General features: G+C 42.1%; 1 protein-coding gene across 12 annotated transcripts; it reads right to left on the bottom strand.

The window, feature by feature from the left end:
* Positions 1-277,392: 277,392 nt before the first annotated feature.
* LOC130492902 (receptor-type tyrosine-protein phosphatase delta) lies at positions 277,393-896,098 on the bottom strand. 12 transcript variants are annotated; one of them, XM_056866670.1, is made up of 36 exons: positions 896,053-896,098; positions 766,089-766,254; positions 645,762-645,907; positions 636,627-636,768; positions 529,145-529,333; positions 527,193-527,210; positions 525,474-525,584; positions 521,494-521,763; positions 506,413-506,994; positions 499,695-499,828; positions 496,872-497,016; positions 494,880-495,185; positions 493,882-494,075; positions 489,533-489,559; positions 487,029-487,146; positions 482,818-483,405; positions 482,351-482,451; positions 475,384-475,643; positions 445,176-445,266; positions 431,680-431,889; positions 429,051-429,211; positions 427,480-427,494; positions 425,912-426,024; positions 417,796-417,915; positions 415,696-415,793; positions 382,249-382,372; positions 360,230-360,405; positions 331,316-331,435; positions 329,720-329,874; positions 309,877-310,162; positions 309,103-309,281; positions 307,890-308,016; positions 297,047-297,172; positions 289,491-289,645; positions 285,673-285,808; positions 277,393-278,178 (listed from the first exon to the last, which is right to left on the bottom strand). In XM_056866670.1, the coding sequence occupies exons 2-36, from the start codon at positions 766,171-766,173 to the stop codon at positions 278,110-278,112; spliced, it is 5,877 nt and encodes a 1,958-aa protein (XP_056722648.1). In that variant the 5' UTR covers positions 766,174-766,254; positions 896,053-896,098; the 3' UTR covers positions 277,393-278,109. The 12 variants fall into 12 exon arrangements, with proteins under 12 accessions (XP_056722648.1, XP_056722649.1, XP_056722650.1 ...); XM_056866671.1 differs by lacking the exon at positions 417,796-417,915; XM_056866672.1 differs by lacking the exon at positions 417,796-417,915 and having other exon boundaries at positions 482,351-482,448.
* Between the last annotated feature and the right edge of the window lie 257,335 nt (positions 896,099-1,153,433).

Raw genomic sequence — 1,153,433 nt, 5'->3', positions numbered from 1 at the left:
TGGACAACATGAATAATTCAAAATTAACAGCTGCTAATTCATGGCAGATTTTAATGTGGCCTTGGTTGTCATAAATTGCATTATTCCATGACTCAACTTTTGTTTTGGATTATACAGAGCTACACAGAAAAACGGATTTCCATACTTCAAAAGAGATGTTGCTGTTTTTGTTGTAATACCCCTACCTCCTCTCTTTCTCTCTCTTGAAACACATATGTGGGGGGGGGGGAGGCACACTTTCCACTGCCATATTATTTGCAGTTTCTGAATGAAAGGCTTTGAAACAAAACCCATCGAGGACATTAGAATGTTTCTGTGCTGTATCTCCTAACAATGCCTTAGGTTCCACATTTAATATGCCTCTCAGCTATGCACAGAGTATTGTCACTGGGCAATTCATGATTGGGTATTGTAGTGGCAGCCTGAAATGGCCTACCAACCAAATGCAGATTTGCACATTGTGATTTTGTGCTTGTTTGTAATTCCATCCTGTCGGCTTCGCACCAAAAAAAGAAGAAAATCACCCATTCTCCTTCTTACTCAGTAACACAAATCCTGACATAATAAAGTGTTAATATACTGCAAAGCTGGTGCCTGGCTTCAGATCCAAACCATTGCCTTCACTGTTCTTGGAGGATGGATTTAAGTATAGCAGCCCCAAACTAGATTTATATTTTCTCATAATTCCTCAGGTTCATGCATTTCTCAGAGGCTTCCTGTCTGTCCTGACTGTTTGCAAAGATTTTTGAATCTTTACTGACATGCTGTCATAGCAGGATCTGTGTACCAAGTGGATTATTAAGGCTATCAGAGAAAGGAAATTTTAAATCCAGTCCCTTTTGCTCTGAATGGAGTAAAATTAATTTTTCTCAGAGGACTCTTGGCTGAATGGGACAATCAATTCTACCTTCATTTATCTCCCACATGGGATGATACATGTGTACCTATGTTTAACGTCCGTACCACCAGCCCTCACACTTGCGTTTGCCACAGCGAGCACATTTCTACCAAGTAGGCATCAAAATGCAAAATTAGTAATTAATACAACAAAGCCATCAAAAAAGCACTGTCAGTGACGGCAAGTGATGGGCATGATATATGAATATCATTAACTCTTCTTCAAAGAAAGAGGATGCTGTTCTATGGCTGCCACAAGGCAAGGCAGCGTTGCAGGCTTTTGCTAGTTATTGGAACGCTCTGAAGCAGATGGACTGTGTGACTGATGATTCAATAATTGCTCTCATTAAAAATGTTCACGCTTTTAATCCCCCCCCCCCCACATTCTGTGAAGAGCCAAGGAATGAAATGCTTCTGTCATTGTCAGCAGATAGATAATTGAGTTTGCTTTGATTTCCTGGAGTGCCCCATCTCCACCCCCATGCTGTGGGTTGACAACTACTGACATGCAGAGGAACATTTCAGTGGGCTCAGCTTCTCTGAGAGAGGAAGAATGTTGCGCAATGATTCCTGTCGTTTTCATGTCCTCACTTGCCTGTATGCTCTGCCAGCTTTTTGCCTTGCCAGGAGACGGGAGACATTCACTTTTTCTGGGGAAGAGAGAACATGGGTTATTTTTTGCAACAGCTTCTGGTTACCTGGTTCTGTGGTTTATTGTTGCAACAGCATCTTTTGGAAGGGGAGAGTCTTGAATTGTATGGACCTTTCTAGGAAGGCTGCAGGAGTTTAAAAAAATGTCACAAATACAAAGGCAAATAATCAGTAAAGAATCCCAGCATTCAAAGAAAGCATATTGAGCATAGGGAACCCAAGGCTCTGGCAAAGGGATGCTGGTTCTGGCTTTTTTTTTTTTTTTTTTTGGAAACATCTGTGATTTGAACCCACAAGCACCAAGCTAAGTCGGCCTTGGTTTTGATGTAGGAAATATATTTTCACTAGGCTATGTGAATTAATTCTTACAGATGCAAATCCCTGTGTAACATTTTAAGCATAAATGATGTTTTTGATACTATTCATCCCATCTTCATGTCCCCAGAGAATAATTAGAATGAGCTTGCAAATCTAACCAGTCTCCATCATTGTAGTTAGCACCACATTCATTAGCTGCCCACTCAAGCCTGGCTTAAAATACCAACATGGCATAGAAGCACTTTCCTGAGCAGGTTTTCAGTGACTGCCACCACATTTAAAAGGTAATTATCACATGTGCTGGGCCATATTCAAGCAGCATTAGCATGCCAATGATATGTGGCCCAAGACGATGTGCCACTGGTGTCCTGACACAGCATGCCCAGTGTTTGTACTTTGTATTTGACTGGCTGCAGATAATGGTAGTGAGTTCAGCTCCCTGATAGGCTGCAAATTCACACTGAGCTGCATTTGTCCGTTGGCTGTATATTGTGCTGGCTGGTTTTATGAGAAAACAGAAATTACAACTCCCAGAGGCAAGGAATGGTGGGGAGCAGGGCAGGAAAAGGGCCTGCTGCATTTCAAATGTCGCCAAAAGATGATGAGGCAGAAGATAGTACAGGGCAGAGTTATAAATGGGTTGAATTAAGGAACAGATTGAGCCCCATAATTTTTTTTTAATGGTGGCTGTGGAGTCAGGAGAGCAGAGAGATGAGGTGGCAGGGAATGCAGACAAGAATATCAGTTAATAGCAAGGCACTGATAATATCCAGTAACCATAAATATACCCACAATGTACATAATTATTTGTCTTTCTATTTCCCTCTGATAAGCAGTTTGTCACGGTCTCTGACATAATTATGGTATTTTGTGAACATGTGCAGAATTAATTCCATGTAAAGCTTGAACATATCATGCAAACTGAACTATAAAACTATAGAGGTTTGTGTAATGAAAAGCCTGTGAAAAGCAAATATCCTTAGAACAGGCTGATAGAATTCTCTCAAGGTCAGCTCTTTCAAGAGCTAACTAACTTTCACTATCTGCTAAATGTTAATTGTCAGCTGCCAGCTGAATCTTGAAGGCAAAACAGCTTTGCCCTCCTCAAAGTTTACTGAATGTACTAAGAGTGTATTAATAGCTTAAACTTTGCTTTTTATAACTAAAGGTATTAAAGATTCCAGCAGTCCTATCAAGGATATGAATAATATGCTTCCTTGTCTTCTGTAACCTTGCTCAAGGCTATGTGTTACTAACAGATGGTCACAAAGTGACAATGTAAGCAATAATTGTGTTTTATGAGTTATATAGTTAAATATTGTGCTACAGATTTCTGAGTAGTCTCATTTAATGCGTATTGTCCTAATGAAGATAATGGTATAAAAATTAAGTATATAATGTGATCATGAAACTCAGAAATGAGTGTGTATACTTTAAGCAAAATAGACTGAAAGGAAAGGAAGCCCATATATGGTCATAGGGAGCTGAGCAGCTGCTATTAAAACATTACTGCACTGCTCATGATATCTGATAGAGGGAATAAAAGGTATAACAAGTATTCCTCCTGTTGGATGAAAAAGCTGTCTTAAGGTGGGGGAAAAAGAACCTCTCTTTTCTCCCAATGAGTCTAGAAACAGTATAAATACATCTACAGTTAGCCCAAAGATTTAGAACCTTCCAAAAGGCTCTCAGAAAAGGCTGAATGGTATGTATGGCTTAAATACTTTACTCTAGACTTTGTGAATTAGATACTTTGAACTGAATCAGAATAATTTGTGATATTTTAGAAGTTGGATTTTGAAACTGAATATTATGTAAGACTTGCTTGCTTTTACTGCATACATTGTACATACATACATTGTATTTTTACAAGAGTTTTTATAGAAGTGTTAAAGACTTGATAATCTGCATTTATACATATTTTACTAGAAGTATTTCAATAAAAAGACTTGCTTTTTAAAAGTAAGTAAAGTTGTTGAGTCCTGCTTACTCGATGATTGGCTGAATAAGATCACTTCTCAGTAAGTGAAACATTCTAAGAGCCTGTCATCTGAACAGCACAACCCGCTTCAAGTTCAGTCTTATGCATGGTTAAGTAACTTCTACTGAGTTCAATGGAATGTACTTCCATGGGCATAAGGTAACAGTTTTTAGCCTGAGAGACATTCACAAACATCAGAGAAGTTAAAGTTTTATGAAAACCTTTCTGTGTAATGCCTTGGCATGTTGCTCATATATTATATTTCCATCTTGTCCTTTTTCCCAGGAGAGCAGGGCTGCATACTGTGGTTGCCCTCTTCCCCATTTTATGTTCCCAAGGATCCTGTGAAGTAAATATTGACTAACCCATGGCACTTCTAGTGAGCTTCACAGCTGCGTGGGATTTGAACCCTGCCTAAGGCCAACACTCTAGTTACTGTATTACTCCAGGCCTGTTCATACATTACAAAGAACACATGGTGGGTGCATGGACTGATGACAGATGTTGTCTGGGAATTCTGTGCTGGGAACTTAATTTCCACTCATGCACAGGCTCGACCACAAACTGAATATGTCAACAGTGTGATATGATGACTAAGAAGGCCAATGCAATTCTGGGCTGCATTAATAGGAGTATTGTGTCTAGATCAAGGGAAGTAATACTACCACTGTATTCTGCATTGGTCAGACCTCACTTGGAATACTGTGTCCAGTTTTGGGCTCCACAATTTAAGAAGGATGTTGACAAGTTGGAGCGTGTCCAGAGGAGAGCGACCAGAATGGTCAAAGGTCTGGAATCTATGCCCTATGAGGAGAGACTTAAGGAACTGGATTTGTTTAGTCTGGAGAAGAGAAGGTTAAGGGGTGTCATGATAGCCATGTTTAAATATTTGAAAGGATGCCATGTTAATGAGGGAACTAGCTTGTTCTCTGTTGCTTCAGAGACTAGGACACGGAGTAATGGATTCAAACTAAGAGAAAAGTGATTCCACCCAAACATTAGGAAGAGCTTTCTGACAGTGAGGGCGGTTCAACGGTGGAATGCTCTGCCTCGTGGGGGGGGGGAATGGAGTCCCCGTCTTTGGAGGTCTTTAAGCAGAGGTTGGATGGCCATCTGTCGGGAGTGCTTTGATTGAGGGATCCTGCATGTTCTCCTGGGTTGAACTTTCCCACCATTTAAAGCCTGGCTTCTCCATTGAGATACATTGCAAATATCATACTAAAGAATATGAATACAGCCACTTTGCCAATTCTTTTCAATGGAGGAGGATGGGGTGACCCCTTCCAGACCCCATAACTCTGAACCCCCTGGCCCAATCTTTACCACACTTGGGGGTTATTGCAAGAAGAGTCCCTTCTAGCTACCCTGAAAATTTGGGGCCTCTACCTTGAAAAATGCCCCCCAGGAGCCATGGAAAGATGTTCATGAAAAAGCCAGATTCTTATCAGGCTTTTTCAGGAATGGCAAATTTGACTTTGCCAACCTACTGGATTTTGCAGACTCAGTAAACCCAAACCTGCATTTTACTGAATTTGCATATTTTCAGTATTTTTTAGGTTCAGTTTTTACCAAATCCACAGCCCTACATAGTACACAGGGAAACGTACATGTTATGATGGCAACACCTAATTTTCCCCAGATGGACAAATTAAAACTTTCTGGCTCCATTTCAGCTTAGGACAACAGTAAAGACTTAGCCTCCCCCTCTCCCCACACAACACAGTCCTGATCTAAATCAGTCCCATATGTATGCCTGGGAATTATGTTTCCAGCATGCTGCTGCCAGCACATGTCTAGTCAACATTCCACGTGCACTTTGTAACATGCAAATCTTCCCCAATAAGGCTTAGTACCCAACATGAACTTCAGGTTTTAAAGAAGGGAAGGAGGGAGTCAAAGAATATTGGGTTGGCTTTTGCTGCAGTGGCATATGCATTGAACTGAGAGAAAGAAAAGGACTAAGTGCCAATGTTTGGAGGCCAGAGCAGAGACAACCTCTGTTTGTGCTATAGCAGCTAGATTCACAGGATCAGGCTGCCAGACCACTCAGGATAACTGGGGGATTAAAATAATGTCTTGGTGCCTGCAGCAGCCATCTCTGTGCCTCAGAGATGTTATGAAAACATGCTTTATTCTCTTCAGAGTGTCTCTTCCCTTTGTGATACAGCAAATGTCTCCCTGTATCCTTTTCTGCAGTGTTGATTGGTGGACTTTCAATGTTACCTGCTGTTTCTTTTGGATGGTTATTCAGTTGTGCTATAACCTTGCCTAAGGATATGTCAGTGCCTTAAAAAGAAAAAAGGGAGAGAAAGAGAAAGTTCTATATCTGCAGCTGACACTGAGAAGAAGACAGTTTCTTCAGGGCTTGTCGGTGATGCAGATAGGTTTTAAAAACCACTTTGACTGAATGGGAAATTTCTGTTGTAACTGATAACAAATACAGAATGCCTCATTTGCATATAGATGTTGCAGTGTGCAACTCCCCAGTCCCTTGAGATAATTCACATTGTTTATATGCATACATAGTCTGGTGCTGTGCTGCCCAGCTTGTAATAAAAACTAAATTGAAACTTTGGGGAAACTCCGCTTTGGAGGTAACAAGTGTCCTTAAAATATTAATTTGCATGTGGGAAAGAAGTGACATGACAGAAGCAAGCTCATCAACCTCATTTAATGGGTGCAAGGAAAGATAAAGGATCAAACACTGAGCTAAAGGTATATGTTCTTCCTTGTGTATACCAAGGAAGTGGAATGCTATTGAAATGGTGGGATGGATCCAAAACGGGGGGGGGGGTAGTATGATTGGATATTACTGTGTAGATATGCTTCAAATATCACAAGGAAGACCATTTGAATTGGTTGATAGAAGATTATGGATGTCATAAAGGATACACTGAGGGAGAGTAGAGAGAACTAGAACTGGCATGAAGAAAAAAATAAAATTACAGGAAAAACTCAAGAAAAAGAAAACACGATAAACTAAATCCCATGGGGAAGCGAGACAACACCTTAAAGCCTAGTATGCTGACAATAACTACAGATGAGAACAATAAAGATTTGCAGGGAGTGACATGTATGCCAGGAAACATAACCTCATGGGTAAGTACAGAAACGAAAACCTCAGGGCACATAAATCACGGATTCTGATGGTTTTACACTAATGTGCAGAGTATGGGAAACAAGCAGAAGGAACTCGAAGCCCTAATACAGGAAGGGGATTTTGACCTAATAGGCATTACTGAAACTTGGTGGGATGTCACTCATGATTGGAATATTAAGATTGAGGGGTACAACTTTTTTAAAAGGGATAGACAGACAAGGAAGGGGGAGGAGTAGCATTATATGTCAAAGATGTGTACACTTGTGAAGAAATACATGAATCTGAAAACAAGTCCATTTTAAAAGCATATTGTGATAAACACGTCTAAATAAGTTGCTAAAGAGCAAATGTAGGAGGGACATGTTTTGTTATCAATGAAATTACAAAGGCCTACAATGTTTTTAGGGGTTATTAATTTCAATGAATTTATCTTTTATTTTGTGGGCCACCTCAAGTAGGTCTCTGAAGAGGCAACATGTAAATGTTTTCAATAAATAATATCAGTTGTGCCTTTGTTGAGCCATGGCACTCCATAAGCAGAAGAACTGAAACTTCTGATGGAGGTAAGAATAATAAAATCATAGAATCAGAGTTGGAAAGGACCACCAGGGTCATCTAGTCCAATCCCCTGCACAATGCAGGAAATTCACAACTACCTCCCCAACACACACCCAGTGATACCTGCTCCATGCCCAGATGATGGCGAAGATGCCCACCCTCTCATGATCTGCCTAAGGTCATAGAATCAGCATTGCTGACAGATGGCCATCTAGCCTCTGCTTAAAAACCTCCAGGGAAGGAGAGCTTACCACCTCCTGAGAAAGTCTGTTTCACCGAGGAACCATTCTAACAGTTAGAAAATTATTCCTAATGTCTAGACGGAAATTCTTTTGATTTAATTTCAACCCGTTGGTCCTGGTCTGACCTTCTGGGGCAACAGAAAACAACTCAGCACCATCGTCTATATGACAGCCTTTCAAGTACTTGAAGATGGTTATCATATCACCTCTCAGTCCTCTCCTCTTTAAATTTTGCTTTCATATTGTGGAGAATCCACGGTGAAGTGAGTGCCACCTCAGTTTCTCTTGACACAATATAGGGCATGTTAGCTTCTTCTTGGGCACTGGATGTTAACTCAACCAGCTTTGAAACAACCTTTCCTGAATCCATTTCCATTATTTGGGGTTTGTGAGTGTTTTAAATGGTGCTAGATAGAGGGAGGATAAAAAGGAAGGAAACCAAATAAAATTAAAATAAAATTGTGCGGAATAGGGATCCTTAAATACACATCAGCCACCAAACAGGGGACCTGAACTTATCAAGTGTTCACATGACTTCTGCATGTTTTTTTTTTTTTACACATGGTAGAACTCACTATTTCAATTTGACTTAAGGTTCTTACCATTTTATCTGCTATTGCTCTTACCATGATTCACTCTTTCCTACTGAACAAACCTGAACTTTTGTATAATACAAATTATATCTTTATCAATGACATTTTATGCCCAGCATGTACACAATGCTCAAATGTCTGTTAAATTACCAATAACTCTAAACTGCCATTAATATTTTGGCAGTTTGGGCCTCGGGCGGGAGGGGGTTGGTGAAAAGTGGTCTTCTACTTAAATTCTTCTGTTGCTATTTCTATTAGTTTTAATGTGATATAAACCATTATGGTTAATCTTACCTCCAGCCAACCTATTACAAACACATAAACATACACACACACAGATTAAAACTTCATCCAAGGAGATCAGTGAATAGTTGCAAATAAGCCAATAAATGATCAATTACCACTCATTTATACAATCAATTCCACTTAGTAATGAACTGCTCTAAATTACATATATATCATGTAAGCCTCTTTCAGCACATTCCTGAGGTGCACCAGCTGCCAGGACCACCGGCACAAGGGCCCACAGTGCTAGTGTCTGAGCAGCGCACGCCGGTGTTTGTGGCCCCAGCGCCGGTGGAGCCTGACGCCGGCGTCCCAGGAGGCATTCCTGGGGTGCCCAAGCATCTTGGGAGGCATTCCCAGGGGCGGGGCTGTCGTTAGATGGCCTCCTGAGCCGTTATGGCTCGGGAACGCCCCCTTTTTTGGGCCGAGATACACCACCTTTTAGGTGGCATATCTCCCGTGCAACCCTATGAGGCTTGCATGGAATTTTTGCGCGGGCAGAAGAATTTTTGTGCCGTTGTGTTGCCTCCTAAGCCCGGCACAGGCATTCTGGTCAGGAATGCATGGTTAGTCTTTAACTTTACCAATCATCTGATTAATCAAGTCTCTGAGTTCTAACATTACAAACCATATCTAGTACTGCTACAACAGTAACCTTCTCATTTTATCAGTCATGTGCAGGATGAAAGAAATTAACATTTGTGATGAAAACTATAAAGGAGGATCAGCTTTCAGCTTACATGTGGGATTTGTAGGATAACAGAATTGCTTTACAAGTGTAGCAGTTTGTGACCCTGTTCACAAGTGACAGTGACTGCATGTACATCCTGCATGTACAGGCATACATTTATTTGTAAGAAATAGCCAAAACTCTTTCATTTTACAAATGAACCAGGGACTCATACCTTGATAAATGTGGGGTTTAAATCACACATTCAGCTGTACATGCTTTGAATGTAACATGAGAATTATCCAACAAATGTAAGAAGATAAATCAAGTTTACCATGTATACAGATCATATGTGTATTCATTGTAACTAGTGAACAGAGCTTAGATCACTATATGGGAAAGGGACTGGTATTTCATGCACTCCTGTTCTTTCCTACTGAATTCACATGTGGCACATTATAGCAGACAGTCAGCATTGCTAGTCTATGCTCTGATTGCCTAGTAAATACAGTCCTGGCACCAGAGTACCATACAATGCTTGGATGCTTGTAAATGGCCTAGGGATTTTTATAAACATGATAAAGGGTTTGTTTTATTTTGTAAAATATTGATTTTTAAAACTTTATTATACAGAGAATCAAAGTTTTTTCCCCTTAAATATATCAACTGCAATTCTTTGCATCATTACATGCACTAAAATCCTATTGATTTTAGTGGGATTTAAGTCTTATAGAAGGTGACCCTGATAGTTTTTGAAAGCTGCCATTTTGGATTTTGCTAGCAAAACAAGTTATTTAAGCAATGAGGTTATTTTGTTCACCCTGGAAAGAAAACAAGAAGATATCTCTTAATAGTGAAGACATTTAACCAATGCTCAATGTACATTCTACTATAAACTACCAGAGATAACTGTATGAGTGGGATTCCTCACTGATTTCAAGTCAAAGGAGTAGCAATAGGTGGATATGGCTTTTGAAGATGTAGAAATTCTTCATGCCAGATTAAGGCTTTGGCATAAACTGTGGTACTTGCATCTAGGCCTGGATGATAGAGTCTCCATATCATGGAGCAGTACCATACCTCTGAAGTGCCACTTAAGTTGGAAGAAGGTTCCTTCAGTTGGAGGAAGGCTTCAGACTTTGTTTAGTGGAGTGGTAGGTTACAAGATTGTGCTGCAGAAGCTATAACCTGAAGTGCTGCAAGCAGAAGATACTGTTTTGATGACCAAAGTATTTATACTCAGTCTCAGTGGCGGATCTACATTTTTGGGACCCTGAAGCTTGAACTGTTATGGGGGCCCCTTCGCAACCAGCAACAATAGGGCAACATCCAACATCCAGCCCTGGCCCCAGCCTGATGGAATGTTCTTCCAAGTAACATCAGGGCCCTATGGGACCTTCAGAAGTTCTGCAGGGCCTGTAAAACAGAGCTATTCCACCAGGCCTACAATTGAGGGCAACCACAGGTTGCCAGCGTTACTGGCCTCCCTCTCCTCTCCCTCGGGGCTTCTGATATGAGGATTTGGCTGCTTGACTAGGCCTCCAATGGCCCTGTAATTATATGAGTACCATCTTGTTAACTGTATTGAATAGTTTTATGAATTTTATTGATTACTTATTAATTTTAGATATATATGATTTTATTATGATTGTTGTTACCTGCTGTCAGGTAAGAGAGAGGAATGGGGATCTTCAGTAGCTGCCACCACTCTGGTGTTAGCCTAACTCAAGAGCACCCTGCCTGCCCCTGGCTGCTTCTTCTCCCAACAGGGTATACTTTCTAGGTGACCAAATGAGGCATGAAGACCCAGGGCATAGTAACAAACAGTTTATTAAAAAGGTCTAATAATAATGATAACTCAAGCCACAATAGGATGACAAAACCAGTAAAGGCAGGCACTCAAACAAATAAAAACCCTAACACATCTATCTTTACTGTCCCTAGCCATCTCCTGGCACTAGGCCTCAGGCTAACTCACCCCTTCCTGGAGAAGGGCTCACTCCATCTGCAGCAGCCTCTCTCCAGCTCTGCTCCCTAGGAGTGAACCCCCTCCATTTTCAGGCAAGGCCTTTTATTCCTTCTCCCCAGGCACCACTCTCTTACCCTTGATTGGCCCTAGCCTTCCCTCCAAATCCTCTTCCACCAGTCACAAGGCCCAGAGGGTACCTGGGAGATGTAAGCCTGGTAACTACTTTAATATAGGCCTCCCTAGGGCCTGTAGGCTGCACTTGAGGACTAGGATCATGACACCCACCCCGAGCCTGTCTCTGACCAGGAATGAGGGTGGGCTACAAATTTAACTAATAAATAATAATAATAATAATAATAATAATAATAATAATAATAATAATAATAATAGGGAGGGGTCATCAGAGGAATAAAGAGGTGAAAATCTAATCTTTTGGTGTTAAAATGTACAAGCGAGACGAATGCAGCCTGAATTGAGAATTCAGATGTCTTTTTATGGATCTGATTGGCTCTAGCCTATCAAGAAAATTTTGAAATTTGACCAATTACAGGGACATTTTGAGGCCATGTGAAATGGGTATTAGATAGGCTGACCATATTTCCTTGAGGCCAAAATGGGACATTGGGATGGCAAAAATGGGACAGGGGTTATGTAATATTCTGTAATCATGAAAAAGCAAGACGATAAAAAAAAAGTTTTATTACCCAAACATATTGAGCTTCTTCAGTGACAGAACCCATACAAAAATTTAGGTAGATGTAGAGGGGGACTGGCTAAAATCAAATTGAGAAATTTAAAAATAATACTGTTATTTTATACTACATACAACATTTCACTATATTTTAGTTGTTTTAGCTAATCACTATATTTCTCAAACCAAGAGCTTAAAAGAAAATATTGTTTATGCTCCTGGGGCCATGTTTTCTCAATATGTCCCAACTATACATCAATAGGAACACGAGTACATGGATGCCATATACAGAAAAATAATGTGCAATAGGAAAATATAGGAAATATCCACTCTAGTAAATAAAAGTATTTAATTTTAATAATTTTATATAATTTTACAGCAACATGATAAATATTAATGCACTGCTGATATCATACTGCCCTTGTACAAATCTATGGCGAGACTACACTTGGACTCCTGTGTACAGTTCTGGTCACCACACCTAAGAAAGGATATTGCAGAGCTTGAGAAAGTGCAGAAAAGACTGACCGAAATGATCACGTGACTAGAGCAACTGCCCTATGAGAAGCAGTTAAAACGCTTAGGGCTGTTTGGCTTGGAAAGAAGGCAGTTAAGGGGGAGACAGGACAGAGGTCTGTAAAGGACATGAAGTACAGGGAGAGTGGATAGGGAGAAGCTTTTCTCCCTCTCTCATAATACTAGGACATGGGGTTATCTGCTGAAGCTGGAGGGTGAGAGATTCAAAACTGATAAAAGGAAGTATTTCTTCACACAATGCACAGTTAAATTGTGGAACTCCCTGCCCCAGGATGGGGTGATGGCTGCCAACTTGGAAGGCTTTAAGAGGGGAGTGGACATGTTCATGGAGGAGAGGGGTATTCATGGCTATTAGTTAAAATGGATACTGGTCATGATGTATACCTATTCTCTCCAGGACCAGATGAGCATGCCTATTATATTAGGTGCATTGGAACACAGGCAGGAGAATGCTGTTGCATCATCTTGTTTGTGGGTTTCCTAGAGGCACCCAGTTGGCCATTGTGTGAACAGACTGATGGACTGGCCTTGGTCTGATCCAGCATGACTTTTCTAATGTTCTTCTTATGTGCAAAAAGGAATTTGAAGCAGAACATGGAACATGATCAACTGTGTTCTGAATGTTCAAGTAACAGCAGAATTAGGCACCTCAACGTGGAAAAACACAACTAAAACTGCTGGTGTAGCCAAGGCATTTTGTGCCCCACATATTCCACCAGTCCCAGAACACTTCTGCTAGTCCCAGGGGCTGTCATTCCACTCGGGGGGGGGGCTGTCATTCCAGTCCCAGAACACTTCTGTTTGTCCCAGGGGCTGTCATTCCACCCCTGGGGCTGTCAATCCAGTTCCAGAACACTTCTGCTCATCCCAGGGGCTGTCATTCCACTCTGGGGGCTGTCATTCTGGTCCCAGAACACTTGTGCTAGTCCCATGGGCTGTCATTCCAGTCCCAGAGTAGTGTATCTGGGTTTAAGGACCTTACTGGAAAATCCATTCCACATTTTCTTTGCAACTCTTTTTGTGCTGTAATGTATTTCAATGGGGCTCATGCAAGCCAATTGGCAATCCAGGCTCCCATTATCTTCAGTGGGCTGTGGAGCCTCTCCCATGGTTTCTAATCAGCTAGCCCGTCATTCATTTTACTGCATCCTGGCTTCACCTCCTTGCTTTCACCCACTCTCAGAAACTAGCGGTGATGATCCCGAGGTGGCCAGAGGGCAGGGGAAGGCAAGCCTTGTGCATTTTTTGGCCTGTGGCTTCAGAGGCTCGCAACAGCACAGCGGGTGGGAACGTGTTGATTGACGGGCCACGTTTTGCTTCCACCCATAACTGGAAAGCTGTGCCTTTTCCTTCCAAGTGTAAAATAAAGCTGCATGGTGAGGGCGAGGCAACAAAACTGGCTCGGTTTATTCAAAATTCGGTAGGGCCCGAATTAAAAAGGGCCGAATTTTGCCGAAGCCGAACTTTACCGAATTTTTTTTCAACAGCCCTAGTTGACCATGTGTTTGATTTTTTTATCTTGGGATAGAAAAGTGTGAGACATGAGAGGGACAAACCAATGACATCCTAGCCATGTGTTAATGGCCTTTGACCCTTTCATCACAAATAAAAAGAAGAAAGTAACTTTTATATTTTTTTGCTATTTCAAAAAATGACTTGAGTAAATTTTCCCCCAGTTTTATGCAAGAGATGGGAGAAGAAAATAAATGTGTTTTTTTCCCATTGTAAAAATTATGACCACGTCTTTCTAACAGAGCTGGAACAAACATGAGGCTTGAATATCAAGCCTGAAATTTGGCACAGATATACATAGGCCTGATGAAAAGGCTTTGTTAAATTTGGAGGGGAAATTATAAGCAATACATTATAAGCTATTGAGAAAACCCACTTTTGAGTATTTATTTAAATTAATTTAGATTCTATGCCAAAAAAAATCTATCCCACAAATGCAGATATACTTGGGCATCTGCTTAGAATTAAAAGGGTTTAATGATGCCCAGCCTCATCTCCACAACTGTGCTCATTCCCAGGCAAACCTCCTATTCAGAGGATAGGAACACTTTTTTATTCCCCTTGTGTGCCCTAGGCAAAGCCTACTGTTAGGACCACTTACAGAAAGGTTACAAACGTCTTGATGAAAGACAAGTTTTCAAAACACTAAAAAACTAAAACCTGCCATGACATTTTAAAATGGAATACTTTGCATTTGAAGAAACTTGCATCTCTTCCATCCCCTTTCCTCTTGCACCCAGCTGCATTCTGGAAAGTTCTGCAGTAAATTAATCATTGGTCTAACTCTTTTATATTATAGCTCTAGGTCCAAAAAAAGTCTGCAACCCCATTGGTGCATTCTACACTGACAAAAAGTTGCTTGCTTTAAAGAGGGAAATTGACCTTCACTGCATTTATTTTAATGAAGTGTGAATGTCCAAATCTAGCTGATACTATTTAAATACCAACATAAAAAGTCAGCAAAAAAAGTTCAGTTTCCCACAGCAACATTAACCTGACCAATTTGCATTGAACTACTACTTTCATTTTCTGTTTCTATGGTATGTTTCCAAAGTAGGGTTGCCAGCCTCCAGGTACTAGCTGGAGATCTGCTATTACAACTGATCTCCAGCTGATAGAGATCAGTTCACCTGGAGAAAATGGCTTCTTTGGCAATTGGACTCTATGGCATTGAAGTCCCTCCCCTCCCCAAACCCCACCCTCCTCAGGCTCCTCCCCAAAAATCTCCAGGTATTACCCAACCTGGAGCTGGCAACCCTACACCTACAGCCAGAGTCCATTAGATGCTGGCACTGCATTTTTTTAAAAAGGAAGATGCCAGTGATTGGAAGCCCTGATGCTATGATATGCTGCTGTTACCTGACTAATCAGAGAAAGGCAATGAAAAGCTTTAAATAGCCCTCCCACTCATCATAGCTAGCTTCTCAGTGGCTAATAAAGACAATGGTGTAGTCCTGCTGTTGAAGAAATGTGATACACTAATTTTGCTTTTAATTTTAAATAATTTCTTTATTACTGTATCGAGTAAAGACACTATATTTAGTTATACAAGACAATATTAGGATTAGAATTTTCAATACAAAAGAGCAAATAGGTTTATAACAAGATGGAGGAAGATGAAGGGGAAGTTTTCTATATCTATTTAATAACAAAGATATATTTTCAACAATAATGTCAATTTTTCTTTTTTCACTGATAAATTGTATACATTGTTGAAATATTTTGTTTAAAATGTTATGAAAAATAATAAAAACTGTTTATAAAAAATAATTTCTAAGGGCCCTGTTTGTGTGTGTTAAGTGCCGCCAAGTTGCTTCCGACTCATGGCGCCCCTATGAATCAATGTCCTCCAAAATGTCCTATCTTTGACAGCCTTGCTCAGATCTTGCAAATTGAGGGCTGTGGCTTCCTTTATAGAGTCAATCCATCTCTTGTTGGGTCTTCCTCTTTTCCTGCTGCCCTCAACTTTTCCTAGCATGATTGTCTTTTCCAGTGACTCTTGTCTTCTCATAATGTGACCAAAATACGATAGCCTCAGTTCAGTCATTTTAGCTTCTAGGGTCAGTTCAGGCTTGATTTGATCTATAACCCACTGATTTGATTTTTGGCAGTCCACGGTATCTGTAACACTCTCCTCCAACACCACATTTCAAAGGAAACTTTTTTCTTCCTATCAGCTTTCTTCAATGTCCAGATTTCACACCCATACATAGTAATAGGGAATACAATACTTAGTAATAGGGAATACGATGGCATGAATTAACTTTGGAAGTTCTGAAATTTTTATGGCACTAGTTCTACCTATTGTCAAATATGTCTTAGTCCATCTTTTAACATCTTTCTTTATTTGTCAACTCACAGGATAGAAGTTTACTTGTAATTTATTTAATTTTTTGTTATAATTACTCCCAGATATTTGAATGATTTGGGAGATATTGGAATACCTGTTTCATTTTGGATTCCATATTGTATTTCAGGTTTGACATGTATGTACATTACCCCAGATTTCTTATAATTAATCTGTAGTTCTGCTACTGCTCCATATTTATGAATTTATCTCATTAGTTCTGGTATAGCTTCCTTACAGGGTTACTGTAAGTATTGCTACGTCATCTGCAAACATATTGATTTTATGTGTTTGATTATTCACTTCTAATCCCTTAATTCTGTTAACTATAGGCCATTTTGGAGGTCATTAGTTCACATACACACAACAGCCCACTAAGCCTCTGTTAAAGGACAGGACATTTTTCTCCAGGCCAGTTGGCAATCCTATGTGTAGGGGATCTTAATAGGTTACATAGGTGTGGTTTGGCTTGATAAGGGCCTAGCCAAGGGATAAGCAAAATTAGTGCAGTTTAGAAACATTACTAGATCAAAGTGACCCTGAGTAATCCATGCATAGGGAAACTAATCAAACCAGACACTGTGGGCTGACCAGTCCATATGCCTGGGGAGGGAATTCTCTCAGGGCAAACTAGACACAGTGGTATCCATGGGTCTGACCCATGGACACTGGCACCATTTTAAAGCTGCAAGGGCCTGAGCCCGGAAGGCTGTTTTAGCTTTTGAAAATGCACTGGGGGGAGTGCAGGGGATGATGACAAGATCACCTGGTCTTACTGTACTACACCATTGAGGCATTTTTAAACATCAGTGTTGAGCTCTAAAATGGTGTCTGCATTCATGAGTTGGACCTGCGGACAACAACAACAACAAAAGAGGGGGGGGGGAACCAAATTAAACTCAACCAAAATGCTGAATCTAAAATGAAGAGGTTGAGCTAGGACAAATTTGACCTAACACACTGTTTGATGTATACACATCCTTACAAGCCCGGCATGAAACACGAGGTGGGACATGGGAGCCATGTTCTAGTATAAAAGTAATAAATAATTTTGCAAGAAGCCTTTTATATATTTTCTATGTTGCATTATGATAATATTATATTGTTAGGATGTGTACTAGACTACAATTCTATTTCTGACCACTGAGGAAGGCCTTTTTGAGGACAAAACGCACTTGGGTCCTACTTTGGTCATTGTAAGATTTTACATCAAATGTGGATGAGTTTCATGTATTTATTGACTGTGAATGACTTGCCTATGTTATAGGCTTTATGTTTTTTACCTTTACTGTGCACCATAGATAAATGCCTACTATTTCTGCTACAGGAACTACACACCAACATCTATGCGAAAATTAGGGTAGGTACCTCAGGTTCTTTAACAGAGGAAATCCCAATCATCAGAGGAGTAAAGCAGAGGTGTGTCTTGGCCCCCCTGCTGTTTAATTTATATCTAAATGACATCATCCCAAAGCTATCTGGCTCTGAGTTCATTTCTCCCTCTTTAAAAAGGTAAAGACCCCCTGTGCAGGCACCAGGTCATTCCTGACCCATGGGGTGACGTCACATCCCGACATTTACTAGGCAGACTTTGTTTACGGGGTGGTTTGACAGCGCCTTCCCCAGTCATCTTCCCTTTACCCCCAGCAAGCCCTCAGAAAATATCAGTCCTCTTATACGCTGATGATATGGTTCTGGTCTCCCTTACACATGTAGGCCTACGAAGGTTGTTGCACAAACTAGGTGACTACTGTAAAGAAGAGGCCTTAAGAATCAACCAAGCCAAGACCAAAGTGATGGTCTTTAGGAAAAAGCCTCGCAAGTTTAAGTGGTCAATAGACTGAACCCCTATAGAGCAATCCAGCACCTTCAAATATCTAGGGATAATATTCAATGAAACATTAACCTGGAGGGCTCATTTGGCAATTACCAGAGCCACAGTCTTAAGATCCATAGGGGCTATTCTGAAATTTTACTATACAAAAGGAGGATTCTTGATTAACCCAGCTCTGAAACTTTATCAAAGTAAGGCGATTCCCCAACTTTTGTATGGTGTAGAGGTTTGGGGTTGGAAGGATAGTCTGGTTACAAAGCTGGAAACTATCCAAAATCACTTCTTGAGGAGAATTCTAGCCTTACCCAGAGGCACCCCAGCAGCCCTGATGTGAGCAGAACTTGGTTTGCCATCAATCAGGGCCCTTGTTCACTTAGCCCTGTTAAGATCTTGGAGAAAGCAAAGCAGTGACACCACCAACTTACATCGCAGGCAGTGTTTTAAACTGATGATGCAAAATGACGCCGACAAGCTAGCCTGCTATAACAACATCCTGCATTGCTACTCCATGTCAGATGACACCCAGACTGTTCCCATAGCAGGTTATTTTATGTTATTTTAATGTTTTGTATGGTGGATTGTGATGGCCTTTGGCCGCAGACAATAAACTTTATCACTCAATACTAGGAATTGACTGTCATGCTGTATGTAGCACAATACTGGGAACTGACTGTCATGCTGCAGCATCCAGACATGCAGATGATGGTGGGTTATTTTCTTAATTCTGAGCATCGTCTAACTTACTTAAAAATCAACAACAGTTCATATATTGTGATTTGATAGGACAGGCTAGCATCATTTATGGATAAAATTGAAGTCACATGGAATAAATGATGGTTAGTGCAAGACTGCATGCCAAAGGCTGCAAACCTAAGAACACTTCCCTGGGAATCAGACCAAGTGAATGTAATGGGACTTAACTTCTGCATATACTTGTTTAGGATTGTTCTCTGGCAGTACAAGGTGCCAGAAGGTTTTTGGCAGCTGGGAAACTGGTTTGGAGGTGGCACGGCAGCGCCACCTCCATGTCTACCCCAGCCGCCAGAGGCTAAGAAATGCACTGTTTGATTCCTAGAAGGAGCGCGCGCTTTCTTTTAATTCCCTTACACCAGGCTTTTTTTCTCTCTCTCTCTCTCTCTCTCTCTCTCTCTCTCTCTCTCTCTCTCTCTCTCTCTCTCTCTCCTCCCAAAAAAAAGATCTACCCCCTATTTCTTTCCGTTTGTCAAAACTAAACTACTTGTGCAAGAATTACCATGCAAGAATATATGTACAAAACATACACTTTCTCATGTGATCGAGTTAAGACCCACGAGAATTGTTCTTTCCCACCAAAAAGGAGCCCCTCCCTCCCTATTTCTTTCTGTTTGTCAAAATGAAACTAACCCTTTTACTATTTTTGTCTCTTACCTATACTTTTCAGAGCAAGGCTTTGAGCAAACCCTACAATATAAGAAGCATGTGGCATTTCACAGGTATAATGATTGCTCTAACTTTTCTTTTAGTAATGCCATGCATCAAAAATTGTATGTCCTAGAAACTTCAAGTTTGTTTAGTGTAATTGGCTTCGGATAGTGCTGGTTCTTTAAATGTATTTTAAGGCCATTAAATTATTTTTAAAGTTATTCAGTATTGATTGTGAATTTAACATCATTCCATCTGTTCTGATGCAGCTTGTGGGGTGCAGAGCAGAATGTGTTAGAGTCATTTTTTCTAAATATTCAAAGCCCCTAACATACATTATCTCAGTAACCAAGATAATTATATAAGGTATGCCACTACTGTTATCCCTGTATTAGAGATTAGGAGGGATGTTGAGACCTATATGGAGGCTGAATAAGATTATTCAGCAATGCTCAATTGAGCCTTTAACCACAATGTCCATCTCATAATTCACAGTTCTTAATGGTTCCTGCAATGAAGGATAGGGGGAAATAACTCTTGTATTCTATTCCTGACTTTCATTATTCAGATCAAATGAAAGAATCCTGCTGCAAGGTTGGCGGGGGGGGGGGGGAGCTGGTTACGTCTTTAAAAAAAATACACCACAGCCAATTCCAAAGCAACATTTTCAGGGGGGGGACTCATGTGTGGTTCAGAAGCTCCACATTTTTTCTGGGGATGCATAATTGATCAGAAAGTACTCCTGGCCTTTCTTTGGGGCAAAAAGAAAGCCCAGGAGTACTTTGCAAATATTGTGCAGTTAGAGAGCAGCAGATCCAGAAGGAAACAAACCTTGCATAAAAGGCATCTGTCTTAGCCATTGCTGCAGTCAGTGAGTCTATTGCTAGGGTTTTGTTCAAAGGTCTCAGGGCCTTTGAGGAAAGAATGTTAATATACTTAAACAGCTGTTGATGTTTCTTCAGAAGGAGCTAATTGTCAGGCACTGGGCATCTGACAGATCCCTGTTCTTGACTAAGATATTTATCAGAGCAGGGGGATAAGGTGTCCTTTTTTTAGTTGAGGGGACAGATCGGGTGTGTGAGAAGAAACAGCTCTTTGCAGTTTGGAAGAGACAAAGAGGCAACATCCAAAAACATAAGCCCTTTGCTATCTTTCAGTAAGAACAACCAAAATGAAACAAAACTTAGCAAGCTTGTAAGTTCTCTAGAATTCTTTATCAGGGTTGGTTGTTTTTTTTTAAAGGCATTTCAGCCCATGACCTTAAGACCATTTGTAAGTACCCTATGTATCATGCCAAGCAGGTTTTCATAGACAAAATGGTACTTGGCATACCAGTGCCAGGTTACATCTTGAAAGGAAGGAGCCAAAATGCAAGCATCCAACTGAAACTAGTTTTGTTTTTTAAAAGCAGTTGTTCAAATGCCTCCCTAACTCCATACAGAATACACAGGTCCCTTAAAGGCCTGAGGGATACAACAATGGCAATAAATTTTAGTTGCTGAATGTAAATCAGATTGGGTAATATAATCTAGTCATAGTGGTGGCCTCAGAAGCAAAATTTCTTCCCAGGTTCTTTGTCCTTCACTTGTCACAAACAATGAGAGCTAACAGCAGGTTGAAGAACACTTAAGATCCAGGATCTCTCACTTTCTCTCTCTCTTACTCCCTAGAGATTTGATGTGGAACAGCTGAGTTACTTCCCTGTCAGAGTACCTTTTGGCTTTCACCTGTACACTATGTATGTATGTATGTATGTATGTATGTATGTATGTATGTATATAGGTAGGTAGGTAGGTAGGTAGGTAGGTAGGTAGGTAGGTAGGTAGGGCTGTCAAAAAAAAATTTGGTACAGTTCGGATTCGGCCGAATTTGGCCCTTGTGGGTTCGGTACGTGCCGAAGTCCGAACTCCCCCACTTCGGATCCGTTCAATTCGGCGGGAATTCAAAGTTCGGAAAAAAAATTCGGCCGAATAAAGCCATTAAAAACACAATCACGCCTTTCTGCAGCTCTGGGGGGGCATTTTTGGGCTTAGAGGTCCCAAACTTTCAGCACAGCTTCAAAGACTCCCCAAGTTTTGAAAGACTCCCCAAGTTTTGTAAAGATTGGGTCAGGGGGGGCTGAGATATGGGCCCCGAAAGGGGTCCCCCCACCCTTAATGTGCATCTCTCAGCAGAGCTTGCCGCCCACGCACAAAGCTCCCAGCCCCGACAACAGTTTGCAAAGCAACTCAACTTGTAAAACAACACCTTTGCAACAGGGAAAAACCAGAAGACACACAACTGAAACCTCCCCCCTCAAACCAGGGAGCGAGAGACTCGAGGGGGAACACACACCCCAGGCAGAACCGACGAAAGCCCCCTTTGGCTTCCCCCCCACCCACAGAAACTGCTCCCTCCCCACACACACACAGACTCTGCTTTCCCCCACACACACACACATACACAGGAGAAAAATTATAGATTAAAGCCCCCAAAGGGGTCTTACTGTGGCTGTCTTCTGTTCCATCAAGAGGGGCTGAAGAGGACTTGTAATCCAAGATGATTCCAATTAGGCACGGAAGGTTTTCTCTGGAGAAGATGCACAGGATCGGCTGATCCATTCATCCCAAAAGGGGAAAGGGGAAAGGGGAAAGCCCATATCTCGGGACCCCCTGACCCAATGTTCACAAAACTTGGGGGGTATCTTAACAACACTGGTCTGAAACTCCGCTCAAAGTTTGGGATCTGCACCCCCAAAAATGCGCCCCCTGCAGCCATGGAAAGAGAAAAGGGGGGAGGCGATATTTCTGCCCCCACTGAACCCATCTTTACAAAACTTGGGTAGTATCTTAAGAATAATTGACTGAAGCTATGCTAAAAGTTTGGGGTCTATATCCCCAAAAAAGCACCCCCTGCAGCCACATAAATGGAAAAAGGGGGGAGGGAAAAGGGGGAGAGCCCATATCTCGAGACCCCCTGACCCAATGTTTACAAAACTTGGTGGGTATCTTAAGAACACTGGTCTGAAACTCCGCTCAAAGTTTGGGATCTGTACCCCCAAAAATGCGCCCCCTGCAGCCATGGAAAGAAAAAGGGGGGAGCCCATATCTCAGGACCCCCTGACCCAATGTTTACAAAACTTGGGGTATCTTAAGAAGCTTCATCTGAAGCTCCAGTGAAAGTTTTGTGTCTGTACCCAAAAAAATACGCCCCCTGCAGCCACAGAAAGGAGCGAATGTGCACAAGCACCCCCCCACACACACACGAGGATTTCGCTCTCTCTCTCTCTCTCTCCCTGGCCAGGCCGCACATCAGCTGATTCCTCCAGTACTCAATCCTGACTGATTGGCCAGAAGAAGACCCAGCTTGGCCACCGATTGGCCGGGGGAGGAGAATGCTGCTTACTGACGGTTATGCTGCTTACTGACGGCCGAATTTACCGAATTTATTCGCGAACTCCCGAACTCGCTGAATTCGGCCCCCCCGGTTGCCCGCCAGTTTTGAGTTCGGTTCCTCCCGAACTAAAAACCACCGAATCAGGGGAAATTCGGCTGATTTTCAGTTCGGGCCGAACCGAATTGACAGCCCTATAGGTAGGTATAGCTAGATATAGATACAGATATGGATTGGATTTCTCATCCGAAGGAAATAATTTTAATCCTGCAACTTCTCATGGCTTAGATAAATGCTGGGCACATAACATGCCCATCTCATGCTTAAAATAAAAGTGAAGCCTACCATCAGTATCATGGTACATTCCCAACACATAGGATGCTGAAACTTGGGCAAACACATAGCTCAAGACACTGTCATTGCTTGAAATGCCTGCCAAGGATATAAATGTGGTTAGTCCTCTAGCCCAAAGCAAACCAAGGCACACATAAGATAAAATCTTGACTGTAGGTAGGGAATGACCAAATCAGCCTTGTATTGGTCCTGAGGTTTGCAGTCAGAATGGAATCTGAAAAAAGCATAAGAGGTGTGGGATTTCCACTTCACATCCTTGGAACTGTGCTTGTGTTGTGGCAGAAAACATTTTAGTAATAGCCAGAAATGCATCTATGTTTGAAGAATGCATATATGTGCAAGAAAGTCCCCCCTCCCACTAATCTACAAAGAAGATAGTATAATTCCAATTAACATGAATGATACCTGGAAGGGTACCAGCTACAAGGACACAAAACTCTAGCAGTGGGTTGCTCGTTGTTCAAAACTCCTATTATCTGATATCCTTCTTTGCCCCTTGTTGATTTCTAATTCAAGCAGTATCAATGATCTAAATGGTTCATGCTTCTATTTCCATATGAAGTTATGCTATGATGTGTTTGTTTCCCTTCTGAGACAACTGACTTCAAAGTGCAAAAGTGAAAATCTCCTACCAATATTCAGAAGCTCCAGATAGCAAGAAAAAGTGTGCATGTACTGAGGGGAACCCCCTGGAAGTTATAATCAGGCACTGCCTTGCATTTTTCAGTACAGCATTCAGCTAATAATACTTCTGATATGATCAGATGATGTTACACAATCTACAAGTCCTAGTCTTTGGATAATTAGAGGAACATTTTGGAAATGCAGCCTGGATACTAGTGAGGGATTATGTAAGGATTTCTTTTAATCTTCAAAAGATCAGATAGGAAAAAAAAATAATCTTTAGGCTGCTTGCAGTTAACCTTACATAATATATTAAACTGACTTTTATTTCCCTAGTTTTAGCTAAAAATAGAAAAGGATCTTAATAAAGGAAGTGTTTCAAAACACACTGTGGCCCACAATCCTGCAACAATCAAAAGGAAGCTTGTAAAAGAAAATGTTCTGCTCCTGAGCTGAATCGGCAGCTTTCAAACAGTATGGTTAGATTCTTCTCTGCAGGAACAGTATCCAATACAGATTAAAATGTCATTGATTTCCCTGCAGGATCTCACAGAATCCACAACGATTCTTCCTCCAGGGAATTTCACTCATTAGTGGTCACCATGCTGCATCAGAATGAAGCTCTCATTCTGTGCTCTTTAATTAAACTTAATTTTACAAGTTAAGAAACATACTTTAATGGTTCTTTTTTTTTTTAATCAGCCCTTCGCTGTACCTTTTAACCATTATTAGACTCACTTAATGGGGTGCTCGTAGAAGAGCAAAAGATAGCACTGAAATGTCAGCAAAAGGAAATGGAAAGTAAACAAATGTTATTATATACTGCAAATGAAATGATCAGGTCTGGGTGAAAGATTTTCAGAAGGTGCTGCTTAAGATACCAACCTCCCTTAAGTGTATGAAGATTAAACAAATGAAAACCTGCTGCAGCTCCCTCCATCCCATTCTGCTAGAACATTTTCTTATTTAACTGCACACTTGGAAGCCTGCCAAGAAAAGCTTGACACTCTCAGGGAGTGATGTAATCTTGGAAGCCACCACATAGACACACAGATATTATATTCTCATAGCAACATCTCTCTGCAGCCCTGATGCTTATTATTACACTTCCTATTTAGCTTTTCCAGCTAGAAACGAACAGAGAGATGAAGGGAGAGGAACTTCCACTGGAGATCTTGGCAACATTCTTGGCCAATGAAAACTTGAAACGTTGCTATAAACTCTCAACCTTTCCTTCCTTGGGCTGCCTGCGTCCCTCTTCTGCTCTCCCTTCAGAGGTAGGTAGGTGAGCCACTCTTGCCAGTGAAGGAAGCAAGCAAGAGGAATGAAATGCAAACTGTATGTATGTGTGAATGCAGGCTTAAGCAGCACCAGCCATCTTCTTTTCCACATTGTCAGGAGACGCAGACCAAGTAGATTATCTGCACACATCCCTAATTAGTTTACCTGGGAGTCTTCTGCTTCCCCAGCATACCTTCCCTTCCTTTGATCAGCACAGGATTCTCATTCATTCCTTTGCCAGTAAGATGTTATCTAATTTTAGCAGTGGCACTCCATGGACCCCCCCCCCCACAAACACACATAATACTCACAAGCATACCTAACTGTCCAATGAAAAATATCAGTGAAATCTTTGGCTGTAGTCTGCTAGATTATAATGGTTTGAATAAAATTAAGGCATTTTGTATATTTAAATTTCAGAAATTATACTGTTGTGAGCTCGCTGATTGCTGTGAATGGGTTTATCACTATGATTTTGCCTCAAAGTGATGTCTGAATAGAGTCCAGGATTTGACAAAAGAATGTTAATGGTTTTTAATGGCTGTGGATGCCCTGAATGGGCAATCTACCTGTAGGGCTGGGGTCTGAAATGAATGATTGGCAGATGGTTAGAAGCAGCCATTCCCTCCAGTTGGATTGGGCAGAAAGAGTGTGAAAGGTACCAAAAACCCTGAAAGTTTGTAGTTGAAGTTAGTGCCAACTGAGAATGCACAGAGGCTGCACAAATTGCTCTCTGGAGGATCATCTGCCTGTAATGAGAAAAGCCTATTTGACTCCACTTATGCACTGTACATCTAGCAGGTGGCATCAGAGGTGCCTTTTCATATAAAGAAAAGGAAACCTGGTAGTGCTGCCCCTGGAATTTCTCAGGTATCATGGAAATGGGGAGGATGTCGTAACACTAAGCAGCATGAGCTTGTGCTAACCAAGAGAGAAATTGTAAGCAAGTCTACTCAGAATCCTACTTGGATCCATTCAGTGGGGCTTACTCCTAGCAATATTTTGCTAGGACTTGCACTATAAATTATATATAATACAAATTAGGTTCTTAAAGTGGCAAAGTAAGTTTAGGTGTCAAAGAAATGAAACAATTGCAGATTTCATTTTTTTCCAATTTTTCATCACTTCCTACACATGCTTAGGAGAAAAGGCATATTTCCCTATGTCTTCCAAGTGTCCTGAAATTATACATCACTGGCGCAGAGTGTTAAGCTGCAGTACTGCAGTCAAAAGCTCTGCTCACGACCTGAGTTCGATCCCAACAGAGGTTGGTTTCAGGTAGCCGGCTCAAGGTTGACTCAGCCTTCCATCCTTCTGAGGTCGGTGAAATGAGTACCCAGCTTGCTGGGGGTAAAGGGAAGATGACTGGGGAAGGCACTGGCAAACCACCCTGCAAACAAAGTCTGCCTTGGAAACGTCAGGATGTGACGTCACCCCATGGGTCAGGAATGACCCAGTGCTTGCACACAGGGGACCTTTACCTTACCTATGTGATGTAAATGGAGCAATATGATACATACTTATTGGAGGTTCTCCATGATCCTTTAATACAAACACTGCTTTCCAAGGAGGATGGAATGAAGGGTTAGGGAGATCCATCTTGGAAATTAACATCTTCAGGAATGCCATTCTATGTGCAGTGAAAGCAGTGGTAGAAGGTGCAAATGAGCCTAATTTCCCTACACAGTGGAAATTAGGCCGCAAGAGGGCTGCGGCGGCCGAGTGAGGCGCAGCAATGGTGCAGCCAGGAGGCCTCCTGAGGAGCTTCGCTGCGGCGTGCACTGCCAAGAAAAAGGGAACAGTTTAAAAAGAAGTGAGAGGCCGAGGAGTGGCACGTTGGCACAGGACCGCCATGGTGCAGCCTGAACCCAGCCAGGGCCAGCAGAGTCAGCAGGGCAACTTCCGGGGGAGGGATCTCAGTGGGGGGAGGTGGGCCACAGAATGGGGATGGGAGGTGCAGGCCGTGAGAGGGGATGGCTCCCTCAGGGGCAGGAATGCAGGGGGGAAAGCAGGGGATACGAGGGAGAGCAGGGTGGGAGAAGGAGGATGGGAGATCTCCTGGAGTGGCTGGGAGAATGTCAAGGAAACGGCCGGGTGGACTCAGAGAAATGCAGCCAAGTGTCAGAAGTGTGCTCTTCACAAGTACCCGCCACCGTCCAAGTTGCACTCAAGCAGCACTCTCTAGCATGACATGAGCTCCAGGGTGGGCAGGGGGGAGGAAGTGACCCCCCCCAAATGCAAGCAGGCATTGGAAGCCTCTTGGCAGCCATGACATCTGGGGGCTTAGCCCTGTCAGCGGTGGTGGGAGGAGGGGGGATCTGCAAGAAGGGGGCCACTGCAACTCGAACAGTGGCCATGTGCTCTGTCTTTACACCACATAAAAGATTGTCCCCCTGAAAAGGGGGGGAAGGCCAGGGGGTGGCTGGGGCTTGGGAGCCACGGGATAGAGAGTAGGGAAGTGGGAACGTACAGGGAGAGGGGGGCTGAAAGCTCTATCTTTGAACCAAGGGAAAGAAGGACCCCCTGAAGAAGGGCGAGGGTCTGCCACCATCTGAGCTTGGAGGTGCCACGCAAGAGCGAGTGCACCTCTGCTGGGTGGGGCCATTATTTTACGTGGGTCGGCATGTAAAAGTCTCCCGCCAATGGGGCAAGACACAGGCATGATGCATCTGTACAGATAGCTGTTACCATGGTCGTGCAAGGCCCCATGCAGCCCAAATTGCTTTGCCGTGGGACATCCAAGCTCGGAAGACAGCCAGACCTTAGGAGGCTGATTAATCAGTGAGGCCGCCACCTGTGTGGAGACAGCAGCCCGACAGGTTGGGGAATGTGGGAGTGCAGGGCGAGGGTGGTGGCACAATACCTCCTTTGGATGCCACTTGCACTGGGAGGCAGTGGCTGCCAGCTGTGTCCCACCACAGGACAGCAGCGGCTCCATGCAAATTGCTGCAGGGATGACTGGGAGCTGCCAGCACCACGACGCCAGACCAGGTCCTCTCCACCTGTCCTCATGCAATGGGGCCACCGTCGGAGCTGGCCAGCAGCTGAAGCACACTCCTCCAAGCAATACGTCGCCAGGCACTGTCCAGCATCTTAACGGCGGCAAAATAGGGGATAGCATGGCCAGTCCCAGCATGGGCCCAGTAGTGAGTGGAGAGTGGGGCAGGGTGACCCCCACCCCGCCGCAGTTCCACTGCCACAAAGGAATGACGCATGGCATGCTGTCTGTCAGCAGAGCCCCTGTATGGGGAGGGAGCAGCCCCCTGGGGGAGTGAAGCCCATACAGGGAGGGGATAAGGAGGATGGGGGAACATCCAATTGGGCTCATGAGGGTCCGGCCACAGATGCCAGCCTCCACGTCCTCAGGGGCAGCAGCCTGCTCTGGCCGCCGACGGCTGACACCCACCCAGAGAGTCACTGGAGGTCTGTGCCTCATTGGGAGGCTGTCAGCTATGCCTTTCCTCACTGGTCCCTTGGCCTAGGTTGCAAATGGGGGAAATAGCAGCCAGTGCTTGTCTGTGGAAGGATGGGGAAGGCTGTGGGCAGAGCACATGACGACGGATAGGAGAAGTTGTTCATTGGCTCCCGTCTTGGCTCCCAGGTGGCTGGGTGACTGTGCTGGGGGCGACCACCCTGCCATTAGTGATGCCTCAGGGACCCCCACTCTGCCTCTCCCTCCATCCCCCACCATGCAGTCAGCCCAGTGACGGTCAGCGCTCTCAGTCTCCTAAGGGCAGGTGTGGAACATGAGGGAGGGGGCATGAATGATAGGTCACCCACATACCAGCAGACAGTAATGCCTTGGCCCTAGAGCATCTTCCCTGAGCATGGACAGGTGAGTATGCGCTGGCTGCGTGTGAAGAGCCTCAGTGGAAGTGGTCCTGATGGAGACAGGAGAAAGGCTGTGGAGAGTGTGGTGGCGTGGCCCCACCCCCTGTACAGGTGACAGGTGCCTGTCTGTTGTTTACCATGCAGGGGGTTCCCTCCCCATTAGGAGGGCTGATTGGAGGGGTGGGGGTGCGAGTGGGGGTGGGGGTGCAACGGTGGGTTGGTGACATCATGGGATTAATGATGAGTTTGCGAACATGGCTGTGGAGCATGGGCATGCCACGTCAGTTGACAGCAAATATTCGGTTTCCAGGGTTGGCTCTACGCCATCACTTGGCAATTAGTGGCTGGGGACAGGGCCTCCCCGCCAAGGTCAAACCTGACCTGAACAGATGCATAGTTCCACGGCTGTGCAATGGTCGAGTAGGCCGGCCGCAGATATAATGTGAGCGGCTGCAGCAAAAGAGATGCAGCTGACTGCCTTCTATTGGGTGGAGGTGTGAGGATGGCAAGCATGGGAGAGCCACCGAACATAGGGTGGGCCCAGGTGAGGGGGCGATAGGGGTGCTCAGGTGTGCATGAGGTCATTGACGGTAGCCTGGTGTTTGCTTAGCATGCCCCTGATGCGTGGGTGGGCGTGTATGGCCGGTCAGAGGCTGCTATTGTTGGACATGCAAATGAGGTGGCCACAAAGGCTCATGGCAGCTGCAATCTCTCAGCAGTAGTGACCCACGCCACCGAGGCTCATTGAAATGATGATCGGCCCTCCCACTTCCACCCATCACCCTCTTGACAGGGCTCCCACTCACCACATGTGCTCCCTCGCCTCCCCTCAGTTTATGGGGACAGCATTCCGAGAGTGAGGAGCCCATCCCCATGGTGATGCTGGATCCCTTCGCTGGGCCACATGTACCAGGGCAGCCAGTTTATCCCATCCCCTTCCCCAAGCACTATGCAGGTTGCCGTAGTAATAACCACAACTTTATTTTAAGACGAGTTGGAGAGTGGCAGGTGAGAGGGCAGGGGTAGAGTAGCAGCATCGGGCTTGGCTGCAGTTCCAGATGTTAGACTGTGTGTCGGGGGAGGCAGGGGATCGGCGCTTGGCAGTGATGGCTGTGCTCCCTCGCCGAACTGCTTCTGTCCTTGTGACAGCGTGTTTGTGGGAGGGTAAAGGTGGCCAGGTGGCTGTTGAAGAGACCTGCAACAAGAAACATGGGTCTGAGGGGAGACGAGGAGCCAACCTCTGGGCAGCATGGCGGCCGCCCAGGAGTCTAACTCCATCAGCATGGTGGTGGTCCTGGCCTGTGGCTATGGCACACATCAGCAGCATCGTCGGAAAACAGTCTGTGGAGGCCGAAGGATGGCTGAGGGTGAGGGCGGCGTGATTGGCAGGTGGCCAGGGTGCGGGCATCAGCGGTGAGGGACAGGCAGAACGGCATAGACTTGGTGCCGAGCCCCCAGGCTGGCCATAACTGTGGCAGCATCTAAAAAAAATACAGAGAGGGATGAGAGCCGACCTCATCCCTGCCTTCCACGAAGGCTCTCTCTTGAGTGAGGCCAAGTGTGAGCCTTGACAAAGGTAACGGTTAGAGTGGAGGGGGAAAGTATGGCCCTAGGTTTCAGAGGTGGTCCCCCCCCACCTGAACCCCCCCCCAGAGAGGGCAGCTGGAGGAGCCATAGCACCAAGCCCCCCCCCCAGGGGAGTTGGAGCGAGAGAAATCAAAGTTCCCATGGAGAGGGGAGTTGGAGCGAGAGAAACACAATGTTCCGATCCCCCCTTCCCCGGCACAGACCAGCAACATGCCGGTACATGCAAGGCTTACCTATCAAGTGAGTGCAGGCTGTGAAGTGCTGCTTATGAGGGAGATTTCCTCCTGCGAGGCTCCTCCTCCGAGAGGCGCTTCTACTTCCTGGCTTAGCCCAATTGCCCTGGCTCCTAGCCAGCTTCCAGAGGTGCCAGGCTGAGATGGGCGGTGCTCGGGTAAGGCAAAGAGACGAGGGTCCGGAGTGTTAATATGGCGGTCAATGGGCTGCGCCAGGTCAAGGCCAGGTGTAACTTTTCGGTGGCAAAAGTGGGCGTTCCTGGGATGAAAGGGCCTTAGGAGGCCTCCTAGCCAGTGGAACGCCCCTGGCAACACCCCCATAGTCGCCCGCGGCAGCTTCTGCGCCACTTGGGTGCTGGTGCGGCCCTTGCCCTGGCATGGCCATGCCGTCCCCCTCTGCCGCCTAGCGCAGCCGGAGTAACTCAGCTGACGGCAGTGCTCATGCTGTTTGTGCCGGTGTAAGTGTCTTTTACGCCGGCGCAAGCCCCCTCGAGCCTCCTAAACACTTTTGCCACCGAAGCTCAGGAATGGGCTGTTAGGGAGCAAAAACAAATGAGCAAAACAAATGAGGAAAGGTGTTTTTTTTATAAGTTAAGTGTAAGAAATATCTCACAAAAGGATAGACTAAACTGATAAAAAAATATATACAAACTGGTAAAAAAGTTATACAAAATAATCATAAGAAAAGGGAAAACTGACAAAGAGTGGTTGAATTCCATCATATTGTTTTTGGGAATCTGCAGGTATAGAATTTGCAAGTCCCCCAAATCTGTCAGTAAAGACTGCTCATCAGCATCTGTGCCTCCAATTTGCATAAGTAATTGGCAAGTGATTAGGAACACACACTGACAAAAACAAGCCCAGCATGTAACAGAAGAGGGATAATTTTCATGGTTCAAATGATTTTGAAACTGAAAAAAAAATATGCAAGAAAACAAGAATACACATTTAAAGATAACAAAGAATCCTGTGGCTACTTAGAAACTAATGATTTATTTGTGGCAAAGTTTCGATGAGAACCCAGTTCATGAGAGTCATGATGCATTATTCTGAGCTGGCTCATAACTAAATATATGTATGCACAGACATACCTACTAACTTTACTCTTGTATGTATATTTGTTCTCTGCATAAGACCAGGTTTTGTCCTTGTAATTCCGATGTAATTGAGACAATTACCCATATTTTATTGTATTGTGAATTTTATCGGGATGTCAGAAATAGGCTGATTTTGCCCTAGTTGACTAGAGTTTTTAGACAGTCGGATGATTTTATTGTTAATTATTTTCTCAAGGATAAAGATGACATTATTTCCTACACAGTGGCAAAGTTTTGTTATATAGCCACTAGAGTGTGGACATCTCTGGTTGGTATAACAAAATTGTAAGCTTGGTTTTGTATAGATTAATTTTAGGGCTTGGTATCTGCTGGTCTAATGACTGTAAATAAATGAATCTGAATCTGATCTCTGCATACAAATGCAATATCTACCCCCTTTCAGTCTCATGGTTTACAAACATTCCCCTTTATTTATTTATTTTGATTTTTATCCCACCCTTAATCCCCAGCCAAAGGCCAGGCTCAGGGCAGCTAACAATATGTTATTGAGACAATAAAACACAATAAAATTATAATATAAGATAAGGCAATTAAATAATTAAACACCCCCATAAAATAATCAAACAACATAAAAACAAAGGCACTCATTATTAAAGCATGGAAACCAGTACAGGCCCTGAAGGGCAGTCACCCCCCAAAAAAAATTTAGATGGTAATAGTATACAACAGAACAAGGGGTGTGGGGGGAGTAGGGAGGCCAACACTGATGGAAAATCGTAGCTGCCCTCAACTATAGGCCTAGTGGAATAACTCCATTTTAAAGGCCCTGCGGAATTCTTTAAGATCCCTCAGGGACGAGGTTGATACCAGGCGATAGTTGGCAAGATCCCTTGGATCTAAAGATATTTTTTTTCAAGAGTGGGTGCACCACTGCTTTCAAACTCCCTGGGAAACTCCCCCATACTAAAGGACGGGTTGATAATCTCTCCCAGGGGAACCCACACTGCATCTTGTCTGGCTTTAACATACAAGAATGGGCATGGGTCCAAAAGACATGTGGTGGGCCTCACAGCCATCAGGATACTGTCCACATCAACTAAAGAGAGATGGCTTAAGTGGTCTAATATTGGATCTGAAGATGGGCAAGGGGCCTCCAGTTCATTTACTGTATCAAAGTCCTGGTGGGGTGACAAGACTTCATCTGCAAAAAAAAAAAAAAAAAAAACCTCGAAAAAGCCTCACAGCTATGGGTCAAATTCACGGTTAAATTTTACTGTCCCTCAGATAGGGACATGTGATCTAATTATTCTAAACAATTGAGCTGGGCGAGAGCTAGCTGTCGCAATGGAGGCTGCATAGTATGAATGAATGAATAAGTTTTATTTGCATGTAGTCATAGGCCATTACAAATGTGTCAGCAATTATCTATAATAGTTATAAATATACATAATAAAAAGGAAAGTATTCTAAAATAGTAAAATGCAAAACAATGTTAGCTAAAAACTGCAGCAATAACCCAGTAACCCAGTAAGACCTAAAATCAGCTCACAGGATTGGCTGTCTTGGAGCGGTGGACTCTGATCTGGAGAACTGGTTTGATTCCCCACTCCTCCACTTGAGTGGCAGAGGCTAATCTAGTGAACTGGATTTGTTTCCCCACTCCTCCACATGAAGCCAGCTGGGTGACATTGGGCTAGTCACACTCTCTCAGCTCCACCTGCCTCATAGGGTGTCTGTTGTGGGGAGGGGAAGGGAAGGTGATTGTAAGCCGGTTTGATTCTTCCTTAAGTGGTAGAGAAAGTTGGTCTATTAAAACCAACTCCTCCTCCTCCTCCTCCTCCTCTTCTTCTTCTTCTTCTTCTTCTTCTTCTTCTTCTTCTTCTTCTTCTTCTTCTTCTTCTTCTTCTTCTTCTTCTTCTTCTTCTTCTTCTTCTTCTTCTTCTTCTTCTTCGCTATGTTGGACCTTATTTTCTTTGCTGCCAAGGCAAACAGGGAGGTCTTATAGGAAACAAACCCATCAGAGTCTGTTAACAAAAACATTAATTTCTCAACATTAGAGCAAGTATTTAGACCAGAAACCAACCCGGCAAGAAATTTAGCTCTAGGTTCTGCATACCGAGGACAATCGAGTATATAGTTATGTAAATCCTCCAGAGCAAGTGATCCGCAAATGCAAAAGTGTTGATCTTTTGGTATTCGACAGTAGTGCCTGACCAATACAGCTGTTGGCATTGATTGAAAGTGTAGGGACGTAAAGGCTGCTCTAAGCTTTAAATATGAAATATTGACAAAGGAGCTCGAAGATGGTCAATTTAAAAAAAATTAGACCAGGGGGCAGTCACCAATTTCAATATCAGTGATCTATCCATCAGGGCATCAGATCTATAGACCCAGTCTTTAAGTTGGTAAATGTCTTCTGATGACCCTAAGTGATAATCTGGGGTTGAGTATTGGATAATATCTTATTGATGAAGTCAAGATAGTTCTTTCAGTAGCATAAAATTCAATGATTGACTGCTAAATGAATTTGTTCTAGCTATTCTGGTTTCCCCCCATAATTTTAATACAGCTAGATGTTCACACGCCCTGAGCGAGGGAAGGCCAGTTTAAGCGCTCATCAGGGTGGCTGAGGTTCCCTTAGGGAGAACTAAAATATACCTTAGAAAATAGTTTTGAATAGTTTCTAAACTAGATAGTCTTCTTTCCATCCCTACACTTCCACCCCAATAAACGAGTGTGGAACAACCTTACTTTTGTATAATTTTAAGACAAGGTTCATAAGGAAGCCTCCCTTTGTATAGAAAATACACAAAATGGACCCCACTATCCCTAGCGCAGAGGACCTAACTAACTATATACACATTCGACATTAGGGTCTCCTTGAATGTAACTCCAAGGTATTTAAACGAGCTGCACTGCTTGATTGGATTACCTAAAATACTCCAGGGAGATGTATTGGGCCTTTTCCTGAAGACCATTACTTTTATCTTCTCATAATTAATGTTTAAAGCCTCTTCCTTGCAACATGATCCCAGTTGTTGCAGCAACCTTCTCAAACCAACTTTGGTAAGGGAGATTATAGCCATGTCATCCGCACATAACAGGACTGGAATGAGGCTGCATAGTAATCCTTTTTTGCAGCCTTCACTGCCACCTCATAGGCTTTCGTAAGCATCCTGTAAGATGTTCTTACAGCTTTGTCACGTGATCAGATCAAAGCTATCTAGATGATACATAATTCAAACAATAATCATTCTCCACAATAGCTGTCTATCTTCTTGATGTGTTCAGAGTCAAGTGACAAGTGCTGTTCACTTGGTTTGAAAAAGCTACTTTTTTGTGTCATCTACGTAATCAAAATTAACAACACTTTAATATCTCTAACCTACTGCAAGTAATTATCAGTTACTAGAACTGTACAAGAGGAAGAGATTTCATTTAATCATTTCATATAAAGGAAGGAGATGAGTGAATTAACCCTTTATTTTGTGCTGATCTCATATACCAGGAAATTTGAATGAATGGATAGTGTGACTCAGAAATAATAAAGAATAACTTGTTTTTATTCCAAATATATACTGAATTTCTATTGAATATGAGATATAATTTGAACACAGAAGTTGCAATATCTTCCAGGAACTTGCTAGCAGCAGCTGAATAAGAACCAGGTGGAGTTTGTTTCTTTTGTGCTTAAAGGTGCAAAGCCTGAGTGGAACCAGAAGCACAAGGTTTTTGCACAAACCAAAGGGCAACACTCAAAGGGCTCTTTACCCTTGGCTCTTAACCTGTGGCTAATTTTAAGGAAATGTGTGATGGATACAGGTTAAACTCTGAGACTTAGGAACAGTCAGCCAATGCCAGCAAGCAGTGGGCGGAGTCTGGATTGTTGGCAGGGTTCTTTTTGGAGGGAGAGTTCTTGAGCTTTTAGCTTTTAGCTGCTGAACTGTGCAGGTGTGTGGAGAGACTCTGAGAACCTGTGTGTTTACATACCTCCTAGCGTGTTTAAGCCAAACCTGAGTGGTGACAAGGGGAAGATTGTGGTAGAGATATAATCCTTTGTTCAGTCACTAGGTGGGATATGGCTCCTGAAATAGGGAGACTCCTGTCTCAGTGTTTTGGGGGAGAAAGATTTGTTTCCACTGGAGGTGGGCAAATTTAAGGAGTGGGAAAGGTTGTGGATGAACCTCCACTCTCTGGTATTCTGTATGCTAGGGTAGTCTGAGTCCACACTGTGTATATTGAGTGCATTAATGTACTGAACAACATCTGAATTTATTAGTCACCTGAAGAAACTGAACTGCCTGTAACCATCTAATATTTTGAACTGTTTATAACCATCTAAGCTTTGTGCCTCTCTTGAAGAAAAACCAACAACCTAACTACTTTTCTGTAAATAATAAAGTTCAATTTAAATTTCTACTTTTAAAATCAACTTCAGCCTCTAAGCCTCTCTATTTCACCTGGGGGAAGGAAAGGGAAGATTTCTCCTCACACAAACAAGGGTGACAGACTGTGGGGTTTAAAGAATATTAGATCCTCCTCTCAGCTACTGGTAACAGGAAAATTTGTGAGGCTTTCAAAAAGGGGAACTAGAAGCACCCCACCTCACAACATGAAATAAGATGGGCCAGTGGATCCAGGACCCACACAAGTTTTCTAATTAATTTGTTAGATTCCATTTGCTTCTTTAAATTGCACTTTGTGAGCTGGAGAACAATATGAATAAGAAGACTTCTAGGGCTGGTGTTTCCGAGAACGGCTGCACAGATGGAATGTGCACCGGCAAGGGGGACTGAAGTGGGGTATAAACAATGATTCCCCACTTCAAAACACCATTCCCGGTGAATGGGGTGAGTGGGACAAGGTGTAACGATGAATCTCGGAGTGAAGCGGAGGCGGCGTGTAAGCCGAGAAAAGCAAAGACATGGTTCAGCCGATGCCATTACAGGCATTCCCCCCTCTGAATGGATAGATTCTCAGAGAGTGACACCAACCAGATCCTGCAAGTACTTTTCCCCCCTAGCAACTAGTATAAAATTGAAAAATCTCTTGGAACTTTGAACCAAAACCCTATACATTACAAAGAATGTTTACTCCCTAACATCTGCTCCCTAAGCAATGGGAAGAAGGGGAGGAACCAACCTTTGTAGATTATAGACTGTGAACAAAGAAAAAGACTTTTACGAGAATATACACATAGAAAAGGAGAGAGAAACTGTAAGGAGTGGGGAGGAAAGAGAAGGAAAAAAGAAAAAGAAAAGAAAGCAGAGCTTATGCTTATGCTAGAAAGCTAAAATTCTTACCTTCCCCCCTCCCAGAACCCAAGTAAATACAAAAGTAAACTGCATGCAAGTTGCTATACGGAAAGGAAGGAGAGAAAAGGCTTGGCAAATCAAAACTTAACAACTCAAACTGCAAGGAGGAGTTCTAGCCCTCAAATCTTACCCTTGGTCGCCATGGCTTCTTCACAGCAAATAAAAGGAAATAAAATATCCAAAAATAAATCAACTACAGATGAAATGCTTGAAAACATTTATCAAATGGTTGCTAAAAATCAAGAGCTGTTGGATCAAAACGTAGTTACTTTAGTACAACACTCAGAAATATTATCTCAGCATACAGAGCTTTTAAAGCAACACAATGAATTATTGCAACAACATACCAAAACAATAGACTCATTAGAAGAAAGCCAAAAAACTTTTAAAGAAAAACAAGAAAATTTTGAATGTAAACTAAAGAAAGAAACACAAGAGAGTAAAGACATAAAAAAGACTGGAGAAGGTTGAAAACAAATTAGAAAAAAGGACTCTGAGCTGCAAGATCAAATGGCTATGATGGAGTTAAAACTAAAACAGTCAACTTTAAGATTGAGAGGCCTTAAAGAGGGGGCAGAGGGAAAAGATTTGCGCAGCTACCTAACTAAATGAATTTCAGAATTCTTACAAGAAGAAGACACAATTCAGGGGGTGATGGTGACATCTTATAGAGTCAAATCCTTCTAAGCAAGAAAGCATAATGTATCAAGAGACTGTATAATTCATCTATTGACTAAAGTATACAGAGATCTGATATCACAACAACACTATAGTAAACCACTTATTTTAGAAGGAGAGAAGATGAGGCTCATGAAGGAAATACCAGCAAGAATTCTAAAAAAAAAGAAAAGACTTCAGATTTTTAATTGATAGGCTAAATTTTAACCAAATCCAGTTTCGATGGGAAACACCTCAAGGAATCTCCTTTATGTATAACAGCAAAAAAACATACAATCCTCGACACTCTTTTTTTTTCATAATTTTTTAATTATTTTTAAAATATTTTACTGTCCGGTACTTTTCAACAACACATTCATTTCATAAATCATACAATAAAAAACGTTAACAGCGTCATCGAAAAGCATATTCATCTATTAATGAAAAGATATTCAAATAAGAGACTTCCCCCTCACCTTCCTTCATCTTGCTATAAATTTATCTATTCTTTTGCAAAGAAATTCTAATCCAGAAAAATACATCAAGCTTGATTACTAAGTTAATTCTAAATTATTCATTTACAATTAGTACATGTTTATTATTGATTTCATATATAGTAACAGATTTTATTTCAAAACCGTTCTTAAGGTAAAAGGATTAGATCAGTAAATACAAAATTCCCTAGTCATCATTTAAATCCCTGTTTAGCCCTCTGTTTCTCTCTATCACCCATAAACTGCATGTTTCCTTTTAGTTTTGTTCTTGCTGTGAATTTTTGTTTTTCCAACACTTCTGTTATTTTTGATGTCCTGTCTTTTTTGTCCAGATGTCGAGGCCAACTCCTTTTTCTCCTCTTCTTGTTGATGTTGTGGCTCCTGGTTAAGGCCAGCTAGCTAGATCTTTTTCATAATTCTTCAAAACGTTTTTTACCTCCTCCTGTGAAGAGATAGTAAATCTGACCTCTTTGTAGGTAAAAGTGAGTCCCTGTGGGAAGATCCAGGAGAATCTTATTCCATTCTTCTTCAATGTCCCAGTAAATTCTTTGTACATATTTCTCTTCATCATCAAATGTCGTGGGATATCCTTAAGAATAAGAGGATTTCCATTCACTGACAAAGGATTATCATAGAGGGTTTGCATAATATAATCTTTCATCCTTATATCATAAAAGGAAATCATAATATCTGTTGCCTTTGTCTTCTCCAAACTGGTGGGTAAAGGAATTCTATATACTTTGTTTATTGCATAATCCAGATCTTGTTCACTTATATGAATCAGGTCAGCCAATGATTTTATGATAGTTATTCTGGTACATCCCATTGCTTCTGGAAAATTGCGAAGACGTACGTTCGATTGTCTTAATTTTAACTCCATAATAGCCAGTAGGTCCATAACATTTCTTGTTGGAAATGTATAGCTTGAATTTGATTACCTTGAAGTATCTGTTTATTTTTAATATCTTTCTGTTCTTCAATTGCCTTTTTAATTGAATTATCCATTTTTCCCATATCAGTTTTCATTGCAGATATTTGAGATTTCATATTTGTAATTTCACTTGCCAAAATGTCCAATTTCTGACTAGTCTGGTTGGTAGTTTGAGTTAGACTAGTCAATATGTTGGTTAACTGAGCCAGACGTTGAGATTGTTGCTCATATTGTTTAGTAAAGGAATCCATGTGTTTTGTTAACATTTCCTGTATTTTCTCGTCGGCCTTTCCCATGTTTATTTCTGAAAATAGTTCTGACAATTCACCAATACCAAGAAATGCTGTTTTAAATATGTTGAGGAGAAAATAGACACCACTGTACTAGTATCGAAGGATAAGAAATTCAGTACAGGAGCGAAGAATACTTATAAGTGCAAACAATTATTTATATGCTACAGTGTCTAAAACAATACACACTTCACAAATATACAAAAAGAACCATTCAAGCTTTAAACTATTGTGCAGTATGCCTTTAAGAAGGGTCGGCTTTGTGGCTAAGACGGCACAGATGTATATAGTTAACTTCGAAGCCTCTCGCAGCAGATAGGTATTTAGATAGTTAGTTTCATGTCGCATACATGGCTACACTTGTGAATGTTATCCTTCGTGGGAATTGAACTATATCCAGCACTTCGTAATTTATTATCAAGATGTGCAATATAAGAGGAAAATGCTTGTAAGTATTTTTGTATATATTTTATTATAGAACTTATTTTTGTATTGTAATAACATAGTATTATGATCAACTTGAATTTTAAATTATTATAAATTGTACTAGGAAGGACTGATGAAGAATTCAAATTGTCAAGAATTTGAAACGGCCGTATCCTCCATGAAGTTATTCCTCCTGAATTAATATTTATTACCTCTACTTACCTGCTTACCTGCATGGAATGAAGAAGACTGTTGAGCATATCTTGAGAGAAACTGCACCTTTTATTGAACTTTTTCCATTCACCACCATCCTAGAGATGATTTTGTGTATGTGTTTTAAATATGTTGGCAGGGTCCAAAACCTTGTAGTGGTTCTATTCATCAATTATACAGGTCCCGGGATTAAATGGCTGCAAATTCTTCTCTCCGCTGTAAAACAATTAGTGCTGTTGTAAAGGGCCATCAAGTTTTATTGACACTCTGCTCGATTGTAAAAGAAGGGGGTGGGCTGGACATTATTTAAATCGCGGACCTTCGGCCGTCTTGTTTTCCAGTAGTAGGAATATGTTGCATGTTGCACAATAAAGACGCACTTCAAGCCCTGCGATTTAGTTTCCTGTATGATCTTTCCCTTTCAATCTCGATGGTTTTCTATGATGAATCGGAAAGACGTCATCTCCAGAGGAATTTAGCCCATTCGCTCCCACCCCTTTTAACACCTCAGCTTCTAACTGGTAGCTAGAGTGTCTGTCAACCGTCCCGTTTGTTATGCCAAAGTGGAGATCGAGTAGATAAGGCTCCTGCCATTCAACTGTACTCTTTTTAAACAAACAAAGTCACATATTCTGGACAGAGAGATGCAGATTGCATTGATGATTATTACGATCTTCCAGAGCTTCAATTTCAAGGTAAAGACAAAAGAATTCTTGCAACTTACTCAGATGTTGGATGATAAGGTTACGGTGATGATAATTTTCTTAGATGGTGATTGAAGGGGGAGGACTGAACCTTGATTACCCATGAAATGTTCCGCGATGACTTTCCCTCTTGCCCTCGGGACCGGCATCAAAACTTCCGAGGGGCTTGAAAGCCTTCCTCAGAGAGTTCTGGAGGTCAAACCGCATAAGTGGCTGCAGGGAATTCCTGCTTCCCAAGTCCACTGTTTAGGACCGGGTTGAGGTGCTGTTTAGCACCCCAATTTGAACATTTCTTGGATTTTTCCCGGAGAGTCCAGGAAACATGGTGCTCAGCCCAGCTGCCCCAGCAGGAAGTCAGCCGACACTCTCAAAGCGGAAGAATTTCTGCGAAGATATGACAAAGATCTTCAAAGATATGACAAAGATCTTCAAAGAAGGAAGCCACGAGACTTTGACCATAAACAAGACCTTCAGGAGGGCCAGATGGAGGAAGGAGCAAATGGAGGAGAAATAGAGGAAGACGATACAGATTTTTAGAAAATGCAAACTTTATTTTTTGGGTTTTTTTCTCTTCTTTTCCTCTGGCTTTTCCTCTGAATTAATAACTAAGTTAGAAGATGCAGATATATTACCCAAAGTTTTAACTGATCACAACCCTACTAAAATAAAGTTAAAAATCGGCCCTGCGAGAAAGAGAACTTGGAGGATTAATGAAAATCTATTAAAAAGGCAAGATAGCAGAGCAACTATACAAACAGCAATAAAAGATTATTTAATTAATAATATGAATAAGGAAACTTCTGATACTATGGTTTGGGAAGCAGGAAAGGCAGTTATTAGAGGGGTTTTGATTCAACAAAACACTTTTTGGTATAGAAAAAAAAGAAAAAGCTAAAAAAATAATATTAGAGGTGGTAAGACAGAAAGAATGCCGATTAAATAGAAGTAAAAATAAAAATGAAAAGCGATTTTACAGAAGGAATTAAAAACTGTACAGCAACAGTATGCTGTATTAGTAATCACAGAAATAGAAAATGCAATATTATTTAATAGACAGAGGTTTTTTGAAAAATGCAAATAAACCAGGAAAATTGTTAGCATGACAACTAAAAGGAAAAAGCAGAACAGTGCCAACCTGAAAAATAAAAAGAGGAGGAATAATAAAAACAAACCCAAAACAAATTAAAAAAACCTTTATGGAATTTTATTCCAACCCGTATATAAAAAAAGAAATTAATCAATTGAAAATAGAGAAATATTGAAGTGAAAATAAGATCAAGAGGATTAACCAGACCATAAGGAAAAATTTAGAAACAGAAATTACATTAGAAGAGGTAACTTGTGCAATAAATAAAAGTAAATTAAATAAAGCACCTGGACCAGCCAGTTTCACTGCATTGTATTATAAATGATTTAAAGATGATCTAGGTCCCTTATTATTGAAAGTAATGAACCCTTATTATTGAAAGTAATGAACACAATAATGGAAAAGGGCATAATTCCAGAAACATGGAAACAAGCTAATATTATATTAATACCAAAGCTGTTCAATGCATCTTAACCTGTGTTACAATTTTCAGCATATCCTAAAAATGGACAATATGGTGCACCAGAACTATAGCTTCTACTGTTACTGGTTTATAGATCCAAGGAACCATTCTTTCAGTGGAATCATATGTTCACTTCTTTCTATAAATCCTTATAGTTAGGGATGACTTAAGTATATTCAGTAAGTTTGCAAAATGTAATGTAGGTTTTAGATTAAATGCAGAACAGCTATTGTATGTGTGAGAACAGTCATATTCAATGACTGGGAAAATACCAATTTACATCCCTTTTTACACTATCTGTAAGGGCATATAATGAATGACCATGGGAGGAGAGTGGGAACATGGCAACAGATTCCATCCATACTAACATATTCTACTGAAGATTGAAACAGAACCCATGTATGTTCTACTGTATGTGAATAGGACTCTGGTCAGTCAGGAGCTCTGAAAACCAGAGTTCACAGTGAGCTGGAGAAGGAATCCTAGGAGCACATATAATCATGCAATTTAGTTCTGACCTCCAAAAGTATGTGCAGAGGTCAAAGGTGAAGCATCCTACTGTGATCCTGCTCCTCATCCTGCTATGCACTCTCCATAAACAGGCTGTAAAGGTTCTCCAAAGAACTTGCATCTAAAGTTCTACAAAGAACTTGCATCTTTTCCCATTGGGATGGGGAGCCTACATCGGTGGTGTCAGTATGCCAGTATTTGATTGGTCCAACCAGTAAAGTCAACTTCTGTTCCGTAACAAGTACTAGGGTATGAAAAGCTAGTAAATTCAACAAGTCTCTGACCAAAATCCACATTAGTGTGCCCATGAGCCAACACGTTCCTCCAAGGTTTTCTGCTGAATCTATCCTTCCAACTCCACTTCTGAGTGTTATTTTCTGTACAGACTCTGTCATTTGTGCCTGATAAGGGTGGGTGGGAGGGAGGGATAATCTTTTTAAATAATTTAAAAAACATATGGTAATCATATGAATGTGATTAGACTGATATTTTTTGCAAAAGACATGAATGCATTGTTTGTCATGCCCACTCACTCTCCTTGCTCATCTCTCTCCTTTCTCCTTCTATGCAGAACACAAAGCTTCCAGATTTGATAAGCCTCAGGAGTTTGCTTGCTCTACAGAAACTAGGATTTTAAACATGAGATTAAACCAAGGTTGAGAATCCTGGTTTGTGAGAGGCAAACAAACTCCAGTTCATACAGGTGCCTGTAGATGGATGTCACATGGAACTGGAGTTTGTTTCTAGGGCTCTCAAATCTAGAAGCCTCATGTTCTGAATGTGAGGAAGGAAAGGAAGGAAGGAGGACAGAATATGGATACATTAAATTGTGTTCTTCCTCTCAATTTAACAGCAGCTTGTTGTGATATCTGAATGTATCCTGTATCATATTGGGCTCCCTAAGAATTCACAAATCCAGGGTTAGATCAATGTTTTATTTACTTTATTTTATTAAATTTATGTCCTGCCCTCCCCAGCAAATGCTGGGCTCAGGGCAGCACCCAACATAGCTCAAACATTTTATAATTAAAAACATTCTTAAATATAAATTCTTATATTTGCCCCATAAAAACTCATTTTGGTGCACTTTGCGGTGCAGACTACAGCAGAATAATCAGCTAACACCTCCACAACAGTGATCTACAGAAGGAACGGGGTGTGGGGGCAGGTTCAGGAGGCCAGCAATTGATGAAGAACCATAGCTGACCTCAACCATAGGCCTGGCAGAGTCTTGGAAGCACTGCAGAATACCCTAAGGTCCCGCAAGGCCCTGGTCTCATTAGAAAGGCCATTCCACCATGCAGGGGCCAGGGCTGAAAAGGTCCTGGACGAAGCCAGCCAGACACTCTTTGGGCCAGGGACCACCAGGAGATTGTTATTTGTAGAACGGAGCATTCTCTGGGGCACATACCAGGAGAGGCAGTCCCGCAGATTGCCATTCAGACCCATGAGTCACCACGGGCGAGCATAAATTAGCTCATAGCCCAAACAGGGTGGAAGTGGAAAATTGATCCGGGCCTTCTGGACAAGACGGTCTGACCATGGAACCTCCTCTTTAGGCATCAGATCCACCCCTACTCCTGACCCACAGATCAAATCCAGCATGTGTCCTGCTTGATGTGTGGGACCCGAAACAAATTGGGAGAGCCTCAATGTCACCATGGATGACACCAGGCCCAGAGCCTGCGATGAAAGGGTAGCATCAGCATGAAAGTTGAAAATCCCCCAGTACTATCAGTCTGGGGAACTCCAAGGCCCAGCCTGCCACCATTTCTAACAAGTTTGGCAGGGTATCTGCCGGTGTATAGTGCAGCTGGTACACCAACCAGATAGCCAAGCTCTTCAGGGGTATCTTTGGAGCAGATAGGGGTACACCAACCAGATAGCCAAGCTCTTCAGGGGTATCTTTGGAGCAGATAGGGGTATACCTCACCAGGGGTATCTTTGGAGCAGATAGGGCCCTGAAGGAGAAAGCCTGAAGGACCAATAATGCCACCCCCCGGCCCATTGTCTGAGACTAATGGAGGACCGAGAAGCCTAGGGGAGCAAGTTCTTTTAGGGGGACGGTCTCGCCCTTTCACATCCAGGTCTGAATCATGCATGCCAGGTCCACACCCTGTGCAGTAAAATAACTTTGCAGGGTGGTGGTATTATTGCTAATGGACCTGGCATTACACATCAGCAGTGTTGGAGAAGGGTAGTTCCTAGCCCTCCTACCGTTGTTTCTCAGGATGGGACACAGGTTGGAAGGAGTCCAATGTTCTCTTCAGGATGGCATTTTGACTGTAGACAGTGGTCAGCCTGATCTCATAGACAGGTTTGCCATCAGCATTAATCAGCTGTTCACTTTGAGAAAGGAGACATGGATATTTTCTTCAATTTACCTGTTTATCTAATAGCCTTGGACCCTCCCCAAATAAAACAGAAGGAACTAAGTTTGGGCAAGAAGCAGGAGTGGGGGAGAGGATAAGGGCAAGATGGTCAATGAGTGGAAGAAAAGAGAACAAGGGGGTGAAGCAAGCATCTAAGGGAAGAAAGACAGGCAGTTGGACAAGGAAAAAAATATCAGGCCTGAGGTTTGCCAGAGGAGGGTAAGGAAAGAGCAAGTGAATTGGTGAGTGTGGGAGGGTGGAGACATGGAGGGAGGGAAGGATGGCAGGCAAACAGAAACAGAGCAAGAGGCACAAGGCAGGGGCTTGCAAGCAGGATGGGGTTTACTCATCCCCATGAGTTGGATTTCCAGGCAGTGCTTGCCAACCCGCAGGAGGGTTGTGACCAAGACACTAGCTGCAGCACTACATCAAAAGCCCAGAAATGACATAGGATAGCTCTAGGAGGTAGCTACCATATGTCACTTTGGAGTTTTACCAGAAGTGATGTTCCATCATACACTTGGCAGCCCTACCCTAATCTTCCCTTTGCCAAATTCTAGAGAAGGGGTGGGGAACCTTTTTCCTGCCAAGGGCCATTCACACATTTATAACATCTTTCAGGGGCCATACCAGGTGTAGATCTCCTGTGGGGGGGGAGAGGCTAGGGTTGCCAGGTCTCCAGCCACCACCTGGAGGTTGGCAACCCCAGGGGAGGCCACCCAGAGAAGGACTGGAGGGCGCCCCCACTCCCCCCTCCCAGGTGGGAGGGCAGCCAGCGGTGGGCCCCAGAAAATGAGGCGCCAGGGGGGCGCAGCCCACAGTCGATTGGCAAGGGAGGAAGGGAGGAAGGAAAACAGAGAAAGAGGAAAAGGGAGGGAGGGAGAAAGAGAGAGAAAGGGAGAAAGAAATGGAGAGAGGGGGAGAAAGAAAGAAAAGGACGGAGGGAGACAAAGAAAGAGACAGAAAAAGAGGGAGGAAGAGAGGGAGAGAAAGGAGAAAGAGTGACAGAAAAAGAGGAAGAGAGAAAAGCCTCCCCCACACACACACACACACCCGCGCATGCCGGCCTGCGCAACCGGGCCCCAGCCACCCCACCTCCCCCGCCCACACACACACACCCGGCAGCGCATGGAGCACCAAGCAACCGGGCCCCAGTCTCCGTGCACTCCCCCACCGAGCTCCGTGGCAGGGTTCCAGTGGCAGGGTTCCCGGAGCTCCCGAGGGCCACAAAAAATGTCCTCGGGGGCCGCATATGGCCCCCGGGCCTGAGGTTCCCCACCCCTGTTCTAGAGCACCAGCCCCAAAGAACTGGGAATAGATTAGTACACTTCAATGGATGTGACAAACAGGTTAGGCTCTACCTCTCTCTGGGAGTGACCAATGGGAGCTGACAGAATGTTGGTGGGTGGACAGCTAGAAAACTGCATGTGGGTGTTGGAAGCTAGAGAGTTGAGAGGGAAAAGAAGATGTCTGACTGAGTGAAGCTGAGGCTAAAGCTAGCTGATTGAAAAGAGTCAATTTGTAACACAAGATCCTAGATGCTAGAATAGGGAAACAGTTCAAAAATTCAATTGGAAACTAAATGTAAAGTCTATGTAAATCATAGTTAAATTGTGGAACTCCCTGCCCCAGGCTGCCAACTTGGAAGGCTTTAAGAGGGGAGTGGACATGTTCATGGAGGAGAGGGGTATTCGTGGCTACTAGTTAAAATGGATACTAGTCATGATGCATACCTATTCTCTCCAGGATCAGAGGAGCATGCTGAATATATTAAGTGATGTGGAACACAGACAGAATGCTGCTGCAGTTGTCTTGTTTGCGGACTTCCTAGAGGCACCTGGTTGGGCACTGTGTGAACAGACTACTGGACTTGATGGGCCTTGGTCTGATCCAGCATGGCTTTTCTTATGTTCTTATGTTCTTACTTTACTTTCTTCAATGTTATGTTCATACTGTTGCACCCCAATTATTTGTAGAGTCCAATGGCAGACAATTGGGAGGAGGTTGAATGAAATTAACAGCTCTTTATTTGATCAAAGATAGAACCGGGTGTGCAACGCCACACCCAAATGGCAGGCAGGAGACGACACCCCCCCAAGAGGCAAGCAGTATGATTTATAACTTTTCAGGCAACTACGTTTACAATAAAGATACATTTTTGATCATGCGATGCTTCGTTGTGCGTTGTTCTCTACTTGTGATACATCAGTAATTCTCTAAGCGTAGGCGCGTCTTAGCTTGTCAGTTTCACTTAGCCGGGGAATACAGTGTACCTTATGTCAGATAAGAGAGTTCTGCGCGACCCAGAGTGGGAGGGGAGGAAGAGGGTCTTGGAGAGAGGGGTCTGAGCGGGCTATGTGTGTGTGTGTACTGCTTTCAGGCACTTCAAGTGAAAGGAAGGGGGGAAGGGGTTTTGCTTGGTGCTTGCATGTCTGCTCATTCCCGTGTCCATGTGAATGCTGGGAACTTATTCATACACACTTCATACCCCCCCCTTTTCTTGTTGCTTTGGATGCTTCCAAAGCATGGGAGAGTGAGGGGGTTAGGGGTCCAGGAGGCGCACAAACTCCTTTGGGACAGTGCACAGGACCATGACTTTACCTGGGGGTCCATTAGAGGGGTTTCCGACGGGCATCACTATGAAATGGGAACTCTCTATAGCAAAACGAATAAGGCACATAAAACAAGGAACACTGGAAGGAAAGAGTATAACACCAGCTAATTCACATCCTGCGAAAAACATTTTCTTCCACCAATATCCTCCTAATAGGGTGTCCCACCAATCAGCATCCCATACACTTTTCCAGGTTTCAACTGGCACATGCGCAATCTTTCTGATATTAGAGGCTATGTTCAGAACAGCCTCTCCATTGTCATCAATCTTAAGGCAACAATTAGAAAAATTGAACTTTCCACAACCACCTCCTTCTTCAGCAAGCAAATAATTTAAGGCAAGTCTGTTTTGAGAAATGGCTGCACGCATTTGAGTCTGTTGCTTTGCAAGCATTTCAAGAGCAGAAGCAGTTTGATTAGTAATGATTTCTAAAACAGCCTGGTCTCATAATGCAGTTAAGCATGTAGATTGGGGTTTGGTAACCATAGCTGCCATCATGAGCCCATGTGGCAGGACCATAGTAATCAATGATATGTTGAGGTGGCCACTTGTACCCCCATTGAGAGCCCCCAATTTGAATAGATCTGTGGGTGCCCCACAGGTCATCATAAGGAGGAACTCCCAGAGAATCTCCAGAGGATATTGGCAATAAAAAGAAACCAGGTTGAATGGTGCCTAGGGCACAGGTACCTGACCAGTTATAGGGTAGCCTGGAAAGGGCGGAGCTACCATATAACCAAAAAATCCATCGGGGGCAATCCAGTCGAGAGAGGGGTTGGTAGGGTCTTTCCAGAGGAGTTGCAAAGATGGGAACCCCTGGAAAGGGTTGCCGCTTGAACAATTGAACACCAGAGAATCACTCGCAAGGGAACTTTTGCAACCAGGCTTTTCTGCTGGAGAGGAAAAGATCAGTTTCTGTGGCCACCAAGTGTAGTGTGAGTCATTGGCTATCAGGACAGAGGTGCATGGAGTATCTCCCACTGGTTGTGTAAACTTGGCAGATGGATGCTGGGAGATACAGAGTGCCAATGACAGGGGCTCTAAGTCCCCAGAGACAGGGTCTGGCTTCGAGGCTGAAAGTGAAAGTGTGATTCTATTCAGCTGTTAGAGCTGGAGGAGTTTCAAGAGCTTCCCAAGGCCACTGCTCACTCATAAGAGCATCTCCACAAACCCAGCAGTTAGATACATTGAGAGTGGAGGCAATTCTTTCTCCCAGATCCACAAAACGGTTTCAAGCTGGATCTGGGAGTTTGGCTGTGGCTTGGAGCTCTTGATAAAGGGAGGGGAGGACTGATGACCCTTTTTGGACAGGGGTAATCTCGGGTTTGAGGTGAAGCCTCACTATTTTGTCCCCAGCTACTGCAGCCTTAGCTTGGGGCTGCCTGTTTACTGCAGCTATACCCCTGTTTAGTGGAGCTGGGCGGAGGAAGCAAACCCAAGATCTGAGTCGGGGGCAGGAAACTCCATTGTGGCTCCCAGTGGGTGAGCCTAGATTTTGGGCCATAATAAAGTATTTTTCCTTTTCTGAACATGTTTGGAAAGTGGTTTGGAGGCAACCAGGATTCACCTGGGCAAAACAATAAAATGCAGGGGCTGTGTCTGCATGAAACCATTTAGAGTTAGGCGCACTCAGCATACGGTAATATCATCTGGCACTGACAGGATCATGGCAATGATGACACGGAACAGGTGCTGTCAGCAGGCTGCAAAGGACGAAAAGGAATGAAAGTCGCAGAACACCGAGGGCACTTGAGTCCTGCATGGTAGTCCTGTGAATACTGAGGGCACTGAAGTTTAGAATGGTGGGTACCACAAAAGAGTTCTCTTTTGAAGCAGCAAAGGGTGGCAAGAAGACAGCAACCAAGCAGGAATGTCATTAGTTCATAGATCCAGTTCATTTAAGGGGCTCCTTGGACTTTTAGTTGAACCTTTAAACGCAAAGGACTAAGCTGCTCGGTCTGCCAGCTGCTGACTGGTTCAGGAACAGACCTTATTTGGGAGCAATGGACCCAGGACTTGATGCCTTCAACTTTGACCATGGTAGGAGTGGACAGCAAGACTTGCTTCGGCAGGGACCAGTGAGGTTGCTCAGGATTTGGCATGAGCTCCTTGACTAGGACCCAGGAACCGACAGCAACGTATGGAGGGTGGTCTGGTTGTAGAGGGAGGGCATCAGAGACCTATTGATTAACAGAAGACAAGACCTGGGCCAGATTTTGCAAATACAAGGCAAGATTATTCCCCCACCATGTACTTTTCTTGACACACAGAAGGGACGAACAGTCGCCCATAGAGAATCTTGAATGGGGAGAGACCCAGCTGAGACCCCGGGGCATTTCTGATGCGAGTGAGGGCCAACAGAAGGAGTTTGGGCCATGGAAGGGAAGTCTCCTTGTGGAGACGGGAGATGTGAGTCTTGAGGGTTCAGTTCATCTGCTCTACCTTGCCCGAAGCCTGCAGGCGGTAGGCAGAATTGAGAGACCATTTTATGCCCAAGAAGCTATTGACAGCCTGCATGACCTCTGAAATGAAATGGCACCCGTTATCACTTTCCAGACCCTTGGGAATGGAAAATCTCAGTATAATAACCTCCACTAGGGCAGTGACAACTTCCTTTGCCTGTTGGGTTGAAGTTGCAATCGCCTCGGGCCATCCAGAGAACAAATCAACGAAAACCAAAATATGTTTCTTTCATCCACGGCGGGGGGGGGGGAGGTATCTCTGCAAAGTCCACTTGCCAAGCCTCCCTGGGATATTTGGTCATGCGGAGCCTGGTTGGGGGTCCCTGTGGCAGTGGAGATCTGGGGTTCATTCATAGGCATTCAGGGCAAGAGGCAACCACTCGCTCGACTAGAGCTCGGAAGCCCTTGTTACAGTAGCAACTTTAAAGCCAAGCAGTAAGAGTTCTGACTCCCATGTGACTAACTTGGTGTGCTTTCTGGACGATTGTGAAAAGTCCTTCAGAGGGCAGTTGGATCTTGTTCCTGACCACCCACCATCCATTGATCAATTTCCCCCCCCTTTTCTAGTGCATCCTGGTTGCTGTACAGGATCGGCAAATCATCAGAGGGTTTGACCAAGATCAGGGGGCAGAGCGAGTCTGGGGAAGGAGAGAAGAATGCTGCTTTGCATGCCCAGAAATCCGCAGAGCGATTGCCCTGGGAAACGTCTGAACTATCGAACTGGTGACCAGGGCAATGCACTATAGCGAGGGAAGAGGGCAACCAAATGACATCCATCAGTTTCTCAAGCAAGGGTTTCAAAGAGAAAACCTCTTTCACAACAGAGAGCTACGTGGGAATGGGCTGCAAGGAAGGCATAGCGGCTGTCAAAATAAATGGTGGCTTTGTGTCCCTGTGCATATTGGCAGGCTCTGATGAGGGCGAGGAGCTCTGCAGCTTGGGCAGAACAGAGAGATCAAAGGGCTGAGAGGAGAACTGGGTGAAAAGAGTCATCCACCACCGCAAAGCCGGTATGGCGCTTCCCATCAGACATGAAGGAGGAACCATCAGTCCAGAGATTCAAGTAACTATCAAGAAGGGGATCGTAATGGAGATCCTGACGGCCACCCCATGTAGTTTGCAAAACCTCCATAAAGTTATGAGGGGGGGCAGCGGGTGGAGCTGGCAGACCCAAGGGCATTGGAAAGAGGGTGGCTGGGTTCAGGCAATCAGAGTGGGTGATGGAGATCCCTTCCTGATCTAATAAGAGGGCTACATATTTGGTGAGACAATTTGTGGTTGCCCAGACTGGAACCTTTTGTCCCAAAAGAGTGCGAACCGAGTGGGGGCACTGGACTTCAAGGGGCTCACCGAGGGTGATTTTCTGGGCTTCCTCAACCAGGAGAGGTCTCCTCCAGGCTGGCCATGTGAAAGGCTGAAGGGCTGCCTGGAAAGTTAGATGTGCCCTGAGAAGCGCAGGAACAGGGAGTGAGACCAGTTGCTGGTAGCGCTGCGGGGTAGGAAGGGGTTATTTTGTTGGGGTTGAAAGGCTGGAGAGAACTGCTGTCTGGTCTGGCAGGGCTCGAAGGCTGGGGGAAGTTGCTGCTGCCATCCTGTCACTGACTCATACTGAGACTGCTGCCAGTTCGACACGGGCTCAGCTCTGGGTTGCCAGCCTGTCTCCTGCTCATTCCGGGGGCAGTCCCTTCTCCAGTGCCCATGCTGGCCGCAGAGGGCACATTGGTGACGCTCCAGGCTCTGGTTTCTCCCCTTCCTCCCCGGCTTCTGCCTTTTCTCCGAGGTGAGGGCGGGAGATCCGCAAGGTCTCCCTGAAAAGCTGCTGCAAGAAGGGTGGCTTGGTGCTTCATTTTCTTTTCCTCCTTTCTCTCCCCGTTTGCCTCCCTTTGAGCGTAGGCTTCATAAGCTGTTTGCACTAAAATTTCAAAGGTCTTGGAGCTAGGGGCTTTCAAGCGCTGCAGCTTTTTGCGGATGTCAGGGGCACTTTGGCCAATGAAGACCGTCTTTAAGGTCGGTTCAGTGGCTGTGGAGTCAGGGTCCTGATCCGTGAAGCGACGGAAAGCATCTTTCAAGCGTGCAAGGAAGTCTGTGGGGGACTCTGTTGGCTCCTGGAAGGTCAGATAGACCTGATGGAAATTGATGGCTTTCGGCACACCGCTCTTTAAGCCATGCAAGAAGCACTCTTAGGCTGAGGCAAGGAGACCGGGGGGCTCATTGGTGTCAATCTCTCCCGGGGGGTTGGCAAAGGGATCTGGCCAGGTTGAGACATCCCGCCCCCCGCTGTCGTTTTCCGGGTACCCCATTCCTCAGCAGCCTGTTTTAAGACCTGTCGTTTTGACTCAGCATCTAGGAGAGCCGAAAAGAGAGTGTAAAGATTGGAGACATTTGGTCTATGGGTGGCAATGATCCTTTCGACAAGCTCCACATAGGCTTGGGGAGACTCTCTGAACGGAGGTAGAGAAGACTTCCAGTTGAACAGGTCACTGGTTTTGAATAGAGTGTGGACAAAAACCAGCTGATCCCTTAGAGGGAACTGTTGGAGGGGGGTCACAAAGCTGTATTCAGTCCCCCCCTCCTTGTGTGAGCTGGGCTCTCAGAAGTGGAGTCAAGTTGATTAAGCTTCCTTTGGAGCACTCAAGCCGTGGGGGAGAGAGAGCATGAGCGCTGGGGCTGCAGCTCCCCCGACTGCTCTGGGAGGGTCCTCTTCCTCACGGGAGGAGGAATCCAGTGCAAGTGATATCGGGGCTTCCTCCTGTGGAGGCTCGGAATCGGGGCTCGGGGGCAACAACCATGGATCGGATGTGGGGTGGTCATCTGTCGGTGCAGGAGGTGTGCTGGGTAGGTGGGCGTTGTAGGGCATCTTGGCCATCTTCTGGTCACTAGGTGTGGGGGGGAGGTAGTTGTGAATTTCCTGCATTGTGCAGGGGGTTGGACTTGATGATCCTGGTGGTCCCTTCCAACTCCATGATTCTATGATTCTATGTTTCTAGGGCAGCGGATATTAATCTTCTTCCAGGTCCGAAGACATCATCTTTGGGGACTGGCACAAAGTGACAGTGTGGTTTTTTCCGCTGTGCTTCCCTTTCTTAGTAATAGAATGGTTAATGATCAATAGGAGATGGTACTCCAGCGACTCCTCTGGGGGCCACCGGTTACCCTCGCCTAGTTCGTATTGAGGCCAGGCGATCTGACAGAAGAGAAGGAGCTGGTCCTTGGACAGTTTCTTGGTGCCCTCAAACCGCTTCCAGTTCTTCATGACACCTCCCACGGGACCCGGGAGCTTGCTCTGACTCCGGCCCATGTTTTCATCCCAGCTAAAGGGTTTGGTTGCTCATCAGCGTGAGTTGTCTTACGGATCCTGGGAGCTTCTCTCCCCTAGGAAACCTGCAATCCCCCCTTATCTTGGTTTGGAGCCCTGCTCATTCCCGTGTCCATGTGAATGCTGGGAACTTTTTCATAGACACTTCAATACCATATATAAAAGTTAATTTCTTTTGTTTAACCCTGTGGGCTGTGTCTCAGGAAAAGAAACACAAACACACACACACAAGTTCAGTTCTCTCTCTCTCTCTGTAGATAGATAGATAGATAGATAGATAGATAGATAGATAGAGAGAGAGAGAGAGAGAGAGAGAGAGAGAGAGAGAGAGAGAGAGAGAGAGAGAGAGAGAGAGAGAGAGAGAGAGAGAGAGAGAGAGATGTTTTAGAGGTTGGTAAGCACTCTGCCTGAGTGGAGAAGGGGTGTCACAATAACCTTAAAAGGGTTTAGTCCTTGCTTAGGATTGTAGTGTAAATGGTGTAATGAAACTTGGTACATAAAGGCCTGTTACTCATCATTTCTACCTTCTGTGGTTAGAATGAATTATTTCGTTAAGGACCAAAACTGTTCCCATGAAAACTATAAGGCACAGAGGGTGCCAGCACTTCTCTTAGGCACTAAAGAAAAAAAAATCTGGTCCTTTCCTTGTTTCTTCTGTGGCAAAAGAATTATATTCTGGCCACTGGTTGTGCTGCCTGAGATGAAAAAGCCCATCATGTTGGTGTTATGGCTTCCTGTCAAAGTAGCCCAAGCAGGCAGTTTGACAAGGACCATTGGGGTCCAATTTCTTGACCTCCTCAGTGTAACTGTACACCATTTTCCTGTGTTCAGCATACAACCATTCCCATATATTAGGTATTTGGAAAGAGAGAGAAGACATATAAGTCAGCTGGAAATGGCTTCAGTGAACATCTGCTGTAAACTGTCTGTAGAACACTAGATTAATGTGAACTCTTGAAATTAATCAACGAGGCCATGACCTTACTGAAACATTTATGGAAAAGCAGTTACAAACCATGGCAACATAACTTCTCTGACTTGCTCTGTCAGGCTGGCCTCGGCACCCACACTCTTCTCAGGCAGAAAAGGGGTAAGAAGCACAATGGTGACAATTAATAGCATGAACTCTGAGAAAGGTTAAATTCTGTGAAAGTATGGGGCTTTTTATCAATTATCTTCAAGAAGTGTTGTATTCTGCAGGCTTTTCTCACTGAAGAGGTATGGTACAACTGTACTTTCTCCCAGACTCCTTTTCATGCATGACTGTTCTCCTATGTACAGACAATCTCCAAGTAGAAGGAAGTATATATACTGTCATGTCTGATGACAGTCAGTGTGATGTAGTGGTTTGTATGCTGGACTAGAGCTAGGAAGATCCAGGTGCTAATCCGTATTCAGCTATAAATATCTGAGTCAAGCACTCTTGCAGTGTAATGTAACTCATGGGATTACTGTGAGAATAAAAAATTGGGGAGGGACAATATGGGCTGCTCTGAGCTCCTTGGAAGAAATCCAGGGGAAAATGTGACCAATAGATGGGTGAAGTGTGGTGCAAATGTTTTTTTATAGGTGCATTGGCTTCTCAACACAGATAGTCATGGCCAAAGGAAGTGCACCATGCCTCACATACTATGGCCCTTTAAGCTAAACACTGCTCATCAGAGATGTATGTTGACCTAGCTGGTGCTTAATGAACTTCCTGGAACTGCAAAAACTGGGATTGTCAAGGTCATGGAGTTGCCAGTTCAGAGCTGGGAAATTCCTGCAGATTTGGGAGCAGAGCCAGGGGAGGGGAGAGAGCTCAGGAGAGATATGATGCCACAGAGCCCACCTTCCAAATCTGCCATTTTCTCCTACTGATCTCTGTAGTATGGATATCAGGTGTAATCCCAGGAGAACTCCAGCCCCATCTGCAGTGGACAACCCTGGGACTAAAGTACTTGGTGGGACACAATACATGGATGGTGGCTCTGTTCAGTATGGTGCAGACAAGTTATGCAGGTGTGTCCTTCACTGAAGTTATTCTGCATCATTTCCTGAACTTTCAAAAGGTTTTTATGTGGTGGATCCAATCATCTTCCAAGCAGCCTTCCTCCAGTGTAAGAAGCCTTCCTCCAACTTTAGTAGCTCTTGCTCCAATGGAAGATAATTTCCAGAAAGGCTTCAAACTTGAGCCAAAAGGAAAGGTAGGGTACAAATGTTTAAACAAACAAACTTTGCTTAGTGTTGTGGTAGGATAGGGGCAGGATCAGCACTACTATGATTATCATTTAAATATATGATACCTTTCCATCTAGTTTTTTTTTTAATGAAAAACAATGCTCCCTAGACCAACATCTCCCAATATCAGGAACCTTTGACTTGGTTTTAAAAAAAATGAAGTTATTTGACAGCTGTGAGTGTTCCCTTTCCAATATCATAGTCCTAAATGAGAATAGGATATAATGTAACTGATTGTGGAAGGAGGCTAGAATGACCATTGCACAAACAAAGAAAAAAATCCAGGATAACATTTGTCGGAATTAGGTGTTTGATACCTCAAATAATTTCCTGGTAAAAGCAAATGGTCTAGCTGAGGTAGAGGAATGTTGGTATGATTTTTAAACAGAAAGATTGTTAAGAATGTATAGTAAGAATGTTGTCCAGCCAGAATGATGTAGCTACAAGGTTTCAGCCTAACCTACCTTACAGGGTTGTTGCTGTAGTGATAAAACAAAACGGGGGAGAAGGATATTGTAAGTCACTTTGGCTCCCTGTTGGAGAGAAAATTACAGTATAAATATGTATACCACATTGAGCAGAAGGGCACCTATGTTGTTAGTGGCATTCAGCCTGGCTATTGCTAGTTTTGTATGGTACAGAGTCATAGGCAGTAAGTCATGCCCTGGTAAATAAGCTATGCTGGTAATTTATGTATTGCAGTTCATGCTAGCTTTTAGCCTGCATAGTTAACAGACCAAATTTTCTGTGTCATCAATGGCAGCACCTGTTTCCCAAAACAGATCATGTAGTTTGCCCCTCTTTGTGCTAGCACAGTCAAGATAACTCGTTTAAATGATCCACAGAGTACCTGCTGCTTTGGGAGTTGACAGGGAGGAGTGGGAAGCGGGAACTACAATTCCCATAAGGCTGTACTGAAAACATGCATGCATGACTTGTCCCATAGCTGGACTGTTCATCTGCTTTTTCCATTAATGAAGAGTGCATCTGGCAGCTTAAGAGACTAAGGGACACTTTACATCACTAACCATGAAACTGAAATATTTAATGTCCTGGAAGGTTGTGGTTAACAGCAGAGGAAGAAGCAGCAGTGGCAGACAGGGAGAGGGGGAAGCTATGGGAAAGAAGTAGAAGAAAGCCATGGGAAAGCAGTGGCACATGCACCACTGACATTTTTGCACATTCAAACATATGCTACAAATAAAAACAAAAAGCTTTCCCAGCATTTGACTGTATAAATCACAATTGACAACGAAATTATAAACTGAACCAGCAGGTTATCACGCATCATGAACTATGATAACTTGTCAACAGTACAAAACATACCTCAGCAACTGTGAAATGGCAGGCTCTGCTCTCTCTGTGTGTGTGCAGTGCCATCAAGTTGCAGCTTAGTTATGGTGATCCCATTGGGTTTTCAAGGCAACAGACTAACACAGATCACTTGCCACTGCTTTCCTCTGCCTTCCTCTGCATAGCTGCCCTGGAATTCCTTGGCGGTCTTCCATCCAAATACTAATCAGGGCTGGCCCTTCTTAGCTTCCTAGACCTGATGAGATCGGGCTAGCCTCAGTCATCCAGATCTAACATGCCTTAACATTCATCACTGATGCACATATGCACTTTAGAGAGAAGATGCACCTCCCACACCCAGAGATTTAAATTTTGGAGGTCTGGTGGGAGGAGAGACACTGAAGAATGACAACCCCAGCAAATCACCTTAACAGGACACTACCAAGGCATCCCCAAAAGACAAATATACAGACAAAAGGGAGACAATGTAATCACATCATTGTGATACTTGGCTCAGCCAAGTATTTGAGCATGCTATATCAAAAAGTCCTCTCATTTCGATAAAAGGCTTCTCATATGCTGGTGAGGATAAAAGAATAGAGGGAAATAAATTTGTTTCCCTCCTATGCTGCCCATTTTGTTTCTCCCAACTAGCATGAAACCAAGCAACTGGCTTGGGTTGTCTTCCACAGCTGTCTCAGCAGTGGCACTTTCACAGCTGTGCCTGGTTGCCACTTGGCTGTTTCAGCTGTTTCTTTCCTCAGTATGTTTATAAAGACACTTTTGAAACAGAACAAGAAGCTTGAAAAGACAACAGAGATGTTACAAGTTATGGTAAATATGTCAAGCTTTCCGCCTTCATTCCTGTAGTTTCCTCTTTGTCTCTTTTTACAAGCAAAACCCCCTGAATTCTATTTATAAATTTGTGTTGCTGCACTTCCCTAAATTAAAAAAAAATGGGTAAAATCCCTATCACACCTTTCTTTTTCAGATACCACTTCTTGTTGAATGGGAGCTTGGGAGCTGGAAGAATGTGGAACTCATACACAGGGTTGAGACAATTGTAGTTATTTTCTGAACAGGAACTTTCTGCAATGAATATTTTCTGTTTGAGATGTATCACTGGTCATGTGGTAGAAGTCCAGAAGGTAGCTAGTTCTGCCTCTTGGGCAATAGACCTTTTACTGCCTTTCAGGTCTATGATATGAATTGGGTAGAATGACAAACCATAGCTTTGAATTTGTTGACTCTCCTTATTCCTTGTCTACATGTAATGATAGTTTATCAATTATGAGAAGCACAGACTCTGGTCTGCCCTTTCCCCTCCAAACCAGGTTTCCAAGCAGTCTTAGATCATGAATTGCAATCCTGGTTTAGAGGGAGGAGTTTGCATTTGGACAAAGGCTGCATCTAATTCTGTTGACTTCACAGAGAACAGGTTCAGCAGGTAAAGATATCATGTTGACAGCCCAAATAATTTGTGATCTGAGCCTTGGATCCATTTGGCTTGTCATTGTCCAAGCCCAACATTTATCTAACAGCTTTGTAGTTGTCCAGCAGCTGTGGCAGTGTTTTGTTTCCTTGTGGTGGAGATCCATTTCTTAGGCTATTAATGCATGTCTCCGTTGTTCCTGTTTAATTGCACAATTTTTTGTTCCCGGAACCAAAAAAGTAAACACATGGAGGAGCGAAAAAGAGCCTGGTGGGAACTGCCGCAACTCTGCGCTCCTCCACCCCGCCTCCTGAGTGAAGGTAAGTGGGAGCCCAGTGGTGAGAGGAGGCTGCGGTGGCCAGTGAAAGGAGCCACTGCCACTCTGTGCTCTTCCACCCCACCCCCTGGTGAAGGGAGGGGAGGCTGGAAGGGAGTGGAGGTTGCAGCAGCTGGTGAAGGGAGCTGCTGCCACTCTGTGCTCCTCCTCCCCACCCCCCGAGTGAAGGCAAGGGGAGCCTGGCAGCAAGTGCAGGCTGCAGCAGCCAGTGAAAGGAGCAGCCACTCTGTGCTCCTCCACCCTGCCCCCTGGGTGAAGGCGAGGGAAGGCTGGCTGTGGGTGGAGGCTGTGGCGGCCGGCACTCTATGCTCCTCCACCCCACTGTCCCAGGATAGAGGTGAGAGGAGCCCAGCGATGGGAGAGGGTGCGGGGTCAGGGGGGAAAATATTGTTGTTGCTGCTGCCGCTGAGGCTGGGCAGTCTCCTGGAAGGGAGTCGACCCGGGCACCAAAATGCACGTATGAACTCTTGGAACTGCTGTGAAACTGTTGTTTAAATCAGCACAATGCAGTAAACTCAAAACCCAGAAGAGTTGTGGAAGGAGGAGGGGTGATCATGCACTCGGGAGATGAGCATGCATGTCGACCCTACAGATTCGCAACATTCCCAGGAGAAGTGTTGGACAAAATGGCCATGTTTTCTGCCCTAGTTACATTGTGGAACTGCCTGCTCCGGGATGTGGTGATGTCTGCCAACTTGGAGAGCTTTGTGAAGGGAGTGGACATGTTCATGGAGGAGAGGGGTAAGCATGGCCACTAGTCAAAATGAATATTAGCCATGATACCTACAGTATTCTCTCAAGTATCAGAGGAGCATGCCTATTATACTAGGTGCCGTGGAACACAGACAGGATGCTGCTCCAGTTGTCTTGTTTGTGGGATTCCTAGAGGCACCTGGTTTGTGGGATTCCTAGAGGCATCTGTGTGAACAGACTGCTGGACTTGATGGGCCTTGTTCTGATCGAGCATGGCTTTCCTTATGTTTGCCCTCAAGGGTGTTCTTGTATCTACACAGTAGGTAAAATTGATTCTCTCCCAGGGTCTTTAGTGGTTAGATCAGGCAATCAAATAGCATTGAAAGGGAGTTCCACCTTCTATAACTCTGTGTAAAAAAGTGCATGTATTAAATATCCTTGATAACTCATTGATGACGGGTCTGTGTGGGAAAGGGGAAACCAGAAAGCTTATCAGGCTGTGTGAGAAAATGCATGTGTGAAACACTGCAGATCATGCCCAGGCTGTCCTGTCCTGTTTGCAAGAAGTAACCTGACAAACAGCCTTGAACTCATCGGTTTTTGTAGGTTATCCGGGCTATGTGACCGTGGTCTTTGTATTTTCTTTCCTGACGTTTCGCCAGCAGCTGTGGCAGGCATCTTCAGAGGAGTAACACTGAAGGACAGCGTCTCTCAGTGTCAAGTGTGTAGGAAGAGTAATATATAGTCAGAAAGGGGGGGATTGAGCTGAATCATTGTCCTGCAAAAAGTATCAAAGGCAATGTGCTAATCATTGTCCTGTAAGTATCAAGATAATGTGCTAATGAGGGTGTGGTATATTAATGTGGAACCATTGTATCATGAAGTGATCCGTTAACATGTGGAATCCAAAGCTAATCTGAATGGCTATTGTGGACTGTAGTCTTTGTTAGTCTGGAGGATTTCAGGACAGGAAGCCAAGCCTTATTCATTCTTAAACTCTCTTCTTTTCTGTTAAAGTTGTGCTGATGTTTATGAATTTCAATGGCTTCTCTGTGCGATCTGACAAAATAGTTGGTAGAATTGTCCAGTATTTCCGTGTCCTGGAACAAGATCCTGTGTCCTGTTTGGGTCAGTCCATGTTCAGCCACTGCTGATTTCTCAGGTTGGCCAAGTCTGCAGTATCTTTAATGTTCTTTTATCCTTGTTTGTATGCTGCATTGTGTGGTCCCGGTGTAAACCTGTCCACAACTGCAAGGTATACGATATACTCCTTCAGAGGTGAGGGGGTCTCTTTTGTCTTTTGCTGATTGTAGCATCTGTTGTATTTTCTTGGTGGGTTTAAACACTGTTTGTAGGTTATGTTTTTTCAAATGTTTCTCCATACTATCAGTGACTCCTTTAATAGGTCACACAGCCCGGATAACCTACAAGAACCGATGAACTCTGACCGTGAAAGCCTTCGACAATATTTTGAAAGCCTTGAACTGCTTGCAAATAGTCAACTGGTTGCCAAGCTGGCTGGTGTTCAAGCATTCAACAAAGCTGTGGTTTAGCATGAAAGTGTTTGATTTTTGACAAATCAAGGAGAGAACAAGGAACAAGGAAATGATGGAAGGAAAGGAAAGGAAGCATGCAAGCCTGAAAATTCTCTAGTCTCATGTAATAATGCACTATATCCATGATTCTGTTTATCTTGTTGCAAGAGAAAAGCAGATTCTTGAACTTGCCTGTAAAATTAAAAGTAGATTCATTTCTCTGTTGATGTTTAAAGGATAATACACTATCTCATTGTGACAGACTAAGGGTTAATGTCTGTCAGTGACTATATGTGAGAGGGACATACAAGGAGTGGGTGGAGCTTAAGAGAGAAGACTCTGATCTGCTTGAGAGGGTTTTATTTAACTCTGGGTTCTAGTGTGATGGGTTGTGCCTAGTGTGATTGGGGAAAAACCCAGTTTGATAAAAGAGAAGACGACTGAAGACTTCAAAAAAAAAAAGGGAATGTTGTTTCAAATATGTTAAACAGAAAAGATAGATTGTTAGAGATAAAGATTAATCTATAAAACCTATTATATAGGATAGAAGGAAATTATTTTTTAAAACGTAGATTATAAGAACAATGTATAGGATATTTGAAATGAAGAGACAAACTCCCAGAAGGAGTACAAACTGTGTGAATGTGTGTATATGTAATTTGTGTGTCTTTTTTATTGAAAATGTTAATAAAATATCTTAAAAAAAAAGATTCCCTAGATATCAGAAGGGGGTGATGTTGAAGTGTTATTTTCCAACTCTGAGAGAACTTGTAGAGATGTTGGGGTTCCTGATGAGGACAAAATTAAGTATATGCACCCACAAAGTTGTGGCAGGCTCAATTAAGTATATGCTGAGGGATGGAGAAATCTCAGACTATTTTCTCTTCTGAGAAAGGGTGAGGTTTGGTCTCACTGTGGAACAGAGCAGAAAGGTGTTTCACGAAATAAAAAGGAAGCCTGGAGAAACTTACTCTCAACTTGGATGTAGATTAGACAGATGGGTGACCAGATGGGTGGAAGGGAGTAAAGTCAAAACTTTTGAGGAGTTAAAGAATCTAGTGGGATTGGAACAATTTCCCTCACAATGAAGATGGTACCTCAGAGACAAAAGGCTCAAGACAGTGGAGGAAGCAGTTACAGTGTTAGATGAAATAGAGGGGGACTTGGGAGGATCTCTTTTCAAACCTCTAGTAAACAAAACAAAAAAGGTTGGGGCACCTCAGAAAAATCAGAACCAGTGAAAAGCAACCCAGTAAGGCAGGACACACCTGACACAGAGCGTAAAAGGGGGATGGTGTGCTATAATTGCCAGGAAGAGGGTTGTATGAAATACCAGTGCCCAGAATTACAAAAAGCTGAACCACACACGCCAGCTAAAATAGTCCATCTCATTAAAAAGACTGAAGCAGATTCAAACCTTCCACAGAACCCTGTATCTGATGAAGTGCTACCAGAACACCCAACCAGGGTATTACAGGTTTGGAAAGCGCAAGAAGATCTAAACAGGGACTATATGGAAACTGTAGAGGTTAATGATGAAGAAGTGGTGGGCTGGAGAGACACAGGGGCAGATGTTAGCCTCATAAAGCCACACTTAGTACAGAAGAAGCAGTACCTACCAGCCAGGCAAGACATATACAATTAAGGGGATCAGTGGACCAGCATTTGAAGTACAGTTAGGCAAATCCCAGTTAAATATAAGGAATATCAAGGGAAATGGTTGGACAGTTTTGGACAGTTTAGACATTCCTATGATCTTAGGGAATGATTTAGCCTCTCAAGTAAAAGCTGTAAATGTGATCTCTAGAGGTATGACACAAAGTCAAGCATCAGAACAGCAAACTAGGCCTGAAGCTCCAGACATTGCTATGGATACCAATTGTAGCCATCTAGAGGAGCCTACTATGATTGACACAGGCAGCTTGTTTCAAGGAATCCGTATTACAGAATTCCTGAATGAGCAGAGGCGATGGGAAACTTTGCAAGAGTTATGGCAAAGGGCTGAAACTTCTCAGGAGGTAACAATTGAACAACTTTGTCTCTTCAAAGTACTGGAACAAAGACTCTATAGAATCTCCATGAGGCATAAATGTGCTGCTGTCAGGGAGAAGTGGAAACAGCGTTTGGTTCCTAGGAAATACAGAATGCAACTGTTACAGATGGCTCATGAAACCCCTATGGAAGGACATCTAGGCATAAACAAGACTCATGATAGATTGTGAGCCAGATTCTATTGGTCAAATATGGGGAAGGATATACGTGACATTTGCAAGACCTCCCCAGAGTGCCGGATAGTAGGCAAGCCGGGAGATAAAGTGAAGGGACCTTTGCAACCTGTTTCACTAGTGGCTGAAACATTTTCCAGAATCGGCAGTGACATTGTGGGTCCAGTTTTGAGAGCAACCAGGCAAAGAAACATGTACATCCTAACTATAGTGGATTTTGCCAAAAAGTTTCCTGAATCTTTATGGGATATAGAGGCCAAGTTGGTGGCAGAATCCTTGCTAAGCGTCTTTACAAGGCTAGGATTTCTACAGGAGATGATCACATACTTGGGCACAAGCTTCATGTCTCAAGTAATGAAAGAGTGTGGAGTAAAACATCTTACCACTACTGCATAGCAGAGGAGGGCAACAAAGATGGTGAGGGATCTGGAGTTTTTTTACTCTGGGTTCCGGTGTGATGGGTTGTGCCTGGTGTGACTGTGGGAAAACCCAGAAGGGTGACAAAAGAGAGAGGGTTTTTTGTGGGGGGGAGGTCCCTACTCTAGTCACAGGGGGGAGGAATAGCCTCTGAGGAAAGAGGTAATCCTGTCCCAAGTATTGTAAGAGAATTACTTTAAGTTATGTGAAGTAATTCCACAGAGAGAAAAAGGAAGGAAGAAGGAAGAATCTCCACACTTCCTAGTTTTAGGCAGCAGAGTATACCCATGAAAATCTGTGTGCAAGTTCTGGTACTAAGCTACCTTAAAGAGTTGGAAATCTGGGTTAAGTAAAATAACATCTGTTCTGTACTTCTTGAGTAACTCATTATTTATATAGAAAATGTGTACATTTCCTTAATATTATATTATATAGAAAATTTGTAATTTCCTTAATACTAGTTTTTCCTCCAATACCTTTCCCTGTCAAGTATAATAAAATTATGTTATTTTATTATTGAACTGAATAAAGCCTTTGGCGTCACAATTATCTGAGGTAAAACGAAATAGGAGACGAGGAAGAGATTTCCCCCCTCATCACACCCATGTAGTCTGCTAGTTCTGTATTCTTCCATTATGCAACATCTCTGAGGAAAAGCCATTTGGTCCTACTTTTCATTGTTTATGTTCAATGGACTCAGATTTTTGCTCATGAAACTCTGTGGTTCATATTTCCCACTTAATCACATATGTGCAGTATATATCTGTTTTCTTGAGGTCCTTTATAACATTTAAACTTTGTTTATAATACCACAACAGTTGAAGAGAGTTTATACACAGGATGTTGCAAAATACATAATTGAATAAGACACAGCTAGGCAAAAACAAAGAGCCCTGTGCGAAGAGTGGTAAGCTGCAGTACTGCAGTCCAAGCTCTGCTCACGACCTGAGTTCGATCCCGACGGAAGTCGGTTTCAGGGAGCCGGCTCAAGGTTGACTCACCCTTCCATTCTTCTGAGGTCGGTAAAATGAGGACCCAGCTTGCTGGGGGTAAAGGGAAGATGACTGGGGAAGGCACTGGCAAACCACCCCGCAAACAAAGTCTGCCTAGTAAAAGTCGGGATGTGACGTCACCCCATGGGTCAGGAATGACCCGGTGCTTGCACAGGGGACCTTTACCTTTAGGCAAAGACAAGCACTCTGCAAAGTACATGTTTGAAAACAATAAATGCAGCACCATCAACAAGGCAGAAGACAAACACACATTGCCTTCAGAAAATATGGAAACAGGTGAGAACACCCATAGATTCACCCCAGTGAAGAAACGCTCTTGAACTCACATTGGAACACATGATAATATTTTATTTAATGGTTTCTATCATGTGGCTTTCTCTAGCTTAGATGGACATGCTTTCTGTGATAACTCTCTTGCCGCAGGACTGATAACTCTGTGTCATTATAGCTTCCCAGATAATGGCAAAAAGGATTAAAGCAAGGAGAGCAAAGGTCATCAGAAGATAGGTTATATAAATCTTGGCTGTCACCTTTCCCCAAAATGTCTGAACAGCCATTCTAACAAAAGTAAGTAAATTTAGGGTACACCCAGATGGAATCTTGCTCTATTTTTTGTTTGTTCTTGAAAAATAAGAAATAAAGCAAGGGTGATTTGTTCAGAAAAAAACAGGTTATATCTCAGTACTTACTCAATTTGGGGGGGTTGCAGTAAAATTACAAGGTGGCTTACAATAAAAACAGAAAACAATGAAACTGAATACAGTGTAAGGACACCCAACAATAATAAAACAATGTAAAAATTTAAACAATTATTATAAGCAACATTAAAACCTCAAAGCCCATTAAAAATTCACATTAATTTATCCAAAAGTCTTCCCAGCCAGATATGTTTTCACACCTGATGGCCAGAAGTGACAGGGTCTGCTGGACCTCCCTAGGGATGGCAGGTCACATGATGGGTGTCACCACTAAAAAAGCCTTACTCCTTTTAGTTGTCAGTATTTCCCACAGGGACCCAGAAAATGACTGAAGCACATGGAGAGGCTCCTATGCAAGAAGACATTCTTTGATGAAACCGTTCTCGGACTATTTAGAGCTTTAAAATAAGAATCAGCATCTTGAATTGCTGGCAACTAGTAATATTATTTTAATACTGTGGTGATATGACCCTATATCTAGTTCCAGACAGAAGCTGGGCTGTCACATTTGAACCAATTGCAGCTTCCAAAAAGGTTTCTGGGGACACCTCTGCAAAGTACATTGCAATATGCAACAGTCCAGACATAAAGTTACCAGAGCATGTATAACAGCAGTCATATCACATGTCCCAGGAGAGGGTGTAGCTGGAACACCATCTGAATTAGAGATATTATTTAATTTTGTATACTTTCACAAAATTCTGCAATATCCCCACTGCAAACTGAACATGTGACTCATTCATTTTGCGCCATTTTCTCTTTGTGCATGCTAATTTTTTCCTGTAAAATATACATTTTTCAATGCTACTTCTGCTTCTGCATCACTAAAGCAGCATTATGCAATAAACATTTATATGATTTACATTATACACATCAATACCGTGGCTTGATTCCAAATCACCATGACTAAAGTTTGCAGAATGGGATTTTCCTGCCTTTTACTTCCTACCACTGAGGTGCCCCCTCCAATTCTGCTCCTAAGGGTGGGTCAAGGGACCTCAAGAACAGCACAAGGGAAAATATAGGAGTCCTGCTGTGGGAAAAGGGAATCAGTAAAAATTGTATTCCCTTTCACCAACGACACTGGTGTACCATTATGCTGGAGCAACAGCACCTTTGGATCCAATCCCATATTAATTTTATTGAAAGTAAGAACTGTGAACAAAAAACAAATGAATTATCACTGCTGGCAATGAAAATTAAACTATTCACAATGACAAGGTACAGATGACAAGGTACAGAATAAAGAAGGTGTTAGCCAAATTGCTCAGTTATGAATATTTATATAGGGGAATTAACAAATCAATAACCGGCACTGGGCATAACCGCAGGATCTAAACCTGTGTATACAGGAGTCCGTTCCGAGGTTCAAAGAATAAGGTGGAAGCAATGGAATTAAATTAAAAGAAGTTTACTTGATTGTATGTTCACACACAGAAAAAACAGATTCTTACAAAAACACACTCAGAGCCTAAGAAATAAAGGTATTACAGTAGAGACATTTGCCAATGTGGCAGTTTCCCTTTGAAGAGGGGTAATACTACACCTGATCCTGTAGAGGGTGTCCGGGGTTCCATATGGCTAGAAGGCAAGAAAAGCGGGGGCAAGGGTTTCTCAGGGCTTGGCCAGGAAGATGGAAGGGTATCGTGGCTGGGATGCGCAAAACCCACACCAACAGAGTGACAGCGAGTATGAGAAGGGAAAAGGAAGGTATTTTATGGCAGAGAGCGACCCCAGTTATACTCTTTTGGGGGGTATTTATCCCCTCGTGTTTCCCATGGTGAACAAAAGTTGAATGAGACCTTAATGGTCGGCTGCTAAGGTGTGACAGGGGGGCAATTGAGGCAGGCTAGCTAAAATCTATGGCTTGTGTAATTCCGGGAGGGTCAGGAGATGATCATTGATGGGTTTATTTGACAGGAGACAAAGGAGCAAATGGCCGCGTCCGGGGTGAGTCCTTTCGCAATGCCAGAGGGGCGATCTTTCGTTGTTGATATCAGGGAGGCTTCCAATGGTTCGTTAATCATGCAAACGACTGGGTGGGTGCTGGCTATGTGTCTGGTTGTTCCTTGAGAAATGGCTCCTACTGGACACTCGAACGGGGTCACAGGAAAATGGATTCCCTCTGGTTCACTTGGAGGGGCAGTCCTGCCCGTGGTTCCTTCATACCTGTTTCGCAGGGTAGTGTGTGATCCTTTGCTCTTGGGTGTTTGGTGCATGCCTGGAACGGTGGCGACACAGGTAAGGTGGGTGCCAGATAGCACAGTCCGGGAGATGGGAACCGTTTGGCTACAAAGAACATAGTAATCCCTGATCTTAAACTAATAAAAAGCAGCCTAAACCACAGATACCACCTGGGATCCAGATGTAATACTATGTAAAGATGAAATAACTGGCTTACAGGCTGTTGGTTCTAAAATGGCTACTACTCCCTGTGAAATAAAAGGAGGCGAGCAGCAGAGCAGTTGGGTTTGGGCTAAATCAGCCCACATATCTTGTTCCCCATTCAAGTCAGTCATAGGTTGTTTATGCACATCATTTTGCAGTTGTTTATGCATGGGAGTTTTACCTGAGGTTCGTTGCTTGCTGGACCCGCACTTTCCTGTTGGGAATCTATGCACTAGCAGTCTTCAAGCTCAAATCAAAAAGCATTTGAGTCCCTGCCCCTTGAAATGCTGTTTTGTAATTGGCTCTCTTACTGTAAGAAAAAAGTCCTCCCCCCAAAAAACCCATTTGATGCATTAAAAAGAATTTTAAAAAATGAAGGTCTCTAAAAGGAATGGGGCGGGGAAAAGAAACCCAAGCCTCATTTCTAAAATCCTTTCTTCTGCTCAGAAAGAAGTCCGAGAAAGCAGGAAGCAAGAAGCATTCTAATGCCCGCCCCTCAGCACACGTCTTTGTAATTGACTGTAGTGCTGTCTGTGAGAGAAACTCCCCCAAGCTTCCGTGTCCCTTGCTTTGCCTTATTCATGGGTATTTCACCCGGGCTGTGCTCAGAGGAGATGGAACAATTGAATTAATAGAGAAACAGGAAGTCCCAGGATTTATGAGGGCTGGCAGCGAGGTCATCTCTAATGGCCAGAAAAGTCATGCATAACTCCAAGGAACAACTAAGACAGACCGAGGGCTAGCTGAAACATACTTATGAGTCCTCTCTGTATGCATAGTGGAACAGCAAGAGTGTATGTGTATTTCCACTATGCAAACAGTGTAACGTGTGACATGTATGTTTGCATGTAACCGCTTTCACTGCCACCCTGCCATTCTTTGAAAGGAAATGTCCACACAGCATGTTGACATTGCTACAGCTTTATAGACAAAGTCACAACACGTGCTAGCCTGCCTACTGTTACATCTCAATGCTATCATTGTAGTATTTTTTTTTACATTTTCCTGCTTGGCCACTTGGAGACAATTCTATAGTTGCTACAGGTAATTGAGTAGCAACTTACAGCCCTGCATTACTATCACCATATGTTCTATTAAGTGGTAAGATTGTAAAAATAAGTTTATGCACTGATTATGGAATATATATTCCAGCGAGATAGCCATGTTATTCTGTTGCAGCAAGACCAACAAAAAAGTCCTTAAAGGCTAAAAAATTAATTGCAGCATAGGCTTTCCGGGGATCCCACAAAGCTTATGCTACAATAAATTTGTCAATCTTTAAGATATTACAGGACTCCACGCCCCCCATGCACAATAACCAGAGCCCCAAACCCCAGCCAAGGTCAACAAGGCCCTGGTCAGGATGGCTTCTTTGGAACAATAACAACTCTGAATGTTGGCAACAAATATTACAGCAAGCTTAAAACTCTACACATGTAAGAATGCATAATATAAAATAAAACAGCTGCATTTCCTAGATGTTATGATTTCACAAAACACAGCAATTATTATTACAAGAACAAAGTCTGTAAACAGAGCTACAACAAAAGAAATATTTTCATATTAAGAGAATTCCCACACGGCTTACTAAAATAGAGACAAAATATGCCATAAAAGAAACTGTATACGTGGCTGTATCACAGTCCTTTCCAGCATTCTCAATACATTTTCCCTTGCAGCCCTGAGACGCCTTGTGTCTTGTTGTACAAGAATGTCAGCTTTGCTTCGTTATAGGCTGCACTACTATCTACTGCGGTACAAGTGTGTGATTGCGCAAGAAGCTGTGACCCATGAGCTGCCAATCTATTTTCAAAATAGCTGTTTAATTATAATAAGCAGAAATTGTGTTTTTGAAGGATTGGGCTATCTGGTGCTAAACTGCCTGACTCCTAGATTTATCAATGTGCCTTCCCCTGCTATTCTAATGGGTGGTCCTGTTTTACTTGAATTTTTTCCAGTGTATCCTGGAAGGATGCAATCCTAAAAATGCTTTCTTGGGAATAAGTTCCATTGAATAAAAGGGGACTTACTCTCAAGTAGACTTGCTTAGACTCGTTCCCACAGTGGACTAGCCATTGAGACTCATAGTGCAATTCTGTGAATCTGGGGGCTCTACCTCCAAAAATGCCCCCCAGGAGAATTTTAAAATTACAACTTACATTTTGGACTTGTAAAAATAATGGCCAGCCATCTGCTTCCTTCTTCAATGACTGCACGTTACAGTCAATCATGGGAAATGAGTTTTCCCACAACTCTTAAGGGAGGAGGCAGGCGGCCATTAGAAACATGGGAAAACTCAATCTCCCATGGTTGACTGCAATTTGCTCCCCCCAGAAGCTCCAAAAAATCCCCATAGAATCTATGGGGCTGATTTTTTTTGGGGGGGGGGAACCCAAAAATAAGCCAAATTTCCATATTAACCAATTGGGTATTTGGCTTATTTCAGGCCCAATAAACCCAAACCTGAAATTTACTGAATTTTTTTTCTTTTGCACACCCCTAGTCTGAACCTCAGAGCTGTTTCTCAGTGGTGCTAATTAAGTCAGCAAACACATAGGGAGATGTTTTTGGGGGGCTCCTTTTGGAGTAACAGTGCTGCAGCAAGATTTATCTACTAAAGCAGTCATCCTGCATCCATGTGCATGTTGCGCACTAGTCTGCACTGACTGTAGATGTGCCTCATCTGACATGCAGCACAGAAAATTCTAATCTCTAGATGTAATCAAAAAGTGACTGAAATTGATTGGGAAACATTGCTGCTATCCTGAAACCACATACGCAAAAACATTTTTAAAACCCTCAAAAACTGCAAGGGAATAACTTATTTAAATGTGTTGTTAATATTTCTCTGAAGCAGCACAGAGAGCTGATTATGAAGAATGGAAGTCAACCATCAACGGCAATCATGCTGTTTTCCTTGGAAAAGGGAGAGTCAGTGAATGGAGAATACAATGATTTTGCTGAGATATACAAAGCCGCCCCCCAATCAACAAATGCATCTTTCCTGTAGGCAAAACATGGTGAAATGAAAAATGAGCCACTCAGCAAAGAAAAAAATGTGCTTGTAGCAATGAATCTAAGCATGAAGTTGGGTTTTTGAGCCTGTAGCAAGAGGGAAGGAATGTCTGTTCACAAGGATCCCAATTATTTGTCTATGAGGTTGAACCCTTCTTTTCCCCCACAAACAATTCTTTATAGAGCGTATTAGTGTGCAGTGGGAAATGAGTTTTGTGAGATTCTTTTAATAAGGAAATAATTTCAACCATTATTTTTAACAATCCTTGCACTGTTCATCTTCAGTGTGCCTAACATTCTCAATTTGAAGACAAAACGTGGACTTTGAGAAAATAACTCAAGCTTATTGAGACTATGCCGTTCACACATGAATGTCCATTACTTGATTTCTCCTCAGCTGAGTGAATTTGTATATGTGAATGGACAGGAAAGCATTATGACTCCAAAAAAGTTCTGTCTTGGTCTTTGGTCTGTGATGATTCATTCAGGGAGTCACCAAGTGGAAACATATGTGAATAAACAAATCAATATTTAGGACCTACCCAATTACTACAATATCATGTTCCTAAAATAATGCTAAATACAATTTATGGAATGTGATCTACAGTCCTAAGATGATAATGGAAAGAGGGCTATGAGGTTCAACAGGCCTTGAATCAAACTTATAGAGAGTGATGCATGGTGAGATCCAATACCTCAAAATTTAAAAAAAAAATTCTTACAAACACTTTTTATTGTGGCAGAGAACATTGGTTATACTTGCAAAAAGTGAACTTGAATTATAGATCTCTTTTGAATTTTCCACCAGTGCCATAGATTCAGTGAGAGTCCTCAGGCAAGGTGATTTTTATCAACATTGGCTCCCCATTTGTAAAATAATTACTATGTCTAAAATAAGGTATGACACTAGAGATAAAAGCAGCAAAATATAAAAGCTACATAAATAATTAAAATAGATTATCTTCATTGAATTGCACATGAATACAAAGCTCTGTAAGTCATGGGGTGCCCTAGTACTTCGTATCCTGCAGAGGCATTGGAATATCTCAGCAGAAATCAAGCTCATCCTTATTTGCTAATGTTATGCACTTATATTTTTCTAGGCCAATTGCTAGATAAGTTTATCACATTTGACCATAGATTTCAGAATAATGATATGAATACTTACACATATGAAAACAACTATTAATGAACCACTATTTAACTCCAGAACTAAACTTTGCATGCAAGCACATGTAACAAAACAGCAATGTCCACTTCCATGATGGCAGGATTTGGAACCAAGAAGTGAGAGAAGTTGCTTAACTCTTTTCTATGTTGCCACTTTTAGGTAGCCCTTGTACTCCTCTACTGTTTTCTCCCTCTCCCTCATTTTCTTCCAAATGTGTGTTTATCCTCATAAACAAGTGTCAGAAACTCCATAAGAGAGAGCGAGAGAGAGCAGATGAGAAATGGGTAGAGGTGGAAGAAACTGCAGCAAAAAGAGGGAATGAGGAAAGGGTTAAACCTCTCTTCCTCTGCTGCTTCTCTGCCTCAGATTGCCGCCTCCTAAAGTTTATTTTATTTATTTATTATTTCCATTTGTTACCCCGCTCTTCCCGGCCAAAGCCAGACTCAGAGCAGCTTAAAGAATATAAAAGTCATATTAATCAATAAAAGCATTACAACATTTTAAACTAGCCCTATAAAATCATAATCATTATACTAATTTACCTAGGCACCTCTAACATACAAGTCACAATACAACAACCCAGCTAGGCGAGCAGATGGAAGGCACCAGATGGAATAAAAGGTGTTAACTGCAATGGGAAGGTTAGGGAGGCTAGTCTTTATATATAGGAACCGTAGCTGGCACATAAGCCTGGCGGAACAGCTCTGTTTTACAGGCCCTGTGGAACTCTTTGAGATCCCGCAGGGCCCTGGTCTTGCAAACATACTGGGTAGTTCACAGTGAATAGAATCCAAGTGTGATAACCGCAATGTCACCATGCTGGAAGTTGCTGGTGTTGCAAAGAGCTACAGAACTACATTGCTCTTGCTTTCCTCTCCTGTGTTGACTGAGCAAAGTGAAAACATTAATCTGTAAAGCTGCTGGATAACTAAACCACTTGCAGTGAGTTACACCTACAATCCCAGATCAATCAGCCTGCATCTTAGCTGAGGAAAAGGGCATCAACATTAGTTTAACTCTGACCTAGACCTAGAAGGAAAGAAAAGTGGATTGAGCAGTTGTGCCTGTTAGGAAGATAACCAGAGTGCCAGGATTAATCAGCAGCCTTCGACATGATCTTCTAGACCACCGTCTCGCCGACATTGGGATCCGTGGCTTAGCCCTTCAATGGCTGAGCTCTTTTCTCCATGGTCGGGGACAGAGAGTGACGCTAGGGGAAGAGGTGTCACAGCAGTGTCCTTTGGTGTGTGGGGTGCTGCAAGGTGCAATCCTCTCCCCATGTTATTTAACATCTACATGCGTCCTCTTGCCCAGCTTGTCTGGAGTTTTGGGTTGGGATGTCATCAGTACATTGATGACACCCAGCTTTATCTGTTGATTGATGGCCATCCAGACTCTGCCCCAGACACACTGGCCAGGTGCTTGGATGCCGTGACTGGGTGGTTGAGGCAAATCCGGCTGAAGTTAAATCCATTGAAGACAGAGGTCCTGTGGCTCAGCCAGGTCAGCCTTGCGGCAAGGTGCCGACTCCCGGCTCTTGACGGCATGCCGCTAACACCTGTGCCTGCTGTCAGGAGCCTGGGTGTGACCTTGGATGCCTCCTTATCTATGAAGGCCCAGGTCACAGCTGCAGCCCGGTCGTATTTTTTCCATCTCCGCCGGGCCCGGCAGTAGGCTAGACTACTGTAACTTGCTCTACGTAGGGCTGCCCTTGAGGCTGACTCGAAAACGCCAGCTGGTACAAAATGCCGCAGCGAGGCTGCTTACGGGGTCCTCGTCACGGGCTCATATCATGCCAGTGCTTAAACAGCTGCACTGGCTCCAGCTGGAATATCGGGTCAGATTCAAGGTGCTGGTTATTACCTTTAAAGCATTACACGGTCTGGGACCTTCATATCTGCGGGACCGCCTCTTTTGGTATGTTCCCCGGAGGACTCTTTGTTCAGCTAATAACAATCTTTTGGTGGTCCCCGGCCCTAGGAGTGTCCGGCTGGCCTCGACCAGGGCTAGGGCTTTCTCTGCCCTGGCCCCTGCCTGATGGAATAAACAGCTTTTGAAAGAGTTGAGAAATAAAAAAGACTCCTTTAGGAAGTGGAAGGAGGGCCTTATAACCAAAGAGGAATATAAACAAATAACTAGTGCTTGCAGGGAGAGTGTTAGGAAAGCTAAAGCTCAGTATGAGCTTAGGCTAGCGAGAGATGCTAAACACAACAAAAAAGAGTTCTTTTCCTATGTACAGAGTAAGAATAAGGACAAGATAAGCCCATTGTGGGGACCGGAAAGTGACATTGTGGGGACCGGAAAGTGAAATTGTAACAGGAGATGAAGAGAGAGCAGAACTCCTCAATTCCTACTTTTCCTCAGTCTTTTCTTGTGAGGGAAGTGGTGCTCAACATGGCATAAACAGAACCCATGATGAGGGAAGAGATTTGCAGCTAAGGATTGGCATTGGGGTAGTGCACAAACACCTAGTTTCTTTAAATGAAATGAAGTCCTCAGGGCCAGATGAATTGCATCCAAGGGCACTTGAAGAACTTGCAGATGTCATTTCTGAGCCTCTGTCCATTATTTTTGAGAATTCTTGGAGAACAGGTGAGGTGCCAGAAGACTGGAGGTGGGCAAATGTTGTCCCCATCTTCAAGAAGGGAAAAAAGGAGGATCCGGGTAACTACCGACCCATCAGCTTGACTTCTATACAGGGAAATGTTTTGGAACAAATCATCAGTCAGTCCTTGATCATTTAGAAAGGATGGATCTGATTACTAACAGCCAGCACAGGTTTCTCAAGAACAAGTCATGTCAGACTAATCTTATCTCCTTTTTTGAGAAAATTGCTACCTTGCTGGATCAGGGGAGTGCTGTAGACATAGTTCATCTAGATTTCAGTAAGGCTTTCGATAAGGTTCCCCACAATATTCTTGTTGAAAAATTGGGAAAATGTGATTTAGATCCTGTTACTTTAGTTGGATCTGTAATTGGTTAACAGATCGCACCCAAAGAGTTCTTGTTAATGGTTCCTCATCCACTTGGAGAGGAGTGACTGATGGAGTGCCTCAGGGATCTGTCCTGGGCTCTGTGTTGTTCAATATCTTTATAAATGATTGGGATAAAGGAATAGAGGGGATGCTTATTAAATGTGCAGATGATACTAAATTGGGAGGGGTAGCAAATACAGTAGAATACAGAGCCCAGATACAGGATGATCTTGACAGGCTGGAGAATTGGGCTAAAACCAATGAAATGCATTTCAATAGAGATAAATGTAAAAGTCTGCATTTAGGTAGGAAAAATCAAATGCATAATTATAGAATGGGGGAGACTTGTCTTAGCAGTAGTGTGTGCGAAAAGGATCTTGGGGTCTTAGTAGATCAAACACTGAACATGAAGCTAAAAAGGGAAATGCAATTTTGGGCTGCATTAACCCAAGTATAGTGTCCAGATCACGTGAAGTGATGGTATCACTTTACTTTGCTCTAGTTATACCTCAACTAGAGAATTGTGTTCAGTTTTGGGCACCACAATTTAAGAAAGATGTTGGTAAGCTGAAATGTGTCCAGAGGAGGGCAACAAAGATGGTGAGGGGTCTGAAGACCAAGTCCTATGAGGAAAGGTTGAAGGAGCTGGGTATGTTTAGCCTGAAAAGGAGAAGACTGAGAGGTGATATGATAACCATCTTCAAGTACTTGAAGGGCTGTCATATAGAGGATGGTGCCGAGTTGTTTTCTGTTGCCCCAGAAGGTTGGACCAGAACCAACGGGTTAAAATTAAATCAGAAGAATTTTCTAACAGTTACAGCCCATTCCTGAGACCGCAGGCAGGCCGCTGTAGTCGGCCAAGGTGCAGCAATGGCACTGCCGGTAGGCCTCCTAAGGGGCTTTGCGGCAGCATGTGTCACCAAGAAAAAGGAAAACGTTTCAAAAGAAGCGAGAGGCTGAGGAGCAGGGAGGCGAGGCAGGGAGGCCGCAGCGCAGCCTCAGGCCAGCCAGGGCCGGCCGAGTTCGCAGGGCCACTTCCGAGGGAGGGATCTCGCTGCGGGGAGGCAGGCTATGGAATGGGGGTGGGTGGGGCGGCTCACGGGAGAGGAGGGGCCACCTTAAGGAAGGCAGGGCAAAGGGCAGGGGCTGCGAGGGAGGCGGGCTGAGCGGAGAGGGAGCAGGATGACGAGAGACCTCCAGGAGTGGCCATGAGAAGGGCACAGCAGGCACTTGCTGACTTGGAAAGGACTGCCGTGCACTCGCCAACACCACCTTCATGGCCTCCCACACACAACCCGCGTGTGCCAGCATGAGTATACTGTTGGCCGGGACTGACACCCAGCCGAGTGGTGGGAGCCGGCAGCTGCTGCCCTCTGGGCGCCATAAGTCAGAGGTCTATGGGCGCCCTCAGTGTGCAGGGGCATGTGCCCTCGCACGGGTGTGGGTGGTGGGGGTGCTGGCCATGCGCAGGGCGGGGTGGCTCGGCCGGCCCGGGCAGCTGGCGGTAGGGGCATGGAGGCGCATTGAAGGGATTGAAGGAACCCAGCCTGCCGCTCAGACATGGAGCGAGTCAGCTCCAGCATCGTTGTCAGGAGGCCTCAGGTGGTGGTGACATTGCCAGCCAAGGTCTCCATCCAGAGATCAGCCCTTTTGCTAGTCTCTTGCCCATCCTGTCTGGTCTCCAGCCAATCCCTCTCAATGGCAGCCCACATGGAAGAAAAAGTAGGGGGATGGGATAGGATGGCCAGGGGCCGTGGGCACGTGGCCCAGGGCCAGAACGTCTGCCCCCTCATCCTCTGGGCAGATGGCAGCTCTCTCCCTGTGGGAGTCTGCAGGAGGGTCCTGGCGGGGTGGAGGGGGGTCCGCTGTATCCTCAGAATGCTCATCTGCAGAAGATGGTCCCAAGGCTTCAACTGCCACCTGGCGGCCTCTCCAGTAGCTAGACCTTGTCATGGCAACACCTCTTTGAGTGACGCAACCAGAGCAGCTGGGGGTGGCCAGATATGTCAATGGCCTCAGTGTCGGCAGGCGAAGTGTGTGCACCTGCAGAGAGAGGGGTGAACCCGTCACCTTCACACCATCCCACAAGGCTCCTCCACACCTCCATTCCCAGCCTTCGCCCCAGACCTTCACTCTCAGGAGCTGGCAGGAAGATGGCTGTTGGAAGGCTGACTTCTGGCAAACCTCCATGGGCTCCTCTGACCTAGCCTCCTGGATCTCCAGGGAGCTGCTGTCTGGGTCGAGACCCATCTCGACAGGGACATCGCGTGAACATCCCAGAACAGGGCCGGCTTTAGTAGCCACGTCAGCCTTGGTGCTGGGAGTCCCCCCGCCCAGCTGCCCTGCGAGTTGGAGCTGGGCTGGCTCCCAGGAGATGCTGGCATGCTGTCGCTCACCGTCTGAAAATCATGTCCTGCAAGGCAGAGGACCGCCATTCAGAGGCTGCCACCTTAATGCCCCCTTCCCTCCCAACACCCCCTGACACTCACCATGCAGCACCTCGACCCCTCTTCCCTCCACTGATGCGGCTGGTATGAGAGGCCGGAATATGGCCTCTGGCTCCTCCAGCCCCCTGCTCAGGTCATCTTCGATAGCCAATCCCTGCGCTACCAGCCGCCGCACCCGTTTCTTTGCCTGCCCAAAGGAGTCGTTCCAACGCTTCAGACAAGAGTAGCCCATCCTGCTCGCATGGCCCAGGGCTGACAGCATAGAATTTGCCTTTTTTACAACAGCAGCACACTGGGTTGACATCTTCATTGAGCTATCCACTACCACCCCAAGATCCCTTTCTTGGTCTGTCACTGCCAGCACAGATCCCATCAGTGTATATGTGAAGCTGGGTTTTTTTTGCCCCAATATGTATCACTTTACACTTACTCACATTGAATTTTATTTGCCATTTTAATGCCCATTCTTCCAGTATGTAGAGATCCTTTCGGAGCTCTTCACAGTCCGATTTTGTTTTAACCACCCTAAATAATTTGGTGTCATCTGCAAACTTGGCTACTACACTGTTTAACCCCAACTCCAGGTCATTGATGAACAGGTTGAAAAGCACTGGTCCCAACACAGATCCCTGAGGCACCCCACTGCTCACATCCCACCATTGGGAGAACTGACCATTGATTCCTACTCTCTGCTTCCTATTTTTCAGCCAGCTCTCAATCCATAAGAGGACTTGTCCTCTCATCCCATGACGATGAAGTTTGCTTAGCAGTCTTTGGTGGGTGACTTTGGTGGAGTTTGCCTGAACCGGATGCTTCTCAGCTCCTGTCGGCTTTTCCCCCAGGTTCAGTTTAAAGGCTGCTCTTCCACCTTTTTTTATATTACCCGCCAGCAGTCTGGTTCCATCCTGGTTCAAGTGGAGCCCATCCCTTTTGTATAGGCCCGGCTTGTCCCAAAATGTTGACCAGTTCCTTACAAATCTAAAGCCCTCTTCCCTGCACCACCGTCTCATCCATGCACTGAGACTCCCCAAATGTGCCTGCCTAGCTGGTCCTGCACATGGAACAGGTAGCATTTCTGAGAAAGCTACCTTGGAGGTCCTGGCTTTTAGTCTCCTGCCTAGCAACCTAAATTTGGATTCCAAGACCTCCGGACTACATTTCCCACATCGTTGGTGCCAACATGCACCACAACCACTGGCTCCTCCCCAGCACTATCTACCAGACTACATGTATGACGGGTAATGTCCACAACCTTCGCACCAGGCAGGCAAGTCACCATACGGTCCATGCACCCGCCAGAAATCCAGCTATCTACATTCCTAAGAATTGAATCCCCCACTACAAGAAGCCCCCTCCCCTCAGAGGCATATCCTCAGTACGAGAGGATATCTGTTCATCCACCAAGGAAGAGGCCCCTTCTAAGGTACCACATCCCTTAGTGAGATGTCCTCCTTCCCCAAGGGCTCCATCATCCGTGACTGGCAGGTTGCAGTCACCTTGGGACTGGGATGTGACTATTTCATCCCCAGAGTCCTTAGTCACCTCTCTCTCTGCCTGCCTCAGCTCATCTAGTTGAGCTACCTTGGCCTCAAGGAAGTGAACTCGCTTCCTGAGAGCCAAGAGCTCCCTGCACCGAGCACACACCCATGACTTCTGTCTAGCAGGCAGATAATCATACATGTGACACTCCATGCAGCACACTGGATAGCCCCCCGACCTCTGCTGGCTTTCTACCTTCATAACTGGTATTTTATTTATTTATTTATTTATTTATTTATTTATTTATTATTCTTTGGTGTGGTAATCCTGCCCTTTACTCTCTTTCACTCTTCCTGTACCAAATAAGAACTGAGTGCCGAAGTTCCTTGCCCTGCAGCTATCTGCTGCTAATTCACATAGATATTCAAGTTGCTCGGTACTCCAACTGGATGGAGAGAATTACTCTGCCAAGATAACAAGATTTTATACTCACCCTACAGATCCCCAGTCACGATCCAAAGGCTCATGCCTCTGGCAAGCAGGAGCCTTGGAATTTAAATGCTCACAGCCCCCACCTCTCTCACACAAGCTCCAATCACAACAACGCCACTTAACAAGGTAACAATCAAGCTTTAAGGCAGCCATCAACCTTAATCACCCACTGGCACAACAATCACAACCCTCTCCCAGCAAGCCTCAATTAAATTATCAGTTTAGTTAGGCTTCCCAGTGTTTTAAGAAAGGCAAAATTTAAACTCACCCCTGCCTGTAGTCCCCAGCTCAGCTCAGCTGAATCAAAATGCACTATCTTGAAGATAAGATGCTTCTCAATGTCTGTCCAGTTGGGCTGGCGCGAGGGAGTGCGGGAATGCTCAGCACCCTCCACCATGTTTCCTGGGTGCCTGGGAAGATGGGAGGGGGGAGGGGGAGTCTTCAGCGACAAGGGCTGCTCTGCAGGCTGGATGACCTTGGCAGCGCGCAGATGTGGAGTGTGGGGGAGATGGGCCAGGGTGGCAGCCATTGTCTGGGAAGGCATTCCAACCCATCTAGTCTGCAGGCGGACAGGCGGCCGTGCCACTGCCAGACCCGAAAGCCTGCATGGCTGATGGGCAGGAGGCTCCAGGAGGTCACCACCTCACCCATCTGTGTCTCATTTACCAGGGGCCACTTCTGGGCCGCCTGTCAGTCCTCCACCTGATGCTGGCTCTGTACGTGTGGGTAGCTATATGGCGGTGGTGGCAGCGGCGCGCCCACAGGTTCAGAGAGAGCATCAGCACCCTGCTTCTATCTGACACAGAGTGCCTAGACAGATTCCGCCTAGACAGTGCCGTGATCAAGATTCTGTGTCAAGAGGTCGGGCCTGCCCTGCAGGGCACGTTGGCGGGTTCCCGGCACATTCCTGTCCTCCAGAAAGTGCTGCTGCCCCTGAGATTTCTGGCCAGCAACAGCTTCCAGGGGGTCATAGCCGACGTTCTCAAGGTCTCCCCCTACTCGGCATGCCGATGCCTACACGCCTTCCTGGACACCATACTCGCCAACATTGGCAATCAGGTCCACTTTCCCACCGAGGAGGCAGAGCTGGCCCTCATTCGAGCCGGCTTCCAGGCCATCGCGGGCTTCCTGAACATCACTGGTGCTGTGGACTGTACCCACCTCGCTCTGCTGGCCCCCCACCAAGACCAGCACCTCTACCATAACTGCCACCACTTCTACAACATCAACATTCAGGCCTCCTGTGACCACAGAGGCATCTTCACCAACCTGGTCGCCAAGTTCCCGGGGTCGGTGCACAACGCCCAGATTTTTGACGCTTCGGGTCTGCGTTTCCTTCTGGAGACCTAGCCGGAGGGGAAAGGCTGGCTGCTAGGTGAGTGGGTGGAGGGCGAGTCAATGATGAACAAGCTGGGTGGTGAGGGGAGGGCCGTTCTCAGATGCTCATCTCCCCCCCTCCTACTGCAGGCGATTGTGGACACCCCCTGCAGCCCTATCTCTTGACACCCTACCCGGTGGACGACCCTGCAGATTGTGTGCTCTTCAACCGCTGTCACCGCAAGACTTGCATGATTATCGAGAGGGCCTTTGGCCAATTCGACATGCGTTTCCACTGTTTCCATCAACGGGAGGCCATCGGGCGATGCAGCTAGAGCGGGTGGCCAAGCTCTTTGGTGTGTGCGCCATGCTCCACAACATCGCCCTCCGCCAGGGCCTTCTCCTCCTCTCCCCAGCCCCCTCCGAGGGGCCCTGGGAGGGGATGGGCAAGGGCCTCGAGGAGAAGGTGGATGGTGGCAGCCATGACCTACCTGGCCACATCTCCAGAGAGCGGGTGCAAGCGGTTTTGTGGTGGAAGGAACAGGAGATGCGCCCTGTCCAGGGGCATGTCCCCACCAATGGGGGCCATGACTGAGAGGGGAGGGGTGGCCACGGAGTGGCAGGAAGGCGCCCTCTGTCCTAGGACAATGATGGGCTGTCAACCCTGGACAGCGGCAGCAGGGGCACTGGCTGGCTGATGGGGAGGAGAGTCATCAAGTATGCAGACAGGAAACCTAATAAAGGACGGCTTTGGTACCCACCGCCGTGGTACCTCTGTCATATCTCTGGGGCATGGAGCCCTCCTGCCTGCCGACACCTGCCACCACAGGGATGGGAGTCTGCTGAGAGGCGCTGTCAGGGGGGAGTAGGTGAAGCTGCCCCCCCAGGAGTTGAGCGAGGGGGCGGGAGGCATGACATCCCCTTCAGAGGCCCTGGTCAATTCACTAAGCACTCTCTGAGAACAGGAGGCCACAATGGCATGGGCCTCTCCTTGAGAGTGGCCAGAGTTCCAGGGCTGGGCAGACAGTGTATGGCATCGTGCATGAGACAGCCTCGGCCCACATGGACCCACGGCCTCTGGGAGGGGGATGAGGGGAAGCCACATGGGACCGGGTCCTGCTGAAACACTCCACACCCAGCGGTCGACCATGCCCCTGCAATTTTCCCACATCAAAGGACACCGACAGTGATGCGGATAGAGGGGGCCCCTGAGACCAGGGTGCACCACGCAGAAGGCTGCCCTTGAGAACCCTTCCTGGAGAGACCACCCCCACAGCCCATCCTTTCCACGGCCCCCATTCATTCGCCCATTCTGCTCCAACCTCCTCCCCAAAGAACCATTCTGCTCCAACCTCCTCTCCATCCCTCCTGCCCCAAGAACCACAATGACACCAGATTTTGGCCTTTCCTGGAGCATGCAGCTCCCTTTATTGGGCCCCTTTGAAGCAGAGCTCACAGAGGTGTCGCCAACACCAACGGGGACCCTCCCTCCCACACACGACTGGGAGCTCAGGACAGGGACCATCTCTCCAAGAGAACTGGGAGGGGCCACACCTGAGGGGGACATGGCGGGGGGAGGCTCCTCTCCAGATGGGGCCAGCGGCAACTGGAGCTGGCAGGAAGGGGAGGCATGTGACAACGTTGCCAATAAGCAGCCACTGTTGCCACACCGCCCTCCCCTGAGAGGGCTGTTGGCCACAAACAGCAGCTGCCATGTGTTGGAGGGGGACTGAACTGCGATGATTGCCTCGCCAGGTCGCAGGGGTGAGGGGCTGCCAGTCCTGTAGACAAAAGAAAGACATGGCTAAGAAGCTTGCCCTGGGATGCCCATTCCACTCTGCTGCTTTCCCTGCTTCCTCTTCGCATGCCCTGCCCCCACCTTCCCTCACAGGACGCCTCTGTTTCCCAACTGATGTGGTGTTGTTGTCATCCTCTGGCCAATCGCCAGCGGAGCCTGGGTCAGTCAGGTCAACATCAGACAACACCGTGTAGGGCGAGCAGTCTGGCAACAGACACCACCAGCCTGACCTCTCCTGCCCCCCAGCATGTGCCTCCACACTGTCCCCTGCAGAGCTCGTGTCGGACGACCCACTGCCACAGCCTCCTCATCCTGTAATGGACAGTCAGTGGTCGTGATGCTCTGCCCGCCAAGATTCCCACCTCCCCAGGGGTGTGCTCCACACAGACCTTGCAGACCGCATGAGGTGTGGCTGAGAAATGGCTAGGAGACACACTCACCATGGTCGGCTGGATCTCAGCCACCACAGAGTCCTCTGAGACCCCCTCTGCAAGGGACCATGACAGGCCCTTATTCTGGGAGGGAGGGGGGCCATCCCCGCCATGAACCAGGGCCCATTTCCCCCACCGGCCATCCCCTCTTCTTCTTGAACCTCCTCCACCAGAGCTGCATGCTCATCCATCTGGCGCCTCATTGTGAGCCCCTGCTCGGCTCGACGTCCTGCGCTCCCAGTCTACAGGTGCATGTGAGGGAGAAATCTGTCTTTTGGGGACATGCCCAGGGTGTCGACATCCACACGAGCAGTTCATTAGCAGCCAGACGCTCTCACTCTTCCCATTCCCCTCTCAAAAAATTCCTGCATCCACACAGCCCGCTCACTAAGCCCCCCCCCCAAAAAAGATGCAAGAGTGATGATTCTGAGGCAAACCACCACCTCAATGTGCCCTGCAGAGATAGCATGGCCAGACCCCTACCTTCCATCCTTCAATCCCCTCACGATCCCTTCCCCAAGCGGTCACAAGGAAGGGTGAGGTGCAAAAAATGCTTTTATTGAATCAGGGCATGTTAAGGGAGGGTGGGAGGGGCGGAATCAGCGGTGAGTGGCGATGGCAGACCAGGTTTCCAATGAGGTGTTGGTGGGGGCCAGGGGGATGCGGAGGTGGTAAGGTGGTGGGAGCCAACACCATCACTTCCTTGGGGGCCTCCTTCTCTCCTTGTGTCTGTGGGTGTGTGTTAGGGTGACGGCGGGTGGTAGGCTGCAGCGGAAACCTGCAACGAGAAAGAAGGGCCTGGAGGTTGACAGGCAGCCAACCCCTGGGAGCATGGCAGCCACCCAGGGGTCTCACTTTAATGGCATGGGGGTGGTCCTGGCCCATTGCTGTGGCACTTGTCACCACACTCATCTGAATGAGTCCCGGGGAGGACGGAGCTCAGCTGAGGGCGTCAGCAGCGCAAGTGGCGGCCAACCGGCCAGGTTGCTAACATCCGCGCTGAGGGAGAGGCAGAGTGGCATGGAGGCGGCGGCCTCTCATGAACAGTGCCAGCATTGTAAAAAAAACACAGAGAGGGGTGAGAGCCTCCCTCGGGCCAGCCCCCCCCTCACGAAGGCTCTCTCTTGAGTGAGGCCAGGTGTGCACCTCGACAAGAGCAACGCCTCGAGTGGAGGGGGAAAGGATGGCGGTAGACTTCAGAGGTGCTCCCCACCAGAACCCACCCCAGGGAGGGCAGCTGGAGGAGGCATAGTGCCAGCCCCCCCCCAGAGAGGGGAGTTTGAGCAAGAGCCATTCACGGACCCCGCAGAGAGCAGAGTTCGAGTGAGAGCCATGCATAGTCCCCCCAGAGAGGGGAGCGTGAAAACCGCAAAGTCCCGACCCCCCAGCCCAGACCGACAGCATGCTGACCCATGCGAGGCTTACCTGTCAAGTGAGCGCGGCCATAAAGTGCCGCTTTTGAGGGGAGTTCTCGGCTCTGAGACCCCTCCTCCAATGGGGTGCCGCCACTTCCTGTCCTGGCCCCATTGGCCGGCCTCTAATTGGTTTCCAGAGGCGCCAGTCAGAGAGGGGCGGGGCTTGGCCACGGCAGCGAGATGAGGGTCTGAAGCGTTTGCATGGCGGTCAATGGGCTGCGCCAGGTTGAGACCTGGCATAAATTTTCTGCGGCAAAAGGGGGCGTTTCCGGGCCAAATGGGCCTTAGGAGGCCTACTAGCCACTGGAATGCCCCCGGAAATGCCTCCGCAGCCGACGCCAGCCGCTTCTGCACCGCTCAGGTGCTGGGGCATGCCTTGCACAGGGGCAGCCACACTGCTCCCCTCCACTGACTACCGCCACTGCTGTAAATGGCCTTATGCCAGTGCCCAGGCTGTTTGCGCTGGCGTAAGTGCTGTTTACATCGGCGCGAGGCCCCTCGGGCCTCCTAAGCACTTTCGCCTCTCAATCTCAGGAATGGGCTGTTTGAGCGGTTGCTCAGTGGAACGGGCTTCCTCAGGAGGTGGTAAGCTCTCCTTCCCTGGAGGTTTTTAAGCAGAGGCTAGATGGCCATCTGTCAGCAATGCTGATTCTGTGAACTTAGTTCATGAGAGGGAGGACATTTTGGCCATCTTCTGGGCATGAAGTAGGGGTCACTGGGTATGTGTGGGGGAGGTATTTGTGAAATTTCGTACATTGTGCAGGGGGTTGGGCTAGAAGGCCTTGGTGGTCCCTTCCAACTCTATGATTCTATGATTCTATACAACACAGAGAAGATTGCATTTTTTAGCTATGAAATGTATGTTGCAATCAACATGACCTTTCCTCAATGGAAGGGTAAAATGCTGTCATAATATCAGAAAAGAGTCTTGTGGCACCTTAAAGGCCTATTAAAGCATAAGCTTTCATGGGCTAGAGTCCACTACATCAGATGCATGAAGCCAATGAATATACACATCTGCTGAAGTGGGCTTTAGCCCATGAAAGCTTATGCTTCGATCAACCTGTTAATTGTTAAGTTGCCACAACATTCCATTTTTAATTTTGCTGCAGTAGATAAACATGGTTACCACCGTGGAATTTGTTATCATAATATTGTTGATGTCAGAGTGACTGTTAGGTCAAGCTTAAGCAAAGAAGCTAGGAGTCAGCTGTGCTTTATATGTACTTTCCCCCTTCTGTTGCAGTTGGGAACCAAAATACATGTATTTAGGGTTGTGCCAAAAAATTTTTTTGGTAAATTTCAGGTTTGGGTTTATTGAGCCTGATTTTTTTTTTTTTTGTAAACCCTGAAATAAGCCGAATACCCATACCAGTAAATATGGGTATTTGGCTTTATTTCTGGGTTTCCTTTGGATCCATTATAGTCTACGGAATATTTTTGGAATCTCTTGGGGGAGCATTTTTGGAGGTGGAGTTTCTAAATATTCAGGGTAGCTTCAAGGGACTCTCCTTGCATGAACCCTGACATTTGGTGAATATTGGGTCAGGGGGTCCAATTTTATGGGGTCCCTAAGGGATCACCTCCCTCCATAGAGAAGCATTGTAAACTGCTTCTTTATGGTGGAGGGGGTTGACACCTTTGGGACCCCATACAATTGGACCCTCTGACCCAAACTTTACCAAGCTTTGGGGTTCATGCAAGGAGAGTCCCTTGCAGCTCTGCTGTGAATTTGGTGACTTTACCTCAAAAAATGCCTTCCAGGTAGAATTTTAAAATTACTTACTTTTCACAGTCTGAAATGGTCGCTTCCTCTCCAAAGAATCGTGAGAAAACTCAGTGTCCCATGAATGCTTGCAATGGGCCTGCACAAAATTTGGGAACTCTACCTCCAAAAATGCCTCCCCAAAGTTCATTTTAAAAATTCCCATAGGGCAAAGCCTGGGGAAAGCCAAAACCTGAAAAAAGCTGTTTGGCTGATTTAGCGATCAGCTATCTGGCTTCGGCTTTATTCCCAGTTTCAATATTTGGCTTTGATTAAACCCGAAAGAAGCCGAAAAGGCCTTTTCCAGGTTTATTTTTTGTTAGGGTTTATTGATATGCACAACCCTACATGTATTTATCACAGGATGGGTTGGCTTGAGGAGGGGTGCCGGTGGGGAGGCTGCTCTTGGTCCCACTCAAAGCAGTCAGGCTCCATTCTCCAAAACTAGAATTTGGCAAACTTCTCATAGGCAGTGTTTGCAATGACCATTTATAAGCTGGCATTCTTCTAAGCCTATGGTCTATGGATCTTTTTATAGTTGGAAGTGGAGTGAAGAAAAACAGTCATTCTGCAACATATAAATGAGGCTAGTGATTATGAACGTTTGTGGCATGATAACCTCATGGTAACCACAGTCAAACCCATCCCAATTGGGACCCAAGAAAAGAACTCCTGACCAAAAGGTATGATTTCCAGGAAGTCTCAAACACCAGCAATTAAGTTCTAGGTCTCAGAAATGAATGGGATTTTTCTCCCCTGCAGGCAAGTGAGGTAGGATGGAAAGGCAGGTATGGATTTGAAGAGGAGAAGCCATCCAGTACAGTTTTGGAGCATCTTGCTGTAAAAGTGAAATGTGCATGTGGTAGTTTAGGTAATTTGTGCCAACAAGGTTATTAAAGACTCCACACCTTGTTCTGTCTGAAGATCTGCAATCATTGTATGTAACTAAACAAAAGCATAAAGAGAAGTAGGTACTCATTAGGTGGCCTCCAAATACATGGAAAGAGGCATTTAAACCAGTCCTGCTGGGCTCTTTTCCTACATTAACTGGAAGATTTCCAAACCTGCTCAGTTCATCTTTAATTGAAATTAGCTATTTGGCTGTGGCAAAAAAACCTCTCTAACTCCAGTCTCCCTCATGAATTGGCACAACTGACCCTGCTCTACTCAGCAGCTTGCATGCTAACTGGGTTATCAATTTTAAAAAATGTGTCAGCCTGTGTTACTGTGAGAGTCCTATTGTTCTTCTTTCTTTAAGTAATTAGCAATCAAAATGGGAGTTGGTGTGTGTGTATGCGTTTTAAAGAACAACTTCCCAGCTCTCATTAATCATCAGAGATTGGCTGCAAAATCTCCAAGGATACCATCTTCCTACACAGATGTACTGTATCGGTTTTCTAATGACTATCTACTGGGAAATGGCTGGCTGTGCCAACAATGGGGCCTCTGCTGAAGCCACTTATTTGGCTTTAGTGCGCTGCAATTTCCTTCATAGAACAGACACAAACAAATCTGACTTTCATTTCTGGAATTTAAGATTTAAGGACCTGCTTAAAAACAGTGTTAGTATAAAAATAATTAGTACTTCCATAGCATTGTACGTGTTCACAGTGCAGCGTAAAGATTAACTAATTGATCTACACAGTGCCATGGTTAGATAGATGGTTTATTTATGGCCCTTGGCCAGATAAAACAAAATACATGGACTAAAATAGTCTTACAGACAAAGGTTTACAGTCCGAGTCTTAAATCACTTAAAAAAACAAAACATCCAAGTTACATCTGCCATTTGGACTAAGAGACTACTCTATGGCAACGAATTTTGTCTTCGGATGCCTTCCCTTGGCTCCATTCCTCATCGTTCATCAGGCCTGATGATGCCCAGCTCTTGGTTCTCATTCTCGCGACCGCAGCCAAAATTCGCCCCGCCCCTTACTTCTTCGAAGATGGGCTGGGGCGGTCTTCATTGCTGCCATACAAAATTTTGCTACCTGAGAGGTGATTGAAGGATTATTTCCTTGTAGGAGCTTTTTGATCTTTTCTCTTTCCCTGTCGGGTCCCATTCTCAATATGAGGGGCTCAATAAACTTAGGTATCACAGTGCCATGGAATGAGAGAGAGGAAATGAAGAATGGCACACATACACTATGTATAATGAACTAATTTGGGTATGCCTAAAGGTATCAATGTAAGTTTTATTCATTAAACCATTTTCCTAAATTAGTTTTTCTTTTCTTTTTTCAGTTTCAAGCATTTATTGTGGTTTTCTGTTAATATGTCAACATGGACAATCTCTTTGGTCATTGATTATTTCCCATATAAGGCTGACTTCAAAGTTTAATAACATCTTTAACTGTGTCATTCTTACATACCTCTCTAGAACTTAGCTGTTGTCACCATTACAGCATAAACACAGAACAGGTGATCAGATCAGATTTTTAATACTGCATACGCCAATAAAACAACAGTACATAGATTTAAAATAAAAGCAATGGACACTCAACTATATCAGAATTAAAACAGTTCCTATCTTAAAATCTTAAATTAAAACATTAAAATCTTAATTTAAAGTCTTAAAATAAAACATTAATTGTGACACTGTAAAATTTGGAATTCTTAATTGTATTCAGCCTTGCAAAGTGGACTTTGATCACTATGGAACAAAATTTGGCTACCTGCTTTAACCTCTGAGAGTTCACTTCCCATAAAATATTCTTAATTCTTCTTCAGATCTGCCTGCAGTTTTACTAAAGAGGGGGAAAATCAACTTAAGGTGATGTTCCTCATAAAAGCTACATCTAAACAAGACATGCCCTACAATCTCAGTTTCTCCTGATTTGCACGGGTACTCCCATTCTGTTCTTGGTAGCTTCTTATACCTTTCTTCCAAAATTGCTGAAGGCAAGGCGGAGCATCTCGCAAGTGTAAAAGCTTTCCTTTGCTTATTTATCTCTAAATATGACAGATATTCCTCCAGTGGTAAAATATATCTATTTTTGACGGGGGCCAGGTAGGCAGGGGAACTCATAAGCTTTAATTGTCATTCCATATCATAGATCCTTTGCCTAATTGTCTGCCTTGCCTGCTCTCTACTTAGCTCCCTCAAGGATTGAGGGGAAAAGCCAAGACTCCTAATTCTTTTTTCAGTCTGCATCCACCATCTAGATTTAAAATTATCATATTTAAGTAGTGGCAGGAGCCCTTCTGTTGCCCTGTGTACCTCTAGTCAAAGATAAATTGAGGTAAGGGTAATTCTGGCCTCTATCTTTAGCATACCTGTCTCTAATCATATCCAGGAATTTGACACGCAATGTGGCACTTGTAAAATTGCCCTAAGGAACTTGGATTGAACTCACTCTAATGGTACGTAACTAGATGGAGACGAACCCAGCATTGTCCCATACAGCATCTGACTAATTGACTTAGCCTGAAAAGGTTTTAGAGCTGCCAGAGTGTAAAAGTCTCCCTTTGTCTGAAAGAATTTTATAAGAATTTTATAAGGATGTTATAAGATGTTCTCTCTGCAAGAATTGCAACCTGTTTGTGGTGCTCCGCTCATAATCCATTCACCTGGAAGATCATTCCCAGATATCTAAATGTCTTGACCTGTTTGATTCTTTTCCCATCTAAAACCCAGGCTCCCCTTCTTCGATGGCTCCCAAATGCTACCACTTTGGTTTTCCTCTCATTTATTGTAAGTGACTCCTTGGTGCAATAGACAGCCAGGCTAGCCAGTGCTCTTTTCATACCAACAAGGGTTCTTGATAAAATCACTTCGTCATCTGCTGCATAAAGTAAAATTGGAATACTTTGTCTTGCTATTTTTGGAGGATGAAATTCCTCAGAGTTCAGGTGACTGGCTAGGTTATTGATGTAATAAGAAAACAGCAAGGGGGTAAGTAGACAGCCCTGTCTCACTCCCTTAGAGGTTTAAATTGGTTCCATGAGGCTCCCATTTCTATTATGCCTTACTCTAATTGCCGTCTGCAAATGTAATGCCCGTATTTTAAAAAAGAAGCCTCTTATCTATAGAAGATTCTTCTAGTTTTTCCTGTAACCAGGGCCTTGAAATTGAGTCAAAGGCGACCCTAAAGTCTACAAAAGTGGCGTAAAGAGAAGACAGTTTTTTAGAACTGTATTTTTCAGTTAGATGTTGAAGAATTATACATTGATCCATTGTTCCTCTGCCTTCCCTGAAACCTGCCTGGGATTGTACAATGATCTTCTCCTGATCAAGCCACATTGTGAACTTGTCCAAAAGATGTCTTGCATAAATCTTACCATAATGCTTAATAAACTAATTGGCCTATAATTGCTGGGATCGTCTCTCTTTCCTTTCTTAAAAAAAGGAACCACCACCGCTCTTCCCCAGTCTTTTGGAATATGTCCAGTAGCATCAATGTACATGAATAGAGCTGCCAAAAAAGGGACCCACCATTCTTCATGTTTTTTAAGAAATTTGGGGGGAATCCCATTCTCACCAGGTGCTTTTCCATTATTTAGCCGACTTATATGTGAGAGTATTTCTACTTGTGAAACAGGTGGCCACTCTGGCGTCCCATCAGGTATGACCATTGGAGACACCCTGGGATTGGTTTCATTAAACATAATCCAAAAATAGGAAACCCATTTACTAGCAAAAATAACTGAATCAAGTGGGGACCACCATACTCCGATTCGATGTCAAGTGCCAGAAAAGAGAGATGTTCTTATCTTTGGCTGCTCTGATCAATGTCCTCCATTGCTCCCTTACATAATCCTTCTTTTTCTGGACCACTATATTTTTAAACATCTTTTTATAGTGCTTCAAAGTACCTAACACTTCCTCTTTCAGGGGCACCGGGGCTGTCAAGAACTCCCTGTAAGCTTCTCCCAGTGATATTTTTGCTGAGAGACAGTCTCCATCAAACCACAGTTTGGAGATTGCAGTCATTTGTCTCTTACTTCCTAGTGGATTAAACAGAATGGGTCTTAGTTTGTGTACAAAATTTTCATATCAAGAAGTTGGTAATTGACTCTTTGAAGAATTAAGAAAGGCCATACATAAGGATTGGAGATCTTGGTTATCCAAGAAGTCCTTGAGACGAATGTGAAGCTGATTGGACCATCTTACTCTACATTCTACTTGATTGCCAGGTATTAAACTCATTAGATTTCCTTGGTTAAGATGAGTATGGTTTACTGGCAGGTACACCTGCAGAAATAGTGGGAGATGGTCTCCCTCTAAGTATGGAAGTGTTTTAAATTCCTTCACACACCCTAATAAGCAGAAACAGATTAAAATATAGATTGTCATACTGATTCTGGAGCCGGCCACAAATGTGAACTCTCCTGGATGATCTCCTATTGATGTACCATTAAGAATATAAAGACTACATTTTAGAGCCAATTTGGCAAATTGTCCTAAGTGGAAGTTCCCCCACTCCCACCCCAGTGTCGTCCTCTGCCAGTCATATGACTGGCTCTGAAACCTGAGCGCTTGTATAAACCTCCTCTCTATCATCTCCAGCTCCTCCAGCTATAGCTATTACAGCTGTTACATCTCCGTTGGCCAATGGCTGGTGAACTGATATAGAGGATACTTAAGGCCCCTCCCCTATAGGAATTGGTAACAAACCACCAGCGACATCCTCCTCTCCAATAGTAATACTATTGTCTTTTAAGCATTGACCGACAAAAGGCTCTTGATTCTCCTCCAGCAGTTCTTGTGCTCAAGATTTCAAAACTGGTGGCTCAAACAGATTTTTTTGTGTGTAGACGTTGAGAAGAATATTTGAATCCCGGTCACAGTCCTCACAAACGACAACCAGGGTGGGTGATGCAACCAGATTTCCTTCCGTAGTTCTCTCCTGAATGTTGACCATTGTTAAAGCTGTGCACACATCCTGGCCACTTCCCTTGTCCTCTTTACTTGCTCTGATCACTGTCAATGCTGCCATCCCGGAGATTTCATGCAACCACAACCCATGTGTAGACTCCAGGGCTGGCATAGGGTCATAAGAAGTACATTGACATTCCTGGGAATCCTTTACTAGATCCATCATGATTACTATGCTTTCACCATGCTTTTCCCTTTGCCCGTAATGGGTAGTCAGAATATGCTCCTAAATCACAAGGCCGTTCTTTTAACTCCTCCACAGAGGTGTGTGAGTCACAGGATAACCTCTGAGGATTTGAAGAGGATTTTACAAGGGATGTCAGTGTTAATTGCTTCAAATTTTCCTTTCCTTTTACTGTTTTTTTCCCCTTTTTGTGATGATTCCAAATGAGTTTCTCCCAAAACCTTCATGCAGACCGCAGTGGTGTTTAACTTTTTATATTAAGACTTTACGTTACATAAAGGAGGGCATGCACTATCTTCAAAGACTCTTGCAGGGAAGTTGTTACAGTATATCTCTAAATACTTCCTCCTATTCAGGAGCATTGATGAAACCCTGCACTGCCGAAAAGGTATGACTCATCTTTTGTAAAAGTTCTTATTTGGTAACCTAAACAAAGTTTCTACATCCACCTCAGAGTGCTTACATTGTAAGATTTGACTCAGGGAATTCACAACAGCTCTCTTGTTGTCCCATCTATAGTAATTAACTCTTAACTTTCCTATTAGCAGGGCCACCTTTTTTTTCTGCAGGGAACGAGTTTTTATTATCCAAGAACTGAGAGTTGTTTAATAGAAACCCATCCCTCTTGCCCCTTCTCTCCTCTTTAGTATCTGCAATTATTTTTTCCGTATTATTCCTGGGGTCGACTCCTCCAGCCACTGCCCTTATCCAGGCACTTGGTTGTTTCCCTGATAAAGATTCCTCTGCTGTCTTTAGATCACCCAGTTTAATGTTTATCTGGTCTAGCTTCACATATAAATTCATTACTGTTTCCCTGACAAGTAGAGTTTGTTTAGATAAAAGTTCCATTTCACTTGCCTTTCCTGCCAGCCTCTGAGTATCACGGAATGGGGAGGGGTCCCTCTCCACAGCGTCCCTCTCCACAGAAAATCTGTTGGATAATGGCATTGTATCGATAACAGACTCCAAGTCCGTGGCTTCCAGGAAACCATCTATCTTTAGCTGTTTCCCTGCTTTATTAGTATCCAACTCCTCCATTACTGACCTTCGACGTTTCTTTGTCCCCATGATAACAGTTGAACCCTCTGCAGTTTACCACATTATCAATTGGTAGACTAAGGAAAAATGCAAGCTTTGGCAGGAGAAAAGCGGGAGCTCTAGAGCGTAATTCCAACTATGATGCCATCTTCCCCACTCCCCCTGAACAGGTGATAATATGATAGTCTAAGCAGTCAACACTGTAGGAAGTGACCAGGTGGAAAGTTTTTACCTATTGATGCACTAATTCCCACCTTCTTATTCATTCTTCATTCTTCCCAATGTTTATGGAGAGAGCTTGGGAAGAGTTCTTTTTTCATGAGAATACACACCAGAGAGAAGTGTGCACATGAATACTGATGATGCTTTTCTCATGCACATTCTTGCTTAGCTCCTGAATAGTTTATTTGTTTTAGTACATCTTTGAGCATATATGGTATGGATACCATGGTCAGCCTATCATAAGGCAATGAAAGATGCTTGTACAGAAACAAGTGGAGATATGGACAAGAATGGGCAAGATTTTGCTGCAATATCTGGGGAAATGATATTTGGGCTAGATGAGGACTTTACCTCTGTTGGATCACTTCTTGCCCATTGTCATTTTCTTAAGGAGGCAAGAGAGCCATGGAGGGTATTGGCTCAATGGTCCAGCTGCTGGAGAAATGCATAGGTGAGTTTTCCCCCTGAACTCACACCAATCACCCATACTATATTTATAAATGGGTAAGATGAGGACAATTGTTTATATGCAGTTATGGGGCTACACAGATATTAGATCTTAGATTATAAAGATTATAATTAGATATTAGATTATAAAGATCTTTACTGGCCTTCTGGATGGCCTGCTGGTTGTACTTTTTTTTAAAAGCAGAGGAAGGAAACCAGAAAAAGACCTAACAATTCAGTTGTGAGGATACAATAAAACTTCAGGTGAATCAAAGGCCAGTAGGAAAATAGTGAGGATTGGGGTTGTGCACCGACTTTTTTGGGTATTTTTCAGGTACAAAGCTATGCCTGTAGAAATCATGGCGCAGCCCATAGAGCTGCCTAATAAGACTTTGAACCCCAACCCTGCATTTAGGCTTCAGAAGCTGACCAAGTTGCCGGCCACTGGACTGGGGCAGAAGGGAGCCAAGCCCCCACAATGGTGCCCAATAGTAGAGCCCCACCCTCTTCATAAGCACCAGTCCCCTCGCACACACCTTCCGGCAGGTATGGTGCACATGGCTCGGGATGCTGTTTGTCAGCTCCCAGCCATGAGGACTTAGAGTGAGCAGTGCAGCACTCATGGTGGTGGCAATAGCACAAGGAGAGCACTTTGCACAACAGGGCTGGCACTTTGTGCAAAGACCCACCCAGGAGAGCAAAGTCTGTGGCTGAGCTCTCCCACTCAAGCTCCATTTCAGATACAACAGCTGCGCAGCCAAGACCCTATGGGGCGTCCGTGCCATTACCGGTAGGCTGGGCAATACACTCCCAAACCACCTTTCTGCCCTCCCTTTCCCCCTAACGGGGTCAGCAGCCCTCACGGGCCAGGCAGCTCTTGTGCTCTCCAGTACCAGGCAGCGGCAACAGCTCTGGAGCCTACATGTTGCCATTGCCCCCTGTCCCCGCCAACAAGGGGGAGTGATGCCAGGGGCTAGGGCAGAAGGGAGGGATGATACATATGTGCAATTGTGCAATTGTTTCCCATCCTCTGCAGTAATAGGCCTTTCCCGATGGTCATGGAGCAAGGACTTTGGGGTGAACAACAGAGCCCCAACACTCACAGGTCTATGTCTCCAGAAAAACAACTTGCCCCTTTATATTTCATAGGAGCCCAACTCCCCCCTTGAGAGGATGGCACACAGGGCCCACCAACAAGTATTGATGTTCGCAGCAGCATCAAGCAGGAGTTGGAGACCTAACATTGAAATGGACAAAGCCAGAAAAGGTGGGGCCAGTTTTGCTGATGCCACAGACCCCTCCCCCAAAGGCTCCCAACTGAACCGGTTGAACATCCTGAGCCCTCATGAGCCCACTAGGAAGCCTTTGGCATCCTTCTGCTGCCATGCATGCTGTTTTTTCTCAACAGACTGCTCCGGGAAGCCATCCAACATAGCTTTGCATGTGACTGGCAACATTTTGCTCCACCCACAGGCTCATCCACTAGACCAGCCACCTTTCATAATGGATCTGGCCCTGTCATATGACTTATCCTGTTGAAGAGCAGCCATCGTGGAGACCCGACGCAGGTGTGAATGGAATGTGAGCTCTCAGCAGACTCAGAGGTGGATACTGAGGCCAGACATTCTCATGTCAATTTCACCCCCCACCCCCCAATAAAGTTTTATTGGCTTTGACAACTATGTGTGTGCATCTCTGTTAGGCTGGATGGGTTGACAGGTGGGTGGAGTGGTAGGGAAGGGTACACTCAAAGGCCACCACCAACCTAAGGCATTGCAGGCTGTCTGCAGAGTTCCTCCCTGTCAAGCCTAAGCCCTCTCCATGGACCTCAGAGCTTGTTGTAACGGGACCGAGCATAGGCCAGAGAACTCAAAAGAAACCACAGCTTTAAGAAGCTGAAAAAGCTTTATTAAAAAGGTTCAAAATAAATGGTTAAAACACAGGTTACAGTTAAGACACACTGGCAAGAAAAAAAAGAATCTAACTTCATCAGAATATTTACTAGCTGGTACGTAGCAGGGTTCTTACTCACTGCTCTAAGCTGGTTCTGGACTCAGCCGTTCAGGCTGGGCAAAAGCCTTGCATTACGTGAGTTGCAGCATAACGGCATTCCAAGCAAAGTAAAGTGTATGGATAGCAAAAGAGAAGAGAAGTAACCACCATAATGCCTAATTGCAATTATGGAATTCTAACCCAGGGTCAGATGACCCCTCTTGCCCAATCAAGGCACTAGCCAGGGAGGACCTTCTAGTTGGATCTGACCGGTTCTGGCCGGCACTGTTCTCATGCACCGGAGAGTGATCTCATCCCCCCTCCCAATTTCTCACAGATGCACAGTACCATCCAATTAAGTTGGAATGGAAGCGTCTTTGAAGACTATCTCACTGGTCTTAACAAGCTACAGGTGCAGACTACTTGCTTTCTGTGAACGGAGCCTTGGAAAATAACTATAGCTAACACTGAGTATTTCAAAATGGAGAGTTAAACTTTGGTCAAGTCTGCAGAACAAACCTTTCTGTCTTGACAATCCCCCTCCCCCAATTGATGGTTCTGAGATAATACGGGCACTCCCTGGATCCCAAGCCCTCACCCTAGTGTTGCCAGCTCTGGGCCAGGAAATACCTGGAGATTCTGGGGGTGAAGCCTTAGGAGGATGGGTTATGGGGAGGGGAGGGACTTAAATGGAGAATCATACCATAGAGTACACCTTCTGATCCTGTTGCCTGGAGATCACTTGTAATAGTGGGAGAACTCCAGCCACCACCTGGGGCAACCCAGGCTCATCCGCCATACTGTGGGACACCATTCAGAGCACCATGAGGTGCCCGAAGCAACAGGACGGTGGAGTATTGCATCGGGGAAGCCCAAGTATTCAAAGATGGGGAGGGGCTGCACCGCTGGATGAGAAGTAGCCTCCAATCAAGGGGGGACAGACACCAAGAACCAAACAGGGGCACCAATTGTCACCCTAGGGGAATAGTTTCCCATGCTAGTGGGCTGCCCATTCCCAGCCACCTGTCTATCTCTTGGGTTCAGTGCCTTCTAAGGTAAGAGGCCCCATCTGGGGCCTGGAGAGCCACCGTGAGCGGCTCGAGTCACCCTCATGGGGCAATTGCTGGTTGGAGTCTCACTCGGCCACTGTGACAAAGGCATCTGGGCACATTGGGGCTTTGCTCAGAGTGGTGCGGGGTGTTGCCAAGGGGCAGATGTCTGCAGTGGAGATCTTGGGAAACCGCCAAATCAGGGGAAATTCAGCTGTTTTTCGGTTCGGGCCGAACCGAATCGACAGCCCTACCCACTTTTTTGTAGTTTTCTTTAAATAATGCATCGTTTTGTCCTGTCAAAAATGCACTGTAAGTCTTCCTTGGGGGAAAATCTTTACTTTTTTTTTTTTAAGTTATCCTTGTTCCAAAAGAAGCAATTTTCTGGAACTGGGATGATGTTAGTTTATTTTGGGGGTAAGTGAAAGAGGAATTCTGAAATAAGAGGCAGGCATTCCCTACTAATGTTTTAGGACCCGTGTCATATTCAACAAAATATTTCTTTCACCAGTTGGAATACATAACACTTTCCATTTCTTGGATTTGCAGTGCTTCTCTTTTCTTTGTGGTATAAAGAGTCATCAACTCTTATTCGAACAAAATGAAATATTATGAGTAACCTTATAAGACTTCTATCATAAATACATAATTGAAAAACAGCATGGAGAAAACTGTGTTCGTTATTTTGTAAGCAGAAAAGTAGTTTTACTTTTTTAATGAGAAAGTTTAGCTTAAGGCTTTAGTTTTTTTTTAAAAAAATTAAGCTTTGGGTATCAACCTGTTGTTTGAGGATTCCCAAAGGCATCCAAAACACACATAGAATGGTAGTTTCATCACAGGGTATAGCCTAGAGCTGTATACATTCAGGAAGGTTTAGAGGTGGTTCTGCACAGAAAACGAATGTAAAAATTTATAGCTTCCTTATCCACAGATTTGTTATGATTATGGAACCATCATAGCAAGCATTGTTCTCTCCAATTGCAAAAAGGACCCCCATCTGGGGACCCCATATGCACCTTTTCCCCCTCTAAAGGGCTAACCATGAGTTGTTAGAAGAAGAGCTGTCTGACATTTCCCACAGTTACCTCCAGCTACTCTTAGTAAGAAGTACACTGCCTCTGAACATGGCTAATAGCAATCATGACTAATAGCCATGGGTAGGGCTGCCCTCTAGCCAATTGTCTAATCCCCCCTTCAAGCCATCTAAACCCGAGGCCATCACATCTTAGAGTAGTAAATTCCACAAACTGATTATGAAGTAGTTCCTTTTGCCTATCCAGAACCTACTATCCATCAATGTCATTGGGGTACCCAAAGTTCTAGTACTTGAGACCAAGAAAAATTTCATTTCATTGTCTCCATATTATGCATTATTTTAAAGGCCTTCATAAAGGTATATGAGAAATTATTTCATCTGGTATAGCTTTCTTCACCTCTTATAAAGAATGTGTTATTGAGTAGCAACCAACTCATAGTGACTCGATCCACAGGGTATTCCAGGCATGAGATGAACAGAGGTGGTTTGCCATTGCCTTCCTCTGCATAGCACCCCCTGTTTTTCCTGATGGTCTCCCATCCAAGTACTGACCAGCGTCTATTCAGGCTAATAGCTTCATTTGTCCCAAGCTCATGAGAGCTTGAGAGCTAAGCAGGATCAGCTTCTATCAGTACTTGGATGAGAAGACCCTCAGGAAAGACTGGGGTTGCAACACAGAGGAAGGCAATGACAAACCACCTCTGATTATTAGTTGGGCATGATCATCTACCAAAAGTACATCTGCCCAAATGCCTTCCTTTTCTATCTGTCGCAGATTCATGAACCTCCACGTTTTTTTTTTAATTGCATGCAAGGATCCCACTACATTAATCTACCCTGTTTGCACCCTGTTTGTGCCTTTCAATATGTATCTCTAAAGTCATGTGCTTCGTTTTGTGATTTCACTGAGGATATACTACCTACATCTGATGAAGTGGGCTCTAGTCTATGAAAACATCAAGTAACATTCAATATGTCAATTATTAAAGGTACCACAAAATTACTTTCCAGTTGTGCTGAAACAGGTTAACAGTGTAATCCACACTTACCTGAAAGTAAACCTCAGTTAATATAGCATAACTTCCTTTCACATTACCCAGCATAGGATTCTGCTCTCTGGGATTTTTCTTTCAGCCCAATCCTGTGATGGGCAATAAGAAAGAAAGTAAGTAAATCCCATAAAATATAACATGGTTTTCCCTGCACTAAGCAATATGATTACTTTTCCTGTTAGCTGGGAGTTCACACCCTACATACTAATAAGGAATACTATGGCATGAATTAACTTGATCTTGGTTGCCAGTGACGCATCCTTACACTTAAGAATCTTTTCTAGATCCTCCATGGCTGCCTTTCCCACACTTAATCTCCTTCTGATTTCTTGGTTGCAGTCTCCCGTTTGGTTGATGATGGAGTCAAGGAATAGAAAGTCTTGAACAATTTCAGTTTCCTCCTTGCCCACCTTAAAGTTGAGTAATTCTCCAGTAATCATTACTTTTGTCTTCTTGATGTTTAGCTGTAGCTCTGCTCCTTTAACTTTCAGCATTTTCTACCAGTAATGTAGTACCATCAGCATATCTCACATTGTTAACGTTCCTCCACCCAATTTTCACTCTACCTGCATTTAAATCTAATCCAGCTTTCCTTATGATATGCTCTGCATATAAATTGAAGAGATAGGGAGATAAAATACATCCTTGTCTAACACCTTTGCCAATTGGAAACCATTCTGTCTCTCCATTCCTTCTAGGAACTTGTTAAGTTGTTACAAAGACAAACAGGACTGACTGAACTTGAGAACCTGACAACCTGACCAGCTTCATGATGCTACCTGGCAGCCCAGGGGAAGGGGGCTTGAACCCCATGCCTCCCTGTAGTTTACACCCCTGCCATCAAGTCAAAGCCAACCTATGGTGACTCCATAGGGTTTTCAAAGAAAGAGACTTTCAGAGGTGGTTTGCCGTTTGCCTGCTTCTGCGTAGAAACCCCAGACTTCCTTATTGGTCTCCCACCCAAGTACTAACTGGGACTGACCCTGCTTAGCTTTTGAGATCTGACAAAATTGGGCTAGCCTGGACTATCCAGATCAGGACAGTCACTGGTGCCTCTCCACAATTGTTAGAGGTAGCAATCATACTTGCTGAAGATATTGAATTCCCTTTCAATTGCAGGGAGAATGGGAACTGCCAAGCATCCTAGGGACAAAGGCTTGCTACTTTTAAAAGCCTTCATCCCCAGCCTACTGTGCTGTTCCCACCATCCTCAAGGAGTGATGAGAGACAGGGCAGGGGCATGAACAGTGCAGTAGACTCAGGAAAAAAAAGATCCTTCCTTCTCTTCCCCTGCCTCGCTGTGAGAAGGAACCCTCAGTAGTAGGAGCAAGGCAGCAGTTGCTGAAGAGATCAGAGTCATTTCTGATTAGGACCAAACAAGGAGGAAAGAAGTGCCACTCCATCAACACAGTACCCCAAGGGGCTGCTTGCTCTGTGCTAAGAATTGACCCTGCCAACACCATCCACTGTTCCTAACTGTGTGTATTAGGCAAAACTCTGAATTAGTGACCTCCAAAACATCCTGTTTTGTCAAACATGAGCCCGTGGTGCAGAGTGGTAAGCTGCAGTACTGCGGTTCCAGCTCTGCTCACCTGAGTTCGATCCCGACAGAAGTCAGTTTCAGGTAGCCGGCTCAAGGCTTACTCAGCCTTCCATCCTTCCGAGGTCAGTCAAATGAGTACCCAGCTTGCTGGGGGTAAAGGAAAGATGACTGGGGAAGGCACTGGCAAACCACCCCGTAAACAAAGTCTGGCTAGGAAACGTCGGGATGTGACGTCACCCCATGGGTCAGGAATGACCCGGTGCTTGCACAGGGGACCTTTACTTTTTATTTAAAACATCCTGTTGTTAACGTCTGTGCTTAGGTCTTGCAAACTAAAGTCTGTGGCTTCCTTTACTGAGTCAATCCACCTCATGTTGGTTCTTCCTCTTTTCCGAAATAAATACCAACTCCTTTTTAGAAATGGTATTTATCACCACTTTACACTGCTGCTTAGCTGGTGGGACAAATACTGTGAACGCACATCTCAAAATAGTTGCTCACCCTTACGTATTTATAGCTGAATCAATTCATAAGCCAACCTATACTATGTGTGTAGTGCATGAATTAACAACATAGCATGGGAATCCAGTTCATCTTAGGGGTACTGACATGGAGCACATAACTTGCTGCATTAACTCTCTTCTGGGAGGCTTTAATTCCATCCCTTTCCTCTCCCTCCACTGCAAATGCTTTAACATTTTGATTTTTCCAGTTAACATCACAACACAAACAGATCCATTTTCAGCTTAGGAGAGAAACCACCCGGAATTGATGTTTTAGCTGTCTTTATAACAATGTTAAATGGTTGGAAATTGTCAAAGAGAAGATCTTTTACTGCATGTTAGTGAATGGTGTAAACAGTATTGATCTTCTATGAAGTACAGAAACAGTCACCACATAATTTAAAGTGTAAATACCTATACTATTTCATTTGGGGCCTTTATCCAAACTCTCAAGAGGTGTGTGGTGGATGGGAGTGGAGGAGGATCCTGTTTCACAAGGATCCTTTTAAAATCCACATCATACCTTCACTTGTCATACAGGCAGAACCATTTCTGTTTCATCATTAAAGACTAGATTTCTCTGGAAGAATAAAAAGGGTAAGGATGGACCTCTTGTAAAAGCCAAAACAGAGAGGTGAGCAAGAAGCAGAAAAAGAGGCTTCAAAGTTACTGCCAAACGCTACTAGGAAAACCCAAAGACACCTGAAGGCAAAGCTTGATATCTTTAAAGCTTGTCACATTCTTGTCTTTGAAGTTCCTTTTAAAGGTATATGTTGAGATCACAAACCCAGCACAATGAGTGATGAGACAAAAACGTCCTGAGTCACTGAACAAACTACAAAAATGTTCACAGGGTTGTGGAAGGGGAAAAAAAATAACGTGTAAAGACCCAATAATGAGATATAAAGAAAATCCCTTCAGTCATGTTTTTTAAAACTCAGAACAGGCTGAGGATAATAAATGAATTGAGCCTTCTGCCTATTATCTAAGGATATATTTATCATTAAAATATCTATAGGTATGTCTAGGAAAGAACTGCTCTTAGCTATTGTGTTGACAACTTTGTGAGGAATGAAATCTTTGATTGTCTACATTTGGAACAAGTCCATTGCTCGACCAGGAAATTGATTCATTGGGGATAAAAGCAGTATTTTTGGAAATGGCAGCTTTTTGGAGTGCAAGGTTTAAAACATTTGAAAGTGCTACCAAACTATGAGGTGGGCAGCCCAATCCTGAGGGGGGGGGTACTTGCCCCACAGCCATGGACAGTGCAGGAACAGTGCAGCTGAGCCGCCTCCTAAGAGGTTTGCCACACCACAGCCAGCTCTGCAAAGTCAACATTTTAAACAAAATAGCAGCGAGGCAGATGCTCCAGCCATCTCAGGAAAGGAAACCTAGAGACTGGAGGTCTGCTGACACGGCTGCCACCCTTCGCTCTGCTGCACCCAGCACTCGCAGGTGCTGGATGACTGGGTGCATCGGAGCAGAGGGGGTGGAGACGGGAATCGGGCTGCCGTGGAGACATGCAGCCACCAGGGGGCACAAGGAAGCTGAAGTAGGGAGGGGTGGGGAGGGGTGAGAATAGGCAAAGCATCTTGCAGGGTTGGCATGCCCCCACACCCACCTGGGCCAGAGGGAGGGCACTGGCAACTGAGGGAGGGCGGAAGAGGGGCAGGACTAGGCACAGGAGGATAGAGGATGGCTCTGCCCCCACCTGGCCCCAAAGGAGTGCAGCAGAGGCTGGGAAAGGGGTGGGAGAGAGCTGGGGGCAGATGGGTTGTCCCGGCCATGCACCAGGGGACTGTGGCGGTGCAACACCAGGAGCCCCACATGCAGCAGCAGCCACTGGGGGGAAGGGCCTGTGACTGCACACCACTTGCTAGTCCTAATCCCCCATCCAGTGCTGAAATGTTTGTTGGCAAAGCAGGCTGGGTGGAGGCCGGTGGAAAAGAGGGAGGGCCGGAGCCACAGGAGTGCGGAAAGGAACAGCAGGATGTCAATGGTGACTTCAGTGGCTAGAGGGGTGGCCACCCAGGCAAGGGTGATTCCTCTGGATAGGTTGAGGTGGCAGCTGCAGTGGGGAGGCGGCCGCCGGTACAAGGGTTGCAGAGAGTGGAACAGGTCACCCAAGACCCACCCTTGCTCACATCAGCCTCTAGCAACACCTTGCGCCATTCTGAGCAAAGTCCCAAGGTGCCCAGAGGATGATGGTGGCTGGGAAAGGGACCAAGTTGCCCTCGCCCTATGAGATGGATCCAAGCCACTTATGGTGGCTCTCCAGGCCCCAACAACAGGGAGGTGGTTCCCCCTAGCTCAGAAGGTACTGAGTCCCAAAGAGAGAGATGTGTGGCTGGAAACAGGCAGCCCCCTGGCATGGGCAACCATTTCCCCATGGTGACACTTGATGCCCCCATTCTGGTCCAGGTGGCTGCCCCCCTTGATTGGAGGAAGCTTCCCATTCTGTGCTGCAGTCCCTCCCTGTCATTGAATGCTTGGCCTTACCGAATGCGAGACCCAACCCTCCTGGGACTGTGGGCACCTCAAGGCCTTTTGGGAGATATCCTGCAGCGCTGAGGATGAGGTCTGATAAGCAACCTCCAGGCAGTGGGTGGAGATCTCCTGGGATAACAACTGGTCTCCAGGAGACAGGGATCTGTTCTCCTAGAGACACTGGCCACCTCAGAAGGTCGACTCAATGGTGCAATGCCCCATTGAAGCCCCTCCCCTCCCCCACCCTCCTCAGGCTCTACCCCCACAATTTACAGGTATTCCCCAGCCTGGAGCTGGCCACTATCAGGGGAGGGCCGGGAAGCCAAGGGAATAGCCATGTCACCTCGGAACTTTCAGGGGGGGGAGCCTTGCAGACAGCCCACAGCACTTCATGTTGGCAGTGGCCTTTGAGAGTCCCATCCCCTTCCCAACACTCCCCTGCCCATTCACCCTGACAGAGATACGCACATGGTAGTCAAAGCCAATAAACCTTTATTGGAGGGAATGGACACGGGGGCGTTCAGCCACTGCATCCACCTCAGGGTCTGCTGAGAGCTCACATTCCACCCACACCTGTGCTGGCTTTCCATGTAGGTGGATCTCCATCAGGAGAAGCCGTCTGATGGGCCATATCCATTGTGAAGGGAAGCAGATTCTCTGGGTGCTTACTGTGGATGGAGCCAATGGTTGCCACTTACATACAAGGCTTCACTTGCTGGATGGCTTCCCGTAGCATTCTATAGAGGAAAAACCAGCATGCATGGCCACAGAAGGATGCCAAAGGCTTCCTGGTGGGCAGATGAGGGATCCCTTGGGATGCCCAACCGGTCCGGTTGGGGGCTTTTCAGGGTGGGGTCTGTGACATTAGCAGCACTGCCCCTGCCACCTCAGACCTCACCATTGTACTTGTAGACCCCTCAGGGTCAGCGTTGGCCAAGCAGCAGCCCTCCTAGACACTGCTGTGACCATGTTGTGGGTCGGGGCGTGGACAGGAGTGACAATAGCCTCCCTGAGCCTATGCCCCACAACAGGGGTGAGACCACAAGTCCCCTGTAGTCTTGAGGGCCATGGGGGATGCAGTGTGAGCCCTCATGGGGAGGACTTGGGAGGGGGGCAGGTGGGGCGATGTGGTGGATTAATAGCATCCCTGCCAGATGGGGGGCATCCCCATGAATGTCTGCGCACCCTTGGAGGAGCCCCAGGAGGTGGAGGCCAGGGAGAAGTGGGTGTGGGCAACAGGGGACTCCACAGAGTCTGGAAGTAGTTATTGAATGACTCCTGGAGGTGCGCCTACCCCTCAGCAGGATCCCGTGTCAAGCCAAGCAGGATCTCCAGGTGGCCCAGGCCTGTGGTGACATTGGTGGACAGTGCTTCCATCCAGCACTCTCCCGCCACTCACAGTGGCTCTCCAGTCGCTCTCTCTCTATGGCAACCCACAAGGACAAGAGAGTTGGGCGATTGGCTGAGCAGGGCGGGCACCTTGTGCCTGTGGTCCTGGCATTGGGCCAGAAGCATCATCCACTGCAGGAGGGCCAGCCCGAGTGACATGGTGCTGGCTGTGGGGACCGTCCCAAGTGGGTCATTCCCAAGCCGCTGAGGCATGCTGGGCGACCTGCCTTTCTGGGGAAGTCGAGTTAGCTTGAGTTGAGTGTTCCCAGCTCCCAGCCATCTCAGGAGAGGAAACCTCGGGACTGGAGGACTGCTGACACAGCTGCTGCCCTCTGCTCTGCTGCTCCCAGCAATCGCAGGTGCTAGATGACTGGTGTCATGGCAATAAGAGCAGCACCTGAAAGACAGAAGGCTGACATCAGATGTCAGCCCCCTTCCAATCCCGTTGGAGGACCATATTCTCACCCTGTGGTCTACCAGCTTGGGATGCTGAGGCTGTGGAAGGGGCACTGTCTGGGATGACAACAAGCAAGACATCCATTGGAACCTCCTTGGACCCACTCCTGTGGTTCAGTTCCACAGCTGGGGTGGTGCTCTCATGAGAACAGCTGGGCTGTGCAGGTGATGAGGGCTCTCTCTGGCCACAGCTGCCACTTTTCAAGGCTTCCAAGAGACTTTGACCCAGCCATGCTCCCTAACATCACAGGGAGCATGGCTGGGTCAAAGTCCCTTGGACCTCCACCCAACATTACTATCAGCCAATTTAGGGAGAGAGGTTACTCATCTAAAATCCTAAAACAAGCCTTTCACAAAGCATCACATACTCCCAGATCCTCCTTGCTAAAGGCCAAAGCCAAGAGTAATAATAATGATAGAATGGTCATCACTGTAACCTACAACAGCATCTATAATAAAGAGCATTATACAAAAACATTGGCATATATTATCTAACATCCCTAGATGCAGCTCTTTCCCCCTCTTTTCATACAAAAGACCCAGAAACCTCCAGGGCATATTAGTGAGCAGCTCATTAAAAGATCAAACCAATAAGAAAAATACCATAGATGGGAAGGGGCTGCCACAAGGTAATTTTCCATGTGGACACTGTGCTGTATGCCCCTATTCTGTTAAAAGAAATACCTTTCACAATTCTAATGGAGACAGAACCTTTTACATCAAGGATTTTGTTAACTGTAATTCTAGTGGTATTATTTATGTTATACAATGTTCTTGTAAACTTATGTCTGTTGGCATGTCAACAAGACCAATCAAGATGCGCATATGCGAGCACAGGAGCTTCATCAGAACAAGGAAGTTGAAGCACAATTAGTGCAGCACTTTCTGACCTTCGCTCACACAGAAAAGGACCTCCGCTTCTGGATTGTTGAAAAAGTGCCAGCAATGTCTCATCTTCAGCAGATGCTTCTAAGGGAAAGAGAGACTTTCTGGATTTATACTTTGGGAACTCTGGCTCCAAAAGGCTTAAATGACGAAATTGACTGGCTTTGTCTTTAAGGGATTTTTTCAAACTTTACAACAATGGGATTTACCTGTAAAATCCCTTGGCTTGAGTGCACAGGATCAATTGTAACCATTCTTCTCATAGAGACACAGGGTGATTGCATCACCCAAGTATAGATGTGCCGAGTCATAGAACTTGCTGTAACTAGACTTCTCATAGAGATACAGGGTGATTGCATCACCTAATTACAGATATGCTGAGTCATAGAACTTGCATCACCCTCTCAACACTACTTAGAGTGGAATAGGGTCACCAGTTTGACACTGCTTTACTAGGTTGATACCTGCACACATGGTATATGAGAGATATATACTAACCAGATATGTGTTTATACATTTATATTTAATATATATAGCAAAGTAATTATCCAAGTTAGATTAATAATGAACTGAGGATTCCAATCTGTATAATTATGTTTTACAGTATTACAACTAGAACCTATTATACCAGATGTTTGAGTAATTGGGAATAGATTTTGTAAGTAAACCTAAAAACAGAAGCTGGGTACCCAAGGTTGGATGAAAAGAAAATATATACACGTCTGTGTATAAATACTGAAAGTATAATTTATTGGAAGCACTATGTAAAAGTTAAAATTATTTAAAAGCATTAAAATAGCACAATGGCATTTCCTGAGGTTGATAACTAACCACATACCAAATGCATTTCGGCCTTTTCTTAGCCTGGCCGAAGGAGTCATTCCACTGCTTCAGGCAGGATGCACCCATTCGGGTGGCATGTCCCAGGGCAATGACCCTCTTGGCTGCCTCATCCCAGAACTCATGGTGCCAAGTCTGGGTTGGAATCAGCTGATGTAAGCCGAACAGCAGGACCTTCTCTGAGTGGGTCCAGCTCAGGAAGCAGGTGCTGACCTGGGACAGTTAGGATGGCATCACCATTGGATGCTGTCCCAGAGGAAAACAGGGGAAGGTCCAGTTGTCCGTGGGAAAATGCTCCAGGACACCCCCCAGCAGCCTTGGTACTATTCAGCTATGTAACAAAAAGAAGTGCTGCAAATATATGATAACTACAAATCAAACAACAACACGTAGGCTCTTATATACTTCAATATCTATTAACCAAAATATTATACAACTATATTCCTCTATGGATACACCTCTGGTGGCCCATTTTATTGAAACGGGACATACAGATAATGATCTCTTCTTTTTTGTGGTCTCCACGAGCTCATCAGGTACAGGACGGTAAAAAAAATGCTGCTTCAGCAGGAAATGAGATTCATCTTCTTGTTTAAAACTCTAGCCCCGAGTGGCCTCAACACAGATTTCAATCTCTCCTGTTTTCTTTAGAACTGCAGTCCAACATAGTGAGGTTGCTCTCCAGTTCCTATTACTTAAATGAGGTTTTTTTTTTTTGGGTACAGTTGGTCTTAGAGTAGTAGTAGTAGAGGCCAGGCAACATACTAGTAGGTGCTTATACTTTTAAAGGGTTCTTTTCGCCCTGTCAACTGGTAGCAACAGCTGCATTATTTCAGTAGGACTGATTAAACTTCAGCTTATCGCTCTCCCTATGTAAGAGTGATCTCGTGACAATTCGTCAAGTCTTCTCGGGAGGTAAGCATGGGTTTGGTTAATATAGTTTGGGTTAATAATATAATATAGTTTGGTTAATATTAATATTATGTTTTTTGGGGGGTTCACATCTTATGTGATTGAGTTGTTTGATTTATTTCATTGTATGTAAACATATTACATGGAAGAGGCTGTTGCCCTGAGCAATATTACTAGTGGATAAGCTCTCCCCGTGGATCACACCACGACTGGCTTACTGATGAAGCATCGAAATGCGTACCTACCCGGGGTCGCATCTAGTATTTGCCAGCGTTCTTGTTTGCTGTCCACCTTTACTTTTCTCTTTGACATTGGAATTTGATGCTCTGCCTTCACTGGAATTCAATGCCCGCTTTCTGGTGCTCTGCACCAGGCGGAGACTTTCTGTTGGCTTTGAATGGTGTTAAGCCTGGGGAAAAGACTGTTCTATTTTCCACCTGGACTTTATATGGAATGTATATACTTGGGCATGCAAAAATGTTTTAAAAGGAGAGGATATTCATGGTTTTGTTTTTGTGATTGAATATAGTAATGTATAATAATATAGAGGAATATAGTTGTATAGTGTTTTGGTTAATAGATACTGAAGTATATAAGAGCCTACATGTTGTTGTTTGATTTGTAACGATCCAGCAATGGCCAGGGTCTTGCTCTTTCCCAAGGGCAGTGGCTGGGAGAACCTGGAGGCAGGGGAACATTGGGGACATTGGTGTAAGGGCTGGTGGGGCCAGTTGAGCTGGCCCCACATGGCGCCTTCCAGGGAGGGGCATGGTTTTCATGTGGCCAGGCCGCCATTCACCAAGCCCCCCCTCCTGCCACGGCCTCCCAGTGACCCCTGTTATCATCCCCCATGAGTGCAGCATTGCGCCTCTTGCACCTCCTGGCCCTATATGTCTGGGTGGCCATGCGGCAACCACCATCACATTTACAGCCTCATTGTCCAAGTGGAGTGAGACCATCATGGCATCTTCACCGACCTTGTGGCAAAGTTCCCAGGCAGCGTCCATGACACCCAGTTCTTTGCTGCCTCTGGACTCAGACAGCTGCTTGAGTGATAGGGGTGGCTCCTGGGTGAGTATGAGGGGTTGTGTGGGGGCCCAGACCCAAGGATTCAGTCTCACGCCAGTTCTTGTTCACCCTCAGGTGACCGTGGATACTCGCTCCAGCCATATCTTTACACCCCCTACTCCAGCGACAACCCAGAGGACCATGCCATGTACAACCAGGCCCATTGGAGGACCCATCTCATCATTGAGAGGGCTTTTGGGCAGCTGAAGATGAGGTTCCGCTGCCTCCACCACAAGGCATTGCACCGAGCAATGCAACCCAACCAGGTTAGCAAGCTGTTCACCATGTGTGCAATGCTTCACAACACAGGGGCATAGACTTTCCAATTTCCGGAGGAGGGGGGCTGGGGCTGCACCAGAGGCATTACTATGACATCATAGGAAGAAGCCAGTGACATCACAGGGAGGGGCCTCCATTGCCACTATCTATGGAGGCAGGGCCATGGGGGATTTAGGGAGGGGCTCCCTATCAATTTAGGGGGGCTTCAACAAATGATCTTCAGCCAGCTGGAACACAACTTTAACTTTTAATTAACAATGCAAACTGTTTATTTACAGTTTTAAAATTACAGTAAAATCAATTATTTCCCCATCCGAATTCTAAAAACTCAAAAATAAGCCCCTATGCAGAGTTTAGAGAATTCCGATGGGGAAAATGTGCATCTAGAGAGCAGCAAATCCTAGGCAAAACCTCCCATGCATAAATGGCCATCCTCTGCTGCCTTATATCCTGCCTATTCTTCCCAATTTCCCTTCACCTCCCCACCCCAATAATTGGCATGTGAAGGTATGATTAGTTGTAAACCTAAACAGATTGCTTCATCTAGTTAAAACCCACTTGTTAAGACATAACAATTCAAAATAAACTGTACTTAAACCTCTGTCTTTGGAGGTTTTTAAGAAGAGACTAGATGGCCATCTGTCAACAATGCTGTTTCTATGACCTTAGGGGAGGGCAGGAAGGTTTGTATCAATGTTTGGCTCTCATGGCCCTTTCTCGCATGCCCAGGGTAGTGCCGATTGCCATTTTGTGGTCAGGAAGCAAATTTCCTCCAGGCCAGATTGGCCACGGATACTGGAGGTTTTTTGTTGTTGTTGTTTTGCCATTTTCAGGGCGTGGAGTAGGGGTCACTGGGGGTTTTGGGGGGAGTATGTTGTGAATTTCCGGCATTGTGCAGGGGGTTGGACTCTTTTTTCTCATCTTGCATTACTTTAAAACTGATCCATGGTTTTTTACCTCCCCATACAAATTTATTGATTTGCCTTTGCCAGACTGCTATTGTTTTATCTTCTATGTAGATTGGTAGCATCTGGAATATGAAATTCATTCTTGGTAATACATTCATTTTAATAACAGCTATCCTCCCCAGCTATGACAGCCTTAGTTTGGACCAACTTATTACATTTTTCTGGATTGCTGACCACACCTTTTTATAATTATCGTTGAATAAGTTCTGATTTTGACCCATAATATTGATACCCAAATATCTTACACAATCTTCTGTTATCTTGTAGCCTGTTTTGGCCTGTATTTCTTTTCTTTCTGATTTGTCCATATTTTCTAGTATAATTTTGGTCTTAGTCTTGTTTATTTTATATCCAGAAAATTTCCCGTATTGGTCTATTTGTTCCAGCAAGTATTCAATAGAATCACTTGGATTTTTTCATAGTCAGGACCACGTCATCAGCATAATATTTGACTTTAAATTCTTACCCTTGAATTTTCAAGCCTGTGATTTTTTCATCACCTTTTATTCTGTTCACTAGAACTTCCAATGCAATATTGAACAATAATGGCAAAAGCAGACAGCCTTGTCTAGTGCCTTTGTTGATTGTGAACTTGTCCGTCAATTTCCCATTAATCAGGAGTCTTGCTGATTGTTTCAAATAGATGCTGTGAATCCATTTCTGAAATTTGTCCCCACAGTTCAGTCCTTGAATGGTTTTCAATAGAAAGTTCCAGAAAATATTGTCAAATGCTTTCTCTGCAGACTAATGAGGAGGCGTGTGAGCACTCATCTCTCCGAGCCTCTGGTGGATTGAATTATGCTGGTGCTCATCTTGCTTGCCACACTGTCATCAAGGTGGCAGACCGTTCTGACCCCTCCACCCCTAACCCAGGAAGTCGCCATGACCCCACTCCCCCCTTTCAGCAGCACAACCACCAGGGTGCAGCGTGGAGATCACTACCCCCTCCTCCTCGATTACTTTGACACACCTGGCCCCTAAGGACACAAGTGCTTGGCCTTTACAGAACGGAGCTGACTTCTGGGTGTGGCATCATCAAGCAGTCCATCCGTGACATGTGGGAGCAAAGTTGAGGTCGGGGGGCAGCCCAATGTGAAGGGGAGGGGGCTCGTGGGTGCGGCCGCCCCATACACACTCCCCTCCTTCTGACAAAAGGCCTCTGCCCAAAAGGGAGGCTCCTCCCTCACAAGCACCTCTACGAGTGGGAGCACAAGCTGTCGCGACGAACACAGGCCCACCATGAGTTGCCAGATGGGTGGAAGTGGAGCCCTGGTGGAGGAGGTCGGAGAGGAAGAGGAGGGCTTGACCAGTGGGGGAAACGGGCCCTGGCTGAGGAGGAGGGTGGCTCCTCATCCCTCCCCAGATAGGTGTCTGTCCCATCCCGTCAGGGAATGGCCCGCAGAGGACTCTGTGGCGGCTGAGGTCCAACCGCCCATGGTGAGTGCTTCTCCTTGCTATCTCAGCCACACCTCTTCTGCCCTGTGAGTTCTATGTAAGGCACACCGCTGGGGAGGGGGGGAACACATGCCACCCGGCCCCTCATGATGGCTGCTTCTCCATTGAAGGACGAGGAGGCTGCTGGCAGTGAGTCGGCCATGACAAGCCCAGCAGGGGATGCATGGTTGCGCATGCTGGGGGGAAGGAGAGGTCTGGCTGGCTGTGCCTCTCGCCAGACCACTCACCCTACATGGTGTCCTCAGATGGTGATCGGACCTCCCCTGGCTCCCCCAGTGCCTGGCCAGAGGACGACGATGCCACTGCCATCAGCGGGGATTTGGAGGAATCCCTCGAGGGAAGGTGTGGGCATGGCCTGAGGAGAGAGGGTTCAGAGCCCCCGTGCATGGTCTCACTGTCCCAGAGCCAGTCGTTCAGCTATGTGTTTCTTCTGTCTACAGGAGTGCCAGCCCCTCATCCCAGCGACCTGCCAAGGCTTACAGTGCAGACCGCTCCCCTCCCACTACAGGGCATCTTCCATCATTGGGTGACAGCCCTCTCAAGGGAGGGCAGCATGGCTACAGTGGCGGCTTGTTGGTGATGGGGCCGCAAGGGTCCCCTTCCTGCCAACTGAAGTCGCTGCTGGCTCTGTGTGGAGGCAACAACGCCCCCTCCCCTTGTCTCCCTCTGGCCTCGGACCCCTTCTCCCACCCATGCACCCTACCCAGAGAGGCCTGGCCCATGATGCTGGTGTCCCTCAGTCCCCACCACGGATGGATGGACTCTTCTGAGCTCCCTGTAGTCTATGGGTATCACGGTTCCCCTTTGCTGCACTCACTTCATCATTGAGCTCCTCCTCAACAGGACCCAATAAAGTGAGCAGCCCATTCCAGGAAAACCCCATATCTCGTGTCATGGTGTATTTTTGGAAAGAGGGATCGGGAGGAGTCATGGGTGGAGGGACAAGGATGGGGGAAGGAGGGGTTGGGGGTCACCTGGGGGCTGGGAACTCCGACAAGGGTTTGTGGTGACAGGTTCCTCCGAGGTCTGCCCTTGTGTCAATGCCCTCCCTCAACCCACATCACTATCTGTGTCGTGCACAGCGGGGAATAATCTGGGGGTTCTGGGCCCTCTGGGGTGGAGGAAGCCCATCCTTGCGAAGGAGGTGTCAGCTGGTGCCAGTCCCCTTTGCTCCTTACTCATCCACCTCCTGGTGAGCGCCTGCCGAAGCGCCCCGAGCCCTGGTCATAATCAAAGTGTTGCCGCATCTTGGTGACCCCTGGCCTCTCCCCACCCTAAAGGGGTGCCCCATGCCATTCTGGCCCACTCATCTCTGAGAGTGTCCTTTGAGCTGGTTAGGGGCACTTGAGGGGACGCCTTGGCCCCTTCACCTCCACTAACTGCCTCTCTGACTTCTCAGGGACAGGAGCACTTTCTGGAGGACAGGAATGGGCCAGAGCCCCGCCAACGTCCCCTGCAGGGCAGAACCAACCTCTTGGCACAGCCTCTCAATTGTGGCACTGTCGAGGCAGAATCTGTCTAAGCATTTGGTGTCTGAGAGATGCAGGGTGCTGATGCGCTCTCTGATGTGGCAACAGGAATGTTGCTGAGCATGGCATCCAGGAAGGCATGGAGGCAGTGGCATGCCGAGGGGGGCAAGACCTCAAGGATGTCAGCTATGACCCCCTGGAAGCTGCCGCTGGCCAGAAATCTCAGGGATAGCAGGCGAGAATGGGCCGGGGCCCCACCAACGTCCCCTGCAAAACGGGGCCGACCTCCTGGCACAGCATCTTGATAGTGACCCTGTCTGGGCGGAATCTGTCTAGGCAGTTGGTGTCCGAGAGATGCAGGGTGCTGATGTGCTCTCTGTACCTGCAGGCGCAGCACCGGCAGTACATAGCCACCCAGATGTACAGAACCAGCAGCAGGTGGAGGACTATCAGATGGCACAGAAGTGGCCCCTGCTATATGAGACACAGATGGGCGAGGTGGCGGCTGCCAGGAGCATTCTCTCTGCCTGCCATTGAGGCTCCCTGGGCCAACTGTGGGCCGGCTAACTGTCCGTCTGGAGACTAGAAGGCCTGGAATGCCTTCCCAGACAATGGCATCAGCCCTCGGCCATCTCCCCCACACTCCACAGCTACGAGCAACCAAGGTCATCTGGCCTGCCGAGCAGCCCTTATCTCCAAAGACTCCCCTCCCCCTCTCTTCTTCCAAGGCACCCAAGGAACATGGCAGAGGGTGCTGAGTGTTCCCGGACTCCCTCGTGCCAGCCCAACTGGGCAGACAATGAGAGGCGGCTTCTCTTCGAAATAGTGGCTGACAATCCGCCTGATAGACTCATGCAGGTGGCGCTGTCGACTACTCACCAATAGTCTCTGAGCTTTGGATGCGTGCTGTAGCCATTCTCCCGGCCCCTCCAGGAGCTCTCCCAACCTCCTGCTCCTGCCCTTCTCTCCCTGCCTCCCTTGCAGTCCCCGCCCTTCCCCCTGCACTCCTGCCCCTGAGGCAGCCCTCCCGTCTAGTGGCCTGCCCCTCCCATCCCCATTCCATGGCCTGCCACCCCCCAGCGAAATCCCTCCCCCGGAAGTTGCCCTGCGGACTAGGCTTGGCCTGGCTGGCCTCAGGCTGCACTGTGGAATTCCTGCGCTGCGGCATTCCTATGCTGCCGTTCCACACCTCAGCCTCTCACTTCTTTTTAAACTTTTGCCTTTTTCTTGGGGGTGCACGCCACTGCAAAGCCCCTTAGGAGGCTTCCCGGCTGCGCCATTGCTGTGCCGTGGCCAACTGCCGCAGCCCACCTGCAGCCTCAGGAATGGGCTGTAAGTCCACAACATGCACAGAACAATGAACATAAAGTGCTCTTGGCTCCTCAGCCTTTGCAAGAGCCTGTACTCCACTAAGATGTCCAGCAACATCGATGTTCCATCGTAGCATTAGCTACGACATCTGTCAAGAGAAAGATCAAAGCAACAGAGTGTGTGTGTGTGTTAAGTGCCGTCAAGTCGCTTCCGACTCATGGCGACCCTATGAATGAAAGTCCTCCGAAATGTCCTATCTTTGACAGCCTTGCTCAGATCTTGGAAATTGAAGGCTGTGGCTTCCTTTATTGAGTCATTCCATCTCTTGTTGGATCTTCCTCTTTTCCTGCTGCCCTCAACTTTTCCTAGCATGACTGTCTTTTCCAGTGACTCATGGCGTGACCAAAATACAATAGCCGCAGTTTAGTCATTTTAGCTTCCAGGGTCAGTTCAGGCTTGATTTGATCTATAACCCACTGTTTTTTTGGCAGTCCACATAATCCGTTACACTCTCCTCCAACACCACATTTCAAAGGAATCTATTTTCTTCCTATGAGCTTTCTTCACTGTCCAGCTTTCACACCCATACATAGTAATAGGGAATACGATGGCATGCATTAATCTAGTCTTGGTGGCCAGTGACACATCCTTACACTTCAAAATCTTTTCTAGCTCCTTCATGGCTTCCCTTCCCAGTTTCAATCTCCTTCTGATTTCTTGGCTGCAGTCTCCCTTTTGGTTGATGGTGGAGCCAAGGAATAGAAAGTCTTCAACAATTTTAATTTCCTCATTGTCAACCTTAAAGTTGTGTAATTCTCCTGTAGTCATTACTTTTGTTTTCTTGATGTTCAGCTGTAGTCCTGCTTTGGCACTTTCTCCTTTAACTTTTAGCAGTAGTCGTTTCAAATCTTCACTATTTTCTGCCAATAATGTAGTGTCATCAGCATATCTCAAATTGTTAATGTTCCTCCCTCCAATTTGCACTCCACCTTCATCTAAATCTAATCCTGCTTTCCTAATTATATGTTCTGCATATAGATGGAAGAGATAGGGAGATAAAATACATCCTTGTCTGACACCTTTGCCAATTGGAAACCATTCCGTTTCTCCATATTCTGTTTTAACTGTGGCCTCTTGTCCAGAGTACAGGTTGCACATTAAAACGATCAGATGTAGTGGCACACCCATTTCCTTTAAAACCAGTCATAGCTTTTCATGATCCACACAGTCAAAAGCTTTGCTGTAATCTATGAAAAACAAGCTGATTTTCTTCTGAAATTCTCTTGTATGCTCCAGTAACCAGCGTATATGTGCAACATGATCTCTAGTGCCTCTTCCTTTTCTGAAACCAGCTTGAACATCAGGCATTTCTCATTCCATATATGGTAACAGCCTTTGCTGTAAGATTTTGAGCATCACTTTACTTGCGTGAGAAATTAATGTGATGGTCCAATAGTTGCTGCAATCTTTGATGTCTCCTTTCTTGGGAATTGGAATGTAAATGGTTTGTTTCCAGTCTGTGGGCCATTGTTTTGTTTTCCATATCTGTTGGCATATTCTTGTCAAGATTTTGATGGACTCCGTTTCTGTGGCTTGGAATAGCTCTATTGATATCCCATCTGCTCCTGGTGATTTGTTTCTCCCGATTGCTCTCAATGCAGCTTTCACTTCACTTTCTAAAACTGTAGGTTCTTCTTCAAGAGATTCTTCTTGGAAATAATCTTTTATCCTTTCATCTCTTCTGTATAGTTCTTCAGTGTATTGTTCCCACCTTTTCTTTATTTTGTCGTGTTCAGTTAATGTATTTCCATGTTGATCTTTCAGCATGCCTAACCGTGCTTTAAATTTCCCTTTGATTTCTTGGATCTTGTGGAACAGATCTCTTGTTCTTCCTTTTTTGTTGTTCTCTTCTATTTCTTTACACTGGTTATTATAATAGGTCTCTTTGTCTCTATGTGCGAGTCGCTGGAATGAGACTTTTGATTCTATTTCTGTCACCTTGTACTTTTGCTTCTTGTCTATCTCTGGCAATTTTTAAGAGTTTCCTCAGACATCCATCAAGTACATCTTTTGTCACGCCGCCCCTGGTCCGCTACTACCCCCGAGGTCTCTGTCCTGGAGGAGGGTGGGCCTGGAGGAGCCTTCTCGGCCTCAGACCAGTCCGAGGGAGAATCAGAACTTCCTTCCCCCTCGGACGCAGCCAGGATGTCGAGAGTCAGCTCGCCTCTCCCACCTCTTGCTGCAATCCTCTCCGGCCAAGGCATTTCTCTGGCCTTATATCTCCTCCAGGCCAGAGAGGCCCCGCCCCCGCCCGCCCCCTGTACCGCCCCCGGAAGTTTCAAATAGGGGCAGAGGGCCGCGCCCCATGGGAGAACGCCAAGCCGCCGGCCAGCGAGCCCTTCCCGGTCCCACCCGCGCCCTGCCGAAGCCCAGCTGATACGCTGGTCGGGGCTTGGCGGGGCGCATCACTCCGGCTGCGTCCGTCGCCGGGAATTGGCGGCCGTCCCCACTGCTCCTGGGCAGTCCTGTTTCCTCGCCATTCCGTCGGGGCCCTAGGGAGGGAGAACCAGGTGAGTCCCTGTTCTGGGGCTTTCCCTCAGGGAAGCTGGTACCCCTGTCCCTGCTCACCCCCGCCCCCGTGAGGTTTGGAACCCCTGCCGGGGAACTTGGGGGGGGCGGAGTTCGACCCGGACAGGCCTGGGAGCGGCCCGTTGCGGGACATCTTTTAAAATAGAAAAGAGAGTTTTAGCAGTGGTGGATTCAGTTTCATAAAATAAAAAAAAATCCTCCACAAGCATATCATCTGTAGCAATGTGGAAGCAAAATGAAACCTGTTCTTATGTGGTGATATCTGTTTTCTCATCAACAATTACATTGTAATAAACAGCTCCTTTAATTTCTGCCACTAAAGTACATAGAACATTGTGAACCATGATCTCAAGCATTTCATTCACAATGGTAGGTGAAATCTATTTGTCGTTTGTATGATTCAACCATGATTTCAGCTGTGGAACATCAACATCTGCAGCACGTAGCAGCAAGAGCTATTTCAGGTTTGACTCTTCCTCATCATGGCTGAATATTGCAATGCCCTGACAGGGAAAGTACCTGACTGATGCAAAAATTATCAGCAGTGCCTTTCTAGCATCTCGCATTTGCTTCTGCTGGCCTTCTGAGTACTTGCTTTGTACATTTACTCCTGCTTTAACAGAGGCTATAGCTTGGACAGCTGCACAGTGCAAGTTAGAATTCTGAAATCTAAACAGTGACTTCCAGTTTGAGAAACCATTTTGAACAAAAGTTTCATGTGCATCCTTGTCTCTTGATGTCACAATATGCTTTTTCCATTGCCACATCAGAGCCATTCATAGGTTCTTTTCCAAGTATCTTGGTATTGTCGGCCTGGCTTTAGCTCCACATCAGAAGCTCTCTTCTCTGAAGAGGGAAGTGTCACAAATCATCATTGGTTGTAGGTCGTTAATAATATGTTGGACTGGTTTGAGTTGTGAGCTGTATGTGAAAACAAGAGGTATTCTATTGTCATTTTCTTTGGGTTTGTCTTGTAGCAAGGGTTGCCTGGGTATCATTCTGGCCTTTCCAATCATCTTTTTTACCCATATAAGCAGGATATTGTAGTTGCAAAAATGCTCACTGTAGCTCCTTCAAGTGGGTATCTCTGTCTGAGGGGTTGGAGCAGATGCTGCAACTATAGCTTAGGGCTTGGCTATAGACAATGGACTGTTTGATATGGTTGGGGTGGTACCTGGAGGCATGTAGTTATGTTTGCTGATCTGTTGGTTTCCAGTATAATATGATGCTTGTGGATCGTTCGTGTATTTGTACTGTGGTACAAGTTTATTTCTTGTTCAAAGAAATTCATAGTTTGATTGATGGTGGGGTGGAAGTTGTTGAAAGCCTGGGGAAATCTTTGAGGGTTTCTTTGTCATTAGTCCAGACAAAGAAAACATCATCAATGAATCTCAAGTAAGGAGAGGTGCCAATGGGTAGGAGTTCAGAAAACGCTGTTCTAGATCCGCCATGAAAATGTTGGCAAACTGTGGAGCCATGCAGGCGCCCATGGCTGTGTCTCGCCAAACCTGAAGTAGTTATGGGTAGGGCTGTCAAAAAAAAAAAATTCGGTACAGTTCGGATTCGGCCGAATTTGGCCCTTGTGGGTTCGGTACGTGCCGAAGTCCGAACTCCCCCACTTCGGATCCGTTCAATTCGGCGGGAATTCAAAGTTCGGGAAAGAAATTCGGCCGAATAAAGCCATTAAAAACACAACCGCGCCTTTCCGCGGCTCTGGGGGGGGCATTTTTGGGCTTAGAGGTCCCAAACGTTCAGCAGAGCTTCAAAGGACGTATATTGAAAGACTCCCCAAGTTTTGTAAAGATTGGGTCAGGGGGGGCTGAGATATGGGCCCTGAAAGGGGTCCCCCCCACCCTTAATGTGGATCTCTCCGCAGAGCTTGCCGCCCACGCACAAAGCTCCCGGCCCGACAAACAGCTGATGAGAGCAAGGGCGGGGCAGGTGCTAAGAACTTTGCAAAGCAACACAACTGCAGAGCAACCCCTTTGCAAATATGCAAAGGGCGGGGCAGGTGTGAAGAATTTTGCAAAACAATACAACTGCAAAGCAACACAAGCACGCAATGCAAAACCTTTGCAACAGTGCATAGCAACACCTGACACCTGGGAGTTTGCATACCATGGAAAGGGACAGAGGCAGCTAGCTATGCATAATGAGCAGGAGGGGGTGGAATGTCTCCTTTTGCATTGGACTTGGGACCAGGCAGATGCATTCTTTAAGTCACCATTTGAAAACCAGTTTTGAGCAAGCATCAATAACCTAACTGATCTTATGAATGAGGAAAAACCTGAAGAATAAAAATGAAGGCCCCCCCCCTCAAACCAGGGAGAGAGAGACTGGAGGGGGAACACACACCCCAGGCAGAACCGGCAAAAGCCCCCTTTGGCTTCCCCCCCCCACCCACAGAAACTGCTCCCTCCCCACACACACACACATACTCTGCTTTCCCCCACACACACACACAGAAAAGAAAAAATATAGATTAAAGCCCCCAAAGGGGTCTTACTGTGGCTGTCTTCTGTTCCAGCAGGAGGGGCTGGGAGGCTGGGTAATCCAATATGATTCCATTTGTATCCAATATAAGAGCCATATGTATGCATCTCTCGAGGGTGATCCATTCATCCCAATAGGGGAAAGGGGAAAGCCCATATCTCGGGGGGCCCTGACCCAATGTTTACAAAACTTGGGTGGTCTCTTAAAAAGCCTTGACTGAAGCTCCGCCGAAAGTCTGGGATCGGCACACCCAAAAATGCGCCCCCTGCAGCCATGGAAAGAGAAAAGGGGGGAGCCAATATTTCAGCCCCCACTGAACCCATCTTTACAAAACTTGGGTGGTCTCTTAAGAGGGATTCTCTGAAGCTATGACAAAAGTTTGGGGGCTGAACCCCCAAAAAAGCGCCCCCTGCAGCCACGAAAATGGAAAAGGGGGGAGAGGAAAAAGGGGTGGAGCCCATATCTCGGGGGGCCCTGACCCAATGTTTACAAAACTTGGGGGGTATCTTAAGAAGCCTAGTCTGATGCTCCGCTGAAAGTTTGGGGTCGGCACACCCAAAAATGCGCCCTCTGCAGCCATGGAAAGAAAAAAGGGGGGGAGCCCATATCTCGGGACCCCCTGACCCAATGTTTACAAAACTTGGGTGGTCTCTTAAAAAAACCTGTCTGAATATCCCCTGAAAGTTTGGGGTCGGTACCCCAAAAAATGCGCCCCCTGCAGCCACGGAAAGGAGCGAATGTGCACAAGCACCCCCTCACACACACATGAGGATTTCCCTCTCTCTCTCTCTTTCCCCGGCCGGCCGCACATCAGCTGATTCCTCCAGCACTCAATCCTGACTGATTGGCCAGAAGAAGACCCAGCTTGGCCACCGATTGGCCGGGGGAGGAGAATGCTGCTTACTGACGGTTATGCTGCTTACTGACGGCCGAATTGGCCGAATTTATTCGCCGAACTCCCGAACTCACTGAATTCGGCCCCCCCGGTTGCCCGCCAGTTTTGAGTTCGGATCCGTCCGAACTAAAAACCGCCGAATCAAGGGAAATTCGGCTGATTTTCAGTTCGGGCCGAACCGAATTGACAGCCCTAGTTATGGGTAAGAACAAACCTGCAGAATTCAGTGACAAGATCCTTCGTCTGGGCCATAGGAACAGGTCTTTCAAGGCAGTGTGTAAATTCTTAATAAACACACAAATACATACCAGCTAACAGGAACAAAGCCCCAAAGAGTCATGGAAATTGTAATATGATACAACAGGAAGGTAGGGCAGGACTGTGCTTCAGCTACCATTGTAACTGAGACCCTCATGTGGGCACTGGTTGTCCGGGGAGGCTCGAACCCCTCAGCCCCCCTCCCATAGTTTACGCCTATGTCACAACATCGCAATCCACCAATGTCTGCCACCCCTTGTCCTGGACCCATGCAAGGGGCCATGGTGCAGGGGAACCCAGCAACACGATGTGAATGCCGGGGGGCGGGGGACAGGACCTGCTTGGCCACCTTGCCCGGGAGCAGTTGTGAGAGGCATTATGGCAACATTATCAGGAAGAGAGACTCCAACCAGGCACTTGGGCTGACCTCACAAGCCCTTGCTGAGGGGCCGGCCCACTGTCATGCATTTGCCCCTGTACCCATGGCCCCATCCTATAGCTTTACAGAGATCAGGTACCCTCCCCAAGGAGGGGAGGACTGTTCAGTAGTAGTTGAGCTGGAATGTGCCAGGTTCTCTCACGTGGGATGCGACAGATGGCTCACGTCCCCTTGGGAGTGCCAGGGAACATAGGCTACTCCCCAGGGGGTTGCTGGGATAGAAGCATGGCTTCATGGAGAAGGCAGGTTTGCCTTTGAAATGTGCCCACTTGATCACCTGGCTGGGTAGCCTCCTGGGTGTGTGTCTCCTCCTGGGGCCATGGACAGCATGGGAGCACATTCCACTGAGCCTCTTCTTCTCCAGAGCCCTGCTCTAGCTCCCCCCCCCCCACATCTCCTATTATTTCCTAGCTCGAAGCTGACCATCCTCAGGTGAGGGGTTGGAATCCAGGAGAGATCCAATGCTATCTTGGCACCATGCGGGGGTGGTGGACTCTGCATGCAGCCTGTAGCACCTGATGTTGGGGGTGGCCTTTGGCAATCCCATCCCAAACCACTCCTCCCACCCCAAAAGAGAAGTGTACACATGGTTATCAATGGTAGCTATGCTTTGAGGAAAGGGCATGGGAGCATTGGGACTCTTTCTCAAACTCTGGGTTGGCTGGGATTTCACATCCCACCCATTCCTGCAGTGGTTTTCTACCTCGGCTGGTCTCCAAGAGGAGACACTGGATGACAGGTATGGATTGTTTGTGACCAGAGGCAAGTTTAGTGGGTGAGCCTGCTGGTGCAATGAGAGGATGCCAGTTGCATGCAGAGTTTCACCTGTTGGATGTCTTCTCGCAGCAGTCTGTTGAGAAAAAACAAGATGCATGACCACGGAAGGAAGCCAAACCCTTCCTAGTGGATCCCCGGGATGTTAGGCCAGTCTGGTTGGGGGGCCTTTGGGGGTGGGGTCCATGTCATTGGCAGCACTGGCCCCACCCCCTCAGGTCTCACCGTTGCAACATTGAGTCCTCCACCACCTGCCTGGTGCTGCTGCAAATGCCTCCGCTTGTTGGTGGGTCCAACTTTCCATCCTCTCAAAGGAGGGGCGACTGGGCTCCACTGAAACATAAAGGGGAAAATTGTCTGTGGGGATACATAGTCCTGTGAGTGTTTGGGTGTTGTTGTTAACCCCCATAACCTCACCCCTTGACCATCGGGAGCTGCCCACTACTGCAGGGGACGGGGAACAGAATTTCGTCTATCTCTTCCCCCCTGCCCTCGCCCAGAACATTGCACCCCCTCATTGGTGGGGACAGGGGGCAAGGACAACAGGTGGGCCCCAGAGCTCTTTCCGCTGCTTGGCACTGATGAGCACAAGAGCTGTCTGGCCTGTGAGGGCTTCTGACCCCAGTAGAGGGAAAGAGGGGCTCGAAGATGGTTTTGGGGTGCCCTGCTTACCTGCAATGGCGTGGGTGCCCCATCAGATCCTGCCTGTGCATCTCTTGTATCTGAAATGGAACTTGAGTGGGAGAGCTCTGCCACAGAGTGTGTGGACTTTCCTTAGCTGCCTGGGTGCTGGGGGTGTGGCTGTGCCGAAGGGAGGGAACTGTCAAACTCCTATTATGGGGCTCTGTGGACTATGTGTCAGACTCTGAGTTCTGTCCCCAGTGTCCCTCAAGCAAAACTCGCTCAGGCAAGAGTCTGAAACAGGTTAGGCTTTATTTGAGAGCAAGATTGGACAGATTCAGAAGTCGACTGCCACTCCAGCAGAAGGAGGCTACTAATGGGGAATATGGTTAGAATACAGGGTTAAAATTCATTGCATAGAGTCAGGCAGGACAGTAGGATCTATGCTAAGCATTCTCAGGGTAGAAAGTCATAACAAAGCATAACAAGGCATAACAAGAGTGCAGCTGTGATAAATAGGATGGGCACACATACCACACCAGTAGGCAGAGAGAGATATACTGTACAAAGCATGAGAACCAAAAGGCACGTGACCGGGGCCTTGTCAGACAGGCCTGGAGCAAAGTCAGGCCAAGATGAAGAAATGGGCCTGACACTATGCCACAATTTTAGCTGGTGTAACTTTATGCTGGGAAAAGTGGGCATTCCCAGGCCGAAAGCCCTCAATAAGTTGACTAATGTCGACTGCGCCCTCAGGAACACCCCCTTTCATGCCGACGTGGGCCCCCGTGCTGGGAATACACTACAACAGGGGCTGGGCCAGCACTTGTGCTATGTGCAGCTCCATGGCTCCCGGACGCTCGCGTGTTTGCCCCCGCGCTGACATCAGTGCCGCTTTATTCTGTGATAGTGGCACCTACGCTGGAGCAGGGTCATGCCGGCTCCTAAGGAGATCCCCCCCCAGGATTGCACCCTTTTAAAAAGTAAAGGACACTGTTCATTTCTGAGAGAAAAGAGTGCCTTGATGCACCTTGTTCAGGGGACCAGTGCAAGATTCCAGTGTAAACTGACAACAAAAGAGATGAATTGAAATAACTGGCTGTTTAATTATGAAGATTAAATAGCCTTTTATTGCAGATGTTTGCCAATGCAAATGCTCCCCAACGGAAAACTCTAAGCAGTTAAGATAGATTTGATGAGGATTTTAATTGCTGTTATGCAACTGGTAATGGAAAATTCTTATTAAATATCATGCAGAAGCCAATCGATAGTTTGAACAAAGAAAGAGCTTTGTTGCCAAGACCTCAGGCAGTTTTGTAACAGGAAAAAAATTGTTTCTTCATCTCTCCCTTTTCATACTCCCCCCTCAATGTGGACTGCTTTATTTTTGTGAGGGCCAATTTTTTTTAACATGACCAAATAACTTTGTGCTTGGGTAAGGAGAAGAAGAGCAGTAAAGTCTCTCAAGATATCGAGAGAGCAGCATCCTGAGGAGGACTCATTCAATAAACTAACGGGGCCTTGCTTTCATCTCCGGGCTGAAAAATCCACCTGAATTTAAACAATATTATCACTGCATTTGTAAGAATTCCCCAACCAATTTGCCCCTTCAGGTGACTTAGTAGAGGTATTGTGACAACTCTGTGTGAGAAGATTAGCATACAGGAATCCTCCCAGTTATGATGGTTTCTTAAGAGAAGCCATGATCACTGGAAAGGTTTAGGAAGCACTATACTTGATGTTAAAGTATGACAATTATGGTAAGGCTTAGACCAATGAAACCATCTGGCTAGAATGGAATCAGGGAGCATATTGCTTTTCACCTGACATTTATATTCCTGGCCCCCTGAGGGCCGAGGAGGGAGGACTTTTAGAAAGGCTCCTTTCATGGCAAGAGCCCTTACTTCAGGCATTAATTATTTTTTCAGTCGTCCCGTCATTTGTCCAGTAATGGCTTCAATGATTTCTCCAAACCCTCTCATTTTTTCCTCACTTACTAGCTTTGCTTTACTGAGGTTTGAGCTACATTGTCTAGCTCTGATTCTCTGCTCAAACCATTCCTTCTGCCTCATAATGCACTTCTCAGTGCAAACTCTCAGGCAAGCCTGCTCCCTTGATGCACACCTATGACAAAGGCTAGCTTGGATTTTAGATGTTTTTCGATGTCACTGAACATGCCAACCTGCCTCCTGCCTTGAGGGAGGGAAAATTACAATTTTGAAAACAGGAAAACATGTGGGAATTGTAATAAACAACAGAGCGATGCTCCTTCGAAGGTGGACAGCTCCCTAGCAGGCAGTCCTAATTGTTGATTAGCTTTTAGGTGTACTAATGCACTCAAGTAAATTATGCATCACATTGCTTCTGAATGACAACAGCCATTTCTGACTCCATTAATATGGAAGATTTCAGCCAAATGCTTTTAAATGATAGCTTCTCTTTATTTGTAATTTCAGACTCTATTGATTTCCTTCTGTTCCCTTCATTATGATTTCAATTGATTACCTTGGCAACTGCAGTAACAATGATTGTACTTGACACTGTCTGAGACTCTTGAGATGGTATTTGAATAGAAATGGTATAATTTGGGGAGGGGAATGCCTACAAGAACCTGCCATTAAGGGTACACTTTACTTTTATTGACTACCTGCTCTTTTGAGGAAGCCCCTGTCAAGGACTCCACTGCTATGAGTGACTATTGCAGAAATTGGCTTAAATTTCTATGGTTCTTAAGGGAAAATGTTTCATAAAACCCAAAGGGGCAGGCATTTTAGTTTTCAATGGCTTCCCCCCTTCCTCCAAACACCTATGCCTATTATTGAAACAGATTTCTTATTGGAATAGTTTCCCTATTAGAAAGCACCCTCTACTACCTCCAAATTTGTGCTCCATCAAGCTGTTAATTTACTTCTATTTACTATATTTACAGTGCAATCTTAAGTAGAGTTACATCCTTCTAAGCTCACTGGCTTCAATAGACTGAAAAGGGCGTGATTCTGCTTAAGATTGTGCTGCAGTATTGTTGGGGGGGATTCCCATAAGTTTGCAAAAACTAAAAACAAGTGCTGTTACAGAGAATACAAATAGAATAAATTGGCAGCAATGATAAACAGATCAGAAAGCTTAATCAAGATACCATTCAATAAAAAAGCTTTAGCACAATTAGCGCCAGCTAACAACAGCAGATAACTGAATTTCAAATGCCCTCTGAAATAAAGTTTTGCTTACCAGTTGCATAAAGGCCTGATGGAAATGTGATGTGGAGAGGGGCAAGAAAAACTTACATGTGCAAGCTTGTGTGCACCCAGCATCTGATTTAAAACATGGGCAATCCCACTACAATTGCAACAATAGTGTGCAGGCATAATGTCCTCCCAACCAAGAATATCTGGCTTGTATGTAGTGGCTTAGGACCTTGTGTAAATGAGATGCTTGGGTGCATGCAATATCACATGGCTATGTTCTTCTGTCCTACTGGGCTATCACATTTAAATCAGGCCTATAGATAGAGGGGGTGAGACAGACCTCCTTGAGGTTGAATTCCACAATCTTAGTCCTAAATAAGGACCCCCCCCCCAAAAAAAAAGCTCCATCTTGTTTAGCTATTCACTGGACTTTCAACAGTGGAGGTACTTGGTGTAGTGCCTTGGCAGAGGATTTCAGCTGTTCATATGGGAAGGGCTTTAAAGGTCAAAATCAGCACTTTGGACAGGGCCTTAAAACAAACTTGAAGCCTGTTGAATGGCTTCCACTTTTCTATGCAATCCCTGTTAGTAGCGTGGCAGCTGCAACCTGGACAAGCTGTAGTTTCTAACCACTTTTCAAAGTCAAGGAACAGAAACTTGCTTCAGTTATTCATGTTTTAATAATGTCCAGATTAGATTACAGCAACATGCTCAATGTGGGGCTGCCCTTGAAGATAATTCAGATACTTCCATTGGTTCAAAAATGCAGCGGCTAGGGTCTTACTTGGACTTCTGGGGCAAGCATATAAAGCCAGTGCTACTCCAACTGCACTGTCTTCCAGTTTGTTTCCAAGATCAGTTTAAGGTTTTGGACTTAATCTGAATGACTTGTGGGCGAAATATCTAAAAGACTGCCTCTTCTCACTAATATGCCCAGGTGCTGAGGAGGGTGCTCTCTTTTGGGAATTTAACTAAAGTTAGATCACCCAAGATTTATGGGGGGACTTTTTTCTGCTGTTGCCCTTGAATAGTAAAATGCCTTTTATTAGAGCTCAAGCTGGCACTCTCCTGCCTTCTGAACTAGCCTAGAAATCTTTTTCTCCAGAGGACATTTAATTTGGATTGAAATGGAAGGCTCTGCTTCCTATTGATTTTAAGCTGCTTGGTTGCTGTCTCTGATTGTGGTTTTTATGGATTGTGGTTTTATGAATTTTAGATATAATGTTGTGGTTTATATGCCTTTTGAGGGGGGAAGGGTATAATTACCTGTATAATTATTTGAGCATCAGTTTGGTGGCAAAGCAGTTAACAAGCAAACTAAAAAAAACTAGGTTTGTGAAGTGGCCAAGGAGTTATAAGAACATGGATGCCGAGAAGAATGGTAGGAGCAAGTATAGGAACCAGCAAGTATAAACCTAAGGTAATGGGGAGGGGGGGTAGAAGGTATAGAAAATGAGTTCAGGATGAGATTGCCTAAGACATGAGAGAAATTAATATGACTGGCCCGTCCACTTATGAGAAAAAAAATTGTTACTGTAGTCCTTTATACTAAAGACAATGTAGCTTCAAATCTTTTTGCAACAGAAGAAAACAGGAATTCTCTCTGTGTGTTCTGTACTATACTGACAGCACAGTGATGCTGCCAACCTGCTACTAGATTCAGGTTATAAATTGTTCCTGTCCTGAATGCCCATTTGCTTTCTTTGGAAACTAGCTCTGCCAAGATTTCCCATTCATTGTCTGGACTGACCTTTGGTTCACTCTTTTCAGCTTTTTATAGGAATTTCTGTGTTCCTTTGGCTTTCTAAAAGGATTAAAATTGCTCTAAGTCACCTCACAAACCTGGCAAGAAAAAAAAGGTTGTTTTTTTTTAAAAAATGTGTACTTTACAAATGTAATGTTCAACAGTACCAAGAGAAGCAGTACCATTCAGTGAACTCAGGTGGTTTCCAAGGATAACACACTGCAGGGGAACCATTTGGTGCAATATTGATGGATAAAAAGCCCATTGAGGCCAAAATGGATTGTGACCTGGGTCTTGCTGAGAGGCTAAGATGACTCCAGCAGATAAAAGAGGCCTCGTTGTTGAGTGACACTAAGAGAAATGATTCTATCTGTGGGAGATTTGGTTTACTTAAGTGGCATTTTCTAGGTTTTTTTTTTTTTAAGTGGTTTCGCATTATGATCTGAGTGGCTTCCTTTTTAGGTAATTCTTTACTAAAGAGAAACCCAGTTAAAATCTATATTTGGGAAACAGCTGTAGAGCACATAAGTCTTCTTGGAAAATAATGAGTTGCTGTTCATATCTTAAACTGATACAAACCTGAGCAAGAAGAAGCCTGTGTCTTTAAAAGTCTCATGGGATGAGAAGAGCCAACAAAAGAGTTAAAGAATAATCTTACAAAATTAATAAAGATGCTTAATAAAATGTCAATTGAAATTTAGTAGCAATTACTACATTGCAGTTTACACTGGAAAAATAATATTAATTATGGAGACACAATGTCTGCATAAGTAATATTATCAATTATAATTGGATTGTAATTTAACAATTGCAGCTCTAAAAACTCCATGGAATCTACAAATACAGACCACGGGTAAACATGAGCTCAATAGGTTGAAGTGCATAAAAAGCACAGTATTTTAAAATGATTAGAAAACTGTTTGGAAAAGATATACCGTCAATATGCATTCATGATGTGTCCATCATACCTTGGCTTCTTGCTATTCAAAGCTTTTCACCTCCTCTCAAAAGTACACGGCACTGAAAGAATATTGATGAAAAACCAAAAATGATTAGTAATGCAGAATGACTCCCATATAAGGAGTCATTTACAGTGCTACAGCTCTCCAGTTTGGGGAGCAATGAATCAGTAGGATGGCAGAACGGCCTGCAAGATCCTGAGTGATGGGGAATCACGATTTACTTTTTTTCTTACTCAGAAAACAGGGAAGGTCTCCAATGAGATGATTGATAGAGACAAATCTCGGTCCAAGAAACTCCATATTACTATCAGTCACAGTATGAAATTGTGCTGCTGCAGTCTCAATTCATTAGGTTATATTTTAACTGTTGTGTTTTTGTCCCAGAATTTTTTTGATATTTGGATCCCCTCCCTTGTGCATTTTCCAATCCCCAAACAAGCATACATGGACCAAACTAACAACTCATTTGTTTGATTGCAGACTCCAGGCCTTCCTCCCACGAGCTTCCTGGGACCTTGTTTTTTCTGCTGTTCTAAGTTTCCACCCACATTTTATGTCCTTCCTTGCCTCTTCCCTTCTGCCTTTCCTCCACAGTTCTCTGCATCCCACTGACCCGCATTAATACAAAGGTAGGCGGGGGAGGAGAAAGAGGGGGTTGGTGGATGGAGAGAGGAGTCTAGACAGGGAAGTGTGTCTGGAAAATATCAGCACCATAAATAGTACAACTTGAGGAAAACCAGCGGTCACCCCTTTGCCCTCCCATTCCAAAATGAAGTCACAATGGCTCATCTGCTTAAGCAATCAAGCATTTTCCTTTTTTTGCATGGATTGCCACTAATAAGCAATCTCTGCTAGTTGCCAGCATTTTGGACAATTCCATCCTGGCTCCATGCTGTTGGCATTGTTGATGTCGTTGTTTATTCAAGCTTACACAAAAAACTGTGTTGTGGGTTGCCAAGCCTTATGCCCTTCCCCCCGTATGTCAAAGAGCAGCTAAAGTATGGCTGATGCTGCCCTGTACCTCTTCAACTCCCCACACACACACCTGGCCACACAACTGGTGAATGGCTGGCTTTGGAACCCTTCTTCTCATCTTTAGATACCTCAGGGTGCTTGCCAATTATTAGCTCAATTTACTCACTAACAAGCCATACTATCCCTGCCATCACTAGCTAGGTCCAATCCAGTCCAGGCCTAATTCACTTAATACCTGACCCCACCAAAGAATACAGAGCTGTTGAAAAAGGCCTCCTTTCCAGTGAATCTGAAGGAAACCCCTCAAATTCCTGCTTGGCCCAAAAAGCATCTGGATAATCCCATGTTATTCTGTGCAGAATGGGCAGGTGAGTTGTACAGTCATAAACCCAGATGTACTGTCTCATAGCAGAATAGCCCCTTTTCCCAACAGAAACCCTGTGAGTAGGGTGTTGAAACTGGCTTCAATAGCTCCTGCCAACTTCCGTATGAATGGTTTTATTGCACAAACCTTTTGGGCCTAACCTCTTCCCAAAGGGTCTGCCATTAGCTGTCGAAAAGAGCAAGAGTTCAGTAGCACCTTAAAGACTAACCAAATTTCTAGCAGGGTATGAGCTTTTGTGAGCCACAGCTCACTTCTTTAGTTACAGCTAGAATGTGATTCCATCTATCCTTAAGTAGAGAAGGGTGAATTAGACACACAATGGCAATGTAAATTTCAAAAGCTGAATTACAACTAATAATGAAGCTCAAGACTATGCATTCTCCTGGACTTAATAGAGATCTGGGATTCCTGTCTCATTACCAATGCTAATTTCTCCATGCCTACTACCCCTCTGCATATCACAACTAATCCAATCACACCTGCTAATGTCATTTACTTGCGTTTGATGTTTACATTGCCATTTTGTGTAGAATTCACTCATCTCTACTTAAGGATAGATGGAATCACATTCTAGCTGTATCTGAAGAAGTGAGCTATAGCTCATGCCCTGCCAGAAATTTGGTTGGTCTTTAAGGTGCTACTGAACTCTTGCTCTCCACAAAGGAGTCTCATGCTCCATTCCCACGTAGGAACAAAGTCACAATATCCCTGCTTCTATGAGGGAGGGGACTAAATTGTGGTCTAGCCTTTTATCGGTCATCCAACAGTAGCCTGTGTGAGGGACACAACTGACCCATCACAGAAGCCATTATATAAGTACCCTTTAATCTTTCATGTAATAGGAAAATAAGTTTAAATTAAGTTTCTCTAGGGGGGGAAATCAGAGTACAATCTCTGTGATGTACTGGACAGTGTTGGAAGACCGATATAGAAAGCAGTACAAAGTAGTAGCAGCTTGTTGCTTGTTCAATAAACCTTGCATTCTGAGACATACTTAAGAAGCTAATGGAATTAGTTGAATTAGGGCTGATGGGGAGAGCAGAATGGAGTTGGCATGTTAAATACGCTTGTTCAATGAAGCAGGTTTCTTCTGTTTATCTCTCTGGTCAGTTGCTGACTAATCAGGTAACTATATGTGAGCTGTACACTGTGAGAAATGGAGGTCACAAATATTCTTACTGCATTTTTTCATTACAAATTAGTCTCAGCAGCTTGCCAAAGGGGGAAATCAAATATTTTAATCCTTGGATTAAAAATCAATTTAAAGGATCTTTTGAAAAGAAAAGTTTTTTCAAAAGGAAGTCATCCAGATAGGATCCAGACAACCTCAAAAATGTAATTTGGGAGTGAGAACAAACACATGCTTGGAAAGAAATGTAACACGCATGTACAATGATCACAGAACCTGAATTGGCTGCAACTTCCTATCAACTGTCCACTCAGGGCTGAACTATGCATTTTACAGAGACTACATTATTGGATTTCCCAGATTATTTTTTAATGTTAAACAACAGATGCAGGAAGGAGTGAAATCTGAATTGAACCCATGGCATGGGAGGAAGGGCGGGGTAGCCCTTCTGTTAGCATTAATAGAACTGAGGGACCTGACCTTTTGCTATTGAGGCTAAATGTAGCTTGCTTTTTTATGAGGAAAATGAAGAATGTGCTGAGGGGAGACTTAATGTCCTATTTCCTCTTGCTATGGCCCATCTTTACAGCTGTTTTTTACATTGAAAAGGTACATCAAAAGACCCAGCTACAGTTCTCTTTATATAATGTGTTGTGTAACCCTTTGTCATAAACTCTCAAAGCTGAAAGGCCCCATTTTGCAGCAAAGCTTGTAGACTAACTCCATTTGCTGGTCAGGACAATGCTACAACAAGCTCTTCAATGAGACATTTATTCTAAACTTTGAGACCCACTTTATTGAGGGTAGACCTTAATTTGCACAAGGCTGCTGAATGGTTGTATCTGTTACCACTACTCTCCTTTCAGCAGGATAAATGGGGTATTGTGATCAGCAATTTCTCTCCTTTGTAAAGTACCCAATTGGAGATCTTACAATGTTCAGTCCCAATGGAAATCCTCCATTCAGCTCTGCAGTAAGTCTGCTTTAAGCCAACAGCAATTTTTAGACTTTTAGCCACAGAAGTATCAGGCCCTCCACAACTGCCTAACGACAAACATTCAGAGGAGAAGGGACATCAAAGGTGTTATGTGGCGTGGGCGATACATGAAGAACGGAAACGGAGTTCCAACAGCAAATGCTATATTGAGAACCGGCAGAACAGAACTAACTACTGTGATAGGACCCCTGCTTATATCCCCGCTTGGCCACCCTTGGCCACTCCCCCCTCCAAGTCCGTGATAGGGGAGGGTAACCCTGGTAGCCAATAGGAACATACAGTTCAGGAGCCCGGGGAAGTCCAAGCTCTACAAGTGCTTGTTTCCCCTTGATTCATATGCATACACTGGGTGCTTGTTTCCCCTTGCTCCATACGCATACACTGGGTGCTTGTTTCCCCTTGCTCCAACACTAGGTGCTTGTTTCCCCTTGATCCATATGCATACATACATACATACACACACAACAAAAGGCTCTTCTTTCCTGCAGCTATTTCCCACCCCCACCCCCAAGATAAAGCTAGAGTAATTTAAAAAATAATTAAAGGATTAAAAGCTGCCATATGAGTTGTGACAACAGATCAGCTTTTGTTTGCTCTACCTGCTTTTCATTTTTAGCAACATGACAGTTCACATGGCAGCTCCACTTATCTCACAAGGGCTTCGGCATTTTCAAATTGTGAGCTTTCTCTGAACAGAGAAATTGGCTGTGCTGTCAAGTTATAATCTGTGAGGGAGAATTTCACGAATGCATACAGCAGGTTGTCATTGGTGACCAGGAATGTCTTCCTGGTAATGGCATTTGTGGACAAGCAAAGTGTAAGAGACCTTCTCCCTGGCATACACTGGGAAAAAGAGGTTAACCTCTAAGCTGGGAGATACACATTAGATATGAGACTCCTTATATTGCTACTTCCAAGTGTCTCAAAATCACAACACCATGCCCATTTCAGATGTTATAATGTCATGTATCACAAACTTACCAACCATGGTACCTGTAATTCTCCTGATACATGCAGTTGCCATGTTGTGTGAACAGAGACAAAGTGTATTTATCATGCCAGTACAGCATGCTTGAACACATATCCTGACAAATCCAATGGTGAGTTTGCACATAATGAGGCATATATGCATGGCTGGTATGCTTTTGGCTCGAACAACTATAATATCTGACTGAAGTGAGTGCCTGAACCAACCTTACCTCAAGTTCAAGGCAAGGGTGAGGTTCTCATCTTACACTGGATTTTGATGGAGGTCAGAAGCACTGAGAATCCTTCTTGCTGCTTTTGACTGCCTCCAATACATAGTATGAAGTTAGAGTATGGCCTCTCTCCTAAACCCTCTGCTTAGCTGGAAGTAATAGATTAAGCAACAAGTAATAGTTGGCTATGAAAGCCAGCCAAAATTTGTTGACCTTTGGCACATGTTTGATGCCTTTGTCCTCTGAGATAAGTGACAACTCTGCTTCAATCAGCTTTCTAGACTTCAGGCACTTCTATTCTTTTTACCCCCACCAGAGCAATGCTATAGCACAGGAACAAATATTAAAACCATAGACTTGCTCCTGAAGTTTCTCATAAACATATGACTTTTGATTGACTGATTGTTACCTAAATCTCTGCATTAACTGGCCAAGACCAGTGAGTCATGGGAGCTAGGAAGGAAAAGGAAGGAATTGTTACCGAAATTAGATAGTCTCCCCTTTTGGTTGGGGAATTAGCTGTGGAGACTATATTTTGCAAGAGGCAGGGGTAACCAGAACCTTTTAACCCTTTGTATACAGAGGTCAAATCCCAGTGGAAAACTCTTAATAAAGAGGAGGTTTGTTTTAAGATTAATTGGCTTTTATTGTAAAAATAACTTTTAAACACACACAGCAAAACATACAAAACCCAATACAGTCAAGAACTAGGAAATAAAAGGTATGGGGTAGACACAAGGATAAGAGGTTCCCAGGGGAAGTATATTTGCCCATCAGAGGAGCAAGGTCCAAAATGGCAGCTGCAGGAAGAGCACAACAAGGGGCCCCACAAGCAAGCAAGCAGGAGTGCACACAGAGTTGAACATACACATTGCCATTGTGAGAGGGCAGATATTTATACCCAGGAGAGGAGCTGGAGGTATGGTCTCTCTACAGCTGGCAATGCCTAGTAATGGCTTGTCATTGCAAGTGGACAAGGATTGATTGCCCTTGATTGGATTAGGAGCAAGAAGGAGAATAGATAGGAGATGAGACATATCAGAAGCAATGTTTAGGTACTTTAGAGCTAAGTATCTGAGCCCTGGGCTATAGAACTGGAGATGAAGGCTAGCTCTGGAACCTGCCTGGGTGAGTCAGAGGGCTTGGCTAGCAATTTGATGAGATTATTTGTGTCCATCCTAATTCTCTGAAAGGATTTCTGTTCCTGAGGAGATTTAGCAAGGTGTGTCTTATCTGCTGCAGGAGAACTAAAGAAATGCTAAAGAGGTTGTGTCCCTTTGTCTGCAAGGAACAGATGTTCTCCCAAGGTGAAGCATGGAAACATGAAAAACAAGTCTGGACTTAGCCCAGTTTGCTTGTGCAGCATGGCACAACCAAGATGGATTCCAGGAGACCCATGTTTGTCTCTGGCTATACAGCAGTATTCCACCCTTGCACACTAGCTCCAGTCCTGAACACTTTGTAAAGTGTACCAGGGTAACCTAGGGCTATTAGCACACCACAACAACATGGCTCTCTCTCATTTGCAAGCATGTCTTCATGCATCACAATGGGAGGAGATATATGTGTATATGAATGTCAGCTGCTTCCACTGGAATGAACAGGGTAGGCTGTGAGCATGAAAGCTCTGGGTTGGCTCCTACAGTCTATTTTGGTAGGTGCAAGGGTGACTCTGCTGGTGTTAGAGGGGGTGAGTCAACATAGCCAAAATCATGTTGGAACATGCAGCTCAGTTTAGATAGATCCAGAGATACAGCTGTCTACATCTATCTTTATCTATATAGAGAGGGAAAGAAGATTTTGCACCATTATTTTGCAGGAGGAAAAAGAGCTTACATGAAAGATAAATGAAAAGGAAATGGTGTCCAACAAGATTTTTTTTTAATCTTGTTTAAAAGAACATTTGACCTTGCCATGAGGGTGGTATGCTACAAAACTTGTCCTATAGGCATTATTGTATTAAAGCATAAGTAGTTCATTCTTGATTTAAGTAGCTTTTCTGTCCCAACTCAAGGGCCCCTGTCAATTAATGGCCTCTATTTAAGTCTTGCCTTCTGATGAATTTGTAACTAAATTCTTTTCATGCACCATAATACACACTTTAGAACAATAGTATTGTAGCCCCATTTTAGTGGGTCATTCTACCACACAACTAATGTTGGAGAGCTGTTCAAACTTAACTTTTAAAATGCTTTTGCACTTGCTGTTGCAAAGACATCGAAGGCTTTTTGTCCTATAGGTGCTACCACAGCAAAAAGCAACAAAGCTTGTTTCGATATTAGCTTACCAAGGCTATTAATAAATTCTACTTAGAGGAAGAAAACATTATGATGTGTTAATCATTTCTTGCATAATGAATGCATATCTCAGGTACAGTGAAACATTTATGGCTTTACTGGCACTATTATGATTAATAAAGCATAAGTGAAGTTGTACAGCAGCATATATTGGTATACAACATTTTACTGGATGATATATGGAACAGCACTTTTAATACATTCAAACATTTTGCTCTTCCAGATTGCCTTTGCAAGAGCCACAAAGAAACAGGCGGTTAGCACCTGGATATTGAGTGGAAAGAAATACAGCAGAGTGACTTCAGATGTTCTGGAAGGAAAAAAAAGTGCAGTGCAGCTTTCCTAGGATTACCACTTTGGAATGCAAGTAGGGTATTTTGTGATGGAATATTTCCCAGATTGATAATTCCTTGCATGAGAAAAGCTAGCATGTCAGGGAAGGGGTTTTATCCCAGCCATTCTTCCTAACATGCTTAAACACATGCATGGGAACACACATACAATTCCCCCTCCTGAAATGATATACTTCTTAGAACTGCAGTTTTTTCTGAACAGATAGTTCACTTTTCAAATAGGATTTTCATAATGTTCTTACATAATGTTTCTGTCCTTTTATTACCACAGCAACTGTCTGAGACGGTTACACTGACAATCAGTGTCTGACTCCTGCCCAAACCCAGCTTCTTGTGTGGTCAAGGAGTGTGAATGGGGTCTCCTATATTCACAACCAAAAGTATTCTAGAGTTAAACATGGTGAAAACTTCAACCTGAACACATTATCTAGGTGAACGTATTGTGGTTGTGCTCCCTCAGTTACACATTGACATGAGCTTCTGGTTAGATTGCCTTGATATACCCTCATGATTTTTTTCTTGAATATAATGCCATGCCACGTGGATTAGTACCTGCACAGTAGCTGCTTTGTGGTCATTGCAGCATCTGTCTGGTTTGTGCAGTCCAAGAAATAAATAATGCCATTTACTAGGAAATATGAAATATCCCTCTGGGTAACACTTGGATCCTTACACTGACCAACTTGTAAAGCATGGAGTTCCTTGCAGGTCATTCCATGTTTGTGCATTAGCAGTCTTATTCATTCTTTAAATTATTAACATTAGATAGATTACATTGCCCATTTTTAGCACCTATGCAATCAGTGGGCCTCTGAAAAGTAGTCACAGGAACTGTTTGCAAAATTAGGTGTGTTCATGGGCAGACACCAAAGACACACAGAAACATGTAAGTTCTGAGTCTCAACTCAAACACCTGAAAAAGGATCCCCCCCCCATTTTAGTATTGTGCCTTTTCAAAATTGGAATAGGTGGCAGCTGGAGTGGGGAGGGACAGTAGCTGCTGCAGGAAAGTCTAATTATGTAAGACAGAAGCATAGTTGTGCAAACTGCACACATCCAAGTCTGCCATCTTCAAACAAATCTGTAACAATATACTGTCACAGTACTTCAAGGGCAATTGATTTTGGCCATTTCAACAGCATTCGCTTACAGCATATTATCCTCATCTATGAGATCTATGAGAGTTAGGTGTGAATTCAGAATTTTGGTCCACATTTCACCACTTTTTCCATTTTTTGTTGTTTCCCTTCACTACTTTTGTGTGCTTCTTGTGTTTGTATGCCATTTGTAGAATCACTTTATTTGCCCGGCATGTAGAAAGACCCTAATCATGATGTCCATGCAGGCACATTCCCTCCTCCCCTATGCAAACAATCACAGAGCCACCGTCCTGTTGGGGTTATTGCAACATACCAACTTCCTTCACTAGTAAAAATTAAACTAATAAAAAAAAATGAAGAGAACAGGGAATGGGAGGGAGAAGGGTATCCTGTCCATGTGATTGTGTGGTGTGGGAACCATTTCAGAGAATGCTAGGGGCGGGGGACAAAGCAAAGAAACAAAGCAAAGAAAATGATTGGCGGAAGGAGAGGGGAGAAGTTGCTGCCATGGGGAAAGTCTTCTTTATTTTGGCTGGAGAATTCAAACCATTTATGTTAATCAATGTTATCTGCAATCTTTCCATCTTAGCCAGTTGCCGCTGCTGTGTCTAACTTGAGTTCTTCGTCGTCTTGTGCTTGGGGACTCTCAATGGCCAGAAGCTGGACTTGTTGTATATCCTTTTCTTGCTTAATCTCCAACACCGATTCCGGTGACAAAATAGTCTTAATTGCTCCAAGCAACTCATTTACTTGTTGCTGCTCTTGTCTAGGTGTCTGAGGTTCCAGTTGCGACAACTGTTGAATAGCTTCTTTCAATCCTTGTCTCCATCGGAGTCTTCTCAATCTAAGTTGTTCTGTGATCTGCTGCTCCTCTTCAGCTGAAGTCTGGTCATCTTTACTGCTGCTAGGAAATGAAGAGGGTTGATAAAGAAGTTCTTCTATTAACTGGCCAGCCTCGTCCTTATCTTTAACAATTCTTCTTCCTGAAGGTAGTGAAATATTTAGTGCATAAGGTGCAATCCAACGAAACCGAATATTTCTCTTGTGGAGTATGGTCCTTCAGTCATCAAATTGTTTTCTTTTTTGTATGACACTAGCCAGTAAAAGACTTGTATCTCCTTCCCATTATAGGTGAGTGGGTTGTCCCTTTGTGCCTGTAGAATTTCATCTCTCATTCTTTGAAGTAAAAATTTAACCAAGATGTCTCCTGGGGTCTTATTTCTTCTTGCATATGCTGAATTAACTCTGTAGATCTTCTCTATTTGTAAAAAAATCATCTAGAAACTCATACTTTTTTGTAACAATGACTGTAGATGTGCTTTGAGATCTGTTACACCGAATTTTCCTCCAGACCTCTAAATTTTAGATTGTTTTCCTGATTAATAATTTCTTGAAGATCAAAACCTTCATCCGCTTTGGGTTTACATTCATGGTACCTCAAAGTATCTTTCTGCTTGTTCAATTTATCCTCAAAAATCTTCTGTTTTTGTTGAAGTGCTTTTATGTCCTTTGTGTTCTCAGCGATCTTCTCTATTCTTGATAAACTCTCTTGTATTCCCTTACAGTTGTCTTTTTTTTGTTCTGTCTTCAATCAGTTGTTTCATATACTCCTTCAATTGTTCCATTTGTGGCCCCAGATCCAAGCAGTGTTTTTTGGTAGTTGACTTTGACTTTGCTTTCTTAAAGGTTTTAGATTTTGTAGCCTGAGATGGAAGCGACTCTAATTCAGAGTCAGATAGTTCTGATTTTTCCCCCCAAAGTTGTTGATGGTTCTTCCGTTGGAGTTCCAGCTACTACTAAAATCCTGGGAGAATGACATCTTTTAGATAAATTTAAATACCTTTTCATGTTAACGATAACATCAGCAACCTCAATAAAATCAATTACATATGCTTCTTAACAATTATTTATACAAGAGCTGATTTTTAAAAATAATAATAAACCGATTAGATTTATTTAGTGCATTAATAATTTTAGTACTGTTAATAAATTGGTCTTGACAATTAATTCTGATTGTTAGTATTGTGTGTATAAATATTAATTGATTAAGCACTATGCAATGGGTCAGTTATAGATTTAGTATACAGAGAGTAAAGCAGGTCTTGAAGGTATTCATGCAATAGGAGGGAGATTTAGTTGCAAAAAGCTAATTGCAATCTATCTTTTGGCCGTTTGTCCATCAGGTGGCACTGTTGTACATCTGGCATTCAAAAGTCTCTTGTTTACTTTTGCATTGGGTGAAGCTTCCGTAGAGAAAAAGGAAGAAAGGGGGGTAGGAGTCTAATAGTCAAGGAGGGCAACAATGGAGGTATGGGGAGAGGGCCACTGGTTCAGAAGTTCCTGAAGCAACAGAACTAATCAAAGTCAAAGTTGAGCATGTGCGGGATCCCATGACACCTCAGACATTCAAAAATCAAATTCAACAAAAAGTGCGAGAGGCTCACCCCCCCCCCCAGGGTCATGCCTCTGCTTCTTTGAACATCCAAGCCACAGCTATATTGTGCTTGCCCGCTCTCCTCGAATCTCTCTAGACCATAGCTCCTGTACAGCTCTCCCTTCACCTGCATCCAAAGTCTCCGTCTCCCAGTCCTGATTGCATCCGACCTTCTTGCCGCTCCAATCCCACCGGTTACAAGGAATGCAGGTACTTCCCTTCTTTGCTTACTAGTTTCATTCTTTGAAAAGATCTCAGTTCATAGCAGTCGGCAATTCCCTCACCCCCCAAAATAGTAATTTGATTGTAAATCCTCCACAGTCTTGCAACTTTCTACTTTCTCAACTTTGGGTGAAAGTAAAGTTCCTGAAAGGTTTTATTCAAAGCTCTCAAGATGTCTGGAAATAGTCCACCGAGTTTCTTGTGCAACATGCATGTCTCCAATTAAGTAGGAATAAATTAATTCTGAGACTCTGGGTCTTCACATGTAGCTGAAGACCCTCCAGCTGAGGGAAGGCTGCGTGCAGCTAGTAAAAACTACATCACCTGTTGGCCAACTTCCCACCAGAAGTCTGAGAGGTCTCTTATCAAGGCACTGATCAGACCAAGACTTCTTAGTTTTAGCCATGATGTTACATCATGTACCAAACAGGTTCTGTTTATTTGTGTTTATAGTCAACATCTTCCCACTATTGGGAGTTTCTTCCATTTGGTTCAAGAGAGGCACCAGGGCTTAGAGGAGGATGGACCTTTAAGAGAATCCTATCAACTTGGAGCCTCAACAAGAAGCATTTTCTTGAATAGTTTAAACCCAGCTTGCTGAACAGTGAACTGGTTTGGACATATTCTGGTATGTCTACACACATTTGTTCCTTGATAAAAAGCAATTTATTTTTTGTTCTGGATGATATCTCTGGATAGTTGCTAGAACAAGAAAGTGTATTGACCACTGCCATGATGAGTGGAAGTATCCAGGGGAACACATTTTAGGAGGTCCTACCATGAAAGCATGCATTCATAACATGTAGACTGTATTAGCCTCCGTACCCCAAAATAAAGACCACAGACATAACATATGGGTTATTAAAATTTCTGAATGGTGCCTAATAAACTCACCCCATTAATGCAGGATCCCTAAGAGGCTGCCTAAAAAGGTTTGCAACTGACCCTGGCAGTGTGGCCTACAGCCACACCTTGCATACTTTTCTTCCCCTTGAATGCACCAAAATTGTGTAGAGAGATGCCAAAGAGATGCCAAGAGGGGCTGGTTTGGGTGCCTCCCTCATCCTTATAGCAAAAAGCAACAACACACATTTAAACCTGCTGGCCTTTGTAAAGCCTATCCCCACACCCTACATGTCTGTCTTTAAAACATCTAAAGGGATGCTGACAAAGTCACTCTGCTCCTAATTAGGGCAGGAATCATGCTTTCATGTGCATCTAGTACATTTCATGCTTCCACTAGAACATTCACTTTTTCCTTTGTTTATCTTTGAAATGACAACTCAAGGAATCACTAAAAATCGAAGAGGCCCTTTCCTTGGAAAGAAGCTATTACAGGGCTGCCAGCCAATGAAACTTTGAAGGAAGAGGGGAATATCGACCACAGTAAGAACAGCAGCTAAGGACAGGTCCCTTTTTTTAGTTCAAAATGAACACAAGACACAAGAGGATATTTAGTTACCCATTTTGGAGTCTGGCTCAGGAACAATTCTGGGTTTGCCAATAGTAACAAGTATGAATGTAGTGTCAATATTGTAAAGTGAATGCTGACATGTTTACAGCACACCACCAGACTGTATTTGAAGGACTTGGGTTCTTTCCAGGAAAACAAACCACAAAAATGTACTCACGTGTTATATTAGTGGAGCTAAAATTGAGGAAAGGAATGGCAACATTACAAGGCACAATGAAAAAGATGCTAAAGTACACAAGAGGATTTTGAAAGATAGAAAACGTGCCAGAACTGATGTGTTGAGTAAACTCAATGTGAACTGCAGGAGGAAATAAATAAATAAATATATTTGTAGAACCTAGAGGCATGACCATCACTATCAGGCATGATGTTAGACAACATACTCATTTTCCTGCTTCATTCTTATCTGAGCTCTATCCAATTTGCCCATCCCCATCACAGCCAGGACTCTGTTAACCCAAACCAAGCACTGAACTCACTTTGTTCCAGCAATTTGCATGCTGGAGTTCAAGCTAGGTCCCGTGAGCATTGGTCAATGAAATGAAACAGCAGTGGACTCAGCAAGTCCTTCTTTCATCTCTAGTAAAGCAGCTTACAGTTTCCCCAAATAATATCATCAACTGAGGATGAAACAGTCTTCCACCCATGTACTGCAGGCACTTAGCTATCAATTCATAGTCCTTGGTAATATCTTCTTCCAGTAATTACCAAAGCTATAAATACTTTTGGACAAATGTACGCTGGAAGGCTCTCCTGTCCTTGGCATATATCATCATTGCCCCACTGCTGGCTTTTGGGCTCAGTATTCTTGTATTCTGTCTTTAATACTGGTTGCCATGTTAGTGTATGCAAAAAGATGTACAGTGAGGGGAAAAAGTATTTGATCCCCTGCTAAATTTGCTCGATTGCCCTCTGACGAAGAAATGACCAGTCCATAATTTTAATGGTAGGTTTATTGTAGCTGTGAGAGACAGAATAACAACAGGAAAAACCCCAGAAACCCAGAAGACAAGTCAGAGATTGATGTGCATTATAATGAGTGAAATAAGTATTTGATCCCCTATCAACCAGCCAGATTAGGGTTAGGGTTAGGGTTCTGCTGTCAACAGAAACAATCAATCCATCAGATTCCAAACTAGCCACCATGACCAAGATCAAAGAGCTGTCCAAGAATGTCAGGGACAAGATTGTAGACCTGCACAAGGCTGGACTGGGCTACAAGACTATTGCCAAGCAGCTTGGTGAGAAGGTGACAACCCTAACCCTAACTGTCAATCTCCCTTGGTCTGGGGCTCCGTGCAAGATCTCATCTCGTGGAGTTGCAATGATCATGAGAATGGTGATGAAGCAGCCCAGAACTACACGGGGGGAACTTGTCAATGATCTCAGGGCAGCTGGGACCATAGTCACCATGAAAACAGTTGGTAACACACTACGCCGTGAAGGACTGAGATCTTGCAGAGCCCGCAAGGTCCCCTTGCTCAAGACAGCACATGTAAAGGCCCATCTGCAGTTTGCCAATGCACATCTGAATGACCCAGAGGACAACTGGGTGAAAGTGTTGTGGTCAGATGAGACCAAAATCGAGCTCTTTGGCATCAACTCAACTCGCCGTGTTTGGAGGAGGAGGAATGCTGCCTACGACCCCAAGAACACCATCCCCACCGTCAAACATGGAGGGGGACATATTATGCTTTGGGGGTGTTTTCCTGCTAAGGGGACAGGACACCTTCACCGCATCGAAGGGACGATGGACGGGACCATGTATTGTCAAATCTTGGGTGAGCACCTCCTTCCCTCAGCCAGGGCATTGAAAATGGGTCGAGGATGGGTATTCCAGCATGACAATGACCCAAAACACACAGCCAAGGCAACAAAGGAGTGGCTCAAGAAGAAGCACATTAAGGTCCTGGAGTGGCCTAGCCAGTCTCTGGACCTTAATCCCATCGAAAATCTGTGGAGGGAGCTGAAGGTTCGAGTAGCTACACATCAGCCTCGAAATCTTACTGACTTGGAGAGGATCTGCAAAAGAGGAGTGGGACAAAATACCTCCTGAGATGTGTGCAAACCTGGTGGCCACCTACAAGAAACATCTGACCTCTGTAATTGCCAACAAGGGTTTTGCCACCAAGTACTAAGTCATCTTTTGCAAAGGGATCAAATACTTATTTCACTCATTATAATGCACATCAATCTCTGACTTTTGTCTTCTGGGTTTCTGGGGGTTTTCCTGTTGTTATTCTGTCTCTCACAGCTACAATAAACCTACCATTAAAATTATGGACTGGTCATTTCTTCGTCAGAGGGCAAACGGGCAAATTCAGCAGGGGATCAAATACTTTTTCCCCTCACTGTAAGCTTAAGGTCAGGGATGAAAAGGCAAACGTGATGGTGCTGACATGTCTGCTATCCTATTGGCCTGATTGCCAGAACTTCAATACATATCTGTGCAACTTTGACCCATTTACATAAATTGTTCCAGATGTAGGATTTGGGGGACCATAGTTCAATGGCATAGCGCATGTACGGCACGCAAAAGATCCAAAGTTCCATCCCTAGAATGTACATTTACAAAAAAAAATATCTCTCTCTCCGATGACAGGGCTGGAAATGACTCCTGCTTGTGGCCATGGAATGCAACTCTCAGTCAGAATGAACAGTACTGGGCTTGATGGGCAATGCTCAGTATAAAACAATTGCAAATATTTGTAGGAATCGTGTGGTGCCAAATAAAAGGATGCTTCAGGGTGTAATTTCAGATCTATCAAAATGCTTAAAAGTTACAGGAAAATGGGTATCTGTCCACAGCTAAAACATGAGAGCATCCAACCCACTTTTAAGAGGATGATGGATTGTCTTGATTATGTATCCAGGTAGTCCAGCAAAACTTTGTCTCTGTGGAAGCATACTATATATGCAAGCGAACAATAGTTTGCTGTACATCTGTGAAAAGAGTTAAGTGGAGAAACAAATTATAATTTGCTGAGGGCTATTTTTAAAAAAACCTCTGATAAGCAGAACTCTACTAAGAATTCCGAAGAGGAAGTTTATTATTAGCAATTCCAAAATACCAACTGGAAGTTGGACACAAGCCACTGTAGGATTTAAAAATTAGCAGATGGCTTTTCAAGTAGAAGATGTGGGGCATGGATGGGACTGGTGTTGTAATATGACCCATGGTGGTATATGTATCTTTCTGACCCCTTAACTTTCGCAGATCTTGCAGGAAAAAAGGAAGGGGAGATCTATTTCTGGGGACAAACTGTCTACTCTCTAAATTTGACTCTGCTTTGAGAACACTGAAAAAAGGAAACATGGCTACATACATTTTAAAACAAACTTTTTGTTAAAGTTAAAAATTCCCAGTACATAGATCTTCTCCCAAAAAAATATTTAATATTATTATTTTAACTAGTTTTCATTATTCTTAAAATTTTCTAAGCATGTTTATAAGGCATATTCCTGATTAAATACAATTCTTCTGAGTTGCAGCATTGACAGCACAAGAAACTCAATAGCTATTTCAAGTATATAGGAAAGCAGTTCTCTAAATTAGGTTTGGATGACTTTGACTGTTTTGCTTAATGTACCAAATAGTCATCAGGTGATACTTTTGAGTCTCTACCTGTCGTGCCTGGATTAAAAACAATATCCTGAATGTGAAAGCCATTGTATTCCATTTCCCATTGCCGGCTTGATTGTTTGTCATTAATAGCAAGAACCAATTTAACGCTTTGAGTTTATTTAGGCACTTTCCTTTGCGGTTGTCTCCTACATTTATTGAAAGCCCTTGAAGGCACTGAAGTACATGCAGAATTCCTTCTGCATTAGAACAGTCAGATGCGTGCTCCCTTGAGATCAAGTATTCTGGTGACTGAGCAGTTAAGACTCCTTTTTATGTGGCAGAGGGGCAGTGGAATATTTAGATTTTGATTTGATAACCAGTGAGACATAGCAATCACCTGTGCAGATATGGAGACAACATATTGGTGCATGCATTACATTCACTATGCTATTCTCCATGCCCGAGTTGTTATTAGTGGGGCACAAGAGGCTGGTTGCAATCATTCCATCCAGAGTCCCCATGTGTTCAGCAGATGTTCCTGTCTGTCATACTCTTGACAACATGGCCACAAACTGTGTGGTAAAATGTTCTGAATGTTATAGCCTGAATGCAGAGTCCACTGGACAGCTGCTTTAGGCATCACCCACCACGCGACAGCAAAAGAGTTTTATTTATTACAGTTCAGTTTGCACAAGACATTGCTACTGTAAGATCAAGCACTGATTTTTCATTTCTGATCAGAGTTGCTGCATATGAAAATCTAAAGATAAAAGACAATTTGATGCAGTCATTATAGTCCAGTTTGGAGAGGTGATATGATTTGATCAAAGAAGATCATTATCAGAAGGGAAGTTGCTGAAATACATAGTACTGTATCTTAATCGAGGAAACATTAGACAGGATACAGTCTAGTTAATTTAGTGCAAGGAATACTTGCAATGACTTTCTTGTGTTTCTGGTCCAGCTCAGAACAGTTCTGCTCACTGGTTGCCAGCAGCGAGCTGTTCAGATTAGTTCAAATTAATGCAGATGTGTCTGTTTATTACAATTTTCATGCATGGTAAAGCAGTTTATTTCATCTTTTCAATCCCAACATATTCCATTATAAGCTTCATCAGGGAATCTTAAGCAGAAACTTCTCTGGCTCCCACCTTGGCTTGGACAAATGGATCAAAAAGGTCAAACAAACTGCTCTACCTTGCACCTTGCACGACCTGAGTTCAATCTCAACAAAAGTTGATTTCAGGTAGCCTTTTCTCCCTCCTGCCTACTAATGCCGCCTTATTTTCTTCCTGTTAAGAACATAAGAAAGGCCCTGCTGGATCAGACCAAGGCCCATCAAGTCCAGCAGTCTATTCACACAGTGGCCAACCAGGTGCCTCTAGGAAGCCACTAACAAGACGAGTGCAGCAGCACCATCCTGCCTGTATTCCACCGCACCCAAATTAATAGGCATGCTCCTCTGATACTAGAGAGAATAGGTATCCATTCTAACTAACAGCCATGAATACCCCTCTCCTCCATGAATATGTCCACTCCCCTCTTAAAGTTTTCATGCATAACATGACTTTTTTGACAGAGCCACTGCCGATCTACCACCCATCTGTTGCTGTCATTGATTTTTAGAAGCAAAGGCACGTAGTAAAATGGGAAAACATCAGTCTGATATGTTAGTTATTACTTAGTGACTCTGTGTGTCTGCAATATCTGCCCATGAATCTAAGCTAATCTTTCAATTAGCACTTGCATTGATTCTTTAATAAATACCACTGACTGCGTAGTATCAAAAAAGCAGGCAATGAGTTGTTTAAAAGATCCATCCAACAGCACATGATTTTGTTCTTGAAGTGAGCAGAAGTGACTGGAAGCTGCAATGACCAAATGGCTACTGTACCAAGGTATTCACTCTGTACTTCCCATAGTTCCATTTCAGTTTAAAAGGAACCGGTGGGAGAGCCAATCTCCCATGTAACACGGAGGTCTTTAAGCAGAGGTTGGATGGCCATCTGTCGGGAGGGCTTTGATTGTGGGATCCTGCATGGCGGGGGGTTGGACTGGATGGCCCTTGTGGTCTCTTCCAACCTTGTGTGATTTTGTGATTTGTGATATGTTGTTTGACCACAGAATCATAGTACATCAATGGCTGTAGAAACCAAGCACCCATAACCTGTCTCTTCCATAAAGTTGCTGAAGGCCAGTGGTTTCCAATTTGGGCCAGAAATGACTCAGGGATGCTGTCATTTAGTTCATAAAACAAATGAGCTTAGCAACCTGTTATTCAACATTTTTTATGACTAAAAACTTACATCTCAGGGTCCAGTTAACCACTTTTAACTTCCCATTGATTTCAACATGAGAGTTTCAAGCACACACTTCACTTTGGCTGGATCATATAATGTATTCATCACAAAAGGACTGCTGCTCACATTTATACAAAGGTTCAATATGCAAATTGGAATATGCAAATTATTATGTTAGGATATATTTCCAATGTGCTAAAAAGGTTCCTAGCCAGGCATTTAGAGAGTCCTTTCCCCCTTGTATTCCAAAGAAAGCAGAATTTTGCTAACCCTGTTGAAAGCTGTACACTCATTATATTCTCAGTTTCTTCCTTCAAGTGCCGAGAGCAAAGAATTTCAGAACAATAGCCAGAGCTTTATTTGGGACAGGAGAGGAGACTTCCTGAATCAGTTTTGATGGTTATTTAGTTCTAATATATACCTTCCTATCCAAGCTGATAAAGCAGTCTGCCGCCTGCTACTTACATCCTTTTTTTGTGGGCAAAATATCATGAGGAAAGAATAAAAGTGCTGAAATTACTATGAAGTAATTAGTGTTTTGAGTGTTTTAAAAAAAACAGCTGGCTGTTGTATCTTTTAAAAATCTTCCTGTCTTAAAAGGTTGAAAATGTCACGCTATAGACAGGGAGAGAGAGATCGCATCAATATGAATAAGCTTGGGGAAGTGGTACCAACTCAAGCTCAATTTTGACATGGCACAACCTGACTAATAAATCTAATTTTTAAAAAAAATAATTTACCCCCTGGAGTCATTTAAAGTGGATTTCCCTAATGACAACATAATTTGCATTTATCTTATTGTGTGGGTAAATCAAATAAGATTAAAAGAAGCCGTAGAAATGCACAGGCGGGTCCTCTCCAGTAAAAGAGGTGGTTTCCCCCATTTTCTCCGTCAGCTCTTATATCTCAGAGCAGTGGTCCCCAGCATAGTGCCTTTGGGCACCACAATGCCTGCCAACACCTATCCTAGTGCCCGTCAAGTGTTTTTAGAAAGTGGGTGGGGCCAGGTGGGGCTTTTGTGCACCAAGGCTTCTGATTGGCCAGTGGCGACTAAATTGGTTGTGCAGATTTTTTTTTAAACATTGCTTTGCCAGCAGCTGCCACCCCAGCACAAAGACTGAAGGTCTTTGTGGTCCTCCATGGTTGTGCCAGAATTCCCAAGGTGCTCGCAGGCTTTAAAAAGTTGGGGACCCCTGTCCCAAAGTGTTTTTCCTACACACTGAAAATAGAAAGTCCATGATCTGAAGTCTGTTAAATCAAGATGTTTCCTACTGCTGTGCCTCTTCATTAAAAGTTAAAGAAACCTGCATCATCCATCGGTATTGCAAGAAATGACCCATTCATGCTGGGATGTTTCCTATTGTTGTGTGTCTCACATAGATGCATGACAGTATGACGTGATGTCTATAACATACAGTCACATCAGGGCACTTTACACTTTAAACTTTACAGAGCTTCAAAAGCAACTATGGGGAAAAAAGGAGGAAGATGCCTGCAGCAGAGAAATCTTACAATCCTTATCTGACAATAAGGCAGACAACATGGGCAGTGGAAAAGCTGTGAAGAAAAAAACAGGAAGATCAGAGCAGGCAAAGGGAAAACTCTGCCTATGGAGTACTGGAATGTACATGAGGCTTTCTTGGAGTTTTACATTTTTTTCATTCAAGAAGGAACAGGAAAGCAAAGTGTCTTCTGCAGCAATGACTGCATTTCTTTCCCACTAGAAATTAGCAGTGGTTCTGCTCTGAAGTGGAAGGGGATGGCCACATTTTTGTAAAGGTGTCCTTTTAAAATGTTCTGTGTAATCGGCAAGAACACAGAAAAAGACTGAGGTCAGTGGTCTGTGACTTTAGAGATGCTTTTTAAAAACTGGATGCAATGTGGTCATCCTCAAGAGTTGCCCACAGTTTACATTACTGCATTGTCTCTTTAAATCCCCAGCCACTACGCTACACTGGCTACCAGTTTAGCTCCTCTCTGTCTCTCAGAAAAAATCTTCCTTAAAACTCAAGAAAAACAAAATGATGGGGGAGCCTCTTGCCTAAACCCTGCCAAAGCTTCAGCAAGCCACAATAGTTCTGCTATTCTGATATCAACAGCAATGCTGTGAGAGATGATTTCCATAAGATAGAGTTCGCTGCTGTTCCTGGTCCAGATTTGACTGTGTTGTACATATAAGAACGAGGGTCAGACTCCTCTGCAAAAAGACATACAGGTGTCTGGACTGGGCACCACTGTATGTCTTCTTGCAGGGGACAGTCTCTGGATTATATGGATGTGTGATATAGGGTGGTCCAATGATTGTTTTGGGGTGCAGCTGGACCCAGTGTGTGTATGTACATTTGTCTTGGGGGCACCCCACTTTGGAGCAGCTGACACAAGAACTGGACTTTGGACCAGGAACCAGCATACATCCCCTTGGAGGGAAGAGTCCCCTGAATGTGGGGGTGTATGATATGTGCAGTCCAACTGTTACGCCAAACACAGGGGTCTCCTTTATTGGGAAATATTAGCTGGAGGCTAGATAGAGCTATGTGAGAGGCTGCTGTAGGGACATTTTAACCAATTCTGCCTCAGGTGAGCGAGCCAGATGGAGAGCAACTCAATAACAAGGAGGCTTTTATGAATTTTAAGGGGTTTATTAAAAGTAATCAAATAGGGTAAAACACACACACAAACAATTCCTAACGCACACAGAGCTAAGAAAGTAAAGGTTTGAGATTCCCAAGCGGGCTACAGTTACCTTCCTGCAGAATGAGGGTCCAGAATGGCAGATGCAAGAAGGGAAGGGGGAAAAGGACTGCATGCCAGGTTACATTTTGTGTAAATGACAACTGCTACTGTGGCAAATGAAGATTTTTTTTTACCCAAGGAAGGGAGGAGGAGGAGGTATAGTCTCCCTGCAGTTGGCAACGCCTGGGGATGGCTGAGAATGGCTGGGTGCTTGGGATAAAGTGTCAGAGCATTGAGTGATAGACTTGGAGATCAAGGTGGGATCCAGAAGGTGAGTCACTGAAGGGCTAGGCTGGAGACAGGATGGGATTAAGGGAACTTCTGAATGGATGGAGGGGATTTGGCTGGGTGTGAGCAGCCTTGCTTCAGGAAGGGTTTAGAGATGCAAACAGCTTATCTTGGTCTTTTTTGTCTTTGCTGAGTCTTTGCAAACATTTCTTTCCGGGGAGGGTATGGCTCACCTTTTGCTGTTCAGACCCTGTCATTTCACCCCAGCTTTGCATAACCAAGATGGATGCCAGGTGACCCATGTCATCTCTGGCTACACGGCACTGTGCCAGCCTTGCACACCAGCTGTGGCCCTGTACACCATGTGGGGGGTGTCCTGGGATTACCAGGGTCTGGTCTGAGGCCATAACACAACCCTTATTTTGGGGTGCAGAGGCAGGGTTGCCAGGTTGCCAGGATTTACGAACTAGGAAATGCCCGCCAATCTTCTTGCAGGGAACAATCTCCAGAGTGTAGGGATGTGGGATGGTCCAAAGATTGTTTTGGGGTGCAGCTGTGTCCCAGTTTCTGTATGTGCAATTGTCTTGGGGGCACCCCACTTTGGAGCAGCTGGCACAAGAATTGGACTTTGGACCAGGAACCAGCCTATGTCCCTTTGGAGGGTAGAGTCCCCCGAATGTGTGGTGTATTATGTGTGTGGTGGTCCAAACCTTGTGGTGGGGTACAGAGCTTTTAAACTGTGCTCAGGATTTAGGAGCTAGGAAATGTAAATAAGGAACTGGGAACTGGGAACCAACTAGGAACCAACTTCAGCCTCATCCTTTCAGGCCCTATGAGATTTTCACAGAATTATAAGTGGGCTGTGTTATGAATATGCTTCTTTTCTCATCCAGTTCTAATCCAGCTCCTTTTTTGGGGGGGGTACCCTATACTATACTTCCATGACCAATGGATACTGATTGTTTTGTAAGGTGTGTGCTCAATGGTTTGATTTCCCAAATGGAGTTTCATGTCTTCCCTCTACAAAGATTTTTGCCTTCCTCTTCCTATGCTAATTTCTTCAGTGCTGCAGAACAAAAGTAAAGCATGTTCCACTGGGGTGTGTGTGTGTGTGACCAGCACTGCAGACCTGCGGCACAAACCGGATGTATTCTCCAACTTGTACACATGTATTAATGATGTCAAATACTCAAAAGGCAGAAGCAAGAAAATGTTTACATTTACACTGGTGTAGGAGCCTTCCTGGTTTAGCAATGGGTTTATCTAGTTCAAACACTTGTCTAGAGGTGGCTTGGCATGGGGTGCAGAGTCTGTAGAAGTGAACTATGCTTCTTAACATGCTTCTGAGGTGAAACGGGAAGTCGCGTGCTTCTTCCATAGAGAAATTTGTGAACTGTTTCTTCAAGAGAAGCACACACCTCTGGTCAACAGTGATGCATGAGAGGGGGCTTTTTAACCCCACCAAACCTTCAAAAAAGCCACAATAATTCTATGAAGATTCTCAAATGGACTAGGGGTATTTCCTCAGATGGTTGAGGAACAATCTGCCCCTCATCAATAACAGGAGCCTGGAGCATGTTCTCTTTGCTATCATCATCTGCTGTCATTTGGTCCACTGACTGCCATAATACTCCTGTTAAGAACTACCCCCAGTTCTTATTACAGTGAAGGTATGGTTGGTTAAAACAAGGTGGACCAGTTGAATTTGAACAACAGTGCATTGAAATGTGAGATGGGATGAAAGCAGGATTTGGGTCTCCACACCTATATACTCTGATTTTGTTTAAAAACAGAAACCATCCATTTGAGGGTCCCATGAAAGGAAACACATATACACACAATACCAATATTGCCATTTCTCCTTGTGCCTAGTCTGCAAAGCAAGGTTTTTCATTTCCTACAAAACAGGGACTCTTTCTCCGGTCTGGCTGATATTGGGCACAGAAGATTCTACAGATGTGAGAAAGTATCCCAGAGAACTGGACCTCAAATGGTTGTAAAACCAGAAAACAACAGTCAGAAAAGTGTTTCCTGATGAAACAAATGGAAATGAAAACCAAACATTACAGACTAAACGAATGCCTTTAATTCCAGTCATAAAGAAAACAAGTCAAGTTTTTGTAGAACCCAATATGAAAATGAAAATATACATTCCAACAGACATCTGTAACATATCATTCATACACAGTGCCAAAGTGTGGTTTTTCCACAGCATGAAAAAAGCAGTTAACTGTACTTTGCTTTAAAGGCAGAGAATCATACTGCAGTCACAAAGCACAACTTGCATGACAACTTATAGTATTTTAGCTATCTGTCTCTAGAGTCTAAGCTTTTCCAATTACTTTACATTTAAGCGTTCATGCTAAGGTTCAGAAAACAACACAGTACCATTTTAACTTTCTGTAAATTGCTCTTGATATGTTTAGTCCCACTACCCCGTCCACCCCAGTATACCTCAGTGGAAATTATCTCCACTAAATGTGCTTCATCCTGCATTTCTTCAAGCAGCAGGGGCTGAGGTTTGTGCATGCGGCACTCATAATTTTCATATGTTTCCAGGATTTCTGCTAGCCTGATCATTTTAGGAATTAATCACACATGATTGAGGAATGAGCTCAGACATGAAACTGACACCCCGATTGCTCAATTGAAATATTCATGAAATAAAAGGACTACACCTTTATAAATCACAGTGATGCTATTGATTTTTTTCTTACATTTTCAGAATGGACTCATAAATCTGTATGAATCAGACAGAAACAACATAAATGAAGGGACTGATTTGTTTTCTGTTTGCGTGGTTTTCAGATTTTGCTCCTGGCTTCAGTATATTCTTACCTGATGTGCTTTTAGGTTTCAGCATTGGAAGACTATTTGAAAGTAATATTTCAATATTGCTTGGATATTTCCTTCTCATAAACTTTAAAGATTTTGGATGTTTAAATGCTGTAAAAAAAAACTATTGATTTGTCAGTTTTCTTCATTGTTAGAAGAAGAAAAGGAGATGGTTTTTATATGCCGACTTTCTCTACCACTTAAGGTAGACTCAAACCAGGGTCCTGATCTAATCCCCTACAAACTCTTTAAAGTGAATAGTAAATGGTGGGCCAACATTCTTGCCACTGACAATGTTACCTTAGGATCCGTGTCACTTAGTAAAAAAAGCATTATGTCAGATGCAGAGGCATTAGATTTATATGTTAAAAGGGGAGAGATATAATGTGATTGAAGTTCCTCATAAAAGCGGCATTCCAAGAGGGCATGAGCTAATGAATCAATAGAGCCAGAAAAGCAAGGACAGGTCCTGTCTGGATATGGTATATTCAAAATTCTTCCCTGCATAACCATACAAGGGTTACCATTCAGTCTAGCTAAACAGAAGGCTCTAGAAAGACCAGAAGTTGTCAAATAATAAGTAGGCAAACCATGTGGTGGTGGTATTCCAAAGAACTGGCATAAACAAAAGCAGCGAACATGAAAAGTAGTGCTGTTATAGTCAAGCTCTTTAATGCACCTTTTAATTTTGGTGAAAGCTTCAGATTTCCCAAGACCTAATAACATATCCTGTGAGAAGCCCAACAATGACAATTTCTCATCTAGGATTTTTTGCCATGAGTATTTAAAAGGGTCATGCTTCAGAGAAGCTAGAAGCCCCTCAGTGCTAAAGCGCAGCTTAAGTTGTAGCTTAAAGGCAGCCAACCATGCCCTAGCTTCGAGCGACATTTGGCCAAACTCGGAGTGAAGGGTAACACCAGCAACACATCGAGGGGCATTTAAGAGTTTTCATAAAATTGAAGCAATGGGCGATCTATAGATTCATTGACAACAGTTATCCAAATGGCAACACCAAAAAGAACAATTGGAATAATTTTTAGATTGAAAACCTGAATAGCCCCTGGAATATATTTGCCACCTTTGGTATGGAAAAAGTTGACAATAGCACCAACCCCAGGTTTAATTTTGTTGGACACTGCTTTTTGATGGGCATTCCAATTAGGTTATGGGGGAAAAGAATGCCAAGATAAACAAACTCCTTGACTTGGTCAGCCTCAAAGCCATCTAATACCCAGCGAAAAAGAGGCATTTTGTCTAACTCCCTTGGCCATTTCAAAGGGCTCAGTTAGTTCTCCTTGGTTGCTACAGTGAACCTGAGCTGTGAGGTCAGTATGAAATTGTTGAATGAGCCATAGTAACCTCCTATCCATACAAGAATTTATAGTTTCAACCGTAGCCTCTCCCTCGGGATGGCATCAAAGGCTCCCTTAAGATCCATAAAACCCACATAAAGGGTGCCATTTTGGGGGGAGGAATATTTCTCGGCTAAGTGAAAGAGCACTAAACAATGGTCCATAACAGATCAACCCCTTCTGAAGCCAATCTGTTCCCAGCCAAGGATGTCATTACTCTCAACCCAATCTAACAGCCTCCTTAATAAGTAGGAGGAATACAATTTGCCTAAGCAAGACAAAAGGCTAATTGGGCGATAACAGCTTGGGTCAGAGCGATGACCCTTTTTGAAGATTGGGACAATTATAGTATGTCTCCAAGATTTTGGAATGGCTCCTGATGCATTAATTTGTGTAAATACAGGAGCAACTCATATTCAAGAATAGATGTGTGTTGGATTTCAAAGACTCTGCTAAGTAATTTAGAAAGTGTCGAGATTTTACCAAGATTGCTGTCAGACCACAACCCAATAGAGCTGACTTGGACATACTTCAGATCAAGAATTAGAAGATGGAGACTTGATAATAACTTACTACTCAAGGAGGAAGTTATACTTCAATGTAAAAAAGAACTGAAATAATTTTTTGAATTAAATATCTCCTCAGAAGTTCCTATCTCAACAGTGTGGGATGTGAGCAAAGCTTTTAAGCGAGGAAGATTGATTGCAATCAACTCCAAATTTAAAAAACAGAAAAGAGAACAAATAGAGCAATTGTTGGAAGAAATTAAAAGATTGGAAGAACAACATATAAAAACAAGTTAAAAAAGCATTTTAAAAGAGATAAAAGGAAAAAATAGAAATTGACTTGATTGATACAGAAGGAATGCAAAAAAAATATTATTTGTGAAGCAAAAACTCTTTGAACATGTGAATAAACCAGGAAAATACCTAGCACAATGTCTTAGAAGACAAGTAGAGAAGAAGGTTATAACAGGTGTTAAGCTAATGGATAAAGTCAGCTTTAGAGAAAAAGACATACAGGAGCAATTTTTAAAATATTTCGAAAACTTATACCAGACAAAGACACAGAAGAACAAACAAGAGGAGATAGACAAATATATTGCAGAATCCAACCTAAAAGTATTTGATGAAGATGATGATTGGTTGAACCAAAATATTACTATGCAAGAGCTTACCACGGCTATAGCATATCAGAAAGCAGACAAAACACCTGGTCCGGATGGTTTGACAGGAAGATACTACAAATGTTTTGAAGAGGAATTAGCCATACATTTACAAAAAATGCTGAATGATATTCCAGTAAGTGAGAAAAGTCCAGAATCTTGGCAAGAAGCATATATTGCATTGATCCATAAAGAAGGAAATTATCTTGAAATGCCTGCTTCATATAGACCAATATCTTTGTTAAATGTGGATTACAAAATTTTTGCCTTCAATCTTGGCGGAGAGACTGAAAAAGAAGATAGGACAAATCATTCATGTTGATCAAACTGGTTTTATCCCAAAAAGACTGATGCGGGACAATGTTCATTTCATCATTAATGCAATAGAGCATGTCAAGAAGAAAAAATGCAAAGCTGCCTTTATTTTCTTGGATGCAGAAAAAACATTTGACAACATTTATTGGGACTTTTTACTAAAGACTGTGCAAAGCTTAACTGTGGTGATAAATATATGAGATGGATAAAGAGTATATATCGGAAGCAATCAGCGAGACTGGTGATTAACGGAAAACTAACAGAGAAATTTACAATCAACAAAGGAGCGAGGCAAGGCTGTCCCTTATCGCCTCTGTTATTTAATGTAGCTTTAGAAGTAATTGGTGAACAGAATAAGACATGATGAAAAAATCTTGGGACTGAAAATCTCTGGAGAGGAGTTCAAACTGAAATGCTATGCTGATGATGTGGTCCTGACCTTAGAAAATCCTACAAGCTCAATTGAACATCTTATGGAGCAAATAGAACATTATGGACAACTTTCTGGATATAGAATAAATAAAAATAAGACTAAGATTATATTAGAAAATTGAGAAGACCCGGAAAAACAAGATATGTAGTCGAAAACAGGATGTAAGATAACAGAAGAGCCGGTAAGATATTTGGGGATTAGTGTTACCAGGAAGAATCAGACATTATTCAAGGACAATTACCACAAAACATGGTTGATGATACAGAAAGACTGGGAAAGATGGTCTAAACTGAAACTGTCATGGATGGGCTACCACCCCTCCCATCCACCAGTAACCAGAGGTAAATTGCCTCTGAACATGAAGGTTCCATTTACCCAGCATGGGTGATGGCCACTGATAGAGCAATCCTTTAATTCGACGTCGCAAAAAGCCATGGAAGATATGGATACTATTTTAATTATAATACACACCAAATAAATTGCCTGTTGCATTTCCATCATGATGTCCAAATGTTAAAGAAAGAAGAAAAAGGAACTTTCTCTTTGCAGTTTAAAAACCTTACTGCATCTTTAAAAGGGGGGGAGTTCAGCTTTTCCTACCTAGGGGGGAAGAAAAAGAAAGATGGGGCAGGGGAGTTCTAAGAAAGAAGGAGGAAGAGGAAAAAGAAACAAATTAAACAACTTGAATTTGTGTTTGACAAGGATTCTTTTAGGAGACTGGGTTTTGTTTAGGGTTTTTTTAAGACAGAAAATAATAATTTTTATCATGCAAAATGGATGTCTTAGGTAAAGCCAGGCCTGACTATACACTTTTAAAACAGCTATCAGAGGTGCTGCATATTTTAGGGTTTCGCCTCTTCTAATAAGTACTACTGTGATCTTTGGGATCAAAAGAAACCAATCACTTAAGTTTCTTTGGATCACCTTCAGACAGCAAAACTCCAGGAAAAAAAGCCAGCATGGTGTAGTGGTTAAGAGCGGTGGTTTGGAGTAATGGACTCTGATCTGGAGAACCGGGTTTGATTCCTCACTCCTCCACATGAGCAGCGGACACTAATATGGTGAAATGGATTTGTTTCCCCACTCCTAAACATGAAGCCAGCTGGGTGATCTTGGTCTACTCACACTCTCTCAGCCTCACCTACCTCACAGGGTGTCTGTTGTGAGGAGGGGAAGGGGATTGTAAGCTGGTTTGATTCTTCCTTAAGTGGGAGAGAAAGTCAGCATATAAAAACCAATTCTTCTTCTCCTCCTCCTCCTCCTTCTTCTCCTTCTCCTCCTTCTTCTCCTCTTCCTCCGTGGCTACCCTATAGCTGGGGAATTGTCTTGGAGATGCCCAGTTCTTATGACTTTTTCATTTGATCTGACTTCTGGAAATCAAAGTAAACCTAAGATTTTAGCAACTATTATTTTTGCCTAATTTCATCTGGATATGTGATAATTTTAAGTTCTATCCCAAGTTCTGGAGATGTAGAAGGATGGATAGAAATGAAGGTACATAGAATTCTTTATTTAACTGGCTTCACATACTCCTTTTGTACTCACTGTAGGATTGTTATGTAAATGTGGTGGAAAGTGCCATCAAGTAACACATTCTTCAATAATCAGTCAAGTAAAGATTACTCAACAATATCCTCCACTCCATCATACCAAATATACACTGATGACCTTGTTTCAGACCTACTTTCTCATCTCACTTGGCTATTGCTCTCCATGACATTTAAATCACCCCATGCATATGGAATTTGTTCTTGTTTTTCCTTTCCGTTCATAAAACATGACAAATGACTTTCTCAAACACAAAAAGCTTCTTTTATCTGCTGCAACCTTTCCCCCCTAAATAAGTTATCAATATCCAAATAATATTGCTTAGGTTCCATTGGTCAAATAGAGGATTCTGAAGACATGAGGGGAGACAGCATTTGCTATCTCCAGGTTGCTTGAACCGAGGAGAAAAGACAAAGGCAGAATCAATAAAGCAGGTTCAAAGCTCAGAATCAGGTGAGCTGTCCAGAGGTTTAGAAGCAATGACACTATATCAGAAAAGCCCCTTTCTTTATCTGTGTCCACAACACAACAATAAAGACTCAATGCTGGCTCTCCAAAGAACTGAGAGATCAGACTCTTCCTCCCCTCCTATTTGTCAAGAAGAATCAATCATTTTTTTCTCCTGAGACTGATATTGGCAGGGCACTATATTGATTTAACTATCTTTGGTTTTCACTAAACATCTTTTTAGTGCAAGCTTTTAGAGATGAGTTCATTAGAGGTGTGCTCACCGCATTTTGAACATAGGCACTATCTTTTTATTTGGGTAAGCCTCAGAGGAAACAGCTTTGATTGGTTAGCCAGGGTGACAGTCATGAAGAAATTTCTCCCACTTCTTAGGGAATGTCTGTGCCTTTTGTCAATCATGAAATTACTCACCTCTCCGTTTTGCAGTACTTCTTAAATCAGGGGTGGGGAACCTCAGGCCCGGGGGCCGTATGCGGCCCCCAAGGACATTTTATGTGGCCCTCCGGAGCTCCGGGGCCCTGCTGCAGAGGTGGGGCACAGGGCGGCCCTCCCAGAGGGTGTTCCTGGCTTACAGCGGCGCTGCGGCGCCCTTTGGACCTCCTCTCGCCGACTGTTGGCTGTTGAGCAGCGAGAGGGAGGGGGAAAGAGGCTGGCGGCTCCCGGTGGCAGAGCATGCATGCAGGAGCCGATCGGGCTTCAGGGGGGGGCCTTTTGTGGACTCTGGGGAGGAGAGGGCATGGAGACTGGGGCCCGGTCGCATGGGGCCAGCGTGCGTGGGTGTGGGTGTGTGCGGGGGGGAGGCTTTTCTCTCTTTTCTTCCTCTTTTTCTGTCACTCTTTCTCCTTTCTCTCCCTCTCCTTCTCCCTCTTTTTCTGTCTCTTTCTTTGTCTCCCTCCATCCTTTTCTTTGTCTCCCTCCATCCTTTTCTTTGTCTCCCTCCATCCTTTTCTTTGTCTCCCTTCGTCCTTTTCTTTCTTTCTTTCTTTCTTTCTTTCTCCCTCTCTCTCCATTTTTTTCTCCCTTTCTCCCTCCCTCCCTTTTCCTCTTTCTCTGTTTTCCTTCCTCCCTTGCTGATCGACTGTGGGCTGCACCCCCCGGGCACCTTGTTTGCTCGGGCCCACTGCTGGCTGCCCTTCCGCCTGGGAGGGGGGAGTGGGGGCACCCTGCAGGCCTTCTCTTAGTGGCCTCCCCTGGGGTTGCCAACCTCCAGGTGGTGGCTGGAGACCTGGCAACCCTAGCCTCTTCCCCCCCCACCAGGAGATCTACACCTGGTATGGCCCCTGAATGATGTCATAAATGTGCAAACGGCCCTTGGCAGGAAAAAGGTTCCCTTTCTTAAATGATTAAAAATATTTTTAAATGAGAAATACAACACCTAACTGAAACAACCTCCCCCCCACCGAAGCTTGAAATAAATTTCTCAAGCTCCTGCACATGAGAGGACTCGATCTTCCACTCCCCAATTTAGGAAGAGGCCTATTCTGGTAATTGGGGATTCCCTACTGAGAGGGGTAGACTAGAGTCTAAAGTGTGCCGACCAGACTTGTCATCTCGAGAGGTCTGCTGCCTACCAGGTACACGCATTCAGGATGTGACAGAAAGGGTAGGAAGACTCATCAAGCACACATATTATTACCCTTTCTTGCTCATTCATGTGGGAGCAAATGATATTGCCCAACACAGCCCAGAACATATTTAAAAAGACTATGCGGCTCTGGGTAAGAAGGTGAAGGACCTTGGGGCGCAGGTTGTTTTTCTTCGCCAGTTCTTCCTGTCAAAGGTTGTGGCTCAGTAAGGGAAAGAAGAATACTAAAAATTAATGACTGGCAGCGTAGATGGTGTCATCAAGAAAGGTTTGGATTTTTGGACCTTGGTTTATGTTTTCAAAAAGAAGCTCTTCTATTGGCAGATGATTTGCACCTCACAAGGGTAGGAAAAATGTTTTTGGTGAGAGCCTTGCAAACCTGATAAAAAGGGCTTTAAACTAAATCTTATGGGGGAGTGAGACAAGAACTTAAAGCCTAACATGATGACAATACCAACATGAGAACAATAAAGATTTGTGGGGAGTGCCATGTATGCAAGGAAACAAACTTGTGGGTAAGTTCAGAAATGAAAACCTCGGGCACATAAACCATGGATTCTGATGTCTGTACACTAATGCGCAGAGTTTGGGAAACAAGCAGGAAGAACTTGAAGCCCTAATACAGGAAGGGGATTTTGACCTAATTGGCATTACTGAAACTTGGTGTGATATCACTCATGAGTGGAAAATTAATATTGTGGGGTACAACTTGTTTAGAAGGGATAGATAAGGGAGGAGGAGTAGCATTGTATGTCAAAGATGTGTACGCTTGTGAAGAAGTACATGAATCTGAGCATGGTAGTTCAGTCGACAGTCTAAGGGTAAAAATAAAAGGAGAAAGAAATAATCATGATATTATGGTGGGGGTCTGTTATCAACCACCAAACCAGGCAGAGGACTTGGATGAGACACTCCTAGACCAGATTACAAAATTCTCAAAGAAATGGGACAAGGTGGTCATGGGAGATTTTAATTACCCGGATATCTGTTGGAAGACCAACTTCTGCTAAAAGTGCAAGATCCAATATATTCCTGACTTGTCCTGCTGACAACTTCCTATTCCAGAAAGTGGACAGGGAAACAAGGAGATCTGCTATCTTAGATTTGATTCTCACCAACAAGGAAGAACTGATTGATGAGGTTAAAGTAGTAGGCACTCTGGGTAGTAGTGACTATGAAATCTTGGAATTTACAGTATTGGGGAAAGGAAAAACTATAGGTAGTCAGACATATAGGTTGGACTTTAGGAGAGCAAATTTTTAACAAGCTTAAACTTATGTTGGGTAGAATCCCATGGTCAGGAATACTGAAGGAGAAGGCAGTTCAAGAAGGGTGGGAGTTTCTTAAAAATGAAATACTGAAGGCACAATCACAAACCATTCCTATGAGAAGGAAAAATGGGAGGAGCCTAAAGAGGCCAGGGTAGCTCCATAAACAGCTTTTTAAAGAGTTGAGAAATAAAAAAAAAGACTCCTTTAGGAAGTGGAAGGAGGGCCTTATAACCAGAGTGTTGGGTTTTGGATAGCGAGTTTCATTGTATTTCAGTCACTCAAGGGTTAAACTGTTTGTAACCAAGCTGACCAGATCAAAGGTGATGTGACCTACAGTATGTGTCAAATAGCCATTGGCTAAACAGGACAGTTGTAAAGGTATTTGCATACCAGGAGCTTCTTCTTTGTCTTAGCTAGAAGAAGCCTCCGCCATTAGACTTTAGATTTGACCATGTGAAGATGTAAACTATAGAACTCCCACTTTGGGATGTGATAGGAAACTTAGAATGTAGAAAGAGATTTATTATTTTACATCCAAGTTACCCTTTCCTGAAGTTAGTAAGTAAAGGTGATTTTTACTAAGAGAAATGACTGCGTGTCTTTCTTTGTGTGCGTGCAACCTTAATTAGCTTCTGCCGGTGATTCCATTAATATTCAACGATCCATTTCCTCTATTAAGGGTAAAATTCCCATCACAGAGGATTATAAACAAATAACTAGTGCTTGTAGGGAGAGTGTTAGGAAAGCTAAAGCTCAGTATGAGCTTAGGCTGCGAGAGATGCTAAACACAACAAAAAAGAGTTCTTTTCCTATGTACAGAGTAAGAATAAGAACAAGGACAAGATAAGCCCAATGTGGGGACCTGAAAGTGAAATTGTATCAGATGAAGAGAGGGCAGAACTCCTCAATTCCTACTTTTCCTCAGTCTTTTCTTGTGAGGGAAGTGGTGCTCAACAGCATAAACAGAACACATGATAAGGGAAGGGATTTGCAGGCTAGGATTGGCATTGGGGTAATGCAAAAATGCCTAGTTTCTTTAAATGAAACAAAGTCCTCAGGGCCAGATGAATTGCATCCAAGGGTACTCAAAGAACTTGCAGAGGTAATTGCTGAGCCTCTTACCATTATTTTTGAGGAGTCTTAGAGAACAGGTGAGGTGCCAGAAGATTGGAGGCGGGCAAATGTTGTCCCCATCTTCAAGAAGGGGGAAAAGGAGGATCTGGGTAACTTGACTTCTATACTGGGAAAAGTTTCTGAATAAATCATCAAACATCAGTCCTTGAGCATTTAGAAAGGATGGATCTGATCAGTAAGAGCCAGCATGTGTTTCTCAAGAACAAGTCATGTCAGACTAATCTTATCTCCTTTTTTGAGAAAGTTACTACCTTGCTGGATCAGGGGAACGCTGTAGACATAGTTTATCTAGATTTCAGTAAGGCTTTTGATGTTCCCCATAATATTCTTGTTGACAAATTAGGAATAGGTTATTTAGATCCTGTTACTGTTAGGTGGATCTGTAATTGGTTGACAGATTGCACCCAAAGAGTGCTTGTTAATGGTTCCTCATCCACTTGGAGAGGAGTGACTAGTGGAGTGCCTCAGGGATCTTTCCTGGGCCCTGTGTTGTTCAATATCTTTATAAATGATTTGGATGAAGGAATAGAGGGGATGCTTATTAAATGGGCAGATGATACTAAATTGGGAGGGATAGCAAATATGGTAGAAGACAGAGCCAGGATACAGGATGATCTTGATAGGCTGGAGAATTGGGCTAAAACTAATAAAATGCCCTTCAACAAAGATAAATGTAAAGTTCTGCATTTAGGTAGGAAAAATCAAATGCATAATTATAGGGTGGGGGAGACTTGACTTAGCAGTAATGTGTGCAAAAAGGATCTAGGGGTCTTAGTAGACCAAACACTGAATATGAGTCAGCAGTGTGATGCAGTAGCTAAAAAGGCAAATGCGATCTTGGGCTGTATCAACAGAAGTATAGTGTCCAGATCACACAAAGTGATGGTATCGCTTTACTCTGCTCTGGTTAGACCTCTCCTAGAGTACTGTGTTCAGTTTTGGGCACCGCAATTTAAGAAAGATGTAGACAAGCTGGAAGGTGTCCAGAGGAGGGCAACAAAGATAGTGAGTGGTCTGGAGACCAAGTAAGTTCTGTGAGGCAAGGTTGAAGGAGCTGGATATGTTTAGCCTGAAGAGGAGAAGACTTACAGGTGATATGACAACCATCTTCAAGTACTTGAAGGGCTGTCATATAGAGGAGGGTGCAGAGTTGTTTTCTGTTGGCCCAGAAGGTTGGACCAGAACCAACGGGTTGAAATTAAATCAAAAGAGTTTCCATCAAGACATTAGGAAGTATTTTCTAACAGTTAGAGCGGTTCCTCAGTGGAACAGGCTTCCTCGGGAGGTGGTGAGCTCTCCTTCCTAGAGATTTTAAGAAGAGATTAGATGGCCATCTGTCAGCAATGCTGATTCTGTGACCTTAAGCAGATGATGAGAGGGAGGGAATTTTGGCCATCTTCTGGGCATGGAGTAGGGGTCACTGGGTGTGTGTGTGGGAGGTAGTTGTGAATTTCCTGCTTTGTGCAGGGGGTTGGACTAGATGACCCTGGTGGTCCATTCCAACTCTATGATTTTATGAACCATTCAGATCCTCACTTCCTGCACACCTAATAACAGTTTCAGATTTGACAGTGAACTCTTCAAAATTAACAGAGCACGGTACAATATTTCCCTGCTTTAACCACAGCATAACCTTACCTAAAAAGAATTTGCATAGAAGGCATACTGCACTCTGGATAATTTGTACTCCTATTTACTCTCAGATAAGGGTAGCCACAGATATAGAACCTGCTTGGGAGGGGGGTAGTTTATGCATAAAAATGGCCGGTAAGGGAAGAGTTAAATCCCTGTTGCTCAGAATTGACACCCGCTGAGGCTGCTTTTCATTTGTTGCAGACATTGCATGGGAGGTGTCATCTGCCCAGAGCACAGCATGTTCGTGCACTGTTGCCTGCCTGAGCCGTGAGCTATCTTCAATTTGTGGTTAGTGGCTGTCTACAGACCATGTCTAAAAGTTTGCTTTCATCTGCTCATAACCCTGCAGTGCCTTTATTTCCAGTCTCTCTCCAGTCTGAAACATATTTCCTAAGCAAGATAAATTCATCAAGACTGGCAGCCTGCTAAGCAAGCACACATGCCTAGATGTCATCCCACCATGTTTTTTTTAAGTCGAGGTGGAAAGACATTAGCTGCATCATCAACAGCTAATCTTTCCTGTCCACAATTTCAAATTTGAGAGTGTCATAGCTTTGCTGAAAGCCGACAATGGCTTGTCAGAGGCAAGGAAATTGCCATGCAACCCATAAATCTGCTTAGCAAAGCACTCAGCTTCTCTCTTTTTAAAATTCTGGCTATGGAAGCACCTTTGCTACTGATTTGCTTAAACGACCCAGGCAGGCAACTGCTGAAACCTCTTTAAAGGCAGTTGCTTTTAAAACCTTTTGGATTTTAGTATCTCTCACACATTTCAGGGAAACTTAAAAGTTCCTGATCTCTTCCAATCCGTAACAAAGTGTTTGCTGGCCAGTCTGCATTTACCTACATTTCTGCCAAGTTCTTTCAAATTATTTTTCTCCCCCTTCTCCAAAAAGTCACTCCACCCAAATTACACACACGCACTAAAGAAATTAGCTAGTGGTTAGAAAACAATTTTCTGATTAGGAAATGCATTTGAATGATATACCAATCAAAGAAGGTGACCTTTCCATGAGAAACAGTGTTGCCCCTGGCTAAAGGGAAGGGGCAGACCTGTGTGTGTAGAAATAACATTTTGCATACTAGAAGAAACAGCAAAAGCTGTGAATTGGCTGAAGATGCAACATACAGGACATCTGATGTGAAGCAATGGATTTTCTGCCTTGTAGGAGCATATTTTTACTGCCTCTTATACTCTATGTGTATGTTTGTAAAGAAAGCAAAAATCACAATGTAGAAGTCGGGGAGAATATTTCTGTCATGCCAAAACCACTATTTTTCACCCAAAAATTTAAAACAGGAAAATATTCGTTACAGTCATTATAAAGACACATTAAGCAATAGACAAAGCAATACTAAGAATCGGGGGGGGGGGAGTCAGGAAAAAAACAAAAAATTGTCAGCCATTAAAAAGGCTTCTAGAATAAATACTGTCTTAACTAGCCTACTGAAGTACAAAAAAGGGGGGAGGCTTTCCTTGGAGTGATGTGTTTTGGAATGAGAACTGAGAAAACACAATATCTCACAGTTACAATTTGACATTGGATGGCTTTGACACATAGAAAGGGCTCTGTAAGATGTAAGTGCATGGGGTACAAGAAAAGGTATCCTGTGTCAGCTCATTTAAGGCTTCAAAGGTAAGGACCACTACCTAGAAGCTAATTTTTAACCAGAATTCTGGTATACACCAGCTGACGCTTCTTAATAACCTTCAGGGATGGCCCAGTGTAGATAAAATTACTGCGGTATAGACATGATGGGCACTTCCACACATCCTGAATAATGCACTTTCAATCCACTTTCAATGCATTTTAACGATCGTTTGCAAGTGCATTTTGCCGTTTCACACAGTAAAATCCATCTGCAAAGTGCATTGAAAGTGGATTGAAAGTCCATTATTCAGGATATGTGAAAGCGCCCAGTCTCTTTTTTCCAGGGAACAACTGGTAAAGCATCTCAAACTGGCAAAATGGTCTTGGCCACAGATGCCACCTGGGAATCCAGAAACATCTCTCAGTCAACTGTACTTCTTTAAAAAACTTTAGAAAACAAATATTACAAATATGAGACTTGGAGGAAAATATGGCAAGTTCTTTTCAAGAATGCCAGCTGCGGAACTCAATAAGACAATGGCTGAGAACCCAATTCCAAGTTTCTGCTATCTCTGCCAGGCTCCTGCCTTCAGAGTCTCAGTGGCTCCTTCTCCTATGTCTCCTGATGGGTTCCAGTCATCACACCGTGAGTGTTAAAGTACTTGAGCGTTCACATTTTGCCACCTTTAAAAGTCAAATAACTCTTTTGGGCAGGAATGCAGAAAGTCCAAGAAACTGGAGTTTTCCCAAGTTATTCTAGTTCTTCACAAGCCCTATCCTGCTCTTTATCCTAGTTCAACCATCACATTCCTTCATGGAAGGAAACAAAAAAAATGAAGTATCAGCCCCCCTGGAAAACTCCAGATCATGTCAGTTTAAAAGAAACATAAAATGTACAAGGTTAAGGATGCAAGGTTAAGCATCAGACAATCTGGCTTGATTTGGAATAGCAATGTGTTTGCTTTTTTAAAATCTCAGAAAGGTACATATTTGAGAGAACGCCCTTGTATTCCTCTCCAGCTGTTTTGTTCCCATTGCATTCACAATAGTCAACATTTCAAAAGACTCATGCTGAGACCTATTCAACTTTTCATATTATGAAAGGAAGCTTTGGTTATAGTGCTGGATTTAACTGAGGGTATGATTTACCGAGCCCTGACCTGGATGGCCCAGGCTAGCCTGATCTCGTAAGAAGCTAAGCAGGGTCAGCCCTGGTTAGTATTGGGATGGGAGACCACCAAGGAATACCAGAGTTGCTGTGCAGAGAAAGGCACTGGCAAACCACCTCTGTTAGTCTCTTGCCATAAAAACCCCAGAAAGGGGTCGCCATAAGTCGGCTGCAAGTTGATGGCACTTTACACACACACACACACACACACACACACACACACACACACACACACATGATTTACTGAACTTGTTGAACTCTGAACAACCTTTTTGACTTAATAGTGGTCATGACAGGCTTTAAACAAATTTCAGAATAAGTGATAGTGCCTAAATAAAATTATTAGTTTGCTTTCTTTCCATTATTTTAAACTATCACATCCTATTGCACCAGGAATATGGGAAATGGTTGATCAATGAAGGTGCAGAAGAGAATATTTTGACAATAGAATTCCACTAAAAAAGGCACCAAAGGCATTGTGCTCTTCCCTGACCTCCTGCTCCTAGAGGCATTAGTGTTTATTTCAACAGGACTTCCTTTCCTTTCTAGAATTGGGTGTTAGTTATACCATACATTTTTATGATGTTTTGAATAAAAACTGAAATAATTTATGAACTCATAATCCTTGCCAATGGGCAGAATGCGTTTTTTTTTTTTTTTACATCAAGTCACAGCTGACTTATGGCGATTCCACAGGGTTTTCAAAGCAAGAGATGTTTTGAGGTGCTTTGCTATTGCCTGCCTCCGTGTATTGACCCTGGTATTCCTTAGAGATCTCCCATCCAAATACTAGCTAGTGTCTGGGCTGAGAATGTGTGACTGGCCCAAGGTTACCCAGCAAGCTTCCATGGTATGAGTGGGGATTTGAACCTGGGTTTCCCAGGTCCTAGTCCGACACCTTTTTTTTTTTTTTTTATAAATTTTTATTAAGATTTTTTTTAACAATAAAAAAATATCAAACAAAAAAACAATACATGTAACAACGATAACAAAAAAAATAAGTAACAAAAATTACAAAATACATAATACAAACTTGGAGGAGTATCCATATATCTCACTTATTACAATCTCAAATATAAAAGTTCTTATATTCAAAAAAAAAAAAAAAAAAGATACCCCTTCCCCCACCACCCACCATTAACAGTGACCCTTCACCCGACTTCCGCAGCAGGTGTCTAATCAGATTTTACTATTAAAAATACAAAGGTATAAAATTACTCTAGTTTCTACAACTCGTTAATTATAACCATAAAATCCATTTTTGCCATCTTATCCCAATATGAGGTGGCCTTTGACCAAGTTTGTTTAAACTTTTCCATATCTTTCCCATGTAGGAAATCTGTTAATTTGGCCATCCTCATATATATCCATATCTTCTCTCTCCAGATATTAATTGAAGGTTTATTCACTTGCTTCCAAACTTTAGCTATCACAATTCTTGCAGCAGCAAAGCTATACTGGCAGGCCATTCTGTCTTCATCATTGATATTTTTTGGTGGTATTCCCAATAAGCAAAATGATGGTTTTCTTTTCACACTACCATTAATCAAATTATTTGTTTCCTTCAAAACTTTCTTCCAGAATTTTTTTATTTTTTTACAAAACCACCATACATGCATATATGTTCCTCTTTCCTTACCACATTTCCAGCACAGACCCCTGTCTTCTCTGTTTATTTTAGAAATCATCACTGGTGTTATATGCCATCTGTAAAACATTTTATATAGATTTTCTCTAATTTCATTGGTTATTGTAAATTTAAATTCTTTTTTCCATAATTTTTCCCATAGTTCCAAATCTATGTTAAAACCTAGCTCCTTCATCCATTTAATCATAATTGGTTTAACCCTTTCTTGTTCCAAATTAATTTCCATTAACAATTTATACATTCTACCTATCAGTCCTTTATTTCCTTTTATTAATATTTTCTCTAATTCTGATTTATTTCTATTGAATCCAATTTGGTTATCTTTATTAAATATATCTCTTATTTTGTAGTATAGAAACCAATCCTTTACATCCAGTTCTTCTCTACTTTTTAGAATCCATATCCCTTCTTTCCAGTTAATAATATTTCTATATATATCCATTTCTAAATTCAGCTGAGTTCCTCTTCTCATAAAAGCTTCCACTGGATTGAGCCATCCAGGAGTTTTATTTTCTAATATCTTTCTATACTTTTTCCACACTTTAAACAAACCAGCTCTAACAAAATGAATATTAAAATCTCTATTTACTTTTTCTTTCTCATACCATAAATAAGCATGCCATCCAAAACGTAAATTATAACCTTCCAATTCTAATAATTCAGTATCCTCTAACATTATCCAAGATTTCAACCATACAAAGCATGCTGCTTCATAATACGTTTTTAAATCTGGTAAGCCTAATCCACCTATATCTCTTAGTTGAATCAAATTTTTGTAAGCTATTCTATGTTTTCCTTTGTTCCACAAGAAGTTTAAAATATCTTTTTTCCATACCTTAAATATTTTAACCCCCTTAATTATTGGTAAATTTTGAAATAAAAAAAGCATTTTGGGTAAAACCATCATTTTAACAGCTGAAATTCTACCCCATAGTGATAAAGGTATTCTTTGCCAGTTTTTCAAGTCTGTATTAATTTGATGCCATGTTTTTATATAATTATTTTTGAATAAATTAAAATTATTTGAAGCTAACCAAATACCCAAATACTTTATTTTTTGTTCTATAGTAAAACCAGTATTTTTTGATAATTCTTGTTGCTGCAAGAGTGTCATATTTTTAACCAATATTTTTGTTTTGTTTTTATTAATTTTAAATCCTGCAAGTTTTCCATAAACCTCCACCGTTTTTTTCCATTCTGCAATCTGACTAATAGGGTTAGTTAAAAAACAAACTAAATCATCTGCATATGCTTTAAGCTTAAAGTGATTTCTCCCAACCTTATAACCTATAATATTTACATTATTTCTAATCTTTTTCAATAAAACTTCTAACGTTATTATAAACAATAATGGTGATAAAGGGCAACCTTGTCTGGTGCCCTTTTGTATTTCAAATTGTGATGTTATATTCCCATTTATCAACAATCTAGCAGATTGGTAAGTATAGATCTTTTCAATAGCTAATTGGAATTTCTTTCCAAAATCCATATATTCTAATACTTTTTTCATAAACTTCCAATTTACATTATCAAATGCTTTTTCTGCGTCCAAAAATATCATTGCTAAAGGTATAGTGCTAAATTCCGCACATTCTAAAAGATCTATTACTACTCTAACATTTTGGCTAATCAGCCTTCCGGGAAGGAAGCCTGCTTGATCCTTATGAATAATCTGACTCAGTATTTTTTTCAATCTATTTGCCAGAATCGCTACAAAAATTTATAATAATTATTCAATAATGAGATTGGTCTATAATTTTTAACATCTAATAAGTCTGTGTTTGGTTTAGGAATTAACACTATATTTGCATGTTTCCAGGTATTTGGAATAGATCCATTCTGCAAACAATTATTCATCACTTTTAAAAGATGTGGAGAGATTTGTTCCATAAAAACTTTATAATAAAATGTTGTAAAACCATCTGCTCCTGGTGCTTTATTCAACTTACTTTTACCTATTACTGCTTTTAGTTCCTCCAAGGTTATATTAACGTCCAATAATTCTTTATGTTCTTGTGAAATTCCTGTCCATTCTAATTGGTTCAAATATGTCTCTATTTCTTTTTCTGAAACCTCTCCTTGTCTATATAAATTTGAGTAATAGTCCACAAAGGTTTCTACAATTTTACATTTATCCATTGTAACCTTACCATCTCTCTTTATTCTTATTATAGGTAAATTCTTTTCTTTATGCTTAAGTTGCCAAGCTAATAATTTACCTGGTTTATTTGCATGTTCAAAAAATTTCTGCCTATTATACATATTTTTTTTCTATTTCCGCATTTATTAAAAATTCATATTGATATTGCAAATTTTTAATCTTATCTCTATATTCCTGTTTAAGCAATTTAGTTTGTACTTTTCTCAATAGATTCTCTTCTTGTTTAATCTGTTCTAACAATTTCTTCTTTTTACCTTCTCTCTCTCTATACCATCTCGAATTTTGTTGTATCAATAAACCCCTTAGTACTGCTTTACCTGCGTCCCATACAATATCATCCGATGTCCCTTTATCGATATTTTCTAAAAAATAGTTTTGTATATCTATTTTCAATTTATCCACAATTTTCTTATTTTTAAGTAAATATTCATTTACCACCCAAGATTTATTTATTTTTGTACCTATATTAATCCTTAACATTAGCGCATTATGATCAGAAAACACCTTAGGTAAAATTTCAGGAGCCTCAGATAAACTTGTAATATCTTTAGATAACCAAAACATATCTATTCTTGAATGGGAACAATGTCTTGATGAATAAAAAGTATACCCTTTTTTATTACCGTTCATTAATCTCCATATATCAAACATTTCCCATTGATCTGTTATATAATTAAAAATACTTGGAAGTTTACCCTCATATTTACTCTTTTTTTTCTTTGTAGATCTATCCAATCTTGGTACCATTACCCCATTAAAATCTCCCATCCAAATCATTTTCCCATTAGCGTATTCTGCTAATATCGACGCTAGATTAGAATAAAATAATTTCTGATTTATGTTAGTTGCATAAATACCCACTAATATTATTTTCTGAAATCCCATTACAATTTCCACAATTAAAATCCTCCCATCTACATCTTTATATAAAAGTTTAGGTTCTAATACTGAAGGGACATACATAGCAATACCATTGATTTTTTTCATTTCATTACACGCAGTGAATAATTTGCCCATTTTTGTTTGCTCCAACCTGTGAATATCCTTTGGTAATATATGTGTCTCCTGTAAACAAAAAATATTAGCTTTGGACTTTTGTAGATGGTAAAACACTTTTTTCCTCTTAATTGGAGAGTTCAAACCATTAACATTCCAAGATACAATTTGTAGCATTTTTATTATTAATATAAACTCCTACTCAAATTTCCATAGTTATTTCTCTTTTTCTCTTAAAAACCTCCATTATCCTTTTCTCGCCCTCCCCTCTTCCCCCCTTTCCCCCCCCTTTGTTCAGCCATCTCCCCACTCCTCACTCATCTGAGGATGATGCCCCCCCAGTTGCTTCTTCTGCCTTTTCTTCTTCAGCACGATCCTTTCCATCATGTTCTCTTGAAGTTTGGCCTGGTGGTTTGCGTAGCTCCCCTTCATATCTTCGCAAGAATTGTTCTACTTTGACAGTATCTGTGATCTTAACTCTTTTAGCCTTGAAGATAAAAGAAACTCCCTGAGGGTATTCCCATCTATGTTGTATTCCATTGTATTTCAGTCTTTCCACAAACTCTGCAAAAAGTTTTCTTTTCCTCAGCAGTCTTCCAGGGATTTCTTTCATCAGTCTCACCGGATTCCCATCAATTGTTAGTGGATTGTTAAAATGTTTATTCAAAATTAGGTCACGATGACTTCTGGAAAAAAGCTGAATCAAACAATCTCTTGCAACTTTATTTTTTGTAGCATAAGCAGAGTTCATTCTGTAGGCTGTAATTATCATACCTTCCACCACAGCATCATCTTCCTGTAAAAAATCAGCCAACAATATTTTCAAATAATTTCTCAGGTTTGTACCTTCCTGTTTTTCTTTTAAACCACGTAAACGAATCCAACTTTCCTTTATCTTCAACTCCAACATTGCGGTACTGTCATCTCGCAATTCCTCACGTTCCTGGGAGGCTTCCATTGACAATTCAAGAGCATCAACCCTCTTTCTGGTTTCTTTGTTGTCCTTTGCTTGCTTTTGAACTTTTGCATCAAGCTTATCCTGTTTTGCTGCTAAAGATGAGATGGATTCTTGAAGTGTAGTAATAGCCACTGCATTTTGATTTAGGCCTTGCTTAACAGATTCCATTTCCTGCTTCATTGAGACCATTTCCTGTTTAACTTCTGTCACCTCTTGTTTAACTGATGTCACCTCTTGGAGTGTTTTAGTCAGCAGTTCTTGTAGAGAGTTAAGAGTGGCATCAGGTTTTTTAGTCATCTTTGCTGTTATTGATGTCTCTGTTCCAGGAGAAGAAGCTGGTGAAAGAGCAGGACTGGTGACAGAAGCTCTTCTTTTAAATTGTAGTGATTGTTGAATCTGAAGCTGTTTGGTCTCTTTTATTAATACTTTAGGATGTTTTTCTGTGTCTTTTTTGACTTTGTCTTCTTTGTTTTCCATGTAAAAAACTTGAGGTGGCTGCTATTGTAATCCAGGGAGGGTGAGGGGGGGGGTGAGAGTTATTGCTTAAAACATTAGTTCAGCTATATTTGTTTAAATGTCTTTTATTTCAAAACAACATTCAGTTTCAAGCAGAAAAAATCAAAAGTCAAGAATCAATTCTGGAGAGGATATAGCATTTATATTCCTTCAATGCTCCATTGCCAATGTTTCACTTGCTTTCAGTCCTGGTCAAATGCTTCTCAGGTCTGAAGTGGCACAGCTGGAATTTTAAATGCGCAACACTTTGGCAAAAAGCCAAGTTTCACTTTGTTAGGGTTAGCGAGTGTAGAAAACAGAATCAAAAATGCTTCTCCTTGTTTAGATAACAGATTAGACACCTCCGTGAGTTAGTTGTTAGCAAATGTTAATCATTAGGGGGAAAAAAACCTTTTTACTTTGCTCCGTGCCGTTTCCGCCGCCACCCGGGCTCCTGCAGATCTAATGGCGCTGACTCATCCGCTTTCCCCTCCTGGCGCTCACTGCCGATTTTGAGGCAGCGAGCGCACCTTGGTCGGGGCGCGAGCCGGCAGCCTATTCAGCTTCCCCTCTCCTTCCAGGGGAGCCGCGTCGTTGTTCCGGGGGGGGGAACCTCCCCCCACTCCGCTTTAGAGCCCGGAGCTCTCGTCTTGAGCTGCCACGGCGATCGGCACAGGAACCGGAAGCCCTAGTCCGACACCTTAACCACTACACCATGCTGGTTCTCTGGGCAGAATGCTAGTAGAGGGGAATTTTTTTCCTGTTGTATAAGTTATATTACAAGGTTCAAGCTTGTTTGCCTGCCCATTCTCTGAATAGGATGGCCCAGACCATAATCCCTTGTGGTTGCATATACCCTAAGTCACTTTATTCTTCTGTCTTTCCACAGTTGCAGAGAAAGGCAAGCTTTCTGAGATCAGTGATATATAAGGCTCAGATTTCAGACTGTGACCATGGTCTTTTCAAAACAGAATCTGGTATATAGGTTACGATGTAAGTGTAAGAGTGAAGTGGGGCAGATCTGTAAAACCTTATCTATATTTTTGTGCATCTCAGTAGAAGAAGAACAAGAATGTTTGGGAAATACTGTATTGAATACTAGATTATCATATTTCTTTAGCAGGAGTTACCTACAAAGGAAATATATGAATGGTCTTCAGAGTCAGGAACTCAGCTCCAGCATTGAAAGCCTGCCTGACCTGAAACCAAAAAGAGGGGAGAATGGGAAGACAATTTTATACTCAAAGTCACGAGCACTACTCCTTGAACGAATTTACCATTACTGGAAGGATATAGCAATCACCATGATTTCTACACAGGTTATCATCCACTGCCATCTGATTTTCCCTGAAAAAACAATATAGGCACTTGATAGCTTACCTTTTTCTGAACCTTACTATTCTATTGAAAGTGAATATATCTCTACTTTCGGTAGAGCTGCTGACCGAAGCACACGTCTCTCTGGGGAGCTCCCCGGAGAGAACCTAGAAACGTCCTTGATAGAGGTGCAAAACGCGCCTCTACCCGCTCCTAAAAAGTGGAACGGGAATTTCAGGAATTCTGCAGCCGAGAAGAGCGGTGTTGACTCCTGTGCTCTCCGAGAGTGCTTTTTTAAGACTCCCGGAGGCCCAGCTGTTGTCCTGCCGGCTTGAGGGGAATTAACTTCGCCGCGGACATCTCGTTGGAATTAGGCTTCGATCTCCTCTATCTACTACCATCTAATCAACTATATTATTGGAAGAAAACCCCACCCTCCGACATCTGAGTGAGTTTAAAGACCCCTTTTGTCTTACCGGGTAACGAGACAACTGAGAATCAAATAACAAAAATATACTAAATCCGTACCTCCCAGACAACCGCATGGTAGAACTAGAAGCTATAAAAACAATAAATTAAAACGGCAGAATACTTATCAAATTTTCCTAGAGATAGACAAAACAATAAGGACTTGAAATTGCCATCCCAACCTCCAATTAATTGTTGAGATGAAAGAAGGGGAAGATAGAAGTAGCAGAAGTCCCTCCTCTTACACCAGCGACTTCCAATGTAAAGGTCCTCCAGCTAAGTTGTTGGTCATAGCGGCAGATTGAAAACAACCGGAAGGTGGAGGGAAGGTGGAAAGAGAAGACCGGTAAGGGCAGAGAAGACTGGCATCAAGGCGACATCGTAAGACCGGAAGTGCGTTTCCCTGTGTAATGGGTAAATACGTCCTGCACCCTTTGACTACAGAGAGGAGATGGCAGAAGGTCTGCAATTACTTCCTACTTCCTGCCCAGTGCCGTGCTAGAGTGTCCTTCCACTCTATGATACTTCAATATTGAAAATCAGGTGAAAAATACTTGCAACCATGGCGAATCAGTTGGGATGTTAAAGATAATGACATTGACTTAAGGAAAATATATTTTGAAGCTTTGTTTATAAGGGAGCAAATTGCTGGAATTTATGTCTGGACAACGTCAATGTTCTGGATCACTGCACAGTCCTGCATTAACTAAAGGTAAAGAATCTTCCATAGATACAGCAATGGAAAAGACAGAAAAGAAAATGCAAGAACTTTTAGCCAAACCAACAGAAGCCTTTACTAAGCAGATGGAACAAATGTCTAAACAGCAAGAAAAGCAGATGATTCAGCTGACAGAGATGCTAACTGGATAATGTCAAAAAAGAAGTGAAGGAGGTAAAGGCACAAGTTACATCACTGCAATCAGATATGAAGACAATGGATGCATCTGTCAAGAAAATGACTGAAGAACAGAAGGAAGTGAAGAAAAAAGTAGAAAACCATGAAAAACAGCTAGAAACAATGCAAACACAAGAAGAAGCCACGAAAGACCAACTTGCTATGATGGATCTGAAAGTGAGGGAATCTAACTTACACATACGAAATCTTCCTGAAGATTGTGGTGACATGAGAGAATCATTGGTGAAAGCACTAGCTTCCCTATTTCATATAGGGGAACAAGAGGTGGACCGAGCAATCAACAGAATTTACAGGATGCCTCTGCCCTCAATAATGAGAAGGGCAAAGGCAAGAGATGTTATGATTTCCTTTTATGATGTTAGAATGAAAGACACTATCATGCAATTGCATTATAAAGATCCAATAGTTTTGGAAGGAGACCCCCTCACCTCTGCAGGAGTATATCGTATACCTTGCAGCTGTGGAGAAGTTTACATCGGGACCACAAAACGCAGCATACAAACAAGGATAAAAGAACATGAAAGATACTGCAGACTTGGCCAACCTGAGAAATCAGCAGTGGCTGAACATGGACTGACACAAACAGGACACAGGGTCTTATTCCAAGACACTGAAAGACTGGACAATTCTACCAACTATTTTGTCAGATTGCACAGAGAAGCCATTGAAATTCATAAACATCAGCACAACTTTAACAGAAAAGAGGAGAGTTTAAGAATGAATAAGGCTTGGCTTCCTGCCCTGAAAAACCTCCAGACAAAGACAACATTCAACAATAGCCATACAGATTAGTTTTGGATTACACACATTAACAGATCACTTCAGGATACAATGGTTCCATATTAACATACCATACCCTCATTAGCACATTATCTTGATACTTACAGGACAATACTTTTGCAGGACAATACTCAGCTCAAACCCAACCCCTTTCTGACTATATATTACTCTTCCTACACCCTTGACACTGAGAGACACTGTCCTTCAGTGTTACTACTCTGAAGATGCCTGCCACAGTTGCTGGCGAAACGTCAGGAAAGAAAATTCCAAGACCACGGTTACACAGCCCGGATAACCTACAAGAACCAATAACCCTATAATACTTCTCAAGGATATACCCAGACATCTGATGACAAAGAGAAGTATTTTTAAGGATTTTACAATGACACTGAGGAAGAATGGAATAAGATATAGATGGCTTTTACCTCAAGGACTTACATTCACTTATAAAGAAGTGAAATGTGTCATTACTACAAAGGAAGATGTTGGGAAGTTTCTGCGTAAATACAGGAAAGAACTGACTGACCTCTCATTAGACCAAGGAGAAGACCAACCTCAAGAAGAAGAAGAGGACTCGGCAAAAGGAGCAACAGGAGGAATATAAACTTATGTAAATTCAGTCAAAATGGTCAAAGTAATTTTGTGGAATGTAAATGGATTAAATGAAAAAGTGAAGAGAGGAAGGATTTTTAAATTTCTACAGAAACAAAAATATTCCTTAATATGTTTGCAAGAAACTCATATTTCAAAGAAAGACAAGAAGTATTGAGAAAGAAATGCTTTGGGACATGCCTTTATTTCCTCATCTAAAACAAAGACCAAAGGAGTAGTTATCTATGTGCATGCCTCAATGGCTCCTGAACTTGTATATAAAGATGAGGAAGGCAGAATACTTATAATTAGAACTAAAATATTAGGTCAAAAGACATTGGTGGTAGGGATCTAGGCACCCAATGAAGGAAAAGCACAATTTTATAAACAACTTCATAATGTCCTATTACAACATGCTGAAGAACAGGTATTGTTAATGGGTGATTTCAATAGAGTTATAGACACTGTGATTGATAAAAAGACAACATCTAAAGATGACAAGGAAGGCAGCCTTCCTAAGACTTTTTTCAAATCACTGAGGAATTTAAAATTCAAGACATTTGGAGAACAATGAATATATTAGCAAGACATGAATCACACATGAATCACACTCCCGTATAGATATGATATAGGCAAGTAAGTCTATCTCTACACAACTGCAAAAGGTACATATAACACCAAGAACTTTCTCAGATCATAATCCGGTCTCTTTTGAATGGAATGACAGACAAGCATTCAGATGGAGACTAAATGATAGACTTTTGAGAGATGTAAAAATAATTACGTACGTTAATTAAAGACTTCTTTGAGATAAACATGAATGTTGAAACGGATTTACATATAATTTGGGATGCTTTTAAGGTGGTTTTAAGGGGCATGGAAGAAGAAACAACTACAGCAAACAAATGAGATACTCTGGGAGTTACAAAACTTGGAGCAACAACTGATTTTAGAAACCCGAGATTCCCAGAGGAAAGACATTTTGTTAAAGATTAAACTGGTTAAACACCAGCTTAATTTAGCTGTCACTGAGGAAATGAACAAGAACATGAAATATGTGAAGCAAAGATATTTTGAACATGCAAATCACCCAGGCAAACCTTTGGCTAGTCAATTAAGAGACTCTGTGCAAAGGAAGATCATTGGGAAAATACAGACAGCAAAAGGTCCGGTTTATACAACAACTGATATACAGAAAGAATTTATATCCCTTTATACAAAATTGTACCAAAGAGACAATATTTCAGAAAAAAATGGATAAATATTTAAAATCAATAAATATTAATAAATTATCTTTTGACCAACAAAAAACTATGGATGCTCCAATAACAAAAGAAGAATTAGAAGGAGCAATAGCAAGACAAAAAACGGATAAGACACCTGGCCCAGATGGAATTACGGCTATGTTTTACAAGTTATTTAAAGATTTTTTAGTAAATCCTTTTCTGATGGTCTGCAATACTATACTAGATACGGGATCCTCCCCAGAGACATGGACTTTTATATCGCTAATTCATAAAACAGGAAGAGACCCAGAAAAAGTAACCAATTACAGGCCCATTTCTCTATTGAATGTGGATTATAAAATTTATGCCTCTGTATTATCGAATAGACTTAAACAATTTATTAGAAATTTAATTCATGAAGACCAGGCGACTTTGTTCCTGGAAGACTGATAAAAGATAACCTTAGAGTTTTACTTGATGCAATGGAATATTACAAACATAATAATCAACATAAAGCTGGCTGCTTTTATTTTTTGAGATGCGGAGAAAGCTTTCGATATGGTTTCTTGGGAGTACATGAAAAAGTCTTGGAAAAATGAATTTTGGAGATAGATTTTGAACTGGAATAAATGCTATATACATGACCCAGAAAGCCAAAATGTTAGTGAATGAGTCAATATCCAATAACTGTGAAATACGGAAAGGAACTAGACAAGGTTGCCCTCTTTCTCCTCTGCTCTTTATTTTAGTCCTAGAAACTTTATGTTGTAAAATACCGGACACAGATGCTATTCATGGTCTGAAGATAAACAAACATGAATTTAAAATTAGAGCATTTGCGGATGACTTATTGTTGATCTTAAACGACCCGAATCAATCTATCAGCTTCTTGTTAGATCTATTACAGCAATATGGTGATGTTTCGGGATTCAAGATCAATCAAGATAAAACCCAAGTATTGTTTAAAAACTTGTCAAGTAAGGAGCAAAAAAAAATTATATCTCTTTCAGGATGGGAGAAAACAACCAAAGTGAAATATTTGGGCACTTGGATTACAAATAAAAATAAAGACTTGATGATTAACAATTATGTTAAACTGTGGGTGATAAAAAAGGAAATGATTACATGGTCTAATAAAAAAATTTCCTTTCTAGGACGTATATCGTTAACTCAAATGAATATATTGCCAAGATTGTTGTTCTTATTTCAAAATTTGCCAATAACAACACAACAGAAATATTGTGACATGTGGAGAAAGGATTTGATGAATTTTGTTTGGCAAGGGAAAAAATCTAGAATTGCCTATAAATATTTGGTGGACTCCAAAGAAAGAGGAGGTTTTGCTCTTCCTAATTTTAAATTGTATGCTGAAGCCTCGGCGTTTGTATGGCTAAAAGACTGGATTCAATTGAAAAATGTACGTCTATTGGATTTGGAAGGTTTTGATAATAGATTTGGGTGGCATGGTTATATGTGGTATGACAAACTGAAGATACATACAACATTTCAACACCATATTGTTAGATCATCTTTAATAAAAACTTGGTTGAATTATAAACATCTTTTAGAAAACAAAACACCTCTGTGGATTTCATCACAAGAAATGTTGACACTGAGACCACTGAGACCTTCCCAATTTCTTACATATCAAGACCTGTTAAAATGGGAATACAATACATGTACTTTAAAAGAATACGAAGAATTAAAAGAACATTTAACTTGGTTTCAATATCATCAAACTCAGTATACATCCAGGAATCAAAGACGGGTTTTACAAAAGATAAACCACCTTTACAACAACTTCTGTTAGACACTAATGATCATCTGATATCAAGGATGTATAAATTGTTGTTAACTATATATACTGAACAAGACCAAGTTAAACCTACAATGATTACATGGGCACAGACTCTGGGTCATGATATCCCACTGAATAGATGGGAAAGACTTTGGTCACGAGACATGAAGTCCATTCTTTCACAACAACTACGAGAAAATATTTATAAGATGATCTATAGATGGTACTTGACACCAAAAAAGCTGGCTACAATGTATAAAACAATGTCACCGAATTGCTGGAAATGTAAATATGAAATTGGTTCTTTCCACCATACCTGGGGCTATGTGAAAAGGCAAAAGACTTTTGGGATATGATTTATAATGAATTGAGACTGATTTTGCAGCAAAATATCCCTAAAACACCAGAAATGATGTTGTTAGGTATGATACCAGAATCTATTTTAACTCAGAGATCTTTTTTGATATATGCCACCACAGCAGCATGATTGGTATACACAGCAAAATGGAAAATGGCAGAGGTTCCAGATAAAAATGACTGGATATTAAAAATGTTAGAACAGGCAGAAATGGCTAAACTTACCACGTTAATAAATCAAAAAGAGAATGAGGAGTTTGTGGGAGAATAGGAGGCATGGAAACTATATTGTGAAAATGAAATAAACAAGGGGGAATGTAAAGGATATACATTGATCTAATCCAGTGTACGAAGATAATAGTATTACCATGGATTTTTTATTTTTAAATCAGATGAATGTTTATTTGGATTACTATAACAATTAATATTGTACAAACAAAAGTAATGAAAGCAATGAAGGTCAATATATAGTAATCTAAAAATGTATGATGTTGGATTAGAAATTGAAATACAAAGGGGAGTAATGATATAATACTGGATGGAGGACAATGGAGGGGGAGTCTAAAATGTTATTTACAAATTTAATAGAATGATGATTATTTTGTAACAAGTTTTTTTTAATATATATATATTTAAAAAAAAAAGTGAATTTATCTCACTGTCTCCATAGTGAACATTTTCATTTTCTGGCCTCACAATGCCAAAATCTTTATAACTAGCTTCCATTAATATATAGAGCATTGCATAGAGCCTTTCTGTGTAATCATTCTGAGTGTGTGGGAAATAAATGTCAGCAGATTCTCATCTATAATGCACTGTTCACAGGCATGGTGCTCAGGTTCCACTTCATATAGCATACACAAGATCAGTGAGACATCTTCTAAAATGCCTTCATAAATGTTCTTTGAATAGTAACACTACTCAAATATCATGGACACATTGGGCATAGCCTGTGAGAAACCCTGAAAGAAAATGATGCCGCTCTAATGCAACGGAGCACTTTGGATATTCAGAAGAGAGCTATTCAAATGCTAAGCAAAGCTCATTCCTTCCCTAACATTGTATTATCCATTCATCTTCTGCCAACAGGATAATCACATTGTGTGTTGGGCTTCCTTAGCTAGGGGTGACATTGGCTTACTTTGTGCTGTGTTCTACATCACCAGGCTATTTGCTGAAATATCACTTTTAGTAGTCAGGTCAGTAGGAAATTTCCTTTATTGATTAATTCTATAGATTCATTATGGCCTTTTAAATTTCCCCCATTCTTTTCTGTCACAATAAAAGCCTTGTGGCACAGAGTGTTAAGCTGCTGAACTGCACTCCAAGCTCTGCTCACAACCTGAGTTCAATCCCAATGGAAGTCAGTGTGAGGTAGCCAGCTCAAGGTTGACTGAGCCTTCCATCCTTCTGAGGTGGTAAAGTGAGTACCGGGCTTGCTGAGGGTAAAGTGCAGATGACTGGGGAAGGCAATGGCAAACCACCCGTAAAAACAGTCTGCCTAGTAAACGTCATGATATTAGTAATGACCTGGTGCTTGCACAGGGGACTATCTTTTCCTTTTTTTCTTTCATAAAGGTAATTACTTCTACCATGGTTTCAAAATAGTGTTTTAATTGTCAGCATTCCTCTGAGGTATTTCCTTTAAAGTCATGCCATGCATGGTTCCTGGAAATAGACAATATAGAATCATAGAGTTGGAAGGGACCACCAGGGTCATTTAGCCCAGCCCCCTTCAGGAAATTCACAACTACCACACACACACAGTATCCCATACACACCCAGATGATGGCAAAAAAATCCTCCAGGATTTTTGGCCAATCTGGCCTGGAGGAAAATTGCTTCCTGACTCTAAAGTGGCAATCAGCGCTACCCTGGGCATGCAAGAAAGGGCATGAGAGCCAAACACTGATGCAAACCTCCCTGCCCTCCCTCTCATTATCTGCTTAAGGTCATAAAATCAGCATTGCTGACATATGGCCATCTAGCCTCTGCTTAAAAACCTCCAGGGAAGGAGAGTCCACCACCTCCCGAGGAAGCCTGTTCCACTGAGGAACTGCTCTAACTGTTAGAAAGTTCTTCCTAATGTTTAACAGGAAACTCTTTTGATTTAATTTCAACCTTTTGTTTCTGGTCCAACCTTCTGGGGCAATAGAAAACAACTCGGCACCATCCTCTATATGACAGCCCTTCAAATAATTGAAGATGGTCACCACCATAAATGGGGGTAGGGAATATGATATATATTTTAACATTATATTTAGATGGACGTAAGGTGCAAACTGAAGTGATGTTTTATGAAGGAACACAAGTTATAGTTTCTATTAAAGATGTCCCTTGGAGAAAAGACTCTAATGTTAATCTTACCACAAAATTGCCTATAGAAGAATTTCAAGCTAAGATAATTCAAGATTCTCAGCTATCTGAAAAAGGATGTTTGCAGTTAAAGAGACTTTTTCAAAAGTATGACAATGCATTTCAGAAATGGGAGAATCAAACAGGAAATGTAAAAGAGCTGCAATTTCATATTGCTAATGGCACAAAAATACCAAGGGCACAAAAACAATACCATGTGAATCACAGAGGGACATTCAAATGGCTTATTGACACATGGTGTGTTGATTCCAAGAAGCAGTCCAATGAATTCATCAATATATCCAGTTCCTAAGCCAGATGGCAGATGGAGAATGGTTGTGGACTATAGAGAAGTTAATAAAGTAACTCCAATTGTAGCAGCTCAAAACTGTCATTCTGCTGGAATATTGCATAACTTGGCGAGACACAAATTCAAGACCAAGCTGGACCTTTCGAATGGGTACTGGGCATGTCCTATCTCACCTGAAAGTTATTGGATAACAGCATTTACCTGGGAAGGAAAGCAGTACCAATTCACAAGAATTCCACAGGGATTTGTCAATTCTGCAGCTCTATTTTCTGGTGATGTGATTAAAACCTTGCGTGGAATTCCTAATGTGTTTGTTTATGTGGATGACATGTATTTTTCAAACCCTACAGAAGAAGAACATCTGGAAACCTTGGAGGAAGTGATCAAAAGGCTCCACAAAAGCGGGTATGTTATTTCTTTGAAAAAATCTGAAACTGCTAAATCAACTGTTACTTTTCAAGGATTTGAAGTGACTGATACTGGCAGAGGTTTAACTCAAAGGTTTAAAGATAAAATTTTGTCATTGCAACCTCCAAAGACTTTGAAACAACTCCAGAGTATCCTGGGTCTATTAAATTTCACATGCAATTTTGTCCCAGATTTCGCTAAGTGCATGGCACCTTTATATGGGCTAATTTCCAACTCTGAGAAAAATTCAGTTCCATGGACTCAGGAGCATCAAAACATTCTTGATGCTCTGATAGTAAAAATCAATGATTCAAAATATCTTGAAGCCAGAGACTCTAGTAAAACTTTAGATGTGAAATTTCATATTTCTCGTACTGCTGGGTTCATGAGTTTTTATAATACAAGTTCAACTACTACAATATTGTTTGGAAACTTGGTTTTCTTACCTACAGAAAAGAAATTTTCTTCTACAGAAAAGCTTCTTAATACAATGCATAAGGCGCTTCTTCAAGCTCTAGATCTGGCACAAGGTCAACAAATACATAGAATCACAGAGCTGGAAGGGACCACCAGGATCATCTAGTTCAACCCCCTGCACAATGCAGGAAACTCACAACTACCTCCCACCCACCCCCAATGCCCAGAAGATGGCCAAGATGCCCTCCCTCCCATGAACTGCCCAAGTTCATAGAATCAGCATTGCTGACAGATGGCCATCTAACCTCTTCTTAAAAACCTTCAGGAAAGGACAGCTCACCACCTCCCGAGGAAGCCTGTTCCACTGAGGAACCGCTCTAACTGTTAGAAAATACTTCCTAATGTCTTGACGGAAACTCTTTTGATTTAATTTCAACCCGTTGGGTCTGGTCCGACCTTCTGGGGCAACAGAAAAAAGGAAGTAGAAAGGACCCGTCCAACTATAGGCCTATTAGTCTCCTAAGTGTTGTTAGCAAATAATACTCAAGACACCTGCTAGACAAATTTACCCTCTGGCTCACCCAAGAGGACATTTTGGCAATAGAACAGGCAGGCTTTAGGGAACAATAGAGCACTGCCTTGTCCTCCAACATCTAGCTGGGAAATACTCTAATAAGGGGGAATCCTCTTTATATGCAGCATTCATTGATTTCAGGGCAGCATTTGATTCGATCTCCAGACCTTTACTTTGGGACAAGCTTGAAGCCATAAACATTGACAAAAGGCTCCTGATGTTGCTCCAAGCCCTACACAAACATACAGCACTGAGAGTCAGGTGTAATAGAGGAGGACATCTTACTGCCCCCCTAAACACCTATAGAGGAGTTAGGCAGGGTTGCCTTCTCGCTCCCAAGCTTTTTGCCTACTATATAAACAATCTAGTTAGTTCGTTGAATGCACCGGATTTGCATCCCCCTAAACTGGAGGACAGGCATATTCATATACTGTTCTACGCCGATGACGTGGTAATTTTTTCAAGAACCCCAGTAGGTCTAAGGAGGGCGCTTATGAGAGTGGCAACGTTTTGCGAGAAGGAACGCTTGATGATTAACTACGATAAAACAAAAGTCATGGCCTTTGGTAGACGTCCTAAATATAGGAGGTGGAGCATTAATGGCCACATGCTGGAACAGGTAACCCAATATAAATATCTCGGAACGACAATCCAGGCATCTGGTTCCAAGTTGGCCCATAATACCCATGTAGGCAATGTGGGGGAAATGTGTTTTCAATGTGTTTTCCTTCCTAAACAAAAGATAAATTCCTTATCAATTCTTCAGTGGGGGGGGGGCGCAATTTCCCAACAGAGCAGATGAGCACAGATAACTAAAAAGGGACAGTAGAAGATTAAGGAGACACATAGACTTATAAAATGGAGAAAGAACTGAAAAGCAGGGCTGAAAAACATAAAGGCCACATCTTCATATACTGGACATTGGGCAAGGCACCAGTTCCTGTGCCTCTCTGGCAACTCTACTAATCTGGTAATGCTGTTCAGTTTATTTACGATCATTTGATGAGCAGTTAAATGTTGTTACAATCTGGTAATGCAACAAACAATATTGATAGGTTCATAATACAGAATTATAAAGTAATATTGCCTTTAATTGCACCTCTTATCTGGTGAACTTCCATCCATATATTAGTAGCAAAGTATATACTATATATAGTGTAAGAAACCCCTGCTGTTTTGATCAAAGGGAGACTAAATTTTATTGGAGCTTCTTCACTGCAATGCCCTATCCTTGTTGCTTCCCTCAAACTGGGCTTCATGTTTCCAGAGGTCAACAAGTATTTGGAATTTAGAAGGAAGAAAAAGCTGATCTGGCAGTGGGAAGCTGCAACTCCCATGCTAAAAATTCACCACTTCCAACATTGCTTTCAGCCAAAAAGTGAGCCACAAAACAGTAGCGTTTTATTACACAAACCTTTGTATAATATATAGTTTGTTCCTTAAACTTGCCTGAGTTCATTTATGCCTGATTGTTCACCCTCATTATCAAACTGGTTGATGGGGGGAAGGAAAGAGCAGCATAAACTCCAGAATGCTTAAGTACCTAGGATCACTCCATGGATGGTGTGTCATATAAATGGTTGAGGAATTATGTGACATTACATGACACTGATTAAAGCTGATTTTCCACGGAATTATTCTATTCCTATCAATAGCAAAGTAATGAGTCATGCCCGATGTCAGTCTTTCACTCTTTGGCAGTTTAAGTACACGTCCTTGGATGTGATCCAACTGTGCTAACATCTGGAATATAATGAACAATGCCACTCTAATTTGACAATGGAAGTGGAAGTAAAAGTAGGTTTAAAGAACCATATGGAACAAGCTATTATTCAGAATGCATTTTGGAACAGTGTATTGTTAAGCACTACTTTGAAGAACAAAATGAATACAGTAAAAGGACCAAAGACACAATAAAGAACATGATAGCAGAGAATGTAACATTACAAAAACTTTTAAAATAACCCATTATAGACATTCATCACAACACGTATTTTAACCTGGAGCCCTCAGCTTGCTAGAATAAGGTGACAGTGCAATTAGTGTCATTTGCTGCACTAATAGAAAATATGGAACATACTTCACTGCCCACGGATGATGACTCGTAGCTCATTAATGTTTTGCCTCCTGCTCCAGATTCCTCTGCAAATATGACTTTAAATACAGACCTCTGTGTGCACTTTATAAGTAAGCATGAAGAAGGAGAGAACTATAATATGCATACACTCACCAGCAATAACACATGTGCAGGCAAATATACCAGTTCACACAATGAAACCTTTCTATGTATGTCTTAAGAGACAAAAAGAAAGTAAGAAACAATTGATGCTGTGTTATCTGACCTCGTATGCCCACTGAAACAGTTAGGGTTGGGAATTCCTGGACATCCAGGGATGGAGCTTGAGGAGACCAGCGTGACTTCATAGTCACGGGAGAAGAGGACAAGTCCTCTTATGGATTGAGAGCTGGCTGAAAAATAGGAAGCAGAGAGTAGGAAACAAATGGTCAGTTCTCACAATGGCGGGATGTGAGCAGTGGGGTGCCTCAGGGATCTGTGTTGGGACCGGAGCTTTTCAACTTGTTCATCAATGACCTGGAGTTGGGGTTAAACAGTGAAATAGCCAAGTTTGCAGATGACACCAAATTATTTAAGGTGGTTAAAACAAAATCGGACTGTGAAGAGCTCCAGAAGGATCTCTGCATACTGGAAGAATGGGCATTAAAATGGCAAATGAGATTCAATGTGAGTAAGTGTAAAGTGATGCATATTGGGACAAAAAATCCCAACTTCACATATACACTGATGGGGTCTGTGCTAGCAGCGACAGACCAAGAAAGGGATCTTGGGGTGGTAGTGGATAGCTCAATGAAGATGTCAACCCAGTGTGCGGCTGCTGTAAAAAAGGCAAATTCCATGCTGGCCATAATTAGATGAGGAATAGAGAATAAAACTGCTGATATCATACTGCCCTTGTACAAATCTATGGTGAGACCACACTTGGAATACTGTGTACAGTTCTGGTCACCACACCTAAAAAGGGATATTACAGAGCTTGAGAAGGTGCAGAAAAGAGCAACCAAAATGATTAGGGGACTAGAGCAACTGTCCTACGGGGAGCGGTTAAGACGCTTAGGGCTGTTTAGCTTGGAAAGAAGGTGGCTGAGGGGAAACATGATAGAGGTCTATAAAATTATGCATGGTTTGGAGAGAGTGGACAGGGAGAAGTTTTTCTCCCTCTCCCATAATACTAGAACACAGGGTCATCTGCTAAAGCTGGAGGGTGAGCGATTCAAAAAAGATCAAAGGAAGTATTTTTTCACACAACGCATAGTTAAATTGTGGAACTCCCTGCCCCAGGATGTGGTGATGGCTGCCAGCTTGGAGGGCTTTAAGAGGGGAGCGGACATATTCATGGAGGAGAGGGGTATTCATGGCTGTTAGTTAGAATGGATACTAGTCATGCTGCATACCTATTCTCTCTAGTATCAGGGGAGCATGCCTATTGTTGTGGGTGCGGTGGAACACAGGCAGGATGGTGCTGCTGCAGTTGTCTTGTTTGTGGCTTCCTAGAGGCACCTGGTTGGCCACTGTGTGAACAGACTGCTGGACTTGATGGGCCTTGGTCTGATCCAGCAGGGCCTTTCTTATGTTCTTATGTTCTTATAATGTCTTAGAGCCCACTCTCCAAAACAGCTGTTTTCTTCAGGAGAACTGATCTCTGCAGTCTAGAGATAATCTGTAATTCCAGGATATCTCCAGGCACTACCTGGAGGTTGGCAACCCTAGGGCAACTGAAATGGTAGCAAGGATGGGCCAGTGTTGTGTAGTTGTCAGACTAGAATCTAGGGAAACAGGTTCAAATGTCCATGATACCATGAAACGTGTTGAGTGACTTTGGGCCAGTCACTCGCTATGTTGCTATGGCATTGGGGAAATCTCATTTCCACAATGGAGGGATATTCCATAACCCAGCTCTCTTACACTCCTTTAGCACTGTTGGCATCAGCAGAGCTAAAAAGATCATGAAATTATTATGCTCTTTAGCTTTCCATGTCCTCCCCTTGTGAGATGATGTCACACAAGAATACACTAAAGCCTTCTTAGGCAAATAGGGTAGTATAATTTAATTCAAAACAAACAATATGTAACAAAGAAAAAAGAATGAGGCCTACCAGAGCCCTTCAAAGCATATCAATCTATACAGCTACTCCAGATTCTCATAAACTAGAATTATAATAAAATATGGAATAAACATCTGAATATTACACTCCCATCAAAAATAAATAAATAGGAGATTACCTCAAAGACCCTTGCAATGTCACAGAAGTCTGTGGAGCAATCTCCCATGTTGCAGTGGGACGGGTGCCTGACAGCAGTGCCACAACATGGCTCTCTCATGCTCTGTTTCCTCTAGCACTGACAGGTTTTTCCACCATTAGGAGATGAGCCAAATGTCAGCAGTGAAGCTTCTGCCAGGATGTGGGCCTCAGCAGGTATCTGGCCCTGTCAATCCCTGATGCTAGCCTGAACTAAATTTTGAGTCTGCAAGTCCCATTAAAATTAATGGATTTAAACACAGGTAACTACATCATTGACTGAAGTCAAGCACCACAAATGTCTGCTTGTGCTACAACAGCTACAGCAGAATGCTATGTAAGTCAAGTGTTCCCCAGCACTCCAGCTCAGCACCCCTAGCTTCCAGAAACGATCTCTGACTCCCTTGATTTGTGCAGAGGCAAGGCAGAGACTTTGCCTATTAGGAGAAGATGCTAGGAGACATTTCTAGTCCAGGTCTCACCACCTCCTTCACAATATCTACAAATAGTTTATTCTACAATGATCTGATGCTACAAAATGGCTTGTCTCCAGTGCAGATTCTGCCATGCCAATGATATCCCCACCAAGGTGCATACACAGAGGAACACAAGGTATTCCTTTATTCGGGAATTAAGTACTTTGACCGGACCTCTTTATCAAGGGTAAAATAATTTCTTGTATTCTGATGACTTCTCTTAATATTGTTCTTCTTTATTAGTATTCCTTTTTTATGCTACAAAATGGCCCTTCTGGCTTTTTACAGTGTGTACTTGTGTGCCCACCATGGTTTTTCTGCTAGATTTGATTTGACACATAAATGGATAGCAGTCGCCACAGGATTTAGATGGATTCTATATATGATATCATTTGCAAATTGACGTGTTGCCTCCTTGGTCATGGGAATATGGCACGCACCAAAAAAGCACGTATTGACTACTGTAGTTTTTTAAAAGTAAGCTTTGTAGAGCAAGCAGCAAATAGACAAGTATTTGAGATGCAAAATCTCATTTTATAAGGGAAGGACGACCAAAATAGTGATGCAAGATGAGAATTGCTGTACTAGGGTTGGAAGCCTCCAGATAGTAGCTGGTGATCTCCCACTATTACAACTGATCTCCAGCCAATAGAGATCAGTTCACCTGGAGAAAATGGCCACTTTGGCAATTGGACTATGGCATTGAAGTCCCTCCCCTCCCCAAACCCCACCCTCCTCAGGTTCCGCCCAAAAAACCTCCTGCCGATGGTGAAGAGGAACCTGGCCGGTGGCGAAGAGTGAAAGTGATTCCTCCAGGAACTCTTTGATATGATGCTCTTTATAGATAATTATGCTTTCTAGGTGTATTTCCAAAAGAGCATTACAGATATATGAATACAATTATTACATCCATAGCAACATTAGGGTTTTGTTTTTTGCCATTAACTCTCTTGTTTGGACCAGTTCACAATTAATGAATTAAGAAAAGTCTGAAAGGAAATCAGTTTTTCCCGATTGCAGCAATGGATATCATGAAAACATTGCTGCAAAGTATGTAAGGAACCAGAATTTTATTTCCTATTAATGAAAGAAAGGAGAGAACAAATTTTAAAATGCACACATATATACAACAGATGTGCATCCATTGTAAGTAAAATTGCCAGCCTCCAGGTGGTGCCTTGAGCTCTCCTGGAATTACAACTGTTCTCTATAATAGAGAATAGTTCCCCAGCAGGAATTAAAGCTTCAGAGAGCCAACTTCCCCACTGAGCTCCCTCCCTTCACCAAAATGTGTCCTTTCCAAGCATCACCTCCAATTCTCCAGGTTTTTCCCCCAAGGTGGAGTTGGCAACCTAATTGTAATACATTGTGATCTCGATCTATTCTACCATGATTAACATGGTATCAACAATATCAACAATATATCAACAATATCTTAAAACATCTGTCCAATACCATGGGGGCCCTGCCCCAAAACCGGTATAATCAATTTACAAATGACACTAGTGAAAATCTGCGCAATGTGTTGCCCCAGTGATCTATTCTTCAACGAGTTTTGCACTCTGTTTTCTTTCACATTTTTAGCAATCACATCAGGCTTTCACCTTATTAATTCTGCAGCAGCATAACAAGTTAATCAGAGCTCAGTCTTGACCTGTGTGAGCGTCCCATTTGAAGCAGCTTAAATTTATCTGAATTGAGGCCCACCTTCTTAGCAAACTCTATGTGATCAGTGATCATATTTCAAAGAGGCAAATACAAGTATTGCAAAAGCTAATCTCTTAATAACAGGAGGGAAATATCAGCTAGCCCACCAGTGAGAAACTCAAAGAACATTCCATGTTATCAGTAGATTTTTTGAGAACAGAATGGGGTTTTTAAAGCATTTGCATAAATTATACAAAACAGAGAGGCTTACAATGCCTCCCAGTGCTTCCCAACTGAAAGAAATGCACAAAAACACAGCCTGTCAGTTCAGTGTATTTGCATTTCAGATTAACAAGCTGGGTCTGTGCATTCCATTTTCAGTGGTCAAGTACTGACAGTTTAGGATATCAATGCACCATCAAGGGGTTTTTGTAGCTGTTATACCTGCGCTGCATCACACATTGATTTCTGTCCATCATCAGAGTTTATAGCTACAGGCACAAACGTGCAAACAATTGAGCTTCAAATTTACATCTGTGGGAAGTTTCTTTTCAAAGCCTTTGTTATAGTCAGCATCATAAAGGTATTTGTAAGAATGTTGTACCCAAAAGAAATGAAAAGCCTCGATGGATGACTGAAGAAACTCTTAAAATTACTAAAGGTAGATGTGAAGCAAAAGTAAAAGGTGGCAGAAATAGAATCAAAATCTAAATGCAGTGTTCCAGTGACTCACACATAGACAAAAACAGAAGTATTATAATAACCAGTGCAAAAAATAGAAGAGAACAACAACAAAAAAGGAAGAACAAGAGATCTGTTCCACAAGATCCACAAGATCCAAGAAGTCAAAGTGAAATTTAAAGCACGGTTTAAACATGGAAATACATTAACTGAACAAGACAAAATAAAGAAAAGGTGGGAGCAATACACTGAAGAACTATACATAAGAGATTAAAGTATGACATTCCTTCCAAGAAGAATCTTTTGAAGAAAGACCTATAGTTTTAGAAAGTGAAGTGAAAACTGCACTGAGAGCAATTGTGAGAAAGAAATCACCAAGAGTACATAGGATATCAACAGAGTACATAGGATATCCAAGCCCCAGAAACAGAGTCCATCAAAATCTTAACAAGAATATGCAAACAAATATGGAAAACAAAACAATGGCCCAAAGACTGGAAATGGTCAATTTACATTCCAGTTCCCAGAAAAGGTGATATCAAAGATTGCAGAACTATCGCACCATTACATTAATTTCTCGTGCAAATAAAGTGATGGTCAAAATATTGTCGAAGGCTTTCACGGTCAGAGTTCATTGGTTCTCATAGGTTATCCGGGCTATGTAACCATGGTCTTGGTATTTTCTTTCCTGATGTTTCGCCAGCAGCTGTGGCAGGCATCATCAGAGGAGTAACACTGAAGGACAGTGTCTCTCACAGTGTCTCTTACACACTTGACACTGAGAGACACTGTCCTTCAGTGTTACTGAGAGATTCAAAATAGACAAAAGGAAGTAATTCTTCACACAACACATAGTTAAATTGTGGAACTCCTTGCCCCAGGATGTAGTGATGGCTGCCAACTTGGAAGGCTTTAAGAGGGGAGTGGACATGTTCATGGAGGAGAGGGCAATTCATGTCTACTAGTAAAAATGGATACTAGTCATGATGCATACCTATTCTCTCCAGGATCAGATGAGCATGCCTATTATATTAGGTGCTTTGGAACACAGGCAGGACAATGCTGCTAAAGTTGTATTGTTTGTGGGCTTCCTAGAGGCACCTGGTTGGTCACTGTGTGAATAGCCTGCTGGACTTGATAGACCTTGGTCTGATCCAGCATGGCCTTTGTTATGTTCTTATGACTAGCTTCAACAACATGCTCTGTGTCAGGCCTCAGTAATCCAATGCGTTCCTGGCAATAACTTTTCTCCAGATGGTACAGCAAGTTAAAAGTTTATTACAGAAAGTCAGTGGTTTCAGCAAGTAAAAGACTTAAGGCTAGAATACAGGCATGGGGGAATAGTGGTACATATATAGGGCAGATACAATAGGGAAGATTAGGTTTGAGAAACAAAGAAACAACACAGAATATTGTCGAAGGCTTTCACGGTCAGAGTTCATTGGTTCTTGTAGGTTATCCGGGCTGTGTAACCGTGGTCTTGGAATTTTCTTTCCTGACGTTTCGCCAGCAATTGTGGCAGGCATCTTCAGAGTAGTAACACTGAAGGACAGTGTCTCTCAGTGTCAAGGGTGTAGAAAGAGTAATATATAGTCAGAAAGGGGTTGGGTTTGAGCTGAGTATTGTCCTGCAAAAGTATTGTCCTGTAAGTATCAAGATAATGTGCTAATGAGGGTATGGTATGTTAATATGGAACCATTGTATCCTGAAGTGATCTGTTAATGTGTGTAATCCAAAACTAATCTGTATGGCTATTGTTGAATGTTGTCTTTGTCTGGAGGTGTTTCAGGGCAGGAAGCCAAGCCTTATTCATTCTTAAACTCTCCTCTTTTCTGTTAAAGTTGTGCTGATGTTTGTGAATTTCAATGGCTTCTCTGTGCAATCTGACAAAATAGTTGGTAGAATTGTCCAGTCTTTCAGTGTCTTGGAATAAGACCCTGTGTCCTGTTTGTGTCAGTCCATGTTCAGCCACTGCTGATTTCTCAGGTTGGCCGATGTAGCTGTGGAGAAGTTTACATCGGGACCACAAAACGCAGCATACAAACAAGGATAAAAGAACATGAAAGATACTGCAGACTTGGCCAACCTGAGAAATCAGCAGTGGCTGAACATGGACTGACACAAACAGGACACAGGGTCTTATTCCAAGACACTGAAAGACTGGACAATTCTACCAACTATTTTGTCAGATTGCACAGAGAAGCCATTGAAATTCACAAACATCAGCACAACTTTAACAGAAAAGAGGAGAGTTTAAGAATGAATAAGGCTTGGCTTCCTGCCCTGAAACACCTCCAGACAAAGACAACATTCAACAATAGCCATACAGATTAGTTTTGGATTACACACATTAACAGATCACTTCAGGATACAATGGTTCCATATTAACATACCATACCCTCATTAGCACATTATCTTGATACTTACAGGACAATACTTTTGCAGGACAATACTCAGCTCAAACCCAACCCCTTTCTGACTATATATTACTCTTTCTACACCCTTGACACTGAGAGACACTGTCCTTCAGTGTTACTACTCTGAAGATGCCTGCCACAGTTGCTGGCGAAACGTCAGGAAAGAAAATTCCAAGACCACGGTTACACAGCCCGGATAACCTACAAGAACCAAACAACACAGAATTTAACTACCGGCAAGTACTTAAGCAAACGCATACAGAAAATAAATGCTCGCGTTAACTGGCTGATCTTTCCGGGCTCCGTCATTGTTTTGCGGGACCCTGGTATCAGGTAGTCTGATGTGAAGCTTGACCAATGTGGAGTTATTGAAGTACCTGTGAGGGAATTTGCTACAGTCTACTTAATGTTGCTACCTGCCACAGTTAAGATGGTGTTAGAGTTCTTCTTCCCTCTAGTACTGCCTGGGTTATATTTTAGAAATCCTTTGCCCCCCAAGGATTTCACATGACACGTGAGGGAATAGGAAAAACACAGTAACATCCTGAGATAGAGAAGTAAGGATGTTCAGAAAAGAGGCTTGAAACAATTTGCAAGTGTAATGCACAGCTTTTGCTCCGCTCAATCATTTATAATGTTTCAGTCGACAAAGACTTGGTGGTGAGAGCAATTATCAGCCAAGCTTTTAAAACTCTTGTGAATCTTTGGCTTTCCCACAACTTCAGGAATCCCACAGTATAACTGTGAGCGCCACCTAGAAACTCTGGATCTTTAGCCAGTTTGCCCCCAAAACTAGGCTCTGAGACAGGTACGGTGTCCTCCTAAAGCATTCACTAAATTTGCCTGATTTCCCTAACACCCAGGTTATGAGACCTATACAGTCTCCTGAGAACAGATCCCCCTCCAGCCTAACCTTTGGGGGCACAAACCCTATCTCTTAAACTATTCACTATATTAAACTGCTTTCTACCAAAGCCAGGATCTGAAACATTGCAGTCACCTGAGTGGTGTATTTATTGTATACATTACAATGGAAAAGTCTATTCCCACCTCTGATATTCGTATGCGTAGGTTTGGCCACATGGGGTGGAGTCCCTGCTCCTTAGTTCTGTTTGTTAGTTAGACCTGTAGTCCGCACAAGCCCTCTTGTTCTGAAACCAGCTGCTCCCATCCCTGTATCTAATAAATGGATGTTGTTTTGAACACACCCATCTCTGCTATGTGAACCAAAGAGCAGGAACCTAAAAACCTTATTCCTGATTTGCGAGCAAAAGGGAACATCACACCCTGAGAAATTATTTCTTCAGTTTCACTCTCTGGAAGCTTAAACCCTACCTGTCTAGAACTGTTAGTTTAATTGATTTTTTCTCTCCCTCCCATCTCACTTCTCCAGCATTGTATTTGTCCTGATAGGCTCTTAGCTGTTCTGCACACACAACAAAGAGGCACAGAGAGTATTGGTGGTTGATAGGAAGAGGAAGGACATTTACCCATGCATCACAGTTCACCAGAGGTTCCCTGACCCTTGGGAGCCATAACCTCCTACCACCTTTCTGCAACATTCTAAAGGTAAATTCACATTGTTTTTACAGGACTTACAAATGTGAGGTTTTGGGATCCGATACAGTTTCCTGACTCAGCATTGATTAACACCAAATGGTCCAGATGTAGATGAATTTGTGCATGTGTTTTCTAGCAATATCTCTTGAGAGTTGTAGTCTTCTACCTTGCAACTACCAAATTCTTTTTGTTACTAACAAGAGATCTTAGATGCATATAACTGAGCAGTTCGATCATAGTCAATTTGAAAGTATACGTTTTGAAGTTCTCAGCATCCCTGGTAGAAGACAAAGCAAGAGCCCCTTATGTCTTGTGTAGCAAAGGCTCCCTTAAGTCAGAAATGTACCTGGCTGTTAAGCTGTCCTGAGACTGATATGTCAAAAATAGGAGACTGATTGGTAAGTATATTTAGTTCTTAGGCTTGATTTACAGTAGTCTTTTCTGCTGTTATTACTATGACAGCTAGTATTAATTGCTGTTTATATGGTGGAACAGCATGCTAGGCTTTCGTTGTCCATAAACAACTTTAAGCTACTTTGACTTCCTATTCAAATGATTCTTTCAAGGGATGGCTGTGTGGTCAATCTGTTTAGATCACATTTCGAGGCCACATGATAGTTTTGACCAGCTAATAACCCTGTCTCTCTTTGCACCATGCACAGCGCCAGCATTTTTTATTTTTATTTTTGGCTCTGAAAGAAAATTTGTGAATTGTATTCTTTGTTTTCACAATAAAGCCAGCCCTGTCCATGCACCTTTATCCCTGCCTTTCTGATTTCCAATGCTGTGTGCCCAGGATCAAATTACTACCCAGACTTCAAGTGTCTAGAAGTCATCTTTTCCATACTGTGCAACTTACATGCTGGGGAATTTGGCTGTCTTTCTCCATTTTGGCATGTTTATTTCTTGTCTAATGCACCTTTCCTTTATAGGATGGGGAAGGGGTGAAATTCTTGCAGGAGAATAGCCCTGGGAAAATTGCATTCAACATTCCCTTCTAGAAGTCCATGGTATATTCAGCCCCTGCAGCGAAATTAAAGAGCTTCTTTATTATGTAGGTAGTAACAGGTGTGGGGTGGAGGATCCTGTGAATGTATATTACAGGGGCCTTATTTTCAAAATACCAACGAAATAATTAATTGAGTTTGAATAAAGAAAATCACACAAGCCAAACTATATGACATCTTATTAAGGATTCCTGCTTGGGGATCTGGAATAATCAGACTCTTGAAAATCTTACAATTTTTCTTCCCATAGCTCTGCTTTAGCTTCAGAGGAGGGATGGTTTGCATAATTAAGGTTAAAGTAGCTTGTTGTCAGGCACATAATAGTCATCCAGCTTTGCCAACTTGCTTTTAAAACCTTTGAAAATCTCCTGGTGTCTATCAAGTGTCCCAGGATGTTTAACAACAATTAAAATACTTCATATGAAGAGACTGATGGCCATAACTTGTCTAGATCTGCATGAGGCTGGAGACAGGAAAACATTTTTAAGATAACTGATTTTGAGGGAGGGGTACACACCCTTGGCCACTTGGGTCCTCATACTTATCAAACCATTTCTCGCTGTTATACTCCATGCTCCTGCTAAACTCCTCAGACACCCTTCTCCTTCTGGTGACATATTTTAGGACCATCCATACAGTAACAGCTACGTCACAGGCTTTCTCTTTAGCAGAAATGGTCTACCAGAGTGGGTACAGAGAACACCTTCCCTGGCTACATCAAGGATGTAAGATATTTCAGAGAGAATTTGGAGGAGCGTGGACTGTCTCAGCACATTTAGCTCAGTGTTCTTAATTTGTGGATTCTTTTAATCTGTTAATGGGCTTTTTATGTTTTGTGTCTGCAACTTTTAGTTGCAAGGTTAACCACCTTAAACCCAAGGGAATAAAGTGGGGTGTAAATATTTTAAATAAAATAAATATAAAATAATTTCAGAATTTACTGGCTTCCACGTAATCATGCCTCAGACAGTTTTTGTTGCCTTAGGTGGGGGGGGGGTGGCATTGGTTTCCAGTTCTGTAATCCTAATCCTATTTCTACTGCATTGTTTGTTTGAGGTGTTTGCTGTCTGATTGAATTGTTTTTCATATTTTCTACTCTGTCTTGAGTTTCCATGGGAAAGGTGGGCTATATATGAAAATGATGATAGTTCTAATAATGTAAAACTGTGTTGCTTGCAGTACCACACTCTTGACTAACTTCTGATATTTTTCTTCTGATATTTTTCTTCTAACCCCATGAATTATCCAAGACTGATGTGCATTTCATCTTCTTAATTTAAATGCAATGTGTATTTAACCTTTAGGAATCACTTTACATGCCAATCATTTGGTTCAATAATATTAACCAACAAGATAGAACTACATATGGAGACAGTACAATTAGTGCAGTAGCAACCTTCTCCAGCTCTTTCTTAGCTTAAACCCAAGATCCTCTGGTTCCCCCAGCTATCCCCAGTAAATGCCTCCCTACTGGATGAAAGCTATTACAGTCCATGAAAGGCACATTCCAAAATAATAAAAAATAGTTATACCTGAATAGGGATTACACATTTCCACCAGACAACGAAAACTATCTATTTGCATGTACCCATCAGAGCAATAAAAGTTAACTGAAATGTAATGCATCAAAAGCACATCACTCAGCAACCCAGGAACTTAGCCACAAGCTATGATACTGCAGTGTGCCAGCTGCTTGTCAGTCTTTAGTAATTCTGATGATTTATTGACCAACAGATGGTTTTATTTCCACTGGGAAATATAGGCTATTTTCCTAGGGTGATGACAATTGAAGAGCTTTCTTAGAAGGTCTTCAATCAGCGTCTCAGTTGGTAAAAGTTGTTGACATCAGTGAAGCTAATGGGGAAAATTCAGACCTATTAGGTAAAGTGAAATAAGATTCTTGTCAAGTAGAGTCAATTGAATGATTTGAATGGTTATCTTTGCGTTCTGAGAGCCACTACATACCATAAAATAATGTGAAGATTACATGCCCTGTGGGAGAAACCCTTCCCTATGATTATGTTGCCCCAAAAAGGACTCAAAGGGGCTTACATTGTTTGCTTCTCCTCCATTTTATCTTCACAACACTATGTAGTCTGAATGTGTGTCACTGGCCCAAGTTCACCCAGTAAGCTTCCATGGCATAGTGGGTTTATTCATACATACTGGAGACATTGCAGGGCATTTCTTTTAAGTAGGTAGACCAACAAATCTAAAATGGAAGGTCTGCCCATTGTAATGTTGGCAAAACTGGTCAGAACCAGTGCGGTATAGTGGCTAATGTCAGAGTCATAAGAGAGAGCTGCATGTGGGGCAGCTGCCCTGAACCCTGTGCTGCCCTCCAATATACCTGGCAGCAGCAGTTTCACTCAGGCTGCCGCCAGTGGCAATCAGCTGCAATGTCAGTGATCAGCTGTAGGGGGGCCAACCACCCTAGCTGCCTAAGACTCATGTATAATTTTTGCGTTTCTTCTGTTTCTAACCTGTCCATTCGGTGCTTCAAATTGTAGATTTTTGACAAGTATTTTTTGTCTCGTGATTTTTGGCGAATCTCTTCAAGCTGACACAGTTGATCATACAAGTTTCTAACAGCCCGTTCCTGAGGCCGCAGGCATGGCGGCCACCCATTGAAATCCCTTAGCAGTAATTTGAACTGAGGTATTCTTAGAAGAGTGGTTCTATGCTATTGTTGTGAAATGTGTCAAAACATCCTGAAAAGATAACGTGAGAAGCTCATGGGCTCAAGATCATTCTCTAATTTAAAATTAGGAAAAATGTTAGGAAAAACTGTTCTTAAGAGTAAAATTCAAGGTGTCCATATCCAGTTTCTACAGAGCGCAGAGTATTGTTTAGCAATGCTGTTTTTCCTATTCACACAGCGTTAAAGCATCAGTAAAAGTTGGCTAGAAACCTAATGAGAATATATTCTATCATGGTGTCTCTGGCATTCTCTTCAAGGCCCCAGGTGGTGACCCGAGCAAGTGTAGCATTACTCTGTTGGTATTCTAATATCTCTGGTTCTTAATCCTGGCCAGAACCGGAAAATGATCACAACATTTTGAAGCCTTTGAAAAGTTCAATTTTATTTCATACTCAGTCACAATCAAGGGTCTGGAGGGAAAGGAACGGTATTTTTCTCAAATGAGAGTGGCCAGCTTGAATAGATCCTTTAAAAGAACAGTGGCTGGAGCTTCCAGATATTACACTGTGACTTTTGAATGCTCTGTTCACTCCTTTCAGTTTGTTAAGCATCACAGATTTCCTTTGTAACAGATACCACTGTCACCATCATGGCGGCAATCATTAAGTTAGCAAAGAGAAGGTTCTTCAGCCTTCTACATAAACCAGTCACTCACTTGGAAATAGCAACAACAGAGAAAGATGAAGTGAAGTTTCAAGGCTTCACACAGTGATAAGTTTTATTTTCAGAGGCTCTGTGATAGAAGCCTCATTGCTCGGGGACAGAGTAAATGCCAGAATGGCCTGGAACGGCCCGGAATGGCCTGGAATGGGCATTAAACAAATAATAGTTCCTCAAAAAAAGGTGGCATGCATTGCAGATACTCCAGAACAATATTTTAGAAATCAAAACGCGGAGAGAGAGAGAGAGAGAGAGAGAGAGAGAGAGAGAGAGAGAGAGAGAGAGCATTTATTAGCCCTTTCCAAGCCAAAATGCCTCCGGATTACCCCGGAACGGGCATTAAACAAATAATAGTTCTGCAAAAAACAGTAGCATGCATTGCAGATACTCCAGAACAATATTTGAGAAATCACAACGTGGAGAGAGTGCACATTTATTAACCTTTTCCAGGCCAAAATGCCTCCGGAACTCCCTGGAATGGCCCGGAATGGCCATTAAATAAATAATAGTTCCACAAAAACAGTGGCATGCATTGCAGATACTCCAGAACAATATTTTAGAAATCAAATTGCAAAGAGAGTGAATGAAAACAGTAATGCAACTGCTGGCTTTGAGTTGGTTAGAAAGCTGCATGTACCTTTGGTATTTGAAGAGGGATTTGACAAAAGGGACAGCAGGTGAGAGGATCCAAGCATACATGAAGATAAGAAGAGTTGGTTTTTTATACCCACCTTTTCTCTTCCTGGAAGAGTCTCAAAGCAGCTGGCAATCACAATCCCTCCCCCTCCCCACAACAGACACCATGTGAGGTAGGTGGGCCTTAGAGAGTTCTGAGAGAACTGTGACTAGCCCAAGGTCACCCAGCAGGCTTCATGTGGAAGCGTGTGAAATTAAACCTGGTTCTCCAGATTACAGTCTGCCATTCTCAACCACTACACTATGCAGGATCAAGAACTTCAATGATGTTGCAGTACTTCAGTGATGCAGGAGGTCACGAGCCTGGGAACACATTCCTGGGAGTAAGCCTCATTGAATAAAATGGGACTTCTGAGTAGATCTGCTTAGAATTTCTTCCAGACATATTCACACACAGTATTTGGCCCATGCCTGGTGCTGTTGGGAAGTCTTTTATACCAATCTTTTGTTATAACAATGTATGTTGCAGATTCTCTGAATTTCCAGCTTTCATTTTTAACAAGTAAGTATCTAGCCCTTTTCATTGCAGAGATATAAGTGGAAAACATATTTGCAACAAAGGTAGCTAGACACTTTTTTAAAAGAAAGCTGGGAATTTGGAAAACCAGAGAGACACACTGTTAAGTCATAATGATATATTTAACTGCTATTTTAAAAATGAAAGAGGAACGTTCTGGGGGCATTTTGGGCCGGAAAGGGTTAATAAATGTACACTATTTCTGCGTATTAGTTTCCAAATATTGCTCTGGAGGGCTTTTAACACATGAAGTAGAAGAAACACATCCCACAGTTGTTTGTGGCCCTGTTATTTGTTTAATGTCCATTTTGGGCAGTTCTGGAGGCATTTTGGCCTGGAAAGGGTTAATAAATGGGCACTCTCTCCGCATTTTGATTTCTAAAATATTGTTTTCGAGTACCTGCAATGCATGCTATCTTTTTTGTGAAGAACTATTATTTGTTTAATGCTCGTTCTGGGCCGTTCCGGCTTTTACCCTGTCGCCACAAATCGTCCTGTTACCTTAGGTGAATGGGAGACCATAGACTTTGTATAAACAACCATCTTCTTAAGCTTTGCCAGCAATTTGTAGTTCATAACAGTTAATACATTTTAAACATGATAAAAGGTATATATCGTCTATTGTGGTTAGACTATTTTTAGCTGAGGTGAGACAATGAATTATTTAAGAATTCTCATCCTAACACAGACTCCGGTTACCCTTTGATGAACATCTGATTTTGTGAAATCTAGTACAATATTTTAAACAATAAAACTCTAGCATGTGGTCCTTCCCACTACCAGGAAGGTAGCCTAAGCCTTCTTGCTACTCCTAAACCATTGAGGGCCAGTGCATCTCCTAGTTTTATGCAAAGAGTTCCAGTGGTGCTCTGTGATGGGCATTAATATGAAAGGTAGGGTAATTACTTCCAGAATTTGCTGAGAACCTAATGTGAGGTATAAAACAGGAAAAACATGAGTTGGTAGTGCCGTCACTCACGGCAGAGCAAAGGGTGGTCTCGGAATCCTGATTGCCACAGCATTAAAGGTTAAGGTCACAGAGCTTCCCCCTTTGACCACTTGGCTATGGCCGTGGTAATGGAATATGGACAAACTACTTGTCTGATTATAAATGTGTATTTGCCCCCATCAAAGACCAAAATTCAAATGGAAAAGAATTTGCTAGAATTAGAATCGTATATATGTCAGTTAATGTCAACTCACCCCTGGGCCTATGTCATTGTAGGTGGTGACTTTAACGCCAGGCTAGGATCAGATGATACTGGTTTGTTTGCCAACTACAAGTTTTGCCCTGCAGACGATGGCAACATAGTCCTACCATATCCTAGACAATCAAAAGATTGTAAAGCCAATTATGCTGGGTTTCTTATGGCACAGATAGCCCGTCGTATTAACCTGGCTATACTAAATGGGTCTTACCCAAATAACCACCTGGCAGAATTCGCTTATTGGACAGGCCAGAAGATGAGTGTTATTGATTATATTATGTTTTCTGAAAATTCTGCCCAATATGTGGAGTCATTCAAGGTTTCATCTTATAATGATAGTGATCATCTACCTCTTAACGTGAATTTTGAGATTCCAACTTTTAATGCACGCATTGAAAAATGTTATAGAGAGGTATTGGAAATAGAGGCAAAAACCACTCGGGTCAGATGGAGCCCACGATTAGACAAGATCATGTCTGAATTTCTTGGTTCTGGTGCCCTAGATGAAATTATACAGAGCTTTTTATCAGCAGAAAACATAGATAGCTGTTTGGGACAATATGAAGAAATGCTTAGGGCCATTCAATCAATTTTGAGGGGTATTCACACTAATCCTAAAAGAGCTACAACTGACCATTCCAAACATTGGTTTGACAATGAGTGCAGGAGTCTTAAAAGAGCCCTCAGTGAGACCTATGTTAGATACAGATGCAATTCTGAGGCAGTTTCGCTAGCAGATTTGAAAAAAATTAAAATCACAGTATAAGTTGCTCATTAAACACAAGAAGAGGGCAGCTACAGTTTTAGCCTGGGAGCAGATTAGGCAGGCGGCTAAGCTTAAAAATTCTACTTTATTCTGGTGCCTGGTCTCAGAAGGCCCAAGAAGGTCCACTCTGGCATCTGATTGCACTATCTTACCAGACACATGGGGAAATTATTTTAAGGCGCTATACAATAATAATGACCAGAATGACCATCACACCGAGGGTACCCAAAATCTGCCAAGCTGGCCAGCGGTAGAGACTACAGAGGTGAGAAAGCTCATTGAATCCCTAAAGCCGGAGAAGGCACCAGGTATTGACTAGATCCTTACAGATCTACTGGAAAAAAAATCTGGAATGGTGGGTCCCAGTACTGACAACCCTATTTACTGCAATCGATAGAACTGGCAGAATTCCAAATGATTGGGGGGTAGCAATTATCGTCCCCATTTATAAAAAGGGTAACAGGGACGATCCTTCTAATTTTACAGACCAATTAGCTTACTCAGTAGGATAAGTAAGCTTTATGCCAAACATCTTCAGTGGAAACTCAGAGACTGGCTGGAACAAGAGAACTATTTAGCACAAGAGCAGGTGGGTTTTAGAGAAGGCCGCTCTACTATAGATCATTGTATGTTGTTGGACCATCTTATTGCTAAGTATTTAGCTAAATCTGCTGTCTCACTGTATGCAGCCTTTATTGATTTAAAATTGGCATTTGACTCAATACCCAGATCCATTCTCCGGGAAAAATTAGACTCTTCTACGATAGATAGACGTCTTCTGTTCTTGATTCGAGCTTTACATGAAAAGGCCACAAAACGGATAAGATGTAACCCTCAAGGGCAACTTACCTATCCCATTGTGACACGAAAGGGGGCCAAACAGGGCTTTATATTGGCACCACTTTTGTTCAACTTTTATATCAACGACTTGGTATCATGTCTAAATAAGCAAGAGTTGCACCCCTTCAGATTGGTGGATAGACACAGCCCACTGTTATTATATGTGGATGATGCCGTTCTTCTTTCTAGAACACCTATTGGAATTAGGAGGGCCTTGTGCTTGCTTGCGAGTTATTGTGCTGACAACCAACTTGAGGTTAACTACTCAAAGACTAAGGTAATGGTTATTGCCAACAAGCCAAAACTTTATTCTTGGTGTCTGAATTGGGTTAAGATAGAGCAAGTGCATTGCTACAAATACCTAGGAGTGGTCTTTCCGGCATCAGGCTCAAAAATTACTCATATAGCCCATGCCACCGCAAATGCCCAAAAACCTACAGCTATAAAAAAAAAAATCTGGACTAAGGGACGATGTTCAGTCATAGCTGCTGTCAAGCTATTTAAAGCTAAAACTCTTTCCCTAATTTTATATGGGGTGCCACTTATTACCACAGCAAATAAACTCCATGATGAAGAAGATTCAATCTAAATTTTTGAGAGCTGTCCTACAAGTCCCTCCCAATGTCTCCAACGCTGCAGTTCGAATGGAGACAGGGGAGGTTACGGTTGAAGCAAGGATATGGATTGCTTCGATCTCCTACTGGCTTAAAATAGCTTCACGCCCTAAAGGTCTTGTTAGCCTAATCTTGCATGATACTTTTGTTTCTCCCTGGCTGAGAAACTTGAAGTATAAACTAGGCTTCGACGGTCTCTCACAACAACTGCTCTTGTCTATGGATTACTTACAGGCCAGGGCCTTGATAAGGCAAAGAGTTTTAGATGTAGAAAGACAACATGAAATAAACAGTGTTAACAATGTGTGTTACAACCGAAGCACTCTTACCATCTTGGCCCCGATGTCATATCTTACCCACTTGGATAACCCTGACTACAGGAGGGCCTTTACTCTGATGCGCTGTAATGCTTTTCCTTCATCTATATCGGAAGGGAGATATAAAAACTTACCTTACAGTGAACGTCTGTGCTCTTGCTCTGATGGGAGTATAGAGACCCTTGATCATGTCATGTTTGACTGTAAAATCTATAGCAAGATACGTGAAACCATCTCCTCTGTAATAGATGACTTCCCAGGGAGATCCAGAGCAATCCCCCTTTTTAACATGCTCTCAGATAAGAACATGGAGCTAACCTTTAAAGTGGGCAAATTTGGATGGCAAGCTATGAAGACTAGGCGAGCCTGGGTTGAATTTAAGGGATGAGTGACTTTTATTTATATTGACTGCAATTATGTATCATATTTTAAAATCATGTTCTTAATGGCTCCCCCATGAGTGAGTGACTATTTTTATCAAATATTTATTGGTGTATATAGTCATTATCCTGTTACTATGTATATATTTTTATCTGCTGGTCTTGGACCGTATTAAAGTTATTGATTGAGTAGGTAGATTGAAGTAATTTCATTCGGTCATTGTTAATTAAGTAATTCTCCACAAAATAGTTACTGAGAAAAGACAGTAAGTAACAACTATGTATAGATGTTTATGAGAAAAATATTTGTGATATCTGGATGTATGACTATTAAAATCAATTGAAACCTGCTAGGCTGTGCCATCTGTGCACCAAATCTGCACTTCAAGGGTACACAGAGGGCAGTCTTGTGGCTGCTTCATACTTTCTTGAAGAGCTGTACAACTGTCTATATTGATTCAGCATTCAAAAAAAGGGTGGAGTAATTTATCATTTAATGAAGAAATACTTTCTTTAATTCTTGTCATTAACCCCTCCTGAGACTTGGGAAGCAGAATAGAAACTGACTCAAATAAATGATGGTAGAAGCACAGAAGACTGATTACTAAAACTGTATACCAGGTGAGATGTGATATAAAGTTTTAAATAGTTGGTTCTTGTAGGTTATCCGGGCTGTGTGACCGTGGTCTTGGTATTTTCTTTCCTGACGTTTCGCCAGCAGCTGTGGCGGGCATCTTCAGACGAGTAACACTGAAGGACAGTGTCTCTCAGTGTCAAGTGTGTAGGAAGAGTAATATATAGACTGCTGTTATCTCGGATGCTTCTGATGAGCCATTGAGTATGCAGATGGATGGGGGGGAAACTGTGTGCGTGTCTGGTCGTCTCTTGCGGAATGGCAGCTGCTGGAGACAAGATCTGGGCACAGGGAAAGAAAATGGATTCCCTCTGGTTCTTCCTTCTCACTAGTACGGGGGCCTCTGTCTATAACATCTGGGCTTGACTCCTGTCTAGAATGGCTGGAATTCACGTTTCTGCGGTTACCATGTAATACAGTCTGGGAGGTGGCAACTGCTGGCTTACATGGTCTCCAGGCCCCTGATCATCCTCATCGCTCTCCTCTGGACCCACTCCATTCTGTCCACATCCTTTTTGAAGTGAAGCCTCCAGAGCTACACACAATACTCCTGATGTGGCCTAAACAATGCTGTATACAGCAGAACTATGACATCTTGAGATTTGGATGTTATACCTCTGTTGATGCACCCCAAGATTGCATTAGCTTTTTGTTGTTGCTGCATCACACTGGCTACTCATATTTAATTTACGGTCCACCCATACCCCAAGAACTTGTACACAAACACTGTTACCCAGAAGTGTATCCCCCATACATAGAATCATAGAGTTGGAAGGTACCACCTGGGTCATCTAGTCCAACCCCCTGCACAGTGCAGAAAATTAACAACTACCTCCCCCCTACACCCCCAGTGACCCCTACTCCATACCCAGAAGATGGCCAAAATGCTCTCCCTCTCATCATCTGCCTAAGGTAATAGAATCACCATTGGACACAGATGGACATCTAACCTCTTCTTAAGAACCTCCATGGAAGGAGAGCTTACCATCTCCCAAGGAAGCCTATTCCACTGAGGAACCACTCTAACTGTTATAAAATTCTTCCTAAGGTCTAGACAGAAACTCGTTTGATTTAATTTCAACCCATTGGTTCTGGTCTGATCTTCTGGGGCAACCAAAAGCAACTCAGCACCCTCCTCTATATGACAGCCCTTCAAGTACTTGAAGATGGTTATCATATCCCCTCTCAGTCTGCTCCTCTTCAGGCGAAACATACCCAGCTCCTTCAACCTTTCCTCATAGGACTTGGTCTCCAGACCCCTCACCATCTTTGTTGCCCTCCTCTGGACACGTTCTGGCTTGTCTACGTCTTTCTTAAATTGCGGTGCCCAAAACTGAACACAGTACTCTAGGTGAGGTCTAACGAGAGCAGAGTAAAGCGATACCATCACTTTGCATGATCTGGACACTATACTTCTGTTGATGCAGCCCAAGACCGCATTTGCCTTTTTAGCTACCGCATCACACAGCTGACTCATATTCAGTGTTTGGTCTACTAAGACCCCTAGATCCTTTTTGCACACATTACTGCTAAGTCAAGTCTCCCCCATCCTATAATTATGCATTTGATTTTTCCTACCTAAATGCAGAACTTTACATTTATCTTTGTTGAAGGGCATTTTATTAGTTTTAGCCCAATTCTCCAGCCTGTCAAGATCATCCTGTATCCTGGCTCTGTCTTCTACCGTATTTGCTACCCCTCCCAATATAGTATCATCTGCAAATTTAATAAGCATCCACTCTATTCCTTCATCCAAATCATTTATAAAGATGTTGAACAACACAGGGCCCAGGACAGATCCCTGAAGCACTCCACTAGTCACTTCTCTCCAAGTGGATGAGGAGCCATTAACAAGCACTCTTTGGGTGTGATCTGTCTACCAGTTACAGATCCACCTAACCTAACCATCCAGTATGCATGCCCCTCATTTCTATTACCCAGATGTAGAACTCGGCACTTATCCTTGTTTAATTGCATCTTATTCACATCTGCCCACTTTTCCAGTGTGTTCAGATCTCGTTGAATTAGATCTCTGTCTTCTGGTATGTTAGCTGCTCCTCCCAATTTGGTGTCATCTGCAAATTTAAAGAGTAGTCCCTCCACACTCTCATCCAGATCATTTATGAAACTACTGATAGTACCGGGCCCGGAATTGAACCTCGTGGCACCCCACTGGACACCTCCCTCCATTCAGATGAAATGCCAAGGCAATTCCCATGTTGCAGTGCAAAAGCACACATAAGCAAATTGATACAGACCTGGAAAGATTGGCAACCATTGATTGAAACCAAATGGAGCTGCCTTAAGGTGCACAGAAATGCCTAAGCAGTAAGTGTCATCTCAAAATGAGAAACTCCCCCCCTTTTAACACTGCCTTTTAACAACAGGTGGTGGTAAGAGCAGATATATTTGCAGAAGGGAACAGGCAGCTGCAGCAAAGCAGTGTGTAATTATGCACAGAAAGATGTCTCTTTGCACAATCAAACATGTTTGAGTTGTTCAGATGCAGCCAAACAGTTTGTTGAACATTCAGGAATTATCAGTATCTGCAAGCAGACATGGACCAAACCTGTGTGGGTGCTGAAACTTCCCTCCTTCTGGGTAAACATGCATGAAATTGTGTTGTTGATGGGCTGAGCACACAAGTGATCAAACGATCCAGAATCAAAAACTCTTCTATGGAATTTCTTCCTATGCGAAAATAATAAAGCAAGGCATTAATTTTTAAAAGGTTTTCCTTCTTGAACTGTAGTAATGCTTTTCATATTCTTTGCGCTGATTTGTTTCTTTTGTCCATTGCAAAAATATGACGTATTTCATTTGCTCCACAACCTTTGCAGCAAATAACATATAAGCTATATCTTTTATTTATGTGTTATTGTATTGCATTTTCCAAATTTTATTGCTGCCAATTCTAGTGTGGTATTGTTGGATTGTATTTTATTCAATTGAACAAATTGTAAATAAAGGAGGGAAATTAAAAAAAATTCAATTATTACTAAAGAAGCATTGGATGGGATTAAGAATACATATTGCTCACCTAGCAGATACATCGCCTGCTACCCATTCATTCCAATGGGCAGATGGGGGGAACTGCATATCTCGGGACCCCCTGACCCAATCTTTACAAAACTTAGGGGTTCTCGCAAGAAGGGTACGCTCAAGCTACACTGAACGTTTGGGACCTCTACCTCCAAAAATGCCCCCCCCGGAGCCATGGAAAGCACTGAATGGGTTTTTAATGGCTTTATTCCAATGGGTGATTTTGGGGGGACCCCTTCTGGGCCCCATATCTAGGGACCCCCTGACCCAATCTTTACAAAACTTGGGAGTTCTTGCAAGAAGGGTCCCTTTAAGCTACACTGAAGGTTTGGGACCTCTACCTCCAAACATGCCCCCCTGGAGCCATGGAAAGGCACTAATGTTTTTAATGGCTTTAAATGGCCTAATTTATTCGCAAACTCCGAATTGCATGCCGAATTCCACGGATCCGAATTGGGGGAGTTCGGACTTTGGCATTTCCCAAATAAAAACAGGCCAAATTTTGCCAGATCCGAATTTTCCCCCCCAAAAAATTTCAACAGCCCTAGTGGATATGAATTCTGAAGGCACATCTCAGTGGACATTCCCGTTCACATTCTGCTCCAACTGGTCTCTCGTAAGAGTGACTAGAGCTCAATAGGGCTGTTGAAAAAAAAATTAGGTAAAATTCGGATTCGGCAAAATTCGGCCCATTTTTATTCAGGAAATGCCGAAGTCTGAACTCCCCTGCTTTGGGTTCGTGCAATTTGGCATGAGATTCGGAGTTCGGGGGAAAATTCAGCCGAATAAACCCATTAAAAACACAATCGTGCCTTTCCGCGGCTCCGGGGGGCATTTTTGGGGGTAGAGGTCCCAAACTTTCAGCGTAGCTTGAGAGGACCCTTCTTGCAAGACCCCCCAAGTTTTGTGAAGATTGTGTCAGGGGGGCTGAGATATGGGCCCCGAAAGGGGTCCCCCCTCCTTAATGTGCATCTCTGACAATGGGGGTTTGCAATTAGCAGAGCTTGCCGCCCACTCCGGAAGCTCCCAGCCCCGACAAACAGCTGAGCTGGGGGGAGCAAGGGCAGGGCAGGTGCGAAGAAGTTTGCAAACTATGCAAAGCAACACATTTGCAACCATGCAAACCATGCAAAGCAACACGTTTGCAAACATGCAAAGCAACACGTGACGCCTGGGAGTTTGCAAACCATGGAAAGGGACAGAGGCATGCTAGCTATGCATAAGGAGCAGGAGGGGGTGGAATTTCCCCTTTTGCATCGGACTCAGGACCAGGCAAATGCATTCTTTAAGTCACAATTTGAAAGCCAGTTTGGAGCAAGCATCAAAATAGACCTAACTGATCTTATGTATGAGGGAAAACCTGAGGACACACAACTAAAGCCCCCCCCCTCAAACCAGGGAGAGAGAGACTCGAGGGGGCACACACCCCCAGGCAGAACGGGCAAAAGCCCCCTTGGCTTCCCACCCTCCCACAGAAACTGCTCCCCCCACACACACACAGACTCTGCTTCACACACACACACACACACACACACACACACACACACACACACACACACACACAGGAGAAAAATTATAGAGAAAAGCCCCAAAATGGGTCTTACTGTGGATGTCTTCTGTTCCATCTTCTTCGTATCTGCCCCGCCTTTGCTCCCCGCAGCACAGCTGTTTGTCGAGGCTGGGAGCTTTTGGTGTGGGAGGCAAGCTCTGCTAATTTCAAACCCCCATTGTCAGAGATGCACATTAAGGGTGGGGGGACCCCTTCCCGGCCCCATATTTCGGGGGGCCCTTATCCAATCTTTACAAAACTTGGGGTTCTTGCAAGAAGGGTCCTCTGAAGCTATGCTGAAAGTTTGGGGGTTCTAGCCCCAAAAATGCACCCCCTGCAGCCACAGAATGGTGCGAATATGTGCTGTAAATGGAATAAAATGCATATTAAGGGGGGACCCCTTCCGGGGCCCATATTTCGACCCCCCTGATCCAATCTTTACAAAACTTGGGGGTTCTTGCAAGAAGGGTCCTCTGAAGTTGTGCTGAAAGTTTGGGGACGCTACCCCCAAAAATGCGCCCCCTGCAGCCACGGAATGGCTCGAATGTGCACACGCACCCCCCAAGGGGGATCTCTCTCACACACAAACAGATACTCTCTCTTTCTCTCCCCGGGCCGCCCAGCAGCTGGGCTCATGCACTCAATCGCGACTGATTGTCCAGAAGAAGACCCATCTTGGCCACCGATTGGCCGCAGGAGAATGCTGCTTACTAACTGACAATTATGCTGCTGCGCCGAACCCTGAATTTGCTGAATTTATTCGCCGAACACCCCGAACTCGCTGAATTCGGCTCCCCGTTTTCCCGCCTTTTTTGAGTTCGGTTCCATCCAAACTAAAAACTGCCGAATCAGGGGAAATTCGGCTGTTTTTCGGTTCAGGTTGAACCGAATTGACAGCCCTAGAGCTCAATATGGGCCAGGCAATGCCTGACAGGCAATATGGGTCTGTCAGGCAATGAGCAACCAGCATGAGCTGAGCAGTGTGTGGGGGGGATAGGCACTCCAACCACCCAGAGAGGGTTCCCCACTACCCAATTCAATGCTGCTGCCACCTGTCGGTCAGGCAGTGGAAAACAGGTGGGAAATATATACTTTTAGTAAATGTGCATGTCCTTACACATTTGTGGGGTGGGTTCAAGAAAGTTTGGAGTGCAGGAGAGGTGCTTGCCCAGTTTCTCACAGCTCTCTATAGCTGGTCTATTCTATTGGGTCTCTTCCCAAGCAGTTGTGGTGGCCATGAGCTGGGCCGTGAAGAAAGCTTCCACAAGGCAGATCAGTGGGCAGGGTCTCACTTCTGATTCAAGACTTCTGATACGCTAAAAACTGCAGAATGGATTTTATTCCAAGTTGCCACTTTGACTGTGGTCAAACTAGCATGGATGAAAATGGTGTCTTTTCAGCAGTAGCATCCTCTGTTGAGAATTCCCTTTCCAGGGAAACCAACCAAGGTTACTCTTTTCTTTTTCTCTTGAAATTAGTGAAGATATTCTTAATTCAGCAGGCATTCCTACAGAGAGGCAAATTGCTATTTTAAGATTGTCCATTGCTATGTTTCTGCTATGTGGTGGCTACTACCTTCAATAGCATACTCATTGTTATGTAGCTTAGATAGCCATCAATTTTCTTAATGCAGTTTTATTGGTTTGCAAGCTACCCTGAGGGACTTTTAAGAACATATGGCTAGATAAAAAGAAGAAATGGTTTTTTAAAGCTTCAGAATGATACTGAATTAATTATTCCCAAATGGCCAATGATAAAGAATGTACATGAAGGAAGACTCCAGATTTAAAGAGTTCGATAATTATTTACTTTACACTAGATTTTAAAAAGTTATTGTTTAATCCCTTGTAGCAGCAGCAATCAGATTTTTCTTGGCAGAAAACTTAAGCAAATTGGGGGATCAATTCTGCCAATGTCAAAGTCATGCAAGTTGAAAATATGTTAATATTTTTCCAGTTGACAAACTACTCACCAGTGAAACACAGTACAATTGTGCCATGGACCCAATGCCAATATGTTGCTATTTGAGGAATATTCCCCCCATGTAGTACGAATGAATATCAGATGATTTTAAGGTCATGATCTAGTTTTGCAAATATATATAACCATTTTTGAATGAACTCCCAATATAGAAGAGGTCCAATCACAATTCCTTTACATGTCCAGTGTGCATGCTGCACTGCTAATTAGATCTGGGAATAACATACAGTTCCAATACCACACACAGCTTCTGATGAATGCTACTGATTGTTAGAAGCACAGTTGCCATTGTTGGACAAAGAAAGATTCTAACCCTGATTGGCCAATATATATGGTACATTTTATAAACTATAATTTCAGTTGTAAGAACTGTTATATCATTATGTTATACATATGGGAATTTGCTGGATTTGGTCTTCAAATGTTATTGCTTTACAAAGAAGAAATACTGTTTGTGGCAACAATAAATCAGCTGTCTTTTTTCTCCTTTTTCCCCACTGGAGTAAATCCAAAGAGACTTATGTGTTGAATACAATAACCCTAAGTTTGATTGATTGTCCCTATTGATTGAGACTGAACTCACAGAGGTTTTCAGTAGAAGATATATCTGATCATAGTGAACTTATTGCCACTGCTGATATGAAGCCATGCATCCTTATAAGGACTGCAGTAATGATCAAGGAATTGTAAAGTCAAGTCCCCCCCTCAATTATACTTCATATTTCTCCCCAATGGAGACCCAAAGTGGCTTATGACATTGTTCTGCCTTCCTCCACCCTATCCTCTTTTTTAAAAAAAATTTTATTGAATTTTACAGTACAAAAAAGAAAAAAAAAGAAAAAAGAAAAAAAAGAATATATATATATATAGATATAAAAGGGTATTCACATAACATATTGAATACATTTCATTTTTTAATACATTCATCAAAAGAAAATACCCTTTCCCCCCACCCACCAAAAGTGACCCATCACCATGACTTCCATAGAAGTGTCCGGTAGCTTTATTTATTAATTATCTAAATTCTAATATTGCTTAAAAATAATTTTCTATAGCTCACTAAATAACAAAGTAAAATCCATTTTTGCCAACTTATCCCAATATGAGGTGGCCTTAAACCATGTTAACTTAAATTCTTCCAAATCATTTCCATGCAGAATTTCCGTTAATCTGGCCATCCTCATATATAACCACACTTTCCCTCTCCATTCTATAATTGAGGGTTTACTTGTTTGTTTCCATACTCTAGCTATCACAATCCTTGCAGCAGCAAAACTATATTGGCAGATAATCCTATCCCGATCATGAATATTGTTTGTGGGTATTCCCAGTAAACAAAATAATGGTTTTCTTTTCACTTTACTATTAATCAGATTATTTGTTTCTTTTACTATTTTTTCCCAAAATTTTTAAAAAATTTTACAAGTCCACCAGACATGCATATAAGTTCCTCTTTCTTTTCCACATTTCCAACAGATTCCTTTTGTCTTGACTGTTCATTTTAGATATCATAATTGGCGTTATATGCCATCTATAAAACATTTTATAGAGATTTTCTCTATTTTCATTAGTTATCTGCATCCATTTGATCATGACTGGTTTAATTCTTTCTTGTTCTAAATTAATAGTCATCAATAATTTATACATCCTACCAATCAATCCTTTATTTCCTTTATCTAATATCTTTTCTAACTCGGATTTATTTTTACTGAATCCAAGTTGACTATCTTTATTAAAAATATCTTGTAGTTTATAATATAAAAACCAGTCTTTTATATTTAATTCTTCCCTGCTTTTTAAAACCCATTTACTCTCCTTCCATTCAATAATACCTCTATACATCTCTATATCTAAATTTAACTGTTTTCCCCTCTTCATATAAGCTTCTATTGGGTTAATCCACCCCGGGGTTGTATTTTCTAAAATCTTCTTATATTTTGTCCAAATTTGAAATAACCCAGCTCTAATAATATGAATTTTAAAATCCCTATTTACCTTTTCCTTTTCATACCACAAATATGCATGCCAGCCATATCGAAGATTATACCCTTTAACTCTAATAATCGATAATTTTCTAATTTAATCCAGGTTTTTAACCAGAGAAAACAGGAAGCCTCATAATATTGTTGCAAGTCAGGTAAACCTAATCCTCCTATTTCTCTTAATTGAATCAGATTTTTATACGCTATTCTATGTTTTCCTTTTCCCCATAAATTTTTTTGAATATCCTTCTTCCAAATTTTAAAAACTTTGAACCCCTTAATAATCGGTAGATTTTGAAATAAAAAAAGCATCCTGGGTAATACCATCATTTTAATTACCGATACTCTACCCCACAACGATAAAGGTATTTTTTCCCAATTTGTCAGATCGGTATTTATTTGTTGCCATGTTTTTTCATAATTATTTTTAAATAGGTTAAAATTATTAGAAGTTAACCATATTCCCAAATATTTTACTTTATGTTCTATACCAAAACCTGTTACTCTCACTAATTCCTGCTGCTGCAAGAGTGTAACATTTTTGACCAATATTTTAGTTTTATTTTTGTTTATTTTAAAGCCTGCAAGTTTTCCGTAAACCTCAATCATTTTGCTCCATTCAACTATCTGAGTAATAGGATCAGTTAAAAAACACACTAAATCATCTGCATATGCCTTAACTTTATAATGATTTCTCCCTATTTTATAACCTACAATCTCTGCATTCAACCACCCTATCCTCTTAACAACAGCCTTGTGATGTAGGTTAAGCTGAGAGAGTGTGACATGCCCAAGGTCACCTGGTGAGCTCCCATGACAGAGTAGAGATTCAAATCCAGCTCTTTCTGGTCCTATTCTGACCTTCTACCTTCTATGCCATGTCAATTTGCCACTATTCCACTGCTTAATCAGGATTCTTTGATCTGAACTCTCTTTTTACTGCCAGATATCACTGAGTATGACTGAGCCCATTTACTCCCAGCATAGCTTTCCAGAGATAGCAGCTGTTGAATAACATTATAAATGTTTTCTTTCTTGTCACTGCATTGAATACACCTGAGCTCTCCCAAGCAGTAAATACATCTTGCTCTCCAATGGACTTATGGAAATTATAATTTCCCAAGTCAAAAACAAGGATTCACAAAACTAAGCAATTTAGTTTTCTTAGCTATTTTATCAGTCATAACGGGCAGAAACAAAGGTCACAACAACTGTCTCTCCTTTCAGAGGAATTACCACCATCTGCTGAGGATGGGGATAATTTTCATCACTGTTAGTCATTACTTGCTAGATATAAGAGGTGGACCATTTTCTAAATAAAACCTCCCTTTTTCGTTGTCAGCCAAAGATGTCCTTCAAAAGCATTTTTCTGTTTGTTCAGATTCCTTTTGTACTAATTTTGTCTTCAACTCATCATTCAGTAATTGTAAATCACATCTGTTAAAACCTGCCCTGCAGGGTGAAACATTTACACACTTCACTTCTGTTTCCACAGGAAGTACAGGAAGATAAGCACCTATGAGAAACAAAGCACCCTGCTAAAAAATGGGAGCATATAGTAGACAAATGATAGTCAGTACTGAATAGTTCCAGAGGGCACAAAATAGATCAGGTACTCAAGTTGAAATACTTAGGAGTAGTCTTACAAGCCTCGGGTTCTAGAAAAGTTCACAGCGATTATGCAGCAGAGAAAGGGCAACCATCTGCTTTGAACATCATTAAATTTTCAAGAACTAAGGGAGGGCATTACTTTCAAGCCGCTCTTAAGTTTTACCAAGTGAAAACACTGGCACAACTGACATATGGGACTTTACTTGGGCCACCTTCATCTACTTTTGTCCCACTGGAGCGGGTTCAATCTAAATTCTTTTTTTAAAATTCTTTTTATTAATATTTAGAACAGAAAAAAGAATGGGGTAAACGTACACAATACATACAGTAGTTGATAACATAGGGGAAGGGAAGATCCAACCTGTCATTCAAATAGTCTTTGTATTTAAACAATGCAAATTCAAAATATTCAAGCCTAAATATGATGTTGTTTAATTCTATCCCTGATCTTTTGCTGGTTTGTAATTATTTTTATTTAGTCTTTTCCATAATTTCCTCTAATTCCAACAGTCTAAATTCTTGAGAGCCGTCCTCCATTTACTTTGTTGCATATCAAATGCTACTGCTAGACTGGAGGCAGGACTGGTGAGGGTGGAGGCAAGGGTTTGTACTGCTTCCATTGTTCTTTGGCTGAAATTAAATCTTGACCCTCAAGGACTGCTACCCCTGCTTCTACAGGATAAGTTCCAGTTAACATGGCTAAAGACGGTCCTTAATAAAATGGCCTGCCTGGGCCTTTCTCCACCTACCCTGTTAGCCATGGGCATAGACCGAGTGTCAAGTTTCCTGAAGCAAAGGGTGGAAGACATTGAATGCCAGTCAGACCTTAGAAAATCACCACTTTTCCTAGTACCTGATAGGTCTAGATACTTAGTCTCACCTGTGGCTTATTTTTCTCATCTTGAGCCTATTAATTATAGAAAGGCCTTTACCCTTGCTAGATACCAGGCCCTATCATCGGCGGTTTTAGAATGGAAATATAAGACGATCCCTTGATCAGAGAGGTTTTGTCCGTGTGGGACAGGGGACATTGAAACAATCGAACATGCACTGATATGTTGCCCATTCTACCACGAAGTTAGATCAAAGCTTATTTCCCCCCTGCTTGGTAATTTCCCTGAAGAGTCAGTTGAGCTTTTGGCAAAGAAGCTCCTATTAGGAGAAGATCCTCAGCTTATGCTGCAAACTGCCAAGTTCTGCACTGTTGCTATTAAAATATGCAGAACTTTATTAGAGAATGATCATTAGAATATTTTACAATTTTATCAGTTTTAACCAGGGGTTATTTTAATTGAACTTACACCTTTACTTGTATTGGCAGTCTGTGATTCTGCGGTGAAAAACTATTTAGTCTGGAAATTTTGATGTGTTGGAATGTGATTGGTAAGTTGACCATAGTAATAAATTTGATTTGATTTGATTTGAATAGTTCATGAGGGGTAGCCATGTTATTTTGTTATGGCAAAAACTAAAGAGGAGTCTTGTGAACCATTGAAGACAAAGATATTAAACCCTAATATAAGCTTTCGTGAGCTGATGTGTTCTAATTAGAGGTATGCAAAAAAAGGATTTCAGTAAAAATCGGGTTTGGGTTTATTGGGCCCGATTTTTTGTGTGAAGCCGAATTCCCATACCGGTAAATATGAGAATTTGGTTTATTTTTGGGTTTCCAAAAAAAGTGGCCCTGGGTGGCATTTTCTTTGAGGTAGAACCCCCAAACCTGCAGGGTAGCTTGTGGGGGCTCTCCTTGAAAGAACCCCAAAGTTTGGTGAAGATTGGGTCAGGGGCTCCAGTGTTATGGGCTCTGGAGAGGTCGCCCCTCCCTCCTCCATAGATCAGCATTAGCCTATTAGCGAACAGAGAATCTCTTCCCTTCCAATGCTTGTGTATTGCAATGCGTTGCTTCCACAGCCTTCTACTGACTCAGCCCTCCTTAAATACTTGCAGCTGTCTGGGGGAGACAGCTCCTGTAATCACTTCAGTCGCTGTCTCCGATGTTGGCCAGGCTCCTTCTTTGTTGTTGCAGCCTTGCCAAACACCGGCATTGTTCCAGCAGGATCCGGCCCATTTTCCTCTGACGAGACACAGGAGACATCTGTTCCACACTGTCTCCCAGCTCCATTGGCACCTTTCTGGATATTCCATGGTCGGGCGGTGTCTGGTCTTCCTTAGGCTGCTGTTCAGCAGGTGCCTTTAAAGTCTGGCTTGGCAATGAATCACCATCAGCTGCTTTCTCTGTCAGTGCAGGTGGGGGAGGTGAAATCTGACACCGGCTCTGGTCTCTGAATCTGTTGCAGGGCAGTCCCTGACACTATTCCCCCCCATCAAGGGCCCCCTCCCCACCCGGGGTAGCCGGACCCAGCTTCCGGGGGTACTGGCGGTGGAACTGCCGTAGGAGGTCCGTGGCATGGACCTGGTCTGCTGGTTCCCAGGAATGGTCTTCTGCCCCGTATCCTTTCCAGTCTACCAGGTACTGCAAGGCTCCCCATTGGTGGCGGGAATCCAGAATTCATTCTACCTTAAACTCTTCCTGCCCTTCTACCAGTACAGGTGGCGGAGGTGGAGGTTGGGGCACTTGTTGCTAGTCTTGAGCGGGCACCAGGAGGGACCTATTGAAGACTGGGTGTACTCGGAGTGCCCAGTGCAGGTCCAATTGATAGGCCACTGGGTTGATCTGACGGGCGATAGGGCCCAGCGTATCTATCATCCAGTTTGTGAGACGGCCGTAAGCTGGGAAGATGCTTGGTCAATAGCCAGACTCAAGCCAGACAGAGGAGCCCCAGGTTGCCAGTGGAGATCAGCTTGGGCTTTGTAGACGGCCTTGGCACCGTCAAGGTGCTCCTGTAGGAGAGCTTGCTGGGCCTGGAGCTCCTGGATGAACTCATCTGCCACGGGTATGGTTTTGGCCACTGGCGCCTCCTTCCAAAATCAGGGATGGTATCCATAGTTCATTAGGAATGGAGATTGTCCTGTCGACAAATGGTTGGTGTTGTTATACGCGAACTCGGCGAGTGGAAGGAGCTGCACCCAGTTGTTCTGCTGGTAGCTAGTGAAGCACCAGAGGTACTGCTCCAGGATGGCATTAACTCACTCCGTTTGCCCATCAGATTGTGGATGGTAGGCCGATTAAAAGTGTAGCAGGGTCCCCAAATTTTTGTCCAGCGCTTTCCAGAAGTGGGAGGTGAACTGCACTCCCCTGTCAGAGACCAGGTGCTCAGGAACTCCATGCAAACGGAAGATGTGCTGGCTGTACAAGGTTGCCGTCTCCCGGGCGGTGGGCAGGCCGATGCATGGAATGAAATGTCCCATCTTGATGAATGAGTCCACCACCACCAGGATGGTGGTGTATGCCTGATTTTCTGGGAGATCGATAATGAAGTCCAAGGAGATGGTATGCCATGGCCGGGGTTGTGTTGGGAGCAGTTGCAGCAACCCCGCCCGCTTTCCTGGAAGATACTTGGCTCGGTGGCACATGGAGCATTGTTGGAGGTACCAAAAGACCTCATCCCGCAGCCGTGGCCAGTCGAGCACACGAGTAATCAGCTGGGTGGTCTTGAACCAGCCCAAGTATCCCGCCAGTGGAGTATCGGGGTGCAACTGAATGATTTCAGTCTGCAACGGGCCAGGGGGCACACACATTTGTCCCTGGAACTACAATTCCTTGCCATGGATGGTATATTCCATTACTCCGCGGGCCCTCCCTTCACGGATCTCCTGGAACCTAGCTCGGGTACCCCGACCCGTCCGTTGCTGCTCTCGAACCTGAGCGGCCAGTGTGTGTGCCTCAATGGCTGTGGTGAAGACCTCAGGGCTGTGGATGGGGGTTCCTTGGGGTTCCTGGGGTGCTAGGTCGGTGGCCTCAGGAATCCGGGAGAGGGCATCTGCTTGCTTGTTCTGGGACTTTGGGATATATTGGATTCAGAAGTCAAAGCGAGAGAAGAACAATGACCAACGAATCAGCCATTGGCTCAAACAGCGGGCTGTCTGTAGGTGCTCCAGGTTCTTGTGATGGCACCAGACTTCAAACGCCACCTTAATTGCCAGCAGCTCTTTCTCCCAGATGGTATAGTTCCTCTCGGTGGCCGAGAGTTGCCGGGAGTAAAAGGTGCAAGGTCTCAGGGCCTCGGTACCCGCTGCAGCTCAGTTAGAGGCATCTGTCTCCACCACGAAGGGGACCAAGGGGTCTGGGTGAGCCAAGATGGGTTCCTGCGCAAAGGCTTGCTTCAGGGACTGGAAGGCTTAATCTACGGCAGGAGTTCTGGGTCAAAGCAACTGGGTGAGGGGTTGAGCCCAGTTGGTAAAGCAATGGATGAACTTTCTGTAGTAGTTCATGAATCCCAGGAATCGCTGCAGTTCTTTCCCATTTCTGGGGGCTTGCCATATTAGAATGGATCGAACTTTGTCAGAGTCCATCTGAACGCCCGCGGAAGAAAGCTGATGACCCAAGAAATCAACAGTGGAGACATAGAACATGCACTTCTCCAGTTTCACGTACAATTGATGCTCCCCCAGCTGATGGAGCACCTCCTGGACGTGTTGCCATTGTTGGTGAGGGTTCTGGGAATAGATTAAGAAGTCGTCGAGGTAAATGATCAGATACTGATCGAGCAAGTCCCTGAAGATCAAATGCATGAAACACTGGAACACGGTGGGGCGTTACAAAGCCCGAACGGCATGACCAGATATTCGTATTGGCCGTACCGCGTCCCAAACACAGTCTTCCATTCGTCTCCCTCTCGGATTTGGACCAGATTGTAGGCCCCACGCAAGTCCAGCTTGGTGAAGATGGTAGCTCCCTTGACCCATTCCAGTAGGTCGGAGAAGAGGGGAAATGGGTACCGGTCTCTGATGGTTATCTTATTTAAAGCCCGGTAGTCGTTGCAGAGCCGGAGTTCTCCACACTTCTTCTTGACGAAGAGGACTGGTGCAGACGTAGGTGAGGTGGGTGATCGGATAAACCCCCAGCTCAGGTTCTTTGCCAGGAAGTCTTAGAGCGCCAGTCGTTCAGGTTCTGAGAGGGAATACAACCGGCCGACAGGGAGTGGTGCCTCTGGCTGCAAGGTGATCCCTCAATCAAAAGGGTGATGGGGTGGTAGCTGGTCTGCTCCCTTTTTCTGGAATGCCTGGTAGTCTGGAGGCAGGGACTTCCCCTGTGTTTGGGGTGCAGGAGCTCAACACACTGGGGTCTGCGGTAGGTGCCACCAAAGCAGGAAAAGGGATCTGCTGGCTACGCCAATCGATGGTAGGGTTAAGGACAAGGAAAACCTGCACAAAAGAACAATTGCAACACATCATGTGGAAGCTCCAAACAAAAAACCTCCAGTTTGGAAGCCAAGACAGAGAAAAACCTCCCTGTAGAAGAAGCCTTTGTTGCTCTTTCTAGTAAAAACCAACATGCTGTGTGACTTTGGGGATGACCTCATGTTTGCAAACAGTAATTCCACAGACTATACCTCAGTGGCCAGAAGTGCAGTTTAATCAACCCGATAGCACAGGGCAGAGTAACTGGCTGGGGCTTTGTACTGGAAGAGAGTATAGTAGCCTTAGTTGATGCAGTCTTGGCATGCTGTAAACTTCAACACAAACATGATCACCAGGCAAACACACCTTGTTCAGATTCCCTTAGTTACATGCAAAATGAGCTCCCGAATGTTTCACCTTGACATTCTCTAGCAAAGTACAGTGATTTGGACCTGTGCAGTAGCCCTTTGGTCTTTGCAGCTGCTTCCTCCCAGTGCAAGAATGAAATCATCTCAATTTATGGGATCTCCCAGGGCCATGGTTATTCCAAAAATTAAACTGACTGAATTGCAAAAAGGATGAAATCAGTTGTAGTTTGCCCCCTCTCCCAATTTATGCAGTTGGATGCATCATTTAAATTACTTAATTTAGCTAGATTCCATTGCCTGATTTTTTACCTGGGCAGTCACTGGTATTTGAGAGGTGATTGCAAGAAATTGATTATAAGATTAGCTAGATCCATAGGCAGACACTGAAGGCAAACAGAGATACTGGCTTGGACCCCATGGAAGATTTCCACAAATTGATGGGATTTCCATCCACAGCACATGGTTTTCTTATCCCCACTTTCTGTTTCAGCCCAAAATGCCCTCCCAAAAATACTGAGGGTCAGTGGCCCCTAGGAACAGCATGAGGAGAAGTTGGTCATCCATTGGGGGGATATGCAAAAATCACCCCCTTCCATCTGTGGAATTTCTCTGCTGAATCCAGAATATCCAGTATGCTCTCTACATAATAAATCTCAGCTCAAAAAAATCAAACTGATTTGTTTTCATTTTCATTGGACATATCCAAATTCATCTGGGTATATCCAAACACCCCACTGAATGAAAGGGGTCTCTGCTTGCAACTGGCAATTAGGACAATGAGCCAAAGCAGCAGGTTTGGAACATAACTAATGCATTCCATGCAGTCCATTTGCCTTTAGAAAATGCTGAAAATCATTAAAGTTTTGTTTAGTTACCGTAAAGTTGATTAATTGATTGATTGATTGATTGATTGATTGATTGATTAAATGATGGTACCATTTCAGATTGTAGGTAGGGGATATTTTTCAATCCACCCCATAGGAAAAAGCATGCACAAAAGAAAGGATATTGTCTAGCTCACTCCCTGCTGCTCTTGTTTTATATTTGCCTGGAGTTTTTGTTTTGGCTGGCATTAAAAAATGGTATTCTTCTATACATGTAGACTGGACCCAAATTAGGTGAGAATGCATGAATGGCAAAGAGCATGACTAACCATGCAATCCTGTGGGGTGGTGGTTCCGTGGTGGTGGGAGGCGGAGAAGCTGCACCGTCTCCAGCCAGAAAAAGGTAAAAAATAGATATTTTGTAAAAAGCCCTGTGGAACTTTCCATAGAGAACCATGAGGCTGTGCCATGAATTTTGCAGGCCTATCTTGACACCTGCAAAATGATGCATATTCAGTCCAAAAGGGGTTAGGAAGCTGCCTAAAAGCAGCTCCGCCCTGGGCACGCCCCCAGAATGCCCCCACGATGTTGGTGTGGGGAGATATGCCAAGGAAATGCCAGTGGGAGGTCATGCCAGCATTTAAGAACCATGCTGCCACGATGGTCCAGGGGGCCAGCATAAGTTGCCCTATGCTGGCATCCATGCCAGTTTGCAAGACACAAGTGGCATGGACACTGTCATAGAGGTCACGCTGGGTCCTATGAGCATTTGCCTCCCTTTAGGAATGGGCTGTAAACCTCTTTATAAATACACTTGCCTTGAGCTCTCTCTGTGATTCCCTGTTTCCTTTTACAGCAGTATACCAATTATAATCCGTTCCAGTGATGTAGGTATGGGTTTTGAAGGATGTAACTCTGTTGAGGATGGCCCTGTCAATAACCCTGAATAACTGGGGAACAATATTGTGTATTGTGTAAAAATGTCTCTTTACCAAGAAGCAGTTCATCACACAGTATTATTAGTTTGGTATTAATTGGCCAAATTAGATCTCAGCCAAATAGAATGCATATTTAAAATGGCCAGCTGAATATAATGATCATTTGTCAATGTCCTCTGCTGAATTGTTAGTCAGACGGGTCTGAACACATTATTTAAGACAGCAAATGAATAGTTCTAGTTGCTATGGATACAGCTCTGGTGTAGGGTAAATGTTCGCCTGCTACCATGCCTCTTGGCTCTCTACTCCACTTTTCTTTTTTCCTCTTTTTTGTGTGTGTTCAGTTTCAGAACATTGTAGTATGCTATGAGTACACCTGAAATGAATCTTTGAAAAGTCATTTTGATACTTGACTGAAGGCATAAGTTTTCATCAAGAAATAGCTGACTTCAAGATATAGCAAGAAGATTTAAATTAGCCTGATGGGGCATGTTCTGCTTCCCTGTTTTTTTATGATGATGTCAGTTGGGATTAAACAAGCATTATGACTCAGCAGTACTGAGACTCTTAATACCTAAAGGCAACAAGGACCCCTGTGTAGAAACACAAAGAGAACCTCAAAGACCTTGTAAGAGAATCACAGTTGTTAACATAACAAATAATTATGTCATGTTTTCTTCTTCATTTGAATCCTTGGATGTGTTTTCAATATGATAAATGAAAAGCAGATATTAGGGTTGATCTCTTATACCAACAGTGCCAAAGTCCCTGAGAATAACCTTCAGTTTTCAAGTATTGCCCTGGATAAGGATACCACTTTATGACTGTTGTTTTTTCCCCTTTTAAAGGGGGTTTCTACTTTCTTCTGTAGCAGTAGAAAGGGAAGAAACCTCTTTTAAAAGGAAAAAAACCCGCTTTGGCACATTAAAGCCAAACTCAGTAGTACTTTAAAGTTTAAATCCCCCTCCCTTCTGCTCCATTATACCCTATAGAGAATGTTTCTGGGGCTCTGTAGGAGCTGTTTTTTAAGGTGGAGGTACCAATTTTTCAACTTAGCAGCTAGTGATTCTCCTTACAAGATCCCCCTTGTTTGGTAAATATTGGGTCAGGGGGTCCAATTTTATGGGCCCCCAGTTTTCCTCTATTGTTTCCAATGGAGAATGGATGGAGAATCCTATTTGGAGGTCCATAAAATTTGACCCCCAACTCAATATTTACCAAACAAGGGGGATCTTGTAAGGAGAATCAGCAGCAACTATGCTGAAAATTTGGTGCATCAAACTTAAAAAAATACCCCCCCCCCCCAGCCCTGGAAAGATTCTCCATAGGGTATAATAGAACTGCAATTTTTCTGATTCACAACCCCCCATTGCAAAGAATATCCCATATTGGTATGGAGATTTGGGAATATTTGGGAATCCAAACATTTGTGTGTGTGTGGGGGGGTCCAATATACCCAAATCTGAATTTCCCCCCCCCAAAAAATTGGACACCTCTAACCACTACACAACACTGGTTTTTATAGGATGGCGGCTGTTGAACAATAGCAAGCAGCCAGTCCTCGTAGAGTCATGCAAGTTAGGTGATATCAAGTCAACCAGAGGTTTCTGCCTAGAGTTGCCAACCTTCAGGTGGGACCTGGAGATCCTCCAGAATCACAACTGAACTCCAGATGACAGAGATCTGTCCCTCTGGAGAAAATGCTGCTTTGGAGGGTGGATTCTATAGCATTATACCCTGCTGAGGCCTCTTCCCTCCCCAAACCCTGCCCTCTTTAGACTTCACCACAAAATCTCCAGGAATTTCCCATCCTGGAGCTGGCAACCCTAGGCCTGGCCCCAATGAGTCCTCTCTCAAAGGCCAAAATAGGCCTGGAAAGAGCCCTGCCCCTCTTTACATACAGAAACTGAAGCTTGGAATGCCATGGCTGCTTAGCAGCAGCCACTGAGGAGATCTGTTGCTTAAAACTAAAGGTGCTCCTTTTATCATTTTCAGGTTTTTTAAACCTCCCAATGTATTTTTTTAGATTTCACATTTTTCTGCAAACTTGGGGCCCTTTTCAGGTTTTTAGAAAGGTTTGTATTGCCTGTTCACAGTTCCAGTCACTAGATTTAAGCATCCAAAAATTTGGCCAACTTTGCTATTAGAATATATAGACATTTGGAATGGATTAGAGCAGAGTATAATTTTGGAGTTCATCATCCCCTCCCTCAAGCAACCTACCTACTAACAGAGAATCCAGGATAAGGAATAATGCCCCCCCTGCTTCTGCCAGTAGATATCTTCAGGTTGCCCTCATACAATGAATCCATACATGGCTGGATATTGTTCTATTATGTTGTAATACATTACAAGAACATCCAAGAGATAAATTATTACAACAGCACTGCATCATTTTGGTCCTCCCCCCCAGCCTCTTTTTTATCAACCTCTCACTTCCAGTTATCCTATCTTGTCCCTTCCTTATTACTTTTTTATCAGGCTGTGTTATCTCATTTGACCTATCAGACTCCAAGCTTTCTGGGCAGGTTGACCACAAGACCAGACTCTAACCAACAGTCATTTTATCTCTTATAAGGGTCAGTACAAAGCACAATTAAGGAACAATCCACAATCTCCTGTTTTTCACTTCTATCTTCAGGCAAGATGTAGGTTTATGATGAGGCCATTTTAATTTAAAATACAGAACAGGATGTTTCCCTCCCCACCTGCCAGTACAATGGTTTTAATTTATTTCTTAGCAGGGATTATATCAGATATGAGATAAGATTAGACTCGACACATTTCTTCTTCTCACAGGTATAGCATGATATAACATGATTATATTTCATCCCCATCACTAGATCTTGAGATAAGTTCTCAGGGCAGGCATTTCTTTGTCCCTTATGACATGAATGGCTGAAGTGCTGTATCACTAGTAATTAACTCAGGCCCTTATCCCATCTGAGGATCTGTGATAGGCAGAAAATGAATCTTTGTCATACTTCATACACATAGTACTAAGACGAAGAATATAATGCGTTGTTCAGGGCCTCTCCTATATAATCATTTTAGACTTTTAAAAGAAGTTAATCTCCTGCATTGTAAGAACTGACATCAAGCATATGAGGCCTATAATTTTATGGTACAAGGATTTTTTTTAATACCGTGGTAGCCATTTTAATTGAATTAACATCCCATTCTTAAATACATCAAGATATTGGGCAATAGTCTACCATCTGTGTATAGAAGACACAGGGAGTTTTCCCACATTCCTGTCCATTGCTGTGGCTCCCTCCAACCCCAGGAAATATCATCTCTAAGGCTGTAGGATCCATGATGAGGAACAGCCATGAAGATGGTCTGGCTGAGATAAGGAGGGATGAAATTGTCCCTTCCCCTCAGCAGAGCTCCATGTGGTTGTTCCTACCTGTGGGTCCTGCAACCTTGGGACTGATCCCTCCAGGGGTCAGAAAGAGCTGCAGAAATGGAGATGAATGTTGGAGAGATACACCTGCTACACATGGAGTGGTAGGACACTGCCCGTTATTTGGAAGAAAATCCAGATGATTTCAGTGAAATTTAGGGGGAATTTTAAATTTTTAAAATGTACATCCCAAAAGGAGCATGCAGCAAAAAGTACATTTGCAGCAGCAACCAGTGGCGACTAGTGCCCAATGGGGAAGGTAGGGCAGAGGAAAGGGCAGCAAATGGTGGGCAGAGCAAAAGCAAACTAACTCTGATTTTTGTACCCATCCTTGTCTCTTGCAACACTAAGAACACTCAAATATAGTAATCACATGCCACTAAATGAACTTTTAAAAAGTCTCTTACTTTTGTTCAGTAGGCTTGTGTGCTGTCATACTTTATTCTCTTAAAGAAAAGTGGTTTTGCCACCACCACCCCTTCCAACCTCCTTTATTCATATACATTCTGCGAAATGCTAGGTAACACCACCCAGTTTGGGCTTCTCTCCCAATTTTGTATTTAATTTCTTTTCTACACGTGAAAGTAATAAGTTTTGTTAATAAAATATTGTTAATAAAATATTGCATGCTTACTTGACAACAAACCCTACTGGATTTAGTTTATTTCCAAGTAAAGCATATGATTGACTTGGCAAGCCAAACTGAGGCTGGGGGAGGTCTGGCAGTGTAATCCTATATAGAGTCACTCCAGTATAAGCTCATTAAATTCAGTAGACTTATACTGCAACAACTCCACACAGGAATGCTCTGTGGGAATCCTACACCTTTTTCTGGAAGTGTCCCAACCAAAGAAATAAGCTTAATTTAAAAAACATATATAATTGCAGGTTGTGTATTTTTATGTATACTTTCCCCACTTTTATAGTTTAAAGACCTAGTCCTAGACAGAGGACAAACTATTATTACTACCACACCATAAATGCAAGTGGTGCTTTGCAGCATTAAAATAATGATAATAAAAATAAATCTAAATTTAGAAAGTGGGGGGACACAGAGCAGAGAAAGGGATAGAAAGAAAACGCTGTATTGAATAGAAATTGATGCCTGAAACAGTCCCAAAAATCTCAGCAACAGCATGAGCCTAAGATTATTTAGGATTTTAGATCAGGAATCCTGGGTTTGCTTGAAGCTTGGGCTCATTTACTGGGGCTGTTTGGACCACAATGTTACTGTTGCCAAATATTATATTACAATAAAGGTCTTAGGACACATCTTCAGAAATTGGGGTCTTGAATTAAACAAAATGTGTGCATGGAAAAGAGTTTAGATTTCAGTGTAAGCATGAGAGAAATTCAAAATATTGAATTTTGAAAAACCATACAAAAACAAAACTCAAAGCCATACAATACCTTTTATTAACAGAAAGAAAAATAGGACTACACCAAGCAATGTGCCAGCAAACCAAAAAAAGGAAAGAAGGTGCCAGGTGCCAGGTGACAGCTTTATTGTTCTGGAAAACCCCTACACATTTTGCTGTATAAGCTTCATCGGGGGTTCAGAGTTCATTTTTGCTGAACCTTTCCACGACAATTCCACAGTAGAACAATAGAACTCAATTGCTGTGCAAAGGAACTCTGCAAAAATGAACTCTGATCCCCCCCCCATGAAGCTTATACAGTGAAATGAGTAGGGGCTTTCCATGACGATAATGCTGCCAGTCACAGATGATGGAGCCCTTGGGGAAGGAGGCCATCTCACTGAGGTAAGGGGATGTGGTACCTTAGAAGGGACCTCTTCCTTGGTGGATGAACAGATATCCTCTCGTACCGAGGATATGCCTCTGAGGGGAGGGGGGCTTCTTGTAGTGGGAGATTCAATCCTTAGGAATGTAGATAGCTGTGTTTCTGGCGTGTGTATGAACCGCATGGTGACTTGCCTGCCTGGTGCGAAGGTTGTGGACATTACCCGTCATATAGGTAGTCTGGTAGATAGTGCTGGGGAGGAGCCAGTGGTTGTAGTGCACATTGGCACCAACAATGTGGGGAAGTGTAGTCCGGAGATCTTGGAATCAAAATTTAGGTTGCTAGGCAGGAGACTAAAAGCCAGGACCTCCAAAGTAGCTTTCTCAGAAATGCTACCTGTTCCACATGCAGGACCAGCTAGGCAGGCACATTTTGGGAGTCTCAGTGCATGGATGAGGAGGGATTTAGATTTGTAAGGAACTGGGCAACATTTTGGGACAAGCCGGACCTATACAAAAGAGATGGGTTCCCCTTGACCCAGGATGGAACCAGACTGCTGGTGCATTAAATAAAAAAGGTGGCAGAGCAGCTATTAAACTGAACCAGGGCGGAAAGCCAATAGGAGTTGAGAAGCATCTGGTTCAGGCAGACTTAATGCACACAGACAAAGGGGAAATGGCTTCAGATTGCCCACATGGGAATGGCATAGACATGAAAGGGGATGGTGAAAAAAAGTGGGATAGCCACTTTGAGGGGCATATTGCTAAACACATCAATACAAACAATAAGAAATTCTTTAAGTACATTAAGAGTAGGAAACCAGCTAGGGAACTGGTTGGACCATTGTATGAAAATGGGAGTAAAGGAACACTAAGGGAGGATAAAGTGATTGCAGAAGCTTAAGCTAATGAAGTTTAAGCTTCAGGGCCCCTAATCCAGGAGGGGCCCTCTGAAGCAATTTTTTAAATGAGGGAATTTCTCAACAAAATTGATGGAGTTTTTTAGTGATCAAATGATAAGCCAGTGGATTGAAGTATTTAATATTGACTTTAGAATATGCTCTAATGCCCATTTCATGTGGCCTCAAAATGTCCCTGTAATTGGTCAAATTTCAAAATTTTCTCAGGGGCTTGCAGTGCACGAACCCCCAGCTGTAAGGGCTCACTGAGCTTGCCAGAATCTATTCATAGCCTGCATGTTGGCAGCTGGATCCTCAAATCCTTTGTTGGTGCACGGCTTAATAGTTCTATAGCTCAGCCCTTACGCTTGTGCATTTTAACACCAAAAATCAGATTTTCACCTCTTTATCCTACGAGTCCCCTCTGATGACCTTCTACCTCCCTATTATTTATTTATTTATTTATTAGTTAAATTTGTAGCCTGCTCTCATTTCCTGTCAAAGCCGGGCTCAGGGCGGGTGTCATGATCCTAGGCCTCAAGTGCAGCCTACAGGCCCTAGGAAGGGCTATATTAAAAGTAGTTACCAGGCCCGTGAATGCACTAGCCACTTACCTCACAAGTTACACGCATCCAGTACGCAAGTATCCAAAACGCCTTTAAATTCCTGTTCCCACCGCTCCTCCTTTCTCCGCTGCATTTGATAATCCCCAGACCGGCACGCTCCCACGCATGCCCAGTCGGCACTCCAGGCAAGGACGGCGATTGGTCAGCGTTAGTAAGGGAGGTGGGGGGAGTGCGGGGATTGGCTGGCAGCAGGAAGTGGGCTGGCAGCAGGAAGTGGATTTAATACTCATTGCATGTTCCCACTTTAAGGCTCCGGAAGTGGAAGACGTTTTATTTTTTTAATTCGACAAATAAGCGGATGCACTTAACGTGGAGGAATTGTGTTCTGGAGACATCCTCGGAATCCTTCAGGTGAGATGAAGTGGGAACATGCAAGGAAAGCCCGCAAAAATCGGAGCTGCAAATGGTAAGTGCGGACATGGCCCAGGTCTACATCTCCCAAGTACCCTCTGGGCCTTGTGGCTGGTGGAACCTCGGAAGGATGGCAGGCTGAGTCAACCTTGAGCTGGCGACCTGAAACCAACTTCCGCTGGGATCGAACTCAGGTCATGAGTACAGCATAAACTGCAATACTGCGCCACGGGGCTCCTATGTATATTATTACCATGTATATATATATTTTTACTGTATGTACAGTATGTTATTGTTTACTGCAATAGTAATTTTGGTAATGTCGTAGTTACGTTTGTAAAATCAAATGTGAGTTGTGTGCCAATATTGTACATTTTACTTTTGAAGGAAATACATTGTCCACATTCACACCAGTGATGGACAAGTGAGATAACTCAGTACACCAATTTTAATCAAAATCTGAGATGTAGTAGTTAATTCTTTTAAAAAACATAGTGGTGATCTGCCATAGAACAACCCCATTGAAGAAGATAACAGCGGTTACCCAGACCTCATTGCTGGTGGGAAGGAGCTCACCGTATGGCCCATTTTCAACGACTCCACCCCACCACCCTGTTCTCCACCATTTTGGCTTCAAGGTCCTTGCAAGGGCAGCAAGGTCCTTTGGACCTTGTTGGATGTTGCCCTATTGTTGCTGGTTGCAAAGGAGCCCCTATAACAGTTCAAGTTTCAGGGCCCCAAAAATGTAGGTCTGCCACTGAAGATGGATACTAGTCATGTTGCATACCTATCCTCTCCAGGATCAGAGGAGCATGCCAACTATATTGGGTGCTGTGGAACACAGACAGCATGGTGCTGCTGCAGTCGTCTTGTTTGTGGGCTTCCTAGAGGCACCTGGTTGGGCACTGTGTGAACAGACTGTTGGACTTGATGGGCCTTCTTTCTTATCCAGCATGGCTTTTCTTATGTTCTTATGTAGATCAGAGTCCACCACTCCAAACCACCACTCTTAACCAATACGCCATACAGTCTAATGGGGAGTATTGCATTGAAATGTATCTCCCTCCCCTCTTTTCCAATCACAGATGCATTTCCCTGATATGAAATGGTTCTGGGAAGCTATTATTTGCCCTGTTGGGGCAAACGTACCCATACTTGCACCAGTACCACATCAGAAATCTCCGCATTTTGTGTGGAATGTGTATGTACAGGTCCTATGCCTGAACATGTAAGTCTGCCACTAAAAATGCAGCTACAGGTTTTTTTTATGAGAGACCAGACTCTTTTGCGTAATCTTAAATCCATTAGGAAATGTAAATCCTGAGCTTACTCTTGAGAAAACTCATTATGCTTCCATCTAATTGCTATCTTGACCCACTTCTGATGGCCTCATCCATCACAAAAGCAAAGCTGAAACCCTGTGTCTCTGAACGTAACTCTTTCACACGTGACAACAATTCAGATCCAGTCATCTGTAGATGATGTATGAGCTTTACCCATTCATCTTCTTTCTATTCTGTACAGCATTAGTAGGCAAGTCACTTTTCAGTATTGTCAGACCCATGCCAGCAGGTATGTGGTTGTCATTCATAACACCCGCCTCTATTATCCCATATTCCAGCAGCACAAGGAGGCCTGCATTATATATGTCACACTCAATATCACTATTCTTGAGCTTCCATACATCACAGTGTTTAAATTGGCTGGTTACCGGTAGTTTGGCTCCCATTTATCACTCTACCTACAACTGAATGATTTTCCAAAGCTACCTCCTAGAAAACTAAACACTTGATGTCATTAAATCTTGTGGGGATGTTCTAATTCTCTTTATATTCCCGCACACAAACTTCCTTCTTTTTCTATGCTGAGAATGGCTTTCCTTTCTTTTTTCATCCATTCCCTGGTATCATGATCTGTGCGTACCAAGCAACAGAGAGACTGCTTTCCAAAATGTTTGATTGGAGTTTTAATTTTTCTCCTTAGTCCCTTTACTTATTTTACCTCAGTAGAAATGAGACACCAGAAGCTTTTTCAAGTTAACAACCAAGTAACAGAGATTTATTAAATACTGTACAAGGGATGGACTTGGAGGGAAAATGGTAGATAGTGAAGGCATAGAACCAGAGCTAGTTTATAAGTTTTACTAAAGAGAAGGCATAAATCTTAGATGGCTTCTTTAGTACAGAATTACAATTCTTAAATTAAGTTCCCAAATTCAGTTCACAGAACTTCCTATAGATGTTCCTATTCAGACCATCAGGCTATGATGATCAGAGACTGCCCCTGTCTGTTCTGTTCTGTTCTGTTCTGTTCTTTCTTTCTTTCTTTCTTTCTTTCTTTCTTTCTTTCTTTCTTTCTTTCTTTCTTTCTTTCTTTCTTTCTTTCTTTCTTTCTTTCTTCCTTCCTTCCTTCCTTCCTTCCTTCCTTCCTTCCTTTCCCTTTCCCTTTCCCTTTTCCTTTTCCTTTTCCTTTTCCTTTCCTTTCCTTTCCTTTCCTTTCCTTTCCCTTTCTTGCTCAAAGTTCTGGAAGCCAAAAAACACATTCCATTTAACTTGCTTTTGGGTTTGTTTGTTTTTGCATACATCTGAAAAAAAAGTTTGCATTCTGTAGTTTTCAACTGTGTTGCACTCCTATCATAAATATAAAATGGAATTAATTTAGTAATTACATTTTCCAAATCAATGGCCCATAATATAGATTATTGCCCTTGGTTATTTGAAACAAATTTGGAAATTTATTTATTCCTAATAGATTGCAATTCCAGTAAGAGGAATGGGTGAGATTTAAACAAGGAAACCTGAAGTATCTTTGGGCGAGTCCAAGCTGACATGACTTTTTAGTTCTGAAGTAACTAGTTAATATCTAACCCAGGGGTGGGGAACGTCAGGCCCGGGGGCCGTATAAGGCCCGCAAAATTATTTGGTCTGGCCCTTCGTGGGTCCTGGCAGATCTCTAGCTCAGAAGAATCTAAGACTGGCAATCCGCCCCCTCCCGCGGACAGGAATAGCCTCTATTCAAGGTGGTTATGAGTTTGTTTTGCCGAAAAAAGGAACCTTCTTTCCCCCTTGCAGAAGAGTCATTAGCTATGGAGCTGCTAGGACCGCCCAAGAAACTGTGTTAACCCTTTCCCACCTGGGCTGTGGAGAAACATATTTCCTCTGTACTACAAGAGGGCTGGGGGTGGAAGTGGCAACAATAGAGGGGTTAAAGGGGGCAGGGCCAGAATGCACGTGGGGGGGAGTTCTTAGCCAGTGTTTCCTCATTTCATCCCTGCAGGCAGAGGTAGCAGGAGCCGGCCTCGACCATGGGAAGCAGGAGCAACTCCGGCATCTGGCTGGAAGGCTATGCCCGGCTGGTGCAACAGGCCAACCTGTGCCATCAGGTGGGCAAGTGCGCCACTGATTGGATGCCTGCCTGCTTGCCCGCGCGTGGAGGTCATCTGGGCAGCCGCCTGCTTGGGGCTTGGTCAGTACCTTCTCTCCCTTCTGGTTCTTTCCCCTTTAAGTCCTGCAAAAGACGTGTAGGGCAGGAAAGTGCCAGATCGGGGTGTTACTGGACCGGGCTTTTTCGCCTACAAGCCCCAAGCAGCTTGTTGTTCACTCCATCTTGTGTTTGCTGCCCTGCCTGAATCTACTGGGCCCAGCTGGGGATGGCAGAGCTCAAAAGCGAATCGCTCTATGTAGCAGACACTTGGAGCCGGCTCCAGTCGTGCCTCTTGGCAAAATGTTTGACCAAATATAACAGGCTAATTTTTAAGTTGATAATTTTGTACGGCCTGCGAATGATGTTATAAATATCCAAATCGTCCTTGGCAGAAAAAAGGTTCCCCACCCCTGATCTAACCAAACCCATTAGTTACTCAGAATGCTCAAAAGCTCTTTAGGCTGAGCCAGTAGGGTCTATGAACCTCACGGAACTGGGTTCAATTGTTGCCTTACCAGGTAGTTACTTTCCTATGTCAAAATATCTCAGCTCATAATGGGATCAATTTAGTCCATATCCAGATTTCATTAGTAGAGGTTAGCAAGTGTCATAGATCAGGGATCAAGAACGTAAGCAACAATGTGCCCTAGAATGGGTGGTGTGCTCTTATACAGGGCTGACAAAATTGTGCCTTACTTGAATGATCTTTATACATTATGATGATAGAAGTATAGCTCAGTCACGTTTGATGATCTGAATATACACAATATAACATGACAGAGAGAAAAATATTCCCATGCAGCTCAGGAGTTAATGGTAGTACCACAACTGATAACAGAGAAGTAAAAAATGCTACGTTTGCCATGATTGGGTTCTTTCATGCTTCCTGGTGAGGACTGCAAGATGGAAGGAGAAATCAAAGGTGAATCTGTAAAAGTAGAAAGGAATTACAGAGGTCACTGGCTCTGCAGGACTTTTGCAAGATTGCAATAGTTTCACAATCACTGTAGCTGTCTGAAGAAACAATCTTATGGACTAGATTTTTTTTTTTTAGGGTGAATCAGGAATCAAGACTGTAACCCCTCTGCTTCTTAGGATTGCTAATAAGACAGAACAGTGCTGTCTGTACTCTGTTCTTTCATCTGCCAAGAGCCTGCCCTTTCTCTGAGGTCCTGTTTTGAGTGTCCATGTTTTCTGATAGCAGGTAATTGTTGACTAGGGTTGCCAACTCCAGGTTGAGAAAATACTGAATATTTGAGGGTGGAACCTTGGGGGGCAGTGTTTGGGGAGCAGAAGGACCTCTGTGGGATTCAATGCCATAGTATCCGCCTTCCACAGCAAAAAAAAAAAAAAAAGAGAGAGAGAGAGACAATCGTAGCAGTGGGGAAATTAATTTTTATTCACTCTGAGCCCCCTACATGTTTTACATATGCTTCATCAGGGGGAACTGTAAAATATCATAGTCTGGACACTTCCCATAGCAACACTGTTTCAGCAGGATATTTAGACAGGGCCCAAACATCAATTTCTGAGCCCAGGACAAATGTGCAGCACAGGCACTCTTTCACATGCATTCTTCATGGGAATTCATGGGAGTTCTGGTGTCGTTTTGTTTGCCTCATTTTACTGGCATCAGCAATCTTATCAGGCAGCAAGGCATCCCAGAGCCTTGGCAAAGATGGAGGAATCTTTCTCCCACTATTTCTCAAGGATCAACCACTTGTCAAAAACAGGCCATCAGAGTCCCTACCTACACAGTATACACAAAATATAAATTTGTGAATTAAACAAAAGGAAAAATACAATCATTTAGAAATGGTCTGATGAGGACTGAGAGCGCTCCAGAAGAATAAGAATACTGGGAGCATTACAGAGTAAGTAAAAGCTCCAGCTGCCTGAGTCTTTCTCTGTGATCATGGATCTTGGTGCCTCATCCTGACATGCTGGAATCCAACCTGCTGCTTGGGTTGGATTCCTTCCTGCCTGCTGCCTGGAGGAGAAGACATCAAAGAGTTTGAGATAACATCGTTTTCCTTTTAAACAAGTTGTTGTATTTGGGGCTTATTTTCTATATTTTGCTAGAAGCCAGCAGGCCTTGGCCTGTTGGTTGTTGGTGGTGTGGGGGGGAGAGGTTGCTAGTTGGTGGTGATTTGATTATTTTGGGTGGGAGGCTCTGCTTCCAAATTTCCACTGCTTGCTGTTTCAAAGTTGCATTGTTTGAATTTTGGGGTTTTCTCTGCTTCAGAACTTGCTGGCTTTTACCTGAAAGGAGGGGGTGATTTGATTGTTTGGGGGGCACTGCTTTGTTGTTGTCATAATTGTTCTCATTGTTGAATTTAGAGAAAGGTTTTTTTTTGGCAATTTGGTGTCTTCTTGTGTGAACTTTGGAATGTTTTCCTATGGGCAATGGGGGCAACCCCTTCGGGATCCCATAAAATTGGACCCCCTGACCCAATCTTCTCCAAACTTCAGGGTTCATGCAAAGAGAGTTCTTTCAAGCTATCCTGAAAATTTGGGAACTCCCCTCCAAAACACCCCCACAGGAGCTTCAAATCCCCCCTCCAAATATAATGGGTCTGAATTTTTTGGGGAAACCTGGAAATAAGCAAATACCAATATTTACCGGCATGGGTATTCGGCTTATTTGGGGTTTACTCAAAAAAATCGGGCCCAATAAATCCAAACCCAAAATTTACCGATTTCCCCCCCCCACAACCCTACATAGGACAGGAATAAGATATAAGATCAACTTGTGTTATCCCAATTACTGTATCCACAAGTGAAAAACTGTAGTCCAAGGCATCCTATGCTGAATGTGATTACTAAAATAATCCAGTGGGCTCAAAAGGTAGAGAGTGGGTTCAGATGTTATAGGGAAGGCAAAGCAACAGCTGAGGAAACTGCTTGTTGGGTAAAACTCATTGTCTGTTATATTGGTGAGATATTCTGCAAAAGGAATTCCTCACCTTGTATTTAAGTGGGTAGAGGATTATGCTCAAACCTTTTTTATTGAATGACTGAAGTCCCACTTCATTCATCCATGATTTAAAAAATATGGTTAGGAACTGCTGTATTTTGTGTAATGCCTTTTTTGTACTCCTGGATCTGATAAAAGATCTGTGTAGATGAAATCCAGAAATTGCCCAGTACCCCTCTCCCCCATACTGGGCAGGTTTTTCTCTCTCTGCTTACATTGTTGGGGGTGGGATCTGTTAGTGTTTAAATAAATATGGGCAAATGAAGGGCAGGAGTTAATGGAAAGGCATTGGCTTAGCATGCCTTTTCTGAAAATCATTTCCAAGAAGCCATGTGCAACTGAGATAAGGAGTTTTTTAGGTTGCTGCTAGAACTAGGGAAATTAATAACAACAACAATACGACCTTTGTGTGGTTGGTTGGTTAATGAAATTAAAATTCTGAAGAGGACAAACTGCATTTAAAAGTTTTCATTGACTCCTACACACAGATTCCAGGTTTATTTCCCAACATATATTTTATAAGCAAGGATTTCTGTCGCACCATAATATATGAGAGCGATGAATGGCTGCTGTTGCTGATTACACACCAAAGCATTCAATCATTCACAAACGGCTGTTCATTTCCAATATACAATGAGGCAATGGAGAGAGCAGTTGTGTAGGCAATCCATCTTTGCTACCAGAATCTCTCTCTCTCTCTCTCTCTCTCTCTCTCTCTCTCTCTCTCTCTCTCTCTCTCTCTCTCTCTCTCTCTCTCTCTCTGTGTGTGTGTGTGTGTATGTTTGTGTGTGTGTGTTTATTATTTATGTATATATAACAAAGCATGGAGTCCAATTTGCTCTAATTGAAATAAAGGTGAGTTTTGACACAGTGATCTTCCAAATTCCCCAAAGTTATTAATGTAAGAATCATCAACATATAGGGATGCTCACACAAGGTCTTCTGGGACTAATGATCAAGCTAACATGTTTGATCATTTTAACATTGCATTATTATATTAATCATAACTAATGGAGCTCACATATGAATCCAGTTTGCATGCAGTGGAGTCAATAAGGCTAAGGACATTATTGTGGAATCTGAATTATTGATACAGGGGTGTGATCCACACCGCATATGGAATGTGCTTCTTGCCTCTCTGCAAAGCCTCTCATTATGTTTTCTGTAGGATTCAAGAGCTCAAAAATGAAAAAAGAATCCATATGCAACATATGTAGATATGGATCTATATGCAGGATATGGGCAGAATAAATAAAATCTAGCAAATCATATATTTCAATCAATCTTAGTGAAATAGCCAGTAATTGTATGGTGGAACAACTCTGTGCAATACTCTGAGGGACCATTGTAAAAAAAACTGAAACATTGATTTTTTAAATAACATTTTATTAGATTTTTGGGGGTACAGAAGAAAAAGTATGGGAAGGGGGGGAGAATATAAAAGGAAAAAATATACATTTTGCCATCCTCTAACGTGACCACAGCCCTCATCGCTTCTTTGGTTTTAGCCCTATTTTTTTCTTATATTAAACACTCACTCATTCCACTGAAACTACTACATTCATTCAGTTATTTCTCATTAACTGCTATTATGAATTATGGATACCATAATTAAACCTTTAGATTTCTGATTCTATTTCTACTACTTCAAAACATATTTTATACCATTTAGTTTTTAAGTAATCCTAGCTCTTTCATTATCTTTCACTATCTAGTTATTGCTATTACATATATTCAAAGAAAAAACATTAGTCACGAAAATCTGTCGTAGAAGGATTGCCATCTTTGTTTGTGCTCATCGATCATCTTGTATTGAAGTAAGGTTGAAAGTCTTGACATGGATGCATATTCATGCATTTTGTAATCCACATTGTTAGATCAGGTATCTCCCTGTCCTTCCATTTCATTGCAAACACCGTTCTTGCCGCAGTCATCACATATAAATATAGCTCCTTATTCTTCAATTGGATTTGAGTTGGGATTATTCCCAGTAGAAAGTACTTAGGTTCTCATTCAAAATTTGTTTGCACCAACTCTTGTATCACTTTGTGAATTAACTTCCAATACTTTTGGGTTTTCTTACACGACCACCATTGATGGAAGAAAATTCCTTCCATCTCTGAGCATTTCCAGCAATTGGCTTGATTGGATTTGTACATCTTCTGTAGGTCTTTCAGAGCATAATGCCATCTATAAAGCATTTTGTACTAGTTCGCCTTTACTGCTTGTGATCTCGTGAACTTGATTACTACCTTCCACATTCTTTCCCAAATCTGCATTGGAATCATCTCTCCGAAGTTCTGCATCCACTTCACCATACAGGTCTTCACTTGCTCCGGTGCAGTTTCTGAAGCCAACAATATTTTGTATATTTTTGATAAGAGATAGTCTTGTGTTTTAATAATCATGAGTTCAAATTCCGTGGACTTTCTCTGCTTCGATCTTTGTATATAGTCCGTTCTTAAAGCGTGTGTTATTTGATAAAACGTAAACTAGGTAATCTTAACATTCTCTTCCTGTAGTTCCTTTAATGATTTTATCTGCCCATCCTTCTTAATCAAATCATTGTAGGTGAGGTAATCATTTCTGTTTCTACTGGCATAATCTGTGTATGCCTCTGTTGGTGACATCAAACCAGGTGGTGAGGGACTAAGAAGTCTTTTCAGTGAATCCCAAACTTTCAACATCTGAATTGGTAAATTCTCAGTACATGTAATTTTTGTGATTTCAAAGTCTTCTTTGACCACAACAAATAATGGAATCCAAATTCTAAGCCTGCTTTTTCCAGTCTGATCTTCTGACCTTCTGGATGTAGAATCCAATCTGTCAGAGGCACCAGAGTTGCCGCTTGATGGTATAATTTGAGGTTTGGCAAACCAACTCCACCTCTACTTTTCTCATCTTGCAGAACTGCGAACCTTATTCTCTGTTTCTTGCCATTCCATATAAATTTGTTAATAATCCTTTGCCATTTGGTCATTGTCATTGCTGAAACATTAATTTTTGATGTTTCAGGTTTTCTTACAATGGTCCCTCGGCGTATTGCACAGAGTTGTTCCACCATAAAATTGCTGGCTATTTAATTAAGATTGACTGAAATATCTGATTTGCTAGATTCTATTTATTCTGCCCATATCCTGCATATAGATCCATATCTACATATGCTGCATATGAATCCTTTCTTCATTTTTGAGCTCTTGAATCCTACAGAAAACATAAGTATAGATCAGAGATGCTTATAATATATGACTAGCTACTCATTTTTCATCTTCTGCTTCACCCATCTCTATTCCCATATGATACTGAAACAATTCCTCACACACCCCAGCAAATAGTATCCCTCATGGTAAACATCTTGCTCACATATTCTGCCTATCTTGCTACTGTTAAGGGGAACAGAAACAAAAGAAGAGAGACAAGAGAGAAGTTTATGGAACAGATTCAGATAGGGACCAGCTCTGGAGCCTTCTTGAAGCTTCTCCACCCATCTGTCAAAAGACCATAAACAGCTTGCAATCATTCCCTTATGTATCCAGCAATAAATGTGATAATCGGTACTTGGTATCTGAAAGGGAAATACAAAAATAGAGCCTAAAAAGTTACCTGTAGGTTCTGGTCTTCACAGATGATAGGTATTTATTTAAAAAATATCTGTGCCACCTTTATTCCAATATAGTACCCTAAGCAGCTTATAACCGTCAGTAAAATAAACTATTACAACAATGCATCCAAGTCACAAATATAGAATTGGAGACTCATGACCACAGTAGGCCCTCAAGGGTTACAAACAAGAAGGAAGAAAGAGGAGAAGAAAAGTCTGATGAAACAGTTGCTTTGTAACAGCCTGGAAGAGCAACATAAACTTTGCCTAGTATCCAAAAGACAATTGTGAAGGCACTTCAAAACACCTCCCTGGAAGGAAAGTCTATTAATGGCTGTCATTGCAGAAACACCTTCAGAAGTTGGGACATCTGGAGAGGGGGTACCAATAATTATGGGCATGTGGACAGCAGGTTCTTATGGGAGAATATAGTCCCTTATGCATCCTCATTGCAGAGTGTTTAAGATCAAATTGTACCCAGAAACAAAGTCAGAGCTAACAGAGATATTTTAAAAGCAGATGCCAAGTGCCCTACAGTGAACTCTGGCCAACCCACATATTCTGAACCAGCTGAAATTTGTCCTCTTCAACTGAAGTTTCATAAAGATGACCACTTTATGGTCATCTCATTTAGACATTTCTAAGGTTGGGCAACTGTGGAAAGATTAGTTAATTGCAAGTGTGGTGCCACCAATGGACCTGGAACAATGTGGGTCATGCCGGGGGTTATGAAGACTTGGCAGGAAATCTTTGATGGTGCTTACAAATGTTCTATTCCGTCTGGCAGTTTAAATGGGTGGTTTTTTACTGTGATCAGGGGCAGCGTAAGCCAATGAGAAACAGGGACAGCTGCCCTCGGTCCCACATTGTGAAGGGTATTAACCACTCATGACCCACCCCCCAAGTGAGGGAAAGAGAAGCTGTTTTAGTATTCTCAGATGCACAGTGCTGAAAAACAAGGCAGGTTACACTTATTAGATGGGAAAGTCAATTGGGGGGGAGTTCATAAGTTGAAAGTCAAGCTGGATAAATTTACAAGAGTTCCCAAAATGTGGCTAAAATGGATAAATTTACAAGAGTTCCCAAAATGTAGCTAAAATGGATAAATTTACAAGAGTTCCCAAAATGTGGCTAAAATGGATAAATGTGAATGGTAGACATGGATGTTGGGCATTAGTTCTGTTGCATGCAAAAGTTCACTTCCATTCATGGAAGCAGAACTCTCACAAGCAGAAGCATATTGTGAGAGGAAAGGCTGCTCTGGATCTAATCCTAGGGCTGGATCCAAACCTATATATTTAGAGAGTACTGGAATATGTTGCATTTCAACTCTCATGAGGGAGTAGGATTACCAATTCCAAGGTGGTGCCAGGAATTTTCCTAGAAAGACAACCAATCTCCAGACTAAGAAAGATCAGTTTCCCTGGAGTAAATGGCAGCTTCTTAGGGTGGGTTCTATGATATTACATCCCTGCAAAGCTCCCACTCCTCCCCAGCCTCTGCCTTCCCCAAGTACTGCCCCCAGATTTCCTGGAATTTCTCAAACCAAAGATGGCAACTCTATGAGGGAGGTACTCTTGAAAATTAACTCATCAAACTCATGCATGTTTTTAAATACAGTGAATGACCTGAATTCAACCAGTATTATTTCTGCCATTCATGAACAACTGAAAAATTTCTGATCTGACAGACTATGCAGTCTAGTTTAAGTTTCTGGGGCAGGTGGAAGGGCAGCAAGGAAAAAGATGGCTCAGAAAATATATGTGTGACAGGAAGGTTTACCAGGTCTGGGTTGGGAAATACCTGGAGATTTGGGGGTGGAGCCTGGGGAGGGCGGGGTTTGAGGAAGAGAGGGTCCTCAGTATGGTATTATGCCATAGAGTCCAAAGCCGCCAACCCTAGTGACAGGGACCCTAGTGACAGGGACCCTGACCAACCAGAATGTGCTTTTCTGTGCACATTATTTCCACTTTCTGCAATCATAGCTCCTGCTTTGGAGGAATAGGTTAGCCAATATATTCCTGCCCTGAAATAGATAGGAATGGTCTTGTGTCTTCAGGGGATAGAGGCAAATGTGTTTTATGCTTCTATAGTTTTGTGGAGTAGATTTTCTTGGGTGGGAGGAAGTACAATGCCTAAGATTCTCACAGGACCTTTATAATCAGTTTGAACAGCAGGTTGCTAATGCATTTTTTGTGTCAGTTCAGACACAACCGGTTTGGCTCCCAGCTGCTAACAGATTTTTTTTTACCTGTTTAGACAAAGCCACTTGTGTCCCATTCAAAGCTGAGCTGGTTTTTATGAAAACTGCTTTCAACTGTTTTCAGTTCTTCCTTACTCTTCTGAATCGCTCCAGTGTGCTGTTTGAACCACCTGGAGCTCTTCCGAAAAGTCTGAGATTGTTTTCCCACCTTTTTTGCCAGTGTGTTCTTCTCTCCACTTTACCACAGGAACTTAGACCTGTCCTCCCATTGCTTTGCATGGGACCATGGAAATCAATGATGAGAAAGTGGGCGTGGCATAGGGTTGCCAACCACCATGTAGTAGCTGGAGATCTCCTGCTATTACAACTGATCTCCAGCCGATAGAGAACAGTTCACCTGGAGAAAATGGCAGCTTTGGCAATTGGACTCTATGGCATTGAAGTCCCTCCCCTCCACAAACCATGCCCTCCTCAGGCTCTGCCCCAAAAACCTCCCGCCAGTTGGGAAGAGGGACCTGCCAACCCTAGCATGGCAATTCCAAGCACATGTGAAATAGAGCCACTGTAGTTTATGGAAAAATCTTTTCAAAGCTCCTGTGTGGGTGTTTTTGTTGGTAGAGTTCCCAAATTTTTAGGGTAGCTTGAAGGAACTCTCCTTGCATGAACCCTGAGGTTTGGTGATGTTTGGATCAGGGGGTCCAATTTTATGGGGTCTGGAAGGGGTCGACCCCTCCTCCATAGAGAAGCATTGTAAACTTTACCATCTCAATACAGAGACCTGTGACTAGCAACCTGTGTGAGCCCAATCATTGTTGCGCCGATCTGCCACCACCCAATGAGTTGGTGCTGTTATAGAGCTATAACACAAACCTTAGAACATTAAAAAAAAGTTAGAAAAGAACGCACCAGCAAAAATGATGGGAAAACAATCTCGGTGCTGTTTGAACTGGCCAAAGCACTTTAGAGATGGCTCATAGACAGACTGGAATGAGCTGTATGATCTTCCTATCGCTTTATTCCAAAATGGGCCAACAACGGATGACATCCGGTTTAGAATGGTAATCTGAATAGGGCCACAGAATGGTTCTCATATGGGCAATTGAACTGGGTGGGTAGATGTGTGCTACATGGTTTTGAAGGTGTTATCCTTTTAGTGGTGTGGTTCTTGGGCTATGGTAATGCAAGAAGCTGTGTGAGGCCAAAATAAAGTGCACAAAATAAATAAAAATAGACTACATGACTGAAAAATGGCTAATCATTTCCCCCAGGGTAATAGGCTCCCCTTAGTGAACAAAATTGCAAATAACTATTAGTTCATATGGCAGAAAATTGCAAATTTTAAAGCAAAGAAATACAGTTGGCTGTTGCTGGAGTTTACAATTGACTATAAAGTAGGAGGGCAAAGTTCTAATTGGAGGCTATCAAAGTAAACATGCAAAGTAAATTATATAATCAATTAAACATTCTTGGTTGACAAAGAAATCTATTCACTTGGAGCCTCTATTTCTAAGCCTTCAATAACTTTTCATGCAAGCACTTAGAATTTTTCCTCTTGGAAAATAAATTAACGGCCATACATCTCTTTGCCTTACCATATTCTGTTCTCTTTCCTATGCCTTGTAAAAGAAAGGGGAAAATAGCTCAACAACAGGACAAGATTCATGTTGTACAAAATTTTTGTGCATCTCTCTGTTTTGACACAAAGGTCTTTTTATGAAAACTGGGGATAAAACATGCTTAGAATACTACCTATCTTGAGTGACCTGTTACATGTTCTCCCATCTTGTGCCTGCAGCTTCAATATTCTTCAGTGTTTGATCTCAGCCAATCATAGTAAACATGATGCAATCACAATTTTACATAGCCAGTATGATTTAGTTGTGCAATGACTTTATTGTGAAAATGAAGCCTCTATTTACCTTAGTGACAAGCAGGCAAGACAGAAGACATCCCTGCTGCTCAAGCAACTTAATGCTTCCTGGTTTGCTATATTATGTCAGATATTTCATTACCTGCAAAGTATTCTCTCTGGATCTAGGTCAAGTTATGCATACACAGAACAGAATCAGATGCTGGATATGGACAATTACTTTCAATGGAATATATATTCAGATGGCTGTATTGGAAGTGTACAAACCCTTGGGCCAGATGGTATGCACCTGAGAGTGCTCGAAGAACTTTCTAGAGAGCTTGCAGAGCCTTTGTCCATCATCTTCAAGACCTCTTGGAGGACTGGAACTGTGCCACAAGACTGGAGGAACATGAATGTTATCCCAATCTATAAAAAAGGGAAACTACAGGCCAGTCAGTCTGACCTCAGTCTCAAGAAAGATATTGGAGCAGATTTTAAAATGGATCAATCGGCGAGCATCTGAAGGACAACTAGGTGATCCGTGGAAGCCAGCACAGATTTGTTTCTAACAGGTCCTGCCAGACCAACCTTGTTTCCTTCTTTGATTGAGTGACAAGCTTAACGGATCGTGGTAATGCTATTGAAGTTGTTCACCTTGATTTCAGTAAAGCTTTTGACAGGATCCCACATGATGTTCTGAGAGGCAAGCTGGAGCACTGCAGACTAGACTCTATGATAGTTAGGTGGATAGGGAACTGGTTGGAAAACCGCACCCAAAGGGTAGTTGTCAATGGCATTTCATCTGATTGGAGGGAGGTGTCCAGTGGGTTGTCCCAGGGCTCGGTTCTGGGCCCAGTATTTTTCAATATTTTTATGAACAATCTGGATGAGGGGGTGAAGGGACTACTCATTAAATTTGCAGATGACACCAAATTGGAGAAGTAGCGAACACCCCGGAGGATAAAAATAGAATTCAACAAGATCTGAATGCACTGGAAAAGTGGGCAGATGTGGACAAGATGCAATTCAACAAGCACAAGTGCAGAGTTCTACATCTGGGTAACAAAAATGAGAAGCACACATACTGGATGGGGTATACAGTTCTGGGTAACGCTGTGTGTGAACAAGATCTCAGGGTACAGGTGGACTATAAGCTGAATATGAGCAGTCAGTGTGATGCAGCAGCAAAAAAGTGTAATGTAGTCTTAGGGGTCAGAGGCATATCATCCAAATCGCAAGATGTCATATTCCTGCTGTACTCTGCATTGGTTAGGCCGCACTTGGAGTACTGTGTGTAGTTCTGGAGGCCTCACTTCAAAAAGGATGTAGACTGAATGGAGCGGGTGCAGAGGAGAGCAACAAGGATGTTCAGTAGGGTTGCCGACCTACAGGTGGTAGATGGAGATCTCCCGCTATTCCAACTGATCTCTAGGCAACAGAGATCAGTTCACCTAGAGAAAATGGCTGCCTTGGAAGGTGGACTCCATGGCATCATTAAAGCTGCCAAACTCCAGGTATTCGCTGGAGATCTCCTGCTATTACAACTGATCTCCAGCCGATTGAGATCAGTTCACCTGGAGAAAATGGTTGCTTTGGCAATTGAACTCTATGGCATTGAAGTCGCTCCCCTCCCCAAACCCCACCCTTTTCAGACTCCACCCCAAAATCCTCTCGCCGGTTGTGAAGAGGGAGCTGGCAACCCTAGGCATTATACCCTGATGGGGTTGTTTCCCTCCCCAAATCCTGTCCTCAGGCTCCACCCCCAAAATCTCCAAGTATTTCCCAATCTGGGGCTGGCAACCCTAATGATCAGGGGCCTGGAGACCAAACCTTATGAGGAAAGGCTGAAAGGTTTAGTCTGGAAAAGATGTTGAGGGGGGACATGATTGCTCTCTTTAAGTATTTGAAAGGCTGTCACTTAGAGGAGGGCAGGAGCTATTCCTGTTGGTAGTGTCGAGGTTCGGGCCGTTAAGTGCCTACACGCTTAGAAAGGACCCCTTCCTGAGAAGGAATATGTTATCTTATTCAGCGAGACACCACTAGACCGGAATCAACGGTTCCTAGAAACTTGTTACGGTTCCTAGGACATCTCTTGAACACGCCAATAAATTTATAATACTGGACAAGAGTATAAGAATAATAAAAACACATTTATTTACATTATATAATATATGCTCATGGTTGCAAAGTCTTAAAATATTATATAAGGCTAGACATCATTAGTCTTAAACATGTTAATGTAACAAGAAGTAGCAAGTAATCATTCACAATCTCTATGCCTCCATAAAGGAGTATCTAAGTCAGAATATACCTCATAAAGTATCAGTAGTGCAATACACCTTCATTCAGGATATAAAGTTACAGAAATCCTGTCAAAATATGGTTAATTCTTTGGATAAAGATTAGGTTAGAAACATCCTAACTTAAATCATTCAAAACATCATACAGAAGATAATATCTCTTGCTATGTCATCTGCAAACCTCTAAGTATCTAAGTTCTATAAGAACATATGAATTCATCCTAAAGTATCTGTATTTTCTAAGTCTTGAATCCCTAAAGACTTCTATCAGTATTCTTAGCCATAAAGAAGACCTCTGATCATCATTAAGATCAGGCATTGTCTATGTACATGCTATGCCTGTTCCTTTAGTATTAGACAGCAATGCTGAATATATAAATACTATGTGTTAGCTTAAAAGCTGTTTAAAGTCTCTCTGGCAGTGCCATTTGTAGAGAGTTTTGTATGTGAACATATGGTTCAAATCTGTGTATGTGCTGTATAATGTATCAGCATTGTGCATATCTCACAGAGTACAGAGAGTCTCCTTTTATGTCAGGAACATCTCTGGTCTCTACTCTGAGGAGGTTCAGAAGTCCCTCTGTTAAGTAGAGGACTTTCTGAAACTATCTCAGAGGTCTATCTATTAGTCCTGTTCAGGATGTTCTTTAGCATTGGTAAGCCAAATAGGTTTAATTTGTAAGAATCCATTAATCTAATGGACTCAGTGTTCCAATATATGGGAAGATCACTGCACTTATTCAAAGGATAAGAATTCTAAGGGTCTCCATCCTCTTCTAGGAATAGAGCAGTCTCACAAGAAGACAGTGAATATTATAAGATATGTTGAAATATCCAGATCTTGATACTCCAAGATACCTCAGAGAACGTCTGTTTACGCAAGGATCAGAGTCTCAGTGTTTTACATCTCAGGCCTCTGAGATGGAGAGATGCTGTGTCTGTGCAGCTGCAGTCTGCCCAGCAACAACACTCTGAGGTACTGGCTATCCTGCTCTGCCTTATATACACTTCAGATCTATGTTATCAACACATCTGCAGTATGTGTTTTTAAAAGTAGGTAAAGTCATTATCTACATCCGATAATCCGATTATTCTTCATGCATCAGCATTTCTAAGGTGTGCTGTGCACCCCTCACCCTCTGAGTCAGCATATTATTGGGGGAAATTGTATTCCACATTGAGGTGTGGTTGCCTCTTTATTAGAAAAGGTTTTCCAATACTACAATACTACTTCCCCCTTCTGGAGCAGGTGTTGTTTTATTTATTCCTCTGGCAATGTTCCCAAAGTACTGTGGAATACAATTCTATATTCTTCCAAGGCAAGTTTCTTCTCAACCTTCTAAGGCAGGTTTCTTCTCAACACATGTCATACTTAATCTTTTATAAGGTTTCTTATAGGGTTCTAAGGGGTTTTTATAGATTTTCAATGGCAAAACTATCAAAGGCCGTCACAGTAGCAGAAGATAGAACTCACAATAATGGGTATAAATTATGGGCAGAAAGGTACTGGCTAGACATTACAACATTTTTTTTTACAGTAAGAGTAGTTCAGCAGTGGAATCGGCTGCCTAGGGAGGTGGTGAACCCCCCATCTTTGGCAGTCTTCAAGCAGCAGTTGGACAAACACTTGTCAGGGATGCTGTTGGCCAAGGATGTTGAACTCATTTGTTACAAATGCCACTTGGTTGGGCTGGGCCATGCCTTGCCAACCAAGATCAGGTGTGGGGGAGGGGCTTCCTTCGCAGCGAGCCTGCAGTGAGCTTGACAGCCCAGATTGGGACTGGGAGGGAATGGTAGCAGTCTCACCAGCCTAGATCAAGAGTAGAGGGGTGGCTGCAGGCTCACCAGCCCAGATCAGGACTGTGGGAGGAGGTGGCTGCCTCAACTGGCTTGCAGGCCAGATAAGAGCTCTCAAGGGGCTGGATCTGGCCTGTGAGCTGTATGTTTGACACCCCTGCTCTAGGCTGATCCTGCATTGAGCAGGGGTTTGGACTAAATGACCTGTATGGCCCCTTCCAATCTATGATTCTATGCATCTATGATTCTATGTGCCTCCCTATCAACATTCTGCCAAAATTGTTAACTATGTACAACTGGACCAGAGGCAAGAGTTTGGTCTGGATCCCTCAGCATCAGGAAAGGGTTCCAGAATTCTCTTCCCAGGATCCCCTCTTGCAAACATCTGTGTGACTGATGTCCACAAAAAGTCACCAAAATAATGTGTGTGCTGTGGAGAGGAAATATTTGTGGAACCCTCCATAAATGTTTATGGGCCCTCCATGTCAATGTTGCAAAAATAACCTTCTGCATATAGAGAAGAAATGCTGCTGAATTGGTTGGGACACTAATAAAAAAGTTGCATCAGGAACGTGCAACTGGATGGAAACATGGATTTACTTGATTATGTGGGCCATCTTTTTGTTTCCCAAGGAGGCTAAAATGTGGATAAAACTATTATTTTAAAACATTTTTGCAAAATATAATAGTCACACTATGTTCCTATTTTTAAAACTAATCTGATAAATGAAATCTAAATGTAATAAAAGATGTTAAATAAAAGCCTTTAATTGCAGTACCTAAAAAAGGTAATCAAGCTTAAATAAGGGAATGGTTAAATGAGTATGGAATCCTAACTCTGTAATGTGTGTGTGTGTTAAGTGCCGTCAAGTTGCTTCCGACTCATGGCGACCCTATGAATCAAAGTCCTCCAAAATGTCCTATCTTTGACAGCCTTGCTCAGATCTTGCAAATTGAAGGCTGTGGCTTCCTTTATTGAGTCAATCCATCTCTTGTTGGGTCTTCCTGTTTTCCTGCTGCCCTCAACTTTTCCTAGCATGACTGTCTTTTCCAGTGACTCTTGTTATCTCATGACGTGACCAAAATACGATAGCCTCATTTTAGTCATTTTAGCTTCTAGGGTCAGTTCAGGCTTGATTGGATCTATAACCCACTGATTTGTTTTTTTGGCAGTCCACGGAATCCGTAACACTCTCCTCCAACACCACATTTCAAAGGAATCTATTTTCTTCCTATCAGCTTTCTTCACTGTCCAGCTTTCACACCCATACATAGTAATAGGGAATATGATGGCATGCATTAATCTAGTCTTGGTGGCCAGTGACACATGCTTACACCTCAAAATATTTTCTAGCTCCTTCATGGCTGCCCTTCCCAGTCTCAATCTCCTTCTGGTTTCTTGGCTGCAGTCTCCCTTTTGTTTGATGGTGGAGCCAAGGAATAGAAAGTCTTGAACAATTTCAATTTCCTCATTGTCAACCTTAAAGTTGTGTAATTCTCCTGTAGTCATTACTTTTGTTTTCTTGATGTTCAGCTGTAGTGCTGCTTTGGCACTTTCTCTTTTTACTTTCAGCAGTAGTCATTTCAAATCTTCACTATTTTCTGCCAATAATGTAGTGTCATCAGCATATCTCAAATTATTAATGTTCCTCTCTCCAATTTTCACTCCACCTTCATCTAAATCTAATCCAGCTTTCCTAATTATATGTTCTGCGTATAGATTGAAGAGATAGGGAGATAAAATACATCCTTGTCTGACACCTTTGCCAATTGGAAACCATTCCGTTTCTCCATATTCTGTCTAACTGTGGCCTCTTGACCAGAGTACAGGTTGCGCATCAAAACGATCAGATGTATTGGCACACCCATTTCCTTTAAAACTCTGTACCTTTAAAACTCTGTACCATTTCCTAACTCTGTACCTAACCTTTTCCTTTACCTACATAATCCCCATTCCTAACTCTGATGGGATACCAAATCCTAACCCTCTCCCTAATTCTAAAAGTAATTTCAGTTTCCTCTTAAATCTGAGGAATGTTGGAAAGATTTGAAAACTGCTAAACAGAATGAATGCAGACATCATAAACATTAGCATCTGAAGCTCTAAACCAGGCTTGTCCAACCCGCAGTCCCCGGTCCACATGCGGCCCAGGACGGCTATGAATGCGGCCCAACACAAAATCGTAAACTTACTTAAAACATTATGAGATTTTTTTGCAAATTTTTTTGTAACTTGATTGTACGATTCTCAAGCACAAACTTTGTAGACGACAACAGAACAGAATGGAATAATCAGAGTATGTTATGTCCACAAATATCGAAGTAGTATCCGAAGTTTGCATTATAATTGCAAACAGTTCAGCCAGAAGAAATGAAAAATGTTTAAATTAACCAATAAAATAAAGAGCAAGAGGACTCTGTTGCAATGTCGTGTAAAATGAATTGTGAAAAAGAATTCAAGTGTGTATTCTGTACTAGGCATAGCGCCACCATACGCCATATGCTCTCGCTATTTGTACACATGCATGTCTTCAGTTTCACGGCGTTGTGCAGCTTCCAGTGTGTTATCTTCCAAGTGCAGACAGTTGAATTGACACCAGCTACGTGTGCTTGTGGTCAAAAGATTAGCTCATATGCTCTACGGAATGCACCTTGGCTCTACACCTTTTTGCTTTGCACCTCTTAGAGCTGCCCTTCAACTCTCGAGATGTGTGTCAAATTCCCTGATTTGATTGGAAACTGGTATGATGAGGGTAAACTCAAAGATCTGCTTATCCTCTCTCTCTGTATGGTTTAGGATGAATCTTTATCCTAGGGGTTTTTTGCCACTCCTTTAGGTCAACATGGATCATCGCTATAGTGACTCCTTTAGGTCAAGATGGATCATCACTATAGGGTATAATCTAAATAGTTTTGGACTTGCTCCATCTGCACTTTTGAAAATGGGTATGGACCAAGCTAGACTAACTATAAATGAAAGTCAATGATATTGAGCATCAAATTGATCTCTTGAGATCCCCTGCATTTATAGCACCTCAACATTCCAGGTATATTCTAGCACCAGCTGCATATTTATACTCCCTAGAAAGGAACACACATAGGAGGGCCTATACACTGGCCAGATGTGCAGCCCTACCATCTGCCATATTAGAAGGGAGATTTAAGAAGATCCTCAGGGTGGAGAGACTTTGCCCATGTAACACAGGGGAGCTGGAAACCATTGAGCATGTGTTTTTTAGATGCCTCCTCTATAAGTCAGCCCGCTTCAATATTATTGACCCTTTGATTAGGGAAATGGGCTCTGGTGATAATGGTGAATGGATCAAAAGGTTTTTGCTGGGAGATAGCTCACAATCACCACCCAGGTTGCAAAATACTGTGCAGTAGCAAGGAAGCTACGTTGCCTTAATGAACTTCCTTAATCTGTGGAAATGTAAAATTCAGTGATTCCTAATTTTGTTGGCCCTGATTGTAAACATCTACTCTGTATGGTCAGTTTGTTTTATCTGCCATACTAGCAGCAAATTAAAAAAAATGTGTGTGTGTGTGCTTGTGGTGACTTAGCAAGTAAAATGCATCGATTATCCATATTTCAACTTACCTTTGTAAACAATAGGCGTTTATTGTTATTTAGAAGACATGTAAGTATTCTTATTTGATTATTGAACCTTGCTTTCTATTTTCCTGATTAATAATTTTCATAATAAAAGTAAATATAGTTGCTTATCTATTTTTTTAAATTCCAGCATGGCTTCCACAGCATCTCAAAAGAAAACAGAACCCAAAAAAAGAAAAATTACGGATGAAGGATGATTGTTCAATGAAAAGTAGACAGATTACTACTTTTTTGTCAAGGCAAATAGTAAGGCACTCTGCTTAATTTGTAGGGTTAGGGTTGCCAAACAAAATCAGGGCGGACTTTAAAATTCAAGGAATAAAGTATGAAGATCAAGAATATAAAATTAGAAGTTGTGCAGATGATGTGGTATTAATGTGGTATTAATCTGCCAAAATCCAAAAACATCAGTGAAAGAGATTCTGCATCAAATTGACATTTCCCCCTACTATTCAGGATATAAGTTGAATAGGCAAAAAATGAATTTGTTAACTTTCAATATGCCAATAGAAGAGAAAACAGAAATCCAAAATATGTTGCAATGTTCAGCTTCCAAGAAAAGTATAAAATACTTAGGAATAAAAATTCCCACTGGACCCAGCACATTATTTGACCTTCACTATAAAGAATCATGGAATAAAATAGAAGAGGATATTGCAAGCTGGAATAGATTGCAATTATCTTGATTTGGCCGAATAGCACTGATCAAAATGAATGTGCTACCGAGACTTAACTTTCTATTCATAACGCTACCAATTAGAATTTCAACGACGACACTGGCCAAGTGGCAGCGTGCTGTTAACAAATTTGTATGGAATGGAAAGAAACCTAGAATAAGATTTGCTATACTACAAGATGAGAAAAAAAGAGAGGAGGACAAGCAGTACCAAACTTGAAGCTATATCACCAGGTGGCAGCGATAGTAGCAATAACAGAATGGATTTTAAAGCCGGAGGACCATAAGATTAGACTGGAGAAGGTTTGTTTGGGAAGAGGCTTTCACTGCTGGTTATGGCCTAATAAACCACAGGCGATTCCAAGAGAAAACAATCAGGAGAACTTAACATTTCAGCTGTTAAAAGTATGGAATGGACTTAAAGGAACTTTAAGCCCATCACCTTCTGTGCTGATGTCACTGACAGACGCATATCTGGACTGGGCCGGTAGATCTAAAAATGACTTCTTAATCTACTAAGGAGATCTACAAAGAAGGAGTCCTGTGGCGTAGAGTGATAAGCTGCAGTCCAGCAGTCCAAGCTCTGCTCACGACCTGAGTTCGATCCCAACAGAAGTCGGGTTCAGGTAGCCGGCTCAAGGTTGACTCAGCCTTCCATCGTTCTGAGGTGAGTAAAATGAGTACCCAGCTTGCTGGGGGTAAAGGGAAGATGACTGGGGAAGGCACTGGCAAACCACCCCGTAAACAAAGTCTGCCTAGTAAATATTGGGATGTGACATCACTCCATGGGTCAGGAATGACCCAGTGCTTGCACTGGAGACCTTTACCTTTTAATCCACAAAGACCTCATCAATAAGGATGGGAAAATAAAATAGCTGCAAGAGTTGATAGAAGCTAATACTAAGTTGTCGTGGTTCACATATCAACAGATTACACATGCTTTAAGAACTGATAACATACAAAAAGGAAAAGAAAAAAAACAGAGTTTGAACAAACAATTATTTTAACTCAAGATTATCTTCTGTCAAAGATTTACAAAATGTTACTGGCTACAGAAACAGCCCCTGAACAAGTGAAGACTTGTATGGTAAAGTGGATGCCGAATTTTGGTGAAATGATATCTATGCAAACATGGGGAAAAATGTGGCAAGAAGAAGTTACGTTTTCTAGTCCACAATCAATCAGAGAGAACTGGTATAAGATGTTCTATAGATGGCATTTTGTACCAAAGGACTTACAAAAAATGTACAAATCGAACCAAGCAAATTGTTGGAAGTGCTCCGAGACTGAAGGAACTTATTTTCATCAATGGTGGACTTGTAAGAAAGCACAGAGATAATGGAAGAAGATACAATCGGAACTACAGGCTGTAGTTCAAGTGAACTTTGATCTACAAGCGAAATATTTTTTATCAGGAATGGTCCCATCACAAATTAAATCTATAAACAAAGAACTATACCAATACGGGATGACAGCGGCGAGAATACTATACGCAAAATATTGGAAAGACAAAAAGACACCAACGCTAAACGAGTGGATTACAAAAATGTATGAATATGCAGATATGGCAAGACTAACTAACCTGTTGCAGAAGAAGATGTTAGAGGAAGATGTTAGAGGAACAAAGATGGCAACCATTTTATGATAGAAATGCTGTAAATTTATAGTATATATGTGACTAGAGAAGTAGTATATATGTGACTAGAGAAGTAATCTTCAAATCAGACAAAGTGAAAATGGTTTTAAAATGATAGAATAATTATCAAGATGGATTTTTGATAGAAAGGCAGAATCCGAGGGAAAACACAAAATCACATATATGTACATAAGATTCTTTCAGAGAGATAGCTTAGTTTTGGTGTTACTCAGGTTGTCTTTAGCTTAGATGTTTTTCAAGTTAGGTTTCTTCCATTCTTAGTTTTCAAGCTTAGTTCTGTTCTTCAGAACCCTCACAGATTAAGTTTCACAGATTCTGTTCCCAGCCTAGCTAACAGGAATGAAGAGACTTTGAATCTCTCACTCCTCAGAGAACTTCCAGAAGTATGGGAAAATATCCAAAATCCCTCTTCCAGTTCTCACTGACTCTGCCCCAGAGACTAATTCCCCTTTGTGACCCAAGAAAGGGCCCATTTCCACCCAATTCTCAATCCTGTCACTCCACAGGTTGTGTGTTCTACTAACTTAGGCTATACAGAACCCTTAGGTTCACCGAGTTGTTCACTGCTGCCTGTCACACAGGTTCACCAGCTCAGAACCTTTCACCACAGACATGACTTTGAGGATGGAATAGAGCACATGATAATTAAATTTGTAGATGACACCAAGTTGGGAGGGGTAGTTAATACCCCAGAGGACAGGGTCAGATTTCAGAATGACCTTGATAGACTGGAGAGCTGGGCCATAAACAATAAAATGGATTTCAATACGGAGAAGTGTAAGGTACTTCGCCTAGGCAGAAACAACTTAAGGCACAGGTACAGGATGGGAGATAGTTGGCTTGACAACAGTACATGTGAAAGAGATCTGGAAGTCTTAGTGGATCACAAACTGAACATGAGTCAACAGTGTGATATGGTGACTAAGAAGGCCATTGCAATTCTGGGCTGTATCAAAAAAAGTATTGTGTCTAGATCAAGGGAAGTAATACTACCACTTTATTCTGCATTGGTCAGACCTCACTTGAAATACTGTGTCCAGTCTTGGGCTCCACAATTTAAGGATGTTGACAAATTGGAGCGGGTCCAGAGAAGAGCGACCAGAATGGTCAAAGGTCTGTAATCTATGCCCTATGAGGAGAGACTTAAAGAGTTGGGTTTGTTTAGTTTGGAGAAGAGAAGGTTAAGGGGTGACATGATAGCCATGTTTAAATATTTGAAAGGATGCCATGTTAATGAGGGAACTAGCTTGTTCTCTGTTGCTTCAGAGACTAGAACACAGAGTAATGGATTTAAACTAAGAGAAAAGCAATTCCACCTTTTTGACAGTGAGAGCGGTTTGATGGTGGAATGCCCTGCCTCGGGGGTGGGGGGTGGAGTCCCCTCTTTGGAGGTCTTTAAGCAAAGGTTGGATGGCCATCTGTTGGGAGCACTTTGATTGTGGGATCCTGCAAGGCAGGGGGTTGGACTGGATGGCCCTTGTGGTCTCTTCCAACCTTGTGTGATTTTGTGACCACTTCTTCTCAGTCTCGCTACCAAGCTCAGAATGCTCTCCCTCTCAGAGCTCAACTTTCTGGCTCTGCCCACTCTCGGTTTCTGTGAGCTATTTTTGCAGATTAACCCCTTGTCCGTCACACCCTCACTTCACAATCACTCCTTACTCATGTCATTGCTTTTTGGCAGCACCTAGATTTGTGAGCAACTATTTTCAAGGATGAAAAACAGGAAGAGTAAAATTAGAACCAAAATATCTGAGGAGCACTTGAGAACTCACTAAGAATTGCAACTACTTCCATCAAACCAGATGCTGATGCATTAGTTTTTCAAAAACAATGTCAAATATCCCACTAGTTTTATGTTGCCCTCTTTTCTTTTACTTTTATAATAAAATATTTTAAAAATTAATGAAGTTTTACCTCAATTCTTAGATATGTACATTTTCTATATCAGTGATTGCAAACTTGTGACCTGCTCAATGATTTTAAAAGACCCTCTGAAGGGTCTTAAAAGACAGGGCGGCGCATAATTAGGATTATTATACGAGGACTTTTTTTGCTTATCTGTGGTGGTGGATATCACAAAAAAACAACAACTATGCACGGACCTTTGTTTTGCTCATCAGCTATAGTTAGTGTTAGTGTATTTTATGTGTGGCCCAAGACAATTCTTCTTCTTCCAATGTGGCCCAGAGAAGCCAAAAGATTGGACACCCCTGCTTAAAACTAACTGTGGCCTAAGAATGCCACACCTACAAGATCTGCATATTACTTGATCTTTCTCTGGGAGCTTATTTGTCAGAAACATTCAGCAGTGAAACAGCACAGCGCATATACTTTAATTAGCCAGTGTAAGCCTTCAGCTTGCATTAGGCTTGATTTTGGCCTCTGGACATGGCTTCATTTCCAGCAAATAGAAAAACCTATGGGACTTTAACAAAGCAACACACACTCACACCTCTAAGGAAATTGCAGTCAATTTTCCCTTTTAGCAATTCAGGCAGAAAGCCAGACCATGATCAAAGAGTTTCAGAGAAAGCTACAGATAAAATATCCATTTCCTTTCCATGCACCAAGAAGTAAAAAGATGTAAAGGAAAGAGAAGTAGGATTTATGAAATAGATGATACCTCTCCAGATTCTAAAAACAACTGGGCAATGGGTTTCCAGCCATTAACTGTTCTATTGACTAGAAATAGATTTCAGTATAACAAAATGAACAATTCTGACCAAATGAGAAGGTTGCAAATTAGAGAGACATCTTTGATCCTCCTTGTTATTTACTATTAAAATGCTCATAAATACACTGGTGAAAGACAAGAAGTGGAGAGGACTGTATGGACATTGATTTGTACTGAAAAGTAATCCAGATTACTCAAAATATTCTGTTTCTGGAATTTTGAAACACAGACACTTCACACATCACTGTGTATACACATTTGAGTCCCTTCCCCCACTGTGTGAAGTAATAGAGGTTAAAGTACATCAGGAGAGTAACCTGTCTGTGTCAAGTGACTGATCGTTTTGGTTCCAAACTGCAGCAGAGAATAGAAAACCACAAGTGTCCTTTTGAGCTAGGTGCCCACCCCTTCATTTTGTAGGAAAAGTTAACTTAAATAATTAGCACTGCTGTAAACACCACAAGTCAGAACAATGCAGTATATTTACATTTCCAGGACATAGGTTCCCTTGCTTGAGAAAAAAGGTAGTAGTAGTTTCCTGTGAATTTTCTTCAACAGATATTCAGCATGAGATCCCTCAAAATGTAAACAGTATGTAATTCAGCGTGGGGGTCTTGGGTGTGCAGGCGCAGCCTTCCACAGGTAAAGAGGTGTGGGGATTTTTCAAGTCCAGCTTCTGGGGCTGCACACATATACCCCAGTGAAGAAACCAGCATTCTCACCGATCAGCAGGTGGGAATAGAATGCTGGATTGACTCCCCTTCCCACTGTGTGACCAGTGCAAAGGCTGGTTTCCCTACAGGTTTAAGTGCAAACAACTTTGGACTGAGGGCAATCTCTCCAACTGATGTTACCAACTCAGAAAGTTAAAGATGCAAAAGAAACTTATAAAAACATAGCAATTGGGCACCAACCCATTCATGTCAATCCCACTCCCTGGAGACCCTCCCCAGCTCCACCTTTCCTTCCCCAGACTTTCCCCATGATAGGAAGGGGTAGCAGCTGTAGAGTTCCACTCTCATTCTCTTCCTCTCCCTCCCACTCCCTCTATGTCTCAGACTCAAGAAGACCTGGGAACATTGCCCTTCAGAGCTTCTGAGTAGGTAATGCCTTAGGGCATTAGGTACTCAAAAATTAACCAACACAACCATTCACAATATCATTATAACCAATCCAAATTGAAAAATGAACAGTGATCCCATTCAGAAATATTCTGATTTGGCCACTATTCTGGTGCATTGCTCTCTAGCTTAGCATTCAGTGGAAGAAGGGGAGAATCAGCAAATGACTGGGTTGTTTAAAGAGGAACACATAGATGAGGGGTGTCGACTTCATTTGTTATGAGGGCCAGATATGACGTAAATGTTGCTTGGTCAGGCTAGGCTATTTGTACATAAAATTTAATGCCGGGTTCCGGAGATATAAACTTTATAGAAGACACAGGCAAAATACAAACATGCTTAAAACAATAACACTGTTAACTGTGAGAGTGTTATGTCTTAAGCATGTTTGTATTTATGGTTGAGGCCAGCTACAGTTCCTATATATAAAGACTGGCCTCCCTAACCTTCCTATTGTGGTTGACACCTTTTATTCCATCTGGTGCCTTCCATCTGCTCGCCTAGCCAGGTTGTTGTATTGTGACTCATCTGTTAGAGGTGCCTAGGTAAATTAGTATAATGATTATGATTTTATACGGCTATTTTAAAATGTTTTAATGTTTTTATTGATTAATATGACTTTTATATTCTGTAAGCTGCTCTGAGCCTGGCTTTGGCCGGGAAGAGCGGGGTAACAAATTGAATGAATGAATGAATGAATGAATGAATGAATGAATGAATGAATAAATAAACAAACAAATAAATAAATAAATAAAATAAGCATGTTTGTATTTTAAGTAAAAAATAAAGTAAAAATTAATATCATTAATTGGCTTTGCTTGTATCTCTGGTCCCTGGGGTGGGGGTGGCTGCCTTGGCTGGCGAGCATGCAATGGACTCACCAGGCCAGATCTGGACTAGGGGAGGGGTGGCTGCCTTTACTGGTGAGCCTGCAGCCCTCCCCCAGTCCAGAAAGACAGGGAGAAAGAGAGTGAGACAGAAAGAGTGAAACAAATAAGAGATAAAGAGGAACAAAGAGGGAGGGAAAGAGAGAGAGAAAGAGGGAGAGCGAGAAATAAAAAGAGGGAACAAAAGAAAGGGGGAGAAAGAGAAAGAGAGAGGAGAGAAAGAAAAAGAATGAAAGAGTGGGAGAGAGAGGCAGGGAGAGAAAGATGGGGGAGAGTTGCTGGCTGGGCGAGTGAGGATGGAGAGGCCTCGCTTAGCCCAGAAAGGGATGGGGGAGGCAGGGTAGGGTTGCCAGGTCTCTCTTCACCACTGGCTGGAGGTTTTTGGGGTGGAGCCTGAGGAGGGCGGGGTTAGGGGAGGGGAGGGACTTCAATGCTGTAGATTCCAATTGCCAAAGTGGCCATTTTCTCCAGGTGAACTGATCTCTATTGGCTGGAGATCACTTGTAATAGTGGAAGATCTCCAGCTACTACCTGGACATTGGCAACCCTAAGGCAGGGTGACTGGCTGGGCAAGCGATTGAGGCCACCATGGCCCTGGGAAGCCCAAAAAGGAATGGGGGAGGGTGGCTGGCTGGGCAAGTTAATGAGGCCACCGCGGCCCCGCTGTGCCCAGAACAGGGGAGGGGGCATGGGGGCTGGCTGCTTCAGCTCCGTGGGCCAGAGAAAAGGTCTCCATGGGCCACATGTTTGACACCCCTGACATAGACTTTAACGTCAAAGAGGTTGGCAGTGATAGTTGGTCTTTCCAGAGAATTCTTTACACTCATTGTGTTGCTGGTGGGGCTAATGGCTTTGATTTGATTTCTTAGGAGAGGTGGAGACTCCAGTTTCTTGCCGTGGTGCTGTTTTTGTGAGGCTCAGGAACAAACATTTTATTTACCATCACTGGCATACAGGCTGGCATGGCTACCAAGTTGTGTGGGGATGGATGTCGACGGCACAGTTGTCTCCTTTTGCGAATGCCAGGCAGTGTCCGCTGTGCCTGCATCATGTACAAGACAGGCAGACTAGGGCCAGACCAGAGTGGCTGGGAGACATTAATGATGAGATTGATCACAGATCTCTCCTGACACTAAAAGCATCCACAAAGAGTGGGACAATGTGGGGGTTGTTTGCGCTTTCCCATGTGCCTCTCACACAATATAAATTGCTCTCCCCAGCTGCTATTAGCTCCACTACAAAACAAGACAGACTGTCCCATATTCATGCATAAAGAAATAGTAAGATTGGAGATTGTGTGTAATTTAAATACAAGTGAAATAGATGGGGGGAGTGGTTAAACCCTCCCCTGACACTGTAACTCACTGCTCTTCATTTATTTCAGCAGTGTTTTTCCAGCTTTGTTCACAACAAGCAGCAAGATGTAGCTTCCCATGACCAGACAATCTACCTTTGTTCAAAAATAGATCCCCACCCAACTTTATAAAAAAGGGTTCCAGGGGGATTCAGGAAATTATCATATTTTTCAGTGTATAAAACAATGTTTTTTTCTTTAAAAATTTGTCCCCAATTGGGGGTTGTCTTATACATGGAATGCCAACCGGTTTGAACACTGGACACAAGCCGGACAGGGCCACTGGCCTCTTTTGCTGCTCCCTCTCTTCCCCGCCCATCAGCTGACAGGCGGGGAAGAGAGCTAGCAGTGAAAGAGGCCCGTTGCCCTGGCCGTCCAGCAAAACCTGTAGCCGCCCACCCCACCTGACAGCTGACAGCTGACAGGGGTGGGCCGCAGCCGGTTGTAACGGTTGTAATGCCAGCAGGCCAGGGCGATGGGCCTTTTTTCCTGCTTGATCTTTTCCCGCTGGGAAGAGAGCAAGGGAGAAAAGAGGCCCGTTCACACCTCTTTCCCCACTTGCTCTCTTCCCACTGGGAAGAGAGCCAGTAGGGAAAGAGGCCTGTCGTCCTGGCAGCTGACGGGCGGAACCTGCCAGCTGACAGGAAGGCCCTGCAGCAACCAGTTTTAATGCCAGACGCTGGCCAGCCAGGGTGACAGGACTCTTTGGCCTCTTGCTCTCTTCCCTGCCCATGCAGGCCCTGCCCATCAGCTGTCGGGTGGGGTGGGCAGCCACAGGTTTGAACACCTGACTCCAACCGGAATACTGTGTTCTGGTTACCACACCTAAAAAAAGGATATTGCAGAGCTTGAGAAGGTGCCGAAAAGAGCAATCAAAATTATCAAGGGGCTAGAGCAACTTCCCTATGAGGAGTGTTAAGCTTAAAAGAAGGTGGTTAAGGGGAGACATGATAGAGGTCTATAAAATTATGCATGGTATGGAGAGAGTGGACAGGGAGAAGCTTTTCTCCCTCTCTCATAATACCAGAATGAGGGGTATCTGCTGAAGCTGAAGGGTGAGAGATTCAAAAGAGACAAAAGGAAGTATTTCTTCACACAATGCATAGTTAAATTGTGGAACTCCATGCCCCAGGATATGGTGACGGCTGCCAACTTGGAAGGCTTTAAGAGGGGAGTGGACATGTTCATGGAGGATAGGGCTGCACATGGCTACTAGTCAAAATGGCTACTAGTCATGATGCATACCTATTCTCTCCAGTATCAGAGGAGCATGCCTATTATATTAAGAGCTGTGGAACCCAGGCAAGATAATACTGCTGCAGTTGACTTGTTTGTTGCCTTCCTACAAGCATCTGGTCGGCCACTGTGTGACCAGACTGCTGGACTTGATGGGCCTTGGTCTGATCCAGCATGGCTTTTCTTATGATCTTATGTTAACATGTGGCCAGGTTCTCCCATAATGTTACATATAAATTGTGCCTACCTGTTTCTTGGGTTACCAAATGGCTCTGCAAGTGAGAATTTTAACAATGAAGAGTTGTTTCTCCCATCTGCACGCAATTTGGATGGGAGGACAATTCCTAATTAATTTTTTTTTGAGGGAGGGAGTAAAAGCCAGAAACATGTTCCCATTGAAATAATAGAAATGAATGAATATGATATAATCAGTATATGCAATAACAGAAAAGAATTAAAAGAGTATTTAGAAAGACGAAAAGAACCAAACCCAGGAGGGGAATATGTACATCCCTACACCAGAGGCTATTCCACTGGATTCACATTTTATATTGCTCCTTGTACCTGGGCTGCAGCTAATGCAGCATTTTTCTAACTACACCAGCAGAGACAGGCAGGCAGTTCATCATTTCTGATGCCCTACTGCCCAATTAGCTTAAAAGAATGGAAATGAAAGACAGCATGAAGAGTAGGGAAGGCTAGGGGGAGGTAAGTGAAAGCATATGTGAGCCAAGGTCCACATTTGAACCTGTCCTAGCTTTGCCTCTTACTGAAGTGAACAATTTCACATTGGGAGGCCTTACATTCTGAACCCCTCCCCCAATTAAAAATCACTGCCATCACAGGGAGGAGCCGGGCAGCGACTGACCCCAGCATTATAGGTGTATGATCAGTGTCACTGAACACTTATTAGCTAACACATTCAAATCCCATTTTATAACCCTGCACAAAAAGACATACTGTCTAGTATCAGAGGAGCATGCCTATTATTTTGGGTGCGGTGGAACACAGGCAGGATGGTGCTGCTGCACTCGTCTTGTTAGTGGCTTCCTAGAGGCACCTTGTTAGCCACTGTGTGAACAGACTCCTGGACTTGATCAGACTCCTTGGTCTGATCCAGCAGGGCCTTTCTTATGTTCTTATGAATAAGGAGGGATTTCCTCCCAGCACAACAGTGCACATTTGTGTGTAATCTACATCCCTTTAAGACTTTAAGCTACATCAGTGAATGTGAGTGTAGAACAACAGACCAAATCGCCAGCATCCACTACATAAATATTCCTAACAATCAGATAGCCATTCACAGTCTTAAGAGCTGCATGCTTTAGAAATCAAAAGCTAGTCATAGTTAATAGTCAGCAACTTTTTTTTTGCTGTGAAAATATAAATACATATACAACATTTTCTACAGGACTAGTAATTGTAGCTTTTTGTACTGCATACTTTACACTCCTTAGAAAGCAGCCATTTCCCCATGTCAAGAAAATCTGGTGCATCCAAAATTCCTACCTGATGTTAGCATGGTGGAGGAAAGAAGGCAAGAGTAAAGAAGAAAATTATTTATGCGCCTCAGGAGGAATTGGGATGGGGTCTCCCACAATTACAACAGTATTATGAAGCATTTCATTTAAAAGCATTGATGGAGATTGAGGGAGCTGAAAATAAGAAATGGATAAGAGTAGAGAATGAATTAAGTCAAGGTATGGGGAAATATGGGATATTTACAGAAAATTTAAATAAAGCTTTACGATTAACCAAGGGCCCGAGACGGGCAGTAATGAGTGTTTGGAAGAAATGGAAAATGAAGTGGATGAACAAACAATCAAGATGGACCCCAATAGTCTGCGTGAAAGAAAGTGTCATAGATGGTAACTTAGGGTTAAAAATGAAAAATAAGGGTTATTATAGAGTGAAGGACATATTAGATCACCAAGGAAATTTGAAACCTTTTCAGAGAGTATTAGATGAAGTGGGCCAAAGACATTGGCTGGGACTGAGGGGACTATATGAAGCAGTAAAACAAGGAAGATGGGGAGAATGTATGAAAAAAGAGGACAATGAATTGGAAGAGTTAATAAAGAGTGAAGCATATATTAGAAAAGGATTAGCAGGGAAAATATACAGAATGATGATAAGAGATAAAGAATTTATTATTAGAATAATACAGGCAAAATGGGCAAAAGAAACCACAATATCAACACAAATGGTGAATAAAATGATGAAGGGTATTAAAATGTTGAAGATGGATAGATATAAAGAGTTGGAAAGGAAAATAATGCTGAAGTGGTACAGAACACCGGCCCAAATAGCACATATGATCAAAGGAATGAGACCGAATTGTTGGCATTGTAACACAAAAGAGGGGTGGTTCTCACATTTGTGGTGGGAGTGCCCAAGGGTAATTGAATTTTGGAACAAAATACTTAGTAAAATTAAAGAATTGTTTAAGATTAGACTTCAAGTAACTGTAGACCTGATGTTTATGGGAATAATGGGGTGTGAGAAGGTAGAAAAGAGTGAACAGGAGATGTTTAAAGCGATGATATTAGCGGCTCACACAGTTATAGCTTTTGGATGGAAAGAAAAACAAAGTGGACTATGGACAGGTGGAATAATTATGTGTTCGAATATGTGCAAACAGATGTATTGGGATACTTAAAACAACAGACGATGGGAGAAACAGAAGAAATGGAACTGAAGACTAAGTGGAACCCATACATTAATTGGGTGAAAAGAGAAGCCAACGAAGAGACTTTAGTAAAACTAAAAAGGCTATGCTCATGGCTGAAAATATGAAAATATTATATTATGGATTGGTCCGTGGGGGGAGGGAAAGGGGGGGAAAGGGGGAAATTTGTATTGGAAGAAGGAAAGTGTAAAGTGTAATTATAAAGGTATGGAGATGTAAAATGACCTCCAATGCAATAAAAAATATATTAAAAAAAACAAACCTGATGTTAGCATAGCATTGACATGTTTTAAGCTACCACAAACAATTCAAGGCAAAGAATAACTTATCCATCCCAGACATGAATGTAGCAGGGCCAGTCTCTGTTGCCTTTGGGAAGAATTGTAGCAAGTTCAAGAACGTTTCAAAGCTCTTACTACACAATAAGCCAGCTTCATTTTTAAAAAGAAATAATTTCAAATAATTTATTACAATCAGTAGGTAACATCCACAGAAATATATAGCAGCTTAAATTTCAGTTCAGAACAGAAGGAGCCCTGCTGGATCAGACCAGTGGTCCATCTAATTCAGCATCCTGCCTCACACACTGGCCCACCAGCTCCTCTGGACATAGAGGTCGAGGCTTTCCCTTGATGTTGCCTCCTGGCGCTGGGATTCAGAGGCTAACTGCCTCTGAACATGTAAGTTCCCTTTAGTCACCATGGCTAGTAGCCACTGATTGTTCATGAATCTGTCTAATCCCCTTTTAAATATGTCAATGCCTTTGGCCATTATTACATCCTCTGACAGCAAATTCCATATTTCAATCTCTCTTTTTTAATTTTAATTTTTAATATATGGGTATATAAAAAAAGCAAAAAGACACATAAGGGAAAATAAAAATACAGGTTACAGTGCTCAAGCTCATCTGATTGGTCGAACCCCCATTAAAAACTACCTTTCTTGATCACTGATTTTATCACTGGCTATAAAAAGACTAAACTAATCTAAGCTGTTGTTTCTTATCCATGACAATAAATGTAGAGCATTAGTTACTATCGTAACTGAATGTTTAATGTGAGCCTTAATTCTCTACTATATTGGTGCTTCATTAGCTGTAAATAATATCTCATAAAAACAATCGAATCTTATAAAAACAAGCAATTATCATTTTCCTAAAAACTTACAATTATTATTTGTTTTTGTCCTGTGGGTATCTATAGCATCTATCGTTCTACAATTTCAGCTGGGATGAAGTTACATATATTTATATTCGTCTATCGGCTTTCTACGAACTAGATTTGTTAGCCTTGACATTGTTGCAAAGTCAAATAGTTTAGCAATCCAATTGGCTAAAGCAGGAATTGTCTTTGCTTTCCAGTGGGATGCATACAAGATTCTCGCAGCCATGACTGCGTATTGAAACAGCTCTCTATGGGTGGAGTCTATCTGAGCAGCATATGTTTGGGATTCAAGTTGAAGTTTGTGTGTAGCATTTCTCGAACTTCTTTATGAATCATTTTCCAAAATTGTTGAGTCTTTTTGCATGTCCACCATTGAGGATAGAAGGTACCTTCTGATTGGGAACATTTCCAACAGTTTGCTTGACTGGCTTTATACATCGTTTGTAGGTCTTTCGGTGCCAGGTACCATCCGTAGAACATCTTGTACCAGTTTTCTCTAATAAATTGTGAAGAGGAAAATTTGATTTCAGTCATCCATAATCTTTCCCATAATTTTACCGTTAACATCGGTATCATCTCTCCAATGTTTTGCATCCATTTAATCATACATGTTTTAATTTGTTCCGGGGCAGTTTCATAAGTTAGTAGAAGTTGGTATATCTTGGTTAACAAGTGATCCCGTGATCTCGTAATGATCTGTTCAAACTCTGTTAGTTTCCTGTTGCCACCCTTCTCAAACTGTGAACGACCTGATAAGCAAACCAGATCTTAAAATTTTCCTCCTGGAGTTCTTGAAAAAATTTTATTTTGCCATTCTTTTTATTAAGTCCCGGTAAGTTAAATAGTCATTTTTCTTCCTGTTCTCATAGTCCATATAGGCTTCCGTTGGTGACATTAAACTTGGTGGGGAGGAACTCAATATCATTTTTAAGGTGCCCCAAACCTTCAAAAGATGTCCTGCTAAGTTTTCTTCATGACCCCCTATCCCAGGTGGTTTGGATTTCTCTTTCCATAAATGATAATGAAAGCCTCATTTGAGTCCTGCTTCTTCAAGTCTTATCTTTCTGTTTTCTGGACACAATATCCAGTCTGTCAATGCCACTAGAGGCCACTTGATGATAAAGTTTCCAATTCGGAAGTACCAGTCCGCCTCTCTTTTTTTCATCTTTTAAAACTGAATCTGACTCTGGGTTTTTTTCCCTTTCCAGACAAACTTGTTGATTTGTTGTTGCCATTTTTTCATAATTGGGGTACTTATGGAAATTGGCAGTGTCTGAAATAAAAAGTTCATTCTCGGTAAGACATTCATCTTTATCGTCGCATTCCGACCAAGCCATGATATTTGAAATCTATTCCATCTGTCCAAGTTTTTTTTCAATTTTAGACCACAGTGCATTATAGCTCAGGTCAAACAATGATTCACCTGCCGAAGAAATCTTTATTCCCAGATATTTTACACTCTTTTTAACTATAAAGCATTGCAGAATATTCTGTATTTCCTGTTTCTCTCCACTTGAAACATTGTATAAGATCATATTGGGGTTTTGTTTATTTAGCTTGTAACCAGAGAAATAAACGAACAAGTCTATCTGCTGTTTGATCTCTTGTATTGATGCCTTTGGATTTTAACAAATTAACACCACATCATCAGCCTAGCTCCTTATTTTATATTCTTGGTCTTCAAATTTCAAACCGTTAATATTAGGATTCATTCTTACCTTACTAGCCAACACTAAATTAAACAACAGGGGAGAAAGAGGATAACCTTGTCTGGTGCTTTTTTCAATTGGAAAATCATCAGTCAATGTTCCATTTACCAAAAGCCTCACTCTTTGTGTCATGTAAATTGCTTTTAATGCCTTCAAGAATTGCTTGCCACAGTCTATGTGCTGAAGAGTTTTAAACAAAAAATTCTAAGAGACATTATCAAATGCCTTGTAGTAATATTATTGCTGATTTAATCTTTTTGGACTTAATACGATAGTAGCCAGTACAACTCTGACATTGTCTTTCATTTGTCTCCTAGGAATAAACCCCGACTGATCAGAGTGAATTACTTTTGTAATACAACTCTTCAGCCTCTCTGTCAAAATCGATGCAAAGATCTTGTCGTCAACATTAAGTAGAGAAATGGGTCTGTAAGATTGCATCTTGCTCTTCTTTTGGAATTAACTATATGTGAGCTTCCTCCCATGATTCCGGGCATCAGCAATTGTTCGAACGCTTTATAATAACTGGCTGACAAACCATCCAGACCTGGGCTTTATCTATTTTTAATTTCTTAAAGGCATCATTCAATTCTTGCATGATAACTCTCTGAGATTCACTGTCTGTATATATTTATTAATATTGGTTTGATGGGAATTGTTTTTTTCGTAGAACTCAGCGTAAAAAGTTTTAAATACCTCTGGCATGTCCTTTTTGTTTGATAACTGTTTATCTTTGTAGGCCACCAGGATCCATCTCTTCACCGATTCTTTTTTAATGTATTTGCCAGCAGTCTTTCGGGTTTGTTGGCATGCTCAAAGAATTTCTGTTTGACAAATCTCATTCGTTTGTGCATCTCTTCCATTTCTATCGCTTCAATTTGATGTCTTATTTTGTAAATTTTCAATAAAACCTTCTTATCACCGGATTTCTGATGTTGTTCTTCTGTTTGGCGTAGGTCTTGATACAGGTTATTGAGCATGTTGTCTTTGTCCTTCGTGATCTTAGATGCAATGGCGATGAGTCTCCCTGTCATGTAGGCCTTACTAGTATCCCAAACAGTTCTAGCCGCCATTCCTGGTGTGCATTCTGTTCAAAGAAATTCTTAAGTTCACCTTGACATTGTTTAAGGATGTCTTGTTGAAGCAGCAGGTTGTTGTTCATGCACAACCTTCTTAATCCTTTTCTCCCACTGTGCAGTGTTACTTGGAGTGGATTATGACTGGCAAATGTTGCAGGTAAGATAATGACATCCTCCAGATTATTGGCCAGTGAGTTTAATATCCAGCCCAAATCAATTCTAGAGTAGGAATTGTGTCTATTTGAATAAAAAGTATAATCTTTTTGATTTGGGTGTTTAAATCTCCATGCATTGATTAGGCTTCAATCTTTCAGAAACGGAAAAACAATCACCGGGAGTTTGCCGCCTTTAGTCTTAACTGATTTGTCTTGTTTTATATCCATTACACCATTCATATCTCCAACTATAATTACTTCTCCTTGTTGAAAGTCCTGTAATTTTGTAAAGAAAACTGTTCTTTTGCGTGATTTGGTGACTACACATTGACAATCGTGCAGTTTTCCCTGTTGACCCCTTGGGTTAAGAGGATCAAATATCTCCCTTTCTTATCCTTCAGTGAGTCTATTACTCTCACTGAGTTTGATGCCTTTAATGTACGTTGACACCCCTCTCTTCTTTATTGTTGATGATGAGAAATATAGGGAGCCTAATTTGGTACATTGTAAAAATTTTCCATGACTGTCTTTAATGTGAGTTTCTTGAAGACAAACTATATCCGATGATAATTTCAGCAATTTATGGAAGATTTTTAATTTTAACTGGAGAATTTAGCCTATTAATGTTTATCAATGTAATCTTTAAATTATCCATCTTATTCTAAAGTTGTAGCCTCATCTAATTTGAAGTCCTTGTCTTCCTCTGGTAATAAGGTCTCTATGGCAGGCGTCTCAGTAGAAAGTGTCACTTGTGAAGATCTTTTATCCTGTTCAATTTCCAATATTGATTGCGGGGACAGAAAGGGTTTGAAAGCACCCACTAGTTCCTCCACTTGCTTGCTTTATCAGCTGGGCGTTTGAGGACCACCTGGGCTGGATGGTGTATTGCTTCCTTCAGCCCTTGTCTTTGAAGGCATCTTCTTAGTTGGAGTTCTTCAGCAGTCCTCTGTTCGTCTTTGCCGGCAGTTTGAGGCTCTCTTCTTCTCCTTAGGTAGTAGGGGTGCTGATATAGTCATTCTTCAATAAATTGGTCCGCCTCTTATTTTTGATGATCCTTCTGCCAGATGGTAAGGAGTGTAGGGGGCAGTCCACCAGAATTGGATATTTTTCTTGTGAAAAATTGTTCTCAAGTCATCAAATTGTCTTCTTTTTTGGATGACACTGTGCTGGCCCACTAGGGCGGGGTGCTCCTGTAGCAGCACGGTGCTCTGAAGAGGCCTGCAGCAGGCGGGGCAACAGGCTGGGGTTTCTGAAGCTGAGGCTTCTACAGCTGGCAGCTGTATTAATTGGGAATGGGAGTAATAATGCAGTCCAGTAACAGTCCAAGGTCAGTCAGGGTGAAAGGCAATCCGTCAGAGAGAAAGGCAGAGTCAAGGTCGGTCCGGTCCAAGGTCAGGCAGGGAGTCCAGAAGAATTCAGGGTCGAGAAAGCAGTCCGAGTCGATACAGTGTCAGCCAGAGTGGAGTGTCGCAGGTTCGCCACGCGTTGCTTCCACAGCTTCTGCTGGCTCAGCCTTCCTAAATACTTGCAGCTGTCTGGGGGAGGCAGCTTCTGTAAAGACTCACTCACTATCTTCATGGCTGTCTCGGTTCCTTCTTTGTTGTTCCAACCTGGCTGGATGCTGGCATTGTTCTGCCAGGACCCGGCCCATTTTCCTTCGACGAGTCCCAGGAGACATCTGTTCCTCATGGTCTCCCGGCTCCCTGGGCAGTTTCCTTGATGTTCCTGGGTCGGCCGGCGTCTGGTCTTCTTTAGGCTGCTCTGTAGCCGGTGACTTTAAGGTATGTCTTGGCAATACATTGTCATCAGCTGTTTTCTCTGTCAGTGTGGGTGAGGAAGGAGGACTCTGTCCCTGGATCTGGTCTCCGTCAGAGTCTGAATCTGTGGTCAGGCAGCCTCTGACAGACACTAGCTGGTAAGCCAGAGAGCACTAGAACTTCCTTATCGTTGTATCTTAACGGTTTGTCTCTTTGGACACGCAGAATTTCATCTCTTGTTCTTCGATGGGAGAATTTAACCAAAATATCTCTGGGTGTCTTATTTTTCCTTGCAAAAGCAGAATTTACTCTTTAAAAAATTTCCTTTTGTAAAAATTCTCGGAACTTGTAGGTCTCTTGTACGAGTTGTTGGAGTTCGCTTTTAAGGTCCATCACCCCAAAACTTTCTTCCAGACCCGTAAATTTTAGGTTGTTCTCCCAATTAATGATCTATTGAAAATCAAAATGCTCCTCCATTTCTTTGTGTTTGGCATCGTGGTATTTCAGGGTTTCATTTTGTTGATCAAGTTTGTCTTCAAATCTCCTCTGTCTTTGTTGAAGTGCTTTGATGTCCTTGCCATTTTCGTCAATCTTCTTTTCTATTCTTGTTAGACTCTCCTGAAGATTCTCTTGCAGTTTCTTATTGCTATCTTCTTGGGGTTTTTTGCATTTTCCTCTGAAAGTTGTCTCATAAAGCTCTTGAGCTCATCCATTTGTAAACCCAAATCTTCAGAAGCCTTTTGTTTCCTTTTCTTAGAAGTTGTAAGTTTCACTACCTTTGCTATCAAAGATCCAAGTTCTGCTTCAGAAAGTTCAGAAATTCTCTCTAGGGTTGATACCGATTTTTCCGCTTGGAAAACTGATGATGCTTGTATTCTTGAGGAATGGTGCTTTTTAGACAAGCTCAAATATTTTTTCATATTAACCAACAGTACTTATCAAGACTAATACATTGTACCTCTAAACACCTATATGCAACCTCTCCTTTCCTTTTAAATATTTAATCAACAATTGACTAACATAACAATCACTTTGCACAATTCTTAAATCATATCACTTTCAAAAATTTAAGTCTTTTCAATTAACTTTTGGGTTAGTCTAGTATTTTTAGTATAGTTAACATATTTAGTAGTGTTTAATTATGTAAATCAAATTAAAATCAGTTAGTATAGAATTAATTAGGTGTAACGATCCAGACTCGCACAGGCCATGCAGACTCTACCTCGAAAAATGCCCCCCCCCCCCGGAGAATTTTAAAATTACCTACAGTTGGTAATGACCACCTGCTTGAAAACTCAGTCTCCCATGAATCATTGCAATGGGCATGCACAATTGTGCAGGACCATTGCAATGATTCATGGGAGATTGAGTTTTCAAGCAGGCATCAATTACCAACTGTGAAAAGGTAAATAATTTTAAAATTCTCACAGGGGAGGGGCATTTTTCGAGGTAGAGTCACCAAATTTGCAGCGTAGCTGCAAGGGACTCTTCTTGCATGAACCCCAAAGTTTAGTAAAGTTTAGGGCAGGGGGGGGTCTGATTTTATGGGGTCCAGAAGGGGTAAACTCCATTCCCCATAGAAAAACATTGTAAACTTTACCATGCATGGAGGAGGGGGGCGACCCCTTTTGGACCCCATAACATCAGACCCCCTGACCCAATCTTCACCAAACTTCAGGATTCATCCTTGAAGCTACCCTGAAAATTTGGGAACTGCCTCCAAAAATGACCCCACTGGAGCTTTGGAAAAAATCCCCATAGACTATAATGGACCCAAATTTTTCTGTAAACCCAGAAAGAAACCCAGAAAACAAATTCACTGGTATGAGTATTTAGCTTATTCTGGGTTTACCAAAAAACATTGGGCCCAATAAAAGCAAACCTGAAATTTACCGATTTTTTTTTTTTTTTTTTGCACAGCCCTAATTGGAGGACTGAGGACTGGACTCTAGGATAGTTAAATGGATAGGGAACTGGTTGGAGAATTGCACCCAAAGAGTAGTTGCCAGTGGCATTTCATCTGATTGAAGGGAGGTGTCACAGGTCTCGATTCTGGGCCCAGTACTTTTCAATATTTTTCTAAATGATCTGAATGAGAAGGTGTAGGGACAACTCATTAAATTTGCAGATGACATCAAATTGGGAGGAACAGTGAATACTCCGGATGACAGAGATAGAATTTAGTGAGATGAGAACAAACTCAAAATGTGGGTGGATGTGAACAAGATGCAATTCAACAAGGATAAGTGCAGATTTCTAAATCTGGGTAACAAAAATGAGAAGCGTGCATACTGGATGGAAGATACACTCCTGAGAAGCAGTGTGTGTGAACAAGATCTTGGGGTATGGGTGGACTGTAATCGAATTATGAGCAGTCAGAGTGTGCAGAGTCAAAAAAGGCTAATGTGGTCTTGGGGTGTATCAACAAAGGCATAACATCCAAATCACAAGATGTCATAGTCCTGATGCATGTTGCATTGGTCAGGCCAAACCTGTAGTACGGTGTGCAGTTCTTGAGGCCTCACTTTAAAAATGGTGTGAACAAAATGGAGTGGGTGCAGAAGAGAGCGATGAGAATGATCAAGAGCCTGGAGACCAAGCTCTATGAGAAAAGACTGAGGGACTTGGGAACATTCAGTCTGGAGAAAAGGAGGTTAATTGCTCTCCTTAAGCATTTGAAAGGCTGTCAGAGGGCAGGGAGCTGTTCCTGTTGGCAGCAGAGGATAGAAGCACAAAGCGGTCCACTACCAGGGACCATATTTAAAGGAATAGGTGCTGTTCTAGACAGCCAGTTTGAGATTGCTGACTGAGATATGCTGCTCCGTGACATTTAATACACGTTTCCATTCTAGCAGGCTTTCACTTTTGGAGTTATAATTCTGCAAACCACTGTAGAAATTATTGTGAATACTACATCAGGCCACAGATGTATTCTCTTGCAAACTGTCAAACATGTGTCATTTATTTTAAGGCTAAGGTGCAAAGATCTGTCTATATCTTAAACTACATAAATATGCCACATCATTTTCTTTGCCTATTTCCCAGAGCTGATAACCCCCTCCCTAGGTCTGCGTCTTTGGAGTGTTGCTGAATATACATCTTCTGCAAAATACTGAACTTCAACTTTATAAGATAACTTACTAGGGCATGTGATTTTTAGCTGCCAAATGCAGATTGCTTCAGTAGGCCAAGGGCTGGTTGATGCCAAGAGATATGGCAGAGTTCAGCATTCAGATGCTGCATCAATAAAAATACACATCATTCCTAAACAGCATTAACTCAGTAAATACAGTTGCAAATATTCTGGTTGCATGAGGTTGCATTCTGGTTGCACTGATCATACAGCTATGGCCCTAACCATTAAGGCTATTTTGATCAGTTCAACAAGTGATACGTAACAGCAGGAGCAGGAGGAGGATGGGATTGCCTGATTCAGTGGTAATTCTTATCTTTAGATGCATGAAATACTTTGAAAAACTAATGACCGGTGTACTGTGCCATTTTAGAGAAGCACCACACTGCGTCAGAAGATGCTTGGGCATGACTCTGAACTCACATATGTCTGTGTGCAATCTGAGAATATTGCTTTCACCAAACAACCAGTTGTGTTACCAGTGTAGCTGGTATCACCCTAGAACTAGAATCCTGAGCATTTTACAGAGACTTTTAAGCAAGCATGGCTTAAGAAAGAACAACCAGAGCTACATAACACTGACATTTTTATTAGAATTCATTTGTAACAAATGGAACTTGTGTCAGCAAAGAACTGATTTTCATACAGACTTTCTTTCGCCACCAATGTAACGAAGTAAGAAAATAAAAAGCACGCCTTTCATTCTGTAAAACATTTACGCGTACTACTAATTAGAGGTAATTGTATTTTTTAACAAGCCATTTTACAAGGTAATCTTTTTTTTTTTTTCAGTCTAGGCATCCAAAATGAAAGCAGAGAACACAACTGGTATTATCTTTGTAAAGACACTCCAAGCTTGAATGGCAAAGCCACGTAACAGATGGATGGATGCAGCCTTCTGATATTCTGGTGGAGTATCAGGGCATTCAAAAGAAAGAGAATAAAACTGTAAAAGGGTGGGGGGAGAAGGGGAGGAAAACCTGCATTTTGTTGTTGCCCCTGAAAACTCCCCCCCACTTTAACATGTTTTGTGTTATTTACATACACACAACTGGATTTTCATAAGCAGTTTTCTTACAGATGGGTTCAAGTAATAATACTATTGGGTGTAGAATCAATAGGGCAGTGCATAGTAGAAAGGTATAGAAAGTGCAATTCTCCCTAGAGGACCCCTCCCCTTCCCCCAACCATCCTTGCCAATGTCTAACCATGCAAACCATTTTTTTTTAAAAAAGAGCTAAAATAAAAGTTCTGTACAAATAATTTTTATATATTTTGCGTATTTCTCCATTGTTAACTAATTACAAAATTATACATAACTACAAATACATAAGTAAATTATAGCACCATACTGGTTATGCTGATGAAACCAAATCACAAGCTTGGTAAATGGCAAATAATGAGACCTGTTAATTAAAAACATTGAGAAAGAAGAGAATCGCTACACAAAAAAGTTACAGAAAATGGAATGCACATCAATGATTCTGACAGTGTTTCCTTTAGAAGCAATTCCTGAATAGCAGTTTTGATGGGAACATGTGTGGATGTTATATTTCTTTTTTTCCTCCTATGAAGCACTCACTTTCAGTAGCAGTTTGCCTAATACTTTTCTTTTACAAACCAAAACACTGTTGCAGAAAGGAAGGCTCGATCTATGCACTCCTCTCATGAGCAACTGGCCTTCCTGGAGCATGTCCACACAGGGCTTTCTAGAGGGATCAGCCATGCATATATGATCTCCACAAGCCACATTGTTTCTGTGCACAGCCTGCACTGAACCCCTGATATCGCCTGCCCTACAGGTTTCCTCAGAGCAAAGCCTCACAAAAACCCTATGTGAAACAGCACCTCCCTCACAAAAACCCCATGTGAAACAGTGCCTCCCTTTGGGGGGTATTGCTTTTTGCACTTCCAGTTTTGCACTTAATTACCAAACTGAGAAGACAGAAAATTCCTGTGCAGGCATGCCTTTCATCTGTGCTTCTAAAGCGTAGCATTTTTTCAACCATGAGTGTCTGTTGGCTAAAAGCACAAGTTGCATTATCTGGCACTTCCTGTATTCTTTTGACAGAAATGAAAAGGAAACATATAGTGCACATTCTTCTCTGATTCTGATGTAAATTAGAGAATCTCATTCTGAGGTAGCCTTCTATAATACTTTATTATTATTATTATACATATATACTTATAATATTTTCCCATTTTTGCGCTTTTTACTTTTTTGTCTTTGTTTTTTTATAAAAGTTCTCAAATAGAATGATTTCTAGAGTTTGGTCTTTTAATATATCTATTTCTGGTAGTGACGAATAAAACATAGGGGGAAATCCTAAATCAAGATGAGGGTTCTTTCAATATTTGTATTTGACAAGGTAACAGGTTTAACCAAGACAACAGAAAAATGGTTTCCTTTAAAGTGTCTCAAATTATACCTTGTGTTGATCATCAGAAAAAGATATAATGTGATCTCTGTCCTGTGTCCATTTACCCAGCTTCACTGACCTAAGGAGGCCCCAAAGCTTAAGTAAGATGAGCATGCCTTGGCCTCAAATGAAAGACAGGTTTCAAATTAAGAACCATTTTAATGCCTGCTCCTCTTGGAAGTAGGAGAGCCATCCTCTTTCTCCACAACAGCAATGCTATATCCTAATCACCAACATAATGGTTACAAATGCCAGTATGGAAGGAGCCATGCACTGATAGTAGCTTGGCCCATTGCTGGGGGTTCTGGCTAGATAAAGGGCCTCTGACTATCCAACAGCTTTGTATGAATATTTAATCATGTTCATCCAAAACTGTTGGATATTTAACACTTCGGTAAACAGCAGGAATACATACTGTTAAAAGACCTCTTTAATATCTATGGAAAAAATAATGCTTTAATTGAAAGAGGAGGGGAGAGTGTAACGAGAAGTATGACTTAAGTAATGTAAATACAGTCAGAACAAAACTTGAAGAAATGCTATCAAAATAGGCATCAAATATAAGGCACTCTAAATGCAAACAATTAAAATTAAAATAACTCAGCATTTCCAACAAATGCTGTATGCGACAAAACATTTCTGATTTAACAGAGCAACATGAGTTTGGCTTTGCCCCATTATACATCAACAATGCTAATTTCTTACTGTATACTATAGACAATTATACGAGTGAATACATTTTAAAACATCTTGACAACTATTATATTACAACATTCTCCCCTCCTAAGGGGATATGCACTGACCTTTCCCCACATGCACACTTCCTATATTCAGTATGGTCTGTTATTGCACTAAGGTGTTACGAATACCAAACTTTACTGGAAGCTTTAACATTATAAATGTGTGTGTGTGTATGCAGGCACACACATTATTTCTGTCCTTTATTTTTGGGTAGGACTGAGATTCAAGTATCACTGATGTGCATTCCTCATTTTCCCTAGGAAAAGAAAAAAAGAAAATCTTGAAATACAAAAATGTTCAGAAATATTGTATGGACTCAGTGTAGCATTTTGGATTTTATCCCACAGCTCCAAAAAATCCAAGTCATGGAAGAACTGATATGTGTGTGTGTGTGTATATATACATACATTTATTTATAATTGTGTGCATTTCTGTCTATCTATCTACGTGTATTACTGTAAATAGATAGAGAGCCAATCATAGAGATATACATATATTTATAGATAGAAAGAGAAAGGTGTGTGGGTTTGTGAATTAGTAGCAGCTTTATACTTTGCGCTTCCCTGTTGATTCCAAAAGAAACTAAACAAAGCCTTCCATATGGGGATTAACTGATTTGATATTTCAGTTTAAAAAATCAAAATCAAAATGTAAAAATAATACCTACACAAGGATGTGGTCCTGGAGATAAATATAGGGCTGCACAAAAAATGTGCAAATGTTCAAATTATTTAACATTTTTATAGATAACAGTTCTACAGCATAAAAAAAACTACAATTCTGAAACAAAAAAATGAACAGCTTTGCAACTTTTTAAAATCACTTCATTGAATGATAAACTTTTGTTTAAAAAAAGAAAAAAAGTTTACACAGTTAGAAATGAAGCACAGGTCAGCAGTATCTTTACAATACTAAAAAAACTAAATCAAGGACTTTCTTTTTCAACATTTTGCCCTTCTCCCTCCCACCCACCCCCAAGTGTTGTTTATGAGCAATATGGTGAGAAGGGGAGATGTTGAAGCAAAGGGTCCATTTTCTTTCTTCCAGAGGAGCCAGGTATTGGCTTTTTGATGAGCATCTTGCCCTGAATTGCAGTCCTTCCAAGGTTATCACTGTTAACAATCATGCAATCCTGAACAAGATCATGGTTCTTTGCAGGAATTTCCTCTTCCCTTTAATTTCAACCAAAGTGGAATCCTTGAGGTATCTGTAAAATGTAATCCTTCAGATGCCTCAACCAGTCATGATTCTTCTACTATTTTTCTGGTTAGGTTTATTGAACTGTGAATTGTTGGTCCACCTGGAATAGTTTTTTTCCTTTTAATATTTCCCACTAATTGGTTTTTAGTTAGGAGTAAAGAAGTACTTCTCAAGCACACTGTATGGCTCAGAAGAGGCTCTCTGGATCTTAAAGGGCCTGCAGTTAAAAATCCAGGATGGGTTAGGGTTTTTTGTTTGTTTGTTTACGTTGCATAGTGATCAAAGCTGCCCAGGTATTCTAGTGCGGCTCGATAGCAGAACTGGTATTGATCCTTGAAAAAAGAGAGAAAGAGAGGTTAAAATAAAACTGCCGTATATTCTGGCTATGGACTTTGTGCAGACGGAGCATAACCAGTCTTGTAACCCTGATTAAGAGAACAAGGAGTGGCCATGGGCTTCTGAGCTCTTTCATCATGCCCTCTGTCTTGAACTCCCTATTCTATTTCTTGTTGGGTTTACCCACAGACTACCATAACAACAGAATCTGATGTTCCCATCTTAACCAGGTTTTGCTATTGTATGTACCCAGAGTAGTGAGTTGTGACAAATCTTGTATTTTTACAGTAATATTTGCAAGTTTGGATGTATATGTATGAGTGAACTGTATACGTGACATGTTTACATGTACACATAAAACCAGTCTGTGAAGTAGCCCATTTTCTATTTGGAACTTATTTGTGTTTATAAGTAGGGTTGGAACCCGTGAAAGATTTCTGCAGTTTGCTGATTCCTCCTCCATTGCAGTCCTTTGACTCTCCACTGATGCTGTTACTGGTGGTTTCCTGTCTCCCAGGAGAAGCATTTTAGGAGGCTGTTGGGCTGTAACAGGAAGGGGGAGATGAGGAAGGTCTGTCCCACTGATGGAAATTTCTTCCGTCAGTAGAAATGTGCCTCAGGATCTAAGCCATAGTGAGAATATGTATGAGTGAAGATTAACAGGAAGTTATTCCAGCTGGGGTTGTTTCCAAAAGGTTCCAAAAAGTAAGAAGATTCATATAGACAAAGGTATAGATATACACACATACAAATAAATAAATATAATGCTAGATTTGTTTTTAGGAATTAATGGGACATAAAGCCATCCCCCCCACATTTTGCTTAGATGTACATCTCTACACAATGTGGATAATGAAAAATAAATTGAATTTACACTTCAGTTTTGCCACAATGAGTAATCAGGCTCTGTGGTAAGATACTTTTAATGATCTCTGTTTCATGGTGCTTATAGTAAAAAAAAAAAAGTCCAAAGAATTAACATCTGTTAATTGAATTTTAGTGTGGAATCAGGACTTGCAGCCAAAGTTCTGACGGATAAGTTCTAATAATTTAAAAGTCTGTCTATTAAGACTCCTCTGTGTGTTCCCTAAACCACAGCTCCCAACATTTGCTGTTTGCATCCACTCTGCACCTCTCCTCTTATCCCTTGTGCACACCAAGGGAAAGTGAGGGAGTCTTTTGTTCCCATTTCTCATTGGCTATGCTGTCTATTTTCCTCTTACCTTGTAGCTATATGCACCCCTAAGTTCCCCATTTCTCAGGAGCAAAGAAATTTTTCACAATGGAGCAAGGGTGGCCAAAATAAGGGAGCTCTTTATCAGTCATGGGGTAAAAGGAAGATGATCCAGTGCAAGGAACTGGATGCTGTCCTGAGACCCAGACATGTATGTGGGAAGACTTGTCTGGCTGCTCCTACAGGCACAAATTTGCAGGGAAAGTCTGTGCCACACAGCATGCATGAAGATTATGGTTGGGCATATCGATATACCCAAACTGAACATGAACCCGAAATTAGCTGTTTACTGAAACTCCAGAAGCCAAATAGGCAATTCCTGAAAAAGCCGAATAATTATTAATAATTTACTAAATAATAATATTATTAATTATTAATAATTATTCAGCTTTTTGGGGTTCGGCTATTCACCTTTGCTCAGATGCATGGCTCTGTGCTTTCTCCCATTTTTCTATCTTTTTTTGTACTGGTTTTGTTAGGGATAGGGGTCTGTAACGATACCCTTCTATACCCCCTGTAATATGGACACCCTTGGACTCTCATGTCTGTACATTGGGACTGTTGCTGAATGGCAGGGGAGGCATGGAGAGAGACAGCACCACACTCCAAGACACAGGAGCACCCCAGACACCCCACCGGACATCGCTGTACGGAGCCAGCAGGGACCTGCGAATGGCTCACAGCACCTAGACCCGGATAAGGGAAGGGGACATGAACTCCATCTTGGATCTGAACACAGAACAGAACAGAGAACTCCAAAATCTGTTCCTGAGCCTGTCTGCCAGAGACCCGCCCCTGGAACAGCTGCCTTCCTGGACAATCAAAGACACGGCCGGCATATCAAGATCTGCCTGACGACTTCAGACTCAGAACAATAGCGTTTTCCCCTTCCACACCTTACATTCCTTCTCAGGGCAGGCTAATCCCATCTTCTCCTTCCCCTCCCTGCTCCCAGTTCCTGCCAGCTGCCAATAACACAATCACTGAGGGATTGACAGTCATCAATAATCCCCTCATATTCCGATTACCCTGGCCCACACATTTTCACCACTCAATCTTTCTCCAATTTTGAAGCAATCTTACCTTTGTGCCCCATTGCTCACATGCCCTGTGAGTCAGTCTGCCTCATGGGCAGAATTTTACTATAAAACAGAGAGACCTGGCACCTGTCACTCTCCCCTTCTCATTTTTGGATCCAGAACACAAGATGTGAGTCCTACACCTGGTGTGTAGTCCTTTCTCCCCTTCCCTCGTGCAGCTGCTATTCTGGAACCTCGCTCTGCAGAAAAGGTGACTATGAACCACTTTACTGCTATCCCTTTTAGAACTAGTGTGTGTGTGTGTGTGAATATTGCGTGTAATTGCGCTTGTATGATTTGTGCCCCCTTTCCCCCTAAATAAAGTACATCCTGTTTTGACTGCATTCAGTCTCTTTAGCCATTTGTTCGTTACTGGTTTTGCTCACCTTGCGTAGACACAGGAATAGACCCCGCTAAAACCTCTCGTTTGTGCTCTAAATTTGTCTCTAAACTGACTAATTCCCCCATTAAAAGTTGGAGACCCCAGCATTCCCCGTAACAGGTCATGTAATTGGAACCAACTTTGAGACAACTTGGTCTGATTAACCATTCAGTGGGTTAATCTGGCTAAAGCATAAAAGTTAAAAGACGGGGCTCATTAAGTCCAGTCCAGAGGGATATACCCTCCAACTAAAAAGAACCGGCTTCAACAGCTGCTCACACCACCAGGCATCCGAAGGAGACTCCCTAACCCGTGTAGAACAGTCTCCTTCACAACAGCCCCCGTGGTCGATACTTTGGCTGGCTCCAATATCACTTCCCCCCAAAAAAACCTGCTCTGAAATGGAAGGTTGCCCCGAGTAGAGGCTTCATTTCCAAGCACCGTGACCATCTCTTGAAATCAGATTGTTGATGACTATAATAAAGGACTGTTCACAGGATGTCATTTGCTGCCAAAAGAACTGTTTTCCGTGCCTTATTTTGCTTACATTTAAGCTTTTTTCCTCAGTTTGGAAGCTAATTTGCATGGACATCATGCTGTGTACCCCAGATACGAAGGGAGCCCCAAGACTTTGAGGCACCAGCCTGCCAATCAGCTCTTTCCACCAGTTCTCAGCAATGCTGAACTTCTGAACCTGAAAACTGATGAACAGCTCAGCTTGCAAATGCCTGGGGGATGGGGGCAACCCCTTTGTTGGCCCATAAAATTGGACCCTCTGTCCCAAAGTTCACCAAACTCCAATGACCATCTAAAGAGAGTCCCTTGCAGCTCTGCTGTAAATTTGGTGACTCTTCCTCCACAAATGCCCTCACAGGAGCTCCGGAAAAAATCCCCATAGACTATAATGGACCCAATTTTTTTCAGTAAACCCGGAAATAAAGCCAAAATACCCTTTCTGGTAGAGTTATTCTACTTATTCCGGTTTATCAAAAAAATCGGGTTCAATAAACCCAAACCCAAAATTTGCTGATTTTTTTGCACAATTCTAATGAAAAAGGGCAAGAGTCCAGTAGCACCTTAAAGACTAACAAAAATATTTTCTGGTAGGGTATGAGCTGTGACTCACGAAAGCTCATACCCTACCAGAAAATATTTTTGTTAGTCTTTAAGGTGCTACTGGACTCTTGCCCTTTTTGACTACTGCAAACAGACTAACACGGCTACCCACTGTGAATACTAATGAAGATATATATGCATTCTCTGTGAGAATCTCCATGCAAGAAAAACGTGACATCCATTTTCTTATCATAAATGAAGGGGAACATAATCTGTTAAAGTTTGCATACAAATTAATAATGGTTGTATTAGTGTCACCCCCAAAAGACAAGTAATTCAAACTATTCAACATACATTAATGTTTTGTGTGTAAAAAAAAATCTTGCTGAAAATGGTGTGCTGCAGAGAGTTCAAGCCTGTATCTAGGGCTGTCGATTCGGTTCGTCCCAAACCAAAAAACAGCCGAATTTCCCCTGATTCGGCGGTTTTTAGTTCGGATGGAACCGAACTCAAAAAAGGTGGGAAAACGGGGAGCTGAATTCAGCGAGTTCAGGGTGTTCAGTGAATAAATTTGGCAAATTCAGGGTTCGGCGCAGAAGCATAACCATCAGTTAGTAAGCAGCATTCTCCCCCTGCCAATCAGTGGCCAAGCTGGGTCTTCTTCTGGCCAATCAGTCACGATTGATTGCATGAGCCCAGCTGCTGTGCGGCCCGGCCGGGGAGAGAAAGAGAGAATATCTGTTTGTGTGAGAGAGAAATCCCCGTGGGGGGGGTGCTTGTGCACATTCGCTCCTTTCCGTGGCTGCAGGGGGCATATTTTTGGGGGTACAGCCCCCAAACTTTCAGCGTAGCTTCAGAGGAACCTTCTTGAAAGAATCCCCAAGTTTTGTAAAAATTGGATCAGCGGGGGCTGAGATATGGGCACCCCTTTTCCCTAATGGGATGAATGGGATCAGCCGATCCTGTGTGCATCTCGGCAGCGGCAAATCCAAGGCAAAATCTCCCGTGCTTAAATGGAACCGTATTGGATTACCCAGTCCTCCAAGTCCCTTCTGATGTAACAGAAGACATCCACAGTAAGACCCCTTGTGGGGCTTTAATCTATAATTTATCTTCTGTGTGTGTGTGTGTGGGGGGGGAAGCAGAGTCTGTGTGTGTGGGGGGAGGGAGCAGTTTCTGTGGGTGGGGGGGAAGCCAAAGGGAGCTTTCACCCGTTCTGTCTGGGGGGGTGCTCCCTCGAGTCTCTCTCTCCCTGGTTTGAGAGGGGGGGCTTCAGTTGTGTGTCCTCAGGTTTTCTCTCATTCATAAGATCGGTTAGGTCTATTCTGATGCTTGCTTAAAAATTGTTTTCAAATTGTGACTTAAAGAATGCATTTTCCTGGTCCCGAGTCCGATGCAAAAGGGGAAATTCCACCCCCTCCTGCTCCTGATGCTTAGCTAGCATGCCTCTGTCCCTTTCCATGGTTTGCAAACTCCCAGGCATCACGTGTTGCTTTGCATGGTTGCAAACGTGTTGCTTTGCATGTTTGTGTTGCTTTGCATGGTTTGCAAACTTCTTCTGTCCCTTTCCATGGTTTGCAAACTCCCAGGCGTCAGGTGTTGCTTTGCATGGTTGCAAACGTGATGGTTTGCATGGTTGTGTTGCTTTGCATGGTTTGCAAACTTCTTCGCACCTGCCTCGCCCTTGCTCCCCGCAGCTCAGCTGTTTGTCGGGGCTGGGAGCTTCGAGTGGGCAGCAAGCTCTGCTAATTGCAAATGCACATTAAGGAGGGGGGACCCCTTTCGGGGCCCATATCTCAGCCCCCGCTGATCCAATCTTTACAAAACTTGGGGGTTATTGCAAGAAGGGTCCTTTGAAGCTACGCTGAAAGTTTGGGACCTCTACCCCCCACAATGCCCCCCCAGAGCCACGGAAAGGTGCGGTTGTGATTTTAATGGCTTTATTCGGCCGAATTTTTCCCTGAACTCCGGACCGCAAGCCGAATTGCACGGACCCGAAGCAGAGGAGTTCGGAATTCGGCATTTCCCGAATAAAAACGGGCCGAATTTTGCCAAATCCGAATTTTACCAAAAAAAAAAATTAAACAGCCCTACCTGTATCCTGTTTTTCGATGCCTGGGTTGAAGTTTTAGAAAATTTGTACAATGTGCTTCTGAGCATATGTAGAAAACATTCATTCACCAAAAAACTGCTATTAATTATTCACTATTCCCCCATTATGGGTATTGTAAAATATGGCATGACTTCCATTATAGCATGAAAACCTCTTTTTATTGCCTCCACCTTTTTTGCCAGCATACTGCACTGTCAGGGAAAACGACCAAACTCTACAAAACTCTACTCCTCTTCCTAGCAATTCCTAGTAATTCTACTTACAATTACATTCTTTCTTCACAACTGCCCAACTCAAACCCACTGTCCTGGTAAGATCCTGTTCTTCTCAGAGCTACACTTACACCAGTGGTCAGTCAAGGATTGTTTCCAGTACTACAGGTGAACCCAGAGAACAAACAGTCTCATTTGTCAGTCCTTGTAGGTTATCCGGGCTGTGTGACCATGGTCTTGGTATTTTCTTTCCTGACGTTTCGCCAGCAGCTGTGGCAGGCATCTTCAGAGGAGTAACACTGAAGGACAGTGTCTCTCAGTGTCAAAGTGTATTGGAAGAGTAATATATATAGTCAGAAGGGGGTTATGTTTGAGCTGAGCCATTGTCCTGCAAAAGAATCAAAGGTAATTGATTCATTGTAGGACAATGACTCAGCTCAAACCCAACCCCCTTCTGACTATATATATTACTCTTCCAATGCACTTTAACACTGAGAGACACTGTCAGTGTTACTCCTCTGAAGATGCCTGCCACAGCTGCTGGCGCAACGTCAGGAAAGAAAATACCAAGACCACGGTCACACAACCCGGATAACCTACAAGAACTGATGAACTCTGACCGTGAAAGCCTTCAACAATACTCTCATTTGTCTTCCACAAAAGAAACACAGCCTTTTATGAATGGTCTGTTTCAGCTGGATTCGCTGCTCTCTAACTGCACAGTATTTGCAGTCCAATTCTCAAAACGCTATGCACAGGGGCTTTTTGCCCCAAAGAAATTCCAGGAGTACCTTATGATCAATTATGCATTCCCAGCAAAAATGCAAAGCTTCTGAACTATGTGTAGCCCCCCCACTGAAAATACTGCTTTGTAATTGGCTGTGGTGTCTTTTTTTAACATACATCGCCAACCTCCACCAGCCCTGCAGTGGGATTCTTTCATTTGCTTTGGCTGTAAAAATGGTCATTCAGTTCAGATCAGAGAAGGGTCTGGACACCCTCTCTGACCAATTTGTTTCTGCATAACTAAATCCTGGGATCATAAGAACATAAAAACACTTGCACAGTCATTGGTGACATTCATCGTTCCATCTGTAGTCTCGCACTAGCAAAAAAAAAAAAAGGCTTTTATGCCTTTAAGAGGACATGTATAAGGGGAAGGTGGCAAATCAGCCTGGCTCTGTTCCATCCTGCTGAGAACCGAAACTGACCCACACTTGCAGAAACTGACCCACAATCATGGTATTCCAGCACTATTCTCTCACTAATGCACTAAATAATGGCTTCGAGGGGAGGGGTTGGATAAGGGGGCAGACACGTTTCCTTACAGTACAAAAGTACCAATCACAAACAGGGACAGAAAATATAATTTTGATTATCTGTTGATATTCCATATTTTCTGTATTTTTCTCACCTCTGTCTGTACCATGGCTGGCCGTTGCGTCCTTAACATTTTGACAGTCTGGAAGATATCAACAACACCTTCATATCTCATTCTTTCCAACACAATGCTCAAGGTTATGAACACGCCAGTCCTTCCAACACCCGCACTGTTGCATTAAGGAAAAGGAAAAAGGAACATAAAGAATATGGCTATACACTGTGCTGTAGGCATACTGTGCTATACATGCCTTAGGTGTTCATTTTTTTAAAAAAAATGAAAATGAAAAGGGATCATTACGTGGTAAACTCAGATGGATCTGAAAGTGAAATAAATCAGGAATTATTTGAAGGGAATACTATTTTTCACCAATTATAGAACAGTCAATATGTGATAATGAAACTGGGGCCCTCATGCCTGACTCAGAAAGTTTGTCCCTCATGCAGGGGTTGCTGTTTGAACTGATGATGCATACAGCTTACATAGCACACCATTTTTAAAAACTTAACTAATCTGATGAACATTTTTCTTTGTGTTGAGAAATGACTATTACAGGTTGCTGACCACAAATCGATTCACAGTTGTGAAAGAGCAGGAGTAGTCTGACCCACACTAGAAAATGCTAAGGCTGGCTAAGTTTGTTTGGGGCAACAACTTCCTGGAAAAAGCTGGAAACACTGTTCTTTCATGTTTTTTTAGCCCTCAGCACTTTTTTTGCTGCTAAGTATCTGGAGAAGAAGTAATGAAGAAATCAATAATGATACAGGGACTCTTCAAAGTGTCAGAGAGATAAAGACTGCAGAAAACTATAGATGTAACTATTTCACAGTAACTTGGAAAGCAAATTCAAGCAGTGTGCCATATTTTCAAATACAGAAGTTAATGCTTTCTAAGGAGATTTATTAAGTCTCAGACCAAAAGCTGAACTGAACTGTTTAATGATTGCACACTGTTTTGTACATTCTTATGTTAAACTGGTACAGAAGTTTTAAAAATAAATATTTTTATCAGACGGCTAACTCATTCCTGATGCAAACTGCTTGATACTCTAGATGAGGTCTACCCGCCCTGGCCTCATCCCTCCACAATATGTAAAATCACAGTCTATTCTTCCCCTTGCCCATAAGGGTGAGGGATGAGGACAATGTTACATAACATACAATAAGTGAGTTAGCTCTTTCTGTTCACACACTCAACCAAACTGTTGTTCTTGTATAAAACTGTGAAGGAGAGTAGTTTTGCATCAGGAGCATCAGGCAGTTGCTTTTTCGAAAGCCAAAGCCCTAGAAAGGTGTAACATATGGCTGATGGGTAAGCCATTGGCCTTGTGTTGACCATTGATTTTATATTTCTAAATGCTAAATAAGAAGCACCAAGTGTTGTGTAAAAGTTCATGCAGAGAGAACAGAACACAAACACATACATATATAAACACTAGGTGCCTAGGCATGAACAGCTTTTACAGGATCAGTGTTTAGCAATGACTGTTTACACAAACAGGTAAGATACAATGCCTTGGATCCTATTCAAGGCAAGTGGCATTGCATTTAATAAACAACTTTCCTGCTTCCCCCTTCTGCTTCAGTCTCCTATGCACTCTGAAATTTTGCCCCTGTGGGTCAGAACATCTTGGGGGTAGAAGTGGGGGTCTGCAGGGTGGGGGGAATTTGTGAGAACTGATTTCCCCCTCTACCACATGCAGAGAAGGAAGTTAGTATCCAAACCAGTGACTATGACTGGTCCAAAGGCTGGACAAGCTGAAAGATGGGACTCTAGGATGAGTGCCACCCTTAGAATACTTGGGCTGTAACCTGCTATTGAAATAAATCCAAACTACTGCTTTACTTCTCAGATTTTAAAAACTGCAGACTCAATACAATGACTTTTTGGGGACTGTCACACCACCTAACACAGCAAAGGTAATAAATATAGTGACTTTAATGGTACAGTAACATCAGTGGTAGTTCACTGTGGCATCAGGAGCGTTGCAATACTTGATTAATGAACAGAATTTTAGGAGACCTACCCATTATCATCCTAACTGAGCCAAGGGTACTCTACATCATTTAAGATTTCTTTTAGCAAATTTATTTGTACAGTGGACAAAGCAGGAACACAGGAAGGAAGTTGCTGCTTATATTGTCACATCTACTCCCTGCCACAGAGGTCAGGCCCAGCTCTTGCAAACTTGCCCTAAAACTCTCACACCCATTCCCATCCTTGCAATTCTACACTGTTTCTGTTCTCCTGGATTTCCTCAATGCTGTAACCATGAAATTCTGGCTGTAATTTTTTAAAGGCACAGCCAGGGCAGATGGATGTGTGCCTTACCTTCTCTTATATATTGCTGAGTCCTGGTTTACCTACGGGTGGTAAAATGTAAAAATGTAAATGGTTTGGTTGCTAAAAGTGTTTCATTACTCCACTGAAATATCTGATCAGCTGTACAGCCATTCCTGGCTTGGTTTTTCATCTGGGCCTCCATGGCTTAGAACGCTCTTCTCCTTCCGCTTTTGTTTATGGATCTCTTCATAAGCTCTATTCTTAAAGACAAGGCCCTATTCTTAAAGACAAAAGGCCCTCACAGCTGCAAAACCTGGCAGAGGGTTTTCATTATGTGTTAAACTCACAATTTTAATCTATAACAGAATTTAGAAAGCAATTTATTAAATAAGAGACCATAAAAATATTTTAGTTGACTGTGTAGAACTTTAATATGCTAAAACTGTACCATAAAAAATTCAATTAAAAATGAACAACACAGAAATATCTGCCTCTCTCACCCATATTTTAGCTCACAAACCTTAGAACAAGTTGATTCAGACACAAAACAAAACCACAGTTTTAACTCATGTGTCATTTATACAAAAGGTAAAAAATTATAGCAGTCCAACCAAAAACATTCCTAATTAAAATTTCCAAATAATTTATCATAGACTAAAATTGAAAAAATTATGATTTAAACTAATTGCAATTGCCCAACACCAGCTAACCATTGCTAAACCTGGTTCGTGAAACCAGGAATTGCTCATAAATGATCACTGAATTCTGACTTCTTTCTCACACAGATCAGCATCTTAATTTATGTGCACAGTATTTGTACACTAGAAAACTATGACCTGGAAGGAAACACATGATGTTGTGCAACACACATCATGAAGAGTGGCTGGAGCACAGGTTCAGAACTCTTTTAAAGAGACATTGGCCTGCATAAATACTCTTTAAATCGTCTATCAGTAATCTTACAATCATTATGAATACAGATTAGTATTAGTATCATCCCTACATTGTTAATGGGAGGCTGAGATAATAAAGTAGGAGCCCCGTGGCGCAGAGTGTTAAGCTGCAGTACTGCAGTCAAAAGCTCTGCTCACGACCTGAGTTCAATCCCGACGGAAGTCGGTTTCAGGTAGCCGGCTCAAGGTTGACTCAGCCTTCCATCCTTCCGAGGTCGGTAAAATGAGTACCCAGCTTGCTGGGGGTAAAGGGAAGATGACTGGGGAAGGCACTGGCAAACCACCCCATAAACAAAGTCTGCCTAGGAAACGTCGGGATGTGACGTCACCCCATGGGTCAGGAATGACCCGGTGCTTGCACAGGGGACCTTTACCTTTACCTTTGAGATAATAATGCCTTGCCTAAGGCCACCACCCTCTGATGACTTTCTGGTTAAGAGCTACTCACACAGACTGTTATTTGCATTCTTCACTAACTTACCTTGTCAAACCATTCCATCTGTACCTCTACTTCATCATCCAGAAGTTATCACAAATGTCTGCTGTTGTTTCAAAAGGGGTTATAATAAGGATATGCAACACAACAACACCTGAATTTCTTTTGCTTTTACTTACCTACAGTGAACAGAGATTGGCCCATCTTGCCCAAATTGTTCTTTTGTTTTATGCACTTGGCCTATGAAGTCAATGAACCCTTCTCCTGACTTTGGTACTCCTTGTTCAGGCCAATCGGTGAACTGGAACTGCCTCACTGTTCGAGATTGGCCGTCCTTTAATGAAAGGCACACATAGAGGATATGAAAGTCAGTAGGGCAGAAAACAAGATTCAGGGTGGGGAGAGATAAACCAGCAAGTACTATAACCTGCAACAAGCAAAAATAGTAATGATAGCATTTGTTAAGACACTTCTAATTATAATGCTGGTGAGCCTATATTACCCTCCTTGTAAGAGTGCAATTTCATTAACCACAGTGATGTCTGATATTTAGATCTTGGCAAAACAGACTCTAAGGACAAGGAAATTGTGAGCCAGTTAAATGGTGGTGCGTTGTTGTTGTTTTGGCTCAAGGTTCATATTTGTGCAAGACATTGGCTTGGCAGCCAACAAAATAAAAATCCTCTTTTAAAGCCACTAACACTTCCCACTTGGCCAGAGGTACTTTCAAGGTTCTTCATAATGCCCTTCAACTATGACCTGCTTCTTATTTGGCAAAGCTATCTCTAGGGGCATATCTTCTGTGAAGGGCACTGTCCATTATCTAGAATATGCTTTTTAGGGTTTCCAATCCCTTCTGGTAGTTGCTTCTCTGGCACATAGCAAATGTAGCACACTGATCGCTGGTGTGTGGCTGTGTGTGGGGAGAGAAACACAATCCCTGGGTTGTCACATCAATGAAGTGCTAGTGGAAGGCACTTACTCATTCCTATCTTTCCTTCTTCCCCCTTCCCAAGGAACCAAGTCCTCTGAAAAACTATGTGAAGGGGCAAACATGTGAGACTGTCTGCACCTTGCTCTTGTGCTAGAGGTGCCTCTTGTGCTAAAGGAGGCTTGGCTGGAAGGAAATAAAAGCCATTTGGCTTTTTATCCGCAGAGGTCCCATGACCTCTAGCATCCGCTTTTTATTGATCTTGGTGGGTTGCTGGCTGAAAGGGGAGAATAGGAAAGATCTGCATTTGGAAGCACCTTTGTACTTGGTGCTTCCAACACTCTGCTTTACTGCCCTGGAGGTGAAATTTACTTGCTGCAAGTAAGTAGGAGAGTGGCTCTTTACACATTTTTAATGAATGTGCTATTTCTGAAATGGACTCTGTAAGATTAAGAGTAACCTTGAGTTGTTAACTTTCTAATCATTCAAAGGATAGCAATCATGAGTAGTCACTATCAGATCAGTTCAATGATCCAGAGATAAAAGGTTTAGCTCCCATTATATATCAACATGAAGACATCGTTGGAAGATCTCTGCTCAATCAGACCAAAGTTCCATATACTCCAGAATCACATTTTCCAGAATGGCCAACTATAAACAGAATTCCCCTGCTGTTGTTCTTCAGCAAGTAGTAATCAGATGAACATGGTGATTCCAGCCAGCCATCATAACTAAGAGCTCTTGATAGAACTTATCCTCTATGGATTTGTATACTTTCTTTTTAGAGCCACCTAAGCTAGTGTCCATCATTTTCTCTTTTGCTAGTAAACTCAGTCTCTTATGATTTGCAAAAGGGAGGTATTACAACCCCCCCTCCAAAAAATACAAGCCTGTCTCGCACTGAACCACAAGTTCATTACCTAGATTCCATCATATCTTGCTTTGCATGGACATTGTCAGCAGACACACACACACAAAACCAAACACAAACAAACAAACCAGGGATTTGAGCACAAATGCGGCACTTGCTCATTTTTCCACATTGTCAGTCTTTGTAAGCAGTGACATTTAATAGAAGTGACAGAAATTGAGCCATTGCTGTTAACCATCATGGCTTCTAGATACCTCACACTTCCTGAAGGCATCTAGTTTCCCGCCATGGTCGGAGAAACAGCAGATGCCACGTCACTGTGCCTGCAAGCAATAACTGAGGCATTGTTCAAGGAGAGGAGAAAAAAGCTATTGCCAGATGCCAATCTCTTAAAATGGCACTTTTTGCAGAATGAAACCAATGAATAACTGCAATGATTACGGGAATTCCGATAAAGCAGCTTGGAAGCTGGAGGCAAGAAAAAATAATTATTCCCCACCAAAGCAGTCAGTTGTGATTGCCTTGACATGGAGGTGAATATCGGTTGCTTAAAATAGCAAACACAAATGATAACTTGGTTCATGTAATTGCGCTAGCACATCTGCAGTATCTTTCACATTCCTCAGGTACATCATATAGCAATGGTAACTAGGGAGAAAGAAGGTTTCTATAATCTGTGCAATCAGTAAAGCCCAATGAAAAATTATAGGCTTGGTTTACTCCTATATAGGCTAATAACCTATCTTGCTCATTTTAAACGGCAATGACTTCTCTTTTGCCTAATTAAAGCATTTGGTGGTTAAATGTTATGGTCATGCACGTAAGTGTGAAAACGCATATTCAGGAACCATTAAGCTATTGGTAATAGTGCTGAGATGATCTTGAACCAAGGAGCATTTTGTCTCATTAAAAGTGCCTTTTACTTAAAGAGGAAATTGCACTAATTTACTTGAGACTGACATGCCACGCAAATCATAAAACCTGATAAAAAGTTATTGTCACTGTAATGACAAGCCGTGATTAGTGCCTACTGTCTTGTTGGGAAGTCCAGTAATACTCAGCACAGAAGACCGGAATGAGTCTACAAGGCACATTTCTGTTCTTCTTTAACAACTGTTCTCTAAGGCTGACAAAATAAAAGCTACGTGACAGCAGAAAGCTTGCACAAAATCTCTCTGGAAGTCAATCCTGTTCTCACATAGCTGAGTTTATGAACTGTCTGTCCTCTAATTTATTGAGATGCTAAGTTTTGTCAGTCGCCAAAGGAAAGCCAGGATTCTACTGACAAATTTGGATCAGATCCTCTCTTGCTGAAAGAGGTGTTAGCTCCACCTGACGTCTCTTGCTATAAAGCCATATCACCATTAGACAGCCCCTGCAAACATTATTTTACCAGGTACAGATATGCACACACACACCCCTTCTGCAGTTGTGCTTACTAAACAGTTAACTGATTCCAGTCTCTGTCTTGCCCTTTGAACTGGATAACCATCTGGATTGGTATCTTGCCTGTCACAGCAGATAAAATCAAAGGCCTCTGAAGAGATTACGCACACAACAGAAAGTGCTTCTCACAGACATCATTACTATGTAAGCCCTGTGTGCAACTGCCCCAGCTTGTTGACCCTGATAGTTTACAGGAGGATGTAAGTGTAAAGCAATAAGAAGCATGCCATTTTGTGGCACACCTGAACTCTGTGTTGCAATTCACCCTGCAACACAGGAATACTGTTGCACCTCCAAATTACATGGAACCACTGAATCCAATAAAGGTGCTTTATTATTCAGTTATTGTCCCTGGTAATAAAAAGCCCTGGCAACATAAGATTGCTTTTGCTGTTTTCAACAAACGCGAAGCAGCAAGAGGAAAAATAGCCACAACCAAATTATACTTTACTACTTTATATACACTGGAGGGTGAGAATCATGGTCACATTGATATGTACAAGGATTTGTGTGTTCCATGGCACACCACATATTCTGTAGAAAAAGCACCAACAGAAGCTAGCAATGCTCATCTTAATGAGTGAAGTGTGTATATAGCAAAGGATCCTGTGTGCTTTCTCTGTGTGTGTGTGGGGAGGGTAATACTTGCCTGTGCATTGAGCACATCCCTGTAGAATTCCTGTCACTGTGGTTTTGGCTACCTCATGCCAAGAGCAGAGAGCAGTTTTTTCTCATTGGTTTCTTTTTAATTATCTTTTATGAACACATCAGCACGATGGTATTAGGATTATTCTTCATGACCCTGCTTTTATCCTATGCTTGTTTAAAGCATTTCGTTTAGCATTAGACTAATGCTTCACACACCATCTGAACTTGTGCTGAAAGCCAGCAAAGGTGAATTTATGAACAGCTGAAGCCATTCTCAATGGTTGACTGATGCTTTGATGTCAATTATCACAGACAGTGTAGTAATAATAATTACTTTGCATTTGCCTTTCAAGCCTTCAAAATGCTTCACATGCATTCTCACAGTAATTGCAGACATCTGACGACTTGACAATGGAGTACAGAGGATGGCATTGCAACAACACAGTTCACTCTCCCTTAACAGCAGAGGTTATCAAAGTCCAACCAATTCTAACTGAATGGTGACAAACATCATTGTTATTGTCACTCTTAGACATTTAAACTCTCATTCCAAATGTATGCCCTTGGAGGCAAGTACCACTGGGTTCATTTAACCCAAACTGATTAGCACTGCAGGTTGAAAAACAAATATTTTATGAGACTCATGGTACTTTAAGTGGATTCTGGATCCAAACAATGGACATTTTCTTGTCCCAAATTAACTACTTTTAAGCTCCACTGGTTTCAGCAGAAATCTTAAGCAGGTGCTTAAACAGGACGGAAAATGCTTTATACTGTTAAGATCAACAACTATGTCTGCTATTAGATTTTGCAAAGGAAACATTGGTCTTAATTGGCTGTTTAGCCACTCCCCTGGATGACTGCCTTGTTCCTCCTATGTTTTTTTTATTTGTAGCCAATTTTAGCAGCAGAACATTGAGGAGAGGACAGCCTAGAATCTTACAAAGCTGAGCTGAAGCGTTTAATGGGCATTCAATTTGTTCCATGTAAACACAACATTGTTAAGTTTCTCTAATCAATGTTATTGCCATAAGGCTTTCAAAAATGGAGCGGAGTTTATCCTGCCATTGAGTGCAAAGTGTTACAAATCACAGCTTGAAAATGGCTGTTAAAATGTTTATATACAGTTAATCTTATATCAGTGCTGAAACTCCAATTCAGCCATTCAGATAAGAAACACAAAATGAAAATTAGCCAGTCAGGGTCATGGCCATGTAGCTCTTCTCTGCAGACAGATTAAAATGCTGAGGAATATGCCATGCCAAGAAACAAATTATAATGCGTAAAACTTGTTAGGCTTCCCTTTAGAATGCTATTTGCTCTGCAGTTTTTGAATCATACCACATTAACCTTCAAGCTCACATGACCTAAAGAGCTGTTGTAGAACAACAATGTATTTACAGGCTTAAGTGATGAAAATTCCTGAAAAAGAACTCTGAGAAAGACACAGTGAGGGAACAAGCAAACAACATCACAGTCTTCTAATCAGTTAAGTCAGGGGTGGGGAACCTCCGGCCCGTGGGCTGGAAATGGCCCGTGACATCATTGGATGCGGCCCGCGGACTCTCCCACGGAAGCCGCCGCCATTGCTTCCGCAGGGCTGCCCGCCTGTGTGTGTGTGTGTCGGGGGAAGCCGGGAAGGCTTCACCCCGATCGTGCCCGGCCGCTTGTGAAGCCGGGTGTGTGCGTACCTGAGTACTTCCGTGGGGCGGGGGAGACTTTTCCCCAGATCGTGCCCAGCCGCCACAGTGGCCGGATGACCGCATGTGTGTGTATGAGGGTGGGGGAGAAGCCAGGGAGAAGCTGGAAGAGTTCTCCCCAGATTGCACCCGGCCGCCACAGCAGCCGGGTGATTGCGTGTGCGTGCATGTGTGTGTGTGTGGGGGAAGAAGCCGGGGAGACTTCTCCCCGGATTGCACCAGGCCGCCCCAGCAGCCGGGTGCTTGCGTGTGTGTGTGGGGGGGGGGAGATGCCAGGGAGAAGCCGTGGAGACTTCTCCCCGGATCATGTTCGGGTGCTTGTGTGTGTGTGTAGGGGGGGAGAAGCCAGGGAGACTTCTCCCTAGATTGCGCCCAGCCGCCCTAGCAGCCGGGTGCTTGCGTGTGTGTGTATGGGAGGGAGATGCCGGGGAGAAGCCGTGGAGACTTCTCCCTAGATCGTGCCCGGGGTGCTTGCGTGTGTGTGTATGGGGGGGGGGAGAAGCCGGGGAGACTTCTCCCCGGATTGCGCCCGGCCGCCCCAGCAGCCGGGTGCTTGCGTGTGTGTGTGTGGGGGGGGGGTAGATGCCGGGGAGAAGCCGTGGAGACTTCTCCCTGGATCGTGCCCGGGTGCTTGTGTGTGTGTGTAGGGGGGGAGAAGCCAGGGAGACTTCCTCCTGGATTGCGCCCAGCCGCCCCAGCAGCCGGGTGTTTGCATGTGTGTGTGTGGGAGGGAGATGCTGGGGAGAAGCCGTGGAGACTTCTCCCTGGATCGTGCCCGGGGTGCTTGCGTGTGTGTGTATGGGGGGGGAGAAGCCGGGGAGACTTCTCCCCAGATTGCGCCCGGCCGCCCCAGCAGCCGGGTGCTTGTGTATGTGTGTAGGGGGGGAGGAGCCATGGAGACGTCTCCCCGGATTGCGCCTGGCTGCCCCAGCAGCTGGGTGTTTGCATGTGTGTGTGTGGGGGGAGAAGCCATGGAGACTTCTCCCCAAATTGCACCCGGCCGCCCCAGCAGCCAGGTGCTTGCGTGTGTGTTTATGGGAGGGAGATGCCGGGGAGAAGCCGGGGATTTTGTGATTTTGTGAAATTGTTGTATACCAAGAACTAAGCAGTTATTTTTGTAGTCCATCTCTGAATTGCACTTACCTTGTAGATAGGGATGTCACTACAGTCCTGGTGATCACAAAAGAAATAAGGGGGCCCATCTGGAATCATGAACAGGCCTCAAAAACAGACGCAGTTCAATTGCTTTCCTTGTTAAAAAGTCAGTTAAAAAGTATGCTAATAAAAAATTAGGGAAGATTATGAAATACATAAACCGGATTTTGAACTCAAAATGGGTCTGTTCCCTTGGCCTGCTCAAATCCCATTCCAAGGGACTTCTGCTGAGCCATCTCACCAAGTCCAAGCAAAATACTTGATCGTAGTAGTTAAAGATGATTATGAATGTTCCTGCATTGCTTATCCAAGATCAAAAATGTACACTTCTGGCTTACAGAAGAAATTCAGACACTCACAGAATCATCAGTGAGTGCCAATATCAGGCCTCAGAGTCCATAGGATTTGAGCCTTGATAAAGGCACTTTGAGAACCAACTCTAAGTGCTAGGTTTTAAAAAATTGGTTTCTAAGTTCTTGGATCAAGTTCTAAGCCCAGAAATATGCATTGGTGAAACACTGGAGGGAAAAATGGTTTAAAGGGAGGGAGGGGAAGCAAAGTTTGGGCTGTTCCTTATCCACTCCTGGTAGGGTTGACAAACTCCAGGTACTAGCTGGAGATCTCCTGCTATTACAACTGATCTCCAGCCGACAGAGATCAGTTCACCTGGAGAAAATGGCCACTTTGGCAATTGGACTATATGGCTCTGAAGTCCCTTCCCCTCCACAAACCCCACCCTCCTCAGGTCCCACCCCAAAAACCTCCCACTGATGGCGAAGAGGGAACTGGCAACCCTAACTCCTGGGGTTCTATTCCACTAAAATATGTGAACTTTATCAGAAGAGCTTTAAACTGAATCCCCAGGAGTGGGGTGGGATCAAGCTCTAAATGTGATGAACTGTATGAAGCTTCTCATCCATAGTATAAAAGCAAAGTACCACCACTTTGAAACAAGGTGATTAGAACATGCTTTATTTGACTTACCCTGGCATCTGTGACCTTGAATTCTCTTAGGATGTACTGTGGCATGTTGTACTCTGCCATGGGATCCACCACAAAGTACTGATACCTTGCTGAGCGCTCTGCTGGCCAGTACTGGTGGCATTTTTCCTGGAGGGAGGAAAAATCCAATTTCTTATTTATTTTCATTCCATTCTATCTTCCATGGACTTGGGATCACAACAATATCATGCCAAAATATTTGAATGCTCGTCTGTTGCATTCACAAATAATACTTTACCAATTGCACCAATATTGGGAGCATGACACATGCCATTTCAATTAGACTGTATTATTAAATAACAGTGTAATGTGACACAATATTATATACTGTATTTGCAATTTTTAGCAGAGCATAAGTGTTCTCTGCAGTGATACAAGTATAGCTCAACCTTTGCTCCAGGATCCACCCCTGCCTTATGTTGGGGGAAGCAGAAGCCTTTAGCTGTGAGAAAGCCCTTAAGCCCCACTGTGCCCACCCCAAGGGCCATCAGAGTATTCCTGTTCTCTGAAAGGTTAGGGAAATTTTAGTGGCAATGAAACCCAGTTGGGAAGCTCTGTCTTGCTTGTTAAGCAGCCTTTGTGGCAGCAATTTATAGTAGATGATATGATGAGACTGCCAGTTATAGTTACTAGAAGTGCCCCAAACTAGAGGGATGGTATATTTTTATATGTGTTGGAACAAACCTTTAAATAATGTGTATTTTCGAAGTCTTTCACAGTCAGAGTTCATTGGTTCCTGTAGGTTATCCAGGCTGTGTAACCATGGTCTTGGTATTTTCTTTCCTGACGTTTCGCCAGCAGCTGTGGCAGGCATCTTCAGAGGAGTAACACTGAAGGACAGTGTCTCTCAGTGTCAAGTGTGTAGGAAGAGTAATATATAGTCAGAAAGGGGTTGGGTTTGAGCTGAATCATTGTCCTGGTTAGCACATTACCTTTGTTACTTTTTGCAGGACAATGATTCAGCTCAAACCTTTCTGACTATATATTACTCCTCCTACACACTTGACACTGAGAGACACTGTCCTTCAGTGTTACTCCTCTGAAGATGCCTGCCACAGCTGCTGACGAAACGTCAGGAAAGAAAATACCAAGACCACGGTCACACAGCCCGGATAACCTACAAGAACCAATGTGTATTTTCCTTTCCCTAAGCTTTTTGATCCACCTCTTCATCCCCGCAGTAACTTAGAACTTCAAGGCTTACTGTATGTCAGCTTTACAAAAGGCACGAAACATTTTACTATCCCACAAAACAAACTCACACAGATAGCTGAATAAATGTGAACCATATTCAATGAAATATTTGTCCTTGTGTTTGACACCTCTGCCAGCTTTCTGATCCTTGCTACCTTCCCCCTTTCACTTTACCTCTTTCACATTACCTCCTTTCACTTTACCTTCAGTCTCTGGTCTGCCTCACATATTCCCAGTAACCTGAGGTGCACACAACACTTTTCCCCTCACACTCCTTTTCACATTGAATCTACCTGACTGTCCTTATGGACTTGTTAACACCCTCTACCTGTTGTCCCATTCATTTTCACCCCAAATACCTTTTTTCCCTTTTTCTTTTCCTTATCTCTTTTGACAGCTCCAGGATATTATTGACCTACTGTGTTGATCAACATCTCTCATCTGCTCCCCAAGCCTCTCTCTTGCTTTTGCAATATTTTGCACCTCGCACACTCTTTACATGTGAGATACCATAACTCAAAGAAGGAATATCCCTGACCGTCTCAAAGGCAGCACTGTAATTCTTATTACGGCAAGCCTTTTAGTACTTTTCAGTAATCTTGAGGGCTTAAAACTACACACTTTTGAAAATGCAGAGAAACACATGATTCCGACACACATCTCAGTGGCTTGGGTAAGACTATTAGTAGCTTTGGGACAAGGACATGGGGGTCCATTTTTTTTCAAACTAACCAAATAAAAGCTTTATTAGTATATAATTCTGCTGTTATTGCAAACTGGTTCATTCCATTGGAAACAGTCTGAGAAAGGTTAATAAAGTTCAAGGCTATAAACACACTGCCAGAACTGCTATGCCTAGCAGAATGAGTACTGACTGATAAAATATGGAGAAATAAAAAATACATGACTTAAACTTTTAGCTGGTCTTGTGATAGTTTAAATTTTATTATCCACCTATGTTTAAAGCATAATACTGCATTGTCTTTATAGCTTTTCAAACAAACAAAATGTTATACCTAGTCAGGTGGCTTATAGCCCTATACTACGTATGTTCATTCAGAAATAGCCTCCTCTGTAGTCAATGTGGTTTACTCTCAGGTGAGAGTCTACAGGATTGGATCCTTAACATGTTTATTTCATTCTTATGGTGAGTGAAAGCACCAAATTTTGTAGATGGCTAATAGTATGAAAAACTTACTAAGATCTGTTTTGGAAGCCTGTTTTTAATATAAATTTTAAGTTCATCTAGGTATATAGCATTTTTTTTAATGTGAACATCGTACAGAATCCTTACATTTTCGCTACAAAAGTGGTTTGCATTCTACAATGGCTATCTTTGCAAAATTGTGTGATCAGCTTGCTACAAGTCTTAAAAGTGTGTAAAGTTGTCCCCCAAATTGTTACCCTTGATTCTGCTCCATCCAAAGTTCCCTGAAGGAGTTGTGCCATAATGCTTGTAACCTAAATTCCAGTTTGGTAGATAGCCTAGTAAGCAGGTGACAAACTGTCCAGAGCGTTGATTCTTCTGATAGAAGAGATCCGTTCTTGCCTCATTCACAGATCTAAGACATTTTGTCATACATGATTACAGTATGTCTTTCTGGCTTTTGGAAGTGATGAAAATATTAAGTATAGGTGTTCAAAGTGGTGACAGATCAGCAGCACTCTGAAATATCTTTACTGGATTTCCTAGCCTGCCAGGTTGACTTTTGCCCTTGTTCATCAAGCAGGATCTTGTGAAGCAGACAGAAAATGTATAGCATATTTTCAAGGCTCATGATTCTCCCAGATTGGCACATATGCTTATGATGTTGTGAAAGCAGAAATTCCAAAAAGGCCACCCAGATGTCATTACAAAGGCCACCCAGGGTTGATCAGATAATGATGGTATTTGCTAAGAAGAATGACAACCATATCTGTGGCAATGTTGTGTGCCTGAATAGTTACTATCATGACCAAAAATGTGATGTACATATTCCCTAACCCTGATATCAGTTTCTCATGACTATTTTTAGACATTGGGACTGCAGAACTCATTCAGACATCTCTTCTTTGATGCATACCACTTTGCCTGAATCGTGACAGCGACTGCCTTGAACATTCTGCTTATTTAATTAGTCAAGAAGGAAATCCACCCACCTGATGGTTATTTTTATTTGATCTGGTGCATTTCTGCACATTTCTCTGCCCCTTTCCTTCTGAATGGTACAATTTCAATTTTTTCAAATATAAATATCCCACACAATATCCATTCTCTTGGCATACTGTAATTCATTGTCCATGGGTACAAAAACCTGATCTGCAGTTTAGTCATCAAGTATGCAGGTGTGGACAGTGAGAATAAACAAGAACAGCACCATCCAGCACTTCTGGAATAATTTTGTCTTTGACTGGGGCTCTAAGAGTTCTCTTTGATAGTAGTATGGATACTCTGTAAAAAATTTAAATGACATTTTCCTGGAAATCCTGGTACTGTTTTTTAAATTACATCCTTCTGATTTGCAAAGTGAATCAAATTATTCATCATCAGTGTTCTATCTGTCTTACATTACTAAGCCTAGCCAGGAATGGATTTCCCAGTATAGTATGAAATACGTTTTTGACTTGCTTCTTAACTATGCATTTGCACTAAATGAGTTAGAAAGTTGTGTGTGCGTGTGGGAGGTAGGTTCCACAGGTCATCATTAGGAAAACATTTTCCATCACACACTTTCAACTGGGTATTTCTGCACCACAGAACACCCAATGTGAGAAAATAATTGTTTGTTTGGTTTTTAATTAAACCAACTAGACCATCAAGCTTGATCTTTTGGGATTTGGAAGGTACTTGTGGTCTCCAGACTTAGTGATACTAATAATCAGACACCTTGCTGATTGCATAGGGTGATTTCATATGTGTGTTGACATCCATCTTGGCACATGATCCAAGGCAAAGAACAGAGACATCAGCTCCTTTAAGACCAACATATAAACAGGAAGCCTTTGTGTGTGTGCACGCTCCAATGAACAACAGAAAGAGCATTTTATTGCATAGAGCAAGATCCCAAAACACTGAAGTGGGACTTGTTTGCTGCATATCATTCAGCCAGGATTCTAGGGTGGATTCATTCATTCATTCATTCATTCATTCATTCATTCATTCATTCATTCTTCATATTTTGCCTGTTTTTCCCCAAAAGAAATACTCAAGGCTGCAAACAAATACAAATAGCAAACAGAAATTGGCAAAAGCAGGCTATAGGAAGGAGTCTTGCTTTCTCTCTTTTCCTCTCCTGAAGAAGGGCTGGCCCCTGATGAAGTACATATGAAAGGTAAGGAAACGACTGGCAAGGCAGGTTGATATAAAGAGCCTTGTTCTTGCCTTCTGAAGAATGGCTGGATACTGATGGAGTCTGAGAAGGAGGGCCAGCTGATGTCCTGGAAATTATTCTGCTGGAGGTTGTGAAAGTTGAGAAGAATGCTTTGGTAGAAATGTCTAGACCTTGCATGATGAGCTGCCTTTGGGAACAAGCCTACAGTTTCAGAGATAGAATGCACCCAAAGCTGGAGACTCATCTATAGGAGTGTGATGATACAAATATTTTTGGTCTGAATATTTAAAGAGCTACTGGGTTGAAGATTTTCCATTAGCATCAGCTATATTGTATTTAAACAGCATGTTGGGGTGCTAGAAAAAAAAATTAAGACTCCCTAAGCCTAAATCAGAATATTAGAACATGAAAGGCCCACACTCAAACTATGGTGCTTTTATCTGTCTGGTAATGGAAATTATACTGAGGCAGCCAACCTGACATTATTTTAAACAACTTTTGTTAAACTGAAAACAGAATACAGAATTTAGCTTATGTTACAATAATAAATCCAATCTCTGGCTAGCTAATCTTTATCTATTATTATTAACAATAACAATAATTATTGTTCTGTCTCAGTGGTTTTTCAGATTTTCTACCTTTGAAAGCCCTTTCAATATACACATCTGCCATGGAAGCTCAGTGTGGTATACCAGATTCTGGGATGAATTTGAACTCACACACTCAAAGTCAAGCCAGGACTGAACAGGCCTGTTAAGATTTGAAGGCATAAACCTCATTAACAACAAATGAGTTGGTTATCCTGGGTCTTGAGTGTACTGCTTCAGGCTTCATAACCAAACATTCTTTCATACACAATTTTCCCTACGCACAGTAAACAGGGGAGAGAGGGTTAGTTGTATTTTGTATCTTTTAAAATAGAATTTCTAAACCACCTTCAGCTATGGAAAAAGGCAGCAGTATAAATAAAGATGATAGAAAACAGAATTCTAAGCCCAACCTTCTCCCTGACATGCTACTTTCCTAGGTCTTTTGTGGGGGGGTGTTCTGCTACATAGCTGGGAGGGAAAGCAGCATGGCATAGCCAGATCTCGACAGAACTCGGAAGCTAAGCAGGGTCAGCCCTGGTTAATATTTGGATAGGAGACCACCAAGGAATACCAGGTTGCAATCCAGAGGAAGGAAATGGCAAACCACCTCACTTTTCCTCTCTGGCCCCCTCCTTAGAGAGGATAGAGGACCTGCCCGTATGGCCCCCTGTCTCCTTAAGGGAGGCTGAATCCTTGATTGACCAACTCAGAGCAGAAAAAGGCCCAGGTGCTGATTTTATTCCACCCCAACTTCTGAAGAATAACAAAGACTGGAGGATTTTTTTCCTGGCCTCATTTTTCACCTATATAGATAGGACTGGACATATGCCAAAGGACTGGGACAGGGCGATTGTGGTGCCATTTTTTAAGGAAGGAAAGAGGGACAACCCGACTTCCGGTGGTGCTGCTGGGGAGAGCACTCCATTTCCCCAGGCTGTCCTGGGAGAAATCCAAGTTTGCGTTATTTCTGGGGTACATAGATACCCCAATCCGACCCTTGCAAGTGGGTTGGAAAGCAGGAACTCCCTGCAGCCCGCAAACGCGGTTTGACCTCCTAGGTACTCTGAGGGGGCTTTTTAAGCCCCTCGGAGTCCTGGACGCCGGTCCTGCGAGGGCACTAGGGAAGGACATCGCCAAAACGCAACTTAGGCATCAAGCTCCACCCTCCACCACCTTAATACCAACATAAGGACTACATAAAGAAAAGAACCTCACCTCTTGACACCCAAGTGAGTACAAAAGAACTCTTCGTCTACTTACTGGAAACTTGAACAGACGGGGGGCTGATAAGAATATTTCTGGGACCCCCATTCCTCCTTAATCCGAACTGAAAAAGTTTGATCTGAGTTAGCCATCGGGATTAGCGACAGGAGCCTTATCAATCCGATCAGCCTAAACCATAATAAAGAGTCGGAAGGATACCTTTTGATTGACAAGAACTATCACCAATGGGTCCAAGGGAAGGGGAGGGTGATTTTTCTTCCTGATTTTCCGGCGAAGAATATCCTGCCACGTTTGCAGTAAGGGAGCGCCTGGAACGGAAGACCCTCTATAACAACCTATCTATCATCGGAACTAAAATAACAGGAAGTAGTTGTAGGACCGATTACGCGTCGAACTCGAGTTACTTGGAAATCATTCCTGAAGGAACAACCATCGAGAAGAGGCGGTAGAAGGTCCACGGCACTAGCAACTTCCTGTATACTTCCTGATCAGCCCGACCTAGAGCGACCGAAAAAAACTCACTGGTATTTCAAAACTTTAAAACGCAATTCTAGAGCCAATTTCGACTCTTTTCAACCCGAAAAAATTATAAGGCTGATGTTTGAATTATTATCTTTTAATTAGAACTTTAAAGGCCCTGTCTGTGGACATGTATTTTACCAGCTTCTTTTGGCTTAATACATAGCCCTGCTCCTATGAAATCAAAGGGAATTTTACAGAATTCAAACATGGAAAAAAAAATACAGGACATGCTTGCTAAACATTCTGAGGCGACAATTAAACAATTAAAACAGATTTCAACACAGATGGCTCAACTGATTTCAATGATGACGACTCTTGACCAATCATCACAGGTAGGCAATCAGAAGTTGGATCTGGTTATAGAAGACATAAAAGTCTTGAAAATTCAAACGATGACCACAAATACAGACATACAAGCAATGGACTCTTCTGCCCAAAAAGTCATGGAAGAATACAAGGATACAAAGAAGAAGACAGAAGTTCAAGAAAGCAACCAGCCGGCGATAAAGAGATCAGACATACAAGAAATAGACTTTTCATTTAAAAAAGTCATGGAACGACGTGTGGATATAAGGAAGAAGAGAGCAGGGCAAGGAATACAGATTGAAGCCACGATGGAGATGAAGCCCAGAAAGAGTTATTTTTGGATACGTATCCTGTCTGAGGAAATGAGAGAGAACAAAGAAATCCTGTTCCCATACCTGACTGGCCTATTTCAGTTACAGAAGGAAGTATTAGACCATGGTTAAAGGATTGATTTAAACATGATTGCTGGATCCAAAGGCTTTGATAGTGTGGACGGGTGGCATGGCTATTAATGATGTAGTGGAATTAAGATTAAGACATCATTTTGGGAATAAAGGGCTAGAAATTCTTGAGAAAAAAGACTGGATTGTTAAAATGTTTGAAGTGGCAGAAATGGCAAAACTCACAGCTATTCTAAATGAAGAAAATGACGTTCGGTTTCTGGGGGAATGGGAGGCGTGGATGCATTATTGTGAATATGAGTTAAAATTGGGAAGAATGGAAGAATATTTTCTAATCTGATCCAGAGGATTATTTTTGGTTTTTTTTATAATGAATAAGCATAATTATATTTACTAACAGATTATGGTTTTTTTTATACAGGATATTGATAGTTTATTAAGATTAGATTGACTACGACGAGATGAACTTTTTATTAAGAGGAAGATAGAGGTGAAGGGGAAGTCAAAATTTTCCATTTCTTTTTTTTTTCTTTTTTTTCTTTATTATATGTTATGGAACTATAACAACTTTAGGTTAGAATTGAAATTTTATATTGTCATAGATGTTGTTTAATGCAATGGAAAATTTTTAGTATAAAATCCAATAAAATCTATATAAAAAAAAAAAAAAGAAAGAGGGACAACCCGGCCAACTATAGGCCTATTAGTCTCCTCAGCATTATTAGTAAATTGTATGCCAAGCACCTTCATGACAAATTTACCAACTGGCTAGATCAGGAGGACATAATTGTCGATGAACAAGCAGGCTTTAGGGAGGGCAGGTCTACTTTAGACCACTGCCTGATTTTACAATATTTAATTGAAAAATATTCTTCCAAGGTTCCAACAGCTTTGTATGCAGCCTTTATAGACCTTAAAGCAGCATTTGACTCTATTTCTAGAAACAGACTCTGGGAAAAGTTAGAACGTTCTTCTATAGATCAAAGGCTTCTATACTGGATCCGTACTCTGTATATGTTAACACCACCCTTCAGGTCAGATGCAGCATACAAAGGCATCTTTCAAGAGTAGTAAACACCTACAAAGGAGTGAAGCAGCGTTGCATTCTGGCTCTTAAGCTATTTAATTACTACATCAACAATTTAGTTAGCAACTTAAAAGATCCTGCTTTAAGCCCTCTAAAGCTAACCCATCGCGATATCTCTGTCTGACTCTATGGTGATGACACAGTCCTGCTTTCCAGGACCCCAGTGGGCCTTAAAAGAGCCATACAGAGGCTATCACAATATTGTTCTGTTGAACAACTAGACATTAATTTCTCAAAGACAAAAGTTATGGCCTTTGGCAAGCACACTAAAATACGAACATGGAGCACTGATGGCCACAAAATAGACCAGGTACTCAAGTTGAAATACTTAGGAGTAGTCTTACAAGCCTCTGGTTCTAGAAAAGCTCACAGCGATTACCCAGCAGAGAAAGGGCAAAAATCTGACTTAAACAACATTAAATTTTTAAGAACTAAGGGAGGGCATTACTTCCCAGCTGCTCTTAAGCTTTACCAAGCGAAAACACTGGCACAACTGACATAAGGGACCTTACTTGGGCCACCTTCATCTACTTTTGTCCCACTGGAGCAGATTCAATCTAAATTCTTGAGAGCAGCCCTCCATTTACCTCGTTGCATATCAAATGCTACAGCTAGACTGGAGGCAGGACTGGTGAGGGTGGAGGCAAGGGTTTGTGCTGCTTCCATTATTCTTTGGCTTAAATTAAATCTTATCTCTCAAGGACTGCTACCCCTGCTTTTACAGGATAAGTTCCAGTCAACATGGCTAAAGACCATTAATAAAATGGCCTGGTAGGCCTTTCTCCACCTACCTTGTTAGCCATGGGCGTAGACCAAGCATCAAGTTTCTTGAAGCAAAGGGTGGAAGATATTGAACACCATTCACACCTTGGAAAATCACAATTTTTCCTAGTACCTGATAAATCTAGATACTTTGCCTCACCTGCGGCTTATTTTTATCATCTTGAGTCTATTAATTATAGGAAGGCCTTTACCCTTGCCAGATGCCAGGTTCTACCATTGGCTGTTTTAGAAGGGAAATATGAGAAGATCCCTAGATCAGAGAGGTTATATCCATGTGGAACAGGGGACATTGAAACCATCGAACATGCCCATTCTACCACAAAGTTAGATCAAAGCTTATTTCCCCGCTACTTGGTAAATTCCCTGAAGAGTCAGTTGTGCTTTCGGCAAAGAAGCTCCTATTAGGAGAAGACCCTCAGCTTACGCTCCAAACTGCCAAGTTCTGTGCTGTTGCTATTCAAATACGCAGAACTTTATTAGAAAATGATTGTTAGAATATTTTACAATTTTATCAATTTCAAGATGATAATTTCCCCAGGGGTTGCTTTTATTGATCTTACACCTTTATATGTATGGGCAGTCTGCAATTCTGCGGTGCAAAACTATTGTGTCTGGAAATTTTGATGTATTGGCACGTGGTTGGTCAATCGACCGTATTAATAAATTTGAATTTGAAACCACCTCTCTTAGTCTCTTGCCTTGAAAACCCCATAAGTGGTTGCCATAAGTTGGCTGTGACTTGATGGCACTTTACACACACACACATACGTCCTCACATATGATCTGAAGTGGCATATTCAAGATAACAGGTTTACCACCTCTTTTGCTGTTTGTGAGGATCAGTTTAGACTAAAGAACTCACTAAAGAATGCAACTAACACTCTCTTATAACTGTATATCACAGAAGAAAGCTTGGTTAAAAATGAAAAGCTCTCTTTCAATAAATGTAGCCAACATTATCAATATTCTTCTTGAGGAATATGTGACAAGTTTAAAAAAAGACCCTCGGGGTTCTTTAGAATACAGTCTGAAACCCACTGCCCTAAACCATTGTTTGGTCAGTTTACACATATCATGTCAGCCAATGTATTTTATCTATGTTAAAGAACCACAGGTAATTGCAGATCCCTGGAACATGCATCCACACATATATAAGACATATTAGTTTCATCTGTGCAATTTTTTGTGCACACGTGTAAGTAGCTGAGTATTAACTTCCTTTTTTACTCTGCCTGGTGAAGATTTAAATGTCAACTGAAAATCCAGATATTGCCTGTGACAACAGAAATGGGTCCAGTAAAAATCAACAGACTTACTTTTCTTTAAATTTTGTATTCAGCAGGACAACAACTTTCTATAGTTAATGCATTTTTGACATTTACTCTCTGAAATAGGCCTTGTACTTACTCTGCCCATTTCTCGTAGCTTGGTAAGCATGACTACGATGGTTGAATTGTGTTCCCAAAGCATCCTCCAGAAATCTTCTGTTGTTTCTGCCAAAGGTCCCTGTGTAGCTATATAGGCTTTTTGTTGTCTATATTTAAAGTAAGAGGACAGACATTTACCAATCAAAGAATGACTAAGGCTTTCTTCTTGCATGGGAACATACTGCTGTGACATCATTCTAAGAAATGTACAGCTGTAAATTATTTATTGTAAGCACATTAAAACATATTAAATATGGTTTAATCAAGCCATAGCATTGTTTTATTTTTAGAAATTTGTGGGGGAAATGCCCCATTAAAATGTAATTTATGGCTTTATCTTATTTAAATTTTAATGCAACTCTAATAGCTCAATTTCGTGTGTCGTAAAAAACACTTAGGAAACACTTAGGAGTGCAGCTCCATTTTGCATCCAAGGCTGACTGTCATACAGTCTATTGAGTTTATGACTTATAGCTCCAAAGTACTTCTTTATTAACTCTTTCAGTAGCATAATGATGTCAGAAAAAGTGAGGAGATATGTAGAGTCATAACTCAAAAGGTAGGAATGGGCTGGTTTGGTTCATTTTCTGAAATCTGCCAAAAAAATGGCCATACTTTTTCTTCTATAAGTAGTGATTGCCAAATCTATTCATTGTACATGAAGCCCATGTCACACATTCAATAGATGCATAGTAACTTAAATAAGCAGTCACTGTTGGTAATTGTGGTACATTCACGGGCAATCTGCTTTCTAATGCGCTGCCAGAACTCCAGAACTAAAGCAATTTGTGAGTTTTTAATAGGATAATCAAGCTGTTGTAACTTCCCATTTTCAGGAGGAGATGCAATGATAATAATAATAAAAAATTTCCATATAAATGCAGCTTTAGGTAAAGGCCCCTTTTGACATGTTTTTATCAGCACAGACACTCCTCCAGCATCTGGTCCTCCCACATCTATCTGGTAATGTTTGATGATCCATGCTAGGATTTCTGAAAACTGCAGCAACACAGATACAGCAAGGAGCTATGGTTTGGACTCCTTCCTCCATGGCTCTCTAACACTACAATGGCAACCACAATGTTAAAATGAGGGTCCTAAGCACATGCCTGTAAGAAGAAATATAAAGCGCAATGTGTACATTGGTCCGTAAATGCTTAACATTAACTTGTAAAGCACAAGCAATTGGATACCTGTATCCATCGATAAAACTGGCATTGACATAATCAGAACCTTCAACCCCTCGGATAGGCTGCAAACATATCCTTGTGGATTCATATGGCATAATATTAACAAGGCGATTTTTAAATTTATTACATGGAAGATTGGCACTGATGAATCTTGACGTGTGAGCTTTAGAGCTGGCTAGCCGCTGCAAAAAACAAAGAAAAGGTATTTAGGGAAGTTTGAAAACATCGTTTCATGGGCTGATGTGACTACTTATAAAGATGACTACCTGCCATTTGTAACTGCTAGCTACATGCTAAAATATAAGATTAGAACCTGTCTCTTATTGCAATGTTAACTGTTCCAACTGTAAATTAAAAGGAAATTTTAAATACAACATACATCGTCTGTTAGAACAGCTATTATTTAGAACCTAGATTTGAGTCCATTAGCACCTTAGAGACCAATAAGATTTTGGGGGTATGAGCTTTCGAGAGTCAAGTTCCCTTCATCAGATACAAAAAGCTTTGACTCTTGAAAGCTCATACCCTGAAAATCTTGTTGGTCTCTAGGTGCTACTGGACTCAGATCTACCTGTTCTACTGCACACCAACACAGCTACTCTCTGAAACCATTTAGAACCTGTCAATGATCTTCCACAGGGAAATTTACAAAAGCACAGGCCATCCTAGTTCAGCTGCACAACTATTTAAAATCCACCCCACACTTTTTCCTACATAGGAATGAAACAATGAAGGATTTATAGCCACCAGACTGAGAGGAATCCCCATATGAAGTACCTTAAATTCCAGTTCCATTCCTGTGACATTCTCTCCCACTTCAATCTGTGTCAACTTCTGAATATATGCATACAGGTTTCGGGCTGGCACTTCGGTATTTCCACATGTCACTGCTTCAAGCAGTGCATCATGAATGAAGATGTATTGGTCCTCTGTTTGAACCATGTAATTCCTCTGGGCTCTCATTAGAGTTACGTGGCCATAAATATCTACAGTCTTTTCATGCTTTATTCTCTCTAGCATGGCATCTATTACAATGAAACAGCCGGTCCTGCCAACTCCAGCACTAAAACAATAAAAAAGACCAATACAAGTTGAGTATAAAGGATAGGAATGTTTTAGATCATCGAGTCATTGTTTTTACATACAGCCATGACATTTAATTTGAACAAATTTTACAGCAATTAATAGTTGTCCTGCTCTTTTAAACACTCTGGTCATATTTATGGGACTGTTTTGCACACAGGACTACAACTTATGGTCTCTTTCTCATATTTCATCTGATGGGTAGGAACTGTTTCCCTGAGGTGAGATGATTAGATGGGAAAGACCCATGCAACTGGGCTCACCCACAGTTCTGTTATTGTGGTGGTATAAGATCAGAGTATAGGAAAACAGCTTTAAGTTCACTGATCTCTGCTATTCTGATGTTCTACATGGGGTCACACACTGGCTACCTTATGCTCAGGTTTCCTATTAAAATATCACATGGATATATTTTATGTGAATGATGGAAATTTTTGCAACATGTAGAAAGATCTGGGAAGGTGGTGTCACTCATGATCTACTCAATGTGACAGAAAAGTTTCTACTTAAGAAACTGGTATAGAATTATGAGATGTGAGAAGGAACTTTGGAAGTCCTGGGTTCAAATGAACATAAGAACATAAGAAAAGCCATACTGGATCAGACCAAGACTCATCAAGTCCAGCAGTCTGTTCACACAGTGGCCAAACAGGTGCCTCTAGGAAGTCCACGAACAAAACAGCTGCAGCAGCACCATCCTGCCTGTGTTCCACCACACCCAAAATAATAGGCATGCTCCTCTAATACTAGAGAGAATAGGCATGCATCATGACTAGTATCCATTTTTACTAGTAGCCATGAATACCCCTCTCCTCCATGAACATGTCTACTCCCCTCTTCAAGCCTTCCAAGTTGGCAGCCATCACTACATCCTGCGGCAAGGAGTTCCACAATTTAACTATGAAAACTGAAGATCAGAAGATTTGAAATTATACTCCAAGTAACAGGCTTTTTTAATGGACATTTCACAGAATTAAGTTTTAAATGCTGACTTTTGAGATCCCAAGTTTTTTTAAAAAAATTATTAAAAATTACAAATATACAATATTAATAAACTTTGTTTATTCAAAGAGATCCCAAGTTCTTATTTACTATCCAGATTCACCAGATTTTGTGCTGTAATGCTTTAAGCAGTCTGCAGAGGCAGTGTACAATTTTTCTTTAAAAAAATAGTCAATAAATAATAAACCACCCTGGCAAGCTCTAAGGCCATATGTTGGCTTCTGATAGAGCTCTTGTATACAGCAATTTCAGACCAAGAGGCCTTGCTGTGAACTGGCTCTGAATCCCACAAATATATATTGGTCATATCCACAGTCCTGATGATAAACCAAAAGCAGAAGGAAAATAACTGTTAATATTGTTCCTCAACACTTGCACAAGACTTTATTCAAGAATTAGCAATGCTTTCATCAGTAGCTTCTACAATAGTTCTTGTCTTTTGCTTGCTCAAGCAGCTGTACAAGTGGAAGAACATCTTTGAATATAGTTTCATTTCTCTTGCGTTTTCAAGGGCAAGGTGTAAAACAGTCCCTCCTTAACATGCCTTCTTTATTATGTGGTCTCATCACAATCTGCCAAGAATGGCATCACTTATAGCTCCTGGATTATTTTAAAAAATTAAGTCTTAACAGAGCAATCCTAAGAGGGGGAAAGGAGTTTGGAGTTGGCATGACCCCTGCGCTGGCATAAGTATCACTTGTGCTGTCCACATGGGCACATCCCAGCACAGGGCCACTTATGCTGGCACTGGGAAGCAGTGTGGCTGCACCACGCATGGGCACTGGCATAGCCATGGCACCAGTGTTCCTCCAGTGAATGGGCTTGTGCTGGCACCAAAGGCAGCATTCCCAGGGGCGGGGCTGACTTTAGTCAACTCCCTAAGCCCTTTTGCCCCAGGAACACTTCTTTTTGCTGGCGCAGACTTATCCCAGCATAAATGGTGTCATAGCCCCATGGAACTGCATAGAGCAGTTTCACGGGGCTTGGGGGAATTTCCCTGATCGGCTTGCTTGCTGTACAGCAGCAAACTGATAAAGAGGCAGCATGGTGGTGCCAGAACTACCCCCCTTAGGATTGCTCTGCCTGTTCTTGCTCAATTGTTAGACCTACATTTTTACCAGAATCACTGAGTTCTCCTTAGCCACCTTTTCCTCATTGAGTTCATTATGGAATGAATGACTTAAGTGGAAGAGTCAGAATTCTTAAAAAAAATGCAAATCTCTTTCATCTGGCAGAGCAGAACATGGGGCATGGTGATAACGAATGAACTGTATTATGCTTCCTCCCATCATTTTTACACTATCAGCCAAAACCATGGCACGAGCAACACAGCTGATAAGCTATCTCCCGATTATGCAAACTTTCACTTGTCCTGTCTGCCAAGCACTAAGGAGGAGTGTCTGATGTCTGTGAAAGAAACAAACTCAGACCAGTGCAGTTTATTGCCTTTATATTCTGAAAATTCAGAAGTAAAGAAAAAAGATGGTTGCAATCCTAAAATAGAAAAAGAAATGGCTGATCTGATCTTCAGTACCCATCAACATTGCATTATGTATATGTGCAGTCAGATGAACCTAAAGTAAATTACAATCATTTACTTAACAATTTGGATTTTTAATTCTTGCTCTATTTATGAAGGCATAAAACAACATTTAGAACAAGTAAGCACACACAAAAAATCTCTCATCTCTCCCTCTGTCTCAGATTTGCAGCCTGCAAACCATGAGTGCCTTGTAGTTCAAAGAGGAACTGGGTGAAATCAGCCTCCCTCCTATTTCACCAGCAGAGCTTTAGCTGGCACAAGAGGCTCTGCTATCAGAGGGAGTTGACTACCCTTCCTTCTGGCAGCCCCCCTCCATGCCAGTTAACTTTTCATGCATGGGGGGCTCTCCTACCCACAACAGTGCCTTTTTAGGCATACAGGGGGACCACAGTGGGAAGGGGAAGATTCATTTAGGTGAACATTTTGTGCTCATGATACATAGGATTTAACCCATAACATATTTAATGATAGACAACAGATAACTCCGATTAGACAACCAACAGCTTCTTGCTCATCTCTGACTACAAAGAAATATCTATAAAATACTATTCCAAAACAACAATAACAAACAATAATTTGTTTGGGGAGTAGGCCCATATTGACCTAAAGAGTAGGAAGTATGACAAAAAAAATATCCCCCCCCCTCTCTCTCTCTCTCTCTCGATGAAATTGAATGTGGAGTCTTCACAGTTCCATAACACCTTTCATTCTGTCTGGTGAAAAGTTCTGTGCACCTCAGAAGCTTGCATGCCTCTATGCCACCACTTGTACATTTTATATCACTTTTGGAAGCTAATAAGGATTAGGAATTGTCAGCTTTATGAAGGGCCTTGTCAACTTTACGGAGGGAGGTAATATCAAATTGGAGACAATGTGTGATACATCCCCTTGCTGTTTGGAGAGAAGATCTTAGTTCTCAGGGCGAAGCTGAAAGGTCATGAAGACTGAGCCAAAAATGTAGCTTGCATTTTGTATCAATTTCCATTAGCTCACAATACGGAAGCAAAATTGCTACTGAACTTTATCAGCTGAGGAGAAAAAAACACCCTCTTATTTCAGTTAGCAATAAAGATGGCAATGTTTACAAGCCAAAAGACTATGCAAGCCATTACACAAGCATGCCTAGTAGGAAATTGTTATTGCCTCAATGTTATCATTCATCCAGCTGAAACATTTGTTTTCAATATAAAAAAACACAACTGAGTCAGTCCTGTGAGCTGAAATATGCTTAATGTCCCATGATGTGATACAGCTATAGTATGCAGAAAAGGCACATTAAGAGGCATTCGGGAGCCATTTCATACTAAAGTCATTGTGTGGATGAGCTTGAAGGTTGGCTTTTCTGATTAATTTGTCGCTGTAATAATGCCGACCCTTAACTGATACTTCACTGATCTGGCAAGGGAAGTCGTTTGTAATTACTAGATTTCACAGGTCATTTATTTGGAACAGCAAAAATAGTAAAATGTGGGTCAAAAATCGTTTAGGATATTTCTGACATATATCAGGGGATAATTTGATTGAATATTGCAATTTTGGATATATTGAGTCTTGCATTTATGTGGTGTAAGTACACAAAGCAACTGTGATAAAAGAAAACCAAAAAGGAGAGCAGGATTTCACAAAAAGGTTTATATGGCTAATTAGGTTTCATGCCTAGTGGACCTCATAACAATTTTGATACAGATAATATTGGCTAGGTTCTGTTGCATTAGAGACTTTAAATCCCTACAATATAGTTGGGCTTAAACTGTTACCTATGAAAATTTGAGGGTGAATGTTTCCTAATCGTTCTTAATGCAGCTGCTACTTTTCCTGATCTGCACCAATTTTTGAGGACAAAAAGAACGTTCCAAGCAACCAGAGATCACGTATGCAATGAAATTATATCACAAATCTGGTTGCATGACATCTTTAAGTCAGAACAGCTGAAGTTAGGAACTATTGTGCTTAAGTTTTCCAATTATATCATGTCACCTAACAGATTTGGCTATGTGGGTTTGTAAGAAATCAAGATCACAGTGAGGGCAATTCTTCCTGCCCATACTCTATATGGGTGGACATTTTCTCCACATTTTGCAGTGCTTCTCCAACAATCAATGAAACATGAGTGAAGTTTTTTCCTCTTTTTTATTTAATTTTATGGTATAATAATAATGTTGCTATAAAATTGAGGGGTGATCTTGAAAACAGCAATGATATAAGCTTATAGTACACTGTTTATGATCTCCCCAAAGAGCACTCAGCAGCCCTTCATTGTTTTCACTCTATTTCTATCAAGCAGGTCTATTAAGAAACTGTTATTGCCTCAATGTTATAATTCATACACTTCCAACATTTGTTTCCAATGTTGAAACACAACTGAATCAGTCCTGCAAGCTTAATGCTTAATGTCCCATGATGTAATACAGTACAATATGCAGAAAAGGCAAATTAAGAGGGGTTCATGGGCCAATGTTTACTGAAGTCATTGTGTGGATGAGCTTGAAGGTTGTCTTTTCTGATTAATGTATACAGCCAGCCAGTGTGGTATTAATGAATAGAACACCAGTCTGGGAGACCTGGAGTCAAACTTATGTTCAGCCACAAAGCAATTCCCAGTTCTCAGCCTACTATATTGAACAAGATTGTTATGAAGATAAATAGGACAGCCTCCTGAGCTCCTAGAAGAGCTAAAGTGATAAATAAATGCTAAAGTGATAAATAAATAGTGGTGTCATTTGGATTAGGAGTTGGAGCTGGAGGGTACACTGCCATATTACCACTGATGGCTATGTTGTGCATTGGTTGCTGGCCCTGGCAGTGGTAGTTTTTCAGGCACCTTATTACCTGATGCTGTGAAATCTTTTATCAGCTCAGTGCATCATGTAGGTTGATGGTTAAGGAAAGTTACCCTGGTGCTGGCTCAGTGGATTTCTTTTTCATTCACATAAATAAAATCAATGAGCTTAAATGCTTTAGCTTTCTGTTAATCTGTGTCTGTTGTATAACAGCAATGATTCAGATCTGTACTACACTACTCAGAAAGATGCTTGAGCTTTACCGAACGGGCAGTATGACATGAAAGTAAAGTAGCTGCAGATAATAAAATGCATTATCGTTTGTTGTAATTGGCAGAAGTGGATTGGATTTGTATTGTGAAACCTCCCATCCACTACTTTTGCAATAAGTATATCTTCAATGGAAAGCCAGCATTAGGGGATACCTGAAGAAACAAAAATTTCCAAGCATATATATATATATATACACATTCAGATAATATGGAAAAATCTGATAATGTATTTTGGATTGGGTTAACTTGACTTCAAACCTCTCTCAATAAAAAGTAAATGATCACAACTCCCAGCTGTTCTTTAGAATATAAATGAAACAGCACAAACATTTTTAATGGGATATAGCCAATTCCTAAGGAATTGATCTTTTTAATTGTAGAATGTGAGCAAATCCAATTTTCTATACAATCATCCTTTCAATAATCTATGCAGAGCACAACAGCATGAGGACTGGGTCCTAACTATTTTTCCACTGGCAAAAGAAAAAGAACACCCTTTCTAGAGAGAGTCCTTTTTTTTACCACTGAAAAGGCTATGCTGGAGAGCAAAGCCATTCAGAACAGGGTAGGATGGAAATCAGTTGTGATCAAATGGAAAAGTTATTAGGATCCAACTAGGAATGCCAACTCTTGGGAAATTCCTGGAGATTTGAAGACAGTGCCTAGGGATACCAGAATTTGGGGAGGGGAGGGAGTTCAGTGGGGATGTGATACCATGCAGCCCAGCCTTCAAAGTTGCCACTTTTCCCATGGGAATTGATCTATGTAATCTGGAGTTCAGTTGTAACTCTGGCAGAACTCCAGGTCCCACCTGGAAGATGGCAACCCTAGATCCAACCGCTATTCTGTTCTTTATACCAATAAAAAAAATAAAGGAATCAGAGGACAGCAACCAGTCAACAGAGGACAAAAAATTCAAATCACATGAAAGTTTGAGGGATCTGGAAAAAATACCAAAAACGTTGAGTTGCTGCAGAGGTCACATGCTACTTTGGAGATGGCAATTAATAAAATTTACTATTGTCAATAAGAATGAATAAACGAAGGCTGGGTGACCTTGGGCTAGTCACAGCTCTTAGAGCTCTCTCAGCCCTATCTACCTCACAGGGTGTCTGTTGTGGGGAGAGGAAGGGGATATTGTAAGCCGGTTTGATTCTTCCTTAAGTGATAAAGAAATTTGGCATATAAAAATCAACTCTTCTTCTTCTTAGTGTAATATTTCAGTGGTATTTTAATCTGAGTCTGTCATTCAGATTTCAAATCCTTGCTCAACCACTGGCCTTGCAGAAATTACTAGTGTCATGATGCAGCTGAAGTCAAACACTTCTTTAAAAAGGAGAGATTTAATCAACTTACCATTTAATCAACTTCCCCCACCATTTTAATCAACTTCCCCCATCATTTATGGGATAGCTACAACTTTAGAGGATGGTGATGGGAAACATATCTAAACCAATAACAATAGAAGGAGTAAGTGAAAAGTAAAACACTCCCTCATTAGGAATTATTGTGGTTTTTCACTAAGAGATAATTAGATAGTTGTAAAACCAAGGGATAAATTATTTTTTAGCTGTAAAACTTGGTGTCCTTCAACCTGTCTCCAATTTCAATCTAATATACTCAAGAGAGCTGTGGATAAAGGGGTACGGACTATGTATGCTGCCCTTAGCTCCTTGGGGGAAAGATAAAAATGTAATAAATGATTTTTTTTCTTACTTCTTGAGGATTACCACAACCTTTTTACTCCCAAAAGCAGTGGGACTTATATAAGAAACCAAGCCAAACCATTGGTCTATCTAACTCAACATGTATTTCTTCATTTTATATTCCAGTTTGCAAATATATAAACTGATGACTGGAGCAGATACACACTACTGTCTACTCTCTGAGTTGCTCCTAGTGCTGCTATCTTGTGCGTTAGCATGTGGCTTTTATGTTTCATGAGGGACATGCCCTATATTGAGTCAGATCATTGGTCCATCTAGCTCAGTAATTATTGCACAGTACACATTTTAACCTATAAACTGGTTGACAGGCACCAGTCAGCAGAGGTCTTTTTCCTGTTTTGCTACTGACATCTTTTAATTTAAAAACCATAGAGTTTTTGCCTAAATACCAGAGTGTCTCCCATGTTGTCGGTGACATGATGATGCCACTTTAGGAAGTGACGTCAACATGCTGACGACATCAAGGCCTAGGCCTTGATCTGTGCCTGGTAAGATCTCTCAAACACCCCGCCCCCCGCCGGTTCCCAGGGGTAACTGGCAACTCTACTGAGAACTTATGCTGAACATATTGTTCTATTTCTGATATATGGTCTCCACCAACATGCAATTTTGTCCTTGCAGAAACATAAGACACCAGGTGCTAAAATGACCAAATTACATGTGAAAGATAGTTTCAGCAGCATTGGGAGTGCTGCTACAATGAATTACATCAGTTGCAGCTGTAATATAATCAGATTCTAAATGTCAAGAAATACCACAATTCAAGATTTGGTTGGAAAGAACAACTGGGGAGGAAAAAATCAAGTTAATGATTATTATTCTTTTTTAAAAAGGAGAAAATATTCCAGAAATTGAACACTGATTGGATAGCCTCCATACAAAGAAACAGGACTATTTTTATAACTAAATATTCATTTTGGAGGGCCTGTAAAAAGGAAGGCTTTCATGGTGATTACTTTAGATCAAAATCCAGGCTGGTTCAAGTGCAGACAAAGAGGTTAAGCAGCCAAAATTGATGAAATGCATTCTGGTGCTCTCCGTGTCTCTGGCTATTTGAGAATTCACTCTAGGTACAGCTGGGAAATCTCATAGATACCCTTGTCCAGATCTCAGCTATTAGAATTATAAAAATATTTTCACATTCCCTGCAGATGGTTAGATTCTTTTCTTTGCTCATAATTTTAATTCAGAATTCATTACAGACAGCTGTTGGCTCTGATAGAGACTAATTGCTCTTTTACTAGATTCAGCTGTGAGCAGCCAGGCTTCCTTTCCCTTACAGAGTACCGTATATATAAACACTGGCAGGAAAAAATTAACTAAATACATGTGGATAAAATGAGTCATTGAGAATGCTGATCAAATAATATATCAAACTACAACGAAAGTCAAAGAAAATGATAGGACTTGCAGGGCATGATAAATATCTGAATATACAGATCAGTGCTAACTTACACTGATGGTAAGTTAAAGAGCAGTATTCCTATTTCATTAAAATACACACAGGACTGCATTGTAGTAAGTGGTCATTTCAGCCAAGTGAATGATTATCAATTCACCAGGAAAATATTCAGCAGAAAGTATATATAGCAAGGCAGGTTTCCATGTGAGAATGAAGAGAATCAGCAAAAATAATGTTGGCAAATCATTTAAACATTTTTTTCTGATTATTGCAGGATATTTCTCTAAGGAAAAGCAGTCTGTAAGAGTTTTCAAAATTTTGAGTGTGTGGGCAAAAATAATACAATTTGCAGAGATGTGGAAAGTGTCAGAGTAACAAGCTGCCCATAATAATCTGACAGTTTCTAAAAATTAGAATTAGAGCTATTTCTTTTAAAGAAGAGACAGATTAGAAGGAGAAAGTTGTTTATGGTGCTAGTAACCTATTCAGTGTTCATTCTTTCATTTGTATTTAAAGTCATGGCTTTCGTTCATTCAAATTGGTTCTTCTACATATTTGTTTAAAATTATGTTTTAAAGTATATGCCGAAGATATTTGATACATGTAAAAATACAACATGCTAAAGAAGCCAATGCATATCTCCAAGCCTTGCTGGCTGGTCTGTTTGCCTTTTATTTCCCTCCTTTTCTACCCTTGCCAGACCAGCTCCTTCTGTGTCCCTTTCTCTTGACCTGTTAGGGTCCTCCATCTCCTCCTCAGCCAGGCCCCCCCAGGGAGCCTCTAGACTGAGCTTGCCAGGTTTTAGTAAGTTAGCTTATGAAAAGCATTTGTAATACTATTAATGAGCAAGACAAATTACTTTTCTGAAATAGGTTTCATCTGCACAGATCTCACAATCAAGGAAACTTGAATGACCTTTGAGAATAGTAATTAGGCAAATTAAATCTTTGTTGAATAGCTTACAACTATTCGTATAACATATACTCAGCAATTCACACTGTCTAATGAGGAACAAATGGCTAGTGTTATGCTATGAACAGACTGAAACCCTCTGAATTGATATATCCAGTCCATCAGTAATGAATTATCCCAGAAGTATTGGTACGTAGCAAATTTCTTCACTTCGTACTTGTATTAGTTGTGGTAGTGAAGGTGACATTTTCAAACTGATTCTAAATAGGTTGATGTTAGAAGGGTGCCAGTGATTTTAATGGGACTTGTAAGTTAGTAAAGATGTTTAGAATCATATCCTGTCCTGTACACTGCGATTTAATGTTAGGACCTTTAAAGATAATTCCACATGTTCATATCAGCATCATGTCTAGCACTTGCTAATAGGTTACAGTATAATAAAATAAAAGGAAGACAAAAGCTCTGGAACTAAGGGAACCCTGGAAAGGAAGACAATGTGTAATAGAAGATGAATAGGTTATTTCACTTTTCCAGATTAAAACAAAAACAAAACACAAATTTTGAAACATTTGAAAGTGCCAAACTTGAATCTGACAATTATCTGCTCATTTATGCAACCCATCCAGTTAGGCAATTTCTAACACAAACACACAGGGTGCTACCTAAAGGCTTAATGTCTAAAGGGCATTCCACATGTCAAGAGAAAGAATGGGAGAAATAGAGAGTAGAAAAGCATATCAAAACAAGCATATCAAAATGAAGTCTGCAATTCAAAAAGAAAAAAGTGTGAGGAAGGCTGCAAAAAAAGTCTTCAAAAATGCCACTTCAACAAAGATGTAGCAGAATTACTACTGGAAGAGAACTGTAACAATAAGGAATGATAAGAGAGAGAATGTGAGAGTGAGGTGTGGATTAACTGGGAGACACAAAGAAGGAGAAAACAGCCAAAAAAGAAAAAAAAAGATAAGGAGGAAATGAATGAAGCGATTTTATATGAGACGGAAATTTACATTTAATATTGAGGATGAGTAGAAACAAATGGAACACAGAAAACAAAACACTGAAATGGTCAAAGCAATCACAGCAAAAAAAAATATGATGCCTAGCAGTATTTATACAGAAACAACAGAGTGGAGATGAGATAAAGACAGGCCCTCAGAAAGACCATTATAGTAATCAAAACAACAAAAAAGATAAGAGAATGAACAAGTATTACAGGAGCCCCATGAGAAAGGAAGAAGCATATCTCAGAAACATTAAGATGAAAACAGCAAGTTTAGCATGAGTGGGGCTATGAGAAGAGAAGGATAACATCGAATTAGCTGATGAGGAGTCTGAGAATAACAGTGAACAAGAGCATCGCTAATATTAAAAGAAAAGAAGGAAGAGACAGAAGGAAGGGGCCGGGGAAGAAGATTAAGAATTCAGTTTTACTGAGGCAATACTAGCAATCCAAAATCCAACAGCAGAGGTGAACAGAAGCAATAGGTTGCAGAAGCAAACAGATAAAGTACAAAATAGTTGGCATGAGTTAAGATCACATGGCAGGGGACAGTTTGGATCACTTACTGTAGCCACTCAAATCATTCCCTCCCAGATTTTATTAGCTATCATGCCAGTTCCTTCCCACCCTTTCTCTTAACTCGGTTGGTTCAAGATTCCTGGCTCCCAGGAGCATATTCAGTCCTAATCAGACATAATTTGAGTTCTCTTCTTTCTTTTATTTAATTTACATTTTCTATATACCTGGTGAGTCCCCCCCGCAAGTATGAAGAAGTCATTATCTTTTACTGTGGGTGAGCTTGTTGTGATGGTTTCACAATGATAAAAGAGCCAGACTCTTTGCTATTAAAAAGAACAAGATAGGGGGCTGAGAAGGATAATGGGAGGGGGAACAATTTAGAACTCCCATTGAAAATACCATTCTGTATTCTGTAAGATCTTAGGGGCTTCAGATAGCCTCCCTTTCCCCCCTTGGAATCTCAACTTCTCTCAGTATTCTATTTATTAAAACATTTGTACCCAGTCTTTTCTCCCTAAACATCACCTCAATGAAGCTTACAAAGTCAGCAACATTTCCATGACTCCCTCCTACAGCCAATCCTCATTAGGCCATTTTTGTTTTTATGTTTTTACTTTTCTTCTGAGTTAATTTACAAAGGTATACCCTATTTACTAGTTTTTTTTCCATGTGGGCTGTCCTAAATTCTCATACAAGCTACAGTTATGTGTGTAAAGGTATAACCTTTTAAAAGAACAATTGTTTTTCATTAAGGGTCACTCTTTTGAGTAAATATTGTGTTTTCTTTTTTGCATTCACATGGAGTCTCAAAAATGTTGAAACTTCTACTTTGTCTGTTGGTGACCTAGCTTCTCTGTTTCCATTATCATAACAGGGTCCAGCAACTATTGCAAATAGTTACATATCTGATGAGCATGTATATGTTGTTGAATAAGAGCATATAGAGGAAGACTGTAATGAGTGAAAGTAGAAACCTCCAATACAGAACCAGAGAAAGAGCTGGATTTGAATAGTCTGGAATCAAGCGAATACAGATTTTTGAAAGCAAAAGGCAGATTTCATGCCCAAAAAAAGAAAAAAGAAAGAAAGCTAGTTAAAAACAAAAAAAGAGAAAAAGATCCAAAAGTTGTGTTTATTTATTTAAAACATTTTATGCCACCTTTCCATCAGATCAGGTCCCCAAGGTGGTGAACATAAAAACATTACCACATTTGAATAATTAAAAACAACTTTTCAAGTTATAAAATAATTCAGTAAAAACTAGGGTTGCCAACCTCCAAGTACTAGATGGAGATCTCCTGCTATTACAACTGATATCCAGCGGATAGAGATCAGTTCACATGAAGAAAATGGCCACTTTGGCAATTGGACTCTATGGCATTGAAATCCCTCCCCTCCCCAAACCACACCCTCCTCTGGCTCCACCCCAAAAACCTCCCACCGGTGATGAAGAGGGACCTGGCAACCCTAGTAAAAACAGATGAACACCACCAGAACCAGGGAGGCAGGCCAAGAACCATTATTGGGGTATGCCAAACAAAACAAAAAAGCCTTCACCCTTATTTCCTTTCCTTTTATCCCTTAGAAGCTCCTTGATCAATTGATCTTGAGCAGCATATATCTAGTGTTGGAGGGATATAAGGACTGAAACAAATCTTGCCACTGACAATGTAGCCTTGGGGTCCCTATCACTTAGTAAAAAAGGCATTATGTCAGTCACAGAGGCATTGGATTTGTATATTAAAAGGGGGGAAATATAGTGCGATCGAAGTTCCTCGTAAAAGCGGCAATCCAAAAGGGCATGGGCTAATGAGTCAATAGAGCCAGAAGAGCAAGGACAGATCCTGTCTGAGTATGGTATATTCAGAATTCTGCCCTGCATTACCATAGAAGGGTTAGCATTCAATCTAGCCAAGCAAAAAGCTCTACAGAGACGAGAAGTTGTTAGATAATATGTATAGGCAGGCAGACCACATGGAGGGGGTATTCCGAAGAACTGGGATGAACAGATACGACGAGCACGAAACTCCTAAAAAGCCAACATCTTAACATTCACATTTTACAACTAAGTGGACTCACCTAGAGTGTACAGTTTACAAATTTTTGAGATGTGAGTAGTAAGCTTTAGTTCATGTCTGTCCTCCTCAATGTGCATAGACTCTAATATGCGTCATGAGGCCAGATTTGTAGGCCCTGTTTATACACTTCTGTTACAAAGACAGATCATGTGTGTGTGCGTGTATGTGTGTATACATACACACAAACATGTATAAGCTCTACATCTAGGGTTGCCAGGTCCCTCTTCACCACTGGCGGGACGTTTTTATGGCAGAGCCTGAGGAAGGTGGGGTTTGGGGAGGGGAGGGTCTTCTATGCCATAGAGTCCAATTGCCAAAGCGGCCCTTTTCTCCAGGTAAACTGATCTCTATCCACTGGAGATCAGTTGTAATAGCAGGAGATCTTCAGCTAGTATCTGGAGGCTGGCAACCCTATCTACATCACAGCTATGCTTCTTGCTTACATTTCAAATATTGACTCCAAACAGCCTTTCTCTGGCTGCTTGGCCGACAGCATGAACAAACTACTTCTGTACTATGTAAAAGGGAAGCATGGAATTGAAGTTTAAGAAGATGCCTACCTGGGGCGGGGAATTTTTAGTCAAATCAACTCTTCTTCAGTTGGAGCTGGCCTTACACTTATAGCTCCTTGACAGTAAGGAGAATGGACAAGTGATGCTGTTGTTAAGAGTTTCCAAATGAGGAAAGGAATATGCAGAATAAAAAACAGAGGGCCACTAAGACAGCAGATCTTGGAGGAGGTAAATCAGTTTTCAAATGCAATTACGGCATGCTACCAACACACTTGTCAGGAGTCTTCAGCTGAGACAAAATGGATGGAGATTTCCAGAGCAGAGCCAAGAAATGCCAGTTGTGTCTCATCTGAGCATGGGACATTTGGCCACTACCTTCTCATTCTCCTTTTCCATAGAAGCTCCACTGATAGGGAATAAACTCCCCCTGGAGATCCGTAGGGCTTATAAGTAGGGTTGCCAAACTCCAAGTGCGGCTTGCAGATCTCCCAATATTCCAAATGCTCTCCAGAATACAGAGATCAGTTCCCAAGGAGAAAATGGCTGCGTGGGAGGGTAGACTCTATGGCATTATATTCTCCTAAGGTCCCTCCCCTCCCCAGGCATCACCCCTCAAATCTCCAGGTGTTTCCTACCCAGAGCTGACAACCTTACTCATAAGATCTTTCTGTTTCAGAAGGCATTTCTTGTGAAACATTTATGTAGCTCTATGTGCTTGTGTCTTTGAGCTGATGCCTGTTTGTATCTGTTGATCTGACAGAGTTTACATAATGCTTTTTAAAGGATACATTAATTGCCTTGGGCTCTAAATGTTTTTAAACAAATACATATAAGAAATATACTTCAGTAAAATAGCAGAATATGTACTTTAATTCTGTTAATTGTGAAGTATATAATTACTGTTAAATGACAGATAGGAAAATGATATTGACATAAGATAAAATGATGCTTTGGGAAACAGGTATGTACAGAGCTAATCTGGATTCCACCTTCCCTTCCCAGTAAACCTATGATTATGGGTTTATAATACACTTCAGCATGAGAATGAGGCATTCCAGCATATCGTGAGGGAGGTTCTTTAAATTTACAAAATGAATTTTTCAAAATTATCTACTTCTCTTCTTTTGTTGTTCCTGTGTTGAGTATTAGCAATGTATATGAAAACTTCATTAAGTTAAATTACTCCTAAAGGCTTACCCAATGGCACTCAGGTATGGAAAACATGGGATAAGGGACTACGTTTTCTCATTAAGATTCTGGGTAATATTACTGAAGCAACTGCTAAGAGTTCTGTGAAGCTTGGAAACAAAGCAAAAAAATGCTTGTTGATGCCTGCTGGTGCTATTTTGCTGTGATCTGATTAGCACCTGTTTGCCAGAACTAATCCTACTTCAAAGCAACCATGCACTTTCCCTACTATCATTAGACCACGTCATATGCTGTCTATTGCAGATCCCTCGAATTTAAGCCTGTGTTTGAAACAATCAGTACTCATTAAAAGGATATTTAATTTTGCAAATTAAACCACATCAGCATGGAAACAGAAGTTTGACAGTGATACTGCTAAACAGCTCTGTAATAGGCAGTGTATTATACAGAGGAAGAAATGTGCATCTACACTATTCATTTATGTTGTTTAACAGAACCAACTCTGTTGTTTGGCAAAACAGGTAATTGTCCATAGCACCATATCGGTAGGAGGTGTAAGAGATAGCCGCGATGTCTGATGTTATTTTCATTTTTATTTATAGAGTGTCCTCTATGAAGATAACACAAAGTACAAACAAAATAGATCTATGAGTCAAGAAGCTGACAGAGACTGTTTTAAATATTTAACTAGAGTTGCAATTCCCAGGACAATACCTCAGTGTGTATGTATTATCAACAGGGAATAGTGCTAGGTGTCATGGGTAAGGAAAATACTGCTTTAGAGGGTATTCATAGTCAGAATCAGAACATCTGAACAGCAAGAGGAGATCCATGGAGTAGGGGCTGTGACAGGCAGTGCAACTGAAGAGTGCAACTCTGAAGTCAAAGGCCAAAAACGCATGGTCCCTTAACCCACTTTATTCCTCGTTTCAGCCAGGATCAAGTTGCCCCGGGCTGGGGGGAAACTGTATGCATTGCCTTGAAATGCAAGGACGAAACTGTGTCAATCGATCCATGTAAACAGAAAGTGTGGGAGACGTGAAGTTCCTGTTTAGTTTGGCACACACCCCACGCCCCCGGTGATGGTCATTTCAAATTGACCTATGAGGGCCTTCCCTATCCTGGGAAATGACCAATCACAGGGGGTGGGGTTTTTGCAAGCTAAACAGGAACTGTGCACGTCTCCCACACTTTCTGTTTACATGGATGGATTTGCACACAGTTTCATTCCTGCTTTTCAAGGTAATGCTTACAGTTTCCCCCCAGCCTGGGTCAACTTGATCCTGGTTGAAACGGGGAATAAAGTGGGTTAAGGGACCATGCGTTTTTGGCCAATGTATGTCACTTTGCTTAGGACTGCATCAAGGAAGAATGATTAAGCTGTTAATAGGCAACTCTTTTAGGCCCTGCAAGGACCAATCATATATGCCCTAACTAGAAACTTAATTTGCTTAGATAGTCTGTGAATAAAACAATTCACCTACAGCTTTATTACTATTGCCTAACAGAACTGTTCATTTTAATTTTTTTAGCTGTACTGTGTTAAAAGCTTTTTTGGCACCCATGAAAATGACATTCACAGATTTTACGTCAATTCCTTCAGTCATGTCTTTCAAATTTATACATGAAAAGCTTATTTGAGAGATGGTTATGATTACTTTTTATAATCTAACATCAACACAGTTTGCTCTGTTCTGAAAAAAGGAAATATGGAGGAGGACTTCATAAAAAGAAATATATTCCAGTTACTAAAGACTTGGAATGAGGGAATGGGTTTTGGTCACAATGAGGCTTTGATGATCAAAGCATGACAACATATTGTCGAAGGCTTTCACCGTCAGAGTTCATCAGTTCTTGTAGATTATCCGGGCTGTGTGACCGTGGTCTTGGCATTTTCTTTCCTGACATTTCGCTGTTACTCCTCTGAAGATGCCTGCCACAGCTGCTGGCGAAACGTCAGGAAAGAAAATACCAAGACCACGGTCACACAGCCCAGATAACCTACAAGAACTTATGACAACATAATTTTGAACATTTGTGGAGGAAAAGTAAGGGAAAAGGAAAAGGAAAAAGGAAGAGAGAGAAAGAAAGCTAGATTTAAATCTAGAGCAAAGAGTGGCATAAAGTGAGAAGTTTCAGCTGCCTAGATGTCAAAGGGGATTGTGCACAGGGTTGCCAACTCTGGGTTGGGAAATTCCTGGAGATTTTGGAGGTAGGGCCTTAATAGGGGTATAATGCAACTGAGTCCACTCTCCCCAAAGAAACTGTTCTTTGTAATCTTGAGGGCTGTTGTAACTCTGGGAGGTCTCCAGGTTCTCCTAGAGGTTGGCAACCCTAACATACATTCAATAAAAGGTTGTTTCTGATACTTGTTAAGATGCCTCACTAAATAATCTCAAATTTCATATAACTAAAATTAGAATAAATGAAAATCACTTGAAGAGTAGAATATGGAATGTGCAATTGGAAACAACTTGTATAAAGAAAACATGCATAAAACCAGCACTAGATCACACACAGACTATAGGTGAGATCCAACATACTGAACAGGTAATCTTCATGCACACACGGGAATACCTGAAATTCCCTGTGTGACGGATACAGGGTTAAACTGAGCGACTTGGTAACTGTCAGCCAATGCCAGCAAGCAGTGGATGGAGTCTGGAAAACTGACAGGCTTCTTTTTGGAGGGAGAAAAGATATCTTGAGTCTTTGGCTCTGAGCTCCTGAACTGTGTGGTGGTGTGGAGAGACTCTGAGAACACTTGTTCAAATACTACCTAGCTCAGGGGTGTCAAACATAAGGCCCGCAGGCTGGATGTGGCCCCTTGAGAGCTCTTATCTGGCCCGTGAGCCAGCTGAGGCAGCCACCCCCCTACTCTCAATTTGGGCTGGTGATGCATGGCCCGGCCAGGCCTGACCAAGTGACATTTATGTCATATCCGGCCCTCGTAACAATTGATTTTGACACCCCTGACCTAGCTTGTTTAGAACCAAACCTGAGTAGCGACAAGGGGAACTTTGTGGCAGTGTGTGATAGACCTTTCTTCAGTCACTTGGTGGGAGGTGGCTTCTGAAACAGGGAGACTCCTAACTCAGTGTTTTGGGGAAGAGTTGTTTGTTTCCACAGGAGGTGGGTGAATCTTAGGAGTGAGAAAGGTTGTGGATGAAACTCCACTCACTGATATTTTGTGTGTGCTAGGTTAGTTTGAGTCCACACTAAGTGTTTTGAGTATAAAAATATTTTGAACAACATCTAAGTATATTACTGAGTATTCTGAAGTAACTGAACTGAGAACTAAGAACTGTGCCTGAAACTATCTAAGATTTTGAACTGCCTGTAACCATTTAAGCTTTGTTCTTCTCTTGAAGAATAACCAATAATCTAAAAACCTTTCTGTAAATAATAAACATCTTTTTATTCATACTTTTACATTCAGCTTCAGCCTCTAAGCCTTTCTATTTCTACTGGGGGGAAGGAAAGGAAAACTCTCCTCACAAAAGCAAGGGTGACTGTCTGTGGGGTAGAAAGAGTATTAAATCCTCCTCTCAGCTACTGGTAACAGGGAGACGTTTCTGAGGGTCCATAAAGGTGGGGAAAGTAGAACAGAAACTCCTTCCGTGCTCCCTCACACCCTGAAACCCCAAAAGTTATTCCAGAAAGCTGTAAGACTGTGTATGCATACTACAAAAGAAGTGTAGAGAGAACCTGGGTACACACCTGGGTAGTCCTCATGTGTGGATTCTGTACCTCATGGCCTCACGGTCAGGATCCAGGAGCTACTTAAGCCTATACAAGGAGTTTGTACTATGACAGTAGAATTTTTTTTTTTAAATGAACAGTTAACCACATCCTCCTCGTGACTTTATACAAATTGCTTTTGAAACTACTCTTGGTTTTAGAGGCAGGTCACCATAAAGCATTAAGGGGGGAGGGAACAATTCTAAAGTTCTCTTGTGCTCAATAACTACTTTCATAGTTGTCTGGATCTGGGTGCATGATTACAACCATTACATATTTTGATAACTAGAACTGTGAGACAACTAGATATAATGCCTTTCGGTGCAATTCTAAGGGGGGGGGTAGTTAAGAAACACCTGGGGACGGCGCTGCCGTGCTGCCTCCTGAACAGCTTGCAGCAGTGCAGTAGGAATAATAAAATAATTTCCCCCCCTAAGCCCTGTAAAACTGCTCCACAGAGTTTCACAGGGCTGTACCATGATTTTTGCAGGTGTAAGTTTGCACCTGCAAAAAGGGGTGTTCCGGGGCGAAAGGGCTTAGGGAGCAGACTAAAGTCAGTCCTGTCCCTGGGAATTCCCCCTATGGTGCTACTGCGAGTCTTTGCAGCAGAGATATGTTGCCACCACAGCTGCTCTGGCGCTCAAGCATGGTGCTGCTGTGCTGCTTCCCGGCACTGGCGTAAATAGCCCTGTGCCAGTGATAGTGCAAGTTTAGCTGGTGCAAGTGTCACTAACACCGGTGCAGAGGTCATTCGCCCACCCCCCTTTGTGAGGTGCACTGCCCATATTGTTATGCTGCAGTATTTGGAATCCTAATACTGAACTGATTGAGTATAACATTTTCAAAATACTGATTATGGAGGGTTTCTTTTTTTTTTAAAGCAAAGCTTCCACTTACCTGCAGTGAACAACCATTGGTCCAGCATCAGGAGGATTACAGGTTTTGACTCGTCGTAAGAATGCTAGGAATGGTGTAGGGTGTTCTGGAACTCCATGGTCAGGCCAGGCAGTGAACTGGAACTGCCTTACTTCTCTTTTCTCACTTGACCCATTCTACAAGATAACAACCTTGGCTGAAATGACTGCTTAATGCCATGAGAGTGAAAAGACAACAGAAGGACACTTCATCATGAAACTTATGCAACATTCTATCTGACAGAAACAACACAAACAACTTTATGACAAGATGCTGCAATAAATTGTCTTGCCATGCAAGCCATATCTATCATTCATCTTGACTTTCTGTCCACTTTCAATAGATAGTTGTTTTTGATTAATTACAGCAATTACATTAGCAAAGATGGTGCTGGACAGCACACACTCAACACTGGCAGTTGGTATGCCTGCTAGCCACTACTGGGATCAGCAACTTGTGTATACCCAAAATGCTTAAAAAAAAAGTTGTAGTTTGCTTAGGCAAAGGAGAACAGAAGGAAAATGTTCAAATGTCTAAAAGGCTAATGTAAGAAAGAGGATTAGAATATTTTAGAAGAAAGAACATGAAACAATGTATAGAATATACAATAAGACTGATTTAGCTTACATGTCAGGAAATTAAAGATTGTTGAAAATAACAAAGATCCCTCTGAAAATTACTGCTGACAGAAGGAGTTCTGTCAGTGAACCCTGACTTCCTTGCTTCTCCTCTCCCACTGCAGCCCAAATACTCCTAGAAATGCTGCTCCTGACAGATGGGAGACCCCCTAAGAACAGCTTGAGGGGGAAGACGGAGGACTGACTCAGGAGGGGAGAATCAATGAAAAGTACCCCACCGCTTGCAGAAATGTTAGGCAGGATCCAACCCAAGGAATTTGGTGGAACTTTGAGAGGAAACAGGGTATCTGTCAAAAAATATTTAGTTTTAGGGAATGTTGCTATTGCCATCAGATAAACTATACGTCTGTAGAAAATCTTGTCAGTTGAATGCATCTATCAGTGCATTCCTGAGAGGAATGCCTGCACTGGACTTTGGAGGCAACTTGGCTATGCTGCCTCCTCCTGGCGTCAAAAATCCTAAAAGGTGGCGTAGCTTGCTAAAAATAAAAAGGGGTGTTCCCGGGCCAAAAGGGCTTTGGAGGCCGCCTAAAGGCAGGAATGCCATAACACCCCAGGAATGCCTTCCAGGATGCTGTCGCGGCCTTTGATGGCATTCAGAAGGCCCTGTCGGCATCCTGGGTCAGCGTCAGGGCCTTCCCGCTGGCATTCAGGCCACTAACATTGGCGTTAGTTGCCTGGACGCCAGTGCGGGGGGCCCAGACACCTTTGCGGTGCCTTCCTGACCTCCTAAGGGCTTTCACCCTTAGAACTCATGAATGTGCTGTAAGTGATGGAACAATGAGAGCTCCTCCTTCCCTTTTAAACTGAGATAATATAATACATGTTTGTGATACAGCTAACATTTCATTCCAGAACTTCCTTAGAAATGTTGTGTTTCTATAAAACATCTCCCACAGTCTCATTAATCCCGCCTCCCTCAAATCCTGCAGGGGAGTACCTTATAAAGTGCAAATGTTCTAACGCAGTATGTTGCTAATTCCACGGTGTCCAGCAAAGTCACCTGGATCAGTCCATATGTTTCTGTTCCTCTGCTAGGCCAGTACTGATCACACTTGACCTGAAACAAACATCTGAAGTATTAATATGTTCACTTTAAAAGCCACAAGTCCCACAATTAAAAGTTGTGAATGAATGTAAACAGGCGGAAATGAATGCTACCAAGCTGAGATAGATATCACATCAGCATTCACTCTGGCTGCTATGAAAATGATCCAGGAAGCAGGGGATGGTATTCTAGGGAAACACCATATGTTCTCCTAAAAATGAACCTTGAGTTTATTTGGAGGTTCTAGCAGAGGAGCACAACTGTCATACGGACTTTGACTGAAATACAGTACATTCCTTCTATGTAGGATGGTTGTCCTCTTCCACTTAGTGCACAGATTCAGGGGGGGACACACATGGAATGGTGAGGAAGGAAGGGGACACTTGACTAGCCAGCCAGATCAGCTGGATTAACCCTAGCAATCAATGGGGTGACAGATGTCACAGCCAGATTGCAATACTTTTTACCAACCTATCTACGTACTTGTTAGGGAAACATGGTTTAAATAACTTCCTCAGTGCTCAGCATGCCTACTGAGACAATGAGCCAGGACACTGCAGGTTTTATTGGCTAAATCTTAAAGCACACCAAGACACTTAGTAAAGCTTTAGGATTATTCTTGGAATTCAGCAGACCAGATGGTATACATCAGCACACCTATGTGATATATGTAGCTAGAAAACAAGATTAATGAAACTATCTCTGCTTATAAAAGAGGCTTCTTCACTATCCTTCACTTTCCTTGCCTATGTATTGTAGTTTGGTATGTCCCAAATGAACACATTCAGGAATATTCAAGGGGCCAGAAAAAGGTTTTCAAAGTAGGACAGAATTGATCTTCCACTTGTATTTAGTTCCAGATTTGAACAAAAGATGCATATGCCCCTCTTTTTTGCTGTTGAAAGGGAAAAGGAGCCAGCCCAAAAGAGAGCAAGAGAAGAAAACAACCTCTAAAATAATAACCAAGATTGTTATTAGGACAGCCAGTAGTGGTGGCTGTTGTCTCCTTGTAGGGTTGTAGACCAAGGAAGAGCCAGAAAACAGTGCTGCAAGAACTTGTGCTTGTAGTGGCTACCTGATCCAATTGCTTCTCTTTGTTCATAGAGGAATCAATTAATGCAATACCTCATTAATAATCTGCACTGGTTCTAAGAGTTGCAAAACACATTGGTCTGCTAGAACATTATAATGTTAGATTCAACTCTTGTGCTTTGCCCATTCACATTTATTCGGCAGTGCGGCAAAACATATTAGATTAAACCCTAATCCCCAAATCACTGGCTTCTGGGTTAAGCAATTTGAAAGCTACAGTTTTACTGCAAATAGAACAGGACTGCAAGGAGAGATTGGATTGCTTTGGCAGAGAATATTTTAAATGAACTATGTCACAACCTATGAAGAGTATTATAGAAAAATATAATTTTCTTCTTAGTACTCTGTTATGAAACATATGATGGTATTACATTAATGGGTCTTTAAAAAACATGACTTGATAGGAAGTGTTCATACATCAGATTTTAAAGGACATTTCATCTGGTGAAATTTCCATTTCAAAATATTACTTGCTTTAGCAAGCAAAATGAATCTGTAAACAGACAGATAAATAATACAAGCATATGCTTATCATTTCCACAGCTAAAAAAAAATACATTTTGTTGAAAGTATCATCTAGTGTATAATGTGACAGGCTACACAATCCCTAAGAAGAGATAAAGTTTACAAACACCTTAAATCATTTTAATCTAAAATGGATGATATACTGAAATTTCTATGCTTCACAAAGAACTTACGTTCAAAGGGATCCAAAGATTACTTTACATACACCAAATACCCTTGATGTCCTGTGGATTTTTGAACTCTCTGAATGGTAGCTACCCATGATGTGTTTGTTTACAAAAATTTATATCCTGCCTTTTTGCCTTGATCAGGATCACTAAGGCAGCTTTTAGATTAAATACATACATAATGAAACACATCTTAAAAGCCATTAAAACCAAACAAAAACACAGCATTAAAACACGTAAAACCAAGCTAAAATACACATGGTGGGAAAGTGCTGTCAAGCTGCAGCCGACCTGTGGTGACCCTATAAGGGTTTCAAAGCAAGATACATTTATCATTGCCTGACTCAAAGTAACAACCCTGGACTGGCTTAGTGGTCTCCAATCCAAAGTACGAACCAGTCCAACCCTGCTTAGCTTCTGAGATCTGATGAGATCAGTCTAGTCTGGGCTGTCCAGGTCAAGACAAAAAAATACATGTTTGTGTAAAGTGCCATCAAGTTGCAACTGACTTATGACAACCCAGTAGGTGGGCATGTGGGTAGGTAGAGAGGCACAAGTGGCAGTCAGAGGAAAAGAGGGAGGCTCCTGGGCATTCCTTTACCAGGGTCGTCAAAACCTGGGACCATCCCTGCATTGAATGCAGGAAGTCCCAGGTTCAGTACTAGCATTTCCACAGTCTCAAGCAGCAGGTGTTGTTATCAGACATTTCTCTGCTTGCTAGAGCAGTCAATACTGAGCCAGAGAAACCAATGATCTTACATGGTATAAGGCAGCTTAATATGTTGAATACAAAGGCTAAAATACTATAGTACTATAGTACTATAGTACTCAAAGTAGATGTTTCAGTGATATAGCCCAAGGGTTGTCGGTTTTGTAGTAATAACAAGGAAACAACACTGTGAAATACACTGGAAGATACGAAGCCAGGGGTGGGTGGGTGAGGAAAGTATTTGTCAATCTTAGTAATCCAAACTTCTCAAGGTATCCAGGGAAGGGATAAGGCCATGGAGGACAGATGAAATTTCGCTCATCCTCTGAGCACCCACTATAAATGTTGAATCAAGAGTTAAAAAAAAACCCCAAAAACAACAACTCTCAGCACAGAAGGTAATGAAACGGTCAAGAATTGTATCAGGAGTGGTTAGAAAGGAAGACAGTGCACTAGGAGATCATCAGTTCAGAACGTATGGCACCTCTGATGAACTTGTAATAAGCACAAAATACAAAGAACCCAAGCAACACAAGGGGAAAGAAATGGGGATAGAAGACTTGACGCCAGCAAGAAAAACAAACATATACTAAAGTTACACCAGTCCACTGATAACTAGAAGTGTGAAGAACTCCACAAAAGTGACAACTTGACAGAAGGATGCTTGAAAGTGTGACTGTATTTTGTAATCATTGAAAAAATAGCTGATATAAGCAGTTATAGATTCAGTACCTCAGTATTTGAGAAATGACATGATTACCGCTATCTGAAAATTTTGGTACTAGTGATACCATTTCAGGAATCTGTTTCGGTTATTTTTTTTCAGATTACAAAATATTTGGGATCAGTGAATGGTAGATGTGGTGCTACCATCCCTTGAAAACAATAAAAGTTTAGAGGGTGTTTAAAGGGCTGTGGCAGCATTTATTTATTTATTTATTTATTAGACTTATAACCTGCCCTCCGCAGCAAGCCGGCTCAGGGCGGGTAACATCATTAAAACACATCAAAACACAATCCTCAATAAAATCAACAATAAAATTCTAAAATCCTAAACACAATGGCACACAAACTCTAAACAAACCTTAGGCACCATACGGTGGGAACTCTTCAAACTATGTTATTCCCACTCAAGGAAGGGAAGTGTGGGGAGGCCAGTAAAGATGGTGTAAGATGATATAAGCTGATATAGGTGGCTCTCCTCAGTTGTAGGCTTGGTGGGAAAGCTCTGTCTTACAGGCCCTGTGGAAAGTTTTCAGTTCCTGCAGGGCTCTGATGTTACTAGGCAGAGCATTCCACCAGGCCGGAGCCAGGACTGAAAAAGCCCTGGTTCTTGTTGAGGACAGCCGCATGCTCTTAGGGCCAGGGACCACCAGTAAATTCTCATCGGACGATCTTAATGTTCTTCAGGGGGTATACCAGGAGAGGCGGTCCCGAAGATATGAGGGTCCCAGACCATGTAAGGCTTTAAAGGTCAAAACCAGCACCTTGAACCTGATCCGATACTCCAGTTGGGGCCCATGCAGATGGTAAAGCACTGGCTTTATATGTTCCCTGGGCGAGGATCCCATCAGGAGTCTCGCCACCGCATTCTGAACCAGCTGGAGCTGTCGGGTCAGTCTCAAGGGCAGCCCTTTGTAGAGCGAGTTACAGTAACTTAGCCTAGAGGTGACCGCCGCATGGATCACCGTGGCTAGGTCAGGACGGGAGAGGTAAGGAACCAGCTGCTGGGCCCCGCGGAGATGGAAAAAAGCCGCATTGACCATAGCTGTGACCTGGGCCTCCGTAGATAAGGAGGCATCCAGGATCACACCCTGACTCCTGACAGCAGGTGCAGATATTAGTTGCACACCGTCAAGAGCCGGAAGTCGGCACCCCAACCCCAAACCGCCCCGGCCGAGCCACAGGACCTCCGTCTTTGCTGGATTCAACTTCAGCTGACTTTGATTCAACCATCCAGTCACGGCCTCCAAGCACCCAGCCAGTGTGTCTGGGGTGGAGTCCGGATGGCCGTCCATCAGTAGATAAATCTGGGTGTCATCAGCATACTGATGGCACCCCAGCCCGAAACTCCAAACCAGCTGGGCAAGGGGACTCATGCAGATATTAAACAACATGGGGGAAAGAATCGCCCCTTGCAGAACCCCACACACCAAAGGGTGCCACTGCAAAACTTCCTCCCCAAGTGCCACCCTTTATCCCTGAACTTGTAGGAAGGAGCAGAACCATTGACAGATTATGTCCCGAATCTCAATGTCGGTGAGGTGGTGATCTAAAAGATCTGGAGATTGAATTTCAAACCCTTGATAGCCTTGTAAAAAAAAATTGCTCCCCTTTGAATTTTGAAATCCCCCTAACTACCAGTCGACTGTCTCCTTATTTGTCTGCCCTACATACCCCACAAATGCGTAGAGCATTTGCACTTGCTAGGAGCAATGCTCTCCCTTCAGCTGTTACTTTTGGACAATATAACCAAACCAGTCATTTGGCGAGGCTATGTCCCTGCAACTCAAATTCAATTGAGTCGGTTTCCCATATCCTTCTTTATTGTCCTTAGTTTGATGTTATTCGTCACAATCTACTCGATCCTATTTTAACTAATATGTCAGGACACTCGGAGGCCCTGAAAGTTTATTGTCTTCTCAATGACTTGTCAATCGACATTACTGAACTTAAAAAAACAGCTACTTTTTCAGTTATCAAAAACAGACTGGATAAGGTTAATGATTGATGGTGTCCAATATTCCTTGTTTTCCTGTAGCTACTCATCATTTGTATGGATCACTTATTGTATGCCAATAAAGGTCTGAATTGAATTGAATTGATCTAAAAGATCATGATCGTCCGTGTCGAAGGCTGCTGATAAATCAAGAAGAATCAACAGCCCCGACCCACCTTGATCCAGCCTTCTACGGAGATTGTCTACAAGGGCGACAGAGCCATCTCCGTCCCATGGCCAGGGTGGAAGCTGGACTGGAATGGGTCTAAGACTGATGCATCATCCAGGAACCGCTGTAGCTGCTTGGCAACTGCTCTCTCAACTACCTTACCCAGGTACGATAAATTAGATACTGGGCAGTAGTTGGTAAGTTCTTTCAGATCTAAATATTGTTTCTTTAAGAGCTGTCTTACTACTGCCTCCTTGAGTTCCCCTGGGAAGGTCCCTGAACTTAGGGTCCTATTGATGATTTCACCCAGGGATGCCTGTACCACATCAAGACTGGCCTTAACCAGCCACGATGGGCACAGGCCAAGGAGGCAAGTAGTAGGCCTTACAGCCAACAGGGTCCTGTCCACATCGGCTTCCGAAAGCAGGCTGAAGTGGTCCAAAAGACGGGCAAGGGGCCTCTAGTTCCCTTACTGAATCCAAATTGGAAGGAAGGTCATGGCTGAGCAAAAAGACTTTATCCACAAAGTAGCTCGCGAATGCCTCACAGCTATGGGCCGAATTTGTACCTACATTTGAATGTTCATCAAAAGGCGTTAAAGACCGAATCACTCTAAACAATTGTGCCGGGTGAGAGCTAGTGGACACGATTTCAGCTGCATAGAACTTTTTCTTAGCAGCCTTCGTCACCATCTCATAGGCTTTCATAAATGTCCTATAAGATGCTCTTGCAGCTTCGTCGCGAATTCACCGCCATACTTGCTCTAGCCGTCTAAGCTCCCGCTTCATACTACTAAGCTCCTCTGTATACCAAGGGGCTCCGTTTCGGCGGGAGCGAAGAGGGCGTCAGGGTGCAATTTCATCGATGGGGGTGGAAACCGGACATGCCAGTCCTCCATAAGTGCATCGAGGGAATCGCCAGAGGTGGTAGGATCATGCAGAGCCCTCTGGAATCCAATCGGATACATGAATCTCCGCGGATGAGCATAAATCTGCTCACCGCCCAAACAGGGTGGAAGCAGTAGGTCAATCTGAGCCTTCAGGACATAATGATCTGACCATGGAACCTCCTCACTGGGCATCAGATCCAAGCCTATCCCAGACCCGAAGATCAAGTCCAGTGTATGGCCTCCTTGATGTGTAGAACCCGAAACAAATTGGGAGAGCCCCAGTGCTGCCATGGATGAAACTAGGTCTGGGACATGCGAAAAAGAAAAGATGTGGCGTCAGCATGGATGTTGAAGTCACCCAGGACTAATAGCCTTGGGAACCTCAAGGCCCAGCCTGCCACTACCTCTAGCAAGCCTGACAGGGTATCCACTGATGTGTTGGGTAGCCGATACACCAGCCAGATAGCCAAGCTCTCCTCGGCCAACACATTCAATACTGGGAATTTCCGGATCGGGAAGGGTCCTGAAGGAGAAAGCCTCCAAGACCAACACAGCCACTCCTCCCCCCCGGCCCATCGTCCAAGACTGATGAAGGACCAAGAAACCTGGGTGACAACCACACCCTCCCGCACCCAGGTCTTGGTCACACAAGCCCAGGTTCATACCCTGCACAACAAAATAGTCACACAGGGTGGCTGTCTTATTATTAATGGACCTGGCATTGCACAACAACAGTGTCAGGGATGGGTATTTTCTACCACCTCTACCATTGTTTCTCGGGATGGGACACAGGTTGGAAGGAACCCGAGCATATCCATATCTCCGGTTCCTTCCCTTATAACAACTGCTCCCACCACCATACCTCCCAGCCCCCCCACTGCCGGATAACTGGGATCCCCAGCCCCAGCCTGGCCTCCCTAGATTGCATGCGATCCACCTGCATCAGGCACTGCCATTCAGTGGCCCGGCCTTGGCAAGCTTTCTCTTTCCCTCCTTCCTCACCACTCCTGCTGCCTCTACTGCTTGCAAGGGTGATCTGGAGCCTGCAGCTAAGCTAAGCTGTCTGCCACAGTGGGGCTCCTGCTGGTTCTCCTCCTTCCCCCGCCATCTGATAAGCTCCACAAAATTGAAACATTCCAAAAATTTTGGAAGATTTTTTTTTTTTTTTTTGCAATCTTGAATTTGGGTTATTTTGGGTATTTCTGAGCCAAAATGAAACAGCATATTTCAGGTGACACTTCAGCTTGGAAATATCCAAATGCACCTAAGGCTGCCTTGACAAAGAATATCCTCCTTCCACTCTTTGGCAATTTAGCAGCTTATAGGGTTGCTGAGATTTAGTGAAGCATTACTGAGCTAATTCACATCCTGTTCAATTTTAGTGGAGCCACCCCATTATTTGATGTGTTCTATAGTGGAGCACCACTAATTACGTTTGTTGGTTACCAGGTTCAGGAAGCACCTTATTGTTAGATACTGACTGGATGTTTTGGAGCATTACTGGACTAATTCAGGGGCTGTCTAGTTTTTCAGGAAGCACCATACTGTTTGCATGGTCCAGTTGCCAGCAAAACAACACAGCTGTTTTTAAAGTGTTTGTTTGTCAGTGCCAACCAGATTTAGTAAGGCATTGTAACTGCAGGATAGTGTCTGCATTTAGTGCTCAGCAAATATTCCTGAGGGAGGGGCATATTGCAACCCCTAAAGACGCCATCTGTAGAAACAGGACCATTTGAGAGTGGGGCCAGAACTTTTGTCTTCAAAGTCCTTCAACAGTTCTGCAGTTTCATAGCAGCTGCTTGGTTGTTGTTGTTGTTTTTGCTAATTGTAATTCTCTTTTAAAAGTTTGTATAGCTTCATAATATACCCTGGGTGTCAGTGTTGACAGAACAGTGATGTGTGTATGTACTTAAGTGGGAGAATGACTCCTAAACAGGAGTTTATCAGGAGAAAGTAAAGGGCCACCCTAGTCTAGTATCACTAGTATGCTTATGGTAGGAAGAGGTTGTAATTAATTGTTTGGTTGGGAAGAATTTCAGTTTCTCATCTGCTTACTAGAAAGATAATAGCATGAATAATCCAGCAGCATGGCTTAGTAACAGCTTCAGAAGCTCAGCCATAAGCAATATTAATCAGTCTACTACTTTGGAATAAAAGTTTATCATGCTAACAAAAGAGCAGCAAGGTTGAGGTCCAAGATGATATTAGACAGTTTCCAAACACAAATGCAGGCAAGGCAGCTTCTCATAGCTCTTTTTGGAAAAGTCATAATTGAGGACTTCTGAGTGCTGATAAACACATAATAGACACTTCTTACACAGAGCCGCCAGCAGTTTTTTGCACAGATATATGGTAGCCTACAATGAAAACTGTAAGGATAGTGAACAATTAATGGATCCAGTTTCCAATAAGAATGCAGGCTGACACCATTTCAGACCTGAGGAGTTTAAAAATCTACATCTATTACTGAAGAATATTCATGAGCCTTCACACTCCAGCAACCCACAGATGCCAAAAGATGGCCCTGCCTTGCATCAATGGTGCTGAAGGAGGAAAGTTTCCATATGTAAAAATAAAAAAGAGATGAACACAATCCCTGACATTCAAGAGTAGAGAGACAATTTTCTGGTAGAAAGATCTAGTCTAAGTCTGGGAGGAAAAAACCCTCCAGGGGGAGGGCAAGTGAGACTTCTATTTGGCTTCTTTTCTTCAGCACCTTGGAGAAGGTCCTAGCAATACAGAGACTGAGCGATTCATCCCTCCCTTCAAGAATGCCTTGAGACCATTTTGAATATCGGAACCGTTCTTACTAGGCTTGTGCATATCGGTAAACCTGAGCCAAAAATAAAGCTGAAAATCGGCGTTTTGGCTAATTTCGGCGTTTGGGTTTACTGGCAACCCCCCCCCACAGGAAATAGCTGAACTGAATAGGCGATTCTTGAATATATATTCAGCTTTTCGAGTTCGGTTATTACCATCTCGTTGCAAGGAGAGCTATCTCCTTGCTTCCTAGCTTGCTGGGACTGCCTATCTTTGTTTGAAAACAACCTAAACGGGGAGGGAGGAGGGCCATGAATTCCCAATGGGCAGTCAGTGGCCAGCTCTGGAAGAACAGTGTTCTTTGGCCAATCACAGAAGCTGGAATTCTTTGTGCTTAGAATTTTCTGTGCTTAGCCAAAGACTATAAAGGCAAATCTGGTTCCCAGACCAGGCCATTACTCACAGAGGTTTGAGAGAGTTTGGTGGCAAAACTTGGCTTTAGCTCCTGCTGCCTGATTCTCCCTCTGCGTCCTGGTGCCTCATCCCGACCTGCTAGATTACAGCCTGCTGCTTGGATTGGATTGCTTCCTGCCTGCTGCCTGGAGGAGAAGACATTGAAGGGTTTGAGATTATATCATTGTTTTTATTTTCAACTAGTTGTTGTATTTGGAGCTTATTTTCTAAATTTGGCCACAAGCCAGCAGCAGGCCTTGCCCTGCTGGTTGGTGGTGTGGGTTTTTTCCCCCTAGTTTGAGGGGCTGGTTTTATTGTTTGGGTGGTGGGAAATCCATCCATTTAAACACTGTTTGCTTGCTGTGTCCCAGTTCAACCTTTGGGATTTGGGGCCTATTTTTCTGAATTTTGGTGGAGTTGTGTCCTTGCTGTGTCACAGTTCAACTGCTTGGATTCTGGGCCTTCTGTTCTGAATTTTGGTAGATGCCAGCAGGCCTTGGCCTGTTGGTTGGTGGGGGTTTCCTAGTTTGAAGGGCTGATTTGATGGTTTGGGGGGGGGGCACCGCTTGGTTATTGTTGTCATTGGTCTCAGTTTGTTTAGAAAGAGGTTTTTTCAGGCAGTTTGGTGTCTTCTAGTGTTCTCTGGTCTGCGGATTATAGCACTGTCTTGGAGGTTTAGCTGTGTAACTTCACAAACACAACTAGCTTTAATAAAGACCTGTTAGGAACTTGTTGAGTTACATTTCCATCAAATGTAAACCATAGCTGTAGGTCTGTAGTTTCTTACCAGTTAGGTCTTTAAAAGAGCAAAGGCATTGATTTCCAAATACTTAAATAGCTCAAAAATTTATTGATTGCCTATCCTGGCCTGCTTTGTGCCCTGCTGGCATTAAATTTACAGTTCCGTGGTTAGGTAAGCAGTTCCTTGCTGAGAAAACTCCTCCTGGTTCCTTGGGAATCTATTGGCAAAGCACAGATTTAGCTAGGGTTGAATATATCCGCACAGTGTAGGTACTTCCTCTTTTTTAAAAGGTTCCTAATTCCATCTCCAGGACAGTGTGAGAGGTTAAACTTAGACAGGTCACCAGGAACTCATCCCCAAGAGCTGCCCCACCCACACAGGTGACTACAGGTGCTGGCAATGGGCGGGAGTCTGCTGCTCAGGCTGCCTCTCCTCCTCCTGCTGTTGTCGAGCCTTCGCAGCAGAAGGAGGAGCAGCCTGAGGGGTCTTTGGGGCTGAGCTTCATGGACACGAGTCTTTCGGAACTCACCCCGAGGACCAGTAGGGTGGTGGAGGAGATTGCAGAGGTGCTGGGCCATCCTTCTCCTTTGCGTCCTTCACAACCCAGCAGTCCTTCCCAGGGGAGACAGGAGGAGAGGGTGGAGGAGAGCAAGAGAAAGATATGGAGGTGCACCCAGAGGTGTGGCCATCTCAACCCCTTTCCCCTCCACCATCTTCTCCTGCATCCCTTAGACACGGTATGTCTGCCCTGAGCTCCTCTAGGCAGGCTGCTCCGGTGGCGCCCACAGCGGCTCAGCTGCATGGGTGCCCCCTCACATTCTTGGTCTGGAAGTACTTCCTGATGGTGGAGGATCCACGTTTTGCAGAGTTCCAGCTGTGTAGGGCCCAGGTAAGTTGAGGGAGAGACCCTCATCATCTCTCGACCTCTGGACTCTGGAACCATCTGATGAAGCACCACCATGTTGCACCAGTGGCCAAGGAGCCAGGAGCCAGCCAAGGTGAGAGTCGATCACTCACCTCACCTTGTGCTCTCCCCGCTGCATGCAGTGCAGCGACTCTGGTAGGGAAGGGACACCAAGCAACTATGTCTGAGATGCTTGGTGAGGGTGGCGCTAGTAGGGTGCCAAGAGTTGGGGTTAAGGCCGCAGTGAGAAGGCTCACTCGTCTAATCAGCGAGATGATCACCTTTGATGGGCTTCCCATCAGCATAACAGAGAAAGTTGGCTACCGAAGGGTGCTCCATGACCTGGCTCCCTGGTACACGGTCCCTACTTGCACCATGATGAGCAGGGCCGTGATACCCTCATTGTACAGGGCAGCCAGGGCATATGTGAAGGCAGATATTTCCTGCACCACAGGGAGAACCATGCACTTCACATCTGATCTCTGGAATAGCCTTCAGTCGCAGCATCAGTACCTCTCCCTAACTGCACACTGGTGGCAACCTGATGAGATTCTGGGTGGGGGTGTGGAGAGTGGCGCTAATCAGGGTGAGGGCAGGTGGGCTGCCAATCATCAGGCTATCCTCCACACCGAGGTTTTCGATGTGGTGCACATGTTGGCCAACATCGCTGACGCCATCAGGCACCAGTTAGCATTCTGGGTAGTGCATGCCTCTGGTTCAAGGAAAGCCCACAGCGACTATGCAGCAAAGCTAGGGCACAAATCCGCTTTTAATATAATTAAATTTTTAAGAACCAAGGGAGGGCATTTCTTTCCAGCTGCTCTCAAGCTATACCAAGCAAAAACGCTGGCCAAACTGTTGTATGGGACCATACTGGGACCACCATCATCCTGTTTTGGCCCACTTGAGCAGATCCAATCAAAATTTTTAACAGCTGCCCTCCCCTTACTCTGTTGCATATCCAGCGCAACTGTACTACTGGAGACCCTGGAGAGCCGTTGCCAGTCTGAGTAGACAATACTGACTTTGATGGACCAAAGGTCTGATTCAGTAGAAGGCAGCTTCATGTGTTCATGTGAGACAGGAACGGTGAAGGTGGAGGCAAAGGTTTGTCTTGCTTCCATTCCCCTGTGGCTCAAATTAAATCTTAACCCTTAAGGCTTGTCACCTTTGATCTTGCAGGACAACTTCCAGTCCTTATGGCTTAAGGCAGTTTACAACAAAATAGAAAGGCTGCTCTTCTCTCCACTTTCCTTGTTGGCGCAAGGTAAAGATCAGGCAATATGCCTTCTGAAGCAAAGGGTGAATGACATAGAACATCAGGCAGATCTCAGGAGATCACCGTTTTTCCTATCACTTGAAAAATTTAGGTACATAGTCTCCCCCGCAGCATATCTTTCCCAATTAGAACTTATCAATCATAGGAAAGCTTTCACCCTCGCTAGTTGCCAGGTCTTACCATTGGCAGTACTGGATGGAAGATATAAGAAGGTCCCTATAGCAGAAAGGCTTTGCCCTTGTGGGTCGGGGATATAGAAACTTCAGAACATGACTTGATCCACTGTTCATTCTATCAAGAAGTCCGCACTTTCTCCTATGTTTAACACTTTCCCTGACCAACCAGATGAGTTTCTGGCTAAGAAGCTCCTAACTGATGAAAAATCACAGTTTACACTCTTGACTGCTAAATTCTGCACTGCAGCTATTAAAATATGTCGTACCCTGACAGGATAAGAGTAACAGAAATATTAAGGGGATCACACCAAGTTATACAATGTTTATATACATTTTATTCATACATGTAATATGTAATTTTTAGGCTTAGATGATTTGTTGTGGTGGTTCTCTTATTATCTGCTGTGGCTGTTTTTTGTTTGTTTTTTGCTGGTCAGTGAACATATTAATAAATTATGTATGTAAACATATGTATGGACACAGTAAGATGGGGCAGCATTTTAAACATGGTAACACAGCAGAAACCAACAGAGTGGCTACCACAATAATGAAACTACTTTAAGTGTATCCCCTGTAACTTTCACCTTTGCAGGGGTGGGAGGTGGGAAGAGGAGAGCTGGTGATGATGAAAGGCAGCCGCAGCACCAGTTTTCACCTGGTGGACTGTGTGACAGTGTGCGAGAGTGCAGGTATAAGCTTTCAAGAGTCACAGCTCCCTTCATTAGAAGTTGTCATTTTGGATTTATTTTTTACTTATATTGTAACTTTACATCTAGCCTACATTTGCCATCGCTTTGTACTAAATTCCCAGTAAGTGGATCTTTTGATCTCACAATCAGTAACTTTCTACAACAATGGGAAAACATGTGGGAAGCAAGAATTACATTTCCATTTACAAAAATAAAATGTTATGGTGAACGTATTGGGTTGGCTCCAAAGCTTTGATCTGCCAAATTTCATGACAGTTTATGTCCCCCTCAGAACATCATTTGAGGGAGTGCAGTGAACTGCAGCATGATGGTGAGGTGGGAAAGATCTGTTATGCAAGCAGAACATAATATGGAGACGGGGTTGACTTAGTGGTAGAACATCTGCTTGGCATGAAGAATGTCCCAGGTTCAATCTCTGGCATCCTCCATTTAAAAAAGAACATAAGAACATAAGAAAAGCCATGCTGGATCAGACCAAGGCTCATCAAGTCCAGCAGTCTGTTCACACAGTTGACAACCAGGTGCCTCTAGGAAAGCAACAAACAAGATGACTGCAGCAGCAGCATCCTGCCTGTGTTCCACAGCACCTAATATATCAGGCATGTTCCTCTGATCCTGGAGAGAATAGGTATGTATCATGACTAGATCAGGAAGGAAGGATCAGGAAGTAGGTGATGTAATAGACCTCTACTGGAAATCCTGGAGAGTTGTTGCCAGTACAACTAGACAACACTGACCTTGATGGACCAATGATCTGATTAACCATAAGGCAGTTTCGTGTGTTCATGCCAGCTCTGCTTGTGGGTCTTTGAATGAACCCCAGTGTGTAGACTCTTTGGATTATATTTAGTGTGTAAAATATTTATATCCTGCAATATTTATATCCTGCAATTGCTTGAGGTAGTTTCCAACAAATACTATAAATATGATAAAAACAAAGTTGTATGCATCATAAAAACAATCAGACAGCCAGTGAGGTATGAAAATCCAAAGATGACCTAGTTGCCCTTTAGTGCAATGATCTGCAATATGGTACTCAAGGGAAGATCTCCTGCTCTGTTTGCCACATCTAATTCCTGTCCAAGACCAAGAGGCCACAGGTACAGATGGATCGGGAGCTCCTGAACTCAAGGACCATTTCAGATCTTGGGTGCCTGTCTGAGACCCCATGCCTTCACCTCTGGCTGGCTAAGTACAGAATGGAGCATAAATGCTTCTAGTACTGTCTAGATGGATGTGGAATGGTATAGTATAGCTTGCTGGGCCCACAGAGGCTTCCTCCCCTCCCCATGGCTACAAGAGAGCCCAGTGCAGCTCCTGGCTTTTGTTGCAGTGCTGGAAATGAATGAGTGGGAGAAAAGAATCCTTCTTGCTCCCCCCGCCAGCACTGGTCCCCACAATCTGGTTGGTTAGAAGCTGGCAGGAAAGTTTTAAAAGGGTTGCTGAGCTGGCACATGTGGAGGCATGCAGGTGGGTGAAATGGCTCCTTCTCACCCCTACCTCTGTACCAGCTGGTTCACCTGCTTTTAAAACTTTCCTGCTGGCTTCTAATTATTCAGACTGCAGGGAGAAGAACTACTGGAGCAGTGTAGTGGGGAAGGAGGATTTTTCTCACATAACTGCATGTCTTCAGCACTGCTGTTCCCTGCCCTCTCCTCCTCCTCTGCAGTAACACTGCATTTGGATTTTTTTTTAACCCCCACACCTTTTTATTAGAGGTTTAAGATTCTTCTGGAAGCCCCCAAGTTTGAAGAAAAATCTCTCTTCTCTCCATGTGGACCCAATTTGTGGATATAAGTATCTGCAGATGAGCCCACATGTGAGTATTAGAATAATTTCTATAGCATAGCGTATCTACTTTAAAGAGATATAGATAGATATGTATATTTTAATAACACGGCTATGTTGCATTAACAAACACATTTCATTTTTTTTTAGGAAGATGGTCTTTAGTTCTTCGTGTATAAAGTGCCACTTAAAAAAGATTAGATACATAATATGGTGAATCTACAATCAATGTATCAATAATATTATACCAGTTATCCATATGTTTTAGTCCTAATACTGACTTTGATATATTGTATATTTAGATGGGAGGAGAGTTTTCAATCTGGTTGACAGAATTGCATTTTTCTGAAGACAGCTCCATCACTCAGTCATTTTTATCTTAGTTGTAACTCAGTGTATCAAGAACACTAAAGATGAAAGAAATAGTGATATCCCTTATTTGCCAATTTTTCCATTAATCATTCTAACATTCTCCCTTAAATGACAAAGAACTGTCATCTTAATTCACATAAAATAGAAGCTAATCCCAGCTGAAAAGGATAAAATTCTGCTTACAATGGTTTGGACTGAAATAAACCCTCATGTGGAACAGGAAACCATTTCCAGAAAACTGGGGGACATTCCAGAGGGATTTTTAAGTGAACCAATGTGGTATTGTGATGGACTACCCCTGGGGAGAGCTGAGCTCAATCCCCTATTCACCATTTAATCCGCTGGCTGACCCTGGACCAGTCATCCTCTCTCAGCCTAAGACACCATACAGGGTTGCTGTGAGGATAAAATGAAGGAAGGCAGAATAATAATGATGATGATGATGCTAATAAGAATAAGAATACCCCACCCTCCCCCAGTGAACGAGGCTTAGGGCGGTTAACAACATGTAAGTATACATAATATAAATAAAGGGCGAAAACGCACGGTCGCTTTAGTCTCCTTTATTCCTTTCAGTCAGGATTCACCCAGGATCGAACACAGTTCGGCAAAAACGCATGCGTTCGATCCTGGCTGAATCCTGGCTGAAACAGGGAATAAAGGAGGCTAAAGGGACCATGCGTTTTCGCCCACAAAGTTAAAACAATCTAAAACATAACTAACTGATAAATCCTGTGATGATGGCACCCAGACTACTCCACCTGAGGGAGAATGATATAGAAAGGTGCATCAGTGCACTCAGTCTAGGGAGGAAGAGGAAGGATGGAGTTGGGCAGACATGTGGGGAGGGAAAACACAACTAGGAAAAAGGGAAGAAGGGCCAAGGGGGGGGGATGAAGGAAAAGAGGGGGATAAGGGGATAAGGAGGCCAGGCTTGAGATGTAGTACCATTCGTTGTCCTCAACCATAAGCCTGGTGGGTCATCTCTGTTTTACAGGCTCTGTGGAATTGAGTTAGATTCCACAGGTCCTGGGTCTCATTGCATATCACCTTGGAGATCCTTGGAGGAGGGACAGGATAAAAATGTAATATATTTTCAGGGGCCACTGAGATTGCTGATAGGAGAAATCAGTGACCAAACCTACCACTGGAGAGTGCAGACCTACCTTTTGAGCAGGTTTTCAGAGGCCACATGATATTAAATTTGTGATTGGTATATAAATTGCACTTAAATTGTTTTGGGTCTCTACAGGAGCTTAAAACTAGTAACTGAAGCATGTGTTGCTATATTGACAACAAAGACTTTTGTGTAAAAGATTCTGGCCCCAGCCAAGTATGTGTCCAGCAGCCAGTGCTGCAATCCCATTGGTGAGTAAACACATACACACACACACACACACACACACACACACAAACCAGCAGCCTAGAATTCCATCAGTCAGTGAGGGGAGGACTGAATCCAGTCTTCTATTTCTTCTCCCTGACAGTTATCAGTGGGAATCTATTGCAGTCCTAAGGGTGAAAGCGGCTTCGCAAAGGAAATGGAAAGAATAAAATACAAATACAAGGAAATTGTGCCACAGCTTTATTGATTACAGTAGAATGGAGCGAGCATTGGCGAGGCATAGAGCACGAAGCCAGGCATCGGGTAACCACCCTGTTGGCTGATGAAACAATCTCCAATCCCAGTGTTGGGCGGCAAACTGGAGTGGCGAATCAGTGGTTCTATTTGGACATAAATCTCTAAGTGGTCCCTTCACCACCTGGGAGTGGAGCCACACAACAGCACCTGAGACGGGCATCCTTGATGGTACTCGTCCTGAAGACCCTTTATGGGGGTCCCCAAAAGGGGAAAGCAGGCACGCATGTGCATCTTCCCCAAACTAGATCTGACCCAATTCCAAAAACCGCCTAAGCTGTGACAAAAGCAGAACAAGAACAAACCATTAAACATAGGGAGAGCGGACGGGTCTGTTGTAGCCAGCAAACACGGCTGGGTGGCTGGGCGAGGATGCCTTAAATGGGCAAAGGAGGCAAGGCAACACAGCATGCCTGATTCATCCCCCCCATTCTCCAGCCCAATCTAAGCTCGCTCCCGCACCCCAGCAAAGGCTGTGTATGAGGGGCGGGCAGAAGAATGCCCTGCCATGCGGAAAACAGGGTGGAAGGGGACAAAGCAGCATGCCCAGCAGGAGCTCCATTTCTGGAGCAGAGCCGCTGCACACAGCCTGCAATGGGTGGAACCAGTGTGTGCCTTTGCCACGTGCTTTTTGGCTATTGGAGGGGCATAGAGAATTTTATGTATGATATCCTATCCAGCTGGAGATGCAAGCATAGAAGCTTACTTCTATGTGTGTACAGTGCATAGCTAGATCAGGGTGTCTGGCTTGGGACCTCTACCTGCAAAAATGCCCCTCCCAGGAGCCACAGAAAGCCACAAAATGGGTTTAAATGGCCGAATTTTTCAGGAATCCCAAATTTAAAGCCGAATTCCCACCTTTACTGGTATAGGGGAATTCGGCATTCGGGTTTTCCCGAGAAAAAAAAAAGGCCAATTAAACCCGAACCCAAATTTTCCCGATTTCCCCCCCGCCCAACAGCCTTACTCTAAGCACACTAATACTAAGGTAAGGAAAACATTGTTAATGGCGATGATACAGAATATCAATGAATCCTCCATATAAACTGTCCAATGTCCTAGTAAAGCTGTTGAAACACACTGTAGTGACTCACTACTGATGAATTAACAACATTTCTTCACCCAGTAATGTATTTTAGTGGATAGAAAGTAGGTAATAACAATATTATTTCTATATAGCATATTTTAGCTTTGTTCCAAACTCCCTCTATCCTCAGCTGTTTTCCCACAGCAATTTACATTGTTGATTGATTAAATAATGCTGCACAGAAACTACTTGGGACTGTAGTGGGTATACAAGTAGGAAGAAGAAAACAAATACATGAAATATTACAGGAAAGCACAGGTTCTGACTCATACACGAGCCTTGTTTGCTGGATTGCGCTGGGGAGAGGGCAGAGCCAGCAGGTTGTGTATGGACGGGGACTGAATGAAGGATTTTTGGCCCTCATTCCATCACCAGGGGGAGATCTGTGGAGTGTAGGGGGTACGCCAGGCCACGGGAGGGAATAATTTAAGTGGTTCTGCTTGAGTTGCAGCTCCTTGGAGGAAATGAGTTTGGATTTCCAGGCACAGTATTGTGCCCTGGAATGGGGAATGTGCAGCATTGGCCAGTTGACTGGACTTCTCATGTTTGTGTGTTCGTGGTGTGCACTGGGATGCCTTGGCACCTATGCTTTGGCATGGATCAAGGCTTCATGAACCCTCAGATGCTCTGGTCATACAGTGGTGAGAGAGCAATTTGGACCCAAGGGCCTAGGCAGAGGAGCTTTCTGACACGGGGGTCCAGTAGTACGGCCTACTGGTAAGGTGGCCATGGTCAGGATGGACTTTCAGCTTCATGACATCTGGCACAACCTGTGGTCGTGGTTACAGAGCTAGGTGTTGGTGGGAGTCGGTCAGGTCCCGGAGGGTCTCCAGCCATCTCTTGTGGCAGTTTGGCATGGGGGCTGGATCCAGTTTGGGGGAAATGCCGGCCTGCGTGTCCCCTTTTCCCCACCTGGAGGATCCCAATAAGGGATTTTGGGGGAGGCCTGGATTGGGACAAGCCCAGCTCAGGGGGCTGTCAAGGGACATGTCCAGCTCGAGGGGCTGTCAGGGGACATGCCCAGTTCAGGGGCTGGCAGAATGGCCTCCCGCCAAGTAGCAGGGGACCACTAAGCTGGCGTCCGTCTGTGTGGGTTCCACATACAGCCATCTCATAGGCTCCCAGCAAGTGGGCTGGGAGGAAAATGCATCAACCAGCAAGGTGGTTGGTCGATGACAAGGATCACACACCAATGCCATGCCAATGCCTGTCGCTGTAACCAATAAAGTTGTGGCCATTACCATCCAATATCAGTCTTCAGTGTCTTCAGTTGCATGCCAGGGTCAGTAGTGTAATGGGCAGGGGGTTGGTGTTGAATGCCAGGGAAGGGCTGGAATCAGGGTCTGGTAGCCAGCTCTAGATATTCCGCAATTAAATGCTAAGCCAGCAAGAATCCTACCACAAGTCACAAATACAGGAATACTAATGCTTTAAATGGCTTTATGTATTCTTGCCTTAGAATTCTCAGGTTTCCATCCCTTAATATTTTCCTTTCATTTCATACAAACGAGACTCATGCATGTAATAAATATGTTATCAGCATTCTTCCATGCACCATGATGTGTATAATCCTTTCTGATATATAGTATGTGTGTGATAGCATGATAACGGGGCTGAATTTCTCTCTGAGGGTTGGTTAGGTCAGGTTAGACTCAGGAAATAAGATTTAAAGTGAGAACAATGCAGTGTGAAGGGTGATAAAAGAAAATGTTCCCCTTACCCTGCAGCTTCCCTATAGGCAAACAAATGAATAACTAATTCACTGTAACATCTTCATTCAATGTAGTCAGCTGTTGAATATGTAAGTTCTCAAAGCTGGGGTTAGTCAGACATCTAACACATGCTAATGAGGCGACTAAGTTTGTTTCTGCTGATGCTGTTCCCCTTCCAAAAAAATCCCTTTATCTATGCAGCACAGGTTAGAAATGCTGAAGCAAAGCTGCAGGACTGAGCACAGGAAGGCAAGTAAACAAAAATGTGATAGAAGATAGAAAGGAGATGAAGTCCCACAGCAGAATGCTCTTGACTTCAAGATAAAATAATTATCAAGGCTGCCTCGTCTCCCTTGCTCACTGTCCCCCAAGCATGATAAAATACAAACCAAAAGAATAACAACATTGCTAGAATACCAGTTACATTTTAATAGTTGTTTAGAGTTTGCTGATCTACTTTGAGCTATTTTGTTTGTTCATGATATCGAAAATTTTAAAAAAGCTATAAATTAGAACATCTTTCTGTTTTGAGGCTTACACAAACTGCTACCTCTCACCAGTCATATACTGTTGTCATGTACTGTAAATAAATATTACTCCTATGACACCCAGCTCTGTATTTTCAATCTAAGATTCCAGAAGCTGATGAGATCAAATGTAGTTTACTCTTAACTGAGGATACGTTAAATTCAGGTAAGACAGAAGTGATGCTGTGGAGAAAGATGATGTCCTGGTAGGGACTGACCTGCCAACTCTGGATTTGGTGAGTTTATCCCTGACAAATCATGTAAAAAGGCTAGAGGGTTATTTTGGACCAAACCTTGCTAATGGAAAAGAAGTTTGGTGCTGTTGCTAAGAACACCCTCTTTCAACTACACCTTACCCAAAATGTGGTCTCCTTATCTTGATTCATCTGACCTAGCTTCACTGATACATGCTACTGTAATATCTAGACTGGCATTTTGTTGAGTTTAAATGTGAAAAGATTGTGATCTTGTGGATTATGGTTCACACACACAAAGACTCTGAACATATACACCGTCATTCTTTCTTTCACTAAAGTAGGCCTCCAACGATATCTAGATGCTTTTAATAATTATTGCCATTTTAATTTACTTTCTATTAACTCCTCCAAATCAAAAGTAGTGGTATTTTCCAAAAGTCCTCATACAAATGGCACATTGGGAAGAATTCAATTGAACAAGTTAAAAGCTATAAGTATTTGGGAATTACTTATAACTATAATCTCAATTGGTCTATACATCGACAAAATACTATTAAAGCCACCAAGATTTCCTTAAATCAACTCAAGCAGTTTTTCTACGCGAAGGGGAATCAGTGTGTTCCTGCAGTGATAAAAATCCTGAATTTGAAAATATTTCCCCAACTTCTGTTTGGAGTTCCCTTATGGCTTGGAACTCTTAATCAAGAAGTGGAGAACATCCAAGCCATATTTCTTAGACAAATATTGGGGATACCTAAATGTGTCTCATATTTCACAATTTGTTATGAAACTGGGCAAAACTTGATTGCCACCAAAGCCTGGATTCAAACAATAAGATATTGGCTCAAATTATATTTTCAAACTGAGCCAGGTTCCCTTTTATATTTCTTGAAAAGTGAACTTCATTATTTCTCATGGGACATATTGATTAGATCTAGACTCTGTCAAATTGGAATTGATTTAGATAATCTTGCTCTGGCCAATGAATCTTACATCTTTAAAAGAATCAAGCAACATCTCCTTGATGTAGAATTGCAGAATTTTAACCCAGCTCTTCCCCCCATCTGCTCTCCGGCGGCCCTAGGCCTTAATAATGGATCGGGTAAAATGGCTAGGTATCTAGATAACCTAGAGATACCTTCTCAACGCCGCGCTTTTCTATTAGCTAGGGTTAATGCATTCCCATCTAGGATGCTCTTAGGCCGATATCTCCAGATCCCTAGACATGAACGCCTATGCACATGCGGTTTAAACTTGTTAGATACAATTGACCACATCCTTTTAGATTGCCCTTTCTATGTGACTCAGCGGGATAAACTGCTATCTTCTTTGCTCCAATACAAGACATACAGGAGTAATGAAGTGAAATGCAAATTTCTTTTGAGTGACCATGATCCCAAAATTACTGCTACCATGGCTGAATTTCTTACAGGAGTTCTTAAAGAACAAGAAAAGTTTTATTAACCCGACTGTAACTTATATGTATTGCCCTTTGGAGGTATTTTGTTGTTGTTTTTTCTATCTCCGTCTTTGGTATGCCAATAAAGGTTAATTAAATGAAATGAAATGACTCTGAACATATAGCTTTCTTTTAACAAAACAAATGTTTACTATATTATAGGGAGGGTAAACCTGGGATACAAAATAACAACTGTCATGTCGCTCATAACTTGAGGAAGAAGTGTTCATACATAGCAAGTCTCTCTCTACTACAAAACGGCAGTTTAACTGCTGCTTCTTGGAATGCAACTGAACATCACATGACCAGTACCAGCTTAACTGACCAATCAACATTGGCTAAGTGGCCAGCACTGTTCCCTGTGACTATGCAAACAACTATAAACATATAACTATCTTTGTTGTCCCGGCATAGACAAAAACTCGCTGTCTAATTCCCAACACATAACCCTTAAAATGACCTGGAAGCTATCATTAGTGCAAAATGCAGCAGCCTGTCATTGGTCTGGGGGTGGCAGCTTTGAACATATAATACCTCTGAAACATCTCCACTGGAGAGCTAGTATGGGATAGTTGAGAGTGATGGACTAATATCTTAGAGAGCCGGGTTCACAGCTGCAAGGTATACGATATACTCCTGCAGTATATATACTCCCCTCACCTCCGCAGGAGTATATAGTATACCTTGCAGTTGTGGACAAGTTTACATCGGGACCACACAACGCAGCATACAAACAAGAATAAAAGAACACGAAAGAATCTGCAGACTTGGCCAACCTGAGAAATCAGCAGTGGCTGAACATGGACTGACCCAAACAGGACACAGAGTCTTATTCCAAGACACTGAAATACTGGACAATTCTACCAACTATTTTTCCAGATTGCACAGAGAAGCCACTGAAATTAATAAACATCAGCACAACTTTAACAGAAAAGAAGAGAGTTTAAGAATGAATAAGGCTTGGCTTCCTGTCCTGAAAAACTCCAGACTAGCAAAGACTACAGTCCACAATAGCCATGCAGATTAGCTTTGGATTCCACATGTTAACAGATCGCTTCAGGATACAATGGTTCCACATTAACATACCACACCCTAATTAGCACATTACCTTGATACTTACAGGACAATGATCAGCACATTACCTTTGATACTTTTGCAGGACAATGACTCAGCTCAAACCCAACCCCCTTCTGACTATATATATTACTCTTCCAACACACTTTGACACAGAGAGACACTGTCCTTCAGTGTTACTCCTCTGAAGATGCCTGCCACAGCTGCTGGCGAAACATCAGGAAAGAAAATACCAAGACCACGGTCACACAGCCCGGATAACCTACAAGAACTTATTTTGCTCTATTTGTGGAAGTGTTGAAAAGAAAGAGAAAAGGCCCACATTGCTCAACACCAGATCTTTCCCTTTTTCTGGAGGTGATAACTCTTTGGGAAGCTTGGCATCTGTTGGGATTTTCTCTCTCTCTTTTTTAAAATAAATTTTATTGGTTTTTTTAAACTATAAATTCTTCATAATATTAACAACAGTCTAAAAGTAATATCAATGTCATAAATACATAAGTTGCTGTCTTGATTAAAAATAAACATAAAAAATTGGCTCCCCCCCACCTCCGTCTACCTCTTAATAAAATATAACAATCCATCGTTAATATATTCTGATCCTAATATTAATCTAATACCAAAATTTCATATCATATAAAATTTTACATTTTGGATCAGGACAAAAGGTAACCTTCCATTTCCCCCAAAAATTATGTATTTACACAATAATTCTTCTAATCCTCCCACTATCCCAAGAGTTAATCTCCATCTCCTCCATAATTTTAATCCAATCCCTTTTTTGTTTTTTCTTTTCTGGAACATCCATCCCTTTCCATTTTCTGACATAAGTTTAATAATATCCTTTAAATCTAAATATCATTTAAAATCATATTCAATATATCATCTTATTCTAGAAATGTTTCTATATAATCCATTTTATTTTATAATGTCCAAGTCTCAATTTTTGTGCCATAAAAAGCCATGCCGCCCATTTATATTTGAGTCAATCTTTTAGCCATGGTCTAATATTGCCTTCTGCATTTGTAGTGGATCAGTCAGTTGCAAAAACCTCCCTTTATTTGGGATTTTCTCAATCTTTTTAGAGATCTCTGCAACTACACAAGGGTTCTCCGTAACTACACAAGGGTTGACCATTGGACACAAATCAATTAGCACCTTCTCCTCTCTACTCTCAGTAGAGGTTTCTGCTAGGAGTGTTTCTTTGGGTTTAGAATAACTAGTACTTTCATTAGCTGCTCCTTCATTCATATTAGCTGGTAACCTATTCGATGAAATCAGAGGTTTGACTTTCCCAGTTTTGAAATATCTAAAGAGAAAAATCCCAAAATTCTGAAGAAATTGATGTTTTTCCTGTATCAAAGAAGAAATCCATGAAGAATTAAAATGTAATAAAATACGGTCATGATGAATTGGGCCATGCATCCTTTCGACATAAGAGAGTCCTAGCAAGTAAGCAAACATAAGAGAGTCCTAGCAAGTAAGATAAGTGTCTCCTTGCCTTTCATTTGAGTATCAGTCTATCCTGAAATTTATAAATATCAAGGACTATGACTTTTGGAACTACAATCATTGAGATGGACAATTCAGGGGCACGTGATAATCTGGATTGGTCCTTTTTTAATAAATGAGGGGGCTGACTCCGTAAATTTTTTATAGAATGCAATTCTCCCTGTTCCCCCTGTTTTGATACAAAGTCTGAGGTACCAGGCTGTTTATAAAAAAAAAAAATGGTGTAATGGGTCAAGCTTTTCATAAACTTTACTCACAGTCTGAGTGATTACAAGTGTTTGGAAAACCGAAAATTCAAAATCCTTGAAGCGAATCTTTAAATATTGCTCTTTGGTGAAATCTATTTCCGGTGGCTTAGGTGTTGAGACTAAAGTATCTCTTTCCTCATTAGTAAGACTCGTATCTGTTAACAGTGGAGCTTTATCATTGAGGAGCAAAGGTACATAATGATTTGAGCAGATAGTGGGAGAACCAATATCTAGGAAATCGTCCATTCTAGTTTGTTTCCTTTGGGGTGCTGAAAGTTCCTCGAAAGGGTGATTTCTTTTCCTCCTCACAATAATAACCAATTCTTTTCAATCACCTTAGTGCTTGAGTTAATAAAAGGTGACTGTCTATCAAATTCAGAGTTTAGTGCTCAATTTGTAACAAAAAATCATGTCTCCCTATGGAATTATAGAGCCACAAAAGGGAACACATCCAAACAAAGTAAAAACTCAGATACAGCCTTCACAGCCAAAAAGCTAGCTAAGCTCCACTTTCAAATAATAACAGTTAAACAAAATAAATGAATAAATAATTAGATAAAATACAATATACAGCCTGCAACTATAGTTCAGAGAGGAAGGCTGTTCCTTTCCCCAAACCCAAAGCTAATTAAAACATACTTGTAGTTTTACCAAACATCACAAAAAGGAGCTCAAGCCTGCCAAGGCAGCTATCCTAGTTCAGGACAAAACAGACCCAAATCAGCTAGTCAAAGTAAATAAATACAAGACAATGAAAATAAAAGAAGGTGCAGCTCTTTGGGGAGTGTAGCAAAAAGCCAAAGCCCAGATAACCAGAAAACCAGAGCTGAAATCAAAAGGAAACCAAACAAAAACAGAGCAGAGTGCTGAATAATGTCCTTCTGAGCCAGGCAGGGCAGCTAAGCTCCACTCAAAAGTAATAACTACTAAGTAAAATGAATGAATAAATAAATAAACAAACACAATATGCAGCTGTAGCTTCAGCCACTGACTTGAATTTAAAAAGTGCTGTGGAAAGTTTCCTCCCTACGAGGAGATAGAGTAGAGTCTAATTCACTGTAAGTTGCTGTTTTATGAACTCAGCTTGTTTGCGATTATGTGGGATTCATAGTTGCTGGTGTTATCGCTAAGCCTCTCGCCAAGGCCTCCTGTAATCAAGGGAAGATAACTTGATAGCTACATCCAGCTTCATCCAGTTGTCAGTGCCTGTGCACAGCAAAAAATTATATCTGCCACTGTCTTCTGAGCTGCTTTGATCGGTGGCCTCTCTCAGTATAAGACAGCCCAGTTGCTCAATAAAAATCAAGTTTACTCAGTAACCACAGACTGCCATTTATGACTGGTGAGTTGCATTTAGCTTTTTTATTTTTTGCTATCAAGTCACAGCTAACTTATGGCGACCCCATAGGATTTTCAAGGCAAAAAACATTCAGAGGTACTTTGCCATTGCCTGTCAGGTATTCCTTGGAGATGTCCCATCCAAATACTAACCAAGGCCAATCCTGCTTAGCTTCTGAGATGTGATGAGATCAGGCTAGACTAGGGCTATCCAGGTCAGGGTCCATTCAGCTTAGCTGCTTATAAATTTACCAGGCTTACCCTATATAGGCTGAAGGGGAAGTGAGATAATAGGTATAACATTAGTTTTCATCACAAGAGACGGGTCCCAATGATAGCAATGACAATAAGTATATGGATTCTCATTGATCAGACAACAAAAGAACATATACTTTCTATCTACCATAAACCCCTTTTAAACTGGTATATATGGAACAATCTTAAGCAAGTCTACTTGGAAGAAAATCCTATTTTATTCAGTGGGGCTTACTCCCAGGAAAGCATTCTTAGGGATGCAGTAACTGGCTCTAATATATAAAATATACAAGATAACTGACCTCACAACATGTGCTACCATTGAACAAATTAATACACTAAAAGCATTATGATTCTGACCAACACATTTGACAGAGCAGGCAGACAATAAAGTTAACTGGAAACTGAAAAAAGCAATTAGTAAGTAGAATGAGCAAAAATTCATTTGGATATACCAAAACATATTTCTGTGAATGGGCTAGCAGTGGACTGCAATGCCATGATAAACTCTGAACATTAAGTAATGAAGTCTTCTGCAAAGGAGTATTTGTTCCCATCACACTGAGCAATAGCACAGATACCATTTAGAAGTTGCCTTTATTATTAAAGCAGATAATGAGAAAGAGGCAAGGTTTCATTTGCTTAACTCAAACAACATTTCACATTAGGGCCACCCAAAGTCTGTTCTACCAAGATAAAATAGTATATACTAATGAAAATTAATCCTACAGTGATCATTACCAAGAGATATTAATAAAGCTTGAATATGCAGGCAAGCAAAAAGAAACTCAATTGGTTACAAAATACAGTCTCCTAAAAGTATCAAAAGCTGGAATAGTGTAATATTTCAGGATGTGTTTGCTTAATGTAAATGGTTTTGATAACAGCTTTTAGTGGTGTTTCAATTGGAAATGTCAAGTGATTGTTTTAAACCATCACCCCATATCCAGTGTCACAGATTGTCTTTTAAAATCACATCTCAGTCTGCCTCCCCTTGTTAAGTAATAAGCAATCATGATAAGACAGACTGATATGTACAGGACAAAACATGATAACACTGTTAAATAAGCAGTCTAGTTATCCATGTGGTTTATCACTAGGAAAACTGGGAAATGCTATCGCATAAGTGGGTTCTATTAACTAGCCTTAGGATTCTGAAGCAAATACAGTGGGGTCAATATGTATTTCAAGATCAATGCAACTGTACTACTCAGTTTGATCATTATGTCAAAGACGGCATGAGTTTTTATAATATACTTAATTTGTTAATATAGGTGCAAAAATTTAAAAATTATGAGTAGGCTGGATTGTGCTGAAGGGTCTCTATCACGACCCTCCCCCCAGTGCATGCTGAGGGAGAGATTACTTGTTTTCCAGAATGTTTATTTGGAGCTTTAATTTTTCTCCTTAGTCCTCTTTACTTATTTTACCTCCGTAGAAATGAGACACCAGAGGCTTTTTCAAGTTAACAGCCAAGTAACAGAGATTTATTAAACACTGTACAAGGGATGGATTTGGAGGGAAAACAGTGGTTAGGAAAAGCATAGCACCGGAGCTATTTTATAAATTTCCCTTCAGATAAGGCATAGATCTCAGATGGCTTAGCTGGTACACAATTACAATTCTTAAACTTAAGTTCACAAATTCAGTTCAGTTCCCAGTTATAGATGTTTCTATTCAGACTCTGCTGCCTAGCTATCAGGGAAGTTAGAGATTAGACAATCTCTCTCCCCCAGAGAAACACCAATTTCTCCTCAAATCTTTACCCCACTCCTGTGGCAGTGATTCGTTAACAAAACCCTGTATCTGGAATATCTCTTTCTGAGAGCCTATTCCCTTTTAGTAACCTGAGAAAGGGTTCCCTTTCCTCCCGCTCTCTGCCTGTCACTCCATAGAATTTGTTTCACAATAGCTTAGGAAAAACTGAACCCTCAGGTTCCCAGAGTCAAACACAGCTACTGAACACGCAGGTTACCAAAATTGGAATCAATTCCTTCAGAACAGTGAGAGTGAGCTCCTTAGCTCTGCCCACTCCCTTTCTCCGAGCTTCTCTCAAAGACTAACTGTTTGTTCGTCACAGTCTCCCTATACCAAGTAGGAGAAGAGAACAAGAGAATTATGCATAAAAATAAATAATGAAAGTAGTTTTGGGGTTTTAAAGAAACTTTTTTTATAATAGCACAATGTAGCTTCAATGAAATTTGAAATACATGATGGCTTACTGTCTTCACATTTTAAAGTCAGCTTTATGGATAAACCATTTCCAAAGGGGCTACTAAATATAGAAATACGCAAGAATCTTACCCTGGATCTTTCTTCCAATTTGGTCATCATGACAACAGTTGCACCCCTTTGTTCCCACATCATTCTCCAGAAGTCTCCAAAGGTTTCAGGGAGGGCTCCTTGTGTTGCAACATAGGCATTCTGCTTTCTATAACCATCGATGTAGTTAGCATTGATATAATCACTGCCTGGTATGCCTAGAAAACAAAATAGGGCATACACCTGAAAGTTCACATAATATCACTTTAATTTTCTGCATAAATTCTTTTTCAATAGCTACTTAAAACAATTTATTCTTTGCACCTGGGTACTAAGATGGCTGGATATAATCTACACTTAAGACAAATAACAATGGTCACTCCACTCTTGAAATTTGTGGAGTTGTGAAATTTGCAAGTTGTTTGGTCCAGTTTACTGAATTAACACATGAGACTTGAACAATGAAATAGCTTTAAAAATCAAACAAGTAATCTAATAGTGTGGCTTCAATAACCTTTTCTACCAAAGTAAACTCTAATGTCACTAAATAAGTGTTTAATGATCATTTAGGAATATATTATACAACTCCCACCCCATAGCTCTGATCCCTGCTGCTTTCTTCCCTCCATCATGAAAATTGCCCATTTACTTTTCCTTTTATTGAATTAGTTACCAGATCATAAGAGAAGCTACCATCTTATCCCATGACTAATAAGTTCTTTCAGGAACTTATGCTAAGGGACTGTCACAAGTTTTTGGATGTACAAGTATATAATGGCTAGGTTTAGACATAATGCAAAAACATGGTCGGTTTTAACTGGTTAGTTTGTGCAGCTCACTGACAGTCACTCAAATCCTAGTTGGCTCAGCAAAAACTGGCTTTACATTCTTCTCTCTGTGTCTGAGAGAGTGCTGACACAACACAAACATGATTAAGACTAGTTAGCAAACCAACTTCAAATCTTAGTTTATTAGTATAATAGCCTGTGTTAAGACAAGCACACATAGGTCATTTATGCATGGTTGCTTTAACCTCCTTTATTCTCTGCTTTAGCCAGGATCAAATTTTTCAGTATGCACGTTACCTCATTCCTTGGAAGCTCAACACTGTTTCAACACAAAACGAACCTGGCTTTTCTCATTCCTCTTCTGGCCCAAATGAAAGTTCATCCTGGCTCATTCCGGAGTCACAGAGCATGCATGCGCTGTTCTCGGGTTGAGCTTCGCCCCACCCTTTTCCAAACCCCTCTTCAAGGCAGCAGCAGATAGCCAAACAGGGGAAGCACAGAAGATTGGCTTCTCTCACAGCCAACCACAAAGCAGTGTGTAAAGAGGCAGGGTTTCAAGTGCTTCCTGAGAGCTCTTTCTGAGCAGAAGGCTTTTTAAAACCGAGGCTTGGATTTCTTCCCGCCCCCTTCTTTCGGATTGCTCTGTTTTCTGTTCTTAAAATGCCTTTTTATGAGGCAGTTGGGTCTAGGGGGGAAGGAAATCTTCTCTCACAAGGTAAGCCAATCACAGAGCAGCATTTAAAGGGGTGGGACTCGATTTGAACTTGGGAGATTGTTTTTCTGTATTCATGCCTCTATTAGCACACAGTTTCGTCCATGATCATTCAGGCCAATGCATAGTTTTCCCCAACCCGGGTTACTTTGATCCTGGCTGAAACGGGGAATAAAGGAGGTTAAAGCAACCATGCATAAATGACCTAAACATAATTAGTTCAATTAAATCATGGTTTTGTGTGCTGTCTGAACTGAGCCTATGGTCGGTTATGCATGGTCGGTTTAGCCTCCTTCATTCCCTGTTTCAGCAAGGATCAAGTTTTTGAAAATGCACATTACCTCATTCCTTTTTGGCTCAACCCCGTTTCAACCTTAAATGAACTCGGCTTTTCCCATTCCTCTTCTTGCCCAAGTCAAACGGTCTTTCCTAGCTCATACCAGATTCAGAGAGCGAGCATACACTTTCCTCACGTTGAGCTTCCTCCCCCCCTTTCCAAACCCCTCTTCTGTTCTGTTTGCTGATAGCCATATAGGGGAAGCAGCAAAGATTGGCTTCTCTCACAGCACAGTGTGTAAAGAGGCAGGGATTCAATTGCTTCCTGCTTCCTGGGAGCTCTTTCTGGGAGAAAGAAAGGCTTTTTAAAAACAAGGTTTGGATTTCACCCCCCCCCTTTCTTTCAAATGGCTCCATTTTTTGTTTTTTGTTCTTAAAATGCTTTTTTATGTGGCAGTTGGGTCTGGGGGGAAGGAAATGTTTTTTCACGAGTTGAGCCAATCACAGACCGGCAATTAAAGGGGTGGGACTTGATTAGAACTTGGGAGACTGCACGGGTTTGTTATATATAATAATACTTATTATATAAGTATATATTATATAGGTATATGATAGTTTTAGTAGAATGTTGGAAATATATTCATTTTTATCATGTTCTTTAGGAGATGAAGATGTTGGTAAAATTAAATATTATAGATGTATAACAAAGCTAAAAACTGACTGTTTAGTATATGACTGTGACCAGCAAATGACCCTGCTGGAAGAGGAACTCCTTATATGGTAGTAACCAGGGAGTATGCAGCTGAAGGAGCATGCAGCTGAAGTAGATGTGTAGTTGTGCACATCTCAGAGAAACCAAGTCATATGTAGTTGATTTTAGACAGTATAAATATATGCAGGGAAAGGCTTGAAAGTTAGATCTCTCTCTTTGGAATAAGGGAATCTCAGAAGATATTGGCTTTGGTATGTATGAACTTACTTATATGCTATTCTAGATAGTGTGAATCAGACTCTTTTCATTAAATCAGACTTCTTTAACTGTTATATTTTAAGCATTGGATTTTAAAACTTAATAGTATGTAGAACTTGCTTGTATTCTTGTATACAAAGACTTACTTTTGTGAGTAAATTAAGTTGAGTCCTGCTTAGTAGGTGACTAACTGAATAGTATAACATACCACTTCTCAGGAAGGGGTCAATTCTAAGAGCATAGCCAACTGAAAGGCACTGACCGGCTTCACCAGAGTTCACAACCCTACCTCCTCATGCACCACAACATTCCAGGGTCCGTGTGTGTGTGTGTGTGTGTAGGTGTGACAGACAGGAGGCTGTCCTGCCCCTGAAGGGAGAAACAGCCACTCAGAGGAGGGCTGTTCCAACACCCAGTCACCTTTCAGGAGGGAGAGGGAATGTTGGAGGGAGGCACAGAAAGAGTGAGTTGGGTTCTGTCTCCGGTAGACAGCAGTGACAACTCAGGTCTGGCTCAGGAAAAAGAGCAGACAGTGTGAGGGGTAGCTTTTCCTGGCAGTGTGGCAGAGCTCCATCTCTGGGACAGAATAGAGTGCCCCATTTATTAGGTCTGTCTCTAGGAATCAGCAGACCTTGTACCATTGAGTCTGACTCTTGGTGAAGAGTGGGCTGGTGTGGGTGGAATCCTGAGTGTGTATGAGAGGATCCAACCTAGTGGCTAATCATTAATAGGCTGTTTGTGTCTGAAAGGTTAATGAAAATCCAAACTACTCTCTAAAGCTATTACTGATCTAATTTTAAGTGCCTCAGCCAGGTTGCTCCTTTGTCAGCCTGGAGACATGTGCTGCTGTTCTATTCCTTGAAACTATCTTGTAAATAAATAAATATTCGTTGTTGTTTCTGTTCTAATCCTGCCTCAATAATCTCTTTAAACTATTTGTGCAGTATATATACTTACCTCACAGCTGCAAACCCAAAGCCTATACACTCACTACCATTAGAACACCTGGTAACTGAGGGGACGGTATCTAGGTTAAAACAACCCTAGATTCCAAAGAAATCTTTGGAGGCTGTGTGCATACCCTCAGGGGAGAAAACTGGCTTGTCACAGTTGGGAAAGTACACTACCCTCACAATGAAGTTGAAGCAAAGCTACCTGATGAACAAAAACATGTAGTTGCAAGCACTTGGTAAACTATGCTACTTCAAACTACAGATCAGGATTTATATGCATAAGTGATATTATCATGATCAGCTGAACGCTGATGTTGGTAGCCAGTGTGATGTAGTGGTTAAGAGCGGTGGACTCAAATCTGAAGAACCAGATTTGATTCCCCACTCCTCCACAATATCAGGTATTTGAGGGGGGAGAAACTTCCTCTTATTACAACTATGCCCTCCAGTTTAGAGAAGAGTCCAAAGTGAAGGAATTATTTACTTACATAAGGAAAGTGGCAATACATGGCCTGGAATAGCCATGGCTGAGCAGCAAAGCACCTGCTTGCATGCAGAATGTCTTAGGTTCAATCCCTGGCACCTCCAGTTAAAAGGATCCAAGGGTAGGTAATAGGACAGACTTCTGCCTGAGACCCTGGAGAGCTGCTACTAGTCAGAGAAACTACTGATCTTGATATATCAGTTGTTTGATAGTAGGGTTACCAGGCAGTGCCTGGCAACCAGCAGGAGGGTTATGGGGGGCAGTGTCCTGAGAGAAAAATTAAAACAAAAAATAAGGCCTTGCCTACTTACAGGAAATTCTTACCATAGAGTTCATGGTGATTCCTAGAGCTACCCAGAAGTGACAAAGGGTAGCTCGAAGAATCACCTGAAACTCCATGGTAAAACCGGAAGTTTCTTTTAAATTTTTCTTCTGCTGCCACTTCCAGGCAATGGGATCCTGGCCCCACCAGGGCCTTGGCAGCCCTATATGACCGTATAAGGCAGATTTGTGTGATCATGTGAAGGAAGCCTAACTTGCCTCTGGTTTCCCCTGCCCATCAATATCTTTCTTCATCTACTTTAAGTTAAAATTTAGTGGGGGAAAATAAGCAGTCTGCAGTTGGTGTCACTGATCTCCTTTGGATATAATTTCATTTCTTTTTTTGAGATTTCAAATGTTTGGATTTGCATTGTTTTTGTTGTTGCTTTTTGTTGCTTTTAGTTGATTTATATACAATTGTTGCAAAAATAATGTTGGAATATACATCCCAGTTAGTGACAAGAATTTGGTGTAAGGAAATAGAAATTAGTGTAAAAAACAAACCCTCATGGATTCATTTCTCAAAAGGAAGAAAACACATCCACATGGATATATTCCAGCTGAAGCAGACAGCATTCTTCCTGTCGTCCACTCCAGATACAGAGAATCCCAATGACAGAGGTATTATAATTTAGGAATAAACCAAAAGGGTGGTTTACTTGCTGGTCTGATGTGATCATGAATCACTAGAGAGATGCAAAGAGGTGGACAGTGTGGCTATTTCAGTCGTGTCAGCTGGCTCAATAAATGAGCCATTCAAAGTAAATTGAAAACCTGAAAGCATAATAGAATAATCTCATTAACAGAACTTTCCTTTTGCTAAAAAAATATTATTTTCCCATGTGCCTAATTTTTCATTCTACTGCTCAATTATCTTTGAAGGCAACTACCGACCTACTGTGACCCTATTTAAATTCCAATACAGTTTGGAAAGGATTTTTAAATTGTATGGATTATTTATGAAGTTTGCTTTGACCTGCAATATCATCCTTGGTGACCCTGAACAACCATGAAGACTTCTAAAATCTGTATAAGTAGCTCCAACTACATTTAGAATTTGGACAGCATTTAATGTGGTAGGGAAAGTAATTATTGTTTGTTCAAGAAAAGTGAATTCCGTCTAGTTTTCTAAAGTGACTTGTGCTTGAGTTCATGTCTGCCACATTCTTGTTGTGCATACCTGGTGTACAAAAATGTACAGGCTTAGATTCCCTGGAAGCCATGAGACTCTCTTTGATAGGCTGGATGCTGAGTACCAGTTCAGGGGGGAACCAAAACAATCATGATTTTGGTCTAACAATAGCCAGGCTCTGCTCCTAAACCTCCAGGAATTTCCCAAGCTGCAGTTGGCAACCCTAATTCCAAACAGGGTAAATGTTTGTAAGGAGTTTAGCTGAGGCCCACAGACCTGGGAAAAATTATTTTGGCTACAAACTGAAGATCTTATATGAAAGACATGGAAGGCCTTCTACCAAAGAGTAACCAGTCAGGGCTGCCAATAGCCACCATGGGCCCCCAGACAAATTCCCCCTGGGCTCCCATGTATGATCCAAACCATGTCTCTAATTTTGTAATTTTATATTTGTACACACATACATATGTGTCCCCCCTCTTGGACACATACCTTAATGTGGTGAGGGGGGATTGTGTCAGCGAAACTGAGAGCAATACCATAATTTAGACTCTGTCAAGAGGCTAAATTCCTAGCAGACTCACTCAAGGTGGAATGGTCACAGCTGACACACCAGACTACGATGCATCTTCCACCCTTTCAGAGATCAATGGCCACATCAGCAGAAGAGAAGGGACAGTTCCAGCGGTGATTGGGGTGGAAGAATCATTGAAGAGTAGCCACTGAGCAGCAGCAGTAGTGGAAGGTGACACTGGCAGAGGGTCTATCACAGATGATGGCAGTGGCACTTAAGCTAATCCTGGTTAGTACTGCGCAGAATAAGGAAACGGTAAACCACTTCTGATCATCTCTTACCTCAAAAATCCTATGATGAGACAATCCAAAATAAGGACATGGGATGGCCTAGGCTAGCACAATTGGCCCTGGTTAGTATTTGGATGGAAGACCACAAAGGAAGTCCAGACTTGATGTACAGAGGCAAGCAATAGCAAACCACCTTTGAACATCTTTTGCCTTGAAACCCCTATAGAGTCTCCATAAATCAGCTGCGACTTGATGGCACTTTCCACCACCGAGTAAATCAGTAAGAAATCTATTTTAAGTTTACCCTTGTACGTTTACCTAGCACAAAAACAGGGGCAAATTGATTGTGTTGGGGTGCTGGCTGAGAAATGCTGGGATCATTGGGACTGACATATTTTCTAAAAAGATTATGTCATTTGTCATATAACATGAAGCTTAATGTCTACAGTAGCAAAATAGCTTTTACAAAGGACCATTACATACCCCACTAATACAACAACTGCCTGAACAATGTTTAAAATGTAGTTAAATCTAATTCACTGGGGAAGGGAGTAAGCACCCTTTTATTACTTTGATAGATCCTGGGGAAATATTATCTCCCCTGCCCTGCTTCTGATCATACTATTAACCAGCGATTTCCACTATATTACTATTAGGTATATTCTAAGTTGCCAACCAGGAATGAGAAGGAGTTGAAATCGAGACTGACAATTAAAGGAGGGAACAATTAGGGAGCGGAAGAGAAATGAAGGCATATGAAAAGAAAAGAGCAAAATGAAGGAGAAGAAAGGTGTGGAAAAGAGTAAGGCCATTAATGCTTGGTTACTTTCCCGTACATACTCCCCTGGACTGCCTCGGAGCTTCCTTGGAGTTATTCGTGTTTTTTCCAACCTTCAGAAATGAATTCGCTGCCACCGCACACTTGTCCTGCATTTTCAGGAACCTCTTATATCACAAATTTAAATTGTACTTCGATCCCAAAGCAAAACTAATTGAGGCAATTTCTATGCAAAGGTGTAGCTTCGGGTTTTTCTTCCCATGCCCCCATTCTCACTCCTTCCTCCCTCTCTCCTCCTCCTCTCTCCCACTGGTTTTTCCCAGCTGTCAACCAACCCCTTCCCTCCAGGTGAGACAAAGGAATTAGGCAGCCACGCCACCTCCAAGCGGATGGGTGAGCCACCCAGCGAGGACAAGTCCAGCTGCAAGCCTTATTCCAAAGAGGGACAGGGGGAAACAGCGACCTGCACAAATTAGTAAAGGGCCAAGCGTGCATCTCCTTCTCCCCTTTGTTTGCCTCTTCCCTTCCATTGCTGCATATTGACTTTTTTTCCTCACCCATCCAACCCCCCTTTGCTTTTGGAGGAGCAACAGCCTTGATCTATAAATGAAGACAAGAGCAGCCAAGGGAAAGATAAAGCAATGGAAATTAACCTACCAGTTTTCCTGTACTTATTCTCCCTGCATTGAGCTAGCCTAAAACAAACTGGTTGGGGGGGATATTTTTCTAGAACCATCTCTGCTTTGGCTGTAAAATGCATAAACAACCAAGGGAGATCTGAATGAGCAGAGGAAACTATGGAAATGGGTGGAAGGAAAGTAAAAGTTGCTGGGAACAGCCTTGTTAGGAAGCTGCAGTCTGGAAATAACTCTAATACCCATGAGCTGGGCTGGGTGTCATTGCCTTGCTCCAGTGTTGGCTTGGTTGATGGGTTTAGCAGGATACACAAATGTCTGTTTCCTTGTAGTAAATGTTGCAGAAAGGCCCGGCCAGCAGAGTCAGAGCATTTATTTACTATGCTCTGCCTTCCCTGATCCCCTAGTAGCTGCAGTGCAGAACTTCATTAGAAGTAGCATAAATTAAGGTGCATTCTGAATGCAGCATGACTTGGACCCCAAGAATTTTGTCCCCACAGTTTCCCTCCTCTTGGCAGCCCTGAATCCAGTTTGCAAACACAGTGCTAAGAGTTTCTAAAGAACAGTTTATTATAAAGGAAACAACCTGGGGTTCACAAACTTTCTGGGTAAAAGGGTAGCTTTTTCTGAATTTCCTATATGTGGAAATAGGAGTTAGGGATTCATTTAAAAAAATCAGCCAGGCACAGTGCAACACATTCTCCCTTTATCAAAGGGATCTGAAAATAACACAAAGGGTAAAAAATGCAAAGAAAAATAATAATTTTTTTAATGTGTGTACACAATGTGGCAAACATTTTTTTTTTTGGAAGACTGGCCTATAACCATGAGAGCAGAAGTCCTAAGAAAATCAAAGAAAGGACACTTTGCCAATGGAATAACTAAAGTTGCTATGGTTGTTTATGCATGGGTACTTTCACTCACGTTTGCCCCAGTCTATCTCGGTTGTTCCTTGGAGTAATGCATGAGTTTTCCATCCATTAGAGATGACCTTGCTGCCAGCCCTCACAAATCCTGGGATTTCACGTTCCTCTGTTAACCCGATTCTTCCCTCTCCCCTGAGCTCAGCTGGGGTGAAATCCCTGTGCATAAAGCAAAGCGTGGGACACGGAACCTTGGTTTCTCTCACAGCCAATTACAAAGCAGCATGTAAAGAGGCAGGGATTCAAATGCTTCCTGCTTCCTCGGAGCTCTTTCTGAGCAGAAGAAAGGCTTTCTTAAACTGAGGCTTGGATTTCTCTCCCCCCCCCCTTCAGATTGCTTCATTTTTTGTTTTTGTTTTTGTTCTTAAAATGCTTTTTTATGCAGCAATTGGGTTTCAGGGGGATCTTCTCTCACAGTATACTCTACAAAGTAAGCCAATTATAAAGCAGCATTTAAAGGGGCGGGAACTTGATTTGAGCTTGGAGACTGCTGGTGCATAGATTCCCAACAGGAAAGCGTGGATCCAGTGAGCAATGAACCTCAGGTAAAACTCCCATGCATAAATGACCTATGATGATCTTTGAATTCCTCCCCCCCATCCCTGGGCTATGCCTACTGGAATAAGAAACGTGTGTCTCCAGGGTGCTAATTTTTCTGTTTTAAATAGATCTGGAAAATGTGCAGGTTATAACCTTGCCTATAGTAATTCAAAGAAATCATTTGCTATAGTAATTCAAAAAACCCATAAAGAACAAACCGAAACTGAAACCTAAACACACTCTCACTGCAATGACAACAGATATTTTGTGCCAAACCCGATGACAAGATCTCTAAGGGATTTAGCATCACATCATATCACATCTCAAACTAGCATCTTTGGGATTACACTTGAAATACTGGAAATGTGGATAGGCTTAATTGTGCTTCCAGATGGAGGTATTTGCAAGTCTTATCCAAAAGTAGGGTTGCCAGGTCCCTCTTTGCCACCAGAAGGAGGTTTTTGGGGTGGTGCCTCAGGAGGGCTGGGTTTGGGGAGGGGAGGGACTTCAATGCCATAGAGTTCAATTGCCAAAGCGGCCATTTTCTCCAGGGGAACTGATCTCTATTGGCTGGAGATCAGTTGTATTAGCAGGAGATCTCCAGTTAGTACCTGGAGGCTGGCAACATCCAAAAGCTATGTATGGTTTGTTACTGATAAAGCCAGATTGCTGGAGTATTTAGGCTATCGGCCCAACCCAACAAGGCACTTATTATTATGCAGTCTACGCTGCTAGTCCAAGCTAACAGGATCACAGATGTGACATTAATGACTGGGTGTCCAGTAGGTTTGCCAACCTCCAGGAAGTGGCTGCAGATCTCTGGGAATTACAACCAATCTCTAGGCTGCATAAATCACTTATTTATTTAAGAACATAAGGAAGGCCATGCTGGATCAGACCAAGGTCCATCAAGTCCAACAGTCTGTTCACACAGTGGCCAACCAGGTGCCTCTAGGAAGCCTACAAACAAGACAACTGCAGCAGTATTATCGTGCCTGGGTTCCAATGCACCTAATATAATAGGCATGCTCCTCTGATCCTCGAGAGAATAGGTATATGTCATGACTAGCATCCATTTTTACTCATAACCATGGATAGCCCTCTCCTCCATGAACATGTCCACTCCCCTTTTAAAGCCTTCCAAGTTTGTAGCCATCAACACATCCTGGGCAGGGAGTTCCACAATTTAACTATGAGTTGTGTGAAGATATACTTCCTTTTATCTGTTTTGAATCTCTCACCCTCCAACTTCAGCAGATGACCCCATGTTCTAGTATTATGAGAGAGGGAGAAACGCTTCTCCCTGTCCACTCTTTCCATACCATGCATAATTTTATAGACCTCTATCATGTCTCCCCTTAACTGCCTTCTTTCCAAGATAAACAGCCCTCAGTGTTTTAACCGCTCCTCATAGGGCAGTTGCTCTAGCCCCCTGATCATTTTGGTTGCTCTTTTCTGCACCTTCTCAAACTCTGCAATATCCTTTTAGGTGTGGTGACCAGTACTGTACACAGTATCCCAAGTGTAGTCTCACCATAGATTTGTACAAGGGCAGTATGATAGCAGCAGTTTTATTCTTTATTCCTTGTCTAATTATGGACAGCATGGAATTTGCCTTTTTCACCTTAGCAGCACACCGGATTAATATCTTCATCAAGCTATCCACTACCACCCCAAGATCCCTTTCTTGGTCTGTCGCTGCCAGCATAGATCCGATCAGTGTATATGTGAAGTTGAGATTTTTTGCCCCGATATGCATTACTTTACACTTGCTCATCTTGAATCTCATTTGCCATTTTTATGCCCATTCCTACAGTTTGGAGAGATCCTTTAGGAGCTCTTCGCAGAGTTTCTTTCCCCACCTTATAGGGTCCCCAGTCTAAGAGCCACAGGGCAAGAGCCCTTGTGCCCTCGTCCTTCAGCTTGCCCCAACGGTTTGCGCCCCTGGCAAGGAGGAGCGTTTGCAATTTAAATGATTACAGCTCCCGCCTCTCGCACACAAGCTCCACTCAACACCAATCAAAAACCCCTCTTTAGAAGGCTACAATCAGGCTACAAGCACCCACTCTCCCTCAATCACAGCAATCACAGTTCTCTCCCAGCAACCTCAGCTAATTAATGCTCAGTGAATTAAGGCTCCCCAGCAGTTTTAGGAAAGGCAAAAACTCACCTCCCCTTGCCAGCACCTCTGTCTCCCAGCCCAGCTGATTTACTTAAAACATTTATTCAATCTTCTGGTTTCTCTTCAGATCGTACATTTATTCTCCTGGTGAAAATGGCTGTTTTGGAAGGTGGACTGCATGACATTATACCCTGCAGAGATCCCACCCCTCTCTAAACCCCACACTTCTAGGCTTCATCCTCAAATCGCCAGGTATTTCCAAACCCAAAGTTGGTAACCCTAGTATCCAGGCCACCATACTAATTCAAAGTACTGTTACTGGTTTATTCCATTTTTGTCTCAACCTGCCCTCAAGGAGCTCTAGGTAGCATTCATAGTTCCATTTCTTCCTGTGAGGTAAGTTATATCTAACTGGAAGACAGTGATAGTGCAGGGCTGCCTAGTGGGCTTCAAGAGTCTTTTGTGCAAGTCTCTGCAGTCCAACTGCACACCAAACTGGCCTCCAAATGTGCTTATTTAATATTGAAGTGATTTGGCACAAGGTCTGCAGATAGGGAACAATCTCTGGGTCTTTAAGTGCTAGTCACTATTGCCATTCTCTCTCTCGCTTACTAAACTGGCTCTGAGAAGGTAGTTAGTGGGGAGTGCTGCTAATGGGCAAGTGTTTAAGAAAACTCCAGTAAATCACACAAATGTACTTCTGCCTTACTCCTAGAGATGCCCATGTTTATTATTCACCCTCTTGAGGAAGGGAAACCCCTTTTGTGTAGGTTATTTTAACTCCTTTTAACATAATTTGATGCTATATAAAACAATACAACTTCAGGAACCAGCCACTGATTGATTTTAAATACAGAAGTGATATCATTTTATAGGGTCACTTCTCTTACCTCTGCCCCCATGCTAAGCTGAGGGGGGTGGGAACCCTCTGGGCAACACTGTCACATCTCATAACACAAAAATAATCAGATGGTGCAGGCAGTTTGAGTAAATTCTGCAAACCTTTGTTAGCTCCCATATCTTGAAGGCATCTTTACCCACAAGTACAACAATTGCCATCATTACTTAAATTTGGGAATAACAGAGATGTCATTCTGGTATGTGTTTTTATTTGCAAAGATGTAGGTCAGGAGGGGACAATGAATGAAATTTCCTCTCAAGCTAACACTAATGAGTTTGACTGGTGGGATTCTACAGCACTGGTGAAACCAGCCATTGAATCTGGCTATCATCTACACACAGTGTATACACATGACCCAGATGGGACATGGCTGTGATCTACTTTAAAGAATAGACATCTAGTTACACAACAGTGATGTAGCTATTAACCATTCACACATCAACACTTTTCCTTCTTGATCATGGAAGGAAACCAAAACCTCCTCAGACATTCTGAACAGAGCCATTGAATGTGGAACTTTTTTTTTAATGGAGCTAGGGGCAGATGGGAATATTTCTCTACAAACCTGAATGAACCCCCAGGTTTGCAGAAATATCTGAAATCTTAAAAAAAAGGGGGGGTTAAAACTTCACCAAATAACAGAAACTACAGTTGTAGCTTTAAGAAAAGAATGCCCAGTGAGACTCTCTGGGACATTTTAGGGATTGCTAGGCAACTACAATAAAATTGCCCAGTCTTTCATGCCTTGATTTTCATAAAGTAAAGCTGGGGATGAGAGAGTAGGGGTGGACTTGGGGGCAAAACAACAGGAGAAAAGGTCCCATATTGCTCTCCTGTCATGTACACTGATGGAAAAAACCTTGCAAGGGATAGGCCTGGTGGCAACCATTGGTGACTTATCACCCACTTGACTTGGCTGGAGCCCACCAGCAGTGGCCACTGCACAACCTGGTCATACTTTCCTGGGGAGAGGCTGCCAGAAGGATGCAAGAAGGCTGTAGGATTGCCAGCTTCCATGTGGGATCTGGAGCTTTCTGGGAATTACAATAGATAACTAGGCCACATAGATCCATTCTGGAGGGTTGATACTATGGCCCACCAAGCTCCATGCTGCCCCCAAACCCCACCCTCCCTGGGTCTCCACCACCAAAATCTCCAGGAATTTCACAACCATTAGCTGGCAATAGTATATATCAGTACAACCGAACTGAAAATAAACCCAAAATTAGATGTTTTGCCAATATCCGGGTTTAGTTTTTGCCAAATACCAAAACTCAGGAATCTGCCTAAAGCAAAATAGGCGATTCCCAAAAGCCGAATAGATATTCCTCTTTTTCAGGTTTCAGCTATTTGCCTTTGCTCAGATGCATGGCTCTGTGCCTTCTTTCATTTTTCTATCTTTGACTGGTTTTGTTAGCAGCCCTTTTGAGGTAGGGGTTGTGTAATCAGAGCCAACTTGGTCAGACCAAACTATCCATCACCCTTCAGGGGATAAATCTGGATAGCAGAAGGGTCATTTAAAAGATGGGGCTCACCCAGTCCCGTCCAGAGGGATATACCCTCCAACTAAAAGCACCAGCTTCAATAGCTGCTGATCTGGCTTCTGAAGAAGACTCCTCACCCTTGCAGATGAACAATCTCCTTCAGAAGGGCCACCTTGGTTGTGACTTTGGTTGGCTCTGATATCACCCCCCCCTCCATGAAAACCTGCTCTCAAACTGAAGGTCGCCCCGAGTAGTGGCTTCATTTCCCCACACTGTGACCATCTCTTGAAATCAGATTTTTGATTAGTATAATAAAGGCCTGTTCACATTTGCCCCCAAAAGAAATGTTTTCCGTGCCTTGTTGTTCTTTCATTTAAGCTGTTTTCCTCAGTTTGGAAGTTAATTTGCATGGACATCACGCTATACGACCCAGATACGAAGAGAGCCCCCAGACTTTGAGATGCCAGCCTGTCAGTCAGCTCTTTCCACCAGTCCTCAGCAACGCTGACCTTCTGAACCTGAAAACCAATTGACAGCTTGGCTCTAGCCTCTCACAAATGCCTGGAGGATGGGGATGACCCCTTTGCATGCCCATAAAATGGGACCCCCTGTCCCAAACCTCACCAAACTTTGGTGACCATGTAAGAAGAGTCCCTTGCAGCTACACTGCAAATTTGGTGACACTGCCTCAAAAAAAGCCCCTCCAGAGCCTTGAAAAAAAATTCCATAGACTATAATGGACCCAATTTTTGGGGGAAACCCAGAAATAAAGCCATTTAATGGTATGGTATGACACCCCCCCTTTCAACCACTTCAATACCCCACTCTCTCAGCCCGGCCGTATATGCTGAGGGAAAAGCGTTAGCCTGAGTATATTTGTGAGGAGATTATTTTCCTTCTCCTCCAGTCCCACACCAGTATTTACCTCAGAGAGAAATATGACACGAGGCTTTTTAACTTAAAACAGACAAAACAGGGAAGTTTATTGAACAGAACTCACAAAGATTGATTTTCAACGAAAAGGCAGAATTGGAGGGAAAACTCAGAGTCAGATTTATATACACAAGATTACTTCAGAGAGATAGCTTAGATGTTTTCCTCAATCAAGTTCCTTCAGTTCTTAGTTTCAGGCTTAGTTCTGTCCCTCAGAACTGTTATTCAGATTCAGACTCTCAGACTCTGTCCCCAGCCTAGCTCACAGGAGCAAAGGAAGTCTGAGTTCCTTTCCCTCCTCAGAGAACTCACAGACGTTTGGGGAAATATCCAAAATCCCTCTCCCAGTTCTCTCTGATTACCCCACACCAGTGTCTGTAATCCTCCACTCCTCCCTGCTACCGGAATAGCTCTACCTCAGAGACTAATTCCCCTTTGTGGCCTGAGAATGGGCCAGCTCTAACCCAGTTCTCACTCCTGTCACTCCCACAGGTTGTGTGTTCTAATAGCTTTGGCTTTTACTATCAAATACTGGTTACGCTCTCATTTTTGATCCCCTCCAAGTAGTTTATTGGCAGCTTTACATACTGACTCAACTGTTTCTAGATGGTCTCGACTTATTTTAAATAGGATCGGATCACTTGGGATTGATCTTGATTCCTTGTCCAATTCCAGTGAATTATATATTTTTAGGACAATCCAAAAAAGGATATGGGATAGTGATTCCCAAATAATAAAAGCCGGTGCTGAAGGTATCTGCACCCCTCATTTTTTAGGCCTTTCTTATCAAATAAACTCTATGGCCCAGTATTTTTCTAACTTAACTATACCCTCTCATCGTAGAGCATTTTTGTTGGACAGATTTAATATATTCCCTTCAGCTGTTGTTAGTGGTAGATACAAGGGAATACCACGCGAAGCAAGATGTTGTAGGTGTCAATGCAAAGAACCTGACACAATACAACATATTCTCTTGTACTGCCCACTTTTCACACAGCTTCGATGAGGCTTAATTAGCTCTCTTCCTCAGTTTACTACTGCAATGACTACTGGAAACAGAGGCCATTTATTGGATGACAAAAGCTTCGAAGTTGCCACTCAAGTAGCCGAGTTCCTGGCCAAGGTCCTAAAGGAGGGAGAAAGAAGGAGGGGAACCCTCATTTAATTGTCTATTATAAAATTTAATGATGAACTGTGTATTCATTCTTTTTTTAGATCCATATCTAGCTGCTTTACCTGTTTGTTTTGTGACTGTAAATGCCAATAAAGGTTCTGTATTCTGTAATAGCTTCGGCTTTAACAGAACCCCTCAGGTTCAGAGTCCAGTCTGGCTTCTTCTCCATCTCCTCACCCAGCTCTGAATGCCTTCTCTCTCTCAGAGCTCAGGGTGTCAGCTCTCTGGCTCTGCCCACTCTTGGTCTTTCAGCTCTTGCTGCAGATTAACCCTTATTTGTCACATATGGCTATTTGGCTTATTCTGGGTTACAAAAGAAAAAAATTCTCCCAATAAACCCAAACCCAAAATTTACCGATTTCATTGTTCCAGGGGTATCCCAATTACTTTTCCTGTAGGGACTTGCCGCATTTTATCTTCCAGCCTCTCTTACTCACATGTTCTCTTTTTTTAATATTTTTTTTTATTTTTCTTCATTTAATATATCAACAAATACAATATAATAGTAATAGTAAAAAAAAGCAAGTAATTTAACAATCAGATGACTTCCCCCTGTCCCTCTTCCATCTAAAAATAAATAGTATAAACTTTTGCTAACGGAACTAATCCCAATATTATTTTAATTAACCTGTTCTTGTCGTATCCAACATTATTAAATCATTATTACTCACATGTTCTCATGCACAACCTACACATACAAAATTCTTCATCACAATGTTGCTACAGCAAGAGACTGGGGCCCAGAAGAATCGCTGTTCTTGCGGCTGCTGATTCACTGCAAGGCTGCTTTAATGAGCTGTACTAAAAAGGCTCTACAAGCCAAACATTTTGTGTGTACAAAGGTAAATGAAACCAGAGTCACACAAAGAGGCTGGTAATGCAGACCTCAGCAGTCTTCTTTTGATTTACTGGGGGAAAGTTGTCATCTTAAATAGCTTTAATTAGATTTCACACTTTATTTGCAGACTGAAATCACATCACGAAATTGTTTCAAGTCTTGACAAAGGCTAAGTACTACACAATCTCCCTATTTAAGACAAATTAAACCATAAACCTTTGTTTCAGCAATGCTTTCCTAGGAAATGTGCAATTAAAGAATATTTTAAAAGAGAGTTTGAAGTAATAGGATTAAACTCCATAGTGCTTGTAAACAATTACCTTCAGAAAATACGATGCACGGACAAAGAAAATGAAGATGTTATGCTAGTGGAAAACAATTTTTTTAACAACTAAGAGATGAAGAGTAATAATAAACAATGAGTCTGATGTACACAATTTTGTGGGAAATGTACAGTAGATAACCACAATTTAAAATTACTGAGTACACACAGAGAAAGGGAATAGAATTTCAATAAATATTTGCTAGGAAACCCAACTTCATTGTATGGAAAATACTAAGAGATGATTTGAATAAAACTCACAGGATTCCACACAATACATGGTTGCAAATACATATTATTTATATTTGTATCTCCCACCTCCTCCATGATGCTCAGGACAATGCCTATGAGGTTTACGGCCCCTTTTATCGCTGTAATAACCTCCTTGTAAGGTTAACCTCCTTGTAAGGTTAAGCTGGATGGCCCAGGCTAGCATGATCTTGTCAGATCTCAGAAGCTAAGCAGTGTCAGCCCTGGTTAGTATTTGGATGGGAGACCACCAAGGAAGTTCAGGGTTGCTATACAGAGGAAGGCACTGGCAAACCACCTCTGTTAGTCTCTTGCCTTGAAAACCCCATAAGGGGTTGCCATAAGTTGGCTGCGACTTGACGGCACTTTACACACACACAAGGTTACATCAGGCTGAGAGAGTGTGGCTTGCTCAAGCCCACCTAGTGAACTGTATGGCTGAGCACAGATTTGAACTCAGGCCTCTGTGAGTCTAGAACAGCATTCTATCTACTATACAACTATGGATTTTTGGCACTGTCATGTGAATGAAACTCCCATCCAGAACCAGTTCTGGCAGTTTGCTAAATCCCACCATGTTCTAATGACTTTAAAAAGCACCCAGATGCTGACCCTAAACCCATTTATTTCAGTGAAAAATCCCTAGGAGCACAAAATGAAAGTCCTGAAATACACATTCTGGGCTTGGCATACTTGGCTAAACTTCTTATATATTTTTCTTTAACAACTTCAAAGACACATTTCCATTATAACCAAAAACAAATCAGTTGTGAAATGAAAGTAATGCTAGACAGTCTATATATTTTCATATTTTGAATGTTTACTGTTTTTTCACAGGCTGACATTATAGTACAATAAAGTCTCCAAGCTTGGGGGGGGGGGGTTCAGATTAAATCCAGCCATGTGTTTTAAAATTTAATATCTTAGAAATTTAAAGGGGAGTCTGACATATTTTGTACAAAATTCTTGAAAAAGCTCAAATCTAAATGGAACAGACATAAATGTCGCTGTTTTAAAGAGATTGCAATCCAGTGTGAAAAGCTTATTCGTGCTGGTATGACTAGATCAGTCCATGGCAGCCGAGCTCACTGTCAGCCCAGACAGAACGGAAAGCATGCCTGCCACAGGCTGATGTGGTTGCATCCATTAAGTGTCCCCAGTTATTCAGAACCTATTCAGTGCCTTGCAGGAAAATGAGTGAACTGCTTCCACCGAAAATGAATTGTTTTTCAGGTGATGTCATCTGATATGAAAACTTTCCTGGCAGTGTTTTGCTCTGAGATGATTTTTCATATAGGTATGACATCAGATAATATGCAATCACTGAGTGATGAACATGCATACATGTCCTCACTGTTGCTTGAAAAATTTTAATCTATTGGGGACAACATAAGCAACAATCTGAAGAATGTTGTGCTTTCCTATTAGAAGAAAAATAAAAAGTCAGCATTTCCTAACTTTGTAACTTACCTATCTGCATCCTGCCATCAAAACACTTAGGGTCATTTTATGTTGACATCAACCCTGTTACGTGGTTTAGGCTGAGAAATATGTGAGAGTTGTGGCTAAGCTGGGATCAGAACCTATGTCTACCTAGTCCCTACATTCATGAACAAACATCCCCAAATCCATATGCAAATGATACTTTGATGGAGACAGAAATTTTTGTATCATGAGTCATCACTAGATTTTGTGAATGTTGCATAATCAACATAAAAGCAGCCTACAGAACCAAGGAGAAAATACAGCTGCCTCCTCCTCTTCCTCCTCTTTAAAAATTCCCCTTTGCTTCCCCTTTCAGCACTAACTATGATTAGTATAGTATCTGCACCAAATTGAAATAGGAATCATAGTTAGCTTCAAACAAGCGTTTTGGGACACAGTTGGAAGAAAGTTTAAACAGGCATCAAAGTTAAATGCTTGGTATTTGAACTGCTGGGTTTATGAAAGCTTTGGGTTCAATGAGTGATTTAGATCCTGTCAGCTACCTAGGTCCACTGCTTGTTTGCACTCTCTGGGGGAAACCCCCCCCCAAATAGTGGGGGCAATTGCATTGCAAAGAATTTTCTCTCAGACTTTCTGACCTATGGGAATACTTTCTTTCTTTTAACCTTGGCCATGAAATATTTTAATGTGGATAAACAGTGAACAATTCAAATAAATACTTTACCGTTGCAGCTGCTTTGTTATCGAGTTTGGTATATAAGGGCCAGCTCATCTAGTTATTACAATTATTGACTTTCCATATGAATAATTTTTTGGCTTGGGAACTGCTCTTATGAATGGCCAAACAAATCCATGACATGTGTCAAAATCTTGATTCATTACTTCCTGGCACCTCATATTTGAAAGTTTTTCCAGGAGACAGTCCACCGTACATCTCAGTGTGTGTCAAAATACTGACATAATTAGCTGCCACACACTGAAAGTCAAGAAATGATGGTATCACCAAATAACAATGGTTTAGCAGAAATCAGCATTGAGTTTGTAGTTTGTATTACTGAAGAGGGGGCTACAAGGAGAGAGGTATGTGCAGCTTCTTTCATTCTCCCTTTAGAAATCTCTGTTAGGAAATCCTGGGAAATGGAGTTTCTGCAAAGATGGCTGATGTCTAGGAATGTCATGCACCTTGAGCACTACATTTCCAGGGCTCCTGATTCCTGCACACACACTCTCCTCTACTCTGTTGCCACCACTACAACAGCAGTTATAGTAGTGGCAGGAAGTGAGACAGTTTGGGGAAATTCACAGACTTGGAGATGGGTTTGGGACTCACAGTAGATTGGGGAACAGATTTGGAAACAACTTTACACTTACTGTGACATTGGGAGTATTACAGCATTTCCAAATTTCAGAACTGGGCTTGAGGGGGAAAAAACCCTACATGTTTTCTGATTATGGGGGGAAATAACTTAGTTCAGCTGAACATAATGCTGAATTTAGCTGGGGAAAGTTTGGCCATGCTTAATTGCTTCTCCTTCAAGAATGTTTTTGGGTCACTCACATATACTGAATGAAGCTTTTTCAAACACACCTTTCTCTCTTACTCAGATCTTTCCCTGGGTAACTTGCAGGGGAAATTATTGTTTTCATCACATATTGCCTTTACAATGGAATACTTCCAAAATGATAAATAGTTTGGAAGACTAACATAAATCTATCAATATCCCTAATTTTTCCTAACAATTAATTTTCCTAACAATTCATTTTTTTTGTGGATAGCTGAAACACTAATGTGCACATGGGCTAGCATTTGGGCTGGACAGTTTGATGCAAGGGAATATAAGTGACACTGCTAAAATACAATCAATATCGTTTCAATGAGCATTACAAGAGAACAAATGTAAGCAGAATATTACATGTAAATTTTTCAAGACGATCATTTACATTCTTTAATATTGAAAAATCTGTGTCTGTTATCAAAGCCTCTGATGCAGCTGCAATAAATTAGAAAGAGGCTTAAGGCTTAACCAGTGGAGTAAGCATTTATTTAGCTCTGGTTAGTGCAAAGAACTGGTTATACCTATAAACAGTCAGTGTTGTAGCCCATGCCTGCTTGTTTTGGATAGTCCCAGATAAGGTGCTGTTTATATAACTGCAGATTAAATGTTGAACAATTTAATATGCAGTTTATGAGGGAGGGAGGAAGGAATTATGATCTTCTGCTAAAATAGCTAAGCCACTTCAAAGGATCTTCTTACACGGATCTATTCCAAAAGATCCCTCCTTATCTCAGTGAGCAGTTAATAGTCTGGTAGGTTTTCAAATAATTGTTTGACGGATAATTAAATGCTGCCCGGGGTTTTCTTTGGGAATGTTTTCTACATTGGAACCAATACTTCTCCATCTGGTAAATTTGGATAGGCGAATGATGAATGGGACAGAAATCACATCACATGTAACATACATTTTGAGCTTAATTTAGGTCCTGGTACAAAACTGTATGCTGTAATCTGTAATGATCTGACCAGTATATCTGGACCAGTGTTACCAACTATTTTTGAACCTATCCTCCTAAACTTGCACGCAGCGGCTTTCTATAGCTCTTTCCCACAAAATTTCTTAACTAGTGATCTTGGAAATTGGATCTCAAATTTCCTACTTGCAGGAATATAGACTAAGCTATGAACACCTCACAAAAGAAAGTCTCTGGATCCTTCATGGAAATTATGGAAGTCAAAGGTGCTTAACATGGAGGTGGATTAGTGCTCCAAATAATCAACCACAGTTATTTGTTCTGATGCCTAGTCTTTCAGGGTCTCTCTCCCATCAGTACCCATTAAATGGCAATGTACTGAATCCGTCTTCTAGCTCTTCATAATCAGGCACATTTTACAAAGCAAACAGACAGCAACTATCTCAAAATAATCTCATAATCTTCCATAACATAAACAGCTACCAGTACCTTGCAAGGGACATTTACTCCATTTTTTTTGTAACATAATGATTTTAGACAGATATAATATTTCCAACAAAGAGTGGAAAGGGAATCTAGTTTGCATATTATCAACAGTAAGAAAGTAGGATCTCAGTTTTGAATTGGCACTGCTAGATGAAAAACAAAACGAGACATGAACTTCCAGAGGCTCTTGTCTCTTTTGATCCTAGTTCAGTTAAAAAGTTACATGTATGCATCATGTAATTTTTTTATAACAACGAATTGGAAGACCAAATGACTTTTTGTTAACTTGTTTTAAATTTTGTCTGGTTTCATTGGCTTACCTTCTATAGCCGACAGGAGAACTCGAGAATGATCATAAGCAATAACATTCGCATATCTATTCTTTGGTTTATTTACTTCCAGGTTAGAGTGCTCCCATGTGAATTGTTGGCCTGGGTCAATTGACTTTAAAAAAAGAGAGGAAAAAATAGAAGGGAATAGTTGTTATTGGCTGCATTTTTGTTCTGGAGAGATTTATTTTTTGTAGAAAGTATATATGTAAACATTATTTATATGCCATAATACAGTTTAAAGCACTCAGCCATGGGACTTATTTCACTGCAGTTAGTCATGCTGACACTTATTGACTATCACATTTAGTCACCCACCTTGCTCAGATCTCTCTTTGTTCTAATATAATATGAGATAAAAATCAATGGAGGAGATACTTTATTTTTTCATGGAAGATAGGTGTATGTGCTTGTAGAAGGAAGGGAAATGCACAATAATATTGACAGATCCAAATGGATGGTCCAAGCTGATATATCCATGGGTGACCAGAATACCTTGGTTTGTAGCCCAAGTTTTATAGGTAGGTTAGGAAAATCAGAAGGATTGCAATAGCGAGCGAGCGAGAGAGAGAGAGAGATTTTGCAAAAGTTTAACACAAAGTATTTGTAAGAAAATTTGAGACATGTGAAACAGATAAAATGAGTGAACTACCCTGTTTAAATGTTCAATCTGGTGAATTCTGGAACTGATTCAGGCCAAAATTGCAAAAATGTATAGCTATATAAGTACTGAAATATACAGAACTAAATATAGTTACTCAAAAGGAAAGTTACATTGATCGCAACAAATGTTAGTTCTATGTAAATGTGCATAATATTAATAATGTAGAATGCCTAAAGCCAAAGAATTATGATCATGGCATTACAGATTTCCACAAGAATTAGACGAAATGATGACTTTTTTGGTTGCACATTTTGGTTGAATTACAATGGTGCTGACAGAATTAGCAAACTATAGACTTAATGGTTGTTTATGCATGGTTCGTATACACCTGGTTCGCCCCTCTCTTGTCTCACACTTTTATATCTCGAGATCAGAAAACTTTATGCATGGTGTGGCTTGTTGTGAAGAAAGTCCTGGGAGTCTCAGGAGCACTTGCTAATCACAAGCAGAAATCAGGAAGTGTCTTAGTCTCCCCATTTGAAATGCTGCATTCTCATTGGCAGTAGTGCTTACTCTGACAAAAACATCATCCTGCCCCTCTCCCCCCAGTGGCCATTTCACAACCAGTCTCGCAAAACAGAGCACTGAATCGCATCCACAAAAGTAAAAGGGGGAGGGGAGATTTTTGGTTATTTGCACACACTTGCTGAAATGGACTAGAACAAATGATATTTGGAGAGGGGGAAGTTCTCTGTTCATCCCTGAGTCTGTGAATCGGACAAAAGAAAAAGGGAGGGGAGATTCTTGTTGCACACGCACACTTGCTGAAACTCACTTGAAAAGATGTTTCCTTTTCGGGGCTCCCTACGTGTTTTTAATTTTTTTTTCTGCTGCTCTGATGTAATATTGATATATTATCAAATCACCCAGAATACTATTGAAAATTGCAGAGAGAGCCAGAGAAGCCTAGGGTCATGCACTCGCTCCCCCCCCCCCCCCGTGGGTAACTCATCACCCAAATGCAGAGGGAGAGCAACCATACGATCCTATCCTCCGCTGCCTCTCTCTGCTATTTTGAATAGTATTCTGGGTGATTTGATGATATATTGATATTACATCTGAGCAGCAGGAAAAACTTTTTAAAGCAGAGGGAGCCCAGGGAAGGAGGCGACCATGGCTATCTCCAATATGGTTTCCTGAGGCATTGTGGAGGGGATAGCTGAAGGCTGGCTAAAGGAGGAGTTGGAGGAGGAGTTGAAGAATGAGGGTGTGTCAGGACGTGGGAAAATCAACTTGTGGCTGCACTATGCACCTATTCAGATCAAGATGGGCTTGGAACTAAAGTAAATGCTATGATTAAATAGGGATTGGGAAACCTGGGGAAATTGCAGAATGGAAGCGAGCTGAGCCCCGAGGGAGGGGAACATCATGCGTAACCCCTGCAGAGAACCGAGACAATCGCAGGAGAATTGTGGGATAAACCAACCAGGCATAAACGGCCATAAAAAAAACTTTAGTACCTTTCAAAGTAGGTATTCCAGTCCTAATTAAGCAATTTCTTTTTGGTTAAAATTCTACTAGAAATGTATGCTAAGATGACCATATTAAACTAATCAGGCTACAGCTATCAGGTCAAGGGTCCTTTCATATTGCGGCAATCATCCTTAAATTCCCACCTCTCCTCCAGGGCTCTGAACTAATCATAATTTAGGCCTCATGCAAATCCAAGTGATTGTTAGCCAATCTGAGCCCATGGAACTCCACTGGCTAGCAGGGGGTCAACAAGCCTCATTTTAAGAAGGGGGAAGAAAAACTTCTTTCCTTCGGATAGGGTTTTTGTTGCTCTGGAAAAGAGCAACAGCTTAGCCAGGCTTTTGTTTGGCTTTTAGTTAAGGTTTGGGGGTCTGCTTATGGAAGAAACTTATTTTAGTGTGACTAATTCATCCTGCTAAGGGCCCATCATTCCCACTGGTGTGTGTAGCTTCTGTAGAAAGGTGCTCTGCGTGGGAAAAGAGAAGACTTGAACCTGCTGAGGTTCAAGAGAGGGGAAATTAAATTTCCTTCCAGGGTTTTAACTGCTTTACTTGAGAGCCAGTTTTACTATATGTATTGAAGTCATCCACACATAATATTTACCTTATTAAATACTTTATTTTCAGTTAAATAAATCTTTGCTGTTCATCTCCATCTGTGTCTTGTCTGTCGAGTCAACTATCCAAGGAAAAGTGATTTCTATTTACCTCACACACAAGGCTTCCAAATAGGAGACCTTTAGGGAGTGCATAAATTACACTACCAATCCTTTGTTCAAAGCGTGTGTCCCCCTTTTTCTTTGATTGTGGGTAGTTGGGGTTTAAAGAACCTTTAGGAAAGGCCAGAGTGGGGGACCAGGCATTCTTCAGTCCAGAAGGCAGTTGCTTCAGAGCCCCTCTCCCCCATAGCTGCCATAAAACACTTTCTATACTTGCTATCTGCTATAAAGGGTATGTGTGCTTAAATATTACCCATTGCTCTTGTAGTGAAACTCTCCTTTGCCCAGCTGCTTTGGGGTTCTGGTCCTGTATTTACTTTGTCAATGCAAATAACCCCTTCATAAATATATTTTACCAGTGAAGACACAGTCTAAGATTTTGTGCACCTACAAATGTACAGTTTGGCTCTTAGTCCCTTTGACTTTGAACATCCTCAGCTTTATCTTAGATCTAGCAGGACAAATATATATGCATATATATCTTTTTGTGTGAGCAAAACGCAGTCACTGCATTGTGCTGTACAAAGACACAACATTTATGCTATAGATAAATGTACAGCAGACAGCTGTACATCCCAAACTTGGTAAAGAGACCATGGTGGGGATGGTTAGAATTGGTTAGCTAGAACTCTCTTTATAGTCCATAGACTCAAGAAGATATGTTGTACTGGCACAGGATTATACCCACAAAACATGAGCAACAGGTGTAAATCTAACTACACTGTTAGGGATGGTTTTGAATGTCTCATCCCTGTTGTTTCACCCACCAAATTCCTATTTTGATTTTCCTTTGCATGTATAAAACTTATTCTTTATTTGCACCATTTTCAGTCTCCTCACACCATTTTTCTCAAACAACGTATGCATTTTTAACATTCATTGTGGATAAATAAATCAACATAAATTACATACATACTACATGTATAAATGACTTATTTTGCTGATACTGTATTCATTCCATATAAAAACTGTACACAATACAACCAAATCTACACAGCTGGCACAAAGCAGATAATGAAAACACCTGATAAAATACAGATGAATATAAAAAGAACTGAAATAGAGATCTATAGGGATTCATTCATTCCTGTATACACTACAGCAGTGGTTTCCACGTGGTGCTGGTGGGTGCCATAGTGCTCACCAACACCTTTCTTATTACCTGCCAAGTGCTTTTAGAAAGTGGGTGAGGTAGCAGAGCTTACTCAGCAAAGCTTCTGATTGACTGTGTAGATTGAATTCCAGAGGTGCCCACAGGCTCAAAAAGATTGGGGACCCTTGCACTACAGAACCATCCTGCTCCCAGTGACCAGCCAGTATTATAAAATTGTCATTAGTCCACTAGTCACCAGCCACACATCAGGAACACTCACTGAGACATATGTTTACATCATGCAGTGCCCACACCCCTAGAACTAGGGTGATGGGAACAATTGTTGGAGGACATAGAGCATTAATCACAAACAGGAGCCCTTGCATATAGTAAAAACACAAACCTTATGACAGTAGAATATCTTCCTATCAGATTAGAAGGGCAGGTCTATAATACTGCATCTCTTATGAATATGGTTGCCAGGTCCCCCTTGGGAAATACCTGAAGATTTTGTGGTGAAGCCTGAGGTGGGTGGGGTTTGGGGAGGGGAGAGACTTCAATAGAGTATGCCATATTCATCTTCCAAAGCAGCCATTTTCTCCAGGTGAACTGATCTTTGTTACCCGGAGATCAGTTAAATAGTAGGAGATCTCCAGCCATCACCTAGAGGCTGGCAACCCTACCTATGAAGACTTTGGAATTTAGTTGAAACCATCCCAAAAAGATGAAAAAAATCTGGGGCCTACCTTGAGAAGGAAGGAACGGAGCAGCTGAAACTATAAAGACTTTGATTGTGACAAAACTAGATGTAGCTAAGCATTGTACAGAATTGGTCAGTTAATTTGGTGTCCCACCTCGTCATTCTTCATGGAATATGAATGGCCACTTAATTGAGCAGGTTAATAAATTTTGCTACCTGAGCATCCTTTTTTCCTATAATATGTCCTGGACAGGCCATATGACTGCTGCCATGAAGCTAGCATCTTTACACTCAGTAGCTCTCCTGAGATTTTTTCGAACCACAGGAGGCAATTATATACGAGCTGCTATTCAGTCATTTAAGGCTAAGGTAGCTCCGTTATTATTATGTTCTGTACCTTTGGCTATTGCCAAAGTTAATGAAAAATATGATTCCTGCTTAATTTCTTTTTTACGCTCCATGTCCAACTTGCCAACATGTATTTCTGGTCCAGCAATTTATTTGGAATTTGCTGAACCATCTTTGAAAGCCAAAGCTTGGATTACAACATTTACCTTTACTTTAAAAATTCTTTAGTCCTCAGAGGGGTGCTATTTGCATTTACTGGCTTAAGATGGCTTTCAGAGTTCATGGCAAAAATTAGTTGAGGATAGATTGCAGAGTCAATTTGTCCCTTGAGGTTTTAAAGCAAATGGAATATCCCTCTGCATGTAAATTAGTTAGATCTAGAGCAGGGGTGTCAAACATAAGGCCCGAGGGCCGGATCTGGCCCCTTGAGAGCTTTTATCCGGCCCGCGAGCCATCCAAGGCAGCCACCTCCCCCAGTCCCAATCTGGGCTGGCGAGGCATGGTCTGGCCCAACCAAGTGACATTTATGTCATATCCGGCCCTCGTAACAATTGAGTTACGATCCGGCTCTGGCCCTCGTAACAATTGAGTTACGACACCCCTGATCTAGAGTGTTGCAACTTGACAAATGGAGCACTGGCTGCAGAGCGCGCAGGGTATGCTCCTTGTACCATCTGGGCTTCCCCATTCCAAAGATTCTACCTGCTTATTGTAAATTTTTAACTGTCCCCAAATACAGAGTGCTTTTTTCCAAGGCTAGGTTAAATGCACTGCCATTGGGGGAGTTAGCGGGCAGATTTTTAGGGGTTCCCTTTTCTGAGCAACTTTGCAATTGTGGATCAGAGAGTTTGGACACTGTTTGGCATTTTTTTTGTAGATTGTAAAAAACATGATCTCACCAGAGACAAATGGATCACAATACACATTCAAAGGTGGGGACCTGCCCTAAAGCAAGAGATAGTTGCAAAGTTATTGGCTGATACTGATCCAAATGCAACCCTCGCTGTGGCAAAAATTTTATCTATGGTTTTTAATGATACCTCTTTTTAACTGTACTGTTTAGATATTATATTTTTGTGTGTTTGGTTATTTATGTATTATGGAATGTACTGAATTTGTTTTGCTTATAACCTATTGGTCTACAAGCCTAAAGAATGGAATAAAGGAAAGGAATTGGTCACAGTTGCTATTTCACCGTAGTTACTATGTTGCTGATTGATGGGAGGGAACTGATTAGTTTGAGCAGCTGCAAGAAGTGGGCAGCAGCAAGTGTCCCAGCAAAAGAATGAGATTAGGCAGCCTGGATGCAAAGCGCTATAGCATCTTAGTCACTGATACTTCCTCACTAGTCTCCCACTATGAACAGCAGTCCTATTATATGCACTCCTGAAAACCTAGTAAAGTTTATATTTATCCATAACTTGGTTTAAAAAAGGAAGAAAACAAATGATTTCCAAGTAATTAGTTTTTACTCTGATGCTTGGAGACTTATTCACACATAGTTGAGTAAAAGATATCATAAAGGGAACATTTTTAACATCTTAGTCATGTGAGTATTATCGAAAGGTATCGTGCCATAATTTTCACTAAATTTGTGTTTTTTTTTAACTGAGTATTTGCCTCTTCTCTGTTGGAGCATGACAATATATTAAAGCAGAGCATGTTCACTGCAAACACAAAGGAAATAGGGTTTTCCCAAGAGGAGGAGTGTCATATATACTTCAAACTTGATTATGTGGACATCAAGGAGAAAACGAACAATAACAAATTGGGTTATTAGATGAGTGCTTTTTGAGGGAATGTTTACTGGCAGCACTGCCAGTGAGAATGAGGTGCTTCTGTGCAGAATAGGCCAGCACTGTTATCTGTTTTCTCAACTCAACCACTTATGTGAGACTGGTGTTATGAAGGGAAAGCTTAAAAGATTTATGTTTTCACCTGAGGTAAGATGAGGATGAGGCAAAAATACATTTCTTTTCTATTCTCTTAAGGTTTAGTAACTTACTCCGCCCTTAGATTTACAAGATTCTCTTTTTCCTGCAGAACAATGAATCTTATTTGTTGCTACATGAAGTTTTTATGAGCCACTTCTACAACTTATGATCTGCTGTCTTCAAGCCTGGTAATATAGAAATGACTTTATGTTCCATTTCCTGCATCCTAACATTTTTGAGTAACAAATTAAGCATTCCATTTCTTAGGACTGTTCTTGTGGAACACACTTGTTCTTTTTAATAAACATAGCAATTCCCAATACCCCACACACATACTGCAAATCTGGAATCGAGCACCCTTTCTTCACTTAGGAAAATGCATGCACCTTTTTTTAACCCCAGATATTCCAGGGTAAAACATCTGCCCACACTAGTTGCCATCTGTCTCCATGTTACACTGGAAAGAGGATGCATTTAAAACCTAGCAGATTTTACTTCTGATTAGCAGTAGGATAGCTTACAACTGCACCTTCATAACAGTTGCCTCTGGTCAAAGTACCTAAAATAAATAAAATAAAATAAACCACAACTGATGCAATTTAAAGTTTCTCAGGGCTGAATTGCGAAAGAAGAATTATCTTGAGGGCTTCCAACATAAATAAGTAGCTTCAGCTGTCACATACTACAAATAAGCTTGTGATATTTTTTTTTTACTGTGCAAGGGAAAATCCTAGTTTCCTATAAGCTTTAATATCTACAATCCATGTATTTTGCAAGGTGAGAGATAGAGCAATTGCAAATCATCGGAAAATGACCTGGATGCTTACACGTGGTAGAGACAGAGGATACATCCACCCACCATTCTCCCTGGTACATCTTTCCTACCTTCAGACATCTGCATGGGCACTTAGACTGCAATTGTAAGAATGCTAACTAGGCAGTAAGTCCCAGTGAACTCAATGGGATTAACTTCTATGCATATTTAGGATAGTACTGTCCAACTCCAAACTAGGTGTGTATATGTACAGATCTTATGGGCTACTCTCAGCTTCTATAGTGTGCAGTTTCTATAGTATACATGCATAACTGATTTCAATATTACAGTTGCCATACAGGTGCACCTGATGGAAGTAATACTCAAGCACAGCCTCTCTACCCACCATTTAGCCATTTCAGTAATTTTTGAGCTTCAGGTTTACCGAATGCCAAAACCTGGGGGTCTCCCCAAAGCTGAATAGGTGATTCCCGAAAAAGCAGAATATTTGGCTTTTCGGGTTTGGCTATTCACCTTTGCTCAGAGGCTTTGCTCTGTGCTTTCCCCCCTTTTTCTATCTTTTTTTGACTGATTTTGAGATGGGGATCGTGTAATCAGAGCCAACCATTCAGTGGGTTGATCTGGATCAAGCATAAGCGTTTTTTAAAAGACGAGGCTCACCAAGTCCCATCTGGAGTGATACACCAACTAAAAAGAGCCAGCTTCAACAGCTACTGACCACCAGGCTTCCGAAGGAGATTTCTTCATCCACACGGATGAGCAATATCCTTCAGAAAGCCCCCATGGTCAAGACTTTGACTGGCTCCGATCTCACCCTCCCCTGAAAACCTGCTCTCAAACTGAAGGTCGCCCGAAGTAGAGGTTTCGTTTCCCCGCACCATGACCATCTTTTGAAATCAGATTTTTGATGACAACAATAAAGGGCCGTTCACAGGATGCCATTTGCCACCAAAAGAAATGTTTTCTGGGCATAATTTTTCTTACATTTAAGCTTTTTTCCTCAGTTTGGAAGCTGATTTGCATGGACATTATGCTATGTGCCCCATATAAATATGCAATATTTAATGTTGTATATGAATATTCTTACTGCAATTCTCTGCAATCCAGGAAACCATTTTTATAACTTTGAATTTACTAAAGACAGAAAAGACCTACATATAATGATCATAATAACTGTTTTCCCTTGTGTATTTTTTTCTCAGCCAACATTTCTATGTATCTATAAAACAGTTCCATTCCACTAAACTAGTCAAACGTTTCCTCTTCAGTTATATTCCTCATGTATTTAGAGCTACTGAGAGCTCTAAATAAACTTGCCCAAGTATTGTGAAATGGAACAGCTCACTATAAACTATCGAAAAACTAAGATCCTCTCCTTTGGGAAAAGGCCAAAGATTAGATGTTGGAAATTGCAGGGGAACAAGTTAGAACAAGTTTCTAATTTTAAAAACCTTGGGGTGGTGCTGCAGGCCTCAGGTGCAAAAACAGTGCACCATACCACAATGGCAGCCATTGGGGCAAGATCAGCAACTAGTATATTAAAGTTTTATAGAATCAAAGGGGTTTTTTTCATACCTGCAGCGCTCAAGCTATTCGAAGCCAAAACGTTATCCCAACTAGTCTATGGGTCATACTTAGGTTCGCCATCTTAATCTCTCAATCCCCTTGAGAGAGTCCAGGCAAAGTTTTTAAGGGCACACTTACAAGTCCCCAAATGTGTGCCCAATGCTTGGACCAGTCTGGAAACTGGAATGTTGAGGGTTGAAGCAAAAATACGCATTCTATCGATTTACAAGTGGCTGTCAGGTAACTTAAATCCCCAAGGTTTATTTCCCCCTAATTCTACAAGATAATTTTCAATCTATCTGGCAGAGGGCTGTCCTGAGCTCCCTACAAAAACTGGGCTTTACACCACAAACATTCCTGGCCCTAGGTCAGGAGCTGAAATTAAGCTGAAATTAAGCCGAGGGTGGTGAAATTAAGCCGAGGGTGGTTGATGTAGAGAGACAACTGGACATCACGGCTGCTCCCAGATTTATCTCTCCTGATAATGTCAGATATATAGCAACCTGGCGGCTTTTTTTTTTTTTTTTGGGAATCTAATAAAGCTAGGAGGGTATTTATACTAGCTAGAAGTAATACCCTACCCTCTGCAGTACTGGAGGGAAGATTCAAGAAAATCCCTTTCAAACAGAGATTATGCGTCTGCCCACAAAAAAATTGAATCGATAGAGCACGTGTTTTTTGAATGCACCTTATATAACAAAGTTTGTTGCTAAACTATTGGACCATTGCTAGAAAGGTTTCCTGGAAGATCTAATAAAATTATGCTTGAATATCTTCTGTCAGATAAGAACCACCATACGACAAGATTGGTTGCCCAGTTTTGCACCCTGGTCTGTAATCATAAAAAAAAGTGGGAAGGGCCTTCCTCACTGAAGAGTTGCAGTGATTTCAGTCACTGGAAATGACCTATTTTTTTCTGTTTTATGTTTTTATGCCAATAAAGGAATGATAATGATGGCCTGATTTTTAGTATTTGCCCAGAAGAGTGTCCGTGCTAATTTGTTGTCAGACATGTGTAGTTTTAGCTGGTATCCATTAGGACTATCTTGTGTTGATTAATGAATTTTGTATATTACTTTTATTCCTTCTGTAATTAATGTTTTCTTTATTTATATACTGGTCGTAGACTGTAATAATAAAGAACATTTTGGCCATTGTGGCATATTCCATCATTTTATCTTTCCACGTCAGGTAAAGTTGATTGCTTCTATCTTCTTGCAAGAACAACTCTTACAGCCGTTGTAGCATACTTAAATAAATCTTTTAATTGTATAGACAGTTCAGGTGACATTATCCCAAGTAGCAGGGTTTTGGGAGTCAGTTCAAACTTTTGCTGAAACATTTTTTGTAACTCACTGTGAATCGTTTACCAATATTGTTGCAGCTTCAAACAGGTCCACCATATGTGAAAATAAGAACCATCAGTTGCTTGGCACTTCCAACAGGCTCCCTGTTTTTCTTTAGTGTTACTCATTTTCTGTATCCTATTGGAAGTGAGATACCACCTACAGTGAGGGGGGAAAGTATTTGATCCCCTGCTGAATTTGCCCGTTTGCCCTCTGACGAAGAAATGACCAGTCCATAATTTTAATGGTAGGACTATTGTAGCTGTGAGAGACAGAATAACAACAGGAAAAGCCCCAGACACCCAGAAGACAAAAGTCAGAGATTGATGTGCATTATAATGAGTGAAATAAGTATTTGATCCCTTTGCAAAAGATGACTTAGTACTTGGTGGCAAAACCCTTGTTGGCAATTACAGAGGTCAGACGTTTCTTGTAGGTGGCCACAGGTTTGCACACATCTCAGGAGGTATTTTGTCCCACTCCTCTTTGCAGATCCTCTCCAAGTCAGTAAGATTTTGAGGCTGATGTGTAGCTACTCAAACCTTCGGCTCCCTCCACAGATTTTCGATGTGATTAAGGTCTGGAGACTGGCTAGGCCACTCCAGGACCTTAATGTGCTTCTTCTTGAGCCACTCCTTTGTTGCCTTGGCCGTGTGTTTTGGGTCATTGTCATGCTGGAATACCCATCCTCAACCCATTTTCAATGCCCTGGCTGAGGGAAGGAGGTGCTCCCCCAAGATTTGACGATACATGGTCCCGTCCATCGTCCCTTCGATGCGATGAAGGTGTCCTGTCCCCTTAGCTGAAAAACACCCCCAAAGCATAATATGTCCCCCTCCATGTTTGACGGTGGGGATGGTGTTCTTGGGGTCGTAGGCAGCATTCCTCCTCCTCCAAACATGGCAAGTTGAGTTGATGCCAAAGAGCTCGATTTTGGTTTCATTTGACCACAACACTTTCACCCAGTTCTCCTCTGGGTCATTCTGATGTGCATTGGCAAACTGCAGATGTGCATTGGCAAACTGTACATGGGCTGTCTTGAGCAAGGGGACCTTGCGGGCTCTGCAAGATCTCAGTCCTTCACGACGTAGTGTGTTACCGACTGTTTTCATGGTGAGTGTGGTCCCAGCTGCCCTGAGATCATTGACAAGTTCCCCCTGTGTAGTTCTGGGCTGCTTCATCACCGTTCTCATGATCATTGCTACTCCACGAGATGAGATCTTGCATGGAGCCCCAGACCAAGGGAGGTTGACAGTTAGGGTTAGGGTTGTCACCTTCTCACCAAGCTGCTTAGCAATAGTCTTGTAGCCCAGTCCAGCCTTGTGCAGGTCTACAATCTTGTCCCTGACATCCTTGGACAGCTCTTTGGTCTTGGTCATGGTGGCTAGTTTGGAATCTGATGGATTGATTGCTTCTGTCGACAGCAGAACCCTAACCCTAACCCTAACCCGGCTGGTTGATAGGGGATCAAATACTTATTTCACTCATTATAATGCACATCAATCTCTGACTTTTGTCTTCTGGGTTTCTGGGGTTTTTCCTGTTGTTATTCTGTCTCTCACAGCTACAATAAACCTACCATTAAAATTATGGACTGGTCATTTCTTCGTCAGAGGGCAAACGGGCAAATTTAGCAGGGGAGCAAATACTTTTTTCCCTCACTGTATAGAAAATCTTATACCAGTTTTCTCTGACTTCTTGACTGGCGGTGAACAAGTCCGTTGTGCATAGTTTCTCCCAAGTATCCATTGTGACAATTTCTCAAAAGTTCTGCATCCATTAAATCATGTTCATCTTTACCTGTTCCATTTCGGTATCGTATCTTAACAACAACTTGTAAATCTTTCCAAGCAAATGATCATCATTCTTAGTTATTATTGTCTCAAAGTCCATTAAGGTTCTCATCGTGCCAGTCTTCAAACAATCCTCTTTAAGTGTAGACTTTAATTGGAGATAAGTTAGTCTTTTCAAATCTTTGATTTCTTTTTTGAGCGTTTGCAGACTCTTGACTTTACCATCTTCATTAATCATATCCTGATATGTAATATAAGAACCACTCTTCCAGACAAGATCATAATATGCTTCAATTGGTGACATTATAGATGGCAGAGAGGGACTAATTCTCTTCTTGTAGCTATCCCATACTTTTAATAATGCTGGTTTAATATCACAGTCTTCCAGAATTTGTCTTGGAGTCTTCGGTGTTTTAGAATTTCATAAAACTTTGTGAAACCCAGACCAAAGATCAGCTCCTTCTGAAACAAGATTCCTATTTTTTGGAAATTTGATCCATTCTGAGATCCAACTCAAACAGGAAGCACGGTAATACAGCTTAAAGTTAGGCAGCCCTAAGCCACCTCTTTTCTTATTGTCTTGAAAGAGAAAACTAATCTACATTTCCTGGATCTGAATAGCCAATAACTGGAACAATGAACAGAAGGATATTGGCAGAAACATCGTGGAAGTGTGAAAGACCAATAACTCATGAATAACAAGTCTGTGCTACAGCTTTAATGAGTGCTCTAATGGTTTAATGGATGACATCTAAATCGGATTCCTAGTAGACTCATTCTGAAAGCTTGTATACAATAAAGCTGTCACTGGCAGAGAAACTGGATTTCTTTACTGTAAATTCATGAGCAGCACACTGAACTATTGTAAACAATTTAAAATATATATATTTGCAATATATAGCAGTGTTTGCATGTTCTTACTAAGGTATTTAGGGTGCATTTTTAGACGCACAAAACAGTATCTGAAAGAAACAGGTATGGTTATAAAAAACTGCAATAGGTGGTATTGCATTTGTATTACTGGCACCTCTGAATTGTAATGCACTTTAGCAAAGTTCCTGTCACATTTGTGCACTAAGCTAAGATTCTTTATTTTTCTATATAATAAATGGCTACAGACTATGTTAATCCAGGAGGGAATTAACCACAACAGACTGTAGAATACCAAATTTTTAAACTGCTTACTGAAGAAGATAAGCTCAGCTAGTTCAAGGAAATGAACCATGCTATGTATGCTTATTCAATACAAATCTATGGACAGAGGAAGAATTAAGAGCTATTAACCCTTGGAAACTGAATTCCAAACCATGCCATACAGATCCACAACAGATCCACAAAATTGAGCTACAGACAGAGGTGGGGATTTCTCCAAAAACTTGAAGGAGGTCCAAGGTTTGCCAAAAAATTTCAAATCTTAAAAAAATGGGGGGGGGGGTAAAATTCCACAAAATAATAGAAACAATGCCTGTAGCTTTAAGAAAACAATGCCCACTGAGTTCTCAGTCACCATTTTGGAGTTTGCTAGGAAACTACAACAGCATTGCCAAGTCAAGCCTTCATTTCTCCAAAGCAAAGCCATCGAGGAGGGGGGAGCTGTGGGGGACTTGAATTAGGGTTGCCAGCTCTAGGTTGGGAAATATCTGGAGATTTTGAGGATGGTACTTGAGGAGGGCAGGGATTGGGAAGGATGGGGTAACTTCAATGGGGTATAATGCCATAGAGTCCACCTTTCAAATCAGCCATTTTTTCCATGTGAACTGATCTCTGTCACCTTCAAATCAGTTGTAAATAGTGGGAGATTTCCATCCACCACCTGGAGGTTGACAACCCTAACTTGAATGCCAAAACAGGCCTGGAAAGGGTTCTGTCCATCTTCCCTTATGGAGGACGACAGGGACAGGCCCAGTAGCAAATACCAAAACCTCACTAAATGCTACCATGCAACTCAGCACAACACAGCCACAGCTGTCAACATGAAACTGGGCCTGGTAAGATGGCCACTGAAGAACTGGGCCTGGCCCATCAGCGGCCACTCTGCAATTCAACCAGGTCCAGCATCAGTGGCCACCACAGAAGTTGGTCAGATTTTCCCTGGGGAAGAGTCTGCCAGGGAGAGGGAAGAAGAAAAAGCTGAGGAGAAGGTGTGTGGAGTTAAAGGTAGGTTGCCTGTGCAGTAGGAAGGAGAAAAGGAAGCAGGGAAAAGGGACAGGCTATGGGGCCTGCCAGGGAATCAAAAGAGGAAGTAGTGAGGAAAATGAGATGGCCCTTGAAAGTCCTTCTGGATTCCCTACTTGTAAACATTGTATTGTTTATGCATTCTCTTATGCCTTTTCCTTTCCACCAACGTACATAAGTTTCTTCTTCAGATTGTGTTATTTTTTTCAAATAATGTAATAAAATAATGTACTAATTGCATCAGAATGTATAAGAGAGGATTCAACTGGGCATAACTGGGCATCTGCTGCATCCCATGGTATAATACAAAAAATCACCTGTACTGTACAGGTGCCTAGTGGCTGTAGACAGAACAGAGCGTAAGGATGAGTGTTCTGTTGCCTCCTCTAGGAAAAGGTCCTTGGGATATTCCATAAACCTATGACAAACTCAATTTTGTGCTGTAAGACACACTGGAGAATACGGAGTCCTGACTCTTTTGTGCTACTTTTAAATCATCAGCACTGATAGGGCTTAAGGAGGCAAGCTCCTCTCCCTCCAGTATAAACCCAATAGGGGCGGGTGGGGGGAAGAAGAAGAACTGTGATGAAGGGGATAATGGGGAGGGCTCAGACAGATGGTACCCAAAGACCTATAAAGCTTGCACTTTGTATAAGGTCTAGAGCAGAACCCTGCTATTGGAGGAATTCACTTTTTTCAAGCAGGGAATATTGTTCCCAGGAAAGCATTCCAAATTATAATTCTCTACCAGAATTCTCAAGTACCACTGCTAAGGAGTGTACCATGTAAGAACCCTAAAACACTACTATATAAGTATTTCAGTTCTCTCCCTGTAATAAGCAAGGGCAACATATATAAAAACTGCAGTATAGAAGGAACAATAGAACATTAACAAATTCATATGGAATGGGGAAAAGCCCAGAGTGAGACTTAAAGTTCTTCAAGATAATAAGAAAAGAGGAGGACTTGCACTACCTAATCTAAAGCTATATCACCACGCCTCTTGCTTGGTCTGGATAACAGATTGGATTAAATACCCCATCGATAGAAGATTGTTATTAGAAAAAGCAGACCTTTCAGTTGGATTTCATAGCTTACTCTGGCCCTCAAAAACACAATTTTTTTTATCAAGTCGAGCTCTCAAGAATGTGATGTGAAGCCTGCACTTTTAAAAATATGGAATAATTACCAAAAAAAGGATTAGTCCATCCCCATCTACCATGATGTCTTTGTTTGAAGCTTATTATGATCCAGCTATTTGGAAACATCATAAATACCTAACCTATCAAGATCTTACTGAGGAATCTGGAAAAATCAAACAATTACCAACTCTAAAAAAAGAGAGAATAAGGACCTGAATTGGTTAACATATCTACAATTAATATCAAGATTGAAAGAAGATTGTCTCAAAACAGGTGCTCTTAGAGCACCAACAGAATTCCAGATTATCATAATGAAACATCAAGATCATTTACTTGGGAGACTCTATAAGTTTCTTTTGAAATATGATACGGGATTGGAACAAGTTAAGATCAACATGATTAAGTGAATGCAGAATTTTGGAGAAATTATCCCAATGGAAAAATGGGAATCGTTATGCACCAAAGATTTAAGATTCACATCCAACCAGGACATGCGTGAAAATTGGTACAAGATGTTTTATAGATGGCACCTCACTCCAAAAATGTTACAAAAAATGCATAGTACGAACCAGGTGACATGTTGTAAGTGTAACGCATCAGATGGAACTTTCATGTTTGGTGGACATGCTCAAAGTTACAATTTTATTGGAAAATTATTCATCAGGAATTCCAAAAACTGTCCCAATAGAAATTCATCTTAGATCCAAAAAACATGTTGCTGGGTGTCATTCCATTAAAATTACCAGTGCGATCCAAAGATCTGTTTAAATATGCCACAACTGCTGCAAGAATTGTTTTAGCAAGGAAATGGAAGCAAGCTTTGCTTCCTGATATAGAAGAATGGAAAGAAAAGCTCTTTGAATATGAAGTCATGGCTAAGATAATCAATATGGCTAATAATGATCAAAATTATGAGTTATTTCATCAAAACTGGATATGTTAAGGTTTAAAAACAGTATTATGTAATAGAAAAGTAGATGGTAGTTGATTATATTGACCATAACGTTATGAAAAATTTAATTAATTATATCTACAAGCCAGGAAGATTACTTTGATTTTATAACCGTGCAAATTTGTATGACAATGCAATCAGTCTTTTCTATATACTTTTTAATTTACTTGTATCTGTATTGCTAATTTTTTTCTTTCTTTTTTCCCATTCCTTTCCTTTATACTTGTACCCTTTTTTCTCTTTTCCCTATAAATAATAAAAAAGAAAGAACAATAGCAGGACCTTGGTAGGTATCAAAACAAGTTGGTAGTATGGAAACTGAGTATAGTGAACTACCTATGAAAATGAACAATTTGACCATTTTCCATAAGTGTCAGCTTTTGCTATGAGAATTTCATTCTTCAGAGAAATCCATAATAATGATAATCCATAATAAGATGCTATTTTATTATGCAGGAAACTTGCCAAGAGAATGATATTTACATAGTGCATAAGCAAAACATGAATGCTAAATACATGAATGCTAATACATCATCATGGCATGTTGCCAGCAAATTATATTCTCCTACAGCATTAGGAACTTGAGTTCCAGAAAGTAAAAAATGCTTTATTTGTCAGAGGCTGACTCTTGTTTTTTTTTTCCCCCTATGTTGTAAGTATGCTGCCCCGTGGAGCAGAGTGTTAAGCTGCAGTACTGCAGTCAAAAGCTCTGCTCACGACCTGAGTTCGATCCCGACAGAAGTCAGTTTCAGGTAGCCGGCTCAAGGTTGACTCAGCCTTCCATCCTTCTGAGGTCAGTGAAATGAGTACCCAGCTTGCTGGGGGTAAAGGGAAGATGACTGGGGAAGGCACTGTCAAACCACACCGCAAACAAAGTCTGCCTTGGAAACGTCGGGATGTGACGTCACTCCATGGGTGTGCTTGCACAGGGGACCTTTACCTTTAAGTTTTACAAAGGAAGTAATAAGGAAACAGTACCATTAGTTATTCCTGTGTTCTTCAGTTGAAGGCCCATAAGGAGTTTTAAGGAATGTTCTCACCCCATCATACTTGATTGAAACTGGATATGCTTTAGTGAGAAGCATAATCCCCTCCCCCATTTCTGGCAGAGTCACAGAGAGGGAAGAAGGCTTGAAAGGAAAGGGAAACCAGCATTGGAGTCCATGGGGCAAATAGGGTCTTTGCCCAGCAAAGAAACCACACTATAATTTTTTGGAATAGAAAACTCACACTTATCTAAATTATTCCTGCATAAGCTTGAAGAGGTGTTATTTCCATACCTCCATATTGGTACCTCAAAAGGATATGAATGCAATACATTTCTACTTCGTAGCATACTAAAGAAAACACCCAAATAATGGCAGGCAGGCAGGAAGTTTTATCCTGCACTCTTGAGGTATAGGTATGTGGAAGGAGAATGACTCTTTCTGATTGGTTGAGAAACTGGGGTCCATAGGATTGTATTCTACCAATCAGCTCAGAAAAACATAATGCCTTCCTTCAGTCTTAGCTGACTTCTTCCTATGGAAGTAGCTCTTTGGAAGAAAAGGCTACTGAGCCTGGAGGAAGGTTCCAAGTTGAGCAGAATGGTAGAATGAATGCAAGCCATGACATTAGATGTGAGCTCTGCAGCAGTTTGCCCAGTAGAACTCTGTAAAAAATGTGAGAGGTGGAAGTGGAGGGTACCTGCACTAGGATCTCCAAATGTGCTAGATGATCAGTTCAGATTTCTGTTTCTGGTGATCTGAAGTGTATACTCCTTCCCACCTACCTGACATGCTATATTCCTCAAGGATCTGATGTCTAACCACTTCAAGATAAGACACATGCAAACAAATATAAACAGATATGGCATAACTATTCCAGTTAAAGAGACTTGGGCTTCATGAGTAGTGTAGACAAGACCTTTACTTATAGGTTGTCCACAATCTGCCCAATAATCTGTGAAATGAAAATGGATTTCCTGCTTCCAGCTTCGCAATTATTTCTTTCCATAAAAAACCACTGCTACTTTTATCGATACTGATGCATACTGACTATGGATGACCCTTGAACAAAGGTTATTGAGCTTCTGAGGAAAAAAATATGTCTAACATTTCTGTTGGTACACAAGCATTTTAGGATCAATGACAGCTGCTTTCTTATCCTTATGCGTATAAGGTACACAGACCTTGGAAAACACAACTAGGGAATCAACGTTCCACATGACTCCAGTAACAACAAGTTTCCAACCTGACAGTATACATAAATAGTGCTAAGGGTTTTTTTTTTTTTTTTGTAACTAACACTGAAACTAAAAGCTATTATTATCACTCTGTTTTTACAATGGGTCAGAAATTGCTTCCAGGCAGAAGGGACCCTACAAAACTTTCGTGTATTCCACAACATAATTAAAAAGGCAGACAGCGGCACACTGTTCACTGACTAAACTAATTGTTTCTTAATCACTGTAGCATATCCTCCAGTGCAGTATTATAGAATGAGAAGGCATTTTCTTTTTAGTCGAAGCGTTTTCTTTTTAAATTGTGCTGAATTTTGATATAAATATTGGTTTGGAGGCAAAGATTCCTGTGTGTGAATGGAAGGAACTGAGCCATTTGTGTTTTTAAAAACATTACCTTGTTTTAGATCTATCACTGAAGGTGAGAATAGTCTTATCAATTACAAGCATACCTCGGAGATATTGTGGGTTTGGTTCCGGCGAATAGCGAAATAAAGCGAGTCACACAATTTTGTTTGTTTCCCAATGCATATACAAGTTATGTTTATACTATACTGTAGTCTATTAAGTGTGAAATAGCATTACTTCTAAAAAATGTACTGCAATAAAATGTACTGTACTCCTCACTTCTTGAGGAGAATTCTGGCCTTACCCAGAGGCACACCTGCAGCCCTGATGCAAGCAGAACTCAGTTTGCCCTCAATCAGGGCCCGTGTTCACTTAGCCGTGTTAAGATCTTGGAGAAAGCAAAGCAGTGACACCACCAACTTACATCGCAGGCAGTGTTTTAAATAGATGATGCAAAAGGATGCTGACAAGCTAGCCTGCTATAACAACATCCTGCATTGCTACTGCATATCAGAGGACACCCAGGCTGTCCCCATAGTAGGTATCAACATTTGGGACTGGGTGTTCAAATGTGATGCTGCATCAGACAGGCAATCAATCTCCCAGTCCAAATTATCACCATGGTTTAAACAGTTTAAAAGGGATCATGTCAGAGCTTCATACCTGGTCAGTATCCCCTTCCATAACCTCAGAATAGCTTTTACCTCCCTCCGGTTTCAAACCATGCCAACGGCTTGGATAGCTGGACGTCACTCCCGAACACCAGGGGCCTCTTGCCTATGTATTTGTGGAGCCGCTCCACAGGACCTAACTAATTACACCTTATTTTGTCCTCTTTACACAGAGCCCAGACTTAAATTTCTCCATTTCTAAATCTTTCTCCAGATCCAGAGAAGTTGCTCTTTCTCCTGTCAGACACCAATCCTGTCAGACACCAAGGTCAGGGACAGAGGGTTGCTCTGTGGGAGATGGTGTCACTGTAGCATATCCTCCAGTGCAGTATTATAGAATGAGAAGGCATTTTCTTTTTAGTCTAAGTGTTTTCTTTTTAAATTGTGTTGAATTTTGATATAAATATTGGTTTGGAGGCAAAGATTCCTGTGTGTGAATGGAAGGAACTGAGCCATTTGTGTTTTTTTAAAACATTACCTTGTTTTAGATCTATCACTGCAGGTGAGAATAGTCTACCAATTACACACCCTTTGGTGTGTGGGGTGCCGCAAGGAGCGATCCTCTTCCCTATGTTGTTTACATGCGTCCCCTTGCCCAGCTAGTTTGGAGGTTCGGGCTGGGGTGTCATCAATATGCTGATGACACCCAGATTTACCTGCTCATGGACGGCCATTCGGACTCTGCCTCGGACACACTGACCGGGTGTTTGGACGCTGTGACTGGTTGGTTGAGAAAAGGCCAGCTGAAGTTGAATCCAGCAAAGATGGAGGTCCTGTGGCTAGGCCGGGGTGGCTTGGGGTTGGGGTGCCGGCTCCCAGCTTTTGACAGTGTGAAACTGACATCTCCACCCGCCGTCAAGAGTCTGGGTGTGATTCTGGATGCCTCCTTGTCTATGGAGGCCAAGGTCACAGCTGTGGTCAAGGCGGCTTTCTTCCATCTACTCTGGGCCTGGAAGCTGGTGCCCTATCTCTCCTGCCCTGACCTAGCCACGGTGATCCATGCAATGGTCACCTCTAGGCTAGACTACTGTAACTCGCTCTACGTAGGGCTGCCCTCAAGACTCATCTGGCAGCTCCAGCTGGTACAGAATGTGGCTGCAAGACTCCTTACAGGGGTCTCGTCCCGAGAACATATAAAGCCAGTGCTCTGCCAACTACACTGGCTCCAGCTGGAGTATCGGATCAGGTTCACGGTGCTGGTTTTGACCTTTAAAGCCTTACATGGCCTGGGACCCTCATATCTTCGGGACTGCCTCTCCTGGTATACCCCCCGAAGATCTTTACGGTCATCTGATAACAACTTACTGGTGGTCCCTGGCCCTAAGTGTGTGCGGCTGTCCTCCACGAGAGCCAGGGCCTTGGCGCCGGCCTGGTGGACTGCTCTGTCTGGTGACATCAGGGCCCTGTGGGACCTTAAAGCGTTCCGCAGGGCCTGCAAGACAGAGCTATTCCACCAGGCCTATGGCTGAAGATAGCCGCAAATATCATCTGCTGGCCTCCCTATTGCCCCACCTTCCTGTTATATTGTTGATGTCAATGGAGGGATAACCTGCTGCAAACACCCAGCAATGTGAGTGTGGTTAGGCGCCATTTAAAACTTTGTAATTTTGTGTTTTAATTGGGATTTTAATGTTTTAAATTTAGATTCTTATTGTTAGTGTAGTGATGTTTTTATATGATGTTACCTGCTCTGAGCCAGCTTCGGCTGGGGAGGGCAGGTTATAAAACAAAAAATAAATAAATAAATAAAATAAATCCAGATGTTTCCTTGAAAGTGTCACTCTTTGCTTTAGCAGCTAAGAAAATCCAACCTAAAGCTGTTTTTAATCAAGGAACTTAACATATTTAAATACTAGCTTCTTGGGGGTCAGACTGTTTTACAGTTATTTCAATGTTATTTTATGTTATTTTAATGTTATTGTAATGTTTTGTATGGTGGATTGTGATGGCCTTCGGCCGCAGACAATAAACTTTATCACTATCACTAATAATGGAAAAGTTTGAAATATTGTGAGAATTACCAAAATGTGACACAAAGACATGAAGTGAGCACATGTTGTTTGAAAAATGGCACCGCTAGACTTCCTTGAAAACGCAATGTATGTGAGGCGCAATAAAGCAAAGCACAATAAAATGAGGTATGTTACCAGTATGATTTTTTAATTAACTTGCAAAACAATTTGATACTGTATGGATATGCTTTACAAAGATACTGCGCTTTAGCTTATGCGTCTTCTTTAGTTAATGCTTAAATAAAATTCTCAAGATTTAATTTACATTAGTAAATTATTTATGTCTTCCATCACAGATCTGCTTATTCGCTGACACTGGCAAAATCTATTAAAGTTACCAATGTTATAGTGGTTTGGCAAGGCACCAGAACATGACTTCACCTTCGCTAATATTAAATCTTAAAGCAAAAGACTGCTTTTAATGTACAATACAAAGCCTGATCTGAAGAACAATTAAAATTATGTACAGCTGGTTTGGCAGGCTAGGTTAATGTACATGTTCTTTCCTTATGTGTCTGCATTTGTCAGTTGTGTGAATTCACCTGGTCTACGCACGGCACAGGAATAGGCATTGGATGCCTTTGTGTGGGGAAAGGTTTGTGTGAATCAGCACTCATGCATATAGCTTTATATAGCTTTACATGTATCTGTCCCATGAAGGCCAGGTGAGCATACAAAACAAAATAATCCCCCCTTTCTGAACTGCATGCACACCTGCATCAAACTGCTTGGCTTGGAAGCAGGAGCACAGACACAGCCAAGACGCAAATATTGGGAGAAGAACAATCCAGGAAGATCCCCCAAGGGATCTGCCCTTTTACTACACGATGCCCTCATTTTCATAGCTAGTCATGCCAGCAAACTGACATTAAGTTGAACTGACATGGCAATGCTATTATTAGTATTTGTTATTAATGTGTGTTATGCAGCAGGTGCTCAACCTCAAAACAAAAACCTACACTTTCACAATATTTTCTGCCTGCATCAGATATCTTAAAGCATTGAGGCTGTTAACTGTCAAACAACTGATGATTAAAATTATGAGTCTAAAAGCCTCAGAGGAAAGTACTCAAGCAACAATTAAAAACCTAGCGGGTATTTGATATAATGCTGTGCTTTGCATGCTTCAAGGTGCTGGAAAAATCTGCTTCAGGTTATATTTGGCATTCTCCATTCACTGAACCGTGTGCACGGGCTCACTTCATATCATCATATCATTGCTTAATTCTAAAGAACACATTTCCAAATAAATAACCCTTAGAGTTTTAACCGCTGTCAAATCCATACATTTGCATTGTACACTGAACCTGTGAAAGAAATGCAGAAAAGAAAAAGGAGAAAAATTCACCCTGGATGGTAACATTAGAAAATCAAAACAAGACTAATGCAAAGTAAAAGCTGCCAAACCTTCATTTTGGAAGAAACAGTGAATGTGCCCCACCCCCATAATGAAATTGTTATTGTTTACCACTTAGCAGACAGTAAATGATGGCTGCTTCTGTTGACTAGCTATCAAGGAGGAAGGCTTTACTGGCAGGCTGAGATCAGAGGTGGTGAGGCAAGATTGGTACAGGAAACACTGTGCGAGCATGCTGTTTGTGCCCTGCACAGACCAATGATGCCCTCAGTTATGCCAAGCATTGCTGAATGTTTACTGGCAGCATCTTTACACCACTGGAATTTTGGAACCAATGAAATCAGTTAATAACAAGCAGGGGACCCACATCTCATTTCCCCCCCCCCATCTATTTTGTTTTTTCCTTCCCTGAAAGCCCTCACAACCTCTCCCCTTTTCCCGCTTCCTTGACTACTTCCCCCCCACCCACCAGCCTACCTACCTTTATCTGTTCCCTTGTCTTCATCTTTCCTTCCCTCCCCCTGGCAGCCTCTCCCTAGGAAAAGTCTGGCCAAGTTGTGCAATGTCAGTTGCTAGGCTGATCCCTGTTACATGGTTCTGGCCAGACCAGGCCACAACAACCCTGTACGGTAGGTTAGGCTGAAAATGTGTAATTGGCCTAAGATCACCCAATGAGTTTCCATGGCAGATTGGGGATTCAAACCTGGGACTCACAGATCATAGTCTGAAAATCTACGCCCTTCAGCACACTGGCTTTCATGGGGTGGTGGCTGTTCAACAGTAGCAAGCAGTTGGGTCTGGGTGAGTCATGTAAATCGCATGATGGGCCTGCCAGACCTGACCTGGCTTTAATGAGTCCTCCCTCAAAGGTCAAAACAGTCCTGAAAACAGCCCTGCCTTTTACCAACAAAAACCAAGGTTTGAAGACTGGCAATACTGTTAAGATTGCCTAGCAACCTTCACAATGGCCACAGGGATCTCCTTTCTTAAAGGAGCTGCTTCTATAATTTTTTTTGGGGGGTTAACTCCTCAATGTGTTTCTTTTTTTTTAGATTTCAGATTTTTCTGCAAACCTGGGGCTTTTCTCAGGTTTGTAGAAAGAGCTGTCTTGTCTGTTCATGGTGTTAACCTTAACACTTAAGTATGCACAGATCTGGCCACACTGAGAATTGATGGCTAGCTTTTAATCTCCATTGTTTTCTACAGGAGTTAGGAAAAAACTAGATGCTATATGTAACATCTGATTGTGTTACATGGAAGCACCATTCAGGATTGTGCTGTAAACCAGCACGGAATCTCATTTGCAATAATCTACAGACTATTCTACTTGACATTAAAGATTTACTGTAGCAACCTAAACAAAAAAATGAGCCCCTATAATGAAATACTGGTATGCATTTTATATAGCATGATTTTTGTGACTGTGAACACCATATAAGTCTACACAATGTGGCAAAAAAAATTATTAATTGAGTATAACTTTAAATAAAAACCTGAAGTGCTCTTCAAGTCAACACATTTTTTAGTAAATGCTATGCTCTAACCTGGATAGCCCAGGCTAGCCTGATCTCATCAGAGCTGAGAAGCTAAGCAAAGTTAGAATAATAGAATCATAGAATCATAGAGTTGGAAGGGACCACCAGCGTCATCTAGTCCAACCCACTGCACAATGCAGGAAACTAACAACTACCTCCCCCCACATCCCCAGTAACCCCAACCCTCCCCCCGCCTTGCAGGATCCCACAATCAAAGCACTCCTGACAGATGGCCATCCAATCTTTCCTAAGACCTCCAAAGACGGGGACTCCACCATGCTCCGAGGCAGTGCATTCCACGATCGAACAGCCCTCATTGTCAGGACGTTCTTCCTAATGTTTAGGTGGAATCGCTTTTCTATTAGTTTAAATCCATTACTCCGTATCCTAGTCTCTGGAGCAACAGAGAACAAGCTAGTTCCTTCATCAACATGACATCCTTTCAAATATTTAAACAAGGCTATCATGTCTCCTCTCAACCTTCTCTTCTCCAAACTAAACAAACCCAACTCCCTAAGTCTCTCCTCATAGGGCATGGATTCCAGACCTTTGACCATTCTGGTTGCCCTCCTCTGGACACGCTCCAACCTGTCAACATCCTTCCTAAATTGTTGAGTCCAAAACTGGACACAGTATTCCAAGTGAGGTCTGACCAATGCAGAATACAGTGGTAGTATTACTTCCCTTGATCTAGACACAATACTCCTATTGATGCAGCCCAGAATTGCATTGGCCTTCTTAGCCGCCATATCACACTGTTGACTCATGTTCAGTTTGTGGTCCACTAAGACTCCCAGATCTCTTTCACATGTACGGTTGTCAAGCCAACTATCTCCCACCTGTGCCTGTGCCTTATGTTGTTTCTGCCTAGGTGAAGTACTTTACACTTCTCCGTATTGAAATCCATTTTATTACTTATGGCCGAGCTCTCCAGTCTATTGAGGTCATTCTGAACTCTGACCCTACCCTCTGGGGTATTAACTACCCCTCCTAACTTGGTGTCATCTGCAAATTTGATTAGCATGCTCTCTATTCCATCATCCAAGTCATTTATAAAAATATTAAATAGTATCAGCCCTAGGACAGACCCCTGTGGTACCCCACTGGTCACTCCTCTCCAGGATGAAGTTGTGCAATTAATGAGCACCCTTTGGGTTCGGTTGGTCAATGAATTACCAATCCACCTAATAGTAGCACTGTCCAGCCCACATTTTACTAGCTTTGTTTCAAGAAGATCATGGGGGACTTTATCAAAGGCTTTACTGAAATCAAGGTACACTACATCTACAGCATTCCCTTCATCTACCATATTTGTCACTCTTTAAAAAAAAGATATGAGATTAATTTGGCATGACTTGTTTTTGAGAAACCCATGTTGACTGTCAGTGATCACGGCATTTCTGTCTAAGTGCTTATAGACCGTCTGTTTAATTATCTGCTCTAGTATTTTACCTGGTATTGATGTCAGGCTGACTGGGCGATAATTGTTTGGGATTTCTTTTCCCCCTTTTTTAAGGATGGAGACCACATTTTCCCTCCTCCAGTCTCCTGGACTTCTCCTGTTCTCCATTAATTCTCAAAGATTATTGCCAGTGGTTCTGAAATCACTTCAGCCAGTTCTGTTAACACCCTTGGATGCAGTTTGTCCAGCCCCGGAGACTTGAATTCATTGAGAGTAGCCAGGTATTCCCGTACTATCTCAGTGTCTATACTATGTTGTAATTCCCCTATTGCATGCTCTGTTCCATTATTCCCAGGTTGAGCACTATTCCCCTTTTGGGAGAAGACTGATACAAAAAAGGAGTTAAGTAATTCTGACTTTTTTGCCTCCCCTGTTAATAACTCACTGTCCTCTCCATGCAATGACCCGATCGTTACCTTGATCTTCCTTTTGTTATGGACATAACAAAAAAAACTTTTTTGTTGTTTTTAACTTCCCTGGCTAGCCGGAGTTCATTCTGCGCTTTAGCCTTCCTAACTTTCTCCCTACATGTGCCGGCTACTTGTTTGAATTCCTCTTTGTTGATTTCTCCATTTTTCCATTTCTTGTACATGCCCTTCTTAAATCCTATCTCAACCAAAAAGTTCTTTAGACATCCACGCTGGTTTCTTCAAAACTCTACTGTTTTTTCTCCTCTTGGGAACTGATTGAAATTGCGCCTTCAATATCTCCCTTTTAAGAATTTCCCATCCTTCATGTACTCCCTTCTCATTCAATATTCTCACCAACAGGATCACACCCAGTAGTTCCCTAAATTTATTGAAATCAGCTTTCTTAAAGTCTAGAGTGCATGTTTGACTATTTCTTGCTTCTTCTTTCTGCTATATAACAAACTCCAGGAGAACATGGTCACTCCCACCTAAAGATCCCACTCCTTCTACCCCATAAACCAAGTCATCATTATTGATTAAGATCCGATCCAAAATGGCTGTTCCCCTTGTCGCTTCTTCCACTTTTTGGACTATGAAGTTGTCTGCAAGGGAAGTGAGGAATTTGTCGGACCTAGTTGTTTCAGCAGAGTTAGCCTTCCAACAGATGTCAGGATAGTTGAAATCTCCCATTACTACTACAACTTTTTTTTTTTTTAATGTTTGGACATCTGTTCCAGGAAAACATCATCTAGCATCATTGACCCTGGCAAGTATTTGGATGGGAGACCTCCAAGGAATACCAGGGTCGTGTCATGGAGGCAGGCAATGGCAAACCACCTATGAATGTCTGTTGCCTTGAAAACCCCACCAGGGGTTGCCATAAGTCAAGTCAAGTCAAGTTTTATTTCGATACAATATCAGCTCTAGGTAAAAATCAAATGCCATAAGTCAGATGTGACTTGATGGCAAAAAAGGGGGGGGGAGATGACAAAAAAGAGATTGTATATTTTTTGACAGTAATGAGATTATTTTTCAGATATGAGGCCTTCCACATCATTATATGATATGCTATTGCAATTCTGTACTGTAATGGTAAATGAGCACCTGCAGTTTAAGATATTTAAATATATTGGATATTTGTACTCTCCAGCCTTGACTATAACTTCTATGTACATAAAAGGTCATACAAATCTGACTTCTGAAATTAAAATTTATGACAGCTACTGACAACGTACTTTCCCTGCATATAAGTAATTCACTTTTCAGAGTAAAATGAAATGTGAAATGTATTAATTTACCTAAACTTGTCTAAATAATGTTACATTATAATGTAAAGCTCTTACCTGGAACTCTTAAACACTAAATAGAGTTACACCCTTATAAGAATGATGAACTCAATTGCACTGTCAATCTCTAGTTTCTCATATGTTACGATTATGTTAAAAATGTGAGAGTTTAGACTGGTATCTGAAAGGCTACCTGTATGTCATACTAAGTTAGTAATGCTGTGATTCCAGAATTCAGAGAATGTTGAATCACTAGGAAAGGTAATACGGCTTTAAACTGTCCAATGAGCTGAACTCACAACCAGACCTTCTACCTTATGGATGTTACACATTTTACACATTTTCTGACCACTAGTGCACTACTTTCAGTTGTCATGTTTCCTTAAGAGTGTCTTCACATAATATTCTCAAACAGCAGTCACTTTCTCCATTAATACAATACTTTACTTCTGTATATATGGTCAGCTCGATGGCCAAGAGGACAGTGCAGAAATGTTTTATTCCTTTAATTATTTACTGAAGTAACTACTGGTATTTGAGTATGATCTTGTAACATGGAATATGAAGCAGCAGACACTGGAAGCAATACAGAAAGATGTAGAAGAACAGGGCTGTATTGGCTTCTTCATAGTCATGGACTTCGACTATATCACTATACTGAACAAATATCGAAGCCATAGATATAACTGATCACTAATAGTGCACAATGTTATATAACTTGTTGAAGAGTCTTCAGTCACTGGCACAATAGCCACAATGACTGTGGTGGAATTTTTTTTTCTACCTATCATCTGCAGTGTTTTGCCTGTTTTGTTTGCATGATAAACCAGATTGGCCTTTTCAAGAAGCAGTAATAGTTTATGGTGTTTAAAATATGCGGTCCAAGTCACTTCATTCACAACCCATTGGCACTAGAGCCATTGTTGTCTACAGTGTCAATGTGTATCTGGAGAGTTATAATACATGGGCTATTAAAAGAGTTCCTGTTATGATACTATTATATTCCACAATGTATGAATTATTGACAGGATAGATAATAATGGATGGATGCTGCTGCTGCAGTAGCTAACAAAAATCTCAAACAGAATCCTTAATCCATGAAAAATATACCCAATGGACCAACACATCTCCCAGAGCAGTACCAATATAAAGTAGTGGAAAGAGTATAGATTTCTGTTAGTCTCCAAACTGGACACCAAATTCAAGTTTCATAGAAGAGTAAATAAAATACTATATAAAAGTATATATTGTCTTTTAAATTTTTCTACCTAAAATTATTAATGGCATAGAATTAAATTGAGCTGAATTTACTACTGAGTCACAGAGTTAGTAACTGAGGACAGAAATATCAGTTTTTCTGATTTTATGTGGTTCTGTATTCTTATGCCTTATTGTGGTTGTTATTCAACTGTCCATATTTTAAAAAAGATCACAGACTCCATGGCAAAATATTTCTAAGTAACTCATGCTGTGTAACTATAAGTACAGTAAAAGCTTTATTATCGCCAGATATTGGGGAATAGGATTGCCAATCAAATGTGCTAGGTAATAGAGCTTAATACTGAAGACAGTCAAGGACCCAATGCTACAGTTGTGCATCAACTGGCTCTGGCCTTCTCCTCTTTCAAAGTGGAATTTCTAGGTTATTTTCAAGACTACACATTATCTTTTGTGTTCTTTGCTTGCTGATGGCATATTGAAAGTCATATTGTGTGAAGCTGCAGAGGGTGAAGAAGGAGAAGAAGAGTTGGTTTTTATATGCCTACTTTCTCTGCCACTTAAGGGAGAATCAAACCGGCTTACAATCACCTTCCCTTCCCCTCCCCACAACAGACACCTTGTGAGGTAGGTGAGGCTGAGAGAGAGTGACTTGCCCAAGGTCACCCAGCTGGCTTCGTGTGTAGGAGTGGAGAAACACATCCAATTCACCAGATTAGCCTCCGATGCTCATGTGGAGGAGTGGGGAATCAAGCCCGGTTCTCCAGATCAGATTCCACCGCTCCAAACCACCATTCTTAACCACTACACCACACTGGCTCTCCAGCACCCTAGGCCCTCCTCCTCTGTTTCCTCTTTAGACAGAAGACACCAGGGGAAGGCAGAGCTATCTTGCCCAGCATGCCACACTCGCAGCTTATCTCAGGCTAGGCTGCAGCCTCACTGGTCCCACTGTGCTGCATAGCATCCTAAATGGCGTCATGTTTGCAGCTGCTCTCATAGCAAGATATGGTGCTTGCAAAAGGCTCACTTCCTTTGCCAACTTTGCCAGGAGCTTCAGCACTGAAGGATCAGTAGCAGTGCCTGCAAAATGCACAGCTTCCTGCTTCCTCATCATGAGTTTCAGTGCTGAGCAAGAGAGTGAGCCAGAGAGTAAGCAAGAGAAGGCAGTGGGTCTTCTTTCCTTCTTCCACAGCAACTGGTAAGTATGGTTATAGGACTTCTGTTCCCAGGCAAGTGAAGCCCCCCCCCCAACAGGAACTCCTGTGGTTTAGACTCCAAAAAGAGCCTCTTACCTAGTTGCCACAAACCTGGATCAAATGCTACTGTATGATACCAAAACAGGCCTGGGAAGTTAATCTGGATGCTCTCACAAGGGAGTAGAATGCTCCAAAAAGCACATTGTTTAAAGGCCTATTGTCCTCAGCCTCCAGAAGCTCCCCCACAACCAAGACTGATTGACTCAAGTTTGCTTGTTAATAACCTAAGACTAAACTATTCTCCTCACCTAGCCTAACCTGGCAATTTAGTCTCAAACCTAGGGAAAGTTGCTACTCAGACTTTTATAACAGCTGGAGCTGTTCTGCAGTCCCACTATCTCACCCCACCCAAAAACTCTCCTACCACTCCGAGTTAAGTCCCCCTGCCTCTTGACCTAATCTCATTGTGGATCCCAATCACATCCTAGACCCTATAAAGCAATGGTTCCCAACCTTTTTTTGACCAGGGACCACTAGGACTTTTTTGTTCAGTGCAGGAACCCCAAGGTTCAAAATAAAAATTCAGAGAATTTGAAAATAAACTTTAATAACTGTTAGTTAAACATTAAACTTAGAATAATATTTGAATATATTTTTTATAATAGAGAACTTTTAATTGTAAATCAATGTGATTTTTGAGCTTGCATCCTTTTTACAAGCTGGGCATTTCTGGGGCTAATACTGTTGCTCAGAGCTACACAAATATCATCACTTGCTTCCAATCGATTTCTGGTCTTGTTCTTAATTATAAGCAAAGCAGAAAACCCTTGTTCGCATAAATAAGTTGTGGAGAAGAGAATAAGATATCGCAAGGCGAATCCCCGAACTGTAGGATATGAAATTGCTTTTTTACACCAGAACTCTTCAAGAGAAACTGATTCAAACGCATCCTTACAGTGCCTACCATTTTGGAATTCAATGAGCTCTTCCTGGATTTCTTCTGGATTTCTTCTGCAACCTCTTCAACAGAAATACCAAAAGGATTGCGAATCAGCTTTTGGGTATCTTTTGATTCTGTCTGGTTATATTCCAGGAAGTAACGATGGAATTCGGTGGAATTCATTGACCAGCATTTGCAGATGACTTCTGATGTTGTCTTGTATATTTGCGGTGATCATGTCATCTTTACTATCATGTCATCTTTACTATCATCAACCAGTGCTTTTAATGTCACAAACGCAGAATGCCTACCCATAATTGAAGTTTGCAAATAAAGGCACACAGTTTATCTTCAAACATAATGTTTCCCACACCTGCTAAATTTATGTTTCCAGAACCTTGCAACTGTAAGTTTAGTTTATTCAAATGTGAGAAAATATCCACAAGGTAAGCCAAATGCATCTGACTTTTCGAATCAGAAAACAGCTCTAGTAAATCTTTAATTTTCTTCTTGGCTAGAAACAGCTCAACCTCTTTTCTTAGTTCAAATAACCTTCCCAGCATATTGCCTTTCGATAGCCAACAAACTTTGGTGTGGAAGAGTCTCATGATCGGAGTCCATTTCAGTGCACAGTTTTTTAAAAAGGCGTGTATTTAAGGCGCTGCTTTTAATAACATTGACCACTTTTATGGCCATTTCCATGGTATTAACAAGGCTTTTAGGAAGAGTCTTGGAAGCTAACGCCTGACGATGTGTGAGACAATGAGTTGTTATTGCTGAAGGATTCTTCTGTTTTATTAATGTTGCTAGACTGGAGCGTGATCCTAACATGGCTGGAGCGCCATCTGTACAAACATAATGCTATGTTTCTCAAAATACTCCGCTATTATATTCATGACGTCGATACCTTTTGACGTTGTTTCCAGTTTCCGCGAAATCAATAATTCCTCTTTAATAGTGTTGTCGTTGTCTAAAAAGTGGACAAATATGAGCAACTGACTGCAATTAGAAACGTCTGTCGATTCATCACACAGCAAAGCGAAACATGGCGAATTTTTCATTTTCGAAACAAGCTGCTCCTCGATGTCATTTGACATAATTTCAATTCGAGCTTTTACCGTGTTGTTCGAATTGTTGTATTTTCTTGTATTTTCTTTTTGGCTTCCATCCCTAAAACCTCTTCGACAGCTATCATCAAACAAGGTTTGACGAGTGTTTCTCCTATTGTGTGTGGTTGTGTGAGGCTTGCTTGCACCCTCCCCCGGCCTCCCTGCCCCCACATGTTCCTTACTTGTCGCATGCCGCTCCCACGAGTCACCACCGCACGCCGCCGCGCTCTGCGCCCACGAGCTGCCGCCATGCCGCCCGCGTAAATATTAATTTATTATGGGTTTATAACTTTGTTTCGCGGACCCCTGGTTTAGTTCTTGTGGACCCCTGGGGGTCCAAGGACCCCTGGTTGGGAACCAGTGATACTATAAAGGGAGCCCATTGACTCCTTTCAACTTTCTAGTTAGCTTTGCTCCCTGGACCTTCCTACACTGAAAATACTAGATTCCAGCCCCCTCTAACCCTGCAGCTGGTTTTGTACCCAAGCTTCCTTTCCCAACTTTATATTTGGTTTGCTTCTGGACTTTTGCCCTTCTGCTGAACCTCTGAACCTTTCTTATGATGTTTTTCTCAAAGTAGTTTTTTTTACTAAATCAATCTCAATGCCCTCACATCTCCAGAATTGGGCAGAGAAATTGTAATAAAGAAAAGAAACTCCATTTGTAGAGTTTCTATGCTTTTTACAGGAAACTTCCCCCCAAACAGCACTTATTCTCCCACTTACCCAAATGGTACTGATTCACAATTGTCCCTTGCTTTAATAAAACTTTGGCTCCTTAAGAGGTACATGTAAAAAGTATCTAAAATTCTGAATGTTCGGAATTCCACACAAACATGAATTCTTCAGTCCTAAACATGCTTGTATACTTGGAAGAAAGTTCTGTTGAACTCAGTGGGGCTTACTTTTCGGTAAAGTAGACTTGTTCATAAAACATTACTCTAAATAGTCAATGATTCAGCTTCTAAGTATTAGAAACTTGCACAAATTACCTCATATTCCTGGGAAAACTTCAAATTGTCATTAGCTTTCAGCCTTTCAATGTGATCTGCGAGTTCCAAAATAGGTATTGGTGGGTGGCTAGCCATACCTGTTAAAGAACAGAGAAACAAAAATAATTTAAAAATGATGACAGAGGAGACCTGAATCCCAGACTTAGAAAAGACAGCAGTTAGAATGGCTAGAAATGTGTAAATAGTAAAGATGTCATAAGGTGAAAGAAGCAGGCAGTTTAGTCACTCAAAGCAAGACATGCTCTGGAGAGATGAACTTTGAAGCCAAATTTCCAAAACATTAAAATTTAAAAAAAAAATCACCAAGCATATTCCCAAAGCTAACATTCCTATTGTAAAAGAAAAATTATTATGCCAAGACTTAATGAATTTAGCTAGGTGGGGAAAAATGAGACAGTTAGACCTGATGTTAACCTTTGCTTTGACTAATGATTCTTGTCATATCAAACCCCTTGTTCTGTGCTGTATGAAATGGAAACTGTGCTGGAATTAGGTGAACAAAAGGTGCTGGGGGAGAACCCATTTAAAGAAATCTAAAGAGTAAATAATAGTATTGACATAAAATAAAGTGACATGAGGGAAACTAACTTGAGGGATGAAGGTTACCAGAGATACTCGAACCTGTAAAAGGAAATGGTAAGCATGAATAAAAAAGGAAGAAAAGAAAAATAAACTATTATTTAAGCAAATTAAAACAAAAAATGAAACGTCCAGAAATAAGTGTGTTTTGAATGCTGGGGGGCTGGCTAATATGTGTTGTCTAAATAAGATGAGGGGGCAACCTAATGATTGTTTTAATATTTTACAAAGTTTAAGACATTCACATGCAATTATGGATTGCCAGAGTAACATGCACACTGCTTACAGATAACAGTCAATAAAGACAAGATTAGACATCAGACATTTTGAGCTTCAAAAATGTTTTCACTAGTAGCAGATTGTAGAGGCAGGGGTTGTACAGAGTCAGTTCATCTGAACAACAACATCTGGCTTATCCTAGTACGTCTGAAGGGATCTCAACCCCAGTCCCTTTATCAACCCCCAGAAATTACCTACAATCTACTTCAGGTGTAAACATCTTTGTCAACCAATGAAAAAATAGTGAATACAAACAAGGCTTAAAGAAGGGGTGGGAAAGAGATGGGGAAAGGATAGGGCAAGGGAGAAGGAGAGACAGAAGGAAAAAGAAAAGGAGAGTGAAGATGTGGGGTCAACCAGCATGACCTGCCAGCTGCAGGTTTTAGTAAGCCCACTCTTGATGGAGCTTTCTTGTAAACCAATCAATATGGATGGGTTTCTACCCACCAAAATGTTTTCCATTTATTATTTATGCTCATGCCTATAATATACACAGAAATGGCTAGAAATTTTTGAACTAGTGAACCCCATGATGTTTGAAATTCTAAAACAAAACCATGACTAAAAGGAAGGAGGGGAGCTCAAACTGGAAGCCACATTTTCCCACTGTGTAGTTTATTTTACCACCATGAATTTGGAGGGCATACTTTCAGAAAGCTAGCTTGCAATTTGCTGCAGCACAGCTTCATATGACCTGGAAATGACAATATGATTCATTCATCAAATGCTTTTGTTACATTTTTACCTAGCTTGAAAAACCCCATAAGGAAGGACCAGCAGAATATACTTAAAATCTTATTTATGGCACAAAAAATACTATTGTGTACTATCGTGTAGCCAAAGTATTTACATACACAATAGTCTTTTGATTGTGTGGTCTGCAAATTTATATTGTAAGATCCAGTGAACCAGAGAAAGCATAAAGGCATTGTAGAAACAATTTATTGCAAGGAAAAGTTATTCAAGCTAGTAATATTTGTTACGTGAAATAATTTTTGTCTCCCATTTGATCAAATGCAACATTTAAGTTGACAGAAGGTTTTTTAAAAAATTGTTAGTAGAAACCAAATTGATCTGATCCAGATCGAGCACCCCAGTGAAATCTATAAAGTAAATAAAGCACAAGAAAATGCTAGGCGTATTTAGACATGGAAGCTGAATGATGGAACATCTAAAACAGTGACTGAACAGAGAAAATAATAGAGACAAAGATGTTTAGACCTTTTCGAGCGAATCGTGGGAGAGAGTTATTATCATATAAGGACTGAGTGGTAGTTTGGCTAGAGAGGGAGGACACAGAGCCAATCAGGGAGGCGTAGGGGACTGAATTACTGCTCAAAGCTGTAAAAAGTAAAGCCAATTGGAAATGGGAAACAAATTAGTAAGCAATAGAAGACCATCATAATCAGTCAGTTATACAAAGACAAATGTATAATATTGCATGCACAATCTTTCTTTGCACTCAGTATGGGAAGAATAGGCTTAAATGAATCCCTCCCCCTCGTTTCATCTCTGGGGAGACATTTCATCCTAACAGACTAAAGTGACTCAAAGACTGTAGTTGAAATTTCCTTACTTCCATCAATTTGAAGCATTCTTGTGTGTTTAATATAGTTAGCGCAGTTAGTTTCAAATATGCTCAACATGTGAATGTTCCTTGCTTAGAATCCTCTCATAAATATATCAATGTCTACATTTTAGAACAAAATTAGTAAAAATAAAATTAAAAAGCCAGAGCATCAATTTTCATACGGAAGCTCATTAAGGTAAGCTTCACGCTAACACTCATGATCACTTAAAACAAGACACTTATCCTGTGGTTCTTATTTTTATGGCATAACTTAAGACAGCAATCAGTTTGAGCTAAAATGAGATACTAGTATTAGAAACTTATAACTCATTTCTGCCTGAAACTTGCAAAGAAACAGTATGAATAATGTGAACAAGATGGACACAGCAGATTATGTCCCCAAACATCATGTTCTTATGTGTGTGTGTTAAGTGCCGTCAAGTCGCTTCCGACTCATGGTGACCCTATGAATCAAAATGTCCTATCTTTGACAGCCTTGCTCAGATCTTGCAAATTGAAGGCTGTGGCTTCCTTTATTGAGTCAATCCATCTCTTGTTGGGTCTTCCTCTTTTCCTGCTGCCCTCAGCTTTTCCTAGCATGACTGTCTTTTCCAGTGACTCTTGTCATCTCATGACGTGACCAAAATACGATAGCCTCAGTTTAGTCATTTTAGCTTTTAGGGTCAGTTCAGGCTTGATTTGATCTATAACCCACTGATTTGTTTTTTTGGCAGTCCACGGTATCCGTAACACTCTCCTCCAACACCACATTTCAAAGGAATCTATTTTCTTCCTATCAGCTTTCTTCACTGTCCAGCTTTCACACCCATACATAGTAATAGAGAATAGGATGGCCTGAATTAATCTAGTCTTGGTGGCCAGTGACCAAGGCCATGTTCTTATGCTACAGCAAAATTTGTAACTTCAGGAATATAGACTGATTAATTAAATTGTTGTGCACCTTGACCCTCTGTTAGAAGAGGAAGAGGCAACCAACCATTATGGTTTTCTGCTACTCTCTGCCTTTAGACTACATTCCCTTGCCAAACAGGGTATGTAAAAAAAAAAAAAAAAAAAAAAGGAAACTTAAGGTGTGCATTGGGGAACATAAACATAATATCTTACATAAAGAAATAGGTGCACTATTTGTACAACATTTTTTAGAACATAATCATCCCCCAACTGATTTCTTCTTTTGGGCTATATATAGATCTGATAGCTAGAATGATAAGATTCTTCTTAGAAGGGAAGCAGAGTGGATTCTTAAGTTTACAACCTTGGTACCACATAAATTAAATGAAAACATTTCCTGGCTGGCTTTAATTATATAAATGCAGAGTGAGAACATAACTTTTTTCTCAAAGTTCATTTAGTGGGAGCACTGCTGCTTTTATATTCCATAGGTCAGTATATATTTTTGGTTTAAAAAGGTTTATTTACTCTATTGTTTTTTCTTTGTCTCTTTGCTCCAATTGGTGCGGCCCTTCATTTTCCCCTCAGATAAAATTTGGCAAAAAAATTCTTTCTGGTATATGGATCCATCTAAGAAGTGTACATTGGTAGGAACGTACACATGGAAACAAAATCTGATTCTCAGCATCAAAACACATAATATTCAAGCTGCATCTTAAATTGGGTCTTTGGCAAATACTAGTAATTGTGCGGATAAGGTTGCACTTCCCTTTCATATTTCTTCACTTTCTTAGTGACAGACTGGTTGTATTTTTGTGGTATTTAAACTGAATTAATTTAGCTCTGGAATATTTTAGAGATTTTCTTATTTTATTTTGTTTGAAAACCCCAGTTTCTAACATGAGTTCCCATTATGGTATAAATAAATTTTAAAAAATTCCCATGGGATTTTCAGGCACTGTAGCTGAAAAAATTCTTTTTGAATGCTGCTGTTACCTATTTTTATTAGTGGTGTTTCTGATTATGTTGTTTGTTGCATCACTATTTAGACTCAACTGAGACAAAAGGAGTCAATTTTTATAGTAATATTCCTATCATGGTATTCATGTAAGTAACATCCAAGATGCATGACTCTATGGGCTTGTTCACATATGTGGAGTCTGCTCCCCTTCTCTAAGCAGCCTCTCCTATGCACAGAACAACACAAAGAAACCTTGGCATGATGTGGATTGTACACATTTACAATGATATTAAGTATATCTCTGACTGGGGAAATAGTTCTCTCAGCTGGTGCTATCACTGTTGACTCTGCAAGTTGTACCTGTAAATAGCCTGGTCCACACTAGGGTTTCTCCAAATGATCCCATTCACTGGAGAGGATCATGTAGAAAAAACAAAGCTGGATTATATGTGGTTGACAGTTCAGAAATAATCATATTTAATGTAGGTATGCTACTTTGGTATTAGTATAAAAGGGATTTTTCTTTTAAAAGAGCAGTAAATCTTGATTATGAATTTTCTCAGAGTTTTGTGTTTAGAACACCTTTGAGAACATTCTTTAATTATTAAGGCCTACACTTAACTGGAATTCTGCACATTTATTGCATTTGGTGTATAAAATGCTTCTTCTGAAGCACATGCAAGTTCCAGGGATGTTGTTGAACAGAAATTGAAATGCTTTATAATAGTACACTTAGAACATAAAAGTCTTTATTTATTGTGGTTACTAAGATTCAAGAACCAAATAAATTTTAAGTGTTTTTTTTAAACACTTATAGAATGAAAATATAACTGCAGTTATAGAATGAAAATATAACTGCAGAACTTGAAAACTAATCCTTTTTGGGATTGCGCAGATATTGCAATGTGTCCAGCTTTGTTCACAGCATTAAGAAAATCTTCATGAACACATTCGTCCAACTTGCTTGAGAAGCAATCTTACCTTTGTGCACCCTGGACCACCATTCTGGTTGAGTATCCTGCCTTAGGGCAGGATTTTAGTATAAATATAGCCTCAAGTGGCCACAGTAGAGGGCTGCCATTTACACAAAATGTAAGCTCTACACCTGGTGTGAAGTCCTTTCCCCCCTTCCCCTTTTGCAGCTGCCATTCCAGACCCTCATTCTGCAGGAAGGTAACTATAGCCCGCTTGGGAAACTCAAACCTTTACTTTCTTAGCTCTGTGTGTGTTGGGAATTGTTTTTGTCTGGGTGTTTTACCCTATTTTATGATTTTTAATAAAACCCTTAAAATTCATAAAAGCCTCGTTATTGGGTTGCTCTCCATCTGGCTCGCTAACCTGTGGTGGAAATGGTCAAAAGGTCTCCACGCCAGCCTCTTGCATAGCTCTATCTAATCTCCAGCTAATTTCCCCCAATAAAGGAGACCCCTGGATTGGCATTACAGTGGAAGCAGGCCAGCTAAGAGGGGGAGGGCCCCCACACGCACCATCGCCATTTCAGGCTTACCCCACAAGCACCAGCATTGCCATGGGGATGCTCTAGCACTCTTTCCAAAAAAATTTATCATTTCCATAGTTTTGGAGGAATGTGCTGGAGTGTCCCACATGATGCTGGTGCTTCTAGGATAAAACCGGAAGTGACATCATCATGCCATATGCGCGCAAGACCCCACCCCTCACCCTGCACCCACTAAGCTCCTGCTAAAGTTAAGGGGGGAAAGAAATATATTCCTCAATTCTTTAAATATACGCTGTGGTGGGAAATGGGCATTTTTGTCAGTATAAAGAACAAAGGATTGGTACTTATTCAAGGCGATTAATCTAGAAAATGGCAGTGTACTGCCTGTATACCGGGGAAAAAAAGGTTTGAGGGTTTTTTTGCAATCCATTGACTTTTTGGAATTCCTAGACACACCCCTCCAATATAATGGAGTCATTTCAAGTTTTTGCTCCAAATTATGCCAGCACTGCAGTCCCTGCCCCAAACTGCTCCCAGGCTGCAGCCTGGAAACCCTAGAACAAAGCTCGACCTGAAAACTTTGTACTCTGTTCCACCCCAGACTTGCTTCCATCATCATGCAACAATGGAAATCCAGCTCAAATCTGCAGGAACAGACAAGGTATGAATCACCTTTAACTCTCCCTCTTTTGGGGATACTTACCATGCCTTATCTACACGCACAAGGGAAGTTTAAAAAAAGTTCTATGTAGGGTTGCCAGGCAATGGAAGGGTTGTGGGGAAACACCACCAGAAAAATTAAAATGAAAAATAAAGCTTTGTGTACTTATGGAAAGGTTTTATCACAAAGTTCCCAGAGATTGGAAAGCTACTCAGAAGTGACAAAGCATAGCTCTAGGAATTGCTGGAAACTAGGTAAAACTGGAAATCCTTACCATGGAGTTTCTGATTATTTCTAAAGTTACCCTTTAGCTGTAGGAATTGCCCGGACCTCCATGGTAAGAACTTCCTGTAAGTAGACAAGGCCTTAGTCTTCTTTTTAATTTTTCATTCACTGCCACATCAAGCACCAGTGGACAACAGGATCTGGGCAGGGGAATCCCTGCCCCCACCAGGGGCTTGGCAGCCCTTTCTATGTAACTGCAAAGTATTATTATGGATTGGTCTTAAATGGATGATTTTGCTGCTGATAATAAGGTGTTTTATGCATGGTCGCTTTAACCTCCTTTATTCCACATTTCAGCCAGGATAAATTTTTCAGTATGCAAGATATCTCATTCCTTGGAAGTTCAACACTGTTTTGACCCAAAACGAACCTGGCTTTTCCCATTCCTCTTCTGGCCCAAATTAAACCGTTAATCCTGGCTCATTCCGGAGTCACAGAGCATACATACTCTGTTCTTGGGTTGAGTTTCCCCATGCCATCACGCCCCACCCTTTCCCAACCCCTCCTCAAAGTAGCATGCCTATGGTTAAACAGGGGAATTGGCAACCAATTCACAGCCAATCACAAAGCACTGTGTAAAAAGGCGGGGATTCAAGTGCTTCCTGCTACCTCGGAGCTCTTTCTGAGAAAAAGAAAGGCTTTTTAAAAACAAGGTTTGGATTTCTCCCCCCCCCTTCTTTTATGTAGCTCCATTTTTTGTTTTTTGTTCTTAAAATGCTTTTTTGTGTGGCAGTTGGGTTTGGGGGGAAGGAAATCTTCTCTCACGGGGAGCACTGCGAAGGAAGCCAATTACAGAGCAGCATTTAAAGGGGAGGGACTTGATTTGAGCTTGGGAGACTGTTTTTCTGTATTCATGGCTCGATTAGCACACAGTTTCATCCCTGATCATTCAAGCCAATGCATACAGTTTTCCCCAACCGGGGTTACTTTAATGTGCGATGAACCAAGTCAAAGCAGGGAGATCCAATCCATAAATAACAGACCTAAGTGCAATTATCATCTGAATCCGTTTGAATGCCTCCCTTACATTACCTATCCTCTGTAGTCAATAACAATTAAACTATTGATTTAGAATGGCCTCCCCTTCATTTCCCTCAATATCTCTTCCAAACACAGAATTATATACACAGTCTTTAAAAATTCTGCAACCTGGGTCAGACTCTGCATGTTTTAAAGCCACACACACATATTCTCCCTTGTTTCCTGGGTAACACTAGTACATTTACAACAGATAGGGCTGTGAAAGTGAACATCTCTCTGTGGTTTCTTTAATGATGCTAGGTCAAAGGAGGGAAACTACTCATTATACAGAGATATGTGGAACTAAACTTACAAACAAATAACTTTTTCAGAAACGGCTGCTAAATCCTTAAATGGCTCAGTTGAAAGGTAACTTAAGGTTGCCACTTCCAAGTGGAGCCTGGAGATCTCTGGGCTTTACAACTGATTTCAAGATGACAGAGATCAGTTCCTCTGGAGAAAATGGCTGCTTTCGAGGGTGGGCCCTGAGGTCCTTCCTCTCCCCAAACCCCACCTCTCAAATCTGCAGGAACTTCCTAGCCCAGAGTTGCCATTATCACCATCACTTTTCTTACTTACTGTTCTTAGGGAGAATTCATAACATCTTATAAGTCTCAGGAGATCTTTTATTAATTAATTTATTTACATAATTGGTATCCTGTCTTTTCACCCAAACAGGGCCCTCCAGGGGGTGAACAAAAAGACATTAAAGTCCACTTTAAAAAAACAATACATAGATACACGCCTAGATACATATATAAAACAGCAATTAAAACAAACAGGAAGGAGGGTCGGTAAGGGAAAGCCAAGTGGCACAGCAAAATCTTCACCCACGGGTGGGAAGACAACGATAGAGGGTGACAGATGAATCTCCCTGGGTAGGGAATTCCACAGTTTTGGTGCTACCACTCAGAAGGCCTTTTCTTGGGTTGCCACCCTTCTAGCCTCAGATGATGGGGCACCCAAAAGACAGTGCCCCAAAACACCGAAATGTTCAGGTAAATTCATATGGGAGTAGATGGTCCTTAAAGTATGTGAAATAGGTGCTGTGACATAGGGGTTTCATCTGAAAAGCCAGTTTGTAAGATTTGATCTTTGATGTTTGTTTCATACATGTGAGTCATCATCAGGGCTCAAGCATGGCAAGATGGGAATTGGGTGTACATTACTATGATCTGGGTAATCCAGGGTTTTTTGCCCCAGGCTGTGTCTGTTACTGTGATATGCTCTACTTACGTCTTTCAGAAATAAAACAGATTTTTTTTCTTTCATAGTTCATGAGACTATAGGAATGGAATGGGAGTCTCTGTGTGTGTGTCTGTGTGTGTGGTGGGGGCAAGCTGCTAATCTGAATTGCTTGGGCCTGGTCCACAATTGATGTTTCAACCATGAAATGATAAACACACACAAAAACATGTCATGTCTAAACACAAACAAGGGTTTCATCATAACCAGAGCTAAAGATGGAAGCCTGGTAAAATTAACCATGATTAACAGTGGTGCTGTTGCAGCCTTGACCCATGCTAAAGGCTGGTGCTGGAAGGCCAGGTTACACTTGACCAGGTTGGAGTTGGAAGGAGGAAGAGCATGATTACAAATTGTCCCAGTAATGGAACTATAATTAAAGGAAGTGATGCATTATCTCTGCATTTGTCTATATTAAATATTAGCATATATAAAATTAATTTGTTGCAGCTCCCTATAATGAACCCAGCTGGAATAATGTTAACCTTATAAGAGTTTTTTTCAGACTAAAGTCTCTCCAGTAAATCCAAATAAGAAACACATTAAGTTCAACTAAAGGTGGGGCTGTGACTCACTGGTAGAACATTTACTTTACATGCAGAAGGTCCCAGGTTTAATTACCACCATCTCCAGTTAAAAGGATCAGGTAACAGGTGATGTGCAAGACCTCTGCCTGAGATCCTAGATAGCTGCTGCCAGTCCAGGCCCAGCTAGACACGATGGCTTCCCCAAGTCCACCACAAGTCCACTGCTGTCATTTTAGGGATGAAATTCCCTGTGTGTACAAATGCTGCAGGGGCCCAATCCTGGTCAGGACCGTAGCATGGGGGGAAGAGGGGCTACTGTTTTCAAGAGCCCAACCCCCCAGCATTTGGGCTATTGAAAACAGCACACAAGCAGAAAGAACAGGAGCCCCTCCCCCCATACCATGGTGCCAACAAGGAACTTCATCCCCCAAAAGGTGTCATCCCTGTGGTGGACTCAAGAATGCCATCATGTCCAGCTGAGCCCTCAGAGTAGACAATACTGACCACGATAGACCTATGGTTTAAATCAGTATAAGGCAGCTTCGTGTGTTCTCGTGAATGAACTCAATTAAATTCAGCATTCTATGTTTGACTTCTGTCATAGCAAAACAGTTCTACTTAGGGCAGACACTGACAATATGCAGCTTACAGAACTATAAACAAGAATACTTGGCAACAAGGATATTTGGCATCTTACCTGGAGTCTGAAAATTAAGGCGCCGCAGTTCTACTGGGTCTGTGGGATGGTGGGAAGGAATTTCCTTGCTGTTGGGTATACTGCTCTTTCTAGAGTCTGTCTCTGCCCTTTTCCTACATGGACAAAACAAACATGCTCATTAAAAAGATTACGCAAGACGTTAATAATTAATGAATGGAGATATATTTAAGCACTTGTACTATTTTGCCATAAATTTCTACAGCTTTTTAAAATGTGAATGGAAGCCCCAAATTCTGTAAAATCCATGAAAAACAACAATGCAATTAAAAACAAACAGCATAATGTTTATATAGACATGTAGTGTTTGAAATTAATATAAAACAATACGAAAGAAGTTTATAATATCATTTATAATAATAGGCTTGTTTGAAAAAAAGCTGGCTCAGTTCAAAATAATTATGCATGGCTAAATCCTATTAAAATTAATTCAAGCCTACTGTTAAATGCTAAAGTTTTATTGTTTTCTATGGGATTTAGTCATGCCTAACGTTTTGGTGAATGAGGCCAGTGACTACAATTTCAAAGTATGTGAAACATCCTTACAGATCTGGAACTTTTCCGGGATTGTGGAGGGCAGACTCACAGCCCATTCTTGAGCCGAAAGGATGAAAGTCCTTAGGCCAGGAAGGGGCTGCGCTGGCGTCCAGGCCCCCTGCCCTGGCCCCCATGCCACTTACGCCACCCAGGGTGGCACAGACACCGTCAGGGGGACACACAAGCCATCCTCCCAGCGCTGCCGCAGCAGTGCTACCCAGGGACACAGGCACAGCCTCATGCCGGCGTCTGAACAGCGCACCTCTGTGAGCCATCCTCCCAGGGGCATTCCTGGGCTGGTCCAGGGGAGAAGCCGCGTTTAGGCCTCCCAAGCACTTTCGGTCCGGGAATGCCCCCCTTGCCCTTACTTGCACTTACGCCCCCTTTTGAAGTGGCAAAGCCCCATGGAACCCTATGGAGCGGTTCCATGGGGCTTGCAAGTAAGGGCAAGGTTTCAGCTACAGTGTGTGGGGTGGCCTCCAGCCACCAGTGCAGCCTTCCCCCTCAGGAATGGGCTGCAAAACACTTTTTCTTTAGCAGCATTTCTTAGTTGAATCTTGGATTCCAGGTGGTGAAAACCTAATGCATTAATCAATAATGGACCAATTCCTCATATGCTGCATTTTCTGATTTTAGCACCATTCCAAGTGAGATCCTGGTATTCTACTCTTGTAAATCAATTTTATGATCGCTTGGAAAATGTTACAGAAAACAAATCTGAAAGACTGAATATATTTTTCACCAGTAGCCCCGAAATAAAAACATTTTATATGGGTATCTGACTTCTAAAGATATAAATTTCATTGCTGTGTTAAGGCATTCTCATTGTCAGCTGGGTTCATCTGTAGTGCAATCATATGCTTATTTAATTAGAAATGCCACTGTGTTCAATAGGGATAATTCCCAGGTTAGTATGCATAGGATTGCAGGCTTAGACTGGTACATTTTTTGTACTCTATTTCCCATTTCCCCTTTCCTGAGAAAAGAAAGCATGACTGTTTTTCATTTCTCACCTGTCAGGTTTACTACTCCATTATTATGCAGCAAAGAAGGGGAGAAAGAGGTTAAATGTTAGTTGGCCAATGACAACAGAGTAACAATGACAGTAGGAAACAGTGTTTTAGAATCAAAAGGAATAAGATATTCACATTTGGAAGTAACAGACAATGAAAGCACCTGATATTTGATAATAATAGAAAAATGGAGAATGCCATTTATATCCAAAGAAAGTTATTTATGGCTGAAGATAGCATTTTGGCTGGAAGGGAAGTTATATTTAAAAAGTTTCTTTTTCTTTAGACTATCTTGTAAAAAAATAATGTCTAAATCTATGGCATATCCGAAATCTATGGCATATATATCTTTTATGGATTATATTGGCAGGAGAAAAGCTTTTTGTATATTTGGATATAATATTATCCAACAAACATACTCTTTTAAAAAGTTAACAGTAAAAGTGTGAGATGCAGCTATAAAACTCTTGCATTTTCCACTAAGTGAAGTGTATTTTTATTTCACCTTATCTCCAAGGAGCTTAAGGTAGAATACATGGTTCTCCTCTCATCCATTTTATCCTCATAATAATCTTGTGAGGTCAGTTAGAAGAAAGGGCCAAGGTCACCCAGTAATTTCCTTCACAAGGGTAGATATGAACTCTAGCTCAACATGCTAACCACTACACACCACTCCTCACTGGCTCTTCACTTTTGCATATTTAAGTAACAGAAAGCAAAAATCAATCACTTTTAGTTGCCACATTAAAAGAAACAGCTCAAATATGCTTGGACTATGAAGATGGGGTTCACTAAAGGGGAAAAAACTCCCCCTGCTCTTCACAGAAGAAGGTTGGGTAAATTGTTTCCACATTCTAAAAATACACCATGCATGATTTTTTTCTCTATTTTTCATGTTTATATAGAATGCTATAAGGATTTTACTGTTGTCAGGAATTACCATATTACTTAGGACCACAAACAAAAACTTTAGAGGTATTCATCATGTCTCATTTCCCTCTCCCCTTTTGTTTCTTAAAAAACCAACCCCGTTTCTCATTTTATCCCCTGCTAGGAATATGTAAGTTATTATAGTTCAAAACTGAAGTGCCAATTTCTAAAGGAGTTCTTTGTTCCTTCCTGGTGTTTCAGAGACATTTCTTTTCTGTTTTTGCCTAAATTTGGCAAAACAGGGGTGTTTGTCTGATTTCTCCAATTTATTTCCATGTGCTGTAGTCTGAATTAATTTTGATGCTATTACTTTCTTCATTATTAAATTATAGAGGGAAAAGTTGCTGTAAACATTTAGGCATTCTAACCCCATAATATTCTGATCTGGATGGCTCAGGCTAGCCTGATCTCGCCAGACCTCAAAAGCTAAGAGGGGTCAGCCCTGCTTAATAGTTGGATGGGATACCACCAAGGAATACCAGAGTTGCTATGCTGAGGAAGGCAATTGCAAACCACCTCTGTTAGTGTCTTGCCTTGAAAACCCTACTGGGTTGCCATAAGTCAGTTGCATATGTAATGGGATCATAACATTCAAAACGTCTAAAGGTTGCCTTTCTTTCAAAACTATTTTGTAAACTTACCTTTTATAAAGCAGTATAGCTATAACAATACAGATGATAAACACAACTGCTAGAACTGGTCCTACAACCCAAATCAAGCCCTCTTCTTCATCTGTAATTGGCTGGGGATTAAGATCCACTGACACAACAGTTTCCGAATATGGGCTAGTTGCATACATGGTCTACAGGGAAATAAGATTCTTATTTAATGATACAGTAGAAAAGATTTTTTAAAAATGCTTCAAAACAGCTTTCTTGTGAAAGTGTAGTTGGGGATATTGAACTTCTTTTTTGTCCATAGTTTTTATTCCTGTAATTATCTTTGCACCAATTTCAATATTTAAGTACAGAAGGAACAGCCCAGATGGTGATTGTAAAACACAGTGATAATTGTAAAAACAAGCTAAAGAAAGCTTCCCCTTTGCAATCAAACAGACAAAATTCTCACAAAAAGAAGAGCCACCAAGCCTTTGACTTGGATTAACGAAACTCAACAGGCTTAGACCAGCACAAATATGTGGCAGGTTTAAGAGCCAATTAAGAATGTCTACTGCGCCTTTCCACAATTCTCATTCCATGACTGCTTAATTATTTCTTAAGCTGTATTACACGCAGTTAAAACAACTGAAACATAAAGGCTCATAAGAAAGTGATGAATTACATAAGAGGAAAAATATATACAACTCATTATTTAGATCACCTCAGGAATTCTACTTGTTACATTATTTTTAACTTTATTGCATTTCACTGATAAAATCAGTGACAAATTACTGTAGTTAAAGAAGCTAGCTAAGAATGTCCTTAATTAGTTCTCTTTTTCCAAAGATGTTTGGCAATGAGTACCACTGTCTGAGCAATATGTCTCTAGGCAAGAGAGGACCCTTCTAAAAAAAAGGCACAGTAAAAAGATATGACCATGAACTTCAGAACTCATTAATAGTGACCAGTGATTCATAGAATCATAGAGTTGGAAGGGACCATCTGGGTCATCAAGTCTAACCCCTTGCATAATGCAGGAAATTCACAACTGCCTCCCCCCCCACACCCCCAGTGACCCCTACTCCATGCTCAGAAGATTCCAAGAAACAAAGTTTAGAACTTGAATGGGATACAAACAATGATGATTATGATGATGAAAACAATCTTAAAATGTACACATTCAGACATGAGGGTGAAGTCAATATGTAATGGGATCAGTAGGATGCCAGACATGGCCTGGCAACCAGATAGAGATGGGGGGCATGGGGGAGCTGCTGTCAACAACATAATGATGTCACCTTCAGGGAAAACCCAGGAGTGATATCAGTCCTCTCTAGGAATCACCAGATTCCTAGTGAGGATTGACACCACTTCCGGGTACTTCTCAGAAATGACATCATGCCATTTGGCCAACACCCATTTTTTTGTTTAGGGTATATACACACTTAATACATAAGGTAAAGTATACACATATTCTGCAAATATACACTGCTTACTCTTCCAAAATTGGCAGAGAGAGCAATGATTATATATATCTGTGTACATATCACCTCTGAACCAGATAATAACACATGAAAGGAAAGTTGGAGTGTCCAGCCTGGGTGTAATCTCACTGTCCTATTGTAAATTAATTCAATAATGTATTGAAATGTATATTTTGGTATATTTATATTAACAATAAAAGAGCTATAAATAGTACCGGTAATTAAAAACTCCCTGAAATTCATGAGAGCGAATCCATTACCTGGGTGTACAAAATTATCTGCAAGTGATAGAACTCCTAAATTTAATCTGTTTTTTTGTTAGTGTAACGACCGTATATACTCACGTATAAGCCGAGTTTTTCAGCCCCAAAAAAGGGCTGAAAAAAGCCAACTTGGCTTATACGGTAGGGGAGGGGGAGGGGGAGAGAGGGGGAACTTACCACCGCCGCCGGCCCGCGTGCCTTCCCTGCGGCCTGGGAGCGGCCAGCGGGGCCTTCCTGTGCACAGGCAGGCCCCACGGCTGCCGCCGGCCCGCGCGCCTTCCCTGCCGCCGCCTCCAGCTGATCAGTGGGCCTCGTCCTCCCAGTGAGTAAGGGGTTCAGGGGCTCTTCTCCCTCCCCCCTAGGGTGGTGCTGGGGTTGTGGTGGGTGTGGAGGGCCCGGGAGGCTGGGCGGGAGGGCGAACTGGGGCAGGGGCATTGTGTAAGCCGACCCTCGGCTTATACGCGGGTGCCTAATTTTGTCCCATTTTGGGGGTGAAATTAGGCACCTCGGCTTATACGCGGGTCGGCTTATACATGAGTATATATGGTATTTATCCCTGTGAATTCAGAGTCTGATTTTCATCCAGTTAAGTAATAATGAGTAAAAGTCACATGAGGAAAAAAGAGAGCAAAGGGGAAGAAAGAGGGAAGAAAAATATGGAAAGTGTTGTGTGTTGAATATACACATATTGGTATTTATCCTTATACAAGACTACTAAGGTATAAGAATTTACAAAAAGAACCTTTAACAAGAGAATTTGACCCCTAACCTGGTGAAGCCACTGAAAATAAGTACAGATTTTTGAAAAGAACCATTTTACACATTACATAACTCAACTTACAGAAGATAATAAAATACAACAGGAATGTCAAAGAAATACGTTCTAGGAACAAATCAACAACTTAAAACCTGCAGTCAACTTACAGATTCTGAATGTTCCATAACAGCTAAAATAAAGACAACATATTCTTGACCATTTTGGAGCTGCTTGTTCTCAAAGCCACCATACTGTTTCTTATCCCCCAGGGTGAACTCAGTAGGAAGTACTTCAAAGTGTGCTGCAATATATGGCTTTAAAACTGCTTCTCTCCCCAAACGAATGCTTCTGCGTTTCCGTGCTATCTCCTTAAGTAGCTTTAGGGCAGGTAGAAAAAAAGAGTAGAGAAAGAGAAAGGAACAACAGAAAGATTGCTGTAAACGACAAGACTTTAACTTATTGATGGGCTGATGGGAAAAAACAGTCGAAGAATGTACAAAAGTACAATTTATTTTAATTGTTTGACAAACCTACACTAAATCCTATCACTTGTTATGACAGTAAGCTACAATTAACACAATTCAGTGTTTAACTAATACTATCTTTATGCTAATTTTAAAAACTGCAACCAAATGTAGACCACCAATGTACAACTGGCTATGAAATTGCAGTCCCTATTTCTACACAAGAAGCTAAGTCATTATTTATTTGACGATAGCATTTGAGGCATCATATACCAATGACAGACAATGCAATTCTCTTTTTTTCATCAAATGAATGTTTTGTAGCCAGAAATGCTGGCAAAATAATTTTAAGTGTCAATATATGAAAAAATCTATGGATCTTAAATCATGTTAACTTGTCCAAGGACAGACAATTAACCCATAGTTAAAGCAAGACTGAAATCCAGTTCTCCCTGGTTGAAATATATCTCATTATATGTGTCTCACATATCAAATAACCAATGGAAATATTCATACTGCAGTTTTATGTTCTATAGTTCTTCCTTTCCCAGCTGAAATTATACCTTATATTTATTTGTGCTGGTCTACGACCGTAACAACAATAAACTGAACTAACTAACTTATATTTATCTTTTTATATTTTTCCTATGATCAATAAAATTCTCTGTACCATGAACACATGAACACATGAAACTGCCTTATACTGAATCAGACCCTTGGTCCATTAAAGTCAGTATTGTCTACTCAGACTGGCAGCGGCTCTTCAGGGTCTCAGGCAGAGGTCTTTCACTTCACCTACTTGCCTAGACCCTTTTTTAATTGAAGATGCTGGGGGTTGAACCTGGGACCTTCTGCATGCAAAGTAGATGCTCTACCACTGAGCCACAGCCCCTCCCCTGAGCCATGGCCCCTCCCCTACCAGAATATACTGATGACTGAAAAAGGGAAAATGACTGAAAAAAGAAAAATGTGTGATTTAATTTTATGGGTGATGGCAGTGAGGATATTATTCTTTCTATACCTGAACCATGATCAATAAATCAGGAACAACATGCAGGATTACATGTTCACAATTCCAGATTTCACTCCTACAATGGACTCCACCTTTCCTTCTAACTTGATGTAATACTTGCCCTGATATTAATCATGGTTAACCCTTAATCTCAAAACTGATTACCTATCCTGGTTTACAATTTAGCCTAGTTAGGGAGGAGAGAGATCGCCGTCCAGTCATAGCTGACTTATGGCGACTCCATAGGCTTTTCAAGGCGAGAAATGTTCAGAGGTGGTTTTCCATTGCCTGCCTCTGCATCATGACCCTGGTATTCCTTGGAGGTCTCCCATCCAAATACTAGCCAGGGCTGACCCTGCTTAGCTTCTGAGATCTGAGAGATCAGACCAGCTTGGGGCTATCCAGGTCAGGTAGGAATAGCCACTGTTAATGTCAGTCACATATCTAAGTCTAAACTTAGCCCCAGAGTGTGGATCAAAAATTGGCACAATGTGGCCAGGTATGGAAAGGGGAAGGAAAAATAGCCCTAATCTAAAGTGAAAGAAACACCCCAAGAGATTAGCCGCTTTGAAATACCCATAGGTACATCACAACTTCAACAAAATGTTGACCAAGATCCAAGTGATTATTATAGGGTTTCCCAGTAATATCACACACAAGGCTTTCTAAATGTAGAAGTGGTGGAAGGAAGAGATAAAGGGGAGGCAGGGGAAACGGTGATTGGTAAAGGGAGAAGCAGCACTGAAAAGAAGGTGGGGAAGGGAGAAGTAGGCAGTGGGAGAAGGGAGATAGTGGAAGTGACAGGGTTGGCAGAAGAGGGAGAATGCAGCAGCAGAAATGGTAGGGATGAAGATAATGAGGGAGTTAGGGAGAAAGGGAGAAAACAGAGGTAGTGAGACAACTGGGGGGTTGAGCAAGAGGAAAAGAAGCAAGGACCAGCCAGGAGTGGGATACTATTTCGCTTCCCATGCATGTTCTTGTGTGTCCCTCTCTTGTACAAATGTAACAAGCAACCATAATGATGGGCAGTAGGAATTAGCAAAAAAGATGCAAAGACAGGAGAAGGGAAGAAAGAAATCCATCACTCCATATATGAACCCTTATTTATGGTTATAGTAATAGAAGCATGATGTCAGCAGAGTGACTTCTTGTGCTTAGTTCACTAGAACATATTCAGAATTGAACTGTTAATGCCAAGTAGCTTGGCATGACGCATCTTCTGCAGAATGTCATACTAGAAAGCATATTTAAGACGGTAAATTCTGATTCTGTTAACAAAGTGTTAAAATGCTAGGCCAACATTTCTGATTGAGTATGGTATATGGCCTTACTCTGAAACTCATAGGACACAGAAAATATATATTCTAGAACATAAATAAATGTGAGTGCATGTGTGTAGACAAGTGTGTGAGAGACAGATGACAGAAATCTCGTCTACATCATGTAATCCACATGAATGAATAGACCTTAAGTGCATCCCTTCCTTCCTTCATATTTTAGATATAGATGATGCTGTTGTCATAGATAATCAACATCACGTTCACTCTTTGAGGTATTTTTCCCTGATCAAGGTTAGTTTGAATTAGGTTACCAAAGAAGCTATAAAAAAAATTGCTCACAAATACCACTTGAATTCAGATCATAATACAGTCTCCTTATTCATGCAGCTTTCATCATATTTAGAAACACATTTTATGTTACTCACAGCCAGATCTCAAATATTCTAAATGTTGTTAAGTCTCACCGAGTTCAATGGTATTTACTTTCCAGAAAATCTATTTAGAATATAACTTATTCCTTTTTTTGAATTTTAGTTTTTTATTATCCTATAATTTCTCTCACTTCATGACATATTCTGTTTCCAAAATGGGAAGCAACATCACATAGGCACCACATTTGATAACGATAACCTAGATAATGACATCCTGTCTAATATTTGACTGAAGAAATACTGTAACTGTGGCTGATTTTCAAAGTCATAATATGCCAGGCAATGAAAAACTTTCAGTGTTGCTTCCTACCGCTTTCTTCAATACACATATATACTTTTTTAAAAAAGAAAGAAGGAAGGAAGAAAAGAAAGAAGGAAGGAAGAAAAGAAAGAAAGAAGGAAGGAAAGAAAGAAAGAAAGAAAGAAGGAAGGAAAGAAAGAAAGAAGGAAAGAAAGAAGGAAGGAAGGAAAGAAGGAAGGAAGGAAAGAAAGGGAGGCTTCCCCTCCCCAACACACACACACCCCTCATGGGGATCTCTCTCTCTCCGCCCCCCCGGGCCACCCAGCAGCCCAGGATCATGCACACACACTCATGCACGTGACAGGGGGAAGCACCCCCTCCCCCGCACGGGGATCTCTCTCTCTCTCACACACACACACACACAAATGCAAGCATGCCGACCGGGAAGAACGGAGCACGGGGACGGCTGGGCGGGGATCCTCCGGAGGTGGCATGACTAGTGCACAGGCCAGGGGGAATGTAGTACGGGGAAAGTTGGGCGGGGACCCTCTGGCGGCAGAGCGGCAAGTAGGAAGAACGGAGCACGGGGGGTTGGGTTGGGCGGGAACCTTCTGGCGGCAGCGCGGCAAGCACGGGGGGCGGGAAGAACAGAGCACGGGGAGGGCTCAGCGGGGACCCTCCAGTGGTGGCACGACTAGCGTGCGGGCCAGCGGGAATGGAGCACGGGGAGGGTTGGGCACGGCAAGCACACAGGGGGAGGGGAAAAGAATGGAGACGGGAGCTTTGGCCACCCGGGGAACTTTAAGCAGCGGCGTGGCAAGCACACGGGGCGGGGGGGGGGAGAAGGAGGCAGGAGCTTTGGCCGCCCCAGCAGCTTCAGGCCGTGGTATGGGGTTGCGGCTGGGGGAGCGCTCGGCCGCTCGGGTCACAAACAAACTAGGAGGGGTAGGAAGGTTCAACTCACCTGGAAAAAGCTGGCAGCTAAGGGGAGGGGTGCTGAGAGAGCCGGCCAGACGCACGTGTTCTCTTTCACGAGGAACCGAAAGCAAGGAAAAGGAAGCCGGGAGACTTGGGGGAAATGCCCCCACAATCATCCAATCCGCCTCCAGTTTTTTGTGCATGCGCTCCTGCTTCCCAGTGAAGCCTGAAATGCCGAGAGGAGGGCCTGGCTAGCGATAGCTAGCTCCGTGGAGCTCCTGGCCTTGGCAGGTGGGCTGTGGAGCTCCCAACCTCGGCAGGCGGGCCGGGGGCCGGACAAAATGATCTCGGGGGCCGGATCCTGCCTGCAGGCCGGAGGTTCCCCACCCCTGGTGTAGAGCATATATGCTTGCCAAGCTAAATGCACTACCCTCCACCTTGCTATATGGAAGATTTAATAAAATCCCATTTGTGGACAGAGTTTGCCCCTGCGGGAATGGTGAAATTGAACCCCTTGTGCATGTCTTTTTTAATTGTTGCTTTTATGCTTGTAGCCGATCCCAATTCATTGACCCACTGTTTGTAAACAGGGAATGGCTCTCTGGTGAAATAAGGACATCCTATTTTATGACCACACAAAACCTAAAAATAATTGAATTAGTGGCAAGGTTCCTACAGTTAGCAATCAGGTATCGTGAATGGTGTGTAGCGTTCCTTAATGGCTGATTTGGGATGGTTTTATCCAATTTTATTTATTTGTACTCGGTTTTATCCAAATATATGTTCTTCCTTTTTATATGCCAATAAAGGCTTGAGTTGTGGAAAAGAAAGAAAAAGGTATTTTCCTCTCAGAAACAAAATACAGCTGGGCGCGGCCAGTATCTCGACTCTCATCAATCTCAGACCCAACTATAAGGCCATTTAATACACATATATCTTGTCCTCCTTAACAAAACTCCAGAAATGGTTTTTAATCAGCAATGATTAGAATGATTTTTAAAAAAAATATCAAAATAACATGTCATCATAAAAATGATTCAAAGACAAGTAACAGCTGATTCCTCAAATGCGCTGGCAGCCGCGGCGAAAGGCCTTAGGAGGCCGACAAAGGCCTCCGCCGGTGCAGGGGCCCACACCACCAGTGCCCAGATGGCGCACGCCGGTGTGGGTGGCCCCAGCGCTGGCATGCAGGCCTGGACTCTGGTCCCTGGCTGCTGCTGCAGCAGCGCTGGGCCCGGTCGCCACTGCAGCCTCTCGGCGGCCTTTGGCCACCGGCACAGGCTGCAGCAGCGAACCAAGAGGCATTCCGGAGCCCCGGAAGGTGTTCCCAGGGCTTAACCGTACCCTGGGAGGCATTCCCGGGGAGTCATGGCGCCATGGGGGGTGTTCCCGGGGCGGTACGGTGCTGGCTGGGGGGAGGGGCCGACGTTAGTCGGCCTCCCAAGCCATTTCAGCTTGGGAACTCCCCTTTTTGTTTTTCATAAGATACGCCAGCTTTTTGCTTGCACCGTGTAGTTTTTGGCTCCGGGTAGAGGTTTCGGCAGTGCCTCCTAAGCCCAGTGCGGGCATTCCTTTCAGGAATGTGCTGTAAAAAGCCTTGAAACCAGCATAAAAACCAGGTGGATTTTTTTTTAATAAACCAGGCTCATTTTCATCGTGAACAAAGTTTGCTTTGAATAAAACCTTAGTTTGCTATTGATAAACCCAAGAAAGTAGGAACCTTCTTCCTTTGCACTTTAATACTTCATATCAACTACTTCCTCAATTCGCTCATGGTTAGACAATGTAGCAGTTTAAATGTTTCACACTACATCACTGCACTATTTCAGGAGTGCCACTGTCCAACAAAAACAAACAGGACTTCTCCACAAACAGGACTTCTGCACATAGACTTTTGATTTCACAGTGAGTTCTGCACCCATTTATGCTCCTCTGTGAAATAGGTTTAATGTGCCTGTAGAAGGTCACAAAAGCTTTAAACCCATATGGTTTTGTTTTGCATGCAGAATTCCCATACAAAGAAAGCTTTCTAATGGTTTTAACATTTGAGTCATTTCCATGAATGGATCTCCACTACATACCTGGAACAGTTTCCAGGCATTCATAAGCAGACTATTAGAGTTTTTTGAAAGCGTCAATAAGCATGTGGACAGGAATGAGCCTGGGGATATTGTGTATTTGGATTTCCAAAAAGCTTTTGACAAAGTCCCCCACCAAAGACTGCTAAGCAAACTTCATAGTCATGGGATAAGAGGATAAGGCCTCTTATGGATTGAGAGCTGGCAGAAAAATAGGAAGCAGAGAGTAGGAATCAATGGTCAGTTATCCCAATGGTGGGATGTGAGCAGTGGGGTGCCTCAGGGATCTGTGTTGGGATCGGTGCTTTTCAACCTGTTCATCAATGACCTGAAGTTGGGGTTAAACAGTGAAGTAGCCAAGTTTGCAGATGACACCAAATTATTTAGGGTGGTTAAAACAAAATAGGACTGTGAAGAGCTCCAGAAGGATCTCTGCATACTGGAAGAATGGGCATTAAAATGGCAAATGAGATTCAATGTAAGTGTAAAGTGATGCATATTGGGACAAAAAACCCCAACTTCACATATACACTGATGGGATCTGTGCTGGCAGCAACAGACCAAGAAAGGGATCTTGGGGTGGTAGTGGATAGTTCAATGAAGATGTCAACCCAGTGTGTGGCTGCTGAAAAAAAGGCAAATTCCATGCTGGCCATAATTAGACGAGGAATAGAGAATAAAACTGCTGATATCATACTGCCCTTGTACAAATCTATGGTGAGACCACACTTGGAATACTGTGTACAGTTCTGGTCACCACACCTAAAAAAGGATATTGCAGAGCTTGAGACGGTGCAGAAAAGAACAACCAAAATGATTAGGGGACTGGAGCAACTGTCCTATGGGGAGCGGTTAAGACGCTTGAGGCTGTTTAGCTTGGAAAGAAGGCGGATGAGGGGAAACATGATAGAGGTCTATGAAATTATGCATGGTTTGGAGAGAGTTGACAGGGAGATGCTTTTCTCCCTCTCCCATAATACTAGAACACGGGGTCATCTGCTAAAGGTGGAGGGTGAGAGATTCAAAACAGATAAAAGGAAGTATATTTTCACACAACGCATAGTTAAATTGTGGAACTCCCTGCCCCAGGTTGTGGTGATCGCTGCCAGCTTGGAAGGCTTTTAGAGGGGAGTGGACATATTCATGGAGGAGAGGGGTATTCATGGCTGTTAGTTAGAACGGATACTAGTCATGCTGCTTACATATTCTCTCTAGTATCAGAGGAGCATGCCTATTATTTTGGGTGCAGTGGAACACAGGCAGGATGGTGCTTCTGCACTCGTCTTGTTAGTGGCTTCCTAGAGGCACCTGTTTGGCCACTGTGTGAACAGACTGCTGGACTTGATGGGCCTTGGTCTGATCCAGGAGGGCATTTCTTATGTTCTTATGACTCTTGTGCACATAGACACTCTGTGTGCAATGACTGCCTGCATATTTTTAAGTAGTCTTTGGCATGTAAATAAAAGAAACCTGGAGGTGTCAAAAATTACTGAGATGCTACATGAAGAGCAGCCTCAGCCCTCTTTTAATATTTTCCTGTCCTCTCTGTAGCTCAGTAGTTATTACTGAAGGAAATTGTGAAAGATATATCAAGGGCTTCAGCTCTCTATCAGAAACAATTTTCATTTTCCGGTCAATGGATATCTTATTTCTTCCACCATTAATTCTACAATGTAGTCTCAATTGTATCAGTAAAAGTGGGAAAGAGCCCATCCTGACCCAAACGTTTTTGAATTAATAAATGTTCTTTATCAAAGTATTATACAGATTAATGCACCACAACTTACACAATGATTATAATGACCCTTTGTTATGGGAACTAGCACCACAGACCCGAAGAATTTAATTGCAAGGAAGTTCAATGTCATCTAGCAGCGGAAAGACTGTAATCTATTAATGTTGCTGAATTTGACTGTGTAGTTCTACAGGTTAAAACCATTGGGGCATTCTCCGCTCTTCAACTGCTGTTTCTGTTGTTCAGCTGTATCAAATGTTAAAGCAAGACAGAAGTTAAGCATTGTTGTCTCTACATCTCCAAAACTTTTAAAAGGCAAAACTAAATTAAAGTAAATGGTAAAGGATTGATTAGAAAGGTAGAATTTGATCAGATGACCTGCTAAAGTCTTGGTTCATTGTTGCAACAGCAGAGGACCAAGAAGGATGATATGCCAACAGAGATGAATGGATTGTTTCCAAAATGCTCTAGTTGGTTTTCAGAATCTAGATGATGACTCTTCTTATGCCTTAGCAGGGCTTGAAATATAAGGGTTGTGGAGGCAACTGATAGTATCACTCTCTAACATCTTCTATGTTCTGAGAAAAGCCCAGATCCTTGGTTTAACAAGTTGCTGGAGAAAATGCTAGGGTTTCCAGGTGTCCAGTTTTGAATTGGACATTCCATTATTTTCCCTTTCTCCAGTAATCAAACTGAGAAAATACTGGACATATGTCCAGTATTTTCTAATTAAGTATTCCTGCAATGACCTTGGCCAAGCTCCATACATGTGTTCTTTCTTTCCCCTGCAACTTGATAAAGTGGCGACACCTCCATCTGTTTGCTCTCCATTGCAGCCAGCAAGGTTTGAAAAGAACCAAATCCACCACTCATTGGCCAGGCAGGACACTTCTGGAGAAATCCTATTGGCTGAACTGAGGAAAGCTGAAAAACAAGGGACTTTTGCAGCTGATAAACTAGTTTTCCATGTTGGTTCCAACTGACCGTGGGAGTAGATGGTGGCATGATTTAATCTTCTAAAGAAAAGTGTAAAAGAGACCTTGGGGAGTCATGGCGGGGAAAGGCTGAAGAGTTCAGAGGCAGGCCCTTGGAGAGTGGAATGTAGATAAGGAGTCTGCTTTGCATTATCTTTTGCACAGCCCTTTTGACTGCCGGTACTTTATTGCTAAAAAGTACTTTAAGGGTGCAATATTCTCTGCACATTTTCTGCAGAAGGCTGCACAATACCTGCAAGTAAGCACCACTAAGTTAATTGAGAATTACTTTTGAGTAAATCTGGTTAGGATTCTGGGCTAATTATCTCAGTGATTTAAGTAGGGGAGTTAAGCATATGCTGTTTCCCTTAGCACTGGCGGATTTGTGATTGTAACAGATAAAGATGGATTGAAAATACATACCTTTGCACTATAAAATAGCACTATACAGAAAACGTTAACTAGTATTGGCTTTGTCTGTTGAATTTCTACCTACTGCACAACCATTTAAATCTCAGAAATCCCTGTATGTATTGGAATGTATTCAATGGATGGAAATTGTGGTATAGTAGTGATTAGGGTTGTGCATATCAATATACCCAAACCAAAAATAAACCCGAAATTAACTGTTTCCGCAATATCCGGGTTTCAGTTTTACCGAATGCCAAAACCTGGGGATCTGCCCGAAGCTGAATATGCAATTCCCCAAAAAGCCGAATAGATATTGGCTTTTTCAGGTTTGGGCTATTTGCCTTCTGTGGAGTCTCTGTCCCTTGTTGTGTTTAAAGGAGAGCTATCTCCTTCATAATCCTGCCCCTTGGCTGGTTTCCAGGGCAGCAGGAGAGACAGACCAGGCACCTTGGAGTGGTCAATAGGAAGGCTCATTGGAGCTTCCCATGTGGACAATGGCAACAATGCATTTTGCATTGCTGCAAAGCCAGCTGGTGCAGTCTACTTGGATTGCAACAGAGGACAACCTAGAGAGGTGGAGGGAGGGAGGCCCGGAATTCTCAGTGGCCAATAGGAACCCAGGTAAGGAAAAACAGTGTTCTTTTACCAATCACAGAAGGTGTTTTTTGGCTGGAATTATTTTCAAACTTTTCTGTGCTTGGCCAAAGACTATAAAAGCAGGTCTGGTTCCCAGACCAGGCCATTCCTCAAAGTGGTTTGAGAAAGTTCGATGGCAAAGCTTGGCTTTAGCTCCTGCTGCCTGATTCTCCCTCTGCATTCCTGGATCCTGGTGCCTCATCCTGACCTGCTGGATTACAACTTGCTGCTTGAATTGGATTACTTTCTGCCTGCTGCCTGGAGGAGAAGACATTGAAGGGTTTGAGATATCATCGTTTTCCTTTTAAACAAGTTGTTGTGTTTGGGGCTTATTTTCTAGATTTTGCTAGAAGCCAGCAGGCCTTGGCCTGTTGGTTGGTTGAGGGGGGGGTGTTGCTAGTTTGCGGGGGTTATTTCGTTATTTTTGGGGGAGGCCCTGCTTCCATTTCTCCACTGCTTGCTTGATGTTTCACAGTCCGACTGTTTGGAATTTGGGTTTTTTTCTGCCTCATTTCTGGCTTTCATCTGAAACAAGGGGGTGATTTGATTGATTATTTGGGGAGGGTACTTTGTTGTCATAATTCTCATTGTTGCCTTTAGAGAGGTTTTTTGTGGCAGTTTGGTTTTTTCTAGTGTTCTCTGCATAAAGCTTTGGTGGGGTTATTGAGTCTAGCATACCCTCTTGGAAGGTTTGTTGTTCACTGCCAGTTTAGAGACACTACTAGCTTTAATAAGGGCCTGTTAGGTACTTGTTAGGTTACATTTTCCTCAAATTTAAACCATAGCTGTAGAGCTACTGTTTCTTATCAATTAGGCTTCTGTTAGGCCTTAAAAATAGTAAAGGATATTGATTTCCAAATACTTAAATAAATAGCTTAAAAATGATTGGCAGGCTCTCCTGGGCTCTGCTGAGTCTGGCTGAGGTTAGAGTTACAGTTCCATGGTTAGGGAAGCAGTTCCTTCCTGAAGATTTGGGAACTCTACCTCCAAAAATGCCCCCACAGGAACTTTGAAAAAATCCCCATAGACTCTAATGGGCCTGAATTTTTTCGAAATTAATTCTTTTGAAATGTGTTGTTGGAGGAAACATTTACCATGAACCACCAAAAAGTCCAATAAATGGGTTCTACAAGAAGATAACATGACTTAACTGAGGCCATCATACTTTGGTCACATCATGAGAAGACAGGACTCTCTGGAAAAGACAATAATGCTAGGAAAAGTTGAAGGCAATAGGAAAACAAAACGATCCAACATGAAATGGACTGACTTAATAAAGGAAGCCAAAGCTTTCAGTTTGTAAGATCTGCGAAAGGCAGTTAATGATAGGACATTTTGGAGGTCATTAATTCATAGGGTCGCCATAAGACCCCCCAGGTTTCCAAAAAAAAATGAAACTAAAAAAAGGAGGACTTTAAATACTGTTGTCTGCACTGGATCCATGAGTGATGGTGGTGGGGTGGCCGGGAGCTGCATTGGCCCGGTGAAGGCTACAGCAATGGGGAAAAACAGTGGGGGACCCAGCAGCAATCTATGAGGAAGGTCACAGCTGTGGCAGCCCTGGGGATAACAGCAGCAATGGGTGGGGGAGAAGCTGTGGTGGGCTCATCAGTAAGGCTGGGAGGCATCCTGGGCCTTTTGCCAGTGTCAGCAATAGTGGGGGGTTGCCAGGAGCTGCAGTGGCCACAGGGATGGCAGCGACAATGGGGGGAATAAGAAGTTGCAGTGGGCTCTGCGGCAGAGCCTGGCAGTTGTGTTGGACTCATAGGTGATGGTGGAGGGTGGCTAGGAGCTGTGTCAGCCCCAGCAGCAATGAGGGTGGTAAGTTAAGAGAGGGATAGGAATCCCCCTCTCGTGAGTATTGTGGGCCACCACTTGTATATTCAAACAGCCAAGTCAGCCAAATCTGAGGATATGTTAATCTGGTGACTGGGGCCATGAATGGACAACACATCAACATGAAAAATATTCCAGGTTTGCAGGAAAATCTGAAATCTTAAAAAATATATATTCGTGGGCTTAAAAAACTCCAAAACAATAAAAGGACTGTGTGCAGCTTTCGAAAATGGAAGCACCCAGTGGCTATTGCTAGGCAACTACAACATTCTAGGCTAACAGTCTAACAGTTAGTTAGAGGATATTGAAGACCCAGGTTCAAATCACCAGTCTGCCATGGAAGCTCACTAAGTGATACTGTGCCAGTCACATACTTTCAGCCTAACCTACCTCACGTGGTTGTTGGGAGGATAAAAGGGAGGAGAGGGGAATAATGTAACTTGCTTTCACCACGTTGGAGGAAGATGCAGTATAAAAGAAGTAAATAAATATAGCTGAAAATGGCAGATAAAAGGTAGGTTGGTGAATGGCTGAGAAGGAGATAATGAGGCACGGAGCGGAGAGAGGATATAGGAGTTGCCAGGAAGAGGGAAAAAGGAAATATTGCAGGGAGGGGAATATAGGGGAAAGTGATGTGCCCCCCATGAGTCCTTGAGGGTTCCCTACTGTGCCAGCGGCCAGCACCACACAACTGTGCCATATTTTTCCTAGGCAGAGGCTGTTGGGGGGGGGGGAAGCTGAAGATAGAAGGACAGATAATGGTGGGTTGGCTGTTGGATGGGAAGGAAAGAGGGACACAGAAAAAGGGGAGAAGCTACGTGTGCTTTCCAAGAAGGGAAAGAAAAAATAGTGGGGAGAATAAGATACCCCCCCCCCCACAAGTACTTGTGGGTTCCTGCTTGTCAAACTCTAAATGCCAAAATATTAAAATACGGAAACAATATAAAAGAAACAAAAAAATAAAATGACTGGCAGCACAATCCTAAACAGAGGTTCACCGTTCTATCTCCTTTGAAGTCAGTGGGCTTAGAATAGTGCTACTTTGCTTTGGATGGCACTGTAAATCATGGTAATTGCGCACTATCCCAGTATTTAGTGACTATGCAACGTTCCTCTTATCGAACTATTTTCAATTCTGGAATATAGAGAAAAAGAGCTTGAATGATAGAAGAAATATTTTCTAGTTAGAAATATTCCAGCACAGAAGAATGAAGTAAAGAGACTGTGAGGTAGGTCAAAAGTTAAACTGCAGAGCAAATTGCAATTTAGCATTTGATTCAGCTTTAGCAAATACCCCATTAATGAACCAGACCTTTATTGGAGTTCATATCAATGATGATTATACTTTTGCTGACAACTCATTTCACCTTCTGCATAATGCCTTACAATTGGCAAGAAATAAAATATTAATGCCAACAAAGATCAGACACTTCGTGTGCCTCATTGCAACTTAATGCCTTTTAATTCAAGTAATTAGCTTCTGTTTCTGCCCCAAGAGTCTATCTTCAATAAGAAATAAGATACCAAAAAGCCAAACTTGCTGACATGGGTACATTAATTGGACAAAATCATTAAGACTACTTCTACCACATAGGTTGTTGTTGTTTGTTTACAGGAAAAAAAAGAGCTTAAATAAGAATATGGTACCTCATCTAATTCCATTTCATCCGGGCTATCCCATGGGTTGATAAATTTCCCATGAGACTTCTTCAAAGGCACAATTACGATATAGTAACCTCTGCAAAACAAACAAAAGATAGCAGTGAGGTTCACATAAAGAGAATGGTGTGGTCCAGTTGCTTCAATGTAAAGGCTACTTGTATACAGGATAACGTCTAAGCAAAATTGTGCTATCCAGAAAAATCATCTCTGTGACAAGCTTGGGCATGAGAATTCTATTACTTGGTGTGTTAATTGTTAAGATTCTTAGATTCCTCACATCAAGTTAATTTACAGTTACAAACATTTCTATTATCCAAATGTTTGGATGCTCCCCATATCAGAGCCACCCTCATCAATGTAGTAGCCCTATACAATAAATAAATAAATTACACAAATAAAGACACCCAGTTTGGATATTATGACTCTAGATTATATTGCCAAATGAATTACACATTTCTACGTACAGTGTAAATTTCTGCAATAGACTAGGCACTACTGACAATGGTCAAATATGAATTCACAAACCACATATTCATGAATATTAAAGTAATTTGATGTAAATATTTTTATAGTTAGGCAATTTTGTCATTTTCATGCAGCATATTAAAAACTGAAGACATCAATGTGTCCATTACACAGTTTCAGCAAATTATGAAATGTTTGTTGAGTCCCCTTCTAAAGCTTTCACTCAGTCCCTAAGGAAGATTTAATCACCGCTAGTTTCCTTCAGGCAGTTAATAATCCCCTAAACCATTACACAAACATATCCCTGGATATGTTCTATTACACACACACCTGCTTTTTTAAAAGCTTTCAATGAGACATTCTAAGCATGTTACCTGAAATCAATGTTACATATGCATATGAACATATTATGAACATATTATTGAATATTACACACATCAAATGCACATATTACACACAGGTGAGTATAAATTTCTTCTGTTTTATTCTAAAAAAAAAGATAAGGCTACTATTTTGAACAGAGCACTTGCAGCACAGAAAACTGCTTACAGTCCTCCAAGGTTGTTATATTATGGCACTTACAACAGTCCTCATAAGCTTTTCTCCTTGTGCCAGAATAGGTCCTCTGAACTGTGAAGCCTCTTCCACTTCAGCTCCCCAAGGCATCTAGGCACCAGCATTTGTCCTGGGTCTCTGCCTGGTGACATCTCTCCCAGCTTGCCTGACTCATAGAAGAGTCCTATTGTGCTTTTCCTCTGGTACACTACCAGCTGGTCAGTTGTGGAATTACCTGCCAAGAAGGCTTCCCTTCCACATTGCTGATAAAAGGCTCTGCCTAAAGCCCGTGTCTCAGGCTACCCAGCAACTAGTTACCACAGGGACATATTACTGCACTTCCACACTACTGGGGAATTAGTGAGCAAACAACCAAATCCCTCCCTTTCCCTTGCACCCATTTTGAATAGTGTTCTAGAACAGTAAAGCTCTAAGTTGTATAGAACACAGCTACCAGCATTTAGAATAGTAAAGAATGTATTAAAAGGAAAAATACCACACCCATACTCTACACAGAAATGGACTGAACAAAAAGGTGCAAACATGCAATCCCCTGCCCCTTAACTCTGTACATGCCCTATATGCCGTTACTCAAAGACAAGGCTCTTTAAAGTTAGAAAGTACAGCAATCTCAAAGCTTCCCATTACCTTGGAATCTTTGTCTCGGCAGCAAGCACTTTGTCCACTGCATGTGGCGATGGTGGTCATCAAGATAAAGCCCAGTGTGAAAGCTCCTTCTTCTGGATGAAATCAGCCAAACTCCAGCCCTTTCCCTCTGTGCCAATGGATTTTATCTCTTCTGACCAGCTAACCATTCTGTGTGTCAAATCTCTCCTTCCTGGAACCACCAGGAAGATCCTATCTAGCCTCCTGAATTCCAAGTCTCTGTCAGCTTTTGGGTGTGAGATTCCAGACAAGGTGTGAGTTGGCACTATTTCATTCTCTCTGGCCAGGATGGCCATTTGTAAAGCTTTGGTGGCTTGGTACTTGCTAAAGCCAGTCAGTATGGGTGATACTTGGGAGCAATTGACTTTCCCCCTCCTGCCTGTCTACTGTTCACAGACAACAACTTTTAAAAACCAAGCCTGGGGTTTGGGCAGAGCTGAAGCCTCAAAACAAAATGCATTTCTCCACACTCCCACTGAAGAACACATACGGAGACTAGAAGCTTTTCTCCTGAGAGAGGAAAAGTAGCTGGGAGCAATATTGTACAGAAACTGACATTACATAGACCAAATCTAAACACTGATATCTCTGACTGTATTATGTACCACAGCTTTACAGAACACATTGCATAAAGAACAACATCAATGAAAGAACAAAGCACTTTTAACTAGTGTTCAACTATAGGAAGAAAGAGAGGAGCCCTTAATGAAATCCACAAGCCCCACAATTTTAGCTCTCACACTTGTTCTCATAAGCCACAACTTGAGTTCTGTCCCTAGAGGTGCTATACAAGTTATGCATATAATTCTGGTGTTCTAAGACAAGTTTATAAGCAAGACATTGGGATCTTATGCATTTTTCAATTCAGATGATTAACTTTACAAAAACGGACAGCATCCTACTTCTCAGTATTTTGGTTGCTGTTACCAACCCTCCCTAAACATGAAGGAATTACCTTCTTCCCCTTTGGTTGTGAGTCATGGGGTCCAGAAAGGGAAACACCTCCAGCGTCAGCTTACTCAACAGATAATTCCCCCAAGGAAAAGTTGTCAAGTAAGAGATATCACAGGATGGAAGCAATATACAGCAATGTTTCTTTCACTAATCAAACTGCCACTGACCAGCAAAATACCTGCACCGGTCTGACTATGCACTGTAACAAACAAACAAACAGCATATGTTATGAGTAGGAACTATATCGCTATCTCCTTCATTCCAGAAGGGAGTTTTCTGGAATTTTTTCTTTCCTTTTGATTCTGCCCTTATGGATCTTTACAAAGCACAGACAGAAAGAAGGCCAAAACATTTATTCTATCACAGAAGTTCTGCCCTTTCCTCAATAGGCTCTGTAGCCCAAACAGACAGAACCCAGTCTTTCTTTGGTGGTTGCGGAAAGTCATTTGAATCCCCTAATCCACTCAGCACTCCCTGCAGGAGTTCAAGAATGCTCATGACTCTCCTTGGGGCCAGGGTGCTTTTAGATTCTGACATTACCTACATGGAAGGAAGTTTTGAAGCCGTCAGTAAGCCATTTTCTATTTGGCTGGAAAGTTCCCTCACCTAAACTATATAGCAGCTGGAATATATCTTGGGAAAACTGAAGCTTTTGCCAAAATTAAAAAGCGCATTAAAGAGCTCGATTATAACAGCACTACTTTTCGTGCTCGTCGTGTCTGTTCATCCCAGTTCTTCGGAATACCCCCTCCACGTGGTCTGCCTGCCTATACATATTATCTAACAACTCCTCGTCTCTGTAGAGCTTTTTGCTTGGCTAGACTGAATGCTAACCCTTCTATGGTAATGCAGGGCAGAATTCTGAATATACCATACTCAGACAGGATCTGCCCTTGCTCTTCTGGCTCTATTGACTCATTAGCCCATGTCCTTTTGGAATGCCGCTTTTACGAGGAACTTAGATCGCACTATATTTCCCCCTTTTTAATATACAAATCCAATGCCTCTGTGATTGACATAATGCCTTTTTTACTAAGTGATAGGGACCCTAAGGCTACATTGTCAGTGGCAAGATTTGTTTCAGTCCTTATATCCCTCCAACACTAGACATATGCTGCTCAAGATCAATTGATCAAGGAGCTTCTAAGGGATAAAAGGAAAGGATATATGACAGCCTGCTGGCTAAAGAACAATCCTAAATGAGGTCATAGTTTGGGTGGATCCAGATTATGGTCATTTATGCATGGGAGTTTTACCTGAGGTTCATTGCTCGCTGGACCCACACCTCCTGTTGGGAGTCTATGCACCAGCAGTCTCCAAGCTAAAATCAAGTCCCACCCCTTTAAATGCTACTTTGTAACTGGCTTACTTGTAGTGCTTACTGTGAGAGAAAATCCCCCAAACCAAATTGCCACATAAAAAAGCATTTTAAGAACAACAACATAAAAAATGGAGCAATCTGAAAGGAAGGGGGGAGGGAGAAATCCAAGCCTCGGTTTTAAAAAGATTTTCTTCTGCTCAGAAAGTGCTCCAAGGAAGCAGGAAGCAGCTTTGTAATTGGCCTTGACTTTTGTGTAAACTATATCTTCAAAGCTACTTTGCAACATTTTTTTAGAACACCAGATTGATTCTTTCTACACTATCCATTACAGGAAACCTGTGGAAGTAAAGACTGCTCTGAAAAGGGAAACTTTAATTACAGAGAACTGACATCCCTCAAAATGTTGGACTACATTTTCTATCCTTGAACAATTTCCAGAACTCATCTGTATGGGAATCTTCAAAGGTTAGATCCACTGGGTATTAACTCATTTTGTCCAATATAAAAGAATATTGAGGTAGTCTGGTAGTGTTGGGGAGGAGCCAGTGATTGTGGTGCACATTGGCACCAACAATGTGAGGAAGTGTGGTCCAGAGGTCTTCGAATCCAAATTTAAGTTACTAGGCAGGAGACTAAAAAAGCCAGGACCTGCAAGGTAGCTTTCTCTTAAATGCTACCTGTTCCATGCACAGGACCAGCTAAGCAGGCACAGTTGGGGAGTCTCAATGCGTGAATGAGAGTGGTGTAGGGAGGAGGGCTTTAGATTTGTTAGGAACTGGGCAACATTTTGGGCCAAGCCGGGCCTATACAAAAGAGATGGGCTCCACTTGAACCAGGATGGAACCAGACTGCTGGCATGAAACATTAAAAAAATGGCAGAGCAGCTTTTAAATTGAGCCTGGGGTGGGGGAGGAAGCAGACAGGAGCTGAGAAGCATCCGGTTTGGGCAGACTCAATGCAAATGGACAAAGGGAAAATTGCTTCTGATAGCCCACACGGGAATGGGGTAGACATGAAAGGGGCTGGTACACTAAAGTGGGAAAGCAACTTAAAGATGCCCAAGGGCATATGCCAGGCAAGAAAGAGAAAGACAGTGTGAAGGTGTTTCTATGCTAATGCTGGAAGTCTCCAAGCAAAAAATGGCTAAGTTAGAGTGCATGGTTTTAAGGGAAAACATAAAGGCTTAACGCACTATCAATTTACCCCAAATTATTGGCGTGGTCGATCTGTGTGGTTTGGCTTCGCAGTCAACTTTCCCTTTCGCACCTAGGCTAAGTTCTTCACTGTATTTACAACTGCCTGTTTGCACTTTACCCCTGGGGAGAGTCACATAATTCATGACATCATGGATGTGCGACAAGCTCCCCCTCCCCCATTTTTAATTTTTTTTTAACTTCACGCCTGCAGCTGATCTTCTGGTGACTGCTCCTCTGCTCAGACCCCTGAGAAACAGAAACAAAGGAGACTTGGTGGAGAAAGGACAGGGATGTGCAGGACACGGATGGCCCTAAAATAGGGCCATGGACAGCGATGGCCACCACCTCACGGATCCTGTGGATAACTGCCCTGTGCAGGTGGAAGCAGTCCAGGCCCTCGCTGTGAAAGAGCCAGAGGGTGCTGACACGCTCACTGTAGCTGCTGCCCTGGCAATGGTTCTGCTGCCCGCGAGCCACCCACAAGTCCAGAGCTGCCAGCAGGTGGGCAACTTGCAAGTGGGCCAGGGTCGCCCCAGAGAAGAGGAGGCACAGGCAGGAGTGGAGGATTGCTCCTGGCACCTCCTTGGGAGGGACCTTGGCAGTAATGACAAGAGAAGGTGTGGTGCATGGGTGCGACTGGAGGTCGGGGCGATGACCAGCAAGGGGGGGGGGCAATTCTGCTTATACAGCGCCCCATCATTCTGCCGTAGTTGTCCTTCCTGGCGAAATAACTCCTGTTCCCCCCCACACATCTCCTGGCCTTCCTCTCCCGCCCTGGCCCACCGCCGCCGCCAAGCTGCACCTCTCCCTCTCCCTTCTATTTTCACTTTTATTTTCTGTGGCCATGCATGGTGCCACTAAGCCCCTTAGGAGGCCTCCTAGCTGTGGCATTGCTGTGCCTCTCTCCACCGCGGCGCAGTGCCTGTGGCCTTAGGAATGTGCTGTTAGGGAAGATAAAGGAATTTGTGAGAAGCTAAAGGAATTCTTCTCATCTGTCTTCACTGTTGAAGATTTAAGGCAGTTTTCTTCTCCTGAACAGAGGTTTTGGGGAGGGGAGAATGAGGAACTGGGGCAAATAGTGGTAACAAGGCAGGAAATCCTAGAATGTCTAGACAAACTGCAAACTAACAAGTCACAGGGACCAGATGGTATTCATCCTCGAGTTCTTGAAGAACTTAAATGGGAAATTGCTGGACTTTTAACAAAGATATGTAATATGTCCCTTTGATCAGCCTCTGTACCAGAGGACTGAAGAATGGCCAATGCAACACCCATTTATAAAAAAGGTTCCAGGGGGGTCTCAGGAAATTACAAGCCAGTTACAAGCCAGTTAGCTTAACATCTGTTCCAGGTAAATTGATGGAAAGCATTATTAACGATAGAATTGTCAAGCATATAGAAGGGCAAGCCCTGCTGAGCAAAACCCAACATAGCTTCTGTAAAGGTAGGTCCTGTCTCACTAACCTTTTGGAGTTTTTTGAAAGTGGCAATAAGCATGTGTACAGGCCTGTGTATTTGGATTTCCAAAAGGCTTTTGACAAGGTCCCCCACCAAAGACTGCTAAGCAAACTTCATAATCATGGGATAAAAGGGCAAGTCTTCTTATGGATTGAGAGCGAGGTAGCCAAGTTTGCAGATGACACCAAATTATTTAGGCTGGTTAAAACAAAATTGGACTGTGAAGAGCTTCGAAAGGATCTCTTCAAACTGGAGGAATGGGCATTAAAATGGCAAATGAGATTCAATGTCAGCAAGTGCAAAGTGATGCATATTGTGGCAAAAAATCCCAACTTCACCTATACACCAATGGGATCTGTGCTGGCAGCGACAGACCAAGAAAGGGATCTTGGGGTGGTAGTGGATCACTCGATGAAGATGTCAACCCAGTGTGTGGCTGCTGTAAAAAATTCCATGCTGGCCATAATTAGACAAGGAACAGAGAATAAAACTGCTGCTATCATACTGGCCTTGCGCAAATCTATGGTGCAACTACACTTGGAATACTGTGTACAGTTCTGGTCACCACACCTTAAAAAGGATATTGCAGAGCTTGAGAAGGTGCAGAAAAGAGCAACCAAAATGATCAGGGGGCTAGAGCAACTGCCCTATGAGGAGTGGTTAAAATGCTTAGGGCTGGAAAGAAGGTGGTTGGGGGAGACATGTTAGAGGTCTATAAAATTATGCATGGTATGGAGAGAGTGGACAGGGAGATGCTTTTATCCTTCTCTCATAATACTAGAACATGGGGTCATCTGCTGAAGCTGCAGGGTGAGAGATTCAAAACTGATTAAAGGAACGTAGTTCAACTGTGGAACTCCCTGCCCCAGGATGTGGTGATGGCTACCAACTTGGAAAGCTTTAAGAGGGGAGTGGACATGTTCATGGAGGAGAGGGCTATTCATCATTACTGGTCACAATGGATACTAGTCATGATTCATACCTAGTCTCTCCAGGATCAGATGAGCATGTCTTTTATAGTAGGTGCTTTGGAACACAGGCAGGATGGTGCTGCTGCAGTTGCCTTGTTTGTGGGCTTTCTAGAGGCACCTGGTTGGCCACTGTGTGAACAGACTGCTGGACTTGATGGATCTTGGTCTGATCCAGTATGGCCTTTCTTATGTTTTTAATACTAGTAGCGATATAACTAGTGACATTCTGTCAAAGCCACTCACTAGTACAGATGGTAATCAGGTTTTGACTTATACAGGCAACTATAAGCATTTATAATATAAGGAAGCACATACAAATGCATGTATGGGAGAAATTGGGGGGGACATGTCAGGGTAAAGTAACTTTTACTTCAGTGAAACATACACTGAAAAAGCAGTATCGAAGAGAAAAAAATCACTGTTGGAATGTACTGATGCACACTTTAATAGCTTTCCCCCTTTAAAATATATCTTATGCCCATTATCTCTCTCCTCCCCCTCCCCCCCCCCATAAAAGCAGTTAAAGATGGTGCATGAGAGGTTTCATTTCTTGGCAATGACTCCCCATAACCTGTTTTCAAACACACCAGCAATTCACCTAATGGAACCGAATCACTTGAAAAATCAATACGTACAGGTAGTCAGGTCAGATTACAAAATTATATCATTTCTCATCCTAGAAGCCATTAAGATTCCTCAAAACCTCTGCTCAAAGATTCCATACAGAGTAGGCACAGTTGTAAGTACTGGTTTAAATTGCACATAAAAAATCATGATGGCTTCTTAAAAGAAAGTACAGACATTTTGTGTGCATTCAGCTATTTACCTCTTTTACTCCAAACTCTGCTTCAATTAAAGTAGTTCTTTATGGATCAAGCACATATCTCCCATCCTAACATAGCCAATAAATTTTCTTAAGTGCTGTCATGATTGTTTAATGTTCTCAGTAATATTGTTTTTAATTAAATAAGAAAATAGAGTCTTGAAAATTAAAAAAGAAAAAAAAGTTGAAAATGAAGCTGTACATGCTGATTCAGCTCCAGCCAAAATACCAACAATGTAATAGGCCTGATAGTTACCATTGCTGTGCATCTCATATGAAAAACCAAAATTTAACTACAATCATTTCTTTAAAAGAAATAAATTTGGTAACTGCTCTTGAAATACAAGTAGTTACTTTTCAAGTAAGTATCTGTTTTTCAGTTTCCCATATACAAGAACAAAAAGATCATGTTTATGTTAGCCTACATTTGATATACAGTTCAAAAGCTGTTGTGCCCAAGAGTAAACAGTTGTCTAGATCCAGAAGACATAGTTTAAAATCTGACATCCATGGTTTCATAGGTCATTGGTTGCCAAGACATTAGTGCTCAACCTGTCAAAATAGAAGTATAATGTCTTGCCTAACAGTTTTACTACAACACAAATGAGAGAAAATTTGTAAACTATTTTATACCATTACAACAAAAAGACACTAATAGTGCCCTAGAGCATTATACAGGGAGTAAGCCCCATTCAATAGACCTGAATAGGATTCTCAGTAGACATGCTTAGGGCTGTTCCCTAAAAATCTATGTGTGATCTAGTTTAAAATCCAGAAGAGGATAACAGAATTAGAATTAAGGGCAAGAAGACATCAACATTAAAAGCTGTCTGGAATAGCACTCTTCTGTTGCCACTAATTGCCAGTTGCCGTTGTGGGAAACTAAGCAAATTTCCCTGAGGTAGCAAACATTTTTAGTGCCATTGCTGAAAAACACCCTGCCACCATGACAGTCTGTACTTAACTCTTCAGTAGGTCATAATAGAGAGGGTAGTTCCTGATATATCCTGCATGCAGACCATTTAGGTCTACAAAGATCTAAACCATTACTTTGAATTGGACACAGAACGCAACTGGAAGCCAGTGCAGATATTTCAACACTGATGCAATGTGATTTATATGGCCAACTTTTAGCAAGTACTAGCTTCAAATCCTCAGGAGACTGCTGTTTCTGATTCAGTTTTTTTCTAATATAAGAAATGTCTTTGGAAGATTCAGTCCCATACAAGATCAGTTTGATACTGTAATATCAGTATGTAGTGAATGAATCAAACAAATGTATGCACATTTGCTCTGTAACATGAGGTCTGCAATGTTAGACTTTTGAGATAGAGTCAGTGTTCACTCCCCCTTTGGAGTGATTTCCATGTTGGTCTTTTATCTTACAACTGAAAATAGCAGAATTTTATATGTTATAATTATTATGTTTTACTTACCATGCATTGCTGAGGTTGGGGGCCGATTCCTCTTAGGAGGCGGCGTGACCTCGCCGCCAGCGTAAGTATGTCTAATCATGGCACAAGACGCACTTACGCTGGCAGCAAGGGCAGTTCTGTCAGCAGTTGAGTGCCGCAAAGCTGCACAGCGCTCCTTCGCCAGTGCAGTCTCCTCATGGCGCAGACCACAGCGAAGACTTGTGGCGCAGGCTTGGGGGGGGCGTTCTTGGGGTGGGGCGGGGGAGGAGCCACCAGTAGGCAGCTTCCTGTCCCCTTTTGCCCCATTACGCCAGCACCAAGAACAGCGTTGCTGCACCTGCTTTTTAGCAGGCGCAGCCTCACTGTTCTCTATGGGGTGAAAGGCCCCATTTAACAAAAAAAAAGCCACGAAAAGGCTTTTTTTTTCCAGCATACAGCGAACAGCTTTAGGAGGTGGCTCGCTTGAGCCTTCTCTCCGCCATTCCCGTACGCCGAATCTCGGGAATGCATGGTTATTGTCTATTTATTAAAATATAATTATTTTAGAATTTACTGAAATTACAATAATTTAGTTTTTGTATTTACACCACAACTTTTCTTGGTTTTTGAAAGTGTAGAAACTCACAATACGATCCAAGGTCTTTCCAGTTGAGATTTTTCGTACTACAAAAGGTTGACTTCACATTAAGGTTCTGAAGACATTTAATCATTTAGTGTTTTCCTGAAATTCTGCACTATTTGTGTTTTTGTCTTCCTGTATGTTGTTGAGGGCTTATGTTGGTATTTATTTATTTAATTTAGCAGATTTCCATATCATCTTTCATAATGAAACTGCTACATACCTATATCTGTACACCAGCCTTTCCACCTGCTGAATTTTCTACTCCTTTTAAATCCAGGAAGTTTTGCTAACATTCATGTTCAAACAACAACTCTGTAATTTGTGCAAAGCAAAGCAGAGGTTTAATTACAAACACCATTTACAATAAGACAGGAAATTAGACTGCTCCAACTAAAACGTATTCAGAAAGAATGCTTACACATTCAGACTGCTAATGAATGTGTCTGCAAACGTAAATGGTTATAAACATTACACTTAACGAAGATGAGCAAGAGATCTTTTAGAACAAGAAGGCAAAGCAGGGTGAAATACAAGTGACAGAAAAGGATGATCCATGTAGAAAAGAGAATCCGAATCAGATAACCTTTATTGGCATAATATTGATGGTCACAGGGTCAGAGATAAACAGATAATACATATCTATATTAAAATTAAGTTTGAATCTTAACCTTAACAACTTCTGCCAAAAACTCCGCCACCTTCACCATAACATCAGTTGTTATGTTGTTCAGCAAGAATTGGCAAGTGGATGTTCTATAAGGGGCCATCCATTTGCTGATTAAGGGTAATATAATTTTTTTATGGGGTTCTTCAGGTAAACGACAATCTAAGATAATGTGATGTAGGGCGTCTGGCTGGCTCGTTCTGCATGGACATACCCTCTTGTTAAAGGGAGTCTTAGTAAATCTCCCATATAAAACCTTAGATGGAAAGGAATTGAGTCGAGCTAGCATAAATGCTCTCCATTGAAGAGGTTCCTCCAGTGTACTAAAGTATTGCTGCGTCTTTAAGGGTAATATTGACAAACCCATTTTAAGTGGGGATCATACTGGCGGAGTGAGAGGGCATATTTTCTGATATTTGTGATCTAAGAGTCGTTGTTTGAGTAAATAAAAAGCTGCTTTTTCCTCTAGCATTAATAACTCATCCAGGTTAATTCCAATTTGATTACGTTTGGCTAAAATTGCCGAGAACCAGCTGGCCCTGTATGGATCCTTCAGAAGACAGAACGTTAGATCTTTCAAGTTGGCTCTAAAGTGGATTTTAATCCAGTATTTAAAAGAAAACCCTACCTGAATAAACAGGTCGGGAATCGTGGACCTATCCGGGCGGCTCCGGGGAGAAGAGGGGGTGCCCTCAAGGCAGGGGGGGTGCCGCTTGTCCCGCGAGACCCCGCCGGCCCTGCAGTCTTCCTGGCCAGCGGGGGGCATGGGGGAGTGATGTCAGGCAGCTGCCTGACCTCGTGGGTCTCCCCGCACCTTTAAAAAGTGGTGCGCGGCCAGCTTCCGGCCTCTTTCCATGCAGGGGTGGCGGCGAGTGCAGGACGCCGCAGGAAGGATTGGAAGATTGAGTGGGGCCACAAAGCTTCGGGGCAACAGCAGTGTAGTTTCCCGGCTCCTGGCTCTTCTGCTTTACAGCAACTGGCTCTTTATGGGGTCGGGTTGCAGCGCGGGGCTGGTAACCCCGCACTTTTTTGTTGTGACTTCTCCGCGCTCTGGAAAAGTCACCAACTGTCCCTTGGGGGGCAGAGATCTTTCTTGCCTGCAGCTGCTTCTCTTTACAAGTATCTCCTCCGGCATGCAACTCCAATCCCACCCCTTCCACCTGGCCTGTCAGGTCCAGTGGAGGGATTTTACAATGCAACAGTAATTGTCCTTTGCCTCAGGTATTTCAAAATAATAATAATAATAAATACATAAAAAGGAAACCTTTAAGAAGGGGAGTAATTGTGAAACTCTTTCTGAGGGCTCTTTGCTTTTGCAAGTCTTGGGGAAACAGGAGCTTGAAACTCTTGGGTGGCGTTTTTAACCCACTTCCCTCCTCCCCGCTTTGTTTGATGGCGGGATTACTTTGGGATTGGTTCAGAATGCGTGGCCTTAGCCCAGATCTTACTGTCATCGCAGGGTACTTAGCTCCCTCTCCTTCCATTTTTTGCCTATATTAGTTTTGTTTGGCTCATTCTTTCTGGGGTTGGGGGGAGCTTAGCTTACCCAGGCAGGTTGTTAAAAACTGCCCCCCTTTTTTCCCTTGCCTTGCCTCTCATGTCCTGTAAGGGGCGGTTTCACGCAGTTGCGTTCCAAATACATAAGGATATGAGACATTAATTGATAAGATCGAGGACTTGCGGAGCTCTTTCAGGGCTCTTGGCTACTATCCTCTTACGAAGAGGGGGCTGGACATAAACACTCCCCCCTCCCCTCTATATTTGTATCTCAGTGCAGTGGGTTGGAGGTTTGCATCGGCAGTAGACTTCCATTGGACTTAACATTGCTACAGTGGGTTATCTCACTTGCCCTGAATTTTGGCTCAGATTTATACCAGAAGGGGCTGTGACTCAGTGGGAGAGCATCTGCTTGGCATGCAGAGGATCCCAGGTTCAATCCTCAGTCTTCTCCAGTAAGGATCAGGCAGTGAGTGACCTGCCTGCCCCCTCCCTGTTTAATTTATTAAGGTCACACATGCATCAAGTATTAATGTGGGCAACTCATCAGCTCTGCTAATACTGTGCAATTAATTGAGAGTTTACAATATAGATAATAAATAAAATAATATATATTTATTTGGGGCTCACATGCATCAAGTATTAATGTGGGCAACTCATCAGCTCTGCTAATACTGTGCAATTGATTGGGAGTTTAAAATATGAATGGATAAATAATGAAAAAGATAGATAGATAGATAGATAGATAGATAGATAGATAGATAGATAGATAGATAGATAGTTTATTTACGGCCCTTGGCCAGATAAAATAATGAAAATACTATATATATTTATTTGGGGCTCAGCCTGATGGCCAAGAGCGGCTGGTTTATGCCTTTGGATTCAGGAAATGATGCAGAGGCATGAGCCAGTTTTCTTTCTGGCTTATCCAGGAGGCCAGTCCTTAATTTGTTGCCCCAAATTTTGTATGGTGCCTGCACTTTCTTTGGTTACAGCTTGGCATGTCCTCTGGTACATTCAGCTTAATTTTGTTGAGCTGTCTTTCATACCTAAACAGCCCAATGTTTACGGAGCATTTATTGGCTCTGAGGTTTTGCCCACTAATGAGAACATATTAGGAGTCAATATCCAGACTCTCGTCTCTATCAAATTGTGGCCAATTTCCAGAGAGATGGTTGAATATGAGACACATTTTGGGATTCCTAGTATTTGTCTTATAAAATTCACCTGAAGGCTCTCCACATTGCTGTTAAAGGCCCTTATCCAAATTGGAATACCATAGAGTATTTGGCTATATGTTTTGAGGTCAAAAATTTTAATAGCCGCGGTAACGTTCTGATCGCCCTTTGAGAAAAAGAAGTGTTTTAATTGTGCTGTTGAATGTCTAGCCAAATTTATCACCCTTTTTATGTGCCCTGTCCAAGATAGATGATAATTGAATATGATGCCTAAATATTTGTAGTTTTTAACTTGTTCTATTGGGGTGCTATCAATACTCCATTTCACTGGATTCATGTAGAAAAGAGTACAACAAACTTTATCACCCTGAGCAACAAAGAGATTCTACTATCTTCCAACTATCACTCTGGAACAGTTTACTTTTTGAGCAGATTAGCAGTGCCATCCTAAGTCCAGTTATACTCTTCTAAATCCATTAAAGTCAATGGGCTTGCTTAGGACTGAACTGTAAATTCAATGCACATATAGAAATTATTCAAGTGTGGCTGAGTTAGTTTTAATAGAAAACAATATTAAGAGAATACAGTTCTCCTTTTCATACTATTGTCTTATTCACAGAAGTACAGAAGTTTCCTTATTCACAGAAGTACAGAAGTTTCCTAAATAGGAACGTAGCCAGTGCCATCTTAACAAGGGCTTCAACCTGAGGCCAGTGCCCTGGCCACCCACCACCTGTGGTTTGTTGTTTGTTCCTCTCCCATGAGAAAGAGCAGCTAATGCTCTTCCCCCCTCTCTTCAGGACAGCAGCAAGTTGAACAATGCTAATGGAGGTTTCAAAATACCTCACATTGATGTGGTGGCTGCAGTCCTGTCAAGTCTGTCACCTGAGGCCATTGCCTCACTTCACCTCTTTGTAGACGCAGCCATGAAAACAACTTACACAGTGAAAGTCTATAATATAAACTGTTATCAAGTTTGGACATATGTCACTTGATCATATCCATTGATTTAATGTTTTGAGTGCTCTACTCTCTATCCTTCCCATTTCTGTACAAACAGTTTATTCATGTGAATTTGCACACAACGGACACTTCGATATGTATATGCATTTAATGTTTTATATGTGCTGCAATACATAGTATTTCAATAATGGTAATATGTATCTAAATGTGTATACAATACATGTACTTACCCCTAATCCAAGCCACAGTAACACAAAAGCATTCTAGTACTATCACATTTTCCATTATTCTAACATAGGTATTAGATAAAGGATGAATGGATACGTACAGCCATTCTCAGACATTACTCTTTGCTATCAAATTATTCACAGCCCTTATCTGTTCCACTATCCCAAGCTCACATTTTTCATATACTTACATGTGCTTAACCAGAAAAAAATTGTCCTATCATTCCCTATTCCTAATTGTACTAATTAATGTTTTTATTTTATTTATTATTTTCAATTTTAGAAATATAAACAATATGCAAAAAATCCAGATTCTTGAACAGAGCTACACTTACAGTAGAAACCTATGCAGTGTTACACCTTTCTAAGTCCATTGTTAGGTATCTTTCCTCTCCTTTCTCTTTGTTTGAAAGGGGAGACTTTATGATGACATCCCTATTACCCCCTTGAACCAATTTTCTCTTGGGCTGGGACAGCACAAATAACTGTGATATTCTCCTATTGCAGATTCTTGCCTTGAATAAATTACAGGCATAAAGACATGGCAGGAATTCTAATGGCACAAAAACCTGCTTTAAATCATGAAAACTTCAATCATGAAAAATGTAAGCATTATACCCTTCATGTCTGACTGAAAGAAAAATTGGCTTAGACATGAATTTTTATTTGAGTGATTATGCACAGTACATCTTTTACACTTACTAGACACTAGTAAGGTTAAAATAACCTACTTGGCATAGTGGGTAAAATGCTAGGCTTGAACCAAAAATGCCCGTAGTTTAAATGACTGTTCAGCCATGAAGCTCAATGGGTACGCTAACACTGATCTCTCCTTCAGTCTAATTCACTTCACAGGACTGAAGTGAAAATTAAAGGAGATACTACTACGAGCTCCTTGGAGGAAGGGCAAAAGAAGCAAACTCTGTCCTTTATAAATTGTTACATACAGTTTCATCCTATCCTATCTCCAAAAAGGTAAGTAAAGAGAACTTTGGTTTCTAATAATTTAGGAAACTGTATCCATCCATCCAGTGTATTTTTGATAAGCATCTTGACTGCTAGGAATCCCTGTAAATCAGAAGCTCCATCATCTCTCATTAACATTATATTTTTATAGTTTGAAGTTTTAGGTGATTATTTTTTCTTCTTCTAAAGACTGAAGTTACACTTGCCTCACAAATCAAAGCAATAGAAATGAAAACAAAGTATTGCAAAGATGGGTCACTTTTCCACATGAAATTCTCTTGTAATCTTGTATTTACAGACAAATAGCAAAGAAAAGTTTGCTGATGCTACAAAGTGAACAAAAGCTATATTGCAGCAGCTGTCCCAGAATCAGATGCCCTTAAGTGCTCTTCAGGACTGCATGTCTAATACTTAATATCTAAATAGAGAAGGACCATGGCAGAGAAGGACCAGCAGCTTGCTTGGAATCACACAAGACTACTGGCATGGTTTCCAGGGAATTTTGCTTCTTGATCCTGTGTTCAGGCAACCAGCCTATGGTGAGAGATCATAGAATCATAGAGTTGGAAGGGACCACCAGAGTCATCTAGTCCAACCCTTTGCACAATGCAGGAAATTCACAACTACCTCCCCCAACCCCCCCAGTGACCCCTACTCCACGCCCAGAAGATGGCAAAAAAAAAAAAAAACCCAAACCCTCCAGGATACCTAGCCAATCTGGCCTGCAGGAAAATTGCTTCCTGACCCCAAAGTGGTGATCGGCACTACCCTGGGCAGGTAAGAAAGGGCCACAAGAGCCAAGCACTGATGCAAACCTTCCTGCCCTCCCTCTCATGATCTGCCTAAGGTAATAGAATCGGCATTGCTGACAGATGGCCATCTAGCCTCTGCTTAAAAACTCCAGGGAAGGAGAGCCCACCACCTCTTAAGGAATCCTGTTCCACTGAGGAACCACTCTAACTGTTAGAAAGTTCTTCCTAATATTTAGACGGAAACTCTTTTAATTTAATTTCAACCCATTGGTTCTGGTCCGACCTTCTGGGGCAACAGAAAACAACTCCACACCATCCTCTATATGACACCCCTTCAAGTACTTGAAGATGGTTATCATATGAGACTAAACATATTCAGCTCCTTCAACCTTTCCTCATAGGACTTCGTCTCCAGATCCCTCACAATCTTCGTTACCTTCCTCTGGACACGTTCCAGCTTGTCTACATCGTTCTTAAATTGTGGTGCCCAAAACTGAACACAAAACTCTAGGTGAGGTCTAACCAGAACAGAGTAAAGCAATACAATCACTTTGTGTGTGATCTGGACACTATACTTCTGTTGATGCAGCCCAAGATCACATTTGCCTTTTTAGCTACCACATCACACTGCTGACTCATGTTCAGTGTTTGGTCTGCTAAGACTCCTAGATCCTTTTTACACACACTACTGGTAAGACAAGTCTCCCCCATCCTATAATTATGCATTTGATTTTTTCTACCTAAATGCAGAACTTTACATTTATCTCAGTTGAAATGCATTTTATTAGTTTTAGCCCAATTCTCCACCTTGTCAAGATCATCCTGTATCCTGGCTCTGCTTTCTGCCGTATTTGCCACCACTCCCAATTTAGTATTATCTGCAAATTGAATAAGCATCCCCTCTATTCCTTCATCATTCATAATGATATTGAACAACACAGGGCCCAAGACAGATCCCTGAGGCACTCCACTAGTCACTCCTCTCCAAGTGGATAAGGAACCATAAACAAGCACTCTTTGGGTGTGATCTGCCAACCAGTTACAGATCCACCTAACAGCAACAGAATCTGAATCACATTTTCCCAATTTGTCAACAAGAATATTATGCAGAACCTTATTGGTTCTTAGAAGCCTTACTGAAACCTAGATAAACTATGTCCATGCTGGCATACATCCTCTATAACGGCACACCATCAGGCAAACTTTATTAGGCTGTAAACACAGATTCTGAGCCGTGCTTTTGTTTGAGTACCTTGTGCACCTCATACTCTTGGCATTCGTGTCTGGGGGGGGGGGTCCAACAAGGAAAGCCCCCCATGCAATGTGACGAAAGTCTCAGCGGAGTCAAGTTCACCTGCTCCTTATTCATTAGGCTTAAGACCGCTGGGGCCAATTTCTCCAGGTGAATATTAATTTCTTTTAAAAGCTCAAAAATATACTGCACTGTTTGTGCTGTCAGCTCAGAAAGCTTATTCAGAACTGTACCAGCGTGTTCCTCACTGGCATCCTGATCAAAATTAATTAGCGTTTCTTCCTTATCTCCCGCCTCGCTAACGAAGTTGTTATCATCCAAGATGTTGTTACTATCCAAGATAGTAAAACGGTTGCTAACTGGAATGTTGAATATTGTGGGACTGCCAGAAGCAAAGTAATCAATTATTTTAGACTGCTTACTTGCAGGCGGCGGCGATACTTCCTCCACTTCACGTGGGTGTTTCCCAGCTCCCATGATGCAGCAGTCCCCTCAGTTGTTTTTTCTGTGCAATTAGCTCCTTGCATAGATGAAATTTTACAGAGTTTCTTAGCAGCAGAAAATATGGATAGTTGTTTGGGGCAATACAAACAAATGCTTAGAGCCATTCAATTAACTATGTGTGGTACTAACACCAATCCTAAGAGTTTCAACTGAATACTCCAAATCTTGGTTTGATAACGAGTGTAGGAGTCTTAAAAGAGCTCTCAGCACGACTTATGTTAGACATAGGTGTAACCCAGATGCAGTCTCGCCAGAAGATTTGAAAAACTTAAAATCACAGTATAAACTACTCATTTTAAATGAAAAGACCACAATTTGGGTAAGATGTAACCCCAAAGGGCATCACACTGATCCTATTGAAACAGGAAAGGGGGTCAAACAGGGTTGCATATTGGCACCACTCCTGGTTATTTTTTACATCAATGATCTGGTATCATGCTTAAATAAGTCAGAATTGCACCCCCCTAAAACTGGTGGGAAGACACATCCCACTGTTATTGTATGCGGATGATGCTGTTCTTCTTTCCAGAACACCTACTGGGCTTAGAAGGGCCTTGCGCTTGCTTGCACTTTATTGTGCTGGCAACCAACTTGAGGTTAAGTACTCCAAGACGAAAGTAATGGTTTTTGCAAACAAACCAAAACTCCATTCTTGGTGTTTAAACGGGGTCAAAATAGAGCAAGTGCACTGTTATAAATACCCGGGGGTGGTCATTCAGGCATCAGGTTCAAGAACTTCTCACATAGCCTATGCTTCCTAGAATGCCCAAAAAAGTGTGGCAGCTATACAAAAGATTTTCTGGACTAAGGGGGGATGCTCCGTTATGGCAGCTGTTAAGTTATTTAAGGCTAAATCTCTTTCTCAAATGCTATATGGGGTACCACTTATGATCATGGCAAATTACTACAAGATGAAGAAGATTCAATCTAGTTTTTGAGAGCTGTTTTATAAGTCCCTTCCAGTGTCTCTAATGCTGCAGTTCGAATAGAGACTGGGGAGGTTACGATAGAAGCATGGATATGGATAGCTGCAATTTCCTATTGGCTTAAAATAGCACTTTGTCCTAAAGTGTTAATTTGATCTTGTATGATACTTTTGCCTTTCCATGGTTAAGGAGTTTGAAGAAAAAATTAGGCTTCTATGGTCTCTCCCAACAACTACTTTTATCTATGGATTATTTGCAGGCCAGGGACTTGATAAGGCAAAGAGCACTCGATGTGGAAGGACAGCATGATCTAAATAGACTTAAAAATGTGTGTTCCAATCGACACACCCTTACTAATGTGGCCCCGATGCCTTATCTCAGGGGTCGGCAAACTCATTAGTCAAAAGAGCCAAATATCAACAGTACAACGATTGAGATTTATTTTGAGAGCCAAATTTCTTAAACTTAAACTATATAGGTAGGTACACAGTTTATTAACTTAATAAACTTTAATTAAAGTTTTAAGTCTTAATTAAACTATAGGTACACTGAATAAAACTTGATATCATACTTAATAGTGATCTTATTTATTGATAAAAATTAAATTGTAAGTCCCTGCCATTTCCCTCTCCCCGTCCGGAGTCCTCGTCTGGAGGCGTGGTCTACCGCCATAAAAGCCTATTGGTAGACCTGGCCTCCGGCTGAGTCCCATTGGGAGGCCAGGTCTGCCCATTGGCTTTCTAGGCAGTAGACCTGGCCTCCAGAGGCCCATAGAAGCCAATTGGTAGATCTAGCCTCTGAAGGGGGACTTTTTCCCCTCCTCGGAGTCCAGGTCTACCACCAAGAAAGCCAGTGGGTTGACTTGGCCTCCCAATGGGACTCAGCCGGAGGCCAGGTCTACCAAAGGAAGCCCGCCCCGCCCAACAGCTGATAGGCGGGGGGGCAGGAACCGCCGAGCCCCCACCCAGCAATCGCGTGGCTAGAGGGGAGGCTTTAGCCTCCCAACCATTGAGGGCAAGGGAAAGGGGGACCCGGCCATTCTCCACGGGGGGCGGGGGGGAGAGACAGCGCGCCCGCTTGCCTGCTCTCTCTCTTGCGCGCGCTCTCTCTCTCTCAGGTGCCCCGGCTCCGCAGCTGGCTGCCGGCGCGAGCGGGCACGAGAGCAAGGGCTCCGAACCAAGTTCGGAGAGCCGCACTCAACAGGCCAGAGCCGCATGCGGCTCAGGAGCCGCAGTTTGCAGACCCCTGCCTTATCTTATTCATTTGGATAACCCTGATTATAGGAGGGCCTTTACCTTCTTACGTTGTAATGCTCTCCCTTCAGCTATACTGGAAGGGAGATATAAAAAGATACCCTATGGTGAACGTTTATATCCTTTTTCTGATGGGAGCGTAGAGACCCTTGAACATGTCATTTTTTACTGCAAAATTTATAATAAAATAAGAGAAGACATTTCCCTTGTAATAGCTGGCTACCCGGGGAGAACTAGAGTGACTCGTCTTTCTAACATGCTCTCAGATAAGGACACCGAGCTAACCTTTAAAATGGCCAAATTTGGATGGCGAGTTATGAAGACTAGGAGAGCATGGGTCAAACCTAATGGATGAGTGTTTTTATATATATATATGGACTGTAACTGTGTTTTATTTAAACTTAGTTTTTAATGGTTCTCTTATGAGTGTGTGATTATGTTTGACAAGTATTTATTGTTGTATATACTGTAGCTATAATTCTTTTATTATGTAAAAGTTTTTATTGTTGGTCTTGGACCGTATTAAACTGAATCTGAATCTGAATCAGATAAACTATGTCTACTGCATTCCCCTGATCCAGCAAGGTACTAACTTTCTCAGAAAACGAGATAAGATTAGTCTGACATGACTTGTTCTTGAGGAACCCATGCTGGCCCTTAGTAATCAGACCCATCCTTTCTAAATGCTCAAGGACTGCCTGATGATTTGTTTGAAAACTTTTCCCAGTATAGACATCAAGCTGATGGGATGGTAGTAACCTGGATCCATCTATTTCCCTTCTTGAAGATAGAGACAAAATTTGGTCACCTCCAATCTTCTGGCACCTCACCTGTTCTCCAAGAATTCTCAAAAACAATGGACAGAGGCTCAGAAATTACATCTGTAAGGTCTTTTAGTACCCTTGGATGCAATTCATCTGGCCCTGAGGACCTGGTTTCATTTAAAGAAACTAGGTGTTTATGTATTACCCCTATGCCAATCCTAGGCTGCAACTCCCTTCCCTCATGTGTTCTGTTTTTGCCATGTTGAGCACCATTTCCTTTGCAAGAGAAGACTGAGGAAAAGTAGGAATTGAGCAGTTCTGCCCTCTCTTCATCTTCTGTTACAATTTCACTTTCTGGTCCCTGCAATGGGCTTATCATGTCCTTGTTGTTATTCTTACTCTGTATATAGGAAAAGAGCCCTTTTTTGTTGTGTTTAGCATCTCGCTAGCCTAAATTCATACTGAGCTTTAGCTTTCCTAACACTCTCCCTACAAGCACTGGTTATTTTTTTATATTCACCCTTGGTTATAAGGCCCTCCTTTCACTTCCTAAATGAGTCTTTTTTTATTTCTCAAATCTTTAAAAAGCTGCTTATGGAGCCACCCTGGCCTCTTTAGGCCCTTCCGGTTTTTCCTTTTCATAGGAATGGTTTGTGATTATGCGTTCAGTATTTAATTTTTAAGAAACTCCCACCCCTCTTGAATTCCCTTCTTTTTAAGTATTTCTGACCATGGAATTCTACCCAGCATAAGTTTAAGTTTGTTAAAATTTGCTTTCTTAAAGTCCAACCTATATGTCTGACTACATACAGTTTTTCCTTTCCCCAAGATTGTAAATTCCCAGATTACAAGGTCACTGCTACCCAGGGTGCCCACAACGTTAACCTCATCAACCAGTTCATCCCTGTTGGTGAGAATCAAGTCCAAGATAGCAGACCTCCTTGCTTCCTTCTCCACTTTCTGGAAAATGAAGTTTTCAGCACGACAAGTCAGGAATTTTTTGGATCTTGCATTTTTAACAGAGTTGGACTTCCAACAGATATCCTGGTAATTGAAATCTCCTATGACCACTGTGTCCTGTCTCTTTGAGAATTTTGTAATCTGGTCTAGGAGTGTCTCATCCAAATCCTCTGCCTGGTTTGGTGGTTGGTAGCAGACCCCCACCATAATATCACTATTATTTCTTACGCCTTTTATTTTTACCGATAGACTCCCGACTGAACTTCCATGCTCAGATTCATATATTTCTTCACAAGTATACACATCTTTGACATACAATGCTACCTCTGCCCCCTTCCTTATCTGTCTATCCCTTTTAAACAAGTTGTACCCCTCAATCGTAGTATTCCAATTGTGAGTATCACCCCACCAAGTTTCAGTAATGCCTATTAGGTCAAAATCCCCTTCCTGTATTAGGACTTTGAGTTCCTCCTGATTGTTTCCCATACTCTGTGCATTTGTGTAGAGACATTAGAATCCATGGTTTATGTGCCCCGAGATTTTCGTTTCTGTACTTACCTGCAAGTTAATGTTTCCTCGCATATGTGCCACTAGCAGCAAATCTTTATTGTTCTCATCTCCAGTTATTGTCATCATACTATGCTTTAAGTTTTTGTCTTGCTCCCCCATAGGATTTAGTTTAAAGTCCTCCTTATCAGGTTTGCAAGGCTCCCACCAAACACATTTTTTCCTACCCTCATGAGGTGCAAACCATCTCCCAGTAGAAGAGCTTCATCTCAAAAGCATAAGCTTCATCTTGAAAGGTGGGAGATTCAATGTATTATTTCAGCCTGCTGTTTAGAAACTACATCTTAACTTAGTTTTATAACATCTATTTCATTTTTCATATTCTCATCTTGTTTGGTGCTCTTCAATAATTTTTTTAACGTCACTTCATTGTGAACTCTTTAATCAGCAATTGAAATGGGAGATTCTGTTTACAAAGCCTTTGATATAAAAACTCACCAGAGAAAAGTCAGGTTTCATCCCCAACAATATTTAACAACCTGCTCATTTTCCTCCCCATTTCCTTTGCCACACTCATGGGAGTCTTACAGGCAGCAAGAATCACTGCAACCAGAGTAATAATACTTATTGATTGTTCTGTGTTTCATGCTTTCCTGGCAACTCTTTATTGTCCATCGTTTTGAATCCCTACTGGTGCTTTGCTGTCAACTCTTTAGTACTATCTTTGTTGTTAATCTGCACAGAGCTATTTAAGAAGCCTTGTAAACCATGTTCCAGAACTGTGAGCTGAACACATAGCTGCCAAATCTATTTATTACTTTTTCAAGTTAAATCACAAGTTGCTGTTTTTTTAAAATAAAAATCTCTATTCCAGGCAATGTCTGTGATAAAGCCTTTGAAAGGTATGACATATTAAACTATTGTTCCTATATTAATTTGAAGATATGATGGTGGTGTATTGCGAAACATATTTGATCTTATTCCTACAGAGTTGGATATTTTATGTTGTTTTAGCCAAACATAGCTAGTAAGGCTTGTGACTTTAACAGGAGCTGCTTTGACTAGTACAAGAAACAGCATATAACAGGAACTGCAAAATGAGTCTCTCTACCACTTTTCACAATGTGCTGAACGAAGTAGTTGTACATCTCCTCTATCAATAGATGTGTGAGTTGCTCTCCTGCTGGAGAATACATCTACTCATGAGAGAAAGAACACAACTTCCCTTTGCATATCGCAGCAAAACTATGCAAAAGGTCAACATGAGGCACCTCTGCTTCATCTATGGGATTTTCTTTTTAACATCCCCCAAAGCTCTAAGTATCCAGGTTTTGCATTGTTCTTTTAACAGCTAGACAGTATAATTCTAAACCCAGCTGTGCTTTTCTAAGACCACCAACTTCAATGGATTTAGAAAGGTACAAGTGGGGGCCTAAGAGACTCACAGGGGGGTAGAATCCCATCCTCCACCCCACTTGCCCACTGAGCCCAGGCACAGCTCCCTACCCCAAACACCTGTGGCTGAACTGGGCCTGGCATGGCTCCCAGTCACCACTGCAGCCGCTTCTGGGCTGGTGTGGCTCCTGAAATACTTAACACTACACCACAGTGGCTTTTGTGGGTTGACTGCAGTTGAATAGCAAGCATCAAGCTGCGCAGTGGCTTCATTGCATATACTTCTCATAAGAAGAAGCTTGGAGAAATGAAAGAAGTAACTTTGAAAGACAGATTGAAATATTTCTGAGGCTAGTTTTGCTATAGCTCCCACACCAGATCTTTATCAGGGACTGCAAAAGGTTAAATATGAACTAAATAATATACTATCAGTGAAAGCAGAATATTGGGAAAGTTTTGAAAGAACAGGTAAAATTTTAGCATATTGTGAAGATAGCAAAAGAACAAGAACTATATTCCTTTGATTAAAGATGGGAATGTAATACATACTGACTCTAGTGAAATAAATGTACAGTTCTATAAGTATTATTCTGAATTATACAGTAAAGACAAAGAATTTACAGAAAAAAATATTTGTAAACATTTTTCTCTCATCATGAACTTCCATGTTTAGATATTATTCAGCAACAGATTCTTGTTGAATCTTTACACATGGATGAAATAAAGGCAGTGATAATGAATATAAATAGTGGCAAATCTCCAGGACCAGATCGGTTGCCTATTGAATGGTATAAAAAGTTTCTAGATTTCTTAATTGAGTCTGGCTCATTGCCATTGTTATTATATCACCGTGATCCCATAACCTGGGAATGTTTGACCTATTTCTTTGATGAATGTGAATGCTAAAATATTAACTGCTGTATTAACTGCTATTCTTGCTAACAGACTTCCAAAGGTTTTTACAACTTTGGTATGTGTAGACCATTTAGGATTTATATGAGGTAGGCAAGGCCCTGATAATCATAGGCTGGTCACTGATCTGATTGCTTTAAATCGTAGGGATCTGATCAAGTTGCCATTCTCTCACTTGATGCTGAAAAAGATTTTGACAAAATAGCCTGGAAATTTATTTTTGTAACATTGGGTAAATTAGGTTTTCCTTATGAATTTTGAAGTGGATTAGAATTTTTTTATTCATCTCCCAGATCCAGGGTACTGACTAATGACATATTTTCCATGCCATTCCATCTTGAGAGGGGTACTAAATGGGGTTGCCCTCTTTTTCCTCTTATTTTTTTATTTATGTCTGGAACCTCTGGCTTGTACTATTATACAAAATAATAATATTAATTTATACATAACCCCTTGGAATTTAAAATTATTCTTTATGCAGATGATCTTTTATTATTTATTTTGAAACCCCGATCTTCCATTCCTGCATTAATTAATATGATTAATACCTTTGAACACTTATCTGGATATTCTATTAATTAAGCAAAATCTGAGTTTATGTCGGAACTGGTCAATTGACCATAATAAAATACTGACTGACTGACTGAGTTTATGCCACTGGGAGGCAATATGTCACACAGTGTATTTGCCTATGGACATTTTTGGTGGTGCCCAGAAGTTACTACTTATCTTGCAATACTGATTCCTAGAGATATTATGCATAGGATTATGCTAAATTTTAACAAGCTAATTGCTGAATATCTTTAGATTTGGACAAATGGGCAGCTTTAAACTTGTCTCTGTGGGGCAAAGTAAATACACTCGCAGCACATTCCTGAGCTCTTGCAAAAGCCCTTAGGAGGCCAGGAAGGCGCGCTGGCGTCCGGGCCCCCGTGCTGGTGTCCGGGCCACTTATGCCAGCGTAAGTAGCCTGAACGACGGCATAAGTGGCCTGAACGCCGGCGGGAAGGACCGGACACCGGTTGCTGCAGTGGCAGTGCTGCCCTGGGACACCAATGGGGCCTTCCACCAGTGTCCCACCGCCGTCAAAGCCTGCACCGGCCTCCCAGGAGATGTTCCCGGGGTGTTCCGGCGCCAGGCTGGGGGAGGAGCTGCCTTTAGGCGGCCTCCAAAGCCCTTTTGGGTTGGGAACACCCCTTTTGGGTTGAGATACGCCACCTTTTAGGTGTATAATGCCTTTTAGGTGGTGTATCTCCCGTGCAACCCTATGAAGGTTTTTAGCAAGGAGGTTTTGGCAGGTTTTGATATATTGAAAGGAGGTTTTGATATATTGAAAAAGTGAAAATGTATTCGAAAATATTGCCTGTCCTGAACACATTCAAGAGCACCCGTGGCAATATTAATATTCAATGTTAATGTTTAGGAAGGTATCATTCTTCATGGGATGGGTGGATGTGACTCATCCAACCCCTGCCTGAGGTTAGCAAACCACCCAACCACTCCCTTGCGGGGTTACTCATGTCTCGGGAGCAGACTAAATTTTACTGAAAATGCTGCAGAGCTGAACCGAGCCACACAAGGATTCCTTTTCAAAGTCTTCATCTTGTTTCTACATTCCACAACAGTTCTGGTATGGCCCCTCTGCCTTATCTGCTCCACAATTTTTCCATACACATTGTAATTTCTATGCAAGGAACCCAAAGCCTCCTGCACTTTGGTTTCCCCCCAGAACGTTATCAAATCCAGGGTCTCTCTCTCTCTCCACAAGACACCACAAACACAAGTGGCACGTCTTGTCCCAGCCATTGTGCAAGATGGGGAATTGCCCAAAGGAAAGCTGGCCTACGAGACGAAGAAATGGCGCCCAGAACAGCCAAGGATAGTGGTGTGCTGAGAACATGAAATGGAGAGAGGAAGGAGATTTCTGGGCAGAGCTTAGATATTGCGATGCCCACCCTAACATACTGCCCACACCTCACTGGGATTAAAGTGTGACCATTGGACAAGCTGTGTCACGAGGAAATTACCTATTGTCTGCAACTCACGTAATGACCCAGTGCACCACATTGGTCAAGAGGTCAAATGGACAATGCAACAGGAAGAGAAGTGGAACGGCTCGTCCACCCCCCACCCGTCATTTTACAACAATGCGCGGAATGAGTGCCCAAGCCTCAAACCAGCAGTAGCCCACAAGTTGACATTCCGTATTTTGGCATAGTCTGGGAAAGTGTTACAATTGAAAAGAAAATTTAAAAAGAAGGAAATCAAAATAAGCATAAAGAAACAAGTTTATCATAAACGGAATCAATCGCTTCTTCAAATAATCAGTAACGCAAAAGTGCAAACAAAATAAGTAGAAAAGCAACAACACATAAGGAAGAAACTGAAAAGTGTACTATGTGCACAGCCCAAAGCAAAAGTTCCTAGTCATGTCAATACTTTCTAGTGGAGGAATTAGAGTGAATTGAAATGATGTGTTTTGCGGTTTCTGAATGTAATTTTTAGATATATCGGATTGTTGGAAATATTTTTTTTAAAACATTAAAAAGAAAAAAATGACGGCAAAGTCATGCCGACAACCCAGGGAGCCACTGATGGAGGAGGGGTTTGAGGATGAGTGGGGTGTGATGGCGCAGGGAAGGTCAACCCAAGAATAGAGTCTGCATGATCTGTGACTCTGGAATGAGCGAGGATAAATTTTTTGATTTGGGCTAAAAGAGGAACGGGAAAATCCAGGTTGGTCTTGTGTCGGAAAAGCACTGAGCTACCAAGGAATGGGATAGCGTGCATACCAAAAACGTTGATCCAGGCTGTTTGTGGGAATAAAGGGAGTTACAGTGACCATGCATATATGACCTACATCAGTGATTCATTTTCACATGCTAAACCAGATCTAAAAATTGTGAATAATCTTTTTTTATGAAAGACAGATAAGAGAATTTTTACATTGGGCCAATTGATAGACTATGATGATGAATTTTTGTAATTTCCTCAGCTGAGGTCTAGATATGATTTGTCAACTTCTGTTGAATAGCAATATTGACAGTTGCAACATCCACTGGCATCTAAATATGGCCCTGCAGCATTAAGTGTCTGAGTTCCCTTTGCTTCTGAAAATTCTAATTGAATTAAGGCAGAAAACGAAACCTACAATATTTGTTTATAAATGTGTGATGCTGATTAATAAATATGATATGCAGAATCTTGGGAACGAATAGAATAAGGAGCAATGGGAGATGGCCTTAAAATTGATACTTGCTCTCTCCATGGACCTTAAATTGCAACTTATTCAGCAAAAAAAAATGTGTTTAGGATATACTGGAGACAACAGTGACTCTTTAGCAAAGGATTGAGTAAAGTGTCTTAACTATTGGAGTTCTAACTCACAGGATGTTTCTCTTAAACATATGTTTTGGGAATGTCCAGTCATTAGGTTTTTCTGGGAAGAAAATATCAATTTTGTATTAGAATATTAATTGCTTTTTGATGATGCTTATGTACTTTTCAACAATCTATCCATCTTTTGGAGGCTAACTGTTGGTGTGTGCCCTTACTACAGCTAAAAGATTAATATTACAACATTGGAAAGAGAAAAGCCCATCTCCAGTAAATCAATGGATTGAGGGCCTTAGAACTATCAGTATTTGAACACATGGCATATAGATGGTAACTGCATATGGACGTATTTTTAGATTTTTGGAAACCCTTTATAGAAATGTATGTGTAGACTGCTACCACTGTTGTGATGGCCTTTTATGCAGCAACGTTTTCCCACGGTCACCCCTGCTGACTGCTTCAGGGCTTTCCTTTTCCGCCCATCAGAGGTTGCCTCACTCTCCCTGCAGGTTTTGCCCACATTTTCCAGATGCTGTTTTTGACAAAATCTGGAATAAACAGGCAAAACGCGAGGGAAGAGCAAGGCGACCTCTGACGGGAGGGAAAGGCACGCATAATCAAAAGGAAGCCCTGAAGCAGTCAGCGGGGATGACCACGGGGAAATGTCCCTGCATAAAAAACCGATATTTCTGTCTTTATTTATTTTTTCATTTTTTTTTAAATTAGTTACTGGATTTTAGGTTACCCCCCCCCATGTTCTTTCCCCCATTTTTTTGAAAGAGAGAGAGAGAAAAGTTCTCCTGTGGTTGCTACCAGGCTGTCCCCAATGAGGTGAGGTAAATATCCTCACCTAATACATAACAGCCCATTAAACCTCTTTTAAAGGGATGGAATGTTTTTTTCTCAGGTACTTGACAAGTTTCTGCACAATCATAAGCTGTTTAGGTATAAACTCAAATTTTAAAGAAACAGTCAAACAGTGGGATATTCCTTTGCATTTAAAACTGCAATAAAAGTGTGCGGAAAAGAAAGAGATTAATGTTCTTTTGCCACACTCCTCTACCTTACAGATAAAGCTGCTGTGAATTTTCAGCAGAGGATTCCACTTCATGGGAAAGCCAAAGACCAAATAATAACATGGTTCCTTGAGTAAACCTTAACATATTTCTCTGTTATTTCCAATGGAGAATGCTGTGACTAATGATAAAGGGGCCTAGTATACATCATGGAAAATGAATATAGGTCATTGTCAGATGCCCATATTTGATTGACATAGCCCCCTGCTTTGAAACAACTTTTCATTGGCAAGAAGCCAGGACAAATGACGACCCCAAGACTGCAATATGTTGTCTAATTAAAACTAGAAAAAAATGTTACAAACTTGGTGAGTTGCAGCTAATCTGCTTAGCTTTACCATCACTCAGGTGATAACAGTCCTATCATAACTGCTGGTTCTGAGAATTAAGTATGTAATACATAAGACTATCCCTTACATGTGAGAAGCTGAAGGGCCTTAGCTGTAATCATTCTGATGACTGCCTTCAAATTGTTGTACATTAGTCACAGTTTGTGCATTTAATAAAGTTTACAAAAGCTAATGCCTTACACACAAAGCAGTTTGTCTCTAAGAATTTACAAGGCTCTGTTCTCAAAACACTGAAAGTATTCATGACTTACAACTTGCGACTCACTTTATAGTTTTATTAGCAGGTACGTCAGGCAGTTTCACTGTTACCATGCCATCAACATTGGTCTTGTCGATAAAGAGTGGTTGGGTTCGCAGTACATCTGGTGCTGTCTTTGCTGTCACTCTGTGTTGAAGACCTCCAGCGCTATTCCCTCTATTGGTTAGGACAAATGAATATGATGTCTCAGGCTTCAGATTGGTGATCAGTTTCTGAGTGGCTCGGCCATCCACTTCAACTGCCATTTTCCCATCATCATATAGCATCTAAGAAATGGATTTTAAAAATAAATTGTTAGTAAGAAAGAAAAAATAAAGAGAAAATAAAGAGAAAACTGTCCAATATCTAATCACTTGATGCATGTATGGATGCTATCCAGAGACAGTGTGGTATAGTGGTTAATAATGTTGGACTAGTGTTATGCTGGGTAGAATCCTATGGTCAGAAATATTTAAGAAGGGAGTTCAAGAGGGGTGGGAGTTTATTAAAAATGAAATACCGAAGGCACAATCACAAACCATTCCTATAAGAAGGAAAAATTGGAGGAGCCTAAAAAGGCTAGGGTGGCTCCATAAACAGCTTTTTAAAGGTTTGAGAAATAAAAAAAATACTCATTTAGGAAGTGGAAGGAGGGCCTTTTAACCAAAGAGGAATATAAACAAATAACTATACTTGTAGGGAGAGTTTTAGGAAAGCTAAAGCTCAGTATGAGCTTAGGCTAGCGAGAGATGCTAAACACAACAAAAAAGGGTTCTTTTCCTGTGTACAGAGTAAGAATAAGGACAAGATAAGCCCATTGCAGGGACCAGAAAGTGAAATTGTAACAGGTGATGAAGAGAGGGCAGAACTCCTCAATTCCTACTTTTCCTCAGTCTTTTCTTGCGAGGGAACTCAAAGAACTTGCAGGTGTAATTTCTGAGCCTCTGTCCATTGTTTCTGAGAATTCTTGGAGAACAGGTGAGGTGCCAGAAGACTGGAGGCGACCAAATGTTGTCCCCATCTTCAAGAAGGGGAAAAAAGAGGACCAGGTACTGGGAAAAGCTTTTGAATGAATCATCAGTCAGTCCTTGAGCTTTTAGAAAGGACGGATCTGATTACTAAGAGCCAGCACAGGTTTCTCAAGAACAAGTCACGTCAGACTAATCTTATCTCCTTTTTTGATAAAGTTAGTACCTTGCAGGATCAGGGGCATGCAGTAGACATAATTTATCTTGATTTCAGTAAGGCTTTTGATAAGGTTTCCCACAATATTCGTGTTGACAAATAGGGAAAATGTGATTTAGATCCTGTTACTGTTAGGTAGATCTGTAACTGGTTGACAGATCACACCCAAAGAGTGCTTGTTAATGGTTCCTTATCCACTTGGAGAGGAGTGACTAGTGGAGTGCCTCAGGGATCGGCCCTGGGCCCTGTGATGTTCAATATCTTTATAAATGATTTGGATGAAGGAATAGAGGGGATGCTTATTAAATTTGCAGATGATACTAAATTGGGAGGGGTAGCAAATTTGGTAGAAGACATAGCCAGGATACAGGATGAGCTTGACAGGGTGGAGAATTGGGCTAAAACCAATAAAATGCATTTCAACAGAGATAAATGTAAAGTTCTGCATTTAGGTAGGAAAAATCAAATGCATAATTATAGGATGGGGGAGACTTGTCTGAGCAGTAGTGTGCAAAAAGGATCTTGGGGTCTTAGTAGACCAAACACTGAACATGAGTCAGCAGTGTGATGTGGTAGCTAAAAAGGCAAATGGGATTCTGGGCTGTATCAACAGAAGTATAATGTCCAGACCACGCGAAGTAATGGTATCACTTTACTCTGCTCTGGTTAGACCTCACCTAGAGTATTGTGTTCAGTTTTGGGCACCACAATTTAAGAAAGGTGTAGACAAGCTGGAATGAATTCAGAGGAGGGCAACAAAGATGGTGAGGGGTCTGGAGACCAAGTCCTATGAGGAAAGGTTGAAGGAGCTGGGTATGTTTAGCTTGATATGATAACCATCTTCAAGTATTTGAGGGGTGTCATATAGAGGATGGTGCTGAGTTGTTTTTTGTTGCCCCAGGAGGTCGGACCAGAACCAACAGGTTGAAATTAAATCAAAAGTGTTTCCGCCTAGACATTAGGAAGAATTTTCTAACAAAGCGGTTCTTCAGTGGAACAGGCTTTCTCGGGAGGTGGTAAGCTCTCCTTCCCTGGAGGTTTTAAAGAAGAGGCTAGATGGCCATCTGTCAGCAATGCTGATTCTATGACCTTAGTCAGATGGTGACAGGGAGGGCATCTTGGCCATCTTCTGGGCATGGAATGGGTCACTGGGAGGGAGTAGTTATGAGTTTCTTGCATTGTGCAGGGGGTTGGGATAGATGACCCTGGTGACCCCTTCCAACTCTATGATTCTATACTCTGACATATCATAGTCTTCAAGGATAATAGTTTTTCTGACCAGTCAGGTTTTTTTTTTGGGTGGGGGGTGGGGTCATAGGTTGTTAAGAGCCTTGATGAGAACAAACATTAATTTTATTTTGAGACAGATAAGACTGTAGAAAAGGGATGGGGGGAGTAAACATTATGCAATATTTAAAAGTTAGCCACGAATCAGCCTGACAGAAGAAACAGCCACTGGAAAGTGGGGAAATTAACATCTTTCTTCTCTTCAAAGAGCCAATACTTTGAAAAGACAAGTCAGGCAGCCTAACCACAGCTTCATCTGAGTTAGGACTCAACTGCAGAATTCATTTGCAATGTCAGTCAAAGGTTAGTCCAGTCACATGAAACAGTAAGAACACTGTCTGTGAGAGGATGCAGAATTAGGGTCCTTCAGCGTAGAATAAATATAGCCTACTGTGATGGATGGGAGGTTATCCTGCTCCTGAGGGGGAAAACAGCTACTCAGTTGTTTCATCCCTGATCCTATATGAGTGCTGCTCCAGCATCCAGTCTCCATTCAGAGGGGGATGGAATGTTGGTGGGAAGAACAGAGGCAGTGTTACTTCCCATCTCTCTTGGATACCGTAGTCATAGGTTTGGATCTGGCTCAGCAAAAGAGCATGCAGGTTGAAGGGTAGCATTGCAGAGTGGTTTAGCTCTACCTCTGTGAGAGAACAGTGTGTGTGTGTGTGTGTAAGTGCCATCAAGTCGCTTCCGACTCATGGCGACCCTATGAATGAAAGTCCTCCAAAATGTCCTAACTTTGACAGCCTTGTTCAGATCTTGCAAATTGAAGGCTGTGGCTTCCTTTATTGAGTCAGAGTACCTCGTTGTTTTGGCCTGTCTCTGCTTATGAACAGACCTTGTACCATTTAGTCTGATTCTTGGGAAATAACAGGCTGGTGTGGGTAAAATCTGGGGTGTGTGAAAGGATCCAGCCTCATGGCTATCCAGTGAAAGTCTATTTGTACCTGAAAGCATTAAAGAGAATTCAGACCATATGCCATAACTAGCTTAATTTATTTGCCAAGTTTCCCCTGTGACTGTCTGGAGACCTGTGCTGCTGATTTGTTCTTCAAAACCAACTTGTAAATAAATAAATATTCTTTCTTATTTACGTATAACTCCTGCCTCATTGACCTCAGTGATTATGTTTCTCACCCCAAAAACTTACATCATGGCAGCGAACCCAAAACCTTTACACTTGTTACCCTAAGAACATCTTTTAACTGAAGGGAAGGTTTACAGTTTAAAACACACCTGGTTTCCTGTAAACATAACAGTCTGTATGAGTTCCCTCAATGGGAAGAAAAGGTGTCACATGCTTCCTAGACATGCTTCCTAGACATTCGGAGGATTGAAGCTTACAGATAGGAGAGAGTGATTCTTAAGCAAGTTTGTTATCCATCATATATGACCAGAGGAAAGCAAAACAGAGTCCTGTGGGTTTGGGCATGCAAACATGATGGAAAGGAAGGAGGAGCACAAGATGAGAGGTGAAGAAAAACGAGATAACTAGGCAGTAGCACAAAAAGCATGTGAGGAAAAATAGGGTGGAGTACCCAGGGAAGTGATGCTATCTGGAGGCTGGGGGACTATGTAGTGGGCAAGAAAAAGAAAGGTGAGTTGCTGAATGTAAAATAGGTAGGAACATAGAAGAAAGGGGCTAGACTAGTCAGAATTATGTTCTGCTGTACTCAAATTAAACCAGTTTATAGCATGCATAAGGTAACAATGAGATATAAAACCAGCTGGCAGGCTATTCTGGCGCAGACTTGCATTGAACAGTTATGTGTTGCAACATAAACACTGTCCTCATAATTTCCCCTTTAAAACAAATGAATTATACTGTGTTTTATATAATCAGGAAAATTAACATTAACTAGAAAACAAAGAATAACCACATATATACACACTAATGTTATTCACTTAAGTCTTATTCACAGTAGTAGAAGAAGAGTGGGTTTTTATACCCCACTTTTCTCTACCTTAAGGGGTCTCAAAATGGCTTATAATCACAATCCCTTCCCCTCCCCACAACAGGCACCTTGTGAGTTAGCCAAAGCTGAGTTCAGTTCCCCCACTCCTCCACATGAAGCCTGCTGGGTGTCCTTGGGCTAGTCACAGTTCTCTCAGAACTCTCTCAGCCCCACCTACCTCACAAGGTGTCTGTTGTGGGGAGGGGAAGGGAAGGTGATTGTAAGCTGCTTTGAGACTCCTCACTGCAGAGAAAAGTGGGGCATAAAAACCAACTTTTTTCTAGGTGGGGCTGAGAGAGGTCTGAGAGAACTGTGACTGGCCCAAGGTCACCCAGCAGGCTTCCTGTGAAGGAGTGGGGAAACAAACCTGTTTTTTTTTTTTCAAATTACTGCACCACGCTGATATGATTAATCTATGTCTCTATCCCTTGATATTGCAGTCACTTTTGCTTATTGATCTGTAGAGAAACCTGACAACTTTCTAGCATTATTTTGCTAATCTGTTTTTAATAATTCTTCTGAAATATGTTGAAGGTGTCTTCCATTATGTTTCAGAATATGTCTGTCATGCATTATCTGAATAATCATATAAAAGAATGACCTTTTATATGCTTGTGCCTTCCGATCACAGAAAGTATGTGCATTTTATTGTTAGGCTTCAGGGCTCCATGTCTTAAGACCCTCTGGAATAACAGAGCTGTTGCTTATTTGTGCCCTGTCTTTAATATGCATCCAAATCCTTCTCCTCTTTCTGAGATATATCCACCAACACAAGAAGCTGAGATCTCAGTCTCCTATGGAACATTATTTTAGCTGGTGACTTTTAGGTGGTGTATCTCCATCAAATTTGACTTAGATCCAGTGAATCCACTGCATGAACAGAAGGCACCTGCCTTTGTACATGGGCAGGTCACATACCTTGTGCCACAAACTATATTATTCACAGAGTCTAATGACCTATATTTCTATAAATATCACATTAACAAAATGCCAATATACAGTGACAGATCATTTGAATTTAGACACAGATATAGCAATCATCATTCTTCTCTAGTATCATTAACATATGTAATAATTCTATAGGTTTCTCGACCACATTTTTCTAAAGACTCTAAATAATTAAGTTTCTTTTTTAATTTAAAGTTAGTGGCATGAATGCTAAAAGATTGTTTTTATGCATATCTGGTAACATACACACATGTTGACACTTTCTGGGAATAAAGATAGTAATGGATATGGATTTTCTTTTCATCCAATGGTAATTATTTTTTGAGATTATTCAAAAATGCAGGGATGAAATTCATAAGAACTTCACCAAGGATTACTTACAGGTCATCCGCACCGACGTCCAGGGCAAAAGCCCAGCCACCGCCGCCCCGGGACTCCGACGGGGCCTTCCGGCGGCGTCCAAATGCCAGCAAAAGCTGCGCTGGCATTCCCGGGGAGTAATGGTGTCCCGGGAGGCGTTCCCGGGGTGTTCCGGCACGGCCTGGGGGCGGGGCCGCCTAAAGGATGGGAATGGCCCTTTTTATTTTTCCCAAGATACACCACCTTTTAAAAGGCTTTGGAGGCGCTGTGCTGATGCCTCGGCCATGTCATCCCCAGCTGCCGGAGGCTCAGGAATGGGCTGAAAGTCTAGCCTAATATCCAAACATGCAGGCAATCTTACATATTGTGACTCTATGAGAGCATTTCTGTCCAAATAATATACTTTCTTTTGTTTACTACATAATTAAATATACATGTGCTATGATAGCATAGGGTGCAGCGGTTTTTCTTATACCAAATGAAGGTGTTTATACTAAATTCCATAAAAATGCTGAATAGCACAATAATAAATGCTTACCAACCATGTTGTTCAATCAGGGAAATAAGTTTAGGTTTGATAGGAAACTAACAGCCCATTCCAGAGCTGGGAGGGCAAAAGTCCTCAGGAGGCGCACAAGGGCCTGCACTGGTGTCCGGGCCACTTGCGCTGTTGCCCGGGCTACTTGCACCACCAAGAGTGGCACGGATGCTGATGTTGGGGCACTCATGCCAGCTTCCCTGTGCACCATTGTCCTGGGGGGCATTCCTGGGGCATTCCAGTGGGTGGAGCTGCTGGTAAGCAACTTCCTGACTCCTTTCAGGCCGGGAATGCTCCCTCACACCTCAGCGGTGCTGCGCTAGATTTTTGCTGGCACAGCTTCGCCTTTTTCTAAGGGGCTCCCCCCCCCCATTTTCTATTTTATGTTTTTAAAAAAGGTTTTTTTAAGCCTTGCTGGTGGTCGTGGAACCTCTTTGGAGGCGCCACGACAGCGCTTCAGCTACGCCATCCCTGCCTGCCACAAGGCTCAGGAATGTGCTGCAAGTATTGCATATGTTTCTATTTTTCCTAACATTTGTTTTTTCCCAGAAAAAAAAACAACAGAAAAATGGGGAGGGGGAGAACTATCTTAACAGCGAGATTTGGCATTTCTAATAAGCTTTTAAAGGTACAGTTGGATTAAAAAAAAACTCTGTTCAGTAAACTATTTAACCATCATTATTTTTACTCTTTATGTCTTGTGAATTACAAAACAACTTACTTTGAAAGGCATGGCAGAGTTATAATTCTCTGGTATCTCCCAAGAGAGCAATACTGATGTCTTCATTACAGCCTTGACATGAAAATTTTTTGCAAACACTGCTGGAAAATGAAAAGCAATGTATTTAAAGTACATCTTGATCTTAGTATCCCTTCCCATTCCACTATCAACATACTCAACAATTCTCCTACCTGCCTTTAAAAACCGCATCCTATTATTGCAAATGACAATACAGAATATTATATTTTTCTTACCTGCAATTAGTGTGTAGATGTCAGCCAGACTTACCTGATATAGGATAACTGAATTCTACTGAATCTAAAACACATGGAGATTTATATACTTTACCTCTGATGTTAGTTGAAACTATTTTTATGGTGATTTGGTCAGTTTTAATTACAGCTTCAAAAAAATCGATATCCAAAGACCGAAATTCCTTAAAGAAAAACAAAGCAGACAAATCCTACCTTGATCCACAGGTAGTGTCCTGAACTGGACACTTGGACTATATGGACCAGGCCCTTTGCTTGTGTGTGCACGAATTTTTACATCATATGTGGTATCTGGTTTTAAGCCCGAAAGTGTCATAATAGTATCGGCAGGAACAACAAGGACCTCTGTTGGGTGGAGTGCCACATTGATGTCCCTGTACAGTAGGGTGTATTTAGTGATATTTCCATTTCTCTCTGATAAAATGGGTGGCTGCCAAGTTAGCAGGACCGATGATGAAGTGGCACTTTCCGAATGTAGGTTCTGAGGGAATCCACTTGGTAGGTCTTCCGGAATTGAAATTTCTTTAACCATTTCCTCCCCAAAGCCCACTTTATTTCTAGCTGCAAGCCTGAAGACGTAGGCAGTCCCTTTGTGGATATCTGTGGCTGTATAGTGGTCGTCCTTCTCAGTAAATTCACGCATCTTAAATGTATCAATGTCTTTTCGGCCAAACCTCAGGCGGTATCCCTGCAGGGGGCCATATGTGTCAGCAGGGGGATGCCACTGAATGAGAGCCGTACCCATTTGTGTATGGCTAATCACAAGGCGAGGTTTTCCTGGAACTACAATACAACGTTATTTTAGCAAGTAATGCATTAATCTTTTCTAACATTTTATTTTATTTCTGTATTTTAAAAATCTAGCAATATGAGATCCACTTTGGGTTGAATCCTGTAGATATGCAAGTGGAAGCTTGCACAAGATCTTCTTCTCTTTTCTTCTACCAGCAGTCCCCTCTGCATCTCCACAGAGTTCATGGAGAGCAGGGAAAAATAAAATTAGATCTTAGATCAAATTAGATTAGAAAAGTTTTCTGTTCAAGATTTTAAAATCCAATATTGGATAGTAAAACCCACCCAAATAGAATTTCATTATCATTCCAGTAGACCTTTACCTGGAGTAGATTACTTCATGCTGTGTGGAAGAATCAGATGCATTAAACCTTGCTATTTAACAAGCCCTGTTACATCTATACAATGAGTATATCTGTGTGAATGGTTCATCCTAGCATTTTCCATCAAATGTTATTACTGCATGTGTGGTGAGATGGTGAGATGGTTTTTATTATTTATTTGCAATCACCCACCTGCACCCTGACCTGGATGGCCCAGGCTAGCCTGATCTCGTCAGATCTCAGAAGCTAAGCAGGGTCAGCCCTGGTTAGTATTGGGATGGGAGACCACCAAGGAATACCAGGGTTGCTGTGCAGAGGAAGGCACTGGCAAACCACCTCTGTTAGTCTCTTGCCATGAAAACCCCAAAAGGGGTCACCATGAGTCAGCTGCGACTTGACGGCACTTCACACACACACCTGCACGCAGTAGTAGTGCATTGCAGAAAAAGTTTTATCACTTGACTAAGCTAAGTGTATAAATAGCTGTGACTTAAAATAATGGTAAATCTTCTATCTGGGATGTAACACAAAATGGAAGTTTCAGTGACAGTTCTCATCAAACAGAAAACAGAGCTTTGAGAGTTTGAGCCCATTCCTAAAGAGGGGGTCGAAACTCCTCTGAAGCTGGCATGACCCTGCGCCAGTGTAGATGCCACCTTATCACAGAATAAGGTGGCACCTACGCCGGTGCAGGGGCAAACACTTTGGCATCTGGGCGCTGCTGGGTGCCACTGGTGCAATTGCGCCGGTCCCAGCTGCCGTGGAACTGCCCCCCTTCAGGATTGAGCTGCCCGTCATTAACAAATGCTTCTCAAAGCAAAAAAATGAGTGCTGCACTCTGATCGCACCAAGTCTTACATTAGAAGTCATCAGATCCATACAAAGATTATTTCTTTCACTGATGCATGATGGGTATATAATTACCAATGTAATCCCATGCAGATTTACTCCAATCTTCATCAATGGGCTTAGACTGGAGTAATTCTGTATAGCATTGCACTGCTAGATTTGCATGTTTGGCATCTTTTGGACAATATATTACTCATGCAGAGGGAACACAGAATAAGAACTAATAGAACAGGTTAAAGGAGTATGCATTCAGAACAATGGGTGTGAAAACAGAGAAATTAGAGATCAATAATGTACTTCAAATTACAAAGGTGATAAACAATATTGCAAACCTGAAGCCATTACCACCAAAAATATAAGAATTCTGGTGTCTAATAGCTATATCCCTCTTACTAGTCATTTTAGCAACTCATTATTGTGCAAATAGAACACTGTGAATGTTTCCATCATACTTTTCAATATATGAAAGTATATCTCATTGATTAATTCTGACTTTGCTCTCAGTGCTGCATAAGAAAAGCCAGCTGCAGAGCTGAGAAAAGACTACAGATGTTTATTTGAGGCCATATTTCTCATTGTATTATAACTATCACTGAAACCAATAGAGCATAACAAAGGCAGGAGAGTCCACAGAAATAGAATAATAACTCCTTCGGATTTCTAGAGGGGAGACTTCTGGAAGCTCTCGCTAAATTATTTATGCTATAAACTGCTTTTACTCCTGTGGTGGCCCTTATGTTTAAGGCTAGTTTTTAAAACTCTGATCAGTACTACCTATAAAAAGAGGTATTATTATTACTTTACTACTACTAATATTATTATTATTTCCCTATTGTAGAAGTAATCAATTGAAATCTTATACAAAGCCTAAAGTAAGAAGAGGTCAGGAGTTAAAACTATTTAGTCAAGTATTATGGCTGTGGTAATGTCTAGAATCCATCCACAGTTCACAACACACTGGGTAACTCTCCTGTGCAAGCTCCATTGAAATGAATGGGAGCTGTGTTTTAATTTCTGATTAAAGGCAATTTTGGAAAAGCAAAATAAAAAAAACATTAATTGAATAATTGCAGACAGTTGTAGCTAAAATCTCTTAATGACTGATTATGGATACAATCTGACTGGCTCAAGATGTAGTTGGTTTGCTTTATTTAGAATTATTTTTATTATATTTTAATTGTATTAATATCATTAAGCAGCTTTCGGCCTTTTGGTGAAAAAGATGCAAATAAATATACTAAGCAAGCAAGCAAGCCTAAAGCCACAAATAAATAACACTCTCTCTCACCTCATTCATTCAAATTGCTACATTCTCAGTCCTTTGTTGGTACCTATCTACAGCCAGACACATATGAGTTGAATTAATCAGACAAGTCTCAAGGTGATGGGTCAGTGAATGGGTATAGTAGGTGGATTTAATGTTGGTGTGAGCGACAGGTCATTTTACAGTACAATGCTATGCGGAGTTACCCCAATCTCAATCCATTCATTTCAGTAGGTGGGCAACCGATTCCTGAAGGGGGGCGAAGCTCCTTAGAAGCCGGCATGACCCCATGCCTGCGTAGTTGCCACCTCATCATGGAATAAGATGGCATCTACACCGGCATGGGGGCAAACACACCGGTGTCTTGGAGTCGCCGGCCCCCCTTCACCAGTGTAGCCAATCCAGCCGGGCTTTCTCAGAAGGGAAAGCCCGCACCAACATGGTGGAGAGGGGTGTTCTTGGGGCTTGGAGCTATCTCTGGACAGCTTTGTAACCCCATTCACCCCGGGAACACCCCTTAAACTGCAGCGGGGCTGTGCCACCTTTTTGGGTGGCGCGGCCTTGCTTTGCTTTGTGCTATGGAGCATTTTCCCCCTTTTAAAAAAATTTGAACTGCTTTTTTTGTCTCTGCCATGGCCAGGATGTTTCTGAGGAGGCGGTGCAGCTCCGCTGCTACCAGCCACCATGTATCCACCACCACCCCTTTAGGAATGGGCTCTTAGACTGGATTGCACTGTTAATCTGGTAGGCTTCTTGCCACTGTTATAGTTTCACCCATACTATCATTTGTCAAGGATTCAAAGATCTTCAGTATGACAGCCACAAATTCTGTATTGTCAAGCAGAGTTTGGGGCTTATTGTTCTTGAACCACAACCTGCTACTTGCCACATGGTGAAATGGTCTGTGAATTGAGGGGAATTTCAAAAGTAGTCTGTAATATGAAAGGGGGATTGCAGTTTTAAGAAAAGAGTAAAAAACCCACAGGACATGTCAAAGCTGTTAGGTACACATGACGTATCTCTGTAAATTCTGACCTACTTGGGTAACTCAGAAAATAATTTTGAAAATCAGCAGTACTTTGTTCTACTTTAATAAACCATAAAATAATTTTCAATTTCAATTCAGAAAAATTTCAAGCACAAACAGCGGGTTTAAACAAATAATATCAAAATATTACCTGCACCAGTGGTAGACACCAGTCTTGGCTTGCTGCGTGCACCGTCTCCTTTAGTTGTATAGGCTGTCACAGTTAGGGAATATGTTGTTTCAGGCTGTAGTCCAGATATAATCATTTCCTAAAATGAAATAATAAAAAAGAACATGTCTTAAAATACATGCACTACTTAATAATGAGAAAGTCATTTCACATTTAGTTGTGATGCATCCAGTGCAAATGTCTTTTGTGATACTAGCAGTGATAGCAAGCTTTTGGGAATACCCAAAGATGAGCCTTATGGGTGGGCTTTGCAATGTGTAGTACTGCACTTATTTAAGCAATATGCATAGCGACATCTCTGAGCATCATGCCCCTGATAGTATTATCAGACATAAAGCTAAAGGATGAGTGGTTAGGTATACTAATAATGTTTTTTAAAAAATCACTCTAAAATGTGTTTCCTGTTAAGACTTATTGCTATTGTGGACTGAGAAGAAATGGGGAAAAATTAGAAACACAGTTTCAACAGTTCATTATTGACAGAGCAACACTATCTACACTACTAAAAACTGTTTCGCATTCTAACTGCTAAAGCTGTTTCACATACAGAGCATTCCTAACCTTTAAGGGCAAAAGCCCTTAGGAGGTCAGGAAGGTGCTGCGCCTGCATTGGGGCCCTCCATGCCAGCGTCTAGGCTACTTACACCAGCGTTAGTGGCCCCAGCGCCGGCGTAGAGGTCCAGGTACTGGTCTCTGGACACTGCCTTGGCAGCACTGCCCCGGAACACCGGTGGGGCCTTCCGCTGGTGTCCCACTGGCGTAAAGGCCCACATTGACATTCCAGGGGCGTTCCGGTGTCCCAGGAGGCATTCCTGGGGAGTTCCGGGGGGGGGTGGGTGGGTTACCTTTAGGCAACCTCCTGTCCCCTTTCAGCCCCGGACGCCGGCACAGCCGCGCTATTCTCTATGGGCCGAAAAACCCCATATAAAATTTAAAAAGCCACAAAAATGTTTTCAGTGTGTGGAGAACTGCTTAGGAGGCGCCGCAGCAGCGCCTCCTCCCCACCGTCCCCACACGCCGCCAGCTCAGAAATGTGCTGTAAGACTGCAGTCCTATGCATGCTTACTAGTTAAAAGTAAGACCCACTTTACTTAGCAGGTGCTTCAAAAGCTCCAAATAAGAAACCTCAAATATTTAATAATAATGAACACTAAAGGTAATCAACATTCTCTGCAGTTCTTTTTATTATTAACCATTTATTTAAACTAATTCTGATTTCTTCAAATAATTAGTCACTTTACAATCTGTTATTCAAAATCTAAAAGAATAATTCAATATGACTTAAAAAGTCAATATAAGACTAATGTCTGCTTGATAACACAATCTAATTAATAACAATTATTAATGAAAATAATAAGGTAAAATTAATAAAAGTGGGAAATAATTATATACAGAATTGATTATCCAGCAAAAGTGATTTCAATGAAGAATCAGGAATGCATTTGAAGTGTCCCTTTGAAATCAACTTTGGTGGGACTCTGTCCCAACTTTTAAACTTATACATCTCCTGAAAATTTGAATTTTAAGCTATCACAGCAGGATCTGCTCTCATTTGTGGAGCCAAATATATCTATACTAGTTTCAGCAAAATCAAAAATAAGAAGCTGCATTTGTTTTTACAGCTTTGTTCTATTCAAGCACAGCATCCACGAATGGAGAATTTCCATTTTCCCCTCTCCTATGTATGCTCATCTTTGTCAGCTCTATCAGCTGATAATAGGATTGGTAACAGCACACATGCCTCCCATATTCTTATTCAGCTACACATCTAACCAGTATAGGTACTGAAGCTTTGGAACATGTATAACTTGCATCAGGCAGAGAAGTACAGCTTGATGGTAACATGGAAGGCATGCACAAACCTCCCCAAACTCCCAGATGAAGGAGTACAACTTTAAATAATGATGGTGAATTTTAACTGATTATATTTTTATCCACAGAAACTCTTGTAAACACCATAGGCATTGTGCCAGTACCAATGTATATTTTCATAAATATACATTTAATATGTTACCTTGTTAATTGAAATGGAAATAATGTTAGCAATGACAAAAGATTCTCCCCCCCCCCCCAGCAAATAATGAATGAATGTATTGGGGCCTGAAGGTTAGTTATGAGGCAAACTGGAATGAAAAATGTGTCTTCTTTTTAAAAAATAAAAAATACTTTTTGTTTGTATTGCATGATAAAGTTAGTGACAAGCACTGAACATACAAATATGCAGATATAACACATTTAAAAAATCAGAACTATGTCAATACAAGCCCCCAGAAGAAGTAGGAGGAGGAGGAGGAAGAGGAGGAGGGAGGGAGGGACGGAGGGGGGAAATCCAAATGCCAAAGACAATTAAATAAGATGATAAGCCATGCATATGTGCAAACAACCAAACATTTTTTGGGAAGGGGGAAGTTAAAGCAGAAAAAAAGCACAACACTTTGTTGTTTGGCCAGTCAACTGCTACTCACATGTTCAGTAGTATCATCATATTCCCACTGATTGAGAGTAAAGAATGTCGGAAAGAAAAAAAAGATAGGAAAAAAATGAGGAAATACTTGTAGCCTGGCTAATTCTTTTTATAATTAACAAAAAGGAAAAGGAAAAGGGGGGGGGGAAGAGTTGGATCTGAAGCTGCCTTTTTGGTCATAGAACAAAACGTTTTCCTTTCATGGAAAGGGTTTCACTGATCATGGCAAGAGCCCTTCCATAAATGGAAGACTTTCCTATGCATGGAAGATTCTGCTGTGTGCAGAAAGGAACTTTAGAATTCAACCCTGTGAAAACTAGTTATCAAAATCAGTATTGATTTGGAAAACCAGTTCCTGTAAACTGGATCATGAATTTCCAATGGCATACTTATTGCAAAAGTAGTTCATAAATAGCACATTGCAGAAAGCTATGAAAAAAACAGAGAATTCACTGCTGAGTGTTGTTATTGCTCAGCAATGTTTTTTGACTGCCTTAATATTTGCTGCTGAGATGTAATGAAAGGCTATATTTTGTTTAATCACATATTACCACACCATATTCATTTCTATTTTACCTTGTTTAAATTAATTCACTGCACTTGTTTAATTTAATACGGGTAGGCTGTGTTTACTTGAAAATTCATAGAAGTAATGACCAAATTCCATGTTCTCCACTGGGCAAAGCCACACAATATTTTCAAGACACTCTCCTCCAAATAAACCTTTAATGTAAAAAGGGGGCACATTAAATCTTGGGCAGGCAACAAGGGTTTGTTCTGATTGTGTGAGCATATGTCGGTAAGAGCATAGACATTAATCAAGAAAAGGGCCAGCCCAGTAGTAATTTTACACATAAAAAAAAGGCAAGGATTTAAACTTCTACAGAAAAAGCAGTTGGTATTCTTTACATCTTAACACTTTTTACATCTTTAAATTTTAACAATTGTATGTTTCTGTTCAGAACACCCTTATCTGATGGTTGTCTATTTTTCCATGCAGAATGAATGTTAAATGTAAGACTCCATGGGGTTCATGGCCCTCACAACATTATACAATATTAGTACAATGAACCCAGATTTCATAAAGCACAAATATATAATTAAACCCTCATTTGAAAATCTTTCCTTAAAATAAAGAAATATTTTCCCAGTACACAGATTCTCTATCATGTGTTACAATTTGTAAGAGTATAATTTCACACTGATAACACATTACATTAGGAGCATCCGTAATCTTTTAAAACCAGATATCACATTTTTGATCAGTTACTTATTAAACCATGGCTCCATATGTTTAAATTTCTCACTGACTTCTTAACATAATATAAAGCAGTAAACTAACTATGTATGTTAACCATGATTCATAGAATCCTAGAATAGAATCATAGAATAATAGAGTTGGAAGGGACCACCAGGGTCATCAAGTCGAACCCCCTGCACAATGCAGGAAATTCACAACTACCTCCCCACACACACCCCTAGTGACTAGAAGATTGCCAAGATGCCCTCCCTCTCATCATCTGCCTAAGGTCACAAAATCAGAATTGCTGACAGATGACCATCAAACCTCTTCTTAAAAACCTCCAGGGAAGGAGAGCTTGCCACCTCCCGAGGAAGCCTGTTCCACTGAGGAACCGCTCTAACTGTTAGAAAATTCTTCCTAATGTCTTAATTTCAACCCGTTGGTTCTGGTCCGACCTTCTTGGGCAACAGAAAACAACTTGGCACCCTCCTTTTTATGATAGCCCCTCAAGTACTTGAAGAGGGTTATCATATCAGGCTAAACATACCCAGCTCCTTCAACCTTTCCTCATAGGACTTGGTCTCCAGACCCCTCACCATCTTTGTTGCCCTCCTCTGGACACGTTCCAGCTTGTCTACATCTTTCTTAAATTGTGCCCAAAACTGAACACAGTACTCTAGTTGAGGTCTAACCAGAGAGACTAAAGCGATAACATCCCTTTGCGTGATCTGGACACTATACTTCTGTTGATGCAGCCCAAGACCGCATTTGCCTTTTTAGCTACTGCATCACACTGCTGACTCATGTTCAGTAAGACCCCAAGATCCTTTTCACACACACTACTGCTCAGACAAGTCTCTCCCATCCTATAATTATGCATTTGATTTTTCCTTCCTAAATGCAGAACTTTACATTTGTCTTTGTTGAAGTGCATTTTATTAGTTCTAGCCCACTTCTCCAAACAGATTTACCCAAACAGACAAATTTCAACGGACTTAATTTCAGCCAATATAGGGAAAAATCAGTGCAACAGTACCCAAAGGGTTCTAGAATCTGACAATTCCCATAAACAGAACTATCTTGTTAAAACTAGTAACATGGAACGCAAACTAATTATGTCATAGGAATATGTTGACATAGTTTACTTTCTTTCATATCTTATGAATGTACATCTTTCAAGCCATTGAAAACAGGTATAACGTAAGTTGTATATATATACTGGGTGTGTGGAGGGGAAGTAGTTGTGAATTTCCTGCATTGGACTAGATGACTCTGGTGGTTCCTTCCAACTGTATGATTCTATGATGTATAGCAGATATAATTGATCCAAGGCTAGCTCATTTTCACCTCCCCCACAGATTGTCTTCCAACCTTACCATCACCTCTTTCCTGGAACTCACAGGAAGGGCAGTTGACCCCAAAGGTGACAGCATGGATGGGAGGTGGTTCCCCTGTTCTTCTTGCCCCTGCAAGGGGAACCTGCTCCTTAATGGTGGCAGCACAGGCAGGAGGTTCCCTCCCCACAACCTTATCACTGCCTCCTCTTGGGTCCAGGGAAGGCTAGATACAAAGGCTTTACATTTTAAAAAAAACAAGCCTTCAGTTTATTAAGTATCAAGCATTAGTATTGTGCCGATTGATAGCCTGAAAAGTAGTGGAAACATGGATAAAAGATTTAGATAGATTATTGATTTAAAAAATGTCCAGTATGACATGAATGATTAATTCAAAATGAACTCCCTGAAAGATTGTTTACACTGTATGTATGTGAAAGATTGAGAATGCTATGTTTGTTCATTTTTTGTCAGTGCAGTTCAGCTCCTAACAATTAGTATAAGGCACAGTTTTCTGAAGATAGCAGAGTCCTTCTCCTGCTGGAGAGGAGAGGAGAACAGGATAAGAGGTATTGTGGGGAGCAGCCAGACTAAACAATGAAGAACTTTTTTAATCACAAAGATTTTGTCTCTTAGCCAAGAATCCAATCTTTGCATAGCAAGAGTATAGTAGATACAATTTATCCAGGGCTGGTTTCAGCAGTTACTCTTGCCCCCTCCTCATCCCCATCCCAGCTGTAATCAGAGAATCTGCAATCTTCTGAAACTGCCCCATCCTAATTGTTAGGGATGGGACAGCATTTTCTGACAATAGCAGAGTTGCTCTCTGATTACAGCCAGAACAGCCAGAAACAGAAGGGAAGGCTGAGAAGCCAAGAGGCCACAGAACAAAAGTGCTGCTTTCATCATCATGGTGACCCAAGTAGCATCTTATGCTGTTTGTACCATGAGGTGGCTCTGAACTGATTCATTTGTCATTGTTTAAACACAAACGATACAGTTCCTCATCCAGAAACTCTTGCACACAGGAGGCACTGCTGCCTTTGAGGATTTCACGTTCCACCCTCTGTCTGTTGCAACACTGAGTATCACCTAATGGGGAAGAACAGGAGAATCCCATCCAAAAGCTGATGGGGCCAGACAATGCAAACCATCAGTTCAGCAACATACATCCATTTTGGATGTAGGCTACTGAGTGCAAGATATGGGATTTTCACTCCACTGTTGCACCACTTAATTCAGGCAGATCCAGAAAAGTGATTTATTTATGAACAAGTTTGGTCTACAGAAAGAGGGTTTGGTCTGACAGCCAGGTACAGCAACACTGAGGGCATTCTATACACATGGTTTCTACCTGAATGGGGCCAACCAGGGGAACCTCTGAGGTTAGGAGAGACATTCTGATTTGTAGCTGGAAGTGACATCCTGATGCTCTATACATTTACTCATCTCTGGTTTTTTAAATTTATTATTGATGGAGATATGTGAATTCTTAGTGTTGTAATGTCATTTCTGGGTACATACTGGAAATGACATCACAACATCACATGTTGCTCCATGCTTCTTCTGCTGGATTGAAGAGGCCTAGGTGGTCTGGAGCCTGGGGGCAGGAGATTTCCCTCCACCCCCAGGAGGATGGCAATTCTATCTATTGGTGATAAACTATTGTAATAAGGAACATACTGCAGTTTTCTGTATAAACGAAAAGATAAAACAGGTGCTACAGTATACTATTTTCCTTGTTATTTATGTAGAGAGGATGTGGATAGTTACCTGTGCATCAGCCAACATGATATCCTTCAGCATGGGTTGGCCCCTAGGCTCTCCATTTTCCATCTTCACGTAATGCACCTGGTATCCTCGGATTTGACCATGCTGCTTATTGGGCACTGGGGAACGCCATGACACTTTAACAGATGTAGAGTTGACAGCCTCTACCTCGACTTTGCGAGGCGGACCACTAGGAACTGGAACACATCAGTGGATAAAAGAAGAATTACAGGCACTTGTTCCAACCAACCAGAGTCTTTTCTTTCTTTCTTTTCTTTTAAAGGGCAGACCCACTAAGCTTTCCTTGAAGAATACAAATGAAAACACTCAACAAATCTGCTCTACATTTCAGTGAAAAGATCAAAAACCATGACTGATGCAAAAATGGAAGAAAAAGAGTATTAGAGAAATAGAAAAACAAGTAAAAATGTACAAAAGCCAAGGAAGATGCTTTGAGACTCAAAGCATTAAAGAAGTATTTTAGTAATCAAAATAATAATAATTAAAAAAGACTCGTAAAATGCTGGTAGTTTTCTGACTTTTTTTAAGTGGAAAAAAAAGATGATAGGTTTTGGTCTGCCATCTTCTATGTTCAGACATGGAAGACATTCAACATCCAAAATACTTTTAAAACCAAGGAGCATCAGTTTTCCAAAAGAGAGAAACACAAATGATGAAGAAAGAGTTAAAATGGGAGAGTTTTTAAAAGTAAGAAAAAAAGGAGGGAAAAACTCCAAACATTTGTATTTTTTAAGAAGAAGAGAGGGAAAGGGCCATGCTTATGAGTAGCAGCACTTTTCAAATATTTTCCCCTCACAAAAAGATATTTTGATTTCAAAAGTAAAAAAAAAACAAAAAAAACACAAATGCAGACATATGCATTTGTGTTTAAAATATTTCAGAAAATTTGGGGTAAATTTTAAGGAACAGGGGAATTAGATCATACAAAGCAGATTGAGTGAGAGAGTCAGAGTCAAACGGATGGGTTGGAGGCAACATACCATCTTCATCTGTCCGAATCAATATAGATTCACTCTCTGGGCCAGGTCCGACATCAGTGTGGGCTGTCACAGAAATCCGATATTCAGTCCATTTTTCCAACTGTTCCAAAAGGTACTGTGTAGTGTCCGGAGCAATTCCCAAAATGTCATGGGCCTTGTCATCTTCCCCATCAATTCCAGTGAACTTGATGGAGTAGGAAGTGATAATTCCATTCTGTTTTTCCACTGGAGGAGGCTGCCAACTTACCAAAATGCTAGTGGAGCTGGGACTGTTGCAACTAATGTCTTGAGGAGGAGCTGATGGCTCTAATTTCAGTAGTGGGTTAAAGGAGGATTTAAGTGAAAGGACAGAAGTGGTTGAAGAAAAGAATGAACAGAAGGAAACAAATAAATAATAAAGGGCGACCCAAGAAAAAACAAAAATCACAAATTTAAAAGCAAAAACTTTAGATAATTTTATGAGCCTTGGCTTATTAAAGTGAACCAACTGAATATGAATTAACTAAAAGGTGAAAAGGGATGTGAGGGGAAATTCATGAAAATGAGCCTCAATATACTGTTACCTACCTGTTATTAACAATTCTTCTTGAAATAAAACCACAAATATTATACTGTGATGCATCTGTACACCTAAGCTCCTATCTTATGTGTTCACTAGTCTTTTTCCTTTTTTTAAAGACCCCCCCCCAAACAAGCCACTATTTTAGCATGTCAGACACACTAGTGAGTGTGTACTGTTTCCTTCTCATTATAGAAAATATTACCTTACACAAACTGCTGGAAAAATTCATAGCTATTTTTAATGCCTACACGTTCAAAATCTCAGCCCACTTCCCCCAAAATAAATTCTTCAGCACACTTCTATCACTGCAGTCCTAAGCAGGTATACTCAGAATTAAGTCCCACTGAGGTCAATGGTACTTTCTCTCTAGTAAGAGTTCTTAGGATGGCAGCTTGTGTTTCTTTTTTTATAATGGAGCCTACCCAGATTATATGAAATATACTTAAGGTTTAGATCAAAAGATTTTATTTAAGCATTTAACATACTATAAGGCATGCAGAATCAATAAGGAGATGATGGTATTCTTAGGCAAAGATTTACCTACCATGAAAAAAGTGACAGGGCTGATGATTCTGACTGTAACTTGTACTTACCCTAAATCCAGTCTCTCTTTTATATTTTAGCTCGTCTTGGAGAACCTTGTCTAGCAAAGAATTAAAGTCTACCAGCGATTTTATAATGTCACATATAAACAGCTGCCCACCCCTCATACTACACAAAACAGCTATTTAAAAATAAAAGGATGCTTAGCAAAAAAAAGTAATGTGTTCTAACTAAATTTTATAATACACTTCACTTAACCATCCATTATTTACATCCAATGTTCACTTTGAAAAAAGAACTAAATTGCTTGCCCATTGTCATGTATGTCAACAGATAAGTACAAAATCTTAGAACATTTGGCTCTCTGGAGTTATAATCCATTAAGGTACAAACTTTAATACAACTTCAAATGGCCTTCAGTGAACTTACTTAAAGCTATTCATACATCTTGCATGCTTGGGAAATTGAATGTCCTAAAGCTACATACATTTATATGAAGCTTTATTGATTTTAGTGTAATGTTAGCCCTTTCTATCTTTTTCTTTAAGTGCCTACCTGGCGTGCATATATGTGCCCACAACCTATTTTCTTTTCTGTAAAACCTCTCTATGGGACCTTAAAACACACATTTGATTTTGATCCTTTGACCTCAGAGCAAAGGTTAAGAGATCCATTGCTGGAGGGGCCAAAATATTTTGTCTCATGACTGGGTATCATATAACTCTTCTAAGAAAATGTTAATATCACGCCTGCAGTCTTTTAAGTTTTCCTGTCTAAACATTTTATTCCGATTCTCAATGGATTGCAACTAGAAAACAAAAAGGCTTTCACTCGCTTGTCAACAAGTATAAGGAAGATAAATAAAGTAATCAAGGAGAGACACCTACTTGACTGCATTGTTCTGGCTGAAATTTCTGCAGTTGAAGCACCAAGGCCCTGTGGAGAGCGTGCAGAGAGACGGAAGTAATACAAACTATTTGGTTTCAGGCCTTGCAAATGGTAAGATGTTGCTGGTTCAATAGAAATTCTCTGCTAAATGGTAAAGAAGAAAAATGTAGGGGAGAAGTAATTAATAATCAGATATCAGGATGTTTTCTTGAAAAGAATACCTAAAACCAATCCTAAAACCTCTTCTCATAAAAAGTGCTAATTAAAACATAATAGTTGCCATATGGAGACAGTGGTCTCCACTGGAAACAGGTGGTAATAGCTCAATGCAACACCCATAGTGTATGAAAGCCACACACAATATGAATAAGGCTCACTGTGTGGAAACCTTGTGTTTGAAATGCTCATTCCTGGCATGGAGAATCACCAAAAAATTGTGGGGATGAGGGTTCATGCACTTTATAGCTACTTTGTGGAACTTCAACTTTATGTAAGGATTTCTAGAGGCCTCCACAAGGTAGTTATAATATTTGATTCAACCATCAACTTAAATGGAATTCAGATAGCTAAACGTGTTTCAATATTGCTTTGTTTAAAGTTCTGTAGATAGTTTCTTAGAGTTTTCTGAGTAGATCTAGAATGGTAAATAATTATTAGAAGCAAACAATATGTTTCGGAATTACCCAAACAATAAGCATATGATACTAACCACTATTAGTTTCAGGTAGGCAGTTTGACACTAGTCAGGAATACAACAACACTGGAATACAAACTTAGTTATCTGTATTGGTTACAGAAATCAAGATGACCACTGATAGTCATCTTGAATTCTGAAAGCAAACACATTGCAATCATGAGCCTTTCCATCTCTCAAGAAACTCAAATATACAACTTATACTGTGCATTCCTGACTTCTGAGGGCAAAAGACCTCAGGAGGCCAGGAAGTTGTCGTGCCGGCGTCCGAGCTACTTACGCCAGCAATAGTGGCCCCAACACCGGAGGGAAGGCCTGGTCGCTGTCGCCGCCATGGCAGTGCTGCCCCAGGATGCAGATGGGGCCTTCTGCTGGCGTCCCACCAGCATAGAAGGCGGCACCGGCATTCCAGGTGTCCTGGGAGGCGTTCCCGGGGCGGGGCGGGGGAGGAGCAGCCATTAGGCAGCTTCCTCTCCCTGTTCGCCCCAGGTATGCCGGCGGCGAGAAGAGCACGGCTGTGGCTGCTTTTTAGTAGGCGCAGCCTCACTTTTCTCTATGGGGCAAAAAGGCCCCATTACACACACAAAAAAGCCTTGAAAAGGCTTTTTTTGGTGTGTTTCGGCGTGCTGGGAATGGCTACAGGAGGCGGTGGGGCAGCGCCTCCTCCCCACACACCGATTTTCAGGAATGCACTGATAATTGGTATGGGACTAACTTTATATTTACCAATTGTGATTTCCTTGTACAAACACTGACAGATTTAAACAAGTTCACACATGTTTAAGATGAAGAAAACAGCACATGTATTAGAAATAATGTCATTGAAAGCCATGTGCTGTGGGGAAAAATCCATCAAACCTAACCAAGTCTTCAAAAGGTAGAGGTGGAAGCACTGGATCATTACTCTCCCATGAAGTGAGGTTACATCACAACGTTTACTAGGCAGATTATGTTTACAGGGTGGTTTGCCATTGTCTTCCCCAGTCATCTACACTTTACCCCCAACAAGCTGGGATCTACTTTTTCTGGCATTCAATAATCAATATCAATAATAAAACAATTTTGGCCGCTCCTTTAGAGTTGCTACTAAATGTCATTGTAATTAAAATTCCAAGTGGATTCAGGAGCACTGCTTGAACAAGTTATCTGAGGAACTGTGTGAGTGTGAGTGTGGAGATCTCACATCCTTCAGATAAAATATGACGCAGAGCACCTAAAGTGTAGCTAAGATTAATTTCATGAGCTACCTGTATAATATCTTAACTGGCAGCACAAAAAGAATATTACTTCACTGTTATCTTTAACATGAATTTGAAGCTTGGGCATAACTCAGATACAACATCAGGCCATGGTCTGATACTACCTGAACAACCTCTGTGGTATATCTCTTCTCTTGCACATAGGGTTGCCAGGTCCCCCCTCTCCTCCTGCAGGAGGTTTTTAGGGTTGAGGTGAGGGGGAAATCGCATGCGCACAGCCACGCCAACGCAATCGCGTCACTTCTGATTTACACCCAGAAGTGCCGCATCGCAAGAGCCCTTTTGCCACTCAAACTGGGAGTTTGAGTGGTAAAAGGCCCGTTGCAATGCAGCACTTTCAGGTGTAAACAGGAATTGACGTGGCACGGCAGGCAAGCACGCATGCATGCGTTGCCCGCTGACCCTCAGCTGGTCGACAGGAAGCCAGGTGGATTGGCGGGAGTTTGCTCACCACCACCTGGCACTTGGCACACTACGTGCACAGTCAAAGTAATTTAATCACCTTTTATTTAGTGCAAATGGGCAAACTTGGGTTGTGCTTTCCTTTCATACCAAGAGTACAAACCAAAAATAAACTGCATTTTGTTGTCATGGTTTACAAGGCAAACACAAAACATAGTATGACCATTCACATAGCAGCAATTTGTGCTATATTGGTAGGCATCAACTCACTGACTATGCAAAAAGAGGGGGCATACACATACAGTATGGGAAAGGGAGCATACTAGTACAGCATTTATTTACATAGTGCAAAATTACGGTTCTGTGTAGTGTTTGAACCATTCACCAGTGTCAGAAATGCAAGTGCAATTTGGGAAATTTAACACAGATGCAACAGTGTGTTAAAGAAGAGAAAATAGTTGATTTACCTCTTCACCATGTTCTCCATCTTTGTAAACAAGATCATAATTGGAGATTGTGTCAGACCGTGGAGGGGTCCAAGAAAGTAATATGCTTGTTTCAGATTCGGGTTCTGCTTTGAAGTTCAATGGCTGTCCAGGTACTGAAGCATGGGGATACAGTATCAACAAATGTTTGTTCTTGCTATACATTTACTAAAAGCCACTTAAGAGTTATTTCTTATTATTATATACTCTATACCAGGAGTCCTCAACCTTTTTGAGCCTGTGGGCACCTTTGGAATTCTGACATTGTGTGGTTGGTGCAGCCACACAATGGCTGCCACAGGAGGTGGAGCAAGCCACCAAAATGCCTGCTGCAGCTTACCTTCTGCTGTGGTGGCACCTGCTGCCAAAGCAATATCTTTTTAAAAATCTGCACAGACAATGCTATCTCCAATGGCCAATCAGAAACCTTGTTGGGCAAACGCCCACCCTGCTCTGCCCACTCGGCAGACACCAGGAAAGGTGTTGGCAGGCACCAAGGAGCCCATAGGTGTTGGCAGGCACCAAGGAGCCACCAAGTTAGGGACTTCTGCTCTATATAGTCCATTGAGTTTTAAATTAAAGGTTTTCTTAAACACAAATGTACACCAAGATGGCCAAACAATACTACCTTCACATTTCTAATAATAAAAACAGACCACACATAATCAGAACATACTCATTAATGAGAACAATAACTAGTCCAAAATAATATAAGTGCAAGAGTATTGGCAATGACTCTCAGAAGTTGATATTTGTTAGATCACTGTTTAACAATCAACTTCATCAGACAGACAGAGAGGAACTCAAATACCGTTTGCAGTCATTCTTGTTTACTTGACCTTGACTCTCAGTTCTAGTGGCTAGCAAAAACAACAACAACAACAACCTCTTGTGGCCTCAAGAAATAAGTGTGCTTAGACAGGAGTAACTCTGCATAGGATTACACTATAAATACCGTATGGATTCTAGAACTGGATCTATATTGAAATGGAATCAAAAGTGAGTTGAATTCTCAACATCTCCAGGACAGGCCATCTAATTAAGCCCCCTCCCTTCCCCCAAAGAGTTGCTCTGCAGCCATACAATCTCATGTGAAAGAAATCGATTTTCCTTTGTCAACACATCCCAGCTCCTGTGTTATAAATTTTAGATATTTTCCAGGTTCTTAAATACCATTTGGTTTCCATTTCCAGTCAATAAAAGCTGATTGCAAAGAATAATCCTCTTTAAAATAAAAAGATCATTGCTTTTGAAGTATTTGACCATTTAAATGTATCTCCCTTTTTAAAAGCAAATTTCCTTTTGACTTCTTTTAATGTCTTAAGAGAGGTAACAGATAATTGAAAAAAAATATTTCTTTTACCCTGTAATACAGCATTTAGCAAACTGGAGTTCAGGGATCAATGGGATTCTGCATGGGTACTGCAGAGAGCCTGTGAGTCCTTTGCAAGGATAGAGGGTGAGCCCCTCTCATGCCCAAATGGAGAACATGAAAAGAAAGCCCTCTCAGTTTTCTAGGAATGAAAGCAGATGGGGTAAGCATTGGCTTTGTTTACTTTTGAAGGGCAGGAGTTGCTACCCAGCGACTTAGCTTCCAGATCACCTCAAAGCAATAAAAAGAAAGCATGCTGCTTCATTGCAGGGGTCCAAATAGGAACACTGAGTGGCTATGTGACACTAAGAAGGCATATTCCTAATAAAGTTATCATAGTTACTTCAGGTATATAATTGAACTGGTTCATTCTATTTTCCAATTAAAGGATTTCGTCACAGAGAGAGATGCCATTCTGCATCCAATAATAATAATATATCCAATAATATAGATCCAATAATAGCCAATACTGAGTTCAATGGTATACCAGAAGTTCTGGCGATCCTCATTTGTTTCTATTTCTATGATCAGCTGCAAAAGGTTTTTCAAGCCCCTTCCCACACCTCTTCAGCTGGCCTTGGGTTAAAAGTTAACCAATAAGGAAATTTCTTGTTGGGTCTTTCAAAAAGTTCCTTCCAATAAAGAGGGAATCTTGATTAGATTAGAATTTGAGTCAGGCCTTTTGAACTTTGGATCTGTACAATCAGCTACCCTCTGAAACCTGACCTTGTAGGCCAGACAAATAACCATTTCACTAAAGTTTTGTTTAAAGTGCAACAATGTGGTTTTTAGTCACTTAAGAACATAAGAACATAAGAAAGGCCCTGCTGGATCAGACCAAGGTCCATCTAGTCCAGCAGTCTGTTCACACAATGGCCAACCAGGTGCAATTTAATACTTAAATTGTATTATTTAACAATTCTCATGAACACTAATGGGGAGTAAAAGACATAAAGAGAAAGGAGAAGAGGGGGAACAGGAAAAATAACCTATATCAAATTCCATAAAGATGCTTACAGCAATGCACTATTACACATCCACACAATATGCCATTCTACAGAGACCAACATCAAGTCACTGCACTATCTTAACAATATGCTTTTATACTAGGGTTGCCAGGTGCCCACTTGTGGCGGGCAACCCCCCGGCCATTTACCTCTCTGCCCGACAACCACCTGAGGGTTGGCGGGCAAGTACATGCGCGCACGCCAATGTGCATGCATCACTTCCGGTTTAGAACCGCAAGTTCCACCATGCGAGGGCCTTATACCTCTAAGTTTGAGTGGTAAAGGGCTGCTTTACCACTCAAACTAAGAGGTAAAGGCCCCTTGCGAAGCGGCACTTGCTGTTCTAAACCGGAAGTGATGTGCGTGCATTGGCGCGCGCACTGACACTTTCAGAAAAAAGCCTCCCGCCTGAGGAGAGAAGGGACCTGGCAACCCTATTTTATACTTATGCCGGTAGTACACCATTACCCATATTCCAGTACACTAGTGCATACAACATATGTTCTCCAGAGAAGACTAAGATCGTCCAATGCTAATTTACTGGTGGTCCCCGGCCCAAGGAGTGTCTGGCTGACCTTACGGAATTCCACAGGGCCTGTAAAATGGAACTGTTCCACCAGGCATATGGTTGAGGCCAGCTATGGTTGTGCTATAAATGCTGGCCTCCCTATCCTTTCTGACACTGCGGAATAATAACTAGCTACAGGTCATACTGTGGCTGTATACTGCAATTCTAAGCACCATTAAGAATTAGAATATGTGATTTTAATCCATTCAGGGCTGTTTTAATGTATTGTTTTATCTGATTGTATTATTGTGTTGAATATTTTATAGATTATGTGAATCACTCTGAGCCTGGCATGCTGGGGTAGAGCGGGTTATAAGTTTGACTAAATAAATAAAAACATAAGAGTTCGTAACTGCACATAACCCAATAATATATCATAGCTTTTCATAATCTACTATTAAACATATCCCAACAAAACATCTACATCCTACTCAGCACTTGAAAGCTCTGATTAAACCTCTCTCTATCAAAAATAATTACCTAAAAGGGGAGCAATACTTCTCTCCTCTTATAACCCTCCTGTCATCTTCTTCTCTTGTCTGCTTTTCTTAATAATGATTGACTTCCGTCTTGTCAGTCTACCCATATATAAATGTAAGCCCTAATGCTTCATCATAAACTTGAAAACTTCTAGTTATGTGCTGCTGCAATCCTTCACTCAACTACAAGGACGGAAGGGGTGGTTTCAGCTGTGCTGGTCTGTAGGTGGCAAGCTTCTCCCTGTCCACTCTCTCCATATCATGCATAATTTTATAGACCTCTATCATATTTTCCCTTAACCACCTTTTTTTAAGCTAAATATCCCTAAGCATTTCAACCGCTCCTCATAGGGCAGTTGCTCTAGCCCCCTGATCATTTTGGTTCCTCTTTTCTGCACCTTCTCATGCTCTACAATATCCTTTTTTCCTTTTTTAGGTGTGGTGACCAGAATTTACACAGTATTCCAAGTGTATATAAGGACAGTATGAGAGCCTTGTCTAATTATGGCCAGCATGGAATTTGCCTTTTTCACAGCAGCCACACACAGGGTTGACATCTTCATCGAGCTATCCACTACCACAACATCCCTTTCTTGGTCTGTCGCTGCCAGCACAGATTCCATCAGTGTTTATGTGAAGCTGGGATTTTTTGCCCCCAATATGCATCACTTTACACTTGCTCACACAGAATCTCATTTGCCATGTTAATGCCCATTTAATGCCCAGTTTGAAGACATCCATTTGGAGCTCTTCACAATCTGATTTTGTGTCATCTGCAAACTTGGCCACCTCACTGTTCATCCCCATCTCCAGGTGACTGATGAACGGGTTGAAAAGCACTGGTCCCAATACAGATCCCTGAGGGACTCCACTACACACATCCCTCCATTGTGAGAACTGACCATTGATTCCTACTCTCTGCTTCCTATTTTTCAGCCAGCCCTCAATAAGAGGACTTTTCCTCTGATCTCATGACTATGAAGTTTGCTTAGCAGTCTTTGGTGGAGGCTTTGTCAAATACACAATGTCCACAGGCTCATTCCTGTCCACATGCTTTCTGACACTTTCAAAAAACTTTAAAAGTTTAGTGAGACAGGACCTAACTTTACAGAAGCCATGTTGGGGTTTGCTCAGCAGGGCTCGTCCTTCTATATGCTTGACAATTCTTTAATAATGCTTTCCATCAATTTAACTGGAACAGATGTTAAGCTAACTGGCCTGTAATTTCCTGGGTCCCCCCTGAAACCCCCTATTTTATAAATGGATGTTGCATTGGCCAATCTCCAGGCATCTGGTACAGAGGCTGATCTAAGGGACATGTTACATATTATTGTTAGAAGTTCAGCAATTTCCCATTTGGTCCCTGTGACTTGTTAGTTTGCAGTTTGTCTAGATGTTCTAGGACTTCCTGCCTTGTTACCCCTTTTTGCCCCAGTTCCTCATTCTCCCCTTCCCCAAAACATCTGTTCAGGAGAAGGTATCTGCCCTATATCTTCAACAATGAAGATAGATGAGAAGAATTCGTTTAATTTCTCAGCAATTGCTCTATCTTCCTTTAGTGTTCCTTTATTCCCATTGTCATCCAATGGAGCAACCACTTCCCTAGCTGGTTTCCTGCTCCTAATGTACTTAAAGAATTTCTTATTGTTGGTCTTGATGTGTTTAGCAATATGTCCCTCAAAATATTTTTTTTGCATCTCTAATTGTTTGCCTGCATTTCCTTTGTGGAAGTTTGAGTTTGCTTTTGTTTGCCTCGTTTGGGCAATCCTGCCAGTTTCTGAAGGAAGCCTTTTTTTCTGTAATAGCTTTCTTCACCTTACCCCTTAGCCATGGTGGTGACCTTTTGGACTTAATACCACCCTTCCTGACCTGCGTTATACAATTTAGCTGCGAATCTAGTATTGTGGACGAGTAACTCCAAGTCTTTTCCAGACATTTAACCCTCCTAACTGTTCTTTTCAACTTCCTTTTTACCAGGTTTCTCATTTTAGAGAAGTTCCCTCTTTTAAAAACAAAGGTAATTGTATGAGATTTCCCAGGCACTTTCCCACATACATATACATTAAATTTGATGCCACTGTGGTCACTATTGCCAATTGGCTCAATGACATTCACATCATGCACTAAGTCTTTGGCAGCACCACAAAGTATCAAGTCCAGGATGGCCTCCCATCTAGTTGGGTCCATGACCAACTGTTTGAGGGCACAGTCATTGAGGATGTCTAGAAATTTTGTCTCTTTGGCTTGACTCTATTGCTTTGTAACTCAGCTGTAAAAAGACAAGTGTTTTTTAAAGAATCTGTGCAATCTCTTTTCAGCCAGTTCAGTATATTACTATATCAACAATGCAAGAGTTTAACTGTGTTAATGTGAGTGCTTTTAATGGCTACACTGTAGGGCTTGGGACAGGAAAACATGACTGGGATGAAATCATGGGGAGGGGAGATCAGGATAGGTTACAAATCTCAGCTTGAACTGCCTTGCAGAATTGTTGAGAGGATAACATGGCCCCTCCTTGTAATAGCCCAAATGGGAATGTCATAAATAAAAGTATTGAAAATGTTTTTGCAGTACAGCAATGCACCAGTATAAAGTCAAAAGGCATTGTGCTAGTAGTTCTAATATATTACAGGGCTTAGTATGCTTATTCAGAGTGTCAGGGCAGTTTACAAAACAAATTAAATACCTCACTAGTGTGTCATTTACTCATGCAAGGAAAGGGAAAAAGGAGCTTGTGAAGGTGATTCCAACAACACAGTACTACACATACAAGGCAGAAGATGAGCAAGAGGAAAATAATAAGAGCTTAAGGTCACTCTTCACATTTCATGTTCATGCACACCCATATTTGAAAATATGTGCGGATATTTTGTGAGCACAACAATACAGGAAACTTCTTCAGGGAACACTAGCAAACTGAAAGCACTTGATAGTAGTGTGATCTTTGTGAAAAGTAATTTTTGAGATTAAAATCTTCTTACAAACAAAAACCAGGAAAATAAATGCAAAAAGCTGATAAATGAAGATTTAGAAACAGTGTAAACCTGCTAAAGGTGTAAACAGATAATATGCATTATTGAATAAACTGGAAAAGTCAGAAAACAACAGAGCCCAACTCATCACACAGAAATTTCCAATATACTCTTTATTCTATTTTTCCCCATACATGGTCTGTCTATACCACTGTCAGGTGAAGAGTTGGAGCTGGTCTGGGCAATTGGCTTCCCCCCTGATAAATTGTCAGAACTATTACTCACCATGAATTCCATCTTACCTCCAGTCTGAGTGATGACTTGAATATCACTAGAAAGAGGTCCATCCCCAACTGAGGTAAAAGCAAGAACTTTTACAGAATAGGTTTTCTGTGGTATTAGATTCCCAATGGTTGTGATATGGCTGTCAGCCACATTGTGCTTCAACCAACTATTGACGTGTTGGGAAGGGTCCATGGTATAATAAACTCTATAACCTTGTATTTGACCATTTGGTTCTTCTGGTTCTTCCCATTGCACCAAAATGGTGGTTGAGCTCAACATACGAGCCTGTACATTACGTGGCGCACTAGATGGTGCCTGCTCCGAGGTCCGTGTTGACACAGGTTCGCTGGGTGGGCCGCGTCCAATGTTATTGACAGCAACTACTCTGAACTCATACTCAGAATATGGGCTTAAACCGGCAACGCTGTATCGTGTTGTGGCCACTCCATCAATTTCTTTATAAGGTTCCTCAGAGCTTTTAGGTTTATGCTGGATTATGTAGTAAGACACTGGCTCAGGGTTTCCAGAATCCCAAGTCAAAGTTATGCTTGTTGCTGTGCTTTCTGTCACAACAGGAGTTCCGGGAGGTTTAGGTAAGGCTAGAAAGAAAATCAATTTAATAGATGAAACATAAAGGCATGTACTCATAAGTAAGTAAACTAAGAAAAACAGTATGACAGAAAAAGCAAGTGAAAGGTCAAGTAGATTCAGTACTGAGGCAGATCTCTCTGAAAGACATCTGTCAGTAAAAATTCTAGATGAGGACCACTGCTTTATTCAATTTGCCAGAAAAGTACAAGAAAAAATGTTAATAAGCATTTTGATCACAAGTTACATTACATTTGACTAAAGTAAGAAAATTAATGAAAAAAGAGAGCATGATTAAGGCCTCACATACAGAAGTGTTTGGAATATATAATTTAAGTACCAAGAAAAGTGGGAGGCCATTCCAAAAATAAATGTTTAACTGATACTTGACCACTGGGATGCTTTATAAAATTTCTGTTCCTAGAGTGAACTAAGATGAAGAAAAAATAGAAAGTTATGCCAATGCAGCTATTTAAGGTGGACAACACAGGGCTTCAAACTGAATTAATTCCACCTGACTCATGTAATGTTAATTGTGATAATTCTTCCAGTTATTTTTTACAGACAATCTTGAAGTTTAACATATTTTCAAAACCAGATGCTCCTACATTTTGTCATCACAATTGCCAAGTTAACAAACAAATGTTTGGGGTTTCCCAGAGTGTAGTATGCAGAAAACAATATTTCTCAGTGCTTTGGAATAGGCATAGCAATGGGAAAGTGAAGAACGACTTTCTTTCAAGCTCCCTTAGAAAATTATTCCTGAAGCTAAAAAAATAAACAAATTGGCAAGCAACAGGCTTCTGTTCCACTTGTTTTCAGCAACCCTCAATTAACATAATAAGTAGGAAGTGACTCAGAAACTCATATAACAGTGATTAACCTACCTATTCATCCAATCAAGAGATTTAGGACCAATTATCAGCGCACTCATGGGAACATGTGACCGATGAATAGGGCTCCTCCTACCTGTGGAAGATCTGATGAGAATCAGCAGTGCACAAGGCCACTGCCTTGACTTTGTATATATGTAAAAAGGTAAAGGCAAAGGTCCCCTGTGCAAGCACCGGGTCATTCCTGACCCATGGGGTGACGTCATATCCTGACATTTCCAAGGCAGACTTTGTTTGCGGGGTGGTTTGCCAGTGCCTTCCCCAGTCACCTTCCCTTTACCCCCAGCAATCTGGGTACAAATTTCACTGACCTTGGAAGGATGGAAGGCTGAGTCAACCTTGAGCCGGCTACCTGAAACTGACTTCCGTTGGGATCGAACTCAGGTCGTGAGCAGAGCTTTTGACTGCAGTACTGCAGCTTAACACTCTGCACCACGGGCTCCTTGTATATATGTATGATTGGTCAAAGAATCAGCAAATATATATATACGAGCATATCTATGAGCTATATAAACAATTGCTGCTGGATGGAAGAGCCAGCCCTTAAAAATGGGTTTGGGAGGAGCTCACCATTCCCTTAAGTAATAAGAAGGTGGGAAGATAATGGATAGTTATAGTTTGCTTTATTCTTTTATTGTCTTTCATTGTCGATATTCTTAAATTAAAAAGATTAAAATTAAACTAAAAATATTAAAAAGATGAAAATAAAAAAGTTTGTTTAAGTAATTAATTTCAGTTTGTGGGATAACTCCACATATTTCGAAAGGACCTAGACAAATTACATTACACCCAACATCTCAGAAATACATTTGATTTAAAAGACATTCTTCACATATTAAGGTAAATGTAATTTCTGTTAGCATCGCAGAATATCAGCTTAGTGCAGATAACAGAAAAGAAATGCTTTCATATGGACTTCCTTGTGGCTTTGTAGTTCCCTTTGGCAAGCTGACTTCTATTATATCAAAATACTTAATTTTCTTAAGAGGTTCTATGATCCAAGGTTGCTTGAGGGTATCATTGGTTGATTCCAATGAAAAACTAGTGCCAAAAAAGATCACCCCCATATTTCTGGAAGCAAGAGGTTAAAGAAATCTAGTGTACGCTCATAGTTTCTCACTGAAGAAAAGTCTGGAATTACCTACAACATTTTTTTCAAACCTGTGTTCCCTCCAATGGAATCATTCCCAAAATATCCCTATGCAGGCAAAGATAGTCATAAATAAACAGCCTATAATGTTACTGAATCATATGGTGAACAAACAGAAACCACAATAGAACAAATGTTACATTATATTTGTAGTTTCACGTACATGCATGTATATATTATTAGAAACTGCGATTCATTGAGGGAAGAAACAAATCTTGAATTAACACTAGCAGGTCAAAGAGTTTGTTAAAAAATTATATGAAATGATTAATTAGCGGATTGGATACTAATATTAAACAGAAAAATGAGAAAGGGATACATCCAAATGAAATCTGCAACATATACCCATATCAACAGTTACAAGATCTAGAGTTGTTTATACTTTGATCCAATAACATTTAAAAAATGCACATTAGGTCACAATAACTGCTAGAGGTGTAGTAGCGTGTATGTGTAAAATGCCATCAGGTCACAGCTAACTTATGGCGACCCATAGGGTTTTCAAGGCAAGAGACTTACAGAAGTGATTTGCCATAGCCCTCCTCTGTATAGCGACCCAGGAATTCCTTGGTGGTCTCCCATCCAAATACTTACCAGGGCTGACCCTATTTAGCTTCCGAGATCTGATGAGATCGGGCTAGCCTGGGCCAGGTGTAGTAGATCCAGTTCCAGTGCAAAAAGAGCACCTGAATGCAAACGAGCATTTAAGAGTAACTTGATTATAACTTTTGGCGTACCTTCAAAGTGGCCATTCAATAATAAACTATGGATAGAGTAACAGCCTTATCTTTACCAGACAGCATATAGATTAAATAGTATTCATGAGAGCATACAGGAAAGTGTGAAATCAATGGAGTAATAAAAGAGGATCTTATAGAAGAATATAAATCGCAACTGAATAAAAAATTGGTAAGTGTTTCTGTCTTTGGCTTTCCACATAAGCAGACTCTCTGTTCGATTGGGGTATTTAAGAATCTGAAAAAAACAACAAAAGGGGGGGATCCTGATGGAACTCAACCAAAATCCTGATTGCAAACCAAAGAGGTTGAGCTGAAAAATGCTAAAATTACAAATATATAAATTTTAATAAGGTGCACATGTAGATTAAAAGCATAAAACTCCTCGTAAAGGCAAAAACTTACACATTCAGTATATACAAACATAAACAACTGCGATGTACAATCTTTCTCTGACCAATATGAGATCCAAAAAGGACCAGACGCGTTTCGGCCTGGAAAGGCCTTCCTCAGTGGTCAGTATAAAATTATAAGTTATCACACATCCTAATATTATAATCATAATATAATGGGCAGTAAGAAATATCTAAAAGCCCTTCTAGTACATTGAAGCTCCCTGTGAATTTCTTTATTTCTTATACGCTAAAACCTGTCTCACCTTCTGTTGTATGCCGGGCTCTTAAGGATGTGGATACATCAAGAATATGCCAAATAACTCATTGAGGGGTAAGAAGAAAAGTCATCAAAAGGTTGGAATGGCTAAGAATTTGAGATAATCTGGGAGCACTGGAAAAGATGGGGTGCTGTGTCCCGAGAAGGAAGGTGCACATTTTCTCTTGGCATCACCACAGAGTTTAAGATGGGGTAGTAGATCAAATGCTAATTTATTTCACGTTCATCTGGAGTACCCAGAGATCATAAAATACCAGCTTGTCAAATTTATGGCATATTGGAGGTGTTATATCAGGCCACTAGACCAGCTTTCTGCTTTTTTTTAATTTAAAGAATAGATTCTACTGAATTGGAAATGGCTGCCCATCAGACCTCCTCATAAATAGTAATGGGAAAACTATAATGGGTGATAATTAGAGTATGGTACATTGTTGTTGTGATCAAACACTGCATGGGTAAGAGAAGGTAGACATGCATGTAATGTATGACCAGACACTTTGTTAAAGCAAACATGAATATGTGTTATGATTTGATGACTTTGATAAAAGTGCATCTGAAAAAAATATAGTGCATCATTATGTAGTAAGGACTGGGTCTGTGGAGCATGGCAGATGGCCTCAGCCAACATCAAAACAGAACTCTGTGCAAAGCAGCTATTTTACATATAGGTTTATACAATTTAATGCCAAAATATGCCAGGAGTAAGAATGCAAATATTCTGTACTTCTGTGCAAGGATACAGAATAGCCCTTATGATGAAAATAGAGCCTTGAAAATCTTTTGACTCAAGAAATTTTCTGTAGTCAAAGGACAACATTTCTGTTTCCCTCATAAATCCTTTCACTCCTGAATGAACTGGAAAATCAGAAGGGTAGCACAATCTACTGCACCAGATGGCTAGTGTATTGGCAAGACTGGTGTGGCACTGACATAACCAGCCATATCCTATACTCTCCGAGAGAGAGAGAGAGAGAGAGAGAGAGAGAGAGAGAGAGACACACAGAGAGAGAGAGACAGAGACAGAGAGAGAGAGATACGAAGGATCTCCAAGGATCTGAAAACATAGCAACGGCACTAGAGGTCACAGAAACCAGGTATCACAGGAGTCAATGATGTCCCCAGGTCAGCCATGTACAGAAGTAGCTCACCTACATATAGCCATTCTAGCATGCTATCCTGACCTTATCTGGCCTCTGCCCACATACTGAACAGAAAAAAAGACCTTCCTCAATAGGGAAAATCCTGGCATGCCCAGTAGGAGCAGTATAACAACTACATACTTGGGAACTCTGGAGAGGATGGTATCAATTCTATCCTGCAAAACAATCCCATTTGGGCAGGCAGAAACACAGAGGAAGACGAAAGGCCCTTCCAACCATATTTCTCAGACACCTCGACACCTCACATGACAAAAGCAATCCCCACAGAGACTGCTTTTTCCAGACAAGGGTTCCGAAGCAAAGAATGCCCAGGAGGCAGTCTTGTGCAAACTAAGGGGCACATACACAAGGATAGCAATAACATAACACACAGCACAACATTCACAGAAAACATTCCTGCCACTGCAGCAGTGTGGAAGCGCACTCATGTGAGAAACAGTAGAAGTCTTGATCAGCAGCAAGATCAGCTAGAACCCATACATCCTGTACTGCAGAGCATTCCTCTAACCACACATCCAAATGACCTCACAGGGGGAACACCCACACACATCACAGGGCATTTGGAATCCTTCATGGGCCCTTATGTTGAAACCAGATATATATACAAGGGCAGGAAAGACTGTAGAAAAAGGTATAACAAGGTGATTTACAGGAGGTCCCTGGTTCAAGCTCTGCATGTGGCAAACTGCAAGGCAGCTATGGAAAGTGTACAATGCACTGCTGTAATGTTGCACCATCAAACTCAGTCACTAGGAATGGACCACACAGACTAATAATTTGCCTTAGCGCCTTGCCATGAAGCCAAACTTTCCATGGCATTCATGGGGTTTAGTACTACTACCTGATGTTATCCATCAGAGCCACCCTTGTTTTCCATTTTCATTTCCCCTTCCTCGCCCCCCCTCCACATTGTGGGGATTCACTTGTTGGAAGCTTGTGTGGCTTATCACACACTAACAATGTTTAGGGAATTTGTGAAGCCAGATCAGCCTGCCCTTCCCTCTTTTAACTGTGTAAATTATCAAGAACCATCTAAGATGCATTCTTGCATTACTCCCATGCTGAAAACACCCGAGGTTACTTTAAAGCAAGGAATGTCAACAATCTCTTATCAACCAACACAGAAGTATAAAATTACAGATCATGTAACATGGACACAGGTATGGAACAATCCACATGTTTATTAAATAGAATCATGATTTTTCTGAATTAAAGTCATATGAATAAGTTCACTCTCTTGATCTAACAAGGCTTCTGTGACTTTGAAAGCTGCACTGACAAACCACAGAATCCCAGGTACACCTGTCCCTATCACTTCATGCTCATGATAGGCACAACTGTGCCCGTCAAACAACAGTTTGCAATGTTGCAGGAGCCAGGATGGAACAGGAGAGCTGTCAACAACACAGCAGAGCAGCTAGATGCACAATGGCCACTGTAGCTCTTGGTCATGTTGTGGGTTTAGCGGATAGTTCGCACTGCTCTGTAAACAGGATCCATGCTTGTCTCTACCTCTATTGGAAGGTTGCCTAGAAAGAGCCAACAGAGACACAAGGGTAGCAATGAATAATGTTCAGCAGTAGCAACAAATAACAAGTGGGCTCAATCACTCTGTACAGATCTGAGAGAATGGCACCACTTACATGCTCTTCCAGTACTATATTTCTCCCCCCTCCACACTGCAGGGAAGAAGAAGAGTTGTTTTTTATATGCCGACTTTCTCTACTGCTTAAGGAAGAATCAAACCGGCTTACAATCATCTTCCCTTCCCACAACAGACACCCTGTGAGGTAGGTGGGGCTTAGAGAGTGTGACTAGCACAAGGTCACCCAGCTGGCTTCATTTGGAGGAGTGGGGTAAAAAAACCAGTTCACCAGATTAGCATCCGCCGCTCCTGTGGAGGAGTGGGGAATCAAACCTGGTTCTCCAGATCAGAATCCATCGCTCCAAACAAGGGATTCACTTGTTGGGAGAAATAATGTAGTAACTGAGCCAATACTTAGCCATAGCTCACAGGACATTGCATTAAGCCCTGTCTGCAGTTTTGGCTGGGACTAGTCCATGGCAATTCTGCAAGTCAAAAGGCATCATGAGTATTTGGCCAGTGGAAGCAACAGTTGGACTGTGTATAGTCTCCAAGAAATGGGTCCATGTTTACTGTTTCCCACGTGTATATAGGGTCACACTCATGCGACATTGTGCCAGGATGACAGCAATGTTCTGCCAGCACAGCTCGAGGGGGGGGGAGTGCTTTCTTCATGTACATATTTTGCCTGACATGGTGATGGAGGAAGGACTGTTGAGCCAATACACAGCAGGTAAATGCTGCAAGTCAGGGGGATTTGCAGTAGTCAAAGTCTAAGACATGGGATTCCCTCCATTGCTTACCTGTGTGCGTGCACTATCGGTGTATCTTGAGTTATTGGAATTGAGGATCCAGTTCAGTGATTGTGTCCTAAGGTGGAGCGAGTACCTGTAAGAGTTCTGAGCAGAGCAGTGTTAGCAATGTTTGTTCTCCTCCTTGGCGGTTCACCCAAAGCAATCCCTTTTTGTGCAGTATCCTTGTTCTAGAGCAGGGGTGGGGAACCTTTTTCCTGCCAAGGGCCATTTTCACATTTATAACATCATTCGGGGGCCATACCAGGTGCAGATCTCCTGGCGCGGGGGTGGGGGAGGCTAGGGTTGCCAGGTCTCCAGCCACCACCTGGAGGTTGGCAACCCCAGGGGAGGCCACACAGAGAAGGCCTGCAGGGCGCCCCCACTCCCCCCTCCCAGGCGGGAGGGCAGCCAGCGGTGGGCCCGAGCAAACGAGATGCCAGGGGGGTGCAGCCCGCAGTCGATCGGCAAGGAAGGAAGGGAGGAAGGAAAACAGAGAAAGAGGAAAAGGGAGGGAGAAAGAGAGAGAAAGGGAGAAAGAAAGAAAAGGAAGGAGGGAGTCAAAGAAAGAGACAGAAAAAGAGGGAGAGAAAGGAGAGTGACAGAAAAAGAGGAAGAGAGAAAAGCCTTCCCCCCACACACACACCCGTGCACGCTGGCCCCGCACGACCGGGCCCCAGCCTCCCCGCCTCCCCCACCCATGCACACCCGGTGGCGCACGGAGCCCCGCTCAACCAGGCCCTAGTCTCCATGCCCTCCCCTCCAGAGTCCACAAAAGCCCCCCCCCCCCAGAAGCCCAATCGGCTCCCGCACGCATGCTCTGCCGCTGGGAGCCTCCGGCCTCTCCCCCCTCCCGCTCACCGCTCAACAGCTGACAGGCAGCGAGAGGGGCTTACAATGTGCCACAGCGTTCCTGCATGCCGCTGCTGTAGGGGGCAGCCTTGGGGGAAGTGTCCCTCCCCCTCCCCTCTCGCCAACCAACAGCCAACAGTCGGCAAGAGGAGGTCCAAAGGGCGCTGCAGCGCCCCTGTAAGCTGCGGCTCTAGGAACACCCTCGGGGAGGGCCGCCTTGTGCCCCGCCTCCACGGCAGGGCCCCGGAGCTCCCGAGGGCCACAAAAAGTGTCCTCGGAGGCCGCATACGGCCCCCGGGCCGGAGGTTCCCCATCCCTGTTCTAGAGTTTCCATCACCAAAGTACCCTCATGTGTATTCTAAAAGTGCATGACATGACCAGATAAATGTAGCCCTTTGTCATGCAATCTGTCATCTAATATGAAGTGTATACTGTGCCAAGAAAGTTGTAATTGACAGTATTGGTATTTTAAGCAGCATTGTGATTAGGTGTGACAGGAGGCAGGCAGGGAAAATGTATACTTACATCACCATTTTCAACAGTGCTCAAGTGGGATGTGGTCTGATGAGACTTAGTATACTGACTAAGCCCTATTCCTCTCTCCAGCATGGAGATGCAAATTTCTGGACCCTATGTGGCACAATTTCAGTGCTAGGTTTACACCAGCTCAGCATTGGCAGAGTGCTATACTGGCATATCTCCACACTATGCTGACATGAGACTGAACCACAAACTGGCATTAAGACTGCAGACCTCAATCAAGTAAAATAAGTGAATACATGCTAATTATCTTACTCTACAAATTATGAGTTGAATCTAGTGGAACATCTTGTGAAAGGAGATGGGTCTTTCCCCCCATTTTCCACTTCCCTAAGCTGCCCACCGTTAGTCTTGAAAATCCTTTTTGAGAATCAGGAGAGCTTTGTGTAAATGCATCATACGGCATTACAGCAATGAAGAGGAATCACCTAAAACTGCCTTCTCTTCCCTGTTCCACTGATGCTAGCTGCCACCAGAATGTGGAAGAAGAGGCTATTTTACCTGGTCGCCCATCACTGCAGAATTCAGAACCATTTTCTTCATGAGACTTTTCAATCCTCAGAAAGGATTTTCAGAACAAATCGCAGGCTGCTTGGGGAAGGTGAAGGTGGGGAAAGATCTGCCTCACCTACTTCTTCCAGATGTTCTTTTGATGAATGCAAACTAAAATCTTTTAAAAATTAAAACAAGGTTGCACTTACCTGTAACCTTTCCTTTCCTTTATCCCTTAGAACAGGGGTGGGAAACCTTTTTTCCGCCAAGGGCCATTTGGATATTTATAAAATCATTCGTGGGCCATACAAAATTATCAATTTAAAAATCAGCCGACCAAGAATAGTATATAGCTCTCAGTCCCAGTGCACTGATGTGGATTTTTTTTTTTTTTTTAACTTGGGGAGACCACAGCCCACAATATGTGCCCCAACCTTCTAGAGAAGCATCTGTGGTAACTGGGACATTATGATCTTCACTTTACTTTACTGATACAGCTCTATTGACCTGAAGAACATGAGCTAAATCACAATAAAATCCCCTGAGATAAAACTAATCATTCATATTCTATCCATCATTACCCTGGTTTTTTTTTTTTTTTGCAACTAATAAGGTTACACTAGGATCTGACCCAGCGAACAAAAATTTCAATTTGTCACCTATCTGTACATCAGTAACTCTTTGCAGACTGGGAGAAATAAATTTCTTCCTTATATGGGTGAACAGGCTACTTTCTTAAAGACAGTGCTCCAGTATATCTATCTGCCCTGATTTACAAAGGCACATCCTATCAGAATAAGACTTATTACTGAATTGACCTTCTAATAGCTGGGATGGAACTGCATTTAGCCAGGATAATATAAAAGCTCTTCTATAGCACGGGCCAGTTAAAAAGTATATATCGGCAGGAGGGCCTTTCAGGTATACAAGACCAGATATTATGATCTAAGGCTCCAAACTGACATCCTCTGAACAACTTCTGATCCTGAACCCTCCAGGAAAGGGAGCAGCATAGCAAAGACACACACACAAAAAAACAGCATCTGTGAATTAATTCATGAGCTGAACACCCTAAGGAACCAAACCTGAAAGGGATGTATGCATAAGTGTGCACATGGACTACATATGTAGTAGAGACCACTATGCCTAATAGTTGTTGTTGTTTTGGTATCTCCAGTGGAGTCTGAAAACAACAGCAACAAAATCAGATCACTAAGAGGCTGGGCCCATCCTCTGGGAGGTATGTCAAACCCAAGGTGGAATAAAGAATTGCCCCCCCAAATTATAACCACTGGGAGGCAGTAAAAACTAATTTCTTCCAATTAACTAATAAGCATAAAACTTGTAATGTATTTATCATTACTTCAAGCTCCTTGGAAAATTGATTGGCTGAGGGAGCTATAGGCAGCCAGTCATCTAAGTAAAGGGAAAATAGTTTTCTATGATGGGCCAGAACTACTACTATCACTTTAGAAAATACTGTTGGAGCCATAAACAGGCTGAATGGCCGTACCACATATTGAATTGGTCATTCCCATAGTGGAAACAAAGGAGTTACATATAAGCAGTGTGTATACAGATATGAGCCCTGACCTGGATGGCCCAGGCTAGCCTGATCTCATCAGATCTTAGAAGCCAAGTAGGGTTGACCCTGATTAGTACTTGGATGGGAGACCAACAAGGAATACCAGGGTCACCATGCAGAGGAAGGCAATGGCAAATCACCTCTGTTAGTCTTTTGCCTTGAAAATCCTTTTGGGTTGCCATAAGTCAGCTGCAATTTGCCAGCACTTTATACACATCTACAGATATGAAAGTAGGCATCTTGAAATTCAATGTCAGCCAACCAAACATTTATTTCTAACAACTGGATAACATTTAACAAGGTAACCATGTGAAATAGTTTAAAATTCTTGAATTTACTTAATGTCCTAAGATTCAGAATAGGCCTATGGCCTCTACCTTTCTTGTTGATCAAGAAACCTCTGGAATAAAAGCATGAAATGACCTGTTGAATAACTCCTTATGGAATAGGGTGTTCACCTCCCTCTATTACCATGGAAGGAGGAGATGGAAAAACCATACATGGAAGCCTGGATTGAGCAGTGGAGATAAACTCCAAATAATAACCATTTGCAACAAAGCATAAGGCACAACCATCAGAGATAATAGTCTCCAGGCCTCATGGACACTAGATAACCTGTCAAGAAATAAGCCAGAAGTGTAGCAGAGGATTCTCGTCAGAATAATAATTCCTGACCCAATTGACTATCTCTAGGAGAGTGGAGGTTTTGCTTATTGTTTGATTTTGAACACCCCCTTTCACCCTATTGTTGATGTAGAGGGGCACACAAAGGTTTGAAAATTTTAATAAGTTGTTATGTAGCAGGATAAAGGTAAGGTTAGTAAGTGGTATATAGATAAGGAGAGTTGCTTGTATTTGTGAAGGACCTGACAAAATACTGCCCCCTAACAAGATTTCACTGTTAATTTGTTTTTAATTGATACCATCAAATGCTTCATTCAACTAGGCCCTGAATAAGTCAGTCCCTTCAAACAGAACCACCTTTCGTTTTGTCTCATCAGGGAGACAGTGAAGCATGTTTGTGGAGCACCACAGCTGTGGATAAGACTGAACTGCTACAATCAGATACATGCTTTGCTGAGTTTATTTGCATCAGACTGAGCCCTCAGATCACTGGGAGAAGGTCAATATAATGTCATATCCTGTCCCAAAGAAACACCTGGTACCTTCCCATTATAGCTTGATGGTTAGATACCCTGTAAGTCAATGATGAGGAAGAATATCCTTTACAACCTATGCTGCCTAATCTATAGCCCTCGGAGTAGGTGCTGGATCTCTGTATAGCCTCCACTATGATAAGAGCTGGGGGGTGGATGTGTAAACAGGAATTTCCAAATGAACAGAAAAGGTTGTCAGAGTTGGAAGGATGATCTGAAGGATGACACATCAGATAATGTTCTGAGTGATGCAATACCGGGTCTACTGATGTTGTCTGTAATTGTGATAAGGAAGCATTGTAGGATGGTCAAAACCTTCAGTTCATGGCGTACAGCATGCTGTTGAAGGGTACAGTTGCCAAAGACATAGGTGCTTTGGAACCCAAAAACGACATGGGTGATATGATGAATTTGAAGGAACCACGGTATGGTCGATGGAAGTAAAGATAACAGAGGTTTTGATCTAGTCAAGGGATCTTCTGCTTCAAGATCTCCCTCTGATAACACTACTGCCTCCACATATTTGAAATGAGATGATCGACTTCATGGTAGTGGTACAGTCAGTTCTGAGATATATGAAATGGTGTGGGAAGCTTGCCCAGGAACTGGAGCAAAAGCAATTTTTTCCCCTGAGTGTGGAATTTTTCTGGCCTTTTTAGCTGGCTGTTCCAAATGGAGATCCGAATAACTCCTAAGAGCCTTGGGGGTGGAGGGCCAGGATGACTGACGACTACAGGTGCACATCAAGTATCCGGGTTTGGTTTTTTTTTTTTTTTTTTTTTTTTACTGTGATTGCTTTTTTCTAGGTACGGCATTATCGTTTCGGGATTAAAATCTGTGCGGTTTTGGAGTTCGGGACCATTATTTTCAATGGGGAATGTTCAATGGGGGTAGCTGTTTATAAAGATAGTGGCACCACATTTGCACAGAAGATACTCTGCCCCCTAATCTAAAAACCCTCCGTTTCAAGTAAATTGAACCAAATGGTTAAATTTTACAGACCACGAAAGTAGATGCCTCTTGACACAGACTCATTTTTCTCCATTGATTTCTAAAATGGTGGCCAAGTCAAGCAGGAGAGCTCCGGCTGGTCCCAGCATTTAAAAAACAAAACAAAACCCCTGTCTGCATTTTCCTACTTTTACACAGCCCGGCTGTGTAAATTTCTTACCTTTCCACAGAAAACTCTGTATTTGCCATTCTTCCATGTTGTGGCCTGTTTGTTTCCTTTCATAAAGTAAAAGTGGCTTCCTTTGTGAACCCCCCCCCCCCATCCCTTTCTGTCAGTCTCCCATTTTGGGGATATAATACAATGATGACAGGAATGCCTACTGGAAATAATTGGAGGGTCGAAGGCCCATTGGATATAAAGAGAGCCAGGAATGCCAACTAATTTGCATAGGCTCTACTGAAATAAGCTAAAGCACACAAAAGTTGCAATGAAAATGTGGAATGGATTACAAGAAACCTGTCATGAGCCTGAAATGACAGCCTCCAGAGGGGAATGCCAATCCGTGGGAGTAGAATGACGGTCCCTGGGCCCAGATAAAATGTTTTTGGGATTGGAATGACAGCCCCCAGAGTGGAATGACAGCTCCTGGACTTAGTGCTCCGGGGGCTATCATTTCAATTCCAGACTACTGATTCCAGTCCCGGGGCCATAATTCTACTCTGGGGGCTGATATTCCGGGGCCAGGGCAGGTTTCTCTAAACCCATTCCACATTCTTAATGCAACTTCTGTTTGCTGTAATGTATTTCAATGGAGCCCATGCAAGTCACTTGGCATTCCAGGCTTCCATTATATTCCATGGTTCTATCATTCCCAATGACATTCTTGTCATTCATTTTAGTACATTCTGTGCAGCTCTCTATTTATCCATCAATAGAAGAACAAAAGGGCTTCACCTCCTCCAAAGGAGGGAGGGAAAGAGAACTGTGTCTCCAAAGGTGATTGGCTGGAAGCTCTCTGCACCCCTCCCTTGCAAGGATCTGATTGGAAAGGAGAGATGCTATCGCTTGAGACATCAGTAGAATCAGTAGAAGGAAGAACATGAGCACATGCTGCAGCCCTCTAGCAGCACCTGAAGTCGAAAACAACACGGACTTTTGGGTGAAGGGTAATTTCGTTTAAGAATCCTGGGTTCCTAATACCATTCTGGAACATCATGTAAAGACTTGCAACAGCAATTTCCATGTATATCTTCTCTTCGGGTATTTCATTATGTACAGCCCTAGTGATGACCCCCAGCAGGTTCTGATTTTGGAATCGACAGAACCGAGGCCACGGATTGAGCCAGAGACAGAAATTCAGCTGAAATGGAGAACTTAGGAGCAGATGGCTCTGGGGCCTAGAGAGACTTTTCTCAAAGTGAGGCTTTCACCTGGAAAGCCCCATCACAGTGGGCATTCAGTGTAACCTGCTGACATATTGTTCAAGCATATAAGGTATAAAGAATACTCATCGGTATGTGTCCTCTTTGTGCCACAGTATTTACATTTCTTTAATGATGCCTTCTGAACCATGACAGAAAAAATGGGACAAAAACTCATTTGGCATTGTTTGGTATGAATTTTACCTCAGAGAGGAGGTAATGAATTGACAGGACTGTCAGTGGAGCAAGATACAAGAGATTAACCTCTTTCTATGGTGGTGGAAGGAGAACTGAGAGGAGAAGCTCTCCCACCTGTGTCACCTAATGGTGTTGGAGGGAACCAATGCCTAGAACTTCTAGTCCCCTAGGAAGCTTTAGAATCTTTTTCCCATGGATGGCCTGCGCCTGCGCAGTCCCAATGTGGAACTGCACAGAGGACTCAAAGGTGAAAATTTCAGTTATTTTGATACGGAACTTAATTTTTTTTAAATGAGCAAAACAGATAGCCTTGATTATAACATACCTTTGACAGTTATCTGTGCTATTGCTTCTATGACACCAAGAGTGGACATGGCCACACAGGTGTAGTTGGCAGACTGCCTGACATCATTTAGCTCCAAGACATTCCTTCCTATTGGCATATCATCTTCCGGGGTCAGATCTTCAGCCCCCAGCATCCATTTTACATAAGGCATTGGTGACCCCACAGCAACACAAGTGATATTAACACTCCCTCCTGGCATGATCTCGTGGTTGGTGGGTGGGATTGAGAACCTTGGTGGGACCCGACGAACTGAAATGAAACACACAAAAACTCTAGTAAGTAATACAAATTGGAAAATATCATTCTTGTACACAAGACTATGTGCATTTCAGTTTAAATCTTTCATTATTGCTCATATTTGCCAAAATCTTTTTACAGGCTAAACAGGTTTATTACCCACACATTAATCATTTTACATTTACTTATCAGTGTCTTTTAACCAAATTCATACAAAAGTTGGTTCAGATCTAGCAGGGCCCCACAATTGACTAACTGCATACTAACAATACACAAACACCATGCAAAAGATATACACACACATATGCATGTATATTCTGTGTGTGTGTGTATATATATATATACATATATATATATATGCACAACAGAAAACTGGAGGGTCAACAGCATACTTCAGTTGAATCTCAAAAACAACTTCAATGCTGCAAACTTCCAGTGGATGTGAAAAAATGTGGTGCAACACATTGTCACATCACAGCCCTCAAACACATCACCTACATACACTGAAAATGCAATTCTGATTTGCTTTCAGACTCAAAAGTGGATGCAGCCTCAAGACCTCACACTAACACTGTAACAAACATAGGACTAACATAGGACTATATATATATAGATATATAGATATATATATAGTCTATATATATATAGGATTATATATATATATATATATATATATATATATATATATATATATATATATATATATATATATATATATATATATATATATATATATAGTCACAGGAGAAGAAGAAACAAAGCAAAGCCAGTATGAGAATTGGGTTTTGTCATGCAGGCAAGCAAATAACACAGTCTATAAAGAATCATGCTTAGGAAAGAACTGTGAAAGAGGAAAATTTGTGGCAACTGAAAACACTTTTAAAGAGGGAAATAATGGGATAGAGAAGATTTTTTTAAAATGTAGGGGTCAGACAGTTCAAAAGAAATAGGGAAAGAATTGGAAGTAAGGATAGAATTGGAAGTAGGAAGATACTTAATTAAGCTTAGGATTGTTATGAAGCAAGTATAAGGTGGTAGGGAAGGAGGAAAACATTAAACATTCCAGGTTCCATGGTGTTCACATTGAAGGGAAGCAAAATAAACTGCTAAGATTAATAATACTATTAAATGCAGTTCTGTGTGTACAAAATGAGGAACAGTATATCTAACACACATAACAGCAGGGCATTGCATTAACAGAATAGTTAATATTTAAGCAAACACAACACTGAGAAAATTACCAGGCAATAACAGATCAGTGTTCCTGCTTCAAGTAATCTCTGTGTGTGTGCATGTATGATGACAATTACAGAGGTTACAGGGGCAGGTAGATGTGGACTTGAGCATTTCAATGGACTAAGAATAATGTGTTTTAATTGTGTGGACCTTCTGAACAAGATAATTGTGTATTCTCTGATTTAGCAAAATAAATACATAGCTATGCGGTTTATAGAAAGGCAGTGAGACTTAAACAGGATTGAAATAAATGGGAATTTAGTTTCACCAGAGCTTAAGTGGGATGAACTCTCTCTGGAGAACACAAAGCAAACATGTTATTAGTTTGAACCTTCCCACTGGATTGATGTGAATGCCTGAGAATGTCTATGGATTCTAGAGGGGCTTACCGTGATGGCCTCATGAGTGAATGGGTCAGGCATAGGGACAACAAAGAGCAAAACATGCCTTTTGCAGCCAATTGACAGAGGTCAGACAAAGCAAGTGACAGGCAGTGCATAATTTGTAGTACCGAACATAGTAATGTTATAAGTAAGTAACTAAGTAAGACATAGGAAAGTTTTAGTCTTCATGCTTGGGCTGCTTGAAGGAACAATTGTAGGAAGTCATTCCTGAACCAGCAGGCATCAGTATAAACACAAAATTAAAGGGAAATAAAATCAGAAAAAGCAGGAACACTGACCAAATTGACAAGACCTCAAAGTTACAGGTTTGTCATGCATACAGGCTATCTCCCTCTCTCATCATGCACAAAAATTAGATACCAGCACACACTAAAAGCCATGACCAGAGCATTCCCAGCTTAAACATAACATTAACTTAAAAATTAAAAAGGCCACAATGCAGCTACATTCATTTCATTTGTATTCTTTGTTATTGGTTTAATTAATAGTTTTGTAAGGTGGGTAAAAAAGTAAAAAACACACCAACCTTCTCGCAGCTCTGAGGGATGTAGGGGGTTTGATGCAGAACACAATGAAATGAGGAAAGGAGAAAAACAAGGGAAACACAGAGAGAGTAAAAAGGCCATATCAAGGCTTTCAACTGCTACTTTAATATCTTCTACTTGCTCTAATCAAACCTTCCTACCTCAGCCCTGACCGTTAAGCAATTTATTGTAGCTATCATGATGTTAGAAACTAGCATCACATTGAAAAGGAATCCCCTGCAGATAATAATGGTACACATGCCTCATGCAGTACACTATTTTGAAAGGAAAAGGATCAAATAGCTAAGGAGGCCTTAATAACCTTTGAGCCCTGTCTAACCAGAAAATAATTAAACCAGATTTTTTACCAAGTTGTTTAAAATATCCCCACACTAAAGTAATGAGGTGAAAGCTGTATGAGTTTAAAATATTTTTTTGGCTGCCTTTCCAACCTACTCTTATACTTTGTAGGCAGCTAGGGTTATTCGGGTATATATTAGACACTATGTTCTTGTACAGAATGCAGTTAAGAGCTAGGCACTGAAAACTGTGACAAAGAGAAAGCACTGTATAGACAGGGTTGCCAAGTCCCTTTTCGCCACCAGCAGGAGGTTTCTGGGGCGGAGCCTGAGGAGGGCAGGGTTTAGGGAGGGGAGGGACTTAAGTGCCATAGAGTTCAATTGCCAAAGCAGCCATTTTCTCCAAGTGAACTGATCTCTATTGGCTGGAGATCAGTTGTAATAGTAAGAGAGTACCTGGAGGTTGGCAACCCTATGTATAGAAGAGATAAAACCAAAAGGAACACTTCCCAATTTTTTTTTTTTTTAAATCAATCATTCCTGTTACTTTTCAAGAATATGTTTACTGGAATTTATCCTCCTAATTCATAACTAACAGTAAAACAAGTAATTCTCCTTCTACTCTCTTTTGAATAAAAGAACAGCTAATTCATTACAGCAGTGCCAGGGACTACATTTTACTGATAAGGCATCAATTTAGAGGAAATATAAGCCTGTATAAAACTACACTTAAAGAAACAGAAATAAGAAGGCTACACCATTGTTTTCTTCCCAAAGAATTATAAGCTCAGAACTTTTCCTTTGCAACTCAGCAGCAGAGGTCATGTGGCTATGCTCCTCAACACCCTGAGTTTTAATTAGAGCTAAATTAGTTGCACAGCAAGCAATCACATTGTAAATATAAACAAAACAAAACAAATAAAGGAAAACTGAAACCTCCCCAAATCAATGCAACATTCAGCTCAATAAACAATGCAGGAAAAGTAGAAGTTAGGAAATAAAAATGTTGGTATACTTACAAACCTTAAGTCACAGGGGCAAGTTTGGACTGAAAAGTACCTTTATTCATATCATTTCTCCCAATCATTCCTCTAAGCTTTTAAAACATTTTCCCCTTATTGTTATTTTTTTTTTTGCCTTTTCACTTTTTTGCCTTCTCACTTCTCTCTTCTACTGTAGTTATGGCATAGACCCCATGAGTATCTTTACACCCCTTGAGCCTGAATGAAGAGTGGATACCAGGGTTATGTCATTCCTACCTCTAACATACAGATTGGCAGGGGCAGAATAGCGGGTACCCGCACTGTTGGTTGCAACACACTCATATTTGCCTTGGTCAGACTCTTCACTCAATTCAATTTGGAGGGCACCTGTATGGATATAAAATATATTGCCAAAGAGATGGTCAAAGAACGGTTTCAATCTCTTAGCTACACACCACTTAATAATAATGAAAAGCCCTGTATGCGAAGGTCCACTCAACGCCGGGTCATTTTCTTGCTAAGGTGGCACAGACAAAAAAATGATGTAATGAAAAAAACAAAGATTATTTTTTTTCACATCATCAATCTTTTACAAGCAAACAACCTGCATTTGGCAAACAATTCTCTAGCACAGTACTATTTCTCCTACTGTTAAAATGAAGATGGGTGAGACTGCTTCAAGGGATTGTGGCTTTAAAATAAAACAAAGAAGATTAGGTCATTGGGATGTCACCATTTAGTTGACTAAATTAATTTGATTTCTTTGAACAGCAAAGAGAATACAAAAGGAGGTGGCGCTCAGCAAAAAAAAAAAAAAAAGTGAGAAGATGGGTTCAAGAAAGTCTTCCGCTGAAGAAGGCCAAAAATGTGCAGCAAGTACAAAAAAAGCTGCTTGAAGTGAAAAAAAGAAATTGAATTAGTCATTTATAGTCATCAAAATATTTTTAAAGAAACAAAGCTCCCTTAAAGACATGCAGATTGGTAAGAAAAAGAAAGACATTTTGTCACGATTTATAATCTTTTAGTGCGTATGCTGAAAAACAAGAGCAGTTGAATTAGAAGGCAAAAAAAAAAGTTAAAAAGCATGGCCAAGCCAACAAGGAAGAAGCAACCAACCACTGCTGAGGACCTCAGGAAGGGCCCCCTAAGACACCCATCAAAATCCACAAGTGGGATTAGCAGTGTGGTGTCACAAAACCCAAGAAAAATACAAAACAAGAATTACAAAATACATGAACCATTTTAATAAAATTATTAAAAGCCAGCAATACCACATACCACCAAGAATAGACATCAACCTTTCCATTTTCAAAGCCTGAAGATCAGAAGGATCCAAAAATCCAGAGAAGGGTGAATCCAAGAAAAAATATAGTGTTGCTGTACTTTGTTAGGGGGAAGAATGTGTTTGTTTTTTGTTTGTTTACTTTATAAAGTTAAAAGAAAAAATATAATTGAACAAAAAGAAAAAAAGAAACCTTTTTGAAAGACAAAGTTAAAAAGAAGATATTCCAAGTTGTCTTCTGCATGTCTGCAACTGTTCTCCAGACCATCTTGACTTGGTCCAAAACAAGAACAGCTAAGGAAGAAAAAAATGATCTTTTTTTTTTGCTCCATTTGGACCAAAAAAAAGAAAGAAAAAAAAGAAAAAAGGTAGAAAAAGAAGAAGAAAAAAGAAAAAGAGGGACAAATGGTACGCTGTGACTGGGTTGTGGCCTGGAGACCTGGATATGCTTTCTTTAAAGCATATCACAAAGTAACATTTTTGGGAGGAAAATAAAGGAATGAACAAACACAATTTTTAAATGGAAATTAAAAAGGATGGTAGAAAAATCACAAAATGACAGTCACTGATAATAACTTAATAGGACAAAGGGAAGAACTAAAGATGATAGACATGTCTGTAATGATTTTACTTTTTTAAAAGGACAATAATGAGAGGGATGAAAGGACAGAAAGAATAAGATCATTCTGCGAACGTTAGTTCAGCACTCTTACCTCTTATTGGTGTACCACCTGGGTGGATAATATGAATGCAAATAAGATTAGAAAGAAGAAGCATTAGTACGAGAAGGAGGAGGCTAGGGCTTTGGAAGAAGAATCAAATTAGAATTACAGAATTAAATAAGATCTTAAAAGAAACTTGAATTTCTATACTGTTAAAAACAGGAATATATATTAAGGTACAATTATTATATTATAAATACATAATAACAATATACCAAAATGGGCAAAGGCCATCACGTTTTGGGGGGCAGGGCAGAACTGTCACCCATACGATTTTCAGTTAGAGAGGGTTAAAAATATATTGTATAGGATTAAAATCTTTAAAGAAAACCTTTACAGCACTACATTTAATACATAGTTTAGGAAGAGATATCGGATACTCTATTTAAGTGAGAGCCATATATATATATATATATATGGAGAGCAAGAGACAGAGAAAAAAGGATATACTGAAGGCTATCTGGTAATAAACACTTCTTGAAATATTGTCATTTTTGTGCTACGACTATGTGTATGGTTCCTGCTAACCAACTGTTTCTAAGACTGATACGACAACATTTCTGTGGAGCAGTGTGTGTGCCACTACAGAGGTCCAGTGCCTACACTGACTGTTAGTAAAATGCATGCCATGCATTTTAAGAGTAATAATCATCATTATAATACCATAATCATTGTATTCTGCATATGAAAATTAGTGGGGGTGAAGTGCGCTTCAGAACTAAGCACTTACCAATAGATTCTGGAGATTTAAATACGGAGAGAAGAAAGACAGCATAAAAATATTATTATATTCCTTATAATTTGGCACAAACGTTTTCAAGTTAAAGCTTTATATACTAAGTAATCTATGTCACATGTGAAAATTACTTCTAATTTTACATTAACAGAAGTTTAATCTACACAATTCTGCTGACAACAAGCAAAGAAGTCAGTTAACAAGACGGCTTAACATCACAGGACAGGTCAAAAAGCTTAGAAGTTTGGGAAGACAGGTGGATTATACAACTGATGTCTATAGTAAACTGCTACCATTTCTAAAGTAAACGGCTTATTATACCCCCCTTCGATTATCTTTTATATGGGTATAAGCTTTCAACTTAGTAAATTTAAAGTTATCTTATTATGAAGCTATAGAGAGCATAAAGGAGGTAGGGTGACAGGATTCCTCAGGGAAGTGAAACGGGCAAAGAGAAAGAGCGGCAAAAGCTGGACTCTACATGAATGGCAGGCTTCTGTAGATCCAGACACTATGATATTCAGGAAGCTTTAGCGTAGCTGCAGACTACTGTGGCTAATTGTATCAGAAAATCTCAGCCAGTAAAAATTTCATAGGCTACTTGGAGGACTTTTTTATTTTTGTTTTGGTTAGACAGTACACATAAGGGAGAAAAATGCTGTGTTTCATTTACTAGTAAGCAGAAAGCAAATGTGTCCAAACAGGCTAATCTTTGGTGGGTTCAAAATATTGAAAAGGTGGCACAAAGCACAATTTTTATAAGAATATTTTGAGCATCAGATAATGAAAGTTTGGGATTGGATGGATACAACCATTGGTACTCCTTGCATGTTCTGAATGAAGTCCAATGTTGAAATAAATTTGTTTTTAAATAATAATAATAAAAATAAATGTAGATAGGGATAGAAGAGGAAATGATTCTGTCAAATACTGCTGAAAAGCAGTAAAGAAAAGAAAAATATCAAAACTACAGTCACAGCAGTGAGCAATGTGGAATAAACAGAAGCTGCAAGAGGCACACAAAAAAAACAGACTTTGGAAACAGGCTATGGCAACAACACAGGCATGGACAACACACTCAGTAAAATAAAATAAAAATATAAGAGGAGGAAGAATCATTACCTAAAAAATAATATAAATTTTAAAAGAACAGGGGAAAAAGAAAGAACAATTCTGAGCATTAGTGCAAACAGTAACAAGACCTTACCTGATCGCAACTGTTTGATGCGCCCATTGTTGTTGCTTGTGTCCACAGGTAAAAAATCTTTGAACCAAGTTATTTCAGGATCAGGATTGCCGCTGGCTGCACATAACATAGTGGCCGTTCGGGTGCGTTCAACCACCTTTAACTGTGGGCCCATATCAATGGTGGGGAAGCCACGAGGAATTTGATCCTCTGAAAAGGAAAAACAGTTACCAGATTTACAAAACAGTTGCTATTATGGCTTTGTACCTTCTCTACCAGATGCATTTCAAACCCATTTAATCTAAGGGTGTTTTCACAAGTGAGTCTAAAATCAATATCTGAATACTGTAAACCAAATGAATTAACCTTTTGGACAAAGACTGATCTCTTCTTCAGCCCATACAGCACTATGATAGAAACATGTGAATTCCAATGTCACATATTACCACTTAATGAAAACTATGTCAGGACCAAAGGCTGAACCTTCCAGAACCTGCTCACTGCCATTCCTTGTATATATTTAAACAAATTATCATCTCTTATTTGCATTTCCATTTGAACTATAGTAGCAATCCTATAATGTCGTGCTATGTTAACAGGATATGCAACATGATGTCAACTAAGGATAGCAACTAAGTCTCTTGTGCTGGTATTATCTTTTTTTAATTTAATGGACAATCAACAATAGATATATACACAAACGAAAAAAGATAGTCACATAATCACATAAAATCATGTAAAATACTTTACAGCTCTACATCAGTAACTCCTTCTCACTTAACCAAAATTATAACTTATTACAAAATGGACATTTCCATTCTTTGAATCATTCTTGCCCATAAGAGGACTACACTATTAATATCATTATTTTTTGGTAAGCGGAATAGATCTCCTTTATTTTTGATATCTAATCATGTATCTTAGGGGAAGCTTTCTGATTCCACTGCCTAGCAAAGACCATTCTGGCTGCATTTATCATATGTAAAGCAACTATCTGTTGATCTCTCGGAATATCACGAAGATAATTCAACAACAAGGTTTCTGGAATTTGCTTCCCCAATCCAAATTTTTACAACCTGTTTCCAAAAGATTGATGCCTGTATGTATACCCACCACATATGAAAAAAAAAAATCTACATTGTCTTTATTTCAAAACCAGCATCTGCTGGTACCTCTCTTATAAATTTTTGCCATCCTTGAAGGTGGTAGATGCCATCTATAAACCATTTTCATCAAATTTTCTTTAAATAAGAGGCTAACTATAAAGTTTGTACCATGACTAAAAATGAATTCCCATTTTGAATCATCTGGCTTAATACCTACATTTTTACACCAGCTATTATGAAAATTTAGGTCAGGTTTAAACATCACTTTCAACAAAATCAGGTATACACTGGAAAATGAGATTTTACCATCTGATATCAACAGTTTTTCAAATTCTGTTAAAGTTCTTATAATAGATTTACCATATCTTAGCAATTCACCTAAGTATACTCTTACCTGAAGGTACTCAAAAATTGTAACGTTACATTTCCAACAGTCTTTAATCTCACTATATGGTATTACTTGCTTATCTGTAATCCAATTTCTATACTCACTGAATCCAGCAAATTCTAATTTTCTCAGAGGGGGAAATTCCCGATTTCCCTTGTCACCGTCAGAAGCTAACAGTGATACAAATGGTGACAATTTAATTGTAACTTGGTCCCATAACTGAAGTATTGCATTAATAAAAGTATTATCATTTCTATAATATTTCTTCTTATTTTCTTTCTTAACCCAGGCCCAGTTTCTTAATGGCAGTTTTACAAAGAATTGTTCTATACTAGGTATTATATTTTCATCGGAGTTTAAAAACCAATCTTTCATCCATTTTAGTCTAGTGGCTTGGTAATAGAATTTGAGATTAGGAATTTCTTGAAGATACAGGTATCCTAATTGCCAGAGGCCTAGTGAATAAATGTCTACACCAGGGGTCCCCAAACTTTCTGAGCCTGTGGGCACCTTTGGAATTCTGACACAGAGCGGTGAGCTCCACTACAAAATGGTCCCTGTGGGAGATGGGCTAAAAATGGTCACCATGAGAGCTGGAGCCAACCACACACAGAGGGAGTCCAGGGGACAAGAGGAGTAAATTTTAAAAATACACTGGGAAAGAAGAGTCAGCGAGAGAATAAAACTGATACTGCAGTGGCAGCTGCTGCTAAAATGTCATTTTAATCTGCACTGCCTATCAGAAGCAAGAACCCACCTGGCCCCAACCACTTTCTAAAAGAACACTTGGCGGGTGCCAGGAAAAGTGTTGGTGGGCACCATGGCACCTCCAGACCCCTGGTCTGCACAGTCATCCCATAAAAGCTCAAATATTCCTGTTCCAGTGAACCAGAGTAGCAAATTGTTCCACAGACCAGGAGCCACCACTGTGAATGCCTATTTGGTTGTGGCTACTACTTTAGGTGGAGCTATAAAAAAAAAAATGTGGCAAAAGTTATGAGTCTCAACACAAGACCACAAGAGACTTTAAAGGTTCTTACCTTTAAGTCCTCTGACTTGGCAGGACTAATCAGCATTTTTTTAAAAAAAGTATAGATAGTCAAGATTTTTTAAAATGCATTATTTCAAGAATCACATTAATGTATCCTTCACTGGTAGAAAGGCCTCCATGATTTCCTTTTTAAAACAAAACTGCAATTAAGCTCTTATTTTCCTTCAAATATGAGAAAAAGAATTACTAACTACTATAGATGTTTGCTACTAAACATCTGACTTGTCTAGTCTTGACATGCAATCATTTTATGGATAAAATATTTGACTACAAATTGTCCGGTGTCAAACACATTACTTGCTTTGCTCAAAAATAGTATGAACTATTAACATAGTTGCTTTCAGAAAACACTGGAAAAACTTACATGGGATATCCTTGAATACCTGACAAATCTTTGCTTTACCTAGTGACTTCCATCTCCCCAAGGCTACTTTGTCCCCGAGTGTAAGTGCATATAAATAGTTCCTCACCCACTGCTGTAATAATAATCTGCAGTTGTTAATAGTATTTGTTTTATCTCTGCCAGTGAGCAGAAGTGTCAAAAGTTGACTGCCATCACTAAAGAAACCTACTTTTGCCATGCTTAAGAAGTGTTCTTAATGCAATTGCATGATCTTTTCCTTCCTTCTTGGCTCGAAAACACCATGAAACCCCCTTTTTCTTATAAACAAACATACAACAAAGATAATTTATCTTGCATTTAATAGGATGGAACATGTATGCAGATTCCCTTCCTTATTTTTAATAAAGGTAATTAAATCCCATGCATCCCTCTTATGCACTGAATCACTCTGAATACACATTCGTCATTAAATTTTCTTGAGAAACATCACACTGTAACAGATTCAAATAGCTGGAGCTGTTATACTTTGACAGTTGTGGCTTGTTTCCAATCTGGCTGTCAGGTATCTGGCAATAAAACACAGTATTCAACATAAAAGTGGCTGGAGGAAATAATGAAATTTGTAATTGGAATGCTTATCTCAATGGATGTAGTGTATAAGACATTAATTGCTTTCTGTTCTACTTTAAATTTATTAGTGATTTCTATAAAATTTCTTTTAATGTTTGACAGATCATCAAACAAAATGAACAATCACATCAGTGAGCAATTATCTTGAAACCACATATACTTTTAGTGAGGAAATGTTGATATTAATATATTGCTAGCTTTAAATATCTGCAACAATTGAAAAAACACACATTTTGATTAGTTCATTAGTGTGTACCTGAATGTCATCATTAGGAAGCTAGCTGCAATGTCTACCACTTTTCTTTTTAATATTCAGTCATGCTGAATTAGCTAGCAGTTCATCAACAATTTAAATCTGACTGATCTTCCCAGAATTGTTCTAGCAGGCCATTAAAGGACAGATTACTATTTTGTACTTGTGATTACCAAAACGTATACATAATATTTTATTTAGGATGCCTGCTACTGGAGCTCTAGCACCATGACACATTCTTAGCATTTGTGACATGTCTTGTGAGTATTATGTTCCCCTATTCAATCCCTTACTGTAGGCAGGCATTTACTTCTGAAAAATTCTCAGAATGAATTTTATATGCAGAACTTAAATGAACCTTTATGAAAAATGTTTTATATCTAATGTTATTTGTGACATAAAAATAAGATAATAGTACTTGTATTATATATTCAGAAGGGACATTTCTTTGTTTACAGATAATCCCTTTAGCATTTCTTCATCTGTCTGAGATGTAAAAGTAGTACCAATACCATGGAGTAATAATTTATCTCCTTACAATACTATATCTGCTTTCACAAACTAATTTACAACTTTATCCTTTAGATGCTTACACATATCAAGCAAGGACTAAAGTTCTGACAGTTTACAGTAAATAAAAATACCTAAGGAGAGTGAAATATTTCCTCTATGTTATTAATAGAAAATTAATCTGACTACAGGTTGAACACAATTAAAGACCTGCTCAGATTATCCAGGAAGTAATAGGTTGCAGATATGTATCAAGCACATAGGCTTCTCCTCGACCACTTTCCATCTTTTATCTGTAAATATTTTTGATGGAGTAAAGTCGATCGTACAGAGTGGCTTCAGATGTCAAATGTATGTGTTAGTCTTCTACTTTTCTCTGTCTAAAAGGGAAAAAAATCACACATGTAACCTACATCAACACTGGGAGTCTAAACATCTCACTACATGACTTTCTCTTTGGATGTTACATGAAAATGCAAAATAATGGCTGCACCAGTCACATGCGTATCTCCTTTTTAGCACTGTATGTAAATGATTGAAATTGTTGAATTATAGTGGTGATCTGATAAAGTCAAATTTAATCTGCCTGTTCTGTCTTCCAAAATGCAATTCTACCTACTTCAGAAGCTGTCCACATAATGTAATTGCTCAGGCAGCACAATCCTGACACACACCATTGTGGAAGCAGCCAGCCACCAATGCAACTGCATCTCTACTGGACGGTTCCCTAACAGGAAACTTCACAGGCCAGAGATCAAGCAAATGGCCCTGCAGCAGGGCCACACAGGCTGCTCCCATACCAACATTAAGGGGGCACGAGGGTACAGTCATGATGGACATGGGGAACCAATGAGTCACTGAGTGGCAGCCATGGGGCGGAGGGGGGCTGGTCTCAGAGACATGTGGGATGGGAAGGAAGGAGGCCAATGCAGCACCAGACCAGACACATGACCCCCACCCTACAGCCCTAAAGGCACAGGCCCTTACCAAATAGAAGATGCAGCAACCCAGGGAGGAAACAGGGGCCCCATCCCCCCAGCACTGTCTCTCTAAGCATGCCTGCATAGGTGGGCCCAGTCCACAATGTGCCATCCAGGAACATGGGGCCAGCCATGGGTGCCCAATGATCAGCAGCTGTGATGCCTCCTAGTTGGTTATCTCCATAAATGTTGTTGTTACCCCACTGGACCACCCTAGATTACCTGGTACAGCCCTGAGAGATGTACAGGACTGGAGTGAATGCACAAAAAAACAGGGCACTGCTGTGTAGCCACACACAAAATGGAAGTTTTTGGGCAGCCATCCTTGTGACAACTCTAGGGCTGACACAGCAAGTACAGGCTTGTCTGCCAACCTCCCCCAGGCCTATGCCAGGTGAAACTGCAAGAACAATGAGAAGGAAACAGCCTCTTTAGCATATGTGTTAACACTCTCCTTGCAGGCCACCTGGTAGCTGATAGCAAAACCTCAGTAATTAGAACTCCATTCAGGGAACTTGGAATCATTCCTTTACATACCCAGATGTCCAGCTAATACCATTAAGTTGCAAAATAGGTAACGCCAAACCCCTCTGAGTCATCTCCCTCTTCTTGGGAAAACTCTCCCAAAACATCTGCACTCATCTGGAAATCTATAAGAAATACTTAACAATACTTAATCGGAAGAACCTAGGTATTGTTCCTATCTGCTTCCACCTCCTTTCTTACTCAAACTGTTAAACTAATCAAAAGGCAATCACGCCTTTGTCCCTGGCAATGTTTGGTGGCCAGTGAAGTCATAACGCCTCAGGATACATTTCTGGGTATAAATATACCCCCAAGTGGCATCCATTTTGTGTGTGTCCTGAACTCTGCATGCACCCCCACTCATACTGGTTCAATTTCTCACTCTCTTCTGCAGCTGCCATCTTTGAACATCGCTTATCTGATTGGAAAATATATTTCCCCCTGGGAAACCTCACATCCTTATGTCCACCCCCTATTCCTTTTATTTCCTACTTCTTGGGTATATTGGGTTCTGTGTGTTTTGCTGTGTGTGTGTTTGAAGTTATTTTGACAATAAAAAAATCAATTACTAATAGAATCATAGAGTAGGAAGAGACCATACAGGCCATCTAGTCCAACCCCCAGTTTAATGCAGGATCAGCCTAGAGCATCCCTGAGAAGTATTTGTCCAGCCTCTGTTTAAAGAGTGCTAATGACGGGAAGCTCACCACCTTCCTAGGTAGCTGATTCCACTGTCGAACAACTCTTACTGTCAAAAATATTTTCTTAATATCCAGTCAGTACCTTTCTGCCCACAATTTAAACCCATTATTGCGAGTCAATCAATCATTTATTTTACGGTCATTTGACCAAAAAAAGAACAGATCTAATCAGAAGTAACAGAAATTTACAATAAAAATAATATCAATCAGTCAAAGAAGGCACAAAGTAAAATATATCAATAAAATCCCATAACTAAAAAGACAAATACGCTAGTTTCTAAAATGTTTATCAATCAGATTTTATCTATTTATAAATTGCATCCTTTGGGGCCTTATATATAGCAACACAAAAATTAGCCACACATCTCGAAGTTTGTGGGTTACTATCCTCCAGTAGTCGTTGGATACAAATTTTATCAGGTACCGTATATACCCGTGTATAAGCCGACCCGCGTATAAGCCGAGGTGCCTAATTTCTCCCCAAAAATGGGGGAAAATTAGGCACCCGTGTATAAGCCAAGGGTCGGCTTATAACTCCTCCCCCCCCCCGCAGGCTTACCTGACTGGCTCCTGGCGGCGAAAAGAGGCACGGGCCCGGTGGGGGCGGCTTTCCTGCAGCCGCAGGAGGCCGCCCCCAGGCTGCTCCGGGTGGCGGAAAGCGGCACGGGCCCGGCAGCCTCCCAGGCAGGCCCCGCTGGCCGCTCCCAGGCGAGCGGGCCAGTGGCAGGGGGGCGGCGGGGGCGGCGGGGGGGGGGGGCGGCGAGGCCTGCCTGCTCCCAGGCAGGCCCCGCTGGCCGCTCCTAGGCCGCTCCCAGGCGAGCGAGCCGGCGGCGGGGGCGGTAGCGAGGCCTGCCTGGGAGCAGGCAGGCCCTGCTGGCCGCTCCCAGGCCGCGGGAAGAGGTGCGAGCCGGCGGCGGGGGCGGCGGCGAGGCCTGCCTGCTCCCAGGCAGGCTCCACTGGCCACTCCTAGGCCGCTCCCAGGCGAGCGGGCCGGCGGCGGGGGGGCCGGCGGCGAGGCCTGCCTGCTCCCAGGCAGGCCCCGCCGGCCGCTCCCAGGCCGCTCCCAGGCGAGCGGGCCGGCAGCGGGGTGGGTGGGGGGGCGGCCGCGAGGCCTGCCTGCTCCCAGGCAGGCCCCGCTGGCCGCTCCCAGGCCGCGGGAAGGCGAACGGGCCGGCGGCGAAGGATGGCGGCAGTGGTAAGTTTCCCTCCTCCCTCCTCCCCTCGCCTACCGTATTGACCCGCGTATAAGCCGAGTTGCCTTTTTTCAGCCCTTTTTTTGGGCTGAAAAACTCAGCTTATACGCGAGTATATACGGTAGTCCTATATTATTTTTTAAATTTCTTGAATAGTCTTAGCTCTTGACTCATGATGGAGAGGGCAGTATAAGAAGAGATGTTCGCGGGTCTCAATTTCTTCACCATTTCATAGACAGACTCTCTCAGAAAGAGGAATTTTTGTATATATCTGCCCTCTAAGACGGCCAATGGCAAAGCTCCACATCTGGCTAACATGAAAGCCCTTCTAAATTTGTTCACTTCCAGTGTCATCTGATATGGGGCTGCTGTCATCAGGTGTCTGAACTTCTGTGAGGCTATGAAACCAGGCGACCTTGCAAGGCCAAGCTGTCTCGCAGTGTCTTCCACTCTCTGCCTTACTACTTTTTTGAACTGATCTCCGCTCAGTGTATTGCGAGTCCTATTCTCTGCTGCCAACAGGAACAGCTCCTTGCCCTCTCTAAGTGACAGCCCTTCAAATACTTAACAGTGACAGCCCTCAACCTCTTCTCCACACTGAACATTCCCAATTCCCTCAGCCTTTCCTCATAGGGCTTGGGCTCCAGGCCCCTGATCATCCTTGTCACTCTCCTCTGCACCGTTCCATTCTGTCCAAATCCTTTTTGAAGTGAGGCCTCCAAAACTGCACACAATACTCAAGGTGCAACCTAACCAATGCAGTGTACAGCAGAACTATGATATCTTGCAGTTTGGATGTTAGGCCTCTGATGCACCCTAAGATTGCATTAGCTTTTTTTGTCGCTGCATCGCATTGACTGCTCATATTTAACTTATGGTCCACCTGGATCCCAACATCTTGTTCACATCCACTGCTACCCAGAAGTGCATCCCACATCCAGTATGCATGCCCCTCATTTCTGTTACCCAGCTGTAGAACTGTCCAATGTTTTCAAATCTCATTGAATTCTATCTCTATCTCCTGGTGTGTTCGCTGCTCCTCTCAATTTGGTGTCATCTGCAAATTTATTGAGTAGTCCCTGCACACCCTCATCTAGATCATTTATAAAAATATTGAAACATACCGGGTCCAGAACCGAACCCTGTGGCACTCCACTGGACACCTCCCTCCATTCAGATGAAATGCCATTGAGTGATGCACTCTTTGAGTGCAGTTTGCCAACCAGTTTCCTATCCACCTATAATAGGGTCCAGTCCACACTCATCTAGTTTACCCATCAGAACATCATGTCAAAAGCTTTACTGAAATCCAGGTAAACAACATCAACTGCATTCCCTTGATCCAGTAAGCTTGTCACTTGATCAAAGAAGGAAATGAGGTTGTCTGGTAGGACTTGCTGGGGACAGATCCATGCTGTCTTCCCTGGATCACCAAGGTGTCCTTCAGATGCTTGCAGATTGTTAGAACCCTGTCAAAAGTCTTACTGAAATCCAGTTAAACAACACCAACCACATTCCCTCAAACCAGTAAGGTCATCACTTGATCAAAGAAGGAAACAAGGTTGGTCTGACAGGACCTGTTGGGGACAAATCCATGCTGACTTCCCCAGATTACCAAATTGTCCTTCATATGCTTGCAGATTGATCTCTTTAATATCTGTTCCAATATCTTCCCTGGGACAGAGATCAAACTGACTGCCCTGTAGTGTTCTGGGTCATCCCTCCTCTTTTTTTTGAAAATTGGGATAACATTCACCCTCCTTCAGTCTTGTGGCACATCTCCTGTCCTCCAAGAGGTCTGGAAGATTATGGATAAAAGCTCTGCAAACTTGCTAGAAAGTTCTTTGAGTACTCTTGGGTGCATACTGTCTGGCCGGGGGGATTTCTACTCATCCAATGCAGTCAGGTGCTTCTTAGCTACCTCTCTGTTCATGTCAACCAGCAGCCTGGATGCTGTGCATTGCCTACTGTCATCTGTAGATGAGTCCGTTCTCTTCTTCAGCAAAAAAACCCAGAGGCAAAATAGACATTGGAGCCTTTCTGCTTTCTTTCTATCTTCTTTCAGAGTTTCTCAATTTTCACCCAACAGTGGGCTATGGCCTCTTTTCCCTTGTGTCTGCTCCTCACATAAATGAAAAAGCTTTTCTTGTTGTAGCGAGCCTCCCTGGCCAGCATCAACTCACTGTGAACTTTGGCCTCTCTGATGGCTGACCTACAGTGCCTAGCAACCCGAGATACTCTTCTTTAGAGGTATGTTTTTGCCTCCATTTCTTGAACATTTTCCTTTCCCCCCTTAGCCCCTCATGGAGTTCTCTGTTCATCCACATTGGTTTCTTGGATGCTACCACGTGTTCTTCTTGTTGCAATACTGAGGGCTAGAGCTTGCAAGAGCTCTTGTTTTAGGAGAGCCCACCCTTCACTTGCTCCTTTCCCTTCCAGCAGTCTTGCCCATGGAATGATTCCCATTATGCCTCTGAGTTTATTAAAATCTGCCCTACCAAAATCTAACAGACACGCGTGGCTACAAACTTCCTTAGTCCCCCACAGCAAAAGGAATTCTAGGAGGACATGGTCACTTCCCCGTAAGGTCCCCACCACCTTCACCTCATCTACCATCTCTTGCCTGTTGGTCTATATTAAGTTAAGTATGGCTGAGCCCCTTGTAGCTACCTCCACCATTTGATGAAGGAAGTTGTTAGCCGGGTAGATGAGGCTCTTGTGTGACTGGGGTCGCTTTGCAGAGTTTGTCTCCCAGCACACATCAGGGAAGTTGAAATCACCCATAACTACCAGCTCTTGTTGTTTGGATATCCTGTCAAGCTACTCAAAGAGGGCAATATCCACCTCCTCACCCTGGTCAGAAGATCTGTAGCAGACTCCAACCACAATACTGTTTGTCCTTTCTTCCCCTATCGGATCCTCACCCAGATGCTTTCCACTGGGCTGTCACCCACCTCCTCCAGTATTTCTTGACAAGAAAACCCTCTCCTCATATACAGCACCAGTCTGCCACCGCTTCGACTCATATCCATCCACTACTACATTCCATTCATGGGAATCATCCCACCAAGTCTCTGTAATACCTACTAAGTCATATCCCTCTGACTGCATTAGAAGCTCAAGCTCTTCCTTCTTTTTGCCCGAGCTTTGAGTATTGGTACAGACGCCTGAAAACCCTGAACCTTTGTCTCCTTTAGACCCAACCCTCCCAGGTGGACCTCTACAGTTTGCTCTCCTTCATTTAAATCCCTGCTTTGGTCATCTCCTTCCCCTTGTGGTATTAGTTTAAAGTCCTCCTGATGAATCTCTCCAGGTTTCTTACAAAACCATTGTTCCCTGACCTTGAAAGATTAATTCCATCATATGCTAGTAGGTAGTCATCCAGAAAACTTAGCCCGTGGTCCCAGAATCCAAATTGCTCCTACCGGCACCACCAATGCAGCCAGTGGTTCACCTCCATTATCTTATGTTCCCATTGCATTCCCCTTCCTTTGACAGGAAGGACTGAAGAGAAGGCCACCTGTGCCCCCATTCCCTTCAGCTTCCCCCCAAGAGCTTCATAGTCAGCCTTAATGTTTTTGATGGTGTTCACAGCTGTGTCGTTGGTTCGCTCATGGACCATCACAAATCTTTAAGTTTCACCAGTTTTGGTATCTAGTCTACAGTATCTTTACTTTTCACCCCTGGCAAGCAACACACCTCTTGGGCCATGGGGTCAGGCTTGGACACATGACTTTCCATACCCCTCAGCAGGTGCCGTTTCTTCGTGTCCCCCTGTCCTCCTCCCTCTGTCTTCCTTGTATTTGTGATTCTTCTGCTGGCAGTGTTTCCAGCTCTGCTGCCACTGCTAGGGCCTGGAATCGATTCCTGAGTTCTAATGGCACTGAGTGCAATCTTGCTCAACACCTTTGGGGATGTGCTGCAGCACTCTGAGGAGTCTCGCTAGGGCAGGCAATCACACTGTCATCCCTTTGAATCGTTTCCCCTTCCCTATGTAGGGCCTCCAGGTTTCCGTTAATAAAACCAAACCAAATCAAATTAAATCAAACCAAAATTAAACCAAACCTCCTCTTTATTAAGAGTTTTCCACAGGGATTAGATCTCTGTACGCATAGGGGAAAGATCCTGGTTACCCCTGCCTCTTGCAAAATATAGTCTCCCCAGCTAATTCCCCTCAACCAAAAGGGGAGACCATCTAATTTGGGTAACAACATCATCATGCTTGCAACACTGGAGAAGGTTTTTTTTTTTAAATTCCCCTCCACTTCCTGAAGCACTAGTGGCCACAGGAGTTTGGGGAGAGGGATTCCCTGCCCCAACCAGGGATTGCAGCCTGGTCCCATGTAGAGCACCTTCCAATAAATTACAGTAGTGTGGATCATTGTGATTAGTTCAGCAGAGTTTAAATAAGAGGCCAGATGGTACAGTTGACATATTTGAAAGTAGTGACCCCTGGCAACAGCACCACCCTCTTAATCCATCAACAGGAATTGTGCCAAGAATACCCCCAAGCTATTTGATCTACTAATGAAAGCTAAAATCCTTGTAAGCCTGGTAGATCAGCAGAACATTGTCTTCCCAGTCAATATTACTTCTGTGATGTCTAGATTTAGCTTCAGTTTGTTTCCCTCGGCTACTTGATGACTGCCTCAGGACAATGGCCCAGTGGCTTAGATCAGAGCTTCTTAAACTTTTTCCACTCGCAACCCCTTTTTGCCCGGGAAACTTTTATGGGACCCTGGGTATATAGGTATATAAAATAGGTATACATATCAAACATTTACTGATAATAAATCATAAAGAAAGCCCCCAGGGTGGAATGACAGCCCCCTGGACTAGCAGAAGTGATCTGGGACTGGAATGACAGCCTCCAGAGTGTAATGATGGCCCCTGGGACAAGTACAAGTGTTCTGGGATTGGATTGACATTCCCAGGTGTGGAATGACGGCCCCTGGGACTAGCAGAAGGGTTCTGGGACTGTAATGGAAGTCCCCAGAGTGGAATGACAGCCCCTGGGACTACCAGAAGTGTTCTGGGACTGGAATGACAGCCCCCAAGGTGGAATGACAGCCCCAGGGACTAGCACAAATGTTCTGGGACTGGAATGACAGCCCCCAGATTGGAATGACAGCCACTGGGACGAGCAGAAGTGTTCTGGGATTGGGTTGGCAGCTAGTGGGATGGATAAGAGTTCTCAAGGGGCTGGATCTGGACTTACATGGCACAGCCTTCAGTCCTGCCTATACTGCATGATGAGAGCTTGTGCAAAGCTCCAATTGAGATGGGAACCTGCACGCCGCTCCTCTCAGCCATAGAGCCAATAGGAAGGTGCCCTTGTTTCTCCCGATCAATCTGGGCACATTTTATCCATGAGCGGGCAAAGCAGCTCGTTGTGCATGCTATGAAGGAGTTGGGCCCTGGGCAGGTTGTTCCTCCCCTCTCCCACCCATCCTTTTCTTTTCTCCAATCCCCTTCTCCTCCTCTTTGTTGGCGCTTCCATCTTCGCTGTCTCCTGGGAGGGCTTTTTTGCGATCCCAAAATTCAATCATGCTACCTCAAATGGGGTCGCGACCCACAGTTTGAGAAGCTCTGGCTTAGATAATGAGATGTAAATCTGGGTGTCATCTGCACATTGGCAATAACCAACTATGAAGCTTCAGATCATCTTAACAAAGATTAACATCAAGGTTACAGAGCACTGGGTGTATGACCCTTGTAGCATTCCACAATCAGGTCCCAACTATCTGACTCTGACTCTCCTATGGAAGCCTCTCTTTCCTGTGAACAAGAAAACAATGAAACCTATGGAGAGCTGTCCCTTTTATCCCAAACAAGGGTTATGTTTATTTAAAACATTGTTATGCTGCCTTTCCCTCAATCAAGGTCCACAAGGAGGCAAACATAAAACATTTAAACAATTAAAATGCAGTTAAAATAGAAAATTCAATTAAAAGCACATAAATAATCAACATTAAAAGAAGAGCCAAAAACTGTTATTGGGGGTCTTATCCTGCTGGCGAAAGTCTTATCCTGCTGGCGAAAGACAATGATAGAGGGAGACAGATTAATCTCCCTGGGGAGAGAGTTCTAAAGTCTTGGTGCTAAAATGGACAAGGCCCTTTCTTGGGTCACCACTTATCTCGCCTCAGATGGTGGTGGCAACCAAAGCAGAGTCTCAGAGAGTGAGCTGGGAGAAGTGGTCCTTAAGTTATGTTGGTCCCAGGCCATACAGAGCTTTAAATGTCAATACTAGTACCTTTAATTGAGCCTGGAAGCCAATTTAGGTGGAACAAGACTGGAGTGATATGGTCCCTATGACCCACTCCAGTCCACACTCTGGCAGCACCATCTGTACCAACTGTAGCTTCTGGACAGTCTTCAAGGGCAGCCCCATTTACAGCACATTGCAGTAATCTAATCTAGGGCAAATACCATAATGTCAAGATCTTTTCTGTCCAGGAAGGACCAAAGCTGGCTCACCAGCCAAAGCTGCTAAAAGGCACCCCTGGCCACTGCTGCCACACGTTTATCCAACAGGAGGCCCAGGTTCAGGAGCACTCCTTAGCTATGAACCTGCTTCTTTAAGGGGAATGCAACCCATCCAGAACAGGGATAACCCATTTTCCAGGTCAGACCTTCCCTCCACCTCTGTTTTGTTGGGATTATGGTTCAGCTTGTTAGTGCTCATCCTTTCCAAAACTGCCCCCTGGCACCTGTTCATGATTTCCACAGCCTTCCTGAGATCTGCTGGTAGTGCGTGATAGAGCTGAGAGTCATCTGCATATTGGTGTCTTTACTTAGTTGTTGAAAAGCATGGGGGACAAGATGGAAATTTGGGGAACCCCTTGGCAGAGCAGCAGTCCCCCAGCATGACACTGAAATTTACCCCTGAGGTAAGACTGGAACCCCCACAGAACAGTGCCTCCCAGTGCCAGTCCCGAAAGGCAATCCAGATCATGCAATCAGTGGCATGATCAATGGTGTTGAAAGCCACCAAGGGGTCCAGGAAAATTAACAGGTTTGCACTCCCCTTTCCATCTCCCAGCACATGAAATCCACCAGGGTGACCAAGGCTGTTTCAGTCTCATAGTCAGGCTTGAAAACAGATTGGAATGGATCTGTCAAAATATCATACTTTACTGTATGAAATGCTGCTGACAGTGATGGATTACCCCTACATAATTGTAGCAGGAGATGACCAACTAAAGTCAATAGTGCTGTTTCAGTCTCATATCCAGACCTGAATAGAGACTGACATGGATCAGTGTCAGATGTTTCATACAGAAATGCCTGCAGTTACACTGCCACAGCCCATTCAATCACCTTGGCCAAAACAAAGGGACTGGAAACAGGTCAACAATTGCCCATGTTCCTTGTATCCAAAGGTGACTTCTTAAAAAGTGGTCTAATCACAGCTTCGAGTGGTGAAGGAAACATTCCTTTTAAGAGGGACATATTACTAATCTTCCCCAGAGGAGTCTCTACTTTCTCCTGATATGTTTTTAATAGCCAGGACAGACAGAGATCGACTTTGCAAGAAGCCTTCAAAACACAAAGCACTGTGTGGATATTGACCAACCTGAAACTTTCCACAGAACTCTGACAAGAAGTTGTTCCCATAGGATCTACGTTTTCTATAGAGTGTTCTGTCTGACTTGAGCATGAGTTTTCCTCCACTGACAATGTAGCTGTCTCCCCAAACTTTTCTTACCCTCCAGATCCCTAGCAAACATTTTTTTTTCATATTTGTGTCACCCCTGGAAGTTCCATAAATACAGCACCTGGTCTTTGTAAAATACAGTTTCTGACCAGGTGGTATGTCTGGATTATGTTGGCTTCACTATTGCCCAGAAGACAATGATGCTAAGTTACCAAGCACCAGCCATAGCCTCCTCTACACATGCAAAGGACTACATTGCTTAGGTCTACTTACTGAACAATCATCATAGACAATTTAATCAGCTCAAGAGCTTGTGCAGCCCTGTGATATTTTGACCACCCCTTAATTGACTTCAAGGCCATATCATAATATGCTTCAAATCTCTGAAGTCTGGAGATTAGCTGTAATTTCGGGAGATCCCCAGATCCCATCTGGAGGCCGGTATCCTTATTTGTATAACTGCAGCAACACCTATACTGCAACTTTTTTCCTGCTCTGAGATTACCAGGACATGATCCAAGGAGCCAATCACAAGTCCCTATAAAGTCTGGTCTTGCCTGTGAGTTCCTGTCTTTTCTAGCATAACCCAGTTTGATTTTCAGAAAATTGACCTGAATTAGGCTTGTTGCTTCTGGCCCATATTTATACTTTTGATTCTTAAAGTGCATTCCTGAGGCTCGCTGGTGTCCAGGACGAAAGCCGTTTAGGAGGCTGGGAAGGGGCCTCACCGGCATAGGGACCCCTGCTCTAGCGACCGGTTAACTTACACTGGTGTTAATTGCCCCAGCACTGGTGGGAAAGCCCGACCGCCAGTTGCTGGCTGCTGCCGCGGCAGAGCCACCCCAGGACGCCAATGGGGCCTTCTGGCAGAGTCCGAACTCAGGCAAAGGCCGTACCAGCATTCCAGGAGGTGTTCCTGGGGCATTCTGGCATCCCGGGAGGCATTTTTGGGGTGTTCTGGCACCAGCCTGGGGGTGGGGCCACCTTTAGGCAGCCATTCCCTTTCGGGCCGGGAATGCCCCTTTTTGCTTTTGCAGAGATCTCCCGTGGCATATCTCCCGTGCAACCCTAATTTTTTGTGTTGGCAGGAGGTTTTGGCAGGGCCTGGAGAAAATGGCCACTTTGGCAATTGGACTCTATGGCATTGAATCCCTCCCCTCCCCAAGCCACACCCTCCTCAGGCTCCACCCCCAAAATCTCCCACCAATGGCGAAGAGGGACCTGGCAGCCCCACCAATGAAATATCGGTAGCTGGTTTTTAAATTTGTATTTGTAAAACTGCTAGCCAAACACAAAAGAACAGGTACTAGGAGTGGACCAGGGAATTTCCTTATGGGCTACTGCCCTGGAGGGAGGTGGCAGCCATGACCATGGTGAGCCAGGTGGCCCCTGTGGCATGGACAGTGCTGCAGGGTCCATTGAGTTCAGGCCTGGGTGTTTGTGACGATGATGTCAGTGCATGCCCACGGCAAGTCTAGCTCTGTTGTTCTCCTTGCCAAGGCCCATGTCTGAACCCAGCAGACCTGGTACCTCAGGGGACACTTACCTCAGCCTGCTCCATTGTGGTTTTAATATCCCAATTTGCCTCTTACTGTGGGTACAAATCAACCAAGGACTTGAATGTATTCAGACTTTTATTAAGGATCTACATACTGAAATGAGAATTATGGGCTCTCTGCTTAAAGCCTTTGCTATTTACTACGTAGTTAAATCACTGAGCTATGTGGCAGTATTTTGTGACATCAATGGGTTGTCCTGTTTAGCAGGCGTTGTTTGGGTGATGTACCTGTGATATGAAGCTGAAATAGATTTAACATTCCCTCATCACAGCTCTATCCAGACTGAAATTATAAATTCTGGTGGCAACATTTTTTTCTCAGGCACAGTAAGATAATTAATAGTTCCTCATCCACTTGGAGGGAAGTGACTAGTGGAGTGCCTCAGGGATCTGTCCTGGGTCCTGTGTTGTTCAACATCTTTATAAATTATTTGGATGAAGGGATAGAGGGGATGCCTATTAAATTTGCAGATGATACTAATTGGGAGGGGTAGCAAATACAGCAGAAGATAGAGCGAGGATACAGGATGATCTTGGCAGGCTGGAGAATTGGGCTAAAAGCAACAAAATGCACTTTAACAAAGACAAATGTAAAGTTCTGCATTTAGGTAGGAAAAATCAAATGCATAATTATAGGATGGTGGAGACTTGTCTGAGCAGTAGTGTGTGCGAAAAGGATCTTGGGGTCTTAGTACACCAAATACTGAACATGAGTCAGCAGTGTGATGCGGTAGCTAAAAAGGCAAATGCGGTCTTAGGCTGCATCAACAGAAGTATAGTGTCCAGATCACGTGAAGTGATGGTATCGCTTTACTCTGCTCTGGTTAGATCTCTACTAGAGTACTGTGTTCAGTTTTGGGCACTGCAATTCAAGAAAGATTCAGAAAAGCTGGAGCATGTCCAGAGGAAGGCAACAAAGATGGTGAGGGGTCTGGAGACCAAGTCCTATGAGGAAAGGTTGAAGGAGCTAGGTATGTTTAGCCTGAAGAGGAGAAGACTGAGAGGGGATATGATAACCATCTTCAAGTACTTGAAGGGCTGTCATATAGCGGATGGTGCCGAGTTGTTTTCTCTTGTCCCAGAGGGTCGGACCAGAACCAACGGGTTGAAATTAAATCAAAAGAGTTTCCATCTAGACATCAGGAAGAATATTCTAACAGAGTGATTCCTCAGTGGAACAGGCTTCCTCGGGAGGTGGTAAGCTCTCCTTCTCTGGAGGTTTTTAAGCAGAAGCTAGATGGCCATCTGTCAGCAATGCTGGTTCTATTACCTTAGGCAGATCATGAGAGGGAGGGCTTCTTGGCCATCTTCTGGGTATGGAGTAGGGGTCACTGGGGGTATGGGGGGGAGGTAGTTGTGAATTTCATGCATTGTGCAGAGGGTTGGACTAGATGACCCTGGTGGTCCCTTCCAACTGTGTGATTCTATGAAATATTGGCAAAAAATACAGATACTTTGTGTGTTGGGGTGAGGCTAGATACTGTAACACAGCCATCAATTCACATTATAGAATAAAAGGAACATTATGTGCACACTCACTATTAGGGTTAAGAATTCCCAGTCTTCTGAATTTCATTATTTAAAAGGAGTCATTAATTAATAATAACTCACTGATACACTGTTTAAAGTTATATAAATTATTCACGACTAATTTCATGGTGAAATTGTAATCATACTGTAATTTTCATAGTTTGTTATGGATTAACCAGAAAAAGCAAATGTGTAATGTTTTATGGATTCCTTTCCGGAGAATAGTATGACATTATGAAAACCCCAAAGAGGCTGAAGTATCTATTTTTAAGAAAAGTATGTTAGTCATTCCGAGCAGTAAAACCTCTCCCCTTTAAATCTAGCAGCTGTTTCTCAACTACTTCTGACAGAGACCAAAATAAACCTGACAGGATCGCATTTTAATATATTTTACATTAAAAATGCATTAAAAATACACTAGTCAGATACCACATTGCCTTATTTTTGTAGTGCCTTCTGAGAAGAAACAGGTTCAAATTTTGGTCATGGTTTCCATAATCCTAGTGGCACCAGATACCAGTTCTGTTGAGGCAGCAATCTCACTCTCTGGGGAATGACCAGAGTGTTCTGCATTCCACAGCACTCCTCTAGCATGCCCATTAAAGAATAGCTCTTTTTCCTAAGGGAGTTATTTATTTCTTAGTAGTAGGAATGCTGACTGCAAAGGCTGTTTTTCCCTCCTAAAAAAATAAAAGCAGCTATCAAGCATCAAAAAACAAACAAACAAAAACTACACTCCAATAGTGATCCAGAAACCGATAAAGAATCTATTTGTCTACACAGAGAGGTCAGTTAAGAATGACTAAAAAATACCAAGTTAAATTTCCCATGAAAGCATAAAAATAAAAATAAATTCAGACATTTAAGATTAACTCACAAAGGGATGCAGTCTTTGCAGACAGAAACACACAATTCGACCTACTCAATCTCTTTTATATGGTATATTTTCCTTCATCAAAAAGCATCACATGTGAGTGTGCTTGGAATATTTGGCCCTTAAATGCAGATATTCTAATGAAGGGTACTGTCAGTGTAAACTTTATATTATTGAGATTGCATGGGTCTGTTGTCCAGGCTGTTAGTATTATTTCCCTCAATAAACTTTGTTTCTGAATTCCCTCTGTCTATTCTCAGCATTCCTTCCAACCTTCTACAGAAAGTTTGCCCTGTGTTAGCAAATCCCTTTTGCCATTTGCCTAGACCAATGCTTGGATGCACCCCATAAAGTTGGTGTAAAATCTAAACCAGCAGCTTCTGTAGCACAGAATTGAGATGAGGCAAACAGAAGATCAGTTCCTTATGCACAGGCTTATTTACAGTGCATTCCTGAGAGGAATGCTTGTGCCGGTCATAGGAGGTGTCGGCCCCGCCGAAACCTCCTTGCGGCATTAAAAATCTGTGCAACCCTTCATAAAAGGGTTGCACAAAATGAAAAAGGGGCATTCCCAACCTGAAAGGGCTTTGGAGGCCACCTAAAGGCGGCTCCTCCCCCAGCGCGGCGCCGGAACACCCCAGGAACGCCTCCCAGGATGCTGGCGCGGGCTTTGATGGCGTTGGGACACTGGCGGAAGGTTCTGTCGGCGTCCCGGGGTGGTGCTGCCGTGGCAGCGCCCCGCGACCAGCACCTGGGCCTTCCCGCCAGCGTTCAGGCCACTAATGCTGGTGTAAGTTGCCTGGATGCCAGCGCAGGGGGGCTGAATGCCATCGCAGCACCTGCCTGGCCTCCTAAGGGCTTTTAGAGCTCAGGAGGCCCTTAGAGCTCAGGAATGCGCTGTTAGTGTGACTCTGGCAGAACTGGGAAATGGGCCACATTCATTCTAATACCTGTCCAGGGTACATGTGTTTCCTAACAACACATGGTAACACAGTGGTTCATTCCTGATCCTCTGTACAACTGCACAAAAGTTGTACAGTGCGAAACATTCTGGTTTGATGATTCCAACATTGTTGCTGGGGTTACAAAGGAGGCCACTGCTGATCTATGCCAAAATTGGAATACGGAGGGACTGTGAAGATACCTGAGTTGTCCTCAATTCAGATATACCCAGTTATAAGCAATGGTAACTGAAAAAGCACTTTTTTATTTCACTTTTTGGGCCTGAGGAGACAATCTCTACACTGGAACCAAATGGTTAGCTTAGCATGGTAAGATGATAGAGAAAAAGACATCTCCATGACTTCCCGGAATTTCTCCAAGACCACAGCTTTTTACTTCTAGAGTGCTTGGGTTTCATTTCAACCTTTTTGAAAAGCTCTGTTGTGGACCATTCTTCACTACTGGCTTTCTTCCTATACTTAGTATCTTGTCTGGATATCAGAGCTGAGTAAACTTTGTCTGAGATCCAGGCCACTTGTAGCTGCACACACAAGCTTGTGTCAAGAATTGTACATCCAAAAGATCCAACCATGAAGTGCTGCCATGGTTTTGTTGGCTTTACCAAAATTTTAGGGACTGATCCCAGGCAGAAAGACTTTTGTATCTCTCTTGTGGGCTTTCCAGAATCTGATGGCTCTAATTCTAGAGCTGAAGTGTCAGGTACCCTTTAATAATGTTGACATTCTATGATGCAGTCAACCGGGAAGGGTTCTCTGTATGGGGAGATTTCAGAAAATCCAGTTAGTTCCATGGCAGATTGCTCCTTCTCCCAGAGAGCAACTGTTGAATGTATTTATTTAAAGTATCTTATATTCTAATAGCGAAATTGGCCAAATTTGAGGATACTTAACTCCACTGGCTAGAGCGATGACCAGGCAAGACAGATATTTCTAAAAACCTGGAAAGGGCCCCAGGTTTGCAGAAAAATGGCAGATCTAAAAAAAAAAAATACATTGAGGGGTTAAAAAAACTGACAGTGATAGATGGCGTACTTGTAGCTTTAAACAACCGATTTTTCTCAGTGGCTGTTGCTAGGGAACCACAGCATTTCAAACTTAAGTTTCTGTGAGTAAAATGCAAGGGGAAGAGGCAGAGTCCTTTCCAGGCCTATTTTTAGGGTTCCCAGATCCCTCTTCGCCACTGGCAGGAGGGTTTGGGGTGCAGCCTGAGGACGGCGGGATTTGGGGAGAGGAGGGACTTCAACGCCATAGAGTCCAATAGCCAAAGCGGCCATTTTCTCCAGGTGAACTGATCTCTATCAGCTGGAGATCAGTTGTAATAGCAGGAGATCACCAGCTAGTACCTGGAGGTTGGCAATCCTACCTATTTTGGCCTTTGAGAGAGGACACATTGGGGCCAAGCCTAGGGTTGCCAACTCCAGGTTGGAAAATTCCTGGAGATTTTGTGGTGAAATCTAAGGAAGACAGAATTTGGTGAGGGAAGAGGCCTCAACAGGGTATAATACCATAGTGTCCATCTTCCAAAGCAGCCATTTTATCCAGGGGTGTCTGGAGTTCAGTTTTAATTCCAGGGGATCTCCAGGTCCCACCTGGAGGTTGGCAACCCTAGATCTGTCAGCAACATCTGGGTGACTTGATACTGCCTGACTTGCATGACTCAACTAGGTGTGGCTGCTTGTTACTGTGCAACAGCAACCACCCTAGGAAAGCCAGAGTGGTGTAGCAGTTAGAGCTTCAGAGTAGGGTCTTGGAGACCCACGTTCAAATCCCCATCTTGCTGTTGAAGCTCACTGGGTGAATTTGGACCAATCACATACTTTCAGACTAATCTACCTGACAGGTTTGTTGCGTGGATAAAAAGAGGAGAGGAGAATGATATAAGCTGCTTTGGTCCCCACTGTGGAGAAAGACTGTTGTTTTCCAAGGTAGAAGCTGTGGGAGGGGGCGGGGAGACAGAAAACATGACAGAGGAACAAATAAAAGTAAGTTGGATGTTGGGTGGGAAGGAGATAGGGTTAACAACTCTAGGTTGGGATATTCCTGGAGATTTTAGGGGTGGAGCCTGAGGGGGGTGGGGTTTGAGGAGGAGAGGGACCTCAGAAGGGTATAATGCCATAGACTCCACCTCCCAAAGCAGCCATTTCCTCCAGTGTAACTAGGGTGGCCAACCTCCAGGTGAAGGCTAGCAATCATGCTTAGAAGCAGGCTTTGTTATCTGTACCTCCATCTAGACAGCAGAGATGTTCAAACAAGACTTCCCAGATTGGTAGAACAATTTAAGATCAAAACACTTCAAAATGGAGAAAACAACTCTCTGGTGGTACAAAAGGAACAAGGTTGATTGCAGCAACTGGCATAAAAATATTAATCAAGAGGACATACTTCCAAAGTGGCACAAAATTTAGCTTGCACCTACACAGAGAATGAACAGAAGCCCCAAAGCATTCTATAGAGTGTACTGTATGCACTGGCTCTGAGTCTGTCCCCATTCTCATATATTTCCTTTCACTCTTTCAGCTTCAACTCAGTGTGCTGAATCTGAGATTTAAACAATGTGGATTGAGGATCTCTCTGAATTTTAGACTTAACTCACTGACTGAAGCAGTGAAAGAAAGATGAACAGAGAAGATAAAGAGGAGGTTGACAGTGTTGCAGTAAGCAACCACAAAGTGGTTTTGCCTGAGCCTGCCAATAAATGCCAGGTCAAGGCTGATGCTATAATCAAGGCTTGATACGATACATCTATAAAACCTGTTACTACTCTGTCTTTAGCACAGTTGAAAAGCACCTTCATTAACAACAAAGAGATGAAAACAAGCAAATACCAAAGAATTTTAAGCTATATATAATAAAGTGGGTACCAACAATAATCATGTTTAATTGACATTTTTTTTTCTTGGGAATGCTAGGAGGATGCCCTCCCCCCTTTACTTATCAGTAATTTACTGTTTGGAATATGAAGATAAGTTGCACATTTTCTGGTTGCAGTTGTCACATTTTTGCTTCTTTTAAAAGCAGTTTGTCTGGACCACTTACCATGATGAATTAGCACTCTTTCAGAAGAAGTACTTCAAACCTTTTGACTTCCCACGTCAAAGCCTTAGTATTACCTCATGATCTCGGCAGGTACAAACCCTTAAACACTGTTATTAGCTTGCACCCCATTCATACCAGTTTCTCAGATTCCTACCATTTTACCCATGTGAAATTCACCAGCAAGTTACCCTCAAACAGCATGAGTGAGATTATTGTATTTATTTCTGATTGGCCTAGAAAATAATAGCCTAGTTTCAAGTCTTTACCTTTGAGTACAGCAGCAGGAAGCCCTAGCCTTGATACATGAAAGTTTAAAAACCAGTTTGCAGGGGGGAGGATATAAATTCAGGTTTCTAGATTGATATTATGGCTCTGATACAAATTAACAATTTACATTTTGGGAAATCCCTATTTAGCCCATAGTTTTGTTATCAGGGCTGTGCATTCGGTAAAACCCGAACCGGATTAAAGCCGAATAAATGCCAATTCGGCATTCCCAGGTTTGGGTTTTACCAGAGTAAAAAAAAAAAAAAAAAGGCGGGGAAAAGCCAAGCCAAATTTGGGCAATTCTCTGATAAGCCGAAAAAATTCAGCTTATCCGGCTTCGGCCTTTTCCCGCCTTTGCGAGGAGAAAGCTCTCCTTGGGGCAACCTACCTTGGCTTCAGAAACACCCAAACTGAGTGGGGGGGGGTCAAGTCCCAGTGGTGAATAGGTGGCCAGACCTGGGAGAAGAGTGTTCTTCGGCCAATCAGAGAAGTTGGATTCTCCCATTCAAACTTTTCTGAGTTGCCCAAAGGCTATAATACTCTCTGGTCTCTACTGGCCGTTGCTCAGTAAGACAGAGAGAGTTCCAGTGCAAAAACCTTGGATTTTGCTCCTGCTGCCTATCCTAAGCTTATCTGGTGGGTTAGAGCCTGCTGCATCCATTGGATTATTTCCTGCCTGCTACCTGGAGGAGAAGAAAAAATCCAACAGTTTGAGACCCTGTCATTTTATTTTAATTGGGGCTTTTCTTCTAAACTGATTCCTGTTAGGTTTCTGCCTGTGTGTGTGTGGGGGGGGCAGTTCACTTGCCTCCTGGTGGTGATTTGCTGGTGTGAATATCCGTCTACTGAACTGGGGGGGGGGGGGCTTCTACTGTTGTTGGCTGGCTCTAAGCAAAAGTGACTGAGTTAAGATCACAAACTCACAACTGCTTTGGTTTACTGTTTACTTTGCAAGTGGTTAACTTTGGTGGGGGGAACAATTTGGCTTTGGTCGCAGACTTCCTGGTATGAGTGGCTGGTTTGATCGTTTCTCTCTGGTAGTCTAGCGGGGTGAGGTGACTTCAGACACATAACCAGCATTAATAAGATCTGTTAGGAAGTCGCAGGGCTACATTGGCCCCTCACATTTAAACCCTAGCTGTAGGGCCTCAGCTTCTTACCAACTAGGCTGTTAGGTCTTTAAAAGAGCATGAGATATTTATTTCTAAATAGAGAAATAGGACAAACAGTTATCGAAAGCCTCCTGGACTGTATTGTGCCTAGTTGGCATTAGATTTATAGTTCAACAGTGAGGGAAGCGTGTCCTTGCAGAGAAAACTCCTCCTGGTTCCTTGGGGATCCACTGTTGGAGCACAGAGTTAGATAGGGTTTAATAGATCCTCAGTACTAGGCATTACTTCCCCCTTTTTAAAAAGTTTCCAAAGTCCATCTCCAGGGCAGTGTGAGAGCTTAAACTTAGACAGGTCTCTAGATCAGGTTCACCAGGTAGTTCTTTTAAAAAGCAAACAAACAAACCAAAAATTATTAAGTGGAAGTTAGGTTAGGGCCTCTTTTTGTTTGCAATTTTTTTTTAGTTTTCTTGGGGAGGTTCATAAAAAGTTCTCAGGGCAGGGACTGATCATAGTCCAAGATAGCTAGCTAGGCCCTTAAACTTCCCCGCATTACAGATAGCCAAAGTTTGGCCCAGGGGAACAATGAGTGGCAGGGGTGCAGGTAAGAGGGGCCCCGGGGGCAAAGTGAAGGAGAAGACTAGAGGAGTGGATTAGAGGGGGAGGGCTGTGGCTCGCCCCCGACCTGTGCAGGGAGCAGCTCCAGAGCTGCCATCCAAGATTCCACGGAGGAGTCTCTTTGGCAAGGGGGACTCTGGAGCTGCTCCACCCGCACAGGTGACGGCAGGTGCTGGCACTGGGTGGGGGTCTGCTGCTTAGGCTGTCCCTCCTCCTGCTGCTGCTGTTGAGTCTTTCCACCAGCAGCAGCAGGGGGAGGAGGAGCAGCCTGAGGAGGACTTGGGGCTGAGCTTTTTGGACGGGAGTCTTTCGTTGTTCACCCCCACTTCCAAGACGGTGGTGGAGGAGCTTGCACGGTCACTGGACACACCATCTACTTTGCCTCTTCCTTCACACCCCAGCAGTTCTTCCAAGAGGAGACAGGAGGAGAGGGTGGAGGAGGCGCAAGAGGAAGAGATGGAGGTGCACCCATCTCAACCCCTTCCCCCGCCGCCATCTCTCCCTGCATTCCCTAGACATGGTGTCTCTGCCCCGAGCACCTCTAGGCAGGCTGCTCCCATAGCACCTGCAGCGGCCCATTCACGTGGGTACCCCTTCACATCCTCAGTCTGGAAGCACTTCCAAGTGGTGGAGGATACAAGTTACGCAGAGTGCCAGCTCTGTAGTGCGCAGGTCAGTCGAGGGAGAGACCTTAAACATCTCTCAACCTCCGCACTCTGGAACCATGTGAGGAAGCACCACCACATGGTGCTTCTTCAGTGGGAGAGAGAGGCTGGTGCACTGGTGTCCACGGGGCCAGGAGCCAGCCAAGGGGGGAGGCGATCACAGCCCTCCCCTTGTGCTTTCCTCGCTGCACACAGTGCAGCGGCTCTGGTAGGGAAGGGACACCAAGCAACTCCAACTGAGGTGCTTGGTGAGGGTGGCACCAGTAGGGCACCAAGAGGTGGGGTTAAGGCAGTGGCGAGAAGGCTCACTCGTCTAATCGGCGAGATCTGATCACCCTTGACAATCAGCCCTATCACATTGTAGAGAAAGTTGCTTCCAAAGGGTGATCCACGACCTTGCTCCCTGGTACAAGTTCCCAGTTCGCTCCACAATGACAGTGTCCGTGATACCCTCATTGTACAGAGCCGCCAGGGCATATGTGTAGACAGAGTTTTCCTGTGCTGCTGGGAGAACTGTGCACTTCACATCCGACTTGTGGACAAGCCCGCAGTTGCAGCATGGGTACCTCTCCCTAACTGTGCACTGGTGGTAACCCGACGACCTTCTGAGGGGGTGTGGGGAGCAGTGGTAGGCAGGGTGAGTGCCGACAGGCCGGCTATCGCCAGGCTATGCTCCGTGTCCAGTTGTTCGACAAGGCACACATGTCAGCCTACATTGCCGCTGCCATGAGGACACAGTTAGCTTCCTGGGTAGGCAAGGATGTCACCATGGGCTTCATGGTGACAGACGGCGGCACAAACATCAGGGTGGCAGCAGCGGCATTGGGACTGGAGGCATGTATTTACTGTGCGGTCCACATTCTCCACCTTGTGGTGAGGGATGCCCTGGGCCTGGGCTCCCAACAGGAATCCAGGCTGGATGCCACGACTCGTGATTTCTGGCATCTCATCATGAAATGCCAGCAGCTCATGAGTCACTTCTCACGCGGTTTGAAGGACAACTACATGCTGCGTGATATGCAGGCCCGGGAAAGCGTGCCAGAGCACTGCCTGAAGGGTGACATCCACACTCACTGGAACTCCACCCACGCCATGCTTGAGCATTTGGTGGAGCAGAAGAGAGCCCTCAGGGCATTGTTCCATGAGACTGATGCCACAGGGCGAGAGAGGAAGCTCAAGCATGATGAATGGCTGACTATCTCTCAAACTGTGGAGGTCCTTCAGCCCTTTAAGGACTACATTCAGTTGCTCACCTCTGACACAGCAACGCTGGCTCTGTTCGTCCCCATGACGCATATGCATCATGAGAGGATGGCTGAGTTTCTGGAGCCAGCTGAAGGACGTGCAGAGTTAGTTCCAGCAGTGCGTGCCCTGGTGCAGAGGCTGCAAGATGGTGTGACAACTCGTCTTGAGCCTGTCGGTCAGGAGCTGGTCTACATATTGGCGGCCATGTGTGACCCGCACATCAAGGGCAGCATCGCCGAGTGGGCCGACCAGTTGCTGCACTGGAGAGATGAACTCTCCTGGCATGTGCAGCTAATGCAGGCCAAAAGGGGGACTTTGCCAGAGGAGGCTGCTTGTCCCCCACCTCCCCCAATCTGCAGCGGCAAAACCTCATTGGAAGCATTCCCGCAGCACGCCGTCCCCAGCCGCAGCAGCTCTCAGGAATTACATTTATTCTGGCATACGCCAAGCATTTGTGGGAAATGGGTGGGATCTGGAGTGGATTGTGCCCAGCAGTGCTTTGGGTTGGCCAGGAGAGTGTTGATTGGCTCTGCAGTTGGAAAACAAACATAGTTTCAGCAGCCATGACAGCCTTAGCACATGGATCTTCACTTCTGAATGTAAGCTGCCCCAGGCCTTGGCCATTATCCTCTCTTCCCACCCCTTTGGCTTGGGTCGGGGGGGAGGTAAGAGACAGAAAAGCCAACTGCCACACAAGCCGGCAGGCTTGCTCTGCTTGTGGGCACTGTAGAACCCAGCACCAGAAAAAGCCAGCTGGGCTGAACGGGAGAAGGAAAATAAAGCCCGCAAAAACCTGCTAGCTGGCTCTTGCCCCCAGCATTGCTGATGAAGCCCAGAACAAAAGTAAGTTGGCTAGCCCAAAAAGAGAAAAGCCACTCTTCCCACCCCAAGTCGGCCCTCCCCCAAGTGGTATTGCTGTAACTGGGGAGAACAAGATGGCCAGCACATGCAGAAAAAGAGAAGCCATTCCCGCTCAAACCTGTTAGCATTGTCTTGCTCTGGTGTTGCTGTTCCAGCCACCTGGGGAGCAAAGCTAGCTAGCTGGTTTGAATGTGAAGCAAAACCCCATCCCCCAGCCAGCTACTTTCCATCCCAAGCAGCAATACCCAGGACAAAAGCAGACTGACTGGCTTGAGTTGGGGAAGGGAGCGTCCTCCCCCACCCCCAAGCCACCCAGCTACTTTCTGTCCCAAGCAGCAGCGCCTGGGATGAAAGCACACTGGCCAACTTGAAGGTGGGATAAAACCCTTCTCTCCTGCGCCTGGGAAGAAAGGTGGCTGGCTATCCTGAATGTGGTGCGTGTATGTAAAGTTTTTCTCTTCCCTTGTCCTGAGCACCACAACGGGGCTAAAGGTTTTGTGGCTGCTTATGTGTGAGGGGTGTTTGTGTGTGTGTAGGGGGGGGGGAATCTCACATTGTTGACATAGGATTATAATGGAGAGAGAAAAAGGGGGAGTCTAAAAAAAGGAGGTCTACTTGCAGTCCTCCTTAGATTTAAATGCAAATTAAGACTATTATTTCATCCATCTTTGCTTATTTATGGGTTTTCTATTGTTAAAGAGTATGTAGGTCTTTATTGTGGTACCTTAATATTTTGTTCATGTTTATTTTAAGCAGTATATTTGAGTGTTGGTAATACATTGTAATATATATTTTGGCAACTCTTCAGAACTATTTATGTTTCTATCAAAATCTGATCAGAATCTTTGAGTATCCATTCAGCACCAATAGTCATTGTTAAAAGAAATAGTGCAGGCTGAAAATGTTCTCGTGAGAGAAGGCCTCAGCTAAAGCTAAGAAGAAGCCAGGAGAAGCATTTCCCCCCTTATGCGTAAGTGTGCTAGATGCCTGCAAAACAAAAACAGGTACAGCCAGATGAGGGTTTCTTAGCTAGCTCCGGTACTATGATTTTGTTTGCATGACAGAAAATGTTTTTAAACAATGTGTTACATTTATAGAGGCATCCAGTTAAACAGAGCTTCTGTCTAAAATGATGAAAAGCTACTTTCTGAGTTATGCAAAATCTCACTCCCTGACATTCTGTAGTTGGCTCCACCACCCAAGGCAGCTATTTTGTGGTTGTGCCCACCACCCTCTGTCAGCATTCCAAATGTGTCTGCAGGCTGAAAAAAGGTAAGGGATCCCTGCTATAAATAATATAAATAAGTAATTAAGCAAATAAATAAATAAATATTCCCCAAACAAGAGATGCATACAGCCAATGCCATTTCTGCTGGCACCATACTTCCAAGCACAATAAACAGGCTGGGTGGTTTTTTTTGCTTCATGATGGTGTGTTAGATTATTTTTGCTTCAACTTTTAAACCAGACATTCCCACCCTTCTGACACAGCATGGTGGGCGCAGCCAAAAGTGGCTGCCACATGATGGCAACCACAGGAGGTGGAGCCAGTTACTGCAGTGACTACCACGGTTCACCTTCACTCACACAGTGAAAATACTTGAGCTGTAGTGGCAGCTGCTGCCAAACCAACGCTTTTTAAATCAGCATAATCGAAACTTCAATGGTCAATCAGAAGATATGGTTGCCAAAAGCCCCACCAAGCCCCACCCATTCCCTAAAAATACTTGGTGGGCACCATGTTGGGTATCCCAGTTTCAAACAATAATTTAGCTACAGCATTCTACCATATTTTCAGTGGGGAAAGCAACACAAAGAGACTGGCTTGTTCCTAAGATTGAAAAAAAAAACTATTGTTTATGAATCCTCTCTATTGCAGAAGTAATTCAGAATACTGCAGTTAACTGATTAATGTGAGTGGAGTCAACTTGGCGTCAGGCTAGGTATAGTGTGTACAGTGGATGTTAATCTCTCTAGATTCTGATTTCAAATGTTTCACTGACTATAAAACATTAATCTGTATGGGTTCAATTTTTTTGACATTAGCCTCCAGCCTCTGTGAATCTAAGTGCAAGACCCTGTAATGGGAACTAGGGGTGTAGATTTCATAAAACATTACGCTATGATCTAACACAATTTAACAGAGAAGTTGTATAATAAATGTAAAGCACATTGGAAAGTTTCTCTACAGCATGTCTCTTTGTGTGCGTAGAACTCAGGATCTCAGTATGACAATTACTAGGTATGTATTGAAATACTCACCAATTTTTTTAACAAGAAAAACATTTAAATTGAGTACAAGTAAGATTACTTTTCCACCCTTGCTTCAACCTAAAACGTTGCTGTACATGAATAAATAACCTACAATAAGGCTTCAGTGTTTCACTGGGTACAGATAAACGTTGCCAGCTATTTCATTGTGACTATCGAGGAAAGCAAGCTCAGTATTGTAGTGGAAATATGAAAATGTCAACAACATGCAGTGGCAATGAAAAAGGCAGATTCAGTATTTGGAATTTAAGAGACTGAAAAGGAAAAAAATGGCAAGGATCAAAACAGCATTGCGTACATCTGTGTTGAGTACATTAGAAGATTGCAGTTCGAATTGCCACATCTCCAAAATACTATCTTAGACAAAAAGAAAAAAGGAAAAACGATTACGCGATCTTCCCTGAAGGCTAAACTGTGTGGGGTTTTTTTTTAGTTTAGAGAAACTAGATTAATCTTTCAGGATAATTCCCCCTCCCTTAGGCTTGCAGACCCTATCTAATTCCTTCTCCTGCCTTTTCCAGCTGGAAACCTCACATATCTTGCAGAATGCCGCTTAGAACTGAGAGAAACCAAATGATGTCTGCAAGAGTTTTCAGATCCATTTTCTGCCTAAACCTATATAGATAGGTGGTAAAATAGTAAAGACCATCTATCACTATCATCAAACAGCCAAAAGCCAAACAAAGGGTCGTTACAAATATGTGCCCTGGGGTCAGATCACTGATGTCATCTTTCTTATCTCCTTTTTTATTACTTGCTTTGTAATCCACATTTCAGAGAGCCATGTAACAATTTAATTACTGTGACTACAATCAGCATGTCTCAGGTAAATGTGAACATCTCCCTGGACTTCAAGTGATTGACAGTCTAGAAATAGCCTTTTAAATAGTGTCAGATTCTCATCTCTTTCTGAAAAGTAAAGCACTAAACAATTTCCAAGGCAGTTTGGATGAAGCCTCAAAGAGAGACAATCATCATTTTTGAGCCATTGTGCCAACCTTTGGTCTAAGAAATATGTACCGTATTTTTTGCTCCATAAGACACACTTTTTTCCTTCTCAAAAGTGAGGGGAAATGTCTGTGCGTCTTATGGAGTGAATGCCGGCTCGCACCGTCCAGTCGCGCACGCGCCCAGCCCCGCCCGTCTCCCAGCTGGCTGTCGGGGCGGGGAATGCTGGTTGGGCACGTGCGTGTCCGGACGGCGCGAGCCGGTGTTCCCCGCCCCCACAGCCAGCTGGGAAGCAAGCGAGGCGCACAGAGCCGGCTGGGCGCGTGCACGTCCGGACGGTATAAGCCGGCGTTCCCTGCCCCAACGGCCAGCTGGGAAGCGGGCGGGGCGCACAGAGCCGGCTGGGTGTGTGCACGTCCGGACGGCGCGAGCCGGCGTTCCCCGCCCCAACGGCCAGCTGGGAGGCGGGTGGGGCGCACAGAGCCGCCGTCCCGATGCGCATGCACCAAGCTGGCTCTGTGCAGCCCCGCCCGCCTCCCAGCTGGCCGTCGGGGCAGGGAACACCGGCTCGCACCGTCCCAACGCGCACGCGCCCAGCCGACATTCGCTCTATAAGACAAGTTTTTAGAGGAGGAAAACAAGATTTTTCTTTTTTTCCTCCTCTAAAAACTAGGTGCGTCTTATGGTCAGGTGCGTCCTATGGAGCGAAAAATACGGTACATAATTTTATCTTTGAACACTAATGGCTTACCAATAAATGTTGCATCTGTCCATTTACTTTAGAGGCTGTGAAAACTCAAAGTAATTTATTTACATAAATACAACTATTTTCATTGACTGTACCTTCTTCTCTTAGTCATTAGTTTACACTGGTTTCAGTAGGAAAGGAATGAAAATGTTCCATGATCACAAATGGCACTCAGGTTCAATAATAATAACAGGCAAGTAGCTCTGCCATCTTCTAAAATTATAATGTGATCTCACCAGTTGCAATACACTAATCTGCAGTTTCCATCAACAAATATCAGCATTTATTTTTGTATTACAATAGGTTATAAAGCTGCTTATCCACTATTGCTAGGCATGGCACATGGTTTTAGAATACTATTCTTTCCATAAAAATGACAAAGTAACAACAAAAACTTTACACCGTAACATATCAAAATGAGCCACAACACTTTATTAAGGTCGCTACTTCCTAATATGAGCCAGAGCATTTATCACTTTGTCAGCTGTATGAGAAAGGAAGACTAGCTCTTTTTCTTCAATGGTGAATGATCTACAGGATTTCAAACATTTCACCAAAGGTTTTTCTACACCATCAGTCAAACTATGTTTCAAGTGCATATTTGTATTCCTGTTATACTCCCATTAGCCTCTTTTCATTGACAGATATCTTGGATGTATTTAATGGCAATGGAGAAATCGTTCTGCAGCTAGGACTAGGACTTGTGCTAGATGTCATGCCATTAATAAAAAGAAGGGGAAAAACAAAATCTGTGATCACCACCACAGGACAGAAAGTTTTAAGAGTTGTGTCATCATTCAAACAAGTCAATAGTCTGTGGCACTTGAAACCATTTAAAAATATTTTCCTTCATCTCTTATTGTAGCATAGACACTATACATTAATAGCACATGGCTTCCACTTATTCTACAATTTTACTGTCTTCCTCTCTGTATGTCTCCCCCAATACACACATACTGTTTAAAAACATCTCACTTCTTTTCTCTTGCAGGAATGTTCAAAATGGGTATATTTACAACTTGTACATGCTCATTTGAAAAAGCCAGAGCAAACACAGCAGATACTTGTTTCAGCTGAGAACACTAGGCCTTCTGCAGACTACTTTGATCAAGACTGAGAATGAGAAACTGAACTGGTGACAACTGTAAGCACCTTATCAAGATGTTCAGAAAAACCTGAGATCAGTATAAGTTCATAAATATGGGCAGCACAATCCTAAGGGGTGGTGGTGGCTGCACTGCAGCAGGGGACACCATAGCAATGGCACAGCTGCACTGCCTCTTGAGAGGTTTGCTGCACTCCAGCCAGCAAGCCAAACAGGAACACTCTCCCAACGCCCATGAAACTGCTGTATGAAGTTCCATGGGCTGCATGAACATTTTTGCTGGCATAAGTTTGTGCCGGCAAAGGGGGGATTTTACTCAACCCAGACTTATCTTGTGTTGGACTTTTAAAGACCTTTTGTTTTGCCCCATTCATCTGCTTCTGAATAACAGGCCGGTTCAGCAGCCCTTTCAAGATGTTCTAGTCTGTCTTCCATTTTCCTTGGCTCTATGAATACAGCACTGGTAGGGCTTCCTGATTCCATAATATGACATGAGCTGCTAGATTTATAAAGTGGTCTCCCTAACTGCTTACACCACCTTTACTCTTTCAACGCATCCATTGGAAGACAAACTAGAACATCTTGAAAGGGCTGTTTCCAAACTGATGAACTGGCCTGTCATTCGGCTCGTCGTTTTCCCGTCTTTTTTCACTTCGGCTTTACCTGAACTGAAAACCGCCAAATCGGGGAAAATTCGGCTGTTTTTCATGTCGGATGGAACCGAATCGACAGCCCTATAGGGATGAAAAGGCAGATTTTACGTTTCTTTGGAATATTGTAAAATGAATAAACTGACCTTAAATTTTGATGAATCTAAAATTATTGTATTTGGGAAGAAGTGGAAACTGGCTAAATGGTATTTCAAGGGGGAGGAAATAGAGCAGGTAAAAAAAAGTAAATATCTAGGAGTATATTGGTTCTTGTAGGTTATCCGGGCTGTGTGACCGTGGTCTTGGTATTTTCTTTCCTGACGTTTTGCCAGCAGCTGTGGCAGGCATCTGTTGAAATGCAAGAACTCAGAAGTTTAGCTTCTGGAAGATGCTCGCTACTGCGATGGGGAATATCAAATTCCCTGCCAGGGTACTTGTCCTGTCTTACTGTCCCTCATCTCTGGAGGGCATGTATGTTAGCTCATTTTAATGTTCTCCCTTCTGCGATTTTGTATGGGAGATAAAAGAAAATTCCATAATCTGCCAGGGTGTGTAAATGTGCCCTGGGGGAGATAGAAAGTATTGACCATATTCTCTTGTATTGTCCATTTTATTGTGCAATTCGTGCTGTCCTCTTAGATCCCTTTCTTTTAAATCATGTAGATCAAGCTGATGATAATAAAATCAATTTGTTGTTATCCTCCTGAGATCCTGAGACTACTGAATCTGTGGCTAAATTTTTTGATGAAATTGTTAAGAGGCGGAGGTAAAATGATGTTAGGGGTTAGATTTTACTTGATTGATTACTTGATGGTATGCCAATAAAGGTATTGAAATTGAAATTGAACTGGAATATAAACAAATAACTAGTGCTTGTAAGGAGAGTGTTTGGAAAGCTGAAGCTCAGTATGAGCTTAGGCTAGCGAGAGATGCTAAGCACAACAAAAAAAGGTTCTTTTCCTATGTACAGAGTAAGAACACGGAGAAGATAAGCCCATTGTGAGGACCGGAAAGTGAAATTGTAATAGGAGATGAAGAGAGGGCAGAACTCCTCAATTCCTACTTTTCCTCAGTCTTTTCTTGTGAAGGAAGCGGCGCTCAACATAGCTTAAACAGAACAAGTGATGAGGGAAGGAATTTGCAGCCTAGAACTGGCATTGGGGTAGTGCACAAACACCTAGTTTCTTTAAATGAAGCAAAATCCTCTGGGCCAAATTAATTGTATCCAAGGATACTCAAAGATCTTGCAGATGTAATTTCTGAGCCTCTGTTCATTATTTTTGAAAAGTCTTGGCAAACAGGTGAGGTGCCAGAAGATTGGAGACGGGCAAATGTTGTCCCCATCTTCAAGGAGGGGAAAAAGGAAGATCTGGGTAACTACCGACCCATCAGCTTGACTTCTATACCGGGAAATGTTTTTGACCAAATCATCACAGTCATTTCTTGAGCATTTAGAAAGGATGGATCTGATCACTAAGAGCCAGCACAGGTTTCTCAAGAATAAGTCATGTCAGACTAATCTTATCCCCTTTTTTGACAAAATTACTACCTCGTTGAATCAGGGAAATGCTGTAGACATAGTTTATCTAGATTTCAGTAAGGCTTTTGAAAAGGTTCCACATAGTATTCTAGTTGACAAATTGGGGAAATGTGGTTTAGATCCTATTACTGTTAGGTGGATCTGTAACTGGTTCACAGATCACACCCAGAGAGTGCTAGTTAATGGTTCCTCATCCACTTGGAGAGAAGTGACTAGTGGAGTGCCTCAGGGATCTGTCCTGGGCCCTGTGTTGTTCAACATCTTTATAAATGATTTGGATGAAGGAATAGAGGGGATGCTTATTAAATTTGCAGATGATACTAAATTGGGAGGGGTAGCAAATACGGTAGAAGACAGCCAAGATACAGGATGATCTTGACAGGCTGGAGAATTGGGCTAAAACCAACAAAAATGCACTTTAACAAAGACAAATGAAAAGTTCTGCATTTAGGTAGGAAAAATCAAATGCATAATTATAGGATGGGGGAGACTTGTCTGAGCAGTAGTGTGTGCAAAAAGGATCTTGGGGTCTTAGTAGACCAAACACTGAACATGAGTCAGCAGTGTGATGCGGTAGCTAAAAAGGCAAATGAGGTCTTGGGCTGCATCAACAGAAGTATAGTTTCCATATCATGCAAAGTGATGGTATCGCTTTACGCTGCTCTGGTTAGACCTCACCTAGAGTACCGTGTTCAATTTTGGGCACTGAAATTTAAGAAAGATGTAGACAAGCTGGAACATGTCCAGAGGAGGGCAACAAAGATGATGAGGGGTCTGGAGACCAAGTCCTATGAGGAAAGGTTGAAGGAGCTGGGTATGTTTAGCCTGAAGAGGAGAAGACTGAGAGGGGATATGATAACCATCTTCAAGTACTTGAAGGGCTGTCATATAGCGGATGGTGCCGAGTTGTTTTCTCTTGCCCCAGAGGGTCGGACCAGAACCAATGGGTTGAAATTAAATCAAAAGAGTTCCCGTCTAGACATTAGGAAGAATTTTCTAACAGTTCGAGCATTTCCTCAGTGGAACAGGCTTCCTCGGGAGGTGGTAAGCTCTCCTTCCCTAGAGGTTTTTAAGAGGAGGTTAGATGGCTATCTGTCAGCAATGCTGATTCTGTGACCTTAGGCAGATGATGAGAGCGAGGGCATCTTGGCAATCTTGTGGTCACTGGGGGCGTGGGGGGGAGGTAATTGTGAGTTTCCTGCATTGTGCAGGGGGTTGGACTAGATGAGCCTGATGGTCCCTTTCAACTCTATGATTCTATAGTTCTATTCTATTAAAGGATCAAACAGCCAAGACTGTTGCCATTACCTTGTGGGAAAATTTTATTTGACACTATGGTTTTCTAAAGAAGATCCACGGTGATCAAGGTACAAACTTTGAATCTGAATTAATATCTGAACTTTGTAACATTGTTGGTGTGAAATCAAAAACTACCCCTTACCATCCACAAGGAAACCCTGTGGAAAGATTGAATCGGACTCTAATAAGTATGTTGGTAACTTTAGAAGATTTTGAAAAGGTTAAGTGGAGGAAATAAGTTAAACCACTGGTTCATGCATAGAACTGTACCTGAAATGATAGAACTGGGGAGTCTCCTTATTTTTTAATGTTTGTGGAGCAGAGTGGTAAGCTGCAGTACTGCAGTCTAAGCTCTGCTCATGACCTGAGTTTGAACCCAACGGAAGTTGGTTTCAGGTAGCCAGCTCAATGTTGACTCAGCCTTCCATCCTTCTGAGGTTGGTAAAATGAGTACCCAGCTTGCTGGGGGTAAAGGGAAGATGACTGGGGAAGGCAATGGCAAACCACCCCATAACGAAGTCTGTCTAGTAAACGTCGGGATGTGATGTCACCCCATGGGTCAGGAATGACCTGGTGCTTGCACAGGGGACGTTTACCTTTTTTAGACAGCCCTTGTTACCAATTGATTTATGCTTTGGTATTAGGCTGCAAGGAAAATCTAAAGTAAGTCACCAACAATTTGTGAAGGACTTTAAAAAAAGGCTGAAACATGCTTATGAGTTGGCTAGAAGAGAATCTGAAAAGAACTGGGAAGCTAATAAGAGGAGGTGGGATGAAAAAGTCAAACTTTCGCATACCTCAGAAGGTGATAGAGTGCTGGTTCACAATCTTAATTTTAGAGGAAAACATAAATTAGCTGACAGATGGGAAAAGCAAATATATGTCGTCATTCAACAGCTACAAGACCTCCCAGTTTACGTAGTTAGACCTGAAGATGGTGATGGACCTCAAAGAACATTGCATCGTGATCTCTTGCGGCCATGTGGATTCATTTCATCTATGGAGGAGGAAGAAGTTCAACAAGTCGTTCGCTCTAATCATGACCTGCCAGCTGTCGAACTGAATCCTGAAGCAACAGAGTTTGAACCAAAAGATTGTTGCCTTTCACAAGATACTTGGCAGCCAGAAGCTGAAAGTACAGTGTTGTTGGACTCCAATGATACAGTATCATATACTCAAGGGGATGATCTGGCTGATGTCTCTGTTGAGTTCCCAGGGATTGAAATGGAGGACAGACATGTTAATACACCAGGTACAGGAACATCAGTTCTGGAAGTTGAAACTGAAAACTTGCCTTGCAGACCACAAAGGCAAAGACATATTCCTACAAGATTACATGATTATGTATGTGGTGCACACAAATTAGTCCCATCACGCAGGAGGATGTCGGGGATGTCATCGGTTTAGTAGGGGAGAATGTAACCCATGCCAATATTGTGGATTTTAGGACCTAGGGAGCTCACTGAGCATGAGTAGTTCGGTATGTTACTAACTGCAAGGGCCCCACCCCTCAGTCAGTTGGACCTGCAAGGAAGAGGGAAGCCCAGAGTTTAACTGAGGGGATTAATAATTTTCCTTTGCAGGTCAGACTGGAGAGAGAAGGTCTTCAGCAGCCTCAGCAGCAGCAGGATTCATCAAGAACATAAAGAGAAGAAACAGCCCTGCATTTTGAATTAAAGTTGTGGACTTTTCTTTCTTCCCTTTTTTATTATTGGGAATTGTGTGTTGTTCACCAATGTTCTGAGTGCCCTTCCTGAAGATTTTGCTCTCCCTGAGTGCCCTTCCTGAAGATTTTGTATACTTTAGTGTGGCTATGTTTATAGTCATCATGATTTAGTTACTTCAAGTTGCATAAGTTGTACTGTTTATATTAAATGTTTGCTACCTTATAATTTTGAAGCAATTTCACATTTGTTCAGTGATTCACAAGGGGGGCTGTCATTTTATTGATTTTTTTTTGGGGGGGGGAAACACCTTATACTCTAATAGGGATTTGTGTAACTAGGATTGTGTTGGGTTACACTACATCAACAGCACTGGATCCTGGTGGAGCATTGGATTAGATTCAAGGTGCTAGTTTTAACCTTTAAAGCCTTACATGGTTGGGGACCTTTGTACCTGGCCTCTCCTGGTATGCCCCCAAGACAACTGCCTCTCCTGGTATGCCCCCAAGACAACATTACACTCTGGTAATAGCAATTTACTGGTGGTCCCCAGCCCAAAGAGTGTCCAGCTGTCTTCAGCTAGGGCCAGGACCTTCTCAGGCCTAGTGGAATTCTCTTTCAAATGAGACCAGGGCCCTGTGGGATCTTAAGGAATTCTGCAGGGCCTGTCAAACAGAGATATTCCACCAGGCCTATAGTTGAGGACAGCAATGGTTCCATCAAATCTGGCCTCCCTGCCCCCATCCCCTCGTTTAGGTATCATCCAGCTGAATGAAAGGGCCCTGGTTGTGTTGCTGGGCATGTGGCGGCCCTGAGCTCTAATCTTGTGCCATTAGTTTTTATGAAATTGATTTATTTTGAGATTATTTTAATGACTTTAGGTCGTACATTTTATGCCTTTATTGCAGGGGTGGGGAACTTTTTTTCTGCCAAGGGCCATTTGGATATTTATAATATCATTCGCCGGCCATACAAGATTATCAACTTAAAAATTAGCCTGCTATATTAGTGGGTGGTCCTAGCAGCTCCATAGCTAGCGACTCTTCTTCAAGGGGGGGAGGTTCCTTTTCTTGGCAACAAACTCACATCCATCTTGAATAGAGACTATTCCTGTCTGTGGGAGGGGGCGGATAACCAGTCTTAGATCCTTCTGAGCTAGAGATCTGCCAGGACCCACAAAGGGCCAGACCAAATGATTTCGCGGGCCTTATATGGCCCCCGGGCCTGACATTCCCCACCCCTGCTTTATTGTGTTAATATTTGACTATATATAATGTTGTGAGCTGCCCAGAGCCCAGCCTGGCATAGGATAGAGGGCGGGGTAGAAATCAAAGAATAAATAAATAAAATAAATAAAACATGCTATCCTTCTCACTAGGAAGTAGTATCACAAATGTAATGCTAATCCATAATTCTTTGCAGTGGGACTGGCACTTTAGAGCGTTATGTTATAAAGAGAAGTGGGAGCTACATCCAGCAGAGGGATAGCAGACATAAACACAGAAAGTGGATAAATCTATTGCATTTCAAAGAAAAGCTTTTATTGATTACATGGAACATCACATTTTGATTTACACTCTAATCTTAAATTCACAAGTGCTCTGACAAGCCTTTATAAAAGATTCTCAATTTCCCCATCATATATTTCCAGTGTAAATATACCACTACACAAATAATTCCTGTCTACAAAGAGCAATTAGCATTAATTTGGAGAACAATCTTTATTGACTTTTTTTTTTGCATCTGCTACAATGGAATGGTATATTGATTTGTTTTCTGTTATTTTTGTGTCACTATCAATAGAAGCTACTGGAAAATAGATCCACTGATACCAAAGCTGTCCAAGCATGTAGGCACTCTACTCTTGTTGCTTTTAGCTAAGGGGGGTGGGGGAAGGATTTACCATTTCAAGATGTATCAGTGTACAAATCATCATCTATATACTAATAGCAAAGTTGGCCAAATCTGAGACTTTAATCCAGTGACTGGAGCTGTGAATGGGCAAAGCAGATCTTTCTACAAACCAAAAAAAGAGGCCCAGGTTTCTAAATCTTAAAAAAAAAAAAAACCTAAAAAAAATATAACATATATGTTGGGGTTTTCTTTAAATCCTGAAAATGATATTTGGTATTCTGGAATTCCTAAAAAAAACAACCCAGAAATATTTGGGAATATCCAGGAACATACAAGGCCACAATTTTAAAGATCCAAATGACTGTTTATCTTCTATTTCTCAGGGTTTCCTGGCAACAGGAGGGAGGGGAGAGGCAGGCCGTTCTTTCAGGTACTATGATCAGACATTAGAGGGAGCACTTGAACCTGCTGTTCTATTTGGAGTGGAGGTTTCTGGGCAGTGGTTGCGCTTGAGTGTTTGGCTAGTGGCCTCTGAGTCTTTCCCTTCATAGAAAACAATGGAGACATGTAGGATGGCTGGTGCACCTTGTTAAGCGGGGCATAGAATTGTATCTGTTGGGCAAATACACTTGAAACTCAGGGAGTCTTTAGTGGACAAGCTGTGCTAAGTCCTATGAACATTTGGTATCATTTGGTAGAAAGACAGCCATTCCAGCTCCCCCAGCCCCCCCAGGGAATAATGACAACAGAATAATTCTGGAATCCTAATGGGGGGAAAACAAACATGAATACTGAGATGGTATTGGGGGAACTAAACACCCACAAATAGCAGATTTGGTGCCCTTTCTGAAATCCAAAAAAATACCATTTGTGTGTGTGTGTGTGTGGGGGGGGGTTATATCACATCCCTAGTCAGTTGTAATCCCAAGAGCTCTGCAGGCCCCACCTGGCGGTTGGCAATCCTAAATTCACAGGATGGGGAGAGGGCAAAGCAGGTAGTATCAGCTCTACCTTTGATAGAAGCAGTCTCTTGCTGGGCAGGTATTTCCTTCCTTCCTTTCTCCCTTCTAGGAAGCAGTTTCCTTTTATGATACCAAGGGCTGAAGGGGAGGGGCAGAGCAGGTGGGAAGAACTTTGCCCTTGATGTAAACAATTTTCTGCAAGCATTCCCTCCCTCCCTTCCTCCCAGGAGGCAGTTTCCATTTATCCTTCTTGGGCTGGAGGAGCAAAGCAGGTGGCAATAGTTCTGCCACTGATGGAACATAGGGCGCTGGATGATACAGGGTGGCCACATAAAAATAATGAGTAAAAATTTAGACTTTCTGTGTTTCAGTTCCAAATACAAAATTGCAATAGGAGTCAATGGGGCAATCCTAAACAATTCTACTCCGAAGTAAGTCCCATTTTATTCAATGATGCTTACTCCCAGGAAAAGTGTTGTATGGATTGCAGCCAAAGGATAAAAAATCTGTAGCCATTTCACACAAACCAAAGGTTCATGCAGGCTGCTGAGTGAGCAAGGCTTTCTTTCCAACCATTGAATCTTAATTCCCAGCCCCAAAGTGCTCAATCTCTGGTTAAAGCCAGAAGGGAAAATTAACAGCCCTTTCCATGCAAATACAAAGGGCTCTCTGAATACTCTGACTTAACAGTCAGTGGTAATAATTTTGTGGATTTTATTATCCTGAAGCCAATTATTAAGTGCACAGCCTTATTCACCAATCAAATAATTTCTTCTTAAAGTATTCTCTCTCAATCAAAGGAAATAGAGCAAATGGGAGCAACCTCTCCCCAACAGGATCTTGCTGATGCTTGGAGAGAAAAACCACACAACTAGCAATTGACACAATAGAAAGGGGAAATGGACATCGTAACATGATGGTTGGGAATAGTTGTCTATGAGCTTATTACTCGGAAATAGCTTAAATTCATTGCTTCACAGGAAGGGAAATCATTCTAAAAAGAAAGCTTCTCTCTATGTGTTGTTTGGACTTGAAGGAGAAACAATACACTCCGATCAAAGACACAAACATTGTTGGGGAGGTGGGTATAAAAACCTGCTGACCCAAGTGTCTATGCTTCAAATTATAATAATTGTTCTGCAAATATTTGCCTATAAACCCCAACTAGATGCCCTGAGCCTCCTGTGACATTGAGAGTGCAATACTAAGGGGGGGGGGTACTTACAGCAGACTTGGGGATGGTGCAGCCACGCTGCCTCCTGAGCAGCTTGGTGGCCCAGCACAGAAGGAAGAAATGTATTTTTCTCCGAAACCCCATGTAACTGTCCCATTGAGTTACATGGGATTGCACCATGGTTTTTGCAGGTGCAAGTTCGTACTTGCAAAAGGAGCATTCCCAGGGTGAAAGGGCTTTGGGAGCTGACTAAAGTCAGCCCTGTCCCCTGGAAATGCCTCCTTTGGCGCCGGTGCGAGCACTTGTACTGGTGAAATGCTGTGGTGGCTGCTCTGGCACCTGAGCACAGTGCTGCTGAACTGCTCACCACTGCCAGCATAAGTGGTCCACCACCAGTGCAGAGGTGGTTTTCATGCCACAAGTGGCATCTACACCACTGCTGGGGTCACACCGCCTCCAGAAGCCTTCCCCCCTTCAGAATTGCTCTATAATTTTGCTGAATGGAACAAGAAATCTCTTATGGAACCATGACTGATAACCATGACTTGTGGGTCTGGGTTACCAAGTGGAGCACACGGTTTCCTCTGCTGTATATAAAACATTTTAGTAGCTATTTCCTTTTAATTTTTCAGCCATTTTTTCTGGCTTACATTGCTTACATTATCACATTATTTTTGGATGTTTTTTTTCTTTATTTTTCTCTGTCATAATTAAAGTGATTATTGTTTAAAATTATGTCACAGAAGTGCATTTTTCATGTGTTGGAAACAAACTAATGGCATCACCTCTCTGAGATCTCTTGCAAAATCAATGGAATCAAACCCATTAATACAGGTTAGAGACTACAATACTTCAGAACCCATATAAAATTACATTACATTTCTGCACATCATCAGAGGTTGCAAATTTAATAAAGCTCTTTGCCTCTACAAGGAAGGTTAAACTATTTTGGATACATTTAGATTAAGGAAAATAACCTGGCTATGATGTGTTTAACAAAAAAGCTTTCAACAAGCAACAGCAATCAACGCTGGTAGCTGTATCTGAGTGGATCCTACATCCAGAAGATAGGAAGATCAGACCAGAAAAAGCCAGCTTGGGCCACGGTTTTCACTATTGGCTATGGTCTAAACTTCCCAAGACAGTCCCCAAAATGAACCATACTGAAAATATAACGACTCATTTATTAAAAGTGTGGAATCTTTTAAAAGGGACAATACTCCCTCCCCTCCCGATCTAATGTCACCAACAGAAGTGTATATGGAATATTCAAGTAGAATCAACAACTTTTTAACTTATAAAGATTTGATTAAACAAGACGGCCATATTAAGACTTTGCAAGAACTGCATGATGAGAACTATAAGATTTCTTGGTATGCTTACCATCAAGTTATACATGGATTAAAAAGAGACTACCAACAGACAGGAAGAGCCAGAAAACCAACCGATTTCGAACAGACAATAACTAAATCTCAGGACCATCTACTATCGACTCTTGAGACAGCCACGGAACACGTTAAGATATGTATGATAAAATGGATACAGAATTTCAGAGAAATGATTCCCACGAAAATTTGGGAAAGAATGTGGATGACTGAGGTAAAATTTTCCATGTCGCAAGCTGCAAGGGAAAATTGGTATAAGATGTTTTACAGATGGTATTTTGCAGCAAAAAAATTGCAAAAGTTGTATAAATCTAATCAAGCAAACTGCTGGAAATGTTCAGAAGCAGAAGGAACTTTCTTTCATCAATGGTGGACGTGCAAAAAAGCCCAAAAATTCTGGAAGTCAATACATAAAGAAATCCAGGCCATGCTGCATACAAATATTGATTTAAATGCCAAGCACATGCTGCTTGGGATAATTCCAACCCAGATTAACCCAATTCATAAAGAACTTTTCAATATGCAACAACGGATGCAAGAATTTTGTTTGTGAGGAATTGGAAAGATAAGAAAACACCAGAGATATCAGAGTGGATCACAAACATGCATGAGTTCGCAACAATGTCAAATTTAACAAACTTGCTTCGAAGAAAGCCGATTGATGATTACAAGATGAGATGGCAATTGTTTTTTGAAAGATTTGCATGACAAAATATATTTATAAAATGAATGATTATGTTAGATGTAAATAAGAGCTGAAAAGTTATATAACTCAGAACTGACGACTATACGTCCAGTACTGGGGTTGACTTTAGGATATATATTTCAGTTAAAGTTCATATATACCAAACATATAATTGTTTTCAAGCATATATTAGTCCTTATGTAAAGTAGGCTGATCTGTGACATGTATGGAATAGTAATGAAGTCATGTGAGTTAAGTCTTCTCCCCTTTTACTTATGCTTTGTAGTTCCGAGGGTGATTATAGTTGGGGGTAATAATGCGAAAGTGGGCTATTATGGGCTCGGACACGGAATGTTATTTTTCCCCATATGCTTTTCCTTCCTTTTCTTTTCTGTACCCTTCTAAAAAGAATAAAAACAAACAAACAAGTAACAACAATAAAACATAGGAAAATAAAGCAGAGCGAGAAAGGAGAGGAATCACTTTACTGTTGTTCATTATAGGATGAAGAGTGTATAGTAGTAAATACATTTAGGGAGGGCAGATTTTAATAACAGTAACAAATTCTGCATTCTTAGCAGTAATAACCTTTAAGCAAGGCTCCGAAGTTTACTTGCATGGCTACAGTTATCTGTCAAATCTCTCTTCATCATTTACAGGCTGATTCCACACACAAACACCCTGGCTTTTAGCTCCATGTTGTGATGGAATCAATACAAATCTGCTCTTAAAATATCTATCTCTGACCTGTGTTTGTTTTAAGCAGCATCATTCACAAGGGTGATGGATTGGTAATAGTATTCCTCTTTGTCCACCCAAAGCACAAAAAGTACATATATTTTATGCCCAAGGTCAGGAGAAAATTAATGGATAAAAAGTTAGATAAAATGGAATTCAAGTTGAAGGGGCTGAGTGCTTTCTAAAGGAAACAACCAAGTGAGACAGTACAAAGCCTATTATACTCAAATGTGCTTGAAACATTTCAGAAGTGAAATTGTTTCCACAGGCTAACACACAGAAAGTACCAAGTTTTTACATTTCGAATGTAGGAATAGCCTGCAGTAACTGGGCTAGTGTTCCTATTCAGGAATTTATTTAGCATATTCAATTTATCAGTTTTTACCTTAAGACATAAACCCATTTGCTCTTTATGACTGAAGTTGTACATGTTGTGCTTGTCACTGTGAGCTCTGTTTTATTCCCTTTCTTATATTCTTATTCTTTTCAAGATCCTAAAAATTACTGTTATTTAGTCATTGTTATATATTGACCAAAATAATATTTTATGTTTATATTGGATTTCCCATTAAACCATCAGAAATGTTTCAAAACCATATTTAAACAGATCAAAAAAGTGTCTGTTACATTAGGCAGGCAGAAAACACAGACTCCAATCGCCACTCCAAAGTTTCTGGGGTGACCTTGGATCAATCACTCACTCTCAGCACAACCTATATCACAGGGTTATTGTGATAATAAAATGGGAAGGGGAATAACTAGATATACTACTATGATTTCCTTAGATGGGGAAGATGTGACAGGACAGATATTCAAAAGTGTGCTATCATGAATTATGCTGTTAGGCTTTGATTAGAAGTCATATAAGCCCATATGAACTAAGCTTCTTCTTTTTTAATTGATGGGAACAATTCATAAGGGGACTCTCAGGAACAGTGCAGGGTGTGATGTGTAGGGGGGCTGGAATCAGAGGGAGAATTGGCAAAAGAAGGACTGACAATTTGAATATTTAAGCTTAGTTTCTGGAATCTCCTTCAACTCAGTGGAAGGACCAGGAACAAATATCAAAGGGGCAAAGAAGGGATGAAATTGATTCTGAAGGAGTAATTTGTGTCTCAGTTCCCTATATTTCCTATTCATCCCTATATTTCATATTCACGCCCTGACCCTAAACATATATATATAGCTGGAAGCAACATTGATGTTTCATAAGATTTGAATTTAAGTACATTTACAACTGCAATCGAACACTAGTTTAGCATTAAAAAAAAACAGTGTCCAGAGGTACTGCCAAAATACACTGCCTCCCCCAATAAAGAAGAAGAGTTGATTTTTATATTCCGACTTTCTCTACCACTTAAGGGAGACTCAAACCAGCTTACAATCACCTTCCCTTCCCCTCCCCACAACAGACACCCTGTGAGGTAGGTGAGGCTGAGAGAGCTCTAACAGAGCTGTAACTTGCCAAAGGTCACCCAGCTGGCTTTGTGTGTAGGAGTGGGGAAAGAAATCCAGTTCACCAGATCAGCCTCCGCCACTCATGTGGAGCAGTGGGGAATCAAAGTGGAGTTCTCCACTTTGACTCCACCGCTCCAAACCACCGCTCTAAACCACTACACCACGCTGGTTCTCTACTGGGAATAATACTGGGGAGTTTTCTTAAAATATTTCACAGAAATATATCTTGTGCAAGTGGAAACTTTGGAGTTAACAACTGCATGATAGAAATTGAACAAGACAAAACATTTCTAGCTTGGAGATACACGATAATGCACAATTCCCATGTGCATGTGAATGTATGTGTTCTCACCAGAAGTGCCCTAAGAAGTGGTCAGTAAAGCAATCCATATGGCCCAAGTAACTGAGCAAATTATTTCACTGCAAGGAAGTTTTTATTCATTTAAAAAAGTTCTATATCACCTTTCCCTGCAAATAGGTCTGCAAAGTGACAGACATCAATACATCACAATATTTCAACAATAAAACAGCATTTAAATAAAGTGTGTGTGCATATAATTATTCAACAATTCAACAAAACATATAAACACAAACATATAACACAACCAATACAGAGCCAATAACAGTTAATGGAAAAACACCAAATCAAACAAAAAAGTTTCCACCCATTGGCGGAAGCCAACAATAGAGGGAGACAGATGAATCTCCCTGGGGAGGGACTTCCCAGATTTGATGGCATGACAGAGAAGGCCCTTTCTCAAGTTAAGAAAATAAGAACATAAGAAAAGTCATGCTGGATCAGACCAAAGCCCCATAAAGTCCTGCAGTCTGTTCACACCGTGACCAATCAGTTGCCTCTAGGAAGCCCATAAACAAGACAACTGCAGCAGCATCCTGCCTGTGTTCCACAGCACCTAATATAAAAGGCATGCTCCTCTGATACTAGAGAGAATAGTTGCAACCTCTCTAGCCTCAGATGGGGGGGCACCTGAAGCAGGGGCTCTAAAGATGACCAGAGTGGATAGGTAGGTTCATGTGGTACTGTACTGCCTGGAGGAACTGCCTGTACCTCCAGGCTGTACAGACAGCGAGGATATAAGGAATTCTTGGCCATAAAATATCCAGATCAAAAAGGAAGACAGGCAGGGTTGCAATGAAAAAGTACAGGGAGGAAATTAGATAAGATGAAAAGTTCTAAATCTATCAGAATTCCCCATTAGGTGTCATACAGAGCAAGCTGCTTTTGCCCATTCCTTCTCTGCCTCTTTTGATGCTATCTATATGTTGCATCAAAAAAAGGGGGAAGCACAGCTAGAGAAACGCTGATAAATACAGCGAGGGTGGATCTGTGATAAGACAAAACAGCGTTGTTTACCTGTAACTGTTGTTCATTGAGTGGTCCTCTGTGCAGGCATGATTCCCCTCCCCCTCTGCCCATTTCCCACCTCAGTCAACGGCTCTTCCTGCAGAAATATTCACATGAAGGAGGGGAGGGGGAGCAGCCAGCCCTCAGTTCTCCCATCGCCGCCATGGAGACACTCCAGAACATAGCTGAAGCAGGTCACAGAGGGATCAGGAGGGAGCAATGTGTGCCTGCACAGAGGACCACTCAATGAACAACAGTTACAGGTAAACAACACTGGTTTTCATTGTTGTGACCTCTGTGCAGTCCCACATGGGAAAGTAGCAAGCTCAACACTCAGGAGGCGGGAGTGAGACTGCAAAAACAACTTCATTTAAGTACTGAATGTAAAATTGCTCTCCCTATAGATGCATCTGAACCTGAATCAACATAATTGGCATAATGATGGATAAATGCCACAGGACATGCCCATGTGGCCACCGTGCATATGTCCAGAATGTCAACTGTAAAGTGGCTGAGGAGGCCTGCGCTCATGTGGAATGAGCATGGACGTCCAAGGGGCAGTCACGTTTGGCTTCCTCATATCCCATCTTGATCGCCTTCACAATCTAATGTGAAATTGTTTGAGCAGATGCAGCTCGTCCTTTGTTGTGGCCCTGAAAACAAATAAAAAGGTTCAGAAGGAAGGGTTCTGTGCAGGTAAAATAATAAAGACCTTTTTACATCCCAAGAGTATAGCATCCTATCTTTATCAGAACCTGGGTTTGGAAAAATGTGGGCAGGACTATATCCTGTGACATATGGAATCTTGACACCATCTTAGGTAGGTGTTGAAGGCTGGTGCGAAGGACCACCTTATCAGGATGAAATTTAACAAATGGGGGATCATAACGCAAGGCTCTGAGGCCACTAACCCTCATGGCAGAAGTGATCGCTAGCAGAAAGTCAACCTTGTAGGACAAGTGAGCTAAATTGCATGTCGCCAGGGGTTCGAAAGGCTTATCCATCATGCAACTCAACACTAAAGAGAGACTTCATTGAGGTACTGGTAATTTAACTGGAGGGAACAAATTATTGAGCCCCTTTAGGAATATTTTACAGAGGGGATTGGAAAAGAGTGAGGAGGAATCTATGCCATCATGGAAGGCTGATAAGGCAGCCAGATGGGACTTAATGGACTATTTAGCAAGGCCATTATCCTCTAAATGTAACACATATTCAAAGATATCTGCTTGCAGGCAGGAAGAGGGGTTGATACTCTTGGATTCAGACCAGATCACAAACCTTTTCAACTTAAGGGGACACACTTTTCTGGTTGACGCTTTCCTGGCTGCTACCAGCACACCAGCTACTCTGTCAGAAAAAGTGCTTATTATAGGACCAGCCATACCGTGAGGTGCAATGAGGCTAGATTGTGGTGTAGGACAGGGCCCACTAAAAACACACCTGGAACTAACGGGAGCGAGTATGTCCTGAGTATGTCCCTTGGGACAGTCCGCAGAGTATGGGTACCCATGCTTGTTTTGGCAAAAATTGGGCTATTAAAATGGCCATGGTGTGGTCTTAGGCTATTTTCCTCACTGTCCTTAGTAATAGTGAGATGGAAGGAAATGAATATGCGCACACCCCCCCGAGTATCTGGAAAGCATCTCTGACAGATTGAGGGTCTGCTGTCCCTCTTGAGCAGAAGACGACACATTTTTTGTTGTCTCGAGTGATAAACAAATCTATTACTGGTGTTCCCTACCGATCAATTACTGGCTGTAGACATCACCAGTTTAGAGACCACTCATGTTGGATGGCCGTGTCACTACTGACAGTGTCTGCTGTTGTGTTTGAAACTTCTGCCATGTGGATAGCCAATAGGTGGACTTGATAGCGGATGGCCCACTCCTAAATCAAGGTGGCCTCTTTGCACAGGGTGATGGAACCTGTGCCGCCATGCTTGGCGACATGTACTTCGCTACTGTGTTGTCTTTGGCAATCAGTACGCTTTTGCCTCGTACGACACCTGAAAAAGGGAGAAGCCTGTGCCTTATAGCGCGACGCTCTAATAAGTTTGTATGCAGCTTGGATTCCACTGCCAACCAGCGTCCCTTAGTCAAAAATTGCTCCCCAGCCCTCTAGGGAAGCATATGTAAAGATTTGGCAATTGTGTGTGAGAATGCCAAATGGAATCTCCTGCAACAGATTATGCTCTTAGTGTAAGGAATGTACAACCGAATGGGGAATTTATAACCTTTTCTACTGGGGGTCCACATTAATTTTAAAGACAGATAGGAACCACATCCAAAGTGGCCGCATTCTTAATATAGCATGTGGAACCACAGCTGCGGTAGAGGCCATAAGGCCTAGCAATTTTTGTATTTTAATGGCTTTTTGAAACCTTACATGGGTGAAGGCCTCCACTAATGCCTGAATGGCTCTGATCCTCTGGAGTGGGGGAAAGAGCATGCCCATTCATTAATCTAATTTGGTCCCAATGAATTCAATTTCCTGGACAGGTTGAAGTTTTGATTTCTCAAGGTTCATGATGAAACCCAGGGCAGAGAGTAAGCGGATCGTGGTGGCCACACTCTCCTTAAGGACTGTCTGGTGAAGAATCCACCAACAGCCAATCATCTAGGCATGGGAATATCTTCATACCCTGAATGGTAAGTTACCCAACAACAACTCCAACGCATCCCTTGGGGCTGTTGAAAGACCAAAGGGTAAAACATTGTATTGCTAGAGTGTGTCCTCGCATGTAAACCTGTGAAATTTTCTACATGTGGGATGAATAGAGATATGGAAGTAAGTACTCTTGAGGTCAAGGACCGCAAAATACATCCCTGGAACCAAGAGAGAGGCTATCTGTGAGATAGATACCACTCTGAATGACTGTACATGTACAAACTTGTTCAGAGCGCAAAGATCTAGGATGGGTCTTTTTTCACTGCCTTTCTTGTCTACTAAGAAATATCTGGAGTAAAATCCATCATTGGTCATTTCCTCTGGAACTTGTGAAATTGTCCCTTTAAGGAATAATCGGGAGACCTCCTGAACAAGTTCTGGGGGGCTCGTGATGGTGGACCACAAGGAGGGAGATGACACAATTCCAAATAGTAATCTTGTTTTATTATAGAAAGAACCCAACCATCAGCAGCAATAAAATTCCAAGTGTCAACAAAGACAACCTGTATAAGAACATAGGTTGAGTCACAGGAACAACGTCGGATAGTCATGCCGACAGTTTTTTACCAGGGCCCCTAGGTCTGCCTTCTTGTTCCTACCCTTTGGATTAAACCTCTTTTGGCCCTGAGAAGGGTAGTACAGCTTGTGAGGCTGGTAGAAATATTGCCGATTGGTAACTATATCCTTTTTGGTAATAAGAAGGGCTTGGCCTGGGTCTAAATTTTTGTTGTCCATCTGTAGTGGTGTGTTAGGGGGTTACCCACCAGGGATTTTGCCATCACCCTGTCCTTTTTGAATGTGTGTAGAAATTCTTCTGTGGTCTTGTGAAAGAGTGCCTTGCCATTGAAAGCCATATCCTCTAGCTGGTATTTGGCTTATTGTGTTAAGATTCTAGGCCCTAAGCCATGAATGTCTGCAGAGGATGATGGAAGCCATAGCCTTACTGGCAATCCCAGCAGTGTGGCATGCCACATAGAGCTGGTGGGAACCCAAACAATACCCTTCGGATTGCATCACCCGGCCAACCAGCCTTTTATCTTCGGGAAGATGTCTATCTTTGGGAAGATGTGGAATTGTTCCCACATTAACATTTGAAATCTCACCATAAGGGCACTATGGCTGGCAATGCAGACTCCAAGACACCCCACAGAGTAGTTTTTATGTCCCAGGATATCCAGTTTCCCCCCCTTATTCAAGGGGGCAGAGTATGGGCCCGGTTTACCCTTGTTAGGGAGAGTTTCAGCCATCACCGAGTTCTTCTGTGGATGTTGGTACAGAAAATCTGTGTCCTGATTTTGTACCTTGTACAAGTTGTCTCTTTTGCATGGAACCTGTGGATAGGCTGAAGGCTTAGCCCAATTAGCCGAAGCAATTTTTCTAATACCCTTCACCTTCAGGATATAAATGAGCGCAACTTCTGCCGAGCGCAGAACATCCATCACAGAGTCCTCCTCTTCTGGCTCACTCAGGAACCCCACCATACCTATGGCGGTGGCCATACGAACCAGTTGTTCATTATAGGCCCTTATGTCCTCAGTAGGGGACACTGGCGAAGGGCCCCCACTATATCATATGGAGACAGGATGGAGGTAGTGTCAGAGTCTTTATCCGACCTTCGCAGAGAGTCTGATTCATACTTGGGTTCAAGATCAGGAACCTGCCTTGTTCCAGGTGATGTCCTGTGGTGCAGCTCCAGTGTTGACCTTGGATCCGTATGGTTTGGGCATCAATCCCAATGTCAATCTCCATGCATTAATTCTTGATGGAGTGGATGGTAGTCACGGCATCAATCTGATGGAGTATCTCGGCACCGAGAATCCCAGCTACAGTCAGACAAAGGTGACCGCTGACAACAGTGGTGTGAATGACGCCGATCTAACAGTGAAGAACACATTCTTGACATTGGTCGTCAAGTTGCAAGGGTGGGCATCAGTCTGAAGAAGGCGACCTGTCTCAGCGTCAGGGCGATCAGCTCCGAGGAGGCAAAATGGATTCCTTGTCTAAGTCTCATTGATGATCCTTGACGACTCTCGTCAAGGTCTACGATGCTGTATTGAAGCACCCAACTCCAAGCTCAATGGGACATCAAGAACATTAATAAGTCTCATGTTCGAGCAAAGAAAAACAAATTGCCGACCCCGTAGGAGGAGGAGTATATGATTTCCTCTCCCTCCAGTCTCTAGTAGAACAAGACATTTGCGGAGAGTAGGATTGGCTCCACGAAGCTGAGCAGTCTCTGGAAAAAGCATGGCATTTAGGTGACTTATGCTTCCTCATAGACTCCGATGGAGACGGCTTGGAAGTAGAGGGACCTGCTTTAGTAGTATGAGATCTGGACCGCCTCTGCAGACCGCCTCTTTCTCATGTGGAACTGCACAGAGGCCACAACAATGAACAAATTGGTATGACACTATCACTTATACTTGAACCCTTAAGTCTGAACTTGTAACTCTGGTAACAAAATGTTGGAACATAGGGTTAGGTGTAAAGTGAAATTAGAACATGGCATTATAAGTTTAATGTATATGCATTATTGTTTTTACTATTAAACAACTCTGAAAGAAACCTAGACCTATTAACTGCACAGATGTTCTGTTGCCATACTCATATTTCTGCTGAACTGAGCAAAACTTAATTCAGGATATCATAAAAAAGGTGTTCATTGTCAGTGTACAAATAATATATATTAATATTCATTACAGCATTGCTGACCTACACTGATTGCAAAAAAAGCAGGCCTGCTATGATCAAAATATGGCTAGAAGTCAGTGGAGATCACAGCTTTACATTATTCAGAAGTGTTATTTTAAAAAATATTGTGCTCTTCAGGGTTCAAACAGATCAGTGGATGTGGGACCTCAACTCAAGAAACATGCTGCTTCAATAGTGTATATTTATATTAGGTACTTGTCACATGTGCCAGATATAAGACACATTTTCCTTGGAGCTTTTCCAGTGCTGACCTACAGAATATTTGTCAAAAGACTGCTGCCTGTAATTGACTCCTAATATATCTTTCAAGAAGGCAGTCCATTTATGAGAGAGACTGAATTCTACTTTCAACACCAAAACCATCTAATTTTTAAATACCTAAGATTACATCCCTTCCTCCACACAGACAAGTCAGGCTGATAGCAAAATAGCAGCATAAAAGGAAATCCATACCAGGTTGCAGAATCAATTAAATGGACTTTCTTCCCAAGAAGATGTTATGAGCATAGTAGGCAGGGTGGCCATGTCTCTCCTGGCAACTGATGGGAGCTTTAGGGAGGCGAGCTCAGGGGCAGCGATCTGTGTCCACTGAATGATGGTGTCATTTCTGGCTTGATGCAGAAGCGCTGGCATTGCACTGGGGGGATGTTCTAGCACTTGCTTCCGCATCAAGCCAGAAGTAACATCATCATGCAGGGGGTGCAGATCACGCCCCCCTTCTGCCAGCCTGCATTACCTGCTAACCAGCTGAGTGTCAGCAGGCAGTGGCACAAATCTGCAGGCAATTGCCTGCCATTAGCAGGCATCTTCCACACCTTGTTTTTGTTTTTTACTGCTGGGATATTAGAAATGAAAGATGTTTTTGATTTTAACTGATGTTTATATATATTGGCTTTATTGCTTTGATTTTAACTGTAAAACTGCATAATAATGTTGTAAGCAGCTCTGAGCCCAGCTCACTGGGATAGAGCGGCCTATAAATATAAATTAGTAGTAGTAGTAGTCGTCGTCGTCGTCGTCGTCATCATCATTCCACATATTCCAGAAAAAGAATCTTGGACTACTCAACATGAAGGTTCTTTCTGCTGTGAGGTGATGAGAGCATCTTCAAAGTGGGTTATTCCTTCCACTTGCTCGGGAGGCAGGAACAAAACTTTGACTTCCTGTCTCTCTGGAGGAATAGCCCCTCCTTCTCCGTTCTAAACTTATAGAGCCAAAATGGGTAGACAGGAAGAATCCAGCAAAAACATATATAACTTGCCAACTGTAACTGTAGAAAATACATGAAAAAACACATGAACAACAGGAACACCAAGAGTTGTGTTGAGGGGTTAGTAGAAGGACTGGGGCTCATTAGAGCACTAGGAAGTCTGAGGATTGTTGGGCAAATCTCTGTTCTTTTTGTTTGTTTGTAGAATCCGGGCAGGCAAGATGCCCTCATCACCTCAGAGCAGAAGGAACCTTCATGGTGTGTAGTCCAAGGTTCATTTTTGCTCTGAGGGAGAGGGCATTGTCAAAGTGGGACCTACAAGAGCTAAGTCCCCTAGTTGGGTGGGACTGATTTGTCTTCCAGGATACTCTGCAAGCCAGGCGTCCGAAGACTGCCTCTGCTGAGTAGACATTCAACTTGTAATGGCGCACAAATGTGGAGACAGAGGACCAAGTTGCAGCCATACAGATTTCCTCAATCACAGCTCGTTGGTCAAAGGCTGTGGAGGTGGCTGCGCTCCTGGTTGAATAAGCCATAATGCCCTGGGACACCGAGAGTTTGCTTGCCTTGTAGGCTTGTTCGATACAGAGGTGGATTGTGTAGGGGATGGCCACTCTGGACATGGTCTTGCCCTAATTGGGTGATGTGAGTGAAATGAACAGCACATCAGATTTCTGGACAGGCTCAGTTCACTGCAAGTAAATGCAGATTCCTCTCCTGACGTCAAACATATGCCATTCCTTTCCCTTTGGGCGAGAAGGCTGAGAACAAAAGGAGGCAAGATGTAGCTCCTGCTCTCTGTGGAAGCGGTCATTGACTTTCGGGATAAAGGTCGGGTCGGAGTACGACCTTGTCCCTGTGAAACACATATAGACTCTTTCTGGAGGATAGGGCACCCATTTCTGAGACTCTACAGAGGTGATGGCTGTCAGGAACAGAACCTTCATTCTGAGCCATTTGAAGCCTACTGAACACAGGGGCTCAAAAGGTGGTTTGGTTAGAGCTGCGAGGACTGTGTGCAACCTCCAGGTAGGGAACCGATGGACTGGAGGCTGTGAGGTCAGGGAGACTCCTTGACAGAAGGCCTTGATATGTGCGTGTTTGGTGATCCAGAACCCTCCCACCTTGGGAACCAAGGTAGTGATGGCAGCCAGCTGACAACGAAGGGTGGAAGCTTTCAGACCTTGAGTTCTGCCCTCCTGGAGGAAGGAAAGGAGGGAAGGAAGGCTGGGGTTGAGAGGGTCAAAATGTTTCATGCGGCACCAGTGGACAAACGTTTTCCAAAAGGTGTTATAGATTCTGCATGTGGATGGCCTGTGAGATGCGATGATGGTATTGGCAATGTTGAGATTGTAGCCTGTGGCTAAGAGCCATTCCCTTTCAAGAACCAGGCAGTCAGCTTGCACCACCTAGGATCGGGATGAAGGACTGGACCTATGGAACCCTAGCATCATTGCTTGGACTGGCACTGGGTCTTGTCAGAATGGTCCAATTGGAAGCTGGAGAAGTGAGAGGATCTTGAGAAGCAGCTGCCCCTGCAGATGGAACCTCTACCAGAGAACCATTGAGTCCTCCTTTGGTCAGATCTGAACCTAGGTAAGGCATGTAAGGAATGAAAGGACTGTTGGGAATGAACCCTATTGTCCCTGCAGAGATGCCAGGGCATGGCCTTTTTCTTATCTTTAGTTTCAACTAACAGGGGCTCTAATTTATCCCCAATGAGCTTACCACCCTGGTAGGCGTAACTCATGAGGACCGTCTTGGAGCGGGCATCTGCCTGCCAGGCCGTCAACCAAAAGGCACGTCTAATGGCCGAGGAAGCTGAAATGGCCCTAGAGGAGAAGGACAATGTGTCCAGGGTAGAGTCAGCCAGGAAAGTAGCTGCTTTTAATAGGTGACTGACTCCCTCTTATTCTTGGGGGGAAGGAGCTGACTCACGTTGCGGGCCCACAAAATTGCTGCTCTGGAAATGAGCGCCGAGGTGGTGGAAGCGCTGACTGGTGGAAGCTAAAATGACTAAACTGAGGCTATCGTATTTTGGCCACATTATGAGAAGACAAGAGTCACTGGAAAAGACAGTTATGCTAGGAAAAGCTGAGAGCAGCAGGAAAAGAGGAAGACCCAACAAGAGATGGATTGACTCCGTAAAGGAAGCCACAGCCCTCAATTTGCAAGATCTGAGCAGGCTGTCAAAGATAGGACATTTTGGAGGACACTGATTCATAGGGTCGCCATGAGTTGGAAGCTACTTGACACCACTTAACACACAGGTGGTCCTTAAGGTATGTTGGACCCAAACCACATTGTATTGATTGTATTGATTTTAACTGTATAACTGCATAATAATCTTGTAAACTGCTCTGAGCCTGGCTCACTGGGACAGAGTGGCCTAAAAGTCTAATAAATTATTATTACTACTGTTGTTATTATTATTATTATTATTATTATTAGTAGTAGTAGTAGTAGTAGTAGTAGGCATTCCACACATTCTAGAAAGAAAACCTGGGTATTTGTCATAGAGAAAGTTGTCAGCAGTGAAGGGTTTTTTCATGGCAGTCACATCACTAGAGACCAATCAATAACAAAAATAAAGGTCAGAAACAAACTGAAAGCCAGTGCAGATGTAACAAAACTGGAGCGATATGGTTCCCTATGATCCAGTCCAGTCAGCATTCTTGCTGCAGCATTCTGTACTAATTGCAGCTTCTGTATACCTTTCAAGAGCAGCTTCATTTTTTATCCAGTCTAATGAAGAGCCCATTACCGTAATCTAATCTAGGGTGTGCACCTCAGTGGAAAGATATTTTTTGCACAGGGAAGGCCACAGCTGGTTCACCATCATTTAAGACCATCTCCAAAAAGAACTGTAGGAAAAGGAAACATACATTCTTTAACATGAGTACAAGAAAGGTATGCTAATTCAAGCCAGTGTGCTGCTGCTGTAAAAAAGGTAAATTCCATGCTGGCCATAATTAGACAAGGAATAGAGAATAAAACTGCTGCTATCATACTGCCCTTGCACAAATCTGTGGTGAGACCACACTTGGAATACTGTGTACACTTCTGGTCACCACACCCAAAAAAGGATATTGCAGAGCTTGAGAAGGTGCAGAAAAGAGCAACCAAAATGATCAGGGGTCTAGAACAACGGCCCTATGAGGAGCGGATAAAATGCTTAGGGCTGTTTAGTTTGGAAAGAAGGTGGTTAAGGGGAGACATGATAGAGGTCGATAAAATTATGCATGGTATGGAGAGAGTGGACAGGCTTCTCCCTGTCTCATAATACTAGAACATGGGTCCATCTGCTGAAGCTGGAGAGTGAGAGATTCAAAATAGATAAAAGGAAGTATTTCTTCACACAACACCCAGTTAAATTAAAACTCCCTGCCCCAGGATGTGGTGATGGCTGCCAACTTGGAAAGCTTTAAAAGGGGAGTGGACATGTTCATGGAGGCGGCGGCTATGCATGGCTACTAGTAAAAATGGATACTAATCATGATGCATACCTATTTTCTCCAGGATCAGAGATCCATGCGTATTGTACTGGGTGCTTTGAAACAAAGGCAGGATAATGCTGCTGCAGTTGTCTTATTTTTGGACTTCCTAAAGGCACCTGGTTGGCCACTGTGTGAACAGACTGCTTGACTTGATGGGCCTTGGTCTGATCCAGCATGGCTTTTCTTATGTTCTTATATGCTATATTTAAGCATGCACAGGTTTGACATCCCACCCTGAACTACTGGAGATAGCAGTCTCTTGTGGGAGGCTGGGTAGTCTTTCATTGACAGCTTCTGCTACTGTGTAGTCCTTGCTTTGTCCCTGTACCTGATCCTCTTTCCTCAGATGGCCTGGCTGGTAAGGATTGGCTAAAGCTACTTTCAGTGGCCCCTTAAAGGAGTCATTCATCAGCAATGTGAAGGCACTGAGCCACATCTAGCTAGGCAGGGGAGCCCTCATGGAGCTGTGGCAGCTGTCAAGGCACTCTTCAGCTGGACGATCAGGGCTGTGCTCACTGTTGTGGCCAGGGTAACTCTGGAAGAAGGTCTGATCTCGGACAGTGCCCACAGGCAACACATTGGGGATGCCAGGACTAAAACACGTTTAGGAGGCGATGAAATGTTCCAGCCTTTTATATTAATTTAAGAACACTGAATATTGACCTTGTAGTCTAGCTTGTGGAAATGAACATTTGTAGTCATTTATTTACTTCATTTATACCCAACCTTTCTCCCCAAAGGAGATTCAGCATAGCTTACATCATTCTCATCCACCCTATCCTCACAACAACCCTGTGACACAAGCTAGGTTGAGAATATGTGGCTGGCCTTAGATCACCCAGCAAGCTTTTATGGCAGAATGGGGATTCATACTGGTCTACTGATTCCTAGACCAGCATTCTAACCACTACATCACACTGGCCATTTATGAATGGGTAGTTTGCATCGCAATCACCACTGGACGACCTTGCGTTTTCATGAGAATTATGCATGATTTTTCCAACCAACAGAAGTCACTTTGCCCCCCCCCCATTTCCCCCAGGTTTTCAGGATGCTGTTTTGCCACGAGTTTAAAGCCTGCCGCAATCCCAAATCGAAAACCGGTCCTGTGCACACTTCTGATTTCGGATTTTTCTTCCCACACCCATTCTCATTTCTCCCTCCCATGTCTCTGTCCCCCTTTATCCAACCCCTCCCCTGAAAGCCATTTTTGAGTGAGGCTGCTTAGTTAGTTTCACAGTGAGTGTGTGTCAGTTTCAGCTGGATGGAAAAGAGCTGGGCTGATTTGCCACCCTAGAGTGAAACGTGAAGGGGAAAAAAGGCACAATATTAATCTGCATGAAGGGAGAATGGAATGGAGGCAGCTTTCTGCCAGATGTGTTTTGGCAACCTCACTCCATTTTAATACCCTCTGCAGCTCTGGAAACCCCCCTCCTCCTTGTTGATATTTTAGACTAGAGACAGTAAGCAGATTGTGGTGATCCAGGTGACAGCTAGGTGACAGCTGGGATCACATGACTAATGATGACTAATGCTGACTCATCATGACTGTGCAAGAAAACTGGATTAAGCAGGTTTTACTTGGAAGCTAGGCAGCTATCAGTGGATTGGCTGGTAGACTGAGCCAGAACTGTATATAAATGTATGATACCTGTATAAAGGTGTGGGTTGTATGAAGGAGATTTCTGGCAAAGCACTTTGTGTCACTGTATAAAATAATTAGCACTATTTTAAACCGTGCTAGGCTCTGCTGTGTCCACTTGCAAAGGGTGGCAAACAAAACTAACAATGCCAACACTCCTTGCCTCTCAATGAGGAGGCGGCTGCTGATTCTGCTGCTTTCACCCCCCCCTCCCGCCCTGCTCTGTCCCATCCAAAGTTGAAGCACTGAGAGAAATCAATAGCATGGGGTTGGCTCTTCCAAGCCAAGATTCCTGACTGCCATGGGCTATATAACTCAGAGCAAGCTGCCTGATCCTCTCTCTTCAGCAGCAGCACCAGGCACAGGCGAGGAGAGAAAGTACCCTGCAGCAGCGGCGCCTCTTCACTTCCATCTAGCCCCCAAGAGCAGGCAGTTACAACAGAGTGCCTCCTTTCTCTGGCTCAAGGAGACAAATGCAGCAGTCAAGGCAGAGGCCAGGCTTTGGGTATCCCAGGGCTTGAGAGGGCTCCTAGCTAGGAGACTGGCAGTGAGTGTTGGTCAGTTCAGACCTCGACTGGATTGAACAGGGGTTTTTGTGTCTGTGTTTTTTGGTTTGATAGTGCAGGATTACCGAGAGAACGCTAATGGGGGCTACTCGGCTCAGTTACAATGAAAACACAAGAACATGCAGGGGGGATCTTGCAATTTATCGCTACTGCACATGTGTGAACCAAAAAGAAATCAAAAGAAGGGGGTGGCAAGCCATGTAGTACAGTCACATTTTAGAAGGGGAAATTATGCATCACAGATTTTTTTCTCAGATTAGTCCTGAAATTTCTTCATGGAAAACAGCCCCTGTGCAGTTTGTTGAGAATTCAAATGACAGCAACAAATCAAGAGACAGCAACAGCATCAAGACAGCAACAAATCCAAGGCAAACTACTCAGGCATAAAAGGCCACTGGCTCTCAGCTACTGACAAACAGAAATAACTACCCAGCAAATTTCTTGATTAAAACTTTAAAAAGTGGTTTAGCTATACCTGTCATTTCAACCATCCATCAAAAAACCCACAAACACGCCTCACTTTAGTTTTATTCAGAACTAGATTAACAAGTTGTGTGTTGTGTTGTGTTGTTTAACAAATCCTCATGTAGGCTTCAAATTATGAAAGCAAAAAATGACAAAAAATACCTCAAGGTTAAGAAACAAAAAATAAATATGGGCCATTTTAAAATTCAGTGACACAAAGCATTTTAAGTCTTGGCAATGGTGAAGGTAAACAGTTGTCTATGCATTAAGGAAAAAGGAACTCATTAGGAAGTGCACATACACATACTTTCTTAATTTTGGCTGGATAAATAATCAACTGTTTCTAGATTTCAAGTAAAACCTTCTCTGTTCTGAAGAATCTCAATGGAATATCACATATGCTTGCTACAAAACACAAGCTATTTTTGTTTCCAACCCTATCTCATCATTCTGGACAATGCAATATACAAAAGAGAAGCTAATAATACTGTTCTGTCTATGAAAGAACTACAGTAATTCTTTCTAGGACTGACAGAGTGACAGAAAAGAGCAAGAGACTAGTAGCACCTTAAAAACTAACAAAATTTCTGGCAGGGTATGGGCTTTCGTGAGCCACAGCTCACTTCTTCAGATACAGCTAGAATGTGATTCGATCTACCCTTATGTAGAGAAGAGTGAATTAGACACACAATGGCAATGTAAATGTCAAAAGCAAGTTAAAGCAAGTAAATGGCATTAGCAGGCGTGATTGGATTAGGTGTGATATGCAGAGGGGTAGTAGGCGTAGAGAAATTAGCATTGGTAATGAGACAGGAATCTAGACAGAAAGTCTAGCTAACTCATAGTCTCTGTCACATTCTAATCAGGCAACATATTAAACATCTCCATCAGACACAGAGAAACCCAAATCATATTTCCCCACTCCTAGACAGGAAGCCTGCTGGGTGACCTTGGGCTAGTCACAGTTCTCTTCGAGCTCTCTCAGCCCCAACTACCTCACAAGATGTCTGCTGTGGGGAAAGGAAGGGAAGGAGGCTGTAAGCCGGTTTTATTCCCCTTTAAAGGTAGAGAAAGTCAGCATATAAAAACCAACTCTTCTTCTTCTTAAAACTCTTCAGCTTTCCTCAACATCAGTCAGATGTTTCTCCCAAATAAGAAGAGCCACATTTGCCTCAAAATTCCACTTTAGGCAAAAAACAACAACCCTCATCTCCTCTTCCTCTCCCAACTTCATAATTCTCATTTCATCATTCTTGCCCTCACCTCTGTTAGGACTTTTATACTTGCTCAAGAGATACGCTCAAGAGAATACAAACTACAGGTTGAAAATTTAAATGAACCACAGAGCAACCATAGGAGTGCTGCTTGTTGGCACTGTTTTCCAGTGACAAAGAAGGAGAAGAAGGCCTAATTCACACAGTACACAGTACCTAACACTCTGAGTACGTTCAGACATTTGTCAAATGTCTATGCATATACAGTTACACAACTGTAACTTGTATGTGAATGTAAGATGACACCCTCCTTTTTTTTGGCATATTTGGAAAAATAACCTAGTCTTGCATCAGTGTAAATGCTGGACATGATATATTTTCCTGCACAAGCCAAGACATATAACATTGAAACACAAAAATTCTAATTTTAAAGGGAAGTATTTTGTACTTCCAATTTTCCATATCAAACCACTGCCAGTAATTCTTAAAGAAATAAATAGTTTTGCTCAGGGACGGATTAAGACCTTTAGAGGCCCTAAACACTTAAAATATTTTGGTGCCCCCATATATATGTAAAGAAAAAAACACCAATTAATAATAAATTATTTAATAATTAAAAAATAACACATTGAGCCTTGTGTGACTAGTATGATTATTCTCCTTTCCCACTTTTTCTGCATTCTTATGTTTTAAGGGATAAGAGTAAAAATTGTGATGTTCAGTGGGAGGGTTTTAGTCACTGTATGTATGTGATTTTTCCATTTATTGTGGGGGCTCCTTTTTGTGGACCCATATGCAGTTTTGCACCATATGGTCCATGGTAAATCCGGCAAAACAAAATTTCTGTGGTGTCCCCCTTCCCTTGATGCCCTAAGCAGGTGCTTATTTTGCTTAATGGTTAAACCAGCCCTAGTTTTGCTCCATTTGAATGCCACTTTGACATCAAGAAGCTCATAGATATGTCCATGGATTTCATTTTGATATCTGTACAAGGTTAGGTTGAGAGAACGGGACTTGTTCAAAGCTGAGCTTCACTGCAGAATGGCCAAGTGGCAATTTGAATTTGGGTTGATCCCATCCATACACAATGCTCTAACCACTATAGCAAAAGGGGAAAAAAAGAAGACTTGATTGTTTACAAAATGTACACAAAACTCCTGTTGGAGAAGGTAGAAATAATCAACAACAGCTGTTTTCAGAACTTTAAACGCTACAGACCACAATCTTCAAACAGATTATTGAGGAGTAGTCCCATTAAAGACCAGTCATAATCCACAACCAGTGAGGCCACAACAATCCTTCCAAAGGAAGGGCACAATGTAAACAAACAGCCAATAGATTCCCTCAAAAAAATAAGAAACTGCACAAAGTAGAATGCATTGCCTTTAAATTCCAAATGAGTGGTGTAAAATATAATAAAACCAGTAATTGACAAGTAGTTTTTAAAAAAAGATTGTTTTAAATCATCGTATCAGAATGTCTGGACAGCAGTGACACCAATCTCCAGCTCAGACTTCTCAATGAGAAAGGAGGATTGAACCAAAAGCAGCCAAATCTAAAAGGGGGATTATAGTCATTAATGCTTTGTAAAAGACAGGAAACCCCATGCTTGGGAGATTAACCTAATCTCTATCAATTAGAGGCTAGGATAAAACTTCCACTGTGGGGAGGGAAGAGCAGATTACACCATATTTTATCCCATGCCATGATGCATCTGTTCTTTTCTAATGTCAGAATCTTAGATACTGTAAGGTTCCCTTTTATGTAGCTAAACGAACAACAGGAAAAGTCCACTTTGTCAACAACTTCACTGAAATGAAACCTACTGCATACCACCAGCACAAAGGTTGAAATCTGGATTGCCTTAAACTCAGATCAATTGCAGAAAGCTAGTTAGGAATTCAAGAAAAAAGAATACATATCTGTATAATCTATATTACAAATCTGACTACTGAATCACCATCATGTAGATTAATGATTTTTCTGTAATATAGCAAGATTGTCATTGTTAGAATCTCTTAATTATCTGGGTGTACGACTCAATTCTCCAAGTCTAAATCTAAACACATAATCAACACCATTTTAGGGGCTCTTGCAAAGGAAAGAATGAAGGTTAAATTTTAATAGCCTCCAAAAGGAATTAAGTGGTTAGCACCAAACAAATGCTTATGGCATAGAAACTAAAGAGCTGTGAATGTAGCCTAAACAGCCCAATGAGGCTTTAGATTTCTTTTCTCACTCAGCATATTTCATGCTACACATGGTGTTCTGCTGCTGAAATTCAGCTCCTTATAGTACAAGGTGGACTGATGTTAAAATGCAGTTACAATTTATACACGGTTATACAAATGTAAAAACAATTTGAGGGTCAACCATTAAAACAAAAAAAATTAAAATGTCATTGAGTTAGCACAATGTTGGAAAGACATGATGCATCAGTCTTGCTGAAGCTAAATTAAACTAAGCTGGTCTGGGCCTATACAGTGCCTGACTGGAAGACCTCCTAAGAACCCTTTGCGTGTCACCTTTAGTTCCATGATGGAAGGACAGTGGACAAATGGATAAATAAAACCTTTTCAAGTGTTTAAGGATTGTGCTAGAGGTTTGTTTTAAACATCAAAACAGTTTCTTAGGGGAGCGAAGGCAGGCTGAATAAGATTGAAGAAGTGGTACTGGTGATATGGGGTGTTTAATCATCTTCACACTCTACAACTCCCCTTCTCCTCTAACTACTGTTTGCCAAATACAGGAAAAATACATTGACCAGTCTGATTTTTTTCTAGAGGGCAAACAGCTTCAGAGCAGGCAACTGAGAGAACAAAAACAGTACAGGGGACAGGATTAAACAATCCTCAACCATTACCTTCAGAGCCCCTTGCACTCATGGAGGGCAATTTATTCCTTTTGCTCAGGAGGTCTATAAGGCAACAGTCAGATCTTTTCTGATTTATGGAGCTTCAATTTGATTTCCTGCTCTTTCCTCTAAAATTGAAGTTCTACAATAAAATTTTTACATTCCATCTTTCAAGTGCCTAAATAGCAACAGAAGGGCTCCTGACGCTACTTATTTATGATAATTTTAAATCTAGATGGTGGATGCAGACCAAAAAAAGAATTAGGAGTCTTGGCTTTCCCCCTCAATCCTTGATGGAGCTAAATAGAGAGCAGGCAAGGCAGACAATTAGGCAAAGGATCTACGATATGGAACAACAACTAGAGCTTATCAGTTCACTGGCCTACTTGGCCCCAGTCAGAAATAGATATATTTTAGCACCGGCGGAATATCTGTCCTATTTAGAGATAAATAAGCAAAGGAAAGCTTTAACACTTGCAAGATGCTCCACCTTGTCTTCAGCAATTTTGGAAGGAAGGTATAAGAAGCTACCAAGAACTGAATGGGGGTGCCCGTGCAAATCAGGAGAAACTGAGATTGTAGGACATGTCCTGTTTAGGTATAGCTTTTATGAGGAGGATCGCCTTAAGTTGATTTTCCCCCTCCTTAGTAAAACTGTAGGCAGATCCAAAGAAGAAAGAATTCAGAACCTTTTATGGGAAGTGAACTCTCAGAGGTTAAAGCAGGTAGCCAAATTTTGCTCAATAGCGATCAAAATCCGCTCTGCAAGGTTGAATATAATTAAGAATTCCAAATTTTAAAGTGTCACAATTAATGTTTTATTTTAAGATTTTAAATTAAGATTTTAATGTTATATTTTATGATAGGAACTCTTTTAATTTTGATATAGTTAAGTGTCTATTGCTTTTATCTTAAATCTATGTACTGTTGTTTTATTGGCGTATTTATGAACTACTGTATCTGTGGCAAAGGTTCTGCATTCTGCAATGAGATAACATCAAGTGCATAATTTACTCAGATTCTAACCTTGAACCTTTTAGATGTATTAGTATAAGTAATGTATACAGAGATTTTATGTAGATAATTATTTTATATGAGTGTTCTTATTTATCTGTTTTACTCTGCTTCTGAATGGCCCGTGGGCTGTAATAAAGACTGACTGACTATCTTAGTGCCTAAATATTTCAAATTCCAATTTATATTTAGAGGCTGGTGTTGGTCCCATCTCCTTGTCAGCATGGAAATCTGTGGTGAATTTCAGATTTTTCCTAGTAGACCAGAATTTTCTTCCGGATCTTTTAAAATAGACTGAGCTTGACCCTTTTGTGCCTTCTTGAACAAAGACAGTAGATGAAAGACTTTCAAGTTTACAGATTATCTATCCAAGTTTTCCTTCAGAGCTCCCTTTAGTTATGAGTAAAATACTTACAGATTTAGAATGAAAGGACCACCTCAAATTATGTAGTGATGCCAAAAGAAAATGTACACCCTCTGTCTGGGGACTGAGTACCCCATCTTTTCCAGTGCTTCCAGATTATTTAAACTATTTCAGCCTTTCAAAGACTCTTCTTCATGTCCAAACATAATATCTTACCCCTCAATTGATTATTTGGCAGATTCTCAGTCCAATTGAACAGAGAGTCTGCCCATGTGGAAAGGCAAAGACGGAAACTCTTATCCATTTTTTATTTAGCTGTGAGTTATAATCTTCTATACGTTTTTTAATTATTATTACCACTCCACTGATCTCACACTTTCCAGCATGTTCACATGACTATCATCTAATATATTTGCTCTCTGGTAGAGGTAAGGCTGTTACCTTATCTGTAGCTCATTATTTAATGGCTGCTTTGAAGACGCATCCAAAGTCATAATTGACTTACACCTACATGCTTATTTATATAAAGGTAATCATATTGCACTGGAACTGGATATCTGAATACAAATACACTATTTTCATTATATATTCAACATGGTGCACCATGGATAGGAATTCAGAAGTATGTGCAATGACATTTCCACATACCTGGGAGCAATCTTGCATACGAAATTCCAGAAGTTGTTGACAATCTGCTGTACACTGCATTATCTAGCTAACAACCATTTCTAGGATACAGCACTCATTAAAATGTTTTATATCCAACTCAACTGAATGAAATTAATATTTATGATGAATTTGCAACATGCAGCTCAAATTATTTGATGTGTTTGAGAGGAAATGAGGTACTCTCTAGGGAAGCCTATCATGTGCATATTCTAGACCCTTGACAAACAGAGAAATAGACTTAATTTATTTTTACATGGGTGTAATTTGGAATAAGGAACTGGGGATTCTTCTGCAGATGATTTTATGCTACTTTGTGCTACAGGTTGAAAGGGCAAGAAAGAGGTAACCCATGACATTTTCAAAGTAGACTACTTGTAGACTACATAAACAACTGCCAATTTTAGATTTCAATTTTCAGTTTTCTCATTCCTTTTTGACACAATAAAGTCACAATGACACAATTCTAGCATGACAACTTGGAATGGCTAACATTTTGTCTGACTGTGATGAACAGCAGGACTTAATTGATTGGGACAAACTCCATACACTAGATGACATCACATGAGCATGCATTCAAGACTACATATTCATCATGAAAAACTGGATCAGCTTTATGAAGTCAAAAAGTAAAATGAGAATCAGGCTTCCGTCTCCTAAACATCATGCATACAGTAATGATATATTTGGAACACTCCCATCACCAGCTTCCAGGAATCATGCCAGCTGTCTAGAAATGAGACCTGGGAATGCTAATGTTCTACAACAGTTAAGGATCACAGCCTGATTTCTAGTCATCTAGACTAATTAGAAGAATTATTTGTGTTTTGACTGATCTGCATGTTTCCTAAAGTCTCTGGTTTTTGAAAAAAAACTTTTTTTCAGTCCAGATCTCAGTTTTTTTTTCAATTGAGATGAATACATTGTAAAATCTCAGTTAATGTCAGTTGGTCTAAATCAGGTATAAATATATTTGGACACAACATGTATACCTGGTGTTATGTTCCTGGTCATATTTTTTGAACTTAAAAGTTGACAGACAACCTTTATTACCAATAATATGTAATGTATTTTACAATGTTCCTGACATATATTTCAGCTTCCTGGTTTTTTTTTCCATCTGGCCTTCAGATATGAAAGGCAGAGTGATTTAACACCTGTTTAGATTTGTCATCCATGTGACAAAATGAAAAGTATGCCATTTGCAATAAACTTTGCATAAAATAGTTAATTTGCATTTAATTTTAATGGTTCAAAGAATGTCAGGCAAAATGGTCGGCCCTCACGCATGTTCACTTCATCAAATCTGGCCCTCTTTGAAAAACATTTGGACACCCCTGCTCTATACTCTGTAACACAGAATGAAGAATGGAGGAATGATAGCTGGCTGTAATTAATCATTGAGTGTGTGCGCACATGTGTGTAAGAAACAAACAGATGGGGGGGACTGCAAAAAGATTCTAGATGTGAGTGAACAACCTTAATTGTTTTTCATCAAAATAATCAGAAAACAGAAAATCAAAATATGGTTTGATCTCTCATCAGATTAGACTAAACAAATATGTGAAAGTCTGCAGCAAAACAATTGCCTTTTATGCTCCTGAGAACAGAAATGTACATGCTGATGAACATTCTTTAGATTTAGTAGTTTGATTTGGAAGCTTTGAGAGGGTTACAAGAAGCCGATCTGTTGGCTGATAAAAAAGATGTGTGCGATTGTAAACAGTGAAAAATGTCAAGGAAATAATACTTAAATAGACAGCTGAGTACCATGCAATCGGAAGAAACTCAGAGTGCAGTAGCAAGAAGAAAGGTGGAATTTATAAAAAGGCATGATAAGATTCAATAAGCGTTTATTTGGTTACTTTATATTAATACTCTGAAGAATGTAAGTGGGGGACATGAACATCTGGCTAGAAAAAGGGAAAATTCAAGGAGAAACAGGTGGGTGATATGGAGAACAGCTGTAGAGATTTTGCACTGTCATTTTTCTTTACCACTGTAGTCTCTCTGAGTGAACTTTTGCAACTGGAGTGACTATGATTCAGAATTTTGGAAAGGCTCTACTGAGCTAAAAGGTGATTTCTATTACACATTCATTAAGTGAAATTTATTTTAGAGACCACCATTGATTTACCATGATAGCTGAAAATATGAAAATTGTATTGTCACTTAAATTGTTTTAAGTTATTTAAGTGGTATTTCTAGTGTCTTCAATCCTAAAACAGCAGATTCTGAGAGGTACCTGAGAGGTATCCTATTTTTGCAAACCCAGATAGACAGAAAAACCAGGAGATTATTAGTGCTCCTGGAAGACTTTCATATATGACCAAAACTAGATCGCTTCTCAGAAGAAGAGGCATTAATGCTTAATTTGAACAGCTGAGAGATTCTGCTTGGGAAACATGGATTTCTGAAGCTGTACAGAGACTGAATGTTACAACCATATCCTCCTTCTTCCCTCCCTATCATAGTCACTTTATGATTGAGCTTTTGTTTGTTGTAGATATAATCACATCTGTAAGACCAGGATGTTTAAATGTCTAGATAATTTTACTGATCTCCTTTCTCAAAATCTTAAGAGGAAAGCAGAGACTAATAAATAAATAACCTAGACATTTTGAGTGTATTTACCCAATTTTCATTATTATGTTGATGTATAACTTTAAATGGTCTTTGTGCTTTTAACATCACAAGAGGAGCTCTACCAGAAACATTTTCTGCCTCGAATACAAAATTTAAGAATTCTGAACAAATTCCAGTTTGGCCTGATGACAACATGCTCTCAAGAGATCCAGAAACAAACAAACAAAAAATCACATCATGAGGACTTCCAGAGCCTTGAAAGTAAGTGTGTGTGTGGGGTTGCCAGCTCCAGGTAGGGAAATACCTGGAGATTTTCGGGGTGGAGTGTGAGAAGGGCAGGGTTTGGGGAGGGGAGGGACTTCAGTGCCATAGAGTCCAATTGCCAAAGTGGTCTTTTTCTCTATCATCCAGAGATCAGTTGTACCAGTGGGACATCTCCAACTACTACCTGGATGTTGGCAACCCTACCTATCAACCAACTCATAAAGTTATAGTCACAGTTCCATTTACACATTTTATGGACAATACTTTCAAGTCCATTGTGAAGAAACTGGGAACAGAGAACGGACACTTGCAAGCAAAGTGGCCTTGCGACAAAAACTAACATGTTTAAATAGGAACCAGGTGTAGGATTAAGCCTCTATAAGAGACCAACAATTTAGTAGCAGACTAGAGAACATTATGGTGAACACTTAACATTGGTGGAAAAGTTCAGAGCATAACTGAACAAATGTGCCAGAAATGTATGCAGATTTATTTTTATTATTGTTTTAACAGAGTGGATTGTAAGTAATCCTTACGAGGGCAAGCAAGAGGCTGAAGGATGTCAGATATATTAGAAAACAATAAGTTACACAGTATTCAAAAGTAACACAAGGAACCTTCTATTGATGTTTCTCCAATGACAGGTAAATCAACGGTATAAATCAAAATGATGATCACCCATGCAAGGGTTATTTATGGAAGCTCCCCAACATACAACATTTGCAAATAAACTGATTTTCTGCCTCTATCTCTTAATTTCCCACAAGAATACAGGATTAATCCTTGTATGGGTAAAGTCTATGCAGTCACACTGAGATTTAAAACAACTGAATCAGTGTATTTTTCCATTCTGGTTCTTTTTATGACTGAATCATAAAAGTGCTACAATTTACACTATAATGGAAATCTTTTAAGGAAGCAGGCATATGATAGTTGATTACAGCTCTCTGACAATATAGAGGACACTAAAGGCTGTTTCCTCTTACAGTACTGGATGGGATGTATGCTTGACCATCCAAGTATACCAACCAGCATAAAGCATTACAGTAACCAATAGGGTTGCCAGGTCCCTCCTGGCAACAGGTGGCAAGGGAATTATCAGCAGAGGAGGAAGGCCTAGGCCGATGATGCAGTGACATTGTTGGCAATGTGGCAACATTAGTTCTAGTGCACACCAGATCTGACGTTATCACGTCACTGGCAGCATGGAAAGCTATGGTATTTCAGCAAAAAACTCTATGGTAGAAGGCATTTTTACCATTGAGTTTTTGCCCAAATACCAGAGCACCCCCTATCGCCATCAATGTGATGATGTCACTGTAAGTGCACACCAGAAATGATGTTGCTGGCAACATTGTTGCAATGCTAGCCTAGGCCCTCCTGCTGCTGCTAGGTCCTCCCACCAGCCAGCTGATCAATGGTGGGGGGCAGGGGAATCCCCGCCCCTATTGGGGGCCTGGCAGCCCTAGTAATAGCTATAAATTATATGCCTTAAAAACTTTTACTCTGAAGGATCAATGGTTTACAAAGAAAGGTGTCAATCTGCCTTCATGCAGAGAACACACGAACACATGAAGCTGCCTTATACTGAATCGGACCCTCGGTCCATCAAAGTCAGTATTGTCTACTCAGACCGGCAGCGGCTCTCCGGGGGTCTCAGGCAGAGGCCCTTCACATCGCCTACTTAAGCAATGAATTGTTAATAATATTTTCCCCAATTTAGGGGAATTTCCCCAATAATTTCCCCAATAAGAACAAATGCCTGAATCAAATCTTATACTAAATTTTTTTAAAAAAATTTTTTTTGTTAGCATGAGGCAAGCCTTTCTAGCACTGCAAGTGAAGATGTATGGACTCCACTTTCATCAATCATGGTGTTTCTCCAAGATGTTCAAAACGTCATATTTTATAATGGACTAAATGACCATTTACCAGCTTGCATCCTTTGCTTAGGCTGCAGCTTATACCTGTTATGACAGATGAATGCATTCTAACTTGATGAACACACAAGAAGCACTGGACCCCAGATAGGTTACCTTTTATAGGAATGAGGCCATAAATGTCTTGAATTTCAGGCTGAGATGAGTTGTGTATGTGCGTGTGTTTTCTTTAATGGAGACAAATGGGCAGAATGGAGATGAGCATTTGCTCACCTGCCAGGAAGGAGCAAGATAGATTGCTGTTTGGATATCCTGAGTTAGGATCTCCATAGGACCATAACTTAGGAGCGCACCATGCTATGATTGGGAAATGGTGTAGGGCACCTTGAGGATGTGCACCTTGCTACAATCAGGGAATGGTGTAGAACTCATAGGAACTCAAATGCAATTCCAGGATAGTTCAGGGAGAAACCCCTCCCAGCCGAGAGGGAAAGAGTTATAAAGCTTAGCACTTTCTGAGGAAGTACACAAGCCAAGGACCAGGGAACTGGAAGAAATTGAATAAAGTTTGCCTCGACCAGCCTCTATTTCAAAGTTCCTCAGAAAGAAATGCCAAAGTAAAACCAGTGACTTGTACAACTCAGTAGTAGAAAAGGGCAAGAGTCCAGTAACACCTTAAAGACTAACAAAAATATTTTCTGGTAGGGTATGAGCTTTGTGTATCTGAAGAAGTGAGCTGTGGCTCACAAAAGCTCATACCCTACCAGAAAATATTTTTGTTAGTCTTTAAGGTGCTACTGGACTCTTGCCCTTTTCTACTACTGCAGACAGACTAACACGGCTACCCACTGTGAATTGTACAACTCAGTTAGCCTCACATTAGGTTTTTTTTTTAATAGTTCTGTTAACACCTCTGTGGGAAGAGCCCCATGGCGCAGAGTGGTAAGCTGCAGTACTGCAGTCAAAGCTCTACTTGCAACCTGAGTTCGATCCCGATGGAAGTCGGTTTCAGGAAGCCGGCTCAAGGTTCACTCAGTCTTCCATCCTTCCAAGGTCAGTAAAATGAGAACCCGGCTTGCTGGGGGTAAAGTGTAGATGACTGGGGAAGGCAGTGGCAAACCACCCCATAAACAAAGTCTGCCTAGTAAACGTTGGGATGTGACATCACCCCATGGGTCAGTAATGACCCGGTGCTTGCACAGAGGACTACCTTTACCTTTAACACCTCTGTAATGTTTTGATATAGTTTTCCAGCATTCCTGTGCTCTAGTGAACAGAGATGTATTTCAGTAAGTATTTTTCATTCTTAAGATCTCTTGTCAATGTATAGACCAAAATTTTCTGACTAAGCTCAGGTCAGTTAACGGGCAAGGGAGAAAGATGGAGCATGTAGCAGCTCACAAGCACACACACAGCTTCTATCCTCACGTCAAACTGATAAAGAAAGAACAGTCTGAGTGGTGGTGGCTACCTGAACACAAGAGAAGGAGGGGCAAAGGGGCAATCCAAGCCCTCTCTCTCACACACATGCAGATTCCCCACTGCCTCTAGGCTACTCTAGGGCAAGAAGAGCGAGAAGGAGGGCAAGAAGAGCGAGAAGGAGGGTGAAGGATAATCACAAAACCTACTCACAGGGAGTAATTCTAAGCAGGTCTCCTTGGAAATAAGTCCCATGTTATTCAGCAGGGTTTAGTCCCAGAAAAGTGTTCTTAGGATTGCAGCCTAAGTCTAGCAGAATGTTGTTGGGTTTTTGTCTGTAACTATATCATCTTGTGGATCATTTTTGCTTCAATAAGCTTTCACTGCTGCGCTGTAGTAAAAAACCCCAACAATTTCATACAAGTTTCTTAGTGTTCGGTAATTGCTGTAATTGTCTTTAAATTCGACTTTTATTTACTATTTTAATTACTAGTGTTGCCAGGTCCCTCTTTGTCACTGGGGGGAGGTTTTTGCGGCAGAGCCTGAGGAGGGTGGGGTTTGGGGAGGGGAGAGACTTCAGATGGTCCTAGCCCTTGGCTGGCAGCCCTATTCAGACCTAGGTACCATTTCATTCCTGCCTTTCTATGGGCTATGCATGCAGATTCTATATTGTCCCCTGTATAGAAAGATTCAAAATTTGGATCATGGCTCCAGTGTTTTATATTTATTAATTTTAAATAAAAAGACAGTGGCCAAATGAAAAAAATTCACGCAATATGTTACAAATTTGAATTAAATTTAAACACTCATTTGTTTGATAAAGCCACCTGAAATAACTTTGTATTCTGGCTTGCAGATACATTACACAGGCCACATTAAATTTACACTGATGCTCTGTGTTTGCTACACCAGCATGAAGACAATTTCATTCTTATCCAATTTTTTGAAAAAAAACAATCACTTTGTCTGTTTCTTCTCACCAGGATGGTGACTTTTGTGATGTTATTAGTCTACTTTTTCTATGAACATAAACGTGGGGCTTCTCCATTCTCTTACTACATTTCCTTTTTACTTCTCCACATTATAATGGATAAAGCAACAGATCTGACACAAAAAAGGAATATCCTCAAAAGATATGAAAAACAGTCACTAGCACATTGCTGGTGCTAAATAAATGCTATGACAAGGAGCAGCAGTAGTGTCTAAACAATTACCATAATAGGTGACATATAATTGAATTCAAAGGGGTGATTCATCATTGCTGTGTCACAATGTAAGTGTGGTATCAACATGAAAAGCAGCACAAGCTTATTTCCTCTATTAAATGCAATGTCTCTACCATAGCATTTTGAAGAGATTAATATGAACATCACCCACAAATTTAAATTCCTCTGTATCTAGGGAAATACCTTGGCTTGATACAAAGCTCATTTATTTTGTATTAATGACCTTGCTTTGTGCAAAGTTCCCATATAAGAGCTTAAATATAATTAATGAATTGGTGTCTTATGGAGCACTTTCCCTCTAAGATATTATTTCAAAAATTATTGGGTCAACCTGTTCTACAAGAAAGCCCTTTACTAGAATTGATGTGCTGCAGCAGACACTAGGACAATGATAGTGGAACTTACGAGCAGAACTGTTCATATTTCATTATCTGACAGTTTAATATTTATGGAACCACTGAATGCTATAAATTCAGGGATTTAACTACTGGCATTAGTTTTAATAGGATTATCAACTTAGGTTTGTGTCTCTCTCCACTCCAGTCATGATGCTAGATATTTAGCTTTCTCAGTTCGAAGACTCCACAATACTGTTGGTGTGTAGGTACATTGGTTGGGTCTCAGGTAGGATTCCCAGGCCCCTGCTGCAGGCAGGGATTCCCCAACCACAGTGGGTACTCCCCACTACTGCTCAGCTGATGTCACTTCCAGTGTGCACAAGAAATGACATCAGCACATTGCTGTTGCCCCTTGCTGGTTGCCGGGGGGACCTGGCTCTCGGGTTCAGTAAGAACACTTACTCCAAAGAAAAGGGCTCTTCAGTGTGTTGCTCAAGGGTGCCATGGAGCCTGCTAGTACTTCACTTGGTGTTCAACGAGCTTTTTCAGAAAGTAGGAAGGGCCTTTGTAAGGTGAGGCTTGTTTTCTGCCCTCATTCAAACAAAAGGGTTTTTCACTGGAGGACCAGGAAGACTCATCAGCTTTCTTTAGTTAGTGTGTAGTTCCATTCCCTTTTCAAGCTTTCCTTCTTTCCAGGAGGGAGCAATTTTTGTTTGGCTCCACCTCCTGTGGAAGCCATTTTGGGTTTGGCTCCTTCTCCTGTGGCAGCCATTTTGAGGTGGCACTCACCACTACCTTAATATTTCAAAGGTGCCCGCAGGGTCAAAAATGTTGGGGATCCTTGCTTTAGAAGCTACAGGACTTTCATGGAAGGCATGAGCTGTGGGAAACCCATCTATCTATCCTGATGATAGTCACAAGGAATTGTGCCTTGTGCTCCTCCTGCTTATTTGACAAAGTTTTATTATCTTGTATTACCTTTATTGAAGTATTACTTCCTGTACTCCCAATTATAGGACAGTGTCCAGAACAGGAAGCCCAAGAAGTTCATTTGTGGATACGGGCTCAGTGACAACAATTATAATCAAGTTACTGACAACTCCTTTCCAACAATTATGTGCTATGCATCTGCTCAAGAAATTTAATGGATATTATTTTCAATATTTTTGGGGCTCGAGTTTATTAAACCTGAAAATTTTCAAAAAATCCAGAAAACCTGGATTTTTCTAAAGTTTTTGGGATTAATAATACCAAACCCCCAAAATACTGGAAAATTCAGAAAGCAGGGAGTTGAAGCGCACAGGCAGCAGGGCTCGTAGGAACGCCTCCCCATCCGCTCCAAACTGTATGCCGGATAGGGCTCCTCCGGACTCTGGAGAAGGCCGGTAGCATGGATCTGAGTCAGAAAACAGGTAAGTAAGGGGGGAAGGAGTGGGGGAAAATGAATTTGGCATTATTCGGGTCTGCTTCTTGGTCCCCATTTATTGGCCACCATTTTTTGCTGGTAAAACCCCCTGAAAAATACCCAAAAGGTATTTTTTGGTTTTTTTAAAAATTTAGCATATTGATATTCAGACCCTTAAAATTTACGATATTTTCCTAGCTATTTAATACAATATCCAGATAGCAATGTTCATTGTGTTGCATGCAGCACAGAAGATGTTGTCAGTATCCATATTACTTCTGCCACAGTACAAACTGCCAATTCATATGAAACATGAATGTTTTTGTAAAGAAAAAAAAAACATTTACAGACTTGTTCCACTGAAAGCATAGTTGGTGTGTGACAAACTAATATATATGGGCTGGGCTGTTATTTTTAAAAAGTACCAAAATAAGAAGCAATAAAATAAATGGAAGGGAAAAAAATAAAATTATGTATTTTCAAAAACTATTTGCAAGGGATGAAGATCCACTTCCCCTTTTGCTTTACGGATGCTTGCTTAGATTGCCAAATTTTATGGCAGAGAGAAACACACTCATTTAAAACACATCAAATAAGCATTCATTTTATTACAGAGAAATGCAAATATCAAGCCTTAGCAAGTAAATCAAGAGTACGTAATTGTAAAACAGCAATAAAAATAACCTTAGGGTTTGCTTTCATTATCTGGTTTATATGAGAAGCAACTGATATTTTCCCCTGTGTGACTCTTCTATGAGTCAGAGGCCTGCTCATTCAAGTTACAATGCAGTCACCCTCAGGGCCGTAATTGGGGGAGGGGAGGGCAGCCTCTACCCCTGTGGCATGCAGAGAGGGTGGCAGAACTGCCCCTCCTACCCAGCCTGCTCCTCCTGTAGGAGAGGCAGTTCTGCCTTCATCTCTGCACCCCAAAGGGGTGGAGGCTGCCCTCCTTGCCCCCCCCATCTTTAGCCCTGGTCACCCTACGCAGCACTTAGGAGCAGATTACAGGTACACAGGCCAATGCAAATAGCAACCACAAATCATTTTTAGGATCTTATTAACATGTTTGATGCAGTTTTAAGGCAGCACACAAACTCTAGCTTTAGAGCATTCTGTATGTGTCAATACAATACAGGATGATAACTTTTTCTGCACTTCCCCCAATTCATAATTCTGTTTTCATGGAAGGCTCAAGTCAGTTGCACACAGCTGCAGCTAAGCAGATTGCCCCTAAAGACTGCCTAGATGAGAGACTGGCTGGGACCCATATGTATGGCATTTTGAGTCCTCTGGCAGAAAACCAGTGTTTACATGTAATAAAATTAAAAATACATCTACAAAAATAATTGAGACTATACAAAATCCAGTTACCGTATTTTTCGCTCCATAAGACACACTTTTTTCCTCCTCAAAAGTGAGGGCAAATGTCTGTGCGTCTTATAGAGTGAATGTGCGCACAGAGCTGGCTGGGCGCGCTGGGAGGCGGCCGGGGAAAGCCGCCTCGCACCGTTCCAGCATGCCCAGCCAGCTCTGTGCACCCGCCCAGCCCACTCTGTATGCCTGCCCGCCTCCCAGCTGGGAAGCGGGGGAGGGGAGCACAGAGCCGGCTTGGCACGCTGGAACGATGCGAGCTGGCTCTGTGTGCCCGCCCGCCTCCCAGCCCGCTCTGTGCGCCCACCCGCCTCCCAGCTGGGAAGCGGTGGGGGAGAACAGAGCCAGCTTGGCGCGCTGGAACGACGCGAGCTGGCTCACTGCACCTGCCCACCTCCCAGCTGGGAAGCAGGGAGGAGCACAGAGCCGGCTTGGCATGCTGGAACGACGCGAATCGGCTCTGTGCGCCCGCCCGCCTCCCAGCTGGGAAGTGGGGGGGGGAGCACAGAGCCGGCTTGGCGGGGCAGGCGGGCGCACAGAGCCGGCTTGGCGTGCTGGAACGACGCAAGCCAGCTCTGTGCGCCCGCCCGCCTTCCAGCCAGCTCTGTGCGCCCACCCGCCTCCCAGCTGGGAAGCGGGAGAGCACAGAGCCGGCTTGGAGCGCTGAAGCGACGTGAGCCGGCTCTGTGCACCCGCCTGCCTCCCAGCCCGCTCTGTGAGCCCGCCCGCCTCCCAGCTGGGAAGCGGTGGGGGAGCACAGAGCCGGCTTGGCGCGCTGGAATGACACGAGCCGGCTCTGTGCGCCTGCCCGCCTCCCAGCCCGCTCTGTGCGCCCGCCCACCTTCCAGCCGGCTCTGTGCACCCGCCTGCCTCCCAGCCCGCTCTGTGCGCCCACCCACCTCCCAGCTGGGAAGCGGGGGGGGAGCACAGAGCCAGCTTGGCGCGCTGGAACGATGCGAGCCGGCTCTGTGCGCCCGCCCGCCTCCCAGCTGGGAGGCAGGGGGGCGCACAGAGCCGGCTGGGCACGTGAGCCGGCCCTGCCCACCTCCCAGGGCATTCACTCCATAGGACAAGTTTTTAGAGGAGGAAAACAAGATTTTTTCTTGTTTTCCTCCTCTAAAAACTAGGTGCGTCTTATGGAAAGGTGCGTCCTATGGAGCGAAAAATACGGTACTTACAAAGTGCGCCTGAATCTTGTATGATGGAAACTGGTATATATGTGGTTGCAAACATTTGAGTAATTCTTCAGGTCATTTTATAACAACAATTTACTTTCTGTTCTTCAAACTTTTCCCGTCTTTTCCAAACATTTTCCCACTGTAACATTTAAGAAAATCTGTTTATCATGTCTGCTTCTGCTCATTTTATGATGCTATATTTGATTCAATGTTCTTTTAAAAGTTTTTTTCGCCCTAGGTTGAACAGATTTTACCATGGTAATTCTTTGCTGGACAAAATATTAGTTCCATTGTGATGACATCTTTGACTTATTTTATAAAACCATAATATCATCAAATGAATGACATTCATTAATTAATGTCAAGAAAATGTATATGTTTTAGTTGCCACAGCATGATTTAATGGGCTACCCTTGGATCCGTTGGATGTTGGTTATTGCCTATACAGTCGCTCATGGTCTGGGACCTGTGTATCTGCAAGATCACCCAATGTGCTCTTCTCAGACAGTTTCCAATATGACCAATGTCTTCTGAATATGCTTCCTGAAGATAGTTTAGATAGATAGATTAGACCTGTACCCAAGGACTCTCTGTTGTGGCCTCCACCTGATGGAATGACATTCCTGACAATGTCAGGAAGGCTTTTCCACTACTGTTAGTCTGCTGAATGTACAAAATGAAATTGTTCAGAAGAACATTTTAGAAAAGGAATATTGTTGTTTTAATCTGTGCGTGGACATATTCTAGATAGTTTTATTCATCTTATTATTATTATATTGTTTATTTTGTTTATTTTTAAAATTCACCTCGAGTACCTGTTAGAAAGGCAACGTAAGCGAAGTAAATAAATATTACCATTCTTTTTTACCAGTACCTATGAGAGCCATGTGTGGCAAGAGTGGTAATCATTTTGCTTTCCAGTAAGTATTCTATCTGCAATTTGGCAGCATAAGTCCTTGGGAGAAAAGCCGACAGGACCTGAGAAGCATCTGATTCGGGCAGACTCACTGCAAATGGACAAAGGGAAAATTGCTTCTGATTGCCCACATGGGGATGGAGTAGACATGAAAAGGGATGGTAAAGTAAAGCGGGTTAGCCACTTAAGGATGCCCAAGGGCACATGTCAGGAAATTTAAAGAGAGAGTCAGTATGGAGGTGTTTCTATGCTAATGCTAGAAGCCTCCATGAGAAAATGGGGGAGTTAAAGTGCATGGTTTTAAGGGAAAGCATAGATATAGTGAACCTTACAGAAACCTGGTGGAAGGCAGAGACCCAGTGGGATACAGTCATCCCTGGATACAAACTCTATAGAAATGACAGGGAAGGGCGTATTGGAGGGGGTGTTGCTATGTACATCAAGGAAGGCATAGTGTCTAATAAACTAGAAACCATAAAGAAGGCAGACTCATCCACAGAATCCTTGTGGGTAACAATTCCGGGCCCCAAAGATAATTTATTCCTGGGTACTATCGGACCCCTGACCAAAAAGGCTCAAGGTGTTCTAGAGATGGAGAATGAAACCAGGGAAGCATCCAAAGCTAATGAAGCAGTAATAAAGGAAGGCTTTAACTACCCTCGTATTGACTGGATAAATGCATGCTCCAGTCAAGCCAAAGAGATAAAATTTCTAGGCATCCTCAATGACTGTGCCCTCGAACTCTTGGTCATGGACTCAACTAGAGGGGAGGCGATCTTGGACTTAATACTCTGTGGTGCTCAAAGTGACTTGCAGTGCATTCCTGAGCCTCAAGGGCGGAAGCTCTTAGCAGGTTAGGAAGGCACAGGGCCGGTGGTAAGGCCCCATGTGCCGGTGCCTGGGCTACTTACATTGGCGTTAGTGGCCCCAGCACTGGCCTGGATGCCAGTCACTGGGTGCTGCCATGGCAGCGTCACCCCGAAACGCCGGTGGGGATGTCTGCCGGTGTCCCGCCAGCGTAGAAAGCCATGCCGGTGTCCCAGGAGGCGTTCCCCAGGTAAGACAGGGGGAGGAGCTGCTGTTAGGCAGCTTCCTGTCCCCTTTCACCCCTGTTGAAGATATAGGGCAGATACCTTCTCCAGAACAGATGTTTTGGGGAGGGGAGAATGAGGAATGGGGGCAAATACTGGTAATAAGGCAGGACTTCCTAGAACATCTAGACAAACTGCAAACTAACAAGTCACAGGGACAAGACAATATTCATCCTACAGTTAAGAACTCAAATGGGAAATTGCAGAACTTCTAATGATGATATGTAACATGTCCCTTAGATCAGCTTCTGTACAAGATGACTAGAGAATGGCCAATGTAACATCCATTTATTAAAAATTACAGGCCAGTTAGCTTAATGTCTGTTCCAGGTAAATTGATGGAAAGATAGAATTGTCAAGCATATAGAAGGGCAATCCCTGCTGAGCAAAACCCAACATGGTTTCTGTAAATGTAGGTTCTGTCTCACTAACCTTTTAGGGTTTTTTTGAAAGTGTCACTAAGCATGTGGACAGGAATGAGCCTGCGGACACTGTGTATTTGGATTTCCAAAAGGATTTTGACAAAGTCCCCTACAAAAGAATGCTAAGCAAACGTCATAGTCATGGGATCAGAGGACAAGTTCTCTTATGGATTGAGAGCTGACTGAAAAATAGGAAACAGAGAGTAGGACTCAATGGTCAGTTCTCACATTGGAGGGTTGTGAGCAGTGGGGTCCCTCAGGGATCTGTGTTGGGACGGGTGCTTTTCAACCTGTTCATCAATGACCTGGAGTTGGGGTTGAACAGCAAGGTGGCCAGGTTTGAGAAGACACCAAATTATTTAAGGTGGTTAAAACAAAACCATACTGTGAAGAGCTCCAAAAAGATCTCTTCTAACTGGGCATTTAATGGGCATTAAAATTGCAAATGAGATTCAATGTGTGCAAGTGTAAAGTGATGCCTATTGGGACAAAAAATCCCAACTTCACATATACACTGATGGGATATGTGCTGACAGCGACAGACCAAGAAAGGGATCTTGGGGTGGTAGCTGATAGCTCGATGAAGATGTCAACCCAGTGAGAGGCTGCTGTGAAAAAGGCAAATTCCTTTCTGGCCATAATTAGACAATGAATAGAGAATAAAACTGCTACTATCATACTGTCCTTGTACAAATCTATGGTGAGACCACACTTAGAATACTGTGTGCAGTTCTGGTCACCACACCTAAAAAAGGGATATTACAGAGCTTGAGAAGGTGCAGAAAAGAGCAAGCAAAATGATTAGGAGGCTAGAGCAACTGCCCTATGAGGAGCAGTTAAAACGCTTAGGGCTGTTTAGCTTAGAAAGAATGTGGTTAAGGGGAGATATGTTAGAAGTCTATAACATTATGCATGGTATGGAGAGAGTGGACAGGGAGAAGCTTTCTCCCTGTCTCATAATACTAGAACGTGGGGTCATCTGCTGAAACTGGAGGGTGAGAGATTCAAAACAGATAAAAGAAAGCATTTCTTCACACAACTCATAGTTAGATTGTGGAACTCCCTGCTCTAGGATGTGGTGATGGCTGCCAACTTGGAAGGCTTTAAGAGGGGAGTGGACATGTTCATGGAGGATAGGGCTATCCATGGCTACTAGTCAATACTAGTCATGATGCATACCTATTCTGTACAGTATCAGAGTAGCATGCCTATTATATTAGGTGTTGTGGAACATAGGCGGGATGCTGTTGCAGTCATCTTATTTGTGGGCTTCTTAGAGGCACCTGGTTGGCCACTGTGTGAACAGATTGCTGGACTGGATGGGCCTTGGTCTGATCCAGCATGGCTTTTCTTATGTTCTTGAACAACTGAGTTTAAAACAACAACAACAACAACAGCCCAATTGTTGATATATGTAAGAGGACAATTCACCACTTCTCTCATTCACATAGCAACCTAACTCCAAATACCATTGGCACTACTGCACTAGAGTTCTTCCAGTTCTCCTGCATGACATACCAGTACCATGAAACAACCTTACCCATGGAGTGAAAGAAATGTAAATGTCTTCTCACTCCTTACTCCAAATTAGGAAAAACAGGAAAGAATTTAGGACAGGATCATCTAAAATTTTATTTTATGACATAAACTATTCTGTACACTGCAGAAACTCAGGCCAATTCATATTTCTAGCAGAGATATATTAATTGAAGCAAATTAAATTGCCATTGAACATAAACTGCAATACAGTGCAGACTGATATGTATCCCTCACACCTTAGTGGTATTTTTACAACTTGATTTAATCTAACTTGATCTGATGAAGGGCACACGAACAAGTGCTGTCACAATGGGTTCAGAAGAGGATGAGGAAAGGCTGGGAAATATTTGTTGGTAGTACAAAGTCTCAGAGAGATTTTAAAAAAGAGTACAAAAAGTAGAGGCACTGATTTCAGGTTGTGGGAAAGGACAGAAACAGAAGTTTATAATAAAGTTTTTGTAATTGCAGACTTGTAAACCCAACTTCCTCCCCCTCCCCAAATATTTTATGCTTACTTTTTATTCTTCTTGGTAGCCATAGATATATGTTCAGAAAAAGAATCACATAATCATATTTGGGTGAGATTGATCCTCACTGTATTTAAATGGTGCATCTGAACAGCAGATGCTCAGAAGTGATTAGGATGTATAAGAAGGTTATTTGAATGGGGAATTAAGGGCTGGAAATCAGAAAGTTTTGGGGTTTTTTTGTCCTTCACTGAAATTGCACCAGAATATGAGCAACAGCTCTTTCATATAATTCTACAGAAACTGAGAAGTTTTATTACATTCTTTTTGAGTCCAGGTAATTACTTTTCAAGTTCTTGTGCAGATAGCCAGGAGTCTGTAATTGCATGGCAAGAGGATTTTCTTGTCTTAAACTGAAATCTTTTAAATAAGATTTTCCTACTAAATTCATAGTTTGCGTTCCTGCACAAATACAGAAGATATGTAATATGATTAAAAGAGTTATACATTTGCAGAATCACATTTCCTCATATGAAACCCTGGAGACCCTGGAGAGCTGCTGCCAGTCTGCGTAGACAATACTGACTTTGATGGACCAAGGGTCTGATAAGGTAGCTTCATGTGTTCAACATTAGAAGGTATCTACTCTTCACCCCCAATATGAGAACAATTAAAATCGTTTAATTGAGTAGAAAGCAGTTTTTGGTAATGTGAAGCAGAGATTATTATTCAAAATCATTATGGATTCAGGGAGCCAGTACCAATATTGATGCTTCTTTTTAAAAAAAGTATAATTCTATCTTTTTGTCATTTTTACAAAGAAATTATTTACTGGAAATTCAAGAAATTATTGACTGGTTCTCACTGTTTCCTCTCCTTTGGGGGAAGATCCTTTCTCTAGGTTTAGGGTGGACTTGGGCTGAGGCCTGATAACCTTTTCAGCTCATTTACACTAGGCCTGGGCTCATTTTGTGCCTGACACACAACCATCAGGAAAGCCTGTCCAGTCTTGTTCTAATGAAGAACAGGATACTGACAATCTGCATAGTGTTCATCATACTATAGCACCTCAGACAGGAAAGGCAAATTAACTGTAAACAGGAGGCAAGATGAAAAGCAAATGGGGGGGGAGGGCAAATAGGCTAACATTTTTCTTCTGTTCTTCTCAACTGGAAAACTGTGAAAAACACCACAAACGTATTAAAATCAGTTTGATACAAAGGGTCTAACAATGTAAACAAGAAAAGAGGAAACACATAAAATGTACAGTGATGGGTAGGGTTGCCAAGTCCTCCTTCGGCACCTTCAGAAAGAGCTTTTTAGGGTGGTGCTAGGGGTTTACCCCAGAAGTGCCGCATTGCATGGGATACTCTAGCATTCTCATCCCCAAAACTCTATGGAAACCATAGAGCTTTGGGGGCATGGCATGCTAGAACGTCCCTGTCATGATGCGGCACTTCTGGGGAAAAGCCGAAAGTGACGTAATCATGCCGTATACCAGAACCAGGCAAGTCTAGTGGGCTATTTTGTTTTTAAGTAGTTGCATAAAAGGAGGAAGATGGTTTGTGTGGTTTGTTATTTTATGGCGCTGTAACAGTAAGAAAAGCTGTAACTGTGCAGAAGTAGAAATCTCAGCAGTAAGAAAAGCTGTAACTGTGCAGAAGTAGAGATCTCAGCAAATACCAAATAAAGGAGGCCTGCTTTATTTTATATCTAATCAATCTGCACAGAAAACCTTTAATGTTCCATATATGAGCACAAGATGAAAAAATGCATTGCACATGCTCCATATTATCTGTCACAGTCCTTCCCAAAGCCACTGCTGCCTAAGGAAATGCTTTTCTTTGCCTTCTATACCTCCCCTTAGTTAATTACAACTGCTTCAAGAGAGTCACCAATTCAGGGATTCTAGGATTTCAAAGTGGGGGTAGAAGGTTACTCTCAGTTCTGTGTAGCCTTTAATATCTCCTGCAATGCTTCACTGGCATAACTCTAGAGGTGGAGTATTTGTGGATCAGCAAGAGAATTATACATTTTGGCAATTTTATTTCATTTATAGATTCTATGCTGGGTAGAAATCATATTGAATTTCATATAATATACTGTACATATCTATTCATTATACACTGTATATATCTACATTAAAACTAATTTCAGCTGCATTTTAGAGCTGCTAAAATCCCATATGTCAACAAAAAAAGGAAACCCAAATGGCTAGCTTACCATGCTAAAAAGGTACTGGTGGGCATACTCTGAAAATGCTGCTAAATATTAACTGCTCATTTAAAGGATAAAGGAACATTCTCTGCTCTCCTTTAAATGAGTGTGAGTTAGATGTGGACACTAGGAGTAGGGAAAAAAGCATTTGAACCCTTTCATAGAGGCCCCTTTCAGATTACCGGATGTCATCCTTTGTTGGCCCATTTCCGAATAAAGCAATACAGGGATGGGTGTTTCACACAGCTCATTTCAATCCATCTATGAGCTGTCTCTAATGCATTCTGGAGAGCTCTGGCCATTTCAAACAGTGCTGCGCACATCCTGCAGCATTTGTTACTCTCATTCTTTCTTTTTCCAAGACTGAATTTTTTGCTGAAGAAAGTATAAAGTCAGTGATCCCAATCAGGAGGAAGTTTGTTGTGCCCATATCCTGTTAAAATCAGTGGACTTGTCACTAACACAGTTTAAACAAGTATTAAGCACAACTTGCTCTAGATTGGCTTCAGAACTTTAAAAGCATCTCTCTTCATCTCCCAGCTGCTACTGAGAGGAAGGCACATAGTTAATACCTTTAGTTAATACAGGGAGAGGTCTTCTGTCATAACAGTGGGAGAAACATAAAGGTAAGGTACCTGAAAATATTGTTATAAATATTATTATAAAATATTATATAAAAAATTATGTCTGACAAAGTGAGCTTTGACTCCCAAAAGCTTAAGGATCTGCAGTGCAAAGCTGGCAAAATTTTCCCCACCGCAATGATGGTAGAGTACAAGCACACATTTCCAGTTTCTATTGTGTACAAAGATTCACACAGACTTGGTTAAGGCAAGATCATTAATGAATTATAATTGCACTTCTTTAGGAGTAGAGGATGTAAAGAATGATGTAAAGAAATTATGTGCAGAAAATAATGATGTAAAGAAAATTATGTAAAGATGTACAGACATAAGGCATTTAGAAGAACAAGTTATTAATGCAGATACAAAAAATTAAAACCCTAACTGGAGCCAAAAATAAGGAAAATGTTTAACCTTGCTTTTGGTTAACAGATAGATAGATAATTTATTTACGGCCCTTAGCCAGATAAAAGAAGATAAAACAGAAAACATGGGCTAATAAATTCTTACAAACAAAGAATTACAGTCCGAGTCTTATAACACTTAAAAAGAAAATTACAGTTGGGACACATCTGTCAATTGCGCTAAGAGGCTGTTCTATGGCGTCGAATTTTCATTGCTGCCATGCAAAAATTCCCAACCTGAAGAGTGATTGAAGGATTATCCCCTTGTAGGAGCATCTCAATCCTTTCCCCTGCCCTGTCAGGTCCCGTTTTCGATAAGAGGGGCTCAATAAACTTCAAACTGCTTTACAGAATTGCTTCTAAAAATGGTTTAGTATATGATCTCCTTGAATCAACTTCAAGAAGAGTAACATCAATACTTACATGGAAAGCCACAATCAAATGCATCAGTGGGAAGCTGAGTTCCCACATTCCCCCCATAAACTAGCTCTAAGTGAAAATTTGCGTTGTTATACTGATGAGATGTCAAGCTGCAGTCAGCTTTTCCATTAAAAAAATTATGAATAGAAAAAAAGGAGAAATGGACAATTATTTATGGTCAAGCCGTGCAATGGGAAGATCCTGTCATGGAAAACATTCCACTAGTTATTACTAATGTACTTGTTAGAAGAGCTCAAAGGTGGCCTCTCCACCTCTAAGCAAAGGGATTCTGCCAATTCCTAGGCTAAAGCTGTAGCTAAAGTTAATTCTGTGTAGGCACAGATCCCAGAGACAGCCTGCTCACTAGGAAGACCTAGGCCATTGCTTAGGAGGCCAGTCTCCCCCAGATATGAAGGAACACCAAGACAGCTGCCCCCACTCCGTGCCCTGAAGCAGTGGGTGCGATACCACGGCAAGCAGCGTGGTATCACTGGCACCACTGGCACCACACCAAAGAAACTGGGCCTTGGGTAGCGAGAGCCTTCTGCCTGGGCCATGGACCAATGGCTACCACCCCACAGTACACAGCAGCCCCAGATGGGCACCCAGGGCCTTTCCCCCATAACCAGGAGAACTTACATGCACACCATGTCACACCACTGCTGCACTTGGGGTCACCTGCCCTATCTTCCCATGTCCCCAGTGGAAGGAGAGAGGGAGGAAGAGAAGGCCCCTACCAGCTCTGCACATGCCCAGCTTTGCTTGCAGTGGCTCTGTGTGCAACTGGCTTGCAGTGAGGGGGGAGCACCTATCTTGCTTCTCATCAATGATGTCAAACATCCTTGGGCTGGCTATGACAGATCCCATTAGTGTGATAACATAGTAGAAAAATGTGATATTCTGATCAACAGAGTTACTTTGAGTTTTCTCTGGCATTCTAGGCAACTACCAGTGCCCCTCTAAGCAGAGTTATACCTTTCTAAGCCCATTTATCTCAGTGGACTTAGAAGAGAAAAATTCTGCTTAGGATGAAAAACTGTAAGTCTTCTGAGAATTCCCATGTAAGTCTTCTCTTTATCTATTCTTGGACCCTACTGAATTATGCAATACTCTCTTGGTCTTGCATATACTGAGTGTTGGCTTAACTCTGTTTGATTACTTAGTGAATGCTTAACATGAAAGGTAGATTATTCATAAGAACATAAGAAGAGCAATACTAGATCAAACGATTTCGTCCTGCAGCCTGTTTGCCAAAGTGGTTCAGTGCTCCTGGTGTGTTTTGGTCCCTCTATAATTAATATGGGCTGGAAAAACACACTATATCGAAATGTCAATTTAGCATGGTAAAGATAAAAATAGAAATATATATATAGGATCTCTATTATACTTTGCCTAGGATTGATATGGTAGTTTCCTGGATTTAATTAAAAGAATCCAGATGCAGTGTCTGTCCTATACTTTACTGCACAGCAAATCAAATAACCGCTGTTTTGTTATGGCCAGAGAAGTGATAGAATGCCTTTGGCCTCCTATGGAAAGAAGACAGATATAGGATGATTATTGCTACTTTTAGTTTTGAGCCACAGTTTAAATGTCTTCACTGTTTATGATTTAGATGTTTCATGATAGGAAATGTGTCACAAAACAAATTATAGTTGTGAGAAACATGTCCCTAAGCAGAAGGACCAATGACAACTTTTTATGTTCTCAAGTCACTTTACTTGAAAATCATTATTGTTGCCTCTATGATGAGGATTCCCTAGACTGCCTTCTTATCTTCAGAGCCAAAAGTAAATGCATCTCCACATAAACACTAAGTATTTGTATACAGATTTTTCTATCCTTAAAGTAGAGAGGATAATGTGATTTTAAATAAATTGAAGGGCAAACACAAGAAAATGAGAGAGAATAAAGCAAGTTGCCTCTATGATGAAGGCAACCCAAGAATCATGTATAGCAGCCCAGCACAGCCTCAATTTTGTTTCTCTCTTTGCAATTATGTTTCTCTAACTAGGACAAGCCTAGTAGGGTCTGTTCAACTTGCTAAACTTGTTCATACCTGCAATAATGAAGAGAAGGCTGTTTTCTGAGTTTGATCACCATCTGGCATACATATCAATTTCTGGTGATGAAACATCACCACAGAGCTCCAAAATTATTTTGATGGATTAGTCCAATGGACTAAGAATGGCTATATGTGGAAAAAATATTTCCTATTTGTGCCAACTAGAGCACCCCAGTAATGGAACATAACCACAACAATTGCAGAAAGTGCTAATAATTGAGAGTTGAGTCCTGGGAAGGAAGCTAAATGGAATGAGTGAGTCCTGGGAAAGAAGTTACTATTTACCTAATCATTTAAAATTCTCTCATATTGAAAAGATAACACATTTAGGCAGGCAGGACGAAGTCTAAGTTTTAGAAAATTAACTTTAGATTGAATTCCCCATAGGCAAACTATAAATTTAAAGTGATAGGATTTGTTCCTTCAAAACCAGGTATTAATTAAATTTCAAAACTTGTTTAACAGGGCCTAAAGCTTAATTAAATACACATTGTGAAACAGAGTGTAAAGAGAGTTCTAAGTTATTGTTTGATACTAATTAATTCAAGCATTTGTACCTGCTCACCACTGTATATGACTACATTACAGAATAAAATTCAATACTACAATAATAAATACAGGAGCATGGTAACAAAATAAAACAACCCTATTAGAAAAGAATAAAAGAACAAAATGTTCAAGAAGGAATGTGTACAAGCTTAATGAAAGAGGCTGATAAAATTATGAATGATGTAGGAGTAAATTGAGAGAGAAAAATTTCCTTCCACAACACTAGAACTCAGAATCATCCAATTAAATTTACTGGCAGTAAATTCAAAATAGACAAAGAGAAATATAATTTCATACAACACATAGTTTAATTTACAGAATTAATTTTCAGGAACATGGCAGTGGCCACTAACTTTGATAGCTTTTAAAAAGAGCTTGAGATAAATTCAAGGAGCCTAGCTCTATCAACAGCTGTTAACAATAACTACTAAAGGGAACCACCCTGTTCAGAATCCCATATACCTGAGGACATAGGGAGAGGGCAATTGCCTTCAAGGTCTCCTTCTGGGCTTCTTAGAAGCATCTGTCAGGCCATTGTTAGAAACAGGAAGATGGTCTAGGTAGCTTTCAGTCTGACCCAGAAAGGGTCTTCATATATTCCAAGCCAAGAGAGATCAATGAGTATTGTATGATTAGCTCACTATCATAATTTATTGCCAAAAGTGGTAAAAATACATTCTTTTAAGCAAAATTCAAAATGCTTCATTCTAATTTGTTTAAGGGAAAAGATCATGAAGGCTAGCTTAGAGGTACCTCCAGTACAGAGCATCCAGTTTCCCTTTGTGTGTGTGTGTGTGTGTTAAGTGTGTTCAAGTCGCTTCCAACTCATTTGGACCCTATGAATCAATGTCCTCCAAAATGTCGTATCTTTAACAGCCTTGTTCTTGCAAATTGAGGGCCATGGCTTCTTTTATAGAGTCCATCCATCTCTTGTTGGGTCTTCCTGTTTTCCTGCTGCCTTCAGCAGGAACACACACACACACACACACACACACACAAACAGTGAAACATGTTGACTTGAAAGCACTCTTCATTATTCTATCCATCTCTACTTCATGTTCTCACTAATACTACATTTCACAAGAAGCTTTAGAAATAAAAATGTGACGACACGATACCATTATCTGCCAAGATTTCATATTCTAGCAGAGCCAGTATACTCATTTGATAGTAAATCATTTTAATGGAATAATTTAAGTCACTGTGAAACCTTTGCACAAGATGATTTATCTGTTTGCAAGCGAAGGAAATTCCATTTGTGATTGAACTGGTGAATGGTGACTTTATTAATGCATTTTTTGCAACAAAGATTAATGCAAGAGCAGTAAGTCGGCTGCAGCATTTGATGTCAGTTTAGAACAGGCACTGCATTACCTGAAAAAAAATCTATCATAATAAGATCTAATGCCATACTATCCATTTAAAATATTTTCGAGCAGGCTGCTTTAATCTTGGCTGTTTGATTCTCTTACCATGGCAGAGGAAATAAATCTCTTCTTTTGGCATATGCACTAATGCATATCATTTGAGTCTTTCAAATTCTATATTAGTTGTTTACATTTAATTATTTAAAACATCAGTTAATACATACTAAATGTGATTTGCTAAAATATACTTATTCTCTTGACTCTAAAATTATACTGAATTCCTTTGTCAAGCTTCTAGTAGTACAGAAGCCTCTGCCTAATGGCTGCTGGACATTTTAAATGACCAGACTGTAACAAAACACAAGAAGGGAATTTATTTAATCCAAGCGGTCAGAGTATGGATGTCTGAGCTGCACAGTCTCAGAGTTTTTCATGCCCACTTTTTTTGGGAGGCCTATGACTTTGTTATTCGGTGCCTTCGGGTGGTTCGGGCATTGGGAGGGCTTCGGGGAGCTTCAGCTCCCTGTCCAGTTGCTCCTGGGGTGCTGCAAGGGCCTTCAGAGTACTTTGGCCCCATTCAGGTGTTTATGGGTGCAGTGGAGGCCTTCAGAGAATTTTGTGCTATCCAGCCACTCCTCAGGCATCGGGGGGGGGACCCCAGTGGACTTCGATGCCTGAAGTCCCTTAGGTGCTATGGAAGTTGTTGGGTCACCAAAGGGAAGATCAATCGGGGAGTACCTCATGGTCTGCTCAGGTGCCTAGAGGACTTCTGAGGAGCTTCGGAGGTTTCATAGCCTCCCCCTTTCCCCAAAAGATTAAACATCATAGCTGGACGAGGGAATCTGGTATGTCTACTACATCAAGTGGAATTAAGGCTGATTTCGACCCATGGTGTGTCTAGTACTGAAGGCTGGAAGAGCTTAAACCCAGACAGCTATGGACTGGGTAAATTATCCACATTTTGGAGCCCTACAATGCTTGTTTTGGACAGCCCTGCAATGTCTATGTTGGATGGCACAGCAGGCAGTGACTTCTCTCTGTGGGAAGACTAGAGGGACACTCTGATCTTCCCCGTGGTGAATGGAAGATCAGAAAGTTTTTCTCTCACCTCCTTTAGTATTTTAGTAGGCCATGTCGGTCAGCGATTAGATAGAAAAACAGTTTCACTTACCTGTAATTGTTGTTCATCTGGTGGATCTTCTATGCAGTAACACATTGGGGACTGAGCAGGCGCAGGCCAGCCACGGATAAGATTTGTCAGCTTCTAGCAAAAAAAAGAGAGTGCTCCCCCTCCCCTCGGGGCATGCAGCCTTCCCACCCAGCGGTCACATGACCCAGGGGGAGGGAGCACTCTTCACTCCAGTTCTCCAACCTGCCGCCACGGAACCAACAACCACATGAAAGCAGAGAGGTCCCACAGCGGGGAAGGAGGGAGGGATGTGTTACTGCATAGAAGATCCACCAGATGAACAACAGTTACAGGTAAGTGAAACTCTGTTTTTCATCTGCGTGGCTTCTATGCAGTCCCACACTGGGAGAATAGCGAGCTCGCTTACCAGGAGGTGGGTGTGGGACAATCACCGAAACAGCGATTGCAAAACGGCACATCCCACGGCTGCTTCCCTAGTGGAATCCACATCCACGGCATAGTGTTTCATGAACGTGGATGGCGTGGACCAAGTAGCAGCTTTACAGATGTCGTGAAGATCAACCTTAGAAGAAAATGTGATGGATGTCGCACACGCTCTGGTCGAATGCGCCCTAATCATGTCAGGGCAGTCTTGACCTGCACGTTCGTAAGCCAACTTGATGGCTGATGTGATCCATCTGGAGAGGGTCTGTGGGGAGGCTCGACAACCTTTATGATGATGACCAAAGCAGATGAATAAATTATCGTACTTTCTGAAACTGCGTGTTCGCTTTATATAGGAAAAGAGAGCTGCGAACATCTAGGGAGTGTAGGGCTCTGTCTGCACTTGAGGATGGGTTAGGGAAAAATACCGGTAGGACTATGTCTTGGCCAAGGTGAAAGGCTGAGACAACTTTGGGTAAAAAGGAAAGTTTTGGCTTTAACACAACCCTGTTGGAATGAAACTTAGTATACGGAGGGGAATGTGACAGTGCTGAAAGGTCACTAACCCTCCTTGCCGAGGTAATGGAGACTAGGAAGGCCGATTTAAAGGACAGTATTGAAAGCTCGCATGTAGCCAGTGGCTCAAATGGTGGCTTCCTGAGTTGTGAGAATACCAACAACAGGCTCCATTGCGGAACGGGAGGTGAAACCGGAGGGTATAAGTTGGTGAGGCCTTTAAGGAATTTTTTGGATAGCGGGTGAGAAAAAACTGAAAAAGAGTCAATATTGCAGTGAAAAGCCAAAATAGCGGCTAAATGAACTTTAATGGAGGAATTTGATAAACCACCATCTTTGAGGGACATCAAATAATCCAAAATAGAGGACAACAGGCATGTAACAGGAGAAAGGGATTTGGCTGTCGCATAACTAGAAAACCGCTTCCATTTTGCATTGTACGAACTGCGGGTAGAAGACTTTAGGGAGTGTAATAGAACTCTGGCTACTCTATCAGACCACTGCCCTAGGGTCGAATCCTCCAGGCTGCCAACTAGATGTCTGGGGGGGTAGTGGGTATGGTCCTTGGGTAGGTGGATGAATTCCCCGTGGGCAAGGGACATTAGCACCACAAACCACGACCTCCTGGGCCAGAAGGGCGTGATCACTATGGCATTGGTGTGGTCGTGACTGAGCTTGGCCACTACTCTCTGTAGTAGAGGGAAAGGCGGAAACAAATAAAACAGAGCCCCATACCATGTCGACTGAAAGGCATCGCCCAGAGAGCCTGGGCTCGCCCCCACCCTTGAGTAGAACTGTGGACACAGTGTTGAGATGTGTGGCGAACAGATCTATCTGTGGGCGACCCCATAGATGGAATAGGTGTTGGAGGCCATGTGTGCTCAGAGGGATCTCGTGTGCTTGATTGGGATGACGACTCAGGGCGTCTGCTAGAGTGTCACTTGATGTGCTATGGCCCATTCCCAGATGCTGGTGGATTCCCTGCAGAGCAAAACAGACCGTACGCCTCCTTGTTTGTTCAGATAATGCTGAGCGATGGAACTGTCTGTAGCAATCTGAACGTGATGCCCTTCCAGATATCCTGTAAAGGAAGACACAGCAAGGTGTATAGCATGAAGCTCAAGCAGGTTTATGTGTAGTCTGGATTCTGATGCAGACCAAATGCCCTGAGCCCTGAGGTGATCACAGTGAGCTCCCCATCCCGATAGGGATGCATCAGTGAAAAGATGCAACTCTGGGGAGGGAAGGTGGAAGGGAAGGCCTGCAAGGAGGTTGGAATTGCTAGACTATATTGGGATGGAAAGACGTTTGTGATGTGAGTCGATGTTAAGTCTAAACGTCCAGAGGAACCAACCCTGAAGTGGGCGCATAAGTAGACGCGCAAACTCTACCACAGCTGTGGTGGAGGCCATAAGGCCCAGAAATTTCTGTACCTTGAGGGCGGTCTGGAACCTATTCCTGGTGAACCGAAGGACCATAGACTGAATTGCATGGGCCCTTTGTGTAGGGAGAAAAGCTCTGGTTGTCGTGGCATCCAAATGGGCCTCAATGAATTCTTGTATCTGGGAGGGGACGAGCCTAGATTTAGAGAAGTTGACTAGGAGGCCTAAATTGTTGAAGGTCTCTAGGTTTATATCAAGCTGAGCAAGCAGCCCTGATTGTGAAGTTCCTACCACCAGCCAGTCATCGAGGTAGGGGAAGATTACACAACCTTCGAGTGCAAGGTGAGCTACAACCACCGCAAGGCATTTAGTGAACGTCCTAGGGACTTTAGACAACCCGAAGGGTAAGACATTGTACTGATAACATCTGCCATTGCATTCAAACCTTAAATACTGCCTGCAGTCAGCATGGATCGCGATGTGAAAATAAGCATCGCGGAGATCTAACACCACGAACCACATATGCTTGTCAAGAAGGAGAAGCACTTCCGGTGTCCTGAAGGTCCAGTATAGGACGCTTCCCCCCCTTCTTGTCTACAAGAAAGAAACGAGAGTAAAACCCACAAGCTTGGTCAGCGGGAAGGACTTCAGATATGGCCCCTTTGGAAAGGAGGGTGTCGACCTCCTGCAAAAGTGGCTCAGGGACCTGAGATGTAGAGCGGCCTGGGGCTTGATAAGGGGGTAGAGCATTGAAATTGATGAAATATCCAACCTTTATTATTTTCAGCACCCAAACATCATTTGTAACAGCAACCCAGGCAGACAACCGGTCTAAGAAATATACTGGAACCTCTAGTCATGCCTGTTTAGGCTTATTAAAACCACCAGGGGACACCCTGGGCCCTTTGCGGCCTCTAGGTTTAGTCTGGAATTTCCTGTCCAGTTGTAGACGTGGGAATGAGGGGCAGAAGTTAGATTGGTGAAAGGCCCCCTGGAATCCATAGGGGCAGGAAGATTGAGGGGTCTGTCAGCCAAAATACCGTTGTTTTGGGTCAGATGCCTGAGGGGCAATTCCCAGCGACCGTGCATTAGCCTTATTTTTCTTTAGACGGTCGAGGAATGTATCCGTTTGGACACTGAACAGGGATGTGCCTTCAAAAGGAAGGTCTTCTATGTGTGCTCGAGTGTCATGGGGAAGTGCGGATTGGCGGAGCCATGCATGTCGGCGAATGACAATGGTGGAGGCTATAGCCTTACTAGATTAATCCGCCACATGGCGTGCCGCTGTGAGCTGTTGTCTTGCGAGAGACATGCCCTCATTCTGGATGGCCCTAGCCAAGGGCCTCTGGTCATCAGGAAGGGTGGAGATCTGTGGGGAAACTCTATCCCACAGGAATACTGGTACCTAGCCATAACCACTAGGAAATTAGAGATGCGGAACCCCACCGCGCTAGAAGAGTAAATCTTTCTAGTGAGGGTATCTAATTTTCTTTCTTCTCTATCCTGCGGTGAGGAATGTGCTCCCGATCTATATTTACCAGGGAGTGCCTCCACTGAATTACGCGGAGGGTGTTGGTACAAAAACTCCCTGCCTTCCCTGCGGATCTTGTATAAATTTTCCACTCTCTTGGAGAAAGAGGGAACGGAGCAAGGTTTGGCCCAATTGGCATGAACCACTTCAAGAATGCTCTTTATCATAGGAAGTGCCACTGGACCCGCATTCGGGCAGTGGAGTATATCCATAATGGAATCTAAGGGGCCAGCATCATCAGGCCTAAAATCAATATTAAGGGCTTTCGCCATGCGGATCAGTTGTTCCGCGTACATGCAGATGTCTCCCGCAGGGGATATAGGTTTAGAGTCCCCCAGTGTCCTCCGGGGAGGGTTGTGACAGGCGGGACTCTTCATCCGAGTCCAGAGACACTTCGGTGTCATATTCTGAATGTGCAATGTCTTTCGACATAGAAGGAGATCTGGACACGGAAAGTCCACGACGAGACGCTTGCCTTGGGCGGTCCGGGATGCTGACATCAGGATGGCGAGACGGGAGGTGACGAGGATCATCAGGATGGTGAGATGGGAGGAGTCGTGAACTGTGTCTGGAAGAGCCATGATCGTCTACAGAGACGTCGACGTCGATGGGAGTCCCTCGACCTTGAGCGGGTGCCCGATCGACGACTGCGGTGACCAGCCGAAACTTCCGAATACACGGAAGGAGTAAGCGAACGTCAGAGTCGAGAAGGTCGGCATCGACGGCTGTCTCGATGTTGAGAGGAAGACTGGCTCCGAGGAGAATCTCGGTGTCGATGGGCTCGACGTCGAGAGGAAGAGCGGCTCCGAGGAGAATCTTGGTGTTCATGGGAGGCTGGAGAGCGACTTCGATGGGCCGATAGGCTCCAATGTGAAGCAGATCAGCTCTGACATGAGGATCGACTCTGACGAGAGGCAGACCGGCGTCGACGAATGGACTGGCTCAGGCGGGAGTCAGATTGGCGTCGACGGGAATCAGATTTAGTCCGACAAGCAGATGAGCTTTGAGGATCAGCCACTCAAGGTCGTTGAGATACAGATCGACTCCGATGGGTTGAGCAGCTCTGATGAGAAGTGGATCGACTCTGATGGGCTGATCGGCTCCGACGAGGAGATCGACTCCGACGAGGAGCCGAATGATGCCAACGAGACTGGGATGGTGTCGGAGTACGGGATCGGTGCCGAGATGCTTGGCCGGGCTCGATGTGCAGCGATCCCTGAGGCGAAACTTCGGGGCTCTTTTCAGCGACTGAGTTTCCGTAGTGATAGTGGATTGTGGCTGAGCAACTCCCGACACATAGCCGGTGTCGGTATTGGGCCGCGCCACTGATTCGTTGGCCACCAAAGGCACGTCCTTGTAGAGCTTGATGAGGTGTTGCTCCATAAAGACTTTAACCTCCTGGGCCCTGCTCGGAGTCGGAGCCAAAGGGGGTAGTCAGGGAATGAGGAGGTGAGTCCTCAATGGTAATGGGCTGGAGCCCAGCGACGGCGGCGGCAAGAGAAGCCAGTGGATGCGGAGACTTGGTCTGAGTTCGGCGGCGAGGTGAGGTGGATTGGGAGCGACGTCGAATCGACCTCGGGGACCGTGAAGGCGACTTGCGGTGTGGAGATCTAGAGCGAGAAGAGCGGCGAGAGAAGCCCCGACCGCGGCCATCTTGTGCCACTGGCGCGATAAATTTAGCGGGTTGGATGACCACCGAGGGAGGTTTGTCCCACTTGGAAGTCCCTCCCGCCGACCGTTTGGAGATTTTCGACGTTTTGGACAAGGGCCTGGGTTCAACCGACTGACCTTGCGATGAGGTTGAAGGGCCTACCACCGGATCCGGACGGAGAGACTCCTTGTAGAGGTGGGAGAGAAGGCGAGTCGAACGGCCCCTCAGGGCCTTCACGGTGAGTTTGGCACAACTCTTGCAGGACGCAGAAATATGGCCTTCTCCCAAACACAACAGGCACTCTTTATGAGTGTTTGTTTTAGCCATTTTTGTACCACAGGTGGCACATTTCTTGAATAAAGGAGCCTTTTTGGACTCCATTGCTCCAAAAGAAGCTAACACGTTCTCCCTCCATGGTGGCAGAAAGAGAACTGGAGGGAAGAGTGCTCCCTCCCCCTGGGTCATGTAACCGCTGGGCGGGAAGGCTGCATGCCCCAAGGGGGAGCACTCTCTTTTTAGATTTTGCTAGAAGCTGACAAATCTTATCTGTGGCTGCCCTGCGCCTGCGCAGACCCCAATGTGGGACTGCATAGAAGCCACGCAGATGAATCATAGAGTTGGAAAGGACCACCAAGGTCATCTAGTCCAACCCCTGGCACAATGCAGGAACCTCACAACCATGCCCCCCACACACCCAGTAACCCCTACTCCATGCCCAGAAGATGGCCAAGATGCCCTCCCTCTCATGAACTGCCCAAGGTCACAGAATCAGCATCATTGACAAATGACCATCAAGTCTCTGCTTAAAAACCTCCAGGGAAGGAGCACTTACCACCTCCTGAGAAAGCCTGTTCCACTGAGGAACCGCTCTGTTAGAAAATTCTTCCTAATGTCTAGATGGAAACTCTTTTGAATTAATTTTAACCCGTTGGTTCTGGTCCGACCTTCTGGGGCAACAGAAAACAACTTGGCACCATCCTCTATATGACATGGTATGTGGCTCTTAGTTTACTCAAACTGTACAAGCTTGCCACTTTAGTTTTTTGGATAGCTGGTGGGGGAGGGAGGGGGAAACTTACCGCCGTCACCGCCGCCATCACCACCGGGCCCGCACACCTTTCCCTGGCTGGCGGTGGCCTGCAGGGGCCTCCTGCAGGCCCAGGAAGGCCGCTCCGCTGCCGCCACCGGGCCCGCACCGCTTCCTCTGGCCAGCAGCGGCCGGCAGGGGCCTCTGCAGGGGCAGGAAGGCCACGCCACCGCCGCTGCCGGGCCCGCGCACCTTTCCCCGGCCGGCAGCGGCCTGCAGGGGCCTCCTGCAGGCGCAGGAAGGCTGCACCGCTGCAGCCGATTCGCCGCCTCTCCCGGTGAGTAGGGGGTTCTTCCCCCTCCCCCCCTTGGATGGCACTGGGGTCGGGGTGGGTAGGGAGGGCCCGGGAAGCCGGTGGGAGGGCGACCCGGGGCAGAGGTGAGATTGTCCCTGCGCTCTAAAATGGCGGCTGCCATTTTAGAGCGCAGCATTACCGGCAAAGGGAATTTCTTATTGACCCTCGGCTTATATGCGGGTCAATAAGAAATTCCCTTTTCTGGCCTCAAATTTGGGGGGTCAGCTTATACTCGGGTCGGCTTATACCCGAGTATATACGGTATATGTGTATACTCCTTCTAATCTCCATCCCATCCCGAGGTGGTAAGGTTGGATTATTCACCCTGCTCAAACACTGATGTTGTGTAATGCCAGGTCCATTAATAGTAAGAGCAACATGTTGCAAGATTAACATAAGAACATAAGAAAGGCCATGCTGGATCAGACCAAGATCCATCAAGTCCAGCAGTCTGTTCTCACAATGGCCAACCAGGTGCCTCTAGGAAGCCGACAAACAAGATGACTGCAGCAGCATCCTGCCTGTGTTCCAAAGCACCTAATATAATAGGCATGCTCATCTGATCCTGGAGAGAATAGGTATGCATCATGACTACTATCCATTTTTACTAGTAGCCATGAATTGCTTCGGCAGCCGTCACCACATCCTGGGGAAGGGAGTTATAATTTAACTGGGTGTTGTGTGAAGAAAAAAAATGTTTTGAATCTACTGACCTCCAGCTTCAGCAGATGACCCCACATTCTAATATTATGAGATGCGGAGAAAAGATTCTCCCTGTCCACTCTCTCCATACCATACATAATTTTATAGACCTCTATCATATCTCCCCTTAACCACATTCTTTCCAAGCTGAACAGCCCTTACAATAAAAGAAAAATGAAAAACAACAACATAGCAATAACATTTCTAAAAAACACAAATACTAATGATACAAATTATTTTTAAAAAACCTACAACAGTGCTACTAATATAACTAAAATACCGTAGCACTTAATCAAGTAATACTCTTATTTATCTAAAATCCACATGATTATTATATCACTACCTCTGTACAATTTACACATTGGAGTGCTTTTTCCATCCTTGAAACTGTTGAATTCCAGCGAGCGCCCAATTCTTCCATATTTTCACTACGTAGAATCTTTACACTAGCTGTTGTATTGGAAGGTAGATATAATAAGATTCCGCTTGCGAGAAGGATCTGCCCATGTGAACTTGGAGAAGTCGAGACTAGGGAGCATATTTTCTTTAAATGCCCTATTTATAATCAGCTCCAACTCACCATATTATCCCCACTATTGGAAAACCTATCCGGCTATTCGAACAAATATAACCTTGAAAAAATTACTGGACCCTTGACCACAAGACAGGTTGCTAAATTTTGTGTTGCGGAGATTAAAGTACACAGTAAATTAAAAAGCTCAGCACTTGTGGTGTGCAAAAGCTTGCAATGGCGGCTCATCCTGATCTGATGGTCATGTTAATTCTAATGTTAAAGTGTTGGTGAAAATAATGTCTTTTGTCTTTTAATCAGGTACCCACAGTATTCCTTCAATGCGGATGTAAAACAAAGTGTGGTGTATTTTGGAGTTGGGAATTAAGGTGCCTAAATATTTCACAGATGGCATCATGAATCCAGCATTTTGTAAGACAGTAATATCTTGGCTTTTTTTGTAAGTTTATCAGACTTTTATGTATGTCTTTTTAAAGGTTTTGAATTGTAGGTTGTCCTGGATGCTGCTATGCACTTATTTTAAAGTATGTTAAAAGCCTGCTCCACAGCCCCCATATGGGAGCTGACAAGGAAAATGTCCTGACTTCAAAAACAAAATCACACAGAGCAAGGCTGGGTGCATTTTGCATTCTGAAAGGAGGTGAGGCCTCAATAATGGCCACGTTGAGACGGCACTTCCTTACCTTGTCCACATGGTCCATTTTAACAGGCATGTGGCCAAAGGGTGGAAAGTTATTAATCCAATTCAAACCTATTTCTTGATTCACTCATATATGGTGCAGCAATTGTGTGTCTTTTGTTCAGTCTGTATTTGTAAAAATGGAAAGGAGTACAAGATGGCCCCTTGTGTTATATATATATATAATTGTTTTATAAGTGGTTTTCAAGAAATGTAATATAAAGGTTGTTTAATCATGATGTGTTTGTTTCCTGTATAAATTACTGCATACCATAATTGAACTTGCAGTTCCCCCAAAGATAACAGAATTGAGAAAAAATCTATCTGCCTTATACACAGAGTGAGCTACAAGTCTGAGGTATTCCATTTTGTGATGTGAAAGCTCTAACAGAATTGTTTTAGATTTTTATTCATAGGTGGAAGAGTGGATCCTGGACAGAAGACATCAAGGGAGAGCTTTGTTTCTGTCCTCTTCATTACTCATATGACTATTTGTGTGTTTTGGTGCAAGAAAGTTGTCACACTGAATGGATCTACTAAAGGTTATCCCAAAAAGTAGACCAAACAATGCAGGGTTCGAACAGGCAACCCAGCCCTTAATACCAGAAGTGTAGAGTACAGGTATTATTAATGTTGTAGTTCATTTCAGGGTCTTCATCAGAGACAATGACCACATTGCAGAGATATTTTTGCTGAAGGTCGGGGAGTGTGGTTTCCCGTGCCTGGAACTCTTCCAGCTTCTTCATTACTCTAGCACTTATAGAGCACTCAGAAGGACTGACTCCATTTGAAATAGGGCTTGGACATTCCTTACTGCTGGAATGCAGCATACAACTAGTGATAGGTTGTACATCTGCTGCAAATAATTACTGTTCTGATTGTGCTTTTCACTACAGGTGTTTAAAGCCTTACTACTTCTAATGGCCTGTGATAGCTATCATATTGTTCCAGGCGAATAGGTGCTGATCCAGGAGGTCTGCGAAAAGGATTGCTTGCAGCCAAGGTAGAGTGGACTCCTCCAGGTTTTACTCACAACCTTTAAAGAGGTCAAAGTCAGGGAGAGGACAGCGTGGGTGCACACCAACCACATGGAAAAGGCAGCCCTACCACCTGATGTTAAATCAACAATGGGAATCTCAGGCCCTAACTCTGAAACTTGCTCTGGAGAGGGGAAGCAAGGAGCTTACCAACCCAGACATCCCTCTTGGACAATGGGTGTCCTTCCCGAGTGTTTGGAAAGTGATCTCTGGAAAAGGTTGACACTGACATTGACACTAACAGAAGGACCAAGTCTTGTTGTTTGTGGAGAGACTAGGATTGTGTCTCATTTTAGAGTGAACTCTGGCTACACATCCACATTTTTCAGGCTACAAATAAAGAGACTAACTGAATAGACCATGCCCACATGTACAAGGTCAAGTTCCTGTCAGCCCTGTGTTATCAAACTCTTAGTTAAGGCATGGGTGTCATAAAAGTGACCAACGGAAAAGCCAGAGTCGAGTAACTATTGAACTGAAACCATCAACACTGATGGGATAAAGAAATTGTGGGGATATCAAGAAAAATGGTTTTCTAATCATTGTAAACAGGACATATTTGAATGGACTTTTAATGTTGTCCATCCCACATGTTTAGTTGTAAGATGGACCACTTAAGGACATTTTGCCCATGACATTCAGTTTGATATTCTAAATGGACAATGGACAATATTAAAGGTGCAAGTGTTTCATGATGCATGCCAAGTACAAACTTGGGATTTATGGGGGCTTCTTAATAAGTCTACATGAAAAGTTGTTTATTGCCTAATAGTTGTTTTTGTTTTAGGCGTGTGCTTTTATTGCATAATGAACTGTTCTTCTCTGTGTGTTTTGCTGTGTGCTACAAAGGGGGGATTGTGGAACTGGAAACATTGAAAGAGCCTCTTAGGTTAGAGGAAACTATTAATGCTACAGGAGCTGTTGTAAACAAAATACAATTAAAAATTTTAGAAGTTAATCAACAGATCATACAACATCACCTGGCATTGAATTATTTATTTACTGGCTAAGGAAGGAGGTTTTTGTAAAATAGTTGGACAACAACAATGCCAGGTCAAGTTTCATGATCTAAAAACCCCCATAGAGGATCAATTAGATTAAATGCTATGAGTCATACAGGACAACCAGAGTGGAGTCAAAAACCCTTGGGAATGGCTTGTATCAGAGCTCCCTGATCTGGGATGAGCAAAACTGCTTTTTATGGGAATAATGCTACTAACTGTAATAGAAGTAATGGTCTGTTGTTGTTTGCAGTGTATGCCTTTGTGCCCTTCTTTATGTAAAAATGCTGAAGCCAAAGTGAAGGTTACTTCCCTAAATGTTATTAAACAGGTAAATACACCACAAAAGCCTAAGGGAAATGCAGAAATAATGCTTCAAAAATTTGAGAATTATTATAGCACAGTGCCCTAAGTTATTATAAAGAAGAGAAATGGGGGAATTGTGGGAAACAAATCAGTAACTTAGGTCAAACAGACACAAGCCTATAGTTGGGAAGAATTTCTTTGAAGGATTAGATAACATAGCAACAATGAGGAGGCAAGGAGCACAAATAACTCACAGTTCCTTTCCTCCCCAGATAAGCTGAAGCCATAAAACGTATTGTAGCTAGTTGCTAGAGAAGGACAAATTTACGTAGCCGAGAACTACAGTCTGCGCAATAAGCTCATGAGTATTATTTTTACCGCCCAGGGGCGGCATAAAGAGCCGTTAATTAGACATGCAATGTATGTAGAAGGCGAGGGGGGGACTCTTATCAGAAATGTATGTGCTAGGCGGCCAGGAAGTTGTAACTCCCAAGTACCTCAGCCAATGGGGAATGGGAGAGGGCAGTGCTATTCGGGTTTGAGGGATTTAAAATGCCTGTGTAAACACTGTTGCTTCAAGTTGGCTAATTGGATTAATGCTGCTCCGCTTATTGCAATAAAGCTCTTTTTAAGGCTTTTATCCCTGGTCTTCTTGGCTCTACTTCTTGCCCCTTGGGGTACTGGGGTAAGAGTGTTTCTGACACCTTCAAACTGGAGTGAAATAGGGGATGTTTATTTTATTTATTTAAATTCTGTATCCCACCCTTCTGCCAGTTAGAGCCCTCAAGATGGTGAAGAGTTTAAAAGTTGCTCTATATCCCTAATTTTGTATGCTGTTTATATTTTAATTCATTTGTTAGTAAACTTAAGCAGCTATTGAGCAGAAATGCAGCTTATAAATATTACAAAATAAATAAAATGAATGTTAAAACTCAGTATTTAAGATGCCCCAACATCTGATAATTAATTAAAGGTGTTAAATTAAAAGCTGGCCAGCCAGGAAAGAACTAATTACAGTTAACATACCAGAACTCCAAATAAGCAGTACCTCAACAAAAAAGCTGATTTTGAGATACACACAGTTTCTTGGTCTTAAGCCATGAGAAAAGGTAGTGTATACATATTTAAATAAATAAATAAAATTTATTAATGGATTCTGAAAAACAGGTAAAATACACCTGTAAAAATTGAAATACATTACAAAATCTTTTTTTTTTAAATCAACAAGGCAGGAAACCAGAGGAGCCTTGACCAAACGTGGTTATCTATTGGCTAGTTTACTTGTCTTTAGTCCATGGGTCAGGGCCCTCAGGTGGGTCATAAAGCCACCTACAGAACTTCCACATTTTTTCTGCCACTTTGGGGAAGGAGCTGTTGCAGGTACACATGCACAGACAGCACAGGCTTCTTACTTCCTGTCTCTGTTTGCATGCAAGCTGAGAGGAGCAGCATAACAGAGAGGCCACTCTATGGTGCAAACGATTCTTTCATGGCACTAATGCAGGGGTGGGGAACGTCAGGCTTGGTGGCCATTTAAGGCCCGCAAAATCCTTTGGTCTGGCCCTTCGTGGGTCCTGGCAGATCTCTAGCTCAGAAGGATCTAAGACTGGCGATCCACCACCTCCTGTGAACAGGAATAGCCTCTATTCAAGGTGGATGTGAGTTTGCTTTGCTGAGAAAAGGAACCTTTCCCCCCCCCCTTGCAGAAGAATCGTTAGCTATGGAGCTGCTAGGACCGCCCAAGAAACTGTGTTAACCCTTTCCCACCCAGGCCATGGAGAAACTTATTCCCTCTGTACTACAAGAGGGCTGGGGGCTGAAGTGGTGACAATGGAGGGGTTAAAGGGGGCAAGGCCAGAATGCGTGGGGGAGGGCAAGTTCTTAGCCAGTGTGTCCTCATTTCACCCCTGCAGGCGGGGGTAGCAGGAGCCGGCTGTAGAATCCGGCCCCGACCATGCAGAGCAGGAGCAACTCTGTCGTGTGGCTGGTCGGCTGTGCCTCACTGGTGCAACAGACCATCCTGTGCCACCAGGTGGGTGAGTGCGCCATCGGTTGGATGCCATCTGCTTGCCCGCACAGAGGGTGTCATCTGGGGCAGCTGCCTGCTTGGGGCTTGGTCGGCTAATTTTTAAGTTGATAATTTTGTATGGACCGCAAATGATGTTCTAAATATCCAAATGGACCTTGGCGGGAAAAAAGGTTCCCCACCCCAGCTCTAATTCAGAATAAAACATGTGTCCAGTGATGCCTTAAAGACTAACAACATTTACTCCAGTATGAGCTTTTGTGTGTCACAGCTCACTTCTTGATATATTATGGAAAGGAAATTGAGATATTTAAAAAAATCTGAAGGGGAGGAAAGAAAATCACAAAGAGGCTTTGTATGACTCCAACCATAAATAATGGCTCTGACCTCACTACTGTAAACTTCTTGGTGCTTGATTTATGCCCATTTTTCTTTCTAATCTGCTGTTCACTGTCCTTAACTGGACCCATCTTAGATCATAATTCTGGTATGAGAACATAACACTCTCTTCTTGTCACATGACTGTGAGTTACATGCTTGAAGATTAGTGGGTCCCATGCTCCCTATAGGCTATAATATGTGCCCTGGGTAGGGATGCCACCCTCCAGGTGGGGCCTGGGGATCTCCTGGAATTGTAGCTCATCTCCAGACTAGAGATCAGTTCCGTGAATGAAATGGCTGCTTTGGAGGGTGGACTGTATGGCATCTTACCCCGCTGAGATCCCTGTCCTTCCCAGGCTCCACCCTCACATTTTCAGGAGTTTCCCACCTGGATTTGGCAACTCTCCCAACTCCCACCAGTGATCAGGGAGGGCCTGGCAACCCTAGTCCCAGGTCCGGAAAGGTTGAAGACCGTTGGCCTAGATGTACATAACTCTCAGCTGTGCAATCTCATTGTAATCTCTTCTGCTCGAACTCTTTTTGTCACTTCCCATCCTGTACTGGGCTTGGAGAATATATGACATTCTACATACATCATTCCTTTGCCCATAATCTTTTGTCACATTAGCATGTCCATTACAAGGTGGAAGCTTACTAAAGAAGTAAGGAAGTGGTTTATACACAGATATGTACAAAAGATAGAGTATAATGAGATCTTACCAGTAATGTGAGTTTTCTGGGGAAACTCTATTTAGAAATTTTCCACAAAAATCTAATTCAAATTTAAATAATTTAAATGCTTAAATAATGTTAACAAAATTTAAATAATGTTAGTGAAAGAAGGCAAATGCACCATGTACAAGCCTGAACCATGTAAAAAAACTGGGGTATATCCACGCTTCGTTTTCCACATTTAGCCCAAATAAAACAAGATTGATTTGTAGCACAACAGCCCTGACAATTATAGATAAACAGATTATATTTACATATGTGGGTGAAAATTTTTCTGCGGAAACATCTAATATCAGAAAAATTTCCGCCCCACATCACTGGATCTTATAGCTAGGGAAAGCATTCACATGGTAAGCAATGTGTTTTAATTCCACCAGTGAACTGAAACACAGAAAAAATCTTCATATTGACAAACTTGTGTCTAAAAGAGGAAGAGAGAGAAATCACATAACTTTAAAACCAACTTTTAAATTCTGTAGTATGGAGAAAGGAATATGACATGCACATAAATTTATTTGGGGAACAGCTGGGTATATTCTTTAGTGCTGAAAAACAATGTAAGATGTTAGAAGGACATACCAGCAATGGAGAAATAAATCTCCTTATCTGTAAAAGGTTGGAAACCAGATACAAAGGGCATCTGATTTCTGGAGTTTATTTGAAGTAAATTCTCACTGGTGGGATCACAGAAGTGACACTAGTGAGGGATGAAGTAGATCTCATATATGGTTACAGAATTGATTTTGACTTTAAAATCAGCCTTAGCAGATATTCTTGCTCAAGAAATGCCAAAAAGGAGAAAGAAATATAATAAATCAGAACCATATGACAAGCATTCCTACTGCTGAGGAGAAGACACTATGTGCTTATTAAAGTGTTAAACTGCAGCTTACTGTACAAGTAAATGCTAATTCCATATTTTGGTAAGGTCAATGTCAACTTGTTCAGGCTATCTTTGATGTAAATGTGTATCACACGGTATAAAATTCCAATAGTGCTAACTTGCACATCCACTACATCAACACAACTGCTGGGTGTTTTTTGGTATGATCTTGTTTTTGGCTTCTATTATTCTGCTTTTGAGTTTCAACAACCTTTCTGATATTTAAGGAGAACCTGACCTATTTTAAATGATTGTTGCTTTTTATACAACTAATATTTGCCAACAGTTGTATGAAGACAGCAATTATAGTTCTTTAGTCAGAGGCCTACACATACAAAATAAAGATTACTACCTAATGTATCCATCACATGACACATATAACAGAACCAGCAACTATAGACAGAATAAACTCCATGTACAAGGAAAAATGTCTCAAATTGTACCACAAACACACATCCACACATGGTATAGCTGATTATGTCAACAGCAATTAGAAGTGAACTAGTTCATGTTGAAAACCCAAGCTCAACACATTAGATTTTCTGCCACACACAGTGTTAATAGTATGACTCTCAAACAGTCTGATCTTGGAAGTACTTCTTTTGTTCTTTTGCCAGTTTTAAAAACACAAATTATATTTAATGGCAGAGACTTACCACGCAACACAGTGAGTCTTGTAGACACACTTATTTCTCCAACACTGTTGGAAGCAACACATTCATAAATAGCTTCATCTCGTGGAGTCCGTAGTGGTTGTATTCTGAGAACTGATCCAGATCCATCATCAAACTCTATTACCTATTGAAGGAAACAACAGCTGTCACAGGTGTTGTAACAAATGCCTACCTCTTAGCTAAACCTGGATATATCTGACAAAGTAGATCTAGTTTAAACTCTTCTAATGTGCCACACTTCACATGTATACAGGGAATGGGGTGAACTGAAGAGCAGCTGATCAGAGTAGTCCTAAAAGTAAACATAACTATTTAAACACAATTTAGAGAGCCAGCGTGGTGTGGTGGTTAAGAGTGGTGAACTCTAATCTAGAGAACTGGGTTCAATTCTCCACTCCCCCACATGAAGCCTGCTGGGTGACCTTGGGCCAGTCACAGTTCTCTCAGAACTCTCTCAGCCCACACAGAGGAAGGCAATGGCAAACCACCTCTGAAGTCTCTGGCTTTGAAAACCCCACGGGGTCACTATATGTCAGCTGTGACTTGATGGCACTTTCCACCACCACCCACAAACACACTTCAGTAGTCAAACTGAGTTTTAAAATCAGTCTGACTCTGTGAGTCTCTAAACAGTGGACCAATCTAACTGTTAAATTACATTGTAAAATTAATTAATGTAAAATCCTTATGCCTAGGGTTGCCAATTCCAGGTTGGGAAAGTCCTGGAGATTTGGGGGTGGAGTCTCAGCAATAAAATGCCCTAAAGCTCACCCTCCAAAGAAGGGGAACTGATTTCTGTAGTCTGGAGACCAGTGGTCATTCTGGGAGATCTATAGGCCAGACTTGGAGGCTGGCAGCTCTACCTACGTCCCACCTTTCAACCTAACAGCTTTTGAGACAAGTAAAGTCCAGAATTAAATAAATGAATATCAACATTTAAAATGTATAATTAAAGGTGCTACAGCTGCAGTGGAGGTTTGAGCTTCTATATGTGAGCACAGAAGCAATAGCACCACAAGCTGTGATCTCAGGGGAGTGTAAACCCATTTAGCTGAATTCTTAATTGGCAGTATTATCAACAAGAATCATCTTAGTTTTTCCTGGACATTGGCACTCAAACAATTCATTACTGCTTCCAAACACAGATTCTTTGCTTTATTGATTCTGTTGAAACGAGAAGCTGAGCTCAATGACATCAGCAGTGAACTCTCCAGTGGCTTCATACACATGTTAAATAGAATGAAGAATAAGAAGGACCACTATGAGATCCCACAGACAAGTGCCAGATGTCTAATCATCTATTCCCCGAGCATGGCATTCTTCTGCTACTAGATATCCAGCTAGGAACAGAACCACTGGAACTCAGCATTGGGAATCCCCACCAACCAACTCAGAATGAGTTATCTCTCTCTCAAAGAAGAATTTCAAGGCAATTTCAATCCAAAAACCAGGAATTACTGTGAATTTTTTATTAGGGTGGGTTTTGTAACTGAATCTTGATCATTCATCCCTTCCATATCAATACTCTAAAAGATCAAAAGGCTTCCAGCAAAAGAGGCGAGACAACGGATGGTGAGGTCGGGCAGGCGATCGGGGCTTCGATCTCTAGAGGATACATTTTGCTTCACATTGGGCTTTTTATTGTGGTTTATTTTTTAACTGTTTTGGGTAGTCGGTGCTTCCCCCCCCCCCACTTCCGGATTCTCTAAGGAACTTGGTATGTTGGCAAGAAGAGAGAAAGACGGAAGGTCATTTTTCAAAGATGGACACCAGCACCATCTGGTGGCTGGATAATTAAATAGTCCTTGGCAACTAATTTCTTCCCATTGCAACTAACCTTAATGAGTCCTGCCTAAAATTGTTTTCCCCCTTACTAAAGAAGTGCCTAGTGATTAACTGTAGTCTAACAAATTCTAATAGACTAATATCAGGAAAATGTATACTAACTATAGTTAACCTATTGAATTTAACCTATTTATCAAATTAACCAATTAGATGAATTCAAAATAAAATAAAATAGGCAAGTGTATCAATTGATTGAATCAGGGTATCATTATAATAATTAATTGGAATTGAGTGACCTTATAATTAATTTAAAATTTTATTATCTTTGATTATTGATAATATTCAGATAACAATAATTGCTATATCAATGTAAAAATTGATATGAGAAAATATTTGACTTCTAAGAAGAAACAATTTTCATCAAAGACCCATTTGACTCATAAGGACCCTGAAGAAATAATTACACCAAAGAGACTTTCTATCCAGTCCAGTGGAATGGAGGTACAACAATCCCAGCCACAAGTAAAAATGCCCAGAAGTAAAAAAGGCATGGCCAAAAACGTGGATGAAGAAGACATACAAATGGAAGATCTTAAAAACCTGATGTTGAAATTGAGTGAAGAAAATATGAATAAATTAGAAGAGACGAAGAAAAGCTTACAAGAGATTCAACAAGAAAGCATTAAGAAAGTACAAGAGTTCCTACAAGAGTCCCTAACAAGGATTGGAAAAAAAAATTGATGACAGTTCTAAAGACATCAAAGCCCTCTAACAAAGACAACAGAAAATTGAAGAGAAACTAGAGCAACAAGCCACTACTTTGACCTATCACGAGGACAAGCACAAGCAAGTAGATGAACGCTTTGATCTCCAAGAGATTATTAATCGAGAGAACCTGAAATTTAGAGGTTTTGAGGAACGTTTAGGGTTAACAGATCTTGAGGCTGAGCTTCAACAATTACTGCAAGAGACTTATGAGCTCAGGGAAGACTTTCTTCAGATTGAAAATTTTTTTAGGGTCAATTCGGCATACTCAATAAAGCATCAATCACCCAGAGATATCTTAGTAAAATTTACTCATCAAAAAACAAGGGATGAAATTCTTCAGCTTCAAAGGTAAAAACAGTTAACTCATGGAGGGAAGCCCATCCTGGTCTTCTCCGATCTGCCACCAGCAGTGATTCAGAGAAGGAAACAATTTGAGGTGATAAATTTTCTGTAGAGGACTGTATGAAAGACAAGAAGGTCAATATGTGATTTTAATGATGCAGGGAGCTAATGGGAAAAAATACATGATTGCCAATATTTATGCTCCAAACCAAGCTAAAGAAAAGTTCTTTAAGTCCTTTTCTGAAGATTTAATTAACTTTCATCAAGGTGAAATATTAATAGTTAGATAAATCAGCTGATTTCAAAGGGAATAAATTGCCGAAGATAGTGTTTCAGTATCTAAAGTATTGGAATTTAACAGATGTGTGGCGATTTAAACATCTGAATAAAAGAGACTATACTTTCTTTTCAAATAGACACAACTCTTACTCAAGAATTGACCTTGGGTGGATCTCAAATTCCTTACTTAATAATCTGGTTGCAATTATACCAGCGACTTATGTGGATCATAACCCACTGCAAATGAAGTTCCATGGAGACAGAAGAGGTATGAGGAGATGGCGCATGAATTACAATCTGCTTCTTAGAAAAGATATTCTAAAACAATGCCAAGAAGAAATCAAAAGTTTCTTTGAAATAAACTGTACCCCAGAAGTAGAACCTAAAATAGTCTGGGACACCAGTAAGGCCTACATGAGAGGTAGACTTATCACCATTCAAGTCAAGTTTATTAATATGGTCAACTGATCAATCACGTGACAACACATCAAAATTTCCAGACACAATAGTTTTGCACCGTAGAATCACAGACTGCCCGTACATATAAAGGTATAAGGTCAATAAAAGCAACCCCTGGTTAAAATTATATTAAAATTGATAAAATTGTAAAATATTCTAACAATCATTCTCTAATAAAGCTTTGCGTATTTTAATAGCAACAGCGCAGAACTTGGCAGTTTGGAGCGTAAGCTGAGGGTCTTCTCCTAATAGGAGCTTTTTTGCCAAAAGCTCAACTGACTCGTCAGGGAATATACCAAGTAGGAGGGAAATAAGCTTTGCTCTAACTTCATGGTAGAATGGGCAATATATCAGTGCATGTTCGATGGTTCCAATGTCCCCTGTTCCACATGGATATAACCTCTCTGATCTAGGGATCTTCTTATATTTCCCTTCTAAAACAGCCGATGGTTGGGCATGGCATCTGGCAAGGGTAAAGACCTTCCTATAATTAATGGACTCAAGATGATAATAATAAGCTGCAGGTGAGACTAAGTATGCCTTCCTTGGTATACATAGCAACACCCCTTCCAAAATGCCCTTCCCTGTCATTTCTATAGAGTTTGTAACCAGGGATGACCGTATCCCACTGGTTCTCTCCTCTCTACCAGTTTTCTGTAATGCTCATTATTTCTATGTTTTCCCTTAAAACCATGCACTCTAACTCCCCCGTTTTCACTTGCAGGCTTCTAGCATTAGCATAGAAACACCACCACACTGTCTCTCTCTTTCTTGCCTGGCATGTGCCCTTGGGCATCCTTAAGTGGCTATTCCGCATTAGTTTACCATCCCCTTTCATGTCTACCCCTTCCTCATGTGGGCAATCAGAAGCAATTTTCCCTTTGTCCATTTGCATTGAGTCTGTCCGAACCAGGTGCTTCTTGGCTCCTGTCGGCTTTCCCCCCAGGCTCAGTTTAAAAGCTGTCTGCCATCTTTTTAATATTATGCACCTGCAGTCTGGCTCTATCCTGGTTCAAGTGGAGCCCATCTCTTTTGTATAGGCCTGACTTGCCCCAAAATGTTGCCCTGTTCCTAACAAATCTAAAGCCCTCCTCCCTACACCACCATCTAATCCACGCATTGAGACTCTTCAACTGTGCCTGCCTAGCTGATCCTGTGCTTGGAACAGGTAGCATTTCAGAGAAAGCTACCTTGGAGGTCCTGGCTTTTAGTCTCCTGCCTAGCAACCTAAATTTGGCTTCCAGGATTTCCGGACTACACTTCTCCACATCGTTGGTGCCAACGTGCACCACGACCACTGGCTCCTCCCAAGCACTATCTACCAGGCTACATAAATGACAGATAATGTCCACAACCTTTGCATCAGGCAGGCAAGTCACCATGCGGTCCATGTGCCTGCCAGAAACCCAGCTGTTACATTTCTAAGGATTGAATCTCCCACTACAAGAAGCCCCCTTCCCTCAGAGGCATATCTTTGGTATGAGAGGATATCTGTTCATCCATCAAGGAAGGGGTCCCTTCTAAGGTACCGCATCCCCTTACCTCAGAGAGGTGACTTTCTTCACCAAGGGCTCCATCGTCCGTGACTGGAAGGGAGCCATCACCCAAACATGAAAAGGCGACAAAAGTGGCCAGGGAAAACCCCAACTAGCTTACCACCTCCTCCTCTTACCCCTATCAAACAAATCCCACTTTCACGTTCAAAAGAATGATGATAGGAAAAGAGGCCATTCTAGAGTATCCACAAAATACATTGATAACAACAGTGATGAAACTATCATTATTTCCTCACTGAAGTAATATAGCATTAAGCAAGTAACATTTAGCAAATGAAAGGCTTTAAATTAAAAATATGTATGCAACATTTGGGTAAAAAAAAACAAATCACACAATAGAAAAAACTGCAATGAAATTGCCTAAGCCATATATATGCAGGGCTTCAATAAGCATGTGCATCTCCTGAATGAAAAGTGGTTCTTAATGACCAAAGGAGCTCAAATTTGAAATCAGAACAGTGTGTATAGAATCTCTGATACTGAAGTGAATTGTACTGCCTATTTGTGTAGCATATGGGGAACATATCCAGGGCCCCTTAGAAGTTCTCTGGAATTCAGCTGTGAATTGGGGGTCTCCTCCTTACTCAGGTCACCTCCTGCTTTAAATTGTGTATTTATGATTATCCATGCCCAGTTATCTCCTAACACTTATGGGATTAGGCATATCCAATGGAGCGTTAATTCCCTGCTACATAATTTCCTGTGGTAGTGCAAGACTGCATCTGTGTTGCAACAGCAACAGGAAAAAGTCTCCACAATCCCACAATCATCGCTCCCCTACCACTTCACCTGTGGCTGCTGCCATGGCTAACTGGACCACTCCCCGATTCCTCTCAAAATCAGTCATACTCCACCAAGAGGTTACGTGAAAGATGAACGGAAGGATGATGAGTTTATATGAGAGAGTATAGTGTGGTGGTTAAAGTATTGGACAAGTATCTGGGAGACCTGTATTGAAATTCCCACTGGTTGTCCTTGGGCAAGTAACACTCTTTCATCCTAACCTACCTTACAGAGTTGTATGGATAAAATAGGGAAGGGAGAACTATATATGCTGCCCTGAGCTTCTTGAGGGAATGACAGGATAAAAACATTTCTAGAGACAGAGGCCCTCTACAGCTTTCTTGCATGGGGACATACAAAACCTGGACCTGTCCCTAAAAACAATTACAAACACAAATTAAACCAATATAGTAATGCCTTAGTAAAACTTGTAATTCAATGTGCTTACATAGTCAAAAAATTAAGAAAATTAAGTATAGCAAATATCAATGGACTCAAATTAAACTGTCTAAAGCCAAGTACTGGTTTTATTTTTATTTTTATTTTTTTTACAAATCAATGTTTTTGGATACTGGTGCATTTTAATTTCAGGAAGCCACTTAATAAAAGTACCCAAAGAAAAAGAAATGTAGCACAAGCACAGAACAACTTATATAGACCATTGTTTATCATATTAATACCTATAAAGGATTGAAAAAAAACCCCTCAAATTGATTTGCTTTAAAATGAGACACTAAAATCCCAATTCATGATTTACAGTTTCATGCAGTCCATATTTTTGTGGGTGGGGAGAGGAGTAGCATTAACACAAAATGCACTCAGAAATAAAAGAAATTTTTGCAACAAGAGCTTTTACTGGGAATGTGTCTTTTAAAGTCATGCAAGAAGGGAAAGGAAGGAGAAGTATATCAACATATGAAGTTGTATTATACAAATTTAGGCAACTCAGTATTGTGTATTCTGTTTGGTACTAGGTTTGCAGGGTCTCAGAGAGGACTTTTGCAACACCTGCTATTAGACATTCCGATTCCATGGAATTTCAACCCAACATTTATAAAGTTGTGATTGTGAAGGACAGTTCATCACAGTGCTCCAACTGATCAATATACCTAATTCTCCACATGGCTCCATTTTTGGATACTTAAACCTGGAGACTGAAGCCATGAACAGACAAGACAGATTTTATACAAACCTGAAATTAGGCCCTGGTTTGCAGAAAAAAATGAAATCTTAAAACAAATATATTGAGGAGATTAACAACTGCCCAATAATAAAGCAGTGTCTGCACCTTTAAGAATGGAGATCACAGTGGCCATTGTGGGAGCTACTAGGCAATTGCAACAATATCACTAGACTTCAAATCTTGGTTTTTGTCAATAAAAATGAGGGGGAAGGGCCTTTTCCAGGACTATTTTGGTCTCCCAGTCTATCCCTGCTCCCCTCCCTACTGCCCTGAGGTGAGGACTCATCAAGACCAGGTCCAGGTGTAACTTACAGGCAACTTGCTACCATGTAATTTGCACAACTCTCCCAGGTGGGGCAGTGCCTTCTAGATGGCTGGCCCATACAATTTGCCAGGGCCCAGTAGCAGCCTCCACACAACTTGGTCAGGCAGTAGTCACCATACAACTCACCTGAGCAACTTACTACCACATGACTTTTGCATCTTGGCCAGACCTTTGCCAGGGTGAGGCTGACAGGGGAGAGAAGGAGGGAAAGCTGAGAGCTAGTGTGGTGTAGTGGTTAGAGTGCCAGTTTCCAATCCCTATTTTGCTATGGAAGTTTGCTGGGTGACCTTGGGCCAGTCACACATTCTTAGCCCAACCTACCTCACAGGTATATTGTGAGGATAAAATAGAGGAGAGGAGAACAATGCAAGCTGCTTTGAATCCCCATTAGGGAGAAAGGTAGTTTATAGATGAAGTAAATAAATAAAGCTATAAACTGTGCAGGGAGATAAAGGTTGGCTGGTGAGTGGGAAGGAAAGGAGGAAGCGGGGGAAATGGACTGCCAGTAGGATATGGTGGCTGCCTGTAGGACAGAAAGAGGGAACCGTGTGGGCAGGGCTGTAATGGGGGGCGAGGAGGGCAGCTGCCACCCCTGTGGCATGCAGAGAAGGTGGGAGAATTGCCTCTCCCGTAGGTGCCTCAGTGCTGGGTAGGAGTGACAGTTCTGCCACCCTCTCCGCATGCCCTCTCCACATGCTCTCCTCCCCCCCCCCCAGTTATGGCCCTGCATGTGGGGCAGGGGATACAAGGAAAAATGAAGTGACCCTTCAAGTTTTCAACTATTTCCTGCTTTATGATTGGCAAAATTGTCCATTTATTCATTTTCCTCCATCAGAAAGAAGACAAAAAATATGGATTTCCTACATACAGGTACTAATAATATGAACATACAGAACCTGATTCCATTTATGCCTTATGACACTATTATGACACACAGTCCTCCCCATGTGTGCAATTCTGACAATGAGGGAACAAGGTCAGCAGTAAGCGATTTTTGTATGCAGAGCAGAATACACAAAAGGAAGAAACAAGAATGCAACAAGAGTCTGGATCAGCCTCATTTTATTCCACTAATACTAATATTAACAATATTGTGATTCTAGGATACTGATCCACTTTGCTACTCTTTGACAGGAGAAAACAAAAACCTATATTGTTCCTTGTGAGAAACTCACCCACCCCCTCTTCTGAGCAAGGCTACTTTTCAGCACTTCTGGTATCACCCATTACATTCAGTCTTCAAAACCACAGCACCAGTTCTTAGCTGGCTTCTTCACAGGATTCAATATAGATGGCAGCTCTGTATACATCTTTCTGCCTTCCCCCAACACACAACAAGTTTTTAATCACACCATCAGTCCAGGTTAGAAGAATGTAGGGAAATTTATATATCCATAATTCACCCTCAGTCCTACTTCTGGTCAGTGGTTATGTGGACAAGTCATATAAACAGCAGTGAAATTCCTCTTAGTGAGAAATCAAACTGAATGTACTTTTATTTGTTGTTTTGGTTTGATAAACCATTTTAAATACCAGTACTATTGTTTTTAAATTATCACTGTCAAGAACCAATGGGGAATAAACATGTAATATTAAAGTAAATGTTTTTCAGAGGAACAGAACAATGGACCTAATACCTCAAATCTCTGGTTGCTGACTTTCTTGCCCTTTTTATTCCAGACAATTTTAGGTCTTGGGTCTCCCAAAGCTTGACAGATGAATGATGCGACTCCTCCTGAGACCCCTGTCTGGTCAACGGGTGTTCTTGCAAACTTTGGTGGTGCTAAAAAAGAAAAATAGTAAAAGATATTGCTAAGCAAGAAATAACCAAAAGAATGTGTCAACTGTCAGGAGGAAATAAAAGGCAAATCTTTTTTGTTCTTCAGGACAAAAATTAGCCTTTAAAATGAAGTAGTAAAGGGGAATGCAAGCTGATTTACTTCATTTTATATAATTTATAACCTGCCTTTCTGCTCTCATCAGAGATTTAAAAATGCATAATAAAAGAACATCTTAAAAACCATCAAAACAAAAAAAATATGTCCTTAGAACAATTAAAATCAAGTTAAAATACATATACAAAAAACAAAAAAACAACAATTAAAATACAAGAGCAGGAAGGAGGAAATACATTTGCTAGCAGAGGGGGACAAATGACTCTAGGGAGAGAATTCCAAATTTTTGGTACCATGACCAAGTAGGCTCCCTCCTGTGTTGCCACAAACCTAATCTCAGAAGGCAGGAGCCTCGAAGCAGGGTGTCAGAAGATAACCGTAGTCAGGTACGTTTGTAAGGGAGTAGGCAGTCATTCAGGTATGCTGGTCCCAAGCCATATAGGGCTTTAAATGTCAACATCAGTACCTTGAGTTGTGCCCAAATACAAACTGGGAGCCAGTGTAGATGAGCCAAGACTGGAGTGATTTGGTACCTGCAGCCTACTCCAGAGGATGACATTAGGACCAGCACTGCTTAGCCACCCAAGGTGAAATGTGTGTATATGTGTGTCTATCACATTACATTTCATTGCAATTATTTATTCAGAAATAAATTTATGCTGCCTCTTCAGGAACCTACCTGAGACAGCTTACAAAATTAAAATTAAAAAATAAATTAACGTTATTAATTAAAATCCAGAATTCAAAACCCGGCCCAGCATAAAAACATAGACAATAAAAACAGACAACTGACAACTTAAAAGAAATAGCCTCAGACTAAAATAGTGTTAATAGATCAACCTCTTATTTAAAAGCCTGGGTGAACAGAAACATTTTGGCCTGGCATCTACAAGAAAACAACACAAGCACCTGGCCAACTTCAAGGTCACTCTATAAGTCATGTGCCACTACTGAAAAGCCCTGTCTCTGGGGCAGGCGAGGAGCGAGGGCTGTAAGTTGTAAGCGTAGTCTGGGGAACAGTCCAAGGTCATTCACAGTGAAGGCAGAGTCCGAGATATCAGTACAGGCAAGGGAAGTCCAAGGTGTTAGTCAGAGCCAGTCCAAGAAGTCAGGGTACCAGGAATCCAAAGGATAGCAGGGAAACAAGGCCGGTACACCAGGAGGTTGGTGACAAGTTGCTTGCACAACAACCAAGCCTAACTGATGGCTTAAATCTCTTCCCCTGCTGCTGTAGCAGAGCCAGCTGATGCTGATGAGGCTGAGTTCACAGGTGGTGCTTCAGCCCTGCTCTTCCTCATCACTGCTACTGGGGAGGTTCCTCTGTAAAGCCTTCAGCCTAGCACTCTGCCGTCTCTGCTGCATTGCCAGACAGACCTGTTTTCTTCTCTGCTCCAGTGGCCCTGGCGAGGCCTCTGGAGACACTGCATGTTGCAAGGTGTCAGGTCCAACTGGAGTCCTTGAGCTGGCAGGCTGCAGGCATGGTGAGTCATCTCCTGACTTTTGGCTGATCCTCTATTCTGGCCTCTACTTCCTCTTCGTCAGAGGAGGTCTCGGCAGGCTGACTCTCTGCAGGCTGACTCATGACAGGTTGCCATTTAGTGAGCCAAAATGTTACAGTATCATCATCCGGGGGGGGGCATTCCTGGGCCATTCTGGGGGCAAAGCTGCCAGTAGGCAGCTTTCTAACCCCTTTCAGGGGTGCTGTGCCAGGTTTTTCCTGGCACAGCCTCGCTGTTTTCAATGGGAAAAAATGCCCCATTTTCAGCAAAAGCCTTTTGGTGGCCGGAGAACTGCTTTGGAGGTGCCACGCCGGTGCCTTGGCCACGCCGTCCCCGGCTGCCAAAAGGCTTAGGAATGAGCTGTAAATCAATAAGCTGAATTGGTCTGTGAGTTAAAAAGCTTCATCCCATACAGTAGATAAAGCCAGCACCCACTGCTAGGCATACCTTCCCATGTGCTGAAGAGTCCTTGAGGATAGTTCCTACAATATTTTCTCTTAAGAATTGGTGTCATGGCTCAGCCTAGGCTCAGTGACAGTGAGGACTCCCAGAAAGTCAAAAGACCCCATTTACAACTGCTTTGTGTTGGTTCTAGAAGGGCAGGAACACTTCCGCCTTTATAATATGGCAAGAGAAACAACAGCAATCCTTTCTTGCTCCCTCCTATCTATCACCCTATTTCCACCCAAAATTGGATGCCAAGCAGATGTTTCTCCAGACAATTGGCCTACAACAGCAATTACTGGTATATCAGGGTGGGGTTGAAGGGGTTGAAGGAAGAATACAAGGTGCTTTATTGCCTGGGCACTTTTGCAGTGAGATCACAGATAAAGTTTAAAGTTGGGGTGAAACAGTGAAGTAGCCAAGTTTGCAGATGACACCAAATTATTTAGGGTGGTTAAAACAAAATTGGACTGTGAAGAGCTCCAGAAGGATCTCTACATACTGGAAGAATGGCCATTAAAATGGCAAATGAGATTCAATGTGAGCAAGTTTAAAGCGATGCATATTGGGGCAAAAAATCCCAACTTCACATATACACTGATGGGATCTGTGCTGGCACCAACAGATCAAGAAAGGGATCTTGGGGTGGTAGTGGATAGCTCAATGAAGATGTCAACCCAGTGTGCGGCTGCTGTAAAAAAGGCAAATTCCATGCTGGCCATAATTAGACGAGGAACAGAGAATAAAGCTGCTGATATCATACTGCCCTTGTACAAATCTATGGTGAGACCACACTTGGAATATTGTGTACAGTTCTGGCCACCACACCTAAAAAAGGATATTACAGAGCTTGAGAAGGTGTAGAAAAGAGCAACCAAATGATTAGGGGACTAGAGCAACTGTCCTATGGGGAGCGGTTAAGATGCTTAGGGCTCTTAAGCTTGGAAAGAAGGTGGCTAAGGGGTGACATGATAGAGGTCTATAAAATTATGCATGGTTTGGAGAGAATGGACAGGGAGACATTTTTCTCCCTCTCCCATAATACTAAAACATTGAAGCTGGAGGGTGAGAGATTCATAACAGATAAAAGGAAGTATTTTTTCACACAACACATAGTTAAATTGTGGAATTCCCTGCCCTGGGATGTGGTGATGCTGTTTTATGCTGTCAGATCCCAAGTTCTACGATACACAGAGTAAAATCATATTCTGAATATTACAGTATAAAACAACTACTATTTCCGCAAATAGGATTGTCACACATTTATATGCAACTCTGAAATCTATGTACCACTACACCAAGTTAGGATTTTTCTGAATTTTTATTATATTTATATACCCATAGTGGAGAGTCTATTGGTAAAAATAAAAGGAATAAGAAATAATAGTGATATTATGGTATAGGTCTGCTATAGACCACCAAACCAGGCAGAGGACTTGGATGAGACACTCCTAGACCAGATTACAAAGTTCTCAAAGAAACAGGACATGGTGGTCATGGGAGATTTAATTACCCGGATATCTGTTGGAAGTCCAACTCTGCTAAAAATGCAAGATCCAATAAATTCCTGACTTGTCTTGCTGACAATTTCATATTCCAGAAAGTGGACAGGGAAACAAGGGTATCTGCTATCTCAGACTTGATTCTCACCAACATGGAAGAACTGGTTGATGAGGTTAAAGTAGTAGGCACCCTGGGTAGCAGTGACCATGTAATCTTGGAATTTACAATCTTGGGGAAAGGAAAAACTGTACGTAGTCAGACATATAGGTTGGATGTTAGGAAAGCAAATTTTAACAAGTTTAAATTTATGCTGGGTAGAATCCCATGGTCAGAAATACTTAAGGAGAAGGGAGTTCAAGAAGGGTGAGAGGTTTTAAAAAATGAAATACTCAAAGAGCAATCTCAAACCATTCCTATGAGAAGGAAAAATGGGAGGAGCCTAAAGAGGCCTGGGTGGCTCCATAAACAGCTTTTTAAAGATTTGAAAAATAAAAAAGACTCATTTCGGAAGTGTAAGGAGGGCCTTATAACCAAAGAGGAATATAAACAAATAACTAGTGTTTGTAGGGAGAGGAAAGCTAAAGCTCAGTATGAGCTTAGGCTAGTGACAGATGCTAAACACAACAAAAAAGGGTTCTTTTCCTATGTACAGAGTAAGAATAAGAACAAGGACATGACAAGCCCATTGCGGGGACCGGAAAGTGAAATTGTAACGGGAGATGAAGAGAGGGCAAAACTCCTCAATTCCTACTTTTCCTCAGTCTTTTCTTGTGAGGGAAATGGTGTTCAACATGGCATAAACAGGACACATGATGAGGGCAGGGAGTTGCAATTAAGCCAACCGAGTTAATATGCGAGGTTCTTGATTGTGTGGCCTAGTAGACCACCCCTAGGTATTTATACTGTAGGTCCTGCTCAGTTTCCTTTTGATTAATTTCCTACCTATGTTTCTTTGGTTTTCTTTCACAGACCATGACTTTTGTTTTACCCACATTGATTTCACGCTGATTTCCTCTGCAGTATAGGCTTAAAGCTCTCGGGGCCTTCCTCATGCCCACCGGTGTCCTAGAAAATAGGGCCAGGTCATCCGCATATAGGAGAAAGGAAATATGCCTATTACTAATCTTAGGGGAGTGAAACTGGGGATCCTTAAGGTGATTATCACTATCATTTATATAACAATTGAATAGCAGTGGGGCAAGTATGCATCCCTGTTTTACACCCTTTTTGATCTTGATCAAGTTTGTAAGGTGACCTTGTGGGCTACACCACACCCTAATACTGGCGTTTTGATATAGGGCTTTGACCAGAAAAAGGAGTCGTTTATCTATGTTTAACCCTTCCAGTTTGGCTCATAAGACTCCTCTAGAAATGGAGTCAAAGGCCGATTTAAAGTCCACAAAGGAGACATAAAATGGTGATTTCTTCCCTATTGTGTATTTAGCTATTAGATGGTCAAGCAGAACACAATGGTCCATTGTGGACCGGCCTTCTCTAAAACTGCCCTGTTCTTCTATTAGAATATTTGTTTTTTCCAACCAGAGACTTAACTTCCAAAAAAGATGCCTTGCATAGAGTTTAATGACCGTGCTAAGGAGGCTGATTGGCCTGTAATTTGGGGGGTCGTTGATTGGCCTTTTTTTGTGTATTGGCCATGCCTATGTAATGTTGGTTTAGTCAAAGCTGGCTGGTTAATATTGAGAGGTGGAGAACCAATGGGAAGTGATCACCATCATAAAAGGGAGATACCTCAAAAACTGGCAGATTTCGCAGTCAGTTTTTTAAGATCACTATGTAATCAATGGTGCTTCTTTTATCCCCTGCCCAGAAGGTAAACTCAGCAGGATAATCAGTTATAACCCTACCATTTAGGATAGCTAGGTCCAATTTAAGCACAGCCTGTGCTAGATGAAGTCTTGCAAGGTTGTGCTTAGTGTCTTCAAATAATCTATTAGGTAAGCCATCCAAACTCTCTATATTTGGGTCATATAAATGGTAGCTGGCATATAATGACTGATCATCACAACCCATTCTTGCATTAACATCCCCCTATTACAAGTGAGGCTACTGGGTGTTGCATCATTAAATTTTCTATAAACCTCTCTAGGCCTTCCCAAAGGTCCTTAATCATATCATTCTCCACCCTCCCAGGGGGAGATAAACATTAATGAATACAAATTTTCTTTGGTGAAGGGAAATTAATACAGCAATAGCAAAGTTTCCATAGCTTGCTGCCAGCTCACTCTGTGCAGCTAATTGTGTGGAGACGAGGATGGCTAGACCCCCTTTGGCCCTACCGTGTACAGCAGGCTGTGCTGGTAATTCAAAGCTACTTAGCCTGCCATATAAGGAGGGGATTGGAGCCAGGTTTCCTGGGCCATAATAATATCATATTTGGTGAGAAGTCTAAAAACGTCCGGATCAATAGTCCTATTAATCTATCCCCTTACATTCCAAGAGACAATACTAAGATCTAGGCCCTTTGATGAATCACAGACCTGTGCAAGTTCAGTTCAGTTTATTATTGCAGTACATAACCAGCATAAATCAAGTGAGACCATTATAGCCCCACACACAATATACCCGGCCATCGATACAAAACAATACTTAGGACTATATACCTAAAAAATAATCCCTGTAAACAGAATACATAAACACAGACACAGAAGACCTAAGACCCATTAATCTTCTTCCTTCTTAAGTTCTTTATGGATTCTAACAGCTGCAGCCAAAAATCTGGCACATGCAAGCGAGACTTGAGGATTAGAATCCACTATGAGCAGGTTTTCTAACTCACAATCTGGGAGACCTGCAAGTCTCTGTAGCAAGGGTTGTACGTGTTTGTCATGAATTTCTTTATAGAACCCACACCCCAACAGGATATATTCGATTGTTTCCAGTTTGTTGGTACCACATGAGCAGACACGCTCTGCCATTGGTACCTTTGTATAGCAGCCCTCCAGGGAAGAAACCACATTGGGCCATAGAAAACGCTCTTCTAAATGACAGAACTGTCAAATCCGATAAAGAACTAGTGAAGCCATGTATCTCCTCTGGGGGGGGGGGGGTGACCTGTGCAAGTTACTTAGTCAATCCCAGGTGATGAGGTCTAACTGACCCTCAAAATCCGTAAAAACACAGCTGTTTTTCAGAGGCAGTGTGTCCTTCATCTGCTCCCCTCTAATTGAATGCTTGTCAAGTGAAGGGTTTTTTTCAGTTTAAATCCTTTTGGAGGGTATCACGTTGGCACATTGGTTGTCTGGCATCAGATGGCATTCTGCCGGTGCAGCGATTGTATGCCTGTTCGCTTTGCCCTTCGAAAAAAGAGGCTTGTCATCAGACTGGGCTGGTGGCTCCTTAGGGTAAGCTATAGTAGCGGCAGAAGTGAAGCAGCAGAATCGAGTAGCTTGCACCTAAAATCTTGTAATCTGTCTGTTATGGCAACTTGGTCAGCTCTAGGTAGGTTCTTAAATGTATTCAAAAGGTCGGTTTCACCGAATTGTCCAGAGGAACTAGTGGGTGCCCAATTACTTCTGTTGCATTTTCTGCCTTAGAGGCTTCCGGGGCAGTCCTCAGTCATGATGTTGGCCTCCTCTTAGACACCACTTTCTGTTGAAGCTTTGAGGTGATTAAAGGTGCAATGAGGGTATTTTAAAAAACCCTGCGTGGAAAGTCTCCCACTTGTTTCATTATCTCTCTTTGCATCATTATCATTGATGGTATTAGCGCAGATCTGAAGGTGAGTAACACTTTGCACAGCCCTTTTGTGCTATTTAGAGTTTCCCTTGAAAGGAGATCTATGTCTTTAATGGGAGTTTTCAAAATTGCACTTAGGTGTCTCAGCACCTCCTCATTTCTTCTCCAATCTGGTAGGTGCCTCTTAAATGGATAAATCAATAAACAAACCTTGTCTTTCTGCAGGACTAAGTTCTGCACAGTTTTCGCAGCCTGTTTGGTTACTGCACTACTAGAGTTTGCCTGTAGAGGGTCCTGAGAAGGCCAAGGCTTGAGCTGTGAATGAGTGAAGGCTCCCATATGCTCCCGGTGTTTCACATTTGCTGATCGGTCTCTTAAAGTCAAAGTCAAAGATCTCAGTTCATCTCTTAATGTGGATAGAAGATCAAAGATCATAGCTACTATTTTGGCTGTAGTTGCCTAATTTGGCATAATTTGCCATTAATTTGCATAATTTGGCATAATTTGCCATTAACTCAAATCTTCTTTCTTCTGCATTGCTACCCTCAGCAGTCCGACCAAGCAACTCCTTCTTATTTAAGAAGTCATTAAGCGAGTTGTCTAAAAGGCACTTATCTTCTACTCCCTCAGTAGTGTCCCGGATGTCTGTTAAAGGTGCAAAACGAATATTCTTGCAGCTGCAAGGTTTCAACAGAACCCTTAGAAGGGAAGAAGTCACTAATCCTCGCTTGCTTGGTAAGAGGTTGTACTTCTTCTAGAAAATTACTATCACCGTTTCTCCTCCCCCACCCCATTATCAAGTCTGTATATCAAACAGGCTGTAAAACGCTCATGCTCCTTGGCATCCGACCCTTTATTTGTTCCTTGCTAACAGAGGAGGCAGAGAAGGGAGAGGCAGGAATTAAGGATAAACAACCTAAGTTCAAATAGCTACTCCAATTCTGATAATAAAGTGAACTCTACTTTGTGGAGGAGGGTTAAAAGTAATTAAAAATCTATTTCATCACTGAGACGAGCTTCACATATCGTGTGGTTACATCCCACCGGAACCGGAAGATGTCATCGGCAGACCTCCTCAAGGGACTGCCGGGAGTCATCCCGTACTTCGATGACGTCCTGGTCTCGGGCAGCTCGGAAGCAGAACTGCTCGGTCGGGTCCGTCAAGTCCTCGGCTGTTTCACAGAAGTCGGCCTCATGGTGAAGCGGGAGAAGCGGGCCTGCCAGAAGTGGAGTTCCTGCGATACCTCATCAACGCCGCCAAAGTCAGGGCTATCAATAACGCCCCGCCGCCCAAAACGAAGCAGGAACTCCAGGCCTTCCTAGGCCTCCTGAACTTTTATCATGCGTTCCTGCCTAACAAAGCTTCCGTTGCTGAGCCCCTGCATCGGCTCCTTGACAAGTCAGTCCCATGGTCCTGGGGGTGGCCGCAATAATGTGTGTTCAAGGCCACAAAGGCCCCGCTGTCCTCATCCAGCCTTGTCCATTTTGATGAACGGAAGCCGGTCCTCCTGACCTGCGATGCCTTGCCCTATGGCATCGGCACGGTTTTGAGCCACCAGTTGCCAGATGGGCGGGAGGCCCCGATCGCATACTACTCCCAGACCCTATCTCTGGCTGAGCGCAACTACGCCCAAATCGACGAGGCGCTGGCGGTCGTTGCTGGGGTTAAGAAGTTCCATGACTTTGTCTACGGCCAGCCGTTCACCATCATCACCAACCACAAGCCACTCCTGGGCCTGTTTGTTCTGGATCACCAGACGCCGCAGATCCTGTCCTACATGCTCCGGTGGTCCATTTTCCTGAACTCCTACACGTTCAAGCTTCAAAACCGTCTCGGCCACTGGATCAGCCATGCCGACGCCCTCAGCCGCCTGCCTGTGGCTGACTCCTGGAGACCCTGCTTGAGCCGCCGCTGCATGCATCTGACATCGCACCCCACTCCGCCAAGTGGCTGGCAGACTTGTGGCTGGCAGACTTGCTCCTGGCACAGTGCCTGACTCACTGCACTGCCACCGGCAGGAGCCCAGTGGAATTACTGATGGGCGGCCACCTAAAGACTCTCCTCGACTGCACCTGGATCTAACCTCCAACTGTCCTCCCGGCCAGGAGACTCCTGCATCCCTCAGGTCCCTTGCCCAGGAGGAGCCGGTTTTGCCAGGAATTACGGCTCAGGACCAGCATGGGTGCCGGCAACAGTCTGCAAGGCAACAGGGCCAGTCTTGTATAAGGTTGACACCCTAGACACTGAATCCTTCGGCGCCACATCAACCAGTTGCAGCGCCGGCCAGCAGACATGCTGACTCGCAACGCAGCCACAGTAACAGCGGTGCCTACGGCGGCAGAACCCAACACTGAGGGGGAATCCCCTGAGGACTCAGAAGCCGCAGAAACTACAGACCCTCCCCATGGACTGCCAATAAACCCATAGGTCCTGTCTGGGACCCCAGATGAGGCCGCACCAGCAGCTGCTGAGTACACAGCGGTTACCGCCCCAGAGCCATGCCATTCGCAGTGCCTGAAGGACTATGCTGAGGTGGGTGAGCTCCAACTTAGGAGGGAGGGGTGTTATATATATGTTATATATGCAGCGGGAAGCTGGAACCATGTTAAGCTTGGAGCCTCTCCAGGCTTCTGCGCTTGTATGTCCTTATTGGCTCAGGGGTTTGCAGCTGCCCGATCAAAGACTTGGGGGGCATGGCTCGAGCAGCCAAGCGGGCATATAAGCAGGGGTTGTTGCACAGTACTCCAGTTCTGTTCTTGTTCACCTAATAAAGCGAAGGCACTGGCAAATTACCTCTGTTAGTCTCTTGCCATGAAAACCCCAAAAAAGGGGTCGCCATAAGTCAGCTGCGACTTGACGGCACTTTACACATACATACACACACACAATAAAGCAGCTGCTGTTGGAAATCCACCTCCAGTCAACCCAGTGTGCGGCTGCTGTGAAAAAGAAAAATTCCATTCTGGCCACAATTAGACAAGGACTAGAGAATAAAACTGCTGCTATCATGCTGCCATTGTACAAATCTATGGTGAGACCACTCTTGGAATACTATGTACAGTTCTGGTCACCACACCTAAAAAGGATATTGCAGAGCTTGAGAAGGTGCAGAAAAGAGCAACTAAAACAATCAGGGATTAGAGTAACTGCCCTATGAGAAGCGGTTAAAACGCTTAGGGCTGTTTAGCTTGGAAAGAAGGCTGTTAAGAGGAGACATGATAGAGGCCTATAAAATTATGCATGGTATGGAGAGAGTGGATAGGGAGGAGCTTTTCTCCCTCTCCCATAATACTAGAATGTGGGGTCATCTGCTGAAGCTGAGGGTGAGAGATTCAAAACAGATAAAAGGAAGTATTTCTTCACATAACACATAGTTAAATTATGGAACTCCTTGCCCCAGGATGTGGTGATGGCTGCCATCTTGGAAGGCTTTCAGAGTGGAGTGGACATGTTCATGGAGGAGAAGTGTATTCATGGCTACCATAAAAATGGATACTAGTCATGATGCAGACCTGTTCTCTCCATGATCAGATGACCATGTTGAATATATTAGGTGCTGTAAAACACAGGCAGGATGCTGCTGCAGTTGTCTTGTTTGTGGGCTTCCTAGAGGCACCTGGTGGGCCACTGTGTGAACAGACTGCTGGACTTGATGGACCTTGGTTTGATTCAGCATGGCCTTTCTTATGTGTCATTCAAGTACAGGGTATTTTGAATCTTAATGAGTGGGTTGTTCCTAGATGACACAATCTGCATAGGTTTACCAGTAATTATACCAACACATGACAACTATTGGGGTGAGCAAATGAATGGAAATTGGGAATGATAGGAGAAATATGGCAGGAGATTATGTTTGTGGGAGCAACAGAAGGGTAATAGGGGATTATGAGAATATTTGATTGCACTGTAAGTTTAAAAATGTAAATAAAGAAATAGTTTGCATTATTAATTAAAAGTTAAAGTTGTAGTCCAGCTGTCTGAAGATCATTTATTGAAGCCTCCCTAAATTTCTGGGATGCCCCCCCTAAATTTCTGGGGAACCCCTCCCTAAATCCCCCATGGCCTTGCCTCCATAGATAGTAGCAAAGGAAGCCCCTCCCTGTGATGTCACTGCCCCCTCCCTATGATGTCATAGCAATGTCTCTGGCTTAGCCCCCCCCCCAGGAAATTGGAAAGTCTATGCCCCTGATATAGAGGATGGTGCCGAGTTGTTTTCTGTTGCGCCAGAAGGTCAGACCAGAACCAACGGGTTGAAATTAAATCAAAAGAGTTTCCGTCTAGACATTAGGAAGAATTTCTAACAGTTAGAGCGGCTCCTCAGTTGAACAGGCTTCCTCGGGAGGTGGTAAATGCTCCTTCCCTGGAGGTTTTTAAGCAGAGGCTAGATGGCCATCTGTCAGCAATGCTGATTCTATGACCCTAGGCAATTCATGAGCGGGAGTGCACCTTGCCCATCTTATTTTGAAAATTTTATTGGTTTTTATAATATAAATTTTCCATGTTGACAAACAACAATAAAAGTAATATAAAAAACTAAATCATAAGTAATGTTGTTATAGTTATTTAAATTTGTTGACTTCCCCATCACCTCCGTCCGCCTCTTAATAAAGTATTCTATCCCATCGTGATATGATCTGATCTTAATTATTCTTATATCTCAGTTAAGTTTCAATCACAATATTCTATTAATATAATTAATTACACTTCTTTATGTTAGCAATGTCATCTAGATCAGATTAAAAGGTACTCTTCCATTTTCCCCAGTCCTAGTTCATATTCACAATATTTCATCCAAGCCTCCCATTCCCCCATAAATTGAACATTGTCCTTTTGGTTTAAAGTAGCTGTAGGTTTTGCCATTTCCACCAGTTCAAACATTTTCATAATCCAGTCTTTTTTCCCAGGAGTGTCTGCCCCTTTCCATTTTGCTGCATAGAGCAATCTTGCAGCTGTTGTCGCATAGATCAAATAAGTCCTTTGTATTAACAAGTCATCAGGTATCATACTTAATAGCATAATTTCTGGTGTTTTGGGTATATTTTTTGTACTACTAGTCTTAATTCATTATAAATCATATCCCAAAAATCCTTAGCTTTGTCACAAGTCCACCACATATGATAAAAAGAGCCAACTTCTTTATTACATTTCCAACATTTAGGGGATGTCACTTTGTAAATCCTTGCAATCTTCTTAGGTGTTAAATGCCATCTATACATCATTTTGTAGATATTTTCTCGAATTGACTGTGCATTTATTCCTTTCAGGTCCTTCGACCATAGTCTTTCCCATTTATTTAAAGCGATGTCGTGTCCCACAGTTTGAGCCCAATTGATCATTGTTGGTGCACCTTGCCCATCTTCTGGGCATGGAGTAGGGGTCACTGGGAGTGTGTGGGGAAGGTAGTTGTGAATTTCCTGCATTGTGCAGGGGGTTGGACTAGATGACCCTGGTGGTCCCTTCCAACTCTGATTCTATTAATTGTGTCAGTTACAGCAGAAGAAAAGGCCAGAATATAACAGACAATAATATTATAAACAATGTGCATCTAAAAAAATAGCAGTTATGAGCAGTATTTAATACGATACAATGTCTTGATGAAAATAATGTTCTTACTATCAGGGTTAAAACTAAAAAAAAAAGGAAATCATAAAATAGTAGCATGTGGTACCTATATTGAAACATAACTTTTGTGGGCCTTCATCAGATGCATAAAATGAATTATCAGTCTCCAGAATATTTTAAAACTGTGAAATACAGATTGTGATATTTCTTTACAAATATCACAAGATAACAAAACAATCCACTACTGGCTACAGTTGGTAATAGCAAATTAACCTAGCTATGTTAAGCAAGTTGACACCTATACTGGCTTAAGGGCAGGACTATTTATCCCTTTGACAGTCAGCTCTAGTGATGAATTTGTACGTTAATGTATGATGACATTCAGATAAGCAGAATCATACCCCATTACACTGAAATGTTAACTTTCATATTACAGTCCCCCTCCCCTCTGCCAAATATAGAGAGACAGATACTCTGCTGAAAATCTATGTATCTGATGAAGTAGCTCACTACAGCTTATGCTTATGTAAATCTGATAGTCCTTAAAATGCCAGAAGAGTCTTTTTTGTTGCTTACTACAACAGGCCATAGCATAGCTATCCCACTGGTACAGAGGTTTTTTTTTTTTAAGGTTACCATTTATTTACCAGAGTTGTTTGTTTTGTTTATCGCAAATCATTATTACGGTAAAGGCTGGTATCTTCTAGACTCTCCACTCAGCTAAATAGGCCATAGTGGCATGTAAATCCAATATGGCGTAGTGGATGGAGTGTTGGACTAGGACCTAGGAGACCCAGGTTCATATCCTTACTCAACATGAAACCACTGTGTGACCTTGGGGCAGCCACTCTCTCTCCGTTTAACTGAGGGTAAAGACGAAAAGGGAATATACCAATATATGCACTGGAAGAATAGTGGAATAAAAATGTACTAAATGAATTTTAAAAATGTATAACGCTAATCTGCTAATGCCAGTTTTGAGGGATCAGCTGCTCTCATTCTAACACTGATCTGCTGATTAGAATGAGAGCAGCAGACCCCTCAAAACTGGCATTAACTTTTAACCTCCTTTGGAAACTGGAGAGCAATGTCCAACAAAAACTATTTTTGGCACACTTCATTAAGCAAAATTCCATATCAACATGGGAAAATTCTGATACAATGTATACTGCCAAACAAAGAGAGAGAGAATTTGCTTCCAGTAAATTAGTCACACAGAGTTTGCCCCTGGGTTGGTCAGGTCAAATATCCAGCTGAGTGAAATAATGAATAAGCAAAGTTCAGTGGAAATGGCAAATATTGTCCTTAAGTGTCTAATTTAGTCCAGACTGGATGTCATCATAATATGCAATTCAGCTTCCAAATGTTTACCAATACATAGAATTTATATAGTATATTAGATGTAAGATCACAGTGAGATCACAGATGAAATTTGAATCAGGCTCCCAGTACACAAACTACATCAGTTTTTGTGGTGATGGGGGACAATTTACAAACCATTACAAGTAAGTGCAACTGATATGGATTAATGGTTTGCAGACTGAAGTCATGGGACAACAGAATCTTCTGTTCAACCCTTTAGAAACATATTTTAAGTTTAGGACATCATTGATAGACTGAATAATGTTATATTATTTAGTCATGTTACTTGCATCTATAAAATGACCTGCCAAGTTGTACAAACGTTTACTTTGTAGAGTCTTAAGAACATAAGAAAGGCCGTGCTGGATCAGACCAAGGCCCATTATGTCCAGCAGTCTGTTCACACAGTGGCCAACCAGGTGCCTCCAGGAAGCCACAAACAAAATATGGAAGTGTGTAAGACAGCATCAAGTGCCATATAAAACAGCTCACTCTATTTCTATCATTATGCACTACCTTTATAGTATAATACAAACCAGGAAAAGAAAAAGAAGTCATGTTGCCATATTTACATTAATCTTTAAACACAGTAACCATTATCCAGAGCACCAAGAATGTACAAGCTCTACTCCAAATTCCACAAGCACATAGAGCTTTTCCTCCACTGCCAGCCACCAAGTGGGAAATGCCTTTTATCACAAGATATAGATTGACCGCATTTGAACCATTTACATGGAAATTTATTATTCTGGTTTCAATTTAACTTACAAGTGCTTACAGAACAATCCTTACTAGGCCTTTGAAATGGTCTTTCAGCAATACAGAAAACCGCATTTAACATTTAACAATAGGGCAAAGTTTAAATTGCAGGAGTATTAATTTGCTCAATAGACAATGTGAGGTCAAACACATACCTTTCCATAATTCAGCCTTGTTTCAAATTGCTTCATGTGGAGTTTTGCCCCTCTTCAAATTTGTTCCTTTCCCTGTTGTCTCTTACTGCTTCCCAAACATGCCTAGGACATGGTGGCAAGGTCTTCCCCTCTCTCTAGGCAATCGCTGTCAGATACTGACAATACTGAAATGGGACAAGCCCAAGAAGGCTATCACTTTCCCCACCACACCACCAGGTATGGGAAAGAGGACAGTAGATGGGGCATCTCAGGGGCTAAAGATGGCTCATGGAAAAGACTGATGGATTACAATTTATACCTGCTTTTTGTAATCCTTCTTTGTGAGTGCTTGAGTTGTCATTGAAGAAAAGATCGCACAAAGCAACTTTAAATTGAGGTGCACCATGGGAACTTTACAACTCACTATTTACAACTCTGAAACTTCAAGATCTTGTGAAATAAGTATGAGGGTGAAACAAGAGCTGGTATTGTTGAAGGCTTTCATGGTCAGAGTTCATCGGTTCTGCCACAGCTGCTGGCAAAACATCAGGAAAGAAAATCCCAAGACCACAGCCCGGATAACTTACAAGAACCGAAGAGCTGGTATGTTTACAAACTGCATACAGCTGACATGCAAGCAGAATGCTAAATCAATGCATCTGATGGAAAAGTAATACTGGAAATAGACAACGATGTGCAAAAACAGTGTCAGAGAAACACTGAACAAACATACTAGGAGCTGTTCTCATAAACATTCCCCTTTGACATTCAAGAATAGACTTGAATACATAGACACATAAAGCTGTCATGTGTTCTAAGGTAAATACACATCACAGTGATTTCACTCTGAAGTTTTGGAGTTAGTTGTATAGTATCTGACCATGACGTTAAGCCCATCATTACCATTTCTATTTCTACCTTCTTGGCTTTGCAAAAGCATCTGATGAATTATTTTCTACCAGCCCTAAACTAATTTATTCTTGTGAACCTGCCTTCTATTGTAGTGGAGTGCAACAGAGTGTTATGTTTTATTGGCATAAATGTCGTACTTACATTCTAAGCACTTGCTTCCTGGCAGGGTATAGAACTCAGTCATGGTTAATTTCTACATCATAAAAATTGCTTGGGAAAAAAGCCATTATCCTCATAACTCTCATCAAATTGGCCATAATTTGACAATAAATGGACAAACATTTTGATTTGTACAAAGGGAAGCCATATATAAAGGATGAAGATAAATGAAACATACAACAAACACACTAGTATCTGGGAGACCTGGGTCCAGATTCCCCACTCATGCCATAGAGGCTCACCAGGTATCAGTGGGCCAGTCACAATCTCTCAGCCTAACCTCCCCACAGGGTTGTTGTGAGGATAAAACGGAGGAGAGGAGAATGACATAAGTCACTTTGTGTCCCCATTGGGGATAATGGTGGGGCATAAATTAATTAGATACATAAATACATTAAATACACACAAAGAAATGGGTGCCTTATTTGACCATCCCCCAAATAATCAGGAACTTTAACCACATAGAATCATAGAGTCATCTAGTCTAACCCCCTGCACAATGCAGGAAATTCCGAACTACCTCCCCCACACTCACCCAGTGACCCCTACTCCATGCCCAGAAGATGGGCAAGGTGCCCTCCTTCTAATGATCTGCCTAAGGTCACAGAATCAGCATTGCTGACAGATGGCCATCTAGCCTCTTCTTAAAAACCTCCAGGGAAGGATAACTTACCACCTCCTGAGGAAGCCTGTTCCACTGAGGAACTGCTCTAACTGTTAGAAAATTCTTCCTAATGTCTAGACGGAATTTCTTTTGATTTAATTTCAACCCGTTGGTTCTGGTCCGACCTTCTAGAGCACTGGTTCCCAACCAGGGGTCCGTGGACCCCCAGGGGTCCGCAAGAACTAAATTAAGGTCCGCGAAACAATAATAAATAATAATAAATAATAAATAAATTAATATTTTCAATTAAAAGTTCTCTATTATAAAAATATATATTCAAATATTATTCTAAGTTTAATGTTTAACTAACAGTTATGATTAAAGTTTATTTTCAAATTCTCAGAATTTTTATTTTGAACCTTGGGGTCCCTGCACCGAACAAAAAAGTCCTAGTGGTCCCTGGTCAAAAAAAGGTTGGGAACCACTGTTCTAGAGCAACAGAAAACAACTTGGCACCATACTCTATATGACAGTCCTTCAAGTACTTGAAGATGGTTATCATACCCCTTCTCAGTCTTCTCCTCTTCACTTCCATCACCCACCCCACTCATTCACCATCCCCCATTCACTTGCTGGCTCGCTCACCTGTCCTCCCACTGCAAAGTGCTACATAACCTAATAATTCCCCCCAACCTTTGGTATTCAGCATTGCCTAGTGTAACTGCTGACATGCCACTGTCAAGGCCCCTCAGTTAGTGTAATAAATGTGGTATTTATTGGTTTGATTCCATTAATCCTCAAAGCATTTGTTGGAGAGAGATGGTTCCATATAGTTTCCCTGTTAATGAAGTGGAAAGTCAGAAGTGAATTTCCCCCCAAGGCTCATTCATTCTGCCCATTTACTTGGTGGGAGGGGGTGTCATTCTGGCCATTTACTGGTCGTTCAATACCATAATCTTTAAAAATGCTAAATAGATTTAGGCAAGATTCTCCCCCACCCCATAATTCCAAATCATTAAAATCTAAAGAGCAATCCTGCGAAATTTGAGATACCGAGCTTTTGCCTTGATGGATTGCTCTGGGTCAGAGTGGCTTATTTATTATGTAGGGCAGTGTTTTATCAGATTTTCTTATTTGGGGGGATTTTCCACAGCATTTTGAGTGTTGCAATCCCCCTGTGTATAGAGGATTTCAGGAATGGTCTAGACCCCCAATGGTTCTCAGCCTTTTTTGCGCTGTAGCAGTCTCTGACATGATCATGGTATCTTGTGAACATGTGCAGAATTAATTCCATATAAAACTTAAACACACATACACATACAGAGGTTTGTGTAATGTATAATGAAAGTCTGTGTCATGCTGACAGGCAACTCTGTGTCATGCTGACAAGCTAGTTCAAGGTTAGCTCTAATCAAAGCTAACTACTAAAGTTACTCTGGCTTGCCCTTGAAGGGGCAGCGTAAAAGCCTTAGCTGCCAGATGTCAGAATCTTAATCTACTAAGAGTGCATTAATAATTGGAAGTGTGCTTAAAAATAATTCTCTCAACATAAGGATAATATGCTTCCTTGCTCTACTGTAATCTTGCAGCAGAGAATGCAGCAGAGAAAGCGGCAGAATATAAACCTGCTAAACTTATGTAAACAAAACAGTTTGTAAAGTGACAATGTCAGCTAAAATTATGTTTTATGAGTTATATAGTTAAACGTTGTGCTACAGGTTTCTAAGTAGTTTCATTTAATGCGTATAGTCCTAACGAAGAGGATGGTATAGAAATTAAATATGTAACTTAATCATGCAACTCAGAAATAAGGATTTATACTTTAGGCACAGAGGACTGAAAGGAAAGGATGTCCATATTTGGGCAATAAGATATCAGAAGACAGGAAAAGAAACCACTAAAGCTCCTGGTTTTGGATACGAAAGGGAAATAAATTATCCTTTCAAGGGCTAAGGAAGAAAAGTTCCTGAGGGGAAAGGAATAATCTTCACTCTTAATGGGTCTAGAAACAGTATAAATACAGCTCCAGTTAGCCCAGAGATTTAGAACCTTTTAGAAGGCTCTCAGAAAAAGCTGAATGGTATGTATGGTTTAAATACTTTACTCTAGACTTTGTGAATTGGATACTTTGAACTGGATCAGAATAATTTGACTGTTATATTTTAGAAGTTGGATTTTGTAACTGAATAGTATGTAAGACTTGCTTACTTTTACTGCATACATTGTAACTGCATACATTGTATTTTTACAAGAGTTTTTATAGAAGTGTTAAAGACTTGATAATCTGCATTTACACATATTTTACTGGAAGTATATCAATAAAAAGACTTGCTTTTTAAAAGTAAGTAAAGTTGTTGAGTCCTGCTTACTCAGTGATTGGCTGAATAAGATACCTTCACTTCTCAGTAAGTGGAACATTCTAAGAGCCTGTCATTTGAACAGCACGACCCGCTTCAGTTGGCGAGCCAGCCAGGAGTTACGCCCAGACGTGGGTACGATTCCTGGTTTCACTTTCACTTTCACTTTCACACTTTTACACATTTTTTACATAAAAATTACACCCTTGGTCAAAATAAATCCTATAGGTACCCAAAGCACTGCTTGGGATGGCTCAACAAATACAAATCGCTCTGCTAAATGATTTAGCTAATCAAGCAGGGGTTCAGCTTGTGCATGGTCAACAATTGGTCTTTAGAATGACAAGTGGTCCGCAGGGACTGGGAGATCGTTATATGCGTGGAGTATTAGCATTACAAGACAATGCAAATCCACCAGTTGCCTTAGTAAATCCCACTTTGACTTTGAATCAAGGTCCAATGGATCCACAAGATGCAGTTCTGAGTCTTAGTCACTTTCAAGCTGAAGGCATAGTGGGTCAAGGAAATGCAATAGCTATGGGAGGCACTGCTAGACATGGGCCTTTCCATACAGACTGGCAACCCGAACATCCATTTGCAGCAGGATTTTTACCCATTACTGCAAACGAAATAGCTGCATTAACAATAGCTCAAAGAGGAGCTGAATTGACATTTCTAAGCAGAGTAACTGCTAGAATCATTCAACAAAGAGTATTGGGCTTGGGTGCACAAGCACCAATGGCACTTCATGGTATAGTAACCATACCAGTGAGTCAGCTTCGTGGAGTAGTTGGAGACACTCCCACTGATATAAAGAAAGTAGCAGTATGGCTTTCAAAGAAGACAAGAGCCCTAGATGGGACAATGGCTATAAATACTCCTGAATTAAGAGCAAGAGTTGTGAATGCTTTAATTGCTAATCACCCTTCATTGTCTTTGAGAACAGAGGAGGCTGGAACCTGGCCTCAGGTCATCGGACATCTCTATAAAAAAGCACATGGAGTAGTTCCGGTAGTAGAACTTTCCAGAACATTAACAGACCTAGTGAAAACTGAAGGTTTGATAACTGCTTTTGATATAGGGATGATGTTAAAAGAAGACTTTACTTTAGTGTGGGGTATTCTGAAACCAAGTTGTACAGGACTAGCTGTACTTGCTTCAATTCAAACTGCTTTGTCTATTCTTCCAAATGATAATGTCAGAAGATTACAGTTTGCACAGATAGTAACTACTGTCTATGAGAATCTGGGTTTAGATTCTACAGGTCGACCAGCGCATCGAGAAGCAGCTCGACATCCAGAGACTCCAATCAAAGGAGGAGCTAAAAGGAATGGAAATAATTTGAAACAACAGTTCCGGATTTTCCAACAGAGGACACCTGCTATAGAGGAAAAAGGTCCACAACAACCAGGTCAGAAATTTGTTAAACAAAATCAATCTTCCTTTTCCAGACCCCAGACTAATAAAAACTGGAAAGCTGATTATGGGAATGAGAGAAGCTTACCAGATAGTCAAGAAGCACCAAGAGGCTATGGCCTGAGATATAATGTTAAGCGACCTGATTGGTATGGAAATCCAGAGAAAGGAACTCCAAATCCCTATAGAAGAGGGGAACCATCTATTCAATCTGCTGAAGAGAGGCAGATTCCTGTGAGGCAGTCACAGCCACCACAGGAGCGCAGAGTTCAACAAGTACAACATGGAAATACTCGTCCAATACAACAACCATCACATGAGGGTGGTCCCAGACACGCAGGCAACAATAACATGTCTGCCCATCAGCTGGATGACACAGGAAGAGATACCAGTGGCAGTGACCATGGTAACCACCATTAATGGGGGTAAGGAATATGATTTATATTTCTTGTCTTTAAATTTAGATGGAAGAAATATACAAACTGAAGTGATTTTTTATGATGGAATACAAGCTATAGTTTCCATTAAAGATGTTCCTTGGAGAATGGATTCAAGTATAAAATTGACTATTAAGTTACCAATTGAACAATATCAAGAAAGATTGATTCAAGAATCTCAATTGTCTGAAAAAGGATGCTTACAATTGAAACATCTTTTTCATCAATATAGTGAAGTTTTTCAAAAATGGGAAAATCAAACAGGTCATGTGAAAGATGTACAATTTCATATTGCTACAGGTAAAAAAATGCCTAAAGCTCAGAAACAATATCATATTAATCATAATGCTAGACCTGACATTCAAGTTGTTATTAATGATTTATTAACTCAAGGAGTATTAATTCCAAGAAACAGTCCAATGAATTCACCAATCTATCCAGTGCCTAAACCTGATGGAAGATGGCGAATGGTCATTGACTACAGAGAAGTAAACAAAGTTACACCTGTAGTTGCAGCACAGAATTGCCACTCAACTGGAATGCTACACAACTTAATTCGAAAGAAGTTTAAGACTACTTTGGACTTAAGCAATGGATTCTGGGCGTGTCCAATTTCTCCAGAAAGTTATTGGATCACAGCTTTTACTTGGGAAGGTAAACAGTATGCCTTTACACGCCTTCCACAAGGATTTTTAAACTCACCTGCCTTATTTACAGGGGATGTCATTGAAACTTTACGTGAAGTTCTTAATGTTTTTGTTTATGTTGATGATATTTATTTTTCTCATTCCACTGAAGAGGAACATCTACAAGCCTTGGAGGAAATCATACAAAAGCTACTCGCTAGAGGGTATGTAATTTCTCTGAAGAAATCTGATATTGCCAAATCTGATGTTACTTTTTTAGGATTTGAAGTGACAAACACAGGCAGAGGCCTGACTCAAAGGTTTAAAGATAAAATTGTATCTCTTCAACCACCAAAGACTTTAAAGCAATTGCAAAGCATTTTAGGCTTGTTAAATTTTGCAAGGAATTTTGTTCCGGATTTTGCTGAACGCATCAAACCTCTCTATGGACTGATTTCAAAATCAGAAAAATATAGAGTTCCTTGGACACAAGATGATCAAGCTATTCTTAATGATTTAATCAGGAACATAAATGACTCTAAGTATTTAGAGGCTAGAGATTCAAGTAAAGCTTTGGATGTGAAGTTTTTTACCTCTCCTACAGCAGGATATATAAGATATCATAATGCTTCCTCTACTACACCTATTATGTATGGAAATTTGATTTTTTCTTCTACAGAGAAAAAGTTTATTCCAATTGAGAAACTTCTCACTACAATGCATAAAGCTTTATTACAGGCACTTGACTTGTCACAAGGGCAACAAATACGTGTGTTTTCACCGTTACGTTCGCCACAGCGTCTACAGAAGATGCCGCAAACAGAAAGGAAAGCACTTTCTGGTAGATGGCTAACTTGGCTATCCTACTTTGAAGATACAAGGTTTGAGTTTCACTATGATGATACCTTACCATATCTTGATAATTTACCAGAAGTAGAAACTGCAGATTCTACTACATCTTTTCTCCCACGGCTTCATTTAAATGAATATACAGCTGTTTTTTACACGGATGGATCTGCCATTAACAGTCCTATACAGAAGAAACGGAATGCTGCCGGCTTCGGAATTGTCCAAGGACATTTTAACTCGGACTCACAGTTTGTCATAGACCGCCAATGGAAGTACTCACTTGGTGATCATTCTGCACAATATGCTGAAATTTCCGCAATGGAATTTGCCTTCAAGGAGGCTACACAGGTTACGGGTCCCATACTCATTGTCACTGATAGTAATTACCTAGCCAGATGTTTCAATGAGGACCTGGACACATGGATCTCAAACGGATTCATGAACAATAAGAAACAACCACTACTCCATATAGGTAAGTGGAAAACAATTGCATACATTGCAAAACACCGCCCTGATATCCAAGTGATACACGAGCCGGGGCACAGACCATTGGGATCCTCCCTACATACACAGGGCAACATGATAGCTGACAAGTTAGCTCAACAAGCAAGCCATTCTATACATACTGCCATACATACCAAAGCAATAACTGATTCAGATCTAATTCACTGTCTAGATGCATCCAGACCTAATCCACCTGGATACCCAAAAGCATATACTTACATCAGGAATGAACAAGGTGATGTAATTGTATGTAAATCTGGTGGTAAATATATCTTACCTCCATTTGTTAACCGTCCTAAACTTGTTCAAACAGCACACGCTGGAATGGGGGGACTTCATGGGGGTAGAGATGCCACCTTAACACGTTTGAAGGAAAAATATTGGTGGCCAAATATGAAAAAGGATGTTGTATCTGTTTTAAGACAATGTGTGGCATGTCAAGTTGTGAACTGCACTAATACTGTTCAGGTTCCTTTCATTAAGCAGCAACGTCCCAGCACACCCTTTGAGAAGGTGTTCATGGATTATATTGGACCATTATCTCCTTCAGATGGTATGGTAAATATTCTGGTATTGGTTGATGGTTGCACTGGGTTCACTTGGTTATATCCCACCAGGTCACAAACGGTTGAAGCAACAATCAAGGCTCTCACTGCCTTCGTTTCTACATCGGTTCCGAAGATTTTGCACTCTGATCAGGGTCCCGCTTTTATATCTGGCCAGTTTAGGAGCTGGGCCATAGCTTTGGGCATTACTTTGGAATACAGTAGCGTTTATCACCCCCAGAGTAGTGGGAAAGTGGAGCGAAAAAATGCGGAGGTGAAACGTGCCTTGACAAAGCTCCTGCTTGGTAGGCCAAAGCGATGGGCTAAGTTGATTCCTATTGTAATGTTTGGTTTGAATTCATATACAAGTTCATCAAGTGTGAAATCTCCTTATGAATTGTTATATGGTGTTCCGCCCTTATCTCCTTTCACCTCTACCGATACTCCGGTATCTAGAGATGAACAGTTGGCTTTAATTCAAGAATTACGCTTATCATTAGCTCATGATGCTTCTGTTCCAGGTGCTTCGTCTCTTTATCCAGGACTATTGATCCAGGAACGGATAAATAGGCCGTCGCAGCTACGACCTCGTTGGAGGAAGCCTACTCCGATACATGCAGTTTTGAATCCCAGAACTATTACAATTTTGGACGACAAAGGCCTGGAAAGAAAATTATCTGTAGATAATATCAAGATTACTAGTCATCAAGATGGTCTCCACAGAGGACATACAGATGGATATGATGAATCAGCACCTGATGGATCAGCAGCTGGAGGAACAGCAGCCCGATCAGCCACAGGATCCAACTGAGATTCCTGAACCACCACCAGATGGCAGCGTTGTCTTTACGAATGACAGTGGTGATGGTACTTCTACTGCTGATGTGAGTACTTCTGCATCTGTTTCTGCTCTTTTGCCTCAGATTCCTCACTGGACGCGGAGAACCCGCCGATTTTGTTCCAGACTGGGATGGCTGTGTTTTTGGCTGTTCTTCATATGCATAATCCTTATTTTGGTTTTTGGAGCAATCTTCTGGGTGCAATGGGATGATATAATGCACCAGTTGCAACTCATGATTCTGAGGCACATGCCTTAACGCCTTACTGATGCTTGGGGACTTTATCCTTATCCTAATTCGAGCAAGGAGAGGGTATTTGGACTGTCTCAAGTATGAAGTATGATGGATTGCTCGATTTTGGAACGGATTGTTCAACAAATGATTACCTACAAAGTGAATAGCTTCAAGATGCTTTCTTTGAATTGCTGTGTGCCATGTGACAGGACACTGAGACTTTGGTTACATAGAAATGTTTAACCAGGCAATAATGCTGGTTACTGCTGGTTTATGCTGGTTTATGGAGAATGTTCGCGGATGACCCACAGAAGAGTTCATTGCGAATCAGTATCCACTACCAGATGTAAGGCAGATCGATATTATGATGAAAATAATGAGAAAGAAACTACAAGCAACTACCTAGATTACTTCAAATGACAACTATCCAGGTGAAAAAGATGACACTTCCACTAAATGAGTATCATTAATTACTGATAAAGCGTAAAAAGAATTGTCTTTAAGACAATACATATTTACGATTGGAGAGTGGTAAGTGTGGAACATCTGGTATGAACGTTGTAATGTTTTCGGTTTTAAAAAAGCAATAAATGATATACTGTTTGAAGCTAACAAAAGCTTTTGAAAGCTTTTGAACATAATGAATGAATGTGTTTTATGTTAAATGGGATATATGACATAGAGATCAACCTAGTATGGTAAATATACTAATGAATTTATTAGTTTTAAGAGGTTTTTTCAGGATCATAGAGGAAAAAAAGGAGCATAGAGAATTCTTCAAATATAGTCGACTCAACCATTGAGATGTGACTTCTAATGAAATGATGACATCTAAAACGTTTGTGTCAAAGCAACAAAAATATTTGCAACAATAAAGAAGAATCATCATCCTAACCTCGATATGATGTCTTGAACTTTGATTTTGACGAAGACGAATTTCTTATGGACTATTTGCTATTTGCTAATGAACAAATGGACAATTGCTGAATGACAAACTTAAGTCAATTGAAAGACTCTACAGCTTAATAAGTTGTGTTTTTGAATTTCTGTGACATGTTAAATATTTTGCGGGAATAAATGCTGCAAATGTTCATAGGAGAGGGTGTAGCAGTCTCTGACATGATCATGGTATCTTGTGAACATGTGCAGAATTAATTCCATATAAAACTTAAACACACATACACATACAGAGGTTTGTGTAATGTATAATGAAAGTCTGTGTCATGCTGACAGGCAACTCTGTGTCATGCTGACAAGCTAGTTCAAGGTTAGCTCTAATCAAAGCTAACTACTAAAGTTACTCTGGCTTGCCCTTGAAGGGGCAGCGTAAAAGCCTTAGCTGCCAGATGTCAGAATCTTAATCTACTAAGAGTGCATTAATAATTGGAAGTGTGCTTAAAAATAATTCTCTCAACATAAGGATAATATGCTTCCTTGCTCTACTGTAATCTTGCAGCAGAGAATGCAGCAGAGAAAGCGGCAGAATATAAACCTGCTAAACTTATGTAAACAAAACAGTTTGTAAAGTGACAATGTCAGCTAAAATTATGTTTTATGAGTTATATAGTTAAACGTTGTGCTACAGGTTTCTAAGTAGTTTCATTTAATGCGTATAGTCCTAACGAAGAGGATGGTATAGAAATTAAATATGTAACTTAATCATGTAACTCAGAAATAAGGATTTATACTTTAGGCACAGAGGACTGAAAGGAAAGGATGTCCATATTTGGGCAATAAGATATCAGAAGACAGGAAAAGAAACCACTAAAGCTCCTGGTTTTGGATACGAAAGGGAAATAAATTATCCTTTCAAGGGCTAAGGAAGAAAAGTTCCTGAGGGGAAAGGAATAATCTTCACTCTTAATGGGTCTAGAAACAGTATAAATACAGCTCCAGTTAGCCCAGAGATTTAGAACCTTTTAGAAGGCTCTCAGAAAAAGCTGAATGGTATGTATGGTTTAAATACTTTACTCTAGACTTTGTGAATTGGATACTTTGAACTGGATCAGAATAATTTGACTGTTATATTTTAGAAGTTGGATTTTGTAACTGAATAGTATGTAAGACTTGCTTACTTTTACTGCATACATTGTAACTGCATACATTGTATTTTTACAAGAGTTTTTATAGAAGTGTTAAAGACTTGATAATCTGCATTTACACATATTTTACTGGAAGTATATCAATAAAAAGACTTGCTTTTTAAAAGTAAGTAAAGTTGTTGAGTCCTGCTTACTCAGTGATTGGCTGAATAAGATACCTTCACTTCTCAGTAAGTGGAACATTCTAAGAGCCTGTCATTTGAACAGCACGACCCGCTTCAGCGCCAATTCCCCCTTTCGCCATTGTTCGGAATATAATTCCCCCTTCTTAAGATAGTCTAACAGTTATTAAAAACAAACTACAATTTTACAGATTGTACATAATCTACAGGACGTCACACCTTGCTAAGTAGTGGTCCCAATTCCCCCCTGGAACCCTAAAATTCCCCCTCCAGAGGGGGAATTCCCCCTTGTTGAGAACCCATGGTCTAGAGTGTGTGCTCCCAGGACACTAGCCAGACCACCCTACAAGAATTGAGAAATAGGTTCTAGAACTTGTGCAATTTTCCTTGCATGTTGCAGAGGAAGATTATAGTGACCTGTTACAGGCTTTGTCATCTTAGAGCATATGAACTGTTGTATTATTGTTGTACATATGTAGAAATCTTCAATGTAAAACCATATTTTTCATATAGACCATTAGAGGCTTGTCTTTCATTTAAAATGAACATGCCTGGCTAAGAGACTCTTTTAGAAGACTCCTCTGGAATCCTACTCTTATGAAAAACTGGTTTCTGGAATCCTACTCTTTTGAAAAACTGGTTTCTGGAATCCTACGCTTTTTGGACAACTAAGTTTCTGGAATCCAATCTGTCACTAACAATGACTGCAGACATTATCAAATGGTGTTATATAATGTTACATTGGGTTTTAAAGTTTACATATGAAAGAATAATAACAGAATGTTGAAAATAGATTCATTTTGATAATGTTCTTTGGGAAATGAAGATGCTGATAATATTAATCATTATAGAGGTATATCAATGCTAAAAACTGACTGTCTAAGAAATAGCTATGATCAGCAATAACCAGCTGGAAGAGGAAATCCTTATATGGTAGTCTGCAGGAAAGCAGCTGTAGGAATCCGGCTAAGTTGGAATACTGTGACTTTGGACAGTATAAATATAGGCAAGGAAAGGCTAGAAAGCTAGATCTCTAGAGAATCTCAGAATTTGAGATTCTGAGAATCTCAAATTAGATTGTCTTGGGGTATGCATTGATTTACTTATATACTATTCTAGATAGTGTGAATCAGATACTTTTAACTAAATCAGACTTCTTTAATTGTTACATTTTAAGTATTGGATTTTAAAACTAAATAGTATGTAGAACTTGCTTGCTTTATTGTATACATTGTTATTGCTTTTAAGACTTTGTAATACTTGCATATACACACATATATACACATTTATTACATTGAAGTTATCCAATAAAAAAGACTTACTTTTGTGAGTAAATAAGTTGAGTCCTGCTTAGTAGGTGACTAACTGAAGATAACATACCACTTCTTAGGAAGGGGTCAATTCTAAGAGCATAGTCAACTGAAATGCACTGACCCACTTCAGGCTGGCAAGGTGCCTTTCTGGAATGTTTATCCACTACTGCAGATCTTATTGATAAGCCCATAATAAGCTTCCAACCAACTGTATTCTCCAGAACACAACTTCGAACCACTGAGACTGACTGTCAGCCCACAACTTCGTCTGCATCATGCTGTGCTTTACTTGTTCCCTGATAATGTAAAATTATTGCCCGCCACCTTGGGCCTCTCCCCACCACCGCCCGAGGCGGTGGAGGAGCCACTTACTGGGAGGATAGAGCCAGGGAACCCGAGGGGCAGCCAGGACCATGGGTGACGGTGGGGCTGGGAGAAGGGAGCGAGGAAGCAGCAGCCAGCCATGGCACCGCAAAAGCCGCGTACACAAGCTGCAGGGCTGTCCGGGCAGTTGCAGCCACGGTGGACCTCCCGCCCCAGGAACGCTGGAGGGAGAGCCGGGGAGAGAAGCCGTGCTTGGCCCTGCAATTCCCGGCCTGGAACGGGGCTGGGAGGCCACAAGCCAAAGCAAACCCACGTGGGGAAGGGAGGAACAAGGGGGGGAGAAAGCCGGCCATGACAGGAATGGCCGCAGCTTTGTAACCTCGGGCGGGTGGAGCCTGGGGATGGGAGGGGGAGGGACTTCCCTAGATAAGGAAGGTGCGAGCCAAGGCTAGGGAGGAAGGCAGCGCTCGCTCAAGAAGGAGAGAGAGAGTGCGGAGGAGAGCGAGGACAGGCTGCAGAGAGGAGGGTGGAGTGATGTTAACTCCCCCATCCATCTCATTCTGAGGCCAGCTCTGAGCCCTAAGGGGGATGGGGTGTCAGGCAGAGGGACCCTGAGGAGAACGTCTAGGGTTGCTTTCACAGGACCAGCTGAAGGGGAGGCAGTACGGACCCGCAGCTGGACCCGCCACTACCACACGCCGCCGCTAGGGGGCAACCAGGAGCGCCACAATTATGTACATTGATTATATACATATACATAAAGAAAAAATGTATATAATATATGGGGGGCGCCATTTTGTACTTCCCCCCCTTCAAAAAAAATGTAGATCCAGCCCTGCCAGTATGATAGCTTTCTTTTATAGTCTTTGTCCTATCTGGAAGACTGTAGGATAGCTTATGAGAACTGGCAAATTGAGGGTTAGAGTTCCACTGTTAATAAACTATTAAGCATATAGAGCACACTTGATAGATCTGGTTGCCCTTTGTTTCTTTTAAAAAGAGTTTTCATAGCAGCCTCATTTACAGCATTCACTGCTAATTTACTCATGAATCTTAATTTATCACATCAGTTATGCTGATCATCATTATAAGCAATTACTACTCCTTAATTCTAACCTGTACTTACAATGTATCTGCAAATTGGATTGTGCAAGAAGTTAATTAGCTTTTACTTCTAGAAGGGCAAGCAAGTGAGGTATAATTTCATAAAATCTTTTGAGCTAACTCACAAACAAAGATTTCTGCAGTATTTTTCTGAGGGTTAAAGAATGTCAGTTGTATCTTCCAGAAGTACAGAAATCATCACTCATGATGGTATAGTGAATGCAAGATGACACTAGTGATAGCTCTTAAACATGGCTACCCAACAAGCCTTCAGTCTGATCCTAAGAAATGATGGTAAGTAAATGACTTTTGAAGCAGATCTTTATAAAAAGTTGATGTTGTATTAATTTTGAAGGGATGTTTTGCCAGCAGGTGGCTACGTGCTTAAGCAGAATAGGTTGCTAAGTATATTGTTAGAATAGCTACTTCACTGGCAGAAAACTTCAATTTGTAATGTGTTTTTAAATGACAAAGAATTCTGCTTTGTCCAGCTATGATTCTATACCACATTGTGATCCATCAAGGCAAATTCAGGACACCAGATATATATTGTGCTCCATCAGAGCCAAGTAGCTATGAAGCAAGAGAATGAAGAGGCAACACAAATTCAGTGTATGCAGACTCAAGAGCCCTTCTCTGTAGATAGTAACAACAATTGAACAACTTCCTTCTAGAATTTTCTGTAGTCCTTCTGTTTCATTATAACCCCAAAAGTGGGTTAACAATACCAGGATATTGGTTCTTGTAGGTTATCTGGGCTGTGTAACCGTGGTCTTGGTATTTTCTTTCCTGACGTTTCGCCAGCAGCTGTGGCAGGCATCTTCAGAGGAGTAACACTGAAGGACAGTGTCTCTCAGTATCAAGTGTGTAGGAAGAGTAATATATAGTCAGAAGGGGGTTGGGTTTAAGCTGAGTCATTGTCCTGCAAAGTATTAAAGGTAATGTGCAAATCATTGTCCTGTAAGAATCAAGATAATGTGCTAATGAGGGTGTGGTATGTTAATGTGGAACCATTGTATCCTGAAGTGGTTTGTTAACATGTGGAATCCAAGGCCTAAAACACACGGTCACTTACCCCGGTTTCTGCCCAGTCTCCTCCCTGTCCCAGCCAGGATTAAATGAACCAGGACGGGGGGGGGGGAATCTGTGCGCATTACCTCTGTTGATCCGTGGCGAAACTGTGTGCTGATCCATCCGTCAAAACAGAAAATGCGGGAGACACATACTTCCTGGCCGTTCAGCAATGCCCTCTCCCCCTGGTGATAGGTCGACTCACTGAGGTTGGAGGAAAGGGGTTTGGAGGCGGGCGGGATGTCGTGACGCCAGAAGACTCAGCTTGTGTTAATCTAAGACGAGCCAGGGGTAACGGTTTGGGTCCTCAATTGCAAAACCGGGTTCGTTTTGGGTCGACACAGCGCTCAGCCAGCAGCAAGTGAGGTGCCGTTCGTTTGCGAGGATTTGATCCTGGGTGAAACAGGGAATAAACAGGGAGGAGACTGGGCAGAAACCGGAGTAAGTGACCATGCGTTTTAGACCCAAGGCTAATCCGCATGGCTATTGTGGACTGTAGTCTTTGTTAGTCTGGAGGTTTTCAAGACAGGAAGCCAAGCCTTATTCATTCTTAAACTCTCTTCTTTTCTGTTAAAGTTTTGCTGATGTTTATGAATTTCAATGGCTTCTCTGCGCAATCTGACAAAATAGTTGGTAGAATTGTCCAGTATTTCAGTGTCTTGGAATAGACCCTGTGTCCTGTTTGGATCAGTCCATGTTCAGCCACTGCTGATTTCTCAGGTTGGCCAAGTCTGCAGTATCTTTTATGTTCTTTTATCCTTGTTTGTATGCTGCGCTGTGTGGTCCCGATGTAAACTTGTCCACAACTGCAAGGTATACAATATACTCCTGCAGAGGTGAGGGGGTCTCTTTTGTCTTTTGCTGATTGTAGCATCTGTTGTATTTTCTTGGTGGGTTTAAACACTGTTTGTAGGTTATGTTTTTTCAAAGGTTTTTCCATCCTATCAGTGACTCCTTTAATAAATGGCAAGAATACCTTTCCTATGGGAGACTGTTTTTCCTGAGTTTTCTGATTTTTGTTTGGTTTAATGGCCCTTCTGATTTCTGGAATACCCGTTTGCTAGCAGTGCGTGATTTAGATGATTAATTTCTTCCTTGAGAAACTGTGGTTCCCAGATCTGTCTTGCATGGTCCATTAATGTTTTGATCATTCCTCTTTTCTGTCGGGGGTGGTGGTTGGAGTTTTTGTGTAAGTAGCGATCTGTGTGAGTTGGTTTCCGGTAGACCTTGTGACCTAACTGAAACTTTGTTTTATGGATGACAAGGGTATCAAGAAATGGGAGTTTACCCTCAATTTCTTTTTCCATGGTAAACTGAATGTTTGGATGGTTTATTGAGATGGTTTAGAAACATCAGCAGAACTATAACATAACATAAGAGAGTTTAAGAATGAATAAGGCTTGGCTTCCTGTCCTGAAAACCTCCAGACTAACAAAGACTACAGTCCACAATAGCCTTGCGGATTAGCCTTGAATTCCACATGTTAACAGACCACTTCAGGATACAATGGTTCCACATTAACATACCACACCCTCATTAGCACATTATCTTGATTCTTACAAGACAATGATTTGCACATTACCTTTAAAACTTTGCAGGACAATGACTCAGCTCAAACCCAACCCCCTTCTGACTATATATTACTCTTCCTACACACTTGACACTGAGAGACACTGTCCTTCAGTGTTACTCCTCTGAAGATGCCTGCCACAGCTGCTGGCGAAACGTCAGGAAAGAAAATACCAAGACCACGGTTACACAGTCCGGATAACCTACAAGAACCAATGAACTCTGACCGTAAAAGCCTTCAACAATACCAGGATATTCTGAAATACTGGTTTGGGTTAAGGAATGGAGTTGTCACATGTATACACTTGTACACCAATTCCTGCTCTAAATTACATACAAATCACCCAAGGTGGTTGTTCTATTCTTGTAAATAAAGCTTGTAATACTTAAAGAAGTCTATTGATTTCAGGAACATAATACTATGCCATTCTGTAAACACACAGTAGGATTACAGTATCAGATCATAATGTTAAGCGTAAATCACCTTAACTGCACTAACTTCAAAGCTACTATATTTGTTTATGCCCGATAAAGATTCCATTAAATCTGAATTATAACACAAAATTTGCAGACTCACATGTACAGTAATGGCTCAGGTCTCTTTGAAAAATCACCCTAAAGGGTTTTTTCATAATATAAACCTTGGTAGATTGTCAGACCACCCAACAGTCTTAGATCAATGTCACTACTTCCCTGGGGGGGGGGGATAACCTGAACAGAAAATCTTCTATATCTATTTCCCTTATCTTGTGCAAAGCAAAATATTCACTTACAATACATTTAGATTAACAGCCAGCTAAAATCATCAGCTTCCTGTAGTTTCAGTGAAGTGTGGCAAACTTTGTTTAGCCCTTCTGTTCTAATATTCAGAAACACAAAGTGATTGTATCAGTGACAATAATATAGATGGTTTGTCAACTCCAGATTGAGAAATTCCTAGACATTTGGGGTGGACCCTGGGGAGGGTGGGCTTTGGAGGGGGAAGGGACCTCAGCATAGCTTCAATACCCTAGAGTCCACTCTTCAAAGAAGCCATTTTCCCCCCAGAGGAATTGATCCTTGTCATCTGGACACATGAACTGTGAGATCAGTTGTAATTCTGGAATTGGAGATCAGCTATAATTCCAGGAGAATCTCCAGACCCCACCTGGAGGTTGGCAGCCCAAAATACAGCAAATTATGTCCTGGAAATTGTGATTCAGTGACAAGGATTTTGATAATAAGGGCCCACAAGTAAGACAGGCTGGTTATTTTCCAGCCATCTAAAACAAGTTCATATAACAAGTCAATAATATGTAACCCTAGGCTCTGTAGACAGGAGAACTAGTTCATTTGGCTGTAGATTGTGTATGTCCTTTTAGAGATACACATTATATGAGTCTCAGGGATATGGGACGAAGTCCAAATAAACCCAGACACCCATGGATTTTTATTTGCCAATTATCATTCCTCCACCCACATACTAATTTACAGTTGATATTGCTTAATTGGGAAATAAAAAATATCTCTCACATACAATGAACCTTTGCGAAAACCCGTAAAGGAGCTTTTAATTAATGCTATTTACCAATATTTTCAAGTTGTATGGAACATTTAATGGAAAAAAATTCTCACTGTGTATTTTTTTGTTTGTTTGTTTTTTGTGAGAGGAGGGAAGGCAGTATGGTATAACCTGATCTCATCAGATCTCGGAAGCAGGGTCAGCCCTGGTTAGTATTTGGATGGGAGACCACCAAGGAATACCTGGGTTGCTATGCAGAGGAAGGCACTGGCAAACCACCTCAGTTAGTCCCTTGCCTTGAAAACCCCATAAGGGACCACCATAAGTCATCTGCCACTTGATGGCACTTTACACACACACACACATTTCTTTTATGTGCTATATAACTTTTTCCTGGCAACATCAGAGCAATTTAGGATGCTCAAGCTCTGATACAAAACTATTTTATTAAGCAAACTTAGATTTACTATTTCTTCCCCTGGCAAAATAAATAAATAAATGTAGACTCACTTTAATAATTGATTATTCATAATTTATCAAGAATCTGAGTGGAATGTGCAATGACATAATCTTTAGTGGGTCTACATTATGTTAATCATCCTCTGAATTTTTTTAACAGATTTAGAAACAACTGGAATGCCATTGATCAAACAGAGAGTAACAGCCCATTCCTGAGCTGTCGGTGGCCGCTGCGGCGCCTCATAGAGAAGAGCAAGGCTGCACCTGCTAAAAAGCAGGCACAGCACCGCCATTCTTGCCTCCGGTGTGCCGAGCTGAAAGGGGACAGGGAACTCCCTAATGGCAGCTCTTCCCCCTGGCATGCCCCAGGGATGCCAGAATGCCCCCTGGAATGCTGCCGAGGGACTTTATGCCGGTGGGACGCCGGTGGAAGGCCCCGTTGGCCTCCCAGGGTGGCACTGCCATGGCAGCACCACAAGACCAGCATCCAGGCATCCCCGCTGGCGTTGGGACACTTACGGCAGCATAAGTAGCCTGGATGCGCCGGTACAGCCCCTTTCTGGCCTCCTGAGGATTTCATCCTCAGAAGTCAGGAATGTGCTCTAACAGAACCAAATCCTGATGTTGCAGTCATCAGTTCGAGAAGGCTAGTATTATATTCTTGTTTTTTTATGTTATTAGTTCCAATTTGGGACCAGTTGCTGCCTTATATAATTCTTCTTTGAGAAAACCTCAATAGTACAACACATGTTCTGCCATTAGAAGATCCCAGTTTAAAAGACCTCAGTGTGCTGGCTGGCTTATCTGCAGCCAAAGTCAGATTACAGCATCTCTCAGGCACCAGGCTGGAAAGAAGCACAAATGAAGTCAAAACAGTCTGAGGTCACTTAGGAGCCAGAGGAGTTGCAAGAGCCGGTTATCAGTCCAAGGTCAGGTAAGTTCAGGAATAAATCACAACAGTGGCACTAGGTTCTGCATTTGGCCAACAAGTTGCAGTCTTCATCTGAGCTTCCTCCACGTAGCTTGTATCTGGCAGCCAATCTGACACTGCGATGGCATTCCTGTATCTTGGCACACAGTCTTCTTCAGCAGACATCCATGGGGACTGGTGACCCTGGAGAGCTGGGGGTAGTGGCTGGGGCTTCTGTCTCTGGTGGGGGACGTGCCTCTGGGCTGCCTAGTGGCTGCACCTTCGAGGGTGCCTGGGTCTGGTCTTCCTGCTGGACCTCTGCTGACACCCAGGGTCCCTCCTCTGCCGAGGAGTCTTCACTATCATGGATCGCAGCTGGACCATGACACCATCCCCCCAGGGGGGCCCTCCTGAGGCGGGTCTGACCCTGGTTTCAGCAGGTATGCCCGATGGAATTGATGGACCAAGGTAGGGGCATAAACATAATCTGCAGGTTCCCAGGAGCGGTCATCCGGCCCGTAGCCTTTCCAGTCTATCAGGTATTGGAGACGGCCATGTTATCATCGGGAGTCCAAAATCTGTGCCACCTCATACTCCTGGTGGCCCTCCACCAAGATCGGGGGGGGCTGGGCTGGAGGTTGGAGTGAAGCTCCAGAAGGGAGTGGTGAAACACAGAGTGAACTGGAATGGTGGATGGGAGGGCCAGGCGGTAGGCTACAGGGTTCACCCGTTCTGTGATCCGGAAGGGCCCTACAAATCAGGCATCTAGTTTTTGAGAGGGTCACTGGCTACGTAGATGTCATGTGGATAGCCATACCTGGTCCCCGACCTTGAGCTCCCCTCCAGCATGAGGTTTCCGATCTGCCCCTGCTTTGTAGGTGTGCTTGGCCTTCTGTAGTTGCTCTTGAAGCAGTATGTGGAGTGCTTGGAGTTCCTCTATGAAGGCGTTAGTGGAGGGGACTGCAGAAGTGGGGCAGGAAATGGGGGTGATATCCATAGTTTACCATAAAGGGAGCCTTTCTCCTATCAGACAGCAATCCTGATGTTTCCTACAAAGTGACCCTCTTTGCTTTAGCAACTAAGAAAATCTGAGCTAAAGCTGTTTTTAATCAGGGAACTTAACATATTTAAATACTAGCTTCTTGTGGGTCAGACTGTTTTAAAATTATTTTAATGTTATTTTATGATATTTTAATGTTATTTTAATGTTTTGTATGGTGGACTGTGATGGCCTTCGGCCACAGACAATAAACTTTATCACTATCATAAAGGGAGTCTGGCGCATGGAAGTGTGTACAGCATCATTATATGTGAATTTGGCGAAAGGCAACAAGGCCACCCAGTCGTCTTGCAAGTGGTTTACATAGCATTGTAAGTATTGTTCCATTGTGACATTGGTGCGTTCCGTCTACCCATCCAATTGGGTTCCTGGGTTCCAAGCAAGGAGTGTAACGCCCGCAAGAAGTGGGAGGTAAATTTTGCCCCTCAATTCTACACTAGGCATTCTGGGAGCCCATGGAGTTGAAAGACATTTTGGAGGTACAATTGGGCTGTTGGTAGGCTGCGGCATGGGACAAAATGGGCCATTTGGGTCAGGTGGTCGACAATTATGAAGATGCTGGTGTATACATTGGAGTTAGGTAAGTCTGTGATGAAGTCCATGGATGCCACCTGCCAGGGTCCTGCAGGGGTTGGCAGTGGCTATAGCAGGCCCAGGGGCTTCCTGGGTGGGTTTTTTTCATGCCGACAGACATCACAGGAGGCGACGTAGCAGCCTATGTCGGATTGGACTTGCGGCCACCAAAACTCCCGAGTGAGTAAGTGAAGGGTCTTATACCAACTGAAGTGTCCAGCGGGTTTGAGATCATGGGTGAGTTGCAGGACTTACAACCTCAAAAGTCCAGGGGTACATAGAGGCACCCCTGATAGGTAAGCAACCCTCCCTGCTTGGCGTACTCTGTTAGGCTCTTCTGCTTGGAGTCCCATAGGGCCTGAAATTTCTTCTGTGCCCAGGGGTCTTGTTGTTGCTGGTCCTGTATCCATTGCTGGAGCGGGGGGGCTAGGGCCATGGTGGTGAAAACTTATGGCGGGAGAATGGTGGTCCAAGGCTGCTCTTGGGTTGCAGGGGTGGACTCTGGTTTTCTGGAGAGGGCATCTGCCCGTTTGTTTTGGGTGCTTGGGTTGTAGGTAATGGTGAAGTGGAGCCGGGAGAAGAATAATGACCACCGGATCTGTTGTTGGTTTAGCCGGTGGGTCGTTTGGAGATGTTCCAGGTTGCAGTGATCTTTTCGCACCTGCACGGGGTGTCGGGTGTCCTCAAGATGGTGCTGCCAGTTCTCAAAGGCTGCCTTAATCGCCAGGAGCTCCCTCTCCCACATTGTGTAATTCCATTCCACCAGAGTGAGTTGCCTCGAATAGTATGTGCAAGGATGTAGTGGCGCAGTGGGTGACTCCTGTTGAGAGAGCATGGCCCCAGTTGCGGTACTGGAGGCGTCCGTTTCCACCACAAATGGCAATCTGGGGTCCGGGTAGCAGTACGGCTAACTGTGGTATAGGTATGTGTATGTCTCTTTAAGATAATTGTACATAAGAATATGTAGAATATGGGAGAGAGAGCAGCAGTTTGGATGTGTTTTTAGGTTGCTTATCAGACTGAAATAAAGAGACTTGGAACTTAAGCGTGGAGGCATTATTCAACAGACATAACAAATTGGCAATGATGTTGGGATGGCTTTTTGCCTTTGAATCCACCAGCACCTTTTTCACAAAGCCCAGGTGAGCCTCCAATTGCTTTTACGTTTTTGATTCATATTTTTGATAATTACCTGCTTGCAATTAGTGACACAGAGGTGTCTGAAGAGAGAAAATTTGTGCTGCTTATTCACTCCTTGGGAGTAAAAGGACAACTTTTTTTTACACATTTCCTCTTGCTGATGAGAAATATGAGACTTCTCTTGCTGCACTGAAGAATTTTTTTGTGCCCAAAGTTAATGTGGTCGCCAATCACTTAAATTCCGTCAGCGTGAACAGAAGCCGGGGGAGTCAACTTTACAATATATAGCAGCCTTGAGAGACTTAATTGGCTCCTGTGGGTTTGGAGTGTTGGCTGATGAGATGATCAGAGACCAGCTGGTCGAAAAGACAAATATGCCTTGTATAAGGGAATGGCTACTTTTAGAACCAGAACTTATGTTGGAAAATGCTATAACAATAGCAAGTCAAACCAAGGCAGCTTTGAAGGAAATTAAGATGATGAGTTTGGGCACTGGAGGAGTACAAAAAGTGGATGTGTTGCAGAATGCTCCAATACAAACTCAAGATGTTACAAAGGAGCTGAAGGAACATACTGAAAAGTTAGGGAGTAAGCGAAGTATAACATCAACAAAAATGTTTTTGCGGTGGCTCTTTACAACATCTTGCAAGCTATTCTAAGTGTCCTGCAAAAGGAGTACAATGTAATTATTGCTGGAAGAGTGGACGTTTTGTTAAGGCGTGTCAAAGCCGACAGAGTAATCAGCAAGTGATTGCAATTCAAGTGCGTGATGTAAATGTTTTAAATGTGGATGAGAGTAGACCTGTGTCGGCAGCAAAAAGAATTATGTGTACTGTGAAGATATTTGTTACTCCTTTAGGGAAGGGACAGGATATTGAGCTGATGTTAGATACTGGTTCAGCAGTCTCGATACTATCTGAGGCACTTTACCTGCAATACTTTAAGAACATGCCATTGGTAGAACCAAAATGGCAATTGGTATGTTATTTATCCCATCTAGATTTTAACATTAGTATTACTTTTACTTTAGTTAATTGAATTAGATCAAAGCATATCCTTTAACATACTCCAAGTTATATTCATTAACACAGTATGTTGCCAATGCCTCCCATTCTCCCACAAATTCCGCATTTTCCTTTTGATTTATTAATGCAGTGAGTTTGGCCATTTCTGCTAGTTCCAACATTTTATTAATCCAGTCAGTCTTATCCGGTATCTCAGGTAGTTTCCATTTTGCTGCATAAACCAATCTTGCAGCAATGGTAGCATATATCAAAAAAGTTCTCTGAATTATAATAGAGTCTGGTATAATACTTAACAACATCATTTCTGATGTTTTAGGGATATTTTTTAGTAATACCAGTCGTAATTCATTATAAATCATATCCCAAAAGTTCTTGGCTTTTTCACAGAGCCACCAAGCATGATGAAAGGAACCAATCTCATTTTGACATTTCCAGCAGTTTGGTGACATTGTTTTATGCATCTTAGCTAATTTTTTAGGAATCAAATACCACCTGTAGATCATCTTGTAAATATTTCCTCTTAATGGTTGTGAAAGTATATTTTTCATGTCTCTTGACCAACGTCTTTCCCATCTATTCAAAGGAATATTGTATCCCAAAGTCTGTGCCCAAGTTGTCATCATAGGTTTTATTAGTTCTTGCTCTGTATATAATATCAGCACCTTGTACATCTTTAAAATTAAATGTTCATTATTTTCCAATAACATTTGTTGTAAAGTTGATTTATCTTTGTTAAAACCTACTTTCATGTCCTGTAGATATATTGATTTTACTTGATGATATTGAAACCAAGTCAAATGTTCTTTTAAATCGTCATGTTCTTTCAGGGCACATTTATTGTCTTGTCATGTCAGAAGTTCTTGGTAAGTTACAAACTGAGATGGCCTCAATGGTCGTAACGTTAACATTTCTTGTGTAGAGATCCATAGAGGTGTTCTGGTTTCTAAAAGATGCTTATACCTTAACCAAGTTTTTATCAAAGCAGATTTAACAATATGATGTTGAAAAGCCGTATGGTTTTTGAGTTTATCATACCATAAATAACCATGCCACCCGAATCTATTATCAAAACCTTCTAAGTCCAATAAACGTGTGTTCTTTAGCTGTATCCAGTCCTTTAGCCATACCAAAGCTGATGCTTCCGCATACAGTTTAAAGTTAGGAAGAGCAAATCCTCCTTTCTTTGGAGTCCACCAGATATTTATAGGCTATTCTAGGTTTTTTCCCTTGCCATATAAAATTCAACAAGTCTTTCCTCCATACATCAAAATATTTTGTTTGTATAACAATTGGTAAATTCTGAAACAAAAACAACTATCTTGGTAAAATATTCATTTGTATTACTGAAATACGACCCAGAAAAGAAATACTTTTATTAGACCACAATATCAAATCTTTTTTAACTAGTTCCCATAACTTAACATAATTATTAACTAAGAGGTCTTTACTTTTATTTGTGATCCAAATACCTAGATATTTCACTTTATTTGTTTTCTCCCATCTTGAAATATTTATAAAGTCATTTTGTTCTTCTTTTAAGAGATTCTTAAACAATATCTGAGTCTTATCCTGATTGATCTTAAATCCTGAGACTTCACCATATTGCTTCAATACATCTAACAAGTCCTTTATAGATTGGTTCGGGTAATTCAAAATAAGTAATAAATCATCAGCAAAAGCTCTCACTTTGAATTCTTGTTTGTTTACTTTAAGACCGTGGATTGCATCTGTATCACATACCTTACAACATAAAGTTTCCAAAGTCAAAATAAAAAACAAAGGAGACAGTGGGCATCATTGTCTAGTTCCTTTTTGTATTTCACAATTATCTGACATGGATTCATTTACTAATATTTTGGCTTTTTGCTTGCTATAAATAGCATCGATACTTGTCCGAAATTTTAAGCCAAAATTCATTTTTTCCAAAACTTTTTTGCATATAATCCCAAGAAACCATGTCAAACGCTTTCTCAGCATCCAAAAAGATAAAAACCGCTTTATGTTGTTTATTTTGTTCATAATATTCTAATGCATCTAACAAACTCCTCATATTGTCTTTGATCTGTCTTCCAGGAACAAAGCCCACTTGGTCTTCATAAATCAGAGTTGTAATAAGTTGCTTTAAATGATTCAATAATATAGAAGAATATATTTTGTAATCCACGTTCAGCAAAAAGATTGGTCTATAATTAGTTACTTTTTCGGTGTCTTTCCCAGTTTTATGAATTAAAGATATGAATGCATGAGACCAAGTCTCAGGAGAGAGTCCTGTATCTAATATCATATTGCATACCTTCAAAAGAGGGTTCTTCAAATCATCTTTAAACAACCTATAAAACAAAGCTGTAGTTCCATCTGGGCCAGGTAATTTATCTGTCTTTTGTTTAGATATTGCTTCTTCCATTTCTGTTGTTGTAATTGCAGCATCCATAACTTTATATTGTGAGGAGGTTAACTTGTTGATATTTACCATTTGAAAATATTTATCCATTTTTTTCTGAAATGATATCTTTTTGATACAGTCTAGTATAAAAGGATACAAATTCATTATTTATATCTGTTGTAGAATAAACTAGTCCTTTGTCAGTGTGTATTTTACTGATTATCTTCTTCTGCTTGGAGTCTCCCAATTGACTGGCCAAAAGTTTACCTGGACGGTTTGCATGTTCAAAACATCTACTTCACATATTTCATATTTTTATTCATTTCTTCCATTACCACCAGGTTAAGTTGATGTTTAACAATCTTGATTTTTGTCAAAATATATTTCCTTTGATCTTTTGTTGTTCTAAATTTTGTAATTCCCATAGTATATCATTTGTTTGTTGTAATTGTTTTTTCCTCCATGCAGTATTCTTCTGAATCATAAATCCTCTCAGCACAGCTTTAAAAGCATCCCAAATTATATTTAAGCTAGTTTCTCCATATATATTGATCTCAAAAAAGTCTTTAATAAGAGTATGAACTTCTTTTTTTATATTATCATCATGTAAAAGTTTATCATTTAATCTCCATCTGAATGCTTGTCTGTTGTTCCATTCAAAGAAAACCGGGTTATGATCTGAAAAAGTTCTAGGTATAACTTGCACCTTACGTAATTTCGTAAATATAGTTCTACTTGCCCATATCATATCAATACGGGAGTGTGAATCATGTCTTGCAGAATAGAAGGTGTATTCTTTCGATGACGTATTCATTGTTCTCCAAATGTCTTGTATTTTAAATTCCTCAATAAGTTGAAAAAAAGTCTTAGGAAGGCAGCCTTCCTTATCATCTTTGGCCTTTGATTTTTTGTCAATCGCACAATCTATAACTCCATTAAAGTCACCCATTAATAAAATTTGTTCTTCTGCATGTTGCAGTAAAATATCATGTAGCTGCTTATAAAATTGTGCTTTTCCCTCATTAGGTGCGTAGATCCCTACCACCAATGTTTTTTGGCCTAATATTTTAGCTCTAATTATAAGTATTCTGCCCTCTTCATCTTTATATGCAAGTTCTGTGGCAAATGAAGCATGTGCATAAATAGCTACTCCTTTAGTTTTTGTATTCAATGAAGAGATGAAGATTTGCCTCAAGGAGTTTCGTTCTAGGTATTTCTTGTCTTTCCTAGCAATGTGAGTTTCCTACAAACATATTAAAGAGTACCTTTGTTTTTATAAAAATTTAAAAACCCGTCCTCTTTTCACCTTTTCATTTAAACCATTCACATTCCACGAAATAACTTTAGCCATACTGTCAGAATATTAAAATGTAATTTATAGTCCACCTACTGCTCCTTTCTCTGAGTCATCCTCTTCTTCTTGACTTGAGTCTTGTTTTTGGTCTGGTGTAAGACCTGTAAGGTCTTTTCTATATTTCCTCAGAAATTTCCCAACATCTTCCATTGTAGTGATGGTATATTTCACTTCTTTGAAGGTGAATGTTAATCCTTGTGGTAGCAACCATCTGTATCTTATTCCACTTTTCCTCAGAGATGCTGTAAAGTCTTTAAACATATTCCTTTTAGTCATCAGGTGTCTTGGTATGTCCTTGAGTAGTATTAATGCATTACCTTCCAAAACAATTGGGTCTTTGTAGTGTTGTTGCATAATTGTGTCTTTCATCCTGGCATCATAAAAGGATATCATGACATCTCTTGCTTTTGCTCTCTTCAATTTGGGAGGCAAGGGCATCCTATAGATTTTATTAATTGCATGGTCTAATTCTTGTTCTTCAATGTGGAATAAGTCAGCTAATGTCTTCACCAGTGGTTCTCTCGTTGCACCACAATCTTCAGGCAAGTTTCTCAAGCGTAGGTTAGATTCTCTGACTTTCAAGTCCATCATTGCAAGTTGATCTTTCATGGTTTCCTCCTGTGTTTGCAGTTTTTCCAGTTGTTTTTCATGTCCTTCAACTTTTTTCCTCACTTCTTTATGTTCTTCAGTCATTTTCTTTACTGAGGCATCCATAGTCTTCATATCAGCTTGTAGTGAAATAACCTGTGTCTTCACCTCCATCACTTCTTTTGTAACAATGTCCAGTTTTCCAGCTAACATTTCTGTTAGCTGGTTCATTTGCTTTTCTTGTTGTTTAGACATTTGTTCCATTTGTTTAGTAAAAGTATCAGTTTGTTTGGCTAAGAGGTCTTGCATCTTTTTGTCTTGTTTCTCCATTATTGTATCTGAAGAGGGTTTTGGCAATGTGGGGCTATGGAATGATCCAAAGCGTTGCCATGGAGCAGACATAAAAAACTAGCAATAACCTCGGTATAAAGGCAGGTCTCCAATCTTTTTATCCTTCAATAGATTAATTCCAATATAGTCTTCCAGCTAATTTGCATTACTTTCTTGTTTTTTGGCCTTCTAATTTGTAGTAAAAAGCAAGTTTTTAATATTAAGGCACCATAGAGTATTAGGACGCTCTAGGTCGGCTCCCAGGACAGGAAATAGGAAGTACCGCAGACCTTCTGTCGTCTCCTTTCTATGATCAAGCAGGATGGTAATACCTGTTACACAGGGAAACGCACTTCCGGTCCTACGGTGTCGCTTTGCAGCCGGTGCTCTCTGTCCACGCCAATTGCAGGATGCCTCTATCTTGCAACATAACCGAAAGTCTTAGCAATGGAGGCCATTTACTAGGGGTGGGACTTCTTGGACTTCCTCCTTCTCTCCCAATATCCCAGCGTTTTTATTGGAGATTAGTATGCCATTTCAAAAATTCATTTGTTTAGTCTATGTGTTGATAAGCCTCCTGCCTTCTTATTCAGTTGTTTTAACAAAGTCCAATATAATTATATTTTAGGGTGGGAGGCTAGAAATCCATAGCAGTTTGTTGCTCAAGTTCCATTTATTTTTTCAAAGAGTAACAAAGGGGTTTTTTGCACTCACTCAGATTTCGGAGGGTGAGGCTTTTGTTTCTTAGATGTTGTTTCTTAGATGGTATTGGGTAGGGGAGAGCAAAGCCTTATTCCAAAGAGTAATGAGTTTTGAGCCAGATCACAAAATCACATAAGATTGGAAGAGACCACAAGGGCTATCTAGTCCAACCCCCTGCCATGGAGGATCCCACAATCAATGCTATTAGGCTAGGGGCTACCCAACAACCATTTTACCTAGTTTTGATCTACTTAAAAGTCAAGACCCCTTGCCCTTTTAAAGACCTAGATGAGCCTAGTTTTTGAGAAGTTGACCAGCCCTACAGCAAGGGTTTAAATGCGAGGGTCCTAGGCCAGACGCCGCCTAACCGATCTTATGAATGAAGGAAAACCTGAGGACACAAAACTGAAGCCCCCCCCTCAAACCAGGGAGAGAGAGACATGAGCGGGCACACACCCCCAGGCAGAACGGGCAAAACCCCCTCTCAATCCAGTACGTCTTAGCCCCAAACGGGGAAAAAAGCCAAGGGGGAGGAGGCGCGGGTGTGGAGCGGCACCGGGGAGAGACTCACGCAAGCCGCACAATCACACTCAACCCCAGGCTAGGGGCAAAAAACAAAAGCAGAGCACAGCGCACACTCCCGCAGAGGCAAGCGGGTACACACCCTCTGCAGAATGGGCGAAGCCCCCCCCAAACCAGTATAGCTCGGCTCAACCCCAAACAGGAAAAAACCCAAGGAGGAGGCATGGCCCGGATGCCGAGCGGAGACTCGCTAGCTGCCGCACAGACTCAACTTTAAACTTCAAAACTTTAAAAGCATAACACACTCCCACAGAGGCGAGTGGGCACACACCCTCTGCGGAACAGGTGAAGCCCCCCCTCAAACCAATACGGCTTGGCTCAACCCCAAACAAGAAAAAAAACAAAGAGGAGGAGGCGCGGCCCGGGTGCTGAGCGGAGAGAGACGTGCTAGCCGCCGCACAGACTCAACTTTGAACTTTAAAACTTTAAAAGCAGAACACACACTCCCCTCAGAGGTGAGCGGGCACACACCCCTCGGCAGAACGGGTGAAAGCCCCTTTTGGCTTCCCCCCCACCCACAGAAACTGCTCCACCCCCACACGCACACAGACTTTGCTTCCCCCACGACATACGCACTCAGGAGAAAAGATATAGAGAAAAAAACCCAAAATCAAACTGTGTGGATGTCTTTCACCAGGAGCACGGAGAAGAAAATCCAATCCTATTCCAGTAAGCACCAGCAGCTCAGCCCAGTCAGGAATCGGATCTCTCAGCAGCACCGCTACTAAATTGGAAGGCAATGAATACAGTCGGGATGGGAGGGGAGGGACGGGAGTTTTTAGACTCTTCTCCTGGCCATTTCAAAAGTGAGAATCCCTGCTCTGATTGGCTAGGAGATGATCCAGCTTGGCCACCATTGGCACCCCACTAGTTACCAGGACAGACCCCTGTGGCACCCCACTAGTTACTAGGGAGAAGACTGATTCCTTTTTGTTGCCAGTAATTCAGAATGAGGTTGGACCGGTTCAGGATGGGAACAATTTAGGCCTTCCATCGGGACCTTTAGAGATGCCTCAAGAGACACTACCACCATGGGCTGTAGAGGCTGAGAGAAGAGTAAGGACAAGATGATCACCTGTTTGGATGAAGGACTATGTTATGGTTTAAGAAAGGGGGAAGTGTGATATAGATATATGTATTTTTAAGAGAATTGTAAGGTAATTGTATATAAGAATATGTAGAATGTGGGAGAGAGAGCAGCAGTTTGGATATGTTTTTAGGTTGCTTATCAGACTGTAATAAAGAGACTTGGAACTTAAACGCGGAGGCGTTATTCAACAGACATTCATGTGGAGGCGTTATTCAACAGACAAGCGTGGAGGTGTTATTCAACAGACATTCAACAGGCATAACATAAGGCCATGGTGGTGAAAACTTTTGGCAGGAGAATGGTGGTCCAGGGCTGCTCCTGGGTTGCAGGTGCAGACTCTGGTTTTCTGGAGAGGGCATCTGTCCGTTTGTTTTGGGTGCTTGGGATGTAGGTAATGGTGAAATGGAACTGAGAGAAGAATAATGACCACCGGATCTGTCGTTGGTTTAGCCAGCAGGTCATTTGGAGATGTTCCAGGTTGCGGTGGTCTGTTCGCACCTGCACGGGGTGTCGAGTATCCTCAAGATGGTGGTGCCAGTTCTCAAAGGCCGCCTTACTCGCCAGGAGCTCCCTCTCCCACATCGTGTAATTCCGTTCTGCCAGAGTGAGCTGCCTCGAATAGTGTGTGCAAGGATGTAGTGGCGCAGTGGGTGACTCCTGTTGAGAGAGCACAGCCCTGATCGCAGTACGGGAGGCATCCGTTTCCACCACAAATGTCAGCCTGCGGTCCAGGTAGCACAATACCGGCTTGGTGGCAAAAAGTCCTTTCAGTTCCTGGAATGCCTGCTGGGCCTCAGGGGTCCACTGGAAAGGCTCTCGTAGGCATAGCAGCCTGGTCAGTGGTATGGCTAACGTGGTGAAGTCCCTGATAAATTGCCGGTAGTAATTCACAAATCCCAGGAACTGCTGGACCTCCTTCCTGTGGCAGGGGGCCTGCCAGGACAACAATGCCTTTACCTTTGCCGGGTCCATCTTAATGCTGTGTGGGGAGATGGCCCAGGAACTTCACTGAGGAGAGGTCGAAGGCGCATTTCTCCAATTTTGTGTACATGCCATGTTGCCGGAGGCATTGCAATACGATGCTGACATGCTCGGGATGTTTGGCAGGGTCCTTGGAGTAGGTTAGGAGATTGGCTATGTAAATTATGATGAAGCGGTCCAACAGGTCTTGGAACATATCATTCATGAACCGCTGGAACACACTGGGAATATTGCACAGGCCGAACAGCATTACCAAGTATTCATACTGTCCATACCTGGTGCAAAAGGCAGTCTTCCACTCGTCCCTGGCGTGGATGTGGATCAGGTTGTAAGCCCTGTGGAGGTCCAGCTTGGTGTATATCTCTCTCACCCACTCCAGCCACTCCAGGATTAATTAATGGAAATGAACAGCAAGAGCTCAATGATAATTGAAAACATTACTATATTAAACAATGCAATAGAGATACAAACAAGTGATCAAGTGTGGACACCCTTAATTGTGAACTAAACAATTCTTCAACAAACAACACAAAAACAGACAATATATACATATACATGGTGTTCTTATAACAAGCAATGTCGCACAAGAGCTCATCAAAGTTCATAGACTGTAAGTTCATAGACTGTAAAGTTCATTTAGCCCGTAGAGGCTTGATGAATCAATAATGCCTCTACGGGCTAAATCGTTTTTCAGTTCAGGAATCATAATAGCGGAAGTAGAAGGTGGCACTAATAAATAGTTTCACATGTGAAAAATTCTCAAATCGAAACAGATCTGCACAGTCATGGTGTATTTAGTCTTAAAGGAAAAGCAATCCTGTTAGAAGCTCTAGTGATTTTAACTTACACAAAGCATGTTACATCCAATTTGGTATTAAGCCTGTTGGGGGCTAGTGTATTAAATAATTGGATGAGCATTGTTTCTCTCTGTAACAAGATTCTTTGAACATTGTTAGTGTTGTATTGGTGGCCACGATACACAGACAATACGAAAAACCTGAAATCATCTTCTTGGTGTCTTTTTTTCTAAGAAATGGCTCACAAGCGGGGCTTCAATGACGCGAGCGCAAATGCGGGAGCGATGTTCTATTCTTAATTTAACGGATCTAATGGTACTGCCTATATAAAGTTTAGAACAACTGCATGTGATTGCATAAATGACACGGCCGGTGGAACAATTGGAAAAATGTTCTAACTTTAAAAAAAAAAAATTGGAAGAAGTAGACCGGAATTCCTTAACAGGTAAACTTAAAGAACAAACGCTGCAGGAACCTTCTTTAACAGGTATTCCTTAACTCCAGGATTAATGGCAAAGGGCAGCGATCCCGAATTTTATTGAGGGCCCGGTAGTCTTTACATAGCCAAAGCTCCTCGCTCTTCTTTAGGAACAATACTGAGGCGGAGGTTGGGGAGGTGGATGGACGTATGAAACCTCGCTGCAAGTTCTTTGCCAAGAAATCTCGAAGGGCCTCTAATTCCGGTTCGGAGAGGGAGTATAACCGGCCCGTGGGCAAGGGTTCCCTGGTACTAGATTGGTGCAGTCATATGGGCGGTGCGGGGGTAGATGATCAGTTCCCTGTTTTTCAAAGACATCCTGGAAATCTCTATATGCCATTGGGAGGGTTGGAAGGGATGGACAAACAGCGGCCCCTATCGCCATTGACCGGGAGTGGTGGGGGCAAGGATCTTGGAAGAGTTCCTTCCAGGCCCATCTGATCACTGGATCATGTTGCTCTAGCCAAGACATTCTCAGGACTATGGGGAATCGAGGTATGCAGGCAATGTCAAAGCAGAGTTATTCTTGGTGGTGTTTAAAAAGGCGGAAAAAGAAATTCCAAACAATTATTGCCAGTCAGCTTGACATCAATACCAGGTAAGATACTAGAGCAGATTATTAAACAGATGGTCTGTAAGCACTTGGAAAGTAATGCCGTGATCACTGACAGTCAACATGGGTTTCTCAAAAACAGGTCATGCCAAACTAATCTCATATCTTTTTATGATAGAGTGACAAGTATGGTAGATGAAGGGAATGCTGTAGATGTAGTGTACCACGTGTATACCTTGATTTCAGTAAAGACTTTGATAAAGTCCCCCATGATCTTCTTGAAGCAAAGCTAGTAAAATGTGGGCTGGACACTGCTACTGTCAGGTGGATTGGTAATTGGTTGACCAGCCAAACCCAAAGGGTGCTCATTAATGGCACAACTTCATCCTGGAGAGGAGTAACTAGTGGGGTGCCACAGGGGTTTGTCCTGGGACCGGTACTATTTAATATTTTTATAAATGACTTGGATGATGGAATAGAGGACATGATAATTAAATTTGCAGATGACACCAAGTTAGGAGGGGTACTTAATACCTTAGAGGACAGGGTCAGAGTTCAGAATGACCTTGATAGACTGGAGAGCTGAGCCATAAACAATAGAATGGATTTCAATAGGGAGAAGTGTAAGGTACTTCACCTAGGCAGTAACAACATAAGGCACAGGTACAGGATGGGAGATAGTTGGTTTGACAACAGTACATGTGAAAGAGATCTGGGAGTCTTAGTAGACCACAAGCTGAATATGAGTCAACAGTGTGATATGGCGGCTAAGAAGGCCAATGCAATTCTGGGCTGCATCAAAAAAAGTATTGTTGTCTAGATCAAGGGAAGTAATACTACCACTGTATTCTGCATTGGTCAGACCACTTGGAATACTGTGTCCAATTTAAGAAGGATGTTGACAAGCTGGAGCGTGTCCAGAGGAGAGCGACCAGAATGATCAAAGGTCTGGAATCCATGCCCTATGAGGAAAGACTTAAGGAGCTGGGTTTGTTTAGTCTGGAGAAGAGAAGGTTAAGGGGTGACATGATAGCCATGTTTAAATATTTGAAGGGATGCCATGTTAGTGAGGTTACTAGCTTGTTCTCAGCTGCTTCAGAGACTAGGACACAGAGTAATGGATTTAAACTTAAAAGAAAAGCGATTCCACCTAAACATTAGGAAGAACTTTCTGACGGTGATGGAGGTTTAACGGTGGAATGCGCTACCTCGGGGGGGGGGGTGGAGTCCCTGTCCTTGGAGGTCTTCAAGCAGAGGTTGGATGGCCATCTGTCGGGAGTGCTTTGATTGTGGGTTCCTGCATAACAGGAGGTTGGACTGGATGGCCCTTGTGGTCTCTTCCAACCTTGTGTGATTTTGTGATTTTTTTATTTGTGTTGTATATGTAGGCCCACTGGAAAGGTCTCCTGTGTAACCAGACAGGACTGCAGTGGTTGTCTATCAATGGCCTCCACCTGCATTGGGGTTTCCCTGTCACGCAGAGGGCCTGGTGTTGATCGGCAAAACTGGCATCCATGTAGGAGCAGGATGCCCCGAATCCATGTGTGTCAATAGCTACCAATTGTCATGCAAGTGGAGACTTACCAGGAGGTGTCACGGCCCTGTACTGGGTGGGCTTCTGGATTCTGCAGTTCTCCCCAAGTAGCCAGGCCCACACTGACTCAGGGTATGGTGTTTAAACCAGGTGGCTGAGGTTTCCTCTTTTCTGGACATTGGTGGCCAGCCCCTCCGCGATACAGGCACAGGTTCATGGAGTGGCATCTGTCTTTTTCTTCTCGAGACAGCTGGTGTCGTGCAGCCCCCAGCTGCATGGGCTCCTCCCCTCTTTCCACGCCAGGGCCAGTGTATGGACTGGCAGAGGGGCTGAGGAGAGTCGTTGACTGCTCATTTGGGCCTGGCCGCCAGCGCATGCTTGCCTTAGGTTCTCTAGCCACCCATCAATACACAAGCTGAGTTGGGCCAGGGTGGCCAGAGTTGTAGGGTGTTCCACTCGGGCCAGTTCGTCCAACACCTCATCGAACAGGCCCTCCAGGTACTGGTCAATCAGTGCCGCCTCATTCTACCCCCAGGTCCTGGGCCAGTAGCTGGAATTCTGTGGTGTAGTCTGCCACTGAGACCCTGGCGCAGTAGCCTGATGAGGCGGTCAGCTTGCTCTGCCTTCTGAGGGTCTGTGAAGACTGTAGCCATATGAGCACAGAAGGCCTGGAAGTCTGTCAGTAAGGGAGAGCTGGACAGGAGCAAGGGGGTGGCCCACTTGGCTGCCTTCCCTTTAAGAGGCTCAGCACAAATCCCACTTTCCTTTTATCATTAGGAAAGTCTCTCTCCCTCAGCTCGATGTACAGTTTACACTGTGCCAGGAAGGCAGGTAACTCCTCCTGACTCCCCCCGAACCTCTCTGGAGGGCTTACTGGGCATTTTCCTGGTTGGGGAGGAGCAGGGGCTCCAGCAGCCACAGCAGGTTGTTGTTGCTGGAACAAGGTCACAACATCCATCAGGTGCTGCGCCTGCATTTGTAAGGCCTGATTCTGGGCTGCTAAATCAGCCGACGAGGGAGTGCCACCATCCATTCTGCTGAAGAGAGAAACACGCTGTTTGTTGGTGGCTGCAATTTGTCCTGGCTGGCTTATCTGCTTCCTCCACGTAGCTTATATCTGGCTGCCAATCTCGCACTGCGATGGTGTTCCTCTATCCCAGCGCACAGTCTTCTGCGGCAGCCTTCCACGGGGACTGGTGACCCTAGAGAGCTGGGACTAGGGGCTGGGGCTTCTGCCTCTGGTGGGGGACGTGCCTCTGGGCTGGGGTCAGGGTCTGGGGCTGCTGCCTCTGGTGGTGGAGGTGCCTCTGGGCTGCTTAGTGGCTGCACCACTGAGGGTGCCTGGGTCTGGCCTTCCTGCTGGCCCTCTGCTGACACCCAGGGTCCCTCCTCCTCTGAGGTCTCCTCACTATCATGGATAGCAAACAAATGTCCTAGCTCAATTTTGTGTATGTAAAAACAGAACATGCAGGAATTAGAAAGGTAAGCTTTTCACAATATGAAAAGCTAAATGTCATCACATGGGGATTGCTGTAGAACAAATGGCTGTTAGAGGTACAACTGGAGAGGTCAGGTTAAAATCAGACAACCTTATTTTGAAAAACTACATTTATTTCTTATAAGATGTTTTCAAATATTTAAATACACATTAATGGGGCAATGTAGTAAAATTATGATAAAGGAAGACTTAAACATGCTACAAAGCAATGGTATTCCTTGATTTTGCTTTTGTTACCAGGCCTCTTTTATATCCCTCTCTCCTCGTAAGAGTAGTAGCCATATTGTTTCTGTTTCAGTACAAGCAAAAAGGTGTTTTGGGACACTATAAACACACATACAAAGCTTATGACATAATTCATCTATTACTCTTTAAGGTACCACAACTGCCCTCTATTGCAGATGATGATTATTTTGAAAGATCAACACATTCATCAACACTGAGACGTGGCATCACACCTGCAGACACAACGAATTATGCCTGCAAATGCATGGCATGTATTTTTATATTGCATATGAAGATTATGTATAAAATCTGAGCAGGGTTTAATCTACCTGCATTTTTTTTAAAGGAACTTGCTAGTTAATCCAGTGTTAATGCTTCATCCAGCAGCAAGCAAAAAGCATAAAGCCTCTTGAATCTAAAAGGTTAGTGACGTGCACCACTTCATCCCTCTGGAACATTACATAACCTTGTCATATTCACTAATTTAATGAAAGAAAAATACTGCTTCAAAGCATTCTCTCTCTCTCTCTCTCTCTCTCTCTCTCTCTCTCTCTCTCTCTCTCTGCCTTTCAAATTTTCATGTCTGCTCTCTGCATATAAATTATTTGGTCACTGAGATCTGAAGCTGCTTTTCACTGTAACAGCTGATCTCTTTTCAGAGGAATACTTATCTAAGAGGAAAGGTAGACAAGGAGAGCCCACAGGGTTAATATTCAATTAGTTTTTCAATATTTCTAATATATTTATTTTAGAAAAAAAATCTTTATCAATGAATCCAGTATCTCTTTAAATATAAAATATCAAAACCAAACCCACAACACATTTAAAAGGTAACTGAAATTTGCTTAAGTACCAGATTCTAAATCCACTTATAGTTATTTAAATGCAGCATAATGCTGATCTGGTCATTAATTTTCTGGATGGATTTCTACTAGGAAAATATGAAAGAAATGTAATTTACAGGCTCAGAGAAAAGAAACCAATAAATTCTAAACATTTGATTGACTAGTGTTTTAGACAGATTAAAAAAACCAAACTCTATCAGATTACACTAAAGTTGCCAGTTTCCAGGAGGGGCCTGGAGATCTCCAGCAATTATAACTGATCTCCAGTTTACAGTTCCTCCGGAGAAAATAGCTGCTCTATGGAGGGTGGACTCTATGGGAATACACCCTGCTGAGGTCTCTCCCCTACTCAAACCGCGCCTCCCCAGCACCCCCCAATTATCAAGGTATTTCACATCTTGGAGTTGGCAATCTAGTTTATCTAATTCTTACTGAGAAAGGACGGGAAGCACTAAACATAACTTGCTATATATTGCAGTAAAATCAGACTCCTAAATTAATATTATTTGCTACTTCATGCTCAACTTCCAGATTTTTGGAGCAAACAGAAAGTATAGGGGGACCTTTAATCAGACCATAGCATTACTAACCCCAAATGGGAACAGACAGGATGATCCCTCGCTGTAGCCTACTGGTCTGGGTTACTGGTGTGAAAGCAAAAATTACAACCACATTTCCAATTTTTGAGGGACTATTTGTACCTTCATTATCACAGGAACTGAAATGTCACATAAAATGTCACTATGTACCTGGGTCTTTTGGAATTCAATGACAATGTAGCTTATGAGTTTTAAAGGTAAGTCTTCTTAAGTCTCAGTACCAGTCTAAAAATTAGGTTCTAAGTGCTCAGTGTCCCAATCTCTCTGGGTAAAGTGCCACCAAGTTTATGGTGACCCTGTAGGTTTTTCAAGGCAAGAGATTAACAGAGGTGGTTTGCCATTGTCTTCCTCTGCATAGCGACCCTGGAATTCCTTGGCGGTCTCCCATCCAACCCTGCTTAGCTTCTGAGAACTGACTAGATCAGGTTAGCCTCAGTTATCCAGGTCAGGGCTGCCCCAAACTACAATTACATTAATAATAAAAAAAAAAACCTCAGAATTTTGCTAAGTATTGTTCTTGCTAATATGCTTTTACAGTAGAGCACCTCAATGTAGTCAGTCCCTATGTGCTCTCTTCATTTTTCTTCTGATGCTACTGATGACAACCCCCATGAATTAAAATTACAGCATGATGCTTTGTGAACTAACAATAAATTCCAACAATTTCAAGAGATTGATTTCATAGGTAGCATTCGTATCAAAGTCTTATTGGCAGAAAGATGGACATGCTATAGTTGGCTAAGATGGGCAGCCCATTCCTAAAGGGGGGGAGTACAAACGTGGCAGCCGGGAGCAATGCAGCTGAGCCATCTCCTCAGAGGCTTCCCGGCCACTGAAAGGAAATTTAAAACCATTAAAAGATTGGGGAAAGTGTTGTAATGAAACCTCTAGGGGGCGAGTTTCTGCTTTGCATGTTGGTTAGTTTTGGCCCTGCAGGGCTCCTGTATGCAGTTGATGTAGAAAGAGAGACAGCCAGAGAACTTAATAAAACTCTTCTTAAGTTAAGCAAAGCTGATGTGTCCTGCGTTCATGATACTACATATGGCGACGAGGATAAACTGAAGGCATTTTGGAAAAAAAGCAGCTGCTTTTCCTCCCTGAGTATTCCTGAACCTGAGAAGAAATGGCCGCCACCCTGGGGATTGTATCACAATTTGATCAGCAGCAACAAACTTGGGAGGAATACTCTGAAATTCTCACAGTTTTTCGCTGCAAATGATGTCACAGATGAAGGAAAGAAGAGAGCAATTTTGCTCAGCAGTGTGGGACCTTCCACTCAGAGTTTAATGAGAAATCTCCTACTTCCTGAAAAACCAGTGATAAAACATTTGGAGAATTAGAGAACCTGTTGCAGAGCCACTTTAACCCCAGTCCCAGTGAGATAGTGGAGCGTTTTAAATTTAACTCACGATCCTGAAAGTCCAGGGAGTCTGTAGGGAAGTTCGTAGCAGAACTGAGAAAGCTCTCTCAGAACTGCAATTATGGTACCACTGTGACACAGATGTTAAGGGATCGGTTAGTATGTGGAGTAAATGATGAAAAAATACAGAGGCGACTACTGTCTGAATCTGCCTTAACCTTTGATTCTGCATTAACGTTGGCCCTGGCTATGGAATCAGCAACTAAGAATTTACAGGATTTGCAAGTTAAAGAAATATATGTTTTAATTAAGCTAGCAACACTTCAGAAAAATAGAGATACAATAAGTTTAGATGAATTATGGTCACAAACTATAAATAAAATAGAGAATTTTATAAATAAGGGCGAGAAAGGGGAATGTGTTGTGCTCAGTCAGGACGGAATGATGAATATGAAGACAAAGAAATAAGCTGTAGCATAAGAATCCTGTTGTTATTTTATTGTGTATATAGATATATTGTATTTTAAATCATGAAGATTGTCTTTTCTGCTTCTTTTAGTTGCTGTAATTGTATATTGTTATTGTTGTTCTCCAATAAATTAAAAAAAAAGAATTTACAGGATTTGCAAGCATCAACTCTACAACAGGGGGAGAAGGATCTCATGCAGGTGACACCTGGACACATGTTCAAAGTTGTCAAAGAACCCAGAAGGGAAAGAAACTTAGGAAGAACTGTTACCATTCTGCTGGATTCCATGCCTCCTCAACCTGTAGATTTAAAAATGAAAAAATGTTTCAACTGTGGTCTGATTGGCCACATTAGAAGAGTCTGTAAGAATAAGGCACAGAGTGCTGCAAAACAAAGTAATGTGGAACATCAATCCACAACTCATAGGATGTATGCAATGGAAGAGGAAAGTCCTGTTAAGTGTAGATGAGGAGGTGGTATATACAAGAATATATCTTCCAAAGAAAATCTTCCCTCCTGGCTGAAAACCTGAAAATTTAAACCCAAATCAGCTAACCAGTACCAGCTTAGTAAGTTGGGGCCACTCCCTGAAACCACTACCAGTGGTAACAGTGTTACTTTATCTTTGTAGGACACAGTTACCAAAGCTACGCCTAGTAACTTAAGTGTTTCTCCTGTATATGTTCTTAATTGAATTGTACTAGGCTACAACAAAGATGTCCTCCCATCCTGCCCTAAAGCCTCAAATGAAGCTTGACTCACAAGAGGTAAACTGCAACCTGTGTTTAATTCAAAGGGCACATTCTTGTTGTTTACATCTAATGTAAAACAAATAGGATCCACCTTAGGAAATGTTTTTTTGCTGCATTAGCAGGAGGTCGGCTGTTTACAAAATTAGACATGAGTCATGCCTGCCAACAACTTGTGCTGGATGAAGACTCAAAGGACTATGTTACCATAAACACACACAAAGGTCTAGTTCAGGCATCATACCTTTTGGAGTCTCTTCTGTCCCGGCTATCTTCCAGAGGACTATGGAAGGATTACTTCAAGGGATCCCTCATGTAGTTGTTTACTTGGATGACATATTAATTACTGGAACCACAACACATGAACATTTACTAAATTTGGCTGAAGTTTTACACAGACTGAAGGAGGCAGGATTGTGCCTTAAGAAAAGTAAGTGTTGCTTAATTATTACAGTAAGTTTTTGCCTAACCTGTCAACACTCCTTTGGCCTCTTTACACCTTGCTCAAGAAATGAGTAAAATGGCATTGGAGAGCTTCTCAGGAACAGGCATTTGAGAACTCAAAGCAACTCCTGCAGTCTTCAGATGTGCTGGTTCATTATCCCCTCCATCCTTGGGAGTGGCTAGATCAACCTTGGAGGTGATTACATGTAGACTATGCAGGTCCTTTTCTGGGTAAGATGTTTCTTGTATTGGTAGATGCATATTCGAAATGGGTGGAGATTTATCCTATGTCTACAGCAAAAAGTGAAGCTACTATTGAAAAGTTAAGAATGCGTTTCAGTATGCATGGGATACCGGAAATGCTTGTGACAGATAACGGAAGTTCCTTTACTAGTCAACAGTTCAAACAGTTTATGGAACAAAATGGCATTCAGCATGTTACCTCTGAACCATACCACCCAGCATCAAATGGCCTAGCAGAACGTGCAGTGCAGTCTTTTAAAGAAGGCATTTCACGAATAAAAGGTGACAATCTAAATATAAAGCTTTCTCGGTATTTGTTCAATTACAGAATTTTGCCGCATTCTACCTCAGGTTTATCTCCATCTGAAATGCTAATGGACAGGAAAATGAGGTCCAGGTTTGATTTGTTACACCCATGCCTGACAGGATATATGCATCATAAACAACAGCAACAGAAACGGCAACATGACAGACAAGCAAAACAATGTTTTTTTAAAAATGATTGGAGATGCAGTCTATGTTAAAAACTTTGGCTCAGGTCCTTTGTGGATACCTGCTACTGTAAGAACCATTACAGGCCCTGTGTCTTATTCTGTCACCTTACAAGATGGAAGGATTGTGCGGAGACATGTGGACCAAATAAGAAGGTGTGTTGCCTTGTCTCCAACTGCACCTAGCATTGCATCCAAAGAGCAAGCCATCCGCCCTAACTGTTCGGGGTCTCTTTCAGACTTAGACAGACCAACTATATCTCTACCTGGGAGCAAGGTCACTAACAGTGAGAAGTTGGAAGAAACAGTGTCTCCTGTTGTTCAAAATGAGGGGGACTCTGATCATCCTGTGTCTCCCACTATTATAGACACACTGAAAACACCACCACCTGTGGAGTTGCCACTACGTTGTTCTACACGGCAGAGATTTACACCAACTCATTTGAAAGATTATGTTGTATAAAGTTCTTCATGTTCTTCACATTACTATTATTGTTATTATATTCTGGTTTGGGGAGTTTAGTTAAAACTTAATGGGGGGAGAATGTTGTAATGTATACAAGAAAGCTCTAGGGGGTGAGTTCACGATACTACAAAAAGTAAAATGCCCGTTGACAGTTTGAGGCTGCGCCACCTAAACAAACGGTGTAGCAACAGCACTGCATGAGGGGGTGTTCCCGGGGTGAAAGGATTAGGAAGCTGCCAAAAGGCAGCTCCGCCCCAGCAATGCCCCAGGAACACCTCCCAGAACACTGGCATGGAGAATTGCACAGTTGGAACACCACCAGGAGGTTGTGTCGGCATCTGAGTTCCTCGCTGCCTCAGTTCAATGTAAGTAGCTGGGGCAGTGGAAATACGTTTGATATGCAAAGCAAACTAAAATGGTATTTTATGCGAGAAAGGAAGTAGTAGGGGATCAATCCACAATATGTAATTAGCTTCTGGTATTCACAACCAAAATACAGTCTGTATCATTATCATTATCTTGGATGGCTCTAAAATACATAAGACAAACCCAAAGAATATATGTCTGTCAACTGTCATTAGCTATGATATTCAAATGGAAATTCTATCTTCAGAGACAATATCCCTCTATTAGATGCTGGGGATAAATGGAAGATAGGGCTGTTGTTACTTTTGCACCCTGCTTGTAAATTTCCCAGAAGCACTAACTGGTCATTGCTAACTAGTCATTTCCCAGAAGCACTAACTGGTCATTGCCGCATATCAAAAATCAAGAACTTCTTCCAATACAAAATTTATTTATTTGTACTGCTTTGAATTAATGTGCAGATGAAAAAGAAGATGGTTAGGAAAGGTAAAGAAGATCAGAGACTTCCCAGTTCTTCCCTATGTCCCAAAAACACCATAGCAAGAAGGACTGCACTTTCTAGGAAAGAGGGGCCTGACCTGCATGGGCTAGGCTATCCCGATCTCGTCAGATCCTGGAAGCTAAGCAGTATTTGGAAGGGAGACCATCAAGGAATACCAGTGTCATGATGCAGAAGCAGGCAATGGCAAACCACCTCTGATCGTCTCTTGCCTCGAAAACCCCATGGGGTTGCCATAAGTCAGCTGTGACTTGATGGCAAAAAGGGACGGGGAGAAGGACATGTATACCCTCAGCCCACCCAATGCCTATGGAGCTGCCTTTTGGGCCTAGTACTGAAGTGAGCTGCTGGGCTTTGGATGGAATGGAGAGAAAAGAATCAATCCAAACCAATTTTCTGTTTCAAGGCTCTGAGGCAAAGTATTCAAACAGAGTAAACATCCATTTGAAGTAGTGGGATAGAATGTAGCTGGCTGCACATTCCCCAATAGCACAAGCCAATCGGCCACTCTCATCAACATTGAGGGGAGTAGCAGACGGGCTACTGAGACTGCACAGAGTGTGAATCTGTTCCATTAGCTCTTGGCATCTCAATACCATGTTCACTATGTGAGTTAATCTGATTTGTGAATCAGCGGATAAGATTGGGCTGATCAGAATATACCAGGACATGCACCCTCTCACCAGCCCATGTACTCAGGGTGGTCTTAGTGATTATGGGACCCTGATGCCCTCTCCCCCCATTCCTACCCAACCCACTGATTTTAACCTACCCCACAGGATTGTTGTTAGGATAAAACAGACAAGGGAAATTAACACCTTGTGGCCACCAAGCTAAATGAAGCCCACCAGCCATGTATGTGGCAACCCCATTTTGTTATCTCAGACAGGCTGTACAAAAAATGAAGACTTATGGAATCCCTAACAAGCAATCATACAAGTCTGGGACTTGTATTCAGGTTGGTGGACACAAGACATATAAGCCTCTTACAGCCCTTATTATCTGAAAGTACAATTTAAAATTTGAGAGTAGAGGTGGCAAAGAAAAACAAGGACACTGCATCATATTTCTACAAAGCAACAAAACTACTTGTTTGAGAAATACTGAGCTTTGAAAAATATGAGACAAGATGGATGAAAATGACACTAAACATAAATAAGTCAGAACTGGCACAGAATGGCTTTCATCAAATTGGTTTGTGCGCACCCAAGATTTTGTTTCTCTTTGATGTATTAGGATATAGATTCTTATGTATGCAGAATCATTACCCACTCTTGCATTGAAATCGCCTGCTAGGACTATTTCAATAGAAGGAATTTTTTGTTCTAGACCCTCAATGTAGTCGCTTAGATGATTCCAGTGAAGAATTAGACTGGATCTGTCTGGGCAGGATGGCATGTAAATGTTAATTAAAATTAAGGTGCTCTTGTCGAAATCTATTTTGAGGTCTTGGACGGTAGAATTACAATCAGGGAGGATCGTTATTTACAGGTTTAAACGTAAGGAAATAAGAAAGGCTAACCCAGCCTGGAATCAGCCCCTCGAATTTAGTTTAAAAGCTGGTAAGGAGTAAACTTTAAAACCTTCAACTGCAATAGGAGAATGGGACCAGGTCTCCTGGAGTAAAACTATATCAAATTTCTTAAGATATTCTAAGAATTCATAATCCTTGGTCTTTCTTATGTATGCAGTAACTGCATAGGATTGTGCTATAAATTTAGTTTTTTTTCCTTCAGATGGACTTAGTTTTCAGCACTAAAATGACTGTTCTCTAAATGGCTCAGTTGAAGACATGAAGCTGGGTGATATTGAGTCAGTTTATATAAAAGTTAGTATTTTCTACTCAGACTGGCAGTGACTTTCCAGGGTCTCAAGTAGAGTTCTTACTCATCACTTACTACCTGATTCTTTTAACTGGAGATCCCAGAAGCAGAACCTGGAGCCTTCTGCATGCAAAAGTGGTGTTCTACACCTGAGCTACAGCTCTAACTCTTTATTGGGTCTCTTTATTATGTTACTTTTGCAGCATAGGAACTACTACAATGTGGTTCTTTTCCATGCTATAGAATGAGTGTGAGATAATCAAAGTAATGCAGATGGAGCTCACATAGTGGATTTTCACAACTCATAAACATGCTTATGATAGTAATATAATCAACTGCTTTGTATCTTGCTCCAATAAAATTATTTAGATAAACATAGAATGATGGCATCTTGTTCTCAAATACTCTTGTAACTTACTATAGAAAAAAATAAGATAAATAAGTGCAATCCCAATGCCAGATTCAACCATTCAGGAACATGGGGTCGCCATAAGTCGTCTGCAACTTGACAGCCAAACAACAACAACAACAAACACACCAGTCTAAGCTCATTGGAATCAGTGGAATTAGACTCGAGTAGCTCTGCATAAGGTTATACCATTACACACTATTATAAACAACTAGATATTAATACTGTCTTCTACTTCTGCTTAAAAATATGCACAAAGAAAGAAATGATGTAACTGTCATTATAGAATGTGTACTCAACATATTTAACTGCATTCAAGGCTTATATAAACCACATTTCAGGTTCAATAAAATTTTACTTGGTGTAAACACACACCTAATGGGATTAATCACTTTTGTAAATTATTACAGTATTCTTTGGTTGTGAATCAATAAATGCAGCAAGTAATAAAATATCTGGGGGGAAAATATCCTGACAAAATGAGACTTTGTTTAAAGACAATTACAGAACAATGTGAGGAAAACTGAAAAAGATCTGGTGAGATGGTCAAAATTAAAAATCTCATAGTTGGGAAGAATTTCCACACTCATAGAATCATAGAGTTGGAAGGGACCACCAAGGTCATCTAGTCCAACACCCTGCACAATGTAGGAAATTCAGAACTACCTCCTCCACACACACCCAGTGACACATACTCCATGCCCAGAAGATGGCCAAGATGCCCTCCCTCTCATGATCTGCTTAAGGTAATAGAATCAGCATTGCTGACAGATGGCAATCTAACTTCTTCTTAAAAAACTCCAGGGAAGGAGAGCTTACCACCTCCCAAAGAAGCCTGTTCCACTGAGGAACCACTCTAAATGTTAGAAAATTCTTCCTAATGTCTAGACAGAAACTCTTTTGATTTAATTTCAACCCGTTGGTTCTGGTCCAACCTTCTGGGGCAACAGAAAACAACTCGGCACCATCCTCTATATGACAGTCCTTCAAGTACTTGAAGATGGTTATCATATCACCTCTCAGTCTTCTCTTCTTCAGGCTAAACATACCCAGCTCCTTCAACCGTTCCTCATAGGATTTGGTCTCCAGACCCCTCACCTCTGGACACGTTCCAGCTTCTCTACATCTTTCTTAAATTGCAGTGCCCAAAACTGAACACAGTACTCTAGGTGAGGTCTAACCAGAGCAGAGTAAAGCGATACCATCAGTAAAAATGAGCGTTCTGCCTAAACTCAATTTCCTATTCCAAATGTTGCCAATCTATTTGGAAGAAAACCTTGAAAAATTAGTGACAATTTAATTTGTCTGGAACGGTAAAAAAAACCAAGAATCAGATTTAAAATATTGCAGGATGAAAAAGGAAGAGGTGGTCTGGCTTTACAGAATTTGAAATTGTATTATCAGGCAGCTGGATTAGTGTGGATATCAGATTGGATTAACAACCCAGAAGCAAGCTTAATGAATTTGGAGAAAGCAGACATGAAAGAGGGATTACATTATCACCTTTGTATGAAAAAAAAACACTCAGAGTTTTGGAAACTCAGGGTATTGAACATGTAATCAATGATAGTCTACTGAGTATATGGGCAACAAATAAAGAGACTCAGCACGACACCGTCACCACTAATGTCTCCAGTAGAGGCATACTATGACAGCTCAGAAAGAAAACTTAATAACTATATACCAGGACATGAGTAATGTAAATGGAGAAATTAAAACATGGCAGACAATTAAAGAGGGTAATAAAAATATAAAATGGTTAATGTATTGTCAATTGGTCACAAGATTAAGAAAAGATTGTCTGTCAACCGGCAAAATGAGAGAAATGACAGAATTTGAATTTGAAAACATGATTGTGAAACATAATCTCTTAAACAGAATCTACAAATTGCTACTTAAATATGATACTGAGTCCGAGCAAGTTAAACCATGCATGGTGAAATGGATGCAGAATTTTGGAGAGGAAATCTCAATGCAATCGTGGTAGTAGTTATGGACTGAAGCAATTAAATTCACACAGTGGCATCAAGACCTGTAAAAGATCCTGTTAAGCTTGCCTCTCAGTCAGCCAAAGATCCAGAATCCCCCAAAGTATCTGGATATAGATATCCCCCTTGCAACCTTTTTCAGGACTGCTCCTTGACCTTTATTCTGATGGAATCAATCCCAGATGTAGACAGGGTTACCAACACTGTCTTGGAAAATTCTTGGCATTTTGAAGGTCAGTGCCTGGGGAGGGAGCTCAGCAAGGATGTGATGCCATAGAAACGAGTCTGCCTTCCAAAGCTGTCATTTACCCCAGCCCTCGCTCCTTGCCTGTACCATGACAAGCTCTTGCCCTGTGGCCCTTAGCCTGGGGATCGAGCTTGGGGGCCCTATAGGGTGGGGAGAGAATCCTGTTATTGGGGCAGAGTAGGTCTCTGTGCCCTGCAGGAGTTCTGAACGAGTTAAGCATCTGTGCGAGTTTAGCAGCAGGGTGAGGAGGCCCAGGCACTAGGTCCTTATTCAGTACAAGAGGGATACAGGGCATAGAGGACAGGGCACATCCCTTTTCATCTCCAGGGTAAAAACACCAAATAAAAAATAAAATACCAGTTATGAAGATAGAAAAATAATGATACATTATGAGATGTAAAGAATATTGAAAATCAAGTTTGCCTTAGACCCAAAATGCATGTTCTTAAATATTTTACCAAGCAATATCTAAAAAAATAATAATGAATTATTTAGATATATGGTGACAGCAGCAAGAGTGGTGTATGCAAGAAAGTGAAAAGCAGAGGAGTGCCCAGATGTAACTGAATGGTTAAATTAAATTAACAGAGTATGTGAATATGGCTAAATTGACGTCCTTAGTACAAAACAGACCAATTTCTGAGTTCTATGAAAAATGGAATGTATTAACTAACTACACAGCCAATAATCAATGACAGCAATAGAAATTAAGAATTTTAGTAACAAAGATGTTATAAGATATGAAAATATAAGCAGAATATAAAAGAGTAATAGTTAAAGAAGGCAATACTTGAATTGTAACTATAAAGTTCCAATATAATGTAATAATTTGTTTGCTTGTGTTTGTATGTTTAGTTTGAAAAATAAAAAAACAAATAAAATAAAATAAGATTCTTATTTCTTGCAGTTTGGACATAGTGTCGTGGTGCAGGCGAGGAGCGAGGGCTGTAAGCTGTAAGGGTAGTCTGGAGAACAGTCCAAGGTCATTCACAGTGAAGGCAGAGTCCGAGATAGCAATACAGGCAAGGGAAGTCCAAGGCGTTAGTCAGAGCCAGTCCGAGAAGTCAGGATACCAGGAATCCAAAGGATAGCAGGGAAACAAGGCCGGTACACAAAGAGGTTGGTGACAAGTTGCTTGCACAACAGCCAAGCCTAACTGATGGCTTAAATCCCTTCCCCTGCTGCTGTAGCAGAGCCAGCTGATGCTGATGAGGCTGAGTTCACAGATGGTGCTTCAGCCCTGCTCTTCCTCATCACTGCTACTGGGGAGGTTCCTCCGTAAAGCCTTCAGTCTAGCACTCTGCCATCTCTGCTGCATTGCCAGACGAACCTGTTTTCTTCTCTGCTCCAGTGGCCTTGGCGAGGCCTCTGGAGGGACTGCATGTTGCAAGGTGTCAGGTCCAACTGGAGTCCTTGAGCAGGCAGGCTGCAGGCATGGTGAGTCATCTCCTGACTTTGGCTGATCCTCTACTCTGGCAGGCTGTAGGCCCTGTGGTTGTTCCTGTGGGACTTCTGCCTGAGAATGTCCCTCTGTTCTGGATTCTATTTCCTCTTCGTCAGAGGAGGTCTCTGCAGGCTGACTCATGATACACAGTAAGATTAGGAAAAACTAATAATAATTTGTCAATGCATTAAAATATTCTTTTTTGATTATGTGGGAGACTCAATCCTTAGAAATATAGAAAGCTGGGTTTCTGGCAGGCACATGGACCACATGGTGACTTGCCTGCCTGGTGCGAAGGTTGCCAACATAACCTGTCATTTAGATAAATTGGTAGATTGGGAGGAGCCAGTGGTCATGGTGCACACTGGCACCAACGATGTGGGGAAGTGTAGTCCGGAGGTCCTGGAAGCCTCCTGCAGTCTTCAGATGTGCTGGTTCATTATCAACTGGATAAAGCCTTGGTTTTGACTTGTGAGTACGGAATTGGGGCGGAATTAGGTCCTGTCTCACTAACCTATTAGAGTTTTTTGAAAGTGTCAATAAGCATGTGTAAAGTAATGAGCCTGTGGACATTGTGTATTTGGATTTCCAAAAGGCTTTTGACAAAGTCCCCCACCAAAGACTGCTAAGGAAACTTCACAGTTATGAGAAAAGAGGACAAATCCTCTTATGGATTGAGAGCTGGCTGAAAAATAGGAAGCAGAGAGTAGGAATAAATATCAGCTATAGTTTCTGGCAGATACAGGGGTATCCCCCGGAACAAAAGAATTTGCAGCTGTCAGTTGTTAGAACCAGAATCAGTTGAGCATATCCTTTTGTACTGTCCCCTGTATCATAAACAACGTCTAGAATTAATCAATCCTCACATTACACCCTTTGAAAATTAGCATATGATGGCATCAAATTTTTATTAGCGGACGAGACACCTGCTATCACCGAACATGTGGCAGAGTTTCTGACAATTGTCATCAAAAATAAAAGGGTAAAGAATAAATAAACAGTATAAAACCAGCTGAGGCAATTTGTAGGCACTGGGCAACATCAACTGGAAGGGTGCCAGTCTTAGCTGCAGTTCTTATCCACTGGCTGGATGAATGCATTGTTATGGTATTTAAATTGAAATGTTTTAACTTGAGGGATGAGTTTTGGTCATCTTGTTGTATGTGAATCCTTGCGGGTGCGTGTATTTATGCTCCCTCGTTGCTATTTTACTATGCCAATAAAGGTGTCTGAATCTGAATCTGAGTAGGAATAAATGGTCACATCTCACGATGGAGGGATGTGAGCAGTGGGGTCCGTGAGGGATCTGTTTTGAGATCAGCACTTTTTCAAGCAGTTCATCAGTGACCTGGAGCTGGGAGTGAACAGCGAGATGGCCAAGTTTGCAGATGAACCTGGCTTTTCCCATTTCTCTTCTGGCCCAAATTAAACCATTCATCCTGGCTCATTCCAGAGTCATAGAGTGTGCATACTATGTTCTCCCTGCGCCATCACCACCACCCTTTTCCAACCCCCTCCTCAAAGCAGCATGTTGATGGTTAAACAGGGAAAAACAGAAGATTGGCTTCTCTCACAGCCAATCACAAAGCAGTGTGTAAAGAGGTGGGGATTCAAGTGCTTCCTGCTTCCTGCTACCTCGGAGCTCTTTCTGAGCAAAAGTAAGGCTTTTTTAAAACGAGGCTTGGATTTCTCCCCCCCTTCTTTCAGATTGCTCAGTTTTTTGTGTTTTGTTCTTAAAATGCTTTTTTACATGACAGTTGGGTCTGGAGGGAAGGAAATCTTCTCTCACGTGGAGCACTGTGAAGTAAGCCGATTACAGAGCAGCATTTAAAGGGGTGGGGCTTGATTTGAGCTTGGGAGACTGTTTTTCTGTATTCATGGTTTGATTAGCCCACAGTTTTGTCCCTGATCATTCAAGCCAATGCGTACAGTTTTCCCCAACCCAGGTTACTTTAATGTGCGATGAACCCAGGTCCAAGCAGGGAGATCTAACCCATGCATAAAAGACCCAAGAAAGGGATCTTGCGGTGGCAATGAATGGCTCGCTGAAGATGTCAACCCAGTGTACGGCTGCTGTGAAAAAGGCATTCTGGCCATTATTAAACAAGGAATAGAGAATAAAACTGCTGCTATCATACTGCCTTTGTACAAATCTATTGTGAGACTACACTTGGAATACTGTGTACAGTTCTGGTCACTAGGATATTGCAGAGCTTGAGAACGTGCAGAAAAGAGTAACCAAAATGATCAGGGGCTAGAGCAACTGCCCTATGAGGAACAGTTAAAATGCTTTAGGGCTGTTTAGCTTAGAAAAGAGGAGGAGGAGGAGAGTGGACAGGAAGAAGCTTTTCTCTCTCTCTCATAATACTAGAACGTGGAGTCATCTGGTGAAGCTGGAGGGTTAGAGATTAAAAACAGATAAAATGAAGTATTTCTTTACACAGCACATAGTTAAATTGTTGAACTCCCTGCCCCAGGGTGTGGTGATGGCTGCCAACTTGGAAGCTTTAATAGGGGAGTGGACATGTTCATGGAGGATAGGGCTATCCATGGCTACTAGTCAAAATGGATACAAGTCATGATGCGTACCTATTCTCTATAGCAGGGGTCGGCAAACTCATTAGTCAAAAGAGCCAAATATCAACAGTACAACAATTAAGATTTCTTTTGAGAGCCAAATTTCTTAAACTTAAACTATATAGGTAGGTACACTGTTTATTAACTTAATAAACTTTAATTAAAGTTTGAAGTCTTAATTAAACTATAGGTACACTGAATAAAACTTGATATCATACTTAACAGTGATCTTATTTATTGATAAAAATTAAATTGTAAGTCCCTGCCATTCCCCCCTCCCCGTCCGGAGTCCTCTTCTGGAGGCCTGGTCTACCGCCATAAAAGCCTATTGGTAGACCTGGCCTCCGGCTGAGTCCCATTGGGAGGCCAGGTCTACCCATTGGCTTTCTTGGCAGTAGACCTGGCCTCTGGAGGCCCATAGAAGCCAATTGGTAGACCTGGCCTCTGAAGGGGGACTTTTTCCCCTCCTCAGAGTCCAGGTCTACCAACAAGAAAGCCAGTGGGTAGACATGGCCTCTGAGGAGGGAAAAAAGTAAGTAAGGTATCCATAAAATTAAATCATGACAATGACTGACAAACACTGTACATTTTCCCCATCTGCATTCTCAAAACCTCTGCAGGGGGGCTTATTGTTGAGTTGTGCATCTGAGTGGCAAATCCAAGGCAAAACCTCCCATTCATAAATGGCCAATAACCCCCCATGCAGAGTTTTGAGAATCTGGATGGGGAAAATGTGCATCTGAGTGGCAAATCCAAGGCAAAACCTCCCATTCACAAATGGCCAATAACCCCCATGCAGAGTTTTGAGAATCTGGATGGGGAAAATGTGCATCTGAGTGGCAAATCCAAGGCAAAACCTCCCATTCACAAATGGCCAATAACCCCCATGCAGAGTTTTGAGAATCTGGATGGGGAAAATGTGCATCTGAGTGGCAAATCCAAGGCAAAACCTCCCATTCACTGGCAGGGCAAAGGTCTTGCCTGTCCGTGCCGACCCCCGAGCCACGGCCCTTCCCAAGAAGCCGGCTCCGCTATCTCTCCCCCCCCCCCAGTCAGCCAAACGTCCACCCATGCTCAGCCAGGCATGAGGATTTTGTCCCGAGTCAGCAGACTTACCGGCCGACGCGGGACGACAATCCGCCGACTCTTCCACCCCTCGCAGACTACGAGGGGAGCTGAGGGAGGGGGCGGGCTCCCAGCGGAACAGCCAGCCGGGAAAGAGGCGCGGGCAGCCGGGGAAGCAGGAGGCAGGGCAGGGAAACAGCCCGGCGCACCCCGCCTAACAGCTGGGCAGGCGGAGCCCTGCCAGCCTCAAGACGGCCCAGCGCAAGGCGGAGCCTGCCTCTCCCCCCCCCTTGCAGAAGCAGCCTGGGTGGCCGGCCGCTGCCTCTCCCCGCCGCCTCTGATCCCTCCCCACCGGAGGGAGAGAGAGAGAGAGGAGGGGAGGCTGGGGGAGGGGGCGCCGCCTCCCGCTCACCTGCTGGCTCCTCCCGCCTGGGGCGCACTGGAGCCCAGCGGGAGTGCGGCACCTCTGCCTGGCTGGGCGTGGGGATGCGGAGGAGCCGCGTCAGCCGACGGACGGGGGGGGAGGCGGGGAACCACACTCAATGGGCCAAAGAGCCACATGCGGCTCAGAAGCCGCGGTTTGCCGACCACTGCTCTATAGTATCAGAGGAGCACGCCTATTATATTAGGTACTATGAAACACAGGCAAGATGCTGCTGCAATCGTCTTGATTGTGGGCTTCCAAGAGGCACCTGCTTGGCCACTGTGTAAACAGACTGCTGGACTTGATGTGTATTGGTCTGATCCAGCATGGCTTTTTTATATTTTTAAATGAACACAGCTACTGCCAGATGAGGGTTTCTTACCAAACGCAGTATGCAAATTTATATTGTATGTGCAAGAAAATATTTTAAACAATATGTTTATATTAAAAGGCATCCCACTAAAGAAAGTTTCTCCCTGAACTTCTGAGGACCTACTATCAAATTTATGTATAACCTCACTGCTTGACATTTTGTGGTTGACTCTTCCTGCTGTGGCAGCCATTTTGTTGTTGTGCCCACCATGCTGTGTCAAAATTCCAAAGATGTCCAGAGGCTGAAAAAGGTTGGGGATCCCTGGTTTAGGGTATGGATTGTACACATACAGGCTCCTTTCCTAACAACTGCCCATTCCACACATTCATGTTTAAGTTTAACAAATGGCTGAACAGTACTTTGAGATGACTGGGAGGGGGGGAACAATCCTCACTTATCACCACCAACAAACATCCAAACCTTTCTGTGTACTCTGTGTATGTGTGTGTGTGTAAAGTGCCTTCAAGTCGCAGCCAACTTATGGCGACCCCTTTTGGGGTTTTCATGGCAAGAGACTAACACAGGTCTTTTGCCAGTGCCTTCCTCTGCACAGCAATCCTGGTATTCCTTGGCGGTCTCCCATCCAAATACTAACCAGGGCTGACCCTGCTTAGCTTCTGAGATCTGACGAGATCAGGCTAGCCTGGGCCATCCAGGTCAGGCCTCTGTGTACTCTAGGACTAAGAAAACCCAAGTTTAAATCCTTACTCAGGTATCCAACTGTGCTATCCTGTCCCAGGGGGATTATGAGGATAAAATGGGAGAGGGGAAAGAAACAGGTGCTTCCCAGGGCTTCTTATGGGAAGGATGGGAATGAGAGGATGAAACCCATGATTTATTTAATTTTTAGGAATTTCCACACCCAATCTGACATGTCCCTATCTTGCACAGAATTTTGAAACCAAGCACCTTCACTAAGTAGCATCCCAATCATAAGAAACTGGCACAGATAATCTTTCTAAAGTATTTTAATCCATTTATACTGGAAGGACACTTTCATTAATTATTTTAGTAAGCCGCTTGGATATGGATTCTCAGCTGGTGCGAACTGCCTCAACTTCATAGATGCAACGAAGCAAAACCAATCTGCAGCCATTGAAGACTTGACCAATTATTTTTAGATTTCATTGTTAAGGCACAGTACTTGTAGGAGTACATATACAATATGACAATCAATGATTAATTGTAGAGCTACCAACAATAACAGAAGTTGTATGCATAATTCGTCATGCACCAGCCTGGAAAATTACCCCTGGCTGTACAATTTGATTGAATAGATATAATCTGACACACTTCTTACATTCCCCACCAGAGTTCTATAAGATACCAAGTAGCTGTAACTAAGTTTCATTAAATCTGCTAGCAATTATCAAAAAGTATGTTTAGAAGGACATTTGCTTCCTCTTCCCCCACCCCAGGAAGTGTAATAGATGGCTTGGTTGGCAAATCAGTCAAACAATATGGCATGAAAATGGTTGCCTCACTAAATGGATGTCTGTCTTTAAAATACCTGCGCTTAGCTTCATATCAGACAGCAACAAACCCACATTTCATACAAATTGACATGCTGTACTTATGCCTTGCAGTTAAATATAGAAATTCTTAAGTAGTACAAAGTTGTTCCCAGAAGTACTTTTATAATATTAAATGGACTATTTACTGCTCTACACTCTTCCATTAACAGGTATGCTATTTTCACTACGCGTTTCTATGAGAGACCTTCAATTCCACCAAGGCTATGCCTTTAAAAATATAGGGCACAATCCTTCCTTACAGAATGGAGGGATACTTATAAGACATATCAAAGTACTGCTTGCTGCTCTTTCCCCTGCCCCCCATACGTTTGCTTATTTAATTCATTTGTACCCCACCTTTCTCCCCAATGGGGACTCAGTGTGCTTTACGTAGTTCTCCACTCCTCCAGTTGATCTGTGTGGGAGGTTGGGAAGAGAGTATGGCTGGCCCATGATCACCCAGTGAGCTTCCATGGCACGAGTGGGGATTCAAACCCAGGTCTCCCAGATACTAGTCTGACACTCTTAACCACTACAGCACACAGATGTAGGTATGGCAGGTAATATCAGAAAGGAAAGAAGCTCTGTGGTGATCCCTCTTGATTAATCCAAACCATGGGGGGAAATTGGAGCTGGATATGGCACTTGTGGAATCAAGGCTGAAGACCCAGTCATGACGTTTGGCGCCATCTGGGGGACACCCTGCGAATTAGCGTGATTTATTTAGAAAGATGTCATAATACATGTATTGTATTAAAATATTTTAAAAATATAACTTATGAAGAGGTGTTTATGGTTACACTGTGCACTCAGAAATAATACACAATGGAGAATCCTTTAATTCTACATCTCTTATTAGGCTCAGATCTTGAAATTAAAGCATTCTGTTTTTCAGAAATTCTTGGCAGAGTCCCTTACAACATGTAGTACAAATCCCCAACACATTGCCAAGAGCATTCCACTTTCAGTACTCTGATGAAGTAATCCATAAACTAAACCTTAAGTAGATGACAACTTGAATAGGTAATACCAACCAACAATTGGGTAGAGCAATCCTGAGGGCCACCTCCACTGCATAACTATGGCGGCACTAGTCTGCTCCCTGTAGGGTTTAGTTATGTGGCTGGCAGGGAAATAGTGGGAATTGGCTTTCTTTGGGGACAACTATGTCAGCATACCCAGCAACTGTGCTGCAGCATTCTGTGGAGATGCTGTGGGGAGGTGGTGGGGTTCTGATGGACAGGGCAGCCAGAACCAATCGGGGACCGCCCAGCATGGGGGCCAAGCCAAGCGCCCGATTAAGCCCACAGGCAGAGAGAGATGTGTCTAGGGAGGCTAGCTGGCTGTCAGTGGCACCCCCACCCTTAAATGGACCAAGTCCCCCCAGAGGTACATGAGCACCTGCGTGTTGGCATGGGTCCCAGCATTCCCTCTAAGCTGCTCCCTGCACATTGAGCGTGAGTGAGTACAGGAGCACATCTGACACAGAAGGCACCATGGATGGTAGGGGTCTTGCACCCTCAGCAGCCCTTGTGGAGGAATCAACTGCCAGCCTCTGGAAGAGCAGTGGCCTGGGTCAGACACCCTCATGTGTTGAGGATCAGAACCACACCCCCCCACATAACACTTCCCTCCTTCCCATTGCCAGCCCTGCACTATACCTAGGACAATCAGTAGGGGGTCTCTATTTGCTAGGAGAGCTTCCTTTGTGCATGCACCCCCGTCAATGTCCCCTCCGTTTGGCATCCACACAGCGTGGGCACAGCTGCCTGGCCAAGGTTGTGTTGCGGGGGCGGGGAGAGAAGCTGTGAACCATGGCGCTCCCCCATGTAGCCGTTTGCTGTCACCCTGAGCCATGCAAGCTGGATGAACAGAGCGGATGGCCATTGGGACCCCAGGAGGCAGAGAGAAGAGCTTTTCAAGTCTCCTTCTAGACTGTTGTGTTCTGCCTTTAACTTTTGTTCCCTTGAAAAGGGGAAGGGTGACAGTGACTTCAGAGCTAGGAATCCCTACGTTCTGTGAGCAGCAAATATACTGTTTCACGAGGACATGGATTTGTTTCAGCTGGCTAAGGATACTTGCACAACCAGAATTTTTTTCTGAGTGTCCAGCCACGTCGGGACGTAGATGTACCAGCACATCCATACAGGTGGTTCATACCTCCACAGTGCAGTCCCATGCATCCACCTCACCAAGGGTGGGTGCTCCTAGTTCGGAGGGCATTGGACTCTGGGATGAAATAGAGGTGGCTAGATCCTGGCACACCATCTGCATCAACACCGTTTATTGTTATGGTTGTTATTTCCCTCAGTATGGTCAGCTAGAAGCACAATGGCCACAGCACTGATCCTTTTTGAAAATAGTTCTCCACAAAGACCAATCTCTATGTCTTTTTCTCACTCTGTCCCTTCATTTGCATCCAAATAGGGCTGAGGTTGCTGGTATCCATTTGGCCCTTCCAGGCCTCCTTCATGCCAGACCCCTCGAAATTGACCTGCATTGCTTCCCAGTGCTAAAAGACAGCCTTCTTATGCAAAAGCAGGCAGCAAGCTGTTTTTATCAAGCTATTGCACCTGCACTCAGCTACATATGACTGATATCTTCCAAGGGCAGGCTTGTTTTGCAGCCAGGGCTCAGGGTAGCACTGGGGGTCAGTGGTGGGAGCCAGGGCTCTCCCTGTTGGATCTCCACTTGCATAATAGAAAAACACAGACATATAGGGATGTAGGAAAGGAGTAAAGCACATTTTCTAACAGTTATAGTGGTTAGAGCAGTTCCTCAGTGAAACAGGCTTCCTCGGGAGATGGTACGCTCTCCTTCCCTGGAGGTTTTTAAGAAGTTAGATGGCCATCTGTCAGCAATGCTCATTCTATGACCTTAGGCAGATCATGAGAGGGAGGCCATCTTGGCCATCTTCTGGGCATGGAGTAGGGAGTCATTGGGGGGGGGAAGTAGTTGTGAATTTCCTGCATTGTGCAGGGGGTTGGACTATAAGACCCTGGTGGTCCCTTCCAAATCTATGATTCTATGACAAGAGCAGGCACTGCTGTGCTGCAAGGGACAAAATGGAAGTCGCTTGGCACCCATATTGGGAAAGCTCTAAACAGGCTGAGAGGAAAGCCAACACCCCATGACCACCTTCTGTCCATCCTGGGAACAGATCCCATAATATCTTTCTCCATCCAAAAATCTATGGCAGATACTTAACCATACTTAGTCATAACCGCTAGGGTATTATTTCACACCTTACTTCCTCTCCTATCTTTTCTTACTCAAATGACAAATCCAATCAAGAAGCACTCCCAATGACCACCATTACTGGCGAAGTCACCCTGCTCCAGGGCAGAATTTTGGTAAAAATACAGCTACCATTTGCTATGGCTCCTTGCACTTTGTTTTGGATTCAAGAGCTGTGTCCCATACTTTGCTGTAAAGCTTCTTCCTAGCGAGAGACGCTGGTTGTTGATAGCTTCAAGCAGCTGCTCCCCTGGACATTGTCCTTCTCCTCTAACAGGTAGCTATACAACTTCCCTCTACCTCTTTTACCTATAGAGCTTGTTTGTGTGTATGCTCTTATATTATGTTTTGTGTGTGCTTGTACCCCTTTTAAATCCCTTCAATAAAAACTTGCTCTTTTAATATAAACATTTCTTTGTTGAAAGCTTTTCCCACTGATTTGCTCATCTCCCATATACACTGGGGAAAAATTCGCCTTGAAGACCTCTCATAGTGCTCTAAGTGTCTCCACAGTTAAATTCCCCACTAAAACCAGGAGATCCCCTCTAATTCCCTTGACAACCTGTCTGGAGCTCATGTACACACCAACAGCACACGAGGGGTCCTCCTTGGCATCTGTTCCATGGGAATCTGCTCCTGCAAGGGAGTGTGTGGTTACCCAGTCCACTCAGCATGGTTAGGCTCTGCCCCCCCTTCCACCTTGTCCGAGCGGAAGCGTGGCTACTGCATGAGCTCCCAGTTTAGTGCAGAGCCAACAGCTTCAGCCCCCTTCCTTGGCAGCTTTTCCAGTCCAGCCCCCATACACCGCACACCCCTGTGTGGGGGCAACAGTGGGGGATCTGGAGCACCTGCTGGACCCACTGGCTGTTGGGCTTGGGTGTGGGAGGTGGTGTTGCTAGGGCAGTTCCTGGCCATGAGTGCAGGGAAAGGGGGAAGAGGTTTCTGGAAAAGTCCCTTGTTTACACGTCAGTGTGCGGCTGCCCCTTTGGGTCATGGCTGAGGATATGGGGTACCTGATAGTGCTCAGAACTGAAAGAGGTCAACCACGGAGTGTATACTTTGCTCTCCCAGTTGGGTGTTTGTGCAAAGTGCTCACCCAGTAGGGCTAAGTGCCTTCTCTGTGCTTTTCCCACCACCAAGGTGCCTCACCACTAGCTCTGAGTCTGCAAGGCAGCATCCCACGCCATAGACCCCATACCTATTGAGTTGTGGGGTGTCCTGGCTGGGGGGTTTTTTGGGCTGGGGGGGACTGCAATTGGGTGCTGGAGTGGGGACATGGCTGCCGCAGGGGAAAGAGGTGACTGGACACACCTTTGGTTGGTATCCTGAGATCCTTGGAGCCTTGTGGGTATAGCCGCAGCAGAGGGGGGCACTTGATTTTTCACTTTAATGGGTGCCTATATGGGCCTACGCTGTGTTTTTCTTGGCATAACTTTGTGTCTCTGTCAGAAGGCACCTTGGGCTGAAAATGCTAAGGGAACCAACTGACTCCAGCCACAGCCCTAGAACTGCCCACCACCCTGCCAGAGCAGAGCCCTGTGCCTGTGTTGCACCAGCATGCAGCCACTGCAGACCTGCACCAGCAGCCGAGAGCAGCACAGTGTTGCTTGGGGCCTGTGCCAGCATAACTGGCCCTTATACTGACATATCTCAGAGATATGCCAGTGTATGGGTCAGTTGGCTCCTTGAGCCCATTTGCTCCCCCCCCCTTAGGATTGTGCTGTATATGATCTAATTTATGTTTGTTAACCTTTTGTTTTTTACATTACACTTTCATGTTCACATTGTGCCAGAGCAGAATTGGCAGCAGTAATAAAGAACAAGGTCCAACTAGTGCTTTTATACTTTATCGGCTGATATCCTGCAAATGTTTAAATTTTGCTCTGAAATCAAGAGGATAAGAAACTTTCCCCAGCAGCCCCCACCCCACAAAGTCCAGAATGTGAAATTAGGGGATGCAATAAACAGAAAGAAACAGAAGAAATTACCCTGCCACTTTTCTGTGCAAACACAGCAACCCTCTAGCCAAAGGAACAGAATTAAGATTTTTTTTTTAAAAGGAAGAAAGTAAAAACTATCATGAAGAAAGTAAACACTATCACATTTCTACATTGAGTTGCAGTTTCTTTCAAAGGCAAGTTCCCAAAGAAACAAAATTGGTAATGGTCTATCTTCCAATTTTTCATTTAAAAATTTAAAACAATTCTATGCAGCTAATAAATTCAGCACCAAGGAAACCTACAAAATAACCTTTTTGTTATTAAGTAACTAGTAGATATTGTGACTTTACCTTTTTTCTAAATGAGCACTGAAAATAATTGTATAAGAATGTGAACTTCATAATTGAACTGCATGAGACTCATGTAGTTTATGTAATTGACTTTTCATCATCTGTCACCAAAGGCACAATTAAAGCAAAAATTAATCTGAATTGGACAATAATTCCCCCCAAAGGATTGAACGTTGCACATACTTGCAAATAATAGTTTTTAAATGAGTTCTTAAGAGTTCAAATTTCAGAGGTATTTATCTCAGAATGCAAACAAATGAACCTTTACATATACTGTAGAGCTACTTATTGCACAATGGTTTAAGTGTGTATAACCATATATTCTTTTGGGGCCCTTCGTTTTTAACTCATTTTACTTAACCCCTGACTTCATAATGTTTTTATGGAAGACTACAAACCATTTTTGTTATGGGTAGTGGTTGGTTTTTTTTTGGGGGGGGGGATCTGGCTTGTTTATATTTTTAATATTACAAGGGAAGTATTTAGAATGTTGGGCCAACCTGAGATGGGCTGCACAAACGAATGGTTAGAAAAAAGTAGGGCTGCTTCTTGCTCTGTATTGGGTGTATAAATTTGGGTATGGCAGCATAAAAATGTAATACAATAATGATGGACAAATAGATAAGCTAGAAGCCAAGAAAGGAGTTGACTACTTGGAAATGTCTGTATTCAAAGAGCCAACCCTTTGGCATATGTACAAATGTATGATATATTACAAGGAGATCTTTAACAGGCTGGCAACTGACAGATAACAGTAGGATGGGTTTATCCCATCTGAATTTCACAAAGGTTGCAACGGCCATCAAGCTGCTACCAATTCTGGGCAACAAACATTCTGCTGTTGATATCATCAGAAGTAGTCAGTAGGAAACAAGATTGATGAAAATAATTCTCTTATATTCAGGAATACAAAGAACTTCATCACAAATGTACCTGCCAGTTGAACTTACCATGACTGAATTCCTTGATGAACAGCCCATTCCTGTGGGGTGGGTGGGTAGATCCGTGGTGACTGGGAGCAGCGCAGACACGCCGCCTCCCCAGAGGCTTCCCGGCCACCGCGGAGGGGGAAAAAAAAGCTTTTTTACAAATAAAAAATAGGAAAAAGGGGGAAATGCCCCATTGCAAACAGCGAGGCTGTGCCACCGAAAAAGGTGGTGCAGCCCTGCCGCAGCTCAAGGGGGCATTTCCAGGGTGAAAGAGGCTAGGAAGCTGACTAGCATCAGCTTCGCCCCTTGCAACACCCACTGGTCCCAGCGTGGCAGCGGAAGCGGTGGAGGACCACACCGCTCCGGGACACTCAGCCGCCAGCATGTGTGCCGGCTTAAGTGCCCGTTATAACAGGTTAAACAGGCACTTACACTGGCGTGGGGTCACGCCAACTTTTATGGAGCTCCCCCCCCCCACGAATGCACTGTACTGAAGTGTACTGAACCCATTCCATGTGAGTGGAGCCCTGTTGCTGGATATCACTAATGTTGTGTTTCAAAGTTCAGCTCGAATGCTCTGCTAAGCAGTTTTGCATTGGTATAGTAGCTACTTGTGGTACAGGGTAATGGTTGAGTCATGTCTTGGTAAATTTTAACTTTGTGGTGCAGCTCGTAGTCACTTATTTTTTTCAGCTCATTCATATGCAAAGACAAGCCTGTGTTTATAAAATTAATTTTATAAAATTTTAATTTTACCCAAGAATATATAATTTAAAATACTCAGTTCAACATACTGAAGGCCATTCTTGAACTGTTACAAGTTTGTTCTACTTTGTTACAACTTTGTTGCAACTCCTGTTCTAAATCTGTCAATTAAAAATAGGCACACTATGCCAGAATTTCTTTACACTAATGGAAGAAATAAAAGAAGATTCTTCCCCGATATGTAACTGTGTCCTGTAAGTTAATGAATATTTTTGAAACCTCATCCTTACATTTGTTTACATACGTATCAATGGTAACTACTTCAAAGAATGCTTAGAATATGTGGATATATTCCATCTTGGTGTGTTGTGCACACAGATATACACACTTTTTAATTATTTAAGCTGCCTTGAGCAATTCCTGAAAAGATGAGATAAAACATTTTAAATTCATAAATATGAACCAATGGTCCTTCTGGAGTCTAGAACACTTTAGTCTATTTCAAATCACTTGCTCTCTAGAGTGTTAAGTAGACATCTTCTCCTGCACCCACCCCCTGAGATCCCATTCACTGGCCATGTTGGGGACAGAATCTGAGACCTGAATGCAAAGCAGGCAGTTTTTGACTGAGTCAGCTGCACTCTGATTTTGTAAACATAACATAATTTGAAGCACATTTTTTAATAAGCTAAGGATACGGAAGTAATCTAATGTTTCATTTAAATGGTCAATTAATACTGGTTGATGCAACATTTATTTAAATAATCTTAATATGATCCAAGAAGCTAGTACAGGCACAGCCAAGCATTTATGCCCTATGGAATTTTATTTTACTCCCCGCCCCCCGGGGGAATACAAGTTTGGTGGTTGCTCTCCCTCAATGTTTTAATGTGCTCTCTTACATGTAATACACTAAACAAAATATATAATTCAGTGTCTTCTGTTGAGCTCAGCATTAGCGCTCAGATGTTATCAGTCATTTAAAAACAAATATCATGTTATACCAAGAGAGCTGGCAACCCCATTTACCTGCCTTCAGAACTCCATTTCTGATGCTGTTCAGTGCTCAGGGCCCATGTTGGGATGGAGCTGAGGGGGTCCTCCCCTATCCACATGGGTGTGTTCTAGAAAAAGGTGGGAATGGGACAGGCTACTCAAGGTTCACAAAACCTCCCTAGTACTGCTGGTTATGTGACAAACTACACAGAGTACATGACAGGGAGGTAGGGTTGCCAGCTCTGGGTTGGGAAATACTTGAAGATTTTGGGGGTGAAGCCTGAGGAGGGTGGGGTTTGGAGAGGGGAGGGACTTCAATGCCATAGAATCCAGTTTCCAAAACGGCCATTTTCTCCAGATGAACTGATCTCTGTCACCTGGAGATCAGGTGTTATAGCAGGAGATCTCCAGCCACCACCGGGAGGCTGGCAACCCCACAGGGAGGTGAGATGCTAAACAAGGGTTGCTGCAATGAATACTAGCAAGCAGTGTAAATAAACCATTTGAAGAACACACAATGTTCACAAGGGAGAATGTAGCCTATACGGACGCTACTGCTTGTGTGTTTAACACCGATACAGGCTGAGGGGGGAGGGATGGAAATAAATTTTCACTTTGCATCCGAGAAACCTATGTTTTGTTTTAAAGACAGGACAACTCACTTAACCCTGTGTGTGTTTAATGGACAATATGGATGACTGAAACACAGATACTCAGATATCATCATATTAACTTTTTGGTAATGAAACAAAGCTACCAAAAGTAAAAATGAAATAACCTTCTAACTTCTTTAACTAAATTGACCTAAATTGGGAAAAAAGATGAAAAATGTGCTTGGGAGGCGATAATTAGAAAAAATACCATGCTCCATGGGAGTGGGTAATATATATCACTGCATTGTTAGAATATTACTGAACATCTCTTTGTCCTTGGTATGTTCTCCTTTCATGCATGCTGTGATCGGCTCATTCATTGTCATCTGTGCTGGGTGTCATTCAGCTATTTTAGGCAATACAATACTTGTTATGAATTAAATATAGGATAATAGCATGACAAAATCTCTAACATGAACCTCTGAATACTTACTGCTAGAGTTCCTCACGGCACCATATGTGAATACCGAATGATTATTAAAGCCTATAGAGATTAAGTGTTTTCCATACTCTGTCCAAGTTTGAGTCTAGCATTTTCCTCCTCAGTTAGGCATGGAGTAAAGTGCAAACTCTAAAAAACTATACATAATAGATCCTTCTGTCTTACGTGACTCAGTGAGCCATACAAACTTGTGATACAATCTCCAATATGATCTCCTGAAGTAAAGGAATATAATAATGTGTTATTCCCTTAACTTTGATATGTCCTTTACTCTCTGACTTTATGTTTTTAAAAGCAGCTGCAACTTCGGTGCGTGCTTCATTCCTGAATGTTTTTAGACATACTGTTTCATAAACAACAACTAAAAAATATTTTCCCAAAATTCACACCTCACAAGCAGTGCAAATCAAAACATGGCTTAAACAAACAGAAATTCACAAAGGCTGCTTGCTTTACTGCAAAAGTCACTTATCCAGAAAAAAAAAGCTTGGAAGTAAGTTCAGGAATAGAAATTATTAATGCTAACGTGACTGGATTATTTGTCATTTAGCATAAGGAGGCTGTAAATCTATGCTGAATAAACCTGCTCAAAGGAATGCAACATGCAACGATATTTATTAGAGTATTACAGAAATAATGAATACAGCATTAAAATCAGAAAAATGTATTTAAATCATGTAGAGTTTATTTCATTATTAGGGCTCTTCAATGAAAAATCCAACTCCTGCAGTGTTACAAATTCCGTTCATGACAACACAAAACTAACAGGGGCCACCCCACAGAGAGTGAATGAACAAACCTTGGATTTAAATAATTAACATTATGTTCTTAAGCCACACACATAAGGAGTATGTGTTCCACAATAAAATGTGGAACACTTGAAAAAAGACAGCTTGTTCGTATGTCTGTGTTGTTAATAACAGATGCAAATAAAACAGTGGGACCAAATAAAATAAAATGAGAATAAAAACATTATCTCCAAGAACTGCTATTGTCTTTTTTTAAAAACCCATTTTTGTAGCTAGTCGGTGACTTGGAGGTCTTGTTTTGGAATGAGGTAGATCATAAAGATGTTATTCATAATCTGAATAATGGTGATAGTTATGAGGGTAAAGGTGAGGAAAGCCTCCATAATCACAGTCATACCCTGAATGGCAATGGGAACCATGAGACAAGTAATGTTTTTGATGATATTAGTGGTAGCCATTGGGGTCAGGGTGCACCAGGGTTTGAGGGACTTACTTCTGTAGTCTATGTTTTTTTTAAGGGGAGCAAAAGTACAAAATGACGCACACCATATATTATATACATTTTTTTCTTTACACATACACACACACACACACACACACACACACACACACATATAATCAACATATATAATATGCATATATAATTGACAACTCTTTGAAATGATAGAATAAATTGTGTTGATTACTATGAATTGTTAATGAATAATTACATGTTTACACTATCTTATAGAATCATAGAGTTGGAAGGGACCACCAGGGTCATCTAGTCCAACCCCCTGCCCAATGCAGGAAACTAACAACTACCTCCCCCCACATCTCCAGTGACCCCAACCCTCCCCCCACCATGCAGGATCCCACAATCAAAGCACTCCTGACAGATGGCTATCCAACCTCTGCTTAAAGACCTCCAAGGATGGGGACTCCACCACCCTCCGAGGCAGTGCATTCCACCATCGAACAGCCCTCACAGTCAGGAAGTTCTTCCTAATGTTTAGGTGGAAGTGCTTTTCTATTAGTTTAAATCCATTACTCCGTGTCCTAGTCTCTGGAGCAACAGAGAACAAGCTAGTTCCCTCATCAACATGACATCCCTTCAAATATTTAAACATGGCTATCATGTCTCCCTTCAACCTTCTCTTCTCCAAACTAAACAAACCCAACTCCCTAAGTCTCTCCTCATAGGGCATGGAATCCAGACCTTTGACCATTCTGGTCACCCTCCTCTGGTCACCCACGCTCTAACTTGTCGACATCATTCTTAAATTGTGGAGCCCAAAACTGGACACAGTATTCCAAGTGAGGTCTGACCAATGCAGAATACAGTGGTGGTATTACTTCCCTTGATCTAGACACAATACTCCTATTGATGCAGCCCAGAATTGCATTGGTCTTCTTAGCCGCCATGTCACACTGTTGACTCATGTTCAGTTTGTGGTCCACTAAGACTCCCAGATCTCTCACATGTACTGTTGTCAAGCCAACTCTCTCCCATCCTGTACCTGTGCCTTATGTTGTTTCTCCCTAGGTGAAGAACCTTACACTTCTCCCTATTGAAATCCATTTTATTACTTACGGCCCAGCTCTCCAGTCTATCAAGGTCATTCTGAACTCTGACCCTGCCCTCCAGGGTATTAACTACCCCTCCTAACTTGGTGTCATCTGCAAATTTGATTAGCATGCTCTCTATCCCATCATCCAAGTCATTTATAAAAATATTAAATAGTACCGGTCCCAGGACAGACCCCTGTGGCACCCCACTGGTCACTCCTCTCCAGGATGCTGTGCCATTAATGAGCACTCGTTGGGTTCAGTTGGTCAACCAATTACCAATCCACCTAACAGTAGCAGTGTCCAGCCCACATTTTACTAGCTTTGTTCCAAGAAGATCATGGGGGACTTTATTAAAGGCTTTACTGAAATCAAGGTACACTACATCTACAGCATTCCCTTCATCTACCATACTTGTCACTCTATCAAAAAAAGATGAGATTAGTTTGGCATGATCTGTCTCTATGACCCATAAATAATGACACCTTTGACACTTGCCAAAACAGAAAGCTGATAGGACTCATAGTGGAGAAGGTTTGGTGTCTGGAGGATTGGATTGCTACCCTTCATAAGATCAAGAATGGAGAGAATTTCATTAACAGCAGCCATGAGGCCTTGCATAGGGATGGGGAGACCAGTCAGAGAGACAACAGAGTGGATGACTTCTCTAACAAGAATGGGTGACATAACAATAAGCAACAGGCTAGAGTTAGTAGATGGGGTGAAGTTTTTGGGGACTTAGAATTTTTGATTTCTCCTGAAATCAAACCAAGGAGGCTCAGAGGATTACTTTAAAGCTTTTTTTAAAAAAAAAAGAAATAGAAAAAGTTGACACTCCTGATCTCTTTTTAAGATGACATAAAAGCAACCCAATCTTCAACCAGGTGACTCTATCGTTTATTCCAAGAAACAAAGTCATTTTCTAACATTCAAGTCCTTTTATTTAGGGTCAGTTTAGAAGATGCCCCCTTTCTCAGTCCTGCCTCAGCAATGCTGGATTTTAGAAACACTTTTTAATGGAAGAAATTCTTCTTGGTCACACTAGCCATTAGAAGTGTGTGTGCGGGGGGTGGGGGGAGAGAGAACAAGAAGCAGCAGTTCTAGACACCCTTTTCTTATCATTCCCCCCAAAGGATCTATTTTTACCCTGACTAAAAACCTGAGACAAATGTAGGAGAGCAAGCATATTATGGCTTCTCTAAAGCTGTTCCATCCCAAAATTCCTTAGAAGTGATATGCAGTGCTTCTACTTCAATTATGGAGAAAATTGTGTTGTCCATTGAGTGGTCCTCTGTGCAGGCACACATGCGCAGGCCACCCTTTGTATGGAAAGCTTTTAGAAGAGATGATTCCCCTCCCCACTCCATCTGTTTCCTGCCTCAGCCAACAGCTCTTCCCACCGAAATGGACACATGACGGAGGGGAGTTCTCAGTCCTCCCATTACTGCCATGGAGAAAACTCTAGAGCATAGCTGAAGCAGTCCACAGAGGAGACAGGAGGGGGGGTATGTGTGCGTGCACAGAGCACCACTCAATGAACAACAGTTACAGGTAAGCAACATTTTTTTTTCATCGTCGTGGCCTCTGTGCAGTCCCACATGGGTGATTAGCAAGCTCAACACTCAGAAGGTGGGAGTGAGACTGCAAATAACTTTATTTAAACACTGAATGTAAAATTGCTCTCCCAACAGATGCATCCATGTTTGAATCAACATTGATGGCGTAGTGACAGATAAATGCCACTGGAGATGACCACGTGGCTGCTTTGCATATGTCCTGGATGTCAACTGCAGCAGTGAAAGCAGCCGAAGAGGCCTGTGCCTTTGTGGAATGGGCACAGATGTCTAATGGACAATCCCATTTGGCCACTCCATAAGCCATCTTGATCGCCTTAACAATCCAATGGGAAATTGTCTGGGCAGACGCCGCCTGACACTTACTGTGACCCTGGAAGCAAATAAAGAGACTTGGATCCTTCCTAACTGGAAGGGTTCTGTTTAAGTAAAACAGTAAAGCTCTCTTTATATCTAAGGAATGTAACCTCCTATCATTGTCTGAATCTGGGTTTGGAATTTTTTTGGGAAGGGTGATATCTTGTGATGTATGGAATTTTGATACTACCTTGGGTAAGTGTTGAAGGCTGGTGCGGAGAACCACCTTATCAGGATGAAATTTAATAAAAGGAGTGTCATATCATAAACCTTTTAGGTTGCTAACCCTCCTGGCTGAAGTGACGGCCACTAAAAAGGCAACTTTATAAGATAATTGTACCATCAACAGGAAGCAAACAGGAAGGGCCAAACGGCGACCCTTCCTTATAAGGAGTGGAGGCGGGCCAGAGTGGAAGCACCCCGATCCGACTTCGGGAGGGCCCGCCCCCGAAGGAGCCTCGAGCCCCATTGGCTCATTCAAAACTGGGGCTCCCGGCCCCCAGGTGGTCACGAGGCGGCCCCAGCTGGGAGGCGGGCGGAACGCCGCCATTTGCTGCCCCGCCGCCATTCCGGGCGGACCTGGGAGCCCTCAGCCCGGCCGGCAGCCCTAGCTCCAGGCTCTGCTGCCCCTGCCGCCCCAAAAGAGGCTCCGGCGTGTCTGTGCTCGCCCTGCACAACCCGGCAACCTCGGGCTCAACGGTGAGTCGTGGCCGCGTTTAGTGAAGAGTGAAGTCGAATCAATGCCATAATGAAAGGCAGAAGGTTTCCAGTTCCGACTTGGAGAGCAGAGAAGAGAGTGTTGCAGCTGTGGTCGGTGTTATACTGATTTTTATTTTAGCGTAATTTATTTTAGTTTAACTTTTGGTTTTCTCTTTGCTTATTTAGCTTGTTTAGTTTTAGTTTTGTATACAGTAAAAGAGGCTTGAAGATTAATTGTTAGGCTGAGTTTGCCCAGTAGGGCGGTTATCTCTGAAGCTGGTGATTAAGGCTGACCTGACCTGAACTGCAATTAGTTCTTGGCTGTTTATCAAGTTTATCAAGTTGCTGGCCATTGGCGAAAGAGATTATGAGCAAAAAGAGGCAATATCCTCTTTTTGATGACCAAAAGGACTTCCCAGGGAAACAGAGAAAACAAGGTAAATTAGAGGAGTTTTTTTAATGCTTTCTCTACCTCAAATAGATTTGAGGTTACAGCATGAGGAGGAAACACCAAAGGGGATTTTGGACTTGAGCCACACTTCTCTTCCTGACCCAGCAAATCATGTTGATGCAAATTTAGACACCTGCTCCCTTGATTTAAGTAAACTGACAATGCATAATGACTTCCCTGGAAAATCCAGCTCTTCTCCAAACCCAAAGACTTGCTCCCCTGATTTACTTCCGATCCTTGCTTCACAAAAGTTTTTACTTGCTGAAACCTTGCAGAAGATATATAGTAAACTGGACCTGTTTATAATAAACTCTGTTTATATAACACTAACTGTGAAGGTACTTCTTCCCTTTCAAACCCTCACAAAATTTTCTTCTGTTGCCCATAACTGTGAGGGGGTTTTAATATTTCTTAAACCCCCACACCTTGTCACATGAACACATGAAGCTGCCTTAAACTGAATCAGGCCCTTAGTCTATCAAAGTCAGTATTGTCTACTCAGACCGACAGTGGCTCTCCAAGGTCTCAGGTAGAGGTCTTTCACATCACCTACTTGCCTAATCCCTTTAACTGGAGATCCGGGGATTGAACCTGGGACCTTCTGCATGCCAAGCAGATCACATGAAGTGTCTAGATCATGTGAAGGGATAGTATTGCTTTACTCTGCTTTACTCTGATGGTATGACTTTACTCTGCTCTGGTTAGACGTCACCTAGAGTATTGTGTTCAGTTTGGGGCACCACAATTTCAGAAAGATGTAGACAAGCTGGAACATGTCCAGAAGAGAGCAACAAAGATGGTGAGGGGTCTGGAGACCAAGTCCTATGAGGAAAGGTTGAAGGAGCTGGGTATGTTTAGCCTGAAGAGGAGAAGACTGAGAGGGGACATGATAACCATCTTCAAGTACTTGAAGGGCTGTCATATAGAGGAGGGTGCCGAGTTGTTTTCTGTTGCCCCAGAAGGTTGGGCAACGGGTTGAAATTAAATCAAAAGAGTTTCCGTCTAGACATTAGGAAGAAATCTCTAACCGTTAGAATGGTTCCTCAGTGGAACAGGCTTCCTCAGGAGGTAGTAAGTGCTCCATCCCTGGAAATTTTTAAGCAGAGACTAGATGGCCATCTGTCAGCAACACTGATTCTATGAACTCAGGCAGTTCATGAGAAGGAGGGCATCTTTGCCATCTTCTGGGCATGGAGTAGGGGTCACTGGGTGTGTGGGGGGAGGTAGTTGTGAAATTCCTACATTGGGCAGCGGGTTGGACTAGATGACCCTGGTGGTCCCTTCCAACTCTATGATTCTATGATCTACCACTGAGCCACAACCCCTCCTCCTTTGTTTGTGTGAGGAGAAAGCTTCCCTTTCCTCCCCCCTTTCCTCTACCGTATTTTCTACCCCTCCCAATTTAGTATTATCTGCAAATTTAATAAGCATCCCCTCTATACCTTCATCCAAATCATTTATAAAGATGTTGAGCAACACAGGGCCCAGGACAGATCCCTGAGGCACTCCACTAGTCACTCCTCTCCAAGTGGATGAGGAACCATTAACAAGCACTCTTTGGGTGCGATCTGTCAACCAGTTACAGATCCACCTAACAGTGATAGGATCTAGATTGTATTTTCCCAATGTGTCAACAAGAATATTATGGGGAACCTTATCAAAAGCCTTACTGAAATCAAGATAAACTATGTCTACTGCATTTCCCTGATCCAGCAAGGTAGTAACTTTCTCAAAAAAGGGGATAAGATTAGTCTGACATGACTTGTTCTTGAGAAACCTGTGCTGGCTCTTAGTAATCAGATCCATCCTTTCTAAATGCTCAAGGACTGACTGATGATTTGTTCGAAAACTTTTCCCGGTACAGAAGTCAAGCTGATGAGTCAGTAGTTACCGGGGTCCTCCTTTTTCCTTTTCTTGAAGATGGGGACAACATTTGCCCGCTTCCAGTCTTCTGGCACCTCACCTGTTCTCCAAGAATTCTCAAAAATAATGGACAGAGGCTCAGAAATCCCATCTGGAAGTTCTTTAGGACCCTTGGATGCAATTCATCTGGCCCTGAGGACTTTGTTTCATTTAAAGAAACTAGGTGTTTGTGCACTACCCCAATGCCAATCCTAGGCTGCTACTCCCTTTCCTCATCATGTGTTCTGTTTATGCCAACTTGAGCACCGTTTCCCTCACAAGAAAAGACTGAGGAAAAGTAGAAATTGAGGAATTATGCCCTCTCTTCATCTCCTGTTACAACGGTCCCCGTAGTGGGCTTATTATGTCTATGTTCTTATTCTTACTCTGTACATAGGAAAAGAACACTTTTTGTTGTATTGTGCATCTTTCGCTAGCCCAAGCTCATACTGAGCTTTAGCTTTCCTAACACTCTCCCTACAAGCACTACTTTTTTGTTTATATTCCTCTTTGGTTATAAGGCCCTCCTTCCACTTCCTAAAGGAGTCTTTTTTATTCTCAAATCTTTAAAAGGCCATTTATGGAGCCACCCTGGCCTTTTTACGCTCCTTCCATTTTTCCTTCTCATAGGAATGGTTTGAGATTGCACCTTCAATATTTCATTTTTAAGTGACTCCCACCCTTCTGGAACTCCCTTCTCCTAAGTATTATATATATAAATAAATTACTCACTTCTACATGTCATATTAAAAGGACTACTTTCCCAAGCACTATTCAACTTTATTTATCAGTCACTAGACCCAAGAATTTAAAGTGGAAGTTTGCAGTTAAAACTATAAATTATTCGGCAATAACATTTCTAAGAACTTGAGGGAAGGGGTTATTTTGCCCTACAGAAACCTAAGTAAGATAATGATAATTTGAAAAAAAAATTATAATGCAATCCTCTAATAAAACCATGAAAAAGAACTATGGTAATGAACATTAAGCCAGTATAAAGGTTATAAAAATCTCTATATGACTCAAATTAGCCAGCTCAAGGTTGACTCAGCCTTCCATTCTTCCAAGGTCAGTAAAATGAGTACCCAACTTGCTGGGTTTAAAGAGTAGATGACTGGGGAAGGCAATGGCAAACTAACCCATAAATATAGTCTGCCTAGTAAATGTGATGTGATATCTCACCATGGGTCAATAAAGAGCCAGGTGCTTGCACAGTGGACTACCTTTACCTTTAGAAAGAATACCCATAAATTCATCAGTTTTTCTATGTTAGACCCAAAGATGATGGTTATCTGAGAGTTTCCGATATGAAAAAGTAGATATGGAAGAAACCAAGGTAGGTGTAAGTTAAGAAAACTCTGAGAGGCTAGAATGACAATCAGATCTTCTCCTGCAAATGTTCCAATTGCTATGATATTGTCAAAATAATGTCACAAAACAGGACAATTGAAGGAGATAGGTATTCATTTTCCCAGGCAGAATTTAATAGGTGTAAAATTAATGCGTAAAATATGACAGTAGAAAACACATATTTCATATTCTCTTTAAGCACTTCTAAGTCATTCATGAATTCATAATCTACAAAACACTATTACAACCATGACGACAGTTTAATCTCTGCACCACTGCAACTGTTATGTGAACAGAGTGTTGCTTAATCAAATGTTCCCTTAAGACCCACTGATACATTTAGTTTAGGCCCTGGTTCTTAAACTGAGGGTAATTAGGCCTTGGGGAGGAAATAAGATATTTATGATTCTAATAAATTAAGTTGTTCATAAAACCCCATTCAAGAAGCTCTATTATTGTCTACTGTGCCTAGCAGTAACTCTCCAGGGTCTCAGGTAGCGGTCTCTTGCATCACCTTCTACCTTATTGTTTTAAATGGAGATGCCATGAATTGAACCCGAGACCTTCTGCCACTGGACCACTGCCCTAAATCCAAATAATTTTGTAAGGCCATAACTAGTAGAAGCAGTGTGGTTTATCCTTGGTGAGAAACAAGTAAGAAAGATGAAGGTGACCCTTTGAATGACACTGCAAGAAGCTGAATCTTTGAGATAATTGAAGACATTCTGGCTCATACAGTTACAGAAATGCACTTCAGTTAAATAAATCAACAGACATTGCCTCTCATGTATTCATAAATGCTTGTGTATGCTTAGAATCTGAAAGGTAACTCTGTGAATTAATATCTGCTCTCTAAATCACTGAGCACAACACCCCATGGAAAATATGGGTTCAGGACATTGGAGAATTTCATTGGCCACAAGGAGCTGTGAGTAGAGGTGTGCATTCGCATAAGCCAAACCGAAAAAACTGAAAAAAGGAGCAATCCAGAGGAAGCCAAAATATTTCTTCCATTGGAAACACTTGAAAAATCTCCATTGGATAGTTTGTAAGGAGCATCGCCTGCAGCTATGCTGCAAATTTGGTGTCTCTACCTTGAACAACAGAATGTCTCCCAGGATGCTGTTGGTCCTTCACCACCTTTTAAGGTGGTGCAAGCCCGCTTTCCCCTTTGGGGGAAAAAGCCTTTTTTCTTGTTTTTATTTTGGAAAAAAAGGCTTCTTTCCCCTTCCCGGCAGCTGGGAAGCCTCTGAGGAAGTTTTTCAACTGCGCCGTCCTGGCCACCACGGTTTGCCCCCCACCCTTTCAGGAATGGGCTCTCATTGTTATTTTCTTGTTTAGAGCAATTTTAAGTCCAGAATATCTACCAAGCTTTGTTTTGCTTTTTAAGGGAAAAAATCAAGCAGGTTTTAAGAGAACACAATCTTCTGTTCATTGGATGACTACCAAATTCCACCGAATGTCTCTGAGCTGTATAATTCACAGTGGTGCTACTGGACTCTTGCCCTTTTCTACTCTGAGCTGTATAGTAAGTGGCTTTCCTCCTTAATTCTTAAGATTTCAGACAGTATTAGTAGCAGTGGTTTGAATAAACAGTGCTGTCCTGTGTCTTACTATCAAATCTACTATTGGAGTGGACTAGTAAAAGAAAAAGGTACTCTGCTCAGGATTACACTGTAAAGCACAATTATTATTTCCATTTGTTGTAATGGAACTTCAATGTGTACAGGCCAACCTTTAATGGCAACAATGTATTTTTATGTGCTTTAAGTATTTCTAACTAACATGAGGGATACTAGACTGCATTATAGAGCTCCAGCTACCACCATTATTTTCATTCATTTGGGAAAACAAAAAATATCAAACATTTTTATGATTTTATCTCGAAGTCCTTCACTGCTATTTCATCAGTTTTTAAAACACAAACATTTCAAACATATTAACAGCCCTTTCCTTAGGAGGGGGGGGGCAAAGCTAGTTAGGAGCTGGCGTGACCTCACGCCAGTGCAAGTGCCCACTTTCCCCATGATAAAGGGCACTTATGCTGGCACACAATTGGCTGGCTTCCCCCGCCGGTGCCACCACTCCAGGAACTAAATCCAGGAAGAGGCAGCATATGCCAATGTGGCATTCCCAGGGGCGGAGCATCCCTTTCAGCTGGGAATGCCCCTCGGCATGGCGGTGTGGCTACGCTACCTTTTTTGGTAGCATAGCCCTGCTAAAGACAATGGGGCTTTTTTGCCCTTTTTCAATTTTTTAATTTTTAAAAAATTATGTCGGGAAGCCTCCACACAGCCCCCCTCCCCAGGAATGGGCTGCCCTGAATAAACATTTCCTAGACTAAATCAATAATAAAAAATAGTAAAACGAAAGCTGCTCTGAAATGTAATTGGGGAGCTAACTATTTTCATAACATGAATTCGTATAATTAAAACATAATGGATTGGAATCTATGTGGTCACAGCTTTAGAGGAGGGTGCAGGGAGGGAATTTGTTTTCCTCTAGAGTGATTCCACTCAGGATCAAACTAGATGCAACAATGTCTCTGGATTTGCCCCAGGGACACACCTCAATTTTGTAGAGTCCTGAAACACTGTTTAAGAATGCTCAGGGGCCCAATTCTGGACAGGGCCACTGCAGCTCAAGGGGAGGAAGAATTCCTGCCCCCCCCCCCCACTAATTTTCTACATGAAAAGGCACAAGGTTGTTTTGAGTCATAAAAAGAGCATGGGGGGAGGCAAGCGCTCCTCCTCCCCTTCTGCATTGTGCTCCCTGCTAGAATTAGGCCATCGCGGTGCTCTTAAAAGGCATTCCCGCTCTCTATGAAATGGAGGCATGTCCCTGGGGTGAACCCGAAGATGGCAACTTATCTAGTTCGGCCTTCACACTACTTAGGATCCTAGCCATACTTTTGCATAAAACCTGCGCTATATGTTCCTACAGCTATATTATCCCACTTTTCATTTTAACTCTCCACCTCTCCTGGTAAGTCCCCCAGAGAACATTGCATTCAGCAAATAATAATCTTCTGGTAGTCCCCGGCCCAAAGAGTTTCCTCCTGGGCTCGACCTTTTCTGGCCCCTGGCTGGTATAATAGTCTCTCTAATGCAGTGGTTCCCAACCTTGTTTTGACCAGGGACCGCTAAGACTTTTTTGTTCGGTGCAGGGACCCCAAGGTTCAAAATAAAAATTCAGAGAATTTGAAAATAAAATTTAATCATAACTGTTAGTTAAACATTAAACTTAGAATAATATTTGCATATATATTTTTATAATAGAGAATTTTTAATTGAAAATATTAATTTATTATGGATTTATAACTTTGTTTCACGGACCTTAATTTAGTTCACGCGGACCCCTGGGGGTCCGTGGACCCCCGGTTGGGAACCAGTGCTCTAATGAGACCAGGGCCCTGGGGGACCTGAAGGATTTCTGCAGGGCCTGCAAGTCAGAGATATTCCACCAGGCACATGGTTGAGGTCAGCTACAGTCTTTCCCTCAATGCTGGCCTCCCTAGATCCACCCCCCCCCTCATACTTTTCTGTTGTCATCTGAATATAATTACTATTATTTGGGGGGAGTTCTGACTGCCTGCAGGCTTTGCTGCGGCCTTTATGCCGCAATAACTGCACTAGATGTTTTATTGTTTTGATATTTTCATGGTTTTTATGGGATCGGTTCATTTTTAAGTATTGTTTATGAGTATTGTTTAATATGATTTATTGTGATTTTATTGAAATTGTATTTTAAGAATGTGCGAGCTGCCCTGAGCCCAGCTTTGCTGGGGGGGGGGGCAAAATAAAATAAAATAAACTACTAACATATAAAACAGATATCTGAAAAAAATATTATTTAGACATTTCACTGGAAATACTTTTAGTACTTACAGAATAAAATTATCAAAACTAAAAATCCTTGCTGAAGAAAGCTAAAGTTTAATGGTCTTGCCACTATGGTGCATGCCTTGTGTGTATAAAGTGCCTTCAAGTCGCAGCCGACTTATGGCGACCCCTTTTGGGGTTTTCATGGCAAGAGACTACCAGAGGTGGTTTGCCAGTGCCTTCCTCTGCACAGCAACCCTGGACTTCCTTGGTGGTCTCCCATCCAAATACTAACCAGGGCTGACCCTGCTTAGCTTCTGAAATCTGACGAGATCAGGCTAGCCTGGGCCATCCAGGTCAGGGCATGCCTTGGTAACATCTAAATTCAGTTACTGCAATGTTCTCTAGTGATACTGCTCTTGAAGACTGTCTAGAAGCTTTGGTTGGTACAGAATACTGTGGCCAGAATGCTGACTGGGGTGGGTCATTAAAGTCCTATATGACATGGGGCCAGCATACCTTAAGAACCCCTACTCCCATATGAACTTACTTGACCTCTCCAGTCAACTTTGAAGGCCCTGCTTCAGGTGCCCCAACCATCTGAACCTAGAAGTGTGGCAACCCAAGAAAAGTATTTCTCAGTTGTGCCACCAAAACTTAGGGAACTCATTCCCTAAGGAGATTTGTCTGTCTCCCTCTATCACCGTCATCCACCAGTGGATGAAGACTTTTTTTGTATAGTGTTCCCTCACTAACTTTTATTAGCCGTCCTCCCTATTTTTGTGTTTTTAAGTGTTTGTGTGTTTTGTTTAATTGTTTTAATTAATTTATATGTATTTGTATTCACCCCTGCGGGAATGGTGAAATTGAATCCCCTGTGCATGTCTTTTTCAATTGTTGCTTTTATGCTTGTAGCTGATCCCAGCTCATTTACCCACTGTTGGTAAACAGGGAATGGCTCTGTGGTGAAATAAGGACATCTTATCTTATGACCACACAAAACCCAAAAATAATTGAATCAGTTGCAAGGTTCTTATATCTAGCAATCAGGTATCGTGAATGGTGTGTGGCTTTCCTTAATGGCTGATTTGGGAGGTTTTTATCCAATTTTATTTATTTGTACTCATTTTTATGTATGTTCTTCCTTTTTATATGCCAATAAAGGCTTGTGTATTGTTGTATTTGTATTTAAATGATGTTTTTAATTGGTTCTTGTAGGTTATCCGGGCTGTGTAACAGTGGTCTTGGTATTTTCTTTCCTGACGTTTCGCCAGCAGCTGTGGCAGGCATCTTCAGAGGAGTAACACTGAAGGACAGTGTCTCTCAGGGTTACTCCTCTGAAGATGCCTGCCACAGCTGCTGGCGAAACGTCAGGAAAGAAAATACCAAGACCACGGTTACACAGCCCGGATAACCTACAAGAACCAATGAACTCTGACCGTGAAAGCCTTCGACGATGTTTTTAATGTTTGGCATATTTTAATGTTTGCCACCTTGGAGACCCTGAGTTGGGCAAAAGGCAGCAAAGAAATGTTTTAAATAAATAAAATAAATTTGAAAAAACTGTCAACCATCGTCCTTCATTATAGTGTGATGCCTACCCAGGGAGAGAGGGAGAGATCAAGAAAGAAGCCACTAATGTAGTGGTTAAGGAATAAACAGCACTGTACTTCCTTCTCCTCAAAGCTGAAACATCTTGTCAAACAAAGATATTCTTTCTAACTATGGTTGCAAGGGGCCCAAAGGAAAGGCACTTTATAAGAGAATGATAAAAGAAGCTTGTGGCAAAGCAACTTCTGCAGTGGCAAAAAAAGCTAATGCAGTCTTGGGCTGTATCAACAGGGGCATAACATCCAAATCACAAGATGTCATATCCCCACTGTACACCACATCTGAAGTACTGTGTGCAGTTCTGGAGGTCTCACTTCAAAAAGGATGTGGACAATCACTTGTCAGGGATGCTCTAGACTGATCCTGTATTGAGAAGGGGGATGGACTAGATGGCCTGTATGACCCCTTCCAACTCTATGATTCTATGCTTCTGTGGAAGAATATATGTTAAAATGTGACATTCATTGTTTATTCTACATCTCATCCTAGATAATTCCAATCAGAAATTTTTTTTCAATCTTAGTGTGATAGGGTGCAATTGAAGATGATAATTTTTATGAGCTCTATACTGTCATCCAAAATTTCCATTTGGGTCAGGGCTCGCTAGAATATTCATTGCCAAATGTAAATTGGCCTAAAATAAGATGCGCATTGCCCTGTTCTTGAAGGGCATCCTTTCAATTACATGGGCTATAGGAGTTTAAAACGGTGGCAAATTCTTTGGCACAGTTGAAGTAAATGGTATCAATGTGGCTAATGGTTTTTTTCCCAGTCAGACATTTACAGATCAACAATAAGACCATGGCGCAAAAAGATCTTAATGGATAGTCTTAGCAAAATATGAATCTTACTATACAAACTCTGAAGAATATTCACACGCACAAAAGAATTCCTAAGCAAAAAGAAAACCAACCAAAAACTCTAAATGCATATGTTCAAAAAAGTTAAGTGATGTTCCTATAGCAAATCCCGTTATATAGCAGTGTTAATTAGCCACCATCTAGTTACTATAGTTTCTACTTCACTGAAGCATGTCTCACATGCAGCAGATTCCATGAGAGTACATCCATAGGTTACCAAAATCCTTCTGCTGCTACTTCTGTAAATGCCAGAGAGTTACAGTGCTTAGCCATGAATTCATGCTTCTTGTAACACACATTTCACAACTGATAAATTGCACAAAGCAATGAAATGAAAGGTCATAGGGGACTAGGAAACACCACACTAAACTTTACTGTTCGTTAGCAAGGGACTAACTGCAGTCAATTAATGATTTAATTAGCTATACCAATTAAGATAATAAACAGCAGCAAACCTACAATCAATTATGTCAGCATTTTCTATTTTTAGAACCAGACCAAGAAAACTAATTGTTTTATAGTTTGTGTGTGAAGGGTGGAAGCCATAGTTGCACATGATTTTGTAGATGAAAGCCAGCCTGACAGCCCTGTAGAATTATGTAAGGTTAAGCACAGATAATCAAATCTACCCGTACTCAACTGCAATATAATTTCATGTATGGTATGATTAAACATGCAATCTTCTTTTTAAGAACTGTTACAGATTATGCCAACTGTTTTTGTTGGGGGGAGGTCTAGCAGCTAACATAATGGACTTTATTAACATGCACTTTATTAAGACTTTATAACAAGAAATTACTATGCATATGGATTATACATAAGGCCACCATATGAGCCAGTGTAGAAGTTAGGGTGTTGTTATTTGGAACAGGAAGACCTGACTTGAATTCTCCCTTCTGCCAAGAAGCTCACTGGCTGATCCTGGAACAGTCTTTCAGTCTAACCTACCTAACAGGATTTTGGGGAAGATCAGACAAGGGATAAGATAACCATATGAAGTAAAACTTCTTGGAGAAAGGATGGGATAAAAATACAACAGACAGACATTTATAGTAGAATGTACAAGAACAGGCTTTAAATGCAGTATCCTGTGAATGGGAATGCCTTGTGAAACTATGCTAATAGATCACTGAACAAAGGAACAAGATCTACCAATAACAGACTCCATATCTGAGAAAAACATACAAGTATCTTAGAAATTCTTATCACAGGACTACCACCAAGGTTTCTGTGCACATCTAAAAATTATTTTTTATATATCAAAGTTGTTCCCATAATTACAGTTAAGAATCTTTCACAACTTCCATTATGCAATTCTATTGTAGCACTCTAAAAATTACTATTAAGCTGATAATTATAACACAAATACTTAAGATGGTAGGAGATAATTTTGTAGGGGAAATGTGTAGGCATTATTTTGTTTAACTGTTTAGTTTAGCCTGCTCCAACTATCGAACCATTTGTTAGCCACCTTGGTGGCCCCTGTGAGTGCAGAAAGGTGAGATATAAATTTTGTAAATAAATAAAATAGTGTTAGCTGGGAGTAACTAGCCCTTGGGACAATTTTCTATTTATATATATTATGTATTAATATTGGCTCCTTTTTTCATTTTGAAGTTGCTGTTATCTACTGTGACTCTGAAAAGGAAGTTACCAAGCAAAAACAAAACAAAACCAAAAAGAAACGAATCGGTGATTCAGATCACATTATCCACTCACATCACAGGTTTGTTCTTCAGTTTAACTATTTTTTTAGCTATTACTTTTACATTTATTGTTCTCGCTTGTACATAGATAATAGTCCTGCATATACAACAGGAGTATGTTCAGTACAAGGTTGATGTGTGCAACAGGGTTGTGGTACCAACTGAGCTGCCCTCACTCCTGCCTATACTTGTTCACCTCATGTGGACCTTACCTTTCTACCAGTTTGTTGGTCCTTGCTGTCCCCTTAGAGTTGCTAGATCACAGTGCTGGGGTCTGTCCTTGGTTTTTCTGGAAGGTGTTTCATAGAATAGGGCAAGCTATTGAAAAAGCCAATGAATGGGGAGCAGCTGATCACACCCTGGGGACAAAGGGTACTGCTGGCCAAGCAAAGTTGCAACGTAAGTTCATACTGAGAGTTTTCAAGTTGTATAGGACTAAACTTACATTTTTCTTCTGCTTCAGACTGTCCCCATGCTATAATACTGTATCTACATAGAGCTGCTAGGAGAGGCTGTCTGATGATTTGGAATATGATATTAACAGTATGCAGATGACACTGAGCTCTACTTCTCACTTTCATATGACTCAGGACAGGCAGGGAATGACCCAGATCAGTGACAGAGGATGGTAATGGACTGGATGTGAACTAACAAATTGATACTGAATCGAGACAAAACTGTTCAAAGATAAAACCAGTGCTCTGAACGCAGTCACGCTACTTTTGAAGGAGCAAGTTCATAGTATGTTTTTTTCTTCATGCATTTACTTTCAAGCAGCTCAGGTTAGTGTTCTAGCTGTGGCTTTCTCATAGTAGGTATGATCTGGCCACAGTTAATTATTCTATGATCATATGAAGGTTGGAGTTCTTGCAATGCACTGTACATGATGCTGATCTTGAAAATGATTGGAGGCTTCATTTGGTACAAAATGCTGCAGTCAGATGATGTGCTGATCATGTTGATCCTGAAAGAACTTTGTTGGCTGCCTATTTGCTTCTTGGTCCAATTCAAGTTCGTGGTCACTGCCCTTTAGGCCCAAAACTGTCCTGGGCAAGGATGCTTAAATAATCACTTTCTCCCATATATCCTCTCTCAACAATTAAGAACTTCCAGACAGACCTTTATTCATAAGAATCTACCTATAGAAGTAAGGTGGGGCCCCACCAAGGAAAGGGTCTTTTCTATTGTAGCACCTCATTTATGGATCTTCTTCCCTAAAGAGGAGTCAATGGCACCTTGTCTTGCAATATGTAAGTATGAGGGCAAATTTCTTGTAAACCCAGACTTTTAAATTAAGCCTTTTAAATGGATAATTTTTATTCAAACAGTGCTAGATATTTTTAGTCTGTGTATTGTCTTGTTTATAATTTTTTTGGATATGATTGCAAGCTACCTTGTGACCCTGGAAGGGTTAATAGCAAGTCTGTTTCTGCTGTAAACTGCTGTATGGTGGCAGAAGACTCCGGGAGCTGCTTCCAGGCCCAGACACAGTGATGTTGGACTCCAGGAACCACTCTGGGCCCAGCCACAGCAGCAGTGAACACCGGGAACTGCTCTGGGGCCAGTTCTGGTGGCAGTGGATAGCAGGAGCTGCTCCAGGCCCAGAGAGGCTCCCAGATACCACCACTGCTGCCACCAGGCTCAAAGGTGGATTTTAGGCCTGGAGCCACTCCCAGCTCAGCTACTGGAGGGAGAGATGGGATCCCCCCGACGAGTCTTGTGGGGGGCCCACTTTTTTGTATATATGACTGTGAGCCACCATGAGAACACAAAGGGATTCAAAAAAATAAAATAAAAAGATTGTACAATGCCAACTCTTGATGCTAATTTTCTGCCCCAAACATTTCCGCTCTGCTCTAATCAAGCTAATTGCAGTAGAAAAGAGCAAGAGTCCAGAAGCACCTTAAAGACTAACAAAATTTCTGACTGTGACTCACAAAAGCTCATACCCTGCCAGAAATTTTGTTAGTTTTTAAGATACTACTGGACTCTTGCTCTTTTCTACTGCTGCAGACAGACTAACACGGCTACCCATCGGAAGCTAATTGCAATATGCATCTTTGCACCCTGAGTTCTTTCTTTACAGCACCCCTCCCACCTTCTGACTTGGATACAAAGACTCTGAGATCTCTATTCCTACATGTATCTGATGAAGGCAGCTTTGACTCTCTTCATCAGATACATCAGATACTCTGTGGCTGAGCCCTACCACTCAAGTCTCTAAAGTGCTACTAGATGTGAATCAAACCAGGATACTGTAGCAATGTACACTGTAGCTCCTATGTAAGCATTAAACATTAGTGATGGCAGTAAAATGTTTTGAGATATCAGAAATACCTTACATAGCATTTTATCTCTGGAGCAGTGGCACTCACTCTGTGGTTCACAGACAGCCATATTCACATTTATCATCACCAAAATAACCATACGACTATTGTATGTCATGGTTACTACCCCAAACACACAATGAGCATAAAATAATTATTAATACGAAAGTAAATAAATAAATAATAAATACCATCCTTCCCCCAATTTGCCTGGGGGCCCACTGCAGACTGAACCTGCCTAGCAGTTACAATTTAGAAAAGAGTGCCATCTTGTTTTACTATAAATATGAAGCATGTATTTTAATATATGTTTTACTGTTTTAATTGATGTTTTACTATTGTGCTGTGACCCACTCTGAGCCCGGCTTGCTGGAAATGAGGGTGGGATATAAATCCAATAAACAAACAAACAAATGCTGTAACTTTTTTAAATTACGGAAGTATAGGGTTGATATTTCCTAGGTGGAGGCAGGGGAACTCCCACCCCCACACTGCCTGCCCTCACTCTCGCAAGCAGCGAGGGGGGGGGATGCAGGGGCTGGAACACTATCCTACAGTGTCATAATATCATTTCCAGCTGCATAACTGAAAGCAGTGTCTCCACATCACCAGACTCTCTAGGATTTGACTGAAGTTCCATAAAAGTGGCATGACGTAAATCCTAGAGTGTCTGACAATGTAGTGATGCCACTCACTACCATACCAAAGTACTTCTCTCAACCACTGCTGAAACCTTAGACAGCCGTTATGCATCTGGAGTGAGTGGAAAGACGTTCTCTTCCCTCCACATGAGGCACAGCAGTGCGAGTGAAAGAATAAGATTTCCAAAGTGCCTGGAGGAGTGCTGTGAAGAAAGGGAGAATATCACCATCAGCCCACCATGGCCCCCATTGCTCTTTTCTTGGACAGCTGTCATGGTAGTGGTGGTGGTTTTACTTTGTGGCCAGCTTGCTCTTTTCACGACAGCCTCCTTGGTGCTGGGATGAGAGTCTGGAGGCTGCAGAGAAGGGTATGAAGTTGTTAGAGAAGATGGACCCTTTACCTCCATCCCTGGCTCAAAGATCAGGAAGGCTTGTAACATCATCCAGTCCCTCTGGCAGGAGCTGTTGCCATCTGCCCACAACAAACTCTACAGGCCAATGGCCATCCCCACTGTCCCAGAACATGCGGGGGTGCCACATTAGGGAATGATGGTCAGAAGAGCCACAAATGACATGTCGAAGAGCCACGCATGGCTCCCGAGCCACTGAATATCACTCCTCTGCAATATTAATTGTCTTGTGGACTCTTGGAGCAACTGCATCAAAATGATTAAACTACATATTTTAAATTCACTTTGATAGTCAGGATAAAACACTATGCTTGAGTTACACAGATTTTCAGATTCACTGTCATTTCACTTCTAGAATGATAAGAATAACATTTTCACTGTGAATATCAACAGTGATTTTTCTGTTTCATTTTTTGCATGCATTTGTAGGCTTTCACTTTTTAAAGCAGCTAAAATGCAGTTGCAGTAGTGGTAGTTATTGTCTCCACCCTCTTGGGTCTGAGAATTTTTTTCTTTTAAATTGATCACGTAAGTGCATTGCTAGATACATTTTAATGTCAAATTTAGTAAGTGCATGTAAAAGTACTGTCACAATACTGCATAGCAATTGTCAGAAAATCAACTCAAAAAGAATTCCTAGAGCTGGATTGTAAAGAGTGACAAAAATATTTTTTTAAAGGGTGAAAGTAAATATAAAACTCATTTTTGTCAAAATGCACACATGGTCAAACCAGTGTGGTGTATTTAGTTAAGAGTGTTGGACTAGTATCTGGAAGATCCAGGTTCAAATCCCCACTTGTGCCATGGAAGGTCACTGGGTGATCTTGAGCCAGTCATACTTTCTCAGCCTAACCTAACTCACAGGGTTGTTGCGAGGATAAAATAGGGGAGAGGAGAATTATATAAACTGCCTTCAGTCCCCATTGGGAAGAAAGGTGGGGTATAAATTAATTAAATAAATAAAAAATAAATACACTTTTTTCCAAAAAAGTCTGCAATATTAAGTAAAGGGGGGGCTGTAAACAGAGCTCCCATTGGTTTTCAGTGTCAATGCCAAAAATGAAGACAGTCATGCAAATAGCATAATAGCAATAATCAGAAACATCTGAACATTTGTAAATTTTCTGTCTTGCCACTACAGAAATATTGTTGTCTCTACTGCTATGTATAGCTTATTGTAAGTAGGCTGCTATTATGTAATTTTTGTACCACTTAATGTGTCATGTTAACACTTATGCTATGCTTTAGTTCTTTCTGGTGGTTCCAGACTTACAAAATCCTAATGCACTGGTTATTTATGTCTCATTTTGTTGATTGTACTGTCTTATTCTGTGAAATCTGCCTTGAGTCCCTATGAAAAAGGCAGACTATAAATAATGCAAATAAATAATTAAATAAATATGCATAAAAAGGCCTCTTCAATTTGCAGTAGTTTGAAAAAATGCACACATCTATTAATACAACTGCATGTAGGGAGGTAATTGAATTACAAACTGATCCAGATTTGAATTATAAACAGTGCAAATTGCACTGAAATTGATCTCCATTCCAATTAATTTTTAGGAAGCAGAATGGCAATTATCCTGCTGTTACCCCCAGAACTTCCTACACTGCTATGCATCCAAAAATACAGGGAGACTCCATCTTGTATTAAACTAGAGAATCTGGGTAGGAATTGCCAGTTCAATCCTAAATGAAGTTACACTATTAAAAGCCCAATGATTTCATTGGACTGGATTTAACTTTGTGCCCAATTGGTCTGTAGTTGCAATAAAATGCTTTTTCATAATGAGACAGCCAAATCTCCCTGAGAAACAGTTGCACTCCTTAATCAAGGGTTTGTCTTGTGAAGGAACAGTGGCTGAGAGACAATAAACCTCATTCTATTCCCCCTCAAGAGCATCCCTCACAATAGAGGCATGCCTGGTAATCTAATCAATTCTTTAATCAACAAGATAACTTTATCTCATTCCCCATTAGCATCCTCCCAGGAGTAGAGTACCAGGAAAACCTTGTTCTCAGCACTGGCAGACAAGTGTGCAACTTCTAAGGACATAAGGGATCCCCTTTTAGCCTGGATCACAGCTCACAATCAAGCAGCATACAAATTATAGATCTCTCCCATATTCTTTCTCCTCCCTGAAAGCAATGCATATTCCCATCCCTTTTCCCATTCACTCTTGGACATAATGTCACTTCTCTCCCCTTCCTTTCTTTTTCCTAGCCTTACTTGGCTAAGCATCAAAACCCAACTCGTTGCGATTCCTACTCTCACTCTCTCCCCCTAACCCACAACCTACTTTCTCTTTTCCTCCTCCTCATCTTTTCTTTTGAGGATGCCATGCATATACCTGTGGAAGGGACTCCACTTGGACTAACCATGGGTGGACATGCCTAGTTTAACATAACTGCATCATTAGGAACTGTTTAATTAATTTCCATTATTTTGATTTTGCCTTTATTATTATTTATATTAATTTTGCACATGCTATTGCATGGCATTTCTTTGTTCTTCCATCTTCCTTTCCTATGTCTTTCCTTCCCTCTCATATTTCCACAAATAGTGCCTCAAGTACACAGAATTAGGATCCCATACCAGGGCAGGAAGGTGCACAGTTAAATGCTATACATGTGTATTCCTGTAGGCACCCTAGGTGACACTGTCCAAACAAAACAGCTGGTTCTTCTCCACTAGAGAGAGGATGTTACTTTTACCAAAACAACCTACTTCTGCCAAAGATATCCAGGCAAGTAGGCAAAGCTCGGGATAAAATATATGGAGTTGTTTTCATTTTAGGAAACCCTGTAAATTTCTGGTTATGCTGTGGTTAGTGGTTAAGAGTGTTGAACTCTAATCTGGAGAACCAGATTTTATTCCCCACTCTTCTACATGAAGCCTGCTGGGTAACAGTTCTCTCAGAATTCTCTCAGCCCACGCAGAGGCAGACAATGGCAAACCACTTACAAATGTCTCTTGACTTAAAAACCCTATGGGATAGCCATAAATCAGCTGTGACTTGACTGCACACACATACAAAGAAAGTAGTAAGGATATTTACCACCTCCTTTATAGGATGGAATTTGGATTTTTGTCAGTGACGTAAGCAGGAAATAGAAAAGATCAGTGCTGAAAAATATACTACCATGTCAGACAAAGCCAACAGCTAAAATATCTACCGTGCACATCCACAAGAGTCATATTATATTGCCCTTTTACCAGATTATTGCTTTGCACTTACATAAGAGCACATAGGGGAATGTTCAATTACAAGCAATTACTATCTACACTCATTATACTATTATTAGGGTTGTGTATATCGATATACCTGAACCAAAAATAAACCTGAAATTAGCCTTTTGGGCAGTTTTTGGGTCGACCGAATACCAAAACCTGGTAATCTGCTCGAAGCCGAATAGACAAATAATTATTTGGCTTTTTTGGGTTCGGCTATTTGCCTTTGCTCAGATGCATGACTCTGTGCTTTCTCCCATTTTTCTATCTTTGACTGGTTTTGTTAGGGCCCCATTCAGTGGGTTAATCACCATTCAGTGGGTTAATCGGTATCAAGCATAAGGGTTATTTAAAAGACAGGGCTCACCGAGTCCCATCTGGAGGGATATACCCTCCAACTAAAAAGAACCAGCTTCAACAGCTGCTCACACCACCAGGCTTCCTAAGGAGACTTCCTCACCCACACGGATGAGCAGTCTCCTCAGAACAGCCCCTGTGGTCAAGACTTCGGCTGGCTTTAATATCACACCCCGCCCATGAAAATCTGCTTTCAAAAAGAAGGTCGCCCTGAGTAGTGGCTTTGTTTCCCTGCACTGTGACCATCTCTTGAAATCAGATTTTTGATGACTATAATAAAGGACTGTTCACAGGATGTCATTTGCAACCAAAATAAATGTTTTCTGTGCCTTATTTTTCTTGCTTTTAAGCCTTTCCCCTCAGTTTAGAAGCTAATTTGCTTGGACATCATGGTATGCGCCCCAAATATGAAGAGAGCCCCTGACTTTGAGGTGCCAGCCTGTCAATCGGCTCTTTCCACCAGTCCTCCGCAACACTGAACTTCTGAACCTGAAAACTGATGGACAGCTCGGATCACAAATGCCTGGAGGATGGGGCAACCGCTTTGCTGGCCCATAAAATTGGACTCCCAAAGTTCACCAAACTTTGGTGACCGTCAGAGAGTCCCTTGCTACCATGCTGCAAATTTGGTGACTCTACCTCCAAAATTGCCCCCACAGGAGCTTCGAAAAAATTCCCATAGACTATAATAGACCCAGATTTTTTTTTTGGTAAATCTGGAAATAAAGCCTAAATACCCCTTTACTTGTATGGGTATTTGGCTTATTCCAGGTTTACTGAGAAAATTGGGCCCAATAAACCCGAACCCGAAATTTACTGAATTTTTTTTGCACGAACATAACTATTATCTAATCAGCCTTCAGCTTCAATTCTCACAGCTCTCTGCTAGCAAACTTCATCCATGCCAAAAAATGATTTTATCAGTTCAGCCATTTGAGAAGCAGGTTCCATCCAATCCAGTGAACTTCCTTGAAAATCAGTTCCCCACATACTTTTTTTTCTAATGTGACAACCTGCAATTAATTGTATCAGTATAGATGTATTTAATATTGTAAGCCACTCAGTCATTATGCAACCAGACCCCTTAACGACACCAACACAGCAAGTATGCAGTGCCACTAGGCCTAATTTTAGCATTGTTAATTTATTTTACATGGCCAAATTCCCAAATGGAAAATATATTATTTTAATTCCGGAGATTTTTTTTAAAAAATTTTTTATTACATTTCTACCCTGCTCTCCCCAACCCGAAGGTCAGGCTCAGAGGGGCTTACTTAATCTAAAACATAATAAAACAATAACACATTAAAAATATAATTCAAAATACAATTTAAAATAGCCCAATAATGCCCCTCAATGGTGCTAAAACTCCAAAAATAGCAATCTGCAGGTGGCAGATGAATCTAACCACCCCCTTAGGTGGTATAGAAGGGGTGGTGCTAAGCAGCAAGGAAGGGGGGGGACTAGGGAGGCCGGTAATTATAATGAGAACCACTGCTGGCCTCAACCATAATCCCGGCGGAATAGCTCCATCTTGTAGGCCCTGCGGAATTCCTGAAGGTCCCACAGGGCCCTGACCTCACTAGGGAGGCTATTCCACCAGGCAGGGGCCAGGGCCGAAAAAGCCCTGGCCCTGGTCGAGGCCAGCCAGATACTCAAATCACCAGCAAGTTGGTATTACATGAATGCGAGTTTCTCTGGGGAACATACCAGGAGAGGCGGTCCTGTAGATAAAACGGTCCCAAACTGTGTAAGGCTTTAAAGGTCATAACCAGCACCTTGAACCTGACCCGATATTCCAGCTGGAGCCAGTGCAGTTGACGGAGCATTAGTGTAATATCTGCCCGTGGCGAGGTACCAATAAGAAGCCTCGCTGTGGCATTCTGTATCAGCTGGAGCCTTCAAGTCAATCTCAGGGGCAGCTCTATGTAGAGCGAGTTGCAGTAGTCTAGCCTGGAGGCGACGGTCGCATGGATCACCGTGGCTAAGTCAGGGCAGGAGAGGAAAGGCACCAACTGCCGGACCCAGTAGAGGTGGTAAAATGCCATCTGGGCCACAGCTGTGACCTGTGCCTCCATTGATAAGAAGGCATCTAAGGTCACACCCAGGCTCCTGACCACACGCTTAGGTATTAACTGTACGCCATCAAGAGGTGGAGTCGGCACCCCACCCCCAAATCGCCCTGGCTGAGCCACAGGGCCTCCGTCTTTGATGGATTTAATTTCAGCCGGCTTTGCTTCAACCACCCAGTCACAGCATCCAAGCACCTGGCCAGTGTGTCCGGGGCAGAGTCCGGATGGCCGTCCATCAGAAGACAAAGCTTGGTGTCATCGGCGTACTGATGAGGACACATATAGATGTTGAACAACATAGGGGAGAGAATCGCAACTTGTGGCACCCCACACACCAAAAGACACCGCTGTGAGTCTAATAGAATCAGCAGCCCCACCCCACCCCAATCCAGCTGTCGAAGGAGATCGTCTACAAGGGTGACCAGAGCCGTCTCTGTCCCATGGCCAGGGCAGAAGCCTGACTGGAATAGGTCTAGGATCGATGCTTCATCCAGAAAAGCCTGAAACTGCTTAGCCACCGGTATCTCAACTACCTTGTCCATGCTATGCAAACTGTTCTCATTTTGCTTTTGTATAATGGTTTTAATGTGACTAACCATGCAATCCTGAAGGGGGGGAAAGAAGCTCCATAGGAGCCGGTGTGACGCCGCGCCGGCATAAGTGCCCATTTAACCCAGGATAATGCCCCAGGCCCCAGAGGCTGAGGATGTCAACTAAGTGGCCAGAAATGGGCTGGGGGTGGAAGAGGGCCAATCTCCTTATAAGGACCAGTCCAGCTGGAGAGATCTTCCAGCAGGTAAGGTGTAGAGCTTGGAATGCTGCTCGACAGCTCCCAGCCAGAAAGACTTAGTGTGAGCAGCAAAGCACTCATGGTGGTGACAAGAGCATGGGAGAGCACTGTGCACAACAGGACTGGTACTTTGCACAAAAACCCACCTGGGAGAGCAAAGCCCACACACTCTGTGGCTGAGCGCTGCCACTCAAGTTTCATTTCAGGCACGTTAGATGCACAGGCAGTACCTGACGGGGTGCCTTTTAGGTAACCTGGGCTGTGCATCCCCAAACCACCTTCTTGCCCGCCTTTCCCTCTACTGCGGTTGGCAGCCCTCATGGGCCAGGCGGCTCTTGTGCTCATCAGTGCCAGGCAGTGGCAAGGGCTCTGGAGCCCACCTGTTGCCTTTGCCCCCCAACCCCGCCAATGAGGGGCACAATATTCTGGGGCGAGGGCAGAAGGGGGGATGAGATGGATCTTCCACTCCTGAATGCAGAAAGAGGCGTGTTCTGGTGATTGGGGATTCTCTACTGACAGGGGTAGAGTCTAAAGTGTGCTGACAGGACTTGTCTTCTCAAGAGGTCTGCTGTCTACCAGGTGCACGCACACATGATGTGACAGAAAGGACAGAAGACTCATCAAGCCCGCAGTTTATTACCCCTTCTTGCTTATTCATGTGGGAACAAATGATATTGCCTGACAAAGCCCAGAATGTATTAAAAGAGACTATGTGGCTCTGGGTAAGAAAGTGAAGGACCTGGGTCACACGTTGTTTTTTCGTCAATTCTTCCTGTCGAAGATCATGGCTTAGTAAGGGAAAGAACAATACTACAAATTAATGACTGGCTGTGTAGGTGGTGTCGTCAAGAAAGGTTTGGATTTTTGGACCATGGCTTACGCTTTCGAGATGAAGGTCTTCTATTGGGAGATGGTTGGCACCTCACAAGGGTAGAAAAAAATGTGTTTGGTGAGAGCCTTGCCAACCTGATAAGGAGGGCTTTAAATTAAATCCTATGGGGGAGCAAGACAAGAACTTAAACCCTAGCATGATGACAATAACTGGAGATGAGAGCAATAAAGATTTGCAGGGAGTGCCATGTATACGAGGAAACATAAACTCACAGGTAAGATCAGAAACAAAAACCTCGGGGCACATAAACCATGGATTCTGATAGCTTTACACTAATGAGCAGAATATGGGAAACAAGTACGAAGAACTTGAAGCCCTTACACAGGAAGACCTAATAGGCATTACTGAAACTTGGTGGGGTATCATTCATGATTGGAATAGAATCAGAGAATCATAGAGTTGGAAGGGACCTCCAGGGTCATCTAGTCCAACCCCCTGCACAAGTAATCTTGGAATATTGAGATTGAGGGGTACAACTTGTTTAAAATGGATAGACAGATAAGGAAGGAGGAGGAGTAGCGTTATATGTCAAAGATGTGTACACTTGTGAAGGAGTGCATGAATCAGAGCAAGGAAGTTAAGTCAAGACTCTATGGGTAAAAATAAAAGGAGTGAGAAATAATCGTGATCTTATGGTGGGGGTCTCCTATTGACCACCAAACCCGGCAGAGGACTTGGATGAGGCACTCCTAGACCAGATTACAAAGTTCTGAATGAGACGGGACATGGTGGTCATGGGAGATTTTAACTACCTGGATATCTGTTGGAAGTCCAACTCTGCTAAAAATGAAAGATCTAATACATTCCTGACTTGTCTTGCTGACAACTTCATATTCCAGAAAGTGGACAGGGAAACAAGGGGATCTGCTATCTTAGATTTGATTCTCACCAACAGGGAAGAACTGGTTGATGAGGTCAAAGTAGTAGGCACCCTGGGTAGAGGTGACCAAATAATCTTGGAATTTATAATCTTGGGGAAAGGAAAAACTGTACATAGTCAGACTTATAGGTTGGACTATAGGAGAGCTAATTTTAACAAACTTAAACTTATGCTGGGTAGAATCCCATGGTCAGAAATGCTGAAGGAGAAGGGAGTTCACGAAGGGTGGGAGTTTCTTAAAAGTGAAATACTGAAGGCGCAATCACAAACCATTTCTATGAGAAAGAAAAATGGGAGGAGCCTAAAGAGGCCAGGGTGGCTCCATAAACAGCTTTTTAAAGATTTGAGAAATAAAAAAGACTCCTTTAGGAAGTGGACGGAGGGCCTTATAACCAAAGAAGAATATGAACAAATAACTAGTGCTTGTAGGGAGAGTGTTAGGAAAGATAAAGCTCAGTATAAGCTTAGGCTAGTGAAAGATGCTAAACACAACAAAAAAGAGTAAGAATAAGAACAAGGACAAGCCCATTGCGGGGACTGGAACAAATAACTAGTGCTTGTAGGGAGAGTGTTAGGAAAGATAAAGCTCAGTATAAGCTTAGGCTAGTGAAAGATGCTAAACACAACAAAAAAGAGTAAGAATAAGAACAAGGACAAGCCCATTCGGGGACTGGAAAGTGAAATTGTAACAGGAGATGAAGAGAGGGCAGAACTCCTCAATTCCTAGAGGATAGTTCTATCAGTGGCTACTAGCTACTAGGTGGCTAAAAGGAACCTCCATATTCAGAGGCATTGAACCTCTGAATACTAGTACCAGAAGGCAACATCAGGGGAAAGTCTTGGTCTTTATGCCCTGTTGTGGGTCCTCCATAGTAACTGGATAGCCACTGTGTCAGACAGGATGCTGGATTAGATAGACCACTGGTCTGAGCTAGAAGGGGTCTTCTCACGTTGTTGTATGTGCATTACCTTCATTCTATAATATGAGAAGACAGCTGGACTAGTAGTAAAGAGCTGCTATTCTCTGTAACTGAAATAAAGATAGTACTGACATGTTCTTTCCTCTGTTTGATAGAAACTCATTGAAACCAATGACAAAGAATCAAGAAAGCAGCAGGAGGCAGCAAGGTATTACAGACAAACTTGATGTGTAGGTAATGAAGAAAAATGTAGAGAATTCTAAATATAATGTAATACCCTCTTAGATATATAAAATGTAAAGTAGTAATCGGGATCTATTAAAGATTGTATAGATGGTAGTGGTTAGATAATGTGAGTTTAGTAGGTTAGTTTAACTGAATATATAGTAGTAATATTAATATACGAGATTAACTGTATTGTTGCAACCTCAGTTTGATCTCATTTATAGTTTTTTACAACTTTTATCTTCTTTCTTTTCTTTGTAAGTTTTGTATCTTATATGTTTGTATCTTTCTATATCTATCATAAAATAATAAAAAGATGGTAAAAAAAGCAGCAAGAGGAACAAATTATTTGATCTATTAACTAAAAAGGTACTTTAATGTTTACTGTTTGCCTCAGCTTTTCAGTTCGTACACAGCCATTGGTGATAATTGTTCATTACTAAATAAAGGAATAGAAAAAAACATTTTGCTATCTCCACAATAGTACTGGTTGATTAAGGTTTTCATGATCCTATTTAGAGTTTAAATACACACGAATAAATGAATGCCCACACATACTTTTATGAAAGCTGTTAAAAGGAACTAGAACAGTGGAAAGTGTTTACCTTTCCAGTATTAAGAAATGTAAAAACTGTGTGCTTTTCATTTTTCTGTTCTGTCACAAATACAATGAAATTAAAACAAAAAGTTATATTTGAAATATTTTAACCTTTCCTGTTTCAGTAGTCAGATAGTACATGGCCACGCTGAATCAGCCATTCAGCAAACAGTCTGGTACAATTTTTTATATATATAATTATTTGAAGAAGTAGCAGCTGTTTTATGCTGTCAGATCCCAAGTTCTACGATACACAGAGTAAAATCATATTCTGAATATTACAGTATAAAACAACTACTATTTCCACAAATAGGATTGTCACACATTTCTATGCAACTCTGAAATCTATGTACCACTACACCAAGTTAGGATTTTTCTGAATTTTTATTGTATTTATATAACCATAGTGGAAACTCTATTGGTAAAAATAAAAGGAATAAGAAATAATAGTGAAATTATGGTATAGGTCTGCTATAGACCACCAAACCAGGCAGAGGACTTGGATGAGACACTCCTAGACCAGATTACAAAGTTCCCAAAGGAACAGGACATGGTGGCCATGGGAGATTTTAATTACCCGGATATCTGTTGGAAGTCCAACTCTGCTAAAAATGCAAGATCCAATAAATTCCTGACTTGTCTTGCTGACAATTTCATATTCCAGAAAGTGGACAGGGAAACAAGGGGATCTACTATCTCAGACTTGATTCTCACCAACATGGAAGAACTGGTTGATGAGGTTAAAGTAGTAGGCACCCTGGGTAGCATTGACCATGTAATCTTGGAATTTACAATCTTGGGGAAAAGAAAAACTGTACGTAGTCAGACATATAGGTTGGATGTTAGAAAACAAATTTTAACAAGTTTAAATTTATGCTGGGTAGAATCCCATGGTCAGAAATGCTGAAGGAGAAGGGAGTTCAAGAAGGGTGAGAGGTTTTAAAAAATGAAACACTCAAGGCGTAATCTCAAACCATTCCTATGAGAAGGAAAAATGGGAGGAGCCTAAAGAGGCCAGGGCGGCTCCATAAACAGCTTTTTAAAGAATTGAGAAATAAAAAAGACTCAATTCGGAAGTGGAAGGAGGGCCTTATAACCAAAGAAGAATATGAACAAATAACTAGTGCTTGTAGGGAGAGTGTTAGGAAAGATAAAGCACAGTATAAGCTTAGGCTAGTGAAAGATGCTAAACACAACAAAAAAGAGTAAGAATAAGAACAAGAACAAGCCCGTTGCGGGGACTGGAAAGTGAAATTGTAACAGGAGATGAAGAGAGGGCAGAACTCCTTAATTCCTACTTTTCCTCAGTCTTTTCTTGTGAGGGAAACGGTGCTCAACATGGCATAAACAGAACACATGATGAGGGAAGGGAGTTGCAGCCGAGGATTGGCATTGGGGTAGTGCACAAACACCTAGTTTCTTTAAATGAAACAAAAATCTCTGGGCCAGATGAATTGCATCCAAGGGTACTCAAAGAACTTGCAGGTGTAATTTCTGAGCCTCTGTCCATTATTTTTGAGAAGTCTTGGAAAACAGGTGAGGTGCCAGAAGACTGGAAGCGGGCAAATGGTGTCCCCATCTTCAAGAAAGGGAAAAAGGAGGATCCGGGTAACTACCGACCCATCAGCTTGACTTCTATACCAGGAAATGTTTTTGAACAAATGGTCAGTCAGTCAGTCCTTGAGCATTTAGAAATGATGGCTCTGATTACTAAGAGCCAGCATGGGTTTCTCAAGAACAAGTCATGTCAGACTAATCTTATCTCCTTTTTTGAGAAAGTTACTACCTTGCTGGATCAGGGGAATGCTGTAGACAGAGTTTATCTTGATTTTAGTAAGGCTTTTGATAAGGTTCATCATAGTATTCTTGTTGACAAATTGGGAAAATGTGGTTTAGATCCTATTACTGTTAGGTGGATCTGTAACTGGTTGACAGATCGCACCCAAAGAGAGCTTGTTAATGGTTCCTCATCCACTTGGAGAGAAGTGACTAGTGGACTGTTTCAGGGATCAGTCCTTGGCCATGTGTTGTTCAATATCATTATAAATGATATGGATGAAGGAATAGAGGGGATGCTTATTAAATTTGCAGATGATACTAAATTGGGAGGGGTAGCAAATACGGTAGAAGACAGAGCCAGGATACGGGATGATCTTGACAGGCTGGAGAATTAGGCTAAAACTAATAAAATGCACTTCAACAAAGATAAATGTAAAGTTCTGCATTTAAGTAGGAAAAATCAAATGCATAATTATAGGATGGGGGAGACTTGTCTCAGCAGTAGTGTGTGCGAAAAGGAGCTTGGGGTCTTAGTAGACCAAACATTGAACATGAGTCAGCAGTGTGATGTGGTAGCTAAAAAGGCAATTGTGATCTTGGGCTGTATCAACAGACGTATAGTGTCCAGATCACGTGAAGTGATGGTATCACTTTACTCTGCTCTGGTTAGACCTCACCTAGAGTATTGTGTTCAGTTTTGGACACTGCAATTTAACAAAGATGTAGAAAAGCTAGAACAGGTCCAGAGGAGGGCAACAAAGATGGTGAGGGGTCTGGAGGGGGAGGTAGCTCAGAATTTCCTGCATTGTGCAGGGGGTTGGACTAGATGAATCTGGTGGTCCCTTCCAACTCTATGATTCCATGATTCTATGGATGAGCAACTGTTTCCTATCCCCTGCAGTTGCAGGCTACTCCCAATGGTCACAGAGTGAGGCCGCTGGGGTGAACAACAGCACCCCAACACTTACAGGTCTATGTATCCCCAAAGACAACTTGCACCCTTTACATTTCAGAGGAGCACAGCCCCCACCCCCCGAGAGGATGGCAAGCAGGACCCACCAATGAGCAGTGGCATTTGCAGCAGCACCAGGCAGAAACTGGAGAGCCCAACATTCCAACGGGCTGAGGGGGCGGGGCCAATGCTATAACCATAGACCTCACCCTCAAAGGCTCCCGACCAGACCAGTTGAACATCCCAAAGGATCCCTAATCTGCCCACCAGGAAGCCTTTGGCATCCTTTTGTGGCCCTGCATGCTGTTTTTTTCTCAACAGACTGCTGCGGGAAGCCATCCAACAGGTGAAGCACTGCATGTGACTGGCAATCTTTTGCTTCACCTACAGGCTTACCCAGTGAATCGGCCTCCTTTCCCGATGGATATGGCCCTGTCAGATGGCTTCTCCTGTTGGAGATCAGCCTACGTGGAAAGCCGCAGCAGGTGTGGGTGGAATGTGAGTTCCCAAGATTTTGATGGACTCCATTTCTGTGGCTTGGAACAGCTCTATTGATATCCCATCTGCTCCTGGTGATTTGTTTCTCCCAATTGCTCTCAGTGCAGCTTTCACTTCACTTTCTAAAACTGTAGAATTCAACTATATACTTGCAGAAGTTCGGAAGAGACACAGGAGTTGTTTCAGAGGGTTACCCAGGATAAATTAGTGATTCAAACAGCCCACTGGTTCCCTCACTTCAAGGAAAGGAGTATTTGGATAGGCATAAGACAACTCCACTTGTTATTGAAATTGACTTATTCTCCTCCATGCCTCCCCTAGAGACTACATGCAGGTCGCAGCCAGCACCTTCATCGGCTTGTTCTCTTCCGCCAAGATCACAAGGATTCCAGTAAATGACATAGATAATGAGATCCCAGGTGGTGCCTTGGATGGTGATCTGGAGCCAAAGACATCCAATAGGTCCGAGAATAGTGATCCCAACCTTATAGAGTCAGCCATGGGGCAGGCTGCCTTGAGCATGGACTGCGATTATGACTCTAATATCTTATGCAACATCTATGCCAAGAAAGACCTGTATGAACCATCTGGCCAGAAATCCTGGGCGAATGAAATACAAGAGGAATCTCTTACTCCGGAACCAATCCTTTGCCACATTAGTCCACATTCAATGGCTCTAGGTAAAGTGTGCAAGGGCCTAGCAAATGGTTGTGTCCACTATGATGTTATTAATTCTCTAGAACATACCTGCAAATCTGATTGACTCAGCAAGAAGGCTGCTTATACAACTCTTAAATTATTGTCTTGGAACACAGCAGGGTGGAGAAATAAGGTGAAGGACTATGAATTCCTAGAATATCTCAAGAAATTTGATATATGCCTCCTACAGGAGACATGGTCTACAGCTCCGATAGTGGTAGAGGGGTACAAAGCTTATTCCCTACCAGCCCTTAAATCAAAACCGAGGGGCCATTGCTAAGCTGGCCTAGCCTTCCTTATTTCTTCAAACTTAAACCTGCAAATAATATCCTTACCAGACTGTAATGCTAATATTCAAGCCCTCAAGATTACTTTCAGTAAAAGTGCTTTAATTTTAATTAATGTTTATATGCCAGTGTGTTCTGATAGACATAAGTTATATCTCCAGTGGAAACTACTTAGTGATTATACTGGGGACTTAGAACAGAAATTTCCCTCAACTGAAATAGTTTTAGCAGGTGATTTTAATGCCATATTGGGTAACGATGCCTCGGCTTTAATCAGAACATTGGGGCTGAATCATGGGGAGCTGCCACTGCCTTTTTTCTTATATAATAGGCAATCTAGGATAAGGTACTAAAACAGGCAGTTGTGTGTCTAGCTAAATTTTGCATTCGATATGGTAAAGCCACATAGTATTCTCATTGACAAATTGGGAAAATGTGGTTTAGATCCTATTACTGTTAGGTGGATCTGTAACTGGTTGACAGATCGCACCCAAAGAGTGCTAGTTAATGGTTTCTCATCCACTTAAAGAGAAGTTACTAGTGGAATTCCTCAGGGATCTGTCCTGGGCCCTGTGTTGTTCAACATCTTTATAAATTATTTAGATGAAGGAATAGAGGGGATGCTTATTAAATTTGCAGATGATACTAAATTGGGAGGGGTAGCAAATACGGTCGAAGACAGAGCCAAGATACAGGATGATCTTGACAGGCTGGAGAATTGGGCTAAAACTAATAAAATGCACTTCGACAAAGACAAATGTAAAGTTCTGTGTTTAGGTAGGAAAAATAAAATGCATAATTATAGAATGGGGGAGACTTGTCTCAGCAATAGTGTGTGCGAAAAGGATCTTGGGGTCTTAGTAGACCAAACACTGAACATGAGTCAGCAGTGTGATGTGGTAACTAAAAAGGCAAATGCGATCTTAGGCTGCATCAACAGAAGTATAGTGTCCAGATCACGTGAAGTGATGGTATCACTTTACTCTGCTCTGGTTAGACCACACCTATAGTACTGTGTTCAGTTTTGGGCACCACAATTTAAGAAAGATGTAGACAAGTTGGTACGTGTCCAGAGGAGGGCAACAAAGATGGTGAGGGGTCTGGAGACCAAGTCCTATGAGGAAAGGTTGAAGGATCTGGGTATGTTTAGCCTGAAGAGGAGAAGACTGAGAGGGGATATGATAACCATCTTCAAGTACTTGAAGGGCTGTCATATAGAGGAGGGTGCCGAGTTGTTTTCTGTTGTCCCAGAAGGTCGGACCGGAACCAATGGGTTGAAATTAAATCAAAAGAGTTTCCATCTGGACATTAGGAAGAATTTTCTTACAGTTAGAGCGGTTCCTCAGTGGAACAGGCTTCCTTGGAGGTGGTAAGCTATCCTTCCCTGGAGGTTTTTAAGAAGAGATTAGATGGCCATCTGTCAGCAATGCTGATTCTATGACCTTGGGCAGATGATGAAAGGGAAGGCATCTTGGCCATCTTCTGGTCATTGGGGGTGGGGCGGTAGTTGTGAGTTTCCTGTGTTTTGCAGGGGGTTGGACTGGATGGCCCTGGTGGTCCCTTCCAACTCTGATTCTATGATTCTAGCTGATACACCAGAATGGTTCCCTGTCTCTCCTGAAGAAATAAGTGAGTTAATTCTTCACCTAAAACTGATGAAAGCCCTAGGCCCAGATGTACTAGGCTCAGAAGTACTTAAAGCAGGTCCCAATTGGTGGGCACCCTTATTAGCTCAATTGTTCACTTGAGTGGATAGAACTGGCATGGACCAGAGGGATATTGGTTCCCAAAAGGGAGACCATACAATTCTATCAAACTTTAGACCAATCGGTTTCCTTTCAAGCATAGGGAAACTCTATGCTAAACATCTATGGAGCAAGCTTTTAGCTTGGATAGCAGAATATAAGCTACTAGGTCCTGGACAAGTAGGTTTCTGCAAAGGAAAAACCACATTAGACCACTGCATTGTTCTCACACATCTAGTAAATAAGTATTCCAAGAAAACCAACTCTAAACTACATACAGCTTTCCTGGACCTGAAGGGGAAATTTGACTCCATTTCAAGGAACTTATTATGGAATAAGTTAAAAGTATGAACATTTACAAGAGATTATTAACTTTAATCAGAAGGCTGTACTCTAACACAAGCTGCCAAATCAAGTGTACGCCCATGGGTAAACTAACCCCCAAAATTAACATCAACAAAGGAGTTAAGCAGGGCTGTATCCTAGCCCCATATCTATTCAACCTCTTCCTAAATGATTTAGCTGTTTCTCTAAGTGAGATTGATGGCCACTGCCCTAAACTCAGCTCTGTACACACTCCACTGCTGCTTTATGCCAACGACGCAGTTCTATTGTCATGCTCAAGGATTGGCCTAAAGAGGTTATTGAATCGATGCCATGAATACTGTACTGCTAATGGCCTGGTGTGGAACTACACGAAATCTAAAGTACTGGTGTTTTCGAAGTCCTGGAAACTACTTAAATGGGTAATTAATGGCAATCTACTTGAGCAGGTTAAATACTTTATTAGGTATTTACTTTCATTACAATGCATCTTGGAAAACTCACTATCAATTTGCAGTTAAATCAGCAAAAATTAGTTCATCAGCAATTACTCGCTTCTTTTTCAGTAGAGGCAATCAATATATCCCTGCTGCTCTTATAATGCCAAAGTTAATGCACAACTACTGTACAGTATACCCATCTGGATCAGAGCACTGGAATATCCCCTGGAATGCATTCAAGCTAAATTTCTCAGGAAAATAATGGACATGCCCCGCTGCGTACCATATGAGGCACTGTGTTTGGAAACAGGCCAAATGCTACTTGAAACCAAACTGTGGCTTACTACCTTTAAATTCTGGCTACGCGTCCAGTTTAAGGCAGACTCCTCTTCTCTTATTCACCATATGCTCATGGAGTCGTACGCTTCCAATTGGCTCTCACACATGGAAAGCAAAATCAAATCTATTGGCCTGAATTTTGATTCCCTACTCATGCGCTCTGATGTAGAAGCTTTCCAGATGATACAATGCAGACTTTTAGACATAAGCCTTCAGGATCTATATAGGGCTGCTAATAAAACCTGTTCGCCACTAAACTTAGGGATACCTTTTGAGATCTACCAGCCTTCCCCATATCTACCTCACATGCATGATCCATCTTATCGCAGAGACATTTCCCTAGCTATGATTAATGTTATGCCATCTGCGTTACTCAATGGAAGATTTAGCGAAATCCCCCAATCAGACAGACTTTGTCCTTGTGGCAGTAATTGTGTTGAAACAGTTGTCCATGTTTTATTTTATTGTAGTTTCTATTCAGAAATTCTCCCTTTGCAGACATGTAGATTGAATGCTTCCGATTCCTGTAATGTTTCCTTTCTATTGAATAATTGTTCACCCTATGTTCTGGAGAAGGTAACAAAAAATTTTAAGATTGCAATAGAACACTGAAATTAGTTAATTAGATGGATGTATTAATTCACAATACTATCTGATGCAAGTGTCTTTTAACCATTTTGTAAGGTTATATCTCAAATATTTATATTTTTACATGCACCCGTATGTATAGTGATTTTATGCCAATAAAGGACGAGATGACTGACTGACTGAAGCATCAAAATCTTGCAGCATCCTTTGGTTAAACTAGATTAAATTAATTTATACTCATGTGTAAAGAAACAACCAACCTTTACCCCCTTCTTCATGAAGATGTCAAGAAAACTAGTATCCCATGTCAAAGAAAAAATGCAAGTAACCAGCAGCAAAACTTTCTGACATTTATATACTGGTGTCATGATGGTGTATTTCTGATAACAACTTAAAATTCCCTAGGTATCTTTAAATAATCCCTACAAGTACTGCATTGAGATGTTACAAGATCATTATAATATTTTCTAAGCAGAATGACAAACAGAAACCTATATTCTGATCTTATATTCCTATCAATATATTCTGCTGTGGAGAAGCTGCAGGGTCAAACAGCCTCCTACATAAATTCCTACATAGTATCGGGTTTAAAAGCTGCCCCATTAGTGCAAAACATTTTGTCAAAAATTAGCACCAAGAGTAGAAATATCAAGTGACCGCACCAGAATTTAGATAAACCTGTCTCTCAACAAGTTCATGTAACTGATCCTCCCACCTCCAGCTCATTAGAAAAAAGGAAGAGAGCAGCTGGGAGAAAGATCATGTGTAAACAGGGCAGATCTAACGATTTTTTATTTAAACATTAACTTCTCATTAACCGGCAAAGTAATTAACCAACTACAGTACCATAATATGAGTACTGGATAGGCAGCCCAATCCTGAAAGTGGGGACAGATCCACAGCGGCCTTCTGAGAAGGAGGCTGAAGTTGGTTCCCAGTTCCCAGTTCATTCCCTATTCCCAGTTTCTTACTCGCATTTCCTAGTTCCTGAAGGATACTGAGGACAATTTAAAAGCTCTGCGCCCCAAAATAAGGATTGGACCACCACATATCATACACCCTCACATTCAGGGGACGTTTCTCTCCGAGAGGGCGCATGCTGGGTCCTGGTCCAAAGCCCGGTTCTTGTGCCAGCTGCTCCCAATTGGGGTGCCCCCAGGACAGATGCACATACAGACACTGGGGCTCAGCTGCACCCCAAAACAATTTTTGGACCACCCCACATTACACATCTCCACACTCCAGAAACTGTCCCCTGCAAGAAGACATACAGTGGTGCCCAGTCCAAACACTGGTTCTGGCACCACTGCCTTATTTTGGGGTCCCCACCATGAGGCCTGCATTTCAAGTAAGATTTGAATAAGGAACTGGAACAGTTGGGTGCCCTCTGCACCCCAAAATAAAGTTTGGACCACCCCACAGTATACATCCCCACACTCCAGAGACTGTCCCCTGCAAGAATACATACAGTGGTGCCTGGTCCAAACACTGGTTCTGGCACCACTGACTTATTTTTGGGTCCCCACCATGAGGCCTGCATTTTAAGGAAGATTTGAATAAGGAACTGGAACAGTTGTGTGCCCTCTCTTCTTCTCAGCTGCACCCCAAAACAATCTTTGGACCACCCCACATCATACATCCCCACACTCCAGAGACTGTCCTCTGCAAGAAGACACACAGTGGTGTCCTGTCCAATCACTGGTTCTGGCACCACTGGCTTATTTTTAAGTCTCCCCCGCCAGAAACCTGTATTGCAAAGAAGATTTGAATAAGGATCTGTGAGCCTTCTGCACTCCAAAAGAAAATGAGATGCCCCCAACACCAACATTCATGAATTGGTACCTTTGCTGAATACTGCTTCTGGCATCTAAAGCTCCTATTAGAATCACCTACATCCCGTACTTGTTCCAGTGTCTGTATGTGCTTCTGTCCTGGGGGCACCCCACTTGGGAGCAGCTGGCACAAGAACCGGACTTTGGACCAGGACCCAGCATGTGCCTCCTTGGAAGGCACAGTCCCCTGAACGTGTGGCTGTATGGTATGTGGCGGTCCAATCCTTATTTTGAGGTGCAGAGCTTTTAAATTGTCCTCAGTATCCTTCAGGAACTAGGAAATGTGAATAGGGAACTGGGAATAGGGAATGAACTGGGAACAAACTTAAGCCAACTCCACCACAGCATGAGGGAGCATTCCCAGGGTGAAAGGGTTGAGGAACAGCAGCTCCTCTCCCAGGAACACCCCCCCAAGCCAGCAGCGGGGGCTAGCAGCAGCCAGACGTCAACATGTTTGCCACTGCGCTGGTGTAGGTACCACCTTATTCTGTGATAAGGTGGCACCTACGCCAGCGTAGGGTCACGCTGACTCCTAAGGCGCTTCAGGGGGGCCCTTCAGGAATGGGCTCTTAGAACCTAGGTGCTTGTAATCAACAAAAGTCTCCACACTTTAAAGCCTAGCCTCAAAGGGGTCAGTTCTGCATGGCTTGTACAAATACTCCAAGACAGCTGTTGGAAATAATACATTAGAACAGCTGCTGTGACAGACACAAAAGACCCGGAATTTTAATTGGCCCCAACATTCCATTATTTATTTTCCAGAGCTTGAAAAGAAAATATTCAAGGAACTGAAAAATACCTAATAAGGTTAAGTGATGTTTGCCTTTTGGCAAGCAAAATTAGGTTTTGTTTTGGCTATACAATTTTACTAGCATTGTCTCTTTGAAAGGACTGAACACATGCTAATAAGGAGCAGTTGGAACTATCCAATGCATAAGAAAAAAGGTATTAACAGTGAGGAAAAAATAAAGTCAGAAACTCAGTAAATAATCCCTTCCAAACACTGGCTGAGAGCCAAGGAGGATCCCACAGTGTCTCAAAATTGAGTCAAAATGAAGCTTATTCAGAGGCCCTCAGAATGTGCCCACTGAAAACAAAACTTCATCATGGCTAAAATTGTCTTTAAAGGGAAAGGAAGTAGAGAGAAAAGAGCTTACTTTCAGCATCAGCACCTAGTAGGAAGCTCAGGAGCACTACTACTGGTCTGGCTATAAGCATCATCTGACAGCTTAGCACCAGCATGCTTTGGAGGCTTCAGTCACTGGCTTAGAAGCCACTGCCAGTCTCTCCAATCTGAAAATCCAGATGAAGAATTTTCAAAGCCTGGGAGAAGAAAGAGAGAGAAAAATGTTTAGATTGATTTTGCTACAAATACTTTTATATACATACATATTGCATTCCAGAATGCTGGGATTAACCTATTAATCCTAGGGGTGCACATTTTAATGGTAATTACCAAAAGGCCAAAATCAATGAGCATTCTTTTATCCTAAGACATTTTGTAACCCACATTGTGATCAACAGCTCCCATGTGCTGCAACATGTTTTCCTTTTGTAGCATCACATCAGGAGAAGGAGCTGTCATTCCTAAAAAAGTCCTTTTCTAATACTTCAAGTGGAATAAACCATAAAAATACTCTTAGAAAGGGGTTAGAAGGATTCAATCTCCAAGACAAAACCCTGCTAACAGCATACTGGAAGCTACTTTCTTTGCACCAGTTAAGAGTAAGGGATAAATCAGCTTTCCTTCCTAATGCGAGATCAGCAAAGCTAGCATATTAATAAGTATGGACAAATCCAACAAAGTCTTACCTGGTTTGGCACACTAAAAGCTTCTCCACCAACCACCCATAGTTATTTTTTTTTTATTTAAACCAATACATGAACTACATAATTCAAAGAATAAAGTCACTTTAATTTTGTGTTGTGTGTAAGAACTAATGCATAATACATACAGTGTGAACATCTCTCCCTTAAACACCCAAATTTACTCTGCTATATCCACTCTATCCAAGCTGTGTTATAAATTATAAAATACAAAATACATCTCCTTCTATAAGAAATTCTAGCGGTATCTCAAAATAGACCAACTATGTCACTAAAATAAGACTGCATTTTAATTGCACTTTTTCTAACCAGTGGTAAAAGATACACTTTGGTAGGTATGTATATTATTTTAAAAAAATTATCATCATGCATAAGTGGCTTTGGTGCAGCTGAAAACAGTAGAGTGGAAAAAAAGCATACTAATTACCATTCTACTAAAGAGATCTTTATAGATGTGTGGGTATTATAAAAAAACTCACTTTACACCACAGAATACTACTAAAGATCTACTTGAGAGAAGAAGAAGAAGAAGAAGAAGAAGAAGAAGAAGAAGAAGAAGAAGAAAAAGAAGAAGAAGAAGAAGAAGAAGAAGAGTTGGTTTTTATATGCTGACTTTCTCTACCACATAAGGGAGACTCAAACTGGCTTACAATCACCTTCTCTCCCCCTCCCCACAACAGACACTCTGTGAGGTGGGTTGGACTGAGAGAATGTGACTTGCCCAAGGTCACCCAGATGGCTTCATGTGCAGGAGTGGGGAAACAAATCCAGTTCACTAGATTAGCCTCCTCCGCTCATGTGGAGGAGTGGGGAAACAAACCCAGTTCTCCAGATCAGACTCCACCACTCCAAACCACCGCTCTTAACCACTACACCACAGTAGTAGAACTATACTATTATAAATCTACAATTCTTGATTTGATTGCTGCTTCCAGAAACACAAACCTAAGAAGTTTTCACAGGCAACGTAATGAAAACACCAGCTTCTGCTTTCAGTGCTACCATCTTCATGCCAGCATTTCAAATGACAGCAAAGTCCATGAGACATCACTCCTGTCGGACTCAATTTATGTCTGGGCAAGCATATCACTGTCAACTGCTGCAATAATGACTCCAATACTAACACAGAAGATACAAAATGTATCAAACGCACTTTCAAAAACAAAGTGATTTTGTCTTTTGCATGTACTGGTCAGATAGAGTAATAACAAAAGCTAGAACCATCTCCAGATTCATGGCATTGGGGACAAAAAAATTATCTAGCTATCAGCAGTAAGCAAGTTTTCAAACTGTGCCTTTGTAAGATGTGCATATAAATTAATGAGCAAATAAATGTTTTATCTGAATAATGAAGAAGATTATTGTGCGTGGCATCAAAGACTTTTCTATCTAAGTTATTACTTGGGCAGCCCATTCTTGAAAGGGGGGTAGATAGGCAGCAGCGGGAAATGGTACAGCCGCGCTGCCTCCACAGAGTTTTCCCAGCCAAAAAAAATTAATGTTTAAAATGCATTTTAAAACAAAAACTTTGAAACTCCTCCATGGAGTTACATGGGGCTTCACCAAATATTTTGCTGGCATAGCAACACTGCAGCAGAGGAGCGTTCCCAGGCCAAAAGGGGTTTGAAAGCTGACTAACCCCTCAACACCAGTGTGGGCACCCACTTCCGGGTTTTTGCTGCCTACACTGCTGTATTTCTCCATGGCATTAGTATAAGTGTTCCTGCGCCAGCATCCGTGCCACTATATCATGGCGCAAAGTGGCACAGATGCCAGTGTGGGGTTTCACCAGCTCCTATGGCCCTTCCCCCCTTCAGGATTGCATGGTTAATGTAGTATACAGGAAAAATGCTTTCCCCTACAACCGTAGTTCAAATAAACAATGACGCTTTTAGTGGAAATCAAAATGAAAACATAACTAAAAAGGGATGTCTTAAATATAACTATCCAGAAGGCTTCAGTCTCTTGCCTCCCCTGCTGCATTTTCATCTACTTAGCTTAACCTTGACACTAGTCTACGGCTGAGTTGATATACTGAAATGAATTCCCATATGCAAATGTGTGAAAGCCATCTTCCTCAGACACGCTTTACCAAGAGCCACTGCAATTTCAGAAGCAAATCTTTCAGACTGACTGTGCTTGGAAGGAGTGTGCTCCTTCTTGGAACACCTCAAACGTATCTCCCTCTCAATACTTCCAGTAAGACAGTGAACAAAACGCCACATCACAAAATGTTATGCACAATAGAAGGTGTGATAATTCATTTTGCAGATATCTGACCACAACTGCTCTGTTTTCTCTACATGCCGTCATAAGCAATAGAGAGTGTAATCCTGAGTGGTTCTAATCAGAATTCAACTCAGGGGTATCAAATGGAGATTACTCCCAGGAAAGTGTTTTTAGGATTGCACCTAAAGTGTTGCAAAGTCTCTGATTTGTGTCCCAAGCAGCACTCATTACTGGTTACGTCATACAACCTGCAGCCTTTTTCTGTCCTTTCCTCTATTCACTTTCAGAGCGTGTCACAACTTTAACTAACCAGAAAAACATACTATGTGCTCCCCTGGTGACCCTTGGCCTTAAAGAAAAATCTCTTTAGTTGCTTGTGTGTCTGTGAAAACACAGGCAACTGAGTAGGAAAGTGCTTTTTAAAATATTGTTAGTGAAGTCATGTGGATGACAGGGCTGGTAACTCTGGATATAAACAAGGTGAGATATAGGTAAGTGCTGTGAAGCTACTTTGCATAAACTCTGCTTTAGTTATAACCTACAACATACTTTAATCTCAGCTATGGACCTCACTCACTGAGGGGCAAAGAATGGCGCCAAAGAGGGTAGCAGGAATTTCTTTTCGATAGGTTTGTTTTTATGTTAAATCCAACAACCTTTTTCAGTGTTGCACTGTATCTCCAGGTCCATTGTGTACAGAGTTGCATTTTATTACAAACTTCCAGGAGCAAACAGCTAATCTATTGTAGCATTTTTTAAAAATCCTCTCAAGCCACAGCTTGGCAATTAAAATCTTGATGTACACTGCCTGTGTACCAATCCACTCCTGATATAAACAACATGTTATACAACTTATGGAACAAAGACTATTTGGATTTGTGAGGGAAAGGGAGCATTGCTGGAAAGTGAAAAGAGGATCTCATCACTTGCACCTTATTTATTTAATTGATGCTCCAATGCATGAATATCTGCTTCAGGATATCAATGATATTCAGTTTTCATGAAGCATTGCAACACAGCATTCAAAACCAATATTTAATTTAACCCAAATGCCCCATCACTTTCAATTTTGCCAGCATTAGCACGAGCAGGCCTTGGGCAAAATATGTATTAGGGTAGTTCCTGTAGCAGAAATAATAGGCGTTTATCTATGTTTGTACCAACCAACTTCGTCCAGAGGTGTTCTCTATCAATAGAGTCAAAGGCAGCTGTCAGATCTACAAAAGCTACATACAAGGATTATGTCAAGCCCTTGATACTTTGAAAGGCTAGTTAGAAAGGAATTTGACAGTGATTGGTAGTACATTGCCCTTTTCTAAAGCCTGCTTGCTCAGGATGGATGGAAGCCTCACGATCCTCCAACTTGCGTAGAAGCACAGGTTCTGAGTGACACAAGAATCTCGTTTGCTGGACTGCGCTGGGGAGAGGACAGAGCTAGCATGGGGGGGCTGCAGGGGACCGCTGGAGGCCTGGCAGAGGCCATTCCAGGGCTCGGGGGGCTCAGGGGCCAGCCAGCAGGCTGCAATAAAATGGCAGCTCTCAGGAAGGCAGGGAGCTGAGACACAGTGTCTTTTCCTTGGCAGGAGTCTTCCAGTGCTGCCACTTGCCACCCTGCCTCCCAGATTAAATGGGCCAATCAGGCCCCAGCACATTGCAAGGCGGGCCTTTCAACATATACACAGGCCTCGCACCCCCCGTCAACATTCGGCTTCACGCTGTCCTGCCCACCCTCCCTTTAATTATGGCATTGTTAAGGTTTTTTAATTCATCACAACTTTGGCGGTTTGGCATGGGGGCCAGATCCATTTTGGGAGGAAAGCCAGCCAGCGTGCCCCCTTTTCCCCACCCAAAGGAACCCAATAAGGGCTTCTGGGGGAGGACAGGATTGGGACAAGCCCAGCTCGGGGGCTGTCGGGATGGCCTCCCACCAAGTGGCAGGGGACCACACAGTTGGCCTCTGTCCAAGTGGGTTCCACATTCTGCCATCTCCTAATACTCCCAGCAGGTGGGCTGGGAGTGAATATGCATCGGCTGGCAGGCGGGTCAGTCAATGTCTGGGATCACGCCCCAATGCCATGCCAGTGCCTGTTGCTGTAACCAATACAGCTGTGGCCATTTCCATCCAGCACCTGTCTTCAGTCGCATGCCAGAGTCAATAGTGTAACAGGGGTTGGTGTTGCATGCCAGGGAATGGTAGGAATCGGGGTCTGGTAGCCGGCTCTAGATACTCCCCAATTAAGTGCTAAGCCAGCAAAGAATTTACTGTACACTTTAGTGTCTATGACAATAGTTCTGAGGGTCTGCTTTAAACACAATACTCAATTTCCACCTTGTGGAGATAACCCCAGTTGAACTTACCTGGGTGAAGAACTTAGCTAAAATTGCCCTGATTGAGGGCAAACTGAATTCTGCTCTCATCAAGGCTGCAGGGGTGCCTCTGGGTAAAGCTAGAATTCTATTAAAAAATGATTTTGGATAGATTCCAGTTTTGTGACCAGATGATCTTTCCATCCCCAAACATCTACACCATATAAAAGTTGGGCAACTGCCTTACTTTGATATACTTTCAGAGCTGGATCAATCAGGAAACCTCCTTTTGTATAATAAAATTCAGAGCAGCCCCTATAGATCTTATGACTGTGGCTCTGATAATTGCCAAATGAGCCCTCCAAGTTAACGTTTCCCTGAACATTATTACCCCAAGATATTTGAAAGTGCTGCATTGCTCTACAGGGGTCCATCTATAGACCGCTTAAACTTGCAAGGCCTTTCCCTAAAGACCATCACTTTGGTCTTGGCATAGGTGATATTTAAGGCCTCTTCCTTACAATAGTCACCCAATTTATGCAACAACCTTCTTAGGCCTACATGTGTAAGGGAGACCAGAGCCATATCATCAGTGTATAAAAGGACTGATATTTTCTGGGAGCCTAAAGACGGGGAAACAAACTCAGAGCCAGATAGCTTTGGGATGATATCATTTAGATATAAGTTAAACACCAGGAGGCTAAGACACACTTTTGGCTCAATTTGTGCACAGCCTTTATATTAAGAAAAAATATTTTCCTACTTTTGTAATTATATTGTTCTAGTGAAAAAACAGCACATAGCGGGGGGTGGGGGAAGCATCAATAATATACTAAGCATGCCAGTCCATGTCTAGTTCTGGGGCTGTTTTGTAAACAGATTTCATGCTCAACTGCTGACCAAGAAGGAACATCAATAACTACTGAGCCCCTGTCACAGAAGTAGAAAAAAATTGTATAGTCCAGTGATCACATATGACTTGGCCCACCCCTAGTGCAGGAACACCATTAGGCAAAAGAAATAGAAAGGCAGTCAGGATAGAAAATGATAGAGCACATTAGCTGAGCAAGGAATTATTTTCTATTACAAGAAGAATATAGGATTTTGAATTGTTTCTTAACTGATAAATTTTAAGTGCTTCCAAAAAGAGAACTAATATACTCCTGGAACAACAACCACTACTGCCTGAAGTCTGGATTTGACACGTTTCTTTAACAAACTGACAGCATGAAGTACTTAAAGTCTTTCTGCTATAAAAGTTTCTGTTTTACTCATCTAACTTGTGCTTGCTTGCTATACCTGGACTTCAGAAAGCATTTGGCATAACCACATATCCTGTTATCCTTCCTTTGATCTGAAATACAGTTTATTAATCAAAATTATAATGGGTCACTAATGTCAACATATTGTATATTTATGGACACAGACTCTTTCAAGTTCCCAAAATGCACAAGATGAAATATACTAATGTACATTTAAATTAGGCAGAACAATGGGAAACTCTCTGTATATTTCCATCATTTTACTTAACCAATTACAGCCACAATTTGATTGTGGTAGCCTCTTGTTAATCAATATTGAATGCTACACCAGTGTTGAACATTATAGTAGTCTACAGCCACACAACAAAGATTCTCTATTTTGCATTCATTGATGCTAAGAATTTAGCAGAATTTACACTGGCAACAGAGCTTACATATGGAAGTTTTCTGCACTCCTTCCTCCAGTATTATTTCCCTGCATTTTTTTTCCTGCAGGGCTTTTGATAGGCTTTTCTTTTCTTTTTCTTTTCTTTTTTTACATTGGCAATTGCTATTACCAACTTCTTCAAAGCCCTCTTGTGGCATGCCTCAAACAGCAGCCTCCATCATAAAAGGACATTTGGCATGGAGCCTCTGAACATTTTGTGATTTTCTTTCTGTGGAAACCATTTTGTAGTTGGTTCCACCACTGAAGGTAGCCATTTTGTGGGGGTGCACCCAAGCCCTTCTCAAAATTACAAAAGAGCACCCAGGATGAGCAGTGTTGGGGACTGTTGCTCTACCTCTTAAACCACACTTCTTCACAGTGCCACATCTTAAATACTTTACTTATCAAGGAGGAAAGAGATGCCCTACTGTTGAAACAAAGGAAAAAGAGGGCACCAGCTGAAATAAGATGGCACATTCCCAACTGCCCTTTCTAAAAGATATATTAAACAGTTCACCTAGTTAAAAGAAAAGGCTATGGTTCTTAAAGATTATTCTTATATGAGGTTAACTGAGTTTTCCAGTATCAAAATATTCTGTAACCACTACTGCAAAAGCAACCATGTTGTCAAATTATTGTGACTTACTAATAAGAATTGTGGTTTCTGTTATACTCCCCACCTTTCCTTTTGCAGTGTTGTCTAACATATGATTAGGCACTTCAAACATCTAAAAGCAAGAACAAATTTTCACTTCTGCTGGTCAAACGTTATGTTCCTGTATCTTCATCTACCACATTTAACAGTTCAGGGCATGGCTGTCCTCTCTTTCACTTTATTCTCACCTCAGCCCTGTGAAGTAGGTTACACTCTGTGAGTGATTGGCCCAAGGTCACCCAGTGAACATCTTGACTAACTAGAATATTTTGTTGCTCTAACATTTCATAACATCTTCATTTCATGCCTCCTTTTTTATTTTCAGCTTTAAAGATCTGTTTCTAAATTACCGTATCAATTCCTCTGACATGATAACTAGAGTCTTTATGGGTGGGAGAAAGCCCAGAAGTTCAACAAATGTCTCTTCACTTAACTACCCCAACCTTCTGCCACAACCAAATCTTCTTCTCCTTTTAATTTGCTCTATTGGGGCATTGCATCCGTCTTTCAACTTATCCCACCAATGTTACAATCAAAAAGGGAATGGAAACTCTCCCAACTCCAGTCATTATTATACAATACAGTTTGGAAGGCTTTCTTTATGCTGTCACAGAACCAACACTTGACAATTGCCTGGCCACCACATTTTGAACCAATTTAAACTTCTGGATCATTTCCAAAGGCAGCCCGATATAGGCTGTGTTACAGTAATCTAAACTGGATGTGATGAGAGCATGGATCACTGTGGCCAGATGGGAACGGCCATAGCTGGCATATCAGCTGGAGCTGATAAAAGGTGCTACATGCCACACAGGAGACCTGGGCCTCCAGTCATAAGCCATGATCCTGCAGCACTGCCAAGCTATAAACCAGCTCTTTTGAATGGAGGGGTCTAACTCCTCAGTCTCCAAGAAACGTCTCCACTGACCAGGGCCATAGCTGGGGGGGGGGGAAGGGGAGCCACTGCCCCTGTGGCATGCAGAGAGGGTGACAGAACTGCCTCTCCTACAGGAGGAGCAGGACATCTAGGAGAGACAGTTCTGCTTCCCTCTTTGCATGCCACAGGGGTGGCGGCTGCCCCCCAATTATGACCCCCCCCCAATTATGACTCTGCCACTGACTAACAGCACCTCAATCCTGTCTAGATCAAGTTTCAGTTTACTGCCCCTCATCCAGCGCACTATCTTCTAAAGGCGCCTTTACTAAGGACTTCCAGAGACCTACCTGACTCAGCTGTTAAAAAGAAATAGATCTGGGTGTTATCTGCATATTGGTGAAACCACACTCCAAAGTGCTAGGCACTTAAGAATGTAGCAATATTGTGTGAATGTACAAAATAAATTATTACTGTGAGATATTTGTTTAGAATTTTCAACCTAGCCTAGTATTGAAAACTCAGAGATGAAACCATCTTTTAAAACAAAATAGCATTAATAATATAAACTGAGGTTGGATGTTTGAGATACCATGTGACAGCTCAATTCCAAGCATTTTTGTAGGGTTCCAAATATGTGCTGTTTCAGCCATCTGGACAGGGTGGTATCAAATCTAATGTGGCAAGGATGGCACTATCTGTGACAAGGTGTGGTAGTAGCTGTTTACTTAAATGGTTTTAAAAGCAGTGTAGATAAAATCAAAGCAGTTAGCTCTCTCAAGGACCATGGCATAAAAATTGAACTTCTAGATTAAGAGGCAGTCTACCTGTGTCTATCACTTAGTGTCTGTGTGGAGGTAATCATCATGAGAAGAGCAGCAGGCCTCTTATTAAAGTGTAGTAAAGCACGTGATTTACTGAAGGGCCAGACAAAATGTGGCCACATGTAGATATCTGATAAAACTCTTTCCTCACCATGCCTTGCTTCAGTATGGTTTGGCAGCTGGTGCCTACCTTGCTGTTGCCCAGTGGCATTCTCAAGCTCACCCAAGTGCCACTAACGAGACTATGCTGATAGAAAGCACCCCTTTGAGGTAGTATTACTAAGTTTAATTTTTGTAGCTGGCTATCCTCTTAAGGCAGAGGTCACCAGCCTCTTTAAGCCTGCAGGCACTTTTGAAATTTTGATACAAGGTGATGGGCTGCCACGGGAGGTGTAACCAATTCCAAAATTGTCAGTGAGTGAGGTTATGCACAGCTCTAATAGTAAGTCCTCAACATTTAAGGAAGAAGCTGTTTACCAGGATGCTTTTAGAAAGATACAAATTGTTTTAAAATATTTTCCTGCATACACACAATACCCCAGAAGATAGAGATAGAATTCAACAAGATCTGGACACACTGAAAAAATGGGAAGATGTGAACAAGGTGCAATTCAACAAGGATAAATGCAGAGTTGTACTATTGGTCAGGCCTCACTTGGAGTACTGGAGATCTCATTTCAAAAAGGATGTGAACAGAATGGAGGGGGTGCAGAAGAGAATGACAAGGATGATCTGGGGCCTGGAGACCAAGCCCTATGAGGAAAGCCTAAAGGACTTAGGAATGTTAAGTCTGGAAAAGAGAAAGTTGAGGGGGGACATGATTGTCCTCTTTCAGTATTTGAAAGGCTGTTACTTAGAGGAGAGCCCCGTGGCACAGAGTGGTAAGCTGCAGTACTGCACTCCAAGCAGGGGGTTGGACTACATGGCCTGTATGACCCCTTCCAACTCTATAATTCTATGATTCTATCAGTAGAGCAGTTAATAGTATTAAAGTATTTTCTGTAATTAAAAAAACAAAGATAAAAAATAACGAAGTAAAATGAAAGCCAGAAAAGGTTAACATTCAGAGATCTGTGGGTGTTCCTGTTGTATCAAATAGTACCTATTAGTAGAGATATATTGGAAGCTTATTCTGTGGTTATTCATATTTTAGTTTGTTTCTTGTGGAAAATATTTAACATGAAAAACAACTGTTATTCATGCATCAGATTCTAGCTTGTCTACATCCTTCTTAAATTCTGGTGCCCAAAACTGAACACAACACTTTAGGTGAGGTCTAACAAGAGCAGAACAAAGTGATACCATCACTTCGCATTATCTGGACACTATACTTTTGTTGATACAGCCCAAGATTACATTTGCCTTTTTAACTACCGCATCACACTGCTGACTCATGTGCAGTGTATGGTCTACTAAGACCCCAAGATCTTTTTCACACACACTACTGCTAAGACAAGTCTCCCCCGTACTATAATTATGCATTTGATTTTTCCTACCTAAATGCAGAACTTTACATTTATCTCTGTTGAAATGCATTTTATTAGTTTTAGCCCAATCCTCCAGCCTGTCAAGATCATCCTGTATCCTGGCTCTGTCTTCTACCATATTTGCTACCCCACGTTATAAGTATCATTGTCTACGAAATAGAGCTGTGCATATCGATAAACCCAAACCGAAAATAAACCCCAAATGAGCCATTTCGGCAATATTCAGGTTTCATTTCAGCCGAATACCAAAACCTGGGAATCTACCCGAAGCCAAATTGGCAATTTCCAAAAAGCCGAATAGTTATTCAGCTTTTCCGGGTTTCGGCTATTCGCCTTTGCTCAGATGCACGGCTCTGTGCTTTCTCCCATTTTTCTATCTTTGACTGGGTTTTTTAGGGCCCCATGTGCATGTGTGTTAAGTGCCGTCAAGTCGCTTCCGACTTATGGCGACCCTATGAATCAAAGTCCTCCAAAATGTCCTATCTTTGACAGCTTTGCTCAGATCTTGCAAATTGAAGGCTGTGGCTTCCTTTATTGAGTCAATCCATCTCTTGTTGGATCTTCCTCTTTTCCTACTGCCCTCAACTTTTCCTAGCATGACTGTCTTTTCCAGTGACTCTTGTCATCTCATGACGTGACCAAAATACGACAGCCTCAGTTTAGTCATTTTAGCTTCTAGGGTCAGTTCAGGCTTGATTTGATCTATAACCCACTGATTTGGTTTTTTTTTGGCAGTCCATGGAATCCGTAACAATCTCCTCCAACACCACATTTCAAAGGAATCTATTTTCTTCCTATCAGCTTTCTTCATTGTCCAGCTTTCACACCCATACATAGTAATAGGGAATATGATGGCATGAATTAATCTAGTCTTGGTGGCCAGTGACACATCCTTACACTTCAAAATATTTTCTTGGATCTTGTGGAATAGATCTCATGTTCTTCCTTTTTTGTTGTTCTCTTCTATTTCTTTACACTGGTTATTATAATAGGTCTCTTTGTCTCTACGTGCGAGTCGCTGGAACGTTGCACTTAAGACTTCTGATTCTATTTCTGTCACCTTCTACTTTTGCTTCTCGTCTATCTCTGGCAATCTGAAGAGTTTCCTCAGACATCCATCGAGGTTTTTCTTTTCTTTTGGCTTCAGGAATAGTCTTTGCACATTCTTCCTTGATAATATCTCTAGTTTCCACCCACAGTTCTTCAGGTTTACATTCACTTGAACTCAGTAATGCAAATCTGTTCCTTACATGGTCTTTAAATTCTTCCGGAATATTGCTTAGATTGTATTTTGGTGCTATGAATGTTTTGGTATTTCTCTTAAGCTTTATCTTGATTTTTGATATTAACAATTCATGATCTGTACCGCAGTCGGCTCCTGGTCTTGTTTTGGCCGAGAGAATAGAGCTTCTCCATCTTCTGCTTCCAATTATATAATCTATTTGATTTCTATACTGGCAGTCTGGTGATGTCCATGTATACAATCATCTATTTGGATGCCTGAAACATGTGTTTGCAATGAACAGATTGTTGTCTTCACAGACTTCTACGAGGCGTTCTCCTGCTTCATTCTGTGCTCCTAGCCCAAATCTGCCAACAACATTTGATTCTGCTTTGTTTCCTACTTTTGCGTTCCAATCACCTATGATTATCAGCATATCTTGTTTAGGTGTGTGATCAATTTCTTCCTGAACACCGGCATAAAAACTTTCAATTTCTTCCTCATCCGCATCTGTAGTTGGGGCATAAACTTGAATGATGCTTATGTTGATAGGCTTTCCCTGAAGTCTGATTGATATTATTCGGTCAGACTTTGCATTATAGATCCTGACTGCCTTTGCTACATCTTGTCTCACTATGAAAGCAACTCCGTTTCTTCTCTTTTTGTCATTCCCTGAATAAAACACTTTGCAATTTTCTGATTGAAAATGTCCTAATCCAGTCCACTTTAATTCACTTTCTCCCAGGACTGAAATGTCCATACATTCCATTTCTTGTTTAACAATTTCAATCTTACCCTGATTCATGCTTCTCAGATTCCATGTTCCTATTATATGTGTCGAACAGCTTCGGACTTTCCTTTTGCATCTATTCATGTCAACCACTGAACATCCTTTCGGCTTTAGTCCAATCGCATCATTAAGAACAGTGCTACTGGTACTTGTCCTCTGCTCTACCCCAGTAGCAGATTGAGTGCCATCCGACCTGGGGGTCCCATCTTCCAGCAATATATCTTTTTTCATTTTGGATTGTCTCATCATAGGGTTTTCAAGGTAAAGGTTGGTCAGAAGTGGTTTACCTGTGCCTTCTTCTGCGCAGTATTAACCAGGGTTAGCCGTAGTGGCACTGCCGTTGAATATGAAAGATCCTCCACCAGTGTCACCTTCCACTACTGCTGCTGCCCAGTAGCTAACCTTCAGGGATTCCTCTGCCCCCATCCCCATTGGAACTGTCTGTTCTCTTCTGCGGATGTGGCCATTGATCCCTTAAGGGGGTGGATGCATCTTCGTCTGGTGTCTCAGCTGTGACCATTCCATCTTGAGTGACTCTGCTAGGAGTTTAGTCTCTTGATAGAGTCTAGGCCCCTTACGGTATTGCTCTCAGCTTCCCTGACACACACAAACCCCCTCACCATGTTAAGGTGTGCATCCAGTTGGTATTAAATTTAGGGCATTATATAATGATTCATCTGAAGGGCTAAGTCTACCATTAAAGTCCCCTGCAACTATCACAGATGCATTTAAATAAGATGTAAGAAGTTAATCCAAATATTGTTCAAATTTGGATCATATTTCCTGTGTCCGTTGTTTAGTACCAAAAGAAGGGAGGTATATGTTTATAATCAGGAGGATTTGTTTCCTGAACTGAAGTAGGGAAGCCTGTGCCCAGTGTTCACAAGGTGTCAGCAAGGTGACTGTCATATGTAATCTTGTAGCTGTAAGAATGGCCAAGCCTCCTTTTGCTCTTCCTGTTGTCTCTCTGGAGACGGTTTGAAGTTTGTTCAAACAAACAAATAACAACTAAAGGCCATTTCTTACATTATGGCTGGTCTGTATACTGAGCCACTGGGTCTTCAACCAATGGATTATGACCAACCTGGTGGAGACCAACCTGCCAGGCTAAAGGTTCCGACGCAGCCATCAATTTTTTTGCAGCTTTTTGGAAGACCTACAGATACTGTGCACACAAACACAGAGAACAAGAGTACTAAACCTCTTTCCTGACTTTTAATGCATGATGAAAGGAGAGGAGCACATCAAGATGAGGTCAGCCAGCCACAAGGGAGAACTCCTCCATGGAATCCTCTGATCCTTTGCTTGTTCTTTCCTACTATGGACCTCCTGGTGCTTGGCTTCTGTTTCCTGTGCCCAGCTCCCTTGACCTGTTGCTAATACTTCTCACCTTGAAATTATAACTCTAGCCCCACCTCTTCCTCCCATGTGACTGAGGTCACATGACTGCTGTCATATGACTACCTGTCAAATGTTTGCAGCTCGGTGGATCCCACACAGTCAATGTAAGTTAAAGATGGGTCCCAAGTCTGAAAAGGTTGAAAACCACTGCCCTATATAGTTACTATAAGACTATAATTGTGATTAAGGGCTAACAGTATTGCATTTCTGACAAAATAAAGTTGCACTTACCTGTAACTGTTTTCCATTGAGAGTCTTCAGTGCTTGGGGAAACTAGAAAGCTTTTAGAAGCTTCAGAGCGCCTGGAGCACCCCCCTCCCCTCCATCCCAGGCCAAGAGCGAGCCAGCTTCCCACCCAATGGTCATGTGACAGAGGGAGGAGCACTCCTCCATCAGTTCTCCCTTTGCCACCATGGAAGAGCACAATAGTCATTAAACAGTAGCCCACAGCAGGGAAAGGGAGGGATGTGTGCTTGCACTGAAGACACTTTATGAACAACAGTTACAGGTAAATGTAACTTTGTTTTCATCATTGTGTCTTCAGTGCAGTCTGCATGGGAGAGTAGCAAGCTCACCTACCACAGAGGTGGATGTGGGCTTGTTACCAAATTAAAAGACAACTGTCCCAACAGCTGCTTCCCCCCTGCAATGTTCATCTATGGGGCAATGCCAGAGGATTGTAGATGGAAGGAACAGGTTGCAGCTTTATAGAAATCTTGGGCACCTGTTGTGGCAAGGAAAGCAGCTAAAGAGGCATGAGCCCTGGTGTAAGGAGCCTCAACATGCAGTGGACAGTTTAGTTCAGCACATAGTCTCGCAGTGTCCACCCAGCTAGAAACAGTTTACAAAGAAGCTACTGCTTCAGCATTCTGTGAACAGTAAACCAGACCAATAGGATGTTTATCTGCTGTACTTAACCTGAATGACATAATAAAGAGAAGTAGTCTTCTGGCATTGAGTGCATGAAGTTATTGCTCAGTTAGCGACTGAGGATTTGGAAGAAGAAAAAACAGGTTAGGCAATGTCCTGAAACATATGGAAATGGGATACTACCTTAGTCCCAAATTCCAAGCTAGGCAATACTACCTTAACCAGATGGAAAGTGATTACAGAGAAGCAAAATCATAAAACCATTAAGTCCCCCATCATTTTGGTTGAAATGATAACGACCAGAAACACCACCTTACAGGATAAAAGAAAACCAGGTTAGATGTTGCCATTGGACTGAAGGTTTCATGCATAACTGGCAACGATACTATATAGGCTCCAAACAAGAATAGGGGGCATTAGCATAGGAAAATAGGCCAGTCAAGCCCCTCGAAACCTTTAGCAAACCAGTGCTGCAAATATTGAGTAAGAATTAATCAGGACACGGAGGACTGAGAGGACTGCCAGATGTGCTTGACAGAAGTAATGGCCAGGCCAGTTTCATTTAATGAGTATGAGTAATGACACACCTCACATAATGGTGAAGTATGAGGTTGGAGGCTGTCTCTGACCCCATTCATTCAAAAACCAAGCTCATTCAGTAGTATAAGACAGTCATGTGGAAGGTATGTGTAATGTTATCAACAACTTTTGCAACACTAGCTAGGTCCCGTCCAATGGTTGAGATAACCACGTTATCAGATGTAGTGAAGGGACATTGTGGCAGATTAGAGGCCATACCATGATCAGATCCTCTTCTTGAGGAAGTACCCCAAATCCCCATCAGAACTAATCCACAGAGTGGGAAACTGAAAACATTGTGGCCTACAGGGAGCTATGAGCATCTCTGCTGTCCTGGTTCTATGGACCAAGGGAAACAAAAGGGCAGCATCAATAGAGAGTGACCACCAGAACTGGAAATCATCCCCAATGGCCCCATGCCATCCCCAATGGCCCCATGTCCTGGAGCAAACCAGAGACATTTTGCACCGTCACTTGTAACAATAGGAATCTACGAGGGAAACCCTAAAAAGGGGAAGCAGGAAACATAGGAACCACTTGTGGGTTGACGAAACCTGTTCGGGAAATCTGTAACACAGTAGACTTCTCCCACCACCTGGATGGCCAGGAAGGAAACATTGTGTTGTATGGCCCTTTTGCTACAACTGGAAGAACTTGGCACAGCAGGACAGGGAACACCCTTCCCCCGCATGCTATGGAAATTTATACTGCCGTACTGTGTGCACTTGTGACAGTAGCTGGAAAAGGTACACAATGATACCAGATAATCCTGATTTCCAACAGAGGAATGTGAGCTCATGAAGGGAAGTATTTAGGTAGACAACTTTAAATAAGTGCTGGAGAGATCACACCACAACTCTGGATATAGGAAGACTATGGCCTTGAGGTGTATCAGCATAATCTTTGCCCTGTCAGACAGAATTTGTCCCACTACTCTGGGAAGGAGTGGGAAATGAAGGGATATGAGATAATCCCAACCCCACTAGGGCACCAAGACTGCAAACATCCCATGTGCAGAACCAGCACACCATTCTTTTAAGAACTGATCTACACTTGGCAGATAAATTGTGCAGCTACCAGAGGCTGAAAAGCTGTGGATTGTTGAGCCGTTAAGGGCTTGAATGAAAAAGCATTCAAAGTAGCTGCCAAGAATGCTATCCTTTGAGTAGGTAGCAATTGGGATCACACAAGATCAACTAGCCACCCCAAAGTAAGTAGGGACCAGGAGGCTACAGGCAGGCAAACCTCCAGGTTCCCTAATTCCCTAATAGCCAATAATCCAATTATGGATCTACAGGACCACCTGCTAATGGCGAGAAAGCAAGTGCAAAACGTCTGTACCTGTAAACATACTAGGGCCAATTAAAATAGTACCATGTAGTACTAAAAGTAGTGAATCGCACATCCAAATATTAAAACAAGTTCCATACAACTTGTGGTTAAAACATTAACTTAATTGTCTCTAGATCCAGGACTACAAACCAAAAAGGTCCCCAGGCAATAGTGGAAGGATGTCTAAAAAGGAAATATCCTGAAATTTGGGTACCTGTAGATCCTTATTAAGGAGGCTGAAATCCAGGGTCTCTTACCAGAATTCTCCACACCCAGGAGAAAAATAAAATTGTCTGCCCCCAAATAGGAGGCTAGGATAAGGGGCTCATTTGTACCACAGCATAGAGACCTCAGCTGCAATGAACTCAATATGGAACCAGGTGCCTTGGATGGTTAAGACCACCAGTCAGCACGCAGCACTAACCTACCCAGGTGTCGGCATTCAGTATCCGGTAGTCATGCCACCCATTTGTCCCTGAATGAAAGGTCCATGGGAGGTCAAACACCTTGTGAGCTGAGGAAGTCTCCTCTGATACTGGGTAAACACCATGTGCACAAAGACTTATCAGAAAATGTAGATAATTTGTTTAGGATAATTGGGGAAGATTCTGTGCTCCTGCCCAATGTCAAAGGGGCAGTCCCTGCAACCCCAGGAAAAAATGGGAACCTCACCCATAATGAGATAGAAGTGTCCCAGCAACCATTGTCTAGGTGAGGGATGCTGTAGGAGGAATCCAGCATCCTCCTCTTAACTTTATATGGATTTTACATCTTCAAGGATGGCTCTGGGGACTTAAGGGGGGGAGCTGAACATAGCTGAGAAGTTTTCCCACTTGTTGGAGACATTTCAGCCAAGCCTGACACCTACTTACCCCACCACTGGTGGCGATGCATGACAGTGAGGGAAGCTGGGGGGGAGGGCTGCAACACAGAGTCTCTTCCCTGAGTCCGTAACAGATGCCACCTTGGCAGCAATACTGACAGTCGGTATGGAAGCGAACTCAAAAGAGCTAGTCTCAGCACCAAGGAGGAATCGGTGTACGCTGTCGAAGAGAGCCAAGTGGCTGTCATGTTGGTGCATCTATGGTGAACCGATGTGGAGGGGTTTCTTACCCAGAGGAGGGGTAGACATTCCCATCTCCTTGGAATCGCTCAACCTCAAAACCTCCTCCCTGAATGTCACGGGGGACTAGCAGGCTTTCCCAGGAGCCTGTTGACTTCAAGGTCTCATCCATGCACATTATGGCGGACAGAGCCCCTAGTGCAACAGTGAACCAGCTTTCTTCGCAGCCTTTCAACTTTGAGGTCTCACCAATGCACGACATGGAAGACAGAGCCCCTAGTGCAACAGTAAAATGGTTTTCTATGCAGCCTTTCAACTTTGAAGTCTTACCAATGCACATCATGGGGGATGGAGTCCCTACTACAACAGTAAAATGGCTTTCTTCACAGCCTGTTGACTGCAAGGTCTCATCCATGCGCATCATGGGGAACAGAGCCCCTAGTGCCACAGCATATCCAGTCTTTATTGCAGCCTTTCAACTTTGAGATCTCTTCCGTGCATGTTTAGGGGAAACTGAGCCCCTAGTGCATTAGTAACACCAACTCCTTATGAAGAAACACTGACTGCTGTTAGCAATTTCTCTCACAACACAGCCTGAGTGACTTGTTAAGTATGAGAGGGTGAAAAGATGAAACACGTCTCTGAAACAGAACAAACCATTATTTTGTGGCATACTCATTCTGCATTTGGCACATTTGTTAAATAAAGCCATATTGGCAAAAAAAAAAAAAAATCAAATCCTTAAGAGAAAACTTTTCTGAAGTAAAAGCTGCTCTGAAACAAAACTAGTTCTCCCTCCACAGCGGCGAAGAGAGAACCTCCATCATGTGACTGTTGGGTAGGAAGCAGGCTCGCTCTTGGCCTGGGATGGAGGGTAGGGTGTGTGCTCCAGGTGCTCTGAAGCTTCTGAAAGTTTTCTAGTCAGTCCTCCGTGGCTAGCCTGCACAAGCGCAGTTCCCATGTGGGACTGCACTGAAGACACAATGATGAACATTAAATTAAATATTACCTTTTAAAGTATTTGGAGTGATTTTTGAAAGATTCTCTTAATTCAATATTTTAATGATAAAAAACACGATTTTAAGTGCAATTAGCAACAAGGCAGCGGGTATCACCTTTGAGATACAGATACTGATAAATTAACATCTGATCAGTGAAAGTATCTGTATCTGTGAAAAGCTGGATTTAGTTGTATTCTAGTATGAAGTGGGGAGGTGGGGGCAAGGGTTGTCAAGCAGATTCTTCATAAACGTGTAACTGTCTAGTTGTAGTAATTTTTACTTGGAAGTGAGACCCACTGATTTCAAAGTACATTTAGAATTCAAGTATATCATCCCCCACCTTGGTGGCTTCAGAGAAAGAAAAATGACTGTTGGGAGTGATGCTTCAAAGTTGGTGTTAATTTTAATGACCTTTTAATATATTCTCATAATCAGAAAACAAAACTTTTTTTCACTTTGTAAGAGGATAGTAGAAAATTCTGTGCAGATGCTGCAGTGCACTTTGAGGGGGTTTCATCTTTCAAAGAAGACATGCTTGAGCAACTGATGCTAATCCAAGAAAGTTATGGCTGCACATTCTATTATAATGGATAAGTCTCTTGATGTGTGTGCTCTCCCTAGAGTATTGTTCCAGATTGATTACCATCTTTATAATGAAATGCTCAATTACTGCTTTAAAATAGGTAATTATAAAGAGTGTGTATATTTTCCAGTTAAGGATTTTGTTTTGATTCCTCCCCCCCTTTAATTATCAGTGCATGAAAGGCAACTGAAGAAGTTTCAACTGCAGTGTGATTCCTTTAAAAAAATTGAAAACTATTTATGGTGTTATTCATAAACTATTTTGAATTCACACTTGTGCTTTACAGCTGGAGTTTTATTTCCCACTGTCAAGTGTGCAACCAACTGCATCCAATTTTTTAGTATCAAAAAAAATCTCATAAAATGCAGCCACAATGTCTTGAGAACTTTTATCACTGAGCAAATGAGTCCATCTTTGGAATCAATTTCATGCAGTCTATGTAACAGGGTACACATGACAATTAACAGCATATGGTTTAAAACAGGGTGTTCAACATGCTGCTGCAAGACACATGAGAAGCTTAGGACAACTGGTTCACCAGGCCCTATAAACATAAGCATTTCCTATATTCTTGTGCTACCTGCTTTCATCTCTCTGCTGCTTCCTGCATCCTGCCCTTCCACATCTGCCTGGAATAAACCATCTACCCTGGAAGGTATAATCCCAGATATGTGGTAGATGGCTATTATTAGTTACCGGAATGGAAAGGCACTTCACACTTTCTCAGAAGTTCAGTCCTCTTTAGTGCTTTAATATTCCGTGCTTATGCACTAACATAGAGTTCTGAACCACAATAATATCCCTTAATAATATCTCTCAATGCACCAGTGTGGTGTAGTGGTTAAGAGTGGTAGATTCTAACCTGGAGAACCGAGTTTGATTCCCCACTCCTCCACAAGAGCGGCGGACTGTAATCTGGTGAACCAGGTTGGCTTTCCCACTCCTCCACATGAAGCCTGCTGGGTGTCCTTGGGCTAGTTACAGCTCTCTTAGAGCTCTCTCAGCCCCACCTACCTTACAAGGTATCTATTCTGGGGAGGAGAAGGGAAGGTGATTGTAACCTGCTTTGAGACTCCTTAAAGGTAGAGAAAAGCAAAGTATAAAAACCACTGCTTTTTCTTCTTCTACTACTTCTTACAGTCTTCAGGCAGCCATCTGTTAGCTATCCCACCAATTAGGGAGCATTGACCAGAGAACAGGTCTTCTTCATTGTGGCTCCTGCTCTCTGGAATGAACTCCCTGAAGATGTGAGAGGAGCCTAGGGTTGCCAGGTCCCTCTTCGCCACCGGCAGGATGTTTTTGGGACGGAGGGCAGGGTTTGGGAGGGGAGGGACTTCAATGCCATAGAGTCCAATTGCCAAAGCAGCCATTTTCTTCAGGTGAGCTGATTGGCTAGAGATCAGTTGTAATAGCAGGAGATCGCCAGCTGGTACCTGGAGGTTGGCAACCCTAGTCTGGAGCCAAAAGCCATACCAGGAATGAAAACCCAAAAGAACTGTTGTTACTCCAACAAAGTCATATCCTGATTGGGACAAATACATAGTCCTTCCTGAGTAGGTTGTCAGGCTGTGTAGGCAGAATCTCCAAGCCGAGAACCTTGAGTTTTCAATAAATGCTTTCAAAAAATTGATAGCCTGCATGGCTCACAGATAGAACAGTTATGAACAGATCTAGGGGTTCTTGCATTTAGCCCTAGCATCTTCTGACAGGACAAGTGGCTGAACCTGGAGCAGCCCTACATTTATTCTATTGCTAAATTTAGAGAGAGAGATGCCAACTCACCACCCACCCAAACAACTCCAGTTTACTTCCATTAACTCTCATTATATCTTAGTGTATATCTCCTATTTTCCAAGACTGGTTCACAAATGACTGTAAGAATTCTAAAATATTGTAAATACAGTTTGATATTTTTTCATGTTCATAAAAATGATGTTGACCTACAAAAAGATTGCAATATACATGCATGTGAACTGATGGTCCCATGTGTTCCTTGCTACTAGAATATTATAAACTACATGTCAGTAACAAATAATTCTAATTCCTTACAAAAAAAGAATATCATATATATTTCTATGGCAAAGTGATTCACACTGATGCAGTATGAACAATTTGAAAATTGCAGTTGAAATTGTGGCATCAAGGGTGCTATAATGTCATGCTTTATTATTAATAAAATTAAAATGATGAATCGAACATGCAAAATTCCTACTACACTGCAGTCCATATGCTGGATAATTAATCAATATATGGATTAAAATATGGTCCTCAAACACCTAAGGAGGAAAGACTGCATTACAAAGATGTTGACATCAGAAGTTAATATTCAATCCCATTCATTAGAATAAAGCTACATAGCCCTGTCTCTATCCAAGAACCATTTTTTCCCCAAAGGGCTAACAAAAACCTAGATTCAATAGGCTACAGACTAGATTGTGGTACTTTGCGGCCTAACACCTGAAGACAGCTACACTGTCTCTGTGTCTTTCAAACTAGAACTGACATTTTTTCAGAGGGTTAAATGCATCTGAGGAGGTGGCAGAAAGTGTTTTTAACTTCAAGAGTCAGAAGTTAGAAGCAAAAACAATAAATATTTCCATTCCTAACCACTCTCTCCTTCCACAGCACGCCATTAATTTTAAAAGAGTTTTTTTTTTTCTGCTAAAGGAATTCATTCAGCTGTTGATGTGACTGGTTAGTTTGTACTGCTTGACTTGCCTTAGATTCTGTGGCAGGGGTGGGGAACGTCAGGCCAGGGGGCCATTTAAGCTGGCGTAAGTGGCACTTAAACTGGAGCAGGAGTCACGCCAGCTCCTGAGCCAGTTCGCCCCTTCCCTTCAGGATTGCTCCACCCAAATGCTTGTCTATCTGATTTATGCAGTTTGCTGATTGTCCAGCAAAACAGAGATGAGAGGTTTTTATCACTGAGAGACAGGGAAAAATATAAATTCCAGGAATATAAGCCTGCATTATTACTTCACATGTACTCTATCACTCACTCCCTTGCTTATAAAGATTAGGCACAGTTCTAATGAATGCTAGAAGGTTTATACAAAGGTAAATTTATATATTTTGTTTACTGGAAGAAGATGCTTCCTAATGCAGTGTGTTTTGCCTTGGTACGATATTATCAAACTTTAATAAATGGAAAAAGCCTGCTTGTACAAGTTGTAATGGTTTGTTTACTGAGTCAACATTTAAGAACACCATGAAAGTTCTGTTATTTGCTTTACTGATACTATTAGTTATCCACAAGCATTCCCCTCCCAATACTACATGCACAAGTATCTCCTATTATCTTTACTGGATATCACCACAATTACTAGTCAACACATCATTCATATATTTTAGGATTTTAAAGAAAAATTTCTGCTTCCTGCCAAAAGCTCTATTTTTGACTGAAAATCTAGATGTGCAAACCTAATTATAATATCTCTCTGCTGTTTTCAGACACCAAGGTAGCCTGGCAATCCAACTATCCAGATGCAGAATGGGAGCACATTTAACATTCAACAATTCTTGGCTGACTAATCACATTTGGAAACAAAAGGCAGCCTTTGATATATTTATGTAAAATATTTTTCAAGGTGGTTCACAATCACAATTAAAACAATGTCAACTAGTAAAAGTAAACATTCAACTAAAACCATACAAGCCTGCAGCAGTATTAGCTATTTCAAACATTCTTAGCCTCACACCATACTTTCCACATTCATAAACTTGTCATTACCCGGAAGTCCTTTTAAAAAGGTAAACCTTGTAAGAGATGCATGTATGTACTTTCCAAAAGGCATTATTCTGTATTACTGTGATCAGCACTGAAAAAAGCCCACCTCCTTTCTACAGATTGCCTTATTCCCCATGCTGAAATCACCTGAGGAAAGTATTACAAGGTGTCCTGATAAATTAGAGGGGCTGCAGCTCCCACCCATGCTAAACTGTAGTTCAGACACTCAGCAGCAGCTTTCCAAGGAACACAGGTAGGATTAGTTCTTGTAGGTTATCCGGGCTGTGTGACCGTGGTCTTGGTATTTTCTTTCCTGACATTTCACCAGCAGCTGTGGCAGGCATCTTCAGAGGAGTAACACTGAAGGACAGTGTCTCTCAGTGTCAAGTGCGTAGGAAGAGTAATATATAGTCAGAAGGGGGTTGGGTTTGAGCTGAATCATTGTCCTGCAAAAAGTATCAAAGGTAATGTGGTAACCATTGTCCTGTAAGTATCAAGATAATGTGCTAATGAGGGTGTGGTATGTTAATATGGAACCATTGTATCCTGAAGTGATCTGTTAACGTGTGAAATCCAAAGCTAATCTGCATGGCTATTGTGGAATATTGTAGACTAACAAAGACTACAGTCCACAATAGCCATGCAGATTAGCTTTGGATTTCACACATTAACAGATCACTTCAGGATACAATGGTTCCATATTAACATACCACACCCTCATTAGCACATTATCTTGATACTTACAGGACAATGATTGGCACATTACCTTTGATACTTTTTGCAGGACAATGATTCAGCTCAAACCCAACCCCCTTCTGACTATATATTACTCTTCCTACGCACTTGACACTGAGAGACACTGTCCTTCAGTGTTACTCCTCTGAAGATGCCTGCCACAGCTGCTGGCGAAACATCAGGAAAGAAAATACCAAGACCACGGTCACACAGCCTGGATAACCTACAAGAACCAATGAACTCTGACCGTGAAAGCCTTCGACAGGTAGGATTGCCAGCTTCAGGGGTGGAGCCTGGGGAGGGCAGGGTTTGGGGAGGGGAGGGTCCTCAGCAGATGCAAAGCAATAGAGTCAACCCTCCAAAGCAGCCATTTTTTTTCAGGGGAACTGATCTCTGTCGTCTAGAGATCAATTGTAATATAGGGAGGTTGGCAACCCTAAACACAGGATAACTTCAGCATTAAGTGGAAAGTAATAAAAATCCTTTCTGCAAACTCTTTACTCCCCTGGATAGCAATGCTCAGGGCAGATCACAACAGTTCAATAAACATTCATTCAATAAACCATACAAAATCGTTAAAATACAAGATAGTAAAATATTCTGACATCAAAATAAAACAGCCTCAGTCGACACGCGGCAAACTACATCCCAGACTGCTGTCAAAACCAGGTGGCACTGCTGATAAGGTGAACAAATTGGCCTCAGCTGTCCTCAACAGAATGCCTGGTGGAACAACTCGGTCTTACAGGCCCTACAGAATTTAGAAATATCCCACAGGGCCCAGATGTCATCTGGTAGAGTTCCACCAGGCAGGAGCCACTAATGAAACACCTCTTACCCTCATTAAGGACAGCCAAGCCACCCGTGGGCTAGATACCACCAGCAGACCATGTGATGAAGAATGAAGCGTTCTTGGGGGGACATATAGGGAGAGGCAGTCCTGAAGGTATGAAGATCCCAGACCGTTTGCAGAAAGCTTGGATACAACCAAACATTTCCATAATAAGAGAGAAAGGAGAAGAAGAAGAAAAGGGAGAGCTAGAAAGTGCCTTAAATTATTGATCTCTTTTTATGCTGGCCATCAGCCGTAACAAATAAACAACAAATTAATCTCTTTCAGAAAATGTGAAAAATTTCATTCAGAGCCACAGAATTATGTGCCAGGAAAGGAAAGGAAACTCAGTGTCATTTTATTTAACACATTTGTATACATCATTTCATTCAAAGATAGTGGTATAAACTGGGCGATCTCATTTTATCCTTGGTGGTTTCCACTACAGCACATTAGCTTTCCTAACCCATAACTGAAGTGGTATCCACTGTCACCATTTCATTAAAAACAAAGCATATTCACTGCATGCATGTGCCTACTGAGGAAGCAATAAGTTAGGAGAGTTCATCTGATAAAGGTTAGACTTAATTAGAACAAAATAGATGCTGAAAGTGACCTCACAGGAACCACAAGAAGCACTTACACACCAGCACTTACACACACACGCCCTAATCTCCTAAACTATGATACTCATGATCTGGAGCATATCACAAAGTTAACACAATGAAATTATTAATTTTCATTTTATTTTGAGCCTACACTATTCTTTCCAGCTGTACTTCCAACCCCTGAGCCTTCTCTGCCATATGGCCAATTAACCCACATTTCATACAGACATGCTGTCTTTTGAGAACACATTCCAAAATGAGACACATTCCACTCTATTGATTTCCCAACTTCCTACAGGGATTTCTTCTAATGATGCTGCAGTTATGACTGTTTTACCTCAAAGTTCTTCAGTGTACATTGATCTTGGTTATTTTTAATTGGGTGTGTTGGGGAAAAGAAAAGAGTAATACCCTGTCACCTCCTGAGCACTTCCAACATCTTTTTTTCCATTTCCAGTCACTGAAGGCAAATAGAATGCAGCTCTTAGAATGAAAAGTGGGAAGAATAGAGGAAACCATACTGAAATACAAGTCTTCAATTGTCATCAGAAGAAGAAAAAACTAAAATGGTATAAAATAGAAATGCTTCCAGGGACATCAAAAGTTAAAGTAGGGATAGTATATTCAGTTTCAGTCACCTTTATTGGCATGATAATAATAACAAGAGTGCATACATATATGTGTATGTGTGTGTGCTGTCAAGCAGCAGCCAACGTATGGCAACCCCATAAGCTTTTCAAGGCAAGAGATGTTCAGAGGTGGCATTTGGCATTTATTTTCAAAACTACTATTTCTGTTTGTTGTTATGAATGTTACCACATAGGACTTCCTAACATGTGACCCTCTCAGTTTTACTGATTACATTTGATTTCATTTAATCTAAGACAAAATTTACTAGAGATTGCATATCTCTTATCCAAAATGCTTGAGACCAGAAGTGTTTCAGCTAAGAGTGTGTTCCACAACCAAAGCTTCTTTTTCAAATCCAGTTTGTGATGCTGTGTGATGAAAATAAAGTTCTGCTAAACACAGACATATCCATTCACAATTCTATATATCTGGGCAAATATAATCTCCTAATCCAATTCTGAAAGTACCAACAGCCAAAGGTGAGACTAATCCAATAATTTTTGGCAATCTACAATTCTTGGGAGTCATTTGGGGCACCTAATCTTCTAACCTTGCAGTGGATTCCGACAGCTAGTAGTTCAGCTCAAGGATTTTTGATGCCCTAGGCAAATAACTTCACCACCCTTCATGCAGTGGGGGAAGCCACCCCCCACTCACACGGCCCTCATTGGGACAGGGGCTGTGGCTTGCCACAGTACCATGCCTCCCTACGGGATTGGGAGGCAAAAACTGCCCTGGAAAAAGGCACTGTCTCCTAGCCTGCCCACAGCTCAGCCCCCTTTAATAGAGGTTTAATGGGAGGTTATTTATGTGAGGGTTTTATTTATCTCCATGCCATGAAAAGTTTTATCTGCACATTTCCACATTAAGCCTCCATTAAATAGATAATTCAAAAATATTGGATCAACCATCAAATAGTATATCCCAGTATCTTCCACATTCCTACTACATTCTTATGCTGCAAATCAACTATGTTACATGGGAAAAGCCACTGGTGGTCGGTCCAGTCCTTTGGAATGGCTTACCAGAGTGGATATGCATGATGCCCTTCACTTTCTGCATTTTGGAAGCTGTGTGAAACAGCTTTATGTTAGAGAGTGTTCAGTGGAAGGTAAAATGATATGGTGGATTTGGTTGTGTTTTTATCTTGTGTGTTGTTTTTTATTTTGTAAATATAGTGCTATACTGTTTTTATGTTTTTGCAACTTGTTGCTTGTTAGCTACCTTCAGACCAAAGAGAGAAAACTGGATATAAATGTTTTAAATGAATGAATGAATGAATGAATGAATGAATGAATGAATGAATGAATGAATGAAGACATGGGATGGACTTGGTGGATTTTGATCTGAGACCAAACTCTGGAGGTTGCTCAAGAGTGACTAGAAGTCCTAGGTTCATATCTACTTAGTTACTTTTCACAACTGAACCAAGAAATAGAGAAAAAGCAGACATTGGGAGCCTTTAGTAACCAATAAGAAATTACCAAATCTATATTTCTATACCAAAACAATCTGATTAATTTGTTATGAAAAGATAAATGTGCCCTTAGAACAATACAGGTTTATCTTCTGAGGGGGGGCAGTTGAGCTGGGAAAGGAAACTGAACCCCAGTTCCATTTGCACTATTTGGCCAAGCTGTCAAGGGCACGATGGATCATTACTGGTTCCTCCCTTTAGTGCCTTCATCTCCATTATCCAAACTTTTGATCGGGCTTGGAGGGAAACTTTAAACCCACACCCATACATTCTTATTACATTACAAAACAAGCTCCCAGGCTGCAGGAAAATCTATACAACTGTTAGCCTGGTTTGGAGTAGTGTGCCAAGACCCTGATATCATTGACAGGCTTATCAGGCTGCACCAAGAAGTTCCATCTGGGACCCATTCCCAACTAGAGGAATGTTAAGGCTCTATAGGATTGGTTACCAATATACATTTGCATATTTCTTTTCAGTATTGTGCCTAAGCTGTCTATCTGCTGATTGTCACAGTTATCTGTGCTTTCCATTATTTATGTTTGGTTATTAAAGATCTATTTTACTAATGATCTTAGGGTGTGAACAGACTGCCTAGAAATCCTGCCACATTATGTGTATGCTCACCAGAATTCAGCCAGAGCTGAAGGAACAGCACCAAGAGATACAGAGGGAGATAAAGCATGGGGAGAAACAGAAGAAGGGGGGAGAAAAATTCAGAACAGAATTCTGATTATGCCTTTTCATCCTCAACTAGATGTATTAACTCTCACAATCAGATACTTTTTTTTACAGGCTATTTGCCTTTGATTTACACACATTGTCATTCAGCATTGTGCTAAACACAACACAATTATTTTAAAAAATCTAAAAAGGGCACCAGTTAATTCATAAGTCACTGAAGAACAAGTAGAGAACAGCATGGTAAGACAGAATTTCTGACAACATAAACTAGTAGCACTACAACCTAAGTGTAATTGTTAACCTAAGCATGCATTTTCCAAACTCACTACAGGAAGGGTTTTAACAGTTGTAATGTGATCTCTCTGCTTAGGAGCATTAGAAGCATCTAAATGATCTTTGTAAACTCCAGAAATAAATCCAGCCTCTGGTGTAGAACTGGCCCCAATATCTTTCATTAAGATTACAAAAAACATGGACACAACCTCCAAACCAGAATGAATCAAAAATGAATCTCCGTGGAGATGGGACGCGACCCGGACAGAAGCTCCCTGGAGAGCCAGGAGGCTGGGGCGGAGGAGCCCATGGAGGTCTGCCCAGAAGTCAACCTTCCGACGGCCGCCTTACTGCCAGTGGCTGACAGCACAGGTGTGGGGCGGGGAATGGAGGTGCAGGGAAGCCTTGTGGGATGGCGTGGAGGTGACGGGATCCCCCTTCTCTCTGCAGGTGCACGCGCCTCAGCTTCCGACATTGGGGCCATTGACATGCCACCCCACCCCCTTCAGACGTCCGCAGAGGCCCCCAGCTGCTCCAGCCGCGTCACTCGAAGAGGTGTTGCAATGATGAGGTCTCATGACCAGGAGAGGGGGCGCCAGGTGGCAAGCACAGCCTCAGGAGCATCTTCAGCAGATGAGCCATCTTGGGACACTGTGGACCCCCCTCCACCCCGCCGGGACCCTCCTGGCAATGCCCTTGGGAAGGGAGCAGCCACCGGCCCAGCGGACGAGGGGGTGAATGTTCCTGCCCATGGCTGGTGCGCCCGCAGCCCAAGCCCATCCCCCCACTTTTTCTTCCATGTGGGCTGCCATTGAGAGGGATCGGCTGGAGACCAATAGGGATTGGCGAGAGACTCGCGAAAGGGCTGATGGCTGGATCGAGACCTTGGCTGCCAATGTGATCACCTCCCGAGGCCTCCTGGCGACAATGCTGGAGCTGACCCGCTCCATGTCTGAGCTGCAGGCAGGGTTCCTGCAAACCCTTCAGCGAGCTTCCGTATCCCCACCGCCACCTGCCTGGGCCGGCCATGCTACACCTGCCCTGCGCACACCTGCCCTCCGCCCGCACCTCTGCCACCCACACCCAGGGCAGGGAACATGTTTCCGCATGCCGCGGCAGCCCATAGGCCTCTGAATTCTGGTGGTCGGAGGGCAGCTCCTGCCAGCTCCCCTCACTTGGCCGATGACTGTCCCAGCCACCAGTATACTCGTGGTCGCACACGTGAGGTGTGCGCGGCAGGCCATGAAGGTGGCATGGGTGGCTGCACGACGGTCCTCCCCAAGGCTGCCGGTGCCTCCTATCTCCCTTCTTCTGGCCTCTCCGGGAGGTCTTCCGTCCTCCTGCTCCCGCCCCGCTCGCCCCGCCTCCCTCACAGCCCCCGCCCTTCACCCAGCACTCCTTCCCTTGAGGCAGCCACCCCTCCCATCGCCTCCCCACTGCTAACTCCCTCCCCCGGAAGTTGCCCTGTGAACTCAGCCGGGCTTGGCTGGCCTGAGGCTGCGCTGCGGCATTCCTGCACAGTGGCGTGCCTGCCCCACCGCCCCGCTCCTCGGCCTCTCTCTTTTTTTGTAACTTTTGCTTTTTTCTTGCCGGCGCATGCCGCCACGAAGCCCTTTGGAGGCCTACCGGCGGCACCGTTGCTGCACCCTGGCCAGCCGCCGCAGCCTGCCTGCGGTCTCAGGAATGGGCTGTAAATCACTAAAAAGACAAAAGGTTAAAGATACTAAAAGAATACCTGTTCCAAACCATTTTAAAATAAACCAATCAATATTTGGATCGCCAGTGTAGGTGTGGTGTTCTAACCACTGTGTAAACATATTACATATTGCATAAAAAGATATGAGTGCATTTTTTGTGAGAATGGAATGGCAAAATGCTACAAATTGGAGTTACATATACAGCAATTATTCCAATACTGTCTCAGAATGAGAAATATCAGATTACTGTGGAATAATGTAATGGATAACTACATTATAAAAAAAGATTATCATGAAAAATATATCAATCATGGGGTCAGACATTAGCTCAAAGAAAAAAAGAAAGAAATACATTAACAAAGTCATTTTCCATCCTTCAAACAATAAGCATACCTACAAAAAAAAGTACATTTTCCAACAGTATTCTAAACAAGGGGTTCTCCTACTTTTGTTTATGTGAAACCTACTTCTACATTTATCCTAACTTGTAAAGTTATTCCATACTACTTTCCTTCTCAATATAAAACTCAATATAAACTTTACATTAGCTGACACCAGGGTGGATTTGATTTAAACCACGATTTAAATCATGATTTAAATCACTAGTCAGTAAGACTTGATTTAAATCATGGTTTTTTTTACATAAAGACTCATTCTTGCTGGTATAATCTTAATATTTACAGCCAGATGAAGGTTTCATTTTTGGAATAATAAATTTTCAGAGTAGTTTTTACAGTTATATCAAAAAATACTGATTTGGTTATACTATCAGAAATACATAGACAGATAATTATGAAATTATTGCGAGGAAGAGGAACTTCATTAAAATATTCCCAAACTGGGTCTGTTTTATGGCCTGCTGCCATTATAGGTTTTCTCTGGGAGAGAATATTGTGATAAACCTCAGGGTATCCACACAAAGGTAATGGGATTTCAAAGGGGCTATATCTTTCAGCAGCCCTGACTCTGGAGAGGCTGGCCTTCCTTTTTCCAGAGGGGAGGAGGGAGGAGGAGAGATACAGTTGGTGGGCCTAGGCCAGTGATGGTGAACCTTTTAGAGACCGAGTGCCCAAACTGCAACCCAAAACCCACTTATTTATCACCAAGTGCCAATATGGCAATTTAACCTGAATACTGAGGTTTTAGTTTAGAAAAAACAACTCATACATTCACATATTTTGCGTTAAAAGAAAAACACAATAACAGAGCTTTCAATGATACAAACAACTTTTTATTGAAAGGTAAAAGTTTGCATTTGGCATGCATCTCTCCAGGACTCGTCCTCTGCTCAGCTACCAGACATTATTGTACATAAGTAAACAATTATACTGTGCCTGAACTTCCTCAAGAGCACGAGCCATGATGTAATTCACCATTTTTGTGACATCTTTGAGGACATTGTCAAATTTTTTGAACAATTAATGTGATTTTTGCTGTTGTGTGCATGCTGATAATTTGTCTACCCTTGGCTCATACTTTGTAAGTTTGAGAGCAACACATGCAGCACTCAGGTCATCTGTTAGCCTGTTTCTGGTGTCAGATTTGATATAATTCAAAGCTGAAAACAGCTGCTCACAAGCATAAGAGGATCCAAACAAAGTCAGGAAAGCAATCCCAAGTGCTTTCATTGACTTAAAATTATTTGGCAGAGAATTCCACACTTTAAGGATTTCATTTGCAGAACTAACTGTGCTGTCCTTTGGCATCCCTTCTATCTTCTCAAATGTTTCACGCAGGTCATAGAATTTATTTTTCCAGATAGAGCTTTCTTGAAATTCTATTAGCTCCATTTCCAGATTTTCTAAATCTAACCAGTGTAGGCAGGAAAGATCAAGTTCTTCAAATTTGGCTTTATCTGGAGAAGTAAGAAAACACAGGGTTGTCTCCATCTTACGGAACTGTAAAAATCTGTTACTAAAATTCACCTTTGCAGCTGCTACAATGCTAGAAAATTCCTTGTAGATTTCCTGATGGCTTGTAGGATTGTTTGCAAATGTTGTAGAATTTTCTAAATGCTTTTTTAGATGAGCGGGGCCCCAGACAAACTGAAGACAGGCGCCCCCCCCCCCCCGAAAAATAGCTGAGCTGTCCCGCAGCTCAGCTGAGAGGGGGGGCGTGGCAAGGTGCTCAGCCACAGCCTCCCGGTCCAAACTGAAGATGGGTGGGGCCCCGACAAACAGCTGAGCTTCCCCGTAGCTCAGCTGAGAGGGGGGCATGGCGAGGTGCTCGGCCACAGCCTCCCCCGTCCAAACTGAAGACAGGCGGGGCGCCGCACAGCTCAGCTGAGAGGGGGCATGGCAAGGTGCTCAGCCACAGCCTCCCCATCCAAACTGAAGAGGGGCGGGGCGCCCGACAAACAGCTGAGCTACCGCCACAGCTCAGCTGAGAGAGAGGGAGGGGCTTGGCCCGGGTGCAAGGAGAGGGAGGATGCCAGCGCAGGCTTGGGGAGCATGGGCTTGGGGAGAAGGAGCACCGCCCTCAGCGCCCTCACCACGGCAACACAGCATAGCCCTAGGCAGACGCAACGGGTCCGCGCGTGCCCACAGAGAGGGCTCGACGTGCTGGCTGCGGCACATGTGCCGTAGGTTCGCCAACACGGGCCTAGGCTGAAGCAGGCTGGCAGGAAGAACAGCCCAAGGAGGAGAAACAGGCTGGTGGAAAGCTGGAAATGGGGAACCAAGGACTGGAGCAGAGAACTTCAGGATTCCTGCTGCAAGGCTGAAGTTCCAGGTAGAGACGTTGTTGTTTGGACAGTGTCAGGTGAGCCCTGGGAAGAAGGGTCTGAAACCAGTGAACTCTTATTAGTTGACCGGCAAGCACCTCAAGGCCTCTCCAAGGACTTACAGATCCCAGTTACTATTTCCACCACCACCACCCCTTTGGATTTGCTTCTACATTAAAGTGCCTGTTCTGTCGTTGAGTGTTAGTGCAGTTGTTGGAACCCATTGGGGTTGGGAAGAGGTTGCCAGCCCTGAAGTGCCTTCAGCATTTGCCTCAAGTCTGAGTTGCGCAGGCACGCAACTGACGTGCACGATTATTACAGAAAGATCCCAAGACTTTTGGAATATTCTGCTCACAAGGTTGCACTTTCATTTTTACTGCTTGCCCTTCCTTCTTCAAACTTAGCTATTTGTGCAGATCTATTCCACTTCAAACAATGTATTCATTGAACCTCTTGGGACTCAACACTTAAGAGGTAAGAGGTTGATTCTGTGTATATAGATTTGCAAAGGAACAATGGGATTAAAGTTTTTAGCTCAATTCTGTACGTTTATTTTATAACGTTTTTTGTTGTGAAGAAGAGGCATGTTATCTCTGCAGACATAAATTTACACTTTTGAGAACTACAAAACAAGCATCTGTGATAATATCTTCTCATTAGAAACACTGCCCAAAATAATCTTACAGAAACCTCTGGAAGAGCATGACATTGTGACTGGATTAATGGAATTCATTTACCAAAAAAATATATACATTGCATAAATATACAGCCTCATGCTACATAATTAAAAACTAATCCTTATTTCCTGATGAATAGCCTTTTGACTATAATGTATCCTAAATAGAAAACTATTTTTAGGTAGATTTTTCTTCCAGAAGCATTTTTTAAATAAAAAAAATCCGATTTAAATAAAAACATTCCTATTTTTTTAAAATCATCAATTTTTATCCACCCTGGCTGACACTGAACAAATTTATATTTTATTTTCCTTTTTTAATGTTTAACTATGTATATTTGTACCCCAATCTGGACAGCCCAGGCTAGCCCAGTTTTATCAGATCTCAAAAGCTAAGCAGGTTGGCTCTAGTTAGTATTTGGTAAGTGTAGGGGTGGCTCCAAATTATTGTAAATATTGTACTTATGTATACATCTTTTCAGGGCTTTGGGGGAGATGATATTCCCTGGTACTGAGTAAGTAAAGGTCCCCTGTGCAAGCACCGGGTCATTCCTGACCCATAGGGTGAAGTCACATCTCGACGTTTACTAGGCAGACTTTGTTTATGGGGTGGTTTGCCAGTGACTTCCCCAGTCATCTTCCCTTTACCCCCAGCAAGATGGGTACTCATTTGACCGACCTCGGAAGAATGGAAGGCTGAGTCTACCTTGAGCCGGCTACCTGAAACCAACTGCTGTTGGGATTGAACTCAGGTTGTGAGCAGAGCTTTGACTACAGTACTGCAGCTTATCAATCTGCACCACGGGGCTCTCTGGTACTGAGTACTGGCACCTATTTGGAGGGCTGTCCCAAGTCCTGCGAAGGGAACTGGTAGAAATAAGTCACCTTTAAATGCGAGTACTGGCCCTTTCTTTCTTTACAAAAAAGCACTGCATCTTTTAGATAGTAAAAGGTGTTCAATTCAATTTCAGGGAAAATCCGCAAACCACCATGTAAAAGGACAGTTTCCTTAAGAAGCTTAGTCTCTGCTACCCAGTCTCACTAAGGATCCTCATAAAACAAACATATATGTCCCACATATGTAAATATAGTTACCTATAGTTGATAGGGCTGTTGTGCTGCTGGCAAGCCTTGACAGATGCAAATCAATCATGTTAGATGAGCTAAATATGGGATATGGAGCATAGGCGATCTAGCTGGTAGAACTCCTCGGGTTTCTTCTCCTGAAGTTCAAGAGTTTATTAATGCTCATATATTATTTTCCTTCAAGAAACCTGGTGTGAAGAACACATAAACATTTCTGGTTTTGTATCTTTTGTTAGTCCAGCTGTTCTCAGCTCCAAGGGTGGTAGATCCATGAGTGGTCTTGCTTGTTTTATTTCCTAATCTCTCAGATTTTATCTTTAAATTATTTTTTCATTATTAAAATTGACCTGTACGGGGCGGATGTTGATGGTCTAGATCTTGAGATTTCAGAGAAAACAACTAATGATTTTAAGGTAAATACTAGGGGGAAGATATTTTTAAAAAATCTTCCTCAAGCTAATATTCAATATTCTTAACAGTTATGGTGCTTTGAGGGATTTAGGAGAATTTACAAGAATTAGCGAAAATGGAGCCAGATTTTTGTCTGGCTATTGCAAATCTCCTCTCCTATTGTTCCAGGTTTATGGTGGGTGAACCAATGGGTAGTGGTCACCACTTCATGTAGAACTGATATTGCCTTTTGGTGAGAAGCTGATCCATCAACCAAAGCCAGATTTAATTTATACTGGGAAAATCATGTGAGGGTCGAGTTGGAATGCTAATAAGTCTGAGGAGGCCTGTAACATATTTTACTTAAATAGGAGCCAGGCACTCATATCCCAGTTTATTAATGAACCCCTATTTGCCAGACAAGAGATGGATTGACTCAATGAAGGAAGCCATGGCCCTCAATTTGCAAGACCTGAGCAAGGCTGTCAAAGATAGTACATCTTGGAGGACATTGATTCATAGGGTCGCCATGAGTTGGAAGCGACTTGACGGCACTTAACACACACACATCTGCCAGACAATCTAAAATTTTGGAGTAAATTTTCCATCTCTTTAAACACCTGCTGGTCAAAATATCATCTAGATCAAGGGCTGGTCCTCAAACCAGCAATAAACCCTGGTTTGATAGGGAGGTTCAATATGTGCTTAAAGAAATCTGTAGAATCTACAGAGTTTATAGACATACATACTCTAGGAGATTATTAGCCTTTCTAATGACCCGGAAGAGACAATTTAAAAGCCTTATCTGGTACAAAAAAACAAAGTATCTTGAGAGAAGGTTGGAAAAGGTTGATTACAGTCTTACCGCGCATTCCTGATTAGAGGGTGAGTCCTTATAGGTGGCAGTATGACCTAATCGCCAGCGTAAGTACATCTAATCACGCATTAGGACACACTTATGCTGCCGGCGAGGGCAGTTCTGCCAGTGCCCGAGCGCCGTGGAGCCGCACCTCACCCCTCTGCCAGTGCGGCCTCTCCGTGGTGCAGGCCACGATGTAGAATTGCCGCGTTGGCATGGGGGGCATTCCCTGGCCGTTCCCTGGGCAGGCCGGGGGGAGGAGCCGCCGGTCGGCGGCTTCCTGTCCCCGTTCACCCCTTTACGCCGGTGCCAGGAACAGCGTTGCTGCACCTGCTTTTTAGCAGACGCAGCCTTGCTGTTTTCAGTGGGGCGAAAGGCCCCATTAAACAACAAAAAGCCACAAAACGGCTTTGTTTTGTTTAACAGCGAACGGCTTTAGGAGACGGCTCACCTGCACCTTCTCCCCGCTGTTCCCGTACGCCAATTCTCAGGAATGGATAGTCAGTCTGCATTTAAATTAGGTAACACCAGCAATCATCCTATATTTCCAAGCTTTTGTTCTGCTGTAACCTGCCAGGATTGTTACCTTGTGTTATGATAACATTTAAACATCCTAACACCTAAATCTGAGCATACACAAAGGTACTATCAAAGCCATGTTCTTTGCACTGCCCAATACAAAATAAAAAATGCTATTTTTCTTGCTTTTTAGCTTAGCTGCTTGGTGAGCTTTAACATTAGCACAACAAAGCTGCTATTGAGTTCTGTAAGCTGACAGCCTCTTTTCATCCTCTTAAAAAACAAGCCACTTTCTGAGTGAATAAATACAAAACTCATGTTATTTCCTTTTGAAGGGAACAAAACAATGTATCAGAACCTCATCCTCACATACACAAGCTCCTTGCAAGGGAGATCTTACCTACTGGGAGCCAAAGTTCATCTGGTGCTAATTATGAGTTGGTGGCTGATTATAAGAAGGTGGCTCTGAAATGATACACACAAGATGACAGTATCTTGTTAGATAGGAAAGTTTTGATGTGAAAAAAGGGTGAAGAAATGAACTCCCCCCCTTCCCCAGTACACACTGAGGGCCAAATTACATATTCGAGTTTTTAAAGAGTTGGGGTTGAGTTCCCCAGACCAAGCACGGGTTCCCTGCAACCACACATCAACTGTAGGAAATAGCTTTCAAAAAATAAAGGAGAGCCCGAACAGGCTCAGAACACCACTGCTCCTACTCTCTTCCCTGGAGGAATTATTTCCCTGTTTTTGCTGCTTCACATGCTCAAAACAACCTATGTTGAGCAGCAAAAATGGGAAAAAACTCCTCCCCCAGCACTGTTTCCATGGGAGAAAACAGCTTGGAGGGGGAGGCAGGAGTCTTTCCTCCCCCCACAGCAGTGGTCTGAGCCTGTTCAGGCTCTCCCTTTAAAAAAAAAAAAATCCCTCCAGCTGGGGGGAACCGAACTCTTTAAAAACCTGACTGTATAGTTTGGCCCAGATAAATGACGAGTTTCCTCAGCAGTCATTAGAGGATTTATGTAAATCAAGTGTTTGCAAGCTCTTCAATATATGTTTATTCAAAAGTAAGTATCTTGAAAGGGCTTATTCTCAGGTAAGGATCTCTGTCTTAGTTTATCACCATTACCTTCCGTTTATAGGGTTGCCAGCCTCCAGGTACTAGCTGGAAATCTTCTGCTATTACAACTGATTTCCAGCCGACAGAGACCAGTTCACATGGAGAAAATGGCTGCTTTGGCCATTGGACTCTATGGCATTGAAGTCCCTCCCCTCCCCAAACCTCACCCTCCTCAGGCTCCACCCCAAAAATCTCCCACTGGTGGAGAAGAGGGACCTGGCAACCCTATCAGTTTATGCCATCTCAGGAAAGAATGCTGCATAATTAACAACACACAAACCAAAAGATGAACAGTAGAACACTATCTAACGGCAACAAACTCTTCTGCTGTCTACAGGGCGAAAACACATGGTTGTTTAGTCTCCTTTATTCCCGGTTTCAGCCAGGATTCAGCCAGGATCGAACACATGCATTTTCGCCGAACGTGCGTTCGATCCTGGCTGAATCCTGGCTGAAACCGGGAATAAAGCAACCATGAGTTTTTGACCTAAATCTCCAATGGTTTGTGTTCTTCCTGGCTTAACACTGAGATTAGTCTTGCTGACAGCCCAAAATGCCACTCATTGGCAAGAAAATTCAAAGAGCAGCCACCAGAACATGGCACTGTGCCCACACTGGAAGAAGTATTCATATGAAACAGCAAAGTGTGTCCAAGACATATTTTTGTGAACAATTCTTCACATAAAAACCCCATAGTACTATATCCAGTTCCCACACTCTGGAACTGAGATGAAAAAAGAATGTTTCATTGTGTTCCCGCTTCATGAAGAAAGATGCACATCTTTTGTTTCCTCTCATTAAAAGGCACTTTGCCAATTTCTCTTGTGCTAGAAAAAGGTTTGGAAAATGAAACCGTCAAGGCTCCCCCTCCCTTAACAATTAGAGATGAAGGTTTTCTATGGGGACTGTTATTATTATTATTTTGCTAGACATTAAATAATTGTTTTAGAAGTCAACAAGAAGTTGAAACATTGTGGTGTGATCAACAAGTAGCATTGCTCCTATTGTTTGTTTAGAGAGCAAAATAAGTATCTTCTCATTTGCACTGTACAGCAAGAACGTGATTAGACTCTAAAGATTAAAATTTTTAAAAGTAATGCACTAAATACTTTACATTTTTAAAAGTCTAAGACATCTGTAGCTTTTTAAAGAGTACATACAATAGCAAGGACATTTTGTTTATCAGTGGTTAGTTGAGTGTGGTGATATTTGCAAAATCAAAGTCTACAAAGTACTCTTGATTACAACAGATGCATTAGTTGGTATAACAACTGCATCTTCCCAATTAGAGAACATTTTAATTTCCCCAGAAACCCATAATCAACTTGGGGAAAAAACAACAAAAAATTCAGTTCTTGCACTGAGAGCCAGTGTGGTGCCGTGGTTAAGAGCCCCACTGAAAATCCTGGCACAGCAACACTGTTGCTGGAGGGGGCGTTCCTGGGCTGGAAGGGCTTAGGAAGCTGACTACAGTCAGATCCGCCCCTGGGAATGCCCCCCCCCAGGCCAGCACCACATTTCTCTTCCAGGATTTAGGTCCCAGCGAGGCTACAGCATCGGAGGAGCACCGTGCAGCTCCGCAGCGATGAGGCACCGACGGAAATGCTCCCACTGCCAGGGTAAGTGCCTCTTATTCCATTATAAGAGGGCACTTATGCTGGCGGCGGGGTCACGCTGCCTCCACTACACTTTCAGCCCAATCCTCAAGAATGGGCTATATAAGTATGAATGCCAGGAAAGGCCAGTCATTATGTCTCTTCGCTGATCTAGGGTAGAAATTATAGGTAAGTATAAGCACACTGCAGTAGAATAAAATACAACTACTTGTATTTCCATTTCTGAGGAAGTGGAGATCAGTATCACTTTATTTCTTGTTTAATAAAGTCTAATTTTTTTCTGAATGTTTTCACTGAACTGACACAGTATAAAGTTTTATCTGGGATAGAAAATTATAATGATTTTATTTCATATCCTTAATAATTTATCTTTAAGGAACATGCAGAACTAAATAAAGAAATAGTTTATAAAATTAGAAACACATACAATCACTTAAAATGCTGTGTAATTTAACATTCTGAATTCACTGTGATACTAGACAAAGACTTTAACATAACACTGGAAGACTTCTCCAAGTGCGTACCAGATCACATTATTACAGTATTAGGTGAACACAATATTCCCTTGTTAACGACAGTTTCCTTCAATGACCCAGCATGGTGTAGTAGTGGTTAAGAGCGGCAGACTATAATCTGGAGAACCAGGTTTGATTCCCCACTCCTCCACATGAGCGCCGAACTCTAATTTGGTGAACCGGGTTTGTTTCCCCACTCCTACACACGAAGTCTGCTGGGTGACCTTAGGCTAGTCACAGTTCTCTCAGAACTCTCTCAGCCCCACCTACTTCACAAGTTGTCTGTTGTGGGGAGGGGAAGGGAAGGCAATTGTAAGCCATTTTAGAGTTTTTTGAAAGTGTCAATAAGCACATGGACAGGAATGAGCCTGTCGACATTATGTATTTAGATTTTCAAAAGGCTTCTGTCAAAGTTCCCCACTAAAGACTGCTAAGCAAACTTCATAGTCATGGGATAAGAGGACAAGTCCTCTTATGGACTGAGAGCTGGCTGAAAAATAGGAAGCAGAGAGGAGGAAGAAATGGTCAGTTCACACAATGGAGGGATGTGAACAGTGGAGACTCTCAGGGATTTGTGTTGGGACTAGTGCTTTTCAGGCTGTTCATCAATGACCTGGAGATGGGGTGAACAGCGAGGTGGCCAAGTTTGCAGATGACACCAAATTATTTAGGATGGTTAAAACAAAAATGGACTGTGAAGAGCTCCAAAAGAATCTCTACAAATTGGAAGAATGGGCATTAAAATGGCAAATGAGATTCAAGTGTAAAGTGATGCATATTGGGGCAAAAAAATCCCAACTTCACATATACACTGATGGGATCTATGCTGGCAGCAACAGACCAAGAAAGGGATCTTCGGGTGGTAGTGGATTGCTTGATGAAGATGTCAAACCAGTGTGTGGCTGCTGTGAAAAAGGTAAATTCCATGCTGGTCATAATTAAACAAGGAATAGAGAATAAAACTGCTGCTATCATACTGCCCTTGTACAAATCTATGGTGAGACCACATTTGGAATACTGTGTACAGTTCTGGTCACCACACCTAAAAAAGGATATTGCAGAGCTTGAGAAGGTGCAGAAAAGAGCAACCAAAATGATCAGGGGACTAGAGCAACTGCCCTATGAGGAGTGGTTAAAATGCTTAGGGCTGTTTAGCTTGGAAAGAGGGCGGTTAAGAGGAGGTCTATAAAATTATGCATGGCATGGAGAGAGTGGACATAATACTAGATTATTAATCCCTGTCTCATAATACTAGAACATGGGGCCATCTGCTGAAGCTGGAGGGTGAGAGATTCAAAATAGATAAAAGGAAGTATTTCTTCACACAACACCCAGTTAAATTAAAACTTCCTGCCCCAGGATGTGGTGATGGCTGCCAACCTGGAAGGCTTTAAGAGGGGAGTGGACATGTTCATGGAGGAGAGGGGTATTCATGGTTGCTAGTAAAAATGGATAGTAGTCATGATGCATACCTATTCTCTCCAGGATCAGAGGAGCATGCCTATTATATTAGGTGCTTTGGAACACAGGCCGGACAGTGTTGCTGCAGTTGTCTTGTATGTGGGCTTCCTAGAGGCACCTGGTTGGCCACTGTGAACAAACTGCTGACGGACCTTGGTCCGATCCAGCATGGCCTTTCTTATTTTCTGATTGGACTCTTTAATGGTAGAGAAAAAGTCGGGCATAAAAACCAACTCTTCTTCCTTTAAAGATGTTAATACCTGAGGTTGGAGGGATGAACCAATATACAGCATAACTTTTGGTGGTTCTTCATGGAATGACTAGAGGAGATTATTAGAACAAAATCAGCAAAGGAACAGAAAATATATGTGCTAAATTAATCAGATGTTAATTCATATTATTCCCTAAACACAAAATTAACCCTGTAAAAGCAGTTCCATATACATAGAACCTTTTTCATCCACAGCTTCTGAAACATGTAGTGAATGAAAACACACAAGAAATATAGTCTTCAGTTAAACTGTATGTCTTGAAGTACACACAGCCAATATAATTTTATCATTCTTCCATTCATTAATTTTTAAAGAGAAATACTTTTAGAAAGCTTCAACTGCAATGAAAATGTCATGTTTACAGTTCAACGTTTTAAAACGAAAATATAATACAGAGGCAGAGTACTGTGTGCACTATAATTTCATGAGAATGCCAAAACCTCCCCCCCCCCAAATATCCTCCCCCCCCCCCATGCCAGCATGGGCTTTCCCTTCTGGGAAAGCCCTGCCGGTGTGGCTGTGCTGGCAGAGGGGTCTGGTGGCTCCTCGACGCCAGCATGCTTGCCCCCACACCTACCTTATTCTGTGATAAGGTGGTGCCTATGCCGGCACGGGGTCATGCCGGCTCCTAAGAAGCTTCACACACACACACACACACACACACCGCTTTTCAGGAATGGGCTGTAAGTGAAAGTATTCCACATCATGGTGGCCCATCTACATCTACCTGGAAGTCTATTCTAAACGTTAAATCTGGGCAGTTGAGGATTTCCTCAGTTGGCAGCAGCCACATAGCACTCATTAGGACGGTCATGATCTTATTTGTATTTGCTACTATAGAAAACGAGCAATTTTTTTTAGTCCATCATAAATGATTTTTTTTCTACTGCAATTTCCCTCAGCACCAACAAAGATCATTTGGACAAAATATCAGAACTCCTTCAAGCACTTCCCTTGTCGTGTTTTATATTCTCTACCTTCACTACCTATAAAAAACCTTTTTGTATTGTTTGTGAATCTGTATAGATTTAATATTTTTTCTTATTTTATACATTTTTGTTTTACATTTTTTTACCGAACTTGTTCTCCTGGTTTTGAAAATTTGTTTGCCAAAAGATAAAGAGGTTGTTTGCAAACCTAACTTGTGATTAAAAAATACAGTAGAGATCATCAAAATGGGGGGTGGAGTAGTTATTACAAAGAGAACCTTCTTTTTCTTTATTTTCTATACCACAAATTTCTCAGTGGGTGCCTCAACAGTTTCCAGGGAAACAATAAACTGTACTCTTTCCTAAGATTTCAGCTTCAACATGCAGAGTTTATTTCAAGGAAGACCATTTACTTTCTGACAAAAAATAATGATCTATCTGAATGAATGCAACTTTCCTTATTACATTCTTCTGTTGAAGCACTGCTCGCTAGCATATATTGCTAAAAAGGCCTCACATATAGAAGGCTACAACAATGGACAAGCATGTACCAGCAGATACAAATTAAGTATTTGAAGTGATTTAATGTGTTCCTAATTCAGATTTATATGTTTCTACTGGGCTCTTTGAGTTAGTTTTATTAAATTATGGTCAGTTGACTTGTTGTTCATGTCCAATATTTATTCTTTCACCCCCAGGAATACAAAACCAGATGTTACTTGAGTTTAAGACCCAAGGCAATCATTCTCACTAGCACTCTTAATAGTTCCTTTTCCCACCTTCAAAATTTGGAAATAAGTTTCAGGAAGGAGATCAAGAACATTTGTGTACTGTACCTATTTCCTCAAATATGTGTGGACTACAGAGTCTCCCAATTTGTCTTGAGAGTATTAAGTTAGTGGTCCTGCTGGTACTATCTGTAAAAATTTCTCTGTAAAAGTTAGTTTACAGACAGAAAGGAAGCCAATGAAAGTTATCATAATATCTGCCTTTGTAGCTCTTATGACCTAAAACTGAGCATTTCAAAGAGAGAAAAAGTAGATTCAATTCTACATATAGGGGGGAAAATCTGAGTTCAGAGTATAAGTGATAGTGTACTACAAATAATTTACAACAGATGTTGCTTTGGCTAAATAAAACAGTACTTCCAACAGTGAAGGATGTTAATAAATTTGTGACATAAATCAAATAATTTATAAATCTTATCTAAATAGAGAAAGCACCATTTATAATTTGAAGCACACACTTAAATCATTCCTTAACATTTTCAAATGATTTATCATTCTTTCCTCCCTCCAAATTAATACTTCTGTAACTGTAGAAGAATGCATTTCATAGGAGTCATCGTATATTGTTTCCAGACAAAAATTTTAAAAAAGTGAATACGTGTCCATAAAGAAATGAATACATTGCATGAAGAATGGATGCTTTGCGGTTAGAGTAACTTGTATGAGAGTTATTACCTTCTCAGATGTTTTGCCACTAGCTTTATAAAGGCAGAATGAAAAAATAATTTTGTAACATACCCAGAAGTATAATTTTGGGGGATACTCATCAAACATTCCTTACTTTGGTGTTCTTTAAAAGTAGAGAAAGGAAGGCTAGATTTTCAGAAGAAGCCTCTCAATATTTTCTTCTGATGATAATTCCTTATCAATTTACACTAGATCACCTTCAAGTGAAACATTTATGAAAGCCTCTCCCACCCAAGTATATTTTGGCTTCTCATGTTTCTCATTATTGGAGTGAACAAAAGAGAGGACGAAAACAATGTTAAACATTGATAAAGTGCACTGCAGACTTGCTTCCAGTATTAAGCATTTCTTAATTTGAACAGTGTAGTGAACAGAGCAAGAAACTAAGAAAATACAGCAAGGCGTATGTAATGCAAATACTAAAATGCAAATGGCAGAAACATGCATTTATGTTTGTGTTACAGCTATTCAGTATGTCAAAACATTGATAATTAATCCACACGTTTTACTGCCACAATATGTTATAGTTGATGTATTTGTCTGACCTTTAATGATGACTCTTCTTATCAAGCAATATCTTCTTAGTGGAACAGTAAAACACTTCATCAGTGACAAATCCCCTACTCTGTCCCTTCAGCCCTTGGAGTTCAACTCCTCTCCCATTACAGTATTTATTGAATTTCCCAGCCAAAAGGTGTTCTGCTCCATAAAATTCTGACAAGTGGACTCTGCCAAGCTAATAATGACTTCATTCTGCTGAAATAAACTTATTTCACTGCAGCAAACAAAATGACATGACCTGGAAAGGTTATTTTTAACTGGGTAATGACTCAATTGTAGCCAAGCATTTTCTCAAAGTTCTTGGTTATAGATAAGTTACGTTTTGTAAATGCTAATAAAAAAGAGTAGCACTTACCTGTGACTGTTGTTCTGTGCAGGCACACATGGGACTGCATGCACAGGCCAGCCATGGAAAGATTTTTTAGCTTCTAGAACTCTCAGCTCTGCCAAACACTTCCCCCTCCCCTCTGTCACTTGCAGCATTTTCCCACCCAAACGGTCTCATTCTGCCACAGTTGAGCTCCCTCTACAGGCTAAGGATGCAGTCCTTTGTGGGGAAGGAGGGAGGAAAGTGTGCCTGCACAGAAGACCACTCGATGAACAACAGTCACAAGTAAACAAAACTCTGTTTTTCATCATCATGGCTTCTGTGCAGTCCCACATGGGAGAATAGCAGGTTCTCTTACTGAGGAGGCAGGTATGTGACTGCTAAGAAATAGTGACTGCAGTATCGTTCTCCCCACAGCTGTCTCTTGTGCCAAATCGACATCCATTGAGTAGTGCCTGATGAAAGTGGACAGTGTGGACCATGTGGTTGCCTTGCAGATATCTCGAAGGTCCAATCTAGAGGTGAAGGCAGCCAAAGCAGCATGGACCCTGGTAGAGTGGGCTCTCACTGGGATAGGACAGCCAACCTGTGCACCTTGGTAGGCCAGCTGAATGGCCGAGGTCACCCAACAGAATTTATGTGGAGAAACCCCATTCCCTTTATGTCCCTTAAAGCAAACAAATAAATTTCTATACTATTTAAGGTAGAAAACTCAAACTAGGTCTAAAGACCACTCTGTCCTTATGAAATTTAGTGAAGGGCAGATCATGGCAGAAGGCTGACAAATTGTTTACCCTCCTGGCTGATGTTATGGCCACTAAGAATGTATATGATAATACTGAGAGTTCACAGGATCCCACAAAAGGTGCGGACATTAGTTGGGCAAGAACCAAGGAGAGGCTCCATTGAGGGTTGGATAGGGACACTGGGGGGGTAAAGGTTGTCCAACCCTTTCAAAAACTTTTTTGAGTGAGGATTAGCAAATAGAGACTGAGTCAATTCCTGAATGAAAAGCAGATATTGTCCCCAAATGTACTTTAATTGAAGTACTGGTTAGACCAGAGTCCTTCAAAGATAACAAACAAACACCTCTGGCAATGTATAATGGTCAGGAATAATGCCTCTTCCACATGCCTAGGAGGGAAAACACTGCCACTTAGATGCATATGACTTCCTAGTGGATGGTTTATGACATGCCAATAGGACCTCCGCTACCCTATCTGACCATGTGTAGTCAGATCGATTCACCATGCTGCTAGATGCAGCGACTCTACATCGTGATGGTACAGGAAATCCCTTATGTAGTTCCCCTTGGCCAGGCTTGATAGCATAGTGAACCAGACCCTCCTGGCCAAATGAGGGGCCATCAGAATACAACTGGATCTATCCTCTCTGATTTTTGCCACGACTCTGCTCAACAGGGGGAACGGAAGGAACATATAGAGGAGCGCTCCTGCCCACTTTTATTGGAATACATCTCCTTACGAGTGACTCCCTACTGCAGCTCTGGAACAATATCTGAGGAACTTGGAGTTCTCTCGGGTCAAGAGTAGGTCAATCTCTGGAGTACCCCAGGCACTTAAACTGTATACCAGCAAAGTCATTCCCCATCTAATGTATGACATCTAAGTTTGGGGGTGGAAAGAGCAAATCTTATCCAACCTGGAAGCTCCTCAAAATATATTCCTGCAGTACACTTTGGCGCTGCAAAAAGGAACACCTGCGGTCTTGATGAGGGCAGGACTTGGTCTTCCCTTGATTAAAGCCTGGGCTCAGTTTCTGAAAAAGAATAATTTAACTAACATCTATTCACTCAGCAAACGTAGTTTTCAGTTATTGCAAAACAAGGTCACAGAGCATTCAGAGTTCCTTGAAAGTATCACTTCCCACCCTACCATTGCAGACTACATGCTTTGACCCACAGGGAATAACTCAGACCTTTGGGAATGGATTTACAAGAAAGATGCTCTAATTGATAGCCATCTAGCTGCCCAAATGAAATCAGCCCTGTGGTATAAAATGATTAAAAATATCATTTTAGAGCTGCTTATCTGGTAGATATAACAGCTTATAGTCTTAGAGCAACTGTTCCATCACTGCGATTTCAAACTATGCCCATGGTGCTTCTTGCCAGTCATTTTTGGAAAAACCCTGGGCTCAATGTATCTGTACCGGTGGTAGCTCAGTGGAAGAGCTACCCCACTATATCCTGGCCCGCCCTCTTTACATCAAACCTCAGAATAAGTTCCTTGTAAAGTTCTACTTTATACTAATTGTCTTGCTTTTTGATATCGACCCTTTTGTTTCCCCAAAAATGGCACTTTATGGAAGCAAAGTATAGTTGGTCCAATCCACAAGATGGATAACAAACAGTATCTACACAGCTGTCACCCCATCAGTCTGTTAGATATTGCTGCCAAGTTGTACAGCAAATTGTTACTGAGAAAACTGGAAGATTGGGAGCTGGATAATCAGGTAATTGTTCCAGAACAACCTGGATTTAGGAAAGGCCAATGTACCAGCAACCAGTGTCTGATACTGCAGTGTCTTGTCACAGACTGCAAAATGGTCCTACTAAACACCTTTATGTGGCTTTTGTTGATCTTGCTGCAGCCTTTGACTCAGTTGATAGTGATAGGCTGTGGTATAAACTGGCAAGAACCAATATTGATAAATGACTTTTGCTTCTGATAAGGGAACTCCACAGTAATCTATCTTCTAAAATCAGAGTTGAAACTTCAGGTTCACTGTAGTTAGAGGCGTTAAACAAGCCTGTGTTTTGGCCCCTCTTCTTTTCAGTCTTTACATCAATGACATCACAAAGAGGCTCTCAGGTGCCGACCTTTTCCCTCCTTGTTTTGGTTTTGCTGTCTATAATCTGTACTGGGCTGAGAAGGATGTTGTCTAGGCTTAGAGCCTATTGTAAAGAAGAATTGCAAATAATCAATTACTCAAAGACCAAGGTGATGGTCTTTGGCAAATGGCAGTGTATTTCTAGATGGTCCATTTATTATTTTCCAATTGACCAGTGTCGAACCTTTAAATATCAGGGAACTACATTTAGGGTGCTATCTTAATGGGTTCCATCTTAAAATTTTATTGTATTAAAGGGGGCTTTTTCATTGATCTGGTTATAAAGCTATTTCAAAGCAAGGTGATTGCACAACTGTTATACGGCATTGAGGTTTGGGGTTGGAATGATGCCCTCATAGCTAACGTGGAGAGAATTCAAAATCTCTTTCTGAAAAATATTCTCACTCTACCTCTGAATATTCCAGCTGCCTTACTGACAGCAGAAAAAGGTCTTCCTCCTCTGGGGGGCACATACCGACAAAGTATAATTCATTATTGGCATAAACTGAAGAGAGCACCAGCAAGCCATCTTTCAAGCATCTACTTTGCAATAAGCCTAAAAGATCCCATACCGTCTGCCAACTATAATAAAACCCTCCAATTGTATAGTTTGCCAGATGTCGTTTGAGGGGCTTCCCAGGCTGACTTTAACTGCAGGGACCAGATCTTTAGGAAAGATACAATATTTGATAGGCAAGTATTATTTGGATCCAAATTCTCAGTCTGGTATAAACTAAGCAAAGTAGATCACTCCAGGGCATACTCCTTGTCTGAGATCACATTCTTTAAATTATGATCAGCCCTTACATCTATCCATTTTCAAACTATGCAAGCTGCTATGCTTAAAGGCCACTATACCCAATGACCAGTCGCACAGCGTATATGTATCTGTGGAAGCTCAGAACTGGAAGACCTGACCCATAATGTGTTGGTCTGCCCATTATATTTAGTTCCAAGGCAAAGATTTTAGGGACAATTCTGGCCAACTTAGATCAACATACTGTGATGGAGAAAGTTCTATTTCTTCTTGCAGACATGGAGCCAACTGTCTCTTATAAAGTTGCTGTAGCAGCAAAGAAAATTCGAGCCAGGTTGGCCCAATGTAGTAAACATTGAACTGCAAATCCCCTGGATAGGAGGCTGATACCACAAAATCTTAATTTCAAGTTCTGTTTGGTTTTGCTTATTATTATAAAGTCTGTCAGTCAAATTCTAGTTAGTTTGTCAGATTCTAGATAATGCCCGGGGATTGAAGGCGGGTTACAAATCAAATCAAAACAAAAAATAAATAAATAATATTTGCATAGTATTTTACAAGTTTTGGTGGTTCTGAGAAGCATGCTTTTTCCTGTTATTATTAATGCTTGTTACCTGGACTTATTGTGTTTTTAGATTAATGTTTGTAACAGTCTTTGGCCATACACTATACATTTGAACCTGAATAAGGGAATCACCTCTGATAAAGAAAGCATACGGAACTTCCAAACCCAGAGAAACTTGTTAAGGCCTCTAAGATCCATAATGGGCCTCTTACCCCCTCCTTTTTATCTACTAAGAAATAGAGGGAGTAACACCCCTTATTCATCTCTGCAGGAGGAACCTGACTAATGGCTCCCTTGACCAATAATTCTGCCACTGCCTCCTTTAGAAGGAGGGGAGTGTGTGCACTGCAGTAGATCTCGGAGGATGGTAAGGAGGCAATGACTGAAGTTCCAAAAAATAGCCATTCTTTATTATTTCAATAATAAATAAATCAACTGTCACTTTTTCCCATTCAGGGAAGTAATTGGACAATCCGTCCCCAAACATGACCTGACCTTCTAGTTATGCTATCTTCCCCTTGGGTGCATGCTCTGAAGGGGATTGGGCTCCCTTCCAGGCCCTTGACCTCGGATGGAATTTCTTATCCTGCTGGGGCGCAGGGAAGGAGTGGCCGTACTGCAACTGCTGATACTGACTATCATAACAATATGACAGTTGATATTGCAAGCTATGGTGAGGGAAGTACCTCTGCTTATAGATGCCTGATGTCTGGGGTGCAATTCCAAACGATATAGCTGAGGATTTAGTCTTCTGTAGCCTGTCTAAGGTGTCAGTCTGCTCACTGAATAGGGTTTGCCCTTCAAAGGGCATATCCTCCACCCTTGCTCACGTATTGTGTGGGAGGCCAGAAGCCTTTAACCAGGAATGCCTTTTAAGCAAATTTCCGGAAGCCATAACCTTGTTGCAACTATCAGCCATGTGCCTAGAGGCACTCAGTTGTTGTCTCCCCAGAGACATCCCCTCCACCTGTAAAAATTTGGCAATAGTCTTCTTATCATCTGCTAGGGTGTCGATGTATTGGGTCATCCTATCCCAGAGGAAATAGTGATATCTCCCCATGATAGCAAGAAAATTTGAGCTTATGGGACCTAGGGCTCCTGATGTGTAACCTTTATGCCCCAGCATGGCCAGCTGGCACCCCTCCTTATCCTAAGGAGATGAGTGAGAACCTTATTAAACCTTCCTGGAAGGGCTTCCACCACCATTGAATTAGCGGATGGGTGGGAAAAGAGGAATCCATAACCCTCTTTTATGATTCTATACAAGTTTTCCACTTTTTTTTAGTGGAGGAAACATTAGATGCTGGCCTGGCCCAATTAGAGCTAGCAAGATCAGCGATGCCCTTGATCATAGGTAGGGCCACAGGGCCCGGTTCGAGTATGTACAAGACATCTATGATTGGATCCAATGGACCTTGGTTCGGAGGTTGTAGTCAATATTAAGGGCCTTGGCCATCCTAATGAGCTAGTCAGAGTACTTTTTAATGTCCTCAGTGGGTGAAATGGGGGTGGCATTGCCAACCACATCGCCAGGGAAGGGCATGAAGGTCATCTCAGATTCCCCATCTGAGTCATGCTGCAGCCCGTCTTCTGACTCTGAGGGCAATGGGTCCAGTGCCACTGGAGAATAGCATGCCTTCGACATCGAAGAACCATGTCAGGGATCATTCCTACCCTTCAATCTTTGAGGTACAGTTGGAGCTGGATTGGACAGGTCACCCAAGCTCCAGGGTGAGGGGGAGGTGAAGTATTATCCACATGGCTGGTGCAGGTGCCAATGTTGACCATAATCTCTAGCCTGGGGCTCATAATAATGTTGTGGAGAGCCTAGTGTTGTCTCCTACAAAGGAGACAGCTGAAAATATATGAGGTCCTTAAAAGAAGTAATAAACACCTGTAAAATGTTGAAAATTGGACAAAAATTGGACATAAAAAAGGAATAGACCACCGCCTTGAAAAAAAAATAGAAAATATATTGATGACAAATGTCAGTAATTCTTTGCTTTAATCTAGGAAAAGATGATGAACAAAAATTTAAAAACCATAGCTGACAAACTTATAGGTTGCCACTATGCAGTTATTTGTGAGAACTGCTTTAGAAGTTCAAGGAAACAAGTTCTCAAATTCCAGTTGTGTCAAATTCGCTTGCAAAAAGTTAAATGTTTTAAAATCTATCTTTCCTTTTTGGATTGCTAATAGTCACCCACTAGTGGGAATGGTAATCTATTCAATGGTAATCTTTTCAATGTTGCCTGAATTAGTTAAAAATTAAATTTAGAGTGTGCTTCAGCCATTGGCAATAGCAAAACTTTAGTGGACTGATATGCCACATCTTTACCAACCACTCAACTGTGGTATGTTTATAGGTCTCAATATCTAGAAAAACCAAAAGGTTTTGTTGTTGTTGTTACATGTACCATAAAAGAGGACTTAATGTTTCAGCTGTAACAGAAATAAGATAGAGTGTGGCAATATGAGGATGTGGCTGGAAGGATGCTTATATCTTGGATTATTTTTGTATTTATTTCATTCAATTGTTCTCCACTTTTCTCCCCAATGGGGACACAACATGCAAAGAGAAGGGAACCTCAGGAACTGCACTTTCCTGCTCGGTTCCTACTCATTCATTTGGTGTACATGGTGCCTGTGCTGCTCGTCAGGCAAAGACGCCAATGCTTATGTTGATATAAACTTATAGAATACTTTGATATTTTTTCTGTAATAAATGAAAAAGTATTAAAGTAAAGTGGGTTACATGCCACCTAGTTCTTCTTTCTCCCTGCCAGCATCTACTCTCTCTTGCAGCCTTAGCCTCCCATCACCTCCTTTGCTCCTGGCACCACGTTTCATTGGGTCTGTGTTGCCTTAGGAACTGGGGGAGCACTGGATGTCAATCCCAGCTCTCTTTAGCAGGGGGCACTGAACAGTCCTAGCCCCCTCAGTATTCTCTGGGAGCCATGTGACTTGGGCTGAGGCCTCTCAAACTCCCTCGGCTGAGTGCATCTGTCTTTGGGGCATAGCCCCATCTCTCTATGTCAATTGCAATAGTCTTAAGGTCAGCAGGACTGACCTGGGACAGTCGAATGTGAGGGGATTAGAGTTCCAGGAGCCACAGGTAACTTTTACGTCATTGTGGCAATGTGGTGCCTGAATTTGTTCAGCCTTTCTCTATGTGAATGTTCCCACTTTCCAGTTTGGTCATGACTTCACACTACGGTTCCCTCAGCATAAGGACAAAGCCTTCCTTCCATTGTCTGTTGGTTCTTCTTCAAAATCCTAATAGCTAATGGCTTTGTTTTTTGTTGGCAAAGTGACAAGACTCTTCAGAAGAAGTACTGAAGGTGAAAGCTGGGTTGTTGTACGATCCTAGAAATATTCCCAAATTAGGAAAGTTTCTTGGTAGGGAGACAGACCTAATTACCCAAGAACGTGGATTTGAGGAGGGGGAACTTCATCTTCCAAATTAGATCACTCTGGATCTAGAAACTTTTAGTGGGAAATGATAATCAGTTCTTGTAGGTTATCCGAGCTGTGTGACCGTGGTTTTGGTATTTTCTTTCCTGATAATGTTTCAGTTCTAAGGATTGAGTCCTAAGATAGCCAGATCCCTTGTTCTGTTAATTAATTATGGAGAGGTCCTAATTAGGGTTAGGTATGAGGCAATGCTTATTTCTTTCCAAGGCTGTTCCTAGCAAGTGTGATGTGATTATGTGGAATTATGTCTAGTCCTGCTTCCTTTTCTGCTGGCGGTAAGCCTCTGTGTCATAGATGCCTAAAAACTAATATATTGGACCTCATGTGACTGTCAGAGAAGAGGTGGTCTCAGTGCCAAGAATGAGAAATCTCAACAAAATGGAGTCTTGATAGAAACAATATTTATATGAAATAAAGAGGATCAACACATTAGTGACATAACACAATGCTATTGCAACCAATTCAACAAAGCTCTTGCCAATGTAAATAAGAAAAGGTAAACTATGCTCATATGTAAATAAGAAATGTAAATAAGAAAAGGTAAACTATGCTCATAAGCCAAAATGAAATAAATGCTATGGTTGAACTTGAGTGGAATTTTGGTTTTTATAGAGAAATTTAAAAAATTAAAAACTTTACAAAGACTAGATCAAGAAGTGATCTAATCCCTCCTCTCTCTATATATAGGTGTCTAACAATATACATTAGCATACATGAACGACATCACAATATGCCATAAGCCAAGAATAGGAAAAACAAATATGCAGTACATGTCAGAGGGGCTCAGAAATAAAGGAATCAGGTCAATAGTTAGAGGTGTTTTTTATAACACTGACCAAAGACAATTTGTAATTGTGCAGGTAGTGCTAAAGATATTCATAAAACAATACCAAAAAGACAACCATTTCAAAAATGTGGAGTTTTCTCTCTCTCTCTCTTTTGTGCTACAGGACTCTTTCTAGGCAAACCCTGGGATATTTTCTTTTTTAAGAAGAGGAAGATATCCCTATACACACTCAACCTGTCAAGAATAGAAGATGCATTGAGAAATAAAACATTGATGGCAAGCATTTAGTACATTTATGAGAAGCAGACATTTTTTATAATTTCAGCAGATGGGCTTGTTATTTAAAAGTGATGCATTTTCACTTGACTAAGTATATGCAATTTAGGAAATCCTTATTCAGGACTAGAAGAAAAGAACTTGCAGCTGGCATAAGTACATTAAAAATTGTTTCTTTTGCTTACTTTTCTTTGATCTGCATTTTGAAAAGGCATGCAGACAAGTGGCCAAGAAATGGCTGCAGATAATATGCATTTTTCTAATATCAGAATAATATATAATCGGTTAACATCACAATATGCCATAAGCCAAAAGTAGGAGAAACAAATATGCACTACATGTCAGAGGGGCTCAGAAATAAAGGAATCAGATCAATAGAACTACACCATTCATTAATAGGGAAGCTATGATCAAAAGAAACAATTTTGTATTTAATTCTCCCCCTATAACGTTTTGGTCAACTTATCTGCATCCTGGTGTCTTGGCACTGTACATTTCCCCAGTGATAATTATGTATATTCCAAAGCAGGAATGCACACAAAACAAAGCAACAATAAAAATATTATTATGACACAGATCCCCAATGATACAGAAGAGGGGCAAAGAATTAAATGTGATGTAAGGCATTTTCACCTGCAGTTGTGCATTTATATAAAGTGTAGCTCCAGTATCAGAAGCAGACCTCTATTAAAAACAAGACAAAACACATAATTCTTTGTCAACCAGTCACATATCTCAGATTTGCACATGACCATTTCCACATTTGCTGTGTAGCAAGAATGGGAGTGGAAAGTGTATGTGAATTTGCCAGACATCAGCATGTGACACTAATTGTTTAGCACTGGCTCCAGGAGCCCCATGGCATAGAGTGGTAAGCTGCGGTACTGCAGTCTAAGCTCTGCTTATAACCTGAGTTTGATCCCAACGGAAATTGGTTTCAGGTAGCTGGCTCAAGGTTGACTCAGCCTTCCATCCTTCCAAGGTCGGTAAAATGAGTACCCAGCTTGCTGGGGGTAAAGTGTAGATGACTGGGGAAGGCACTGGCAAACCACCCCATAAACAAAGTCTGCCAAGTAAATGTCGGGATGTGACATCACCCTATGGGTCAGAATGACCCAGTGCTTGCACAGGGGACCTTTACCTTTATATGAGCCAGAGGTATTAAGATCAATAAATATTTATAACGTCTAACTTTTGTTTACCTTTGTAAAGAGTTATATAGTCAGCAGTGTGGACTGCCTTTGCTCATATGTCTACTATACATATCATATTTAACAATCAGCAAATAGAATGTAAAAATGCCTTGAACAGCAGCAATGACTTTCCGTGCAATCCTGAGAGGGGACTGAAGTGCCATAGGAGCCGGTGCAACCCCACACCAGCATCTGTGCCACTTTGAGCCATGATAAAGTGGAACGGACACTGGCACAGGGGAACTTACACTGGCAAGCTGCAGAGCACCACAGCAGCATGGGAGTTGACTGCCAGTGCTGCTGCAAGGGCAGCAAAAACCTGGAAGCGGGTGCCTGCACTGGCATCGGTAGGGCATTCCTGGGGCATTCCACGGGGTGGAGCTAACATTAGTCAGATCCCAACACTTTTGGGCCTGAGAATGCTCCTCTATGCTGAAGAGTTGCTATGCCAGCAAAATAACTGGCATAACCCTGTGAAACTCCATGGAGGAGTTTCATGTGTTTCTATTTTAACAAACTTAATTTTGTGTATTTTCTGGCCAGGAAACCACTAAGGAGGTAGTGCAGCTGCGCCACTCCTGGCCGTCGACTAACTACCCACCCTCCAGTCAGGAATGGGCTGCCCGTCATCCATAATGAATTTAGTTTATACATTGGGACTACAATGGCGCACAAGTGTGATTTACTTTAAGGGCCCAAACACCTTTGCATCAACTGCAGTACTAGGCTTGTTTTCTGATTGTTTTAAAGAGGATGTAATACTTCTTTGCTTACACAAAGCATAGATTATATTTTTAAGTCTTTCTTAATTCTTAATTCAATAAAATATAGTAAATCAGATGTTGTTCCCAATTGTCTGTTGTTTGAGGTACTCAGTGTGGTTCCTTATAATTAGGGAACAAAAGAGGAAAGACAACCATTTTTTAGAAAAAGAACCCTAAAATTTTCCAAGTGAAAACACATGACCCAATATTGAGGACAATGTCCCACACCAATATACGGAAATTAGAGCCAGGCTTCTGTGCTTAAAATGACATACCATTTAGAAGTTGCTGCCTGACAGACCATGTAAACTAGCCTGAACCAGCTTATACCTATTGCAAATATATTTTATTTATGCCAAAATGTAGTGGCTTTTTCAAAAGAGAAGGCTACACAAATCCAAGTGCATCTGTTTCTTTTCATTCAGTCTAAATTTACAATTTATTTAAGAAAAATATATTAATTGAAAAGATCCGTTTCTGGTCGGGTAGCCAAAAATCTGTAAGTGAAAGACATTCAATAGATAAACAGCAAAGGGCATAACATTGACCAGAAGACTAGGGTTGCCAGGTCCCATATGTAATATCTACATATTTATTAATAGAGTCACTTGAGCCGGGTGCTGTATTTCTCCTCAACCAGAGTTTGTTCAGTACATGTAGCAATTTTTTGAGAACCTCCAGGTACTAGCTGGAGATCTCCTGCTATGTGCGTTTTTGCTCAGCAGGGCTTGCCCTTATATATGCTTGACAATTCTATCTTTAATAATGTTTTCCATCCATTTACCTGGAACAGACGTTAAGCTAACTGGCCAATAATTTCCTGGGTCCCCCCTGGAACCCTTTTTATAAATGAATGTTACATTGGCCATTCTCCTGTCCTCTGGTACAGAGGCTGATCTAAGGAATATGTTACATATCATCATTAGAAGTTCAGCAATTTCCCATTTGAGTTCTTAAAGAACTCTAGCATAAATATCATCACATTTGTTAGTTTCCAGTTTGTCTCAGTGGTTCCCAAAGTAGACAGTACCACCCCTTGGGGTGGTGGGATTACCTAGGGGGCACTAAGAAGCAAGGGGGCAGCAGGGGGGTACCAGAGATGGGCCCCTTCAACTGTGTTGTTGGATAGGATAGGGTGTGCTGGGGTTGAGTTTGTGGAACCAAGGGGTTGGTGGCCCGAAAGGTTTGGGAACCACTGGTCTAGACATTCTAGAACTTCCCACCTTGTTACCACTATTTGCCCCAGCTCCCCAGTCTTCCCTCCCCAAAACATCTCTTCAGGAAAAGGTATCTGCCCTATATCTTCAACAGTGAAGACAGATGAGAATTCATTTAGTTGCTCAGCAATTGCTCTACCCTCCCTTAGTGTTCCTTTACTGCCATTGTCATCCAGTGGCCCCACTGCTTTCCTAGCTGGTTTCCTGCTCCTAATGTTCATAAAGATTTTCTTATTGTTGGTCTTGATGTGTTTAGTGATATGTCTCTCAAAATCTTTTTTTGCATCTCTAATTGTTGGCTTGCATTTCCTTTGTGCAAGTTTGTGTTTGCTTTTGTTTGCCTCATTTGGGCAAGCCTTCCAGTTTCTGAAGGAAGCCTTTTTTCTCTAATAGCTTCCTTCACCATACCCGTTAGCCATGGTGGTGACCTCTTGGACTTCATATTACCTTTCCTGACCTGTGGTATACAATCTAGCTGAGCCTCTAGTATTGAGGACTTGAGTAACCCCCAAGTCTTTTCCAGTGATTTAATCCAGTGATTTAACTATTCCTTTCAAATTTCTTATTACCAGGTTCCTCATTTTAGAGAAGTTCCCTCTTTTAAAGTCAAATGTAATTGTGTGAGATTTCTTAGGCACTTTCCCACATACATATAAATTAAATTTGATGCCATTGTGGTCAGTGTTGCCAACTGGCTCAACTACATCCGCATCTCACACTAAGTCACTTGAAGCACCACTGAGTATTAAATCCAGGATCGCCTCCCCTCTGGTTGGGTCCATGACCAAGTGTTCGATGGCACAGTCATTGAGGATGTCTACAAATTTTATCTCTTTGGCTTGATTGGAGCATGCATTTATCCAGTCAATATGAGGATAGTTAAAGTCTCCCATTATTACTACTTCATCACCTTTGGATGCTTCCCTGATTTCATACTCCATCTCTAGATCACCCTGAGCCTTTTGGTCAGTGCTGATAGAATGTTCCCAGCACTAAATTACCTTTGGGGCCAGGTATAGTCATCTATAAGGATTCTGTGGACCAGCCTGCCATTTTTATGGTTTCTAGTTTATTAGACACTATGCTCTCCTTGATGTACATAGCAAGACACCCCAATATGCCCTTCTGTAATGCTCACTATAGCTATGCTTTCCCTTAAAACCAAGCACTCTCCCTCATTTTCGCTTGGAGGCTTCTAGCATTAGCATAGAAACACCTCCATAATGTCTCTCTCTTTCACCTTGTCTGGCATGTGCCCTTGGGCATCCTTAATTGGCTATCCTGCTTTATTTTATCATCCCCTTTCATATCTCATCCTCATGTGGGCAATCAGAAGCATTTTTCCCTTTGTCTATTTGCAATGAGTCTGCCCTAACAGGATGCTTCTCAGCTCCTGTCGGCTTTCCTCCCAAACTACTGTGGGCATTGATGAATTCAGTTATCACTAAGGCTCCATTAGGTCCTTTGGTACTAGGGTTGTGCACCTTTTTCCAGTATTTTTAGGGTCTGGGTTTAATAAGCTCGGAAATTTTCAGAAATTTTTTGGTTTAACCCAAACCCCAAAAATATGTGGCACAAAACTGAACGCTGGGCTGCATGGAACCCAGTGTTCAGTTCTGCACCACCTGCCACCTCCAAAGTCTATGTGGACTTTGGAGGCGGCCCAGCATTCAGATTGCTGCAGCCTGCCACCTCCACATGGACTTCAGAGGTGCCAGGCAGTGGTGAGGATTCAGCCAGCCGGTAAGTAAGGGGGGAGGGAGAAGGGGAAGGAGGAAAAAATGGTGGTGGGGACAAAGCTGCCCTGAATAATTCTGAAAAAATCAGCATTATTCAGGATCTGCTTTTTTGGCTCCCTTTAATTATTGCCATTTTTTTACTGGTCAAAAAACCCTGAAAAATACCAAAAAGGTATTTTTGTGTGGTTTTCCGGTTTCGCTTTAGCAGAATGCACAACCCTATTTGAAACAGGATATCAGGTTTGTCCCATCATTTTGACATGTGCAGAAGCAATAAATAATAGTTTGGCTAAAAAAATTACCTATTTCATCATCAACCCTTTGGCTTAAAGTAATTGTTCAATTATTTGTTCAAAGATCAACAGTATGTCTATGTTCTTCTTACATGTTTGATCATTACTACCTTTAATTACTACTCTATGAACTTGACAATACAAAATGAGATTTAGTTGGTATTGATCTCACTTTGAAACTACATATTTAATTACATTCCATGTCTTAAAACAATTTGCACAGGAAACTCTAAATAAGAAAGAACCTTGTTCTAATCCATTTAATTTGGCTTACCGTATTTTTCACTCCATAACACGCACTTTTTTCCCTCGCATTTGAGGAGGAAAATGTCTGTGCGTGTTATGGAGCGAATGTGCACAGAGCCAGCTGGGCCCGCTGGAACGGCGCGCCCAGCCGGCTCTGTGAACATTAGCTCTAGGCGCGCTGGAACGACGCGAGCCTTGCGCCCTGCCCGCCTCCCAGCTGGGAGGTGGGCGGGGCGCACAGAGCCTGCACCAGCCTGCAGCCTTCCCTCCTCCCTCCCAGGGCACACACGGGCCGGATCCGGCCTGGCACGCCAGCCTGCAGCCTTCCCTCCTCCCTCCCCGGGCACACACGGGCCGGATCCGGGCTCACCTGGGCCAGGGGCGGGTGGGAGCGGAGGCGCCAGGGACTGAACCTGGGACCTCCTGCATGCCCAGCAGAGGCTCTGCCACTGAGCTCACAGCCCCCTCCCCTCGCTTTCCCCGCCACCCCCTCTCATGTGCGATCCTGGCCCCGGAGAGGGCCAGGCTCGCTTTCCCCGCCGCCCCCCCTCTCCTGGGCACAGTCAGGCTGCCCATTGGTTTGCATGGCAGTAGACCTGGCCTCCTGATTGAGACAGGAGGCCAGGTCTACTGCCATGCAAACCAATGGGTAGACCTGGTCTCCGTGAGGGGGGGGGTCTCCCACTGGTTTGCATGGCAGTAGACCTGGCCTCCTGACTGAGACAGGAGGCCAGGTCTACTGCCATGCAAACCAATGGGTCGACCTGGTCTCCGTGGGGGGGGGTGTCTCCCATTGGTTTGCATGGCAGTAGACCTGGCCTCCTGACTGAGACAGGAGGCCAGGTCTACTGCCATGCAAACCAACGGGTGGACCTGGCCTTCCTGGTGAATTCACTCCCTAAGACAAGTTTTTAGAGGAGGAAAACAAGATTTTTTCTTGTTTTCCTCCTCTAAAAACTAGGTGCGTGTTATGGTCAGGTGCGTGTTATGGAGCGAAAAATACGGTAATTTATGTTCACTGTGTTGCACTGTTTGAGCTACTAACACATCATGTTTTCCTGCACAGATGTAGTGCTAATGAAATCAGCAACTACATATAGAAATGCTTTCACATCTGAAGGATCAAGATCTAACTTGTATTACAAAATGTGGACCCTGGAGAGTGGTATAACCTTTGCAGTATAATGTTCAAGAATGATGGAGACAAATGAATTTGAAAACATTAGATTGAATATATTGCTGAAAAAAGATACGGAGGAGCTACATTCCTGGGGGGCAGGACCTCCATCTTTCTGAAGTCCAGGGTAGGACTACAACTTACAAAAACATGAGGCCACTGAAAATGGCAGTTCCATAGTTTTCTATTGCTCTATAACATCAACTTAGCACACATTACAATGACATAATTACAATGTGGGTTTTTCCTGCCATATTCTACATCATTAACAGCCCCGGCACCAGTAACGGTACACCATAATTATTTCAGGACATGTAAAATGAAAAGAGAGACTGGCTATACAGGAACACCACTTTCACAATTAACCCTTTGTAACATGTAGCTCCTCCTTCAGATTCTTTATGATCCTGGCTAGGCAAAGTATATTAATATACACAATGTAGTCCCATTAAATAAATAATAAACTAATCAAAATTATGCTCACATTTAAATGAACTCTAAAATCTTCACATTTTCACATCACATTAGAAAATGTTGATTTAGTTGTGGAATATATGCATGCCTTTTATCATCTCAAGTAAACATTACTGAAAGAATATGGAACTCTACATTTCCACTTAGCCTGACACCATCCTTTGCCAGACCATTCATATTTGACATTTCATTTCAGAGGAGTACAGTAACCATAATCCTAGGGTTCATGTTGCTGACAACTTTTAATTAGATCTACAATCCAAATTCTAGAGGACACTTGCTTCAGGAAAAGCCCAGAATTGGCAAGTGGCATCTTCACTAATAGCCCAACTCTTGGAAAACAGAACAGTGAAATACATTTTAAAAGATCAAAAGCAATGTAATTTGTTGAATACATAAGATTTAAAAAAACAGAGGAACAAGATGGCAAGTCTGAATGAAAACAACTTTTCAATAATGGTAGCACTGAATCTTAACTACAATAACAAGGAGAGAAAAAACACCATGTCAAGGACATTTAATTACCTCACAAATTATCCATTTTCTTGTAATAACATCCAAGTCAGAGATGCCAGAAATTTTATCTGTAAAGAACAAATATATTACACCAAGACACCACCTTAGCTGTATTATCACCATGAAGGTTCTGATAAAGAATTCTCTTCCAAATTTGGAAAAGTTTCAATTGATGGATTTCTTTGCCACCCAATGGTGGCCGAGAAGTGAACACACGTTCAGTTATTATTCCAAATTTTTCTCCACTTTTACTCAAGTCAACTTCAAATCCACTTCATTGGCCCTTGCTTTTCAGTAACTGTAGAGCAGAACAGGATCTACAGGATGAAGAACAATGCCTAGGAACAATAATGTTAACTGCTCGAACAATTTTGAAGTTATAAAGATGTAGGAGAACAAGCTCTGTCAGCAGGTAACTCCTCGAGAAAACCAGGAATCAATATGCTAGGTGGGGGAGAAGTACCATCATTACCAGTTCGGGCTATGCATATCGATAAGCCTGAACCAAAAATAAACCCAAAATTAGCAGTTTCGGCAATATTCAGGTTTCCTTTTGGCCAAATACCAAAACCTGGAAATGTACCCGAAGCCTAGTAGGCAATTCCTGAAAAGCTGAATAGATATTTGGCTTTTTTGGGTTTCGGGAATTCGCCTTTGCTCAGATGCATGGCTCTGTGCTTTCTCCCATTTTCTATGTTTGACTGGTTTTGTTAGGGCCCCATAGTTGGGGCCCTTTTGAGATAGGGGTTGTGTCATTGGAGCCAACTTGGTCTGACCAAACTATCCCTCTAGTCTGGAGGCAGAAGGGTCATGAAAAGATGGGACTCACCCAGTCCCATCCAGAAGGATAAACCTTTCAACTAAAAAGAACCAGCTTCAACAGCTGCTGAACAGACTTTGTTCTAAAGAAGACTGCTCACCCACGCAGATGAGCAATTGTCTTCACAAGAGTTGCCTTGGTCATGACTTCTGCCGGCTTCGATATCACCCCACCCCCTTGAAAACATGTTCAAACTGAAGGTCACCCCAAATAATGGCTTTGTTTTTCCACACCAGGACCATCTCTTGAAATCAGATTTTTTTAAAATATATTTTATTAAGTTTTAACATAACACAACATAACCCATTCACATACAGATTGGGCTTCTTCCAGGGTTGATGTTTAACAGCTCTTTGAATCCAAAAACATAATTATCTTAATCATTTTAATCTTTATGTAATCCATCTGTTCTATTTGCACTATGATATTATATAATATTTCTAAATTTTGCATTTAAAATTATAATGCCTATCTGGAATTTCTGTTATAATCTTGTTTAATTTAACACAATTTCACTCAGCTTTTAATATCTATTTTTCAAAAATCCGTTCATCTACTCTCTACACCAACATATATCACTGCTAGTATCTTGCTTTATAGCTTCAGATTTGCATATTCAAAATAGCACATCCAATTTTTTTGAAATTCATTCATCGTTCTTCCTCTCAGCATACTGGTTAGTTTGGCCATCACCGAGTATTCTGACATTTTTTGTTGCCATTTCTCTAATTCTGGAATATCCTCTTGTTTCCACATTATTGCAAGAACCACTCTTGCCACTGCTGTCATGTAGCTGAAAATGTCCCTAAGATTTTTTTCTTGATTTTCTGGTTCTATTCCCAGCAACATAGTTTCCAGGTGTAAGGGAAATTTGATTTTTAATTTTTTTTTGCATTTCTTGGTGTACCTGGATTCAAAATTTCTTTGTTTTATTACATGTCCACCATGAGTGAAAATAAGTTTCATTTTGTCCTTGCATTTCCAGCAACATCTGTCATAGGATTCATTCATTTTATTTATGTCTAATGGGGTTATGTACCATCTAAAGAATTGTTTATACCAGTTCTCTCAATTATTACCCGATGTAAATTTGATTGACTTGGTCCATAATGTTTCCCATTGTTGCATTGTAATTTATTTCGTCAAGTTCTGCATCCATTTTATCATACATGTTTTAATTTGTTCTTGTTCTGTTTCATATTTGAGCAGCAGTTTATACAATCTTCCCATTATATGATCTGTTTCTTTGTTTATTAATGTTTCAAATTCTGTGCTTTCTTTTAATTTGCCTGGTTGATAACAGCCTTGTCTGCGTTTCTCAACCATTCTATTATGTTAATCAATCTATTTTCTTTGGTTCTTGTAGGTTATCCGGGCTGTGTGACCGTGGTCTTGGTATTTTCTTTCCTGACGTTTCGCCAGCAGCTGTGGCAGGCATCTTCAGAGATCTCTGTCCTTCAGTGTTACTCCTCTGAAGACGCCTGCCACAGCTGCTGGCGAAACGTCAGGAAAGAAAATACAAGACCACGGTCACACAGCCTGGATAACCTATAAGAACCAATGAACTCTGACCATGAAAGCCTTCGACAAAATCTATTTTCTTATTTTCTCTATTAATTTCTTCCCAGGTTTTTATTTTCTTTTGCTCATTGAGCATATCCTGATATGTTATAAAGTCTATGCGCTTTTTCTCTCCCTTGTTTAGATACGCATCTGCTGGAGACATCATAAAAGGTGGTGCTGAGCTAAGTCTATTCCTGTTTCTCATCCAGATCTTCATTAGGCCTTCTAAAATTACATGTTTTTGTCCAAAGATCTCTGACTTCTTTGCCATCCATAAATAATAATGTAGTCTGCGGTCCCATGATCCTTTTTCCATCTTCAGTTATTTCTGTTCAGGATCTTTAATCCAGCCGACAATCCAAGTTAATCCCGCCGCTTGATAATAAAGCTTCAAATTCGGTAATGCCAAACCTCCCCTTCTTTTTTTATCTTCCATAACTTTAAAGTTGATTCTTGTTTTTTTTCTGCCCTAAACAAATTTACTGATTTGTCTTTGCCACGCAGCAATTATTTTTTCCTCTCTATATATATAGGTCACATTTGAAATAGAAAATTTAATCTTGGGAGTATATTCATTTTTATCACAGCTATTCTTCCCATCCACGGCAATTTCAGTTTTTCCCAGTTCATCAAGTATTTTTGTATTGTCAGCCATATCTTTTCATAATTATCCTTAAGTAATGTCTGATTCTTCCCAGAAACATTGATCCCTAAATATATTACAGGATCTTCTGTTATCTTACATCCCATTTTCAATTGTACATCTTGTGTTTCTGTGTTGTCTAGATTCTCTAATATTATCTTCGTTTTCTTTTTATTTATTTTGTATCCAGAAAATTGCCAATACTGTTATATTTGTTTCATAAGATATTCTATTGAACTTGCAGGATTCTCCAAGGTCAACACTACGTCATCTGCACAGCACTTCAACTTGAACTCCTCTCCATGGGTTTTAAGACCGGCATTTTTTTCATCATTTCTTATTCTGGTCGCTAACACTTCCAACTCAAGGTTGAACAGTAACGGAGATAATGGACAGCCTTGTCTAGTACCTTTATGGATTATGAATTTTTCTGTTAGCTTTCCATTGATCATCAATCTTGCTTGTTGTTTCAAATATATGCTCTTTATCCATCTTAAATATTTATCACCACAATTTGCGCTTTGTAACATTTGTAATAAAAAGTCCCAATGATTATTATCAAATGCTTTTTCTGGATCCAAGAAAACAAAGGCAGCTTTACATTTTTTCTTCTTGACATGTTCTGTTGCGTTCATGATAAATCGTACATTTTCTCTCATCAGTCTCTTTGGGATGCTCTCCAGGATCAGAGGAGCATGCCTATTATCTTAGGTGCTGTGGAACAAAGGCAGTATGGTGCTGCTGCAGTCGTCTTGTTTGGGGGCTTCCTAGAGGCACCTGGTTGGCCACTGTGTGAACAGACTGCTGGACATGATGGGTCTTGGGCCTTGGTCTGATCCAGCAGGGCTTTTCTTATGTTCTTATGATAAAGCCTGTTTGGTCTGCATGGATGATTTGTCCTATTTTCTTTTTTAATCTTTCAACCAAAATTGAGGCAAAAATTTTATAATCCACATTTAATAGAGATACTGGTCTATATGAAGCTGGTAACTCAGAATCATTTCCTTCTTTATGAATCAACGTGATATGTGCTTCTTGCCAGGATTCTAGGCTTTTCCCGCTGATTGGTATTTTATTCATCACTTGTTGCAGATGTTGCAGATTTTTGATTACTATAATAAAGGACAGCTCACAGGATGTCATTTGCCACTAAAATAAATGCTTTCCGTGCCTTATTTCTCTTTCATTTAAGTTGTTTTCCTCCGTTTGGAAGCTAATTTGCATGGACATCATGCTATGTGCCCCAAATATGAATAGGGGCCTCAAGCTCTGAGCTTGCCAATCAGCTCTGTCCGCCAGTCCTCAGCAATGCTGAACTTCTGATCCTGAAAACAGATTGACAGCGACCCCTTTGCGGGCCCATAAAATTGGGGCCCCTGTCCCAAACTTCCCCAAACTTTGGTGTCCATCTAGGGAGAGTGCATTGCAGCTATGCTGCAAATTTGGTGACTCTGCCTCCTAAAATGCCCCCAAAGGAGCTTTGGAGAAAAATCCTCATAGACTATAGTAGACCTGAATTTTTTCAGGAAATCTGGAAATAAAGCTGAAATACCCATTTACCGGTATGGTATTCTGTTTATTTTGGGTTTACTGAAAAAATTTGCGCCCAATAAACCCAAACCCCCAATTATTATTTTTTTGCACAACCTTATTACTGGGTCTTTATTCCTGCAGATGTACCAGTTAAGGGTAAATGTCACCAGGCAGAATCTGCCCTTTACAAGGGAGTAGTTGAATTTTTCTCCAGTAGACCATCTAACATTCAGTGAGAAAACGAACACAATTAAGCAAAGGACCAGCTACACTACAGGAGCTAAACTGGTTGCCATGAAGTCTTGAATCACACAAGACAAAGAAGCTCTGTCATAGATGGTGAAATCTCCAGGGTCTAAAAACCTTGGGCCCCCAATTATCAAATCAGTTCCAGCTGCACAGTCAATATAACTGCTAGGGTTTTCTGCCTGAAACTCTTAGCAAAGGATCAAAACCATTTGGTTCCCCACAAGTACTGTGACACATGGGGGAGGAAGAGAATTTGTTCTGGGTTTTTGCAAAAGTACAAGCACTTATTGTTGACTTTTGCAGAAGTTTCATGAGGGAAGAAAATACAAATCATCTATATTTTTCTCTCACAAGTTCTCTATGGATAAAAGGAGGGTAGTTTCTACTGTATGTTAGCTGCTCAGGTCATCACTGTGGTTTCTGTTCCACGCCCTGGGCTTTTGTAGCAAGTCTCAGTGTTCTTTGATTGTTGACACTTCAATGGGAAGAGACTCCTAATTTTCCCCCCACAGATAATTTGGGACAGGAAAGGAGTTCTTTACCTCCTGGAAGCATAGCTTCATAAGAACCACCATAAATTATAGAATCATAGAGTTGTAAGGGGCCATACAGGCCATCTAGTCCAAGCCCCAGCTTAATGCAGGATCAGCCTAAAGAAGGTCTGACAAGTGTTTGTCGAGCCGCTACTTGAAGACTGCCAGTGAGGGGGAGCTCAGCACCTCCCTAGGCACCTGATTCCATTGCTGAACTACTCTTACTGTAAAAAAATAATCCCTAATATCCAGTCGGTACCTTTCCACCCGCAATTTAAACCCATTATTGTGAGTCCTATCTTCTGCTGCCAACAGGAACAGCTCCCTGCCTCCTCTAGGTGACAGCCCTTCATATACTTAGAGAACAATTATGTCCCCCCTCAATTTCCTCTTCTCCAGACTAAACATTCCCAACTTCCACAACCTTTCTTCATAGGGCTTGGGCTCCAGGCCTCTGATCATCGTTGTTGCTCTCCTCTGTACCCACTTGTTTCTGTCCACATCCATTTTGAAGTGAGGATTCCAGAACTGCACACAATACTCCAGGTGTGGCCTGACAAATGCAGTGTACAGTGGAACTATGACATTTTGTGATTTGGATGTTATGCCTCTGGTGAAGCACCCCAAGATCGCATTAGCTTTTTTGGTCACTGAATTACACTGGCTGCTCATATCTAATTTACGATCCACCCATACCCCAAGATCTTGTTAACACACTGCTACCCAGAAGTATATCCCCCATCCAGTATGCATGTCCCTCATTTCTGTTACCCAGGTGTAGAACTCGGCACTTAGCTTGTTGAATTGTATCTTGTTCACATCCACCCACTTTTCCAGTATGTTCGGATCTCGTTGAATTCTATATCTTCTGGTGTGTTCTCTGATCCTCCCAATTTGGTGTCATGCAAATTTATTGAGTAGTCACACCCTCATCCAAATAATTTATAAAAATATTGAAAAGTACCAGGCCCAGAACCGAACCCTGTGGCACCCCACTGGACGCCTCTCTCCATTCAGATGAAATCCCATTGACAACTACTCTTTGAGTGCGGTTCTCTAACTTGTTCCCTATCCACCTAACTATCCTAGGGTACAGTCCACATTCCTCTAGTTTACCCATCAGAACATCATGGGGAACCCTGTCAAAAGCCTTACTGAAATCCAAGTAAACAATATCAACCACATTCCCTCGAACCAGTAAGCTCGTCACTCAGTCAAAGAAGGAAACAAGTTTTGTTGGGGACAAATCCATGCTGACTTCCCCGGATCACCAGGTTGTCCTTCAGATGCTCACAGATTGAGCTCTTTAATATTTGCTCCAGTATCTTCCCTGGGACAGAGGTCAAACTGACTGGTCTGCTGTTTCTTGAATCAACCCTCTTCCCTTTTTAAATAATTGGGATAATGTTCGCTCTCCTCCAATCTTTGGCACATCTACCGTCCTCCAAAAGGTCTGGAAGATGATGGACAAAGGCTCTGCAAGCTCTCTAGAAAGTTCTTTGACCACTCTTGGGTGCATACCATCTGGCCTGGGGAATTTGTACTCATCCAATGCAGTCAGGTGCTTCTCAACTAACTCTGTGTTCATGTCAACCAGCAGCCCAGACACCATGTCTTGCCTACTATCATCTCTAGATGAGCCTGTTCTCTTTTTCAGGGAAAAAGCTTTCCTGCTTTCTTTCTGTCCTCTGTCAGAGTTTCTACATTTTCACCCAACAGTGGGCTATGGCCTCTTTTCCCTTGAGTCTGCTGCTCACATATCTGAAAAAGCTTTTCTTGTAGAAGCGAGTCTCCCTGGCCAGCATCAGCTCACTCTGAGCTTTGGCCTTTCTGATAGCTGACCTACAGTGCCTATTTAAAGCAAACACCTCGTGCTTAAGTAGGAAGTTAAACAAACCTTGGACGTGGCTTCCCTCTATACGAGTGTACCCTTAGATGCTGTACGTACAATTATATCAGAGCTTCTTAACACCCGCAGCACATTAATACCTCCATCCCATTTTCTCCTTGACCTATTGGATTTGGTCTTGGAGAACAATTTTTTTCGTTTCAGAGATGATATTTTTTTGCAGAAAAAAGGCGTTGCTATGGGGTGCGCATGCGCCCCGTCAATCGCTAATATCTTTATGATAGCTTTTGAGCGCCAACATATTTATAATAATAATCCATACTCTGAGCATATTCTGATGTATAAAAGATTTATTGATGATGCCTTCATGGTCCTTGATGATGCAACTGTTTTTCAAGAATTTATTTCGTGGTTAAATACCAGAGATCCTAATATTATTTTTACAGGAGCTTGCCATTCAACTCAGATGAATTTTTTGGATCTTACTGTGGTCATAGATGACTCTAGAAAACTCATAGTCACTCCATATAGAAAAGCCACCGACAAAGGGGCACTTTTACATTTTCATTCCTTTCACCCATTACACTTACGTAAGAACTTACCTTATGGACAATTCTTAAGATTAAAAAGGAATTCCTCTTTGTATTCCCATTATGACTCTGCTGCAACAAAGTTGTCACAAACACTCAGGACCAGGGGATATCCACAGCAAATCATACATAATGCTAGAATTAAAGCTGATGAGCGGGACCGCTCTCAATTACTTACAACCAAACACAAGACCACGTATTCTGGTATAACGTCCTCATTAGAATACAACCAATACACAAGAGATATACAAACTATAGTAGCCAAACACTGGCATCTAGTACGCGATTTACCAGGTTGCCAGATGATTCCTCGTTTTGGTTATCGCAAAACCAGATCTCTTAGGGACTATCTTACCCATACAGACGTTTTACTACCACCCACTTCTAATTTACCTTCAGGTCATTTTCGATGTGGGGAATGCAATATGTGCCAATATTCTATGCCAGTAAAAGAATTTAGAAACACCAATACTAATTTCGTTTTCAAACTTAAGCAGTTTTCTAATTGTGCCAGTAAAAACGTGATCTATCTCGTCGAAGGTTTTCACGGTCAGAGTTCATTGGTTCTTGTAGGTTATCCGGGCTGTGTAACCGTGGTCTTGGAATTTTCTTTCCTGACGTTTCGCCAGCAACTGTGGCAGGCATCTTCAGAGTAGTAACACTGAAGGACAGTGTCTCTCAGTGTCAAGGGTGTAGGAAGAGTAATATATAGTCAGAAAGGGGTTGGGTTTGAGCTGAGTATTGTCCTGCAAAAGTATTGTCCTGTAAGTATCAAGATAATGTGCTAATGAGGGTATGGTGTGTTAATATGGAACCATTGTATCCTGAAGTGATCTGTTAATGTGTGTAATCCAAAACTAATCTGTATGGCTATCTTATCTGGGTTCCACTCCGACCCATCGTGAGTGCCATTGGTTCCCCAACATATGAATTAGCTAAATATTTGACCACCCTCCTACAGGACCACATTGGAAAAACCACTTCTTACATCAAAGATTCAACTCACTTCATCAACAAAATCAGTCCGTTAAGACTCAATCCAAAGGATATATTAATCAGTTTTGATGTTGTATCCCTCTTTACCAAGGTTCCAGTTAAAGACACAATCTCATTGATTAACCAGATTTTTCCAGAAGATATAACAGCCTTATTTCACCATTGTTTGACAACAAGTTATCTCCTATGGGATCAAGAATTTTATGAACAGATTGATGGAGTAGCTATGGGAAGTCCACTCAGTCCAGTAATAGCAAACTTTTACATGGAATATTTTGAAAAGACAGCATTAGAATCAGCACCTTACAAACCTACAGTCTGGTTCAGGTTCGTAGATGATACATTTACCATTTGGAGCCATGGTGAAGAAAAATTAATGGACTTTCTAAACCATCTTAATAATATCCATCCAAACATTCAGTTTACCATGGAAAAGGAAATTGAGGGTAAACTCCCATTTCTTGATACCCTTGTCATCCGTAAATCAAACCTTCAGTTAGGTCACAAGGTCTACCGGAAACCAACTCACACAGATCGCTACTTACACAAAAACTCCAACCACCACCCCCGACAGAAAAGAGGAATAATCAAAACATTAATGGACCGTGCAAGACGGATCTGTGAACCACAGTTTCTCAAGGAAGAAACTAACCATCTAAATCACGCACTGCTAGCAAACGGCTACTCCAAGAATGAAATCAGAAGGGCCATTGAACCAAACAAAAATCAGAAAACTCAAGAAAAACAGTCTCCCATAGGAAAGGTATTCTTGCCATTTATTAAAGGAGTCACTGATAGGATGGAGAAACTTTTGAAAAAACATAACCTACAAACAGTGTTTAAACCCACCAAGAAAATACAACAAATGCTACGATCAGCAAAAGACAAAAGAGACCCCCTCACCTCTGCAGGAGTATATCGTATACCTTGCAGCTGTGGAGAAGTTTACATCGGGACCACAAAACGCAGCATACAAACAAGGATAAAAGAACATGAAAGATACTGCAGACTTGGCCAACCTGAGAAATCAGCAGTGGCTGAACATGGACTGACACAAACAGGACACAGGGTCTTATTCCAAGACACTGAAAGACTGGACAATTCTACCAACTATTTTGTCAGATTGCACAGAGAAGCCATTGAAATTCATAAACATCAGCACAACTTTAACAGAAAAGAGGAGAGTTTAAGAATGAATAAGGCTTGGCTTCCTGCCCTGAAAAACCTCCAGACAAAGACAACATTCAACAATAGCCATACAGATTAGTTTTGGATTACACACATTAACAGATCACTTCAGGATACAATGGTTCCATATTAACACACCATACCCTCATTAGCACATTATCTTGATACTTACAGGACAATACTTTTGCAGGACAATACTCAGCTCAAACCCAACCCCTTTCTGACTATATATTACTCTTCCTACACCCTTGACACTGAGAGACACTGTCCTTCAGTGTTACTACTCTGAAGATGCCTGCCACAGTTGCTGGCGAAACGTCAGGAAAGAAAATTCCAAGACCACGGTTACACAGCCCGGATAACCTACAAGAACCAGTGATCTATCTCGTCCGGTGCCCCTGTGGATTTTTATACGTGGGCAAAACAAGACGACCCATTCGACTTAGAGTAGGTGAGCATAAATCACGAATTAAAAATCACGTGGCAGAGGCTCCACTTGTTTCCCATTATCAAGAACTACACCATTCTGAAAATGACATACAATTTTTTGTCATTTGGCAGTATAAACCCAAACCTTTCTCTAGGCAAAATATTGATAGAATTCTTTCTCAAGCTGAATCACGCTTCATTTTTCTTTTTAATACAATTATTCCAAATGGATTAAATTCTGCTTCAGATTTAAGTTGTTTTTTGTAATTTTTATATTTTTTGTAATATCACAGCTATAACTGTAATTGCTAGCTGGCTTGTGTAGTGCTAACAGTTATGCAATTCCTTGCTAAGAGTTAACTGTCTGCCCCCTTAAGACTGTTCTCTGCGATAAGCACCTGTTGCCAATTATTGTGCATAAAATACGGGTAGTTCTATGCTTTTGTAAGATTGCTAGAAGCCATCCTACAATCTGTATGCTACAAACATTTCAGCAATCGTATGTAATATTTATTTTCCTTGTTTAATTTTGGAATATTTGTATATATTGTCAACCTTTGTAATTATATTGTATTACATTATAGAGATAGGCGCCATCTCATGCTCTACTTTCCCGATGGACAAAGCCACGGCGAAATGGGTCTTACCGGTCTCCCATCTCGGGATAAAGTAATTCCTATCATCTTATGCGGCTTATGTGAATGAACTATATATCTTGGCACAACGTACTTCAATCCTGAAGAAGTTCATTCATTTTGAAATCCACTCCGGATTTTCATGTTTGCTCTGGAGAGCTGCCTGCCTCCACACTACAGCCGCCTTGCTAATTGCATATGTTCTGTAAACGTTACAGAGAGTCGGGTTGAATTGCAAGTTATCATTATTATTACATAGATAAAAGGATTTTCTGTACATACACAGTGTGCTTTCAGTGCTTTACTTTGTTTGTTTAGTGACCTACAGTGCCTAGCAATCCGCAGATACTCTTCTTTTGAGGTATGTCCTTGCCTTCATTTCTTGAACATTTCCTATTTCTCTCTTAGCTCATAGAGTTCTCTGTTCATCCACATTGGCTTCTTGGATCCTCTACCAAGTTTCCTTCTTGTTGGAATAGTGAGAGATTGAGCTTGCAAGAGCTCTTGTTTTAGGAGAGCCCACCTTTCTCTTGCTCCTTTTCCTCCCAGGAGTCTTGCCCATGGAATAATTCTCATCATGCCTCTGAGTTTATTAAAATCCGCCCTACCGAAGTATAACAGACATGTGTGGCTATGAACTTCCTTGATCCCTCACAGCAAAAGGAATTCTAGGAGGACATGGTCACTTCCCTTTAAGGCCCCTACTACTTTCACCTCATCTACCATCTCTTGCCTCTTGGTCAATATTAAATCGAGTATGGCTGAGCCCCTTGTAGCTACCTCCTCCCTTTGATGAAGGAAGATGTCGGCTAAGCAGGTGAAGAACTTGCGTGACTGTGGTCGCTTTGCAGAGTTTCTCTCCCAGCACACATCAGGGATGCTGAAATCACCCATAACTACCAACTATTCCATCCTCTCCTTTTCTCCGGGGAAGAGTTAAAAAAAGCGTGTTTTTATTCCTCTTCTTTTCTTAGAAGAACTCAGCATGACAGAACCATATATCATTCTTCTCAAGTTGTCTGTGAAAGAAAAGAAGTGTGATTTGACCATAAGCAGAGCTTCTGAAAAAAAACAAAGAGAATCTCCAGAGACACTCTGCCACTAGTAAGCAGACAAGCACTTGTGCTTTACACCACATTTGTGCTTTACACCACACCAGACAGAAAATGGTTAAAACCCAATTGATAATATTTAGTTTCTTAATTTAAAATTAACACAAAAATGTAAAAAAATCTATACATTTGTTATATGAATGATTGTGTATTATTATTCCTTTGCTATTGGGCAACTGCTATTTTATCTTCTGTCCAAATAAAATGTATCTACTTCGTAGAATTGATGTACTTAAATTTCTGAAGCAAGGAACTCTCTCTCACACACAAACCCTAGACCAGGGGTGTCAAACATAAGGCCCGCAGGCTGGATCCAGCCCCTTGAGAGCTCTTATCTGGCCCATGAGCCAGCCGAGACAACCCCCCCACTCTAAATCTGAGATGGCAAGGCATGGCCCGGCCCAACCAAGTGGCCTATTTGTCATATCCAGCACTCGTAACAATTGAGTCCAACACCCTGCCCTAGATATTTAAAAACCCTCCCTTTATCTTGTCACTGAAGAGCTGCACAAATGGTCAACTCATATGTGTGTGAGTTATGTGTGTAATGGCTAGGCTGTTAGACTAGGATCCAGGAGACCCAGGTTTGAATCCCTGCTCCACCATAGAAGCTGACTGGGTGACCTTGGGCCAATCACATACTCTCAGTCTGGCCTTCCTCACAAGGTGGCCTTCCTCACAAGAAAAAATAGAGAGGAGAACGATGTAAGTCACTGTGGGTCCCCATCGCAAAAAAAGAGCGGTATAAGTAAAATAAAAAGTAAAATAAATAAATTATGTCAGAGGATGGGTTTAGAAACTCTGCTGATCAATTTTTATGAAAAAGCATTGTGCCAAATCTAAACTACCCACTTCTCCAAGCTGAGATGTAGAGTTCTGTTAGATCAGCGGTGGGGAATGTCAGGCCCGGGGGCCATTTAAGGACCGCGAAATCATTTGGTCTGGCCCTTTGTGGGTCCTGACAGATCTCTAGCTCAAAGGGATCTAACACTGGTGATCCGCCCCATCCCGTGGATAGGAATAGCCTCTATTCAAAGCAGATGTGAGTTTGTTTTGCTGAGAAAAGGAACCTTTTCCCGCATTGCAGAAGAGTTGTTAGCTATGGAGCTGCTAGGACCGCCCAAGAAACTGTGTTAACCCTTTCCCACCCGGGCCATGGAGAAACGTATTCCCTCTGTACTATAAGAGGGCTGGGGGCAGAAGTGATGACAATGGAGGGGTTAAAGGAGGCAGGGCCAGAATGCACAGGGGGCGAGTTCTTAGCCAGTGTGTCCTCATTTCATCCCTGCAGGCAGAGGTAGCAGGAGCCAACTGTAGAATCCGGCACCGACCATGTGGAGCAGGAGCAACTCTGGCGTGTGGCTGGATGGCTACACCCAGCTGGTGCAACAGACCATCCTGTGCCACCAGGTGGGCAAGTGCGTCACTGGTTGGATGCCTGCCCACGTGGGGAGGGTCATCTGGGGAAGCTGCCTGCTTGGGGCTTGGTCGGCTAATTTTTAAGTTGATAATTTTGTACGACCCACAAATGATGTTATAAATATCCAAATTGCTCTTGGCGGAAAAAAGTTTCCCCACCCCTGTGTTAGATAAAGGACTCACATTTAATGTCTCATGCAAGTTGATCAGTAGATAAAGTAGCACACTGCTGTAAGTATCAAAGTATCAATATGTTTTTGGCTTCTGAGCAACAAATAGGTGATCAGAGCTTAATAAAAGATGTCAGATGGTTCTAATTTCTTTTTTGGAAAGACACAACTATCCAAGTTTGGGATATTGACAGAAATGTACTTAGAAGAATCTGCACAAAGAGAACGCTGTGGGTTTTTCACATGAGTTGACTGAAGCATCCTTGAGCGCAAATGTGTGGGGGGAGGATTTCACATAGGGTTAACAGTTGTGCTGCCTACTGTAGAAGTCTGTGCACTTCCAACTATGTTCTGTTTGTATATTTATACATAGCAGCCATTACAAAGATACTAAAAATATCCTCATCTCTTGTTCTGGCTGCAACAAAGGAATCTAAACCAAGTACTACTTCAACTAGACTTCTCATCACTTGGGAAGATGGGGAGAGGTTAACACCACAATCCAGCTCTTTCTTGACAACCCCAATGTACAATAAGTGGCAGCTTTTACATGTTCCATCTAGGGCTGTGCCTATAGATAAACCTGAGCCAAAAATAACCCAAAAAATTGCCATTTCGGCTTATTTCAGGCTTCAGGTTTACCAGTAGCAAAAGGCAGGAGAATAAGCCGAGCTGAACTGGTGATTCCTGGTAAAGCTGAATAGAGACTCAGCCTTTCGGGAATTGGCTTTTCCCCTGGCTTTTGTTGCAAAGAAAGCTATCTCCTTGCTTCCTGCTGCAGCCTACCTTGATTTTTTGCTAGGGAGGACAATCTAATGTGGGACAGGGAGGATGGCCATGAATTGTCATTGGCCAGGTCAGGAACAACAGTGCTCTTTGGCCAATCACAGAAGCTGGAGTTATATTAATTCATTCATTAACCTTTAATAGGCATAGTTCAAAAGATATCTCATACAAATTCTCACGATCAAAATAAAATCACACCAACCGAAGATGAACAAACCAGGGCCCCTATCAGGCTCAGAAATATACAGAATATATAAAATACAAATAAATATTAAATATATAAACTATACCTCATTATTGAAATTAAGCAAAAGGTTAAAATAATCTGCCCATCCAGCCGGACTGTGATACAATACAATAAACAATAATAGTCATAATCATTGACCATTCACTAGATAAACCACAATCACAACAGCAACTTAAAATATTAGACGGGCTTCATGGATCCCCGTCTCAATAACATTACCAAAATTTTTGCAACCAAAGCAATTGTTTCAGGCTTAGCATCAGAAAATAGAGCAAATAACATTTGACTTTTATTACTGACTATCTCTCCTGATACGGAATGTGACTAAATCTACCTAGTAGGGCCTTCGATGGAAAGGCATTCATACGAGCAAAGAAAAAAGCTCTTCTTTGGTCTGGATCAACTAAATTATGAAAATAGCCATAGAGCTTAGCTGACTAGAAATGCCAAAAAAAGCAAGTGAACATATATACGCCTTAGTAGGGAAAAAGGTTTGCAGTTCATGATCCAGAAGCCTTTGCTTGATTACTCGAAAAGTAGATCTTTCATCAGAAAGTAATAAAGAGTCAAAATCAATTCCAATACAAGCCAACTTCTGAAGAATAGCTTGGAACCATTGCGGGCTATAAGGATCACTTTTCAAATAGGTTAGAAGACTGTCAGGTACAGATCTAAAATGGATTTTAATCCAATATTTAAAAGTGGCAATCCAAGCCTTGGTATTATTACAGATTTGGCCTAACTCTGCACAAGTAGCTAGGTAGGAAATGCACTTAGGGGCTCCTAGAATTCATCTTAGAAAAGAGGCTTGAATGCTCTCAATAGTTTGATTGAGAGCTGTGATCCAAATGGGACAACCGTATAAGAGTTGCGGCAGCACCTTGGCATTAAAATTTTTAATTGCCACCGGAACATATTGATTACCTTTAGCAAACAAAAACTGTGATATCTGAACAGCTGAATGTTTGGCCAAATTAATTGTACAAGATTAAGAGTTCCAACTTAGATTATGCTGAAACGTAATACCTAGATACTTGGAAGTTTTAACCTTTTCAATTTCTGTACCTCCAATAGACCATTTCTGTGTGCGCCAACTTCTAGAGAAAACCATTACTTTAGTTTTGGCATAATTAATTGCCAGCTTATTATCTTTACAGTATTGATAAAATGATGTAAGATATCTTTGCAGGCCGACCCTGGTTATCGAAAGCAATGCAGTATCATCGCCGTACAATAATAAAGGAGATGGGCGACAAGCAAGCTTTGGGGGGTAGAGTTATATTCAAACTTTTCTGTACTTGGCCAAAGAAAGACTCGGCCATTCGTCTGAGAGACCTCTGGTTCTCCCTCTGCGTTCCTGGGTCTTGGTGCCTCATCCTGACCTGCTGGATTACTTACCTGCTGCATGGATTGCTTTGGATTCCTTCCTACCTGTCTGCTGCCTGGAGGAGAAGATATTGAAGGGTTTGAGAATACCATTGTTTGAGAATACCACTGTCGTGATCCGAATTAAACCCACAAAAATTAATCCCACAGCTGCCACCAATTATATGACGCACCCCCCTTTCAACCACTTCAATATCCCACTCTCTCAGCCCAGAATGTATATGCTGAGGGGAAAGTGTTGGCCTGAGTATATTTGTGAGGAGATTATTTCCCTTCTCCTCCAGTCCCACGCCAGTATCTACCTCAGAGAGAAATAAGATACAAGAGGCTTTTTAACTTAAACAGACAAAACAGGGAAGTTTATTGAACAGAGCTCACAGAGGTTGTTATTCAGAAAAGGCAGAATTGGAGGGAAAACTCCAAATCAGATTTATCTACCCAAGATTACTTCAGAGAGATAGCTTAGATGTTTTCTTCAATCAAGCTCCTTTCGTTCTTAGTTTCAGGCTTAGTTCTGTCCCTCAGAACTGTTTCTTAGATTCAGATTCACAGACTCTGTTCTTAGCCTAGCTCACAGGAGCGAAGGAAGTCTGAGTTCCTTTCCCTCCTCAGAGAACTCACAGAAGTTTGGGGAAATATCCAAAATCCCTCTTCCAGTTATCTCTCTGACTACCCCACCTCAGTGGCTGTAATCCTCCACACTTCCCTGCTACCGGAATAGCTCTACCTCAGAGACTAATTCCCCTTTGTGGCCTGAGAATGGGCCCTCTCTAACCCAGTTCTCACTCCTGTCACTCCCACAGGTTGTGTGTGTCAATAGCTTCGGCTTTCACAGAACCCCTCAGGTTCACAGAGTCCAGTCTGGCTTCTTCTCCGTCTCCTCACCCAGCTCTGAATGCTTTCTCTCTCTCAGAGCTCAGGGTGTCAGCTCTCTGGCTCTGCCCACTCTTGGTCTGTCAGCTCTTGCTGCAGATTAACCCCTTATCCGTCACAGTCAGCAAAGGAGCTTTGATTCCCCACTTCCTTTTTCACTTAACCAAGTGGCTCTTTTTTCTTCTTTATTTCTCTGTCTGCCTTCCACCACCACCACCACCACCCCGAGATGTTGAAATGTATATAGATATATTTTGACCCAGCCAAGGAAGCTGAAAAACTGAAAAACCATTTGTTGCTATATGTCTGAACATGGCACACAAGAGGCTGATATTAATTCACAACTCATAAACTATTTCACTATTATGGGGAAACGGTCAAGTCAGACTATTCAAGTGGTTTCAGTTTTAAACATGGCAGGTGAAAAGGCAACAGGAATGAGGGAAACTTCCCATAACTATATACATTAGATAGTTTGTCACAAAAATGTAGCTGTTTTGTTCTCCCGACAAGTGTTTATAACTGTTGAGAGAGATCACTTGGCTGTCACTCCTCAGTTAAATAGGCATAAGCTTATTTGACACAGATTTGTAAAGTATGTAGAGATAGGAACATACACACAGGTTCCAATTTTCCTTTGTTAACACTTGATAGGGATCATCCCCCTTTCCTAGGAGCTAATTCCCTCAGGGAAGGACTGTTGGTTTCACTTTCCTATTGCAGGATCCTCCTCGATCCTTCACTCATCTCCTTCTCTACTCCCCCCACCCTTACTCCCTAACTGCCACTCTCAACTGCCACTCTATCAGGTCAACAGTAGAATTTTTTAACCCCCTGTTAATCAGGGTTCTCAGACCAGTATAAGGCATCTGGAGTTACCTGTCTACTCAGAAAGTGCTAAGTAAACATACTCAGGGCTAATGCCCTATATACGATGCATAAGGCTTTATAACACAAATGCCTAATTCTTTCACAAAAGCAGATCACATAAGAGAAAGTGCTGCTAAAGGAGCATCTGCTGAGAATGCTGAAAAGATTAAAAGACACTCCATGCACATTTTCAGATGATGGTTTGTTTGATGTTATGAACCACAGTACCTAGCCAGTCAGTACTAATGAACATTCTAATCACTATAATCAAACAAACAAAGCAACTGCATATTAGGCGTGAATTACACTACTATTTCAAAGATATCACCATGTTTCTAAATGGGCAATTATATTTGGAAATGGCAAATGAACTCAGAATTGCTCTAAGGTACATTTTATTATCATCATTATGGATCTCATAACTTAATTGTCTGATTTTATCTGTGGTAGTAAAATAGTGTTCTATTTGGTACACCTGTAATACATTTTCTGTTTCTATTATGTACAATTTCTATATGCTATTTTCAAATCTCAAAAATTCTTCCTAAAACCTGTCTTTTCTGTTTATATTTTCCATTGGCCCTTTTCTCACAAGATTATCAAGACCCTCAGGAGCTTGTAATGAAATTATTCTTTTCTTTTATCCCGTCTCTCCTTGTGCTGCATTCCCTTTGTCTGTTTTTTCTTTTATCTTTCTTATATTAACAGCTCTTTAAGGCAGAGTCCTGTTTTAAATTCTATGCTTGTAATGGGCCAGGAATACTACACAATTCATATTAACAACAAATAACAGCAACAAGGGCCTTTCATCCTGCTCAATGTATTAAAGCCCATGAACTTTATATGTGTAGATACCTCTCTTTATTTATGAATGAGGCTTTCAGCAAAGCTTCATGCTGCTTTGGATCTGAAACATTCTAGCATGTTAGCAATATTATAAACTATTTAAATGTACACCAACACCAGATATTTATTGAGAAAGTTCTGTCTGAGCTTGAAGACTTTAGCTTGGAAAGAAGGCGGCTAAGGGGAGACATGATAGAGGTCTATAAAATTATGCATGGTTTGGAGACAGTGGACAGGGAGAAGCTTTTCTCCCTCTCTCATAATACTAGAACGCGGGGTCATCTGCTGAAGCTGGAGGGTGAGAGATTCAAAACAGATAAAAGGATGTATTTTTTCACACAATGCATAGTTAAACTGTGGAACTCCCTGCCCCAAAATGTGGTGATGGCTGCCAACTTGGAAGGCTTTCAGAGGGGAGTGGACATGTTCATGGAGGAGAGGGGTATTCATGGCTACTAGTTAAAATGGATACTAGTCATGATGCATACCTATTCTCTCCAGGATCAGAGGGGAATGCCGAATATATTAGGTGCTGTGGAACACAGGCAGGATGGTGCTGCTGCGGTCATCTTGTTTGTGGGCTTCCTAGAGGCACCTAGTTGGCCACTGTGTGAACAGACTGCTGGACTTGATGGACCTTGGTCTGATCCAGCAAGGCTTTTCTTATGTTCTTATGATGACAATTTTATATTTTGCCCTATGACACAGCTGACACAGCAAAACCATCTCTCAGTAGTTAGCTGTTATACTGCCGTATAAAATTCCCAATCAGTTGAGCCATCTGGATCATATGGGCACTTGCTATAAAAGTGTGGTGCAATCTTGAGAAGTGCCCACAATCATTATTTTTATGTAGGGGTGTGCATCAATTTTTTTGAAATATTTTTGGATTCAAGTATTTTGGCACCAAAAAAATTCTGCATTCCTGAATATTCCTGAATTCCAATAACAGTATTGGTTTTTTTCCAAGGGGGGGGGTCCAGTATCTGGAAATATTTCGCTTCATTCTACTCTATGGGAAGTCTTTCTGGGGATATAGGGGGTCCCTGTTTTTAAGGTAGAGGCATCAAAGAAGAACCCCCAAATTTGGGAATGATTGGGTATGGGGGTCCTATTTATGGGCCCCTGAAGAAGGTGTCCCCATCCATCCTCCATTGTTTCCAATGGGGAGAAACAGCCTTTTTTCCTCCATGGAAAAAGCAAAGAGGCATGCCTGTGAGCAACCACAGGTCAATGCCTTCCACCCCAAGAACCAACACAAGCCCAACAGTACCAAACCAGAACCCAGGAATCCAGCAGAACCATCAGCTAATATGGCATAGCCTAACACAACCAATATCAAACCAGTGAATCACCGCACAAAAAAATCAAGCAGAGGAGGAACTTTGCAAATCCAAGAGAACCCAGTGCAATGTGCAGATGCCTGGCAGAACCCAAGCCCACTCTGGCAGTGCAAGCCCAAAAGAACCATTGTCAAACCACAGAATGCCAGCAATTTTTTTTTTTTGGGGGGGGTGTCTTTTTCCCAACCAAGGGCAAGCCATAGAAGCCCAGCACAGCAATCTTAAGAATATCAATATTAAGACAGCAGATATTTTGTGTATATGAAATAGTTAAGTTTATAGCAGCAGAAGAATAAAAGTAAAGTATAGAATGGGAAATAAGAATTGTATTAAGTATCAAGTATTAAGGATTGCTTCAATAGACAGCTTGGAAAGTAGTGGAAATATGGATAAAGGATTTAGATAGATTACTGATTAAACAAATATCCAGTACATCACGAGTGATCAATTCAAAACAAACTCCCTGAAAGATTGCTTACACTGTATGTGTGTGAATGATTGAGATTGTTATGTTGGTTTGTTCTTTCTGAAAATTTCAAATAAAAATTATATTTTTAAAAAGCACAGGGGGAGGGCACTTTTGCAAGCTCAGCAGAACCCATAGCAATGTGTGGAAGCCCAGAAGCCCACTTAGGCAGGGCGAGCCTAGCAGAATCTATGTCACAACACAGAATCTATGCAGAATAAACTGAGGGGGGATTTTGCAAGCCTGGCAGAACCCAGAATAAAGCCCAGCAGAACCTATGACAAACCAGAGAATCTATGCAGAACAAACTGAAGGGGGGATTTTGCAAGTCCTGCGGAACACATTGTGATATGCATTAGTCCTGCAGAGCCTAGGCACACTCTGGCAATGAAAGCCCAGCTGAAGGAGGGTGTGTGTTTTTTCTTTTGCAGGTTGTAGCTGGCAATCCCAATCTTGAAAAAGAAGCTGTTTTTTTTTTCTGGATCAGGGCTACCATCAGATTTTCAATCAAAAAATAGCCAGAAAAATACCAGTTAGGTATTTTTTTTTGCTATTTTGGGGGGTTGGTTTTACCAAATGCACATCCCTACCTTATGCAGTATACATTCAACATGGTAGACAACCATGTGGAAGTAGCTTCACAGCAGCAACCACATCATGCCCCTCCAAGCAATATATAAACTGAGGTTAATTGATTTTCATAGGAATGAAATTAGATTTGTAATCATAAATTTGAAAAATGTTGTACACTACACTAAGCTGGGATGCACAAGTAAGATAACCATTGCTTTTGAACTGTATGACCATTCTAGGGTTTAGAATTAGCCACAGAATAGGAGTCAGGTTTATGCAAATCAGCCAACTCTGGCCAAATAATGGAATTCCAGCAAGAGCAGCCACATCACCAAGGGAGTATCTTTATACCTACAGGTCGAAGCCTGGCATGTAGTATTCTCAGACCAAGATTAAAGGTTTTCAAATCAGACTTTCCCACTCCTGAGCAACCAGGAATCTCTGTTCCTCCTATATACAGAATTGCTTTGCCTTGTATTGCCCTCTGCTCAACAGAATCAAAAGTCTGACATCCAGAGACTTCAAGACAATCAATACAACTTTCTATTACAGAAGATAGGCTATTTTGATCTGTATTTCTATTCTGCCTGCATTACGGTATAGTATTTGTGGTTCACCAAGTTCAAACAAATGAAGGCCAAAAAACACACACGATATAGTACTGGTTCTTTTCACTGCTGGACATACCGAATACATTTTCCAGCATGTTCAAATGAAATATCAGAAACAGAGGGCCACTTTACACATTTAATATGTATGTCATACATAGTGAGCATTTTATGTGTAAACATGAAAATGTACTTCCCTTGTTCACGCAAGCATGAGGTTTCCACTAGTATGGTGTATATTCCTTGGTTTTATGATAGTAGCTTTTTTTGGATTTGCCATAATCTCGTCTCTTCCTCTGCAAAAAACTTCCAATTTTTGAAAGCAAGATTTTGTTATTCTTTTCTTACCTTTGATTCTGCTATTTAATCATGATGGCATCTTTTTGTTTTTTTTGTTTTTTGCAGATTGGTTTTTTATATTATTTTTTTTACATGAATTTGTTCTCCTGAACAAACAGCAGTTTCTCGTACAAAATTAAGATAACTTATAATAATTGATTATATTATCTGAATGGATTTTATTTGCAGAGCACAGCTTCAAAAGACAAAGGATCAGGAGGCTTAAAGTTGACAAGAGGATCAGTAAAATGTGCCAGAGTTAGCTGTATTACCAGTTGATGCCTGATAATTCAATATGACAGATGCAGTTCACTAGCTATGACTCTCCCTTTTAAAACTATTGTGTCTTCTGACTGTTCATAAGGAATATCAGAATCATTGTATGGATCAAACAGAAAAAGAGAGCTTCCATCAACAGATGTCAAAATAGACAAGATCAGATTTGACACACACTTGGAAAACTATCACCTGCTATCAGTGTTAAAGTGACATCTATGCATTAATACAATGTTGACCAATTAATCTGTGCTCCAAGTATGCCCCAAATGAATGTGATAAACATATGCCTATTTGTTTCATACAATATATGGAACTTTGTCAATATTTTTTTTATTAACTACTCATAGCCTTTTTATCTAAGAAAGGATCTGTGAGACCCAGGTTCAAATACCACTCTGTCATGGGGGGGGGGAGGCAGTTCAGAATTTCCTGCATTGTGCAGGGGGTTAGACTAGATGACCCTGGTGGTCCCTTCCAACTCTATGATTCTACCTCATAGGGTGGTTGTTAAGATAAAATGAGAGAAATGAGAATGATGTGATCTGCTTTGGGTTCCCATTGAGGAAAAAATGAGGCATAAATGAAGTAAAATAAATTTTTAAAAAATAAAATGAAATAAGATAAAATACTAATCAGGATGGATAAATTGCATATTATGCTGGGGATTAATGATCAGCTTCTCTTGTAGGGAAAAGAAGTTGTTACCTTCTCTTTGGATGTAATTTTTATCTTTGAGGTCTAAACATAGCTGGGGTGGGAGAGTGGCTGATGAAAAGAAAAGAACCATCTGGGGGGAAAGCTCCTCTTTCTGAACAGAGAACATATAAGGCTGCATTATACAGAATCAGGCCATTGGTCTTATGAAATATTTTCTCCTTTGGAATGAATGGAATGATTTTTAAGAAAATATTTCACTCACTCAAAACATATGATTATGCAAGAGTCTATAATATTAGATGGGAATTCCTATGGGCTGATATATATATAGCATTTTCAGGAACACAATTATTCTTAAAATTTGACAATTTTGTCCACAATTAATATACTGTAATGTGTATGATGTATATAGTACTGAAGAGAGTTCATTGTATTCAATGCTGTAAAGTTGAAGAAGAAGAATTTTTGGTTTTTATACCCTGCTTTTCTCTACCTTAAAGGAGTCTCAAAACAGTTTACAATCACCCTCCCTTTCCCTCCCCACAACAGACACCTTGTGAGATAGGTGGGGCTGAGAGAGTTCTGAGAGAACTGTGACTAGCCCAAGGTCACCCAGCAGGCTGCATGGCGAGGAGTGGGGAATTGAACCCGGTTCTCCAGATTAGAGTCTGCGGCTCTTAACCACTACACAATGCTGGCTTCCAGTATCAACTTTTATCCTGGTCAAAGAGTATTAAGAATACACTAATATCCTGTGTTAGGAAGACACTGCTGTCTTGACAAGAGTGCTGTATAAATGTTAAGTTAGGAAAGGGATTAAGAGGGGAGCACAATGTATATACAACAAGCTGGGACCTGCAAGGAACTTGTGGAGCAGCTATCCCATTCCCCCTACCTGTGATTCCTCCCCTCTCCCCCATTTTCTCTGCAGTGTCTCTTTCTCCTCCCTTTCTTAGTCTTTCTCTCTTCCCCCATGTCTACTGTCACTCTTTCTGCCTCCCTCACCCCACCACTCTCCCTCTCTACTTCTCACACTGAAGGCCATGGCTTCCTTGATTGAGTCAATCCATCTCATGTTGGGTCTTCCTCTTTTCCTGCAGCCTTCCACCTTTCATACCATTATTGCCTTTGCCAGTGACTCTTGCCTTCTCATAATGTGACCAAAGTACAATAGCCTCAGTTTAGCAATTTTAGCTTCTAGGGGTACAAGTGCAGGCTTGATATGATCTAGAACTCACTTATTAGTCTTTTTGGTGGTCCATGGTATCCATAAAACTCTCCTCCAACACCATATTTCAAATGAACCAACTTTCTTCCTGTCAGTTTTCTTTATTGTACAACTTTTACACCCATACAGAGAAATGGGGCATGCTATGGTATGAATTATCTTGATCTTGGTCACCAGCAACACATCCTTACATGAAATGATATTTTCTATCTCCTTCATGGCTGCCCTTCCCAGTCTAAGTCTCTTTTTGATTTCTTGGTTGCAGTCTCCCTTTTTGTTGAGGGGGCTCACTTAAAAGCATACACACATATATACATCAACATTAAAAGGTACAAAATACTAAATATCCCCAACTTTTAAACAAAGCATGGAACTGTTATAGTTCTTAGGTTGACTCTTCATGTTTTCTCAGGATCTTACAACAAAGAATAACTTTATTTACAAATGCAGAAATAAATAAAAGATAAATATGGAAATCAAAAATCTACTTACCAACTTTAGCTTTAGGAGGTAAATTTATTTAAGAACAATGGAATATTTAACAAAGGCATATTTATAATCTCTGTGAGTACCAAAAAGACAGAAAAAGATTGTACATCATTTCTTATTAAAAATATATACCAAAGAATAGAACTGACTCAGCTCTGCAAAGAAAAAGAAGAGCACTGTGGTCTTTGGACTGCTGGGGATAATCTATAAACACAAGGAACAAAGTTGACCTTTGATGCTATATCTGTTCACCTCTCACAAGGGACAGCAATCTAGAGATATTGTTATAGGATACAAAACAGCTTGCTGGAAGAGTTCCAAAAGGAAATCATTCTTTCATTCAACCATGTTGCTATGACAACAGAACCAATCAAGCTTCCTCACAAAGGCTTTTATGTCACATTCTGTTAGCAAACTCACACACAAAAATGTAACTCAAAACTAAATTAACACTACAGTCATTAAACTATTAAGGTAGGTAAAAGCCATGGAAGCTTTACAAATGAAAGATTCCTCTTACACCTTGTATGCACCAAAGCATTTTCAAGGGGCAGAGCACTGAGAAGTTTCCCATCAGTGTTTTCTAATATTAAGACTAGCAGTACATCCGTATATATTGCTGAAAAGTTATTCCTTATACAAGCATAGCTGCTCTGAGCCCAAATTTTTTGGGGAAAAGTGGGATAAAAGTCAAACAAACTTGTAATCTTCTTCCTTTTTAATAACAGATACATTTCATGTTTATCTTGCTGTCTTGTCTGCCCATGGCCCCAGTCTCCAAAATTCAGTATCCACAGATGGGGCCATGATGAGAATTAGATATACTTATATATGTATACTTTTATATATATATATATATATATATATATATATATATATATATATATATATATAATATACACACACACACACACACACACTTATATATATATATATATATGTGTGTGTGTGTGTGTGTGTGTGTGTATATATATTATAAAACTCAGCAAAAAGTGTTACAAAATTCAGCCAAAAGTATCCCAACCTGAATCTGGCAGAAATCCAGACACAAAAGTTGCAGTCTTTCAGACACCCAGGAAGTTTAAACCCCATAGCCCTGTGGAGAATTTTTAAGTAGCCTGTGCAAGTACAAATTTCAACCTATATAACAGAAATTTATATAGTCAGAATGAACATTTGCTATTGACATTTTTGTTGTGACAATGAAATTCAAAACATCCAGCTTGCATCATTAAATATTTGTAAGATGAAGGTATACTTCCTTTTCTAAATCCCACATCTGCATGCTTTATCACACGTGGGTGAAATAACCACTGAATAATTTTAGAAATCTTAACTTTTCTATTAATTATAGAATGACAATTCTGAATAGACTCAAAGATTACTAGGTTCCACATAATATAATTTTCAGACTGTCAATATCTATTGTCTGATAGAAACCACTGGGTATCTAGACAAGTAGCTAAATTCTGTCCAGGGATATGTAAGACACGGGGAAACGATATTAAAGCTGATGCAGAGTTTTAAACCCAGTTGACTAGCTCAAATGTTCATGCAGCTATTTTTTGTTGTATTGAACTATTGATGTTTTAATGATGTTTTAACTTTGTAATACTGGTCAAGGACCGCAATAAATTATATATTATAATATTATAAATTTAGGGTATACTAATGTCATAACACCAGAGGGGGGATTCTATTAATCTAACAGATACATTTAAAATATATCTATTTCATAAAGTACAGATTTAGAACTCACTGATGATTGATATACAATGGAGATGGCACTAAATTTCTAATGAGAGGAAGGACCAGAAAAACATTCTTCAAATCTTGAATTTCTGATCCAGTTATGAGTTAAGCAGAAAGCTTCCCCAAGAGTTTGACACTGGTTCTTGATGGGCTCTGTGCCCCCACTGGCACATGTTCTCCCCATTTCTGCATCTGTCCCTTCCCTGTACACCTAAACTTACCAAGCAGTGACTAAATGGCCTCCATTGTGTCTGAAAATACTGCTGCTACAGCACTGTAGACACCATGGCCCTTAACTGGCAACACCCGGGGCGGGGGGAACTCCATAGAAAGCCCCTTCATTGCTACTGCCATGGTTGTCCAGTACATTTGGGGGAGGAGGGCAGAGAGGAAGTAACCTAAGTTAAGGCAAGTGCTTAAGCCCCATCATTCTCCTAAATGGGAGTAAAATAAGTCCCAAATTTCAAAATGGAAATGGAAATAACTTATATTACTGATCTAAATCAATATGGTATGTGGGGCAGGGGGTCCTCCCAATGTTAATATACAGTGTTTAAAAGGTACTCTGTCCATCAACTAGTATTTCATTTTATAGAAAGTCATGAATGAAATAACAGAATATAACAGAATTCCGCAATCCTGGGAAGAAGCATATATCATATTGATACACAAAGAAAATAATGATCCAATGTTACTGCAGTCTTACAGACCAATCTAATTGATATATGTGGATCATAAATTATTTGCATCAATAATAGCTGAAAGGCTTAAGAAAAAAATTACTAAAATTATCCATCAAGATCAAACAGGTTTATTCCAAAAAGACAGATGAGAAATAATGTTCCCTTTGTGATGAGTGCAATAGAGCATATCAAAATCAGAAAATAAAAAGTGTTTTCTTGGAGGCTGAGAAGGCATTTGACAACGTTTCTTGGACAATCCTTTTAGAAACCTTGAAGATTTTAAATATAGGCCCAAGATGTTAAAAATGGATTTGCAGTATGTATAAGAACCAACAAGCCAAATTATTTGTGAGCGGGAAATTAGCAAATGGATTCCAAATTAAGAAAGGAACTAGGCAACACTGCCCATTATCTCCATTTTTGTTTGATATGGCATTGGAGGTACTTGCTAATAGGATAAGAAAAGATCCAAACATTCAAAGATTACAAGTGGAAGATGAAGTATATAAACTGAAAGCTTATGCGGATGATATAGTTTTAACAATAAAGAGCCCTCAAAACTCAATAGGTCATCTATTGGAACAAATACGTGAATATGGAAATTATTCTGGATGTACAATTAACAGAATTAAGACAAAGATTTTACTGGAAAATATGACAGCTATAGAAAAGAAAGAAATTGAGTCTATCTCAGGATGTGTGGTTTCAAAGGATCCGATAAAATTCCTGGGTGTGAAAATTACAGGGGGAAATAAGACTATATACCAAGACAATTATAAATCAGTCTGGCAAAAAATAGAAGTCAATATGGAGAGACAGAAAAAAACTGAAGCTGTCATGGCTGGGAAGAATTTCTACGGTCAAAATGAATGTATTACCTAGATTTAATTTTTTGTTTGGAGTTGAAGAAAATTTTTTGGAGGCATGGCAGAGCCAACATAATAAGTTCATTTGGAATGGGAAAAACCCAAAGTGAGATTTAAAACCCTACAAGATTAAAAAAGTAGAGGCAGTTTGGCACTTCCGAACTTGAAGATATACTATCAAGCAACTGGATTGGTCTGGATTGCCGATTGGATTGAGAATCCCAACTCCAAAATAAAGAAATTAGAAAAAGATGGATTGAGAGAAGGATCACATTATTATCTGTGGGCGGCGACAAAGCCTCAAAAATCTGCTGACCAGCATGTAGTGAGAGACAACTTGTTAAGATTTTGGTTCAAAATCAAAAGAAAATTAAGCCTATCACCATCTTTGTTAATGTCTCCAACAGAGGCTTATTACTCTATCACATAAAGGAGAATGATGGATCATATAACCTATCAAGACATGGCTTCCTCCGACGGTCAAATTAAATTATGGGGCGATATATCAAGATACAAAAGACTAAATTAGGTTTGCTTATGTACTGTCAACTGGTGTCGAGGTTAAGAAAAGATTGTATGCTGGAACGTAAACTTAGGGAGTCGACAGAGTTAGTGAGGGAGCTGAGGCAGTAACGTGCAAGGTTTGTGGCATGTTTGTATTCTTACCTCAGGGTAACAATAATTACACTTGCAGCAAATGTAAGTTGGTAGCCCTGCTAGAGGAGAAGATACAGGGACTTGAGGCACGCTTGTCCACACTCCATTTTATAAAGGAAGGTGAAGAGTTCATGGACAGAACACATGAAGCACTCTTTAGGGGGCAACAGGAGGAGGAGGAGAGTAAGGAATCTCAACAAATGGAGGCACAACCAACACAGGAGGAAGAACCAACACATGGAAGAATGTGACCTACCGGAGCAGGAACATCAGGACTCATTCTGATCCTCTGTTGCTCAGCAATCAGTTCCAGGATTTCCCCATAGGTTCTGATTCTGGACCACAGGAACAAGGACTACCCCCGCCCAAAGCTTGAAAGAAATTTCTCAGGCTCCTGTGAATGAAAGGACTCGAGCTTCCACTCCACAATTTAGAAAGAGGTGTGTTCTGGTAATTGGGGAATCCTTACTGAAAGGGGTAAAGTCTAAAGTGTGCCGACAGGATTTGTCGTCTTGAGAGGTATGCTGTCTACCAGGTGCAGACATCCAGGATGTGACAGAAAGGGTAGGAAGACCACAGATTATTGGGCTTTCTTGCTCATTCATGTGGGAAAAAATGATATTGCCCGATACAGCCCAGAACGTATTAAAAGAGACTATGTGGCTCTGGGTAAGAAGGTGAAGGACCTGGGGGCGCAGGTTGTGTTTTCATCAGTTCTACCTGTCAAAGGTTGTAGCTTCATAAGGGAAAGAAGAACACTACAAAGTAATGACTGGCAGCATAGATGGTGTCGTCAAGAAAGGTTTGGATTTCTGGACCATGGCTTACGCTTTCAAGAAGAAGCTCTTCTATTGGGATATGGTTTGCACCTCACAAGGGTAGGAAAAAATGTGTTTGGTGAGAGCCTCACAAACCTGATCAGGAGGACTCTAAACTAAATCCTATGGGGGAGCGAGACAAAAACTTAAAGTCTAGTATGATGACAAAAACTGAAGATGAGAACAATAAAGATTTGCAGGGAGTGCCATGTATGTGAGGAAACATAAACTCGTGGGTAAATACAGAAACGAAAATCTCGGGACGCATAAACCATGGATTCGGATGTCTGTACACTAATGCGCAGAGTATAAGAAACAAGCAGGAAGAACTCGAAGCCCTTATACAGAAAGGGGATTTTGACCTAATAGACATTACTGAAACTTGGTGTGATATCACTCATGATTGGAATATTGAGATTGAGGGGTACAACTTGTTTAAAATGGATAGACAGATAAGGAAGGGGGAGAAGTAGCATTATATGTCAAAGATGTGTACACTTGTGAAGGAGTGCATGAATCTGAGCATGGAAGTCCAATTGAGAGTCTATGAGTAAAAATAAAAGGAGTAAGAACTAATAGTGATATTAAAAGGAGTAAGAAATAATAGTGATATCATGGTGGGGGTCTGCTATTGACCACTGAACCAGGCAGAGGACCTGGATGAGACACTCCTAGACCAGATTAGCAAATTCTCAAAGAGACAGGACACGGTGGTCATGGGAGATTTTAATTACCCGGATATCTGCTGGAAGTCCAACTCTGCTAAAAATGCAAGGTCCAATAAATTCCTGACTTGCCTTGCTGACAACTTCATATTCCAGAAAGTGGACAGGAAAACAAGGGGATCTGCTTTCTTAGACTTGATTCTCACCAACAGAGAAGAACTGGTTGATGAGGTTAAAGTAGTAGGTACCCTGGGTAGTGGTGACCATGGAATCTTGGAAGTTACAATCTTGGGGAAAGGAAAAACTGTATGTAGTCAGACATATAGGTTAGACTTTAGGAAAGCAAATTTTAACAAACTTAAACTTATGCTGGGTAGAATTCTATGGTCAGAAATACTGAAGGAGAAGGGAGTTAAAAAAGGGTGGGAGTTTCTTAAAAATTAAATACTGAAGGTGCAATCACAAACCATTCCTATGAGAAGGAAAAACGGGAGGAGCCTAGAGGCCAGGGTGGCTCCATAAACAGCTTTTTAAAGATTTGAGAAATAAAAAAGACTCATTCAGGAAGTGGAAGGAGGGACTTATAACCAACGAGGAATATAAACAAATAACTAGTGCTTGTAGGGAGAGTTTTAGGAAAGCTAAAGCTCAGTATGAGCTTAGGCTAGCAAGAGATGCCAAACATAACAAAAAAAAGGTTATTTTCCTATGTACAGAGTAAGAATAAGAACAAGGACAAGATAAGCCCATTGTGGAGACCAGAAAGTGAAATTGCAACAGGAGATGAGGAGAGGACAGAACTGCTCAATTCCTACTTTTCCTCAGTCTTTTCTTATGAGTGAATAGGTGCTCAACATGGCATAAACAGAACACATGATGAGGGAAGCGAGTTGCAGCTGAGGATTAACATTGGGGAGTGCACAAACACCTAGTTGCTTTAAATGAAACAAAGTCCTCAGGGCCAGATTAATTGCATCCAAGGGTACTCAAAGAACTTGCAGATATAATTTCTGAGCCCCTGTCCATTATTTTTGAGAGGTTTTGGAGAACAGGTGAGGTGCCAGTAGATTGGAGGTGGGCAAATGCTGTCCCTATTTTCAATAAGGGGAAAAAGGAGGACCCGGGTAACTACTGACCCATCAGCTTGACGTCTATACCGGGGAAAATTTTCAAACAAATCATCAGTCAGTCCCTGAGCATTTAGAAAGGATGGATCTGATTACTAAAAGCCAGCACGGGTTTCTCAAGAACAAGCCATGTCACACTAATCTTATCTCCTTTTTTGACAAAGTTACTATCTTGCTGGATCAGGGGAATGCAGTAGATACAGTTTATCTTGATTTCAGTAAGTCTTTTGATAAGGTTCCCCATAATATTCTTGTTGACAAATGGAAAAAATGTGATCTAGATCCTGTTACTGTTAGGTGGTTCTGTAATTGGTTGACAGATCGCACCCAAAGAGTTAATGGTTCCTCATCCACTTGGAGAGGAGTGACTAGTAGAGTGCCTCAGGGATCTGTCCTTGGCCCTGTGTTGTTCAATATCTTTATAAATGATTTGGATGAAGGATTGGGAGGGGTAGCAATTACAGTAGAAGTTTTAAAAATGAAATGGGGGACATAATATTATAGAGGGGGGAGATACTATTATAGAATACAGTATTTTTGTTTATAGGGATGTAAAGGAAGATCTTGCTTTAGTACAGTTAAAGTGCCACACATATGATCATGAAGTGTGTAGTATAATGTTGTGTGTGTTGTTATGTAAGAAATAATAAAAATTGTATTAAAAAAAACTACTATTTCATAATCCTGAATATAAGTACCTGAGTGAAGCAAGGAGCAGAATCAGGTGGAGAAATTGTGTGGCCTAGCAGAAAATGGCAAGAGATCCCATAGGCCAAGGAACATACACACAAATGTTAACTATCCCATTTTAACTGATCTCTGCACAGCCAGTGTAACACTATTTAGTGATGTGATAAAAATTTCTAATTACCTGGTTCATAATAAAAATATGTCCAGATCAGATATATTATTAAACAAGTGTCATTTTCTTGAGGCACTTTTTTCTTGAAATATAAAACAAGATATTGCACACACAAATATTACATTAGGCTGATCAGGCTGCTTAGCATGAACTAATTAATCCCTTATTCTCAATGAAACCCAACTATGGCTGTGAAATACTACATTACTTAAAACTCCTACTTTTTATGTTTTATATTTTTGGTGCTGAGGCCTGCTACCCCTATCCAACTGAGATGCACTGAGCTAGTCAAGGAATTGCAAGGAATTCCTAGAAGACAAGGGAAGAGAACTAGGTGCTCTGCGTTGAGCCTGAAATGGGGGTGGGCTGAAACAATGTCTCACCCCAAAATCAGCATGCAAAAGGGATTAAACAACACTTGAGAACTTCTAGTAATCTCTTATGTTGGTGCCTTGCTGGTTCTGTAACTGGAGACAAAATCCTTCCCCTAAAACATGATTTTCTGCCAGCTTAAAAATCATCAGTCTTTGGCACATGAAATGCAGCTCACCTTTCTCACACTGGATTTACTAGCTGGCCAGTCATATGGACCTCTTCGTTGGTGTTGGATTCTCTGCTGGTCTCCAGGATTGGTAACTCTCCTACTTTCTGCCACTTGTCTTCCCTCACTCCTTCCTCCTTACTGTTCTATCTGAGTAGGGTAACTTATTCATATTCTTGGTACCTGGAATCACTGTCCATCATCTCTATTTCTTAAACTCCCCTACATGGACATGGGTTATTCTCCCTTTAAGAAACTATATTTCTTATCATATCATTGTCTCTATATCTAATAGTGAAGGGCAAGGTGATCTGCAGAAACCTACAACCACAAATCAGGCCCATTTACACAGAAGAAAGGTTTTTCTGCAAACTTGGGGCACCCTCCAAATGTAAAGAAAAATCTGAGAACGGGGGGGAAAACTAAAGGGGGGTGTAAATTTCCCCAAAGAGGAGACAACGCTCCTGCTGGGAGGGGAAAACACTGTAGGCACAGTACCTCCCTTCAAGGATGATGATGTCTCCAGCCTGGCTGCTCTTGCCGTTGTGGCCCCCAGGCGCAGTGCTGCTTGTGGCATCACCACCACAGTCCCTGGGCCAGCACAGCTCCTAGCACTGCTGCTGTAGCAAGCATGGCTCTTGGTGATGCCACTGTCATCCTCAAGCCTGATGCAGCTTTCTTCCATGCCACCAGCCCTGCCAAAGCCAGGACAAGCCCAGCCATGTCCGGAGGCAAAGATGCTGGCCTGCTCTCCCCTGGGAAGAGGGGGGAGGTGGTCAGGCAGAGCACATAAGATTGGAGGGGTAGATGGGCATAGTACTGACAATAGGTTGGGGAGGTAAGAGTAGTGAAGGGGGATAAGAGTAGCAAGGGTGGCAGTAGGGTGAGGTAGGGGAGGAAGAAAAGGCATAGGGAGGCAACATCAAAGATGAGGGGGTCACAAAAGGGAGTCAAGTTAGGAAAAGGGGGAGAAAGAGAGATGAGGAAGATTGTTAGAAAAGGGGAGGGGGAGAAAGAGGGAGAAAAATGGACAGAGAAGGGATGGGGAAAAAGAGAGAGGGAGAAGATTGTTAGAAAAAGGAAGGTGGATAAAGAGGGAGGTTGACAGGAAAAGGTGGGGAGAAAGAGGGAAGTAAAAACAGTGGGAATGGGATGCCTCCTCTCTACAAGTTCTTTGAAGGTCCCTGCTTGTGTATTATAATGTTCAACCCAGCCAAATCTGAGGATACTTAAATCCAGTGACTGGAGGGGTGAACAGACAGGACTTCCTATAGACCTGGAAAAAAAACACCAGGTTTGCAGAAAAATCTGAAACCTTTTTTTAAAAAAAAGACATTGGGGGATAAAAATCCCCAAAATGTTAAAAGAGCACCGGTAGCTTTAAAAAAAATGGATGCTCTTAGTGCCCAGCAGCAGGCAACCACAACAACATTCCAGGTGTGGTTTCTGTCAGTAAAAGGCAGCAGGAGGGAGCAGGGCCATTTCCATGGCTGTTTTAGCCTTTGAGGGAGGACTCACAAGGGCAAGGGCCAGAAGCAACCACCAGGCAACTTGCTAGCACCTGATTTGCATGACTCAGATAGGTCTGGCTGCTTGCTACAGTGGCCACCCTACAAAAGCCAGTGTGGTGCAGCGGTTACAGCTAAAAATCAAGATCTGGGAGACCCAGTTGCAAATCACCAGTCTGCCATGGAAGCTCACTGGGTAACCTTGGGCCAATCACATACTTTCAGCCTAATCCACACACTGTCCCTCTATGAAATCTGTCATATGTTTGTTAGTTCACAGATTATCCATCCCAAAGCATAAGTCTTTATTCTGTTAGCAGAGGTTAAAATATGTTTGATAATTTCATGCAGCCAAAAGTAATAGCGCATACACCCCGACCACTTAATCTGGTGGGCAATCACTGAAGCCAAAGGAATTGGTCCAGAATAAGTGGCATGCAGTTTGCAGCTATTTATTACAGATAACATTTGACAACATTTCAGTGTAAAACGAAAACAGAGGCATCCCGCCAGCTTCTTACATGAATTACACATATATTTCCATTATAATATCTCCAACTACTTGCAACTCTTTCAGCCCTATGAAGCAGCCCCTCCCCACCCCCTTCTCTTCCCCCTGTGCTGGGCAGTGGAAAGAGCGCAGAAGGTGGGCAGGGATGTTGGTTTGTGGGGCTGTGACAGGTGGCGAAAGGGAGGTGATGGGGTTCTGATGGCCCCTGGGCTTTGTGGAAGTTCTGTGACTAGACAGAGAGGGTGTGTGAGATGGTTGGGAATAGGGTTGGTTTGAGGCAGAGGCTCAATAATTATTAGTGCGAGTTTTTTTTATCCCACCCTTCTTTCAGAGGTTTTCTAGTTCATTCTCTCTTCCTTGTTTTATCATCACAACAACCCTGCGAGGTAGGGTAGGCTGTACAAGAGTGTGGTTGGTCCAAGATCACCCACAGAAAACTGTCTATGGAAAGGGTGAGATAGGTACACACATGTTCATGTACACATAACTAATAGCATTAATTGGCTTTGCCTGTGTCTTCTGTAAAGTTTGTATCTCCAGTACCTGGCATTACATCTTATGGTACACATGGCCCAGCCCAGCCCGACTAACTGACATTTATATCACCTCTGGCCCTCCTAACAAATGAGTTTGACACCCCTGCCCTGATTTATTTAGGATCTCTGTGAGTTCCTTTAGCCTTCCACAGTTGCAGTAGAACTTTATCACATGGTCAAGAATCATTACTTGGTATGTGAACCCCCATTATATCAATAGCCGTAAACAAGGATGTCAAAGTAGGACCCACCAGTCTAAATGTCTTTTCATTAAATTAAATGGAATTAAATCGATATCTGGTTGAATTATTCCTTTATAAACATTTAGCAATGGCGGTGGTGCTTCATTATCAACAAACTTCCTGTTTAATTATTGTTTATCTCCCTCCAGTTAAAACAAAAACTCAGATTGAAATAGCTTGGATGGAATTGGAATCATATATAGGGCATCTAATAAAGACTAATTGCTCTGCATATGTCATCATAGGAGGGGATTTTAATGTCAGGCTTGGTAAGGATGATAATAGCTTATATGCCACATATAAGGCATGTCCACCAGAAGAAGGAAATCTACTTCTCCCATACACAAGATTATCAAAAGATTTTAAATCCAATTATGCTGGATATATTTTGGCACAGATAGTTGTACCAATCTCTGTAATCTAAATGGCTCTTATCCTAATGATCAGGAGAAGGAATGAGCCTACTGGATTATATTTTGGTTTCTGAAAATATGGTTCAGTTTGTTGAATCATTTGAGGTGGCAACCAACCATGATAGTGAGCATGTACCCCTCAGTATGAAGTTTGTGACATCACATTTTAATTCATGCAAGGAAGAGCTGCATAAGGGGATGTTAGAATATGGAAAAAATTACTGGATAAGATTGAATGATAGGATGGGTAGGATTATGAAGCCACCCCATAACATTCCACGATAATAAAGATAGGCCCGAGAATAATTTTCACAACTCCTTATTGTTGGCTTTGATAGTCAATCAGTAGTTATCAAGTCTAATTGTCCCAATGAATCCAGAAAAATGCTCCCATTGCTAGAAGTAGGTCTATTCTTTATGATGAATTTATCAAATATTTCCGTCTGGTATGTGAATCATCTATTTTTTAATGCTATTGAATTGGGGGAGTATACTGGGGGAGTATATTGGGAGTTCAATGGGATATTTTTGCTTCAGCTAATGTTAAAATCAGAGGCAGCAGTTCTGTGATCAAAGATAGAATAAGAAACTACAAAGATCCAGTAGTTTCTCCTGTGTGTGTGTATGTGTGTGTGTTGCACTCCACAAGTAGGATCACATTCACATTTACATTCACAAACATCCAACCAAACAGTCAAAATTCTCGTGCCAGAATTATATCAATAACATTGGTGCTTCGTTCCAAGTTCCCAGAGTTCTTGCCAACAGAAGTGAAATCTGATCATGCACCACTACTACTAATTTAGTTGTATACAAATTAAATGTTCCATTTCAGGATTTTATTTTATTGCTAATGCTGTTAACTTTTTAAAATACCTTGATATTTTTACTAACCATCTATGAACAATGCATAGTGTTCAGTCTTCCTCTCTGGGTTTAATCACATATTCCTTAATCCCTTCTAATAAAATCATCCACAGAAACAGGGACCAGAGTCTATCCTTATTTGACCTATCTTTCAACAGTGTGTAAAAATAGGGTACTAATATATTTTATTCTTCCAGTGAACACATGCTCATAAAATGCATATGTATAATTCATCATTTCCATTTCCCATTACATGATAAGTACAAAAATAGGTAAGACCTCCAAGCATTCCCGCTCCATTTCAGAGGACACCCTAGTGTCTAGCATGTACTCTGCTGGGTCTCCAGCCTCTGACCCATGGGGATCTTGCAACTTAGCTTATCACCGACAGTGTCCCATCTCTGACACTGGCCCCTTCCCAAAAGGCATCTGATATTTATTCTGTGTTCCATCCAACCAGGGTGTGTTCCCCAAAGGGTTCTCCAGAAACACCCAGGAATGTTGCTGTAGTCCCAGTTAACCTTCAAGCACAGGCAGTCCAACGGGACCTTGGAAGAAGCAGCTCTCTGAGTTAGTTTGTCCTTGGTTCTCTCCACAGTGTTCCTGGTCTTCACTTGTCTTCCCTGCCAAAAACCGATTTCTCCTGGACTCTAGAGAGGACTTATTGTTGTCTTGTTAGAACACTGGTTGACAGATATCACTTCCTATTTTTACAGAACCACTTTTGGTGGAGCTGCTGAGTCTGGGACAGGTCACTAGGAGTGGATGCTGAGCTCCCATCACAACAGGTTTGCTAACAGTGTAACTTCCATTACAACATCAGCATTTTAAAGCAATTTTAACAGATTAAAATGCTAATAGTGTAGTGTAGTGAAGCATTTTTCTTTTTAAAGCAGAAACTAATGTGCAGGAAGGGAGAGCAAGAAGATCATACTGGCTAATAACTGCAAGAATAAAACATTTGCTGATGATAAATATATTGATGAAAAACAAAAACTGATCAAACATAGAACACTGCCTCTCAGGAAGGCAACAAATGTCACCCAATGGTGTTTTGGAGGTTTTTTGCAAGCAATAGCGTAAGAGCAGAAAAATATTCAGCATCAGTTGCTATCACCAATACTTGTCAAGGCATGTGTGTTGACTGCGGTCTCCATTATCTGCATTATCTCTTGTGCTTAAGAAAGATCTAGTCAGATCTTGAAACATAAGCAGGGTTGGCCCTGGTTAGTATTTGGATGCGAGCCCACTAAGGAATACCTGAGTTGCTATACAGAGGCAGGCAATGACAAACCGCCTTTGAATGTTATCTTGCCTTGAAAACCCTATGGAATTGCCATGAATCAACCAACTTGATGGCAAAAAAACAAACAGCAAAATAAAAAAGATGCTCCCTAGCCCAAAAGATTGATAGGTCATGAGGTCTGGGCATGTGTTCTTCACATTAAATTCTGCCAATTCGATGGGTATGAGAGCTTGATTCAGTTTCTCTCCACTTCCAGGAGGTGTATCCACCTGTGATATCTATCTGAAAATGTTTTCCTTCCTTCCTCCCCAAGTTGGAAGAACAAAGAATTTCAATCAGTAATAGAGAACACTTAGAGCTGTCCTCTAAGATGTGTATGTAGGGTTCCCACAAGGCAATTTACTAATATTATGTATTAGTGATTAATTGGTATTTATTATGGGCAATACGTGAAATAATTATTGTTGTAATGATTCTTGAAATATTTTAATTCTATTTTTTCTTATATGTAACATTTAAATAAGAAAGTTATTATTGTATGTCAAATGCCCAATTGACTGTTTTTGAAGAAATTATGATGAAAATGCTATCTAAACTTTTAAGTGTTGCATAACAGATGAATTAGGGTTTTGCTATTAGCACCAGTATTGCTATTATTGTGGCTGCATACTTCCCCTGCTCCAGGGTGCAATACTAAACATTATGAAAATATATAAATTTGAGGCTGCGACTCTATGTAATTTCAGGCCTATTATTATAAATGAATCCCTTTCAAGTTCATTTCAGCATGGTTTAATTGGGTTAGCTATGTGTTCAGTACTTCATTCCTAGTAAGCTACAGTAAATGTGTATTCTCAAAATGAAGCTGTTCATAATACATAACTGATATAACCGTCTAATAGCAATTCTTAATTTGCATATAAACACACTGTCTTCTGTTTGTAGTTCAGTATTCCAAACTTTCATTACTACTCTCCGTCTTCTGGAAGGACACTTTAAAATCTGAGAAAGCATTTGGTGTAGGACCTTATTGGAAGGGCCAGAGAATCACAATTAATCTATATAGTTAGTAATGCAAAAGTTGTTTCAACATAGTCAGCAACATATTTTTGCAAGGTTAAGAGCAATTGACCACAAAAGAGAAGGTCAAATATCAGTAAATGACATAACAGGGCATGCGCCAGGAAAAGGAAGAAGTCAGCAACAATGTAACCATATATGGAATAAGGAAAGTGGGTGGCTGGGACTGCATGACCATGTATGGATATTTAGGGCGGCTGAGTGGGTGTGACTCTGCTTCCCTCAGCCTATAGGGAAGAGAGAGGGCCGGTGGAATCGGTCTGAGAGGGAATAAAAAGGCCAGACTGCCTGGCTATGACTCTGAGCACCTAATCCCCACTTTGGTGACACCCGTGAATTGCAATAAACGTATGAACGGAACTCTCTGTGTCTAGTCTTCTCTATTCTCAGGTAATTATAACTTTTTGGGAATAAGAGCATTGAGTTTCTGACACCTGAGTTTTAATGACTTTCTTCACTATGACCATGACCATGTTTGCTGCGCACTTACAGAAAGATAATACTGGGGCTAAAAACTAAGGGAAATGGGACTTCCAGTAACGAGCTGGTCCCAAGCTATCGTTCCTAGGGAGAGCTCCCTAGGGAATCCAAGAAACGCTTTGAATTGGTGTGCTTTTAGCACACCAACCCGGTCTTAAATAGTGGACTGGGACGCAGGAATTCCTCTAAAGCCCGAAGAAAGCGGTGTGACTCCCATACTCTCCAAGGGAGCTTTTTTAAGTCCCCCGGAGATGTGGATGTTTGTCCCCGCTGGCATCGAGAGGAGATTGCATCGCCACAACCGTTTTCTTTGGCATTAGGCTTGGACCTCCGCTACCTATAACGATCTTATGAACTGTTTTAATGAAGAAAAACCTCACCCTCCAAAATCTATGTGAGTAACAAGAATTCTTTTGATCTTACCAGGAATAGACGGTTGAACTGATTGGCAGAATTAATTGGGAAATCCGCACCTCTCCCCCACACTGTATAAAAACTTTTCTGCTAAGATAAGACATCAGATAAAATGGCAAGGACTCTATCAAGTTGATCTGGGGGTAGACTAAACAAGTAAACTTTATGACCGACGTGGCAAGTACCAGATCCTGTGACGTTTGAGGGGAAGGAAGAAATAAAACCCTCCCTCCCCTTGGTCACGCTACCTTTTTTGGGCTGGGAAGGTCCTCCAACTACGTACTTAAGATCCATTTTGAAGTACCGGAAGACCTCTAGGAAACAGTACCATAGTATTGCAGGATGTCTGCCGGCAACGGGGAGAAGAGAAGCACAGAAGCATGCAGGATCGGAAGTGAATTCACTTGGTGCACCAACCAAAAAGTTTGCTATTTAAAACTACAAAAAGGGGACGGTGGAAGGTCCGCAGCTACATAGTTTCCTGCCAACTTCCCACTTCCTGTTTCTGTCGACCTAGAGCGTCTAAAACAACTCTATGGTATTTCAAATTTTAAAAACTTGTTTGGGGGCTGTTTTTTGAGGATTTTCAGCGGAACATCTAAGCGATTAGGTTCAGCATGTACTACTATTCTACCCTACTTTGGAAAGATACCTTCTAAGACTTGCCAAATTTGCTGAAATGAAACATCAAAATCTCCAACTCGCTGAACCCTTGCAAGTAATTATGGGAAAAATAATTCAAGGTATGTTTGCTCAGCAACATGAGACATCTGCAAAACAGCATCAACAGCTGTTAAAACAACAGGAGCAGATGCTAAAACAGATGGAATGGATGATGAATATGATGAATACCTTTACCCAGTCAATTCTCAAATAATGAACGAGGAAGACCTTAAGGACCTGGTGCCCCCAGATGACAAGATACATGAAGAACAGAAGATCTCAGTAGAGGAACTGGGAAACTTCAATAAGTAATGTGTAACAATCCAGCTGTCAACAAGAGATTTGAATATGGATGGCTTTGAACTCTGTTTCTTTAACCTGCATGATGAACTTTTCAATGTTTGCTTGGAGGACTTAAAGAGCAGGAAAACTGGATTTGACAGGATTCTCTTTTTTGAATTTGGGATGGAACAGACCACAACGTGGATTTACTATGAAGACCATCTATTTGCAGAAGGGACTTTACTAACAACTTCCAAGGATGATTTTCGATGTTTACTTGTAATGGAGAAAAAGAAGGAGATGCTGTAAATTCCGGGCAAAGGGACTAATTTAAAAGAGTTTGGTCTTTCTTGTTGATATGATTAAAATGAACTGGTTAAAAGGATTGGCATAAACGGAAACATTTGATATAGATTTACCAGAATTATAAGATGTTTGAATTTAGAAGAGTTTGGTTCCTTTTGTGGATATGATTAAAATGAACTGGTTAAAAGGATTGATCTTAATGGAAATAGCATTATATATTATGATGATTTATTGAAATTAATATGTTTGAAATGAAAGTTAGGGTGAAATGGAAAATACAAACCAATTAATTTTTAATGGAAGAAGGGAGGTGTAGGGGAAGTTAATACTTTCTTTTTTATCTTAACTATATATAAATACTTTTTATTGGTTCCTATTTGTTTTTATCTTTTATTGAGTACCTTAATTGTTATCAATAGGACCATTTTAAGAATGATTTAATCCCTTGCTAATACCTTTTATTAGGTTTATGTTAAGCATTGATTTAAAGATGTTAGATAGGATAAGAGTATGTTAATTAAAATAGTAAAGGGATTAGCCCCATTAGCAAAAGTTTATACAATTTATTTTTAGATGGAAGAGGGTGAGGGGGAAGTCAATTTATTGTTAATTTAGGAATTTTAAGTATGTCTTTTTTAGTATTACTTGTATTGGATATTGTTTTATATGTTAACATGTCAATTTAAGAAAATAAAAAATTATATTTAAAAAAAAAACTAAGGGAAATGTAGAACCTTGTATGAAGGTTTGGGGCTAGAGGATGAAACTATACTTCAAATGTAGTGTTGTAATTATTTTTCCAGATTTTTTTAAAAATGCGAATATGAAAGCCTTTATTGGCATTAAAAGGGAAAACATACCAAAAAATGCATCATAGCAGTAGGAATTGTGATTTATGAGGAGAAACTGGTGCTGTACTTGAGAAACTTCACCCCAGCAGGGTAAAGAAGCTGGAGGGTTTGATTTCAGTGAGAAAACAGCATAAGGGGAAAGAGCCCCCCAATATTGATCTGTTGCTTTAACTGTGAGCAAGCCCAATTTTTCAGACTATAGAATGTCTTTACTGTTACACTTTTCTGTACAATCTAAGGTGAGATATTTAACATTTAAATTGCTGTGCTTTTTAGTGCATGAATAAATTTGTTACAGTCTAACAGCTCATTCCTGAGAGCTGCAGCAGCGCCTCAAAAGAGGTTTGGCCATTGCAGCAGGAGGAAAAAAGAGCATTTTGAAAAAGAAAAAGAAAAGGAGGGGGAAGCTCCATTGAAAACAGCAATGCTGCACCAACAAAAAACTGGCACAGCACCGCTGTTGCAAAAGGGGGTGTTCCCAGACTGAAAGGGGTTAGGAACCTGCCTACCAGCAGCTCCACCTAGGGCTGTCGATTCGGTTTGGCCTGAACCGAAAAACAGCCGAATTTCCCCTGATTCGGCGGTTTTTAGTTCGAAACTAACCGAACTCAAAAATGGCGGGAAACTGGGGGAGCCGAATTCAGCGAGTTCGGGAGTTCACGAATAAATCTGGCAAATTCGGGGCAGTCAGTAAGCAGCATAACCGCCAGTAAGCAGCATTCTCCTCCCCCGGCCAATCGGTGGCCAAGCTGGGTCTTCTTCTGGCCAGTCAGGATTGAGTACTGGAGGAATCAGCTGCTGCGCGGCCGGGGAGAGAGACAGCGTAAGAGAAATCCTCGTGTGTGGGGGGGGTGCTTGTGCACATTCGCTCCTTTCCGTGGCTGCAGGGGGCGCATTTTGGGGGGTAAAAACCCCAAAGTTAAAGTGGAGCTTCAGACAAGCCTTCTTAAGAGACCCCCGAAGTTTTGTAAAGGCGCGGTTGTGTTTTTAATGGCTTTATTCGGCCGAATTTTTTCCCCGAACTTTGAATTCCTGCTGAATTGCACGAGCCCGAAGTGGGGGGGTTCAGACTTCGGCATATCCCGAATCTAAACGGGCCGAATTCAGCTGAATCCGAATTATACCGAATTTTTTTTAATTCAACAGCCCTCGCTCCACCCCCCCAGAACACCCCGGGAATGCCTCCAGTGACACCGACAAAAGGACTTGAGCTGGCAGGACAGCGGCAGGAGGTTGAGCCAGTGTCCAAGGGCTGCTCTGCCGCAGCAGTCCTGGGGGGCTGGCGCAAGTGGCACTACACCGGCGTCCATGCCAGTTTGCACGGCACAAGTGGCACAGACACCGGCATAGGGGCCACAGCGCCTCCTAAACCCTTTCAGCCCCCAAGCTCAGGAATGGGCTGTTAATGTATCTTAAATAGAGCATGTTTTTGGTTCCAGAAGAGATAAGAGTGCGATCCTATACAGAGTTGCATCCTCTAAATCCATTGAAATCAGTGGATTCAGGATTGCACAAATAAGAATAGACATTCTAAAACTTCTTATTCAGTTAATATATTAAAAGCACCTTCTCTTATATTGTTAGGTCTTATTTAAACATAATGATTCCCCCTGCTTCTTTTCCGTATGCCAGCATCAGTTCACATCACTCATTTTTATAACTAGATATTATTTTAAAGTGCTGCATAAATATATGACAATGTGATGAGTTTATTATTTGGGATGCTTTATTTGTGTAATTAAGGTGCAAGACATTTTGAATATCAAACTGTGTATGCTCAGCTTCAACACTGTTTGTGGGAACTCTTTTCCTAGCAATAAAAGCAATAGGTGGAACTAGAGATGTAAAATTTTTGCAAATTTTGAAGCCATAGAAAAACAACAAAAACGTCCCCCCTCCCCAGCTATTTTGAAAAAAAAACACATAATTTTTTTGAAAAGTTGAAACATATGGATTACTTATTGTACTACCAAACCTCAGTTTTATTGCTTTAACAACATAAAATGCATCATTTACAATTTACAAAGCATATAAAATTGCAACATTTCATATATTTAAAAGTTATAAATGTTTTAGTTTTCTATAAGCAAAATTGCAAATATACTTAATTCTTGAGCGAAAACTGCAATCTGATACACCCTATGCTACTTTAGCATATGTTCCTTAATTGTTGCTATCTGGTTAATGAGCGCTCAGTTCTTAGTGGAACTTTCAGAGTTTTCCTCTGAGGCTTTGGTACAGTTTTTACCACACCTCCTTCTGATCTTTTTTGTTATCTCTTCTAGTAGGTCAATAAGCTACTTGTTACCCAACCAGCGAGTATATGAATCACATTGGTTTGAGGGAAAGTTGAAAAGATCAACAACTAAGGTCAACCATGTTAGGTCAAAAGGACATCAGAAGGTATGCAACAGTTGAAAAGCAATGAAAGCCCTGCGTGATGCCCTCATAAGATTTGGTATCCTTCTAGGTGCAGAAATGCATCTTGGATTTAAGAGTTGTATATGTCTACAGCATGCCAACCACGGGCATTTAACCATTACTGAAAGAGGAGTTTTCTTAAGAGATTTTTTCCTCCGCAGTACTCCCCCAAATTTCCAATGTTTCCATTTGGAATTTTTTTAAATAGGCCTTTGGGAGGGGGAATGGGGGGAACTATTTTTTCTCTATTTTTTCTGTTGTTGTTTTTTCTTCTGGACCTTTACATCTCTAGGTGGAACACATAGTCTGCACTGTCAGTTGATAAGGTTAAAGAACCTTATCCAAACCCATCACAGACCAGACCTAGGCCATGTTGTGACAGGGTTGTCATCTGAAATTAAATGCAGGGCAGACACCCAATCCATATACAGATGCCCCAGTATACAATTTACTGGTGTGTTTAACCTGGTGAGCTTTTAGCATTAGTTTTTATTGCTTTCATACAAACTGAGTGTCAATCCTATAATGTCTTATTCAGTTTATTGTCAAGGTATGCTTTCATAGCATTTTTACTTTTAAGTGCTAATTTTAAGAAGCACACATTGACAATTTCAGAATCAACACATGCTGCATTGTGGGGAAGATAGCATATTGGAGACCACAATAGTAGAACTGTTGCTTTTGTGAAAGAGCCTGAGCACTCTGAAATAAGGACACTCTTATATTCAATGGGACTTCCTATTGTGCTTGTTCTTCTCAATGGCAGAAATCAATACAGAATTCAGTATATTCTTACTAAACAGAATTGGGAAACAGAAAGTAAATACATAATTCTTAAGTTTTAAAAAAATCACAATCAACAATATTGCAAAAAGGGTAGCTATTTCACCTCCATCTTAAATCTACTAACTGCTGCAACAAAATACAGACTGAAGAAGCTTTTTAATTAATTTTATGAACTAAAGAAAATTGTGAGTCTTCTTGTTTGAAATATCATCTTTAATAGGACCTGTCTCCCACAAAAAATTCTGATATGAAACGCAGTAGGAGATTGTCTATGCAGAGGTTCCCAAACTGTGCTCCAAGGAGCACTTGGTGCTCCGCGAAACATCTCCTAGTACTCCATGAAGAGACTGGAAAGAAAATACTATTGTCGTTCAGTTTAGTATATAGGTGCTAGATGAAAATCAGTGCTCCATGATGAATTTCTCTCCTGAAAAGTATTCCATGACTCAAAAGGTTTGGGAAACTCTGGTCTATGGAGACTGAAATGAACACCCAATCAAATTCTTTGTTAAAATAATAATTCTTGGATGGTATATCTGAAGTTAACCAATATGCTTAAAGCCTTCCTGTGCCTAAAATGTATAAAAATAAAGCCTTTAAATCAAAAGAAATTTATAGATGGTTTAAGTATAAATATCTGGTAGACTAACATAAGATACATTTGTTTTACAACTAAATAAAAATGTAAGATGATTTACAATTTGAAATGATGGAAAAACTCAAACAAAAATTGCTAAACCTTGTGGCTGAAAATAATCCATATATAAAATAGGACAGCAGCATTACAAAAATATTGCTAACAAATGAATTTGCAAGATTTATGAGCACACATTTCATGGGTGATGTAATTCACCCAGGGGAAAGCCTTTCCTCAAAAAGTTTGAAATGCCAGGAAATATTGTGTGAATTTTTGGTGCAAACTATCATGGAGTACTGGGCAGTGCTTCATGTCATTTCAATCAGGCTTACATTACAAGTGTTACTTTCAGAGGCAAAAAGGAATACTACATTTTTTCAAACTCTCAAAAGCATGTGAAATATGGATATAAATAATCTGAATATTTATCTATTTTCTCCTTCTCTGCTACCAGAGATCTTTTAAAATACACAAGTATAAAAGGATATAATGCAATGATCAAAATGCAACTGAAATTCTGCCCCATCCCTGATCCATTCAGACCCAGACATAACATTTTCTATTTACAGATCAAATTATTTATTTATATGCATGTGACGTCACCCCATGGGTCAGGAATGACCCGGTGCTTGCACAGGGGACCTTTACCTTTATCTCTGTTTCTAGCTATACATTTAGACTCCTCATATTTAACATATACAATCTGCAACATGTAAAATAATTTGTTCTTTTTCTCAGCTTGCAAGAGTTTAGTTAACAGTACACAACAGAAAGCCAGACCCAAATGCCAACAAGATCTGGGTCTGTTCCAATTAAATACAGATCAAAAAGATCACAATACTAATGTTCAAAGTTCGAATCCCTTTTTCTCAAGAACAAGCCCATCACTAGCTGCATTAATTCTTTATAACGCATTTAAGATACTCCAAAGCCCTCAGAGTGGAGCATTCCCATGGAAGCAATCATACAACTTAAATCATATGTGACCTGGAGCAATAATACTGACTTGATATCACTTCCCAAGCTCAATGTGCTTGAATGTGGTACCCTATTTTTTAACCAGATCCCTTGTAAATTTCTGCAAACAGGCAGAATGTATCAAGATGGCTGTACTTGGCATTTTAATTCCTGCATATGTCTATATCCACTGAGGTATCTCATCTGCATTTTAGAGCATCAGTCCCCAGGCTACAGTCCTCTGGCCAATGGGCTAGAAAAAAAGCCTAGCAAGGTGGATGTGGTCAAGTGCAGTCAAGTCAAAGCTGACTTATGGCGACCCCGTTGGAGTTTCAAGGCAAGAAACATTCAGAGGTGGTTTGCCATTGCCTGCCTCTGCATAGCGACACTGGATTTCATTGGTGGTTTCCCATCTAAGTACTAACCAGGACCAACCCAGCTTAGGTTCCAAGATTTGTTGAAATCTGGCTGGCCTGGGTCATCCAGGTCAGGGCTGACAAGGTGTATTTCTGTAATTGTCAATGAAAAGGTTTGGAAATTTTTATGTCTTTAGAAGACATTTGTAGTAGCTCTGGAACACTGTAGAAGGCTTTTGCCAGCTCTGTAACTGGATGCAATCAGGAAGCCTTTGTCTAAATGCAAATATACCTCAAGCAGATCTTCTGATAAGCAATTACCGAAATTGAGGGGGAAGAAAGAAGAAGTTGCCTCTTTCTTAGAATACCAAGCTAAACACAACAAGGTTTTAAAAATATGTTGTCTTTCAAAGCCTTTTATTCCTATTTTTAAAACTTTCCCCTCATTTAATTTACTTTTATGAAATGAGCACTTGAGAAAAACATTTTTTGCATGACACCAAGGAGACTTCAGTGTTTTGATAAAACCATGCTGACGCTGTTCAACTCTGAGCTTTTGTGACAGCCTTATCAGACCATGGCATTAAGCATTATCTTGTCAAAATAATTCTTCCTGAAACTTTGTGCCTTAGGTGTTATACTTATGCTGTTAACGAACCAATGATAGAACTTATGCTTATGCTGTCAACGAACCAATGATAGCACATTTTAGATAAAGTAGTCCTAACATTGTTTTACGCCTTTTTACTAAGTATTTCCCTTTACAATCAAAATACATCTTATTTGCCATCTAGATCTTTTTACAATAATATAATTATATTATGTATTCTTTGTTCTTATTTAATTATAATTTTAAACTTGTACCTTTCATTTTCTAAAGTCATTTTACTAGACTTTAGAATTTAGGTAACATTTCAAAAGTTCAAAGCATTTCTCAGTAATCCCTCCCAAGTAATCCTTGAAACATCCCTGTATAGGTAGTCCAGTAACAAAGGGGGCCTTGGCTGGATCATGTCCTTTGCAATTTGCAAATAAAATATCTAGCCAAAAACCAATATTAATTTCTGGTTAAAGTCTCTTTATCTTTTTGTTCAACATTATTTTGGGAGTTACTATTAATAATTTGCAGACACTTGGGAAATGCTTGGACTCAAAGTTAGATTTATAAATATGTCTAAAACAGTGCAATAAATAGAGTACCATATATAAACATACATATACAATTATAAGAGAATAGTAAGATACATAGAAAAAGTTCTGAAGAACAGTCAGTGGTCTCCAGCCTAACAACAAAACATCATATTCAGATACCAAAACTAATAATCATTAATTTCTATTCTCTTTGAAAACAGCAGAGATTTCAATGGTTATGTTGTAAGGTTTTTTAAAATTAAGTATGGGACAGTGATTGACATCCCTGTATTAACCTAGCAGCTTCAATGATGATCTAACATCATATTTTGCAACACTAAATTCATACAGCAGTACAAACCCACCCCAACTTAAGTATCTGCTGGCACAGCAAGCTATATATTGGACCAACAGCAGCTCCAGCACACCCCCATTTAGCATTTTACTGGCACAATCAAGTTTTATATTGGACCAACAGTTGATAAATGTAATTCAAATGGGATTTCTAGTGTTTGATGCCTTACTCCATCATCTGTCACTTACAAAATATTTTGTTTCCCTAAGTTATTTTTGTTTTTGTTGTCGTTAAAACAAACAGCAGAATTCGCCAGAGAATCCAATCTATTTCTTACCTGAACCTTCGCCTGCTTGCTTCAGCACAGTCAGCTTCTAGCGTATATGTTGTTTTTTACTTTTTGGGGGATGTAGTAAGGGAAAGGAGGAATCATAGATAAATAGATTTAGAGGAATTTCACTTTCTCTTCCTCCGGACTGGATTCCATTGTGTTAACGAGAGGAAGAATTAACTTCTGACAAATTCCTTCATAATAAATACAACTGAATAAGACATGACTTATATTTTCAATTTCTCCTGACCTGCAAGGGCATCCCCTCTCAGATCTGGATAACTTCCTATACTTTCCCTCCAAAATTGCTGAAGGTAAGGCTGATCCTCTCACCAGGGTTAGGGTTCTCCTTTGCTTGAAAGGAGGAATCAGAAAGTGTAGGCATTTGGTAAACACAAATCACAATTTCATGAACATTGTTTAACTTAAAATAATCAATTTTATTAACCTGACAAAAACTAAAATGAAATGTGTAAATGTTATATGAATTATATGCTTTAACCTCTGTATTTTTACCTATTTATTGGTTGTTGTGTTAGCTGATTTTTGTAAGCCACTCTGAGTCCAGTTTTGCTTGGAAAGGGCAGGGTATATGAAATGAAATAAAACTAAATAAATGCTTTCCACACATCCATTTTTGAGTGTTCGCAAAGAACCTTTATTGGCATTTTAAACTAAAGTTGTACAAGGGAGAATTAATGCTGCCATTATACGAATGGAAATATTGAGAATGAGAGCCGATTATCCCTTCATAGGGATAATCATAGGGATACTTTTAAACAGTAGCAATTGCTCTCACACTGTCTTATTCTTGTTTATGATTTACTAGGGAGGAATGGCTTCAACATCATAGCAGTGGGGGCCAAATTCACAGGAATATTTCTGGAATTCAGGATAGCGGGAAAGATTAGATTTGTCCTGAGAGCTATATTTACTCAAGAGCACAGTGAGCAATGGCTTCAGAGTAAGGAGCTTTTGGAGATCTACTTTTTAAAGTTATGACTTTGAAGGTGTAACTCTGTTTAGGGCTGCACTGCACATCTATTAGCAAACTGTTTGGTCCCTGAATGAACATGAAAGCAGCACAATAGGTTCCTTCAGAGACATGGTGGGGGCCTTTCACCACCAAGCTACTGGACAGGTATGTAGAAAAAATATGTAAATCAATCAAAATTAAAAGGGGAAAAGGAATAGAATGTTGAGCCAAGTTAAGAATAAAAAAGAAGCAGGAAAAAGGTCATTTTTGAGATTCCCGGTTCACCGCGATAATCAAAAGTGTTCTTAAACTTCAGAGATCGATAAAGCATGGTGACGATATAAAGTATTTTAATATTTGAGAAGGGAAGTAATATAAACCTGTTACTGGTGCTTCCTAAGAAAGTACCTAAATGTATTTGAGTATCTATGAATGAAAATGTTATGTACAACTGTGTGCATTGAAACAGAAATTCCCAGACCTCTTACCTTCTTTAATTTACCTAGGCAAAGAGATGAGTTTTGAGGGGGCAAAATTCAAATTTTTTTGCAGACCATGTAAAAAGTGTGATTGCAAAAAGAAGCGTGTTTTTACAGTCATACAAGCAGAATACATCAAATGTAATGCTAGGAGCAGCAGACTCTATCATAAGCTCTATGCAAATAATGATGAAAAATGTGAAAATAACTAGTAAAATGAACAAGGAGTTACAAGTAAAACTAGGAAACAGATTCTATGCAAACATCTGTACCATTTTAGAAAAACAATCAGCCTCTTCTAAGGAAATCCACTGGTTGTTAGTCATTAGACCTAACGTAATAATGTTATAATATCTTGTCACTGATCATTTATTTAGAAAGTACATATGATGCCTCTTCCTCCCTCCCCTGCTATGCTGTCTTATACCAAATCAGACTGTTGGTATATCTAGATCAGTATGGTCTACTCTGGAAGAGACTTCACCATCAGAACAAGACCTTCCTCAACACCTTCCGATTGAGATTTTTAAGACTCCAGAGAATGAACTTTCAATGTGAGCAAGTGTGTGATCCTTGATGTCTCCCTATCAATGGAGGCTCAGGTCACAGCAGCTCTCCCGCCCCGACCTAGCCACAGTGATCCACGTGATGGTCACCTCTACGCTGGACTACTGTAACTCACTCTACATAGGGCTGCCCTCGAGACTGATCCAGAGGCTCCAGTTGGTACAAAATGCTGCAGCGAGGCTTTTCGCGGGGACCTTGCTGCGAGAACATATAACACCATTGCTGAAACAACTGCACTGGCTCCACTGGAGTATCGGTTCAAGGTGCTGGTTTTGACCTTCAGAGCCTTACATAAGCTGTTACCGCACTAGGTATTCCCAGAGATGTATTAAGAGTTTGAAACTGTTATAAAAAATACTGTTCACACTTTGTTTGGCCCCTTTAGCTGTGAAGACGTCTTCCAACCATTTTTTAGCCATGGCATCCAAAAACCCTTTTAAAGCGGTGTTTTTTATAACATTTTCAAACTCTTAATACATTGCTGGGAATACCTAGTGCGGTAACAGCCATAGTCTGGGATCCTCATACCTGCGGGACCGCCTCTCCTGATATGCTCCTCAGAGAACATTGTGCTCCATGAACAACAATTTGCTCATGGTTCCTGGCCCGAAGAATGTGCGGCTGTCCTCAACTAGGGCCAGGGTTTTTATGGCCTTGGCCCCAGCCTGGTGGAATAGTCTTCCCAGTGATATCAGGGCCCTGCGGGACCTTATGGAGTTCCGCAGGGCCTGTAAAATAGAACTATTCCACCAGGCCTACAACTGAGGACAGCCACGAGTTATCCATCATTGCTGGCCTCCCCATCCTCCCACCACCTCTGTCATCGGTGAGGGATGATTTGCTGTATTCTTGTCCCACAGTGGCTATTGGTTTATTTTATGCCATCTTGCTGTTGTTTTAATTAGTGTGATGTTGTTTTTAACTTGATGTTTTATGGTTTTATGTGATTTTCCGTCCTGAGCCTGGTTTGTCTGGGAATTTAGAGCGAACTATAAATTTTATTACATAAATAAATAAATAAATAAGTGCAAAGTGAGGCATATTGGGGCAAATACCCTAACTACACATATACACTGATGGGATCAATGCAGGCAGTGGCAGACCAAGAGAGGGATCTTCGGGTGGTAGTGGATGGCTCAATGAAGATGTCAACCCAGTATGCGGCTGCTGTAAAAAAGGCAAATTCCATGCTGGCCATAATTAGACAAGGAATAGAGAATAAAACTCCTGCTATCATACTACCCTTGTACAAATCTATGGTGAGACCACACTTGGAATACTGTGTAGAGTTCTGGTCACCACACCTAAAAAAGGATATTGCAGAGCTTAAGAAGGTGCAGAAAAGAGCAACCAAAACTATCAGATGACTAGAGCAACTGCCCTATGAGGAGCGGTTAAAACACTTAGGGCTGTTTATCTTGGAAAGAAAATAGTTAAGGGGAGACATGATAGAGGTCTATAAAATTATGCATGGTATAACACTGGAATGATGAGTCATCTGCTGAAGCTGGAGGGTGAGAGATTCAAAACAGGTAAAAGGAAGTATTTCTTCACAAAACACATAGTTAAATTAAAACTCCCTGCCCAGGATGTGGTGATGGCTACCAACTTGAAAGGCTTTAAGAGGGGAGTGGACATGTTCATGGAGGAGAGGGGTATTCATGGCTACTAGTAAAAATGGATACTAGTCATGATGCATACCTATTCTCTCCAGGATCAGAGGAGCATGCCTATTAAATTAGGTGCTTTGGAGGCTTGCACTTTTACCTTTAACAAAGGACCTCCACATTTTTAAAAATCCCTGCCTCTGAAAAGGTAGTAGAAGAACAGATTGTCAAATTTGAATGAATTTGACTATGTTCAAGGGACATGAAGGGATTGCCTATGGGGGTGCCTTTGAGATGGAACAGTGGCTCTCAAATTTCAGCCAATGTGCACTGGCTTAGTAGAATAGTAGTGTTCAAGTTTTCAAAATAGGCTTTAAAGATCATATCATAACAGTTTACACATACTAGTTCCAGATCTTTGAAGGGTTTTTATATGCGTAGAATATGCTTGATTTTACGGGGTTTTTCAAGAGAAACATTTTTATGTCCTAACCATTACAAGTTTCATTAACATCATTTTCAAAAATGAATTCAAAGCAGTAACAGGTGTGAATTTTTTTCCAATATAATTAAGCACTTTTATGGAAACTGCAAATGTGACCTGGTTATAAGCACCCAATTGAAAACAAAATTTCTAAAAATCTGATCCAGCATTTTCAGCAAATCTATGCAATATATCACACTAAACCTGTAATTCTCAAGAGTCAATGCAAAAACTCTTGAGAAGGAAGATTGCCTTGATGAAAATAAGTTAAAATTTTATAAGGTTCTTACGATCATTACAATACCTAAGTTCCCAGCTTCTTTATTCTAATGCATAGAAACATGTTTCATGTCAGATACATGTTATAACTTTGATTTTTGGAATAAAAAACCCAGGCAAAAAAAAGGAGCTCTTGAATGCATGATTTTCAAAATATGTTCAGGGAATCCTGGGAATCCTATTAAGCTGAGCAAGTGTTCTTCAATAAGATCAAAATGATGGACAAGATTTTTAGATCACAGCATATCCTTTGTTACAGGTTTTCTCCTGCAATGCATGGCTGTATGGAAATGCAACATATTTACTAGAGTAGTTTTCCTAGAACAAGCTAGCACCCTCCATGAGCTCAGTGCATGACCTGGAACATGCCTCAGTACAGTCTGCCATGTGCTAGGATTCTGTGGCAGATGTTCAGAGCTTCCTCAGAACATTTCCTGAAGGAACAACATTTTAAAACAACTAATGAACAACTGATGCAGTGCATGATGTGTATGAGTTGAGTGTCAAATCACTACTGCTGCCATTACACCACTTGGTATGGGTCATAGTATGCAGAAAATCTTAGAATTCAGTCACTGGCATCTCCAGTTAAAAGGGTAAGCAGGGCTGGAGAGGTATTTGCCTGGGACCTTGGACAGCTGCAGTCAGTGTGTAGGGCAGAGCATCTCAAACTGTGGGTCGTGACCCCATTTGGGGTCAAGAGACTGAATTTTGGGGTCGTGAAAAAGACCTTCAAGAAGACAGCGAAGACGGAAGCGCAAACAAAGAGGAGAAGGGGGTTGGAGAAAAAAAGAGGATGGGTGGGAGAGGGGAGGAACAACCTGCCCACTGCCCAACTCCTTCACAGCGTGCACAATGAGCTGCTTTGCCAGCTCATGGATAAAATGTACCCAGATTGGTGAAGGGAAACAAGGGTGCCTTCCTATTGGCTCTATGGTTGAGAGAAGCGGCAAGCAGGTTCCCATATCAATTGGAGCTTTGCACGAGCTCTGATCGTGCAGTTTAGGCAGGAGTGAAGGCTGTGCCATGTAAGTCCAGATCCAGCCCCTTCAGAGCTCCTATCCAGCCCACGAGCCAGCCAAGTGCCTCTCCTCAGCGTGGCAAAGCGTTGCACTGCCAGCGTAGCTCCTGGACTTGGTCACGTCTCGCCTGGGCCCTTCCAGGAATGTCTCCCCCCCATGTCTGGTAAAGAGTGTGATGTCACTCACCCACCTTGGCTGAATGGGAGAAGTTTGGACATGCCTCACCTTCCCCCAAAGCAGAGCCCCGACAGAGAGCCCCGGTCCGCGTGCAGGCGCCATGGGCCTTTCCAATTGCTCCCTCCTCCTCCCCCGCCCCCGCGAGGCAGACTTTGGCATCACGTGTGCTGTGCAAACCAGCCTTCCCGCAACTCTTTCTGGGATCTCATCTTGCCTTGCATCTGTGCAAGCCAGTGGTCAGTGCTGATTGCATAAGCCCATGCAATGCCTTGCAAAAAAGAACATGGACGGGGGCTGAGGGAGATGGTTGTTCCTTGGCCACAGGGGAAGTTTGCAAGCCCCGGTTCGTTGTGTGCTTGGGTGGGTAAGACCCCTGCCCTCAATGCGTCCTGGACTGAAGCGTAAAATTGTCAGCAGTTGCATGAATGCTTGAATCGTTAGGGAAAGTGTGCTCAGTTGTACATTCTCTTAAACAAAATCAAAATAGTAATACTTGAAAGTTCTAAAAGAGATGTCAAGAAAAAAAATATGACCGCTTTTGAGCAGGATCAACCTGTCAATTTTTGTATTTTCAGCAGCAGCAATGCCCTGCAGAGGAGATCTCCTGGGATTGCAACTTATCTCCAGGCGACTGAGATCAGTTCCCCTGGAAAAAATGGCCGCTTTGGAAGGGGATGTACTAAAACAGGCTAGCCCATTAGAAACAATAGGAGGCTGCACAGCCCATTGAAGATAATGGGATCCTGGACTGCCAATTGACTTGCATGAGCTCCATTGAAATATATTGCAGCACAAAAAGAGTTCCAAGGAAAATGTGAAATGGTTTTTCAGTAAGGTCTCCAGATACACTTCTCTGGGACTGGAATGGGGCTGTCATTAGCCTTCTGACACCTTGGGGGCTGTCGTTCCAGTCCCAGAACCCTTCTGGTAGTCTCAGGGGCTGTAATTCCACCCCTGGGGCTGTCAATCTAATCCCAGAACATTTCTACTTGTCCCAGGGGCCATCATTCCACTCTGGGGGCTGTCATTCCCATCCTACATCTCTTCTGCTAGTCCAGGAGGCTGTCATTCCACCCTCTGGGCTTTCTTTATGATTTATTATCAGTAAATATTTGATTTGTATTCCTATTTTATATACCTATATACTCGGGGTCCCATATAAATTTCTCGGGCAAAAAAGGGTCACGAGTGGAAAAGGTTTAAGAAGCTCTGGTGTAGGCAATACTGAATTGGACTGATTAAAGGCATTACTCAGTATAACACAGCTTCATATATTCATGCTTCCCACCATTATTTGAAACAACAAAAACTTAATTCAAAGACTGCCTACATGAATAGTAAGTGTGTGTGTGTGTGTCTGCGTGTGTGCATGAGTGTGAAATCACTATCAGCAAACTATAAAAATATAGATTTTTCACAGCAAACACAAGCTATTTACATTGTTGCCTTATAGCAGGGGTGGGGAACCTTTTTTCCGCCAAGGGCCATTTGGATATTTATAATATCATTCGCGGGATATTTATAACATCATTATCAACTTAAAAATTAGCCAACCAAGCCCCAAGCAGGCAGCTGCCCCAGATGACCCACCCCCGCGCAGGCAAGCAGGCAGGCATCCAACTGGTGGCGCACTCGCCCACCTGGTGGCACAGGATGGTTTGTTGCACCATAGCTGTCCAGCCACACGCCATTGCTCCTGCTCCGCATGGTCGGGGCTGGATTCAACAGCCGGCTCCTGCCACCTCCGCCTGCAGGGATGAAATGAGGACACACTGGCTAAGAACTCGCCCCCCCGCACCTGCACGAATTCTGGCCCTGCCTCCTTTAATTCCTCCATTGTCGCCACTTCCACTCCAGCCCTCTTGTAGTATAGAGGGAATTCGTTTCTCCATGGCCCGGGTAGGAAAGGGTTAACACAGTTTCTTGGGCGGTCCTAGCAGCTCCATAGCTAACGACACTTTTGCAAGGGGGAAAAAAGGTTCCTTTTGGTGGGAGAGGGCAGATCACCAGTCTTAGATCCTTCTGAGCTAGAGATCTGCCAGGACCCACAAAGGGCCAGACCAAATGATTTCGTGAGCCTTAAACGGCCCCTGGGCCTGACTTTCCCCACCCCTGCCTTATAACAAGGAATACTCATTTCCGACAGCCTAGCACAAAAAGTGTTCATAGTTTTTTCCCCAATGTTGACTCTTTTAAAATTTTCAGACCATCATTGTACCGCAAATGACTGACATACGCAAGCAGTGAGGGACGTTTGTAAAATGATGTATTTAAGTGGAAAGAATAAAATCTGCCAGTTTAGTATAAGTAAAACATTACAGAGAAGAAATATCTGCCTTAACTGTGCTGCACCAGAGACAGAAAGGAGCAAACTCCTCAACCAATCTACTAATTCAGTCATAAACCAGAGATTCTCACTACATGCAACAGCAGCCAGCATAGCCTTGCCTTCATATCTATGCAATTATACTGAAAGCAGAGCCTTCTGAATGTCAACTTAGTATAAACAGCACTTTAAAAATGCTTTCTAAAGAATGTAACACATCACATGCTCTCAAATACAAAATACACAAGGCTAATGTGACATTCCATGATCATCATAACTTAAAATTCTTTGACCTTTCCATTGAATGGGTAGGTGCCAGTAGTAAATTCATTCCATCTCTCTTTTCTTGAATCACTGGATCCACAACAGCATAACAATACAATCAAGATTCTGAATACATTTGGTGAAGTACAAATATTTTATTATCTGCCCAGATAAGTATCTTTAAAGAAACATTTCTTATAGTCAGCATATTTTAAACAAATAAATGTAATTTTTTTGAAGTTGCTGGAAAACTTGATGAATGATGTGATAAAACAATTCTCTCAAGTAAACAAACAAGATTTATGCTAAATAAATAGCTACGCCTGTGGAAATGATTTATTACTTTTTAAAGAACAGTTTACATTATCTTTCAGTATACATCATGTTTGGCTCCACATCACAAGACAGCCCTATCAGATAACCTAGTATATTCTCTCTTTCTCTCTTTCTCTCTTTCTTTCTTTCTTTACTTTCAGTCCCTGTACTGGTGTCCTGGGAGGTATTCTTGGGGGCAGAGATGCCTTTAGGCAGCTTCCTAATCTCTTTCGCTCCAAGAATGCCCCCTCCTGCAGCAGTGTAGCTAAAGGTGTCTTAGTCTCACTGTTTTCAGAGGGGGCATTTGTCTTCCTTTATATTTTACATTTATTTTATTTTTGGCGGCCGGGAAGCCTTTTTGGAGGTAGAAGGGCAGCACTGCTTTTGGCCACTGCCTAAACTGCCCCCCCTCAGGAATGGGCTGTTAGCATTCACATCACTCTCCCTCTTGCAGTCCTTTTAGTAGGTTAAGCTCTACCTGATAATCACAGAAAAACCAGAGAAAAGTGGTGTGTGTGTGTGTGTGTGTGTGTGTGTGTGTGTATAAAATGGCTGATTGGTGATACAGCACTTACGCCAATCACTAATTAAACATTTTGAAGATGAGGAGAGCCTTTGTTAGAGATTCAGCAACCTTGTCCTTTCAATTAAAGGTGTTAGAGATCACTGTGTAAGTCTCTGACACCTGGCAAATTACCTCCACCAAATTAGGAAATAAAGAGCAGACGTGACATTCCTGATAAAGGTAAAACAAAATATAGCTTAGAAGAAATTTAAAAAATATTATTCCTAATTATATTTTTAAAAGACGATCAGAAAGCTTTTTAAATCAAAATACCTAGATGTTGGCTTTATAAAATAGCAGTAATAGATCCATTCAATCTGTTCTATTGCTTTTATTATCTGGTAAAATTCAAAATAATAAGCAGATGTAGTTCAATAGAAAAAAGGACTGAACATTTATAGTCTGGAATTTGTCTGTCACCTGTATCAATGAAAGGAAAGCAAGGCTAACAACACATAAATATATTCCCTCTGTGATAATAATTTTTCTTCCTTTTATCCCTCACCCCCCAAAAAACACTGAAGGAGGGCACATATTACATAAGAGGAAATGCTTTCAAAATGAACATACCCCATTTCAGTTCAGCCTAAAATAATACACATATGCAAAAAGGTCATGGCTCATTCGCATGCCTTCTTCAAAACTTCAGAATATGGACTGAAATCAATGCTAGCTGACTTTGTGCATGGCAAAAGCGATTCGTTACATGTACAAACTGCCAACCAGCAAATATTTACTATGTTTGGTCATAGGTGCCCTTGTAAACTACCCAAATAACTATAAAAGGTAAACTTGGCCAGTGACCTGTATTCTACCACATGGAAATGGCTAAGTGGGAAAGAGGGAGGGAAAATAACCACACTATTACCACACACAAGAAATAACAGTACCTACTTGGTGTCTAACTTCAAAGGTTCCCATTTATCATGTCAAGAGAGACAGATGCAAATAAAAGGATAAAATGCAGTTGAGACTCCTAATCATTTTTTATTCTACAGCTCACTGGTAATGGAAATATATCAGCATTTTGTGACAACTCTTCATACATACAGTAATCTAAATCTGATAGGATCAGAGCATAGATCACCATGGCCAAATCATACTTTTCAAGGAACAGTTGCACCTTTTACATCAGCAAAAAACAAACAAACAGCTATTGCTGTTTTTTGAAAAGTATAATTTGGCCATGTGATCAATAACCAAATTATCATGTGTTTTGCATTGGGATGCCTTTGAACCTTTCACAAACTTCAAAAGGTTCAAAATAGTTATTTTACTGCATTTCTGTTTCATAGTTTGTATTTATATCTGGATTGTGTTTCTCAATCTTGTGCACTCTCTCATGTGTTTTCAAGCACAAAATAGAATATAGAAAGATGAATGTAACAATGTCACTAATGGCACAGGAACCAAGAAGAAATTTACCATCTCCAAATGTTTACTAAATCTCATCCTCCCTTCCACCACTGTTACTAAAATAATTTTCCATGTTTCCAGAAATCCGTGTTCAAAGATTTTTACATAATTTAAAATAATATTTAAATGAACTAGATTAAATTATGTAATAAAACAAACCACACAAGTCAAATCCCTACCAACAAGATATAGCTGTAGCAGGCCAGAAATCACTCTCTCTTCAAACACAGCAATATTATTGTAGATGATATCACACAAATATTTTGTAGCAATTATTTGTGGGGAGATGAACGGAAGGAGATTGTAAGCCAGTTTGATTCTCCTTAAAAGGTAGAGAAATAAAAACCAGCATATAAAAACCAACTCTTCTTCTATTATGTGATAGCATAATTTGATATTCAGCATCCTATGTACCTCAGTATACTTCATATCATTCTTTGTAAGAAATGTAAGAAATCAAACCTGGTTCTCCTGATAATACACAGCATATTACAGAACATACAGCATTTCTTTGTAAGAAATGTTTAGCTCTTACGGCTGCAAAGACAAGTTTTAAAATGAATAGCCAATGTTTGGCCAAATCTCAAAAATCTATGGAGGGATTTCCAGTGATCACACGGCAAGTCTTTGATTCTTTGCATAAGAGAGGGGCAATGGCTTAGTGACACAGCACAGGGATCTCCAGTTACAGAACATCAGGTAGCAGGAGCCACTGCCGGAACAATGCTGAGACAGATGGCCTGATGGTCTGAAGGCATCCAGGGCCTCTGAGAGGGTGGGGGACTCAGAGGAAAAAATTCAGAGGGGTAGAGGGCCCCTGAAGCCAGTGTAATGCTGCATCTACCAAATGCCTTTCCAATGAGTTTCCTTTTGATGCAGCTCTGGCTGCAGCCACTAGGGGCCTAGGCCTAGCAGCAACCACTGGGTGACTTGATACTACCCAGCTTGCATGACTCACCTAGGCCTGGCTGCTTGCCACTGTTAAACAGCAGAACCCTATTAAAGCCAGTGGGGTACAGCGGTAGGATCTGGGAGACCCAGGTTTAAATCTCCAGTCTGCCATGGAAGCTCACTAGGTGACATTGTGCCTGTCACATGCTTTCGGCCTAACCTACCTCACAAGTTTGTTGTGAGGATAATAACGAGGAAAGGGAAATGATGTAAGCTGCTTTTGTCCCCACTGTGGAGAAAGGTGGGGTATAAATGAAGTAAATTAATAAATATAGCTGAAGATGGGAGGCGGATAAGAGACAAGACGGTGTATGGCTGAGAAGGAAAGAATGAGACAGGGAAAGGGGAGAGGATACGGGGTTGCCAGAAGCAGGGAAAAGGGAAATAACATGGAATAACATGAAATAACAACTCCTTGAGGGTTCCCTACCATGCAAGCAGACCTGGCCCAGCAGCCAACACCATAAAACTGTGCCCTAGTTTTCCTAGGTAGAGGCTGCTAGGGGGAGGGAAATCTGGAGACAGAGGGACAGGTAAAGGTAGGTTTGCTGTTAGGCAGGAAGGAGAGAAGGAAGCAGGAAAGACTATGGGGGGTTCAGGGAAGGGAAAGAGTAAATAATGGGGGAGGGAAAATGAGATCCCTCCCACAAGTCCTTGCAGGTTCTCACTTATTTTATTATAGTTCTAAAATACAAGGCTGGCGTGTACCATGTTGATACAGAAAGGCAGGATTCCACTTTGCATAAACAAAATATAGACTAATTCATAAAGGCTGAGAAAAGCACTAGAAAATAGGACAAAAAGGTCTTCTTGGGTTTTACAGTGTTAAAAATTAGAAGCATGGTAACATGCAGCAGATTTAACAATGGAGAATCATGGGTCATCAAATCACTTCCCAGAGCTACTATAAAGATTAGAAAAGCATGTTGAAATGTGCCAGTAGAGTGAAACTAGTGTAATTCACCTATATACAATGCCAGTTTCCAATTCATGAAAGCTCAATTGCGTGAAGCAGCTAAAAACTTTTTTAATCAGTTTTGTTAACACACAATACCATCCTAAGCAGTCACACCCTTCTAAATTAGTGGGCTTAGAAGCTCTGTTTATGATTGCACTGACATTTTCCTTTCAACCAACAGGAAATTCTGAAAAATTCTAAAAAATGGGTAAACATGAGGAAACTCTCAGGTCATGCTAACTGGAAGAGCAAGAATGCTAATTGGACCTATGTGGATACCCAGTCAAAATGTATCCCATAAGAATTGAATGCCTTGCATTTAATGCCTTGCATTTAAGTGTTCCCATTCACTCAGAACAACCTTATCAATCTGAACTATTGCCGAAGTCTTCTAGGATTTCTAAATTCGGCCTGAATCCTTTTAATATTAACATGTTGATTTTTGAAGTTCATCACTTGAATACCTTCAGGCCTCCCAGTGACATGATTTATTCCAAAAGGATGAAGAATTTATATTTCTGGATTAACGTATAAACATTTTGTGGGAATATTTACAAGACTGTATGTGGGGAAATCTAATAGAAAATGGTGTTCTTATAAATATTTGCCCCTGAGAACAGTCTCTAGCCCTTGAGTGCATTAATAGATTGTAAAGCTTACTCAAGATGAATACACCTCTCAACCAACATTAATGTTTATACACACACACAGCTACACTCCCTTCCCATTCTTGCTTATAATAAAAATACAGGTATTTGCTCAATGAGAAAAATACAAAACCAAGCCATCAAAACAGAGCAGAACATTTGCTATCTGTAAACATTTGCTAGGCAAAAGCAAATCACTGATGCATTTAATGAGAAATATTATTCTTTCTCAAAAGGGTTAGAGATGAACATTTTGAGAACTCTCTAATCAAGTAACCCATCTGTTATTTATAGTAAAATTAATTAGTAAACAGAGAATGTTTAATGTTTTAAATGCCTCATTTTAATTGATAGCAGTCTTTCACACTTTAAAAAATCCTCTTTGGAAAGCTGCCAGTGATGTAGGACACACAACTACTTGGCAGAATTCCATATACTTGATGGACCAGGACTCTGAAGATGTTGGCTTTATGAGAATGTTTCTGATCCCTTACCTTATGGGACATTAACAAACAAGTTGTCAGGTAGGTTACTGAGACTTCTTCTTAACATAGAGATGTTTGCATTTAAAAAGCTCCAACTAGGTGCTAAAAAGAAAACCTCTCAATTTTCAAGGATAGATACAAACTCAAACTTAAAAATGTGTTCAGTTATCATTCATTCCACATTAACTTCCCAGGACAAACAAACAAATTAGTTTTAACACATGTCATACACAGACATACAAAGTTATAAAGTGCAAATCTATTCTACATTTGGATGACCTTTTTAACCTAATTACCAGACTTATTTTCAGGTAATTATAAATATGTGTTACATTGCTTTGTGAAGTGCCATTTTTACTACAGAATAAATACTTCATCAATTCAGATTTATTTCATAATCACCACATGATCCAAGTAGTGAAACAAGTCTAAAATTAAGTCAAACAAAAATACCATTAAAATTGAATCCTTGCACTGTACATGCAGCTTAACATGGTTTATTTTATCTGCAAAGAAAATATTTAAGAATTCCAAGGACTAATACTAGACTTAATAACCACAACTGTTCTCTGTTTTTACTTTTGAAATGAATGGCTTTCTGGAACAGACTGGAATATTAGTTCAGCACTGTATGTGTCTGCTCTATTTTTTTTTCTTCTGAAAAATGCTACTGGTTTAGCTGGCATTGAGACAGAAGGCTGTAAATTCCTATCTTCCGTCAGTACCATTGTCCTCAGAGCAAACCCCACAACTGGCTACAGGCATTCAACATCCATCATTGCTTCTGAAACTTAATCTTTCAGGGAAGGGCAGCTGCACTGGACAACAGTTAAGCAGCTTCCTAAGATACACCACCATTAACACATACTGGGTAGGGGAACTGAGAATCCTCTATTTTAATTTCTGCTCCAAATGCTGACCTTTATGGATTTTTGTTTAAAATAATGGTATTTATATTTATCTTTTGAATCTAGTAAGACAACAATTCTAGTCTGTTTCCAGTCAAAAATTATAATTTCCAATGAGATGTTTTAGAACAACCATAAGTAGACTGTAAATTGCACAGCTAACTATTGTTAAGTCTGTGGGACAATGCATGGTGCATTCCAAATGCTGCAATCCCCTTGACACCATCACCACATTAAGATAAAGGATTACGTATATACTCCAGATCCAGTCATTTATGAGAAATCTAAACCAACAATGGAACCACCTTTAACTGATAACAACAAAGGATGGATGGGGCAAGGGGAATGCAAAAATCATTCAGCGATTATAGGAACCAATTCTCCTGCTTATCTCTAAAATCTTGTGATCACCGATTCACAACACACTGTCATTAGATGGTCTGAGGTTAGTATTTTGCTATCTATAAAACAATTTAAGCACATTACTTACTGAACTTTCAAACATGCTTCCAAGAGCATGAAAGGATACAGCTTGAGGGACTGTAACACTTTTTGCTCTATTTCATACAATATATTTAATATATTATTTATGGGAAAACGTGTACCAAACAACTTAAGCTATGTGAGATAAGTGTATGCTAGACTGCTTTTTAAAGGAACAACATTTGGATTGTCTGCAAAGCAACAAGATACGCTATATCAAAAAAATAAATAAAGGAAAAACCACAACCCCAAGAATTTAAAAGTAGCTAACACTCTAGCTAGGTTAACCTTTGAAAAATGCAAAACAAGAATAAAGCTGACCGCTTCTAAATAAAAGGAGTGATTATTTTAATGAAAAAACAAAATGTCTCATAATTATAGTTAATTGACAAGGAAAAATCATTCAGAGTACTATCAGATTTTGGAAGTGTCTAAATAGACACATCACAGCATGCTACAGGGATTAATATACCATTAATGTTATTATATCGTTCTCATTTTAATTGACTACCACATCTATTTGAGTATTCTTATTTATTTCTATGAGTCTCAAATTAATTTACATATTAATATGCATGGATGTTATGGCATATATATAATGACATGTACATCTCAAATAACTTTGTCTAAATATCTTATGAAACGTTTACATATACATGCAATTTTACAAGCTGTCTAGGGAGTTTAATCTTTTTTTGTCTTTTTTTTTTTGAGGTTTTTAAGGAAAAGCTGAGCAGGCATCTGTTAGGGATATATTAGATAGAATATGTCCTGCCTCAGGGCACAGGATTAGACCAGATGGCCCAAGGAGGACTTCTCTAATACTGTCATTCTGGATATACCCAATGTCAATTTACATGTGTGACTTTTTAAACATACCACACAATTAGCAAACAGGAAAAAGTAGCTATTTTTTAATGAGCATTCATACATGGATGTGGCATTTAGAATATTATTCTGAACAGAATTTATAGCATTTTGCTTTTAGCCAAAATTATTTGTGACATACATGTTTGGTTATTTAATAAGAGATGCCAACGATCACAAAAAGCCAAGTGACATTATTAGGGAGATACTATGGTTCTGACAGCTATATCTTCCACTGAATTCGGGCTGTAGACAGACACAGAAACGCAATAAACACATTGCACCTTAACAAGAAAAGATTGTTGGGATGGAATTTACAGGCAAAGCATTCTCAAGCAGTCTCCGACATCACCAGATTTCCTCAGTAGATGTGTTGTACAGGAACACTCAGTGTAGTAGATCAAGGGAAGAAATAACTGAGAGCATGTGAAGGAATATTTTAAGCACTGATTGTGTATATAGGTTGCTAGTTGGATTACCATTCGTAAGTAGCTTCCTCTGAGCATCTACCTAAAATAAAGAACCAATTTTTTTTTAAGAAATCACAACCTATGGAGAATATAGAGTTTGTTTCCAACTGTAATGAACATTAAGTCTTACCAACTGCAGAATCAAAGAAAAAGAAAGGAAACTACATAAAATAGGACAATAGAGTAAGCTGGTATTTTGGTTATTAAAATACATCAACAAACCTATTTCCTTCCCCCCTTTTTTAAAAAGATAAAGTCTCTTTTTATGGGTGCAGCCTAATTATACCACAATTTTCTGCAGAATTAGTCCTCATGCATCTAGTTACAGATATATTACTGTTTTCTTGTATTTGGAAAGGCTCACTCTAAAACAGGTGTTTACATGCGATACAACAGGACTCAAGGACATGTATTTAGAAGGGCTGCTGTCAAAACAGTGAAGTTAGAACCACACACACTAAGCTATCATTTTTAGCCATTTTTTAAACAATATCTATTTCTAGTAATTATCACTGGGCACAAAACTAAAATTTTCAAGGCTATTCTCCCATTTCACACCAGTTTGAAAGTGTTTTCCCAAAATAGCCCATTTATGCGTACACACACAAATAGTCACACTGAAGTAGTACTTTTATTGTGTCTTCTGATTTATCTTTATCATCTTTTCAAAAACAGAGTTGCCTGTTAGCTTGATAAATCATGTTCACTTTGAAGGAAATTCAATATGCAAATACTTCAGCTGTTCCTGGTACAAATGGTCTGACTTGTCAGTTTGAAAAACTGAAAATCAACAAAGGAACACTTGACCTTATTGCCTAATGTCTATCAGGAATGCCATGGTTGATCAATTTTAAATCTGTGAAAATGACATTAAAATGTATGTTTTTTCAGACCAGACCCTGTATTTACTGACTAGAACCAGGCGTAACTTTGATTTAATATGTAATCTACCTTTCTAAGTGTAGAGAATCCAGTCTATGCCTATTGCTTTTTCTAATCTAATGGATGATACATCCTAGCTCCCTTACATATCTTTTAAAAAGTCCCATATAAAGTTAGACATGAGACTAAAAAAAAAAATCGCACTTTTATCTTGATGATCACCTTGCACGCAGCATCCTTCCTCAACCATAAAGATAGCAAGGTCAACTAAAGAGCCCCATATAGGTCTATAAAGGAGGAAACAACAATTTGTATTATTATTTCCAGCAATACTATCACAACATATTCACAATAAGTCATAGGTAAGCATTTATGGTACTAGTACAGTAACGTCCTTCCAGCAAAAGCTTAAGAGAATTCTGTACAGTGGTATTTGCTGTGTAAGAGCAGTTTATACAGGCCTCTAGTGGTTCAGAACTCACAGCAGCAGACAAAGGGGTGATCTCTACTTTTTGAGCTTGCGAACTTCTGATACCACCGTTCTTTTAGTGTGGAAATAGGAGGTGGTTTATAAACCATAATGACAATTGGAGCAGAGTGCTGCAATTCTGGATCCAAATCCAAGCTTTGGTCAAAAGTCTACACTGGAAGTGAAATACTGTATGACCGCCTCTCCTTATCCCGTTATGGCTGGGATGTAAGTAGTATCTGGGTTGTATAACAATGAAATGCTTGAATACAAATAGTGGCATGAATTATTAAACAACATTTTGGTCAAAAGCAAAGTAAATTTTAAAACATAAATTCCTGAAATCTAGAAGCTCTAAGATGTATTTTCCTTTTTAGACACCACTCCTGCTTGGCATATCACATACAAACCACAATGAATTCATTCATCTAAAAACAGAAGTCTTAGCTAGCAGTGCAATTCTATGAAGAGTTATTCCAGTCCAAGGCCACTGATTTCCATGGGCTTAGACTGAAGTAACTCAGCACAGGATTGCACTTTAGAACTCTCAAAGGAAGTGAACAAGCCATATATTATTCTGCATGCAAAGTATCTATAAATATATATACCTCCCAAGTGACAGCATTACTATTAGAAAGCATATCCAATTAAATGTGTCTCCCTTCTCTTTGTAAAAGGCAGCTACAAGATCTAGTTCCTGAAAAATACAATATAAGGAAAGATAACTGATGCTTATAGCAATTTACTTGGAAAGAATCTGACAAATGAACGTATAACTTTGATCAGTATCAATTTCACATTTGAAAAATACAGCAGTAGCATAGTACATCTCATGCGAATGAATTTATGGGAATTGCGATGAAATTGTCATTTTCTTTACGAAATAGCTACATTTTCCAGTCCAAAACAGATTATTTTCAGAGGAGACAACCTTTTAAGGGATTGTTGTTTTATGTAAACCTGATGTAACAATATGCCTTATTCCTTCCAAACCCACTAAAAAGTCTGAAAGCTATGTCTTAAACCCCATTTAGACCAAAAAAGATGTCAAAAGAAATGAACCCTTTCTCTTCATCTTTGCGCTGGAATTCTATATTTAAAAGAAAATCCGTTCACATTTAAACACAAAACATTAAAAAACTTAGTTATGTCTACACAGAAAATGGGGTAAAAGCAATTGACAAAAGGATCATATCTCAACTTTATATGCTATTTCCAAAGTATAGAATCTCAAGCAAAAACAAAAATCACTCATACAACATAAAACTAAAAAAATTCAAAGCAAAATCACTTTCTTTCCAGGAACTCATCCTAAGTGTTGCACTGCCTCACACAGATACTGAAAGAGCACAGGATCTTTAAGCAGCACTCTGCTGGGATGAACATCTCGATCCATGTCAAAAGCATACATTTCAGTTTTGTATATTTATAGAGGAAAATTGTTAATAAATGCAGTCCTGAAAAGACTGTAAAAAGTCCAAACTCCTGAAATAATGCCTGTTGGTTCCCCTGCACTCTTCAGAAACACAGAAATAGCAGTAGCACCAGCAGAACAGCAAAGTGGAGGACAGGTTTTGCAGCGATTATGACAGCTAGTCATTGTGGTTGGGGCGCAAGGACAAAACCAAAACTGTAACAAGTGGGAGAAGGCAACTTGGAGATCGATGAAAGCTGAGCGGAAGGAGGAACAGTAACTCCTCACAAGGTTACAACCTGTATCCAATAAGTTTACAACCCGCAAGAGCACTCTGATCAGCCTGACAAGCGGTTAGGCAAAAGTACTTTCCTCGGCTTCTTTTTCAACATAACTCCTTGAAAACCAACCGGTTCCCTTCCCCCAAACCGTACAAAAAAAGAGGGGGGGGGGCTTATTTTGTTCTCAGCGCTTGATCCAAGAATCCCCCCTCTCCCAACATACACCAGACAGCAGCGAGTGCCTTTAGAGAACTGCTCCCTTCTGCCACTACAAGAAGCATCACTCAGGGCACATCCTAACGCAGCCTTTCAAAGCGGGGGCCCCTCTCCCTTTCCTTTTGCACTGCAACAATCACGACCACGGTCCATCTCCCCCCCCCCTACACCAACTATACATACAGCAGCCCCGTGCACCCCACAGCGCAGCCTTCTCCTTCCCAGCTGCCCAAACATCCCTTACCACCAGCCGCGTCGGGAGACTCGAGCCCCCCTCCCCTCGCGGGGAGACGCCAGCAGAGGCAACAAAGAAAACAAGGGACGGGGGGGGGGGGTCAGCTGCAAGAGCCTTACCTGGTCATGCTGGCTCCCCCTCGGTGGCAGCAGCGCCGCCGCCGCCGCCACAAGCAACGCCAACCAAGTCGCCTTTCCCGCCCGCCGCTACCACAGGCTCCGCCGCCGCCGCCTCTCCTTGCTGCCGCCGCCGCCTTTTGCTCCCGCTCGGCTTAATCCGAATCCGCGCAGCGGCTCCAAGCCGAGAGCCTCGAGGTCGCTGCCGGGGAGGGGAGGGGGGGAGGGGGGGAGGGGGTCGCTCTTCTCGCGGCCGGTCCGAAGTGGCAGGTGGCTTCCGAGGAGACAGTCCCAGGGATCGGCAGCGGTCAAGGGCGGTTGCGTAGCCGGCTCAACTCCCCTGGCAGCCGGGGTTCCCCTTCCTTCCTCCCTTCCCTCCTTCCCCTCCCGCTGCTGTTTCTCCTCCTCCTCTCTGCTCCTCTCCGCTCTCTTCTTCTTGCCGCCGCTGCTCCCGGGCACTCTCTCTGCTCCCTCCTCCTCCTCCTCCTCCTCCTGTGACTCCCGCCTCCCTTTTCTCTCTCTCTCTCTCTCTTCTTCTTCTTCTTCTTCTCCTCCCCCCCCCTTTCGCCCCTCTTATTTTAGTCCATCCTTTAGCTACCAATAGAAAGCGGATCCTCCGAAAGTAAAACAGAGGTAGCGGGGACAAAGATCGGAAAGTGCGGCGCGCCGCCTCTCCCTCCCAATCCAAGGGCGACCGGGGGGGGGGGGGTCGCCTGAACTGCCGAAGAAGCGGCGGAGGACGGAAAGGCCCAGCGGAAGACCCCGGCCCCAAATCCCTTTGGGCTCCCCGTGGGAGAAAAGGCGACTAAGTGCGCTGGCTGGCGGGGGGGGGGGGAGAGAGAGAGAGAAAGTAAAAGCGAGGCTGCTGCTCCCGCGCGCGCGTTCCCTGGCTCTCGGCAGGGTTTTGATCTTTTTAATCGGTGTGAAAAAAATTTTTTTTTATTATGGTTGTTGGTCCATCTTCTTACGCGACGCGGATGGCAAGGTGGGCTGGCCCCCCGAGAAGTGTTAAGAGAAGCTTGTTGCAGAGCCGGGCGTTTGGGAGAGTGCTTGGGAAAGGGAAAGGGTCGCGGGTGGGGGGAGGAGAACCAGCGAGCCGCCCGGCGTCCCCCCCTCGGCCTGAGCCGCTGCCTGACGGAAGACATAAGAAGCGAGGAAAGAGCGCGCGCGCGCCCATGCGGGGGGGAGGGGAGGGGGCCGGGGCGGTGACGTCATTCCCCGCCATCCCTGCCATCCCTCGGTACCAATCCGGAAAGGACCTCCCCCGTTCAGCTGGGCCTCGGTCTTGCTGCCTCTCTTTCACGCGCTCGTTCCACGTTTGCAAGGCGGCGAGAGGACCGGCGCCCGTTCCTCCGTCGGAGAAACTCACGCTTGCCAGGACGAGCCAGTGAAGGGACTGGGTGGATGCATTTGCATCCCATGCGTTTGCAAAATGTCTCATTTTTGCAGCTGGTCTCATTTTATCAGGGAACCGTCTCCGGTAAGGGACGGGGTTCCAGTTCAAGGTGGTTGTTTTTTTTGTTGTTGTTTTTTTTGCTTGCTTGATGTTCCCCGTTTCATCAAAATGAGATGTGGGGGAAATGGTTATACGTGATTTGCAGTCTCTGGAGGGGCTTGGGCTCACAGATCCCACCCACCCCCCTCCAAAGAAACCTTGTCTTGCTTTGTGAACCTCAAGATATTTGCACCATAAATCCTTGCTCTCAGTTTAAAATCCCAGCTAGCGGATCCAATGAAACATCAAAGTTACTTATGTGAAGGAGACCGTTTCAAAGGGCATCCGCCTTGGTCTGCAGTAGAAGAGACCAACAAGATTTTGGGGGTATAGGCTTTGGAGGGTCAAAGCTCCCTCCGTCAGGTAAGTGAAGGAGATAGGGCTCTTTGGCGTCACTATTCACATCTGTTTATTTGAATATACGACCATTACTAATTAATTACAGGCCATGCTCTTTATCTCAACAGTAGCATTTGTTATTGCTAAAACACATTAAATAATGTCTTAAGATTAATAACGACCTTCAGATTTCTTATAAAGGCTTCTGGATACATTTATTCCTAAATTACAGAAGAAAAATAGCATAATCACAAATGCAGAACAGTTCAAGCGAGCACACACACATCCCTACAGCCTTTGGGAATCAGAATAAGATTCTGTATTCTAAAGAGATGGACACTGTTTCCTCAGGGTCAAAGTCCAAACGTTAACGGAAAGCCTTCTCCAAAAAGTAACACTTGAAGAGTTTCAGTGCAACCATATTTTGCTTCATGATGACCTAGTTCTACAGCTAGTTTGTCCACAGGATGAGCCAGCGGCTGCTGCCAGCGTTCCACTCATTTTCCTGTGTGAATATGTGAAGCCTACATAGCAGAACCTGCTGACTCTTGCCCTCTATCTGCTGCCTTGAAATATGCCGGCATGAGCCAACAATGTCTAAATGTCTTTAAAAGGAGGTCAGGATTAAATAGCACAGACAGGGCTAACTGCCTTCACTGCAAACAATGTGCACCCCAGTGTTTTAAGTGGCAGAAACAGTAAAGGAGTTAGCCATCTACATAATGGGAGCACATGGAACTGCCTATCACTCTTTCCCATTCCTCATATGCTGTAACCCTGTAAATTATATTATGCTGAGAGAGACTGACTGGCCCAAGGTCACCCAGCAAGCTTTTGGGCCATGTGGGGTCCCCCAGATCCTACTATAGAATTCAAATCATTTATTACACCAAACTGCCTCATTCTACATGTTTAAGTTTGTGCATCTGAGTGTATTTGTAAAATATCCAGTCTACAATCACTTTTAATTGCTCAGAAACAAAAGAGGAAAGAATGTTAACATCCACACATTTGAAACGTGTTTGTGCTGCGAAGGTGACATATGATTCTGGAATGCAGCTACACAACTGTATACGTACATTCACATGTACAGATGTGTCAGACAGCTCACACATACACACAAAATGGAACACGATTGCTGGATAAGATGGGTAGAAAGTGCATTGTTTTAATTTATTTTGTGGTTAGTCTTGTTCCTTTCCGCCCCCAGAAAATGTTTGGCAATTCTTTGCCCCCTGCAGATTCTAAAATTAAGAACACAATTTGAATTAGTTTTAAAACAAACATAACTTTTCACACAATAAAGAAACAGCCAGCTTTTCCCTATGTTTTTGGGATATTGTCATGTTCTCCATTTAAAAGTCTTTGTATCTAAGAAAAGGAAAATATTACAGCTGGATCTGATTTATACATTCCAGCTCTTAATTTCACATTTTCTATTGCTAATCAGTGGTTATTATCCATGATGGTTGAATGGCACCTCCATGTTTGGAGTCATTATTCCTCTAAATCCCAGTTGCTGGAAGGCAGCAAGAAAGGCTTTGGCCTAACTGCTATCATCACTACACATGCCACTCATTCCCCACTCAGGAGCCATATTCCTTCCTTCTCTGTTCCCTAGGCCTTTAAAGAGAAGCTTAAGCTGAGCATGTACAGCAGGGGTTCCCAAATTCTCACATCTCACCAAATTAGTGGTTGGGCTTGAAGCAGAGACCAGCCAGGAGGGAAGGGAGAAGTCAACATAGATAAACTGGGGGAAATCAGGACAAAACTTTGTTGACTACAGTAGGGGTGTCAAAGATATGGTCTGTGGGCCACGTTCAGTCCGTGGGCCCTCTTATCTGGCCCACCAAGCCACCCCACACACTTCAGGTTGCAGAGTTTGTTTGCCTCTACAGCTGAAGAAACCTCCTAGTGACCTAGTCCTTTTCTGGGGTTGAGGGTGTGTTTTGGTGGAAGGGAAGGGACAATGATTAAATGTGGTTCCTATTGGGGCAGAGTCACTGCAGGGGAATGAGTCAGAGAAGCAGGAGTGAACTTCTGTAGTAGTGTGAGAAATCAGTATGACAGAAAAAAGGTAAGTGGGTCGGCTGCCTGGTGGGTATCGGCCCCAGGAGGGAGCGCCGGACTTGGGAGCATGCAAGCCTCCTCTAATCTTCATTCAGTGAAACACCCCCCCCCCTTTTAGGGTTATGCAGGGAGCCCTATAAACATGTTCCACAGCTGAATGTCCAACCACCCCCTAGCCAGTTGTGACAACAGATATGCACATAATAGTACCAGCAAACACAAATGCATTTTGGAAAGCAAAAATCCCAGGGTCCTTCAGCTAATCAAGCCTTGGATAATATCCCATCACACCCTGACAACCAGCACCTACCCCATGGAGATCAAAAAATCAAATTCATTAATATGGTCAACTGACCAATCACATTCCAACACATCAAAATTTCCAGACTAAATAGTTTTGCACCGCAGAATCACAGACTGCCCATTCAAATAAAGATGTAAGATCAATAAAAATAACCCCTGATTAAAATTATCATCTTAAAATTGATAAAATTTTAAAATATTCTAACGATCATTCCCTAATAAAATTCTGCGTATTTTAATAGCAACAGTGCAAAACTTGACAGTTTGGAGCATAAGCCTTCTCCTAATAGGAGCTTCTTTGCCAAAAGCTCAACTGACTCTTCAGAGAATTTACCAAGCAGGGGGGAAATAAGCTTTGATCTAACTTGGTGGTAGAATGGGCAACATATCAGTGCTTGTTCAATGGTTTCAATGTCCCCTGTCCCACACGGACAAAACCTCTCTGATCTAGGGATCTTCTGATATTTCCCTTCTAAAACAGCTGGAAAGCAGGACCATGTCATCGCATAGAGTAAGACAGAGATATCGCGATGGGCAAGCATTGGAGGGTGTAAAGCGGGGTCTTAAGCTAACTAAGTTGTTGATATAGTAATTAAGCACCTTAGGAGCCAGAATGCAGCCCTGCTTCACTCCTTTGTAAGTGTTTACAACTCTTGAAAGATGCCTTTGTCTTCTGCATCTGACCTGAAGGGTGGTGTTATCATACAGAGTACGGATCAAGTATAGAAGCCTTCGATCTATAGAAGAGCATTCTTACTTTTCCCAGAATCTGTTTCTAGAAATAGAGTCAAATGCTGCTTTAAGGTCTATAAAGGCTATATACAAAGCTGTTAGACCCTTGGATGAGTATTTTTTCAATTAAATGTTGTAAAATCAGGCAGTGGTCTAAAGTAGACCTGCTCTCTCTAAAGCCTGCTTGTTCGTCAACAATAATGTCCTCTTGATCTAGCCAGTTGGTAAATTTGTCATGAAGGTGCTTGGCATACAATTTACTAATAATTCTGAGGAGACTAATAGGCCTATAGTTGGCTGGATTGTCCCTCTTTCCTTTCTTAAAAAATGGCACCACAATCGCCTTGCCCCAGTCCTTTGGCGTATGTCCAGTCCTATCTATATAGGTTAAAAATGAGGCCAGGAAAGGAACCCACCAGTCTTTATTGTTCTTAATAGTTCAGGTGGAATAAAATCAGAACCTGGGGACCCCATGGAGATCAGAATATGTAAACCCTAGGTAGGAAAACAGGTTTGCTGGCAAAGGACACCAAATGCCTGGCACCTCTTCAGGACTCTCCTTTCAAGGTCCAGCATTGACCAGAGTTTTTCCATCAGTTTACCTAGCCAGCCCAACCCCCTTAGCCTGTCCTAACACCAAGCAGCCAGCCAAAGAATGCAAGGCCATGGGTTGCAGTGTGGACTCCGCAAGCAGGAGCCTACACAGGGTGCCATTACAGCATGTCCTGCTCCCTCCGCCTCTCCAGCCGGGCTGCAACTGGTACGCCTACTTGTTGCAGGGAGCTGGATTTGTTAGAAAAGAACAGTCCTGCCTCTTTTCTGCAATGAAGCTTGTCATGGAATGCTGTGTCACATGAACTGCAAAAAATCAGTTAATCACAAACTACACACATCATTCTAAGTGACACAAGCTGTTTGATAGTGTAATTCTCTGTAAAATATGCTCTATTTCTATGAGGAAGAACAGTTCAAATTTCAAATTTCAATACCTTTACTGGCATACCATCAAGCAGTCGATCAAACAAAACCAACCCTGTAAACATCATTTAGCCTCCGCCTCTTAACAATTTCATTAAAAAATTTAGCCACAGATTCAGTAGTCTCAGACTCTCGGGAGGATAACAACAATTTGATCTTACTATCATCAGCTTGATCTACATGATTTGAAAGAAAGGTATCTAAAAGGACCGCATGAATTTCACAATAAAATGGACAATACCAGAGCATATGGTCAATACTTTCAATCTCCCCCAGGGCACATTTACACACCCTGGCAGAGTATGGAATTTTCTTATATCTAAGGAAGAACAGTTACCTATTTAAGCAAAAGAGGGCACCTGTGTTTTGAAAAACATATGCTTTGATACATGCAATTTAAAGTAATGGTTCTCTGCCCAGGTATAAATTTGGATGATTTGCAACTGTATCTTTACATCTTAACCTGTTGAGAATATCAAATCTGTGATAAACTCTCTGGCCATTATGGACTATGCACCTATATTTGCAGACTTCTTGTCTTTGCTTGTTTCTGCCTTGGTATGCCTATTTTCAATGAATTCTGAAGCCAGAGGTGTTTTGGTCAGAGCCTCTATCCCTAAGGAAACCAGCATCTACTCTTCCACACTCTCTCTACCTACAATTCTCACTTTTGAAACCTGTTGGGATAGAACCTCCATTGTCCTCAGGTAAATATTTGCATGAATTAACCATTCTTGAGTGGGCCTTTCATTTGATCAATGAATGAAAACCAATCTGAATAAAAGCCATAATGGTGGAATCCTACTGTTGCATGACAGATGGCAGAATTGCATCTGTGACTTGTCCATAAAAAAGAAAATACACCTATCAAAATGTCAAGAGATTTTGAATTTATCTTGTTTATTCAGCATCAAACAGTATTATGTAGTCTGCATTTGATAATATATCATGCACTGTAGTGTATGTTTCTTGGCTGGATAAATGGTACATTTGAAATGTACTTTGTTTTGCTAAGACGTCTGGTGCCAATGTTCATTTGTCTTTAAATTTGGAAAGAATTAGTTCAAGAATTAGTCCAAGAGGTAAAGTTGTAGTGAATGTGGCAGAAAGAAATGTGATTATACTGAAAGTTATAATCTCATATTATAGGGCAAGCCATCTGTGACAGATAAGGGGTTAACCAGCAGCGGAGTGGGCGGAGCCAGAGAGCTGAGACTCTTGAGCCCCGAGAGACAGAGAGCATTCGAAGTTTGGGACCCAGCCTGACAGGAGGGCTGTGATAGGATTCGAAGCGTGGAACCAGCCTGAGAGGAGGCTGAGAAAGTAGTGGAAGCTTGAGACCAGCCAGAGAAGGCTGTGTGAGATTCAGAGCTTGGTAGCAAGACCGAGCGGAAGCCAGACTATACTCTGAGAACCTGAGGGGTTCTGTGAAAGCCAAAGCTATTGACACACACAACCTGTGGGAGTGACAGGAGTGAGAATTGGGTTAGAGAGGGCCCATTCTCAAGTCACAAGGGGGATTAGTCTCTGAGGTAGAGCTATTCCAGGGGCAGGAAGGTGTGGAGGTTTACAACCACTTAGGTGGGGTAGTCAGAGAGAGAGCTAGGCTGGGGACAGAGTTTTGAGAGTCTGAAGCTATATGGCAGTTTTGAAAGCTGAATCTGAATATTAGTTCTAAGGGATAGAACTAAATGTGTATAATAGTTCTGAGAGGTAGAACTAAGCTTGAGAACTGAGAACTGAAAGTAACTTGAGTAAAGGGAACATCTAAGCTATTTCTCAGAAGTAATCTTGCTTGTCTCAATCTAACTCTGAGTTTTCCCTCCAAAATATTCTGCCTTTTCTTAAAAACCAATCTCTGTAAGTTCTCTTTAATAAACTTCCCTGTTTTCTCTGTTTAAGTTGAAAAGCCTCTTGTCTTCTATTTTTCACTGAGGTAAATACGAGTGTGGGACTCGAGGAGAAGAAATAAATAATTCTCCTCACAAATATACTCAGGCCAATGCCTTTTCCCCTCAGCATATATGGCCGGGCTGAGTGAGTGGGATATTGAAGTGGTTGGAAGGGGGGTGCGTCATACCATCACATAGTGTTATCCTTGAGGGTTGTTGGAGTTTTTTTCTTCATTAATTATATATAACATATATAGAGGTTTTGTTTATAGGTAAGTTCTTAGGAATTATAAACTTTTAAGAAGTTACCACACTATCTGGTATATGGTATGTACTCATGAGATTTCTTGGTAAAGACACTGGACATCAGCGCTTGGCATCTGAGTCTTGTCCAGAGCCATGTCATTTTACAATGACTTCAGTTGCTTGAAACAACATGCTACAGCCCCTGAGTTCAAATCTCCCCTCTGCCATGAAGCTCACAGTTATCTTTGGCTAATCAATGTATTTCAGGCTGACTTACCACATAATGTTTTAGTGAGGAGAAAACAGAGGATGAGAGAATCATGCATACCACCTTAAGCTCTTTGGAGGAATGTAAATAAAAAGGACTCTCTGATTTGCAAAATTCTTGTTCCTTCCCAAGGGTTACCAGTGCTGGCCTGAGAAATTCCTGAAGATTTGGAGTAATGCCTGTGCAGGGGGGATTTGGGGAGGGATTTTACCTAGAATCTATGGAATACCATTGAGTTTACACTCTGAAGCTGACATTTTCTCCAGAGCAACTGATCTCTGTAGTCTTCTGATCACTTGTAATTCCAGGAGACCTCCAGATTCCACCCAAAGGATGGCAATCTGAGCACCAATATGGCTACATTGTGTGGCTGTCCTAATGACTGTCAGTGTGGGAGTACTGTTCCATAGCAGGACTTTCCTTTGTACTCTGGAACTTGTATGTTCTGTATGTTTGGCCTGTCAGGAATTAAATGAACACCTCAATATCAATCTGTAATAAATATATGCATGCTCATGCGCACAAATAGCTATATGTTCAGTTACACAAATTTCTACATAATTTAATCAAAATATGCACTTCCCATTCCATTTTTAACTAGTCCATCAATATTCTCAATATTCCATTATACATGATGAAATACCTTGTTTAAAGGGAAAAATTGTATTTACAGCTTTGAGTGTACATGATTTTCTTTATTTCTTATCCATAGCACATACTCTATAGCAAATCACAAAATCACACAAGGTTGGAAGAGACCACAAGCAAATCACAAAATCACACAAGGTTGGAAGAGACCACAAGGGACATACAGTTCAACCCCCTGCCATACAGTATCCCACAATCAAAGCGCCCCCGACAAATGGCCATCCAACCTCTGCTTAAAGACCTATAAAGACGGGGACTCCACCCCCCACCCCCAAGGCAGGGCATTCCACTGTCGAACCACCCTCACCGTCAGAAAGTTCTTCCTAATGTTTAGGTGGAATCGCTTTTCTCTTAGTTTAAATCCATTACTCCGTGTCCTAGTCTCTGAAGCAACAGAGAACAAGCTAGTTCCCTCATTAACATGGCATCCATTCAAATATTTAAACATGGCTATCATGTCACCCCTTAACCTTCTCTTCTCCAGACTAAACAAACCCAACTCCTTTAGTCTTTCCTCATATGGCATAGATTCCAGACCTTTGACCATTCTGGTCGCTCTCCTCTGGACACGCTCCAGCTTGTCAACATCCTTCTTAAATTGTGGAGCCCGAAGCTGGACACAGTATTCCAAGTGAGGTCTGACCAATGCAGAATACAGTGGTAGTATTACTTTCCTTGATCTAGACACAATACTTTTTTTGATGCAGCCCAGAATTGCATCGGTCTTCTTAGTCACCATATCACATTGTTGACTCATATTAAGTTTGTGGTCCACTAAGACTCCCAGGCCCTGACCTAGATGGCCCAGGCTAGCCTGATCTCATCAGATCTGAGAAGCTAAGCAGGGTCAGCCCTGGTTAGTATTTGGATGGGAGACCACCAAGGAAGTCCAGGGTTACTGTGCAGAGGAAGGCACTGGCAAACCACCAGATCTCTTTCACATGTACTTTTGTCAAGCCAACTATCTCCCACCCTGTACCTGTGCCTTGAGTTGTTTCTGCCTAGGTGAAGAACCTTACACTTTTCCCTATTGAAATCCATTTTATTGTTTATGGCCCAGCTCTCCAGTCTATCAAGGTCATTCTGAACTCTGACCCTGTCCTCTGGGGTTTTAACTATCCCTCCCAACTTGGTGTCATCTGCAAATTTAATTATCATGTCCTCTATTCCATCCTCCAAGTCATTTACAAAAATGTTAAATAGCACCGGTCCTAAGACAGACCCCTGTGGCAACCCACTGGTCACTCTTCTCCAGGATGAAGTTATGCCGTTAATGAGCATCCTTTGGGTTCAGTTGGTCAACCAATTACAAATCCACCCACATTTTACTAGCTTTGCTTCAAGAAGATCATGGGGGACTTTATCAAAGGCTTTACTGAAATCAAGGTATACTACATCTACAGCATTCCCTTCATCTACCATACTTGTTACTCTATCAAAAAAAGATATGAGATTAGTTTGGCATGACCTGTTTTTGAGAAACCCATGTTGACTGTCAGTGATCACGGCATTGCTCTCTAAGTGCTTTCAGACCGTCTGTTTAATTATCTGCTCTAGTATCTTACCTGGTATTTATGTCAAGCTGACTGGGCGATAATTATTTGGGATTTCTCCCCCCCCCTTAACAATGGGAACCACATTTGCCCTCCTCCAGTCTGCTGGAACTTCTCCTGTTCTCCAGGAATTCTCAAAGATTATTGCCAGTGGTTCTGAGATCACTTTGGCCAGTTCTTTTAACACCCTTGGATGCAGTTCATCCGGCCCTGGAGACTTGAATTCATTTAGAGTAGCCAGGTATTCCTGTGCCACTCCAGTTTCTATACTATGCTGTAATTCCCCTACTGCCTCCTCTGCTCCATTATTCCCAGGTTGAGCACTATTTCCCTTTTAGAAGACTGAGACAAAGACAGTGTTAAGTAATTCTGCCTTTTCTGCCTCCCATGTTAATAATTCACCGTCCTCTCCACGCAGTGACCCCATCATTACCTTCATCTTCTTTTTGCTATGGACCTAACCAGAAAACCCCTTTTTTTGTTTTTAACTTCCCTGGCAAGCCGGAGCTCATTCTGCACTTTAGCCTTTCTGACTTTCTCCCTGCATATGCTGGCTACTTGTTTGAATCCCTCTTTGTTGATTTCCCCCTTTTTTCATTTCTTGTACATGCCCTTTTAAAATCCTATCTCAACCAAAAGTTCTTTAGACATCCACCCTGGTTTCTTCCAACCTCTACCATTTTTTCTCCTCATTGGAACTGATAGAAATTGTGCCTTCAATATCTCACTATTAAGAAATTCCCATCCTTCATGCACTCCCTTCTCTTTCTGTATTATTATCCATGGGATCACCCCCAGTAGTTCCCTAAATTTATTGAAATCAGATTTTTAAAAATCTAGAATTTATGTCTTGCTACTCCTTGCTTCTCCTTTCTGCTGTATAACAAACTCCAGGAGAATATGGTCACTCCCACCTAAGGATCCCACTCCTTCCACCCCAGAAACCAGGTCATCATTATTGGTTAAGATGAGATCCAAAATAGCTGTTTCCCTTGTTGCTTCTTCCACTTTTTGGACAATGAAGTTGTCTTCAAGGGAAGTGATGAATTTATTGGACCTTATTGTCCTGGCAGAGTTTGTCTTCCAACAGATGTCAGGATAATTGAAATCTCCCATCACTATCACATCTCTCTTTTTTGAATGTTTAGACATCTGTTTAGACATAGCAGTCTAATAAACCTTGATCTGACTTCATCAGCCTCAAATCTCTGTGGATTTTTTATTGTGTGATTAATTACTAGGTTCCTGAAGTCTTTTTTACTCTCTTCAATTCCTTTAATACAAAAAGTAAAGATAAAAATAGCAAGCATGGCAAAAATAATTTTAAAAAACAAACAGCACTTAGAATCATTTTCTTCTTCAGACATCTTTTCCTTTAATTACCAAAGATTTATCACTTGAAAGATTTATAAGAATCATGAAAATTTAAAAGACAAAAATAAACCTGTGAGTGAGTCCTTAGAGATACCAAATTAGCACTTAAAACATAAGCATATCCAAGGAATATTTGCAGAGATTATTATTTTTGTTTACTGGCAATGCTCACAAACTCTTTAGTCTAGTACTATATAAGTTTTAGTATTCACCAGGAGCCACTAGAAAGTCTTATGTGTTTTGAAACAGCAAATGCATGGAGGTCTATTTCTCTTAATTTAGAAATTCAGGGCTTAAAAGAAGTGTTAATAGAGGTTTATGACTAATCACCTGTTAGATTCAGCAGATGGCTTATTATATCTTGACTATAAATAATTGCAATGCATGGGTATCACCATTTATGCAGCAACAACAACTAAAAGGAAAAGACCCATAGTGCCCTGGAATGTCACTTTAATTTGGGATAGTTCCAGTAGTTAATACTGGAGGTACCTACACTACACATTGCTATCAACAAGTGGAAGTTCATGAAAATATGTGGCAAACTTTCTTCTAATTGCTGAATTCTAAATCTAGCTCTCTTCACAACCTTCCCCACCAACAGCACATGCTGAAATAGTTTGCTAGTGATACTCAGTATTATTTTCAGAGGGTGCTTTAAAAGTTGTTCCCTTCTCAACAATGGCAAATTGTTGCTCTTTCTGTCACTAGGCCACATGTGGCTTGTTTTCCTTGTCCCTCTGGAATCCTGTGATATTCAGCTAATAGAAAGCAGATTTCTAGCCACTTCATCCACCTAACCCTTTAACCTTCCCTTAGCCTTTCCTTGATTTTATTTTTATTTATTTACAAAATTGGGTCTTTCTGCCCAATCAGGCCCACCATTTGAACCCATTTAATACTTGAATCCACCCCCAGATTGCTTTCAGTCCCCTTTCCTCCCCATTGTCTTGGCACTCAGCTTCCAATCCACACTTCAGAAATTTGTAACTTTGGACAGCCAACAGCCTGGCAGCTCTAACAGTTTGACATACCAATTCTCTGATTTTTTGTTTGTTTGTTTTGTTTCATTCTATATGTTGCAAGTGAGTTGCTGGCTAAATATGCTTTAGTGAGCTAAAGCTTCAATTACACTCAAAGCTTTCCAACACACAAAGTTGTTGAGAAGTACTATTGTGAATTTGGATTTCTTTTTGGCAGAATATGTTGATCTGCAAATGTCTTAACTGAAAAAAATAGCAGTCCTGCTATATATTGTAATATTTTTGGACACTACTTGCCAAGAGAAGTGCAACTATCTCATGAGTTTAACATTTCCTAAGATATTTCTCCTACATAGGTGAGTCTGCTCGGTTTCTATTTCCAAGACTGGTTGGGGAAACTTCAGCCCCAACCCTCCATTCCCCACCATCGCTCAGCAAGATGGTGGAAAACTGGGCAGGCAATATGATGTCATGCCAGCACCACAATGTCACTTCCAGCACAAACCTGAAGTGACATCATTGTGTCGGCATGATGACCTAGGACTCAGCCTAAATTTTGTAGTTAAAGTGGTTCATTCTGGAAGTGATGTTACACTGACGCAATGTCACCAGTCCAGTAGATCCCTGCCCCCTGCAATCTCATGCTGGGTGCCAGCGTTGAGCTGGCAACCCTAGAGCTTGCATTTTTCAACCAAATGGTGAACCAAAATTATTTCAGACTGCTGCTCATTTACTATATCACCATGGTTTCTGATCTACACAGCACTGTCATGTTTAAGGCTGCCAGGCCATTCCTGGCAACTGGAAGGAGGGTTAGAGGCAGGAACATGGGGGTGTGATGTCATCTTCATTGCTATGTCACTTTCTGGGGGAAACCTGGAAAAGCATAGAGTTTCCACCAATTCCTACAGCTACTCTATGTCACTTCTGAGTTTTCCCCAGGAGTAACATAGCAGTGTACACAATGCCACCATTGTTTTCATTTTGTTGTATTTTCCCCGCTTTTCTCCTGCTGCTGTTCAAACAACTAGGGCTGCCAGTTGCATCAGGAGGCCTAGCAGCCCTATTTCTGTCTTTTTACATTACATTCTGCACTGGGCACTGGACAACAGAAGCACCGTATACCGTATATACTCGCGTATAAGCCGACCTGCATATAAGCCGAGGTGCCTAATTTCACCCCAAAAATGGGGAAAAATTAGGCACCCGCGTATAAGTCGAGGGTCGGCTTATACAACCCCCGGGTCGCCCTCCCGCCCGGCCTCCCGGGCCCTCCAGACCCACCCCGACCCCAGAGCCACCCTGGGGGGGAGGGGGAAGAGCCCCTGAACCCCCTACTTACCGGGAGAGGTGGCTATCAGCTGGAGGCGGCGGCGGCCCCCATCCCGGCGTGCAGGAGGCTGCGCAGGCCGCTCCTGGCCCGGGGGAATGCGTGCTGGAGGCAGTGCCCCCCCTGGCACGCAGGAGGCCCAGCAGGCTGCTCCTGGCCTAGGGGAAGGCGCGCTGGAGACGGCGGCGGAGGAGGTAAGTTCCCCCCTCCCTCCACCTGCGTATAGGCCGAGTTGGGATTTTTCAGCCCTTTTTTTGGGCTGAAAAACTCGGCCTATACGCGAGTTTATACGGTGTATAATATACTGGCTCTCCTGGCTTTCCATACTAGGAAATGCAGGAGTTCTTAGCAACAACAGTTTCACTTTCCAATTCAATTTGGTTCTTGCTAGCAGCTAGTTCAGGACAAGGTTTCCTCCTGATGTGAGTTCCTGTTGGTTATGTACCTTTGTGGCTTCCATGATATATAACAGAATTAAACCTACATTATCCAAACAAAACTGTTGTATCACTTTCCTAATTCACATAGTGTTAAAATTAGAATGACTAAGTTCCATCTACAGTTGAATTGAGAAAAACTTGCAAGAAAATATAATGGAAAAATTAAATCTACCTTGTTGCATGCTAATTATTAATAGGACTTTGTTTTTTGGGGGGAGGGGTTTCCACTTCCATATTAAACTAGCTCTATGAGTGAAATTATGCATTTTTTTCTCAATTGGAGAGTTTATTCCTCAAGAATGAACATTTTTAGCTTCACTAATACACAAACATTCTGTGTAAATCACAGCTAATATCTTTTCAGGTCAGAGCTAAAGTTCAACCGAGTCCTATATGTGGATTTCATATACTTGACTGCCATGGCAAACTGTTCAAGCTGCTGGCAAACAAACCACTCAGTGCTTGAGCCTGTGAACTAAAACTGTATTTTCTGAGCTGGTTCAGTCTTCATGGTATCAATTAGGTGCAACAGGTCTAGAAAGTGTCATGATTTTGATCGTTTAAAAAAAATGTCGGATCCAAAACAGATACATGCCTTGAGCATACCTTATGTCCCAGAACTGGCAACAGAAATATTCTTCCTTCTTATTGCATTTAAATATTTTTTTTAGAAAAAAATTATTCTGCCTTACCTGTCATAATCTTGTGAGTAATTCTAACAATATATCAAATTCTCAACATAGCCAAATCTGTGGATTTGAGCCATGAACAAACCAGACCGATCTTTCTGCAAACTTGAAAAACAGAAAAAATGTGAAATCTTAAAAATAAATAAATAGGGGAGTTAAAAATGCCCAATGTAATAGAAGCCTATAGCTTTAAGAAATGTATGCCCTCAGTGGCTATTGCTGGGCAATCACAATTGTATTGCCAGCTTTCTAGCCTTGATTTCTGTCAGTAAAAGGCAGGGGGAGAGGACGGGGCTCTATTTCAGGGCTATTTTGGCCTTTGAGGAAGGACAAATCAGGGTCAGGCTTGGCAGCAACTGCCAAAAGACTTGCTACCACATGACTTTCATGATTCATCCAGGACTGGCTATTTGCTACTATTCAACAGCAGCCATCTGATAAAAGCCAGTGTGGAGTAGTGGCTAGATTTTCAGATTAGACCTTGGTTTGAATTCCCATTCTGCCTTGGATGCTCAATGGGTGGCCTTGGGCTAGTTAGTCACTCAGGTGCCCTTACCTCGCAGGTTGTTGTGAGGATAAAATGGAGGAGAGAAGGATGTAAGCTGCTTTGGCTCCCCATTGTGGAGAAAGGTAGAGAATAAATGACATAAATGAATAATAAATATAGCTGAAGATGGAGGGGCACATAAAAGGTTTGTTGTGGGTGGGTGGATGAGTAGGAAGAAGAGGAAACACTGAAAAATTGAGGTCTGCCAGGGAGGAAATAGTGTAGGGATGGTGATACATGGGAAAGTAAGGTGCCCCACACCCACAGGTCCTAGCAGGTTCCTCACTGCACAACTGGGCCATAGTTTTCCTGGGGAGAGGCTGCAAGAGGGAGGGAAGGAGAGAAAGCCAAAGACAGTCGTGGAGAAAAGGTAGGTTGACAGGGTGCAAAAGAGAGAAGAAAGCAGAAAAGAGGGAGAGGCTATGGGGCTGCCATGGAAGGGAAAGAAGAAATAGTGGGTGAGAATTAAATGAGATACTCCCCTCAATTCCTTGTGGGTTCTCCATTTGTGGTGTTATAATGGCATACTGAATTCTCCTGATATATAATATCATGTTCAGTATTTCTCCTCTTGTTGAACTTCTTTACCTAAATTTACCCAATTCATTATACACTCCAGTTCAACTTAGTTTTTCTGTTTCTAAACCCTTTCATCTATTATATTCCATTGTCCTCAATGTTGCATCTTGGTTATTAGGAGATGTATAATCTCATAACAAGGAGGGCATATTAGAATAGAACAATACAAGCTCAGGCACCAGTCCCAGCTGTGCAGAAACTGAGACTACAGACTCATCCCATCGAGAGTTTATATTGTGAAGGATGGCTACACAGTTATGGCGCACAATTGACCCTCAGTTGAGTGTAAATCACTCTGCTTGACTTAACAGCCCATCATGTTATGAACCTATAGATTTGTGCTAGCCTTTCCACAGCCTATTTTTCCTAAAATTAATGAGTCTTTCTTCCCAAGGTCTCTTTAATTGTGATATTAGGCACTCATAACTGCATACAAGTGGGAAATATTAGGTATAAATTGGTTATCCATTAATCTTTTCCAGAACATACTCTGAGCAGGATTGTGGAATCCACCATGTAGATTCAGTATAGAAAAGGCTAAAACGGAAGAGAAAATTCCAGGGCTAAGCAAGTCTTGGTTCTTTATATGTAAACCTGACCTAATCAAACTGTAAAGTCAGGTAGAAGATAACATAAGCAAGGAAAAAGTTGAGTAACTTTTTCAGGAGGGGCAGGTTGTGATAATGACAGAAGGCTGCAATAGTTTCCACCACCATCACCACCACCACCCCTGATCGTTGCAAGCCAGCCACTGACCAATGTGGGCAAAAGAAAGAGAAAGCAACACAAACATTTCTCTACAAAACATGTTCAGGCTCTCATTTCTGCATCTTCTAACACTGTCTAACCTCTGTAGTCAGCCAATGTGTGTGTGTGTGTTTAAAAGAGGCCTATTTTGCCCTTTCGGAGGGAGGGAAGCATGGTGTAGCCCAATCTTGTCAGATATTGAAAGCTAACCAGGGTCTGTGCTTGGAAGGGAGACCACCAAGGAAGACTCTGCAGTGGAAGACTTCCAAACCTCCTCTGCTTCTCACTTGACTTGAAAGCCCCTTGCTGGGGTCACCATAGGTCAGCTGTGACTTGATGGCACTTTACGCGCGCACACACACACACACACACACACACATTGCCCTTTTTCTGAAAGAGAGAGGTGGAAATATAGTTAAGGAAAATTATTTTTATTTTATTTTTCTACTGTGAGGTCAAGAAAACATAGTCGACAATAAGGGATAGACAGCTTTTTAAAGATTTGAGAAATAAAAAAGACTCATTTAGGAAGTGGAAGGAGGGCCTTATAACCAAAGAGGAATATAAACAAATAACAAGTGCTTGTAGGGAAAGCGTTGGGAAAGTTAAAGCTCAGTATGAGCTTAGGCTAGCGAGAGATGCTAAACAGAACCAAAAAGGTTTCTTGTCTTATGTACAGAGTAAGAACAAGGACAAGATAAGCCATTGCGTGGACTGCAAAGTGAAATTGTAACAGGAGATGAAGAGAGGGCAGAACTGCTCAATTCCTACTTTTCCTCAGTTTTTTCTCGTGAGGGAAGTGGTGCTCAACATGGCGTAAACAGAACATGTGATGAGGGAGGGGATTTGCAACCTAGAATTGGCATTGGGATAGTGCACAAACAGCTGGTTTCTTTAAATGAAACAAAATCCTCTGGGCCAGATGAATTGCATCCAATGATATTTAAAGAACTTGCAGATGTAATTTCTGAGCTTCTGTCCATTATTTTTGAAAAGTCTTGGCAAAGAGGTGAGGTGCCAGAAGATTGGAGGCAGGCAAATGTTGTCCCCATCTTCAAGAAGGGGAAAAAAGAAGATCCAGGTAACTACTGACCCATCAGCTTGAGTTCTATACCGGGAAAGGTTTTTGAACAAATCATCAGTCAGTCTTTGAGCATTTAGAAAGGATAGATCTGATCACTAAGAGCCGGCACGGGTTTCTCAAGAATAAGTCATGTCAGACTAATCTTATCTCCTTTTTTGAGAAAGTTACTACCTTACTGGATCAGGGGAACGCTGTAGACATAGTTTATCTAGATTTCAGTAAGGCTTTTGATAAGGTTCCCCATATTATTCTTGTTGACAAATTGGGAAAATGTGGTTTAGATCCTATTATTGTTAGGTGGATCTGCAACTGGTTGACAGATCACACCCAAAGAGTGCTAGTTAATGGTTCCTCATCCACTTGGAGAGAAGTGACTAGTGGAGTTCCTCAGGGATCTGTGCTGGGCCCTGTGTTGTTCAACATCTTTATAAATGATTTGGATGAAGGAATAGAGGGGATGTTTATTAAATTTGCAAATGATACTAAATTGGGAGGGGTAGCAAATATGGTCAAGGACAGAGCTAAGATACAGGATGATGTTGACAGGCTGGAGAATTGGGCTAGAGCTAATAAAATGCACTTCAACAAAGACAAATGTAACGTTCTACATTTAGGTAGGAAAAATCAAATGCATAATTATATGATGGGGGACTTGTCTGAGCAGTAGTGTGTGTGGAAAGGATCTTGGGGTCTTAGTAGACCAAACACTGAACATGAGTCAGCAGTGTGATGCGGCAGCGAAAAAGATCACGTGAAGTGATAATATCGCTTTACTCTGCTCTGGTTAGACCTCACCTAGAGTACTGTGTTCAGTTTTGGGCACCACAGTTTAAGAAAGATGTAGACAAGCTGGAAGTGTCCAGAGGAGGGCTACAAAGATGGTGAGGGGTCTGGAGACCAAGTCCTATGAGGAAAGGTTGAAGGAGCTGGGTATGTTTAGCCTGAAGAGGAGAAGACTGAGAGGGGATATGATAACCATCTTCAAGTACTTGAAGGGCTGTCATATAGAGGATGGTGCCGAGTTGTTTTCTGTTGCCCAAGAAGTTCGGACCAGAACCAATGGGTTGAAATTAAATCAAAAGAGTTTCCGTCTATACATTAGGAAGAATTTTCTAACAGTTAGAGCTGTTCCTCAATGGAACAGGCTTCCTCGGGAGGTAGTAAGCTCTCCTTCCCTGGAGGTTTTTAAGAAGAGGTTAGAAGGCCATCTGTCAGCAATGCTGATTCTGTGACCTTAGGCAGATGATGAAAGGGAGGGCATCTTGGTCATCTTCTGGTCACTGGGGGTGTGGGGGGGAGGTAGTTGTGAATTTCCTGCATTGTGCAGGGGGTTGGACTTGATGGCCCTGGTGGTCCCTTCCAATTCTATGATTCTATGATTCTAGGTTGTTGTAAATATCCTGTATTGTGCAGGGGGTTGGACTTGATGACCCTGGTGGTGCCTTCCAACTCTATCATTCTATTCTGATTCTATGATTTATTTAAAAAATAATATGCCTCTGAGTGCATATGGTTTGTTAATTTTTCTTTTGTGTGTGTAATAAATCTGCCTCTCATTATTGCTACATATTTTTTCACTGAACTGGTTGGGTATAATCCTCAGTTGTACTACATGTACAGCAAAATATCCCTCACATGGCTGCCAACCAGCCTTTTATTTTCTTTGTGTTCACTCTTTAGGTAATAATTTCTTATTACAACAGAATCAGCTTGTTTTGGATAGCAGCCATGTCTTCTATACTGACATAATCAAACGTGATTCATTCACTGATCCACTTGCTAGAGTAATTGATAGATGGTGAATATGATATGTACTCCCACTCTGGCAGTGAATACATTCTGCTCCTCATGCCTCAGGCATTGTAGCAATAGTGATTCAACTGTAGGAGGAAGTACCACTCAAAACCATGTCCTGCAAAACTCTAAAGCACTGACCCAGAAAGGGATGTTTTATTTGAGTTTTTGCTGCCAACAACATTGTGTGCTCTCAGACTTCAATAGGAAACCCTTAGGTTTGTAGGCTCTCTGGCACTAGAGTAATGTAGCCTGAAAGAGAACATATAATTTGCACAGTACATGATATTTTTTATCAAGATCCAGAATGTTCTGCTAAAATTGTAAAGGCTCAAAGGATGCAAACATAGGAAAAAGGCAGTTGGAGGAAGTGCTTCAGTCCCATTCTGAAATGGGGGCCCATGTGCCTTCTATTTGTGGATTTTTTTTTAAAAAAATTGCTTGGTAGCCCTGGACATGTAATTCCTGGATCATCTAATCAGACCCTAGGATATTATCTATGCCATCCTAGGAACACTTTCCTGGAAGTAAGGCCCATTGAATTATTATTCTGAGAAGACCAATTTAGCATTTGTGCCTAGTGTACCATTCTAAACAGAATTAGCAATATATCTAATTTTCAGTGCGGCCCCATCTGCATATATTTAAATCCAGAGACTGGGGCCATGGACGGACAAGACAGATCTTTATACAAACCTAAGAAAAGCCCCAGGTTTTCTGAAAATCAGAAATAAAAAAGAGGGAGTTTAAAGGTCCCCCCAATGATCAAAGAAGTGCCTGTAGCTTTAAGAAACAGCTGCCCTCAGTAGTTGTTGCTTGGCAACAACATCCGTATTGCCAGTCTTCAAACCTTCATTTGTGTTAGGAAAAGCTGGGTGGGGGGGGAGGAGGATCCTTTGCAGGGCTGTTTCTGCCTTTGAGGGAAGACTCAGTCAGGCAGCAACCCTGGGCAACTTGCTACCTCACAACTTGCATGACTCACCCAGACCTGGCTGCTTGCTCCACACCAAAGCCAATATGGTGTAGTGGTTATAGTTTCAAACCAGGATTTGGGAGACTCGGGTCCAAATCCCCACTCGGCAGTGGCTCAGTAGATTAATTGATGAGTGGGAAGGAGAGAAGAAAACAAGGAACACTGAGGATATGGAAGCTGCCACAAGGAGGGAAAAATCAATATTGTGCATTTAATTAAAGCAGTTCTAAATTGTGATTTTAAGTTTTGGTTTTATGTATTTGTATATTCTATTTTATGTATTTTAATTATATTGTAAGCTGGCTTGAGTTCCATAAGGAAGAAAAATGGCCAATGTTCATTATTATTGTTGTTATTGTTATTATTAGTGACACACAGGAAAGCTAGGTACTAGGGCTGTGCACCATTTTTAAAAAAATATTTTTTATTTATATAACAAAAGGAGAAATACAAAGCACACACTAACCCTACAATACAAAAAAATGCACCACACATACAGTATGTCAAACCTTCCAAAATGTGCCATATAAGTAACTACTCTGTATAATGACAATTAGGTTATTGAAAATATCTGTATTAAGCGACCTTATTGTAATTGAGTCTGATATCCCTTATAAAAATAAACTATACCGCATAATGCTATTTGATTCAGGTACACCCTACTTAGGAGCCCCATGGCGCAGAGTGGTAAGCTGCAGTACTGCAGTCAAAAGCTCTGCTCTCGACTTGAGTTCGATCCCGACAGAAGTCGGTTTCAGGTAGCCGGCTCAAGGTTGACTCAGCCTTCCATCCTTCCTAGGTCGGTCAAATGAGGACCCAGCTTGCTGGGGGTAAAGGGAAAATGACTGGGGAAGGCACTGGCAAACCACCCAGGAAAACAAAGTCTGCCTAGTAAACGTCAGGATGTGATGTCACCCCGTAGGTCAGGAATGACCCGGTGCTTGCACAGGGGACCTTTACCTTTACACCCTACTTATTATTTTCCTCCTTAAAACCTGATCTACAGTTTTATTTAAATGACCACCTATTAATATAAATGATATATTTAATGTGACTACAAAAAAAAATGATTAAACTTAGACTAAATAACAATGTTAGAAATATAGACACGATTATCTAAATTTACTATTTCTGGGAGACCACCAAGGATGTCCAGGGTTGCTGTGCAGAGGAAGGCACTGGCAAACCACCTCTGTTAGTCTCTTTCCATGAAAACCCCCCAAAAGAGGTCGCCATAAGTCAGCTGCGACTTGACGGCACTTTACACACACACACATAAAATGGGGGACAGGATTGTGCCCTCTGGGACCCCACAGAATAGGTCCTACACTGATGATAATAGTAATCAAAGACAATTCTTTGGGTCTGGTCCATGCGGAATAATTTGAACCAGTCCAACATATAATCCCTAAGGCCTACTTCTGCCAGTAGATGTCTCAACAAAATGGCATGGTCCACTGTGTCAATGGCACCAGATAAATCCAGTAGGAGTAATAAGGTGTCAGATAGGGCTTCTGACAGCTCCGTGCTCAAACAAGATGGTTTCCCCGCAAACAAAATGGAGCTCTCCGTGCACTCCTTCCCCCCCGTTTTGCACACGAGCTCCGGCCAGGGATTTACAATTGTATTGGGACCCGCCCGTGTAAATCTCCGATCTGATATCGGGTTCCGCGCACAAAGCCGAGAGCTCGGCCATCTCCTCCACTGATTGCTCTTGATTGTTTCTGGTTCTGTTTTACTTAAGTCGTTACCAGCAGGAAACGACTACGTTGTCTCTTTGTTCCTGTAACCCTATTGTATCAGCCCTATAAATGTATCCACTCCCCCCCAGTCATGTATTCCAGCCTTGCACGTCTCTTACTGAAATCACTGCCTTACTGAAATAAATATTTGAATCACTGCTCTGCCTGGATTGAAGGTCTATTGCCTGAAAAGCTGTGTTTTGCTGAAGCCTGACATAAGGAGGCCTAACCTACATTTATACAAACGTCATCAGCTAAAGCTACCAGAGCCGTCTCTGTCCAATAGCCCAGTCTGAAACCAGAATCAAAAGTGTCTAGGGCAGATGTGTTATCCAAGAAGATCTGGAGTTGGTCTGCTACTGCTTTCTCAACCACTTTGCCTAGGAAGGGCAGATTAGAGAGAGGGCAATAATTTGCTACATCGTTTTTCTGTAGGGATTTTCTTTTAGTAGTGGATGGATAACTGCCTCTTTGAGTGGCTGAGGGAATGTATCCTTAGTGGTTGTTTTATAATCAATACTAAAAATTCATTGATGTAGTCCTTACATGATTTTAGAAGCCAGGATGGTCAAAGATCCAGGGCACCAATCCCAGGAGTTTTTCAAAATCCATAATGGAAACTGAGTCAAAGTAATCCATAAATAGAACAGATGGTGTATTAGGCAATTCTACCAGTGGACCTATGTTACAGTTAGCATCTAGATCAGAGTGTATTCTTGATATTATATCAGCAAAAAACTTTGTAAAAGAATCACAGCTAATTGTTTGGTTCTGATACAATGAAGGCTCAGTTTTAGGAGTCAGCATATGCTGTGTCACTTTAAAGAATTGGGATGGTCGTGAACTGTATGACCTGCATTAAAAATGGCAGCTGAATAAACAGCTCCATTTATGATGATAAATCCTTAAATTGACAGGATGAAGGTTTATAAAAAGCAATATTGTATACTCTTGCATCCAGATACTGTTATTTTTCTGTGTAAATACTGAGACCTACGTACTGGAGCAAGGGAGAAAGGAGAGAGAAAGAGAGAACACACAGCTTAAATGAGACAGAAAACACAACCCGGGAGGCGGGGGGAAGTAGGATGGATTTTTCTAACACTTTTGTATTCTCAAAATTCTAAAGGTTCCTCTGGGTCACTGGGCCAGCCTAAGTTACTGAAGCATGTAAACACAGCTACTATGCATCCTCCATAGTTAATAGGTTACATTCCATCAGACGAACACCGCCCAATGAATATTTTGACCTCAGCACTGCATGCTAAGCAGAAAAAAATCACTGGTGTACTACCAAATAACTTAAATAGCACACAAGTTTCTTATCTGATATTTTTAGTAACTCCAAAATGGCACCATATATAATGAACAACAAAAAGAAACATTTCCTATTTCTTCCTGACCCTCATTCCTGTAATCAACATTGTAGATTGTTCTAAAATTAAAGCTTGGGGGAGAAGCAAACAAAAAAAAGATTATGCTATTTTATGTGAGTTTGTATCTCAGTTTTAACCAGTAGACCTCCAAAGGGATTACAAGTAGGCAAAACAACAACATTATAGCATAATTACAACAATTATAAAATTTAATAATAAAACTTTGCAGCTGTATTTAAAACATCACATAACACCATAATTCAAAAACAGTACCTATAGTTCAAAGCCTGGCAAAACAAGAAGTTCTTAACTGTCTTTCTAAAAGTTCTTAGTGGCACAGATTTATTGAACCTCCTTTGGGAGGGAATTCCACAGACTAGGAACCACTACCCCAAAGGCCATAACATCCTTGTCTTGAAGGGTAAAGTTCAGTAAATTTCATTAAAATTTCATTAAAATGCCTTGATATTACACCCCCCATCAGAACCCTAGCATTCAATTATTAATTCAAATGATGTCCCTTATACTTATTAGTGCTATTAATGTACTTTTCCAATGTTCACATTTCTTCTTAAAATGTAAACACAGCTGAACGCATAAATAAGTAAAAAGAACAAGGATTAGTAACCTCTCTTTAATCAGGGAAGCCCTTTTGAGCTTACTACAGTTATACAGGAAGGGAAAAGGAAATTTAAAAAAACCTTTGCATTAATTAATTTGTAATAGATGCATCTATTCTACTAATGGTCTATTGTCATATGATAATCTATCAGTACTTAAACCCAAATTATCAACTTGGAGTACACTAGGCAAACCAGTCAAGCAGTGTAGTTCCTTTAAGAACCTCGGAGTCACATTCAAGGAGACCCTAAATTGGAATGTGCACCTAGCAACAGCTAGGGCCTCTGCATTAAGGATAGTGGGGTCTATTTTATGTTTTTTCTACACTAAGGGAAGTTTCCTTATAGAAGCTGTCCTAAAACTGTACAAAAGTAAGGTCATACCACACCTCCTTTTTGTAGTGGAGGTTTGGGGCTGGAAAGATAATATTCTTATCAGTTTAGAATCTATTCAAAACTACTTTCTGAGGTGTATTTTAGTTCTCCCCAGGGGGACTCCCGCTGCCCTAATGAGGGCCAAAACAGATCCTCCCTTGCTCAGGGCGTGTGCATACCTAGCAGTATTAAAACTATGGAAGAAAAACAGAACAGCCAGAGCAGAATCGTTTAGCAGCCAATAATTTAATATCATGCTAACAAAAGATCCATTACACCTAGAATTCTTAAATAAGATATTATCTCTGTACTCAATTCCAGACAACTTTTTAGGGCTAACAGCAGATTATTCCCAATTTAAAGACTGGGTCTACAGATTCGATGGCCTGATGGACAGAAAACAGATTCTGAAATAGGGGACTACTCCTTGGTTTAAACTTTTCAAAATGGACCATCTTAGAGCTTCTTATTTAGCCAACATACAAAATCCAAAGTTTAGAGCAGCTTTTACATCCCTACAGTTTCAAACAATGCCAATGACTATATTATTGCAGGACTAAATTTCTTACTGGTTTGGTTTCTGGCCTAAACACTTGTCCTAGTGCTAAGAAATTAGTATTTTTGTTAAAAGACTCTGATGGATTTGTTTCTCACAGGACCTCCCTGTATACTCTGGTGGCAAAGAAAATAAGGTCCAATATGGTTGCTAAGAAAGCTGATAGTTCGCGTTGATTTTAATGGTTGCAAGGTCTCACTGGCCAATTGGGACACCGCTGCAATTTTTAGCTATTATTGTTGTGTATGTATCAATTTACCGTAGTTTTATTATGTATATTTATTTTCAATCTAGCAATTTTTAACCTAGTATTTTCCTTTTATTATGCATTTGTGATATTGTTGACATGTTTGTAATGGCCTAAGGCTATATTCAAATAAAACCATTCATTCATTCATTCATTCATCTATCAGTACTTCAAAAGTATAAACATTAACTCATATAGGGGGCTTTCAAGGGAAGAGTATGTTGAGCAACAATGTGATATCACTTCTACACAGAAGTGACATCATGACACTCTAGGAATTCCCCAAACCTCTATGGTATAACATTAATTGCTGTTGCTTCCCCCCCCCATTCCTCCCCTTCTGCTCTATTGAGTAAGCATGGGGGATATGGTAGCATAGGTGGGAAGACTCTCACCACAAGCAGGTAAGTGGCAATTCTAGGTGAGATCCACAGAAGCTTGGTATTGTGTTGGCATAACTCTCCACCTTGTGACAGTCCAGGTAATGGGCAGGTAATCCTAAGGAAGTAAGCCTTGTTGAATTGACCAGAGTAGAATTCTGAGTAGACCTGCTCAGGACCTGGTCAACTCAGAATCCTACTCAGGTCCAATCAGGCTTACTCCCTGGGAAGTGTTCTTAGGATTGCACTGAAAGTCCCTGAAAACCTGCTCCCCTGAGTTTTTAGGAAATAGTTCAGAAGTAAAATGCATGCTATGTTATGCAGAAGGGTCTAACTACAAGGTTTAGTTCTCAGTATCTTTGATTTGGAAGATCTGCCCTAGAGCTGAAAATACACATCTGTGAAGATGGGCAATAAAATCCTGAAGTTACATACCAGGAAAAAGAGAGAGTGTTATATAGAGGTTAATTCTCTCTAGTTGGCCAAAGCTGTCAAAGAAGTCATGATGGATCAGTTTCCATTTCCCTCTTTAACACCTTAATCTACATTAACCAATTTATTTTGAAGTAGTTTGTGATCATATTGAAAAACAGCAAAATAAGGTGAGTTTCAAGAAGAAGAAAAAGTAGGCACACAACTTTGGGGGGAGGGAGTGATGCCTTAACCTGGTAATGTTGTTTTCAGGCCATATCTTAGAATCTTCTCCTTAAAAACAGAGCTCAAAAATAAGTGTTCCTATTCCTAGTTAATGAACAAAAAAAGAAAATTTTCTTTTATACATTCTAATATTATCCGTTTGTAATGGCTGACTTGAAACAAACAGAACTAGCACTTTAAATACTGTACAAAAAGTGATGAGGGAAGGCATAGAAAATTTAGAGATAAATCTCTACAATATTGAGGTATGCAGCTATAACTCTAAAGGGTATAAGTTTAAGTCAATATTGTTTTCCAAATGAAGGATCACCTCCACAGCACTTTGCTGCTAACAGGGTATTGTTTTAATCCATACGTGAGTCAAAGGTGACCAGATGTGATCTGGTCGCATGGTCATGAGTGCCACAGCACCAACCTAATGAACCATCTATCTGTTCACCTTAGCATTCAAGGTAAAAAAAGAAGTCCTGAAAATGTTTAAGGAAGATACTTTCTATATGACGGTTATGTGACAATTCCTATATTACTGGATTTTTTTGGCCATCGTCTTTTTGGCCATCCGCAGTATCCATAAAACTATCCTCCTAAAGCACATTTCAAATTAATCAACTTTTCCCCAATATTTCAACTTTCACACTCATACATAGTAAGGGGGATCACTATGGTATGAATTATTTTGATCTTGTTCACCAGTGACACATCCTTACACTTAAGAATATTTTCTGGCTCTGTACATTTTTTTTTACTGAACCAAAAGTTCAATGATGCATTTAGAATTCTCATTTCTTCTGGTCAGCTATTTTTGAGAGAATGGGACATATCAGGTGGAAAGTGATGGCATAAACATAGTTTTAAATGTGGAAAACAAAAAATGTCTAGTTGTTATTACTGTGTGGAGGCTAGAAGGAGGGTAGAAATGGTAACTAGCCGGGAAGTAATAGTACATTAATTTCAATGGATTTAGAAGGGTGTAACTGTGCTTCTGACAGCACAGGTAACAGGGAAAAGAGGGTTCTGTGTAACCAGCTTTTCAAGGCATTTCAAATTCAGGCCAGATTTCTCTCTACTGTGCCTTGAACCTGCTAGGTTCTGAAACCAAAAGCTGGCAATCCCAAATGAAGGCAGCATTTGTTTTCTCAGCCATAATCCTGTGCCATGTCTTCAAAGAGGTCAGGGCCAGATTTAAAAGAAATTAGGTCATTGTTTCACAAATGATACTGAATACTGAAATGAGTTTTTGCATCTCTATATATAATTTTGCATCTCTGTATATAATTGTAATTCTTCCTTGGATAGAAAAGCGTCCTTTAGAAAAGCTCTATTCTGCCTTCTATTCCACATTAACAAAACTAAAAAAATATATATCCTGGATTAAAAGGTGTTCTCAAGTGAAAGCACCCTAAATACAGTGAATTGTGGTTGGGGTTTGTCTACTTCTACATTGCTGTTTCTAAATGAAAAAGAAACTGAAGAAAAAAATACAGTTTGGAAGGAATCGCTGAGCACAGCACTGTAGAGGTTTATTCTGAAAATATATTAAAATTGAAAATAATATTAACAAAAAATCATTACTGCTAAATGCAAACATTGCTTAGCTAAAATGCAGTAAAACCGCTTCTAAGACAGTATGTACAGACTGTACAATAATTGTGATCTGGTACATTAAGGGCACTTTCATACATGCCGAATAATGCACTTTCAATCCACTTTCAATGTGCTTTGCAGCTGGATTTTACTGTGGCCATTTATGCAGGGTCAATTTTGATGCTTACTCAAAGCTGCTTTTAAAAATCCGCCCTTTAAAATGACTATTCATGGTCCCGATGCAAGAGGAGAAAGTCAAACAAATTCCACCCCCACTCGCCTGCTCCTTTGTTCCTTCGTTTGCATAGCCATTAGCAATGGTCATTTGCATAGCTAAGCCACGGCTGTGATTTTTCATGGTTCCTTCAGTAAATGCTTCGATGTGGGGGCGGAGCAAATACAAAATGTCACGTTAAAGAGGCTCTTAAGAAATGCGAAGCAGGTATGCACTGGCTTAGCAGTGACGGCTGGAATGACGATTCAGCATGAAGAAATAAAAAAAAAATGCAAGGTGCTTCAGCCTGGAACACACTGCTAATTACCAAGCATAAACGGCCAGAGTGAAGCAGCAAAATCCATTTGCAAACAATCATAAACTGCATTGAAAGTGGATTGAAAGTGCATTATTCAGTATGTGTGAAAGTGCACTAAGTTATATTGTGGCACTGGTTTGTTGTCATAAACCTGTCATGCATTTAAAAGTATGTGCTAGAGGTTGTAAAAGAACTAGGGCAAGCTTGAAACTGGAGTTTTGAAAGTATTTTTTAAAATATCCATGGCACTCAGAAACCTTCACCACATTAAGATCTCTTTCTTTTTTTAATTACAGCATTTCCTATTGATTTGCTTTTTAAAAGAATCCTGTAGATGGTGATTCAGATTTTCTGTGCAGCTTCAATTTAACAGGCAAAATGAAATGAATACCACAATCCAGAAATCTTTTCTTCACAAGCAGTGCCACTGAAATTATGTGGTCTGGCTTTTGTTGCTACACGGGTTGTATCACTGCCTTACTTTTAAATTTTTAACTAAGAAAGATGGACTAAAAGAAATATGTACACCAGGGATGGGGAACCTCAGGCCCGGGGGCCGTATGCGGCCCCCGAGGACATTTTTGGTGGCCCTCGGGAGCTCTGGGGCCCTGCTGCGGAGGCGGGGCGCAGGGCGGCCCTCTCCATGGGTGTTCTGGGGCTGCGGCTTATAGGGGTGCTGCGGCGCCCTTTGGACCTCCTCTCGCCGACGGTTGGCTGTTGGTCGGCGGGAGGGGGAGGGACGCTTCCCCCAAGGCTGCCTCCTACAGCCGCTGTCGGCTGTTGAGCAGCGAGAGGGAGGGGGAAGAGGCCGGCGGCTCCTGGCGGCAGAGCATGCATGTGGGAGCCGATTGGGCTTCGGGGGGGGGGCTTTTGTGGACTCTGGGAGGGAGGGCATGGAGACTGGGGCCCAGTCATGTGGGGCTCTGTGCGCCGCCATGTGTGTGTGTGGGCGGGGGAGGCGGAGAGGCTGGGGCCTGGTTGCACGGGGCCAGTGTGCGCGGGTGTGTGTGTGGGGGGGAGGAAGGCTTTTCTCTCTTTTCTTCCTCTTTTTCTGTCACTCTTTCTCCTTTCTCTCTCTTTCTCCCTCTTTTTCTGTCTCTTTCTTTGTCTCCCTCCGTCCTTTTCTTTCTTTCCCTCTGTCCTTTTTTTTCTTTCTCCCCCTCTCTCCATTTCTTTCTCCCTTTCTCTCTCTTTCTCCCTCCCTCCCTTTTCCTCTTTCTCGGTTTTCCTTCCTCCCTTGCTGATCAACTGTGGGCTGTGCCCCCCTGGCACCTCGTTTGCTCTGGCCCACCGCTGGCTGCCCTCCTGCCTGGGAGGGGGGAGCGGGGGCACCCTGCAGGTCTTCTCTCTGTGGCCTCCCCTGGGGTTGCCAACCTCCAGGTGGTAACTGTAATAAATGGCAGCACGTGGCTTTAAAGATAATAATATGAAATATACCAACTGGAAAAGAAAACAATATTATAGAATATAATAATTCTATTTTTTGAAAAATCCAAAACACAACATATATTCATAAACACTGTGTTGAAAGCCACACAGAAACCTCACAGGGTCTAAAATAACAAAAAATGTATAATACAGATTGCTTTAAACAACATGAACAACATAAATTCAAGAATTATTTCTATGGCCTTAGCAAGGGCTCATGTATACTCAAGAATTATAGTCCATGAAAAATCACGAAGAGACGAAGAAAGGTCCAAGGTGGGTCTATCACAAGTACGCGTTTCGGAATCCAATCCTTCCTCAGCTTGGCGACCACAATGATGTTTAAAGAGACCAAAAAATGGCTTCTAGGAATAATGATAATCATAATAATAAGGCTAATAATAAGGCTTATCAAAATGGCTACAGTGACAACTTAAGAGTGTTGAGAATACATTTGTAACAACATGAATGCAATTTCAAAAATAAGACTGCTTACCACTGCTTTTCAAAAAGTCCAAGGAATCTTTAAAAGGAAATTCATGGGAACAATTTTTTCCTATGGTACAATGAAGCTAATCAATAAGGCTAATATTAAAAAAAGAGAATCAAAGATTGAACAACTCTCCATACCAAAAATGAAGTCTTACCCCATATGAAAGGGATCAAGAAAGAGTAATCAACCCATTCAGAAATCAGTATTCTTCGAAGTGAGAACAGGGATGCAGGGACAAACTCAAATACACACAGCTGTGAGAAAAATTTCTCAAAAGGATCCAACTGATTAAAGTGACCACGTTACAAAAAACAAGAGAGGTCAAATTCTGTATTTAAGCCACTAGGGGCTAATGTTTTAAAAAGAAAGATGAAGCGTCTCTCCTGGCAATTGAGAATCTTCTTAACATCTTGTGCCTGATATGCTTTAGGCTGGTATTGCCAAAGAACAAAGAATTTGAGATCGTGGTCACTATGACCATGAGAGACAAAATGGCTGACAATTGGTGCGTCCTGAGTTCGAGCTCTTACTCTTGCACGATGTTCACCAATGAGTAAACGTACTTGGCGCAAGGTACAGCCAATGTACATTTTTGGAACTGGGCAAGAACACAGAAGGGCATAAACGACACAGGCTGATGCACAGTTAGAAAACTGTTTAAGAGTGTACACAAATTTACCACCATCAGCAGTGACTTGCTTCACAGGTAGGCTGTACGGGCAGGCGGAACACCCATTGCATTTAAAATGACCATGTGCAGTGATCTTAGATTTCCTGGGCAACACATCTGTTTTAATAAGATGATCCCTCAGAGCAGAGGTTTTTCTTAAGCCTAAAATAGGAGGAGAATCACAGCCCGTTATTAGCCTTATTATTATGATTATGATTATCATTATTCCTAGAAGCCATTTTTTGGTCTCTTTAAACATCATTGTGGTCGCCAAGCTGAGGAAGGATTGGATTCCGAAATGCGTACTTGTGATAGACCCACCTTGGACCTTTCTTCGTCTCTTCGTGATTTTTCATGGACTATAATTCTTGAGTATACATGAGCCCTTGCTAAAGCCATAGAAATAATTCTTGAATTTATGTTGTTCATGTTGTTTAAAGCAATCTGTATTATACATTTTTTGTTATTTTAGACCCTGTGAGGTTTCTGTGTGGCTTTCAACACAGTGTTTATGAATATATGTTGTGTTTTGGATTTTTCAAAAAATAGAATTATTATATTCTATAATATTGTTTTCTTTTCCAGTTGGTATATTTCATATTATTATCTTTAAAGCCACGTGCTGCCATTTATTACAGTTTCTACTATTTCCAGCATAGGTATTTTCTTCAACCTCCAGGTGGTGGCTGGAGACCTGACAACCCTAGCCTCTCCCCCCCCATTGGGAGATCTACACCTGGTATGGCCCCTGAATGATGTCATAAATGTGCAAATGGCCCTTGGCAGGAAAAAGGTTCCCCACCCCTGATGTACACAATGCTGTCACTAGTGGAGAAACTGAAAATGTATTCAACTGGGTGACTTAGACTCTGAAATCCTGGTGACCACATAAAAAGAAACTCTAGTTGTATTTCTGTGGACAGTTTGTGATAATTTGATTCCTTCATTCCTGTTGTGGTCAAGAGTTCTACTCTAGTTGCTATTTCTCTTTGTGTATTAACTTCCAATACTTTTGGGTTTTCTTACATGTCCACCAATGGTAAAAGAAGGTTCCTTCCGTCTCTGAACATTTCCAGCAATTGGCTTGGTTAGATTTGTACATCTTTTGTAAGTCTTTCGGAGCATAATGCCATCTGAAGAACATTTTGTACCAATTCTCCTTTACTGCTTGTGATCTTGAGAATTTAATTTCTACCTTCCACATTCTTTCCCATGTCTGCATTGGGATCATCTCTCCAAAATTTTGCATCCACTTCACCATACAGGTCTTCACTTGCTCTGGTGCAGTTTCTGAGGCTAGCAACATTTTGTATATTTTGGACAAAAGGTGGTCTTGTGTTTTAGTAATCATATGTTCAAATTCTATGGGTTTTCTCTGTATCGATCCCTGTAAATAGTCCGTTCTTAAAGCATGTATTATTTGAGGAAACAAAAAACAAAATCTTAACATTTTCTTCCTGTAAACCCTGTAATGATTTTATCTGCCCGTCTTTTTTCATCATTTTAAGTGAGATAATCATTTCTGTTTCTGCTAGTGTAGTCCATATATGCCTCTGTTGGTGACATCAAACCGGGTGGAGAAGTACTAAGAGATCTTTTCAACAAATTCCAGACTTTCAACATCTGAATTGTTAAATTCTCAGTGTTAGTAGTCTGTTGCGTTTTTGTAGGTTTCTTTGACCACAGCAAGTAGTGAAATCCGAAATCAAGACCATCTTTTTCTAATCTAATAATTCGATCTTCTGGACATAAAATCCAATCTGTCAATGCCATCAAAGTTGACGTTTGGTGATATAATTTAAGGTTTGGCAGGCCTACTCCGCCTCTACTTTTCTCATCTTGCGAAACAGTGAATCTTATTCTTGGTTTCTTGCCATTCCAAATGAATTTGTTGATAGTTCGTTGACATTTGGACATTATCGTTGAGTTTATATAGATTGGTAACGTCTGAAACAGAAAATTAATTCTTGGCATAACATTAATCTTTACCACTGCTACTCAACCCATCCAGGAAATTTGAAGTCTATTCCATCTGTAGAGATCTTCTATCTTTTCCGATACTACTTTGTAGTTTAAATTAAAAAGTGTATCTGTACCGGTGGGTATTTTGACGCCCAAATATTTGACACATCTCTTCGGTGTTGTACATTGAAATATATTTTGAATGTCTATTCGCTCTTCAATGGCAATGTTATATAGAATCAGATTTGTTTTGTTTGATTAAGTTTGTATCCGGAGTAATAACTGAACAAGTCTATCTGTTGTTTAATTTCCTTCGTTGAACTTTGGTTCACAGCATTTTAACACCACATCATCTGCATAGCTTCTTATTTTATATTCTTGATCTTCATATTTTAGACCTTCTATTTTGGGATCCGATCTAATCTTGTTTGCAAGTCTCTCCATGGCAAGGAACAGTAATGGTGACAGTGGGCAGCCCTGTCTTGTTCCTTTTTGTATCTTTAATTGATTAGTTAGCATCCCATTTATCAACAGTCTTGCGCTTTCAGTTGTGTAAATAGCCTTCACCGCTTTCAAAAATTGGCATCCAAAATTTATCTGCTGTCGTGTTTTTCAAAGAAAGTTCCAAGAAATGTTGTCAAAAGCTTTCTCTGCATCTAAGAATATAATTGCTGCTTTTTCTCTCCTTTTCTTAATGTAATTGATTGCTGCCAGTACCACTCTAACATTGTGTTTTAATTGTGTTTTTGGAATAAACCTGGTCTTGTCCGAATGTATTTTCCTCTGAATGCATCTCTTCAAGCTTCAATTCAATCTCTGGAGTGCAATTCGTGTCAAAAAAACTTTTGATTTCTTGACACTGCTTTAAATGTCTTGTCTAAGAAGCAAATTATCATTCATATGCCACCTCCTCAGGCCTTTTCTTTTACCATTGAATTTCATTTGTAACGGGTTATAGTCAGCAAATGTCGCTGGTAAAATCTCAACTTCTTCCAAATTGTTAAGTAAAGTACTCGAGATCCATCCAAGATCAATTCTTGAATAAGAGTTATGCCTATTTGAAAAGAAAGTATAATCACTTCTATTTGGGTGTTTGTATCTCCATGCGTCTATCAGATTCCAATCCTGTAGGTACTGGAACACAGTCTTCGGTAATTTGTTGCCTTTGAACCTGACTGATTTATCCAACTTCAGCTCCATAACACCATCCATGTCACCAATAATCAATATTTCACCTTGATGGAAATCAATTAGATCCTCAAAAAAAGACCCAAAGAACTCTTCTTTAGCTTGGTTCGAAGCATAAACATTAGCAGTTGTGTATTTTTTCCCATTCGCCCCTTGTATCAGCAGAATCACATATCTGCCTTCTTTAGCCTTCCTAGAGTCTTCTACTGACAGTTTGCCTTCCATTACATATACTGCCACCTGTTTTTTCTTATTCGGTAATAGAGATGAAAATAAAGAACCGATTTTTTTACATTTTAAAAATATCTCATGTGATTGTTTTATATGAGTTTCTTGAATACAGATCAAGTCTGCAGCTAATTTCGATAACTTGTGAAATATCTTCTTTCTTTAAGCTGGTGAGTTTAGTCCATTAACATTAACTGAAACAATGTTTGGTTCTCCATTTTATTTAGGTGCGCTGGCTTCGTCTGCCTTCAATTCTTCCTCTTCTTCTACTGATAGACCCTCCAAAGCTAGTATTTCTGCTTGTCTTTCTTCTTGATATACTTCCAACAGTGACTCCAGGGATATGTGAGGTTTTGCTGCTCTAATTCATATACTTGCTGTTGTTCTCGACGAGGTGTTTGTGGATTTACTTTTACTAGACCCAAAACTGCTTCCTTGAGTTCTTGCTTGTTCTGTCTTCTTCTTCTCAGTATTTCCTCCTGTCTTGTCTCTTTTTCTGAAGATTCTTGGTCCTCTCTTGATCTATATTGATGATAATGATGTGAGTAGAATAGCTCTTCTACTAATTGGTCTGCCTCTGCTTTATTTCTAGCCATTCTTCTCCCATCTGACAGAGAAATGTCTAGTGCATATGGTGCAATCCAACGAAATCTTATGCTGTTCTTATGCAAAATAACCCTCAGCTCGTCAAATTGTTTCCTTCTCTTGATCACTGCTGGCGGCAAATCAGAGAAAACCAAAATTGGCTTTCTTCTGTGAGCCAAACGTTTCTCTCTTTGGAGTCTAAGAATCTCATATTTTGCACTCTGATGAGTGAATTTTACTAAAATGTCTCTAGGAGCTTGATATTTTCTTGAGAAAGCCGAATTAATCCTAAAGATTTTTTCAATTTGAAGAGAATCTTTCTTGAGCTCATAAGTCTCTTGCAGCAGTTGTTGTAAATCAGTTTCTGCAAGACACTTATGAGCTCAAGGAAGATTTTCCGTTAGTCCAAAACTTTCCGCAAAGCCTCTAAATTTCAGGTTATTCTCTTGATTAATAATGTCTTGGAGATAAAGACATTCATCTACTTGTTCATGCTTATCCTCATGGACAATCAAAGTAGTGGCATGCTGCTCTAGTTTCTGTTAAATTTCCTGTTGTCTCTGTTGGAGGATTTTAATGTCTTTGGAATTATCATCATTTTTTCTCTCGATCCTTGTTAGTGTTTCCTGCAAGGACTCCTGTAGTTTCTTGTTGACTTTCCAATAAACTTTTCTTTGTTTCTTCTAGTTTCTTCATGTGTTCCTCACTCAATTTTAAAATGAGATTTGTAAGATCTTCCATTTGTATGCCGTCTTAATTCGACTTGCCTTTTTTGCCTCTTGGCATTTCTTGTAGGTCAGTTCCACTGGATTGGATAGAAAGTCTTTTATGTGTTATTATTTGCTCTTCTTCTGAATTTTTTGAAGGTGGTTGAGTCTTTGATGAAAGTTGTTTTGTCTTGAAATTCAAATATTTTCTCATATTACTTTATACATTTGATATTATCAACCATCAAATATAATCAAATTTAAATTTAATTATAAAATCACTTGACTTCAGTTAATTATTGCTATAATATATCAACTTATTTAATTTCTCACTTTTCTATTTTATTTTATTTAATACTTGCCTAATTAATTAATCTGGTTAATAAATTAAATCCAATTGGTTAGTCACAATTAATTTATATAATCCCAATATCAGTCAATTAGTATTTGTAAGTTACTGTTAGTCAGTGTGCACTTTAGTGAGGGAAAGGTCACTTTTAAGTGGGCCTCGAAAAGGTTAGTTGCTATGGAAAGGAATTAAACGCCAGGGATTGTTTACTTGTTAAGCCACCAGATAGTGCCATTGTTCTTCTTTAAGGAATGCCCTTCTTGCAGTCTCTGTCTCTGTCATCAAGCCAACTTCCTTAGAGAAGGTGGAAGTGGGGGGGACCGCTGATAGCTTGCCTTGCTCTGATCCTATCTCTCATAGTGGGTCAACCCCACTACTCCATCTCAGTTTCTTTAAAAACACCACTTGCCGCCTGCCTTCCAAAAACGCAGCTGCTCAGTGAAGCTTGTCACCCCCAATTTGCTTTTTTAGCCCCCTCCTCGACCCTCACGCCATTGACCTCTGGCTCTGTCACAGCTCCTGACTGGCAATCAATTCCCCACCAGCGGTCCTCTCCAGTGCTCGCTTTATGCAACCGTTTAAATCAACCTGTATTCTGGTGTCCCAGCACCCTCCACCTGGGTCCTTTCCGCCCTTCAGGCTGCTAATGTTGCTCTGGGGACATCTTTGCCGGGTAAGCCTCTTTCTGAGGGCACTCCGCACAGCCACACACTTTATTTCCCCCTCTCTGTTGTCAGGTCCCCCCCAACATTGGGACTTATGTCAGTCAAAGTAAGTTTATTCATTTTCTCTGTCCCTTCAATGCAGTTTTGGTAACAGTTTGTTTCTGTTTAATGCGCCTGCCATTTTGGGTGAAGTTTTGCTTCCCTCTTTATCTTATTTTCCACAGCCTTGTTCTCCCAAAGTTAAGCTGTTAATAGGGCTTCAACTCATCTATGTCAGTTTAGGCGAGGGTTGTGTGTACATGGTTCCTTGTCTTTTCAGAGAGGGTAGAGAGAAACCAAAAAGAGAGAGAGAGAGAAAAGCAAAAAGGGGGAGAGGGGGGGTTGTGGGTGAAAGCAGCCAGCTTGGGAAAACCCAGCGCTACGCCAGCTTCTACTGGACCTGCTTTAATGGCGGGAGCCCAGTTCGGACTGACCCCAATCTAATGGGGTGTGTGTGTGTGTCAAAACTTATGATTCGGCACTCCAGAGCTTCCAGCTGCGCTGAAAGTTCCTCCTTGCTAGCTATGTTGTGAGCAGCTGGCCGGGGCACAGCTACTTGACGGCCATCTTCACCCGAAATAACAATGTGGATTACGAAAATGCAAGAATATGCAACTGTCAAGACTCTCATCACTGCTCCAATATAAGATGATTGATGAACACAAACAGAGATGGCAACCTTTTTATGATAGATATCTGTGACTTAATGTGACTTACTGTTTCCTATCAAACTATAAGTAGTAGTGTCTTACTGTTTTTTATCAGGCTATAAGTAGCAGTGTCAAATCTGAGACTACTTAGAAATAGTTTAGAAGTGTATTGGTTAGGTTAAATGGTATACAGAAAGTTTCACAATGTTAGAAAAAAGTTAATAGTTAAGGTCGAAGTTAAGGTGTATATAACCGTTAACAGTAGTAATTGAGTAATGAGACATAATTGAATAAACATAGTGGTATTTTTGAAGTATAGGAGGAAGGTCGTGTTCAAGAAAAGAAATTTGGGCTTCAATTAAGAAGGGGATGAGGGTTGCGGTTGTGCCAGAGGTGGGAAGAAGTGATGTATATTCCTTTTTTTCCTGTACTTCTATTTCCCCCCCTATTTTCCCCTCTCCATATTTTTTATCTTCTGTACCCTAAAATGTCAAATAAAAACTTTATTTAAAAAAGAGATACTCTAGTTGCTTTCTGGCAAGAAATAAAATTTTGAGAAGTTTGTAATACAATTGGCACAAGCACCCTAACATTTTGCTGACTGTACATTTATTGGTGTGTGTGTGTGTGTGTAGAGAGGGACAGACAGACCGATCAATACATAAGATAGTTTAGTCTGCTGGACACTGATACATGGAGGAGAAAGGCAAAATTTAAACCAAACCAAACACACCCAGAGCAACAGGCAAGCAACACCACAAACAACATTGACAGCAGATGTTCTATGGTTTATGGCAATAAAAGTCCCTTCCATTTGTGCAAGCATACATTTTTATAAACACATTTGAAAAACCAACTCCATATGCTGAGCCTAAACAAATCAAGGGGTCGGGATGCTTTATTAAATCTTTTCAACTCAACATATACTTCCCTTTAAAAGAAGTGATCCCCCCTTAGTGTAAATTGCATGCATCCCAGTCTCTTAGCAAAGTGTTGGCGAATAGAAGAGGAAAGGTTGCTTGCCTTTTAGCAAGAGCTTTCTCTCTTTCATCATGCTGGAAATCAAAGCCTCCGGAATTCATTTCAACAGTTGTTTCAAAGCTCAATGCTGTATTTATTTCTTTTGTGACTAGAAGAAGAGTTTGTTTTTATACCCTGATTTTCTCTACCTCTCAAACCAGTTTACAATCTCCTTCCCTTCCTCTTCCCACAATAGTCACTTCCCACAATAGTCCCACTTACATCTCAAGTAAGTCATACCTATGTTTAATACACTGCAGTGGAAAAGTGGTCATAGTTGCTCTATAACTTCATCTGTGGATATGATCCAGCCAAAGTTAGAAATGTTTACATTCCATTGATTTAGATTATAGATAGATAGGTAATGTTCCTACTGAAATTAGCTGGTCTTAAAACTGCTTTTGTTTGGCTTACACCTTGTGGTAGCAGCCCAAGATAATTAATCTGCTCCCAAATATTAATCTATTATCAGAAATGAAAACTTACAATATAGAATGCTATTCCAATCATTAATATGAGTGCTTGAACATGAATATGTTAAGTCCTTCACCCTACTCTTAGTAAATTGCTTATTAATTAAAAGGATAATCCTATCAAATCTCACCAACTTGTAAAATTTACTTTTTTTTTCTCCCCCCCCCCCTCTTAACGGTTGGAAAATCACTTTAGTTGCCAAGAAATTTATTAGGGCCAATAGGCTGCCACTGTGAGTGCTATCCTTCCTTAAGAAAATCAACACATTTTAATTAAACATAATGTTATGCCAATTTAGACATTTTCTATTATGCACTGAAGAAGCACTAGCTGTTCCTTAATACATTAATATATCAATGTACTCAAAGAAACATTTATTAAGTGTGTAAGACATTCATTGAACTTTTGTTTAAAACTAATTTGAGAGGAGGCATTTGAATTGGTCTATTAGTAAAAAAAGAGCTGAGAGCTAAAGAATAGTGTTAAATACTTCTGTAGGCTTTGGGTTTGTGTTTATCAGACAATAGCCCCTGTGTTATGCTACACCAATCTGCTCTTGAAATGTCCAGAAACTGTGATTTTACCAATTCCCAGAGAGGTGTGATACCCCATCCAGCAACCATGGCAAAGCCTGGCAACCCTATTGCAAACTCACCCATACTAATTTTACCATCCTAGTTCTGTACTTAAAAATGGAATATGTGAAGCAGCCCATATTGTTCCATATATTTAGTTAATTGAGTGCCTTCGAAGTAAATCATTGTGTGAGGCACATATTTATTGACACAGCAGAGAGGAAAATCCTTGGAATGCTTTTTTAGTACAAGTCTTATGGGAGTGTTTGAGCAGAGAATTAGTGGAATGTATTGATGCTCACATTGAGGTTTGCACATGAAGTTCAAGAATGGTCTTTTTCGTTGGTCTATGTAATTTTTGTTGATGTTGTTGTTGTTGTTGTCTTGGTCTATGTAATCTATGTATTGGTTTTTTCATTCTTAATTTCTGATGTTCCTGGGTTTCTTAAAAAAAAAAAAGTCTTATGGGAGTGAATAGTATATGTGCTTCCAGAACACTGTTGATAAAGAGTGATCACATATATTTCTACAGTGCCTCCTGTGTAGGGAAGCGCGGCTCCGACTCACCCCAAAGAGCCCCAGTTTGCCTGCCTGGGCTGGAGGGGGCACGAGCGAGCTGGAGGGCGGGCGAGGCAGCCAGCCGTTGGAACTCCGGGGAGCTCAAGCCAACCAGCCAGAGCAAAGGCTCCAAGTGTCTGGTGGGGCGGCTGGCGGCAAGGCAAAGTCAGTGTCTTCCCCGACGCCGGGTGCCTCACTGCGTGGTTTGCTTCCTGCAGGGAGCCTCAGGTTGAAGGGCCAATCAGGCCCAAGGCTCCCAAAGGGGCAGGCCTCCTGGAAGTCAGACTTGGGTGTTTCCACTCAGGTCCGACTTCCCTGCTTAAAAAGAGGCCTCAGCTCTCAGTTGGCTTCCGTTTGTCCCACCCGCCCACTTCTGTAAACACTGTTTTGGTTGTTAAGGATTATGTTTGTCTGTAAACATTGTTTGGCTATTTTTGTCTGTCAAACCTTTGGTGGTTTGGCATAGGGGCCGGATCCAGTTTGGGGGGAAAAGCCCGCCAGCGTGCCCCCTTTTCCCCACATGGAGGATCCCATTAAGGGATTTTGGTGGAGGCCAGAGGGGGACATGCCAAGCCAGGGGGCTGTCAGGGGCCATGCCTTGCCATGGACTGTCAGGATGGCCTCCCACCAAGTGGCAGGGGACCACACAGCTGGCCACCATTTTTGTGTGTCCCAGGCGCTGCCATCTCAAACAAGTCCCAGCAATCGGGCTACGAATGTGCATCGGCCTGCAGACGGGCAGGTCGATGGGAAGGATAATACCACCATGACATGCCAATGCCTTGCTGCTTCAATCAATAAAGTTGTGGTCATTTCACCCAACCTGGGCTGCTGTGTGTTTTCTATACGCATGCTCATCATGGGAACCTTAGGGGTTGCCAGGCAATGGGTTTGGGTCTCCGCTCAGGAGTGCCCTTCACAATTAGGTACTAGGCTGGCAAACATGTACAGAAATCGAAATGCAACCAAGACCATGCACTGAAACTGACTGCATCTTCAGCATTGCAGGAATATTTTTAACAGCTACAGATATCAGAGATACGGCTGTGGGATGTTTCCATGTACAGTCCAGTTCACTCTTGGGATTCTCTATGCAATCTTCTACACAGGAAGGATCCTATGGAAAACAATTGCATGGATGATCTCCACGTTTACCAGGTAAAGGTAAAATGGCTGATTGTTATTTGGGTTACTTAACACTGTGGAGAATGAATAAGATATTATTTAAAAATTAGAAGAAATCTTATAGAAGTAAACATGAATGCTTTAAAAGGTTTGCCATGCTAGATATTTTCTTCTTGTCATGTTCTTAAATGAATCACAAATATCCATTGTTATAAACAGAGTCATCAATTTTTTATTATATTATCCGATTCAAAGAGCTATGGACTGTAAAACGGTCCTTAATTCTGTATATCAGTGTTTGTGAATATACTTAATATTTTGTTACTCCCGAACACCAACAGGCTTCCTCAGGAGGTGGTAAGCTCTTTCCCTGGAGGTTTTTAAGCAGAGACTAGATGGCCAACTGTCAGCAATGCTGATTCTTTGACCTTAGGCAGATCATGAGAGGGAGGGCATCTTGGCCATCTTCTGGGCATGGAGTAGGGGTCACTGGGGGTGTGGGGGGGAGGTAGTTGTGAATTTCCTGCATTCTGCAGGGGTTGGATTGGATGACCCTGGTGGTCCCTTCCAACTATATGATTCTATGATTTATTCTCTGATTCTATTCTGTGTGTGTCTCTGTGTGTGTTAAGTGCCATCAAGTTGCTTCTAACTCATGGCGACTCTATGAATCAATGTCCTTAAAATGTCCTATCTTTGACAGCCTTGCTCAGGTCTTGCAAACTGAGGGCTGTGGCTTCCTTTATTGAGTCAATCCATCTCTGGTTGGGTCTTCCTCTTTTCCTGCTTCCCTTAACTTTTACTAGCATGACTGTCTTTTCCAGTGACTCTTGCCTTCTCATACGATGGCATGAATTAATCTAGTCTTGGTGGCCAGTGACACATCCTTACATTTCAAAATCTTTCTTAGCTCCTTCATGGCTGCCCTTCCCAGTCTCAATCTCCTTCTGATTTCTTGGCTGCAGTCTCCCTTTTGGTTGATGGTAGAGCCAAGGAATAGAAAGTCTTGAACAATTTCAATTTCCTCATTGTCAACCTTAAAGTTGTGTAATTCTCCTGTAGTCATTACTTTTGTTTTCTTGATGTTCAGCTGTAGTCCTGCCTTGGCACTTTATCTTTTAACTTTCAGCAGTAGTTGTTTCAAATCTTCGCTATTTTCTGCCATTAATGTATCATCAGCATATCTCAAATTATTAATGTTCCTCCCTCCAATTTTCACTCCACCTTCATCTAAATCTAATCCATCTTTCTTAATTATATGGTCTGCATATAGATCGAAGAGATAGGGAAATAAAATACATCCTTGTCTAACACCTTTGCCAATTGGAAACCATTCTGTTTCTCCATATTCTGTTCTAACTGTGGCCTCTTGTCGAGAGTACAGGTTGCACATCAAAATGATCAGATGTAGTGGCACACCCATTTCCTTTAAAACTAGCCATAGCATTTCGTGATCTACACAGTCAAAAGCTGTGCTGTAAAGAGGACTTCCGGTAGAGATCTGATCCTAGTGCCACGCACCTCGGGAACCACCCAGGGGAATCCAAAAAACGTTTCAATTTGGGGTGCAATAAAGCACTCCACCTCGGTTCCTAAATAGTGGACTGGGGCACAGGAATAACCCTACAGCCGAGAAGAGCAAGAACCTAATGAGGCCTGGGTGGCTCCATAAACAACTTTTTAAAGAGTTGAGAAATAAAAAAGACTCATTTAGGAACTGGAAGGAGGGCCTTATAACCAAAGAGGAATATAAACAAATAACTAGTGCTTGTAGGGAGAGTGTCAGTATGAGCTTAGGCTAGCAAGATATGCTAAACAAATCTTCCTGCTTGTTTCCCATACTTTGCACATTAGTGTACAGACTTGTAGAGCAGTCGTTCCAAAAGTGGGCAGTACCATGCTGTGGAGGGTGGTGGGATTACCTAGGGGGCACTAACAGGCAAGAGGGCAGCAGGGGGGTGCTAGAGGTGGGCCCCTTCAACTGTGTTGTTCACTAATTTACAATAGATCAAGCTATGGCACCATGCTGGCAAAATTGGTGGAAACTATCAGCATTTTTTTCCAGACTTTGAAGAGCTGGTACCATTGAATCAAGTTCATCAGTTTTGTTGAATAAATTTCAACTAAAAAGATTTAATTTGATTTTGAATAGATGTGCAATCATATTAATTGTTATTGTTTTGAAATTTTATTTTTATTATCTTCTTTAGTGAGACATACAAACCCCTATTTTGAATAATGCTTTTTATAGGGTAGGGGGCACTGGGGTTGAGTTTGTGGAACTAAGGGGGTGATGGCCTGAAATGTTTGAGAACCACTGTTGTAGAGGCTTAAAAAAACTTAATCTGAATTTCAGCACATTTTATGCTAATTGTATTTATACCATCATTGTTATTCTGGAGATTTTCTTTCCAATATAGTAAGCATCGAATTAATCTACCTATTAGAACACACTCTTGATCTTGTTTCCTTGCTTAATTTAATTCGCAGCAGCCATTTTCCAAAGCAGCATTCCAAAAAGACAAAAAATGGAATTCAGAACTTCCACTCAAATCAAACAAGACCAGCAACCATTTTCCAGGACTTAACAGCTGTTAGGGATACAGAACGGAAACAGACTCCATAAGGAGGGCAGCTATGTACAAATTAGTTTTAGGAAATACAAGTTGACTATGATCTTCCAACTCATAGGTGACATCCAGTTAGGTCTGAGCATGTTGCTTGCATGTATTCCAGTACAATTACTGTTAGTATGCACAAGCGCTCTGGAGTGAACACAGTTCTCCCTCTTGTACAAGTAATCCCATGTACATTTCAGATACTTTCAGGAGGGTAGCCATGCTGGTCTGCAGTAGAAGAGCTAGATTCGAGTCCAGTAGCACCTAGGAGACCAACAAGATTTTCAGGGTAATAAGCTTCGAAGAGTCAAAGCTCTCTTTGTCAGATACCTAACAAAGAGAGCTTTGACTCCTGAAAGCTTATACCCTGAAAACGTTGTTGGTCTCTAAGATGCTGCTGGACTCGAATCTAGCTCGTATACATATCAGTATCAGGTCAGGACATGCCTATACTACTGCATTTATGAGCCAAAGCCTAGCATCACAACTACAAAACTCTGTAATGCCTGCTATTAACTAAAGAAAACAGAATAATCCTGGCATTCCAAAATTGTAATGGTATATTTAAGCAGTATAAATAAGTTAAACTGGCTTGTCTGCTATTTTTTTGCTTCATTTGCAACTACACCCAAGGGGATAATTCAACCCTTTTGATGATATATACTTATACACAATAGGTTAACTCAGTATTCTTAGGTGGAACACTGTCTAGACAGGATGATCCAGGAGGTGAATGATGACAGTAGTGCATAGCCAATGAGGTGTGGATTTATCCAACATAATAAAGTACACTTCTCACATACATAAGTAACACCTGTTGTTAGCTTGTCACTTTTTATTACAAAGCTCCCAAAACTACTCAGCTGATTCAAAGCCATGAGGCATCATTTGAAAGTCTACAGAAAAATATTTATGTGATTTACAGACTAATACTATTTGAGATCCTATGAAAATCAATATAGTTAGACTGTAGTAATTAGACCTGAGTCTAATTCTGCATAGAATTACACTGTCAGGGTGTCAAAATTGGTAAAATAAAATTGGTAAGATAAAATTCTAGTACTCTAGTATGATTAGTACTTATCAACACATATGCAAAGCAAATGCAGCCCTACCCCTTGAGCCACAGCTTAGCTCCAGAGTGTTCAGCTCTTCTGTGGCACCAGGGCAGCTAAGGCAATAGTAGTCTGATGGTTATGATCCCTCACACTCAATGATATCAGAACACAGGTTTGCAATATTATAGTATTTGCAATTTATTATAAAAGATGTTTGGGATATAAATAATTTATTGTTGACTTAGATGTAAGGGTTGAACTCCCAGATAATATGGCAGTGTACAAAACGTGATATCCTGACATATTTCTGACATGGCATCAGCTTTGATTTAACCGAATCCCAAGCTTCTGCATCTTTTTTCTGGATATTTGTATATGTTCAGTTGCTTTTGAGTTCCAGCTACGATCTCTGTGGATCACACTGGATCTGATTTTGTACTCTCTGTGCCTTTGGGGACTGTGGTTGGAGGAGGGTTCTAGAAGCAATTGAAGCTATTAGCATTAGACTAGAATCTTCATGGTCCCTGGAATCAGGTGATTCCAGAAAGCCTATTCTTGTGCAACTGCCTGTTATAAGCAGTGGTCTGCTGCATTCGCTTAGGCTGGAAAACGTCTGCCACAGAAAGGCCACCAGGCCTATATCTGCCAGCAGCCAGTTGGCATCCTTGACTAAACAAGATGCTTGCCAGCAATAAAGCCAACCATCTGAGAATTCCAGTTATTTAAGAATGGAGACTGGACTTCCTCATTGTGCACACGCATTTTCATATGGCAGCCCATGACCCAGTTACCTCAGCTGTGCCCTTGCAAATGCTACAAGGAATGATGTCTGCCAGTATAATTACTTCGTTAATGATCAGACTGTAATAAGGCAATGCTCACATACTGTTCCACGAAAGTGGCTTGTTAGTAGTGTCTTTCTTATGCTGTTATGAGGATGTTTTAATTTTGCTGAGCATGACACAAAGGCTGATTCTGTGGTCAGGATGCATTTAGACAAAAATCATTTCAGATAGAATCATAGAGTTGGAAGGGACCACCAGGGTCATCTAGTCCAACCCCCTACACAATGCAGGAAACTCACAACTACCTCCCCCCGAAAACCCCTAGTGACCCCCTACTCCATGCCCAGAAGATGGCCAAGATGCCCTCCCTCTCACGATCTGCCTAAGGTCATAAAATCAGCATTGCTGACAGATGGTCATCTAACCTCTTCTTAAAAACCTCCAGGGAAGGAGAGCTTACCCCCTACCGAGGAGGCTTGTTCCACTGAGGAACTGCTCTAACTGTTAGAAAATTGGTTCTTTTAGGTTATCCGGGCTGTGTAACCGTGGTCTTGGAAAGAAAATTCCAAGACCACGGTTACACAGCCCGGATAACCTACAAGAACCAAGGAAAGAAAATTCCAAGACCACGGTTGCACAGCCCGGATAACCTACAAGAACCAATGAACTCTGACCGTGAAAGCCTTTGACAATATTTTGTTAGAAAATTCTTCCTAATGTCTAGACAGAAACTCTTTTGATTGAATTTCACCCTGTTGGTTCTGGTCTGACCTTCTGGGGCAAGAGAAAACAACTGGGCACTCTACTCTATATGACAGCCCTTCAAGTACTTGATGGTTATCATATCACCTCTCAGTCTCCTCCTCTTCAGGCTAAACATACCCAGCTCCTTCAATCTTTCCTCATGGGACTTGGTCTCCAGACCCCTCACCATCTTTGTTGCCCTCCTCTGTACACATTCCAGCTTGTCTACATCTTTCTTAAATTGCGGTGCCCAAATCTGAACACAGTACTCTAGGTGAGATCTAACCAGAGCAGAGTAAAGCGATACCATCACTTCACATGATCTGGACACTATACTTCTGTTGATACAGCCCAAGATCGCATTTGCCTTTTTAGCTACTGTATCACACTGCTAACTCATGTTCAGTGTTTGGTCTACTAAGACCCCAAGATCCTTTTCACACACACTACTGCTCAGACAAGTCTCCCCCATCCTATAATTATGCATTTGTTTTTTCCTGCCTGAATGCAGAACTTTACATTTTATCTTTGTTGAAGTGCACATTTTATTAGTTTTAGCCTATGTTCTGGCTGGGTAGGCAGGCTGGGCTGTGGTTGCAGCACGGAGCAGCTAGAACAGAGGAGGGGCGTGGCAGGACACTGAGGGGAAAAAACACTGAAGCTGAGCTTCTGCAGTCAGCAGGCTGCACCGAGCAGAAGAGATAGCGAGAAAGCACAGGTCAAGTCCAGTCCTAAAGTCAAGCCAGGGAAGTCATTTATCTGGGTCTAGGCTATCACGTCGTCAGGTAAGCAGTCTGTGGTCAAGGTCACTGGCGAAGGAATCCGTGGGTCCGAAGGCAGTCCGAATTAAAATACAGGTGAGGCAATTCTGGAGTGGAGCGTTGCTGAAGCCCAAGGTCAGAAAGTTGCTTCCACAATCAGTGTACTTCCTTCTGCTCTTTAAATCAGGCTGGCTCTCAGAACGAGGCTGGTCTGACTGTCAATCACTGTCCTCTTCGACAGCTGTGATATCTCCCCTCGCCCATAGTCTCACTGATTTACGTCTTTCATTAGCTGCCTAATCTTTCTCCGTCTGTGGTCTTCCGCAGCACATTCCTCTGTTTCTGTTAGCCGGTCTTCTGAGGGGGCCTGGAATTCCTTTGCCTGCTTTGTTGTATCCATCGGCTCTTTCATTTCACCCGATGTTTCAGGAGGTTCGGCTGCTGCAGTCTCTGGAGAGGCTGCTAATTCCTCCGGCTCTTCCTCAGACCATGTTGGAGGCTGGCGGGACCATGACACTATCCCCCTCTCAAAGGCCCCCTCCCCCAGCGGGAGGACTGGGCCGGGCTTTCTAGGATACCGGTGATGGAATTGTCGCACAAGATCTGGGGCGTGGACCTGGGCGGCGGGTTCCCAAGATTGTTCTTCATGACTGTATCCCCTCCAATCTACTAAATATTGCAGGGTGCCACGTTGGTGTCGTGAATCTTGGATCTGTTTTACCTCAAATTCTTCCTGCCCATCCACTACCACTGGGGGTGGTGGCAGCAGCACCTCTTAAGTCTCATGCACTGGCACCAGGAGGGACTGGTGGAAAACAGGGTGTACCTTGAGTGATCAGGTCAGGTCTAGTTGGTAGGCTACTGGATTGATCTGCCGAAGGATCTGATAGGGACTGGTGTAGCGATCGTCCAGCTTGCGTGATGGCCTGAGTGTTGGGAGGTGTTGACAGCCACACTTGATCTCCAGGGGACAGGGTTTCTCCAGGTTGCTGGTGCTGGTTGGCCTGGGTTTTGTATGTGGTTTTAGCCCGGTCGAGATGCTCTCGCAACAGCGTGTGCTGAGCCTGAAGTTCTTGAATGAATTCATCAGCAGCAGGTACGGTGGATGCCATGGGGCTGCCTGCCAGAAGCAGGGATGGTAGCAAAAATTGGCAAGGAATGGAGATTGGACTGTGGAGATATGGTCTGCATTGTTATATGCGAACTCTGCGAGGGGAAGGAACTGTACCCAGTTATCCTGCTGATAACTAGTGAAGCATCGGAGGTATTGCTCTAAGATGGCATTCACATGCTCAGTCTGCCCATCGGTTTGCAGATGATGTGCGGAGGAGAAATGCAGTTGGGTACCCAGGTTTTGGTTTAAGGCCTTCCAGAAGCGGGAGGTGAACTGCACTCCCCTGTCTGAGATCAGGTGTTCAGGAATCCCATGTAGCCAGAATACATGCTGGAGATACAGTCGGGCGGTTTCCTGAGCGGTTGGGAGGCCCGCACATGGGATGAAGTTCCCCATTTTGGTGAATGAGTCTACCACTAACAGGACGGTGGAAAAACCTCTGCGATTCTGGGAGGTCCGTTATGAAGTCTAGAGAGACGGTATGCCATGGACGGGGTGAAGTGGGAAGTGGCTGCGATAGCCCCGTTGGTTTTCCTGGTAGGTACTTGGCACGACGACATGTGGAGCATTGTTGGAGGTACCGGAAAACCTCATCCCTCAGTTATGGTAAATTAAATGCATGGGTGATCAGGTAAGTGGTTTTGAAGCAACCAAAATACCCTGCAGGGGGGGTGTCATGGTGGAGTCGAATTATCTCAGACCGCAATGGTCCTGGGGGTACATACAACTGGCCTCGGAAACATAGCTCATCTCCCTGCAACGTATAATCTGATGATCCTTGGCCCCCCTCCTCCCGGAGAGACTGCTAATTGCTCCGGCTCTTCCTCAGATGTGTCGGAGGCTGGTGGAATTCTCCAGCCTGTCAAGATCATCCTATATCCTGGCTCTGTCTTCTACCGTATTTACTACCCCACCCAATTTAGTATCATCTGCAAATTTAATAAGCATCCCCTCTATTCCTTCATCCAAATCATTTTTAAAGATGTTGAATAACACAGGGCCCAGGACAGATCCCTGAGGCTCTCCACTAGTCACTTCTCTCCAAGTGGATGAGGAACCATTAACAAGCACTCTTTAGGTGCAATCTGTCAACCAGTTACAGATCCACCTAAAAGTAATAGGATCTAAACCACATTTTCCCAATTTGTCAACAAGAATACTATGTGGAACCTTATCAAAAGCCTTACTGAAATCAAGATAAACAATGTCTACAGCATTCCCCTGATCCAGCAAGGTAGTATCTTTCTCAAAAAAAAAGAGATAAGATTAGTCTGACATGACTTGTTCTTGAGAAACCCGTGCTGGCTCTTAGTGATCAGATTCATCCTTTCTAAATGCTCAAGGACTGACTGTTTGATGATTTGTTCAAAAACGTTTCCCCAGTATAGACGTCAAGCTGATGGGTCAGTAGTTACCTGGATCCTCCTTTTCCCCTTTTTTGAAGATGGGGACAACATTTTCCCGTTTCCAGTCTTCTGGCACCTCACCTGTTCTCCAAAACCTTTCAAAAATAATGGACAGAGGCTCAGAAATTATATCTGCAAGTTCTTTGAGTACCCTTGGATGCAATTCATCTGGCTGTGAAGACTTTGTTTCATTGAAAGAAACTAGGTATTTTTGCACTACCCCAATGCCAATCCTAGGCTGCAACTCCCTTCCCTCAACATGCGTTCTGTTTATGCCATGTTGAGCACCGCTTCCCTTGCAAGAAAAGACTTAAGAAAAGTAGGAATTGAGGAGTTCTGCCCTCTCTTCATCTCCTGTTACAATTTCACTTTCTGGTCCCCGCAATGGGCTTATCTTGTTCTTATTCTTACTCTGTACATAGGAAAAGAACCCTTTTTGTTGTGTTTAGCATATCTCGCTAGCCTAAGCTCATACTGACACTCTCCCTACAAGCACTAGTTATTTGTTTATATTCCTCTTTGGTTATAAGGCCCTCCTTCCAGTTCCTATATGAGTCTTTTTTATTTTTCAACTCTTTAAAAAGTTGTTTATGGAGCCACCCAGGCCTCATTAGGTTCCTCCCGTTTTTCCTTCTCATAGGAATGGTTTGTGATTGCGCCTTCAGTATTTTGTTTTTAAGAATCTCCTACCCTTCTTGAACTCCCTTCTCCTTCAGTATTTCTGACCATGGGATTCTACCCAGCATAAGTTCAAGTTTGTTAAAATTAGCTCTCCTAAAGTCCAACCTATATGTCTGACTACGTACAGTTTTTCCTTTCCCCAAGATTGTAAATTTCAAGATCACTTGATCACTACTATCCAGAGTGTCTACTACTTTAACCTCATCAACCATGTCTTCCCTGTTGGTGATAATCAAATCTGAGATGTCTGAAACAGTTTGCTCTCTGCATATGTTCCAGATAGGTGATAGTAACACTATACATTTCTGCATGATATTTGAATTCTTAAGGGGAAACATGTGATTTTTGAACACAGAAACTGGAAACAGCTGGCTGCAATCAACTTTGTAGTGCTTCTACACAAGAAACATTTTCCTCTTGTGGACTGCAGAATGGGAAAGAGTCGCTTATGCTTATGATCTTTCCTTCTCACAGGCAGCAATTAGAACACTGTGAGCTCATAAAGTCTTCTGGACTGCACAACTTGCACAGCAGGGTGGTGAAGTCACATGCAGCTCCTGGATGGGTCAACAAAGGGAGCAGAGCAGAAATAAAATTAAAGAAGCTGACTCCTGTTTGCATATGTCTGAAGTTAGCAACAGAATAGTGGGCCCTGACTCACCGGAAGGCCCAATTTGGTGGCCTGGGCTGCGATAGGACCATTAAGCAGGGAGAGGAATGGGCTTCCTTCCCATCATGACTTTTCTTGGGCATTAACCTGTTGTTTGTTCTTGTAGCTGTTGGGAAGAAGTGTGCTGGCTTGTTGGGGGGCCTTTGGTGGGGCACTGGCAGACTTGACACCACCTGTTAGGCATTCTGTATGAGGGGAATCTGGACTTCCTTCCCACAAGGAACTTCTCAGACATTAACTTGTTGTCTTGTTGCAGATGAAAGAGTCGAGTAGGCTTGCGGGTCCTTTCAGAGCCGGGTAATGACTGGTTGTGACACCGCCTGTTGGCTCTCTACCTGTGGAAGTTTGGTTTGGCCATTAACCAGATGTTTGTTCTTGCAGCTGCGGGAAGGAGAGTGCTTGGGTCGACCCCCCGTTTGGTGGGGCACTGGCTGATTGTGACACCGCTTGTTGGCTTACACCATGAAGAGGACCTGAACTTCCTCCCTGTCAAGGAATGTTGGGGATACTAACTGGTTTGCTTGTAGCAGATATCAGAGAGTTGAGCAGATTTGAGGGGCCTTTCGGTGCCAGGCGCTGGCTGATTCTCCGGTTGGCTCTCTTCCAGCTAAGTTTTGGTTTCATATCTCATTACGGGATGGTGTGGAGTGAACAGGGCATGCAACCTTTTATTGGGCTCATCCTAGTGCACTCTCCAAATGGGGGCCGGGAGGACAGCAACCTTTCTTTGGGCAACCCAAACAGGACGGGGAATGTCAGCACTCCTCCCAGTGCTGCATTCTGAGGATGAGCCAGCTTCAGCTCACCAACAGAAGTGGGGGCCTGGACTTACAGGCACAGATCGGGTGCTGGTCAGGAATGAGAGCAGCTTCTACCTGCTGGGCAAGCTCCTGGTCCCATAGAGGTCACCCTGGGGTTCGTGCCTACATTCCCAGGGTAATGTCGAATGTTACTTTGGGATCAGAAAGGAATTTACCTCTGGGGCCATATTGGCCTGAGGTCCTGGAGGTTTTTTGCATAGGGCAGGTGTTACCGGATGGTCGGAAATTCCCTGCGCGCAAAGGGGTGGACAGGATGGCCCTCGGGTCCCTTATGCTGTTTTTTACCACCTCGTCATCAGCAGTTGGTGGTCAGTACATAGTGGTGGATCCAAGTGAGGGGAGGTGGGGCCATCAGAACCACCTTCCCAGGCCTCTCCTCTCCACAGTTCCCCCCTCCAGTGGGTGGGCTGGGGGGGATGGTGTTGTACCAGGTGGCGGCCGGCGGTGGCATGAAGTGGGGTCCATTCTCATGCTGTGTTGATGTTCCTTCCAAGAAGGAGCGGCTTGCCTGGAAGTTGGGCTGGCCTGGCGGAGCACAGTATATGCGCTTGGCTGCGTGACGTGGTGCTTTTGGCCTTTGCAATTCGCCACCTGGCCCGGTGCGTAGCTGCACCAAACTTTGGCCGGGGTTGTCACCTGGAACTTGAGTGATGGCTAGAGATATCATGATGGGTGTTCACAGAATGAGATGGGGCTCTTTGACACTTTGGTTAAGGCACAAAGCAAATAGGAGGGGATGCACAGGTGATACAGCAGGGGAGCCTGATTGGGCCTCCAGAAACGGCACTGACCTACTTCAACTGGTGGAGAGGCACCTGTGGGCCTAGAACGGTGGAGTTCCTGGCACCATCATCCTATGGTCCCACCTGTTGGTGAGGCGGTCCCTGAGAGGAGCAGTGCAGCCGAGGAAGGTTGGGCGGCCCAGGCAGAAGGTCGTGTTGGCTATCAGGGCAGTTGGGATAGCCCTGTGGGAGCTGTGCTTTGGTACTCTGATCTCTTGTCACACATAGAGGCATTTCGTCACCCAGATGGAGTCACTGGTCATCTTGGAGGACAGATGTATGGCGTCATGATGTGCGGCATGGTCTAGTGGAGTAGTTGCAGCATTAGGCGTTGGTGGGAGTTGGTCGGGCCCTGGGGTGGGGCCCAGCCATTTCTCCTGGCGGTTTGGCATGGGGCCGGATCCAGTTTGGGGAAAGCCAGCCTGCATGCCCCCTTTTCCCCCACTATGAGGATCCCAATAAGGGATTTTGGGGGAGGCCTAGATATGGATTGGAGCAAGCCCAACTCTGGGGGCTGCCAGGGACTTGCCCAGCTTGGGGGCTGTCAAGGGACTTGCCCAGCTCGGGGGCAAGTGGGTAGGGCCTCCTTCCAAGTGGCAGTGAAACACAGATTGTGTCTGTCCACGTGGGTTCAGATACTGCAATCTTGGTTGCTCCCAGCAAGGCGGGCTGGGAGGTCTGTCACATCGGCCTGCACTGGGTGGGCCCATGTTAAGGATCACGTCCCAGTGCCATGCCAATGCCTATTGCTGTAACAATAAAGTAATGGCCATTTCATCCAGCTACTGTCTCTGTGTCTTATTGCAAATCAAGGTCCTGGGGACATTGGGAGAGGCTCGGCCACTGGGGGGGATCTAGTGTATGGGACGGAGGGGGCTCGGCCCTGCTCCCCATAAGCATTAGGCCAGCAAACATGCTGTTTCCTCTCCCAATCTCACAATAGAAGGAAAAGGAAGAGATGTTGGCAGCGGAGCAATCTGCATGTACCATGTATACATTTTCAGGACAGCACACATCTGATCTGGAGAAAAGGGAGTTATCCTGATGAGGAGGATGGAGAGGAACAGAGAACAAAAAAGAAAACCATTGATCCCCAGATAAGAGAGAAACAGTGGTGAGGAGGGACAAACAACTATCTATTGTGGTTTATGAAAGCTTTAATATGTATAGCTGTTAGACTCAGGATCATTGGCAAGCACAAATTACATTGTTTATAGGACACTTTAGGCCAGTTTGTACAGCAAGTTTCCTCTTCATGTATCTGCTGTGGCTGTTGCTCAGCCACTTGTATGCCTGAGATCACATGAGGAAACATTTGTGTGATGGATACAGTGCTTCTTATCTCAGTGATGGGAAATGCTGGAAATTGCTACAGATATTTTGGCATGCAACCCAGTTTGTATATTTAAAAATCCCAAGAAATTGGGGTGTTACAGCTGACTGAACAAGAGGGAATCCTACTGTAGAGGTCAGCCCCTAGATTAAGCCCCTTTTCTCTCAACAGGTGTACCAACTGTATACACCTGTATTGCCCAGACTAGCCCAGTCTCAGAAGCTAAGACCCTGGTTAGTACTTGGGTGAGAGATCACCAAGGAAGCCCAAGGTTGCTACACAGAGGCAGGCAATGGCAAACCACCTATGAATATCTCTTGCCTTGAAAACCCTATGGTGTTGCCATAAGTTGGCTGTGACTTGATGGCACTTTCCACCACTAGTGAAGTATGGATGACCCAGTTTCAAGAGGAATGTTTGAGATGTTTTGCCTGCTATTGACAGCTTCCACAAGGAATACAATTTATGAGGATATTTTAGGTTCGGTAACATTAATAATGAGAAAATCAATCAATTCAAAGGTAATTCTGCTGTATTCTAACTTCACTAAAATATCAAGGGAAGGAGTGAGTGAGAGACAGATAATCTCTGTGGATATGTCATAAGAAACAAAACACCATGAGAGTTTGAGGCAGAATGCTTCAAGAGAAGCATATTTCATTTTCCATCTGTAGGCAAAATTTCCAGTTTCTTAATAACTATGCTTGCTTTCAAGAGAAAAAAAGGCATGATATATAAAATAAATATTTGATTAATTGGTGGGTCCCTCAAAGCACCTGAGCAGTTGATACATTTTCTATGAAAACACTGAGCTAACAAATAATCAATGAAACCAATTTTCTTAACACAAAGAAATTAAAAAGTACTAAGCGGTTTGCAAGAAGCTGTGCTAATATTATCAAGTTTTCCACCCGATTGCTGACCCTATTAACTCAGGCTACCTTCAGATGACAGGCCAGTACTTCTGATTAGGCAGCCTTTGCTGCTGGCTACTAGAGCTCTTCCTCCCTCTTGGGAGGGAAAGATAATGCTCATTTTCTTTCTTGCTCCATCTCTCAATAAATTGGAAATTCCCAAACAATTATTGCATCTGATTGTTTCTTTATACTTCCATGGGAAGTATAAACTTCCATGGGAGTAAGATGTCCAATAACTGGTCATTTCTCAAATCTGGTCCTGGTTACAAAAGGAGTTGGACAGGAATTATCCTGGCCCTTGATCGATTCAATTTCTATCAGCTTGATTTGATAGACTTCTGGTTCCAGTTGAGCTGAGAACAGCATTGTGGTGGTGTCTGCTTCGCAAAGTGTTTTATTTTGCTTTATTTTTAACGTTATTATCTTTTAGTGTTATTATGTTTATTTATTAGCATTTAGCTGGCTGGTGGCCACACTATTGAGTTAATAATAGGCATTTTCTGCTCTGCCTCCCTAAAATTCTTTTATAGCAAGCTTGTGCAAACTTGAAGCAGAGGCGAATGCCGAAGGTTTCTGCTTTTGGTTAATGGCTGTACAGCCAGTGGGGGGATGCTGCCATGTGTTCCTCACCTATAAGCTAAGTGTTTAACTTATACTTCATTGGAGAAATCTCTCTCCTCTCTCTCTTAATAGGGTGTGGCAGAGCGATGAGAGGGTTGAATGGAGGAAAGCTAGAGAGAATTCTGCAGTCTGTTCTGCCTGAGAAGGCGGGATTTTGCTCTGCTCTGTTTTTGTTTTGCTTCATTTGCTTAGTCTTGTTCTTATTTGCCTCTTTCAAGGTCTGCAAGGCTATTAACTTTTAAGTCTTTTAACTCTTATAATCCCTTCAAGGTTTTTAACTGTTAAGTCCTTGAACTCTTATAATGCCTTCAAGGTTTTTAACTCTTAACTCTTTTAACTCTTATAACCTTTTAAGGCTTTTCTGGTTGAAGCTTTTTAAGACTTTCAAGGCTTTCTTCTTAAGATTTTAAAGTGACTAAGGACTAAGGTAAAAAGGAGTTTTTAAAATACCTATCTGTTTTTATTACATAAATTCTGTTTTATGATAACCTTAGCCATTTTAGCTATTTGCAAATTGATTCATGTTTTAAAACTACAGAACTACAGGTGGCGCCTAAACACTACTCATGTCACTGGACATATGAAGCAGGTTACTTGTCTAAGATCACATTCTTTAAACTATGCTCAACCTTCACATCCATCCGCTTTCAAACCATGCAAACGACTATACTTGAAGGACACTATACCCAATGACCAGTTGCTCAGCGTCTATGTATCTGTGGAGATTCAGTTCCAGAGGATCTGTGCCATTATATGATGGATTGCCCATTATATCTTGCTCCAAGGAAAAAAAATGAGAGACAATTTTGGCCAATTTAGGGCAATAAACTGTTATGGAGAAAGTTTTATTTCTCCTTGCAGGTATGAAGCCAGCTGTTTCTCTTAAAGTTGCCCTCTTTGCTTTAGCAGCTAAGAAGATATGTGCCAGGTTAGCCCAACCCATTAATTCCGAAAAGCATTGTGTTAACCAATCAGCTGATGCAAAGCGGGCATTCCTAATTACAACTGTGAATTCTGTCTAGCAGTCTCTTATCACCCAGGACTAAAACCATATTGGGTCTGAGATCTCACTTTTTGGATTTCCCTCATCAAAAAAGTTGATTTCTGGCTTTAATAGTTGTGTTGTTTATTTCATGTTAGATAAGCCCAAGATAACTCTGCAGGTTAACGGAGTACTCACATAGAAGCAGCACTGTAAAAATGATGTCAAGAAATAAAGAAAAAGAACATAAAGGTATTTAGAAGTGAGATCTCAGAATGAAACCTATAATTTCAGATGGTATCCCTCAAATAACACATACATTATATCTCAATGGTAGAGAATTTGCTTTGCCTGCAGAACGTGCTAGGTTCAGTCCCCAGTTAAAAGGATCAGGTCCTGTGAAATACTGCTACCTAAGACCTGGAGAGCCACTGTCAGTCAGAGCAGGCAATAGTGACCAGTGGTGTGACTCAGTATAAGGCAGCATCATGCATTCATGTGACCTTCAAGTCCGGCATCCTGTTTTACACAGTGGCTAACCAGATGGACCCAGAATTCCTACATACTCTATCTTCCATGAGTGTGTCTAATCCTCTTTTAAAGTCATATAAGCTTGTAGCCTTTAGTGCATGTTGTGGCAGAAAATTAAAGTAATTTATGCATTGTGTATTGAGCCAAGATGAAAGATGGGATATAAATATTTTAATTACAAACTTTCTCTAAAACATACATCATTTTATTTGTGTATTTTATTTATACCCCAATGTCATCTCACTGGAGATCCAAATAAGTGATACATGTTTATGCAACCAGCAACCCCTTTGAGGTAAGTTAGGCATAAACGTCTAGTCTCCCTCCCTTAGCTGTCTTTTCCCCCTAAACTGAAATGCCCCAAGCTCTAGCCATTTCTTATACAAAAAATGATCCAGTCCCCTGATGATTTTGGTTATCCATTTTTGCACTTTCTCCAGCTCTGTAATCAGAGCTGTATACAGTATGCCACATTCAGGGGCACCACACACTGGGAACAAAAAACAAAGGAAGACTATGTCTATGTCTACCAATCCCTAGAGTGCTTTGGAATATCCAAATATGGCAAATGTTACTGTCTTGAAAATCACAGAAGTCACTGCAGCAATATGTCACGCTGGGCCATGTGAATTGAGATGCCAATGGAATTCTGGGAGTACAAAAGCTACCAACATTATTGCTAGAAGTTAGAACAAAAAGCCTCTCTCTCCAACTTTTGTTTTTTGCTTTTGAGTTAGACACTGACTTTGCAGAATCACTGCAGTGAGTTGCAAATGATGTATGAAATGAAAAATCCCTGCCCATGGCACAGGAAAGATCTACAGCTAGTATCCTGCAGTCCTTGTGTGTTGCAAGATTAAGCTTGGCCTAAGACATTCTGTATGACAATCAAATATTGGAAGTTAGCTTTTTCCCCCAGCTTTGTTTTAATGCTTTTTAATGCTTATCTCTTATTTTATATTTTAATAATTATATTTCATTGATTATTTTAGTAATGGTGATGAATATCTAACTCTCATCACCGAAGGACCACAGTGAAATTGTTTCCTTTGTATAGTTCACACAATTGTTTCAGCATGGTAAGGTGTATGTCTGCTGGCTGAGTAGCAAAGGTTGAATTCATGGTACTGCAATTTTCTGATGGTTTCAACACATGACTAGGTTGTGGCTCAGCACCCACTTCTCCAGGCTATAAGGGTGTGGTCAGCTACAGTAACAATAAGTGAATTTCAATCATAGAATCAGCCCTCAACACTTGCACTTGCACAGTAACCAAGTTGTCCCTATAGCCAACAGCATCAAGTGTTAATAGTTGATACCATTTTTGTATGAGTGCAATAAGAAAACTCAAATGTAGATATCAGTTATCTGTCTTAATTCAAATCTGAAAAAGAAGGATAGGATAACAGCCTGATCAGGCCCTGGGCTATAAAAGCCAGAGGTGGAGGCCAGGGAGGAGGCTGGCCAGCAGGACTCTCATGGACTTAGAGGGAGAGTCAGCAACCTGGCAACCTCAGGGGAGGAGAGCTCTGACTCCCCCTCTGAATGGTCTGAGGTCAAGGAGATCTGTTTGGCTCAGCCCCTAACAAAAGGGAGGTGTCCCTGAAGGAGGGGATTTCATGAGGACTGGCGGTAGATGGGCTCGTGGCGCGACAGCAATAATCAGAGTATGTGGGACATCAGAGAACATGGAACTGCCCTTTGATGGTTGATCTCATTTATCTAGGGTCAGAGACAGAGGGTGGCATTGGGGGAGGGGATCTCTAAGTGGTATGCTTTGCGTGTGGAATCCCAAAGGGAGCAATCCTCTCTAGGGCTGTCAAAAAAAAAAATTCGGTACAGTTCGGATTCGGCCGAATTTGGCCCTTGTGGGTTCGGTACGTGCCAAAGTCCGAACTCCCCCACTTCGGATCCATTCAATTCGGCGGGAATTCAAAGTTCGGAAAAAAAATTCGGCCGAATAAAGCCATTAAAAACACAATCGCGCCTTTTCGCGGCTCTGGGGGGGGCATTTTTGGGCTTAGAGGTCCCAAACTTTCAGCAGAGCTTCAAAGGACGTATATTGAAAGACTCCCCAAGTTTTGTAAAGATTGGGTCAGGGGGGGCTGAGATATGGGCCCTGAAAGGGGTCCCCCCACCCTTAATGTGCATCTCTCAGCAGAGCTTTCCGCCCAGGCACAAAGCTCCCAGCCCCGACAAACAGCTGATGAGAGCAAGGGCGGGGCAGGTGCTAAGAACTTTGCAAAGCAACACAACTGAAAAGCAACACCTTTGCAAACATGCAAAGGGCGGGACAGGTGTGAAGAATTTTGCAAAACAATACAACTGCAAAGCAACACAAGCACGCAATGCAACACCTTTGCAACAGTGCAAAGCAACACCTGACACCTGGGAGTTTGCATACCATGGAAAGGGACAGAGGCAGCTAGCTATGCATAATGAGCAGGAGGGGGTGGAATTTCTCCTTTTGCATTGGACTTGGGACCAGGAAGATGCATTCTTTAAGTCACCATTTGAAAACCAGTTTTGAGCAAGCATCAAAATAACCTAACTGATCTTATGAATGAGGAAAAACCTGAAGAATAAAAATGAAGCCCCCCCTCAAACCAGGGAGAGAGAGACTGGAGGGGGAACACACACCCCAGGCAGAACCGGCAAAAGCCCCCTTTGGCTTTCCCCCCCCACCCACAGAAACTGCTCCCTCCCCACACACACACACAGACTCTGCTTCCCCCCCACACACACACAGAAAAGAAAAATTATAGATTAAAGCCCCCAAAGGGGTCTTACTGTGGCTGTCTTCTATTCCAGCAGGAGGGGCTGGGAGGCTGGGTAATCCAAAATGATTCCATTTGTATCCAATATAAGATCCATATGTATGCATCTCTCGAGGGTGATCCATTCATCCCAATAGGGAAAAGGGGAAAGCCCATATCTCGGGGGGCCCTGACCCAATGTTTACAAAACTTGGGTGGTCTCTTAAAAAGCCTTGTCTGAAGCTCCGCTGAAAGTTTGGGGTCGGCACACCCAAAAATGCGCCCCCTGCAGCCACGGAAAGAGAAAAGGGGGGAGCCGATATTTCAGCCCCCACTGAACCCATCTTTACAAAACTTGGGTGGTCTCTTAAGAGGGATTGTCTGAAGCTATGATAAAAGTTTGGGGGCTGCACCCCCAAAAAAGCGCCCCCTGCAGCCACGAAAATGGAAAAGGGGGGAGAGGAAAAAGGGGTGGAGCCCATATCTCGGGACCCCCTGACCCAATGTTTACAAAACATGGGGGGTATCTTAAGAAGCCTTGTCTGATGCTCCGCTGAAAGTTTGGGGTAGGCACACCCAAAAATGCGCCCTCTGCAGCCATGGAAAGAAAAAGGGGGGGAGCCCATATCTCGGGACCCCCTGACCCAATGTTTACAAAACTTGGGTGGTCTCTTAAGAAAACTTGTCTGAATATCCCCTGAAAGTTTGGGGTCTGTACTCCAAAAAATGCACCCCCTGCAGCCACGGAAAGGAGCGAATGTGCACAAGCACCCCCTCACACACACATGAGGATTTCCCTCTCTCTATCTCTTTCCCCGGCCGGCCGCACATCAGCTGATTCCTCCAGTACTCAACCCTGACTGATTGGCCAGAAGAAGACCCAGCTTGGCCACCGATTGGCCGGGGGAGGAGAATGCTGCTTACTGAAGGTTATGCTGCTTACTGACGGCCCCGAATTGGCTGAATTTATTCGCGAACTCCCGAACTCGCTGAATTCGGCCCCCCCCCCGGTTGCCCGCCAGTTTTGAGTTCGGTTCCTCCCAAACTAAAAACCGCCGAATCAAGGGAAATTCAGCTGATTTTCAGTTCGGGCCGAACCGAATTGACAGCCCTAATCCTCTCCCCAATGCTTTTTAACATCTAAATGCGCCCCCTCTCCCAGCTAGTTAGGAGTTTCGCCCAGCTTGTCAGGAGTTGCCATCAGTATGCAGATGACACCCAGCTGTATCTGGACACCATCCTGGAACAGCTGGCCAGGTCGGCATTCCCCCTCCTCCACCAAGTCAGTTAGCTGATTCCCTATCTGTCCCACTCTGACCTACCCACAGTGATCCATGCAACAGTCACCTCTAGACTGGACTATTGCAATTTGCTCTATGAAGGGCTGCCCTTGAGACTGCTCCTGAACCTTCAACATGTCCAGAATGCAGCGGTGCGGGTCCTTACGGGGACTCTGTTAAGGGCACACATACAACCTGTGCTCCGCCAGCTGCACTAGCTCCACATTGAGTATTGGATCAGATTCAAAGTTTTGGTACTGACCTTCAGAGCCCTAAATGATCCTGGACCATCATATCTGCAGGACTGCCTCTCCTGATATACCCCCCAGAGAGCATTACTCTAAACTAATAAGAACTTGTTGGTATTCCCTGGCCCTAAAACCATCCAGCTGTCCTGGACCAGGACCAGGGCATTTTCAGTTGAGTGAGACCCATGCCCTGCGGGACTTTGCTCAGTTCCACAGGGCATGTAAGACAGAGATGTTCTGCCAGGCATATGGTTAAGAACAGCAATGGCTTGTAGATCAGCTGGCTTTCCTGCCCCTTCCCTGCCCTGTCCTTCCCTTTCTTTTCCCTTTTCCCCATATTCCCTATCCTACCTTTCCTGACCCTTTCATTGCTGTGCCTTCTCCATCCCTGACACTGTTGCCCTCCTGGCTTTGGCCAGTGTGCCCCTTGGAGGGATTTGGCATCATAGAGTTCTATCTTTGCCAACCTCCTTAGAGTATATTTTTTAGGGGTTATTGAATTTAGGCACCTTTTATGTTTCAAATTGAGTCTAGACTTGTAATTTTAATATGGCATATTTTAAATCGATGTATTTATAGTTGTATGTTTTTGAGCGCAGCATTGGCCAGGGAGGGCAGGGTATAGACTCAATTAATAATAATAATAATAATAATAATAGTAATAGTAATAATGATGATGATGATGATGATGATGATACACAATACTCAGTAATGTGAGGATGCAGGCTACAGAAATCACGCTGTCCACCTACTAAACAAAAACAAATCCAGTGGTAGAAAACATCTGCTATCTACTGTGAAAGGAAATTTGATTTAATGCATGATACTATAGAAAACTAGAGCTGCAACTTAATTATGGACAGCAGGAAGGAGCAGACCACATGAGCCCAGCACTGGTGGAAGAAAGGGGGAGAGAAGAAGGGAGTAACCAGGAAAGGTGTTCTCCTAAAAGTATTTATTTTAGCAGTTAGTGTGCCCCATGATATAACTTCTTAATAGTTCTGCATTTATTTAGTCCCCATTAAACCATTAGTGGATTCAATAGCTCATTCTATGTTTCATTTACAGTGTGTTTATTAATTGAAGTTTATTAACTCCCCTTTGCCGGGGAGAGAGGGATATAATAAATAAATAAATAAATAAATAAAATACCAGATTAGATATAGAAACAAAGATAAATACAAATATTGGAAGAGCTACACTGATTTACATGGATACCTTATATACAGTAACTGACCCAAAAGCAGGTGTAAAGCTGGCTTATGCTGTTAGATTAATAACTATTTTAAATTTAATATAAGCCAATTGGAATCATGCTCTCCAATTGCTCAAGCTTTCCATCTATGCTCTAAAGATCTCCAGTTCCTGCTAATTAATGTTTATATGCCTCCATCCCTCGCTGAGACTATTTCTAAACCCTTATGGGAACAACTAAATGGTTATTTGGTCACAATAATAGATAAATTCCCGGGGGCAACCCTTCTTATGGTCAGTGATTTTAATGCAAGGCTGTGTGTGTGTGTAAAGTGCCTTCAAGTCGCAGCCGACTTATGGCGACCCCTTTTTTGGGGTTTTCATGGCAAGAGACTATCAGAGGTGGTTTGCCAGTGCCTTCCTCTGCACAGCAACCCTGGTAATCCTTGGTGGTCTCCCATCCAAATACTAACCAGGGCTGACCCTGCTTAGCTTCTGAGATCTGACGAGATCAGGCTAGCCTGAGCCATCCAGGTCAGGGCAATGCAAGGCTAGGTACAAATAATAATGAGCTGGGGAAGGCTATGAACCGGTATGATGAAGACTCTATAAGGAGAATCAAAAAATCCCCTTTTTAATATCAAGAGAATCAAAAAATCAGGTCATAAATCAGGCAGGACATCAACTAGCAGGTCTTTCTTCTAATTTTAATCTTTGTATTTTAAATGGTTCTCCCATAGGTAAATATACCTATGTATCTCCTCGCAGCTGTAGTGTGGTGGACTATGCAGTTACCTCAGTGGATTTGAGGGACCTTATTGTTGATTTTGAGATAGGAGACCAATCGGAAAGTGACCATCTGCCAATTCTATTGTCTTATAAGTTTAGTAGTGTCCTAGAAGCGTCCCTTCTACTCGACTCAGATAGTGAGGGCCTCCCTCATTTTAAGAGGATAAAGTGGTCAATTGGTTTGTCAGGAACAGGTTCAACAGTGGATGCTTAGTAATAGGGGAGCTCAATTGAACGAGATGCTGTCCAACATTGAGTCCTTGGCGACGGCACTTTCAATTTACAACTCAATTATTAGTGGGTTTGACAACTTTGCTCAACCATTTTATTCTAACTTCAGGAAGAGTGGGGACTGCCCCTGGTTTGACGCAGAATGTTATCTAGCTAAAAGAGAAGTATGTCACTTATTCCGGCAGACCTGCTGTGGTAGGTGTCCTTGGTCCCCCTCCTCCTATTATGAAATGAGGATTTGTCAACAAAAGATAGCTCTAACGAAACATATGTTTTCCATGAAGAAATGGTCCCAACTATATTTGGCTATGAAAAGCAAAAATAACAAAGATTTCTGGTCACTGGTAGCTGGTATAACCCACCGGCTGGGGGGAGTGTTTTCTCCTTCCTAAATATCTGCCCAGGAATGGGCTTTCCATTACAATAACCTTTCTGTTAAAATGGACACAAAAATCTTATAGTCTACATTCAATAATGAAATCAGTCTGTGAGATTGAGGATAATTACCATCTTGGTTCTCTTTTGGATTTAAAGTTATATGGGCCTCTTCCCATAAATTAGGGATTTTACCATTGGCTAGAAGATCATTGAAGACTTTTTGCAGTTGGGGCATCAACAGTTGCTCAAAAGATCTGTAATAACTTGCCATTAGTCCATCAGGTCCTGGAGCTTTATCCAATTTCAGCCTTCTGAAAGCATCTGTTATTTCTTGTATAGAAACTCTCCGGTTAAGTATTTGACTGTCTTCTTCTGTAAACCCTTTTAAGTTAGCTGAGTCTATATATGAATCAATGTCAATTTGCGGGGAATCATTTTTTGTATATAGTTCTGAGTAGAAGGATTTAAATATTTCTTGTATATCTTCTTCTTTATTAGATAGGTAATTGTTTTTATATACAGCCAAAATCCTTCTCAGATTCTTTTTTGAGTATATTTGCAAGGAGTTTGCATGTTCAAAATATGGTTTTCTTGTTTGCATGTTCAAAATATTTCTGCTTAACAAATCTGTTTTTTTTCTGCATCTCTTCTGTTTTGATTGAATTGATTTGGTGTTTCAAATCTCTTATCTTCAACAGATGTTCCTTATGTCTGGTTTTTTGATGCTGTTCCTCTAGGTGGTGTAATTCTTCATGTAGGTTATTAATCAATAAAGTTTTATCTTTTCTAATTCTTGATGATATTGTAATGAGTCTGCCTCTCATGTAGGCTTTACTTGCATCCCAAATTATTTTTACTGACAATCCTGGTGTACTATTTAATTCAAAAAAGTTTTTTATTTCTCCTTGGCATTGCATGAGAATGTCTTTACGACATAAAATATCATTTAGGCGCCATCTTCTTTAACCTCTCTTATCTGCAAACAATGTTAACTGTACCGGGCTGTGATCTGCGAAGGTTCCCGGTAGAATGCTGGCATCTTCAAAACTGTTGACCAAAGACTGTCCAACACAGTCAATGTATTGCCTTTTATATATGTTGCAATTCCTCTCTTTTTTGTGGGAGACGAAGAAAATAAAGAGCCTAATTTATCACATTGTAAAAGTTTTTCTTGTTTGTCTTTGATATGAGTTTCTTGGATGCAGATTACATCAGAAGATAATTTCAGAAGTTTATGAAAATTATTCTTTCTTTTGGCTGGTGAATTCAAACCATTTATGCTAATTGATGTTATCGCCAGTCTCTCCATCTTAGCTATTTGCCGCTGCTTTGTCTAACTTCAGTTCTTCGTCTCCTAGAGTTTGGGGGTTCTCTATTGCCAGAAGTTGGGCTTGTTGTATATCTGTATCTTGCTCAATCTACAACAGCGATTCTGGTGACAAAATAGTTTTAATCGCTTCAAGTAGCTCTTTTACTTGTCGTTGCTCTTGTCTAGGTGTCTGAGGTTCCAATTGTGACAACTGTTGAATAGCTTTTTTAAATCCTTGTCTCTGTCAAAGTCTTCTCAATCAAAGTTCTTCTATGATCTGTCGGTCGTCTTCAGTTGGAGTCTGGTCTTCTTTGCTGCTACTAGAAAATCATGAGGGCTGGTAGAGAAGTTCTTTAATTAGCTGGTCAGCCTCTTCCTTATTTTTACCAACTCTTCTTCCTGATGGTAGTGAAATATTTAGTGCATAGTGTGCAATCCAACAAAACCAAATATTTATCTTGTGGAATGTAGACCTTAATTTGTCGAATTGATTTCTTTTTTGTATTACGCTACCCAGTAGCTCTGAAAAGACTTGTATTTCCTTCCCGTTATGGGTGAGTGGGTTATCCCTTTGTGCCCATAGGATTTTATCTCTTGTTCTTTGATGTAAAAATTTAACCAAGATGTCTCTTGGGGTCTTGTTCCTCTTTTATATGTGGAGTTAATTCTATAGATCTTCTCTAATTGTAAAAAATCATCCCGACACTCATAAGTTTTTGTAACAATAACTGTAGCTCCTTCAAGGTCTGATACACTGAAATCTTCATCCAGACCTCTAAATTTCAGATTATTTTCCCGGTTGATGATTTCTTGAAGATCAAAACATTTGTCCACTTCTTTATGTTTACATTCATGGTACCTCAGAGTGTCCTTCTGTTCATTCAATTTGTCCTCAAAAATCTTCTGATTTTGTTGAAATGCTTTTATGTCCTTTGAGTTCTCATCAATCTTCTTTATTCTTAATAGGCTCTTTTGTAGTCCCTTACAGTTGTCCTTCTTGTTTTTTGTACTATCTTCAATCAATTGTTTCATATACTCCTTCAGATGTTCCATTTGTGGCCCAAAATCCAGGGAGTGTTTTTCAATAGTTCACTTTGACTTCGCATTCTTTACAGTTTTAGATTTTGTAGTATGAAGTAGAAGCGATTCTAATTCAGAGTCAGATAGTTCTGAAATTTTTTCCAATGATGTTGATGGCTCTTCCATTGGGATTCCAGTTACAACTAGAATTCTGGGAGAATTGCATCTTTTAGATAAATTCAAATACCTTTTCATATTATCAATGACATCGACAATCTCAATCAACTCAATAGCATTTATTTCTTAGCATTTATTTATACAGTGACAAATGATTTTGAAGTAGATTTTAAAAGTTTAATTTCTTCAGACTTTTTATGGTAATTAAAAATTGGAATTAATTTAGTACATTAATGATTTTAATATGATTAATAAATTAATCTCAACAATTCATTTAGGTTATTAATGTTAAATTTGTGAGTAATTATTGGTTATTTAAATGCTATGTAATGGGTCAGTTATATATTGAAGATACAAAAAGCAAGTGAGCCTTGAGAGGGTTAATGCAATAGAGAGGAGATTTATTTGCAAAAAACTGACTTTGATCTGTCTTCTGGCCAGATATTCAGCAGGTGGCACTGTAACACAGTTAATGTTCACAGGTCTCTTATTTACTCGATCAGTGGTTCAGCTTCCGTAAAGAAGAAGGAAGGGGCCGGGTAAGCACCCAGTGCTCAGAAACAGCAAAAATAAAGGTGCTCCCAAAATTGTAATCCCCGAGGGAGGGCCACTCATCCAAAGGCTCTGAGGGCAAGAGTCCTGCCAAAGTTAGTTGGGCATGTAATTCCAAATACTGCAGATGTGCAAAGAACAAAATCAAGAAAGAAGGTGAAAAACTCACCCCTACCCTCCAGATTGAGCCGCTGCTTCTCTCACACCACAGCAATCCAACGCACACATGCTCCTCACAAATCCCCCAGGTCAAGTCTTTTCACCTCTGCACAGCTCTCCCTCACCGATATTCAAACTCTCTGTTGCACAGTCGCTTGAGTCTCACCCGACCCTCATTTCGCTCCAGTCTTGCTGGGTAAAGAAAAGCACGGAGATCTTGCTTCTACAATTATTTCCCCTCTTTGCTTGCTGCTTTCTAAAAATTAAGAGGTCTCAGTTCTTAACAGTCAGCAACATTCTCGCCTCCCCAAATTACAGTTTAGTTTGCTCCCCCACGGCCTTTAAAATGTTACTTTAGTTTTTGCCACCATTTCTCTTCGGATAGAGATGAAGTTTCTGAGAGATGTTACTCACGGCTTCCAAAGCATCCAGAAATTGTCAGCTAAATTTATTCTGCAACATACAAAGCTCTGGTTTAGCCAGGGTTGATTTCCAAAGTTTCTTAGAAGCTCGGACATGGGTAAGAAAAAAGTAAAAAGAGAAAGCAGGGGGGAGGGGATGGCAAGTTTCAGACCAGTTCAGGAGATCCCGACCTGCTATCAGCTTCACCTGAAACCTGTGATAAGAGCACAGGAGCTCAGGACTCTTGGACCCCCTCTCTGCTGGGGGGGGGCTCAGAGATGAATCCTGAGCCTTTGGATCCTCAGACTTAGCTGAAGACCCTCCAATTGAAAGGAGGTTGTAGGCGGCTAGTACCAACTGCATCGCCCGTCAGCCATCTTCCCACCCAGAATGCATAATTCTATATCTTCTCTCATTCCAACACAGTGTTCAACTGGAATTTTAACTCCAAAAGACATTCTCCAATTGGCAGCTGTTTGAGATTCTCATTTTGACTTTCTGCCACAGTTTTTTTATTTATCCAGCCCAAAAAAAAAAAAAACTAGTTCCATGACAATTCCATGTTTTCAAAAATGCCATAAAGCATGCTATCTTTAGTCTTTCTATTTCTGGCAGTCTAATGTGAATGTAAAACAAGGAAAAAAGGAATGAAAAAAGGGGGGTGTTATATATAAATATAGCTGTTTTCCAGTCAGGGAAAGTGGCTACTAAAACCTCTGAGAAAAATGCTAGGATCTATCAGTCAACTTTCCCACCCCCTACACCCATTTATATTTGTGATTTCCCCTGTCTATATCTGTGACAGAACCTAGTTACAGAGTGTTTATGTTGTCATCTATCTAAATGACCTCTTCCATGGAAAAAATAACAAACCAAAGCTTTTGTAATCAAACCTCTTTAACTGTTTTGTTCCCTCCCCTTTGGAAAAATAAGCAACTGCAGTAAGGCTTCATTGAAAAGAAAATGCTGTTCTAAACTTGAGAACCAACTGTGAACTTATTGCAGCACATCCAGTTACACATATCTAATTATCTGTACTCACACATACAGGCAGACACACACATACGAACACACCTATATTCATATTCTATTGTAATCATAATATGTATTGTAGAGTAGATGCATTTTGCATACTAATCCAAACTTAGAAATTAGTATTTTTTCTCACAGATCAGTACACATGTATATGCCTGCAGGTACAGATTTTGGCTGAAATTTTGCCAGAAATCTGGCTGGGGTGCCATTAGTTATGTAAACATAAACTACTTTTTAGTCTGTGTCAATGCTGTGCTTAGAATTCCAGATATGTATATTGAGCTTACTTCTTCAAGTCTGTACCAATTGCAACCTTTCTCAACAATCCAGGTTGCTATTTGTAACTAGTAACTGAGTTAATAACTGGGAATTGTCAATTGCAGTGGTCTCCAGCCATTGACTTTGGACTCACTGCTGTGCAGCTTATTTGTTCCTAGAGTGTTGGAGCTCCTTCTTTGGGGAGACTAGGAGCGTGGGCTTTAAGCAATGAGAAAAACAGCAAGGAGATAGGAGGAAAGAGAGGGGGGGCAAAGAACAGGACATAAGATCCATAGGTGGGGGTCAGTAGACCAAATCCAATGAGGAAAGGTTGAAGGAGCTGGGTATGTTTAGCCTGAAGAGGAGAAGACTGAGAGGTATATGATAACCATCTTCAAGTACTTGAAGGGCTGTCATGCAGAGGATGATGCTGAGTTGTTTTCTGTTGCCCCAGAAAGTTGAACCAGAACCAACAGGTCGAAATTAAATCAAAAGAGTTTCCGTCTTGACATTAGGAAGAATTTTCTAACAGTTAGAGCGGTTCCTCAGTGGAACAGACTTCCTTGAGAGGTGGTAAGTGCTCCTTCCCTGGAGGTTTTTAAGCAGTGGCTGGACGGCCATCTGTCAGCAATGCTGATTCTTTGACCTTAGGCAGATCGTGGGAGGGAGGACCTCTTGGCCATCTTCTGGGCATGGAGTAGGGGTCACTGGGGTGTGTGGGGAGGTAGTTGTGAGTTTCCTGTATTGTGCAGGGGGTTGGACTAGATGACCCTGGTGGTCCCTTCCAACTCTATTATTCTATTATTCTATCCCTTCTCCCCTGGAATGTTGAGCAGTTGGTCTTCCTCAGGATCAACTTTCATCTATTCAGCTACCTACTCTGAGGGTGACTGAGGTGAGCACATGCTTTTGCCCACAACTGCACTTTCCAAAATAAACAAGTCATAACAAGAAAGAAGTGGCAGGTCAGTTTCCCAATTTGATTGGCAGTCCCCTCCCCAACCCCTGATGCCATTTTGAGTCCACCTGCATGCACACAAAAGCCTCCACCAAACCCTGGTGTCTGTATGGCTGTAAGCACTTGGCCTATTGAGAACCACTAACCACAGCAGGAGACGAAGTTGTAGAAAGAAGCTGGTTTTAATGGTAACATAGGTAAGCAGAGCACAGAGAACCCAAGACAGCAATGGAGGAAACTGGCTTGCACTTGATAATATAAAAGCATTGAAAAAAGCACTCAACAGTACAGTGTCAGGAGATTACAGAGTACAAACAGTATAGAGGCGCCGCAGTTCCCACGGACTTCTGTCGGCTTCAAAGGGGCCAGGAATGCAAAATAATCCTTGCAGGCAAGTTGGTGAGAAAACGAATCTAACTGAGACACAGGCACAGGGGGGTGTTGAAGGTGTTGAAGGTGATGCTCAGCTCACTCAGTCCCTGGCCAGCCACCCCAAACCAGTTCCAGTGCAAAATGAGCACCTGTATGCAAATGAGCATTTTGGGGTAACTTGATTATACCTTTTGGCATATCTTCAAAGTGGCCATTAAATAATAAACAAGGGATAGAGTAACAGCCTTATGTTTACCAAACAGCAGATAGATTAAATGATAGTCATGAGAACATACAGGAAAGTGTGAAATCAATGGAGTAATAAGAGAAGACCTTACAGAAGAATATAAATCACAACTGAATACAAAATGGTTAAGTATTTCAGTCTTTGGAAATGTCGGGATGTGATGTCACCACATGGGTCAGGAATGACCCAGTGCTTGCACAGGGGACCTTTACCTTTTTTATTTCAGTCTTTGCCTTTCCACATGGGCGGGTTCTCTGTTCAATTGGACTATCTAAGAATCTGCTAAATACTTTGTTGAGGGATAAGACATTAAGTCTGTCCAAGACAAAAAGTTTTCAAAAGGTTGGAACGGTTAAGAATTCTAGATAATCTGGACGCACTGAAAAAGATGGCATGCTCTGTCCCCAGAAAGAGGGTGTACATTTTCTTTTGCCATCACCATATAGTTCAAATTGGTCCCTTTATTCTAAATCTGTGAGTATCTTATTCGATACTGAAGGGAGGCCTGAGGGAAAACTTGGATAGGAAATTTGTAAACTTGAAAATCTTTCTTCTGCTATCGTTGTCCAAGAAGACAAGCTCATTTTAAAAGATCCATTTTAAAAGATCAGAAAGAAAAGCTTGATCTTATAGAAAAAATCTGAATTTCACCACAGCTTTCCATGCTAAGAGGGAGATGGAGCCAAGACTAGCCTCTAAATATAAGTTAGAGTTTGAAATACAATTAGGCGCTTGAAAGACGGCACGTAAGAATTTTGATTGCAAAGATTCAATTTTAGAGGAAAGTACAGGAAACCAAATTGGGGCTCCATAAAGCAGAAAAGATGTAATTTTTGCCTTATAGACTTCCAGAGCTAAAGGAATAGATTGCCCTCCTGAATGATTAAAGAATCTCATAATTGCAGCTAAATGTACATTAGTAGAATCAAGCAGGTGAAAATAATGAGATTTCCACTTATTGAAAGAGGCAAAATAAAAGCCTAAGTAGTTGAAGTTTGACTCTTCCTCAATGCGATGCCTATCTAGAACCCAGTGATTTCCTTTCCATCATAATGGATATGTCTAAAAACACATGATTTTTGATTTGGCAAAATTAATAGTAAGCAGATTGTTGTGACAGTACGAGGCAAAAGCTTAGAGAAGACATCTTAATCCCCCCCTCGAGCACGAAAGAAGGGCTACATCATTTGTATAAAATAAAATTGGTAAGGAATGAGCAGCCAAACTGGGAATGTGGAAATGGTTGACTTGCAATTTATTAGGTAAATCATATAGATAGAGATTAAATAGATCAAGGCCTAGGATACATCCCTATCTAACTCCTTTTGTAACCAGGACCAGATTTGAGAAATGACCAGTTATGGGACATCTTACTCTCATGGAAGCTGAGGTGTGATGGTGGTGGTGGTGGGCATCAGGAGAAGGTGAACTAGAGGCAGGGAGTGAGTCAGAACTGGTGAAGGAGAGATTTAGAACACAGCTGCTGCTGCTGCTGAGTCAAGGCATGTTGAGGGAGAGAGACAAACTGAAACTGGGAGGGACCAAGTTGGGGAAGGTCAAACCCAGCAACATCAGGTGGAGGTGGGAAAATGGGATTTCTGCTTTCTGTAAATCCTCATGTGTCCTCCTCTTATCACTTACAAATAGCTACTCTAAAGTATCCAGAAGGCAATGGCAAACCTCTTCTGCTTCTCACTTGTCTTGAAAGCCCCTTGCTGGGGTTGCCGTAAGATAGGGTTCCCGCCTTCTCTGGAGCCATGTTTGCTGCCCCGGGGGGAGGAAGGAGCGATCGCGGGGGAAGGGGAGGGAGATCGGGTCCGGCCGGCCAACATGTGCGTTTGTGCGCGCACGGAGGCTCGTGCCGGACCCGATCTGCCCGGATACAGCCTTCTCATTGGCTGGGGCAAGGAGGGGCTCCAGCCAATGGGGACGGTAGGCGAGAGCTAGGTGGGGGCATGGCTAGCCTCACCCCCTCAGTATATAACAGGGGAACGGGCCCGCCCACAGCTCACTCCGTTTTCTTTGCGAAACGGAACGGTTGGCATTGAGCACAGGGCTGTGGTTACTGAGCGGACAAGCCGAGAGAGAACTTATCGCCAAAAGTGGAGGCGAGTTGGCACGGGAGTGGACAAGCACAGAGAGACCTTTTAAATCGAGCGGACAAGCCCAGATAGATAATTTGAGAGACGGGAGGACAGCGAAGGGAGGCGGGGGCAAGGGGGGGCTGGCTGGAGCTTTCTGGGCCGCTGGCCCAGCACGCCTGAGGCAACAACAGGCGGGACTTCTCACAGCTTATTGTGCTTTCTTTACTGTAAGCACCACTACCCCCCCTTTGTTAAGTAGTTGGAGTGGCTGCCTGGCAATCTTGCAATTAGCCACACGTTTGTCACCGCGCATTTATTTTACCCCCCTGTTGATTATTTGGGGTGGTTTAACTATCTGCTCCTCCTATTGGAGGCAGTTGAGGGTCACCGCTCCTCCTATTGGAGGCGGATTCAGGCTATACTATCATACCTGCTGCATTGCAGCCTTGGCATTCAAGCATATACAGCTGCATTTTACATTCTGTTTGCTATCTCAGTGATCTGTAATTATCATACCTGCTGCATTGCAGTCTTGGCATTCAAGCATATACGGCTGCATTTACATCCTACTTGCTATCTTAGTGATCTGTAATTAAATCTGCTGACAGCTTGTTGTTTCTTTTCACACATTATCCCCTATAACTTCTGACTCAGAGTGGTTGTATACAGCAGCAATTTAACATGGCTCCAAAACGCAGGGCTACTGGTGAACAACGCGGCTCTATCCCAATGACTAGGGGGAGGTCCGGGGCAACTAGACGCTCTTGGGCCGCATTAGCTTCTACTAGACGCCGTGCTGGTCCTGCTACAACAAATGAGGTGCTGTCTCACACTCAAACCAGACACATAAGCACTAGGGCCACTGGTACAGACACAACCAGAGCTAGCACAGTCCAATCTCCTCGTACTGGGAGCACTACTCGAAGGGCCAAAGCCACAAGCCAAATGGCTAGGTCTAAAGCACAAGCTCAATCAAACGCCACTGGCTTACGGGACCTTTCTTTTGCTGTTCAACAGCTTTCTAATAAGATAAATTAGTGGAATGCGTGTCAAATGGAGGACGATGCTGTGCCTGGCCCCAGTGGCCTCAACACTTATAGGGGTAGCCCAGAAAAGCGCACTAGGGGTGGCGGGGACTCTCCTTCTTCTGGTCATTCTAGCTCATCCTCGAGTAGTCCTGAACAGAGACGTCCCAAGAGAGGCAGGAAAGCTGTTAGAAAACGGTGCAGGCGGAGGACAGAAAAACGGAGGCGAACGGTAGACTCGTCTTCTTCCTCTTCCGACGGTGAGTCTTCTACTTTTACCGACTCACTCGATGGGGCAGATGATTATTGGCTTTCAGCTGCGTCTCTGCCCGGTTTACCTCCGTGGGCATTAAGGCGTCTGAAGAAGCAACCAAAACAGCCAAGTCAAGGGGAGGCCAGGGAGACGTGGGACCCTATGCCACTTAACAGGGGTTTCATCCTCCCTCCTGCATTTAAGGATGACGAGGACCCTCCTGGTGTTCACCTTCCCAGGAGATTAAGGGAGGATATTCTCAATGGCTATTATATTAATGTTTTCTCCCTCATAAAGCCAGAGGATGAAGAGGGCCGAAAGTCCCGGCCATCCTCTAAAGATAAGCGAAAAGAAAAGGCAGGTTTTGGGGACAGGTCATTTGATCGGTGGCTGGCTGGTTTTATCATTTTTGCGAGTGTCATTGCTTCTTCTTATCCTGAAAGGGCATGGCACCTATTAAATTATCAGAATAATGTGCTCAAGGCTAGGGCTTTGGCAGGTGATTCTGCTGCCTTGGAGTACGATGAAGCCTTCCGTAAACAGGCGTCTAAGAACCAGAGGACTCGCTGGGACCTCATCAATAGCAATTTATGGCTACTCAAAGTGGGTCCATGTATTATGAAGCCCAGAGTCGAGGTCAACAGAGCAGCATGGCCTACCAAACCCCGTAGGGATCCCGATAGACGTATCTGCTGGGATTATGGGATGGGAAAATGTCAACGAAAAGCATGCAGATATGACCACTCCTGTGAGTTGTGCTTTGGCCCCCATCCCCGTTCCACCTGCCCACGGGGCGGCACTTCTGGTCGTCAGCCCTTTCGGGGTGGCAGGTCAGGCCCTTCAGGTAGCAAGAAAGATAGCAGTTCCACCAATACCAACACCTCTGCTACCAAGTAGACGCGGGCGTCTACAGGGTCTGGCCTGCACACCAATTAAACTGGATAAGTTAAGATCTTTGTTGGCTCATTATCCAAATAGGGCAGGAGCTTTATATCTGTTAAAGGGCTTCTCGGTGGGTTTCCGCATTCCTTTCTTTAACGCTAGACCACTAGCGTTAACGCTATGTCATCGGGCAATTTAAAATCAGTCATAGATATGCCTGATGTAGTAGCTCAAAAAATCAACAAAGAGTTAGACCTGGGCAGGATTGCAGGCCCCTTTGCGTCCCCACCTATCCCCAACCTGAGAGTATCTCCTCTGGGAGTAGTACCCAAAAAGACACCTGGGGAGTTTAGGCTGATACATCACCTGTCTTACCCAAAGGGGCTATCTGTTAACGATGGGATTCCACCCGAGCTGTCAACAGTAAAATATTCCTCATTCGATCATGCGTTGGGTTTGGTAAGATCTTGTGGGCATTCAGCTTTGTTAGCAAAATGTGACATTCAATCAGCCTTTAGGTTGCTTCCAGTACACCCGGAAGATTTTTGTTTACTTGGTTTTAAATTTGGGGGGTCCTTCTACGTAGATAAGGCCATGCCAATGGGCTGCTCTGTAGCATGTGCTGCATTCAAAGCCTTTAGTACCTTTTTGGAATGGGCAATACGTTGGCGTACAGGGTCATCCACAGTAACTCATTATTTGGATGATTTTTTATTTATTGGACCCCGTAACGACCCCTTATGTGGCAACCTTCTGACAACATTTGCCACTCTGGCTGAGGAATTAGGGGTTCCACTAGCAGCAGAAAAGACAGAGGGCCTCTCACCAGTCCTTACATTTCTGGGCATTCAGATCGATACCATCAATGGGACTTCCAGCTTGCCTGAAGAAAAACTCCTGGCTTTAAGGGCTTTGCTATCTTTAGTTGCTAATAAAACAAAGTGCACCTTGAAAGAGTTACAGTCTCTTATCGGCCATCTAAATTTTGCCTGCCGGGTTATCTCCCCGGGCAGGGCTTTCTGTGCTCGCTTTAACCAAGCCACGAGGGGCGTTAGAGCCCCACACCATCGTATCAGGGTCTCCAGGGGCATGAAAGAAGATATACAAACGTGGCTTCAGTTTCTTGAGCAATACAATGGCATATCCCTCTGGCAACACAGCCTTGATTTAGGACGGGATTTGCAGGTCCAATCTGATGCTGCAGGCAGCATCGGTTTTGGGGTTTATTTTAATGGACAGTGGTGCGCACAGCGTTGGCCTGTGGGTTGGCAGGGGTCGGGCGTATGCCGGGATTTGACATTCTTGGAATTATTCCCCATCGTGGTTGCCGTTTACATCTGGGCTGACCGCTTTAAGGATGCAAGGGTTCACTTCTGGTGTGACAACCAGGCTGTGGTCAGGGTGGTTAACAGGCAAACATCCAGATCAGTCAGGGTCATGCGCCTTGTGCGCTTCCTTGTATTAACATCTTTGGCCAATAACATTTCTATGACAGCCCAACATGTCCCAGGCCTAGACAATTGCTTAGCAGATGCTCTGTCTCGTTTTCAGATGGACAGATTCCGTCTCCTGGCACCAGAAGCGGACCGGCTCCCACAATCTTTTCCAGCAGAGCTATGGGCTCTTGGGAAAACGTCATTATGACCGGCATTCGGAGCTCAATGGCCCCTGCCACCATTCGGGCATATGATAGAGCTGTGCACCACTTTGAGAGTTTTTTGTCCATTATGGGTCGGGATGGTCTGTGGCCTGTCACAGAAACTTTGGCTCTACGTTACTTAGCCCATTTAAAAGACATTGGTTACGCTGCCAGGACTATCGGAGTTCACATGGCGGCTGTCTCCTTCTTTTCGAAAGCACATGGTTTCAAAGATCCTTGTGCATCCTTTCGAGCCAGAAAGGCTGTCAAGGGCTGGCAACGCGAGGCACCGTCCATCAGGGACGTCAGGAGGCCAGTCACTTTGGATATGCTAAAAAGGATTGTACGGCTACTGCCATCCTTGTGCACTTCTCGTTATGAGGCCACCTTATTTGAAGCGGCATTTTCTTTAGCCTTCTTTGGGGCGTTCCGACTTAGTGAACTCGTGGCTCAATCCCGTCATGATTTGACCAGCAGGGCTTTACTTTTGGGGGACATATGCCTTCACAACTCAGCACTGACGATCGTCATTCGTCGGTCCAAGACTGACCAGGTTGGAAAAGGGATGAGTGTCCGGCTGCACAAGGCCACCACTGTCCGGCCTTGCCCTGTCAGAGCTTTAAAAAGGTTTCTAGCTATACGGCCACACAAAAAGGGATGCTTATTGATACATGCTGATTGCACACTGCTGACCCGCTATCAATTTATCAGTGTTTTTAAGGCTTCGGTTAGCTCCATGGGCTTCCCCACGTCTGATTTTAGTGGCCATTCCTTTTGTATAGGAGCAGCCACACAGGCGGCTGGGGAGGGCATGGCTGTCAGCCAGATACAAGCCATCGGCCGATGGCGTTCTGCATCGTATAAGTCTTATGTCAGGCCTGACCGCATTTTCTTTTAATTGTGCTCCGAGTTTTAGGACCGTGGCGGACTGTGTGGGTCGTGGGCCACAGCATCGTTTTCTGGAATGGACGTTATGCGGCTGCATCTGGATGGGGACAGCATTTGGGGCTGGAGCAAGCAGTCCGGGTGCAATGGTTCGGCCAACGAGGCATGCGTTGGCGTTCACTGATGCCAGTCCTTCATCACTTGCTTGAAAGGTTTGGAGCTCCCCATGCACTGGTCCTCCAACTGGGTGAGAACGACTTAGTACATACTCGAGGCAAAGACCTTGCTGCTGAGATTTGTCGTGATCTCTCGACGTTGGCATCGTTATGCCCAGCAATGGTGATCTGCTGGTCGGATCTCCTAGAAAGGAGGTGCTGGAGAGGTGCCCGCAATGTGCAAAGGGTAGACGTGGCTAGGAGGAAAGTCACCAACGCTGTTGGGAAAGCAGTGATTAGACTAGGCGGAGTGATCATACGACAATGGGACATTTCTTTCCGCATAGCGTCACTTTATCGCCGGGATGGCGTGCACCTCACCAGCTGGGGCATGGACCTCTGGCTGCACAATGTTAGGGGAGGCTTAAGGAATTGGCTTCAGCTGTGAAGTGTGGCGGAAGCTGCAAGGGTCCGAGAGTTGAGTTCGGGTCCGAGAGTTGAGTTCGGCTTCCCTGCGGCTGCAGGGGCCCGTGAGTGAGTTCGGTCTCCTTGCAGCTTGTTGCGGTTTAGCATGTGGATGTGTCATTTTGGGGGGGAAGCTCCATAGGAATTGGTCGCTTCCCTGGTTTTGGGAACCCTATCCCAGGGGTTTTGGGAGAGGCTTCAGGGACATGCCCTGGCGGAAGGGCAGGTGTCTGCCTCTTCCCAAGTGCTGGGGGATAACACCCAGTGGCGTTCGTCCTGGTGTCATCCTGGTACTGCCATCCCAGTTGCCCACAGCGGGAGCGCTGTGGGCGGAGGTTACTTCATGGCCGTGGTGGACACGGCCTGGGCACTTGACACATCACGCATGCTGCGCCACAAGGGTCGCAGCTGTTTGCCAATTCCAAGCTGTGGCCAATTTATTCCAAAATCAATCCAATTCCTTACAATTAAATGTTTATCATGTTGTTGTTTAATGAAGTTGTGTTTTAATAAAATGTTAACTTTTAAAATTGTTTGAATTTATTGAACAGCGACGTTCCTTTTAATTAACCCTGGGTCAGCAAGTTGGTTGCAACTTGACGGCACTTTACATGCACACATAAAGCATCCAGAGACTGGAGAGAATAAGTCATAGCCACCACCCTCCCAGATGATGTAAATGGGAACTGGAATGGACCCTTGAAATATTCTTCTTTAATTACAGAACAAGAACACCAAATAGCATCCAAATATCTCAGTTAGTAATCTGCAAAATTGGAGGTACCTTATTCAAAAATCTGACTTGATCCATCTAGGTCAGAAGTGGCAGCACACTCCAGGGTCTCGGGCAGAGAAAGGAAAACACCTGCTACTTGGGATTCTTTTAACTGAATATTCTCAAATTGGACCTGGGACTTTCTAAATGCAAAGTAAGTGCACACAGAAGCTTACGTGTAGATCTGCTACCATTGTTGTTGCATTTCTATCTCTATGCTATGCTTGTATGCTGATTTTTTTTAAAAAAATAAAAAAATGTATGTATGTGTCTGCCACTGAGTTATAACCTGTTACCAGTAAGAACATGACTCTGGTCAGCTTCACACACCACAATTTCCATTTCCAAAAGAGCTCCTGTAAATTAATCCCATAATGGAAATTGTAAAGTGAGAAGAAATCAGTATTAGATATGTTATATCTGTCCAGGATTCATGACTGCAAACATTACTGACTCATGAGAAGACAGATGTACAGGATATCTTTGTAGGCTATGATTTTTTGCCATGGGAAGAACAGATGTACTCAGTAACTTATAAGTAACAGCCAATCCTCAAAATCCTCTACCTAATCTACCTAATCCTCTACCTCTGTCAGTTTTCTATATAAAACAAACAGCTTTTGAGCATTTTAACAACAGTCAAGGAAACAAATAATTGTTTTAGCATGAGAAATCTGAGGTGACGTTGGTTATCAAAGGCTGCATTTGCCCCCAAAAGCAATAAACAAGTCAAGTAAAATGACATCATGGACTACACAGAGTTTAAAATTGACTCTTCTCCATTCTAGAAGTTCAAGATGGAAAAACAAATCACAAACACAATTATGTCAGACTGCAGTCCCTCAGATTACCCATCTCATTTGCTAACAGCTGACCCCTTATCTTCAAAGTAAACCAGCACTACAAGCCCCATTCATTTTGGTGGTGCTTGATAGTGATTGTGTTCTTTGAGAAACAGCCTTGCTTGTCAATAGTGCCAAGGCAAAGATGATGTTTCTATTTTGAAGAATGTGTAGATTTTGTTTTAGAGCCAATTGGGAAAGACAACAGCTTGACTCAGAGGAGCAGATGGATAATCTGAAATATTTTGCCAATTCATCTGTTAAAAAAACAAGATGCTCCACTTATAAGCAGAATACAGCAAAAGTTTTTGTCTCTGATAATGACAGCCGCCCTAAAGACACCCTTGGAGGACATCTTGGCTGGTGGACTACTGAATGAAAGAATAACTATTTTGGCAGAAGTCTGTGCCAGCAACACTGTTCCTCATACATCAAAGGATTTTTTTCTAGCCCAACACACCTGGAGGTATTTCATCACAGGGGAAAAAAACCTACTAACAATAAACCAGACTGAATTTGCCCAGACAGAACTAACAGTGAAGTGACATGAAGAAGGTTTTGAGGTAGCCATATGCTTCACTGTTTCCCAGAAATAGAACAAATACATCACCAGGTGGTTACTGCTTCTGCTGGTCGAGTTAATGTCAACATGTCTGTTCACTGCTTCATCAGTCAGGCTAGAGCAACCTGTGCCCTGCCTCCTTGCCTGGCTGTACTGCTCTCATGCACAGGAGGATGCCATAGTCACACCCCTTGCAGTATTTTCAGGCTACAAGAAAACCATGAGATCTTTAAAAAAAACATGGAAATGATAGCTGCCAGCCTGGCAGATCCTATCTATGTTTATGTTATGGCTGTATTGCTGCTGTATTTTTGTGTTTTGGGTTGTGCAAAAAAAAAACCCAGAAAATTTCAGGGTTGGGTTTATTGGGACTGATTTTTTTTCCTGGTAAATGCGGAATAAGCCAAATACCCATATGGGTAAATATCAATATTTGGCTTATTTTCAGGTTTACCAAAAAATTCAGGCCATTATAGTTTATGGGGATTTTTTAAAGCTCCAGTGGGGGTGTTTTTGGAGTTAGAGCCCCCAAATTTGCAGCATAACTTGGGACTGTCCTTGCAAGAACCTGAAGACTGGGCCAGGGGGTCCAAATTTATGGCAGCAGGCAGGAAGGAATCCAATCCAAGCAGCAGGTAGTAATCTAGCAGGTCAGGATGAGGCACCAGGATCCAAGAATGCAGAGGAAGAATCAGGCAGCAGGAGCTCAAGCCACGCTTTGCCACCAAACTCTCTCAAACCTCTGAGGAATGGCCTGGTCTGGGAACCAGACCTGCTTTTATAATCTTTGGCCAAGCACAGAAAAGACTGAAAATACTTTCAGCAAAAAAACACCTTCTGTAATGAGCCAGAGAACACTGTTCTTCCTTACCTGGGTACCTATTGGCCACTGAGAATTCCTGGCCCTCTTCCCTCCCCCTTTCTAGGTTGTCCTCTGTTGCAAAAATCAAGGTAGACTGCACCAGCTGGCTTTGAAGCCACGCAAAATGCATGGCTGCCATTGGCCACATGGGAAGCTCCAGTGATCCTTCCTATTGGCCACTCCAAGATACCTGCTCCCTCCCTCTTGCTGCCCTGGAAACCAGCCAGGGGGCAGGGATATGAAGAAAGGAGATAGCTCTCCTTTAAATATAACAAGGGCCACAAAAAACTCTGTAGAAAGTGACTAGCCAAAACCTGAATAGCCGAATATCTATTTGGCTTTTTTCAGGAAGCGCCTATTCGGCTTCGGGCTGCATCCCAGGTTTTGGCGTTTGGTAAACCTGAAACCCAAACGAAGCCAAAACAGCTAATTTAGGATTTATTTCCAGTTCGGCTTTATCAATATAGTTTTTGTTGTATTCTTATTTAAATGCTTATATGGTAAGTTGTTTAAAACAAAGGGGGGAAACAAGGTATTCATACTTCAATAAAAGAAATAGAGCTGCTTCCTTGAATGGGCCAAAGGGGGATTGCCCATGGTCCACAGTCATCACAGGGCCAGAGTAATGGCCCCTCTGGCATCAGCAATGCTGCTATTGTTTCCCCTTATAGTTTTGCAGAAAGCTTGCTTCCCAATTGCATCCCAGCCCAGCTTGATGGTCAGCATATTACAGACTGAAACATGCACCATGACCCTGATTAAGCAGAGAGCCACAAAGCAAGAAAGGCATGGGCAAGCTGTGCCCATACTGAGGCCGGTCCTTGAGCCAGAGATGTGCTGGGTGTGGAATAGAAACCCGGAAGTGACATCATGTTGTTACGCTGATGGAATCTCCCATGTCCCTGCTCCTCCCTGTCCCCAGCTGGGTGCCAGACATCATTTGGCAACCCTAACTGGCTCACTCATAGCCTGCACACATGATGCCACCAACTAGCGGCAATGTAAGAGGAGATACCTGTTGAGCTGACACTGATCAATGTTGCCGCTGAATGGTCCAAGGCAGATGGTCCCTGGTACCAGCAGAGTTACTGGGGCATCACTCTGTAGCTCCTGGCCACCAGTGGCCCTTTAGAATAGCAACTCACTTTGAATTTCCTCTGTAAATGCAGTTCAGTTTATTTCAGTTCCAGTCTAATTACCATAGTCACCCCATTGATTGCCAAGGTTGATCCAGCTGATCTTGCTGGCGAGACTCCTCCCTCCCTCATTGTTCCATATGCATTCCTCCCATATGCATGCTCAGTTGAAGAGGATAACAATCCCAAATAGATGGAGCGTACTGTGACTCCCCTGTGACTAATCTGCCCCTGTGTAAGTGCAGTTGTGATATCATGACCAGAATGCTGGAGTCTTGTGGCTCACAAATTCTGCTCTGTCATAAAGCTCTCTCACCCTCTCTCTTACCCTACCTCACAGGGTTGTTGTGAAGATAAAATAGGAAAAGAACTCTATGCATGCTGTATGAGTTCCTTACAGAAAAGTAAAATAGAAATTATAAAGAAATAAATATAGGATTTTATATAGTGCATTTCTAAAAGCCCATTCCTATCAGGAAATGATGAAATAATTGCTTAAAGCATAGTTTTAAAGGGTAGTATAGCCAAATATAGCTTGGAACTCAGGAGGGAGGAACTGGGATTTCTGCTAAGTACTTTATACTTCATTTAGATTTTGTCTTTTGAAAGGCCACTCGATCTGTTCACTGTGGATTCTCCACAGGGTTTTGTCTTACTTATGTTACAATTTCAGTAATTTCAGTTGCTATGTCTCTCAGTTGGGTTCTGCGATTTCTGGCCACGAAGCTATTTAGGAAGTCCTGAGTTTTTACAGGTCAGCACCACAGCTATCTGCTAAACACTATTAAATGTGTCCGTAGCTGCTCTTGTGAACACAGATCAATGCTTCTTAATGCTAATGCTTCCTAACATATAGTCAAGGCCCATAGGCTTAGGGGAAATGGGCAATCAAACTGACACAGGAATGTACACAGCAATCTCTGTCTATAACAGTGGTGATTAAACCAAGTGTGGCAAACAGGACAAAGGGCTTTGTGATTTAATGTCTCTTTAAGTAGAGGCCGTCTCTCAGCACAACTGTACAGTATTTATTATCTCAATGATTTCTCAACACTCATCTGTTGTCGTTGTTTGCTGGCTGATTCCGTTTGGTAGCCTTCTGTGTTGAGGCTTTCAGAGATGCCAATAAATTAAGTTATTTTCTTTATGGGACACCTGACTATTTTTAAAAAAATATCTTCGAGGCCTTTATTTGAGGTCAGGACATTACATGGTGTCAGAAGTGGGATTTGAACCCATGCCTCCTTACAGTGGGAATTGGGACAGCCAGCCAGAATGTTGTTCAAAATGCCTGTATTATGTATTTCCCATTAAATGAGTGAACACTGCCATGGTTATCAACCACTGATACTTCCAAGAGGTCACAAATACTATTCCCCACCCCTTTAGAGGTTCTGGTATAATACTTAGAATACTTCCTGTCTTAAAACTATTGCTATGTTCCAAAGTTTCACTATCTGTGAAAGATAACTTCTTCCTGATAAAGTCCCTCTCCATACACATTGGCTGTTGGATGTGATGTTAGTTATTCATGCCATTTGTCATAAAATCACAAGGCTGGAAAGTATTGGAAGGACATCAACCCATTACTATGACAGGATCCTCCAACAAGCAGCATTAAGCCATATTAACTGCAATTAAACCCATTTAATCCAGATGACAGCATGCCAAAAGTGAAGTGCTTGGCATGAGAAATCTGCTGTACACCAAAATATTTACAAAGCTTGAATGCCAAGGTGTTTTAAACAGCTGACCCATCCATCACACAGGGAAAGAAACACAAAAATATAATCTAAACACAAAGACACACAATCTGAATGCCATTAATGGTTATTTCATAAGGTGTACTAGTACCCTGTAAACAAAGTCTGCCTAGAAAATGTCGGGATGTGACATCACCCCATGGGTCAAGAATGATCCGGTGCTTGCACAGGGGACCTTTACCTTTTACTAGTATACACATGTCAACCTGAATAAATGTTACACATTCCAGATGGAATATAAAATTAAATGTATGGCACTCTGAGTTATTAAAAAACCAACCATAAAAAAATCAATGGTATATATAACAAAATGAAATTTTAAGAGAAGCAATTCTGTAGAAACCTTGACAGGAAAGGCAGTTGTGGATTAAGGAACAGACTATATTAGTAAGATATACTTCCCTGAGGTCCTGTTGCTTGGGATGCTATGGCAGCAGCTTTTGGGGGCATAATGGAGGTCTCATACCTGCAATTCTGCCCTCCACAGCTACCACTGCTGATGAATTTGAGGGTCAAAGAGAAAGGTAGGGATGCCAGCCTCCAGGTGGGATATGGGGATCCTGCAGAAGTACAGCTCATCTCCTGACCACAGAGATCAGTTCCCCTGGAGAAAATGGATGCTTTGGAGGGTGGACTCTACAGAATTATATCCCACTAAGGTCTCTGTCCTCCCCAGGCTGCATCCCCAAGAGTTTCCCAAGCTGGATTTGGCAACCCAACCCCACATCCCTCCCAGTGGCCAAGGAGGACCTGGAAACCCTAGAGAAAGGGCAGGTGTAGTACAGAGATCCTATATACTATTCTCAGATGAGACATAAAAATCCCATTTTACAGAAACAAAAAATGTTCAACATATGAAATATGGTGCCAAGAAATACAAACTTAAATTGAAGTACCATCCAGTCTTAAAACTATTAATTTCTATAGACCTCTGCAAACTGCCTCAATATTATTCATGGTCAATATTTTTGGGACTCATGGATAGTTAAAAGTCATCTCTGAAATATTAGAAGTAGCAGGTGAGAATGTTAACTGAGTAAACTTGGTACATTAACTGAGTAACTAAATACATTGATTTACAAACTATTGTAAATGTGGGGGTTGTGTGATAATAAAATAGATCCCCCTCTTACTTTGTCTGGGGGCCTGGATGTGATTGGGCTACTTAATAAATATATGTGAGGTGTGTTATCAGCAGTTGCTTAAATACATTGCAATGTCACCATGCTGAGAGTGGTCACGTGGGATGGGGTATCTCTGTAAAATGCCTGACACATAGGCACTATGTCTGCAGGAAGGAAGGAATTGGGGCTTCAACTGCTGAATTACAGTTGATATTCAAACTAAAGTCAATGCATTCACCTGGGCTGAATAAAGACCTTGCATTCATGGCTCATTACCAATGCTGATTTCTCCACACCCATCTCTCCCCTGGACATCACAGACTCTTCTGCATACCACACCTAATCCCATCATGCCTGCTATTCACATTTACATACTGTTAACATTTACATACTAATGCTTGTCTGAATTCACTCTCCTCTACTTAAAGACAGATGGATTCACATTCTAGCTGTATCTGAAGAAGTGAGCTGTGGGTCACGAAAGCTCATACCCTACCAGAAAATATTTTTGTTAGTCTTTAAGGTGCTACTGGACTCTTGCCCTTTTTTTAATACTTATTCACAGAACAATTTCTCTTAAATTGAATGTGATTAGCAAAACACACATGGAAGGCAGTGGTCTATGGGTTTTTTGTTAAACTGTTGAAAACTGTTTTTTGTCTACAATCCAACTTTTACATCTGAAGCATGTGGAATTCTGTGACAATTTCACTTTTGCTGTTAGCAGAGAATGATATAAGAAAGTCGAACTATTTCTCTGCCTAAACTGAAGATAACTCATCAAAGAGCTGTGCACAGTCTCGCTTCCATGGCTCTTCCGCTTGCATTCCCACTCTGTACCAGAACCACTATGCCATATTTGGTGCATAAGCACTGCTGCATTATCAGAACCTCCCATGCTCATACAGCAGCAACACCATGACATGTTGCTATGCTCTCCCTTGTGATCATTGCTGCCTATGCTAAATGCTTGCCTGTTCAGTTGCTTGTAAGATTAATCAGTAAACCGGAGTTATGAACTTTCTGTCACCTTCCTTTAGGAGAATTTATATACTGAACTCATCATGTTAAGGTGATAAAAATTAAGGTTCATAAATCAAACATTGTAGGCTGCATTCAAGTCATTAGCATTCCTAAGTGAAGTATTAGTTTTTGTGTGGACTAAAACTGAAAAATTTCAAACTAATGAAATTATTCAGCAATATATCAAGATTCGCCTCAGTAATCCTGAAGGACTTCAGAAACATTATATTATTACTAATTAAATTACATTTAGCGCATATCTGGAGGTAATTTGGAGCCTTTAGAATTTTCAGTCACAGAATATTTATTAAAAGTTTGTTTTATTATACTTTCTCTCTGAAGAATTCTCTAAGGATAATTTGAGTTATATTTTTTAGTAAACCATTTTTTTTTTTTTAGAAAAATCAATTTCAGCATACTTTTAAGTGGCACAAACAATGACTTAAATATATGTAGCAAAGCTTAAACTCTATTATGCAACCGAAACAGCAGTGTAAATACTATGCTTATTATTTCTGGAAAGCAGAAACTCAGGAAGAATTTCCATGTTGGCTGAGAAACTTCAGCAGAATACATCCTCTTTTATATGGACAACCAATGAAATTAGAATATTTTAAAACAAGAAACTGGAAATATCCCATGTTCTTTTCCTGAATTTTTAGCTTTTGTTATCTATATCTATCTCTTTGACTTACAAAGATATAAGGAATGTGTTTGCAAATATTTGCCAGATCATTCTGTACATTTAATTATTTAAATCAAATAATTCAAGCATAGTCAAGGTTTTTTAGGTTTCGGTCTTTTCATATTGACTTTACACCTTGCCCCACCCCACTGCAAGAAATGTCTCACGTGAGTCGCATCTAGACCCAAGAATTTGTACCCTCTTGGACTCCAAAATAAATAAATAAACCTCTTACCTTTCTTTGCCTCACCCACTTGTTCTAACACTGGGAGAATTATTTCCCGCAGTGTATGCTTGTGTTTGCTCTTTCTCAAAGGCTGCATGTCCCTTGCTCAAGCCCCCCCCCCCCCAAATCTGGCACACAATTGGCTGCCCCACTGTTCCCCACTCTTAGATTTTTATTTGCTACCCATCTGCCTGATTGTTCTTATCTGATCCTTACATCTTTGCTGGAACCCAAGGACAATACATATCCTTCTCCCTGGTCTCCTCACATTGGATTCCAGAAAGGGGGCTTCCTCCAATCTTTATTCCTGTCTGTCATCAAAATATCAATGGCGGGGTATTTTTGACTTCAAATGCAAAATTATCTAAGTTTATATTATCTGAGAACTTCATCACAAACATGATCACCAACTGAATTTACCTTTATCCACATTTATACATATGTTGAGTCCTTTTGCTTGATTGCTGCTATGGTGCTCTTCAATGATCTACATGCATGCCAGTCTGATCAGCTTTGTAGTTGTGCAGGAGCCTCTTCTGTGGTATGCAAAGGCAGCCAATCAAGAAGCTCTTAGAATCATAGAATGTGTTCCATTCTTCTCCCTCCTGTGAGACTGGGGATTTGACTGAATAAAGGCCACCAAAATATCTGTTCTCCCTCTAAGGATTTATATTGGTGGCATCGATGTGCTGAGTCAGTGCATTGTAATGTTTTTAATTGTATTGGTATGTATATTATTATGTTGTTAGCCACCCTGACCCCGGTGCTGCCAGGGGAGGGCGGGATATAAATAAAAGTTGTTGTTGAGTTGGAAGGGGCCATAGAGACCATCTAGTCCACTGCTCAATGCCTAGAGCATCCCTGACATGGCTCATAAGGCTGCCTAGGGAACAGTAGATCTTCCCCAGGACCTTGGAAAATCACCATTTTTCCTAGTACCTGATAAATCTAGATAAATCTAGATACTTGGTCTCACCTGCAGCTTATTTTTATCATCTTGAGTCTATTAATTATAGAAAGGCCTTTACCCTTGCCAGATGCCAGGCCCTACCATCGGCTGTTTTAGAAGGGAAATATAAGAAGATTCCTAGATCAGAGAGGTTATGTCCATGTGGAACAGGGGACATTGAAACCATCGAACATGCACTGATATGTTGCCCATTCTACCACAAAGTTAGATCAAAGCTTATTTCCCCCCCTACTTGGTAAATTCCCTGATGAGTCAGTTGAGCTTTTGGCAAAGAAGCTCCTATTAGGAGAAGACCCTCAGCTTACACTCCAAACTGCCAAGTTCGGCGCTGTTGCTATTAAAATACACAGAGCTTTCTTAGAGTATGATTGTTAGAATATTTTTCAATTTTATCAATTTTAAGATGATAATTTTAACCAGGGGTTGCTTTTATTGACCTTACACCTATATATATATATGGGCAGTCTGCAATTCTGCGTTGCCAAACTATTGTGACTGGAAATTTGGATGTGTTGGTACGTGATTGGTCAGTCGACCGTATTTAAACTTGACTACCACCTTCAGATCACATTCCTCCTGCCCAGAACAAAACCCCAGATAAAGAGTGTGACCTGCAAAACATGTAGGGCCAGATATTCCCTGAGACAGGCACATGATTTTCATGGAGGCCATGAAATCTTGAGCTGCCTCTGATTGTTGAAGTCTCCCAGGACCACCAGCCTAGGGGTCTACAGCAGCACCCAAGACCAGCTCTGTCAGCTCAGGTAGGGAGAGTGTTAGGCAGCAGGGTGGGTGTATGCTAACAGAATCCCAGTCCTGTATCTCAATCCCAACATTAGGTACACAGCATCAAAACTGGTAGCACCCTGGATTGGGCACCCTCCCTGGTCGAAATAGAAAAGGGCCCAATGACTCAGCAAAGATGGTTAAAGAGCAGCAGGTGTCTTCACTTTTGCTAACAAGCTCAGAGGCTGCCCTCTGCTTCCAGCCTGTCCTTCTCCCTGTGGTGCTGCTATTTAAATGGGGGGCGTCCTGCATTTGACAAGGGCAAAAATACTCCCAAGCCTTGGTCTTGTAGGGGAATATATTTGCTTTGTGAAGACCCATTATGTGCATTTGATGAAGTGGGCTCTAGTCCATGAAAGCTTACGCCTGAACAAAAACATGTTAGTTTTTAAGGTGTCACAAGACTCCTGTTTATTTCTGCTGTAACAGACTAACATGGCTGCCCTTATGCAGGAATATAACATAGGTTGTACAGCTAGGTATGCGCTTAGTATTACTGAATTACAGCAAGCATACTGTATTAGTGTATTTTGAAATGAGATCCGAATCTGTAACAAGGAGAAACTTTCCTTAGCCAAGCTGGCTGACATGATGTGTGAAAAGTTGCTCCTAAAGAGACAGCTCCTCCAGGAATTACAAGCTGTTTACAGGTCCTACAATATAAATTATCTATGCACTATATTACTTGGACCTATTTTTCTCTTATAGTACCCAATTCATATGCAGCCTCATCCTATGCATATATAATAGGACATATTCCCACAAAGGTGTGCATTGAATTGCAGCCCTGAAAAGAGACGAGATGGGTGTTCGGCGGTAAAGGGCCTATTTGTGCATGAGGTTAGGCATTGCTAATTTTGCAAACAAGAATTGTTTTTCTACTTCAGCTCTTCTGAACTACTTGTAGTGGAGCTTCCTGAAATACAGGTTACAGGAATTTCTACCTGCCTCCCATCTGATCATATTTGCCCACTTAGCTGTCCACCTCGCTATCCCCATTTTCGTGTCTGTAGTTTATTAATCTCCTTGACTCATAAGCATACATAACTGTTCAGGTGCTTAGCATAATGTCAGTTTTCTCGCTCCTTTTTTTGACATTCTCTACAATGTTTAGGACTTTTGTCTGTGATCAGATTCACATCAGCATGGTCCTCTGACTAGTTCAATTTACATATAAATTGCAGTCTGTGGACATGATGGGGTTGGGAGGAGCTCACAATAGGGTGATAATAAAAGAGTTCTTGACAATAGCCACCTGGATGAGCTTTTAGATAAGACACACTGCTGTACTGATATTTTTCATTTAAGAAGCAGATTATCAATTAACCTTGTCTGCAGCTAATCAAATCACATAATGTTAGACTGTCTTCAGTGTGTCAAAGTGAAAATGTATGTGATGTAATACAACTGCTAACTATATAAACTAGTGGTTGCTTCTCCACAGTCATTTAGCATTATTCTAGAAAATTCCTTAATGCAACTGAATATATTTTAATATATGCATTCTGGGATTTTGTTTGTCTTCGTGGGGCAGTTTTCAGAAAGATATTAATTGAGATCATCAGAAGAGGAAATGATTTTCTCAGGATTATTAGGAAAGGTTACTTAGGTTGCAATATTACAATGGTGGCTATTTTAAACAGGAAGAGCAGGAAAACAAAAAGGAAGGAAAGTAGCATGAAAACAGCAGAAAGACGACAAAATTAAAAGTTAGCTTCTCTCTCCAAGTTTGGCTAGCAGATATTCTAGGGGTGCCAACCTCCAGGTTGTTACTCCAAATCTAACACAGATCAACCATACAAAGTATAGCTAAACAACAGACTGTATTATACAATAACCTTGACAAGCACATACAACAAGTCCTATTTCTTAAGCATAAAGACACAAAGTCACAATATTCCAAGGTTTCCAAAATTCACTATCCTAAAGACAGACCAAAAGTCCAACAGGTACCAATTCAAGTTTTTCTTCTTCTTTCAGGTGTGGATTCCAGGTAAGTATTGTGTGTGTGTGTAAGTGCCGTCAAGTCGCTTCCGACTCATGGCGACCCTATGAATGATAGTCCTCCAAAATGTCCTATCTTTGACAGCCTTGCTCAGATCTTGCAAATTGAAGGCTGTGGCTTCCTTTATTGTCGTCTCATGATGTGACCAAAATATGATAGCCTCAGTTTAGTCATTTTAGCTTCTAGGATCTGATCATTTTGATGCACAACCTGTACTCTGGACAAGAGGCCACAGTTAGAACAGGTAAGTATTACTCAGTCCCAAAGCAGGGGATCAAAAGTGAAGAGGAAGACAGCCATTTCAGTTCTTCATCAGTTCCACTTCACCAACCTTCCATGTACAACAGTCATCATTATATGCCAATTTCATTAATATATGCCAATTTCAATAAATATATATATAACAATATATAAATACATAAAGTTTTTATACTACCTTATATATGCCATCTCTTATTTCATATTAAAGAATCCATATCCAAGAATCCTTCATAAGGTTCCTTGCCAGGATACCAACAATTTTATTTCTTAACAGTCTTCAAACAGGTTCCTTCTCAGGATACCATTAAAATTTGCTGACTCAGAATCTCCTATTTTACTACAGAAATCCAAATGTGCTACAGGTGTGGAAGTCAGGTATTTCATTAGTGTTTAAAGGTGTATTACTTGTTTCCTCCTAGATGAAACAAGAGAAGTCATTCTCCAGGTTAAGTCCCTTGGGTGTCACTGTATCAAACAAGTGTATAGAATAAGTAAAGAGAATATGCTTCCTTTTGTCTTGGAGCCTTGGAGATTGGCAACCAGAGTAATTTCACCCAGGTGTGCCCTGGAAATTGGGAACCCACTTATTTTTCACCAGGCAAGACCTAGATACTGGTCACCATAGCATTTTCCTTCAGGGAATTCCAAGAGGTTGGCAACAGGAGAATTGGCAACAGGAGAATTCCCCAGGTGAGCCCTGGAGGTTGGCGAACAGGGTATTTTACACCAGGTGGGCCGTGGAGATTGGCAACCCATTTATTTTTCAACAGGCAAGACCTAGAAACCTGTAACCATAGCATTTTCAGAATCTCCTATTTTACTATAGAATTCTAAATGTGCTATAGGTGTGGAAGTCAGGTATTTAGTATTTAAAGGTATATTACTTGTTTCCTCCTAGATGAAACGAGAGATCATTCTCCAGGTTAAGACCCTTGGGTGTCACTGTATCAAATGGCATTGAATTCCCTCCCCTCTCCAAAGCCCTCCCTTTTCAGGCTCCACCCCCAAAATCTCCAGGCAATTCCCAACCTGGAACTGGAACCCTAAGATACTGACCAAACATAAGAAATTTTACAGTATCTCAGTTTTCAGTGCACCTATTGGCCTTATTTTAGAGGGAGACATTATATATTTAGTCCTGAGTGACATTTACATTTTATCCATAATAGAAAGTTAAAGCTTATCTCCAACTTCTGCACCAAAATGGCAGATGTTATCAGCAGAAGTGCTACATAGCATGCTTCCAGGAGATGGGGGGAGGGGAGGCGGTAACAGTAGCACTCAAATTGCAACTGGCCTATTCAGATTATTCTACAAATCATAATGCTGGGCCACATCTACAGCATTTACAGTGCAACCTTACACAGAGTTAATCTAGTGGGCTTAGACTGGAGTAGCTCAGCAGAGGATTGCACATAAAGTATAGAGATGCCATTGGTCCACTTACTCCTGAGCTGTCTGCTGCAGCAGCAGATTTAATAATTTAAAAATATATATCCCACCCCTGTCCAACACATACTCAAGGTGGCTTCCAAGTGCAGGTATAAGCCACATTACTCAAACATATTAAAACACTGTTAATAGAAATTGAGAGCCGGCATGCTATAGTGGTTAGAGTGTTGAACTAGGTTCTGAGACACCTAGGTTCGAATCTTTGCAATGGAAGCTTGATAGGTGACCTTGGGCCAGTCAGCCTAAATTACATCACAGGGTTCTTATGAGGGTTAAATTGATGAGAGGACCACAGTAAAAGAAGCTTTAAGGAGAAATGTGTGGTATATATATGAAGTAAATGAATAAAGAAAACAAAAACATTAAAGGCACAACACATTATAGCTTCCAGGTCATCTTAAAGGCAGTTGTCATAGACGGAGTTATAGTACTCCAGTCTTGAAGTTATAGAGGCATAGATTGTCTTGGCTCACTTGGCAGATCCAAGATCACATTCTTCAATAAATGCTGCTGGGAAAACACTCTTCTCATACATGCATTAACCTGATCTTGCAACAACAAAGTAGAATCTGTTAAGACTGCAGAGTGATCAACTGAATTTATGATCTTTGGCAGGCAAAGCAATTCCTTCCAAAACCTCTGCTTTACTAGCCAGCATTTTGTCTGGATTTATCTTCTGTCTGATATCCCTCAGTCACATGACCACAGTGGCCAGGCACTGTGGCTTCTGGTGCCTTGTTTAAAGACATTCAGAGCAGAGTGTCATCCAGCATACTGATGACACCCAACTCCAAAGATTGGGATGATTTCATTCAAAGGTGTAATGTACAAAGTAAACAATATTGGAAGATTCCTGTAGATCTCCACAAGATAGATCTCACACAAACTCAGTTATTTGCAGCAGCTCTCTGAGTTAACTCAGATTTAAAAAAAAAACACTGGCAATCTCCAAGGTTTCGGGCAGATATCATCTGTGCTCACTCCCTGATATATTGTTAACTGGAGTTGCAAGGATTTGAACTACAGATTGTAATAGCAGTGGACTGCCCATCTTTAGGTGTTTATGTAAGCCCTTTATTCAGTAGTTTTATGCTTTAAATCATGTTTATGAAATATTTCCTTTATCCCTTGGGTTTTAAAAAGATTAAAACAAATCATATTCAGAGACAGATCACATTTGTGACCTAGTTTCTCATCTGTTTCCCTGCAGTGCTACATTTCCTAGTCCTCTGCACTTCCCAGAAATGCAAGAAGGGAAATTTCTAAATAGCTTAAGAAATGGCAATCAATAAAAATGCAATGTTACTGTTTAGTTTTAACAACAATTTGCATAAAAGTGCTATTAAAATAGAGGGCAAACTGAATCTTGAATAGGACTGTCATGAAGCAACACACACTCACAACGTTTTTACTGTATGGCAGTTATAGATACCAAAGTTTGATGGAAAAGCCAAATTGTGTTTATCATAATGACTCAGCCCTCAGTCAACAATGGAGATGATGAGAACTCACCAACCAATGATTATCTCCAGATTAGAACTCCAGAACCCCCTCCCTCAGATTCTTCAAGAGCCAGCATTCTCAAGGTTAAAAGAAGGTCTGCTGTCTCTTGGAAGGAATATACAGGAATTTAATTATTCCTTTGGAGATTTCCAACTTGAATTGAAGGATAGCCACAGAAAGGAAAAAAAGAAAAGGAGTTTACAAAATTCAGCACTTGGAATTCTGCCTCCAATACACACACACCCCAATTTACAAAGGGGCTACCCAGTAAAGAAGTGCAGTTGCATGCCTCCTAATGAGATATATAGTTCTTTTGGTAGATATCTGGTTTTGCTGCTCAAGCCACTGGTTATAGAAATCTGGAACTACATAATTTCATCTGAACAGTTTCTCTTTACTTTGCCAGTTTTGGATTATTGGTCCAGTATGTTGCACACCATGGTATCCTTTTATGTTTGATGTCACCTGTGTCAGTTCAACAAGCACCTTTATCAACCTTTGCTATTCTCAAGATATATTTCCACTCTGGAGTGACTTCCCAGGTTCCCACTGTGAAATTCTTAACATGATGGGTTCCATATCATTATTACTGCCCTCAAAATGTCCATCCCTGTTTTTAGGCATTATTTCATTTTTATGAGAATTCTTGTTAAAAGGACATTTCCCTGAGACCTGGCTGAACAACAGAGCTTACCACATTCCAAGTCTGGTGACATGATCCCTGGTGTGAGTGTTTCTCATGAGGGCTGATTATGCAAACATTAATATGTATTGTCTAGGGCAAAGGATTAAAAAAAAAATCCCATTGCAATGTATTTCTACTTTTCCCCCTTCTACATCTCCAGAGTCTTTTATCCTATAAATCACTGCTAGCTTTATAAAGGAAGTAGTAGAAGGCAGTACTTCAATGGAAAACCACAGATGCACAAATGACTAGTTAGTCTCCATTCTTTCAGATGGTTTGGAATCAGACCTCTATGGCCACTAGCTATTGGAAGCCTCATTCCCAAGGAATATAATGAAAACATTCCGAATGCCATGGGGCAAAAAGATCACTTGAAATCATCATAGAATCCTTCAGGTGGATTCCTGGGGTAGCAAGCTACCAACTCACTATGCCAAATGCATGTGGTAACTGTTGTATACAAACAAATGTCATATAAGAACAGAAATCTCCATCTGATTATTATCAGAGTGAGTACTATCTACACTAGACTTGAGTTAACATATACTTTTTTATACTTCATATGAGTCAATGGAAGTTATTTCCTTAATGCTGTCCGATATAAAATGCTGATTATTAACTTTTCTTTCTACATGGTATTCAAAATATATACAAAGAGAAATGGGAAAATGGGATCTATAGATAGTCCACAAATAAAAAGTGTTTGAAAACTTTAATTGATGAAGAATGCTGCAACCAGGATGTTGACTGGAGAGGGTCACAGGGACCATATTACTCCAGTACACTGGAGCAATATGGCTTTCACTGGCTCTCAACTTGTTTCCAAGGACAATTAAAAGTCCTGGTGTTGACCATTAACACCCTATGGCTTGAGACCAGAATACCCGAGAGACTGCCTACTCCATTATGAACCTATCTGACCACTCCTGATGCCCTGTTTCCAGTGCCCCTGCCTTCTGAGATTAGGCAGGTGGCAACCCGGGAGAGGGCTTTCTCAGTTGTGGCACCAAAACTGGAACTCTCTTGCCAAAGAAACTTGCCTGTCTTTTTCACTTCCCATCTTTCTTTGTTTCATCTGGCATTCCCTCAGTGATCCCTCCTTCCTGCCCAATGTTTTATTTTGTTGTTTTTATGTTTTTGTTACCATATATGGAATGAGAAATGCCTGATGTTCAAGCTGGATTCTGAAAAGGAAGAGGCACTACAGATCATATTGCAAATTTACATTGGAGCATATCAGAGAATTTCCAAAGAAAACCAGCTTGTGTTTCATAAATTATAGCAAAGCTTTTGACTGTGTGGATCATGAAAAGCTATGGCTGGTTTTAAAGGAAATGGATGTGCCACAGCATCTGATTGTTTTGATGTGCAACCTCTACTCTGGACAAGAGGCTACTGTTAGGACAGAATATGGAGAAACAGAATAGTTTCCAGTTGGCAAAGGTGTTAGACAAGGATGGATTTTATCTCCCTATCTCTTCAATCTGTATGCAGAACATATCAAAAGGAAAACTGGATTAGATTTAGATGAAGGTGGAGTGAAAACTGGGGGGAGGAACATTAACAATTTGAGATATTCTGATGATAATACATTACTGGCAGAAAATAGTGAAGACTTGAAATGACTACTACTGAAAGTTAAAAGGAGAAAGCATCAAAGCAGGATTACAGCTGAACATCAAGAAGACAAAAGTAATGACTACTGGAGAATTACTCAACTTTAAGGTGGACAATGAGGAAATTGAAACTGTTCAAGACTTTCTATTCCTGGAAAATATGGACAAACCAGAAAAGGACAAGATACAAGCAAAAACAGGCTGCAAGATTGCGGAAGACCTGGCAAAATATCTTGGATTTTATATAATGGGACAAAATATGACCTTATTTAAAGACAATTACCGAAAGGTATGGACTCTTATTCAAAAAGATCTGTCAAGATGGTTTAAATTAAAACTATCATGGTTGGGGAGAATTGCTGTAATCAAAATCACTGTGCTCCCAAGACTGAACTTTTTGTTCCAGATGCTGCCAATTTATATAGAAGACAAGACATTAGAAAGTTGGCAGAGGCAAATTAATAAATTTGTCTGGGATGGAAAAAACCTGAGAATTAGCTTTAAGGTGATGCAAGATGAGAAAAGAGGAGACTTTGCATTACCTAATTTGAAATTGTATCATCTGGGGGCTGAACTAATTTGGATAGCAGATTGGATCAGAGATCTGGAACAAAGTATTCTGAAAGTGGAGAAAGGAGAATCAAATCAAGGACTACATTACTATCTTTGGAAAGCTAAGAAGCAAGAATTATCTAAGCATCGACATGTGCTTAAGGATGGCCTAATTAAGATATGGTTAAGAAACAAAATCAGGTTGAGCCCAACACCTGCTCTTTTGATGTCACCAACTGAGGCTTATTACAATACTGCGGAGAAGATGTCTATGGACTTCATAAGATATCAGGACATGATTACTAAACAAGGTGAAATTACATCTTGGGATGAAATTAAGAAAGATAATAAAAAAGTAGGCTGGTTAATTTACAACCAGTTAATTGTAAAAATCAGACAAGACTGTTTTGAACAAGGGAAAATCAGAACAAGCAGTAACTTTGAGATTCTGTTAAATAAATAAAATTATCATCTCCTGGGCAAAATATATAAACTTTTACTCAAGTATGAAACTGAATCTGAACAAGTTAAAGCATGTATGGTTAAATGGATGTAGAACTTTAGGAAAGAAATCATGATACAACAATGGGAGTATCTATGGACTAGAACTATAAAATTCATGGCCAATAACAACTTAAGAGAAAACTGGTACAAACAGTTTTACAGATGGTATCTGACACCAGTGGACATTAAAAGGATGAATAAAAATGCATTGTTGGAAATACAAAACAATTAATGGTACGTATTTTCATATCTGGTGGTTGTGTAAAAAAGTCAATAAATTTTGGATTGAAATTCAAGAAATGCAGAAGGTGTTAAAAGCCAGCTTTCCTCTAGACCCAGAGTCAATGTTATTGGGAATAGTACCAACAGAATTGGAAAATAACAACAGAGAACTTCTCAATTCTATGATAATGGCAGCCAGAGTTTTTTTGGCATCAATGAGGAAGCAAGAAAAAATCCCAGAGTTAGAAAAGTGGAGAGACAAAATGGCAGAGTATGCAGTGATGGCCAAATTGACTCATTTGTTTAATAAAAGACCTTTAGGAGAGTTCCAAAGAAAATGGAAATCCTATTATGATTATGTAAATCTATAACTCTGTATTAGAATGATTAGAGTAAATCAGTAACAATTTTTGATTGACTAGTGAAGAACAGTAGAATATAAATTTTAAAGGTGTTTTATATAAAGTAGAAATAGTAAATTTACAGCCCATTCCTGAGCTGTCGGCGACCAGGGATGGCAGGGAGAAGGCACCGCTGCGGAGCCTCCTAGCCCGTTTCCTGGGTGCTGAAAACTCGAAAAAAGCCTTTTAAAAATTTTAATGGGGCTTTTTGCCCCATAGAATACAGTGAGGCTGCACCTGTTAAAAAGCAGGCACAGCACTGCCATTCTCGCCACCGACGTGCCGGGCTGAAAGGGGACAGGGAGCTGCCTAAAGGGGATGCCCTGGGGATGCTGGAACACCCCGGGAACACAGGCGTGGGGCTTTATGCTGGTGGGATGCCAGCAGAAGGCCCCATCGGTGTCCTGGAATGGCACTGCCACATCAGCACCAGGAGACCAGCATCCAGGCCTCACCACCAGCACTGGGGCCACTTACAGCAGCATAAGTAGCCCAGATACCAGACTGAGGGGGCCTGTCAGGGCTTTGGCCTGTTCTCGCTTCCCAGGGATTCTTTAGTGTTTGGGCTTTTGGTTTAGGCCACTGTGTTGAGTCTTCAGTTGTGGGAATGCTTATCTTCAGGTTGCCTGGGCAACGCCCGGGACCCCAGAAGAAGTGCTTATAGTCTAATAAACTTTCCTAGGAAGGTATTGCCTGCTTTGCTACGCCTGCGAGCGGTCAAGTCTTTAGTCTAGCCTGCTTGTCTTTGAATAAAGCATTTTTACTTCAGACCACACCTGTCTGAGTGAGTCCTTTGCATAGGTCAAGAGGCAGACACCTGAGCTTGACAGGGCCCCAATGCCAGCGTAGCCCCTTCCTGGCCTCCTGAGGACTTTTGTCCTCAGAAGTCAGGAATGTACTGTAAGGTAATCTTACCTATATTTCTAACATTGTTATTTAGTTTAAGTATAATTATTTGTTTTATAGATACATTAAATATATCATTTATATTAATAGATGGTCGTTTAAAGAAAACCGTAGATCAGGTTTTAAGGAGTAGAATAATAAGTAGGCTGTACATGAATCTAAAATCATTACGCAGTGTAGTTTATTTTTACTAAGGGATATCAAACTCAATTACAATAAGGTTGCTTAATACAGATATTTTCAATAACCTAGTCATTGTAGAGAGTGGCTAGTAATATGGCACATTTTGGAAGGTTTGATACACTGTATGTGTGGTATAGTGTTTTGTATTGTAGGGTTAGTATGTGTTTGTATTCATAATGCCTAGGGGGCATTATGAAGTATTATAACTAGCAACAAGCAGTCTTAGCCAAAGTATCCAAACAAGGAAGAGCTGTATTCTCCAGATACAGTCAGGTAATTATCAGAAATTAACACACATGAAGCTGTCTTATACCAAATCAGACCATTGATCCATCAAGGTCAGACTGGCTCTCCAATGCTGGGGATTGAATGTGGAACCTTCCATATGCCAATCAGATGCTTGTCCACTGAGCCACAGCCTCTCATCACTATATTAAATGCAGTGTTGATGTTGAGAGTTTTTTTTTTTAAAAAACAGCAGTTCAGAACATTCCCCATATTCCAATCCTGAGTGAGAACCAACTACTCCTCTTAGTCCAATAAGACCTGGGTCCTGACTCCCCTCATACAATCCTATACTAAAGCAGTGTGTTCCACAACCCCATCTTTAACCAGTGCAATTCAAACCAGGGCCAACCTATTTTCTAACACACTGCTCCCCATGGTATCCGTTAATGGTCTTCATGGTATCAGGAATCACATGGCAAACAATGGCTCTGATCCCCTTAAAGGAAGAAAAAAAGGGGGGAAGGAAAAACCATGCTTGACTCCCTGCTTCAACAGGTGGAAACCAGAGACAATCTTGGGCAGGTGATCCATATTGGCCTTCAGGACCATCCTATCCCTATGAAATTTAGTAAAGGGGACATCGTGACAGAGCTCCCTTAAGCCTGGCTGATGTAATGGCCACTTAGAAGGCCATTTTGTAAGCCAGAAGGTACAGAGGACAGGTGGCCATAGGCTCAAAGGGCTTCTGCATGTGCTGGGCCAAAACCAGGGAGGGGCTCCATTGAGCTACAAGTGGCTTTACTGGAGGGTAGATGTTATTTAAACCCTTAAGGAACCTCTTACGCTGTGGGTGAGATAAAAGTGAGCCTGAGTCAATGCCCACATGGAAGGCAGAAATGGCCACCAAGTGAACCTTTATGGAAGTGTTGGAAAGGCCTGAATCCTTGAGGGTCAAAAAGGTAATCGAAAACCTTGGCGAGAGAGCAGCTGTTCAGACTAAGGCCTCTAGCAGCCACCCAGTAAGACGAACAAGTCCACTTGGAGTTATAGGACTATCCAATGGTGGGTTTCCTGGAGGATAACAGGACATCCGCAACCCTATCTGACCATTGCTCTATTGCAGGATGAGCCATGCGGTCAGATGGAGAGAGGGCAAGTTGTGATGATGAACGCTGCCCAACAACAGTAGGTCCTCTTGCAAGGGGAGGTAGAGAAACATCCCCCAGGCCAGTTTCCATAGGAGAGGCAACCAAGGGCGCTTGGGCCAATCCAGAATGAGGGAGGCCCAATCCTGGAGGATTTTTGCTATGGTCCTTCCCAATAGAGGTAATGGGGGAAAGTGTACCCGAGCCCGTTTCTCCACTGGACCTGGAAGGCGTCCCCGATGGACCGAGGGTCCGCTGCAGCTCTGGAGCAGAAGGCCGGGCATTTGATGTTAAGGGACGTGGCAAACAAATCTATCCCTGGGGTACCCCACAGGGTGAACACAGGGATAATATACTTGTCCTGTATGGACCACTCATGCTGCAGAGAGGTGTCACGGCTGAGAGCATCTGCAGCCACATTGAATATGCCTGCAATGTGCATGGCAGTGAGGGATATATTGTGGGTGATGGCCCATTCCCAAACTTGCATGGCCTCTTGGCATAGGGCCATGGAACCAGTACCTCCCTGCTTGCAGAGGTAGTACTTTGTGGCCGTGTTGTTGGTAGCCACCATGACGTTGGAACCGGTGAGAAATTCTGAAAAGGAAGCAAGAGCATATTTCACTGCTCTGAGTGCCAACACATTTATATGCAGCCTAGACTCTGCTGCAGACCATCTCCCTTTCATGGATAGGTGTTGACAATGTGCCCCCCCCATTCCCCAAGGGAGGCATCAGTGAACAGTTGGAAATCATGAGAGGTTACTCCAAATGGAACTCCCTTAAGCAGATTGCCCACATCAAGCCTCCATCGCAGGGATGCTGTGACTCTGCAAAGGATGGACAACATCCGCCATTGAGGCTCTACACTGATTTTAAAATTAAGAATGAACCAGTTCTGCAAGGGTCTAAGATGGAGTCTAGCTAGTGGCAGCACTGCCATGGTGGAGGCCATCAATCCCAGCAGTTTCTGTACCCTAACTGCACGTTGGTACCTACATGGGATAAAGTGAGATGCCAAATAAGTGATGGCTGTGACTCTAGACTGAGGTAGGAAGGCCTTACCCAGCGTAGAGTCTAGCATAGTCCCAATGAACTCAATAGACTGTGTCAGTGTTAGCCTGGACTTCGTGAAGTTCACAACCAGACCCAACTCTTGGAGAGTCCTGAGAACCAACGCCACTTGGTCGGCCAGTGTTTGGGAGGAATCCCTTACTAGAAGCCAGTCATCCAGACAGGGGTAAATTGTGCAACCTTACAGTGTCAGATAGGCAACAACGTCAGAAACACATTTTGAAAAGACCTGTGGTATTGTGGAAAGACCAAAGGGCAATACAGTGTATTGGAAGTGTTGATTGTTACAGGAAAACTTGAGCAATTTTCTGCAGTGAGGGTGTATAGAAATATGGAAGTAAATATCCTTGAGATCAAGGACTGCGAACCATTAGGCTGGAGGAGGGGGAGAATCTCTGGAATGGATAACATACGAAACGAGAGTGTTCTTATGTACTTATTCAAGGCCCTCAGGTCCATGATGGGCCTCTTCCCTCCATCTTTCTTGTCCACCAGGAAGTAGCGGGAGTAAAATCCATGGTGGACTTCTGAAGGGGGCACTCTCACGCTGGCGCCCTTTTCGAGGAGGTAGCATACCTCCTCACACAACTGGAGGATCAGGTCCCTGAGAGGGGAGAGGAGAATCACATGGAGGGACAGTGTAAAATTCCAAAAAGTAACTGTTTTTAATTATTCACAAAACCAAACTATCCCTAGAAATAGAACACGAGTTAACAGCAAACAACTTCAATCTTTCAAAAAAATGTGACATTAGCAGATACAGACAGGTCGGTCAGACATGCTATAGTTTTTTCTTGTAGGAGGAATGATCGGGAGATCTACCTCCCTTCTCCCCCCCCCCTGTTTAGGCGGGTACCTCTTAACCTGCTGCTGAGGGTAGAAGGCTTGGATTGACCCTGATGGGGGTAATTGTAAGATTGGAAACGATACGGTCTAGCCTGGTAGTTTTGCTGTCTGTAAGGAAACTTCTGTTTGAAAGAGGTGGGTGGTGTAGGCTGGTTAATGCCAATGGCCTTTGCAGTGATCCTATCCTTAAAGATGCTATCAAGCCACTCATCCATATTCTCATTAAACAAGGCCTTCCCATCGAAGGACATGTCCTCTATAAATGCTTTAGCATCACCGGAGAGGTTGGAGAAGCGCAGCCAAGAGTGTCGGCGTAGCACAACACTGGCTGCTATCGTTCTACTGGCAGTATCCGCCACATGGTGAACAGAGGAGATTTGGTATTTACCTAACTTGGAACCTTACGAAAGGAGAATCTTACCCTCCTGAGCCTTATCCTCGGGCAGGGAGGCCAAAAGGTTTGCCACCCTGTCCCATACGGACATTTTATATCGGCCCATGAGAGCCGAGAAGTTGGAAACTCTAAGGCCTAGAGCCCCAGCAGAATACATTTTTCTGCCTATGACATCCAATTTCCTCCCCTCTTTATCAAGGGTGGTGGTGGAATGACTGGTCCCCTGGCCCTTAGAGGAGTGGACCCTGGTGGCAATGGAGTTAGGGGTGGGATGCTGGTACAGAAAAGGTGCCTCATCCTGCTTGATTTTGTATAGATTCTCAATCTTTTTGACTGAAGGGACATCAGAAGCAGGTTTGGCCCACAAAGTATCAGCTATTTGGCGAATGCCCTTCATCCACGGGAATTCAACTGAGCCAATGTCAGTTAAAAAAGGATTCCCATAATGGGGTCATCGCGGATCGGGTCCGAGAGAGCCACCTCGAGCCCAAGTGCTTTAGCGAGACGGTTAAGCATCTCAGAATAAGTTCTAGCATCCTCCGTGGGGGAGGTTGGGAACGGGTCCCCTATGTTGTCATTGGGCGATGGTAGGGACGCGTGACCCGATTCAGAGTACCTTTCCTCTGACCGTGAGTCGTGGATCGAGCCTGAGCGGGTTGGTGGCATAGTGACTGTGGAGGTCACTGCCTTCTGCTGGTGTGAAATGGTACAACCAGGGTAACCCTGAGCCCAGGAGCCTGGAGCTCATATTGACAGTAACCCACAGGGGGTGGGGTTCCCAATGATGTTGGGCCTATAAAGGACTCATTCGGAAAAGTCGTAGGCTGGTCACCATAAAGTTCCTCGGGGTTGAAGCATCCATGGGAGACCTCGCCAGCATCATCATCCGATGAAGAAAACATCTTGGGAACACTTCCAGAAGGCGACGGAGTTCTGGGTTTGTCGACAGTGTGGAAATCACGCACTCGATCATGACGTTGAGGCAATGGAGGGGAGTCACAACGTGAAAAATGTGATCTAGATCCTGTTACTGTTAGGTGGATAAGTAATTGGTTGGCAGATCGCACCTAAAGAGTGCTTGTTAATGGTTCCTCATCCACTTGGAGAGGAGTGACTAGTGGAGTGCCTCAGGGATCTATCCTGGGCTCTGTGTTGTTCAACATCTTTATAAATGATTTGGATGAAGGAATAGCGGGGATGCTTATAAAATTTGCAGATGATACTAAATTGGGAGGGGTAGCAAATACAGTAGAAGACAGACCAGGATATATGATGATCTTAATAGGCTGGAAAATTGGGCTAAAACCAATAAAAGGCATTTCAACAATGATAAATATAAAGTTCTGCATTTAGGTAGGAAAAATCAAATGCATAATTATAGGATGGGGGAGTGTGTGCGAAAAGGATCTTGGGGTCTTAGTGAATTTCCTGAATTGTGCAGGGGGTTGGCCTAGATGACCCTGGTGGTCCCTTCCAACTCTATGATTCTTCTTCAGAAGCCTGGTGGTATGTGAGCAGCTGTTGAAGCTGGTTCTTTTTAGTTGGAGGGTATATCCTTCAGGACAGGACTGGGTGAGCCCTGTCTTTTAAATAACCCTTATGCTTGATCCAGATTAACCCACTGAAAGGTGATGGTTGGTAAGACTAAATTGGCTCCAATTACACTTCCCCTACCTCATAAGGGTCCCAACTATGGGGATCTAACAAAACCAGTGAAAAGATAGGAAAATGGGAGAAAGCACATAGCCGTGCATCTGAGCAAAGTGAATAGCCGAACCCGAAAAAAGCCAAATAATTATTTAGTTTTTCAGAAATTGCCAATTCAACTTCGGGCAGATTCCCAGGTTTTGGTATTCGGTCTACCTGAAACCCTAATATTGCTGAAATGGCTAATTTTTTATTTTTAATTTGGGTGTATCGATATGCATAACCCTAGTCCCAAGCATCCTTTCCTACTGCTCTGTCAACATTAATCTCCTCAGTTTATGGAGAACTTGAGCTCGTAAAAAAAAGAAGAAGGGTGGACCAGTGAACATCCCATGAGGGAGCTTTTTATCCTGGGTGTGGATTTGGACCCCACTTAATCCCCACTGGGGATTTGGACCTCACTTAAAATTGCATTTTCTGAAGACAACCAGCATAGCCTAGTGGTTTACAATTATATAAACTAGTGAGCTAATCCAATTCCAAAGATGGTAATTTTTCAGGCATCATATTGCCAATTAACTACACATATAACTAGGATGCATCATGTCAGACATTATCCTTGAAGCTGTTCCCCAGAAATTCCTGGGCTATTCCAAGTGAAGGAAGCAGCAAACCTTTGAACCAGTCCTGAAAGTCTTCATTACATAAGCAATGGTGATACATTTCAAATACATTAACGGTAAGGTATCAACTATATAAAAGCAAGCAAACAATTATTTCGTTTTTTCAACATTAAGCGATGACTCATAGGCCTGTTATATTTTGAATCCAGGATATCCTGACAAAAATAATGTTTATAGGTCTATAAATAAATGTGTGTGTGTTAAGTGCCGTCAAGTCGCTTCCGACTCATGGCGACCCTATGAATGAAAGTCCTCCAAAATGTCCTATCTTTGACAGCCTTGCTCAGATCTTGCAAATTGAAGGCTGTGGCTTCCTTTATTGAGTCAATCCATCTCTTGTTGGGTCTTCCTCTTTTCCTGCTGCCCTCAACTTTTCCTATCATGACGGTCTTTTCCAGTGACTCTTGTCGTCTCATGACGTGACCAAAATACGACAGCCTCAGTTTAGTCATTTTAGCTTCTAGGGTCAGTTCAGGCTTGATTTGATCTATAACCCACTGATTTGTTTTTTTGGCAGTCCACGGAAACCGTAACACTCTCCTCCAACACCACATTTCAAAGGAATCTATTTTCTTCCTATCAGCTTTCTTCACTGTCCAGCTTTCACACCCATACATAGTAATAGGGAATATGATAAATATGATGAATATGATAAATAAATAGGACAGTTTATAATAATCTCCTAAACCACATAAGCCCATAAGGTTAAGATGTAGAGGTCTCTCCCCCCCAAATGCCTAATTAAGTATTTTTTTTATTATGTAAGTATGCATAATACATGCTCACTTGGGTCAATAAAACAGATTTTTAAAATTTGCCTAATGATTCACCCAAGAGAATACAATCATAAGGGGAAATGAAACATTTTAATAAAACTAATGTTTTAAAATACTGCCTAATTACATATGCAGCCAAAAAACCAGCTTGGGAGAAGAACTCCCAATAAATAATATAATAATTGTAGAGCCTTCCATGAAAGATTTACTGTGAGAAAACCACCAAGGAAATTAAATACCAGAAACTATATTTAAATACCAAGAAGCAACTTGCAAAGGGAGGGGAGGACCAAGCATGAACATCTAGATGATCCACATTGAAACTAGTGTTTTATTTTTCCTTAAGCAACACCCATTTTCTTCTACAGATGGATGTGCAACATTACAGGCACATATGCCATCATATCAGCACTTCTTGATTTCATTTTTTACACAGCTCCTTCCTGCATTTACTAAAAGCTCTTTAGTATTTAATATGTATGTATGGACAGAATTCCCACTTGCTCAGCAGTTCCCCTACTCTGTAAAACTGTGGATTTTGTCTGCTTCTTTTCTACAAATGTTGGTTTTACTTCACTTTGAGAGCACAGCACTGTGAAATCTATATTTTCTGGGGCATTAAATTGCTGTGCAATTCCGTAATGCTTCCTCCCTCTGGTACATAATTTTGTTGTCTGAATCAAGCAGTAGAAGTGGTCGTGCTATTATAATGTAATAAGAGGGGACTACAGTAGCAGAAGGCAAATCTGGATCTTAAATTCAGTTGCTAGACAAAGGAACCTGTATTGAAACAACTCACAATCCCTGGTAATGCTAATAAAGAATAAATGTAGAGGAAGTTTTAATTTTCAGATACAAGCTGTGAAGTCCTGCTGGGCTGTAAATTAGGTCTATGATTGCCAGAGTGCATAGACTTGGCTGCCTTGCTGCTGAGAATTTATTCATAGCTGAGCTCTTGTACTTTGGAGGAAGAACCCTCTATTAACTTAAAGTGCATGCTATACAGAGTGCCTTTCTAGCCCTTTGACTTCAGTGAAGGTATAACTCTACTTAGGATGGTACTGCAGAACTGTTATGACCTTGCCATTCATTCCTGACAGACTGTCTGTGTGGCTCTCAGGAGCAACACAAAGATCCCAAAAAGACCTCTAAACTTCTGGAACCCTTTTTCATATTTACTGGACCTGTGATTTTCTGTCCTCTTGTTCGTGCCTCACTTCTGCCTACAGCTCTGAACACTCAGACTTTATGTTGGATGTTATAATGTTTTTCCTGCCTTGACTGGTATTACTGTAACCAGTTCCCACTTAATAGACCTTCCAGCCTCACTTTTTAGTTGCCTGCCACCACTTAGCAAGTGTCCTGCTTGAGCCTGAGGTCCAGAAATAAAGTCAGGAATCAAATTACCAACAGTGTAGTATGGATGCTGAAGGTGGAATGAGGCCTTAAATCAGGGGTCCCCAACGTGGTGCCTATGGGTGCCCGGGTGCCCACCGATACCTTATCTGGTGCCTGACAAGTGTTTTTAGGAAGTGGGTGGGGCCAGGACTTTTGCCCAGCAAGGCTTTTGATTAAGTATTGTAGGTTTGATTGGCTGTGTGGATTTAAAAAAAATGTTGCTGTTGGCAGAAGCTGCTACCACAGCACAAGGATCTACACTGTGTTATTGAAGGTAAGCTGTGGCAATCATTCTGTGGCTGGCTGTGCCTCCTGGAGACACCATTTTGTGGCAGCCATTTTGTTGCTGCACCCACCATGCCATGTCACAATTCCAAATGTGCCTGCAGGCTCAAAAAGGGTTGGGACCCCTGCCTTAAACAGCCTTTCAATGATGTGGAGTAGCAGGCCCTTCCTGGAACAGGCTGCCAGAAGTTAAAGGAGCCCTTTTGTGGTAGCATAGCATCATTTTTCAAAATTCCAAAATCACCTGTAGGCTCAACATGGTTGGTGACTACTACATTATTGAAGTAACAACCCAAGTTATTTATTTCTTCATAAAATACTTGAGGCAGCTCATAACACTGTCAAAACATCATGTCATAATAAAAATATGAAAAAAGTAAAAGCAATATCATAATCACTAAAAGCAACAGGTAAAAATCAAAGCACAAATTTCTGGGCAAAGAAATTTCTTTTTACCCGGTGCCTAAAGTTTAACAAGAAAAATATGAGACAAACCATTGGGGGTAGCTAATCTACAATGAAGGTCCTGTCTTGGGTCCCTGGACACCTTATTTGATATAGAAGGGACAAGCAGCCCATTCCGGAGGGGGGTAGATCTGCAGCTGCCTGGAGCAGTGCAGTCACACCACCTCCTCAGAGGCTTCCCAGCGACCACAGAGAAAAAAAGCTTTTTAAAAAATGTGTGCCACCCGGGATGCCGTAAGTGCCCGTTATCCCAGGTTAAACAGGCAGTTACGTCGGCATGGGGTCACGGTGGCTTCCTATGGAGCTTCACACCCCCCAGGAATGCGCTCGAAGAGAGGCCATCAGACCAGTGCCTATTATTTTAAAGAAATTACTGCTCTACCACCAACCAGGACACTGTTGTACTCCAAGTTCTTCTTATATTTCACTTCTGTTAAACAAACTGTAGTTCTCATTTCTGTTTCAAAGCACTGAGATTGAACTTTTAATGTTGAGTAGAAAAAAACCAAGACACAATGAAGCAGAAACCTGTAAATTACTCTGGAGTACTTAAACCAGATATTTAAAAATTATTTGTCATTACTGAATAATAAGCACACTACTTGAGCAGATTTCAGTAGTCTTTTTTCCTAATTAAATCAGGCTGGATAATTAATTGAAAATACAAAGTTGATCATGTTTCTGACAAATCACTGTAACTTCTGAATAATAAAACTCCAATATGGCAAAAGCAAGAGTCAGATTATACAATTAACCACTAGTTTAAATGTGTTTTAGCAAGTCATACTTTGTATACTTTTTATTAAGGGCTAGCTAATAGTTAACTGGGGAAGGCACTTGCAAACCACCCCGCAAACAAAGTCTGCCTTGGAAACGTCGGGATGTGACGTCACCCCATGGGTCAGGAATGACCCGGTGCTTGCACAGGGAACCTTTACCTTTACTTTTAGCTAGTAGTTGGGATGTGGAATGGTATAGTATAGCCCAATCTCATCAGATCTTGGAAGCTCAGCTGGGTCAATACTTGGAAGGGAGACCTTCCAGTACTTGGAAGGGAGAAGGCAATAACTTAATCACTTGCCTTGAAAACCCCACCAGGGGTCACTGTAGGTTAGCTGTGACTTGATGGCACTTTACACACACAGCTATTAGTTTATCAATGTGATGGGTAGTGTGGAAGATATGTGGAGGGGACTTGAAGCACACTTGTCCACTCTGCAAATTATAAAAGAGGGTGAGGAGTGCATGGACTGAACTCCTTTTGAGAGGGCAAGAGGAGGAGGAGGGTCAAATAACTCAGTGTAGGGAGGGGGACCCACCTCAGGAGGAGAACACATGGAAGAATGTTACTCAAAGGAATAGGAAAGTCAGGAGACATTCTGTTCCTTTGCTGCTCAGCAACCAGTTTGAAAAACTCCCCATAGATGCTGAGTCTGGACCATTGGAACAAAGGTTAAGTTCCCACTCCTGTCTGGTCTCTCAGGTCCCTGTGGATGACAGGACTCAAACCTCTTCTCCCCAGTGTAGGAACAGACAAGTGTTGGTTATTGGGGATTCCCTACTGAGAAGGGTAGAGGGTAAAGTGTGTTGACCTAACTTGTCGTCTCAAGAGGTGTGCTGTCTTTCAGGAGCATGCATCAGGGATGTGACGGAAAATCCGGATAGACTTGTTAGACCCACACACACGATACTGCCCAGCACAGCCTAGAAAGTTTTTAAAGGAACTATACAGCTCTGGGTAAAAAGGTGAAGGAACTGGGAACACAGGTTGTGTTTTCATCAGTCCTTCCTGTAGTAGGCCGCGGCTTGGGAAGAAAAGGAAAAATTCTGGAAATAAATGAGTTGCTGCGTCGATGGTGTCTCCAGGAAAGGTTTGGTTTATTGGACCATGGCTTACACTACCTAGATGATGCTCTTCTATCGGGAGATGGCTTGCACCTCACAAAGGTAGGGGAAAATATGTTTGGCCAGAGCCTTGCAAGACTGATAAGGAGGGCTTTAAACTAAATCTTCCGGGGGAGCGAGACTTAAATTTAAAGCCTCACATGAGGACAATAACTGCAGATATAGATATGAAGGATTTGTGAAGGGTAGCACATTCGCAAGGAAAGACATTTCAAAAACTCATCAATGGGAGGGAAACAATTTTAAATAAGCTGCCAAGTAGAAGGACCCGTGGTTTAAGATGCCTCTACACTAATGCACAGAGCATGGGAAATAAACAAGAACTCTTAACAGAACAAAGCAAATACGATATAATAGGCATTACAGAAGCCTGGTGGGACGAGTCTCATGATTGGAATGTAATACTTGAAGGGTATAACCTATTTCGGAGAAATAGACCAAATCAGAAGGGGGGAGGAGTAGCATTATACGTTGGGGATCATTAAACCCGAGAGGAGGTCCAGGACTTAAACACTGGAAGCCAGCTTGAAAGCATCTGGGTAAAACTTAAGGGGGAGAAAAACAGTGATGTCATTGTGGGGGTATATTATAAACCCCCAAGCCAGACTGAAGAGTTAGATGATGCCTTCCTGGAACAGATGTCCAAACATTCAAAAAAGAGAGATGTAGTAGTGATGGGAGATTTCACTTATCCTGACATCTGTTGGAAGACAAACTCTGCCAGGACAATAAGGTCCAATAAATTCCTCCCTTCCCTTGCAGACTTCATTGTCCAAAAAGTGGAAGAAGCAACAATGGGAACAGCTATTTTGGATCTCATCTTAACCAATAATGATGACCTGGTTTATGGGGTGGAAGGAGTGGGATCCTTAGGTGGGAGTGACCATATTTTCCTGGAGGTTTTTATACAGCAGAAAGGAGAAGCCAGGAGTAGTAAGACATGTATTCTAGACTTGTAAGAAAGCTGATTTCAATAAATTTAGGGAACTACTGGGGGTAATCCCTTGGGTAAGAATACTGAAAGAGAAGGGAATGCATGAAGGATGGGAATTTCTTAAAAGTGAGATATTGAAGGCACAATTTCTATCAGCTCCAATGAGGAGAAAAAATGGTAGAGGTTGGAAGAAACCAGGGTGGATGTCTAAAGAACTTTTGGTTGAGATAGGATTTAAAAAGGACATGTACAAGAAATGGAAAAGGGGGGAAATCAACAAAGAGGAATTCAAACAAGTAGCCAACATATGCAGGGAGAAAGTCAGGAAGGCTAAAGCGCAGAATGAGCTCTGGCTTGCCAGGGAAGTTAAAAACAACAAAAAAGGGTTTTTTGGTTATGTCCATAGCAAAAAGAAGATCAAGGTAACGATGGGGTCACTGCGTGGAGAGGACAGTGAATTATTAACAGGGGAGGCAGAAAAGGCAGAATTACTTAACACCTTTGTCTCAGTCTTCTCCCAAAAGGGAAATAGTGCTCAACCTGGGAATAATGGAGCAGAGGATGCAGTAGGGGAATTACAGCATAGTATAGACACTGGGATAGTACAGGAATACCTGGCTACTCTTAATGAATTCAAGTTTCTGGGGCCGGATGAACTGCATCCAAGGGTGTTAAAAGAATTGGCCAAAGTGATCTCAGAACCACTGGCAATAATCTTTGAGAATTCCTGGAGAACAGAAGTTCCAGCAGACTGGAGGAGGGCAAATGTGGTCCCCATCTTTAAAAAAAGGGGGGGAGATATCCCAAACAATCATTGCCCAGTCAGCTTGACATCAATACGAGGTAAGATACTAGAGCTGATAATTAAACAGATGGTCTGTAAGAAAAAAATGCTGCGATCACTGACAGTCAACATGGGTTTCTCAAAAACAGGTCATGCCAAACTAATCTCATATACTTTGTTTGATAGAGTGACAAGTATGGTAGATGAAGGGGATGCTGTAGATGTAGTGTACCTTGATTTCAGTAAAGCCTTTGATAAAGTCCCCCATGATCTTCTTGAAATAAAGTTAGTAAAATGTGGGCTGGACACTGCTACTGTTAGGTGGATTGGTAATTGGTTGTTCAACTGAACCCAAAGGGTGCTCATTAATGGCACAACTTCATCCTGTAGAGGAGTGACTAGTGGGTCACTAGCTTGTCCTGGGACCTGTACTATTTAATATTTTTATAAATGACTTAGTTGATGGAATAGAGGACATGATAATCAAATTTGCAGATGACACCAAGTTGGAAATGGTAGTTAATACCCCAGAGGACAGGGTCAGAGTTCAGAATGACCTTGATAGACTAGAGAGCTGGGCCCTAAGCAATAAAATGGATTTCAATAGGGAGAAGTGTAAGGTACTTCACCTAGGCAGAAGCAACATAAGGCACAGGTACAGGATGGGGGATAGTTGGCTTGACAACAGTACGTGTAAAAGAGATCTGGGAGTCTTAGTGGACCACAAACTGAATATGAGTTAACAGTGTGATATGGCGGCTAAGAAGCCAATGCAATTCTGGGCTGCATCAATAGGATTATTGTGTCTAGATAAAGGGAAGTAATGCTACAACTGTATTCTGCATTGGTCAGACCTCCCTTGGAATACTGTGTCCAGTTTTGGGCTCCACAATTTAAGAAGGATGTTGACAAGTTGGAGCGTGTCCAGAGGAGAGCGACCAGAATGGTCAAAGGTCTGGAATCTATGCCCTATGAGGAGAGACTTAAGGAGCTGGGTTTGTTTAGTCTGGAGAAGAGAAGGTTAAGGGGTGACATGATAGCCATGTTTAAATATTTGAAGGGATGCCATGTTAATGAGGGAACTAGCTTGTTCTCTGTTGCTTCAGAGACTAGGACACTGAGTAATGGATTTAAGCTAATAGAAGAGTGATTCCACCTAAACATTAGGAAGAACTTTTTGATGGTGAGGGTGGTTCGACAGTGGAATGCGCTGCCTCGAGTGGGGGTGGAGTCCCCGTCTTTGGAGGACTTTAAGCAGAGGTTGGATGGCCATCTGTCGGGAGTGCTTTGATTGTGGGATCCTGAATGGCAGGGGGTTAGACTGGATGGCCCTTGTGGTCTCTTCCCACCTTGTGTGATTTTGTGATTTTTGTGAACATTCCAGCCAGTTCCCACATTATCCTTCTCCCACCTGTCTTTCCCCTACGTCACCTCTGTTAACTAATTAAAACTGTGATACAACAATTTACTTCTGTCTTGTGTAAAATGCAGTCATGACAGGGCAACTCTATGGTCATTTAGTTACTAAATTTAGTTACTAAAAGATTTATTCTTCATGCTTCTACTTGTAACACTGTAGTCAGGTTGCTTACAACTATGCTAAAATATACTAAAATTAAAAAATCAGAACGAAACAAAGAAATGCAGAATAAAACAATAAAACATCACTAGCTGTGTAATCCTAAACAGAATTATACCTTTCATGAATTTAGAAGGGTGTAAATCTGTTTAGGGTTGCACTGTAAAAGTAATAACTAATGATTATAACCTAATAAAAATTTATTTGGAAATACCTCAAGCAGAAAGATAAAAACTAAGACAAAACAACCATTAGTAAAAAAAAAAAAAAGTCAATAAGTAGCAGAATACACTTCAGTTCAGTTCAAAAACAGTCACAATCTCTTTTTTTTCATGGTTGTAACAGATTGGTGGTGGAAGGAATGAGTTTCTTCAGCTGAAAAAAGCCCTGACTCACATGCTTATAGTTTCATTTCAAATACATTTTGAACAGGGCAGTGTTGGTCAATTTTAGGTCCTGGGGAGATTTTTAATGTGCAAAGGCCCCATGGTCTCAAGCCATTTAGGACGTTAAGGGTCAATAACATCACCTTGAACAGAGCCAGGAAACAAACTGGTAGCAAGTACAGTTAAGAAAAATGACATTCAGTTAATGCCCCCGCTGCTGCATTTTGCACTAGCTGAACTTTCTGTACAGTTTTTAAAGGCAGCTGATATAAAGTGCATTACAATAATATAACTGGATGTAACCAAGGCATGTGTAACTGTGGCCTCTAGATCTGTCACAGTTCTGGCAATGGTCACAGATAATGAACGAGACTGAGATGATAAAAAAAAAATTCCTTCACCACCTGCTTCTCAAGTGGCAGTCCTGGATTCAGCTGAGCTTTATTCAGATTGCAAACCTCCAAAAATGAAATGGCCTAATCTGACAGAAGGGTGACAGAGGCAGATCTTCCAGGATCACACACTAGGGGGAGCCCATAGCTAGTGGACAAAAAGCAAGCCTGGCCCCTCCTGAGATTATTTCGGACCTTAGGAGGCAATTATGTATCTGCTGCCATCCAGGCATTTAAAGCTAAGGTAGCCCCGTTTTTGTTGTTGTTGTTGTTGTTGTTGTTTGGTGTATCTCTGGCTATTGCCAAAGTTAATGAGAAATATTATTCCTGCTAGGGCTGTCGATTCGGTTTATTCTGAACTGAAAAACTGCCGAATTTCCCCCGATTCGGCGGTTTCCAGTTTGGGACGAACCGAATTTAAAAAAGGCGGGAAATGGGGGGAGCCGAATTCGCTGACTTTGGGGGTTTGGCAAATAAATTCAGCAAATTCGGGGTTCGGCTCCCCCCCATGCGCCTTCACGGGGCTTCCCTGAAGGCGCAAGGGGGGGGGAAGCCCCGTGAAGGCCCGCGGGGGGCGAATTTTTCCCCAAACTCTGGATCTCGCCCAAATTTTGGGGATCCGAAGCGGGGCAGTTCGGACTTCAGCACGGCCCAAATTTAAAAGGGCTGAATTTTGCCAAAGCCGAACTGTACCGAATTTTTTTTTTCAACAGCCCTAATTCCTGCTTAATTTCTTTTTTACATTCCATGCCCAACTTGCCAACATGTATTTCTGGCCCAGTAATTTGTTTGGAATTTGCAGAATTCTCTGGAAGCCAAAGCTTGGGTTACAATATTTTCCTTTAGATTTAAAATTCTTTATTCTTCAGAGGAGTGCTTGTTAAAGATGGTTTTCAGAGTTCGTGGCAACAGTTAGTTATTGATAGATTGCAGAGAGTTTGTCTTTTGAGGTTTTAAAACAAATGGAACATCCCTCTGCATGTAAATTGGTTAAATCTAGAGTGTTGCACCTTGACAAATGGAGCACTGGCTGTAGATCATGTAGGGCAGAGGTTCCCAAACTGTGCTCCAAGGAGCACTTGGCGCTCTGTGAAGTATCTTCTAGTGCTCCATGAAGAGACTGGAAAGAAAAAATACGACTGTCATTCGGTTTAGTATATAGGTGCTAGGTGAAAACTAGTGCTCTGTGGTAAATTTCTCTCCTGAAATGTGCTCCATGACTCAAAAAGTTTGGGAAACTCTGGTATAGGGTATGCTTCTAATACAATCTGGGCCTTCCTATTCCAAGGATCTTACCTGCTTATTATAAATGTTTAACTGTTCCCCATTACAGAATACTTTTCAGCAAGGCTAGATTATGAGTCCATTCCTGAAGGGGGGGCAGGGGCAAACATGCCACCTGTTCAGGCGCCGCCAGTGCAGCCATACCAGCAGGGCTTTCCTTGAAGGGAAAACTTGTGCTGGTGTGTGGGGGGGACATTCCCGGGGCATTCTCAGGAATGGAGCTGCTTTTAGGCAGCTTTCACAGCCTTTGCACCCGAGAAATGCTCCCTTGAGCATTTCCCCCCTTATTTTAAGCTTTTATTGAGGGCTTTTCCGCCCTCAGTGGTGGCTGGGAAGCCTCAGGAGGCAGTGCAGCTGGGCCGCTCCCAGCCACCTCGGATTCACTCCCCCTTCAGGAATGGGCAGCCATGTACTACCATTGGGGGAGTTAACAGGCAGGTTTTCAGGGATCCCCTTTTCTGAACAATTTTGCCATTGTAAATCAGGTAATTTGGATACTATTTGGCATTTTTTTATTGATTGTAGAAATTATGATCTCACCAGAGATAAATTGATTATAGTAGACATTAAAAAGTGGGGACCTGCTCTAAAGCAAGAGATAGTAGTTATTGGCTGTTACCGCACTAGGTATTCCCAGCGATGTATTAAGAGTTTGAAAATGTTAAAAAAAAAAAAATCCTTTTAAAAGGCTAAAAAATGGTTGGAAGATGTCTTCACAGCTAAAGGGGCCAAACAAAGTGCAAACAGTATTTTTTATAACAATTTCAAACTCTTAATACATCGCTGGGAATACATAGAAAGTGTGAACAGTATTTTTTATAATATTTTCAAACTCTTAATACATCACTGGGAATACCTAGTGCGGTAACAGCAATTGACTAATATTGGTCCAAATGTAACCCTCACCATGGCAAAAATTTTATCCATGGCTTTTAATGATACTTCCTCCTACTGTATATTCTGGATTTTCTATTTATGTATGTTTGATTAGCTCTATATTACTGAGCGTATTGAATCTGTTTTGTTCATGACCTGTTGGTCCGCGAGCATAAAGGACAGAAATAAAGCAAATAAAGGAATAAAGGGAAGCAGGTCTGACTGCAGCTTGACTCCATTTCAAGGTGAGAATTTTTAAAGTGGTGTGCCTCTCTGGCTTGACTGCAACAGCATCCTGACTGTGTTCCACAGTACCTAATATAATAGGTATGCTCCTCTGATACTAGAGAGAATAGGTATGCATCATGACTAGTATTCATTTTGACTAGTAGCCATGGATAGTCCTATCCTCTATGAACATGTCCATTACCCTTTTAGAAGCCTTCCAAGTTGGCAGCCATCACCACATCCTGGAGCAGGGAGTTCCACAATTTACTATGCATAGTGTGAAGAAATATTTCCTTTTATCTGTTTTGAATCTCTCACCTTCCAGCTTTTGTTCTTTTGGCTTGTTTTAGAATTTTTAACTGCTTTGCATTTTAATTTGTAAAGGCTTTGTGGTGGGAAGTATTTTTTTTCCAGGTTCTTGCTGCTTTTAATAGTTTATCTTTTGTCATTCTTCTGATTTTGATTTTACAGTTCTTCTTCTATAGTGGTTTAAAAGATCTTTCTGTGCTGTATTTTGTCCAAGAGGACAGAATGAATGATAGGAGGGGAATGAAGCAGGGCCTCGGAAGAAAGATTAAGCAGAAGACTAGTAGTGGGAGGGGAGGGGGGAAGGCTATGCCTCTAGAATCTGTCACATCCAAACCTTTAAACAGACCCATTTCAGATCACATAGAGTCCTTTCCTCAGTACAGCATATACAATGATCTATGCATAGTGTATGCATTAGAACAGTACTGTATTTATAAAGCACATTATGTATTAGTAGCAAAAAATGTCTTAGCTAGAATTCTTTTGGTTTTGCGTCCTTCAATTCTGCCAACTGGACAATAATATTCTGCCTAGCTGGTAATCCTAAATTTGTGGCACTGTGATGTCTTTTTGTGTACCTTTCCTGAACCTTGCCAACCTCTTCAGAGATAGGTTTGTCAGCTGCTAATATTCATGATGCCAAAACCAAATCTCCATTCTCAGAGGCAGGGTGCTTCTGAGCCCCAGTTGCTGGGAGGGAACACTATTGCTTTTGTGCTCTGCTCGGCTTTCTGGAGAACTATGTTGCCCACCTTGGATCTGAGCCATCAAAACCCTTCTTATGTTCTTATGGAAAGAGAAAAAAGAGATTTTCTGGAAGTTTGCAGAGTGGGGAATAGGGTACAGATACTTGCTGCTAAAGGAAAGGTGAATTGGTGCAGAGTTGAAGGGGTCCTCAACTCTGCCACCATTGCCAGATAAGATTGTGACAGGGTGATAAAGTAGGCTGCTATGCATTCAAAGGTATACATGGTTGCATGGCACATTTACTAGTTATTGGCCACTGCCAAATAACCTCCAATCTACTGGTAATTCTTGAGTAGCCAATTGGTCAGTGTCCAAACTTTACCCTAATTATTTTCCTTCCATAAGTTTGGCTATTGTCATTTGAAGATTAATAGGTTAATATCACACAGACAGATTTGCTCTAATATGGGATCCCATTAAAGTCTCATTGAGTTTTATTTACTAGTAAAAAAAAGAGAGGCTGAAAACACTGATGAAAGAAATTTTATAAAATCATCTTCCATTCCTTTCCCTGGGGATATCCTGCTTCATCAAAGATCTATGACTGTAGGACTTCGATCAGAATATCCTCAGTAAGAAGCTGTTTTGACAAGATATTCCAACACCTACATCAAAGCTTCTATCCTTAACAAGCATGACCTGGATCAATCAGATTGGAGAGAACAAAATCTCCATGGTAGAACTAGAGATAATTGAAATTAGTCTTTTACAATTAAAATTGCTGTGCACCTTAGCCCAAGCCTTAAAAATGGAGAAGCCTTTGCTATATTAATAATGTATTCCTAACTCCATCTTCAAATGGTTTAGGAAGGCAACAAGCCCTGTGCTAGCATATTTCAGAGACATAAAATGAATTAAATTAATAAATTGAATAATTAAACTCCACACATTCTCATTTTATTGCTTCCAGGTGTACCCTGTAGATGGCAGAGGAAAGGACTCTGGCTGCCTAATGTACTTACCACTGAGTGGGCTAGGCAATGTTTTCAGCCCTAAGAGATAACCACATCCGGTAACTGAGAAGGGGGAACTTTACATGAACCCTTGGTCCATCAAAGTCAGTATTGTCTACTCAGACCAGCAGTAGCTCTCCAGGGTCTCAAGCAGAGGTCTTTCACATCACCTACTTGCCTAGTTCCTTTAACTGGAGATGCCTGGGATTGAACCTGGGACCTTCTGCATGCCAAGCAGATGCTCAACCACTGAGCTATGACCTTTCTCCCTTATTTCATCAAGTACAATATCCAGTACAAGTAAGCCCCCCGTTTCTTATATTTCCCCTAATTTCTGTCTTCTAGGCACCTAACAGAAATGCAAGTTGTTTTTATATGGGATGGGACACTTTGGTCATCCAGTTTTTGGTCAGTGATTCTACACTGTACCTTAATTTTGCACAATTTACTGTTGTCACATGATGTGACAACAGATCATCATTTGTAAGTAGTGGCTTATATCTTTGTGCAAATAACTTGGAAAACTCATCATGTGCTGTTGCCCTTATCAACTGTAGCAGTGCCATAAGAGTAATTTTTCAGTAGAGTGCCTTTAAACCACAACATTGCTGTAGTGTTTAAAGGCATGGCACCATGTGACTTGGGCCAATCCTGAAGATCATTTCTATGCAACATTGCCCATTGTATTTGGAGATGATGGTAAGAAGGACCTGCATGACTGTCCTTAACTGTATGGTGCTTGGGTTTTAAATGTTACAGCAACACTGAGGGATGAAGCCACAGAGAAATGGCTTCCATGTCATTATTACAATGTATAAAGAGTACCTGAATCATGCTGCCAAGTATGCCTACTAAAAAACCAGGAGAAACAAAGGAGTGGTAAAATTCTCTTTACCACATTGCAGGACAATTCAGTTTTGCATAGTTTGCAGAAAGCCATGAGAGTGGGAGACTTCCTGATCTCCTCAGGCAGGCCATTCCACAAAGTGGGAGCCACAATGGAGAAGGCACTTGTATGGGCAGTTGTTGATTGTGCCAATATGTAGGTTGGTACTAGCAGAAGACCCTTCTCCAATGAGTGAAGCTGTCATGGCAGAGCATAGGGGGAGTGGCAGTCTCACAAATATGAGGGTCCAAGGCCATTATGGGTTTTGTATGTGATAGCTAATACCGTACCTTCAATTAAACCAGGTAGTTGATGGGCAGCCGGTTAATTGTCTGAAGGATAGGAGTAATATGTGTGCTCCATCTAGCTCCTGATAATAGCCAAGCTGTGGCATCCTGCACCAGCTCAAGTTTCAAAATTGATTTTGAGGGGGAAACAATGTACAATGCATTGCATTAGTCTAGTCTTGATGTTACTGTGGTGTGGATCCCAGTGACCATATCAGCTGTATCAAGATAAGAGGCCATCTTTTGAGCTAGGCAGTTAGAAGAAAGCCTTTTTAGAAACTGCATTAACTTGCTTCTCTAGTATTAAAGTTGGGTTCAGTATAGTCCTAAGGCTCTTAACTGAGTCAGCAAGGGTCAGCTGAACTCCAACAAAAGTGAGGAGCACAATGTCCTTCAAGATTTCCACCAGTCAAACTGCATGACCTGTCTTTTCAATTTGTTCACTCTCAGCCAATTTACCACAGCAGCCAAGCAGTTATTCAGGACCTCTACCATATCATCAGGGGATTTGGATTATGATATATAGAGCTAGGTATCATGTGCATACTGATGACACCCAACCTCAAAGCTACAAATGATTTTTTTAAGGGCTTTACATAGAGATTGAAAAGCATGGGGGTAGGACTGCACCCTGTGGAATTCCAGAGGATAGATCTCACACTGATGACAACTGGTTTCCCAGAGCAACCACTTGATTCTGCTCTGTGAATAATTCTTTGAACCAGTTTAGAATGCATCCCCTGATACCTGCTTCTGTCTCCAAGTGCCTCAACAAGTGGCATAGAAAGTCGGCATATAAAAAAAACCTCTTCTTCTTCTTCTTCTTCTTCTTCTTTCCAATCAGCAGTCATGAGTCATGTTCATGATAGCAGCATCCAAACCTATGAAGGCAAACTGATTGGTCAACTGAGGCATATGTCTGCTTCTAAAACAAGCTGTTCCCTGAACACAACTAATATTCTAAAGCATAGAATTGTGCCAAAATCATTTTAAGTGGCTCTCTTTTGCTCAATGAAACATCTTTAATTTTATAGCTTGCTAACTTTCGAAATAGAATTACAACTACATTTTTGCTGCTGATTGTTTCCAGAAGAGAGCAAGAGAGCGAGAGAGTTGGCTTTTTATATGCCAGTTTTTTCTACCACTTAAGGAAGAATAAAACCAGCTTACAATCACCTTCCCTTCCCCTCCCCTCCCCAGAACAGACACCCTGTGAGGTAGTTGAGGATGAGAGAGGACTAAGAGAGCTGTGACTAGCCCAAGGTCACCCAGCTGGCTTCATGTGTAGGTGTGGGGAAACAAATCCAGTTCACCAGATTAGCATCCGCAGGAGTGGAAAATGAAGCACGGTTCTCCAGATTGGAGTCCACCGCTCCAAACCACCACTCTTAACCACTACACCCCGCTGGCTCAGAATAATACAAGATGTAAGAAAGCACTAACCTTGCATCAAACTTTATAGAAATTTTTTCAACAAACAGATTATGCTCCAGACTAAATTTTAAAAATCTGCAAAGGAAGATTTTATCACTCAGGTACAGAATTATTAGGTACAGATAAACACTGTTTTCAGATACTATATAATCAGTCAAAACTTAATAATTAAAACAAAACAGTAGTTTTTCAACTTCAGTGACGTCCCACCAAGAAACAGTCAGTACTAATTAGGAAGGGCCAGAGCACAGAAATTTTTTCGTATGACAGACAGAGAAATATAATTTACAGGATTATATTAGAACATAGTACAATTTTCCTGAAGTAACCAATAACTAAACTTGCTCCCTTTTCACCCAGTGAGGAGCAAGGGTAAAAGTAAGCCAGTATGAGCTGATATTGAGTACTGGTAAGAAAGTAGCCAAAGTGGTATCTCACACCTTCTTCTTTTAGCCCCCCAAAGTCAGACAGTAGTAAGAAATGCAAGAAAGTACTACATTGGTCCGAATTCCCAGGTTATCAGATTTTAGTGAACTTTTTGTCTACTAGTGCTTTTCCCCACCCACAAATACAAAAACTTTGCACAACCAAATACTTGTTCTGCCATCACCACTAGGATGAAATAAAGAAATGCAGGTTTAGCTCTTTGAGCAACAAAAAACAACAACTTTAAGACCCTAAAAGAGTTTGTTTTCCAATATGGTTCCTTGGTTTCTCCTCTTGGCACTTACACCAACTTACTCAAAATACAGGATGAATTTCGGGGCATCAAAGCCTATTGTGAAAGAGTCCCCATACTTCTGTCCCAGACACCAAAACCTTTGTGTTCCAGTTGTGTATTTTCTCACTTTTACCTCATATGATTTTTTTTATCCTTAGTTGCTGGGTTGCTTAGTTTTCATACCTCTTTTCCAATATAACATTTCAGCTCAGTTACCTTGCCTGTATGCTACCCTGACCCCTTCACTGCTAATAGCCAACAGCCCCTCCTCCAACTCCTCCTCATGAAGCATGAGTGCTACTGAATCAGGAACATGGCAGGAGGGAAATGAGTTAAACATGCCCTCTCCCTGGGCTAAGGTATTAATTTGCCCCATTTCTAGTTGCCATGAGTGGGAGATTCTGATCTCTGGTGTCATACATAGTTTAGTCCTCATGAACACCAAATGAAAGGCTAAAGCTGTGCTGGAGCAATTCTTCTGCCTGTGGAGGCTCACAATGCTGAATGCTCTTTCACAAAAATCGACATTTTATGGATGTTTGGGGGACATATTGTTGCAGCTTTTATTTTATTTTTTCTTAATTGTGTATTTAATTTATACTGTTTTAAAGTATTGTAGTCTCTTTTGGATACTAATAGCAGAAAATGTGGCAGAAATATTTAAATAATAAAAAAGCTTCTATGCACACATGAAACTAGCATAGACAAGAATAAGCTAGGCCAGAACTCTTTTTCCTGCACTTAATATTTCTATATGTCGATATTTTTATTTGTATAGAGAAACATTTGAATAAACGGAACCTTCCAATATATCCTTGATGTGGTATAGCTCAGTTACACGTGTTAGTGTTAAGGCTGTTTTGTCCTAACTGTGTACCGTATATACCCATGTATAAGCCAACCCGCTTATAAGCTGAGGTGCCTAATTTCTCCCAAAAATGGGGAACAATTAGGCACCCACGTATAAGCCGAGGGTCGGCTTATAACCCCTCCCCCCCAGCAGGCTTACCTTCACTTCAGGCCCGGCAAAGGCGGCAGCGGGCCCCCCCTCAGGAGGCTCCCCCAGGCCTGTCCTGGGCGGAGGGAGCCGGGCGTGTCCAGCAGCAGCGATGGCGTGGCCTTCCCGCGGCCGCAGGAGGCTCCCCCAGGCCCGTCCTGGGCGGAGGGAGCCGGGCGTGTCCAGCAGCAGCGATGGCGCAGCCTTCCGGCGGCCGCAGGAGGCTCCCCCAGGCCCGTCCTGGGCGGAGGGAGCCGGGCGCACCTGGCAGCGGCGGCGGCGCGGCATTCCCGCGGCCACAGGAGGCTCCCCCAGGCCTGTCCTGGGCGGAGGGAGCCGGGTGTGCCCGGCAGCGGCAGCAGCGCGGCCTTCCCGCTGCCGCAGGAGGCTCCCCCAGGCCCGTCCTGGGCAAAGGGAGCTGGGTGCACCCGGCGGCGGCGGCGGCGGTGGCGCGGCCCCCCCTTGGCCGCAGGAGGCCCTCACAGGGCGCTCCTGGCCAGGGGAAGCTGCGCGGGCCCAGCAGCGATGGCGGCAGTGGCGGCGGCGGCGGCAATGGCAGCGGCGGTAAGTTCCCCCCTCCCTCCTCCCCCCTCCTCTACCGTATTGACCCGCGTATAAGCTGAGGCCGGCTTTTTCAGCCCTTTTTTTGGGCTGAAAAACTCGGCTTATACGCGAGTATATACAGTAGCTATTACATTTGCCAGTGTTACCAAACAAGAATACAATGACTATCTTTACTTTGTAAAGTTTCATATTGGAACATGATACTAGCCTCAGCATTGTTCATATTATTCTAAGCAAGATTGTATAAAGGGATTATGCTAAGAGAAAGAATTAAACTTTAAATAATTGGCAACAACACTATTAACATATATGTTATTATGCAGCGTAATAATCACTGGCTTGATCCTTAGGGTACATTAGTTGATGTAATGTCTGTGATTATAATGAAAAGGAGTTCAACACGAGTACCCAACTAAGGCAAAACAATAAGCCAAAAATTCAAACATGTTATTAAGATACATAGTGCTTTCAACAAGCGAACAGCCTGCCACACTCTTAATTGCTGGTGTCTATTGCTCCTTTGCCTTCCCCCCACCTTTGAGTTCCTTACAGTTTTCAGTTCATTCAAAAAGCAATATAGCACATTAATTAGTGTCTTGATGAAACCACTCTGGTAATAATCCAAAACTTGCTTGGATTCACACCTTCAGCTGATTTTCTGTCTTGCCGTACAATAATTGTATATTATCAGCACCTCCTACGTGGTTGTTATCCTTAGTAAATGATAAGGTTTCAGATTTTCAGGCAACGGAGCAAAGCTGGTTTACAACAGCTTAACCCTTGGTAAATTTAAGTTGTATGCCATTCAGCTGCTAAGAACAAAGACTGGATATCGTCTTAATATATTTGGGATATAAGTGATTTGTGAAGCACATATTTTCTCCATGTGTCATTTATATACTTCAGAGTAGCTGACATGCTCTACTTCTATAGTACAGCAGAGGTTCCCAGATTTGTATTTTGTCAAATTTCTCCCATTTGGAGGTTCTGGCTTCCACAAGAGTCTGCATCATGTCCCTTGTACTGTCAAACTGAAGATGTTGTGCCATATCATCCCCAGACAAATCAGTTTACATCCCTGGCATTCCTTTTCTGCTTATGTTCTGAAATATTAACCACATGTTCTCTGTACTCAAAGAGGTGTTGAACTTGAGTTTCTCAAACAGCAGTCTTCAACATCACATCACATGGAAAATGATGTGTGAAGCTGGGGGCAATTTCAAAAGTCATTTTTTTTGACAAGACATGGGATCTTTGAAAAATGTGAAACTTCTAATGGGTACAGACAAATCCTAAATTACATTAAAGTAGCTCTGTGTGTCCCAGTTATTGCTGTTTCTCCCCTTCATATTGCTAGAGCAGGAAAAATGCCAAGTTACTGCTGTTACCTCTCCCTTCCCCTTTTCATGACCTACCAACTAGCTTTTTACCAATTCCCTAGACATTCTAACATTTGAAAGCTAACTGACAGTAGTCTGGGTAAAATAAGCAAACCAATCACAGGCTGGCAGTTATGGCAGAAGCTGAGGCTTGAGCTGCAAGCAGAAAGTTCTACTTAACTGAATTGAACCCAATCGGACAACTCTAACTACACATCCTCAGTTTTGCTTTAGTAGGCAAGGTAGGAGAAAATACAACACTAGCTCAAAATGATTATTTTGCCTGTTCCCTTAGGTCTGAGAGACTGAATCATTTGGAGCAGAGGAACTTTTACCCCCCCCCCCACACACACACCCATAAAAATTTGCTGCAGCTAAGATTATGTTCCAGTGATTACTTGAAATAACACCAAGATCAGATTAATATCATAATTCTGCCATCTTCCTATGGTCTTTTTTCTTTCCTTTCAGAGAGGTTGTGCAATGTTGTGTAGTTTTCCCATTTTGTATTGCTAAAAGCATTTGTGGCAAAATCTTTTTTTTCTGACTTAGAATGAAATGGAACATACAAAAAATTATAACCTGGAATGTAAAAGGATCAAATCATCCTGTTAAAAGAAAGGTGGCATAGGCATTAAGATGAGAGAAATGTGGTTTGGTTTTATGACAAGAAATGCCTGTAAGAATCAAAGAAGCTCATTTAGCAGATGGTTTGTTTAAGGGCGATAAATGTTTAGCATGTGCAACTACTAAAAAATGAACTGCAATATTTACTCAAAGATGAATATGGAGGTAAAAGATGAGATTATAGATGTATATAGCAGGTATACATCTCTGAGGTTTGGAAGAAAGTAAGGTTTTGATTATAGGAGGCAATCCAAGCCTAGAACAATGTATTATTTTATGAAACATTACCAAAATGGTTAAATTGATTTATTTGTGACACCTGGAAAGGGTTACAATGACCAAAGCAAAACCTTAACGGTAAAGCATACAAGCCCTATTGAATGCATTCCATAGCATGATATGAGACATTCTGCAAGAGAAGATAATCCAATATGAAATTATGATCATATGAGCGTAAGGATCAAAGAAATTTTAGTGAGACTGAGTAACTCTTCAACAGAATCAATCCATGCCAGTTTTCATTCAGATAATATTATTATGAGATTGCTGTGAATGGTTCTATCATGAGTTTGCCTAAAGTGGCACATGATATGAGTCAGGACTGTTACAAAAGAATGTTTTTGTTCTTTAATGTCTGAAAATTTTTAGTCAGGCAGCTAATTTTGGGAAATAATCTTCTTAGCTTTGTTCTTGAATGGAGAGGGTAAAGTATGTGTGAGAAAACAGCAAGTTTAGAGAAAGAGGAGCAAGAAAGAAGCAAGGAGACAGCTATGGATTGGCTGATGGTGAAGCACCTTGGTGTGCAGGGTCTTTCTCTTTAGGGATCTGGTGTAAGGTAGTAGATCTGCAATGTATGGAGGCATTTTGGACTTCAGTTGTGCAGTATTTTTGTTTGTTTTGGTAAATGGTTGGCTTCAGATGTTGATTTCTTCTGGTAGAAGACATTCACTATATTTCCCCCCTTTTAACATACAAATCCAATGCCTCTGTGATTGACATAATGCCTTTTTTACTAAGCGATAGGGACCCCAAGGCTACATTGTCAGTGGCAAGATTTGTTTCAGTCCTTATATCCCTCCAACACTAGATATATGCTGCTCAAGATCAATTGATCAAGGAGCTTCTAAGGGATAAAAGGAAAGCAAAGGTAGAAGACATTTGTACCAGCAGAACAGAACTTTCCTGCCTCCCTGCCAAAAATTGCAGCCTCCTTCATTAATCCAAAGTAAACACAGCAAAAAAGCCATAAATCTCCTATAGTCTCTCTTCCAAAGGAAGCCAACCCCAGAAGCCCTGTCCCTGAAACTTCTCACTGTTTGGATACATGGGGAGTGCATATCCAGATCTTATGATTTTGTTATAGAATGCATGGATTTATAGATGGATAATCCCTAATCCATCTGTTCCATTTGGGAAACATGATCAGACATGTGAGACATTTGGATAAGAAGAATACATACCATTCTTAGAAACATCTCTCCCTTGAAATATGCTGAATCCATTGATACAAATAATTAGAATTTATTCAAGCATCTCATTGTAAACTGGAATTGGCAACCTATAACCAGTCTCTATGGTTTCCCCTCCCCCCATATTGTATCTCTGTTCCTATGTTGACCTCTGTCCACAATGCATGTGTACATGGACTACCTTGGACTAAAACTGTACACAGTGTGGACCACAGGTGAGGACATTTTTCATATCCAGTCCCTGAAATGGCTCATGAAGGACTGATTGAACAGCAAATTTAAATAACTTGAATTTGTAGATACACGGTAAGTGAAACTTTGTGCTACAAAAGTCATCAAATTCTAGACATTTATCACTGCAATATCATTACTTATCATCATGAAAGCATGTGTTGAGCGAACTCTTAGGACATCTCTTAACCTTTTCAAGAGAATGAGCTTTTTAATATCAACAAGGGCAAATGCCTCATGAAGGTCCAAAACATCAAGGGAATTCACTGTATCTGCGGCTGTCAGGGGCAATATGCTTTTTACATTAGCTCACTCAAACAAGGCCTTTGAATACATCTTTATAAAAATAGCTGCATATTGTTGCCTTCTATTAAGTTCTTTTTTAATAGAAAAAGGAAGTAATTTTAACCTTGCTTATTTTATTTATCCTATTAGCATATGACACTCATGTTGGAGGGACACTGTCACCTTGAAAATCACATATCTCTCTGCGAGATGTGCCTTTCCTTATTTAAAATGTGATGCTAAACTTAATTTACTGATAGTAAGGGAAGGGGAAGATACTTATGTATATATTCAATAAAGTTGTGAGGGTCTCTGTCTATGTGTCTCTGCTTCCCATCACCTGCTGTGTTATCAGTGAACTCGTAAAAGCAGTTCACACCTTCTGGTCTCAGGCGCCAGGCCTGATTGCCCCAAGTATCTTCCCCCCCCGCTGTTCTTCCTGTCAGTACTCCCTCAGGCCGATGCGGCCTTGGAAGTGTGATAGCTTCACCAGACTTCCTGGGACTCGTCTGATGTTTTGTATTATGCCAAGCTTGTAACTTCCCATAACAATAAGTGTGAACCCCAGTGCCCCAGTGCCCTGGAGTCAATATATTCTGTAAACCCGAATAGCCCCTCACTTGCAACTTTCTACCTGTGCCTGTCTCATCTCCTGATGTCTTCAATAAATCCTTTGTTTCTTTACCACCGTCTGAACATTTGATTTGGAGAAGCAAACTCAGAGAGAGGGGATCTCTCACATTAAGTTGCAAGTCCTTGCCTCTCGGACTGCTGCTGTACCTTTTGGGACAGAATGCAAGGCGACGAGGAAAACACCCCTACTACCCCTGTGGCACCGAAGGAACCGGTGGTGCCGGAGAAACCGGACCCCAAGGAGGAGGGTGCCAAGCCAAAGAAACCTAGGGATCCCATCCCCGACCAAGGCCGGGACGGACGTCCCCGAGGACTTTTCAACAATTGGCTGGACTCCCCCAAGGGTTGGTCTCTCTCCCGAACCGTGGCGAAGGATCGCCGATTAGCCTTCCCCAGCACGGGACTCGAAGGGGACCCGGCACGCAAGGAGGCCCTGATGGAGGAAGAACGCAAGCAGTGGCAGGAGGATCGCCAAGCTATGCAGGAGCAGATGGAGACCATGCAGCGTGTGATGGGTGAGATGGCAGCGGCCCTTGACGCACTGAAAGTGCAACCGCCCGCCGGCAATCTCCCGGACGGGGCACCGGCAGCCCCTCCCGCGCCTCCTAGCCTCCCATCCCGTCGGGACCTGAAAGTCACGTATGACGGTTCAGGGGACCAGTTGACCTTTTTCATGGTCCAAGTGGACATTTTTATGCGAGAACAAGGCCGAACCTTCACTTCCGAGGAGTCCCGGGTGCAGTACGTGGCTTCCTTACTGCAAGGGGAGGCGGCCGCCTGGATGGTGTTGCAGTATGAACTCCGCTCGCCGGTGCTGCGAACCCTGGACGAGTTTATGGTAGCACTCCGAAACCGCTTTGAGGACCCGACGCTGGGTGAGCGGGCTAAAGCCTCCCTGATGCAACTGCGCCAAGGGACCAAGTCGGTGGCGCAGTATGCAAGTGAGTTCCAGTCACTGGCCAGCCGAATCCTGGACTGGAGTGAGGCCACTTTGGTACAGTGTTTCAGGGAGGGCCTCAACCCAGACCTCCAACATTGGGCCTTTATGCAAGGGAACCCCCCGGATGTGGAAGGTTGGGTTCGCCACGCTGCCGACATCGAGAATCGCAGACAACTGCTGACCTTGTCCAAACAACGCATCGGACGAGACCCGAGACCCCGGAGCGACCGGGGCCGAGACTTCCGACTGGGGGGCAGCGGGGGTCCCTCGGCCGCTGAACGCCGCAAGCGTTTTGAGACCGGTGTCTGCCTGACCTGCGGAGGTAAGGGACACTTTGCGTCGCAATGCCCCTCTCGTTCGGGCCGTCCCAACCCCCCACGCCAAGCCCCGACCGAACCTCAGAAGGCGGCTGCCGAGGACCAGCCCCGCCGCAGGAGCGGGCCACCGGGCCGACGTTCCGGCGCACCCTCCGCTCTCCATGCGCGCCCCCAGGACGGGGTCTCCACTTCTACTGGCCCAACGGGGTCCCGGATTACAAGTACTACATTTGATTCGGACGGGTCCCCGACCGCCACCACTCCTTCCCCCTCTTCCAGCGAGGAGGAGGAGTGGGAACAGCCGGCAAAAAACGCCGTCGGTCTGCTGTAGAAGGGGCTCCACAGCAGACCGCCCCTGTCGTTGTGCAAGGAGCTCCACCGATGGTAAGCGCCCAAGAGGACAATGTATATGTGCGTGTTCACCTGTCCCTACCTAAAGGGGGTCCCAGTTTAGAATTCCCCGCTTTGGTTGACTCGGGGTGTGCCCGCACCATGATTAGTGAGGACACTGCCAAGAAACTGGGAGTCCGGCGCAAGCGGCTTCCGGGACCCCTCCGCTTTTCCCAAATGGACGGGAGTGATTTTAAACGGGGCCCGGTGACCCACAGAACTGCAGCCGTGATTATGTCCGTGGGGGAACATTGGGAACGCTTGTATTTTACCATCGCCCCTATTGTAACCCCTGTGGTGTTAGGGATGAACTGGCTACGGGGACACAACCCATCCATCGACTGGGTTGAACGGGTGCTCTCGTTTCCCGAAAACCCCTGTAGGTTACATGACAAGGAACGGGTTGTCCGGTCTCCGGCCGCCGCAGTGGTAGGGTTCCCCCCCCCAGCCACCGTTCCTCCTCAACTGCCCACTGAATACTCGCAATTTGCGGACGTCTTTGATGTTAGGGAATGTGACGAACTACCCCCCCACAGAGAGACGGACTGCGCCATCGAAATTGTGGGGGAAGGCAAACTGTCTAAAGGAAAGATCTACCCCATGAGCCCTAGTGAAAAGGCGGTGTTACGAGACTATCTGGATGCCAACTTGGCGAGGGGTTTCATACGCCCTTCCAAGGCTCCTTATTCGGCCCCAGCCTTCTTTGTGAAGAAAAAGACGGGAGATTTAAGACTGTGCATTGACTTTCGTAGGCTAAACGCCGTCACCCAGTCTAACGCTTACCCTCTCCCTCTTATTCCCGACCTTCTAGCACAATTAAAGGAGGGCCGAATCTTCACCAAACTGGACTTAGTGGAAGCATACCACCGCATTCGCATTAAAGAAGGAGACGAGTCCAAAACAGCCTTTTCCAGCTGTTTTGGAATGTTTGAGTACCTAGTCATGCCTTTCGGACTTTCGGGGGCTCCCAGTGTGTTTATGCAATTAATTAATGAGGTTTTACATGATTTGCTGTTTCGGGGGGTGGTGGTATTTCTCGATGACATCCTTATTTACTCTGAAACCATGGAAGAACATGTGCGCCTAGTGCGAGAAGTGCTCCAGCGGCTGCGGGAGCACAAACTGTATGCTAAGGTGTCCAAATGTGAGTTCCACCAACAGTCCATTACATTTCTTGGGTACGTGATTTCCCACCAAGGGTTAGAAATGGACCCCGCAAAGGTCCAGGCGGTGCGGGATTGGGAACCCCCCACTACCCGCCGCCAGCTTCAGCAGTTTTTGGGATTCGCTAACTTTTACCGAAACTTCATTCCTAACTTTGCCCAAGTTGCGCTTCCCCTCACTGCCCTGTTGCGTACCAAGGACAAGGGGGCTAGCGCCGCGCTTCCCTCAGCCCGTTTGCAATGGTCCCCCCAGTGCCAGCAAGCTTTTGAACGTTTAAAGCTGCTTTTTTCATCCGAACCCGTTTTGGCTCACCCGGATTGCACCAAGCCTTTTGTGGTGCAAGTGGATGCCTCGGATGTGGCCATGGGCGGGGCCCTATTGCAGAGGGATGAAGGGGGCGGTTGAGGCCATGCGCCTACTTCTCCAAGAAGTTTTCCCAGTCCGAAATCAACTGGGCTATTTGGGAGAAGGAGGCGGCGGCGGTCAAACATGCCCTCACCATATGGAGGCACTTTTTAGAAGGTGCCGAACTGCCGTTTGAAGTGTGTACCGATCACAAGAATCTCGAGGCTCTCAAGGGAGCTAGAAAGCTCAACGCCAAACAAATTCGGTGGGCCCAATTCTTCGCAAAATTCCGGTTCACCCTCAAGCATGTCCCTGGCAAAGAAAATGCCCTAGCCGACGCTTTGTCACGACTTCCCCAGTATCGCAACGATTTCGATCGCCCAGTCGACTCCCTGTTCACTCCCGAGCAGCGAGGGGAGGTTCCAAGCTTAGCCGTCACTACCCGGTCCCAAGCCCAACAACCAGAGACCCCCCCTACGCTCAAAGGTATCCCGGAAGCCTTCCAACAGCGGCTCCGGGACGCCTCCTTACAGGAGGAGGAGCACCATCTCCTCCCCAATGGCTTGGAACGAACCAACACCTGGTGGGTGCAAGGGGGAAAACTATATGTCCCATCCTCCCTTCGTAAAGAGGTATTGGGACCTGTACATGGTGCCAGGTTGGCGGGTCATTTTGGTTTCATAAAAACTCTTCACCTGGTACGGAGGCAGTTCTGGTGGCCCGGTATGAGATCCGATGTAGAGCTGTATGTGCGCAGCTGCCCCACTTGCGCCACAGCTAAAAGACGGATGGGAAAACCCCCAGGGCTTCTCAAACCGCTTGAGAACCCGTCCCGTCCCTGGGAAGTCATCGCCATGGATTTTATCACCGACCTACCTCCAAGTCGGGGAAAGACGGTTCTCTGGGTAATCACGGACCTTTTTTCCAAACAGGTCCATTTCGTTCCATGTGCAGGTCTTCCTTCAGCCCAGGGCTTGGCTAAACTGTTCGTCACACACGTCCTCAGGCTACACTCGATCCCGAGGAAGGTCCTCTCCGACCGGGGGGTCCAGTTTGTTGCCAAATTTTGGCGAGCCTTCCTAAAGCTAATGGGGGTGGAGGAACAGGGCCTTTCTTCCGCCTATCACCCCCAGACGGATGGTCAAACTGAACGAGTAAACGCGGTGGTAGAATGTTATTTGCGTTGCTATGTAAATTTCCACCAGGATGACTGGGTCGACCTGCTGCCATTTGCCGAATATGCGTACAACAATGCGCCTCATTCCTCTACCGGCTTTAGTCCCTTCCAAGTAATATACGGGACGGAATTCGGTCCTTTCGGTTCCACCCCCGTCACGCCAGATCTCCAGTCCACCCCTGATCTTCAGGAGTGGATTCAGGTAGTCAAATCTACCTGGCCATGGCTGCTCAAGAATCTTGAGAGGGCAAAAAGCAAGTACAAGGAACAGGCAGACAAACACCGGTCTCCGGGATGGGAACAAGGTGGGGGAGCAAGTCTATCTGTCCACTAAAAACCTCCGCTCTCTTCGTCCCTGCAAAAAACTGAGCGACCGTTATGTGGGACCTTTCCCCATTACCAGAGTCATCAACGAGGTTACCGTGGAACTGGAACTCCCAAAGACCCTCAAGGGGGTCCATCCAGTCTTTCATATAAGCCTCCTCAAACCTTACGTGGCGGCTCCCCAGTTCCACCCCCCTCCCGCACACGAGATTCCTACCGTGGTAGGGGGGGATACCCATTTGGAAATATCCAAGGTTTTAGATTCCAAATGGAAGAAAGGGAAACTGTTTTATTTTGTTCGTTGGAAAAACCTTGGGCCCGCTCACGACGAGTGGGTGGCCGCACCCCACATGGCGGCCCCTCGCTTGATCCGAGAATTCCACCTCGCTTATCCCGATAAGCCTCGCCCTCTCGAGGACCCTGGAGGGGGGCCTTAAGGGGGGCAGAATGTGAGGGTCTCTGTCTATGTGTCTCTGCTTCCCATCACCTGCTGTGTTATCAGTGAACTCGTAAAAGCAGTTCACACCTTCTGGTCTCAGGCGCCAGGCCTGATTGCCCCAAGTATCTTCCCCCCCCGCTGTTCTTCCTGTCAGTACTCCCTCAGGCCGATGCGGCCTTGGAAGTGTGATAGCTTCACCAGACTTCCTGGGACTCGTCTGATGTTTTGTATTATGCCAAGCTTGTAACTTCCCATAACAATAAGTGTGAACCCCAGTGCCCCAGTGCCCTGGAGTCAATATATTCTGTAAACCCGAATAGCCCCTCACTTGCAACTTTCTACCTGTGCCTGTCTCATCTCCTGATGTCTTCAATAAATCCTTTGTTTCTTTACCACCGTCTGAACATTTGATTTGGAGAAGCAAACTCAGAGAGAGGGGATCTCTCACAAAAGTATTTGAACTGAATTCACAAAGAACCTGTAGTATTTTGCCCCACCTCCTTACATTTGAAACAAGTGCACCTTGCTACATGCAGACAGTCAATAATGCACAGTCTTTGTCACAATAAAGAGGTAATGTGTGTGTGCATTATTATGGTGTATGTGTGCATACACACGTCATTTGACCATTATCGCTGTAGTCCTAAACAGATGCAGGGCAGAGTATGCACATGGTCCTCTGTCCACCCTGATTCTAATTCATATATTTTGATGAATTTGCAGACAGGCCCAGGAAGGAAGATAATATTTAGCCAAGAATTCTGTTGATATTTTGATTCATGCCCTAGAAACTTGCTCTGAAGACATCCTAAACACACATGATTATTACAGCTTGGTATCGAGAGCATAGCCAACTATGAATGTGATCACAAGGAATGCCCTCACCTCAAATTTGAATGGTCAGTCAATATGATATAATCTGTTCCCATTCATGAGACATGGCTGGATTTATTGAATGAATGAACTGGGGAATAGGACCAAGGGTGCTGTTCCCAGCACTGACATCTGATCATTTGACCATAGGTCTAAATTGAGTTTCTGTGTTCACGTACCTTTTCTACTTGTGTTTTACTATTTAGAAAGAACCTATGTGCATGCCAACTGCATATGTGTAGGCTTTACTTACATCTTCAACAAAACATGTACGAATTTGATTTTTGAACAGCAAGTGTCATCACAAATCCTTCCTTCCGTGAATTCACTGAATGTATGAAAAAGTCTTAAGCCTGGTGTGAGAAAACAGGCTTCTTTCCTCCATGAGGTTTACAGGGAACCTTTTAACCATTTTTTCCCCTGGGGCAGGAGGAAGGCGGGAGGCGTAGCAAACAGTTCCTGGCCTCACCTGAGCCACCTTCTTAGAAATGCAGATGGAAGAATCAGGAGAAAAAGAAGTGGGTCAAGCCCCCCCTTCTCCAAGCAGGGATCAGAGACTTGGATGTTTAAAAATGCTAGAAAAGGCTCCAGGAAGGAAGTTTGTGGAGGCTCCAGGAAAAACGTCTTTGACCCAGGTTAACCTGATCAGTGGGTGGAGAAAGGAAAGGATTAAAACTGCTGGGATTCAGGAGAGAGGGCTCTTTTGGCTGGGACACTCAGGGAAAATAGAACTCATCTGAGGCCTGGAGGAGGCAGCCATTTTGACCATGTGTTGGCTCCAGGCGCTGAAGAAGACTTCCAGTCAATGGAAACTCAGTAGAGACTTATAATATCCTAAGTGTGCAGGGAAAGGGACTTATTTACCTATTTATTTACATAATTTATATTCCACATTTCTGCCCTCTTCAGGGCCACTAAAGTGGCTAACAGATTAAAAACACACAGAATAAAAACACCTTTAAATCCAAACAGAAACCCACAATTAAACCCATAATTTTTTGTAGGAAAACAATTAAAACAATTAAAACAGGAAGGAGGGATCACTGAAAGAATGCCAAGTGAAACAAAAAAAGATATTCACCCGCTGGTGGAAGACAGCAACAGAAGGAACAGATGAGTCACCCTGGAGAGAGAGAGTTCCAGAGTTTTGATGCTACAACTGGAAAGATTCTCAGATTGCTACCCTTCACAGCCCATCTGCCCGGAGAACGTGATGGCTGGTAATGTATTTCCCCCCCCCCATGGTAGATGGGGGAGGGCTCATGGGAGAGCTTGCCAGTTTAAGACCGGAGCTCGCCGCTCTGGTGAAGGACGCCTTTACGAAGGGCTTAAGAGTGGTTCAGCTCACTTCCTCGGCCCCCTCTATAAGCAGCTCACTTGTTTCTCCCAAGGAGTACCAAAGATCTGATACTGGGGAAGGAACTAGCTCCCAAGCAACCCAGGGAGAGGGTTACAAAAGCGGCATTTAAAGCCCATCCACCAAAGCACCCACAGCAGTCGAAGTGCACCCCCCCCCCATCATCGGATGATGATAGGGAAGAAAGCGACTTTTCTTCCAATGGGGAAGATGTGGTGCCTGAAGTCAAACAAACCAGGCTCTTTAATGTAGAGGACTATCAGTTCCTCTTAACTAAGGCAATGGCTGCCCTTGATTTGACTGAGGACCCCTGCCTGGGTGGTGAGTGCATCCATCACTTCAGCCCTTATTTCCAGAGCTGCCACGGTGTGGACCAGAAAGTTGACCCAATTGACCCCAGAGGACAATAAGAAAGCACTGGAAGGGGCCTCCAGGAGATTAAAAGCAGTGTCCTTCTTAGCATATTCAACCTTATACACAATGTCTTTTGCTGCTAGAGCCATGGCCACAGGTTCTGCAGCCAGAAGGGCCTTATGGCTACGCCCATGGCCAGTGGATCATAGATCAAAATCCATTTTAATGGGGTACCCCTACTAAGATAGGAAACTCTTTGGTGACAAGAGGGAAAGCATTTTAGTCGAGACCAAGGACAAAAAAACGTCCTTACCCAAAAACCTGCATAAAGATCAGAAAGGGTTCCTGACAAACACTTCCTTTCATTCCTTTCACTCACTGCCCCGGTACAGATTGGACCAAAGAAAGAACCATTAGAGCCCCAACCGCAGTTCCTTTTGTAAGGGAGGGAGATTCTCCAGATCGCCCTGCTTTTCCCACTTCCAGGCTGACAAGGGTGACCAGAACCCACATCAATCAAAGCAGTGATGGCATTCCTCAGCCTGTGGGGGCAGGCTCAGTCATTATCTGGCCCAGTGGGAAACCTCCCAACCAGACCACTGGGTTCTGCAAATTGTATCTCAGGGCTATCTGATAGAATTCAGCAAGACCCCTCCAGACCATATGGTCATCTCACCAACTTCCTCACACAAGAAACAGCTGAGAATGTGAGCAGCCATTGAACACCACCTAGACATTCGGGCTATCAAACCAGTGAATCCAGAGGAGCACTTATCAGAAATTTACTCAGTCTTCTTTACCGTGCCAAAAAGGAATGGGGACTGGCGCACCATCCTTGACCTGAAATATCTAAACAGGCACATCCTCCAAAAACATTTCAGGATGGAGATGCTATGATCCATCACTGAGGCACTGAGACTGGGGGACTTCCTAACATCAATAAACCTGACAGAAGCTTTCCTCCATATTCCAGTGCATCCTCTCCACTGCAGATTTCTCAGCTTTCTTTACCAGCATCACCACTACCAGTTCCAGGCAATGCCTTTCAGCCTGTCATCCGCATCCTGGGTATTCACGAAGGGCCTCATGACACTGGTGGCACCGGCATGCAAGAAGGGCGTCAGACTCCACTCTTATTTGGACAATATCTTGATCTGCGCGCAGTCCAACGACATATGTCTAGCCCACATGGAGTTCGTCCTAAACTTGTTAGCGGACCATGATTTATCGGTTCTTGTAGGCTATCTGGGCTGTGTGACCGTGGTTTTGGTATTTTCTTTCCTGACATTTCGCCAGCAGCTGTGGCAGGCATCTTCATAGGAGTAATACTGAAGGACAGTGTCTCTCTCAGTGTTACTCCTCTGAAGATGCCTGCGACAGCTGCTGGCAAAACGTCAGGAAAGAAAATACCAAGACCATGGTCACACAGCCCGGATAGCCTACAAGAACTGATGAACTCTGACCGTGAAAGCCTTAGACAATATTTTGGACCATGGTTTCCTGGTAAATTGAGAAAAGAGTCACCTAACACCTTCTCAGCACCTCCTACATCTGGGGGTCAACATAGATATGATTTTGAACTCCCTCTTCCTCTCGGAAGACAAAGTAACCAAGATTACTTCCTTAACCAAGACAACACTGCATTCTGCATCGACCCACATGATGACCCTAGCTAAACTACAGGGTCTAATGATCTCATGCATTCCAGCTGTACAGTGGGCCCGGTTCCATGCAAGGCCTTTACAGTGGTTCCTCAGGCCATATTAGAAGGCCATCCTGCTGAAAGCAAGCAAGAAGCTAGTTCTTTCTACCACTGTCCGCGCCAGCCTCAAATGGTGGGCTCAGCCGGGCAATCTATCCAGGGGTCTTCAGTTCATCCATCCAACCCGATGCAGATGTTCAAAAAAGTGTGCCTATTGGGTTGGGGTGCCACCCTCCAAGGTCAACCAACTCATGGTTGATGGAACCCACATGAGAAAGAATTGAACATCAATGCCCTGGAGATCAGGGCAATCCAAAAAGCCCTGTGTCATTTTCATCACCAGTTAAAAGGGGAACACCTATTGGTCAAAACCGACAATGTGGCAGCCAAGGTGAACATAAACAAACAGGGCAGCTCCAGATCTTTAACATTACACAAGGAAGCCAAGGAGATCCTTTCCTGGGTGGAGAACAACCTCACTTCCATCTCAGGGGAGCATACCCAAGGAACCTTGAACACCCAAGTGGATTGGCTCAGCAGACAAGTCCTCGACGAATGGGAGTGGTATCTTAACCCGGAGGTCTTTCACCTTCTCACCCTCCTTCTGGGCAATCTGCTTGGGGATCTGTTTGCCTCGAACACCAACCATCAGCTCCCGAGGTTCTTCACATGTTACCACCACCCCAAGGCAGAGCAAATGGATGTTCTGTTTGCACCATGGCCTCAGGGTCTTCTTTATGCTTTCCCTCCTCTCCCTCTCATCTCGAGGGTACTGCGGCGCATCCGGCTACTGAAGGCATTGGTCATCCTGATAGCACCTTACTGGCCAAGGTGTCCATGGTTTCCAGCCCTAGTAGAGATGTCCTTTAAAGACCCCTGGAGCTTAACAGAGAAGCACAACCTCTTGATTCAGGGACCTATTTAACATCCAGACCCGGGGTGGTACAAACTGACCACCTGGACAGTTGTAGGTTAAGCTTAGACAGGTCCTAGAATAGGAAGTCACTACTACTGGGCCATAAAGGAGTCAGTCCGGCCGGATCTCTTTCTAGAGGCCTGGAAGCTCCACTCTTGCCATCTGACGAGCATGCAGAGCGAGTGTGTTTTTTCCCATCTGGGTGATATCCTCAGCCCACATCGCTTATCCCTTCTCCCCTGGAATGCCAAGAAGTTGTTCTTCCTCAAGGTCAATTGTCCTCTATTCAGCTACCCAGTTATGGACTTTGAGGGTGACTAAGTGAGCACATGCTCATGGCCACATCCCCTCAGAATCTGTCATGGGCAGATGGGTGAAACATTTCTCCCAAAATAAACAACTCATAATAAGAAAGAAGCAGCAGGTCAGTTTACAAAGTGAACTGGTGGTCCCCTTCCAAACCCCGGATGCCACCTGAACCCACCTGCACACACTCTAAAACCTCCAATAAAGCTTAGTGGCCGTGCGGCACAGAGGATATTGGAGGTATTGCTCGGCTCACTCTGCCCTTGGACCCCAAATCAAAATTGAATCCTGAGATTAATGCAGCCACACCAAAACTGTTCTTCATCTCTTCAGAGATGAAAGGGATGCAGTAGAATAGGGGCCAGCATATGAAACATAAAGCAACAGAAACCAAAAAAGTGCCAACAATAATAAAGCTAATCAAGATGTGTTTCTGCCTAACATTCTTCTTTCCAGGGATGGGGGGTGGGAAAAGGAGAGCCAGCGATGGAAGGCAGCCACAGCACCAAAATTTCACCTTCTGAGGCTGTGATGGCGTGCGAGACTGCAGAGAGATGAAGATCAGGGTGCTCACTGAACCCCCTTCCTCTCACTTTCTGAGGCCTTCCTTCCCTGGGAAAATGAGGGAATGTATCCTTGTCACAGGTGTGCCTGGTTGTTGTTGGGTTTTGCTCTTTGCATTGGATTGGCTTGCGGCTTCGTCTGGACAGGCGAAAATGCCCCCAGCTACCTGGAATTGTGTGGTTGGGCATGGATTCTGTTATGCTGTCAGAGCGTGCCTCTGTGATGGTGTTTGGCTTCTGTCCTGTGCATAGGATAGGCTTGTGGTTTCATCTGGGCTGGAAAAAGTGTCCCAAGCTTTGATTTTGTTGTGGTGTGTTCCTGGGTGCTGATTTTTTTTTTTTAAAGAATTGGTTATGTTAGGCAACTGGGACCCTTTCCTGGCCATCTGTGGTTTGTGGTTGTGTTGGATTGGGTTTTGGTCTGGTTGTATGGGGCTTGTGTTGGTTCTTGGGGTAGGAGGCAATGACCTGTGCTTGCTCACAGGCATGCCTCTTTGCTTTTCCCCTGGAGGAAAAAAGGCCGTCCTCTCCCTCCGTTGGAATGCGGGTGTGCAGAATTGCACTCAGTGAAAGATCTTTGCTGGGCTCTTTTTAAGGTAGGGGCACCAAATTTGCAAGACGTCTGCTGGTGACTGCTCAGAGGAACCCCCAAGTTTGGTGGAGTTTGGGGTCAGAGGGTCCAATTCTATGGGCACCGACGTTTCCTCCATTGGGGTGCAATAGTTTCCTATGGAGGATGGGGCAACCTTTTGGGGGCCCATAGAATTGGACCTGCTGTCCCAAACTTTACCAAACCAAGTCCCTCGCAGCTATGCTGCAAATTTGGTGACTACCTTGAAAAAATGCCCCACCTCCACCCAGGAGCCTTGAGAAAAATTCACATAGAGTATAATGGACTCAGGGAAAAAGTCGAAATGCCCATTTACTGGTATGGGTATTCAGGTTTCCTAAGGAAAAATATGGGACCAATATACCAATACCTGAAATTTACCAATGGGAAAAAAATTGCACAGCCCTAGTGTGGAGGGGTGGAAACATGGAGCCTTAATGGTACAGCAGTTGCTTAAAGCTGTCTGCAGAGTTGATGGTACTGTTTATTCAAACAATGGTGGCTCATCAGAATGGACAGACCTTGGGGTGCCAGGCTCTCTGCCCAGAACTGAGGGACCACAGCCTAGAGTGCAAACAGTGCATGAAGCTCCTGCAGGGTGACATCTGTGCAGATGAAATAATGGTAGAGGGATTGCTGCTGTGCAGAAGGAGGGGGAGATTCAGATCAAGGGTGGGCAGACATGTGAAATAGATTGGGGGCACAGTGGGAATGGCCTCTATGGGTTCTGGGAGCTGGGAGACACAGAAAGATCCCTGTGCAGAGCAGTGGGGGGGTTAAGAGGGAGGAACAGATGGCCAGGAAAGGGTCCCAGTTGCCTTAAGCATCAATAGGCTGTCTTTTAGCAATGGGAAGCTACATTGGTCAATTTCAGGGGGTGTAGCTCCTCTCTCTGCCTCCATGGGTCCCCATGGCCATCCCTTTTGGCATTCTGGCTGTCCTGTCACAGATTGGCATGTGCCTTTGGTGCAGTGTTCTGCTGCACATGTCACTGTCATAGAACATGGCTTCTCCCCCACCCCCAGCAACCTTGTCCAGATGGCTATGGCCAAGCTGTGTGGATGCTAATCTAACAGGACATGGATGTGTCCACATGAATCCCTCCTTCTCTATGGTCACACTCATAGAGTGTCTTGGATGCAGCACTTGTCCAGTCATAGGAAGGGGGAAGGAAGTGGGACTTGAGGGGCCTTCTTTGTGTCTCTCATGGTGGTGACTCCATGAGACTCTACAGGACATCCAGAGGCTGCCAGATCACCCTTCCTCAATGGTGCCTGAGGTTGCTGGAAGGGAAAAGATGCACTGGATGGCAAGGCATCTCCAGCACCAGATGGGCTCCCATTCCTGCTTGCCCTCTATGTTCAGTAGAGCCACTTTGGATGGGTGTGTGGGTGAACAGGCAAAGTTGGGGACCAAAGAGCAGCAAGTGCCCAGAGTCCTGAGAATGCACTGGGTCTAGGTTTGCCAGGGAAGGAGTCTGGAGGAGGGAAGAGACCTATGGCGGTATGTTGCCATAGAGTCCACCCTCCGACTGAGCCACAGTCTCTGGGGCATTGTATCTCTGCTGTCTGCAGATGAGCTGCCATCTAGGGGCATCTCCAGGTCCCACTAGAAGACTACCATCCCTCCCATGGTCCCTTTAAGGGAGCCAGAACATTGACTGGCAGCTCATCTGCCTAGTCCCACCCCTCTCCTCACCTGGGCTCATTCAGCCAGCTTGCTCCACCCCCGTTTTTCCGGTCTCTGATTGGCAGTGGCCACCCTATCCATCAGGGCTCACCGCTGCCCCCCTATGCCACAGCAGGCCACCACACCACTGCTCCATGTTAAATCATGTTAAGAAAAGAAAACAAAGCCCTCCATTTTTCCTCCAGTATCCCCTTAAAGATCAGCTCAGTTATGCTTTAGTTGCACTGCTGCTGGCCATGGCATAACTCCTGGGCCTTAGGATTGCATTGCCAGGGACATACCCAGAAAAAACGAATCATGCAGTTAGATGCATAGACTCAAAGCTTTGTTTTGTTATACCAAACTACCTAATTTATTTTTGTGATGACTTTCTCTTGTTAATTCCTGCTCCCCTCAGGCTTTGGGTTTTAAAAATCTACTGTACAATGATGTAACAAGGCAGTGTGGAATTGTGCAAGCCACAAGAAGCCCTCTTTGGCACTTCCCTAGTATCTTAATTTGACTACAAGCCACACTCCCTATGATTTATGCGTTTACTTGGAAAAACTGGATATTTAAATCTTCATGAAAAATGAAATATTTTACAGGCAGACTTAGCATTCCTCTGTGGCTGAGGAAATTACCTCAGCCAAAGAGAAAATTCTTTTTTGCTGTTGTAAAAGGGAAAATGAGAAACTTATTATACAACTGACAGTCTTTACAACCTTATTGGCTTTCATGAAGATTCACTTTTGGAAATTACGTCATTACTTCCACAGTGAAGACAACTAGCTGCACCCTACATAAAATAGTGATTCATTATTAGGATGGCAGCAAAATGGAAACATATTACTTATGCAGCTTTCAGATTTAACTCACATATTCTTCCATGGTTTCAGCAATTGTGCATAAGTGAGCCCTGGAACTAGGGCTGTTGATTCAGTAAAAACCGAAGAGGAAAAATACTGAATAAATGCAAATTCGGTAAATTTCTGGTTCACATTTACCAAATCAGCAAAATCTGGGAGGTTGGCAAAGCCGAATTTGTCATTGCTGAATATTGGCTTTTTAAGCAATGTCTTTCTGCAGCTCCTGCGGGGGCATTTTTGCAGGTAGAGGTCCCACATTTGCAGGGTAGCTGGAAGGGACTCTCCTTGCAAGAACTCCCAAGTTTGGTAAAGATTGAGTCAGGGGGTCCGGAGTTATGGGGTCTGGAAGGGGGTGCCCTATCTTCCTCCATTTAAAAGCATTGAGTGGCTGTAGGCAGATTGTTTAGAGCAATCTATCTGCATCACAATGAAGCAGGGCTTATAGAGATACAATGTATCTTTAATGGAGGAAGCTATTTCCTGTGTTTTTGCAAGGAGAAAGCTTTCTTGCTTGCAAAACCAAGCTCTCTTGGTGCAAAAACCTTGGCTTTTGCTCCTGCTACTTCATCCTGAGCTGACCTGGTAAATTTGGATTATTTGCTGCCTGCTACCAGAAGAAGAGAAGACATCTAACAGTTTGAGACCCTATCATTTTATTTCATTTGGGGCTTCCCCCCCCCCCAAACATGGCTGCATGCAAGCAAGGGGAGGGGTTTCTGGGATGGAATTTACTTTAGTTTCAACACTTCGTAGTTGTTACTGCTCATAACTGCTTAAATTCCTGTTTAATTCCTTTTTGATTCCTCTTTAAAAGTATTTGGTTTTTTCTATGTGTGGGTTGGGGGAGCCATTTTACTTGGCTGCTGGTGGATTTGTCTGGGCTGGCAGCAGTGCCCCCAGACCTCCAGCTACCTGGCATCATGTGGCTAGACATGGGTTTTGTGGGGAGGGTGCCCTGGCTCTGGGGGTGCTCTGAGAACTTGAGACTTGAGTTAACAGATTGATGAACTTTGGTTAACTTTGCTTGCTTCCTATTGAACTCTTGCCTTTGCCTTACCTGTGTAATTTCTCCCTGTGGGGGGAATCCAGTTCACTTGCCTCGTGGCAGTGATTCTCTGGTGTGAAATCAGGCTACTGATTTGGGGGGGGGCTTCTGCTGTGGTTAATTTGGGTTTCTAAAGTGTTGCCTTGCCTTACCTGTGTGATTTCTACCTGTGGTGGGGACAGTTTGCATTGGTTTTAATGGAGAAAGGGGGTACCCCCTTCAGACCCCATAACTTTAGCACCCCTGACCCAATCTTCACCAAACGTGGGGGGTTCTTGCAAGGAGGGTCCCTTCAAGCTACCCTGAAAATTTAGGACCTCTACCTGCAAAAATGCCCCCCACCAGGAGCTGTGCAAAAAAACACTTTTCTATGCTTCCCTACTGTGGGAACCAGCTTGTTCAAGACTTCCTTTGTTGTTTCACAGTCTGTAGGCATGAGAAGCAGGCTTCCCCCCACCCATTTTATCCAAGGGGAGATTTTTTTGAACAGCTCCTGGGGGGGGCGCATTTTTTGAGATAGAGGTCCCAAATTTTCAGGGTAGCTTGGAGGGACTCTCCTTGCAAGAACTCCCAAGCGGCTCCAATTCTTTCTAATGGGGGGATGGGGTAACCCCTTCCAGACCCCATAACTCCGGACCCCCTGACCCAATCTTCACCAAACCTGGAGGTTCTTGCAAGGAGAGTCCCTTCAAGCTACCCTGAAAATGTGGGACCTCTACCTAAAAAAATGTCCCCCCATGGAAAGCCACAAATGTGTTTAAATGGCTTTAAATGGCCAAATTATTCGGGAATCCTGAATTTAAACCCAAATTCCTACCTATACTGGTATAGGAGAATTTTGGATTTCCCGAAAAAAAGGCCATTTAAACCCGAATTTGAATTATACCAAATTTGTTTTTGTCAACAGATCTATCTGGAGACTGTATGTAGCACTTCCATTTTTAGACTGTATGCAGTTCGATCATGCCATCAGCAGAAGACAGAAACTAAGATATTCCTGTTGGTAATGGAAGAACCTTTCTAGGTACCAGCCCCTAAACTATACTTACAGTTCAACCCTAAGGAGAGTTAAACCTTTTTTAAGCCCATTGACTTCAATGGGCTGAGAAGGAAGCAACTGTGCTTAGGACTGCACTGTTAGAAAACTACTTCACTATAAGGATGATTTTAAAAAATTTGGCAGATCCACAATGAAAAGATGTCTGACTTTCATCATTTCAACATCCTTTGATCTCCATAATCAGCATCCCAATTCCCCCTAAGTAACCTAGCTTTACAGTAATAAGCAAATACACGTAAGTCTGCTAGAAGCAAGTAATGGGCTTTAGGAAAGAAAAAGCTCTTACATTTTTAGAACTCATTTTACAAAAACTGGTACAGAGGTTTTCTGATGAAAATGAATGGCAGTTTGCAATTGGTTTCTCCAGGAATAGGACTGCACCACTGGATTTCAGGACCAGCCTGCAAATTTTGATTATTTGTATTCCTAAAAATCTGATCTTCCTGTCAATTTTTCAAACCAATTCTGTTTTGTGCGGATAAGCCTTGTTGCCTGATGTATTATTTAATCTAACAGGGATTCTGTTAAATATTCCCAGTAAACTGCAACCCAGCCTTAATGTGCCAGTCAATTAGTTCCTTTAATGATCTTCTAATGTTTGCCTCTGGTTTTTCTTTCTAACTTGAACCTGGAAAGCAAACAAAAGATGGGATCATGAGTTAATTTTAAGTCACAGCTGACTTATAGCAACTCATAGGATTTTCAAGGCATAGGATTTTCAAGTTCAGAGGTGGTCACTGAGTAGTCTTACCCCTTCCCTTCATCGGAAGCCTGTCTCACTGAGACTCTCATTGGATTGGTAGCAATTGAGTTTTATTGTGCTATCCTTTTAGGATTCTATTTGTGTGTTTGCCTTGTTTTATTGCATTTTTTGTGTGTGCTTGTACCCCTTAATTTTCCCCAAATAAATTCTGTTTGTTCTGAATTGAATTGGCTTCTCTTAGCATTTGTTCCGCTGGCTTGCTCACCCTTGCTATACATTGGTGAAAAGACCCCACCCCTTAAGCCTCTCGTTAGTGCTCTAAATTTGTCTCCATATTGACTAATTCCCCCATTTAATATTGGAGACCCCCAGCATTCCCTGTAACACATAAGTCAGCTGTGACTTGATGGCACTTTCCACCACATAGAAAACTTGGAGCAAAACAACAATGCCAGTCAGTAACTGCAGCAACAAAAAGGGAAAAAGTTGGCTCATCTGATATTAACCTGAAACATAGTTTAAAAAATCAAAACATTATCTATTCAGCAATATGCTTACAACAGACATATCTGAAGGTGGGATGACTGCAAAGTTTTATTTTTCATTTACAAAAAAGGAGGGGAGAATAGTATTTAGTTAGAGTACAGCAGACTCTCACTATCATGTTCATTCTGTTCCTGGAATCACCATGAATGTGAAATTATGAATACCGGAGGCAGGGGTTCATCTGCCTCTGGGGCAGACAGGAAGGCCAAAGTGGCCCTGGAAATGGCACCAGACCCTCATGGAGAAAGGCCCAGCGAAGGTGAGTCACATGTGGTGCCCAGCTTGGCTGAAGCATTACTGAATGAGTTGTGTAGCAGTGGCCACCTCACCTGCTTGGCTTGGGAAAGTGACAATGCTGCATACAGGTGCTGCCACATGGGTCACCTGTCTGGACAGATAAGTTGGGGGCCACTGTGTGAGTTGCCTGGCTGGCCACGAAGAAGCCGCCATACAATCCACCTAGTATGCACACTTCTTTCCCATGTAGACAGAATTCTGAAAAGCAGGCAATTGTGTAGAGGCAGGGTGTGGGGCCAACATGCTTGTTACTGCTCTCCCTCTTCAGGACTAGCTGCATCACATGGATGGGCCACAGACCATGAAATTGTGAGTCATGGACCCTCAAATGGTGAGGTTCTACTCAAATATATATAGCTTCTTAGAAGGGTCTTTAAGAGGAATTTCTCAACACAATGGGTTCTGTACTTCATTGCTAGATCTCATGCATCTGATGGAAGCCATAAAAGACAGTATATGTACATGAACCCCATGATATAAGGTATATATCCTTCCACCCCTTACACTGAACACCTGATTTCTCATTAGGGCTAAAAATGGGAACAATGAAGCTTGCTTAACTCCTCAATAATCAACCCACAGAGACAGTATTCTACCTTTTCAAGAAGAACTAAATTGGAAGTACCCTAGAAATTCAAATAAACAATGGGCTTCAGGTTCTGTGAAGAGCTCATACTCTGTCTGTGTTTACAAAAGCTCATGCAATGTTTTTCTTTCTTTCTTTAAAATATTGTGGTCCATACACATATAGGACAGATTAGAGTGAAAACTTCAGGAACAAACAAACAGCAACAACAAAAGATCAAAGAATTACCTACTCTGTATAATCTACCCCTTCCATAATTTGTCTATGTGTTCCTCCATGAATATTTTTTTCATATATATCTCAACAAGGATTATTAGGGATGTATATTCTTGTTTTAAAGTGTATTGATGTCTAGCCATCAGCTGAAAGCAGGTCATGTGGATTCAATTTGGTTAAATGCATTGTGGCTAGCAGTCAAAGGTCTATGGCCCTTTCTGAACTCTTGCCTGGGTTGTAGATTTAATTATTTTACTGTTTCTACTAACAAACTAGCTCATTGTAGTAGGACTTGCTTGTCCACAGTGTTCAATTAAGAAAGCTGTCTCGAAACACTCTCTATTCCACTCTAACTGTAGAGAGACAGGAAGGCACAAACTGCAAATGACTGAAAGAAGGCTAATGGAAGTCTTCTTGTTGTCCAGCACAATGCCCTCTTCCAGTGAAAGCCCAACACGCTTTTTAAAATGTTAAGATCATTTTGGAACAGTGAAGTACTTAGCACAAATGACTGAAAACCAATTTCATAGTAGTTAGCCGGAGTCCACCCTCCCCAGTATTTTAAACTTCAAGGATATATTGAAACATAGCAAAGAACCCCAACCTTGTTATTAAATATGAGCAAATCATACATTATGTTTGGCTCAAAGCTTGTGTGTCGGTCTAGCCTTGGTTATATCGAAAAATTCTCAGACAGCTTCCTACGAATGAGCCACGCTTTCCAGATACCATCATAAACTGAAAAATGGCCCAGTAAATGTGTAGAAGGTACATAAGGTCCCACTGGTAGCCCTTCAACATCACTTCCGTTCTTGCTCTTAATGTGATAAAGACCATTTTCCAGCATCTTCTATTCCGTCTGCACACACTGTCCCTGGTTGAATTCCATAAATGATAGGTATCACCTATGCGTGTATTATATTCATATATCCCTGAATGTTACTTCCATTGAGTCAGTCACCGAGTCACCTGTGACTTTTCAATGTTCATCATGATGAAAATATGCACAATCCTCTTTGTCACCCTCAACATCAACTTCATTTCACGCCCTAGTAATGTGCTTTGAATACTGCAAACTTTGTACCTCAGCCCCTCATGTCTTTCCAAAATTCCACTACCCAGTTCTACTGCATGCCACATCCTTTCTCCTTAGTCATGGTTAACCACATAAACTGCATGACCATGCACATCTCCCTTGACAGCTATATTAACTTTGCATGTATTATCAAGGTACTAAAGATTTTATAAATAAGGATTTAGCAAAGCACGATATGCTGAACACATGGTTCTCGGAGCTAGTAAAATGTCTCACAGTGGGTTCTGGCCACTCTAGAAGTACAGAAGTATTTCTTGCATTTTATTTCCTTCCAAATATATCCATCATGAGGAAAAAAGAAGCCAAAATGTAACACACAATGTTACTTCCTCCTCATTCGGCTCAATAGCTAGATTTCTAAATAAATTACTGCTTGCCTGACAAAACCCTTTTTGGGATTACATTTATTCCCCGCCCCACCCGCCCTTTACTCCAACATGAAAAAATAAAGCAATCATCAAACCTCACTTTGATGTTTTTCAATTCTGCCGCCGCCCAGATCTTTCACCTAAAAAGGAGAAAAGTTCAAAGAAATAATTTAGAACCTGCATAAACATAATAAAAATATCAAAAGTTTCCTCTTTTATTTTATCCCACAAAATCCATATCGTAGTTATGAATTTTCCCTTCAGAGTTCGCTCTGACAATGTACCTCCATTTGCAGAGTGAGTTCCACTGGAGAATTCCTTTTAACAGTGCCATGGGGGGCCAATTATGGTCAGGACCATGGCAATGTGGGGGGGGGGGGGGAGAAGAACAAACATGAAACTACATTGAAAGGGGAATGTTGGTAGAAAATCCTTCCCAGCACCATTTCAGGTTAGAAAAATGGCATGGGGGAAGGCAAGAGCCCCTCCTCCACCACGCTGCAATAATCCTGTCTAGAATCAGGGCCCCATGACATTGTTAACTCATTCTACAAAGTGGAGGGGCATCCCTGGAGTGAACTTAGGGACACCATCTTGTCTAGCTTGGCCCAGGGATTTCAGCAGTCACAGAATCTGCTCCTCCTACTCAGCCCCTCTCAGTGACATTAGAATATTTCAGTCAATGTCAGAACATTAATCTCAGCAACAATATTCCTTAGCACATCACTCTATACATTTTAGGATGAATACAGAGCAACGCTTAGTTCTACAGATTCAGATTTATTATTAATATGGCAAAGATGTTAAATATTCATATCAATTACAAGATAGAATTAAAAGATACAATATCTAAAAATATGGGATATATAATTCTTAAATAAATTAAACAAATTACTATTAGCTAAAAACCTCAGATTAATATTACATTTTCAGTTTCAGGTTAGATTGCCAAGCCCCTGCTTTGTCAGACAGATCTTGTATATTGCAGCACAGAATTTAGCTACTTGTTTCATCATCTGGGCTGACCCTTCCCATAGGAGATTCCTCAACCTCCCTTCCTCAGAGCTGTCCTTTGTTAGATTAAGGAGAGGGGAAATTAGCTTAAATCTTGCTTCTTCATAGAAAAGAGCATCTGAAGAAAACATGCACAATAGACTCGACTTCACCCGATTTACAGGGACACCCCCATTTTGATCTTGGTAACCTCTTGAATCTGGCTTCTAGGATCGCCAAAGGTAGGACAGAGTCTCTAGCTAACGAAAAAGCCCTTCTTTGTTTGTTTGTGTTATTAATCAGAGAAGATGAATCATGATTGTGGTTACAGAAGAGTCAGATCACAGCACACAACAAAATCAGAGACAAAGACTTTTGTCTTAATTAAACAAAATCCTTTACTTTCCTAGATAGGATGGGGTACACTTGAAGTAAAACAAATAATTCTTTCTTTCTACATGACTAGTTCCCTACAAACATGTTAGTTTGCACTGACAGGTAACTACAGGCTTAGAATCCATCTTTGCTCTTAAGAGCAGAGAGGCCTTGCATCCTGTCAGTGTAAGATCCAAACGAGAGAGAAACTGCTGCCTCTTCTAAACAAAGGACAGCGATCAGACTCAATTACAGGTACGTGACTTTTGGCATGTAACCCATGGTGATCTGCCAACCAATAGAATACTGACATCTGTCATTGCATCATCTCCTTGAGGCTAACTAAACTGTTGATACAAACAAATTAACCCTTTAACTATCTTGACAGAAATGGAACTCGCATTGAATCCCCAACAGTTTGTTTCCAGGAATTAAAGGTATTCTGCTGACACTAGCATATATCTATTGCTGATTGGGGCCAAAAACGCCGGAGAGCTCACAAGTTCCACCTCGCTGCAATAGTCCTGACTAGAATCAGGGCCCCGTGTCATTGTTAACTCATTCTACAAAGTGGAGGGGCATCCCTGGAGTGAACTTAGGGACCATCTTGTCTAGCTTGGCCAAGGGATTTCAGTAGTCACAGAATCTGCTCCTCCTACTCAGCCCCTCTCAGTGACATTAGAATATTTCAGTCGATGGGGATTACCGCACTTGTATTCCCAGCGATGTATTAAGAGTTTGAAAATGTTATAAAAAATACTGTTTGCACTTTCTATGTATTCCCACCGTTTTATTAAGAGTTTGAAAACGTTATAAAAAAAAACTGTTCGCACTTTGGCCCCTTTAGCTGTGAAGACATCTTCCAACCATTTATAAGCCGTGGTATCCAAAAACCCTTTTAAAGTGATGTTTTTTATAACATTTTCAAACTCTTAATACATCGCTGGGAATACAAAGTATTGGTAACCAACAATGTCAGAACATTAATCTCAGCAATAACATTCCTGAGCACATCACTCTACACATTTTAGGATGAATACAGAGCAACGCTTAGTTATATGATGATAAAGTTTTACTGTTTTAAAGGTGAATATTTTTTTAAAAAGCTCCATGTTTTGATATACTCATCTGAAGTTGTCATTTATTTTTTGCTCCTGGAGCACTATTTTCTGCCATATTCTATAGTACAGATAGAAAAAAAAGCATTACAAAGGAATCCTTCTAGCAACTCAGAGAGGTTATTTTGTACTGGGAAATAACTAGAATAAATTTGTATTCAAATCTACAAGGGAATAAAATAGACTATTGGTAAAGCAAAATAATTTTGGGGGAAAGTCTGACACAATGTTGCTAAACGTTTCTACAGCTTGATATTCCATTTTGGCTTGGTGATACTTTAGCCAAAAATGACATCCATTGGTGTAGTTGCTTAGATCAGAGGCAGTTGCCAGGGGGAAACAGCTTACATTAACCTGCACAAAGTATAAAAATGTGGCGGTAGCACTGGCTTGTTAAGATGACAGACTTCTGCAAAACTGGAAGATCGGGGCTTCTTGTTTTTTCTCAATTGCCTTTTAGCTACAGCAAAATGACTGTGATATTTGATGCTGTTTGCTTAGAATGCACAAACTAGTCCCATTTTTTTCTTGTACTGTAGTACAAACCTCCTAAAACAAAAGACTTCCTAACTCAATATGGACCATATAATTAAATAAACTTGTCAGGCTTAAAAGGAGGTGAATACAAGCAAGTTACCCAGAAAGAACATCAGGAACAAGAGGTCAAACATTTTGACTTTGATTACTACCCCATTATAATTTGCAGCTTTCACTTACCCCCTTCTAGAACTTGGGGATGAAGGGGCTCTCACTCACTGTGCCATGCTTTGGCGCAGCAGAAACAGAGTTAACATCTCTAAAAAAGGGGAGTTTCTCTGCCTGCATGATATGCAAAATCCTCGCCTCTACTTGCAAAGTCAGAAGTATGAAAGAGGTTCTCATGTTCCTCTGAGCACAAGTAGGAGCTATCTTCTAAGAGCCAGGGCACAAGTGATCAGTGAAGGCAGGCATGGATTACTGTTTCAATTGTTCAAAACATTTCCCAGTAGGCAAATGTCCTAGAGGGTTGTCCCACACCTCCTTGCAAAGAGGGCTCCTCTTCATGAAGATTAGGAGGATGCCACCAAGCTCATGCCTAGACTTCTGTTTTTGCTAAGAGATGACAAGGCCACTGCCTCTTCAACCACACAAATAGAATGGTCTTGGTGGACCTGGATCTTCTGAGGTGGTAGCAGATCCAGGTCCTTCCTTGTCTCAAGAACTGCAGCCTCAGCACCACTTTACTTATCTACCATGACTGGCCTGCAGCATTACAAAGCTGGATTGAAGGTGATGTCATGTGATGTGAGCCATTTTAATGACCCATTTAATGACCCAATCTACCCCATCTCCCAGTGTCTCCAAATCTACCTGTTTATGAGGATATTCTATTTGTGGCACCTAAAACCTGGTATTCACATTACTTCAGTGGGATGAGAGAGCCACTGCAGTGCTGTTGCTTTGCAAACCACAAGAGTTACAGGAGAAGCTCCAGGCTTCATGGGAGAAAACCATGCTACAGCTCCTCACCATACTACTATTAACCAACCATCCAGAAAAAGAAGTGGTATATAGACTGAGTGGCCCAGCTTCTGCTGAGGCACTGAGAGTTTGGGAGTGGAAAAGCTTTGGGAAGGAAGCAAGGCAGAAGCAAAGGCACAAGTAGGTGAGGAAAGGATGAGATGGAGATATTTGCTGCAGAAGTAAAAGTGAGTCTATGACAGACAGTAGCAGGTAGTTGTTCCAACCAAACATATATGTCTCTCTCAGATAGGACCAAACCTTGTTACACAAACTCCCTGGCCTATTAATTAGAGATGTACATTCATATAATAATGAAAATTGAAATACTTAGGCCCGACAGTGGACAGGTAGATTGCAGGAGTCTCTCAACACATTGTTGCACTGTGGGGCAGGTTCATTTAGAAAACTCTCACCTGCCAAGCAGCTAGTTATGGCAGCTATCACATCTGCCAAGGTTTGTTTTTCCACTGAGATCCATGGGAAAGTACACTTTGACTACTTTTGCACTTGAATGATTATGGGTTATATTCAGATATCCATTTCATACTTTTGACTTCACAGGGAGAGAAGGAGTTTGCATATAATTCCCTATGATTATGGCCATTCCGTATGATTATGGCAATCTACTACTGATAGTGGGTGACAACTTCCTTGCAAAAGGCTGGGTTTTTGTTTCCCTTCTGAACCTGAATTCTAAGACTGTATCAGTATCAATTTATTCATATTGTGGTCACAGACCTTAACAATCCAACTACACCCTAAAAATCAACCCACAGCATATGTTGATCCCAAAATCACAATAACATCTACACATCGAAATAAAACAACAGGGACTTCTCCCCCATTAAAATCATTTATCAGCATATTGCGGATCACATCAAGCCATCATTTACCTATTTCAGACCTATTAAAAACCCTTTCCTTAGTTTAAATGCTATGATGAAAAAGAGGCCACTCTGTGTGATAGAAGAACTTACATCCACCAACAAGAATCTTACTCGTGCGTCTTCTGAAACCAGCACCTGTGGTATGCACTGGATCAATCTACATCTTATCGTGGTATACAGTGCACAATGAAAAAGACTGAATAAGTTTACTTATTTATTTTATTTATTTAGAAAATGTTTGTGCCGCCTCTCCAGGGAACCTGCCCAAAGCAGGTTACAAAACAAAACATTATAAAAACATTAAATGCTGTTAATTGAAACTCAACATTACAAAAGCAAACAGAACATGGAAAATATAGTTAACTGAGCAGCTTAATAGGAATATTTTCAGGCTAAATACACAGTTTACAAATGGAGTTAAAATGCTAGCTTCTTAATGAAAAGCCTGAGTAAACTGAAATGTTTTGGCCTGGCACCTCTAAGAGAGCATCATAGGCACCAGGCAAACCTTAAGAGGAAGGGCATTCTACAGGCAAGGTGCCAGTACTGAAAAAGCCTTGTCTCTGGTTGCTGCCTTCGAAGGTGGGGTGTGTGAGGCAGATCTTAACTCTTGGGCTCTGTGAGGCAGATCTTAACTGTCAGGATGGATAATATGGGAAGAGGCATTTGTGAGGGAGGGGAAGGAAGGTGTTTTCTGTGCTGGTTTCCCCACCTGTATGGTTTCCTCACAAATTTCTCCCTGTTGTCAGTGGCTGAGAGGAGGATTAAATATTCTTCCTACCCCACAGACAGTTACCCTTGCTTTTGTGAGGAGAGTTTCCCTTACCTTCCCCCCAGTAGGATTAGAAAGGCTTAGAGGCTGAATTTAAAAGGTGGATAAAAAGATGTTTATTATTTACAGAAAGGTTTTTCAGGTTGTTGGCACAAATCTTAAATGGTTACAGGCGGTTCAAAATCTTAGATGGTTTCAGGCACAGTTCTTAGTTCAGTTAGTTCAGTTACTTCAGAATACTCAGTAATTTACTTAGATGTTGTTCAAAATATTCTTGTACTCAAATCACTTAGTGTGGACTCAAACTAACCTAGCATACACAAAATATCAGTGAGTGGGGGTTCATCCACAACCTTTCCCACTCCTAAGGTTTGCCCACCGCCTGTGGAAACAAACTACTCTTCCCCAAAACACTGAGTTAGGCGTCTCCCTGTTTCAGAAGCCACCTCCCACCAAGTGACTGAAGAAAGGGCTTTCACACACTGCCACAATCTTCCCCTTGTCACTACTCAGGTTTGATTTTAAAACAAGCTTAGGTAGTATGTGAGCAAGTGCTCACAGAGTCTCTCCACACCACCACACAGTTCAGGAGCTCAGAGCAAAAGACTCCTTCCCAAGAGCCAACTGCTCAAGATTAGGGCTGTTGAAATTTTTTTGGGGGAAAATTCAGATTCGGCAAAATTTGGCCCATTTTGATTCGGGAAATGCCGAAGTCCGAACTCCCCTGATTCGGATCCGGGGAATTCGGCCGAATTCTCGAATCAATTCGGCTGAATAAAGTCAGGCGGGGGTCTTTAAACTGTTTGCAGTTTAAAGACCCACCACCCGCTTTCCCCGGGAGTCCCGGGAAGGGGGCCGTGGGGGTTTAGCACTCCCCCCCTTCCCGGTCCGATGCTCAACCGGGCAGGGCGGTCTTTAAAGGCAAGAAAAGGCAGGTTCGGGGAACCCTAAACCTGCCGAATTTATTCGGCATTCGCCCGAACTCACCGAATTCAGTGCGTCCTTTTCCCGCCTTTTTTAGAGTTCGGTTCCATCCGAACTGGAAACCGCCAAATCGGAGGAAATTCGGCGGTTTTTCGGTTCAGGATGAACCGAATCGACAGCCCTACTCAAAATCTCCTCTCTCCCTCCAAAAAGAACCCAGTCAGCTTTCCAGACTCCGCCCACTGCTTGCTGACATTGGCGTACAGTTACCAAGTTACACAGTTTAACACTGTATCCATCACAACAGTCCTTCAAGCATTCAGCTATTCAGGGTATTAAAGTAATAATCAGCACTTTGAATTCTTCCAGAAACAAATGCTCAGCCAAAGCAGATTTTTCAGCACTGAGGTAATACAATCCCTGCAGAGGACCCTGACAATAACCCTACTGCTCATTTTGGATGAGCTGAAGTTTGCCGACAGTTTACAAAGGCCGCTCCACATAGATCACATTAAAGTATATATGTAATCAGAGCATGGATCACTGTGGCAAGATCATGCTTTGATTAGTTGCTTGCTCTGGGTCTGTTAACTGTTCATGTGACAAAGATGAGAAAATGGTTCTCTCTTACATTTCATCATTAATCTTTCTTTAATCTTCTTTCTCATCCTTTTTTTTTTTTTTTACTCTCCAAAACAGATTTCCTCTGGTAAAAATAAAATATGTTTCAAGTGAAATAATGAAATAGATCCTTTGAATGCAACAGAGCAGTCCCTTAATTACCCAGTGTCACAATCATAACAGGCATTCTTCTAAAGGTAGTAGTTTGATACGGTAGTGTGGCTGCTATGGGAGCAATTTGCGTAGTATTACTAATAAGTCTTGATGGTATCATTTTGCTTGTAAAATTTGTCTGTCTTACTGTCAGAGAAGGCTCACCAGATCAAATTATGGAGGCAAAGGGTGCTGGCCAGCAGCCCTTTTGCCATGTAGAAAGACTAAAAGAACATGATTGTAGTCTCATTCAGAACTAACCATACATACGCTCAGATGATATAGTAAAAGCTTGTAACATTTCTGTCACACACAAATATTACAGGAAAGGGATTTGTGTGTGTGTGTGTCAAGTGCCATCAAGTCGCAGCCGACTTATGGAGACCCCTTATGGGGTTTTCAAGGCAAGAGACTAACAGAGGTGGTTTTGCCAGTGCCTTCCTCTGTATAGCAACCCTGGTATTCCTTGGTGGTCTCCAGGGCTGACCCTGCTTAGCCTCTGAGATCTGACGAGATCAGGCTAGCCTGGGCCATCCAGGTCAGGGCAGAGAGGGATTTAGTAGTTGCAAATACTATGCTGTCAACCAAAACTCACCTTAATAATGGAAAGGTATACAATTGCAGGAAACCTAAAACCAGACATTTCATGAAGTAGCTGTAATGTACATATAGCTGATGGGAGAACTGTATCTCTTCTCCTTGACTGCATCCTGCTATTGCTTGAGCATTCCAGTTGTTCATGCAGCTGTCATGCTCTTGCTAGGCAAAAACCATTGAAGAGTACCATCTCTTGGAAACACCTGCTCTAAGTTCCACCCAAACTCAGAAGGAAGCAATGAAGGTGGTGAAAGCCCATGGCTGCTCTTCTGTCATGGAGGCTTATGTCTGCAAACTTAGCTTTGACTGACACATTATTTCCACTGTGCACCCCAATCTATTTTCTGTCTCACTAAGCTTATAAAACTCTGCATACATCCTTCCTCTCAGCCTTTCGTGTAATCCTAAGAACACATTGTCTTCCTTTTCATTTCTTCAACCAGCAAATGCCAGCTGTTGGAGTCTGGAAACAATTTTATTTATGTTGGGGGAGAGCAAGAATGTTGAGGATCATGAAGCTGTGAAAACTGCAAGATGTTGTGATGGAGCAGAACAGTTCTGAGTGAGGATGATGTTTTACTTTGGTAAGCAAAATTATTAGGTATTCTGTCAATCAGCATGTAGTCAAACTCCCTTTAAATTTGTTCACTGAGGAGAGATTAAACCAGTTATGCACATAGTCTGTAAAACTAATCCTGTTTTGATTGTTATGCCTATGCCTTAAATGGGTCCTGCTAACAACATAAAACAACCCAGATGAAAATAAATTCATTTTTTTAATACATTCTGTCACTTTGAAATCAGCATATTTATCCTTTTTTTAAGGTGAAATAAATAAATCCCTGTACACAGAACCTTCTTTTCCTTCAATCATTTTGAACTTTTCCCTCGAAAAGAAAATGTATTGTTTAAAAGTGTTGCAGCTAATGGATTTAAACTAGGGTTGCTAGTCTCCAGGTGGTGGCTGGAGATCTCCCAGAATTACAACTGGTCTCCAGGTTACAGAGATCAGTTCCCCTGGACAAAATGGCTGCTTTGGAGGGTGGACTCTATGGCATTATGCCCCACTGAGGTTTCTCCCCTCCCCAAACCCTGCCCTCTCCAAGCTCAACCCCCCAAATATCCAGGAATTTCCCAACCCTGAGCTGGCAGCCCTAACAGTCAGATGTAATTGCTAAAGGCTAATTAAAACATTCACATATGCCCTAATCTAGCAAGGGAGAGAAACACATGGAAGCCATTTCTGTGTGGTGATTATTTGTCTTGGACTGGAAGAAATGTGTAGAGACTACAAGCAGATGCAAAATGAGATGTGAATGCTGCAACGAGCACTTGACTATGCAGCAGCCAATGTGGTGCCCATTTAGGTAACACAAGGAGCACTGAGGCATGCACTATAAACTATACCTTCAATGACTGTCTTAGGCTGAATACAGAACACATACACCTGCTTTATACCCCTATTCTCGACACCTATAGCAGCCTTGTCAAACTTTTAATTAGTTTATACCAAATTGAAAATTTGGATTCTAATATGACTTGCCTATCAAAAACTGCATCATGCCAAAATATTTTTTCCCTGCAGTTATAGTCAGCCTGGACAGCCTCACAAACAGCATCTGGCAAACTACAGAGTTGAAGAATTTTATTATAGTTGCTTGACCATATGCGGGTCTGTTAGACAAATGGTGAAATATATGCTTGAAGATGGCTTGCTAGAGTTCTTTTCAGATTATGCCAATGGTTAAACAGGGCTTTTGAAGAGCCCCATGGCACAGAGTGGTAAGCTGCAGTACTGCAGCTGAAGGTCTGCTCACGACCTGAGTTAGATCCCGACGGAAGTCGGTTTCAGGTAGCCGGCTCAAGGTTGACTCAGCCTTCCATTCTTCCGAGGTCAGTAAAATGAGTACCCAGCTTGCTGGGGGTAAAGGGAAGATGACTGGGGAAGGCACTGGCAAACCACCCCATAAACAAAGTCTGCCTAGTAAACGTCAGGATGTGACGTCACCCCATGGGTCAGGAATGACCTGGTGCTTGCACAGGGGACTACCTTTACCTTTACCTAAACAGGGCTTTATGCGCACATGCCCTCAAGGAAAAAAGACCCAGTTCCGCGCTCAACAAGGCGGCTGGAGTGTTTGGAGGAAGAGCTAGAACCTTTTTCATGAAGAGGTTTTGGATTCTCACCATCTTAGCTAGTAAAGTGTCATTCCATCCCCAACTTCAATGCCATATAGGAGTTGGTTGATGACCTTTCCCTGAAAAAGCTTTATTTCTGGGTTGATCAAGTGTGGTAAAATTTTAAGATAGCACCCATTGTCTGAAGGGCTGTTGCTTTTATGATTTGCAGATGGGACTGCCAAGAAAGTATATACTGAATGTGATTGCCAAATATTTAAAGGTTCAGCACTGTTTGACAGGGAAATCATCTATGGACCATCTGGAAATGCACTTCTGTTTTCCAAATACAAATAAAGAGATTGAAAAGAAGGGGGCCAAAACCCTGTTTTGGAGGAGCCCTGTTTCACCCCTCTAACTACAGTGATGATAACTGTCAAGGAGCCTGAAATTCTGACTCTAATTTTGGAAGATAGATTTCAATGAACTTCCCTTATCAAAAACAAAAGTCATTTATCAATATTGGTACTTGCCAGTTTATGACAAAGCCCATCTCTGCTGACTGAGTCAAAAGTGGCAGCAAGATCAATGAAAGCCACATAAAGATGTTTGGTGGGGTCTTTTATACAGTCTGATGCAAGATGCTGCAGTATCAGATACTGGTTGATGGTACATTGACCTTTTCTAAAGCCAGCTTGTTCAGGAACAATGACCGGATTGTCTAGCTCCCAATCTTCCAGTTTTCTCAATAAGAATTTACTGTACAGCTTGGTAGCAAGATCTAACAGGCTGATGGGGTGAGAGTTGTGGGGATCCTGTTTATTTTGAATATTGGAATAACTATACTTTCCTTCCAGCTGGCAGAGAAAAGACCAAAAGAATTTATCTGGGTAAACACCCAGTCCAGAAATTGCTTAAAAAGCTCCGGAGGGATCATATCTTCTCCACGGGCCTTGCCAGATGCAAGAGAGGCAATGACCTTGTCCGGGGAGGGTGGGTTATAAATGTAACAAATAAAAAAATAAAAATAAATGAGGCCTCTTGCCTTAGGTACTGAGACTAAAGATAAAGAAAAAGAAGAGATGGTGTTTATATGCCAACTTTTCCACTTAAGGGAGATTCAAACTGGTTTGCAATCACCTTACCCTCCCCTCCCCACAACAGACATCCTGTGAGGTAGGTGGGGCTGAGAGAGTGTGACTAGCCCAAGGTTACCCAGCTGGCTTCATGCGTAGGAGTGGGGAAACAAATCCAGTTCACCAGAGATTAGCCTCCGCCGCTCATGTGGAGGAGTGGGGAATCAAACCTGGTTCTCCAGATCAGAGTCCACCGCTCCAAACCACCGCTCTTAACCACTACACCATGCCATTGTGGTGCAACAGAGAGGCTAAATGGAAAAAAAGAGTGATCTACTATGCTATTTTTAGTTTGGAAATATCTGAAGACCCAACTAAATTGGAGATGCTAGTCGTTAGCTGTTATCTGGGAATCCAGCAGTGGAGATGATTTGCCTATACCCAAGGATACCAGGCTCCAGAACCTTGTCTCATTTCTTTCTCAAGCCGCAAGACCTAATTCTTCCCACTGGGATCTGATATAGGCACTCTTCTTTTGTTTCAACATCTCTTTATAGGTCGATCTCATTATCAATAACCTATCGAAAGTTGACCCCTCTTTATGCTGCGAGTATTCCTAGTTGCCTGATCAACCCAGCTCTTTGAAGTAAAGGCACTTAATGTTAATGGCTTGTTCTGAATAAAATATGGTTTATGTTGTTTTACTATTTCTTCATATTGCTTGACAGGGTCAGAGTCACTCAATAGGATTAAACAAAATCTGGGCAATGTTATTTTGAAGTTGTGAGGACTATCTGATTCTCCTTTTCCCCTGAAGCATATCATCTGTGGTGTGCACTGGGATGTTAAGAATTAAGTTTTCCAGAAAATTTAGGATTAGGCTAAGCTGGCAATGATCACTCTCTGTCCTATCAGCTATGTTGAAGCAGTGGATGTTAGACAGAAGGGAAGATGAGATCAGAATATAATCTGTAGTACTGGCACCCCACAGGGATAGATCAGTATATGTCCCATGAGCATGGTAAAATTTGGTGCCATGTAGGCTATGCAATTGGTGAACAGAGAACAATTCAGAAAGTCTTATTCCTGCCATATTGATTGTTGAATCATGGAACCATCTGTTTGATGTGCTTGTCGGATGACCTGATGGATAGGACATTCCAGGGGCCCATGTAAATCTACACATATTCTTGCATTGAAATCTCCACAAAGAAGAACATGGGAATGGATATAGGAGATCAAGAGCATCCAGGGTATCAGAAAGTTTATTCCATCCATTATCTGGATCCTGTAAGCCGGAAATTTTTGGAGGGAAATATACATTAATGCAGATGAGATAGCCTACCTGAGCACCATGTATCCTCAGAACTTGAATATGTTCCTGAGATTCACTAGTCAACAACTGGATATCAGCAGGTAAATCTACTAAAACCAGTATTGCTAGACTCCTGCTACCTCAGCCCTTGCTACTGGATTTGATTGCTGGTACTACACATGGCCTGAACCCATGAAAAAATATAGAGTTCGGCTCAAAGATCAAGTTTCCTGGATAAATAAGATGTCAAACTTCTGTAGGTATAGGGGAAATGCAGAAACTTGAAATTTGTTATTCCATCCCATGGTATTTCAAGAAAGGATTTTTAGTTGTCAATCTGCTTTCTTGGCTCTATCCAAGGTCTTATTAATATCCAGGAAAATGCAGCCATTTTTTACCATTGTTAGGAGCTGTAATGGGGAGCTGGAGAGGAGGGTTATGGGCAAAGATCTTTATATGGGGATCTGAGTGACTGAACTCATGATCCTCCAAATAACAATAAAACATCTCTACATCAGAGGGCTTGAGAGTTTTTATAGAATTTGTAAGATGTAAGTTCAAATGATTATCAAGCTCAGTTCTGGTAGAGTGAGGTGCATGTAATTTAGAAACTCTGGACTGGTTTTGTAATGATTGGCTGCCCAACAATACCTGACCATGGTTGTTCTCTTTAGTTGAAGTAGGGGGTAAAGGGGAAGAAGAGGGTAAAATTTCTCCAAAAGTGTTGACCTCAGTTGTGCAAGCCTGTCAGTGATGGCCACTTGCTCAGAATTGGGGAGGGCTTTAAAAGAATGAATTAAATCCTCTTTGATGGAATGGGGAGAAGAGAAAATCCCTGGTTGTGGTGTTAAGGGGATTGCTGAACAACCTTCCCAGCTAATTAAATGTTTGGCTAAACCCCTATCAAGCTGACCCATAGTATGCTGGGATGGAGATATGGGATTGTTTGTCCTAGGGATTCTGTGGGTAATGAGGGGAGTGCGCAGCATGTTTTAAAAACTCGCACAGGATGAATGCCTTTGGAAATCAACAGCTTTCCCCCTGAAACATCAAGGAGAGTTCAAAAGCCAACAGGAACCTGCTCCCACTGAGAGTACTTTGCCGGGGGGAGGGGGTCAATTTTCTTTAGGTCAAATATTTTCTACTTGAGTCCCAACAATGACCTCAGGAACTTCCCTACTCTTGTTTTGGAGTGCCACGTTGAGTACAACCCCAAGGGTTGGAAAAGTCTGAAGAACAAGTTGTTGACTGTTTGTATGTAAATAGTTAGGTGGGTAAGCAGGGGAAGACCTAGGAGCTTGAGTCTCAGACGAAGGCTCCTAAACCCTGCTCGCGCTATTGGCCCAAGCCAGCGCGCACCATTGGCCCCAAGCTGGGTCGCGCCATTGGCGACCCGAGGGTTGTTCCCCCCATCACAGATCAGGGGGGAGTGGCCGCAAGCTGCCGAGGGGAATATAAGCAGGGCTGTTTTACACAGTTCTCAGTTCTATTCTGTACCACAATAAATGCGTTGTGTTGGAACTCTGTCTCGACCTCGTGTGTCCTCCCCATGCGGACTTAACAGTGGCGACGAAGGCTGGTAGGCAGTCCGGCTCTGATACCGAAATCACTCTCGCTGAAATCGCCTCGTTTTCTGCGACCTTACAGTGACCGGTAGGCAGCCATCTGCCTCAAGCCTCACCAGGTCCCCTTCGCACTCAAGGACCACATCGACGCTGAGCTCGACCGGCTCTTCGTGCAGGGCGTCCTGGTGCCGGTGCCCAATGCTCAATGGGAAACCCCGATTGTGACGCCCTTGATGGCCAACAGGGAGGTATGCATCTGCTCAGACTACAAGTGCACCCTGAACAAGGCCCTGCAGCCTCATGCCTACCCGGTGCCTGTGGTCAGCCACCTCCTGGCCTCCCTTGTGGGGGGGCCGGGTCTTCGCCAAGCTGGACCTCGCCCAGGCATACCAGCAGCTTCCGGTGGACCTGGAGTCGGCCATGGCCCAGACCATAGTAACGCACCGGGGCACTTTCAGGATGACTCGTCTGCAGTTCGGGGTCAGCATGGCCCCGGGCATCTTCCACAACTTGATGGAAGACCTCCTCAAGGGCCAGCCAGGCGTTGTCCCCTACTTTGATGATGTTCTCATCACCACCGGCTCCAAGGGTGAGCTCCTGGAGCGCATCCACCAGGTGCTCCGCTGTTTCCGGGATGCCAGCCTCACGGTGAAGCAGGAGAAGTGCCAGCTGGGCCTGCCACAGGTGGAGTTCCTGGGCTACTTGATCGACACAGATGGCTTCCACCCCACTCCCGACAAGATCAAGGCCATCCACAGTGCCCCTCCACCCTGGTGTAAGCAGGAGCTCCAGTCGTTCCTGGGACTGTTGAACTTCTACCATGCTTTCTTGCCCAACAAGGCGTCAGTAGTGGAGCCCCTTCACTGGCTCTTGGACAAGTCAGCCCCATGGTCCTGGGATGAGCTGCAGCAGCAAGCGTTCGAGGCCGCCAAGGGCCTCCTGTCAGCCTCCAGCCTACTCGTCCACTTCGACGAGTGCCTGCCGGTTGTGTTGATGTGCGATGCCTCGCCCTATGGCATCGGCGTGGTCCTCAACCACCTGTTGCTGGATGGTCGGGAGGCCTCGATCGCCTTTTACTCCCGGACTCTTTTGTCGGCGGAGCACAACTACGCCCAGATTGACCGGGAGGCTCTCGCTATCGTGGCCAGCGTCAAGAAATTCCACGACCATCTGTACGGCTGTCCCTTCACCATCGTCACGGACCACAAACCGCTTCTGTGTCTGTTCATGCCGGATCAACAGACGCCGCAGATCCTGTCCCCCCCCATGCTCCGGTGGTCGATCGCCCCTGGTCCAGCATCACGAACGTGGACGCCCTCAGCCGCCTGCCGCTCGAGGACACCGATCCCGACCCGTCCCTGGCCTACGACATCATGCAGCTGGAGACCCTGCTGGAGCCAAGGTGCCGACCTGCGTTTAAGCCAAGGTGCCTAATTTCTCCCCAAAAATGGGTAAAAATTAAACACCCGCGTATAAGCCGAGGGTCGGCTTATAACCCTTCCCCCCCAGCAGGCCTACCTTAGATCCAGGTGCGCAGGCAGGAAGCGGTGAGGCCCCCCCACAGCCCAGGAGGCCCCACAGGCCACTTCTAGGCCGCTCCAGGCCCGACGAAGGTGGCGGCGGGGGCCCCCGCGGCCACAGAAGGCCCTCCCAGGTTGGTCCTGGCCAGGGGGAGCCACGTGCGCCTGGTGGGGGAGGCGGCGTGGGCCTCCAGCGGCCGCAGAAGGCCCTCCCAAACCGGTCCTGGCCGGGGGGAGCCGTGCGCACCCAGCGGGGGCAGTGGAGTGGCCTTCCAGCTGCCGCAGAAGGCCCTCAAAGGCTGGTCCTTGCCGGGGGGAGCCGCGCACGCCCGGTGGGGGTGTTGGCGCGGCTTTCCCGCGACCGCAGAAGGCTCTCACATTTATACGCGAGTATATACGGTAAGCACATTATCTTTAATACTTTGCAGGAAAATGTCTCAGCTCAAATCCAACCCCCTTCTGAGTATATATATTACTCTTCCAACACACTTTGACACTGAGAGACACTGTCCTTCAGTGTTACTCCTCTGAAGATGCCTGCAAATGCTGCTGGCGAAACATCAGGAAAGAAAATACCAAGACCACGGTCACACAGCCCGGATAGCCTACAAGAACTGATGAATTCTGACCATGAAAGCCTTCAACAATATTCTACAATTAATTTCCCCTCTAACAAAAGAGCACTGCAGATTTCACACAATCAAATTTGAAAGGGGAAAAAGAGTCTAATTGGCAATGTGCCAACAAAGGCCAGACAGCTTGCAGACAATTCACTGCACACTTCAGCCTGTTTGCAATTAAGCTCCCTTACTTTGTTACATTGATCCCAATGGAGACTCATGGGAAAGAGCCAAATGAGGCCGACCCGAGAGGATGAGGGGAGGCAAACCAATCCCTGCTGTAAGCTGTGCTCAAACCCCAACCTCAATTTCTGCCTATCATGGATAGCGGGTATGAAACCAAATTTTAAATATTCCTCTGAATACTGATGAACTTTTTTCTTGCTTGCACTACTCATTTTATGCATAGGGTTTGTGACTGAAATAAATAAATGTGAGAAAAACTTATGAAGTGAAATGCACTTTGATGCATTTTGATGTGATCAGGGTGGATAAAAATCAATAATTTTGAAAAAAATCAAAAAAATCGGATTTTTTTATTTAAATTGAATTTTTAAAAATAAAATGCTTTTGGAGAAAAAATCTACCTAAAGATAGTTTTCAATTTAAGATACATTATGGTCCAAAGGCTATTCATCAGGAAATAAGGATTAATTTATAATTATAAGAACATAAGAAAAGCCATGCTGGATCAGACCAAGACCCATCAAGTCCAGCAGTCTGTTCACACAGTGGCCAACCAGGTGCCTCTAAGAAGCCCACAAACAAGACAACTGCAGCAGCACCATCCTGCCTGTGTTCCACAGCACCTAATATATTAGGTATTTTACTTCTCAAGTCATTATATGTTAGGAGTAAGTGCAGACCTAATTTTTTGTTATTCCACAAATAATGTTTCCTTGGAGAAACACAAAGACAGAGTCCATCCCATTTGCCATATATTATGAGCCTACTAGTACAAAAGTGAAAATATATAGTAGCTCATCTGGTGTCTCTCCCCTTCCTGTTACCTGAAACAAGGGTGATTTAAATACAGTACAGGAGGGTGCCTCACACTGTGCTCTATTATGTCTCAAGGAATAGGGCTTTCATGGCAGGAGATGTTCAGAGGTGGTTTTCCATTGCCTACCTCTGAGTAGCAACCCTGGACTTCCTTGGTGGTCTCCCATCTCTAAGTACTAATCAGGGTCAACCCTGCTTAGCTTCTGAGATCTGATGAGATGGGGCTAAACCGGGCTATCCAGGTCAGGGTGTTTAAGACACATAGCCTCATTGTTTTCTGCATGTCAGTCATGGGAGTAGTGTTGCAACTAACATACTTGAAAAAATACTTTTAAATACAAGCAGATGAAACAGAAGATTAGTAGCTGAGAGGAATGTAGTTGAGCAAAGCTGGTTGAGGGACAGCAGAAAGAACTGTGGATGATGCTTTAAGCTCCAATTTGTAGGAAGAAGCTAGTCATACCTTTATGGCAGCCCAGAAGGACCCTAGCTCAAAGGTAGTTCTGCATTCAGAAAGTCTGAGATTCAATCTCTGGCATCACCACCTGACAAAGATCTGGGAATGACTTTAGCCAGAGGGAACCACAGCTAGGCTCAGTAAATACTGGCATGTATCCATAGGAGTGTTTCCATGGACAGTAGGATTTCCATGCAAGGAACATGACTCTTTTACCTCCCAGTGCAGCTCAAAATGCCCTCCCACCAGTTCTGTTCCTGGGGTTCTCTGCCACCCAGAAAAAGTTTTTTTAGGGTGCATGTTGAGCTTTAGCAGGAGTTATGGTAAAAAAAGTCACCGGAGTGGAAATCCTTTCATCAGCAAAGACAGCAGTGGATCCAAGCCAGTGTTTGGACAGATGAGCTAACAGGCTGACTTGGTATGGACCTTTTTGCTTATGTATGCATTGTGTTATCACTGTCTTCTAATCCGTGCCATGTGACATCACCCCCCCCATAAAAACAGGGGGAACCATGCAAACTTTCCACTCAACTAGCTGCTCTCATTAAGGTCCTACAAATACAAAAGGCTATCTACACATTGCAGTTATTTCAGTCCTGATTTTTGATGAATTTATGAACTAGAACTCTGTCAATGAATTTGTTAAATGGCTATTTTTCTTTTTCTACCCCATTTTAGTATTTTGCACTAAAACAAGATCAATAAACAATTATTTTATAAGTGCAAAAAGAGATCTGATTAGTGATGAGTAGCTAGCCTTTTTCAATAAATTGCCCAAGTATGCATTTCCCCCTTTAGGTCTATCTCCAGAAGCAAAGATGAGACTAGGTTAAATAATACCTTTTTTCTGAGTATCCTTAGTTCTCACTTCATACCATAAACAATTAACACAAAACTCACACAAACCAAATATTCAGATTAATGTATATTTATTTCCCAGGGTCAAAAGAAATAAATCCTCTTGAATCTTACTACTTAGTTTTAATGGTTTATAGATTGGCCTATCCCTTATAACTATTAATTATATAATTTATTATTTTGATTTAGAGCTATTTTGGGTATTGTGTGTGTGTGAGGGGTGTAAGGTTTTCACAAACTGTTTCAGTACAACTTTCTCAGCCATTTCTACTAGTGCATTTATTTATTTTATTTATTTTGAACATTGTATGCCACTTCTCCAGGAACCTGCTCAATAGACAGAGCAGATAGGGTAGATTATGTCCCCTTGTGAAGCCTAGGTTCCACTGAATAGCAACAGTAGGAGGCCTTTGGTGGTCAGGCCCCTATCCTGGGGGTTGGGGCATGGGATGAGTTCTTTAAGTGCTTCACAGTGACTAAGGTGGGCCAAAGCATTGAGGGAGGGTGACTGCAGTGGCTAGTGTGAGTCAAATCACAGCATAACTACAGTCAACAATGAGACTTCCCATGATTATACAAGGTTATTTAAACTAGAGAGGGAGCAGGCCAAGGACAACATGCTGGACCTTCTTCCTGAAGTCACAATGAAGAAGGCTAGAGAAAGGGGGAGGGGTTAGGTGCTGTAAACTCCCTCCCCTCTCAGTTCAGAGGCCTAAGGGAAGCAGGAGGGCAAGATGTCAAGCCAACTGTTCATACTTAGTAATTATGTAATCCAAACACATTTTCCTTGATCCCACGTTTTATGTCAAAGTAAGTGATCATTACTGAATAATTGTCATCATAGAGACATGATTTTATTTGGTGTCCGAGAATGGATAAAAATTCAGGCCATGATTAATGAACAAGGTTTGAAGGATAATAACCAGCCTTCCAGATCCATCTTGAAATCTGCCATACAATGCAGACTTCTATGTAAACCAAATCATAAGTGAATCCAAGGTACCTTTTCCTACCAGCGCCTCTCTCTTCTCCTCCTGATCTCCCTTGCTCATTTCTGAGTGTTGTTCAGAAAGAAACCTCAACTGTTGTTCTCCTACCTGTTCCCTTCCCTTCTTGCTTGTCATAACACTGAGGGTGGATTCCGATTTTGAATTAGCTTGAGTGAAGCATAACTGAGATGGCTTCCATCAGGGATCACCTGATTTGCTTGTTGTTGCTTATTCTGCTCTAGCTTGTATGATTCTATAGGCCATCTAGTTATACTTAGCTCAGTAATTCTCCCAGATTTTGTTTTACATTGCCCTTTCAATCTACCTACATTTTCTTGATTTATCCTTCCATTGTTTATATATTCAATAAAGATTAAAACTCAAGTATTGTCTCCCTCGCTGTCTGCCACTCAAATCCCCTCCTGGAGTATTGTCCAGGTTTGTGCCCTTTCAAGCAAAGGCCAAAAGTCCCTTTACCTGGGCATCTGGAGGTACATTTCTGAAGGAGTGTAAACTTGTAGCCCCAAGTTTCCAGGTAATATTCTTGAACTCTTCATGCCAAAATTATCATCTGTAATGGTCAACTACCTGTTGTTGGATTCCCCCAACATCTATTTTTGCTTCAAAAGCAGCAGCCAGAGGACTGAGATGTGTTCAGGCTACAGTACTCGGGGGGAGGTTTACTCATCTACTCTGCCACTTTCCTCAGTTGAAATTACCCCCTAGGATTTTATTGACCATGGGAAGGGAAAAAGAGAAACTCTCTCTCATCACTTGTCTTTCCCTTACCAGACTTATCTTAGGAGAGTTGGTCATTTTGATCAGGGAAATATCATGAGGCAAGAGTTAAAGCCCCCTTTTAAAGAATAAACTGCACAAGGAAATCCATTCACAGTAATGTGTGGTATGGTTCTTAGTCTCTTCAGTGATATCTAAATAGATATTAAGATAGATGGTTTCAGATTTGAAAAAAAAAAAAACTTCAAACCTTCAAATCTGACTGTCATCAGCTGCCATTTTGACTAATTCCGTGGTTAATTTCCTGCCTTTTAGCTACCACTAACGCAAGAGGTCTCAGTATGCCTAGAGAGGTTATAGCCAGAGGGCACACTACAGCCCTAAAAAAAAAACGTTTCTGCAACAGCAGCAGACCATCTGAATTCCAGAATGAAGATAATCTTTCCAGGCATCTAGCAGTTCTGCAAAGAAAAATAGGGACACCTTGGGCTCATAGTAGCCCCATTGGAGGGGGAACTTTAATTATAATACTGGGCTCCCATAAATCCAAAGCAACTTGATGGCACATGACACACACAACACAGGGTAACTTGTGGTTGAAAGAAGGTGTTGGTTCACATGCTACCTTCCATGTGGCTTTGTCCAGTGTTTCCAGGAAACCTAAAGGGCCATGTCATCAGGCTCCCATTTATGTCCTACATGATTGTGGACCTGACCATGGAATACAGTCACAAAAACATGCTTACTTTCCTCATTAGTATCACCTGGGCCCAAATGCCAAACACTATACAAGACTTTTCTTGGGAGGGGTTTTAATTTACTCCCTGTTTTTTAGACATAGGAATCAATTAACAATTCTTTGGATTAGAACATGGGAGGCCAACATAAACATACCAATTACAGTGGGTTACAAAATATAAATATGTATGTATTTATTAGTCTGCAAGCCCTGACCTGGATAGCCCAGGCTAGCCTGATCTAGTCAGATCTCAGAAGCTAAGCAGGGTCAGCCCTGGTTAGTATTTGGATGGGAGACTACCAAGGAATACCAGGGTTGATGTGCAGAGGAAGGCACTGGCAAACCACCTCTGTTAGTCTCTTGTCATGAACACCCCAAAAGGGGTCACCATAAGTCAGCTGTGACTTAACGGCACTTTACACACACACGCACATTAGTCGGCAAACAAAAATAAAATAAGAAGCCAGTGTTTCTTGTTTGCCAGTAAATACATTTAATGCTTTCAGGAGGTCTAGCTGGGCTCAACCTGCTAGCCCTTTATTACCCTTTCATTCTGTTACATGGTACATTTTATTGTTCTTTGTCTCTGAATGTGGCACACATTATCATCTGAATGAAGAAAATTAATCAGGCTAGTTTATCTTTTTATCAGTCCCATCCTCAGAATTATATGGTGCTGAAATATGTTAGAGCTGATTCCTGAGCCCTGCAGCAGCTGGGGATGGCGTTACCGCGGCACTGCTGCACCGCCTCAAATGAGATTTTGCAACTATTGCAGGACAAAAAAGGGGCATTTTTAAAATAAAAAATAAATAAAAGGAGGGGGAAGCCCCATAGAGAAAAGAAACGCTGCGCCAGCAAAAACCTGGCACAGCACCACTGAGGCGTAAGGGAGCGTATCTGGCCTGAAAGAGGTTAGGAGGCTGCCTAGCAGCAGCCCTGCACCAGAACACCCTGGCAATGCCTCCCAGGATGCCAGTGCGAGCTCTTGCACCGGCAGGATGCTGGTGGGAGGCTGAGCCAGCATCCAAGGGCTGCACTGCCGCAGCAGTCCTAGGGGGCCAGCGCAAGTGGCACTATGCTGGCGTCCGTGCCAGTTTGCATGGAATAAGTGGCATGGACGCCGGTGTAGGGGCTGGTCACCTCCTAAGCCCTTTGGCTCAGGAATGGGCTGATAGATAATTTGCTTAAAACAATAGATTGGCATAAGCCACATATTCTTCAATCCACTTAATGGATCTGGCAACATTTGCATGGCAGTAGTTGTAAATTATGGTCACATTATATAAAAAAGCCGGTTTTGTTATCTGTAGCTGCCTCCACAAAATATGAGGTTTGCTTTGAAATACTCTGATCTTTTTTTGGTCAGAAATGGATACCAGATGCACAATGGCACAAAACTGGTGTTTTTGCTGGACCAAGAAAGGGAACTTTTTGACAAGGGCGAGCAGCTGCAAAAGGCTAAAAGATAAAATGTCAATGCATAGGTAATAAAACAAAGAGCTTTTGAATAAAGGAGTCTTATTGGAGATTGGTTAGATTATATTTTCAATCTAGTCCAATTAATTACCCCTGTGGTGCATAGTGGTAAACTGCAGTAGTGCAGTCAAAAGCTCTACTCACGACCTGAGTTTGATCTCGACGGAAGTTGGTTTCAGGTAGCCGGCTCAGCCTTCCATCCTTCTGAAGTCAGTAAAATGAGTACCCAGCTTGATGGGGGTAAAGGGAAGATGACTGGGGAAGGCAATGGCAAACCACCTCTTAAACATAGTGTGCCTAGTAAACGTCGGGATGTGATGTCACCCCATGGGTCAGTAATGACCCAGTGCTTGCATAGGGGGACTACCTTTACCTTTTAGATTATATTTTCAGTCCAGTCCAGTGAATAAAATAGAAGTGACTTAATCTCCGTCTCTCATTTTCAATACTGTATATCAATACGACTCCCTTTTTCTTATTTTTAATATTTGCTAATTCTAATAAAAATGATAAAAGTTTATTCCTAGGACATGTTAATCAATGAAAAAGTATAGATGAGCATAGAAAGGGAAAAGAATTAAGGCCAAACTAGCTGTGATCTAAAAACTTACACCCTATCTTTCCCTTAAATTGAGACCTCTGTCATTTACTCAAAGGAGACAGAAATGCAGCTACCTAGAGGTAAATTCACTTGTTGCTACTTAATACAGTCACCCAAAGGAAAAATTGAGTATTTGCTTAGATGGAGGAAAATATCTGTTCACGTATATAATTTCAAACAACACATTCTTAACCCAGGTAGTAGAAATTATAGGCCGCCTAAAATTCCCTCAGATGAAGACCTATAGCCACAATCTAAAGTACAGATAAAGCAGCAACCAACGTATTGGGCTGCCAGGTTCCTCTTTGCCACTGGCGGGAGGTTTTTGGGGCAAAGCCTGAGGAGGGTGGGGTTTGGGGAGGGGAGGGACTTCAATGCCATAGAGTCCAATTGTCAAAGCAGCCATTTTCTCCAGTGAACTGATTTCTATCGGCTGGAGATCAATTATAATAGCAGGATATCCCCAGCTACTACCTAGAGGTTTTGCTAACTACCTAGAGGTTGGCAACCCTACCAACACATCATATTTACCGTTGCAGGCACATACCCCAACATTTCATAAATGAAATGTGGTCCTCCAATACATGAGTCAGTGGGGCTGGGGAAGAATTTGGAAGCATAGTCTGGGAGGGTGGACAAAAATGGGACACAGACATGTAAGAATAAAAACGGCACACAGGTACATTTAGAGGACATGGGCCACATATTGCAGCTGTGGAACACAGTTCTAGTGATTAGTCCAAAATGCATTTTGAATAGCATTTACACAGGTTTAGGGAGGTACCCTTTTGGATTATATTTGAGAGGTGGGATGCCCCCCGGGACAAGGTCTACCCAAGGGGAAAAAACAGTTGGAATGCATGAGATGCCCCTTCTTTGTAGCAATTTGTCAAAGCAAGCTGGCAATTTTTCAGGAGATACACTTGCATGTATTGCCACCTAGAAGCAGGTTCCATAAATAAAATACAAGCTACTTCAAATATTCCTTGTAGACCCACTCTGAATGGAGAAATTTCATGTATGTGAACTGGCTGTATGCTTTTAAGATAAATTTCTAGCCATCTTGCAATTGAGAAAATGTTCCTACTGATAAAAACAGGGTCAGAACTTTCATTGCAGCAGACAGAAAAACAGTTCACAAGCTAGAAGAGATGAGACAAAAGCAGAAGTCATGTTTCCAAACAACTCTGTCTTTTAGAGATTAGTGTAAGGTAGCAAAGATCAGCATATCTATAATGCAATAGCAACAACAATAAAGAGGATCTTCCCCCTAAGGAGCAATTTGAGTTTGAAGGAGCAGTGAGGGTTAAAGAGTTTATCTGAGCTTGTGGCCGAAATACACTCAGAATACAAATGATGCATTTTATGGGACTGCAAAAGTCCTGGTTGTGTCACACATAACACACAAATGGTTCATTTTATTATATTTCCCGATTTGGCAAGACATGGAATTAGTGGTGCTCATTAGTATGCAAATTACTGTCCTCATATAATTAAACCCAAAGGACATGACAGAAAATGGAATGAGAAAATCTGTTGTGAAACCTCAGTTTTGTTAATACTAAGATTTTTTTAAAATACCATTAGCATCTTTCAAAAACTATGAACAGGTCTCCTAGAATGTCAAATACTCCACAAGAGACAGATCATACACACTACAATTCTTGTTGGGTATGTGCACTGAGATATTAACAAACCAATAACTACACAAAACACCATTTAAATTAATGCCATTGTTACATCAAAACATGAAAATGAATGACATCAGTTAACAAGATAATATTCAGATCACATGGTTATTCTTGGGTCTGGATGTCTGGTTTAGAATTTACAGCAGGCAAAAGATGGAAAAGAGAAAAGATAATGTAACTGACATTCAGCATTTCAATCTTCCCTCCTCCACTTATACTGATGGGGTAGCTATTCCTTCCTGTCTAGGCAGGAAAGTGGGCTGTTGCGTGAATAGCATCCTCCACCTTCCTCAGTGTCTCAGGCATTCTTTCTGATGCCTTACAAAGAGCCACCTTGATGCACCTTGGGAAATACAGTCCCAGGGTTCCAGATATTAATAAACCAATAATATGTTGTGCTAACCTTGTTGCTGTATTTCAGAGGTTGCAACATGGCCTGCAGGCAATATTCAGTGTATTTAATTATCTTTAAAGCTCACCTGCTTCTGACACCTGGCAGATAGGGATTGTGGGGAAACCCAACAGACATATTGCATGCTTCTGCCTAGAAAAACTTGAAGGAATGGATGTTTTTTGGTTCTTGTAGGTTATCCGGGCTGTGTAACCGTGGTCTTGGAATTTTCACTGTCCTTCAGTGTTACTACTCTGAAGATGCCTGCCACAGTTGCTGGAGAAACGTCAGGAAAGAAAATTCCAAGACCACGGTTACACAGCCCGGATAACCTACAAGAACCAATGAACTCTGACCGTGAAAGCCTTCGACAATATAATGGATGTTTTGTTTTGAGAACCAGCTCCCATGCAGTTGAGAGTAGTGTGAGGGGGGAAAAGACATTAAGCAATAGCAATATGTATACAAGAGCAGATTTTAGTTGGTGAGGCCAGCAAGATGCTTCACCTAGAAACCTTTAACAGCCTGCTGGGACAGGGACATTGCTTTGCTAGTTTGACTAGATTCCTTGTAGTTTCTTCCTTTAACAAGAGGTGGGTGATTATTGACCAGCCGTGCTTGACCAACAGCATCAATTGAAGAATTTTAGAAGGGTATTTCCATTTAGAACTATACCTCAATTGTAACTGAATCCTGATTGTTGTATATTCTTGCTCTATGAATTGCTTTTACTCTCATCATTGGAAATTGAGATTCTTTTAGTTGGTCTTTTCTGCATGTTCTTTTAAAAGCTCAGTGGCAAGAATGAATTCCCTTCCTTTGGGGGTTTTGGAGGGCAGATATAAAAAGTGTCATACTTAAACAGAACATGTAGATGCTCACATGACAAAGTTGAAACTATCGAACATAGACCATGGAGTGTCCTATATTCAATGAGTTGAGGGCCAGTTTAATTACTCCTTTATTTAAAAATATGAAAAAGACCAACGAAGCATCTGGCAGTATGAGGGTTTCATGGCTATTATCAGATACAAAGTCCACCATCCAATAGGAGAAACAGATGATGGAGCCTGGAGTAGAGCCTCAAGCTCAACACAGTTCAGCACAGCTGAGTTCAACAGTTCAGCAGTTCAATAGTTCAGCATAGTCCTTGCACCAACTAAATACATTACAATGATGCTTAGATACCATGGTGAAAACTACCTCTCCTGGCCTTAATGGACCCCTTTCTGCCACTCGCATTTACTCAAAGCAAAGGAATGCCCTAGAAATGTAAGAGGCCTTTTCACCCAAATACAGTGACAGAGCAGACTCTCACATGTAATGAGCAAATCCAGGCAAAATCTGGGTGAATAGAAGAAGAAGAGTTGGTTTTATATGCCAACTTTCTCTACCATTTAAGGGAGACTCAAACTGGCTTACAATCACATTCCCTTCCCCTCCACAACAGACACCCTGTGAGGTCGGTGGGGCTGAGAGAGCTCTAACAGAGCTGTAACTTGTCCAAGGTCTCCCAGCTGGCTTTGTGTGCAGGAGTGGGGAAATAAATCCAGTTCACCAGATTAGCCTCCGCCACTCATGTGGAAGAGTGGGGAATCAGCTTTTAATAAATTTTATTGGTTTTTTTTAAACTATAAATTCTTAACAACAGTCTAAAAGTAATATCAATGTCATAAATACATAAGTTGCTGTCTTGATTAAAAATAAACATAAAAAATTGGCTTCCCCCCACCTCCGTCTACCTCTTAATAAAATATAACAATCCATCATTAATATATTCGGATCCTAATATTAATCTAATACCAAAATTTCATATCATATAAAATTTTACATTTTGGATCAGGACAAAAGGTAACCTTCCATTTCCCCCAAAAATTATATATTTACACAATAATTCTTCTAATCCTCCCACTATCCCAAGAATTAATCTCCATCTCCTCCATCATTTTAATCCAATCCCTTTTTTGTTTTTTCTTTTCTGGAACATCCATCCCTTTCCATTTTCTGACATAAATTTAATAATATCCTTTAAATCTCATTTAAAATCATATTCAATATATCATCTTATTCTAGAAATGTTTCTATATAATCCATTTTATTTTATAATGTCCAAGTCTCAATTTTTGTGCCATAAAAAGCCATGCCGCCCATTTATATTTGAGTCAATCTTTTAGCCATGGTCTAATATTTCCTTCTGCATTTGTAGTGGATCAGTTAGTTGCAAAAACCTCCCTTTATTCTCTTGATATTTTCCTCTGACTTTCTTCATCATGGCTAATTGAACGTTGACTGCATTCTGATCGGTACATGTTACTTCGATCTGTTTTTCATTTCCTGCAATCTTTTCCTGTGTCTCCATGCGACCCTTCACAGCTCTTTCCATCAACTGCATGTCTGTTTTCATCGTCACAAGCAGGTTGCATTCTTGTTCTTCTGTCTTCTTATTGATATCTTTATAATTTTCCATAGCTTTTTTGACAGAAGAATCAATTTCTTGCTTGTCTATGTTGTTAATCTTCATCTGATCCATAACATCTTTTTCCATCTTCGTGATCATTTGGTTCTTAACATCTGTTATGACTTCCATAACAGCGTCCATCTTCTGATTAATAGCTTGTGTAGATTGGTCGAGAATAATCATCTTTGAAGTCATTTGAGCCATTTGTGTTATCATCTGTTCAAATTGTTTGGTTACTTCTTCCGATTGTTTGGTAAACATGTCTTTTAATTTTTTCTCCATTATTAGAGCTGTGAGGTTCCTTTAATTTTATATAGGCAGGGCAACAAGTTTTACCAGACTCTCCAGATCGGCAGAATCAGGAAGTCCTCCGAATGTTACAGTGTCACGGACCTTCTATCGTCCTGTCTCGATGGTTATTTCCTTCAGGAGTAATATTGATGTAACACGAGTAAGACGAATATCCGGTCCTATGACCTTCTTCCTGTTGCTTTGCTTTGCTGACCGAGCAGTAGAGAGGGATAATCGATGAGTCAGAGAGTCTTCCGGTTTAAGATATCCCCATTTTATAAAACGTGGCAGGAGGACTCTTCTTTACCCGGAAAAAGCTCAAAATAACTCCCTCCCCTTCCTTTGAGGACACATCGGATTGGTAAGTCTTAAGTCAATCACTGCAATTTGTTGTTTTGGTTTATGCCGATCAATTTGATAAGGTTCCCATCGCTTTATCTGATGGATCTTTTAGAACAAAATCATCCCATTGATTTAAGGGAGGGCCAGGGTTACTGGAAAAATCTTCATCAACCCCCCGGTTGTTCGATAACGCCAGTGAAGAACAAAGGATTTTTATTTACTCACTTGGGCGTCTGGAGGTGAGGCTCTGATCATATTATAGTCCTTATGTTAGTTATAGAGTGGTGGAGGGTAGAGTCTAATGCCGAAGTTGCGTCCAGGCGATTTTATTCCCTCGGTGCCCGCAGGACCGGCATCTAAATCTCCGGGGGGCTTTATAAAGCTCCCTCGGAGAATTTAGGAGGTCAGACCACATAGAGGGCTGCAGGGAGTTCCTGCTTCCCAACCCACTTGCAAGGGTCGGGTTGGGGTGCCATAGGTCACCCCAATAGGCGCAAACTTGGATTCCCCCCAGGAGCCCCTGGGGGGACATAGTACTCAGCCCAGCGGCACTACCGGAAGAGTGGGGAATCAAACCCAGTTCTCCAGATCAGAGTCCACCGCTCCAAACCACCGCTCTTAACCACTACACTACACTGTATTTATTTACACCCTGCCCTCCCACAGCAGAACTGGGCTTAGGGCAGCTAACATCATAGATATACATACACAAAAAATTCAAAATTTAAAATACAATCAAAACATTGCTAAAATTAATACATTAGCAGTAGTCTGTACCTGGCAGTACAGAAGCCCATATTATGGCAATGGTTGTTTTATGAGAGAAACCAGCCTGAATTTAATCCAGACCATTGTCTCAAGATTAGAATCAAGTAATTATGAATATATCTGAATTTTATATTATACTCACAAGTGACTTTAGAAACTCCAACTTTTTAGTAAAGCCATGTAGCCTGCCTGTCATGCACAATTTCACATAGGAACCCAAGCATCTGAAGTTTACATTCTACTTTACAGGCTAAAATAAATGACAATCTTATTAAATGAAAAAAAAAATACAACATTTGTATGGAACAGCAACAAATGTGCTGATCGTGCAGTCAAGAGCTGATGTTTAAAGCAGTATTTTAGTTAAAAGTTCCTAATTTTTATAACACTGGTGTGAGGAAATGTAATGAAAATATTAATGACCTTGTTGCACCAAGGATAAAAGGCAAACTGTAGCTTTTATAAAAATTTGGAAAATAAGAAAGCTTTTATGGAAAAGTAGCAGTGGAGCCGAATATTTTATAGAGGTAATCAGTTCTAATATTTTTCACAAACAGTAGCCTGCGATGATAATGCTTATTTTAAGAGGTCACTATTTCATTTAAACATGCCAACGAGCAGAAAATGCTTTTTTAAAAATTTCTTTGCTTCATGGAGGACAACCCTTTCTTTAAAAACAATTGTTGTTAGCTCAGTCATCACACAAAGTGTTCATTTGTAAACATTTTAGATCCCTTAATTTCTTTATTTCTTTTTTGCTCTGAGTGGATGAATAAATGTTCAGATTAGCACTTGCACTTTAATGTGTGAGCCAAGGACTTTCTTAAAGAGCTGCAATTCATGGAGGTCACCCCCATTTTTGACATTTAGCATTTTTTCTTCGTAATTGCTCATTTGCCTGTCATGCTGCTAGTTGCAAGCACTAAAGGTTCTAGTCTTTCCCCCTCTGTGCTGTTATAAGGCAGAAAAGCTGCTCTTTTCAGTTTTTAAAATCCTAACTCTTTTACATTAAAAAAAAAACCTTCTTGCTGTTAAACGCAAAGCTATCTTGTGATAAGTTATTGCACAGCCACATTTCTTTTTGGTTGTGGTTCACTTTCCAACAGAATCCATCTATACAGACTAAATTTTGCCATCCATTCAAGATGCAATGCTAATGTGACCATTTTTTTTGGTAGCTTATTATAAGGAACCTAAAATGTTCTAAAGATGGTGCTGTTAAAAATCAAGCCAACGGGCAATGTTTTGATTAGAGTTTTCACTACGCACAAAAGACAAGAAAGAAAATATCTGTTAGTGAACCTGTGCAAGTGTAATCTCCTCCTAGTCTGCCTGAGCAGTGTCCTGGATGTTTAAAATATTGCATTTCCATGGGTGAAGATGAGCCTAGATGCCACAGTCCAAACACAGCTACTGTGATTCATGAACTACTTCAGTTTATTCCCACTAACGTCAATGAAACTAATCCAATTTCAAATATGAGTAAACCTTTAAAGTGGTTTGTAGTTACAGATTACAAACATAGTGAATTTAGTTACTCTAGGCCCTGCAGTGCACAGTCTCTGACACTGTCATCAATGTGTCATCAGGCTAGAGGCCTCTGTTTCTCAGAAGTTCTTAATCCTTTCACATATAGAATCACAGAATCATAGAGTTGGAAGGGACCACCAGGGTCATCCAGTCCAACCCCCCACACAATGCAGGAAATTAACAACTATCTCCCCCCAAATCCCCAGTGACCCCAACCCTCCCCCCGCCATGCAGGATCCCTCAATCAAAGCACTCCCGACAGATGGTCATCTAGCCTCTGCTTAAAGACCTCCAAAGACAGGGAGTCCACCACCCTCCGAGGCAGCACATTCCACCATCGAACAGCCCTCACTGTCAGAAAGTTCTTCCTAATGTTTAGGTGGAATCGCTTTTCTATTAGTTTAAATCCATTACTCCGTGCCCTAGTCTCTGGAGCAACAGAGAACAAGCTAGTTCCCTCATCAACATGACATCCCTTCAAATATTTAAACATGGCTATCATGTCTCCCCTCAACCGTCTCTTCTCCAAACTAAACAAACCCAACTCCCTAAGTCTCTCCTCATAGGGCATGGATTCCAGACCTTTGACCATTCTGGTCGCCCTTTTCTGGACACACTCCAACTTGTCAACATCCTTCTTAAATTGTGGAGCCCAAAACTGGACACAGTATTCCAAGTGAGGTCTGACTATAGGTGGTACATTGACAGCCTATCCCTGAGACTTCAGTGTCCAGGGACGGCGTGGCCATGGTGCCACTGTGGAGCCTCCAAAGCCATTCCCTAGCAGCCGAAAGGCTTTAAAAAACCTTTTAATTTTTTATTGAAAATGGGGCATTTTGCCCCATTGACAATAACGAGGCTACACCAGCAAAAAGCTGGCACAATCTCTCTGTTGTTGTGGACAGTGTACCCTGGGCAAAAGGGGTCAGGAAGCTGCCTACTGGCAGTTCAGCCTCCGGCATGCCCTGGCAATGCCCCCTGGGATGCTGGTGCGGGGCTTTGTGCTGGTGGGATGCCGGCAGGAGGCAAAGCCGGTGTCCCTGGGCCATGCTGCCATGGCAGCGCAGGGAGGCCAGCATGAGCGGCCTAACACCATCGTCCTTGCATCTTGCAGCGATACACTCACTCTTGATGGTAAAATACAATTATTTTTCTTGTTCTCTTGTCCAGGTACATGCGGAAGTGTTTATGGGCCATGAAATCTCAGGCATTCAAAGTACTAATTAGCAGTCCCTACTCTCCTCAATAACAGAAGTGAGAGATATTCCACTGTGCAGGCCCCCTTCAGGTGAGATGCAGCAAACAAGGGCCCCTTTCAGGAGTAGTTAACACCTACAAAGGAGTAAAGCAATGTTGCATCTTGGCACCCAAGCTGTTTAACTATTATATCTATAATATAGTCAACAACCTAAGAGACCCTGCCTTTCATCCCCCAACGCTAGCGCACCGTGCTGTCTTTATCTTATCATAGGCAAATGACACGGTTATATTATCTAGAATCCTGGTGGGACTAAAAAGAGCCATGCAAAGGTTAGCACAGTATTGCTCCACATAAAATCTAGATATTAACTACTCTATGACAAAAGTCATGGCCTTTGGCGATTGACCAAAAAATGCATTCATGGAGCATTAATAATTACAGAATAGAGCAGGTAACCAAATTTAAATATCTGGGTGTGGTAGACAAGCTTCTGGATCTAGAAAAGCCCATAGTGAATTAGCAATGGAGATAGGGCAAAAATCTGCTTAAATATAGTAAAAAAATTAGAACTAGGGGAGGACATTTCTTCCTAGCCGCACTTAAATTATATCAAGCGAAAACCTTGGCCCAATTGATGTATGGGACCACACTTGGGCCACCTTCATCCACCTTTGTTCCATTGGAAAGAGTCCAATCTAAATTTCTGAGAGCGGCTTTACACCTACCTCACTGTGTCTCAAATGTCACAGCTAGACTGGAAGCAGGGTTGGTGAAGGTAGAGGCTAGGGTCTGCTTGGCTTCTATTACTTTATGGCTTAAGTTAAATCTCAGTCCCCAGGGCTTGCTACCCCTGCTAGTGCAGGATAAATTCCAATCATCATGGTTAAAGGAGGTCTTCAATAATATGGCCCGGCTGGGCCTTTCTCCACCGTCCCTATTAGCCATGGGTATAGACCAAGCAATAAGCTTCCTGAAGCAAAGGGTAGAAGATATCTAACGTCAAGTAGACCTGGGGAAATCTCCTTTCTCTTTATCACCAGAACAATCCAGACACCTGTGGCTTATCTCTCCCACTTGGAACTTATTAACTATAGGAAGGCCTACCCTTTAGCCCAATGCCAAGCCCTGCCATCGGCAGTTTTAGATGGAAAATATAAGAAGATCCCAAGATCCGAAAGGCTGTGCCCTTGTAAAACAGGTGACATAGAAACTATAGAACATGTATTGTTCAGCTGTCCATTTTATTTTGGGGCTCATATTAGACTTATTGATCCCCTAATTGGTGGATTCCCAGATAAGTTGGCTGAGTTCCTGTCTAAGAAGTTTCTGATGGGGGAGATTCCTCATCTTTTGCTCCCCACTGCTAAATTCTGCGCCATTGCAATTAAAATATGCAAAAATAGGGTGGGAAAAATCTGTTAAACTCTTTTATACTTCTATATTTTTAGTAATCTTAAGTTGGCAAGCCACTTTTATGTCATGCACTAATTTTGTATATCTTATTAATACCAGATTTTTACCAACTGTTGTAATTTGTAATAGTTTTTACAGTTTTATCAAGTTGGACAATATGATATACTGACTTCTGGCTGCTCAAATAGACCGTATTAATAAACTTGACTTGACTTGACTTGACACTGTGCAGGTCTCAGACTTTACAAAAGTCATTAGTTCACTGGCACATGTAAGTGCGTAGAGATCTCTTCAAAGGCCGTCCAAAATCTATACATTATTGTGAGGAGTAGGACAATTTGAAGTCAGATATATAAAGTGTTGGGGATTCCCTCCTGGAAAATATCCTGCTTTCTGTTGACCCAAGTTATATTGATAAACTATTATTTACATACCAGACTACAATTCTATTATGCTTTTCTATACAAAAATATTTTACTTCAGAAATCAGCATAGGTTTTTCTGAAACTGCATGCTGGGTAATGGATGTGATGATTACTTTTTTTTAAAAATAGCCCATGGCTTCCATGAATAGAATTAACCAGACACCAATTATCACCTCATTGAAAGTACAAGTCACTGTGACATCTACAACTGAGATCAAACCCTGCTTTTCTTGCAGTCTGAATTAATTAGCTGTGGTTAAAGCAATGTTAAAAGGGGCTGGAAGTACTGCAAACAAATAATCCAGATAGTGCATAATGATGTTAACATTTGGGCATCATTTTGGAATAGTGATACCAATCGATTTTGAACTGGGGATCTTGAAAGGTGATCTCCAAACTCAAAGAGCTTCATCTCAATTGGAGTAGGGCCAAGAACCCTGTTGATTTGGACCCTATTCATAATGGGTCTCACCTCCACACTTTCCCATCCTGCTAGCTCCTGTTTTTTTTTCTTTAAAAAAGTTATTTAGATTTTTGGGATACAAAAAGGAAAAAAAGATGGGAAATAGGGAACAAGATAACATCTTCGGGTCAGTGTCCTCACCGAGTCCCCAAAAACATCAGTTTTCATTATATGCTTGTTATGATCAACCCATTCTTCTATCTAGTAAATGATTTCTTTCTAGTAAATAATTTTAAGTTAACAAATATGCAGTGGTTTCAAAAGGTTTAACCCTAATTCTTACTATTCAATAAAAGGTTTTCAATAATACTTAAACTATGCATTCTCCTCTTGTTTGTGCATTTAAGAAGAAGATAAAGGATTTTGGAACAACTTTTTAACTTCTCAGCTTCTCTATTCACATATGAATACGACATGTCTACTAACTTTTCACATATCTATTATAAAAAGGCTGCCAACTTTGTTGATCCATCATTTTCTTTTGAAGCAAATTTGTTAGTTTCGCCATGGATGGCTAGCTCCTGTTTTCAAATCAAGAAAGCCCTTATATTTGCAAATGGACAAGCAACAAGCAGTGAGCATGGCTCATTAAGCAAAGGATAAGCCCCCTTGTGAATCCCATCTTTCTCTCCTTGATGAAGAGATGTGTAGTTTTTTTCCCAAGCGTCCTATTTATTCTTAGGGTTGCCAGGTCCTTCTTCGCCACTGGCAGGAGGTTTTGGAGGTGGAGCCTGAGGAGGCCTGGGTTTGGGGAGGGACTTCAATGCCATAGAGTCCAATTGCCAAAGCGGCCATTTTTCCAGGTGAACTGATCTCTATCAGCTGGAGATCAGTTGTAATAGCAGGGGATCTCCAGCCACCACCTGGTGGTTGGCAATCCTATTTAGACTGGGAGGCAGGGAAAACTAGAAATCCCATTATCCCTGGCAGGAAATGTTGGCCAAGGAAGGTGGGACTTGTAATGGCAAGAAAGGTGGGCTATACTGTGCTTAATGAGAGCTTCCTGACATGAAACTATTACCCCTCTCCTTTGTAAAGATAAGATTTTGTTGCTTTCAAAGGGGGAAACAGAAACTGGCAAGGGAGGGGAACATCCATGTGGTTTTGGTTTTGGAGAGTGAGGATGTGTATGTCCATATCACTTGAACAACAAAGACAAAGGCAGGAATCTCCTAATTTATCATAGGCCTTGCCAACCCAATGGCTTCCTATTGCATTAGGAATGCCAGGCCAGTGCCCATGTTCTCCAGGAGCTGTTTGGGGGTGGGGCATGGGAGGGGAAAGCATCACTGATGTGTTGATGTCACTTCCAGTTTAAGATGTCGCTCTCTCTCCACCTGTGACTCGTTGGGATTTCCCAAAACTATATAGTAAATACCATAAAGATTTGGTTGGTTCCTAGAACATCATGGAGGGAGAGGCATCTTCACCCAGAAGTGACATCAAAACATTGTCAATAGTGTTTCCCCCTTTTACTCCCACTGCTCACCAAAGTGAGGGTGAGCAATGAAGGGCAAGGGTAGGAATTCCCTCACCCTCATTGGCAACCCTATATTTAATAGAAATAAGATATGGATAATGTTTTACCATCCTATTCCATTTTGTGCCTAGGCTCTCAGGCCTGTGGTAGCTCACCACCATGATGCTGGTTCAGAGTTTCTGAAAATTATAATTTAAGAGTAATGATGTGCTATGGAGCTTCCATAGTAATACAGTGGATGTTAAAAACAGTATTATTTCTGGAGATGAACATAATGTAGCACAGACATTGGAAATGTTTTAAAATCAGGCAAACAGTCTACTCAAAAGAAGCAGTGGTGAAATTTTCATTCCTAGAGTGTATATCCCTGGGTGGTACATAAAGGGAGATGCTTGGCTTGCTACCCATAGCTACAAATAACTCACATAACTGTGTGCCTACCAACCTATTTGAACATAACAGTGGGTTTGGCCATCTGTTCCCAAATATGACTGCGACCTTGCAGCATTTTTATTTTGGCACTCAAAACTATGAGAAAAAGCAAGAGGGACCTAAGAATCATCAAGTTCAGACAGGTGCCTTGGAAAATTACCCTTGGTAGCATGTGTTTTTGAAATGATGATACATATCCCTTTTCACAGTACCATTAGTTTGTAATGCAGTGGGAGACAGAAGGTTGTCACTTCGGATTATCACTGTTTCCTTTGGAAGCCATTGCTCTAACCTTGTGCTGTATAGGCCAACATAATAGCACAGTACATCTCACTTACACAAATCTAATTAGTTGTTAATGTGGTACTTGAGCATGATGGCCAAAGCTGAGCAGCAAAATTAGGAATATCTACATAGAATCATAGAGTTGTAAGGGTCCATAAAAGCCATCTAGTCCAACCCCTGCTCAATGTAGGATCTTCCCATGACATGGAATAATAATCTTAAAAACTCTCATTTGCAAAATACTCATGTATTCTGTAAAGTCTGCTTGCAATCCCCTAATTAGCCCCTTTCCAAGACACTCAAAGATATCAAACTGCTAAACTATTAAATAAAAGTTTTGCCAAAACCGCATAGTGACACCAAAATGTACCAGCCCTATACACCAGTCTTCCAACAACCTGATACATCTGATATTTTTATTGCCAGCCATGGACTACAAAATGGGGAGGAAAGTGCTAAATATTTTAGGCCACAACATATGAAGAAGAACAGTTAGTTTTTATATGCCGTCTTTATCTTTTAAAGGAGAATCAAACCCGCTTACAATCTCCTTCCCTTCCTCTCCCAACAACAGACACCTTATAAGGTAGGTGAGGCTGAGAGAGCTCTATGAGAACTGCATTTAGCCCAAGGTCACCCAGCAGGCTTCATGTGTACAAAAGAACATAAGAAAGGCCCTGCTGGATCAGACCAAGGCCCATCAAGTCCAGCAGTCTGTTCACACAGTGGCCAACCAGGTGCCTCCAGGAAGCCACAAACAAGACGAGTGCAGCAGTACCATCCTGCCTGCGCTCCACAGCACCCAAAATAATAGGCATGCTCCTCTGATACTAGAGAGAATAGGTATGCAGCATGACTAGTGTCCATTCTAACTAATAGCCATGAATACCCCTCTCCTCCATGAATATGTCCACTCCCCTCTTAAAGCCCTCCAAGCTGGCAGCCATCACCACATCCTGGGACAGGGAGTTCCACAATTTAACTATGCGTTGTATGAAAAAATATTTCCTTTTATCTGTTTTGAAGTATTCTAGTATTATGGGAGAGGGAGAAAAACTTCTCCCTGTCCACTCTCTCCAAACCATGCATAATTTTATAGACCTCTATCATGTCTCCCCTCAGCCACCTTCTTTCCAAGCTAAACAGCCCTAAGCGTCTTAACCACTCCCCATAGGACAGTTGCTCTAGTCCCCTAATCATTTTGGTTGCTCTTTTCTGCACCTTCTCAAGCTCTGTAATATCCTTTTTTAGGTGTGGTGACCAGAACTGTACACAGTATTCCAAGTGTGGTCTCACCATAGATTTGTACAAGGGCAGTATGATATCAGCAGTTTTATTCTCTATTCCTTGTCCAATTATGGCCAGCATAGAATTTGCCTTTTTTACAGCAGCCGCACACTGGGTTGACATCTTCATTGAGCTATCCACTACCACCCCAAGATCCCTTTCTTGGTCTGTCACTGCCAGCACAGATCCCATCAGTGTATATGTGAAGTTGGGATTTTTTGTCCCAATATGCATCACTTTACACTTACTCACATTGAATCTCATTTGCCATTTTAATGCCCATTCTTCCAGTATGTAGAGATCCTTCTGGAGCTCTTCACAGTCCGATTTTGTTTTAACCACCCTAAATAATTTGGTGTCATCTGCAAACTTGGCTACTTCACTTTTTAACCCCAACTCTAGGTCATTGATGAACAGGTTGAAAAGCACTGATCCCAACACAGATCCCTGAGGCACCCCACTGCTCACATCCCGCCATTGTGAGAACCGACCATTGATTCCTACTCTCTGCTTCCTATTTTTCAGCCAGCTCTCAATCCATAAGAGGACTTGTCCTCTTATCCCATGACTATGAAGTTTGCTTAGCAGTCTTTGGTGGGGGACTTTGTCAAAAGCTTTTTGGAAATCCAAATACACAATATCCATAGGCTCATTCCTGTCCACATGCTTATTGACGCTTTCAAAAAACTCTAATAGGTTAGTGAGACAGGACCTACCCTTACAGAAGCCATGTTGGGTTTTGCCCAGCTGATCTTGCCCTTCTATATGCTTGACAATTCTATCTTTAATAATGCTTTCCACTAATTTACCTGGAACAGACGTTAAGCTAACTGGCCTGTAATTTCCTGGGTCCCCCCAGGAACCTTTTTTTTATAAATGGCTGTTATATTTGTTAACTTAAGGAGGGGGGACCCCTTTCAGGGCCCATATCTCGAGACCCCCTGACCCAATCTTCACAAAACTTGGGGGGTCTTGTAAGAAGGGTCCTTTGAAGCTCTGCTGAAAGTTTGGGACCTCTACCCCAAAAAATGCCCCCCCAGAGCCACAGAAAGGCGCAGTTGTGTTTTTAATGGCTTTATTCGGCCGAATTTTCCCCCGAACTTCGGATCTCATGCCGAATTGCACGGACCCGAAGTGGGGGAGTTTGGACTTCGGCATTTCCTGAATAAAAACGGGCTGAATTTTGCCGAATCCGAATTTTACCGATTTTTTTTTCAACAGCCCTAGTGGTATATGTAGTATTCCCTCCCCATTTTATCCTCACAACAACTCTATGAGATAGGTTAGGCTGAGAGAGTGAAAGACCTAAATCCACTCTTTACAGGGTGGGGATTTGAATCCTGAGCTTCCCAATCTAGAACTAACCACTACAGTATACTGGCTCTCTGAATCAGGCTTCAGGATACAAATAACTATTTTAGGTGAGATTTTAATAAAACTGAATGGGAGGTTAGGATTTAGTGACCACCCCTGATACTGGTACATAACCTTTGAAGCCTATGGAGCTGTGTGTCAATGATTATTGATGAATTGCTTCCTGCTTTGGGTGAGATTCAAGGTGCTGGGGTATCCCCATCATCTTTTTTTCTCTTCAAGAAAACTGTAGGAAGAAGAGAAGACAAGATGATATTGTTGAAAGAGCAGAAGAGGCCAGCAGGAAGCAAAAAGAAGAAAAAACCTGCACAGACATGATTAATATCAACCATCCATGACATCAAGAACAGAGATTAAAGGTGACACTGCAGATAGCCTTCTTGTATTAATGAAGAGGCAGAACAAGAAGTTAAGATGACAAAGACCTAGTGCAGAAGATTGCCTGATGATTGGCACTCAAAAGGAAACAGAAAGCCCCCATGGTGAGTGAGACCTTTTCAAAGACTCTAAGCATTATATTTCCTGTTCAGATGTGCAGCTAAAATATATATTTTAGCATACAGAACCAAAGAGCCGAATGGGATGAACTGATAGCCTGCCACCCTGCAGGGCTGGTATTATGGGGAGTGCCTGTGAGCTGCAGTCCCAAACACAAAGTCCCATCTATTGATCTGGCAGATCCAGGGCCACTTCCTCTTTACAGTTTCTTCCACCCCACCTCCTTTTATACTCCTGTTATTCTGGAGGCTGCACAAAATTCAATGGATAAAACTTACTGAACTTTTGAACTATCTAATATTGTTTTGCAGACTAGAGTTCTTTAGACACCCAGCTGATAAACCTCAAACTGAAGAAAATCATCTGTATTGTTTCACAACCATTTTATAATATTTCTAAAGCATAGCAAAAGTTTGAAACTCATGTTTACATTCAGTTTCTAGCCTCTTTGGTATGGAATACACAAAAGAGGCTGTCAGTTTGCCCAGCAAATTAAACGAAAAAGCTATATCTTGGGCTATTTCTGGGCTGGTGACTCAATCATCCAAAGGCATAGGTGAAGAGTAGGCTTGTGCATATCGATAAACCTGAACAGAAAATAAATCTGAAATTAGCAATTTCAGTAAATTTCCAGTGCAAGTTTACTGAATGCACAAACCTGGGGAGAAAGGTAAAGCCGAACAGACAATTCCGGAAAAAGCCGAATAATTATTTGGCTTTTTTAGGTCCTAGGGTGGGGGGTCATTTTTTGAGGCAGAGCCCCCACATTCACAGTGTAGCTTGAAAGGACTCTCATTGCATGAACACCAAAGTTTTGTGAAGATTGGGTCAGGGGGTCCAATTTTATGGGGTTCATAAGGGGTCGCCCCCTACTCCATAGAGAAACATTGCAAAGTTTGCAATGATTCTCTATGGAGGAGGGGGGAAACCCCTTCCGGACCCCATAAAATTGGACTCCCTGACCCAATTTTCACCAAACTTTGGGGGTCATGCAAGCTACACTGTGAATTTGGGGTCTCTACCTCAAAAAATGCCCCCGGGAGAATTTTAAAAGTACGTACATTTTAGACTTGTAAGTAATGGCCGCTGTCTGTTTCCTCCCTCAAGACACTAATTTCCCCATGGTTAATTGCAGGGTTACAATCAATCATGGGTAATTGAGTTTTCCCCGACTCTTAAGAAAGGAAGGAAGCAGACATTACAAACATGGGAAAACTCCGTTTCCCATGATTACTTACAAGTCTAAAAACTTCACCCTATAAACGCAAACCCGAAATTTACCGAATTTTTTTTTGGGCATGGCCCTAGTGGAGAGTCAGGTCTAAGAGTAGGGTTGTCAGGTTCCCCCTCTCCTTCGGTGGGAGATTTTTATGATGAGGATCACACACGCACGGCCGAGAGTGATGTGATCCAATCACTTCTGGTGTACTTCTGGAAGTGCCACAGCACAATGGGACAATTTACCACTCAAACCCTCATTTGAGTGCTAAATTGTCCTGTCGTGCTGTGGCATTTCTAGAAGTAAACCAGAAGTGACGAGATCATGTTGCCCTTGGCCATCCTTGCTGTTAGCCAGCCAATGGATTGGCGGGCAATTACTCGCCTTTCCAAGTCACCTGGCAACCCTAGCTAAGAGCCAAAGGGCCAACAGTTCTTGGCTCTTGCCTTTCAGTGTGTGCCTTTTACCCCTGGCCATGAAAAGGTAATGCTTAATGAAGCATTACATTTTGTAATGTAATGCTTAACAAAAATGTTACAGCTGGGAAAGAAGATCCTTCCAATTCTTCCCTCACAGCAAGTGAAGCAAGAGTCCTATAAATGTTCAACTGAATGAACTCAGATTTTCTCTTTCACATATTCTTCCCATTCTTCAATACATCACAGTGACAATCCTCACCTGATTACACATACTTAGTTGAAGGTGAGTCAGAACTGAACACACACATGTTCAAACAGTATGCCTACAGGTTCTGTATGCTTGGTTGGAAACCTTGCAAAAAGCAAGGTGCCAATTGTGCACACAAGACTATGGATTGGACCCAAATTATCACAAGCAATGCTAACCTTACTTAGCAGCATTTCCCCACCTCCCTCTGCAGTCCTCTTGTAATTTTGCTCCAGGAAAACCATCACAAATAGAGTAGAAAGTGGTGGAAATCTTCCATGGGAGGGGTGATGGAGTAAAAATCACCTCCCCTTTACCAAAGGAAGTACCGCTTGGCTAATGCAAGTGCTACTAAACTGGTAGAGCTGTATCTTGGATCTAAATATGTGAGTAAAGTTCATAAGCATGAAGGGTTGGTTCTAAACTGCGGCTGAATACATGGAGATTGGGCAGGACTTGTCACTACGATCCTGTCTCCCTCCCCCCCATATTTTGTGTATAGACACTGATCATGTGTGAAGGGTTTTAGAGAATGCATAAAGATAACCCCTTCTCTTGAGTGACCCAGATCTTGGCAGTTCTAGCTACACACTTATACAGAAGTCAACTGATCTTGCATAATGCCCAGATCTCATTGGTCACTCACAATGCAATAGTCTTCAAGAATTGCTTTGTGTCGGATGAATTTTCATTCTTTTATGAATGAGCACTCCAGACAGCTTGCATCTGCATCCATAATATGCTACTCCAGCTCTAATCTGATAGGTTTCCTGATGGTAACCGCTACATGCTAATATGCTGACATCCCTGACTGTGACATGTAGAAAAAAATTTCCCCTTGGAGATGCCCCTCACAAAGATATATTTCTAAGCTTTAATTGTTAAACAAAATAAAAGCCTTGCAAAGGCATTGTTAGTCTGAAACCTGTAACACAGTAACATGAACCTGCTTATGCTATTAATTCTGTTCATAACAAAAGGAATAGCGGATTGAAGATTCCTCATTGTAAAACCCACAGAAGCAACTAATATCAAAATGTGACTGTAGAAAACCTTTTCTCCTTTTATGGAGCTGCTTTCCTTCCCCCACCAATAATCCAAATGCAAGTGAGAGTGTGATAGAAAAATAAGTGCATCTTGCTTTCTTTTAGTCTGATTTAATATACAGAGTGGATAAAAAAGAGATGTTTTACATACTCAGCTTCAACACCAGGTTATTCCAAGAATTGCAATGGCAGTCACATGTGACCAGAGATGCCAACTCAAAATCAAATTTATTCTATAAATAGTCCCTCTTAAAATCAATATGACTTACTTCAGAGTATGGATAGCTTGATCTGAGCTGTTAACAATTACCCTAATTTTCCATAGTGTAAAACAAAGTATTTTTCATAATGGTTTAGCAGAATGGTTTAAGAATATCTAATGAGATGGATACAAAGAAACTGTTCAGGGGGTATGAATTCAGTAGTCTAAATTCATTCTGTTATAATGAATTTGACACTGCAAATGCTTACAAAAACTTGGTTATTTGTACCAGTTTCTGCTTCCTTCCTTTAATGCAGTCAGATTGTTCTGAAATGGCCTCCAATTGTCTACCAGGAGACTCCACTATTTTTCTACAGGGCGAAAGAAAGGGTATTACTTGTCTGCTCATTTTACAGATAAGTCCATGATCATTCATTGCCCAAGAGGTATTTACATATAAAAGAAAATAATGAAGACATTCATAATTAAATAACTATTTTAAAAAGAGCACAAGTGAAATACTTCTCACATGGCTACAACCCCGTTTTGGTTATTACTTCCGAAGATATAAAGTAAAATAAACTGATACTGACAAGGGCATTCAGTATAATAATTTTAAAAGAATCCTCAAGAATGAGAGGCTTCTGTTCACTTATTCTAGATTAATATTATTTAAAAATAACTGAAAGAAAAGTATGAAAGGGATCTTGATACATATCTACCATATATCAGAAAGACTAGTATGAAAAGAAAAGGATAATTCCTTCTGATCTGTCTATTCTCTGAGTTGCCATTTTGACTACCAGGGATCAGATCAAGGATAGTTATCACCTCTGAAACTAGTGTGTGAATGTCTCAGGAATGGAGGAAATAGTTGACCCTCAGACACAACCTGAGAAGAATATGATAGAACACCCACGTTTAATCTCCCTGAAATGTCTTGGCTCTTTCTTCCCGCTGAAGACTGAAATGACACCCCCTGAACATTTCACATCATAATTTGGGCTAGCAGGGGAAAATGTATTTTCAAGAATTCTGGTAAATTATGAATGCTTAAATAAATTGGGATATGCATCCCACACAACAATAGCAAGGGTTTTGAGTTATGCAGGTTAAGAGAGCTGCTCTATCACAGTTTGATTTGATAAAAGGGCAGCTTCATACATCCATATTTATTGGATTTATGGAACAGTTCATCTTGAGGCAAGATAGTAGAGGAGCTGTGGAATTCCAACCCAGAGTCAGTCAGTCAGTATCCCAGTCTTCAAACCTACTTCAGCCATTTTTAAGTTACTTGTAGTGACCTCTAGATAAACAAGTCTGATTGGAGCATTGTATCTACCTACTAATAACAACAGAAAGAAACTGTCACCAGGGACACACCAGGGACACAATGGCTGAACAGGGAGACTAACAGCTCATTCATGAGTGGAAGGGCTGCGCCAGTGACTGGAGGCAACCTTCCCCTTCTCGCAAAAACCCGTGCAACTGCTCCATAGGGTTGCACAGGGATATGCCACCTAAACACCCTGGATGGTGTAAGTGGCACTGGCGCTGGCCCAAACACTGGCGCAGCCCCTTCCTGGCCTCCAAAGGACTTTTGTCCTTTTGGATCACAAATGCGCTGTAACAGTGCAGTCCTAAACAAAAACTACTTAGGACTTCAGTATAAGTGCCCCAATGATATCCAATGATATAAAATTCCTAAATGCCCAGTATATATTAATTGACGGAATGTATGTATTATTTTCACCATCATTAATACCTTGAGGATGAAGCACTGATCATCTTCTCCTATTCAATTGGGTTAGCCATGTCTACTGCATGTGTCTTTCACCTTGATGTGTGTTTGCTCTCATATACAAAGAATGTGTTTTCTTTTTCATAATGTCCATATGGGTTAGGCTATAATGGGGAAAGACAACCCCTTCTAGTACTTGTGGAGACTTTATTCCATTAGGCTGTTCACAGGTTAATTTAAAAAATCATATGACTAACTACATCACAAGAAACTCTGACTGCATTATTACATATGAAGTCTATCATTGTCTTCTGTCAGCAGGTAAAGACTTCCTTGTTTTGTTTGGCAGCCCCTCACTAACTCTTATCATTCCTGCTCCTTGTTTTTGTGTTTATGTGTTAATGTTTTATTTAATTATTTTAAATATTTTGTATGTATTCGTAGTTTAAACACTGCTTTAATGTTTGAAATGTTTTACTATTCGCTACCTTGGGGACCCTGAATTGGGTGGAAAGGTGGCACAGAAATGTTTTAAATAAATAAATGGGTGGACAGACATGAGGGGATTTTCCAAAGGCAGGGCAATATGGTGTCTGGTTGGGAGCTCTCTGAGAAAGAAACTCTAAGCTACCCTCATTTCATGGATCTGAGTGACCAGGCAGGGCTGTGAGAGCCTAGAGCCATCTCTTAATTAAAGGAGTTCCTTGTCAACAAGTGCAGCAGGAGCAAAAGTTTATTTTCTTGAGCTTCTGACTCTGATCTATTGAAAACAACTTGATGGAGTGAGGAATAGCGACGTGCTACAGTAAGCAAGTCTGTTCTGCCTGCCCAGTTGTTTGTTTTGTCTGTCCAAAAACTGTAATTGGAACTGAATTGGAACTTACTTTAAGCAATTATTAATCTTTGGTTTTGAATAAGTGAATGCTATAAAGATAATGCAATAGAGGGATGGAAGTGATTTTTAAATCAGCTGGCCAAAACAATGGCAAGACTCCAATGGAACTGTATAATTATTGTGTGTGTGTGTGTTAAGTGCCATCAAGTCGCTTCCAACTCATGGCGACCCTATGAATCAATGTCCTCCAAAACGTCCTACCATTAACAGCTTTGTTCAGGTCTTGCAAATTGAGGGCTGTGGCTTTCTTTATAGAGTCAATCCATCTCTTGCCGGGACTTCTTCTTTTCCTGCTGCCTTCAACTTTTCCTAGCATGATTGTCTTTCCCAATGACTCTTGTCTTCTCATAATGTGACCAAAGTATGATAGCCTCAGTTTAGTCATTTTAGCTTCTAGGACCAGTTCAGGCTTGATTTAATCTATAACCCACCAATTTGTTGTTGTTTTTTGCGGTCCAGGGTATCCGTAACATTCTCCTCCAACACCACATTCCAAAGGAATCTATTTTCTTCCTATCAGCTTTCTTCATTGTCCAACTTTCACACCCATACATAGTAACAGGGAATACTATAGCATGAATTAACTTGATCTTGGTTGCCAGTGACACATCCTTACACTTCAGAATCTTTTCTAGCTCCTTCATGGCTGCCCTTCCCAGTCTCAGTCTCCTTCTGATTTCTTGGCTGTGGTCTCCCTTTTGGTTGATGATGGAGCCAAGGAATAGAAAGTCTTGAACAATTTCATTTTCCTCATTGTCAACCTTAAAGGTGAGTAATTCTCCTGTAGTTGTTCCTTTTGTCTTTTTGATGTTCAGCTGTAGTCCTGCTTTGGCACTTTCTCCTTTAACTTTCAGTAGTAGTCGTTTCAATTCTTTGATATTTTCTGCCAGTAATGTAGTATCATCGGCATATCTCAAATTGTTAATGTTCCTCCCTTCAAATTTTCACTCCACCTTCATCTAAATCTAATCCAGTTTTCCTACTGATATGTTCTGCATACTGATTGAAGAGATAATACTGGTCTGGATTATAAAACATGTTCTAAGGATTATTACTTTTTTCTGTCTTTTTTTAAAAAGCTTATAAATTGGGACAAAAGTTTAAATGCTAATTGTTATTTTTCCTTTTTTACATTTTAAATGTTTTTTTCTTTTAAATTTTTAATTTTTATATCACTATTATTGCTGGCTCCCCCCATTTGTGGCCTTTTTTGTTTTCTTTTTCTTCCATATTTTACCTAATGGATTGATATATTCATTCGATGGAATTAGAAATCTATAAATCAATCTGAGTTATTACAAGGATGGATTATAATTTTTGAAATAACAAAGAGTGGCAGAGTAACAGAAGAGGACTTCATCAATAATCAGCGGACTTAGAATAAGACTAAAGAAGATAGAACTTTTATATCGAATGAGAATAACAGCCCATTCCTGAGCTGTCAGCAGCCGGGGAGGGCAGGGAGGAGGCACCATGGTGGCACCTTTTAAAGGCTTTTTGTTTTTTAAATGGGGCTTTCCACTCCATTGAAAACAGCGAGGCTGTGCCTGCTAAAAAGCAGCTGCAGCAATGGTGTTCATCCCAGTGGCATACCAGTGGCAAAAGGGGACAGGAGGCTGCCTACAGGCAGCCCCGCCCTTGGAATGCCCCGGGAACACCCCCGGGATGCCAGCACACACCCCAGAATGCTGGTGTGAGCCTTTTCGCTGGTGGGACTCCAGTGGAAGGTCCAACCGGCATCCCTGGGCAGCACTGGGAGACCGGTGTCCAGACCTCCCCATTGGTGTCCGGGCTGCTCTGCACGGCGTAGGTGAGACGGCCACTGGCGGCCATCCTATTTACACCAGTGCAGCCCCCTTTTTTTGCCTCCTGGGCTCTTTTGGCCGAAGAGCTCAGGAATGCGCTGTTGGAAACCATAAACATCTTAGATTCAAGGAAACTTTTCTAAATTTTAATATCTAGTTGAGATTGATTATTTGTATTATTTGCTATTGGGTATTTTTCATACAGATGGTATAATTTTGAGTTTATATTGGGACTGTCTTACAATGCTTAATGGTAGGATGTTAAGAATATAAATGTGCGAGTTTATGTTTGTATGGAGAAGTTATATAAAGTGCAAATGTAAGCTCTTTAAATTGAAAACAAATTGCAAAAGGTACAAGGCTGGCTAAGCAAAAGCTTTGTTTGGAAGATGATATAAATATAATAACTGGAAAAGTGTCAGAGAATGTCACAAAAAAGAATGCTTTAATAGCAGAAATAAGACAGGAAAATAAGGATAACATAGAACAACTAAGGCTGCAATCCTGAAGGAAGGGCTAAAGCTCCTTAGGAGCCAGTGTGACCCTGCACTGGTATAAGTGCCCATTTAACCCAGGATAACATGCACTTACACCACCCCAGAGGCAAATATGCTGGCCCTGGTGAGGTGCAGAGCTGTGTCAGCCTCTGCCACCAATGCAGCCATGCCATCAGAGAATTCCCAGAAGAGAAAGCCTACACCGGCATGGGGGGTATTCCTGGGGTGTTTCTTGGGATAGACCTGCCTTTAGGCAGCTTCCTAACCTTTTTCCCCCGGGCCGCTTGTGCCAGCACCCATGCTACTTGTGCCACCAAGAGTGGCATGAATGCCGGCAATAACAATACAATAAATTATTTCTGCCATAAAAAAAAAAAAAAACTTCAGAAGGACAAAGCACCTGGACCAGAGGGCCTAACGGCAACTTATTATAAATGCTTTGAAGAAATATTAGCAACACCACTACAAAGAGTAATGAATGAAATTTGGGGCTCAAAAATAATACCACCTGCCTGGCAAGAAGTGAATAAAAGTTTAATACATAAAGAAGGAAAAGATCTTTATCTACTGCAACCTTATAGACCAATTTTGTCGTTAAATGTGGACTAAATTTTTTTACAACAATTATGATGGAAAGATTAAGAAAATGCATCCCAGATGTGATAGATGAAGATCAAACAGGAATTTTTCCAAGGAGATATATGAAAGACAATATTGGATATTTATTGAGTGCAATTGGATACTCAAAGAGAAATAGGAAAGAAAACTGCTTTTTTTTTAGATGCAGAGAAAGCTTTTAATAATGTGTCTTGGCTGTTTTTAATGAAGATATTGCAAAAATATGGACTATGTAATGGAATTCCTGAGCTGGATGCAAAGCATTTATACATACTAGAATATTAATAAATGGATTCTTAACTGAGAAAATTGAAATAACAAAAAGTACAAGACAAGGATGTCCAGTATCACAGATACTATTTATTTTAGCAATGGAAATATTAGTAATAAAAATCAGGCAAGATATAAGGATATCTGGAATAAAGAAGGATAAAGAAGAATATAAAATGAAGCAGATGATGTAATAATTAACACAACCAAATAACTCTTTAAAATATGTACTGGAGCAAGTAAACAGATATGGAAAATTTTCAGGATATAAATTGAATAAAAAGAAGACAAAGATAACACTACTAACAGCAACTAAAGAGGATGAAGCAGAGATTTTAAAAAAACAGATTGTGTTGTTACAATAAAAGCCAATAAAATACCTTGGGGTAAATATAACAGGGCAAAATGAGACCTTATTTAAGAAACCATTCCATTTCCACTTACTAGCTTCTTTGACCAAAGGTCTTGAGCTTAACCACAACAATAATACATAATACAACTCCAAATAATCAATTTACAATACCCAACATATACTTAAGGTTAAAACACAGTAGAAAACAATTACTAAACATAGCATCACTATGACCTTATTTAAGGACAACTATCAAAAGGTCTGAGCAAACATTAGAGAAGACATACAAAGATGGGAAAAGTTAAAAATTTCATGGTTGGGAAAAAATATGTACAGGTAAAATGAATGTGCTGCCAAGATTGATTTTCCTATTTCAAATGTTACCAATCTCTGCAGAGGAAAAGACTTTGAAATCATGGCAAAGAACAATAAATAACTTTATATGGGAAGAGACCAACAGTGCATTCCTGAGCTTTCAGCATGCGAAGACGGCAGGGAGGAGGCGCCACTGTGGTTCCCTGCTTGTCAAAAGCTAAAAAAAAGCCTTTTGTGGCTTTTTTCTTTTAAAATGGGGCTTTTTGCCCCATTGGGAATAGCGAGGCTGTGCAGCCTTGCTCTTCTCCCCACTGGCGTACCCAGGGCAAAAGAGGACAGGAGGCTGCCCCACCCCAAGGAACGCCTGGAGAACACCCCCAGGATGCTGGAACACCCCCCCGGAATGCCAGTGTGGGCCTTTACACTGGTAGGACACCAACCGAAGGCCCCATTGGCATCCTGGGTTGGTACTGTGACCAGCATCCAGGCCTCCCCACCTGAGTTGGGGCCACTTACGGTGGTGTAAGTAGCCTGGACACCAGTGTGAGGGGCCCTAAAACCGGCACAGCCCCTTCTTGGCCTCCTGAGGACTTTCGTCCTCAGAAGTCATGTGTCAGGCACAGGCCTGGTACTCAGCAGTTATGCCAGGTGGTGTTCCAAGGTCAAACTGTTGAGTTTATTGAGTTTATTTTGTCTTGCTTTTCCTTGGGAACAAGTGCTATCAGGGGGTTGCCCCCCATTAGTATCCTTGCTATCCTCATATACTCCAAATCGTATGAAGGGGCAAAGTCTGCAGGACATTTTGGGTTTGTGAAGATGCTGCACCTGCTCCGTCGACAGTTTTGGTGGCCGAAAATGCAATCAGAATTAGACTCGTTCATTTGCAGTTGTCCCACCTGCGCCACTGCCAAACGTCCCACAGGGAAGCCTCCTGGGTTGTTACACCCATTAGAAACACCCTCAGGACCGTGGGAAGTTATTGCTATGGATTTTATGTCTGATCTCCCTCTCAGTAGGGGAAAAACGGTACTATGGGTGGTTACGAATCTGTTTTCCAATCAAGTGCATTTGGTTCCCTGTGCGGGCCTGCCCTCCACCCTGAAATTGGCCCGTTTATTTGTGTCACATGTCTTCAAATATCACTCATTCCCATGCAAGATAATCAGCGATCGCGGGGTTCAATATGTTGCCAAGTTTTGGAGGGCTTTTCTCAAGTTGGTGGGGGTGGAACAAGGGCTGTCAAGTGCGTTTCACCCTCAGACTGATGGGCAGACCGAACGGGTGAATGCAGTACTAGAGTGTTATTTATGGTGTTATGTCAATTACCATCAGGATGACTGGGTGGATCTCTTGCCCTTTGCGGAGTATGCTTATAAATGCTTTGCATCAGTCTACAGGTTTTAGCCCGTTCCAGATTATGTATGGGAAAGAGTTTGGCCCCCTAGGCAGTGTGGATGTCTCGGGGGAGGAGGGAGGTGCTGACATAACCAATTGGGTCCACACAGTTCAAACTACTTGGCCATGGTTACAAAAGAATTTGGAACAGGCTAAGCGAAAGTACAAGACCCAAGCAGATAAACATCGTTCGCCCGGTTGGGAGTTCAAGGTGGGGGATTTAGTGTACTTATCCACCAAGAACCTGCGATCCCTACGCCCATGCAGAAAACTCAGTGAAAAGTTTGTAGGACCTTTTCCCATATCCAGAATCATCAACGAAGTGACCGTGGAGCTCTCCCTTCCCAAAACTTTGAGAAAGGTCCATCCGGTGTTCCATATTAGCCTTTTGAAACAACATGTTCCCTCACCCACATGGCACCCAGAAGTCCCTCCGGAGGTACCTAACATGGTGGGGGAGGGGAGGAACACTTCGAGATTTCCAAAATCCTTGACTCCCGTATCCACACGGGGGTGCTCCAGTACCTAGTTCCTTGGAAACATTTCGGTCCTGCTTACGATGAATGGGTTGCTCATCACCACGTTTCCGCCCCCCCGGCTGGTCTGCCAATTCCATGCATCATACCTGGACAGTCCCTCCCCGCCGGACATGGGAGGAGGGGGGCCTTAGAGGGGGCAGAATGTCAGGCACAGGCCTGGTACTCAGCGGCTATGCCAGGTGGTATTCCAAGGTCGAACTGTTGTTCTGTTTTGAGTTTATTTTGTCTTGCTCTTCCCTGGGAACAAGTGCTATCAGGGAATTGCCGTGGCAACCAGTAGTCATCCAGAAAGTTCACTTTCACCTTTATACCTTCCGTACCCTTAGTGTTTCCCCCATTAGTATCCTTGCCAATTTCCAAGTCAATTTCTGTAACTCGCTGTATATTTCTCAATAAATCTACTTTCTATGGAAGTCCTGCCTAGAGGTCGGTTTGTGGGATTTGTCTGGTGGGCCCAGAGCTGACATCATGAATGCACTGCAAGAGTAAGGACCAAATATTACAAGATGAGAAGAAAAGAAGAGGGTTTGCAATATCAAATATTATACCATTAAGTGGCGGCACTGACATGGATGACAGATTGGGTTATAGAGCTGAAATGTAAAATGTGAAAATGGAATTAATTGATATCAAAGAAGGAATTCATAACTATTTGTGGCTTAAGAAATAATTTAAAACAATCCAAAAGCAAGATGGGAAACATATTTTAAGAGATGGACTATTTAGAATATTTAGAATAGGATCAGCCCCCTAATTTCGCCATTGACTTTACCAGTGGAGGTAAATTGTGATAATGTTATATGAAGGGAAAGAGATTATATAACTTCTGAGAATACGATGGATAAGGGGGCGTAAGGTAAAAACCTGGCAAAGGATTAAAGATAAAGAAAAGAACATTCAGTGGCTATTATATTATCAAATGGTCTCAATAATGAAAGAACAGTTTAGAAAGGAATGTGGACACTTAAGAGAAAAGGCATATTTTGAACATTTAATAATGGGAGATTCAGGACAATCTATAAACTGTTGCTACAGTACGAAACTGAAACAGAATAAGTAAAGGACTGTATGATAAAATAAATCAAAATTTAGGAGCAGTTATAAATATGACTCAGTGGGAGAATTTATGGTTAAAAGAAATTAAGTTTACGCAATGTCAAACGCTCAGATAAAACTAGTACAAAATGTACGTAATGGTATATAATGCCTAAAGATATTGCAAAGGCCAGTAAAGGATTTGATGGAAAATGTTGAAAATGCCAAAGTATGTATGCAGCATTTTACCATGTGTTGGTCTTGTAAAGAAGCATGAAAATATTGAAAAATGATACATGATGAAATGTAAAAAATATTGAAAAGCAAGCTTGTTTTAGATCTAAAAAGTATGTTGTTAAATATTTTGCCAGATGATATGCCAAACATATATAACGAACTATTTAAGTATATGGTGACAGCGGCAAGAGTAGAGTACACAAGAAAGTGGAAAGTTGAAGACTACCCAGATGTAATTGAATGGACAAATAAAGTAGCAGAATATGCAACTAGGCTCCACCCACAAATCTCCATGATTTTCCTAATCCTTAATTGGCAACCTTAATTATAGTTCTCCCACACAACTATCAATATTAGTTAATATTAACTGCAACACTAATATCTGAGGCAAGAGCAGTTTTGTCAGAAAGTCAGGGCTGTGTGGGGGTTAGAATATTGGACTTGGACCTGTGTTTGAACGCTTACTTGGGTCAGGAAGCACTAATTACTCTCAATTAATATAATCTATATCACAAACTTCCTATGAGTGTGTGTGTGGGGGGGAAATCAGAATAATCCCATCTATATACACCACCCTTAGCTCTTTTTAGAAGCACTCCTCATCACACCTGAAGATCAGAGTTGAAACCCTCTGCTTTAACCAGAAATTAACCCTCTATTTACTAAGCCTCGTGCACCATTATAGTTTACCAGAGCTACATGTTACCTGTTTTCCCCTTTGTATCAAGATTATTCTGTTTAATAAGACCTGCAACTAAGAGTTGTGCAATATAATCAAGATTTCAATAGGTATAATATAATATGGACACAATTAATGCTGATGTCTACTCCAAGCATACCACTGAAGACGAACATTACATACTTTTATAAAATATACATAAAGCAAGCAATTACTTTTTGGGTGGTTGCAAAGTGTACATTGACATAGTCATTGATTGATAATAGCCTTCCTCTCAGAAAGTGGGAACAAAAATAGAGAGTACAGCATCATAAACCCAACTACAGTAGAGTAAATTTGTCATCTGTTCTGCTCTCAGTTTATTTCTAATCTTTTCTGTGTTAGCCACTGCCCTTAATCACTGGCAGAATTCATATTCTTTCCTTACTTTTTTCTTGTGAAGACCATTTTTGAATTATTCTGCCTGTTACCAGCTGCCATTGATGTTTCTGGAATGAGAAATGGTTGATGCTGCAGTTGCCCTGCCTGTACTGTTGGGATTCTTGCTGTTTTCTCTCTTTCAGCTGAAGACAGCATTAATTACCTTCCCTAGTTTATTTGTCCCAGCTTTCACCCGACCCATCAACAGACCTTGAAATAGTCAATAGGATTCTGATATTTCCTTTTATACTGCCATCTAATCATCTTTCATTCACAATTTCAGACCTTATAAAAGTCTGGAAAAAAGAGTAACCTAAGTAAGGTATAATTTTGCCTGTATTGTAAGAAAGTAATCCAACACTAGTTGTTATATATCATAGCCACATTTTTAGGAACAGTTGCCAAGGAATTTACACTATTGGCTCCCTTGTGGTTTAAAGTTATTTATTTAGAAACTCTAATATAAAGTGTAATCTGGTTATTTTTTTAATTTAAAAACTTTATTACATACATAAAAATTACATACATATATAAAATTGGGGGAAAGAAAAAGAAACAAAAAATATCAATAAAAATTACATACTGTTATAGATAAAAGTAATGATAATAATAATAAAAGATAATGAACTCAGCTACGCATATTAAAGCCAGCAAAAACATTACTTGTCTTCCTCTCCACATTCTAGATTTTTGAAAGTTTTTTTTTCCATTCTGGAGATTATTGGGATCCAGACAGCATCTAGATCTTCCATGTCTTTATCATTTTATAATAAGTCTATGAGAAGACAAAAGTCACTGGAAAAGATAGTCATGCAATCAGTCACCCCATTGATCACCAGGGCTAGGAAAAGTTGAGGGCAGCAGGAAAAGAGGAAGACCCAACAGGAGATGGAATGACTCAATAAGGGAAGCCACAGCCCTCAATTTTCAAGTTCTGATCAAGGCTATCAAAGATAGGACATTTTGGGACTTCCGGTAGAGTGTTTGGTCAAAGCGCCATTGTTTCTTGGGGGCTCCCAGGAGACATCAAGAGTCGTTTAGATTTGGAGTGCAAAAAGCACTCCAACCTGGTCCTAAATAGTGGATCGGGAAGCAGGATATTCCCCTGCAGCCGACAAGAGTGGTTTGCCTCCCATATTCCCTGAGAGAGCTTTCAACAAGCCTCGCGGAGATTTGGAAGCTGTCCTGCCGGCACCAAGGGGCTACCATTGCCATAAACGACTCTTTGGATTTAGGCTTTGACCTCCTCTATCCATTAACATCAAGAATTTATGAAAAGAACAAGAAGCCTCACCTTTGGAAGTCAGAGTGAGTAAAAAGACACTTTTTGCTTTTATCTTGATTGAGAAGACTTGAATGACGATAAAAACACCTACAAAAACCACAACTCCCTGCCCTGTGTAATGAGACTTTTTAAATAAACAAATGCCATTAAGTGAACCGACAAAGACCTTATCAATTTGATCAGTGAGTAGACACAATAAAAGTGCCTTTTGAATGACTTTACAACTACCAATTAAATGCTTTGGGGAGTGAGTGAGACGAAACCCCCCCACTTCTGGTTCTTTCTGATTCAATCAGTCCTCCAGCCATGTCGCCTCTTAAGACCAGAAGATAGCAAGAAGGCCTTTGTTACCAATGGAAAGACAGGACAGATTGAAAGACTTGAAGTGAGTCTCCCCGGTGTAACCATCAAATCGCTCCTACCACTTAACCACCGAGAGGAGACGACGCAGGGTCTATGATACTGCAGTTTCCTGTCTACTTCCTTTTTGCTGTTTGTGCCACTTTGCAGTGTAATTGAGGATATTTTGAAAATTACAAAGCCCGTTTTCATATGAGAATCCAAGCAGATATGTCAAACAAGAGGATGGAAGATATATTACTTAAACAAATGGACATGTTTGCAGTGCAACAAGATTTAGTCTTTGAAAGACAACAAGCGCTCTCACAACAAATATTTCAACTAACTGGGATGATGAATATCTTATATCAATCAATCAATGGAAAATTGGATACCATTATCAAGGAGATCTATGATATGAAGACCCAAGATATGAAACAACTATACCAATGGAAATAAAAGATCCTACCAAGGAGATGACGACTGAATGTTACATGGAAGTGGAGATAAAATCTGGAAATAATGACAATGAACCGGTGGCTGCAAATGACCAGCTGGTAATGAGAGAGAGCAACATGAGATAATTCAATACCTCTACACTCTACTTGTCTGAGTTACTATTGACAGGAGGAACATTATTATCCCAAGAAAACATTTCCTGGCAGCCAGCGACAGAGGGAGAATATGATGAAGGATTTTGTCAAGATACAACCACTGGGATCCTCTTCTAAATTTTCAGAAACCAGAGCTACTACACTGGAAAATGGGGGGGGGGATTGGGAAATGAAGAAGGACTGGCAGATCCCCTCCCAAAACAAGAAAATGGCTAAGATGATGCTCACTTTTGGGGTGTAAGGGAGGCACGGTGGAATTATTCTGATGAATTTTTAAATGGGGAAATTTGTTTATGTATTGATCTAATCCCTTTATTATAGAATAATAGCATGTTATATAGAGACAATGATGAGGATATTATAACTATGTAGAACCTGAAACTGCTTATAGAAGTAGTGTAGATAGTTTAAAGCAAGTCTGTATGAAACAAAATAAGGATTGGAAATTAATTTGAAATGCAAAAGTGTTAACCAGTAGAATTAATGACTGAAGAAGATGAGGGGAAGTCATATATAGTAGATAGCATTGAATAGTATAGATAACATATTCTCAGTAATAGCAATGAGTTTTTTTGTTACAAGTAGTTACAACTGAGTATATTGTTGAGATATGTTTATTTTTGTTAATTGTGAAAAATAATAAAAATACTTAATAAAAAAAGATAGGACATTTTGGAGGACTTTGATTCATAGGGTCGCCATCAGTCGGAAGTGACTCTACAGCACTTAACGCACACATAAGTCAGCTTAATTAATACATAACTTTGTTTAACCGTATATATCCAATTGTTTATAGTGAGGAATTTGTTTCCTTATCTTGCAAAGTTAATTCTAGCTGTTGTTAACATACGAAGGAATATGTCTTGTAAATCTTTTTGTATATCTGGTATATAATTTAGCTAAAATTTGGATCACTTTCTTCCAGTATGCTCTTCTACAACCCCACCACATGTATAAGCTTCAGCAAGGTTACAGTACCAACAATTACTAGCATCTTTGTCAAGGTTCAGCATTTTTTGTATTCTATTGGGAGAAAGATGCCACATATGTATCATTTTAAATAAGTTTCCCCTAAACGTAAGGCTTATAGTAAAATTAGAACCCTTCATGAGTATACATTCCCATTTCTTTTCATCTAGTTCATATCCCATATTATTAATCCTTTCTGTTGAACAGGTGGTTTATTTGGCCTATTTTTTGTAATAAAACAGCATAAATTGTACTCACAGAAATTTTGCTTGAAATCAATAATTGTTCAAATTCGTTTAGAGCTCTAGGAATTAATTTACTCTTTTTAACCAGAGATACTAAATAATTTCTTACTTGAAGATATCTGAAAGGGGATAATACTTTTCTGCTTTCCTCAGGGAGTTCTATATAAGAAATGATTTGTTGGCCTTTAAACTAATATTTATATTTATCATAATCATTTAATTTATAGGCAAGCCAAGATTGTTTAGCTATCTTTTCTACCATCATATCTGCCATAATAGATGCTAATAAGGATTTTCCTGGTATTAATTTATGCCTTATCTGATCCTATACATTTGGTAAGGTATTAACAACTCTATTATCATTGTTGTCATACTTTTTTCTAAGATTTTTTTTCCAATCCATAATCATTTCTCCAATGGAAACTGTATGAAATCTTGTTCAATGTTGACAAACGATAAATTATCTTCAGGGGCGAGCCAGGCTTTTAAACTTTCTATTTAGCAGCTAAATAATATCCAATAACATTCGGATACCATGTTCCACCTTTCTCTCTTAAATTATATAAATTATTATATTTAACTCTTGGTTTTTTTATTCTGCCAAATGAATTTATTGCGGATCTGTTGCCATTCTAAAATTATTTTTTGGGAATCTCAATAAACAAATTTTTGAATAAAAAATAAATTTTGGAAGAATCTTCATCTTAATTAAGTTGCTCCTAACCAAAAGAAAGAAAGAAAGAAAGAAAGAAATCTTAAGTTTCTGTCAAGAGTGAATTTTAGTATCATCCCATGAGTAATTGGATCACAGTTTAACTTTACATTTTCCTTTTGATCTTTACTTATCCAGATACCTAAATATTTAACTTGGTCAACGATCTTCATCCCTTCTAAAAAATTTATACTATTACTTTATTCTTTGCAAGATCTAAAAAAACTTATATCTCTGTTTTCCCTTTACTTAATTTAGATCCTGAAATGATCCCAACATTGTTAATTTCTTCCAATAAAATTTTAGTGTTCTCTACCTCTGTTAATGCAATTACTATATCATCTGCATATAAATTTATTTTATGTTCAATCCCATTTATATTAATTCCTTTTATAGCCCTGTTACTCTTTATAGTAGTTACTAGTAAGTGAGATGGCAAATAATAGAGGAGAAAGATGGCAACCTTGCTTAACCCCTCTTGAAATATTGCAAGGAGCTGATAATTCTCCATTTATCCTTATTTTTGCATAACAGTTGGTATAAAATATCTCCACCCATTTCAGAAAATATTAACCAAATCCATAAGTAGTGACTGTCTCCATTAAAAACCCTGTCTAAGGCTTTCTCCACAGTGAGGAACATAAGGACTTATTTTAATTTATATTTTTTAACTGAATCAATTAAATTATTAACTTTCCTATTGTCTTTGAGGAATAAGCCCATTTTGGTCAATTGATATATATTTCCCTATAATCTATTTCAATCTATTGGAGAGGATTGTAGTGAGTACCTTATAATCAGTGTTTAGTAGACTAATTGGTCTATATCAGTGATGGCGAACCTTTTAGAGACCGAGTGCCCAAACTGCAACCAAAAACCCACTTATTTATCGCCGAGTGCCAATGCGGCAATTTAACCTGAATACCACCCCCAGAGGGGGCCCAGAGGGAGAGGCTAGGGTTGCCAAGTTCCTCTTCGCCATGAGTGGGAGGTTTTTGGGGTGGCGCCTGAGAAGGGCGGGGTTTGGGGAAGGACTTCAGTGCCATAGAGTCCAATTGCCAAAGTGGCATTTTTTTCCAGGGGAACTGATCTCTATTGGTTGGAGATCACCTGTAATAGCAGATCTCCAGCTAGTACCTGGAGATTGGCAACTAGTTCCTTAGTGTTTTCTGTCTACATATCAAGACAAATGGAAAGGTGTTTGGAGGATAGCTTGTGGGCACTTCAAAGGTGGAATAGGACTGCACGCCCCTCCGCCCGCACAGACCCAGAGGGTGCCGGAGAAGCCGCTGGAGGGAAAGAAGGAAGGAAAGAAGGGAAGGGAGGGGGAAAGGGAAGGAAGGGAGGGAGAGAAAGAAAGAAAAAGAGAGAGAAAGGGAGAAAGAAATGGAGCAAGGGAGAGAAAGAAAAGGACAGAGGGAGACAGAAAAAGAAAGAGGCCATTTATGCATGGGAGGTTTTGCCTTGGATTTGCTACTCGGTGGGGCGCGGCGGCAGGCTTGTGAGAGGTGAGCAGGGTGGGGCAGAGGGTGCCTCCTTCGCACCCACCGACCAGCCATGCCCCTCCGCCCGCACAGGCCCAGAGGGCGCCGGAGAAGCCGCCGGCCATGCCGAGTGTGAGCGCTCGGCTTCTGTTCCCCACTCTCCCACCCGCCTGGCTGGCCACGCACGCTCCAGCGGCGGCAATGGCGGCAGCTTCTGTGGAAGAGTCCGGGGGCCACCGCCAATGATGTCGGAGGTTCCCCACCCCTGGGCTACAGCCTCCCCCATCCGGGGTGGGGCAGAGCCGGAAAGGCCAGCGGCTTGGAGGAACCGTGCGTGCCGGCAGAAAGGGCTACGCGTGCCGGAAGTGGCACCCGTGCCATAGGTTCGCCAACACGGGTCTATATGAACTGGGAGAGGTCGGATTTTTATCTGGTTTAAAATAACAACCACAACCCTCTCTAACCAAGAGTCAGAAAAAAATTTCTCTTGTTTGAAAATATCCTTAATTGCATTTAAAAAGGGCTTTTTAATTAAATGAAAAAAAATCTTTGTAAAACTCTGTAATAAAGCTGTCTGGGCCTGGTGTCTTTTTAAATTTTAATTTTTTTAATGACAGACTCCAATTCTTGCATATTTATCTCCCTATCCATTACTTTCCTGTTTTTTTTGGATAATTTAGGGATTTTGATGTTCTTTAAGAAAGCATTGATTGCACTTTTATTAGGTTGTTCTGAGTTATACAAAGTCTGGTAGAATGCATGAAAAGTTTGTAAGATTTTTTTTATTATCACGAGTTAACTTACCATCACCTCAATCAATTTTTGCTGTATTTTATATGGCTTTAATTTTCCTAACTTTATTGGCTAATAATTTCCCTGCTTTATCTCCATATTCAAAATATTTTTGTTTTGTAAATAACATCTGTTTGTGAATAGATATAGTATCCTTTTGTGCTAATTTCAATTTCTCCTGTCTAATTTCTGTCATTTTTTTTACTTAGCATCTTTTTATGTTGATCTTCTAGTTCTTTTATCTTTTGTAAAGATTTCTGCCTTTCTGCATTCCTTATTTTCTTCAGGTAGGCTGATTCACTTATTGCAAGACCTCTAAAATATACTTTGGCAGCCTCCCAGATATTTAATGCAGAGCTTTCTGCTTGGTTGTTTATTTCAAAATAAAGTTTGAGCTCCTTTTCTAACTTTCTTTTAATTATCTGATTATTCAAACGTTCTTTATTTAATATCCACAAATTTTGGTGCTTATTATCAGTAGACAGATATAAATAAACTGGAGCATGATCAGCATAAATCATATTGCCTATAGTAGCTTTCTTGATCTTATTCATAATCAATTTAAAAATCAGAAAATTGTTCTTGAGTATAATTCATGAGGAATTGAAAAGAAAGTGTAACCCTTCTCTAGAGGGTTGCATTCTCTCCAAACATCTATAAACTGGAATGTGGAGATGCTACCTTCCATTAATCTGCTTAAAAGGGTGTGTCCTTTTATATTATTTTGATTTTCTTTAGGCCTTTTATCTTCTTCTAAATCCATTACAGCATTAAAATCCCCTCCCAAAATAGGATCACCTTCTACAAAATCTAACAGCTGTTTATGTAGTTCATCATAAAATTGCTTTTGTTGATGATTAGGAGCATAAATATTACCCAATGTTATTATTTTCCCAGATAGTTCTCATTTAATGAATAAAAATCTTCCTTCCTGATTAGGGCTCTTTTAATGTAAATGGCCACTCCCTTCTGAATATAAAAAGCTGTATATAGTTCACCTAAATTTGGTTTCTCAATCATAGATTCTGGATTTCTTTTTAAATGTGTCTCTTGTAAAAAAAACTATGTCCTGGTTAGGTTGGAGTACTCTATAGATTTTGCTCCTTCCCTCCTTATGGGGAGCAGTAGTATTATAGTTTTTATGTATTTCCTCTTTCTTTCAGATTTGAGGAGCTACACTTAATGATTTTATTTTATCTTCCCTGGATTTCAAAATGTTGAAGAGATCTTGCATTGGTTCTTGTAGGTTATCCGGGCTGTGTGACGGTGGTCTTGGTATTTTCTTTCCTGACGTTTCGCCAGCAGCTGTGGCAGGCATCTTCAGAGGAGTAACACTGAAGGACAGTGTCTCTCTTCAGTGTTACTCCTCAGAAGATGCCTGCCACAGCTGCTGGCGAAATGTCAGGAAAGAAAATACCAAGACCACGGTTACACAGCCCGGATAACCTACAAGAACCAATGAACTCTGACTGTGAAAGCCTTCGACAATATTTAGATGTTGCATTGTTTTGCCAATAAGGAGGCATTGTTCTGCCAACAGTTGAGGAATATCATCCTTTTGTACTTTCCTACCTAATTTTTCCTCTGGTGTTGTTTGAGCTGACTGGTTCTTTTTAAGTATTTTCTTTTCTTTCCATTCAGTTTGAGTGGTTTTGTCTGATAGGTTCTGATAGGAGTTTGATCTTATAGAGCTGTCCTGTTGATTATTCATTTGAATTATGCAGTTAGGCAAAGGACAGGATGGAGTGGGGGTACCCGAATTTAGGACACTGAATCTATTATTAACATTCAGAGAGACAGGCGATATCTGTGTATCTAAGATTTTCGGTGAAGTCCTTTTAGTAATCCCACAGTCTATAGTCTCTTTAGGATTCCTTCTCACCTGTATCTGTGGATTAGTGTTATTTGTCTTTTGTTGAGTACGTGATCTGTTTTTACCCATTTTCCACACCTGGTTACTTTGGTTTCTTCCTTTTACTTTCCTCTTGATAGGTCTTAAATCATGGAATAATTCACCTCTTTAGAGTAGCCTTCTATTTGGAGCTCTGTGTCTTTAAAATGTGCTACTTATCACACTGGCTTTCAATTTGTTCATAATCTTTTCCAAAATAAAGATTCAAAAAATTCAAAAACTTCGGTTCCCAGTTATACAGTATAACTATAATCCTTTTAATTCCACACTCCATGTATTTTCCTTTTAAAAGCCTTACTTATCAGTTAAAAAAAATGAAATCAGGTTAGTTTAAGGATACACATGAACACATGAAGCTGCCTTATGCTGAATCAGACCCTTGGTCCATCAAAGTCAATATTGTCTACTCAGATGGGCAGTAGCTCTCCAGTGTCTCAGTTAGAGGTCTTTCACATCACCTACCTGCCTAGTCCCTTTAACTGGAGATGCTGGGGATTGAACCTGGGACCTTCTGCATGCCAAGCAGATGCTCTACCACTGAGCCACGGCCCTTCCCCTGAATTGATGGGCCCAAGCTAAACTCTATTTGGATGGCCCCCCTGTTTCTAGCTTTAAGTCACATTATTTTCTTTGCCTAAAATATATGCACATTGTCAAAGCCATTTTCCCCCTGTCCTTGCAAAGTGGTTAATAAAAAGTGTTTGCTTAATGTACATGGGTTGATGGCTGTAGAACCTGTAATACTAGTTGCACTCTTTTGCCAAGGTAGGAACTCTATCAATATAGCAGGTCAGATGGTCGAGAAAGAAACAATTTGAAAAGTATGAAAGGAGCCAGAGAAAACATAGAACAGAGTGCATTTTTTGGAGTTGGCTAGCAAAAACACCACACCTTTTCAGTAGTACCTCTTTGCAAGAAGGTAAAACAGCAACAACCCTGACCCTGTAAACTGCCCTTTTAACATCCAAGCACTCAAGACAGAACAGGAAGAGCAGCTAGGGCAGCAAGAAAGCCTGTTCATTCAATAGGTCAGAGTAGGACAGGTGGATCCATCTTCCAAACCTTCCAGGTCAGTTTTTATCACTAGTTTTAGCAACATGGGGATTCTATTCCTGCTGTCAGCTACAAACATCTATCTTTTTCAGCCTGCTGGCTGTCTTGTCCCTGGCCTCTTTTCACTTCTGCCTTACCTTCAGGCAGTAACTTGACTGGAGCTCACTCTGACACTTATACAATCTCCAAGTCTGTAGACCTGTATTACTGCACATAAAGCAGGGATGCCAACCTCCAGTTGGGACCCAGGGATCCTCTGGAATTACAACTCATCTCCTGACTACAGAAATCAGTTCCCCTGGAGAAAATTGATGCTTTGCAGGATGGACTTCATTGCACTGTACCCCACTGAGGTCCATTTCTTCCCCATGTTCCACCTCCAAATCACCAGGAGTTTCCAAACCTGGAACTCCCAACCCTATTCCACCCCCACTGGTGGCCAAGGGGACCTGGCAACTCTAAGTATATAACTGCCCAGAAATAGTGAAGAATTGTGTCAGCTCCCAAGGTATGAGCATGATGGCCTTGTTGAAAGATGGCCAGAAAGACAAAGGAGTTAGAAATGTAGTGGATAATAGAAAAGCTGAGGACTTAAAAGGCAAGGACTAAGCAAAAGGCCAGAATACTCCACTCTATTGCTGCATACACACTTCTTAAAAAATCCCCAGGGCCTCTTCATAGATTCCTGATGTAATCTGTAAATACAGTTGCATAAATACAGTTGCATATATTGTAAAAGGAAGAAGGAAAAGAGCTCCCCCCAACTGGGTGGGAAAAGAAGCAATGCTTTTTAATTTCTGCATTGAAAAATGGAAAGGAGAAAGAGCTGGTCTTTCTTCTTTCCTCTGCACTGAAAGTTAATAGCTTGGGAGATAGGCAGAAGAAATGGGAAATCAGCTGGGCTTCTGATTCCCCCACACCACTAAATGTGCTGCATTTCAGCAAGTCATTGAGGCAGCAAAGCTTCCAGGATGGAAGATTAGAAGAACCCAACTTCCAGCTGATTTGCTGGGAGACATCACCTGATCCCCCCCCCCAAATGTTGGATACAGAATAAACTTTCTACAGCAAAAGATCAGAAGCCAACCCCAAGCTGATCCCTCATCAGCTGGAAGTTGGCTTCTGATGTCTGAAAGTAGCCTATTCTTGCAAATATACATGACAGGTTGTGAACATTGAGCAGCCTGTCAATGAATTGGTTGCCTGATCACCACTGGCAAATGGGACATGAGCTGAAGTGGCAGGTGTTTGAGCATCCCTAGTTTTGATGCAATCATGGCATTTTGCAGCACATGATGAGCTGGAAAAATGTGTGAACTCTTATCACACACTGAAAATTATTCATGAAACAATCAAATGTCTCCTTGCCATCTGTCCAGCTGTAATATATTTCGAATTTGCAGCTTCCTTGCAGCCATTTTTAATATACTATTTAATTATTTAGTATATTTTTATTCCAACCTTTCTTCAAGGGGCTCAGGGTGGCACCACAACCCCGTGAGATAGGTTAGACTGAGAGTGACTGTCCCAAGGTTAACCAGTGAGCTTCATGGCACAGTGGGGAAACTGAATCTGGGCCTCCCAGATTTCCCCATCCAACACTTTAGCCACTATACCAAGTGATCTCTTGTGAATTACTTTTGAGTCTGGCAAACAATGGAAGTAAAGATGACTGTCACTCTGTAGAACCAGGGAAAAAAACACCTCTGTAACAACCTGTAACAACCTTAGTGTCCCTTCAGCTCCTACAGTTTGTGATTATGTGATTATGCAAAGTGAATCTAAAAGAATGTTGGAGATTAAAAAGTATGCAATAGAGTAACCTGTTTTATAATGCAGTGCTGGATTGCTGAGGATTTTATTGCTAGTAAACATAGGATAGGGATTTTGCCCTCGCAGTGGACCACAGTTTCTTCGGCTTCAGAATCTGGCAAATTCCCACTTTAATTTTTATGAACGCATTGCAGATATGTAAAAGGATAAAATAGATTTTCAATATTCTGTTTTAAAATTTAAATGTACCTAGCTGGAAACAAGAGTTAATAAGCTACATCTTTCATAGAGCCGGAGGGAACAATTGAACAAATTTTATGAGCTATGGTTCAATTATGATGATTACTCTCATTTTGAAGAATAAACTTAAAATGTAGCCTAAGGCCTCATAAGACCAGCTTTGGAAGAGTCAATATGTCATAGTGTTGGGTAGGCACTCTGTGTCTCCTCAAAATAAGCCCATTTAAAAGGAATTTCTTCTCTCTCAGAACAAAGTGCAGTTCCATTTAATTTACTAAATACATGATAAAACTACCAACTGTGAAACTCCTCCAAGCCTTCAGCTAAATATATGCACCTAATCTGGTGGCCAACAGACCCATAAAAATAACTTCAGATCAGTAGGTGCACAAACTGTTCTAATGCATTTGTATTAACTTTTTTATTGTTTGCATTTTCCCATTGTATATTGGTGCTGCAGGATTGCGCTGGTCTGTTTCAAAGCACATTAAACTCACTGGATGTGATTGCAATGGGCCTTCAGCTCACATTCCATATATAATTAGCATTTCAAATTGCCAATGAAAGGCATATTCAGAGTATAAATTGACTGGAATATTACAAGTATGTGAATAGTGAAATCTTTCAAATCTTAATTTTTGTTTCTTTAAATGATTTTAATTATTCCCAATTTATTTCGCAGTTGTTTCTAACTCTTTCATATCTCCTTCTTACATAATGCAACTTAAAAATTACTTGCTTCTCTTTTGGGTTATTTTTGTTAGGGTCCAGCAGAAACATATCCATGAGAAGACAACGAAAACAACCAAGCAAACAAAGCATTGTACACAATGCCAGAATCATATCTTGCACATTAGTGCAACTGGTAAACCTTGGGCCAGATCTGGCATCAGAAATCATGCTAGATGGCCCACCAAGTAAAATACAAAGCAAAAAACAGATCCATAGTACGAATCACAATTTTGCATATGGGGCATGAGACTCATTAATGGAGGAGAGCAAAAATACTGGATTAAATCGCTAGGCATATGGCAAGTTTGGGAAAGATCTGTGCCTAAGACTTTAAACAGCCACTACCAGTTGGAGTAGACTTCATTGGACTACATGGACCAAAGATCTAACTCATTACAAGGCAGCTTCATACATTCATCAGACCACCTTGAGCTATGCTCTTAGAAACCAAACAGTGTAATCAAGTTTTATTTTTAATTCTGCCGTTGACTAAAACTTTTTCTTTTCCAATATATGGATTTTTTTTGTCATCAAGTTGCAGTTGACTTATGGTAATCCCATAGGGTTTCCAAGGCAAGAGACATTCAGAGATGATTTACCATTGCCTGTTGCGTAGCAACCTTAGATTTCTTTGGTTGTCTCCCATCCAAATATTAACTAGGGCTGACCCTGCTTAGCTTCTGAGATCTGATAAGATTGAGCTTTACCACCCAGAAAACAACCACTACATAGATAATGACCATACCCAGACTTCAACATTTGGCAAGAGGATGTCTTTTTCAAAACTAGACCTGAGCCCTCTAAAACACTTTCTATTTGCAATGCATTACAGTCCTTCTCACTCATGCTGCCATTTACAGCAAACAGCCATTTATTCAAAGACAGTAAAAATAATGAAGCCCCACATTTATCCAGAGGCTAAAAACTGAACCATATTTCATTTTGATTAGTGGATTAACCATAATTAGTCTTGTTTGGTTAAGTTCTGGCCCCAGTGAAAAGAAATGGAAGGAACTGGCAAATCAAGGTGCATTATTCATGAAAGTATGGTAATAAAATGGACAAAGCATGTGCAGCATAAAACAAGCACCATACGTTCCTGTACAGACATTTTTATAATGCTATAGAATATCTCAGGAACGTGAGAATTACATCCTGTCACAGTTCCACTGTTTCTAGCAATTCTGGTTCAAACACACACTGAAATACCAGTTGGACTGACCTGTTTTATTGTAATGAAAAAAAGGACAGTTTCTTCCAAATTCCTAATTAATGATTATTTGTAACAATGAACTTTAATTTGCTGCTAAGGTTAACATAATCAAATACAAAATACAACAAAAAAAGTGAAGTGTTAAAAAGCCAAAATTCCTCACACATGTACAACTCACAACTGAAAAAAACACACACAACTGAAAAAAGAACATATGTTGGGAAGGGCTGTGGCTCAGTGGTAGAGCTTCTGCTTGGCATGCAGAAGGTCCCAGGTTCAATCTCTGGCATCTCTATTTAAATGGACCAGGTAGTGGTTGATGTGAAAGACCTTGAGAGCTATGGCCAGTATGAGTAGACAATACTGACCTTGATGGACCAATGGCTTGATTCAGAATAAGGCAGCTTAATTTGTTCAACACCAAACAGTTTTATACTGAGAAATGGACATGGAGATACAGGCTTCCTGAGGGAGGGGGGCTGCGCTGAGGGAGAGTGCAGCAGAGCAACGGTGCAGCAGGGCTGCCTCTGAAGTTGTTTTCTACAGCATGGTATGGCAAGGAAAATTGCAAGAAAGCACAAAATAAATGGGTGGCACAGGATGGTGTGGGATTGCTGGGATGGTGGGGTAGGCCAGCATGAGCGGAGTGAGGGCAGGGGGGCAGACATGCGGGGAGTGGGCCACTGGTGAGGTGGGGAAGAGCACGAGTTCAGGTGGTGGTTGTGAGCATGGATGGATGGCCATTTGCCCCACCCCTGCTCCAGAGAGTTTTGCAGGAAGGGAGGGGTTGGCTGTCAGAGGCCAGCAGAGGATGTGGGCAGTGGGATCCAGATGGGAGTTTTTTCAGGGCCAGATGGGGGTGATCTCAGTGGGTATGGTGGCAGCCTCTCTGGGCCGCTTGCTCTAAGCCACTATGTACCCCTAACTCACCAGCTGCCACCCCCGAAGCAGGTTCCACTGCCTTCATCATATGGGGGGGCTGTAGAGCGAGGCAGGCAGAGTGTGTTGGGAAGCTATTCGTTGTGTGTTCCATGCCGCACACTGTCACCATTCATCAAGGGCCTCCCACCCTTGTCTTGAACCTAATGGAGGGGCCTTGGGGGACAGGGCCCGGGATCCTGGACAAGGAGGCTGGTGATGCTGGCCAGGACCTTTCCAGACACTTGGCCAGAGAGCATGTGTGGGAGGCATTGTGGTGGAAGAACAGGGAGGGGTAATGACCCTGGTGCCCACATGTGGCCGCTAACCTGGCTACACCTTGAGAGGGCAGGTTCAGGTGGTTTCCCATGATGTCTGATATCCCTGTGCCTGTGGAACTGCCCCAGGGCCACCATGACCCCGAACAATTGCTGTAGGATGGCAGCTGGAGGGGGGAGGGGTTTTGGGGCTGTGGGGGAGCGCTAAGGCATGGGGTCCAGTCGGTGTTATCTGTGGGCAGTTGGGATTACGCTCAGATGGAAAGGGGAGGGGTTGGGGATGAGCGGCAGGGTGACAGGCCAACAGGGCAAGAGGGCAGGGAGACAAGGAGCAAAGGTTCCTGGGTCCTGTGAGTATTCCAGGAGGGTAGCCCCCCAATAAAGTGGAATGCTAGCACCGTCCTGGCCTTCCATGTCCATTGCTTCCATTATCCCCACTCCTGCTATAGCAGCGCTCACTGGGGTGAAGGATGAAGGTGAGCAGCCAGAGGCAATTGGCCGATTCTCTGTGGTGGTTAGCATCCCATACTGCCACAACCATCCGAGAGAGGCCAATACCTGACCGCTCCTCTGGACAGCACTAGGGCACCACTGCCTCTCTCCAGCAGCCTGTCCTGTCTTTCAACAAGGGATAGTTGAGGCCCCCTAAAGAGGGGTCCAGGGTCCACCATTGTCCAAGTTTGGACATGCACCACTGTTGCAACTGCAGCCTGGCTTGACATGGGAGGGGCTGATGGATCCCACCGTCGGCCTGCCTCCAGGGCAAGAGAAGGGAATGACTCATCTGATCAGATGGCTGTTCCTGTGGCCATGCAGACCCTGGGGATCCCATCTGCAACAGCGTGGGATGTCCAAGTTTGGATAACAGCCAGATCCCCTGAGAGTCCTCAGTGCGGCCAAGATGGGCTTGCCAGTGATGGGTGGTGGTGATTACCCCAGGAAGGTGGCTTTGCTGGATAGGGGTGATGGGGACAGTTTCTGGCCCACCCCTCCTGGGCCGATTGGGTGGCCAACGGAGCAGCTGTCCACTGGGGATGGTCATTCTGGCCAGCATGCATGCAAATTTCCGTGAGGGTTGCTGGGTTGGGGCCAAGGCTGGGGGTGATGCCAGGGGCAGGGTTTTGCGATATGTCCCCCAAACCCTGCTGGTTGGTGCGGAATGCTGTCGGGCCTCTGTTAGGTGACAAGCTGCCAAGGCAGCCAGAGGTGGATTAGTGGGATGGCATGTCGTGGCTCCATGCCACCGGTTCTGTGAGCTTCCATGTAAGGCCCCATGTTTCAAGGCCACACTTCCGTGGCTCCACAGTCTCCAACTTCCCAGCCCCCTACCCATAGAGACAAGGAGCAAAGCCAAGTGAGCTTTATTAAGGGGGAAGGCCGGCCATGATGGGAGATAGGGCTGGCTGGTTGGGCTGCCAAGTGGGCCCTCAATGCGGCAGTTGAGGTTGAATCCATGGTGGGCGCATCTGTCTCACCCTGGCCGACAGTGGTTGCCACCAAGGCATCCTCTTGCATGGGTGATTCTGGCATTGGGTTGATGGCCGGGGAGGGAATGTTGAGCTGAAGATGGCCTTGCCGGCAGGCGTCCTTTCCAGGAGCAGTGAACTGGGCCAGGGCACAGGGCTGTTTTGGTGGGTCCCTGGAGACTGTGGTCCTTGCCATGTCAAGGATGAGATCATCTCTGGTGTGGGGTGGTGCTGCACAGGTGAGTCCTTGGGACTGGCATGGCCACCAGACCCTCAGGCCTCTGGACCATTCCAGCTACATCTGGAAAATTGAGTCTGTCCCAGTGCAACTAGTGGGGTGAGGGAGAAGCTGTGGCACTGAGCCCCCTCCAAGGTGAGACTGTCAACCTGAAACGAGAGCAGAAGCTCGGGTTGTGGACATGGACTCACAGTCTCCTGCAGGCTCACCTCAGACATGGCATGCTCGACCACCTCCACCAACCCCCAGGGCTGCCATTGTCTCCCTGGCAAGCTCTGTGGGCCTGCTCTGGGGATTTAAAGGACTGGGTGTTGTGGCAGGAATGAGCAGCTAGCTGGGAGTGTGTCCACATTTTGGGGGTGACCTTGGCTTCCACAGGGTGCTGTACTGAGTCAGGTGGGAAGGGCATGACAGCTGAGAGTCGGACAAGGCTATCTTCTTACCTGCGACATCGATCCCGGACCCCGAATTCCAGGAAGGCACCTATGTTGGACTTGAAAGAGAATCTGGCCAGGAGAGCTCTGCCACACCCTGGGTGAACCTCACTCTCCTGGCTGTGTGTCAGTTCAAAGTGAGAGGAGAGGTTGGGAGGGGCCAAGTCTCTCGCCACCAGTGTGAGTGGGCACACACTGACACTAAGTCCCATGGGCGGACTTGGGCATGGGCTGTGGAACTCTTCCCCACAAAGGGTCGCCTTCTGTCTGGATGCCTCACCGGGGGTGGAGAGCTGCGAAAGCTCTAAGTCCATACCTCAGATAGCTGTCTGACAGCATCTCGAGCCACACAAGCCTTACCTGTCAGGTGAGGCTTGAGTGAAGTGGTGCTTATGAGGTATTACCCGTCAAGCCAGGGGTCGCCTCCATGGGGACACGGCTGTTTCCAGCCTGGATCCATTGGCCAGGTAATTGGTCAGATTCCACAGCCTCCAGGGAACAGTGGGAGGGGCAACACCGAGGCAAGCATTCCCCTCGAGAGGCCAATTGCATGGGGCCCAATGGGCAGCACCAGGTAAATACTGGGCATAACTTTATGGCACAAAAAGTGGCTGTTCCTTGGCCTAAAACCCTTAGGAATGGGACTACCACTGGGAAGGCCCCCGAGGACACCCCTTTTGATGACAGCGTGGGCCCCCACACCGTTCTGGCACTGGTGCGGCGGTTGTGCCACCACTCCTATGACGGCACTCGCCACTGCCTCATCTCACTGGCCTAATCTCACTGGCCTAACTCCTCTTTTGCCAGTGCCTGTGCCAGTTTAGATGGCACAATTGGAACTGGCGTTGGCACAAGCCCTTTCCCGCCTCCTAAGCCCATTCGGTCCCCAACCTCAGGAATGAGCTGTTACTATAGTAATATATATATATATATATATATATATATATATATATATATATATATATATATATATATATATATATATATATATATATGTATTATTGTGTGATGTGATCCTACTTGTTAATGGATTGCTAACTAACCTTGCTAACCTTTCTATACCCAAACACAAATCATATGATAAGCCTCAACAAAATATCAGCTGTCAGTCCCTACTTAATTGACTGTTTCCTACCGACACAGAAAGCAGAAGGAATAATGCAAGTGTGCACACTTGTATTTCACACTTAATACTCATTGAATTAGCCCCTTGTGACCTTCTAGTCACACCCCAGCTACCTATTTACATTCCGGGGTTGTTGTTTTTTGCTTGTGCTGATGCACAGAGAATTTAAGCAGGTAATTTTCTATTAGCAGGTAATTTTCTATTGGCATTAATGGGAATAAGCCATGTAAGTTCATTGAGCTGACATAAGAAAATTGACTTCCAGGATTCACTTATTTTCTATGCTCCTTTATTGATAAAAATCCTTAAGTATGCAAAGATACAGGGTAGCTGTTGTAACATGAAAAGGAATATGTGCTAATTAGGTAATAATAAAGAAAATGAATGGAAAAATCCTGATTCAGTGATTGTCAGGGCTTTAGCAATGTACATATAGAAAGATGAAAGTGGTCGACAGACTCCAGGGCTTTGAGGTTTGAGAGGTTTCTGTAAATAACATAGGCTTAACCACAACTTCAGAATATCTGTGCGTTGTCTGCCGGCATTCCAAGGATGGATGCCTGGACTTCCTGCTATTTGCCCATTAATACCTTTTCTATTCTTTCAATTTAATTATTGAGAAATAGCCAAACTATTAATCAATCAATTAATTAAGCATTTATATCCCACCTTTCCTCATGGTTCAAGGCAGCTTACGATAACAGTTAAAACATTTTCAGTTAAAACCCAAATAAAAAAATAGTAAACCGTAAATCTTCTTCACTACAGGGTCTTTGTATTCATGGGCAACAACCCAGTGCAAAGTGAACAAATCTTTAATTCTGCACTAGATCTGGGTACAAAAACATTAATTTTTGATGTATGCATGCCTGTAAAAGTACTGGTGAACAGTGGATCATCCTATGACATGCTAGTTCTCCTTTACAGAGTAACAGAAGGAGGTTCAGCATCCATAGCACAGCTTGGCTATGATGAATGCTTTAGTTCCTAAAGTCCTTACCACTAAGGACCTTAGTACATGTTATACTGTCCTCTCATCTTGTCTGGATTCACCTAAAGGACTTTCTATTAGACATACACTGTGAGTTCACTACTAGGGACTCAATTCCCATGTATGTAGGTGCCTGATTTAGATCAGGATCACAGGATGTGGTATTTAAGGATTCTGGGTTAGCATAAATTTTCCATTTGTGATAGAGCACTTGCACAAGCAGGAATGGAAGAAAAAAGCTGCAGTACCCACTTGCACTAACTTAAACCTATTTTTAACCTCACTTGCATTTCCATTTGTGCAAGATGTTGTGCAACCAGTTTCTGGGAATATAATATATAGGGAGGAAAGCACTAGGCGTTGCACAAGATCTTGCAGAAGCAGAACTGTGCTAACTCTATTTATGTTTCCATTTGTGCATCATGGATCCAAGCAGTCCAAAATATAGCATGCCACGGTAGTCAAGACTACAGTAGTATGGATCAGCAGGGGAAAGGTTTATAGAAGGGATTTTATGTACAACATCTACTGGAAAGAAAGCACACTAACAACTGCACTTAACTGCTTTTCCAATAGCAGATCTGATTTGAAGTGATTTCACTTGCCGGGAAAGCAAACGTCTAACTTGCAGATGGTGGACCTCACAATGCCAAAGATACTGTCTTCATTGATCAAGGAGCTCAATCTAAAGTTTCGATACATAGCTGATACCTTGACTTGCCTTCAAAATGGCAGGTAAGTTAGACTTGATCAAACAGCTTTTATCTGCTAAGAATAATGCAAAAAGTCACAGATGATCACTGAATGACCCTCAATAAAGCAGTTGGATCTAGGTGTCATTGATTCTATATCAACCTTTAATGGCATATGAATTACAATTACAGTAATTAAATATAGTCGAATCCAGATGAAATAATACAGTTTATATGTAAATAAAATAAATAAATCATGGCAACAATCAAATGGATTTACTCTTGGTTCTGTTATGGTTTTAGGCAAATATTGGGCTAAAAACATCAAATATAGTGCAAATTACGGCAATTAAGGTATTAAGGCTTTAATGTCCTGGCTGGAGTTTGGTAAGGGCAAGTTGTTATTGTTAGTGGAAGGCCAAAGAGATTTGTAGCAGTGAGGCAGCTGAATTAGAGTCAGCTAAAACCTGGGAATGCAGCCAAAGAGAGTTCTGTTAATGTCAACAGCTGAGATAACGACGTAAAAATTATATCGTTTTACATTCTGGGGGGAGGGTGTAATTGGGTTGCATTATTTCAGCATATAAGCATATTTCTTGAGTCTTTTAAGTTTAAATCAAAGTATTCTTAACTACTTTATTGTACAAAATGTTTATGTTTGGTGGTTAATATTCATATCAAGTTATCTGAGTCACTGTGTGAAACTGCTGAAGATGAAATTTTAGATTTTGAGAACATACTTTGAAACTGCATATTCTTATCAAATTTCTACATAACATATTCATCTGTAACCCTTGTTACAATGGATGGGGAGATTAGAATGAATGCTAATTGAGAAGAAATTATGTCTGATTTATATTTTAATATATGAGAATGATCTCTGATCCTTGGGAAAGATTTGATGAGGAAGTTGTAATAGATGGGAACAGATTTAAGTTCTCATGGCAACTCAGCTTTGAAAGAGTATATAAGGGGTTAGAAATTGTAAAGAGGCTGGAAGTTCTTTGTCATACTGCTGACTCTATGCCGTCTGTATAAATAATTCTTCCAGCATGGCTCATCCAGAGGTATGTAAATTCTGTATTTTCACTGTATTTTCAATTTTTACTGTGAACAGATCTGTTATATTTTGTTAGGTTTTTCATATAATGTAACTTTTATATATTCAATATATTAGTGTTTTTATTACTTTAGTTAACTAGAAGCTAACAATAAAAGAATTGTGTTACAATTCGAAGTATCATTACTTGAGGTGGCTGGTTAAGCAAGATAATGTATTTTCCAGTAAAGTACAGAATCTAGAAACATAACCACTTATCACAGTAATTGACCGCTTGAGTTTGGGAGCTCATCTGGGATATGAATGTGAATTCATTTTTCAGTTCATGCCAAAATAATTATCCTTGAGGAGCCTATGCACTGCATAGGGAAAAGGCTCTTAATTTGCAAATTGCTGCCTTAACAAGGCTATAATGAAGTGTGGAAACATGGATTTCCAATGGTTTCATGAACAATAGAAAGAAAGTTTTGAAGCATATGGTAAAATTGAAAATTATTGTGCAAATTGCTAAACATAGTCCTGAAATTCATAGAACTTCTGAGTTTTTCCCTACGCAAAAAGGGGGGCATTTTAGATAATGACTGAGTCAAGTCACATAATACATACCTTAAGCCACGCTTAATTTTGATGCAGATCTGATACAGTGTTTTGATACATCCAGGTCACATTTGCCTGGTCACCCCATGGAATACTCATACATAAAAAATGAACAGAGGAGAGGGTTAAAGTAACTACGCCTGATGGGAAATTTATCCTTTCATCATGTAATATGCGTATGAAACTAGTCCAGAAAATGTATTCAGGGTTAGATGGAGTACATGTGGGTAAAAATGCAATTTTAACACATTTAAAAGGAAGGTTTTGGTGGCCTAACATGAGAAAAAATGTGATTTCTTTTTTGAGACAATGTTCTGCTTGTGACCCCTCTCACCTTCATTTTAGTTTTGGTTTAGGGATGTACAGGGTTTTTGCTGACTTTTCCCCATTTGAACTCAGGCAGTAGAAGTTGAAATCAAGACACTCACCTACTTTGTATGCATGGATATTTCATGAATTTTACCCATAGAATGAACTCTGTCATTCACTGCAATGGTTGTCAATAGAGGAGGGGGGAAACCCCTTCAGAACCCTATACAATCGGACCCCCGACCCAATCTTCACCAAACTTTGAAGTTTGTGCAAGAACCGTCCCTTCAAGCTACGCTGTGAATTTGGGGGTTCTACCTCAAAAAATGATCCCCCAGGGCCAATTTTTTTGGGGAAACCCAGAAATAAGCCAAATGCCCATATTTACCGGTCTGGGTATTCGGCTTATATCAGGTTTCCCCCCCAAAAAATCTGGCCCAATAAACCTGAACCTGAAATTTAACAAAAAAATTTTTTTGCACAGCCCTATCTGCGCCATGGAGCTCTAATTCATCGTTTACATATGCAAAAAATCTAATTCATCTATTGCTAAGGCTGAGGAAATTGTACCAGAAGGAATATTCATAATTCACAGTAACATGTTAGACCTGGCCTTAGATAATTGGCACAGAATGATGTAAGAGATCAGGAAAATGGAATTGTCTTAGCTTGGCATTGAATTTAAGCATCAAATCTTCTTTACATGGGTCAGAAAGAGCACAGAGGAAGCAGATGGTGCAGCAAAAGATGGTGTACACATGTTCATTTCTGTCATTAAACTAGCAGTAGGACTGTTTGGTTTAATTTTGCTCACCTCATCATTGTGAGAATTTGAAAGTAGTCCTGATGAAAAAGAGATATCTTTATTATGCATATTTCAATCTGACGTTTATATGTTTATATTTACAACAGAAATAAGATCCTTACTTCCGTATTCCCTGTGGGTCAGAATTTTCCTTGGTGTTTTCATTTTTGGCTGCATTAAATGGAATAACAGTAGTGGAAGTGGAATTTGGCAATCCCCTGTTCCAGAATATCATAGCTCCTTAGGTAATTCTTGTACCTTATAGCATTTTAATCCATGTCGGACCAATTTTATCTAATTATGCCACCTCCCCAGGATAGGTGCTTGCATATAAAGAGCCCTTAAATATAGGGAATCAAATGTTGTACAAATTCCTTTAGCAAAACATTTGAGCCAAAGCTCCAGGAGCGAACTCAAGAATACTTGTAATGTCACATTCTTCATGAGCCTGCTTAACTGCTCTGGATTATTTATAAACTACTGAGAAATAAAAGTTTTTAAATTGAATGATTTTTCTCCATTTGTAAAAGGAAGTTTATCTTCTCAGTAAGGCATATAATCCTCATTGTATTAATAAAAATAAACAATATCAAAAGTGAAACAGTTGCCTGATTTCCCCAATTTAATTACTGAATTGTTTGATCATAAATGCTTGGCTGCAGATTCTTTCTGAGCTAACCAAACAGAGGATCACTGCATCCTATAGCACAGGCAAAACTCTGCAATTTATTCTACTTTATTATAGTTTGAGAAGGAGTTGGACACTCACAGTTATAACCATTATTCTTATAGGTGAAAAAAATCTATTACACAAAATTCAATATAGTATCACTAGTGCTCCTCTATATATTTATTTAAAACATTTATTTATTTATATTACTTATAGAACTAACCAGAAATTTAAAAAAAAACAACAGAACTGAGGCAAAGCAAAATGTTAACGTGACACATTATTTTATGCAAATTTACATAGTAGGATCCAAATTATAACAAACTATACACACTAGTGTGGGCCACAGTCCCTAATAAATTATCCAAGAAACTTTGTGAATCATCATTATCATCATTCCTTTATAGGCATACAAACACAATTCAAAAGGTTACAAAAGGAATGGAAATGTTAAAAGGTGCCCTTTATAATATGGTTAAAAGGTGGTTACATTGATACTGCCATCTAATTAGCTGTTTGGTGGGCTTTTAAAACAAACTTCAAAGACTGTGCCACCGTCTCCAATATTTGGGGCGAACAATTGTTCAATAAACAGAGAACGTTAAAAGAATCTGAGACATTCAGTCTATTTACCAACATTTTGTTCAGTGTTACTCTGTTATCTGTGTAGAAAAGTCCTCTTGAATAATTCAGTTTTGCATCGTTTGTAGAAAGCCATGAGTATGGGAGCCTTCCTGACCTCCCTAGGCAGACCATTCCACACAGTGGGGGGCCAAACACAGAAGGCACATGTATGGGCAGTTGCTGATTTTGCTAATTCGCAGGTTGGCCCCTGCAGAAGGCCCTGCTTAGATGAGCGAAGCTGAAGTGGTGGAGCATTGGGGCGGGGGAGAGTCTTGCAGATATGAGGGTCCAAGGCCATGAAGGGCTTTGTATGTGATAGCCAATACCTTAAATTGAGCACGGTAACAGATGGGCAGCCAGTGAAGTAACTAAAGAATGGGAATAATATGCATGTTCCATGTAGCTCCTGATAAAAGCTGAGCTGGAACATTCTTCACCAACTGGAGTTTCCAAATTGATTTGGAGGGGAGATCAATCAGCAGTGCATTACAGTGGTCCAGTCTCAATATCACTGCGGCATGGATCCAGGTGGCCAGATCAGCCTTTTCAAGATAAGGGACCATTTTTCAAGATAGGCTGAGTTGGAAGAAAGCCTTTTTTACAATTGCATTAACTTACTTCTCCACCAACAATACTGGGTCCAATAAAACCCCAAGGTTCTGAACTGAGTCAGGATGGGTCAGCTTAGTCCCATTGAAAGCTGAGAACATAGTGTCCTTCAAGACCTGCCTTCTTAGCCAGCATTGCTTCGGTCTTTCCAGCATCACCAGGAGATTTGGATAGGAAGAAGAAGAGTTGGTTTTTATATACCGACTTTCTCTGCCACTTAAGGGAGAATCAAACCGGTTTACAATCACCTTCCCTTCCCCTCCCCACAACAGACACCCTGTGAGGTAGGTGGGGCTGAGAGAGCTCTAAGAGAGCTGTGACTAGCCCAAGGTCACCCAGCTGGCTTAATGTGAAGGAGAGGGGAAACAAATCCAGTTCAGCAGATTAGCCTCTGCACTTCACATCTGATATCTGTAGTAGTCCACAGTTGCAGCATGGATTTCTCTCCCTGTGTACTGGTGGCAACCTGATGAGGTTTTGGGTGGGGCTGGGGAGAGCAGCACTAGGCAGGCTGAGGGTCGATGGACCGGCTATTGCCAGGCTCTGCTCCACATCATCACCGCCATCAGAAACCAGTTAACGGCCTGGGTAGGCAAGGGTTTCACCATGGGCTTCATGGTGATGGATGGTGGCCAAAAGATCAGGGCGGCAGCAGTAGCATTGGGCCTGGAGACATGAATTTAATGTGTGGCTCACCTTCTCCACTTTGAGGTGAGGGATGCACTGGGTCTGAGTTCTTCAGAGGAATCCAGATTGGATGCTGCAACTTGTGATTTCCGTTGTTTCCTCATGAAATGCAGGCATCTCACAAAGTTTGAAGGACAAATTTCTACTATATGAGAAGTAGGCCCAGAAATGCATGCCGGAGCACCCCCTTTTTGACAATTTCAGCACTCACTGGAACTCCACCCATGCAATGCTTGAGCATTTGGTGGAGCAGAGGAGAGACCTCAATGCATTGTTCCATGAGAGTGATGTGCTGTGGCAGGAGAGCCTGCTGCACCAGGAAGAGTGGTTGATTATCTCTCAGTGGAGGTCCTTCAGCCCTTTAAAGACTACACAAAATTGCTCTCGTGTGACACGGCAATGCTGGCTCTGGTCATTTCCATGACACAAGTGCTTCATGAGAAGATGGCCAATTTTCTGGAGCCAGCTGAAGGACGTGCAGGCTACATTCCAGCAGTGTGTGCGCTGGTGCTGAGGCTGCAAAATGGTGTGATAACCTATCTTCAGCCTCTCACCCAGCAACCATTCTACATGTTGGTGACCATGTGTGAACAGCACATCAAGGGCTGCATTGCCGAGCGGGCCGACCAGCTGGTGCATGGGAGAGATGAACTCTCCCAGCGTGTGCAGCAAAAGTAAGCTGAAAGGGGGGGCTTGCCAGCGTAGGAGAAGGTGGGGGGCACAAGCAGCTCCTCTGTTGTTTGTCCCCCATCTCCCCCAACTTGCCATGTTCCCCCAGGGCAATCACTGAGTTGAGCCTGGAGATGTAGCTCATTCAACAGGCACTCAGCCCCTCTAGGAGGATGAGGTGCATGAGACAGGACACGGTGGCTGCAATGGTGAGGGAGTACCTTTTGGAGCCCTACGAGCTATAGTTTATGAGTCCACTGAACTACTGGGCCATGAAGGGGTCGGTCTGGCCAGACCTCTCTCTAGTAGTCCAGAAAGCCCTCTGACAAGCATCCAGAATGAGTGTATTTTTCCCCCATCTGGGCGACATCTCCAGCCCACGTCGCTCATCCCTGGCACCTTGGTAAGCAGAGCAGTTGGTCTTCCTCGAGGTCAATTTTCCTCTGTTCAACTTCCTAGTTCTGGACTTTGATGGTGACTGAGGTGAGCACATGCTTGTGCCTGCATCCCTTCAGAGTCTGTCTTGGGATGTTTGGGTGAAACGCTGTTCCCGGAATACAGTAGTCAATATAAGGAAGAAGTGGCAGTTCAGATTTCCAATTGGATTGTTGGTCTCCTCCCCAACCCCTAATGCCACTCGGAACCCACCTGCATACACACTGAAGCCTACATTAACCCTTAGTGACCCTGTGGCACAGGGGAATGTTGAAGGTGGTTCTTGCTTCACTCAGCCCCTTGGACATGCATTTCAAATCAAATTTGCATGCTGAGATTAATGCAGCTGCACTAAAATTGTTCTTCATCTCTTCAGAGATAAAAGGGTTGCAGTAGGATAGGAGCCAGCATTTTAAACATTACACAGCAGAAGCCAACAGAGTGGCTACAACAATAATGAAGCTATTCAAGTGTTTCCTTCTAGCTTTCTTCTTTGCAGGGGTGGGAGGTGGGAAGAGGAGAGCCAGCAATGATGAAAGGCAGCCACAGCACCAAAGTTTCCACCTCATGGGCTGTGATGGTGTGTGAGTCTAGGCTGGCATAAGTGCTCCCAGACCTCCAGCTACTGTGCATTGTATGGCTGGACATGGGTTTTGTTGGGCATGTGCCGCCAGAGCATGCCTGGGCGATGGTGTTTGGCCTCCATTCTGTGCATAGTGTAGGATTGTGGTTTTGTCTGGAATGGCAAAAGTGCCCCACTTTTGATTTTGTTGTGGTGTGTGTTTCAGGGTTTTGTAAAGAGTCAAGTCCGTTAGACTTCTCTATGTGGTTTGTTGTGCTGCTGGATTGGGTTGCTGTCTGGTTGTGTAGGGCTTGTGTTAGTTCTTGAGGAGGGAGACATTGGTCTGTGCTTACTCACATGCCTTTCCGCTTTTCCACTGGAACTTTCTCATCATTTGTGTCAATGAGCCCGTGTAAAACAATAGACCTGTCCTCCCATTGCATTGTACAGGCCCATTGAAACCAATAGTGAGAAATTGTTGTTGTGAAATAGGGCCACTGTAGTCTATGGGGATCTTTTCCCCCAAAGCTCCTGTGGGGACATTTTTGGAGGTAGAGTTCCCAAATTTTCAGGGTAGCTTTTGAGGGACTTTCCTTGCACAAACACCAAAGTTTGGTGAAAATTGGATTGGGGGCCCAATCTTATGGGATCCCAAAGGGGTCGCTCCCCCTCCTCCATAGAAAAGCACAGTAAAGTATTTTGCACAGCCCTATACAAAACAGTAAGGACAATATTCCCACCCACCAAGTACAGATGTGTGGTAAAATGGCAAAGTATAATGACCCTTGGAAGAAAAGACTGAAGCCCTCTTAAGAAGGTCACAGTTGTTTTCAAGAGCTCCTCCCCCAATATTACAATTTCATTAACTGCTGTCAAACAAGGGATAAAAAGACAAGAAAAAAAGTGTTATTTGAGATTTATAATGCTATCTAAGGCTGGGAAGGGACTTCTTCTGGGTCATGTCATCCATTTTTCATCTATCAATCAACCTGGTGATTACTGATGTTTTAGTTTAATAAGGCCTTCTCTGTGTACTTGGAAGTAGAAATGGCTACTGTTGTCAAACCAAACAAGCAATGTCAATTTCAGCTCCAGTCAACCTGCTTAGCAAAAGGAAAAGAACAAAATTGATAGGTCTGGGTAGGAGAGGCATGTGTACGAGACTTCTGAAGCTTCTAAGACACAATAGAGTACAAAGGAAAGAGCAAAGCTTTAAGGCAGAATGAAAGGACTCTTTTAAGAAAAGAGCCTCTTGAAAGCTTCATAATAAGTAAGTGTTCTGAGATCGCAGGTACCATGTTCCCCTGAGTAGGTCTTTGCATTTTATTTGGGCCAAGGTAAAATTAAGATTGGTGGGGGCAGTAAATTCAGGTGATGTAAAAGTCAGTCTGCCTTTTATTTATCTTGCAGCAGTAGAACATGGTGAACATTCCCTGCAACTCAAGGGCCCTCTGAAGACCACCTATTTTTTTTTCATCCACATTCCAGATATTGTCAAGTCCTAAGACCTGTTCCTTTTCCACTTCGCCTAGATATGCACTTATTTACTCTGCAATCCATTATAAACCTTTTATTGTAATCATTATTCTTATTTAAATTGTACAATGTTTTAAAATCTATTTTCAGTGCATTCCTGAGTGGATCGCCTGTGCCAGGCTCCACCAAAACCTCGCGGTGGCAAAAATCCATGCAACCCTAAAAGGTGGCGTATCTCACCAAAAAATAAAAGGGGCGTTCCTGGCCCGAAAGGGCTGTGGAGGCCACCTCATGGCAGCTCTTCCCCCAGCCCGGAGCTGTAATGCCTCAGGAACGCCTCCCACAATGCCATAGCACCCCAGGAACGCCTCCTGGGATGCTGGCGCCCTTTGATGCTGTTCGGACACTGCTGGAAGGCCCCGTTGGCATCCCAGGGTGGGGCTGCTATGGCATTGCCCAGCGACCGGCATCTGGGCCTTCCCACCGGCGTTCGGGCCACTAACACTGGCGTTAGTTGCCTGGATGCTGGCGCAGGGGGCCCACACACCGGCGCAGCGCCTTCCTGGCCTCCTAAGGACTTTTGCCCTTAGATCTCAGGAATGCACTATAAAGCAAAAACCAAAATTGTGTTTGGTAACTAATTCAGAATTTCTTGAAAAGGCTAAGCTAACAGGACTCTGAAAATGTAACATATTGCATTCAGACATCCAATTTAACAGTGGTTACATACAAATGTGCATGAACCTAGACTCGTGCTACTTTCTCACGCATACTATTATGGTTTAAAACTCAGTCTGAATACATGTACTATGCTAACGTAGGCACATGGCTTAATCAGAATTAACTGTCCCTCCACAAGCCAGGATTCTTAACTAGGGTTTAATCTTGGTTTAGGATTTTGCTTAGTAGAAGGAGAAGTACCTTCAGTTAAGCCTTGTACCGGTATTTGTACATCATAGATAATCTGAACTAGTCTTTAAAAATGATTCCTTCATCACACTCCCTGCAAGAAGGGGAGATGGAATACCAGGAAAAAACCATATCAGTATCATTATTTAACTGTGATTAAACTGGACACCTGGATGCAGTCTAATCTTAAATACTTGCATTAGCTTTTGCCTAGACTGCACGTTTAGTAAGGTTGAAGTCCCATTTAGTTCAGTGGTGTTCACCCAAGTAACAAAAAATATGTATAGGATTGTGCTGAATTACTACTGAAGCCCAGCCTGATGTTCAACAGGCCCAGCTACTAGACTAGCAGTGCAATCCTCTATGACGCACCCCCTTCCAACCTCTTCAATATCCCACTCTCTCAGCCCGACTGTATATGCTGAGGGAAAAGCGTTGGCCTGAGTATATTTGTGAGGAGATTATTTTCCTTCTCCTCCAGTCCCACACCAGTATTTACCTCTGAGAGAAATATAACACAAGAGGCTTTTTAACTTAATCAGACAAAACAGGGAAGTTTACTGAAGCAGAACTCACAGAGATTGATTTTCAAGGAAAAGGCAGAATTGAAGGGAAAACTCAAAGTCAGATTTATCTACATAAGATTACTTCAGAGATAGCTTAGATGTTTTCTTCGATCATGCTCCTTCAGTTCTTAGTTTCAAGCTTAGTTTCGTTCCTCAGAACTGTTACTCAGCTTCAGATCTGTCCCTAGCCTAGCTCACAGGAGCGAGGGAAGTCTGAGTTCCTTTCCCTCCTCAGAGAACTCACAGAAGTTTGGGGAAATATCCAAAATCCCTCTTCCAGTCCTCACTGACTACCCCACACCAGTGGCTGTAATCCTCCACACCTCCCTGCTACCGGAATAGTTCTACCTCAGAGACTAATTCCCCTTGTGACCTGAGAATGGGCCAGCTCTAACCCAATTCTCACTCCTGTCACTACCACAGGTTGTGTGTTTCAATAGCTTTGGCTTTAACAGAACCCCTCAGGTTCTCAGAGTACAGTCTGGCTTCTGCTCAGTCTTGCTACCAAGCTTCCAATCTATCACAGCCTTCTCTCAGACTGGTTCCCAAGCTTCGACTACTATCACAGCCTCTTCTCAGGCTGGGTCCCAAGCTTCAAAAGTTTTTCTGTCTCTCAGAGCTCAGAGTGTCAGCTCTCTGGCTCCGCCCACTCTTGGTCTGTCAGCTCTTGCTGCAGATTAACCCCTTATCCGTCGCATCCTCACTAGAATTATATCAAAGGACTTAGAAGGGTGTCACTCTGAAGATGACAGCACAGAAGGGCACTGCTCCACTTCTAGGATTTTCAACTTCCAGGTAGGGCCTGGAGTTACAACTGGTCTCTATACCACAAAGATCTGTTCCCCTGGAGGAAATGGCAGCTTCAGAGGCCTCATGATGGGGGGAGGCCTCACTGCCTACAGCCCACCTCCAAAACAGGAGGGGGAAAAGAAGAAGAGCAGGCTCCTGTCATCACTTGTACCTCTCTCATCTGAGGCTTGGTCACCTGGCTTTGGGTGGCAACACTGGCTCTTGCCCACCTCATAGAGAGCAAGGGCAACTCCTTGTTTGGCCCCAGTAGGGTGCCTGGTGGGGGATGGCAGTGATTCTGAGGCTCCATCCTGAACTTTTATCCAGGGTCCCAGAATCACTTAGACTGACCCTGGTCTTGGTAGCCATTTTGTGTGTAGCTACATATTTGTTTAAGTGTCTTCAGACATGTGGAGTGCTCTAGCCTCAAACCATATTCTGATAATTCAAGAAGGACTTGGTCTAAACTACCAGTAAACACCCCGCCCCCCGGGAGCGTATCTGCAATCTGCCCCATTTTATCCTTTACACAGACATTCATTGTCATTCATTGGTCATGATTTTGTCCAAATGGGATAGCCTCTTACTTTCTATTAATCAGCTCCTTTCCTCTCTTTTAAAATGAACACTTCTTCCCCAAAACTTTGCCCAAACCTTTCTAGCCTTGTATTATCTACTCTTCCATTATTACCTGACTACCTCCAGCTCTCCCTTCACCATTCATTTGCCAATCTCTGGCTCATCTCTGACTTGGACAATTGCATGGAATGTAATGTTTGGATGGATGCTGTTTCCTTTTCTCAATATGGCCTCACAATGCTGAGTTTGGCTTTGTTATAGGTGATTTTTTGTTAGTTATTTAAAAATTTATTGCATAAAGAGAATTCACTTGCTGGGTGTGTAATGAACTTCTGAATGGGAAGTCAAAAGCTGGTAAATAGACCTAACAATTAAAATATAGACAGAAAGAGGCAAATATATTTAATTTCCAACAAAATAATGTCTCCACCAGCTGTGCAAACCTTCTTCAGCTCAACAAATATCCTTACAGGCAAAGATTTTGCATTTTTAGGAGGGGTCTCACAGTGACAACTGCCTGTGTTCATTCTGTCTTGAAGGTACAGCAAACAGCTACCAGGCAAGTGGCAGAACATAATTCCTCAGAATACTGTCTCTTGTAGTAGACTTCTAGCACAAATGCTAGCAAACAAAACAAAGCCTCACTTTCTGTGTTTGCAAAATGATTGTAAATAATCATGATACATAATGACATGTCTTTTAAAAGAGCATTCCTGGTTGTAACAAAGGATGAGTGGAACTTTCCCATTCTGTTCCTTCACCGGTCTGGAATTTTGCTCTGCACAACTTTACACCCCTCCTTAATTCCAGTCTAAGTAGGAGAAACCCTAAAATTAATTCTGGATTTGAAGTGCATACAGTTTGTGGTTGTTTTCAGCCTGTCCAGTTCATTTGTATCTTTCACCTTATATGATACTGATGAATATGTGTGCCTTGCAAAAACACTTTGTAAAAAGTAAATTTAATGTCATATGTACAAGAACCTTAATACAACTACACACACATATAAATCCCTAATTGAGACTGATGGAATTGAAGATGATGCCAACCTGCACATGAATGCTACTCAAAATTCAGAAATTAAAAGTAATGATGGAGAATTGCTCATGAAATATTTTCACACTGGAAACAAGACAAGATCATTCAAAATCTGGGACAAATCTCGATACAGAGAATGTTGAAAGCATTCCTAGTTTAGATTGATTCTAAAATGATAAGAATATCATTTTTTCAGCCCCATACTTCCAGTGCATAGAGGAGATGTCGTACGACTTTGCTTTTATATAGTTTTAGGACAGGGTCTATAAGAAAACCTCCCTTGGTGTAGAAAAAATGTAGACTAAACCTCACTATCCTTAATGCAGAGATTCTAGATGTTGCTAGGTGCACATTCCAGTTTAGGGTCTCCTTAAATGTGACTCCGGGGTATTAAAAGGAGCTACACTGCTTGATTGGATTGCCAAGTACACTCCAAGATGATATTTTGGACTTTTTCCTGAAGACCATGACTTTTGTCTTCTTGTAGTTAATATTAAGGGCCTCTTCCTTGCAGTACATTCCCAGTTGTTGCAGCAACCTTCTCAAGCCAACTTCAGTAAGGGAGATTAGGGCCATATCATCCACATATAATAGGACTGAGATTTTTTGATGTCCGAGTGAGGGTGGAACAAAATGTGGACCTGACAGCCTTTCAACAATATCGTTTATAAACAAATTGAACAATAAGGGGGCCAGAACACACCCGTTTCACTCCCTTACAGATTGGAATTTTGTTGGTTAAAGAACCAGTTATACCCACCCTAATTTGGGCATAGATGTCCGTATGTAACACACGCAAGAAAAAGAGTAGTTGTTTATCAATGTTTTTCCTTAATAATTTTGACCACAGACGGTCCCTATTGATTGAATCAAATGCGGCGGCCAGGTCTACAAATGCTACAAATAGCGCTTTGATTGGGCCATTTACACCTGAAAAAGCAAGTTGGTAGAGTGTTTGGCAATGATCTTCTGTGCCGAATCCCTTTCAGAATCCTGCTTGGTGTGGGTGCAGAATGTGGTTCTCGGTCACCCACTCTTCCAATTTATGCAGCAGATGTTTGCTATATAGCTTTGCTGCAATGTCAAGCAGGCTAATGGGTCTATAGTTCTGTGGCTCTGTCTTGATCCTCTTCTTATGGATGGGGACGACAATGCTTAGTTTCCAGCCAGAGGGAATTAAACCTGTTTCGTTGATTTGTGTAAAGACTCTGGCTAGAACAGGAGACCACCAGTTTAGGAAAGCTTTATATAGTTCAGGGATGATCATGTCCTCCCCAGGGGATTTTCCAAGTGGCACTGAGGCAATCAGGCCTCTGATTTCAGACTCTGAGACTGGCATCCAAACTGGAAGGTTCATTCCTAGTTGAAACTAACAACTCCATATTTTGAAACTAAAATTTACATAGATTGTTAAATCACTGAGGTATGCTCTAGAGTTGGTGTTAGACAAATATGTAGGTGAATTCAATGTGGTTTATTTCCTAACAAGTGAGCTTAAGAATGCTGTACTAAGACTCATGCTGAGTCAGGCTATTGGCCCCTCTAGCCTGGTACCATCTACATTGATTGACAATTTCTCTCCAAGGTGTTCAGTCAATTCCACAATTCTTTGAGATGCCAAGAACTGAATCAAGTTTTCAGCCATTGCCATAAAAAAAAGCCACTATAATTGAGTTTGATAGAGTTTTGTTCTTTCCTTGGTTGGCTTCAACTGACAGTATAACTCTGAATATATTCTTAATTTCAGTTGATATTCAAATGTTAATACCTACTCAGAACTCTGTTACTGTTGACCTGTTTTCTCTGACAAGTCCTCCTCCCTGCTTGTTGGATATTGTGATTTTATTTGTGTGGGTTTATCTTTGCAGAGAAGACTGGCTTGACCTTTTTCTACGCAATAGGATGCTTCTTATGGCCTTTCATTCCAGACCATGTAACAGCTTCTATATTTTAGTGGTCCATTAAGGGGTTAAGACAGGTCACAGATTTAAAATGTGTAACACAAGGGCATGTATCCTACCATTCTACTCAACAAATTCTGAAGCCTTCCTTCATCCTAAAGTTTCAAACTTTGCTGAGTTTTGTAGTATGATGAATACCATTTTTTTTACTTTAAACTGATATTTAAAGAGATTGTTTCTCATCCTAAGAAAAAATACAAAACCTCTTTGCACAAAGGATTCAAATAATTACCATAAATTGAGGCCATTTAACAGCTTATTGCATGTTGCCTGAAGTACATGGATAAGGTGCATGCCTAAAATTTCCAATCACTTTGTTAAGCTCAGAGTTGCCCCCCCGGTCTGCTGATGTTTACAGAAAGTTAGAGAACAAGAGGACTAGTAACTCTGTAACTAAATGTATGGTCGGAAGCTACAGACAAGTATCATGCTTACATTGTAACCTGTTAGATAAGTCCCAATCACATGAGTTCACAACAGGCAAATTTAGACAACAATTTAAGCCAACATGTGCACAGCACTAGCCTGCTTCCATACTTATTTGAATGAATCAGTTATCCTTCCTCCAACAGAGAATCCTAGTCAGAAGTTAATTCTTGCTGCCTGTTATTTACAATTCAAAAAAACACTCGTGCTAATAAATGACTGGTTGAAAAAGAGAAAAGAAAAGCACTGACGGCTGCATCAAAAATCTAATTTGCTGCTAGGCAATATGTAACACAATTATAAGGACACAATGTTAATATCACAATACAATACAATTATCATATGTTCAACACAATACTGTGAAGCCCCGAAATGGTGGAAATAATAGAAAAAAATCAGTTTAAAAACCTAGGGCTGCCACATAGTGTCTCTCAATTCCTCAAGTGGAAGAGACTTGATCCGGATGCAGTGTGTAGGAGTGGGGAAACCAACCCAGTTCACCAGATTGAAGTCCACTGCTCATGTGGAGGAGTGAGGAATCAAACCCGGTTCTCCAGAGTCCACCACTTCTAACCACTACACCATGCTGGCTCTCAGTATGCTCTTAATTTTTCCCCTCACAATGTGTTGTCAGTTCCAGCTGCTTTTCCTCCTGAGGTTTGATAGATTTGTTGGTCTGAGATCATTGTCTGCCTCCCCTCCCCCCTGCAAAGGAGTGACTAAAAAGAAATGATAGCTCTGAAGGCCACTCTCCCTCTTGGTAGAAGGTAGTTTTTCATGGTACAGATAATCTTTGTGGGAAGTGAGATAATGTCGGGAGCAAGGATATTACCATTCTGCTGCTCTAACAAAATGCTTTTTGATGGTGGCTGAAATTCAATACATATTATTTGCCCTCTGACTTGCATATGCCTGGAAATTGATTTGGATTAGTGAGGTGTCTGTGATTCTGAAACAATGCCGGAAGCACCTTGATTCCATGAATGTGTCAATGGTGTTCTCAGGCAATGAATGGGGGGGGGGAATGCTTAGTCTCCTGATGTACCATATCCCTTTGGGCTTTCCAATATTTTTGTCAGGAGAAATCTAGGAGGAATAGTTGACATAGCAATAAGGCACAGGGAAAGCACTGAGTGTAGTAAAAAGCAAACATCCAATTTAAAGGGTTAGATTGCACTCAGGCTCAATGTTCTGGCCTTTCTCCTTTGGCAACGTGTGTTCACATTTAGGTTAGTTCAGTGAGTTTGGTTCTCCATTTCATCTTCGCTAAGCAGTTGTTAGTATTGCAAACCAGCACCTGTTTCTGCATGACTGGTAATCTCTGCTTGAGAGAGTCTTTGGTCTGGGGAGAAGTTTACAGGTTAGGAATAAAATCTACTGCTAAATTAACGTGTGGCAGTTTATATAGCATTATTCTGCCATAAAGTTGGGGTGAAGATTCGTGCCTACAACAATTACGTTAATATTCTTTTAGATCAATTATATTTAAACTAGTAGCCCAGTTTTCTTTATTGAAAAGGTCTGGAACATATAAAAATGTTCAGATTGGATTGATTTTCCTGGTGTTTACAAACATCTGCACAGAAGCCAAATTACCTAGGAAGGACATTGTGAAATGGACAATTCAGGGTATGGAAAATATTTGGGATTCTGCTATTCAGGGAAAACATGACCATTTATGCAACTTTAAGAATCAGCCAACAATTGTTTCAAAACGGAGGAGCATAATTCTAGATCCATTGGGATTCTGTGGAGAAATCCACTCTGATTTATCACTGAAAACACATTGTATGAGTAATGAAAGTGTGGATGATCCCACACAACGTAGAACTTTTTTATTAGCTAGAGTAAACGCTTTCCCATCTAATATGCTTTCCGGCAGATATTCCCAAATCCCAAGGCATAAACATTTATGCTCGTGTAATATTAATTCAATCGATATTATTGATCACATGATTTTAGATTGTTCTTTTTATGATTGTACCCGTGAAAAACTATTGTCTGCTTTATTAGCTACCAAAAGATCTTTGAACAATGAACTGAAATGTCAATTTCTCTTGAATGACTCGACCCCTGAAATAACAGTGATGGTAGCTCAATTTCTTGCTGAAGTGCTGAAGATTAAAACTGTTTTTAACTAGTATATTTTGTAAATCATAATTTATAGGGATTATTACTAATCCATAATTTAAAGGGTGTTGTACTTATATCCTGCTTCGATCATTGGCTAAAGTATGTAATTATGCCAATAAAGGTATGTGTATGTGTGTGCATGTGAGTAATAAAAGTAAATATCTGATTGTTGAATACTAATTTTTCCTTTGAAAAAAGAGAAATGACCAAATAAAAAATGAATATATCTTGTAAATGGTTATTATTGGTGTATTTATGCAAATATGGCCATTAATCACAATAATTTTATACAGTGAATAGTTCATAACTAATTAATAATAGCTAGCTAGACATTACCACAATGAACTAATAATATAACTCCATCCAAATTATATTTATTGCAGCAGACTACAGTGGCAGGGCAGCAAGGAGCAAGCAAACAGACAAATTTCCTCAATGCAAAATATCTTAATTAAGAATAGCTTTCTTTAAGGACCTTGAAAGAATGACATCAGTGGTTACAGTTTAACAAAAATATCAATGAAATTCTCAGATCATCAGCACTGTTGGAATAATACTGTTCACCTTTACTAAGAACACTAAAAGATATTTATCCTGTATTGTACATACTATAGGTGGAACATGTATGTAGTAGGAATATACATTTAAGAATATATGCATAATTCCAAAGTTCTTTTCCTAATATTCAGCTTTTATGAGTTACACCTCTACAGTCCTCATGTGATAACAGATATGCTGGGCATGAAAATGGCCTGAACTGAAGTGAAGTGGCCCGTTATGTCAGTGACACTGTGCTTCATAGCCAAGTTTCTGAGAAGTGAAGGAATAAAGTCTAAAAAAAATACAACAGTGTTTAACAACTGCTACCATGAGATGGTGGAATAGGGTGTTTTCTACCATGAAAGGTTTTTACTTTTTGCTACTTCTGTCATTTAAAATAGTTACTAGACAATCTAAAAGGATTCAAGACCAGTGTGTAATACTTCATAGCAGGAATGGTGTGATGGATCCTCAGAATGACTTATTGCAATTTGTCATTGTAAACGGCCCCGCCTGGGCTCGTGCTTCACCCGGCCCCGGAGTAGTCGTCGGGAGAGTGGGCTGTGGGGTTTCCTCGGCCTCAGACCATTCCGAGGGGGAATCGGAACTGTCTTCCCCCTCAGATGAAGCCAGTGTCGTAGCCCACGGAGCTCAGGCAGTAGGGCAGACTTTGACTCGCTCCTCCATGGCCTCCGCCTCACAGCCTCTTTTATCCCCGCTGGCTCCCGCCCCACCCCTACAACCACCTCCCGCCCCCGTGGCTATATAAGGGTGGGAGAGGCTTTCGTCAGCCTCCTCCCTCTCCTTTCGACCACGTGGGTCCCGTCTTCCCCGACCCAGCCCTGGGCGTGCCCGCCCGCCTCCCAGCTGGTTGCTGGATCCTTGAAGCGGCCGCAGGAGACCACCACCATTCAGCTGGGCTCTTCCCGGTCTTGGCGCCGTCCTGTCCCTGTCGGCCGGCAGCTGAGGGGTCCTCGGGACGTTTGCCACCTTTTCCGGAGAGGACCCTGTGGGGAGAAGGTAAGGGTGGGGTGGAGACTCTTCGCAGTCCCTGGGGGCGGCGTTGACTGCGCCAAGCCCTCTGGGACTGCCGTCCTGCCCCATGAGCGGGCGTGGGTGCGGAGGGGGCGGACCAGCCCCCCGTCGCATGGACCTCCTTGTGTACCCTGTGGAAGCGGCTGGTGGCCTCGGCCCGGGTTTGCGAAGTCCCGAGGCAGCCTGGAGAGGCCTGGGTTTGGGACAGTCACATTTTGAAACTATTACAAGAAAGAAAGCTGACATGTATTAAAGAGCTTTGAATGAAATCAGAAATGGTTCATTTATTATGCCAAATGAAAGGCATTAAATGACACCTGAAAATCATCTGAAGATTTATTAAAGTGATTTAAAATACCCCCTTAATGGAAACATGGAATACTTGCATAAGCCACATTGTCATTAAGCAACATAAGAAAACCATTTCATCAAATCATAAAATTATTTGCACCATTCCATGGTCACAGTGCTGGGAAAATCTATCACTCTTAAAGCCACATGTGAAGTTCAACAAGCATTTCTGTCAACAACAGAATTGGTAAGCAATAATTTAAATTGCATTAATATTCCACATCTCGACACTTAGCAAGTGTGAGGAACTAGAGTAAAGGTGAGGAGGGGAACTGGCAGAAAAAGAGGAGCAGGCAAAACAGCTGACAAAAAACAAAAAACCAAGGGTTGTTTTTAAGTCATTCTTCAGTCTCCTCAATGAAGGTGTATAATTAGTATGATCATAGCCTGCATTGTTTATGTGAAAACTAGCAAGTGTGGTTTTTTTTTTTTTAATTTAGAAGAGGGGTCCCCAATCTTTTTGAACCTGCAGGCACCCTTGGAAGTCTGCCACAGCATGGTGGGTACACCAACATTTATTTTTATTTTTTATTCAATTTATACCCTGCCCTCCTCCAGTAAAGCTGGGTTCAGGGTAGCTTACAGCACATCCAAACAATCAGACACAAGGAATCCAACATTTCCTCCACAACAGTAAAATCAATTTTGGCAAATTTTAAAGCATTTCAATTAAAATTCCTATATTTCTTTATTGGTGCCCCTAATGTTGAGTTAAATATGGGTTTCAGGGAGATGGGGAGGCCTGCTTATGTATAGACCATCGCTGTCCTCAGCCATAGGCCTGGTGGAACATCTCTGTCATACAGGCCCTGCAGAACTGAGCTAAATCCCACAGGGCCTGTCTCACTTGACAGAGAGTTCCTCTAGGCTGGGGGGCAGAGCCAAAAAAGCCCTGGCTCTGGTTGAGGACAGTCAGATAACTCTGGGGCCAGGGACTACTCGAAGGTTGTTTCCCTTAGAATGTAACACCCTCTAGGGGGTATACTGGGAGAAGCGGTCCCACAGATACAAGGGTCCCAGACATTTTATGGCTTTAAAATGGCTGCTGCAGGAGGCAGAACCAGCCATACAGATGATAAGCTTGTCTTATTGTATCAATACTCAATCACAATAAAACAGTAGGAGGTTGAAGATTCAAAGCAATTTGTTTTATTGGCCAATACACAAAACGCCTGGCGAAAATCGCCCCAAAGCGCAGGACAATTCACACACACATCAAAGGATTGCAAGCATGAATATAGACTTCGATAATGGGTGGTTACAGAGGAGTAATACACACGTAAGACCCAACTGCCCAATACTTGGGACCCCCACATTAGCATAACCTATTACAGAATTTAAGGCGTTACATAGAAAGTGGTGATCTAATGCTCTCTAATGAGCAGAGAAGACCCACCAGGTTGCCCTGAGTAGAGGCTTCGTTTCCCTGCACCATGACCATCTCTTGAAATCATATTTTTGATGACCATAATAAAGGACTGTTCACAGGATGTCATTTGCCACCAAATGTTTTCCCGTGCCTTATTTTTCCTGCTTTTAAGCCTTTTTCCTCAGTTTGGAAGCTAATTTGCATGGAGCCCCAGATACAAATGGAGCCCCCAGACTTTGAAGTGCCAGCCTGTCAATCAGCTCTTTCTGCCAGTCCTCAGCAACACTGAACTTCTGAACCTGAAAACCGATGGACAGCTTGGTTCGCAAATGCCTTGAGGATGGGGGCAACCCTTTAGCGGGCCCATAAAATTGGACCCCCTGTCCCAATGTTCACCAAACTTTGGTGACCATCTAAGGAGAGTCCCTTGCAGCCACACTGCAAATTTGGGAACTCTGCCTCCAAAAATGCCCCCACAGGAGCTTAAAACCCCCCAACCATAGTAGCGTATGCTTCAATGGCTAAAATGACCCAAGTGATGAATGCAACTGATGAGGAGACCCTCGATCAGTTTAATGAAAAATGGAAATTGTTTTATAGATATATAGAAACTGACGGTTGAAACTCTATAATGATAGTAGTAGATTAAATGTTATAAACACAGGTTAATTAATAGTGAAGTTAACTCCTAGTAGAAAAGTCAAAAAGAAAATGTCAAAAGACAGTCTGCTTGATTAATTGGAAAATTAGATTCTGTAACTATGTTGTAACTTCTTCTTTTATATATACTCTATCTGCAGACAGATCCCCTAACCCCCTTTTTTCCTTCTTTATCCCCTATTTGAATTTTTTTTTTTAAAAAACCCATAGACTATAATGGACCCAAATTTTTTTAATAAACCCAAAACTAAGCCTAATACTGGTGTGGGTATTTGACTTATTTCAGGTTTACAAAAAAAATCAGGCCCAAAAAACCCAAAAAATACTGAATTTTTTTTGCACAACCCTAATCTGAGCTAATTCAGACACATTCTATGTTTACAATTACATTGTCTCACTCAATTAGATGACTTTGTCACAGCAGTCTCCCTTGTGCCACTCATCTGCTGCCTCTGCTTCCATGTTCACAGTAAACATGTCAAAAAGTTAGAGACTTTTGAGCTGAGATTTACTATTTAGATCCTGCTTACATAGGCAACCCTTCCAATCCCCTCCCATGTCTGGCACCTCCCATCCACGCTTTCACCCAACCACGAAGTGCCCTGGAGCATGGAGCAGGGCTTGATGATGTGATGGCCTCCTCCTGGCTGCTAAACTTGATTACTTAACCCAGAATCTGCAGCCCCACTGTGCCTGTTTAGGGCACTTCCTGGCTGGGCTGAAGTTGCTGCTCAGTTGAGTTGACCTGCAAGTCTGCAGCAGCCAGCATGGTGTAGTGGTTTAGAGTGGTGGTTTGGAGCGGTGGACTCTGAACTGGAGAACCGGGTTTGATTCCCCACTCCTCCACATGAGCAGTGGAGGCTAATCTGGTGAACTAGATTTGTTTCCCCACTCCTACAAATGAAGCCAGCTGGGTGACCTTGGGCTAGTCACACTCTCTCAGCCCCACCTATTTCACAGGGTGTCTTTTGTGGGGACGGAAAGGGAAGGTGATTGTAAGCTGGTTTGATTCTTCCTCAAGTGGCAGAGAAAGTCAGCATATAAAAGCCAACTCCTCCTCCTCCTCTTCTTCTTCTTCCTGTTGCTGGACAATGTTAAAAGTTGAAACATGCCTACAAAAGGCTAGCTGTTACGTTTTTTTAAAAAAAAAAATGTTTCAACATATGGTTATTGAATTTTCCCAGGAACCTGGATTCCCAGAGTGCTTCAGTGTGAGACTTAATTTTTACCCTCATCTATGAAATCGGGAAGGTCCTAGGACTGAATGCTCTAGATTAAGGATGACATGAATCCTAATCAGGATGGTACTGGAGAAATCAATTTATCCCAAGTGAACAGCAGAGAAAGGAAGCTGCAAAATAATGACATAGAAAAGGTTCATGTGGCTATATGGTAGCTTTTAAAAAGAAGATCTGAAACTGATTTTTGAGTGCCATCACCTTCCATGATGCAAAAATAGATTTATTTCTGTCCCTCTATCTTCCTTGGTGAAGGAGGGTTTGAATCAGTGTAAAAATATGTGAAGCCTGTTTTCCCAGAGGTAACATTGGATCAGTGTATACACAAATACCTAACCATTTTTCAAAGTGCTTTCAACCACAGTTTCTCTCCAACCTTGGAGAGCTCAGCAGGCCAAACCCTAGTGTGTCCTTCTAGTATGAGATACCAAACTGCAAAAGCTATATGTTCTTTGTAATTTCTTTCCTCATAAATGCTTATTTCATCCTGTCAGCATCTTTGCCTCAGAAACAGGTACCTGAGCAATGTAGAACAGTGCTCTTTGTTTGAGAGGTGTGAACACACATCCCTCGTCTTCTCTTCAACAACTGGCTATTTCTCCCTAATGATGGAAATGCCAGCTGCCCATCCAAGTGACCCCCATGTTATGTGAGTGGTATGAGCTCTGCCAACTCTTAAAACCCCCAAGACAAAAACTCCCGTACACATTCCCCTTGGAGCATGCCAAGAGACATCAAGCATTACTTTTTTGTGAAGTTGTGTCAGTCCATGATATAGGTGCAAAGGCTCTGATCCACTGAAATTTCATCAGCACTTGAGCTGATGTAAGTGCAATGCTATAGCCACCCTGCACCAGTATTTTTGTTATCTTTGCTGTGCTGGCATTCCATCTACACTTTCCTCCTCCAGCAGCCTTTTGGCTTTCCCTAGATTTCCTGAATCAATGTTTTACATTGTTTCCCCTTTGGTTTCCCAATAATGCCCCCCAAAGCAAAATCCGCCATGCCATGATTTTAATTTATTATTATTTGCATGGGGCAATAACCAACAGTTCTGAGGTAGGGAAAGAGGAGAGTTAGTGAGCATCTGTGTTTGCATCTGTATATGTACACCACTTGACACAATGGTGTTTCTACCAGGTCCAGTTGCTTCTGCTGAGCCAGAGGAGCAAGATAAGATAGAGGAACGTGGGAAGAAGTTTCTGGAGGTAAAAAGGCAGCCTGAGAAAATATTCCCCCCCCCCCATTCTTTGTCTGTTGCAACTGTATTTCCAAATGACCCTTCTGTTTAAATTCAGTTTAAGAAATACGAGTCAGCATTGTTAGGGTGGTTCCTGTTGTGTCCATCCCATATGGTCTGTAAATATATTCATAGAAAATATTTTAATTAAGCCTTGATTTCACAGTAAGTGCAGATACCAAAACACAATCTCTGAACATGTGGAGGAACTGCTTTTGTGCACTAAGACTCTACCACTGACCCTGCAGAGTGAGTAATGAGAGTTGATGTAATCTGATATTGATATTTTTACTTGGATATATTCACTAAAACACTAAATTATTTTTAATTCTCAAAAAGTCTAACATAAACCAAGAATATCACATTCTCACCTTCTTAAAGGGCTATTTTTTTTTAAAAAAAGGTTTAATATAAATACAGTAGAATTAACATTGCAATTAAGAAGATTTATGTAGGGATGGTTTCATCTTTTGGAACATACGAATGGAAAAAACAACATGATAGGGTAATTGCTTTGAAAGGAAAACACTTGTGTTTTTTAAAAGGGATATTTTATGTACAATAAGATGTTGCTGTCATCCAAAGCTCAGCCATTGAAAGGTAGATTGCCCAGCTGACGGTTATGAGCAATGCTCGGTCTTGGCCCTCTGTGTAGCTTGGCTGAACCCACCAACAAGATCAGATGAGTCTGAATTAATCTAACCGAAGCTGAAGCTCTACTGATTATCTTTTTATTTAAATCTCCAAAGAGTTGCTTTATTGTACAAACAATTTGGCTGTTGATACACTATGATTCAGATTACATGAATTACTCTCCAGGTAGCCTGAAGGATCTCAATATACATTAAGGAATGGGATTTAACTTTACAATCTCCTCTAATACAGTGATTAAACATGGATGGAAGTGGAAGTGGGGGGATCTTCATATCACAGACACTATGGGTGGTGAGCTGCAATATCATCAAGCATTTGTGATCAATCAGTTACACAAAAGGTCACAGAGCTTAAAAGAAACCTGACTTCACTTGGTATCACCAAACCTGTTAATAGCTCAACTAGTCATATGGATACTCCAAGTATCTAAGTTTTTTCTTGTGAATTGGATGTTTATTCATCCCTACTGATGATTCCCACTCCTGTATGTAAAAGTGTGTATGGGAAAAGCTTAAATTGTATATGAATACAGCCCATGGAAACACCAACCTGTTTTATGAACTCTGTGTGATGAGCCATTCAGCTGTGGAAAATGCTATGTGCAGTATAACACATGGAAGTATCTCCCAAAGAGAGGATAATTACATGAAGATAACAAGAACTCTCTATGTTGGAACCAGCCTTAGGAGAGATGCCAACAATAAAGAGTGATTCATCGCATGATACAAAGTCCTTGTGATAGCCAAACTCATTGACATCCAATCTAACTATAAAGTAATCATGGTATTCTATGAATGCAACCCATTTCTTTCAGTGAATAAAGCAAGAACTCATGAAAGAAAATGTGAAGATAAACAAGAAGTTTAAGATGCCTTAACTCTACAGTGCTAAAAACATCCTTAAGACTCGGAGCCAGATTTTAAGATGGTAAAATATATGGGCCAGTTCCTATGTAATGTTAGTTTCCCTTAATCACAGTTAAGGGAGTAGCAGTGAACTGCAAGGTGGCACACTCACCCTAGCCCCTTCTTTCTCATGAGCAAATGTCTGTTCCCTAGTGGGTTTCCAGTGCTAGACTGGAACTGCACCCAGTTCTGCATTAACCATGGCTAACTTTGGAACAGAATATATAAATGTTAGAGAGGACTGACATTGAAATTGATGCTAATACCAGATTGGAGGTAGTGAAGAAATGGAAAAAAGAGAGAGAGAGAGAGAGAGAGAGAGAGAGAGAGAGAGAGAGAGAGAGCAATCCCATAGCCATAGTTAAATCCTATCTGCATCTGTTCTCTCTCACAAGAAATGTTGGCTCATTCTAACAAAAGTCTACAACTGGTACCATTCTAGTCACTTGTGGCTCATCTACCCCTATACCAAGATATACCACTTACAGTGCAATCCTAAAAATGCTTTCTTGAAAGTAAGGTTCACTGAATAAAATGGGGCTTACTTTTCAGTAGACCTCCCTAAGATTAGCTGTGTGTGTGTTAAGTGTCATCAAGTAGCTTCCGACTCATGGCGACCCTATGAATCAAAGTCCTCCAAAATGTCCTATCTTTGACAGCCTTGCTCAGATCTTGCAAACTGAGCAGCTTCCTTTATTGAGTCAATCCATCTCTTGTTGGGTCGTCCTCTTTTTCTGCTGCCCTCAGCTTTTCCTAGCATGACTGTCTTTTCCAGTGACTCTTGTCTTCTCATAATGTGACCAAAATATAATAGCCTCAATTTAGTCATTTTAGCTTTTAGGGTCAGTTCAGGCTTGATTTGATCTATAACCCACTGATTTGTTTCTTTGGCAGTCCACGGTATCCGTAACACTCTACAGTAACTATTATTTTATTCCTTTGTTCCAATAGCTTCAATTCATGCATGCCTCTAATGTTTGGTTCTTGTAGGTTATCCGGGCTGTGTAACCGTGGTCTTGGAATTTTCTTTCCTGACGTTTCGCCAGCAACTATGGCAGGCATCTTCAGAGTAGTACTACTCTGAAGATGCCTGCCACAGTTGCTGGCGAAACATCAGGAAAGAAAATTCCAAGACCACGGTTACACAGCCCGGATAACCTACAAGAACCAATGAACTCTGACAGTGAAAGCCTTCGACAATACCTCTAATGTTTATTTATTCATCTCAGAGTTGGAAGGGACAACAAGGGTCATCTAATCCAACCCCTGCCAACCCAGGAACTACAGCTATAATATCCCCAACAAGTACTGTAGCTATCCAATCGATATTTTAAAACCTTCAATGACAAAGAATCTACCACCTCACAAAGGGGACTGTTCCAGTGTTGGACACACCTCACTGTTAGGAAATTTTTCTTCAAATTCAGATGAAACCTTCTTTGCTATAGTTTATATCCATTAGTCTGAGTCCTGTCATCCAATATGACTGAAAACTTTCCCACCCTATCCTCTGCATGGCATCCCTTTAGGTATCTGAAAGTGGCAATCATATTACCTTGCAAGTGTCTCTTCTCCAGCACAGAGATTCCTAACTCCTTCAACCTCTCCTCATAACCTCTCCTCCAAACACCTCGCCAGTTTTGTTGCCCTATGCTGGACTCACTCCACCTTATCTACATTCTTCCTAAACTATGATGCCCAAAACTGAACACAATGTTCCAGGTGATGTCTAACCAAGACAGTGTACAGTGGCACCAATACCCCACATGACCTCGACACTACACTTCTGCTAATGCAGCCTAAAATCTCATTAGCCTTATTTACAACCACATCACACTGCTGGCTCATATTAAGCTTATGGTCCACTAGAACCATGTTCACATACAACAGATAAGGAAGCAGAGGCTGCCCCATTCTTTTCAGTAATGAAGAATGTTTCATGTACCACATGAAAGCATAGAAGCCCAATGATCCTTTCAACTGCAGAGTGCTTATGTCTCTCTTCATTTCTCATTCCAATCATTGTTTGTCCAGTTTCTCACAACTCAACAAGATTTTAAAGGACATTTTGACACTGTAATTATCAGTGACGCTCTCTCCCTTGAACCTGTAATTATTGTGCACAATGACATATAGGACTTAGGTGGTTCTTCCCTCATTGTCTCGCATTTTCATATCCCCTTTGTTATTTCTCTTCAGATTTATTCAGATTTGTAATCACTTTCCCTCTTGGGACTTCTCAGATCTCTTAAATCTGAAGTGCCCTCTGTTTTCGCCTCCCTTAATACCAGCAAAGGGTGCCGCCACCAATATTATTCTACATCCTCACTCGTTCAAACTCCCCTTTTTGGTAACAAAGACCAACTAGTGTTATTTATAAAACAAAATGAATAAAAAGCTTTATTTTAAGAACCATATAGCATTCTAAATATTCAATCTTTCATCTCTAGCCCAATTCTAGAAAAATATAAACCAGTCAAAGGAAATTTACATAAGACACAAAATAAACGCAACCCTTTCTAATCTTATCAGGAGCATCTTATTTTCCTAACTACCACACATTACAAATTCCTGCATGTTTGGTCCAGCCCTTCCTATCATGATCTTCTTTTCCAAAATGCTTACCCTGTTCTACTTTTCTTTGCTCAGCCTCTCCACTATGTCCCTTCAAGACACATCCTGTCATCCAACCAGAACACTTAACTCCTGGCTTTCAGTCTGTTACTGAAACTCTCTGCACTTCTCACATGCACACTTTGCTCCCTCACAGACAACCCTTTTGCTTTTTAAACCATAGCAAACAACTATGTACATTCACAATATTTTAGGGCATTATTTACAGATCTTACATTCATTATGTCACAAACACATTTTCAAAAAGTAAAATACACTCATGGACACTAACTCCCTCATGAAAGCTGAACACAAGATACTAAGAAGCATACTTGCCTCAGTGTTTAACTGATAACTTGAATATTGTTTGATTTGATATACAGTAGGATAAATACACTCAGAAGTTCCCATGATCCATTTGAAAAAGAAAATATGTATGTAAAGCAAGAGCTAGAAGAGAAGCTTTAGTGCTGCTTTTGTTTCTGCCTAAGGAAAGCTATCCGTTCATATGGCTCAGTGAAAATAACCAGTGTAGCTTGACATTTTCTGTTTCAAGTTGCAGCTGTATGGAAAGACCATTTCAAATGTTCATAAAATTAATGGATGGATAATCTTTTTAAAAAAATAATTTTTATTTTTAATATATATAGGGATACAGAAAGAAAAAAACAAGAACAACATATTGGGGAAAAGAGAAAAAACATAAATTACAACATGTCTGTGCCCAAACAACTATTCATTCTTCTCTATGTCTTACCCCAGTATTCCAACATCTTCTGGGCTGAACTCTAACTAAGAAGAGAGCTATTACTTAAAGATCTAATGTTTAGTACAGGTTTCTAAGACGACAATACAAATTATAATAATCATTACCTATATTATCATTTACTTATTTGATTAATATCTAATATGCATACTATTGCTTAATAAATAATATATCTGGACCATATTTGGACTGTGGTCCCCACCGCACAATTTACATTCCCCTTTTAAGGGATTTACTTTGACCTCGGGACTGAGTGAAACCAAGGGAGGGCTTCTCTGCTCCCAACTAAACCTGTGAATATTGTTTTTTCCCCTACTGATTTTACACAAGTGATTTGTGGGGCCACGTTCGCTTTTCCATTGTATATATTATATATATTTCAGTGATTGTGTTGTTCAGTATCTGATGTATTTTGTATTTGTACGTTTGCATGCTCTAGGTAGTGAAATATTCTTTTCATTCTTGTTATCTCATTATTAATACACTGTATTTGATTAATATTTAGTGTGCTGTTGTTTTGATTGACTAATGAACACTTCAGCATTTCAGGCTGAAGCTCTGTTTAATGGATCCCTTTGTAAATGAACATATTTAAACCATTTTCTTCTATACACACAGTTTACCTTCAGTCATGCAATGAAGACCCTTATGCGGTGGTGGCCACTGCTGCTGAAGCAAATTTTTAAAAATCTGCACAGCCATTCAGATTTCCAACGGCCAAAAACTCTGCTGAGCAAAAGCCCCACCTGGCCAAACCCACATTCCAAAAACATTTGGTGGACACCAGGTAAGGTGACCACGGGCACCATGTTTGAGGCCCCTCTACTAGGATAAGGACCCAAATCAGAGGCAGATTTTATGTAGGCCCAGCTCTGCTATGATGGCTACCCCAATCACATGCCTTTGCTGGACTGTCCCAGGCTACATTTCTTTTAGTGACCACTTGCAAGATGGGCTGCTGCTTCAAGTCTATGTTGTTTGGCTTGGTATGGCTGCTGTGGCACAGGAAATAAAGCACCATCTCTGGGACCCAAGGTTCTGTGTTTGAGACCCCTGGCACTTTACACTATGTCTTTCTACCAACTTTGGACTCCCCCCACCCCCGGGTTGGTATTCCAAGTGAAAAAGTACTGTCTTCCAAGCTGATATTAATTGCATTCCACATTTTAGTGTGAGTGCTTGTGCAAAAGCTACTGCCACTGACATTAGCAGAAGCATTGCATACTTTACAGATATTTGAAAACAGCTTCACAAGTTAACTTTCAAATCAAAATTATTGTTCCTATCATCTAAGTTATAAACCATAGTCTCTAGTAAGTAATAAAATTAGCTTACTAAAAATGCATCTACAGAAGAGTTGGCCTCTAATCCATCAGAAATAAACTAATTTGCAGTTATCAATACTCAGTATTTACATTAGTACTTCATACTGACACACACAACTTAAAAAATGACAAAATAGAGTGGGTAGTTTGATCCAAGAACAAAAAAGCCTTTAAACAAATCTTAGTTTGCCTGCACTTGCTACCTCATTAATTCTAAATGGTGTCAGTCGGTGAATCTAATAGCTGTGAGTGTTAGTGTCATGGTCAGTTCCAAATTATAGTATTGATTAATTGATTGCCTTTTCCCAGTTGTGAATTATATTAGTGCTGGCTCAGACCAACTGGCGGGATGCCAAACTCTAATCTCTTATGGAGCATGACAACAAAGAGCTTCACTGATTCACAAAATGACTTGAAGTGGCTGAATGGAAAAATAATGCTATTTTTTTTTTTACTATATTGGACTGAGTATAAGGCACATTGTTTATAAGGATGGGTAAAAACAAAAGTTAGATTCAGTTTGTTTGTCATTGTGAAAACTTTAATCAGATTATTTAATTAAAACTAATCATATTAGGGAATCCAACAAGTAGTCCTTTTGGCTAGTTTAAATGGAAAACATATCTCTGGGTGTAACTATGCCCCACCAAAATACCCCACCAAATTTCAGGGATCTATGCCTTCATACCCTATCTAATGGTGAGTACAAACAAAGTTTTTGTTCCTACCTAGGAGGTGGCAGGTGCAGCCATACAGAATGAAATACCTTCTGCAAACAAACCCTACCTTCACAGAATCATAAATCCCTCCCAAAGCCACTGAGTTGGTGCAGTGGTTGGGAGAAAGCAGAAGATGGGCTAACTGTTCTGGTAGGAAAATGTATCTCATCTAGGGTTGTATAAAAAAAAATCGGTAAATTTTAGGTTTGGGTTTATTGGGCCTGATTTTTTTCGGTAAACCTGAAATAAGCTTAATACCCATACCAGTAAATATTTGTATTCATCTTATTTCTTGGTTTACCAAAAAACCACGCCCATTAGTAAATAACTAGTAAATTTCAGGCTGTACATCCCTTCGTGAATTTTTCAATGATATACAAAGACCCCAAGGTAAGAAGATATGCACAAGAAGCCCCCAATCATTGTTCCTCTTCATTTTTACTTTCCTTTAATCCCAAAGAACCCAGTGTTATAACCCAGCTCTTTTCCAGACCATTCCTCAGCCTCATTATGCACTGCACTACTTCCTTTCCCCAATGACTGTTAACTGTAAATCTGTACAGTATATACCAGGGCTTTTTTTTGGTGATGGTACTCACCAGTACTTTTTGCAGTACCTGTATCTTTTTCTCAGGACTCTCCCAAGTCATGATCTTTGTGTGCCAGCCTGCCCCACTCAGCCAGAGAAGGAGAGTGGACCATCAGAAACAGCCTAGTGGGGATCTGAAGAGGGAGGGGCAATTGGTGGAAATTGGCACAGCCTTCTATATGAGTTCTGGCACTTTTTTCTTTTTTACAAAAAAAAATTGCTATATACCATATATTTCCTCCCTCACTATTTCTGATGGCTAATCTTAAACTGTCATTTTCTTTTGGTCAGATCTACCTCACAGACTGCTACAAGAGTGAAATGGGGGAAATCCCACATGTGACAAACTTCGGCTCTTTGAAGAAAGGACTACCAGTTTGACAGATCAAAATAGTCATATGTACGTAATGATAAAAAACTATCAAACAAAGTTATGTAGATTTTTCTCAAAACTTCTAGATTTTTGAAAAAACCTTGAAATGTTGTTTGAGAAAAATCTACATAAACTTTGTGAAGTCTTCAACGTGAGAAGGGCTTCCTGAGTGGGCAGGATATTGAATTCTGCCATTAACATTCATACAAATCAGAACATTTGATTGACATTTCATCTACCTGTAAAATAGTCTCTCTGTGCAATTACAGGCTGACAATAATATTCATGTGCTGCTCTGAGATAACCCCATGAAAAACCAGATGGCAACAATTAATCAATCTGCTGACTTAAAAAAAAATGTACATTCTTATTTTACTAAAGCATTTTTAAATTCCTTGTATTTTATCTGTAAAAGAAACCCATTTTAATGTTAGTTCTTAGTTTGAAACCTTCAAAAATAAAGTGGCTACAATGGAATGTATCCAACATTTATCAAAATATCCCCCCAAAATTAAGTACAGAGGGGGGATGTGTAAACAAGAATGAATATGATTTGAAATGTGGGCTCCAAGTACAGAATGTCTAAAGTATTCTATAAGTGATCTATATCAGTGATGGCGAACCTTTTAGAGACTGAGTGCCCAAACTGCAACCCAAAACCCACTTATTTATCGCAAAGTGCCAACACGGCAGTTTAACTTGAATACGGTTGCTAACTCCAGGCCGGGAAATTCCTGGAAATCTGGGGGACAGTGGAGTTTGGGGAGGGAACTGATCTGTGTAAAGGGGCGGTCGGTTGTAATCCTGGGAGATTCCCCGGCCCCAACTGGAGGTTGGCAATTGTGTGTGTGTGTGTGTGTTAAGTGCCTATGAATCAAAGTCCTCCAAAAAGTCCTATCTTTGGCAATCGTACCAGGAGAGGAATCCTTGCGACGGCGGGAAAGCAAGCCGACGTCGCCGTGCTACCTCAGGCTGTGCAAGCAGCAGCAGTTCTGGGTGAGAAGCGAGGGTGGAGGTTGCCCCGGCGGGACTCCTCCTCTGAGGGCAGGGCCAGGGGCAGCGCAGGCAGCCAGAGCCAGCTCCAGTCTCGCTGCCACTCACGCCGTGCAGGACAGATGCTGGCAGCACAAGCAGGAGCGGCGTGGCGGCTCCCACTCGAGGAGAGTCCAGTCACATCACCAGCCATGCCGGCTGGTCCCGGCTCCTGGGGGGCGGCCGCAGCAAGGTCACCCTGCACCACCAAGGAGGAGAGAGAGGGAAGCTCGCAGGTGCCCTGGCAATGGCGAGAGGACCCGGGGAGCTCAACTTTCTCCCCCTCATCCCTCCCCTCATGGCTGCCAAAAGAAGGAGAGGAGAGAGGCTGCCTGGTTCAAGAGCTGGGGCTGTGGGCAGGGGTCACCACCATGAGGAGGCTCGGGGGATCCCTTCCGCTGCCTCTCCTGCTGCTGCTGCTGCTGCTGCTGGGGCTGCTTTTCTGTGCTGGGGCGATGGCGTGTGTGCCCCCTCTGGCACGCGTGCCATAGGTTCGCCACCACTGATCTATATCCTCTTAACAAAGGGTCAACACCCTACATTCTCTTACATATTGTCTATTTTTTTCTTCCTTCATTTGTCTCATTAACAAGTATTGTTGTTTCTGGAAGTACCCCCAAAAGAATGTCTGAGTCTGCTCTGCTCATGGCCAACAGGTTTAATGGCCAACAAGTTTCATAAAAGCAAATAAATTCAATCATTTATGAGATTCATTGGGTTTGCTACTTCACCGTGAAGATTTAGCTTTTGATTTTCAACTGATCTCATTCTAAAGGATTTTTCCATCATTGCAAGAAGCTTCACAAAACAGTATTTCCCATGAACTACTGGTGAACTACCAACACCACTACCTTATTAAAAGGGCTCCCCAATTTTATACAATTTTATTCTGATTCTGAGCTTTTAATTTTTTAGCCAAGAGGGAAGGGATTAAAAATAATCCTGGAAAAGTTCTTCATTTCCTAAAACTCTGGAAAACAATTGGCTACAACCAAGAGCTGTCATGAAGAAAGTGTATAAACTGAGCAGGATCCCAACTGAAATGTCACCTCTGGTATGACTTACCAGCCAGCCTTAGGCAAGCAGTCTTTCTCCCAGTTATAACCATCCACCTGCAATATACAGATAACAACATGGACCTACCTTATAGGCTTGTTCTAAGGCGACAATGTGTATTAAATTACTCTCAATACCTCTACAGTATAGCAATGGAAAGATTAGAAAACAGAGAATAACTTATTTCACACTCAAAACTGTTCCTGTGACAAGTTCTGTAAGTCTCCCCTGAATATATATATATATATAGTTTGAATAGTTTGAATATTGACACTCTCTTAATTTGTTACAGTAGAAACTCATGGGGAGTGTATACATACATATGCGTATGTATGTATGTATGTATGTATGTTAAGTGTGTAAATATATATATATATATGTATATATGTATACACTCCCCATGGGTTTCTACTGTAACAAATTAAGAGAGTGTCAATATTCAAACTATGGCTACATAACAGACATTGATGTGGCAACCTGAAAGATCTGTTATGGGTATCACTGCTGCATGAAGAGGAAAACTACCTATCCCTTGACACTAGAAAGCATCCAATGGTTCTTTGAGGAATGAATTGAACTCAAAGGGAAGAGAACCCAGAGAGCCCCTGCACTTCTGCTGACACAACTGAAGATCCCTAACTCGAACCAATCCCTCTTTTCAGTTACAGAGCCCCACATGCTATTCTGGAGTGTTCCCCAATCCTAAGAAGTGGCTTTTTTAGGGGATGAAAGGAACTGTGATAACAAGGATGCAACAAAGCCACACTGGGCATGCAGAATTCAGTTTACAGTCATCCAGATCTCCTCATATAACTAGAGTCAAATGCAAGACTAACAGTGCAACTCTAAATAGAAGTGCACCCTTCTAAGGTCATTGCCTTCAATGGACTAAGAAGGCTGTAACTCTGTTTAGGATTACACTGTAAATAACATAACAAACCAGTGACCATGTATATGTATACTTGTTTGAAAACAACTTAAATATAATACTGCTGAGCATGAGGACAACTAAAATTCAGACACAGCAACCATTAAATCACACTAAAATACTATATTTTCCATAACATTGAAGCAGAGCAACACACACACACACACATTAGTTTATGGAAGAGTTTCACTAGCAAGCCAGAGTACAAGTGATACACTATCAGTTAGTTTCAAAAAAAAAAAAAAAGCCTATCTTATGGTGTGTTTTTCATTAAAAGCCTCAGAGGGAAAAATGCATTTTTCATTGAGAAGCTAAGAAGCTCAGTACACAGTTTACAGACTTTAATACCTATGTGAAACAAAACCAAATCAATTCTTTGTAGACATTTCTGCTTTGGGAAAAAATATTCCTGGGACTTAACATCTAAGGCAGAATGCCCTGCATGAAATTTCAGTACATATTTTAAATACAGTTGGTGTGCCTTTGAGAATAACAGTAATGGATCTGATAAGATGCTTGAAATGCCATCTTCACAAATGCAAGCCTGGACATTTAAATGACACACACACACACACACACCTCTACCTACAGGACAGTCATTTTCTCATTTTACACAGGCTCCAAAAGGTTATCACAAAGAGGAGGCAGTTTAATTTTTAAATATTAATTCTTTCAATTTGATTATTTTAAAAAACAAAGTATTGATATTCATACAGCACTGATAACATTTCCAAATCCATCACTGCAGTACTTATTGTTTAAGCATAAGAATTTATGTGTACATGACCTTGAAGAGCACTCAGTGGGTACCAATGTCAAAAACTGGGCTAAAATTCTTGATGTATCCAGTTTGCATAAAAAGTCACTATCAGATAAGGCAAATACTTTAGATCCTGGGATACAAGTATATACATTACCTCTCTACAAATACTCAGGACCATACATGTGTGCCCATAATATCGACCTAAATAGAAATGTGCGGATTTCCCTTGTTCTGTTCTTTATTCCAGAATTTTACTCACTGCTGCATACCACTTTTCCTTTGTTCAAGTGGAACTGGGATAAAGTTTCAGTTAGTTCTGGAATTAGGACATCTGTAGTTTGCAGCAGCTTTAAGTTACTTCAGTTCATTTGTATTGTTCCTAGGGATGCTAAGAACTTCAGCATCAATGCAAATACTAAGTGAACATGCCTTGATCAAATTATCTCACATCTGTTAAGCTTCTTCACCTGATCACCCTGATGTTGTTGTTCAATGTTCAGCTCAAATTTCATGTCAAGCATTTTTATACTTGCATAATCACTGGAAGAAAATATGACCCAGTAGATATTATATACTTGGACTTTCAAAAGGCTTTTGACAAGGTACCTCACCAAAGTTTTTTGAATAAACTCAGGAGTCAGGGGATAAGAGAATGGGTTCTCTAATGGATTAAAATTGGCCAAATGACAGAGAGCAAAGAGTAGAAATAAATGGATATTCTCACTAGGGCTGTTGATTCGGTTCGGCCCGAACTGAAAACCAGCCGAATTTCCCCTGATTCGGGACGAACCAAACTCAAAAATGGAGGGCAACCGGGGGGGGGGCGAATTCAGCGAGTTCGGGAGTTCACGAATAAATCCGGCAAATTTGGCCGTCAGTAAGCAGCATAACCGTCAGTAAGCAGCATTCTCCTCCCCCGGCCAATCGGTGGCCAAGCTGGGTCTTCTTCTGGCCAATCAGTCAGGATTGAGTACTGGAGGAATCAGCTGATGTGCGGCCGGGCCGG

The sequence above is a fragment of the Euleptes europaea genome, unplaced genomic scaffold (genome assembly GCF_029931775.1).
Source record: "Euleptes europaea isolate rEulEur1 unplaced genomic scaffold, rEulEur1.hap1 H_1, whole genome shotgun sequence".
Taxonomy (NCBI): domain Eukaryota; kingdom Metazoa; phylum Chordata; class Lepidosauria; order Squamata; family Sphaerodactylidae; genus Euleptes; species Euleptes europaea.
This window is presented reverse-complemented; position numbering and strand designations above follow the sequence as displayed.

Excerpts from the sequence above, each read along its gene's own strand:
- LOC130492902 (XM_056866670.1), bottom strand. The coding sequence starts at position 766,173 with ATGCTGGTGCTAAGCTGTCAGATGATGCTTATAGCCAGACCAGTAGTA. Across the intron at positions 506,995-521,493 it reads AGCACAGATAACTGTCAAAG|CCTTACCTAAACCTCCCGGA; the intron begins GTATGTTATAAT and ends TTTTCTTTCTAG. Across the intron at positions 445,267-475,383 it reads CCTGCTAATAAAACTATAAA|AGGTTACTATATCGTAATTG; the intron begins GTGAGTCGCAAG and ends TTTGTTTTGCAG.